The sequence below is a fragment of the Canis lupus genome, chromosome 27, assembly GCF_011100685.1.
Source record: "Canis lupus familiaris isolate Mischka breed German Shepherd chromosome 27, alternate assembly UU_Cfam_GSD_1.0, whole genome shotgun sequence".
Lineage (NCBI taxonomy): Eukaryota > Metazoa > Chordata > Mammalia > Carnivora > Canidae > Canis > Canis lupus.
The window spans coordinates 16903437-18056869 of NC_049248.1; the positions used below are offsets into that span (position 1 = coordinate 16903437).

General features: G+C 35.5%; 4 protein-coding genes, 3 long non-coding RNA genes and 4 pseudogenes across 31 annotated transcripts; 4 read left to right on the top strand and 7 right to left on the bottom strand.

The window, feature by feature from the left end:
• Positions 1–32128: 32128 nt before the first annotated feature.
• LOC119866319 lies at positions 32129–62462 on the top strand. The gene is made up of 4 exons (XR_005379644.1): positions 32129–32248; positions 48391–48479; positions 50496–50522; positions 62122–62462. It is a non-coding gene; the product is annotated as an uncharacterized LOC119866319 (long non-coding RNA).
• A 108944-nt stretch (positions 62463–171406) lies between these two features.
• LOC100683253 lies at positions 171407–172994 on the bottom strand (annotated as a pseudogene).
• A 125386-nt stretch (positions 172995–298380) lies between these two features.
• Positions 298381–299102, top strand: LOC119877660 (annotated as a pseudogene).
• A 2816-nt stretch (positions 299103–301918) lies between these two features.
• Positions 301919–317446, bottom strand: RERGL (RERG like). The gene is made up of 5 exons (XM_038576946.1): positions 317214–317446; positions 315793–315849; positions 311816–311889; positions 310564–310712; positions 301919–308211 (listed from the first exon to the last, which is right to left on the bottom strand). The coding sequence occupies exons 1-5, from the start codon at positions 317314–317316 to the stop codon at positions 307929–307931; spliced, it is 666 nt and encodes a 221-aa protein (XP_038432874.1). The 5' UTR covers positions 317317–317446; the 3' UTR covers positions 301919–307928.
• Positions 317447–399159: 81713 nt separating this feature from the next.
• Positions 399160–535744, bottom strand: LOC111092747. 10 transcript variants are annotated; one of them, XR_005379916.1, is made up of 9 exons: positions 535371–535744; positions 507992–508135; positions 487699–487750; positions 458280–458415; positions 446221–446443; positions 444301–445945; positions 442360–442415; positions 438601–438702; positions 433672–437322 (listed from the first exon to the last, which is right to left on the bottom strand). It is a non-coding gene; the product is annotated as an uncharacterized LOC111092747 (long non-coding RNA). The 10 variants fall into 10 exon arrangements; XR_005379915.1 differs by lacking the exons at positions 433672–437322; positions 438601–438702 and adding an exon at positions 399160–399792 and having other exon boundaries at positions 535371–535743; XR_005379914.1 differs by lacking the exons at positions 433672–437322; positions 438601–438702 and adding an exon at positions 439751–441558 and having other exon boundaries at positions 535371–535742.
• On the top strand, positions 443402–809289 carry PIK3C2G (phosphatidylinositol-4-phosphate 3-kinase catalytic subunit type 2 gamma). 8 transcript variants are annotated; one of them, XM_038576931.1, is made up of 35 exons: positions 444654–444691; positions 465060–465160; positions 466625–466741; positions 472148–472904; positions 477547–477629; positions 481024–481181; positions 487084–487198; positions 504910–505012; positions 510525–510595; positions 520256–520319; positions 528835–528957; positions 532963–532996; positions 538269–538464; positions 546745–546867; positions 553675–553806; positions 567490–567604; positions 575603–575733; positions 581096–581284; positions 598768–598861; positions 602072–602166; positions 663210–663390; positions 666899–667006; positions 672261–672353; positions 673787–673916; positions 684703–684839; positions 686911–687080; positions 706825–706981; positions 714267–714376; positions 732017–732206; positions 732703–732824; positions 735741–735849; positions 756467–756542; positions 767453–767550; positions 799781–799906; positions 808902–809289. In XM_038576931.1, exons 4-35 carry the CDS (start codon positions 472227–472229, stop codon positions 809052–809054), a joined length of 4464 nt encoding a protein of 1487 aa, XP_038432859.1. In that variant the 5' UTR covers positions 444654–444691; positions 465060–465160; positions 466625–466741; positions 472148–472226; the 3' UTR covers positions 809055–809289. The 8 variants fall into 8 exon arrangements, 6 of the variants coding, with proteins under 6 accessions (XP_038432861.1, XP_038432860.1, XP_038432864.1 ...); XM_038576934.1 differs by having other exon boundaries at positions 767456–767550; XM_038576932.1 differs by lacking the exons at positions 465060–465160; positions 466625–466741 and adding an exon at positions 443463–443523 and having other exon boundaries at positions 444656–444691.
• Positions 583728–588361, bottom strand: LOC102151718 (annotated as a pseudogene).
• On the bottom strand, positions 696935–720790 carry LOC111092748. Its single transcript, XR_005379917.1, has 3 exons — positions 720607–720790; positions 709866–709967; positions 696935–697278 (listed from the first exon to the last, which is right to left on the bottom strand). It is a non-coding gene; the product is annotated as an uncharacterized LOC111092748 (long non-coding RNA).
• LOC102151867 lies at positions 779962–790024 on the bottom strand (annotated as a pseudogene).
• Positions 809290–809672: 383 nt separating the features above from the next.
• Positions 809673–892486, bottom strand: PLCZ1 (phospholipase C zeta 1). Of its 9 annotated transcripts, XR_005379906.1 has the most exons (15): positions 892348–892486; positions 891761–891913; positions 890625–890748; positions 878563–878794; positions 874208–874409; positions 869640–869784; positions 865808–865957; positions 862651–862881; positions 860815–860962; positions 856990–857106; positions 855731–855903; positions 847831–847963; positions 837699–837848; positions 837268–837419; positions 836776–836917 (listed from the first exon to the last, which is right to left on the bottom strand). XR_005379906.1 is itself a non-coding variant. In XM_038576940.1 (14 exons), the coding sequence occupies exons 2-14, from the start codon at positions 891769–891771 to the stop codon at positions 809817–809819; spliced, it is 1821 nt and encodes a 606-aa protein (XP_038432868.1). In that variant the 5' UTR covers positions 891772–891913; positions 892348–892486; the 3' UTR covers positions 809674–809816. The 9 variants fall into 9 exon arrangements, 8 of the variants coding, with proteins under 8 accessions (XP_038432869.1, XP_038432868.1, XP_038432865.1 ...); XM_038576940.1 differs by lacking the exons at positions 836776–836917; positions 837268–837419; positions 837699–837848 and adding exons at positions 809674–809828; positions 827126–827268; XM_038576937.1 differs by lacking the exon at positions 837268–837419 and having other exon boundaries at positions 836773–836917.
• Positions 892487–892513: 27 nt separating this feature from the next.
• CAPZA3 (capping actin protein of muscle Z-line subunit alpha 3) lies at positions 892514–906463 on the top strand. Its single transcript, XM_038576945.1, has 2 exons — positions 892514–893598; positions 906221–906463. Exon 1 carries the CDS (start codon positions 892686–892688, stop codon positions 893583–893585), a length of 900 nt encoding a protein of 299 aa, XP_038432873.1. The 5' UTR covers positions 892514–892685; the 3' UTR covers positions 893586–893598; positions 906221–906463.
• The last annotated feature ends 246970 nt before the right edge of the window (positions 906464–1153433 follow it).

Consider the following 1153433-nt stretch of genomic DNA (forward strand, 5'->3'; position numbering starts at 1 on the left):
ATCTGATTTCTTCTTTTTTTTTTTTCACAAGTCATATAGTAAATAGATGGCACTAACAAAGTCAAATATTAATAACCAAGAACTACAGATCCTCAAATCCCCTTTCCCCTAACCAGCAAAACCCATAGAAATTTACACTGACCAAAGTAAATAGAACATAAAAGTCAAACCACTTAAACGGTTGACATTTAGGGATGAAGCCAGGCACTCGCTTACTTTCATCCTTCTGAATCACCAGTGTTATAACATTAACAGAAAATAAGTGATATTATAGACATGGTGTAAAGTTAGTGTTAAGGTCCAATGACCACTAATTCAATTAATACCTGTTGGTGATTGACATAATTTTAAATTTCACCTTGGCAAAAGAGAACCTTTTTACTTTGCACATCATAGCTGCTTTTTCTTCTGTTTTTTTTTTTTTTGTCTTTTTTTTTTTTTCTAAATAGGAAAGAACTATTTTTAAGAAAATAGCCATGGCCACATTGATTATGACCAAAAATTACTTTCAAGCTGCACTTATTAGTTGCAATGGGCATGATTGACTTGGAACACAGAATATATAACTTATCAAATTTGCTTTTCTCTGTTTCTCTGATATTCTATCCTTTTGGAATACAAATTTAAAGTGTATCCTTTTGAGAAATTACTTCACTGATCTAGGACAAGTATAATCTAGGACAAGTATAAGTTTTACATTGTTAAATAGTTATAGTATATAACAAAGCCAGTAATTTTTTTTTTTTTTTTTTTTTTTTTTTTTTGTGAGTGCTGGTGATAGAGTATGATGGCCAAGTATACAATCACTGTTGCCTTTCAGTGTCTGGCTTTCACCTTGTAGTATCGTCAGTGGGAGTGCTTAATCAGAGAAAGAAAGGAAAATTGTGATTTCTTCACTAGCAGACAACAGTAGGCACAATGATGGTTGTGGTAGTGTGGGGACTAAGAAATACTAGAAAAAAGGAAAATGAATAGAGCTAACTATTCAGAATTGTGTCTATAAAAAAGAAAAGACCCCTCATCAACTAAAACTCTTCCAGTAGCAGGTAATCCCAATTCCAAATATGACTGGCAAGTCCTTTGTTTGGGGCACAACTTGCTCTTCTCCCCTATTCTTTTACTATGCATGTTCGATCTATTCTTAGGTGCCCTGAGAAAAGTGGACAGGAGCTCTGAGAAAGCATATTACCCAACTGTCTGACTCCTGGAATTCCACATGACCATTACTCTTTCAATGAGAAATGGAAAATGTGTAGGAACCCATTTATTGTGGACTCACTGGTTGCAAGTTATAAAAACCCTTACAGGTAAAATAAATCTTAAATGTGGAAAGAATTCATTTTTATATGTGGTTCATAGGAATTGCTAAAAAATATTTGACTCTTATCATCTTATACTAAAGATTTAGGCTGTGAACATGGTTTTAAAGTTTTCTGTGTAGTATCTCCATCAAAATACGTAAAGAATTTATAAGTGAGATAGTCTATTGATCTAAGATTGTCATCCTTATGTCATCATCCTCATTAGAAGAAGAGGAAAAGTATAGGCTAAGGAAAGAGAAGGGAAGCAGGAAGGGGAAGGAAGGAGGAGGAGGAGGAGAAAAAGAAGACAAAACAAGAACAATAAAAGTAATTAAAAGTGCTATTACATGCTTAGTAGTAGTCTAGGCACTTTCATACATTTCCCACCTTGGTTTTGTTTTGGTTATTACAGCAATGCTATGGATATTTTGCAGGTAAGGAAAGTGAGATTTAGAACAATAAGGAAACTTGCCAAATTCCATTAATAACAATGTGTATCTGCCTATCAAGATTAGTCAAATGTCTCACATCCTTCCCAGAGTTTACAGAGCAACTCTCATGGAGAGCAGCAACTGATTCAAGTTCAGAGACAAGATTCCTACGTGGAACTGGAGAATTTTTCTGAGAAAGGAAATAAGATTCAAGCACAGAAATTTCTTAAATCACATTCAGACACAGTTTAAAGTAAGCCACCCCCGCCTTTTTATGTCACTAAATACTAAAGCAAATTAAAATCTATAGAGAATAAAATAAAACCAAAAATTCCCATAAAATATTTGGAGCAACTTTGCTAAGAAGTTGTTTCTTAGGGAAACAATGCTGAATCAGAATGCCCTCCTTACTTCCCTCCCACACATATTCCTCCATCACTCAAAACCCATCCTGAGACAATCCTAGAAATATGAAGAACTTAAAAAGTAGAAACTCTCATGGAAAGGATTATGTCTCTCTTTTGTGTTTCCCCTTTTTAATACAATCATAAAAAAAACTTGAAGATTACAAAGGATGTTTGTCTTTCATGAATGTGGGAAATAGAAAATGACCAGTTTTACAATCTATCTCAATCAGAAAGAAAAGGTTTAAAAATCAGTAAATATGATCAAATAAAGGTACCATGCTTATTTAGAAGCATTTCTCTTAGGATCCTTCAATAAATGTTTGACTAAAGTCTGCCCTTGAAAACACACAGACAACTTCCACTAAAGTCACAAATTATGCATACACATTTCTAGGACCAAATTTGGCCCAATGCTTAATTAGTGTCTGGCTGTGATTACATCTGTGGTTTTGAATTTCAAATCTAAATTTTCAGTGTTGCAACAAAACTTGTAAAGATTCCTTTAATTTCTGTAGGGGAAAACAATATCAAGACTAGTTTCATATTTCAGTTAGACTGAGAAAATATTTTTCCTTAATCTGAAAGCAGTTCCTCTCAAATGCAAAAAGGAAGAAAAAGTAATTTAAATAAATACTTAAATACTGTGAATAAATAAACATTGGCCTCTGGAGTTTGACTTCTTTTTTTTTTTTTCAAGATTTTATTTATTTATTCATGAGAGAGAGAGAGGCAGAGACATAGGCAGAGGGAGAAGCAGGCACCTTCCCACCCCCCACCCCCCGCAAGGAGCCCCAAGCAGGACTCCATCCCAGGACCCCGGGATCACACCCTGAGCTAAAGACAGAAGCTCAATGCTGAGCACCCAGGCATCCCAAGTTTGACTTCTTAATGCCAAGAGATTTTTAAGTAACATTATTCTGGGCAATGAGTATTGCTGTTTTTCTCTTTTATCTGAGAAATAGCACTTACCCTTTTCTTTTTTTCTTTTTCTATTTCTTCCCCCTCCTTCATTAATCATTTACAAGTAGCTTGCTGGTAAGTGCAATTCAAACTATTTCAAGCCAAATAAACACATCTTTCCCTGTGCTCTTACTACCCATTTTCTATTGCAAGTGTTGCACATCAGTTAGAAAGCTGGGTTGAAACTGTCTCTCTCTGGAAGGAGTACATTCCTGTTAAAGAGTATTTATATATATATTATTATTAATTCACCGTGGTTTGTCATTTGTTTTTGGATCTTCAGTTGCAAAGTCTTATACAGAGCTTGAACTTGCTGAAAAGCAAGAAATCCATGCTATAGAAACTTCCTTAAGTACTCCTTTTAAGTTTGAGTTTTATGCTGATATTCTCCACGGTTGAACTAAAGTCACTATCTATATCAAGTGAATTGATTATAATGTATACTTAAAATTGGAAAATTTTATGTAAAATGACTAAACTTGTAAAGTCTAGGGCTTTCATATGAATAGCCTCTGAAAATAGAAATTTAGAACTAACATCTCTTTTAATTGTCTAATGTCTAATTCATTTCTGAGTGAGGAATAGCTAGGCACGATTTAATTTAATCACGATTCGCTATTCCATATTTCTTATTATTAAATATTGGCTCTTATGACTTGGCACCTGAAGTGTTTTTACTGATATTTAATGTTTAAAAAGTGTTCTTAAGGATTCTCATCAAGGTTACCTTCATAACCAAGACAGTGTTCCTACAATGCCACAGAAGTTGACAGGAGAGAGAAAAATTCTTCCAACTGGCTGTAACTAATTTCAAAGTAAGAATATACTCTTTGGCTTAATTGTATCCAATTCTTGCATAATGACTTTTTTTCTTAGCATGTCATGTATTTCTTAGGAACTAGAATTAACCTCCTATACATACAAGTATCTCTGGAGTCTGAGTAAGTTATTGATAATTGGGAAACTGGTTGTTAAAGTCTAAAATCTTAGACTTTACTAAGACCCAAAGAAACAAGTAAAGTGTCCCTAGTGACTTAAAGAAACAAACGAAACAAAAAAGATTTAAAAAAAAAAAAAAAAAGAAAGAAACAAAAAAGATTTTGTATTCAATTACCTGCTTTGAATAATCCAAGGTCATAAAATGTTTCAAATGTCCTGTGGTCCCAATGGGCTTATAGAAATTAAAATGTTTGTTTCAAAAATAAATACATAAAATAAAATAAAATAAAATAAAATGTTTGTTTCAAACATTGTAACATTTTCAGTGAAAACAAAATGTATTTTTTCCTGTAATTTGGTATTGAATTTTATAAACAGGAGGCAAATCTTTCCAATATTCTGTAATTTATGATGTAGAATTCATGTGGCATGATCAAGAGCTAGAACTTAACTGAACATATATTATTTCTAAGTTAATATGACTGAAAATCAGTATGTCTGGATTCTGTTACACAGAAGAACCAGGAAAAAATAATTGCTTCCATTAGAACAGTCCAAAATCTTTTTATAGACTATAATCAGGGATATGATTTACTTTTGAAGTGCCACTGTGGGACAAGGAACATTGATAAAAATTCTACTCATCACAATGGATGATGTTACTGACCCATCATCAATATATGCTACTGTCATTTTATTCATTGAATTATCCACACTCTTTCTACAGCTTTTCTTCATAACAAAAGCACTAGCTTTTGCAGATAAGGAAAGTGGGAGCACATACCTATGCCTGTCCCTGACACAGCTGCGTGCACACTTCAAATATCTTGTGTAATTAGTAAGTTCAAGTTTTCCAATATCAAGACAAGCAAGAGAATATACAGACCCTCAATGAAATAAGAATAGAAATGTAAAAATATTATAGTAGATAGGTAGAAATTCTATTTGTAGCTAAATCAATTTCCGAAGTTTGATTAGAGCCATTAAGAAATAATAGTATTGGGACACCTGAGTGGCTCAGCAGTTGAGCATCTGCCTTTGGCTCAGGGTGTGATCTCGGAGTCTTGAGGATAGAGTCCCACATCAGGTTTCTTGCATGGAGCCTGCTTCTCCCTCTATGTCTCTGCCTCTCTCTCTCTCTTTCTCTCCCTCTGTCGCTCATGAACAAATAAATAAATAAAATATTTTTAAAAAAGAAATTTTAGTACTGTTACTAACTGATAAAAAGCAGGGGAATTTTTTTTTTTTTTTTGGAAAGCAGGCATAGATAGTGAGTAACTAATAAGAAATAAGATTATTTGTTTAAGATGTAAGTGACTTCATGTGTGCAACTTTCAAAGGTTTGGGGATTTTTTTGTAATTTGAAAAAAATCTTAATATCATTTAGGGGCTTTTTGTGCATTTAGGTAGGGCAAATTAAAATCATTTTCACTTGAAATACCAACTTTGCAAAGGTGCTAATTTCTATGGCAAGGTCTTGAAAACTCATGCAATGTCAACAAGAATTTACCAAGTACGTATCATTTGTCATGCACAATGTTAAGTATTGGACTCCAAAATTAAAACATATTTTTCCTTGTCTGTTAGGAACTTATAATATGATTAGGAAGTGGATGAGTTGTCACATCATTACAATATAATGTGAAAAGAATTATAAAATCATAGGTTTCAGTGGAAGCATATGGGTAGGGTTTAGAGTTATGGGAAGTTTGGGGTAGGATATGACAGAGTTCATAGTGTTCAAAGATGCCAGCATCAGCAATGACACCACTTGTGTGTATCTGATGAGACCAAAAAGAATATGTGCTTGACTCTCTTTGCATTACAGCCTACCTCAAGCTTGTACTTCAAGAAAGCCAACCTATACCTGATTGTAAAATTTCCTACTGGCTTGTAATTCCCTGGAAATCCATATAAAACAACATTGTCTGAAGGTAGACCTAACTGTATCTTTATAACATTTATTCTTCCCACCTTATCCCGTTGTTCTTATTCATCTTACATATTGATGTCACAGATTATCGTACTCTTATTTCTTGTCCAAACATGTCCAATCTAATAGATTTATACAGGAATTAATGCAGTGTGGTTTATCCAAGTCATTGTAGTCTCTGAGTAAGCAAATACAGTTATAGGATACAGTTGCATTCGTGATAGGAAAAGTAGCTTTTTACAATGGAAAAATCATGCAAATAGTGATTCCATATTAGTGTTATCCTTTGGAGAAATAACATCTCCAATTTTTACTTTACAGTTATTTCCTTATTTTTTTAGATTTTTATTTATTTATGATAGTCACAGAGAGAGAGAGAGAGAGAGAGAGAGAGAGAGAGAGGCAGAGACATAGGCAGAGGGAGAAGCAGGCTCCATGCACCGGGAGCCCGATGTGGGATTCGATCCCTGGTCTCCAGGATCGCGCCCTGGGCCAAAGGCAGGCGCTAAACCGCTGCGCCACCCAGGGACCCCACTTATTTCCTTATTTTTAAATGCATTGACTACAGGAAAAAGTTATTAGAATACTGTTAATATTATTTAAATAAAGTGAAGTAAACCATGAAGAAACTGTAATTCACCTCTCCTTATTAGTATGTAAGCATAAAGCATAGCATTGTTTTCTTAAGCAACTTTATTAAAATATACTTCACTTGGCAGAAAAAACTCACTTGTTTTAATGGCACAATTCAATGACTTTTAGTAAAATTATGAAATTATGGAAGTAACACCATAATCTAATTTTACATCATTTAAATCACCCCCAAAAGATCTCATACCCATTTTAAGTCACATCCTGTTCCTACTTGTTACTTTTTACCCTTAAAAAATTATAACAAAATGTTATAGGTGATTTTCCACTTACAGACTTTGTTCTAAAATTCTATTTGTATTCACATATTTGAAACTGGAAATAAAAATACTCATGTTTATTGGGAACTGTAGTCTTTAGAGTATAGTCTAAGCAACAGTAATAATAGATTTCAAAGTAAAACATCTTAATGAGTGACAAAGTTTTTATTTCTCTTAGGGTAAAGGGTAAGGGGTCTAACCTGCTAGAGGAGATCTGTTATCTTCCATCTCTGAGTTCACTGGGAGGGAGGTGTGGGAGGGGCCCCGTGAGGAGCTGGGCTAAGGCTGTGGGGCGAGAGCCTCCAGGACAGGAAAGCCCAGCCCCGGAGAAGCAGGAACTTTTAAAAACCCAACCGGATTCCTCCCGGACGGAAAGGCGCTCAGCAGGGAATCGGGCAGAACCGCAGGAGGGCAGTGGAGCCTCCAGTCTCCCGGGGTCACTAATAGGGAAGGGCGCCCCGGGGAGAGCGCGGTAAAGGGCTGGAGCGCACCCGCGGGGCCTGGGGAGAAGCCGGTGGGTCGGCGGGGGCTCTGGGGGGCAGGGGGGCTGCGCCCTGCCTCCTTCGGGAGCTGCGGCCCCGGGAACGCGATTCCAGCAGCGCAGGCCCCGGAGCCCAGGGCGCCGGGGGACACAGCTCAGGATCCTACACTCACCCGGGGACAGGCGGAGGCAGGGAGGCACAAGACAGCGAGGACGCTCCTGCTGCCGCCGGCCCCTGCCCTGGGAGCATCCAGGCCAGTGTGGACTGGGAGCTGCGGTAGTTACTGGGGAGCTGACTCCAGGGCTGGAGAGCTGGCCGCCGCCAGTGGTCGTGTTTCTCCTTGTGTCACCCTGTGCCTTGGACGGACTGGGGCTGCCAGGGAACAGGATAAACAGCTCCCACTGAGCCCTGCACCTGGCGGGGGGGGGGGGGGGGGCGGGGCAGTGCCCCCAGGTGCACACACCTGAGAATCAGCACAGCAGCCCCTCCTCCAAAAGACCAGCTGGAAGGACAGGGGGAGAGCAAGTTCTTGACGGAGCAGTGCTGGAAAGCTCCAAGGGAGGTCGAGGATTTACAGTATATAGAAACAGAGGATACCCCGCCTTTTTTTTTTTCTTCCTGTTTCCAGTACAACTCGTTTTTATATCAGACCGTAAATTTCCTTTTTTTTTTCTCTTTTCCCACCTTAACTACAATATTTTACCACCTCTTCATTTTTAAGTTTTTTTCTTTTCGACTTTCATACTTCTACAATTATAGGTCCTAGATATATTCTCCACTTGTAGATTCCCTTCAACATACTGAACTTAATTTTGGGAGATATACCACAAATGTTTTTTGATTTTGTGTTTTTTTGTTTTCTCTGCCTCATTTTGTTCTACAATGGCAGAAGTTAACACCTTCTAAAACATGACCAGCATGCACCCAGAACCAAGTGGCATACCATGCTGGTTCATTCTGTGAGATTCCTCATTCCCATTCTGTCCCCCTCTTATATTGCATTTATGTTTTGGTGGTCAATGCTGGGGCTCTCTACAAGTATTTCTAGTTTATATTAATTTGGCACTGAGCTATCTTCTAACATACAGAACTTAATATACTCAGAAACAAGAGGATCACCCTCTAGAACCCCTCAGGTAGACTACATTTTCACTCCACTACAACTTCGTCACCACCACCATCTCCCAGTCCCCCCCCCCTTTTTTATTATCCTTTTTTTTTCTTTTTTTCTGTTTCTTTTCTTCCTTTTCTCTTCTTTTTTAGGATTCCAGGCCTTTTATTTTTTACTATTTTGTTTTAAATTTATTTTTCACTTTAGTGGTCCTTTTATTTCGTTCTGATCTTTGTTTTCAATTTCTGGTCTCTGACCTCAGCAGAATCATCTAGGGTGAAATTTATATAGATCCTGTTTGATAATCTTGATGCAGGCTGCTCATACAGCCACTCTGCACTGAGGAAAATGACTAAAAAGAAGAACTCACCACAAAAGAAAGAATTAGTAACAGTACTCTCTGCCTCAGAGTTACAAAATTTGGATTACAATTCAATGTCAGAAATCCAATTCAGAAGCACAATTATAAAGCTACTGGTGGCTCTGGAAAAGAAGCATAAAGGATTTAAGAGACTTCATGACTGTAGAAATTAGGTCTAATCAGGCCGAAATTATAAATCAATTAAATGAATTGCAATCCTAACTGGAGGTCCTAACGATGAGGATCAATGAGGTAGAAGAAAGAATGAGTGACATAGAAGATAAGTTGATGGCAAGGAAGGAAGTTGAGGAAAAAAGAGAAAAACAAAAGACCATGAGGAAAGGTTAAGGAAAATTAATGACAGCCTCAGAATGAAAAATCTACATATCATTGGGGTTCCAGAGGGCGCCAAGAGAGACAGAGGACCAGAAAGCATATTTGAACAAATCATAGCTGAGAACTTCCTTAATTTGGGGAGGAAAACAGACATTCAGATCCAGGAGATAGAGAGGCCTTCCCCTAAAATCAATAAAAACCATTCAACACCTTGACATTTAATAGTGAGACTGGCAAACTCTACAGATAAAGAGAAAATCCTTAAAGCAGCAAGAGACAAGAGATCCCTAACTTATATAGGGAGAAATATTAGATTAACAGCAGACCTCTCAAAAGAGACCTGGCAGGTCAGAAAGGGCTGGCAAGATGTATTCAGGGTCCTAAATGAGAAGAACATGCAGCCAAGAATACTTTATCCAGCAAGGCTCTTATTCAGAATAGGAGATATAAAGAGCTTCCAAGATAGGCAGAAACTGAAAGAATATGTAACCATCAAACCAGCTCTGCAAGAAATATTAAGGGAGACTCTGTAAAAGAAAGAGGAAGCCCAAAGTAATAATCCACAAAAATAGGGACTGAATAGGTAACTGAACGTGAATGGGCTTAATGATCCCATCAAAAGACACAGTTTCAGAGTAGATATAAAAGAAGACCCATCTATTTGCTGTCTATGAGAGACTCATTTTAGACCTAAGGACACCTACAGCCTGAAAATGAAGGGGTGTAGAACCATTTACCATTCAAGTGGTCCTCAAAAGAAAGGAGGGTTAGCAATTCTCGTATCAGATAAATTATCCCAAAGACTGAAGTAAGAGATAAAGAGGAACACTATACCATACTTTAAGTGTCTATCCAACAAGAGGACCTAACAATCATTAATATTTATGCCCCTAATATTGGAGCTGCTAAGTATATCAATCAATTAATAACCAAAGTAAAGACATACTTAGATAATAATACGCTAATACTGGGAGACTTCAACACGGCACTTTCTGCAAATGACAGATTTTCTAAACACAACATCTTCAAAGGAACAAGAGCTTTAAATGATACACTGGACCAGATGGATTTCACAGATATTTACAGAACTTTACATCCAAATGCAACTGAATACACATTCTTCTCAAGTGCACATGGAACTTTCTCCAGAATAGACCACATACTGGGTCACAAATCAGGTCTCATCCGATACCAAAAGATTATGATTGTCCCCTGCATATTTTAAGACCATAATGGTTTGAAACTTGAACTCAATCAAAAGAAGAAATTTGGAAGAAACTCAAATATGTGGAGGTTAAAGAGCATCCTGCTAAAAGATGAAAGGGTCAACTGGGAAATTAGAGAATAATTAAGAAGATTCAAGAAAACTAATGAGAATGAATATACAACCATTCAAAATCTTTGGGATACAGCAGAAGCAGTCCTAAGAGGAAAATACATCACAATACAAGCATCCCTCAAATATTGTAAAAAACTCAAATACACAAGCTAACCTTGCACCTAAAGGAACTAAAGAAAGATCAGCAAATAAAACCTACACCCAGCAGAAGGAGAGAGTTAGTAAAGATTTGAGCAGAACTCAATGAAATAGAGGCCAGAAGAACTGTAGAAGAAATCAACAAAACCACGAGTTGGTTCTTTGAAAGAATTAATAAGATAGATAAACAATTAACCAGCCTTATTAAAAACAAAAGAGAAAATACTCTAATTAATAAAATCACGAATGAAAAAGGAGAGATCACACCAATACCAAGGAAATAAAAATGATTTTAAAAACTTATTATGAGCAGCTATATGCCAATAAATTAGACAATCTAGAAGAAATGGATGCATTTCTGGAAAACCACAAACTACCAAAACTGGAACAGGAAGAAATAGAAAACTTGAACAGGCCAATAACCAAGGGGGAAATTGAAGCAGTCATCAAAAACCTCCCAAGACACAAAAGTCCAGGGCCAGATGGCTTTCCGGGGGAATTCTATCAAACGTTTAAAGAAGAAACAATACCTATTCTACTAAAGCTGTTCAGAAAGGTAGAAAGGGATGGACTATGTCCAAACTCGTTTTATGAGGCCAGCATCACCTTAATTCCAAAACCAGACAAAGACCCCACCAAAAGGAGAATTATAGACCAATATCCCTGATGAACACAGATGCAAAAATCCTCAACGTAAGACTAGCCAATAGGATCCAACAGTACATTAAGAAGATTGTTCACAATGACCAAGTGGGATTTATCCCCAGGATGCTAGGCTGGTTCAACACTCATAAAACAATCAACATGATAGATCATATCAACAAGAGAAAAAACAAGAACCATATGATCCTCTCAATAGATGCAGAGAAAACATTTGACATAATACAGCATTCATTCCTGATCAAAACTCTTGAGAGTGTAGGGATAGAGGGAACATTCCTCAGCATCTTAAAAGCCATCTACGGAAAGCCCACAGCAAATATCATTCTCAATGGGGAAACACTGGGAGCCTTTCCCCTAATATCAGGGGGACGACAGGGATGTCCACTCTCACCACTGCTATTTAACATAGTACTAGAAGTCCTAGACTCAGCAATCAGGCAAGAAAAAGAAATAAAAGGCATTAAAATTGGCAAAGAAGAAGTCAAACTACCCTCTTTGCAGATGACATGATACAGTACATAGAAAACCCAAAAGACTCCACCCCAAGATTGCTAGAACTCATACAGCAATTCAGCAGTGTGGCAGGATACAAAATCAATGCCCAGAAATCAGTGGCATTTCTATACACTAACAATGAGACTGAAGAAAGAGAAATTAAGGAGTCAATCCCATTTACAATTGCACCCAAAAGCATAAGATATCTAGGAATAAACCTAACCAAAGAGGTAAAGGATCTATACCCTAAAAACTACAGAACACTTCTGAAAGAAATTGAGGAAGACACAAAGAGATGGAAAAATATTCCATGCTCATGGATTGGAAGAATTAATATTGTGAAAATGTCAATGCTACCCAGGGCAATTTGCACATTTAATGCAATCCCTATCAAAATACCATGGACTTCCTTCAGAGAGTTGGAACAAATAATCTTTAGATTTGTGTGGAATCAGAAAACACCCTGAATAGCCAGGGGAATATTGAAAAATAAAACCAGAGCAAGGGGCATCACAATGCCTGATTTCAATTTGTACTACAAAGCTGTGATCACCAAGACAGTGTGGTACTGGCACAAAAACAGACACATGAATCAATGGAACAGAACAGAGAACCCAGAAATGGGCCCTCAACTCTATGATCAAACTAATATTTGACAAAGGATGAAGGAATATCCACTGGAAAAAAAGACAGTCTCTTCAATAAATGGTGCTGGGAAAATTGGACAGCCACGTGCAGAAGAATGAAACTAGACCATTCATTCCCTTACTCCATACACAAAGATAAACTCAAAATGGATGAAAGATCTAAATGTGAGACAAGAATCCATCAAAATCCTAGAGGAGAACACAGGCAACACCCTTTTTGACCCTGGCCACAGCAACATCTTGCAAAATACATCTATGAAAGCAAGGGAAACAAAAGCAAAAATGAATTATTGGGACTTAATCAAGGTAAAAAGCTTCTGCACAGCAAAAGTAACAGTCAACAAAACTAAAAGACAACCTACAGAATGAGAGAAGATATAGGCAAATGACATATCAGATAAAGGGCTAGTATCCAAGATCTATAAAGAACTTATTAAACTCAACAGCAAAGAAACAAACAATCCAATCATGACATGGGCAAAAGACATGAACAGATATTTCACAGAAGAAGACATAGACATGGCCAACGAGCACATGAGAAAATGCTCCACATCACTTGCATCAGGGAAATACAAGTCAAAACCACAATGAGAGAACACCTCACACCAGTAAGAATGGGGAAAATTAACAAGACAGGAAACAACAAATGTTGGAGAGGATGTGGAGAAAGGGGAGCCCTCTTGCTGCACTCTTGGTGGGAATGTGAACTGGTGCAGCCACTCTGGAAAACTGTGTGGAGGTTCCTCAAAGAGTTAAAAAAGACCTACGACCCAGCAATTGCACTGTTGGGAATTTACCCCAAGGATACAGATGCAATGAAACGGCGGGACACCTGCACCCCGATGTTTCTGGCAGCAATGGCCACAAAGCCAAACTGTGGAAGGAGCCTCGGTGTCCAACGAAAGATGAATGGATAAAGAAGATGTGGTCTATGTATACAATGGAATATTTCTCAGCCATTAGAAACAACAAATCCCCACCATTTGCTTCAACGTGGATGGAACTGGAGGGTATTATGCTGAGTGATTAAGTCAATTGGAGAAGGACAAACATTATATGGTGTCATTCATTTGGGGAATATAAATAATAGTGAAAGGGAATATAAGGGAAGGGAGAGAAAATGAGTGGGAAATATCAGAGAAGGAGACAGAACATGAGAGACTCCTAACTCTGGGAAACGAACAAGAGGTAATGTAAAGGGAGGTGGGCAGGGGGTTGGGGTGACTAGGTGTTGGGCACTGAGGGGGGCACTTGGCGGGATGAGCACTGGGTGATATGCTATATGTTGGCAAATCGAACTCCAATAAAAAATATTCAAAAAAAAAAAAAAAGGAATGCAGAAGTGGTCAAGGTGTCCACCTAAAAGCAGAAGTCTCTGTTCTTAGAGATGGGAAGGTATAATATAATGCATAACTAGTCATTTCTTCCACAGCATCTTGCATCTTTAATCACAGATTTTAAAATACAAAGACTAGCTTTTAAAAGTGTATCTTTGTCTCCTCCATAGTATCCCTCTCAAGTGCTTAATAAAAATTATTTTAGTTAAATTTAAAAACTAATGGAAGATGTTTATGCACATGTTCTTCATTCAAGATATGAATGGAAGCATGCCTAAATTCTGTTTAATTTACCTGTGAATAGCAAAAACTTAGAAGCTTGACAAAGTAAATCCATGAGAATAAAAAAAAAAAAAAAAGTAAAGTAGAAGAGAAATTGGCTCCAAAATAAATAAATAAATAAATAAATAAATAAAATCTCCATACCAATTATCAGATAGGAATATCTGCTCAGGAAGTTGGACATTTTAGAGATGATGAGAATTAAAAGTAAATCCTCACAATTTGCATCAGCAGCAATTGTTCTAAATCAGTTATATAATTTGTTATAATCATTGCCTATGCTAGTAAAGATTGTTAGTTCCAAGCACTTTGGAAAAGAAAATAATTTTATTCTAATTTTCAGAAGTAAGATGAAAATGGAAATAATGTTATAAATCCTATAACTCAAACTCTTCACTTTAAAAATCAATCTTTACTAAAAGATACAGTATGACATGCCTAAAGATATATTTACAGTTCTTTCACTCAACTAGTATTCACTAAACATTTATTAAGGGACAGATAGTATTCTCAATTCTAGGACTGCCGGTGTGAATACAATAGACCAAGTCTCTATTCTTGAGGTATATGTATTTAAAACGGAGGCAGGGGATCCCTGGGTGGTCCCAGCGGTTTGGCGCCTGCCTTTGGCCCAGGGCGTGATCCTGGAGACGCGGGATCGAATCCCACGTCGGGCTCCCGGTGCATGGAGCCTGCTTCCCTCTCTGCCTCTCTCTCTCTCTCCCTCTGTGACTATCATATATAAATAAAAACTAAAAAAAAAAAATTTTTTTAAATAAATAAAACAGAGGCAGAAAATAACCAAATAATAATTCAAAGGAGAGTAATAAAAATAAATCAACTTGATTATATATTATTTAGAGGTCATAATTAAGGTACAGTGGTATGATGGTTGCCTTCTTCAGGTGATCCAAAAATTTTGAGGAGATGGTATTTATTTTATTTTATTTTATTTTATTTTATTTTATTTTATTTTATTTTATTTTTATTTTTAAAGATTCTATTTATTTATTCATGAGAGACCCACAAGGAGAGGCAGAGACACAGGCAGAAGGAGAAGCAGGCTCCCTGCTGAGCTCCCTGATGCAGGACTGGATCCCAGGACCCCAGGATCACCACCTGAGCCAAAGGCAGGTGCTCAACCACTGAGCCACCCAGGTAACCCCAAGGAAATGGTATTTTAATCTAAGACTTAGTTATGGGAAATTCAGGCAGAAGAGCTAATGCAGAGGTTCTGAGGCCAAAAAAGTCTAATATACTCAAGGAAGAGATAGGTCAGTGTGGACGAAGTAGAAATTCAGGAGAAAGAACAAAATTAGAGGATATAAAAAGTCTAGGGCTTTGTAAGGCAAGGAATTGTTTCTTTCATTCTACATGCAGAAGGTAGTCTTTATGGTTTTAGCAAGACAGTGAAATGATCTAATTTTTATAAGATCATTTTGCTTTCTATGGTGAATAACTCAAGGTGGGGGTAGTGAAAGAAATCAGAGATAATGGTGCAGTGTTCAGGATGAGAAATAATATTGACTTGGGAATATGTAGTAGTTTTCCCAACAACTACATTGGAGGAAAAAATATGGTCAGGTATGAAATATATTTTGGAGAGTAAAGTGAACAAAGTTTGAAAATTGGTTTGAGCTACTGGGACAAGACTTAAGGAGAAAAATCATCAAGAATAAGTTTTTAGTATGATCATTAAAAAACTGAAGATTTGTTTTTGTTTGTTTTTATAGAGTCCTTAGCATGGGAAGAGTAAATTTTCAAATTGAGGATTAAAAGTTATTATGAGCCAAGTAAAATTTGAAATGTATTTTAGATATCTACATAATGGTATCAGAACAGGGCTTGGTGTTCAAGTTTGGGGATAGAAGGAGCAATCAAGTCTGAAAGTAGAGATTTAGAAAAAATTGATATGTAGATGTCATCAAAGCCCCAGAGACTGATGAAGTCCTTGGGAGCAAACATACAGTGAAGATTCTTTTTCCTTTTTTAAAAAGATTTTATTTATTTATTCATGAGAGACATAGAGAGAGAGAGGGAGAGACAGGCAGAAGGAGAAGCAGGCTCCATGCAAGGAGCCCGATGTGCGACTGGATCCCGGGACTCCAAGATCATGCCCTGGGCCAAAGGCAGGAGCCAAACCGCTGAGCCACCAGGGGTCACGAAGATTCTTTTTCAAATACCACTAGTCCATATCATGTTTTATAGCCACAATTATTATAGCTATAAATGGTGCCTTAATAATATTATTAATAAATACGCATAATTATAATGTGTGTACTATTTCAATAAATGTGTACATCAAGTAATTTAAATTGCACATTATTTACAAGATTATGTAATCTTAAAAAGAAAATTGCCTGTCTTCTATCTTCACTTTGTATTAGTCTTGGGCCCATTCACAAATATTTTGATTTTTCTTTATCTTGCTGGGACACATGATAAAAACATCCTCCACCTTTGAAGTTAGGAGTGACAAATTATTTGCTTTGACCAATGAAATCTGAGTGTAACTTGAATCACTTCAAGCAGAATCTATAAACAGCAGAGTGTGATTTGTCAAATACCCTTCTCTGCAACACTGAAAAAGGATGAATATAACACTCAAAAGTGAAAAACTAAAAGCTTTTCCTCTATGATCAATATCCTACTTGACTGTCCACCCTACTTCTTTTAAACAGAGTACTACAAGTTTTAGCCAGAGCAATTCAGCAAGAAAAAGAAATGCAAAGCAGGTAAATGAGAGAGAAAAAAATAAGATTGTCCCTCCCTATTTACAGATGTCATCATTTTATATATAGAAAGTGCTAGTGTTCTATAAGAACAAACACAAACTATTAAACCAAATAAGTGAATTCAGTAAAATTGCAGGATAGAATATCAACATGTAAATATCAGTTGTGTTTCTCTGTTTTTCTATTAGCAATAAAAATAAGAAAAATTAGGAAAACAATCCCATTTATAAGAATGACAAAAAAATTACTTAGAAATAAATTTCATGAAACAGGTGAAAGACATAAAGCCTACAAAACATTAATGGAAGACATTTAAAAATAAATAATTGGAAAGTTATCCCGTATTCATAGACTGCAAAACTTAATATTTCTAAAATGCTCATAATACCCAAAGCAATCAATAGATTCAATGCAATCTCTATCTAAAAGATGTGATATATATATGTATATATGAGTATATATATGAATTCATATATATACATATATATATGAATATTCAGTCACGAAAAAGAATGAAATCTTGCCATTTTCAACAACATGTATAGAGCCAGAGAGTATAATGCTAAGCGAAATAAGTCAGAGAAAGACAAATACCATGTGATTTCACTCTTATGAGGAATTTAAGAAACAAAATGGATGAACAAATAAGAAAAAAAGAGATACAAACCAAGAAACAGACTCTTAACCATAAAGAACAAACTGGTGGTTACCAGAAAGTAGGTGAGTGGAGGGATGGGTGAAATAGATGATGGGAGTAAAGAGTATACTTAACATGATGAGCACTGAAAATTGTTGAATCACTATATTGTACAGCTAAAACCAATATAACACTATATGTTAGCTATACTGGAATTAAAATTAAAGACTTAAATGCAACGAATGATTAAACATAATGCGAATGTTAGAGTATGAAGTCTTAAAAATATTTTTCGACTTGCAAAGAAAAAACATAAGAAATGTGAACTTTTTTTTCATTTTTGATGAGAAAAAAATATGAAACATGCTATTCCCATACATTGGGAAAAGAATAATAGATACATTTTTAAAAAGAAAAAAATCTCAATGGCATTTTTCTACTTCTGATACAGATGTAGAGAGAACAATTTTACAATTCATTGGAACCACAGAAGACTGCAAAGTGCCAAGTTAATTCCAAAGAAAGAAGAATAAAGCTGAAGACACCACAATTCTTGATTTAAAAAATTTATTGCAAGCTATAGTAATCAAAACAGTATGTTAGTAACATAATGACAGTCATATAGACCAAAGGAATACCAAAGATAGCCCAGAAATAAACCTACACAAATATGATCAATTCACCTTTATCAAAGGTGTGAAAATACACAACAGAGAAAGACTAGTCTCTTCAACAACTAGTGTTGAGTAAAATGGAATCTACATGCAAAAGAATGAAATTGGAGCTTTATTTTAGACCTTACACAAACATGATGCCAAAATGAATTAAAGATTTGAACACCTAAAACTTAACACCTAAATGCATGAAAATTAAAGGACTGAAATTATAAAACTCCTAAAAGAAAATGTAGAAGAAAAGTTTCATGACATTGGTTTTGGCAATGATTTGCAGGTTTGACATCAAAAACACAGGCAATAAAAATAAAAATAATTAAGTGGGACTACATCAAACTAAAAAGCTTCTGCAAAGCAAACAGAACTTCCAATGGCATGAAAAAAGCAACCTACAGAATGGGACAAAATATTTACAAATCATATATCTCATAAAGGGTTAATCAACAAAATATATAACGAACTCCTACAACTCGATAGCAAAACAAAATAATAATTTGATTTAAAAATGAACTGTGAATTTAGATTTTTTTTCTCAAAAGAAAACAAAAAGCCAACAGATATATGAAAAAAATGCTTAATGTAACTAATCACCAGGGAAATTTAAATCAAAACAGTAAGATATTACTTCATACCTATCAGGATAATTATTATCAAGAACACAAAATACAAATGTTGATGAGAATGAGAAGCTGGAACCCTTGTTCACTGTTGGTGAAAATGCAAAATGGTACAGCCTCTCTGGAAAATGGTATGGAGGTGCCTTAAAAAAAAGTAAAAATAGAATTTACCATATAATCCAACAATCCCACTTCTGGATATTTATCTAAGAGAATTGAAAATCAGGATCTCAAAGAGATATTAGCACTGAGATACCTGCCATTCACTGCAAGTTCCCTTTATGAGGTTAAATATTCTAGTTTATGGTTTAAAAACCTCTTTCTTAAACCCTAAGAAGTATAGTATTTTACTCCACACACTTGTACCCCCTCTTGCCTCTGAGGACATCTAGTTCCTATGGATAATCCCCTTAGACAGAGTCAAAGACAAGTATTTCAGACCAAATATTTTTCTCTTGCCTGACCACATCTGGTCCTAGTGAAACATTCAGACAGCTTCTGCCTTAATGTTTTGGGAAAGCACAGGTTAATCCTTCTGCTGTCAGAGTAGCTAAACAACCAGTTTCTCATGCTTCAGATTTTCTTGAGTATGAGTCAGACGCTATCCACTGTGTCTACCAAACTGCAGGGGTTGCATTAAGATAAGTAGTCTCCTTAAAGTTTCAATTCAACTGTAGAGTGAGAAGCACCACTGTCCCTCTTGTACAGAAAGCATCCTCCAAAGAAAGCTCTATCTAATCAAAATGCTGCCAGTTTTATTCCCTCGTTGTGAGTGAGGAAGCTGAGTTAGACATCCACTTCTCTAAACCTCCTTTTGCACAATTGTCTTTCACCTCTCTTTGGAATGTTGACATCAATCATTCTGTGGCCCCAGTAGAATATCAGGCTAAAATAAACTGGTTTTAACATATGATAACATGTACTTCATTCTTCACTTTTTGTTATCCATTTTTTTCTTTGTTCAGATGACTACTTTGATCAGATTCTGTTTGAATCCCTAAAAAAAAAAAAAAAAAAAAATTCATGAACTTTACATTAAGAAAAATTATTGGTGTTTTTAAATTGATTTGTGCATCATTACAAGATAAATTAAAAACAATTTTAAATTTCACTTTATTCTTTTGGCTTGTAGGCCTCAAAACAACGTGGAATTAACCAGGGTTTTATTATGCCTAATTTTGCGGATAAATGGCATAATCAGCTTTCCTTTTAAATGCAAATCAAATAATCACAGATAAGAATTTTATAGTCAGAAAAGATCTTAGAGAGACTCTACACTAACCAATTCATTTTATCTTTGATTTAAGGAAAAAGACCTACAGTTTTTAAATTACTTGCCTAACATTATAAAACTGATTAATATTAGAATCTAAATTTACTTAACAAAACTTTTCCCATTATATCATAGTGTTTGGTATTCGTACAGACTTACAAGTGATTCTCGGTAATGAAAAAGTGTTAAATATTTTAATATCAGCTTTCTTAAGAGGACCATTTAAAAGTAAATAATATTCAATTACATTGAAAATATCAGCAATTAGACTCACTGCAAAACAACTCTTATCTCAATTTAGGGATGTTCTGTAGGGTGGATTTCCCTTTCCTTAATTAATGCCCTTCACATTTATTTGGCAGGATAAAATTCCTCTCACTTCCCCAAGTTATGTTTCTTTTCCCCCAGTTTAGTAAATATATTAGTGTTATTAGAGTTGGTGAATTTTGAAAGGTGTCTAGATGGGAATTTCCATCATGATTCTCCTGGCCTCTCTGATGCTTAGACCTATACATTCACTCTGGGGCAAGAGAGGAGAAATGAGAAAACGCAGGATCAGGTCTGCCACTGTGTTTCCATTAACCTGAGTGGTCCCTTCACAACCTCGGAAGTGCAGAGAGTGAATGATGGCCCAAGTGGGGCAGGACAGATCGATTCCGTAATTTTTACTCACTGTTTCTCCGCAGCCCTAACTGGCTATTGATTGGATGAGCTGGAGATGGGTAGTGCCTCTGGGACCTGAGAACGACTGAGAGAGAATTCCCTCCCTCCACGCAGCAAAACCTCCAGGCTCTCAGAGTCATTCACTTTCCAGAGGAGAGTAAAACAAAACTTAACAATGAAGTCATCTGAAGAGAAATAAATTTCATTCTCCAAAAGGAAAAGTGAACTTACCTTAGCGCTTATTCAGCTTTCAGATTCCAATTACATATTTATGCCAAAGAGAATAAACACTTGATAGAGGTTCATAAAGTTGCAAAGTGGGTAAGTGTTTTTAAGATAATTTCATCTAAAAGCTGAAGGTGACAGTTAATAATACATCTGCCCCAATGTTTGGAGTAATTTGGAATAAACTTGGTTTTCTAATTCCCCAGTCCAGCAATCTCTATTGTTAGAAAAGTTTTCTCTCTCCTAGCTGAGCCACAGAGAGACAATCTCAGTTCTTGCTTTGGATCTTGTTTAACTACCTTATGTTACCTATAACTAATGTAGCCACCTATTCCCAGTGTGAAGATGTATCCAACTTCATGGATGCCAGACAAGAGAAATGAAGAGAAGCCTAGGATTATTAACAGTGCTAGACCAATGTACCAAGTCTTAAGCTTACCCTACCTGTGGAATTTCTGCTTTCCAAGATTAGAAATGTGCATGAGGTTTAAGACATTTTAAGTCAAGATTACTTCTCTTTTCAGTTTACATAGTACTAATTTTAAAAATTCTTCTTCTCAACTTTATTCTTTCCTCTTTTCCTCCAGTAGAATAGCCATTGTAGACCACTGTAAGCTACACCTGTTTGAGAAATTTAAACTAGTTATGAACCTAGCATATCAGTTAATGTCTACTGGTGGAATAAAGGGTATCTCTGATGATGCAGACACATACGAAACTCTTCAGGGATGAGACTCTTTAGAGATGGAAAGCCTAGAGAGATTTGTTTAATGGCATTACAAGTTTGCAACAGAGAAAGATATGAAGGTCACTAGGTTTTAATAAGTTTTTCTAGGTCAGTGGCTCTCAACCACAGGTGATTTTGCCCCCTGGGAACTTGTCCAATCAGGGAGCATCTGTCCATATTTGGATACATTTTTGATATGCAGAACTTGAGAGAGGTGCTGTTGGTATCTAGTGAGTAGAGAACAAGGGTCCTGCTAAATATCCTACAATGCACAAGACTGCCCCATGCAGCACATTATACTGTCAAATGTTAATAATTCTTAGATTAAGAATCTGCTGCTCATATGGATTTCAAAATCCTATCATTTTCAAAGAGTATCTTGTATTCTACCCAACAAATTATTAATTCAGACAGAAAGAATGGCTTTGCCAAAGGAACTTTTTGTTTTGGTTTGGTTTGGTTTGGTGGGATCTTTTAATGTTTGATTTTACTATAGTATAATGTAACTCATAACACTATTAGAAGCCTATAACAGAGGTCACTGAAATATTGAAGGTCATGATCAAAACTCAGGGATGGTGGTTTGCCTATTGGAAATTTAATTTATTAACAATGCATCTGTTCTTTGTTTTTTATATGGTAAATGGGAATATTACCTTCCTTGCTTCTCTTGCAAATTTATGCATCATGCTACTCTTTCTGCCCAAATGTCTGTGAGCACATAGGGTGTAGCAATTAATTTTTGGCTGATGACTTCCCACTTCTATTTTTACCCAGATGCCCTGACAAGTGACATTCTAACTAGTGGAGTTTCTAGTCCACTAGACTAGACGGCGATGGGCATCTTTATTTCAATGTACTGAGACTATGAAGTGTGTGTTATTTCAGCCTAGTCTAGGTTTATCATGAGAAATGCAGTTAGTTAAATTTTAAAATGGGCATTTTGAGTTGAAAATGCAACCCAGTGAAATTAACTATGAAGTTGGAAAGTTAATTTAAATTGATACCTCAACAATTTCATTAATAGGAATAAGAAAACTGTCTATTTTATCCCATTATACACCAAGTAATTTGTCTGCTTTCATTTCCCAGATAGTTATTGATCACCAACCATACAATTGATAAAATGCTAGATACTAGCAATTGAGATTTTGTCTGCTTGATCAGACTAAGCATCTACTCCATTGGTTAGTATATAGTATGCTTCAATGAATATTTGCTGAATAAATAAGTGAATACAAGATTTAACAATCTAAATTCAGGGAATTATGAACTTTGGGGGCTGAAGGATCCTTTCATCCCAATCAGAATTATCTCCATCATCTTGATGGCAGAAGAGAGTGTGTACTTTGGAGTAGAGCAGTGTTAATAAATAGAGACTATTTCTTCAACATCTCTATTTGAGAGAAGCCCCAAGACAGTCACTCCTCAAAATGGGTGTGCCTCTCCATTAATTTGGGGATATTTGCCCTCTCACATCTGAAAGTTTCTGAACTAATGGATGAATGAGTACCTAATCCTGCTGGGGCTGGATTGAAATGTAGGAGGTATAGGAGTGAAATGATAGATTTGAGAGAGGGTAATCAATGCTGCAGCTCTCCTTTGGAGCTACAATGGTAAGCAAGTGCTTCAATAGGTAGCTGTCCTTTGCATGCTAACCACCCCTAAAACATCATTTGCTAAATTTGGAAAAAATTCATCTCAATAGCAGTGCGTGTTTGTGTGTGTGTGTTTGTGTATGCGCATGCACATAGGGGTGTTGATTAAAACCCATCTGCTATCTCTTGACAGGAAATTAGATGGATGCATCCTATTTCCCTTAAGCCTCTGTTAAGTATATCAGATGTGCACCATGAGGATACTCACCCACAAAGTGTAGTTATATTTAGTCAATGCTACAAAGAGTAACAATGACATGGTAGGGAGAGAAGAGGAAGTTTTTTTTAATCATTTAATTAAATATTAAAGTACATTTAAAACAGATATATCTGGGTCTTAAGAACTGGAAGTTTGTTCTTCTAACAGTTGAAACTATTGGCAAGTTACAGAAGTGAACAGAGTTTTCATCAGAAGGTGCTCATGACCAAAGGAGAAGGGGGGAGGTGTTGAGTTGGTGTCAGTTACTGGAAAACGAAAACCGTATTATGTCTCACTCCAGTAAGATGAGAATCCTAAATAAATCCCTCTCAAAGGAAAAGATAGTCCTTGCAGATGAGATGCTTACATCTAGCAGAGTGAAAAAGACAAGAGTGTCAGCATGATATGAAAGCAAGGCTACGGGGATGCATAGCCACAGGGGAGCTCAGAGTACTTACATGTAGACTGTGGGACGGGTACAGTAAGATTTTCTGAGAAGACAGCATGGTGAGAACTAAAGTTTTAAGGATGAGTAAGAGTTAGCCAGGCAAAAAATGTGGGGAGGTTCATTCAGGGCAGTTAAACAGCATGACTTAAAGCGCAGAGCTGTGAAACAGCATGTTGTATGAGGAAAACAGCAAGTCATTTGATTCCAAGTGTATAAAGTGAGAGGCAGGACATGGCAGAAGAGAAGGTAAGAGAGTTAGATAGGTCATGAGAGATATACAGTGCAGAATAGTAAAATGTGAGGATTTTATAGGCAATAAGATTCTACCGAAAGGTTCTAAAGCGGGCAGGTCACATGATCAGATCATTTTTGAGATAGAATATTAATGGTAATTTCTTGGAGAATGGCTTGGAAGTAAGAGATAGTGCAGGCAAAGGCAGAAGCAGGCACTCATTGTTTGTTGTGGAGTTTTTAAAAAGATTTTATTTATTTATTCATGAGAGACACAGAAGAGAGGCAGAGACACAGGAGGAGGGAGAGACAGGCTCCTCATGGAGAGCTCGATGCTGGACTTGAACACTGGACTCCAGGATCACACCCTGAGCTAAAGGCAGATATTCAACCACTGAGCCACCCAGGCGTTCCCCAGGCACTCACTTAATAGATAAATTTATTAGGAAATTTCCTGGAAATTGAGGTAAGGAAAAGAAAGAATTTGAAATTGTATCCCACATACTGTATTGTTGTTTGTTTGTTTTTTTATTGTATTTGGACAACTGTTCTATCAGAGATAGAGTATACAGAGACAAGGACTTATAATAGGGAAAGAGATATTCCAGGTTTGAGATATCCAGCAGACAGTCGGATCTATAACTCTGAACTATAAATATTGGCACTAGAAATACACAAATGGGAGCCATAAATATTGGTTGGTAATTAAAACTATGAAAGTGGAAAAAAAGTCTTCAGGGATGTATATGGAGCGAGAATGACCATAGGTCAATGTTGAGAGATGCTTAAGAGAAGACCCATAGAAGATTGAGAAAGGCAAGTCAAAAAGAGAGAAAAAGGTTTTCTTTATACAAATAAAAGAATGGTGATACTACCACCCTTCTTGTAGATCAAGAAAGATTTTTTTTTTTTTAAAGAAGCCTTATGATTAGAAAGTCATTGGTTACTTTGACAAATAGCTTCAGTGGTCTGATAGAGACAGTGTATTTGAAGAAACATGCTGGTAAAGGGAGAAAAAGAATGATTCTCTAGCAAAGTTGAGCACCTGCATTATAGTAAAGAAGATGAGAAGAAGATTAATTCAGGATTGCAATTTTGTCAGCTAGGTGTCTGTAAAGGTTAAAGTGCAAAAGACTGAAGTTCAAGTAGTGCTTGCCTCTCAGAAGTGAACAAATTTTAGTTTCACTTCAATGTATGGCATCAGCTGTGATAAGTTACATATTTTCATGCCCATTTTATAACAACAATAAAAAACACATTTGGAGAGGTTGAACTATTTGTCTAAGTTGAAACAACTAGTAGGCATTAGAGCTGTGATTTGATTCTCAGTCTGACTCCAGAGCCTCTGTATTTTTACCACATCATTCTCCACAATCTGGCTTTGCAAATACTGAAATCAAGGAATGCACCTTTCTTATACAGGTTTGTACTGTTTTAATTTGCAAAAGAATCAATACAGTTCTCACAACTGGTTGTTCAAATTACTTTATTTTATTTTGTATATAATTGTTTATATTCATGCTTGGTTCCTTTGAATCTGTGTCTTTGATTTGGGAACAGCCTTAGAGATGTTAGTGTCAATTTTATTCTGGGGAGACGCAGCTTAAAAACATTTTGTTCATGACACTGCGCTAAACACACCAATGAGGTTTATATTGCTTTCAGAATTACATGTGATTATAAGATAGTAAGATGTTAAAAGCAAGTCATTTTAATTCAAATTATGCAATATAGAGATATTTTATTTATATTTTGCCAAAAATCCTGTTTAACTGAGTTCCCAAATGGTTTTCTTGTAGAATACATACTGGATCTTTAAAAATTACAGACATCCATTAATGAGTCAATCCAACTTTCTAGATAATTAGAATGCCCCTCAGCTTAATAATGTAGGGATGGATCAGAATTCCTTTACTCATGAAGGTGTGGAAACTAGCTTTCCTCAATGTCAATATTAATATCAATACTCAAGTTCACATTCAGTTTAACTAATTTTTTAAAAAGACAATCCTTTTGCCTGACATATAATTACTTGGATCATAGTTTCCCAAATTTGTTAGCGCATTTACATTTTTGTAATTGAATTTCAAAATTTCTTTAAAACCTAGGAGCTAAATATATTTTTCTTTTATTACAAGGTTAAATTTGGTTTTCTTCCTGACATTCTACTATGTCCTGGGTGATTTTTATAACATTTACTTCATATTGAAATGTCTGTTTTTAGTTAATTTTGGTGTTGAGATCCCAGTAAAATTAGCCTATCAGAAAAAATGTTCTGAAACCAAACTGTTAATATTATTTGTTTGCAGAGGATTTTCAGCCAAAACACACTCTCTAATTTAAATAAACTCCTTTATTTTATAAATTAAATTGTTTATAAAAAGAAAATGCAAAAACATGGTTAAACCTTTAAGTATTAGGTCATTAAAAATCCATTCTTGCCTTCCTGCCCATAACTACATCTTTTTTCAGACCTGTCACCCATTTCATTTAAGCACTTAGCTCTCTTCTAATGAATGAATTGGCATTTCATATTACCTTATTATCCTATAAAACAAAATGCATACTCAATAACATTAACGGTAATTTCTCATAAAGACACATTATCGATCCGGGTGCTACCTGTAAGCATTGAAAATTGCAGCCTGCTCACAGAGCCTTTCACATCTGGGCCTGAAGAATTAAAGAAAAATTAAATTTGACAGCAGTAAATTCACAGGCACAATCTAGGCCCCAATTTATATGCAAAATGAAATGCTTTATGAAAATTTCTTCTATTTTCTCACGGAGATTTGGGGAAAAGATTTCACTAGATGCTTCTTTCTTTAATATCCCTCTACTTAAATATTATACTGCAGTCACTGCAGACTCTCTTTGATGTATAAATAATCAAGTTAAATTATGTGCAGCAAGGAGACTAGTGCTCTGCCATTCTTATTTTACAAAGTAATTTCTACCCTAGAGGGTCAAATTTCCCTGACAAATTCTTAATTACTATGTTGCAACAGAAGCAGAATCTATTTGTGCATAAATCCTGGGCATTCCCATGTGGCAAGTAACTAATATTACCAACCATTTCACTTGGCCTGTTCACTGAACTCCATAATTAGATAATACTTTTGATGATGGTACATTTGAAGTCTTAATCCATTTAATTTTTTATGAGATTTTTTTTATTTTAATAGGGATATGTTAGTGACCACTACCTATTTAAAAATCATTAAAATTCTGTCCACAGCAGTAATAAAGATTAAAGATTACTAATATGGCATTCATAACCTTGCTGGTTTTCCAGAAATCCAGGGCTTAAGGTAAATGTTAAAGGTCATTTAATATGTTAGTCACTAATTATAATCCTGGGTAATAGGTTCCTTTTCTAATTATCATGGTATAAAAGTTCTATTGTTTGGGTCTATGCTTCTGATTTTTATATTTAGCTTTTTTGGGGATGAGTAATCCAGGAATTAAGCTCCTGAACATTGATGAAAGTAGGTAATGCTTGATGATTAACTGGATAAAAGCTTATATTTGAATGCTGTATGATATCTTGCCTTGAAGTTACTTACAAAAGATGCAGCATCCTTTTTCTAGCACGAGGTTCAGAGAAAAGGTCACTGTAAGATTAATGCACCCATATTTTAATATCAAACTATGACAAAATTGATAACAGCCTTTTGGTACTTCTGCCAAAACATTAGGAAGAGAGCTTGAACAACCTGAAACAAGAAGAAGACATTCTTTAAAAAGTGAACTAGATTTTGTCTGCCTTTAACCTAATAATAAAAGTGCAGAATTATCCAATTCACGTGACAATAAATTATTTACTTCTCATTTAAGCACACACACATGCACCTGCATACATATGGACCCCAAAAGCTAGAGTAGCTGCCTGAAACACTGTCACTAGCCACTCTCTCAAGTAATATTCTAGGATCAAGATGAGCCAAAACCACAGTGGACTAGCTAAAACCCATCAGATTTTTGGCCATTACTTTTTATGAAACCCAGATTGTCTTGACTTTTTCCATTTATTAGTACATTTACTTGAGCATATCTGGTTTGAAATTATTACATAGGCTCTATTTACATAATGTGTGCATTTTGAGTTCTTGCATTACTATGTATTCTTCTCTCTTTTTGGATCTCTTCAGTCTTATTCATATGTTCTCAGTCTTTGCATTTGTTATTGCAGGAAATATTTAGACAATTCACTAATATATTAGATGTTTCTTAGGTGATTAGAACTTGTAAAAAAACTTAGGAATATTTTACATGACCTCTATCAGTAGATATATTTGATTAATTAATTTGTAGTTATTTATTTAGCACTTGCTGTGTACTGGATGCATAAAGATTTCTACGATCATGAAACTTATTTTATTTATGTGAGACACACAATAAACAGACTATACATATATAAATATTATATAAATATAATAATTTATAATTTATTAATAAATAAATTATAATGATTTATAATTTGTTTATAAAAGCAATATTTATATATTTATATAAAATATATTTTATATTAAATATTTCACATATTTTATAACATATATTTATAAATATTATGATATGTCAAAAGGTTAAAAGTACTAGAAGAAAAAGTAAAACATAAGTCAAAGATAGGGACTGATTATTAGTGATGATTAGGAAAAAAGATACTATTTTACTTTGAATATTAGAAGGTCATTGAGAAAGTAACAGTTGACCAGAGACTGATGGAAGTGACTCAGGTATATCAGATATCCTGGGAAGAATAAAAAAACAAGCCCAAGGGCTCTGAGGCAGGAGCACACCTGGTTTGTTTGAAAAACAGCCTGGAAATGACTGTGTTTCGAAGGAAATGAATAAAGTAAGATTAAAAGATTTCTTTTAAAAAGTGTTAGAGTCAGGTAATAGGATCTTTAGGCTCTAGTAGAAACTTAGACTTTTTCTTCTGTTTGAGATGAAAGCCATTTGAGTATTTTAAATAAGAAGCGACATAAGTCTACTTTCAGTTTAAAACTGAGAACCCTGGCTTCTGGATTGAAAATCTGCTAATAGAAATACAGAACAGAAGCAGGAAGACTAGTTAAGGAACTTCAGAAATACATTCAATCAAAAGGTGATAGCGGATTGGATCAGAGGATTCTTCTGGATATGGAGAGTCAAATTATGTATGCTTTGAAATTAGAGCAAAGGAACATGGTTAACTGATGATGAGATATGGGCTGTGAGAAAGGAAATAGTCAATAATGACTCTAATATTGGTCTTTAGTAAAGTGGCTTTCATTTGTAACCCCGACAAAAGTCATTCCAGTATATCGTGGAAGTCGGATGCCTAAATGAAATGCATTTAAGGGAAGATTGGAAAAAAAGAATCAGAGATATGAAATACAAACCACTCTTTATAAGAATTGTGCTGTTAAACATGAGCAGAAGAATGGGGGTGGCAGCTAGAGGAACATAGACGTATAGGAGGCTTCCTTTTTAACCTGGAAGATATTATAGCAGATGTATATGGCTTGTGCTTACTGGAGTGATCCAGGAGAGTTAAAACTCATGGTCACTTGAAGTAAATGGTTATGAATTTAAACTTAGACCGTGAACCACGTCCAGGCTCAGAGGGTCTGTTACAAGTCAGGTGCAAGTACACTTTAACTATGATTAGAGTTTGGCGAGAGGAAGGTGACAAAGTGAAGAAGGGTACAAGAAAGTTGTCAGTGTTCACACACAGAAGATATAATATGGGGATGTAGAATTTAGACTGGGTTAGGAGGGTGGGAAGAGTAGGAAGATGCATATACATAGAATCATAATTATCTGTGATGATATTCCCTTATAGTTGAGGGAATAGAAGATAAGAATGCATAGTTTCGTGATTCTTGTAGCAGGAGGGTTTTCTTAGAAGCAGGCCAGTAATAAGACTGGGGTAATTATGGAAATGCATCCAACTGAAGGTGGAAGCACAGTGGTTAACATCAAAAGGAGAGGAAAATGGAGAACAACTGTTAAGTATCAGAACAGGCTACCCAAAGAGGCAAAGACTATGTGTATTGTGTTTTTTTCCAATTAAGATTACAACATTAATGCAAAGACAAACTAGAGTTGATGTCACAGGTCGGGTTTTACATAGGGCTGACTCTGCATGTGTGATGTGTGTAGTGGGTACAGGGCCCCATTTTTTAGAATGACCTTGTACTTAGTGTAATTCTCCACTATTACAGTCTTGAGACTTAAAACAATTTTTGTACAAGGATTTTTTGTGGTATCCTGCAGAGGGCAAGGTCAACTCCCAAACCCAAAATTGATTCAGATATTGAAACTGATGATGCCACACATGCACCAAGAGGCTATGAAAAGTTTTATTACTCACATAATTATGTTTTTTTCAGGAGAGCAGGATAGGTTTCCAAGCTGGTGCAAAATGGCTTAGATGAATGAGGGGCAAATGGCACTGGTTTTTATTGTGATTAAGAGACAGATTTTTTGGGGGCGCCTGGGTGGCTCAGTTGGTTAAGTGTCTGCCTTTGGCTCAGGCCATGACTCCAGAGTCCTGGAATTGAGCCCCACATTGTGCTCCCTGCTCAGTGGGGGTCTGCCTCTCCCTTTCTCTGAGCCCCTCCCCCTGCTTTTGCTCTCTCTTTCATTCTTTCTCAAACAAATAAAGAAAATTTTAAATTAAAAAAAAAAGGAGATATACTGGCATGAGAATCTTCACAGCATAGCGGAGTTTGATTGACTTGCACTTTCCCATCTGGTGCCTTAGGAGGGAGTACAAGCTTTCTTATAGGCTTGAAAGACATCAGCGATCAATTATAAATAATGCAGCCAGACTCTATTAAAAGAGGTCTTCAGGATTTTATTTTGCACTGATCCCACAAATTATGTAACCAGTCTTGGTTTCATATAAGCAGATTCTGAGACAAAAGATGGTTTTTTAGGGATTCACTATTGTGAAGGGAAGGGGGAAAAAGCAAGATGGAACAGGAGGGATCAGATTGCCACCTATGCCCAACAAAGGTGTTCCCCATCAACATTCCCTTGTATGAGGCAAATAGCCATGCTTTTATTTCATCATGTGCTCATTTATAGATGTGGAATGGGACAGTCTTCAGAGTTAGGGGGTCTAATCCTTCTCTAAAGAGGGATCCGGTCAGGTTCATCCCCACCTACCAGAGTTGGGAATCTTTTCAGTATCTCTGTAGTTGTCATAGGTTTTGAATACAAAAATATTTGATTATTTTTCATAAATTGAATATAAATCAGTCTGAAATAAAGACCTTAGAGGTATTCATATTAATAGGTCACTAGATAGGGTATAGGATTGCTGTCAACAAAGTAGCATTCAGACCTCACCTCCATCATTTGTTAAACATATAACTTATCAGATATGGAAAGGTCAGCTTCTTTCAGTGTTAGCTTGTTTTAATGCAAATAATAATAATACAAATCCATGTTGTTTTGAGGAACAAAAAATGTGAAATAACTGTTGAAGAATAAAGGTTTTATGTAAATGTTAGTTGTTATTTTCATTTAGACCTTCATAGTATAAACCTTGTGACATCTCTAGGCTGCTCAAAATTGTATTCTTTGGCAATGGAAGAAGCTTATAATTTGAGTTAATTCAGCAAATTGCATTCTATTTTGCCCTTTCTGTTAATAATTTTTTTAAGAGCAAGTTATATAGTTATGCTAAAACTTCTATGCTTATTGTTGAAAAAGAAACAGGCCCCTAAATGGAGTCCCCTGTGCTAATTCCACCAATTTGAGACTTAATATCTAACTTAATTGCAGCTTCAACCTCTCCCCAGAGAAGAATTTTAACCAGTCAATCTGGAGTTACCTGGTCAGCACTAGTGAGGTAATCTGCATGATAGACTCCTGCACTTCCCTAATGGAAGGTGACTTTGCCACAAACAATCTACCCTTTGTATTAACTTCCTCGCCCCACCCCCTCCTGCCAATAAATCTTCCATTTTGTACAGCTCCTTAGTGCTCCTTTGTATCTACTAGGTGAGATGCTGCCTCATTCATGAATCACTGAATAAAGCCAATAACATCTTTAAAATTTACTCAGATGGGTTTTGTTTTTTAACACCACCAGTAAGTATATCTTAGTATATCTACTTTATTTAATAAACTAAACTGAGATCATCCACAGATGATAATCAATAGTAAAAATAATAGAAATTTAAATTGATCACAGTGTATTTCTTACTCATTTTAGTGTCTTAACAAAGGTTACTGGTGTCTTATATAAGATATGAAGATTTTGTTTTTCTCAAATTGAATTGAAAGAATACTTCTGTTTAACTTCTGTTTCTTCTTCTTATACTGTCATTTATGGGCTTTTGAAGAGCTTTTTGAAGTTAAATCCATGTGTATTTGACATTCTCCACAGCTCTGAATTTCTTTAACTATAAATACAAATATAAAGAAAGTTTGAATCATCACCCAGGTCACCAATGATAAAATATGATTCCAATTTAGTCAGGGCTCTACCTCATGTATATATAGACAAGTCTTCAGTTCATACTTAAAACACTTATTTTAAGTGAATAGAAAATGAAATAAACAAATCTTGAGTTTGAAAGATAAAACTCTGTAGTTTGCCCCTAATTCTCCTGTAAACTGAGTTGTGTAATCCCATAATGTTTCTGGAATTTTATAAAGAAAGACCCATTGCATCATAATATTGTCTTTGTTTCTTTCAGGTTCTCATTTTTAAAAATCAAAGTCTAAAGATAGGGTTGAGTGTTTAAAATTAAAATGTTTCATCACTTCAAATTCTGTGACTGTTCCTTTTCTTATACTGTTTAGTGTCTTGCAGGCAAACCTGTCCCAATTACACACAAACAGATTTGTCATTCCTGGTCTCTGAAATAGCTAGATATATAGTTGGAGATAGAAAGTGTATATATTTGTATTTATGTGGGATTGGAGATGCTAAGTAGAACTGTGCTCACACTCTGGATAGGGATCTTTAATAGGAAAATAGTCATTTTAGAACCTGATCCATGAACCTGTTTCTCCATTACATATTTGTTTATTTTAGAACTTATTTAAGAAAACAAAGGAGATATTTAGCTCCCTGACATTTTGAAATAAGCTCTTATGTGGGTATCCAACACCACAATGCAGGAATTTTTGTAAATGTCTAGGGAAAAAAAAAGAAAGAAATTACTGTTCTCAATTACTCCTTCTTTTCTCCTCTCTGTTACACTGTGCTAGGTATAGATATCCTATATTATCCCTGACTAAGAATTGTAAAATGTTATACTATTAAAGTGGTAGAATTTGTGCCCTTCCTGAGAGTACATCCTATTGACAAAGCCCTGCACCAAACATGGATCTTTAAATGGAGGAAATATTTGATATTTTTATATGACCTTCCTAAAAGTCTATACCTTGATAAAGGGAGACAGAAAGAGATAATGGGAACCATCAAGAATATAGGCACAAAGGTAGCTTAAAAAGTATATTTGTATTTGATTCATTTGATACTCAAAGAAAAGTTGGCCTTATTATCAATGTTCTTAACTTGATACTTACTCTGCCCCTTCATAGCTGTTAAAAAGATTAAAAGTCATGATCACAGCACTTGAAAAGAACAATGCAAATTCATTTTGGCTAATTTGATATCTTAAAATAGACTATCATAAAAATCACTCCAGAAAGATGAGAATCTATTTTTAAATGCTTCCAGAAAAAAAAGCAGTCTATCTTCTTTAGTTTATCTGTCCTGACCAAGAAGAAAAAGACTGCCTAATTCTAAATCTAATTTTTAATTCTGCTATTTAATCTCATACTTTTATGCTGGATCTTAGTGAAAATGTGAACTTACTACTCTCAAACTCTTATTTTCTTTCAGTTTCTGCATCCCCTTTTCTGGTTTTGATTACTCAAATCATGGTCCCTGCACAGTTGACATAGAATCACCTCACATGTTGTTTAGAATGCAGATTCCTACAGACCAGAATATTTGGAAGTATAACAGAGAACCTACCTTTTAATATTTTTTTTCAAATAGTTAATGATCTAATATTTTTAATGCTCAGAACCATTTTGTACTGATTACTCGTGAATTTGCCCTAATGTTTTAATTATCATAATTATAATTTTACCATGAATTCTCATCAAATTACCTCCTTAAATTATTCATCATATTCTGATGATACCAACCAATAAAAACTTAGAATTTTGTCATAATTGGTCAAAATAGTCATTCCACCCCATTGGATCTATAAAGTCATTCAACAAATCCAACCTATATCTATTGAGCACTTTTTCTAGTGTTCTATATATTAAACATACAGCAATAAAACACATAAACAATAACTCATTCCCTTGTGCCACTTACTTTCTAGTAAGGAAGGGCACAGGCAATGAATGAATGAGTAAAACTAAGACGATAGTGCTAAGCAGAGTGACATTTGTGTGATATGCCCACTGGAGAGTTTTAAGCAAATAATGACCTGGTTTCATCAATTTTGAAAGTCTTTCTTCTCTCTGTAGAACATATTGCAGGAGCAAGGACACAAGTAGGGAAACCAGACAGAAATTACTGCAATAATATCAGGAAGAAATGATGATCGCTTGGACCAGGGTTACAGTGTGATTCTGGATATATTTTATAGATTCAGTAATATATTCTGATATTTGAATATGGGATATGAGAAATAAGTCATGTTTCCTCCAAGGTACTTTTGACCTCAATAACTGCAACTGGAGGGTTTGCATTGAGTCAAAGAACACTACAGGTAGAACCAGTTTGGAGAGATCAACAGATCGATTACCAACATGTCCAGTCTACGAATTCTATGAGACAATCAAGTGGAAAAATCAAGTATCCAGATAGAAAGAGGGGTCTCCTGGTCAAATGAAAAATTCAGACTGGATCATATAAAGGCATTTAAAAGCATCAGACCGGATTAAGTCAAGAACAGAAAGAAGAGAAGTAGCCCAAAGAAAGTCTCTGGAGAAATCCATTTCAAAGTTCTGGTACCAAAGCAATGAGTAGGGGCTCTCATGCCCTGTTTCAAATATTATTTACAGGTCAACTTAAGATATAGAATAAGAATTCCCCCATTAGATTTATCAACATGGAAGAATTGGTGATTTTGCTGTGAGCATTTTTAGTGAAGTAGAGGATGAGAAGTTATAGCCTGGTTAGAATGAATTTAATAGAAAATAAGAAGAAAATTTGTCTTTTGAGAATACATACTTGCCACAGTGCCTGGGTGGCTGAGTCTGTTAAACTAATGACTCTTGATTTTGCCTCAGGTCATGATCTCAGGGTCCTGGGATTGAGTCCCTTGCCTGACTCTGTGCTCAGCGTGGAGTCTGCTTGTCCCTCTCCCTCTGCTCTTCCCCTTGCTCATTTGCTCTCTCTCTCTCAAATAAATAAAAAACATTAAAAATATATATAAATATGTATACACACACACACACACACACTTGCCACGCTCAGTTTTGCACTTTCCATGTCATTCAATGAACAACCTATAATTTCTGCTTTTTCTCAACCCAGATCACTTCAATTGATAGATTAAATATAAATATACACTTACAAATATTTATTTTTTTATTGATGATTCACAGTCTACATTATCTGCCTCGTTGTTACTGGGAACTTTGATAAAATTAAATCTATCCTATATTTCCTAACATGATTTCTGAAAATTTTTTATACAGTTGGATGTACTCCTATTTGCAAGATATATAGTTTTATGTATATTTATATTTAATATTTATATAAAATATACTTATATATAATTGAATAAGTAATGTTTTTATATATAAGTAAGATGACATGTCAACAGATTTACGGCAACTTTATCTTATTTATTTTCTATTAACTCAGTTGAATTTTTCAACTTTTCTAACAACCAAATGCAACATGTACAAAACTAAGTACAACATTTTCTACCACAAACCACCTCTTGGCTTGTCTGACACTATTAATAGCAGCATTGTAACATTTCAAAAAACTTAATTTTCTGAGGACCGTTTAAGTTGAATAAAATAAACTAAACTCCATTTGTGGATGCTTAAAATATATAGGGAGAGCAATATATGTCAATAACATGAGCAAAATAATGACTTATGTCAACAGTTCAATAAGTTAATTCTATTTAAAAATGCAGTAATTTACCATCTTTAAAACTATTCCCATCCCAAGTGGTTAAAATACATTTTAAGAAACAAAGGTACCAACTCTTAGCTATCCAAAATCCTCAGTTCTACAGAATGAAACACTTTCAAGTATTATCTTTCCCAGACTGCAGATTAAAATTTGCTAGTAACTTAAATAATAAAATTTAATTCAAATATTCACAGACACGTTCACATTTATTATTTCAACTGTTTAATTTTCCTCTGTGTGCATGTATTAATTAATTAATGTGCTGGCCTTCCTGTGTGATGACTTGCTTAGAAAGGTAGAATTATTAATAAAGAATATTTCTCTTGCTTTAGCATATTTAGGGCAAAGACCAAATGCTTGAAATATTTAAACTTATTTTAGCTTATGACAAGCCTAAAAAGAGCAGGAAATGTGTCCCAGATACACTATATAAGATAAAAATTGAGAAAGCAGTGACACAAAACCTGGCCAAGAAATAAATAATGCACACACACAAAAATAATTTTTTAAAGTCCATTTCCTTTTAACACTGGGATAACTAAAGAGAAAAACATCCTCCTCCTCTCCTTCTCCCACCTCCTTTTCCTCTCTTCTTCTCCCTCCTCATAGTGGTAAGTTGAGTAGACTCAAAACTTCAGAATATATATAAAGGTCATATAACCATTTGAAGAAAGAAAGATTCTGTCTTAATTTAAGAGCTGCTACTGGGGGATCCCTGGGTGGCTCAGTGGTTTAGCACCTGCCTTCGGCCCAGGGTGTGGTCCTGGAGTCCCAGGATGGAGTCCCGCATTGGGCTTCCTGCATGGAGCCTGCTTCTCCCTCTGCCTGTGTCTCTGCCTCTCTCTCTCTCTCTGTCTCTCATGAATAAATAAATAATATATATATATTTAAAGACCTGCTACTGGAATCCAAAAGAATCACATTCCTTTAAAAAAATACATTAGCAAAATACTTTGGGGAAAAAGCATACTTTAGTAGTCTATAATGAACTACTGATTTCTACTTATCATCCTCATGAATTGCAGTAATCCTTATTTGAAAAAGTGGTTGGGGAAACTATATCTTCTATTGTCAACATCTTAATTCTGTAAGAACATTCTTCTCCATACAGATATGAACTAGGTCGGTTATGCCTTAGACATGATAGACAGAGTAAGTCAGATATAATGTTATAGTATAATACGAATATGTTATTATACCAACCCCATTGTAAAATAAAATTCTGAATATGTGTTTAATGGAAGAAGGAATCCAAAAGGCAAAAGTGCTTAGGGCTTAGGTATTCATAATGTGACCATGGACTCTGAATTGAATCATTCAAACCATGTCCCATGCTTATTCTATTACCAGATGGAGAGAAATTTCCTCCTTCTTTTTGCTAAAAGTAAAGCTAAGCCCCTTCACCTTTGAGTTTCTAAGAGAAACTTAGAAACAAAAGGAAACAAAAGGTAGGAAGAGGTTTTGAAATCATACTATTTATATTTCTTCTTATTTAAAAAAATTTCATTCTACTTCTGAAAGGTTCTTTGGTCAATAGACACAGATCTACTACCTTGAAAACTGCAGAAACAGACAAATGTATCCCCTCTGCAGAGGACAGTATACTGCTCAGAAGCAAGGTGGAATATGCAAAGATCACATGCTTTGGATTCATATGTTATATCTCAGCTCTGGTGATTTTTTTTAAAGATTTTATTTATTTATTCATGAGAGACAGAGAGAGAGAGAGAGAGAGAGAGAGAGAGAGAGAGAGGCAGAGACACAGGCAGAGGGAGAAGCAGGCTCCATGCAGGGAGCCGGATGCGGTACTTGATCCTGGGATTCCAGAACCACGCCCTGGGCCTAAGGCTGACGCTAAACTGAGTCACCCAGGGATCCCTAGCCCTGGTGATTTTAAGTGTATAAGTTTTGGTAATTTTCATAACATCTCTATTCCATCTTTTCCCAGTATGTTAAAAGAAAAGTGTCATGTGCTGTAACAGGATTTTTATGTATGTAACTGGCAATGCCTAGCTCAAAGAGGCATTCTCTTCAATATCTGTATAGCAGCAAATGTCTCCACTCTTCACCAAACTGCTCAGAACAAGAGCTCTTGGGGTTCCTGGGTAACCCATTCGGCCATGATCCCAGGGTCCTGAGATAGAGTCCCACATCAGGCTCCCTGCTTATCAGGGAGTCTGCTTCTCCCTATGCCCCTCCCCCTGCTCATGCTCTCACACTCTCTCTCTCCCAAATAAATATTTATTTATTTATCTCCCAAATAAACAATATATTTCTTCTGGACCATATTATTAGACTTCAAATAGCTCTTTGTTAACTCTTTATTCTATAATATGTATGCTACTTAGATGCTGAGTTATTTTTTTAAATATAAATCAAATCAAAATATCACCAATGCTTCCAAAAGAGTACACATCATTTGTAAGATATGGCCTTCAAAATATTCCATGATATGGCCTTTATCTCTCTGACTTCAGGTCTTAACTTTCTAGCTGAAATGGGTCTTTTAGACTTCCATTTAAATTTATGTGAACTGTCTAGATATTTTCACACTTTTTCTGTAAACCTAAAACTTTTCTAAAATAAAAAGTTAAATAATTATATATTTTTAAAGATTTTATTTATTTATTCACGAGAGACACAGAGAGAGAGAGAGGTAGAGACAGGCTGAGGAAGAAGCAGGCTCTCCACAAGGAGCCTGGTGTGGGACTCGATCACAGATCCTGGGATCACGCCCTGGGCCAAAGGCAGATGCTCAACCACTGAGCCACCCAGGCCTCCCCGGTTCACATATATTTTAATTTTTTTTAATTTTTATTTATTTATGATAGTCACAGAGACAGAGAGAGAGAGGCAGAGACACAGGCAGAGGGAGAAGCAGGCTCCATGCACCGGGAGCCCGACGTGGGATTCGATCCCGAGTCTCCAGGATCGCGCCCTGGGCCAAAGGCAGGCGCCAAACCGCTGCGCCACCCAGGGAACCCGGTTCACATATATTTTATACCCATTTCCTCTATCACTCGCATTTAACATCAGTGTGGAATATTTGTCATAATTAATGAGCCAATATTGATAACATTATTATTAAGTTCTATAATAAGATGTTCTCAGTTTTCACTTAATGTACTTTTTTACTCTAGGGTATCATCCGGATATGATACAACTAAATGCTACATTACATTTAGTTGTTACATCCCTTTATGTATCTCCTGATGTGATAATTTCTCAGACTTACATGACCATGATGGGTTTAAGGATTATTGGTAAGGTATATTGAAGGATGTCCCTCAGTTGGAATTTTTCTGATACTTTTGTCATGACTAAACTGAAGTCATGAAATTTAACAGAAAGACCACAGAGGGATCTTTTTACAAAAAAAGATAAACATGTAAAACCAAACTGATTTTCTGATAATACTTATGACCAATGCTTTGTATCTTGAAACAGCAATATTATTATTTTCATCAACATGTTCAGCGACTGTGTGTGCATATGGGAAAAAAAAGCAAAGCAAAACACAGATAGCATGTGATTCTTATCTCACAATTCATCAACGGTACATGATACCAACACAATTAACCACTATTGATGCTACTATTCATGACTTTACTAAGATCATTTTTGTCAGTTCTCCCCACTGCAATCTTACGCTCCCCCTACTTCCATAATGCGTTCTTGGAAAGGAAGTCATAATATGCATCCCACACTGAAGAGATACAGAATTATGCTCTGCTTCCTTGAGTATGGAATATCTACATAAATTACTTGGGATTCTTTCTAATGGGATATTTGCCTATTCTCATTAATACATTCATAATAGTATAGATTTATGGATATTTAAATTTGAGGTTTTAATTCAAAACCATTTTATCATGTTGCTCATATAGTTCCATCTTTAATGACTCTCCCTTTGACACACCTCATCATTTTATGTTCTTTTGTTTTTTGGGGGAAGTTGTTAGCATTTGTTTGCCTTCTGGCCCCATAAGATGCTCCAGTACTCATTTTTTGTATTCCCTGCACCACTCATAGAATCAACAATTTCTCCATGAAGCCCTTAATACTCTTATTGGAGGATGGAGTATGGTTTTGGGAACCAAGATCTGGGTACTAGGTATGCTCATTGTTACCAAGGTGTCATTATTTCTATGCCTTCTCTACTGGCAGAACAATGCAATCCATGGACATGTTAACTCATGTTTGCACATGTATCAGTACCTATTTCTCTTTGTATCTGAATATAAATATTAAAATAAATGAGTTGATACTATGTATTCAACTCTAGTGCTCTTGGATGTTTCCAATCTTCTTCCCTTGCTTTTCTGTAACCTGCCATCATAGCAGTGAAACTGAGATCAACCATACACCTGTCATTAACTTAATTGTACAGTGTACATGTAAAATGTGTCCAGAATTGTTAATCCATATCCCCATGAAAAACAACTTTGCCAGCTAAGGTGCTATATCCAGTTCATTTTGCCTTTAGTTCTACAGACTCTACTCATTTCCAAAGTGACTTAGGTCAGCACCCTTTTATCTCAACACTTTCACAGAGGTTATTTCATATGTTCTTTAGATATTTTATCACAGTCCACATTGCATCCTGACATCCAACTCCTAAATGATTTCTTAAATTTGCATACATTAAGATCCACTGCTTGTGCTGTAAAGTCATGTGGGTTTTGATTAATGCATTGTGCTATATCTATACTATTATATTCACATACAGAATACTTTCACCATCCTAAATTTCCAGTGTTTACCTATTCAATCCATCTTCTCCCCAAATTCCTGTTTCCCATCTCTGCATTCTTGTCTCTGCTAGAATTTCATTTTTGTTTATTTTGTCTTGATAGTTCATTTCTTTTTATTGCTAAATAGTGTGTCATTGTACGACTGTACCTCAGTTTATTCATTTACAGATTTATGCATTTATTTATTGAAGGATAGCTTGATTGTTTCTACTTAGGGGCCATTATGAACAAAGGCTCTATAAACATTCACATACAGGTTTCGGCTGGAAATACGTTTTCTTTTTTTTTTTTTTTTTTTTTATTTATTTATGATAGTCACAGAGAGAGAAAGAGAGGCAGAGACACAGGCAGAGAGAAGCAGGCTCCATGCACCGGGAGCCCGACGTGGGAATCGATCCTGGGTCTCCAGGATCGCGCCCTAGGCCAAAGGCAGGCGCCAAACCGCTGCGCCACCCAGGGATCCCTGGAAATACGTTTTCAATTCGATTGAGTAACCTATACTCAGTGAGCACTGGATCATACGATAAGACTTGGTTTAGTTTTGCAAGAAATGGCCAAGTAGCCTGCTAAAGTAGCTATATCATTTTTCATTCCCACCAGCTATGAAATTCATACCATAAATAAATGTTCCTATTAATCCACATCTCCAAAGTATTTGGTATGTCAGTGTTTGAGATTTTAGCTGTTGTCATAGATGTGTTATAATATTTCATCTTGTATTAATTTACATTTTCCTGATAACAAATGTTACACATCTTGTCACATGCTTATTTAATATCTTTATATCTTCCTTGGTGAGATGTCTATTTGTATTTTTTGCCCATTTTTAATTGCTGTTTTTTATTGTTGAGTTTTGAAACTTTTTTGCATATTTAGATTCTAGTTCTTTGTTGGATATGTGTTTAGCAAAGATATTCTCTTAGCCTGTAGCTTGGATTCGTGTGGGGGGAGGGGGTTGATATTTCAACAGCATTCTTCACATTTTAAGAGTCATTTTAGGGCAGCCCCGGTGGCTCAGCAGATTGGCGCTGACTTCAACCCAGGGCAGGATCCTGGAGCCCAGGATGGAGTACCACGTGGGGCTCCCTGTGTGAAGCCTGTTTCTCCCTCTGCCTGTGTCTCTACCTCTCTGTCTCTAATGAATAAATGAATAAAATCTGCAAAAAAAAAAAAAGTCATTTTATTTTTTAAGTCCAACTGCACTATTTTTTTTTTTTTTTTTTTTTTTTATTCAAGAATTGTGCTTGGAGTGCCTGGGTGGCTCAGTCAGTTAAGTATGTGCCTTCAGCTCAGGTCATGATCCCAGAATCCTGGGATCAAGACCTGCATCAGGCTCCCTACCCATGAGAGAGCCTGCTTCTCCCTCTCTGTCTGTCTTTCTTTCCCCCACTCTTCCCATCTCTGCTCATGTTCATGCACTCTTTCTCAAGTAAATAAATAAAATCTTAAAAAAAATAATTGTCACTTTTTGTATTGTATCAAAAACAACATGAAAGCCAAAGTCATCTTAATATTTTCCTATGCCTTCTAAAAGTTTTATAATTTTGCATTTTATATTTCTATGATATATTTTGTGAAATTTGTAGAAGATGGGGGTGCCTGGATGGTTCAGTTGGTTGAGCTCTGCCATCAACTCAGGTCATGACCTGCAATCCCAGACTGAGCCCCACATAAGGCTTCTTGCTCAGCGAGGAGTTTGCTCCTCTCTCTCTCTGTCTCTCTCAATCTCTCTCTCTCTGTTCCTCTGCTGCTCCCCACTTCTCATTCTCTTTCTCTCTCTCTTCTCAAATAAATAAATAAATCTATAAAAAATAGTATAAGATGTAAGGTCTGTGCCTAGGTTCACAGTTGTTGTATATTGATATCTAATTTTTCCAGCACCATTTTTGAAAAGACTAGACTTCCTCCACTGAATTGCCTTAGCAGCCTTATAAAAAAATAGTTTAAAAAATTAGTTTATAATATTTGTTTTCATTTATCTAGGCTCTCTATTCTGTTCCATTGATCTTTGTGTTCACTCTTATGCCAACGCGGAGTCTCTTGTTTATGGTAGCTTTATAGTAAATTTTAAAAACAGATTATGTGAGCCCTCTTACTGGGTTCTTCATCTATAATATTTTGTTGGCTATTCTAAATTCTTTGCCTTTCCATATAAATTTTAAAATTAGTGTTTTGATATTAAAAAATAATTTATTGGGAGCTTAATTGGGATTGCATTGAAATTATAGATAAAGTCAGGAGGAATTGACATCTTAATATTGATAGTGCCAATCTATAAAAATGTAACACCTTTTCATTTATTTAGATCTTCTTGGATTTCTTTTATCAGAGTTTTGTTTTGTTATGTTTGAGTTTCAGCATAAAATTCCTATTTATATTTTTTTTAGATTTACATCTAAGTAGTTATTCTGTGGGGCTCGGGAACTAGGGCTATTATTACTATAAATGCTATTTTTTTTTTTTTTGTATTTCAAATCCCACATATCCACTGTTTTTTTTTTCTTTTTTCCAATATAAAAACAAAGCAACCTTGAATTCCTCCTGTGAAACAACCTTGTTAACAACACCATTGTCCAAATGTTTTTGATTGTGCACTTCTATCAGGAAGAACTTTTGACCTGTACTTTTGATATCTATGTATCTGTTTACTTGTAAAGTTTTTACAATTTTGTTCTACTAATACATTCTTTATTATATAAAACATGCAAAAAATAGATAATTGAAAAGTGTGAAAAAAATCAATTGACCTTAGATGTGAGGGTTTATTTCTAAGTTCTCAAGTTTTATTCTATTGGTCTATATGTCCATTCTTATGCTAATACCACAGCAACTTAACCTGGCTATGCAATTTCTTATCTTTCCCAAGAGTTTATTAATTTTAGTAGGTTCTTTTGTTTTTCTAATATATACATCTGGGATTGTAAATTCCCTTTAAGCACTGCTGCAAGGAGCTTTTTCTGCAGATATTTTAATAAATATATTTTCATTTTAAATTAATTGAAAATTTTTGAAAAAAATTTCTCTTGAGGGTTCTTTTTCACATGGGTATTTCAGAAGTGCGTTGCTAATTTCCCAATATTTGGGAATTATCATGATTGTTTTTCAGCTAACTGATTTGTAGTTTAATTCTATTGTGATCTAAGAAATTTTATATATTTATAAAAATACATTATATATATATATATATATATTGTCCTAGAATATAATGTCCTAGAATAAGATTTATCTTGGTTAATATTTTTTATCTTAGTTAATATTTTACATTAGCCTGAAAGGATTGCATATTCTACTATTGTTAAATGTAGTATTCTATAAATGTTAATTAGATAAAGTTGATTGATAGAGCTGTTAAGGACATCTATATTCTTACTGATTTCTGTCTGATTTATCAATTACTAACAAAGAGTTGAAGTTCCCAATAATGATAGTGGATTTGATGATTTCTCTTTTATTTTTTATCAGTTTTGCCTCATAATTTTGACACTCTTTTGTTAAGATGCATTCACATTTAAGATTATTATGTCTTCTTGGAAAATTAACCCTTTCATCATTAGGTAGTGAGTCCCTTTATTTCCAAGAATGTTCCTTGTTCTGAAGTCTGAAATTAGTATAGCTACTCTGGCTTTCTTTGATTAGTATTATTGTGGTATAACTTTCTTTATCCCTTTACTTTTAACCTGGGTCTTTATATTTCAAGTGGGTTTTTTGAGCCTAACATATTTTTTTTAGCTAATCTGACAATATCTTCATTTTCATTGGTGTATTTAGATCATTCATGTTAATAATGATTAACTTGTCTGAATACATATTTAACATGTTTTTTATTGGTTTCTAATCATTTATTTGTTCTTTGATTCTTTTTTCCATTCATTTTCAGCCTTCTTTGGCTTTGGTTCAACATTTTATATCATTCAATCTTCTACTATAAGAGATACAGAGTATTTCTTCGTACATTATACTTCTTTGTAAAATGTTTTTACTTTTTCGCAAAATGTTTTTAGTGTATGCTTGAATAGTATACAGATTAAAATATAGAACATCACTGCATTAATTTAAATAATTGTGTATTCTTTATGTTAAAATTGAACTTAAGGTCATGGATTCCAAAAACACAATTCTGCAAGACTAGCAAGATAAACCAGGAATTTGAAGACATGGAAATAGACTATGAACTCAAAATTTGATGCCAAGTTATGTGGTAAATTTAGTTTAGACAGCATGAGAAGTATTTTTTTCCCTTATTGATTCACCTACCCTTTCCTTTCTTTAGCCCCCAATATTAACTTTCTTGACCTAAACTGAATGTCTGTAATTCTTAAATCTTTACAAAATAATTGTAATGAGGAGACTTGATGTATATTTGGTACATGAGTGGGCTGGTAAAATGCAGCATCCTCATTTTTTAAAACTTCAGTGTTTTTACTGATAAAACATAATGAGTTATAAAAAGGACACAGGACATATGCTCTTATGTCTCAGAATTGTATTGGTAACATTTTTTAAAATTTGAGCTCTGAGGAGAATTTAAATATGTCTGTTTAGATTTATGCCTATATTCTGAGTGAGCACAGACACACACAAAAGTATAACAAAACAAAAAACAAATCTCCTTGAATAATGCTCACTCTACATATGTATGTATGTTTGTGCAAATGTGTGTGTTTTGTGGAGTAGAAGTATGTGTAAAGAAATAGGGTTGGCCTTGATGAGAAAGAAATTGGATATATAATTGACTCTTTTGGCTTTTTTTTTTTTTTGTATATTTTTTAATTGGAGTTCAATTTGCCAACATATACTATAACACCCAGTGCTCATCCCGTCAAGTGTCCCTCTCAGTGCCCATCACTCAGTCACTCTTAAACAACACAAAGGTTTGGGCACCAACTCCCTGTACAGTTGAAAATCTGGGAATAGCTTTTGACTCTTCCCAGAACTTAACTGCTCTCTACTGGGAGACTTACCCACAATGTAAACAACTGATTAACACATATTCTGTATGTCATATGTATTATATATTGTATTCTTACAGTAAAGTAGTTAAAGAGAAACTGTTAGTAAGAAAATCATAAGGAATAGAAAATACATTTATAGTATTGTGCTGTATTTACTGAAAAACAAATCCACATATAAGTGGATCCATGCAACTCAAACCCATGTTGTTCGCAGGCCAACTTTATAGAATTCAAAAATATCAAGGTTATGTTAATCACAATTTCCTCCTTCATAATCATCCCTCAACCCCAAATATCACAAACCCATAGGACTTTTACTCTGGATTCTAAATGTACTTAAGAGTATTACCCCAATGAAATAGGAAGCCCCAGCTTCCAAATAGATAAGATGGACTAGGGGCAGTTTACATTTCAGTTATGAAGGTTACTTTTCTATGATTCCTGGGGTGCTTTATATAAGTCTATAATATGGAAAATATTTCATCTAAATACATATTGATCCTCAAGCTAAACTTTGGGTTTAAATATACTTCTACATACCTTTTATGTGAAAATATTATCAAGTAAAAGGTATGGAAAAATGAGGTGGAAAGTATATTGATTGAAATATATTAAAAAAAGAGAAATATATTTTACAAACTTCAAAAAATACATCCTAGATTTTAATTGCATATCTTCTGATTTAATTGACTACATCATTTTTAAGAATTAAATATCATTTTTGGTTAAATCATTAAGAGAGACAGATCATTAGAAGAAAATCAGAAAATATTTGAAGGTATAAAAACTGAAAGTACTTTTATAAATATAGAGTATTTTTATATGTATAATTTGTATGTATTGGTGAATCTATATATACATATGTACCATATATTCACATATATATTCATGTATGTGTATATGCATGAATATATTAATATACTTATACATTATATACATATATTATGAAATATTTATATATACATATGCTATGAAATAGATATTACAAAAACTGAATCATATTGTTTTCCACTGGTTTCTTCACTGATATTATGAATACTTTTCTATGACTATAACTATAGGCTCTACATCATGATTTCTAAGGGCTACATGGTATTTTGCTAAGTGAACATGCTGTTTCTTTATACATAATCTCCTGTTGTTGGGCATTTAGCTTTTAGACAATTGTATCTTATTAAAAAAAAACCCTCTGTGGTAAATATTTTAGTAATTGTATATTCTGTAGCCGTATAATTATTTCTGTAGCATAGACTATAAGATAATTTTTGGATCTCATGGTATGTTCATTTTTAATATTTAAAGACTATACTCAATATTTTTCAATTTTAATTGCATTCAATTTATTGTGCAAATATACATTTGTTAAAAATTGTTGTATGTGTTTAAATTTTTATTTAAATTCTAGAAAAATTGTTGGATTTAAAATTTTTTCAATTTGAATAGAATCTCAACCTAATTTGAACATAAATGTCTATTTTATGGAAAATAATAAAATATAGAGTTCTGGTTTTTAAAAATATGCAAATATTCAAAATCCCAAAATGCATATATAAAATATATTTGACCTTATATCAAGTTATAAATAGTGACATTCCATAGGGCCTTTCAACACTGCATATGCAACAATAGTGTCACTTTGGGTTGTGGTTGTCGAATCGTTCTCTACACTCACTAGCTCAGTGGTTTTCCATCTCACAGCCTGGCAGCAAAGCCTATCAATCTTGGATTCTCAATAAAGTTATAGATTGCTAACTCCCATAGGTCTTCTGGATTATTCTTAAACCCAAAAATATTAAGTCTGGATATGCCAATCTATAATATTTACACATGTTTTGTTTCTCTTTAACTTACTATACTTCAATATGGCCAGATATATTCTTGTTCTCATTAAATCATCATTTAAGTATTAAAAAAAATACTATTTCAAATTCAGAATAATATTTTTTAGTAGATATAAATGCAAAGGTGCTCAAATTGCTAAGAAAAAAGTTACATTTGAGATAAAGACTTGAAGAATCTTGCAGTACCTGGAAATATGGAATATTAAAAATTTATTATAAAAAAACTTTTCTGACATCAAGGACTTTTAATAAGTAATAACATCTTTCCTAATTGAATTCCTTTCTAAAACTTCACCATCTTGAAACATAAAAAACAGGACTACATTTTATAAAGGTTACATTTGTTTTCACATCTGGAAAAGAATTAAATCAATAGGCATATTTGGAAGAACAAAAATTGGATAGAATATTCCACTGGGTGAAGAAAAAGGAGATACCGCAAGGTAAAAGTAGATGTTAACAGACTAATGATCATTTTTTAATAACAGAGGGACCTTTCTGTGAAAAAAAAAAAAAACCAATATATTTTTTTCATTGCTGTCTTCTCTTTCAGCTAACCTTTGAATGAGAGAAACTTCTGCTGATGTCAAATGACCACAAGGATATTAACAACTGGACTTGGAGCCTGTCGGCCGCTGTTGGGTATGTCTCCTTTACCAAGCTGGCTTTCTTCACTACTGCCACTGACCTTGCAAACAGCTCCGACAAAGGTCGGAATGGATTCATTGATCAGCTAGACCAAGCATATGACAGTCTGTGCCTTAATTGAATCCCAAAAGGGGGCAGACTGGGTTTTTATTACAGAGGCCAGCCGATAGCACTCATTAAAAGCTCCACAGACTGTGTGGTTTACTAATTAGTTTATTATACAGACACCTTGACGATGGGCAAAGTTGTCATTTTGCCCTTTATCGCACAGGGGATGTTGTTAAAAGTTTAATCAGCTAACACTGACCAAGTTAGCTTGGCAGGCTGTGGATGGTCATTACTGAGGTCACCCCTGCTGTAGCAATTCTGACAGGGTCACAGCATGAACTTACAATAAAGAGAGTGTTACATAAGGTAAGAGCACACCTGAAAGGGACCCCAGAAAAGAGATGTGCTCTGCGGGGAGTAGGAAACAGATGGGCTGTTAGGACAAGTGAATCCTTTTAAAGTTTATCTTTGCCTGCCCTGTTTAACATATGCTTTCTGAAAAGATGGGGGCATACAACAATCACTTTGATATGTTCATCAGAATAAGATTGGTAACAGGTTTTTTTGACCAAATATAGGGGTACCTGACTAAAAATTATTTCCCTGTGTTTTATTTAAGATTTACATAGTTCCAGGCAAGCAAGGGAAATATTTTATACTGTTTAAACTTGCCCTACTTGTACCAGAAAACATTTAAAAAGCCCTATTATAGACTATTATTATTATTATTATTAATCTGAAAATCATTTTGAGTACTGCCCAATTGTATAAGAAGATTCTCAAATTTAACACGTTTGTCTCATTTCTTCAGAGGTTCTAATTTTTCAAATGGGTTAATTTCTAAAATGTTTAACATTTAAGGAAATTTTTCTTTTCATGTCTAAGCAGTTTTATACAGTGAGTGAAGTATGCATGAATCCACTTTATGCATTTGCTAAAGACTCCATAGACGAATATATTATATGTCTGGTTAAAAACTTATTGATAAATTCAAAATATAGGCAATGTATGAATAAATGTATAAAATGTCCAGTTTTGACTGCCATAATGATCCTATTCTGTGTTCTCAGTAGACTTGGTCATGAAGTCAGTCAAATTCAATTGTTAAGTTAACCCCTGTAATATTTTCAAACCACAATTTTGGCTTTCTGTATATAACCTTAGTGGGATAGTACTTTATAAAGTCGCTATTTATGCATTTTAATATTGAATTTCGGTCCTATAGATGATCTACACTGATGCAGATAACCAGTTTAGAAAGTAGTATTTGCATGTTCTTTGCCTTGTCCGAGGATAGTCAAATCTAGAGAACTATGTGAATCTGAATCTTATACCCAATTTATACAATACACAAATTGTGCTGATCCAGACCTGAGCCTTTAAAATTGAAGCTTTTGCCAGCATATAATCATATTTTTTCAGCATCAGTAATCATATCTGCAACATTATCTGAAGGCTTTGTGATAGTAAATCCATATTGGCAAAACAAGATAAGAATGTGTTCAAACTACACATTTATTTTTGATACAACAAACTTTTATTTTGACTATGTCATGAGAAATAATGGGCAACACTGAAAGACATCTACCCTGGAGATTAAAATATAATTTAATAGATGTGGGATCACATTGAAGGAGGCTTTATGAAGAGAAATGAAGAAATATTCAGTATTGCATTCAAACTGCAGAAGGAATTTTAGTAAGCATTGCATATTATCCAAATTGGAATTGATCCAGGAATCTAGGTCTAGCATTCAGGCTAACTATAGGGTTTGTAAAAAGGAGGCATCTTCAGGGGTTCACGTTTCTTGATAGTCCTGAGGAAGCTTCCCACAGAGACAGATTGCTTTGTCAAGCCCACACAGGCAAATGCTTCATCATTAACTCACTTTGGAACAAAAAATAAACTGTTTTAACAGTGGAATTAAATGAATACTGCTATGGTGTATGTTTTCCCCCACAGGTCATGAAAGAAACTGAAAAACTTTTGGTAAGAAATCTGAAACCTCATCTTTTCAAGAATCTCAATAGTAGCATGTTAGATTCAAATACTTCTAAGACTTTGTGCTATATGAAAGTTTGATAAATTTAACTATTAAAGATAAAAGCTTTTGTACATCATAAGAAAACTTAAAGATTGTGAAAAGTCACTTTAGGGACCATAAAAAGATATTTGCAGTACACAAAAACTTATGAAGACTCAGTATCAATAATATATAAAAAATGCCTATAAGTCATCCGGGTAAGGAAAGATACAAGTGGAAGAATAAACAGAAGACAGTGAAAATACATTTGATAGAAACAGGAAGACATGAGACCAAATAAATACATACACACATATGTATACATATATATGTTATTGTATCTGTATGTTCATTTACAGCTACCCACACACTATATGTAAAATTGTATGTTTGTGTGTGTGTGTGTGTGTATATATATATGTACATATATACATATATATATACACACACAACATGTATAAAATATGTTCAGACTTATTTGTAATCAGGAAAATACAAATGAAGATAATAATGACATGCAGCATTTTATGTACATTTTGATTGGCAAAAATTTAAATTCTGATAATACCAAAGGTAAAAGACCATATAGGTAAATATAGGAATGCCTGAGTGGCTCAGTGGTTGAGTGTCTACCTTTGGCTCACGTCGTGATACCAGGATCCAGGATCGAGTCCCACATCAGGCTCCCGTGGAGAGCCTACTTCTCCCTCTGCCTATGTCTCTGCCTCTCTCTCTCTCTCTGTTTCTCATAAATAAATAAATAAATCTTTAAAAAATATATAGGTAAGGACAATCTTATATATTAATAATACTTTTGAAAATGGCTTGACATTACATAGAATTGAACATTCACATTCAATTCAACCCAGTAATCATGCTCTTAGATACAAATCCCATGGAACTTATGGCATGAGTGCTTTAGGAGATGTGCAGAAGTTGTTCACATCCTAAATTGGTACATCCATGGGCATTTACTTATTAAATTATCAATCAATTAATCAATACACAGATACACAAATAAGACTACATATAGCTAATGTTGGAGATGTGAGAGGAAATAATTTTGTTTGACATGTATATCTGTAGAACAATAAAAAATGAAGAAAGAAGACCAAGAATGAAAAAATATGCACAAGCCCACAATGAAGAAGAAATTTTGAATGAGATCATGAAGAGACAGTTGTTGGAGTTTCCTGGATGGAGATAAAGAGGGTTGAACTTGGTAACCTAGGCAGTTGGTTTTTACTTCCATTCAGAGACAGATGATAAGTCCTTGGGCCCAGTTGAGACAAGGATTTAGAATGAATACTGCTGTATAAATCTATTACTGTCAAAGTGCTATGCCATCTGTGAAAGGATGAACCGATAGCTCAAAGAGATGTTAAAGAGAAGTCTAAGCCAGAATTCTGGGTGAGAAAAGAAAATGTTTTTCCTGAAAAGCTTAACCACAATCTTGATTCTCAAGACAGTTTAGAGTCTTCATTATCTGCATATTCTGGAAATCCTTATGTCAAAAATAAACCTTATTTAAAAAGGAATAAATATTTCATCACGATTGAAAGACTTTTGACACTGCACAGCATATAAAGTGATTAAAGTCACAACTTGAGCCTAGGTAATAGGATAACTTTTTAAAATATGTAACTATGGGGGCAACTGGGCAGCTTTGTCAGGTAAGCATCTGCCTTTGGCTCAGGTCATGATCCCAGAGTCCTCCAGCATTGGGCTCCTTGCTAAGTGGGGAGCCTGCTTCTCCCTCTCCCTCTGTCACTAATCCCTGATTGTGCTCTTGCTCTCTCTTGCTCTGTCAAATAAATAAATAAAATCTTTAAAAAATAATAAATAAATTTGTAGCTATGATTGAAACAAAAAGAAACATTTAAAAATTTATACAAACTTTAACTGAAAGACAAGATAAAACAAAATCAACATGGAGAGACAAAAAATAGCTAAAACTATTGAAATTAATAATATCAAAACTATGATTACTTAAAAATTTAAATATCAATATATATTAAAATGCAGTATAAAAATGAACTGATATAGCTAAAGAAAAAATTAGTAAATTGGAATATAAGAGTGAATAGTTTAAATAGACCATAAAATAAGGGATATAGAAATGACATCAAGAAATATTAGTAGAAAAAAGAGGTCCATCAGACACTAAATTGTAGTTCCAAAAAATTAAAATGAGATCATGCATTATTTTAAATAATAATAGATGCCGAAGGATCAATTATTAAACTCAAAATATAAACAGAATTCTAGAAAGAAAAGAGATCAAATATTTTGTTTATTCAGATGTTCTTAATTTTTTGATGTTTATAGTAATGAAACACATTTTAAAAACAAAAACTTTTGAGTTTTCTAACCCTCACAAGCAGACCTAACATGTCATATTTTCTTTGTCTAATGTTTATCTGCCACATGGAATGCTCATAAGAGCTGACATTTTTGTGTCTTGTTCACTTTTGTCCATTTTTTACTTAAAATAACATAATACAAAGTAGACAATAGATATTTCAATAATGAATGAAAGAAGGCAAACTAATATTGAATAAAGGGAAATATAGAAGTAAGCTGAGAACTGTATGCCTAACTAAATTATCATCTTAGGGAAAGCAAAATAATGCTATTTTCAGCTAAATAGAGATTGAATCTTACTCATTTTTTTCAGAAAATTTTTGTTGAATACATTTTCGGAAGAAATAAATTATGTAATAGAAACAATGTGAGCAACTAGTTGGTTAACTTAAAAAACATTTAGGTAAATCTACATCATAGATTATATAAAGTAATATTTATAATTGGTTTTCAAAAACAAAGTAGAACTGAATTAGTAGCACTGATATACATCAGGAAGTAATGATGAGGGATGAAAAAAGTTCTAAACTTCTTGCCTTTTTCAGGATAATTTTAAAGATTGTGCCTCATGTTAGACATTATTAAGTAAATGAACATATCACACAGTTAAGTATAATTGATAAAATAACAGAATTAAAATGTATAGTTTCTACACAAAAAGGAGGGACACCTACATGGCTCAGGTGGTTAAGAATCTGTCTTCGGCTCAGGCTCAGGTCATGATCTTGGGGTCCTGGGATGGAGCCCTGCATCAGGCTCTCTGCTTAGCAGAAAGTCTGCTTCTCACTCTCCTTCTGTCCTTACCTCCTGTTTGTGCTCTCTCTCTCTCAAATAAATAAATAAAATACTTTTTAAAAGACAAAAAGGAGGGGAAGATGGTAAGTAAAATGTAATCATTCCAACAGAAAACAACAAAAGAAGAAATAAAACAATGCAAAGTAGAAAGCACCTAATAAGCCACTTAAAACAAGTCCACTCACACTAGTCATCAATCTAAATAAAAATAAACTAAATTTATAATTCAAAAATAAAACAAATAAACTAGTGAACTAAGAAAATCCAAATCGTAGTTCCCCAAAAGAAACATCAAAAACAATCAGAAACTAATTGAACTTGTAGGAATTTCACAACAATCAAAGGTTTATAGAGAACTAATAAATGCTCAGTCAAGAAAATGCCACATTCCAATGGCAGGCAATCTCACCGAGTGTGTAACTCATTTTCTGCAATGGATGGAGCTTTAAAGGAGTAGAGTTTTTGCATGTAATCTGGCCAATCTAACTTAAAATAATTATTAAAGGAAGCTCTTCAAGTAGGAGAAAGATGATACCAGATGAATATTTGGATCTACAAAATGAATGAAAAAAACACTAAAAATGTTGATATTGAGTAAATATAGTATACAATAATTGTCTTGTAGAGTCAGATGTTGATGTCTAAGAAGAGTGATAATGACATCTGATTAGAAGGACTAATGGTTAGTGGAGATGTTGGGACCTCAGTGGAATTATCAGAGCATTCATATAGTTGGGTGATCTAGCATGGGCAGCCAGAACTTGGGTGAATGTTAGAATGTTCACAGTTGATGGACATTAATGTAGTTGCATCAGTGTATCCCTGCACAGGTGTCTAAGTCTGAACAGGATAAAGATATCATCCATTCTATACAAAATAGTCTGCCAAAAAATATTGGAGCCCAAGTGTGATTGGGATGAGAATCACACAGGATGGGAATCAGTGTGGGAAATCCAAGCCAAGAAGTGAGGGCTCCTACATAGAAATGCTATCTGATGTGTGTTGAAGGGCTGATTAGAATGAAAAGGATGTATTGAAACATTCTTTTCTACATAATTTACAAAATGCTTTTAATAATATCTCATTTAATCCTCCTAACAACCTAAGGTAGGCAGAAATTCCTAGTCTGAGATATGAAAATTAAAGGTTAGCAAGTCAATTTGATTTATCCTTCTATTAATTTAACCTGCTGAGAGTTTTCCTCTTTTTTTAATATGACCTCATAGCATTTGTCACAAGTGTATTTATACAAAAATTGAATAAAATCAGTTTAGTCCAATACATCTTAAAACACTTGGGTTCATTTATTTTGAATGAATTGTCTAACAAAAGGATTTAAAGTTTAGAAAGATGAGACTAATAATTTGGAATCCCAATTAAATGTGAGTGGAAAGATCACATCCTAATACCTTAGAAGAAATCTAAAAGAAAGTTATAAAATGATGATAAAGAGAGAATTGGGTATCAAGAAAGAGGAAATGCTCAGTGCTATAAAATATTCCCTCTAAAAATTCAATAGAAGAGAAAAGTGAACTACAAATGTATATATGATTTAAGATGATGCAAGGAAGACAGGTGATGTTCATATAGCAGTATCCATATGGAGTATATACACAAGTTTGGTTTATATTCACTTTATAAAGAAATAATTTGTGTTCAGTTACCTGCACTCACTTAAAGTATATATTTCAAGGTGTTTTGACAAATGTATATAACATCTGCGCATCAAGGATATTGAAATTAATAAATAAAATGAGAGCCCATTACTCTTGACAATCAAAACTTGGTGAAAGCCTCTGAGAAATAAATCAGTGAAGTTTGAGAATAAGTTAGGCTATAACCCCAAGAGTGTCTTGTAGAACTCTTCTTAGTAGTGCATACTTGTGATATATAGCTTAATAGAAAGAGTCCTCAAAATGATATCTGTTGTATTTTTGCAAAGCTTCTTAATTTCAATCTTGCATGAATTAAAAATTTTTGATACATGTCAGTGATCAAATAAATTCAATTTATTTAGAAATATCATGAATACTGATCTTTTGGTCTACTAAATTTTGGGAGCACAATTTTTCTTTACATCCTAAAACCTGCCTTAAAGATAAGTCCATGTAACTATCAGCTATGGACATAGAAGGAACACTTAATTAAATCAGGGAATCTATGTATTAATTTACAAAAGTAAAACACTACTATTTCTTCTATCTCCAGTAGGAGAGAAAAAAATTGTCCTTATCCTTCTTAGGATCCCTGACTGGGTCTGAAAATTAAACTGAAAGAGACAGATTAATAAAAGAAAAGCACACAAATTTTATTAAATGTGTACATGTACATGGGAACCTTCATAAGAGAATGAAGACTAGAGGAAGGACCAGAGTAGGAAGCTTTTACACTTTTTAAACAAAGAAAAATACATTTGTGAGGGATTGGCAAGACAAAGGGATTTAGACTACAGGACATAAATGGTGGAAAACTAGGAAAATAAGGTTTAATTTAATGAGATTTGTTTGTACAGAGGGAAAGGGGAGGGTACCTTTTACATAGTAATGTTAGGACTACTTTCAGGGAAAAAAGCAAGGGGATAGAGGTCAGATAGTGTGACCTTTCTGATTCTGCCAATTTAAGAAATTCCTTCATCTTAAAATATTTAAGACACTAAGTTGCTATGTTTGGGAGTAGCATGTCCTGAAGTGGCTCAGAGAACACAAGAAAACAGTTTACTTACTAGATTAGCAGTTTATTATAAAAAGATAAATTTAAGAACAGCCAGGGGGAAGAAATGCAGAAGGCAAGGTGTAAGGGAAGGAAGGGAAATGTGCAGAGCTCCCAAGCCATCTTCAGGCATGCCAGCACCTTCATACCTTCACCAGACTGGAAGCTCTCAGAACCCTATACTTTAGGATTTTTTTATGGAACTCTAATTATATGATCACAGTTTATTAAATGATCGGCCATTGATTAATTCAACCTCTAGCCCCCATCTCCTCCCCACTGGTTAGGGGGTAAGACTTAAAATTCCAACTCTCTAATCACATGATTGATTTTTCTGATAACCAGCCTCTATATTCCATTGGTTATCTAGGGACTCCCCAAAAACCATCCCATTAACATAAACTCAGGTGTGGTTGAAAGGGGCTTGCTAAGAAAAACAAAGGCACTCCTTTCACTTTTACAGTTCTGGAGCTATTTCAGGAATGGAGGACAAAAGACCAAACATTGTAATAAAAGATGCTCCTATCACTCTTGTTATTGAGGAAATGATAAGAGTTTTCAGAGCTCTGTGCTAGGAGCAGTGACAAAGACCAAATATATACATTTTTATCATAAATATCAATATCATATAACCCCTGTTTTTCTCAATATTTTTAAAAGATTTATTTATTCATGAGAGGCACAGAGAGGGAAAGAGGCTGAGACATAGGCAGAGGAAGAAGCAGGATCCATGCAGAGAGCCCGATGCAGGACTCAATCCCTGATCCCAGGATCACAACATGAGCCGAAGGCAGACGCTCAACTCTTGAGCCACCCAGGCGCCCCCTGCTTTTCTAACTTCTCAATTTCTACTTCTCAATATGTTAAGTAGGTACCAAGTTAATTCCACTTTTTCTATATTTTTATTATAACAGTGAGATAAACATAGATTTGAGTATTTTGATTAATATTTATCTCTAACTATACTATACATGTTAAATATTATAAAATATTTATTGTAATAGTGTATTATTATAATAGTGTGATTAATAAGAAAAATATATTTGGTATTTCACTCTACTCCTAGCACAGCGCTCTTAAAACCCTTGAGATCTCCTAATTGATGGAAAGGACTAAGGTATCGTTCATTATGTTATTGAAGTGACCCAAAAATCACCTAAAGAAGGGAGACTGGTGGCCAGTGGAGTCACCATGTAATTAGAGGGTTAGAACTTTCACTCCCACCTTCCCCCAACACAAACACCTCTGAGAAGGGAAAAGGTGCTAGAAATTAAGTTCAACTCCTTAAGGCCAATAATTTAATTAATCATGCCAATGTAATGAAGCCTCCAGAATAACCGAAAAGGACAGGGTTCAAAAAGCATCTGGGTTGGTGAATATATGGAGATTTGGGGAGAGTGTGCACTCAGACAACATGGAAGCTCCTTGATATTTCCCCATGGCTTGTCTGAAGCTTCTCTTCCATCCTGCTGTTCCTGAGTTATATATCTTTGTAATAAACTGATAATCTGGCAAGTAGAATGTTTCTCTGAGTTTTGTTAAACCCAAGGAAGGGGTTGTTGAAAACTCCATCCATAGTTGTTCAATTAGAGGCCCAGATGTCAACTGAAATGTTGGGGGGCAGGGGTATAGATGTGTGGAGGGGTAGAATTGAGACCTTAACCCGGGGATTTGGTGCTATCTCCAGGTAGATAGTATCAGAATAGGTGAACAATAGGATACTTAGCTGATGTCAGAGTACTTGTTGGTGAGGGGAAACAACCCGGGTGCACACATTAGAATTGGGGATGCAGAATCTTTTAGTTATATATGTCTATGCTTATAAGTATTTATTATATTATAAATAGATATACAATACATTCTATTATATATTTTATTTTCATAAATTATATTTAAGTCAGTTTACATATAAAATTAATATTTATTTTATAATATTTTCATGCTTATGAATTTGTATAGTATGTCATTTATATTTTATAATGTATCTGCACAGTAGGTCTTTTATAATGTTCTAATCAAATAATATGTATATATCAGCAAATATATATATTTGAGGTTCCACCATTTCTTATAATAGATTTTGTGTATTACAGCTTTATTCTTCCCTTTGTGCCACCCATTTTAAGCATAAAAAAGTAGTTATCATTTAACTCATTACTTTATAGCATTGAATTAACTATAATTAGTTCATTAATAGCTTTATATAACAGACAATTCAAGTAAAACTGTTCTTTAAGGGAAAAAGCTCTGAAATTGAGTATTACAAGAAATATTAGCAAAGATAAATATTTTATTTTAACTGAGAAGTTAATCAGTTTTTACTGAAGTGCTACTAAATAAGTGAATCTTAAAAAAATAGAGAATGATAAAATTGAAAAAATAGGCAAAAATTAATTGGAGAAACATTGCACATAAGTACAAAAATACAGAAAATTTTCTGACTTGAAAATATTAGACAAAATATTTGCTTCAAATATCTTCTCTTCAAATTCTAAGAGTGTCTCCTAATACATTATTGATAGTAACATGGGAGGTGGGTAGAGAAAATAAAGCAAGATTCTGTAGTTTATCAACATCCATAAAAGAAATCTAGTTAGAAATTGTGATTGAAGCAATGTAATGCCTAATAATAATCTCAACAAAAAGCAAAAAGTACACAAATTGAACACATGTCTATGACCTTTAGGATCCTGGATAGTATGTATTAGCACAATGGCAAAGGTGGAAACAACCTGCCACACCCAAGAAAGACAGTTAATATTGATGATAACTGTTATAAAAATAGGAGCAAAAAATTTCTTCAAGGGAATCAAAATACATCCCAGTCATTGCACAAAGAAATACAAATAACAATAAATGAAGTTGAGGTACCACTTTATAAGTTATCAAAAAAATGAAAATGAAATAAAATTTTGCTCAAATATTTTAAAAATTTACAAAATCTAATATTCATAAAAATGGTGAAATTCTTACTCTAATTGATTACTAGTTTGAGTATAGAACTAAAAGATCTCTTTTGAAGGCATTTTGTCAATATTTATTAAAGGTATTAAATTTGAGTGGATTTTTAACTGATTAAGTTTTCATTTAATTAAATTTTTAAAGAGATCAATTTGACAAATGAACAACTATGTATGTAAAAGATATTTATGGTGTTGTTTATCATACCAAAAATTGAAATTATCTTAATATTTAGGTAGTATTAACTAAAATGTCAAAGATATTCATTAATTAAGTACTTTCTGGTATACCCGTAATATGGATTATGATGTAGCCACTGGGTGAAAAAAAATAATTAAGAAAAATGTATAGCTTAGATGTTGTTTGCATAATATCTTAAATGGAAAAACGATGCAAGCATGAATTATATAATTTTCTAAAACCTTGAATTGCTTTTTAAGTCTTCCTCAGAAGCATTTTGTTTAACACATAAGTAAACACTTTAAACCTCACATATATGAATGTGAGGAAATGGTACCATCGAATGTTTCATATAGAACATTTTGATACTCAACTAACCACATTTACAACAAATTTTTTATTCTAGGGTCTATATTTCATTAAAGTTACAGGTCAATGAACACTTTGAAAGCCTCTTTCATTTATATAAAATAAATATGATTATGGATCACCTGAGTTAATGCTAAAATGAGTGGTTTTTTTGATAAGGCATACAAGGGAGATCACTTCTGCTGAATTTATAAATCCTTTTATTTTAGGCACCTGCCACTTTGTCTATGCCCTCTGTGTCTACAGAGACAATGAGGGAGGTGTCCTGCAAATATCTTACTGAACTGTGATGTTTTGACATCTAACAATCTAATTTGAGTTGGCCCTGTAGGTATTTACATGAGAATATTTACAGTCAAAACCAACTACTGCAGGAAATGGTCTGGATGACTCAGTAGGTGGGCATTCGTCCATCTGGCTTAGAAATAAAACCATCCCCTGAGCTGGCCTTTATGAACACAAAGTCTAGCTAACTATAGTACTTCTACAGTTATAAAAGAAATATTAATGGTATAACTTTCTATTGTGCCTATTTACAAATAATTTAAAGCTTCAAAAACTATATAGAGCTGAAATACAGTACTATAGAAAATAAAAGTAGGGCAGCCTAGGTGGCTCAGTGGTTTAGCACCTGCCGTCAGCCCAGGGCATGATCCTGGAGATCCGGGATCGAGTCCCACCTTGGGCTCCCTGCATGGAGCCTGCTTCTCCCTCTACCCTCTCTCTCTCTCTCTCTGTGTGTCTCTCATGAGTAAATGATTAAAATCTTTTTAAAAAATAAAAGTAAAGTAAACTAATTTTCATCTTTATTGATATATGTTTAATGATTAAATCGGCATGTTTTTTAAATTCATTACTTTCAACCAAGTTAGTCCTAACTTTATTTTGTTATATTAATATTTATTTTTCGTGTTTTAAAAGAAATAATTTCTTCTTCTGTGCTTTAGCTGTGCCTTTTATTGTCACACTTATTATCACACATTGTTGACATTAGAGTTTAACCTTCTTAAAGATAGGGATTGTCTTTTTCACAGGTCTGAGGTAGTGTCAGTCACCATATGTTTCCAGACTCATGGCTTTCATTATGTGTGTATGGAATCAAATACATCTGGTAATGAATATAAATACTGAAAGTCATATGAAGCATCAGTCAATGATTCAATATAAAAACAAGAGATTAACCATAAAAAGATACCCTTACTCTTACAAAGATATGCTACTTCAATGAAATTTGGAATATTACTCTTTGGAAGTTAAGAGTTTCAATTACTTTGGAATTATACACAAGTAATAGAAGCCAAAGAGGTAAAAGTTCTTTATATGTGGTTTCATTTGCAGTGATCTTTGAAAGTGACAGAGATAACTTAGTTCTACCTTATCAAAATAAAAATGTTAAATGGGACTGAAACCAACAAAGAACAAGTTTTTCCAAGACTTTTATTTTGTTAACTATTTGTTATTTTTAAAACAGAGTAATTCAGAATTACAAATGTCCAGATACATTATAAGAATCACATTTATAAACTAGTTTTATTGTTAATTAACTTTATAAGAAACTGTAAAATATTCATTTGCCATATAATCCAATAATCACACTTTGGGATGTTAACCTTGGAGAATGAAACCTTATGTTTACTCAAAAACCTGTACATAAATATTCATAGCAATTTGTTTGTAGTAGCCAAAACTGGAAATGATCAAACACCTTCTGATGGGCAAATGGATAAACAAACTACGGTATATCCATACAATGAAATAGTACTCAGTAAAAAGTAAATAGTACTCAGTACTATTTCATTGTATGGATATACTGTAGTAAAAAGGGGAGCAGACTATTTGATACAAACATCAACTTGTATGAATCTGACAACTGTGTTAAAAATGCCAATCTGAAAGTATTATGTACCGTATAACTTTATTTATTTGATATTTTCAAAATGAATTTTTTTTTTCCAAAATGAGAATATTATAGTGATAGCAGATCAGTGCCAGGGGACTAGGATCAGAAGAGTGTGACTTCACGGGGATAATATCAGAGAATATGTTTCTGGTGATGGGAAAATTCTACACTCTGATTTCTGTGGTAGTTATATAAACCTATTATAGTGTGATAAAGTTTCGTGGGACCATACATTAACAGAGAGAGTATATAAAAATTGTGAAATATGGCTCCACTTCTCATGGCAGGGTCTGAGGAAGAAGGCAGCAGGCACCATGTCTGGCCACAAAGGCTGCAAAAAGCCCTGAAGCAGCCCAAGAAGTAGGCCAAGGAGATGGATGAGGAAGGGGCATTCAAGCTGAAACATAAAGAAGAGCAGAAAAATACTTGAGCAGCTAAAAGTGAAGACTGTGGGGAAGGGCCCCCTGGGCCTAGGTGGAATTAAGAAACTGGCCAAAAGATGCTGTTTCTCCTGCCTGATGCAATGGTGAATCTTAATTCCATTTCTGTTTAAACATCTGGATTCCCTGCCATAACATCTGTTATCACTTATTGCTAGAATAAAGTGTTGTCTTGGATCCTATTGAACGTTTAAGGATAAACTTTAGTAAAAATAAATAAATAAATAAATAAATAAATAAATAAATAAATAAATACAAATTTTGAAATATGAATAAGACCTCTTGTTTCATTAGTAACAGACTCAATATCTGGCTTTGATAATGTTCTTTGATTTTATAAGATGCTGACCATTGGGAGAAGCTGGGTGAAGTAGACTCAGGAACTCACTGTACTATGGCAAATTCTTGACACTAGAGAAACCATTTCAAAACAAATGGTATTTAAATGTACAAAAAAATTAAAGATCTAAAAAAATATATAACCATGATTTTATTATGATATCTAAAATATGTAGAAATGATTCCTTAATATCATCAATTATTGAGTCAATGTTCGAATTTCCCCAAATGTCTCCTATTATTTTTACAGTTGGTTTACCATAATTGGGAATGAAATACCATCCACACATTTGGTTGACATTTCTCTTAATTTCCTTTTGATTTTACATTCTCTTTTCTTTTTTCTTATACTTACAATTTATCAGTTGAATAAACCAGGGGGTTAGTCTTATAGCATATCCTACTGACACTCTTGTTGAACGTATTCTTTTTTTCCTTATTGTTTTTTTATTTTAATCCCAGTATAGAATGATAAGGGCATTCTTGTGGTGCTATTAAATATATCTTCTGTCTATATTTCCTGTAATCTGGTTAGAGTTGGAGTTTTGATCAGCGTCAGTTTTTGACAAGATTTCCTAAGTGTTTATGTATTAGGATTCACATATTTATAGTTTCTTTTGGGGGGAATGTTAGTAACTATTCATAATCATTGCCCAGATGCATTTCTTTAATGATTATGCAATAGTGATATTTAAGTGCTCTCATTTCTCCTGCATGCATTAGCTGGAGTACCTTAATACAGAGAAATTTCCTATAATCTACTATTTGCTTCCACTGAGGTGTATTTCAATAGGAAAATAATAGTGTTTGTTATTTCCTTCTTTCTGCTAACCTTAAAAAAAGTTTGTTCTTTTTCTAGTTCCTTGAAATGTAAAGTTAGGTCATTTATTTGAGATATTTTTTGTCTCTTAATGTGGGCATTTATCACTATAAACTTCCCTCTTAGGCCGCTTACACTGCATCCTATAAGTTTTGGCATATCATGCTTCCATTTTCATATATTTCATGATATTTTATTTCCCTTTTGATTTCTTCTCTGACTCATTGGTTGTTGAGTAGTGTATTGTCTCATTTCCACATATTTGTGGATTTTTCAGTTTTCCTCCTGTTATTGATTTCTACTTTCACATACCATTGTGCTCAGAAAAGACACTTGGTATGATTTCAATCTTTTTAAATTTTCTAAGACTTGTTTCATGACCTAACATATGATCTATTCTGGATAATGTCCCATGTGCACTTGAAAAGAAGGTATATTCTGATGCTGTTAGATGAACTATTCTGTATATGTCTGTTAGGTCCATTTGGTCTAAAGTATAGTTCAAATCCAATGTTTCTGATTAATTTTCTGTCTGGATGATCTATATCCATTGTTGAAAGTGGTGTTGAAGTCACCTCCTATTATTGTTTTGTTATCTATTTCTCCCTTTAGTTCTGTTAGTATTTGCTTAATATATTTGAGTGCTCTGATTTTGGGGTGCAGAATAAGAAAGACTTCAATTTTTTTCTATACATCCTTTAAAGCTGACCAAAAAGAGTTTTACTACTTGAGTATCATTAAAAATATATTAGTTTTAACATACCTGAAACATGTGAACTCATTTTAGTTATCATTGTTATTGATGGCTAAATTTTCCAAACTTTGACTAATTATAATCTCACCGGGTTAACTTTAATTCTCTTTACCACATCCCAAATTGTCTTGGAAATAGTTTTTGTCCCTATAACAAATTGTGAACTCATTTTATATTTTTCCTCTGCCAGATATGGTATCAACTATTTTTCCATTCTCCTATTTTTGATAGTGAGTAATGACATTTAGAGACCACAATCTGGGCACCTGAGTTACTCATTGCTATTGTGTTTTTTAGTATCTGGATAGAAAATATGTAAGATGTTAAAAAATATTATATATCCTGAATTTATAGATCTGATATTTACAATTCAAATGTAAGACTCAAGATTTTTTTTTTAACAGAACTTTTTTGACTCTTTCAATCGCCTTTTTTTAATGCTGGAATTATTGCTTCTTAATTGCATTAACAATTTTTTCATATATGTATGTGTTTATATATAAGTAAGAATAACATTCCAATGTTATTACTAATAGTTTGAAGATTAAAGGTAGTTTAAATAGTTTGGTAGTTTATTTTGTTCATAAGCCATATCTTGCAAGGAATAAATGGTCACTTAACTGTTTTAGAGTCACTTGAAATAATTTTTCTTTGTATGATATACCACCAGCTGGAAACATAGCGGGCTCATTTGTTTTGTCATGCTTTAGATTTTAAGGCTTTTATAAATTTAGATTTGTTTTATAGGTATCTTAACATCTCTATAGCAACAAAGTCAAATCTATAAATTAAGGCATATTTGGAGAAGTCTAGATTGTGCCCCTGTCCCCTCCATTTTGCTCCTTTTGTCTCACACAGGAAACATCCTTTTTTTCTTTTAGTTTAGCCATCTATTTTTCTAGAGTAACCAAACACACATATATTTATAGTTCTGCCTCTTAGATTGCACATTTACAACACAGTATATGCTTTCTCGCATCTTTCTTTTTTCTTCATTATTTTCCCTGAAGATACCTCCATGTCATTATGCAGAAAAATATTCTTTATTCTGTCTTGTAGCTTCAATTTACTTCATTGTTGGATATACCATCATTACTGAATCTCCTATAAATGGATATTTGAGTTGTTCCCAGGTTTTTGTTTTTGTTGTGAATACTATAAAAGTTGTAGTTATCAAAATTTGTGTGCAAACATTTCTTTCCCAAATTTTTGGTAATATATTTTTGGGATAGAATTCTAGACATGGAGTTTTGAATAGAAGAAAAAGTCACTGGATTCATCAGTGGTTTAGTTGGTTATGCATCCAACTGTTGATTTCAGCTCAGGTCTTGATCTCCGGATCAGGATCATAACATTATGCCCTGCATCAGACTCTGTACTCAGACTGGTGTCTACTTGAGACTCTTTCTTTCCTTCTCCCTTTGCCTCTTCACCCACCTCTAAAATAAACAAATAAACACATAAAATCTTTAAAAGAAAAAGAAAAATTCACATATAATTTTGCTAAATACTGCTAATTTTTCTCAACAGGGTTATATAATTGTATATTCCTACTTTTCATCTTAAATTTCCCCATTTTTATAAAAGCTTTGTGTTGTTTAAAAAATGAGAATTTTGCCAATCTGAGAGTTGAGAAATTTTTTTTCATTTAATTTAATTTTATTATGTGTGAGGAGATGCCTCTTCATATACCTGAAGCCAGATAATGAGGAAGAGGAAGGAGATGAAGAGAAGGAGCAGAAGAAGGAGGAGGGGGAGGATGTTGCCTGTGGTAGTCTGTTTATGTCTCTTGCCCATTTTGCTATAGGATTGTCACCAATAATTGTCAATGTTTGGGGATGCCTGGGTGGCTCAGTGGTTGAACGTTTGCCTTTGGCTCAGGATGTGATCCCAGGGTCCTGGGATCAAGTCCTGCATCAGGTTCCCCCTGCCTAGGTCTCTGCCTCTCTTTCTGTGTCTTTGTACACTCTATAATTTGGAATATTAAACTTTTGTTTTTAACATAAACTGTAAATATTTCCCTAATGGGATATTGGTTTGTTTTTTGTTTTTGTTTTTTTTGTTTTTTTTTTTTTGCTTATAGTGCTTTTCCTAAGCAAATTTTTTACACAGTCACATTTATCAATCATCCCCATTATTGCTTCTAGATTTTTAGTCTTGGGTTGTTTATTTGCCCTGATTCTTTATAAAGTTCCATGTTTTTAAAACCTAAATCTCTGATCATTTGAAAGTTTCTTTCATCAACAGCATGTGCAACAAATTTAATTTGATCTTTTTTACATTTGTCTAGCATAGTTCTCCAACATCAGTTCTTTAGAAGCCCACTTCTCCCCATAGATTTAAGATATTTAAAAATCTTATACTAAACCTCCACATGAACTTGAATACTTCTGCATTTTCTATTTTGTTCCAGTAGTCTTTCTATCCAGGAACTGATACCATACTGTCATCATGAGTTGGCATAGACCCCTCTTTACTCTTCTAATTGAGATTTTTTTTTTTTTGGCTATTTTTAGACCAAAGGAGATTCTTTTTCTTCCAAATGAATTTCATAATCACATATCTCGCTCTAAAAAGAAGTTGTAATATTTTACTGAATGCCTTTAAGTATCACTTATGGGGAATTGCAATTTTAGTTGTTTTCTTCAGTTACTAATTGTTTCTATCCTTTGACCGAGCAATTTATCTATGTATTCTAGAGTACTACTCACACATGTTCACAAACAGGTATGTACAAGAATATTCATTACAAGAGTAACTGTAACAGATTAAATAGAAACAACTTAAAAGGAAGAATCATTAAATAAGTATTGGTACATCAATAGATTATTATGCAGGCATTAATGTAATTATGAGGATTTTATGAACTTATAAAGAGAACTATATAACATATGTACCATATATGTTAAAATTCATAAATGTATAGGTTCCATTTATATAAAAAATTTTTAAAAATATACATCTATAACAGAGATTATGAAAAATGATTACATTATTGGTGATATTTAAATATTTTAAATTAAGGTAATTTACTTTTCTTGAGTCACATTTTCCTTCTCTATTTCATTATTTCCATTACTACTCCATCATATTATATATCCTTCTTATAAAAAAATAATGTTTTACTTCATACCCCTCTTTAGTCTCATTGTCTTCTTATAGTCTCTCATTGTCCCTTCCCATTTTCTGCAAAAATTTTTTTGAAGAGTTATGTCTAATAACTGTCTTTATTTTTAGTCTCCATTTCTCTTGAATCAGCAAATTGAGATTATTTCTCCAAAACTTTAGGACATCAATGATCTCTATGTTAGTACACAAAATGATCCATTATTATGCTCGATCTCTCAGCAGCCTTTAAAGTAACCAATCACTTCTCCCTTTAAATAGTTCCTGTATTTGGCTTCCAAACACTATACATTCCCATTTTTCTTTCCATCTCACTTTTTGTTCTTTCTTATTCTCTTTGGCTGAATTATCCTTCAATTTCCAATTTCCAGATGCTGTAATATCCTAAATTCTCTTCTGAGACCCATTCTTTTCTTTAACTACACTAGTTTCTAAGTGAACTAACATGGTGGCTTTTTTCTTTTGAATTACCATCCATATAATAATGACTTCTAAGATCTCTCTACGCCATGACTGAGCTAAATCTAGTAAACCACCACACTACTTAAGTTCTCTATTTGGCAGTATAAAGCCAACTGAAACTGAGTATATCCAAAACTGAACTTATGATTTTGCCCTACATTTGCTCTACTTAACCCTCATCTTATCAAACAGCTTATTATTCACCCAGTTACTCAGGCCATAAACTGAGATATAACTTACTACTAATTTTTTTCCTCACACCCCATACTTTGTCCAATAAAGAACTTCTTAGAAGTACTTTAGAAAAAATTTAGGGTTGATGTCAGCAAAATTGGCAGAGGAGGCATCTCCAGATGCTTATCTTGCCACACAAACATCAAAAACTCATACACAGATTCATCTGTAAATACTGGAAAGGTTCTATATATTTGTTTCTTTTTTTCTTCCTTTCCACTTTTTTTTTCTGTCCTCTCTTCCCTTCTTCTTCTTCTCCCTTTCTCCCTCCTCCACCTCCTTAGCACTCAAGAAAACAAACAATTCCAGTCTACAGTAAGCAGCAAAAGCAAACCTTAACGAGGGTAAGGAATCAATTTTTGAGGGTTGCCATGTTATAATATTCAAAATGTCCAGCATTCAACAAAATACTACAAAGCAAACAAAGAAATAAGAAAGTATTGACTATTCACAGAAGAAATTAACTTAAATTTCCCCCTGTATAAGCACGAACTTTTGACTTTCTAGACAATAGCTTTATTTTTTTTAAGATTTATTCATTTATTTTAGAGAGAGCGAGCCAGAGAGAGAGTAGGGAGAGGGACAAAGGGAAAAGAGAAAGAGAGAATCCTCAAGCAGACCCTTCACTGTGTACAGAGCCTAATGCGGAGCTTAATCCCAGGACCCTGAGATCATGACCTGAAATGAAAGCTAGAGTCAGCCACCTGACTGAGCCACCCAGGCACCTCTGCTATACAATAAGTTTAAACCAACTGTTTTAATTATGCTCAGACCTAAAGAAACCACGGCCAAAGTGCTAAAGAAAACCAGGAGATCAATATATGAACAAATGGAGAATATTAATAAAGGGAGAAATATTATATAAAGAAATCAAATAAAAATTCTGAAGCTGAAAAGTACAATGATGGGCATGAAAAACTCACTATAGTGTGCTAATAGCAGGTTTCAGAAGACAGAAGAATAATTGAGAATCTTCCAGTAAAGGAATTCTTGCAATCTAATACTTTCACTGGTGATCTACCATATATCTAAAGAAAGAATAACTACTCATCTTTCTCAGATTTTTAGAAAACAATAGAAGGTTAAACACTTCCTAACATATTTTATAAGGCCAGCATTGCTCTGACATCAAAGCCAAAGGTACAAAAAAGGGAAACTAAAGACCATTATCCCTAATGAATACAGATGTCAAAATCCTCAGAAACTACTAGCAAACTGAATTTGACAGTATATTAAAAGAATTATACACCATAAACCAGTGGTATTTATCAAATTTTCATGATACAAATCAACATGCATGATCAATTTGGTTTCTTCATATCTGCAATGAGCAATTCAAAAAGGAAATAGAGAAAGTAATTATATTTACAATATTTTAAAGAATTAAATACTTAGGAATAAATGCAACCAAAGGAATAAAAGACTTGTAGACTGAAAATGATAACACATTGCTGAAAGAAATTAAAGAAAAACTAAAAAAAAAAAATAGAAAGACATTTTGTGTTCATGCTTTGGAAGGCATATTTGTTAAGATGTACATACTACCCAAATTTACTTACAGATTCATTACAATATCTATCAAAATCCTAATGATATTATTTTGCAAAAATAGAAAAAATTGATTTTAAAATTCATATGGAATTTTGAAGGTTCCTAAATTACCAAAACAATATTGACAAAGAACAAAGTTGGGGGACTCATCTTCCTTATTGAAAAATTTACTACAAATCTACAGTAATCAAAACAGTGTAGTACTTGCATTAAGACAAACATACGAGCCAACCAAATAGAACAGAGCCCAATGACAAATCCTCACATATATAAACAAATGATTTCAACAGGGTTCTAAGACCACTTAATAATGGAAGTAGTAGTCAGTAGTCTCTTCACAAAATCATACTAGAATAGGTAGGAATCTGCATGCAAAAAAGCAAAGTTGTCCCCCTACCTTATACCATATGCAAAAACTAACTCAAAATGGATCAACAATCTAAATTAGATAACTAAAATCATGAGACCCTTAGAAAACATAGGGGGTAAATCATGACCTTTTATTTGACAGTGAACTCTTAGATATGACACCAAAATAATAAGTAACAAAAGAAAACAAAATAGATCAATTGAACTTCTCAAAATTAAGAATGGACATTATTAAAAAAGTGAAAAGACAGCTTATATAATGAGAGAAAATATTTGCAAATCATATATCTAATAATGGTCTAGTATCCATAGTATATAAAGAACTCTTATATCTGAACAACCAACAAGCAAACAACCCAATTAAAAATGGACCAAGGTTTGAATATACATTTATTCATGAATATATACAAATGGCCAAAAGTACATGAAGTGTTGCTCAACATCATAAGTAAGAAAATGTGAATCAAAGCCCTACATAAAGTGAGTAGCACTACACACCCACCAAGGTGGCTACAACCAAAACAAAACTACTCCAAAAAGTAGCAAATTTTGGCAAGGATGTGGAAAACTTGATGATGGCAGCCATGTGAAATGGCTCCACCATGAGGAAATATTTTGGGATTCCTCAGAGAATCAAATATACAATTATCATATGATCCGGATATTCCATTCCTAAGTATACATCAAAGAATTGAAGACAGGTAAACAAGTATATTTATGTATGTGTATGTTCATAGCAGCACTATTCATAATAACCAAAAGGTAGAAACAGTTAAGTGTCTATTAACAAATGGCCAGATAAACACATTGTGGTATATCTATACAATGAAAATATTACTTAACCATTAAAAGGAATGAAGTACTGATACACGCTACAACATGGATGAATTTCTAAATCATTATGCTAGATAAAAGTAGCCAAACAAAAAAGGTCACCTGTGGTATTATTTCACTTTTTGAAATATACGTATGAGGTATATAGATGCATCCATAGAGACAGAATGCAGACTAGACACTGCCAGGTCTGGGAGCGGGAGAGAATTGCGAGCTTCTGCTCAACCGGTACAGGGTTTCCTTTTGAGATGATGAAAATGTCTTGGGACTAAATAAAGGAGAAGTTTTATAATATTGTGAATGTACTAAATACCATCCAACTGTTCACTTTAAGGGAATATAAGTGAAGGGAGAAGAAATGTGTGGGAAATATCAGAAAGGGAGACAGAACATAAAGACTCCTAACTCTGGGAAATGATCTAGGGGTGGTGGAAGGGGAGGAGGGCGGGGGTGGGAGTGAATGGGTGACGGGCACTGAGGGGGGCACTTGACTGGATGAGCACTGGGTGTTATTCTGTATGTTGGTAAATTGAACACCAATAAAAAATAAATTTATTAAAATAAAATAAAAAAAGAAAATAGCAATGATAAAATGGTTAATTTTATGTTCTGTTAATTTTACCTCAATAAAATTAAAAAATAAGAATGGTAAAATGTACTTTTAATTATCTAGTTCTTATCAACTCCAAAATTATCAATCCAGGTGCTGTTTTACCTAGACTACTGCTGTCTCACCTAGACTTCCAATACCCCAGATGCTCTTTCTACTTTCACCCTTGCCTGACTGCAGTGCATTTACAGAGCTACAAGTCATCCTTTTAAAATACAAATCTGCTTATGACATTCACCACCATTCCACCACAAACTTTTTCAATATGCATAAAATAAAATCTGAAGTCCAGGTATCATCTGTTATTTGTCCACCTCAATTTCTCTCTTGACAACCCAGTTTGCTCAGGTACATGATGCATGATCATGATTCTTTGAACATAATGAGTCAGCTCCTGCTCAGGACATCTGCATTAATGTTCTCTCTTACTGGTAGTCTTTTCCCCCAGATAGACACCTGCATGTGCTTTCACTGTATCTAGAACTCTATTCAGTTGTCATCTCTCTAAAAAGGCTATTAATTAGTATCCCCCATTGCTGTCTATTTTTTATTCTACTGTTTTCGTCATAGCGTTTACCTTATCCATCATTATGTGATGTATTTATTTTCCATTTATATCAATCCCCTCTAAGTTTTAAGGTCTTACATGTAAGGATTTTGTCTGGTGGTGGCTGCTGATTGTATATGTGTATCCTCAGTGCATAAAAGAGTGCCTAGCCCAGAGAATCTACTCAACAAATATTTGCAGTTGTTAAATTAATACATATATATAATATCAGTGAAAATGTTTTTAAGTTATAAAAAGTCTAGAAGGAAGAGCATTGTAATTTATGAAAGAAACCACAAACTAGACCCAGACTTCTTTTGGTTTTCAACTACTCTTTCTGAGTTTCAAATTTTTTAAATGGAAGTGAAAGTCTTACATTTTTCTTTTCAGTATTAAAGGTAAATGTTTTCTAGAAGATTTAATAGCTTTCATTATATATTAATAGTCAATCCTTTTTAGAGTAAGAAAACTGATTACATGACCCCTTCAGGTTATTTGAATCTATGTAATATTGTGTTTATTTCCTTTCATTGCTTAGCTTTTTTTTAAGAGGCTTATGTTTATGAGGTCAAAAAGAATATAACTATAAAATAATAATAATCTGCATTTTTATCTTTAAGAATTTTAGGAAAAATTCAATATATATATCTTAAAAAGAAAAAGACAAAAATAAATACAATTCATAAGAGTTAGCCTTTCTTGATCGTTCTTAAGAAGTCTCATCCAATGACACAGGGTGAGGCCCAACTGTTTTGGTCACGGAGATGTTGACTCAACTCCATGTTAGTTCTGTGGTAGAGTGAAATAAGGAGGTTGCCTAGGCTATAGAAATCTGTATGATCTATCAATTCTTGTGCATCCACGGGGTCATTTGGTTCAGCTGCTCCTCAACACTAAGGAAAAAAGAACTCAGTTGAAGAATCCTATAGAGGAAGAAAAATCGTGTGAAATTTTCCGCAATTGCCCATTTCACACCCAGCCATGGTGAGAGGAGCTGGATGGACTCTATAATCAGGTGTACTGCTCTCTGATAGAAACTTCCATAAAGAAGAAAAGTTACTGATGAAAGCCCGGGGATGTGTGTATGTGCACTGGTGAGCAGCAGAGGTTTCATCTCATTTTCAGTGACTGGAGAACGAAGGACAACAGGGGAGCAGGCCACAAACCTGAACTCCCTCTGCTCCTTTCCAGAAATTGAAGAAAGCATCAAAGGGAAAGAAAGTGACTGAATATCCTACAGAAAAGTATTGTATATTCTTGCTTTGGGTCACAGCCATGGTTTGCATTGTAAAGTAAAAGTTTTCTAATATAACATTTATGAATGCCTTGGTCCTCCGTTATACATTGAGAAGTTGTGAAAAAAATCTGTATGTATGTCAGGAGTAATTATAAGCTATAGATAAATTTATATTATCTTTTGAGATCTGAGGTGCCATGACCAAATCTTTAATTGCTACTTCTCAGCTTTATGCTTCCCCTTCACTACGTTTGAAAGTTGATCCCCTGGTAATTGTATGCAGTAAATGCATAAAAGCTATTCAAAGAAGTTACTTGCACTAGCTGAAACATACAGTGCTAAGAAATTTTTTCCTTAAAAAAGTATTATGTTAAGGGGCACCTGGGTAGCTCAGTCAGTTAAGTGTCTGCCTTCAGCTCAGCTCATGATCTCAAGGTCCTGAGATGGAGCCCTGTATGAGGCTCCCTGCTTAGTGGGGAGTTTGCTTCTCCCTTTCCCTCTGTCCTTCCCTCCCTCCCACTGTGCTCTCTCTTTCAAATGAATAAATAAAATCTTAAAAATATATGTTATTATTAGTAAATTAGCGGTTCTAACCCTTTCATGGTGTATGTTAAGTAAATATATTCCAGATAATAACTAGCATTAATTAAATTTTGGAGTTTACATAAACTAGCAAAAATTTTTAAGTTCCTTATTTGATAAAATATAATGAAACTTTTCTTTTCCTATTGCTCTAGATATATACAGCCTCTAGGATTCACTGAGGTTATTCTATGACAGCACAAGTTTGAATTTTCCTTTTTTTAAAGATTTTATTTACTTATTCATGAGAGACACACGGAGAGAGAGAGAGGCAGAGACACAGGCAGAGAGAGAAGTAGGCTCCATGCAAGGAGCCTGATGCAGAACTCGATCCCAGGACCCAGGGATCACGCCATGGGTCAAAGGCAGACACTCAACAACTGAGCCACCCAGGCATCTCACAAGTTTGAGTTTTCATTCAAAATTACTTTTCTAGCTTAAATATACACAGTATAAATAAAAAGATTCCAAATTATTTTGGCTGTTTTAATACAGTACCTGAGATTTTTTTTTTCCAGGAACATGCAACTACTAGAAACAATCTTCAGTGTTTTGGACATCTAACCTGCCCAATCTCCCATTCCATCCTATCCCCATCTCTGCTTTCACTGATTTCACTTCTAACATATTTTGCATCTATCACCTAAACATAGCTATGAACTTCATAGGTCAACTGTTTCTAGCTCAGTGCTCCAAATTTAGGTTTTGATCTTTACATTTTTCTGGGGTAAATATCAGTACGTATTTCTAGAGTATCCTGCGCCTTTGTTATAAGTAGAAGAGATTTATTTCTTTTCTTACTGTTATCCAGTGAGATGACAAGATGTGACCATTCCATTATGTTAGCATAAATGTTGCAGTCAAAAATATTTATATGGCAACAAAATCCTGTTTTGGCAAACAGTTAAAAAAATCCAGAGAAAAATAATATCTCAGATTAGGGATACGATTAAGTTGGATTATTCTGACAGGATTGGCACTTCAGATTTTATTCAGATGACCCAGTACAAGCACAACAGAAGCACTCAACATTTCAGTTTCTGCATCCATGCTGCTCCTGACTAGCTAGTTTGGGCCAGAATCATTTAACCTAGAAGTATCATTTTCCCATACCTTTAAAATTGCAGTACATACACAGGTGTTTAGTCTAGTTTTCCAGCTAAACCAGAGGATAGGAAGAGAGTGCAGATGAGCTTGCTTCTAAAATTGCATTCTCTCCTGTGATCATTAAATGTTTTATTTTTAACATGCTAAAACGCTACAATACCACAAGGGAGTACTAACTCTAGAACTAACCTGTTACATCTAAGAAATCCTACAGATATGTACTTTGAGGCCTCTTGCAAGATTTTGTTTTCAGGGTTGTTCTCCAGGAGATACTCCGAAGTTTTATTGGTGGAAATCCAGAGACATTCCTTAACTTTTCAGGAAGGCTGTGAACTTCCTGTATTTAGAAATTTCAATTGTCAGGGCGCCTGAGTGGCTCAGTGGTTGAGCATCTGCCTTTGGCTCAGGTCGTGAACCCAGGGTCCTGTTATGGAGTCCTTCATTGGGCTCTCTGCAGGGATCCTGCTTCTCCTTCTGCCTATGTGTCTGCTTCTCTTTCTCTGTGCCTCTCATGAATACATAAATAAAATCTTTTAAAAATGAAATTTTGATTGTCATTATCGAATGTGTAAGGAAGATTTTCCTATGTCTAACTTTCAGTATCATAACCCAAGTCAGACTCGGAAAACATTGAGATGGTCCAGATTTAAAAAAAAAAAAAAAGAATAAAAATCAAGAATAGAAAATATGCTAATAATGACTGCTACTGGGAGAAATTGAAATACTCCTATTTTTAATGAAAAAGATCTGGTAGTAATGATCAACTGTCTCATTTTCACAGAGTGTAAGAATTAATTAAACTAAACTAGGAGGAATAATTTAGAATTTAAGACCGCAAAAGACATAAACAATTTATAGGATGGTTAAGACTAATTCGGACATGAAGTTAATCAACAATACATTTCATGAGCACAGCAGTTATTCTTATATTTTCAGTGAGTAGCATAATGACTGTAGCATCATAGTTATTTAAATATATCTGTTGCCTACAGAAATGAAAGAAAAAAATTGAGATAGATCATTAGTAGTACTCTGATTGCTTCCCAGATGAAGAAATCCCTCTTTCTGTAATAAATGCCTGCATTTACCTTATGCTGCGTAGCGACTTGTATTGTGAATTCACTTTATCCAGAACAAGACTACTTTAAAGCAGTACAAGAAAGCAATCATTCTAACTGGGCTGATTACAGGAACAGCTTGACTTCTTGGGATCCTGAAATGCCGTGTCTGGTTTTCTGCTGTTTCCTGTTTCCTATTAATACCTTGCTTGTTTTCTGTTGTTGATTTGTTTTGTTTGTTTTTCATTTGTGTGTATGTGTGTGTGTGCTTCTTGTTGGTTGTGGGTTTATGCTTTTTCTTTGTTTTTGTTTCTGTGGTTGGCTCTTCCTGAATAAGGAAATCTGGTCATGTGTAACTCTGTTCCAGTTCTCCTATCTTCTGTGGCTTTGACTTCTTCGGCCTGACATTGGATAATATACTCCGAGTACATAACTCCTAACTTACATGTTAAATATCTACATTGGCTTGAGCCATTTTTCCACACAAATGAAATCTTTGAATTGAATGATGACAGTGTCTTGTCAACCTAGGACTAAATCCTCTCTATCCTGTCTGGGTTCACTTGATGGCCCAGGTTCTCAGCTAACCCACCTACCTAGGTAGAAGGTAACCATATATTCCTTAAGATATAGGAACAGAAGCAGACCTCTAATTTGGTGTTATCCCACAATTTTCCAACAGGCTCAGCTGGACTTTCTGAGCCAATATTTGATTCTGATAACAATTTTGAGAGTTGACCTTAAGTTCTTGATGACAAGTCATTCTAAAATGGGCTGTTATGCATATATATAAATCATCCAACATAAATTGTAAAAAATTAAGTATTGATTTTTAATACATTCAAATTTATTAATGTAATTTCATTTGCAAGATAATATAATTAACTGAAGGGTAAAAAAGAAGTTGAACCCACTAGTGTTTATATATATTCTAAAGTTTACTCATTAAAGAATCTGGCACTTTCTCAGATGTTGTAAACTGCTATGTTAGGAATTAAGGGTATTAGATGTGGTCAATTTCCTCACATCTCTACGTCTTACCTTGCTCTGTGTATTAATTTCTTATTGACACTATTACAAATTACTACAACTTTAGTGTCTTAAAAGTATAAAAAAATTTTTGTCTTGCAATTTTAGAGATCATTATCCCAAAATGGGTGCTGTTGAGCTAAAATCGGGATGTCTGTGGGGCTCTGTTTCTTTTGAAGTGTCTAGAAAAAAAAAAACATGTCCTTCTGTTTTCCAGATTACAGAGGCTGCCTACGTTCCTTGGCTGAAGCCCCTCTTCAAGTTCAAAGCCAGCAATGGTCAATTGAGTCTTTATAGCACATCATTTTTTAAATTAAATTTATGTTTTATTAGTGTTCAATTTGCCAACATATAGAATAACACCCAGTGTTCATCCCATCAAGTGCCCCCCTCAGTGCCCATCATCCAGCCACCCCCACCCCCCGCCCACTTCCCTTTCTACTACCCCTTGTTTTTTTTCCCAGACTTAGGAGTCTCTCATGTTCTGTCTCCCTTTATGATATTTCCCACTCATTTTTTCTCCTTTCCCCTTTATCCCCTTTCACTATTTTTTATATTCCCCAATGAATGAGACCATATGATGTTTGTCCTTCTCCGATTGACGTATTTCACTCAGCATAATACCCTCCAGTTCCATCCACATCAAAGCAAATGGTGGGTATTTGTCTTTTCTAATGCCTGAGTAATATTCCATTGTATACATAGACCACATCTTCTTTATCCATTCATCTTTCGATGGACACCGAGGCTCCTTCCACAGTTTAGCTCTTGTGGACATTGCTGCTATAAACATCGGGGTGCAGGTGTCCTGGTGTTTCACTGCATCTGTATCTTTGTGGTAAATCCAGCAGTGCAATTGCTGGGTCGTAGGGCAGATCTATTTTTACCTCTTTGAGGAACCTCCACACAGTTTTCCAGAGTGGCTGCACCAGTTCACATTCCCACCAACAGTGCAAGAGGGTTCCCCTTTCTCCACATCCTCTCCAACATTTGTGGTTTCCTGCCTTGTTAATTTTCCCCATTCTCACTGGTGTGAGGTGGTATCTCATTGTGGTTTTGATTTGTATTTCCCTGATGGCAAGTGATGCGGAGCATTTTCTCATGTGTGTGTTGGCCATGTCTATGTCTTCCTCTGTGAGATTTCTGTTCATGTCTTTTGCCCATTTCATGACTGGATTGTTTGTTTCTTTGCTGTTGAGTTTAATAAGTTCTTTATAAATCTTGGATACTAGCCCTTTATCCGATACGTCATTTGCAAATATCTTCTCCCATTCTTTAGGTTGTCTTTTAGTTTTGTTGACTGTATCCTTTGCTGTGCAAAAGCTTCTTATCTTGATGAAGTCCCAATAGTTCATTTTTGCTTTTGTTTCTCTTGCCTTCATGGATATATCTTGCAAGAAGTTACTGTGGCTGAGTTCAAAGAGCATGTTGCCTGTGTTCGCCTCTAGGATTTTGATGGAATCTTGTCTCACATTTAGATCTTTCATCCATTTTGAGTTTATCTTTGTGTATGGTGCAAGAGAGTGGTCTAGTTTCATTCTTCTGCATGTGGATGTCCAATTTTCCCAGCACCATTTATTGAAGAGACCGTCTTTTTTTTCCAGTGGATAGTCTTTCCTCCTTTGTCGAATATTAGTTGACCATAAAGTTGAGGGTCCACTTCTGGATTCTCTATTTTGTTCCATTGATCTATGTGTCTGTTTTTGTGCCAGTACCACACTGTCTTGATGACCACAGCTTTGTAGTACAACCGGAAATCTGGCCTTGTGATGCCCCCAGCTCTGGTTTTCTATTTTAATATTCCCCTGGCTATTCGGGGTCTTTTCTGATTCCACACAAATCTTAAAATAATTTGTTCCAACTCTCTGAAGAAAGTCCATGGTATTTTGATAGGGATTGCATTAAACGCATAGCACATCATTCTAATGTTGCTTCTTTTCTGCATCTTCTCTAACTCTTGTGCCTAACTCTTCTTCCTCATTTATAGGAAATTTGTGAGTATACTGGGTCCATTCAGATAATCCAGGATAGTCTCTTTATTTGAAAGTCAACTGATTGGCAGCCTTAATTCCATCTGCAATCTTAATTCCCTGTAAAATTAACATAACATTTTCATAGGTTCTAAGGATTTGGATATAAACATCTTTCGGGTGGGAGGAAGACTTATCCGTCATACTCTGCTTTGCCTTTTAGTCACCATATTTCTTCTTTTTTTTTTTAAGTCACCATATTTCTAAATTTCCCTTACAATTCTTTCAGGTTAGTTTCCGCTAGTAGTTCACATTGAGAGAATGTTGAGGATCAGAAAGAAAGGGGAATCAGATATTCCTTTGCTTGGGCAATATATCCAGCATCCACTATTTTTCCTCCTATCCCATATTAGTGTTCTCAGCAATTCTATTATCTTTGTTTAAAAATTCCCTGCATTAAATTTCATCTATTTAAAATTCTGAATTATTTCTATATTCCTGGCTGAACTTGGACTTATGGAGTTCTGGTACATGGGTGGTCCTAGGAAATAGACCTCAAAGAACGGAGAGTGGAAATGAGTTGCTTACGTGTTAGAGATGGAATATAGCAATAACATTCTTGCAAACAGAAAATAAGATAACAAGTATGTATGGCCTCCAGGGGCATAATTATTACATGTAATTATCATGTGTGTTAGCTATGGAATAAGTGATATTTGAAAGAAAAGCTTTGAAAACCAAGCAGCTATTATATCCTCAAGTGTGTTGATAATGATGACAAGATAACAAGATTCTTTCCTCTCTTACTGGGATAAAGTTTAGTAAATGTATATGATAAATTCAAAGGCTTAAACTTGACATTCAAAGCAAGGATAGAAAACCAGAGTGCTTAGACACTGGTAGAGTGAGCAATTTATTTTTAAGTTGAATTCATAACCTGACCAAATTACTCAAATTAAGAATAGGGCATGAATTGGAAAAAGGGGGACCTTAAGATTTGGGTTGTCAAACTTTGATTACACTTAGATAAATATGAGAACATTGAATGAATTCCCAAACCTGCACCTGTAGGGTTATTTAGCAAGGGGATGTATATTCTCCTCAGGATTCATCCCCAAATTTCATTGCTTCTGATCCAGAAATTGAGATTATACCATGTCTAAGGAGATCTTATAAAATAACCTAGGTGCCAAAACAATTGAAAATTTTCGCATATTTTGATCAGCAGGAGTGCAAGAAGTATGTGCAGAAATGAATCCTAAAGAATGATTTAAGAAGCATCAGGCCAATAAAGTAAATTTCATAGAAATGATATGTACAATATAAGTAATATAGTCAATAATAAACATTGTATGGTGATGTGTGATGACTACATTTATTGTGATGAGCACTGAGTAATGTATAGAATTGTTGAATAATTATATTATACAGCTGAAATTAACATAACATTGCATGTCAACTATACTTGAACTAAAAAATTTTTAAAGAAATTTCAGGCTGACTGTATCCCTAAGAATGCACTTATCAGACATTTTGTACTTAATAAACTTATTAAAGTTGTATAAAGTGAGCCTAGCAGTCTGAATAAAATTTGAGTTCAATGATAACCTATACTTAGTTAAATCAAAATCCCAGAACCTCCTTATCATTATGCGGAGAAAAGAATCAAAGGACTAAGAAGATAGGAATGTTGTTTTGATTTCTATCCTTTCATCCTTTCCCACTACCACCTCCTGCTGACTCTGCCAACAAGAGGGCCTAGAAGACTCTCCCTCAAAAATGCATTGAGAAGTAATTATTTTGGGAGTATCAACAATTTACAAATGTATTAATTCATATTGTGGGAAAAAATTCAAAGTTTGGTTGACAGAGACCTGACTTGGATAACTTCAATTGGAAGTAATTACCTATTACTCACTTCCAAGCTTAAGGCAATTGGTACTTGTGTTGAGAGACAATTCTCTACTGGTCTTTCATTTTTTTGGCAAGTCTTTAAATAGAGATAAACAACTTTTTGTCTTGGACTATCTTTACAAAGATATTTATATAACCAACCACTACGAAAGATAGAGATAGTACCTCCTCCTGGAGCAGAGGACAGATTTGTTTTTTATTATGTCTTGTTCTCGGGCAAAGGTCAGGCGGGTTTGTTTGTAACCTGCTCTAGAAGATTGAAGTTTCTTAAACTTGGTGTTCTTTATCCGAGATGCTAATCCAGTGTATACATAGCATCTTCCTGGGTCAATCCACGTGACCTTGTGGAAATTGTGAGCAAGGGAACCAATGCAAACATGAAGCTTGTTATCTACTGGGCTTTGAGCAATAACATCTTTTGCCTTTGACTCAGGAGTCTCTCATCTTTTGCCAGCATCTATGAAACTGTGACAGTTTAGCTTGTTAGCTTACAAACAGAATACAATTGCAGAGTTCCCACAGTTCTTGCCAACCTGAAGCTCTTTGATTAAAATGGAGACCCATTTCCCTCAATGAAAGGGTATATATGCTAAATACTGTAAAAGTCTTCTTACAATAATTTACAGACCACCACCAAGGGCTTATAGTGGTGAAGTGATAAATTGAGTTTTGTTCCAGATAGTGTCACTGCTCCTGCTCTGTGACATAACGTTATTTGAATGTATCTGAAAGTATACCTATTAATGGGTTGAATTGTGTCTTCCAAAAGGATGTGTTGAAGTTCTAACCCTCAATACCTCAGAATGTGACCTTCTTTGGAAAGGTTCATTATAGATGTCATTAGTTAAGGTGAGGTCTTACTGGAGTCTAGTGGGTCCTTGATTTGATATGATTGGTGCCCTTGTAAGGGATGGCCATGTGAAGATACAACACCCAGGGAGAGCCTCAGGTGAAGACAGAGCTGAGATTCAATACATCTACAAGCCCAGGAATGTCAAGGATTGCTGCCCATCACCAGAAGGTAGGAGAGTGGCACGGAACATTCTTCCTCAGAAACTTCTAAAAGAAACAACCCCACTGACACCTTTTTAGCCTCTGGTACTGTAGAAAAAGTAGATTCTAGTTGCTTTAAGCCACTTCCTTTGTGGCACTTTGTTATGGCAGCCTAAGAATCTAAAACATTCACAGCACTTCACACTGATTTACTGTATGATAACTCCTGCTGATCAGATCTGGTGAGTAGGAATAACAAGTTCTGTAGGTGCTTTAACAAGACACTTGTGTGACAGAATTTGTCAATAAAATCTGAAAAAATTCAGAAATGGTCACGTTGATGACATTTCTAGTACAGCATCTTGGATAAGATGGGTCCTGAAAGTTTAACTGATACTGAAAATGTTGCAAAAGAAAACAGAATTTACCCAACAATTGGACAAAACATGAATAACACCAGGAGAGAGAGAGAGAGAGAGAGAGAGAGGGAGAGAGAATAATTTATTTTTACAAGGGTGTATTAAAAAATAGAGTTGTTAGCATAAATTTATATTTCTCCAACCACATAATGAGATTGTATACTTCTAAGACTTGAGTTCTACCTTTCTCTTTAATGATAAACAATATTTAACATATACTCAGTGTTCATAGATTTAACAAGTATTTGAATGTCTCTAGGTTTTATCATATGCACTTAGGAAACTAATACTTGTTGAAGAGTTGTTTTATACTATCTGGGCTCAAAGAAGTTGAAATCTTATAAAAACATTGAAAACTCATATAATAAAGCATGATATTTCTATAAAAGAACTGACTGAATGGTTAGGAAAATATTGAAAGTCACCATCAAATCTAAACAGTTTACCCTAGAGTTTATAGGTCTGAATGTTGAGCTTAGCTAAACAGGGTACTTAACCTAGTAGTGTCTTTGCCTCTTATTCCAGCCTGAAAGCAGTGCTATAAAATCCTCTATAGATATATAAGGGGGTCACTCTTTCTCTGACTCTCCAGTGGGAAAAGAGAGAGCAGATTCCAAAGAACAGGTTGATCTCTGACCCTGAAAGCACCATTGTACTGGTTAGGAACAGAAGTTGTTTCTTTCGAGAGAAGAAAGGAGTTGATGTTTCTTTCAGTATCCTCATTGTATCTTTCCTGAAGCAAAGCTAGATCAAATTTTAGGAAATCAATAACCCTGTGATTCTATTATTTAAATTCCAATTATAAAGGTAGAATAGATTAGGTAGAGAAATGTCATTCCCTGCCCAAGGCTGCATTAGAAACCTCTGTCACAGGTAGAATTGGAACACAAGCCTCCTTCACAGTATTGAGTCACACTCTTCTCTGTCATGTTCTTTTACTTACCTAAAACAGCTCTTTTTCATATTTAAATAATACATATACTTGAAAGGGTAAAAGCTACTGGTATATAATCTCATTTTCTGTGTCTTATAAGCCAGACTGCTCCCCAGAGTCTCATAAATGATGAGAGAAATTCTTCAAATCATGATACTGTGAATTTAATGTCATCTAAAAGAAGGATTCTTTATGCTATAAGCAGGTGTGCCGGTGTGAATGTGTAGCTGTCCCATATTGAGGAGCCGTATATTTCACAGTTAGGCTCTACACACAGAAATAAACAGCCATATGGCAAACAAACTTACTTTTTACTGCTTCATTTTATTTGTTTCAAAATAGTGCAATGCCACAAATCCAGAATATTAACAACGCTCCATCTGGAAAAATGTAAGTTTTGGAGTTCCGAACCAGCCCGTTAGCATTCCCACAAAACTTTGGAACATCAAATGATTCCAAATTTGGAACAGGCTTTATGTCAACCCAGCGTGTCTTCCTAATGTTATGCTAGTGGCTCCGAGAAAAATGTGCATAAAAATGGGAAAATTTATCACTCTGAAAATATTTTTTTAAAATTATGACTATGTTATAGTCTATAAAAGGGGGGTCATAGTCTAATGCCTAATAGACTATGATATAATTTTTATTAACAAAGAGCTCTATCAGTTTAGTTTGCTTTATTTGTCCCTATTTTGCAGGGAATAAAAAAGAACATACAGAGTGTTCTCTGGATATGTCTGTTATGCATTTGGAATTCTAGCTTTTTTTTTCTTAAAGATTTTATTTATTTATTAGACAGAGAACAAGCAGGGGGAGTGGCAGAGGGAGAGAAAAGCAGATTCTCTGCTGAGCAGGGAGCCTGCTCAAGGCTCAATCCCAGGACCCTAGGATTATGACCTGAGATGAAAGGAAGACATTTAACCAACTGAGGCATCCAGGTGCTCCAAATCCTAGCTATTTAGATGAGAAATGAGTGAATGATGTTTTCTTTCACAGTTAGGCTCTACATACAGAAATAAACAGCCATGTTTATTTATAATAACAAACATGTTATTTAGATTTATTGGGATTTTCTAGGCAGAATATGAGAGATGAAAATGAACAGAAGATGAGTTCTGATTTCAAGGGACTTTACTAAATATAAACATCTATAATAGATTGCAGAGGATTTGAAGTTCTGTTAGGTATATACTTTATTTGATGAGAAGTTAAAGGCATTAGTTGGAAGTGACATCTTTTTTGAACATTAGGAAGGTGCAGAATTTGTATAGTGGAAACAGAAAAATCAAAAACAACCAAAAGAAATTCAGTGTTATGTGTTTATGGAAAGCCCTAGCATATTGTTGCTTTATTTTCTGTTTTCCATTTTTGTTTTCTTTTAAACCATATTAAAGACATTTAATTATAAAGTATTATAATTTGCATTAATGCATATACAGTTTACTGAACATTTGATTGAATACACATAAAAACAACATAGGCTAAAAAGATAGAATACTAGTAGCAGTGCAGAAGCTCCTTGTATGTCACTTTGTTTGTTCATTTTTAATTTTTTATAGATTTTATTTATTTTAGAAAGAGAGAAAGAGCAAGAATGAGCAGGGGGAGGGGCAGAGGAAGAGGGGGCCACAGTAACTTCTTGCATGATACATCTATGAAGGCAAAGGAAACAAAAGCAAAAATGAACTATTGGGATTTCATCAAAATAAAAAGCTTCTGCACAGCAAAAGAAACAGTCAACAAACTTAAAAGACAACCCACAGAATGGTAGAAGATATTTGCAAATGACATATCAGATAAAGGGCTAGTATCCAAGACCTATAAAGAACTTATTAAACTCAACAGCAAAGAAACAAACAATCCAATCATGCAATGGGCAAAAGACATAAACAGAAATTTCACCAAAGAAGACCTACATATGGCCAACAAGCACATGAGAAAATGCTCCGCACCACTTGCCATCCAGGAAACACAAATCAAAACCACAATGAAATATCACCTCACACCAGTATGAATGGTGAAAATTAACAAGACAGAAAATAGCAAATGTTGGAGAGGATGTGGAAAAAGGGGAACCCTCCTGCAGTGTTGGTGGGAATGTGAACTGGTACAGCCACTCCGGAAAACTGTGTGGAGGTTCCTCAAAGAGTTAAAAATAGACCTGCCCTACGACTCAGCAATTGCACTGCTGGGGATTTACCCCAAAGATACAGATGTAGTGAAATGCCGGAACACCTGCACCCCAATGTTTCTAGAAGCCATGTCTACAATAGCCAAATTGTGGAAGGAGCCATGATGTCCTTCAACAGATGAATGGATAAAGAAGATGTGGTATGTATATATATATATATACACAATGGAATATTACTCAGAAAGGATGAATGCTCACCATTTATTTTGACATAGATGGAACTGGAGGGTATTATGCTGAGTGAAGTAAGTCAATCAGAGAAGGAAAATCATCATATGGTTTCACTCATACGTGGAATATAAGTGAAAGGGATTATAAGGAAAAGGAGGGGAAATGAGTGGGAAAAATTAGAGAGGGAGACAAACCATGAGAGATTCCTAACTCTGGGAAGCAGCGAACAAAGGGTTCGGAAAGGGAGGTGGGCAGGGGGTTGGGGTAACTGGGTGACCAGCACTGAGGAGGGCACTTTGATGGGATGAGCACTGGGTGTTATATTATATGTTGGCAATTCGAACTTCAATAAAAACAAATTAAAAAAAAAAAGAGGGAGAGGGAGAGGCAGAAAAACCCAAGCCGACTCTGAGCTGAGCCTGGAGCCAGACTCAGGTCATCTCACACCAGAGATGATGACCTGAGCCAAAACCAAGAGTCAGATGCTTAACTGCCTGAGCCACCGAGGCTCCCGTTTATTTGTTTTTAATTTTAATTCCAGTATAATTAATATACAAGGTTATGTTAGTTTCAGGTTGTACAATATAGTCATAAACAATCCTATATATCACCCAGTCCTCATCACAAGTGCCCTCCTTAATCCTCATCATCTATTTCACCGATCCCCCTACTCCCTTCCACTCTGGTAAACATCAGTTTGTTTTTTTATAGTTAAAAATCTGTTTCTTGATTTGCCTGTCTTTGATCATTTTTTTCTTTCTTAAATTCCACATATGAGTGAAATCATATGGTATTTGTTTTTCTCACACTGGTTAATTTAGCTTAGCATTATACTCTCTAGCTCCATCCACGTCATTGCAAATGGCAAGATTTCATTCTTTATGGCTGAATAATATTCCATTATATATATAATATCCCATTATATATATGGCTGAATATTAATATTAATATATAGGACAATAATATTCATATATACCACCTGTTCTTTATTCATCTACCAATGGGCATGGGGGCTGCCTCCATAATTTAACTATTGTAAATAATGCTGCTATAAACATAGGAATGCATATATCCCTTTCAATTAGTGTGTTTGTATTTTAGGGGTAAATACCCAGTAGTGCAATTACTAGGTCATAGAGTAGCTCTATTTTTAACTTTTTGAGGAACCTCCATACTGTTTTCCACAGCAGCTTCACCAGTTTGCATTCCCACTAATAGTGCAAGAGGATTCTTTTCTCTCCACATCCTCACTAACACTTGTTGTTTCTTGTGTTTTTTATTTTAACCATTCTGGTAGGTATGAGGTGATAGATCATTATGGTTTTGATTTGCATTTCTCTGATAATGAGCATCTTTTTATGTGTCTGTTGGCCACCTGTATGTCTTCTTTGGAGAAATGTCTTCTGCTCATGTCTTCTGCTCATTTTTAAATTGTATTGTTTGGATTTGAGGTGTTGAGTTGTATCTGTTCTTTATATACTTGATTTATTAACCCTTTATTTGATATGTTACTTGCAAATATCTTCTCCCTTTCAGTAGGTTGCCTTTTCGTTTTGGTGATTGTTTCCTTCACTGTGCAGAAGCTTTCTGTTTTGATGCAGTCCCAGTAGTTTAGTTTTGTTTTTATTTCCCTTACTTTTGGAGACATATGGAAGAAAAATATTCCTATGGCTAATGTCAGATATTACTGCCTGTGCTCTCTTTTAAGATTCTTATGGCTTCAGTTCTCACGTTTAGGACTTTAATCTATTTTGAATTTATTTTTTGTGTGTAGTGTAAAAAACGGATCCAGTTTCATTTTTTTTGCATGTAGCTGACCAATTTACCCAATACCATTTTTGAAGAAACTCTCTTTTTCCCATTGAATATTCTTTTCTGTGTTGTTTAAGATTAATTGGCCATACATTTGTGAGGTTATTTCTAGGTTTTCTATTCTGTTCCATTTTTCTATGTCTCTATTTTTATGCAAGTACCATACTGTTTTGTTTATTACAGCTTTGTAATATAACTTGAAGTCTGGAATTGTGATACCTCCATCTTTGCCTTGCTTTTTCAAAATTGCTTGGGCTATTTATGGTTTTCTGTGATTACATATAAATTTTAGGATTGTTCTGTGAAAAACGCTATTGGTATTTTGATAGGAATTGCATTAAATCTATTGATTACTTTGGGGGATATAGATATTTCAATAAAATTTATTCTTCCTATCCATGAGCATGGAGTGTCTTTCCATTTCTTTATGTCATTTTTCATTTCTTTCACCATTGTTTTATAGTTTTCAAAGTACAGGTCTTTAGGTTTATTCCTAGGTATCTTATTATATTTGGTGCAATTGTAAATATGTATGTCAGTTTGTGATTACAATCCCTTTCTCCCAACCTCAGAAGGAAAAATTAAGCTTACTATCATTTTCATGTTCTTTGTTTGTTTCTTATGGTTTTAGCACTAATGTATTCATCCCTAAAGAATAAGTTTAGTTAAGTGATCAGCAAACATTTTCTGTAGAGACTGGATAGTAGGGGCACCTGGTTGGCTCAGCGCTTGAGCATCGCCTTTTGCTCAGATCGTGTTCCTGGGATCTGGGATAGAGTCCCACATCGGGCTCCCTACACAGAGCCTACTTCTCCCTCTGTCTATGTCTCTCCTCTCTCTGTGTGTCTCTCATGAATAAATAAAAATAAAATATTTTTTAAAAAGACTGGATAGCAAATATTTTAGTCATTGCAGGCCACAGGGATCTTTGTCGCAACTGCTCTGCCATTGAAGCACAAAATAACCATAGATAATGTAAAGGAATAAGCAGGTTTATGTTCCAATAACATCTGAAACTAATATAATACTGTATGTTAATTAACTGGAAGTAGAATAAAAACTTAAACTAACAAACAGATGATAAGTCAGACTTGACCTACAGGCCATAGTTGTTCAAGCCTGTTCTGATTCTTCCTCCTTTTGACTTTATGTAAACAAAATCATAGTTCAATATATTTAGTTTTTACCTTTTGTTCTTCTCACTCAACATTATGTTTGTAAAATAAATACACTGAAGCTATAGTTTGTTAATTTTCATTGTTATATACTATTCTATTTCATGAATTTTTCATCATAATTTATTTTTCCATTCTATTGCTGATGAACATTTGACTTTATTTAAAGTTTTTGGCTATTACAGTGCTGCTATGAATATTCCAGTATATGGATTCCAGGTGTATACGTGAATGAATTTTACCACTGTACATACTTATGAATATAATTAATGAGCCATAGGGTGTGCATAACTTCAAATATAGTGTTTGATGTCAACCTACTCTCCAAAGTGGTAGAATCAAGGACACATCAAGGCCAGAGTGATAATGTGAATTTCAGTAGTTCTTTATCCTTATAAATATTCAAGTTTTGGTAGATTTTCTATCTTGTACTTCAAAATAAAGTTTACATAGTATTTCTTTTTTTATTTCATTACTTTCACCTATTTTATATTTTGTATTTTAGGTTTGTCTCCAGTTAGTAGCATATAGTTGATTTCTGCCAGTGTGACAGGAAAATATTTAGCCCATTTACACTGAATGTAATCATAACTGACATTTTGGATTTAAACTGTCCCATGTTGCACTGTTTTCCAACTTTCTTTCATTCATTATTTTCCTCCTCTTTCTTTCTTTTGGTTCAAATAAGTATTTTTAATCACTTTCTATTACCATTCCCTATTTGGAATACTTACACTGTATTCTCTTTTGTGTTAGGTGATCTCCTACTGTTGTTTTCCAGATAAATATTATTGGTGGAAATTTCCTGAGATCTAGGATGAATGGTTTTCCGACAAAAGATTTTCATTTAGTTCTGTTAGGAACAGAGATCACTATCAGTTGCAGACTATCTCAGACCCATTCCAGTTTTGAATTTATCTGGCTTATAACACAAGCTATGCATATCTGGACACAAATCCATGCAAAGACCATAGAATCTCAATTTGTATGGTTTGTTTGTTTGTTTGTTTTGTTTTGTTTTGTTTTTTGGTTGGTTTTGTTTTTATTTCACTTTCTATACTCAACTTCTAAGTAAAATTAGCTGGTGGCTCTGACATTTAGAGAAGGTGAGAGTGTTTAATTTTTGTTAATCTTTAGCTGAGAGTGGTCATTTTATTTCAAACTTCTTATGAAGCGGTTTTCTTTAAATTCCACATTCTTGTCTCATTTTGGACCTTTACGTCACATACTCATATTTGAACTGGAGCAAATACCAAAACAAGAGATAATAGTATTTTGGACATTATTCACATCTTTCTAGGATAAAGATACCTTCAGATTTTGGCCTAGCAGCTTTTCATTTTCAGCTCAATCATTCAATGTTATTGAAATTTTAAAAAATTTTACCAATAGTATTTCTTTAGGTTTTTTTTTCCATTAGCAGTTTGATCCACCCATTATTACTGGGAGAAAAAAGTTCACAGAAAATTTTTTATCTAGGTTATTTTAGTAGGTTTAGGGCAATCATGGGAAAAAAAGGTTTTGGAAAGAAAATCACATATTTTGCTATAAAGTATAAAAATAATTCAGTGGAATCTCCATTTATCGAAAGGAAAATGGTGAGAAAAAGCTCAATGAATTATTAATGAACCCAAGGAAGTTAAAAAAATAAATTAAAACTCAGCAAAAATGGAAAATGATACTTGCAAGTTCTAGAGTAATAATCACTTCTTATAAGGAAAAAAACTCCAAAAAGAAGGAGGAGGAGAAGAAGAAGAAGAAGAAGAAGGAAGAAGAAGAATTCTACTAGGGAATGCCTAACCATATTAGAAGGAAATAGCCAGATCCAGTCTCAACTCTACTCAGAATTTTCCTTTATTGGAAATATAACTTAAAAAAAAGAAACATATCCCAAGTGAGAAGAGCTTTATGTTGATCTTTAATAAGCAGACCAGGTGAAACACATATAGAACATAATTAGTAGGTAGTAAGTCAAAATGTGAAATGTTGTTGGATATTAACATGGATATTAAGAAACAAAATGCGTTTATCACAGAAACATCAACAGCATTTTCAACAAACATGAAAGGATTGTGTGCTCTTAAAAAAATGAATAAATAAATTCTCTAAAAGTTTAAAATGCAAAACACATTCACACACACTGTTACAAAAGATCTCAAAACAGAGCAATGAAGCCAGCCTTACAATATTTTGGAAGTGATAAAAATGTCATGAAGTACAAGCAAATACATGGGAAAGTCATGATTAAAACCAGTTTTTCTAAGTTTGAATCATGTCCTCTTTTTACTATGTTACACATGCACTTTTCCTTGAAGTTAAAAAAAAAACACAGATATCTCTATTTATCTATAACCAGAAAATGTATAGATTCTTGCACAATAATGAGATATTTTTAAATGAGAAAAATAGTTTATGTTACATTATTGTAATTTCCTACTAAGACTCAGTGGTAAATCTGATAGGCCAAAAAAAGGGGCAGATATTATATTTTATATGCTTATAAATTAAATATGTCCTGAATTTAACGGGACCAAAGTCATTATATATTTTTGACAGCAAGCTAAGTTAGGCACCTGATGATGCACAAATGTGTATCAGTGAACACAGCATGCTTTCAAATGTCAAATACTTAAGCTATATTCTTCGGTCTAGAAATAGAATGATATTTGGGCTAAACATGATTTATATAAAGAGACGGAATATAAGGAAGAGTGGTTAACCATACTGAAGATAGTAGGAATCTTTTCACCTATGAGATAGTGCCTAAACAAGTTCTAAAGGAAAACCAGATCTATAGTGTTTAAGGGAGAAAGAAAGGGCATTCCAAACTGAATGCATAACACTGACAGAAAAAGATAGCACGTAGTAGCCTGGATCCCCTAGGAAATTTACTTTGATAGGTTATATGAGATGTGAGGAAGGGAGAGGTGCTAAATGGTCTTCCTGGCCAATCAAATAAAGGTAGATACTAAGAAGGAGAGCCTAATAACCCCAAGGTAATTAGCACTTATCCTATATTTAATGGGGAACTATTGTTACATGTTGAATAGGAAGTAATATGACTAGAACTTCATTTTAGAAAGTTTATTCTGGTAGTTGGAGGTCTCTGAGACTGGAGAAATAAAAGCCAGTTACATGTCACTATTTCATAGAAATAACAAAAGCTGAACTGAGGTAAAGCTGAAGAAATAAATGTATTTCTTCAAGAAGCACAGAAAATTAAGTTCAGCTTACTAATACAAAAGAGACTACACAGGAGAAAAGAGAATATAGACAATCAACTATTAAGGCCAAAATAATCTAAAACAATTCTGTCCTTTGTAAAAATTTTTATTTATTTATTCATGAGAGACACAGATTGAGAGAGGCAGAGACATAGGCAGAGGGAGAAGCAGGCTCTATGCAGGGAGCCTGACCTGGGACTGGATCTGGGACTCCGGGATCACACCCTGAGCCAAAGGCAGATGCTCAACCGCTGAGCCACCCAGGTGTCCCATGAATAATTGTGTCCTTAAAGCTTCAGTTAATTGGTCTCTTGTTTGAATGGAACCATTTGTATAAGAGGTTAGATAATTTGGCTATGGAGATAGGTGAAGGCAAATCCAATGACAGCATGGAGCTATAAAAGAATGTCATAATTAACAAAATACAGAAGTTAGCTTTATCAGTGAACATAAATCTGAACTGAAGAATAATAGACTATCCCATAGAATAACCAAGCTAGGAAAAAGACAGGGATGTGCTAAATCTCAGGAACACACAGAACATGGGTCCAACCTCTATTATGGCATGCTGTCCAGACTTTGCTATTCCTTGAACAGTAGTTTCCTCTTTGCTCTACACATGGGGAAAAATGTCACTAATATCTCCCAATCTTTATGTCTCCCAACATTGATACCTGAGAGAAGGACTGTTTCAACTATTTGGGTCACTTTAAAACCTAGGGGAAAGAACTGGCCCAGGCACAGAAAAGAGAGAGAGAGGAAGAGAGAGAGAGAAACCATAAGAGACTTTTATTTAATTAATTAATTTATTTATTGAAGAAAGCACGATCAGAGGTGAAGGGCAGCAGGAGAGGGACAAACAGACTCCTTGCTGAGCAGGAAGCCTGATGTGGAGCTCAGTGTGGGGCTCCATCCCACGACCCTGGGATAATGATCTGAGCCAAAGGCAGACACTTAACCCATTGAGCAACCCAGACACTCCACCATAAGAGACTCTTAAGAATAGAGAACAAACTAAGGGTTGATGGAGGTAGGTAGGTGGGGGATGAGCTAGATGGCTGATGGGGGTTAAGGAGGGCACTTGTGATGAGCCCTGGGTGTTATATGTAAGTGATGAACCACTGAATTCTACTCCTGAAATCAATACTATGCTGTATGTTAACTAACTAGAATTTAAATAAAATATTTTTTAAAATGAAATGTTTTTTGGTGATTTACTCTGGTATTTGAAACCCTTTAAAATCCAAAACTAAAATTTTAGTGAAGATAACATGCTTTAAGCATAATAGACAATACAAAGAAATTTAATGTATCTAATTTACTCTGTGGAAAAATAAAAATTTCCTTATCACAAAAATGAACAAAAATCTCTTGAAATAAAAAGCTTCAGCTTCGGATATCAATTCTACCTCCATTACTTTACCAGTTTGTCTCCTCCCTTCAAAATCACATGCATGACACAATGATGAAAGAAATAAAGGTATTTATAAGTACAGGAAGTATCCATCTACCCTATATGTTAAGGAAAAAGAAACTATTAAAACCTCTTATAGAAAGGAACTTCAGACAATTGCACCACAGATGGTGCAAGATTAAGGAGGAATATCCATCATAAGTGCACAAATGATCTTCCTCTTTTCAGAAAGGAAAAAATATATACCTAAACCCCACTAATTCCCTGGGCTTAAAGAGCTGGTGAACTGTGGAGAGGTGTGTCAGGACTGGATTGTACATGTCAAAGTTACTTTGTCAGAATGAATGCAGATAGAAGTAAACAGTAAGAAATAATAAGTGAATAATGAAGATACTATTAAAATATCCAAAATTCATAATTGTAAAATTAGTCTTGTAATTTGATTAAAAAACATGATTGAATAAATTTAATTATTGGGAGGATGATTTAGCATTAGACATATACTTTATCATTTGAATACATCAAAAAAGTAATCCTTATGGTTACCTTTATAGATACCAAAGTTGTTTAAATAAACATATTTATCCTAAGAAAAAGTTTGTAGAGATAAAGATAGTTAAGTAAATGCACACATACATGCAAACACATGAACACAGACACTCAATAAATACAGTGGGCAGTGCACAGAGGCAAGATATGGCTACTTATATCATCTGTGAACAATTGGTAATTCTGAGTAGATATTTATACACTGCAAAACAACAGAAAAATAGACAAAAGCATAATGTCTATAGGACTACCTATAAATTGAATTAAAATTTCATCAATTTTGAAGATTTGGTAGTTAAACTATTATTGAAAAATCACTTACCAAATGATTTAGACCAAAAAATTGGAAAAATTTACACATCTTTAGAAGAAAGCAAAACAACATAGCCTCTATACAAGATTGGTAACCCAGGAAAACAGAATGTGCTGAAAAAAGGGAAAAGTTTAAAATTAGTAAATTTAGTTAAGAAATATGGAAGACATATTTGGCTATTGCTGCTGTCACATTTGTTCCAACCTCCTATATACATCAATTAGATCATATAGTTATTATTTTCTCGTTTCTCTATAGTTAGTAACTTTATACTCGTTATACTTTTTCCTGGCCATTTTCATCCATGACCTTAGATGGGATCTCAAGTTATCCTTTATATTACCTATCCTACTAATATTATAAAGCTTTAAATTTTTCTTTTTTACAAGTCCTGACATAGATTTCAATTCTGCTATTGCATCTTTTACTGTCTTTGCAATCTTGTTTTACCTTATCCAAATCTCTTTTCATCTCATGCATTTGTCTCATTTATCATTATAAATCATGTAGCTGGAAGAGAGTCTGTGTCTTCCTACACACTTTAAAGGTGTCAAACATTCTTGCGAAATTTCTCCTCAATCTTGCAATAGATAATTTTTCAAAGGAATATTCTTCCCCTGATTCTTCTAGATGCTGACAATTTTGACAAAGCTTTACCAGGCCATTTTTGTTGGTTGACAGGTAGGTTCTTTTCTTGCACAGTATTAGCCAATATGTGTGCTAAATGGTTTGCCTTGTTGTCTTTTGACCTTTAGTGTTATTGAACCTACAATCTCCAGAATATATTAAAATGCAATACCATTTCTTTTGAAGACCTTTTTGTTTGTTTGTTTGTTTAATTTGCAGTCTCTATGAGAATACAGAAAATGGTGGAATGGGCCAGCATTCTGACTACCCTTCATTTCTATGTCATTTAAATGACATAGAAGTTGAAACTAGATATACGTAGAAGAATTTCAATGGAAATCAGTTTTTCTTTTTCCTCCAAATCATACGTATAAACCAGCTCCAGATACACTAAATCAGAACCATCAGGAGAGGCAGATGGGGAGAGCAGGAAAGCATATATATTTTTTCCACTCTCAGCAACTTTAATCCTGGCTTTTGGTAAAAGACTGTCTAATAGAGAGCTATCTGGTTTTCCAGTTGCTACAGCCCCTGATTTTCCAACAAACAAACAAAAATAAACAATGACAACAACAACAAAAACAATGGAATGAACAATAAGAGATGTACATTTCTTTCCATACAATTTTGTGTTTCATGAGAAGCCAAGAAATTATGGCCTGTCAAAGGTAGAGGTAATTTCTTTGGTTCCATTTTTCTTAGTAAGGATTTCTAACTACATCTTGATGTCACATTGTAAATCTTAGTATGAAGTATGATTGTGAATTTCTAATATTTTCTTTTTTAACTCATAAGTTGTTTCATGAAAGTTTGGAAGACTGTATCAGGGGCTTTCAGATACATTTTGAACCAGAATTTCTCAAAATTATTTCTAATGGTACTTACAACTATGTTGTAGTTGTTCAGAAAATTCACTTAAAATAACATATATCTTGATCTATGTAATAAAAAGGAATTTATGTCTATTTGAGTGCTGTTTCGCACTCTCCCAAATTGCACATTTATATGAGCTTAAACATTTTGAATTACTTTTTTCATATAAGGGTATGCCACTAGCTTTAATGTCAATGACATTACAAGGTAATAATCACAGATTCATTCTTTCCTTATTTCTAATTAAAGCATTAAAACATATCAGCTGTGTTGCAAGCTATTCGATTCTCCAACATATACCTGGGATTGTCTCACTTTATATTTTAAGGTAAGAAGCACAAATAATAACCAAAATGCAAAATTTCTTTCATTGTCTGCCAAAATTTAAGTCCTATTTTTGCCAAACTAGAAGAAAAGCACAGGATACAGGATATGCCTCTCTGGTTGTTAGCTTTCCTGCCAGTTTCATGTGAGTACCAAAGAGCTATGACAGCAGATGGACTCCCAAGTTAACACTTGGAATCAAAAGGTGTTTTAAGGACTGTGACACTAAGTGTAATCCTTTAATGAGAGATTATAAAGACAGGAAGAAGGAGAGAAACCTATTAAATTGTGCAACTAAATAGTGGATTTTAATCAATCTGCAAGTTTTTTGTTTGTTTATTTTATGTGTGTTTTGATCCTGGATTTGGGATCAAAAGATGACTTTGAGTCTGCTTCTCAAAACCAATAGCTAATCCTTAGACATCATATTGTCAGCATCTGGCACAGTTGATTACTTTCTAAAAATTTTTCTTCACATTTATATGAACTATATTTGAAGGGTTTGTTTGTTTGTTTTCTAACCTCACTATTACTTCCATTTTTTCTGGAACTTCTTTCATCTTCAGAAGTTCTAAACTATAGAAGGCTATGGGTCTGAGTCTTCAAGATTTCTCTCTCTCTTTTTTTCCCTAGGTGATATCATTTAACCTCATGACTTTAAAAGTCATTTATATGCTGATGACCTCAAAATTTATATATTTCATTCAAACATCTTATATGAACTATAGATTTGAAATGTTTAAAATATTTAAAAAATAATTCACTTGAAAGCCTGTTCAGCATTTCAAAAGTATGAGTCCAAAATTTCTACTTTCTATTATCTAATTTACCACTTGTTCTTTCTATCAAAAAAATGGTACATTGTTCTACTTCTACCAGAGAAGGTGTAAATTTTGTGGGATTTACCTTCCCATTGTATACAACTATAAAACATTACAAATTATATGAAGTGACTGTTTTGAGACATTGAACAAGAGATAGCTAATTACCTGGATGCAAGGAATCCTTTCACAATGGACATATATAAAATTATCACATTGTACACTTTACATAGCTTACAATTTTGTCAATTATACCTCAATAAAGCTTCAGGGTGGAGGAGGGGAGAGAAAGAAAGAAAGAGGGGGAGGACAAATAATAGTAGCATGGAAGCTAGCATCAAAAATGGCCCTCAAGGATTCTTTCTTTCCTGTACCCCCATCTTAATGTATTTTCCTTTCCAATCTAAAAGGAACGACTTAGGGAACCAATGTGATTTTGTAGAAATTCTGGCATTTTACTTCAAAGCAGGAGTCAAAAAGAAATTGTGATTTCTATCTTGCTGTCTTATAGAAAACCTTTTAAAATTTATTTATTTATTTATTTATTTATTTATTTATTTATGTATGTATTTATTTGTTCATGAAAGAGGCAGAGACTTAGGCAGAGGGAGAAGCAGGATCCCTGCAGGGAGAATAATGCAGGACTTGATTCTAGGACCCTGGTATCACCACCTGAGCCAAAGCAGATGCTCAACTGCTAAGCCACCTAGGTGCCCTTAGAAAACTTTTGATGGGGGAAGCCAGATGAAACAGACATTGAATATAATCAAGGACCTTATGGAGGGTTCCACATGGTGAGATCTGAAATCTCCTGTTCATAGCCATGTGGATCAGACACTCCAGCCCTCTGTGTGCTTCCAAATGATTGTAGCCTAAAACAACATGTTGACTATAACCTCGTGAAAGACTTTGACCTGAAACCACCCCAAAAGACTGTTACTTGATTCCTGACCTCCTAAAACACTGTATAAAATAATACATTTTTATGGTTTAAACTGCTGTGTTTGGGAGTATTAACCTTCTCAGCAATAAATAACTAATATGGATCTAGGAATGCTAGATGAGAAAAGCTGCTGTAACAAATAACTGTGATGGGGAGGATTTTAGACTCAGACAATGAGCAGAAACTGAAAGGAGTCTGATGAGAGAGTTAGTGAAAGGACTGAAATGGTTGACTAGAAGGCTGAGGACTCTGAAGAGGCTGCCAGCAGGGGCTTATAGGAGAGTGATGAAATGATTTTAGAAACCAGATGAGTGGAAACACCAATGATTTAGTTGCAGAAAGTTTAGCAACAGAGTCATCTGAAGTAATGTGTAAACTAGAAAATGTGCCTAATTAACTGGATGATCAAATCAAGGAAACTCTCAGGGAGTGTTGGTGCCATGTGGTTTTTTATTGTTGCCTCTGATAAAATGTGAAGTTTGATGGATATACATAGTTCCCAAACTACACTCCAGTACAGACACAAGCTTGGTCTGGGGCAGTTCTGCAGATCTCTGTGCTCACAACCACTGCTTCGTACTTTGCCACTTTAAAAATACTTAACATGCAAAACACCACACTCTCCATACCACATATATTGGTACCATTTCTTGACCCTTTGTTCTGAACTTCCAGAATGCTTTGCAGCTCAATCTTCACTTACTATGTCAGAATTTGTCTGCATGTTTTTCTCATAGCATATGATTTATGAGAAAAAGAGGGATTTAAAATAAAATAAATTTAAATCTTATTGCCTCAAAAATCTGCAAAAGTTGCCCCCTTTCTTAGTTTGAAAACTTATATTTCCGAACAAGTGGGCAAAATGGGAATGATTATAGGGTCTTATAGGCTTTCAAAGGGGCAGAGCATGAATGACTTGGACCCACATGTTCCCTTCTGTTGAGCTTGCCTTGTATTTAGCATGTCTGAAAATAAGTTCCTAAAAGTTTGGCTCATTGTAGTATATGAGAATCTTTTAAAGAAACTGGAAGGAGGCAGCTCTGGTGGCGCAGCGGTTTAGTGCCTGCCTGCAGCCTGGGTTTGTGATCCTGAAGACCCAGGATTGAGTCCCACATCAGGCTTCCTGCATGGAGCCTGCTTCTCCCTCTGCCTGTGTCTTTGCCTCTCTCTTTGCTCTCTCTGTATGAATAAATAAATAAATCTTAAAAAAAAAAAAAGAAGAAACTGGAAGAATTTAGATGACAGACAAGAAAACCTAAGGAAGAGCGAAAAGCTATGACAATTATCTCCAAACATTTTAAGGGAGATCATTTGCCAATGGTACCATTTGGCCTATTTGTAAACACAAAACTAAAGTTAATCTTTAAAAATACAAGAGAGAGAGTGAGATGCCTGGGTGGCTCAGTGGTTGAGCATCTGACTTTGGCTCAAATGGTGATCCAGGGGTCCTGGGATAGAGTCCACATTCGGCTCCCCACAGGAAGCCTGCTTCTCCTTCCGACTATGTCTCTGCGTCTCTCTGTGTCTCTCATGAATAAAAATATAAAATCTTTTTAAGAAAGAAAGAAAAAGAAAGAAAGAAAGAGAAAGAAAGAAGAAGAAAGAAAGAAAGAAAGAAGAGAAGAAAGAAAGAAAGAAGAAAGAACGAAAGAAAGAAAGAAGAAAGAAGAAAGACAAAGAACGAAGGAAAGTGAAGAAAAAAGACCCCCGCCAACACCCGCCCGCACAAAACACGAAGCCACGTACCGCCGGCACAGACAACGACCCTCGAAAAAGCCCCGCACATCAGCACCCGACGCCTGCCCTCCCTCGCCCCCCGCCCCACCGCCCCTCTCGCCTCCCTCCCGCCAGCCCTCCTCCCTCCCTCGCCTCCGCCAACGAAAGAAGAAAGAAAGAAACTGACTTGTAAAAAAATTTAAAAATTAAAAATACAAGAGAGGTGTCTTTCTATTCGATGTGGAACCATATAATGAACTAATTTGCTTGTGGAATGACTGACCTATTCAGTTCTTGAGATTTTCAGCACTGTTAGAGAAGAGATTCATGGGCTCAGGAAAAATTTGTTCCAAATGATTTGTAATTCATTTCTAATCTTGAGATTCTGGGATGCCTGAGTGGCTCAGAAGCCAGGCTACTGTCTTCGGCTCATGGCCTAATCCTGGAGTTCTAGAATTGAGTCCCACATCAGGCTCCCTGCATGGAGCCTACTTCCCCTTCTGCCTAAGTCTCTGCCTCTCTCCTTCTGTGTCTCTCATGAATAAATAAATAAAATCTTTAAAATAAAAAATAAATAAATAATCTTAAGATTCTGTGCTTTTCTCTTCTTCACCTTTTGTTATTTCAGAAAGGAAAACGACTTTCAGTGCGGTAGGAATTAAAAATTAATTCCATAGTTTAAATTAATTTTAATTAATTAAAAAACTAAAATACTGGGATCCCTGGGTGGCGCAGCGGTTTGGCGCCTGCCTTTGGCCCAGGGCGCGATCCTGGAGACCCGGGATCGAATCCCACGTCAGGCTCCCGGTGCATGGAGCCTGCTTCTCCCTCTCCCTGTGTCTCTGCCTCATTCTCTCTCTCTCTCTCTCTCTGTGACTATCACAAATAAATAAAAATTAAAAAAAAAAAAAAACTAAAATACTAAATTTTCAAAACATACACCATCTTTTTTAAAACAGCTTGCATTAAAAGAATTGGAATATTTAGAGTCTTTTTTCCTGTGTAAATTAAGCCAAAGCAACTGAAATAATATTGGATATTAGCTTGCTTAATTTTATTTTTCTTTTATATTCTGGAAAAAGTAAAAATATTAGATACATGACTAGGCTGGTTCCTAAGAGTTGACATTCACCATTAACATAAAATATATTTAATAATGATTATGATACAGACACCAAATATAAGAAAAAAATAAACAGTTGGTAAATGATTGATTCAGCTGTACCAGTACCATCCTAGGAATCAAATGTGTTTATATTTATCTATTTATTCACTGGGGGGAAAAAGAACTCTGTTAGATGCTGAGGTTTCAAAAAATAACATTAGTTCTGTTCTCAGGATCTCACAACCTAGAGGACAGATAAATCTTTAAAATAGTAAATTCAAGAGTTAGATAAGGAAATAAAAACGAGGTAAAGAATAATGTGGTGTTTTAGGGGTGAAAACTTATTCCCCACCTCTCGGCAGGGGGAGACCTATTAACTGTTTTCTTTATAGCCTCCTTAAGGGGCAAATATCTTACTTGATTGGTGACATTAGTTGCATAAGAGACTGGGAGTATATAGCTCTGGCCTTTCTCCTGGGATCCAATCTGTCTATAGAGAGCATGTGTTCTGTTCTACACTGGAGAAATCTGTGGTGATCACACATAGGCTGTGAAAATTTCAGTATCAGGAAGTCCACTTGCTGGCAGCAAAACACATGTGTCCAGTATTACCTTTATCATTAACAAAATTGATATTCTGCTCTTCTGTTATTTTCTTTTTCAAATATCCTCTTCATATACAAGGGTTGTTTTTTGTTTTTGTTCTTGTTTTTGTTTTGGTTTTTTTTTTTTTTTTTTAGCTTTACTGAGGCATAATTGCTATCTAACTATTAGAGATTGCTTAGAGAATGTTCTCAGATTCTTGCCACCTTGTCACCTCCATCAGCATTTCACAATGTCACTGCTTTTTCAAGGCTGACAAGAGAATGTCTCATACTCTACTCATACAACATAAAAACATCACTACCTCATCACCTTTGCCATATTACTTAACCTCATCACATTAATTACTCTTCCATCATTTTCACAGAGATTGAACAGAGCATGTACTCCAGGGGCAGGGAAGCTTGGAACCATCTTATAATTCTCCCTTCCATCCTCCCTCATTTTCCTACATGAATTTCATATTAGATATTTCAGAAAATATATTTTTCTCTTAAATATCTGACTTCTTTATTTTGACCATTAGTGATCTTACCGTAAGGTAAGACACTTTTTCATCTCTAGAAACAAAAAGATAAAATTTTAAAGATATCACTTCAGTGATTTTTGTGTTTCTGAGTAAATCTTTCCAGCTACTATTAAAATCGTGCATTATCTAAGAACTAAACATCAGAAACAACATGTATTGCTAAGATACTTGCTTATCACTTACTAATACATAGGTGCTCATATATACTATTTGTTAAAAAAAGGAGAAAAGTTCTAAAGAAATGTTCCAGAAAATATCTTTCCACAAGAATTCTAAAAATGTATATATATGTAACCCATTGAGAGGAGCCATAACCTTCAGTTACCATTATAATCGTGAGTTCTTATGATCAAACAATATCTGATACCATATATTATACACAAATTGGAATAAAGACAGTGGATATTTATATGCAATGCTTGCTTTTACCAGCAGTTCTGTCAACTACGTTGCATTTTCTAAACCAAAATTTGAGTTGACTCAAATGTTCTAATTTGAATTTCCCCCTTCTGTTCAATGTCATCTTAGCTTTGTTCAGGTTAAATTTTCAAATTTAGTAGTAAAAGAAAGTGTATTTTTGTAAAGAGTTTAATTTGTTTATATTCTTGAGTCAAGTGATAACAGGACTGTTTTACAGAAAATATGTATATGCTCTGAATTTTTCTCTGGGAAGATACTCAAATGTAATTTCAGACTAATACTCTTTGGACTTCTGAAAAAAATATCGAAATCATAAAAAGTTAAAATTAGACACAAGTATTGAGGTGTCTAACTCACCACCTAAAGCATGCTGTGTACCAAATAGAAATATAAGTACAAAAATTAATAGAGTAAAAGTGACTGACAAATCATCATGGTATTCTTAGCAAAGAAGATAAATAACAATTTCAGGTAGATTTATATGAAGAATATAATAGGATGCATCTCTAATTGTTGGAAAACCATAGAGTCCAGAATTCAGATGACTTGATATCAACACATGAAGCTAGATTTAGGTTTTCTATTTCCCGTTGGTATACCCACCCTATCAATAAAATATATTTATTGAGCATTAAAAATGATGGTTGCTGTATAAAAACATTATATTTATTACTTCATTAATCCTCTCAAGTATCCACTGCACTCACACAGAAACAAAGGCATAGTATTTAAGATCATGTATTAACAGTAGATCTGGGATTTAAACTCACATAGCAACACTTTTCAAAGTGTGTTATAAGGGTTAGCTTTTCAGAGTCAAAGCCATCTCCAAAATAAAAAGCATTTCCAAAATAATTTTACTAAGAGAAAATAAAGAAAAAGAAAAATTTCCACATTTGGGTCACCTGGGTGTCTCAGTCACTTGAACATCTGACTCTGTCTTAAGTCAGGTCATGATTTCAGGATGGTGAGATCCAGCCTTGCAACAGAGCACCTCTGCTCGAGTGCGCACACATGCTCACACACATATTCTCTGTCTCTCTAAAATAAATAAATCTTAAAAAAAAAATTCCACAACTGAATCCTTAATAGTGAATCCATGCCTAGGTTTAAGGTTTTGAAATTTTAGATATCTTATGGAATTTTTTTTTTTCGATGTCTTCTGGAGTTTTAAAGAAACTTTCCAGGTCCGTTTTCAAAAATTTTACTTAGCACATAAGTAAATTATATTATTATTATTAACCATATAAATAATCTATGCACTAATATGATACTCATATTGCTTTAGTTAATATGTAGAAATGTACTTGTGATAAATTAAATATGGATTTCAATTAATTATGACCTATAAGTTGTTTTTGATCCTTCATTTATCTTGCCATTTAGTGCTATATTCTTCTATATAAATCCCCTCTACTGTATAAGTTATCAAATATGAAACATTTTGGCATCTTATCTTTCCATTTCATTGTCTTTCTTCTCTCTCTCTGTCTCTCTCTCTCTCTTTATTTATTTATTTTTTTTTAGTTAGAGGACTTTATGGTGGATCAGAGTAGTCGACTACCTTTGCTTCTGATTGAATCTGACATCTTGCACATGAAAAAGTTCAGGGAATTTACTTTGGACAATCACTAATACAGCTTTCTCGACAATATCTGCAATTGAGGTATTTTCCAAACCTGCTTGAACTCTGAAATTGTTCAGCTTACACTTCCTTTGTTCTTTGTTCAGACTTGTAGCTTGTTACCCAATGCATATGCAACTTAACATTCAAAGACTCAACATAGCCCTTATTCAAATACTGAATTTTTTTCTGGGAAGTTCCTATATTTCCAGTATTCTTTCTCAAATTCCAGTGTCCTAATCCTTCCAAACCTCCACTTCATTCTCCTCAATTTAGTAAGACTTTTGGGACTCCTTTTGGGATTCCCTTCCTATTGTTATCCACTCTAAAAATAGTTATTTTATTAGTTTTGTCCATTTTGAAATTTATTTATGGTGGAAGGGGAAGTATATGGTCCCAGTTATTCCATTAAAAACATAAAAGTAAGTCTCTCACTTTTATTTTTTTAATTAAGATGACATTTGCTGCAGTACAATTTGTCTCTTTTTCTTTTAAGATGACATTTGCTGCAGTACAATTTGTCTCTTTTTCTTTTGATGTCCAGTTCTGAAAATATTGACAAATGCACTCTGTCTTGCAATGACCATTATCATCAGGATATAGATCATCAGGTTCTATCACCTCTCCAGATTCCTCCAATGCCCCTTTGGAATTGATGTGTGCGTGTGTGTGTGTGTGTGTGTGTGTGTGTGTGTGTGTGTTTTACTAGCTCTTGAAAAAAATTGTTCATTATGCCTTAAATATTTTCTCTTCTATTTTCTCTCTTGTTTAAGTTTTTGATTCTTGAATAATATGAATGTTAGAAATTTGATCTTGTCACACAGGTCTCAAAAACAGTTTTCCTCTTTTTCTATCAGTTTACTATTTGTGTTCATATGTATTGATCAGGCTTCAAATTCACTAAATCTTTCTTTTGCTGTGTTTAGTCTAATGCTAAGGCAATCAAATTAGTCTTTCAATGCAATTTATGATTTTTCCCCCAGAATTCATACATAGTTGTTTTATAGGTGTCCTTTTTTAATTGAAATTTTCTATCTTTCCTCAATTTTGTCCATCTTGTCACCTAAATTATCTAATATAGTTCTTCATATAAGATAGTTATTTTAAGGTCTTGTTGATTCCACTGTTAGGATCATGTGAATATGCATTTATTATTTTTTTATTTTTATCTATAATAATTTTTTCTTGTATTTTTTTCTTCTTTGATAAGCATTGTGGATAATATATTTTGGAATCTGGATTATATTATCTTCTCTTAAGTAGCTTTGAGTTTTTACCAGGCAGTTCATTTACTGGAAGTTTTTGTTAATCTTACTGAGATATTTTAAAATTTGTATCTATGTATCTGTTTCAAATTTTCCCTTAGTCTATGGCATAGACCTTATTCCTAGCGCATAGCCCTTGGTCTTTCTGGCATGTCAACTGAATACTCTTCTCCAACATCAACTTTTCCTGATTGGAAAGAGCTCTGATGTCTCCCTTGGAATTCTCTGTTCAATTTTCAGATTCCCAGGAGATGTTCATGATATGCCTCAGAATCTCATCCTGAAGATGTGTGGTTTGGAAGTTAGCCAAAGACTAGACTAACTCCAATGCAATTTTTGCCTGGGGCTTCTTCTCTGTCTCTTTCTTTTCTAGCACTGTTCTTCACAAATTTAGCCATCCTAACAGCCTCAAGCTCCATTTTCTCTCTTTCCTATTCAGAGACACTGCTATTCTTAGTATGGCTCCATTTATGGCTCCGTTTACTTGCTTTCCAATTTTGAAAATGGTCCAATAAATATACTCATGACAAACTCGATTTCATCATAGGCAAGATACTTAACCTATCAGCCCCATTTTCATCATCTGTTTAACTACATATTTGGACGCAAGGTTTTCTAAATTTCCTATTAATTTTGAAATAGTTTTTGTTGTGGGACACCTAGGGTGATCAGTTGGTTAAACATCCAACCCTTAATCTTAGCTGAGGTTTTGATCTCAAGATCATGAGTTCAGACCCCACTTTGAGTGTGAAGCCTACTTTAAAAAAAAAAAAGAAAAAAGTTTTACTATATCTATGAGCCCAGTTATTTTCCCTTATTCAACTTCCTTCATAAAAATTTTTGACAAAAAAAAAAAGTTTTACACATATAAAATTAGGCCAGTGTGTTCATAACTAGATGCTAAATAAAAAATAATTCAGTTATAAATTACTTCATTCCCTCAATTGAGGGAATAATCCTTAAGGAATGAATTTTTCTCCCCAAATTAATCTATTTTCAGTAAATTATATGTTTTCATAATTTAAGATAGATATTATGTTCAGGGCTTATATCTTATCATTATTGATAACATACAATCATTTTTAACTTAAAATTCAAACACAAAAAAATCACTATTCAATAAATAGGCTTTAATTGTTACATTGCTTATTCACTTAGACCTTAAAGGATTAAATAAAATATAAATTTAAATATTATAAGCTATTGACACTGGAAGTAATTCTGGTATCATCTTATCTAGCCCCTTGATTACAACAGGTATTATGTTATTGAAGGGAAGTAAAAAACCCATGAAGTTAAATTATTTGCATCAGACCTCAAAGATAAGCAATGGCAAAACTGGGATCTCATTAGGCTTCCTTAGATCATGTCATAATACTTTCCTTTATGCTATAAATCATATCTAATTTCTTTCTTTTTTCTTTTTCTTTTTTTCTTTTTTTTTTTTTTTAAGAAAAAAAACATACATATAGGATGATAATGGCTTTCTCCATAATGGGTGAGTGAAAGTTTCTTATTTATTTTTACAATGTCACTATGTAAAGGAAAGCTTAAATTTGAACAGAATTTTTTTTTCATATTATCTGATCAATATAGAGTAGAATAGTATTTTACTTTCCAAGAAGCTGAGTATACCTGGTTGGTAATGTGCTTATGGATAATTGAAACAACTGTGAATATTTTGATACCTCTCTATCATATATTTGAAGAATTGATAAACATTAAGTTCAAGCCTGTATGCTATTTACCACTCAAGTTTATCTTAGATTTTGAACATGATTCTAGCATGTTATAAGCTTCTTGAAACTTGAATATGCCTCTTAAAATACCATCCTCCGTCCTAATATTTTGATTTTGAAGAATTGATATAGCATGTTCTATGTATTTCATAGAAAGTATTGGTTAAGATATTGTAAAGGTATTTATTTTCAAAACTGCCTTGTAGGGAAATACAGACAAGGTAGGAAAACAAATAAGGATGCTGGAGGTGTTTGAAGCTGCTGACATGCAGAAAAAAAAAAAATTAAACACAGATTAACTCCCAGTCCAATAAACATAAAGTCCCACACTAAGGCCTATATATCTCAGATTCTATTACCTGACATTATATCTTTATATATATGTGTATATATATATATATATACACATATATATAATGTGTGCCAAAAGTCAAGGAAAAGAGAATTTGAAGAGGCAAAGCAAGCATCAGAACCAAGCATCAGATATGGCAGAGATTTGGGGATTATCAAACAGGGAATTTAAATTAATATATTAAGAGCTTTAATGGAAAAAGTAGACAACATGCAAGAACAGATGGTAATAAGAACAAGAGAGATGATCACAAAAAGAGAATCAATAAACACTAGAGATCAAAAGCACTGTAACAAAAATTAAAAGTATCTTTGATTGGTTCATAGTAGACAAAACAAAACTAAGGAAAAAAATTAGTGAACTTGAAGACATATCAGTGAGGATTATTAGCAAAACTGAAATTCAAGGGGGAAAAATTGGGTCAAAAATTGAACAGAATGATGAACCATGTGCCAATTGCAAGAGATGTGACATACACATAGTAGAAACAATAGAAGAAAGAGTAGAGACAAACTGAAGAAATAATGATTGAGAATTTTTTAAATTTAGTAATAAAAAAAAACTTAGTAACAGACACTATATGTGTGTGTGTGTGTGTGTGTGATATCATACTCAAACTTCAGAAAATAAAAGATAATAAAGAAAACTTGGAGGAAAACAGAGGAAAAGAAAAAACTATCTGGAGAGGAACAAGGGTAAGAATTGTATAGGACTTCCCTTTAGAAACCATGTAAATGAGACAACGAAGTAAAAGATTTAAAGTGTGTAATGATAAAATCATCAACCTAGAATTCTGTATCCAATTTTCCTTTATAAACAGAGAAAAAGAATGATAAACAAATATAAACAAATAAAACTTTCTCAGTCAAACCAAAACTAGGCAAATTTCTTTCCAAAAGAACTGTCTTAAAGAAATGCTAAAATAAGTTCTTCAAAGAAAAGTAAATTATGCAATTCAGAAACTTGAATCTGCATTTAGAAAGAATAGAAAAAAAATAAATGAAGATAATATAAAATCTTTTATGTTTCTTATTCTTAATTGTTGTAATGGGCAACTACAAAATAATAGCAGCAATGTGTTTGATGATGACAGCTTACAGATTAAGTGAACTGAATTACAGCAGTGTTATAAGGGATGAGGGAAGAATGAAGTAGTATAGGGTTATTTGAATAATATTACTCAGGACGCCTGGTGGCTCAGTGGTTGAGCGTCTACCTTTGGCTCAGGGCGGGATAGAGTCACACATAGGGCTCCCCGCGAAGAGCCTGCTTCTCCCTCTAAGTCTCTGCCTCTCTCTGTGTGTCTCTCATGAGTAAATAAAATCATTTTTTTAAAAAAGAATTATATTAGTTGTAAAAGTATATTTCAAGCCTTATGTCAACCAATAAATTTTCAAATATATGGAAATTGTTATGCTAAAAGAGAGAACATAAGATTATATAAAATGCTCAATCAAACCAAAAACAGAAGATAAAAATGAAACAAGCAACCAGAACAACAAATAGAAAGCAGTGGTACCAAAAAATTAAATACTTAGATTTGAATTTAACAAAATATATACAAATCTATGTAAGGAAAACTATAAAATCCAGCTGAAAGAAATCATGGAATATCTAAAGAAATAAACCCCATGTTGAGTATAGGAAGACTCAACATTATAAATATGCTACTTCTTCTACATTAATCTGTATATTCAGCACCAACATAAAAAAAATCCCAACATATCATTTTGTGTATATAACTTTTCAAAGAAAGAGAAAAGACTGAAAATAGCCAACACAATCCCAAAGAGGAAAAGCAATTTCAGAGGAATGATACTTGCTGACATCAAAAACTACTATAAAGTTTAGGGAGTAAAGACAATATGATATGGTGAAAGAGTGGAAAAATAGATTATTGGAATAAAATAAAAAGCCTAGATATAGATCCACACAAATATAGGCAGTTACTCTTTGAAAAAGAGCAAAGGTAATTAAATGAACAGAGAAAGGTCAGTTTTTTAGCTAATGTTACTGGAACAGCTGGACACTGAAATATAAATAAGTGAATTTAGTAAGTCAAAGAAAATCTAAAAAGTCAAAACTCTAAAAATATTAAAATTACAAGTGGTCACTAGGGATTTAAGGAACTGGAAGATGCAGTGGAGTATAAATAGGATAAGCACAGGAAACCTTACAGTGCTGAATCTATTCTGCATGATACTATAATGGTGGACACCTGACTTTACCCATTTGCCAAAATCCGTAGAATTTTATATAACACAGAATAAACTCTGATGTAAACTATGGACTTCAGCTAATAACAAGGTACCGGTGTTAGTTCACCACTTGTAACAAATGTACCACACCAATGGGAGATGTTAATAATAGTGGAATCTGTTAATAGGAAGAAGGGATATATGGGGAACTCACTGTACCATCTGCTTAATTTTTCTGTAAATCTAGAAGTACTAATATGCTTATTGATGTTTTTCATATTTTAAAGATTTATTTATTTGTTTGAGAGAGAGAGAGAGAGAGAGTGTGTGTGTGTGTGTGTGTGTGTGTGTTTATACACGCCTGCACAAGAAGGGACAGGGAGAGGAAGAGAATAGAATCTACAGGCAGACTCCCTGCTGAGCAAGGAGACTAATGTGGGGCTCAATCTCACCACCCTGAGATCCTGACCTGAGCGAAGAGCAAGAGTTGGATGCTTAACTGATTGACTCACTCACACCCTACTCAGCTATTAGAAATGACAAACACCCACCATTTGCTTCAACGTGGATGGAACTGGAGGGTATTATGCTGAGTGAAGTAAGTCAGTCGGAGAAGGACAAACATTATATGTTCTCATTCATTTGGGGAATATAAATAATAGTGAAAGGGAAAATAAGGGAAGGGAGAAGAAATGTGTGGGAAATATCAGAAAGGGAGACAGAACGTAAAGACTGCTAACTCTGGGAAACGAACTAGGGGTGGTAGAAGGGGAGGAGGGCGGGGGGTGGGAGTGAATGGGTGACGGGCACTGGGTGTTATTCTGTATGTTAGTAAATTGAACACCAATAAAAAAAAAATAATAATATTTTTCAGAAAAGATATTATAGTGCATTTCCCATCATCAACAGGTTTATAATTTGATTGGTAAAACATCTCAGATATCAAGCTAATATAGACCTATGACAGGCAGAAGAATTTTAGGCAGGGAAATATTCAACTTTAGCATTGAGGTGTCTTTAATCTGCTTTATTTAAACATTTTCTCTTAAACATTTAAAGCACAAATTTTATATGTGCGAATCTTCCCAATTAGAATATGGCAAAAAGAAGTTCTGTTGAGTAGTCAATATTATAAGAAGCCTACCTATTCTATTTTCATCATAAGTTTCTTCAAAGTGCTTGGTGGAGTGAGAGTCTTTTAATGTTACACTTAGCATTAAAATTTTTATTTAAAAGGGGCTCAGTCAGTTAATCATCTCATTCTTGATTTTGGCTCAGGTCATTATCTCGGTCATCTGATTGAGCCCACATAGGGCTCCAAGCTCAGCAGGGAGTTGCTTGAGATTCTTTCTCTGCTCCTACACCTGCTCAGAGGTATGTGTGGGTTCTCTATCTCCAAAATAAATAAGTAGGGGCCCCTAGGTGGTGCAGTTCGTTAAGCAGCTAGCCCAGGTAGTAATCTCAGGGTCATAAGATCAAGTCCCATGTGGGTCTCTGCAATCAGAGTCTGCTTGGGTTTCTCTCTCCTTCTCCCTCTGCCTCTATGCCCATGCTCAAATGTGCACACACTCTCTCTCTAAAAAATTAACCTTTAAAAAATTAAATATCTTTTTAAAAAAGAAAAAAATACATTTAAAAGTAAAGGGAGATCTGTTAAAAACATTTAGTCAACTAAATTAAAGTTCTAATTTTAAATTCACTGTAAAAACCATAAAAACCAAAAATTCTTACCTTCCTCTTCACTTACTTAAAATGTTTTTACTGGGATCCCTGGGTAAGGCAGCGGTTTGGCGCCTGCCTTTGGCCCAGGGCGTGATCCTGGAGACCCGGGAGACCCGGGATCGAATCCCACGTCGGGCTCCCAGTGCATGGAGCTTGCTTCTCCCTCTGCCTATGTCTCTGCCTCTCTCTCTCTCTCTCTCTCTGTGATTATCATAAATAAATAAAAATTAAAAAAAATATTTTTACTTTGTGGGGCACCTGGGTGGCTCAGTAGATTATCTGTCATCAGTTCAGGTCATGATCCCTGGATCCTGGGATCAAACCTTACATTGGGCTCCCTGCTCAGAAGCCCTGCTTCTCCTTCTGCCCACCCCTCTGTTTGTTCTCTTTCTCTGTCTCTCAAATAAATAAAATCTTAAAATAAAATAAAATATTTTTACTTTGGTAGGAGCAATGGGATTTGAACATGTCCATCTTTAAGATGTCTTTAATATTTCTCATTGTCATTGATAGCCACAGTATATTATTATTATGGCATCTTATTTTGATTAGATGGAACCATAAATTAACCATAATTTAAGATTTTTTTAATTCCTTAAATAACCTGCATTATCTTTTGCAGACTGTATTGTAAATATCCTCTACCACAATATATTTATAATAGGTGGTTATTAGACATAATATCATGACATGTATTTGTGAAATATGAGATTGAATTTAAAGCAAGAGAACAGCTATATATTCTGAATTTGATTGTGTATTTAGTTGTTTTCTAGTGGGAATTTCCACAGAAGATATAATTCAACCTAGAAAAGATTGAGCTAATGAATGTGAGAGAAACAAATTAAACTTCTGCCAGACATTGATGGGACTGCAAATTTGTTTAATTTCTAAGGAAAGAGATCCAGGTGCCATTGTGAACAGCTCAATAAAGATGTCAACTTAATATTCAACAATAGCTAAACATGATGTTTATTTGAATTATGAAAAGTGGGAAGTGAGTGGAACATAAGAAAATAAAATTCTATAAAGAGATCAACCAAATGTAATGTTTTAGCAATTGTGTTTATTGTTAGGTATTTCCTCCTCAAGATATTTCATCAATTCTACATTCATTAAATATATATGGAATTCCTACTTATATAATCGGGGGAAATGGTCAAGAATATTCCATAGAAAAAGCAATTCTTGAGCCTCATTTGAATAGTTAGCAGCAGATGCTAAACTGACAATGGTATTAAAAGTGCTGAGGAAAAAAGAACAGCACCAGCCAAACCTTGGGGATTTAAAACAAACTTATATTTGGAAGACAGCATGTAGCTCAGTAAAATTTCTCTTTGTGTTCCCCAAAAAGTAGACACAATCAGATAACAGAATTCCCAAATATCATGAAAGAGAGGATTTGGAATTACATAATGATACAAATAAAAAGAACGTATTTTAAGAGCTTATTGTATCTCTGGTACGATACTAAGTAGTATAGCCTTCTGAGGATTCTATAAAGTAGATGCTATTACTCTTTCTATGCAAATGAGGAAACCAAAATATAAAAGTAGTAATTTACCCCATGTCCAAAATAGTTGATAATAACTAGTGCCAAATGTATGTATGGCAGGAATCAAATCCAGCATATTTAACTTTCGAAAATTACACTTAAAAAATTGATATCAACAAGGCTACTAGTCTTATGTACTGAGCAAGAATTCCCTGTGCATCACCCATGTACAGAGAGCCTTGTTTTAATAGCTTGAAGGAAAGTCTCTGTGACTCACTAGTAGATTCTTTGCCCAGGAAGCATACTTGTTCTTCACTGCTATATATTTATTTTTATATGTCTTATGTCCTTTGAGTGATGAGACTTTTTTTATCTTATCTCTTGAGATTTATCTAATCATTTTTAGCCTTTCTTTTCTAATTTCTGCACTTAAGGCTCTGTATTGCCCTTTAAGCCTTGCTTTAGCCATTTCCCACAAGCTTTCTTACAATTTAGCTCAAAATACTTTTTTATTATTAATTGTAGTTTTAAATCAATAGCATCTATGGAAAAGTGTTTTATAACTGCCTATGATATGTAGACTTTAAAGTTTTTAAAACTGATTTTCAGTTGTATTTCACTGTAATCAAAAAGATACTGTGTATGATATCAATCATTTAAAGTTTGTTGAGATTTGTTTTATGGTTAAGAAATTATCTTTGAGGGGTCACCTGGGTGGCCCAGTTAGTTAAGCATCCAACTCTTGATTTTGGCTTGGGTCATGATCTCAGGGTGGTGAGATCGAACCCCACATCACATGCTTGAGCCTCTCTCTCGCCCTTCTTTTGCCTCTTCCACCCCTAGCTCTTGTAGGCATGCTTTCTCTCTCTCTCTTTCTCTCTCTCTCTCTCTCTAAAAAAAAAATTAAAAATGCTGTATATACTCTATAATTGTATACTGTATAGTTCTGGTCTTGTAGTATTTTGAACATGATAATTATTTCAGGTTTGCTAGTCATATTGTTAAAATATCCCACATACTATTTTTTTACATGCTGGATTGATCAAGCACTGATGAAGTTGTGTTGAGCTTTCTCACTATAATTTGGAATGATTTATTGGTCAATAAAAACTATTACTGGGATGCCTGGGTGGCTCAGTGGTTGGGCGTCTGCCTTTGGCTCAGGGCGTGATCCCAGAATGCCTGCATGGAGTCCCACATCTAGCTCTCTGCATGGAGCCTGCTTCTTCCTTTGCTTGTGTCTCTGCCTCTCTCTCTCTCTATGCCTTTCATGAATGAATAAATAAAATATTTAAAAACTAAAGAGAACTATATTACTATTAAATAACCTCGTTCATCTCTAGGAAAACCTTTTCACTTAATTTTTATTTTCTTTTACTTTCTTTCTTTCTTTTTTTTTTTTTTTTTTTTTTTTTACTGAGAGTATATTTTTAGGGCAGTTACAGTGTCACAGCAAAATTTAGGAGAAGGTATAGAGATTTTTCAGATACTACCTGTCCCCACACATGCATAGCCTTCCCCATTACCAACATCTCTCATCAGACAGCTACATTAATTACAATGGATGAACCTATATTAACACATCATTATCAAAGTCCAAAATTTACTTAACGGTTCATTCTTGGTGTTGCAAATTCTAAGGATTTGAACTTTTTTTTTTTTCATTTTAACAGAATTAATGTGTTGATATTTGCACGATACCTCGATACCTCTTCTTCCTTCTTTTACTTCAACTTTGAGTCCTTATGCTTACACCATAAAAAGCATATAGTGAAACTTTGTTACCATTTTGAAATTATTATCTTTTAAGTAGGTAATTTAACCAATTTTCAAATTAATGTCATTACTGATACATTTAGGTTTAAATATCTTACTGTTTACTATTAGCGCTGCCTATTCTATCTTCCTAATTTCCTCCTTTTTCCTTTTCACTATACTCCTTAGAGTCATTATTTTTAGTATTCCAGAAGGACATTAGTCTTTAGGACATTAATCTACAGAAGAAACAAATTTGTGCCCAGAGATTATAAATATACATGATATACTGGGAAAAAATTAAATATATAATAAAGTTAGCCTAAAACAATATAAAGAGAAGGCAATAAGAAAAAAATAAGGTGGGGGCACCTGGATGGCTCAGCCGGTTAAATGTCTGCCTTTGGCTCAGGTAATGATCCTGAGGTCCTGAGATCAAGCCCTGTGACAGGCTCCCTGTTCAGTGAGGAGTCCGCTTCTCTCTCTCTCTCTTTGCGCCTCCTCCTGCTCATGCTTTCCCTCAAATAAATAAATAAAGTCTTAAAAATAGACAAGGGTCTGTTAGATAAAAGAGCATTTATTAAGCATGTGGTAACATAATAAGGTAAACAAAATAACAAGAGCTCTGAAAAAGGTATAAATAAAATGTGGGAAGACAGAATACTAATATATAGCCAAAACATAATCATTGAAGTAAAAATGTAAAGTCTTAGGAATAACTCTCCATGCTTCTCTAGGAACTGGAAAAATGCTGTAGAAAATATATAGAGAGTTAAACTATCATTGAACTTAGTTAAATTCTTGGAGCTCCAGATGTTGGGAAAGAAGCACACAGCCAGCTGCCCTCAGTCCAGCATAAGAGTTGGCTCAAGGAAATACTGAAAAGAAAGGAAGTTCTCAAGTCCTGATCTTTGGGACTCCATCTCTCAAGCAAACACCAGTGTTTCAAAAGGTAAATAATCACAGTCCTCATCATGTTATAAACTCATTAACAATGACATAGAAAAAAATATATCTAAAGCTTCCCTCGAGGAAAGATCTATCTTCTAAAGAGGATGGAAAACAATCGTTGCATAATAAGGGAAAAATATTTAGTAACTCATAGAAATAGAAGTGTTTATAGACAGTAGGGTACAAGTTGTAGTATTTTCTAATAAATTTAAGTTATTTCCGCCTTTATCCTTGCATAGTACAGGTTTGAATTATTGCTAACTCATTATCTTGTAAAGGAAATACCATCTATCTAATTCAACAATTTTCCATGAAGAATGAACGCTATTTTATTTCTTTATTTTTTTATTTTTCATCATAATCTTCTTTGTTGTACTAATCATTGTAAACATTGTCTTCAATAAATTCAATTTGACTGCACTGGGCTCATCTGATAATTATTGCTTACTTTTAAAAAAAAGTAGTAAATGTCTGGTACAAAGGATAATATGAAATATGGGGCTACAAAAAATTAATCTTTTCTCCCTAATTGTCAAAATAGTTCTCTATTTAAATCAAATTTCATTTTTCATCAGATAAATGAATCTAGGTTAGGATTAATAGTTCTTAAAAATGCTGTTACTAAATATGAGTGATAGTATGTTCGAGTTTAAACTAAAAGTTATGATACCTTGGGACTTAGTTAAGCTTTAGCTGAGCTTAGTTGAGCTTAGTTGAGCTTTAGGTTTCAGGCTAGAGTTTTAACCAGAAATGGAGGATTGACTTTTAATTATTATTGATTTGGGAGCATAAAATTAAGATGTACACATATCTGCAAAAGAATACAAAACATCGCTATTCTCACACACTTGATTTTAAAGGTGCTTATCTCTTGCTATATTCGTTTTCATGTGTTATAGATGTATGTACATACCTTAAATGTATGTGTACAAGTTTTACATGTCTTTATAATTGTTATTGATAATATTGAAAATAGTGTACCTAACTCTGTGCTCACAATAACTCTATGATTAACTTTCATTGGAAATCTTACACCCACTTGTAGGGAACAGGTTTCTCACCTGACCAAAGTTCTACAATGCCCAGAAACCACAGTTCCCATATGTACCAGTGCAGCCTGGCTGATGCAAAGTATTGTGGGATGACAAGTCTTAAAGTCTATCAATAATGTAGGCAGAGGCAAAGGGTAAAAATATCAGTGACCTATTAAAGTTGGAGAGAAGTCACTCACTTAGAAATGCACTTCTGTCTCTCATCTTTATGGTGGTATTGATTTCAGTTGTGGTAGAATTTTGGGGGGTATTTTAATTGACGGTTAAAGCAAGATAAATAATGCACTGCGTGACAGCTAACTAACATATTTGTTGCATTTGCAGAATGCAGAATCTTCTGAGTTGCATTTGTTTAAAAGTATTTTTTAAATAATGTACTATGTAGAGAGAGACAATTTAGAAATTATAATAGAAAACACATAACACTTATCATATGCCAGATAATGTAGTAAAAGCTTTAAATATATTGTCTCCTCTAATCCTCAAAATGTACTGGGTAGGTGTAGTATTATTATCCCTACGGTGATATACTAAGTATACTTGGTATACTAAGAATTCTACATTCCATTAATTAACTTCTCTGCGCTCAGTAAGTTAGAGCTTTCATTCATTGGGAAAATGAAGTATTCCAAAATTCATAAGTCCAAAAGGTGTCATTTTATCAAACAGAAAACATAGGCTTCAATGCTAGAAAAAAATGGATGAGAAATCACCCTGAATGTGTTAGCACTATGTCTGGAAAAGGAAATAAAGAAGCAATACAAGGTAGATGCTAGGGACAAGTTAGAAGTTTTCTAACCAGGGATCCCTGGGTGGCGCAGCGGTTTGGCGCCTGTCTTTGGCCCAGGGCGCGATCCTGGAGACCCTGGATCGAATCCCACATCGGGCTCCCGGTGCATGGAGCCTGCTTCTCCCTCTGCCTATGTCTCTGCCTCTCTCTCTTTCTCTCTCTGTGACTATCATAAAAAAAAAAAAAAAAAAAAAGAAGTTTTCTAACCAAATGGATAAAGACAATTGAATATTTCCCTATTGTCTAATATAGTGACTTTGTTCATCCGATTATTTTAAAAATCTTTTAGTAGTTCTAAATCTAGGAGCTTCCAGATATTTTAACAAAGATACCAGAGAAGTATAATGAACTAAGACATAAATATACTTGTTTTGTTTTAATCAAGATAGAGACAGAGAACATAATTTCATTCTTATTTAATTATGGCCTAAGATGAGTAGTTTATTTACTTAGTCCTTCTTTTGAAAAAGTTTTCTAAAAAAAAAAAAAAGAAGAAAAAGTTTTCTAAAGGTTTCAATTCACCTTGAAAATAATTGATTGTAACTCAATGATAAATATGGATGCAAGATGTTGGAAATATCTATGCCAACTTAGAAACAACTATTTGTTAAAATCAATGCTTTTTCCCCTAATTTTTAAGATTATCAGGCAAAAATTTAGAAATTGTTTTCTCTATAAAATTTATGATAATCTACTTCTTTCCTTGGATTCTCATTCTAAATATAGTTGGAATGGCTCTTGGTCTAAATACTCCATTCTTCCATGCAGCGGATATACATCTTGTGTATAATAGCCAAGTGGCAATATTGTTCTTTCCTTCTTTTAAAAGATTCATTTATTTAGTTTTACAGAGAGAGAGCATAGGGCAGAGGAGGGGAGAAGAGAGAGTCTTAAGCATATTCCATGCTGAGCATGGAGCCGGATTCTGGGGGGCTTAATCTCAGAACCCTGAGATCACAACCTGAGCTGAAAACAAGGGTGGGTAGCTTAGCTGACTGCAACCACCACCCAGTATTGCTCTTTCTAATGAAACAATTTACTTAAGGAAATCACCATCTGGGTAAGATGCAGCCATTCAAACTCCCAGGCTGTTTCAATTAGTATTTAGTATTCCACTTGAAGAAGTATTTCCCATCTTTTGCAAGTCTGAATTAGTACAGAGCAAGAAGAGTTGGTGCCCAGAGTATGTACAATGAGATAAAGATGCCTACAGAAAATTGGGTAGGTAGGTCAGAGGTTTTAAGAACCCTCAGGTAGAATTCTGTATGTATTCACGTATTAGAAATGAACCTAATTAAACATCACAAGATGGAAAAAATTATGCATTTTGAGAAAGAATTCTTGAAATGGGCTTCGTAGTCTTTATATCAAAAGTACAGAAGTTTGATTTTAAATTAAGTTAATAAAATTTAAGACTATCCAAAAATCTCTTCCCCCTCTCCCATGTCTTCTATTTTCTTGCTTTGTTCTCATTTATTCCTCTCCCCCTCTATTTTTTCTCTCCTGCTTATTTTCACTATTCTATCACACTTTTCTTCCTCCCTTTCTCTGCCTCTTTTCTCAAAATTGGGCTTCCAGGAATGGCAGTAATGTTTGTGCCTTCAGAGCAAACAGGAACGCGTAAATATGACTTTCAGACCCAAAGAATATAAAACAATTTACAAACACACACACACACACACACACACAGTCTATTCACTTACTAGCATCACCAAGCTATTAAAACACGTAGACTATTTCCCAGAGGGGGAAAAAATACTAAGCTATTTCTTTTCCTGGCAAAACAAACTATCACAAATGGTGTAGCATAACTGCTAACCCGAGAATATACCTTACCCTGACTTTTGGGTATAAGATAGAACTGTCTTCTTTAAAGTAAGTTTTGCCCAAATGACTTGCTTTGGTCTACAAAATGTGAGTGGAAGTGACATGTGTCACTTTTGAACAAAAGCTTGAAAATAGAAATGATTCGCCCCATCCTCTCCTCCCTGCTGTGGCCATCCTAGAAGTGTGTTTCCAGATGAAGCAGCTGTCAGTTTGGGAGCTGCTGGGCCTGCAATGAGCCCAAACCTCCTTGTGAGCCTGAAATGGACACGGAGTGAAGAGTGAGAAATAAGATTTGGTTTGTTAAGGCTCATATTTTCCAGTACTTTTCAGTTACACAAACCAAAACTATTTTTGAAATATTTCTGAAGCTAAAAATGTACCTCCAGTGAGAAATCCTAGAGGTACTTTGGAATGATCATTCCAAACAATATACACCAATATTAAATATATGACCAACAATCAAAGCAGAAGGACCAACATTTATTTGAAAACAATCAAATGCCAAACATCCATCTGAAAATTATTTTTTTCTGCTTGAATTATCTTCTATATAATTTAGTTGACAGTTCTATTTCCTGTGAAATTAAGACTTTTTCAATTTGAAGAATTTTGATTTTCATTCTAAACTAAATATCGAAGTAAAAGATAATCATTCAATTGCAATAGACAGGCATACAACTTTATAACAAATAATTCATACTAAAGTCTTAATTTTAAAATTTGATGGATATAAATCTCAATATCAATCAAAAACTTGGAGAAGATAATATTTGCAAAAGTTTGAAAAGGGCCATTTGTCCAAAGGAAAAGTTGAAAAGGACTTAGTATTTAGTGAAATAATTTTAAGTTTATATTCTAGTTATTGAATAGTTTTAAAGTATTTGGGTTTTTTGTGAATACACTGTAAAGTTTAATCTGTTTAATAATTTAACTCAAAATAAATGGCTTTATTTTTCAGAAAATGTTACTGGACATGGGGTAAATTAAATTGTTTATAAAAAGTCTTGTAATAACTTCCATTTGAATCTTAAGAACAACATGATTTCTCCAAAGAAAATTTAACATTACAATGCATTTTTTAAAATAATAGATTGTTAAAAAGATTTTATTTATTTATTCATGAGAGACACAGAGAGAGAGAGAGAGAGAGAGAGAGGCAGAGACACAGGCAGAGGGAGACGCAGGCTCCATGCAGGGAGCCTGATGCGGGACTTGATTCCCAGACTCCAGGATCACTCCCTGGGCTGAAAGCAGGAGCTAAACTGCTGAGCCACCCAGGGATGTCTAGATTTTATTTTTTAAAGCAGTTTTAGGTTTATAGAAAAATTAAGCATTTAAATGCAGTGAATTTCCACACACCCCCTCCCTTCCCACATACATACAGTTTCCCCTATTACTAACATCACATATCTAATTGATGAACCAATATTTATATATTATTACTAGCTAAAGAGCATAGTTTGCATTAGGGTTCACTCTTTGTGTTGTACCTTCTATGGATTTTAACAAATGTATAAAAGCACGCTTCCACTATTACAGTACCATACAGACTAATTTCACTGCCCTAAAATATCCTATGCTTCATTTACCTATTCACCCTTCCCTTCCCACAATCCCTGGCAACTGCTGAACTTTCTACTGTCTCCATAGTTCTGCTTTTTCCAGATATACCGTTGGAATCATACAGTATGTAGCCTTTGCAGTTTGACTTCTTTCACTTAGTAAGATGCAGTTAAGTTTCCTCTGTGTCTTTTCATGACTCAATAGTTATTTCTTTTCAGCTCTAGATAATACTTCACTATCTGGATGTACAACTTTATTTATCCATTCATTTACTGAAAGGCATCTTGGTTGCTTCCAGGTTTTGGCAATTATGAATAAAACTGCTATGAACATTTGTATAGGTTTTTGTGTGAACATCAGTTTTCAACTGTCTTGGCTAAACACCAAGAAACTCCAGTGCTAGATGGTATGATATGAGTAATGTTTAGTTTTCTAAGTAACTGCCAAATTGTCTTTCAAATTAGCTACACCATTTTGCATTCCCATCAGCAATGAATGAGCATTCCTGTTCCTCCACATTCTCAAAAACATTTGGTACTGTCAGTGTTTTGGATTTTAGCCATTCCAATAGGTGTGTAGCAGTATCCAATGGGTTTTAATTTGCCTAATGATATATAATGTAGAACATCTTTTCATATGCTTATTACCATCTTTATGTCTTCTGGAGTAAATGTCCAGATGTTTTTCACACTTTTTGGTTTTTTTTTTTTCTTATTGTTGAAGTTTAAAAACCTTTGTATATTTTAGATACTTGTCCTTTAATGAATATGCGGTTTGAAAGATTTTTTTCTATGGCGTGTTTTAGTCTCTTATCGTTACCTTTCATAGAACCAAAGTTTTTCATTTTAATGGAGTCTAATCATTTTTTTCTTTTAGGTATCATATTTTGGTGTTTTTACTAAAAATTCATTAACAAATCCAATAACACCAGACTGTCTCCTATGTTATAGGAATTCTAAAGTTTTGGGTTTTTAAAATTAATTTTTTTGGAAAGATTGCAAGACCTCTGTCTAATTTTTTTTTTTTGCAGTTATTCCAACATAGTTTGTTGAAAAGACTAGCTATTTGCCACTGAATTGCCTTTGTTCCTCTGTTAATCATAAGTCGACTATATTTGTGTGGACCTAATTTGAATCCTCTATTCTGCTCTATTAATCTATTTGTCTAATCTGCCATTACTTCACTCTTTTGGTTTTGTAGCGTTTTAGTGATTTTAGGAATCAGGTACTGTTAATGCTCTAACTGTTCTTCTCCTTCAAAATTGTATTGGTTATTCTGGATCAATATTGAATATTCTGAATCAGTGGCCTTTCCATATAAACTTCAGATTCAGTTTACTTATATTCATAAAATCATGTGCTAGGATTTATATTGGGATTATGTTGAATCTATAAATAAAGTTGGAAAGAATTGACATTTTAACAATATTGAGTCTTCCCATTAATGTATGTGGAATATATTCCCATTTCTTTAAATATTATTTTCTTTTATCAAATATTTTTCCTTATATAGTTCTTATACATGTTTTGTTAGACTGAAACCTAAGTATAGTATGAGTTTTTGTTTGACTAGGAGTTCAGCTATGTTACCTGTTTACTGTAGCTATAGGTGTCATAGTCTACATTTTCCCCTGGTAACTTGTTTTTTTGTCTCCTCTTTTATCTTTGGTTGTCCATGGAGACTTCTTTGATCTGTCATCAGCAGTTCTTTCAGTTGTTATCCCTTATTATATAGAGCCTCATTGGTGTGGTATTACTTTGTGGGGAGGGTGAAGAGGAGGGTTGTGTAATCTTATGATCGGTTCTCAGTCTTTTAGAGAGCCTTTGAGCCTTGGCTGTGAATTTTACAAGTAAAGGACAGAGGCTGGGTATTTTCTTCCCCATGTGGGATTCTAGAACACACTGACATTGTATTCCTTTTCCCCAGGCTGGGTAGGCTCTGGTAAAACTCCAACTGGTTTATTCTGGTAAAATAGTTTCAAGGGCAAGCCTATTAAGGAGAACAGAATGCTCTGGGTGTGTTTCAAAATGGCTACTTTGTTGTAAGAACCTGGTAAAGCTCCTGGAAGTAAAATTCCCAAAAGTTTGTTCACCCCCATAATAATGGATGTCTCTGGAGTTTGTAACTCTCAAACTTGTCCAAATTGAGCCCCCAGCAATTCATCAGTTGCAATTTAAGTTTGCCTATCCCTGTCCTGGCTCCAGTGGTGGTTTCTATTCCTCCACTTTTGCTCCCATAAGCTGTGATTCTTCATATTGACCTGTCAGTCTTCAATTTGGGTTGGGGGAGGGGCGGCAACAGTAATTGGCTCCATGACCTCAATTCTCTGATACACGTAAGGTTTGCTGATTTTATTCCGGCAAGAGTTTTCTCTGTTTTTGACATTCCAGAGAGAATGGAAATAGCAGAGACTAGAGAAAAGACAATGTTTGGATTTTTTTTATTTTTTTAGAACTGATACAAGACATATATCTGCAGACATTTATCTGTAAATAAAAAGAAACTCACTCCTATGTCCTGTCGTGAAATTGCTAATATGAAAGGCAACACGATGATCTTAAGGGTATCCAGGAAGGAGAGAAAAACTATCCCGAGAGACATCTAATTAGACTCTGACTAGACCTCTCCATGGTAAATAGTGCCAGAAGCCAGTGTGATAACACTTTCTTTCACAGTGCAGACAAAAACTACAATCAGATATTAGTATGTAACCAACATACATGGATAATTTGAGGAGCAGAAGGAAAGAGGCAGAGAGGGAGAGGGAAAAAGAGAGAGAAGAGGGTAAAGAAGAAGGGAGAGAAGCAGAGAGAGCTTCATTCTCTCACTCAAGGAGAATGAAAGGGGAACATGAACATCAATGGGGATGTATGTCAAAGGGTCCCTTAGTTTCTTCTGTAATCTTTGTTTACTTTAAATACTATGTTCATATGATATAGAATTAAGGTAGTTTAAATTTTTAGAGAAAATCAACCTCTTTCTTGATTTCTCTGTTTCTCACTTATTTAAAATACCAGAAACCATAAGACCCTGACTTACTAAAGCATTGATAGAAAAAAAATAATGAATGGTATCTTTATACTTATCTTCATTTGGCTCGTTAGCACAATAAAGATTACCAAAATAATTAGGATATTACCTTGAATTTTTCTAATTGCCCTGTTGATCTAAGTAAACCACTTTTTGTTCATAGGTAAAAATGTTCTTACTTTATACTTTTATTTTCCTGAAAGTGGAAAATTTTTACAATAACTGTATTTACTTGTGAATTTGGCTTGTATTTTAAAATAGCAATTATAATTTGTCCAAAACTTTTAATATTTTATCTTATACCTTTTAAATAAATTTTACATAATATTTATATGCTATGTATATATACACACATATTAAATATACATATATTACCATATAATTTATTTATAACATATAGTAATTTATATAAAACATTATATGTATATACTGTATACATTATATGTATACCATAACTTCTATGATCTTTTAACCTTTTTCATTAAGAATGTGGATAGAGGGCAGCCCGGGTGGCTCAGTGGCTTTGAGCCGCCTTCAGCCCAGGGTGTGATCGTGGAGACCCGGGACTGAGTCCCACGTCAGGATCCCTGCATGTAGCCTGCTTCTCCCTCTGTCTGTGTCTCTGCCTCTCTCTCTCTCTCTCTCTCTGTGTCTCTCATGAATAAATAAATAAAATCTTAAAATAAAAGAATGTGGATAGATGATGTTATATAACTATTATAATTCATTCCAGATTTTAGGCCTACTTCTATGTTATATTTCAAAACCAATAATACTTAGATGTCATGTACAAATAAATGAAAGCAATTTCAAATTATAGTGCCAGAGTGAATAATTTTACTTTTTAGGTAAACCAAAGAGATTATCATCACCTATCTTATTATTTTCATCCTGATATCACTTTTCTTTATATTTGAGCAATGGATCAGTTAGAGGTCTCCAGAGGGAAAAAAAAAAAAAAGAGGATGTATATATAGACAGAAATATGTACAGAATTATTGTACATATTTAGGTGATGTGGGATGTGGGATGCCTAGGTGGCTCAGCAATTGAGCATTTGCCTTCATCCCAGGGCATGACCCTGGAGTCCCGGGATTGAGTCCCACATTAGGCTGCCTGCATAGAGCCTGTTTCTCTCTCTGCCTGTGTCTCTGCCTCTCTCTCTCTCTCTCTGTGTGTCTCTCATGGATAAATAAATAAAATCTTAAAAAAAAAAAAGATTTAGGTGATGTGATTATGGAGAGTGGAAGTCTAAATCTGTGAAAAGAATTGGTAAACCCAAGACTCAGGAGAGATAATGCTACAATGAGAAAATTTCCTTTTGTCAGGGAAGCTAGTCTTTCTGTTTATTCAGGGCCTTCAACTGTTTGGATGGGGCCCATCCATACTATGAAGGATAATCTGCTTACTTAGAACTCACAGAATTCAATGCTAATCTCATCCAAAAACACTCTCAAGCAATGTACTTCAGCTAAGACTTTGCCTTATCATTTAAGTAACTCTTTGTAATTCACTCACACATACAAAATTTGAAAAATCATCTATTGAATACTTGTATTTATTTCAGATATTATTTTTAAAAACATACCATCACACTAAGGCAGTATATTTTTTATTTATGTTTTTGAAGACTTATATGTTCCAATTTTCTAGTCAATACTATATTCTCCAGTTGTATCCATTCTCTCCTTTAGCCTACATTATTATTATTACTATTATTTTAATTGTTATTTTTAAGAGCTCTAATTAATTACCTCTACATTTTAAGGATACTTACCTTATCTGCAGTAAATATTTTTATTACCCTGGTCATATGATTAGTTTTCTTCAATAAAATATTAATCTTTCTGGGTTCTCACAAAGAAACAATAAAAACAATGAATAGCCACATTCTGAAATGAAGAGTGCTATAGTACATTAGAGGAGCAAGTTATGGAAGGAAAGAAAATATTTGCAAGCCATATATCTAATAAGAGATTAATATTCACAACAAAAAAAGAGATTAATATTCAAGATATATAAGGAACTAATACAACTCAAGAGAAAAAAATTTGGATTAAAAAATAAAGGATATGGATAGACATTTTTCCAAGGAAGACATTCATTGAGAGTGAGGATGAACTAGATTTTCCACATAGGTGATATTTGTCACCATTTTCAATCTTAAATTTTACGATTAATATGAAGCTTCTGGTAAAATTAGTACACTATATTATTTCATATTGTTTCCTCTTATTGTCCCTTCTACTCAAATTACTTCTTTTAAAAATAAATATTTATCAAGTATCTAATATATTTTCTAAAATACATTAGGTATCTAAGCAAGAAATAAGCAGAATCTTCTCCCCTGTAGTTTATTCCATTCAACAGTATTAACTTTCCTCACTCTTCAAATTTTGAGTCAATGTCATCTAAAAATCCTTATTGGAACCAAGAGAATTTGCTCTAGGGTCTACTCTCAGTGCCCATATACTCATATTTGTACTTAACATTTTTCCTTTATATTAAAAAACAGACAACAACAAACAGTTCTTTCATTTCTCCCACACTAACACTCCTACCTCCAGCAACATTTAACATGTAACACAATATGTTGACTTGATTTGCTTGTAAGTCTGTTGCTTTCATTTTACTATAGCCCTACATCAAGTCAAGGACTATAACTTTATCATATTTGTATTTTCACAAAAAGTCTATACCCCTGATGAAGTAAATACTCATAAACATTTGAACACTTGAACATGAAAGCAGCTTCTGTAATACATAAATTGTGCTAAAATATTTCAACTGTATTTTTTTCACTCAAATTCAGGAAATCATACTCTAGCAAATTTTCTCAGGAAATTTAATTAAATCTTTGTACGCTACCTAATAGAATTATGACTAGACTTGTGATGGGTATGCTGAATGGAATAATGTGCAATGACCTTTATGGGATTAATATAAATTCAAGTCTCAGAAGAAAACACGGGGCTTAATCTATGAAAATAAGTTCAAGAAATACAGTTTCACAGTTTCATGTTGGAAACAAGAACTGCTATTTTTTCCCTGTTTATATAGACATTTTCTGTATAGTAAATTTCTTACACATCTATTTCATAGACAATATTTTTATTTAATTGTATTTGCTATGACAAAAATTCTCAAACTACAGAATTATTTTTAATATGGTAATAGCAAATTACAGAGCATAGAAACATTCCTGAAAATTAAATGGATATCATAATTTCATATTATATATATAGAAATTAGGATCACTTTTTCTACTGGATACAATTAACTTTAGTTTTCTGGCACTTCTATAGAGGAAACAAGATAGCCAAATTGTTATCAATTAAAGAATAAAAATTTGGGCAGCTAGGTGGCTCAGTCTCTTAAGCATATGCCTTGAACTCAGATCATGATCCTAGGTTCGTGGGATCGAGCCCCACATCAAGCTCCCTGTTCAGCAAAGTGCATTCTTTTTTTTTTTTTTTAAGATTTTATTTATTTATTCATGAGAAACACACAGAGAAAGAGAGAGAAAGAGAGAGAGAGGCAGAGACACAGGCAGAAGAAGCAGGCTCCATGCAGGGAGCCTCATGTGGGACTCGATTCTGGGACTCCAGGATCAGGCCCCGGGCGGAAGGCAGGTGCTAAACCACTGAGCCAACTAGGGATTTCCCAGCAGGGAGCATTCTTCTCCCTCTCACTCTGCTGCTCCCTCTGCTTGTGCACGCTTGCTCTTTTCTCTCTCTGTCAAATAAATAAAATCTATAAAATAAAATAAAATAAAATATAAAAATTTAATGCAGGTGTTCTCAATGCCAACATGTTCATAAACAAACTCAAAACAGATATACACACAAACAAAAAATACACACCTATACAAAAATATTAGACTCCTAGAATTAATAAGCAATTATAACAAGACATTTCAGGATACAAGGTTAATATTTAAAAGTCAATTTATTTTCTATATACCAATAATCAACAGGTATAATTTGAAATTAACAATGCAATATCATTTACATTAGCAGCCACCAAAATAAAATACTTATGTATGAATCTAACAAAATATGTACAAGACCTACATGAGGAAACTATAAAACTCTAATGAACAAAATCAAAGAATAACAGGAAATATTCCATGTTCATAGATAGAAAGACTCAATATTGTCAAGATGTCAGTTCTCCCCAATCTGATTTATAGATTCAATGCAATCTCAGAATATCAACAAGTTATTTCTCAAAAATCAACAAACCATCTAAAAAATGTATATGAAGAAGAAACAAAAGATCCAAAACAGACAACATAATAATGGAGATCAAAGTTGTAGGATTGATATTGTCCAACTTCACAATTTACTGTAAAACTATGATAATCAACACAGTATTGGCCAAAAGAAGAGACAAATAAATCAAGTTCGCCTGGGTGGCTCAGTGTTGGACTTCCGCCTTTGGCTCAGGGAGTGATATCGGGGTCCTACATTGGATCCCACCTTGAGCTCTCTGCAGGGAGCCTGCTTCTCGCTCTGCCTATGTTTCTCCTCTCTCTCTGTGTCTCTTATGAATAAATAAATAAAATATTTTTAAAAAAGAAAACAAATCAGTAGAACAAAATATAGTTTAGAAATAGACCCACATAAATACAGTCATCTGATCTGTGACAAAAGAGTAAAGATAATATAGTGCAACAAAGATATTCTTTCCAACAAATGATGCTAGAACAAATTGACACACAATTGTAAAAAATTAATTTAGACATGGGCATTACTTGCTTCACAAATATTGTCTCAAAATGGATCAGAAACCTAAATGTAAGATGCAAAACTATAAAATTTCTAGAATATAACATAGAAGAAACCTACATGAGCATTGGTAGAGCAATGACTTTTTAGTTGCAACACTAAAGATATGTTCCATAAAAGACACAATGAATAAGTTGAATTTTATTAATATTAAAAACTTCTGTGGCACCTAGGCGGCTCAGTTGGTTAAGCATCTGCCTTTGGCTCAGATCATGATCCCAGGGTCCTAGGATCTAACCCCTCATCAGGCTCCCTGCTCAGCAAGGAGTCTGTGTCTCCCTCTGCCATTACAACCTCCCCCAACTCCTGTGCTCTCTCTTTCATGCACACTCTAGTCTCTCTCTCAAATAAATAAATAAAATATTTTTAAAAAATTAAAATTTCTGCTCTGCAAGAGACAATACCAATAGAATGAGAAAACAAGCCACAGACTGGGAAAAAAACATTTGCAAAAATCACATCTGACAAAAGGACTAATTATACAAAATAAGCAAAGAATTCCCTAAAACTTAACAATAGGAACACCATTAACCTGATTAAAAAATGAGCCAAATTTCTTAACAGACATCTAACCAAATAAGACATACAGATGGCAAATAATCATTTGAAAAAATGTTCCACATTCTATGTCATCAGGGAAATACAAATTAAAACAACAATGAGATATCACTCTACAATTATCAAAATGGTCAAAACCCAGAACATAGACAACACCAAATGCTGATGATGATGTGTAGCAAAAGGAACTCTCACTCAATGCTGATGGGAATGCAAAATAGTACAAATACTGTGGAAGATAAACTAAATATATTCTTATCATAAGAACCAGCAGTTGTCCTCCTCTGTATTTACCCAAACTGGAAACTGTTATCCACAGAAAAACCTGTACACAAATATTTATAGTAACTTTATTCATAATGGCCAAAATTTGAAGGCAACTAGAATGTCCTTCAGTAGGTGAATGGATAAATAAACTGTGGTACAGGCAGACAATGAAATATCATTCAGTTCCAAAAAGAAAAGAACTATTAAGCCATGAAAAGATATGGAGGAAACTCAAATGCCTGGAAGAAGTCAATTTAAAAAGGTTACATACTGTATGATTCCAGTCATTTGAAATTCAGAAAAAGCCAAAAATATGGAGGCAATAAAAATATCAGCAGTTTCCCAAGGATGACTGGAGTTTTAGGGAAGCAAAAATTCTCTGTATGATATCATAATGACGGATATATGATATTTCAAATCCATAGAATATAGATCTCCAAATTGAACCCCAAAGTAAACCTTGAGCTTTATGTGATTGTGATGTATCAGTATAGGTTCATACATGGTCAGAAAATGTACCCTTCTAGTGAGATCATGAGAATGGGGAGGATATGCATATATTGGGCCAGAAAAATATGAGAAATCTCCACACCTTCCTCTCAATTTTGTTGTTAACCTAAAACTGCTCTTGAAAGACAAATCTTAAAAAAAAAACACATACATTATAATTTGAACCTATCTACCAAGCCTTAGGTAATTTTAAATTTTGACCCTTATGAAATCCACATATTAATTATTGAAATTAAAATTTCTAATTTTTAATTTTCATCTGTATCAAAGTTCATGAAAGAAAGTTACTTCTTGAAAGTAACTTCACAATATTAAAGACAATTAAGCAATATTTGTAATACTAAGTCAAATTACTTTTTATTCTCCTCCTACTAATAAATATAATTACTTGAATTATATATTAGCTTATATAAAAAATGAATTTTGATCTCAAGTATCATATTAATTGAATATTCCTCCACTATATTTTTGGGATTATAAATTAAGTTTAAAATTAAAAGTTGCTAAAGAAATATTCTATGCCTGGGTAGCTCAGTGGTTGAGCATCTGCCTTTGACTCAGATCATGAACCCAAGGTCCTAGGATGGAGTCCCTCATCATGCTTCCAGCAGGGAGCCTGCTTCTCCCTCTTTCTATGTCTCTGCCTCTCTCTGTGTGTCTCTCATGAATAAATAAAATCTTAAAAAAATTTTTCTAAGAAAATTACTGGCTTAACTTTCATTTATCTTGTTTAATATATCACAAAAGAAACATAGTGTATCAAATAAATTCCTAAATTTCCAGCCTGATATGTAGGTCTGGTATTGTTTCTGTAATTTGATTTATTCCTGTAACTGATTAGAATTATACCTTTGGATGTCTTATAGTTACTATACAATTAGATTAATCAATTAAGCTTTTTACTTACATTGCTTTGTTTCTACTTTTGTACTCCAACTATCCTTACTTTTTCCAATTTACTGTAAGGTGACAAAATACATTCAGATACCGAAATAATTTACACTATACAGATCAGTCAACTTGATTTAAAATCACTCACACAAAACATACTAAGACCATCTATGTCCAGACCAAGTTTTATTTTTATTTTTTTAAAGATTTTATTTATTTATTTATTCATGAGACACTAAAAGAGAGAGAGAGAGAGAGAGAGAGAGGCAGAGACATAGGCAGAGGGAGAAGCAGGCTCCATGCAGGGAACCCAATATGGGACTTGAACCGGGAACTCCGGGATCATGCTCTGAGCCAGAGGCAGATGCTCAATCGCTGAGCCACCCAGGCATCCCCCAGACCAAGTTTTAAATAAAGGGTTTCCTATCACAAAAAAATAATGGAATATAGAATGCAGACTCCTACAAATATGTTTAGAAGTGGTCACCCAAAACGGAACAGAATATGCAAGAAGTTGATTCCCTGACAAATAAATACTCCAGTTTTCATTAATAAAATATTTTAGGTAATACAAAATTCATTTTTAGGAACCTGTTTTTCTATAAATGTGATGCATAATAGAGCCCATAAATTACCAAAAAAAAAAAAAGTCCTTAGATTTTGGCCAAAAGAATAATCTTTAATATTAAAATAGGTTTATAGTGTCATTTAAATCTTTGATGTCTTGCTTGGAAATGAGCATGTTTCATGAATATTTCAAATAAGTGAGGATGTCAATTGCTGATGTTGCATCACTTCCAGCCACTCAATATTAAACAGAGAGAGAGAGAATAATCCACTCAATTATACATTTACCTTTTAATAGATGATTCAGATTCTTCACATGAGTAGAGGAAAGATTGTAGTATGGTTTATAGGGTGTTGTCATCTATTGCTAAAATTATTGTGATATTTTCATAAATTCTGAATTTACTTTTTAAGTAGTGGTAAGTAAGGAATAGTGAGTTGCAATGATCTTTGAAATGATACAGTATGGATATGTAATTCTTGATTTTATTCTTTTAGCACAAGGAGATTTTCTTATTTATTTATATTTGTTGGTCTACTGTCTATCTTATTGTATGTATATTTTGCTAGTCTAACATTTTCTTTAAAAAATTATGCAGTAGTTAAATTTGTTTAAGAATATTTTTCAAATTTTTTTCTAATATTTCCATCATTTAACATTTTTATTGCTTATTTAATATTCTCCAATTATGAGTTTTGTTCAAATATAGGGTTTAAATCTCACCTGGTATACAAAAAGCTGAATTAGCTCAGTCATTGAAGAACTACACAGGGAATCAATATCCCACTGGGACTGCGGTGAAAACATCTAAGTGGAATTCCAGGCAGATTTTGGCAAAAAAAGAATCTTAGAACAAATACTCACAGGATGTTTCAATGTCTACTTTTCAACTTTCCAAAGTTCCTTAAGAGCTACACTTCTGCTGGAAACTCAGTCCAAGTAAATAAGGCACAGTAATGTTTGTTTGGAGTTTTGTTGTTGTTACTGTTATTAATCCATTGAGAAAATATTGGCAATGTCCTGAAGGAGAAACATGCAAAAACTAGATGTGATATTATTTGGGGTTTAAGCTGTGATTTGAGAAATGAATTTTGAGGAAACAAAAGAGCGTGTCTATGTCAACAATACAGTCAAATTTTGAGGAGTTAATGTTCAAGATAAATAATCTTTAAAAGAATCTAGAAAAACAGACATAAATCAAATTTTAATAACTCTTAATCTCCACCTACAGAATATCTAAATAGCAATAAACAGTACTTGTAAACTGTAAACATTGAGTGTCTTATAGAAAAAAAATAATTGACCTATATACATATGTTACAATTCAAGTGAAAATTCCAGTGAATTTTATACTATAAATTGAAAAGAAGACCCATTTTTTATTTTTTTTAAATATTTATTTATGAGAGAGAGAGAGAGGCAGAGACACAGGAGGAGGGAGAAGCAGGCTCCATGCTGGGAGCCTGATGTGGGACTTGATCCTGGGACTCCAGGATCACGCCCTGGGCCAAAGGCAGGTGCTAAACCGCTGAGCCACCCAGGGATCTCCGAAGACCCATTTTTTTAAAAAGATTTTATTTATTCATGAGAGACATGGAGAGAGAGACGGAGACATAGGCAGAGGGAGATGCAGTCTCCTAGCAGGGAGCCTAACGCGTACTCAATTCCCAGACCTCAGGATCACTGAGCTGAAGGCATACACTCAATCACTGAGCCACCAAGGCACACCAAGACCCATATTTTTATGTTGAAGAGCAAACAATCGGAAAAAAAAAAAAAAAAAAAAAACTAAGGCATTCCTGAAAAGAAGTAAAAGAGATGAGCACTGACCTTTCAAATTCAAAGCTTAATTAAGACAGCATATTATAGGTATTACATCAGACAAATCAGAGAACAGCAAAGAGAAACAAAACCCTGCCCCATAAATATATAGATAGCTTATTAACGGCAGAGCTTTCATAGCTTTGCAGGATTAAGGATTAGCAATATCTGGTACTGGGACAATTATTGCCAACATGGAAAAAAAACTGAAATTTTGTTTCCACTGCACACCAGGCACTAACAGGAAGCTACATAGATTAAAAACAAATCAATCCATGTGGCCTAAATGTAAAAACATAAACCTTTTAGAAAACAATAAAAAAATAATATTCTTTGTGACCTTTCTTAAACTTTAAAGTAAATCTTTAATAAATTTAATTGTTTTAAAATTCAGCTTCTGGGATACCTTGGTGGTCAGGTAGGCTGAGCATCTGCCTTCGGCTCAGGGCGTGATCCTGGGATCCAGGATCAAGTCCCACATCAGGGTCTCTGCAAAGAGTCTGTTTCTCCCTCTCTCACTGTGTCTCTCATGAATAAATAAATAAATATTTTTTAAAAATTCAGCTTCCTATCAAGTGAAATATACTTGAAAGAAAGTAAAATAAAAAGTGAGAGACTGAAAAGGTATTAATGACTGTAACTTAAAAAAATAATAATATCTAGAATATCTAAAGAACTCCCTCAAATAAATACTAGAAGGCCAAAACCCAACAGAAAAAAAAAAAAGAGTAAAACAAAAGTAGGTTCTTTTTCTTTTCTTTTTCAAGTTATTTAAATTCTATTTAGTTAACATATAGTGTAGTATTAGTTTCAGGTGTAGAATTTAGTAATTCATTATTTACATACCATAAGCAGTGCTCATCACAAGTGCAGTCCTTAATACCCATCACCCATTTATCCTGCTCACCTCCCCTTCAGTAGCCCTGTTTGTTCTTTATAGTTAAAAGTCTGTTTTCTAATCAAAACCACAATCAGATACCACCTCACACCAGTGAGAATGGGGAAAATTAACAAGGCAGGAAACAACAAATGTTGGAGAGGATGCGGAGAGTAAGGGGAACCCTCTTACACTGTTGGTGGGAATGTGAACTGGTGCAGCCACTCTGGAAAACTGTGTGGAGGTTCCTCAAAGAGTTAAAACTAGACCTGCCCTACGACCCAGCAATTGCACTGCTGGGGATTTACCCCAAAGATACAGATGCAATGAAACGCCGGGACACCTGCACCCCGATGTTTCTAGCAGCAATGTCCACAATAGCCAAACTGTGGAAGGAGCCTCGGTGTCCATCGAAAGATGAGTGGATAAAGAAGATGTGGTTTATGTATACAATGGAATATTCCTCAGCCATTAGAAACGACAAATACCCATTTGCCTCGACGTGGATGGAACTGGAGGGTATTATGCTGAGTGAAGTAAGTCAGTCGGAGAAGGACAAACATTATATGTTCTCATTCATTTGGGGAATATAAATAATAGTGAAAGGGAACAGAAGGGAAGGGAGAAGAAATGGGTAGGAAATATCAGAAAGGGAGACAGAACATGAAGACTCCTAACTCTGGGAAACGAACTAGGGGTGGTGGAAGGGAAGGAGGGCGGGGGGTGGGGGTGAATGGGTGACAGGCACTGAGGGGGGCACTTGACGGGATGAGCACTGGGTGTTATTCTGTATGTTGGCAAATTGAACACCAATAAAAAATAAATTTATTATTAAAAAAATAAAAATAAAATGAGTCTCTTGTAGACAGCAAAAAAAAAGTCTGTTTTCTGGTTTGCTTCTCTCTTTTTTTATATAATAAATAAAATGCGATAATGAATAAGCAGGTTTTTTTAATGAAAACATTTAAATATCAATGAAATATCGTTTTGCATCTATTGGATTGACAAACTTTTTCTTAAAGATTTTATTTATTCATGAGAGATACAGAGAGAGAGGCAGAGACATAGGCAGAGAGAGAAGCAGCTCCCTATAGGGAGCCCAATGCAGGACACAATCCCGGGAATCTGGGATCACGACCTGAGCCAAAAGCAGATGCTCAACCACTGAGCCACCCAGGTGCCCTGACAAATATTTTTATATAATATTTGAAAATATCATCTATCAGTGAAATACGAAGCATCTGTACCTTCATATGCTGCTGGCTGGAGTGTAAATTATAAATCATGTTGGAAAATAACTATTTTTCCTAGTACAAGCTATATGTGTATATATTTACAACCTAGAAATTATTCTATGCTCTAGAAAAATGCTTTTATTTGTGTACCAGTAATATCCACGAGAACATTACTTGTGGTAGAAATAAAAAGCAGACTAAATATCCATCAACAGAAGAATGGATAAAGATATAATGAAGTAGTCAAGTATGAAACACTATATAGAAGTAAAATTGAATGAATTACAATTATGCATGTTGTATCAGTTTTAGTCCAAATGGGGAAGAGAAATTACACAGTGTTTGAAAAATAAAAGTTAATATAAATAATTATTAGCTTCAGTGGGAAATTGGAGAGGGGACCCACAAAGGATTGGCTAGGAAAATGTAGGAGAATTCTAAAGAACATAGAAATAGCAGATATAAAGAGCAGCCAGTATTCCTCAGGCTAAGATGGTGCTCCCAGAAGAGCTCTCTCTCTGTCTCTCTCTCACACACACATACACACACCACCTTGAAGAGAGATCCAGTGAAACAGTGTTAAAATACTTAGCAATTGGAAACATGCTAAATGCCTAAGAACTATAAAATTGGTACAAAAATTATGGAATACTAAATCTTTAAAACATAAACTACATTTCATTGATATTCAAAATATGTTCAGAATATGTTTATAATTTGAAAATAATAATAATAATATACAGTATAATCTAATTTATTTTTATGTTTATCAAAACTCAAATAAGCGATTACATTATCAAAAACCCAGAAAGAGATGCATCCATAAGTTTCAGCTCTTTCCTTCTTGGGGTAGCTAAAATTGGAAAGTAAGACAATACTAACTAAAACTAGAAATAAACTATATATTGTCTAAATATTAAAAAATTAATAATAATTTAATAATAATAATTAAAAAATTTATTTGAAATTGTGAACAGAATGAAGTTTTCCAATTTGATGAAAAATAAAGACAATTTGGAACATGTATATAATCCTAAAAGGCCTATGATCAAAGAGAAATTGCTCAAGCTCTATTAGAACTGGTTTAGTATATAAATAATATTTTTGCTGATCTGAATTGCTTATATTTAAGTATATAAAATAAAGTCATATTTAAATTGTTTAAGTAGTCTGAGAATATTACATACCCTAAATGAAATTTTTTTCAATTATACATTTTTATCCATATATAGTATAAAAGCATTTTTCCTTTACATTGCATAGATTCAAATTGGATGTGAAAAATCAGTTTCATAGGTCAGTAGAGGAAATTAATCAAACACGTTATCTACTCTTTTCTTATCAATTATTTTCAAACAAAAAGTTAATGGAGAAAGTTGTTTATAAAGAAATTTCAGCTATCAGATTGAAATGGAATGGCACAATTAAAATATCACCACTTTGCAGCCCCACAAATAGTAAATCTAGCTAATAGTAACCAATGGCTGACTTATATCATTAGATGAAAAGCTAAAATGGATGAAAACTTATAATGGATGGATCAAATTGACAAAACTTTAAGTCAGTGCTTGATTTTATCATTATAAAAAGAAAAATAATGAGATATCTTGTGCTTCCTAGTGTGTCCCAATTTGGAAGCGTAGAATACTGTCTTTCAAAAATTGTTTATGTAAATACAGAACACGAATTTAATCATACCTCTAGATCCAACTTTCAGTTTATGGGAACTATATAGATCAAAGAAACACATGGAGACACCATGAAGATGCAATTAACAAAATTCAGAATTGGAAACTCCATAGGACAAATGATTTGTTTTTTCAAAAATAGTGAAAAAATATACATGGTGGAATAAAGATCCTCAAAAGCTTTAAGAGATATAAAAACAAAATGCATATTGGATCTGAACCAAATTAATTCTAGCAAACTAAATGTAAGGGAAAAAATAGATGAGAGAGTTGAGAACTACACACACACACTGGACTACTGGTAAACATTGTATATTTGATAATATAATTTAAAATTATAAAAGTTTGTTGGGATAATGTGTAGATTATACTAAAGAAAAGTCTTCCTTATTTAAAGATATATTTGAAAAAAAATATTAAACTTATCTGAGCTTGGGGTTCTAATTAATGTCAGAGGGAGAAAGAGGGCTGCAGTTAGAGGAAACTTGATTAGCCATATGTTAAAATTGTAAAAGCTGGATAGTGAGTACAGGAGGATATATGAAATTATTCTGTTTGGTTTATGTGTAGAATTCTCCATAGTTAGTTAACTAACTCCAAAGTTAGTTATTAAGATCTTGAAACATTTCAGCTCACAGGTGATAACAAGGGGAAATGAATGCTACTACATCAAGTATTACTAATTGACAATGTGTAAAACAGCTGTCAATACTCTGTTAAATACAAATACAAATAATAATAATAATAATAATAATAATAATAATAATAAAAGTATCTGATCAATTGTTTTGGTGAGATACATGTTTAGGTCACCCTTTCTCAATGTAGTTTGTATATTATTTTAGTATATGTGCTGCCGAAGTGAGCACTAGTTTGTATATTGTTAAGAGTAAGCTATCTTACAAACACTGACAAATACAGATTTAGCATATCTTCCAAAGAAAACAGAGTTACAATTATTTATCTCCTAATTTTCAGTTGCACTCTCTACATAGTACAAGAGGCTTTCAGTTTGTGCAAATAGAAGATAAAGGGGCCATGGAGTAGAGAATAATTTGTATCATGACCTTTCTTTATGAATGTATTCTCTGATGATAACAGTGATACTAAAGAAGTAAGGTATAGATTTAAAGTCTCCTGCAAAAAAAACCAAAATAATCAGCAATGACTTTTTGCCTTTTATTTATACATCATGATATTTACAGGTATATGAATATATGACATTTGTATATAAAGTAAAGATACTATACAGAACACTGTTTCATTTAAAATGAGAATGGGGCACCTGGGTAGCACAATCAATTAAGTGTCAAACCTTGGTTTTGGCTCAGGTATGATCTCGAGGTCCTGGGATCAATCCTCACATTGGGCTCCATACTCTATGGGGAGTCTGCTTGGATTCTCTCTCCTCCTCCCTCTGCTCCACCCCCTCTTTAAAATAAATAAATAAATCTTTAAAAATGAGATGATATACTCTCCATATTCATACATATGAACACATTTTTATGTGCACATGTATGTGTTGAGTGCATGTGTGTGAGTCTTCACTTGTGAACACTACTTGCAATGCAAATAGATTGAGGTCACTTTTTTAATCTAAAAAAAGGATCTATATAAGCTAGACATTATTTTCATAATAAAATTCCAACATTCTTTTAAATAATTTCCCCATACCTGATTGGTTATGATTTATTAAGATAAGTAATAGTAAATGGTCTACAAAAGCATACCAGTAACTTCTCTGATAACATATCCTAATATAATCTTCATGCTCGGTTAAATATATTGCCTATATACAATTTTGTTAAATAAGAAAGGTAGTCAATTTCTTTTGATCTTTAAAGACCAGGGCTTGAGGGTATCCTGGCAATTTGACAAAACAAAATATGTCTGTTGGAAATTAGAAATCATTCAAACCAATAACAAAATACTACAAATGGAAAAAAGTAGGGCCCAATGAGATTAAGTAATCTGATTAAGGTTAAACAACTATATGTAGGATTCTTTGAAGTTGGATTGGGTTGAGTACAGTCTCTTGGTTCTGTGCTGTTCTGTAACTACACACTACATAAAGCAGGAACATTGAAAGAACAATGACTTTTTTTGGCACTTAAATTTTAATGCACTGCTTCTTTCTTCTTATAACAAGATCTCAACAAAATGAATTTGGTCTCATAAATGATTATGCTAATTCTCCTGGAAGTATATTGTTTGCCTCTTCAAAAATGATCAATTTGAAAACACATGAAATAACCATATAGAGTCCCTGCTAAGATTGAGATACCAATAGAGATTTAGATGAACCAGATAGGGTATTCAAACAGAAGTCTGACTTTTACATGACACCTGTTAAACACAAGTTTTCACAGGATAGAGGCTGAAAACCTTATCCAAGAGCTTCTGGAATAATAGAAAAGTTGTTTCACAGTTTTCTGATCAAATTTAAGTTTAGAACCCACAAGATTATAAACTAGAGACCCACTAACCAAGGAAGCCTTGATTCAGTATGGAAGCTAATGGGATGTAAGTCATCAACCACAAATCTATTGTAATTGTTTGGAGAAGAACAAATCATATATATATATATATATATATATATATATATATATATATATTGCACTTAAGGACCAGAATTTATAAAAAAAATGACAGACTAGATAACAGAACCAAATGACTAAAACACAAGTAAAAAAAAAAATCAGATAATAGAAACTAAAACACAGTTTATTCAGATATTGGAATATTGGAGTAGATTGAAAAGAACTTTAATCATGTTTGGAATATTTAAGGGTATAATGAAAAAATGGCAAACATTGAAAACAGATGAATAATTATGCCAGAAAATTATAATTCATAAAAATAAATAAGTATATTTAGAAATGAAAGACACATTCTGAAATTAATAAATTAAATTATATTAATGATAAATTAGAGGAAATAGAAATTGGAATTTGTGAGTGGAAAAGCTAGAAAGTAGAATATAAATCATCCAAAGTTAAGAGAAAAGAAAATTTAAAAATAAAATAAATGTAAATGTTAGAGGGTTCATATAAAACTATGACACATATGAAACTGAAGTTCAATAAAGAAATCAGAGATTCAAGAAAAAAATTTCTAAATATATAAGGAATGAGAATTTTCCAAAATGTATGACAATCTTATGTTTTATTGAAAACACATACAGAATAAATACCAACAAAAAAAGTAGAGTTAGATTAAGACTGCTGAAACATAAAACAATAAGAAAAGCTTGAAAGTAGAAAGAGGAAAAGGGTGCCTGGATGGCTTTGTTGGTTAAGATCTGCCTTCTGCTCAGGTCATGATCTCAGGATCCTATGATCAAGCCCCACACTGGACTTCATGCTCTGTGTGGAGTCTGATTCTCCCTCTGCTTCTTCCCCTCCCCCCATGCTCTCTCTCTCTCCCTTGCTCTCTCAAACAAATAAATAGTATCTTAAAAACAACAACAGAAAGAGTCAAGTCAGGGGAGGGGTAGAGAGACAGGGATAAACAGCTTGTGCTCTCTCCTTTCTCACCCATTCTCTCAAATAAGTAAATAAATTTTTTTAAAAGAGGAAAAAAAGATAGTATCTTCAAAGGAACAATACAAAACAGGTACTTATTTCTCAGATTAATGGAAACAAGATGAAATTAGAGTGACATCTTTAAAGTGCTAAAAGAATTTTTACATACTGAAAAAATACACTTCAGAATAATGATAAAGGGGAGATTCTAAGAGGAGTACTAAGAACCAAGAATCTGTTTTCTCACCTAGACAACAATGGCACTGGTAGAATTTGGCCAATGTAATTATATTGAAATTCTGGAGTCTAGTAATGGTTTGAAAATTCTAGAGGAGGCTTGGATGGCAAATATTAATCCATTTCAACTCATAATTCATCAGTACTCATCTTCCACCCTCAGCCCTGTAGCAACAGCTAGACTTCTATTCCTGGAGTCCCTTGTATGCAGCTTTCAGGAGTCAGGTTGGACAATGCAGACACCGTTCTCCCCAAATCAGGGATCTGTGTTATGGTTAGCAATTGCTGCTTCTGATCATGGAGGTGGAGACACAGAAGTAGTATTGTTGTATTGTCCTCTTGCTAAAAGCCCTTATTCCAACTAAATTGACCTCTAGGGAATTTAAAGGGCAGGTACCTTTTCCTTTCTATATTAATCTCTTTTCTCCCTGTTTGGAGCCAGACAAAAAGATGGAATTCAAAAGTAACTCCATACATGGGATAAATTAGAAAGTCACTTCTCATGCCTAGGGAAGGGTGCAAGCTCACACAAGACCCAGGAAGACCTCATGTTTATAGTATAGGATGACTTTTAGCAGAAAGGCTGCCTATAATAATATTTTTAAAAAAACAGCAAAACAAAGCAAAAACACATTTTTAAAAACCTAGCAAATTCAAGGAAAGGGAAGAATCTGAATTTTAGAATTACCACATGATTAGATTCATATATACAATTTGCAATTTAGAAAAAAATCAGGGAAAATGAAGAAACAGGAAAGTATATATTTTTTTCAAACGAAGCAAAAACCAAGAAAAAATTATCTTAGAATGCTTGGCAGATGTACTGGGCAAAGATTTTTAAAACAACTTTCTTAAAGGTGCTCAAAGTATAAGAGGAATACATGGAAAGAGAGAGGGGAAAAAATCCAAAACAAACAAATGAATAATAATGACATATGAACAAAATGGAAATATCATTAAAGCAGCAGAAAACAGAATCCACAAATTCTAGAGCTTAAAAGTAATTAAAATGAAAAATTCACTAGAGGGATTCAAAAACAGATTAAAGCAGGTAGAAGAAAGAATCTGTGAACTTGAAGGTAAAAGAAAAAAATATCAAATTTGGAAAATGGAAAGAAAGCAAGATTGAGAAAAAGTGAACAGAGCCTAAGGGACCTGAGGGACATCATCAAGAGGACCAATAGATATACTGTGGAAGTCTCAAAAGGAGGAATGAAAATGAAACAGAATATTCAAAAATAATAATAATTGAAAACTTCCCAAGTTTGATGAAAGACATGAATAAAAACATCCAAGGTGCCTGATAAACTCCAAGTAGTGTGAACTCAAAGAGAATCACACCGGGACAAATTATAACCAAGTTGTTGAAAGACAAAGACAGATTCTTGAAAGCAGTAAGAGAGAAATGATTCATCATATACAAGGGATCTTCTAAATATTAGCAACAGGTTTCTCATGAGAAACTTTAAAGACCAGGAGCTATGGGCTTATTTATTCAAAATACTAAAAACAAAAACAAAACCCAAAAACCATTTAACCAAGAATCCTATATACAACAAAATCTTTCTTCCAAAATGAAGGAGAAATTAAGACAGTACCAGGTTAAAAAAAATGTGAAAGAGTTTATTAATATCAGACCCATCCAGCAAGAAAAGCTAAAGGGAGTCTTCAAAGTTGAAATGAAAGAATACTAGCCTAATAACTTCAGGAAAAGTAAATACATGGGCAGTTATAAAAGCGAGTATTGTAAGAATGATCAATCTTTTTTGTTCTCTACTAATTTTGAGACAAATCTGTTTTAAAAATATGTTTATGTTTTTGAACACATTGTATAAAGATATGATTTTGTGACATCAGTAACTAAAAGTGATGAGAGATGGAGCTGTTACGAGGGCAGAAAATTTTGTATGTTATTTATATTAAGTTGTTATAAATTCAAATTAGAGCACTCTATCTTTAGAATGTTAAGTATAATTCCCCAAGTTTATCAAGAAAAATATTATAGCGTATACACAAATGAGAAGGGAATTAAATTGTTTCACTATAAATAAAAAACTATCTAAAAGTTTGTTTTAAAGACAGTAATGCAGAAAATGAGAAAATGAATGAGAAAAACTAAAAAGATATATAGAAAACAAATAGTAAAATGACAAAAGTAAGCCTGTTTTTTATCAGCAATTACTTTAAATGTAAACTCTCTTGTTAAAACTCAAAGATTGGCAGAATGGATTTAAAAAAAAGCAAATGAAGGAAAACATGATCCAACTCTATTCTGTCTACAAGAGACTTTCTTTAGATGAATTACTAAATTGGATACAAAAGTGGGAACATTACTCTCTGTTATGCAGAAACAAAAAAGATTATAAAAGGATACTATGAACAATTGTATGCCAACAAATTGGATAGCCTTGATTGTATGGACAACTTTCCTAGAAACATGAAGTGTGTCAAGACTGAATTATAAAAAATATATAATCTGAACAAACCCATAGTAATCACCATATTGATTTCCACAACAGCTATATCATTTTACATGACCACCAGTAGTGCAACAAAGATTCCAATATCTTCACACCCTCATTGATACTGGTTTGTTTGTTTGTTCTTTTGTTTGGTATTTTTTGTGTATGTTGACTTTGTATCTTACTATCTTGTTGAATTCATTTATTTTAATACTTTTTGGTCATTCTTAGAGTTTTTGACATATAAAGTCATATCATCTGTGATCAGAGTTCATTTTGCTTCTTCCTTTTCAATTTGAATGACTTATTTTTTTTTCTTGCCTAATTGTTCTAAATAGAACTTTCAGAACCATGATGAATGTATACAGTGAAAGCAAGTGTTCTTGGCTTGCTCTTGATCTCAGTGGAAAATTTTTTATCTTTTACCATTCTGATGTTCATTGTGGATTTTCATTTATAGCTTTTATCATGTTGAGGTAGTTCCCTTTGTGAAAAGGTATTGAATTTTGTTTAATTCTTTTTTTCTGCAATGAGATTACTTTTTCAACTGGTATTGTTTTTCAGTCGATCATTCTGTTAATATGATATATTACATTGATTTTTCTATGTTGAATCATCATTTTATTCCAGGATAAATTTTTCTTTGTCATGACATATGGACATTTTAATATTCTGGTGAATTCAGTTTGCTGTAATTTTGTTAAGGATGTTTGCTTCCATGTTCATAAGGGACATGATTTCTTGTCGTGTCTGTCAGGCTTTATTATGAGGGCAGTGCTGGCTTATAGAATCAATAAGACTGTTCCCTTCCCTTCAATTTTTTGGAATAGTTTGAAAAGAATTGGTGTTAGCTTTTAAATTGTTTGGTAGAACTAACCAGCAAGGCAATCAGGTCCCTGACTTTTCTTTTTTGGGAGATTCCTTGAGAAAATGACCTTTTTTTCTAAAGCAGTTGCACCATTTGCATTGCAACCAATACTCTGAGGTTCCAATTTCCCCATATCCTCATCGACATGCCTCCTCTAACTTTGAGTGGCTCTTGGCACTCCTTAGCATTCCTAAGTTTATAGCTACACCACTCCAATCTCTACTTCTCTCTATATCACCACCTCCTCTTTTGTCTGTGTCTCCTCATCTCTCTAATATTATTTATTATATTATATTATATTATATTATATTATATTATATTATATTATATTATAATATTTTGAGGCCTTGTATGTAATCCAGGATGATTCCATACCAAGATCCTTAACATACTTATACTGGCAAAGACTCTTTTTCCAAATAAGGAAATAATCATAGATTCCAGGAATTTGGACATTGACACATCTTTTTTTAGGGCCACCATTCAACCTGCCAGACAATCATTATGTTAAATAAATTCCTAATTATTGTATTCATTTAGATAATAATACATAGAATTATTTATTTAACATGGCTTTTGTATTGTTCCTTGCTAGTTTGTAGAAATACAGTTGGTTTTTATATACTGATATCCTATCCTGCAACCTGACTAAACTAACTTATCAGTTACAATAAGTTTTTACATAAATTTATTATAATGTTATGTTTTCAGTGGATTTTTAAAAAGATTTTTTTTATTTATTTAAGAGAGAGCATGCATGAGAGAGAGCACAAGCAGAGGAGAGGGACAAAGGGAGAGGGAGAAGCAGACTTCCCCACTGAGTGGGTATTTTTATTAATGTCTGGTTAGAGCTTCTGGCATAATAATGACCAAAAACTGTAAGAGTAAGAGCACACAATCTTGTCTTATTCCTGATTTTAAGCAGAGAGCACTATTTCTTTTACTGTTCAGTGTGATGTTAGATGTGAGATTCTTTATAGATGTTGTCAGGTTGATAAATACAAATAACAATTTATCAGAATGATAATGGAATATCAGGTTCCCTTATATTCCTAGTTTGTTGAGTTCTTATCCTGGAAGTTTGTCGTATTTTGTCAAACCGTTTTGTGCATCTATTTAGATAACCATGTGTTTTTCTCCTTTATTCTACTGAAAGAGTATACTATCTGGATGTTCATATTTTAAACCAACCTTGCATTCCTGAAATAAATTCTACTTGGTTCTGGGTGTATAATTCTTTTTACATACTCTATATATACAAATATCTGTATTTGGTCTACTTTTACTTTATTGAATATTTTTGAGTCCATATTCATAAGAAAAATTAGTCTTCAGAAAAATGTGGCTGGTTTTGGTATCAGGAAAAATCTTGCTTGAGGGAATGAGTTGAAAAGTGTTACATTCTGCTTATTTTTAAGAGTTTGTGAATATTGGTGTTAATTTATTTTTAGATTTTTGCAAAATTCATCAGTGAAGCAATTTGGGTTTGGAATTTTTGTGGGGTATGTTTAAAATAATAATTCAATCTCTTGTTATAGGTCTATGTAGATTTTCTATTTCTTCTTTAGTCAGGTTGAGTAGTTTTTCTTTTCTTTCAAGGAATCTGCTCATATTATCCACATCTAATGTTTGGGACTGTAGTTGCCCATAATATTCCATTATAATCACCTTTTTATTTCTGTAAGGTCAGTAACATTATCCTTTTTCTAATTCTTGATTTTAGTCACCTAAGTTTTCTCCACTCCACTTCTTTTTTGATCAATGTACCTGAAGATTTGTCAGTCTAGTTATACTTTTCAAAAAACAAACTTTTGGTTACATTGATTTTCCTCTATTGCTTTTCTTTTTTTTTAAGTCATTAATTTCTAGTCTATTCTTTATTATATCCTTCCTTCTGCTTTGAGTTTAGTTTGTTACTCTTTTTCCAATGTGTTAAGGTGCAAGTTTAGGTTCTTGATTTAAGATCTTTCTTCCTCTTTAGTAGAGACATTTACAACTATACTTTTTTCTCTAAGCATTGTTATCTGTAACCTGTAAGTTTTGATATATTATATTTTCATTTTCATTCATTTTAAAATTGTTTATAGTTTCATTCATTGACTAAGAATCTGTAGTTTATTTTCTATTTGTAAACTCAATTTCTTTTAGTTATTTGTTTCTAACTTCCTTTCATTGAGGGTACAGAACAAACTTTGTATAATTTCCATCCTTTTAAATTTGTTGAGGTCCATCTTATGACCTAACATATAGTCTATCCTAGAGAACCTCTTATATGTACTTGAAAATAATGAGTATTCTGCTATTTTCATGTTAAGTGTTCTATTGGTGCCTATTAGGACTGATTTATAAAATTTTCTTCTTTATTTATAGCAATGTCTTTTTGCATAGTCTGTTTCATTTGCTATTAACATATAATATCCAACTTTAATTTGTACTATGTTTTTTTTTAGCCCATGTAAACTTTTAAAATTTGTTTTTCTTTTTCTACTCATTTCAACACCTAGATCAACTTGGTTTTAGTTCCAGTTGATTCTTCTTTTATTTTAAGGTTATATTTATTTATTTGAGAGAGAGAGAGCATGAGAAGGAATGGCCCAAGGGAGAGGGAGAAGCAAGTTCCCCACTGAGTGCAGAGTCCAACATGGAGCTTGATCCCTGGACTCCAGAATCATGACCTGAGCTGAAGGCAGATGCTTAACTGATTGAATCACCCAGGTGCCCCTAATTGATTCTTCTTTTCCCTTGTGCAAATCACATTTCTGGTCCTCTGCACCTATAGTAGTTTTTTTTTTTTAATTTTATGCTAAATATTATGTATCTCACATTTTCAGTAGCCTATAGTATTTGTTTGCTTGTTTAGAATAGCGCTTTTTGTTTTTGTTGAGTAGTTAACTTACTGGCAGATTATTGCTTTTTTTTCCAGTATATTTGTAATTTCTGTTAGACATATTTCCTAAAGCATGAGTTTTCAGGGATGTCAACTCAGTGCCTAAGGCCTTCAGCAGTCTCTTTTCTGGCTGGTCCAAGGAATGTCTCTCAGCACTGTGTGATCTTCAATATCTCTGCTTAGCTCATTACTCCTAGCAGTACTTCTCTAACAAATCTTATGAAGTCTTGCCCTCTGCATGATCAGCTTAATATTTTTCCAGACAGGCTCTATGAAGATCTCTGTAATCTTTCTGTTGCATTCCCTTCTCTCCCATGCCCTGCCCCTCAAACTCTAACTGCCTCTTCCATCACAAAAGTATGATCACTGCCTCCTCTACTCAGAAAGGCCATGATCCTGAGCTGTCACTATGCTGTGATCCAGAAAGTGCCATTAAGCAGACTCTAGTCAATTGAAGGGTAATCTAATCTGTTTCCCTTGTCTCAGGAGCATAGTCCTATGCTGCTTGTTATCCAAACATGTATATGGTCCAGTTTTATAGCTTACAACGTGAGGAAGATTAAATTACCAGTTAATTACTCTCTTATGATCAAGAAAAAAAGTCAACTCATATTTTATTATTTTGGAGAAAATATATTTTTGAAAAAAAAGTGTCTTTGAAAAAAATTTCCCTAAACTTTATTTAGGCTTTTTAATTAATTAATTAATTACATTTTCACTTTTCTCAAAATATCCCTCCCCTATTTTTTCTCCCCTAATTTTTAAGATCTAAATCAAATTTTATTTAACTGTTTAAAAGACATTTTCTGAAATGCATTATATACAATAATGCATTATATACAATAATGAGACTGATTTAAGTATCTTTGATCACTTGTTTCTGTTTTGGTTTGTTTGGGTTTTGCTATTGTATGCTATGATCGATGGATATCTAGGATAATGATTTTAAGGTAATAGGCCATTTCTTGAGATTAATTCATAATTCTTGCAATTACAAATAAAACTTGATAGTTTACCAATGGAAATTGATATTATAGGTAACAAACAGAAATACTCTTAAAGTCATTTTAATACCAATAATTAAAAACCTTTGGAATATTTCACTGACCTGGGGGTTGATATGGGAAAAGCATAAACAAAAAATTATTGGTTTATCTTGAATTAATTAAGACAAATGCTGTTTTGTTTTATATAAAGATAAAGGCAATTCCATGAATTCATTTTAATCCAAAGTATTTGATTAAAAATCCTAAACAATTCTATTAATACAGCAAAACATGAAGGATCTTTAGGTTAAAATCTGCATTTAAAGTCAGTTTGATTAATTTTTCCATTTGTCTTTTAAGAAGCCACAAACTGGAGGAAGGAATTAATATCACAATTATTTGGATCTATTATGGCAAAACATATTATTTTACTCTTCACAGTATAACCTCAAGAAAGTGTGCCCCTCAGAACTGTTTGCTTCATAAAAGATGATAAGTGAATGATGGGGAATGTTTGTTATATTAGCTGAAGTATTCACTGCTGTCATCTAGGCCATTTTCTCCTTTGGATAGTAGGTAGATTGTAGTCCCTTATAATTACTTGTATTGTACGCCAAAGAATCTGAGTACAGTTTCTTGTATAGTCCAAATAAAATGAAGTTATTTCCTGAAACCACATTGCTCTGTTTACTTGGCCCTGATTCTTCTTAACAATTGCTTCCAACATTGGATAATGTATTTTTAGTTTTTTTTTTCTGCCAGCATTTCAGTAACTATGCATTTGTACATTTTCATAACACCTTCTTTTTTTTCAAATGACATTATGTGTTTGCACATAAATTCTTCTCTTTTCCCTTGTCATGTCTGCTAATCTTTTTGCTGTTGTTGCTGCATTTGGCACTGCAAGTTCAATTTAACTTATGAAAATCAAGCTGTCTATTCTGCTTCATTCATCATCATCAACCAAAATCATTCTGGAATCAAAACTTGTTTTCTATTATCTTGTTATTTTTTGGTGATGATATATGGAAGGGAAAGTAGACAGTGGCAGGGCATAGGATTGAACTGTAGTTTATAGCAAACATCTGCCTCTGCATAGTAACCTTGTGGGATTTGTGCAGACTCTTATCCACAAAAATCAAAATTCAGAGAGAAACCTTTTTTGCCAAATGTTCTTATATGCAGAACTCAGTATATGGGTCATCAAAAGAAAATCCAAATGTCAAATACACATAAGTTACTCATATTATATATAATTAGAAGAAAAACTAAAATACCAAGCATATCCTAATTGTAATGAATCATTTAAATTGAATTTGGAAACTTCTACCTTACATTTCGAAGTAACAAACAATTTAATAGATCACGACATATTTTTTGGTAAATGTTTTCAGGGACAACTGAAAGAAGAGTGGTTCAATTTTGTTAGTAACTTGGGAGAGGTGTGAACAGCCCACTCTTCTAGTACAAACAAGCAGGAAAGTGTTCTTAATCATATTCAGATACAATAATGAATGCAAAGTAGGTAGTATCTTTGTGAGTGTAAAAGAAAACAAACAAGTTGATGCTTGTCTGCCATAGATTTACAAGATTATAAATGGAAATCACTTGAATCATTATCCTTTTATCATGCAGTTTTGCCTCCATATTAAGATGTAATGATTTTGGGCAGCCTGGGTGGCTCAGAGGTTTAGCGACGCCTTCAGCCCAGGGCGTGATCCTGGAGACCCAGGATGGAGTCCCAGTCAGGCTCCTTGCATGGAGCCTGCTTCTCCCTCTGCCTGTGTCTCTGTCTCTCTCTCTCTTTCTCTCTCTCTCTCTCTCTGTGCGTCTATGAATAAATAAATAAAATCTTTTAGAAAGAAAAATGTAATGATTTTAACCATTATACATTATGTCAGTCATACTAATGTTACATCTTAAAGCAAGCATATGAAGTCTAAGTAGTATAATTAATTAATTACCTGGGCAGGTTTATGAAAGTTATTTAATTTGGTCATTAATTTATTTAAGCTTTTCAGCTTTTAAAGCTTTTAAAAATCTTCTAACAAAATTGAGAATACCTATATTTGGAAGTGATATATCAGTGAAATTATAACAATTGTGAACAAAGAATACATTATGGGTTATGGAAAATGAAGTAATACGTCAAAAGTTTCCTTAAACTTTAATTTTGATGATAGTTCATTTTGGTATTGTTTTACCACCAAGTTTTTCTGAATACTATAATTTTAGTTTTACCATATATACTTTGTATATAAATGGCTTCCAATTCATGATTCACTAATTCTGCTGTTTGGATGACATCTCTGTTCAGCTAAGTCCTTTTATTCCACTGTAAAAGTCCAAACACTTGATATTGGAGGGCTCCTTAGAGGTCCTATAATCCAACTTCTGATCTTATGCAGAAAAACTCCCTAAAACATTCCAGAGATGTGGTCAATCAATTTGGAACCCCTCATGAAGAAGAAAGCTGTTTCCTCATAAGCAATTATGGTTGGGGAGTTCCTATTCATATTGAACCAAAATTCTACTACTTGTTCATCTAGATTTTTCTTTGGAGTCTCACTCAAAAAGAAAAAATAATTCTACAATCATACCACAATTCTTCACATGTTTAAGAATATCCATCATGTCCTAGAGCCTTTAAAATATCAGATGAAAAAATTTATATTTCCTTCAACTGCTGTTTCATCAACATGGTTTCAGACCCCTATATATCATGCTTTCCCACTTCCTATTATATCAAAATTATATTTATTAATATATCTATTAAAATGTAATTTTCAGAAGTATGTACGATTTTCAAAAGGGTAATGGGCCTATACCAAAATTTGCCTTTTTTTTTTTTTTACAAAAATTTGATTTTCTTTAAGTCAACTTCAGACTGCAATAACATTTCTGCCAACTATATTATTACTGCTGGCTCAGTTTGAACACATACTTACAAAGGCAGTTATTTTGTTCATTTATCAATTGATAAATATTTAAAAGTACCTATTACTACCATTTTTACTTCTGATTGAAAGCTGTGTTAGGTGCTGGGAAGATACAAATAAAATGTGGATTTCAAAATAGTTGGTGAAACTCATTAATTCATCTAAAGCTTAATAAAATAAAAACCGCATGTGATTGGATCACAGGGGAAGATTATTTAATACATTCTGAAGAATCAGAAGGTTTTCTAGGAGGTGCTATATAACCTACATCTTGAAGAACAGAAAGCACAAAAACGTGAAATAACATGATGATTCTTTAGAAAAGTAAAAGGGTTTATGAGTACCAGGACATTACGCTAATTCAAATAAAAAACATCACTTAGACAATAAAGTCTTCAAGGTTCTAGATTAAGTTGTCCTTTCCCACGGTGACGTTTGTTAAAGCTTAACCGAGAGTCACTTAACTCTTTGATTATAAAGGTAACTTAAAAGAAAAAAAAAAGTACAAGGACTTCTAATACTAAGGCAGTAGATTGACTACAAATGTACCCCTCTTATCCCTCCAGAAAAATGACTATAATAAATGTAAAGAAATAAAAAGCCCATAAGTCCAAAGCAATGAAAAAAGAAGAGTGGGAGTGTATATGATAGATTTCAGTATGCTTCTGGAGGATAAAAACTAAAGAGAAAAGTAGTTGAAATAGCTGGATAAAAGTAACTACACAGCTTAGAGTGAATTACTAACATGAGGGAACAAATTTGACTCCTTCCCTCAACCCTACCCCCCCAAAAAAATGCAAAAAATAAACAAACTCTGAAGTCTGTTTGTTACTTCATACATAATATGAAAGTAAGTGTGTTACTTACAATCATACTTACTATAATAGAGTCCAGAAAAAAACACAGGATTGAAAAAGAGGATTAAGATTAAATTTGTACATGGAAGATACTACAACTTTTTCCCCCACTGTCAGATTATATATCTCCTTAGGCAGAAGTTCTACAGTTTTTTTTCTAGATAAAAGAGCAAGAGAAAAACACCTTTGTTTGAAAAACCTCTAAAGAATATCCAAGCACTTAATTATATTAAAGCAAATCTATCATGCCACACCCAAACACATAAACATCCAATCTTTAAACATACCAAAGAATATGTGACATTTAAGAAAAGCCTCCAATATGAAGTAGAAAGACCACTAAACAAACAGAAAAATGCAATTTTATAGGAGGATAAAACTATGTAGACTACTAAAAGAAAAAAAAAGTATTTGTGTATAAGGATGGGAGAAGATATCGCATCCAGAATCAAAAAACAAAAACTAGCTCATGTAAATGTAATCTATGACTGATGAAATAAAAAAAGAAAAAGATTTGGAATTATTTTAATGAGAGAGGAAACCAATAAATTCTCTTGGAAATTAGAATAAACTGTACAAAATTATGAAAGAACAGATACCAGAGCAGAACATCAATCCAAAAGTTCTAATGCCCCAGTATTAGGAACTCCTACTAAATGAAAACAGCAAGATGTAGGAGAGAATATTATCAGAGAAGTAATACAGCTTGAGGTCTCAGGTCAGGACTACATCTTTATTTTTTATTTATTTTATTTTAAAAATATTTTTAAGTAATCTCTTCACCCATTATGTACTCAAACTCACAACCCCAAGACTAAGAGTCGAATGTTCTACTGACTGACCAGCCAGGGACCTGGAAAGACACACATCTTCAGAGACAAGGGTTACTACAAGCACCCAGGAAAATTCAAAACAAAACAAAACAAACTTGAACACTATTGTGAAATTTAGAACACAAATAAATGGAAAAATCTTAAATGTTTCTACATATGTCACCTAACGAGCAATAACAATCATACTTACTTTGAACTTCTCAATATAGATGGTCAACATCCAATTCCATGTGCACTCAAATTACCAATCAATTATATGAGGTAGATTATAGATACTGTCAGTCATGTAAAAAACTCAGGAAATTTAGTTCCTATCCATGTTTTATTATCAAGTCATTTAAGAATGCACTTACATTGCACCTTACAAAATCAGGGTAACCCAATAATTAGCTATAGTTATAGTTAGTTGATCAAACCTAACATAGCAATAAAAATAAGCCTGAGATGACAGCATTGAGCAGAATCTAGGGAAAAATCAGTCCAGTTTGGAACAAGAGAACCTTAAATTTTTAGAGGAAAGAACTTGGAGTACAAAAATAGATAAGTATAACGAGACATTTAAAAAGGGTTGATGATGTAGAATTAAGCAATTAATTTGGGAAAGACAAAGTTAATTATATTTTCAAGGAGAAACATAAACCTATACCATAAAGAAATGTAATTGTATTATATCCTCTGGCTTTTCAGAGGACAACATTCACATGATCACAATTAAGTCATCACTGATTAGTGACAACTAGAAACAGGTGTATCTATGTTTATGAAAAATGAGGGAAAAGCAATGGTAGAAGAAAATACAATTTTCTCATTACTGAAAGTCAAAAGATAATGTTCAAAAACCAACAGATCAGGATTTAGCAGTAAAAGCGTATTTATTTATTTATTTATTTATTTATTTATTTATTTATTTATTTATACACAAGTGATGGTGACTCATAGATGTATCTGCTAAAGGAACTGGGACAGAGGGACAGAGTGGTCAGGAACAATTCAGTGAAACTTCTATCTCATCTTGATTGATAATCAGCATTACCTCTTACACTGTCTTCAACACAATAGGAATACTGTGCTGTTCATATTTTTGTCCATAAAACGAAGGTACAAGGAGGATAACTCAAGTTAAGATAGATAGGAAAATTCCAAAGTAAACTATTTATCAGCAGAATGGAAGCTTCCAACCTGTAATAAATTTTAATGTAGTCAATCTGGACTTGCATTCAGCTGCATATTTGCTTCCATGCTTTGGGCATTCTAGTATATCATCATGCATACTATGTCAATTATACTGAACTGGAGACTGTCATTTTCCATCAAGTCAGAAGAGAGAGCATATGTCTTCTCTATTATTCTTGAAATGAAATTATTTTACAACCAGATCATTTCAGAAATTAAAAATATGATTTTGCACACTTGTGGATTTTTTGTTATTTTCATTCTGTTATATATCTGAGATTTTTCTTTGACCCACAATGTAGGAAGTAATTATGACAGCCTTAGACACATATTTTATTTTCCTTTTAGCTATATCTCAGGTCAGTTTAAATCCACACATACACTCTACTTACACAATGGTCTCTATTGACTTCAACGAATCACTTTCTACTGATGCCCCCTGTGAGATAGAAAAGAAAGAAGCTTGTTCATAGATTCCCTGTAGCACATCACCACCATTGATCCATGGTTTTAAGGGCTTTAGCCACTAATTTCCTCCCACCAATGGAGAGACCCATTGCTCAGTGTGTTTAGACTCTTATGGCTGCCTACTGTGACTTCAGTTCTTAATCTGCCTGAAAGTGTCAAAAGTCACGCTGCTGTTTGGAGAGTGATTTTTTTTTTTAAACCTGCTACTGGGAGCAATGCTTTTCTTAGTACTAAGATGCTCATGATAATGGAGAGAGCTCCGACATATGTGTGTTTTTTTCACTGTTGAATAAATAACCACTATGGCTAATCTACATGTGTCATAGAATTTTATAATAATGCATTTTCACTAAAAAAAAAAACAAAACTCCAGCATAGATAGGTATTATGCTTACAAAATTTGCATGATGATTCTCTGTCACCAATATTTAAATACAGGTCCAAAATTTTAGTGCCGTTAACAAAAGAAATAACTTTGGTATTTTAACATCTAAGCTTTAAAGCTCAAGGTAACTACTGATTTGTATCATCTACATAAAGTGAATATATGAATAGTTTTTCTCATTAATAATGTATTTGATTTCACACAAATGGGTCAGGTGTATTAAATAGCATAACATATATAAAGAGATTTAACCTCACCGTTAATCAAATGCAAATTGAAACATCAATGACTTATTATTTTTACTTTCTAAATTAGAAATATTGAAAAGGTAATACTACTTAATAGTTAAAATAAATCTAGTTGAAGAATAAATTAGTTCATTTGTTTTGAAAAACAATTCATCATTAGAAATTTAAACTATTAAAATGTGTATTCCTTTTGATGCATTAATCCCACCTTTGGGAATCTATCAAATGATATTAACCTAACATATGTAAATAAAAATATAAATAAATGTCTGTATCAGCATTATTTCTAACTGGTAAAACTTGTCTCACAATATGGAGATTTTTAGTTAGGCTATGATATAACCATATTGTTAATATCACACAGACATTAATTTGATAAGAAGGGAAACACTTATGCATAATGCTTACGCCAACAGTCCAATCTTGAACATTCCTCAAACCAATTGAATGTAGAGGCTATAAGTGATCAGGAATAATTGGTACTTAGATTAAAAAACAGAATGTTAGGGATCCCTGGGTGGCTCAGCGGTTTAGCATCTGCCTTTGGCCCAGGGCATGATCCTGGAGTCCTGAGATCAAGTGCCACATTGGGCTCCCTACATGGAGCCTACTTCTCCCTCTGCCTGTGTCTCTGCCTCTCTCTCTCTCTCTCTCTTTCTCTCTCTCTCATGAATAAATAGAATCTTAAAAAAGAAAAAAACAATGTTATTTGTGTACATGCTATTTTTATTGGTCAGAACTCATTTAGATAAAAGTGAGTGATTCAAATCAACTAGCTTATGATACGATTGGTAAAGTTTAGAATTGTTCATAGAAAGAAAATCAGACTTCTTAAGAGCAGAATTCAGGATAGCATGGGGAAACCCAAAGATTATAATCAGGACCCTGGAGCTTCCAATTTTCCATATCTTACCTGTTTTCTTTTTGAATGTTGTCTTCACTCACTCCTTCTACAGACCCAATTCTATACACAGTAGGGCTTATGGCCCCAATATTTTTGAATCAGCATATGACTATGTCTGCATTCACAAAGGAAAGGACTTCTCCTAGGGAAAGTCTCCAATTGGCTTAATTTGTATCTTGGATCTATGAGTGGTGCAATTCTAACCCCTTCCTCAAAATTAAAGGGAGTAGAAACATGTCCATTGAGGGAATCATAGCATCTGTAGTGCTACCTCAATATGCGCCTCCTGGAATATAATTCAAATAATGTGAAGTATGTAAATAGGAAAAAAATACTAGGAAAGAAATATACCAAAATGTTTATGGTGTGGGATTGTGCCTCTGAAAAAATAAACATAAATCAAACAACAACAAAAATAAACAGACTCTCTCTATTTGTTACTTATCATATTTTCTATAATTAACATAGATTTATTTTATTTTTAATTGCACCATAGATGTTTCACTATTGGGGAGGAGCATTTAAATGCGTAATAATGTAAATATGTCAATGTATCATAGAAAAGGCAAAATAAGAATTAGTACTAAAATATGAGTTGCATGGTGGCATATGAACATTTCTAGGCATTTCTATACCTCAAAAAAGGTTTTTTGACCAATTGAATTAATGATCCAGCTGCAAGTGAAGGAAGGAAGTTACATATGACATAAGTTTAAGAGAAATACAAAAATCATGTTTCACATTTTTACAAAAACAAATAAGAATGTATTGATTACGAAGTAATACTGGCCTAAAGTTTCTTTTTTTTTTTTAAATAAAATAAAGCTGAGTGAAACACAAAGCATATTGACTTTTCCAATTTGTGTGACCTAACCTAGTTACCCTGAAAATAAGCCTCTCCTATGTGTTTACTTGAGAATGGGGACAGTTCTGGTGACATATTCATTTTTTTATACCCCAGAGTAGGTGACAGGTCTAATGGTGTCTTTCCCACTGAAAATGAGAAAATCACATTCATTGGAAAATTTGGAGGTCCATGAGATGGAAAAAAATGTATGTCTTACAAGAACAATTACCCCCCAAAATTATATATTATAACAAATATATCTAACCCAAGGTAAAATGTTTGATAGAAAAACCTCCCCGTGTCTCTACCTTGTTGTTAGTAGTAGACTTCAAGAGAACATACCTACCATGGGGTCATCATGATGGACAAATAGAAAAGAAATGGAGCTAGAAGCCAACTTTGGGAATATGCCGATAAGCTTATGAGCCTTACAAATCAACATGACTAACCACAGTAACCTGTTCCTTATTCCACAATTTTCTCCATGAATAATTAATAAGCAGAGAAAGAACAAAACAATATTTGAATAATTATGTCCCTCGTCATGTCCTTCCCCTTACAGAATCTATCTCCTACCTTCAGAGACTAAGAGCCAGAAAAGAGCCAGTATCTTAGAATTACACAGCAGGTAAACTCAGAGTCTATTTAAACAACTCTTCTGAATGAAGTCTGATACTACTTTATTAACTTCTCATTGTGTTGCTCCTGTAGTGTTGATATAAATTGAACATGAGATTATTCTTAAGTTAGAAGTTTCCTACAGTTCAGACCCTGGACTTTACAGGTGCAAATGGGTCAGGAGTAGCTGCAGTCATCTGAGTCATGCAACAGAGTCCTGTGCTGCAGTGGGCAGCAGCCAACAGGCTATGCCATTGGAAAAGATGCTTCTCACATATTGGAAGAACATACATCTTGAACCACTTTTAACATGTTTAGATTACCTTTCTTAATATTGGATAAAATATGTCTAATGAATAGGTTGGATAGAATTACATAATCAAGTTAATTAGATACACAATAAATTCTTATAAACTATCCACTCCCTCATGGATGTACTGACTCTTTCTGTATATTTATGCCACCATGACAGCATCTTTTCATAAGCACTTGAAATCACAGGACTAAGGACTTGTCCAAATACAATGAGACACTGCCCATTTGACAGGATAACATGATGAATTGCCTTTGGAATTCTGTGGTTATTTAGAAGGTGTTGCTGGCGTTTTGACTTTTCCTCTGGCAATCTTCTTGATTCAGGTAACATTTACTTTGGAATAAACATCATGTTATTTTCAGTTGTTTCTTACTTCTCGGATTATTCCTTCTTAGCTCATCAAAAATATTAACCTTTCAATAAACTTTAAAATTTTCAATGAACTTATCTCTTATTACTCTGAACATATATCTGGTTTGTATCCACTAAAAAGTAATTAACTTTATGTCCTAATTAAATCATTAAAGTCCTAATCAATATTCAGCATTGAATTAAAGGAGAGTATAAAACAAATCAAAGAACATTTAAATTCTAATCATAACCTTTATAAACACTGTATTATTTAATAATTGGTACTTAGAAAATAAATATAATGTGTTCTGATGACTACTTACTAATAACTTTAATATCTCCAGCCCAAACATTTTTCTGGAACTTGATATTCCTATACAACTATATACTTACATCTTCTCTCGGATGTCTAATGAGCATCTCAAATTTAACAGATCCAAAGGGAAATCCAAACCTCCTCTTTGCAAAATATATTCTTCTTCTTACACCTTCTATTTCTGTCTCCACTTAGTTATTCAGGTCCACAGCACTGAAGTTATCCTTGGTTCCTCTCTCTCTGACATTATTTGTAACCCTCAAGCAAATTCAGTTGACTCTGCCCACCCAAAATATGGACAGACCCTAAAACTTATCACTGTTAACCACCTTGGTGCATCTGCCATGATTTTTCTCCTGAATTAGTAATAACTTTCTTTCTGTTTTACCTTTGGCATGATAATAAAATCCATTCTTCACACAAAAGCCAAAAGAATCATTTTAAAGTCTAAGGCAGATCAAGTCATCAAAAACTCTCCTATAGTATACCTTCATTTTCAGAGTAAAAAGCAAAGATTTTACAATGACCTATGAGACTCTAGTTTCCCCCAGTCCTATCACTGTCTCACCTCCTTTAAATTTCATGTCCACTACTATCCTATGTTTCTCTTACTGTCCTTCAGAGTCTATGGCCACCTCATTACTTTGATAAATGTTGGAAACATTTCAGTCTCATGATTTTTGCTGTAACCTCTACTAGCATATTCATTCTTCCTTTGGGTATTGACATCTTCCCTCAGATCTTTGCTTAAATATCAGTTTCTCAATTAGGCTCCCCCAAGAAAATTATTTAAAATGGCAATTCCCACAGTACCTCAAATGCTTCTCACCCAATCCTGTTTTTGCTTATCTGACATACAATAGGTCTCAGGTTAGATTTTTCCAATTGTGGACCCTGAGAAAAGCATTTGATTGTACAGAATAGTTTCTTAGGAAAATGTTCCTAGAAAGCAGCAGTAGACGAATGGAGGTGAAACAAGGAAGGGAAGGTCATCAATGCAGGATGTGTTAGGGAGCAGATTACTGTTGTGGTTGAGTAGGGCTCAACTGCCATGAGAACATCTGGGCAGCTATGAAGAAAATACATAGGTTGCCTTACACAAGCTGTGAGACAACTGGAGTATTTAACTGTCAGTTCATTTATGGCAGTTCTTTCCCTCTGCATACGTATGCAGAATATGTCCAAGCAGGCAGAGAAAGCCCTAAGGTAATTTGTTGAAGGTGTTTGCAGTAAGAAACCAATAGACCTGAGCACATAGAAAAAGCACTTGCTATTGATATTGTCTGCTACCCTCAACCTTTCACATAATTCAGATCTACTTATTGCCAACTTTAAGTTCATTCATTTTTATCTATCACTGATTCTTTAAAGTGATGGTTACAGCAATATTGTGATTTATAAGAAATATGTACTTGGTCATTTAGATGACCAAAATATATTTCTCATACATATTTGGCCTTTGTCCAATGTTCCTGATTCAGAGCCCCTAAAATCCTGGGGATTTCATATGATAAGGGCAATTAAAGGATCCTTTGTTATGTTAATAAATGTGACTTTTGCACCCCACTCAAGGGGGGAGGCTAGTTGCCTAGAGGATCAAGTATGTGACTAGGGGATTGGAAGTTTGGGTTCCAACTATCCCCTAGGCCTTTTCCTCCCCAAGAGGTGCTGGAGGTTGAATCAGTCTGTGACCAATGATTTAGTCAATCATGACTATGTAATAAAGCCTCCATAAAAGTCCAAAAGGACTGGAATCGATTGCTTCTGGATTAGCAAACATGTGGTTATGTGGCCAAAGTGGTGTAACTAGAGAGGGATAGAAATTCCATGCCCTTTCTCTATACTTTGTTCTATGATGTATCCTTTCATCTGGCTGTTGACTTGTATCCTTTAATATATCCTTAATAAACTGGTAAACATAAGTAAGTGTTTCCCTGAGTTCTGTAAGCTGTTCTAGCAAATTAATTGAACTTGAGAAGAAGGTTGCTGGACCCTCCAATCTCTAGCTTGTTGGTCAGGAGCACAGGTACCAATCTAGGACTTGCAACTGGCATCTGAAGCAGAGGTGAGAGGCAGTGTTATAGGACTGAACCTATAAACTGTGGAATCTGATGCTGTCTCTGGGTAGATAACAACAGAATTATGTTAAAATCTGATACAAAAAAAAAAAAAAAGAAAGAAAGAAAGAAAGAAAGAAAAGAAAAAGAAAGAAAGAAAAAAGAATTCTGATACCCAGCTGGTGTTCCAGAATTGCTTGATGTTAATTGAGATGGAGTGATATCCTCCCACACTTTGGCCTTGGCCCCAGAAACTCTCAGAGTTTGTCATAATTTCTAAATAAATAGTAAAATTTTAAAACAGGAATGTTCCAGGGAAAGTTGTAGATCCCTTTTATTGCAGTTGTGTTTCAGATTTCTTTTCCTTTAGTGCCTGTGGTTCTTGATCATGCTGCTTCAAAGAATGAAGAGGTAGATCAGACAAAGTGTGGTGGGCAGCAAGCAAAGTTTATTGAGCATTAATTTAAAGCTCCCAAAGAGGGAGGGCATCTGAGAGTTGCCATTGTAATTTCTAAATCTAGGGTTTTTATGAGATTGTTGGTGGGTTGCTTTAATACAATTAGCTCTCCACGTGCTACATTTTTGGCTACATGCTCATCTACCTATCAGGTAGTTGTTTAAGTGGGATAGAGTAAAGGGTTCCTTTCAAGGTGGGGCAAAATAACAAGATGGGGTCATTTTCCTTCTAAGGATAGTTTTCTCTTAGGACAGGGCCCCTTGCCTCTGCCTTTCTTCTGACTCTTGTGCATTAGTTGGTTCTCCAGCAGTAATTTGGTTGCTTGATCAATGGGTTAAACCAGGCCTTCATTCCTGAAGGAATTGAATTCCTATTATCATGTCTTTGTCTGAATTTGACTGTTTCAATTTCCCTCACAAGGCCATTGCCAAGGCAAGAACACCAAGGGGAATCCTGGTGAATTCAATAATTTCAAGACAAACTGCTCCCTGTAATGATTAGGTAGAAACAATCTTATATTCTCATGATAATAAAAATACCTACCTCCCTTCTTTTCCTACTAAGTTTTCTGGCAGGAGAACCCCAAATACAAGCCAATCTTTATAACCACATACTATTATAGAAGTGTTTCTTATTCCCCAAGAACCAAAACATTCAATTATATAGATCCTGAATATGCACAGGCTGAGAAGCACATATTCTGTAAATGGAACAGAGGGAAAGATTGTGGGAATGATCATTCCTTCCTCCAACACTTGGCTTCTGGGTTATGTAATCTAGCTATCAGGGACACAGAGCTTTATAATAGGCTTATACACACATAAATACAGAAGTATGTAATCTTCAAGCTGATGGCTTAATTGTGCTTGTAAAAGACCATTTCAGAGTTCTATTAGATTGTTAACTTGTGACTTTGTATATTCAACCACACAAATATGTTATGAATTATTTTATGTGTAGTAATTAATTTTGCTTTAGTAATATTAACATGATGCAGTCTTGCTCTCAATAAATTAAATCTCTTTCTAATTAGACTTCATTTTCCTCCCATATGACAGAAAAAGACTGATACTGGGTGATTTATAAGAACTTTTCTAGTTCTCATTTTTTCTTTTCCAAATCCAGATAGACAAAGATATTTCTGCATCATGTGTTGTTTATACCTGTGGAGAAAATACATATTCATTGAACTTGACCTCTTGCTGTCCACTGTGTGCTAATGGTATGTACCTAGATGTTATTTTCTCATCATTAAGCATCTCCCTTAATTTATATCTACTTGAAATGTCTTGTATGCAATTTTAAAACAAATCCTTAAAATTATAGGAACATTATATCCCAGAAAGAAATTTTGAAGCTAATGAAATCCAACAAACTAAGGCTGGTGAGTAAGCTAATCCTGTAAATAAGTGAACATACCAACAACTGATAATAGTTATATTTGGTTATCATTTTCTATAGTTTCTATAAGATGTTGACTGGTGAGAAAAATTTAAGTTACATAATTTATACCACTGTATGAACATTGAATAAGATAATTTTCTGAAACTTTATGAACACTAAAAACAACTTAGCATGATTTTGTAATTTCATTCTTAATTGGAGAGCTAGAAACCCTATTTTCTAGATGAATTTTACCCTGCTATTCCAACTTATCTGATTGCATTTTTGAAGTGCTAAAAACCATCAAGAATGGGCATATCCTCATACTGGAAGACAAATGAAATACCCTTACTGATGAACACAGGAACCCACTATGAATAATTTATTATCAGAATTAGTGGCAGATCTAACTTTCCTCAATAGGTGGGCCCAGCACTTTACTGTTAATTAGTGGCAAGAATTACAAAGCCAATGACCTCCTAGCTATGATCATCTTATCAGTTTTAAAAAAAGAAAAAAAAAAAAAAGAATGTTGCCAAAACCTTCAAGAGACAGTATTACTTCATTTGGTGGGGTTAAAAGTTAGGTTATAGAGTGAAGACTAGGAAGCAGAAAACAAATTGCATAGAATTAAGAATGAAAAGCTGAGGTTATTATTTATTATTAGGATTTTTATAGCTGATGTTCTATATTTATTTATGCATTCAACACATATTTATTGAGTTTTGGAAAGTGCCAAGCATCCTTCTAAAGATTGGGAATATGATAGGAGTCAAATCATCCCTGCTAGAATGCATCTTAAAGTCTGAGAGTGTCTTACAAGAGGGGCTTTTTTTTTCCTTTTAAGTATAGTATAGCAAAGTATACAGCATGAAAGAGGGAGTGCTAAGGACTATAAAAATAAACAAAATAGGAAGAAGTACAGTAAATAGGATAAAGAGAGTTTGCAATTTTTTAAAGGGGGAGTCAAATAGGGCACATTGAAGTGATGTGAAAAAAAAAGTCTAAAGATGTGAAACAAGCAGCCATGAAGTCATGTGGATATACAGAGGAAGAGTCATCATTGCCACAAGAAGAGGATGTGCAACAGTTCTATCATGGAAGCATGCCTGGAAAGCTCAGGAACATTAAGGAAGACAAGTGTGATGAAGGTGAGTAAGCAAGGGATTGAATCATAGGAGCCAAGGTCAGAAAGCTAACAGGAGAGCAGATCTTTTGAAGGTTTCAAGTATCATCTACTCAGAGTGAGGTGGGAAGTTGTTGGTGGGCTTTGAGCAAACAAGGGTCATGATCGAATGTTAACACAAGAACTGTCATTGCTGTGTTCACAGTAAAAAAGAAGGCTTGCTTCACATTAGGAGGTTTAGTTAGGAATCTAGTAAAAATCTATGAAAGAGAGATTGTCCAAGGGTATGTTGTCAGCAAGGTAGAGAAAAGAAGTTCTATTCTTTAGGTATTTTGAAAATCGGAGGAGATGGATTTTGTGTGTGTGTGTGTGTGTGTGTGTGTGTGTGTGTAAAATGATGAAGTTCTTACTTAATGATATTAGAAAGAACAAGCTTTGGAGGTTATATAAAAGATTTGATGTGATATTCAAAATCTGAGATGCTTACCTGTCAATCAGGTAGAATTATTGAGTAGACAGTTGGCTATAAACATTAGACATTGATCTGAAGTCCATAAGAGTGATAAGCTTAGAGATATAATTTAAAGCATTAGAATACTGAAATAGCCAAATGGGTGGAGGAAAAAAGCTGCAGTAAAATAAGAATTTTAAAGTTATCACAAAATAAGCCTTTTCTTTTATAGTCTTTACATTAAAAACATCACTTGATCTCACAGTCGATAGCTAAGCCAATAAAGTAGCCATTCATCTCCTAGCTATTAGTTAATAATTTAGTCATGTTCAGCTATCACAATAATTCAACTATCATTTAATAATTCAGTGAAATTTCAAGATGAGTTTTTTTAATGCTTTCAGTTCACCCTTAGGGTAAATAATCTCTACAACATGCATAGCATAATCAGGAAGGAGTAAACACACTTTTGAATCTCTGATGAAAGCCACCAAGGATCTATGTTGTTAAGAACATCACATTGTTGGGCTCAGGAATCATTACATGCAATGTTAATGTGCAATAATATGTAAATGCATGGCTTCTACAATATGTTTTCCCTAAATCTAACGCATAGGTATAATGAACAGAAAACCAATATTTAGTATTTTTCTAGGAATAAGGGTGACAAGTATTAAATTTTGCAGGTCTTTGAAATTTATTGTAGTCACATAGGGAAAAAGTCAGGTTCCCAGAGGGAAATAGATGGCATACTCAAAGTGGGTAATTTGAGGAGGAGTTTAACAAAGGGGCAAAAGTGACAGCAAGATACACAGGGGTAACTTGGTAAATGTCATAAACCCAGTAAGTTGTATAACTGCCATTAAAACTTAAGTCTTTCTGACTACAAAGTTTGCAGATTTAACATGATTTCACACTCTTAACAACTACCTTCACTGTTAAAATAGACAAGTCAAGGGAAAACAAATTCAAATTTCAAAATATTCTCACAGACTGATTCAAGTATATAAAGTTTCGAAGATTAATGTTTTAGAGCAGAAAATGTAATATTGTTTCTATTAGAACAATAAATGTCAGCGGCTGCATAGCATTTAATATAATTAAAATTACTCATAAGAAAGTTGTCTAAAATACTTCAAAATTATCCTTTTTATGAGAAAAACAAACTTTATTGTAAAATATATAAGCACTTAATTAGAGGGATCAATCATTAAGAACTGGGATATTTTGAGAGCATAATGGGGTGTTTTAAATACTGGTGCCAGAAAATTTGTACATATGAGTGCTTGTGGTCACTGTGCTTAGCTTACTTTCCTCAGCCTTTGTCCTGGCCTTCTGTTTCTGTTATTATAATTCGTCCTTATTTCTTGCCCATATCCATGCCACCTCTCAGAGTTGCATCACAAAACAGATTAGGTTTCTAATCACATTATCCCTATAGCATTGAGAAATTAAGGAACTCCTACCCACAAGAGATTTCTGGAGTTGATCATTCTTCTAATCTCATGGCCAGTTAAACCCATCATGCTTCACATCACCATTATGCTTCTTCAACATCCAATAAAAAAAAAACAACTATGCATTTAGCTTTTGCTACGTTGTTATTTATATCATGTTATTTATATCATTTCCTTTCCCTTATCAAACTTTTCTCTACCACCTAAACCATAATTAAGAAAACTTGAGAAGAATCAAAATAGGCATCTCCCCTCCAGTATTTAGTAATAAAATTATTTTTAAAAGGTCTACAGTACTATGCCTAAACTACTACATGCTCATAAGACTAAAATTGTAAAGTTTAAGTTTGAATTTTAAGTGTATTGGATTGATCGGGGTAAACACAGTGATGAATAGTTAAAATAACAGTGATGTCCAGTGAGCATCATAAAATAGAAACATTGCATGTCTCCTTGGGATAATCTGATGAAGCAGAAACACGCTTTCCACTCATGCAGTCACTGCTGAGATCATCTAGCAGATGCACTGTCTCTCCAACCCCCAGCCATCTTAGGGAACCCCAAGTATGCTGAAATGAAGTTTTACTCCCTGTTGCTCTTTTACTGCATGCTAAACACTAATGGGCAGATAATTGTGAAGATGCTCTCTAGCTAAACATCAAGCTTTCCTCACCTTATTGGCAAAGGCATGATGTGAGTTGTAAATCAAAGGGTTATATTTCGTGAATACATGCATTTTTATGTGTTTCTTGTACTTTGACAAAATGGAAAAACTTGAGATGGAATTGTAAACTTAAATGTAAAATAAGTGATGGCCTTTGCACAATTCCAAATCACAACTTTTGCACTCTACCTTTGAAATACTCATTAAATACCATTAAATTAACTACCGTTTCAGCTTTTTCCTTAAATATCCAATATACATTCTTATCACAATTGGAAACTAGGTCGTCCCTTAAAACAGCACTCCTGCTGAGGCCCCCATCAAGTGAAAGCTGTTAAATTTCTCATTCACCCTATCATATGACACATGTTCTGTGCTGGATGTTGATAAAAGACCTATCTTTTCAAAGCCATCATTCCAAACTATTTATTTTACTTATATTTCAGGTTTAAATAACAGTTCCTCTTTAACAATTGTTACACCATAGAAAGAAATGAAAAGTTCCCCATTTAATTTTGAAACTAGCAATCATGAGATCGGTCAACAAATTCACTACTTGAGATATAAAATAATGGATTTTAAAAGGAAATTAGATAAAATTCAGCAGCCATTCCTAATAAAAATTCTAAAAGGCAGAGAAGAGGTCCATACAGATGAAAACAAAGAATATTTTGTTTCATAGTACACATTTTATTTTTTTTCATAGTACACATTTTAAAGCCATATTTATTAATATCTAGTACAAGACAGGGTTACCTACCATTATTACATAGCTTTGTTTTGGAAACTCCAGCAAACAAACTAAAAACAAAAATATTCAAATAGGTACAAATATTAGAATAGAAAAATATTCTTCAGTTAAGTAATGGCTTAACAAAAAAACAAGGTTTTAGTTTTACGTAAGATTAGAATTTGACTAATGGTAGAATTCATTAATCTTGATACAAGAAAATATTCAAATCCAGTAACTTCAAAATTGACCAAAATAAATGGAAATTAAAATTTTCTGGTTAGCCTGGGCGGCTCAGCAGTTTAGCGACACCTTCAGCCCAGGGCGTGATCCTGGAGACCTGAGATTGTGTCCCACTTTGGGTTCCCTGCATGGAACTTGCTTCTCCCACCGTCTGTGTCTCTGCCTCTCTCTCGCGCGCGCTCTCTCTCTCTCTCTCTCTGTCTGTCTCTCATGAATAAATAACTAAAATATTTTTAAAAAATTCTATTCACAAAGGCTTTAAAACAAAGCTGAACTGCTCATAAATAAATAGAAGAATAAACACTTAAGAACCTATTTAAAATAACACATTTTATTGAAAGACATAAGCAAAAGCTAAAAAAATGGAAAAGCATACCATATTCTTGGACAAAAATAATTGTCAAAATGCCAACATTACTAAAACCCATATATAAATATGGATTTATTCCAACTAGATTCAAAAAAAAAAAAGTTTGATAATCCCAATTTTAAAAGTTCTCCAGTTTACCTAGAAGGAGAGATGACAGAGAAGATTTAAAACAAGGAAAATAACAACAGAAAATGAAAAAATGGTAGAAATAAAGATAGATCTGATTTTTCTAATCATTCACAGAAGTGATGAATCCACTACAACCTTAAGTTGGCTATTAATATAAATTAGACAAATAGATAATTAGTATCAGATAATCAGTCCAGGCCCTATTTTCCTTAAGTAAATTTTTTAAAGTTGCAACATATATCAAAATGTATATACATCTTACTTATACACATGAATAGGGATGTGTATAAGTAATATTCCTAAACATTATATATTAGTGTAATGTTTCTGAATAGATATGAGCACCTATACACATATTAAGTGTTTTTTGTGTATGTGCGTATACATGGAAACAAACAAAACCCAAATACACAAAGAATATGAACCAGCAACTGTGTTAAGCTATATTTATTCACTGCTTATTTTAGAATTGCACACATATACATAAACACATATGTATATACATAAGCATATACATATATTTTTATCTTTACATATTTACAAAATATTCTTTTTTATTATTTTTGTTTTTTAAAGATTTTTTTTTTTAGAGAGAGAGAGAGCATGAATGTGAGTGGGGGGAGGGACAGAAGAAAGGGGAGCAAAGCAGACTCTCTACTGAGTAAGGAGTCCTATATGGGCTCAATCCTGGGAGCCTGAGATCAAGACCTGAACCGAAATCAAGAGTTGGATGCTTAACTGACTCAGACACCCAGGCACTCCACAAAATATTCTTATGTGTTTGATGTTTTATAACTTTTCATAATTTAATAGACTTCATTTTTAGAGTATTTTTAGATTCACAGAAAATTGAATAGAAAATACAAAAATTCCCCATATACTCTTCTTATCACTCCTCAGACTATTTCCTCTATAATTAACATTTTGTATTAACGTGGTATATTTGCTAGAATGAATGAACCAATATTGATAAATTATTAACTAAAGTCCTTAGGGTTCACTCTCCATGTTGTACAGATTGAGGAGTTTGAAAAATGCATGTCAAGTATGTACCATTACAGTATCTTACAGAACAGTTTCATTACCATAAACACCTATGCTCTTTCTCTCCCCTTCCACAAGCCACTGGTAACCACTGATCTTTTTACTACACGTTTAGTTTTGCTTATTCCAGAATATCAGATAGTTGAAATCTACAGTATGTAACCTTTTCAGACTGCCTTCTTTGAGCAATGTGTTTAAGCTTCTTCATGTCTTTTAGTAGTCCCCTGTTCATTTACAACTTTTTTTTTAAACAATATTCTGTTGAATGGAGGTACCATAGTTTATCCATTCACCCATTGAATGACATATCCTTGTTTCCAGTTTTAGGCAATTATGAATAAAACTGTTGCAGATACTCCTCTGCAGGTTTTTGTGTCACTAAACATTTTCACTCAGTTGTGTAAATACCAAGGAGCAGGACTGCTGAATCATATGATATACGAATGTTTAGCTTTGTAAGAAACCACCAAACTATTTTTCAAAAAGGCTTTTACAATTTTACATTCCCACCAGCAAAGGATAAGAGTTTGTGTTGCTCCAGATCTCTGCTAGCATTTGGTATCCTCCGTATTTTTAATTCGGGCTAATAGGTGTGTAGAGGTATCTCCGTGTTTTAATTTGCAATTCTCTAGTGACATATGGTAAGCATCTTTTCATACACTTATTTGCCATCTGTTCATTTTTGATAAGGTGTCTGTTCAGATCTTTTGCCCATTTTTATAATTGGGTTGTTTGCTTTCTTATTGAGTTTTAAGAGGGTTTTTTGGATATTTTGGACAAAGACCTTTATCACATATGTATTTTGCTAATGTCCTCTAGTCTACGGCTTGCCTTTCTATTTTCTTAACAATGCCTTCTCCAGAACAGAGGTTTTTACATTGTAATGAGTACAATTTGCCAACTTTTTCTTTTGTGTGTTGTGCTTTAATGTGTATAGAAACTCATCACTAAACCCAAGCTCAGCTAAATTTTCTCTTATTTTTAAAATATTTATTTATTTATTATTTATGATAGACATAGAGAGAGAGAGAGAGGCAGAGACACAGGAGGAGGGAGAAGCAGGCTCCATGCCAGGAGCCTGACACGGGACTCGATCCCAGGACTCCAGGATCGCGCCCTGGGCCAAAGGCAGGCGCCAAACCACTGAGCCACCCAGAGATCCCCTAAATTTTCTCTTATATTATTTTCTAGATGTATTACAGTTTACATTATATATTAATATCTATAGCTATTTCCCATTAAAAGTCTATGACTTTTTTTAAGTCTATGACTTAAAGTCTATGATAATTTTTTTGTTGTATGTTGGTGTTCACGTGTTCCAACACCGTTGTTGAAAAGATGATCCTTTTCCCGTTGAATTGCTTTGGCCCTTTGTCAAAAGTTAGTTGATTATATCTGTGTGAGTCTATTTCTAGGCTTTCTTTCTGTTTCAACATAGCTCTTCATTTTCCATTACCACACTGTTAATTACTGTAGATTTATAGTAAGAACTTAGTTCAGATAGCATCAGTCATCTGACTTTGTTCTTTTTCTTCAGTATTGTGTTCATTATTCTGGGTCTTTTTTGAGTCTCCGTATAAACTTTAGAATCTGTTTTCAATATCCAAAAAATCATTTGCTGGAGTTTTGATTTGTGTTGCTTTGAATCTATATATCAAATTGAGAAGAATCGACATTTTAGCAACATTTTCTTCATATCCATTGACGTAGAATACCTCTCCATTTACTTACATTTTCTTTGGGTTTTTAAATTAGAGTTTTACATTTTTCTTTTCTACCTTTTACTTAATTTTCTTGTCTTCATGCTAGGATTTCTAGTATGGAGATAAAGAGAAATGGTGAAAATAGACTCCATGCGTTTTGCCTAATTTCTTACCAGTAAGAATGATATTAGCTTAAGTTTTTATAAATATTCTTTGTCAATTTGTGGAAGTTCCACTTTATTCCCAGTTTTCAAGAGATTTTACTGTGAAATGTTAATAGATTTGGGCAAATACTCTTTCTGTATCTATCAATGATTTTTTTTTCTCTTTAGCCTATTGATGTCATGGATTATATCACTTGATTTTCAAATATTAAAAAGCTTAGCATGCTCAGATTGTATTCAACTTGGTTATTGTATATCATTGCTTTTACACATCGTTGGGTTGAACTTACTAATATTTTCTTTTTTAAGATTTTATTTATTTATTCATGAGAGACAGAGAGAGAGAGAGAGAGAAAGAATGGCAGAGACATAGGCAGGGGGAGAAACAGGCTCCCTGCAGGAGCCCAATGCAGGACTCCATCCTAGGATCCCAGGATCACGACCTGAGCCAAAAGTAGACACTCAACCACTGAGCCACTCAGGCATCCCAGTAATATTTTCTTGATTATTCTTGCATCCATATTCATAAAAGATTTTCTCATTCCAGTATAATTATATTAGTTTTGGGTGTACAAAATGATTTAACAATTCTATACATTGTTCAGTGCTCAGTGCTCATCAAGAGATATTTTTTTAAGATTTATTTATTTATTTATTTATTTATTTATTTATTTATTTATGATAGACCTAGAGAGAGAGAGAGACAGGCAGAGACACAGGAGGAGGGAGAAGCAGGCTCCATGCCGGGAGCCCGACGTGGGACTTGATCCCGGGACTCCAGGATTGCACCCCGAGCCAAACCGCTGAGCCACCCAGGGATTCCTGCATCAAGAGATATTAATCTTTAATTTTTTTATCCTAGAATATTTTTGTTTGGTTTTGGTAATACTGGCCACATAAAATGAATTAGGAAGTGTTCCCTCTGCTTCTACTTTCTGGAAAAGATTTTAGAGAATTCACTTATTTATTTGACAAATGTTTGGTAGAATTCTCCAGGGAAATTATTTGTGCCTAGTGCATTCCTTTTGTGGAACATTATTAGTTATTGATTCAATTTATTTGCTAGATATAGGTCTATTTCTACTTGTCTGATTTTTAGTAGGCTGTATCTTTCAAGGAATTGATCCACTTCATCAAAATTATTAAATTTGTGAGCATAAGGTTATTTATAATATATATTATTGTGTTTTTGTCCCTGGGATCAATAGTGTTAGCTCTTCTCACATTTATGATTTTAAATAATTTGTGTATTCTCTCTCTTTTTTTTTCATGGAGCATAGTCAGAAGTTCACCAACTTAATTGATTTTTGTCATTGTTTTTGGTTTTGTTGATATTCTTTAATAATTTATTGTTATCAATATCATTAGTTCTTGCCCTAATTATTGTAATTTATTTTCTTTTCCTTTATTTTTTAAGAAAAGGATGGAATTTAATCTTTATTTACAGGACACTGCAAGATAGGAGATTCCACATAGAAATAAGAAATCCATTGAGAGGAGGAGCTTTATACAGTTTGTACAGTTTGGAAATGGTCAAGTATAGTTTTGTTGTAAAAAGTACTTCAATAGCAAAACACATTTAAAAAGAATTCTTAGTAGAGAAACAGTACGGCAAACTTGTACCAAACAGAGTACACAGCAAATAACTTTCTGCCTCTGCTGTACAATCTAAAAGTTAAAGGTCCCAGGAGTGCCATCCTGAACTTGGAATGTATAGCCTTCAAATGTAGTTTCGGGCACAACATTCTGATCTTCCTCTTCCTCTACAGAGAGAGACTTCTCAATTAAGTTTAAAGAAGCTTTGTACACAGACAAATTTTCATGGTTTTGTAGAGCTTCAATTTTGTCCAAATCTCCACGTTCTTCAACCATTATACTAAGTGTCTCAGTTTCACCTAGTTTCTCAGCAGCCTGGAAGATGTTTGAAATGGTATCCAGAATAACCAGAATAATTTTGGTATCTTTTGCAGTTAAGAGGTTCATCAGTGGTTCTATTATAACACAATGAATGAGGTATACAATCTGTTCAACCATTCCTCCACTTGTATAGCTGGTCACAGCCCAAACAACTTCCTTTTGTGTTTTAAAGTCTGCCTTAGAGAGAACACCAAACAGGAATGGGACTAATCCATGATTCACAACTTGCTGTATCTGGTCCTGGCGACCAACTGTGATTTTAACATCGTCCTTGTAGCTTCCTTCTGAATATTAGTTTTGGGGTTCATTAACAAGCTGGGAAAGACAACAAGTGCTCCTGCATCTGTTACAACCTGAGTCTGTTCATTTGTCTCAATGATAATATTTCCTATGACTCTTAGTGCAGGAGTCACAATGGGCAATTCAGTAGCTCCTAGAAGCTTCACAAGTTGGGGTATGACTCCTGTTTTCACAATTCAATCCATTCATTTGGACCACCAGTAAGATAGGAAATGGCCCAGCAGATATCTGCTAATACTTCCGGATCATCATGATGCAGGAGATGAACTAAGGTAGGAAGAATCTTCTCAACAGCATCTTACCAGGGTGTAGGATTCTTGTTGCGACAAAGGTTTGAAAGGGTCCAAGTAAGGGTACATAAGTAACCACATGCTAAATATGACATATCAGGAACTGCAAGGAGAGCCAACAGTGGGTCAACTGCACCATACTTGATAACTAATCAAGTCTCAAAAAACTGAACCATCACCTGTAATGTTTCCTAGAGCCCATACAGCTTGTTCACTAATGTGGGCATGGAAAGATGACAATAGAGAAATGAATGCTGGGATAGCACCTCCATCTACCACAGCCTTGGTCTGTTCTGATGTCCCAGAAGCAATGTTAGTGAGGGCCCAAGCACATTAAAAGTGAATAGGACTACAATCAGTTCTGCCCAAGAAGGACACAAATTTTGAAATCAAACCAGCCTGGATTATGTTGTCTATGGGGGGCTGTTTTTCCCTAGAAAATAGTTTCCTAGCAACTTGAGTAGCCTGGAGGTGACTTTCCAGATTGTTGTTATTTATGTCTTTGACAATGTCATCAAAAGACCTATTTACAGTGCCCTTGTTGTTGCGGTTGTCCTGCAGTGGAGAGGTAGCATCATCAGTAAATGAGCTTACATTTCTCCTTTTCAGCATCTGGTCATCCTTCTTAGCTTTCCTCAGCTCCACATTACCTTCTATTCAGCTCTGCCTCATTTTGTACTGTCTTTCTCCTTGTTCTTGAATCTGTTAAAGCGGACAGCTGGTGAATTAACATTCTCATTGGTGGACATGGTTATGAGACAAAGGGAGAAAGCTGCACGGCCGGCTCAGGCTTCCGCAAGGAGACGGTGCCAGGCAGGTAGGCTGCGGGTCAGCTGCCCTCAAAACGCCCACCACGGATCAGCCCAAAGATGGTGTGGCTATAATTTATTCTCTTTTGCATACTTGGGATTTAATTTCCTTGTCTTCTTCAATTTCCTAAAGTAGAAACTTAGATTACAGATTTTAGATTTTATTTTTCTAAAATATATTAAATGCTATAAATTTCCCTCCATGCATAACTTCTGTTAGATCAAACAAATTTGGTAAATAATATTTTTATTTTCATTTAGTCTAAAATATTTTATATTTACCTTGAGATTTCTTTTTTGATCCATATGTTACTTAGAAGTGTGTTGTTTAATCTCCAGGAATTTCAGGACTTATCAGCTGCTCGCTCTCTGTAATTAATTCCCAGTGTAATTCTATTGTATTCTGAGAGCACATGTTGCATCATTTCTATCTTTTAAGTCTGCTAAGGTGGCCCTTAGCAAATGTGGTCTATCTTGGTGAATGTTCCATGTGCACCTGAGAGGAACAGGCATTTTGTACTTGTTGGAAGAAGTATCTTATAAAGATCAATTAGATCCAATTGATGATGTTCCATTCAACTATATCCTTAGTCATTTTTACCTGCTGGATCTATCCATTTCTATTAGAAATATGTTGAAGTTTCCAACTGTGATAATAGATTTACCTATTTTTCCTTGCAGTCTACCAGTTTTTGCCTTAGATGTTTGGACACTGCTTTGCTAAATGCATATAAACTAAGGATTGCTATGTGTTTTTAAGGAATTGACTCATTCATCAATATATAATGCTCCCTCCATCCCTCTTCATTTTTCTTGTTCTGAAGTCTGATTTGTCTGAAATTAATATAGCTACTCATTATTATTATACTATTATTGTTGTTATTGTTGTTGTTAGGATAGTATCTCTTCACCATCTCTTTAGTTTTAATCTCTCCATCTTTATATCTGGGATTTCTGTTAATATGTAGTTGAACCTATTTTTATTGTCCACTCACAATCTTCATCTTTTAGTTCGTGCATTTAAACCAGGCACATTTAGTGTGATTATTAATATATTTGGATTGATATCTACCATATTCGTCCCTGTTTTCTATGTTGCACTTGGTTTTTTTTCTTTCTTTTTTTATTTAGGTAAAACTTATTTTTTGTTGTTGTTAAGAGATTTTATTTATTCATGAGAGACACAGGGAGAGAGTCAGGGACAGAGGCAGAGGGAGAAGCAGGCTTCATTCAGGAAGCCCATCGGGGTCTCCATCCTGGGACCCTGGGATCACTCCCTAAGCCAAAGGCAGATGCTTAACTGCTGAGCCACCCAGGTATCCCTGAGGTAAAAATTATATAACAAAATTAACCTTCAACTAATTCAAACTAGCAGAAAGTAATTTCACAGGATAAATATATTTATTTGTGTTTAATTTTTAACATATATATCACAAAGCCCTAAAAAGTAATTGGAATGCATTAAATGTTTAATAATATTTTCTTATGTAAATGCACATGCGTGTAATTGAATTTGGCAAATAATGAGAACAGGAAGACAGATGGAGCTACTTGATATTGAACATTGAAGACCATGGTAAAGAGAAAAAAAAAGTTTCTTCTATGTACAAGAAGCCATTGGCAATTTAAAGCAAATGAGTGACATGGTCCAATTTCTGTTCTTAAAAAAAAAGGATTAGTCTTTTATATAGAGAATATATAGTAATGGTCCAAGAAAAGGAAGCACAAAAAGTGCTAAAAGTTAGGAGGCTACATGATAGCCTAGATAAGAGATGACGGTGACTTATATTAATGTGGAGAGATAAGCATAAATTCACAGACAGCTAGGATGGCAGAGTAGTAGGAGGACCCTAGATTTGTCTCGTCACTAAACACAGCTAGATAAATATCAAATCATTCTGACTACCTGAGAAATCAACTTGAGGACTGACAAAACAAACTGCACAACTAGATGGAGAGGAGAGGCCACATCGAGGAAGGGTGCAGAGATGTGGTTTGGGGGAGAAATGGATCACACATGATGTAGAAGGGAAGGAGCCCTGGTCATGAAAAAAGGCAAGAGAGAGTAGAGTGCACAAAAATGCACACAAGAACACTTCCCCCAAAGCCATTGGCTGGGAAAATGAACAGGGCTGATTTTGGTGAATTTTTGCAACCAGTGGGGATCAAAGACTAGGTTTCTAGAAGTCTGCAGACTTGGCTAGTATAGGCCACTGAGGGCTCTGGCCTACTCCTAGAGAGAAGGCAGGCACATAAGCAATCCCAGGGCAGATGGTGCAATTGGGGATCACCTGAAGTGCACAGGAAGAGACTTAATTCTTCTTGGAGTACATCTGTGAGAGGTGACATTGCCTCTCTAGGAACAAAAGAGCCGGTGAATGTCATTTCACCCCTCAGCCCCTCAGCATAGGTGCAAAGACACCTGCTGAAAGTGGCTACCCAAATGCTTACTGTTTAGTCTACTTTGCTCCAAGTCCCATGCCCCTGTGCTCTGTGCCACCTCCCTTCTCAGTCACACCTTCATCCATCCCAGCACAGTCAGGCCCTCACCCAGAAGACCAACACTGGTCCCTGCCACACCAGCTCCCTAAAATTTGGAGTTTTAAAAATCAGCAGGCTTGGCAAGGATAGAGCCAAAGTGCACTGCACTGCTCCAGGCAGACAAGCAATGCAGAGACAGACAGCAAGAAAACAGTGATCTGAAAAAATGCCTAGGATGCAAGAGAGGAAATTATTCACTCTTCTGGAGTACTTCTCTAAGAGCAGCAAGTAGAGGGTCCCCTCTCTGAGAACAAAGGAGCTGGCTATGGCATTTCCTTCCCCCACCCCCCAGCATAAACCAGTTTTGGTAAACAGCACAGCATCAACACTGGCTGCCTAACCCATTTCTACTAATTCCCACCTCCTTGCCTTCTGCTAGTACTGCATTTCTCAGGCAAGTGTGCCTAAGAATCAGTGCAGGGGACCCCTCCCCAAGAAGACCAGCACAAACCCCTGCATGCACTATGTCTATCGACCAGAGTTCTACAAGGCTTCAATTTTACTGGAAGTAGCATCAGGTCTCATTTAACAAGCAAATGAGAGCACACTTAATTAAAACTTGCCACACTCTGACCAACATCCGAACACTGCCCACTACAGACAAGGGGAACCTCAGCTGACTGACCTGAGGGATTGAGCAGCCAAATCACAACAGCAGAGCATATGCAGCACACATCAGAGAAACTCCCTGAAGTGTCAGGTCCTAGACATTTTAAGACCTTTTCTTCATAAAGCCATTACTCACAGGAGCAGGAAACATAACAGACTTTTTTAATACATGGAAGAAGACATTAGATTTTTCTATTACATAGAAAAGAAAGAACAACAAAAGATCATATCCGGAGATCTAATCAAAACAGATAAGAGTAGTAATATGGCTGATGGAAAATTTAAAATAACAATCATAAGGATACTCATCAGGCTTGAGAAAAGTATGGAAGACATCAGGGAGACCCTTACCATACAAATAAAAGAGTTAAAAAAACAATCAGGCAGAAATGAAAAATATAATAACCGAGATTCAAAACCAACTGAACATAATGATCATAGGCATGGAAGACGTATAGGAATGGATAAGTGACATATAAGATAGAATTATGAAAAATAATGGAGCTGAACAAAAAAGAGGAAGAAGAATCATGAAAGTAGCCTTATGGAACTCAATGACTCTTTCAAATGTGATAACATTTGTATCATAGGATTCACACAAGATAAAAGAGAAAAAGAGAAAGGAGGTTATTTGAGGAAATTATAGCTGAAAACTTCCCTAATTTGGGGAAAGACAGACATCCACATTCAGGAGGCACAAAGAACTTCCATAAAAATCAACAAAAGCAGGCCAACACCAAGATATATTGCAGTTAAATTTGCAAAATATAGTGATAAAAAAATATCCTAAAAGCAAGAAGACAAAAGAAGTCCCTGACTTATAGGGAAAGATCCATAAAACCAGCTAGGAGATCTCTCCACAGAAATTTGGCAGGCCAAAAGAGAATAGCATGAGATATTCAATGTGCTGAACAAGAAAAATCTGCAGCCAAGAACATTCTATCCAGCAAGGCTATCATTCAGAATAGAAGGAGAGATAAAGAGCTTTCCATACAAACAAAAACTAAAGGAAACTAAAAGAGTTTGTGTCCACCGCACCAGCCCTGTAAGAAATATTTAAAGGGGACTCTTTGAGTGGGAAGGAAAGACAGAAGTGACAAAAACAAGAAGGGAGCAGGGAAAATCTCCAGAAACATCCCCAGAACATGTAATAAAATGGCACCAAATACATATCTATCAATAATTACTCTGAATTCAAATGAACTAAACACTCCAATCAAAAGACATAGCGTGTCAGAATGGATAAAAACAAGATCCATGTATGTGGGTCTGCCTACAAGAGACTCATTTTAGACTTAAAGACACCTGAAGATAGGAAGTAAGGGGATGGAAGAACATTTATCATGCAAATGGACATCAAAAGTAAGCTGGAATAGCAACATTTATATCAGACAAACTAGATTTTAAACCTAAGACTGTAACAAGAGATGAAGAAGGTCACTATATCATAATAAAGGGGATTATTCAATAAGAAAATCTAACAATTATAAATATTTGTAGTCTCAAATTGGGGACACCCAAATATATAAATCAATTAATAACAAATATAAAGAAATTCACTGATAATAATACAATAATAGCAGAGGATTTTAACACTCCAGTTATGTCAGTGGACAGATCATCTAAGAAGAAAATCAATAAGGGAACATTGGCTCTGAATGTTACCCTGGACCAGATGGACTTAATACATATGTTTAGCATATTTCATCTCAAAGCAGCAGAATATACATTCTTTTCAAGTGCACATAGGACATTCTCCAGAACAGATAGCATGCTAGGTCACAAATCAGGCTTAACACGTAAAGAAAGATCGAGATTAAACTATATTTATTTTCTGACCACAATGCTATGAAACTTGAAGTCAATCACAAGAAAAAAATTGGAAAGACCACAAATACCTGGAGGTTAAACAACATGCTACTAAACAATTAATGGGTCAACTAGGAAATTAAAGAAAAAATTGTTTAAAAATACATGGAAACACATGAAAATGAAATGAAAACACAACAGTCCAAGACCTCTGTGATGTAGTAAAAAAGGCCCAAAGAGGGAAGTATATAGTAATACAGGCCTACTTACAGAAGCAAGAAAAGTCTCAAAAAGAACCAATGTGACCTTATACCTAAAGGAGCTAGAAAAAAAAAACAACAAATGGAGCTTAAAGCCAGCAGAAGGGAAATAATAAAGATTAGAGTAGAAATAAATAATACACTATTAAAACAGTAGAACAGATCAATGAAACCAAGAGCTGGTTCTTTGAAAAAATAATAAAATTGATAAACGCCTCACTAGATATATCAAAAAGAAAAGAGAAATAAATATAATCACAAGTGAAAGAGGAGAAATAACAACCCAAACCAGAGAAATACAATTTTAAGAGATTATTATGAAAAATTATATACCAACAAATTGAGCAATTTGAAAGAGATGGACAAATTCCTAGAAACATATAGGACTACCAGAACTGAAACAAGAAGGTAGAAAACTTTAACAGACTAATCACAAGCAAATAAATTGAATCCGTAATCAAAAATCTCCCAACAAAGAATCCACGGTTGGATGGCTTCCCAGGGCAATTCTACCAAACATTTAAAGAAGAGTTAACACTTACTCTTCTCAAACTATTCCAAAAAATAGAAATGGAAAGAAAACATCCAAATTCATTCTATGAGGCCAGCATTACCCTGATTCCAAAACCAGACAAAGACTCCACTACAAAAGAGAACTATAGGCCGATATCCCTATGACATAGATGAAAAAATTCTCAACAAATAGGAAAGCTAATCCAACTGTACATTTAAAGAATCATTCGCCACGATCAAGTGAGATTTACTCCTGAGTTGAAATGATGGTTCAATAATTGCAGATCAATTTGAAGCACCACATTAATAAAAGAAAGGATAAGAACCATATGGTCTTTTCAATAGATGCAGAAAAAGCATTTGACTAAGTACAACATCCATTCATGGTAAAAACCATCAATGACAACAAAAACCATCAACAAAGTGGGGATAGAGGGAACATACTTCAACTTCATATAGGCTATATATGAAAAAGTCACAGCTAATATTACTCTTAGTGGGGAAAAACTAAAAGCTTTTCCTGTATGATCAGGAACAAGACAAGGATGTCCACTCTCATCAGTTATTTAACATAGTACTGGAAGTTCTAGCTTAGGCAATCAGACAACAAAAAGAAAGAAAAAGCATCCAAATTGGCAATGAAGAAGTCAAACTTTTACTCTTTGCAAACAACATGATACTCTATGTAGAAAACCCAAAAGACTCCACCAAAGAATTGCTAGAACTGACAGACAAGTTCACAGGATATGAAGGAAAAGAAATCAAGGATTCGATTCCATTTACAATTGCAACAAAAACCCATAAGATACATACAAATAAACCTAACCAGAGAGGTAAAAAATCTGCACTCTGAAAACTATAAAACACTTATGAAATAAATTGAAGATGACAAAAATAAATGAAAAAGACATTTCATGCTCATGGATTGGAAGAACAAATACTGTTAAAATGTCTATACTGCTGAAAGCAAACTACATATTTAATGCAATCTCTATCAAAATACCACCAGCATTATTCACAGAGCTAGAAAAAACAATCCAAAAATTTGTATGAAACCACAGAAGACCCTGAATAGCCAAAGCAATTCTGAAAAAGAAAAGCAAAGCTGGAGGTATCATAATTCTGGACTTCAAGTTATATTACAAAGCTGTAGTCATCAAGACGGCATAGTACTGGCACAAAAACAAACACATAGATCAATAAAATGTAATAGAAAACCCAGAAATGAACCCAAAACTCTATGATGAACCTAATCTTCAACAAAGTAGAAAAGATCATTCCATAGGAAAAAGACAGTCTCTTCAACAAACAGTGTTGGAAAAACTGGACAGCTGCATGCAACAGAATGAAAAGACCACTTTTTTACACCACACTCAAAAATAAATTCAAAATGGATGAAAGACCTAAAAGTGAGACAGGAAACCATCAAAATCCTAGAAGAGAACACAGACAATAACCTCTTGGACATGAGCCATAGAAATGTCTTACTAGATATGTCTTCTGAGACAAAGGGCAAAAAGAGCAAAAATAAAATATTGTAAGTTCATCAAAATAAAATGCTTCTGCATTGTGAAGGAAACAATCATGAAAACTAAAGGACAACCTATGGAATGGGAGAAGATGTTTGCAAACAACATAGCTGATAAAGGGTTAGTATCCAAAATATATAAAAAAATTATCAAACTTAACACTCAAAAAATAAATAATCCAGTTTAAAAATGGGCAGAAAATATGAATAGATATTTCTCCAAATAAGACATACAGATTGCTAACAGACACATGAAAAGATTCTTAATATCACTTACCATCATGGAAATACAAATCAAAACTACAGTGAGATATCTCCTCACACCAGTCAAATGGTTAAAATTAACCACACAGGAGAGGACAGATACATGGAGGATATGGAGAAAGGGAAACCCTCTTGCACTGTTGAATGCAAACTGTGCAGCGAGTCTGGAAACAGTATGGATGTTCCTTAAAAAGTTAAGAATAGTGCCACCCTATGACACAGCAATAGCAGTACTAGATATTTACCCAAGGGATACAAAAACACAGATTCCAGGGGCACCTGGGGGGCTTGTTGGTTGAGCGTCCGCCTTTGGTTCAGGTCATGATCCTGGGGTTCTGGGATGGAGTCCCGCACTGGGCTCTCTACATGGAGCCTGCTTCTCCCTCTGCCTATGTCTCCCTCTGTGTGTCTGTCATGAATAAATAAATAAAATCTTTAAAAAAAAAACATATTGGAAGGGATATATGCGCTGTGATGTTTATAGCAACATTATCCACAATAGCCAAGATATGGAAGAAGCCCAAGTGTCCATCGATTCATGAATGGATAAAGAATAATTAATATACATATTCTATTTTTATAAATAAATAGAAAATATATTTTATAAAAAATATAAAAATATATATTTATATATAAAATAAACCATTAGAATTCAATCATTAAAAAAGAAATAAATCTTGCCATTTGCAGCAATATGGATGGAGCTAGAGAGTACAATGCTAAGCAAAATAAGTCAGTCAGAGAAAGCCAAATACCATATGATTTCACTCATATGTGGAATTTAAGAAAGAAAACAGATGAACATATGAGGGAAAAAGAGAAGCAAACCAGGAAACAGACTCCTAACTATAGAGAACAACTGGATAGTAATTAGAGCACAAGGGTGGGGAGGTGGGTGGCGGGATGGGTTAAAGGACTGATGGGTATTAAGGAAGAGCAATGGGTATTTTATGTATGTGATGAGTCACTAAATTCTATCCCTGAAACTAAACTGAAAAACCAAAACCAACCAGACAAAAAACACTAAGATTCACACATAGGCCACAGCTGAAAGAATTGTAGAGAGTGCAACTTGGTAAGAAGAAAGAGGGCAGAATGAAGAAATGCAAAGGCACTAGGAAAGCATTTTGACAAATATAAATAATAGTTATTAATCATCAACAGAAAATATGAGTGTCTTGCTGATGTTAGCTTTATCATAAATAATTTATTGTGTGATAAATATGAGACCAACCTGGCAGAATAATGATATTTTTTTTTAAGATTTTATTTATTTGAGACAGAGAGAGAGAGAGAGAGAGAAGCACAAGCAGGGGATGGGGAAGGGACAGAGGGAGTAGCAGACTCCCCACTGAGCAGAGAGTCTGCCTCAGGGCTCCAAGCCAGGACCCTGAGATCATGACCTGAACTGAAAGCAGACACTAAACCAACTGAGCCATCCAGCCACCCCAGAATAATGACATTTTAATAATAAAAAACAACACAGAAAGAAAGTCATAAATTCAGAAAATATTTCAGAGATGACTCAGTAAACTTCAAAGTTGATAGTGCAGGAAAAAGACAAAACTAAGGACAGTAAATATTAAATATAATTGGTATACAGTTATTTATTAAAACTCAAGAAATCATATTAATAAATAAAATAACAATAAATCAATAAATTAACTAAAAACCAAAAAAAAATCAACAAAGGTAAAAAAAATCAGTGAATTAGCCAAGATAAATATATAAGTAAATCCAAGAAATGATCCTCAAGTTAATAAAAAGAAACTTCCAAATATCAAACAATTTAATAAAAAAACAAGTTAAATCACAAGATACACTTGTAAATGAATAATGAGAGGGGAAATTAAGGCAATTATGAGAGAACAATTTATAAAATATAAATATAAATCAATTTGAACACTATAGGCAAAATAAATTATTATTTAACTCAGAAATGAGAAAAATAACTAGATAGTTTATTATCACAGAGTAGTATCACCTCACATTTATTGAAAACCTCTAGCTTTGTGTTAAAATTTACATTAAAGATCTGATCATTTTCAACTTAAAAAATATTGACTAGCAAAAGTTGTAGCTATTGTCAACAACAAAGGAAAAATAATTAAATTCACGCAGAGCACATTTAAGGCTGACAGTGCAGAGGTTGAGTGTTTCTTTGTCCGCATGAGGATCTGTATTGCCTAATAGAGATGTCTATAAATAACTCTCTGGAATGAAAAACTTAGACAATGTTATTATAATAGTGGAAACCAAAGATGTCAAAAACACTTGAATGTGGTATTGACATTTGGTCAGAAACCATTTTTCTTATAAAATCTTTTAAAATTGAAGATTATAATAGCTTTCATGCCTGCGTGTTCTAAATAGTTTTATTCATCTAGAAATTTTATGACAGTGTATCTACAGAAGAAGAGAATCACAGGTGCACAGTTGGCAGCAAGTAATGGAATATTTCTTATCAATAAAGTACTTTGGTTAGTGTTTGTAGATGTGTTTTAATAGTTTAACAGTTTCTTACCAGATATCAGATCACTTCCACAGCAGTAAAAAGAGATTTGGGAGGCATTTTGTTTGTTTGTTTGTTTAGTTTTGTTCTGCTTGAGGAATCTGAGTAGGTATACAGATTTGCCCCATATTTTAATTTTGCATTTGTCTTTGAATTTTAAATTTTCTCTTGCAATTGCCAGCGATTTCCTCATCTTAAGGGAGATTTTCCACTTTCACTTGCTTGAAGACTAATATACGTGTGTATCTGTGTGTGTTTATCTCACACACAAAGGGACTTTCTCATCTTTGTCAATGCATGAACTATCTTCTAAGTGTTTAGTACAATTAGTGAGTGAGCTGCTTTTTATTTTTTATTTTACTTTCCCATGGAATTCTTATACTACTTTTTTGCTCTAAGAGTATGTAAACAAGACATTATGCCAAAAATTTTCAAGAACTGTATTTCTTTGGGAGTGTTTTGTTGCCAGGCAAGCTCTTTCATTTCCCTGTGCCTCAGTGTTCCCCATATACCATGTAGAGTAGCTGTATATACCTTTTAAGTTTTCTGTGAGGATCAGTACATTCCTATTTATCAAGTATTAGTGACCTATGATAAGTAAGCATAGTGGTAGCTAATACTTTAGGTAACCAATAGTTTAGCATCTATCAGAAACTGTCAGAAACATGAAAAAAATACACTCTTCAAAAATTTTGTTTTTAAATTGAAGCTAATTGATTCCTGAAGTTTGTTATCATTCTAAAATGTTTCCTTTGATGTTCTTTTGAACATGTAAGTGAAATTTAGATGTGTATTTTTATACTCTACCAATGTATCATAAAGTTGCTTTGTGTTTCATTACATTCTGCAATCCTATAGATTGCTACTGCCTTTTGTTTTTGTCACAAATATCATATTTAAATATTTAGCTGATACTTTTAACAACCTCAAAGGCTCACCAATATTAGTCTCAATCAGACTCTGACATTCCAGGTATTTCATAGTTCTGACTCATTTATTTTTCCATTCAGCTGCCTAACAGGCAACCTAAACAAGTAAGAATGTTTCTGTCCATTTGATATCAATTTATGTGACTCTTGAAACCTCAGATAGACTGCCCTCTCTTTCAAGTTGGTAGGCTAGAAATTCTCATGAAAATACTAACTACACCTCATATACAAGTAAGTCCTGATCTGAAGTATGATCGACATGTCATCACTAGTAAACACATACACATGGGTTACCTTCAATCCTGTTCCAGGCTTGTTGGTGTCTGTAGATAAGCTTAAGGCTCCATCTGATACATGAAGTGGATGAAAGTTTATGATTGTAAAATTTTCACACTAGCCCTGCTCCAGTGTCACCTTGGAAACATCTTATCTTGGGTGAAATAATGAGATGGTAATGAAGAAATCTCCTGTATAATAAGCCAAAAACAAAACAAATATAGGGTTACTTACAGACAGAATATGAATGACAAAAAAAATGAGTAAATAGTCACATCATTATTAGATGTCATGGGAAGGGATTTTACAGTTATATAAACATTTAATATCAAGTCTGCAATTGGAGTCAGAAGTAAAAACCTTCTTTTGGTGAAAAATCAAATTTTCACACTCTCACTGAGTGGTCCCAGTTCCAAGTAAGATGAATTAAGCACATGCTTTGTAAAATCTTAAAAAAAAAAGAAAAGAAAAGAAAAAAAAAAAAAGGGCAGCCCGGGTGGCTCAGCGGTGGCTCAGCGGTTTAGCGCCGCCTTCAGCCCAGGGCGTGACCCCGGGGTCTCAGGATGGAGTCCCACGTCTGGCTCCCTGTATGGAGCTTGCTTCTCCCTCTGCCTGGGTCTCCGCCTCTCTCTCTGTTTCTCAAATAAATAAATAAAATCTTAAAAAAAAAAAAAGCACATGCTTTCCTTTATTTTTCAACAAAAAAAAATTATAAAATATGTACAATATGCTTAGCTACTTAAGGTTTCTGCGAACAAAATAGCAACAAGAAGTTTGGGGAAGAACACTGGAATCCAATGTACCACTACATCTGTGCTGAGTTTACCATTATTTTTCTTCTCTGGGCATCTCTCAGCCTAAAGTCAACCCAACTAAGAACCCAAAAGTATATAATATGGCACAAGGAGAAAGATATAGGAATATCTTATGTTGAAGAGTAGGAAAAGGAACTGCTTGTTTTGTTTTATCCACTCTTTCATACCCCAACTTCCAAGGAATCCCACAATGGCAATAAGAGCCTCTAGGAACCAATTCTGAGGGATGGAAACCTTTCTCTCCATTCAGTAAAACTGGTGCTCAAGGATTACAGAGGAAAACCCTACTGCTTTTCTTTTCTCTCTCTCTTTCTATCTCATGTCTCTTTCTCTTGCTCTCTGTCTCAGTCAGTTGGCTGTGGCTGCAGTGTCATCACAGAAGTAGGCAGTATCTGCTACTACACCAAAAAAAGGAACTCTTGGAAAAAAAAAAAAAAAAAAAACTTGATAAACAGCAGAGAGAGAATAGCTTGGGAAAACAACTCAAGCTTGAAAACAAGCTCACTACCAACCCTGTGAGTCTAACACAAATGAGCATATCAAAGACTTTAAACAACTGACTTAATGAGCAGATCTCCACCCAGGTTCCAGACTGACCACTGGATGACACAATTGGACATATCTGAATAGCACTGCAAAGCTCTAAAAATGGACTATTAGCTCAATGAATGTAGAGTGAAATTTTTACCCTAAACCTAGCAAGATTAACGGCCTGCTACAACAAAAATATCCAGCATACAATTCCAAAGTTACTCAGTATACAAAAAATTGTGAAACTATCAAGTAACATGGGAAATAGTTAATAGAGTCCAAGACAAGATGACAGGATATTGGAATTATCTGACAAAGACATAAAAGCAACTATTATAAAATTCCTTGATAAATGATTGCAAATATTATTTTTTAAATTTATTTATTAATGAGAGACACAGAGAGAGAGGGAGGCAGAGACCCAGGCAGAGGGAGAAGCAGGTTCCATGCAGGGAGCCCGACGTGGGACTCGATTCCGAGACCCCGGGGTCACGCCCTGGGCTGAAGGCGGCGCTAAACCGCTGAGCCACCGGGGCTGCCCTATTGCAAATATTCTTAAAGCAAATACTAAAAATAGTTTCATCAGAGGCATAAAGAAAAACCAAGTGGAAATTTTAGAGCTGAAATGTACAATAACTGAAATAAAGTCCCGATTGTGGGAAATAGCGAACTGAAGTAACAGAGTTAACGAATCGCAAAATCAGGGGATCCCTGCGTGGCTCTGCTCAGCGGTTTGGCGCCTGCCTTGGCCCAGGGCTGATCCTGGAGTCCCCGGATCGGGTCCCACATCGGGCTCCCTGCGTGGAGCCTGCTCCTCCTCTGCCTGTGTCTCTGCCTGTGTCTCTGCCTCTCTCTCTCTCTCTCTCTCTCTCTGTGTGTGTGTGTGTATGTCTCTCACAAATAAATAAAATCTTTAAAAAAAAAAAAGGATCAGCAAACTCATAAATAGATTAATAGAAATTATCCAGTATGAAAAATAGAAAAAAAAAAAAAAGAAAAGACGTGAACAGAGTCTCAAAGACCTTTGGAACAACACCAAAAAGTCTAACGTTAGTGTGATTGTAGTCCAGGAAGCAGGAATAATGACTACAGTTCAGAAAAAAATATTCAAAGAAATAATGACATAAAATGTCTTTAACTAGACAAAATACATAAACCTACAGATTTAAAATGGTGAGTAAACCCCCCCATTCCCAGATACATCACAATCAGACTGCTGAAAACTAAAGACAATTGAAAAAGGAAAAAAGAAAGAAAAAACCCTAAAAGTAGCAAAATAAAAAAGACAAACTACCTGTAGAACAATTAAAATTACTGTAGATTTTCCATTAGAACTCTGGAGCCCAACATCTAGTGCAATATATTTTTTTAAGTTTTTATTTTAATTCCAATTAGTTAATATATGGTATTATATTAATTTCAGGTGTATAACATATAACATTGTATAAACACAACACTTTTATGCTTTCGGAGCTGCAGAAAGCTAATAAAATGGCAGACCTAATTTCAAACATATCAATAAGATTAGGCACACACATGTTCTAAACACTACTATTAAAATATAGATCAGAATGAATTAAAAAGAAAATGACTCAAATATATGGTGTCCATAGAATGTCACTTCAAAAAAGATGGTATGATTAGGTTAAAAGTAAAATGATGGAAAAAGATATGCTATGCAAACAACAATCACAGGAAAACTGAAATGGCTCTATTATTATCAAAGTAGTCTTCAGAGCAAATACATTTTCCAGGGATAAAGAAATAGGGAGATCGTATATCGAATGAAGTGTGAATTTGCGAAAAAGATATAACAATCTTAAATATGTAGTTAATAGAGTTTCAAAATACATGATGCAAAAACTGACAAAACTGAAAGGAGAAATAGATAAATCTACAATTATAGTTGGATATTTCTTCTTTCAGTAATAGAACTGGTAAAAAAGAAATATCAACAAGCTTACAAAGAGCTGAACAACACTATCAACTAACTGAATCAAATTAACATTGATAGAACATTCAACAACACTCAGATTATACATTCTTTTCAAGTGCACATGGAAAATTCAACCTGATAGACTATATCCTTAGCCATAAAACAAAGTTTAACACAATTAAAAGACTTGAAATCATACAAAATATATTCTTAGAACGTACTAGAATTACATTGAAGGTAAGTAAGAGAAAGATAAGAAAATGTCCAATCATTTGGAAATTCAATAATAGTTATAAAACATCCATGGGTATAACAGGAAGTCTCAGGGAAAATGAGAAAATATTTTTAACTGAATGATAATGAAAATTAAATATACCAACCTGCACATGATACAACTAGGGTGGTACTCAGAAAATTTATAGAATTAAAAGGTTATACTATAAGATTACACCTTGAGAAACTAGAAAATAAAGAATAACTTAAAAGCAATCTGGAAGAAAAGGAGTAATAAAGAAAAGAGTAGAGATCAATAAAATTGAAAACAGGAAAACAAAAGAAAATCATCAAAACCTAAAGTCAGTTCTTTGAAAAGAGCAATGAAACTAATCAACCTCTAGTAATATCAGTAAAGAAAAAAGAGTAGTAAATGATTAATATCAATAATGAGAGAGGGAATATCACTACAGATCCTGACATAATGTTGTTTTAAAGAAAACAAAGATATTACTACAGACCCCTCAAAAAATATTGGAAAGACAAAAAGGGAATAATGCAAACAACCCTGTGTACATAAATTCAGCAAATTAGATAAAATGACCAAATTGTCAAAAATCACAAACTACTAACACTCACCAAAGATGCAGGTTTTCTGAATATCATTATAACTATTGAATAAATTGAATGTGCAGTTAAAATCTTCTGAAAAGAAATCTCCATGCACACGATTTTACTGTTGAATTCTACCATTTGAAAAATAAATAGCACCAACTCTACAGCATCTCTTCAGAAACAGGTGAAGAGGAAACACTTCCCAACTCATTTTACAAGGCTAGAATTACCCTGATTCCTAAACCATACAAAGGAAGTATAAAAACAAAGAAAAAAGAAACAAAAAACTACAGACCAATTTCTCTCATAAACAGAGGAGCACAAATCCTCAACAAAACATCCTCAAATTAAATCCAGCAATACAGAAAAAGAATATTGCAGCATGACCAAGTGGAGTTTATCCCAGTAATATAAGGCTGATTGAATATTCAAAAATAAATCAATATAATCCATCTAAAGAAGAAAGGAACACATGATTATTTCAACAGATGCAGAAAAGCTTTCACAAAATACAACTTCAGTTCTTGTTATAACTTTGTTAAATTAACATTTGTTAAGTGGAGCATAGGGTGCCAGATGGAGAGTCGAGGTTCAAAAAAAGACCGCAAAAGAAATTGAAACAGAAGTTTATGACTCACAAGTCCTGAAGGAAGTACATGGTACTCCTCAAGGAGCCACACAGAGAGGACAGGACTCAGTGCAAACAGAGAGAGAGGCAAGACCTGGGCACATGCCTTTATTCAGTTCCATGGGTGGAGTACTTTGGGGTTCCACAGTTTAGGTTGAATTAGACAATCCAAACCAAAAAGAGTGGGGATTTGGTAAACTATCAGGGGTTTTGACTAGGGCACACAAGGGTAACGTCCTGTGAAGCAAAGACTGTTGATCACAAGGGTATTAGGAACTTACTTTTACTGGTGACTCTGCAAGATGTTATGTGGAACATGTGCTTGCAGGAGGGAGTCAGTATAAGTTCAAGATCTCCACAGGCCACTTCCTAAATGGAAGCCAAGACAGTAATTCAATGGAGTAGCTAAATTTCTTTATAGTTTATTCTCTCCAATAACAAATACAGCTGACCCTTGAAAAACAAAGGGGTTGGGGCACATATTGCCAATGTAGTCAGAAATTCATATATAACTTTTGACTTTCCCCAAACTTAACTAGTAATAGCTTCCTGTTGACTGGAAGCCTTACCAAGAACACATACAGTCAACACATATTTTGCATGTGATATGTATTATATGTTGTATTCTTACAATAAGACAAGCTAGAGAAAAGAAAATGTTATTAAGAAAATCATAAGGAAGAAAAAATACATTTACAGTACTGTACTGTGTTTATTTTAAAAAATCCATCTGCAAGTGGACCCATGCTTTTCAAATCTGTGTTGTTCAAGGGTCAACTGTAAGTTCCTCTTTTCTCACACTTGTATTGAAGGCTGAGGAAATAACACAGATTATTGGAACTCTGTCAGGAAGGTAGTGATAAACTATAAGACTAATGTGTCACCACCACCTGATCTCTTCATATTTAAATTCTATCTATCTTTCAAGGTTGTCCCAATGCCATGTCCATCATGATATCCTAAGTCAAAGATTTCTTCACCACCTCAAGAACCACACTACAACTGGTTTTGTGTTTTTATTCTTTCTTTTTTTTTTCTTCTTTCTTAAAATGAATTTTTCTTATAAGCATGATTGTGGACATTTACATTCTCTCAAAGTCTTGCTATTTTAAGTATTTCAAAAGCTAAAGCTGTGCCAATCATCTCTACTGCTTAAAATAAGCATAAGGACTTCAATTAACAAGCCTTCAAAGTTTATTTAATGATCAATAAATGAATACATCTAAGACCCTTCTCTAACTTGTCCCCAAAAAGTATGTTCCACTTATAGAACTGAACCTCTTATATTTCTCACCCATATACTTCTCATGATAACTTTCTCCTGGAATTCTTTCCAAAGATGCATTTCAACCAATTAAAATAACTGGCCTATTCTTGAAAGCCATGTCCTCTATGATGATGCTATACTTTATGCAGTATTATTTGGACCTCACTTGCCAGTAAAATAGTTTTTTTTTTTCCTTTCACATATCTTTCTAAATAACCTGAGCATAAGCTCCTTGAAAACAGGGACCATAATATATGGGGAGGGTGTGTGTATGTGTATCATTACAGGGAAGCTGACAATAAATTCAATAAACTGGGTTGTTCAGCATAAAAATGAGTATTTTCACTCTTCTATTTCCTGTTGTTCTCTTGAGGTTTAGCCATTGAACTGAAAGGACCACCTATTTGTTAGATTGAATATTGTAGTAGCAAAAATTATTTACTTTCAAAGGTACTGCCTTCAATCCTTTGTTTCTCAAATATGATTTTTACTTTAAGCATCTTTTATACTGGCATAAAAAAACAAACCTTTCTCTCAAACTTTCTAAATTTCCTCTTACTAATATTAAGAGCATCTGTGCCATGAATGTGACTAAGGGAAAGCATACTTTTATCCATCTAAAAAAAAGTATCTTGATAAAATAAAGTTTTCTAAGCTTTTTCTTTTGCTGCCTCAGGGTGGAGACAAATTCCTATCAATAAGAAATAATAATTGTTAGCATCTTGGTTCCTTTCTTTTGATTGAAATCATATTGAACACTCATATACAAAATAAATGCATTGAAAGTGCATTGTGTGGTTATATGCTATGCAAGAAAATTACTTTTTCAGGATAAATGGGAATTTCAGGGAGATTATTTTTAATACTTTCCTAAAGTTTCTATTGATACTACAAAAATCCTGATGATCCTTCCTATACTATAAATCTGAATTTTGAAAAACCATGCTGACTTTATTAAAACATATTCTCTCCTTTCTTTTTTCACATATAAGAACTAAAATTAAATCCCCTAGGCTTCAACTCGAACTGGAGTCTATAAGACTATTCAAAATTCAAAGTTGCATTCTGAACAGATTGCACCAGCTAGTTGATGAAACTTGAGCTAATTACACTAATGTTGACAAATGTACTGGCACAAAAACAAATGTCACATTTTTCAAAAAATTACACCTCTTCAAAAGATGCTAAATAGATTCAGTGATTTGTGGGTGTAACTGAGCTATTTGTGCAAAAACAGTTTTGAAAAATTCTGATTTAAAATATAAAAAGTATAAGTACAGTATGAGTGCTTATATGCTATTTTCAAATGTATTTTAATAAAATATATGAATTTTTGGAACAATAAAGAAATTGCTATATTTGTTACTGGAATATTATCTCTAAGTTTATTTTAAATTTTGTAGCATATACAATTAAATTTTTCTATCTTAAGGAATGCCTTTATGTATTTTAAATTAAGTTGGTATGGATATCTGATTTGAGAATGCAATTTTTGGAGATTTGAGTCTATCTACTATTTCAGGAATATATATATATTTTTTTTTTAATTCAACCACAGACATGCTTACATTTTCTATTACTTGGAACAGCAGCTACTATGTGCTAAAAGTTTTAGGCTAACCATTGTGCTTAAAGTTTTAAGTAAATGATCTAACTCTATCTTTTCAATATTCCTCCAAGGGAGAAATTATCAAAATGGCATGTTTGAGAATCAGAGAAATTAGATAATTCAGCCTACTTAAAGGAGCTGAATTTGATCCAAGTTCTTCCCAATTCTCAAGCTTCTACTCTTCTACTATCCCAAAGTGGATCTCAAATGGAAAGTTTTTGAGTATTATGTATTCAAAATTATCAGCTTTCTTCTATTTCACATTTGAGAAAAATTCCAATGAAGTTTCCATAATATGTCAGTGATTCTCTTAGAGTTGGGATTCGTCTCTCATTTGTTGTTTTGAACTGTCCCAAATCACTGTTGTGCCATCCCAGAAGAGGCCCATCTGTGGTAGATATGCTCACTATGGTAATCAGTCTTGTCTGATTCTTTAAAAATTTTTAATTAAAAAATTAAAATGAACTAGAAATGTTGACAACAGAAATCGAGCTTGTTATTAAAAATTTAAAAATGAGTTTAAATTACAGAAACGTTGTTAGTCATCTACTAAAATTCTGGGGAGAAGAGGAATCTTATTGACAAAAATTGTTCTTAATCAGCAACAGAAGGGTAAGATTCAACCCACCAAGATATCACCATATCACCAGCCCTTGGTGATCAGGGTTCAAAATGATCATTCTGGGAGCTACAGTTAAAAAAATAATAAAATAAAAATAAAAAGTCACCAACTTGTCCTACTGGATCATTGATGTAATGATTGTTTGATGGTTAAATACCATTTACCAACAAATAATAAAGTTATAAATGAAAATCCACTTATTAAAAGTAGCAGTCCTTTTTATTTCTCTATCATCTGTTATGAGCCACTTAAATTTCATTTCGTATTTATTACAATTGATCTTTATTAGATCTTGCTCTTCTTTCTGGTTTGCTTGGATAGTTTATGTTGTTGATGCCTTATCTTTTATAACTTAACATTTTAATTTTAATCTAAAATTTGTTCTTTCCATCCTACATTAAGTGCTTGTCCTCCAGACTTTTTTCCCTCTGGGACTTCTGGCCTTTGCTAGTTTGAAGATGTAAGGCTTCTCAGATATTCCTCAGCATGCTTACCCATCCAGAGCTTCTTCAGGTTTTACTACTTCAGAAACTAGTTGTATTAAGCTGAAACATTCTTCTGGTGGCCAGGCATGCAGTCCATCATTCATATCTGAAGCAATATTATTGAGACCTGAGTAGTCTGAATCCATAAAATAGTTGAAAAATATTTTGATTTATTTAAGATTAGTATTCATAGTCTCAAAACTGTATAGATTTTGTTCTACTCTGAAGTCTTCACTTGGGGGCTTTAAGACTGATTAAATAAAAAAATGCAAAGAAGTTTTAAATGCAGCAAATTAAGATGATTTCTACTTATTCTTCATGATATAAACTTTGCTTAAAGATCACTAGTTTACAGTTATTCATCATACTTATGTGTGTCTAATTTAGTAACTAATTTTACAAGGGGACAAATGCCTACACTCAATGAGGCAGTTGGATTGTATCTATTTTTTTCTGTTAGTCTTTTCTATTCATACCCAATTATAATAAAAAGTATTATCTTTGTTCATTGAATGCATGTTTTAAATCCTAAATTATATTATCATTTTAATTAAATTTTGATCTATTTTTGTAAATTAATATACTTTTAAAATGATAATATTCAGCTATTTTGCATTACAATTTAACATAGTGCAGAGTAAAGGCCTAGACAAAAAAATTAAAATAAATAAAAAAAAACTGGTTTCAAAATTAGAAAAGTGACTCTTGAGGTACTAGATTTCAAGTTAGTTATTTGACCTTCTTCAAGTTTTGACTTGTATAAAAATAGAATAGTATTCCCTGCCTAAAATTCAAATATACAAAATCTTCACAAACTAGAACATGCAGTATAGCAAGAGCTAAAGTTCTTAATTAACAATATACAAGTTTAATACAATGCTAATGCCTAAAATTCAAATATACAAAATCTTCACAAACTAGAACATGCACTATAGCAAGAGCTAAAGTTCTTAATTAACAATATACAAGTTTAATACAATGCTAATGGAAAAACTACTGAAGTGAGGAATTTTTGTTTCCACATAAACAAATATAGAAGGAAAAACTCATGATCAATGGAATTCAGATGTATCTCAATGGGATAACCTGCATTTCACAGCTGTTTCATCAGTTTAGCATCAATAACATCCTTTCTCTTTGTTCTTTTTTATTTCTCTGAGTTTGGTGTAGGTTTTTTTAATAAAGCAAAATCCTCACATTTAGCTTGTGTGGAGATAAATGTGGAAATAGAGAGAGATCATTGTCTAATTGAGTATTTTTAAAGCAGAGAAATTGTCAAAAGCTTACCAAACAAATCACTTTGGACCTTAGAAAATGACTTTCTGTAAAAAGAAATAATGACTTTCGAGATCTTTTAGGATGTTTCACTATCTGGTGGATATATTACAGAATTAATTCAATTAAAGACAGATTAACATGTCTAACTATAGCTTTGATTTTACATCTATATGAAAAGTGAAAGATCTAGTCATCCAGAGGTTTTCAAATATGTGTTATCATGTAGGGAAAACACCTGAATGAGTAAGATTTTGTTCTGCTTATTGCTGTTGTTGCTCTTCCTCAAATATTCCAGCATACTACAGAGATAATCTAGATATCAATCAAAGTAGCCAAATATACAAAATATATTTGTACGTTAAAATCACTGTTGTCTTTAGTACATATTAAAAATCTTTAGCCTATTGATTTATACAAAGGAAGATACAGAATGAATATTTAGTTCAGATAAATAGATTGATAAAGGCATCATAAATATTGCTGTAACCTTATAAAATTTCATTATATAAAACATGGTAAGCTAAAAAAGAAAAAAACAAACAAAAAAAACAAAAAGCAAAAAAGCTCTATGAGTTTATTACCAGATGTTCAGAAGAGTGGGATTGGCTCTGCTTTCAAGCTATGTATTTTATAATCAAATGTAGGTCATTCCTATAATTTATTATAAGATTGGTTCTATCCTTAAACTTGGATTTGATGACCTACATAGCTAACCATATATATTATTTTTTAAATATTATTAATATAGCATCTTCATGTATTTCTTCAATAGTCCAGATAGAATTGATATAAGCTGTCTCTACCTCTGCAGGTCTTTCTTCCAATTTTTAACCTTGCTAAATTTGACTTTATTATACAGAATATTAAAGAGGTGGGTTTGCTTTTGGCTTTCTGTAAGTTTTCTTTTTTAATTTTAAAAACAGAACTCTCGCTTCTGTTTCTACATCTATTGCTATTCTGGTCATTTAAAATCAGAATGAAAGAGACTGTAATAAAATACCTTAAAATTTCTTCTGACATTTATTAATCCAACTAGTGTTTAGTGAGTCCATATACTAGCTGATAGAAAAAAAAAATACTTTTTATCCCAATAGACATTGTTAAGATGATATTGGAAAGGTGAGATCAGATCTTGCTCAGGAAGTGTCCCTATAGTTTTAAGGATATGCAAATATTTTTTTCTTTAAAAATTTAATTTATGAAAAATTAATTTTGGTAAAGTACCCAAGTCATAAGTCACATATTTCAAATTACTCAACTTTAATGCATATTCAGTAAGTAAACCACCTCCAAAGTTTATCCATTGCTTGGAGTGAGATTGCAGTGATAGTCAAAACAATAAAGCCAACCTTGAAACAGTTAAATTTTTGGTAGCATCTGGTCATAGCATGCAGGAGATTCATTAACCATTCCTATAACTGTTTATATATATATATATATATATATATATATATATATATATTTGAAAAATAATAAATACTACCTTAATTAAGCTAACCAAAATATTGAGAAAATAAAAATGAGGAACTCAGAATTTAAGGCCTGTTTTTTTCAAATAAGTTAGTCGTAGTAATAAGCCCCCCTCAAAATTACTGGACACAGCTTTTTTATGTTCCTGAAATCTATAGTAAAATATAGATTCAGAGAAAGTTCAGGTAAGACCCTGAGCCTTTTAAAAGTAGTCATATTGGCCTACATTTCTGATTTTTCCATCTTTAATTAGCAGAGCTGTCCAAACTGTTTTGATATAAATCTCTTGAGAAAAATAGAATATAAACTCTTTCTCCTATTGTTAATGCTCGTTTTATAGATGACGAAGTATGAAATGATTGATCATGTACTATAATGATGGATAAGGACAATTTCTGGAAAGGTCAAACCTATTAAATAAATCTTAGAATATATTTAAAAACATCATATCTGCCTCACTGGAGCATGGTAACTCTTTTCAATGACAGGTGGCCTTCACATCACAGGAGTCACAGCAGTGGCAAACAATAGACATTCATACTTCGCTAAAAGAGTGGTGGAGAAAGGAATGAGGATTGTGAAATCACTATTGCTAAAGTAAGAGGTTATCCTGAATAGAACAAAATAAATAAAGACCTTGACTACAGCTGCACAATCCTTGAACATTCTAATGAAAAGCAATGCAAAACAAACAAAACAAAACAAACAATAACAATAAATAATCTTTTCAAACACCCAGATAGTTGTATACATGGTAACATACAAATATTTGAAAAACTTATTTTTTGTGTCTGCTCTATACACACACACTAATAGTAGGTCCTTTAAAAATAAAAGAAAACTCAACCTTCCTATCAAGCACATATTTTTTTCTGCACTGTATTCAAAGGCTTTATTTCTGTCTGTTTAGGAAGTTAGAATACATTTCATTTAGATTTAACAGAATTATAGAAGCATAAAGCTAGAAAAAACATTGGCGGTCATCTTGTAAACACAATGCACATTTCCTAAATCTTGTTTTCTTTCACCATAAAACAAATTAGCCGAGCCACCCACCTTCATTTAACTTAATATGTATGATTTCTTTATCTTTAAGTTATTTGTGAAAGATAATAAGTGTGTATTGTTGAAGGCAAGGTTAATAGTCCCCAAATGGAGTCACTTATGCTAAGACCTACATCAGCAAACCATAACTTAATGTCAGTTTCAGCCTCTCGCAGAAATAGTCTTAAACTGGCCAATCAGGAATTACCTGGTCAAGACTAGTGAGGCAATCTGCCTGCTAGAATCTGCAATCACAAGAAGGAAAGTGACCTTGAAAACCAATCCACTTTTTGCTAGCATAACTTTCTCGTTTCCATACCCTTCTACCAATAAAAGTACTTCGTTGTGTATACTGTCTTGGAGCTTCTTTTTTATCTGCTAAATGGGATGCTGCCCATTTCATGAGTCATTGAATAAAGCCAGTAAGATCTTTAAAGTTCACTCAACTGGATTTTGTTTTTTAACAGTTGTTTTCCATCGCATACATCCCTCAGGTCAATATCAATGTATATAGCAATCCTCTTTGGGCTTACTCTCAAATCTCCAAATCTTTTTTTTTTTTTTTGGTAGTTGTTTGGATAGGCTAAAATTCTTCATGTTGCTATATTTTGTAGTTACTCTTTTTTTGCTAAAAATTTCCTATTCAAACATAATATTCCTGGGAAGTTTCCACTGATTCTGTACAACTTAACCCAAGCATCATCTCTTTCATGAAGCCTTTCTAACCTTTCCCAGATAGGGTTGGGTTATCCCTTAGACTCTTACAATATTCCTTTATGCATACCTCCTTTATTGGATTGTGTTAGAACATCCCAAGCCTTTCTCCTATCTAATTGTCTTTTATTCTCATGCTATTACCACATTCACAATAGTTCTAAAACCAGCTGTATGTTGTTTGTTTTTTCCATAACACCAAGCGATTTTCTGTGATACCAACTGGCTGTAACTCTATTCTGACACTGTCTACCTGGAGATAGCACCAGATCCCACAGGTTAAGGGCTCAGTCTCACAAGACTCTTCCACTCCATTTCAGATGTCACAGGTTGCAACCTGTTCTTCTGACTGATTGGCTATAAATCTGAGGTTCCCACAACCTCCTGCTTGTTTGATTAATTTTCTAGAACAGCTCACAGAACTCAGAGAAACACTTATATTTACCAGTTCATTAAAAGATTAATTTTCTAGAACAGCTCACAGAACTCAGAGAAACACTTATATTTACCAGTTCATTAAAAGATACAATAAATGATACAGAAAAAGAGCCAGATGAAGAGATAGATAATGTGAGGTCGGAGAGGGTGCTGAGCTCTGAGTTTCTGTCCATGAGGAGTTGAAGTGCATCACCCTCCTGGTACATGAACATGTTCATCAACTTGGAAGCTCTTCCAACTCTATACTATTGAAATTTTATGGAGACTTCATCATATAGGCATGATTGATTAATACTTCCATTTTTTTAGCCTATTTCTTCTTCTCAAAAGAAGGGGGGACCCTGAAAATACCAAGTTTCTAATTCATGGCTCGGTCTTACCACAGACAAGCCATCATCCAGCAGCCATCCTGGAGTGTGTACCCACAGTCACTTCATTTGAATAAAAAATGCTCCTAGTTCTATTATCACTTAGAGATTTACAAGGATAGGGTACCTGGGTGGCTCAGTGGTTGAGCATCTGCCTTTGGCTCAGGTGGTGATCCTGGGGTCCTGGGATTAAGTCCTGCATTGGGATCCATACAGGGAGCTTGCTTCTCCCTTTACCTATGTCTCTGCCTCTCTCTGTGGGTCTCTCATGAATAAATAAATAAAATATTTTTTAAAAAGAAATTTACAAGAGTATTAGAAGTTGAGTGTCAGGGACTGAGAAGAAAGACCAAACATTTATTTCTTATTATAAATCACAATACCATGAAGATCCAACACGTTCCCATAATTAGTTCTTTAATACCTATCCCTTCAACCAGATTCTTAGACTCTCAAGTTCTGTGATTATGGAACAATAATTTATTTATCTGTAAAGCTTAAAACAGCAACTAATATATGATATGCATTAAGTTTATAGGTGAATGTGTGAATGACTTAGAGAAACTTCATAGAAACTTGCATAGAAAATGTTGTCACCTAAAGCTATAATAATCACATACATATTGCTATTAAAATCACAGATATATAAATGTGTTACTTATTAGTTCTTTATATTAGCTTCCTATAACTGCTGCAACAAATTACTAAATAGTGAGTTAACACAGAATTGTTCTCTTATAGGTCTGAAAATCATCAACCTAAAATTAGTTTCACTAGACTTGAGTCAAGGTGCCAGTAAGGTTGGTTCCTTCTAGAGTCCATTTCTTGGCTCTTTCTAGCTTCTAGTAGCCAGAAAGATGCCACTTGGCTTGTGGCATCTTTCTGCATGGTCAGATTGGGCCTACCATGTAGAAAGGTGCTCAAATAATATTTCTTCTCAAGATCTTAACGTAATCACATATGCAAAATCCTTTTAACCATAGAAGGTAACATGAATAGGTTTTGGGAACTGAAAAATGGACATATGAGGGCTACTATTCAGCCTATCACTAAAACTCCGTTGCATTCTCACAGAGAATTGTGTACGTAGGTTACTTTTCTTAATGTTATAACATCACCATTATATGAAACAACTGCTTCACTGTGATGTAACAGAGTGATATCCGTTGCAGAAATGAAATGCCTTCCTCTATAACAGAATTTTTCAAACATTTTTCTTGGGGGAGTCACTATGGGAAGTGTCAAAGAAGGCAACCCATGACAATAGAAACTATTCTCAAAAGGTTTTGGGAAAAGCCCCTGTATCTCAAATGAATAGAAACAAATTCCTTGTTAGAAGTGCAGTGGAGGTTCCAGAGTTTGCTGTGTGGCTTCCCTCTACCTCTGCAGTGGCCTTTCAGGTGTGTTCGTGTAGCCCTGGTGTATGAGGAATTCAGTTTGAAGAATGCTACCTGCTTTATCCCATGTTTTGAGATGGTTTCTACTATGTCCTTTGAATTTTTTCCCTATAATTCAAATGAAGACTACTGTAAGCTGACTTTTTTAAAAGATTGTATTTATTTATTTTGTCTGGGGGCAAGAGATGGCAGAGGCAGAGGGAGAGAGAGAATCTCAAACAGACCCCATGATGAGTGTGGAGCCTGATATGGGGCTCAATCTCATGACCCTGAAATCATGACCTGAGCCAAAGTCAAGAGTCCTACCTGAGCCACCTAAGAACCCCTAAGCTGATCTCTATTTGTTTAATATTTTAACCTAATATGTTGGAAAACTTTTTAGAAACTGAACCTAGAATGTTTCTGTGACGTTTTTCAAAATAACAGAAAAATATATTTAATGAGTATGAATTATGAGTCTACTGAATCAACTTTACTACACTTGGAATTTATTTTGTGTGTTCTAGTCTATTTTGTCTATCTCCTAACAAGGAGATTTGAATAAACTAAGACTTAATGAGAATTGTACTCACCAAACACAGTGCAGTGACTCTACAAATGAGTATTAGGTATTAATCTAATTTTTCAAGTATAGAAACTGACTTCGTGAGTTTAAGTATTACTTAAATATGCCCAATATCCCAGTGAGTAATTTCAGAAAGAATTCATATTTAATGGTAGTCCTTCTACTAAAACAGTTCATTAAAAGGTACTGTATATTCTCATCCTTATATGTGTTTGAAATTTTGAAGTACAGATAAAGGATCTCTATCTTTTCTCCCTCTCTCTAATATATTTGTATATTAAAATCATCTACATTCTTAAATCTCTTTCATCTTGAAAACAATTCTGTCAAGTATGTAGGGCAAGTGCTATTGTCCCATTTACAGATATAAAAATCTCATTTCCAGGAAGTCAAATGTTTTCTCACTAAGCAATTATGATTAATTCCTTCTTGTTTATAATAATGCTGTCTTAAAGAAGCTATTACTGTTAAGAAGCACTGAGAAAAATTCTGTCTGAAGAAGCAGTATAGAATCAATCTTTTAAAGTAGTTTTTACCAATTTAACTATATGGTCCAGATGGCTTAATATTCATAGCTGTTATGACAGATAAATGTTGATGTCAAAAAACATTATTTAGAAAATCTGTATTTCTGACTATAGGTAATTGTTTTTATACTCACAACCAATTAGACAGTTTTAATATAAAGGACTGGAGATTGTTAGCAATTGAATTAAGACCAAAAGATTTACTGCAGTTAAAAGACAAATTTTATGATTTTTAAAGAAATGTTTAACCAATGTGAGTGAAAAGCAAGAACACAAGATGTAAGGAATTGAATGGTAACAAATATTGATTTAAACTAGTTTGTAAAGAGTGACTTTGATAATTTTGCATCTGGGAAATGGCATAACCAATATATTGTTAGAAATAGTAATTTTACCTAATGTAAAGAAAATGTTATCAAATCAGTTACGAGGATATCATTGTTGTCTATTCGAAAGAAATAGTGGCCTAAAATTATAGCAGAGATGAAGTCAGTGTGTGCAGAGAAAAGAAGGGACGGGTGCAAGAGTTACAAAGTTCAATCTGATAAGACTTGTCTGATTGCATATGATGATAAATCAGGAAAGAGGAGTAAATGAAAGATGATTCCCAGATTTCAGATAAGACTGAATGGAGAATGATGGCACCATTAAAAAAAAAATACAGGACATCAGAAAAATGGGTATAAGTAAAATGAAAGAAAGACAAATTAGCTCAGTTAGAACATGCTGAGTTTCAGAAACTAGTGTGATATTATATCAGGTGGAAATATCTTACAACTGCTAATCTGAAGTTGGATTTCAAAAAAATAAAAAAAGATTTTAGTTGGATATATAGGCTAGGAAACAGATATATAATAGAGGTGTCTGTAATTACAAAAAGTTTGGCATGGAATATATTACAGGAAATAAGAGTGTTCAAAGGATAGAGCCTTGTAAAATGCACACATTCAAATTATATAGGCATCTTTACTTATCACTAATTCTCTCTCTCTCTCTCTCTCTCTCTCTCAAACACACATACACACACACACACACACACACACACACAAACACACACACCTATTTCCAAGTCCTGGTGCTTATAGTTTCTAAATTTCTCTCCATGTCTCATCTCTGTTTCAACAGTTACTCTTACTCTGAATCCCATTATTTATCAACTAAAACACTACAATTCATTTCTTTTCTTTTTTTAAAAGATTTTATTTATTCATGAGAGACACAGAGAGAGAGAGAGAGAAGCAGAAACACAGGCAGAGGGAGAAGCAGGTTCCATGCAAGGAGCCTGACGTGGGACTAGATCCCGGGTCTCCAGGATCAGGCCCTGGGCTGAAGGCAATGCTAAACCGCTGAGCCACCCAGGCTGCCCTACAATTATTTTATAATATTTCTTGAATTTATTCTTCCAATCTATGCTTTTTCTTAAAAGAAAATAACTGCCTCGTATTCCTACTTAAAGCCATTGAGTGCCTTTCTATTGCACCTGGACAAAAAGTCTAAATTTCTCAATTTGGCTTAGAAAATGTTGCGTTACCTAAGATTATGCTGTGTCTGCCCTGTATCTCACCACCTCCCTTCTTCACATTTCAGCCATAACAATGCCAATTGAAATTCTTTCAATTTCACAAATGTAGAATGTTTCAATGCCCAGCTTTTGGACATGATTTTTTTGTGTTAATAAAACATTCTCTTCGACATTTTTCTAGATAACATTCTTAATGTTCATAACACAAGAATGAGCTAAAATGCTTTGGTATCACTGTAACTTCCTAAATGGGTTATTCCATTTGTTTCCACATCTCCAATTCACTCTCTAATAATTTCTCATCTTCACCATGCCAAGAGGCTGACTTCATGACTCGATCACTAGAACCTTTTCTAATTTGGCTTTGAGTGGTACTCATCCAATGGGAGACACATACAAATCAGTGGACAGAAGCAAAAAGACATCAAAGTACTTCTTTCCACCTTTCCTTGACACCACTTTCTGACAGTTAGTTGCATCTCTCTGTAACAACAATTTCCATCAAGTGGCCCCAATTCTGTGGCTCCAATAAAACTACACCCTTTGACCTTTCAGTTCTGGGAAGGTAACCATTCCTTGATGGTACAAGTGTCTGAGAATCTTAATTTTCAGTGTTTAATTAAACATACACCCTGTATATATAGAACACATTCACTGAGGTCTCTTATCTGAGTGAATTCTCATCACTGGTAATGCATAATTGATATTGAAATTGGTATCCAAGAGTAGAAACCTGACCATTAACATGGGGTTATGCATCTGGATTGCTCATATATTTGATGGAAACATGACCTCTAAGTGAGGGTAAAATTACACACTCTTGTGTAGCATGCTTTGCATCCACATTTATCCAGGTTACCACTGGTAGTAGTTTAGGACAGATTACCAATACAACACAAATCCTTGGGTGATTATATGGCTCTTGTAATTCATTGTGATAGCAACAGTGATGCATATAAAGAATATAGAATGGGCCAGTAGCTCAGAAAGTGCTGAAAAGTGTAAGAAATAATCCCACAAATTCAGATACCTAATTTAAGCCTAGAGATGAGAACTTAAATGTTTCTATGTATTCCTTTTAAAAATTATCTTTTCTCCTGTAATCATAAGATGCAGGCCTAAGCATTAGACCCAAAACCTGATTGTTTGGATTGCATAGTTATGCCAATTAAAGACATCAATGTATCAAGTTTCTTCTTCTTCTTTTTTAAAGATTTATTTATTTATTCATGAGAGACAGACAGAGAGAGAGAGAGAGAGGCAGAGACACAGGCAGAGGGAGAAACAGATTCCTCGCAAGGAGCCCGATGTGAGACTCAATCCCGGATCCTGGAATCACGACCAGAGCTGAAGGCAGGTGCTCAACCACTGAGCCACCCAGGGGTCCCTGTGTCAAGTTTCTTCTTATGCTATACTTAAACAAATAATTATAAAGAAGCAGATCCCTAAGAACTGAGAATTTAGGCAAACACTGGCCCAGTTCATACACTCAATGTGAACCCATTAAAAAAGAGTTCATTGTTCAAACAACTATATGATCTCTTGAGATAATGTCTCTTTTCCAAAAGACACAACCTCAACATCTCTCTTTGCTTCCAGAGTTAAATACCAGCATGTCACAGAAGGAGCATTGCAAGGTCTTTTATAAGGGGAAATAGAGTGCATACCAACATACCTGTGAGATCTTACTAGAAGTATGGATTCAAATGGACTCTACAGTATTAAACCAAAGAAAGCACAACCTGAAAATCACATAGTAACAAATTTTCCATTGTTGGTATACCCACCTGGGTTGTGGAATTTCATAAACTTAACTAACATAGTTTAAGCACCTGGAATGCTCTAATAAGACCTTGCAGGGAGCCTGATATGGGACTCGATCCCAGGACCCCAGGACCACGACCTGAGCCAAAGGCAGACATTCAGTCACTGAGCCACCCAGGTGCTTCCCAGTTTGCTTTTAGTTAAATTTGGCAAATGGCAGGCATTAGTGGTAGATTAAAGGGTAGGGGGATTTGAAGGATAGAGAAATGGAGAGTTCTGGGTATTTTCTCTCTCAGCACTGCAGCTTTGACTCTTGTGACTCTAGCTCCCAAACGGTTGGCCTTTCTTCAGGCTTCAGCTCCCCCTGGACTCCAGTAAGCACTATTTCTCCCTGGCTTTTTCAGCCCTATGGGTTGTAATGACCTTTTTTCTGTTGTTGGTCTCTGGATGTCTCTTAAAATCTTTCTTTATCTTTGTAAGCAGTCACCTCCCTAAATCCTTTTAATTTTAGTCATCTGACTGCTGTTTATGTCAGGGTAGTGCCTTGAATGAAACACTTTCCTCTCATTACTTCTATTCCTCCAGTATGGGTATGTGTTTACTCCATACAATCCCATGGCTGGCCCTCTGAAAATCCCTATTATCAACCAGAGTGCACTGTTTTGTCATGGTCTGTTTTGTTGTTTGTATCTCACATAAGACATAGCTGAAAGAAATATGAGACTTTTTTTTCTTTCAAAATTACTTATCTCCGGGCTGGGATAGCGTGTGGCATACAGCAAGTATGCAAGAGATTATTGTTAAGTGAATAAATTAATAAATGAACATTCACAGAATTCCAAGTCTTTGAGGTATTAAAAGGTAGATTAAAATTTTGACCTCCTGAGAAATCCAAGGAAGAAAAACATTTCAAAGGAAAAGTGGCAAATGAAAAAAAAAGTCAAAGGGAGGACAAAATAATGACATGATTATGTAGATATTTCAGTTAAGGAGAGATCAAAACAATCAATGCAAAAGAAAGTGAGGTAAATTGGCTGACCATAACTATTTCAGTAATGAGATGCTGGTGAAAGGCAGCATGCAGCCCTCAAGAAAATAAGTTGGACTGGATAAAAAGAAATCGCAGAACACAAAACTTTTATAATAATTTTGGAAGATAAATATAGGAAAATGATGAGATCATAAATTCAGGGTTATCAGAGTTGAAAGGTTTATTTAGGGGAAGAAAAGAGAAGTAGGATAGCAGGAAGGCAATTTGGGCGATTTGAAAGAACTGACCAAAAGTAGCAGGAGGTAAAAAGTCGAATGATGTTAAAATAACTGCCTAGTGTGGCAACTAATGCTGAGAGAGAGGGAGAAAGAGAAGGAGTTGGCTGAACAAATGGGAATTATTGAACATCTGTAAATTGTAATGAGAATAAAGAAAATGCTCATCACAAACAAGAGAGAAGAAAAGAACAAGATATTAAGACAAATTATATCTTTCCTACTTTTAGATATCATGAAGATACAAGATAAATCAGCAATTATTCACCTTAAGGTTTTATTCACTAAAATCATACTGAAATGAACAATTATGGGAGAAACAGAACATAGAACTAAGCAAGATTTCCTAAGCTTAAGTCAGAAATTGACACATAGCCTTCTTCAGAAGTAATTTCTCTTGACCTAAAGTTGGTTTGTAAACTCAGAAAAGATCAGGGCTACTAAATTTCCAGAGCTGTGGAGTTGCTTTGAAGAGTTCTCCAGGGAGTTTCTATTTTATTGTACAAAACTCATGAGTGTTTCTTAAACCGACCTATGTTCAAGGGTCATTTTAGTACTCCACTTTTTTATTTTCTTGGTGATCTTCACAGTTATTTGGTCTGTATATATTTGGTTTGGTAGTTAATATTAGCACTTGGAGTCTTGTTGTTTTATGCTTACCTAATTATAATAAATTTAGCATCAGAATCTTTGTGGAGAAATTTCCATTAAAATTCAATCCGATGAAAAAGTTATTTGGTCATTCAAAGCAGACCTAACAAAGATGACAATTTTCCTCCAGTCTCCTGGGTTTGTTTGTTTGTTTGTTTGTTTTGTAAATTTTTTGTCCATATTATTTAGGTAAGCTCAATTTTAAACTGAGGATTATCAAAGTCTATCATAGCTATTGACTTCATGGCATTCAACTATGTAATGAAAGAAGATTGTAATCAGAAGATTGATTTTCTATCTTGAGTCTTGTAGGTAGAATTTTTTAACTGGTGATTAAATGTAATATAGGGTTGCTTTGAAAACTGGTTGAAGAAGAAAAAATATTGAAATTATTGGAGTTACAAAGCACTGAAGGCAACTGGGCCAAGGTATCAAAAGAAGTATCAACTTTGGTATCACAGTGTTTATAAATAACAATATCTAGAATGAGCAGTACATTTATTAAATACCCACCAAATGCCAGCAATTAAACTATGCATTTTGGGTAGCTCATGTAATACTTCAAGAGCACTACAAATAGAATTAATTGCCCCATAATCAATGCACAATAATGTTGAAGGTCTTATAGGCAGTCCTGCTGATCTGATCCAAGCTTGATAGATCCTGGCTGCTCTCACCTGTGGATTTGTGACCAACTGGCTAGTAGACTACGGTCTGGTTGGTCATAGATGACCTCACCTGAGATGATTCATTTCCGGTCTTTGTAGTTTATCTCCCTTACTGGGTTTGTTATCATGGCAGAGGTCAAGTTCTGAGGAAAAGATCCCTTGAGCCTTACTTAGAAATTGGCAAACTGTTATATCCTCCATATTTATTGACCAAACACAAGTCAAAAGTCAAGTATAGATATAAGAGGTAGAAAAGTAGAATTCATCATTGATAGAAGGAGCTGAAAAGCCACATTGCAAAGAATATTTGAATAAGAACTATTAAATGAGTTAATGCAAATAATCTATCACAATGTCTTTTAGGTAAATATCAGCTAGAAATCAACCCTAATGATTCTGACCTGAATATCAATGTGTTCTCTCTCATTACCAATAATGAATTGATAAAGAAGAAAACTGTGTGCCAGGATCTGAATTACTTATAATATGGGAGTAATATAGATGTCGATGAACTACAGTACTGAGCATTGGGAAAAGGTGGTATAACCAAATGACATGGACTTCAATAGAGAAGACAACAATCTGACTTCTATCTCTACCTGTAACAGAAATATATGAAAAAAGAGCCACATTCACCTGAAATGCTTGCTTGGGAAATGAACAAGTTCCAAAGAAAAACAAGTTTCTGTGAAAGAAAGAAAATATAAGGTAAATACTAAGGATTTGGTAATGAAATTCAGTTCTCAGTCTAAAAACATAGTAAAGCTTGTAGAGAGGCTGATAATGGATGTACACAGAGTGAGGAAAAATAGAGGAAGTATAGGAATTATATTCAGGCAACATATAGGTTATAAAATTATCTTCCTACAAGGCAGTATATCTGAATATAAGCTTATCATTAAGATGAAACGGTGGTTTCTGTTGATTAAATAGATACATGTACCATTTCCTCTCCCAAAGTCCCATTAAAATACTGGTAGGAAATATTCAAAAGAACATAATAACTGAAAAACAAAATGAATGGACAGGAGATATGAGTGACAAAATCTAGACAAATAAAGCTCAAAATAGTCCAAAATAATTGACTTAGCAGTCAAAGAAAGCTAAGAATGAATTTCATCCCTGAGTTGAACACCAGAAATGTGATGACATAGAATCAGGAATAGTTTAGTTGAAAAAAAGCAGGCAAAGGAGAACTCGAAAAATACTTATGGTTCTTAAGCTCTACTTGAGGCTATATAGTATTATTGAAAATATATTGTAATTGTTAAAGATGTATACTATAATCCCCATAGGCAATCAACAATAAAACAAAAATTATAGCAAATAAGCCAACAACAACAAAAAAACATAAAATGGAATCCTAAAAAAATTTCTATTAATACAAAAGATAGAAAAAGAAAAAAAGAAGAAACAAAGAACAGATGGGATATATTAAGAACTAATACTAGATACAAATCCAATCACATTTATAATAACATTAAATGTAAACAAAATAAACACAGGAATCAAAAAGTAAAAATTATCAGATTGGATTTTTCAAAAAGCAAGGCTGGATTTTATGTTCTTATAAGAAATTTATTTTAAAATAAAAATATGAGTAAATTAGAAATAAAGGAGGGTGAATATATTATACTAATGCTAATCAAAAGAAGGGTGGGGAGGGCATATTAATATCAGATGAGTATATTTTAGAGCACAAAATATTACCAGGGTTAAATGGTGTCACTTCATAATGATTGAGGTCAATTTAAGAAAGCATAAAAATCCTAGCCATTTATGCACCTAATAACAGAGCTCAAAGTGAAGCAAAAACTCAGGGGAACCGGAGGAGAAAATAGACAACTCCACAGTTACGACCAGAGAGTTTAACACCTTTCTACCAATAATTAATAGGATAAGTAGACAGAAAGTCAGTAAGGATATAGAAGATTTGGACATCACTACCAACCAATTTGATCTTCTATCTTTTATAAGGTACCCTAACCAACAGAAGTAGGAAACATTTTCAATTACACATAGACTATTTGCCAAAAGAGACCATATTCTGAGCCATAAAATATACAATAAAGTCCAATAGTTTAAACTCATGCACTGTATATTCTCTAAACTGTACATTCTCTAATCATGGAATTAAGTTAGAAGTCAACATTTGAAAGATATCTGGAAACACCCTCAAAATAATTGTACTCTAAATACTACATTTCTAAAGAGCACAAAGATCAAATAAATAATTAAAAGTGATATATGTAACTCTTGAATAAAAATTAAAGCACAATGTAAGAAAATTTATGAGAGAAAGCTACAACAATATTTAGAGGGAATTTATAGCAACACACATTAGAAGAAGAAAGTTGTCAAATCAGTGTAAGCTTCCCTCATAGGTTGGGAACTCCAATGGATGGTCCCAGGCTCCTTTGGCAGTTGCCTTGGGCATTGTTTAGAATACAGAGGACAAGGCTATTACTGCGCTGTAACAACATTGTACTTCAAGGGCAATCCAGCTGCTTTGACAATATAGTGTCCCACCCAGCCATGACTGTGGTCATTCTTTTTATGCACCAAATCTGCTGTATCTATGAAAGGTTCAGTTGCTAGGGCTTGTACACGAACTAGGACATCAGCTTCCCAATTGCTGGGGGGGAGGGGAGGATGTTCGAGCCTTACCAGCTGGGATGTGGAAGATGATGAGAACCACCTCAGAAGTTTCTATGTGAACCCAAATGTCTTTCCACACATTCTCATCCCTAAACCCCTGGGCAAGGGCTTATTTGTGATTATTAATCCTTGGTTTCCCATTGTCCAAGTCATAGGGTTAATCCCTTTAGAATACTCCACTATCGGGGCCAATGGTTAATAGCCAGGGCTCACTGACTGATGATGTATCACCCCCAGACTGATGCAGTTTACTCCTGTTTACATCCACAAGGGGTCAGTGCTGAGTTGAATAGCAACTACAGTACGTGTGGATAGATTGACCAGACCAGATCGGTCCGTATATCAGGCATCAGTGGAAGTGGCCCCTTTTCCCTCTCTATGGACCACAGGGGCTGCCACAGAAATAGGACTGGAGGTATTTGCAGGATCCACATACTCTACACGACCTAGTGGCACCCACATTTCTAGGTGAAAGGTGATCCCCTGCAGCAAATTCATATGCCACTTAGTCAAAGTGGGAGTTTGATCCATGGCAGAACATGGAACATGTTCTCTACTTCACCCTTTCAGAAGCAGGGAAGTTACCACCATGTGCTGCTCCTTCATGAATGGCTTCTACCTAGAGGAGTGCTGGGTACACCATTAGGAGTTGCAGTTCTGTGAGAGTCTAAGGGGTTTCTGCCCTCCTTGCAGAGCTGAAACCAAAATCTAAAGGACACTCTCTCCTTCTGTTGTCTCTGTCACAGTGCCCGACCCATTCCCCCCGGAGTCACAGACACCTCTAATTCAAATGTTAGCCCTGCTGGGGAGATGCCTAGAGCTTCCATCAGCCTCACTCATATTTTCATCTTCTCAAAGGTGCTTGCTCTTCTAATTCCAAGTTCCACATGTGCCCATTTTTTTTTTGAGAGTATAAGGGATGGAGACACTGCTCCCAGAAGGGGATAAAAGTCCTCCAAAGCCCTCAAGTCCCTATAACAGCTTGTACCTCTTGCATATTCTTAGGGGTTAAATAGGTTTATACCTGATCGATGACAGCTTCTGGGACCAAACATGTCTTAACATGACTAAAAGACTCCTAAAAATTTTATGGTGGTGCCTGGGCTTTGGATTTTTCTGTAGGTTCACTGCCCGTCCATTCCCTCACAAATGTCCTGCAACAGAGGCAAATCTTCACATGTTAGTAGTCGGCCATCAATGTAATGGGCCCATTGTATTGATGTGAGGAAGGATAACAGGGATCTTGGGCTGTCATCGCATGACACATGGTAGGCTGTGCAAGTGACCTTGGGGAAGCCCTCAAAAGCCCCATTTTTGCCCCTTCCACGTGAAGGGAAATTGCTCTTGTGACTTGGGTGCTGAGGATTTTCTGAAAAAGGTGTTTGCTAAGTCCAGCTCCGCATAGTGCCCTCCTAGGACCCTGGGCCAGGTATGTAAGATGGTGGCCATGTTGGGCACAGCTACACAGATGGGGGGGCATTACCATGTTCAGTTCTCAGGCGTCCATAGTCATCTGCCATGAAGCTTATTTACAGGTCACACGGGCTATGGAAAGCACTCGGAGCAGGAAGTACAGTGCCCACAGGGCAGTTCCTGCATAGTTTCTCCTATCTCCTTATGCTCCAGGGAATTTATATTGATTGACAGTGACCACTCCTCATGGAGGCAGCAGGCTTACTGGTTACCAGTTGGCATTTTTTTTCCTGGACTGGCTTAATTACTAACACAAAGGTAGAATTTACCAATAGAGTTTTGCAATTTGACCTGCAATGCACAATATGCACATATGTGCCTACATTGCAATATGGACATAATATTAATGTATAATACATTCTGTTATCATAGAGACAAAACCTCATATTCACATGAGAAAGAATGCCTAATTTGTAGTATCAAATATACACTACAAAGAATGTCCTGACCATAACTGTTTGCCCTCCATTACTCTCAATGGTGCTGTGGGGGCACCTTCTGTGGGTTACCACTTATTAGAGTACATTCAGATTCAGTGTCAACTGGAGCAGTCACCCTTTGTTTACTTCTGGAGGACCAGTGAATGGTGAATTTGTTTTGAGAGCTCTGATCACCTTCAATAGCTCTTACCTGGAGGCAATCTAGATCTGCATCCTGTACTCAGGACCTGGGAGCCACCCATCCCTAATAGTATTATGTCCCTGAGGCCTCTGCTGGAGCAGACAGGGCATCAGGAATGGTAGGAGAAGATGGGGCAGGTCTGAACCATTGTTCTGGTTTTAAGACTTTCCATAGACCAACCAACACAGCGTTGCCAGTTTATCTATTCAAATGGAATCCCTGAAGCAATGAGGTCAAACTAAATTTCTTCCAGACCCTTTAGAACCAATTGGTATAGCCTTTTAGCTTTTGCAGCTCCCTCTGTCTCAGGTCTTTTCCATGCCCATACTCATTCCTGGGATTTGTCAGTCTCCCCTAGATCAGCAATGGATTGCCCAACAACATAAATATTTTGTCCCATGACTGAGCTCAGCAGGGATAATCAGCATCCCACACTAGATGCTGGGGTGGACTGGGGAATCTTAGTTTTCTATTTTTTTTTTTTCCTTTTTAAGAGGTTTTATTTATTTATGTGAGAGAGAGAGAGAGAGATCACGAGCGGGGAGGGGGAAGAGTAGAGGTGGAAGCAGACTCCCCACTGAGCCGGGAGCCCACTGCAGGACTTAATCCCAAGAACCCAAGATCATGACTGGAGCCGAAGGCAGACACTTAACCAACTGAGCCACCAGGTGCCCAAGAATCTCAATTTTCATTCCTGCAGTGAATGTAGCTTGATTAGCATCTTCAGAGACACAGATGTATATGGCCTAGCTCATTCTCAACTCCCTAAAAATTTGTTGTACATCCTCTATAGATTTCCAGGGCCCCACATGCCGAGAGAAGTCCTCTTGTTCGAGCAAACCTCCCTGCAAGCTAGAATAATCCAAAGACATGAGTACCTTGAATCTCCAAGCACTATGTATGCACTAATGGAGAGCTGAGTGTGTGTGAGGCTGCCTCTGCCTCTTGCTTGGTCAGAAAAATGCCAACAACTCTTCCTCCCCCTCCCCATATTCCCTTAGCTGCACTAACCACGCCTGGATACTTTCCCTGGCCTTTTGCTGGAACTTGGCAGCTGTATCAATAAGCTCCATGGGAGTATATTCTCTCATAGTGAACGTTTCCTGAATTGGAGCTGCCCTGCCGGCTGGAGTTGCTTTGCTTTTGCTTTCCTTTGTTTGGGGTCGGATGGCAGGAGGCTTTCATCCACTTCACTGTCAATCAGCACAACACCTCCTCTTCACTCTCCTCACCCTCCCAGGGAGTCCACCTCTTAGCGTCCTATCAGGCTTTGTCACAAGCACTCAGATCTTCATCTGTGTCAGCCTGAGCCCTCCTAGCTCAGCAAAAGAGCATACTGAGGTCTCCAACTGATTATCCTGCTCTCCCACCTTGTCTGTTGCCCTGAAGCCAGCAGAGTAGTAGCTTTCACCTCAGCTTTCCTTCCAACTTTCTAACCTGAGCTTCAGCCTCTAGTTGAACATTGATGGCCAGCCAGACGGCCTACAGTAGAGGCCAGCCCCCTGGGGCAGCAATTTGCTTTCCTTCTCTGCCACATTGTCCTCTGGGCAGTTCCACAAACAAGTACTTTGAAGCAGCTGGCAGCCCACAAGCTTCTGATCTACAGGAACTTTTCCCCACAGAGAGGCTGATGGCCAATGCTGGATTTCCCCCACAGATGCCTCTTTTCCAAGGCCCATATTTTGGTCTCCTGGCTGGCTTATTAATTGTTGATTCACAAACTGGCCCTGTACATGGAGAGATTGAAAAAAAAAAAAAAAAGCAGGCCACTCCAGATAGGTAGGTGCCAGGTTTAACCAACAAGGAAACTTCCTCAGGAGGCTTGTCTTGGGCAGCTGCAAGATGAGGATCTCCACATCTGCTGACCAGTATCTTAAAAGTTCATATAGATGCATTAGCTGGGTGCAGTCACCAATATAATCCAGACATATATCTCAACAATATGATAGTGTTCCAAAGTTACATCCTTGGGGAAGCTTCTAGTGCATGGAAGGCAAGAGGAACACACAGTCCAGGTCAAGTGAGTAGATAAGGAGTCTTTAATTGCCTGGATTGTACTTGAGAGTAAGCAGGTGGTCATATCCTCTCAATGACCTCCTCCAAAAAAAAAAAAAGGTACAAAGTTTCAGTTATGGAGATGAATAAGTTCTAGATATTTAATGTAAAGCATGGTGACAATAATTAATACTATATTAACTATACAGATAGTGTGTTGAAGTGTGTGGAGAGGAAAAGAATACTTCAATAGGGTTTGGGAATAAATTATAAACTGCCCAGAATTCTAGGTACTCCATATTAAGAAAACCATAATAAACCATAATCCTCTAGAATACACAAAGTTTTACAGAAATTAAATGGAACCATAGTACATTGCATAGCTCAACTGTGAATAATGTTTACATTTTCATAGCACAAACAATATTATCTATTTAACAAAAAATACTATGGATATAACCATACTGGGAAAATAGAGAAAGACGTATGCATGATGGAGGTAAGTAGAAAACCTGCAGTAGGAAGTCAACAGATATATCTAATACAGGAAAATCAAGAAAAAATAAAATAATTACATTATTTAAAATAAGATACTAAGAAAATACAGGAATAAAATGTGTGTAAAAGTTCCTCTGAGGGGCAGAGATTTGGTGTTGTTGAGGTATAAAGTTTTTTTTTTTAATTTCGATTATAAACCATACATAACTATTTGACTTTTAAGAGTATGTGCATATTTTGAAGTGATGAAGTATAAAATTAAAATTAAAGAGTTAAAATAGGAAAAGGCTAGCTCTGCATAATGTAGTGACTACAATGAATAGTATTATAGTTTAATGTTAATTGTAACAAAACTTTAATAGTTTGGAGGAAAAATAATTTCAAGGTTTACTCTAAGATTATAAAGTTATGATATTATTAAAATGGAAATATGAACACTTGACTCATTAGGTTGTCCTCATAATATGACAATTTCTTTAAAGTCTCTCTCTCTCTCTCTCTCTCTTTCTTCCTGCCTCTCCTTTAACTTAAGCCTTCCTTACAAGGAGTATTTAACTTAAATTCTCAGCAATGTCCACATGTAACACAAAAAGAGACTATCAGTCTCTTTGCCACTAGGCAACTGTCAGTTTTCACTAAGTCCAATTATCATTGGGTATCACTGTAAGTTAATTTGTTACCTGATTCGTTTCACTGCATCTTCAGACCTGTTTTACTTGCTCTTATGACAGATGTATTTCTGCCATTTTAGCCATTGAAGCGAACTGCAGAAGGCAATTGATTATTGAGGAACAATAACTCAGCTACACAGCAGCACCATCTTTTGGCCTTTGAAGGAAAATGATACAAACTTGTCAATTATGAAGTCTATATTTCTGGCATGCTTAGTAGAAGAGTCACTTTTGCAGTATAACTTAAGAAAATGGCTTCAAAAGGAATGAAAGCAATATTTTGCATGACACAAGTTTCCACAAAAAACAGATGATTTGAAAAAACAACTATATTTTATTCATTTAATAAAAATTATAGTTTTAGTTAGAAACTGCTTACCTTTGAAATTGTTAGTGTCTTCATTATTATAAACTCAATATGCATTTTGTGTGATTTTTTAATATTGAAAATTTTAAATTACTTGATATTTCTGACTTCTGAGAGAACTTTCTGCAATATACTTATTTGTCGGAATACAGTTTCTTTCACTTATCTTTAGAGAGTAGTAATATATTTCTTCCCAAATATTCATGATTTTAATATGTATTTATCAAATGTTCCTATCTTTTCAAAACCTATTATCAAGTATTTCATGAAGAAAATTTTCAGAAAGTACAAACCCTATGAAAACTGGATTTTAAGTCAATATGAATGATAACATATGCTGTGTCTTAGAATATAATTTTATTCTGTCATTACTAATTTAGTTACAGAAATTAAATATATGAAATAAACAGAATGCATCATCAAAAAAATGTAAGTTTTCTTCTGATCCTAAAAATGACTAGCTGGTTATATGAGACGGGTAATTCAATCTCTATTTTATACAGACAAAAATATATTCTAATATGGATCTAAATAATTGCCTTTGTAATTCACTTAGATGTATCTGATATATTTTTTTACAATGTTAATTTTGCACTGTGATTTCTTTAATTTTATCAAATAAAACCTTGTGGCATTTACATTTTTTCTAATTACATTTTCCCACTATAATCTTTGCTTTATACCTGTATGTGTAAGCTTTAAGAAAATGCTTATTTCTACATTCCTTAAAAAAGTACTTTTTCTACAGTCTTTTTCATTAAAATCAATCTTATAGTATAGGCTTAAAATATTCATAATTCCTTTTCTCCTCTCCAATACTGGTGTGTCATTTAGACCACTGGTTTGGATCATATTCAGAAATAAAAAAATATGAAATAATCCACTGTATTTTCCAAGTTATCGAGATTTCAGATCTAGATCTGTGCTGGTTAATATAATAGCTACCTACTGTATGTAACTGTTTACATTTTTTTAGTTAAAATTTAGTTTGTCAGTCATAGTAGACACATTTCAAATGTTAAGTAGCTACAAGTGGCTAGTGGCTTGTTAAAATGAAAGACTATTAAAAATGAAGACTATTTCTAACATCATAGAAGTACTATTGAACAGCAGTAATGATTATTTATACATGAAATAATATTATCTGAAAAGTTAGTAGAAATCTAATGGTATACCAGATTTTCAACAGCAAGTTGAAGTAAATAAGATCCATAAACTTTTAAGTGGCTATTTTTAAAATAATAGTAAGAACTCAATAACTATTGGGCATTAGTTTTTAGCAATTGAAATCATTAAAACTTAAATCTTATGCTACTCTAAAGTTTTTTTTTTTAATTCAAGAATACAGATATTTGGGGATCCCTGGGTGGCGCAGCGGTTTGGCGCCTGCCTTTGGCCCAGGGCGCGATCCTGGAGACCCGGGATCGAATCCCACATCGGGCTCCCGGTGCATGGAGCCTGCTTCTCCCTCTGCCTGTGTCTCTGCGCCTCTCTCTCTCTCTGTGACTATCATAAATAAATAAAAATTAAAAAAAAAAAGAATACAGATATTTCTGATAAAAAAATGCATTTCCCTTTATTAAGTTGTGAAAGTCATAAAAACATTTCAAGTCAAATAGGTAGTATCTAAAAGAAATTTGCTAGGGCCTTAAAAAAAAAAACAAAACTGTAAATACCTCTCTACATATTTATCTTCACAAAACATCTCAGTCAAACCATAGTCAGAAGGGGAAAAAAATCAAACAAACACTGTTGATTGTCTTACTTGGTAGGAAGGAAGTCTAGGCATCTTGATTCAATGTATTTCTGTTTGCTATATACAGTTAATAAGAGGTTATGAGTTGTTTTTCCTAAACCACATATACATTTTAAATTATTGATGTGTGAATGTAATATATTTAAGGTCTCTGGCTTCCTTTGTTTAGTTGAAGTTATGTAATCAATTTCTACATGTATGTTTAGATTCTTGTGTTTTCCTATATATCCTGTCAATTCTTTGTATAAATGGTATACATGGGGTACAGGGGGCAATAGTTGGTTGCCTACCCAGTCCACAAATATTACCACTTCCCATGAACAGAGACATGTACCTGGCAGACATATTCATGTTAAATGGAGCATCACACTCAGTCAATTGTCCTGGGGTTATACCAGCTTTATATACTGAGCACAATTTAGATCTACCTAATGGTCCCTCTCAGAATTGGAAAACAAATTCAGAGAGCTAGCCATCCCTTATGTGTGGCTAGAACCCTAGAACATGAATTTTGGTATATTGAACCTGAAAAAAAAATTCTAGTTGCTTTCTTTTTCTAAAAAGATTTTATTTGCTTATACATGAGAGACACAGAGAGAAGGAGAGAGAGAGGCAGAGACACAGGCAGAGGGAAAAGCATGTTCCATGTAGGGAGCCTGACTTAGGACTCGATCCCAGGACTCAAGGATCACGCCGTGGGTCAAAAGCAGGCGCTAAGCCGCTGAGCCACCTAGGCATCCCTAGTTTCTGACACAAACGTTAAAATAGTCAAATGAAGACTAATAAAGCAATATACTAGGTTCTTAGATCTAATTCATTAAGCTGCATTTGTCAGTGTAATCTCAGCAGTGCTCTAGTAGCAAATGGCCCTGCAATCTCACTGCCTTTCAGCAACATTTCATGCTCAAGATTATATCCATTTCAGGTCAACTCTATAGTTCTTCACATTTTCTGCAGAGTGGGACCAACACTCTAGTTGCTAACCGGAACATGACAGTCACATTGTAGCAGGAAAAGTGTCATCAGAACTACATGATTCCCCTTATTTCTTCTGTACAAAAGAAACACTTGCAACCTCCACTCATATTTCAGGGAATAAACTAGGTCATATTGCCAAGACAGATAACAATGGAGTGGGGGAAAAAAAGTGATTCACTTTCCAGATCAAGACCAATAGGCAGAAGTGAAAATATATTTCGAATTTACCTCAAGGCTCTTTCTAAAACCTGATACATATTTAATCTTGGAACATTGAAGACTTGCCTCTGATTGATATCAGCAAAAATTTCTATTTTGTTATAATATGCATTTTTTCACTTTTGCTTTATTGCAGTTAAATATGCACAACATACCATTTACCATTTCAACCTTTTTTAAGTTCAGTGGTATGAGGCATACTCACAATGTTGTGCAACCATCACCACCATCTATCTCCAGAACATTTTTTATTATCTCCAACTAAAATTCTGTACCCATCAAACATTAACTCTCCATAGCCCCTCCCCCTTATCCTGGTAGACCCCAATTCTACTTTCTGTCTCTATGAATTTGACTACTCTAGATACCAAATTTAAGTGGACTCATACTTTGTCATTTGGTATTTGTCATTTTGTAACTGGCTTCTTTCACTCAGCATGTCTTCAAGGTTTATCCATGTTGTAGTATGTGTCAGATTATGTTTCTTTTTGTGGTTCAATAATATTCCATGGTATGTATAGCTACATCTTCAAAGATTTTTAACATTTATTTGAGTGAGAGGGAGAGCAGGGCAGGGGGCAAAGGGAGAAAATACCAAGCAGACTTTGCACTGAGCATGGAGCTGGAGATGGGGCTTGACCTCATGACCCTGAGATCATGGCCTGAGTCAAAATCAAGAATTGAATGCTCAACCGAGTTCTCCCGGCAATGCTGTATATTTACATTTTATTTATCGATTCATCTGTCAGTGAACATGGGGCTGCTTCTAACTTTTAGCTATTGTGAGTAATGTTGCTATGAATAGAGGTGCAAAATAATTATGAGTTCCTTCTCTCAATTCCTTTGAACATATAAAGATAAGTGAAATTGCTGGACCATATGGCAATCTATTTTAACTTTAATTTCTTGAATTCTGTTTTAACATTATTTTCCACAGAAGCTACACTAATTTACAGACCCACTAGTAATGCACAAGGGCTCCAGTTTCTCCACATTCTTGCCAACACTTGTTACTTTCTGTGTTGTTGTTGTTAATAGTCATAGTAATGAACGTGAAGTGGTATTTCATTATAATATTGACTAGAATTTCCCTAAACATTAATGATGTTGAACATCTTTTCTTCTATTTACTGGTTATTTGTATGTTTTTCTTAGAGAAATACCTATTCAAACTTTTTCCATTTTTAAGTCATATTTTTTGTCGTTAGTGAGTAATAGGAGTTCGCTAGTTATGCTGAATTTGACCCTTTACGCTATATTTGATTTGCAAATTTGCTCCCCCATTCTATGAAGTACCTTTTCACTTTGTTGGTAGCATGCTTTGATGCATAAAAGTTTTAAATTTTGACATAGTCTGATTTGTGTCTTTTTTCCCTCTACTGTTTTTGGTGTCATATCCAAGAAATCATTGCTAAGTCCAATGTTGAGGTTTTCCCCTATGTTTTCTTCTAAGAATTGTATCATTTTAGCTCTGGTATTTTAATTTTTGTATATGGTGTAAGGGAAGATCCTAACTTTAATTTTTTGCATGTGGATATTCAGTCTTCCCAGTACTATTTCCCAAAAACATCCTTTTTATTTGAATGGTCTTGGCAACCTCATTGAAAGTCATTTAATCATATATGCAAGGCTTAATTCTGGCATTATATTACATTCCATTTATCTGTATGTCTGGCTTTCTGCCAATATTACATAGTTTCTACTAGTCTGGCTTTGTAGTAATTTTTCTAAATCAGGAAACATGAGACCTCCAACTTTTCTTTTCAAGATAGTTTTGGCTATTTGGAGATCCTATATAAATTACAGCGTGCATTTTTCTCTTCCTGCATACATGCTGGAATTTTGAGCTGGATTGCATTAAATCTGTAGATTGGTTTGGATAGTAATGATACCTTAATATTAAGGTGAACATGGATGTCATTTCACTTATCTGTATCTTCTTTAATTTCTTTCAACAGAGCTTTCTACTTTTGGATGTATGATCTTTTTATCTCCTTGGCTAACAATGTTTTATTATTTTGTATCCTACAACTTTGTTGAATTCATTTATTAGTTGTAACTGTTTTTGTTTGTTTCTGGTGTGTGTGTGTATGTGTGTGTGTGTGTAACTTTAGGATTTTCTACATATAAAATCATTTCATCTGCAAACATATAATTGTGCTTCCTTTCCAATTGGAGTGCATTTTATTTATTTTTCTTGCCTAATTGCTCTGGCTAGGACTTTCAGTACTATGTTGAATAAAAGAAAAAAAGTCAGCATTTCTGTCTTATTTCTAATCTTAGAAGAAAGGATTTCAGGTTTTTAGCATTGAGTATGATATTAACTGTGTATTTATCATACATAGATCTTATTATATGGAAATATTTTCTTTCCATTCCTAGTCTGTTGAACATTTTCTTTATCATGAAAGGATATTAAATTTTATAAAATCCTTTTCTGCATCATTGAGATTATCATGTGGTTTTGTCCTTTATTCTGTTAATGCAGTGTATCATAGTGATTGATTTTCATATGTTGAACCATCCTCTCATTCCAAGAGTAAATCCAATTTGGTTATAGTATAAATATTTTTAATAATGTTGTTGAATTTGATTTGCTTATATTTCTTGAGGATATATTTTTAATATTTATTTATTTATTTTAGAGAGAGACAGAGAGAGAGAATGAGAAAGGGCAGAGGGAAAGAATTTTCAAGTAGAGCCCCTCCACCCCCCGAGCACTGACCACTATGTGAGGCTCCATATCAGGACTCATGAGATCATGACCTGAGCTGAAACCAAAAAGTGATGCTCAACTGACTGAGCCACCCAGGTACACCAAGGAAATACTTATTTTTAATTCAACAACAACCACACACACACACACACACAAAACATTAAAAATATAGGTCTTTCCATATAGTGAATATCTTTAAATATTAAGTCATGAAATATACCTGTGGTTGAGATAATAGATAATATCTTGCTTTCTTCCAATCTGCTATCCTTACTGAAGCTAGAACATTTTATCTAAAATATGAGTCTTAACATATTACTCTCTGTGGTATATTGCTTATAAAAATATCTCCACTTTTCCTCAATGTTCCTGTATTTGCACCCTTTGGAATATGAAATTACAGCTCTTCCTATCAAAGAAGCAGTCTATTTCTTCACCTTTTGAATTTTAGCTGAACTTTGACTTGCTCTGGCCAACAGGCTAGAGAATAAATGATAACAAGCCAGTTCTGAATCCATGTGTCAATAGTGGATTGTGTATTTCTACTACTTCTCTTGAGACCTCTGCCTCTGATATGGGCCAGCCTACTAGAGGATAACAAATGTGGGGCGTAGCTGAATCAAAGCCCCAGACAAGTCAGATCAGCAAAGCTAACTCTCAGCTCATAGCAGATGCATGACCAAGAACAATAACAACAAAAACAAACAAACAAAAAAAACCCCACTCACTTAGTGTAGACTAAATTGCTGACCTGTAGAATTTTGAGATAGAGTCATTGTTTTAAGCTACTAAGTTTGGGGTGATTTCTTAGTATTAGCTAATTAATTGATTCTTCTACTTAAATCCTTCAGTGGCTTTCTATTATCTCTAGGAGAAAGTGTAAATTGCTTAAAATAGACTAACACATAGCAAAGAATGGATAAAATACATTTAGATTAATAATTAAACAATGACCTTAACATAAGCTGCTTTTGTTATCTTTAAAATACAATATAGCACATTGAGGAAGATGAAAATGAGAATGGAAAGAAGAGCTATTTCTCAATTGTGCATGAATAATTCTAAAACAAAATATTATATAGGATTATCAAATAATCAAAGAATGTTTCTCCTTTGTATTCAATAACTGGAGAAAAATAGCTTACCTTAAGTAATGCTATGTTGCCCAGGATGCTATCTTATTAATACAGAAGATTTATCACTGGAAAAAAAGAATAAATTCATTGTTATATACAGCAGCTGGGCCTTTAGTTACACTTACTCCCACACACATACAAGTTGTGCTTGTGACTTTTTGAATTTTCAAACATTCCTGCATCAAATGTTTGGCTGATAACATTTTCAACTCCTATGAACTGGAAGTTAAAAAAAAATTTTCTGAGTCAAATCAATTTCTGACAAAAAGTGTTGATGGACCTGCCTTTACATTCATGGGCAGTGTTTAAAAATAAAAACAAAGTAATTAGTGTTACTATTTTTACATAACTAATGAAGTAGTAGATATAAATTCTCTTATCTTGCTAATCAAGTACTGTTAAGTCTTACTTGGTAATTTGGCCAATGAATGAATTTTGTTCAAGCAATTGATTTAAATATTTAAGGCAACTGATGTGGTATAACGTCATCAAAGTTAAAAATGAAAACAGATTAAAAATTAAACATTTTTGTTTTTCTTCCCTCTGTTTGCTTTTCTCAGTAAATAGATTCATCATGTTAAAACTCCAGTTATCTTTCTTGATTCTTAATTTTCACTCATTAACTTTTTTCAATTACCAGATAAATTTAACTATGAAATATATATATACAGATATATAGATATATATATCTTCAAAATCTAACCTTTAACCTCTATCATCATGGTAGTTTCCTTAATTTGAGTCACATTTTCTTATTTGACTACTAAATTCTTACTATAAATTCAAACCACTAATATCAACTTGGCTGTCAATTACATTTCCTATGTCTATTCCTACTCAGTTTCACAGATGTTTATTTCATACCCATTATTTGCTTTAAAAACATCTTCATCTTCACTCCTAGCCATAACTTTGCTACCTTCTTCCTTAAGAAAATAATTAGAAGACAGCTTCAATATACTTATTCCTTCTGATCATTCCACCTGCAAACTCTGGCTCATATATTTTCTTTCCTGTTACTGTTTATATCAGTTTTGTAAGCTGCTATAACAAAATGTCACAATATGTGTATCTTAATAGAATTTTATTCTCTCCCATTTCTGAAGACTAAAGGTCTGAGATCAAGATGTCCTGTTCCTTAGTCAAGTTCCTTCAGAGGATTGTGAGGGATAATTGCTACCATGCCTCTCTCCTGACTTCTAATGGTTTGCTAGCAATTTTTGTTATTCCTTGCCTTATAGATGTGTCAACCCAATCTCTGCTTTCATTTTTACATGACATTCTCCCTGTGTATTTGTCCCTAAATTTGCCATTTTTGTAAAAATACAGTTGAGATTGGGTTAGGGCCCACCTTAATAACTGCATTTTAACTTGATCATCCTGCAAAGGACTCAATTTTTAAATAAGGTCACAGTTGCAGGTACTTAGGGTTAGGACTACATCTTTTTGGGAGACAAAATTCAACCAGGACATGCTCTCTAAGACCAAATTTTCTCCCTTTGAACTTGATCCTAACCCGACTCACCTATTTAAAGACCTCACTTTTTTGGCAAATCTATCCATTCTTTATATTCAGTTTTTCCTTTTCCAACATATTGCCATATTTACATAAACATTTTATAACATTTGCTACATTTAAAAATCACTCTCTAGACTTCTTCTTTTAGCCCTACATGTAGAGGGCTTGGGAGTTGTCACTCCTACCTTAACAAGAAAAATGGTGGGCAAACTGAAAGTGAATGACTTGACACTTAATGAAACATTTAAATGGTAATTTTGATGAATTGCTTGAGACTAAGGGTGGACAAGCATAAGAGTGAGAAATTCCTAGGGATTTCAATACTATGGACCCCAGACTTTCATGAGCTTATATGAAAGAAACTCATCAGTTCTTATGGTAAGGTAGTGAGAATGTTCTTTCATGGATTTTGTAGGACAGCAGAAGAATGTTCATTGTGAAATGTGCCTAGAAGTCTCTAACAAAGACATACTCTCCAGGGAAAAACAGTTGGTTAGAGCTTTGTCCTATATCAGGCAAAGTTCTTTCCTCCCACTCCAGGACGATTCTAGGCATTCTGTCTCCCTTGAGAGAGGAAAAAACAAAACACAGTCAAAATGAATCAACACTTCATGGAAATAGATTCAGAACACTGTGGCCTGATAAGGAGTAATGGACAAGGGGAGAAAAAAGCCTGTACCACTGCAGGAACAGTTGTGAAAGTCACAACCCTGAGACACAGACCACTAAAACAGATTTAATAGGAAAATTGTAGAATAATAACTCTTCTCCACACATTGCCAGCACTCTAACAGGGCTCCAGTATATTAACAATCGATTATACAGCTGAAGGTGTTGCAAGACACAATATTTCTAGTTGAAGAGGAAGACAAAGGCAAGTCTAAGTAAAAAAAGGAATTGAAAAATAAGAACACTAGAAATTCAGAGTTTCCTGTCATGTATACCTATAGCAAACATAACACAGTCTAAATCTTAACCAGATTGGTATATATCCTCACACTAATGGCTTATTCATCTCAGTACCCATAACCCACTACAACATGTCTAGTTTGACATATACATATACCAAGAGAAAAGAAATAAAATAAAATAGTCTGAAAGACAGTCATATCAGAACAGACTCAGATGTGACACAGTTATGGAAATTATCAGACAGGTAATTTAACATAGCTCTGATTAATAAATGAGCTAATGGAAAAAGCAGACAACATACAAGATGAATGAGTAAAGTAAGCAGGGACAAGGAAGCTCAAAAAAAAAACAAATGTTGAAAATCAAAAACACACTGAGGAAAGTATCAGTAAAACCATGCAAAATTGAAATACATAGATAAAAATAATAAAAATAAAAAACAGAAGCATAATAGAATATCCAATAGCTGTGGGTCAATTTCAAAGGATGATACATGTACAGCGGGAATATCAAAAGAAGAAAGAATGGAGTAGAATAAATATTTGATGTCATAATATTTGAGAACTTTTCAAAATTCATGACTGACATCAAGCCACAGACCCAACTCAGAGAACATCGAGTAAAATAAATGAAAAACAAACAAATCCTTCCAAAATCCACCCATATTATATTCAAATAACAGAAATCCAAAGACAAAGCAAAGATTTCTTTTAAAAAGCCATAAGATTAAAAAAAAAAAAAAAAAAAGACAGGGATGCCTAGGTGGGTCAGTAGTTGAGCACCTGCCTTTCAGCTCAGGGCTTGATCTGGGGTCTTGGATCAACTCCTTCATCAGGCTCCTTACAGAGAGCCTGCTTCTCCCTTTACCTATGTCTCTGCCTCTCTGTGTCTCTCATGAATAAATAAATAAAGCTTTTAAATAAATGAATGAATAAATAAATAAATAAAATTTAAAAATCCACATATTTACAGAGTAACAAGGATATAAGTGCAGTGGAATTCTTGTCAGAAACCACAAAAAAAGAGTAGAATAATACATTTAAAGTGTCGAAAGAAAATAAAAATCAACCTAGAATTCTATATCCAGTGAAAATATCATTTAAAAATGAAAGAGAACTACTTTCTCAGATAAACATTAATTGAGGAAATTCATCATCAGCAAACTTGCTCTGCATAAAATGTTAAAAGTTCTTCAGACAGAAAAAAAGAAAATAAAATAGGAAGAAACTTGGATCTACATAAACAAAGGAAGAACTGCACAAAATTAATAAATTTAAAAATTCTCTGGTTTTTACTCTTAACTGAACTAAAAAGATATCTGTTTAAAATAAAACTAGTAATACTGCAATGAACTGAACTAAACTAAAAGATGATTATTGAAAATACTGATAAAACTAATAAATCTCTAGTCAGGCTAATCAAGGAAAATGACAAAAGACACAAATTACCACTACCAGAGACAAATGATGGACTATCACAATTGATACCATGAAATGGCTATTGAAAAAAATCAATAACTCTATGCCCACACATTTGACAAGCAAGTCCTTAAAGGACACAAGGTTTTAAAACTCACACAGAAGAAATAGACAACCAGACTAGCTCTATAAGTATTAAATAAATTTAACCAATATTAATAATCTTCAAAAAAAGTATACCATTTAGCCCAGTTGATTTCACTGGTGAATTCTAACAAAGAAATAAGGCAAATTCACCATGTTTTCCAGAAAATAGAAGTAAAAGGAATACGTTATAAGTCATTCTGTAGGGCCAACATTGCTCTAATATTAAAACCAGATAAAGACATTTCAAGATAGGAAAACTATAGACCAAAGTTATCAAAAACAGAAAAGTCTGAGAAACTGTCACTGCCAAAAGGAGCCTAAGGAGGCATGTTAACTAAACCTAATATTGTATTTTCAATGTGATCCTGGAACTGAAAAAAAGTAATTAAGGAATCTAACTAGTATATAGATATTAATTGATAATGATGTATTAATACTGTCTCATTGTGACAAATGTACAATACTTATGTAAGGTATTAATATAAGAAACCGGATTTGGTGCATACAGAGACTCTCTGTACTATAAATCTAACACTATTTGAAATTAAAAGCATAGTTTAGGAAACACTCTATATCTGCTTCATCTTCTTACATCATTTTGTTGACAAATGGACACTGATGAGTCTTAGTGCAAAGTCCAATGCTCAAGTACCATAATTCATGATTGGGCAATCATCACCATTTGACATCAGTTATAATTCTGTGCTTCTTGAAATATTATTTCTGAGAGAGAACACTCATCTAATTGTCATACTGCCTTAACGATTATTGCTTCCTTGTCTCCTTTGCTGATTCCTCTCAACACTCTCATTTGTTAAATTTGGAATGATTCAGGCCTCTGTCTTTGGACCTCACCTCTGTTTATACACACCCCTTTGATAATCTTAGATTTCATGACACATTTCAAATTTAACATGTCACAAAAAAGTCCCTATTTCCTCTTCTCTTAATATGTCTTGCTTAGTTCATAGCAATTCCTTTCTAGTTGCTCAAACTAAAAAGCCTGTAGCATCTTTAGTTATTCTCAGTCTCTCATACTCCACATTCGTCCATAGAGAATTCTGCCAAGTTTACTTCTAAAGTATACCAGTTTATCAATCACAATGGAAACAACTAAGTAATCTTCAATAAATGAATGGATAAAGAAGGGCAATGTAGTATTCAGCTGTAAGAAAAATCTGGGAAATCCTGTCACTTGCAACAAAAGGATGGACCTTGAGGAAATACTGTTAAGTGAGAGAAGTTAGAGGAATACAAATACTGTATGATATGGTATCATTTATATGTGAAATCTAAAAAAAAGCTGAACTCATAAAAACAGAGACTAGAATGGTAATTACCATGGACTAGGAGATGGTGGGAAAAATGGAAATATGTTGACCAAAGGGTTCAAACTTACAGTTAGAAGATAAATAAATTCTGGAGATCCAAGGTGCAGAATTGTGATTATAGTAATAATGTATTACATACTTGAAAGCTATTAAAAGTAAATCTTAAATGTTATACAACAAAAAAGTAATATTAGTTATGTGACATGATAGAGCTATTAGCAAATCTCAGTTGGTAATAATTCACAGTATATAAGGGTATCAAACTCACACATACATCTTACTTTTCTTAAGATTTTATTTATTTATTCATGAGAGACACACAGAGAGAGAGAGGCGGAGACACAGGCAGAGGGAGAAGCAGGCTCCCCATGGGGAGCCCGACATGGCACTCGATCCCGGGACTCCAGGATGACACCCTGAGCTGTAGGCAGGCGCTAAACCACTGAGCCACCCAGGGATCCCCACACATACATCCTAAATATATACAGTATTATATGTCAATTATATATCAATAAATCTGGGGGGTGAAAAAAGAAATACAGAAATATTAGTTTACCTAGAAAGCAAATGTCAGAATTGGGCAATGAATAAAGTTATCAAATTAACAACAGCACTAAAAATGTTCAACTAGTATTTTTTTAGTAGAATTTAACTAGTTCCGAAGTGAGGAAGAATGTTGGCTACAACTAAAATATCATATCCATAAACATACTAAATTAGCTAGCAAATCCAAGAGAATTGACTACATACGTATAACACAAAAACTTCTATGTGAATGTCCACAGCAGGTTATTCATAGTAGCCAAAAGGTGGAAACTATGCACAAATTGCCACCAACTAATGAATGAAAAAACCAAATATGGTATATCCATGCAATGGAATACTATTTAGATATAAAAAAGGAATAAAGGATAAGACTTGAAAACATTAGGCTAAGTTAAAGAAACTCACAAAAGGCTGATGACTCCAATTATATGACATGTTCAGAACAGGTAAATCCACAGGGACAGAAAATAAATTAATGGTTGCTTATGAGTAGGAGGATCAGAGAAAAATTAGAAGCAATTGATTATGACTAAGAGATTTCTTTTTAGGTGATGAAAATGTTCTGAAATTAAATAATGGTGATAGTTGTACAACTTTGTCATATGCTAAAAAAAAACATTGCATTGCATGCTTGAACATGGTCAATTTTATGTGAGTTATATCTCTAAAGTTACAAAGAAAAGAATGAAGGGAATGAATGAACTAGGGATATAAAGGTCATTGAGTTCTATTTTGTTACTTTTATGGTATGTTTGAACTATATTTTATTTTATACATGTATATATCATCAACAGTCCTAACAGATGCTTAATAAATATTGTTGAACAAATGAACTTGCTTCAATATTGATTTTTAAAAAGGATTTTTGCCTTTTCTTATTGTAATTTAAATGACATTGAATTCCACCTTGACACAAAATTATTTAATCAATGGATTCATGTAGATACAATCAGAGAATACATTACTTTTCAGTTCTATAGCTAACTTACTTCCTTGTTGGTTTGGAGAAGTATCCCTTTTATAGATTAGTTTCCTTGCCAAAGTTTTATTTCAATGATGCTGCTCTTGACACTGCTTTAAGTGAAAATGTTACTATACTACTTCATAGATATTCAGAACCTTTCAGGTTTTGGATGAAGAGGTCTGATTGAAAATCAGATACAGACACATATGGAGAATTCTAAGTTCCCAGTTGCCTTGAAGTTAACTGGAGTGGGCACTTGATTATTATGAAGGCTAGAATTGGATTGAAGAATCATACTTAGAGGTGTAATAGAGCTCAGAAAGTGCCAGACCTTAGAAGTACCTGGCCCTTGATTGTAGCAGCTGGAAGTGATTTAACAAGCACTTGAGGTGACAGAATCAAATGCTTTATATGATGAATGGGCTGTTTCAATATAGTAAATTATTTTGCTCTTTAAAAATCAGAATTAAATAGTTTATGTTTTGTGAAAAAAAAATAAAAAGAAGCTCCAACAGAAGGACACACGGTCATCTACATAATAAATAGGACCTCAGATCACAGACACATTAACATTTTTCTTTGGCGCACTAAGCACAATTTATGCTCTGTATTAACTATATGCTCCTTATTAACTAAAGGAAACTATAGCTCAGTGATTATTTCTTGTAGCATTTGTGAAAGCACAGTCCCTTCGAGAAGTAATATTGAGCTGCTCACATTTTAAAGCAGGTTGATTTAGAACTTCTAGATGCATTAAACAAGTTATTTTATTTAGTGTATTAATGTATCAATGTATTCCATTCTTTAATTCAGACACTAACCTGGGTTATGCCTGTTGGTCTGTCTTTCTTTTTTTCTTTCCTTTCATTTCTCTCCATTTTCTTTCTTTCTTTTCTTTCCCACTTTCTCTTGTTTCTTTTCTCATTCCTCTTCTCTTTCCCTTCTCCCTCTTGCTTCTTGTTTGCTTTCTTCCTTTCATATGTTTATTGAGCACTAATATTTTGGGGGGCACTAATGACTAGGTTTTGGAAATATAATAGTGAATAAGAGAGTCCTTGCTCTTAAAATAAATTGCTATGTATAAGTGTCTGTGCGAATTTAAATGGGAATCTTCCTACTATCAAAATATCTGTCTTTCTGAAGTATGTACTGCTGCCAAAATTTTTTTTTACTTGAAAATTTTATTAAACTCTGAGCATTAATATTTCTTCATTTGACCAGTTTTATGCCATTGAGTTGCTGCTCTGATATGCTTATTTGCATGTTCTAAAATAATAAATACTATTAAAGACTTCAAATTAATTTCCTTATGTGTTTTTTAAGAAGATATGGTCATATACATGGTAAATTTAATCGTATGTAATTCAAATCAATATAGTTGTCTTTTATTTTACTGATTTATGGGATCCCTGGGTGGCGCAGCGGTTTGGCGCCTGCCTTTGGCCCAGGGCACGATCTTGGAGACCCGGGATCGAATCCCACATCGGGCTCCCGGTGCATGGAGCCTGCTTCTCCCTCTGCCTGTGTGTGTGTCTGCCTCTCTCTCTCTCACTGTGTGCCTATCATAAATAAATTAAAAAAAATTATTTTACTGATTTATGAAATGTCCTATCTTAATAGCATTTCTTTGCCTTTACTGTCAAAACTACTAAAACCAATACAACCCAAAACACACATATTTTGGAAAATCAATTTTTACTAGACACTTTAATAGAATGATAATATTAATAAAAACCCATAGGGGGCAGCCCCAGTGGCTCAGCAGTTTAGTGCCGCCTTCAGCCCAGGGCATGATCCTGGAGACCCGGAATCGAGTCCCATGTCAGGCTCTCTGAATGGAGCCTGCTTGTCCTTCTGCCTGTGTCTCTGTGTAGAACTAAATGTGAATTTTCTTTTACTTGGATGTATTGATTTGTAACGTATAACATAGAAACTCAAACCTATTATATGTATAGTGGGTCTTTATTAAGTTAGCATATGCTCTAAAAATAATGATGGCTCTTCATGGGAAACAGAAAAATCTTAAAACAATTATAATGATTGATTACTCATTTACCACAAATATTTTAATCATATCATTTACATAACTCTGCATAATCTCTATACTTATTTGCATATATACCTTCCTTACTTAATTTTAAATTATATTAGTGAAGTATCAAATTCCATATCTCTTTAACCCCTATCATTTCAACCAAGTTAATTGAACAATATAAATAATCAAAAATATATGTGTAACAAATAGATAAAATATTAAAGTTGAAAACATAATTTATAGATATATTTATTAAATACTATGGTACTTAGAAATCAACAAATTATTTTTCAGAAATAACTTTATAATAGGAGTACATTTAATAAAGTTTTGTCAGTGATATAATTCATAGCATCAAAAAACTTAAATAAGCATCCTGGAAATTTTTACCTGTGTCTTTTTCTTTACAATATAATTTTACATTGCTAAATTTAAACTTTAGCTTTAAGATTTGTATAAGAAGTTTAACATTTTAAAGTCAAATTTAACATTTTCATTATAATGACTTCCTAAGTTTTCAATATAATTCTTCATGAGTAAAGAGTATTTGTCCTCCAATTCATGATACTTTACTTATCACATATTAAATTGCCTTAGGTATTAGGTCCACTTTACTGGCAATTCATCAGAGTTATAGATTTTTCCAATATGTTTTTATTTAGTGCATTATAAGACTATTTTACCCGGGGGGCTACACTCATTTCTGACTTGTTTTCAAAATTATCTTAGTCCCTCTTAATATCATACTTAGATAAATTCTGATACATTTGATATATGTTGATATTATATTAAATATATGGTAAAATTCTGGAAGCATCAACATTTTTATAAACATCCAGTTCTCTAACATAGGAGCAACAGAGTATCTTGTTCCATTTTCCAAGACTTCTCACATATCTCTACATAAATAGGAACATATGCTTTTTCATTGTTTCCATTAATTTTTGTTAATATTATTTCATATGTTGTTACTTGGTTTAAAGTTTTATTGCAAAAGGCTTTCACCATCATACTTTTTCTGTTTATTTTCATATTTTATGGAGAAACAACTGAATTTTTATATTTTCATCTAGCCAAATTCCCCCATGAGTATATTTCAGTTGATGCTCTTAAATGTCTTAAATAAACAATTTATGTTAATGGAAATCTTGCCACTTTCTTCTCCGAATCCATAGCTATTATTTTTCTTTCGTGTATTTAATTGTCTAAAAGAATGATAAACTATAGCAGCACTACCATCCATTTTCAAGGTTAATTTGCTTCAACTTTAGTACTTGCTTGCTGACCTGAGTCCCTTGGTCTGTCGCAGAACTAGCCAACTCTCCTTTGAGATTTCACTGGCCTTGAGAAGTTTAGGGCCAAATTTTCCTAGAAGATAAGGCCTGACTATGTCTGGAAAAAACTGCTGATGTCAGCAAGTCTGTTCAGGGTCACACCTGCCTGGGCACCTGCTTCTCCCGCGGGTGGCTGCCGCCCACAACCACCCCCCTTCCCAGGCCTTCTTCTTAAATCTCTCTGGCTTTGGCTTCACCTGGACAGGGAAGATGGCCTTGGGGACGTTAATCCATCTTCCCAAGTCACCTACTTCCTGAATAACGCACACCTTCCTTTCCCATTATGACTTGTCTCTCTAATATTGATTTTCCGGGGGTGAGTGCCAAACTTGAGTTTGGAAGCAGTTCTCTGTCCAGTAACATAATCATTTTAATCATTAGAAGAGATCTCATTTAAACTATCTTTTAATTGTCTTAAAAATAAAACTTAAGATTGATTTACAGACACCAGATCATTATGATACATAGTGAATAGTACCATAGGCCAAACTATGAGTCTTTTTCCTCAGAGACTGAATTATGCTATTTATTCAGGTCCTACTGATTATTTTGGCTAAATATATTATCATTATGATAACTGGATGAGCAACATTAGACAATAAAAAAAATCAAAGACAAAATAAGAGATGTCGCTAATTGTTTGTCTAATACCTATCCTTCTCTTTCTTGCTTTGTTAGCAGAATTCCAATTTGGGGGAATGACACTACACATAATTTTGGACACTTGCCTCGCCAGACACACTTAAAACTATGAAAATCCACTGCTTTATATCCTGATAAAAAGTTGGAGATCAACTGACATGTATTTTTCCCTTTCCTCATGACCCATTTTTCAAAATGGAAAACATGGTTGTAGTACCCTGGGCTTCAATAGACACCTTGTTATAAGCATAGAAAGGCTTATCATATATTAGTTAGCAGATCCGGTGGGGAAATGGGGAATTGGAGGAAGTTGGTTAAAAGGTACAAACTTAGTTACAAGATAAATAAGTACAAGGGATGTAATAAACAATACGGTGACTGTAGTTAACTCTCCCATATGATATAAAGGAAATTTAAAAGAGCAAATTCTGAGTTCTAATCACAACGAGAATTTTTTATTTCTTTTCTTCTTTTTTTCTTTTTATTGTCTCAATATGAGATGATGGATGTTAGCTGAGCTGATTATGGTAATAATTTCACAATATATGTAAATCAAACCATCATGCTGTACGCCTTAAACTTACATAGTGATGAATGCCAACTATTTCTCAATAAAACTGGATAAATAGCTTTAAGGAGTTCAAAAAAAGTTAGCAGACCAAAAAGGTGGGAAATGTCTAGATCTTTCAGCACTAGAAGCACAATATCAGCTGATTTCAAGAACTTCTTATTACATGAAATTGGTTACTTGTTTATGTCATCCAAGTCAGGTTTCTGTCACATAGACTCAAATGCAATTCTGAATATGTCTACATAACTTAAAAGAATAGATTCATTATAATAAAATTAGGCAGCATACAAAATAACCTTTGTAGGTTTGTACTTTGTAAGTTTGTAGGTTTGTTCATCTTTTTCTTTAAGTAGTTAGGTAGTTGGTTCTCAAATGTCTGGCTTTTGGCATCATGGACTCAATTATTTATCATTTAGGCCAAACATATTCCTCAATCTCAGCTATAGGCATTATTGATGCTACAATAAGAAAAAAAGAAACCAAAAGACTATACCTTAGAATCATCCTGCATTCAGGACTCAAAAGGACCCAAAAGAGGGCTCTGTATTTTTTTTGGGAGCTCAAAACATCTTATTCTTCCTTCCTTTCTTTTTTCTCCTATAACTCTTTCAGAACAAAGTACCCCTGAATAGCAAAAAGGAAAAGACTTCTTTTTTCTCATGAAGTTTATTATTCTATGCACCAAAATATATTGCCATATTAACTCAATGTATCCAAAACACTTCAATAACTCCAGCTACATCTTGCACTAGTAACTTCAGTAAAAACCATTTTAGATGAAAAGGTCCATATCCTTTTACACAGGATCTAGTGTTTGAAAGTAGAGATTGCTGATCTTCTCAAATCATATACCTTTGCCTTTTTTGCTCTCCAACTGAAATGAAAATAATGGAAAAATTGTCCTTTGGATGTTTCTTCTGTTTCCAATGAGTGTTCGGATGTGAGTAAAATCTGAAATGTTTTATGAGCTATTAGAAATAAAGTCTTTTTAACTTGAAATAATGCTTGGATTTTTTTCTTTTATTTAAATGAAATAATGAGCTTTAAATCTTTTAAATATATAATATAAAAGGATAAGATGTAGACAAATACCCATTTTTATAATAAACTAAAATTAAAGATTACAAAAAATCAATTATCTATTAAAAGGTTTTAAAATACTCTAATCAGTGTAATAAAAAGCAGAGTTCATTAATTTATATTACTGAACATCTGTTCCTAGTTATAATAAATTTGGAGTGGTTGCAGAGTGTATTTTCACTTTCAGATCATCTAAAATCAGGTGCTTCAAAAAATTTCAAGCAAATTAAACTTGATGATAGATACCAGTCTTGGAAAAAATTGCATTTTGTATTATTTGTACTGTCAAAAATGATGTTATTTAAAGATGGTGTCAGTATTTAGAAAAATTTAAATAAAGTTGGCATATACTAAGACATGTGACAGTAGGGACCGTGAAGTATTTTGCAATATCACATCTACTTGTATATAAGCTTTCCAATTTGCAAGTTTTATTTCCCATGTACCATATATTAGCCGAATTTGGCACATTGGATTCTGTATAATCCTCCAAAGTACTATGAAATGCAAATCTAAGTGTATATTTTAAATCTGTTAAGCTATATGTAAAATATTCCTATGTTTAAATAAATGTCTTTAAAGCACTAAAGAAGAAAGGCACCCACTCAAACAACATAGAGTTATTATGTGCTAGCACTGTTCTAGGTGCTGGGGATTCAGTAGTGAACAAAACTTTTCTCATATTAGTATGCATTCTAATAAGCAAATTGCATTTTTTAAAATACTTTTTTAAAGGTTTTTCATTTATTTATTCATGAGAGACACACAGAGAGAGGCAGAGACATAGGCAGAGGGAGAAGCAGTCTCCATGTGGGGACCTCATGGTGGGGCTCAATCCCGGGACTCCGGGATTATGCCCTGAGCCCAAGGCAGATGCTCAACTGCTGAGCCACCCAGGCATCCCAATTTTGCTTTATTATCAATCCCATGCTTGAATGTAAGAGTTTTAGCAGGGGCTTTACCTTATTTGTTTTAATAGCTCCTATACTTAACACAATGCTGGCTGTATACAGTTATTTTGAAAAGGATTATATGATCAATGGAACAATTTTGGTATGTTTTCATAGACAGCATATTAAAAGGACAAAATGGTTCAATAAGGAACTAATATTTGATTAGTTTCTTATTGTTGCCATAACAAATTGCCAGAAACTGTGTAGCTCCAAACAGTGCAAATTTATGGCTCTTTTGGTTAGAAATCTGACAGGAGCATCACTGGGCTAAAGCCAAAACAAGGCTACATTTCTTTCTGTAAACTTGTGGAGAGAATATGTTACCAACATCTAAAGATTACCTGCATTCCTTGATGTGTGGTTCCCTTCTTCCATCTTCAAAAATAGCAAGGTCTCACCTCTCTGACCTTTCTTCTCTGACCTATAACCAAGATTTTTCTGCTTTTAAGAATTTAAGTGATTAGATTGGGCACACTGCGGTAATCCAGAATAATCTCTCCATCTGAAGGTCTTCAGCCTTAACCATATCTGCAAAATCCCTTTCAACATGGAAGATAAAATATTCACAGGTTCCTGGGGTTAGAATCTGGACATCTTTGTTTGGTGAGGGAGGGAAGGGCATTATTCTGCCTATCATGAATAAAAGTATACCATTCATATGTTATAATGACTACTAATAATACATAAAAATAAAGATGGTCAGTAATAGAACAAGTTGTAACAATCAAGTAAAGACATTACTGGAATGCATCTAGTGAAGATATTGTCTTCATAGTTGATGAAGAATTAAATAAGTAAATAAATAATTGAATAAGTGGAATCAAGGAAAGTTAAATTAAAAAGTAAACAAGCGGAGTGCCTGGTGGCTCAGTTGGTTGGGAGTCGGACTCTTAATTTCAGCTCAGGTCCTGAACTCAGGGTCACGAAATTGAACCCCGTGCTCCCTGTTGAGCCTGGAGCCTGCTTAAGATTCTCTATCTCCTTCTCCCTTTATACCTCCCCCTTCCAGTGCACAGACACTTTCACTGTCCTTTTGCTAAAAAAAAAAAAAAAAAAAAAAAAAAAAGAAAGAAAGAAAGAAAGAAAGAGAAGAAAGAAAGAGAAAGAAGAAAGAAAGAAAGAAAGAAAGAAAGAAAGAAAGAAAGAAAGAAAGAAAGAAAGAAAGAAAGAAAGAAAGAAAAGAAAGAAAAAAGGAAAAAGGAAAATTTCAGCAGACTAAATATAAGCCTATAAGCCTAAAAGCCATCAAAGCCAAAACCAAGTTCCTATCATGGAAGATGAGCTTCAGAATTATAACTCCCTTTCAATTGAAAAGCAGCAATTATGAGACCAAGTTCACAAGTCTGTTTTCACAATCTTAACTTCAGTTGCCAGGTATCTTACAAGTTTTGAATGTACTGGAAAAAAAAAAAAAAAAAAAAACATCTTTTGCAATTTCCCCAAAGAGGTCAAAGCACTGTTAGGGCATTTGTCCTGATATGCAGGCTGTGATTTCACTGGCTCAGTTCGTCTCATCACTTCTGCTTACATTCCCATGAGCCTCCCACAATAATTCCTCACCATCTTGATAAACACATCCGTCAAATACTACTACTTGTCAATGACATCAATTTAATTTTATTGGAGATAGGGTCAGAAGCAAATATCTAATAGACCACTATCCTCTAAATCAGATCTAAAAATACCCACATTTGTTGTTGTCACCACCATTTCTTTGAAGGAAGGAAAGGGGGGAAAAGAATTTACCCTTGTAAATGTCAGCAAGGAACAAAAGAATGGATAAAAGGAGAGTGGTGAACACTCAGTGAGTTTTAATTTAAGAGAAATATTAAGCAACTTTGAATTTCTAATCTTTTTTTTTAAAGATTTTATTTATTTATTCATGAGAGACACAGAGAGAGACAGGCAGAGACACAGGCAGAGGGAGAAGCAGGCTCCATGAAGGGAGCCCGATGTGGGGCTCGATCCCCAGTCTCCAGAATCAGGCCCTGGGCTGAAGGTGGTGCTAAACCACTGAACTACCGGGGCTGCCTGAATTTCTAATCTTATTTAAGTTGAAAGATGTTCTTACGATTCTGGTTTTAGAATATTCATTCGACTTTTCAACATCATATGAAACTGCCATTCAGACAATGTTTATCTGTGTGTGTGTGTATATATATATATATATAATATATATGCTTAACTTCAAAAATAAAATAATCAGTTCATTTGTTTAAAATATAGTTACAAACCTATGTATTGTTATAGGACCAAAGTTATGTTACTCTCTTTAAGTCATTTTGAAATATAATCAGACAATTTCAGGGCAATATTATGTTTTAGAAATTATCTCATTTAAGCGCACAGTTTAAAGATGAACAACTTCCATGGGATTTTGTGATTTTCCCAGGGTCACATAGCTAATTGGTAGCAAAATAGAAGGTCAAAATCAGTTTAAATGTCAATACTCTTCCTCACAATCAAGCTCAGCTTCAGAATTTCTCCTTTTTTCTACCAGCATCAACATTTGCACTCATGGTGTTCTATAATATACATATATTCTCCCACCTAATTAATGGGAATGGGCCAAAATACTATAGTCTGACAACATCTACCATGATGATACTTGTATTTTTAAAAGATCCAGCTGATTTGGGGGTAGGTGCATGGATTAAAGGAGGGAAAACAGAGCACATGGGATGAACTGTTAAGAATAGATTGCAGTGATAGAGGTAAGAGATGAAAGTAAACTTGTCTAGAGGAATGTCAATGGAGAAGAAGAAAAGATGATTCTAAAGTAGTTAAAATTGGTAGAAGATGGTGATGGAATGGATGGTGATGGATTCATACGAAGGAAGAGGAAGAAGGAGGTAACAAAGACAATTTCCAAATTTCTGGATTACTCAATGAGAAATATAGTTATGGGCACCTGAGTGGCTCAGTGGTTGAGCTTCTGCCTTTGGCTCAGGGCGTAATCCAGATCAGGGGATTGAATCCCCAATCCGGCTCTCTATGGGGAGCCTGCTTCTCCCTCTGTCTGTGTCTCTGCCTCTCTCTCTCTCTCTCTCTTTCTGTCAAGTCATGAATGTATAAATAGAAAAATCTTTAAGAAAAAATATATAGTGATATTATTCACTAAGATAGGAAATATTAAAAAGGATCAAAGTATTAATCAGCTTTTGATAGGTTATGAGGCAATAGCAATTTCCTAGCTTTAGTAAGAACAAAAGTTTAGTTTTTTCTTCATGATTAAAGATGCACAAATATATATTGAAATTTTATGTATATAATTTCAAACAGGACCTGATGCAAAGCAAAATTGTAACAAATGTTACCTAATATTACTGTTACTATCCTCATCCTAATGAAAAGTAATTTAAAGTTTAAGAAGGTTAAATAGCTTGTCATACAGTTTGTTAGAGACAGAATTTAAGGCCAATTTTAATGAGAGTAGACCTGATTCATAATCATTATATTAAAATTTCTCTGCTTTTTTTTCAATATTTTATTTATTTATTTGAGAGGGAGAGAGCACACACAAGCCAGGGAAAAGGCAGGGGAAGAGAGAGAAGCAGACTCCCCACTGAGCAGGGGGCTCATTGTGATGCTCAGTTGGAGGACCCTGGGATCATGACCTGACCCCAAGGCAGACATTAACCAACTGAGCCACCCAGGACCCCTAAAATTTCTCTGCTTTTCTTCCACCTAATCAATGCATGTAGACCATGGGGCTCTTGAGTACTGACATTCTAAAACCAGGCTATTGCTGGTGACAAGCATGGATGCCTGCTTAGAGCATTACTTCTGAAGCAAGCCAGGAATATACAAACATTTGATAGATAACAGAACAAAACTGTTTATCAGTAGAGAAGGGAAAGATATTTAATGAGTAGCCTGAACAATTAAATTTGCACTAGAAAAATAAAATATTTAGACCACTACCACCAATCAACAAAAATCTGTTTCAAATAATTCAGCAACTTCATGACTCAGATTAAGAAAAAACTATTTTTTCCTTTATTTACTTACTTATTTAATTGTTCCAGATTTATTGAGATATAATTAACACATAACAAGTTTAAGGTACCATTGTATAATGTGATGGTTTGATACATGTATAGGCTGCAAAATATTTACCTCAATAAGATTAGTTAAAACATTCTTCTCTCACATAATTATTATTGTGTTGTTATTATGGTGATAGCATTTAATATCTCATGGTAGCTTTCAAGTATACAATTCAGTATGATTAAGTGTGTGTTATTTATTTGATCCCTGTAACTTCTTTTTCTTACAACTGAGTTTGTACCCTTTGATAAATACCTTTCTATTTCCTCCACTCTCTGGCCCCTGGAAACCATCAATATACTCTGTTTCTATGAGTTTGACATTTTAGACTTTATATATAAGTGACATCATACAGTATTTTTCTTTGCCTCATGTATTTCACTTAGCATAATGCCCTCAGATTTTATCCATATTATTCCAAATGGCAGGATTTCCTTCTAATTGTATACATATACACATCACACACACACACCTATCCCACATTTTCTTTATCCATACATCTGTCAATGGACATTTACGTCATTTCCACATATTGGCTATTGTGAGTAATGCTGAAGTAAACATGGGTGCGCATATATCTCTTCAAGATCCTGATTTTCTTTGCATTTGTACCTAGAAATGAGATTGCTAAATTATATGGTAGTTTTATTTTTAATTATTCTAAGAACCTCTATACTGTTGTCCATAGTAGGTGTACCAATTTACAGTACCACCAGCAATGTATCCTTTACTACAAATCCTTGACAGCATTTATTTCTTCTTTCTTGGATACTAATACATCCTAACAGATGTGAGTTAGCATCTCATTGTGGTTTTGATTTGCATTTCTTTGATGTTTAGAAATGTTGAGCACCTTTTTGTGTACTTGTTGGCCATCTGTATGTCTTCTTTGGGAAAATGTCTATTCAGGTCCTTTACCTATTTTTAAATTGAGCTATTCGCTTTTTGGCTATTGAGTTATATGTATTCCTTATATATTTGGGGTGTTAACCCTTTATCAAAGGTATAATTTTCTATATTTTATCCTATTCCATAGGTTATCTTTTAGTTGTGTTGGTTGTTTCTTTTGCTGTGCAGAAGCCTTTTAATTTGATGTAGTGGCATTTGATTTTTGCATTTGTTGCTTGTGCTTTTGGCACAGTTTCCAAGAAATCACTGCTTAGACATTATCAGGGAGCATTTTACTTATGTTTTATTCCAGGAATTTTATGATTTCAGGTCTTATAATTGGTTTAATCCATTTTGAGTTCATTTTTGTGATTGGTGTAAGATAGGGGTCCAATTTCATTCTTTTGCATGTGAATATCCAGTTTTCCCAGTACTATTTATTGAAGAGACTGTCCTTTCCCCATTGAGTATTCTTGGTTCCTTTATCAAATATTGGTTCACCATACATGCAAGGATTTGTTTCTGGGCTCTCAATTCTGCTCCATTGGTATATCTGTCTGTTTTCATGCCAGCATCATACTTTTTCCACTATTAGAGCTTTGTAATATAGCTTGAAGTTAGGAAGCAAAATGCCTCCAGTTTTCTTCCTTCTCAAAACTGCTTTGGCTATTCAAGGTCTTTTGTTTCCATATGAATTTTAAGACTATTTTTTTCTATTTTTGTGAAAAATCCTATTGTAATTTCAACAAGGATTATATCTATAGATGTTTTGGTGTAGTACAAACATTTTAACAATATTAACTTCTACTCATGAACACTGAATATCTTACCATTTATTTGTGCCTTCTTCAATTTCTTTCATCAATGGCCTCCTCTTTTCAGTGTACAGATTTTCTACTTCTTTGGTTTAATTTATACCTAAGCATTTTATTGGTTTTGATGCTATTATGAATGGAGTTGTTATATTTATTTTTCAGAGAAATTGTTGGTGTATAGAAAAGCAACTGATTTTTGTATGTTGATTTTGAATTCTGAAACTTTACTGAATTTTTAAATTAATTCTAATAGTTTTTAAATAGAGTGGATATACAATATGATGTCTTCAGAAAACAGAGAAATTTTACTTCTTGCTTTCCAATATTTATGCCTTTTCTATCTTCTTTCCTGATTGTTCTGGCTATAACTTCCAATATCACATGGAATAATAGCTGTAAGAGTAGGTATCCTTGTCTTGTTCCTGATTTTAGGTGACAAGCTTTCAACATTTCATCAAGTGTAATGATTGCTGTAGGTCTATCACATATAACTTATATTATGTTGACATATATTCTTTCTATATCCACTTTGTTGAGAGTTTTTAGCACAAAAGGATGTCAATATTTGACAAATGCTTTTCTGCATCTACTGAGATGATCACATAGTTTTTGTCTTTCCTTCTATTAACATGATGTATCATATTTATAGATTCATTTATGTTGAACTATCCTATATTCCAGAGATAAATCCCCTTTAATCATGGTGGATGATCCCTTTAATGTACTGCTGAATTCAGTTTGCTAGTGTTCTATTGAGAATTTTTTTCATTTATATTCATCGCGGGTATTGGTCTATAGCTTATCTTGTGTCTTTATCTGGGTTTTGTATCAGGGTAATGCTGGCTTCGTAAAATAAGTTTTGGAGTATTCCCTCTTCAACTTTTTCAAAGATTCGGAGAATTAATATTGACTCTCCCTTAATTATTTGGTGGAATCCACGTGTGAAGCTGTCTAGTCCTGGGCTTGTCTTTGTTAGTTTTTTGTTTTGTTTTGTTTTTTAAAGATTTAAATAATTATTTTGAGAGAGGAAAAGAACAGTGGGGAGGGGTAGAGGGAGAAGGAGAGAGAATCTTAAGCAGGCTCCATGCTGAACACAGAGCCTGATGCAGGCCCTAACCAAGGACCCTGAGGTCATGACCTGAACAAAAATCAAGTCAGTTTTTCAACTGACTGTGATATCTAGGCACCCCTGTTAGGTTTTTTAAAATTATATACTCAATTTTCTTTCCATTAATTATCTGTTCAGATATTTTTTTTTAGTATGTTATGCACTTCTAGGAATCTATCCACTTATGCTGTGTCGTCTAATTTTTTGGTGTATAATTTCTTTGTATTTTTGTGAAATTATGTAATATCTCCTTTTTCATTTATAATTTATTTAAGTCTTCTTTATTTTTTTTCCCTTGTTACATCTAGGTAAAGGTTTGTCAATTTTGCTTGTCTTTTCAAAAATCCTATTCTTAATTTCACTGATCTTTTATACCTTTCCAGTTTATATTTCATTTATTTCTGCTTTGATATTTGTTATCTCTTTTCTTCTGCTAACTTTAGACTTAGTTGGTTCTTATTTTTCTAGTACCTTAGGGTATAAAGTTAGGTTGTTTAGTTGAGATCTTTCCTTTTTAAATGTATGCATTTATCACAATAAACTTCTCTACTCTCTTCTTTTGCTTCACTCCATACTTCTGATAAATTCTTTTCCCATTTTCCTTTTTCCAAGGTATTTAAAATTTTTTTTCCTTTAGATTTCATCTTTGATCCATTGACTGTTCAGTGGCATACTGTTTAATTTCCATACGTTTGTGAATTTCCCAGTTTTCCTCTTGTTATTGATTTCTAGTTTCATACCATTTTGATGAGAAAAACATTTGGTATGATTTCAATCTTTCTAAGTTTTTAAGAATTATTTTATCACCTAAAATATGCCCTGTCTTGGAGGATGTTTCATGTGTGCTTTAGAAGGTTGTCTATTCTGCTGCTGTTAGATGGAATATTTTCTTGTATATTAGATTCATTTAGTCTAAAGTATAGTTCAAGTTTAGTGTTATCTTACTGATTTTCTGTCTGAAAGATCTATACATAGTTGAAAGTGACATAGTGAAGTCCCCTTATTGTTTTATTGTCTAATACTCCCTTCAGAATGGTCAATATTTACTTAATAAATGTAGGTGCTCTGATGTTGTATGAAGATATATTTACAATTGTTATATTTTTTTCTTTTTAATTAACTAGGCTTCATGCCCAATATGGGGCTTGAACTCATGACCCAGATCAAGAGTTGTGTGCTCTACTGACTGAGCCAGCAGACATCCTAATTATTATATTCTTTTGATAAATTGATTCATTTTATCATTATACAATGGCCTTCTTTGCCACTTTTTATCATCTTTTACTTAATGTTTTGTATGATGTACATATATCTACACTTGCTTCCATCCCTTCATTTTTCTTTTGTTTGTTTATTTTTAGTTTCAGGTGTACATATAATGATTCAACAATTCTCGAATTCCTTCTTTATATGAGTGAAATCATATCCCATCCACTTACTTTTAACCTTTGTATGTTCTTGAAGCTGAAGCGAGTCTCCTGCTGGCAGTATATAGCTGGGTCTCTCCTTGGAAAAAAAAAGAAAATATATATACACACACATATATTCAGCCACACTCTGTTGATTGTAGAATTTCATCCATTTATATTTACAGTAATCATTGATAAGTAAGAACTTACTATTGATATCTTGCTAATTGTTTTCTGGCTATGTTGTAATTCTTTGCTTCTTTCTTCCTCTCTTGTCTTCTTCCTTGTTGAATTGATGATTTTCTTTAATGGTATACTTTTATTCTTTTTATCTTGTATGTATCTACAATAGGTGTTCGTTTTGTGGTTATCCTGGGGTTTATGTGAAATATCTTATAGACATAATAGTCTATTTCAAGCTACCAACAATTTAACTTGGATTGCACATGAAAATTCTACTCTTTACATTTCCCTTACACATTTTATTTCAATGTCACCATTTTCCACATATTATATCTTTTTGTATTGTATATCCATTAACGAATTGTTGTAGCCATAGTTACATATACAGACATATATAGTTTTTATTATGTTTACCTTAAACTTTTATAGTAAAGTGGTTAACACATCATATTACAATATTAGAGTATTATGAATATGACTATTACTTGATTTGGGGTATGATGTCTTGACAGCTCAGACCACTGGGTCTACAGCACTGATAATTCTGTGGTCCTTGCCAAGGACTGCGATGGTCCACAGCAGCTACAAGGGCTATTGAAGTCCTCAGTAGCACCTCCAGATCTCCAGATCTGTCACCTAGGGACTAGGACAGTCACCAGTGATGGCTGGAGGTGATAGTGGATATACACTTGACTGTGGGGACTGTAGCTATGTCTCTGTAGTGGCAAGGGTCAGTTGAAAACACACATATATGAGTGAGAACCAAAACCAGCAGCAAGGACCAGGACACATGGCACAACATGGGCACACTAGCAACTACAAGGCCTTGGTTGTTGGTATGCAGCCCTGTGACTTCAAGATCTGACCATAGGTGTGTTCACAGCAGTGGAAGCCATTGATGAGAGTTATGCTGGCAGGATGAAGCTGCAAATGAGCCCAGAAGTGCATGCCAGAGACAGGAATCAGGGCCAGATTTAGTCAACAGGTAACTGTGGGGCTGCTAGCTGTTAGCATGTACTCCATTCCCATGACTGCAAGGTCTCATCACAGATGATGGCACAGCAGTGGGAAGATTTCTTAAATATGGTCCAAACTAAATAATGGATAAATATATCTATAAATTTAACTGAAATAAAACTGTTCATTGAAAAACTGAATTGGGGGAGGAAAAATGGGTAAGGAGGATTAATTGATGGTGATAGTGGTATTTAGACTTTTGATGGTGATCACTGTGCAGTGTATACAGATATCAAATTATAATGATGTACACCTGAAACCTACATAATATTATATACCAAACTTACTTCAATCAAAAGAAAAAGAAAAAAAAGAGTGAAAAGGAATGCATAGAATAAAAGAATATATTTCCAACACAAATAAACTGCCATAATAATGTTAGCATGCTCTAGAAAATGTTAAGAACACTTATATCAATTTATTAAAAGCTCAATAGAAATATGGGTAACGCAATGCCTGGGTGGCTCAGTGGTTGAGCATCTGCCTTTGGTTCAGGTCATGATCCTCTGTTCCTAGAATCAAGTCCTGCATCAGACTCCTCGTAGGAAACCTGCTTCTCTCTCTGCCTATGTCTCTGCCTCTCTCTCTCTCTCTCTGTTTCTCATGAATAAATAAATATAACCTTTAAATATATATATGTATATATATATGGGTACATATATATATATGGGTACATATATATACATATATATATATGGGTCGGGGCGCCTGGGTGGCTCAGTGGTTGAGCGCCTGCCTTCGGCTCAGGGTGTGATCCCAGGATCCAGGATCCAGTCTGGTGTTGGGCTCCCTGCGGGGAGCCTGCTTCTCCCTCTGCCTGTGTTTCTGCCTCTCTCTCTCTCTCTCTCTCTGCATCTCTCATGAATAAATAAATAAAACTTTTAAAAAATATATATGGTGAAATAATTTTATAAAAGCTTCACAAATGAGGATAACAAAATGGCCAAATAATATATGAAAGGTTGCTTAACACTAAGTCTCATTACTAATCAGGAAAATACAAACTATTCTGATACACACACACTATTATAAACTGACAAAATTGGCAAAGTTTATAAAGTTTAACAATATCAAGCAATAATGTGGAGGAATTGGAAATTTTTTATATTCTGATAGTGTTAAATTTAATACTATTGTGACTTTGTATAACACTATTATCAGTTGATAGTAAAAGGTACACACCTCATGACTCAGTATTTCTACCATACTCAGTGGTATACACTAGATAAAATCTCTCTAGCTTGCATCTTGAAATGAATGTATATGAATATCCATAACAACATTGTTTGTAAAGACCAAATTGGTTTGACATTATCAACTGAATGAATGAATTAACATATTTCAATGTATTCTTACAATGGAATACATATGGCATGCACAATGCTTTAAACAAACTACAATATTTAACTCAAAGATTTTTATTTTATTAAAGATTTATTTATTTATTTTAGATAGAGAGCATGAGCTGAGGGAGCAGCAGAAGGAGAGGGAGAGAGAATCTCCAGCAGTTTCCCCACTGAACATGGAGCCTGACGTCGGACTAAATTCTGGGAATATGGGATCATGACTTGAGCTGAAATCAAGGATCAGAGGCTTAACAGACTCAGCCACCCAGGTGGCCCTTAACTCAAAAACTTTTAGATAAACCTACAACTGAGATATGTAGAATAAACATGATGAAAAGCTGACACATCCTATATATGAATATAAAAATTTAGTGTTTCTGATCGTACTTTAAGACCTTTATACTTAAAATAAACTCTATCGCATTACCAAAAATATATTTTAGCCTGGTTCTTGAATTCTCATGTTTCTTACTAAAGAAATATTTATTGAAATATTCAAAGATATTATTTCTAAGTGTCCCTTTAACTATTCCCACAATTCTTTTACTGACATGTAAAACAGCCTATCAAAAAAGACAAATAATGATTCTTTCTGAAGCAAATGGGACTTTATGACATCATACTTTGAAGAGCCAACAAATCTGTAATCTTATCTAGTTTGACAGTTATAAAAGGCATTTCAAAAATTGATTGTATCTACTATGACTTTAAGAGGGTTAGCATATGACTAGGGAAACAAATCTTAAAACCTCTTCTCTAGGGAATGTACTCTAAAAGATTGTATTCTTAATTCACAAATACTGTCACCCTTTCCTTCAGATTTGATACAGATTCATAATAAAACATTCCATTTTATTTCATTCTAAAATGAAATATCTCATGTTATATGTATAGAGTTAGTTGTTCTTCATTATATTATATGAAATAAATATTGCTTCTAATTTCTGAGGTTTCAATATCTTTGTGTTTCTATGGTGCTATACAAATTTAAACACTGCTGATTTTCATGTTTTTTAGTTATAAGTAATAATGTTCAGGTATAAAATTTGAATGAGAATTCAATATTACTGGTATTTCTTGGTTAAGTGAATTGTCTACCATTTATGCAAAAAATATATTTACTTCAGCCATATATCCCTTTGTTTTGCTTACTTTGAGCCTATTTATAATAGTCCAATCCTCAAAAATGCAATTATGTAATAAAAATACTTTTGAACCTGAAAATGATTTTTTTATTTACTATTCTCATTTCTGTTTTTAATAGTAGAAACACTGATCTTTTGCAAATGAGATCAGGCATTGGTGATGTCAGCATCCAATAAAAAGGAAAGATCACTTTCAAATTAGCTCAATAGATTTGTAACAGGACTAAAATCTTTTGATTATATTGTGGAAAAAAGTAGTTTTCTGGTACTGATTTATGGAATATTAACTTTTGGTAATTCCCTTTGGTAATTAACTTTTAATAATTTTTAAATAATTGTTTTGCTCTCCCAGTTTGTGACTTATATGTTTAGTATCTTAACAAAGCAGAAGCATTGGCTTTAATAAAGTCAAATGTATTTATTATGTCTTTCATGGATCATGTTTTTGGTATTACATCTAAAATTCTATCATTAAATCTAAGGTCACATAGATTTTCTCCTAAGTGTTTGCTTATAGAAATTTTGTTGCTTTTCATTTATATTAGGTCAATTTTGAGTTACCTATTGTTGGAAGTATATGAATTGTGTCTAAGTTCAATTTTTTAGCATATAGATGTCCAATTTCTCTAGCATCATTTGTTGAAAATAATATCCTTTTTCCATTGAACTGCGTTTGAATTTTTGTCAAGAAATACATTTGGAATATTTGTGTAGGTCTATTTTGAGCTGTGTCTTCTATTTCATTGATCTATGAACCTGTGCTTTCATGAATACCATACTGTCTTGATTACTGTAGCTTTGAAATAAGTCTGAAAAATAAGCTAATGTGAGTGTCCCAACTTTGTTCCTCTTCATCAGTATTTTATTGGCTCTTCTAGGCCCTTTTGCCTGTCCATATAAATTTTAGAGCAGTGTTTCATTACCTACCTAATATCTCCTGGGATTTTGACTGAAATTCTGTTGAATATAGTTCAAGTTGGGAAGAATTCACATGCTAACTATATTGTATTGTATAATTTATGAAAGTAAAATACCTCTTCATTTATTTAAGTCTTTGATTTATTTCATCAGCAGTATCTACCTACAAATCTTGTATATTTTGCTCTATTTAATCCTACATATTTGGAGTGAGTTATTATGGATGATATTTTTAAAAATTCCAAATTCCAATTGTTCATTTCTGATACAGAAGAGCCATTGACTTGTATAGATTGACCTTATATCTTGCCACTTTGCTATTCTTATTTATTCCAGAAGTTTTTTGAAGATTCTTTGAGCTTTTCTACATAGACAATAATGTCATCTCTGAATAAAGACAGTTTAAGTTTATCCTTTCTGAGTGTTTTGGAAGGATTAGAAATTTTTTGCAAAACTTTTTCAAAATTGTCTCATTGTTCTAGCTAAAGCTCCTAGTATGGTGTTGATAAAGAATTGTCTCTATCTTTCTCTATTTTAGTGAATTTTGATCATTTTCTTTATTTATTTTAAAATTTTATTTATTCGAGCAAGAGCCAGTGAACACATGTGCAGTCATGCAATGAGGGGATGGAGGGGTGGCGGGGGTGTGTGTACCAGGCAAGGACCAAGCAGACCCTAAGCATGGAGCCCAACACAGAGCTCCATACCAGGACACTTTGATCAGGACCTGAGCTGAAATAAGAGTCAGATATTTAACTGACTGAGCCTGCTATGTGCCCAAATTTTGGTCATTTTTAAATTATTTATTTTCCCTTCCCACTTGGTATTTAATTCATTTTGCTTCTTTTGGGTTCTTAGGTTAAAAGCATAGATCATGGATTTCAGGTTTTGTTTTATGTTTTTAAAATAGATGCATTTAACGCAATGTATTTTTCTTCCTTTTTTTTTTTTTTTTTTTAAGAAAGAGATAGAGCTGAGGGGAGAAACAGAGAGAAAGGGAGTGAGAGAATCTTAAGCAGGTTCTATGTCCAGCCCAGAGCACCTTCCAGGGCTCTACCTCACTACTCTGAGATTGTGACCTGAGTCAAAAGTCAAGAGTTGGATACTTAACCTACTGAGCAACCCAAGAACCCCTAATGCAATATATTTCTATCTAGGGACTATTTTAGCTGTATTTTAGCTTTGATATGTTGTATTTTTCTCTCTTCATTTAGTTCATTTCTCTCTTCATTTTCTAATTTTCTCTGTGAACTTTTTGCTTTAGTCCATTAATTATTTTAGAGTGATTTAAAAACTTTTTCAAATGTTTGATGATTCTTCAGGATATCTTTTTCTAAAAAATGATTTATAATTAATTATGTTATGGCCAAATAATACACTTTGAAGATTTCAATCTTTTTAAATTTATTAATAATTTTCAAAAATAAGTAAGTAAATTTATTAAGAATTTTCTTATGACCTAGAATATTATCTATCTTAGTAAATGAGTGACGTACACTTTTAAAAAGTATATATTCTATGGCACTTGGGAGGCACAGTCAATTAAGCATCTGACTCTTCGTTGTGATCTCAGGGTTGCAAGTTTGAGTCCCACCTCAGGCTCTACGCTCAGTGGGGTGTCTGCTTGAAATTCTCTTTATCCCTCTCCCTTGGCCCCTTCCACTCGTGCTCTCTCTCTCTAAAAAAATAAATAAATATAACTTAAAAAAACTAAAAAAAAAAGTATATATTTTGCTAGAACAGCAGAATAGTTAATGGTAAAGTTTCTTGAGGGTGGGTGCTTGGGTTTGCATCTGTACTTTACTGCTTTCTAAGAAATGAAATATTAAAAAAAATACTTAACCTCACTGTAACTTAGTTTTCCTATTTGTGAGATGGAAATAAAATGAAGATACCTACCTCATAGTGTGGTTCTAAAGATTAAATTTTTTTTCTCTCATATAAATATTTTAATCATTTTTTACATGTCATATATGTTAGCTGCCATTATTTGTATTATGATTATCATGACATTTTCCTTTGTCATTATCATTTGCAGCAGCAATAATTGTATCAAATAAACTTGGAAAACATTTTGAGAAGCGATAGCTAATATGTACACAGAAAGTGAGAAGTGTATAAAGTCATGAAAAAGGGAAGGGGTGACTGGAAAAGACATCAGGACATCATTTCAAGGTAAACTTTTTTTACCCTATACTTCACTTATAGCCTGTCTTCTCCACATAAATTCACATAGGACTTCACAAACTATAAATACATTTGCTTATGATTTCCAAATTCAGAACTTTGAGCCAAACGTCTATGAACTCCAGCTGTCTTAAGCTACTGTTTGTTTGCTAAAAAGTATTACTTAGATCTCTCAAAGGCTCTTCAAGCTCCACATATCTATGCCTAAATTCATAATGTTTGCCTTGAAATTGTCCTCAACTGCTAAGTGTGTTTATCTTAATTACAAATCCATGACTAGAAAAATGACTGGTGGTTGGTTCTCATACCCTTTGGATCTACTCTGAAGCAAACTTAAGGCAAGAATGCATTTATCATCTGACCTGTGTGTTCCCTGCCTCTAATGGAGGGCCATAATGGTGTTTTATGTTCCTCAGTATTGCTTAAGTTCCTAATACATCTATTAGCCCTTGGAAGATATATTGCAAGTCAGGAAACTGGATTGTGATTTTCTACTGTGGTAACTGACATTAGCATTCTGCTTACCAACTGTTTATTGTTTCTGATACTTAGTCAAATAATGATATCATTGGCTGCACCATCTCCTTACACCTAATAACATAATGGTATATGCACCCTCCTCACATATCCCTGTGTGTTGATTGCCTCCTGCTGGCCATTCTAATCTTGCTGCTCATTATAGTAATTACACACACCTTGCTGTTGACAATTATGTGCTGCAATCTGGCATGCTACTCTTGAATCCAATCATCTCCATTGATGGTATAATTCAAATTGCTATATCTGCCTGCAATAACCTCTTTTGAACCCCCATTCTTTTCTTCCCACAAAGCCATCCTAAGCACCTAACCTTCTATGCCCACATTAAATTCACTTCTTTGTCATACAGTTCTCTCAGATCCCCAGACAAATCGGTTGCTCTTATGTTTTTCTTATTTTTAGTTTGTACTAGATCATCATATCTTCTCAGGATCTATATTAGATGCAGTGTGTTTTTCACTATAGTATAAGATCCTTTAGCACAGAAACTTTGTCCAATTTTCATTGTATTCCTTGAAGGGTTCTCCCTACAACCCTTCTCTTTTTTTTGGAATAGTTGAAGTCATCCGAATAAAATTATGCATGATTTGAGAAAATATTAAGTGTATAGTACAAAGATTCTGGGTGTTTATATATTTCAATAATTAATATTTGATTGATTTGTAAATACTAGAAATTGAGCAATCAGAACAATTCAGAGTTGTGATTCTTTATATCTATGTAAGGCAGGTACTAAGGTATGTTCTATAAAAATGTATTTACTGTGCATAAGAATTTCATCCCTAAAGAATGGCAGATAAAATGGAAATTTATACATTTTAATGAAACAAATGATATGTATTACACAAAAACCCTTCTACATCTAGTAGATTATATTTTCCAGTGACTAATTTAAATAAAGTAACATGGATGAAGTACTTGTAATGATCTATTTATATATACATAGATATATAAATCTATCTATATCTTGAAATGATTAGAGAAAGAAACATAATAATAGTGATTTCTTTATGTTAGCAATGTGTGCTAGTTTATTTTATCTAAAGATCTCCAAGGCTTTACAAACATTAACATCTCCCTCTTATCCAGTGAGATAAGTATCATTATCCAAGTTTTATAGTGAAGTGATGGAGGCACAAAGAGATTAAGTGATTTCCTCAAGGTTACCGCCAGTTATGACAAAGAAAAGGATAGAAGTTAGATTTATGAATCTCAGTCTTATGCTTTAACTATCCTTGGGTGCTGTGTATTTGTCACCAAAGACATCCTGATAAAAAATACTGAGAACACAGTAAACAAAGACCATATAGGTAAAAACCAAATATTTGGATATTCGACATCAAATTGATTAAATAGGTAAAAGCATTAATTCCAAATGGAAAGCTAACTTTATTATAAAGAAGCTTATCCATAGTTTGTAATTAAATAAAGCTAGAAGAGATTGTGTTACATTATATGCCAGTCAATTTGTATATAAGAGTATAGGACTATGCTTCAAGAAAAGTCTAAAAATATGTATGTTTCTATGTTTACATCATTTGAAGCTGAAATCTGCTGGAATGGTGTGAGTCTGGATCTTTGAAACATGATGTGCTTATACAATACCTACACTAATAACTTTGCAATCATGAGAACAACCAGTTGTTTGGTAAAAGTATAAATAAATGGATAACTCTCCACATATTTATTGAAGCCATTAGCTGGTTAACTTGGTTTTATAGAAAAAATATACTGCAATTTCTACAACATTGTTTGCTTCTTCAATGCAATAACCATCAGCTTTGTGTATTTGTCCTTCCAGCAATGAACATAAGAGCTGGCATTATTTTTAAAGTAAGAAAATAGCTTATTTTCATGTAAGTAAAAAGGTAATTGACTAAATTCTAAAAAATCTTTTGTTATTGTCTATTATTCCTAAAATATTGTTATGATAAAAAATAGAAATAAATGCATATTACCTAGATGCAGACCCAAACCACAAAAGCCAGGTTACCAAAATATATGTGCATCAAAAGTATTTCTTCTAACTTTATAAAATGCTGCATATGTGCCACTTCATGTCCAAAGTTTAGTGCATTATTTTTGGATAGACATTTTTGTGTGTATTTTCTTTTTTGAGTTGTGCATGTCACAAATGTCAAGGGTTTTATAAATGGTGATGAATTTCTTTCTTTTAACCATTTTAAATCCAGTTCATCTTTCCTAGTGTGTGAATCTGTAAGATTCTACTAAATTAGTAAAATGTCTTGTTCTCTACTATAATATATAAATCCTACAGTTTTAAAAGAAATAGCAATTATGCTCTGCATTTTAAAGTGCCAGTGTTGTATGATTTGTACTAATCCAAAAATCTTACAACACAGAAAAATAAAAACATGTTCCATAGTAAGATTACCAAACACAAAATATGCTTAATAGGCTATATGCACAATAAAATTTTAAGTTGTCTAAGATATGTGAATAATACATGCAGACTAAACTTCCATCTGGTATATTGACAAGCCAAGTTTGGTTTTAATATGCAAGAATCTGAGTGTGTGTGTGTTTCTCTGTGCACACATTCTTGCCATAGATATTTTCTAAAAGATAGAAAAAAGTTTGTATCTAGTCCCTGCATCTCGTCCCTTTGATTGCAAAGATAGGCAATGTAATATATTTGAAATTCACAAGTTCCAAGTTTTTGTGGGTCAATAACTCCTTCTATTGAAAAATTTTTGACAAGTTGTTTTTAAATAAATTGTTAAACATTATTATTCAACTTGACAGAGAATACCTACATAGTGCAACCTCATTGGTGACCAGGGGTGAGTCTGATGATTTGATCAAGTAAGTGGAGATTCTCTTCATCCCTTGCCTAGAGGACACATATACTGATGCCTTCCTCTACTTATTCTATCAAACTCCTGCTCCACCTCAAGATAAGGTACAGATTCTACCTATTTTCTTAAACCTTCTTTGATTGCTTTAGAATATGCTCTCCACTAATACATACTGTATTGTTATCTATCTGTCTCTCCCATTGACTGTAAATTTCCTTACTTCAAGTATGGTATCCTTTTCACATTTATACAGGCATAACTCAATGACATCATGAGGTTGGTTCCAGATTACTGCAAAAAATGAATATCACCATAAAGCAAGGCAAATAACTTTTTGCTTCCCTGTGCATATAAGTTATGTTTACACTATACTGTAGTCTATTAAGGGTTCAGTATCATGATGTCTAAAAAAGAAGTATACATTTTAAGGAAAAATACTTTATTGCTAAAAATACTAGCTATCATCTGGACTTTAAGCAAGTCATAATCTTTTCGCTGGTGTTGGGTCTCACCTCTGTGTTGATGACTACTGATCCGGGTGGATAGTTGCTGAAGGTGGGGTGTCTGTGGCAATTTCTTAAAATAAGACAACAATGAAGCTTGCCACATCAATAGACTCTTCCTTTCATGAGTGATTTCTCTATACATATGATGTCATTTGATAACATTTCATGCACAACAGAGCTCTCTCAAAGTTGGAGGCAGTTCTCTCAAACTCTGCTGCTGTTCTTTTTTTTTTTTTTTTCAACTAAGTTTAAGGAATATTCTAAACCCTTTCAACAATCTTCACAGCATCTTCGCCAGGAGTAGATTCCAACTCAAGAAACCACTTTGCTCATCCGTAAGAACTCCTCATCTAATTAAGTTTTATCATGAGATTGCAGCCACTCAAATACAATAATGAAAATTTTGAAATATTCCCAAAATTACCAAAATGTGACACAGAGACTCAAGTGAACAAAAGCTGTTGGAAAAATGGTGCCAAAAGATTTGCTTGACACAGGGTTGTAACAAATCTTCAATATGAAAAAAAAAATGCAATATCTGAGATGCACAATAGAACAGAGCACAATAAAACAAAATATGCCTGTATAATCATTGCATACATATACATAAATGCTGCTACTACTAAGTGTTATTCTAAGTTTGCAGAATTGAAAAATAAAGTCTGTTCCCCTAGGGAGATAAAGATCTCAAAGAAAAGCAGAAAAGATGGACAAGAAAAAATAATTAAGCAGCAATATAATAAGCACAAGTAGATGTTATTATTTGAGACCATACCCTGAGGGAGTCAAAGGAAGTTTCTAGTGTATGTGACACTTAAATGCAGTGTTAAAGAATAATTAGGCAGTAACCAAGTAAAGGATGAATGAAGGGGAATGGTCCAAGCAGATGGGACAGCATGAAAGACTACTTTGAGAGATGAGCTAGTAAAGGGAGATACAGAACTTAAATTTTGAGACTGGAATCAGAAAAGTTGAGACTAGAACAGAAGTCAGATACCAGAACATGGAAAACATCTTAATCTGGGCAACCATGTATTTTCATTTACCAGAGTTTACCAGTTGTGCAGGTACAACTAGAAATAGCATTCCCCTTTGCTCAGATGTGTCCCATTTTGGACAATAAATTCAAAGGACACTGTAATTTAAGACTAACTCCTGATATTGATTGATTAATTGATTGCAAATAATAAGAAGCCTTTAGATGTTATTTATAAATATTGATTGAGTATATAAACCATTTACAAAGACAAATCTGGCACCTCTGGCAGATGACATTCAAAGGAGTAAGTCTGAGGCCATAAAAACAAGTAAGGAACCCCTGAAACAATCTAAGTGAGAAACGATAAGGACCGGAATGGCAGTGACATAGATAGGGTTGTGGAGAAGAAATCATTTCAAGAGGTGTTTAGGAAGCAAAAGAACCATCAGTTTTGAATGGTGAAGAAAAACAAGGAGGAAACAACTAGATACTAAATATGATTCAGAAGAATAAAGGCAAATAAGTGAAGGCACAGAAATGAAGAAGACACTGGGATGTATTCTCTGATGATGGAATAGCATAAAATAGATCATAACGTGTGTGGAAGTAATTGCAAGGTAACTTTAGTAGAGTTTCTTAGACACAAATATCAGGCAACGTTAATGTCAGTGCAATGATGTGTATGCCTAAAGAGAAGCATGGAATAATCAGGAGCCTGTTTGGACCAGACACATGTGGGGCAATAGGGACAGGCTGCCAAGTTCTGCAATAATGTCCTGGTATAAGTGGCCCAGTGAGTCAGGTGTCAGAGCCAGCAAACCAGAGCTGGAATCTGGTGAACAATTCATTAGAGGCTAAAGGTTGAAAACACTATGAATGAGCTGATGACACAATAAGTAATTGGACTAAAGCACAGGAGAAACAAAATCAAGGACTCCCAGCTGGGGCAAGGAACATTGAAGAGAGCATTTGTGAATAAAATGGACAAATATATGATTGAAAAGCTCCTCCTGACCACAGAAGAGTGACAAGAAAAGAAGCAGACAGAGGTAAGACAAAATAACTGAGTGCTCACTCACTAAGGTTAAATTTTACCCAAAATTGGAGTGCCTCAGTTGCTTAGTTGGTTAAGTCTCTGATTCTTGACTTCAGCTCAGGTCAAGATCTCAGGGTCATGATTCCAGGGTCATGATCTAAGGGTCGTGAGATTGAACCCTGTGTCAGGCTTCCCACTCAGCAGGGAGTCTGCTGGAGATTCTCTCTCACCCTCTGCCCTTTCCCCTGCTCTCTCTCTCTCTCTCTCTCTTTCACTCTCTCTCTAAAAGAAATAAATAATTTTTTAAAAATTACCCAAAAAAGTAAAAGTAAAGTAAAAGTCAAATGCCAAACTTAACAGATTGGTTTGTAGATTCACAAGCAGTGGGACGCTTGGCTGGCTCAGTGGTTGGGTGCCTGCCTTCCGCTCAGGTCATGATCCCGGGATAGAGTCCCACATTGGGCTCCCTGCGAGGAGCCTGCTTCTCCCTTTACATATGTTTCTGCCTCTCTCTCTCTCTCTCTGTGTCTCTCATGAATTAAAACACACACACACACACACACACACACACACAGACACGAACAGCTACATCCAAGAGCAGTCTATGCAGAGGCAGAGGGTTTTGGTAGACCCACGGTCATTTCATTTTTTTTTTTTTTTACATACAATGAGAGCTACAGAAAAATAAAATTTAAAAAATAAGATGACAAAATGACAAAATAAGTGTTGGTAGCTATGTGATAAGGTCTGTCTGCTACATAAGATATCCAGAATATTATTTTATTTTATGTAGTCATATGTAAAAAGTTAAGCAGTTCTACTTATTTTCACATGTGACTAAGTATTTTTATTGAAATAAATGATGCCAACAACAAAAATTTATCTTCTATAGGAATATTTTATCTTACAGATATCCTTCTGATTTTTTCCATCAACTACCCTCATCTATTTCAGACACTTGGTATTTTGCTCCTCCTCCAAAAATCCACACTTTTAAGTGATATGTTCTATTGAGTTATAGTCACAGGTAATAGCCAACAGGAAGGAAATCAAGAGCTAAAAGCTATCATGACAGTAAAGTACAGAAAATTACTGAATAATAGTAGCTGGAAATTTAAAATAAAAACAACTTTCAGAGTAGTATCTGGATGTTAGATTCAAGCTAATATGTTTAATATTAAATATCTGCTTAAATAAGATGTTCCATCACTATTTCTTTATTTATGCATTTTTTTAAAATGTTGTATATTTTATATTATATCCAAATGATTGCTGGCCCAATGAAACCTACCCTTTTATTTACCAGATACTACATTAAAGTGACCAAGACAAAATGCAAAATGACCCTTTATGCCATATTTGGAGTAGGTCATTTATATAAGAAATAACTGTCTGTGGATCTAGGGTCAGGAAAGTTTATCCACAATGAATTGATGTATTAAGGAGCAATAAAGACAATAAATATTAACATAATCTATAAACGTTCAATGTAATTAGTGTTTGCAAAAGTACTTACTTTAAAATTTGATTAATAAGATTTAAGCAAATTAAGTTACTATACAAGTCTGAGTTTTTATAAGTAACAATATGTCGTTAAGGCCCATTGTTAGTTTCACTGGGAAATTATCTTTTCATTGCATCTGTCCAGAATGAACACAATTCATTTTATTGTCTCCCATAACTCACTTCTTATGGCTTTATGGAAGTGTATGTAGTAGTTTCACCTCTGGCTCTACCCTGTGTTATACTACATCACAAACTCATTTAATGGTGATATTAATGATTTTAGAAATCACTACAAATGGTTGGCAGCATCGTCGTCGTTAATGTCTCAAGGGAACCATACAACTGAGTTTTATCAGCTTGAGGCTGAGGTATTTGATGAAGTAATAACAAACTAGCTCTGAATTGTCTTTCATTACCCTTTATCTCTCCTAGAGAGAATATAACTTATTCAAATTATAATGGCCTCTGTTATCAATGAGCTTTACTATTTATTTACCTGCATCCAGACATGCAAATGCACATGCATACTGGTTTTTCAACCTACCTGTAATGAAATTTCTTCACTATCAGAATCATGCACAATCACAAATTACAAACTAGTTTCTGGTATAATTTGCTTAGCATAAAAACATCCTGCTCATTCTTTTAATATATACTATCTTGATTAAAGGAGTAAAATCCAATCATTAGAGTTGAAACACAGTATATGCTAAATAATTTTTAAAATAAGATCACTATTTCAATTAAGTAGTTTGTCTTTCTTTTAAGAAACATATGAAGTTAAATTGTGCTGAGGCTAGCTTAGGTTAAGCAGAGAATTGTTAAGGAGAGGACTTCAGCTCAGCACAGACATCTCAGTATCTACTTTTTGTTTTAGCTTAGTTATCTTTATTTATGGCAACAGTTCTCATATTTGTATAAGCTGGGTAATTTCAAAGAGTTTTCATACTCCATATCAGTTGCATCCCCTTAGCTGATCACAAAGTAGAGTAAAAAGGTATAATTCTATGTAATTGACAGATAGAGGAGATCCAAAAAATTGCTTTGATGTCCTGAAAAGAGAATCAAAAGAAGTGTTCCCTGGGCCAGTCCTCTCTCCTCTCTGCTTTGTGTGCTTTCGACCTTGAGAATAATTCTGTCTTGCTTGCCTCTTTTAACATATGTTAATGAATGATGCAAAAACAAAAAATCCTACAATGAAGTTAATGGTGATCTGTAAACTAAACCCTTTTTCCATCAATTCTTTCTTACAGCAAATATTAATTGACTAGCTTCATGTCACATACTGTTCTAGATATGGAGGATAATATAGACAAGAATTTCTATCTTCACTATATTCTGTTGAAGGTAATAAGTGTGTAAACGCTATGGAAAAAAATAGAAAATCATGTAAGGTGGAAGGAGACTGCTAGGGATTTCTTTTAATGTTAAAAAGTATAGTGGAATAGGCTTCAATGACATAGTAATATACTAGAAAGAGATAAGGTAGTAAACCACATGATAAGAAAAAAATGAGGCATTTGTAACAATAACTTCCAATGGCTTACCACTTTTTATTTTGTGAAATGTTCTTGAAATATTAGATTCAGTCCTCCCAATAACCCTAAGAAGTAGGCAGGACAATTGTGACTATCATGTTATAAATGAGAAAATACATTTGAAGAAATTAAATGTCATAAACAACACCTGTATTAATTTTCCCCTACCAGACTATATTTTAACCCTTTAATTTAATAGCTCCACAGGCCAATGAGTTAGCATCATTTGGCTTTCTTTCAACCCAATGAAACTTCCTAAAATTAAAGTGTTAATATTATACTAGACCATGACATCCACAAAGATAGAATCATGTCTGTTCTATTCACTAATGACTTCATTTCATTAAGCGCAGTAATGCCCAGCTACACTGGACTTCCTGATTCTTAAATACACCTGTTAGTAATTTTCTGCTTTCTCTGGCTAGAAGTAGTTAAATACTTCCCCACATACTCCCTTTTTCTATCTTTCCATTGTAAAATCAGATATTTCTCTAGATTTGCTGTTTTCCCGGATGGGAGACACTTTCTTATCATTTGGGTCTTAATTCTGTTATCACATTCAGATTATTTATTGTCTACCTACTTCCAACTAGTGTGTGAACTGTCTGAGAGCAGAGCATTGGTATATTGATCACAGCAGTGTTTTAAATTCTCAGAACTTTACAAAACACATTGTAAGCACCTTGCATTTGTTATTCTAATGAATAGATAATGGCTATCAAGTCATCTTACAACCCCAAATATGTTCTAAGCATCAGTAACTATAGAAAGCATTTGGAAATAATAAAAATAGTATTCATTATATCAAGTTATTTACTTAGCATTAACTTATTTAAATACCATTACTATTATCTTTTCACAGATCAGAAAAGTGAAGCAGAGTGCCTCTACTAACCAGTAATTCTCAGAACCAAGAATTGGGTACATAGTCTTAATCACTCCATTCTATGAAATTCCTCTTTGACACTATCCCAAAATATTATGAATATTTCCTTTGAATTATTATATTTTTGGTAATCTTTCCTTTCAAATATTATGAATATTTCCAGTACACTGACAAGTCTAATGCCCTTTGCATTATGGTTACATGAACACAGAAAATAATGTGAATAAACTCCCTTGGATTAGACAGCATGAAGTTTCATTTAAAATGTTTCATTTAAAATACCTTGAACAGCTTATATTTCCTCCCTAATTCTATTGCTTTCTGCTCTGACTGGTAAGTAGTTAAATACTTGCCCACATACTCTACCATTTTTCTATTCACTGCTAGAAGAAATATAAGTAAAAGTGTAAATGTTTTGAAAAAGAATACCTTAATTCTACAATGTTTATATTAAATATACATTGGAAAGCTTAGATGTGTATCCGGAGGAAGGAGGAATTCCCATCAAAATATCAGTGGAAGCAAAAACTAAGAAGACTAGAAAAATTTCTAAGGTATACATTTGCCTATGTTTTAAAATTATTAAGTAGAAACTCTCATTTCATCATCATAATTATTTGTTATCAGAGAAATTGGATATTATGGTGAAGGAAAAGATTTATGCAAGACTTAGACACATACTATAAAAGGTGAGACTTTCTTCTTTGCCTTAAGGTGAAAGAAAAAACATAAGATCAAGAAAGCCACATGAGGATATATGCAATGACATGAAGCTCTGAACCCTGCACCCCACTATACAGTGTTTGGGAAATAGCAAAGTGAGTAATGATCCTTCAGTGATCTATATTAGTTACTCAAAGTGTTTTTTGCCAGAGCCCATAAGTAGGATCTTAAATGTTACACGAAACAAGATTTCGATGGGAGATACATTTTTTTAAATGTGTGATGAAAGTTAATCAAGTGTTATTTCTGAAAAACTTCCTGGAACTTTTAGTATACCAATGTGACTTGCAAGTATTCAAAAGTCAGTTTTGGGTTGCAGGGTTTCCGAAATTAACTTGAATTCAAAATCACATTTTCATAAAAAGGAATGATGTGCCTTAGAGTTTACTTGGGATTGCTAATTATTCTGATTAGTAATGATAGGAAAAGCAAATTAGCTTATGTCATTCACCAGATGATAATGTTAAAAGAGTAACTAGTGTGGTTGCAATGGGTAGAAGATAAATGGAGAGCACTTACTTGACAGGATTTTGATATAATTATATTGGCAGTTCTTAGAGATAAGACTATCTATATTCAAATACAGTTTCAATTAAATTGTGATCATCTTAGAAGAAAAACACCTTAGGGTAGATTAAGCTGTATGAAGATTTTATGATTGTTTCTAATTATGTGGTTAAAAGGGATCTAATGGGTGCCTGGGTGGCTCAGTGGTTAAGCTTCTGCTTTGGCTCAGGTCATGATCCAGCGGTCCTGGGATCAAGCCCTGTGTCCAGGCTGCCTTTCCCATTCCCTCTGTCCCTTTTCCCTACTTGTGCACACTCTCTCTCTCTCAAATATATGCCATCAAATAAATAAATATAATTTTAAGATAAACAAATGAGGGGTCTTATTGTACATAGATAGGTGTATTTCTTTCAATCCTGTTTTGAACTAATAGTTGTTTGTATGTATCATTAAATTTAAAAGATTTGTAAAAAAAAAAAAAGGGTCATTATTGACTGCAAAAAGGACAAAAGGCTAGGTAGTCCTTTTTGCAGTCAATAGCTGAGATTTCACCTATAGGAATTTAGTCTTTTAGACCTGTTATTATTCTAAGAATATATACCATTTTATCAAGTATTAGATTTTTCTCAAATGTAGGTATGGATCTCTGGAAAGAAAAAGCATCTCATCAGTCCACCTGAAGGAACTTGCAAATCTATGATGCTGAGATGAAGAACATTAACTTTAAAGTCATATATTTGCAAACATTTTTTTTTAGAGAGGAAGAAAGGGAGAGAGACAGGCAGAGAGGAGGCGGGGGGGGGGGGGGGGCAGAAGGCAGAAGTAGAGTAGAGGGAGAAAGAGAATCCCAAGCAGGGTCCCTGCCCAACATGGAGCCCCACTCAAGGCTCGATCCTACAACCCTGAGATCATGACCTAAACCAAAATCAAGAGTTGGAGACTTAAACAACTGAACCACTCTAGTGCTCCTGCAAGCAAAAATAAATAAATAACCCACAAAGAAAGACTGTTTAGAACAATATTCTCCTTTTGTAGAGAAGAAAAACACAAGGTTTTTTGTTATAATAGGTTTTAAGACATAGTGAGTAGGCAGAAGGTTTGCCTTTCCTGGTAGTTGAAATTAGGCCACGAAGGCTTACTTAGTCTTGTCTTTGAGTAGTCTCAGATTTATCTCTTGCTCTACTCTACTCTAGTCCAGATATAGTATACTGGCATTCTCTCTTTCTGTCCTATTCTTCGAACATATAATTTTTAAAGCCTTCAGAAATTCTCATGTTTTGTTCATTTTACCACTGAATCATTTATGAAAACATCAGTCAGGGTCCAGTTGTAGCTAACAGAAGCTGCTCTGGCTATTTCATGCAAAAAGTTACCTAAAAGGAATTCAACGCTAACAAATCAGTATTTGGGCATCCTTGAGTAATTCCAGAATCACATCATAAAAATGACCACTAACCTGCCCAAGACAAAATCAGAAAACTGAAGAACACAGTTCCCCTATGTTGTGACTTCAGAATGTGACATCACAGAATGTGAGCTGGAGTCTGAAGATCAGAGATCAACCACTGCACCTGTTGGTTTGCGGAACATTACCACCTGCCGTTATCCAGGCCTGAAGAGACTCTGCCAGAATGGCTGGCTCCAGGCTCTGCTACACCAACCTATTAATGGTAGGGCTCCTCTCTCCACTTAGATTAGCTCTAAAGTCAAGACTTACCTGAGTGCACATGATCAGTAGAACCTAAATGACATCCAGAACTCTTGCTACAAGGTAGTCCTGGAAATGCAGTCTTTAGCTTTTTGCCTCTGATATACTTAAGGAAGACCATAAGGCAGTGGAACATGTGCTGAGCTAGATTATTTACCTTTCATGAGGCACATATCTTGCAGTATTCAAACAGGGCTTCCTGACTATGAGGATGTGATTATCACAACAACAGCAATAAATCTCCAAAATAAAGTTGATGTAGAGGCTATTCTTTTTTTTTTTTTTTTTAATATTACACTGTGTTTAAGTGTCAGGGCTATTATCTAACAGCAAATAAAGAGAGGATAGAGAACCGATACCATGGTGACTGAATCCTATGCAAGAGGTAATAGACATTGCTTACAATATCTTACTATCCTGAAGTTATTTTTGCATGAAATATTGTTTGAAAGAAGAGATTGGCTCAGACTTACCTTTCTTTTGGTTCTCTTTAAAATGTGTGTATGTGTGTTCTGCTAGCAGAGGAATTTTTCACTAAATTAACACTTTTTGTAACAGAATTGGATATGCACATTCCAGATGTTTAGAGAGACAAGAAAATAGCAAACATTCTTTATTTTTTCTCTATTTAATTAAACTTTTTCCTTATGCAAGTTAAAAGTATTATATTGCAAACACTACATATTTTTTAAACTTTGCCTCTATAATGCTTTATAATAGTGATGTCACATATGAATTCCCTGAAAGATGTTCCATTTTTAATATATAAAAACAAGAGATCAGAATTTTTAAAAAAATATATCTTTCTTTGAACTTCCAGGTAGCTGAGCAAAGTGTCAATCTGCTTTTGAACTCTAAGGAATGGCAGTCATGTTACGGATTTTGTTTTGGGTTTTTTTGTAATTTATGCATGATAAAAATAACTCCAGTTAAAAGCAATAGCTCAAAAAGCCTTTGTAGTCCAGCATGATACAATATAGGGAAAAGTAAGTTAGCCATTGAGGCAGTCATCATGTGTCAGCAATAAGGTGTCAGATACATCCTTATATTCTCCATTCATTAAAACTAAAAGAAAACTGCTTCGTGTGCTAATACAAAACGTTTTAGGACATTTCCTTGTCAAGCTGACCTTAATCCATGTAAGCCTTTTTAGTAGGTGATAATACTATTTGATAGATGACCTCACTTAAAATTGAATTCCACCTAGAAAAACTAGGAAAAGATGCCATCTTAGCCCAAAACTACAGGTGTATAACCTTTGTTAAAGCAAAATTGGAGACAATAATGTAACAAACATTAAAAAAAAAAGTGGAGGTGTAATAGAATCTAAATGTGTAAAGATTCTCAATTATTAAATAAATAAATAAATAAATAAATAAATAAGCCTCTGCATGTCTCACAATTGTGTCTTTCCATCTACCCCTCGTCCTCTCCAGCTCTGACTTCAGTGATCACACAGCCCTCCAGCAGGAGATACCACAGCTGAGGTACCACAGCTCTAGCCAGTCAGGCTCATGGTTTACAGTGCCCTTGCTCCCACCTCTGCTCATTTCTGCACCGTCCAACCTGAGAAACTTTGGGGTCTGTGTGTGTGTGTGTGTGTGTGTGTGTGTGTGTGTGTTATGGGAGAGTCAGAAAGCTGTAGACATAACAGAACACTCTTTCTTCCCAATATCATGGTAATTTTTCTCAATTGCTCCCTACAACTATTAGAAAATAGCAGCAACCCCACAGGAAGAAATGATACAAGCCTGGTTGAAATGCAGGCTTCCTAGCTCTGTGGCCTGGGGCCAATCACAGCAGTTGGAAGTATCAGAAGGGCTATTTATCCTTAAATAAAGAAACTCGACCTTCAAAGCTTTCGTTAAGAATTTCATAATTGCGTAGAACAGATGTAAAAATGGCCAGCCTCAAGGTGTGCAGAACGAAGATTCTCTACACCTTAGCCCTCTCAACTCTCACAGAACTGTGTTTGCTCTCCCCCTAGTGGCAGACACCCGCATTTATCTTTGCATAAATTACTCCTATCAAGTACTTGCAACAATCCGCTCAGAAGGTCAAAAGGTAAGACAATATTATGTCCAAACTAAGTACTTTGGAAAACAAAACGCAGGCCTTATAGAAACAAAAGGAATGCAATTACTAAATGGAATACTTCCCTCCTAAAAGAGTATTAAAATGAGAAAATAAGCAGCATAATTACAGAGAAGGAAGAAAGGAAGAACACGTGCCACTTGGCCAGCCTGTATTATAATTTTTGGTTCCGCTTGTCACAATTACAAGTTAAGCAGCACTATGTTGTTCATGCTTAATTTACTTCTGAGCTGTTTAAAAGGACCAACTCTTAGTATGTTTGTTTTGTGGAGGCACATCTGTTGACACTGCCTCCGTCTTACAGTAAACTACAGAAGTTGATGATTGCACAGTCAATCCCCTGCGTAAAAATAAGACTGCCAAAAAAGAGAAAAAAAAAAGAAAGGAAGGAAGGAAAGAAAGAAAGAAAGAAAGAAAGAAAGAAAGAAAGAAAGAAAGAAAGAAAGAAAGAAAAGAAAAGAAAGAAAAAAGAAATAAGACTGCGTGCAAAGAAACATTTGTTTCCATATTGCAAAAATCTGTGATTTCAAATGTTGCAAACCATGTTGTTTTCTTTTATAGCCAGATTTACTTCTTTTAGTGGACTTTTCTGGTCAAATGTTAAGGGTTAGACACAAGGTGATTTCTTTGTTCTTACTGCACATCAAGTTAACAGTGTACTATCTAGATCTCCATTCACGTATGCTCTTATTTTTATTTTTACGAATGCCCTAAAAACGAAATTCAAAGTTTTTCTAGTGAGTGCAAATGATTAAACTTTCTATTTACTTGTGACTTCAGAGTTGCATTCTATTCTGAAGACTACATTTTTATCTGATATATTTTTGAGAGATGAGCAGACTTTTCTAACACCTTTCATTTCTATATCCGAATATCTCTTAAACTCTGTGAAAAACTCAGATTGACTAATTGATGTAATGTTTATTATAAAAGTTTCCCGAAGAAAAAAATTTCTAACAGAGAGCTCATGTTGAAATTACAGAATTAGCTATTTAGTGGTGACTTTATTCCCATTTTCCTCTTTTTTAACTCGGCTTATCTTCATTTGTTGTCTTTTACAGATAAGAAACATTCAGGTCAGCAACATCAATAGGTTTTATAACCAAAAACACCCCAGATGTTATCATCATCTATTCTGTCAGTTTAATTAGAAATATTGAAATGTGCTCTATCTTTGTTGAACTTCAGACTGTGGAAAATAGCTTGTTTTCCAAATTCTTATGCAGCTACCACTTTGAAAAATGAGTCATTTTTCAAATTTTAATGGGACCAGAGAAGAAGTAAAATTTGGGTATTTTTATTTTCAAATAACCTAGGAATTTTTTTTTAGAAAGAACTGATGATATTTAACACTGATTTTAATCTTATGGATCGTGGTACTCTATGAGAGGCAGAAGCTCCATTTTTTTTTTTTTTTTTTTTTGCCAGCTGAATAGGATAATAAGCTCTTAGTATGTTACAAAATTAATTAAATTACTGAAAAATTATAGGTGTTTCATTTAAGGACCAAAATTATTTTTTTAAAGATTTTGTTTATTTATTCATGGGAGACACAGAGAGAGAGAGGCAGAGACACAGGCAGAGGGAGAAGCAGGCTCCATGCAGAGAGCCTGACATGGGACTCAATCCTGGGTCTCCAGGATCACGCCCTGGGCTGAAGGTGGCACTAAACAAACCACTGAGCCACCCAGGCTGCCCCAGGACCAAAATTATTATTTCAAGACCAAACGGTTTATTTTCTTTCATAACTAATACTTCAGGGCAGTGATCTGTTTATAGTTCTTCAGGAACCCAAGCTAATGCCTTCTTTTCCTCTTCAGTAAGGGACATCCAAGATCTTTGTGGCATCATTTCAGTCAATCAGAAAGGGAAAAGCATGTCAGACCTACGAGTGGTCCAGCATTTAAGCAATGGCTCATTTCTATGGCCACAACTACCTGTAGAAAAGAAACTGGGAGATACAAACTAGTTATATGCTGTGTCTCTCTAGATTTCTAGATAGAAATATATATCTATATATATCTATGTACAATACTTCCCATACCTGGAATACACTGACTCTCCCTTTTTTTTTTTTAAGATTCTATCTAATTATTCATGAGAGATACAGAAAGAGAGGCAGAGACATAGGCAGGAGAAGCAGACTCCCTGCAGGGAGTCTGATGCAGGACTCGATCCCATGACTCCATGATCATGACCTGAGCCAAAGGCAGATGCTTAACCACTGAGCTACCTAGGCATCCCTGACTCTCCTCTTTAAGGAGAAAACCTGAAGTCCTATGTAGCTCAAGTTCAAAATCACTTGATGATGTGTGGGTTTCTCCATCATATTCAGAAGCAAATCCTATGGCCAGTACCTTGAAAAGACAAGTTATGTCTTTTATTTCAGCATGGAGTTATTGGGGCTCTGAACTTTGAGATCACTGGAGAAAGTCACTTGATTAGAACTGAGTTCACTCTCTGGTAGAAATTTGCGGAGTCCCCAGCTCTTCTCATGGGTTCTTTGCCATCTTTTCTCTTCTTAGACACACCTGAACAAGATGTCACTCAGATTTTGCAGCCTCATTCTAACTTATAGAAATTGGGTAACCTGAATAGGTTTTAAGACTTGAAAAATCTAAAAATCTTTTTTTTTTTTTTAAACTCAGTGGTGATTTCCTTGACATGGCTAGTGGGTTTTTTTTTTCTTAAAATTAATTATACTTTCATTCCATTTGTGTCCATAACTTTCATGTGCACAAATCACACACACACACACACACACACACACAAAATATATATATATATATTTCCAGATAGTCTCCAATCCTTACTGTTTGGATTTCTCTTCAGTGTACCTGTTTAAATTAATGGCAGCTACTCAGCAACACAGAGTGTGTCTAAAGAATAGGCTTAGATGGGAAGGCACACTTTTCTATTAATGAACTGATGATACATAAATGATTTCTTCATTTAACTTTTAATTCTCAGCTATATTTTGAATTAGTGAAGTTGCAAAATGGACAATAAGTTAAGAACTATACAAAAATTTCAGTTCATGGGAGTCTGGGTGGCTCAGTCAGTAAAGCATCTGCCTTGCTCAGGTCATGATCTCTGGGTCATGGAATGGAGCCCCACATTGGGCTTCCTACTCAGCAGGGAGTTTGCTGCTCTCTTCCTCTCCCTTTACACCTTCCCTCTGCTTGTTCTCTCTCTCTCTCTCTCTCTCTCTCTCAAATATATAAATAAAATCTTTTTTTAAATGTTCAGTTCAAATAAGCTAAGAATCATGCACACACATACATATGCAGAATAATTGTTTCATAGGTATTTAATTATGTGCATTTACACAATGACTGTAGAACATTTAATTAATATTCTCTCTAATTGAAGTTATATCTTGTCAGTGGCCATATATATTTCACTGTATGTACCACTGTGCACATGTGTAAGTCTAGCTGAAGCTGGAGACCAGTACATCTCATTTCAGATATTCTCTAACTTTCGGTTGTTGTCTTAAATTGGAAAACAAGTTATTTAGTGGAATGAAGTCACTGAAGCTACAAAAGTGATAAAGAACCAATTAGTAAATAAGGAAAAGGCTATCAAATAAGGGAAGAATAGGTTGGAAAAGTTTGATAGGCTTGGATCCCAGATGGATAAATGGTAAGTTGCAACTGGAGATAATCAGCAATACGATATTCACGATACAATAAAATCCTGGCAAAGGCAAAAAGATAGAGGATCAAAGACACAGGTATATGCATACCACATGTATGCAACAAATCAGAAACAAAATCATCATATACAAAATTGTCTGAAACAAAACCATGTAAAATCTATTTCTATCCCATAGAAAATATTTTCAAAATGTCTTCTAACTTACCAACAAGAAAATTAGTCTTTCTTATGGAGTGTAATGATGAAATGATGCCCAAGGAGAGCAATTTAAGTTCAGAGATTGCCATATTTGTATTGTGTTCCCTCATGAAAGTCGGCATTACATTAAAATGTCAGAATTAAGGACTGTGACTTGAAACCAAGAATTCATTTTTCCAGCTTCAAATGCTGGTTAGGAAAATTCACTTAGAGTTATTAATTTAAAATCCTGAGATTAATTGTTTTCTAGTGATTGATGCTTATTATATAATTTAACTCGTTGAAGGATATCAATAGCTAGTTAAGGCATCTTCTCCACAATAATATTTTAAAAACTAGTTTCTGATATGCTCTGTTAGCATACTAAAGACAGATATGGAAAATAGCTGGTGATGAGAATGTGTCCACGCCCAGTGCACTGTGGGAGTTTCTAGCATCCAAAAGAAAAAATATCTCCCCAAATGGTAATCTACAGGTTCAAGTAAGACAACAGATTACTATAAATACAATTTCACTGTGAAACATGATACAAAGAGACAGCCCAGAGTGAAATTCCTCTGAAACATGCAAGAAAAGAACTTGGACATCAGAAAGACTTAAGTTCTAATTACTGCTTCGTTTATTGCAACCTAAGTTTTTTTTTTTTTCTTGTATCAGGAGTTCTAACTCTGAGCCTCAGTATCTTGATGAATAAGTTGAAAATAATAACCTAAAACATGCTTAGAATTTATCATTTAGCTCAAAGTAGTATGAGTGAACACAGATGTGAGTGTAACCCAAGAGCTATGTTAGAATTTAATCTTCACACCTGAGTATATTCACTTTTCTTAAGTCTATATGCAAACCTCATGTGTTCCCTTCCCAGATACATGAGGATCAATTATGTACTGAATTTGGATCCTAAGAGAGAAAACAATCTGCACTTTCCTATGAAGATGTTCTTGGGAGGTATCAGAAATGCTCAAGGTGGAAGGAGACAATGTTACTTCGTCTATGAATTGCCTCAATCCTTTTCTTCTTCTTCTTCTTCTTCTTCTTCTTCTTCTTCTTCTTCTTCTTCTTCTTCTTCTTCTTCTTCTTCTTCTTCTTCTTCTTCTTCTTCTTCTTCTTCTTCTTCTTCTTCTTCTTCTTCTTCTTCTTCTTCTTCTTCTTCTTCTTCTTCTCCTTCTCCTTCTCCTTCTCCTTCTCCTTCTTCTTCTTAAGATTTTATTAATTTATTTGAGAGAGAGACAGTGATAGAGACAAGTAGGGGGAGCGGCAGACAAAGGAAGAGGGAGATATAGGCTCTCTGTGGAGAGTGAGCCTGATGTGGGCTGGGTCCCATCAACCCCTGGGGCTAATGATCTGAGCTGAAGGCAAATGCTTAACCACCTGAGCCACCCAGGCTCCCCTAAATTGCCTCAATCCTGATATCAAGATTGGAGTATACTATTTTATACTTACACACAAGATGTTTCTTTCCTGTAAAATATTAGAGCATTCTGAATACATAGTTCCTGAAGAACTATGACCTGAAATAAAAGTATGATGTCCTGGGACTACTGTGGGACTTAGGATAGTCGATGGAACAAGATGACAGCGATAAGGACATTAGTAGCTATCTTCAGAGGAGAAAAATCCCAAGCAGAGAGACTATTTTCGGCTGCTTCTCCAACATCCATTTCTCTCTTCTCTCTTCTTAATAAGGCCCTGGATTTCCCAAGGGTGCCCCCTGACTAGTCTATGTCCTTTGGAGTGTGTCAAAACCCCTTTGCTGCAGTGACTAGTGCAAGGGTGGTCAACATATTTGTCCTTCTCCAAACCAGTCAAAAGAATATTCAACATTTGTTGTTGATAAAGAAGTCATCTCTTTCTCTTAAAGAAGATAAAGGAGAAAGCCTTTATCTTTGGATTGCCAGGAGTCCTCCTTTTTTTTTTAAGATTTTATTTATTTATTCATGAGAGACAGAGAGAGAGAGAAGAGAGAGGGAGAGAGAGGCAGAGTCATAGGGAGAGGGAGAAGCAGGCCCCATGCAGGGAGTCTGACATGGGACTCCAGGATCAGGCCCTGGGCTGAAGGTGGCGCTAAACCAGAAAACCTCACACTCAGGCCTGAGTGAAAGAAAGGAAAGCACTAAGGACTGTAGACAGAATGGCGCCATGAAGCATGATTGAGTCACGATAGCATTGTGAGAGTTGTTCACCGTTTCAGTAAAATCTTGTAGCATGCAAAAATCGTCAAAAACAGATGTCTAAGGCTGCTGCTGGCCCAAAAAATTGGATACCCCTCCCCTTTTTTTGCTTCAAAAAGATAAGGGATATGAGTTTGTAAAAAGAAAAGAAAAATCTCTATATATATGTATATGTAGAGAGAGAAATATCCCCTGTTGACCATTTTTAAAAGGTTCCAGATTGGATATCGTGTTTCAACCAAATTTTAACATGAATGAGAGCATAGTAGGCAGGAAGAACACTTGATACAACTATGCAGATTTTATAAATGTGCAATAAAAGTATTTGTTGTAAAAAAAAAAAAATGAGCCAGCCAGGCTGCCCCAGGAGTCCTCTTCTTACCATGTTTATAAAACCAGTTCAAATTGGAGGGCAAAGCTGAGATTCACAGAAAAGTCTCATTCATGAGCGTCTGCTCTATGATCTTTGGTCATGTGAACAAATCCCAGGTTGAATCACATTTTTCTTTATTTTGGTACTGAAACAATCACAAAAATTTGATACTTCATCAGGTCATCTAATGAAATCAGACTTATACTGATTAATTTAAAATAGTCATTACTATAAGCAAAATCTATGAAGTAATGAAAGATAGTAAGAATTGGAAAAACAATATGCAAGTGTGTTATAGGAAGAGAACAATGAAAGCTTGCAGATAAAATAAAAAGTCAAAAGTGACTATAAGCACACCCATGTTCATAGTAGCATTAGTCACAATCACCAAGAGGTGGTAGCAACCTGAATGTCCACTGGCTCATAAATGGATAAGGAAAATGTGGTATTATGTGCCATAAAATATTATTCAGATTTTTAAAAAAAAAATAAAACCCTGCCAGATACTCCAACAAGGATGCACATGGAGGATATATGTAAGTGAAATAAGCTAGTCACCAAAAAATTAGATACTGTATTATTCCACTTACATAAGGTATCAAAAATAGTCAAATTTATAGAACCAGAAAGTACAATGGTGGTTGCCAAGGGCTGGTGAAGGGGGAAATGGGGAGCTTTTCTTCAATGGGTATTGAGTTTCAGTTTTCAAGATGAAAACGTCTAAAGATGTGTTGAACAACAATGTGAACACAGTTAATGCTACTGAATGGTACACTTAAAATGGTTAAGATGTAAATTGTATGTTAGTTGTGTGTTGTGTTTGTACCACATTTTTTTTAAATGGCCCTAGGTGGGAGGCATGAGAAAGGAGATAGATTACTTAAATGGGTATGGGGTTTTCTTTGGGAGACATGAATATGTTTTGGAACTAGATAGAGGTAATAGGTACACAACATGGAGAATGTACATTTTTATTTTTTTTTAAGATTTTATTTATTTATTCGTGAGAGACACAGAGAGAGAGAGAGGCAGAGACACAGGCAGAGGGAGAAGCAGGTTCCATGCCAGGAGCCCGATGCGGAACTCGATCCCGGGTCTCCAGGATCATACCCTGGGCCAAAGGCAGGCAGCAACTGCTGAGCCACCCAGGCATCCCAAGAATGCACAATTTTGATGGTTAAATATATACTATGTGAATTTCACCTCAAAAAAATTTTTAAGTGACTATGCAGTTTATTCAAAGTAATAGTGAAGTTCACACATACTTAAGGGGTATTGTGGTCCAGGTCCAGCCAAAATATAATAGCTCACATGTGCTATAATCATTTAACCATCACACACCTATGGTGTAGGTGCTGTTATGATCTATATTTTACAGAAGAGGAAAACAAGAGAATTTTCCAAGAACACATAGCTCATAGGTCATTCCCCTGAGGAGTGAAGTGAAACTGATATAGGAACGAGTTAGGGGCAGAGGGGGCTAGGCAGGGAAAGATAGGAAAGGCCCCAGAGTCAGGCTCCAACCCATCCCAAGGAAACAGAGATAAGACAGTAAAAACAAAAATAAACCTGGCTCTCTAGCTCCAAAATATTAGGGAGCATCCTCCTTTAATGGATACTAAGTAATAACAGAAATCTCAGATGAAGAGAAATATTATGGAGGAGATATTAACCAGAGAGAAGGGAACCCCTTGTTTAGGCTCATGTTATTTACAAGAAAAAAAAAATCTTGTTTGTGGGCAGCCCCCATGGCTCAGCGTTTTGGCACCGCCTTCAGCCCAGGGCATGATCCTGGAGACCCTGGATTGAGTCCCACGTCGGGCTCCCTGCATGGAAGCCTGCTTCTCCCTCTGCCTGGGTCTCTCTCTCTCTCTCTCCCTCTCTCCTTTCTCTCTCTTTCTCTCTATGTGTTTCTCATGAATGGATGAATAAAATCTTTTTTAAAAAATCTTGTTCGTTATTATGATAGTTATTAGTCCACTGTATTTGTTCTAAATATCCACCCTGATATTGATAAGAAATAGACCAAGTTCCCTAGCTAGTTTCCTTTAAAAGACAGACCATAACCCCCCTCAGTGGTAACCCTGTCGGGACCCCTCTCGCTTTTGAGAGCTTTCTCTGTATCTCTGCTTAATAAACCTCTATTGCTTTGCTCACTCTCTGTTGTCCGTGAGATTCATTCTTCAACTCCATGAGATAAGAATCAAGCTCTCCCGTATCAAAACTGTCTTCACTAATAGCCTGTACCCTCTCTTCTTGAGTGAAGTTGGTCTCCAGAGATGCTTCATTTACTGAAGGGATTCTTTGAAAATTTTATTTATTTATTTATTTATTATTTATTTATTTATTTATTTATTTATTTATTATTTATTTGACAGAGATAGAGAGAACATGATCAAGATGGAGGGACAGAGGAAGAGGAAGAAACAGACTCCCCACTGAGCAGGGAACCTAACACAGGACTCCACGCCAGGACCCCAGGATTATGACCTGAGCTGAAGGCAGATGCTTAACTGACTGAGCCACTCAGGCACCCCTGTTTACTAAAGGAATTCTAATTCCCAATTCAGCCCATGTGACTCCTAATTATAAATCACATGTTTATTTAAGCAGCTTGAATGAGTCTCTTTTTTTTGTAACCAAATGACCCTACCTAGATCTCAAATGGTGGATAAGAGAGATGTCTATGGCACCAGATAGGCAGCCTTTGTGCTCAGAATAGGAGCCAGAATCAGAGTGAGACTATCAGCAAAGGAAAGGTGATACTTGGGGATCCCTGGGTGGCTCAGCGGTTTAGCTCCTGCCTTTGGCTGAGGGCGTGGTCCCAGAGACCCGGGATCGAGTCCTGCGTTGGGATCCCGGCACGGAGCCTGCTTCTCCTTCTGCTTGTCTCTCTCTGTTTGTCTCTCTCTCTCTCTATCATGAATAAATAAATAAAATATTTTTTAAAAAAAGGAAGAAAGAAAAGGTGATACTAAATAAAAACATGAGAAAAATGGAACCTAGAAAGAACCAGCTAGTCAAAATCAGTTTGTCTCAGCTCAACGAGGAGAAAGTAGTAGGTTGAAATTAAGGTTAGCCTAATGGTGGAATTCAAGTCTCAGAAATTCTACCTAGAACTCTCACTACCTATATAGTCCCTGGAAACTAGATTAGATGAATTTTGCCTTCAGCTGCACATGCAAAAGAGATCCTACTGTTCATACAGGAAACTATTGTTTTGGCTATGCTATTTTCTTTCAGTTTTATTAGTTACAGGCTCATGATCTGTCATCCTGTTAAAAAGGTGAGGGCTTGGAGTTAGAATAGTTTGAGTCTAATTTGCCACTTTCTAGTCAAACCATTTAGATATGTCATTGAGTAGCAGTTTCTTCATATGTGGAATGGAGATAAAAATACTTCCCTTGACACATGTGGTGAAGGATAAAATGGAAAACATGTAAATTAACTACCCCAGTACCTCATTGGCGATTCCAAGTGTTCACTATTATGTTACTATAATAACTATGATTACTATTGCGCATGTAAAAATATCTAACCACATAGAAAACTTCCTAAAATAACACTCCCTCAGTGAAAGCAAGTCATTTTTTCCCCACATAGCCTTATTTTAAATAAGCTTCCTGATGGAAAACATTCAGAGTGATTGATTTTTCAGGAATTCTGAATTTTAGCATGAAAGTGCTTCTGGACAACTGTAAACTTAATTTAAATATTTAAAGTTTACTGAGATGTATGACCACCTCCTCACTATATCCCAGACATAATCTTACTGGTTATACTTTTACCTCAGACTGAGTTTCCTTTTACTTAATTATTACGCACTTCCTCTTTCTTTTGTCACTTCAAACTTTAGTTGTAGCACTCAGGAGGTGCCATCTCTGTGTTCTTACAAATTTGCAATTAGCTTCTAGCTCTCCTCTAATTGCTGTGCGAGCACCCTTTGTTCTCTCCTCCAACAAACACCACCCTAGCTCTTTCCCCTGTGATATGTTTCTTCACCACAAGCTGAAAGTACCAGTGTCTCCTTTTCTAGTGGTAGGAAAACTGCTCTTACATCACCTTCTTACTCTTTTCTCTGCCTAATGGCTGATATTAGAAATTCTGGGCTTCTGGTTCTCCAAACCTTGGTCCTTCATTACCAAAGCCAAGATTTTGGAATCCCAAAAGAATTTCTCTGGCTCAAGAGAAGCAGAAGCATACAAAATACTGTTTTAAAAACTCTTGCCTCTGTTAGAAAGGTATAAAATCTGTGTGGGTGGGGGTATGTATGTATCAGTGTATATGAATGTATTCTAAATGGTATTTGTCTGCCATTAATACAATAACCTAAGTCTTCTTTATTTACTGCAAGTGTCCTATTCCTTTTTCCACTCTTTTAACTTGTAGCTGAGTGTGTCTTTTTTTTTTTTTTTTTTTTTTTTATTTGAGGGCGGGTGAATTTTTGGGGGGAGGGATCTTATTTTTGGAGGGGGGATTTTTTTTTTTTACAAGATACAGCTGGGTCTTCTTTTCTATGTAATCTGACAATCTTTGCCTTTTAACTAAAGTAGATCATTGAAATTTAATGTAATTATCTAGTGTAAATTTATATTACCTCATTATTTATTTTCTATTTGCCTCATCCATTCTTTCTCTTTTCTTCTTTTTCTGTCTTTGGATGAACTCCTATTTTTAATTCTTTTTTTTTAAGATTTTATTTATTTATTCATGAGAGATGCAGAGAGAGAGAAAGGCAGAGACACAGGCAGAGGGAGAGGCAGGTTCCATGCAGGGAGTCCGATGTGGGACTCGATTCTGGGACTCCAGAATCAGGCCCTGGGCCGAAGGCGGTGCTAGACCACTGAGCCACCTGGGCTGCCCTGAACTCATATTTTTTATGATTCCATGTGTCTGTTTCTTTTGTTATTTTCTTGATTGGTCTAGGGTTTATAGTGTACACCTCTAACTTAATATAGCCCACCTTCATGTGCTTTTATGTTACCAAAAGTGCAACATAAGGATTTCATATCAGTATACTTCCATTTCTCTTCTCCTGACCTTATATAATAACTATTGTTATATATTTTAATGTTGCATATATTATAAACTCAAGAACACTTTGCTATTATTTTCATTTATACAATTACCTTTTACAGAGATTTAAATAATAAAAAAGTCAAATATTTAGCCATGTAATTATTTCCAATGCTTTTTACTCCTTTGTGTAAATCCACAATTTCCACCTGGTATCATTCTCCATTTTATTGACATGTGTGCTAGCTGTTTTATGTCTGACAGATTTTATTTTGTCTTCCTTTGTAAAATGTATTTTTGCTGGATATAGAATTCTATGTTGGCAATTTTTTTTTTCTTTCAGTGTTTTAAAGATGCTTTAATTTCTTCTTGCTTGCTGTTTCCAGTGAGAAATCTGTCATCTTTATCTCTGTTTCCTGTAAGTAATATGATATTTTTTCCTTGGCTGCTTTTAAGATTCTCTATCACTCAGGGCACAGTCAGTTGAGCTTCTGACTCTTGGTTTTGGCTCAGGTCATGATGTCAGGGTTATGGGATCAAGCCCTATGTGAGGCTCCATGCTAAGCACAAGGTCTGCTTGAGATTCTCTCTCCCTCTCCAACTGACCCTCCTTCTTACCTCTAAAATAAATAAATAAAATCTTAAAAAATAAAAAAAAAAAGATTCTCTATCACTCATTTTGAGAAATTTGACCCTGATGTAATTTTCTTTATGTTTCTGTGCTTAAGATTTATTAAGCTTCTTGGAAAACACAAATTTATATATTTTGTCAGATTTGGAAAATCTGCACTCATTAATTCTCAAGTGTTTTTTCTGCCTTCCTGTTGTCTCCTTTCTATTGGGGATCACCATTATGCATATCTTGAAGTTGTCCAAAGTTCATTTTTATACTTTTACTTGTTAATTGTTTTCCTCTGGGTGTTCCATTTTAGAAAGTTTCTATAGCTATGTCTTCAAGCTCTCTAATTCTTTTCTCCGTAAGTGTCAGATCTGCTGTCAATTACACTCAGTGTATTTTTCATCTCAGAGGTTTCTATTAGGGTCTTTTATTATTTCTTCTATGTCTCTACTTAAGTATTTTAACATAACTGTTTTGTATCCTTTTCTACTAAATCCATCATGTATGTCAGTTCTCAATCAATTGTGTTTGCTTGTTTGTTTTACCTTTTAAGGCTTATATTTTCCTGAATCTTTGCATGCTTGATCATCTTTAATTAGGTGCCAGACTTTTTGGATTTTACCTTGTTGGGTGCAGAATGGATGTGTTTTTTATTCTTAAAATATTCTTGAGTTCCATGCTGGTATGCAGTGTTACTGAGAAATAGTTGATCTTTTTGTGGCTTGCCTTTTAAGTCTGTTTGACAAGACTAGAGCAGTATTTACTTTAGGGTGAATTATTCACCACTACTAAGGCAAGGCCCATCTTCACACTCTATCAAAGTCCTGTGAATTATGAGATCTCCTAGTCTGGCTGGTGGGAATAAGCTCTGTTCCTGACCCCATGTGAGCACCATGTGCTCTTTAATGCTTTCATATGTTTCTGTCCTTTCTAGGAACAGTTTCTCCACATATGTGCATCAATCAGTGCTCTGCTGACTGCCTCTAGAGACCTTTTAGGAGTTTCTTGATGCAGTTCTCTCTTTTGTTCTCTGTCTTGTGGAATGTTAAGTGATTTTGTTTTGCCTTTTTCTAATGGCCGATGATGAACGCACTTCCAAATGCTTATTTTCCATTGGTATATCCTCTCTGTGAAATGTCTGCACATACCTTTTGCCTTTATAATTAGATATTTGTTTTTTTAGTGTTGACAGTTGAGAATTCTTTATATGTTATAGTTAAAAGGATTTTTTGTCAGATATGTGACTTACAAATATATTATCTTGCCCTTTCATTCTTCTGACATAATGTTTTACAGAGCAAAACTTTTTAATTTTACTGAGATCCAATTTATCAGATTTCCCATTTATGGATTGTGCACTTGGTAACAAATCTAAAATCTCTTTGCCTAGTCATAGGTCCCAAAGATTTTCTCCTAATTATTTTTAGAAAATTTATTCTTTTTTTTTATTGTACATTTAAGTTCATGATCCACTATATTTTTTTTAAGTATGCTTCATCCTGGGTGTGGGTGTGGAGCCCAACATGGCACTTGAACTCAGGACTCTGAGATCAAGACATTAGCCAAGATCAAGAGTCAGACCCTCAACCGATTGAGCCACCTGGTCACTCAAGATCCATTATGAGTTAATTTTTGTATAAGGTGTGAGGTTTATGTTGAGGTTCTGTTCTTTTTTATATGGATGCCCAGTTTCTCTAGCATAATTTGTTGAAAAGACTCTTTCCTCCATTGACTTGCTTTTGCATATTTGTCAAAAATCAATTGAACACATCATATGGGTCTACTCTGTGTTCTCTGTTATGTTGCACTGACCTATATGTCTCTCTCTGCCAATACCACATTGTCTTCATTATTCTAGTATCTAGTAAGCCTCAACCTCAGGGAAAGTCACTCTTCCCACTTTATTCCTCTTTTTCAAAATCGCTTTGGCTATTGTAGAGCCTCTTTTTCAATATAAATGTTCAAAAAGCCTTGCCTATGTCTACAAAAAAAAAACTTGCTTAAGTTTTCATAGACGTTAGGCTCCCAGCATGGAGCCTGCTTCTCCCTCTGCCTGTGCCGCTGCCTCTGTGTGTGTGTGTGTGTGTGTGTGTGTGTGTGTGTGTGTTTCTCATGAATAAATAAATAAAATCTTTAAAAAAAAAGTTTTCATAGAAACTTTTAGTATTTTTACCAACAAAAGAGAAGGGACAACTTAACTATATTCAGTCTCCCAATGTATAAACATATCATTTACTACTTTTAATACTTTATTCCACAGACATAAATTTAATTTAATCTATCAAATATTACCATTAAAGTGTATTTTAGTTCAATCATCTAGATCTTCAATCAACTTGTCACCTTGTCTGAGAAAAATCTTCAGAAATACAAACTTACTGTTTTAGCATCTTGTTTAAAACCCATAAATGTATCTCTACTTGTCTTCATGACAGAGTTCAAACATCCTTAAAAATCTGTGAATCCCTACCTGTATAAATAAATACATTAATTTTTTTAGCTCGATGGCATATCATTTTTATAAGTACGTTCTTGTCATATACAAGTAGCATTGATGCTAGAATTTTCTCTGAAGGTGATTTCTACCTTATTTTATGAATAAGTATTTCTTGTGAGAAAGATGGTATGGGAAAAATATACAGGATTACCCTTTATAAGATGTCATCATATTATTCTTCTTCTATCTCGAATGCTCTATTGATATTCAGAAATCATATATCTTTGGTATAATTTAAAAACATATAACAGAAGTGCTAATCATAGTTTATTATAGAAGACATAACAAAATTTTGCATTATTCCAATTCACTTTTAAAAGTCATTATAAAAACATAAAAGTACTTTAGAAAAAAATCTGACATATCCTAGAATGTAATTTTTAATTTGCTTATGTGAAATTGTATTAATAGCTATTGTATGTATTCATGATATACATAGAGAAATTTAATGAGATGTGAGAAAAAGGCAAAAAACAGAATAGGATTAGTAGAACAGATTTATTACATGGTTAGTCTTATTGTTAAGGAGAAGCTTTAGATGAAAAGCATTTCATTATCATTAAAGTTTTTTACACATGCTTAGAATATTTTATTAGGTGAAAATTTAGTATGGTTGGTTAACAACTGTCTAAATACATGTTTTGATTAAAGCAGAGACCATTATTCATCATACTTTTGAAAGTCTAGTATTTTTCACATTATTCCAAAAACATAAAGAACTACATTAATGGCTAATTTTACACATATTTTTTTTTCAATTGGAATACAGACGAAAATGCTTTCTATTGCTGAACATAAAAGTATACATTTATAGGTCAGCCCAGGTGGCTCAGCGGTTTAGCACCGCCTTCAGCCCAGGGTGTGATCCTGGAGATCCGGGATCGAGTCCCACGTCAGGCTCCCTGCATGGAGCCTGCTCCTCCCTCTGCCTGTGTCTCTGCCTCTCTCTTTCTCTGTGTCTCTCATGAATAAATAAATAAAATCTTTAAAAAAAAAAGAAAAAAGAAAAAAGTATATATATATTACTTTCTAGTATATGCTATGCTAGGACATTCCATTGAAAAGGAATAAGGAACAGGATGGTTTGGGATGAAAATTCCTTAAAATTTTCTAATTAAATTTTGTAAAAAGTTTATTGTGAGCACTGGCAGAAGAAAACATTGCCTCATGTTTCAAGCCCAACTATTGAGAAATGTAATGATGCTAATATTAAATAGTTTGAAATTCACAATGGCATCATCCATCTTGCCAGAGTAAATAGGTTTCAGATCTAAACTTGAATTATGATTTGATTAAAGTAATTGGGTTTCCCTCATCTTAAAATGGTGTTTTTTCACAGAAAGGAGGAATGATCTGTGCACCAAAAAGAGATATACATACACACATACAAAGAGATATAGAATGAAAAGAAGCTATTTCTTTTAATGAAGAATAATTACACAAAATAAGTGTGCTGATTGTATTTCCTCTTAAGCCTTTACAATATGAAATTAGCCTATAAATCTGATGCATTTGAATTTTAACAGTCTATTCCCTCAGAATATTTATTTTATGTTATTTTAAATAAACTTAATTTAACAGTCACATGGAAAGAGTATATAATATAATAGCATACAGGTTGATGAATTTTCAGAAATTAAACCATAATGTAACCAGCACCCAGAAAAAAATGAATTGATTATCTAAATTCCCAAAACTCCTTCTATTGTCTTCCAGCTCCATCACACAAGTGTACACACTCTCCTCACTTACAACAGCATACAATGTGTACAATATATGTACACACTTTTGTGTTATATCTCATTCACTCAAATTCTGTTTGTGAGATCCATCATGTCACCACTGTGTGTCATTGTGGGTAATCATCCCTTCATGTCATTGTGGGTAGATGTGGTTTATTCATTATTATTATTTATATATTAATATTCATGTAATATTATGGAATATTACAGTATTCCATTGAATGAATAGACCAGAATTTATACATTCTAGTATGTTTGAACATTGAAAATGATTCCAGGTTTGTGGCTATTGAGAACTCTGCTGCTGTGAACATTCTTGTTCATGACTTTTTCTATATAGACATGGTTCCAATCAATATTCAGTAATGGCAAGAGCAGGAGCCATTCCTTTCATGAAGTCTTCACCAAATGTATATTTCTGTTTTGTACAAGTTATTTGTAGAAATTTTCTTTCTACATGAAAGAAAGTTAAAGAAGTACCCTACTATTCCTGATTTGTTAAAGTTTTTTGTGGATGTTTTTCTTTTGGGGATAGTACACTGTGGAAAGCGTACTGAATTTTGTCAACTCTCTTTTCTATAACTATGAAGTTGATTGAACAAGTTTTGTCCTCTTTTAAAGTGCAATGAATAATCCAATAATGGATTACTTTTTTGAATGTTAAACCAACTTTTAAGCCTAAAATAAACCTTAGTTTGTCAGTTTTTCATGTGTGTATGTATACACATACATAGTAAATTTTAAGTAAGTATTCATACAGTGCGTATAAATGCATGTACTTACAGACTTCAAATATATGCATATATATTTCTAAATTTTATTGCTACTCTTTCTGAGATTTATTTTGCATTTGCTTTGTTCAGCAACATTTGTCAGTAACTTTCTTCTTCAAATTCCTTTGTCAGGCTTAATTGGCCCCAGAAACTTAGAAAGTGTTCCTTAGTATGTTTGTGCGACAGAGTTATTTAAAGAAGCATATAGTCATTCCATTTGCTTTAACTTTCTTCGAATATCCTCCACTGACCTCTGTTATTTACTAATATTTTGTTTCATTTATGAGCAATTAATAGTTTTCTGATTTTCTCTTAGATAAATTTCACTATCATAAGAGACCATGCCCTAAGTAATATAAATCATTTTAATTTTAGTGACAGTACACGGCTAACTTAGAGAAATACTATATATGCTCTTGAAAAGAATCCACATATTTTCCATATGTCTAAGAGGTTGAATGCCTTAATTATAATAGTCTTCTGTAGATTTTCTCATTTTTATCTGCTTACTACAATCTTCCATTATGATTATGCATTTGTCTGTTTCTTTTTGTTCATTTTCTGTCAATTTTTATTCTTCATATTTTGAAACTGTGTTATAAATATATAACAATTGAAGTCCTTCTTGTCCATTTTGTCAGGTGTTTGGCTTTCTTCTGATTAGTGTTCGCATGATTTGTTGCTTTCCATCCTACTACACTCACTCTGTGTTCTGACATTCAATAGATATCTCTTACAAGTAGGATATAGGTGTCTTTTGTTTATGAAGTCTGGCAATCTAAGTCTTTTACCTTTGGTTCAATTACATAAGACATACGTATTGATTTATTTAGGTTTTTAAATACATACAAACTTTTGTAGTATTTAATTCATCTGTCTTATGATCTTATCTTTCTTTTCTTGCCCTCTATATGTAAATCCCACATGTTTTTTATCACTTAGATTTATCATGCTAGTTTTCCAATTTATTTTTTATTTTGTTTAGTGGCCACTGCAGATTTTAAAAATATTTTATACTTTACACTTCATAGTCTAATACAATTATTTTATTTCCTTTTTTCACTTCCTTAGTAATACTAGACCCTAGAAAACTTCAACTTCATTTACCATTTTTTGTCATATTTCAAGGAGATTTAAAATTCATAAGGCATTATGATGTTTTATAAATCGGTATTCAATCAATGTTCATTTGTATTTGCCCTGATATATGCCCTTTCTGGGGGCTCTTATCCCTTCTTGCAAAGCTCTGTTTTCTGTTGGAAAGTTTTTTTGCTGGAATTACTTCATTTAGTATTTCTTTTGTTACAGATTAGCTAGTGACAATTGGTCTCAATTTTTGTTTTTCTAAACTTGTGAACTATCCTTCAGTTTTTAATTGTCCAAAAACACTATTTCACCTTTGCTTTTGAAAAATATTTTCAATGCATATAGATGATTCCTAGGTTGGGAGCTGATTCCTATCAGCACTTTGGAGACTTGGTTCAATTTCCTGTGGTTCTCATCTCACCCAAGGAAAGGTCAGCCAGCAGCTTCCTTATTGCTGCTATGAAGGAAATGTGATTCTGTTTCTCTGCCTGCTTTTATTTTTTGTTATCTTTGATTTTCAGTGCTCCTACTGGAATGTACATAGGTATAGTTATCATTAAATTCATAAACTGAGTATTTCAGTACTTCTTGAATGTGATTCAACTCATCTTTCCAATCTGAAGTATTCTAATTTTGTTTGAATCCTGACAGTTCCAATATTGATTTTGCCTTCTAATCAAATTTTGCCTATGCCTTCTAATTCTGGACTTCATCCACAGTAATGTTCTAAGTCTGTTTGGGTGACACTTTTTTTTCAATGTTCATAATTTTTCCCCTATGCAAATGTTCAAATATTTTCCATCATCCTATCACTTAATTTATAATCTTATTTTATGCTGTATCTAATCTAATGCTGTGTCTAGCATTAGATTAGATACAGCACTTATTTAATTCTATCTGTCATCCATCGATATATGTATATTTGCATTTACATAGATGTCCATTTATATTTTCTGTTTCCTTATGATCCTGGTTTTTTTTTTTTTTTTTGCTTTGTTTTTTAACCTCTGATGGGATTCCAGACACTATGCTTCTAAAATATTATAGACATTTGCGTACTATTTTCATGTTATTTTCTGTATCTGGAAAAATACTCTCCTTCATTTCACAGCTCAGATAGAGAAACGGGTATCATCTTAATCTTACCAGAGATGATGATAAATCAAACTGGGCTAAAGATCTAGTAAGACTTGAACCGCCTCTGATTTATACTGCTTCCCAGGTTCCTGTTTTGTTTTTGTTTTTAACTAAAAAATAGTATGTATTCTGTGGGTTTTCCTCTATCAGTAAAAACCTCTAATTTCTATCCTTATGTGAGAATGGTAACACTCTCTTCTGTTCTTCAGACCTTTTCTGCAACATTTTAGGCCTGCACTCCATGTAGCCTCAGAGTTTGGCAAATGTACTGAAGGAAAATTAGCTATGTACACGAGTCTCTAATTTTTCATCCATAATTCTTCTGTTTTCCCTGTCTTTTCTCAGTAACCCTCCTCTGGACTTTGTGGGAGACTTCCAGCTGCCTCTAATGCCTGGGTCTAGCAGATGTCCTGAGGTTTTAAGTGTGCAAAAAGCTATTCTTTATGTCTTTTTGTCCCTTCAAAATTCTCTCTAGTTCTTTTTATTCCAGCAACTGTCTACTCCTTTCAAAAACACTTTTTCTGCATTTTATTTGTTATATGTATTTTATTCATTTTTATTTTATTTATTTAATTATATGAAGTTGATTTATATTTCTCTATACCAGGTAGGGATGCTGACCCACCAATAACTACTCTATCCCCATCAGAGCTGAAAGTTCCTACCATAGAAATTGAAAATGCATGGGCAACAATGTATAAAGTTAGTCATTTTCTTCTGGAAAAGCATGCTGTTTTCTAGATTTTTAGTTGTGTCTTGAACTTTCATGTGTTCAATTAACATAATATCATTATTGCTTTACACTGTCATTATTTGTCTAGATTCAACTGCATTTACAATGTATCTGATGCATGACTGTTACATCTTGGGCTTTCCTCCTGGGACCATTTTTTCCTCTGGATGATAAACATTAATTATAAAGTCAGTAAGTTTTCTGCTGTGTAACTGCATGAATTTCTAGGTATTTCTTTGTTCAAATTTGAAATTTAAATGAGACATCGACAATTGTTAAAAATATATTAATTAATTGCAAGCTCCCAAAGTCCGTTTCAGACCAAAAATAAGTCAAGTTCAAAAGGAAACACAGCATCATTTGTGTCTTTGGTCCAAGAACTTTGGTGTTAGTTTGCAACTCTGAGAGTCCATGGATTTGAAAATCTACTTTCTCCTCTTCTTTTTTGTGAAAGCAAAGCTAATGATGCTGCTCTTTAAAGTGCAGCCAAATCCATGTTAATAGAGTGCAGATTATTATGGAAGCTATAATAATCACAGAGAAATTGATAATGACTTGAATCAGTGTCTGGCTTGTTAATTGTAAAAGCTTTTACTATAAAAAGAAATTACTTAACAACTGCACTTAACTAGTTATGAAGTTTTATTAGAAATAGAGATTAATGGTTCCAACGGTATCGAGTACAGGATATAAAGCATCATTATGTTTAAAGTAAAACTGTAAAAAAAATAAAATAAAATAAAGTAAAACTGTGATATTCAGATGTTGATAATCTATAACCAGGTAAATATTTGGAAACCATAATGCTTCACTTTTCTGTCATGTTTCATATGTTTAAATGATTTTATTGACAAGCATATAATGAAAGAAGATTTGTGACTAATAGAACCGGTTATGCAAATACTATCCTCTCCAACAGATAAGATTTACTGAAAGAAATTATATCTTAATCCTACCAGCTCAAACATTCTAGAATGCCCTTTAATATAGAATAAATTTGGTACTTTTCTATTACATATGTAGCTTAAAATTTGAAGTCTCTCAGGATAAGCAACTTACTAACAGAACTTCTCCCTTTAGCGTAGCTTTCTGATATTAGACCCTTTCAGGAAAGTATATTCCAATGAAGAAAAGAAAGTGAATATGTAAGAAACATGTATCAACTAGTTTTTGTTTGCTCTATAGTACATTAAGTACTTTATATATTCTCTCTGATATAATGCCTCCAATTTTATGAAATCGACATTATTCTTATTTTCAAGATAGGACAACTGCAACAAAGAAAGGTAACATAGCTAGTAAGTGTACAGCTCTAATTTGAAAAGAGGTGTGTCTAAATTTTTCCACCCCCTAAGCATTAAATGTGAAAGTAACAGACACAAATAGAAGGTGGAAAGGGTCAAAGAACACGAAGAGAAAGAAAGAGAGGCTCAAAACAGCTTCATTATCTTCACAACCCTCTGGTGAGGCAGGTCACTAGATCCCAGAAAGCTAATGATCATTTGTTTATTTTTTCACCTTTTTTTCTTTCAGTTTTTATATATATGGTCCATTTTACTTAAAAGCATCCATCAGGAATGAACAAAGAGAAGTGGAGTAGAGGAAGAAAAAGACACATATACACACGCAGAGAAAAGAGGGTGTCTGTGTGTGTGAATGCTTTGGATATATTTGGTGGAGTTCATATGACTACAATATTTACAATCACTTAACACCAAGAATTAACTTCAGTCCTTCTCAGGGACTTTGCATCCTGTGGCTAGATGAGGTCCAATAGGTTGACACAGGTGGCCAGTATAGAGAGCATTTCAAGCTACGGTAAGGATTACTGACTTTATCTTAAGTGATGGCTAATTTGCATTTCACTTCTGTCAAAGCTTTTGTGAACCACACAAGGAAAAAAACAAAAAAGAAAAGAAGAGAGGCCATAAAGAAAGTAGACAAAGGAAAGGGAAAAAAAAAAAAAAGAATAGGAGATTAAAGGAAGAAAGAGGGATCCCTGGGTGGTGCAGCGGTTTGGCGCCTGCCTTTGGCCCAGGGCGCGATCCTGGAGACCCGGGATCGAATCCCACGTCGGGCTCCCGGTGCATGGAGCCTGCTTCTCCCTCTGCCTGTGTCTCTGCCTCTCTCTCTCTGTGACTATCATAAATAAATAAATCTTTAAAAAAAAAAAAAATAAAGGAAGAAAGAAAGGAAACCAAAAAAAGAGAAAGTTACAGTCCCAACGCATTTTTATACCACTAGAATGTCATGAACAAAGAGTGAAAATTTCCCCTTCACTGTTTTATATGGAGGTTTCTAGCTGAAACTATTGAGTTATTTGTGATAATGGATGATGAATTTTCCTCATCAGAGAGTAATTAAATCAGTCTACAAAATAATATACAAAAACAGGAGATAAGATAATATTATAAAGTTGGAATTTGTGTTTTTGAAAGAGAAAGAGACGTCTTGGATGAAATTAGGTTAGTCAGGACTGGGGACTTCTGTAACATTTAGAACTTCAGGGAGTGTCAGAGGTAGGTGGATTTTTAACATTTGACTCTGTGACATGTTACATACTTTCTTTTATTTCAGAACTTACTTGGCAACTTACCTGAGAAATTTAATAAAGGTATTCATTGATCATCAGTGCTCTGGAGACTCCAAAATGATGACTCTGTTTGTCACTTGGTGGTGAAATGAATCTCGAGATGGCTCTTCACCTACACCAGCAATAGAGACATTACATTAGGATCAGGTGTATGTGTTTCCGTGGACAGTGAATCCATTGATAATCTAAGGTGTCAGATGTAATGAAGCCTATTTTCTTTTCTTTTTTTTTTTTAAGATTTTATTTATCTATTCATGAGAGACACAGAGAGAGAGAGGCACAGGCACAGGGAGAGGGACAAGCAGGCTCCATGCAGGGAGCCCCCAACAGGACTCGATCCCAGGTCTCCATGACCACACCCTGGGTCCAAGGCACTGCTAAACCACTGAGCCACCCAGGCTGCCCTGAAGCCTATTTTCTTAATCCTTCCTCTCTTATACTATAAGTGATGCAATTCCTTCTTGCAGGCTCAGATATATCCATGGGTAGCCCCAACTATGACCTCCATCTATAGGAATTTAAGACTGCCAAGGGTTTCTTACTACTATGTAAGATAACCGCACATGCATGTAATCTGTTCTTTATCTAAAATTTGCAGGTGCTTATATAACTCACTATGTCTTCCACCTTGCTCAGCTAATGACCTCTATGTCAAGGTATTCTTCTAAGGAACTAGTGAATCTGTTGGGTTCTAGTATGTGTGAAACCATAAACTACCAAACATACATACAATGGCCACCACAAAAATACTTTTTGCGAGTAGTATGTATATAAGATTTTAATTAAAACCTAGTGAATGTATGGATTAAATGAGTTCCAGGGCATCTGTTCTATTTTTAATTCCAAGCTCTCAATTCTTAAAGAAATATACATTCCACCGATAATAAAACCACTCTTATTTCAAGACTACAGTTAAATTATTGGCCAATACCATTTGTTTTGTGGCAACCACACTAGGTGTTCATCTCTTTTATGATTGTGTTCGGTGAGTATATTTATAAAGGTATTTCATTTGATCTAATAGTCTTATAACTTTAATTTTACTATCTAAGTATGTGGTCCCTGTTCAGTTGGAAAGGGTGAAAGGACACTGTTTGGTGCCTAGGAAGGGAAAAGTGTTACTCTAAATACCAGAGGATCATTCTTCCCAAGCTGAGACAGCCACCCACAGACCCATAGCTTGTCATCCTCACTTGTCATAGCTGAGAGTACTTTCCCTTACGTGCTTCCCAATCTCCATGTATGATGCATATATCATGGATGATTCTAGTAGCAGCAACGTGCTTCTGGTAACTCAACGGTAGTAAAGAAGAACTCTAGAATCATGTACTCTGCCTTATGTATGGATATATCCAAAATAAAACTCTTTTTAAGGAGTTTCCCTGCAAACACCATTATCTTTAACTATTACTAATTCAATTATCCATTCACCACTACAGCATTTATACTACTACAAAATGAGGAAGAAAGTATTTTATCAATATTTAAAACTGCTGCACCAACAGAAAGCCAAGAATAAAAAATATGACAACCAAAATACTAAAATTCCTTACTCACATATAGCCTGTTACGACATTCAAAACATACTGCCATTACTGTTCTCCTGAATGCCCAGAACTCTTATGGGATATAAAAGATGGTGACTTCTCCAAGGTGAAAAAGTTCTAAAGACCAACTGTCCAATATTGTGCTTTTAGTTACTAATACTGCACCATTAAAAGGTTATTAAAAGACTGGAGCACCTGGGTGGCTCATTTCATTAAGTGTCCCACTCTTGATTTCAGCTCAGGTCTTGACCTGAGTTGTGAGATCCAGCCCTGGGTGGGGATCCATGTTGGACAATAAGCCAGTTTAGGATTATGTCTCCTTTTCCTCCGCTCCTCCCCACCCTCCACTCACTCCATGCGTACTCTCTTTCAAAACAAAAACAAAAAACCTAAAAATGCTTAAAAATCTATTAAAAGTGTTTAAATATACAGTTGCAAAGGTAAGAAAGTGTCATGTGAAAAATTACCTTCACACAAAGGTAGCCTTCATGTACAAGTGTGCTACCAGACAAACTACCCCGGAGATTTGGGAACCGAAAGGCTCACAAAACAAATTGAATGACTTGAGCTAATTTAGAGCACACAGCACAAAGCCAATTGAAAGAGATGGGTGCTTAACTGGCCGAGGATAGAATGCAATTAAATTGAAAGCATGCTACCTGATTTTTGGAGTTTGCAGGGTTCGTGGTGTGATGATGGTATGGACATGAGGACAAAGACTGAGATCTGAAAGTTCCTTGCAAGGGCAAAGGACTCATGGGGCCATGATGGCAGTCATCAAATGTTGGCTGAATTAAGACTGCAAGAATATTGAATGCCTCATGTATATTTAGTAAGTCATGAATATTTAGTGCCCCTGGTGCCTCATGTATATTTAGTGCCGTGTGAATATTAGGTATTTCTACTTTCTCCCATCCCTTTCTATATTCACAGATATATGATCCACTTTATCTTTCTAACATGCACCATAGTTTAACACGTAGGTTATTCCTTTCATTTTCCTTTCTTCCATAGCAGAATGGAAATATTCTATATTCTCAAATATAGTTGATGTATTTTGCCACAAGAAAAAATCTCCTAAGGACTATATGCAGAAGATGTTGAAAAACAAAAGAAATATTGGATAAGCAAAGGTACTATCATACTTTCAATTGTGCCAGATGGTATAAGTTGGAAGACTCTCCTAAAAAGTAATTTGGCAATAGGTATCAAAAATCTTAAAACATTAAAATTATTTGACATTTTTCCTCTTCTGGATATTATCTTATTTATATAATAATTCTATGAAAAAATATGTGTATTATAACACATATAACAACAGTATACATTATAACAAAATTGAAAAAAAAATAAACGTACCTGTAGAACATTCAATAAATAAGTGTAATACCTATAAAACAAAATAACCAAATTAAGATGATCATGTGAAGACAATTTGTCAAATCGATGATTAAAATCATTAAATAAAATTTTATAATTCACTTTGTGGAATTTTTTTAATATACAAAACTGAAATAAGGAATTATATTTATGCTAAATATGCACATCTATAAAATTAGCAATATGTATTAATTGAATAACTAGTTGAATACCTTAAAATTTCCTACTAGTCCCATTAAATAAAAACAACTTGTAAAATGAAGCGTGAAATACTAAGTATGTCATGGCAAAAAGATACAAATATTATTTCAAAAGACTGAGTTGTGTGAACCTCTTTGTGTCTTGAAGGAGTTATATTAAAGAAGCATAACTCCTCTATGAATTATTTCTCTTTCTTTCCAATTTCATTAGAAATTTAAAACCTTCAAGTAGTGCATTTAGCCCTTAAAATATGCCAATGAAATAATAAAGGAGTACCCGAGGGGGAGTAAGAGCTCTTACCAAAATGTCAGCTTAGACTAGGCATTGAAGTAAACATGATCATTAGATTTTTTATCTTTATACTTTTAAAAATTAGAGACACAATGAACAAAATGCTGCCCACGATTCAGCCCCAGGTCAGAGCAATGGGTCTGTCAAAACAATGGGTCTTATGGGAAAAAAAGAAAACATTTTCTTTAGTTTTAGGTATATACCCACTCAATAATATATCATTTAAACTTCAAAAACAATTTTTCACGTAAATTTGTCTTTTGTAATCAAGTGGAATATAACGACATATAATGGTACAAGAAAATTAGAATTTATTTCTCATAACTTTTCACATAAAGACATAACTGAAATAATCTAAATATTAAAAGAAAACATTGTATAAATGTAAACAAACCTATGTTTTGATATACCATTGACTATTCTAAATTTGAAAATCTTAGAGAAAAATCATGTATAACTTTCACAGAACTGAATACACATGTGGAAAAGGGGAACACACATATATATTCTTGTGCTCTCCCTCTCTAAATTTAGTGATAATAAATAAACCTGGGTAGGTCAGCAGTTGAGCATCTGCCTTTGACTCAGGTTGTGTCCCAGGATCCTGGGATGGAGTCCTGCATCGGACTCTCCTGAAGGAGCCTACTTCTCCCTATGCCCATGTCTGTGCCTCTCTCTGTGTGTCTCTCATGAATAAATAAATAAAATCTTAAAAAAACAAATTTAATGATAATTAAATGTGTCAGGAGAAATGAATAATGCAGAATTATCCAAAGCATTATTCTATGAATTTAATTTGATTTTACTTGTTAATTTAAAAAGTCTACATAGTGCCATGCATATGGATAGGAGAAACCAGATTTTTCTTGATACATATTGACAAATTTAGTTTCCTGTAAAGTTTACTAAATGTGTATGCTACCAGCAAGGTGTGCAGAAAATGCCAGCCTCGCTATCCTGGTTTGGGGACTGAATATTATTCTCATCTTAATATTTACCAATATGATAAATCAGGCCAAATATTTTAGCATTTTTATTTTAATATTTTTGGTTACTAGAAACTTGAATAATTTTTTATCTATTCATTGGTTATTTATATCTTCTTCTTTGTGGCATTTACTCATTTATATGGAGTAACTACTGTTTTAAATTTCCTTTGATTTATGAGATAACATTAAGTATTGAATATATCACACTTATTACATCCAAAGAAATATGATCTGGAGAGTCACAAATTTCATTTTTTTCATAACACAAATCAAATATTTACATTTTTGTTACATTCTTACACATCTTTAACTGTTTTTTTTTTTTGTAGCTCTAGACTTTTATATTTTGTTTTTAATACATAGGTGAGAAAGAATACTTGTTTTCTTTTTTTTAAAGAGGGAGAAGGTGGGGAGAGGCAGAGAGAGGAGGGGAGAGAGAGAGAATCTAAGCAGCTCCATGCCCAGCAGGGAGCACAACACAGGGCTTGATTTCACAACTCCAAGATCATGATCTGAGCCAAAACCAAGAGTCAGTTGCTCAACTGACTGAGCCACCCAGGTGCCCTGAAAGAATACTTTCTGATCAGCCTCTGTGCAAAGGTAGACCTATTATAATGTGTCTTGTTATATTTTTTAATATTTCTAAGGATATAATAAACTTTAAGTTAGAGCACTTAATCATATGTTTTGTTAAAGTATATTTATTTACATGGTACTTTTAATGCTTCCATAAATAATACCAATTTATCTATCTCTTTACTAAGATTTACTCAATTACCTAAGACGGTACAGTCCATTTTGAAAATCCCCTAAAATAACAATAACAAATGCAGAAGAAAGAATGGGGTACTTTAATATCAAGCATGGTTCTACAACCTACCCACAGTAGGTTATCAGGACCAATTGAACATTTCTGTATCAGCTTTATACAAGGTACTATTCTGCACTTGAATAATCCTGAAATTTAATCCCTTCAATAAATGTTTTTTCAGTGTTTATTATGCTCTTAAACTGTGCATATTAATGTACTCCACTATTATGGACTTCACAATATTGTTACGGACAAAAACACATATATCAAAGATTTTTTTTCTGCATTTATATTTATGAAAACCTGAGTATATACACAATGGAGTACAAACTAGCATGATGAACAGGAATATTTCATGTGTTAAGAGACGATTATAAAATACCCCAAGTGCTGTGTAGGAAAAAACTAACCACTAATACTACAGGGAAGGAGAAGGGAAAAACAGGAACTTATTTGGCTAGAATATACTGGAGATGTTTATAGAAGAAGAGGAAATTGAATGGAGTTATTAACTGGTGATGTTTCTCTTCCAATAAAGGACATAATTGAACCTGAGAATATTATCTCCACTAATTGTAAGAAAATCATATCACCAAGTTCATATCAGTATACCAAGATGAAATATGGCTTGACCCAAAATTTGAGGTCAGGATTGTAAAAACACCACTCTCTGAAATAACTGCAAAAATTAATAATAGATTAGATCTGTAAAAATCTTCCTGGAGGTGTAAATGTGAGATCATTTCTGGATAGCAGATGACAAAGGGGGCAGCCTAGTCTTTATCATGCTTCCTTAGTATGTCCCCAGAATGAAGATATTGTAAAATCTTTCAAAAAAATAATATGTGGGCGGTGCCTGAGTGGCTCATTTAGTTAAGTGTCAACTTTTGGTTTCCTCTCAGGTCATCTCAGGGTTGTGAGATGGAGCCCTGCGTGGGGCTCCATGCTGGGCATGGAGCCTTCTTAAACATTTCTCTCTTCCTCTGCCCCTCCCTACTCCTACTTCTAAAAAAAAAAAAAAAAAAAAAATGTGTTATGTAAGTTTTCACCACAAATGAAGAATACTGCAGAAAAAAAAAGAGGTGACATTTTCACCAAAACAGCCATTTAAATCCAGTTAGAAGTTTTACCCCTGTGTGTAATATGACACTTAGGAGAGCCAGACAAAGCAACATTCTAAGTGATTATTCTCACTCATTGTGCACTCACCGTGAAGACTGAATTGTGACTGAAATTATGGGCTTCCTGAGAGCAAATACGTTTATGCACACAGAAACCTTACAATGATACTGTAGATGCTCCTAGATTCCATGTTAACACTTGGCTGGTTTTCCTCCCGCCTTGGAAAATGTTCATTTCTCAGTCTCCTTAGAGGAGAGTGGCTTTATGTTCTGGCCAGCCTGGGTCAGAACCCATTGATGCTCATCACTAGTAATAATCACTAGTGTCATTCTCAGAAAGACCCAGGTTGGAGACGATATTCTGTGGTAACACTCTTAATCCTTTCCTCCTCTACCTGTTTCTTGTAAGTAAGTTTTCTTATAGTAGACCTTCTCTTCTCCTCACTCTCTTCAAGCCTCTGGGCATTAGCATCCCTTCTTAAGACTTTGAGTTTCTTAGATGTACATCTGACTCTTCAAACTACAGTCCTACAGAGATTTGTATCCTGAACTCCAAACTATTCTATTCATCTGCCTATTGGACATGCCTGCATGGATGTTCCAGAAGCATCATAAACTCAAAATCCAAAACTGAATATATTCTCTCTCTTCCTACTGAACTCATGTTAGTGGAAAGCATCACAATCCACCTCATCTCATGCCTCCCTATCTTTTTTGTCATATAAACAACCATTGATCCTGTCATTTCTAAAATTTTTTTTTTATTTATGATAGTCACAGAGAGAGAGAGAGTGGCAGAGACATAGGCAGAGGGAGAAACAGGCTCCAAGCACCAGTAACCTGATGTTGGATTCGATCCCAGGTCTCCAAGATGGCACCCTGGGCCAAAGGCAGGCGCCAAACCGCTGCGCCACCCAGGGATCCCGATCCTGTCATTTCTATCTACTTTGTAGGCTCCCTGATCTGTTGCTTCACTTTTTTCTTCAAAGGTTTTCTGTTTATTTGAGAGAGAGAGACAGAGAAAGCACAACTTGGGGTGGTGGGGGGCAGGCAGAAGGAGAAGCAGACTTCCCACTAAGCAGGGACCCTGATGTGGGTCTCAATCCAAGGACCCCGGGATCATGACCTGAGCCAAAGTCGGATGCTTAACTGACTGAACCACTCATGTGCCCCTGCTTCTCTTTTAAACAGTAACACAGCAGTTAAAAATATGGGCAGCTGAGTCAGAGAGATGTGGATTAGAATCCTTGTCTTCCTACTTAGTAATTATAAATAGTACTTAATTACTGAGTTGAGGTTTTCTCTTTTATCTATGTAAGTTCCCACCTACCTTGTCGGGTAGTTTTAAAATTGAAGTGAGAAAATGCTTATAAAGCATTTTTATGGCACATAATGGTACAGTTAATGTCAGCTATGGCTTTTAATATTATTTTAATTATTATGAGTGCAACCCACTACCATTGTGGGACCAGATCACCACGACCACTTCCTGACTGGTTTCCCCGATTGCAATCTTTTCTTCTCATTGCCCTTCTTTACACTGCAGGTATGAAGGTATCTCAAAAACACAAATATGTGCACATCATTCTCCTGGTCAGTGGCTCCCACAATGTTCAGCATAAATATCAAACCCCTTATCATGATGCCAAGGCCATTCTTTTGTTTTAAGGTTTTATTTATTCATTTCACAGAGAGAGAAAGAGAGCATAAGCAGGAGGAGAGGGAGAAGTAGGCTCCCCACGGAGCAGAGAGCCTGATGTGGGACTCGATCCCACTACCCTGGGATCCTGACCCGAGCTAAAGGCAGATGCTTAACCAACTGAGCGACCCAGGCCCCCATGCCTAGGCTATTCTTGACCTGTTTCCTTACTGTGCCAGCTTTCCTGACTCTCCCTTTAACAAAAAGTTTTTTCAAGCTGGAAGTACTTGAAGCCTAAGAAATACTGAAAAAGATATTAAGGCTAATTCCTAGGATATGCCTACAGATTTTAATTTAGTAAATCCAGAGTGCGGCCCAAGACTGCATTTCTTAAGCTTTTACTTCATTTCCAGTTAGTTAACACACAGAGTAAGCTCAGCTTCAGGTGCACAACACAGAGATTCAAGAGTTCCACACACAAGATTCTGCATTTTAAATGAACTCCATCCCCTCACAACCACCCTCCCACCCCCAGGAGATTCTGCGATAGGGAACATAACTTCAGAAATCTTGGTTTATGTTGTATTAAACTCCAAATGCCTTTATCAGCAATTTTTGCTTAACTGCCTCTTATTTTTTTTTACTCACCTTGGCAGTTACTGTCTTTTGAGGAAGCAGTAAGTTGTTGTTGTTTTTTTTATTATAATTCTATGCAGAAAAAGCAAACCTTCTGATATCAATTTGGTATCTTACACAGGTTTCTATATTGAGAAGATAATTCATTAAGCAAAGTTACTAGATTTCTCAATCCATATTAACACATGGTTACCTTAATGTTTCCATTTCTCATGGGTTTGTTTGTTTAGCATGAACAAAACTTCCCTAAAATCTCCATCCTACCAGGCAAAGCAATACAAGTGAGGTAATTAATATTTACAGATGAAGTGTAGCTCCTTAAATTGAATATGTCTTGTGAAGTATCACCTCCAAAAACAACAGAGAGGAAACACATCGCTCTTTAAGTTTGGCTTATTTTCTTTTTTTTTTTTTTTTAAGATTTATTTATTTATTTATTTATTTATTTATTTATTTATGATAGACATAGAGAGAGAGAGAGAGGCAGAGACACAGGCAGAGGGAGAAGCAGGCTCCACTCAGGAAGCCCGACGTGGGACTCGATCCCAGGACCCCAGGATCATGTCCTGGGCCAAAGGCAGGCGCCAAACCGCTGAGCCACCCAGGGATCCCGTTTGGCTTCTTTTCAACAATATCTGGGGACGAAACAGGACCGTTCCCTCTCCGTATCCAGTGGCTTTGTAGCTTTTATAACAAAGTCATTTCTGTTTACTGAAAGACCCAGCCATTTAGACATAAAACTTAGGAGAACAAATTCTACCTATTGCTATTTTTCCCCTTTACTACAAGAGTGCCCTTGATTTTATTTAAATTTTACTTTTTGATGTGTGTTCATTTGCCATAAATCATAAGTCATAAGTAATTTGATAGCCAGTTTTGTGTACACATGCATGTGTACGTGCATGTGTGTTAGAGGGAGAGAAAATTTGTATGTGGGTGATTTATTTTTTTTAAAATGCTTCCCAGTAAAATCTCTATGGTGTTGCTCTTATTCTCCCCACATTTGACAGATATAAACATGAAGATAAGAATCATGATAGGCTGTTGAATAGTTTATCTGTTTGTAGTTTAGCTTCAAATATATGACTCTAAAATTCAGAATAGATACATCACTTGGTGTAGTTCAGATAATTGATTCATAAGTCAGCTACATCAGGCAGGTTTTGATGGTATCTTTATAAATAGGCTGGAGCTTTCAAATGCCTGATGGTATCTCTCATGCTGACATGAAAGGCATTTAGAGGTTGGAATATGCTACCAGTACAACTTGTATTCTAGATGCAGTTCATGAGGCCTATTAACTTCCTAACGTACAAGGAACAAAATATCACTGAAATGTAATAAATTTAATGGTGATACAAGAAATGCTTTTATAACTGTGCTTTAAAGGAGCAATGTGAGATAATGACTTTTATATTAGATATTTAGAAGTAAAAACACAAGCAGTTTTAATGTTTAAAACGAAAACAAAAGTAATAACAAAATAAGAGGCTTAAAAAGTCTAGAGACAGAGCCACTGACGCATACTGCCAACATGGTTTCTCATCCATTTGTGCATTAGATTGAGCCTGCCTTTGCAAAGTGCATACACTCTGTCTTCGTAATTCCAGATGCACGCGCACATCTTTTATCCTAAAATTGGGTAATGGATTAGGAGTTTTCGTGGTGAGATATTTATCAAACAGCTGTAAACATAAACGATTCTGGGCTAGAAGTAGTATATTAAACATTCATTTGGTAATTCTAGGCAGATCCCCTGCACACTGCAAATTTCTTTATATTTTTCACAATTACTGAGGCCAAGCATTCTATTCCACACATTGTACCATCACCTTCCCTCTGACTGCCATCCTATCCTGACTTCTCAGTCAGCTCTCAGATGCACAGAGGATTGTTTCACCAGGCTTGAAATACGTTCTCCAGGTACTATTCCTCCACCATATTCTGTACCTTAGAAATAGGCACCCAGCCCCTATAATCCTCAAAGATATCAATATTCTTTTGAAGGAAATTAATGTGTCACTTCAAAATATGCCACTTTGGCATATTGATTATTCTGAATTCAAAGCACTTAAGAAACAGGTGAGAAAAGGACAGTCAGGCCTTCCTTTTTCTGTCAAAAAGCACCTTAGCAAATGCAATCTAAAAGTCCTCAAAAGGAAACACACTGGGGAGAAACCCTTCCAGGGTCTCAAAGGTGCAAGGTGTTATTTTCAGAAGCAATTCTTGGAGCATAAAGCCTGAAATTATATGAACGTCTGGGAACAGGCCTTCAGGTGCTGGGGGTTCCAGGAGACCTTCTGCTGGAGGATGGAGCTATAGCTGCACCAGGCCCTGCACCCGGAAGAAAGATACCCAGCAGGTGTCCTTCCCCCGCACCCTGCAGTTCACGAAGGGGGACTTGCAGAGCCACATGATCAAGCTGCACCAAGCTGTCTGTCCCATCAGCGCCAAGTGCTTCATGTCCCTAGGGAAGTGCAGCAGCATGCCGCTTTTAAGCACCGTGTGGAGAAGCTGCTTGTGTGCAAGGACTGGGCGCACGGGCCTCGAACAGAAACGGCCTGCAGATGAGAGAGGCCTCTGTCTGTGAATTCTGCAGCCACGCCGCTACCCAGGAGGCCGATCTCAATCTGCACCTGCGCGTTCACATGAGCAGGAGGCCCTTCCAGTGCCAACTCTGCGGCAAGACCTTCCATCCCCAAGCCAACCCGGGCAAGCACAGGTGTGAGTTCAGCGAGCAGCCCTTCCCCTAGAACGGGTCCTCGGCCACCGAGGGAGGGTCCCCCACCTCAGCCAGACCTATGGGAGGACCTTTGAAGCGGTGGAGAAGCTGTAAGCACAGGTCAGAAGGCCAGGGGGATGGGGGGCGGAAGCTCAAGTGCACCGAGTGTCTGTAAGCTTACCTAGCAGGTGGATGCACCTGTGGAAGCACATGGACTTTCAAGAGCAGATGGAGAACTACAGCCCACCACAGCAGAAGCCCTGGGACCTAATCACAGAAGATCAGATGAAGATGATGGTGAGGACACTCCAGCCACATGTAGAGCTGGAGCTGGACTCAGCCAAGGTCACCTTTAAGTGCCTGCCCAGGGCTGCCGGGCCTCGCAGTTCCCGTGGGCCAGAGACAGTGCGGCAGAAGCTTTGCAACCCAGGTGGCCTGCATCCCTCGCTAATCACCACTCCCAACCCTGAGGACTGTGACCCACCACAGCCTGCATGGCCTCAGTCCCCCACTATCCACATGGCTTTGGACCGGGGGAAAAGTGTTGTTGTTCCGTGAATACTTCTCTTGGGATCTTTGCATCTTTGCTCAAAAGATCTCAAATATTGCATACCTAACCCTCATTTAAAATAGCCACAGGTCTTCCTCCCACTGCCACTCCTGCAGCATGCCTGTCCTTTTCAGCTGACTGATTTTCCTCTGTAGTCTTTATGCATTCACGATTGTCCAGAATCCTAATTTCCATATTTTCCATATTTTGTTTATCAATAAACAAAATATGGAAACATCACCCACTAAAATATGAACTTTATTTATGTGTGGAGTTTTATATATTTTGTTTGTTGCTCTATCTCCAAAGCTTAGAACAAGGCCTAGCCCATAACAGACTCTCGGTCAACATTATTTGTGTTTAAAGTGAGTGTATGTGTAGGTTTCACAGGTACTAGGACCTAACAGATTCACTACTTCCTTAGAAAACTACCTCTACATAAAGGTCATTAGCTGCACTAGGTGGAAGACAGTGAGTTACACAAGCAACTGCAAATTTTAGATGAGGAACAGATTACATGTATGGTTCTCTCACATAGTAATCATATTCGAGATGTAGAATTGTGTCTCCTTGCACTACCAGGATAGGGATTATTGTTTCTGTGGATTTCTGAGTTTATAGTCCAGGAATATGTATTATTTACTATTATTACTATTATTTTAATTATATTCTTATATATATCTATAATATGAATATTATGTGTTTTAATACATTCACTTATTTTTCCTTCTTCATGTTCTTAAAAATCTTCTCTTGTTTTATATGAACGCCATTTACCCAATTTTCTGCAATGTCAATTTGACTCTTCATTGCCAAAAATGTAGATTTTAAAGTCTGCTCTAAACTTTGTATTCTGATTTTCATTTAAAAAATTATTTTCAGATATACACTTCCCCCTTTCCAATTAATATTGCTATGCTTTTGTCTTAAGAAACATTTTTAAAAATCCATATTTTTAATGTGCATGTATGGCAGGGGGATTGACCTATTTGTTTTATGTCTCTTGATCTCTATAAAAAGAAAATGCGATATGGTCTGGATTGCCAATATATGGTGGACCTGTCTAATCCTTATCTTTATCACTCTCTCAGTGGTTATTCTGGAAAGGGAATGGTGTAGCTCTCTCATATCTCAACTCCAGAAGTCTAGCTACTCAGCCCATCTCAGCATAATTTCTATGCATAATCAAGATAGATTTAATTGGCTGTGGAAGTGGTTCCCAAACTTGCCATTCTCATATTACAGGGAAGAAATGATATGTAGTGAGTAACACGATACAAATTGTTTTGTTTTATTTTTCCTTTTAAACAAATACTACACATGAATCATAGTAAGTAAAATCTCTGAGCCCCTGCCCTAACATTTCCAACAACCAAATCTCTACCTCCTCTGTGTTTGCTATTACCTATAAGCACTGTACCGGCTATGAAACAGTTTGCCACTGCCACTTTTCTTATTCTTCTATGAATGTTTAAAGAAAGCGAAGGTGTTGGCAGTGGGTCCTGAGTGATAGAAGTTAAGGGATGTGGCTATTTCAGAAAACCTTGCTCATGAGAGGGAAAGAAAGATGGCCAGTTTTCTGGCTGTGCAAAGCTGTGTACAGGCTTTCTTAAGAAAAGGGCAATATGTTGTAGCTATTGGTACCAGGCAAACTATGCATTTTCAGTCCAGAAGGTAGCACAAACATAAACTATGATTTAACCACTCATTTCAATTCTCAATTCCCTTAGTGAAGTAGAGTTTCTGCTAACTGATTTCCGTTATATGAAATTTCAATGCTATTATAAAGTATCATTATTCAAATTAAAATTAGAATTTTAATAGAAAATTGAGAAGTGGCAGATTCAGTCAACCCAACTAGTCAATGTCTCAGTGAAACCCTCATGATTAAAAAATATATGCTAATGTGTTCAAATTAAATTTTTTCTAGATATCACTCGTGGTTCTCTAAAGGTAAAATAAAATTACTAAAGCTACGTGGTTTTATATTTTCCTTATAGAAGAAATTTGTTTTTTAAAAGATATTTAGTAAAAGAACATCATTAATCAAAGTTCTGTGGTTATCTTCCATCATTTTCCATCAACAGTATTTGGTGAGTGTCCTCTACTAGGTAACTGACACAGCAGCAGGTGTTAAAGAAAAAGAAGTAATACAAGCATTTGCTGCTCTATTCCTGATTTTTAGAATACTGAGTGTCACAAACTAACATATTTATTTTAACAAGAGAAAATATACTAGGAGAAAAAATATTTTTCCAAAATATTTATTTCACTTTACATATAGTGTCAAAGTTACATGTTATTCACTATTATAAAATAAGATACTCAAAGAGCATATATTTTGTTTTTGTACAAAATTCTCTTTTTGTGAACTTTTCTTTTTGATTTAATTTTCAAATACTTTATAGAGGTCCACCAATTCTTCTTTGAATTGTGATGTTTGCTGAGAAGAATAGGAATATTACCTCACAGTATTTCAGTTATATTTCTGTTTCTTCTGAACTGTTTAATGTCATTTTTATCTCATGCCCACTTATTTTAACTATAATGCTAAATTGACAAGCAGCTACTCATTTTTTGTAGCTACAAACCAATTGTTCTAATACTTACATGTATCCTATCATTCCCCATTTTATAATTGCACTATTTTTTTCTCTTCTAAAGGGATCCATCCTGGAATCTGTCCCCAATTTTACAATTTTGAATGTAACTTTTATCACATATATTAGTCCTCCATTTTTCTATTATTTTGCTATTTCTATTATTTCCCTGCTTTTAGTTCACTTGATATTTTGTATTCCTTCTGACTGAATGGGTTATTATCAGATTAAATAGTAACACACACACACATATACATAGTTATATATTGATATGTATAGCAATATATCTATAGGCACAGATTCACAAACACACATTGTGTTAGTCTTACTCTACAAATATGTTAAACTTTAAAAAGATGTTATTAAAAATAATAAATAATTTAGAATGATCAAATCCCATAATTTTTAAACTCCTTCTTAGCAGGTTTTGCTCAAAACCTCTCTTATTGTGAGGAATGTTGTATAAGTAAAATATGGACTTCTTTTAGTCTAGGCCTTAAAACTTTCTGATGAAAGTCAACCAACTGGTTATTTTTAAAATAATTGTCATTTGAATAACTTACACATTCTACTTCCACCTCAACCCAAGAATTTTAACCCACAGATGTGTTTGTCTATAGAACTATTCCCAAATTATGCAAAACTGGTTAATTTATTACCTTGAAAGTAAATTTATATCTGGAAAAATACCAGTCTAATATGTGTTTGAATGTTTCCAAGTGTCTAGTTATTAAGTAGTCATCTTCAGTCCTATAAAATGGTCTGGATACTACAGTGGTAACTCATGGTCATGCTTCCATAAATGGCAAGTAATTTCATCTTTTACTCGTTTTTGGTGTTCTGGTTTTTATTTTTTGTTTTTGTTTCTTTCTTAATTCTTTTTGTCTTAGTGGTTCCAGGATTACTAAATGTTGGTGAAATTCCACATTGCAACTAGTACTTCATCGTCTGCTAATTCCCTCCTTAGAGGAACTTACATTTATTTCCATTATTAAAAGTAAACTTAAATTGTATTTCTATCCAAAAGAAAGAAAAACAATTTGTTTGGTAGTTTATACATTTGAAAATTATGACGACTTTCTTTGCTTTGAAATAATATATTGTCATTATAAAGTATATTTCCAATTTATAGTGTGTCTTTTTTTTTTTCCTTGGGAATTTAAAATACTTTAAATAATTTGGGCTTTGCCTGATTCCCCCAGAATTGTAGAGTATGACTGATAACTGCCTTTAGAATCCCTAATAGCTAAATTACAATTATTATGCAAAGTCCTACAATAGACAGTTATATGGATTATTAAATGACTTTGCCTTTTTTGCAAACTATAATCATTTTCCTTTATTAGCTGAAGGATTTCATAATTTAAGGAAGATGAGAAACCTATAAGTCACGCTTTCAAATAAGGAACATGGATATTGCAAACATTAAATTCCCCCATAAAAATGTTAAGGCATCATTAAACTAGGTTCAGATTAATACAATTCAGTCAACTCTAGATAGATATCTCCCATAATAAGCTGAAACAATACCTAGTGATCTAAGATGTAAAATATTTTACTACAGCCAATTTATAAACCTATAAAACATACAGGTATCATTCAACCTCTTTATTAATAGTGCATACCTTGTATTAAATCAAAGCCATTTTAAAGGCCCCTCCCTTTTGGCATTCCCTTCCTGGGCTGTTGCCCCTCATTCTGTGTTATCTCATTGAAGCTCATCCAAAGTGAATGACAGCATCTTTTTTTACTAGAAGCAGCATAGGCAATTCCCAGCCTAGTGATACAGCTTAACTCTCTCAGAGATTTATAGACACACTTGCTATCTTCCACCTACAACATTCTATGGTCTAATGTTGATGTATTTGTTTCTCTGTAAGCAGATGTAGTTTTCTCACTTTGGAAAACTGTAATTTATTATTTTTTAGGTTTTTGCAAGTTTTTTTTACATGTGAATTATAGTCACAAGAATTATAGTCACAAGAAAACAAGTGAATTATAGTCACAAGAAAATTATAGTTGGGACAACTTCAGGTCTGGACTATTTTGAAGCTAGTTGGAAGAATCCTTTTTTTCACCATTTTTCCCCAGTAAGAAAGCCAAATATTTTGTATTGTCTGAATTGCCAAAAGTTTTAATAAATTATCTACTCTAATTATCTATTATCACATAACAACCCCAAGACAATGGTTTAACAACACCCAAACAGCAACAATGGTAATTATCCTCACAAATCTGCAACTGGGGCAAGATTCTCTGGGCTAACTCATCTCTGCTCTATTCAGCATCAGCTAGTCCAAGGTTAGAAACTAGAATCACCTGAAGATTTGCTGACATATTGGGTCTCTAGTCAGGTGCTTTCAGGGAAGCCAGATTCATACATGTTGACTCATGGCTCCCAAAACTGATTCCCAGGGACATTTGAGAACAGATAACATAGGAACAGATGGGAGCTCTAGCACCTTTCCCAACCTGGTCTCCTAAGTCCTATCTATTACTTCCACCTTATTCCGTTTTTTAAAAGAGAGTCAATAAGGGCGATTCACAATCATGGAGAGGGGAATTAGATTTCACCTTTTGATAGAAGAAGTGTCAAAAATGTGTGAACATGTTTTAAAACTGTCACATCATAAAAGAGGAAATTAATCCAGTAGTTTTAAATATCACTCTGGAAATAATCAGGTGTGCATTTCTAAAGTTGCTTCACAGACACTGCACTTAAAATGTAAATTTTTTTAATGTAAAACTGCTTTTTTCCAGGTTGAGGTAAATTGAAAAACAAAATTGCAATATGATGGGTTAATATACATATATATTGTAAAATTATTACCACAATCAAACTGCAATCAATTAACACATTTATCACCTCACATAGTTATCTTTTGTGTTTGTCTGTACAAGAATGTTTGTTTGCATTGCCATGTTCCACTGATTCCTTATAATGAGATGCATTATCCCAAATCATCCTGACAAAAAAAAAATCAAGGTACAATAAATAAAATTTAAAAATATATATGAACATTAGTATCCTTAACAGGAATTTTGAACTCTGAAACATCACAGACACATATGCTTGGATTAAGCTATTAAAAAATTTTCCTACCATTTTGACATTAAGAGTTCTTGCGTATAACATGAATCAATATGTTGTTTTTCATACAAAATCATCCCAAAAGAATCTTTCTTAAAGTAGGAAAATAATTCTAAAGAATGAAGACTAAATCTCTAAAACTGAGATTATCCAAGAGGATGAGGAAAAAAAATTAAGGTATAATGATTAAACTGGTATGTATTTACATATAAACATATACATATAATGTCATTGAATATTGAGACTATAAAAGATTAATAAAATCCTTGTAAATAGTTTTTTATTATTTTATAATCATTGTAAATAGTTGACTAAAAATATTATATCACTGAATTTTCTAACATAACATCACACAATAAGAGTTTATTTCCCATTTACATAGCAATCTAACCTGAATGTCCCTAGTTGACAGAAAGCTTTCCTAAGCTTGTGATATTAGTCCCAGTCATAAGAGGACTGGGCCTTATTACATGGAGGCTACCATGAACTTCATTAGCAAATTATCCCATTTGCCAGAGCTTCAAGATGTATACTTGGTGATCTACCCTTTGTATGTTAGGAAAGGTGGCACATGGTACAGATTTCTAGGAAGCAATCAGTGGTTTTGCCAGTTGGTCAGAGACCAGTATAAAGTAAAACTGGAAGACAGTGACAAGGAAGACTAGAGAAAAAAAATGTATGAATGGATCTCTTAGAGAGGGCATAAAATATACATATCTTTGTGTATCATGTCACTGCCCATCAGAGTGCATCCACCAAGGAAAAGTCACTATACAACCAGATGGACAGGATGATCTGTCCTGCAGATATCAACTTGCCCCTTTTCTTGGCCATCTTTGTGCTTACAAAATGGATCCAGGATAACAGTGGTCACAGTGGCATGGATGGAAGCAATGCATGAGCTTATATGGACTCTGTCTCCATCTAGCTGATTAAGTATGTCACTTCCAATCAGCCAGCCAGGATTAGGAAAGGAGCCTCTGCCCCAGATATAGCAGCACTTCTTTGGGGGCTGCGTGGGTGGATAACAGGAAACAAGTTAAATGCTGGCATCCAGATTCTGCTCTTCCAGGATTCTATCACTGGGCTGATAGTGAGAAGCACAGTTTCATGGCAACATCCCTTCTGCCAATCCTGACCTATACAGCACAGTCACAGTTAAGCTTCTCAAAGTTGTCTATGCCTCCTCACCTCCTCAGCAGAGGAAATTCCTCTGAATAGTTCCAAGCAACACAGTCAGACAGTGGGTTTTTGGGCCAACCTGCCACATCAGTTCTAACTCCCCTATCTTTATGACTGTTCTGAGCTCCTTTATATTCTATCATACAGTGTGTTATTATTTCCACTACTTTTACTGTAGTGTATCAAGGCCAGGCTTCCAGGGAACAGCAAAGCTACATGGATGAGCTCTAGGTGTGGCTCCTATAATGTGGAATCATGACTCATGGTGAGGAACACCATGTCAACGAATTCTCCCTTTTTCAGGCTCATGATCTGTGTCACCTGTCCCCCCATTTGCCTACCACCCTCCACTCAAGCTCTTCTTCCACCTTGGCCCCCAGGTTCTTGCCAATACATGTTAACCAGCACCTGTAGCATTGCTTGTACTCTCAGTTTAACTTCCTGGAGACTTAAACTTAGTTATCAGTGATTTGGCTGAGGTTAGGTCTAGACCGTGACTTGAAATGCAATGAGGTCAGCAGCAGTGGTACTTAGGTCCAGAGGGTAAACAGCTGATTTTTGAAGGAAATTGTCCTCAAAGAAATCTGGGAAGGCCCCAAATGTTTGTCTAATACAATATTTCTTTAAGGACAATAAGGTCTTCGAGGTTATATATACTTAGCAACCAGCTTTTACTTTTTCTTTTTCTTTCCCTGGGATGTATGGATCTCTCTATGCACTAAAAACAACTGATCTTTTTTGTATAAAGAGCCATGTAAGTGAAATTGTGAGGATTACCCTTCTTAGCAAAGACTACAAGCAGAGGCAGAATTTTTCATCATCAGACCAAATAAAAAACGGCACTTATAGGCAAGGAACTTAACTTCTTATGACCTAAATTATAAGTAAAATAAGTAGTATGAGTAATAAATAATACCAAGATGTAAGCAAGAACTCACTGAATTACTGGAAAGGCACTTTCAAAATTAAATTCATGCATTTCTACTAAATTGTGAACTTTCACAAATTTATAAATTCAGCACTATATTAACTATGTGAAATATAACTACATATTTCATTCAAAAGAAATAAATAAAATAAAGGTCACTTGAGGTCTATGGGATGGTAGCTTAATAAAATTATTAAGCAGAGTTTATTCAGCAAGGGTAACTTCATAGCAATGCATCAATAAATTATAGTGAGTGCTATTCCATGTAATAAAGAAAAAGGTTTAATATATAGTTTTGGTTGTTTGTATCTTGTCACAATACAAGATACAAAGATACAAACAACCAAAAAGGAAAACTATATATTTGAAAACACAGCTGTGGCTTATATTCAGTCATTTCATATCTCTAAAAGAATTATTTTTAATTGCATACAAAGGGTAAATTTAATATCATGTAAATATCCGAAACTGTCTAATATAATAAATCCCCTAGGATTACATGTCTGCTAAACAGATTTCCGTCTCTTTCCAAAAACATTATTGATCAATTTAGCCATTGATTTAGATCCACTGGGTCTTCTCTTTTCTTTGAGTTTGAAGTTTGTCAGGATGTCCTTGATAATTCTGATAAACATCATTTCCACTTCCAGAGATTGCTCTGCTGCAGACAATTCACAGAACTGGCATCGGTTATCCAATGCCAGTTTTTGCCCTTCTTCCCAGCCAACCTCTCGTATGTGACAGAGATCTTGCTTGTTACCAACCAAAATCACTGCTGATTCCACAGCTCTGAAATACAGAACATAACTCTGGAATGATTATTTTACATCTCTTTTTTTTTTCTAATTAAGTAGGTTTATATCAAAATGAATTATGACCTCCCCCCAAAAAAATACTGTGCATGTATGTGTTCCTTATAGTCATATGTATGTGCATGACACATCACCATTTACTTACAAAAACTATTTTATATAGAATGTAATGTGTGACACTGTAGCAGCAAGAATCTTAAAGCAGAGGATCTGCATTAATATAAACCTATTTTTGAATTCTGGCTCTGTTTACTAATAAGGCATGATTGTTACTTTTCCCACTTTCAATTTTCCTCTATGTAAAACAATAATAAAATAGCAGTCATTACATAGAATTCTTATAGAGATTAAACTAAACGATATATATATAAAAATATCTAGTACAGTGACAGGCAACAAAAGATGCTTACCAAGTATTATTTTTCATTTCCTTACCAGTTGAAAGAGAAGGACTAACTAATGTCTCTTTACTGAACAGTAACTGTACTTGAACAATTTAGATATAATTTTCCCAAGGAAAATATTACTCAATACTTAACTACTGTTTGTTCTTTGTTAATATCCATTATACTATACTCTAGAGAAAAATGTTATGATCTCATGACCTTGTACAATTTTTCTATGTATTTAAGAAATATGCTTCTTTGTTAAGATAATTTCTTCAGCAAATATCAATATATTCTCCTTGGTTATAGTGGCACATTTCTAAAACAGAGTTTCATTTGAAGGCTGTCGTAAGACAACTAGTCCTCAAATGCCACGGAACTCTGCCAAGTTATCTACTTTAGAGGAAAAATGGATAAATGCAGTCTTCAACTCAATCTGAAGAGATGTTGTCTTTAGATTCTGCCCAAAGTTGTTTTCATTTCCAAGATGGTGTGAGTGGTGAGGGAAAAAAAGCACTGTATGTGTTAGACTTTGAGGGTATTAATATCTTTTTCTATATAGTTTATAAAATTATTATTAATGGGGAAGATGAAGTGAACTATTTTGAAGTATGAGTCACAGATATCAGATGCAACTTTATAAAACAGGCATATATTTTTGCTACCCGAGTCTATCTACAGATTGAGAACTGGAAATGCTCTAAAAATTATGTAGTATTTCAAGAAAATTGCCTGAAAAATGTCAAGTATGGGTGTTTTTATTTTTATGTTTTTCAATATTCGTAAGGGATTCTTTTGATTTGGAGGAATAGCAAAGGAATTTTATTACTATCTCTTACCTAAGTCATGCTGCTTAAATATGAAGCCATTTAATGCTTAAAACAATTTATTTCAGAAAAAACAAAACAAAAAACAAAACCTGTAATATTAGAGGAAATCAGAGCTGTGAGGTACCTTAGCAAAATCACATCCTTTTCTTCTACCATGTTTCCAGTAGTTTTATAATCAGAAAAATTAGGTCTAGAGATTAAAGTGGTTTACCTAAAGTCAATCAGATATAAACAAGAATTTACATCAATTGACTCCAGGGAAATACCCTTTATTAATTATCATCTCATAGTTTCTTGATAATTAATATTTAAAATAGATATAAAAACACATACAAATTTTCAGTACTAGCATTGTGTTTGTGCTTCCCATATTAGAATGTTATTTCAGACTCTAAGGGCAACTCTGATCAAGAGCACAAAGAATCCTTTATATCAGTATGTTGAATAAAAATACATATTTTAAATCCGAAAGGCTAAAGTAAAAAATAAGAAAATTAAGTGGGAAATTGATAGGGTTAAACTTATATCTGCTAATGCAAGAATGGTTTGAGGCACAGTCATGTCTTCCTTCATAGTTACTTGTGTCAAAACCATTAACAACGGGAAATCATTGATCAGCTCCTTATTTTTGGAGGTGAAACAGAGAAAAATGTATTCTCATACTCAGAATTTGTAATGACTTGATTATTCAGTCTATTTTGCTTTGATAGATTGAACAACCCAATGACTAGGAATTGGATGCCAACTGTAATAAATTTGGATTTATTTAGTATCCTTAACATTTTTGTGGGAATGAAAAGGAAAGGTTGGAAAGTGAACTGTCTTGTGTACAGAGGACCATTATTTTGCAAGTGAGTGTCATGTTAACAATAGAAGCTGTCTTGTAAAATAGCCATTTACTCAGAGCAAGTAACTGTTTATGTCAGCCAGGATATAAAGTATTCTCATCTTATTCCTTTTACTACATGTGTAACTCCTGTGGAATGGAAGGTGAATTGTTCAGGGCTGTTAAATTTTGTAATTGGAAGGCTGTATTAAACTCTTCCTAATGATGCTTATAGCTATATGATGATTTACTAAAAAGAACGGAGAGAGGAATGAAGAATATCTTACCTTTTACAATGACTAGTTTGAGGCTCTCGAATTCTGTAGATCAGTGCTTTTGCAAAAGCAAATGAGGACCTGTCACTGATGTCATACACAATAACAAACCCATCTGCCCAATGCAGCTCACTTGTGAGGGAAAATTTTGCTTTCTGTGGCTGAAAATGAATCAAGCAAATTGAAATTGGTGGACTATTCCACGTGTATTTTATACTTTAGACAATTAATTAATGGAAACCCATTTCACCTAAAAGGAACTTCTTAAAAAGATGTATTTGTTTGTTTGTTTGTTTGTTTGTTTGTTTGTTTATGAGAGACACAGAGAGAGAGGCAGAGACATAGGCAGTGGGAGAAGCAGGCTCCATGCAGGGAGCCCGATGCGGGACTTGATCCCAGGTACTGGGGATCATGACTTGAGCCAAAGGCAGATGCTCAACCGCTGAGTCACCCAGGGGTCACTAAAAGACATTTTATTTATTTATTTTTTTTTTTTTTAATTTTTATTTATTTATGATAGTCACATAGAGAGAGAGAGAGGCAGAGACATAGGCAGAGGGAGAAGCAGGCTCCATGCACCGGGAGCCCGACGTGGGATTCGATCCCGGGTCTCCAGGATCGCGCCCTGGGCCAAAGGCAGGCGCTAAACCGCTGCGCCACCCAGGGATCCCTAAAAGACATTTTAATAAGCTGAAGACTGATATTTTCTCAAAGGTAGTTTCCTTGGTTCTCTCTTCCTTGTCACTCTTTCTTTAATTAAAAGTGATTAAATTTTTAAAATACAGAGGAAGTATAATAAATTTTTATCTATCTCACTTTTCACTAAAAAAATTAAAAAATAATAATTTATTTTAACTTATTTGTCTTTGAATAGACAAAGGAATTTGTACTAAAAATCTACCTTACTCATGGTTTATTGACAGTGGATGGTTACAAATGCAACTTGATAAAAATATAAACTGAACTGAGAAGCCATTAAACTATTAACTTCTAATAGCTATATACCGCGACCTCCTAGAAATATAAATGCGCCTAATATTGCTATTTCAAAGATATTTGTACTATAACATTTTTCAAAACTCTATGGAGAAGCTAGATAATGGAATTTATAATATTAAAAATAATCTTAAAATTTAATTTTAAATTTTAATTAGAATTGGAGATAAATTTCGGTTTTAAGACTGGCAACTTTATTTACATTTACTCTTACCCAATCTTCTTCAAATCATGACTGAAAAAATAAAATTATATCTGTTTTACTTACTTGAGAACAGGGGTCATATATTTCTAGATTCAGTTGCTTCCCTTCCAAATACAAATGCTTACTATAGATAGATTCTGCAAAATAAATAAATAAATAAATAATAAAAATTTAAAAATGGATATATTCATTGTCAATATGGAAATACTCCAGAATTTCTTAAAAAATTAGCATATATTTGGATGACAGTCTCGCAAATTCAACTAGTCATCTTCTAGTAGAATAATACAGTGGCTTTTAAAAATTATTAGTGGTTAAATACATGTATTTGTTATATTTGCTCATATGTTTCTTACAAATAAACTTTATCACCATATCTATTCAACTACATGCTTTTGTGCTTATATACATATCTTCTGTCCTATAACTATGGATAAGGTATCTATGTTTCTTTCTAAGGCCAATCTATTCATTATGAACTGGTTGCCCTTTACTACTGATGTACTTAAAGACATTACCCCATCAATTCTACCTCTCTCTTCTGAATCATACGTTGCTCCTCTTCACTATATCATTACTAACAGCTGAATTTCTCCAAACTTAACAATCCTTTAGATCCCCCCCAACCTCTACAGAAATTGCCCTATTTCTCTGCTGGTCTTTTTGTGAGTATCTATAACCCCTGTGTCCAATTTTTCTCCCCCAAGTTCTTTGAGTTATTCCAATCAAGCTTTAGCTCAAATAACTGTTCTTATCAAGGTTACAATTTTAGATTCACTGACTAATTCTATATCTTGATCTTACTCGCCTCAGTAGCATTACTATAATCAATCACTCCTGCCTCCTTAAAATGTTTCCTTCCCACGGCTTTCAAGGCAACATACTCCCATGCTTTTTTCTTTATTCCTTGTTGCTCTGTATTAATCTTTTTTTATTTTTCCCATCATGTATTCTCACACTTCAAACATAGGTCCAGTTTATGGATCTCTTCTCTATCTATACTCCCTTGTTAATCTCACCCAGAGTTTTATAAAACAATTAGCGTTGATGGACCCAATTTATTTTTTAAATATTTTTTTTAATTTTTATTTATTTATGATAGTCACAGAGAGAGAAAGAGAGGCAGAGACACAGGCAGAGAGAAGCAGGCTCCATGCACCGGGAGCCCGACGTGGGAATCGATCCCGGGTCTCTAGGATCGCGCCCTAGGCCAAAGGCAGGCGCTAAACCGCTGCGCCACCCAGGGATCCCAATGGACCCAATTTATATCTGTAGTCTAGACCCCTTCCTTGAACTTCAGATGCAAACAACTACTGCTATTGTACATCTCCCTTTGGACACCCAATAGATATCTCAACCTGAACATACTTAAAACTGAAATCCCAATTTCCCTGAAAAGACTCTATCTTCCACAATTTCCCATTTCATTAAGTGACATATTGATAACTCAAGTTGATCAGGTTAACAGCTTTTAGTCATCCTTGATCCTGTCTTTCTCTTACCTCCCATATTTATCCTATTAAAAATTCCTTTTTCATTCTCTTTAAAGTATATTTTGAGTTTGTTTCTTATCTTCTCCATTATTAACACATCATTATTTTTGTTTAGATTATTACCAAACTTCCTAATTCAGCTCTCTGCTTTACCCTCTCCTAACTCCCTTTTCGTGCATACTCTATTCTCAACACAGGAGCAAAAGTGAACCTTGTAGCCAAATCCATATCACTTGTCTGATCAAATCTCTCCAGTGGCTCCCCATCTCACTTGAATAAATCAAAGCCTTCAAAATGCCTGAGAATGGCCCTCATTGTCTAGTCCTCCATGACTTCTCTGGCTATTCTTCCTCAAATTATTTGTACTCAAACTACACCATCCTCCATACCATTCCTCACCTCTTCCAGAAATTTCCTGCCTCAGAATTTTGGTAATTATTCCTGCTGTGAGGAATGTAATCCTCCAGATATTTTCGTGGCTCAGTTTTTACCACCAGCATGTGTCTGTTCAACCCTAATTATCCAATTTTAAGTGGTCAAATAGTATAATAGTGCCATTCCCCCATGATGTTTTCTTTTTCTTCATAGCATTTATCATCATGTGATATAACTTATACTTAATTTTTTTAATGGACAGTTCCTTCTGGAATATAAATCTTATGGAGGCCTGGATAATTATTGTTTTCATTCATTTCTATAGCTTTTTTACCTAGAAGAGTACCTGAGACATTGTAGGTACTCAATAAATATTTGTTAAATGAATAAAGGCCTATCTTTCTGTAACTTTTCCTCGGGGTTTAATAAAAGGCCTACTTCTCTCCAAAATGGCACACTGACAAAAAATCATGCCCCATTCAAGCAATGTAGCACATAGTTAAAAACATGTAGCAAGCTTTTTGGGAGCCAACTGCAGAGGGTTGGGGATGAATTTTAAAATCCTTTGAGTTTACATTTAATGAAACTATAACAAGTTTCATTAAGCCTTAAAGTCTATTTTCAGACAGTTCCTTCTAACTTCATAGATTTACCACTGACTGTGAATCATAAAATTTCCTTTTAGACATTTAAAAATATCTACTCAAAACTCAAAAACTGCCCGCAGGGGTCACTAACTCTTAACTTTTTAGAATTTTATTATTTTCCCTTTCTGGTCTTCATTTACAAAATGGAGTCATTTTTTTGCTAGTTTGTTCTCATTCAAGGATGACCTTTTGTTCATTCGGTTGTCTTTTCAAAATTTCTCTCTCTCTCTTCTTTTTTTAATGGATATGTGCCAGCCAGAATTGTGTGCACTTCATTTGTTTATAAAACTACTTCTTATAAAAGACTAAGGGGATTTGTTGTTCTTATTTTTGGGTGTGGTTTTATGTTATGTTTTGTTATTCTGAAACATTTTCTCCTGCCTGGCTCCTACTTTGTTTTATATTGACTTTTCTGGCTGAAGTGTTTGACCTGAGAAATGAAGCAATAAGAATTTCTCTTTCTATGTATTTCTTCTTTCTTTAATCAGTTTCCAAGAACTTACCCTAAAATGTTCACAATGTCATATGGACCGAAATAGTATATTAGAAACATGTAGAAAGCAACACAATGCAATACTTTAAAGTTACTTCCTAAAATTCTCCAATAATGCTACCTCATGAATGGAGGCTAAATATTTTTTTTTTTTTTTTTGTGAAGGGAGTTATTTCTCATCGAAAAACACACTGGCAATGATAACTTCCTATTACTCTAAGTAGAAATTATTGAAAAAAAAAATCATTCCCCTTTCTCCTAATTCTCATATGTTTTTTTAGACATCTATTGTTCTTGTTTAAAAAACAAAGAGCAAAACACTTTTCCCACATGCCTTAAATCAGGCGAGATATTAGTACCATTATATTGATTAATTGCTGAGCCAAAAATATACTCAAAACTCTGCCAAAATTCTTCACTTTTTATTAATGCCCCACTGTGGTATTTCCCATATGTTATGCTAATTCTGATCAAAATAAATTTAGAGCAGAGTTAGTAAAATGATTTTAAGATCATATTAAGGTGCTCTGGCACCTGTTTTAGAATTTCTGTGAAACTTAGTTAAGCAACCTAGATAATTATAATCTTTAATCAGGTAAAATTGTCCCGTTATTTTCACACAGTTTTACAATTAACATAAGCTTTATTTTGTCGTTCTAGTGCTTTTATAATTAATTTGTCCTTATCTTTTAACAGATGTTTATTTAATTTCAGAAATGTTTTATAGTTTACAAAAATATTCATACATGCTTTATAATATTGGCAGGAGGAGAATCTCAGTTTTAATGTTCTAATTTTAGCCTGAAACAAACTGACTTTCTAATCCATCTTACCTAACATCAAGTTGGGTGAATTTTATCATAAAAGAACATTCAAGTACCTATTTTGGCATTTCCAACCAGAATCTGAATAAATAAGTTGCTTAAAAGTGCAACAATAGAAAATTCTATCAAAATGCTTCAGTGATCTTAACTGTAGTTTAATTAAAATGCTGACATTTTAAAGGTGATAAAGTCTCAAGTGGTGACTTACCGAAATTAGAGGCATATTCTCCAATGAATCGTTTGGTAAGAAACCTTACTGTAAGGGCTGCAAAACAAACATGCTGGACTTAGGGTCTCTTCTGTTTTGGGACATAGATAACTTAGCTATGTACATGAAGTTTTATCTTTCAGTTCAAAAATTACCAAGCATTAATGCAGACCTTAAAGCTTTATTAAATTCTAGTCAAAATAATAGTCAGCAAGATTTTCACCGTACAACCATAAAGATTAAAAGACTAGAAAGAAAGTGATCTGTCTATTCAAATCACTATGTAATTAATTCATGAATGCAAACAGGTAAAGCAGCTTGCCTTACTTAACAGAAACAGAGCTCTCATTAGGTTTGAAACTCAAGAACTATATCATCTCTTTATATTCTTTATTGTATTAAATCTGGTTCCAAGGTGCTGTGTGCTAATAATGACAAAGATAAGATCAAGCTTTTACAGTTGTTTGTGAGGATATTGGGACTTCAAAATCCAGGAAACCAGAAAAAGGATCTCTATGGTCAGTTGCAGCTCCTGGGTCTGGCCAGCTGTATGGTTCATGAAGTTCGGGTAGCTCTTTGGTGGCATCCTGGCCACCATCATAATGGAACCAAAAACAAATTCCAGTAAAAGAAAACAAAACCATGGCTTTCAAAATCAGGGCACCAAAAAAAAATAATAATAATTAAAAAAAATCAGGGCACCTGTTGCTCAGTCTCCAGCACCTATAAAGCCATGCCTGTCCTAAGTTTTCTCACTTCAATAATACTGCATTTAAAAAGTAATCCACAAAAAAATTTAAAATTAATAAAATAAAAATAAAAAATAATCCACAGTTGTACATGGATGGCTCAGGCAATTAAGCGTCTGACTTCAGGTCATGATCTTGGGGTCCTGGGATTGAGCCCCGTGTCAGGCTCTACACTCAGTGGAAAGTCTACTTGTCCCCCTCCCTCTCTCCCTTTGCTCCTACCCCTGCTCATGCTCTCTCTCAAATAAAATAAAATAAAATAAATAAAATAAAATAAAATAATAAAATAAAATAAAAATCTTAAAAAAAAAAATACACAGGTCTTCATGAATTCTTCTCTGCCCTTAGTCTCAGAGCAGAAGAATCAGTTCAAGACTATTGTTTTGCCACTAGTGGATGTGAGGGCAGGTGTGGTGGAGTGAGAAGTAGTTGGGACAATGAAGGAGGAATTTACTATTATTCCAAAGAATTTTAAAAAAGCATAAATTAATACTTCAGTTATCTTCCTCAAACTGTTTATAAATTCTATAAATATACAGTTAATTGCATTATTACTCATAAAAATGAAAACTCTTAATGAAAAATAACATTATATACCTATATCTATGAGATCAATATACTTCTCACTCTTTTTGCATTCTGAACCATGCCATAGGAAACAACATAACTCACCAGATTTGCCTGTTCCTTCACCACCCAAGACAGCAAGCTTCACATCATTCATCTTGTCTTTCTGCTCCTGTCTTCTTGAGCTATACTGACTTGAGCCCAGCATGTGCTTTTAAAATACTTTTTAATAATGCTGCTATCATTTCTCTAAGGCCAACTCCGCCCCACACTCTTACCATCCAATAATAACTTTATAAATGTTTTCCTGGAGTCTTTTTAATATATTCCATTAAAAAAAAACACTGCAGTTACTATTTAGACATAAAGTCAATAGTTCTTAAGTCAATAGTTAAGAATTTCACAGAAATTTTGCAGAATTTCTTAACTAAGCTAAGAAAGCTTAGCCCCCAAGCCTCTATTTTTATGTACACAGACTCTACTTTTTCCTAGGACCTAGAAAAGTGATTTCTCTTAGAAAGTTTTTAGTGAATGAATATACATTCCTATAAACCTTCTTAGATTGGATCAGTTTTGATTTTTCTCCTAATACCTGAGCCTACATCTTCTTGGGCTTCTCCTGTGAAAGACAAAGGGAATAAGTAAACTTGGTCATGTATAGAAATGAGAGAAGGAGGAGGATGGCTTTTCATATGTATTACTTTAGGGTTGACAGCAGGGCACATAAATACCCAGCCCATGTTTCCAAGTCTTGTGAGGCTCTCAATGAGATATATGGATGGACACTACAGGGTTTTACCCTTCCAATGTCTTTCTTAAAAAGCAATCTCTCTGTCTCTCTCTCTAAAATTTTATGCCAATAGAAAACAGTAAGGTTTCTGAGAAAAAAAATAAAGCAAGCAGCTTTATGTTGCTTAAAGAACAATAAACAAAAATCTATCATGTTCCCTTCTATAGTACTTTATAATTAGGAAAAAAATCAAAAAAGGAATGATATCTGGAAGGGGTATTGTGATATAATTCATTCCTGCTATGACATAAAGATGTAAATTTAATATGCAAAATGATGAGTCTTTCATATTTCTTTTAACCATTTTCCCCTACTACAAATCGCCACATTAATTTTTTCCCTTTCTCTCTCCCCATTTGTCAAAGCCTATATTGGAAGGTTGAGAAAAGAGTACAACAACAAATACAAGAATTCAACTTTGTGTACTAAATTTTGACGCCCAGGTTAAGGGAATTTCATTTCTAAGCTGGGTTGATCACAGGTATAATATGCTTTTTAAAAATGCATGTATTTAAAAAAAATAAAAAATAAAAAATAAAAAAATAAAAATGCATGTATTTAACCAACATTGAGTAACTGCCACTTTTTATTGAAGCTGTGTTGAGTTTATACAAGATCAACAATTAAATAAAGAATTCTTCTGCATTAATAAGTCTATAGTCTACTAAAATGAAAATTGAAACAATTAGAATGACAATAAACATGACATATCTAAAATAGGGCTCTAACCAAAGGCTGGGGAAAGCAAAGCAGTGAATGGAAAGGTCTTCAAAAAGTAGGTAAAGCTTATAACATGAGCAGAACCCTACAGAGGAAAGAAAGAGTGATTGGGGGTTAGGGAAATGTGTCTATTCCAAAAAAAAAAGGGGGGGGGATCCCTGGGTGGCGCAGCGGTTTGGCGCCTGCCTTTGGCCCAGGGCGCGATCCTGGAGACCCGGGATCGAATCCCACGTCAGGCTCCCGGTGCATGGAGCCTGCTTCTCCCTCTGCCTGTGTCTCTGCCTCTCTCTCTCTCTCTCTGAGTGTGACTATCGTAAATAAATAAATTAAAAAAAAAAAAAAAAAGGACTTAGACACTGTAAAGAGAAAAAAAAAAGGCAAGAGAAAGTATGGCAAATTTATGAGATCAACAAAGTAACAGCTGAAACAAATTTTTCCTTTCATTACAAATTATTTTAAAAATTAAAAATAAGCTATGTTCTCTCTTTAATCCATGCACTTATATTAAAAGTAACAAGCAATTATTTTTCTATTAAGGAAGTGTACCAGTTGATTTACTATACTATGGAATTGAATCTTTTCCCCTGTATTTAGAGAAATTCTATTTTTATCTTCTTAAAAAAGTTCTGATCACTGTCTTTAGGAAGTTTAGTATACCTACGGATAGAAAGGAAAAGCTTAACTTCATAGCATACATGATATTGAAAATAATATATAGATGGTTATCGAAATACCTGTGTTCTTACACCATATCCTCCTCCTCCTAACTTCCACTGAATTCCAAAAATAAATATAGTAAAAAAAGCAGTCTAGTGTTGGAATAGAGTGAAGCTATAAACCTGAATGGAGAGAACATAATTATGTACATACTTTTCTAAAAAACAGAATTTTTATATATTTTTTGGCCTCAGGTAAAGGATGCTAAAATATTATATTCTGATAGACATATTACTTCTACTATCTAGAATCCTCTCACAACCAAAACAAGATTATTTTATTACTTTATTCATTTATTGAATGAACAAATGTAAACAAAAATGTATTGTTTACTATGGGTCTGGCACTATTTTCAGTGTTAGAGAGATATTAATGAACAAAGTAGGTTCTGCTCGTAGGAGATGGACATTAAATATTAAAAAATAAGAAACTACATATCAAGTGTTCATTAATGCTATAATTTTATCTGTTTAATATTTATTTCTCTGAGGTCAGGTTAACCACCCCTTCTTAGCTAATATTTCCCTGTAATTTCTGTGAGAATAGATGCGGAATTTCTCCACCAAAAGTTTCAGATTCACAAGAGTGGAGTGATTTAAAAAGAGAAATCACTTGATTTATTCAAGAGAAAGAATATCTATTTTGTTCCATTATACTATTCTAGAACCTTGAAAAGATGGGCTACTTCCATGTCATTTTCTGTGTCTATCATAATCTAAACCAGACATGAATGGCGTACATAAACAAACAGAAAACAAAGAAATACAAGGTTAAGGGGCACTAGGGAGGCTTAGTGGTTGTTTCTTTTGGCTCAGGTCGTGATCCTGGGGTCCTGGAATGGAGTCCTGAGGGAGAAGCAGGCTCCCCCTGGAGCTTCTCCCTCTGCCTAGGTCTCTACCTCTCTCTCTCTCTGGATCGCTCATGAATAAATAAATAAATAAATCTTTTCTTAAAAAAAAATACAATGCTAACTAATATAGACCCTAGTTCCTAAGTATACTAGCAAATCAAATCCAGAAATGTTATTTTAAGAGCCAAGTGTCATGAGCTAGTAGAATTTATTCTAAGAATGACAATGAAACAACAGGAAATTTGGTAGAATATTCCAGTACATTACCAAGATAAAGGAGAAAAAAATGCATGAATTACATGCATCCAAAAGCATTACATGAAATTTCATAGCCACTTAAAATAAACAGAGGTGCCTGGGTGACTCAGTCAGTTAAGGATCTTACTTTTTTTTTCAAGATTTTTTTTAAAATAATCGAGCATGGGGAAGGGAGGAGCAAAGGGAGAGGAAGAGGATTGAGGCTGGATATGAGGCTCAATCCCATAACCCTGAGATCATGATGTGAGCTGAAAACAAGGGCCAGCCCCTTAACAGACTGTGCAACCCAGCATCCCCAAGCATCCGACTCTTGATTTGAGCTCAGGTCATGATCTCAAGGTTGACGGATAGAGCTCCGTGGCAGGCTCCCACTCAGTGTGGAGTCAACTTGTCCTTCCCCCTCTCTTCTTTGCTCCTCTTTCCCTCACAACTCTCTCACTCACAAGCTTGTGCTCTCTCTCAAATAAATAAAATCTTTAAAAAATAAAATACTTTGTAATCCAGATTTCTTAACTTGATTAAGGTTATTTTTTAATCCAAATATCAGAAAATAACAAATACCTATAGAATTATTACTCTTATATTCCTTATAAAGTATTTTGTCTGTTAATTTTAGCCCAGAATTTGGTAGTCCTAATCAATACAATGAGGAGAAAAAATAACACATATGAAAATGGGGAGACAAATGGTAATGATCTACAAATGTTATTTTTCATTAACTATATTATCTACATTATTGGCATACATAAAAACATTCAGTAAGATAGTCAACAAAAGATAAACATAAAATTACATAAAAATAGTAATTCCAAGTAATAAAAATAACAACTAACATGCTTAACATGTTTAACACAGTGTATAACATATAATTTATAAAATGTTTTCCAGATATACTATGTTTAATCCTCTGAGAAACTTCAGCTAGGTATATTATTAACATACTGTAATAGAAACCCAGTCCTTTTCACAAAGGAAAAAAAGAAATAAAAAGAATAAAACTAAAAAGGAATGTATAATATTTACCTGGTGAATTCTCAGGTTACTGACGTTTATAAAATTACATGGACAAACATAAATACAAAGACCCAATGTTGTAATTACTACCAAATCAATCTAAAAGTAAAATGCAAGGATAATTAAAATACTAACATAGATGGTTTAATTGAATGTAGAAAGCTTATTTGGAAAAGAAAATATACAAGAATAACTGAGAAATTTTTAGACAAAATAGTGACAAAATATCTTTCATGAACCAAATAATACTAAAAAATAATTAAATACTATTTTATTAGAATGGGATTGATATGGTCACTAATTTGATTATAGAAACTGAGTACACAGAAATTTATTATGAATATAATGTTTTTAATATGTGTTATCTTTAAGTTGTGTTGATTCTATTAGAAAAAAATCATAGAATAATGTTATGTGTGTACCTTATACCATGCAGAAAAATAAGTTGTGACTATTAAAAATCTTAGTGTGAAAATTAAACTGAAAAAAGTTTACATAATCTGAAATATATATTTAGCAATCTTCCAAATAAGTGTGGGGAGGGAAAATTCTTCAGAAAAAAACCCAAAGATATAAAGAAAAATATACACAGAAAAAAACAATCTAATGATGTCATAATTGGTCTTCAAATGTTGGTTATTTAGTCCCATGGGATTATTGACCAACATGTGTGAATTTGTAGAATTATTAATAGCAAAATAAATATTTAGATACAAATTGATTCTTTTCATCAGAATTGAGGTATTTGTTTCACCTCAATATACATCATGTAACTGAAGGAAATAAAGTTCTAGCAGAAAACAAATGTTTTTAAAATTGAATTACTTCTGGATCCTTTTGTGTGATAATATGGAAATTTTTCATGAAAGAGTAGCTTTTTTTAAAAGAAGAAAATGGTATTCTTCTAATCTCACAAAGCACATGTTTTCAAACAGCTAACAGATTTAAACTACATTGAGTGTTCAGGTGTTTTCACATTATGTTGGGGTTAGGTAAGCAATCTAGGGGAAAATTTACAGAAAAAAAAAAAGATCATTTCATTGCTAAGCTCTATCTCTCTTCTGTTCCAAAAGCACTTTATGCCATGTATCACAGATAGCGTTCTCAGCCAGAGATTAGAAGCAATTTCTGTGTAATCGCAGATCCGCCAAAATCTGTTGCAAAGAAATTATTCAAACCTGGACATTTACCTAACCAAATGATGAAGCTGTTGCACTTGTGGCTACTTATACAAAATCTCTATTACTATTAATAGTGACTAGCACACAAAAAACTTCTATTAGTTCACAATCCAATACTTTTTTGGCTATAATGTATGTATCCTAGAACTGATAATTGCTTAGTTCATCAATGTATATTGTAGCAGTTTATTCATTACATTTTCCTACATAAATTCCTTTTTGGTATATGTGATTCCTTTAATGGATTGGCTATTTATCTGAACCAGTATATGAAACAGGTTGCTATGTAACAAAATGACTCCCACATTATTTGATCTGGGAAGCCTATTTTTAGAGTCTACACCTATTTATGGTTACAGTTCTTGGCATATAGCCTCTTGAGTGTTTGCTTAAAATTTAACAAATCATATCTGAATACCAAACACTAACCTAGTCTACAAACTGCAACTAATCTTGGTTTATCTTTGTTTATCTTTTCTTTTCCCTCTCCTCCCCTTTCTGCCCCCGCCCCCCCCCCCCTTTGGTGTGAATGTGTCTCTTGTTTGCTTGCTTTCTTCCTTTATTTTTGGCTGCTTTTAGGAGTTTTTAGGTGCTTTTCTTTATCAGCAGTGTTCTAAAACTTCACAACGTTATTTCCTAGTGCATATCATTGTTTTCCAATCAGTGCATGTCATTGTTTTCCAATCATTGTACAGACACTCATTTGGCCCTCTCAATCTAGAGATCCCTGCTTCTCAGTTCTAGGAATCATTCTCATATTAATCCTTTAACAATTTATTAAACTCTGTCTTATGCGTACTTCTTCTTACACGTACTTTCCTGGTTGAAACTCACATTAATCAGATTTTGAAATTACAAGGTTGATTGTTAAAAACTGACATTTTTTCTCCTATTGACCTGTTCTATATCTTTAACTTTTCCTTTATAGCTTAGTTCATAATTCTACCTTGAATATATACACACGCAATTTTTAAGAGTGTTTTTTTAAAGATTTTATTTATTTATTCATGAGATACAGAGAGAGAGAGAGAAAGAGAGAGAGAGAGAGAGAGAGAGAGAGGCAGAGACTCAGGCAGAGGGAAAAGCAGGCTCCATGCAGGGAGCCCGATGTGGGACTCGAACCCCGGTCTCCAGGATCACACCCTGGGCTGAAGGCAGAGCTAAACTGCTGAGCCACCAGGGCTGCCCTTAAGAGTGCTTTCTTATTTGCTAGCAATTGTATTGAAATACTGTACACATTAATTTCAATTCAAAGAAAAAGATAAAGTTTGATACATTCTGAGGTAGAACTTGAATATATAATCCCTATCATAATTAACTCCACCTTTATGAACCAGGATTGTTCTAGGTTACAGTGTAATAATACATAATAAATACATGATTGTTAATATATGATATATATGTGTGTGTGAATTTCAATTAAACAAGGTAAACAGGTTATATCATTCCCAAACAATTTAAAAACTCAGTTGACATCATGAATAGAATTGACCTATGACTGTTACGCCTTTATAATTCTTAATCACTTTTAGAACAAGTTTTGAAAGATAATCTTTCATTTTGGTATCATATTCTAGAGAAAAATTTTATTCAATATGTAATGCTAGTAATTGACTAAATTACATGGGCCTGTTTTTATTTTTAAGAAAAATAATGAATACCTCATCAATTTGCAAAGGTTTTCAAAGCATGTGCGAGACTAAATAATTGAATGCCTTCACTAATTTTTCTCAGCGTGTATACTTATAATTGCAATTATCTTTTCAAGGTAAATGATTCAGTATTTATTTTACTCTTTTAAATTATTCTTGAGGTGTTTATTGTTTTATAAGGTTTTAATTTCCTGCTATGTTTATAATAGTTGAAACATAATAGCTAATTGTAATTACAACTCAGCTATTCTCCCTCTTTCTCTTCTCTAAAAATGTATACAGTCTTCCTGTAGACACTGGTAATTTTCTTCGAAACTACTTCAGTTTTTGTCAAAAGTTTGCAAGTAGACTAAAATTTTAGTTAGCTCTTAGCTCTTTCCTAATCACTTGAAGTTGGTCAGTAGGACAAAAGTTAGACTATGGTCTCAGGAAGCAGTCTTGCTCTGTAATGCAGGTGCTCTAACAGGAGCTTGAGTGAGCAATGCATGGTTTACTGCAGTAGAGTGCACATTCTGCAGAAATAGGAGCTTCAAAGGCTGACCAATGTAGATGTGAGAAGAATACGTTACTCATATTTTCTCAACTCCTTTTGTTACCCTTTAGAAATATTCCAAAATAAAATTTTTGGAATTTGAGCTGATCTGACAATTAAATGGAATTGAATGAATAAAAAGTATGATTCCTCTGAAAGACTGTTATAGACTTAAAAATATGTAATGGTTCAAAAAGATGAAAAGTATATTTCCTGCTCACATAAAATACTAAATATGTGTTCCTGATCAGCGAAACAGCTCTCCTCCAACATCTTCAATGCCTAGCTTCCAAACATCCTGCCTCAGGGCAGTTGGAAAGGAAAAAGCATGACAAATCATGTGGGGGAGGTTTGGGTGGGCTAGCCCGGAATAGGTGTGCTTCACTTCTGTTCACAGAAACCTGAATTGTAAATGAAACATCAGCCCTTTGGCTCCTCTTGTGCCTCAAATGTGCTAGCCTTTGGACTAGAAATCAGGCCATTAGTTCTGGTTCTTGGGCCTTCGGACTTGGACTGGAACTACACCACTGATTGTCCTGGATCTCCAGCTCGCTGACTATAGATCTTAGGATTTCTCTGCCTCCATAGTCATTATAAGACAATTTCTTATAATGTATATAGTATTTGTGCATTATTTGTTTATACACATTATACATTTCTTTATTATATATTATATATAATTATATATTATATAATATAAATCAGTATAACAATATTTTATATTCTATATTATTTATACAATGTATAATTATGTATTATATATATTTGTATACATATACACAATGTTTATATCGTGTGTGTGTGTGTATATATATATGTATATATATATATATATATATATATATACACATATTTCTTGATGGATGGATATCAGGTCTTATCAGTTCTGTTTCTGTGGAGAACCCTAATGCAATTTCCAAGATTATATTTTATTTTCTCTAATAGCATATTTCAAAATGTAATTTGCTCAGGGTTATGCAAAGAGTAAACAGTGAAGCAGACTGGCCTAAAGCCTAGAGTCTTTCCACTAGAACACATCAGCATCCACCACAAATCCCTCCTTTCCCTGCTCATTTGTTCTTATGTGAAACAGACTTTTCCCTTTTCAACATTTTTTGCAAGATTTGGTGCAAATCTTGCCTCAATGGTGTTATTCCAACAGGTTTATGATACATGTTTATACGTGACTTTTTTTTCTTACTTCATCTCCTTGGTTATTTTTTCAAAAGTTGAGCCCATTAGAGGACTATCCCTTTATATTCATAAGCATAAAGCCATGGTTAATTTTTAAGATACCTATTTTCTTTCTCATTTGAAGTAAATGTAATTTTTTTCAGTTTTGCTTTATACCAAGTATTTTTTTCTACAGTTTTTACTACTCAGAGATTCTGCAATGTCTTTGTCACATTTCTGCCAATTCTGCATTACAAAGAAAGTTACGTCTTACATCAGTTTGCTATTGATGCGCAACAAATTACCACAAACTTATGACTTAACACACATTCATTATCTCAGAACTTCAGTAGACCAGATCCAGGGAGTACTGTTCAACTGGATTTTCTGATTTAGGATCTCACTAGACAACAATCCAGATGTCAGCTGGAGCTGTGACCTTCTCTGAAGCCTCCCAGTAAAAGCTATTTCCAATCTCTTTGTGGCTATAGAACTCAAATTCTTCTGTTTGTTGTTGTTGATGGTGGTAGTGGCAGTGGTTGTCAGCCAAGGCCTCTCTCGATTCTTGGATGCCTCCCATAGTTCCTTGTCACTTGGCTTTGTCCATATGCCTTTGTAGATAGATGGATAGAGAGAGAGAGAAAGAGAAATTGATCTTGTTTGTGTATATCTTGTAATATAATTAATTATAGGACTGATATTCTATCATTTTTTCCATATTCTAGTAGAAGCAAATCATAGGCCCTGCCTGTATGTACTCAAAGGAGGGAATTACATAAGATGTGACTCACGGGGATCACCGTGGGGTGTGTCTGTCATGGGCCACAACTCTTTATTTGATACTTGTTCTAAACAAAGTATATCTTTAATTTGTTTTATTTATAGATGCAAGAATTATTGGTGCTGATTAGATAACATATCACATTAATAAATAAGCATGTGTGGACATAACTATTGTTTAATGTGTCACATATAATTCTGAGTCCGTGCTCTCCGTATAATCCCATTGGCCACTTTTGTCTTGGAATTTTTATCCTAAGAAAATGAATCAGTAAGCCATCATTTGGGAAGTGTTTTTATTTGCATTATCTCATTAGATAGGGTCAGGAAGCAAGCCACACTGGCTAAGAGTGCTTCAGACAGTGAAATAAGCATATACTTTCTTGTTCTCTCCCACTGGGTAAGTCTTCTACTTTGAAAATAAAAGAGCAGGGCTGCCTTCATTTCAAAAGATAAAGAGATACACACTGAGTGCCTACTATGTGCCAGACATCATACTAAGGCATTGACAGTAAGAAAGGAAAATGAATAAAATCATTCATTTTCTGCCCTTGAAGAATTTTCATTTTAGTGAGGAAGATTTAATATTTGTATATTGAACATAAATTGAGTTAACCACAGGGTGCCATGGGTGCCCAGATAAGAGAAGCCTAGTTAAATTCTAAAGGGTAGGTGTCATAGGTGGAATAACGGCCCCTTAAGATATCAGGTTTTAATTAATCTGGAACCTATAAGTGTTAAATTATGTAGAAAAAAAACTCATTTGTAAATGTAATTAAGAATCTTTAGATGAGGAGATTATCCTAGATTATCGGAGTGCTCCCTAAATGCAACCACAAACACCCTTGTAAAGACAAACATCCTTATAAGAAGGAAGCAGAGAAGTATTTGACACGAAAGAGAAGACAATGTAATACAAAGACAGAAATTGGAGGCACACAGCCACAAGCCAAGGAATGCTGACAGCCACCAGAAGCAGAAAGAAACAAAAAATGGATTATCCCCTAGGGATTCTGAAGAAGCAGGACCCTGCTGACACATTGATTTCAACCCAGTGAAACTTATTTTTAACTTTTGACCTTGGAGACTATAGAAGATACTTGTATGTGGTTTTATGTCACAAATTTTGTGGTGATTTTTTTTACAGAAGCCATAGGAAACTAACAGAGAAGATTACACACAGAACAGCTTGAACAGTCATGCAGGTAGAAAGTGGATGATAGATACTGGACACTGAAATACTTCTTATTACTTGAGAGCAAGAAATGAGTAGAAATGGTGGGAATTGGCACTCATTCACAAGACAAAGAGAAACTATGGCAGCCTTCTGTGGCATGCTAAGCACATTGTCCAATAGAATGTAAATAGTTACTAAGCACTTTTAAGCAGCAGGGATGCCTGGCTGGCCTAGCAGAGCATGTGACTCTTGATCTTGGGGTTAGAGATTACTTGAAAATTAAAAATATATATATATCTTTTTTAAAAAAAGAATTTTTAAATAGAGTAATGCATTATTATTAAATGCTCCATTCTAGAGTGTAATATTAAATATAGTTTAGAAGTAGAGAAATAGAGGAGGTAAGAGAAACTAAATAAGTGGAAGCAGCAACACCTATTATAAGGCTATTTTATATTTTCAAGGAGACTGAGTTAGAGTGGCAATGAGATCAGGGGAATATTGTTTTGAGAAATAGCCAAAAAAAAAAAAAAGTTTAAATCAGCAGGATTTCATGATTATTTGTCTAGGGAGGTGGTATGAAAGCATGAGTACCTAAGTTCTGACTTAACCTAAGATGAGTACCAAGTCTGACTTAAAATGATTAAGTCAATCGTGCTGTCAATTGACTATTTACTGTTGTTCCATTTCACTACAAGAAGCAGTTGGGAGGAGCTAATGCTTCCAGTTTTGGACGTGTTTGGTTTGAGATATCTTTGGGGGTGTCCAGTAGTGAGCTGGCTCTACATGTCTAACATGAGAAAAGAAGTAGAACTGACGGGAAAAGTAGTTCATCTTCTCAATACACTTTCAGAGCAGAGTTAAGCTTGTTTTTATGACAAGGATTGCAAATTGATATGTGATTTTCTGAAAAAAAAAAAAAAAGAACCACTTTGATCTCTAGAAAAGAGAGAAAGCTATTTACATAGATTTTTCCACATTTGTTTTAGATGGTTTCTTAAGCCAAAATGCCTTAGATATTTTGGAATTTCGAAAGAAACACTAAATAAAATATTTCTGCTTATTTTAATGACTCCATAAATAAGCATTATAGATCACATTTGTCCCAGTTTGTAGGCATGCCTTCTGAGGCTCAGCAGGGATTTTAAGTATGCAACCCAGAGAAATACTCTTAGGAAGCAGAACCCAGAATTTAAGCTACAGTTTCTTTGATACATACAATATTTTTCCTCTATATCCTGTTATCTTTTCTCAAAGCTAAATGATTTTTATTCCTAGCATTTGTTCAAACTGATTTTTTGGGACACCTGGGTGGCTCAGCAATGGAGCATCTGCCATTGCAGTCAAATGCTCTACCCCTGAGCTATACCCCCGAGCATCTGCCATTGGCTCAGAGCGTGATCCCGGAGTCCGGGGGTCGAGTCCCACATCGGGCTTCCGCATGGAGCCTGCTCTCTCTCTCTCATGAATAAATAAATAAAATCTTTTTTAAAAAGTATTAAAAAAAAAGCAGCTGATTTTTTTTTAAGCAGCTGATTTTTTAATCAGTTTGTAGTACCATATAACAAAACTGAAAATACTATGAAAATTAATTTTCAAAACAAATTACAGTCTTATAATGTATAGTACAGCACAAAACATATAGTAGGTGTCCCAAATGTCATGTATTAATTGTTGGCTGACAATTTTGATTGCATACAATCACACCAAGATAAATTACTAAATTTTCTTTTTTTTTTTTTAAAGAGCCAGCTGACACTTTTATTTTTTTTATTTTATTTTTTTTTATTTATTTATGATAGTCACAGAGAGAGAGAGAGGCAGAGACATAGGCAGAGGGAGAAGCACGCTCCATGCACCGGGAGCCCGACGTGGGATTCGATCCCGGGTCTCCAGGATCGTGTCCTGGGCCAAAGGCAGGCGCCAAACCACTGCACCACCCAGGGATCCCCTAAATTTTCTTTTTAAAAGATGGTAAGATGTGTAAAGTCAAACTATTATTATACCTTGTATTACAAAGAAATCTTCTGTATCTGATAGACTTGTTTTATTATTATTATTATTATTATTATTATTATTATCATTTACCTAAGCAAAGACTTGGTCTCGGTCACTCTAATAATTAAATTCTTCCCCTAGGAACTCCAGCTGAGAATAGAAACCTCCCCAGTAGAATGTGAAGTAGAATTTCCTTTTGCAAATCTGTTAAATTTTGTGGTTTTTATTCTTACACTTGTTTTTCTTCTTCAATGGTGACAATATTTAGCTATGTTCTTTTCTAGTTGCAAAGGGAACAGTATTTTGTTAGGAACCTTTGAAAATATACTATAAAAAAGTATATTTGAATAAGAAATAATGTTGACAACTTTTTTCCTCAAAAATGCTTTTTTTGTTTGGTTTGGTTTGTTTTCCTATCACCAATGCCTTGGTTGGTTTTCTGCCCTATATGGACACACATTTAAAAACCATTTCCACCACTAGCTTGGTTCCTAAGAACTTGGATTTCTTCCCACTATTCCCTGTCCACCAGATTTGAAGTTGTAATAGTGACCATTTGGGGAATTCAAGTTGAGCATCAGGCTCCTCTGGGCTTTAGGCCTGGGCAGGCCAGCTGCTCCTCAGGGACTCGTCTTCAGAGTTGGGCTCCACATGCCTGCCTCTATCCTAACCCAGTATATCTCTCAGTCTGAGGTGTTCTATTCTTTAGTGATTATTTATAACACATATACTTTAATACATCAATCAAGAGAAGCCGAACCTTAAACAGAATTAATATATACAAGCATACCCCAGAGATACTATAGGTTGTGTTCCAGAACACAACAATAAAGCAAATATCACAATGAAGTGAGTCAAGTCATTGTTGTTGTTGTTGTTAAAGATTTTATTTATTTGAGAGAGAGAGGACATAAGTGGGGGGAGAGGCAGAGGCAGAGGGAGAATCAGATTCCCTGCTGAGCAGATTCCCTGCTGAACTTGGGGCTATTTCCCAGGTTCCCAGGATCATGATCTGAGGCAAAGGCAGACACTTAACCAATCAAGCTACCCAAGTACCCCAAATCAAAGTAATTTTTGGTTTCTCGGTACATTTAAAAATTATGTTTACACTACACTATAGTCTATCAAGTGCACAATAGCATAATATCTAAAAACCTTGTGCATACTTTATTTAAAAAATACTTATTGCTGAAAATGCTAACCATCATCTGAGCTTTCAAGAGTTATAATCACCATAATAAATATAATAATATTAATAATTATAAAGTTTGAAATATTGTGAGAATTACCAAAATTTGAAACAAAGTATTTGTAACAGCATCTGCTGTTGGGAAAAATGGCACCAGTGGACTTGCTTGGGGCAGAGTTGCCACAAAGTTTAAATTTGTAAAAACACAGTATCTGTGAAGTACAGTAAAATTAAGTATGTCTTAGAAACAAAAAAATATTCAAAAATGTCCAACCCAGCCATACATGCTAATAACTTTGGGGATGATCAGTGGTAAGGAAAATGAATGAGAAATTCTGAAAAATATCTGTGAAAACTTGTTTGCAAAAACAGAATGGGTTAAGGATGATGAAAAGTTTTCAGACCTATAATACTGGGGTACTAACTGCCTTATTAACAGCAGTGGAGAAACAGACTAGAAAATATATTTTTTAGTTTCAGGATATATTACATTTGAGAGTAAGCTTATTATTAAGATAGCTATTAAACTTGTTAAGTAAGAAATACATTACCCAGAATCTGTGATATTAGTTTTAGAAAGGGGAAAACAAGAGTGTCTGAATGTGATTTTGACAGCTATCTCTTAGTCCATGTGGAGAAATAACTGTTTCATTTTTTTTAAGATATGTTTACTTTAAAACTTTCAAACACAACCCCCCTTATAGTGCCCATATAACCTTAGTTACTACCCTGTGATGTTCTGTCCCAGCAGGTTAGGTTCTGTAACATCATTTTCTCCTGAGGTCAGGGATCCCTGGGTGGCACAGCAGTTTAGCGCCTGCCTTTGGCCCAGGGCGGGATCCTGGAGACCCGGCATCGAATCCCATGTCGGGCTCCCGGTGCATGGAGCCTGCTTCTCCCTCTGCCTATGTCTCTGCCTCTCTCTCTCTCTCTCTCTCTCTCTCTCTGTGACTATAATAAATAAATAAATAAATAAATAAATAAATAAATAAATAAATAAATAAATCCTTAAAAAAAAAAAAAAAAAAAGAACAGAATGAGGGCACCTAGGTGGCTCAGTGGTTGAACATCTGCCTTTGGCTCAGGTCGTGATCCCGGGGTCCTGGAAGCCTGTTTCTCTCTATGCCTATGTTTCTGCTTCTTTCTCTGTGACTCTCATGAATAAATAAACGAAATTTTTAAAACAAAAGAAGAAGAAGAAGAAGAATGATCTGGGGTATTTAAAAATGGTTCCTTTTCCTCTCCCCTTGTCAGAAGTAAGAGGATATTTTTCCTCTGATGGACACTCTATCTGGTAAAGTACCTGAAGGTAAAATTCACAAAAATGTAGGACCTCCCTATAACTGGGCCCCCCTGGAGATTTTTATTTTTATTTTTTATTTTTTATTTTTTCCCCCTGGAGATTTTTAACTCTCACACTTGTCTCCAGCAATTTATCAATTCCAGTTCAGGTTTTCCTATCCTGGTACTGGTTCCCACAGAGCTTTCTACCCTGGTAAATTGTGATTGTCCATATTTGCTTGTCTGTCTCTCCAATTGTGGTCTAATGGTGACCTGTGACCTCGCTTTTCTGATGAATTTAAGAAAAGTCATTAATTTTTCAGTTTGTTCAACTTGTTACTTGTTGTTAGGAGTAAGGGACAACTTCTAAACTCCTTATATAACAGGAAGTTATGTTTTATTTGGGAGGGTGGGGAATGTGGTAACAAATACACATAGCACTCTGGTTGCAATGGACAGGGTAATTATTATGATTCTTATTTTACAGATGGTAAGCAGATTCAGAGCTATTAAATAGGTCATGATTTTACATCAACAACTGGTAAATGAATGCTTTAAATAAGTCTTGGCATTAATATTACATGCCTTTCTTAGAGAAGTGAAAGCAAGTTTATGGAATTTCCAGCATTTTTTAAACTGGAATACATATATTTTAGATACTTGTCATCTTGTAAGTCACTAATCAAGAACTCAAATACATTTAGCAGTATTAGGCAGGTAACATGAATGTATGAAATGCCATGAAATGTATAGACATAAAACAAAAGGAAATTCTGAACATGGCAGTTAACTGAAGAGTGAATTCCCACTCCATTTAGAGGTGTTCAAATACAAAATTAGAACAAATAACAAACTAAAATTCTCTAGATGGCCTTGGGCCCCATATTACGAGTTTTTAAAACCCTCCTATAAGGAGGATATCTTGTAAGTTTTTCAATTTTTAACATGATATAAAACATAATTTGACTATGATCTCCAATAATTTTGAATGCACCTAAACATAAAAAAACAAAATTTATGTCCTTAAACTATTGGTTCAAATCCAGGACTAAAATATCTCACAGCGAAAACCAAAAATGAAAAAGGAATACATTACCAAAAATAAAACTGAAAATAAATTATAAGACAAGCTAAAAATAAAACATATGGGAACAAAATAAATATACTTATCCTGAAAAGAATCTGATTGTAGAACTTCAACCCTTACTAAATATCGTGTTAGGTAAAAACACAACTTTTGCAAACCCTAGATCATTCAAACCTCACAATAATGGTATTAATAACAGTTCTTTTTACTAATCCTCAAAATTATATGTCATTGTTTATCAGTGTTTGCTGTCCAAGTGACTTTTTAAAAAATATTTATTTATTTACTCATGGAAGAGAGGCAGAAACACAAGCAGAGGGAGAAGCAGGCTCCATGCAGGGAGCCCAATGCGGGACTCAATCCCGGATCCTGGGATCATGCCCTGAGCCGAAGGCAGACGCTCAACCACTGAGCTACCCAGGCATCCCCCAGGTGATTTTTTAAAAGATTTATCCTCATAATACAAATATTCAGGGGCACCTGGGTGGCTGAAGCCATTAAGTGTTTGACTCTTGATTTTGGATCAGCTCATGATCTCAGGATTGTGAGATCGAGGTCCACATCAGGCTCCACACTCATCAATGAGTCTATCCCTCTCCCTCTGCCCCTCCCCTGCTCTCTCTCTCAAATAAATAAATAAAATCTTAAAAAAAAATACAAATGTTAACCATTGTCTCTTGTATTTCACGTTTTCCCTATAGAATAATTTCCTTCTATTGAAATTACATCCTTATAAATTCCTTTACTGACAATCTATTGGAAGTATGATTACTTTGTCTGAAATTGTCTTTATTTCTCTTTTGTTCTTGAGAGATAATTTCTTTGAATACATATTGGTTGGTATGTATTTAATCTTTGCCCTCTGAAATAATTATACCATTTTATTCTGCCTTTCTTGTTGCTACTGCTACTCAAAGGTCGATCTTTGTGGGTAATCTCTATTTTCTCTCCAGCTTTTGTTTTTCATCTAGGATCTTTATCTTGTATTTGCTGTTCTTCAGTTGCATAATGTGCTTATGTGCACATTTTTTTAACTTCTTATGTTTGAGATTTCTGTGTTTTTATTCAATTTATAAAGTCTTCTCATAATTTCCACTTAGTCACAGCCTCTCAACTTTCTATTTTATTCTTCTGGAACTCAACTGAATATATGTGAACATTCTCTTAGATACACTATAGCATTTAATCTCTGTTTCATATAATTTCTCTCTCAATCTCTGCCCAACATGCAGGATTCTGTGTAGTTCCTTCAATCTTTATTCCAGTTTATTAATTTTCTCTTCAGCTATTTATCCAGTTCTATTAAAATGAATGCAATATTAAAATTGGATGATTCATGAGATATTAATAAATATATTACTTTTACAGTTAGGGAAAACAACAAGGAATTGTGTAGTACTTTAGAGAAAGCAGTAGCTGGGAGCAATTGCTATACCTGAACCTGAAGGCATAAGAAGAGGCAAGAGTCATAAGAAGCTGGAGAGAAAATTGTTTGGACAGCAGCACTTAACAAGATTTCTGATCTTTGTAGAAAGATATAGCCAATCCAAAGTTGACCCAGCAGAAAGGGATACTGAAGAACAATTTTACAGCTTCATTTTCTTACCACGCTCCAGTTTCCTGCAATGGGTCCCATTGGAGAGGCCCAACCATAAGTGAGGAGGCAATTGGGGGTGGGCAAGCCAATACAGTTCATCCTAGTTAATATCTCTGTGGAGGGACAAGGAGAAAATATCCAGAACAATAGAATATGTTATGATCATTTTAGTCTATATAATATTTTAAATTAAAGGTCTATATGTGATTATACTTTTTAAAAAATATTTTATTTTTAAGTAATCTCTATACCCGATGTGAGGCTTGAACTCACAACCCTGAGGTCAAGTGTCCCATGCTCTTCCAACTGAGCAGTCAGGCATCCCAAATATGATTACTTTTTAAACTGTCCTTTACAAAGGCACAACAACAACAACAAAAACAAGAAACACTGCTGCCATTGTACTATGTCCTGGGGTAAAGTTCTTTAGAAATATGCTAGTCATTCAGCACAGAAATCTGATACAGTCCTAAATATTTTCCCTCACCATTGAAGTCAAAAGGGTCATTAAAGTACTGAGACTGTGGGTGCATAGGTGGTTTACTTGGTTAATCATCTGACTTTAGCTCAGGTCATGATCTTGGGGTCCTGGGGATTGAGCATCCAATTGGACTCCTGCACAGCGAGGAATCTGCTTGTCCCTCTCTCTTCGCCTCCCGCTCACTTGTTCTCTCTCATAAATAAATAAATAAATAAATAAATAAATAAATAAATAAATAAATAAATAATCTTCTTTAAAAAAGTACTGAGAATAAAGTAGATATTAGATTTATTCATTGAGGCATTCAATCTTGGAGTGAATGTAGCAAAATTTCCTTTTGCAAAAATATAGAAATCTAATATTCACCTGTTTCATTTTCATTTTTATTCATTCCTTCAGTTGCCCTTCTCATCATTGTTATCATCATTAAAAATATGACTCTTCAGCATCTTGGTGGCTCAGCTGGTTACACATCTGACTTTGGCTCAGATCATGATTTCAGGATCCTGGGATGCCCCAAGTAGGGCTCCCCACTCAGTGTGGAGTCTGCTTCTGCCTCTCCCTATATCCCTCCCTCTCTACTTGTGCATGCACTCTCTCTCAAACAAATAAACAAAATCTTAAAAAATATATATGATTCTCAAAACCTCTGTGGCTGAATTTAAATTTAAGAAAAGCATTTCAATGTTTTTCATGTAATATAATTTAGACAATGTCAGATAAAAAATTAGGATAATTAATTTTAGCCTCTGACTTAAATTCTAGTTTGTGGCAATTTATTAGTTTAGAAGTATAATCCTTAAAGAGTCTCTATTCAGTTGCAAAAAAAGCTAAAAAATCTGGACTCATGAAACTAATTGTTCTTCCCTTCTTTCCCTGATCATTTTTAACTCTGATCCAAATAAACAATTTAAATCTATCTGTAAAGAGAAAATTATGCCAATTAAATTCAGTTTGATAGTGTTCTCAAAAACTTAGAGCTCAGAAAATTAGTCTGTCAATGTTGTTGTTCCAATATTTGAAATTCCCAATTATAGTAGATTTTTTCCATGGAAAGTGAACCTAAGAATAATTTAATTATTTTGAAAGACTTGTGGAGAGTAAAAGGACATTATGGGCTTAACATTAGATGTATATCCAAACATCCTATTAGATGTAATCCTATATTAGATGTATATCCTATATCCTATGTATATCCTATACATTAGATGTATATCATATATATACATCCAGTAGATGTATATCCTGTATAGGATAAAAAAATATTTTTTTTATTTTTACCACTTAATTTATATTAAATAATTTTGAGTAATTTAACTTCATTTTTGTAGAAATTGTGGATTAAAATTCCATGGTTTTTAATAGGAGGCTATCTCTTTAATTCCCCACCCAACCTTGGTGGAAGAGCCAAAGAACATCAGCAAATTTCAGGATCCATTGTTCCAAATACTCATTTTTTTAATATATCCTGTACTTCTTCAGACCTTACCCTTTCTGCTACCTATATCACATCAGGCCTCCCATTTCCTCTTTCCAGAATCCTGCTTACCTTTTTTTAAAACATTTCTGCTTCTGGCCCTGGCTCTGGTATATGTTATTTCTGACCTAATTTTCACCTTCTTGCCCATATTTCATCTCTCTTCAAAATTTGTTCATATTTGAACTAAATTCCTAATTAACCCACCTATCAACTTTCACCTTTGGCAACTCTCTTAGTTCTCTTTAATGAGGCTTTTGTGAATACAGGTCACCATGTTAAAACCAAAACCTCCCTCAGCTTTAGTCTAATAGACTCAGATTTTTGACATTTTTAAGCCCTCTATTTCACAGATCAGTAAGGCTTGGAAAACAAATTTAAAACATTAATGTCATTTCAAATTGACAATTTGCCTCCTCTAGAGAAAGCATCTTATCTGTGGGTGGAAAATGTCCTGTTAAGGAGTTTACAGAGAATATGCTTATAAAGTTGACTTTTACAGCAGGGCAGTCTTGACAGTGTCCTACATGTGATAAAATGACCCCTAAGATAATAGAAGATCCAACAAAAAATTGTAGTGGCTTAAAGTTTGAACTCCTAATTCTCAGTGTCCCCCAATATAACCATATAAATTTGGAAATTTTTTTAACTTTTTTGTGTGGCAGTTTTCTCATCTATAAAATAAGTATAATTAGAGTGACTCTGTCAAGTAGGTGATGGGGGAATAAATGAGTTAATACATAAACACACAATAAGTGCCCCCTCATTGTGATTTCACTGTTCCTTTTCTAATTAGGAATTTTTTGATTCTCCAAACCTCAAGTTTCTATGGAAGACTGATAGAGTATTCCTGTCTTCATTCTTTTAGCGAAGGGCAAAAAACTTGTTGTATCAAAATCCACAATTATAAACAAACACATATTCACTCTGGGTTCTGGTTTCTGAGCATTTCTGTAGAATCTACTCATATATTAAAACTAGCAGATGACACATCTGTATTATCTGTCCCAGGTGACATGAAGTATATACTAAGTGTAATTTTTGCTGACTTTTTTGTGATGAAGGCTCTGTCAACTTCTGTGCAATTGAGTTATAATCTCCAGCCAAGATTATACATGGAAAGATGATTTCCTCTTAATTAGTGGTCTTAATACCCTAGTGTCCCTAAAATCGTTGAAGACTTGTCAAAATGCAGCTTCCAGGGGCACAACCAAACGTACTAAGAATTTCTTTGGAGATCTCCCTCAAGAGAATGTGTTTTAACATGTACCTTAAGTAATCTTGAGGTGGATGATAGTTGATTACAACACGGTTGGAAAATACTTTCCAAGGTGCTATATCTAACACCCCAAGTAAATGAGATGCATAACAGAAACCTAATGAACTTCTTCATCAGTTAATCCACTGTAGTCAGAGATTGGCCACCCCTCACACATTCCAAAGTAATGCCTGTCCAAGAATATTCTATGGCCACTGTAATAGAAGATGATGCATCTGGGTGGAGGAGCCTATGCTCCTCAGATGTATTCTGTAGAATGAGCATGAAGTTTAAGCCATGCACTATGGAATGATGAGCCATTTTGCATATTTGGCATGTTTGAGGGACTGAAAATTTATACTTAATGTAGTAAGCCAAGGAGAAGAATTTATATTAGATAATGTAAAAATAGACATGGGGAAGATCACAGAACTTTAACCTACAAGTAATAATTTTGATTGTATATTGAGAGCTAGAGGAAGCCTTTATAGATGACCAATTTTGCCACTGTGTGGTGAATGTGTTATAAGAGGAAAGAGTAGAAGCAGAGAAATGACGTAAGTTAATTCAGCAATCTACTCAGATGGTGTGATTAAAATGAAGCAACAGAAATGGAAAGAAGAGTTTGGATTCAAGATGTATGAAGAGAGAATAAGCAAGAATTTGGAAATAAGTTGAAATAATGAAAAAAGGTAAAGGAAGAAATCAAGATCCTTTAAGGATTTTGAATTGAAAGAAATAGGATTTGTGGTATTATTGCTGAGATTAAAAAAAAGTTGGTGAGATCTTAGAACAACTTAGAAGATACGAAAATCAAGAACTTCATTTTGAATCTTTCAATGTTTAGAATGTTAGATATGAGTCAGCCTCTCAGAAAGATATCTGGATAAAGATGTATATTTTGAATCAGCATAAAAATGGAGGATCTATAAAAAAGGAAACATTTCTGCCAATCCACAGAGATTTGAACTGCCTGAGAAACAACTATTGCCATTTAATCTAGTTTATGCATTGTTTCTTATAAAATTTCATTTGAAAGGAGAGTTTTCTTTCTGAGAAACTTTTTGCCATTACACCAGCAGTGTCAGCATAACCTGGGAGCATGTTAGAAATATAGAATTGCAGACCCATGCCTGACTTACTTAGTATCTATATTTTAATGAAATTCCTAAGTCATGTATATGCACATGGAAGTATAAGATAGTACCACTCTAGTTTATGGAGTAGTGGAGAAGAGGAAAAAGAATTAAGGAAAGACACTACTATCACTATACATGGGGAGCTGGGACCTCTGACCTGGCCTCCACAGGTTTAAAACAACTCTAATCAAACTTTAATATGCATTTGTGTGCTGCTGCTGCTGCTGCTACACACAATTATGCAATAGGATTTGCAAACTGGTACAGTAAGAAAGACGTGCATGGTCTATATCAAGGTCAAGAATAATATTTTCTTCAAGACGTGCATGGTCTATATCAAGGTCAAGAATAATATTTTCTTCATCTACACATTCTCAGTACCTATCTAGGATTTATACATAAATGTCTGTATACAGTATCTTAAGGGGAAAGTGAAGAACCTCAACAGGCAAGTGAAGGCAAGTGACCAAAGTAAGAGCAATTTTTCATCTAGAATCACAAATTGTGTAACTGAGGATATTTTAGAGATTAAGTCACCCTTTTAGCTATCACATATTTTAAAGGTGACTCTTGGGTGGCAAACCAAAAATCACAGAGAACAAACAGGGTTAGTGGAGGTGAGATGGGCAGAGGAATGGGTTAAATGAGTGACAGGGATTAAGTCGGGCACTTGTAATGAGCACTGAGTGATCAGGAAAGTCTATACCTGAAATTAATATCACACTGTATTTAACTAATTTGAATTTAAATTAAAAAACTTGAAAAATAATAAATAAAATACAGGAAGGGCTCTTGAAAGAATTTTCTGTTTATTGTTTGATGTTATGAATTTATATCACTTTAATTCCAGACCACTTGTTGTTTCTCAACTACTCTTTTCAACTTCTTTGTTTCATGATGTAAATATAAATCCATATGCTTGGGGCTATGTATAGTTCTCTCTAAATTACTTTTATTATTATTCTTTAATATTATAATGTAATTTGACTTCTACAATTGTCATTTTCATTAAAAACTCTTTTTAAATTAAAAGCTACTTTTTACTATAAAACTAAATGACCATTTTTTGTATATGAATAGTTAATATAAGTATCAAAATGAGTTATAGATTAATTAAATTAAGAATAGCTATAGATTTGGGAATCCCTGGGTGGCTCAGCGGTTTAGTGCCTGCCTTCAGCCCAGGGTGTGATCCTGGAGTCCTGGGATCGAGTCCCACATCGGGTTCCCTGCAGGGAGCCTGCTTCTCCCTCTGCCTGTGTCTCTGCCTCTCTCTCTGTCTCTCATGAATAAATAAAATCTTAAAAAAAAAAAAAGAATAGCTATAGATTTTTTTTAGTTTTTATTCATAAATGTTTTAGTCATCTCCATAGGCATAGAATGTACCACCAACCAAAAATTTGGTTTAGATGTTGAAACCAATCACACACACCAAGGGGTTCTAAGAAGGATTGCGGCTCACATAATGATGCTTTCTGGGAAGAGCAGTGAGGCTTCCAAACAGATCCAAAATGGTTTTTGGTGATCAGAAAAAGGAGACTATCTGGAATTTTATTATGATTACAGGATGGATCTAGGGTGAAGGCTCCAATGCACATGGAGAGGGCTTATAGTGTTTAGACTTTCTGCTGGCACCAAATGTGCAAGCACCAGGCTTTCCTCTCAACTTTCCCAGATGTGCAGTAGAAGGACAGGGAATGGTATAATGTGAAAACTATCATCAGTGAAACATTAGAAATAGAGTCAGAGTCTTATTACAATAAGAAATATGCATTTTTATCTTAAATATTTAGAGGCATTGGTAAAACATAAGGAAAGAATCATTTTGAGAAATCTGAAATGTATACATTGTGTATTTTCCAACAATTGAACTAACTGCAATCAATAAACATTAAGGGACTTAAAGAAATTTTCGGCATAGAAACAGGTATAATAGTTTCTTTGTTAATCCAAATTGTTCATCATTATCTTTTACATGTTGCAATCTATTTCTCACAGCTCAAGATGTTTCTCAATTTAGAAGGTTTACAATTTAAACCATTCTACAGAACATGCAAATATTTTAACAGTTTAATCTGTATTTGATTATTTTAAATTACTTAAATTTTTTCTTTTAAAAAAGTGTATTCTTTAAACTAATCTTATTTACAAACTTGACATTCTCACTAAAGTAAAATGATTAAAAATCCACGAAAAAGTGTTCTAGAATTCTTGAGGTTTTATTGCAATTAAAAAATGTTATGTGACTGGGATCCCTGGGTGGTGCAGCGGTTTGGCGCCTGCCTTTGGCGCAGGGCGTGATCCTGGAGACCCGGGATCAAATCCCATGTTGGGCTTCCGGTGCATGGAGCCTGCTTCTCCCTCTGCCTGTGTCTCTGGCTCTCTCTCTCTTTCTCTCTGTATGACTATCATAAATAAATAAAAAATTAAAAAAAATTAAAAAATAAAAAATAAAATGTTATGTGACTTGACTTCCTAATATTGACTCTTATCTTCTGACCTAAAGAAGCCCTTACTGTATGACCAGAATTTTTCCTAAAACCTCAGCATTTCCCCAATAATGAGAAAATAGAGGTTGAAAAGTTCTGAACCTACTCATGACTCTACTGTTTCTACTTTTAGAACAGAGCTGACCTTTCTCAGGCATAGGTTTTGAAGAAAACATTCACATGACTTTTGGAGACTTAAAAAATTAGGAACTTTACCCTGAGTTTGATATGATTGATGTCCATACATTTTTCACTTTATAGCCATGGTGAATGGCTATGATAAAAATTGATGTTATTTTGACTATTTGATGCTAAAAACTCTAAAGAATGTTCTTTTCTAAAAATAATACAAAATGTCTATTATGGAAATACGAGACTGGCTAACCAAATCCTAGTTAACCTAGAAATTATCATTTCCACTACATGTTTGTTTTGTCTATGTGTGTCTTCTCTGTCTAAGATTTTGAGACTTAAAAATAAATGTATGTGAAAGAATAGTGCTTTGTCTATGTAAACTGGCATGTGTTGAAAGAACATTAGGAAGTTGGAATATGCATTTCTTCTTTTAAAAAAGAGCAAGAATATTTCTGCTGTTGAAATTTTAGTACTCATCCAGCCCTGTTCGAATTTACTTTGTCCTTCATATTATCCTGGTATATCCAGATATATTTAATCTTTCTGCTGCTTAATGATTTCAACAAAAAACAAAACAAAACAAAAAAAATAAAAAAACTAAAACCAACCAAGCCTACAGATACAGAGAATAACCTGGTGGTTGTCAGAAGCCGAGAGTAGGGAATGGGCAAAATGGGTTAAGGGAATCAAAAGGTACAAACTTCTAGTTACAAAATAACTAAGTCATGGAGATGTAATGTACATCATGATGACTATAGCTAATAATAGTGTAGTGTATATTTATTTTTAATTTTTATTTATTTATGATAGTCACAGAGAGAGAGAGAGGCGCAGAGACACAGGCAGAGGGAGAAGCAGGCTCCATGCACCGGGAGCCCGATGTGGGACTCGATCCCAGGTCTCCAGGATCATGCCCTGGGCCAAAGGCAGGCGCCAAACTGCTGCGCCACCCAGGGATCCCCCTGTAGTGTATTTTTTTAAAAGATTTATTTATTCATGAGAGAGAGAGAGAGAGGCAAAGACACAGGCAGAAGGAGAAGCAGGCTCCATGCAGGGAGCCCGATTCGGGACTCGATCCTGGAGCTCCAGGATCATGCCCTGGGCCCAAGGCAGGTGCTAAACTGCTGAGCCACCCAGGGATCCCCTGTAGTGCATTTTTGAAAACCACTAAGAAAATAAATCTTTAAAGCCCTCATCACAAGAAGAAAAATGTGTAACTATGTATGGGGACATATGTTAACTAGACTTATTGAGGTGATCATTTCACAGTATACACAAATATCAAAAATTTTATTGTATACCTGAAATTAACATCATTTTATATGTCAGTTATATATTAAAAAAAAAAAAAGACTTCAGGAGCACCTAGGTGGGTCAGTGGTCGAGCATCTGCTGTTGGCTCAGGTCATGATCCCAGGTTCCTGGAATCAAGTACTGCATCAGGATTCCCACAAGGAGTCTGCTTCTCCCCCTGCCTATGTCTCTGCCCCTGTCTCTGTGTCTCTCATGAATAAATAAATAAAGAAAATCTTTTAAAAAAAAGACTTTGTTTATTCTTATTTATAGCATTTAACTACACTCTGCCTTGATTACTACTTTGAATTTATTTAACTCTACTGAAGCTTTTACTTCAAACATTTAGTCTTGGATTAAAGATCCATATATATACATGAAATTATAATCTTTACAAGATTAAGAAGATAGATGAGAAAGTGATCTTGGAAAAAAGTATATGAATAGATCTCTGGGACCGAGCACAGTATTTGAAGATATTTGTGTCCTGTAATATGCTGACCAAAAAGCACCAATATAGAGGAGACTCCAAATAATGAAGATGATCTATCTTGTGAAATTCAGTCAGGCACTATCTACATGCTTACAAAGAGTTCATGGCAGCTAGGAGAAAGGCTATGCATGGTTTCAAAATACAGAACATCCCTCACCAAGGCTGATCTGTCACCTATGACTATTAAGGAGCCAACTGACAACAGCAAAAACAAACTAGGAATCTTTGATCTGTCACAATTTCCTGGCAGTATCAGCCATGGCAACAGGTTGTTTCCACTATACACTTGCATCATGTAAGAAGTAATGATTTTTCTACAGAGTAATAGATTCATATACCAGATTAAAATCAAATTTGCTTTCCCTAACTGGAACATTTTTGTCAGCACCACCATTCATTCTTCATCTATTATTTTAACATTCTACACATTATCAAGAAAGTCCTTTCATAAAAAAAACAAAAAAAACAAAAAAGAAAGAAAGTCATTTCAAAGCAAAAGTATGGTAGGACAACCTACTTTTTTCAATTATATCATCTGGGACACACAAACTGTACATCGGGGATGCTTTCCTATAAGATGTAGTATATTTCTCAAAGCAGAGGCCACGTATGAGACCACCTACTCTAGAACATCTACCCCAGTAACAAAGGAACAGCAAAGAAAATGTCCACTGTCACAGCAAATAAACCACTTTCCCATATCTATAAATTTCATCTGTTGGTTAGAAGGTTCTAGTTCTTAAGAGAGAAATGTTTCCATGAGGGCACAGTTGTGGTCCTATTAAATTGGAAGCTGAAATAGCAGCTGGCCATTTTGGGCTCTCCGTGCAGGTTTAGGAAGGCAAAGTAACAGATCATTGTGGTGACGGACTCTAAGTCCTCAGATGAAATTGAGCCACTCAGTAAGGATAAGGAGACATACTTGAAAACTAGAAGATTCCACTGATGCACTGCTTAGTATTTCTTGTATGAGAATACTGGTACATTGGAAATTTTTAAAGTATTCAATCTATATAAATATGCAGGCTTCAGGCACCTCGTCAGCAGAGGAAATTTGTCTAACATACTGATAGAAAGTAATCCTGAATCATAAGCACTAAATATAATTATTTTGTTTTTACTCATTAAAACCTTGATTAGCAAAAAAAAAAGATAATTTATTGTCAAACATTTTAATTCACAGGTTTTTTTTCATGTATTTTAGTGGTGATAAAATATTTTGCCACCAGTAGCTTAGATATTTAATAACCTCTATATAGCCATCTAATTGTTTATGAGATTTTTATCTTCGACTCTTCAACCCATTTGAAATTTGATACAGTTTGAGGTATTTACATGTTCCTCCTTAATAATTAATAATTCTGTTATTGATTCTTAATTTACTTATTTTAATTACATATGAATGATTTCTCAAATGGTTTGAAATATAATCTTCATTATTTACCAACTTAGTTTATAAGAGGCAAAATAAATGCTTAATATTTCAACTGTTAGCAACAGAATTCCTTTTAGTACAGAACTCTCTCCTTTTTAAATATTTTTTATTTAAAGTAAACTATATGCCACACGTGAGGCTTCAACCATGGCCCTGAGATCAAGAGTCACATGCTTTACTGACTGAGCCAGCCAGGAATACCCATAATTTTCTTTAAGGAGGACTATTTTGACAATTGCTTAGGGATGGAAGATGATTCTTTGAAATCATGAGGCAAGATGTATATGCTTTGAAGACCTAAGCTAAAAAAGAGGGAGCAGAATTCCTAAAGAAGATGGTAGTAGAAAAAAGGGGAGAAAAGAATGGCAAGTAACAGAGCAAGTCCCAGGAAACATTAGAATAGTTGGCCTAGTGGCAGAAGAACTTTGAAAAATGGAGATTTCTCCCTCTTTTATTCAACAAATATTAATTGAATGCTTATGGCAAAGATGTTGATCTGAGTTCTGTAGATATTAGGTAACAGCTCTTAGAAATTTTACATTTTGGTGGGAAAGAAAGACAAAAAAATTTCTAAGACCAATATTTAGAAAGTAAAACACTAAATAAGATAAATGACATAATGTGTTTGATATGGACAGTGAGATGGAGCAGATGGTTAAGAAAGACATTCTAGGGATGCCTGGGTGGCTCAGCCTGCCTTCAGCCCGGGGTGTGATCGGCTCCCTGCATGGAGCCTGCTTCTCCCTCTTCCTGTGTCTCTGTCTCTCTCTCTCTTCCTCTCTCTCTCTGTCTCTCATGAATAAATAAATAAAAAATCTTTAAAAAAAAAAAAGAAAGAAACTTTCTAAAATATTTCTATTGCTGTCACATAAAAACTCTGTTATATTCAAACATATATTCTACTACAAAGTCTAATACTTCAAGCAACAAGGATTATGTCCCTCAATAGACTAATACAGCATATAAAAAGAGAAGCAGGGATAGGAACTCCAAGGCTGAAGTGATTATGAAGCATAAGCCACTGGAATTAAGAGGCCAGCAATGGACTCACAGCTACTGAGTAGCAGAGGGATGACCTCAGCTGGCATGTAACTTACATTTACATACATACTTTGTATTCTATCTCATTTATCTTTCACCTATTCTTATAGCAATACTGAACTCTATTCATTTAAGCCCTATTATAATTTATTGATAATAGGTTTCCAATAACTTGACTTCTTTTGTAGCAGTTGGTTTTTTATATTAAAATAATTTGCCAGGGGATGCCTGGGTGGCTCAGTGGTTGAGCATCTGCCTGTGGCTCAGGTCATGATCCTGGAGTCCTGGGATCAAGTTCCACACCAGGTCTTCCTCTACTTATGTCTCTACCTTTCTCTCTGTGTCTCTCATGAATAAATAAATAAGATCTTAATAAAATAAAATAAAATAAAATAAAATAATAAAATAATTTGCCATATTTTTAAAGATTTGCTTATTTTTTTATTTGAGAGAGAGAGAACATGCAAGTTGGGGTGGGGGGCAAGGGAGAGAGAAAGAGAACCTCAAGCAGGCTCCACACTCAGTACAGAGCCCAATGCAGGCCTCAATCTCACAACCCTGAGATCATGACCTGAGCTGAAACCAAGAGTTGGATGCTTAACCAACCATGTCATCCAGCAGCTCCTATTAAGATTTAAAATGAATCTTAATTGCAACATATAAAATAATTACATTTCAATGTCATGTGATCTTATGAATAATAGTATATATATTGTTTTCAAAGTTCCTTCAAAATCTATGTAAATGTGAGAAGGTATTGATAAAAATAATAATTTTCCCAATGTCTAGAAAGCTAAGGATAATTAAATAGGCCAGATGGCAGAAATTAATAAGTTCTCCTTATAACCAAATCCATATTAATTTAGGCTTGTCCAAAGTTAAAATATAATTCTTACTAGAACAAGTAGCTACCATTATGGAGCTTCTTATAAGGAAACACACTTGTATATCATTAACCCAGAATAACTGGTAAATGAAGAAAGAAAATAAGTATACAGAAAACAAATACACTTGTGCTTATTCTTCTTAAAATGTAATTGCTCTTAGCGAACACACAGCCACACAAGCATTCATTCTTTTAGATTTTTGCTCAATAGTTTCATTCTACTATGCATGTGAAATAGATGAAGAAGAGTGACATAAAACATAAAATATCAAAAATAATATTCTTTGTGTTTCCTATAATCATTCTGGAAATATTTTAGTTTCTGGAGTGAAATGTAATGTAAAACTTACTGACAAAACAGTGTAGGTATGTTCATGATTGTGACTTTGGGGCCCTGAAAGAAAGGTAAATGACAAAAATTTTCTAGATTTGAGTTTTCCTTATTTCTAGCCATTTTCCTTTGTGCAGTACATTACAGTAATTATATTGATCATTTCTTATTTTAATTTTTGTAATATTATTTTTCTTCCATCTCTGATGATGTGACCAGGTTATGAAAAAAATACAGACATTCAGGTTTTGGTTGAAAAATTGACTTAAAAAAAAATTGACTTGAGTGAAGATACAGATTTTTTTTTACTTCTATTTCTCTATTCTGATGACCAAGAGACTAGGTAAAAAAAAAATCCTGAATCAATTTATAAATTAGGGAAACATATCAGGTACATTTGAAACATTTGTGACTAGATATGGGCTATGACCTATCAAATAGAAAAAAATGTTTTGGATAAAGTTACTCTTTCGGGATCCCTGGGTGGTACAGCGGTTTAGCGCCTGCCTTTGGCCCAGGGCGTGATCCTGGAGACCCGGGATCGAATCCCACGTTGGGCTCCTGGTGCATGGAGCCTGCTTCTCCCTCTGCCTATGTCTCTGCCTCTCTCTCTCTCTGTGTGACTATCATAAATAAATAAAAATTAAAAAAATAATAAAAATAAAGTTACTCTTTCTTCAGTAGGGAGTCAGAATCCTCAGAAAGTAATATTCGGAAATCTATAAAAATAATTATATCAGTGAGTCAAAAGGTAAATATATCTATATTTGATGGTTTATTATCTAATTTTATAGTATTATTTAAAAATTAATAATGTAATAAAATTTCCTTACCAGGATGAGAAACTAATGATCAATAACTTTGTCAAGTATACAATACTAGATTTTACATTTAATTTAGAACCACAGAAAGACAATTCTGGATATAGTAGCCAATGCAAGAAAATAGGAAAAATTATACATTTATAATTTTGAATAATTTTATAATTATGAGTTATAATAGCTGTGAAAGTAAAAGCAACATAAAATTATTTCCAGATGTTATAATCACATTTTGAGAAACCTAAGAAACAAAAAGAAAAAAAATTATCTTAAAAGTGGTCAGTATATTACGAAAAATATCCTTCATGTGTATCAGAAATTACCAGTTAGAAAAGCTGAAAGTAAAATATGTCATTCAGAAAATAGCAACGTATTATGGACTATCTAGGAAAAAACACAGAAGATCTATTCAATTTTATTGTAAAATGCTCGCCTTTTAAAAATCTCCAGTGCAGTAATTTATGTTTACTGCAAGAAATGACTCAATATTGAAAGAAATCTCTCTAGACACATATGCAGGCACACACATGCACATTCACACACACAGAGCAGTTCTTGCTTTGTATGGTTCTGATAGGCAAAAATTTCAGTGACTTCAATTTAGTTAATACCAGTCTCCAAATAACACAATTCAAATACCATTTATCATTTTATATTAGCTCTTCAGTCCACACATCACTAGGTAAAAATAGATACACATCACAATCAAATCAAAGAAGTTTTTTAAATATATGGCAGGGGCAGCTGGGTGGTTCAGTCAGTTAAGCATCCGATTCTTGATTTTCAGTTCAGGTGGTGATCTCAGGGTCATGAGATCGAGCCCCACATGGGGCTCCATGCTCAGCACAGACTGCTTAAGACTCTCTCCCTCTTCCTCTGTCCTTCCCCCTTCAAATAAATAAATAAATAAATATTTAAAAGTAAATAAATAAAAATTTAAAAATTAAAAAGTCACTTGAATTAATAAAAAGTAACCTCACAAACATAATATGGTTAGTAGATAGCTTGGCATATAGTAAATGCTCAATAAATGGTAACAATTATAAATAATTTAGAATGGGAAATAATACTCTATTGTCCCCAGATATGTGATTGTTCATAATCAGGTGTAGTTTGCAGCTGTGTTCTTAAATTGCAACAAAGTTGGAACTATTTAAAATATAAAATCTCATTAGTAAGACACTGACTCATACATGTTAAAAGTTACATTAGAAAGTTAATAAGTAAGACAAGTACTGTCCTCCTTCATAATACTTCGAAAACTTTGTGGTACTCTTGACTAGTCTTTTCATTGGCTTGAAATTTATATCTCCAACTCAGGAAAAACTATCCATTCATTAATTCATTCATCTAACATTTATTCAGTGACTCTAATATGACTGCCCAGTGTGCATGATATGCGTTGATCTCTCTGAACCACCCTCTTCTTAATCATGTATGTCCATCAAAATAACCCCATTCTGTCTTACTCTGTCTATACTGCCTTCTCCCTTCCTTCCTTATTGCTTTCTCTCTTCTTTTCCTCTAAACCTTCCCTGGTAAAGAACAGATTTTGATAACATCATGTCTGCTTTCTTCCAGAATATATTCTATAAACTCTGAATTTTCCTAGAGTAACTGAACTACAAATTGGGATCACATATTTGATAAATTACTTAAATGATGTTGAAGTTTTTCTGATTAAAAGAATAGGTGAACAATTTATCACAATCCAATACATATCTTTATCACTTTCTCTTTCCTTTCCTCCAGGTGCACATACCCTGTGCAAATTTGCCACTTCTCTTGTTCATTCTATTCCTCTTTTATGTTGCTCATTAAAATGTTACAATTTTATACCCAATATTGTTCACACTCTACAAGGTTTTTATCACTTAGATAAAAGCAATCTACTTGATGCACAGCTGGTTTCCAGTATGATCTAATTGCTTTTGTGATATGTCTCAGGCACCTAATGTCACACAGAGCATTGCTGAGCTTTTTCACATAAGTAAATTAAATTACTTGCAGATGAACTTGTTTTATAACATGTATCTGGAAAAAGTTTCAGCTCATTTAGTGAAAGGTCTAATATCAAATCTGACTGAAAATGTACCTGCATTCACTAGATAGTCCATTGTGTATCTTATATCTCTGATTTATTTTGGTTTCTCACCACATATTTCTAAACCTTAATTTTGTTTATAAATATTGATATTATTTGTTCATACCAAATTTTGTGCTTTTATGTTAATGGTTTCTTTTTATTTTCAATTCCAGTATGCTAAGCAAAATTTATAATTAAATAAGTTTAACTGAGCCGCATTTTTCTTTGGTTTGCATGATTATTTTACAGTTACTAAAATAAGCCATATCACTTACAGTCTGTGAACCTACAATTCTGAAAACTAGCTAATTGGTTTTAATTTTACATCCCAAATTTTGTCATTGTGCCTTAAATTATATTTATTTTAATTTTTAAATTTAAAGATTTCAAGTTTGATACCATATGTTTATTGACTATTTGCATAGCTTTATATGTAAGTAAACACTTTGGTTTTATTTTATGAGGTTTTCAGGGTAAAAAAATATAAGCAAAGAGTAGCAAAGAAAAACAAATAATGACGTAAATAAAAGTTTAACAGTATTACCTTCATCTTTCATTTTAGAAATTGAGATTTTGGTAAAAATAATCATGTTTACTACACCTGTTACTTTATATTATCTTAATTTAATGAAATATCAAGCAGAAGCATGGGTTGGATGCAGTAGAGAAACATTTGCAGGCAAAATAAAGTAAAACCACTAAAAAACACTTATTTCAATTCTTAAATAATTGAGAACCTGACAGTTACAGAAATTTTTAAATCGTGATTTGTAAATACTATTATCTTGTATAAGTAGGCATGTATTTTATATGATTGTTCAATCCTATCAATGTACGTATATAAAATGTTTGCCTTCAATTTACAAAAATTGGTAACTACTTAAGGTAACTGCATATTTTTTGTATTTTCAGCATAAAATCACTAAGTAAGCTTTTAAAGCTCTAAGATGTGTAAAAATGCTTGTACTATGTGTAACAATAGAATAAATTAGATACTAATGAGTATTGGAAGCAATCAAATAGTCTAGGGGACAAAATGGAAATATAATGACAAAGATGGATTAAGAATATTGATGAAAGAGAAGCACAATTAGAAATTAGATAATAAAAGCTAACTGCCATAGGACTAATCAACTAGATGTATCACTTGAAAAAAAAGTTCACTAGGATGTAATCACCAAGAAATGGCATAAAATATATGTGTTACATTTCTGCACTCTTAATTTAAAGATATTTTCACAAAGTTTAGAAACATTGAATATATATGCAAGTGTAGTCATGACTGAAAGAACTCAAATCACAGTACAAGGTAGGCATTTACCTAATCTTGTCTATAAAGCCACTTTTCCAGTTTGCTGCATGGACCATGGCATAGAGCTGAAACAGAAAGGACTGGGTCTTAATGGTGTGAAAAGATAATAGGTTGGAAATCACAGTTGCCAGGAGATTTAGAAATTGGAAGGCAGGGTGCCTGAGTGGTTCAGTTGGTTAAGCATCTGCCTTCTGCTCAGGTCATGATCCCAGGGGCCTGGGGTAAAGTCCTGCATTGGGCTCCCTGCTCAGCAGGGAGTCTGCTTCTCCCTCTCCCTCTGCCTGCCACTCCCTATGCTTGTGTATGCTTGTTCTCGCTCTCTCTTAAATAAATAAATAAAATCTGAAAGAAAGAAAGAAAGAAAGAAAGAAAGAAAGAAAGAAAGAAAGAAAGAAACTAACGAACTAACTAGAAGGCAAAGTCCTGAGGCAAAAGGACCAAAACCTTGGTATTTGGGGCAACAGTGTTTTTGACTCATCCCTGAAATGTCAAGGCTCTGTTGGACCCCACAAAGTGATCAGGATTGAAACAGAGGCCATCTCTGCTGTCCACCTGCAGCATGTCACAGGTTTTTGTTTCCTGTAGACCTTGCTCATTATTTGGACCTTGTGGGAGATTGTCAAGAGGTCATTTTTGAAGGGTTTTCTAATAGGGGACATATTCTCAGCATAAAGAACAATATCCTCGGTAGACATTGAGTGATGGAAGTGGGGTATTATAAGTGCCTTCCAGAGGACAATCATAAACCTTTAAAAGAAATCTTCTAAAAAAAAAAAAAAAAAAAAAAAAAAAAAAAAAAAAAAGAAATCTTCTAACACTGAAGTATTCCTAACAATCTGAAAATGTCTCAGAAAAGGGCACCTTGAACTAATTCTTTAACCACTTACTAAAACAAAAGGGTACCAATATCTAATCGCAAGGAAGGTCATTGAGAGGATGTGAGTGGCTGGATGACCTGTGAGCTGAATACAGCAATTAGAGGCTCCTCACCCACTACCTGTCCTTGGAATATGGATTCTGCTTGCCTTCCCCACTCCCAGAAGCTTCATGGACAAAGCCTTGACACAGTGATGTGGTGTTGAAAGCCTCTGGCCAGTATATGTGACTGAACCCAGGTAGGGCCTCTATATAAAACGTTTAAGATTCAGTGGGTGGGTGCAGAGACCTATTTGTATTGCTGCTGCCCAAGATAAGCCTCATATGTAAGTTCCATTGCTTGTCAAACCCACCACTTACTAATCTAGAGTGGCCTGCCTTTTCCTTCTGTCTCTCCCTGTCCTCCATGAGCAGGGATCTTTTCACATTTCACCCAGGAAAATTCCAAGGGACATATGAACCAATAAGGCAAATGGGTAAGGCTTCTTCTATTCCTTACTTTTCCATTCTCCGGTCTCTTCTGACCCTGCTTGGACTCTGTCATGTAAAATCTCACTACCCTGTGATCTCCATGCTGGAGGGGCCACATACATTAAATCTCCACACAACAGCCCCAGCTGAGCTGTTAGCCAACAGCCAGAGTCAGTGGCCAACCATGTAAATAAGCTGTTGGTTCTCCAGCCCATCCATCCATCTTCAAATGACTGAAGCCCCAGCTACCATCTCACTATGACCCCTGAGCGACTTCAAATAAAAACAGTACAAACAAGGCATGCCCCAAATTGTGACATACAAAAGCATGAGCAAAAGAAAATTGTTTTCTAATCACTTATTCTGGGGTAATTTTTTATGTGTCATTAGTAATTAAAACAAGAAAGCCGTGATCATTTGGATTATTCAGCAAATATTCACTTTCATTGATATTGGACTTAGACTTATGATTTGCTTTGGCCAGAGAAAAATTCTTGAAATGGGCCTGTGTAATGGACCTTGCCCTATTGCAATTTTGATATTGTGAGGAGAAGAAATTTGTGACCCTTTATAGGTGGGTAGCGAATGAACACATAAAGAGCAGAACAGAACTTGGTTAGCAACAAGGAGCCAAAACTAGGCAGACAGACAGCCTAACACCCAGCTATCCATCTGAGCCAAGACCAGCTGAGCTACCTCAACTGTGCTGCAGATATTAAGCATTGATTGTGCTGTAATTATAGCATTGAGATTTTGTAACTGCCATGCAGCAATTCCACTGATGAAGAGGATGGAATTTGGGGAGGTACTTGAGATAGTTGTAGTTACATCTAGAAAAACTGTAACTTATTTTTTGAAACAGAGGAGAAAAAAAGTGTAGTTGTAGTTACATCTAGAAAAACTGTAACTTCTTTTTTGAAATAGAGGAGAAAAAAGTGGCTATAGAGTGTGAGACAGCTATCTAAGAAGGCTAGTTTTCTAGGGTAAAGATGGTAGAGTACAAAGGATCACAAGAAAGTATTACCATGCATTTTAGCCCTATCAAGTATAGACTTTAAAATTTTTGGAAAGCAAGGGACAGACACCAGGGTGGCTCAGTGGGTTAAGCATCCAACTCTTGGTTTCAGCTCAGGTCCTGATCTCAGGATCATGAGATGAGCCTTGTGTCAGGTGGGTGTGGAGCTTGCTTATAGATTCTCTCCATCTCCTTCTGCTCCTCCTCACCTCCCATTCCCCAGTCTGCTCACCCTTGCATGCGCATGAGCACTTTCCCTCTCTCTCAAATAAATAAATCTTTAAAAATAATTTATGCAAAGCAAAATAAGCTGAAGACTATTCCTAGTGACCTCTTCTACATGTCACAGGAGTTTCTATCTCATCTAACCACTGGAAAAGTGTGCTGTGGTTGTAACATATGAACATGGAGCAAGGCCCCATTCACATTCTAACTTCCCTTCCCTTCCCATCCTTTCCCTTATCTTATCTTGGCCAAGCCATCAAGAAGACCAGAAACATCCTCTCCTTTTTCTCCTATTTTGTAAAGTGAGGATGTAGCCTGCCTAGCTATCCTCTGCAACAAATAGTTGAACATATAATTATCTAGCACTGCAGTTTTAAAATTTACCATTAAACAATCATAACTGTCTTGTCTTCACTTTCATTAACAGATTGTAATTTTGTTCTTTGAAAGGGTGATTTGGCCTTAAGAATAGTTCTGAGAGAACAATTTGAATTTTTTTCGTCTTAAACACGTCTCAAGATTTTCCTTGTCTTAAATAGGAATGATGATCCGGATGACCCACTTATAAATGTTCATGTTCAGCTTTCATCTGCAAGAGCTCAGAGAGGGCTGCCCTCCGACTAATCAAAACTCACTTATACCACTGAATATGCTGATTGTTTACCTTGATTGTACATTTCAATTTTCATAGTAACACTGCATAAAGGGCCTCTTATTTAATAGAGAATAAAGGTAATGGATTCAGTTTTGTTGAAATAAGTCGATTCTGCCTAACATGACTTACTCCACTGCAAAATTTCTTACTACCCAACATCCTTTGAGACACACTTTGGGGTTTGTCAGAAAAATACACATGGAAGAAATTTAGTACAAATTTGGTCTCATCATCAGCCTGTCCTAAAATATATTTTGATCAATATGAAAAAAAATCACAGAAAAAAAAAAAAGAGAAAGAGAAAGAGAGAGAGATGGTCCTATGATGACAGTTAAGATGGTCTCAGAATGTGTTAATATTTATTATTGTGAAAGTTTGTGATCATTTAATTAAGTTGCCTTATCTTTTGCCCTAAATTCTTAAAAAGACAACCATATAAATCCAGCCTAATAATCACTTCAGAATTTTAAATGTCTATTGATTTTTTTTCTTCTAAAATCTCTTTAATAAGATCTGTCTCTAGAGAATTCTATAAAAAGGGCAAAAGATGTCTTTGCAGCCTTGGCTCTTTCAGTCACTGGGCAGTTTAATGACTCATTGTACTTATAAATGTTCCTGATTAGGCTCCTTTATTTTTATTCTGTAATTTAATTTATATCATTACATTTCACACAGAATTTTCTCACTTCTGCTACCCGATTCACACATCATTAAATGTCTACTTATGCAGTTGATAGTCTCTTATAAACATCAAGTATGTTTTCTTGACTTAGCCTTTGATAATCTTTTGCAATCGATCTCTTCTTTCAAATGGACAGAAGTGATTTTTCACATGTCTGACATGTATAACATGGTGTGTGAAATCACTTATCTTAAAATCAAACCTCAGTTGCACATAAAGGATGCTGATGCTGAGAAATAACTATTACTAAAGGATAATGCTAAAAATTAATTATGTCCCTTGGATTTCATTTTGCCCAGATCTTGGAGATGTTAATACTAAAGCAGCTTTTTGCTTACGAGGGTATTAGTTTCCCACAGCACAGTTTGAAACTTTAAATCAGAAGATGTACAACCAAAAAAAAAAAAAAGATGTACAACCAAGTATAAAAATATATGTATAATTTTATACTGAAGCATAAACTGTCATGGATATGAAATTCTAATGTAAGTCATCAAACCAAAATATAATCTTCCATAAGATAATTATGAAACTGTGTCTAGGATGTTTGATTCCTCTCACCTACTTTAAGAATATAAAATAATCAAGTGGAAGTATCAGAAGGAAATTTTCTTTGAAGAAAGCTTTGGCTTCCCTCTCAGCCTTCTCCCTTGTTAGATGGGAGATGTGAGAACTTGCTCCCTTCAAGCAATGGGAGGCCTTTCTGGGAGGTCCCAGGTATAAGTTCCCCAAGATGTGCAGACATGAGACACTGAGGCCTGCCTAATGTCCAATAAAGTCAAAGCTACCTTTGACCTGGGATATGACTCCTACGTGGAAAATCTAGAGACCAAGAAAAAAAAAAATGATAGACTGGTGGCAGATCTAAGGCGAGGACCACTGCCATGAGACAGGTTTGTATTTGGAGTTTTCAGATATGAGTTGCACAAATGTTTTCTAGAGATGAGAGTCTCATATACCTGGGGACCACAAAGAAGCTAGAGGGATAATTCCTGATATCTTGGAAGTTATAAATGGTTATCCATCAGCGAACCTCAAGGGGGAAAGACAGCAAAAATCCACCAAAGAGGCCTGGAGATAGTTAGCTTTACCCAGCTTCCAGGGATGGAAAGCTGGAAAGAATCCACAAATAGAGATTATTCAATTACCTTACATCTCCTCCATCCCTCTACCTTAAATAAAATTGAAGGCAAAATTTAAGCTAGCCATGGAAAATCTAGAGTAACTCTGAGGCAAGAAGAGTAAACCTCAGGTCAAGTTTGAGGTTTTTATTTTTGTAAAGAACTTGAAATTCCAACTACTTGATTAAGACAGCATTTGAAAATTAAAATGCCTTGAAAGACTTACGTATAGGCAAACAGAAGAAACAGGAGACCAATCACAGCTCTCCTACAGAGCCAAGCAATTTTTTACCTCAATTTAGTGCATTTTAAAGGGATGATGGCTGACAAAAAGAACAGGTCATGAATTTTGCTTATTCAGCATGAAGATGACATAATTGTTGAAGGATTTATTTTAATAAATATCAGGGGTTGGACTTAACTGGAATTTCAACCCAGAATAAATAATATTTATTTGCTATTTCATAAAAAATTTTTCAACAAGTATTAAAAGAACATATTCTCTTTATCCTTCCCTTATTTAAGCTTTGCATGATACCTGACAAAATATATCACTTGTAAATGTTTGGTGACTGTCTCACTTTGGGGAGGCAGTCTGTTGGTTTTGAAAAGTCAAATATTCGAATTAACAGAAACTCACATTTCTAGTTTGCCTATGTACTACGAACGAGGTAATTATTATCTCCAATATCAGAAGAATATTGAAGCTCAGAAAGTTTAGTTTCCCCAAATCATCCTGCCAGTAAAGCCAGAAGTAGAAACTGATCTTCTTGACTCCAAAGGTTGTACTCTTTGAAGTACATTTTATCACACAGAGTGAGCCAAAATAATTCAGTAACATACCTGTATATTTTACTAATGGAATTAATTAAAATGAAATCAACTTATCAATATATTTCTGAACTAAGTCACTTTACAAAAGCCTTGATAAAAAAACAAAACCACTCAAATCTCTCAGAGCATATGAGTTTGGTTGTTAGAAATAAAAACAAAAACAAGTTTTGATTTGCATGATAGAAAACTAGGAAAACTCTGGAGTTAATTTGTCTTAAAATATTTATAAAGAGGGACACTTGCGTGGCTCAGTGGTTGAGTGTCTGCCTTTGGCTCAGGTCAAGGTCCTGATGAGGGAACAGAGGACTAGCTGAGGACAAAGCACAAGGCCAGGGGCGGCACATTGACAAGTCCCTACAACAGGCAGAGGGACATTGTTCTACAGACTCAACTACCTCAGTGTTAGTACTTTGCCCTTAGGCAATCTTAGCCCCCAAGATCCTATGTCTACTTTAACATATAAAAATTCCTTTAGAAATTTCCTTTATCACTAAACCCCCAAGGTACATGTTGGCGATCATTCCCCAAGCACATGGCCCATGGATATACATCTGAAGGATCTCATAAGTCGGGTTTTATTAGACAGTAATAAGTGACCTTTTCCCAACAATAGCTAGCACCCTCAAGGTCCTGGAAACCTTGCTTCCAAAATTCCTTAGAGAGTACACTATCCTCAAACCCCTCCCAATTCCCAGATATATAATCAGTCACCCCTCACAGGCCTGGGGCAGCAGCTCTTCCTCCCCACGGGTACTATCCCTGGGCTTTAATGAAACCACCATTTTGCACCAAAGACATCTCAAGAATTCTTTCTTGGTCATTGGCTCCAGACATCACTCCACCAAACCTCACCTATATTCCAAAAATTCATCAATCCCAGGGTCCTGGAATCCAGTCCCACATCAAGCTCCCCACAGGGAGTATGCTTCTCCCTCTGCCTATGTCTCCACCTCTCTCTGTGTCTCTCATGAATAAATAAATAAAATCTTAAAAATATATACTTATAAAACATGGAAAACATCCATTCATTCATATTTGCATTCATCAGGCATTTGTTGGGCCTACTCTTGCCAGGCACTGCTTTGTAAGCCTGGGGGATAAATTTGTGAACAAGACAATGTCTCTAGTCTTATGTAACTTGCATAACACTTACATAAGAACTGGAAAAAGCAAACCAACAAATTTTAGGTGGTATTAAATTTACTAAAAAGCTTCCATGTAATCCGCATTTTTATACAGGAAATAATTTTTAAATCTGTTTTGAAGCAGATACTTATATTAAGATTGAAATACAAATGCTTATTCATTGGCTAAATACATTTCATACTGAGAGACGAGCACTAAAAAAGTAGTAACTTCATAATATTAGATATAAAAATACTAATACCTTCAGCAGCAATATCTTAAAACACCACAAGATGGTGACATTACTCTGTAAGAACAAGTCTGGTTCAACTAGAACATTATTCAGTTTTCTAAAGCAAAAATTGAAGTTTTTCAGTTTTTCTTTTTTTACTGTTTTGAAAGAAAAGATGGGATTTCAAGAATACATAACTGTTCAAATCACATCAAAGACTGATTTTCCAAATTAATATTTTAAAAATCCATGAGACATTTTAAATAGCAGTATGAATAATGCATCAACCAGAACTTTGGCAAACATTGAAGTTTTGCTTTTAAAATTCTTGACCTAAAGTTATTGTGGCTCATCTGTTATGCTTACACACAACATCTTTTTCTTGTGGAGTTTCACTACTTGGACTTTCCTTGGCTGTCCTTGATAACAAAGTGTGGAATGGTAGGTAGTATGTCAAAATCACTTAAAATATCTTGATATCAAAAGAGATGCATTGATGGTTTCTAATTACATTAAACAGATGACTTATTTCATTTTTTAATTTTTTAATTTTTATTTTTTGTAAAGATTTTATTTATTTATTCATGAGAGAGGCAGAGACATAGGCAGAGAGAGAAGCAGCTCCATCCATGCAGGGAGCCTGATGTAGGACTCAATCCCGGGACTCCAGAATCATGCCCTGGGCCAAAGGCAGATATTCAACCATTGAGCCACCTAGGCTTCCCAGATGACTTATTTTAGGCTGATATTTATTAAGTGTCAAAGCTAAGAATCTGCACCAAACCTCTAAAGTAACCATATACCTCTTCCCTCTACATAAGTTTTTATTTTTTGCCTATTTATCAGATTGCCTGTTGTCAACTCTACATCCATTCTCCTCTGAATCAGGGCAATCCCTTTCCAGTGTGCTCCTAGGTTAAGGTCTACCAATGAGATGCTCTCATTTGAGATCTGAAAGATGAAAAAGAGAAGTATTTTCCAACAGCACCAGCAAACAGATACAGGCAAGCAGCATGTTGTGCCCAAGATTGCGAATCCGAGAAACCACTAAGGAGCCGACATCGATGCAAGCGCACGAGGGTTTATTAGCAAGCAAGAGCTTGGGTCCAGGTGTGCCCGACACAGCGGAGCAGGGACTTGGACCCGAAGTGGGTTACAGCTGGGTTTTTTATAGGCTGGTCTAGGGGATTTTCAGAAGGGATGGAAGAATTTCTCAAGTTCTGTTTACATTTTGATATGGGGCTTTCAAGGGCATTGAGCTCTGTTCTCATTCTAAGATGGGATTTTCTACCACGGGCGGGCGTGGGCTCTGTTGTCTTTCTGATATGGGATTACCTGCTGAGCACATTGAGGACATTCTGCAGTTCCCCCCACCCCCCCGCCCCCCGTAAAGTTCAGCTCTTATTCACAGGGGCCTAAGATGGCTGTACTTGTGCTAATGCTAAACTTTAGATGGGGTGGCCTTAATTTTTCTCGGCCTCCACACAGCACATATGAGGTATGCAGCCACTTCCAAAATGAATTCCTATAAATCATCCATCTGAGTGCTATAGGCACCTGGGATAAGCAGGTTTTCCTGATATCATTCAAGTTGATAACTTCTAAGTGAACTTCTGCAAATTACCCATTTGAGGGTTGTAGCTGAGATTACTGACCGCAATGTAATTTTTGTAACCTCTAGCAGCATTCTTCTGATCTTTACTCCCCAGTCCATTTCAACAGATGTGTAAACCTCCCGTAACCTCTATTAAAACCAATATTTCTGGGATGTCTGGGTAGTTCAGCAGTTGAGCGTCTGCCTTCAGCCCAGGGCATGATCTTGGAGTCCTGGGATCGAGTCCCACATTAGGCTCCCTGCATGGAGACTGCTTCTCCTTCTGCCTCTGTCTCTGCCTTCTCTCTTTGTGTCTCTCATGAATAAATAAATAAACTCTTTAAAAATAAAGAATAAAACCCATATTCCTTGTAAAACATAGAGCGGCATCTGTTTTCCTGACTTAGCCCACACTGATACACTCCTATAAATTCCAAAGAAATAAAATGAGAACCGATCATGTGAAAGTGTGTATCTATGTTTGAATTACCAGCCTAAAGTACATAAGGTGACATAACAACCTCAGAAGTACAGTTATAATAATCACAACAAGCCCTCCCATTGAGAAAGAAGAAAAGGAGGCAACATAGCAGCCACTGATCCATAGCAACTGTGAATTCCTGCTGGCAAGTTTTGCCAAGAGAGCTTATCTGGAAGATAAAGAATGTTCTTAGAATCTTGTTATGCTTGCTTGCTAGAAGTAGCTCCTCAATCCTTATTCTTTTGACTTCACCCTCTGGGTATCCCTTGCTTTTTCTTTTTGCTCCTCAGCCACTTCTTGCCAATAGAAATTTAGGAAACCTCAAGTCATTCATTGCACATCTTGAAGAGCCTCGCTCTTAATTCAGGCTAGTTGCACTTCGGCAGTATAATGCTCTCGGACACCTATTGGCCTTTTGTCAATTTTATTCTAATTAATCAAATGTCACTAATGTGCCAATGGCCAAAACCTACAATGATTTTCAAGACAAGGCTCTGTCTAAAGTCACCTAGCTTTCTTGGGGGAGTTAAACTCTTAGTCATTCTGTTCTGAGCCACTTTCTGCAATGAACACATTTGCTAGGACCACATTTGCTAGGACCAAATCCATTTAGTTTTTACTATAAAGAACTTTTTGAACAAACCTTGAGTTAAATTTTGCTTGTAGTTTGTTTTAGTCATTCTTTGTTACTCAGAGCATTTCTAAATGCATCTTTTACTGTTTGAATAACAGAAGGAATTATATCTTTCAGCACTGCAAGGATATCTCTAATAAATTGCTTTTTCTGAACTGATTCTGAAATATATGAAAATATATGAACTATGTATGAAAATATAGTTGAAGTTTTATATTGCTTGGTATCAGAAACTTTGCTATACTCTCTTATGAATTATAATAGTTATCTTTAGAGTCTATACTCAAAGTATGTTGTTTCTAAATACTGACAATATTATTTTTGTTATAATTATTCTTTAATTTTTATTAATTTATTTGTTTTTGTTTTCTTCATATCACTCCCTGGGATACTCAGTGATGTGGAAGAGCTTGGTTCTGAAATCAGAGTTGAAGAATGAATCTCGCAGACAAAGGAGAGTGACTAAAGTGATAGAAGTTTATTAAGCAAAGATACAGACAAAGCTCTCAGAAGTAAGAGGGGTCCTGACAGGGTTGCCACTGAGGGCTTTTTTGGCTGGCCTTTCATAGAAAACCTGACTAAGGAGTTGATGGACATAAGATTTCTTGTGCTGTCTTGAGTGAGTGACATATGGCTTAAGTTTTGAGTCTTGGTGATTATTTGATAGTCATCAAAGGGAGATACTCCCTAGTATGTATGTTGGACCCAGGGGGCCAGATTTACTTCCTTATCTCTGTTTCTGTTGTCTTATCTCTGTTGCATCTCAGTGTCCTTGGGATTTATGGAAGCCCAGAGATTTGTGGGACCCTGCCTCTGGGCCTTTCACTTCTCTTTCCCTGCCTAGCCCCTTGTCCCTAACTCATCAGTACAATATTGAATGGAAACTATGTATCCTTTATTCATTCTCAATGTTTAAAGAGAAAACTATCAATACAATGAGGTAGCAGAAGGCAAGCTGAGGACAAAGCACAAGCTGACACCCTCACCCCCCATCCCAGGTTGGATATGTATGACATTCCTCAGGCACTCCTGGCTGCCCTAAAGCTATGGGAAAGAAAAACAAATAATTAACTAATAGAGATCACAGTCCAGCAAGACATGAGTCTCCCTCAGTTTACAAAATGTCTTAGTGATTTACAAGAAAAAAGCCTTCTTATCAATAACCTAACTCCAGAAGGAAACTCCCAACTGTCTTCACTAGAGGGAAAAACAACCTTAACTTGACAATGGCAAGGCCTCCAATATCTTGTAGCCCTCTTTAACATACAAAATTTGTTTTGAAAACATCCCTTTTCCTTACCCAACTACCAAGTACATAATCAGTCACCCTCACAACCCCAGGGCAGCAGCTCTTTCTGCCCAAGGACCGTCCCCATGCTTTAATAAAACCATCATTTGGCACCAAAGATGTGTCAAGAATTCTTTCTTGGCCATTGGATCTGGATTTCACCCCACCAAACCTCACTTATATTCAAAACTACCAAATGTTTCATCACTGATTGTGAGGTTGGACATAAGTTATCACACATATACTTTATATTAAGGAAATTTCTCTTTGCTCCTACTTTTCTAATAAGCTTTTATCAGTAATAGATATTGAATTTCTTCAAATGCTTTTTCTCAATCTATTGATATAATTAAATCAGTTTTTTTTTTTCTTTATTCTACTAATGTAGTGAAGTACATTATTTGGTCAAAGAATGTAAAAAAAAAAAAAATCCTTAAATTCTCAGCATAAGCCCAACCTTCTCATGATATTTGATGCTTTTTTATACGTGGCTTGATTAGCCAATTTGATTCGACAGGAGATCTATAGTATAAATTACAAGCTATTTGATAGCAAACTGACAGAATTGACCAAACGCATTGGGAAGACACAGTGCAGGAATAAACATGAAGCAATAGCTGATGAACTCTTCGCAAAAATATCAAAACTTCAAAGACGTATTAAAGCAGTATTGCAATGTCAAAAGAATTTCTTGGAAACAAATGTATTAACCAGTAATACAGCCTGTAAGGTTATAAATTCATAGACCATGAATTTGAATCAGAATCCAGAGTCAGTCAGTCCAGATGAAAGACAGACTTCTGTGAGTTCTGAAACTTCTGACCCTTCAGAAAAATCAAATGAGAAAGTTAACTTATCACGGGATCGTGATGAGGCTGTTTCAGAAAGATTTTATTTATTTATTCATGAGAGACAGAGAGAGGCAGAGACACAGGCAGAGCGAGAAGCAGGGAGCCCGACCTGGGACTAGATGCCTGGTCTCCAGGATCATGCCCTGGGCTGAAGGCGGCGCTAAACTGCAGAGCCACCTGGTCTGCCCATGTTGTTACCACTTCTTAATGTGTGTGCTGAAACTCAAAAAAGTGACAGAAAAGAAAACTAAAATGTTAGTGATAGAAGCAAAAAAGTGAAGACCCCATTAAAATAGCATTTTGTGGAAAAAAAAATTTCTAACTTTTTTTCTAATATTTCTTTCTAATATTTTTTCTAGGAGATTTGCATTTTATTCTTTTTTTTAAAAGATTTTATTTATTTATTCATGAGAGACACAGAGAGAGAGAGAGAGACAGAGACACAGACACAGACAGAAGGAGAAGCAGGATCCCTGTGGGGAGCCTGATGTGGGACTTGATCCCAAGACCCCAGGATCACGACCTAAGCCAAAGGCAGATGCTAAACCACTGAGCCACCCAGGTGCTCACATTTCTACTCTTAAGTAAAAATTTGTTTGTAATGATCTTTTCTTGAAAAGTCTTTGTCAAGTTTTTGTATCTAATTTTGCTTGATATACAATGCTGCTTTCACTAATGAGTTAAAAGTTTCAATCTTTCTCTCTTTTGCTACTCTTTAAGAAGTTTACACCACTTAAATTTTCAGTAAAATTCACTGGGAAAGACTGGGTTATTATATTTGAAGACCTTAAATTATGGTTTCATATTTTCTTAATAGTTTCTAAATGATTGAGATTTTCTCCTCTTATTTGTGTTTTTCAAGTTCTTTAACAAAATGTGTCCATTTCATCTAAATTTTTAAATATTTTAGACTAAACTCATTCATAAAATTCTCAATATATTTTGATATATGAACTATCTATGGTGATATGTCCTTTTTACTCTTTTTTTTTTATTACTCTCTTTATATTAAAGTTTTTTCTCTTTCTTTTGATCACTTTAACCAGAGATTTTGTCTTTCCAAGTTTTTCCTTAAACCAACCTTTGTCTTATTTGATACTTACTAGTAAGTATCTCTGCATACTCACCGACACCTGTTTTTTCTTGTGTTGTTAACCAGCCATTCTGAAAAATATGAGATGGTATCTCTTCGTGGTTTTAATGAGATAACAACTCCACAACTGCATCTTTCTTTATTCTTTTTTTTCTTAATTATTTATTTGAGAAATAAATAATTTGTGAGTGGGTAGAGGGGCAGAGGGAGAGGGAGATAATCTCAAGCAGACTCCCTGCTGAATGTGGAGCCTGACTCAGGGCTTGATTCCATGACCCATGAGATCATGACCTGAGCTGAAATCATGAGTTGGATGTTTAACTGACTGAGCCACCCAGGCACCCCTAGGTCTTTTATTCATTTTTAAATTGACCTCTTTGATAGCAATTTGGCTTCAGCTTTTAAATGGAAAATTCTCTAAAGTTATCAATGATTTTCTAGTAAAATCTTTTGTCTTGTTGATGCTTATTATCATCATGTTCTACTTTACTTGCACTACATTGTAATAAAATTTGTAATACAGAAGAGAAAATCAATACAATTCTCTAGGCAAGTTGAAACTATTCCCAATAAAATATTTCTAAGTATGTTCAGATTCTTTAAATCAAACCTTTCAACTCTATGAATAAGCAAAATAATCAAGTTATCTGTAACATTTATGTGTAAAAATGTGCATTGTGACCTATATTAATAAAATTCCTAAACATGTTAGAGCTGAGAGTGCAATATTTATATTAACAAAGTAAATCTAGTAGAATATTTAATGACATGTAAAGTTTCATCTATTAAATGAAATAGGAGATTAAAGAATCAAGGTATTTGAAGCCACCAGTGAGAATGAAGCCCAAAATATCAGCAATTAGAAGCTGGATTCACAGATTCACTCGAGATGAAATATAAATAATTGAAGTTTTTGAAAAGATTTTTTTAAATGCCTGGAGTCTTTAGAAAGCTAAATAAAGGAATTGCATCACTACAGAATCTTCTCCAAAGTGGAAAAGGCAGAAATCATATGAAAAACAAGTATGAGGGGATTCCTTGGTGGCTCAGCGGTTTAGCACCTGCCTTTGGCCCAGGGCACAATCCTGGGGTCCCAGGATCGAGTCCCACGTCGGGCTCCCGGCATGGAGCCTGCTTCTCCCTCTGCCTGTGTCTCTGCCTCTCTCTCTCTCTCTCTCTCTCTATTTTAAATAAAAAAGATTTTATTTAAAAATCTTAAAAAAAAAAACAGGCATGAAAAAGTAAATAAATTGAAAATCTGACTAGTTAAAATGCTATCTCTCTCTCTCTTTTTTTTTTTTTTTTTATTTATTTATGATAGTCACAGAGAGAGAGTGAGAGAGAGGCAGAGACACAGGCAGAGGGAGAATCAGGCTACATGTACCGGGAGCCCGACGTGGGATTCGATCCTGGGTCTCCAGGATCGCGCCCTGGGCCAAAGGCAGGCGCTAAACCACTGCGCCACCCAGGGATCCCTAAAATGCTATCTCTAGAAGAAAAATGTACAGTAGAAGAGAGCTAGCTGAACAGAGACTTGGTGAAGTGCAGATAATGAGGAATTTCCTTAGAATTCAGTATTGAGGGACAATGAAATGTACAAACTACAAAAGAGAATTAGGAGACTTGAAGGATAAATCAAGATGCTCCACCTCTAGTAGAAATCCAAAAAGCATGGGTGAATTGTAGAAAATCATTTAAGAAAACAAGAGTGAGTGAAAGACCAGAGTCCCAAGAGAAAATTTTCATTATGAGCTCCAAGCAGGATAAATAAAATAAATTCTTACCTAGTTATATTATGTTGAAATGGCAAGTTATCAAGAAATTAAAGATAAACAATTATAAATGCAAATGGAGAGGAAAATCAGATAACAAAAAAAAATGAGGGACAGACTCACAAATACTTAATATTGACAATAATAAATGCCAATGACATTGGTATGATGTGCTAAAGGAAAATAACATTTAGCTAAAATTGTTATTTCTAGCTGCATTATTATTTAAGAATACCAGTGGGGCTGCTCGCTGGCCCAGTTGGTAGAGCATACCACTCTTGATCTCAGGGTTGTGAGCTCAAGCCCCACACTGGGTGTAGAGTGTACTTAAAAAAAATAAATACATTTTTTTAAAACCAAAAAAATCAGTAAAGTAAAGATAATTTCAGACATAAAAAGAATGAGAGTTCATAGTCCACAGAAACACACTAAAAGACTTAGTAAAATGTATACTTAAACTGAAAGAAAATTGAGCCCGGATGTGAGGAATTATTGTATGCAAAATAAGATGAAAAATGATTGAATTAGATTGATTTGTGAGACACTTAGTAGCCAATTGGTGAGGAAAAAAATGACAAAGATTCTAAATCAATAACAGCAAGAGAGGGTTTATTCAGAGAGTGGTTAAGACAATTTTTTTTTCTTTTGAAGAGATAATGTTACCTAGTTTTACACTGTGTTAGAAAAAAATTAGTTAAGGATACATATTACATATTTAAAGCTAACTGTTAAAGGAACTCTATTACTCTATATACTCTACTACTTCTAAAACAACAGAAGCCTGATGAAGAGAGTACATTATCTATCTATCCAGGTGCATAATACAAAAGAGAGTAAGGAATTAAAAATAAAAGGTAAAAATTAAAACTGGTAAATACAAAAGACAAAATAAATCCAACAGTATATATAATAATGATAAATATAAACTAATTATATCCATCTATTTAATTAAGGAAATCAAAACATAACTATGCTTAATCTGCTCATAAATATGCTTAATCTGCTCATATGATAAAGTGATATCTCATACAACTGTCCTGTGTTTCTTATGTGTGATGATTTCTCTATTAATTATTCATCTATATATTTGAGTGATGTTTTAATTTTGTAACATAAAACAAATTCAAATGGTTTTAAACAGAATTTTTATTCAAAATATTTTTATACCACCTCCTACAATATTTAAAGCTGACTAAAGTTAAAGTTAGTATGTTAAATATGTGAAAGTTTATTTCTTTCAGTTCTAATAAGAATCATAATTATATTGAAGATTGAGAAGAGTTGTGAAAAATCCCTCTTGTGAAAAAATTTTGATTATCTTAATATTGATTTGTTTGTAAGGGAGTGGGAGGAAAAGTCTTTCACATTCTAAAATGTGAAACCTGGGGATGCTTGGGTGGCTCAGCGGCTGAGAGTCTGCCTTCCGCCCAGGGTGTGATCCTGGAGTCCAGGGATTGAGTCCCACATCAGGCTCCCTGCATGGAGCCTGCTTCTCTCTCTGCCTATGTTTGCCTCTCTCTCTATGTCTCTCATGAATAAATAAAATTTATATACATTAAAAAGATTAAAATGTGAAATCAGCACTTTTCAGAAACTAAATTGGGCCTGAACTCAAAATAGTTAAATATGTCACAGATATTTTCCTACTGGTGGAAAAATAGGCCAGTCTGTGAAAATACTGGCACTATATAAAGTTCTTGTTCTATCATGTTCTACACAAAATCTAGTATACAATAAACATAAGGAATTAGCATTTCTATGGTAAATGAGTATCATACAATCCCCATGGTATGCCATAAAGTAAATTCACAACACAGAGTTTAAGTTATTTTGATGGATGGACTAGATATTGAAGGCACAACATGATAAAATTACAAGTTTCTTGCTTTAGTTATCAGCTCTTAACAAGACTGATAACAGGTTGATTTATTAATTCCAACCAGGCAGAAAGATAGAGTGGGAGGATATTGGAAAGAAGAAATGTCAGGATTTCAAGTTATCAGATACAGATACTTATGAATAAACCAAGATATCCTCAAGTATGTAATGTAGAAAAAAAGGAGAGCTATCTAAATGTGGAAAGGGACTTGCTGTTTACCACACAGATAAAGATGCATAATGTCTTTTAATCAATATGTAAAGTGTTACAGATATAAATGTCATGGTTATTTTGAATTCAATTCAACAAACATTTATTAAGAAACTATTACCTGCCAGGCATTGTGAAAGGTCTTGGAGAAACATACAGATACAGAGTTAAACTGAGGGTTGCAAAAAACTCCTGGCCAAGTAAGGAAGAGAGGCAAGTAAACAAAACCTGAAGATTTAAAGGGATAGTATAACTGAAATATGTATGTGGAATCACTACAGAATAAAAAGAAATTTATCTTATGTAGAAGTCAGGAAGCATTCCTGGATGAGATAACGTCAGATCTGAGCTCTGAAGGCAGAGAAAAGACCCCGTGTCTTTGCAAAGATAGAGTATTACTAGGTTAGTGACTATAGGCAGAGTGGTGTCCCACCTGATGGATCATGACTGTTTAGGACTTGTGAAGGCAGAGAAAATTAAGGCCATTCCACTTTAAGTTCAGTGTTAAGCACAAGTACAGCCATCCCAGGCCCCTGTGAATAATAGCTGCAATTTACATTACTTCAGTTACAGGAAGAAAACAGCTTACAGCTTAACATCCTAGAAAGCCCCATATTAGAATGAGAACAGAGCCCAAGCCAGTGGCAGGAAGCCCCATATTAGAATAACAGAACTTGAGGAATTCCTCCACCCCTTCTGGAGGTCCCCTAGACCAGCCCTTAAACTGACCTTGGAGGTCAGTTAAGCATCTGTCTTCAGCTCAGATCTTGGTCCCAGAGTCCCGGGACTGAGCCCCAGGAGGGCTCCCTGCTTAGCAGGGAGTCTGCTTCTCCTTTTCCCTCTGCCCCTCCCTCCTGCTCATGCTCTCACTTTCTCTCTCTCTCTTTCATTCTCTCACTTGCTTTCTCAAATAAATAAAATCTTTTTAGAAAAATCTTAAAAAAAAGAAAAATTAGGAAATCTCTAAAATATATATAATATTAACTTTCAGCATCACCAGCTGAAATTCCATTTGGGAAGGAACACTTATAGGCCACTATATCTGCAGAATTTAGCACAGTTTGTTCATAGTAAAGATTCAACAAATATTTGTTAAATAAATTAATAAATGTTTTGGGAAGACCCAGGTATGTCTAATTCCAAAAGCCACACTCTTAAATTACAAAGTAAGGAAGTATTTTGGAAAATTAGTTATTCATATCCACTGCCCATTTTTAAAGTAGGTTGTTTGGGTTTTTTGTCATTGAGTTGTAGGAGTTTTTTATATATTTTGGATATCAACCCCTTATCAGATATACCATTTACAAGTATCTTCTCTTATTCAGTAGGTTACTTTTTTGTTTTGTTGATGCCTTCCTTTGCTGTACAAAAAATTCTTCATTTGGTGTAGTTCCATTTGTTTATTCTAGCTTTGTTGTCCTTGTCTGAGGAGCCATAGCCAAAAAATATTGCTAAGACCAATGTCAAAGAGCTTACTGTCTATGTTTTCTTCTTTTATGTTTTATAGTTTCAGGACTTACATTCAAGTCTTTAATTCATTTTCAGTTTATTTTTGTATATGGTATAAGATAATGATCCAGTTTCATTCCTTTGCATGTAGCTGTCCAATTTTCTGAACACCATTTGCTAAAGACATAGTCTTTTTCCATTCTTACCTCCTTTGTTGTAGATCAATTGAACTGATAAGCATGGGTTTATTTATTTATTTTTAAGCTCTACTCCATTCTATTGACTTAAGAAGACATATGGATGGACAGCAGGCACATGAAAAGATGTTCAACATAATTCATCATCGGGGAAATGCAAATCAAAACCACAACGAGAAACAACCTCATACTTGTCAGAATGACCATTATCAAAAAAGACAAGAAGTAAGTGTTGATGAAGATGAAGAAAAGGGGATCCTCACACACTGTTGATGGGAATGTAAATGATATACTCACTGTGGAAAACAGTATGAGTCTTCCTCAAAAAATATTCAAAATAAAACTAACAAATGATCCAACAAGTCCACTACTGAGTATTTTTCTGAAGAACTCTAATTTGAGAAAATACATATACCTCTATGTCCATTGCACTATTATTTATATTAGCCAAGGCATGGAAGCAATCTAAGTGCCTATTGATGAAAAAAATGATAAAGAAGATGTATGATTGTGTCTCTGTGTGTGTGTATTGTGTGATATTATTCAGTCATAAAAAAGAATGAAACCCTATCATTTGCAGCAATAGACATGGACCTGTAAAGTATTATGCTAAGTGAAATAAGTCAGATAGAGAAAGACAAGTACTGTACACTTTCATTTAAAAGAAAAGAAAAAAAAAGAAATCTAGGGATAGGCTTTTGAACTTTCAGTGCTTGCCAACACAATGGAAGCATTGGAGGCATAGTTGAGTCCAGCCCAGTGAATAAACTTGGGCATAGAATAATGGAATAATGCAGGTTACACTTGACTGACATCTGAAGCCCTCTCTTGGTTCAATCTCCAATTCCTTTTCCCCTTATAATCTACATCTGTTAATTAGTATGGAGATTTCATTAGAGATTATATAAAAGGACTGTTTAGGCCTTCCCCTCATTGATTATATGGAGACCTCACCCACTGATCTTTTAGATGTCAAAAATTTATGAATAAATGATTTGTAGATTAAGTAGCCGCAAATGTCTCAGAGTTATGAATGCACTCTCCTGCAAGACAAGGGGAATAGTGGCCAACCCAGCTAATCATAGACATTTACCCTCATTTGAGTAAGAAAACTAACCCCAAATTCAAATCCAAATCCAAATCTAAAGATATTATACTTTTTGAATAATTTTGGATTTGACATACTAATATTTCATTGAAGTTTTTTACCTCTATGTTTGTGAGTAATAATAGTCTGTAGTAGTTTTCTTTTCTTGTAATGTTTTTATCCAGTTTTGATAGCAAGATAGCTTCATTACATGACATGAAAACAGTTCTATCCTCTTATTCAAAGTGTTTTAAAGAACCCTTCAGGGAAGCCATCAATGTGATAAGTTTTCTTTGTTCATAGTTTAAACTATAAATTCAATTTCTTTCATCAGAGACTCCCCATTTGGTTCATTTCTCCATTTTTCCATCTTTAACCTTTCTTCCACAATCAAAGTCTTCACTTCAACAGTTACTTTTTTTGCTGCCACCGTAATAGTTTTTGCTGTTACCACAATGCACTTTTTAAATGGGAAAAAAATTAAAGTACCTATTTATTGAACAATTATTTTCTGAATTCCTACGATGAGTCAAGCCCTATGCAGATTATCTCATCTATTCTACATGAAAAATGTTTATTTATTTTAGATATTATCTTTGTTTTGAAAATGATTACTTCAAAAGAAGTAAATAACTTGACCAAACTCCTTCAGTCAAAAATAAAAAGAATTTAAGCACAAGATGCTGACCAAAAAGACTTATCTATAGTCTTACCAACATTTACAGCCTTTGGAAAAATATAAGAAATGTTTCATATAATTACTCCTCAACTTTTGTCAGAATATCTGATTAAACTAATATTGAATTGATGTTTTTCAAAACATCTAAAGAGAGTTTTCATAATAATACTGGAGGATAGTTTTAAGCTTCTTAATAATTTAGTAACTAATATTCTCTCTTGAAAATAATTACTAGCAGATTCTAAACAAAATCTAACCCACCCATAACAATTTTAAGCTCATATTTCTTCAAAGACCCCTGGTTAACTTTGTTAATAATCAAAATGAGGAGAACAGTGTAGCAAAAGTGAAAATTATATAATTTTAATAAGACAGTGGTATGTTATTCATCTGGAAAGCTTTTAAAAGTACCAAATTCATACAAATAAAAATCAACAATAGTCTTCATATAAATATTCTGAAATATAATTTTATAAAGCAATTTCCAATTTCATGCAAGAGATGTTTAATACCTCCAGCCATGCCCACTGTTCTTCCTACAGCTTTTTTAGTACTATATCTAAAATAATAGTTAACATTTAAATTGCATTCCCAACATGTTATATTTTCCTGCTGAATTATATATCTTTAAAAGCTTTAATTTTCTTCTAGTGTATTTTCAGTTGGTAATATTTTCTAAAATATTGTTTCTCTGTGATAAGCAAACATATCAGTGCCTAAATCAAAGAAATCACTATCAATATACTTCAAATTTCAAAATATGACTTTCACTATTAAAAAAATCTTTTATAAACAATAACTTCTTTTATATGTTTGCTATTGAAGTATGCATCTTGCTACAGTGTTTTTCTCAATTAAAAAAAATTACCTTCTTTTGTATACAGGTTGCCAAGAAATGTAACATATATCAGACTCCATTCATATGGGCAGCACACTAGGTAGTTACTTTTAGCATCTGTTTGTTATAAAGCTCAGTATACCCCCAAGACATACCCTTCATAAACACTGAACACGAGAAACACTGTTCATATTAAATTGGGCTGCATGAATACAGAAGTCATGAATTTAAATTATTACTGGTATTCAGAGAAAATGGTAGTATTTCAGTGTTTAAATAAGAACTCCACTTTAATCCTAAAAACTGAAGTTATTAAGTTGTAAATCAGAACCATGCTAGAGTTCCAAGCTATTCCTGATTTTCAAACCACTCGAAGATATTTCGGAGATACTGTTCTACATTTTCTCTCCCTCAAGTTTACTTTCACAAGACATTGAAAGCCTTTCAGATGATTTGTTTTTTTGTTTTCTTATTTTTACAAACAAGCAGAATAAAATATGTAGCAGGTGCTGAAATATGCACCTGACCTAAAATATGTGAATCGTTGGATTCACAAGCCACTACAGCACTGTAGTGCAACACAGCTCTAGGGAAGAGTAAGTTTTTTTAATGAAGATACTGAATTTAAACATTGCTTTCTCTACCTCATATGTTCTCACTATGCTTCTTCATATGTTGGAATTGGAATAGTATGGGATTCTAGGAGCCATATTTATAAAAAAAATCATAGGTGTCTGGAAAATACAAATGTTAGCATCATTGCTTACACTGTTAACTCCACCTGTTATGCTCTCTTCTTTCCTTTTTCCTATCGGAATTGAGCTAAGTGCTTAACAGCTCAATTCAGTGTGGGAATATTGAATACATTGGGGTTTTTTAAGATCATAGAAACCTGAGTTTGGATTGCTTCTACTCTATATGCTTGCAATAAATCAAATACAACCTTTCCTTCCCTTCCATTTCTGAAATGTAGACGTGATTGTGAAACATCCTGCATCAGACAGGCAAGGGCAAGATTGTGAAACTATGCAACAAGACACGTGTCAATACCCTTAAAACTTCTCAGCGCACAGTCAATCAAGACATAAACTTGTATTTTCCTTAATCCATGAATATATGCAGTCTGTATGGCATAGCAACTGAAATTAGATTCTACCAATGTAATGTATACATGACATTATGCAGATACATACAACCTAAGGAACTAGTTTTACACATAATAGAAGATTGCAGCATTCTCATTAAAGTCACAAATAAGGGGATCCCTGGGTGGCTCAGTGGTTTAGCACCTGCCTTTGGCCAGGGCACAATCCTGGAGTCCCGAAATTGAGTCCCGCGTCGGGCTCCTTGCAAGGAGCCTGCTTCTCCCTCTGCCTGTGTCTCTGCCTCTCTTTCTCTGTCTCTCTCTGTGTCTATCATAAATAAATAAATAAATAAATAAATAAATAAATAAATAAATAAATAAATAAATAAATCTTTAAAGCCACAAATAAAACAAGAATGAACCCTATCATCACTTTCGATTATCATTGCTGTAATAATCACCATTGTAATTATGTTAAAGCAATATACACAAGGCATAAATAATTGAAGAGAAAAAATAAAATCGTATTTATTTACCAGTTACATGGTTGTAATGTATAATATTCAAGATAGTAATTTAGAAATATATTACAAGATAAAATACTTTAGTTTAAAAAGATAAACATCAATACAAAAGGCATTTACTATAGGTTAAGAAGTACTTAATATGCTGTACTTCTAATGTTGATTTGACATTTTTACTCATGAAATTTAATTTAAAATTATAATTGTTTATGTTATGTTTATGTTTTCTTAATAAACTGAATACTTAAACAGAGTTTTTGCAAATTTATGTTATTGAAAGTCCATTTTAACTCTTGAGTGATCTAGGTTTCATAAAGGAGGCATCAATTGTCTTCTATATGGTTGATATAGTGAAGCATTATACTCCTATTCTTCACAGGTGGGAATTAGAAGAATTTCAAGAAATGTTAGGTTGAATTTTCTGGAAATCTAATAGATTTGCTGTCAGGTTCCACATAAATATTCTAGCTGGAGTATTTTAAGGGAAGAAAAAATTTGGTTCATAGAATCATTGGCTTAAGTTATAATTTATTACAAAGAAATGGAACACTAAAATTATTTTTATATAAAATTAAACAGGACTTAAAATATAGTAATATATTTCTTATATTGAAATAATACATATCAAATTTTTGCTTACTCATCTCTTACAAAAAAATTTATTGAGCTGGTTTTGATGATAATGAGGTACTTATGAAAATCCAAGATCACTATAAGAATATATGATTTAGTTTTTACAATCTCTTACTTTGGCTTCTATCCATGTGTAGTATTTTATTGCAAATAAAATGGTAATTGCAACTGATATCATTGAAATAGCAATAATTAATAGTAGTACATCTTATTTGGTTTTCAATAGAAAGTTATTTGTTTTTTATTTTATATAGCTAAAATTAATTCAGCCTCACAAAAGATTTCAGAAGATCAGTTGTTTACATTTTCAATAATGGAATAACTTACATAGGAAACAAGTATGTTTTGATCATTTAAATTCTAAAATTCTATGGCTGGTGATTTAATATTCATGCTCTCCTCCTCAATCCAACCCTTCTGCAGCTCCATATTATTACTATCTGTCAGTTCCTTTCTTGTTCATTCTCATATTTACTACACATGGATACAATGGAGTATTAAAATAGCCCACTAATTTATCTACTGCACTAACTACAAATGCAAACTAATCTCCATAAAACACTTGCTTCATTATATTCCTTGCTCTAAAATTTTCAATATCTTCTTATCATCCATAGGATCAAGTCTATATTTTTTTTTCAAGTCTGTATTTTTATCTTGGTATTTAAAGCTCATTTCATTCTCTCTCTAAACTATCTTCTAGCATTATCTTTTATTACCCTCCAACACAAACCCTCAGTTCTACTCAAAATAGCAAAAGGATTTAAAGCTCTAAGATAACTTTTACTAAGAAAGTTTGACAGTATACAAGGAAAAAAAATCAGTAACAATGTTATGTAGAAACTCAAGTAGGGTTACATAATAAAGAATGAATCATTTTAGTGCCAGTGGGAAATATTAGTTAGAATGTTGCTGGTATTTCACTCTCAGACTCTGATATTTGAGGTAAGAGCTGAATAATAAGTAATTAATCATGTGAAACTCTGAGAAAAATAGTTTTCAGGTCAAACCTGAAATAAAGACAAAGACCCCAAGGTAAGAAACCAGGAACATGTCCATAGCCTCATGTTTAAGAAACCAAAAGGTGGCCAGTGTGCCTGCATCAGAATGAGCAAGAAGGAAAGATCCAGCAGAGCCTAGAATATGATGATATTACAGGCCATGGTGAGGAGTATAGGTTATATTTGAAATCTGTTCATGATCTGCTGAAGATTATATGCGTAACATGGGTAACATGATACCCATTTACGCATATAATCTATCTGATACATTTTTCCAAATGTGATATATTCCAAACAAGAGTTTGTAATGGTCTGGGTTTAGAAGTGATTAGTGGAGATATATAGCAGTGGAGTATTTGGAGTTAATAATTGAAATGGGGACAAAATACTTGCTAATGTATTAGGTTGGGGAGTTTTATCTGAAGCAACTGGGTACAATTTACTTAGATGAAGAATCTGAGGAAAAAGAAAATCTTAATTTATTCATCTAATAGCTATTTTGGATATTACTATGATCTACTGCTTTAAATACTGGAAGTCTAATGATTAAGCAAAATACATCCCAGTAGGAAGGAGAAAGAAAACAAACAAAATACAATATTAGACATCGCTAAGTCTGGTACATAGACTCAAAATAGGATACAACATGACTCTTTCCAGTTGGGCAGCCAAAAGAGGTTTTGTCTGAGGAAGACGTAACATGGAATCTAAGTTGAATAACAAGGAAATCACTCGAAACATTATTCTAGGCACACAAAACAGTGAGTACAAAATTCTAAGGTGAAAATGTTTGAGAATGGAAAAGCGTGTATACACAGAGCATAGCCTATAAAATGATAGTGTTGTAACACGCAAGGTGAAGGCCAGATTCTGTATGGTTTTTTGCCACCAGGGTAATATTGAAAATAATTTATAGGATGACTTTATTCAAGGCGAGGGAAAGTTTACGTTTAAAAGATCATTCTAGTTGTGATATGGAAAACAACTTGTGGGAAAATAAAAGCAGAAGAAAGGAATTTGTTGAGAAACTTAATTTGGGGGCAGAGCAAGATGGCAGAGGAGTCCCCAAGTCACCTGGTCCCACCAACTTACCCGGAAAACTTTCAAATCATCCTGAATACCTATGAATTTGACCTGAGAATTGAAGAGAGAACAGCCAGAATGCTACAGAGAGAAGAGTTTTCGCTTCTAACAGGGTAGGAAGGTCAGAAAAAAATAAAATAAAAAAAGATTCCGGGATCCCTAGGTGGCGCAGCGGTTTGGCGCCTGCCTTTGGCCCAGGGCGCGATCCTGGAGACCCGGGATCGAATCCCACGTCGGGCTCCCGGTGCATGGAGCCTGCTTCTCCCTCTGCCTATGTCTCTGCCTCTCTCTGATGACTATCATAAATAAATAAAAATTAAAAAAAAAAAAAAGATTCCAGTGGGGAAGGGGCCCCGCGAGGAGCCAGGCTAAGGCGGGGGTGGGGGTGGGGGTGGAGCCTCCAGGACAGGAAAGCCCAGTCCCGGAGAAGCAGGAGCTTTAATAGTCCACACCGGATTCTTCCCAGACAGATAGGAGCTCAGCAGGGAATCAGGCAGAACCGCAGGAGGGCAGTGGAGCCTCCAGTCTCCCAGGGTCACTAATAGGGAAGGGCGCCCCGGGGAGAGCGGGACACACACTGTGGGCCAAGCTTGGTAAAGAGCTGGAGTGCACAGGCGGGAACTCGGGGAGAAGCTGCGAGTCAGGCAGAGGCTCCGGGCAGAGGGGGCTGTGCCCCAGGAGCGTGATTCCAGCAGCGCAGGCCGTGGATCCCAGGGCGCCGGGGACACAGCTCAGGATCCTGCGCTCCCCCTCTCCCCCGGGACAGGCCAAGGCGGGGAGGGCACAGGACAGCGAGGATGCTCCTGCCACCAGGCACCCCCAAGCTGTGCAGGTCAGCGCCCCCTGCCATCCAGGGAACTCCTAGGTCAGTGCAGACTGGGAGACTGCGGTACTTACTGCGGGGAGCTGACTCCAGAGCTGGAGACCTAGCCGCCGCCAGTGTGGTTGCTCCTCCTGTGTCACCCTGTGCCTGGAATGGAGCGAGGCCACGAGGCCTCGTGGGGTAAACAGCTCCCACTGAGCCCGGCACCCAGCAGGAGCAGGGAAGCTCCCCCAGGTGCACATACCTGAGAATCAGCACAGCAGCCCCTCCCCCAGAAGGCCAGCTGGAAGGACAGGGGAAGAGCAAGTTCTTGACCAAGCAGCTCTAGAAAGCTCCAGGGGAAGTCAAGGGATTTACAGTATATAGAATTAGAGGGTACCCCTCCTTTTCCCCCCTTTTCTGTTAAAATTTTTTTATCAGACTAAAAATTTCCAATTTTTTTCTCTTTTCCCACATTAACTACAATATTTTACCACCTCTTCTTTTTTAAGTTCCTTCCTTTTTGACCTTCATATTTCTACAATTACAGGTCCTAGATATATTTTCCACTTCTAGATGCCCTTCAACATATTCAACTTAATTTTGGGAGATATAAGAGATATATTTTTGTTTTGTTTTGTGTTTTTTGTTTTCTCTGCCTCATTTTGTTTTATAATGGCGGAAGTTAACACCAGCATGCACCCAGAACCAAGTAGTGTACCATGATGGTTCATTCTGTGAGATTATATTCTCTCTTCATTTCCATTCTGGCCCTCTCTTTTATCTCATTTATGTTTTGGTGGTCAATGTTGGGGCTCTCTACAAGTATTGCTGATTTATATAAATTTGGGACTGAGCATCTTCTAGCGTACAGAACTTAATATACCCAGAACCAAGGGGATCACCCTCTAGGATCCCTCAGGTAGACTACATTCTCCCTCCACTACAACTTCAGTCACCACCACCATCTCCTAGTCTCCCTCCTTTATTTCTTCTCTTTTTATTTCCCTCTTCACTTTTGCTTTTGTTCTCTTCTTTTTTCGCTCTTTTCTTTTTTTTTCTTCTTCTTCTTTGGGATTCTTGGCCTTTTATTTTTTACTACTTTGTTTTAATTTTTTTTCACTTTAGTGGTCCTTTTGTTTTATTTCATTCTGATCTTTGTTTTCCATTTCTAGTCTCTACCTTGTCGGAATCATCTAGAGTGAAACTTACTTAGGTTGTGGTTGATATTCTTGACTCAGCCTGCTCAAACAGCCACTCTGCACAAAGAAAAATGACTAGAAGGAAGAACGCACCACAAAGAAAGAATCAGAAACAGCACTCTCTGCCTCAGAGTTACAGAATCTGGAATACAATTCGATGTCAGAAAGCCAATTCAGGAGCACAATTATAAAGCTACTGGTGGCTCTGGAAAAAAAAAAGCATAAAAGATTCAAGAGACTTCATGACTGCAGAATTTCGATCTAATCAGGCCGAAATTAAAAATCAATTAAATGAGATGCAATCCAAACTGGACATCCTAATGATGAGGGCTAATGAGGTGGAAGAAAGAGTGAGTGACATAGAAGACAAGTTGATGGCAAGGAAGGAAGCTAAGGAAAAAAGAGAAAAACAATTAAAAGACCATGAGGAAAGGTTAAGGGAAATAAATGAAAGCCTCAGAAGGAAAAATCTACGTTTAATTGGGGTTCGAGAAGATGCTGAGAGGGACAGAGGACCAGAAAGCATATACATATATATTTTTAAAAGATGTATTTATTTATTCATTCAGAGAGAGAGAGAGAGATAGGCAGAGACACAGGCAGAGGGAGAAGCGTGCTCCATGCAGGGATCCCGATGCGGGACTTGATCCCGGGTGTCCAGGATCACACCCTGGGCTGCAGGTGGCGCTAAACCGCTGCGCCACCGGGGCTGCCCTAGAAAGCATATTTGAACAACAGGGGAACAACAGGAGAACAACAGGAGAACACAGGAGAACAACAGGAGAACACAGGCAACACCCTTTTTGAACTTGGCCACAGCAACTTCTTGCAAGATACATCTAAAGGCAAGGGAAACAAAAGCAAAAATGAACTATTGGGACTTCATCAAGATAAGAAGCTTTTGCACAGCAAAGGATACAGTCAACAAAACTAAAAGACAACCTACAGAATGGGAGAAGATATTTGCAAATGACCTATCAGATAAAGGGCTAGTATCCAAGATCTATAAAGAAGTTATCAAATTCAACACCCAAGAAACAAACAATCCAATCATGAAATGGGCAAAAGACATGAACAAAAATTTCACCAAAGAAGACATACACATGGCCAACAAGCACATGAGAAAATAATCCTCATCACTTGCCATCAGAGAAATACAAATCAAAACCACAATGAGATACCACCTCACACCAGTGAGAGTGGCGACAATTGACAGGAAACAACAAATGTTGAAGAGGATGTGGAGAAAGGGGAACCCTCTTGCACTGTTGGTGGGAATGTGAACTGGTGCAGCCACTCTGGAAAACTGTATGGAGGTTCCTCAAAGAGTTAAAAATTGAGCCATCCTACGACCCAGCAGTTGCACTGCTGGGGATTAACCCCAAAGATACAGATGCAGTGAAACAGCAGGACACCTGCACCCCAATGTTTATAGCAGCAATGTCCACAATAGCCAAACTGTGGAAGGAGCCTCTGTGTCCATCAAAAGATGAATATAAAGAAAATGTGGTCTATGTATACAATGAACTATTACTCAGCCTTTAGAAATGACAATTCCCCACCATTTGCTTCGACATGGAGGGAATTGAAGGGTATTATGCTGAATGAAGTAAGTTAATTGGAGAAGGACAAACATTATATGGTTTCATTCATTTGGGGAATATGAAAAATAGTGAAAGGGAATAAAAGGGAAAGGAGAGAAAATGATTGCAAATATCAGTGAGGATGACAGAACATGAGAGACTCCTAACTCTGAGAAAGGAACAAGGGGTAGTGGAAGGGGAGGTGGGCGGGTGGATGGGCTGACTGGGTGACGGGCACTTGATGGGATGAGCACTGAGTGTTATACTCTATGTTGGCAAATCGAACTTCAATTACAAAATATACAAATAAATAATTAATTAAAAAGAGAAACTTAGTTTCAAAGGAGGTAGGAGCTTGAGTATAAGTGGTCACAGCAGAGGGAAATGGGGAGAAGAAAATATATTCTTTACAGGTTTTCAGACTGGGTTTAAAAGTTCTGTTTTTTAAAAAGTGAAGTTTGAGATGCCAAGCAGACACAAATGAAGAGGTCAAGGAAAGAACTGCATTGAATTGTGAGAAGCTTAGATGTGCATTCAGTGTGCTAAATTTAATGTTGGCAGTCATCGGCCTACTGATAGAATCTTAAAACACCCTTTTTACAAAGAATCAAGGAATAAATTCTTGAGTACTCTACTTTCAGAAGTGGGTTAGAGGAGTAGAGATTAGTAGACACATTTTTTTACACATGGTTAGTACTCAATAGTTGTCTCTTGAATTAAATTGGTGAGGTTTTTTTTTAAGATTTTATTTATTGATTCATGAGAGACACAGAGAGAGGCAGAGACATAGGCAGAGGGAGAAGCAGGCTCCCTGCGAGGAGCCTAATGCGGGACTCAATCCCAGGACTCTGGGATCACGACCTGAGCCAAAGGCAGATGCTCAACCACTGAGCCACCCAGGTGCCCCAAATTGATGGTTGTTTTATTTATTGATTAATTTATTGATTTATTGATGTATTGATGGTTGTTTTAACATCCATTTAACCCCATCCCCCTGTACACAGAGAAAGCTGTATTAGCGTGGTTGCAATGGAAAGGTCAGGCAATAGGATTTTACTTGTTTTGGAATTCAAAAAGAGAAGAAGTTTCGTAACTTTATGACATTATAAAACTTGATTTATAATTTTCAGTTATAAGATATAATTTCAGTTATAAATATTTGATATTTAATATCAAGTATTAAATACATATCTATAGTTATAAGGTACAAAATCCTATTTCATACTAGCTTTGGCCAAAATATAGAGGGTAAACATATCCATGCAAACACAAACCATGGGAAAGGCAAAGATGCGATTCACCAAATCAGATGCTTATATATATTCTCCTCTATTTCTCGATCTCTTGTCTTCACCTCTCTGCATGTTCTCCTTCTTTTTTTTTTTTAAGATTTTATTTATTTATTCATGAGAATACAGAGAGGAGAGAGAGAGAGAGAGGCAGAGACACAGGCAGAGGGAGAAGCAGGCTCTATGCAGGGAGCCTGACGTGGGACTTGATTCCAGATCTCCAGGATCATGCCCTGGGCTGAAGGCTGCGCTAAACCACTGAGCCACCGGGCTGCCCTCCTGTTCTCCTTCTACAGAAGGGATGAGCCTAACTCATCCCCACATGGCAGGAAATAACCATGAGACACCAGAGTCTCACGCTTGGAAAATTCTCTAAACCTAAATTCTCTAAACCTCAGTTGATTTTACTAAAAACTGGAGTTAATAGGAATGATACTATTTAATGATAAGAGATAGAGTCATTTAGAGTGCTTGGAACAGTTCTTGGTTCGAAGCCCCTTTATTTGTTTGTTTTAGAGATTTTATTTATTTATTTGAGAGAGTGAGTGGGGGCAGGAGTAGAGGGAGAGGAACAAGCAGACTCCCTACTGGGCATAGAGCCTAACTTGGGGCTCAATCCCACAACCCTGAGATCATGACCCAAGCGGAAATCAAGACTCAGTTGCTTAACTAACTGAGCTACCTAGGCATCCCACAAAATCCATTTAAAAATAAAAATCTCCCTTTCTTTGCCTTGGAGGAACTTTTGGTCTAGTTTATTAAGATAAACTGGAAACTTTACTTTTGACAAAAGAATATTAAAATTAATTATAATTTTTCGTTATTTTCTAAAATAAAAACCATTTATCATTGAGATTTTTATAACATTGAGTTAAAGTAAAAAGTTAATATGTTAAGATTAGTTATCTCCATAATTGTCATGACAATATTTTGTATTAATATTCAATTCAACTCGGTGTGCTGGCATCTACATAAGTAAAGTACTTACTATTGGGAAATAGAAAAGATATGGTTTGTTGCTACAGAAATCACAGTGAGACACAAGAGGGTTTCAATATAGGCACAAACAACAATTTAAGAGAATGTTATCCTCAAATTATTTGATGCAATATTAAATCATTTTCTTTGGTACTGTTGTTTTGTTCAGAACCAGAATGTATTCTTGAGGTTCACCTTCTTTATAGAAAGACTGAGTTATTCATTGGAATGAAAATTTTACATCCCTTGCCACCTGGGGCACCTGGGTGGTGCACTCAGGTAAGCATCTGACCCTTGGTTTCGGCTCAGGTCATCATCTCAGGGTAGTGAGATAGAGCCCTGGGTTGGTCTCTATGCTCAGCCCAGAGTCTGCTTAAGACTTTCTCTACCTCTTCCTCTGCTTTTCTCCTCTGCGCTTGTGGTCTCTCTCTCAAATAAATAAATAAACCTTAATAAAATAATAAAATAAAATAAAATAAAATAAAATAAAACAAAATAAAATATAAAATAATAAAATTAAAAAAAAAATCTCCCCCATCCAGTGCTTAAATCCACTTCTGCTACTGACAAACATCAGTAACAGAGGTTGAGCTCCAGAGTAGAGCACTTGAAGAAATTATTTATTCTGAGTGTTTGTGAACATTCAAGTGATCTTCCTACATTTAGGTGGAGTAATATAGGAAAATTAGGAGCTATTTTTAAAAACATAAATGTTTCCTGAGGCAACTTTGAATACATTAATTTTTGTGGGTGGAAAATTAGGTTTGCAACATATATAATATCTCTGAGCTGAGGAAGCACAGACTAGAAGCTGTTAATTTTATGCCAGATGACAGAAATTACGGCAAAGAAAGAGATATGAGAAGCACTGCACTGTGTTATAGCAGAAAACATCTTGAATTTGAGTAAGAAGACTTAAAGATTTAGGTCTTGTACTACCATCCTATAGCTAGCTATGTGACTATGATGTAAGGCCCTGAATTAATATCTCCTTATAGGAGTATCTAAATTCAGTAATTCATCTGTAAAATGTGTGCATATATGTATGCATATGTGTGTGTGTGTGTGTGTGTGTGTGTGTATGATTGAATTTGGATTCCTGGTTCCACTCCTGCATATAAAGAGGATGAAAGTTGTCACTATCATCCTTGCAAGTAAAAGCTTGATAAATTAAAAATCAATAACTCCTCTGTAATCATCAGAAAACTGAGGTTGGAGGGCAAACTGCCAACTGAAATCTGGAGGGACAGGTGAATCTAGAGAGTCACAGTCACCATCTACATGTGTTGAGCAGAAACAGCTGGAATCATTAACTGGTAGGAATAACTTCCTGGTAAATTCTACAAATTATTGGAGACTAAGTGAAGTCTAATTTGGAAGTGAGAGACTCCTAAGAGCTAGAATCTTGGAGGGAGGGAGCAGCTACAAACTTCAATTTATCACTATGAAGATCTAAGAAAGATTTCCTGATGGTTGGTTCTGGCAGGCAGAGGGGAATTAACAACCACTGCAGACATAGGTTCAAAACTTCTCCATAATAAAAGCTACTTTCCAGGGAAAAGACCTGTACCAGAGCCTTTTTCTAGAGTGGGAAAGTGCATTCCTCAAACCATATTGCCTTCTGGGTTTGGTGTCTCACCTATAATGGAAAAAAATCTAACGAAAGTCAGGTCTTTGAGGTGTAGATTAAAAAGACTATAGTCTGGGAATGAGGTAGAGACAGGAAAAAAAAAAGTTATATTCCTCCACTGGAGGAATACTGAGGTCAGAGCCCACATAAATGGACCCACTAAAACACTGGGATTTAATCTGAAGACTATAGAAAACAAAAAGAGAAAATAATGAACAAAACAGAACAAAACATATAAGAAGTGTTATATGTTATAGTATTATCGAATATTATAGCATATATGTGATTAGAATTACAGAAGAGAAGAGAAGAAAGAGAAAAGGGAGCTGAAGAAAGTTTTGAAGTAATAATGGTTGAGAATTTTCCAAAATGAATGTGAGACATCAAATCACAAATTGAGGGAACTCAGAAAACACAAACGAGAGTAAGAAAAAAAAAAGTTAGTCTGTATATTATACTCAACCTACAGGAACCAGAGAAAAAAATATTGGAAGAAATCAGTGAGAAGGGCAGAAACATCTTACCTACATAGGAACAAGGATAAGAATTTCAGGATAAATGCTAGTAATCAGGCCACTCACTAGCTCTGCTCTCTATGTGATTTTATATTACCTAAAATTCAGTATTGCATTAATTTAATAGGAATAATAGTGGTACCTAAATACCCATAGGGTTGTTTCAGTATTCAATTGATACTGCAGATAAACTACTTATCAGAATGCTTGACATACAGTAAATTCACAATGAAATATAACATCATTGTTTACATAAAAGCACTTTTTTTTTTAATTTTTATTTATTTATGATAGTCACAGAGAGAAAGAGAGAGGCAGAGACACAGGCAGAGGAAGAAGCAGGCTCCATGCACTGGGAGCCCGACGTGGGATTCGATCCTGGGTCTCCAGGATCGCGCCCTGGGCCAAAGGCAGGCGCCAAACCGCTGCGCCACCCAGGGATCCCACATAAAAGCACTTTATTAACATAAATGTATAATATAAATGCACACCTTTAATCATTGCTAGTCTTAAAGCAAATATAACATTTTCCCATTCTCTTTTCAAGACTATGACTTTAGGCAATTTGAATTTGTCCTGTTATATTCTTTTTTATTCCCCAGAAGAGCTCTTATATTTGAGAAAAGAAGAAACAATAGAGACAAAACTAGATTTAAACAATATCTGAAATACTTTTGGTGCCAATTAGGTGTCTCTAAAAACACAAAGGGAAAATTAATTTTAAAACGAGGTGTTTGGCTTAACAAAGTTGCCAAAGAACTAAAAAAATGTACATTTTTGTATATAATCCCCCAAAATGTATGTTTTGCATGTTATCTGGATAAGAGATAAATATTACTTATAATTTAAAGGAAATATTTTCACAATGGTTTCAAGAGGAATTTCTATGGCATTTATTACTCAAGTCTCAAAATAAAATGACTTATTTCTGAAAAACTTCTTTTTTTTAAATTTTTTTCTTTTTTTTATGATAGTCACAGAGAGAGAGAGAGAGAGAGAGAGAGAGAGGCAGAGACATAGGCAGAGGGAGAAGCAGGCTCCATGCACCGGGAGCCCGACGTGGGATTCGATCCCGGGTCTCCAGGATCGCGCCCTGGGCCAGGCGCTAAACCGCTGCGCCACCCAGGGATCCCTGAAAAACTTCTTAACCTTATCATAAATCTGAAACTAATTTATCACTCAGGTGAAATTATATAAGTCTTTTTAGCTGAAATAATACTCTCACAAATTTGCATAAGATATGAAAATGTAAAATAATGATATATGTCAGACAAATTTACACCTAAACACAATAACAATTTAAACACAATATGTATTATTCAAGCAATTGTAAGCTTGATTTTGGAAAATTTTAATCAAGTTTTATTTTAAGATACCAGAAATACTTAATCTAAAATTTTTTGATTCTCTGCTTGAAAGTTGGACATGTGACAGGAACATTAATATGTTAATATTAATGTTATATGGTGTATGGTAATATAGTTTATGGTGATACATTAATTTATATTAATATACTCACAATGGATATTCATTTTGGATTAGAGTTTTTCATAAATGTTTCCCTAAAACTCATAAAATTCATGAAACTGTCAAAATGAATTTAATTCTTATTGTACTACCTGAATGATGTACTCTCACAACATAGTTTATATTGACAAAATAAGTATATTTTGAAAAAAAGATGATAACAGTCAAATAATCTACTTTAGTAATTTCCAGAGTATTTGAAGGTAAAATAAAAAAAAATATTGGTTATAAAATACAAAGATCAATAAGTTTTATTTATGGTCCAGCTGTTAAAGAAATGTATTAACTCAGATCTTCTTTTTTATCCTAAATGCCTTAGTAAATTTTCTTAAGAAGAGCAAATTTTGTTCTGTCTCTCTAAAATCTCCCATTTCAAATTACTCATTTGCCTCTCATTTTCTGGCATCATGGTGCGTAATTTCTTTATACTTTCCCTTACAATTCTGGCAGGCACACCAGGATTCTTGTTCAAGATCAAGAATAAAAGGCTAACAAACACCATTACATTGTCAGAGTCCATACAAAAAAAATCCAGAAGGGAGTGAGCTTGTTTATGAATGATGGAAATGCCAGTGGGATTTTTGTCTATTACCTAGTATTCTTTTTTTTTTTTTTTTTTTTTTTTTTTATTTTTATTTTTAAAGATTTTTATTTATTCATGAGAGACATAGAGACAGAGAGAGAGAGAGAAAGTCAGAGACACAGGCAGAGGGAGAAGCAGGCTCCATGCAGGGAGCCTGATGTGGGACTCGATCCCAGGTCTCCAGGATCATGTCTTGGGCTGAAGGCGGTGCTAAACCGCTGAGCCACCCAAGCTGCCCTATTACCTAGTATTCTTAAGAAGAAGTATAAAATATTATTTGCCCTTCAAAACTGGTTTCTCTTTTGGTAGAAAATAAACTATGTAAATAAGGAGCTAGAAGAGTTTAGTCTTCATTAGTAAATTACAGCGGACAATTTATATTTTCAACTATATTGAAGAACTGTAACAATAGTATAGAATAGATTCCTGAATAGACACTAGGTAATTTTAGAAATGTGTATTTTATTTATTTATTTTGTGATGAACAAGGCTTTCTCTGCCTGGTAGACCTGTCTTGACACAAAGTCAAAATATATGTTTTTCCATTATTAAAAAACTAAGTGACCTTGAGTTTGGTGATGATTTCTTCAATACAACACTAGAACCACTAGCTACAGGAAAGATATTGGTAAATTAAAAAAAAAATAAAAATAAAAACTTTTGCTTATTGAAAGACACTGATAAGAGAATGAGAAACAAACTATAGACAGGGAGAAAATATTTGCAAAACAGCTGTGAAAGTATTGGTATCCAAAATATACAGAGAACTTTTCAAACTCTACAATCAAAAAAGAATTAAAATGGTCAATAATTTGTAAAAATTTGTCTATGCTAATAAATGTGTTTATAAAGGATACAATAAAAATTAATTAAAAAAACAGACTGGGAGAAAATAATCATAACAAATACTTGACAAAGAACTAGTAACTAATATTTCTAAATTATGAAGAAAGAATCAACAGAATAAAAAAATAGCAAAATATCTAACAGATAAAGATATGTCTTCAAAGATATACACATGGTTTATAAACATATAAGAAGATGCTTAAAACTATATAGCATTAAAGAATTGTATGTTAAAACCAACAAGATATCATAATATTTACATACTTTAATAGAATTTATGCTTGATTATTTTTCTTAATTCTGTTATCTTAATGTGTTCATTCTTCTTTTCTTTCAGCTACATTCTTGTCCTTGTAAGTTTCCTGTATTAACTTCTTAGCTCATAGAATTTCAGTTTTTCATGATTGAAAACACAATGTTCCAAAATCTTGTCATATCTTTTAAAATTAGTGCATTCAGTTCCATTTTGTAATGTCCATTGATTTTTTCCCTCTCAAAGACCTGGATTTTTTTTTTCATGACGTTTAAAACTTTTGCAACCTACAGTATTTTTTTTACTATATTATTTATTATTGCATGTCTCACTAAACCTAATTGTGTCAAACAATGAGGTCTCTTTAATATTTATTGTTTCAAATTTCTAGAGACATAATTGTGAAAGGCACATGTTCTTTTTTGTAAGTATATTTGTACATAAAACAAATGTATTTTTTCCATATTAGACTTCAGAAATTACTCTATTTCTATTAGATAAATCCATTTTAAATCTTTATTTTTATTTCTTAATCTCCTTTATATTTTATTTTCTTTAGTAATGTATTAAAATCTCTCTATTGACTCTATATTTCAGAATTTCCCTATTAATTTTTCAGATTTGCTTTATAAATGTTAAGCCATGTTATTGAATGTATGCAAGTTCAATTATTCTATATCTTCTTTGTAGATTCTTCAATTGATTACTAAGCTGCATTCCTATCTCTCATCTCTTTTGTCTGACATTAATACTATAACATCAAATTTTGGGGGAGGACTAGCATTTTTCTGTTCACCCTCCACTCCACAACTTTGATTCATTTTCTTCATGCTCATTAATGTTCTGGAAGAGTTCTTTCTGTGAAACACTATGAGTAGAAACTTTGCTTAATATTTTATGACTCACAAATGTCTTCATTGTTTCCACTTGTGAATGATAGCTTGGCTATCATAAAATACTAGGCTGTTTAAGTTTCTCAGAACTTAGACAATATCCTGGGAGAGTACTCTGGTATTTATTATTGTTAATGAGAAGGAAGTTTTTAATCTAGTTATCATACTTTTGTAGATATATCATTTTCCTCTCACATATTTTAATATTTTCGTTTCACCTTTAGTATATTACAATTCACTTTGATTTTCTGAGTATGGTTTCATATCAGGTTAATTACCTTAGTACAGAGTGAACACTTGATTTGGGGATTCATAAGTTCTTTCAATTCTGGACGATTCTAAATCATTGTCTATTTCTGTATTTCTTTTTCTCTTTATCCTCCATTTTTTTTCTTCTATAATTCTTTAGTGCACTAGTGCTCAAAATATTCACAATATTCTTTTGGAAGGATTATCTCTACTATGCTATAATTGGGCTTGTCCATGTGACTTGCTTTGACCAATGAAATTCAAGTAGGAGTGGTATGTGCCACATTCTAAGCAGATGCATTAAGATAGTAATGACATGATTGCATCATGTCCCCTATCCCCATGACATGCTTTGTAAGTAAGAACTCAACATTTGTTATTTTTGTTAGTAATACATTTCAGTCATTTTTTATTTAGCTTTGTATTAGCAGAATCTGACTTAAAAAAACCTATGGAACAAACATTAAAAATTTTCAGTCTATCCTCTTTTAAATCTTCTATTTATATTTTTATCTTTTTTTCTCTGGGAGGATATCTCAATAATTACTAATCTAATGAATCAATTAAAATTTCTATAAGAAAGTGATGGTTTGTTCCAAAGGATTTAACTGAAGAGTATTTAATGGATCGGCTATTTTCAGAAATGAGGGTATGCCTAAGAAATTAATAAATGGTGAAGTACTCAGTGAGAAGTAATCATGGACACTGTTACTATTACTACCCTAAACCTAAAGAAAAAATGGAAGAGAAAGGTTTTAGGAACTAGTACCTACTGAGTCTATCTAAGAAGGTAAGGTCTGTAGGGACTGTAAGTAAAGTCACAGAGGAATGCTGGAATTGTCAGACTGTCATGGGACTTAGCAAGAGTACAGAAATTTTTTCCACTCTGTCTATCCTAATCACTTCCAATCTACTGTAGGAGCCTCCCTGTTTCAAGGCCCAACTAGATATCAAAGTGGAGGAATTACAGATGATGCCATCTATAGAATTCAGTCTCTAAGAGCACAGAATATGGCTTAAAATGGCAGAGAATAGATTTAGGTTTGGGAGAAGAGGAAAACAAAGACTAGACACTCTTAAGATTTATTTATCTATTTGAGAGAGAGAGAAAGTATTAAGCAGATTCTGTGCTGAGTATGGGGCTAGATCCCACCACCCTGAAATCATGACCCTGAGATCACAACCTGAGCTGAAACCCAGAGTTGGATGTGACTGTGCCACCTAGACACCCCAATCAGGACACTTTTAAAACTACTGATTTCTCTATTTGACCAAATCTAGTAAAGAAGTTGTCACAATTCAAGTTGTCACAGTCAGAGTTGACACTTCCATTTTTTAAAATTAGGTAACAGTTTAGGTTACAGGAAAAGAAACTGGATATGCATAATTCAACTGTTATGAAAATAATAGTAAGTAGGGAGTACTTGGGTGAGTCAGTTTGGTTAAGTGACTGGCTCTTGATTTTGGCTCAGGTCATGATTTCAAGGTAGTGGGAACGAGTCCCCATCAGGTTTTGCAGAGTGGAGACTCTGCTTGAGATTCTCTCTCTCCCTCTCTCAGCCCCTCCCACTCCTCTCTCTTCCTCCCTCTCTCTTTCTCAAATAAATAAATAAATAAATAAATAAATAAATAAATAAATATTTCTTCTTTTTTTCAATCTTTTAGATTTTCAATCTGTTAGAGAATGGATTGTATAAAAGTAACCTGTCTGCCAAAACAACTATAAAAACAATGTAAAATATGTGAAACACTTATTTGAATGTTTTGTAGATCAGCAGCACAGTTAGAACTTGAGGCCTGTGATCCTTGAGAGAAGGTAAATGCATGGACATGAGTTCCATAGTCACCTTTGCTTCTAACTCTGCTAATTGTCAGTGAAGGACAATACGGTATGAATAGGAGGCTCCACTCACACTGAGCTGGGAAACAGAGATGTGAAATCTACGATTTCCAAGTGGCTGGAAATGGAAGAGAAGAAAGCACTGAAAAGTGAATCCAAAAATTGGCATGAAATTTTCTTTTGACGGTTTGGATCTCAAAGATGCTCAGAGGAAGGGCATGTCTCAAAACAAAGAAAACCAGAAAACAGCAGCTGGGATGCTAAAGACCTGAACAGAAGTTTTTAACACATTCATAGTTCTGAGAAGACAGCAGTTGGAATTTAAGAGACCTGATAAAGACCTCAGGTTTCAGCTGAGATTCTTGAAGGTTTATGCCATGGTAATAAAGGACAGCTGAAGTGCACCAGTATTAACATAGTCAAAAACCTACCCTTGACAATAATGAAATCATCTTCATCTAATAACTGTATGGTCTTAAACCTTTTTCCCACAGACTGCTTATTGTTTGCCAGAAATAAAAGCAGTAATTATACAGTGGAAAAATCAGGCCTTAATGAAATGATCAAAATAAATAACAGCAATGAGGAACAAATGAAAAATATGTACCCCTCAGGTATAATATTCTGAGAAAAACACAGCATTATATATCTAATTTTTCATTCAAGAATACATTACCTGTTTCAAATCAGAAAAAAAAATTAAAAACCTTTCTCTTAATAAATGGTGAGGGAACTGTATTCTTCAATGTCACAAAAGGCGAAATAAGACTATAAAAATGTTCCATATTCTAAAAGGCTGAAGTGGCGTAATGACTAGACTAGTACTGTACTGCAGGGGAACAAAAGCACTAATGACATTATGGGTGAATTGAAAAAATTGGAGTAGGAACGATAGCTTAAATGAAAGTATTTCAAATGATGTTACATTTACTGCATTTGGTAACTGTACTTTGATTAGGTAATCTCTATTCTTAAGAAATAGACACTGGAGCATTCAGGGACAAAGGACTATGATGTACTCAAACTACTTTAAATGGTTCAATAAGAAACTATGTATATATTATGAAGAGAATACATATGCATCAAATAATTAAAAATGAAATAAAATATTAACAATAAGCTATTCTGAATAAAGGGCATATAGGTGTTCTTTTAATTCTTATAACTTTTCTATAAATTTGAAATAACTTCTAAAAAATCAAATACAGTAATCTCACCAAAACATTGAGCAGAAAAAGTATATGTTCTTCTGTTATGTACAGAAAAGGCATTGGATAAAACAGCACCTATTCAGGATAAAATTGTCAATACAACAGCAATAGAAAGGAACCTGCCTGATCTGATTAATAGCATTTACAAAATTCCTACATTTTAAATCATACTCAAAGGTAAAAATGTACTTTTCCCTTAGGTCAGAACCAGACAAAGATATTCATTATTATAACTTTTATCTAGATTTGTATCAGAGGTCCTACTTTAGAAAATAAGGAGAGGAAAAGTAATTATGCATAAGGATTGAAAAACTTTTACAGATCTAGTACCCACATCTTGCTTTGAAGAAACTACTTGCCATTTAAAAAACCAAGATTCTTTGAAGAAATGATTAATTCTAGATCTGCAGAATATAAAAGTGAGCCTAGAATATCTTTTTGGTCAAGAAAAAAATACTCAAAGACTAATGGTGTCAGGATACATGGAAGTTGAAACTGGTTGGAAGAAACCTCCCCCTAACAAAATGTGGGTCCTAATGAGTATTTATCAAAATGAATAACTTAATGACTGATAGATAACACACTGAATAAAACAAACACACATAGATCCACAGTAATATTAAAAAGAAAGAGGAAGGGAGAAATGTTGGGTTAGGAGGAATGTACTAAAAAATAATAGAATCCAAAAATTATGATTTTCTATCTGCTAATGTAGTTTTTAATGATTCTAACAAGAATAATCAATAGGGCCTAAAACAATTTGTGATGATGGATAAAAGTATATTTACAAGATCACTCCACAGACTATCTATTAACTACAAAGGAGAGAATGTGCTTTTACAATGGAAAGGTCTGTGTGTTACTCCTGGCATTTCCACTAGTGGAAAGACCCAACATTATATGCTTCCAGCTATGATATAGTAAGAGGTACCCAACATCACCCATGCTATGGTCTTGTCAAAAATATTTGATCTAAGTCAAGTTATAAAAACACTTATTAATACAAAATGCAGGTTGTTTTGCAAGACAAAAGGCAGGACCCTTCAAAGAATCAATTCTAGGACTTCTACAGATTGTGAGAAATTGAAGAGACATAACCAACGATAGTTCATCAATATTGACTGACTCCTCAGTGGAATAAAAACAAATTATACAGAGATTTTCTCTACAACTGAGGAAATTTTGCTTGTTGTATCATGATTTTGAATTCATACTAATTTTCTAAAATGTAATATATTGTTGCTAGGAAGGAAAATGTCCTTGTCTTAGATGGTTAGTGCTGAAGTACTTAGGAACAAAATGTCTTGATGTTTGCAGCAGTCTTTTAGAAAGAGAAGGAAAATGGAGCAGGTAGATAGGATATTAGCAACTAGTCAGTGTTAGTGATGGATACACAGGTGTTCATTTTATTGTTCACTCAACTTTCCCGAGCATTTGAAATTTTTCAAAATAAAAGACAAATTTTCAAAAAGTTAAAAGCAGACCTCTAAATTGAAGCATCTTTTGTCTTTGAAAGCTGATTTCTCATTTAAATGAATTTGACACGGGTCCAAACTAATTATCAAAGCATGAGCCTTTTGAAGGATACCATTAATTGAAATTCAGAGCTGTGATACTAACTGTTCAGACTGAAGTGGCTATATTATGAACAACTTGCTTTTTTCATAGGGTCTGATCCATATTATATTGAGTGTTTTTCTTTTTTGATTGAAAACATCAAGGTTTTATTTAATTGTATAAATTATGCCCTTAGCTTTAAAAACTCAACAAAATAGATGCAAAAAATTAATTACAATATTGTCAGAATCAACCATTAAACAGCAGGATACAAGCATCATAAAATTAGCATTTTCATCTAATCATGCTAGTGTCATCTGCTAATTTCACACAGACCTCATACACAGACATTATTTTTCAAAGCATCCTTACACAAACCCTTAATTCATTTTGAGCCTTGTAACAACATTCGGAATCAGTCAAAGTTCTGAAAGAGATGATCCTTACTTCTCAAAAAGAAATTAGGAGAATTATGGTTTATTAACTTTGAATTCAAAGAAGGTGAATGCTATGCAAAATGATGTTGGGTTTTTTTTTTGTTTTTCGTTTTTTTTTTTTTTTTTTTGCCTTAGTTCTTATGACTGGGAACGCTTCCAAAGACTTCCATAGTTATAACTTCCAAAGTTATCTCAAATTGCTCAATGTAACATTGATTTAATGAAATCTTGTCAGAAAATACTTTTCTTTTTTCTTATTCCATTCTCACAGGCATTAAATGTTTTTGAAATACTAAGAAATGTGTGCAGTTATCTAAATGTATTGTGAGTGCAAAGGCTGAATTTCCCTGATAATCTTTCAAATATTCCTTTCCCTAATATGCAGCTACAAAAAAGGTTCATCACTTTTGTGTATGTACAATATCAATCACTTTATTAGAGACTTTTTAAAAAATATTTTATTTATTTATTCATGATAGACATAGAGAGAGAGAGGCAGAGACACAGACAGAGGGAGAAGCAGGCTCCATGCTGGGAGCCTGATGTGGGACTCGATCCTGGGACTCCAGGATCGCGCCCTGGGCCAAAGACAGGCGCTAAACCGCTGAGCTACCCAGGGATCCCCCTATTAGAGGCTTAATAAACATCTGCCATTAAAAATAAATTCTATACATGGAATACTTTTCTCAATAGACTGCATCTCCTTTTAATGTCCTTATGGGCAAAATTTTTCTTGATTAGTTTATGATTTCTTCAGTGTCTCCTACAAAAATATGTATTGAAAGCCTACTACAGTTCAGATTCTATGTTAGCTTCTGGATATACAAAAATTATTAAGGCATGTTCTCTCCCCTTCAGGGTATCTTAAATCTAGGGAGGACAAAGACATTTGAAAACAGATCATAAAAACATAATCTTATAATAGCAATAAAGTAATTATCTGCAAAGAGCCATAAGACCAAATAATTGCTGATGATATGTTGGTCCTTATCTCAAATGGTTCATTGCTCCACTTTTATGCAAGAAGAGAAATGATCATTATTAAGGCAAGAGCAGATAGACCTCTTAAAATTTATAGATCTTAATTATTAGAGATAAATCAATGTTTACAATTAAAGATAGTAAGGATTGTGGATAATAGATGACAAAAATGAGAATCTAGGAAAAAATTACTGTAATCCATTACTTAATCATTTATACTTATCTCAATTAATCTCAGTTCCTGTTTTTGTCAAACAGACTATTAAAAGGAACTTACATTGAAAATTGTGTTTGTGGGGCACCTGGGTGGCTCAGCATTTAAGTGTCTGCCTTTGGCTCAGGGCATGATCCTGAAGTCCCAGGATCGAGTCCCGAATCGGGCTTCCTGCATGGAGCCTGCTTCTCCCTCTGCCTATGTCTCTGCCTCTCTCTGTCTCTGTGTCTCTCATGAATAAATAAATAAAATCTTTAAAAGAGAGGAAAAGAAAAGAAAATTGTGTTTGAAAACTTCTGAGTTCCTTCAATTCTTGCATTTGTTAAAAATTCAATACTTTTTCTATTTTACTTAATTATGCCAGTATTACTATACCAGTAAATTTGGTATGAAAAAGAGATCTCTAATCATAAAAGCTGCTTAAGACCTGTGAAAACATCAAGTATTCTCATCATACAGACCTACTTCAGATAGAATGAAGAAGTATGACTGTAACTCTGATATGAACTAGATACTTGAAGTATATTTAAAAGCTTAGGTTAAAAGAAAATTCTTTGACTCAAATCCTAGGTTGTAGGAGATAGTTATGTTGTCATTACAAAACTTTATGCATTTGAGAAAAGAATATCAATCATGATTAATAATGATTCTGTGGGCATGCAAGAGCTCGATTTCTGTCATTGCTTCTAGTATTTTTTTTCTTGTCTTAGAGAATTAAGGTGTCTGTCCATTAACTCATCTGAGGACAATCTTCAACTGTATTTGGAATTCCATCATCACCTGCCACCTCAGAGACCTTAGTTCTAGCAGGTTAAAATGGCCAACGGAACACTGATCACAGTCAAATCCCTAGCTCAGAATTTTTTTCAAGAACCAAGACCCATGAGTCCATACTTCCTATTTGACTTTTCTAATTGTGTATCTTACAGTCACTCAAATTCAAATTATCAGTTTGGGCAAAAATTACTAGTTGCAAGCAACAGAAACTGACTCTAGATCATTTAAGTGTCCAATACAGGGCAGCTCGAGTGGCTCAGCGGTTTAGCGCTGCCTTCAGCCCAGGGCGTGATCCTGGAGACCGGGAATTGAGTCCCATGTCAGGCTCCCCGCATGGAGCCTGCTTCTCCCTCTGCCTGTGTCTCTGCCTCTTTCTCTGTGTCTCTCATGAATAAATAAATAAAATCTTAAAAAAAAAGTGTCCAATACAATTTTTGAAAGGGCCAGAAAACTAAAGAGCTAGGAACAGTTATCAAAACCGTAGTGCAGAAAGCTTCCTCTACCAATCAACTGAGCACTAAACACTGAGCAATACTTTTACACTGGGCAATTGATCTTGCAGTTTCTACCCTCTTACGGTGACTACTACTGCTGCAGCCTTTGCTGCTATTACCAGCAACAGTTGTACTACTACTTGAGAGAGGGAAGAGAAACAGGGAGAAAGAAAAATCCCAGCACTGACTGCTTGTGTAACCAGCCTCAAAATTAAAGCCCATTGCAAGAAATCACTGAAGCAAAGATCATATGCTTGTGCCTACTCCCTTTGAAAGTGGGAAAGTTTCTAGTCCAATGTCCACAATGTTCATTATCTTCCCTCTCTTTCACCCTATCCTTGCAGGGAGCCTGATTCTCCCTTGGCCTGTCTCTCTGTCTCTCATAGATAAATAAATAAAATCTTTAAAAATAAATAAATAAATAAATAAATAAATAAATAAATAAATAAATAAATAAATAAATAAATTTTATGCATATAATCTAATTTAATCCCCACAACAACCTTTTGAGGGCTGAATCAAGGAAAGAACTAATTATAAGGGATATTTAAAAGTATATTACAAGATTATATTATTTTCTTGTATGTAACTATGAAATTAAACTAATTTTAGAAAACTAGTTCTGTTCAGTAAAATCAGTCTCCAGTACATATATAAATACACTTCCAACTGTAATATGGAAACACCTATGTACTTTTAAAGTGCTGTTCTTGTAAAGTGATGTGATGTTGATGGCAAATGGTTTTCTCCCACCCAGAATCTAGGCCAAAGGGACAAATTTCTTTGTTTTGCAGACAGGTAGGTTTTTTCTCATAGTCCCCTTTACTGAGTGAAAAATATAGACAATAGAGAAAACAAATAGAGAAAACTCTATTGCCATATATTTCTCTTTTTCATTTCTTTCTGTTGCGGGAGTGCGAGGAGTCTGGGAGGGTAAGGAGCTGGCACGGGCAGGGGAAGGGAAGGGAAGGAATGGGAAGGGGGAACGGGAAGGAAGGGAAGGGAAGGTGAAGCGGACGGGAATGGGAAGGGAAGGGAAGGGGAAGGGAAGGAAGGAAGAGAAGAGAAGGAAGCGACGTAGAGAAGAGTAAGATAGAGCAGAGCAAGCCAGAGGACTAGCCTCTCCACACCGACCTCTAGCCCTTCTCTTCCTTTTTTTTCTTGTAGTTCTGGTCTCTTTCTTTTCCTTTTCATTTTTCTTTCTTTCTTTCTTCTTCTTTCTCTTCTTTCTTTCTCTTTCTTTCTTTCTTTCTTTCTTTCTTTCGTTCGTTCTTTCTTTCTTTCTCTTTCTTTCTCCCTCACTTCCTTCTACTTTCTTTCTTTGTTTCTTTCTTATTTAGAGTTTACTTAGCTGTGAGAATAGCAATACAATAAAAAGATATGTATTTGATCTATAATTTAGAGTCAGGATATCTGGTCTGGACTGCTGCTGAAAACAGAAAACAGTATTAGTTTTTTAAAATAGATTTTAATGAGACCAGAACAGAGTAATAGGGAATTAGCAAGAAATAAAATGAAAATTAACATCATTTATTTGCAATGTCCTTGTTTTTTCTAATTTCTTTACTCATTTATAGATTTATTGTCAATATTTTTACAACTATTCCATTGAAACCCAGTAGACATACAGACATACAGAAGAGTACATAAATCAAAAGCTTATGGTTATTAATTATAAAATAAACTCATCCATGAAAATGCCATCCAAGAAGTAAAAATTACCAACATCCTGAACATACATAAAGCATTTAGAAACCCAATTTAGGGCAGCCCGGGTGGCTCAGCGGTTTAGCGCCGCCTTTGGCCCAGGGCCTGATCCTGGAGACCCGGGATCCAGTCTCACATCAGGCTCCCTGCATGGAGCCTCCTTTTCCCTCTGCCTGTGTCTCTGCCCCTCTCTCTCTCTCTCTCTCATTCTGTTTCTCATGAATGGATAAATAAAATCTTTTAAAAAAAAAAGAACTATTTAATTCCCATTTCTTGTATATGTATATATGTACATATATAGAGAGAATTAAATTATAACTATTGTTTTATACTATCACAATGCACTTACTCACTAGACATTTATATCCTCTGCTGCTCTTCATTAAGTCCTATGTCTGACTTCCCATCTCTAATAGTTTTTCTCTTAAAAAGCACCCTTAGTATTACCTCTAGCAAGAATATGGACTGTCAAATTCTCAGATTTAGCTTGTCTGAAAGTATGTCTCATATTTCTTTTTAAAGGATCTTTTTCTGAGTTTGAAATGCTAAGCTTACATTATAATCTTTCAATACTTGGAAGATGTCATTGTGTTGTCTTCTGGCTTCTTTGAGAAGTCAGTTGTTCATCTTGTGATTGCTCTTGTGACTGTCATTGATCCTCTTCTCCCAGCTGTTGTAAAAACTGTCATACTTGATTTTTAGTAGGTATACTATAATGTAGATAGGTGGAATTTTCTTTATGTATGTCCTTCTTGGGTTTCATAAGTTTTAGGACACTTCCAGCTTCATCAGATATTGCTTCTGCTCCCAGTATATCCTTCTTTTTGTTCCTGGATTTCAATGACAGATATGTTAAATTTTTCATTTATCTTCATTACTTTCATCTTTTCTTCAATATTTTCCATTATTCTGTCTGTCTGTGTCATTTTGAATGTTTCCTGTCCTATATTCCAGTCCACTAAATCATTTTATTCAGCTCTGTCTAATCTGTCCAACTGTTCTATTTTTTTGAGGAATTAAACTTTGCATTGATTTTCTTTTTTTACTGCTTCTAATTCACTGTCCAAATTCTCACTCTTGTCTCTTACTTCCTGAATTTATTCATTATAATTGTTCTGTAGTCCATGTGGAATAACTCCATGATCTGTATCCCCTATGGTACTGCTTATATTTTGTATTCCTTATCCCTTTTTAAGAATATTGTCTTACTTACCTCCTCATATTACTCTTAGTTTTTGAGTGTAGAACTCTGTATATAAATTCTGTAAAAATATTTTCTGCATATTATCTTCCTTTTTCATTAGCCCTGAATTTTTTAGTTTTCAGTTTTGAGAAACTAAAATATTTTTAGTTTCTCAGTGATCTGTTTGGGAATAGTGGCCTCAAATATCCATACTATTTTTTTCCTGTTTCCCCCTTTTCTTTAAATTTTTACCTACATTTCTTTATCTTCAAACATTTTACATTTTATTTTATTTTTCAGTTTTTCTATCCAGCTTCTCTAGAGTTGGTTTAATAATTACTTCTTTTGCTATAATCAGAAATTAATTACTCCCAAGATAAAAGATATAAATGTATTTACTAAGAAGTCAGCATAGAAATGTTGAGGTTGTAGGTCAGATCATCTGCTCTAGTAAAGACTGTGCTATGATCTAAATGTTTGTCTGCCTGCAAAGTGCATATGATTATCTATGTACCAGAAATTGGGCTTTCATTAGACAGTAAATCTACTAGCAACTTGATCTTGGATTTCTCAGCCTTCAGAACTGTGAGAATTTCTATTGTTTATAGGCTGCCCAGTCTATGGTGTTTTATTATAGTGTCCTGAATGGACTAAGACAGACAGATAGCAAGGAAGCTTTGAAAAGAAAAAATGATTTTGGACATTTGTGTGACATCCTCTATAGATAAAAAAAAGAAAAGAAAAAAAAGCTAGTTAGAAATTGTCTGGGCTCATAAACTGTGTTACAATTTTAGAGGAATCAGAATTTCATAGACCAGATATCTCCCTAATAATTGTCTTTGCCTTGAAGTATATGTGATATACTTTTATATGTGATATACTGACAGATAATGGAAAGGTTGATTTAATTAACATTTATTCATTGCTTTCCAGTAAAAATTACCATAAAAAATAAAATAAATGAGGGGCACCTGGATGGCTCAATCAGTTAAGTGTCTGCCTTCAGCTCAAGGTCATGATCCCAGAGTCCCTGGATCAATCCCTGCATTAGGCTCCCTGCTCAGCAGAGAGCCTGTTTCTCTCTCTGTTCCTCATCCCGCTTATGCTTAAATAAATAAAATCTTCGAAAAAAAAAAATGAATAGGGTTTAGTCATACCTTGCAGAAGTTCACAATACAGTGTGTATTTTTGTGTATGTGCATATCTGCTACACACTTAAATACGGTGTAGGAAAAACATGCAAAGACTGTGTTTAATTTTAATACAAGGTATATGGGGATAAATGTTAAAGTGGAGCTACAAAGCATAACAAGTTCATGAAAAAAAAAGAATGCAGTTGGTACTGGAGGGCTATTACAAAGATTCTTGGGAGTACTGTTTTAATGGTCTCAGTAGGATAGACAACTATGACAAATATTGGGGATAGGAAGCACATTCCAGATCAATGTGAAGAGCTTGAACAAAGGTCTGCAAAAAATAATGCATGGTGGATATGTGACACTGGAATAAAGTATATCACTAATGATAATAAGGTCAGATTAAGAAGATTTACCAGAGAGCTCTAGCTGTTTGAAGATTAAACCCTAATGACATGAAGAATTTTATTCATCAGAAATTTCTATAGACAATTTTCACAATATAATCATAAAAAAGAAAGACTACACTACACAGAGAGGGTTCTAGATATTTCTTTTCATGAGGAAAAAAAAGGAAGATCAGAAGGTATTTCCAGGTCCTTGGCTGGTTTTAGACTAACCAAGTGCATCTGACAATTGGGAGGACATATTTTAAGAACAGATAGGATCCTGATGCCAAAAGCTTACAATGAAAGTATAGACCCATGCCCTACCTTTCCCCTATGAATTACTTTAAATACTTATAGCAGTTTTTCCTTCTATTTATCCCCTCCGTATTTCTATAACTGAACATATAATTAACAATTCTAGATATTATCTTTTGACTCCTTCTTCTGTAGATGAAATTAACCACATATAGACCTACCTTCCTCTCTCATTAATGAATATAGTTTTATTGGAATTTTAATAAGTGCTATACTACTAAGAGAATTATAAATTTTTCATTACAGAATCAACTAGAGTTCTATGATTTCCTTTCTTTTACAACTTAATTTTCTGAGGTTAATAGTGCCCTCATTTTTCACTTGCCTAATTTTCTATAGACCTATCCCTAAATTCTCCAATTACTTGGTAAGATTGAGCACACACCGAGCAAAGTTATTTCCTCTGAATATTCATACTCATCAAATAACTATTATTTTTTTCTTTCTTCCTGTTTCAAACTGGATAGATTATTCTCAGGACATGCTACATATCTATAATTCTGAGCTTTTTGTGGTTGATTTATGTTGAACTGTGCTATTATTATTTTTCTCTTTTTCTGTTTACTTCTTCCCTTATATTAGTACCTTCATAACTAATTGCCTAAGTAGAGGAAAGGTACATATCGGAGTCCTTGAATGTCTGCATCTTTATTCTAACCTTACAGTTTAGTAATCATTTGGCTGGGTCTATTATTCTAGGTTGATATTTAGAATTTTGAAGACTTTATTCCATTCTTATGTCATGTAAGTTTTATTTTTTTTAATGTCACTCTTTTTCTCACTTTTATATAAATTGTTTTTCCTTTCTTTAAGCTTTTACCATGTACACATTAACCCTAGCGCTATATTCATGTTTTCTCCATTAGTGAAATATTTACCTAATCCAGTTCACGAGTCACTTAGAGAACTTTTTAAAATGAGAAGTCTCAAGTCTAAGTGGTACCTGGATGGTGCGTTCGGGTAAGCAGCAAATTCTTGGTTTTGGCTTAGATGATAATCATTAATCAGTTTTACCATATTCTTCTCTTTAGAGTTCTAATTCCCTATAAACCCTCTACTATCCCTTAAATAATATTCTTTTAAAAATTATCTCCCTACTTATACCATATGCTTCATCTCAAAACAATTCCAGGAAAAAAAATTTTAAAAAAAGATTCTATTTATTCATTTGGGAGGGAGAGAGCACAAGCAAGGGAAGAAAGGGTAGAGGGAGACTCAGACTCCCCATTGAGCATGGAGCCCAACAATTCCAGGACCCTGAGATCACGACCTGAGCTAAAGGCAGAAGCTTAATCTACTGAGCCACCCAGGCATTGAAAAAAAAAAAAAATCTGAACTCTTCTCTCAAGCATTTTGTACCTCATTGGTGTCTTTTAGCTTTTCAATTGTCATCTCATCTTCTTTCCTAAATCTGGTGACAAATAAGTTCCATGACAAATGCCACTTGCAATAGATATATTGGTTGTTTGAAAGACTGCAGAAAGGGGATTTAAGGCCAATTCCAGCTTAATAGAAATGAGTTCTGGAGCTGGTTAGTGATGTTTGCTATAGTTGAGGGAATCAAGAGTCTAGTGCGAATGCTGTGTGTTTGCTGATACTGATTTAAATCTTTCACACAGGCTACAAACTCTTTTCAGTTTAACCTTTTCCTGTTTTATTATCTATTTGTGACTCATTTATATAACTAACAACAACTTTATCACAAAATGTGAAGACATGATATTACTTTATATACAAGGCAATATGCATCATGCATGAAACTTGGGACAAGATCTCACTTACCAAGTCCATAGAACATTTGTGAAAAATCAAATGAGAGAATATGCACAAAAATGCCATGAAAATTCCATCTTAGTAAATTATTAAGTGCTTTTTTAAGGCAAAAAGATATGTTATTAATCTTACTTTTCATTAGGCAGTACCTAAAACAAAATTTTGCACACAATGGATATACAATGTTTTTTTTTTTTTTTTTTTTTTTTTAATTTTTTTTTTTTAATTTTTATTTATTTATGATAGTCACAGAGAGAGAGAGAGAGAGAGAGAGGCAGAGGGAGAAGCAGGCTCCATGCACCGGGAGCCTGACGTGGGATTCGATCCCGGGTCTCCAGGATCGCGCCCTGGGCCAAAGGCAGGCGCTAAACCGCTGCGCCACCCAGGGATCCCCTACAATGTTTTTTTGAATTGAACTGTTTCACTCACTTACTCTGTGAAACACTTTCCTAATTCTTTTGACCTGAAGAAAGACAGAGAGTTTATGTGTGTGAAGCAGCAATGGAGTGCTATAACTATAGCAGGCAAAAATCAATAAATTATTATTTTGAAAAGTCATACATAATTGATAATTGTGCTCAGCATATCACTTTTGCAAAATAACGTCCTTAGGGGAAAGAAATTGTGTCTCTTCCTATCTGGCAAATTATGTAGTAAAATGTTCTGCACTATAGATATGAGATAAATAAAAATTAATGTGGATGAATTAGCCTGATGAAATGTTCCCTAAATAGCACCCCCATAAGACTATAAAATATGATTTTTTTTCTAAAGTTAAAAGTAAAGGCTGCTAGTTCATTAATTCCCCCACATTTCTTTTTCATTTTGGGGTAAGTGGTTTTCAGGATCATTAACCTATTCATCAGAATTCCACTTTGTTATTTGCTAGCTTCTATACCTGGATTTTTGTGAAGCCACACTCATCCTATCAAGTTTATAGCATATCTACCAGAATGCTTACCTTAGGACTTCTAATATTAAGAATGATAAAAACAACTTTCCAACTCACTGTTTCATTGAAGAGCATAAAACACATGGATATTTAAACTAAATATGACTATATTCCCTAATTCTTCCTAGCTCAAATCTGCTCCACTTTCTGACTCTTCAAATCGCTCAAAATGAATCACAATTTATTTATTCAGTCAAACAAGGCAGATTCTAATCATCCTCCCTGACTACCATACTCAGTCATGTACTGAGAGTACTCAATTTTATCTTCTAAATGCCTTTGACCCTACTCTCCTCAATTCCACTGTCATTGACTTTGTTCAGGTCATTAAGGAGACAGTAGCCATACCATCTTGACTCTCTTTTCTCCCTTTCCTCTTTTCAAATTATTGACAATGCTGCATCAAACTTGGTTTTCAAAAATTAGTGTCACACTCCTACTTCAGAACCTCTGATAATGGGTCACTGTTCAGTACATAAATGACACATACCTGCGTCAAGCTAGTTCTAATCTTTTTTACTAACTTTTTACTAACTTTTAATTAAAGGTATATGGTATATACCTCTCTTTTCTCCTTTCACAAAAGTCAGTGCCCCTGCCATACTGGACATTTCAGCATCTATTTCTTTGACACTGTTATTACTTGGCCCAGAGCACTCTCTTTTTCTGCAAGTGTTCACTCTGGTATATCTTCTTCATTAATCCCTCAGAAGTTCAAAACTGGCAGCTGTTAAGCAGATACAGTCTACAGATGTTACTCATTTGAGTGGAAAAAGTTCAAAAACAAAACTAAATTAAAATGCCTTTTGATATGCTTTTACCCTCATTCCCCACCATTCCTGAGTTTCTTACTCTATCCTGATCCAACATTTATATTACTTGACAAGCTTTTATATGCCTCTCTGTCTATGTAATAAATAATAGCCCTTATAACCTAGGATGACTATATTAAATTACCATAGAAAAATGTTCTGCACACAATAAGGGTAAGCATTCTTAGAAACAATAATGTGAAATAATAATTAGAAATAATTAGAAATTCAATAATTAGAAATAATATGGTAATAATCATTATTATTATTTATTAAACATTTTTCCATAAATATATCTTACTAAAAATTTTTTCAGTTTAGACTGACCAATGGTCCTGGCTTTCCCAGACTCTTCTGATTTTAGCAGTGAAAGCCCCTGCATCTAGGGAAATCTCTCACTCTCAGGAAAACCAGAATAATCATTCACCCTACCAATATCCCCAAATAAAATCAATAATTTCCATCTCTGGGCCCCTTTTGTACAGTATTCACACTTACTTTTATAGAACTTTATACATTTTTTGTGTTGCATAACATTTGTCTGTTTCCCCAATTTCCAATTGCTTATGGACTTTCTTGTGCCCTCAATTCCCAAAGTGTGCCCTAATTTTAAGAAAAATATAACTAAATGAACTCCATAGAAGAATCCAAATGCCAAATTATGAGCGATTGGCCTGGAAAAATACATATTTGTTGAATCAATATTTTTATTTTATGAGAGGACTTCATCAACTAATTTGTAGATAGAATGAAGTGGAAAATTACTTGGGTATGTGGTTCTATTGGTTCATCGCTATTGATAGGGATGAGTAAACCTGAACAGACCTAAGCCCAGTAAAACTGTTGCCCAAATTTTAGACTCTGGGCCCTAATGTATTAAAATGATCCTTATATATGAGCCATATATAAATTCTTCTTATTCCTATATAATCCTATATATATATTATATTTTTAATTAAAGTTTTGTATTTACTGCAAAAACATTGCCTATCTTAACTCTTTACATGATCTATACAGATTGTCAGATGCTTTTCCATTACTGATGACATAAGCTCATTAGGTCTGCAGTCAGAGAGATTACTTGAAGAAAAAAAATATATATTCCAATATATGTCAGGAATTTTTTTGAAAATATTGTAAAAGACTATCTATAAAACTCAGAATGCCAAAAACTGTAATATTAATGAAATACAGTTAGACTGAAGCTGTGAGTGAGACACAATCATCTTTTTCTACCAGTCTTTGGATGAAGCAATTTTCCATCCTTTGTTCTTTTTTTTTTTTTTAAGATTTTATTTATTTATTCATGAGACACAGAGAGGGAGGCAGAGACACAGAAAAAGAAGCAGACTTCTTGAAGGGAGCCTGATGTGGGACTTGATCCCAGGACCCCAGGATCACACCCTGAGCCATAGGCAGATGCTCAACAGCTGGCCACCCAGGCATCTCCCATACTTTGTTCTAAGATCAGGAAAGTACAGTAGTCAGCATAGTGGATTGTGGACATAATCCTTCCATGAATATGAATCTGAAAGCTATGTAACCCTTGGAAATGTCTCTATCATCTCTATAGTTCAGTTTACTCAGCTATGAAATAGGAAAAAACATCTAACTATCTGGGTTTCTGTGAACTACATATGATACCACTGATTAAGCATTTAGTACAATAAATAACAGGTAGTCTAACCTTGATAAATTCCAATAGTTACTGTTACCACTTTATTTGAATTGGTATTTCTAATGGTGGGATAGGTGTATATAACTAAAAAGTCACAAAATGTGTACTATGTTTGTTTTCCCATATCTGTTTCAAATATCTAAATCATTAATGGCATTATTTTCATATATTGTCAGGTCTAAAATAAATAGCCAGTTTAGATTCCAACCAAGCTGTTAGTTGTTTCAAATTTTATTCATTAGAATGGATAAAATCTACAATGGTGATTGTCATAACATGTATCCTGTTACAGACTAAAAGCTATATTTATATATGTAGTGGATTTAAGGCTCCAGCAAATACCATCTTTACTTTCTCTAACACATTTGCAACTGAATGAGAGATACATACATGATTGAGATAGATGAAGATCAAGATATAAATTCCTTAATAAAAATTGAATTGGTGTACAAGGCTTCTGTGTATAGCTCCAACATGCTTTCTTATACTTCATCCTGGGATTCATTTACTCTACCAAACTGTGGGCCTCATTCTCATAAGGACAAAGCCCAAAGCAATTAGGTTATCATATGACAGGGAAAAGAGATCACATGGTCTTCTCGGTACCCAAAGAGGATGGAATTAATAACTCCCTGTTATTCCCTTGGCAGGAGGAAGTGAGAAAGTGTAGAAAAGATGAAGGTGTCCCATCTGAGCTATTCCCTCTTGGAAGTGGAATGGAAATTTTCTCCCTTTATGCAGATATAATTAATTAGTGGGGAAATAAGTGTCCCTAATAATGTCTAAGATATTATTTTTATAATAGTTGACTAAAAAATGATGTTATATAATTAAAAGCAGTTACTAAACCAACATAATAGCAATATGATCAATTACTTACACTAAGTGTTATATAATGCTAGTTATGCCACAATTAGGAAAAGTGGAAATTGACATACATGCTTTAAAGCTCCTATCATAAAAAAAAAAAAAAAAATCTGTGCTTACTACAACCTTAAGAATGTCCGTGTATCTTTAAGATTGTCCAAAAAATAATAGCAGCTTAGATAGCCTATAATCCTGTTTTGCTCCCAGGCCAAAATATATCAATCCAAAGCATGCTGTTTGGGGCTTTTTTCTTTTTAAGATTTTATTTATTTACTCATGAGCCACACAGAGAGAGGGCAGAGAATTAAGCAGAGGCTCCCCGCATGGAGCCTGATGCAGAACTCGAATCCAGGACCCCCAGGATCACAACCTGAGCCAAAGGCAGATGCTTAACCACTAAACCACCCAGGAGCCCCCATTCAGGGAATTTGAAGAAACAGTCTGAAAAATTATATCATCTTGTCAAAGAAGAGATAGGAAATCGGGGGGATGGACGAGAGAGAGATGGGTTGCTCTTAAAGAGGGATAAAAAACACTTGCCTTGTATGCAGTATAGGTTTCTTATAAGTGCTGACATAGCAAACACTCCAGGGATCAGGGGAAATTGGTGATCTAGTAAAATATGGTCTTTAGCTAAAGGTCAAATGAAATTGTACTGGAAACCTTGGGGATACTTTAAAGTGGGAGCTAAAGACAGGGGGCTGCTCATTAGAGCTTGTGCTTAAGTATCAGTTTCACTTTATCAGGGAAATTGTTCATTTGTGTGAAAATTTGACCTCTGTCAGTTTGCCAAGCAGGCTGGGCCCGGGAGTGATCTCAGGCTCACGTGTGCTTGGAGAAGTTAAAGCTACCTGGGGACTACTTTCAAAGGACACCGCCAAGGTTAGCAGACCCAAAATTTGACCTTCCTCTTCTCTCTTTCCATTTATATCTGTTTGTAAAGTTCAAATGGTTCTTTTTTTTTTTTTCCCCAAAAAAGAAAGCGCTTCAAATGCAATAAAGTGATTAAAGATTCCAAAGGGATGCAGCTATAAAAAGAGAAGGTGAAATAAAAATGTTTCACTTAGGAAGGCTGGTTATTTAGGGAAATACAATGCGATAGCTAATAACAATCACCCTATTTCTTAACCTAGATTGGATTTAGCTTTAAAATTTTATAGTGCTACCACCTTTTAACCAGAGCCAAGTATTATTGCTAATGCATTAATGAAGGAAAAGAGGACAGAAACTTTTTCACAGGATGTTTGTTATCCAGAGAAGCTAATAATTCAAAATTCTTTAAATGCTCCAATTACGTAGACCTTCCTATAACATATCCATATAAATTAAGCTACAAAAGAAAGGGAATGATGGGCCATGATTTAATGGTATGGATGTATAATGATGAGAGTATCACTGAATTTTAAAAATCAGTATTAAGTACCTATTATATGCTAAGATTTTAATTTTTTCTTTTATATCTCTATATGCAATTATTTTGCTTTAAAATGTATTTCCTTGTTTAGTATCAGTCTCCTTGCACTATTGTCTATGCTCCCAAAAGGAATGTTTTTTTTTTCTTATTAACTGCTGTATTCCCAACATCTAGAACAGCACCAGGCATATTTGTACCGTTTCTACATAGTAGCTATTTGTACTATTTTTCTCTTTCCTTAATGAATAAATACACATGACAGACATACCCATATATATTTTCTCATATAATCATTTTAACAACCCTGTGAAGTAATATTTAAAAAATAATAATGTTGATGCTTATTTTCATGGCTAATGAATGGTAACATGGTAACCATGACTTATAATTGCATGGACCTCTCCCTTATCACAATAGATTTTATTTTTGTTTGTAATATAGACAGTATTTTTATTTATATTTTTAGGTAGAGTTCTGTACAATTTTCCCAGCATAATTAAAATTACTATAGTGAAGCACTTTACTAGGAGCTTTGCACACATTACTTCATGTATGTATGGGAAGATAAGGCTATTATTAGCTTGAATCATAAGAAATTTTTGATACTCCATTATTTTTAACTTGCATACATAGCAATTTCATGTGGTTCAGTCTGATATTAATTCCATTTACAGGAGGTACCTGAGGTTTAGAGAAATTAAATTGTACAAAGCTCAATATCGGTAAACAATAAACTTAAGAACTGAATCTGTTTTTAATTACAAATGCCATCTTCTTTATCTTGCTTCTAAAAATGGGCTTTAGAATGGATAAACACGACACAGTATTCTGGATAATCTCTTTCCTTTAAAACACGGAATTATATGGAGTGAAATGTAAAATTATGCAAACTCTTAAGAAAACAAGAGGCTCTGGAGACATTTCACACTATGTGGGATCCATTTGCTACTAGGAGTACTCTACTTGAAAATTGTAGGAAGAAGAGCACACTCAATCCCAGAGCCCCCTTCCTTATCACTATTTGAGAGTAAAGGCCGATGCTAAGATTAGCCATTGATCAAAACAATTGTATAATCTGTTGAGGATGAGAAAAAGGTTATTTTCTTTGAAGGGAAAAAATTCAATCTCTTATAAATGTTATTAATATGCAATGATTTGCTTCAGAGAGCCAGTGTTAAAATAAATCTTAATATATTTGCTAATAGTTCAAAATTAATATGGATGGATATGGAATATATAGGTTAAATGTACTCTTTTTGGAAAATTAAAATATTTTCTCCCTTTTTAATTATGTTCTACATGCCATTACTTTTTTTAAAAAGTTTTTATTTAGATCCCAGTTAGTTAATATACAGTGTAATATTAGCTTCAGGTGTACAACATAGTGATTCCACACTTCCACTGAAATTCATCACAAGTGTTCTCCTTAATCCCCATCACCTATATGATCCATCCCTCCACCAACCTCCCCTCTGGTAACCATCAGTTTGTTCTCTATAGTTAAGAGTCCGTTTCTTGATTTGCTTCACTCTCTCTCCCCGCCCCCCTTTGCTCCTGTGTTTTGTTTTTTAAACAAACATATTAAACATATGAGTGAAATCATATGATGTTTGTCTTTCGCTGACTTATTTCACTTAGCATAATATGCTGTAGCTCCATCTATGTCATTGCAAATGGCAAGATTTCTTTCTTTTCTTTTTTTTTTTTTTTTTTTTTTAGATTTATTTGTTTGAGTGAGAGAAAGAGAGGGGAGGGACAGAGAGAGTAGAGAGGGCCCATGTAGGACTCCATCTCAAAACCCTAAGATCACTGGAGCCAGAACCAAGTCAGATGCTCAACGGATTGCACTACCCAGGTGCCCCAAGATTTCATTCTTTTATATGCTATTACTTTCTTCTCTTTCCTTCTCAATATCAAAAATTATAGTTGCTACATTTCTATTATGTTATAAATCATTAACACGAAAGAGATATTTCTGAAAACTTTTATTATCTACAAGGCAATATTTAATTTCATTGTAATTTAGAAACATGAACTCTTCAAATAACTTTTGATTTTCTATGTAAGCAGAAAGTGAAAAAAGATTCAAAGTATTCAAAGATTCAAAAAAGGGATTACTACAGGTAAATAGTGCAGTGACCCAGGTGTTATTTAGATAAGTAATTATCTCAATTGACTTTCAATGAAATGCTTTCCTTTTCAATTAGAATTCTAAGTGGGATCACATAAATTATTTAAGGAACTGATTATTATAGTCAGCACATACAGTTTCTGAGCAGCCTTACTTTCCTAAAATAATATGTATAATCTATAAACATAAAAGCAACTTTGACGTTTTCTTTTTTTGCCTTGAATTTTCATTCACTGAGCAAAAGATTATGTTGAAGGAAATTAAATGGGGATATAATTTTATGTTTAGCTGATTACTACTACTCAAACTCCCACTTACGTATTAATAAAGCAATTAGGAAAAATAATATCATGTAGAACTCCTGTTTCACACTAGCACCTGTTAGCTTTCCAGGGTATTTTATCAAGAAGTAATAAGGAGGGTGGAAATGGTGTTTGTTTTTAAATACCGTATAATATGATTAGGGATAACTTCTGTAATTCTCAAAAGGGATAGACAGAAAAGTTAATTTTTCCCCTTAAGAGACGGAAAAGCTAAAGTCGGGCTGAACATTGAGACTTGAAATAGGTAAGCAGCCCTAACAAAGATGCAGTGCCACTCAACGATCACAGCCAGCTGCAGCTAATTGCATTAGTTATGGTAATAGTGCCCTCCAGAGGAATTTTGCAGGAATTTGAAGGCATAGGGAAAATTAAAGGCCCTGAAAATGATGAATTTAAATATACACATATAAATTACCATATATTAATCTTACCTAGATAATTAATACATGCTTTAGTTTAAATTTAATGCTGAGTCAGTACTATATCCATCACTACAAATATCAACAAGCATATGTTTCTTATTATTTTAAGCCATTTGTGAATCCCTACTCACTTATTATATTATTAGCATATTCTAAAATATTCACGTTATTTTAAAGTAAATTTAGTTCAAGGAAACAGTAAAGGACTGAGATTAAGGCATTCAAATTTGTGACTTCATTTTTACTTTTCCTTCATTGTATTTCTTTCTACAAGTTTCTAGAAATTAGTGCAAATAGAGTTATATTCTTGTATCACTGAAATGAGGCAAAATCATAAACAATCACCAACAATTATTTGTAGTAAATTAATATAAGGGAGCTCAAAGTACCAGATTATAGATGGCAAGTTTCAATTAACACCACAAAATGTTCAATTAAAATAGGTTAAAATAGGTAAAATAGGTAATAAATACATGAAATGAAAAATAAGAAGACTCCTTATATTTGTCATTTAAATATTTATACTTTCTTAATTTTAGAGAACGCATAATGATTATTTCACATGATGATTTATTGTCATTATCATCAACATTGCTTTTGCTATTTCATTATGCTAAGCACTGAGGCAAAGCTAGGAAAAGGGAATTCATACTTAACGAATTTACCACTTTTTACTTCATTCACCATTGCCAGGAACACCAGAATGATTTTCTGCATTTGAAATCTTGGAGGAAAAAGCAGGAGCACAGAAAGCAAGTTCTTCTTAGTGATTTACTAAAATAATTGTGAAGAGAGTGAAATGTTTCTTTTAAAATTTAATACCAGAAACCAAGACAGGAAGAGAATGACTGGAAGACAAAAATAAGACCAAAAAACAAGAATGACAAACATAAAAACAGCAACAAATATGATGGACATCAATCCAACTATATCAACAATCACATTGAATGGCACCAATTAAAATTCACCAATTCAAGAAACAGAGATTGTCAGAGCTGATCAAAAAACAAGGTCCAACTATATGTTGTCTAAAAGAAATCCACTTTACAGATTGATTTTAGAGGGAAAGAGAGAGTGCACTGAACCAGGGGCAGGGGCAGAAGGTGAGGGAGAAGGAGAGAAGCAGACTCTCTCTGATCAGGGAGCCCCATGTGCAGCTTAGGGCTAGATCTCATAATTCTGATATATATTGTGACCTGAGCCAAAATCAAAAGTCAGAAACTCTGGGCAGCCATGGTGGCCCAGCGGTTTAGTGCCACCTTCAAGCCTGGGGCATGATCTTGGAGACCTGGGATCGAGTCCCACATCAGGCTTCCTGCATGGCGCCTGCTTCTCCCTCTGCCTATGTCTCTGCCTCTCTCTCTGTGTCTGTCATGAACAAATAAATAAAATCTTAAAAAAAAAAAAAAGTCAGACACTCAAATGTCTGAGCCACTCAGGCATCTCAAGAAATCCACTTTAAATATAAAGAAGATGTGATATATATACATATTGGAATACTACTCAGCCACCAAAAAAAAAAAAAAATGAAATCTGCCATTTGCAATGATGTGGATGGAACTAAAAGTTATTATGCTTAACAAAATAAGTCAATCAGAGAAAGATAATTATCATATGATTTCACTCCTATGTGGAATTTAAGAAACAAAACAGAGGATCATAGGGAAAGAGAGGAAAAAATAAAACAAGACTAGGAGTGGGAGACAAACCATAAGAGACTCTTAATCATAGGGAACAAACTGGTTGCTGGAGGGGAGGGGGTGGGGGGATAGGGTTCCTAGGTGGATGGGCATTAAGGAGGGCACATTATGTGATGAGCACCGGGTATTATATAAGACTGATGAATCACTGACTTCTATCTCTGAAGCCAATAATACACTATATGTTAATTAATTGAATTTCAATAATGCCACATTATATATGCATATGTGTGTGTCATTGGCTTCTTTGTCAAACTCTGTGCAAATACCATATCATTTAAGTTACTATAGTTTCTAGTAATTTTGGAGACATGGAGGGTTAAGTTTTTCTTAAATTGTTCTTACTTTCAAATTATCCTAGCCAGACTTGTTCTTTGCCTTTCCAAATGAATTGTAGAAAAGTTCATCAAGTTTCATGAAAGAACATGTTGAGATTTTAAATCAGAATTGCATTCACTTAATAGTTTAATTGAATAACATTTCTATTTTTAAGATATTGAGCGTTTATATCCATGACAGTGATAACTCTCTCCAGTTACTTATGCTTTATTTTATTCTTGAATAGTAATTGCTTACTCTGTAAAGATTCCATCTTTTGCTATATTTTTCTCAGGAATATTATTGTTTTCATGTTATCATACATTGTATCTGTAGTTAAGTCACATTCTTTTTTTTAATTTTTTTAAAATTTTTATTTATTTATGATAGTCACAGAGAGAGAAAGAGAGAGAGGCAGAGACATAGGCAGAGGGAGAGGCAGGCTCCATGCACCAGGAGCCCGATGTGGGATTCCATCCCGGGTCTCCAGGATCGCGCCCTGGGCCAAAGGCAGGCACCAAACCACTGCGCCACCCAGGGATCCCTTAAGTCACATTCTTAATTATTAATTACAAATACTGGAACTCTATGCATTTTTAAAATTATTTATCCTATAGCCAGAAAATTTTCTAAATTATCTTTTTTTTAATATTTTACTTTTTAAAAAGATTTTATTTATTTATTCATGAGAGACAGAGAGAGAGAGAGAGAGGCAGAGACAAAAGCAGAGGGAGAAGCAGGCTCCATGCAGGGAGCCTGATGTGGGACCCGGTCCCAGGACTCCAGGATCACGCCCTGGGCCAAAGGCACACACTAAACCGCTGAGCCACCCAGGGATCCTCTATCTTATTTGTTCTAACAGTTTGTGAAATCTCTAGGCCTTTCTATAAACTATTACATCATTAAAATATAGTAACAATTTTTCTTTCTAATCATTATCTTTTCTTTTTTAAATCCCATTGCACTAGCTAGGACCTCTAATGCAATGTTGAATACAAGTGATGTTGGTAGTTCTTATTTTATTTATTATGAAAACAGAATTGTTTTTAATATTTCATATTTCATTGCAAATGATTTTTTAAAAGATTTTATTTATTTATTCATGAGAGACACCAGAAAGAGAGAGGCAGAGACATAGGCAGAGGGAGAAGCAGGCTCCATGCAGGGAGCCATGTGCAGAACTCGATCCCGGGACTCCAGGATCACACCCTGAGCTGAAGGCAGACATGCTTAACCACTGAGCACCCAGGCATCCCTGCAAATGATGTTTTATGTTTCTGTTAGACACAATTAAGATGAGGCTATTCCCATCCATTTCATGCTTGCTAAAAATTTTTATCTTGAATTAGTATAAAACTTTAATTTAAAAACATTCTACTTGGGATCCCTGGGTGGCGCAGTGGTTTGGTGCCTGCCTTTGGCCCAGGGCGTGATCCTGGAGACCTGGGATCAAATCCCACGTCAGGCTCCCGGTGCATGGAGCCTGCTTCTCCCTCCGCCTGTGTCTCTGCTTCTCTCTCTCTCTCTCTCTGTGTGACTATCATAAATAAATAAAAATTTAAAAAAATAAAATAAAAATAAAAACATTCTACTTATAATGAGATAATCATACACTTTTCCTCTACTTGACTGTAAAGAAATCTTAATAGATTTCGAATGGTAAGACAGTACTAGGTTAAAATCAACTTAGGTTTGAGGCTTCAATTTATTTTCATAAGTAGCTGTTTGCTTTTTTATAAGATATTATTTATTTATTTATTTGGGAGAAACAGAGACAGAGAGAGAGCAAGCAGGCACACAAGCAGTAGGGGAGGGGAAAAGGAAGAGGAAAAGAGAATCTCAAGCAGACTTCACACTGAGCATAGAACCTGATGCAGGACTGGATCTCACAACCCTGAGATCATGACCTGAGCCAAAATAACAGTCAGTAGCTCAACCAGCTGAGCCACCCAGGTGCCCCTCATAAGTTCCTGTTTGTTTCTTAATATACTATTTTAGAATTAATGTTCCTATGTTCAAAAATAAACTTGGATTATAATTTTTCCTTTCCTTATCTGTTTTCCTGCTGTAATGGGATTTGGGTTTTTTGGGTATCCAGGTTATATTAACCTCAGAAAAGAGTTACTAAGTTTTCCATTCTTTCAAAAAGCTTATGCACAATGAATTATGTTTCTTCAAGATTTGTATATCATTTTTTAATGCATTAAGAAAAACAAAGGAAAAATAACATAATCTACGCTAGAGGCATGTCTATTTGATCAAACTTGTTTTCATGACTATTGTTCAAATATTCGATATCCTTTTTTTGCTTGTTTGCTTTAGCAATTTTTTCAAGAGTTGGATTAATATCTCAAAATACTATTGTGGCTTTTAAAATATTTTAATTATTTTAAACTTGCTCTGTAAATCTTGAAGTTATGTTGTTAGGTGTATTCAGGTTCAAGATTTTTGTTTCTATTGAAGAATTTCTGTTTCTATTGAATATCTTTACTCACTAATGATTGTTTTGCCTTTAGTATATTTTTTCTCATGCTAATACAGATATCACAGTTTTCTTTTAATAAGCGTTTGATGTTTTTTAAAAATATTTTATTTATTTATTTGACAGAGAGCACAAGTAGGCAGAGTGGCAGGCAGAGATAGAGGGAGAAGCAGGCTCCCCTCAGAGCACGGAGCCCAACGTGGCACTCAATCCCAGGACTTTGGGATCATGACCTGAGCTGAAAGTAGATGCTTAACCGACTGAGCCACCCAGATGCCCTTGCCTGATGTATCTTTTTATATAATTTACATTACACCCTCTTCTTTGTTTTCTTAATGTCTCTGTATTTCATATTTTTCACATTTTGTATAATATACTTATTTATTGTTTATTTTCCCTTTCCTATTAGAAATTTAATTTCATGAGGGCAAGAATGTTTGTATATTTCAATCAATGATGTCCTGAAACATCTAGAACAATGCCTGGCACATAATAGGATCTCAAAAGATATTAGTTCAATGAATATCATGATGTCTTTCATAAATTACATTTAAATGGATGTCTTTATAGTCCAGTTGAAACCAGAATCTGTCTTTTAACTTAAAGGTTCGTCCATTTTATTGTAAATATCAGCATATTTGGATTTATTCCTACACTGTATTTTTTGCTTTCCATGCTTCAAAGCTATTTACCATGCTTTTTAAAAGTCTTGTTTCTTAATCTTTTTTCCTTTCTTCTTGTATTTTATCTGATTTTTCTTTTTCCCTTTTTCAAAACATACATATTATTTCTGTATGATTAAGGAATACAATAAAAGGTTTTTTCCATGTGTATGTGACTTAACAAGGTCTACAATGAATCAGTTACTCCACCTCAATGTCAAACTTTAATCACTCTTCCATTTTTTATTTAATTTTTATCCATTACTTTACATTGTCTTTAAATCTCCCAAAGTTGGTCACATTATTATTATTTTATAGCAAAGTTTATTTATATACATGTGCATATTATTAATTTATTCTTCCACTTTTTTTTTTCATGCCACTCCTTCCTGTATTTGGTCTTCTTCCTGCAGTATTTCTTTTGGTGACAATATTTGAATAGTATATTCTCTCACACTTTCTTGAAAATGCCTTTATATTTCCCTTATTTTTCAAAGGCAACTTAATTTGGCATACAACTAAGTTTTCTACTAATTCCTCTCAAAAATCTAATGAACTATCTCAAATTTTTCATTTTTTTTTATACATCTATGCTGCCATTCTGGGCAGTTCCCACCTAGATTATTAATGATTGTTTTAGCTGAGTTTAATCTGCTATTTACTCCATTCAATAAGTATTTATATTTTTATATTAGTTTTTAAATATTTTATTTATTTATTTTAGAGAAGGGGAGAAGTGAAGAGGCAGAGAATGAATTCAAGCAGATTCCATGTTGAGCATAGAGCCGATGAGGGGCTTTATCTCATGACCCTGAGAACATGACCTGAGCTGAAGTCAAGAGTTAGATGCTCAATTGACTGAGCCACACAGGTGCCCCATTATTTTTTTATTTTAATTTTAAAAATATATTTTTCTAAAATGTTTTACTATTTTCTAATTTAATTATATTTTGTCTATCATTATTTTGTTCTAGCCTTATAGTTTTTATGCTTTCTGTTATTGCTTTCATCATTTTAAATATATTTAGTTTGTTTTATTATTTTGATTTAGTTCAATTATCTCAAAATTCAGGCTTTTTTTTGTTGAAACTAATGATATATTCATGACACTTTGCTCATTTGTGTTGTAATTTATTTTTAATTGTGAGCTCCTCTTTAGTGAGGATTGTATTTTTTCTGTATTGAATTCTACCCAGCCTGGATTATAAGAGAATGGCTCTAGAGTGGTGTTACATGTTTCTCAGGGTCTCTCTGCTCCAGGACAACTTTGTTGCTAATCTCTTGGACTGGGGGACTTCCACAGACACTGTGTGTCTTATCCAAAACCCATTTTATCTGAGGTACAGATCTCAGGTCTTGATTTCTCACAAGGAGACATTTTTCCTTATCTAACAGGGAAAAAGCTTTGGTTTTCTTTTTCTCCAAAACTGGTGGTCAGAGTATGTCTAATACCTCTTTCACTTCTTGGGAAGCCCTTTGTAGGTTCAAAATTTATTGCAAGAATCTTTTTAAACTCATATATCCAAAGTAATCATAGAGTTAGCTTATGCTCTTAAATCTCGTTTCTGTTCCCTCTACATGTGAGTCACTGGAGGTTTCTTTTGTAAGAACTCAGATGAGCAATTCACAGAATTCAGCACTTCAAATTGTAGATTTTGCATTAGTTTAAATATCAGGTTTATGGAAATAGTTTTGTTGCTGTAAATTACTACAGTACTAATACTTGGTGTGAGTTGTTTGTGTTGAGAGAGAAAGCACTCATGCACATAAGCGGGTGATGAGGAGGTAGAGGGGCAGAAGGAAAGAGAGACTACTAAGCAGACTGTGCTCAGTACAGAGCCTGATATGAGGTTCAATCCTAGGACTCACATCATGACCTGACTAAAATCAAGAATTGGATGCTCAACCCACAGAGTCACCCTAGCAGCCCAGTCTAAGTGAGTTTTAATGGAATGTTAGGAAGCTATTCAAAGATATCTGTCATAGCACAGAACAGAGAGAAGACCATAACAGCAGAATTTATAAAGTACAAGTGCACAGAATATCACCAATATTTACAGAAATATTGTAGAGTTTTGTATATTCACAAGGCATATATTGGGAATTCAAGCTAATTTCATTTATCGAGACTAATTATAGATCTATAAAGTGATATAAAGGCCTCTAAAGGATGCTGCTGAATCAGTGAGTGTTTTATAATAATCTACAAAGGGAAACATGATGATTATTAACTAGATCTATAAGAGAGAAGGGCCCAGGTGCATTGTTAACAAAGACAGAAGTTTTAGGAATTCTTTTTAATAATTATTCTTACTAAGCAACAGAATTCAATTAACTTAAAAATGCTATTACTACTTTTTTAAAGCAAGATTTCATTGTATTTTCAAAATAGATTTCTCTAATTGAATTTTTAATTAAATAAAAAAGGGAAAGATAGAACTCTACCCTAATGTAATCCCATTCCTAATTACTAATATTGAAATAATGTAAAGTTACCATGTAGATATAACAAACACAGTACCAACTTTCAAGTGATGTTTAGGAATTACTAGTCATACTTACTATTATGTTTTAACAAAAATGGATAATTTCATAATTAAGCATATGAAATTTTATCACATTTTATCCCTGTGTGGAATCTGGGATAAATAATTTACTTAGTTCTAATGAGGCTCAGATTTTATACACACACACACACACACACACACACACATTTCAGACATTTTCTAATAACATTGTAATATATTAGTATTGTGAAGAATGTAAATATTAACTCTTTAATTCTTATAGACTTTATAGATGAAAAAACTAAGATTAGAAGTTTAAGAAATTTACCACAAATTACAAAATTATTACAACAGACCTGAGCTATCCATTAGCTATCCTAATTCTAGATGGAAGCTTTTTTAACCAAGACCAATGAGTCTCAAAATGTCATCTATAAGCATGCATGTCCTAGACACTATGAGGGCCATGAGGTCAAATAATTTCATAAAAATACAAAATGCAAAAAATACAATACCCAGTTTCCTTTTTCACTTTGTTGACATTTGCACTGATGGCACATAAGGAATTGTGAGTAAACCTGCTATCAATAAGTAAGTAAGTAAGTAAGTAAATAAATAAATAAATAAATAAATAAATAAATAAATAAAACTGCAATCACAAACCAAAAAATGGAACTAAGTTATTCTAGTTGTTATTGTGTTCTTCACTGGCACACAGGGACAGTAAAAAAAAAAAAAAAAAAAAGGAATCGTTAGGAATGAATGAGGTTAAAAAATATTTTTTAATAAAATCTGATGAAGTCATATAATCATTATCTGTTTAAAATCTCAAACTTTAAATACAAGTTATTTTAACACTTTGTGTAGTTAAATAAGAATTGCACACAGAGTGTGGTTCTTACATGTTAAAATATGATTATTATGAGGTACCGCAAAGGTCCAATTGCTTAAATTGAAAAATGAACATTTCTAAAGGACACCACTTTTACTTATAGGAATGTGTGACAGAGAAATTATGACTACTCACCTTGGGTATTGAATATTTGGTAACTTTTACTTATAGGAATGAGTGACAGAGAAATTATGACTACTCACCTTGGGTATTGAATATTTGGTATTCTTTTTTTTAAGATTTGTTTATTTATTTGAGAGAGAGAAAGAGAGAATGCAAGTGTATGAGTGGGGGTGGGGTGGGTGGGAGTGGGTAGAGGGAAAGTATCCTCAAGCCAATTCTCTGCTGAGTGTGGAGCCCTATGTGGGGCTTGCTCCCAGGACCCTGAGATCATGACTTGAGCAGAAATCTAGAGTCTGACACTTAACCAATTGAGCCATCCAGGCAGACCCTTGAATATATGGAGTTCTTAAAAACGAAATGTGCTTGTCATTTCAAAGAAAACAATTATTTGTTGCCAATAAAAAAAAAATCTTAATCTTTGAAGCAAAAGCCTGAATTTTGAAAAAAATTTACCCACCACTCTGAACTCTATATGTTGTCAGTACTTAAACCTAGATTAGTGGTGATATAAACAAATATGATTTGTTTTTTAATATGCTATAATGAAACAGCCAACATCTGAAACAGATGCATACATAACTCAGTAAGTCAGTATTTTCCAAATGAACAATGCTTGGTGTTATAAGATCATGCATAAATAAAAGATCCATTGCAAGATAAAACCATGAATTTTGATGTACCAGTGTGTGAAAGATTTGTTCACAGGATTTCAGATTCTATATTGTACTAACACTTAATGAGTGTTACTAACATTTAATGAGTTATGGTGTAGTATCAATGAACAATACCCACACTGATTTGAAAAGAACAGTAAAATATTTCTCCCTTTGCAACTACATATCTGAATGAGGGAAGATTCAAAACAATACCCTAACACACTGAATGCAGATAAGTTTATCAGAATCTATCTGCTTTTATTAAACCAGACATTAACAGGTTTTGCAAAAATGAAAAAAAAATGCCACTTTTCTCTCTTTTTTGTTTTTGGATACTATAGTTATTTTTTCATTAAAATGTTCTATTTATTTGTCATATAATAGTTTATTATTTACAAATGATACCATGCCAATAAAAGGCTCATAAAAGACCACTATGAATATTATATGCCAACAAAGTGGACCATCTAAAAGACATGAATAAATTCCTAGACATACAAGTTATCAAGACTGAATCAGGAAAAAATAGAAATCTGAATCTGAATAAACCAATTACCACTAAAGAGATTGGATCAGTAATCAAATCCACCACCACCCCCCAATAGCCCACTGCCAGATGGCTTCACTGATGAATTCTACCAAACATTTAAAGAAAATTAATCCTAACACTTCTCAAACTCTTCCAAAAACAGAAGAAAAAGGAGCATTCCAAAATTCACTTAATGAGACCAGTATTATCTTGATACCAAAGCCAGACAAGGCACCACAAGAAAAGTAAATTATAGGCCAATATCCTTGGTAAACTTAGATGCAAATATTCAACACAATATTAGCAAGCCAAATTCAACAGTACATTGAAAAGATCATAAACTATGATCAAGTGAGACTTGGTCCAAGGAAGCAAAGTAATTCAACATCCACAAATCAATTTATGTGATATATCACATTAACATAATGAAGAATATGGGGCACCTGGATAGCTCAGTGGTTGAGCATCTGCCTTTGGCTCAGGTCATATTCCCAGAGTTCTGGGATCTAGGCCCACATCAGTATCCACATAGGAAGCCTGCTTCTCCCTCTGCCTAAGTCTCTGCCTCTCTCTCTCTCTCTCTCTCTGTCTCTTATGAATAAATAAATAAAATCTTTAAAACAAAAACAAACAAAATGAAGGATAAAATCATATGATCATCTCAATAGATGCAGAAAAAGCATTTGACAAAATTCAACATTCATTCATGGTAAAAACTCTCAATGAACTGGGTACAGAGGGAACACACTTAAACATAATAAAGGCCATAAACGACAAGCCCACTGCTAACATCATACTCTATCATAATTCTAATGGCATTTTTCATAGAAATAGAATAAACAATCCTAAAATCTGTATGGAATTACAAAAGATCCTGAATAGTTAAAGCAATCTTAAGAAAGAAGAACAAAGCTTGAGGCATTATATTTCCTGTATCTAAATGATATTCCAAAGCTATAGTAATGAAAACAGTTTGGTATTAGCATAAAAACAGACACAGAGATCAGTGAAACAGAATGGAGAGCCAGAAACAAATCCACACAAATATGATCAATTCATTTACAATAAATAAGCCAAGAATATACAATGGAGAAAGGATAGTCCCTTCAATGAATGATGTTGAGAAAACTCGAAAGCCACATGCAAAAAAAATGAAACTGGACCACTATCTTAAACCATACACTGAATCAACTCAAAATGGATAAAATACTTGAATGTAAGGCCTGAAATCATAAAACTCCTAGAAGAAAACACAGGAGTAAATCTCCTTGACATTAGTCTTGCCAATGATTGTTTGGATTTAACACCAAAAGCAAAGGAAACTGTGGGAAACCGGTCTGCTATATCATAAATAGATATAAGAAAAGAGGGTGTTAATATATGATCCTGAGAAATGCATCCCATGGTGCGACAAAGAGAAGTTTCTACGTACAGTAGAACAGTAAGTCCTGAACACAGGATGCAACCAACTGGAACACCAGAGTAGACTGTTCATCATACTTGAAACTTCCTTGTACACCCTATATGGGAAGGATGTTTGATGGAAGTTATTTCCAGCCCGACTTATCTAATGTAGAGATCTCTCTTTCTAACATGTAGGGTTAAGTAATCCACCTAATAAAAGCAGCAGCCTTTGTGAGCTTGGGATCTTCACAGGCTTTGCATTGGTCCCCTGATCCCCACACTACTTTGTGTCTGTCTCTTCTTTTATTCTGCGCGCACATTGCACTTTCAGTTCCTGAGCCTTCCAAGCTGGACTTGGAAACAACAGCCAACAAAGTTGAAAATAATCAAGTGGGACTGCATTAAATTAAAAAATTTCTTCCTAGCAAGGACAACTATAAATAATAACAGATGGGAAAAAACATTTGCAAATCATATATCTGATAATGGGGTATTAACACACAAAGAAAAATACACAAAGAAGTCATACAACAACACAATAGTAAAAAAAAGCAATCTGATTAAAAAGTTGGTAAAGAAATCGAATAAACATCTTCCTAAAGATGTATAAAAAGCCAACAGGTACATGAAAAGGTACTCAACAGTGCTAATCATCAGGGAAATGAAAATCAAAACTACAATGAAATGTCACCTCATACCGGTTAAAATGGCTAGCATCAAAAGGACAAGCAATAACAAATGTTAATACGGATCTTGAGAAAAGTGAATGTACTGTTGGTAGGAATGCATATTGGCACAGCCACTAAGGAGATGGAATGGAGTTTCCTCAAAAACCCCAAAACAGCTACCATATGATTCAACAATTCCATTCTAAGTACATATCCAGAGAAAATGAAAATGGAATCTCAAAGAGAAATCTGCCCTCACATTCTGTAGCCAAGAAATGGAAAGAACCTAAGTATCCATCAGTGGATGAATGGATAAAGAAAATATGGTGTTTACATACAACAAAATACTACCTAGCCATGAGAAAGGACACCCTGCCATTTGCAACAAGATGGATTGAACTTGAGGGCATAATGCAAAGTGAAATAAGTCAGACAGAGAAAGACAAACACTGTATGATCTCACTTATATGTGGAATTTTATTTTTTTTTAAATTATTTATTTATTTATGATAGTCACACAGAGAGAGAGAGAGAGGCAGAGACACAGGCAGAGGGAGAAGCAGGCTCCATGCACCGGGAGCCTGACACGGGATTCAATCCCAGGTCTCCAGGATCGCGCCCTGGGCCAAAGGCAGGCGCCAAACCGCTGCGCCACTCAGGGATCCCTATATGTGGAATTTTAAAGACCAAATGTACAGCACAGGGGATCCCTGGGTGGCGCAGCGGTTTGGCGCCTGCCTTTGGCCCAGGGCGCGATCCAGAAGACCCAGGATCGAGTCCCACATCGGGCTCCTGGTGCATGGAGCCTGCTTCTCCCTCTGCCTGTGTCTCTGCCTCTCTCTCTCTCTCTCTGTGACTATCATAAGTAAATAAAAATTAAAAAAAAAAAAAAACAAAAACAAATGTACAGCACAGTGATTATAGTTAAGAATTCTCTGTTAAAGGGGCACTTGGGTGGTTCAATCAGTTAAGTGTCTACCTTTAGCTCAGGTCATGATCACAAGGTCCTGGGATCAAGCCCTGTGTTGGGTTCTTTGCTGAGAGGGGAATCTGCTTTGCCCTCTCCCTCCCTCCCCTCGTCTAGTACTCTCTCTTTCTCAAGTAAATAAAATCTTAAAACAAAAAAAAAAAAATAATTCTGTATTATATACTTGAAAGTTGCTAACAGAGTAGATCTTAAATGTTTTCACCATAAAAAATAAACAGTAATTAGGTGGGATGTTATAGGTGTTAACTAATGCGATAGTGGCTATCATTTCATAATATATGTTAAACAAATATGTTGTATACCTTAAATATGCACAATGTTAGATGTCAATTATATCTCAATAAAGCTGAAAAAATAAATACACAGAAAAAATTAATTTATATATATTTTAAATGTTTTTCAATTTTAATTTCCAATATGGTAAATCCTAAAAGATATAACTTATATGAACAGAAGCTATTAGGTGGTTTTTATCTTTAAAAAGATAAAATATTCTTGAGACCAAAATGTTTTTAAAATTGCTCCATTAGACTTACCTCCATTTCTAATGAGACAAATCAACCTAGTAATCTTCTTGTAGAGAAGAAGTATATTATAGCCACAACATACACCTTTAATCTCAACTCCACTAAACCACCAATGAAAACTTTCAGATTTCATATGGACGACAGAAAAAAAGACTGACAATTTCAAACAATAAGCAAGTTTCTAAGATGTTTATAAAGACCTTGTAGAATCCTGACTTCCCTGTCCAGGCCCTGGAAGCTAGTGAAAGAGGGAGGATTAAACAACCAGATTATTATGGTAACTGTTTTGTTGTATAAATTAAATGTGTCAATAGAAAGTGCTAATGGAAGAGATTAGAGAAAATGATTTTGATAATTGTCACGCCAGTCACTCAAGGTGCTCAAACAAAGCACGAGGACATGCAATTTTAGTGTAGCAATTGATAAGATAAAATAAAGGGTGAACAAAAATCCTTTCACACTGTTGTAGCGAATCATTAAACATGTAATAAGCTTCTAAGGTCACCCTGTTTGCATTTCTAATGGAGACAGAAACAAAACTTAGAGAAGAAAATATAAGGTGAGTCATACTAACATGCAGTGTGTTACGAAATATTTAATCACAAAAATGCCTAAATAATTATAAAAATTATTAGTTTATAAGTGGAGTTTGAATTCCCATAAGAAAAATTTTCTTCAAAATTGTCTTCAATGTGCATTTTTAAAAAATAATTCTGGGGGGGACCTGGGTGGCTCAGTGGTTAAGCATCTGCCTTTGGCTCAGGTCATGATCCCAGGGTCCTGGAATCGAGTCCTGCATCGGGCTTCCCGCAGGGAGTCTACTTCTTCCTCTGCCTATGTCTCTGTCTTTTTGTGTTTCTCATGAATAAATAAATAAAATCCTTTAAAAAAAAACTCTGGGACAGTTGTTCTGGATAACAATTATTGAGAGAATAGAGTAAAGCAAAAACACTTCGTATAATCATTTAACTGTTGAAGGTCTTGGTTTGAAATTCTTCTTTTAGAGATGAGACTGCAAAACCCAGAAAGGTTAAATGATATGGTCAAGGTCAGTATTTGCCTTCCACTTGTGCCAAAAAACAAATTCAAAATAAAAATAAAAAAGAGGTAAAATAGAAATGTTAGAAACACAGAGATAACTGCACATTTTAGCCACATGTAGAGTGTGCAGTCACAGAACAATTAGTTAGAAAGAGCTCTAAACTTTCAAGAAACCAGTGTCAAGATAATAAAGTCTTCATTACAGACACTTTGGATTTTTTCAGTTTCTACTTTATGAAACTAGCTTTCATTTTTAATGCATATACCCATTTCCCATGGTTCTGCATTTTAAAATAGAATTTCAAATTCAGAAATTCTAAACATAATAGTGGACTTTACACTGAATGTGATATTTTAATACTACCTGAAGGACACTCATAAGCTCATTAATGTATTAAATATCCTGAATATATTTATGTACTAGATATTTCATAAATAACAGAAATATTTAAGAGATTATGTATGACTGAATCCCTGTGTTGAGTTAATGTTTAAAAAAGAAGGATTAATGTTCAGTAGGAGAGAACAAAGTGACAATTATAGCTCAAGGTACAGTGTGATAATAACTATGAGACACAAAGGCTCTATTAAAGATTCAGCATAAAAATAATGATAAAAGAGTATTAGCTGTCAAAGTGGTCTTGGTAAATTAAAGATACAGAATCAAGCAAAATCAATTTATCTGCCAAAGAAAATGTGTGGAATAAAAGAACTTTTCCCCAAAATTGTATACTATATAATAAAGTAGAAAACTAACTGCCAGTCAATAGAGATAACAAGATACTCAAAAGTTAATAACAAAGCCTAAAAAAATAAAATACAATAAACTGAAAATAATTCCAATACAATTGACTCTGGTCAAACATTTAGTAGATAGACATTTTAGATTGTAATATGTTAGGCAGTATAACAAATTGGAATTTTCAAAGTTTTTAGTGGATCAATAAAAGGGCCTTTTAAAAAAAGAGAATTTGATGGCCACAACTTTGTGTTACTTTAGTGGAGTTCTGGGCTTATCTGAAACATGATTTCTGGGTCTCTGAGAAGCACCTTTCTCCAGGTGGTATTTCTAAGCTCAGGTCCTTATTTTCTCTGATATATTACATTATCTTTCTATAAGTGATTTTAAAGCAAATTAAAGTGTTATCCAAATCAGTAAATTATTAAGACTCCTAGTCATTATTTGATGAGGTACATCTTTAGCACTGCTATAATGCTATCAGTTGCTTGGAACTGTAGAGAATAACTAAGGAGAAGACACAGTCCTGTCCTCAGGATAATTACAGTACATATATAGCAATAAACATTAATTTTAAAAGACAATTCAGGAATAATGCACGACAATAAGGAGTTAAATACAAAGTATGTATCATAGATAATACATAATATTGATGGCATCTGGGAAGGAAAACAGCACAAGCTCCTTTATTAATTTGACAAACTTGATTATTACAGGATTCCTGTTGAGGTCAAAGATTTGGATGAGATTCTCTGATTTTTCTATGTGTACTCAGGCAAGTCCTATAGTCCTGTAGTTCTTCTGGTTCTCAATTTTTCAACTATAAATGGGATGTATTTTTATTTGCCCAGTCTGTTTATTTTAAGATTTATTTATCTGAGAGAGAAAAAGTAAGCACAAGCGCAGGGCAGAGGGATAGATGGAAAGGGAGAGAGTCTTAGGCAAACTCTGTGCTGAGGCTGTACCCCAATGAAGGGTCCAATCTCATGACTCTGAAATCAGGGTTTGAGCTGAAATGAAGAGTTGGATGGTCAACTGATTGTGCCACTCAGTTGCCCTTGCCCAGTCTTTTTAACAGAATTGTTGTGAGGGTCGAATGATAAAGATGAGAAATGAATAGTGTAATAAGAAATTAAATGGGCATCTGCATTTTAAGATATTTAAAGTGGAGGCTTGTGATCCAAAAACTTGAGTAAACACTTATGGAAAAAGAAAAAAAAGACATATTCTACAATGTAACAGTTCAATGGGAGTTTTTTTTTAAGATTTCATTATTTATTCATGAGAGACAGAGAGACACGCAGAGACACAGGCAGAGGGAGAAACAGGCTCCCTGTGAGGAACCCAATGTGGGACTCGATCCCAGAACCCCGGGATCATGACCTGAGCTGAAGGCAGAAGCTCAACCGCTGAGCCACCTAGGTGCCCCAATGGGAGTATTTCTTACTCAAAAACCATGCTGCTTTATTCTTTATGTTTTGTTTATTTCCAATGAATTCCCATTTTAACTCAAAGGTAAATTTTACACTTTTGATGTTAAGTAATATAATTAAATATTGAAAAGAAGCTTATTTCATAGGGAAAGATTTCCTTACATTTCAATATTATATCAGAAAATTGTTAAGGTAGGTCTTAATACTTGTGCAGCATTCTCTTACATCATTGCTATATAAAGCAGGGTCTAATTTGATCATTTACCATCAGCCATATGACTGTCATGAAGATTGGAGTTCTCTGATGTTCAGAACTAGAACATCCTCTCCCCATAGGCTGACTTGTATAGAAATTCAAATTACAATTGTTTGCTTTGCAGACTCTGGAGCAGAAAAACAGGAATTTTTTAATTTGAACATTTAATGGCAATGGACTAAGAGGATGAGATTCATTTATTTTTATGTTGGAGATCATCTATCCCCAAATTTCCCAAATCGTATTATAATAGGCTGATAAAGAAAAATGATCTGTTGTGTAAAACAATGTGTATTCAACAAATTCTAAAAGTGTGCTTTCTCATTACAAGACTTCTCATAGCTTTTAACACCCCAGTGTTCATTCTTGATGTCTCAGAGGGAAATCCAATAAGCCTTATTTCCCAAATAGATCTTTTTAATTTGGCATTGGATGGGAGCTGAACATCTGATTTCTCCCAGAACTAGAATCCAAGAAAACCAGGCTTAGACCACATAATTATAATACTCAAAAGGCTCCAGTTTCCCCTCCCAAGATGTGTGGACATCTCTTTTGTGGTATGCCCAACATCTAAGGGGAAGGGAGCCAACACTGTCAAAATCAGTGAGATTCAAATTAGTGAGAAGTGGTGGGAAGCAGAAAATAATACTGCTTAATATATGTCCCTCAGAATTTAATGAATCAAGGAGATAAAGTATTTAAATAATACACCAACATAAATATATATTTATATTTTATAGTTATTTGGAGAGATAAGAACACAGTGTAGATGCAAACCTTTTACAGCATGATGAAATACACTTTGCTTAAAAAGAAAAGAGAAAGAGAGGAGAGGGGAGGGAAAGGCAGGGCAGGAGAGGAGAGTAGAGGGCAGGGGAGAGGAGGGGAAGAGAGGAGAGATTAAATTCCTGTACTATAAACTATGGAAGTGGTACCTGAGAGACGCCAAGGGCACCTGAGAATGGTGTAGACACAGAAGCAGATGTGAGATAGAAAGAAAGACCAAATCTTGATGATAGTACTGAATTCTTAGATCTGGCAGTAGTCTGAAGTCAACTATAGTTCTTAATTTTTAAATGATGTAAACTTGTTTAAATTATATAAATTATATAAACTCTCCCCCTCCCCAAAACCAACTGGCAACCAAAATGAGCTTTACTGATTCACTTGGATGATATCTGGATAGGTTCCTTCAACTTTCATTTCATAGCTGCTTTTTATATGTTTCTATTACTGACCAATCACCCTTAAAATTGTCATGTTCTTTATATATATATATATGTCAAGGTCACATATTATACATAAAGATAATACTTTGGGGCATGTTTTGCTCCTATCCTACATCTCTTTGAGGTGATTTATTTTATCTCTGCTCTGACCAACTTTGTACTGGTTTTAAATTTATTTCTCAAGGGAGTTTGTTTTATTCATAAGTTCTCATTTTTTTTTCCACCCATACTATGTGCAGGGCATAATTGTGAACTCAGTGAAATAGTTCCAAACCACCTTCTTTTATGTAAATCTCTCTGATCTAATAGGGTGCTTTTTGTTATTAGGACATTATCAAATATTCTCTGTATCCTAAGCACACAAAACAGTATCCAGCACATCAGAGGCTTGAAGGTTGTTGGATTTCTTCCTAGATAAAGTAATTAATCTGCAATTTTCTCTCGCTATGACTTTCACCCTGCTTGAGCTGCACATGTACTGAAAAATTTGGTCTGCCTCTCTCTTTCTCACTCCTTGCCAAAAAAAAAAAAAATATATATATATATGTATATATATACATATATGTATATATATATATATACATATATATATTCTTAAGGTGACTGAGATTTTTAGAAAATAAATATGATAAAATTGTTAATGATTATATAGTATTACTTTTTTTACCTGCTGATGGTAATTTCCTATTGAATAAGAACAATTACTCTAAAAAAATGAGTATCTAATAGTGAAATTTAAAGAGAGTTTGAGACTATCAAGCCTGTTCACCAATTTAAATGATATCAATAAAGTAATTATCTTTCCATCTTTCCCTTAAAATTGGTATTATTCTTGTTCATCATTTTTTTCCTACTTCCAGTATAGGTGTTTTTATCTTTATTGTGATTATTGTAGGCCTTAAATAATGAGTAAGCTTCATCTCATAAATAAACTCTATTCTGTTGGAAGTGTTTGAAGCAAAATATTATATATACTGTTTCCTGGATTAGAAAGAAATAGTGTCAAGATCAATTAGTGGTGTCTGTCATGGGGAGGAATAGTTGTTCACGTACAATAAATTTGCTCCTCCAAATAAGCCAAATGTTTGCATGATACCATTAAGGTTATTTGACTAGACTGTATATCTACAATTTTAATGTGACCAGATTTAGAAATTAAAACAGGGATTAATTTTTTTAATCCTCAGGGGCACCTGAGTGGCTCAGTCGGTTAAGCCTCTGACTCTTGGTTTCAGCTTAGCTCATGATTTCAGGGTTCTGGGATGAGCCCCACAGGACCAGCACCAGGCTCCCTGCTCAGCATGGAGTCTTCTTGTCTCCCTCTGTCTCTGTCCCTCCCCCTGCTCATTCTCTCTCTCTAAAATAAACAGATAAATCTTTTTAAAAAATGTTTTTGACACTTCACCTAATTTTTTTATTAAAAAAGTAAAACCTTAGAAATATCAATAGTTCCTTTAAAAATCTTTTGATTGAAGTTAAAATATTGGTTTTTGGAGGTCACAAATGTGGGATGTCCTGGACTTAAATCTGAATTCTAGCTAATGATAAGTTTAACTAACTTAACGTAGTCAGAATTAGTCAGGGAAAAAAGGCTATCTCATGTCTGATGGCAAACGAAATGTATATTCACTAATTAGGCTTAGAATATATTATTAACTAGCACTTCTAAGGCTTAGTATGTCCTTAATTGTGTTAACCATAGTATTCCATATTGCTATGTACTATTACTAGGTATAGGGAAGCAAAAGAACTTTGTATTTTGGTTTTATCAAAGGGAAAAAGTAAAATTGACAAATTTATTCCGAATACAGCAGTCAATAAATCCTGCAATTATTCTGCATTTTCCACATATTGGTGTCTTCCTTATCTTCAATCTACCAACGGGGGAGGTGGGGAATATCATATTTGCTTGAAAGCAGCATATATTTCTCACGAGGCATAATTTTTCTAAGTACCAAGTCCTACATCTGGCACAATCACAATGAGCGGTTTCTTGATATTTAGAGAAGCACTTCATTTCCAGAAGGTGGCACTCTAGAATAGTTGGGAATCCAGGTTTACTTCCATCTAAAACAGCAGAAGTGCTTTCATTAACATTCAGTTAACCAAAATTCTGGAGACACAGAGTGTGTACTCAAACCAAATAAATGACCAGCTGTCTTTTATCTGATAGCATTTAAAACTAAATATTTTTCTATGTCTCTGACCTGGCTTATTGTCTGGAAAAACTAGAAACACAACAGTGTAGATATTGCAGCATTAAAATAAAACAGACAAAAATATAATAAGACATGTTAGAAAAGTAGGCCAGTTTTACAGAAGACTATACCAGCTTCTGTTTTGACTTTCAATAAAGCTCATTTATAAATGTATTTGAACAACATTTGATGCCACAGAATTGTATTATACATAGCCACTACATTTGCAAAATCAGATAATTATGGAAATTTGTAACTTATCAGCAATTATTCAAAAATATAGCTGAAATTATAAAACCTTGGTTTGTAATAAGCATATGGAAAAGCTGAAAAAGAAGTAGAAAGTAAGGTGAGATATAAAAATAATTTCTTCTAAAAAAAAAAAAAGACTTTCTTCTTTAGAGAAGAGAGGAGAATTCTGTTAATTACTGAATTTTCTAAGCAGAATTTTTAGAGATCTTTGCCTAGTGAAAAAGTATGTGGCATTATGGAGGTAATAGAGTTTGGCTACAGTAAACTGATCCATTACTATGAGGGACAAATTGGGAACATTTGTTATACTGCTGAGGTAGTGAATAGTTTCAGCACACTTATTTATTTCTACTGGCAGTAAGAATTTATTCGGTGGACAAAATCACATTATATTTAGAATGTTAAAGTCCATTTACACCTTCAACTAATAATTTTCTGAAATAATTGGAAGTTTTAGTCATAATCATTTAGGTCCTGACAGCTATTTGTCTTGACTATTATTGTTTACCAGTAGTTATGTTATATAAACCATAAATGGGTCTCTAATATACTGTAAGTATGTGACAATAGTACAGGCTGCCTAAAGCATATTTGAAATATATCGGGTAAAGTGTATTTAGTGTACCACTTCTATCACAAATGCATCAATAAGTATCATTCTTACTTTTGTGGAACTTTAAGGTGCTCCATAGTCTAAAATACCTGTTGGGGTGAAGAATAATAACCAATTTACATATTGAATACTTATGCAGTTATATTAAATCTGTTTTTCTTGAAAAATACAGCAAAAATGTTTTATCCAAAACATTTACTCCAAAATTAATTTAATCCCAGAATGGATTATTCAAAAGTAATCGTCCTTTGGCCTTGGTTAAATTATAACCTCTCTGCAGCCTCAATTCACAATGCATTATAGAGATATATATACCATATCCACTTATAGGGATTTGGGGGGATGATTGCAAATCAAATCAGTAATTTATCATTAAGGGAAGAAGAATGAGCATATCAAAACTACATGTGACATGGGCAATTTTAATATTTCTACTAACAGTCCATCCCTGAATATAATAAACTCTCATCAATTATTTTAAAATATGCAAAATAAGTTTATTTTTCCTCAAATTTTTGTTAAAATAGAGTTTAGAGTTGTTCCCAGTTAAAAAGCTATCAAACAACTCTTTCAAATATTAACATTTAGAATTAAGTAGACCAAATATTTGGATTTAATCACTGTTTCCAGTTCTCAAGCAAATATTAACCAAGATAGGATGTCCAAAAAAATGTAAGTAAAAATTAACCTGATTATGGGGCTTTCAGTTCTGACAGAAATGAGTAATGTTTACCAGATTTATAATTCTGCTGCAAATAACTACAAAACTGGACAAAATTGGAAAACAGAGAACTCAGGGTTGTGATCAATGAAAGAAAGCAAATACGGAAAATGAGCTCTATTTTCATCCTGGCTTTCTGCTAGGGATCACTTTCCAATTTAAGAAGTAGAGCTTAAACACAGAACAGCAATATCCCTGAGGAGAAGAAACAAAGATTGGAGTTCTGCGCCACCAAAGTACACCTGTTATTTGCAGGGAAGAGTACCAGAAAATGGCAGCGGGGCAGAGAACTCTACAAATCTTGGGAAGAATCATCTTGAGTCTTTGTGCAAATTCTAAGCTGGGCACGTAGAGAGACAATCTGCACAGGTATGACACACTGTTCCCTAGAGCAATAAACCCAAAAGAGAATCTGGGCATGGCAGTACTAGAAAAATGTTATAGACCTCACCAGCCAGAAGGAAGAGACTGTGTTGAACACCCTAGCAATTAAGTCAAAACTCCAGAATTGTCAGGGCTTAGTGCAACACTGGACTATCCCTGTTCTGTAATCGAATTCAAAATGATAAGGTTGAAACACCAGTAAAGTCACTTGCCTGCCAGAGCAAAATTAAAGACCCTCCACCATCTTCTGAATCCAGAGGATCCTATAAAGGTGGGAGAAATCAGTGGTGATAGAATTTAAGACAGTAAATGTTCCTGGGATGAGAGAGGGGGTTGTTTTGGAAGGGGTTTGATGCAACTTTCCCTGGGATGGTAGAAATGTCCCATACTTTGACAGAGCTCTGAGTCAGGCCCATGGATTTTTTCCAAACATCAAACTGTGTACTTAAGATCTATACATTTCGCTGTATGTAAATTATGTCTCAAAAAAGAAAGATTACATTCAAACAAGATAACAGAAAAAAAGAGGGGGTTATAGTTTAAAAAGTTGTGCTAAAATTTTTATGGAATGGAAGAGGAATTTCCTTCCTTACTGCATTAATTTTGGCTCTAAAGAACAACAAGATGAATAAAGGAATAAATGTCAATTATATTTTTCAAACGTTTTAAAACAAATGTATGTGGTTAGTAGAAATAATACAATAAGGGTGTGGAAATACAAAAAGGTGCAGAATAAGGATCAAGATTTATTGACAATAAATTCTTAAAATAAGTATATTGGTGCTTGTTATGTTCAAAAAGCAAGAGAATACGAATAAAACACAGGATAGTAAAAATGCACATGCACACATTATAATACAAAGCAGAAAGTAATAAATGTCTCAAAAGTAAATTGAGATAAAGAACAATGCAATTTTAGAAGAACAAAAGATGTTAAGAATGGTTTTATCTGGGTAACTTAAACCCAGAAAGGTGAAAACAGACTCCAAGGACCTGTTGCCAGGGACTCTGGACCTCACAGCTTTGGTGCAATGATATCCTTGAAGGCCTAAAAGTATTCACATATTTCCCAAATGTCCAAAATACAATTCCAGTATGATTATCACTATCCCTTATGTTCAAATTCTAACTATCTATGGTAAGGTAAAATATAATCATTAGTAAATAACATGAGCCAAAACCAATCTGGTGACTACAACTAACTTCCTTTCACTTTCAAGAGAACAGTCAGCCAAATATTTTCTTCTGATCTCCACTCCATGGGCTTCATATTTCAAGTTTGCTCTCACCCTGGACACTCGATTAGTCATAAGGCAGTGAGGATTTTCTCAGGTTCCTCCAAAGAGACAAAAATGAGCAAGAGAAAAAAAGATGCATATAGTCCTTAGATTTGAGAAACAAGAAATTTGCTTTAATAAGCAAATTTGGGATAAAGGAGGAATACACATTTAGTTTTGCTTTTATTTTGTTGATAATGTGGAAGAATTTACTCATGTTTTATAGTGAGAAGAAAAGTCTGTATTCCTATTTTAAAATCAATCCTGTGTTTCTTTTTGTGCACTTTGTATTCTGAACATTAATTTTACATACACCTAACGATCTAAGAGTTTTTCAATTGTTATTGCTTTAATTTGTTTTATTTTTCCAGGATGGAAATTAGAATTAATTAGAAATTAGAATTACTTTAATGATCACTGGCATCATTACTCAATGAATTAATTTTTATAGAAAATAATTATTTGAGAACAATTATATTTTTATTATAAATTTGTGGAATATCAATATTTTGCACTATTCTTACTTGAAACATGCACCCAGCCTGGAATAGTCAGTTTTAATATTTGATTTAATTTTTGTGAGTAATGCCAGCAAAATTTTAAGAAAAATATACATTTGAATTAATGTATAGTAGTTAATGTAGTTTTAATTTAAACTCTGCAGCAAAGATATCCAAAATATAGCAGTGTTTGGCAGGATAGAATTTTCTCTTTCATGCTTTCTCTCTCTTCTTTATAACTAAGGTAAGAATAAGAACCAGCAATTCAGGGGGTCCTGGCTGGCTCAGTCAGTTAAAGTCAGTTTTGACTCTTGGTTTTGGCTCAGGTCATGATCTCAGGGTTGTTTGACAGAACCCAGAGTTGGGCTTCTTGCTCAGCATGGCATCTGTTTGAGATTCTCTTTCTCTCTCCCTCTTCCTCTGCCATTCCCCCACTTTCTCTCTCTAAACAAATAAAATCTTAAACACACACACACACACACACACACAAAACCAGCAATTCAGTTTTACCATACTCAGAACAATGTGGCTACTGTACTCATCACCATCTCCCAGTGGCACAGGTATGTATGTGCATGTGTGTGTGTGAGAGAGAGAGGGAGAGGGGGGGGGGGAGAGAGAGAGAGGGGGGGGAGAGAGAGAGAGGAGAAAGAGAGAGGCAGGGTGAGGGATTACAGAAAGGAGAATGCATATACAATCCTTTTCTGAAGGGCACAACTGAGGGGTGCCTGGGTGGCTCAGCGGTTGAGCATCTGCCTTTGGCTCAGGTTGTGATCCTGGGGTCCTGGGAAGCTGCAGGAAGCTTGCTTCTCCCTCTGTCTATGTCTCTGCCTCTCTGTGTATCTCATGAATAAATAAATTAAATCCTAAAAAAAAAAAAAAAAAAAAGGAAGGGCACAACTGGAAGAATCACACATCACTTCTTTTCACATTTCACTGAGGAGAACTAGTAACTTGCCCACATCTCATTAAAAGGGGGGCTGGGAAATGTGGCCTTTCAGTGGGTGGCCAATACTAGAAGGAGGGAAAAGGATACAACTTTCAGCCTGCCACCAAATTTCCAGGTCTACACGTCATTTCACATATCTATTCCCTCTACACACATGTACATGTGTACCCAATATTATAAAGTCTCATTCAAAAAAACAGAAGAGTACAGTGTTAGAGGTACAGCTGCCTTCTAAAACAATGAAGGTTAGGAAAAGCATAACCGTCACTTTTCAAAGCAATAATCAAATCCTATTGGATAAGAATTTCAAACAATCCCTTGTCTGGCAGTAAACTGATTAGAATAATTCCTGATTATATTATCTGGGAGAAATTCTTTCACCCCTTGTCATTTATATCATTCCTGTTATTTTACTACAGGGTATTTGTCCATTATTTTCTATTGTCATAGGGACTGGTGTTCTTGTAACCATCCTGATTTATATGGATTATCCTGGTGTAATATTGAATGAATTCTTTGTTCTAAATGTGTCCCTTTCATTCTCAAAAGTCTTTGAGTACCCTATAATTATCTCTTTACAAGAGAACTGGATGCTATTCCATCGGAGACTGCATACATTTTGTGGGCTATATTTTGCAAAGCCACTTTGGGAGGCTTCTGGAGTTGCTTTAAAGGTCAAACACACACTGGCTTTTACAAATCAATACAGTCCCCAAAAAATCTTAGTATGCTTTTGGTCTAGTGACTGACCGTCAGATCCACAGGCAAATAACCACAACCAAGGATCTAATCTAGACAAGGTTTCTATGCTTGCAGGCTACTTTCTTATATTTACTGGTTTCTTTGCTCAGCACATTTCTGCTTTCCTTCAATTTAACGGTGTCTACTTTGAAACTATCTGAAAATATTAGTTTAGGTAGGAAAGCATCACCCTTAATCCAACCTTTGAAACTAGAAGGACTCAATTAACCAAGAATTTTAATGTGGGTATTTGAGGACACCAGAGGCCTATTTACTGTTAAAGCAGCTTCTTTAAAAATCACTTCTTATAACCAGCCCAAGTACATCTTGTCACAAACTTTGCACAACAAGAAACAGCCAACATATCTAAACATTCTATGTTTTTTTTTCCCCAGTGGTCTGAGTTCTTCCAAACAGTTCACAAGTTACATTTTCCTTTCAGCAAGTAGTTTACCTCTTTTAAGGATGACAAGTGACAGTTTTACCAAATGTTGTATCATGGTGTCATTGGGATCACTTGTTTTCCAGCCTGCAACATCTGTGCTCTTGCTTCTCACTGTTAGAGCAAAGCATCATTATTTTTTGTGTGGTAGAGCTTCATGGATAGTAACCAGGTTATATTTTACTTAAGATTAAGATGCCATTAAAAAGAGACTAAAATCCAGAATTTTAAACAAGATAGATGTACATCTCGTAAAATAATTCAGAGCAAACTACCATTCTCGACATGTAACTTCTATCTCTCCTCATAGAACGAGTTTGGAAGTATTCCATCCCTTTCTATCTTTTGTAACAGCTTTAGTAGAATAGGTATTGTTTCTTCTTTAAACGTTTGATAGAATTCCTCTGGGAAGCCTTCTGGCCCTGGACTTTTGTGTCTTCAGGGGAGTTGTTCAACCTTTGCTTTTACACAGTCTTCAGTAAATGGGAAAGGTGTCATAATATTGCATGCTGTATCCTTTGAAGGGTAAGAACCAGAAATATCAAATCTAGCGTTTGTTGAAATTCCACTTTCTAGAACGTAGATACATGGTCATACCTTTCGGTAGGGGAGGCTGAGAAAGGCAGTTTTTAATTGAATAGATATGTTGGGATCCCTGGGTGGCGCAGCGGTTTGGCGCCTGCCTTTGGCCCGGGGCACGATCCTGGAGACCTGGGATCGAATCCCACGTCGGGCTCCCGGTGCATGGAGCCTGCTTCTCCCTCTGCCTGTGTCTCTGCATCTCTGTCTCTCTCTCTGTGTGACTATCATGAATAAATAAATAAAATCTTAAAAAAAAAAATTGAATAGATATGTGACCAGTCGAAACTATATTATGGAAAGAGAGTAAGGACAGATATGGGGCAACATCTCATAGTCTGACATGCTACTATGTTATTCAGGAACAAATATAGATATCTAAAGCAGGAAAGAAAAACATAATTCAGAGAATACAATGCTTTCAAAAATGGTGAGAGGAAGAACCAATGTTGTGGGCTCTAAACTGGAAAAAGACGACTCCAGAACAGACATATCCAGAAATTGAGGCCACCACTGGAACTGCTGAGTACAAACATTCCACTTTATTATTTTTTTTCTGTTTTTTTTTTTTTTTTTTTTTTTCTGTTTAAACATTCCACTTTAAAAGCAATCCCATAAACAGAAAGCCAGGAATTAGCTGTCACCAATACTTTTGCCACCGCTGCCTCCAAACACCCAGGGAAGTGAGGAATGGACAGTGGAGTATTGCTTTAGAAACCATGATTTTGCTTGGCAGCAGAAAGGAAAATTCAATGGTACACGAATATTCTTTGCTTTCACCTTTTAAAATGTGTTTGAATACATTTTATTGGTAGAACCTATTTCTCATCCTGACTCCTGGCTGCAGGGTACATGGGAAGTGTCACTTTAAGTTTTTCAGAATCTGCAGTCAGACATATACAGAAGGGAAAAGGTTGGAATGGAGTTTAATGAACCGATCCACAGCATTCGCTAATGCTACTGATGAACAATGGGCACCCCAGCAGAGCAAGTATTATTAAAATACTGTTTTATTTCAACTGAATACTCTCTAATGAACCTTTCATTTGTGTTTATTCTTTAGTAGTTGAATAATCCTTTAGAATAAAATTATTGGATTAATTTCAAAAAGAAGGTAAAAAAAAAACATAGTTTGAATGAGGTTTGGAAATGTCAATATCAATTTCTTGCTCCTTTATACTAGACTTTAAACAAATACTATTTCTGAAGGTCTGAAAGTTTTATCTTTACAGAGACTTCATACTCTATTGATACACTTTTTCCTTACCCCCAGACTACAGTGAATGAAAGAACAAACACTTTACTTTTCATATAGCAGCAATGCAACTAGCACTTCATTTCAAAATGACTTGATCAAGACATAGCCTTTCTTTGTCAGTTTCCTAATATTTGAAGTAGGAATATATAAGTAATTTTATCACATCTGCAACTGCCATCATTTGTTTTTTCTTTTTCTTTTGTTTTTATTGAAGCTCAATTTGCCAACATAAAGTATAACACCCAGTGCTTATCCATCAAGTGCCCTCCTCAGTGCCCTTCACCCAGTTCATTTGTTTTTCAGTGAGGTACTAACTGAGTTAAAATCACCATAGTAGGCAACAGAACTGGGGGGAGGAAATGTAAGCTCCAAGATAGCAGGGGTCTTTGTCAGTCTTATTTATCAGACTATACCCGGAACTAAGCAGGTGCTAGGCACCCAGGAGATACTCTATCAGAATTCTTGACTTAATAAGTGAGGTCCTATTTTCAAAAGGAGTTATGCAAATAATATTAAGAGGAATGAGGAAGAGGGAAATTGCTAAGCATATATGAAACATGCACGTTGTCAGTCTCAAGGTTGTGAACTATAATGCTCTGTATTAAAATTTCAAGACTACTGTCAAACTCTCTTATTGTTAAAATTAGGGTTGAAGAATCTTTGCCAGGTTTGAGGCAAGACTACAGGCTGACTAGCAAGGACCCTATCTTGGAATGTGTTTCCTAAAAATGAAGGCATTTAAAACATTAAAAAATTAAAATGAAAGCATTTGAATAAATAAATTTATTTTAAAGTGGGAGAAATAAATATATGTGAAAAAATTTTATATGTACTTGGACATCAATTTCTTAATGCCTTGAGCAGGAAAGTTTTAGGAGTCTATCCGCCAAGACACTTAAAACTCTTGTTTCCAACACTTTTTAACTTTGCATTTTATAATAAAAAGCACAGACAAGATAACCTCAAGTAATATTAACAAACATGGGGATCCCTGGGTGGCGCAGCAGTTCGGCGCCTGCCTTTGGCCCAGGGCGCGATCCTGGAGACCCGGGATCGAGTCCCACGTCGGGCTCCCGGTGCATGGAGCCTGCTTCTCCCTCTGCCTATGTCTCTGCCTCTCTCTCTCTGTGTGACTATCATAAATAAATAAAAATTAAAAAAAATATTAACAAACACATAGGAAATGGAAGAAACTGATACTGTAAAGATTGCCTTTTTCCCAAAAGGAAAAATTTCAGCAATGAAGGTTGATCATTTTGTCTTAAATGCTTTGCCTGAAATATGAGTATACTACTCAGTAAGAAACATAGTTTAACCTGTTTAAGTAGTAGGCCCAGAACAAAACCATGAAAAAGCGAATCACAGAAATAGCACAATTGTCCATCTGATTTTATTTTTAATTAAAAGTTCTACTGAAATAAGTAAGCATACATGTTAAGTAAGGAAACAGATGGTCGTATTGAAGGGTGTTCAAAGAAAACAAAGTACAAGGTACAGTTCGGTACCTATTCTTGTTAACAAACAATGACTATCAAACCGCACAAAGAAAACAAAGTACAAGGTACAGTTCGGTACCTATTCTTGTTAACAAACAATGACTATCAAACCGCACTAACCTTATTCTTTCAGTTCCACCAAGATTAGATTGTTACTTTTCGAAATAGTTCAGCTCTCTCAGCTTCTCCCCAAATGTACATGAGTCTACCATACATAGGTTAAGAGATTTGTAGGTGCAAAAATGCCCAATTTTTCAAGGGAGTATTTTTTTTTTTAATGAGTGGCTCATTTTAGGAATTAATGTAAAGTAGTATAATGTTTTAAAATAGATCATTACATGTAAAGCTGTTTTTAAACCCCTCTCCCTCTCCAGAGTCTCAAAGTTAAGAATTGCAACCTAGGTTATGATTAAAATATAAAGGTACAACAATTTTCACCTTCCATTTCCAAGCGAAGCTTCCACTTTGTCTTAATCTCTCACACCTGTGTTGCTCTGTGAGGAAAGGAGTATGAAGAAAGGAGATACATTTTGAAGTTTTCATAATATAAATATCTTTCCATAAGCAGCATTGAAAGTAAATTAAATTCTCAATTTTCTGCTCTCCATTCTCCCATCCAAGAAATCTAGTCTTAAATATATATATATGTATACTATATATCATATATAATATAATATTGTGTGTATGTGTATATATAAATATATAATTAAAAGAAAGGAAAAAAAAGTGCAGATCCTATGATATATTTTGGTAACAAAAAAGTGACCCAACATATTTTTGGTTGCTGAAACTTTCTCTAATAAAGCAAGCATGCTTCTGGCTGAACCTAGTTCCTGGATCCAATTAGATAATTTTATGGGCTGCTGCAAAATTTCCACTCATTGCTTATTTTCAACAGTAGTATACCAAAATGAGAACAACAAACTACTCACATCCATTTTCTTATTAGCCTTCTAAATATTCCTTTTATTTGTTTCTTTGAAATATGATTAGATAATAAGAAATATTTTAAAAATTGAAATTTACTATGGTCCTGAGGTTGAGAAAACAAAATTGACATTTTCCTAACCTTAAAAAAAAAGAACATATTAAATCCTAATTAAATAAAGAAAATAACTTGATAGTCAAACTCACAGAATGGCTAGAGGAGCATGTTCAAGGGTTCACTTCTGCTTCTGCAAATAGAAACCACTTGTTCCCCATCCCCATCCACTCCCTCGTTCAAATGCAGAATAATATGAGCAAAAACGGGGAGGAGAAATATGCTCACCTTACCCAATTTTTCCAAAAATATATTTTGTTTGCATATTGCTGTTCAGTATCATTTGGCACAAATTCTGTTTAGCACAGAGAAGCTAATTCATTGCTAAATTTTGTGCTTAAATCCTGTATTCATTATGTAAACTCCTTTTTTCCATATAGCCCTCCAGGGTTTGATGAAAAATAGATTCCTAAACAAGTCAAACCTGCCAAACAGGAATAAAAGCTTTCCGTGGAAGCATAATGTTCCCTTGAAATAGAAGTGTTTTAGCTTGTACGAACATACTTCACTCTTAAAAAGAAATGAGATCATGTTTCATTTCAGGAAGATGCATGCTTCAGGTAAGACATTGAAACAAGTAAACTTCCTGGGCTTAACCAAATACATTGAAGAGTATTTGAATTCAAAAGTATTGTTGAGGCAAAGTAGCTTCTTAATTATATTATAAAACTTAAATGGCAGAAGAGTTTAAAACCTAAGTCTATAAATATTCTCCAGAAGAACTGATGATGCCTTATCTCCGCTCTCCCTCTTTCCCACCCTCTCTTCATCAGACCTCATAGATAGCAAATCCTTTATGGCATTTCCTAACTGCTCACTTTTATGTCTGTCAGAGTCTTGCGCCAATTTCATTCATGCCTGCTGGTTGATTTTTTTCTTTGTGCGCATTTCGTTTGGTATCTTGAAGATAGTGCTAGTAGTCTATAGACTGCGTGCTGGTGATGACTCCAAAAGGAAATTCTTATTAAAGGAAGGGTGGATACTCTTAACACATGGGCTTCAAACTGACCGGAGTCCCTGCTGGAGAAAAGCAGCTGTTTTCTTTCTATCACCTCATGCTGGGCTCCTGCCCTGTCTTGTCTGCCTGCCTCTGTACTGGCAGCTCACTGCAGGCTAATGGGAACCCATCTGTGTCCCAATCACCCCCTTACTTTCTTACCTGGCAAACAAATAGATTTCTGGTATTTAGGATTAAAGATAGAAATGATATGCCCTACTTTAAAAAAGTAGTTATGGTACATAACTTGTGTCTAGTGTCAAACTTTTAAAATACATTATCTAATGTCCTACTGTGTATCAGGTAACAGCAGAAAGATTAAAGAACTCAAGTCACTTACGTTACGAATAACGTCACCTGGGTCATTAGTAATGTCATGAAGAGCTGAGATTTGAATCCAGGTTTTCTTATTCCAACTTCAGGGCTCTTTCCATGACATGCTACTTGTATTCCATATATGTTTACTTGCTATCTGGGCCACAGAGAAAGGAAGGCTGTGAATTGAGCATAAGGAAATAGTACCAGGACTGAGCTGGCGAACAAGTTGGCTGCATCAGCTTCTGTGTAAAAGAATCACATTAAGCAGATGAGTTAACTGATTCATTGAATGAACAAGCTCATATGTTGCCAGTGTCAGCCTCCAGGCCATGATTTCACTTTTTTTTTCTTTTCTTTTTTTTTTTTTTCTCTCTGAGCTGGGATCATTTTCGCCGCGAGGAAGCCCTCTTCAAGTAAGCAAACAGCAGACTATAATTCTCTTGGAGCTTAGACAGAAAAGTTGATACAATAGTCATTTCCTATCTAGAAATAAATTGCATTGGATGTCTAACTAAATTATTACTTTCTTTTCCAAATTTATGATCTGATAAAATAATATACAGATAATCATTGCAAAAAATGAATCTTTATAATTATTTAGGCGTAAATCTGTTTTAATTGTTATTAGCTCTTACCAATAGTCTTTTAATGATACAATTGCTCCATTTTAAAATTATTAGTTATTTCTCTGTTAGATGGAATATTTTCAAAATTATTTTCTCTACAAGAATAAGGGTGATGTGTATCCTTGAACTTCTAACGTATACATACATTTCTTTTCTCGACTTTATTTTGTATTTCTAAATATTTTCCATTTAGAAATGCTTTGAAGTTGAAAATTGATGAGTTATTTTGTAAATTATCTTCTTTTTATTGATATTTAACTAAATACTGGGGTCGGAAAGAAGAGTCTGTGAAATACTGACTTTGAATTATGTTAAAAGTCACAGAATATATGATCAATTTCCATAAGCAATGCTTGTCCTTGAAAAGAATGTATAATTCCATTAATTAAATGCAATATTCTACATATGTCCATTACATCAAGCTTGTTATTTTTTCAAATCTTCTATATGTCTAATGATATTTTATCTAATTGATCTATAAATCATGTGAAATTTCTATGCAATCTTTTCATTATGAAGGTACATTTTTTTCAGTTTCTCTTGTAGCACTATAATGTGTAACGGAATGAATTCTGAAGGAATCACTTTCAGTACATACATATCTCAGATACCTACAAGGTGAATTTAATCTTTTAGATCTATAAAGTGCTCCTTTTTTTCTCCAGACGTGTTTTTTGCAGGTAGCTTGTTTGGTTTGTTTTTAACATAATGACACCAGTTTTCTGGTTGTTATTACTGTTTGCCTGGGATATCTTTTCCTGTCCTTTTCATTTTAAGCAAATCTTTATCCTTGCATATCTAGTACGTCTCAAGTACACCTGATGGGCTTTTTTTCTTTTCAACACAACATCACAATCTAGAGATTTTACATAATATATTCAGACCATTTAAGTTTATGTGCTTCTGATAAACTTTTTCATTTCTACCATTTCAGAGAATGCTTATATTTTTACAACTTTCGGTATTTTCCTGACACCATTGGACCTTCTTCCAAATTGATCAAGGGTTGTTGTTGTTACTGCTTTCACTTCCTTCTTCCTGCTGTAGAAAGATACATTTTCCGTTATCTTAGTGGTTACATCTAAAAATTTAACATGCATTCCTGAAATGTCTAAAGTTATCTTATATCTGTGCTTCTTCCTAAAAAACACAAATAACTTTTAAAATTTGGATCACCCAACCCCAATTTACATAGTCATGTGGTCTAATATTTAATTATATCTAATTTATTTTGATCTCCAAATTAGCAATTATTATTGTTTATACAGCCAATGCTAGTTTAGAATTATCTACATATTTACTATAATTTTACTCACCATTTCTTTAGTGAGAACATGTTTTCATCTTGTTCTACTTCTTGAAAGACAGTTTTGCTGAATATTGATTGTCTTATGTTCCTCAATTGACTTTTTTCACAATCATTGTTTGCTCCCTCTTTTGTTATGATATTTTTGCTTAGGTCTTATTCTGATTACCTTCTTATAACTGTGCATCTTTGAATAGGAGTGATTCTTTCTAAGACAGCTCCTTTTTGAAAGACTGTATAGGAAGGAAATCAGGAAAATTATCTACATGAGCATACAGCCTGGATTCAGATCTGTTTTTCCAGACATTTTCTCATCTACACTCTACCTTTTGAGTAAATATTCTCCGAGACAGAAAGACATCTACCTACCTCACGGGGAAGGCCAGAATGCATAGTCAGATGGGCCAAGACAAGGTATTTGTTTTCAGCTAATTGAAACCAATGTCATACTTTTATTCTCCTCTACCTTTCGAGACTAATAGCCTGTTCTCTAAAAGCATACATGGGATGTTTGCACACTTTGATTACTCAGCAATGTTTTTCTTCAATTCTTTGAAGAATTCTCTTCCTTAGAATCTTCATGATGATGTTCTTCTCCCACAGTATTGAAGTCATTCTATAAGCAGCAGATTGGTTATTTATTCATTGTGTGTTTGTGTGCATGTGTGCATGTCCATATGTTTGCTTATACACATGCATGGCTATGTATTCAGTCTTTAAGAAGAAAATGTTTATCCAGAGAAATTAGTGATATGTGTATTTTCTTTTCATCTGTACTCTGATCAATTAGGCTCTAACTGAATCCCTTTAGATGTGTCCTATTTTCTAGTTCCTAATGAGCTTTCAATTTATTCAAACACTAAGGAACTAAAAATAACTACACACACCCATACCTAGTTTTAGATTATCTGAACACATTATTACACACACACATGCATGCACACATGCATACACACACACACTCTTTTTTTTTAAGATTTAATTTTTTTATTCAGGAGAGACAGAGGGAGAGAGGCAGAGACATACGCAGAGAGAGGAGCAAGGTCAATGCAGGGAGCCCAATGCGGGACTCGATCCTGGGACTCCAGGATCATGCCCTGGGCCGAAGGCAGGCGCCCAACTGCTGAGCCACGCAGGCATCCCCACACACACTCTTGAACACGTACATCCTGAGAAAAAAAACTGCTGTCAGGATGTTTTTAATCTTTTTTTTCAAACTTACAGTGATTTTCTACAAGAACACTGTATGCTCTTTGATGTAATTCCTCAGTATTAGCCACCCCCTACTACTACTACTTTATAGCTCATTATTTTCACTTGGTTGGAGTTTGAAAATTGAAGAAGGGAAAAGAACTCTCTTTTTGTGACATGCATATAACATTGCAAATTACTTTCTTAGTTCATTCTCAAGAATTTCAGCACCATAAAATAAAGACCATGGTCTTATCTCTATTCCAGGCCTTATCTCCAGTGTCTATCACAGTGACTGGCATAGAATAGGTGTTCAATATACTTTCATTTTGTGAATAGAAGACATAAACACTGATTGCCTCCAAGAGCAGAATTCACACAGCACAGGCATAATTTTTTTTTTTTTTTTTCAGGCATAATTTTTTTTCTGATCTTAAAGACAGTACAGGATAGAGGCCTTCCCCATGTCTTTCAAACAACTTATCTTAATTTTCATTTTTACTACTGGCCTTTTTGGTGGTAAAGTTATTCACTTTAGTAAATTGCCATTTTATTATTTGTACTAATTTTCATGAATTTATGTCAATTTCCAATTACTTTGCCAACCATATTTTTTTGCTATTTCAAATCGTTTTAAACTTTTACTTGAAAAAAAAAATAAACTTTTACTTGAGAGTTACCAAATAGTTTTCTATTGCTAAATATAACAAATGAAGAATACATATACTAGTCCTTAAAATCATAAAACCATAAGTTGAGTCCAAAATTAAAAATGAAGACTAAAAACCTTTCTGATACGTATTTTAAAATTATAGTACTTGAAAAAAATAAAATAAATTATAGTACTTGGCTTTCTAATCTTTATACAATACTGTGTAATTATTTTTTAACCTCATACTTATAGTTTATTTTACTACCAATCAATAATTTCTTATAATACTAATTTTCTGAAAGATGATATCAAAATCACTGGCATCAATAGTGGGTTATTCAGTTGATCTCTTAAAATATAGTAATCTTTTTTTTAATTGTAAGAGTTGATTCCAACTCTTCCATTTCCTAGCTATATGAGCTCTAAAGATGCTTACATGCTTTGTGCCTTAATTTCCTTTAAAATGAAGAAATTGATGATGTCTATTTGATGGACCTTCATGAGGCTTAAATTTTGTATTAGTATTAAATAAGTTAAAAACAGAATGCATTTAGAATACTGCTTTACATATTCTAAATTAGCACTCAATAAATGTTTGCAATGATTGTAATTACTAAATTATATTTTTAAGCGGCATTTTCCAGAATATATTCTGACAGACAATCTTCCAAAAAATATTAATGAGCATAGTTAGAAGGGGTATGGCCATGTCTAGGTTTTCATTATCCTGTCTATCTATCCAGAACATAGAGTTAGGTTCATGGTCCAGTCTGAACTAATCCTAGTACTTCACTCTCTGCCTACCACTGACCCCAGTGATTTACCCAAAGATGTGCATATGAGCGAAGCCAGGTCAACCGGATTCCTGCTCTAAGTTTTCAAACTGATGTCATATACTATGCAGGAAAAGCATGTTTCCCAAAAGTCTCTACCCATATTTCCCTTCCTGAAAAAAAGTCCATTTCGCTGTGGAAAATACAGAAGCTAGTGAATTAGAGAGAAAGAACTTCAAGAAAGAGAAAGAGAGGCTTAGTTGTGGCAGTGTTCATGTTCCTAGTTCACATCATATTCTTTTGGATTTTCTGCCACTTGTGACCAAGAGTCCTGACCAAAACAAAAGTGCTCTCAAAAAAGTATCTTGTGGGCTACCTGGATGGCTCAGTTGGTTAAGCATCTGCTTTCAGCTCAGGTCATGATCTCAGGGTCCTGGGATTGAGCCCCAAGTGGAGTCCTGAAGTCTGGCTCTCTGCTCAGTGGGGTGTCTACTTCTCCCTTTGCCACTCCCCCTGCTTATGCTCTCTTGCAAATAAATAAATAAATAAATAAATAAATAAATAAATAAATAAATAATAAATCTTGAAAAAAAAAGTATCCTGAGTAAACCAGTTTTAAAATACTGCAAAACCTTTCTGGACATTTAACAAAGCACAGTAAAATCTCTATACTTTCACATTAAAACAAACTAACAAAAACATGCTTACCTTAGTGTAAGTCAGCATTCCTCAAACATATTGGCATTTTTCCTGACAATTTCTCATAACAAATGACAAACTTGTTTTCACAGCACAACCTGATGCTTCACAGTGGTTTGAGAACCACTGATAGAGAATTCTCATGATTCCACATTTTAGATCTTTATTCCTATAGAAGTTACTTTACGATTGTAATCTATATTTAATGGTGTTAAGTTTTTTTATCCAGGTGATTGTGTCTGCCCTGTTCCATCTATTAAGCAACTCAATATGTCTTTCATGTCTAACTTCAAAATTGATATGTGCTAGGGTTGATTCATGCATTTTCTTTTTAGTTTCTTTGATGCATATATCTGTAACTACTTAGTACATTGTTTTAATTATGTGACTCTAAAATGTGTATTATTTTTCATATGCAAGTCCCTATTAATATTTTTCCATCCTTTTCTTTACCAAAAGTACGTCAGAATAAGCTCAACCATTTCCCAAATAACAGTTTGAATTAAATGTATAAATTCTTCCTCTAAGTTCATTTATATTTTTTAATTTTACATGTTCTCATCCTTAAGCCTTGTGTCTCCACATTTTTAAGGATTTAACACATTCTTCTTACATAATCATATCATTACAAATAATAATAATATCCTCCTTTCTAATGGTTATACCTTCATTTATTTTGTTGCATTGGCTATACTTCTAAAATAATTTGACAGAAGAAATAATTTTCTTTTTTTTCTTTTTTTTTTTTAGAAGAAATAATTTTCTTATACTTAATTTGAAGGAGAAATTTCATAGTGTTTTTCCATTACATAAAATTTGGTTATTAGTGTGTGCAAGTTATTTTTAATCGCTTAATTATGTTTTTTTTTCATTTGTGGTTCACCATTTAAAAATAATCACAAATAGATGAAAATATCAAATCCAATAATTATTTTTCTGCTATAATTTATTAATGAACTATTTATTAAAGGATACCATCTTGTGCAGATTAAAAAAGAAAAATTATAAAATATAAAATTTTACAATAAATTGAGTTGTTACCAAATCCCAGAAGTGCCCATTAATTCACTTTTTTAAAGTACACACATACACATACACATAAACACACACACTCTTATTTCATACAAATGCCCGTATCTGTTATAACTTCTTTAGAAATTGCACTAAAATGTTCTTGATGCTTTTTGTCCCCTATTGTTTTCTGATACTTATCACCACTGTTTACTATCTTGTTTAATTTGGTGTGCTTTTGTATGTGTGCACATGATGTGTGTATGTTTGAGTTAACATACTTGACAAAACTTGTAACTTTGCTTTGATACTTTTTATGTTTCTGTTGCAAAAACTACACAATTGAGAATATATTTTTGAATAATGATTTTTAATCCAATTAGCTGCTTGTATTTACTGTCATTAGAGATGCAATTGATCCTACCTGAGTCATTTTGTTTTCTATTCTTAATATATATTTTTAAGTTCCAATTTCCTTGATGATTACAATACATGTCATCAAATTTTGATTCTTACAGTATTCTGGAAACTATACACGCCATTTGTCTTCAACTAATAAGACTCTCTGATACATAACAATTACATATACTAAAAAATATATATGAACTTATTTTTTCTTCTTTTAAATATTTTGTTATTTTATTTATTTAGAGTGTGAGACTGCATACTGAACACAGAACCTGATATGGCACTCGATCTCATGACTCTGAGATCATGATCTTAGCCAAAACCAAGAGTTGGTTGTTGAACTGACTGAGCCACCCCAGTGCCCATGAACTTATTTCTTCTTAATCATCAATGAAAAAAAAATAGCAGAATTTAATCCCCTTTCCTCTAGTAAAACAGAAAATTTAGCATGCCTTTCAGTTTTAGTTGAAAGTCTATGGTTTTTCATCTAGCTTATTAATACCAAATAATTCTTGAAATTGTATTTAAAATTATGTAAGACAAAGCAGTGTTAACCAATTCTTAAAACTCTTAGTTCCCTATTCTTGAATTATTTTAATTAAACTTTTATTAACTGATACACCTTTTCCATTAGAAGGGTACAAAAATTTTGGAGCATATACTTACACCCAAATATGTTTTAGCTGGTTTCACAAAATGGAAAACTAACACTCAAAATGTACTATGCATCTATTGTTCCCTTGTCTTAAAAGTCTATGTACAAGCTTGTCTATGTACAAGCTAACTTTTTTTACTTTTTCCTCCCTTTCCCCACCTCCTATCCTCCTCCTCCTTCTTTTCAAAGGGTAAATATTTTTGAAATTTAAGAAGTTTACGTATTTTCCTTAATTTTCCTATTTGTGTGAATGTATCATATATGTATGCAGGTTTAATATGCATATTCAGAGCTTACTCAGCCCAGTTTGATTTACTTTTACACTCTTCAGTGTTATATTTCTATTTGTTTCATTTTATTTTTAGAATCTCAATATGATGTTAGATGTGCTTCCTCTGTTACAATTGCAATAGCACCTCCCATTTATTTCTATCACTAACTCCTTTTCCTCGGTATTCATAGTGTTTCTCAGCATTTATCTCAAAATTTCATTTTCTGCTGTGCCAATTCTGCCTTTAATGAATATTTAAACGTGTGACAAAATTTTTAATTTCTTTACATTTCAACAGGTCATTAAGCTCTGTTTTTATTAATATCTCCCTTTCATCCAATTTCTTCTATATTTTTATTCTGCATTTTATTGCTATATTATTTTCTATTTTATTTTTACATCATATGTAATCAAACACATGATTCCTTAATTTTATAAAAAAATATATGACTTGGGGCACCTGAGTGCTCAGTTGGTTAAGCATCTGACTTTGGCTCAGGTCATGATCTCAGGGTCCTGGGATGAGCCCCACATCTGGCCCCCACTCATTGGGGATTCTGCTTCTCCCTCTCCATCCTCTTCTGCTCCTCCTCCTGCTTGTGCTCTCTGTCTCTCATATAAATAAATAAATTCTAAAAACAAAAACATATAGCTTAAGTTTTTATACAATTTACTTAGTATACTATAGCACATATTTTTCAAAAGTAATTTTTCCTTTCATGTCTTTATTGTTAAACATTTTGTTTCTTGCAAAATATTTCCATATTTCCTGTGTTGATTTTTACTCAATTCCTCATCCTTTAGGAATGAAGATTTTCTCCACTGATGACTCATTAGCTTCTCCTTGGTTCCTCTCATTTTTTTACCTGGTTGCTGCTAGAACATGTTTCTTAGGTTTTCAGTTAGAGGAACAGTAAATGCAAACAGACTTAGTCTAATTACTGGTCACTAACAGTCAATTTAGCTAAATTCTAAACTTCATCTGTCTTGCTTTTGTTGTTTAGTTGACCACTCTGAGAAGACAAACATTATTTCTAGGTAATTCTAATCAATATAGGGATCCCTGGGTGGCACAGCGGTTTGGCGCCTGCCTTTGGCCCAGGGCGCGATCCTGGAGACCCGGGATCGAATCCCACATCGGGCCCCCGGTGCATGGAGCCTGCTTCTCCCTCTGCCTGTGTCTCTGCCTCTCTCTCTCTCTCTCTCTGTGACTATCATGAATAAATAAATAAAAATCTTAAAAAAAAAAATTCTAATCAATATATAGCCCTTTTGCCAAAAATAGTCTACTTTTGCACTTTCTCATGGCACTTTCTCGTCTCTCATTCCCAGATGTGGTAAACCAAAAGCTTAGCCACTGTAGACTCCAGATATTTGCATTAATGCAAAATTTAATCTTAGAAAACATGTAAAGAGGACATTGGTAAAGCAGCCCCAGCTACCACTATCCTGTTTTGGGTTTTGAGGGAACTGATCAGACCCTAGATCCAAGTCAGGCAGTAGCAGGGAAATGAGTCATCTCCTTACCATTTTTCAGGTTGGCGAGTTATTCTCCCTCAGATAACAAAGCAAGTATCTGCCATTTTTTCCTTTCTATTTCGGTTTTATCTACTTTGACTCATATATGGTGAAAATTGGGATGATCAAATGAATGGTTGTCAGTCTTTGTTGCTGGCAATGTCATAGTCATACTATGAATAGATAGTTTGGTTTTAAACGTTTTTTAGATATAGGATTATTTTTTTAAATAACATACTACCAGCCAGATGCCATTCTAAAGATAACAACAGAACTTCTATTGAAAACCGCAATTTATTTTATTATTATCATTATTCTAAGATCAGGGAACTGAATTCACTAAACCCATAGTCTGCCAACCAACTTTTATTTTTGTAATTTATCAGCTTTCTAGGATGTTTTAAAATTTTTCTGATTCTTCCTTACTGTTTTATTTAACCTTTACCTACTGTTGAATAACAAAAATTCAACCAAGTAAATTTTAAAGATCTAATTGGCTTTATTAAACAATTCATAAATCAGTCAGCATCCCATCTAGCAAACAGAAGGGTATTCTAAGGAGTAGTTCACAATGGAAGGTTTTTATAAAAGGAGGATGGGGCAAGAGAGTTATTAGCAAAGGAAAAGGATTGTTTCAAGCAAGGCTGTTTCCCTTGGGGGAAAGGCTAGGGGTCTTATGCAGGTTACCTAATCTTCCTATTAGGGTTGAGGGGGAGTGGAGAGGGCTCTAAGCAGACTCATTGGTGCTGCTGGAAAAAATTCCTGACTGACCAGTTAAGACTGCATTTCTGGAGGAGACCAAAACTGCAATTATATTAGGTATTAAGCCCGGTTCAGAAACTAGATCTAAGTGACATCATTTGGGTCCTCTGGTCTTCTTTTTTAACAATATTATTTAACTCAACTCTTATACTATGTTGATTTTTAAATGCATTCTTATTGTTGCAGCTCCTAGGCAGGGAATAATATCACGTATGCTTTTCAGATGTATGTTTTAAATGGAACACACATATTTTAAAGGAACGCCTTGTGTTGTATGAGTTGGTAAAACAACCATGTCTATAGAAGCATTAAAATTACCACTGTACTTATATTATTATGGCTTTTCCTATACCTGGCTTTTTTTTTTTTTTTTAAAGAGAGAGAGAGAGAAAGCATGGGTGCATGAGGGAGGTAGTGGTGAAGGGGCGGGGGGGGGGGGAGAAAGAGAGAGAGAGAGAGAAGCTTAAGATCTTAAGCAGACTCCATGCCCACATGGGGCTTGACTTCAGGATCCTGAGATCATTACCTAAACTGAAATCTAGATGGACACTTAACTGACTGAGTCACCCAAGCGTCCCTCCTACACTTGGCTTTTTAAAACTTTCCAGGATATCTCTCTAAATGATATTCAAATCAAATTTATTATAGCAATAACTCTTTCAAAGATTCAGTTGAAATCTAGATTTCTTGAGAATTCATATCATGCTAAAGATTACATTAAAACTAAATATCGTTAAGTAGGTATCTCTACATACCTGTAATATTTTGAACATTTAATTCACCTATAAGTCTGAATGTATTTGGTGAAAAACATGGACATGTTTCTAATTACTAGAACATTAATGGATACCATGTGGCATGCATGCTTCCGCTCCCTCTTCTGCATCCAGGCAGATGGTGGTAATGGGGCATAATCACTCCCTGAGCTTTGCGTAGCCACACAATTCTTCTCAAACTGTGTCCTGAAAAGCTACTACCATGTAATGAGATTTCAGTTGTGAGATAAAGCTATTTAGTGCTTTAGTTTCAAATCCATATTATAGTTCCCCCAAAGAAAAAAATTGTTATTGACTTGCTTCTGCCTTCTATTTCAAACATTTACAGAAAGGATGACCTTTTGCATGTGTGGAAAATTTTTGCTAAAATATGTTAGTATTTAGCAAGGAAGCTTACACTAGATGGAAATTAATGACAATCAATCAATCAATATTTTTATATTTATTGAAAAATGCCCACGGCACCTGGGTGCTTCAGTTGGTTAAGTGTCTGCCTTCAGCTCAAGTCATGATTTCAGGGTCCTGGGATGGAGTCCCAATTTGGGCTCCCTGCTCAGGAGGGAGTATGTTTCTTTACCTTTCCCCCCTGCTCATGATGTCTCTCTCTCTCACTCTCTCAAATAAATAAAATCTTAAAATAAATAAATAAATAAATAAAATAAAAATGCCTAGATTCATTTCATAAGGGCAAAACAGATAAAAATTTATATATTGGAGAATATGGTAGAAAAGCAATTTGCTTTAGTTTCATAGAATTATATTTAGCCCGTGGAATTGTTCCAATTATTATTGTTTCTCAAGAAAATATTTAACAGTTAAGTTCCTGGGTCAGATAAAGTAGTCCAAATACTTTTGGACCAGGATACTATAACATTTAGCCTGGCCATATAACTATTTGTGGTTTTACTCTAATTCTAGGCAGTTTGAAATGACAGAGAACAATCTATTGCTAGTACTTTATAATGAAAATGTAAAATGTTTCATAAATATAAATCCTTTTAAAGGATAATTTCATATTATAAAAATATAACTTTAATATGCCTGAAATTGATTACAATAAACATACTAATATATTGTTTAACAATTTCTACATATTTAAATTAAACAGCTGATTTACAGAACTAGATCATAATTAACTAGTGTTTTGTATTCCAAGCCCTCTCAATGTAAGAAGAGTGACAGAAATTTCAAATCGCAAAATATAGGGAGAAGCACTTTCTTCCAGATGGGATTTAATCTATGCAAGACGTGTTGTTAAATTCCTTAGCCCTCCTTCACTTCCTTTTCCTAAAGGGAAACGTGTCTCAACCCAGGACCTGCTCCTTTCCAGCCCTCCTGTGAAAATTGTTCATTCTCCCATACCCACCTAGCAAGGAACAGGAGGCAAAGACCAATCTTCATCCATATTGCCACCACCTCCTGCATTCCTAACGCTTAATATTTTTTCAGATTTATTTATTTATTTATTTATTTATTTATTTGAGGGGAGGGATGGGGTTAGGGTAGACAGAGAGGAAGAGAGGAATTTAAGCTGACCCCACACTGAGTGCAGAGCCTGAAGCCCCTCAAGGGGCTCCATCTCCCACCCTGAGATCATCACCTGAGCCAAAACCAAGAATTGGAGGCTCAACACATTGAGCCACCCAGGCACCCCTCTAACACTTTATTCTTAAACAACAGTTCATACTTAAACTCTACTCTTCAGAACCCCATGACATTTTGCTCCATTGCCTACATCCCTCCTACTTACTAATATCCACTGACCTGGTTCCTCTACATCTGTTAGGGACTTTTGCTCCTAATGCACCTGATTCAGTGTGTGCATTTCACATTCTAACTCCAGGCCTCCCAGAGAACTTGAAAACCAACCTGTCATGAATGTTCTAAATAAGATGATTTCTTCATCTTAGTAACAGAATATCAAGTTTTTTTTCTGGTCTCATGGCAACACCATAGGGAACCACATTTCCCAGCCTTCCTTGTGGTTTTATATGCAGGCCAATGGATAGAAGAAGAAATACAGGCTACTACCCAATGAGGTCCTTAAAAGGGAGCCACTTGCCTTTTACTTCTTTCCCTCTTTCTAGTTCCAGAAGTGGACAAGTTAGGTGATAGTGGCTTACAGTTTTCTTCCTACCTCTCAGACTATTTTGTACTTCTCCTTTTAGGATCCATTCTTTAAATATGGATTGTCTCTCAAATCAGGATTCAACTTTCAGATAGATTACATCTCTTCCTAATTAATTAAACCCTCCTTAAACAAGGGTCATGGATTCAGCTGTAAAACCTATCTCTTGAATTAAAGAACCATATGTGCAAATATTTACTCAGCATCTTCACTTATATTTTGTACAAATCCTCAAGTTCCACATGTCTACAAAATCAAGCTACCTATTCCCTTTTTAAAATTTGTTATTAGCAATGACATAAAGCAAGTGTACAGCTTAATGTGCTATTATAAATTGAACAACCACCTTCCATGTCAAGAGATGCTACCATAGAGCCCCCATATGTCTTCCCACCACAATACCCTTTCTCCAAGAATAAACACTCTTCTGGTATCACATTATATTTTTCTATATACTTTCATCATCCAAATGTATATACATAAAGTGTATGGCTTTGTTTTGCCTTTTTTTTTTCTTGGCAGGAGACTGGGGGAATGGGTATGTTTTTACAGGTTTTTTTCAATTAACGTATTTCATCATCATTGCTTTTTTTTTTCCTTGCAATTTATTTGTTGAAGAAACTAGCTTATTTTTCCTGTATCTATTTCTATCCTGTTTTTAGTTTAACTTCTCTGTTCCTTGGGCAGTAGTGATTGGACACAGAAGTTTAATCAGATAGATTAAGGTTAAATTATCTACAAGACTCCTTCATGATAGTTTTGAATTCTGTATCAGAAAGTACAAAACACCTGGGTGCCTTTCTTTTTTGTGATGTTAGCAGCCACCAATGCTTGATGTCTAGATTTTATAATTTATCACTTATTGTAAACTATTGCTAACCCAATTTATCATTCTTTCTTTATTTATTCATTGCAATACTTCTACAAAGAGAAATTTTGCCTTAGTAATGCAGTATTCATTTCATTAAAAAAAAAGACAAATGCTTTATGGTGCATTCTGTTAACCTTGTGTTGTACAAAGGCAATTAATTAGTTGTATGTGTGTATATGTGTCATTATGAAAGAATGCATTTGAACACATACGGTATGCTTTCATCCATTTTAGTTATTACACTTTTTAGTCAATCAGAGCCTCTTCATATTGGCTCTCACTTCCTATTGGTGCACCCTTGTATCCTCTGATATCTTCCTTACTAACTACAGTTATAGCATCTCTTAAACTCACCTTAAACATTATTTTCTCTAGATCAGAACTCAGTTGGTCCTCCAAGTAGCCCTGCTTTGAACGAGTAGTATTTCAAAGTCACAATCTGGATGTTAGTGATGCTCATGGCTATTCAGATAGGCATTTTTTTCTAGGCCTTTCCAAGGAAGAACGCCATAGATAAATAGAGACAGAGAAAAAGAAGGAGATATATTTTTTTTTTTAACTTCATGAGTTCACTCTGATGCTTTCAGTTCTGATCCTGTACTAGAGAAAGAAGACTCATTCTCAAGGGCACCGGGGATGCTAGAATTATTCATTTGTTTTATCCACTATTATATACTTTTCATTCTTTTATTTACTCTTAAGATAGACTTAGAGGCACTGAATGAATTACTACTTCAACAGCTTTATCACGTTTGAATAAAAATTTAACAATACTTAGGAATCAAAGCATGCTTGAAACCAGGTCTCAATGACTTGCAAGAAATTATTTCTGATGTATATAGCATATACTGAGCAAAAACATACTCAATATGTAAATCTTAAATGTTATTCACTTTTACTTCTGCTTCTTCTGAGGCAAAATAAGCTTAACAGTATTCTACATAAAATTCCCCCAAACAAAACGGAGCCTATGTCTATTAAAGTACTTCTCATATTGTATGGTAATATAAATTTGTGTCTATGAACTACCTGAGAGAAAGAGCTGTATTTTGTCATTTTTGTATTCTAAGTGTTTTGCACAGTGCCTGAGACACAACAATATACTTAAGAATACAGGTACTGAATAAATAAATGTACAAAGAGTAAATACAGTTGATCTTTGAACAACATGGTTTTGAACTGTAGGATTATACACAGACTTTTTTCAATAAAGATATTGGAAATTTTTCTTGATATTTGTGACAATTTGGAAAAATTCTGAACCATATAACCTAGAAACAATGAAAAGAATAAGAAAAAGGTATGTTATGAATGCAAAAAATATATGTATTTTATATAAAATACATATATACAGATATTTTTATTGTTTAATATCATAAAATATACACAAATCTATTACAATAAGTTAAAATTATCAAAATTTACACACACACTTACAGACTGTACATGGCTCTATTCAATTGAGAGAAATGTAAAAAAGTGTATATATGCAGTATTAAATCATAATTGCTTAAAATGAACTATAGTACATACTGCATTGCTGTAATAATTTCATAGCCACTTCCTGTTGCTATTATGGGGAGCTCAAGTGTTGCAAACTATGCCATGTGATTCTAGTTATTTCCATGTGAGCAATTAAGTTTCTCTGGTAAACTGCATATTGCAGTAAAAAGTGATTTCTGAGGTTCTCAGATACTTTTCATAGTGGTTAGTATAATATTATAAGCCTTGAATAACACCATGGAACCCATACAAAGTGTCACTAGCAATGCTGGAAGTTTGCCCCAAAAGCACAGAAAAGCCAAGACATTACAAGAAAAAGTTGAATTGCTTGATAAGTACTGTAGATGGAGGTCTATGGATGTAGTTCCCCACAATTTCAATACAAATGAATCCAGCATACAGACTATTGTAAAAGAAGAAAAGGAAATTTATGAATCCATGACTGTAGCTATGCCAGCAGGCACAAAAACTTTGCACTTTTCTGTGAAATATCTTTTTTTTATCTCAGTGGAAATGTAGCTTTTATGTGGGAGCAGGATTGTTAAGAGAAAGGCATACCTATATGCCTAACATGGGCAATCTATGTGACTATGTTCTAATACGACTCAAGATGAAGCAAAATCATTATATGAGAATTTAAGGCAAAGGAAAGTGGAGGATCTAAAGCTAGAGAATTTAACGCCAGCAAAGGATGGTTTGATAATTTTAGAAAGAAGTCTGTCTTTAAAAAATGTCAAGATAATGAGAAGCAGCTTCTGCTGATCAAGAGGAAGCAGTTCCCAGATGGCATTAAGAAAATCACTAAGGAGAAAAGATATCTGCCTGAACAGGCTTTTAATGCAGATGAAAGTGTCTTTTTTTTTCTGGGAAAATAATGCTACAAAGGACATTTATTAGTAAGGAAGAGAAGAGAGCCCCAGGATTCAAGGCAGGAGGGAACAGGCTAACTCTACTATTTTGTGCAAATACAGTCAGGTTTATGATCAGAACCGCTCTTATCTATAAAGCTGTTAACCCCCATGCTTTGAAAAGATAAACACCAGCTTCCAGTCTTTTACTTGTATGACAAGAAGGCCTCGAAAAGAACTCTGTTTTCTGGATTAGTTCCACCAGTGCTTTGTCTCTGAAATCAAGAAATACTTGGCCACTCAGGGACTGCCTTTTAAAGTTCTTCTGATATTGAACAATGCCTCTGGCCACCCAGAACCCCATGAGCTCAACACCCAAAACCCCATGAGCTCAACACTGAGGGCATCAAGGTGGGCTACTTGCAACCAAACACAAGGTCTCTATAATCACCCTCTAGATTGGAGGGTCATAAGGACCTTTAAGGCTCATAACACACTAGATATGGAAAGGACTGTCAATGCTACGGAAGAGAACCCTAACAGAGAGAACATCATGAAAGTCTGGAAGGATTACACCACTGAATATGACATTGCTGTTATAGAAAAAGCCATAAAAACCATGAAACCCAAAACAATAAATTCCTGCTGGATAAAACTGGGTCCAGATGTTGTGCATGACTTCAAATGATTTATGACGATCAAATATCATAAGATTGTGGATATGATGACAAAGGTGGAGATGAAGGGTTTCAAGATATGGATTTTGGAGAAATTCAAGAGCTAATAGATAACCACAGCAGAGGCATTAACAGAAGACAACTTGATGGAGATGAGTACTTTCAAACCAGTGCAAGATGATGAGTAAGAAGATGTAGAAGCAGTGCCAGAAAACAAATTAATATTAGATAATTTAGCTAATGAAGGGTTCCAATCATTCAAGACAGCTTTTAACTTCTTTTGTGTCATGGATCCTTCCATAACACATGTGCTAAAAGCAAAACAAATGGCGAAAGGATTGGTACTATATAGAAACATTTTTAGAGAAATGAAAAAACAAAAAGTCAGAAATTACTATGTACTTCTGTAAAATTACACCAAGTGTGCTTGCATCTCCAGCCTCTCCTTCCACCTCCTTCACCTGTTCCATCTGTCACCCCTGAGATGGGAAGACCAACCCTTCTCCTTTCTCCTCCTCCTCTTAAGCCTACTCAACATCAAGACAATGAGGATGAAGATCTCTATGATGATTCATTCCAGTCAATAGAATAAACTTATCTGTTGCATGTGTGTGTCTTTGTGTGGAAATCTAATAACTATATGGCAAAAACTATATGAGATATTTTTGTGTCATTAAGTATTCATTGTGTAGAACACTGTATATAAGACTTGTATGGAAGTGGTAGCCTGTTCTTACATAGGTAGAGTGTGAATGATATTTAATATAAAATAATCATGTATTAGTTTTCTTAGTATTGTATAACTTTGCTTTCAAAAAATTACATTACCATGCAGTAAGGCTCTGTTGTGATTGAAGAAACTGGGCATTAGCCTATTATCACAGGTGAATGGTTTTTTTTTTTTTTTAAACTTAACAATGAGGGTACCTGGGTGGCTCAGTTGTTTAAGTAAGTGTCTGACTCTTGATCTCAGCTGAGGTCTTGATCTCAGGGTTGTGAGTTCAAGCCCTGCATTGGGCTCCATGATAGGTGTGGAGCCTACTTAATTAAAAAAAAAAAGAAAGTCAGGACCTGGGTGGCTTAGTCAGTTAAGCATTTGACTCATGATTTCAGCTAAGGCATGATCTGATGGGTCACTGAACACTGGGCTCCATGCTCAGCATAGAGTCAGCTAGGGATTCTCTCCCTCTACCCCTCCCCCAATTCACGTGTGTGTGTGTGTGTGTGTGTGTGTGCACTCTCTCTCCCTCTCTCCCAAATAAATAAATCTTTAAAAAGTAATGATTTAAAAAGTAACAATGTTTCCTATACTGTATTATATGAATTTAATGCTGTATGCTATAAACATTTTATAATGACTCATTCATCAGTATATATGCTAGGCTACCATGAAGCAACTATATTGATTATACTAGGCTATCATAAAGCAATCATATTGCTGCATTTTTGTTACCAATGTATGAATCATTTTATCTGTAAATAAATATGAATTTGTTTTTCACATTATGTTTTATCTATTGTTAGGAATATGTATAACATCTACAGTGTTTTGTATTACATGAGACAATATTTGATGTAGGTTCTGACAGGCTTCATTTTTTTTTTTAAGATTTTATTTATTTATTCATGAGAGACAGAGAGAGAGAGGGAGAGGCAGAGACACAGGTAGAGGGAGAAGCAGGCTCCATGCAGGGAGCCCGACGTGGGACTCGATCCCAGGACTCCAGGATCACACCCTGGGCTGAAGGCAGCACTAAACCGCTGAGCCACCCAGGCTGCCTGAGGCTTCATTTTTTTTAAACCAAACTACCTAAACTTTTTACATCAATAAGTACAGTACAGTACTGTTAATGTACTTTCTTTTTCTTATGATTTTCTTGATAAGCAATATGTATTAATTGACCATTTACATTATTGGCAAGGCTTCCAGCTAACAGTAGGCTATTAGTAGATATTTTGGGGGAATCAAAACTTAAATGTGGATTTCTGACTGCCAGAGAGGTCAGTGTCCCTAGCGATTGCATTATTCAAGGGCCAACTGTAGATGTATGAATAAATGAGTTCATTTAAGTCAATACCTCCCACAAATAAAAATAAAAATAGTTTCAGATATTCATATATAAGAAGCTTAGGCAGTCTAATGAGAAGTGAGGCTTCTATTGGATTATATGTGTATAAGGAAATGTCAATTGTTTATGTAAAAAGGCACCTAGAGACTTCTGGAGATTGATGTTTTCATCAAGCACCTCATATCTTCCCTTAGGCGAAAATAATACCTGGGCTAATAATAATAATAATAATTGTAATACGTTTACCTCAACACCCAATTCCTAATTAGACATAATATAAATTTTATATATATACATAATTTTATACATATATATTTATATACAAAATTGGTTGTGGGGATGCCTACACTGTGTGACGCTAGCCACAACTGCTGGGTGGCTCAGCAGTTGAGTGTCTGCCCTTGGCTGAGGACATGATCCCAGAATCCTGGGATCAAGTCCCACATCGGGCTTCCTGCATGGAGTCTGCTTCTCCCTCTGCCTGTTTCTGCCTCTCTCTGTGTTTCTCTTGAAAAAATAAATACAATCTTAAAAAATAAAATAAAATTGGTTGTGATCTTCTCTATATATTCATATAGAAAATTGAGCTGAGAAAGTTCAAGTTTATGTCTAGCTAAAATATGAGTGTCTCTGTCTGTGTGATATATATAATTGGCTCAGCAGATGAAGAAAGATGGGAAGTTTTCTCAGGAACCAGGTTAGCTCCATAGTCTATAGACATTCCTTCCATCTTAGAGAATACAGATGGTTTGGCTTGATTAGACTTTGACACGTCTTATGTTGGAACAATCTTTATCTTCTATGACGTTTATATATTTTTTAAAAACTGGTAAATTTTCAATGCCTACGATTTGCTATCTGATATAAAATCATTTTTCTTCAACTTTGTAATAAATTTCTCTCATCCATTTTCTCATGTCTCCCCTGCAGATACACTAATTCAGCAATATAGCCAGGACCTTTGGAATCAAGAACAGACATATTCAGACATTTTCTTTGTTCTTTTGTAAAATAAACATTTTTGTTCCCATTCTGAATACAGGGGCTATTTGGATGATACCTGCACTTTTGTAAATTTAGAAAATGGAAGTACTTGGCAAGGACTGCCCTTTCTCTGATAGGTGCCTAAATTCTGTCTGTACTTTCTCCTGAGGGCAGATGAGTAATTAACCCTCAATAAAAAAAATTGATCTCTGAAAAGTTGAATTGAATGGAAGGTTATAAGCACTTGCTTAAACTAAGTTCATTATTAACATCTTTTATTTTATTTTATTTTTTTTTTAATTTATTTTTTATTGGTGTTCAATTTACTAACATACAGAATAACACCCAGTGCCCGTCACCCATTCACTCCCACGCTATTAACATCTTTTAAATATCCCATTTGAATTTAACTGAACATACCAACAAAGAATAGAGGACTGTTTTTGTGCCATCAGCTATACTTCCAGCCTCTAATTTTCCAATCAATTTAGGAAGCAGCTTCCAGTTTGCATATTGTATTGATTTTATATTGCTACTGTAACAAATGATTACACACTTAGTGCTTAAAACAAAACAATTTATCATACAACTTTGTAGGTCAGAAATACAACATTGATCTCACTGTACTAAAATCAAAGTGTTAGAAGGGCTGTGTCTCTTTCTGGAGGCTTTTAGGGGAAAATCTGTTTCCTTGTCCTTTTTAGCTTCTAAAGGTTGTTCAAATTCTTTGGCTTATGGGTCCTTTTTTCTGTCTTCAAAGCCAGCAAAAGCAGGTTGAGTCTTTCTCAAATCACATCACTCTGACCTCTTCTGCTCCCTCTTCCACTTTTAGAGATTCTTGTGATTATGTTGAGCCCACCCAGGTAACCCTCTTTTAAGGTCAGCTAATTAGGAAACCTAATCCATCTGCAACCTTTAATTCTTCTTTTCCAAATAACCTAACATATTCACGGGTTTCATGTATTAAGACATGGAACTGTAGGGGCGGGGAGAGCATTGCTGTGCCTCTTACACATTGTTTTTTGTTTTGTTTTGTTTTGTTTTGTGTTTTAGTTCTGAAGAGTCTTATTTAAATCAGGAACAGAGAGCCATGTCCTCTCAATTATGCTGTAATTGCTTCTAATCTGTATGTACAGTTCTGCTTCAAAGTCAAGGTATATGACTTTCAATTATTTTATTCATTACTTCATAATGCAGAGCGTACACATTTGCCAGCTGGTACTAAATAATGTTTCTATTTGTTTATAAACTAAGAAATAATTTACCTTCTAGACTGTGATGGTAAGGATAGGATTTAAAATTACTAGACATTCCTTAAAATCACTAAATTTAATATTGAAAAAAGTGAATCTGGAAGTTTTGTTTTTATTACATTTTCAATATAGATAAGTATTTCTCATTCTTCTTTATATCATGATAATAAGTTTTTCCGAAAAGCCTCTAACCCATTTCAAGTTTTAGTACTGTGAGAAATGCTTGAAAAAATATTGTTATTAATAAAAATTTAAAAGTTTTCAGCTCTTTTCCGTAGAGATAGTTTGAATTGAGTTAATGCTGTGTTGCAGTGCCTAAATTCAGGCATGCTCCAGATATGATATTAGTATGATATAATCATCTATATGTCTCTCTTTAATCTTTGCTCAAAACAAATCTGTAAGCACAAACTTGGAGACTATGGGTAAGTTGATTCACTTTTCTGTGTTTCAGCTTTCTCATTTGTTAAGTGGCAATAATAATATCACAAGTTAAGGTAATACATGTTTATAGAGCAGTAGCACAGAGTTGCTCTTAAAAATATTAGTATCATTATTATTATGAACAAAAGCAAATGGTACAGCCTAAAGGAATCTTTAACTTCAGGATCAGACTACTGATCTTTAAAGACCTCCTTTAATGGATCTACAAAATTAAAAAATAATTTAAAAAAAACCAATCAGTTCTTTCAAGCCACAAAAAATTATAAAATCATTTTTTATGTTAAAGAAAAAAATATTTTTTTCACTTTTTAAAATTTTTAATTGTTTTTAAATCATTTTTTCCATTATGATAAGTATACTCCTTAATTTCCAACCTCTATTTCCCCCAACTTCCCACCAACCTCTCCTCTGGCAACCATTAATTAGTTCTCTATAGTTAAGAATCTGTTTCTTGGTTTGTCTTTTTTCTTTTGCTTGTTTTGTTTAACTTCCACATATGAGTGAAATCATGTGGTATTTGTCTTTCTCTGCCTCATTTTGCTTAGCATTATATTCCCTCGTTCTATCCATGTTGTTACAAATAGCAAGATTTCATTTTTTATGGCTGAATAGTACTCCACTGTACATATATGAAAAGGTGATATATATATATATATATATATATATAATATAAAACTCATACAAAATATATGAGTTGAGTGTCCCCAACTGATGGACACTTGGGCTGCACTCATAGTTTAGGTATTGTATATAATGCTACAATAAATGGGGGATAGATGCATCGCTATGAATGGGGGATGCATCTATCCCTTTGAATTTATGTTTTCATATTTTGGGGGTAAATACCCGGTAGTTCAATTGCTGGATCGTAGAATAGTTCTATTTTTACCTTCTGAGGAATTTCCATACTGTTTTCCACAGAGCTGCGCCAGTTCGGACTCCCACCAACACTGCAAGAGGATTTTTTTTTTTTCTCCACATCTTCGTCAATACTTGTTTCTTGCGGTTTTGAGTTTGGCCATTACTGACAGGAATGAGGTGATATCTCATTGTAGTTTTGATTTGCATTTCTGTGGTAATGAGTGATGTTATTAATAATAGATGAGTGTCTGGATCTAGATGTCTGTCTGGATCTAGATATCTGGATGTCTTCTTTAGAGAAATGTTTTTTCATGCCTTCTACCCATTTTTTTAATTGAATTATTTGTTTTTAGGCTGTTAACTTGTATCAGTTCTTTATATATTTTTGATACTAACCCTTTATCAGATATGTCATTTGCAAATATCTTCTCCCATTCTGTAGGTTGCCTTTTAGTTTTGTTTGTCCCCTTCTGTACAAAAATTTTCTGACACTGTCCCAATAATTTATTTTTTGCTTTTGTTTCCTTTGCCTCAGGAGACTTATCTAGAAAAATGTTGCTATATCTGATGTCACAGGGTTTACTGCCTATGTTCTTTTCAAGAATTTTTATTGTTTCACATTTAGGTGTCTAATCCATTTTGAATTTATTTCTGTATATGGTAAAAGAATGGGCTCCAGTTTCCCCAACACCATGTGTTGAAGAGACTGTCTTTTTCCTACTGAATATTCATTCCTCCTTTGTCATAGATTACCTGACCATGTAACTGTGGGTTTATTTCTGGATTTGTTCTTCTATTCCTTTGATCTATGTGTCTATTTTTATGTCAGTACCATACTCTTTTAATTATTACCACTTTGTAACATAACAACAACTGGGATTTTGATACCTTCAGCTTTTTCTTTTTCAAGATTGTTTTGACTATTCAAGGTCTTTTGTAGTTCCATATAAATTTTAAGATTTTTTTGTAGTTCTGTGAAAAATTCTGTTGATATTTTGATAGGAATTACATTAAATGTGTAGATTGCTTTGGATAGTATAAACATTTTAACAATATTTGTTCTTTCAACCCATGAGCATGGAACATCTTTCCATTTCTTTGGAAATGGACATCTTTCCATCATCTAGAATTTCTTTCATTGGTGTTTTATAGTTTTTAGAGTACTGGTCTTTAATCTAATTAAGTCAATTCATAGGTATTTTGTTGGTTTTCGTGCAATTGTGAGATTGTTTTCTTGATTTCACTTTTTGCTGCTTCATCTTTAGTGTATAGAAATACAATGGATTTCTGCACATTGACTTTGTATCCTGTGACTTCACTGAATTCATTTATCAGTTCTAGTAGTTTTTTGGTGGAGTCTTTAGGGTTTTCTATATACAGTATCATGTAATCTACAAATAGTGAGGGTTTTACCTTTTTCTTACCATTTGGGATGCCTTTTTTTTTTTTTTTATGTTGTCTAATTGCTGTACCTAGGACTTCTACTACTATGTTGAATAAAAATGTTGAGAGTGGACATCCTTATCTTGTTCCTGACCTTTGAGGAAAGCTCTCAGTTTCTCCTCATTGAGTATGCTGTTGGCTGTGGGTTTTTCATATAAGGTCTTTATCATGTTGAGGTATGTTACCTTCAGATCTACTCTGGAGAGGTTTTTTTATCATGAATGACTGTTGTACTTTATCAAATGCTTTTTCTGCATCTACTGAAATGACCATATGGTTTTTATTCTTTATGTTATTGATGTGACATATCATGTTGATTGTTTTATGAATAATGAACCAGCCTTGTATTCTGGGAATAAATCCCACTTGATAATGGTGTATGGTTTTTTAATGTATTGTCAAAATCAGTTTGCTAATATTTTGTTAAGGATATTTGCATCTATATTCTTAAGAGGTATTGGCCTGTAGTTCTCTTTTAAAAAAAAAAAAAAGATTATTTGAGAGAGAGAGAGAGAATAGGAGCAGGGGAGGGATGGAGGAAGGGGAAAAGAGAATCCTCAGGCAGACTCCTTGCTGAGCATACAGCCTATTGCAGGGCACAATCCCAGGACCCTAAGATCATGACCTGAGCTGAAATTGAGACAGACACTTAACAGACTGAGCGACCCAGGCACCCTATAGTTCTCTTTGTTGTTGTTGCTGTTGTCTTTATCTGGTTTTGGTATCAGGTTGTCTTTATCTGGTTTTGGTATCAGGGTGATACTAGCTTCATAGAGTGAATATAGAAGTTTTCCTTCCTCTTGTTATTTTTTGGAATAGCTTGAGAATAGATATTAACTCTTTGAATGTTTAGTAGAATTTGCTGTGAAGCCATCTGGTCCTGGATTTTTGTTTTGTTTTTTTTTTTTTTTTGATTACTGATTCAATTTCATTTCTGGTAATTGGTCTGCTAAATTTTCTATTTCTTCCTGCTTTAGTTTTGGTAGGCTATATGTTTCTAGGGCTTTATCCATTTCTTCTAATTTGCCCAATTTTTTGGCACATAGGTTTTCATAACTTTCTGTTACAACTGTTTGTGTTTCTATAGGGTTATTATTTCTCCTCTTTCATTAGTGATTTTGTTTATCTGCATTCTCTCTCTCTCTTTCTTTTTATAAGTCATGCTGGAGGTTTATCAATTTTATTGATCTTTACAAAGAACTAGCTCTTGGTTTCATTGATTTATATTATTGTTTTGTTTTCTTAGTTTATATATCACTTCTTTCTGGTCTAATCTGTCTTGTTTCCTTCCTTTCCTAGGTTTGGGTTTTATTTATCACTTTATTAAAATCACCTGAATATAGCCACCTTTACCATATTTAAGCTAAGACAGAGCAAGCTGGGCTAAGAGCAGGTTGGGCTAAGAAAAACTGCAACAGGATATTAACTCTAGTTGTCAGAATTAAAGTCACACCTGCTAACAAATCCTGAGTTTCATGACAGAGTCAGATGAAAGAGTCTCGGTTTGTTTTGTTTAATATTTATTTATTTATTTGAGAGACAGCATGAGCAGAAGGGATGAGAGGGAGAGAGAATCTCGAGCAGGCTGTAAGCCCAGCAGGGAGTCCAATGTGGGCCTCAATCTCATGATTCTGAGATCACGACCTGAGCCAAAACCAAGAGTTCTACATTAACTGACTGTGCCATCAAGGTGCCCTGAGTTTCATTTGTTTTAATGAACTACAGTATTTACTATTAACATGAAGATTTTTAAAATAGCAATTCCTGAAAAAAAGATTGTTGTCTAGATGTGACCTATGAATTAGAACAATTTGGAATAACATTTTATAGATTAATGTTTTTGGTTAACACTTCATTCTATACACTTCTTATTTACATCTCTTGAAATTATTTTCCAAATCTATCAGTTCAATCTTTGACTGCATTGAACTGAAATTTTTTGACAAATTTATTAGTTCAATTTCTTGAGTAAAGCAGAATAATAAATCTAATTCATTTATTTCTTGGGCTATTATGAGTTTTAAGTAAACCTTAGTGCCAATAGAATAAAAAATCAATTGCCATCGCAAAACATGGATATTCATATTCTAGGGCAGCCTGGTGGCTCAGCGGTTAAGTGCTGCCTTCAGCCCAGGGCATGATCCTGGAGACCATGTTGAGTGCCACATCGGGCTCCCTGCATGGAGCCTGCTTCTCTCTCTGCCTGTGTCTCTGCCTCTCTTATTCTCTCTCTGTGTCTCTCATGAATGGATAAATAAAATCTTAAAAAAAAGATATTCAGGGATCCCTGGGTGGCGCAGCGGTTTGGCGCCTGCCTTTGGCCCAGGGCGCGATCCTGGAGACCCGGGATCGAATCCCACATCAGGCTCCCGGTGCATGGAGCCTGCTTCTCCCTCTGCCTGTGTCTCTGCCTCTCTCTCTCTCACTGTGTGCCTATCATAAATAAAAAATTAAAAAAATATATTAAAAAAAAAAAAAAAAAGATATTCATATTCTATAGTGCACCACTATCATAATTATCCTTTTTGTATTCTTTAATACACAAACATATAATTGTTAAGGGAATTAATAAATTCACAAAAGTGACATAAATACTTTTCAATTTCATTTTCTTATAACTCAATTAGAAATTTTTGATTTATTAAATTATCTGTTCAACAAATACAAATGTGTAACTACTCCGAGTAAAGCAAAATACTAGGTACTGAGCTATAAGTGAGAAAGGTTAACATGGTGTAATGATCTAATGGGAAAGAGAAATCTTACATATGTAACACATATACATGTATATATACAGATGTTATTCTGAGGCAATAGGAAAACCACAGAAAAGGTATATCCAGAGGAGATACTTGTTTAGTCTTTTTATATTATATATATCATTATAATATAAAAAAATGGGTTATAGGACCCAAAAATGGGTGCAGAAAATGTAGAAACAGTTTCAGAGACACCACCACATTCTAGGTGTGTGTTGAAGATAAAAGCTTAAGACTTAAGATTGTGGCAGTGGTAGACAAGAAAAGAAAGATTTTTCTACAGGAACTGGTAATTTATTTGATATAGAATAAAGATGAGGGAAGATTCAAAGATGAAACTCTGGCTTCTGGTCTGAGCAACTGAGTGGATGGTCAAGTAATTTTCTGTACCAGACAACACTAGAACAGGAGCAGGTTCTTGGGTGAACTATGATACAAGTTTTGGACCTTCTCTTGGAGGTTTAAAAAATCTACAAGTGGAGACATCAAGAAGGTAATAGCAAGAATACTCTAGTTGGAGTCATTAACATATAAATGGTATTTTAAACCACAAGAAGTATGAAATAAATTACAAGGAGAGAATAATTGAGAAGTAAAGAAGCTCTGACAAGGGTGAGGTGGAAAATGAGTAATAGGCAAAGGAGTCTCTGAGACTCTAAACAAAGAAGGACTCAGAGGGTATAGTATCATAGGGAGCCAAAGTAAAAAAGCAAAAAATTTTAAATGATAAGTATGGTGAATGGAGTCAAGTACTGCAGAGAGAGAAAGTAAAATAGAAACTGATGAACGTCAACTGAATTTACTGACATGCTCATTGGTGAACCTAATGAAAGTCATTTTGGAGAAGTAATGAAAGAAGTTTGCAATTGTTGAAAGAGTTTTGGGAAGGGAAAGAGAGGGTCTAGCCAACCTGCAAGACAATTGGTCATAAAAGGAAAAAAAAGTTGAGACTATGTTTAGGAATGGAGTAATTACTGATCAAGAAGAGACTGTTTAGCTAACAAGAGACTTTAATACTAGCATACTTATAAATGATTGAATATAGAGGGAGATAATAATGCTATAGGCAAATGGATCTTCAGTAGGAAAAGGAGTTCAAAGGGTAATATTAACTTTGGACTGATTCATGAAATTCTTGTCATAATTCAAGGGGACTTATTTTTCTCTTTTAGGAGTTTCACAAATCTTAAGTCAATACTCCCCCAACAGACTTTAATGTTGTGAGCCCTGATGGAGTTTTATATTATTCAAGAGTCATTTCTTTTGTTAAGGATAGCTGCAAAAACAACTGTTTATATTTATTCATATATTTGTTTCTTGCAAGTTCTTTTATTTCTAATTAATCAAAAAAATTTTTGTTTCTTTTTATGTTTTTTTCTAGGAAAATTCCTATCCTCTTTTATAATATCATCAAGTAGATATCTGGAGAAGAATCAATCCTCTCTTGCATAAAATAAAAAATGGCCTATTGTTGGAAAACAGATCTAAATACCAGTGAATCACATCAAGAGCAGCATGAGCACCAAGAATTTCACTCTGTAAATCAGTTCCTTTCTCCTAACCAAGTCAGTCTGGGTTTTGATCAACTAGTAGATGAGGTTAGTAATAAAGTTCCACTCTATCAGACTGACATTGAAGAAAACACTATTTTTGTACCCAGTGCACCAACCTGGGATTCAAGAAGGCATTCGTTAGATGAAACACACCAAATATCGTTGAATGAATTAACTGCTAAAAGCTCAGAACTCTCCTGTCACCGAATTAGGAAAACACCAGTAATTGGTTTTAGGAGCTCTGTGCTACAAAATCCTGAAAACACGAACAAAGGAAGCTCTTGGGGAAACCCTATAGGAAAATATCAAGGTGCTGATGATTACAGATTCAATATTTTAGCTTCATCATCCACTAGTTTGCATGAAATTAATTCACAGAGAGAATTAGAAAATGAAAATCCTAACTACCACATAGGATTTGAAAGTAGCATCCCTTCTATGTATCCATCTTTCTCAACTGATTTCATGCCAAAAGAAGAGAATGAAAGAAGTAGAAATATGAACACTGTGCAACATTCCCTGATGCTTTTTGAAGGTTCTTTTTTACCCAGAGCCAGGGAAAGTACATGGCCAAAGATTATAGAGGTATGTATCATGTATGTTGACCTAAAAAAAAAGAATCTGAAAGAATCACTCAATAATGTATTGGATTAATTTGGTAATCAGGGTAACTCATCTTAAATAAGAAAATGTATTAATATTATTTTTGAAAAAATAATTTATTATTTATAAATTCTATGTTCTTAAATTAATGACTTTTTTCCTGAAGAAGAAAAATTAAAATTTTATATCATTTTTAAAGTTCCAGTTTGGTCAAAACTAAGTAAAATGTTATAGTCTTTACATTTTATTGGATAAAAACGTCATAATTGGAAGCTCTGATAAAAGTACTTTTGGTTCTTATTGTGTTATTATGCAAGTACAGAAACACACATACATCTCATTAGATCTATATTTTGAGTCATACTGTCATAAATTAAAACTATGTCATTATGGTAGGAAAAATGTCCTTTTGCCCAGAGCTCCTAAATTATACTTTTGGCAGGCATCTTCTATTGGGATCATTCCAAGAGTAGGAAATTAAGCAATCATTGTGCAATTTACCCTAATGGTTTCATCAGTAGTTTTCCAACCAATTTAGTCACCATAGAGTTTCTTGTATAATATTTGAATATTTCTTTGCTTACACTGAGTCTAGACGCAAGTGAAACTGGAAGTACGCAGTTTAAAAAAAACATTATTGCAGCTATAATTTACAGGGTGAAGCAAAAGGATTCTTCATTTATTCAAGAACTATCATATTCTTAAAATATACATGATATACTAGGTATAATGAATGCAAAGAAAAGACATGATACTGGATTTCAGAAATAGCATATTGCTCAAATTAACTTGTCAACAAATAATGGCAACAGAGTAAAATAACAGATAGAATGAGTCCACAAGAGAAGAAATACCTAATTCTGTCTGAGGCATATGCAGAGGAGGTAGCAAGTCAACTGATATGAATTAAAAGAATGAATTTTAGGACGTCTATTTCTGATCAGAGCAGAATAACTAGTATTAACATCTCCTGATTTCAGGCACTGAACACAAGGCAGTAAAGGACAGATTCCTGAGAGAGGGGAAACACCAGAGTGTTGCATGATCATCCTTGGTTCTGGTTGGGGACACTTTCTTGCTGGTAGAGCAGAATAGTAGAGCCCAAATGAGCAGCATTATCACTAAGCTTGAGAAGGCAGAGCCTGCAGTTCCATGACAGAGTGCAGTTCCAGCTGCTCAATGGGTGGGAGTCAAAAATCTGCATGAGATTTACTGTAGATTTTTGGCCAAGTGATGGTATTCACCACACACAAATGTAAGTTATGTAGCGCTGAAGTTCTAACCTAGAAAGACACTGAGTGGGTATTTCAGGCATTCAACTGAGATTACCCAAAGCTATCTCTTAAGAATATAAAACAAATACTTTATAATGAATGGGCAGCTACTACCAAAATAGATGTATCCTAACAAAAATAAAACAAAGGCTGAGGAGACCAAGGTATCTTACCTGCCTGCCAGAGAAAAATTGTATACTTTTTAAAAAAGACAACACAATTTGCAACATGTCATCTACAATCCTTAACATATAAGAAGAAGCAAGGAATTTTGACCCATAATCAAAAAAATAACCCAGTCAATACAAACAGATTCTGACATAGTCCAGATGTTGAAATTAACAGATAGAGACTTTAAGGTGGTTACTAAAAGAATGTTGAAGTAGAGAGAAAGTAAAAGATGGAGATAATGAGTAGACCAATGAAGAATCTCAGGAGGAAGTTAGAAACTACAAAGAAAACAAAGACTATGGAAATTCTAGCACTGAAAATATAATATCTGAAATGAAAAATCATTGGGTGTACTTAAAAACAGAAGATGACAGGGAGGAAGATAATAAACTTGAAAGAAAAATAAGAAAAATTATCCAAACTAAAGAGGAGAAAATACAAAGATTATATAAAAATGAGCAAGGACTTAGAAACTTATGGGGCAAGGAGCCTTATATGGACAATTCTGGAATGCTAGCAGAAAAGGAGAAGAAAACTAGGGAGGATAACTAACTTGAAGAAATAATGGTCTATTTCTCAAATTTGCTATAAAATGTCAAATTACAGATCCAAAGAAGTTCAACAAGTCCCAAACAATAAATACAAAGACAACCACATTTAGACAAATTATACTCAAACATCTGTGAACAAAAGGTAAACAGAAAATCATAAAAGACAGCAGTGAGGGAAAACTGATTTCACACAGTGGAATAACAATCTGAATTAAAGCAAATTTCTATCAGAAGAAAGGAACCAGACAACAATGGGATGACATTTTAAAAGACACATACCTATATCTATGTAACATATAGATATATCTATATATAGATCCATTACACACCTATATATCTCTCTATATACTTTTGTATCCATTAAGTATACACTTCAAAACTCAAAATGAAATAAAGATATCATATAAACAAATATATATATATATATATATATATATATATATATATATATATATATTTAAAGATTTTATTTATTTAGTCATGAGAAACAGAGGAGAGAGAGACAGAGACACAGGCAGAGGGAGAAGTAGGCTCCATGCAGGGAGGATCCGGGTCTCCAGGATCACGCCCTGGGCTGAAGGCGGCGCTAAACCGCTGAGCCACCCGGGCTGCCCCATATAAACAAATATTGACAGAAATTAGTTAGCTAACATGTACACAGAAATACTAAAGTAAATGCTTTGGATGCAAGGAGAATGATACCAGATGGTATCTAGAAATGAATGAAGAGCAGTTCAAGTGGTGAATATATTAGTAAACAGCTTTTTTTCTTCAATGTTTATTATCTTCCTCCCTGTCATCTTCTATTTGTTTTTAAGTACACCCAGTGATTTTTCATTTCAGGTATTATATTTTCAGTATTAGAAAGCTGTTTAAAGCAAAGCAACAGCATTTTATTGAGAGTTATTTTAACTCTCAATCGATAGATAAAAAATATATAACAACAATACCATAAAGGAGGGAAGGGGTAAATGTTATGTGCTACTATGAATTCTTACATTGTAAATGCAGTGGTAGAGTATTAACTCTAAGTACACTGTGATATGTTTAAGGATGCATATTGTCATTTCTAAGCTAGTACAGACACTAGAAAAATAATACTGAGAAGAAAAACTAAAAATCCAACAGAGAAATTAAATGAAATAGAAAAATATCAAATAAAACAAAACAAAACAAAAGGCAGGGAAGGAAAAATAGAAGAATAAAATAGAAACAAATAGAAACAAAAATGAGTATGGCAGTCTTACATCCAACAATATCAATAAATACACTCAATATAAATAGACTAACCATTCCAAATAAAAGGGAGAAATTGACAAACTAGATAAAAAAGAAAGATTAAACTACTATCTACAAGAGACAAACTTTAGAAAGGCACAAATAAGTTGAAAGTAGAATAAAAAGATTTAGCATTCAGTCAGGAAGCAAAAAGTCAATTCTTAGTACCAGAAAAAGTACAGAAGACAGAGTATTATTATTATTATCATCATTATTTCATAATGACAATAGGATCAATCAGGAAGACACAATAAACTCAAATTTGCTATGTACCCTAATAACAGATTCAATATATACAAAGCAAAAATTACTTCTTTTAATCATAAACCTACTTTCTGATTGAGCCATTTATGGATTTATTCACAAGAAATAAAATATAGGTCCATATAAATACTTATATATGAAAATTAATAGTTTTCTTTAAAAAATATGAACCCAAATACTCATCAACAGGAAGATGGATAAACAAATCATGAAATATTCATCAATAGTAAAAATTGGCAATAAAAAATGAACCATTGATGTGTGACCTCACAGATAAGTTTTAAAATATATATATCATTTAAGTGAACGAAACCAGAAAGAAAAAGGCACATATAGTTAATCTATGATGTTAGAAATCTGAATAACATGGTTACCAAATGCATGTACAGTTTGAGAGAAGGAAGTATGGGGGCATTTTCTAAAATAATGGAAATATTCTATATTTTTATTGTGATATTAGTAGCATGGTTGTCAACATTCCTCAAACTTAAATTATGTATTTAAGGTTCATAAATTTTTCTATAGACATTACTTCACTTAAAAAATCCAAATAAAAACAATGAATTGAAGGGATGCAGGATGAGATGCTCCAAATTGTGACACTTTAGCATAAAAAGATTGTTTCAGGTTTGCAGCAGATGCAGGAAAAATTCTGCTTCCCCAATAACTGCTTTAATTTACATTGGAAAGGAGAGCCTGCAACAGAAGAGAGCTAACGACAGGGACTCCCCTTTCTTAAGGAACAAGCTTTGTTTTTCGAACATCTTCTTTTACCTTCTTGCTAAGGACTTTCCTCCCTTTTGTATCCTAGGGCCCCTATCAGCTCCTTTTAGCTTAAATAGGCTTCATGTTGCCTCATTGTCTTTGGAATCTCCTGTCTGTGTAGTTTCCCCTTACATATGCCTGTGAAATTTGATTTTCTCCTGTCATTCTGTCTTGTGTCAATCTAAGTTCAGCTAGCAGGACCATAGTGCAGAGGAAGGGTTTCCTTCCCAACAGAATCTTTAAAATAAAATAAAAATGGTAGACTTGTATTAATGTTTTCTCCACATCAAACTATCTTAATTTAACACTTTTTATTTTAAGCTGACAGGTTGTTCTTCTCAGCTAGTTGAAGTACCTCAAGGTACTAATAAGGATCTGGCCTCCTTCTGCAACAAAGTGAAAAAGTGAGTTCTATTTCATTAAACTTTGAAATTTCTGTACCATCATAAATTTGTCTATTTTAATTTAACATCACTGAACTGATTAATTTTGAATATAAAATGTTAAAGTTTTTATAATTGTTTAACATAGTGAAAAATATAAATTTATGACAAATTAGTTCATTAACTTCTGGTATTGTTTTTGTTGTTTTTAATCAAATAATTGTATTCTCTTGAGAATTCAGTTAAAGCTAAATGTTTCATAGTTTCAGACTTGCCCTTGCTATTTATTGATTGTTTAGTTTGCAATGGATTAGTTTCTCATTTAACACATAATTAATTGACTGACTTATCTGGTTCTGTCCTAAATTAGCATAGATTTATCCTTCTTACCTAGAATATACTACTTAAATGATGAGAGTGCCTTCTTAAAAGTTCAATCTTACCTTGAATGAACTACCAAAAAATGAGCAAATGCATGGGTGTTTGTCCACTGAAAAATTTGCTCACTAGGGGATACTACAAAAACACTGATGCCCTTTCTGCTCGTTTTAAATGAACTTATAATTATAGATGCCTTTTTTAAAGACCAATTTCTCATTCACAGTTAAAATTTATATAACACAATTTCTTCTATTGCTAAGGTTCTTGAAAGTTTTGAAAAATTAGTTCATTTATATTTCATTCTCTTGATTTTTATCTACTTATAACTGTTTTTAAAATAATATACATATAAATGAACTATAACTTATTTATCAGCTATAGCAGTTTACTACTAAATGATCATTTGTTATTAAAAACAGGAATCATTTATTTAGTCATTAATTTAAAGGCTATTTGAATGCCTAATAACTAGCTCATGTGTGAGAGATACTCAAAAGGAACAAACAAAAAAAGCAAGGTCTCTGCCCTAAAAAACTTGTAACCGCATTGGAAGAATTAAAAGGCACACAGAGGAACAAAACAAAATGAGTAGCTCAAATCCATGAATATATTTAATATTTAATTAATGTCTCACTCTTGTTCACAGAAAAAAATTTAAATGACTCTTTGGATTCCTAAATTAGGATTTTTAAAGATATCAATATTGATTCTTTTAAGAATAAACTACTCACTGTCACAAACTGACAAGGAACTGACACTTTAAATCTAAGATGTGATCATTTCTACCCTCTGAGCATGAAAAATAGCTCTCTTAATATCATAAGATATTACACAGTATAAATCCATTGACAAAACCCTTATTACTAGTCCTTCCCATCACTTCTTTTTTTAAACATAATATTCTTAGCTGAAATCTTGTGGATGCAATAGTGACATAAAATATTTTATGTGATGGTTTTTCAGTAACTCATAGTGCATTTTCTGAATTCTTAAATGTAATTTCTCTCAATGGTTCCTTTCAAAAAACCATGAGAACTAAAACAGACAACCAAACAATAACAAACTTTATAGTAGTGAAAGGAAGATATAGGTTATATTCACACACACTTATCTTGGTTTTCAATAATATTTTCTGATATATATATATATATATATATATATATAATGATTAAATTTATAGATGCATAATTATTTTGTACACAAACACACTATTCATTCAACAACTATTTCTGAGGATCTACTCTGTTCTAGGCACCCAAGGCTCTTAATAACTCAAGAGAAGACCAAATTGAGTTTGAAAGCCAAGTTTCATAAGAGAGTCACAATAGGATGGATTTATGTATCCAATTTCATCTGTTTTTTTTTGTCTAATATTTAAATAACCATACCTTAAAAAGTTATTGATATTCCTGTCATACACCTTTTAGAGGCTAATTTGTTGGATTTGGTTTCTTGTTGTGACATATTTTTAAGTCACATCTTTCAAAGAATGTTTCATATTTTTGTAAAAAAATACGATTGCAGAGCATATGAAAATTTTTGGCCATAATAGATACTTAGCAAAATTTAGGAGAAAATAAGTCATTAATTTGCATTTTAAATTTACCCCAAACAGCAGAAGTTTAATTCATGTATGCATGAAGTAGCATCCTATCATATGGTGACTGCTAAATCATAAAGCTCCTCAATCAGCAATGGAGTCTAGGCCTTTATCATAGGTATAACAAAGGAAAGTGGCCTATCTCTTTAACCTGAACAATGGGTTCTCAAACTAGTGCTGGAGCAACAGCTGTAATGACTTACTTGGGAAACTAATGTTAGTAAGGAAAATGTGAAGATTCCTTACATTTATGTGACGATTTAAGTGAGATTTATGGAATCATCAAGTATGAGGATGGAACTCAGAAAAGGTGATTCTGATGCATTCTAGCCCTGAATTTTTTCATTTGTCAGACCTCTCAAGGAGGGGATGTTTCTGTGCAGTTTAAGAGCAGACATGGAGATTAAGCTACTTCACTGAGCCTGGCACTACTTTAATGCTGCACAAATAAAATAAATGCCCAGGATGTAATTCATATTGGTAGAATACATAGAATGCATAGCATACATTCTAAACACAGAATGTATAACTTTCTCTGAGAATAGCACTACAAAATTTAGATGTCTACATAACAGCAACAAAAAAAAAAACCCCCAGATTTCATATTCATCATCAAAGGCATTTTAATCAACTAAGTTGAAAATAATCTTATGTTATATTCTAACGAGGGCAATAATATGGATCAGCAAGGATTTAGCTATAATAATATATAATAATAATTATATCACATGAGTATATGCTTACTTTCTACAAAAGTCTTTCACATGCCTTTTTACTTTTAATCCTTGCAATAAACTGTTGAAGCAGATATAAATATCCTCATTTGTACAAACCAAAGAAACTGGTCAAACAACTTGCCTCTGACCATAAAACTACTACATAGAAGAGTCAGGATTCAAGCTCAAAGCTTCTGGGTCGAAGGAAAAACTATTTGCAATTCTCTGACTCATTTGCACAATAAGGAATTGTTCAGTGTACAAATGACTTCTGGGCTAAATTATTTATATAAAATCCAGATATTTGTGTAAAATCCAAAAGTTGACAGCTAAGAATGGTATTTGCCAATTGGACACAAGGTAATTTATTTACCAAAATCCTTACATCAAAATGACTGACTTCCAGCTTGAGAAAGTTAAGGTAAACCAAAGGGAGGTTTTCAGGCTTCAAAAGCAATGAAGGAAGTAATCATTGTTCAAAGTGAATTTTCACGTGTAATGAATGACAATGTATTCTTAATTGCTTCAAATGAAATGCTCCTATGGAAATCTAAAGAATGGTCCTTTACAGTTGTTATTGTAATCTTTACCAATCTGGCCTAACAGCACTGTACCACAAATCAGCAGATGATTGTTTTCATATTTTAAATCTATAGCAAAACTGTGCCTTACTTTCTTATAATTTTCTCCTAAGTATTTTTTTCCATGTATTTTTCAGAATAAGAGAAATGTATCATGCAGCTGACATTAATTCTAATTCAGGGAAGATCTGGAGCACTACTACAGCATTTCCCTATCAGCTTTTTTCTAATACTAAGTTTAATATAAATATTTGTATTGATAACTCAACGCAACTACTTCATTTTATGCCAAATGGTAAGCAATCTTGCAAATAAGTATAAAAATCTACATAAAGCTGGTATAGGCTGCACAGCCTTGAGTCCACAGACTGAAAACATTAAAAGAAGCATTATTAAACACTAGTATTTTGCCCTGAAGTGGAGTTAAGAGGAAAACAGCTGGAAACCTTTTGTTAACTTTTGTTTAGCTATTGTTTTTAAGAACTCCCTTCACAAAGCTCACCCCAGGACACTTTACTTTCCTTTCATAAAATAGTTGATGGCAAGTATAACAAGTTTTTAGCATATTAAAAACAAAAGGTATATTTCAAAAAGATTATAGATAAAGCATATGAATGAATGAATAAATATGAATGAACATATATATGAAAATGTCAATGCTACCCATCAGAAACTATGTCATTCAAATGTGAATAAATTATGACATAAAATAGGCACCGATACATAGTCTTCATTCCTATTATACAAACTATACAAGAATTAAGCATGATGAGCAGATAGATCTATTGAATCAGTCTCTGGAGATGGATAGAACCAGAATCAGATTTTTATCAACTCATCAGATGATTTCTTATTTTTCTAAAGTTTTAGAATCTATTTAAAGTTGTTTAATATTATATTTCACTGATATTGTCAACTATTTTGCAAAACAAAAATAGTTCTTCAAACATTAATTGCTACTAAATGAGTTTCTACGTATAAACTGTTTGACAAATAATGACCCAAAAACATCTTTTCGTCGATTGTTATTAATATAATTATTATTTTGCTTTTTTTTCTGTCTTACTCAAGATTCTGAGTTACTGCAGATGGCTACAAACATAACAATGTTATGTTGGAATATTTAGTTAGGACCATCTGGTTTGAAACTAACAAAAACCAACTCCTGCTGCCTTAAGAAGAAAGGAAACATTCTTAAAGAATATAGAGATTTCTTACAGAATTTAAGAGTAAGAATTCAGCAGATTCAGGAATGTACTAAAGGCACAGATGAATAAGCAGTCCAAAATTCCTGTATGCATCTCACCTCATATCTTTTAGATTAACTGCTTCTCAGGTTTCCCTTGATTTCTACTGACTCATTTCCCTTGGTTTTCCAGAACACATGGACAGTCAAGCTCTCAAGCTTAAATAATATTTGGCCAGCTACCTAAAGAAAATTCAATTTTTCTATTAGATCTAATTCCAAATTTCTAAAAACAGGATTCTGATTGCCCACCCAAAATCACTGGTGTTGAACCCTCAGCCAATCAGCCAATCACAATCTGTGTAATGTTGGCCTCACTTGCTGGAGACCAGGGAATGACTGTGAACTAGGGAAATCACTTCTCTTTTCCAGTTTACAGTATTTAATTTCCAACATCTTTCTCTCTCTCTCTCTCTCTCTCTCTCTCTCTCTCTCCCTCTCCCTCTCAGGATGTTCTTTTGTTGAATGTGGCAAGTTGGAGGCCATTTTTGACGTTTATGAGAAGTTTCAGTGATTAGGTCATCGTGTCTAGTGTTAGAAATGTATAGTATTAAAGAGGATGTCTGCTCTCAAAGATATTAAAAATGTTTATAAGAAGGGGAAGAGGAGGAGGAGGGAGTGAAGTATTGGGAAAGAAGGAGGAAGAAGTGAAGGAGAAAGGACACATCCATGAAAACACAGAGCAGCAAATGCCACTATTGGGAGGAAAACTTTTCCTATCCCCCCCCCCCCAAAAAAAATATATTTGAAGGGGGTGGGAGTGGTGGCTGTGACTAAGCTGGCAATAGACATTAACAGGAGAAAAGTTATTTACACATGCATGCAGGGGTTACTTGCTGAATACCCAGAGGCAAAGTTTTATATACCAGTTTAAGCTGTATATGCGTGTGTGCAGGGTGTCTGCTGAAGCTTCAATAAGAAAGCAGGAAAAAAAATAAGAAAGTAGGAACTGTGTGTGTGTGTGTGTGTGTGTGTGTGTGTGTGTGTGTGTATTTATGGTAGTGGATGGGCAATCTGTCTTCTTCCTGGAATTTGCAGGAAATTCCCTCAGAAAAGGTTAATGGAAGCTATATTTTAGGGACAAAGTTCAGATAAGATTTCAAATGTTTTTACTTTGAAATACTGTTTATGCCAAAACTCTGATCCTTTCACCACTTCATATAAGTGTTCTACTGGTAAATACAGATGTGCTATAAAGAATAAAATAGTGGGCGGATCCCTTGGTGGCTCAACGGTTTGGCGCCTGCCTTTGGCCCAGGACGTGGTCCCGGAGTCTCAGGATCAAGTCCCATGTCAGGCTCCTTGCATGGAGCCTGCTTCTCCTTCTGCCTGTGTCTCTGCCTCTCTCTGTGTGTGTGTCTCTCATGAATAAATAAATAAATCTTTTTTTAAAAAAAGAATAAAATAGTGTATATGAAGAGAATATCAAAAATGACTTCAATAAAAGATAGATGCTATTGCTAGAAACTAGGGGAATAATGAAACCTAGATAAATAAAGAGGAAATGGATGAGAATAAGGCATTTTCATCCAAAGAGAACAGTTTCCCTAAGAGTGAGGAAATGGAATCCTTCTACAGAAATAGGTATTCTGAGCAAAGAATTGTTTCATAATCTTTAGCCATCACTTAATGAAGATGATTTCTGTTGTCCTTATTTCCAAGTACAAAGTTGCTCCAGGGTGTCTTTACTTTCAGGTTTAGATGATGTATAGTTAAAACTGTAGTAGAGGCCATTAGTGACTTGAAAAGTGTCTGAAGTAGAAGTCAGTTTGCAAAGATTAAAGAGTGATTGAGAACGGTTTGCAGAAGTTACCTACTTCTCACAGAAGTTTGGCAGTAATAGGAAGGTTAAAAAAACTATCTTAATAGAATGAAATGGATGAAGGGAGATTTTACTGGAAGATGAAACAGAAACAAAAATTTTAAGAAAAAAAACATTTTTATAGCAGAGTATTGAATATATAAAAGAGAGGAGAGGGGATTCAACTGATGGAGATGGAACCTAGTGTAGGAAAAATCAGAGATTAAGAAGATATAGGAAAAAGCAATGATACTTATATCTTAAAAGATGAGTAAAGAAGTAAAGGATGATGTGCAAAAAAAACTAGATTTAATGAACAGGGTAGTTAATTAAAGAATCTCAAATGGATATTTTCCTCTTCAATATAGTAGGCAATATGGTCAACAGATTGAGAAGGACTGCATAAAGTGGAAGAGTATAAGAAATGGAGAAAAATATTGTTATTAGCTGACAAATTGAAGGTACAAGTATAAAATTTACTTAAAAGAAGGCATGGGAAATAAGTCAATAGGAGAAGGACAAACATTATATGGTCTCATTCATTTGGGGAATATAAAAAATAGTGAAAGGGAATCAAGGGGAAAGGAGAAAAAAATGAGTGGGAATATCAGAAAGGGAGACAGAACATGAAAGACTCCTAATTCTGGGAAATGAACTAGGGGTGGAGGAAGGGGAGGTTCGGTGGGCGGGGGGGACTGGGTAACGGGCACTGAGGTGGGCACTTGATGCACTGGGTGTTATTCTATACGTTGGCAAATTGAACACCAATAAAAAATAAATTTATAAAAAAAAATAAAAATAAATGGACTTAGACCCTAGGAAAAAAAAAGAAGAAGAAGAAGAAGCCATGAGGAGCGTGGGCTCAGTCAGTTAAACATCTGAACTTTGGCTCAGGTCATTATCCCAGGGTTCTGGGATCGAGGCCTGCATCAGGCTCCCTGCTCCATGGGGACCCTGCTTCTTCCTCTCTCTCCCTGCCACTCCCCCTTCTTGAGCGTGTGCACTCTCTCTGTCAAATAAATAGACAAAATCTTAAAAAAAAAAAAAAGAAGAATCCATAGTACTTGTTGGCATACAATATGGATGAGAAGTTTAACTTACACAGACACTTAATGGCTGACTTCAAGGAGTAAGATGATAATTTCAGGTTTAGATATGCCTAATTTAATTTGAATTAATAATGAAATATTCAAAGAGTAATATAAAACAAATAGTAGGAGATAATTAAACTGAAGCACAGGGATCCCTGGGTGGCGCAGCGGTTTAGCGCCTGCCTTTGGCCCAGGGCGCGATCCTGGAGATCCGGGATCGAATCCCACGTCAGGCTCCCGGTGCATGGAGCCTGCTTCTCCCTCTGCCTGTGTCTCTGCCTCTCTCTCTCTCTCTCACTGTGTGCCTATCATAAATAAATAAAAATTAAAAAAAAAATAAATAAATAAATTAAACTGAAGCACAGAAGAGAAGTAATAGTAGAAATTGGATTATGGAGTCTATCATGTAGAATGGAAAGATGATTGTAGTAAAATAATGAATTCATGCATGCCCCATATAGCACAGGGGATGTAGCCTGGAAATGGGAGAGCCAAATTAATTAAAATGAACTTGTGTCTCTGGAGATACTTTCGGCCATCATATGCTAGTAATGTCAAAGCTCTTAGACTCATGATTTTTTCTCTGGTAATATTTTCTTCTAGCTTCACTCATACCATTTCAATCATTATTCCCAAGCAACAGTGTGTTTAATATATTCTCTCCCATGTCACAGCATTTCCACAATCCCTAATTTCATGATGATCTTTACCATTTGTTTCTCTGACCATTTCTTAGAAAATATCTTGATCTACCATAAATCCAGATTTTTAAATCCAGCATTATTCTCTCCCCACCCTCTTTTTTGTGGCAGGCCTAGAGTATTAATTGCACACATTTTGTTAGGCAGTTTGTGTCAAAAACCCTTTTCTCCAAACAAAAAGGTGTGGGAAAAAAAGAAGCTACAGCAAAGTAAACACATAATTGCAAACTAAACACAACTCAAATGAGTACAATTGAGTGTTTGCAGTATGCTGTTCAAATTCTCACTGGTTAGGGGTCATTGGTACTGTCTGTTTACAGTTGCTTCATTGATTGAGATTGTGAGATCAGATCCAAAGCATGGAGTGTGTGTGTGTGTGTATATTTATATATATAATATAATATATAATATATTATAATATTATAATAATATATTATTATATATTTTAAAATATATATTTATATATATATAAAATTTTCTACTGTTATCATTTATGGTAATAAATGAGCCCTGTACTACTTGTCATTTATAATTGAGAAAATATTTTGTAGACAAATGTTACTGAAACAAGTCAATGTGGTTCTGGCCTCTTAAATGGCATATGTATGTTAAGATCTTAGTGAGGTGATTATGGAATGTGAAGTCAGAGGACTTTACCTTATAGTATGATTACATTTTTAACTCCAGAGAAGGTAGAGAAAAATGGAAACTGAGTGATTCCTATGTGGGAAAGGAAGACCAATAAGCTGTGGAGATTTAGAATCATTGAGAGCACAGGCTTTGGAATCTGACAGTTTAGGTTAGACTCTCGGCTTGCCACTTACCATTCACAGCATTTCCTAAGTCTCTAGGAGTAACCACAAGAATACTTCTTTAAAAAAGATTTTATTTACTTATTTGAGAGAAAGAGAGAAAGAACAAGCAGGGGAAGGGCAGAGAGAGAAGCAGACTCCCGCTGAGCACAGAGCCCAATGTAGGGTGCCTGATCTTAGGACCCAAGATCACAAGCTGAGCTGAAGTCAGACCCTTAACCAACAGAGCTTTGCAGGTGCCCCCACATTAGAATACTTTTTATGCAGAGCCACAATGTATTAAGGTTTTAACATGAGGAATACAATACCTAGCTCTGTCAATAATATGAAGACAGACTGATTAAAGAAAATGTAATTGTTTTTCAAAAGTATCTTCAAATTTAACCAGACTAATATATGAGATGCATCTCATTTTAATTCCTCTTGATGGAGCTAGACAGTTACAATAGCTATAATGTATATATCTTATTTTGTGCTCAAAACCTTTTCTTCAGCCAATATATGATAAGCTCTTATTAACTTTTTATTATTCATCTTTGTTTTTAGCTAATTACCTTGTCAAAGACCTAATTGCAGAAATCCTACATTTTTGTACAAATGACCAGTTATTCCCTAAAGACCATCTTCTAAGTGTATGTGGCTATGAAGAATTTTTACAGAAGTAAGTATCTTATTAAGTATCATTGTTATAATCGGTTAAGGCACACTTCATTTTTTTCTTTTAAACAGACTTTGTACAAACACTATACTCTTATAACCAATATAATTAAATCAATTTTCCCTTTTTAAGGTGAACTCAAAATTTTATGACTCATTGACAGTCCCATTCTTGGTTTTCTTCTGTATTTTGTGTATTTATGGCAATATGTATTTAAGTGACCTTGATTTTCTTGGTTTCTTTGAAAACAAGTTTACTAGGACTGATCACAATTTTTTAAATGTAACAAATTATTTTGCAAAAAGTAATTTTTGATTTGGAATAATATTAGTATGCTGATTAAATGCTGATTTTTAAAAATTACAGAGGATTTGAGTGTGAGCATTATAACATTTTCATAAAAGAATAGCCTTTATTTCTGCAGTCAGGTAGCTCTTATAACAACTACAAAGGTCTGTTTTCATGTAGGTCAACTGCAAATACTTATTTTATAGAAAACTCACCTTCTCTTATTGTATCACAATTATGGCTATTCTGAATTCCTTGAAGACCAACCTTGAAAATATAACACAATTTTAAGAAAGGAGATATTTCTCTGCTGGTACATAGTTATTCTAGATAGTAAAGTAATAAAGTACTCAATAAACTGGATTGTCATTTACATATTTCCTTTGTATTTCCAAAAGTGTCTAAAGATTGACAACAGCCCTATGGAAGTAAAATATTTCTTTTCAAATATTCATTGTCACCGTCATTATTATACCATCATAAATGTATGTGAGAATACCCTGTGGGTAATTTGATGAATTTAACAGTATTATCAGCAAATCCAGTCCTTTATTCTGCAATGTTAACTGTAAATGACTTTTAAGACTAACTCTTTTTGTATTCCCAGTTATAACAAAATAATAATAAATATATATTTTTTAATATTTTATTTATTCATGAGACACACACAGAGAGAGAGGCAGAGACATAGGCAGAGGGAGAAGCAGGCTCCATGCAGGAAGCTCTATGTGGGACCCGATCCCGGGACTGCAGGATCACGACCTGAGCTGAAGGCAGATGCTCAACCGCTGAACCACCCAGGCATCCCAATAATAAATATTTATATGAAATCACAGATGTTTTGTTGTACTAACCTCACTAATACTCCCCTTCTCCATTATCTATTTGAACCTATTAACATACTCAGTGATTAAGCTGCTACCTTCTTCCAACATATGGTTTTGACAGTATATCCAAAGAGCAAGGAGAAATACTTTAGAAATATTATTTTATATTGAATACTCATTAAAATTCATCTTCTGTATAAGTCTTCAAATGTACATCTGAACTTCAGCTAATGTCAAACATTAGATGCAAAGAATAAGAAACATTATCAAATTTATGTATTTAGTATTATCAGTAGGAAATATCATCACACAAGCAAAAGTGTGGAAGAGACAGAAATTTGGAAAAGAGTAACGTGAACACTTTTATAATGGGCCTTGTCTTATTTGCTATTTCAAATGTGTAAGTCAACCATAATTAGTTCAATTACTGACTAATAAAAATGTATATACCATTTTGCTCTTTTTTCTTGTTAACGTGAACATAACAGATTTCTAAAATATTTTTATAGTCATTTGTTTCTAACAAAATTTCATTTACCTGGGTTTTTATTAAGGTGGTAAAGTACTAGTATAGATTAATAATTAATAGATTAATTATAGTCATCTTTCCTTATTATAATTTGAAAGATATGTATATATTGGGGATTTACTTACTATTTAATATCCTACCTGTTTGATCTGATTTTTAAAATGAGCATAACATTATCATTCTTTCTAATATCTAAATCATTCAGGTTTTTTTTAAGTTTATTTATTCCCTTGCAACTTATCTAAAAAAATATATGTCCTTGTGGCACCTGGGTGGCTCAGCTGGTTAAGCATCTCTTAATTTCGGCTCAGGTCATGATCTCAGGGTTGTAAGATCAAGTCCTGCATCGAGCTTTGTGCTGGCCCTGAAGCCTACTTAAGATTCTCTCTCTCTCTCTCTCCTTCTATCCCTCCTCTCTCACTCTCTCTCACAAAGGAAAAAAAAAATCAATTTAAAAATGTCTGTAAATACCTGGAAATCTTCACAATGTTCTTCTATAGAGGGAACACAGGTTAACACATAATAAAGTCAATAATGCAGCAGGTGTTAATTTAGACACTAATAGTTATAGTACTACACTTCATCTGGAGCATTTGACTAGCTTTGGTTGCAATAATAATAATAATAGTCATTTATCAAATTCTCATTATTTGGTTACCTCATATTGGGTAGACTTCTAAGTCTTATGACATTATCAATACAATATATACGGTAATAACTACTGTTTTACAGATGGGAATTCTGATGCTTTGTTTAAGATCACACAATTAGGTAGCTGGTAGAGTGCAGCCTGAATTCAAACCTGGGTTTGGCTGTTTGCCCTAGGTCTAAACTACAAAACAATAATGCAAAAGCTCTTGAACAATATACAAGAAATAGCAAACAGGTTATTCATGCTGGAGCACAGGGTGGAAAATATATGGAGATTTGTAGGTGTCTGTAATGGGGTGCAGAGATTAAGAGTCTACTTCGACTCCTATTGAGAACTACACACATACAAGACATTTGGTTAGTCACTGAGAATCCAGAGATAAGTTATATATAATCTTTGCTCTCTGCCTTGTGTAAAAATTCAGAAAGCCCTGTAATTACTTCTCACAATGCCCTACCACGTGGGCAGCACTAGCATTATTATATACCAACTGCTTGCAGATCACAGAAAGATCGATTAATGGCAAGAATATGGAAACAGTTCAAAGAAAAGTTAATGATAAACCTGTGCTTAAAGAAAAAATACATTCTTTATTTAGAGGAAAGAAAACAGTACCATATAATAAAATGTGAATAACCATAGGATATATAAATTACACTTAAATTTTGTTTCTAAAGAATAAGTATTAAGAAAAAACAGGCTAAAGAAGTAACAATCATAAATAATACAAAAGACTTAGTTATGAAGCATATTTACCATAACATATAATTTCTAATATTAACAACAATGACAACAAGAACAAAAACTGGAAAAAAAAACCTAAATCTGCAATAGAACTCCAAAATGGGGGTAAAACAGGACCTGAACATAATTTCATTATAATATGACACAGAATTTATAAATTATTAAAATTATAGCATCATATGTCTTGAAATAAAAACATGCATCAAAGTTTTTAAGGATGAAAGAGTATCTTTTCAAATCACATTTAAACATTATTTTTTGTTAAAACAAGCATATTTCTAATCATAAAATAAGAAAAAATCATATACACTAAAATGTTAAAGTACTTATTTCTAGCTTGAAAAAGAACTACAAGTGATATTTTTTCATTTCATTTTTAATTTACAAAACTCCTATGATAAACCTTCCTTTTTGCTATCAAGAGATTAATAAAAAATCTCTCATGGAGACAAAAATAATAATAGTAAGACAGCAGCAAAATCTACTTATTTAAAGTCTTTAATGGACTCGAATCTTCACATGTAGTACGATTCATTGTCATTTGAGATAAGCATGGTTATTTCCAATTTACAGATAGGAAAATTGAAGCTAAGAGAAACTAAATGATTTCCTAAACATTATGAAATTTGGAAGCAGCAAAGTCAGGATAGCACAGGTATATCTGGCTCTGAAGCACAAAGCTTTCTAATATATAACAAAACCTCCTTCATAACAAAGGGCCACTTGAATATAAAATTAAAGGACAATGTGTCATTAGGGATAATGACTGTTTATTTGGACTGTCAACATGGGTTTATAGTTCAGCATTTAGGTCAAATGTAAGGAAAACAACCTCTAGAACACTCATTTTCTGACAGATTTAAAATTTTAAAAATCTAAGCAGAAAAACATTTAGAAGTGATTTGACTAAAACAAAGGTAAATCACTATATATATATATATATATATATATATATATATATATAATCACTAAAGGTGGGCTTAAATTTCTGATGAGATAAAATTTTTTTTTGGAAGTTTGAGTCTCTTTAAGCAAATACATATTATCAAAACAAATTCTGCCCACTATTGATAATGCTACTTTATCACTGTTGCTTTAGCAAAATGAGTTTAACTTCCTTTAACTTCAATTTCTTTATCTTTTAAAAAATTTATTTTTAATGTATTGTTCCACTTTACAAATGAGCCACAGAATTATATTTTAATAATCTCTAATTCCAAAAGTAAAAAATTTTATTAAGCCTCTACTAATCTTTTCAGGGTGTATAGATTGCTTTGAGCTCCTGTGAAGTGTAGGTCTAAGTAAATTAATTAATTAATTAAGTGGTTGTTAAGATACAGTGAACTAAAAAGTAGAGAAGTATTCTCTTCCCCATTGCCCCAGCAAAAAAACCCCATAATTTTTGTGGGATGATGTAGAAATTTTTTTTCACTTTACATTCTTATGTTATCAGAACTATGCTTTTTAATCTGTCCTGCATTAAAAAGATAGAGATAAATTATATTTAATTGCTACTTTTGCAATTTCTCATCTACTTTAAGAGCAAATCCTTAAAATGTAAACTCCTTGGTTTCTTCTGGTCAGTACATTTGTCTGTCAAAATAGTCACAATAAGTAATCATCTCATGAATGAACCAAGTTTTGAGAAAGTAGCAAAGACTTTTTGTTATCACAATTAAGATGTCAATGGTCCATATGCATTCTCGTAACTTTGCTAATAGTATATTCATGATGCTCTATTCCATATTTCCTCCTAAAGTTGTACTTGGCTCTTTCATTGAACTTACCTGTCTTTAGAGGCCCAGGGATATTACTGACCTAATAATTTAGACTATGAAAAAAAATTTAGACTCTATAAAAAAAATTCTCCTCAAAAACTGCTTCCTTTATACATGGTTTTAAATAATATGATATAATATGAAAAAAGAAAAAAATAGGAGAAAAATAATCAGTTTTCTGATAGGCTCAAGATAGCTTAATACAAAATGATCAGCACTATAAAGTATGGAATACTGAAACTGCAAATTAGAGCTCGAATAAATTAAAGAAATAACAGAAGCATAAAAGTAGTCTTGTACATTCAAAAAATATTAATTAACATCTCCCATCATGTTCCTTGTCTGTAGACCCCAAACTAATTACCACAGTAGGAAATGTCCTTGGAATTTCATTTCCCCTTTTCCCATGATCTTACCCAGTAGACAGACCCCATTGGACTAATACAATGGCAGGCCTGAGGACAGGACTCGCTACCTCTTTTCTTCCCTATTAGATGCAGTACAGATATAAAACTCAGAGTGTCCCTGGTTCTGCTTTCCTTTCAGGGAATAGCATGACTCCTACCTTCACCTATTCTTGTAACCATCTCATTTGAGCTTTTTCTTCATAAATACATTTATAATATATGAAGTATAAGGTCACTTCACAATTGTACCCCTTAGGATCTAGCCTAACATTTATTGGGAGTTCAGGCTTTTGGTTTCTTACTCCTAACCTATGTGACTTAAGTAATATATTATCTCAAAAGTGTTGCTATGTGTTTTACTTTCTAATTCAGCTGAAAAACAGTATTTCTGAGGTGCTGTGTGAAAATAAAATTTACTGCACTTAAAAGCTTTTATTGAATAAATCACGACAGCATAGTCAGTAGTAAGCTACAAGTGCTGCATAAGAAGAAACTGAATAATCTTTCTTGAAAATTCTGCTTGGGCCAGTTGTTTACAGTTATGACCAGGTCTTATATCCTTGATTCAAACAAAATGAAATGAAACAAAACTGTTATTTAATAGACTTTTGTCAAGGAATGCTAGAACACAGAGTGCTAAAATATGTAGAAAGAAAAAAGAAAAACAAAACCTATTGTAATTTAAAAATATTACTTTGAGGAGCATCTGGGTGGCTCAGTCAGTTAAGTATCTGCCTTCCACACAGGTCATGATTTGGGGATCCTGAGATTGAGCCCCACTTCAGGCTCAGAGTCTGCTTTGCCCTTTCCCTCTCCCCACTCATTCTCTTTGTCTCTCTCCCCATTCATTCTCTTTGTCCCTCTCTCAAATAAATAAAATCTTTTTAAAAAATATTTTTTGGTAATTGTCATTAACATTCTTAAATTTATTTATTTTTTAAAGGTTTATTTATTCATGAGAGACACAAAGACATAGGCCAGGGAGCCAGATATGGGAATCGATCCCAAGACCCCAGGATCATGACCTGAGCCAAAGGCAGACGCTCAACCACTGAGCCACCCAGGTCCTCAACATTCTTAAATTTAAAAGGTGGTATCTATCTCTTTATTCATCAGCAACACTGATTAGATTATCTGTCTTTCTACTTTGAAGTCCCCTTTCTCCTTTCTGACCTTTCCTAGTAGAGAAAATATTGAATAACCTTTGATTAAAGTGAGAAAGTCTTCTTTAAAAATTAAATCTAATTAGAATTTTAAAATACTCTTCTTAAAAAATTTTGATTTAAAAAAATTTTAGCTGATCTCATGACAATTTGTATTAATTTATTCTTTAAAAATTTGATTATAAATTGGAATTGGTTTATTCAAAGTAATCAGACTATTAAATACCAATAAGGAAAAGGCTAAGTTATATAAAGTTTAAACTTTATGTAGCATAAACTTTATATATAATGATTATACTCATTAGCAGTAAAAACTGGGTTGTATATATTCCTGGGGAGGGGAGGGGTGAGTCTCTTCTTAATCAAATTAAGGATTCCATTTAGAAAACTTGAACAAATTGATTACTTTCAGCACATTCAAGACAGCCTAAGATTACCAATGCTAGATTGACTCTTTAGCTTTTTAGACTTAATTTGGTCAAATAAATAGCTTAAGGTGTTTTCCTCTTTAACATACCTTCACTCTTCCACTTATAAATCATAAAACCATGTCAGAGCATTGGGAAAAACATGTCAAAACTCTGAGAGCTCTCACATACAATAATAAAAGTTGTGTTCTGGTAATAAATCATTTATTAAGAATATGTTGAGTTACTTCAATTCAGTTTTTAGATCTCCTTCAAAATACTTGTGCTAACATTTAAAAATTAATTTTGGCTTCTATCTTTAATAGTGAACTAAAATACTGATAATAATATACCATATAAACTAGCATTTGGTTTTAACTAATAATTCTGTACTAGAACAAATGTCTTAGTATGTAAATACTCTGCATCTAATTTCATTCGAAAGCAATTCCCCAAAGAGCTTGTGCTAAATAAAGGTTGTTTGTTATTAAAATATACAGTTAAGAATTATAGCATATTTCAGACCCAAGTTTTCTAAAAAACTTTGTGATGATTATATATGCATCACTAACCAACAGACTTGATAAAAAAGATCACTTGATAAAAATAAAAGTCTGTTGCATGACTTTTCCAAGAAGACAGGAAAATGAGAAGTAAACATAAGTATATAATTTAATTTTATTATACCTAAAACCATAATAATCAATAGGCAGCTATCAAGTTATTTTCTTACTCAAAAACATATACTTCTGAATTAAAAATCCCAATCCCACCACCTACCAATTCTGAATCAACTAAAGTTCTATTTTTCTTAAATAAAGGAATTAGGTAGTGATTATGTGAATTGCATAGTGTTTTAAATTAGTATCACCTTAATGAGGCTTAAATGTGCTATTTTAATCTTAGTTCTTAAATGTTTTGTATTTGAGTCTACAGAATATGTCTCTTCTGGAGGTTTGTGGAAAATAATGAAACCTTGAAATGGGATAAGATCTGTATTTTTGATTTCTTGAGTTGGGGACTATATTACAAATTTTGCACACCATACCTCAAAAAAACCTCTCTGGAGTTTAGTATATATTTTTCCAAAGGACACAAAGTTCCACATTCACTGATACATTTCTTCCTTCCTTACTATCTTCTTCAACTTTATTACTTATTTATTTATTTTAAAGATATTATTTATTTATTCATGAGAGACAGAGAGAGAGAGAGAGAGATTGAGAGGCAAAGGCACAGGCAGAGGGAGAAGCAGGCTCCACGTAGGGAGCCCGACATGGGACTTGATCCCCAGTCTCCAAGATCATGCCCTGGGCTGAAGGCAGCGCTAAACCGCTAAGCCACCTGGGCTGCCCTCAACTTTATTTATTTAAATTGTTGTGCTATTATTTGTTTTGTGAATGCATAGCTTAAGAGAGGGCATTGTAAACTTGAAAGTTGTTATAAAACACTTCCTCTAGATTAAAAAAATTGAATTTAAAAAAGCATGTGTACTATGCCTGTATAGAAATACAATCATATTCAAGTGAAGAGGCATGAGGGCTAGTTGCCTTTTTACAAGCTGGAGGGCATTCTTAAGAAAAAAGGAAGCATCTGAAAAGAAAGGTTTAGGTCTCTTAGGTGCAGTTCTCTCTTGAATAGTAGCTGCTGGTATCAATTTCTGTCCCATAGAGGGTCCCTATTCAAAACCATGACCCTACTCTACTAACCACCCTGTGGCTGTGAGTCCTAGTTTAGAATTTAACCTGTGCTTGTCTCTCCAAATCATGAAGTTTAACTTTTCCTATTCATAGTTCCCCTGAAAGCAAAATAACAATAAAATTGAGGAGCACTGGTTGAGGAAAACAATGTACCACTGATCTTTTGTTGAGAAGCAACTAGCAACATCTTTAAGCATAAAATCCAGGGTGTTTTCATTGGTTACAAAACTTACTTGAGGGATCCCTGAGTGGCGCAGCGGTTTAGCGCCTGCCTTTGGCCTGGGGCGCAATCTTGGAGACCCGGGATCGAATCCCACGTCAGGCTCCCGGTGCATGGAGCCTGCTTCTCCCTCTGCCTATGTCTCTGCCTCTCTCTCTCTCTCTCTCTCTCTCTGTGTGACTATCATAAATAAATAAAAATTAAAAAAAAACCTTTAAAATAAAAAAAAAACTTACTTGAATTAAAGATTATAATAGACATCATCAACATTTTTAAGTGGCAAATATGAAAGGAATATGTGTGTGCACAGAACACACACACATAGTATTTGAAAAAAATATTCTCTGGGATCCTACAGTATTATTAATATTTTAATATTTTCTTATATTCACCTTACATCTCTTAGCTTAATTGCTGAATTTCCTTAAAGAACTATCTTTAGTAGGTCTCAGCAATCCTGGCTCTCAATATTTATAAAATCAAATGGACATAGTTCTTTTCTATATATGACTATAATATTTCACAATGTATTTCTGTGGCTACTTCTTACACATACAAAGGGAGAATAGTTAAACCTAACTAGGTTATCCTATAAAATAAGGATACGTATTTATTCCAATAAAAATATTGTTTGTAAATGTGAGTTTATAAGGAATGCCTAGCCTGATGGTAATCAATTTTGCAGACTGAACATTACTTAGGAAGTCTTTTTTTGCCCATAAGACAAATTTGAAGTATTTGCATATCATTTTGTGGTGTGAAGGTAATTAATCTCTCCTTATATATATATACTGCTATAGAAATACTTTAAAATAACATGAGCTACTTATGAATAGGAAATAGGAGTAATTATGTGCAAGGATTCAGCTTTTTGTGTTCATCTTAAATGACAGGTATACTCATAACAGTTCCTTAAGATAGTAGCTAACAACACATAGCTGGAATCAAATATTTGTTGAAGGAATAAATAAATGGATGTGCAGAATTTTGATTTACTAGTATATATGAAGAAAAAAACCCTAAACTTTTCATTATATAATGAATATTCAGTTCAATTAACATTCTAAGTTTTTTACATGATTGCTAAAAAAGTACTAAGCACACATACTTGAGATGTTACCAGTTGAGAAAAACATCTGTTGTATATAATGTGAAATAGATAAATTCGAAAATTCACAACAGCATAGTAATATCTAACATGGACTTTTCTCTTAGTCATCAAAGCCAGGTCTTCAATATTACCCATTTTAATGTGATGGTTTTTTTTTGTTTCTCTTTCTCCTGGTATGGTAGGCTTTCTTCTTCTTCTTCTTCTTCTTCTTCTTCTTCTTCTTCTACTTCTACTTCTACTTCTACTTCTACTTCTACTTCTTCTTTTTTTTTTTTTTTGATACCTGGAGTCATCAAACACTAATTGATTTTTACTTCATTTACTCATTAAATTCTATATACCAATCTTCTTTCTATTCTTTAATGCTTTGTTTTCTTTTTCTCTCTTTAGTTCAGCTCCATCCAATGGAAATGTAATTGGGCCACATAATTATTTTAAGTTTTCTACTAGCCACTTTAAAAACAATTAAAAGAAGCTGGTGGAAATACACTTTAATAGGATGCATTATTTATTTATATTTAACTCAAATATTTTATTTAACTAAAATAGTTTCTTTCATTTCAACCTGTAATCAAAATTTTAAAAATATTGAGATGTTTTATATTACTTCTCATGCTGAGTCTTCAAAATTCAGTATGTATTTTATGCTGAGAGTCTGTTTTAATCCAGACTAGTGCCATTTTTAAAAGATTTATTTATTTATTTATTTATTTATTTATTTATTTATTCATTCATTCATTCATTCATTCATTCATTCATGATAGACAGAGAGAGAGAGAGAGAGAGAGAGAGGGGCAGAGACACAGGCAGAGGGAGAAGTAGGCTCCATGCCAGGAGCCCAACGTGGGACTCGATCCCGGGACTCCAGGATCGCGCCCTGGGCCAAAGGCAGGCGCCAAACCGCTGAGCCACCCAGGGATCCCCTAGACTAGTGACATTTTAAGTGTTCAACAGCCACATGTGGCCAGTGGTTATTATACTGCATAGTATAGCCCTAGGTCATCAAAAAAAAAAAAACTGATTCAAATGGTGGTCTTGCCAATTAGAGCGATAGCAAAGTGGTGAACAGTAGTTTACAGCTCTTAGAAATTGTTATGGTTATCAGAGACTCCATAACATCAGAGACTTAATCTTAAGTGACAATTCTAGCACAATAATAATTTTTGTTATTGCTAATATATATAAAAAGGACTTTTAGTATTTTAAACGTATCTGAAAAAAATGAGTTACTGAGTAAAATCTCAATATAACATGTCCTGTAACATAAATTAGCTTATCTATAGAAGTAGTTACCTTAATACATGTAAAACATTCTGGCATATTAATGTTCTGTTCCACTAAATAACAGCGGCTAAAAGCAAAGTACACAGGAAATTGCTAAGTAACAGTATTGTAAACAGTGACCAGTGACCATTCACCAAATATACATTTTTTTTTTTTCTCAACTCAGCCTAAGACTCTGGCTTAAAAATACTTACTGCAGAATTCTCCACAAATTTTGTGCATTTTGCTCTTGCCTCTGTATTTAGAAGCATCAAGGTTTCTTACATCCTCTTCCAGCCAAACTGAGACTTTTTTTATAAAGATTTTATTTATTTATTCATTAGAGACACAGAGAGAGAGAGAGAGAGGCAGAGACACAGGCAGAGGGAGAAGCAGGCTCCATGCAGGGAACCTGATGTGAGACTCGATCCGGGGTCTCCAGGATCAGGCCCTGGGCTGAAGGCGGTGCTAAACTGCTGAGCCACCCGGGCTGCCCAAAACTGAGACATTTTTTAAAGCTAATTCTTTTATTTACTATAATAATAATTTTCTTTTATATTTTTTGAAATGAGGTGAATCTTTTTTTAATTCAATTAATTAACATATAGTGCATTTTTAGTTTCAGAGGTAGAGTTCAGCGATTCAAGTTGCATATAACACCCAGTGCTCATTACATCAGGTGTCCCTCTTAATGCCCTCACCCTGTTACCCCATCCCCCACTCACATCTCCTCCAGAAACCCTCAGTTTTTTTGCCTGTAGTGAAAAGTCTCTTATGGTTTATCTCCCTCTATGCTTTCATCTTATTTTATTTTTACCTCCCTTCCCCTATGATCCTGTTCTGTTTTATAAACTCCACATATGAGTGAAATCATATAACTGTCCTTCTCTGACTGACTTATTTCTCTTAGCATAACACCCTCTAATCCCATCCATGTCATTACAAATGGTAAGATTTGGGGTTTTTTGATGGTTGAGTAATATTCCATTGTATATATGTATGACACCTCTTCTTTGTCCATTCATCTGTTGATGGACATCTGTGCTCTTTCCATAGTTTGCCTATTCTGGACATTGCTACTACAAACACAGGGGAGCAGGTACCCCTTTGGATCACTATGTTTATATTCTTTGAGTAAATACCTATTAGTAGGCAATTACCAGGTCCTAGGGTAGCTATATTTTTAACTTTTTGAGGAATCTTCATACTATTTTCCAGAGTGGCTGTACCAGTTCACATTCCCACCAGTAGTGTGAGAGGGTTCCCCTTTCTCCGCATCCTTGCTAACATCTGTCATTTCCTGAGTTGTTGATTTTATCCATTCTGACTGGTGTGAGGTGGCATCTTATTGTGATTTTGATTTGTATTTTCCTGATTGTATTTCACTATATTTCATTTCTTGATGCCAAGCGATGTTGAACATTTTTTCACGTGTCTGTTGGCCATTTGTATGTCTTCTTAGAAGAATTGTTTGTCCATGCCTTCTGCTCACTTCTTGACTGGATTACTTATATTCTGGGTGTTGAATTTCAGAAGTTCTTTGTAGAACTTATCTTACATAAAAAAAAAAAAAGCTTAGCCCTATTATCTGATGTGTCATTTGCAAATATCTTCTCCCATTCTGTAGGTTGTCTTTTGTTTTTTTCAACTGTTTCCTTTGCTGTGCAAAAGATTTTTATCTTGATGAAGTCCCAATAGTTCATTTTTGCTTTTGTTTTTCTTGCCTTTGGAGACATGTTTAGCAAGAAGTTGCTTTAAAATTGTGTTGATGTTTTTATTAAGATTTGTATATGTGTGTGTGTGTGTGCTCTGGTTAGAGACCTGTATTGATGTTAGTAGTGTCTTCCAAACCTCATTTCCCAAGAAAAAGGGTTTTTATAGCCCACGATTTGCAAAACACCTTATATAAAAAGAAACACGTGGAAAAAAAGAAAGAAAGAAACATGTGTATCACATTATACCAGGAATGCCTGAATCTATACACAAATTTTAAGTGTGCTATTTTTACTCCAAATATTTATGTTCTAGTCTCTGGTCTTATTTCGTCAAATCCAGTGTCTTTATTCGCAAGATGAGAGATTTGGAGCAGAACTGTACTTATTCCCAGTTTTTGAGATTTTTCTTCATGCAAGATCATAATGATACCCCTATAATTAGAATAATTTTATATCTTCAGGACTAGATTAATACAAAAAATGCAAATCTACCCACCAGCCCACCAAAATTCTAATGACTGGAAAAATTACTAAAAAACCTCCTGGTGAAATAAGAAGAGTGATAGCATGGGAAGAATGAAACAATTGCAAGACTACTGTAGAGCTCCTAGATAAAATGTCAAAAGATACTTAAAATAGGGGGGACTTGGGACATTCATTTGACAGCTTTATAAAAAACCAGACAATTTCCTCAGGAATGATGAGCTTTCAATTTAGCTCAAGGAGAGAAGTATGAAAGTAGGAAAACAATGAGCAGTGAGGAGTAAAAAGTTAGTTTTCAGCAAATTGCACCAAACCCTCAAGGACTAGAGATTTCTCAATTGTATAAACTGTTACAGAATAGAGAAAAGGTATACGCAGTTTACAAAGCTGGCCTAAGTGTGATGCCTAAAACAAATAAAGGTAAGAAAATGTTAAATTTTTAGGCCTATCTAAATTTTGACATACATACAAAAAAATCCTTAAAAACTGCAAATTAAACCTTCTAGTGGGGACAAATCTATACAAAGACGTAAAGATAATTATACATTAGGAAACTCTATCAATGTAATTAGTATATTAACACATTCAAGAAAAAAATGAACTTCTCAATATGATGCACCCAATAGATAAAGCAAACCTGTGTGATAAAATTTGAAACATTTATTATTTTTTAAATCATTAACAAAATAGAACAAGAAAAGTATACAGCAGGATTACACAGCAAATATATACAACTGTTAATCATTTGAGGCATTTCCTATAAAAACGAGAAAATGAGAAGTGTGTCTACAATCATTACTACTATTCAACAGTGTTCCAGACAACAGGAAACAAAAGGATTGGAAAGCAGTAAATAAAACTGTAATTATTTTGAAGAATATAATTATCTATTTAGAAAATTCAAAATAATCAACTAAAAAACCACTAGGTATTTCAGCAGGATTCTACCTCCTAAGTCAACACATAAAATCAATTAATAAATATCATGAAAAAATAACTTTGACTTATAATAGAACAGAATCTATAAAATATCTTGCAAAAAAAAGCATAATATACGTATTATGACCTGAAAGATGATCTGAAAGAAAACTAATACTTTACTCAACGGCACAAAAGAGAATTAGAGTGTATGTAATAATAGTTATCCTTGAAAAGAAGATTCCATATTATAAAAATACTAATTCTTACATAATTCCATAAATTAAATATAAGTCAATACTATATTAGCATTTTCTCCATAGCAGTAACACACTAATTCTAAAATTGTTCTGGAAGAGAAACTGTGCAAAAATGATATAATTTTTTTGAAATAGTGACTTTCATTTCCACACTTCAAAAAATGCTAGAAAATTAAATCCTTGAAGCAATTTGGTACTGGCACAGGAATAGATGTATAAATTAATGATAATATTTAGAGTCTAGAAACAGATCAGATAGTTATGAAAACTAGTCATATGACAAATATAATAAGTCAGAGATGAAAAGATGTCCCCATTTAAGATGTCCAGGAAAATTGCCATTATGTTGTAAAAATGTCTAAACTTGGAGCTATACATCACTTTTTTACTCAACAAATGCATTCCAGATAGATGTTATATAAGGACATAAGTATAAAGAACAAAAAAGAAAGTGTTGCTATGAAAAAATTAAGTTTAATTCTTTATAGATAATTGATACATAACAATTATTAAAATTATTACTGTTTAAATGTGGAAGAAACAAGATTAGAGCAATAATTATAAAAATCTAAATCAATTCTTTAATCAGGTTGTGTTTCAAGTGTAAGTATATGCTCTCTAAAAAGAAGGTGTAACTAGAAGTTAGAGATAATTACCACAGGTTTGGTTTATGCCAGAAAGAAGGCATAAAATTGTGATCAACAGACCTTGCATCCTATATCAAAGGCTTCTTTTACTCTATCAAAACAGGCGATTGAGGGTCTAAATATTTTTTAGTTAAAAATAGAATATTCTAAGATGTCTGTCTTTTTTATAATTCCCATCTCTTTGTTTTATTTACACTTTTCTTGATTTCATCAGTTAAGTGATAAAAATATCTAGAACTAAAATTAAAAATGGTCTCTACACTAATGGCAATTGGAGGGCAATGGGAAAGAGAAATAAACTTAAGTCATATTTAGGCTCTAAGGCTTATTTGAGAGTGTGATATACACAGTAATTAAATTGAGATAACAATAGAAAAGACTCAACATACATGTTATTTAAAAATTAGGTAACCATTATAAGATAAAAATATATTTATGTCTCCCAAGCCTCTAAAGATAAAGAAGAAACTCAAAGAAGACTCAAACAATCTTAACAAATGAAGGAAGACAATAAAAAATTATAGTTTTAGAAGTCAACAATAACATAGCAAAAGATATTGCTGTGAGTGAAATAGTTTAAATTTTCTGATTATAAAGCAATCTCAAAAAAATGAGTTAAAAGATATTTAGCTATAGGCTAGAATATAGAAATACAACTAAAATAAAATGATTTCACTTTTAACAGAAATATATATTTACTTGGTCGCTTACTTTGGCTTACAAAAGAAGTGCCATGAACTCTGAGAAATTATTATTCTGGAAAAAAGGAAAGAGGAGAATTTTATCTTTTTGTCTTTTATAGTTTAATACAATTAAGATGTTTTCCATGACAATACACTCCCATAATGTGACTTAAAAAAGAGAGATGAATTATAGAGGAAAAAAGAGACTTAAAAAATCTTATAATGACCAAAAATCTGATAATTACTCAGATATTGCCATACACACACACACACACACACACAGAGTGAAGCGAAGATAAGGGAAGAATTAGAACTACTTTTAGAAAGGGGTAGAATTGGCAAATTTAGTAAATGATTTAGCAGATTTAAACAGGCTTCCAAGTTAAATTTGAATTTCATAAAACCCCAGATTTTTAAATTATATATCAAATATTATGGGACACATACTTATACTAAAAAATCATTCACTAGTATCTGAATTCAAATGTACTGGACATCTATTTTATCTGGAAACTTTAGTAAGGGGTATACATACAGGTGGGTAAAGTAAAAAAAAAAGCCAGTTCAAGAAAGCAGTAACCATATCTGTGGCTGAAACTAGACTGGGGTCCAGGGTCCAGACTTCAACACACTGAGGAAAGGAAATTTTAAAAGCAAGGTAGGCCATATCTCTTAAGCTGATCCTAGGATAAGAATAGGAAAAAGGAAGGACTCTAAGCACGGAAAGAGGAGATGGGGGTGAGAGGGTGAAAGGAGAGGAACTTAAGGCCATGTAATAGAATATGGAGAATGCCCCCGGAGCAGAACTTGGGTGATGAGGAAGGCAGGAGCTCAAGGAATACATATGCCATGCCTTATGTTTAGGCTAGCAGTAGAAATAACTCAAGGAGCAATATACAGCTTGTGGAAAGCACTGGGACAGGAATCTAATAGGAGGAATGTGCATAGCATGTACAACACATGTGAGAATACTAACATTCATCATTTTGACAAGTGGATAGGTATTGAATTTTCTTTAAAAAATTAGCAATTGTCAAAATAAGAACATTTACAAAAAGTTTAGTACCTATGAACAGAGCAATACTTTAGTTTTCTGCCATTGTTAAGAATAAGTGGTCCCAAATATTTAATGAATTTTCCAGATAAATAAATATATCATATCACCTTAAGAACTTCAAATGTTTTAACATACAAGGTTTTTTTCTTCTGAAATCCTTCATATATTTCACTAAGATCCTTAAACAAAGTACATTGACAAATTCATCCTTTTTAATGACTCTTACAAAGGAGGAAAGAGAGAAAAGGAAGGAAGGGAAGGGAGAAAAAAATTATGCCATTAGAAATTTCTGAAATATGTAGGGATATGTTTTCTGTTTAATCTTCTCATCAACCTTTTGATGTAGATATTAATAATATAAATTCTAAAAATATATATTGAGTTTCAGATAGTTTAATTGGCCTGCCTGTCATGGAGCTAATAAATCTGTCTCTAAAGCCCATGACTCTTCCACCTCACTGCTCCACTGCCTTGATACTGTGGTCCCCCATATACTTTGTGGCATCAGACCTTCCAGAAGCATGTTGTCCTTAGCTTTGAGATGGCTGGATAAAACAAACTTTGAATATTTAAATATTCTTTACTATAATTTATGTCCATTCTAAAGGTATCTAACCATTTTCTAACTTGATGCACTTAAAAATAATTATAATATCTTAATAATCATAATATTTTAGATTGTCACCTAAAATGAATATAATGATATATTTTTAAATAAATATATAAAACTAAGGCTACATATAAAACTTTCATCAGACTAAGTTCCAGGAAAAAAAAAAAAGAAACAAAGTCAGAGAGGAAAACATACATGTGGGGGTATTATGAGAGGAAATGACTGTATTCATTTTTTTTTCTCCTTCAGTGATTACTCTTTGGGGTGCCACAAAATATTTCAGAAAGATAAATCTGTTATCCAACTTAATCTTCAGAAAAATGGGGAAGTGCCAGGAAAATTATCCCGAAAGGTAAGATTTTCTTAGTATTGGTTTCAATTTGCAAGGGCAACATTGCATTTTAAGGGCAATATTCCTATCTTTAGGGATTGTTGCCAATTTGGAATTACACAGCTTAATGAATACATGTTCATTTGAGTATATTTACTGAAACATAATGAAATATTTATCTAAATGCCTGTTAACAATTTGGACTGAAGCAATTACATGAACACATTACTGAAACCTTAGTATAATCCAAATCAATTGGTCTCTTGGAAAAATCATTTATGAGAAACTTATTAAGGTTATTATATTCATACTATCCATGAAGCCACTCGGAAGTGAACAGAATAAAAATAGTAAAGGGGAAACCACTGAAGAAAGAAATATAACTTGTTCTATTTGAAGACTATTTATGTCGGTGTCAACACAATTTAAGTCAGGACAGATTAATATTCATAATATATATAATAAAACTACCTCAAAAGGGATTACTGTGCTTTAATGACACAATTTCATGCTGTTAGATATGAATTTTATTCCCTATGTGATGTCTTGAGTTATTTCAAACCCAAATTGCACAGTATGCAATGAACTTTGATATTTTGGCAGCTTTATCTGTAGAATCTTCCAATTACCTGCTTTAAGCAAAAATCCCATCACCCTGTCATTTACATCAGATAACAGATTTTCAGTGCTTGACTTTTTTTTTTCCTAGTCTGAGGTGTTTCATCATAAAAAGTGTCAGGTGGTGCATTAGGTTGCAATATATCTATGTGGAATATAACATAATGAGGCCAAAAGAGAGTTGTTTAGAAAAATCTTTTGGAACTGGTACTCAACTCAGCCAGTGTTGACAGCTTTAGGGCTATGCATCTGAAATCTCCACAGAGAAACATTATAAAGTACAACTAATACTCTCAATATTAATAAACCTAGGAGTCTTCAAATTGTCCTCAATGTTTTGAAAAAGCTGAAGTCATCACGTTTCATTTCAACATGGGGGGACGAAGAGAAAATGTATGATTAATTTTTCCTCTCCTTGAGAACTTTCATGTTGCTAAAAAATAACTCATCTCATTGGTAGTAATTCACAAATCACTAACATTTCACATTCATGTAAATGAAGGCTTCTACTTACATCCATTTAATACCACTACTCAGATACAATGTACACCGACACTTTAACATTTCTATTATATTTAATTTTCACAATAATTCTATGTGGCAAATACTATTAAAAATAAGGAAACTGAATCACAGGCAGCTCCATGACTTTCCTCAGATCATATTCATGGGACTGGTAAGCAGAAGAGCTTGGGTTTGAGCCCAGTCAGTCTCCACAGCCCAAAACTTATGCTATCAGTTTATATGGCAAGTGCACACAGGATTCATGGGCTATACTCAAAAGGTTTAAATGTGACTTTCAGCACAATTGGTAAAAAATCTAGATATATATGCATTATATATAATACATATATTCTTTGTGGGTTTTTGTTTTTGTCTTTTTAGAGAGAGTGGGGGAGGGCCGAGAGGGAGACAGAGAATCTTAAACAGGCTCCACCCTCAGCATGAAGACTGACCAGGACTTGATCTCAATACCCTGAGACCATGACCTGAGCCAAAAATCAAGAGTCGAAAACAAAAAAAACAAAAAAAACAAAAAAAAAAAACAAAAATCAAGAGTCGGACACTTAACCAACTGAAGCACACAGACCCCCCTTGTTTTGTTTTCCACAGCTATTCCACTTACTCCAAAGTCTGGGACATGATAGGTGTTCCATGATAATTAACTATATTAAATATATATTAGATGCCAGAAGAATCTGTTATCAGTGCTTTATATGTATTAACTCACAACAGCGTGAGCAAAAAAGTGAATATTACTATTATTTTCCTATTTAAAATAAAAGTATTAAAAATCCAAAAGAGTAACTGAATAGCCCAAAGTCTCACAGCTAGTAAATAGGGAGATAAAATTTGAGCAAAGCTTGTCTGGTGACAGAGCTCACTATATGATAATGCCAGCCAATTTAGTTTCTTTGGGATGTTGTCACATGTTGTTGGGACAGGCATATAGTCACTTCTGGGTGTAAAGTATATAATTTTCTCTAGAAATGCCTGCTTTTCAATGTGTCATTTGGATAATAGCAGGAATTAAGTTATATGGCTGCTTTTTTATACTTTGACTCACAATATTTACTTCCTACAGTGAATATCACCATCTCTTGGCTAATTCAACAATTTACAGGTAAAGAGTATAAATGCTTTTTCTTGTCCACTTGTCGTAGCACTAACACTGTTATTTGAAAATAGATAATATGCTAGATGACACAGATGTTTATATATTCTCCATTCACTCAACTATATAACTGCTGTGGACTAGGTCCAATACTAATGAGTAAAGTACTGAACAAAACCAACAAGATCCCAGCCTTCAAGGGGCTTAGTGTCCAGGAGATTCAACCACTCTGACTCTCAATTAAAGGGCAGTGATGGCTTCCACATAGACATTAGAAAGGCATCCCAAGTCGCCATCTCCCCAAATCCTGGCTCTGAAGAATTTTTCTTAGCATCATATTTCAAAAGAGAGGATATCAATTTTACTAAGATCTATAAGGATTTACTTTCAGATACCATGCTAAAAGTACATTACACATATAATCTAAAAATAATTAATTCAACAAATATTTGTTGAATACTTTTTACTTACCTTTGAAGATCTCTATGTGAAGGAGCAGGTTAGTGAACCTACTTAAAATTCAGAATTATGTCTTAGAAAACATAGCAGATACTGATATTTATTCACTGAACTAATGATAATTGAGCACCTACTATATACCAGGAACTCTTCTAAATACTGGAGATACAGAAACAAATAAGACATCTCAGTATTTATTCTAGAATGCAGAGTTCTCATTCTAGTAAAGAAGACATACAATAAAAATATACATTTAAAAGTCTGATAGAAATAGAAAAAAAAAAGAAAAAAAAAAGAAATAGAGGCACCTGGGTGGCTCAGTTGGCTGAGTACCCAACTTTTAGTTTCGGCTCAGGTCATGATCTCATGGGTCACTGGATCAAGCCCCACAAAGGGCTTTGCTCTCACTGGGGAGTCCGCTTGAAGATTTTTTCCCTGTGCATACATTCTGTCTGTAAAGTAAAATAAAACAATTTTTTTCAAAAAAATCTGATAGAGATATGTGCTTTGAAAGAAAAGATAACTATGCTTTTAAAGCTTAAAATAGGAACACCTGTTACAGGTGAATATGAGGGACTAGTGGTGGTGATTATTTTTACATATAAATCCCAAAGCATATAGACCTAGCTTTCACCATAAAAAATAGAGCATCAAATTTAAAGATGTGGCAACTTGTTTAAAACAGATTCTGGATTCATATTGCCAAATTCAAATATATGCTCTTGGATAAATGCTTATATTCACCTTGGTTTCCTGGTTAAGAAAAATGTGAATAATAATACTTACCTAATATGATTATTATTAGAACTTAATTGAGAAATATAAATGAATAGTGTAAATTAGTGCCTGTGCCTAATTAGACTACATAAGTATCAATTATTGATGTCATAAAATTGGAGTGTTAGACTAGATTGTATTTTAGCCTTTTACCATTAAGAATTCTATATGGTAAGGAGATACTGAATGATCTCCTTTCTTGATTATACTGTTTAAAGTAGTATCAAAATTTTCTATGGTTTTCATAATTTTAGCTGTATAAAAATATTTATAAACAATTCTATTTTCTTTCTAGTAAAACAACATAAAATGGCTTATAATATTCTTTCTATATAATACCAAGAACATTCCTTGACAAATTTATTGACATCATTGCCTTACAGTAGATACTTTAGAGGTCTCTAATTGTATAAGGCATATTGCAAAGCTCAATTTGTCTCAGATGCCTTTCCTATTTTAAACTTGTTTGTGTTATACTGAAATATGGTAATTTTTGTTCCATGAGATGTTCAAAAAATATGTTGACAGTCCATAGAAATCTTTCTAGATTTCAAAATTTTACAATCCCCATCTTGATTAGATTGTGCATAAGTCTTTTTTTTAATTGTTCTTTCTTTATCTCTCTCAAATTTGATAAGTATTGCCAACATTGTTGATATTAATCATAAAATCAAGATTTCATTCTAGCTCAAAGAAACATTCACAGAACACATATAGCAGATTTTTGTATGGAAAAGGCAAAAAAAGACACCTTTACTTTTTCCTAAAGATGAAGGGGTGGCCTTCAGCTTTGGAGGAAAGTGTACAATAAATTCCATGGACAAGTACTCAAACCTGTTCCCCAGACTTTTGAGCTCTTGTAAATAAAAATACTTTTCTTGTAAGTGACAATATGACAAAGGCCAATTTCTCCCCCAAAACCATCTCTGGCAGCCAAGTAAAGCAGTTTTAAAATGAATACGATTATGCTACACACAGAATGATGCAAATAAGTAATTATTTATATGCTCGCTTTGGTTTTAACTGAAGAATGAAGTTTCTTTTCTTCTTCTGAAAGTCTTTCTTTTTTGTAGCATGCAAAGTACTGTATTATAGTGATGACCTTATTCTCTACCCCCTACTCTTTCTCACAAAACCACCGAATAAAAACATGAATATACCTTTGATCTGAGGCCATATAAAGGTTTTCCTTCTGATGTTTTGTCAGGAGCTCTCACAGACAATTTTAAAAATAGATTGTATATTAACATACAAGATTGCAAGCACTCTAGGCATTTAGGGACTCAGCTCTCCAACTTAACAGCTATATGTAGTGAAATAGTGCAATTATGAAGGAGTACATTGCATTCTCCCTTGCAGACTTGCATAGGATTTTCATAAATGCCTGTTGGAGAAGAGCTAATCAAGGAGATATGGTGTGTGTGTGTGTGTGTGTGTGTGTGTGTGTGTGTGTGTGCATATGGACCACAGGACTGTTATTTTATGAGTAGTGTCTGCTCATCTTGGGAGAAAACACATACCTCCTGCTAACTCCTGGAATTTATGCCTATCAGTAGTTGTCCCTCATTAGCACAGTCTAATGTTCATGAAATGGAAAGTTCTCTTACACTAGTATTTGGGAGGCAAGACGTGGTAAAGTTGAAAAATGGAGTTCATCCGGAGTCTGCTGGCTGATCTGGAAAACTGTCAAGTCTCTCACTCCCTTTGCATCCATAATCTAAATGCAAAGAAAATGTGCATGTATGTGAGAGAACTAGTGTCTGCAAAACTGCCTTCCTGTGAGGAGAACTTAATGTTTGACCTTGATGATGCCAGAATGTTTTCCAGTTGTCCTTGAGGTTTATCGTTGACCAAAGCTCAGTTTTCTGATTCATTTTTGAAAAGAATGCTTACAGAGTTAAGACGAGTCTTGTAAAGTCTTTAAAACAAAGTATTAAAATGATGAATGAGGGTTATCAAAAGAGGTGAATAAAATGACAGCAGGAAGTTACAGACCTATTTTTATCTGGTACTCATTCCTATTCACTCTATACTATAAATATTAATATATTCTGCTGTCTACAGCATGAAGATGACCACAGTCAGTTTTATCTGAAACAACTTCTAGAATTTATGCATATTTGGAAAGTATCCAGGTAAGATATTTTATTTTGTTCCAAGACTACTTTTTGACTGAGTTTTCAAGTGCCAAATGACAATATTTTTTAGTTGATTGTAAAAACTATCCTTTCATTACTACAGTGGAAGCTATTGTACTTTTAATAGATATCTCCCTTTGGCAAATTTTATTAATAATTATCTATTCTTCACAGCTATTGAGATACATTTGAACAGCTGCTAACACCTTCCAGAACAATCTAACATTCATTTGAAAATATCTCTGCTACCAGTTATTACACTTTCAAGGATTTTTTCATTCATTTTGTGAATTTGAGTGTGCATGTGTCACTAAGCTTTTTGTATAAACTGAATTTCCATACTTTGAAAGTCAACACCTCCTGGTTTAAATTTCTTTCTTGAACTCCCTGAAAATAATTGGTATATCATAAACAGAGAAGCGTGAATTCAAATTGTAAAACTCAAGTGACAGTAAACGAACATATCCTAATTTATTCTGATATCTAAATGTATGTGTGTATTATTTGAAAGAATAGACCTATCAGGAAGCTAACCTGGATGATATCAGGGCTACATTATGGGTTTATCTAGAATTAAGGTTCTTAGCTGAATGAGCAAAAAGTTGGGGTAGGGAAGGCATATAACATTAATCTCTGAACCAAAGCCTGATATAAAATCATGAGTTAAAACTGTTATGAATAATGGCTATTCATAATAGCTATCAATTGGTTACTGGAGTTATTGTACATTTTGCATTCATTATCTTATCTAATTCTCCTACAACCCTGTGGTAAGACACAAAATTTACTTCAGAATCAAAGAAACTAAAGTTTTGGAAGGTTAAATAACTTGCCTGAGGCCATTCAGTTCATTAGTGGTATGACCAAAATTAGGTCTGCCTGAAATTTGCAAAGACCATCTGTCTGAAATTTGAAAAGACCAGATTCTTTTATTAAACTACTGTGTCTTTCCATGTGTGTCACTCTTTATTTCCTCAAAAATATTCATCCTCAAACAATAAATAATCGAATGGGTAGGACTATGGAGCATTTTTAATATAATCTAACCCAGATTTATATTTTACAACTAATTCCATGGATCACATAGTTTCCAATCAAAATGACATATTAACAAAGGCTATAGTTTCCTTATTCCAAAATAAATTTATTTAAAAAATAAGCTACAGAGAAGCATCAAATCTGACAAATTCTTTTTTTTTTTAAGATTTTATTTATTTATTCATTAGAGGCGGGGGGGGCGGGGGGTGCAGGAACACAGGCAGAGGGAGAAGCAGGCTCCATGCAGGAAGACCGATTTGGGACTCGATCCCAGGACTCCAGGATCACACCCCGGGCTGAAGGCAGGCGCTAAACTGCTGAGCCACCCAGGGATCCCCTGACAAATTCTTTAAAAAGTGAGAAATTCTTGGTAGCAAAGGGTTGTCTTGAACTGGTTTGGTAGGGGGTTGTGACTTATATGTAGACAGCTGCTGCCCGAGGCACAGAGACACAAGGGGAGGCTAGGAGAAGAAAGTGAGAGCAACATAGTTTTCCTTGTGTTCCTGCCTCACTCTGTCATTGCCGTCATTGCCGTGTCCCTTGCAGAATTACAGTGACCTCAATTATTGTTTAGTATAGGTGTTAACAGGGTTAAATTAGGGCAAAGCAAAAGTTCTGCCACGGTGAAGACTAGAGGAAACCTGGCAGGGACAGACTAGCCTCAAAATCTAACTCCTCCACCCCTTTCCTTAAACCCCAGGATAATGCTGCTTACCAAACAGAAAAGTTGAAAAATTTGTCAACTATCATACAGATAATTAATGTTAGCCAGGACTAAAACCAAATATCTAACTCTCAGTAAGAACTTATTCCATTTTGACTGTACATATTGTACATAAATATAAAAATATTTTTATATAAATGTATATATTTTATAAACATATAAATATAAATCTTATATATAAAATTTATACTGAATATATTTTATATATAGTATTTTATATTATTGATATATATTGTTTTATATGCAATGGCATTATATGTGTATACAAAGTGTGTGTGTGTATTTATCCATTCATTCATTGATGGACATTTAGGTTGTTTCTATGTCTTGCTATTGTAAATAATGGTGCAATGAACTTGGAAGTGTAGCTAGCTATCTCTTCAAAATAGTGATTTCATTTCCTTTGAATACTAGAAGTGATGGGTAGCCTGGGTGGCTCAGCGGTTTAGCACCACCTTTGGCCCGGCCCGAGATCGAGTTCCACGTCAGGCTCCCTGCATGAAGCCTGCTTCTCCCTCTGCCTGTGTCTCTGCCTCTCTCTCTCTCTCTGTCTCTCATGAATAAATAAATAAAATTAAAAAAAAAATACTAGAAGTGAGAATGATGGATGATACATTAGTTTTTTTTTTTTTTTTTTATGTTTTGAGGAATTTTCATACTGTTTTCCATAGCAGTTGTACCAATTTACGTTCCCAACACAAGGTTCCCTTTTCTCCATAGCCTTGGCAGGAAATAGCCATTCTAAGAGGTGTGAGGTGATATGTCATTGTAGTTTTGATTTGCATTTCCCAATATTAGTGATACTGTTCATGTACTTGTTATTCAGATGTTTCTATGTATATTTTTAGGAGAAATGTCTACTCAAGACCTCTGTCCATTTTTAAATTGATTTTTTACTACTGAATTATACATTTTAGATACCAATCTATTATCAGATATATGGTTTGCAAATATTCTCTCCCATAACCTAGGCTGCCTTTCATTTTGTTCATGCTTTCCTTTGCTGTGCAGAGCAAGGTTTAAAGTTTAAGATAGGGATGTAATTTCATTATTTTGCATGAGAACATCCAGTTATCTCAACACTATTTATTAAAGAGAATATCCTTCCCCCATTGATTATTCTTGGCTCCTTTTCAAATATTACTTGACCATATATGTGTAAGTTTATTTCTGGGCCTTCAAGTCTGTTCAATTGGTTTATGTGACTTTTTATTTCAGTGTTGTAATTCTTTTGATTCTTGAAGCTTTGTAATATCATTTGAAATCAGGAAGTGTGATGATTCCAGATTTGTTCTTTCTCAAGATTGCTTTGGCTATTCAGGGTATCTTGAGGTTCTATATTCATTTTAGGATTTTTTTTTAATTCTGTGAAAAATGACATCGGAATTTTGATAAAATTATATTGAATTGGACGCCTGTCTGGCTCAGTCAGTAGAGCATGTGACTCTTGATCTAAAGGTCTTGAAAAAAAAAAAATAAATAAAGGTCTTGAGTTCAAGCCCCATGTTGGGTGCAGTGCTTACTAAAAAATAAAATAAAATAAATATATACGTACACACACATATATTGAATCTATTGATGACAGCAATATGGACATTTTAACAATATTAACTCTTTTGATGTAAAAACTTGGAAGCCTTTTGATTTTCTTCAATTTCTTTCATCAATGTCTTATGGTTTCTAGTGTATAGATCTTTCACTTCCTTGGTTAAATTTATTCCTAAGTTTTTTTTTTTTTTTGAACTATTGTAAGTGGGATTTTTTTCTTAATTTTTCAAAACTTTCATCATTAGTGTATAGAAACCCAACTGATTTGTATATATTAATCCTGCATCCTGAAACTTTACAGAATTCATTCCTTTGTTCCAACAGTATTTTGGTGGAGTCTCCAGGATTTTCTACATACAAGATTGTACCACCATCAGATACAATTTCACTTCTCTTTCAAGTTTGAAGGCCTTTTATTCCATTATTTTGCCTGATTACTCTAAGACTTCTAGTACTATGTTGAATAGGAGTGATGAGAGTGAAAACCCTTTTGTTCCTGATTTTAGAGGAAGTATCTACGACATCTCACATTAAGTATGATGATAGTTGTGAGTTGTCATACATGAACTTTATTCTGTTGAGATATATTCTTTCTATACTCAATCTATCGAAAGTTTTTATGAGAGGATGTTACATTTTTTCAAATGCTTCTCTCTGCTTCTATTGAGATTATCAATGATTTCTTTCATTTTATAAATGTGCCTTATCATATTTATTGATTTGTGTAGTTGAATCATCCTTGCATCCCAGGGGTAAATTTTACTTGATTATGGTGTATATGATCCTTATAATGTGCTGCTGATTTTGGTTTGGAAGTATTTTGTTGGGAATTTTTGCATCTATAAACATCAAGGATGTTGACCTGTAACTTTCTTTTCTTATAGTGTCCTTATCTGGCTCTCAGAGCAATTCTGGCCTCATACAATGAGTTTGGCAATGTCCTCACCTCTTCAAGTTTTTAAATGAGTTTGAGAATTGGCATTAATTTTTCTTTGAAAATTTGGTAAGATTTATCCATGAAGGCATCTGCTTTTGAATTCTTCTTTGTTGGGAGGTTTTTGACTACCAATTTAATTTTCTTATTATTGATCTCTTCAGACTTTCTAGTTCTTCCTGATTGAGTCTTGGTAGGTAGTATTTTCTAGGAATTTATCCAGTTCTTTTAGGTTGTCCAATTTTTTGGCATACAACTGTTCATAGTAGGCTCTTTTGATCCTTATTTCTTGTAACAGTTTTTTTTTTAAAAGATTTATTTATTTGAGAGAGAGAAAGCATGAGCAGAAGGAGAGGGACAAGGAGATTCCCCACTGATTAGGCAGTCAGATTCAGGGCTCGATCCCGGGACCCTGGGATCATGACCTGAGCTGAAGGCGGATGCTTAACCAACTGAGCCACCCAGGCATCCCTTGGAACAGCTTTTAAATTAAAGTCTATTTTGTATAATGTAAGTAGAACTACCTCTGCTCTTTTTTGGTCTCTGTATGCATGAAATACCTTTTTCCTTCCCTTCACTGTGAATGTGTGTGTCCTTTAAACTGAAGGGAGTCTCTTGCAGGCAGTACATAGTTGTGTCTTCATCCATTCAGGCATTCTTTGCCTTCTGACTGGAAAACTTTACATTCAAAGTAATTACTGATAGGTAATGACTTATCATTGACATCTTGATAATTGTTTTCTGTTTTATCCTTCCTTCCTCCCTTCTACCCACCTTGCCTTTCTTCCTTCCTTCCTGAATTGATGCTTTGCTGTAGGATACTTTGATTTCCTTCTCTTTACCTTTTGAGTATCTGTATTAGGCTTTTGTTTTGTAGTTATTCTGAGGTTTACTTGAAATATCAGAGATACAATGGTCTTTTAAACTGATAACAATTTAACCATACTTGAATAAAAACTCTACCTTTTTATCTGTCCCAAAATTTTATGCTTTTGATGTCAGAATTTATCTCTCTTTATATGATATACCCATTGACAATTATCGCAGCTATAACTATTTTTAATACTTTTCTTCCTTTAACCTCTATACTAGAGTTAAGTGATTGACACATCACTATTACTGTATTAGAGTATTGTAATTAACTATATACTTACCTTTCCAGTAAGGTGTGTTGCATATTTTCATGTTTTCCTGTTACTAATTAGCATTTTTTCACTCAGCTTGAAGAACTAGCATTTCTTCTAAGGCATGTCTTATGGTGAATTCCTTTTCCTTTTGTCTGTTTGTAAAAGTTTTTATGACACCTTCAGTTCTGCAGGACAGTTTTGCTGGGTAAAGTATTCTTGAGTGGTAGGATTTTTTTGTTTTTTCTTTCAGAAACTTAAATTTATCATCCTGCTGTCTCCTAGCTTGTAGGATTTCTGCTGAGAAACTTACTGATAGCTTTATGGCAGTTCTCTTTTAAAAAGGGAAAAAATTTTCTTTGTTGCTGCTTTTGAAATTCTGTTTTTCATTTTAGACAGTTTTATTATTGTTATATGTCTTAGAGAAGATCGTTTTGGACTGAAATAATGAGGTGGCCTATTACTAAATGAATCTGGATGTCCAAATCTCTCCCCAGGTTTAAAAGTTCAAAATCCATTATTCCTTTAAAGAAACTTTCTGCTTCTTTCTCACTCTCTTCTCTCTCCAGGACTCTAATAACATATACATCATTTCTTTTTATGGTGTCCCATGAATCCCATAGGTCTTCTTAATTCCTTTTTATTGTTTTCTTCTTTTTGTTCCTCTGTTTAGGTAATTTTAAATAATCTGTCTTTGAGCTTACTGATATTTTCTTCTGCTTGGTCTCTTCTTCTGCCAAAGATCTTTATTGAATTCTTCAGTTCAACCATTATATTCTTTAGCTCCAAAACTTCTGGTTCTTTTTTATGTTTTCTATACCTTTGTTGAACTCATTTTGTTCTGATATTGTGTTGCTGGTTCATTAAATTGTCTTTCTGTGTTCTCATATTTCTGAGTATCTTTAGAACAATTATTTTAAAATTTTTGTCAGGCGATCCATGTATCACCATTTTTTTTTAGGTCAGTTGCTGTAAGTTTACTGTGTTCTTTTGGTAGCATCATATTTCCCCGAGTGTCTGTGATCCCTGGAGCCTTGCATAGGTGCCTGTGCATGGGAGGAAGCAGTCAGATCTTCCAGACTTTATGGGCTTACTTCAGTATAGGATCTTCACCTGCAGGTGAGGCACACTAGCGTATGCTATATGACCCTTGATCTAGTGGTACAGGGCACCAAGTGCAGAATCATGTGGAATACCCAGGTTGGTGAATGTGATGTCTTCTCAGGTCAGGCCACTGGGCCCCACAACATCGACAGTTGTGTGGTCATCGACAAATCAAGTGCTATGGGGCATCTTCAGTGGTGCTTCCAGGTCCAGCAGCTAGACACCAGGGCAGGCAGTGGTTGTTGCTAGCGCTGGTGGCATGCACACACATAGTTGTGGGGGCCAGCTTCAGGTGTCTGTGTAGTGGCAGGGGATGGTTGCAGACATACATATAGTGGGGAGGGCAGGGCCAGCAAGAAGAACTAGAACTGTAGGTGCACTGGCACTGTGGAGATCCTGGCTGTTGGTATGAACTCCTGTGGCTAAAGCCCTTGATCATGTGTGCAGCAGTAAAGGCTACTATGGGAATCAGACTGGTTAGATGCAGGTACACAGCTATAGAGACTGATTGCAGGCAAACCCACAGTAGCAGGAAATAGGGACAAAACCAGGCTCACAAGCAGCTATGGGGGCCTTGGCTGTTGGTATGCATTCCTGTGCCTACAATGTCTCCCTAACACATGTGCATGGCAGTGAAGGCCAGTATAGAAGTCAGACCAAAGGCTTGCAGGTGCACAACTTGAGAACCAGCTATAGGTGAGCCCTGGGGTGGCAGTGGGGTAGGAAAGGGAGAGGGGAGGGACTCAAGCAGCTGCTGTTTGTGAATGTGAATACATGTGTGTGGGGAAAGCAGTGAAATCTGCAGGGGGTCTGCAGCTGCTTTGTTGGTTGTTGGTTCTTCAGTAATAAAAGCTACTAAGGCCCAGCAAAGCAGGTAACTGGGCACCACGGTAACTCCCACTGCATGACTGATAATGACAGCCCTTTCTTGTTGCTAGCTGTCTTTATGTATCTCAGCTTTGCTGGTTCCTGGGTGGAGTAAAATCAATGCAGATCCTTCTTGTAGTGGCCCAAAAGGCTGAGGAAGCTGCTCGCTCACCCACTCTCCCTTTCCCAGCAAGGGGATTTCCCTTTTGGCAGTGAGCTGTGCTGGCCTGCAGGATGGGATGAGGCAGGCAAAATGAGACTGCCTTCCTTTTTCTTTCTGTGTGGTTATTCTCAGGTTTTGGTTTTGGTTTGGTTTGGTTTTGTCCTACGGCGTTGTGAGAGTTTTTTAGAAGGCTTCCTAAGCTCTCCCAGAAATTTTTTTTTTCGTGGATAGTTGTCTAACCTTGACATAGGCTGGGATTGCCTACTTTGCCATCTTGGTGACTTCAAGACTGCTTTCTGAAATAAAAGACTATTTTGCATGCCCTCCTCAGATCACTCTATGGTGTCATTAAAAGACCAAACACTAGATGGCAGGAGCTTTGTTTTCAGTTTTCTTCTTCCCTGACTTGACTTCCTCTTAGAAGCTGGGCAAATCACATACCTTCATTAGTATTTTTTTAATAAAATAAATATGATATTTAATAGCAAGGTATTGAACTGGGTATATATTCTTGAGGGTCTTTTAAGTTTTAGGGTCAGATTTTATGTAAAAACCTTCCCTCCAACAGCCAAATTTTTCACTATTCTTTTCCTATACCTCCACCAACTTTTACATAGTCTATACATTTTGTCTTTGAACTGTTATATGTGATCCAACTAAAGCGATTATTCAATAAAGGTTGAAAAGGCAACTATTGTAAAATATGTTGTGGGTTTTTCTTGACACCTTTTGTGTTGTATGATTTGTTCAATTCAATTCAGGAGTTTTTAGGACAAATAGGATAGGGAAAATCATAATGTTTAGGAAAATAATTTTGATTAGTGAAGTCAGAAGAACCTCTATACATCTCACATCTATTTCACCTCAGCATAGATAAATATGGAGCAATAAGAGAAGCTTAGGAAAGAAAAAACACAGGTTTGATGTCAAAGCAACCTTTTTTTTTTTAAGAAATGTTTTTTTTTATTTTTTTAATTAATTAATTAATTAATTAATGATAGTCACAGAGAGAGAGAGAGAGAGAGAGAGAGAGGGGCAGAGACACAGGCAGAGGGAGAAGCAGGCTCCATGCACCGGGAGCCCGACATGGGATTCGATCCCGGGTCTCCAGGATCGCGCCCTGGTCCAAAGGCAGGCGCCAAACCGCTGCGCCACCCAGGGATCCCTCAAAGCAACCTTATCTATTATAAATATATGTCATTAATTCTCAAAGCAGTTCTCTTCAAGGTTTTGAATATTTAACAATTCTTGATGTTAGTATTTGTCATTTTCTGCTCATTATTCCTTTTGTAACTTAAATTTTGAATCAAGAGTAGTTTACCCAGCAATTGCACTGCTGGGGATTTACCCCAAAGATACAGATGCAGTGAAACTCCGGGACACCTGCACCCCAATGTTTCTAGCAGCAATGTCCACAAGAGCCAAACTGTGGAAGGAGCCTCGGTGTCCATCGAAAGATGAATGGATAAAGAAGATGTGGTCTATGTATACAATGGAATATTACTCAGCCATTAGAAATGACAAATACCCACCATTTGCTTCGACATGGATGGAACTGGAGGGTATTATGCTGAGTGAAATAAGTCAATCAGAGAAGGACAAACATTATATGGTCTCATTCATTTGGGGAATGTAAAAAATAGTGAAAGGGAATAAAGGGGAAAGGAGAAAAAATGAGTGGGAAATATCAGAAAAGGAGACAGAACATGAGAGACTCCTAACTCTGGGAAACATGCAAGGGGTGGTAGAAAGGGAGGAGGGCAGGGGGTGGGGTGATAGGCACTGAGGGGGGCACTTGATGGGATGAGCACTGGGTGTTATGCTATATGTTGACAAATTGAACTCCAATAAAAAATAAAAAAATAACAAAAAGAGTAATTTGATACAATGAACAGTCTTTGAGTGGTTTGGTTAGTTTGTCACGGATTTTTTTTTTTTTTTTGAGTTCTAAAGTTTTCAAGTATGTTTGTAGCCTATCAAGTTACACAAAGTCTATAAATATTCATCAAGTGGTTTTTAGATCGTATCAATAGCAATCCTTTTTAAACCATGTCTGCTATAGAATCACAGACAAAACGACTTATGATAAATATGCTATAAAGTTAATATGTTTCCTTACCCACGTTTAAACAAAGTTTTTTTGTTTTCTTTCCAGACAGTGCCTCTCAACAGTAATAAAAAAATATGACTTCCATCTGAAATGCCTATTGAAAACCCAGGTATTAACTTTTGTTACTTCATCTATCATCCAATAAGCATTTATTAGCCATATACTCTTTTTCTAAAACCGCAATTTTCTGAAGATACAAGGATGAATAAAGTAGGTCTGTACTTGAGCAGCTTTCATTCTATCATGACAAAACAGACAAGTAAATGGATATGTGTTAATAAAGTGTCATAGATACTATGAGAGACCTATGTGTATATAGGACACAAAAGAAAGTTATCTATTTTACCTATTTGATCTGAATGCTGAAAAATGAATATGCCAGCTAGGGAAGGGGCATGGTAAAGAAGGTGGGGAGTGGGGACAACTTTCAGCGAAGAACACCATGAAAAGAAGCAGTTAGGAAACAGCCTGGTGTGATTAGAAAACTGTATGAAATTTGGAATGGCTACAGTTAGGGTTCAAGTCCTGTAAAGAGACCATATGAAAGGGGCACACAGGGACCAAGTTATATAGGATCTGAAGAACACTTTATGGAGAATTTAATGATTTTCTAATTTATCAGTTGATAACATAGAACCAGTATACAAGGCAGTAGAATGACAGATGGGTGATTAGAGGAGCATTTCATTAGCCCAAAGAGATTATGAGAGTATTGACAAAAAAATCTACAATAGGGGTGGACAGGAGAAGAAAAATTCATAACAGCTGAAAATGCGCAATTTACATGATTTGGTAAAAGATTATGAATAAAACAAAAAGAAGAGGGTTTCTAGAAATACCTTCACATTCCGACTGCTACCTGACGACATGGAGACATCAGTTTGCTAAACTAGCAAAGAGAGAAGCTAGCTTGGCAGGGAAAAATGATGGATTTAGTCCAAGACTACTAAGATTTGATCAGCAAGTGGGCATCCAAATAAATTGTGGTCACCATTAGACAGATCATGTCTTACAGCTTATTCTTCCAGTTAGGGTTAATCTTCCACAGATGAAACATCCTATGATTATAGAAAATTGTGTAAGACAGTGTTTTTATTAATTTTTTAAGATTTATTTCTTTGAGAGAGAGTGTGCATGTGCACACACGGGAGTGGGATGGGGGTGGAGAGGTAGAAGGAGAAGGGAGAGAGAATCCCAAAGACTCCAAACCCAATATAGGCCTCAATCCTACAACCCTGAGATCATGGCCTAAACCAAAACCAAGATCGGACAGCCAACCAACTACACCACCCAGGCACCCCAAGATATTGTTTTTAAAACACGTGAGAATTTCTTTTTCCATTAAATAATTGACTCCTGATATAAATGAAAAGATAAAGAACCTTAATAACTATTCCTAATATTGATAGTAAAAGATTCTAAAGATAATAAAAATATTTCTTGAAGATACCAAACTCATGTGAATTCTATATACATATTTAAAGACACAGTGATGACTAACACACAACTCATACTCTGTCCCAAAGTGTAATCCTCTCACGTTCATTATTCATTCATTATTGAATATTCAATATTTCTTTCTTGAGTCTGGCTTAAATCTGGAAGTTTAAAAATGTAAAAACTCACGGATTGGTTTAAGTCTCATAAAAGTGTCATAATTAGTACTTCTTTCAGCTTGATTCTTCATCTTTATGATAGTCCTTCTTTCTAATGTAGAATTGAAATTTATCAGGTACCCAAGACAAATGATGACTTTATTCATAGATCATTTATGTCTCTTGGCTGTATGTAAACATATTTATGAGATTATAGTAAGCTACTTATGAATGAACTGTAATTACCTAAATATCTTGGTCCTGCTCATGTACCACAAATGCCTTTTTATACACATACACAAGCATGCAAAAAATTGTTGAGAACCTGCAAAGTTCTAATTTCCAAGAGGTTTGGTCATCTTATTCATATATAAAGCCTCCAATATTTCCACTTTGAAAGAATCCATTGATTATTGTAAACTTTTTCAGTATGACTTAAAAGTTGGCAAAACATCAAATAAATACTGCCTTTACATTAACACAGGGAAAGAGTTATCATCACCCACATATGAATTATTATATAAATAGGCCACAGTGTCTGCGATTTTCCAGATGAACTCCTTCCAAAACAATGAGCTTTTTATTTTTATTTTTTTTAACAAACAAGCTTCTGAAAGCAGAGGGCCACTGTCCCCTAATTTTTGCTGTTTTTTTTTTGTTGGTTTTTAAAGATTATTTATTTATTTATTTATCTATCTATCAATTTATTTATTTACTTATTCATAAGAGACACAGAGAGAGAGGCAGAGACATGGGCAGGAGAAGCAGGCTCCCTGTGGGGAGCCCAATGTGGAACTCCATGACAGGACACCAGGATCATGCCCTGAGCCAAAGACAGATGCTCAAACACTGAGTCACCTAGGCACCTCAAAAATGATCTTTTTTTTTTTTCTTAAAGATTTTATTTATTTATTTATTTATTTATTTATTTATTTATTTATTTATTTAAGAGATACAGAGAGAGAGAGAGGCAGAGACACAGGCTCCATGCAGGGAGCTGGATGTGGGACTCAATCCCAGGTCTCCAGGATCAGGCCCTGGGCTGAAGACAGCGCTAAACCACTGAGCCACCAGGGCTGCCTGACAATGAGTTTTTTAAATGTGATTTTTCCTATGAAGTATCACTGGTAAATATCTGAGAAGTGAGGACAGACTGTGATATGACCAATTCACAATTTTGTGCTTCCTATTTATTTGACAATTGCATTAAGTGGCATTTCATCAATGTTGGAAGCAGAACCAATTTGAAAAACAATGTTTTGTTTTATATTTCCTAATCTTGGATTATTAAACATTATTTTTAAAAATAGCAAACATGTAGGCTGAATAAACATGACATGAATATTATTGAGTAATATGGAAAATATAAATATTCAAATATTTATTTCTCCAGCCATGGTCATTTAACACATTTTAGATTTGACTTACTTCAGATTGGGCATCCTGACACTATGTTTGCTAAATAAATAGTTTCGTGAGTAATTTACGTAGAACTGTTTACATCCTGACACTATGTTTGCTAAATAAATAGTTTTGTGAGTAACTTACATAGAACTATTCCTATGAACATTTTCTTCCTCTTTCCTATTCCACTAATACCCAGAAAGGTAAGGAATATTTTCTATAGTGATTCTTTATTCTGCATTCATCTCTAATATTTCAGAGAAATTAAGAATAAAGAGAATTTTCCCCTTAAGGAATTACTTAATGCTTACTTAGTGCAAATTAGTGAACTATTTACTCACTGGAATCAAGAGAAACATAAATCAGAACCATATTCTAAAGTTGCTGATGATCTAGTTGGAAAGTAGATTACTTGGTAAGTAATGTACATAAAGTGGTATACATACAGAACAAAGTAGTGTAAAAGAAGATTTCAATTTAGGTGCAAAAATCAACTTCTGGCTCAAAGTTGCTTCTTCCTAGTAGCCTCTGATGCACTGTCTCTAAAATTTTTTATTACAATGCCAAGTAGGCCCTTTAGAGAAAGTTAGCAATCCCTACCACTGATGGTAAACTTACACTAGAATCTAGTAGTTGATGAACTAACTATAAATTGAATGGATGTCAATTGAGAAAAATCTACTCATGCTTCAAAATATGGTTTGGCTTCATGAAATATCTCCTTGGTCTAAAAACCTCCAAGTACTTTACCTTCTAGCTCATGACTCCGAGAGTTTACCAACTAGATAACTAGAATAGCATCTCTATTATTCAGGTGTGAGTAACTCAGTGAGTAAGGCTGAAACAATAATCTCAGTTTTCCCTCCATGAGACCAAAATCCAACTGCATTCAACCTCTAGACAGAGGCCAAAAATTTCATATACAAGTAGAAATAAAGGGGGTACAAAGGGATCTTATGAAGCGCTTTGGGTAACAAGCAGGTCTATTATTGGATTTTTATTTTTTATTTTATTTATTTATTTTTTTATTATTGGATTTTTAGAAGTTCAATTTCAAATATAATTTAAACAGAGTGTCAATAAAGACAGAATCTAGGAGCAGAGATTCCAAAGTCAGATATCGTATATGCCAACCCTCCACCACTATGGAAGTTTTTATTCAACCTTCCTAGAACTCATATTATTCATTACCACAGTGAATATCATAAAATATAATACAATGATATTTTTAAAAATTAGTAAAAAGTGGATGTAATGTGCTTAATAGAATATAGCAGCTAGAAGATGAAAAAGTATTCAAGTAAAGGTAAATACAAATGTATTTTATTGCTATGAGAGTTACTATCTTTAACACTATTACTAAAATAGAGGACCGTACAGGATCCAGAAGAAAAATGTCACAAAACTGATTTGCATTCACAATGGAATACAAGAGGTGGAAAAGGAACAAAAAAATCATAAGAGAAAACAGGATAAAATGAATAGGTAACAAGGACCCAGTTAAAGGTTACAAAAGAAGAAGTCAAGGAAATGAAGGAGATAAAGTCAGGTCACAAGGAAAATAAAACACAGCTGCAGGATTGGAACCTGCCTTAGCAGAAATAAAGGGCATACTGAAACTACTAAAAGTCAAGCCTATTATGTATAGAACACTCTCAGACTTAAAGAAGAAAAAAAAAATAAGAAGTGAAACTAGATCTTCAATAAGAAAGATAATCACTAGCCAACATAATTTATATTCCAAGTAAGTTGGAAAGCACTGAAGAGTTTTGTCAAAGAAATAATATGATCTGACATTTTATTTGAGATTTGTGCAGTGAATTATGTGACACATGAAGAACATATAATAATATATATATATACAAATTAAAGAATAACATTAGAGTAGGCAGTTTTATCAAACAATAAGTTCAGCAACAAATATTGCCAGTATCATAGGATCTGCCCCTGTGCCACTTTAGATCTCTTTTCCTCTACATTAGAGGTATCCTTTGGAGAAAAGTATTTTGTAGTTTTCACCACTTCACCTTTTCTCATTTCACCATCAGAGGATCCAGTATACTTGGTCACCTTGTAACCTCAAATCTATAATGGGGTCAGGAAAAACTATGGTTTTGTACATTACCTATCTTTTTTTATTTCAATGTTGTGACCAAAGATACATATTTTAAGCTGAAATTGAACTCCACTATTTTTTTAAATGTTTATTTTTAAGTAATCTTTGCACCCAACATGGGGCTCAAGCCCACAACCCTGACTGAGATCAAGAGTCATACGCTTTACCGACTAAGCCACAAGGCACCCCTCCAAATACTATTTTTAATCTTTAAAGAACAATTTATAATAGCAATAACTACTTCATTGGAACAAAAATCATTCTAAATTCTCAATTTGTCTCCAAACTCATTAATTAAATTTGGCAATTTTCAGCGAGTATATATAAATTGAAATTCAGTAAGGTTTATATAAAACCTGGGAAAAAATGGGGCAGCCTGGGTGGCTCAGCAGTTCAGTGCCACCTTCTGCCCAGGGCCTATTTTTGGAGACCCGGGATCAAGTCCCACATAGGGTTCCCTGCATGGGGCCTGCTTCTCCCTCTACCTGTGTCTCTGCCTCTCTCTGTGTCTCTCATGAATAAATAAATAAAATCTTAAAAAAAAAAAAAAAAAACCCTGGAAAATGGAAAGCTCTTACATGGCTGTTCCTTTGGTCTCCAGCACAACTAAATGAAAGTGGGGAGGAAAGGATATGTTGTTTTGTTTTGTTTTGTCTTCCAGAAAGATACAGAAAAGTTTGTCACCAATCTTCGCCAATGTTCAAAATACTTTTAGTATATGCTTAATATCTAAAGTATTAGAATGCTGCTCCTTCAGAGTCTATGACACATCAAATATATCCTATGATAGGTTTGGAATATAGCATATAAAATATCAAAACTGCATTATTGTCAATATTCACTACCCCAAAGAGTCACAGAGATAGGAAGAATTAAGAGGTAGTCCAGTTCAAACTCCTATGTAATGCAAAAATCTCTCAATGTTCCTGATTCTTCGCCTGCCTATAATGTGGAGAACTCTACATGTGTGAGAGGGACAGTCTCTCAATTTTTGAACAAGCCAGTTTTTACAAAGATTTTTCCCATACTAAGTGAAAATGAATGTCTCTAAATTTGCAATCATTTGTTTTAATTTATCATTCCAGAGCTACTTACAGTAAATCTAATCACTTTTTCACTTAAACAGCCTTCAAATACTTGGAAAGAGTTACCATGTTTCCTTTTCCTTCTTCTCTTCCAAGGTAAAATTTCCTTGTACCATCACCTACCTTTACTTTATGTCCATTACACTACAGTTTTCTAGTTTAGGTCTCCATCTGTGCTCCATCTGTGACCCAAATTCCCTTCTCCAATACCTAAATATGAGATGTTCTAATGTTACATATCCCGCTTTCAATTTTTATTTCTTCTATATTCTCTCTTTGGACAATAATATCTAAATTCTTGGCCAGGTATCATCTCTATGAAAATTACGCTCAAATCTAGCTTTGATATCCCTTAAAATCAGGTGCTAATGCATGTTTCATATCTGTAGAATCTTTCATATGGTGGATCAGTCATCATAGGATTTGTAATTTTTAGGCTGATTATTTATTCCCCTTCTACCAGGGAGAGTGTGTATGTGTGTGTGTGTAAAAGAGAGAACATATGCCCATGTGTGTATATATAAGGAGAAACTCCATGGTTTTGGAGTGTAGAAATGTGTTTCCATACAGAAGTTTTGCATTTGTTTCTGCCTGTGTCCAAAATAGTCACTATATTCTGGCACATTTTTTGGGGCATAAATTCCTGCCATAGTATAAATCCATGCTTCACAGCTACACACACAATTTTTCAGGTAATCATTTTACTCAGTCAAAGCTCCTGAGTAGAGAGAGGCTTCCTCAAAAACTCTCTTGGTCAGTAGGCATTGTTTTTCTTCTCCCACCTTTTGCAGGTGACAGCCTATCCAGTGTCAGAGGTTTATTCAGAGATTTTAGCTCCAGATCTGCTCCTTTCCCTACTTCCCCCTACTAAATTAGGTCTGAAATCTCAGCACTTGCCCCACTGAGAACAGTAAACACCAGTTTTGAAGCCTGAGGGTCTAAATTTAATCTGATATTTCCCACAGTCCATTGCAGCATCAATGCTGAAGACACTGCTCTGGCTTTAAGATTCCTCTTTAAATTTCTATCACCCAGAAACTTATCCTATCCTTGTTTTGGACTAAGCTATATATATATACATTTACACTTTTTTCTTATAGTTCATCTAGCATTTATATGAGCACGTGTTCTGTGTGTGTGTTTTTTCTCAATCCAATAGTTGGCAGAGCTAGAACCTCACTGCATTTCCCAATATATGAAGGTTGTGTCTGCTTGACTGTTGCCAGGGAAGGTCAAGCTCTGCATATCAAAAACCATATGCATCACAATACCATCAAAAATCTTCCCATTTTGCCTGTTTGTTGCCATAATTAGTGGGATCCTAACTTCTAGGTTTCCCAAGCATAAAACTTTGGAATCATTTAAATCCAAACTTCTTGGTCTATACATCATCCAATAAATCATCAAGTTAATTCTACTATTGCAACATTTCACTTAACATTCTAGCAATCTCAGCGATTTACGAATGTAATGAATATGTTTATCTTTCAGAATTTAAGGAAGATTAAAGGAGATAAATAGATCACATACAAAGCACTTCAAGACTAGAGTAAAAGAAGGCATAAATTAGCTACCAACTGACCAAGTCAACTCAGCATTTGCATCTTAATTAGCAATATTTTAGAGATTTCCACAAATTCATGTCATACATCAACTTCAAATGTCTGAATGGAAACTAATCATAGCACCAAATACATCCTTTTCATAGTTTTTATTACCTTCTAATTTTTATTTTATTAGATATGTGTACATATACAGTGTCTGATTTCTCATATAAACTGAAAAATTTATGTAAATGAGTAAAAATTAATAAAAAATGAATTAATTAGCTAAAATTTAACCCTTATTCTCTGCCAGGAACTTTTTCATATTTTATTTTATTTAATCATTATAGCAACCCTCTAATTAATTATTATGGTTCCAATTCTACAGAAGAGAAAACTTAGATCCACAGAAGTTAAATAATTTGATAATCACAGCTACAAATAGAGCAGAACCAGGATTTTAACACACAAAACCCTACTGGAGAGCTGAAAACGAAGTCTACTACATTGTTTTGAATGAATATATCAATGGCTGCGTTGCTCTTCTTTGGAAAAGTCTACTTTGTCAAGTCTAGTTTCAAATGTGGTACCCAAAACTAAACTCCAGTTCAGATAATACATATGGAAAATGTGGTGGGTTTAACTTTCTAGTTACGGAGAGTATATGACTTTCAGTTTAATAATGAAGTAGATCCATCAAGCATGTCACGATGTTGACTCAAATTGAGTTCACACACAAATAAAACAACTGCTTTTTCCATATGAACTACTTATAAATTTTTCTTCTCCATATTATAACTGAGTAGTTGTGTTTTCTTAATCTGGAAAAGACTTAAAATGTATCCCAATTAAATCGCATCTTCTTATTTTTCATCAATAGCAACATGTAGATAATATTATTGAAGATGTAAAAAATATATGCAGTGTCCTGGGGTGTGTGGAGACCAAACAAATTACAGATGCTGTAAATGAACTAAATCAAATTCTTCAGAGAAAAACAGAGGTAAATATACCAATTTATTAGACAGTAATTATTTTAGACCTGACTTCAATAATTAATTAAGAAGAGTGAAAGAATTTTAAATAAATACTGTGCGTCTGTGTGTGTGTGCGTGTGTCTGTGCATATATATTTCAATCATTTGGGGTTAATGGAAACTTGATTCTATTATACCAAAAGGATTTAATTAAATTAAAAGGAAATTTCTTACATCTTTGAAGTTTGTAATTGCAATATATCTTCCAAGTGAGACTGAAATCAATCCTACCATCTTACCTAGAGGAATATGCTTATATAATAACATTCAAAGGCTAGTGTGTATATAGACTATTAATGGTTCTCATACACCCAGTATATGCAGGGGTAAGTATTCATGCTTATATGGACAAACATACATGTAGAAAAGAAAAGACCAGTTTTTGTGCTATCTTTGGTTGAATTTGCAATGCACACTGCTTATATTATCCCAGAGATGCAATAATAGCCTGTTTTTTTTTTCAGTTTAAAAAATAAGTATTATGTGATTTTTTAAAAATCTCAGAAATCTGATGTAGAATTACAGGTGTGATTATTGCCCAATAAAAAGATTAGGATATCTGGTCACAATAAATCAATTCAATCTTGTTATTAGTTTAGCAAATGATGAAGCAGAAAGATATGATGATTAGAATAATAACTAATACTTGATAGTGCATTGCAATAATAAAAGAGTTTCACTTATTATACCACTTTTATTTTATTTAAACTCATCCTCATATCAATGCCATGAAATTGGTTTTTTTTTTTTTTTTTAATTTACTTATGATAGTCACACAGAGAGAGAGAGAGAGAGAGGCAGAGACACAGGCAGAGGGAGAAGCAGGCTCCATGCACCGGGAGCCCGACATGGGATTTGATCCCAGGTCTCCAGGATCGCGCCCTGGGCCAAAGGCAGGCGCCAAACCGCTGCGCCACCCAGGGATCCCTGAAATTGGTATTTTAATGTTAATTTTATTATTAAAATCTGATGCCTATGCACGCCTAGGTGGCTCAGCAGTTGAGCGTCTGCCTTAGACTCAGGGCATGATCCTGGGATCTGGGATCGAGTTCCACATTGGGCTCCTTGCAGGAAGCCTACTTCTCCTGCTGCCTGTGTCTCTGCCTCTCTCTCTCTCTCTCTCTAATGAATAGATAAATAAAATCTTTAAAAATAAATAAATAAAATCTGATGTCTAGAATGCTTGTGTAAAAAGGATTAATAAGTGGCAAAAAAGAGATTTGAACCCAAGCCTCTTCCTCAATATATGTGAACTTTCATAACAGAGAGTGATTACATGTATTCTTTATCTGCCCAAAGAGGAACAGCACAGATTATACTACCCTGAATATGCCAGCCTTGAAATTTCAAAGAGATTGATTTAGAAAGTGGACAATTATATTAGTATATATAAATCATCATCATTGTTTCAAATAGGTGAAAAAAATCAGTAATTTCTTAATGTTGGATTTTCTATTATCTTAATTAGAACTTGTTTTTGTAATTACAGAGTAATAATGAATATAGAAATTAAAATACCTTGTTGGTATTACATACTGACAGTGATGACTCATTTGCAGTGGAATCATCCCACCAAAATATTTCCTAGATAACATTCATTCAAAGCTAAAATCCCAGAGCAAAGAAGAAATCAAAATTTAAATAATATAATCAATAAATACCAAAATTTGATGTCTGAAGTTAATAACTTTATTTCCTTACATTTTTCTTACTGGGAAAATATCTACTCTTATACCTTCCAACCTATAGTGGAAAATGAAATAACTATGTAGTCTCCAAGGCTGTTTTTTTATGTACATATTAATATCCATAGTCTTCTCAAATGATAACAAGGAAAAAAAATTGAAAATAAATTTTCACTTAATCTGGTCATATTTTTTATTCTATGTCAGAGTGGGAAATGGCTGTTATGTTATAAAAATAAGTATTTTGATGAACTCAAGAACTTAAGAATTATATGATGCTAAGAGCATTCCAATAGGTGAAGTTATGTCAGGATAACAGGGTAGTGAGAGTTAATTTTCCACAAGCAACTAGTTTCTCTTAAATAATCACATTTGGGAAACATTATAAGCACTTAGAGCTGATAATCAAATACAAAGAGCTTAGGGACATAAATATACGATTTGAACTCAATATCTACCAGTCTTTAGCTGAATATCTTTGGGAAAATTAATTCACATCTCTGAGTTTCAGCTTTCTTCATTGCATGTATGCATGCACGCATAAAAAATTAAATAAATAAATAAATAACAGAAATTGCAGGGTTCCTATGAGCATTATAAATAACATTAGTAAAGGTCCAGATGATAGTTTCTTGCATGAGTCATTATCATTACTGGAGGTAGTGAGGATGGTGCTGGTGGTAGTTTTTGAGACTCCTCCCCATGTAACCTACATGAATCATATCACAAATGTAGTTATACTCTTGTTCATGCTCTCATTCAGTATTGGAAACAATTTTCCATCCTTCAATATTATGTTCCAGAATCTCACATAATATATTTCCATTACATGTTCCCACAATAAATGAAACATAAAGTGAAAAATATGGTCTTAAACATTGTGCTGTAGGTGGATGTCATGGTGATTTTAAAATACAAATTTATATTTCTGAATAAACTGAATTGTAGTTAAGTCAGGCTAACATCTTTAATAGTCTCAGCCACATGGAAGGGGTAAAGATCTTACATGTAGTTGTTAAGCCTAGTAATTGAAACTATGCTCAGATGAAATATTATACCTAAGAGAAACGCTTCTGAAAAGGTTTATGTGAACAATGCTTTTAAGTGAAAAGCTGTATATAAATTTAATTACATTTTAAACATGGTAGAAGTGTTTTCTCTCTAAAGGAATATTGTAGAAAGTTCTTTGTTATAAGAAAACAATTATTCCTTAGCTTGTTTGAGAATCTGGGGTTTCATTAATTAAAAGCAAACTTGTCCAAGCAAAAATTTTAAAAAATTTAATGTCAATTAAAGTGGATCATATTGGGGCACCAAGTTTAAGTATCTGCCTTCAGCTCAGGTGATGGTCTCAGGGTCCTGGGATTGAGCCCCACCATGGGGCTCCCAGCTTAGCTCAGCAGACAGTTGGGTTCTCCCTCTCTTTCTTACCCTCCCTGCCCCGTTCTTGTTCTTTCTCTCACTAGCTCGCTCTCTCTAATAAATAAATAAAATCTTTTTTAAAAAATGGATTATATTAGAAAATGTGTTTGCTTTTGGACTGAAATTTTATTTTTAGTGAATCTGTGAATCACTTATATTATTTTCATGATAATGAATTTATCACTAGCACTTTCTAAACCACTTAAGTAATTCTATACCTCCTACAAAAATAAATGCAAATAAACAAATGAGCAAATAAATAAATAAAACCATACTAATGGATGTGAACTGAAATGACAACAGAAAATAAAATTTCAGACAGTACATTTTTTTAAATTTAGGATATGGTTGCAAGTGTTCTACTATCAGTTCTTAAAAATCTCCTAAAAATAATTAAACTATATTATGAGTTTGCATAATTCTGCCTACTTCCATCCAGCCCTCTTTTCACTGTAGTCCAAAGGTTACAACTGAATGATTGCTAATAATAAGAATTAGCATATTAAACAAATAATTAAAATGCACTTATTTCAAAAAATCATTCACTGCTATGGAAAGGGAATTGAGTTTAGCCAATAAATATAAAGCTATTCCAATATACTAAACAGGCTGAACTTACTCTAAATTTTTTTCAGTCAAAAAAACTAGATTGTTTTTTAAAACATTCAAAAGGTTTTTCTTTCATCTTACAATTTAGCTTCCCCCTGTTTATTAAGCAATTGATGTATGACCTCAATAAACATTTTGTCTTTTTACCGTGTCAGAGAAATTTCAATGTTTAGATCTGGATATTATCAGTTTGATTGTTTTTTGAGTTTGTTTTCTAAATAACAACTGTATCTTTGTACTTGTTTTTCTTTTTTAGAATTTTCATCAAAATTCAGAGACTTCAGCAAAAGGTAAAACATACACGTACCCAAATTAAAAAAAAAAAACAAGTTACAGAATCCAAATAATTTAATTTCTTTTCAATTTTTCATCCAAATACTAAGGTAACACATATACAGAAATATTTTTTGAAGTGAAAATGCACTGCTAAAACTTTTTACTGATGGAAACGATTATTCTGCAAGTGAATAAAACTTCACACTCTGAACTTTTAGCCTGACATTTTTAAGAAATGGGAAAAGTCAAGAGATCTGTAAAAATGAAAGGAATACAGAAAATATTCTTATAACCATTCCAAGAAACTATAAAATTTTATTTAGCTAATTATATTTTGATGTAAAAGAAGAGTCAGAAAAGTAGCAGCTGTCTTTCTTTAAAGTCACTAATTTCAGATTTAAATTCAAACTCTATTTGAAAGTCCAATCTAACATAATATGTAGGAGGATTAGGTTCTGGAATAATTACGGTTCACAGAGACTCAGACTATAAAATTGCAAGCCACAGGAGGACTTTGCCTCTACAGAAAAATAGTGGAGGAGTAATAGTGTGATGCAGAACAAAAGACCTGGCTTTTGAAATCTGGTTAATTTCAACTTTGCCACTTTTTGACTCTGTGATCTTAGAAATTTAATTCTTTGATCCCTAAATTTCCCTAATATGCATAGAAGACATGATAGTATTTAATGTGCAAGGTGTGGTCAGAGCTGTTCTGTTTGCAAAAGCAAATGGTATTTGGCATATGAACAGTGAGCATCTTCAAGGAAACGGATTCACCTATGTTCAACTAACACTCTAGGTTTACAGGTCACAGTGAACCGCAAATGATAACCCCAATCTGCCCTCCAAGCCTTAATCTTTTTAGGACAGAGCTATATGCAGAGGGTTATCCTCTCAACCCTAATTCCCACCACTCAAACGAAGACAGTTACATTTGAAGAAATTCTCTACCTCACATCACAAAGGAAAAGGGATGGCAGAAGGCATGGAGAAAAAACAAACTGCTAGTGCAAAAAACCCCTGTTCCAGGCATTCCTAAACTCCAGAACACCATTAAGGAAGGGACAAGATAGATATCCCCTAACAATATCACTAACACCGAGTCTAAGTGACAGAATGAGGAGTTAACAAGCTGGAGGTATGCCTATATGGAATTGGACCTCTCTTCCTTTCTTTTAGGAATGTTGGAATAAAAATCTCTTCATCCCATATTCCTCAGGGGATGAGATATAAGATCCCACAAAACTGCGTAAGAATGTTCCCAAAGGTTTATATTCAATGCTAAATCATCACAGGTTCTAATTAATGTATTTTAACCAAATATATATTTGTCACTGTTTCTCAATTTTATGATACTGTAACTGGTTCCCCAGAGTAAAATCAGGTGTGATAAACATCATTACTCCGTATTTCACCACCAAGCCCATCTTGAGTCCCTAATACATTTCTAACATTTGAAATGGACTCTTCATCCAGTTTTGGAAGTAATGCTATAATGCATAAGCACGCATCTCTATACTACCTCAGAGAAGCAAATCATGACCAAGAACTGTATCTCTGCACAAAAAGTCAAGAGTAGAGTTTGAGTCATTATCCAAATGATTATGATTTCCCAAAATACGTGCTGGGGCTTAAATTAACCAGATCTCTTACCCAACTTTAGGATTTATTTTAGATGTGTATTCATTTGCACCAGATTGGGAATTATTAACAAGAAGTTTGTACTTCCTGCTTCGGAGGGCCAACATCACAATGTGGTGACTGGGAAACATGTTTCTATAAACTTGTAATTCCCTGCCTCCTGTTGCTCAGTACAATCCCTGTTGGTTGGCCTCCAGAGTGTCATGAGTCCTCTTTAAAAACTATTTCTATGCTGCTTTAGTCTTCTGTTTTATTAATTGCCACTTGCTGATTTCTCAGAGAATTTTAATTAGAGCTCTTTCATGCTGCTTGTCCCCTCAGACTGTTTCAACAAAGGACGCCATTTTAAGTAAAATTTGGCCATTTTATAAATTTTGTACAAATTTATAAATGAGTGATTAATAGCATGTGTTGAACAACAACAACAAATGCCTCATTATGGAAAGACCTACTTGAGAGGCAGGCTGTGGGAAGAGGCTCCATGCTGAAATTGGTCTGTTTTTTGAGTTAGCCAAGTTGTCTGGTATTGGAACGCTGCAGACTGTTGGCGAGAAAAGCTAGGTCTTTTGTATTATCTTCCTTGCAAAACAACTAGAAACTACAAGGAATTTAAGTTTCAGAAATAACCTGAGGAGGGAGTGCGTGTGTTTGCGCAAACAACGGCAGTGCGTGATTTGACTGGGCACACATCAAATTAAACCAAATCACGACCGGTTTTAAGCACGTAATTTCTAACCATGTGCTTACTTGAGCTTCCTGAGCCTCCTCAGCTGCCTGGGGATTCGGCCATAGGGCTCTTCTCTGAGGCGTTGGGTAGCTCTGCGCAGGCGCAGAAGCGTGCTGAGGGCGGGGCTGCGTGCCGCAGGGGTGACTGGGACGCCATCTCCGACGGAAGAGAACACTGTCCTTCCGGGTCCTCGGGTGCAAGCGGAGTCTGGAGTCTGTAGAACCTGGGGCCCAGGCTGGACCAGTACAGAGGCAGGGCCCTGCAGCACGTCTTCCTCATCCAGCGCGCCCAGTACCGCGTGGACGCCTTCTCCAAAAAGGATTGCACACCGGCTCCTGTAGGCGGCAAACGGGCTAAGCTTGGGGTTGAAGCTTACTAAACTCGAACGTTCCTCCCCCGTGACCCGCGCGGTAGGAACCGCTGACGTCATCGGCAGACACGTGCGCAGTCAGCACAGGTTTGCTGAGGGAAGGCTCCGCCATCTAGCCTAAGGAGCCAGGCTTGCCAAATCTCACTGGAAGCCGGTGAGGATATTACAGAAGCAGAGCCCGAGAGAGGTGTTCTCCCAATCCGCGTCCACCCAGCAGGTGCCTGGTAGCACAACAGTTCTGAGATCTTCTGCTGTGCCATCTTTCGCCACCTTGTGTGTCTGGCACCACAGTTCCTCCACGGCCCGGCTCCACCCCTCCCCCGCAGTGCCCACTTGGTGGTCGCGCACACTGGCCAAGTAGCGCTCAAGACCTCTGAGACACAGGGTTCGGGCCTCCTGACTAGATCTCCCGCTTCTTGGGGAGGGGGGTATGGGGGCCTCAAGGCCCCCTCACCTCAGCACAGTGGGCACCACCAAGGAACACAGATTCCATCTTTGTCTTCCCTCCACAGGCTAAGCTGTGGTTCCACTTATTTTTTTCTGGGACGAAGTGACAGAAAAGTAGAAATACTGAAGATGTGGCATTTCAGTATATTCTTCTGGCCCAGGATGGGAAAGGATAGCAGTCAGGGCAGATATTTCTCTTTTCGGGTTTTTCTACCTTATCCTCGTCTACCAGAATGAAACTGTAAGAGTTAAGGAGGCATATATCGACGATTGAATGAAGCCTGACAGATGCTGTATTAGGACGAAGGGACCAAGGGGTCTTTGACCGTGAGTATAGCTGACCGTGCCACCCCACGGGGGGCTCCTTGAGCCAAGCCCATGAGGCATGACTGAGGAGGGCAACTGAGCTTCCATTCACAACTTATTTCGCTTTATACATTCATTTCCTAAACCCTTTTATCACTTAAATATTTTACAAAGGTTTTCCTGATCTGGGTTAAAAAAATAATAGTTTTTGAGCTTTTATATTTGCTTACTCATTTAACTTCTGAAACACTGCTATTGTGGAATATTAAAACAAAAACAATCGCAAGTCGTGAGTATATTAATGCATTAAAAATATCAGAGTGAAAGAAAAAACAACAACAAAAAATATCAGTAGTGAGAATTATTCACTGGCCGGTTAAAAGGTCTGACCCTGAACTCCACTCCTAGGATAACATTCATCCTCCTCCTAAGCTTCTCCATTGTTATAGCACCATCTTTCCTGATTTTTTTTTTTTTTCCTTTCCTGATTTTGATTCAAAGTCCACTATCTTGTGCTACCTGGCCCATTTCATCAGTCTCTTCTACTTCCTTCATCTTTGGATAGGAGTTTTTCCAGGAAAAAGAGTTTATTGGAAGAAAGCCAGAAAAGTTTACCTTAAATTTAGTGATTAAGTTTCTTCATATGGTCTACGAGAAATTGGCATGCCTTCATTTAGTACACACTTGAGAGCTATTAGCCCCGGTACTTAGTCTTATTTTTTTTTTCATTTTTTCTTCCTCCGTGACAAGTCACTTTTAGGAATAATCAATAAACGCCATTTAAATAGCTAATAGTAAAACTTCAGCAAGGCTTTGATTTTGAAGAGTTTTAGTAAGCATCATAAATCTTTCATTTCAAGCTTATTTCAGATCCCAGCCAGGTACTATTAACTATTCTCTTTTTACAGCAGCATAATGTATATGATTAGTGTTAAGTTAATGGTAAACACCGTAGCATAGTCAAATTTATTATGATTAATTTTAAGTGGGGTTTGTTTGATGTACTTACAAGCCGTGTAGAAAACTTGTTCCTTCTTGGGAAATTAATCCTAAACAATCATAAACTAGACAAAAAATATTGCAAATGACAGAATACCAAATTAATAATCCAAAAGTCTGATTTTTGATTAAAGGCCATGCGCCAAGATTTCTGCAACAGAAGATATGAAAGCTTATTGATTAGCTACACCACTATCAGCTGCTTCGGGCTACATACAGAGGCACAGATGGCTAATTGGCTCTAGTTAGTGGATGGTCATTTTAATTAAATTTTATTAAAAATTTAGGGCAGGGATCCCTGGGTGGTGCAGCGGTTTGGCGCCTGCCTTTGGCCCAGGGCGCGATCCTGGAGACCCGGGATCGAATCCCATGTCGGGCTCCCGGTGCATGGAGCCTGCTTCTCCCTCTGCCTGTGTCTCTGCCTCTCTCTCTCTCTCTGTGTGACTATCATAAATAAATAAAAATTTAAAAAAAACAATTAAAAAAAATTTAGGGCAGCCTGGGTGGCTCAGCGGTTTGGTGCCGCCTTCAGCCCAGGGCGTGATCCTGGAGTCCTGGGATCGAGGCCTCCATTGGGCTCCCTGCATGGAGACTGCTTCTCCCTCTCCTTGTGTTTCTGCCTCTCTGTCTCTCTCTCTCTCTCTGTGTGTGTCTCTCATGAATAAATAAATCTTTTTTTTATTTTTTTAAATTTTATTTAAAATTTATAGTAAGAAATTTCAAAGCTGTAATCGATGGCTTATAATAAGTATGGCCCTTCAAAGATGACCTGATTTCTATCTTTTTTCCCCCTTAGGCTTGATAGAGAGAGTGACAACTGCACTATCCAGGTCCATCTACCAGCTTATCAGTGTCTATTGCTGCAGCTTTTATGCAGATTTCCAGCCTCTAAATGTGCCCAATGACATTTCCTATCTAAATCCTGGGCTCCATTCCCACCTTAGCTTCACAGTGTATGCAGTTCACAACATTCCAGAGACTTGGGTGCACAGGTGAGTGGTGGTTAAGTTTTCATAAAAATGCTAATTTTCACATGGTTTCTAATTAGAATATAATTTGTCTTGTTCTTATTTGCAGGAGCAAATATTTCATGAAATTTTGACATTTAACCACTGTAGATTTATCTTAAAACCATTTTTAAAAACTGGTTCATTCCCAAATGCACATTCCTTTTCTCTCAAGTCTTCAAGTCTTCCCATTCTCCATATTAAAAATAGCTGCTTATTGCCAGTATATCATTATGGAAACAATAAATGCTCATCCTATTTAGTGATTGCCCTATATTTTTTTTTACATTTGAATTTAAACGACCAATGCTAATTAATAGAACAGAGAGAGAGAAAGCACACACACAGGGAGAAGTACTTAATAGAAAAAAAAAATCACTCTTGATACCCATCAAGTTGTGAGTGGTAGATATTTTGTGAAATTAGTACCTTGATAAAGTGGGAATTAGCCAAGAGTTATTTCAGTTACAATGGAAATTAACCACAATTATGTGTAGAGCATCGCTAGATTTTAGGTTGGCTCTATTATGCAGTATTTTTTTAATAACATAATTAGATTAATATTATAATCATTATTTTAAACTCCTTATGGATTTAATCTATAAGAGAATGTGGATTAAATCAATTAAAGTTAATAGAGAATAGCAACTTATAAATGGGTTTATTGTACCCACTGCATTTAGCATCTCAAAGAAAAGCTGAAACCATTTCAGTAAAATGAAAAAAATTACTGTATGTGTTTTTGCAAGTAACTGACCTGTACAAACAGTTATAAAGTTAATTAGAAAGAAAAATTTACCTTTGGGGTGCCTACGTGGCTCAGTTGGTTAAGCATTTGCCTTCAGCTCAGGTCATGATCCTGGAGTCCTGGATCAGGCCCCATATCGGGCTCCTGGCTCCGCAGGGAGTCTGCTTCTCCCTTTACCCTTCACCCCTCTCTTACTCTCTCTCGCTTGCTCACTCTGTCTTTCAAATAAAAAAAACAAAAACAAAAATTTACCTTTGTATGTAAAAAACACTATCTACCTATATACATATAAACATATTTCTTTAAATCCATGAGATGAGGGGTGTCTGGTGTCTCAGTCGGTTTAGAGTGTGACTTTGCATCAAGCCGTGATCTCAGGATCATGTAAATGGGATTGACTCCTTCATTTCACTTTCTTCAGTCTCATTGTTAGTGTACAGAAATGCCACTGACTTCTGGGCATTGATTTTGTATCCTGCCACGCTGCCAAATTGCTATATGAGTTCTAGCAATCTTGGGGTGGAGGCTTTTGGGTTTTCTATGTAGAGTATCATGTCATCGGTGAAGAGGGAGAGTTTGACTTCTTCTTTGCCAATTTGAATGGCTTTAATGTCTTTTTGTTGCCTGATTGCTGAGGCTAGGACTTCCAGTACTATGTTGAATAGCAGTGGTGAGAGTGGACATTCCTGTCTTGTTCCTGATCTTAGGGGAAAGGCTCCCAGTGCTTCCCCATTGAAAATGATATTTGCTGCGGGCTTTTCGTAGATGGCTTTTAAGATGTTGAGGAATGTTCCCTCTATCCCTACACTCTGAAGAGTTTTGATCAGGAATGGATGCTGTATTTTGTCAAATGCTTTCTCTGCATCTAATGAGAGGATCATATGGTTCCTGTTTTTTCTCTTGCTGATATGATGAATCACATTGATTCTTTTATGAGTGTTGAACCAGCCTTGCATCCCATGGATAAATCCTACTTGGTCATGGTGAATAATTTTCTCAATGTACTGTTGGATCCTATTGACTAGTATCTTGTTGAGAATTTTTGCATGCATGTTCATCAGGGATATTGGTCTGTAATTCTCCTTTTTGGTGGGGTCTTTGTCTGGTTTTGGAATTAAGGTGATGCTGGCCTCATAGAACGAGTTTGGAAGTACTCCATCTCTTTCTATCTTTTGGAACAGCTTTAGTAGAATAGGTATGGTTTCTTCTAAACGTTTGATAGAATTCCCCAGGGAAGCCATCTGGCCCTGGACTTTTGTGTCTTGCGAGGTTTTTGATGATTGCTTCAATTTCCTCCCTGGTTATTGGCCTGTTCAGGTTTTCTATTTCTTCCTGTTCCAGTTTTGGTCGTTTGTGGCTTTCCAGAAATACATCCATTTCTTCTAGATTGCCTAATTTATTGGCGTATAGCTGTTCATAATATGTTTTTAAAATCATTTGTATTTCCTTGGTGTTGGTAGTGATCTCTCCTTTCTCATTCATGATTTTATTAATTTGAGTCTTCTCTCTCTTCTTTTTAATAAGGCTGGCTAATGGTTTATCTATCTTATTAATTCTTTCAAAGAACCAACTCCTGGTTTTGTTGGTCTGTTCCACAGTTCTTCTGGTCTCGATTTCATTGAGTTCTGCTCGAATCTTTATTAACTCTCTTCTTCTGCTGGGTGTAGGATCTATTTGCTGTTTTTTCTCTAGCTCCTTTAGGTGTAAGGTTAGCTTTTGTATTTGAGTTCTTTCCAGTTTTTGAATGGATGCTTGTATTGCGATGTATTTCCCCCTTAGGACTGCTTTTGCTGCATCCCAAAGATTTTGAACGGTTGTATCTTCATTCTCATTAGTTTCCATGAATCTTTTTAATTCTTACTTAATTTCTTGGTTGACCCTTTCATCTTTTAGCAGGATGGTCCTTAACCTCCACGTGTTTGAAGTCCTTCCAAACTTCTTGTTGTGATTTAGTTCTAATTTCAAGGCATTATGGTCTGAAAATATGCAGGGGACGATCCCAATCTTTTGGTATCGGTTCAGACCTGATTTGTGACCTAGTATGTGGTCTATTCTGGAGAAAGTTCCATGTGCACTTGAGAAGAATGTGTATTCAGTTGAGTTTGGATGTAAAGTTCTGTAGATATCTGTGAAATCCATCTGGTCCACTGTATCATTTAAAGCTCTCGTTTCTTTGGAGATGTAGTGTTTAGAAGACCTATTGAGTGTAGAAAGCGCTAGATTGAAATCACCAAGTATAAGTGTATTATTATCTAAGTATGTCTTGACTTTAGTTATTAATTGATTGATATATTTGGCAGCTCCCACATTCGGGGCATATATATTGAGGATTGTTAAGTCCTCTTGTTGAATAGATCCTTTAAGTATGATATAGTGTCCCTCTTCATCTTTTACTACAGTCTTCGAGGTAAATTTTAGTTTATCTGATATAAGGATGGCTACCCCTGCTTTCTTTTGAGGACCATTTGAATGGTAAATGGTTCTCCAACCTTTTATTTTCAGGCTGTAGGTGTCCTTCTGTCTAAAATGAGTCTCTTGTAGACAGCAAATAGATGGGTCCTGCTTTTTTTATCCAGTCTGAAACCCTGCACCTTTTGATGAGGTCATTAAGCCCATTCACGTTCAGAGTTACTAATGAAAGATATGAGTTTAGTGTCATCATGATATCTATTCAGTCCTTGTTTTTGTGGATTGTTCCACTGGACTTCTTCTTAAAGGGGAATTTTGAGAGTCCCCCTTAAAATTTCTTGCAGAGCTGGTTTGGAGGTCACATATTCTTTCAGTTCCTGCCTGTCTTGGAAGCTCTATCTCTCCTTCCATTCTGAATGAGAGCCTTGCTGGATAAAGTATTCTTGGTTGCATGTTTTTCTCATTTAGGACATTGACTATATCCTGCCAGCCCTTCCTGGCCTGCCAGGTCTCTGTGGAGAGGTCTGCTGTTACCCTAATACTCCTCCCCATAAAAGTCAGGGATTTCTTGTCTCTTGCTGTTTTAAGGATCTTCTCTTTATCTTTGGAATTTGCAAGCTTAACTATTAAATGTCGAGGTGTTGAACAATTTTTATTGATTTTAGGGGGGGATCTCTCTATTTCCTGGATCTGAATGCCTGTTTCCCTTCCCAGATTAGGAAAGTTTTCAGCTATGATTTGTTCAAATACATATTCTGGACCTCTGTCCCTTTCGGCGCCCTCGGGAACCCCAATTAAATGTAGGGTTTTCCTCCTCAGGCTGTCATTTATTTCCCTTAATCTATCCTCATGGTCTTTTAAGTGTTTGTCTCTTTTTTCCTCAGTTTCCCTCTTTGCCCTCAACTTGTCTTCTATGTCACTCACTCGTTCTTCTACCTTGTTAACCCTCGTCGTTAGTACTTCTAGCTTGAATTGCATCTCATTCAAGTGATTTTTAATTTCTGCCTGATTGGATCTAAATTCTGCAGTCATGAAGTCTCTTGAGTCATTTATGCTTTTTTCTAGAGCCACCAGTAGCTTTATAATAGTGCTTCTGAATTGGCTTTCTGACATTGAATTGTAATCCAAATTTTGTAACTCTGTGGGAGAGAGGACTGTTTCTGATTCTTTCTTTTGAGGTGAGGTTTTCCTTCTAGTCATTTTGCTCAGTGCAGAGTGGCCAAAAACAAGTTGTAGTGGGAAAAGGAGAAAAAGAGAGGGGAGAAAGAAGGAAAGAAAAGAGAAAAAGAAAAAAAGGAAGAAAAAAAGGAAAAAAGAGAAGAAAAGAGAAAGAAAAAAGGGTGGGGGAAGCAAACAGAAATCAAAAAGTAAAAAAAAAAAAAAAACGGGGAATATTTCTGTTGTCCCTCTAGCTGGTCTTCTGGGGGAGGGGCCTGTTGTGCTGATTTTCAGGTGTTAGCACTTGGGGGATCTACTCTGCCCCCTGCCTGGTGCAGGGCTCAGTGGGGGTTGTTTACCCACTGAGGCCCCAGGAGGAACAACCACAGTGGTGGCGGCCAGCTCTAGAGCCCTGGATTCAGCTCCCCCAGTAACTACAGAGCTCTCCCTCTGCAGGGGCCTGGATGCTCCTGGTCGGGCCGCTGATCTGCTCAGCTCGGGGCGCTGATCTGCTCAGCTCGGGGCAGGAGCGTCCTTGCTGTCCTGGGCCCTCCCGGCCTCTGCCTGTCCCGGGGGGAGGCCGGATCCTGGGCTGTGTCCCCGGTGCCCTGTGCTCCCGGGCCTGCGCTGTTGGATTCGGGCTCTGGGCCCGCAGCCCCCTCCACGGAGCCGCCGCCAGAGCCTCTCCGAGCTGCTCCCGCGTCCAGCCGGGCGCGCGCTCCAGCCTTTTAGGGAGCTCCGCGGCGCACTTTCCCCGGGGTGCAGGTGTCTGTTAGTGTCCCAGGGAGCCTGAGGGCATCCCCGCCCTCCTGGGGTCCTGCTCTAACTCCCTGCGAGCCCCTTTCCGCCCAGGAAAATTGGTGCAGCTCCTGCTTCTCCCGGACGGGGCTCTCCTGTGCTGGGGACACTCGCCCCGTCCTTAGCCTGGCTCCTCACAGGGCCCCTCCCCCTTAGATGCCTTTTGTTTATTTATTTCTTTTTCCCTGTCTTCCTACCTTCATAGAAGCGCGAACTCTTCTCACTATAGCATTCCAGCTGCTCTCTCTTTAAATCTCAGGCTGAATTCGTAGATTTTCAGGATGATTTGAAGGTTAGGTAATTTGGTGGGGCCAGGTGATTTGGGGACCCTACTCTTCCGCCATCTTGCCCCTCCCCCCCTGTTTTTACATATTTTTATGATTATAGTTTTTTTAACATTTTGTCCTTTACATTCTATACCAGAGTTTAGTTGTTCATGCACCACTACTAAAGTGTTTTACTGTATTCTGTATTCATCTACATATTTATTTATCCTTACCAGTGACCTTTGTCCTTTTTGTATGCTTTTATGTTGCTATCTAGCTAATATCTTTTCATTTCAACTTTAAAGGACTGCTTTTAGCCTTTCTTGTAAATCAGGAGTCAATGTGATGAAATTCCTCAGGTTTTATTTATCTGGGAAAGTATTTCTTTCTCCTTTATTTTTGAAGGACACTTTTGCCAGATATAATATTCTTTTTATTTATTTATTTATTTTCATTTTTTATTTAAGACTTTATTTATTTATTCATGAGAGACACACACAGAGAGAGAGAGAGAGAGAGAGAGAGAGAGAGAGAAGCAGAAACTCAGGCAGAGGGAGAAGCAGGCTCCATGCAGGGAGCCTGATGTGGGACTTGATCCCAGGTCTCCAGGATCAGGCCCTGGGGGCTGAAGGCGGCACTAAACCGCTGTGCCACCCAGGCTTCCCAGATATAATATTCTCTATTAGCAATATTTTCTTTCAGAATTTTAAATATATATCACCCTACCTCCTTCTGGCCTTCAAGGGTTCTTCTGAACCATATGCTGATGATCTTACAAGATCTCTCTTTTATGTGGTGGGTCATTTTTTTTTTTTTTTAGCTGCTTTCAAAATTCTTTGTCTTTGTCTTTTGATAATTTGATTTTAATGTGTTCTAGTGTGATCTTCTTTGGGCTCATCCTAATTTGGTTTGTGGGGCTTCTTGAATCTAGATGTCCATTTCCTTCCACACAATTAAAAACTTTTCATCCATCATTTCTTCTTATAAGCTTTCTGCCTCTTTTTCTCTATCTTCTCTTCCTGGGACTCACATAATATGTATATTTGTTCAGTTGATGGTGTCCCATAAGTCCTCTAAGATTTCTTTACTATTCTTCATTCTTCTTTTTGTTCCTCTGATTGAATAACTTCAACTGACCTATCTTTGAGTTCACTGATTCTTTCTTCTGCTTGATCAGGTCTACCCTTAAACCTTTCTAGTGATTATTTTTTCAATTCAGTTATTATATTCTTCAGTTCCAAAATTTCTATGTGGTTCTTTTTAATATTTTCTGCCGCTTTGTTTATAATCTTATTTTGTTCATCATTTTCCTGAGCTTGTTGAGCATCTTTATGACGATTATTTTGAATTCTCTGTCAAATAATTCATATACTTTGATTTACTTAAGGCTAGTTTCCAGAGATTTATATTATTCCTTTTGTTGGGCCTATTTCCCGCTATCTTTGCATGCCTTATTACTTTGTACTGGAGTCTGTGCATTTGAAAAAATACAGTCTTTATAGATTGGTTTCATACAGGGAAAGAATGTCACCAATCAGCACAACTAGAGATTTGGGTGCCTTTCAAACCTTTTCTCTTCTGTGGATTTCTGTGTTGTAAATTCCTAATTATGGAGATTTTGCTTCTTTTTTCAGGAATTTATAATTTCTTATTCTCCCTTGTGTCTGTCTATGGTACTACAAGTTCCCAAGTGCTGCTGTAAGCTTCCCAGCTCTTTTTGTTTGTTTGTTTGTTTGTTTGTTTTAAGATTTTATGTATTTGAGAGAGTGAGCATGAGAACAAGAGGGACAGAAGGAGAAGGAGACTCCCTACTGAGCAGGGAGCCCAGCAGGGGATCATGACCTGAGCTGAAGGCAGATAATTTGATAATTTGATTTCAAAAGAACACACTGAACCACCCAGGTGCCCCATCCCCAGCTGTTTTTGTTTCTCAGTAGCTCCATGGCATTTAGAGTATGCCAGGTTTCACTATGCTATGAGTTGGGTAAGACAGAAACCAGTCCCTCAGGCCACCACCCAAAGAGCTGGAATACTAGACACATACTCCAACTCTTTTTCTCCCCCCAAAGAAGCCAGAAGTTGGGGATTTTTTCCTGTTCATTTTGCACAGTGAAGGGACAGTGGCAACTGAATTTGTGTTGTGCCAGTTCAAACCATTGGCTTTGCTCTCAGAGGCTCCCAAACTGGCACCTATTCCTATGTAGCATTTAGATTTAGACAGGACAGAAACTAGTCCCTTGGATAGCCTCTTAAAAAGTCTGAATGCTAGACATATTTTCCAGTTTTCTCCTTCCTACCCCAGGGAAAAGCTGGGAGTTGGGAGTTTCCTCCTGATTACACTGCATCCTGCTAGGGAAGGAATTCTGGAAAAGGAGTGCCACAAAATTTCTCACTGATTTCTATGTTACTTATCTGGAGTGCAAGAGCTTTTAATTTCTGAATTTCTCACAAAGAGAATTAATCTGTGTATTGTTGACTTGGGTTGTTTCCATGGGGAAAAGAGAGTCTGGGGCTTTCTATTATACCATCTTGCTGATGTCACCCAACATAAATTTTTTAAGTAATTTTTAAAGCACGCTTTACAGCATCTGGGTATCTCAGTCAGTTAAGCCTTTGCCTTTGGCTCACGTCACAATCCTCAAATCCCAGGATCAAGTCCTGCATTGGGCTTCCCACTCAGTGAGGAGTCTGCTTCTCCCTCTCCCCACTCTCATGTTCTCTCTCTCTCTCTAATAAATAAAGTCTTTTAAAAAGATGAAGTTTGCTTTATACAAGTAGGTATAAATTTATCTTTTGACTTTTAACTTATAAAAATGATTGACCCATATACAAAACTGGTTTCTTTATGGTTTTTAGCTTATGGAATCTTTTTTTTTTTTTTTCTAGCTATAAAGCATTTTCTTTTTCCTGTTGCCTTACATATGCTGGAAAGAAGTTGTGTCAAGTGAGAAGCTACAGAAATATTCCATTCAAAAAATTGTTTTTTCTCTTGGTCAACTGGAATGAAACGTAAGTTTAATCTTTATTTTGGCAGTATCATTTATCTAAAAAAGATCAAGGATTATTTTTTCCCTTTTTTTCTTAGGTAGAAGGTATGTGTTTTTTTTTGTTTTTTGTTTTTTGTTTTTTGTTTTTTTGTAAATATTGAAAGTTGATGTGATTCAGTGATGGACAAATACACTCATGCTAATAGATAACGGGACCATAGAGGTCAACAGATAAAAGTCCATTGAGAAACCTAGACAAATGTCCAATCCACATTACCTAACTGATCAAAAAAGGAAATTGGAGAAAACAGAATTATTAATCCTTCACAGACTGTGGATATAAGAGATACCCTCTATTGGGGATTGGGACAAGTAGAATCTGGGTATACCAAAGACGAAAGAAATTACCTAATAACATGTACTCATGTACTGTCTTTTCCCATGAAAGCCAATTATAAATTTATTAATACAGGCAAGTTTTTTGATAATAATTATCTATGCATGTGTAAACTACCATCTAGTTTTGGGTGACTGGCTCCTACTTTCTCATTGTATAGAGGCATTAAATAAAGATGAAAAAAGGACCTTCTTAACACAATTCATTTGTTCTTGCTCTCCTCTGTCCCCCCTCCCACCTCCTCAAATCCTTACTTTACTCATAATCTCAGGGGGCTCACAGGCCCTATATATGGCTACTTCGTGATTACTTCCACTTTTCCTTGCTGTTCCTGTGACACTGTTCCACTAGCTATCAGTCATTTCTCTAGGGTTTCTAATACTACACAGACAGCCAATTTTCTTTCCACCTCATATAGAAGAAAACTAACCCACTGTCCATCAGCCCTTTCACCAGATCTGGCTTTCTTGGGAGATGATTTGACTCCCCGGTATTGTGCTTTTTCACTGAGAAATATGTGCTGAAATTTCTGGGACTCTCAGGATGGCATTATATAGCACCGTTTATCCTAATCTTAGTGTTACCACAATCAATGAGCACATGACATGTGGCCTTCAATTTTTTCCTTCTATGCAAAAGCAGTTCCTCTTTCCTCTAGGACTATGACATTTATCTTCCCTTCTTTGGTTAGATTCTTAATTCCTTTGACCAAAGACCTGATCTTCAATTACAAAATCCTCTTCTATTGCACAGAATGAATTCTGCTTGTAAAATTCTTCAGTGGTTCCCCAATTTTCATAAGGTAAAATACAAATCCTTTATCAAAGCACACAAGGCTCTCAGTGGTTTGGTCCCTGCCTACCTCTGCACCTTTGTCTCTTGAGTTAGCTCCACTCTAGTCATTCTGTATCTGATCTAGTTACCCTAATTTAAACTGAGAAATATGCCTCTGCTAGGGGTCTTCTTCTGTGAAGAGCACAGTGCCTTTACTGCCCACCTTGAGAACACCTAATTATCTTGCAAGACACTTTTTCACCTTCTCTGTAAACTCCTTTTTGTATCATCGAAATAATTGGCCATTTTTGTTGGTTGATGTGAACCTCAGTCTCCTCTCTTATGGTCCCTTACTGAATGTGTTTGCTTATATTTCTGTTTGCTTTTGCCATATGATACAAAGATCTTTTGGCTTTGTTTTCGTCATTTTATTTTCTTTTTAAAATTGTTCATTCTGTCAATAGCAGCATAAGCAGATTGAGATAAAGTAAGAATTCAGTAAGTGTTCTTCAGCAAATGAGTGAATTTCATGTAACAAGTGATTCTTTTAAAAATGTTATTAATCAGCTCAATGACAAAATTATTCTTCTGACTTAATTAAAACTTACTCCTAGCTATTTCAAAAAATCAGATTAATTTTCAGCTGATGGATATGTGCTATGATTTAAACAATTCAAGAAAAAACGTACTAATTCTAAGGTCAATTTTTTAAAAATCTGCCTCCCCCAAATTCCCCAAAAAAGTTGAAAATCACTACACTGATATATTATTCTTCTCTTCCTTCAGGACTGTACATGTATTATCTTTCCTGTGGGTTTTTTGCTTCCTCCAATAGTATAGTTAGTGACTTCAACCTAGAATCATTTTATTTCCTTTCATTTAAAAAATAGTTATTTACCATTTTTAGGTGCCTGTTGTATTTTTTATATATTTTATTAACATATATCTATTACACTATAATTGATTATACATTTCATTACTAGACTGTACACTTAAGGACAGAAACTTTATTGTTTAGTAATATATGACATAGATTTTGACTACATATTTCAATCATCATAGTGTATCCCAAATACATTATCTCACCTTAACAATAAAGATATGAATCAGGTATTATCATCCTTTTTTAAGGATCAGAATATTGAGGTTTATAAAGCTTAATTAACTTGCCCTGGGTTCCACAATTAGTAAATGGCAGAACTACTGCTCAGACCTACTCTGACTCCAAAGCTAATATTTTTACTGTGATTTCTACACTGTTTCTTAAAACATATAAAATCCTTGACAGAATATTTATGTTTTGTAAATACTTCTTGCATCTTCAATTTTAAAGAACAAAGTTCTATTCCATTCTCTTCCCAGCAGCCACCTCATTTACCCCCTCTGCTTTAGGGCAAAACCCTTCCAGAGAATTGTGTATATTCACTTTGTTTAGTCTTTTTTTTTTTTTTCCCTCTGCTCTAAAATATACTCTAATTAGGCTTTCATCACCTCTGCTTCACTGAAATTGCCCATTGGAATCACTAGTGACCTGCACAGTTGAATCTAGTGTTGATTTCTCAGTCTTCATCTTACACGATCTATTTAGGAGCATATAGCACTGTTGATCTCACCCTCAGTCTTGGCTCCCATATTCTTTTCACTTTCCTTCTGCTATACTGGACATTCCTTCTCTATCTTATTTTCTTTCCGCAGGCTGATCATGGTCTCAGCACTATGCCTCTTTTCTGTTGTATTTACCTTGCTTCTTTATTTCTCTCTTATCATTACATAGCATAAAATGCCATCTATATGCCAACATCTCCAAAAATTATATCACAAACCCAGTCTGTGACTCCATACATATACATTTAACATGTCTAAAACAATACTCTTAACCTTACATTCCAAACTTGTTCCATCCATGGATAGCCACCCTGGATGATCCTTTTCAGTTCCGGTTGTTCAGGTCATATCCTTACTCTGAATCTCCTTCTCTCAGACCCCATGTACAGGAAATCCTACAGGCTCTACCTTCAAAATATTTCCAAACTATTACTTCTCATCACTTTCAGTGGCCTAGGCCCCCATTCCCTCTCCCCTGAATTACCACAGTAGCTATATAATGGTCTCCCTACTTCTCTTGCAGCTCCTATAGTTCTTCTCACACAGTGGCTAAAGTGATTTCTTTTAAAATATAAGTCAGGCTATGTCATTATTCTGTTTAAAAATCCTGAAATGGCTCTCTGTTTCATTCACAAAAATCAAAGTCCTTACAGTGGTTCATTGTTATATATCAGTATTAAACATTGTGAGTTCTAAACATTGTGACTTTATTAAGTTTCCCATTATCACTATGAAAAACTTACTCCAATCTTAGGAAAACTATCTCAGATAGAAGAAAAACACATTTCAGAAAACTTTTAATATTTATTCCTTTTCAACAGTAGAGTAAGGCAAATATATGGTTAAAACTTAAGGTCTATGACAGCTGCTTACGTAAAAAGAAGGAATTCAACTCCACTTATTGAATTGTCCCTTAAAGTATTTTTCTTCTTTTTTTTTTTCTAAAAGTTCATTCATTTGACTTTTTTACTAGCTATGTAGAAGTTAAAAAAAAAGATTTCCCAGTGAGTGAGAGATTATTCTAGCTTTAAAAGTCCATATGTATTCAAGGAAGGAATAAATAACTATTTAGAGAGCATGTATTCCTACCATAGAATAATTTATTTTTATTAATAAAAATGACAAACTGGAGATTGACAGTAACTATTCACTGTAACTTACTGAATTTTTGTCATTCTTGATATGAAAGCTCACTAATAAGTGAAGTTATACATGAAGAAGCCAGACTCAATGAGAAAAAGAACACTGTAGATTATGTGAGGAATAAAGTGAAATTATAGCTTCCATCCTAGCATAGAAATATGAAAACTGAATAGAAAATCAATTACAAGTAAAAGAGAGGACATTCAAGAAATAACTGCATTCCACAAGATCATTAACATTTTGTGTTGAGTTTCAGAGCTTCCTTTAAGCTGAGAAGTATGTCCACATTATCTTTTTTTTTAAGATTATTTATTTATTTATTCATGAGAGACACAGAGAGAGAGAGAGAGAGAGAGAGAGAGAGAGAGGCAGAGACACAGGCAGAGGGAGAAGCAGGCTCCATGCAGGGAGCCCAATGTAGGACTCGATCCCAGGACTCCAGGATTGCACCCTGGGCCGAAGGTAGGCGCTAAGCCGAAGGTAGGCGCTAAATCGCTGAGCCACTCAGGGATCTCCATGTCCACATTATCTTAAGTGAATATTATGAGTATGAAAGAATGAGAGAGGAAAGAAAGACTTCTGTATATCTTAATGTAAAACAAATTAATTTTTTAGTAATATAAATTTTGCTAATCTTGAAAAAATAGATTAGCACCATAGTGTTTCCTTTATTTTCCTTTCCTACTTTTGATTAGAATTAAATTTCATCTGTCTACAATGGCTAATATAAATTATTACATCATTGATTGAAAAATGAATGTATTGCTGATATACAACCTACCATTTGCCACCTATTGTCTTATACAATGTTTGATCAATTATATGGATAAGGAAAAATGATGCTTATTAGTCATAGGGTCAATATTTGAATGAGGATATATCCAGATCCAAACTTCTGACTTGTCCTCTCCACACAGGTTACATATTGACATCTCAGCATTATTATTAATTCAATTATATCATGCTCTGCATATATTACCCCATCCCAATTTCCTCTTTATTTTATATTTCTGTATTAAAGTTATCCACTATAACGTAATATAGAAGCCTAGAATTTATCTTGAATTCTTCATTATCCTAATCTACTAATATGCTGTCAGTCAAATATTAGTTATTCATTTTACCTCTAAAATAGGCCTTCTGTCTTCCCTCTTGTTAGCTGCTTTACTGCCACCCTGGAACTGGGGCTCTTTATCATAGGGAAGAGCATATTGGAGAGATGGATGTGTACTTCCTCAAAGTCAGTATAATCACTAGGCTGAATTGACTCCTCATTATTTCTTAGGCTGGATACTGGCCCATCACTCATAAAAGGGGGTCACCAATGTGTTATCAACACCTCAAATAAGGACTTCTCCCTACTTGAATTAGACAGCCAGCTCCTAATGTGAGAAGATGCTCAATATTAACCTGAGTCCTTAACTGGGCCAGGCTCAGTCAGCACCTTCCAATTGGACATTGCCTTTGGTCATCATCAGTCCTCTACTAATTACCTACTGCTTAGACAATTAGATGTCAAAATTCAACTGGGAATCACAAAACCAGTGGACTCTGCTTATATTCCTCATACCTAATACATCAGATATCATACAATACAAGCTATCCCATTTCCTCTTCCAGTCACTTTTTTTCTTTTTCCTATCCCTTGGTGAAACAGTTCCCCCGATTCTTTACTTATCTGCTAACCTCTGTTCAATTTTTCCATTTCTTCCTAGCATTCTCATTTTCTAGTGAACATACTGCTCCATCTAAGCTTCTGGATGTCTTTCATTTTTCTTGTCTCATATATAGATCTCTCCTAAATGCCATATTTATCTTGATATTTTTGTAATAGAATATGATCATTTCTATATAACAGATGACTCCAGAAAGGAAAGAAAGGTATCCTTCTCCCTGCTCACCATTAGAGACCTCAAATCACATTATTAACTTTCTGTCAAAGGTTTTTCTTCTTGGGTACTTACACCACCCAAGTATACCCCTCCCAGTCTTTATAGTGTCATTTGGAAACTTATAGACATTCTCTTTCATAGATTGATGGATTCAGTACCTGAATTCAAGTTTTTCTCACCATTAACAATCCTGTGTTTATTCTTGGCCAACTGTTTTGCCCAATATCTACAATCTGTCCAGGGTCTGTATTTGAATTTCCTTCACCTATCCAGAAATTGGTATGTCCATTACATGTTAGCAATAATTCCCCAAATGCCTGGATATCTCATCATTACCCAAAATGGTTCACATTTAAAATTGTAAACAGCTCTATACTTGTATCTGTCTTGTTCAAATATTCGCTTTTGCCATTAGGAAAAAGCTTAAATTCCCTTGCTGGGTATGCAGAGTTCTTAAATATTCTGGCAACTACCTACCTTTTCAACAACATCCTCTATAACTTCCCCAACCAACCTGACTATATCCCTCATTCGCCACAATGAGCTACTCACCATTTCTCAGCTACACTTAATCTTTCTGTACATAAATGATTTGTCTGTATACTTTCCTCTTCCTGGAATATTCATTTCCAAATCTGTATCTAATTGTAGCCAACTTATTGTTTAAGACCTATTTCAAATTATTTCCTTCCTTCCCGCATTTCCTAAGACAATGTTAGTCATTTTTCCTCCCTGTTTACAAAGAGTAAATGCTTAAATCATTGTAATTTTTTAAAATAAGCTTACATGTCAAAATTATAATTAAAGCAATTCCGATTGATTGGATAACCAATCTCATTACGCCGTGTATTTCTGTCAAATTTCCATTTTTAAAAGATCAAACACAAAAGTTCAAAAGGAACCCTCAATTCAAATAGTTTATTTTATCACATACCATTATATTACCAAAAAAAATTAATATCTATGGAAATATCATTGTAACTGGGTAGATAATCTTACTTTTACCTTTTATTTTAAGGATCAACTTTCCTCTTGAAATAAAGTCACTCCCAAGGGAATCCATGCTCACTATAAGATTGTTTGGGATTGTCTGTGCAACCAATAATGCCAATTTACTGGCTTGGACTTGTCTTCCATTGTTTCCAAAGGAGTAAGTATATCAGTTTTTTTTATTAAGAAAGCTCCTCTGTCAATAAAAACCTCCTTGGAAATGACTATTTTGCAGTATATGGCATAATGAAAAATCAAGAACACATTTTGTTCCAAAATTGAGGTAGCTCAATATAAATCATGACTATTGAAAGTAGAACTGAAAAGCAAAAATGTAGAAATGGCTTTATAAACAGGTCTCATGCTCAACTTGTCAACTGGGTCATTTATAATAAAAAGATATTGCCATGACCAATTTCAATTGCTTTTCCTTTTCTGACCAGCCAGTTTCTCTGGCATTAGTAATTCAAAATGACTTAGATCAATACTGTCATTTAGAAACCATGTGAGTCATGGAATTCTGGCTGAAGTTAAATTATACAATGTGACTGGTATTCTGATCTTTCATTGCCAAGAAGAAAATATTTGGTAACTTTAAGATGAATTTTTTCAGAAAAGTCAACCAACTATAAGTTCAGATACTCTATCAGAACTAATGGCTGTTGCAAAATTAACTCATGACTTAACCATAACGATTTGGAGCAATTAATACTAGATTATTTGATAAAGTCAATTACGTGGTTTCCTGTGCTATTAAGGAAACAATATTTAAAATTAATCAGCTTAGTTATTTTTCACATGGCAGGACTTGCTTTACAACCAAATCACAAAATACAGGACCTTCAAAAAATTAGAATGTATATTGCTATTTTAATATTGTTAGAAAGAATGTTTACAACATATAAAATGATAGTATGATATAAGTAATATAAAAATCCTAAGAAAATTATCAGTTTTTGTTCCCACATTTAGTGGGAACTTATAATTTAGTCATTATAAGTAAATTATCATCAAAACAATCAAGGTAAATCTTTAAGATCATCTTTTTGGATTAATCAGGCAATAGCCCATTTCTGCATATATTTTTCTTGAGGACAAGTAATGTATTTATCTTTGTGATAGCTATCATCTAACATTGTAGCTCTTATAAATAAGCAATTGGTAGAGGTTTTTTTACTAAAATGAACTAGAAAAAAAATCAGGTGTTATACTATATGTTGGCAGATTGAATTTATATAAAAAATGTAAAAAAAAAAGTCAAATCATATAGGAGATTTAGAATAAAGTCTCAAAAGTCTGTAAGAAACTTAGCCTGAGGTGCCAGGCTGGCTCAGTCGGTAGAGCATGTGACTTTTTTTTTTTTTTTTTGAAGATTTATCTATTTATTGGAGAAATAGAGAACATGTCGGAGGGGCGGGCTGAGGGAGAGAGAATCTCAGGCCGACTCCCCACTGAGCATGGAGCCCAAGGTGGGGCTTGACCTCACGACCCTGAGATCATGACCTGGGCTGAAATCAAGAGTTGAATGCTTAACCAACTGAACCATCCAAGTGCCCCAAGCAGGTGACTCTTGATCTCAGGGTTGTAGGTTCAAGCCCTATGTTGGGTGTAGAGATTACTTAAAAATGAAAAAAAAAGAGAGAGAGAGAGAGAGAGAGAGAGAGAAGAAAGAAAGGAAAGGAAAGGAAAGGAAAGGAAAGGAAAGGAAAGGAAAGGAAAGGAAAGGAAAGGAAAGGAAAGGAAAAAGGAAAGGAAAGGAAAAAGGAAAGGAAAGGAGAAAGGAAAGGAAAGGGAAAGGGAAGGAAAAGGAAAGGAAAAGGAAAAGGGAAAGGGAAAGGGAAAGGAGAGTGAGTTTAGCCTAAAAGGAATACCTTCTGCTGTTAAAAGATATTTCAAAAATCTGATGTGTGGGCTAAGAACTTTCATTATTTTCTCACTAGGAGCATCTTTACAAGTGCCCTTCCTTTTTTTTTTTTTTAAGATTTTTAAAATTTATTTATTCATGAGAGACACAGAGAGAGAGAGAGAGAGAGAGAGAGGCAGAGACACAGGCAGAGGGAAAAGCAGGCTCCATGCAGGGAGCCTGATATGGGACCCCATCCCGGGTCTCCAGGATCACGCCCTGGGCCGAAGGCAGACGCCAAACCATTGAGCCACTCAGGGATCCCATACAAGTGCCCTTCCTTCTCTTGAGTGAGTTTTTTAAAAGTTTTAGTTGCTGTATTTGTAACATCTAGCCTGTTTGTAGAATAAAAATTCTAGCTATTCACTAAAAAAATTCAGTCCATTTTATTCCCTTCCATAATTTAATACAATACTTTGCACATAACAGGCAGTCAATAAACATTAAATATATGAGAAGTTTGGAATGTATCTGTCTTTCAGACTAAAATTCAAGATTTTTTTTCCAGGTGGTTATGATAGTAAAAATACTACCTCCATGTTGTTTTGTCATGTATCACTTACCATTAGTAAACATTTTTAGGTGAATGCTCATCGTTAAGAAATGCCATCTAGGACTGATACGAGGTAGTGTTTTCCTAAGGGAAAGTGATTGAAATTGTGAATGATGAGACATCACATCAGAAAACAAAACTTCTTTCAATGAACATTTCGATAAGCATTTGTAAATATATTTCCAGAAGATCGTTTCTCATGAAAATCTGCTTCTCTCCTGGGCTAAACAATTTTAAGAAATCCAGATCTTTTCAAGACATCAAAAATCCATCATGTAGGGCAACTAGGGAATGTGATGACTCCCACTGTGTTCATTGCTCTGAGTGACAGAGATTTTAACCCTATTTATTTGATGCAGGTATTTCCAGATCATAGCAAATAGGCCACTTAATTTCATTTCCTTTCATAGAATGACCCCTGTCCATAAACATTTCATATTAAATCTGTCACTTACTACAGTTTGAATTGCCCATACCTAGCCATGTGGAGTTGTCATAACACTTATATCTTTATTTTTTCCTACCTACACACAACCTGAAATTATATAGAATTAAAGGCTTTCTATCTCTTTGTGGTTTCCAAAAGTGGTTTGCAGAAGGACCAACAAGTGATTAAACTCAGATATATCAGTTATGGCTACATCGGGAATGTCTACAAATACAAATAAACTTCAACATTTTGAAGCACACAAATTCATCCTCAGGTCTATAAAAAAAATCCCAAGTACAAAGGTAAAATTTTGGCCACAGAAGTTTTTATAATCCTTTCTTTTGCTGATAGGACTTCCATTGCATTTATATTCACAGTGCCTCCACACTGCAATAAGAAAGTGTTTTTTCTCATCTCAACAATTTCTGTGAGCTACCTTCCCTACTAAAATTCAGCATAAATAGTGTGGTAGTTACTTAGCATTTCTAAATTGTGGTAAACTCCTTCAACACAAAAATCCTCAACATTGAACAATAGATTCTCCTGGGGAGATTTTTAAATAAATCCAAAATCCAAATGCTCCCAAGTATTCTGATTTAATTGGTCTGCAGTGCAGGTATCGGTATTCCCAAAGCTCTCCCGATATGTTAAAGCCTACAAAAATTAGAATATTTTCAGATGTTCAAAAGAGACCAAAATTAAATCCTAATTTCAAAACAACACGATACCTTAGATTATTGCCTGAGTAGCCAACCCTGACCCCACTGTATCTTATCATTTCAGATATATCCTCAAAATTAAATATAAAAAAGTTGTGGATGAGAATTATTTTTTTTAGAATTCTTTATTGTGCATCCTTCCTGTCCAAGAGAGACCCACAGAGTTTAAGTAGTACACATATCTCATTTACAGATGAAGATCTCCATTATAAAGTAAGATTAAGGAGCTTTTTCTAAGTCACCAGGCTGCTTGCAAATAGAACAAGAACCAGAATGCAGGTTTGACTTCTCTCTCCATGTATTACTATCTTAAGCTGCCTCACTTCCTGCCCTTAGGATGTCACACCTTGCTCCATGAATGCACTGTGACAATCTCACCAACATATAATGAAGTTCCTGCCCCAGCTTTGCCTACATTCTGCTCTTGGGCATGAAACTTTTAGACCTATGATCAGCAGAATCCCAAGTAGTTTTATAATGTCAGGTCCTATGGACATGCTGGCTGCCTAGATAGTCTTTTCTATTCTTGGTTGCAGAATGCCAAACCATGAATGCACATAAAATCCTAAACCTAAAAGTGACAATAATTATTTTATTCGAACCTACAGGAAACAGGAGTCCAGAGAAGGTAAACCAACCCATCTGTTCCCCTGTTGTCACAGATTTGGAGTAGATTTTTCTAGGCATAGGAATTTACACAATATTGAAATCAAATAAATCCTTAAAGATATTCCAGAACAAATATTTTGAAATGTTATATTTAGCAGTATGGCCCTCTTTCTAATGGCATCTAATTCAAAAATCTCAGAGTATAAGAATGATGACCAGTCCATATGTTTTGTTGAGTGAGTAGTGGAAGAGGGAAGAATTTAAAATCCTGGCATCCAACCTATTTGCCATCTCTTTACCACCTTTCTAAAGTCTACCTCCTATCATCAAGCCATATGAAATATAAAACTCCTTTGAAAACCACTGATTTTATCCATGAAGTTCAAAGAAGTTAAACTCAGGCTACTTAAAGGGTACAGATGTCCTCTGGTGTTTTGTTTTGTTTTGTTTTTCACAAAAGAAGCTGTTTCTCATTTCCTATCTTCATCATGTTTTAATTTGTTTGCTTAATTTTAAATTGACTTAATAAATCTTTTAACTGTAGTAATATAAAAATTACTGTGGTCCCCACTGGCCAGGGTATTAACAGGTTCTATTTTCATCTTCTTCCTGAGACCACCATCTTAGATGCATTCCTTCACATCTTAATTCCACTAATTATTTTCATAACCCCATACTTTCTATTTATAGAAGTCTTTGGGAATTTATTAGATATTACATATACTAATATAATGTATAAGATATTAAAAATATCTATTTACAGAGATATTTGCAATATCTCAAAAGATGTTTAGTACAATCCATTATCAGAAAGTAAATTAGCTAATATTAAGCATACAGAGAGCCCAAAGAATGGTGCCAAACATCCTTTCCCCCTTGAATTGCCTTGAAGTCTATCCTCACTATTCTCTATTGCTTGATAAGTCTTATACACATACTTGATTTAAATGTTCTGACTTCATTCTGCACAGTATGCCTCAGGGTTAGAGCCATGGCAACGGTTAATCCAGACTTCCTCTAAGGAGAGTAATGACAGATACTGACAGGTATTCTTGAGTCCCCTCATCCATTGTAGGAATTAGCTTAGATCACTGAGATTTTCAAAGTGAAGTATGGCCAAAACATATAAGTATAGTAAGGTCATAAATATAATTCATCATACAACTTAGAATGTGAAGTAAACTTCAATAAATAAATCACGCTTTTCCTTATGAGCCCCCGCACTGTAACTAATGAGAAAAAAGCTTTACACAAATGACAAAATATTAGTTGATTCAGTAATTTAAATAGTACTTTTGGAAATACACATTCTCTTTTGGGTAAAGCATTCAGTCACTCAAATAGCTACCTGACATCCTCATTCCCTTTCTAAGATAGTATCTGCATTCACAGGATAAGAAAGGAACAGATGCTTTGACCTGGTGACTTCTGATATCCAAATCAAATGTGTATTTTAAGCTGGCGATGCTTGTTACAGCTAGTGCAGCTCATGATTGGGGCTCTTGTAGCTTGGCTAGGGCTTACTGGCATTCCCTGAATGGGCTCTCTCAGGTACTATAAAGCCATCTGAGGTTTAACTGTGACTCCCAGTAGACATCAGCTTGGGTAGTTCAATTAGATGCCCTTATCACAGAGACCCCTTTTCCCCACCACAGAACCCTTTTCGGGGGTAGCCCTCACCCAGTATTTTTAGCGGTTTCTACATCTCGTCCCTTCTATAGAGAAACCAAAGAAGGCCTAATAAAGCTAAACTCAGGAACTCCTTCTGTCTCTTTGCCATGTGGCCCAAGTTTAAGGTCATGACACAAGTAGTTACAGGAGTAGCTCAAGATATAATTTTCCTCCAGGTTTTGAAACGTGGAGTGCTAAAGGAGCACCCTCTGCCTTGAGCTATGCTCATTTATCTAACACTACTCTGCATTTGCCTTCCAAAGGCAGAAGAGGGGTAGACTGGGACATTTACATCTGCCATACTTATTCTTTTTCCACTTTCTTTATCTTCTGCTTCCCATCATCTCCAATTGCCAGAAAATGGTGTCAGTCTCCACTCAATATGCCACATCTTCCTTCCTCCTTCCTGTTAACCCTTCACCATGGACAGAATATTTTCTATGAATACCATGGAGAACATTAATGTCTAAGCCCTCCAAGGTTGGTATTATATGTGCTCCTTCATTCTCTTGCATTCTGCCTGAAGCTAACTCAAAACTTTTTCCAAGCAGATGGATGCTTCAGGCCATTTGGGGGAAGGTTGTATACTCTATCGTGAAAAATTAATAATTTTCTAATCCTAAGAGCATTAATCTGACTTGTAGGTTGCTAATACCATCCCCTCTGGATTGTTATACCAAAAAACAAGTTTTACTAGCTGAAGGGGGGGGGATGGAAAAAAGGGATAAAGAAAATTCAAAATTCATCCTGCTTAGAATAATAATCCCAGGTCATATAAAATATCTGTCTAATAATGTTTACAAATTACACTCCCTTGGATAGATGTTTTTCTAACAATATCTTAGACATGGAAAATAAAAAAGCAAACCTCAGAAAGCTAAAGATTTAAAGGCAGCTCTATTTGTTGGATTTTTCCTTCACATTTTGCATAGTGTCTACTAAAGGGAATAATGGAATTTGATAGCATTATTTTTAGTTTCAAGTTTTTACTTAAATAATAGTTAACATACAGTGTGATATTAGTTTCAAGAGCAGAATTTACTGATTCTGCACTGATACAATACCCAGTGCTCATCAAAGCAACTGCCCTCCTTAATCCCCAATGCCCATTTAACCCATCCCCTGACTACCTCCCCTCAGCAACCCTCAGTTTGTGCTCTATAGTTACGAGTCTATTTTATGGTTTGCCTCTCTTTTACCCCTCATGTTCATTTTTAGTTTCTTAAATTCCATATATGAGTGAAATCATGTGGTATTTGTCTTTCTCTGACTGACATTTCACTTAGCATACTACTCTAGATCCATCCACATTATTGCAAATGGCAAGATTTCATTCTTTTTTATGGTGGGGTAATATCCATTGTATGTATTTACCACCGCTTCTCTATCTACTCATCAGTCAATGGACTTTTGGGGCTCTTTCCATAATTTGTCTATTATTGATAATACTGCTATAAACATTGGGGTGCATGTATCCCTTTGAATCAGTATTTTTGTACCCTTTGGGTAAATGCCTAGTAGTACAATTGCTGGATTGTAGGGTAGATCTATTTTTAACTTTTCAAAGAACATCCATACTATTTTCCAGAGTAGCTGCACCAGTTCACATTCCCACCAGTAGTGTAACAGGGTTCCCTTTTCTCTGCATCTTGGCTAACCTCTCTTGCTTCCTGCATTGTGAATTTTAGCCATTCTGACCAGTGTGAGATGGTATCTCATTGTGATTTTGATTTGTATTTCCTTGAGGATGTGTGATGTTGAGCTTATTTTTGTCTGTCTGTTGCCCATCTGAATGTCTTCTTTATAAAATGTCTATTCATGTCTTCTGCCCATTTCTTAACTGGATCATTTGTTTTGGGGATGTTGAGTTTGGTAAGTTCTTTGCAGATTTTGGATACAAACCCTTTAATAGATATGTCATTTGAAAATATCTTCTCTCATTCCATAGGCTGACTTTAAGTTTTGTTGATTGTTTCCTTCGCTGTGCAGAAGCTTTTTTATCTTGATGAAGTCTCAATAGTTCAATTTTCCCTTTGTTTCCCTTGCCTCCCGGCAATGTGTCCAGTAAGAAGTTGCTACCGAGGTCAAAGAAGTTGCTGCCTGGATTCTCCTATAGGATTTTGATGGTTTCTTGTCTTACATTTAGGTCTTTGATCCATTTTGAATTTATTTTTGTATGGTGTAAGAAAGTAGTCTAGTTTCATTCTTTTGCATATGCCTGCCCCATTTTCCCAACACCTTTGTTGAAGAAACTGTCTTTTGCCATTGGAAATTCTCTCCTGCTTTGTCAAGATTAGCTGACCATATAATTGTGGATCTATTTCTGGATTTTTTATTCTGTTCCATTGATTTAAGTGTCTGTTTTTGTGCCAGTATCATACTGTCTTGATGATTACAGCTATGTAACGAAGCTTATGTTGAAGTTCGGAATTGTGATGCCTCCAGCTTGCTTTGCTTTTCCAGAATTGCTTTGACTATTTGGGGTCTTTTGTGGTTCCATACAAATTTTAAGATTATTTGCAATAGCTCTGTGAAAAATGCTGATGGTTATTTTGATAGGGATGGCATTAAATGTGTAGATTGCTTTGGGTAGTATAGACATTTTAGCAATATTTGTTCTTCCATTCCTTGAGCATAGAATGCTTTTCCATTTCTTGGTGTTAGCTTCAGTTTCTTTCTTAAGTGTTTTATAGTTTTCAGAGTACAGATTTTTTACCTCTTTGGTTAGGTTTATTCCTAAATATCTTATGGGTTTTAGTATAATTGTAAATGGGATTGATTCCGTGATTTCCCTTTCTGGTGCTTCATTATTGTTGTCTAAAAATGTTACAGATTTCTGTACATTGATTTTGTATCATGTAACTTTAATGAATTCATGTGTCAGTTCTAGCAATTTTTAGTGGTCTTTCGGATTTTCTACTCACAGTATTGTATCTTTTGCAAATAGTGGAAGCTCAACTTCTTCCTTGCCTGTTTGGATGCCTTTTAGTTCTTTTTGTTGTCTGATTGCTCACACTAGGACTTCCATTACTGTGCTAAATAACAGTGGTGAGAGTGGACATCCCTGTCTTGTTCCTGACTACAGAGGAAAAGCTCTCAGTTTTTTCCCCATTGAGGATGATATTAGCTGTGGATCTTTTGTATATGGCCTTTATAATGTTGAGGTATGTTCCCTCTATCTCTACTTTGTGAGAGGTTTTTGTCAAGAATGGCTGCTGTACTTTGTCACATGCTTTTTCTGCATCTATTGAGAGGATCATATTGTTCTTATCCTTTCTTTTATTAAAGTAGGGTATCACATTAATTGATTTGCAAATATGAAATCACCCATGCAACCTAGAAATAAATCCCACTTGATCGTGGTGAATAATATTTTTATTTCGTCCAGATTGTCCAATTTGTTGACATATAATTTTCATAATATTCTGATTATTTGTATTTCTATGGTGTTGGTTGTGATCTCCCTTCTCTCATTTGTGATTTTATTTATTTGGGTCCTTTCCCTTTTATTTTTGATTATTATGTCTAGGGGTTTATCAGTTTTATTAAATTTTTCAAAGAACCAGCTCCTGGCCTCCGTTGGTCTATTCTACTGGTTTTGTTTATTTGTTTCTATATCATTTATTTCTGTTCTAATGTTTATGGTTTTCCTTCTGCTGCTGGGTTTAGGCTTCATTTGCTGTTCCTTTCCCAGCTCCTTTAGGTATAAGATTAGATTGTATTTGAGATTTTTTCCTGCTTCTTGAGGTAGGCCTGAATTGCTATATAGTCCCTCTTAGGAACACTTTTGCTGCATTCCAAATGTTTCAGACTATTGTGCTCTCATTTTCATTTGTTTCCATATTTTTTTAATTTATTCTTTAATTTCCTGGTTGACTCATTCATTCTTTATTGGGATGTTCTTTAACCTCCATGTATGTATGGCCTTTCCAAATTCTTTCTTGTGGTTGACTTCAAGTTTCATAGCCTTGTGGTCAGAAAATATGCATGGTATGATCTATTTGTACTTCTTGAGAACTGATTTGTGACCCAGTATTTGATCTATTCTGGTGAATGGCCCATGTGTCCTTGAAAAAAATGTATATTCTTCTGCTTTAGAATGAAATGTTCTGAATATATCTGTTAAGCCCATCTGGCCCATTGTATCATTCAAAGTCATCGTTTCCTTGTTGATTTTCTGCTTAGATGATCTGTCCATTGATGTAAGTGAGGTGTTAAAGTCCCCTACTATTTATTGCATTATTATCAATGAGTCCTATGTTTGTTATTAACTGTTTTATGTATTTGGGTGCTCCCAAGTTGGGGAGAAAATATAATCGTTAGATTTCTGTTGGATAGACTCCTTTATTTTGATATAGTGCCTTTTGTTACAGTCTTTGGTTTAAAGTCCAAATGTCTCATATAAGTATTTGCTATTCTGGCTTTCTTTTGATGTCTATCTGCATGAAAAATATTTCTCCATCCCCTTACTTTCATCTTAGGTGTGTTTAGGTATAAAATGAGTCTCTTGTAGACAACATATAGAAGGATCTTGCTTTTTTATCCATTCTGACAGCCTATGTCTTTTGATTGGAGCATTTAGTCCATTTACATTCAGAGGAATTATTGACAGATATCAATTTAGTGCCATTTAATTGCTTGTTTTGTTGTTATTTCTGGAGATTTTCTCTATTCCTTTTTAGTCTTTTTTCCCCACTCAAAGAGTTCCCTTTAATATTTTTTGCAGGGCTGAGTTAGTAGACACAAACTCCTTTAGCTTTTGTTTGTCTTCTTCTATTCTGAGTGATGATAGCCTTGCAAGATAGAGTATTCTTGGTTGTAGATTCTTCCCATTCAACATGTTGAATATATTATGCCACTTTTTTCTGGCCTGCCAAGTTTCTATGGATAGATCTGCTACTAACCTTTTTTCTCTTCACTTGTAAGTTAGGGAATCTTTTGTCTTGCTCTTTTTAGGATATTTTCTTTATCTCTATATTTTGCAAATTTAACTACAATATATCTTGATGTTGGCCTGCTTTTCTTGATTTTGATGGGAGTTCTCTATACTTCCTGCATTTCGAAGTCTGTTTCTTTCCCCAGATTAGGAAGGTTTTAAGCTATAATTTCCTCAAATAAACCTTCTGCCCCCTTTTCTTTCTTCTTCTTTTTCTGGGACTCCTATGATATGAATGTTAATACATTTCATGGAATCACTGATTCCATGATCCAAGATTTATCTTTCCTTCTTTTGATCACCTTTATTATTTTCCATAATTCTATCATCTTTATCATTTATTCATCCCTCTGCTTCTTCCATCCTTATGAGTGTTGCATCCAGTTGTTTATTGCATTTTTCATTTTGGCCTGATTGATTTTAAGCTCTTTTATCTCTGCAGTAAGGGACCCCTTGGTATCTTCTATGCTTTTGTCAAGTCTAGATAGTATCCTTATGATTATTGCTTTAAATTCTAGATCTGGCATATTACTTATATCTGTTTTGATAAGATTCCTAGCCATGACCTTTTCTTTTTCTTTATTTTGGGATGAATTCCTTTGTCTTGGTATCTTGTCTCAGTTTATGTCTTCTTTTGTGTGTTAGGAAAGCCTATTATGTTCCCTGCTCCTGATAGTAGGAGCAGGTCTCTGGTGTATGCTACATCCACTCTGCTGTTGTGTTATGGCTGTTCTATCCCTCAGGTCAGTCTTCTGCAGGGTTTTTCCTTGCCTGTAGTGGCCAGAATGTGGCAATTTTAACTAGGTGTGCTCTGATCTGCCTGTTAAGAGAGACCTAAAACTATTTCCACTAGAACTGAAATGTTGCTGAACTCTATGGTCAGTAAACATGGTGCATGCAGGGATTTGTGCTAGCTTTTAGATAGAGAGGCCTGCCATGCTGGTCCTTAGGCATACTTGCTGGAGAAAGGATGCATCCTCAGAGCACAGTGGAGCAAGGCTTAAGTTTAGGCCACCATTGTTGGGGCTGAAATTGGATTATGCTGAAGGGTGGGGAAAGAAAATGGCACCAGCCAGCTTCTTTGTCCCCACAGAGGAGAGTTTGTGCTTGCTGTTGTCAGTGAAGCCCTCCTAGAAGAGTGAATAATTTGCTCGCCTGCATCATGGGTATTTTTCAGATTACTATTCCCATACTGTGTCCAGGTTACTTGCCTGTCTGGAGCAGCACAGTACACTTTGGGCTCTAGCCCAGTCAGGCAAGTTGAGTTTTAAAACTCCAACCTTTAAGAGGACCTAGGTGGCTTAGATGGTTAAGTGTCTGACTCTTGACCTCAGCTCAGGTCTTGATCTCAGGGTTGTGAGTTCAAGCCCCAGGTGGAGCCTACTTAAAAATCAATCAATCAATCTCCAAACTTTTGGGACCTGGTGTGGCAGGGACCTGCACTGGTCTTCTGGGGGAGGATCTCACTGCACTGGGACGGGTGCAGGTTTGACCCAGAAGGGAAGTCACACCAGAGTGCAGGAGTGTGAGGTTTGGAGCAAAGCACACTAAAGAACTAGTGTCCAGGTTAGCTGCCCTCAGCACGTGTCTTTGCATCTATGCTGAGGGGTGGAGGGAGGGAAATCCTGCCCACCAGCTCCTTTGTCCCCAGAGAGGCAATGCTTCCACTCTCAGATGCACCCCAAGAAGGGGGAATCATCTTCCAGTGTGTCTCAGGGGATCCACAGTTCACACCCTCTGTCCCCCAGATTACCTACCTGCCATCTCTACAGGAACACTGCAGCACCCTCAGGGCTTTATTCCAGCCATGCTATGGACCTCTAAAGCTCCAGTTTTTGAGCCCTACTCGTTGCAGATGTGAAAATCAGCCACTCTTATTTTCCCAGTCAATAGTTTTGGGGAATTATTTCCTTGTGCAATCCCTGTGTGCTCCTCTTTCTCTCTTCTCTTTCTGTGACCAGAGTTCCCACCTTCCACACATCTCCACACCTCCTACCTTCCATGATGTGGCCTCTTCTCTCCCTCTTTTTGTACAGTTTGCTCTGTAAATCCTCATATTGATTTCGTGGGTATTCAGAATAATTTGTTATTTATATAGCTGTGTTTGAGAAACAAAGCAAACCTAGAGGCCTCCTACTTCTCTGCCATCTTAGTTCCTTCCCCCTCTATAGCATTTTCAAAAAGACTTACTTTTTGTCTTAAAGCTCTTTATAAACTTATATTTAATTTTTGTTGACTTGCTTACATTTTTATTTTGGTATTTTAAAGTCAGACTGTCCTCAGTAATCATTGGAACATTTTACCAATAATCTAATTCATACATACAGTCAAGTGTAGATTCTCTTTTAATTCCTATGAGGATCTGTGGATTTGGATGTTACTGAAACTGTTAAAACCATCCATGAATTCTTCCTGTCTAAATTCTTCCTGTATTCACCCTCATTTACAATGGTAATTTAAAGCCTGTTTTTAAACATTCAGACTATGAATAATCTTTCTATTTAGAAGCATTTCCTCTGTGAAGTCCCACAACTATTTTGATTCTACAGATCATATGCTAATTTAAATCTTTTCTTTCTATAAATTTAGAGCTCATACCTTTAACAATGCCCAGGGAATTTAGTCACTTCATGGAGCAAAAATGTTCTGAAGAGTTAATGATATCTTTATTGACTTGAGGCACTCATAAGTCCAAGAATATAAATCGAAGATTCATAGTCCCATCTTTTAATCAATATTGTTGTATATTAAGAATAAATTATACCTGTCAGAAGCCATTGTGGAAATCATTTTTTCATGTGGAAAATAAATGTAGCTGTGAACATAGTCATGTGTGCTATATATTAGAATTAACTACTAATCAATATCTAGGCTCATGGAATATTATATTTCTATTCTAACTATTGAATGCAGCCACTGAAATAGCTGGTTATGTTTACATTCCAAAAGAAAGTGTCTATATATAATAATAGCTTCCCTCTTGAAGTGACTCCTGTCTGTCTGTCTGTGTTTTCTTTTGTAGCAAATCCATTCTTGGGTCTGTGCTATTCAGCATGACATTACAGAATGAGCCTCCCATAGAAATGATAGTTCCAGGAGTGTGGGATATAAGCCAGCCATCCTCAGTGATCCTGCAGGTAAGTGTCAGGCTATGAAATTAAAGTATACATGGCAAAAAAAAGTATACACAGCAAATACTAGTAGATAAGTAGCTTCTCAATTATAGAAACAATTCTCTTCTAGGATCATACATTTTAATAGTCTTCTCTTCCTCTAACCTGCTGGGATTTGTAAAATCTCTATTTCTTTTATTTTTGTATTCAGTACTCTTAAAGCACTTTTCTCCCAGCTTATATAATAGCAATTTCTAGCCATTCTCCATCGAACATGATCATGAAGGAAAGAATGGAGTGTTGCCATTTTTCTTTCCATTGTCTGAAAATAGTCATTGGTATAGATTATTAACTTGGTATCTTATATCTGCCTCTGCACTGTATCATGTTTCCTTAAAATCTTTCAAATCTAGTACATTTCCTATATGACTAGCAATTAGGTCTAGGAGGAAGAGAAACTGCAAACAAAACCCATCCAACATTTTTTCTTTTCTCTGTGATTTGTAATCATTAATAAAGGTGGCTAATGATTCCAGGCTTTGGTCCTTATTGAGTCCTCCTTGTGTGTTGATTATAAATGATCATATTGGTCAGATATATGAGGCATGACCCCTCCCACATATGCAAAGGCAGGAAATACGAACTTTCCATCTCTGTACGGAAAAACTCTATAGGGAATTGCTATCTGGGCAGCACTCTCTAGAACTGGATTTCTCAACCTCAACACTAATGACATTTTGGACCAGGTAAACTATTGGAGGGGCTGTCTTATGCATTCTGGAATATTTAGCATCATCTTTGGCTTTTACCTACAAGGAGCCAGTAGCCTGCTTAGTTCTGACAATCAAAAAATGCTTCTAGATATTGTCAGATGTTCTCTAGGGATAAAACTGCTCTCAGTTTAATACAGCTGCTCTAGAGAAAGCCAGTGGAGTCTCTAAGTTCTTAAGTTTCCAAATTTGGAGCAAGGGACAAAATTTAGCAAGATGTTCAAAGTGGAAGAGAAAAATAATACCAATAAAACATGGCTTGTATTGCAAAGGAGGAAGCCCTCACTGAACAATCAAAGATCTAGTTCTAATTCATGGACATGATGATGAAAAAGAGTGTTTGTTCAGCTTCCATCTTGGCACAGCATCATAGTCACTTATTATTTAGCAGCTGTTCCATTGTAACAGAACAACTGCCTTTCTTTAAGAGGACAAATGCAGGAGCACCTGGGTGGCTCACTCGGTTAAACATCTGACTCTTAACATTGGCTTAGGTCATGATTTCAGGGTCATGAGATCAAGCTCTGAGTTGGACTCTGTATGCTCAGCATGGAGTCCACTTGAGAGTCTCTTTCTCCTTCTACCCCTCCACCCCCCACTTGTGATCAGTCAATAAATAAAATTAAAAAAAAAAGACAAAGGGATTTTTTAGCAGACTATTGCTTGCCAGATACAAACTACCTCAGCTTAATGAGAATCTTCTGAGTGTGACCATTGACAGAGCTTTGAGGATATGAAGTTATGATTTGAAAGGTCTTTATCTGCAGTGATGGGGGTGGAAGAAGTAGGGGAGACTATCAGATGATCCTTCTCTGATGAGAGGAATAGTTCCTTTAGAACACAGATCCTGGCAAGTGGAATCTGAGGATTAATTTCAAGTATTCAATAGCAGCATAGATTTCCAACTAGATATCTGGAGGTATAACCAAATTTATCTTATAAAAAAGGAGGGGCATGTAAATCATTCAACAATATGAAAAAAGTTAAATCTCTAATTTTTACAAAATAATTTCAAATGGTATAGACATAAAAGGAAATTTCTCAGGATATTTTTAATTGGTGATAAAATATACAGAATAAAATAGGAATTATTAGGGTATTAAAGTTAAAACCCTTAATAACCAATATCACTCTAATTATATACAGCTAATTTTTTTAAAGATTTTATTTATTCATGAGAGACAAGAGAGGCAGAGACACAGGCAGAAGGAGAAGCAGTCTCCATGCAGGATGCCCAACGCTGGACTCGATCCTGGGTCTCCAGGATCAGGCCCTGGGCTGAAGGCGGCACTAAACTGCTGAGCCACCTGGACTGCCCTATACAGCTAAATTTAGAGCAGAATCTTTCAGCCTAAAGATTATAGTGAGGAAATTAACAAGTTCTGCAAACAGTATTTGTGTTAAGGAGTTAAGATGTGTCTCAGAGAAAGACATCAGCGTCAGAGTTAGAAAATCTGGATTATATTCTTAGCTTTTTAACAGAAAACTTTATGACCTTGAACAAGTCACCAAAAGTATTGTCACCTCTATAGAATGAAAGGGTTCCACTATTTCTATCCAGCTTCTTTCAGAACTATACTTTTCCAGTTGTCTTTATTAGATAGGCAGTTACTGCCCCATGGTAGCTACCCTAGTATGAGAAGGGATATAATATATCACAGAACCTGAATCCTTTAAGTACCCCCCTTCTTTTCAGTTTCTGTGGCTGAAATGCTGACCAGAAGCAATGGATGGAGTGAAGTAGATCTGAGTTCAGAAATGGGGACAGATTATTACATGATTCCATTAACTTGGATCTCCCTCAACTTCTTCCCTGTCTCTGTATACAATCTAGTGGAGTGGCTCTATCACAATTTAAGAACTAAGAGCAGAGTTTTAGTAATAATCTATACTCCTCTACCTCCCCACCTCCCCATTCATGTCTAAATTCACTGTATTTTGGCTTATTTGTTATTCCTAGTTGCTCTATCCAGTGGTGGTTTTAGTTCTCTTCATACTAGCTGTCTCTGCAACTTTTGGCACTCTCTCTTCCCCATTACAGAACACTCTTCTCTCATTATTCTTTCTCTGTTTCCTTCCTAGTCTTCCCTTCTGCTAGTTCTCCCTGTTGACAGTTCTCAAAGTTTCCATCTGCTGCCCATTGCTATTCTCAGTATATATACTCTCCCTGGGAGAATTTCTTAAAAAGCTTTGTTAAGATAGAATTTACATACCATTCAGCCTTCCCATTTAAAGTGTGCAATTCATTGTTTTGGGGCTTTTTAAAAGTTTATTTAAAGATGTTTACAATTACTACCAACATCAATGTTGTAGCATTTTCATCACTTCAAATAGAAATACCATATCCTCTAGCTATCACCTCCTGTTCCCCATTTTCCCCAGTTCTAAAAAACTGTTAATCTACTTTCTGTCTCTATAGACTCACCAATTCTACATATAGATCAAATCATAAAATGTTTGGGTTTTTTTGCGACTGGCTTCTTTCATTTAGCATCATGTTTCAAAAAGATCATCTACATTGTAGCATGTATCAGTATTCATTTCTTTCTTATTGTTGAATTATATTGCATGGATATATACTACACTTTTTTTCTTATCATTAGCTGATATGCATTTAGATTGTTTCTACCTTTTGGCTATTAAGAATGGCCCTGCTGTGAGCATTTGTATACAAGTTTGTGTGCGGACATATGTTTTCATTTATCTTGGAGATGTGTATATACACACACACACACACACACACACACACATATCTAGCACTAGATTGCTAGATCTCATTCATTTTTAAGGTTTTATTCACAGTATCTATCCAGGTCCACTTCTTAATATATTTCTAGTTCAGATTCTTCACACTACAAGCTTCAGACAAATATAGCCACATACCTGCTGAAACTCCCACCTGAATATTCTATAGACAGCTTCAAAGAAAACATATCCCAAACTGAGCTCACCTTTCTCTCCAAACTGCTTTCACCCTCTGAATTATTTATGTCTGTTCATTTGCCCCATATACACCTACTTGTTTCATTTGCCTCTTCCCACTTTATCCCTACCCATATTCAGTATGTAGTATATCCTCCCAATTTATCTCCCATAGGTTTCCCAAGTGTATCCTTTCAATTTGCCATATATGCCCTAGTTCAGAAATTCCCTCCTAGGAACAACAGTTTAGCTGGCTTTCTTGCCTTTAGTTTTGTCATTCTCCAATCCAAAATCCATAAGTGTGATCCTTCTAAAACTTAAATTTGAACCTGCCTCTCTTCTATTTACACTCTTCAATAACTCAGCACTGCCTAGAGAATTAAGGTCACGCTCTACAGCTTGACTCCCCTCCCATTGTTTCTCTTACCACTCCTTATCTGACACTTCAAGCTCCAGCAACTTTGAAAATGTAGTTTCTGACATATACTGTCCTGCTTTTACCTTATGTGCATTTACAAACACTTTCCTGCTTGCAGTGTGCCCTCCCTCTTCCTTTCACCATCCACTACCTACCTCTTCTCTGACTTGGTGTAATTAATATTCATCTTTTAGGATCCACAGACCCTCCTCTAGAAATCTCTCCCATCAGCTGTCCTCTCTTTCCATCCAAAGCAGGGTTAATTGCCATTCCTCTGTGTTCACATAATAACCAATAAGATTTTTGTCAACACATGGACATTATATTTCCTTCTCACTGGCTTTTTGCCCATTGACTTTTTGATTTCTGAAAGCATTGTGTATTTTATCCTCAATATCTAGCATAGTACCTGAAATATATTTGTAAAATCAGTGCTATGTGTCCATACCTCTGATCACTATAATAGCCCAACTTACAGATATTTCTCAACCTAGCACTTTATTGCAATTATTGGAATCCAGATTCTAGAGTGCTTGATTCTTCATTTTATGTAAGTGGCCTTCTTCTTAAACCAGTTCATAGTTACTCACCCAAAGTATTTTACTTTACCTAATATTTTATTAGATATTTACTCTCTATTATCAACAATCTTAAGGCAAGCAACAGTCTTATTGATACCAAGTCCTTAGAACATAGTACATTTTGTATCCTAATTAATGTTGCAGATGTTGTTGTTTTTTGTTTTTCTTTTCCATCACACCTGGACTGTCTTATGTCTTACTCTTTTACAGTTCCTTCCTTAGAACTCACTATAATTGCCATCTAGTTGGTAGGCATTCTTCCTTCCCCTGAACTACTATAGTACTTATGGTCTAACATTCACATGCCCTATAATATCCAAAAGACATCTACAGTCCAGGGGGTAGTTCTCTGAACAAGTTGACAGAATCATGAGGGCCCAAACCTGGGCCCATGGGTACCTATGGGCATGTTTGTAGGTCATGGACACTGTGGATATTCAGAGAAGCTTTCTCATGGAATTCCAAGTCATGAAGTCATAGTAAGAACCATGGTGGTCAAGTGTAAATGGAGAAGGATGAGGAGATGAAATGAAGTAAGAGGCATAAGTGGAACACAAGAAGTCAATATCCAGACATATAAGGAGGTATGAATTAGAGGATAGGGTAATCAGGTTTGAATATTATCCTGTATGCCAGAGGAAAGAGCCTCATAATTTTGTTGTTCTTAAAAATCAGGAATCCTCAATGCTTGAGACAGGAATGTAATATAATAAATAGATGTCATGGCATATACAATGGAAACATCTGAGGAGATCTCATGGAACACTCTATTAAAAATATTTTTGAGACCAAAGCCAGGCTTGGTTAGTCACGATCATAGAAGATCATAGAAGGAGAAAACCAGAATCACGTTTGCCATTACTGACTTGAAGTCAACTTTGGGGTGCTATATATATATATATATAGTACCATAACCATACTTTAACTGTTAATGTATATCTTTTCTCCTTAATTAGGCTTTAAGTTCTCTGAAAGTGATGGATACTTTTTATATCTACCATAATGCATGATACTCAAAAAAATTCTAGAGCAAATATAATAACATATACTTTGGGGGAACTTCACTTCTTTGAAAAACTTAGAATAAGAGGCTTTTGGGAGAAATTCTAATATTTTCTATCAATGGGTCAGGAATCAGTAATAACATATGAGATAATGCAATCTGTATAGGGCCACATTCATATATCAGAAATTAAAAATTCATAAGTGAAATATATGAAATAATTTATTATATATTTGTACATAAGGATACTTCTATATTCTCATCCAGTAGCTTTAGTTTACTCATCCACCCTGCTCTTTGCTTAAAACCAACATAATATTGAACTAGCTCATCAAATACTATTTCTACTATTTTTGTTTCATGTGTTTAAAAACATTTGAGCATACAAAGAGTAACTTGTAGTTACTCTTGCTAATACTGGAGTTACTTCTCCCTAAGGGACTAAAATTAATCTTTGTGTGAAGAGGCAAAATTTATTATAATGTTGCTTTTTCTATGATTTAGTTCTTTTTTCATATTTGACTAATAAATGATACAGTATAACAAAAATTATACCAAAAACGAATGTGACAAATTTTAGAGGTTATGAAACTGCCAAAACATTTTTCCACTAAAGAACCCAAATAGGGGATCCCTGGTGGCTCAGTGGTTTAGCGCCTGCCTTCGGCCCAGGGTGTGATCCTGGAGTCCCAGGATCAAGTCCCACATCGGGTTCCCTGCGTGGAGCCTGCTTCTCTCTCTGCCTGTGTGTGTCTCTCTCTCTGTGTCTCTCATGAATAAATAAATAAAATCTTAAAAAAAAAATAACCCAAATAAATTCAACTGTATTTCAAGCTGTAACTCACACAGTCCACCTTATAGTGTTCCTCAATTTTCTCTGAGACCCCAAACCAACATAGGTCAGCAGAGAAAAATTATTTAGATTTTTTAATATGAAAAAATGTATTATAACTTTAAACACACATATGGGGCACTAAAATATCTAGCTCATTTACATAGTTTGAAACTATATATTTTGTTAACTGATTTTCAAATTTACTAGAATCAGATTATTACTGAAACATGATTTAATGGAAAGCACATTGTGCAAAAAAAAAAAAAAAAAAAAAAAAAAAAGGAGGCCTGAATACTAGCTCTGTCTATAAATCTGAACTACAGAGCAAGAGCAACAATTCTGTATTTGATTATACACTTAAACAGATTTTTACCAGAAATTTCATGTATACAGAGTGGTTCACAGCCCTGTAAACTTCCTGAAATAGAAATAAACAGAGTAACTCTTTATTTTCTCAGGTATTTACTTGAGAAAAGTGTAATTACCATCTACAATTTTTATCATTTAATAATACAAATAAGGGATCCCTGGGTGGCTCAGTGGTTTAGTGCATGCCTTCAGCCCAGGGCATGATCCTGGAGACCCAGGATTGAGTCCCACATTGGGCTCCCTGCATGGAGCCTGCTTCTCCCTCTGCCTGTGTCTCTGCCTCTCTCTCTCTCTCTCTCTCTCTCTCTCTGTGTGTCTCTCATGAATAAATAAATAAAATCTTTAAAAAATAATAATAATACAAAGAAATTTTAATACTGAACTGTAGAAAGGATATAATTTCAGCATTGAACAAATATAACATTTAAATTTATAAAATGTCGGGACACCTGGGTGGCTCAGCGGCTGAGCATCTGCCTTCGGCCCAGGGCGGGATCCCGGAGTCCTGGGATCGAGTCCCACATCGGGCTCCCTGCATGGAGCCTGCTTCTCCCTCTGCCTGTGTCTCTGCCTCTCTCTGTGTGTCTCTCATGAATAAATAAATAAAATCTTAAAAAAAAAAAATAAATAAATAAATTTATAAAATGTCATGTTTTTTCTCTTTTCCTCAGACATTACAGATTAATTTATACCATGAATCTAAATGAGGAATTGCTAAATGCCATGTATATTTAAATACCAAGTCCAAACCCTAATGATTCTTTTTTTCTTAAAGATTTTATTTATTTCTTTATTTGAGAGAGAATGTGCATGCACATGTGCACAAGTGGGGGGAGGAGCAGAAAGCGAAAGAGAGAGAGAATCTGAAGCAGACTCTGTGCTGAGCATAGAGCCTGATTGATGCAGGACTCAATCCCACAACCCTGACCCAAATGAAGAGTTGCACGCCTAACCAACTGAGCCACCCAGGTGCTCCAATCCAAATGATTCTTTTATAAATTATTTTTTGTAAAAAGCACAGAAAACAGGAATTTTCCTTTAGTTTCTACAAACCTTAGAGAATATTAAATTAATGGTGTATTTTGAGGCATTCAATACATGGAAAAATCACTTCTTTATTTCAGATTGATTTTCCAGCTACTGAGTTGGAGTATATGAAATTCGATTCTGAAGAAAATAGAAGTAATCTTGAAGAACCACCAAAAGAGTGTTTAAAACATATTGCCAGACTTTCACAGAAACAGTCTCCCTTACTGTAAGTGACCCAGGTCGTGTTGTTTTTGAGGTGATCAGTCATACTGGAAGCACCAATATCTTTGAAGAGTGAACCTTTCAACAAAACTCCTTTTGTTACCTGAAGTCACACCTGCTGGATGATCAATTAATGTTTAGGAGCTAAATTAGTAATTTTGTATGGTTTTAAAGACTTTTCCCATTGCTTTTAGCAACTTTACTTCAGTCAAAGGACAAATAAAAATATTGGAAATCATTCAGTTCAGTACAACAGAGACTGATTAGATGTATATCAGCATTTAACAGTGATAAACCATTGCTCAACCATCCTTCAACTGAGTAAAAGTTGTTTTAGTAAATAGAAAAAAGCAAAATTTAATTTTCATGGCAGATTTAAAAAGAAAATTTATAAATAATGTTTTATTAACATTAAGTTAGCGACTAAGGAGTATTTAAATTTTGTCAAATAGTAATTCTCTGAAAAATAAAATAAAATCCCAGGAAGAGCTATAAAAGAATTAGTGATATTGGTACTTTCTCCTTGGTAATATCTAAGCCATAGCTCATTGTGCTGATTAATGCATGCAAAAGCATAAAGCTATGGAAATAAGTTTTTATGTGTATACTGTGAGAGGATATAAAATGTGATAAAGCCTTTTATTCCAAAAATAAGAAATTTTTTAAATACTTTGAACAGGAGAGTCATGTGATCTAAGTAATCTTTTTGAGTGATACCTTGTACCACAAGTTGAGAAAGTAAGAATGAAAGCTGTATGCAAGATGGTTGATGTGACTTTTTAAGCAAGAGGGCATGGTGGCTAAAACTAGGGGGATGGCAATAGATATTGGGGGAAGGTCTGGATTTGGGAGATCTATTTTGGAAATTGAGAAGACGTGACTTGATTAATAGTAACAAGAGGATAAGCCAACTGAGAGACAAGAAACCAAGTGAAGTCAATGGAGAATCCAAAGTTTTGAAATGATTAAATAGGCAGATGTTAGAGTCATTTTCTGGAGAAGGAATAAATTTGGGCCATTTCAGACTGAGGTGTTGAGTATGATCAAGAGTTTTGTTTTGGGTAATCTCTAATTTCACCTTGTAATACTCTTTTCCTCATTCACTTCAAGCCAATGAATCAGTCTCCTTTTTATACTTCAATTGTTCTGATCCCTCTCCTATCTCAAGACTTTTTCATTTGGTGTTCCCTCTAACTGAAATACTTCTTCAGTTCATCACATAACTGAATCATCTTATCCTGTAGATTGGGTCTTCACTAAATTGTGGTCTTCTCGAAGAAGCTTTCTTTGACTACTCTATCTAATTAAGTTTTTCTCTTTACTCTCTATCTTATTACCTTTTAATATCACACATAACACAATCTATTATCCTCTTGTTCGTTAATGTGTTTCTTTTTCTTTTCTTCCTCATAAATTTGTAAGAATTGGGAGAGCAGGGAACCCATCTATCTTATTTGTCACTATATTTTCAGTATTGTACACTGTGCTGATAAATAATACATGAAAATAAATGTTATAATGAATAAAGTTCCTTCATGTAATATCTGATATAAAAAGTTGCCTTAAGGATTGTAAATGATGGAACAAGAATACTCATAGTCCTCATGACACATTTTGATAATCCATTGTTATATTAGACTACTATTAACTAGGTGAAGCATTTCTTACTCTATTTCTATTATTTACTCAAAAATATAAAACATTAGATTTAACAAGTATGTCACATATCAGACTAACATATTGTAATGTTTTTTTAAATATGAAGAAGATGCCATGCTTTGAAAATTTAAGTATATTCAAACAAGAAAGATCAAAAGCAACAAATTAGGATAGTAACTTCCTTTAAATATTAGAAGTTTGTGGGCAGCCCTGGTGGTGCAGCAGTTTAGCGCCGCCTGCAGCCCAGGGCATGATCTGGAGACCCTGGATCGAGTCCCATGTCAGGCTCTCTGCATGGAGCCTGCTTCTCCCTCTGCCTGTGTCTCTGCCTCTCTCTCTCTCTCTCTGCAGCTCTATGAATAAATAAATAAAATCTTTAAAAAAAAATATTAGAAGTTTGTATTTTTAAGTTTACCCCAATGAATCCCAACTTGTTTTAGACCTCAGTTTAGACCTTCAGTTTCTATTTAAATGAATAATTTATACATAAAACAAGCAGAATTTTCCTCTGTTTCATTTACTCCAATACAATTATTAAGCTCAGTACAGTAGTATTTCATTCTGGATTGTGAAAAAGATGAAGAATGGCCTTCAATGTGATAAAATTTGTGTTAGAATCAGATTAACTTCAAAAAAAATCAGATTAACTTGTTTCAAAATACTACACTCTGTCATTTAGACGGTGACAATTATTCTTTTTAAATTTCTCAGATGTAATCAGAGTCAGGAAATTCAGACTCAATGAGATTCAATAAAAATGTACGTATAGTATTTGTAAAAATTTTAAAAATATATGTTCTTGATAACAGCTAAAAGAATGTTTCTAATTTGAAGAATATTCCAGGCTAAAAGGTAGAAAAACATGTTTTGAAAGAATTTAATGCTTCCATTTCTAGCTATGGAAATAGCTAGGCACTTATTACTCGACTAATCCTCCTGACTTAAAGGAATATGATACAAGAAAAATATATATGAAACAACTGCTTTCAGAAATTGGATGGGGTTTGAGGTGAACTCATGAATAAAGTGGCTTTTAGCCTGGAGGCACTTTCTACATCATGGCTCTGGGAGGTATAATCAAAGAAGATTATCAAAGTAGTCTTGCTGAGATTTAAAAAAAAAAAAATGGGCAGAGATCAGAGTTTAATGATGCTGAGGCAGCTGGAATTTCTAGACCATAACAGTACAGAAGGATAGGAGCTACAGAAATACATAACTAAGTACTAAGTTACTCATGAGCAGGTAAAAATTTTGTAAGGCCTACAAAAGAGCCACCACAGGGAGGTGTGAAATCAATGTAGATTCCACAGATTACACAATGCTGGAAGGCATAGAAATATTAACCAGTGGGCAACCCAGGTGGCTCCCTGGTTTAGCACTGCCTTCAGCCCAGGGCCTGATCCTGGAGACCCCGGATAGAGTCCCACGTCGGGCTCTCTGCATGGAGCCTGCTTCTCCCTCTGCCTATGTCTCTGTCTCTGTCTCTTTCTCTCTCTCTCTCATGAATAAATAAATAAAAATTAAAAAAAAAAAGAAATATTAACCAGTAAGAATTATAGAAGATCCCAGAACACCCCAACCATTCAACAAAGAAACCAGAAAGATGCATACTAAGAATAAGTGTTCTGTAGCCCAAGATTAACGACTATGCTAGGCCCAAACCTAACATATCATAAAAACAAACCTCAAAAGGCTAAAGCTGATCTGCTAGTATTTAAAGTGCCTACTAAAAAATGAAACCTTCAACACCCAAAAGATGGCAACGTGCAGACAGTGTAGCATCTTAAATATTTAACATACAATCAATAACTGTTAGACATAGGAAGACTCAGGAATATATAACCATAGCCCAGAATAGAAGAAGCAGTTAACAGAAACAAATCCAAATATATTTAAACTAGCAGATTATGATTTTAATACAACTATCATAAAGACATGTGTGGTTTTACAAAAAAAAAAAAATGTATATGAGTGAACTAATGAAGTCTCAGTAAATAAAATTGGAAATTTTTAAAAGCTGAAAAACACAATATCTAAATTTTCTAAAAATCCCAGGAATGGCTTAGATTGCATAATAAAGAAACAACAATGAGCTTGAAGAGAGGGCAATGAAAAATACACCATGTTTAAGTACAGAAAAACATAATCATAAAAATTGTGATAGATCTCTATAACTTGTCAGACAATACTGACAATATGTGTATTGGACACACAGGAGTAGAGAGAAAGATCAAGGCCAAAAAAAAAAAAAAAGTGCTAATAGTCAAAATTTCACAAATTTGTTTTAAACTTCAACCCAAATAACTTTACTTATAAAGATATAAGAAACTTAGCAACTCCCAAACAAGCACACAGACACACCCACACACCTATATTATAGTCAAATTTCTGAGTGAAAGGAACTATAAATAAAAGTATTTATTCTGATTCCATTTACATCAAGTTCTAAAATAGATAATAGTAATATAGAGTGAAAGAAATCCTGCCAGTGTTTTATCTCTGTTTGCATGAGAAAACTTTTATCTTGAAAGGAGTGTAGTTTTTATTCAGTATATGCATTTGTTAAAATGTATTGAAATGAATGTGTGCATTCCTTTTGATGTTAATTATGCTTCACTAAAAGAAAGTAAAAGAAAAATATCTTGTCAATATTGGGGAAAAAGGAATTTAATCAGAACAAAATAACTTGGCTTAGTAATAATAATAATTTTATTATGGAACTTTTTCTTCTGAGGACTTTCTGGGGGGGGAAGGTCGTGAGAAAATAGGACAGGGGCCCAAACATACTTTTAAAAGTCTCTATAATCCAACCCTTCCATTTTGTAGATAAAGATGGCTTTGGAAAATGTAAAGAAATATTAACCTTTAAAATATTTTAATATTTCTCATTATCTTTCTCAAGTTTTAGCTAATTTCAGCTAAGCAACACTGTCAGTTTGGAGGAGACCGTGTTCAAAAGCTGTCATTGTCATGTGAGAAATGCTGTCCTCCAGTTGAACTGTGGTTCTGAATGCTTCTGCTGGAGTGTGAGCAAAACATGATAAACTGTCAGCAAGTCAATGGCCCTAGTCCTAGATTTCAATCTTCTGTTTGGAACCATTCTCCAGGGGGAAACACTTGGGCATTTACAGAAATCCTGTTCACTGGCATTTTAACTCTAAACTTTCAGCTAAATATGAGAATTTAAAGCCCAAATCCAAGGATAAATGAGATCTTTTGAAGTTTAGTGTAGAGTTTTCTGAACTCTGATGAAACTCCCTATGAGATAAAGGAATATTACCTTTAAAATATGTCATTTCTTCACAAGCCCACTTGAGTCTAAATTAATTTATAAAGAAAGTAAGAGTAAATTTTCGATTATCTCTGTCCTAACTAGTACATGTTGTGGGATTCAAATAAAACTTGCCCTGCCCTAAAGGAGACAGAGATTCTGTTAACCAAAATAGCCTTTAAAAAAAAGTGGCAAGAATGAGAGGAAGATAAAATAAATGTGAATTATCTGAACTGAACTTTATTTTTCTATAAAAGAATGAAGTTAATAGGAAAAAGACAATAAAATAACCTATCAAATTGTTTCAAGAAAATAAAAGACTTGTTTTCCAAAGTGAACTAAAATGAAATTCAAAGAACTGAGTCAGATTTTGTACTATAACATTTGTTAGTGTACCAAACTCCAATAAATTACAGTTTCCACTCTGGTTTTGCAGACTCTCTGAGGAAAAGAAAAGATACTTATGGTTTTATCGCTTCTACTGCAATAATGAAAACTGCTCCCTTCCTTTGGTCCTGGGTAGTGCTCCTGGATGGGATGTAAGAACTGTTTCAGAAATACATACCATTTTGAGAAGATGGCAATTTTCTTGCCCTTTGGAGGCACTTGGACTTCTGACTTCTAGGTAAGAATTGCATAACAAGCATGATATTACTAATGAGAGAAATTTGAAGAGGAAAAAAATAGGACTATATAATTAATTCAATAATTATTCTGGTTGTTCCCAATTTCAATAGCTATAGATAATAAATTTATATAAATGTAAACTATGAATATAAATTTTAAACAGATCTAAGCTATAATTGCATCTTCTGTATTAAACTGGAAGTATAATTAATGGTCATAGTTTCTTAAATGAAGAATTTAGTTACTCTTACAAAAATAACAAAATAAACAGAGAAGAAGAAAATACTCCTTACCCCTCTCTAAAAAAGTCTTTAATAATTGAGACTGTATCTTTTATACAAAACGCCCCACTTATAGTAGGTGTATAACATGTCAATGATAATGATAAGAATAAGAGGGAAAATCCTATCCCTTGTATATTCTCTAGGTCTTCTCTCAGAATAAAACATACAGGGATGCAGTTGGGGATGGAGTAATGATGTCTTCTTTTAGTTACAGAGAAACATGTGGGAATAAATATGGAAGCTGGCTCTGGTTTGGGAAAACAGCTCTTCCTTGGCTTCTATTTTATATTAATAGAGCCAAGAAGAGTTATTTTAAAACTGTCTTGATAGCATCAGTTCACTGATGCCATGAATAAAGTCTGCAATCTCTAGAATCAGAGAAGAATTGTGGAGCCCAGTTCTATTCTGGATTCTTTTTCAAGGTCCGGACAGAAGAAGAAATGTGGGAGAGAGAGTGACACAAAGCACTTTTCAAACTGATTTACTTACGTTTATGTTGAAATTAGGTACTTTCCAAAACTTCTGGGATGAAAAAGGAGGTGAAGGGGTTCCCTTTTTCTACCACAATGAGATACCATTTCACACTCATTAAGATAGTTATAATCAAAAAGTCAAATAATAATAAGTGTTGGCAAGGATATGGAGAAATTGCAAGACTCATGCATTGCTGGTGGGAATGTAAAATGGTGCAACCACTTTGGAAAATAATTTTCAGTTCAGTTCAGTTAAATATTAAACATTGAGTTACTGTATGACCCAACAATTCTACTCTTAAAGATATACCCAGATAAAATATATGTTCAATCAAAAACTCATACATGAATATTCAGAGCAGCAGTATTCACAACAGCAAAAAAGGAGAAAAAACCCAAGTATCCATCAACTAAAGAATAGATAAATGTGATCTATCCATACAGTGTGCTATCATTCAATAATAAACAGGAATAAATAATAATACATGTTACAACATGAGTAAACCGGGAAAACATGCTAAATGAAAGAAGCCAGTCACAAAAGAACACATATTTTATGATTCCACTTATAAGAAATGTCCAGAATAGGCAAATCTATAGATATAGAAAGTAGATTAGTGATTTCCTAGGTCTAGAATAGGTTGGGAGAAAAGGGCGTTGACTGCTAGTGAATATTAACTTTCTTTTTATGGTTATAGTTACACAATTCTGGGAACATGAAAAAACCATTGAATTATACACTTGAATTGTATGGTATTTGAATTACATCTCAATAAAGCTATTAAAATTTTAAAAGATTAGTTGTAGTGGATCCCTGGGTGGCTCAGCAGTTTAGTGCCTGCCTCCAGCCCAGGGCATGATCCTGGAGTCCCAGGATCGAGTTCCGCGTCAGGCTCCCTGCATGGAACCTGCTTCTCCCTCTGCCTGTGTTTCTGCTTCTCTCTTTCTCTGTGTGTGTCTCTCATGAATAAATAAATAAAATCTCTAAAAAAAAAAAAAAAAGAATATTAGTTGTAAAGGTAAAAATAGAAGTCTGAATCTCTAGATTTCTAAAGCCTAATTTTCTCACCAGAAATTTAATTTCTGAGCCTAATTTAGGTGAGCCTAATTTCTCACCTAATCTCACCTAATCTCACCTAATTTCTCACCAGTATAACAGCTTCCTAGTTCCTAAAGCATAAACTGGCTTAATTGGGGGAGGTGGAGGACTATTATTGTTTTACTGAGATATACCTTGATCTTTTTTAAAGACATTTAAATGTGTCAACTAATACCTTTTTATAGAATTTATGGAACATATCTTAGAAAAATCTTTGTTTTGAATACTCAAGTTTTTAAACTTTATAAATGCTTTTTGATCTTTTTTTTCCCCTTAGATGTAAATAGGTGGTTGTTCTGACATAACAAGAAATCGAATTCCCAGCAAACAGATTTTACTATGTAAAATACATATACCGGAAACATGCAGATCACACATGAATATACTTTCAGTTAACATAGGTACTAGGCATTCATTCAGGGAGTAAATCAGTAATGAACCAAACCTGCATCCATGTGCAATGTACAATTAGCAACAAATTATTTAAGATCCTAAGTATCCATCAATACTAGAAATGAGCTAGGAGACCTCTCTTGCGACAGCTGTGTAAAAGCTGTAACTTGTAATTTTCATGTAGAGGTGGCTTCACATCACATCTCATGAGTTTAGCATTGCACAGCCAAGTACCATGTTGAACATCATGCCAAAGATCGTGAGACCCATAATTCCAATACCAGCACATTCTGATGACCTGAAGCTGAATGCTAATTATGGTCTCAATTTCATCAATACAATATCTGTGTCCTAGAAGCATCTTTGGGCATGTGGGTTGGACCTGTTCAGAGCTTTTGTTTCACAGCACTAAAATGTTGAGTGGAAAGTACTGAGAGTCCTATTTCATTTTTTCCCTATCTGGAAGGTAATAGTTATAAGACTCTTCATACTTTACATACTCTTCTGAGTATGTCATATGGCAACACCCTTGCCTATAAAAACAAATACTCCAGTGGTTACTTCAGCAGCAAATATCACCAGTAGGCAGGTGAAAGAGCCAAACACACACTGCAGCTGCCTCATGGCTTCTTAACACCCAAAGAAGCCCACATGTATTATCAGGGTTCCTGCTCCAAACAGAACATAGAGCTCCAGTAGAAATACTCTGGTGACTCATCCTCTGACAATAAATCCGTCATGGTGCCTCCAAACCAAAACCATTGTCCAAAAGCAATGACAGCTGACCCGGTCAGCCAAAAGAGCTGGTTGAAGCCAAACAATAGGTACTTGATCGACCATGGCCTGTGGAAGTGTCCCACGCTGCTCACTGCTCTAGTGGGATTCTGAGTCCCAACCCCCTGTGCTTGTGCTCAGAGTCGTGGCAACCTCTTACAAAGATCTTTATAAGAATGAAGCCTATAATATTGCTGAATTTTCTTACTTGGAAAATGAAAGGATTTGCTAGATGGACTTCAGTATTCTCTGATACCTGATAAATAAGCTTAATTCTGTTTATAGTGAGCCTCCTCTACCTAAATAGATGCTGAAAATCTATTTGACTCAATATTTTAAATATAAAGATCAAATTGTTCCTTAGTGCCCCATAGTACTATCTAATTTTAATAATCACAATAATCCTATGAGGCAAATACTATTATTATCCCAATTGTACCTGTGAGGAATTTGAGGCTTACAGACATTAAGTTACCCAATGGAACACTAGTAAATTGAGGAGCTCAAGTTAAATCCAGAGATTTAGAGCTTGAAATCTTAACTAAGATGCTTACAACCTTTCTACAGAAATATTCTAAGCTATATACATATTAAATATGTAAATAAAACTATCTTAAATGGTTTTATTATAGTATATAGTAGTACTTAATTATCTTATGCTTGGATGTTTCTACTTCATTCACTGTGTAATTTTTTTTTCCTGAAAAGATTTTTAGAAATTATAGGGACTGGTTTTAAAGTAGAAGTATTGTTTATTAAGTATCATTCAGGAAACTTAGTAGAAATTTGATTTATTTGAGCATTGGACAGTTCCTTATCATGCATCAAAGAAGGTCACAGGAAAGGTTAAAATATTTCCATTGCACTCCTTCTATGACTCCCACTCTCTTTAACTGAACTACTAAAAAACTTGAGGACAAGCTGTTTCCAAAAATGAACCTTTCAACTTCTCTAAATTCAAAAGCTGACTTTTCTGAGAACAAACAGTTTGTGCTTGTTAACTGAGTTGTCAGAGTGAGGTCTTCAGAGATCTGTATTTTTTTCTCCTTTGAATAGTCTATTTTTCCAATGTTTTAACCTCTTGAGAACCGGTGTGCTCCATTTCTAGCTCAGAGAATTTCTAATATTACTATTTATTTAACCCTGTCCAAAGATTCACCCCCTCCTTTTGGTTTATTTTTAGCAAGAGACATGTTGAGATTTAATTTACCTAGTGTGGGGCATGGGGTGTTAATATTTCCACTACTGAGTGCCAGCCGTGTGCTCACCAGGTACTGATATTTCCATTAGAGAAGGCAGTGCTGTCAGAATACCAGAGACCAAGGGCTAAGGTCTGTGGTTCTTGACAGATGGTGTTGCTATTTTCTTGAAGTCTGATGCATGGGCATAACTATTCAACTGCTAATAGCAAGCAGAAATTACCCAAGGAATTAAAAGACAGTTCAAGGAAAGTATTCATTTAAAAATAGCAACTCTGAGTTGGCATCAGAGCATTACATCAGGAGCTTAAATAAAAATTCGACAAGGTACTAGAACTTGCCATCCCACATGATGTAAAATTATTATTTTGCAGGAAGAAGAGCAAGACTTAACAGACAGTGCCTTAGCTTCCAAGATCAGTTTCAAACATGTTTCAAAACATATTTGAAACATGTTTCAAAAACATGTTTGCACAAAACCACTATATCTTTTATTGTTGTGATTAATTTATACTAAAGATATTCTTGACTAGCATTGTAAATAGGTAGTATGGAACATGGAAAAGGGAGACATTTATAATTTCCACATTAGACTAAATAATTAAGTGATGGTTAATGGTGTATCTTTCCCATTTATATATTGGGCACAAGTATGTGTATGTGGAAATTGACATGCAATGAATCAAAGAGACTGAATAATAAGTCACAGTGAATATCTCTAAAGAAACAATTTAGAGAAAAAGACTAATACTAAAGATCACCCCATAGGATATTCCATACTGTAACCAAAGTATTAAGTGCTATATGTGCCCACAGGAGAGAGGGACAGATTCTTTCTGAGAAAGTAAGGAAATCTTCACAAGGGAATTGAATTCTGAATTGAAATATTCATAGTCATTTCCTATGTGGAAAACAGAGGAAATGGCATTTCAGGAAGACTAGCATGTGCATAGTTATAGAGGTTCAGAGAATAGTGAGTAATTTAATATATTAGAAGGGAATTGTACTATGAGACAAGACAGAAAAGGATAGGATGTTTTAGGCCTCATGAGCCAGGTAGTTACTATGGACTCATTTCTGCAGCCCATGGAATTTTGTTAAGAATGAGAGTCATACAATCAGATTTATGTTATATAAGAATAATTCTGGCATCAATGTGAAGGATGGACTAAAAAAAGAAAATGAAAGCAAGGATATTAAATAGATGTCAGGTATTGAAATAGTCCATTTGAAAAATGGTCTGGGCCTGAAAATAGTAGAGATCCACAGAGCAGATCTGAGACATATTTCAAAGGAAAGTGGAAAAAGAGGAGATAAGGATCACTTGGAGCTTTCTGTTTTGGGTAAATGATGGAAAACTGTATCATTAATCAAGACAAGCGTTATAGAAGAAAGAAAACTTGGATGGTGTAAGATACAGGTTCTGTTTTGGACATGTTGTATAATTAAAAACCTGTGGGAGTACCTAGAAGGAGATGACCAGTATGCATTTATATGTTCAGACTTGAAGCCTAGTAGAGAAAACAAATCTTGAAAAATAATATGTGAATTATTGGCTTGAAAGCAGTAATTGAAGCCATAGAAATAGAGGGACTATGTGGATATATGTAGAGGAAGTATAGAAAGAGACAAAAGATGGAATCCTGGAGGACAACATTTTAAGATGAGTATAGAGCAAGCAAAGCCAGGAATGGCAATAGGAAGAGTGACCAAGAGGTCAGAGAAGATCTAGAAAGGAGTGGTAATTTAGAATTCATAAAAAAGGTTTTCAAAAGAGGTGCCTGGATAGCTCAGTCCGTTAGGCATCAGACTCTTGGTTTCAGCTCAGCTCATGATCTTAGTGTCCTGAGATGGTGCTCTACATTGGGCTCCATGCTCAGTGGAGTGTGTGCTTGAAACTCTCTCTCTCTCTCTCTCTCTCTCTCTCTCTCTGCTTCTGCACACTCTCATGCATGCTCTCTTTCTCTCTCTAAAATAAATATATAAATATATAAATATATATATATTTTTAAAAGGTTGTCAAAGGTTTTGGAGAGATATTAAATAGAATTAAGTCTAAAGACAAATAAATGGTTTGAGAATAGAGCAGTCACTGATGATATTTGTGAGAAAATTATGATACTGCAGTAAATTTGGATGCCATACTTCAAGATCCTAAAGAGGAAATAAAAATAAATTAAATAAATTAGGACTCTTGAAATAGGATTTATGGAAAAGGCTTTGAGGTTTGGGGTTTGTATGCTTGTTCAAATAAAAATGCTTCAGGGCAGCCCGGATGGCTCAGCGGTTTAGCACCGCCTTCAGCCCAGGGTGTGATCCTGGAGACCCGGGATCCAGTTCTATGTCGGGCTCCCTGCATGGAGCCTGCTTCTCCCTCTGCCTGTGTCTCTGCTTCCCTCTCTCTGTGTCCGTCATGAATAAATAAAAATATTTTTAAAAATGCTTTAAGCATGTTTACAAATTGACATAAAGGATGCATGAGGAGAAGATCAGAAAGTAGAGAGATGGTGAAGTGGTATAGTCAGACAGTATCAATGGCCAATAGCCTAGAACAAAAGCACATATGGGAACTTTATCCAAGGAAAGGAAGAGAGTAACTTCTTCATCCCAGGTGCAAGACAAGGAAGAGTAGGAATACAATTATAGATAAGTATGACTATGCAAGAGAAAACTGTGGAAGTTTTAATATTGTCTATAAAGAAAGAGTCAATATTCTTCTGTTATACTGAGAATGAGAAATGTGGAATAGCATAAACCCAAAAGTATATATCTTATCTTTTGTGTACCTTTAGAGAGTTTTTGGAGTTGCTTCCAAATTTCACAGTAGACAGCATAAGTTTTGAAATCAGACATATCTGGCTCTGCCACTTATTACTTGAATGACCTTAGGCAAATTTCCTTATCTATAAAGCAGGGGTAATAACATTGTATACCTTATAGGATAAGGTACTTATGAGAGTGCTCAGTAAAATTCTACCAATCGTCCTTATCACTATTATCTGCTCCATAATTATATGAAGAATTTAGAGTTTTCAGATTCTTTCTATGTCAAACTATAAAAATTGGTAAATTTCTGGGAATAATTTCATTTCAACTAAGCTTAAATAAGTTAAATTCACTTGTTAAAATTTATATGATAGAATTAGTATCTTAATAATATTTAGATGCAAAAAAAAATAAAAAAAAATAATAATAATATTTAGATGCTAATAAATATTTCACAATTGAATAATGGCATAGCTTTTAAAGCACTTTCATAATACATGATTTATTCTACAAAACAACCTCTTTAATATTATTACCAACATTTATTTTTTATTTTTATTTTTTTAGAGATGTTATTTATTTATTCATGAAAGACACAGAGAGAGAGGCAAAGAGAGAAGCAGTTTCCTTCCCGTGGGGAGCCCGATGCAGGACTTGATCCCAGGACTCTGGGATCATGCCCTGAGCCAAAGGCAGACCTCAACCACTGAGCCACTCAGGCGTCCCTTATTACCAACATTTACAATTTCCTCCATTTTACAGATGAAGATATTGAAGCCCAATTTGTCTATTCATTTACTCAATGGATTTTTACTCATTTCTTACTCATATAAAGCACCTCATTTGGCCCTAAAGCTAGCATCATGCACAAAAAAGAAATATAATCCTGTCTTTGTGGACTGCTGTCTACTGGAGGTGGGGAGAAATAGGTCATATCATATTATAAATATAAAATGGCAGGTGTTCTAACAGCTCTGAATGAAAGGTACATGGTTCTATGAAAATGTATAACAAAGGAACCAAACCTGTTCTTCAAGTTGGAAAAAGTTTTCCTTGAGGAAGTTATGTTTGAGCTCAATCCAAAGGAAGAGTGGGAATGAATTGGTGAAAATGGTAGAGTAAGAGAAGAGTGTTCTGGGAAGAGGGAATCTGTGCAAGGGCCCTGGAACAGTAACATCATTTAGGAAACTAGAAGAGAGCCAGTGTGCCTGGAGTCTAGGGAAGGAATGTATGATGTAAGATTAACAGATATGTTTAGAAGATGGAACTTGGGACGCCTGGGTGGCTCAGTGGTTGAGCATCTGCCTTTGGTTCAGGGCATGATCCCAGAGTTCCAGGATCGAGTTCCACATCTGGCTCCCTGAGAGGAGCCTGTTTTTCCCTCTGCCTATGTCTCTGCTTTCTCTCTGTGTCTGTCATGAATAAATAAATAAATAATAACATCTTAAAAAAAAAAAAAAAGAGAAAAGATGGAGCTAGAACTGGTTTTCTAAGGGCTCCTAAACAGAACCATATTAAGCGACTTGATCTTTATTCTAGTAGCAATAGAAAAGCACAAATGTTTCTAAGTAAAGGAATATTTTGAACAACTTTGAATCTTTTAAAGATCACTCTGGCTTCTGAGTGAAGCACAAATTTGAAGAGAGAAGCAAAAGTAAATGAGGGGACAGTTAGGAAGCTATAGAAATAGTGCAAGTGTTAGAGGATAGGAAATGAGCCTTAGAAGTATGGTAGTGGTGATGTAATAAAATGAACAGAATCAGAACCCTTAAGAGCAAAAGTGACAGGATTGAATGAGGAAGGGCAGTGAAAAAAGAGGATGTCAAGGATTACTTCTAGGTTTTTGTATAATGCAAGAAGGAAGAAAATGGAAATATTCATTAAGACAGGCCACTCTGAGTGACAAATAGATTTTAGAAGAAGAACCCTGCCATTCAGTTTGGGGTAGATTGGCTTTGATGTGTGCTTGAGATAGCTGTGGTGGTTCAATCAAGAAATCAAAGCTAGAAATCCCAATTTGGAAATCATCCATAGAAAGATAAGAATTAAGTCAAGGGTATAGATAAATTTGTTTAGAAAGTGTGAGAAAAAAAAGATCTTTCATATTTAAACTCAAAATCCCTTAGAAAGAAAGTGTAAGATAGGAAAAAAAGATCTTTCATATTTAAACTCAAAATCCCTTATTCTTTTTTGTAACATCATGCTGCTTTTGCATGTAATGTTGAATCCATCCAAACACAAAATTTCTGGGATGCCTGGGTAGCTCAGTTGGTTAAGGGTCTGCCTTCAGCTTAGGCCATGATCCTGCAGTCCTGAGATCAAGCGTCATGTCATATCATGATTCTGCTCAACAGGGAGTCAGCTTTTTCCTCTCCCTCTGCCCCTCCCCCCCGCTCATGCGCCCACGCTCTCTCTGTTTCTCTCAAATAAATGAAATCTTTTTTAAAAAAACACAAAATTCCCATGTGGTGCCTCTAGTACACCACTAGCTTTATGGAACGCCTTTCTAAACTTGTCTATACGTTAAATCAAAAATATAATCATATAGAACAAAATCAATAGCTACTCTTTATAAATACGTCTAATTAATACCATGAATATACAGTTAATTCTCAATTCCTATATGCAAATCCATGAGCTATCCATCAGAAAGTATCTCTGCACAGTTCCTAATGTCTCTTTGGATCATTTTTATTTCTACTGGGCCAATATCCCAGTCCAGTTAGACAAATTACATTACTATTATGTCTCTATGGATAAATAATAAGTAATAATACAGTAAAGTAAATAAGTTCAAGCTCATCTTGTGGATTTCATATAAGTCTATATTGATGATATCTAGTCAAAATATAAAAAGGCCCTCCTAGAAGCACTATAGAAAGCCTGCTGGCTAGGTGCTTGGGTGGTTCAGTAGGTTAAGTGTCTGTCTTCGGCTCAGGTCATGATTCTAGGATTGTGTCCTGAATTGGACTCCCTGCCTAGCTGGGAGTCTGCTTCTCCCTTTACCCCTCTTCTCTGTTCATGTGCTCTCTCTTTCACGCTCTCTCTCTCAAATAAATAAATAAAATCTTTAAAAAAAAAAAAAAAGAGGAGAAAGAAAGCCTGTTGGTCTGTATTCTAGATATTTGGATTCTAGTTTCAGTGCCACCAACAAATGGCCTTGGACAAACAGCTCAAACTCTCTTTTAGTTTTTTCATCTGTATAATCAGGAGATTGATCCAGGTCTCCAAGTTGAGTTCTAATATTCTGTAATCATGTGAAAATCCTTGAAGTAACATGAATTATTCAGTGGGTAGAGGTTTACAATCATCTTAAAGAATCTTTATTCCTCACTTTCCCTAGAAAAAAATTTCTTATGTCATATCTGATCATTTTTAGTACTAGAAAAATAGCAAATATATTCATATTGACATTTTTATTCCAAGCTGATGCTGATGTGTCATCAGACTCAAAACCTGCTGGAGAAACTGTTCTGCATTTCTGATAGTTTTCTAGTTCTAACCTGACATTGGGGCTTTTAACTATGAATAGCCTCATGGCATTCTGCATGAATTCTCACTGTGTATTCCGAAGTCTGACATTTCTGTTACACTTAAATTTGATCTCGGATTTCTTTGCTTTCCATTTTACCCAAAGTTGCTTTTTTTAAAGGTCGACATTTGTTACATTGCCATTTGGCTTTTACCCATCCCTTCAAAAGTTTTTTTTTTTTTAGTAAGATATTGACCCTGTATCATATTTCAAACTAGAAAAAGAAGAACAAAAGAGAAAAACAATGATGTGGGGAGAAAATAGAAAGGAATAGAAATGACAAAATAACAAGTCAAGTGGAAGAAGTTGAAAAGTGTATTATTATGTTGAAATTTCACTTCATGATGCCGTTGGCCCTGTTGAAGCTTCTCTGGATCTTTGGTGATGTCCCTTTTGCCCTCTGAGAAGAGTTGTAAATGATTAAGGGAAGAGGAATAGTGATCCCCAAATCTGAGTGTTGGTCACATGACTTCAAAGCCAATTGTCATTCAGGGAAAAGATAAGTTGATGTGCTGCTATCTTCAAAACCAACCTGATTCCTTAACTTATGGCCCCACAACAATAACACATGCCAAAACAATACACATGCCAAAACCCAAAACTAATTTTGCAGTCCCCAAGATGCTTACAGGGGTGTTGCAAGGTCAAGATTATTTCCATAATAACTCTAATATGTCACTTGCATCTGTCACGTGTATTCACTCATGGGTGTGGAGTGTTTTCAGACATGCAACAGATTTAATACAGAAACAGATAGGGAAATCTAGCTGTCTTCTATTAAGCCAGACATTCCAGACACTTGCAAAAATCTAAAACAGTATCATTCTTCTCTATTAATATTTTCTTTGTTTTTAAAAGCATAGCTATTTCTCACAGGAATATATTATTTATGTTAACATATAAAGGGGCAGTTGATGTTATCTTAAATGAATGAATGAATTGATAAATATTTCTTAAATGTCCTGAATTGTTTCTAACATGGCAATTCTTGATATGTATAACCCACATAAACAAAAACTCTTTGGAATCTTCCATAGTTTTTAAGAGTGTTAAAATTGTCTTGAGACCAAAAATAGGAGAACTTCTGTTGCACAGCAACCTAAACACTGGGTAGTTTCTACTTCACCTTAAGCCTTAAGAGTTACCTAAGTACTTGATACTCTTACTTTCCTCCCGGGTAAGGATTACCACTCCAACTTAATCCTCTGCTTGGCCATAAACTTTGTGTTTACACTGTTGGCAAAATACAGAGTTTATATTTCACTAAAGTTCCTTTGAAAATGTTTATCTTGAAATTGCTTTCATTTTACTTAATTTTTTCACCTTTGATTTTCTTTTTTGCCATATATCTTAGATTCCTTTTATTAATTTTACAATTCTAGTCTTCAAGTAGTTTTTTCTTTGCATCTGAGTGAACTCACTGGACAATGAACTATGTGCAATTTTTAAATATTTTCTTAACAATTATTGTACAGGGTTATATTTATCTTAGCTGTGGCATTATGTCCTTCTACAGATGCCAAAGACTCCATTGTTAGCTCAATTTAGAGGGAACTGAGACCTGAATAGATAGAATCACTGCTCATGAAACTCATATAAAACTGAATAGTAAGCCAGTCTGATACTTTGCTTTTGACCAAAATTGGTTTTGCTCTGTATTCAGACATGCTTGGAAAGTAAATTAGATAACCTAAAGTTATTTAAATGGACAATTAAAAAAATGATGAATAATCTTAAAGAAGTGATTATTCCACATGAACTTTAGTTATACCTAATTTTAAAACTTCATAATAAATGAATATTCCTCACCTTAAATGATCTCCTCTCCAACAAGTCACAGAATTTTTTTGACCTTGTATCTTTTTAATATCTCAAATCCTATAGATTACCATTTATTACGTTGTAAATGATCTATTTTCTGAATGATTATAAGAAAGACCCAGCAATTGCACTGTTGGGGATTTACCCCAAAGATACAGATGCAGTGAAACGCCGGGACACCTGCACCCCGATGTTTATAGCAGCAATGGCCACGATAGCCAAACTGTGGAAGGAGCCTCGGTGTCCAACGAAAGATGAATGGATAAAGAAGATGTGGTTTATGTATACAATGGAATATTACTCAGCTATTAGAAATGACAAATACCCACCATTTGCTTCAACGTGGATGGAACTGGAGGGTATTATGCTGAGTGAAGTAAGTCAGTCGGAGAAGGACAAACATTGTATGTTCTCATTCATTTGGGGAATATAAATAATAGTGAAAGGGAATATAAGGGAAGGGAGAAGAAATGTGTGGGAAATATCAGAAAGGGAGACAGAACGTAAAGACTGCTAACTCTGGGAAACGAACTAGGGGTGGTAGAAGGGGAGGAGGGCGGGGGGTGGGAGTGAATGGGTGACGGGCACTGGGGGTTATTCTGTATGTTAGTAAATTGAACACCAATAAAAAATAAATTAAAAAAAAAGAATTTAAGTAAATAAGGACCTGTTAATATTAGCCTAATGAATCTTTTCATGATACTTTTGTTTCTTCCCCAGACTCAAGGTATAAAGTCCCTGCCTCTACTAATTAATAGTCCCAAGGTTAACAGAATCACTAGAGTGGCTCCTGGTTTATTATTGGCAGGAATTGTATGTACTTTTCAAGCAAATCAGGTCATTAAAGTACAATAACATGAATGTGGAAAATTCAAAATAGGTTACAGTTCTTCTGTCACATATGACATTTTAGTCTGTAAATATCACACGACAGTCAGAAAATATGGGTAGCCCTCACATTGAGGAATGCGTTACCAAGCACGAAATGCCAATAACTATATCCCAAGAGAATGTTTAAACAGTTTCAGACAAAATCACAGGGAAGAAATGCCAAGATTTATGGACATATTTGTCCATTGATCTTTACCTGAGTTCTGGGCCCTGAAAAGATATTTAGCATAAATTCTCTAGAGGCAGAAATCCCTGTTTGGATCTATTGGGCTAAAAGAATATTTTAAGTCAACCAAAAAAACATAATACTTGTTCTTTTACACATGATGTTTATTCTTAAAGAGACTTATGATTTGGAGCTTTTTGCTAGGGCTGGTAACGAACTTGCACTTGTTCATATATATTCATAATTAGTTAAATGAGCCTTTTTAAAAATCATTACATTTTAGTAACTAATGAAACTTTCAAATAGAAAGTTTGAAAAACTTTAAAAATTAAGCTTAAAAGAGAAAACTAAAATCATCCATGAAATTTCCACTTGATTATTTGGTATTAAGATTTTTATTTTTCTCATCTTTTTATCAAGCTTATGGAGAATTATGCAGAATTTTAAATGGTATTATACTTCATATATTTTTCATAACATTTTCCCATAATTAAATATTCTTTTAATATTTGAGACTGCATGTATTCTATTATATGGTTATAGCTTGTTTAACTTTTATTTTGGACATTTATGTTATTTCTAATTACATATATCCTCACGCATATCTCTGATTATCTTCTTAGATCTTCCCAAAAGATCAAAGAATAATCAAGTTTTAAAGATTTTTTTAAAAAATACATGGTGCTATATATTGCCATAATGTATGAAGGGACACATTTCCCAGTAGCTTCTCTAGCACTGCCAACATCTCTCTTAATGTGGCCAACTCTTCCTAAAATAATCAAATGAAAGTTATATTTGGATATGCATTACTGTTGTTAGCTCTTAGTCACATCCCAGGATGTCATGTGGTTAGTCTCTTAGCAATTTCTCTTCCAATTTCTTCCTAACTTCATGCTAGAGTAGTGAATAAAAAGATACATTCCTTCCCATTAACATGTCAAAGTATTCTTCCCAGCATTTTCACATATTAATACAAATATATGATTTTTATTTGGGTCTGTACAGATGTAACTAGTGTTTATTCTCCTATTTCTGGAAGAGTCTGAAAAAAATACATCTTTCTTTTTCATTACCTTCGGATTTGTTTTTCTCTCACCCTTTTGACTGAGAGGAAACAAATTTTAAAAACATAGGACTTATGTAAGTGGTATTTTTGAGTTAAATCTATTGCTACCAATGTAAATTATCTCAGAGGACAGCAAAAAATAAAATGGGCTCAATAATATGATTTTTCTCATTATTATCATCACGATCAATGCATTTTTATTAATGACCCACTATTTACAGAGCATGGTGCTAAATCCTAAGAACTACAAAAAAAAGGGAATAGAAGAATTCTTATCTTCCATTGATTTATTCACTAGCTGAGGAATGATGGCACATATATAAAAAAAGATAAATTCTAATAAACACTAGCATATCCTAACTGTCCAATGGAATCAGCCAGTCAATGCTCTTGGAGTTCAGAGAAGAGATTAGTAAAGATTAGGATAGTCATCTTTAAGAGGATTTGAGCCACATTTTGAAGGAGAACTAGAACTTTAAGAAGAAAAGAGAAACTGTTCCAAGTAGGGGGGTTACAGTGTTGCCAAAGGTGACAATGCACAAGACATTTTCAGGGTAAAAATAACCAGTGAGCCAAAGCAGTTTATGCAGTATTACAATACTTCAGGGAAATTTATAAAGTATTATTACTATGAAAAATGTTAGTACCAGCATGAGATCATTGTGGCCCAGACTAGCTAGTTGCAGAAGAAACTAAAAACAGCCATTATGCTAGAGTACCATTAGGATAAAAAAGCCAACCAAACTTGGCAACTGATTAGGTATAAACATAAGAGACTACTAGGAACATATTATTCAGCTGTGCTTGTATCAGGGATTCAGAATGAATGAGCCTACTCTCAACTGAGTATGTACTGCAGAAGGCCACTGAGAAGGCTGTGATTAAACTCTATGGGGGGGGGGGGCTACCAAGTAACTGGAATAGCTTCCCAGGGAAATCAGTCCTTGACTTTTGACTTTAAAGATGAATTGAATTTTGCCAGATGGGAAAGGGGGGTGGGAGGAGTTCAATGAAGAGGGCAAAAGAGGGGGGGAAATATGACTCAAAATTTTAGACCTACATGATTGGAGAAAGATAACACAGACCATAAGAGAAAAGTCTAGCAATATAGATGTTTTAAGTGGGAAAATATTTCATTTGAGACATTCTGCAAACATATATGTAGAGCCTATTCACCAATCTGCTGGCATCTGGGACGCATCCATGAACAAAACAGGCAAAAATAATTCTGCTTTAATGGAGTTTATGTTCCAATATTTGGAAATAAATACATAATTAGAGATATAGTGTTCACCAAAGAGTTTCGTTTCATTGGGATGTTTCTATTTTTCTTCTTCTGTTTTCATTCATATCAGTAAGATAAAATAAGCACAAAAGAAAGCATGGATGACTAGTATCTGACTTAAGTCATCACTTCAGCAGCAAAATGCTCCAAGTAAGTATTCCTTCTAAGACTTCAGACTGTCCTCAAATTGACCTTGATGTCTACAGGCCCCAGACAAATGGTTTAGTAATTGAGAGCAGTAAATTAGAATCAATCACATTTAGTTAGGAGAAAGTAGTCTCAGTGTGCTAAGACAAGCTGACCTTCTAGCTTTGCATTTTTATTGCACCCTGTCTGCTCTCCACCTGCACTTGACGCTATGCTGGTATCTTCTGACCTTAGCAGTACTTTAGGACATGTGTCTGGACTACAGTTCTCACTAGGTCTTACTGCTAGATCATTCAAAGGGAGAAAATTATTGGAAAAGTATTTGCAGGTCAGAAATATGGTTTCGAGTGACTAACCGTGGAAGTGAAATTTTTGTTGCAATTAGAATGCTCACTTTAATTTAAGAAAAAATATGTAAAATATTATATTTAAGCATTGCATTTCAAACTGCTATCAAGGACAGTTGAGAGATACTAAGTAATACCAGTTTTCCTTGACACTGTAACTGCATTACGGTAACTGCATTAGTATTCATTTCACCCTTCAGTAACATGATATGCTGAAGAGACTGGACATTAAAGATTTTAAAGTTTCCTGACCTCCATAATATTGGGGGCCAATCTTTAGAGCTGTCACCTGATTGGTTGAAAATACTCATTTTGTTTCCATGCAAAAGGATTTTTGACTTTTGTTTATTTACTTCCTTGTTTTTCAATCAGTTACTATAAGTAGTTCCTTATATCAATTTTTTTTTCTGAAAACTTGCTTATTTAAAATTAATTGTTCTTACCAAAGCCCCAGGTATATCTAATCATGTCAAAGCAGTATGTCAAAAGCATGTCAAAACAGTATGGTGCCAAAAGTTATCTCTAGGCACTTCCCAGAAGCTCGGGGATAATTGAATCTAATTCTTCTGATGAAACAAGATGATGGCAGCCTGAGGAACCCATCTGAGGATTAATTGTTTTGGGGATAGATATTCAAATGCTAAATACTTTCATAAATTTAGTTCAGTAACAAACATTTATTAATTGTCTAATGGGTGCTAAATCTTACAACAGACATGCAGTCCAGAAATGAATAAGGCACAGTTACCCTCAAGCCCTTCATATCCTAGTAAGGTTTAGTCTTATTAAATAATTTTTATTAGATTTCTGGTTTTTCATTAGAGCTGCCAAAACTCATTTAAATATATTATCTCCCATTTTTAATCATATAAATCATCAGGTCTCCAGCTGGTAATAACTTACTTAACAAATGCATGGCTAAATAATAAGCAAAGATTTTCATGCACTTTAGAAAATATTTTAGATATCATACAATCCTTTATAGACAAGGAAGCTGGCAGTTTCTGACTTAAACTCAAGTTTCCAAAATCTAGTTGAAAAGGCTTTTTATTGCAGTTTACATGAGAGTACGGAATGTGGGAAAATAATTAATTTGATGCTAATAATCATCTTAATTGATTGTGAGATTATGATATTAACTTATGTGCTGTGGGTACAATTCATCCTCTCCTGAAATTTTTCATGGATTATTCCATTCCATTAATAGCTTGATAGATATATTTACTTTGTATTAGTTTTCCAGATCAAGAAATACGTAAAGTGGCAGTTCGACAATTAGACAACCTCTTGAATGATGAACTACTGGAATATCTCCCACAGCTAGTTCAGGTAAGAACAGCAGAGTTGCCAAAGGATTCTCGGATTTTAACTAATAATCCTCTAAAAAGAGTTTCCAATAAGTCAACAGTAAACTATAGCTCATGTGTCAACATGGGTAACATAGACATTCTTTAGCCCAAACTGGTAGTTACAAAAAAGGTCTATAAAAGCTGAAATAGACAGTTAAAAAAAAAAAAAAAAAAGCCAACAAAATAAAACCTTCACTTATTAGGGAGAAAAATAGAGATACTGGTGATAAAATATTTTCATCTAACTATGTAGAACAATTAAAAGTTAATCGAATGTTATAGAGAAAATAGTATTTTGCTAGGACAGCTCCTCGTATGTATTTTTTGCCTTTCCCTTAGAACATTCTGACATTGATCATAAATCTATAAAGTGGTTTTTTTATAAGATAATACCTGAATTCTGCCAATAAATACTGCTTTTTAGTCACAACATTAATTATCACAATTTTGAAGTAATTTTAGAAAATCATATAAATTTATATAGAAATATGAGCAAAAACTGATTTAGTCTGAATATTTTGTAATATAAATATTTGAAAAATAAACAATTATGCATCTTGCATATGACCATATAAATGACTGAATATTCAAACTACAAATAATATTTTTTCCTAAATTGATTATGTAATGAAGGCTGAATAGGTAGTTCTAGTATAGTGGTCTTTATGTTTTTCGTTTTATTTCTTAACTGCAGTGTTTTCTTATCTGAAAGATCAGGTTGTAATTACAAGCTATTTTAAATGTCAAGTGCCTCAGTTTTTGAACATTGAGAACTTTTTTTTTTTAAGATTCTATTTATTTGAGAGAGAGAGCACAAGTAGGGTGGAGGGAGAAGAGTTAGAGGGACAAGCAGACTCCCTGCTGAGCAGGGAACCCAACACGGGGCTTGATCCTAGGACCCTGAGATCATGATCTGAGCTAAAGTCAGCTACTTAACCACTTAGCCAACTGAGCTATCCAGGTGCCCTGAGGACTAGTTGGGGGGAACCCCTATCAATGACTGGAATACCATATTGCTTTGCATATGGAATATGCACTTCTCTGAAGGACTCCAAAAGCGAAAGCTGGTTCAGAAATAGCTATACCGTATAGGTACTTTTACCAATTTTTATCATTGTGATTTTTCTATACTTGCCAGAATAGTGTAGTAGAAGTAAAAATAAATCAAACTTGTAGGAACACTGTTCATCTCATGGTTCATGAGTATTGGCAGCATGCTCTAACTAACCCAAATTAAAAAATTAAGTTATTACAAAACTTTATACATATTAAACCCAATTGGAAATAGCAGTCTGGAATAAATAAGCAATACAGTTGGCACCAGGAATATCACTGAGAGCCACATACCTGCAAATCCAAATTCATATGACAAGGTGCATACAGAATTCAACATAGCAAATCCACAGAAGTAAAATTAAGAAGTGCTACAACTACTCTCTAATTAAAAATGAAGATTATAAATGTTTTGAGATGGAAAGAAATGACTCAAAAATAAATAAAACTGGGAAGAATTTTCAAAACATTTATTATAGAATTTGCCCTTAAATTTCCATGGTCTCCCCTGACTTTAAAGCTTTAAACACATAAAAACTTTTGAAACACATAAAAAATCTACCTTACTGCTATTTTCTTGAAATATGTTATTTTGGTATGTATTATATTGTTAGAATTATGCAAGCTATATTAAATAAATAAGACAGGACTCTAAGACCATAACAAAAACAGAACATATTGTTCATAGCCAGAAAGTAATTAAGATCCAGATCCAGAGGTTACAGCAACCACAGGTCAACACCCTGTGGGTAGGTTCCAAAAACAGTTCCTAATAATGCAATGTGAGCCAGAAATATTGCCTGCCTCCCAGATGGTGAAGTAGGATTTAGGGGGAAATTGTACCAGAGCACAGAGTGATGCAGGGAATTTGGAAACAAGTGAAGCAATTTAAGAGCAACAAGTAGTTATTCAAGAAGAAATAATAGGTAAATCTAAAAAGAAAGCTAAAAAGACCAGCACGGAAGTAAATTCTAAGACATCTCTCTTGCTCATGTGCTCATATGATATGCTATTAGGGCATAAACACAACTTATGACCTAGTTAGCCCAGTATTAGCAAGTAAGTGAAAACAAGCCATGGTTGCAGTTTAAGACAACATACATTATGGTTTTTATACATTCATACAACATCAAGAGTTTATGCAAATTTGCTGAAATTATCTTTGGCACTCTTGTACCTTAGGAATTCATAAACTTTCCCATCCTTGAGTATGGTCCTCATATTGAGGTATTTCTTCAGTGTGTATGTGAATGCGTGTTGTGCCCACTTTTGTCTACTATCTGCTGTGGTATAAAACCTGGCTTAAACTCTGGGGGGGGAGGGGGCCTGTGTGTGTGACTTAAATGGTTATTGAGCAACTAAAGATAGAAGCTTTGCTTCTTAAACAGGGATGGAAATTTTTTTGAAGAGAGCCTGGTTTTCATTTTTAAACATATTCAGATTTCTGGGATGATGATGGAGCCCAGGTATGCTTGCTGACAGTGAAGCCCCTGCAGAGTACAGGGGGAGGTTTGATTTATGTCCATAAGGATATTAGTGGCTGCCATTGCTGTCTGTATTTTCCATGAGGTTGGGTACCTAGAAAATCTTAAAGAGCTGTTCATAGTGGAGATGAGGGAAAGGATTTGGAGAGGGGTGGTGAGTTAGGGTGGCAATAATCAGCTTTGAAACCTCTAAGTAAAGTTTCAAGTTCTGCCAGTTAATACTGATATATAAATTGATGATTTCAGTTAAGGCTTTGAACGTGCATTAATCTTATTTCCAAAAGAGGAGAAATATCTACTGTTTAATAATGTCCTTTTTTATATCTAGGACACTAATCCTGATATTATGTATTTTTGTGTGTGCCAAGATTCTCCTCCTAGGCATGGTTGAACTCACCAACCATCTGCTCTTATTTATTATTCCTATGATATTAAAGTATAAATAATAAAGAGACTACACAAATCCAAATTAATGATGTGTGTGTGCTTTGTTATTATATACCAGCTAATAAGGTTATCAGATATAATATTAACATTTTGTTAAAATGTTTATGCTGTTTTCCTTTGTCTTTTCATAAGCTACTTAAGCCCCTTTGTATTTTGCTAGAATTTTGTTACTGAGAAGAGTAAAGTAATTATATCTCTTACTTCAGGCTGTCAAGTTTGAATGGAACCTTGAAAGTCCTCTGGTCCAACTCCTATTGCACCGTTCATTGCAAAGCATCCAGATTGCCCATCGTCTTTACTGGTAAGATTAACTAAAATAGGATGGGATGCCTTTTTTTTATTGTCATCTTCTCGCTATGGGGCAGCTTTAGAAGAAGCAGGAGATTTCCTACCTTGTATTTGATATAAACCTCCACTTAAAATTCAGCCAAATCCAAGTCTTTGTTAAGGTTATTTTAATTTATGAGTATAATTTAACTGTCTTCATCTTCAAAGTCTTCCTTTTGTACAGTTGCTGCTGCTTAAATCCAATCAGAGTTTTATGTCCAGATGATACCTTTCCTATAGTTATATTATTTTTTTAAAAGAGAGCGAGAGAGTGCATATGCTCACATATGAATGGCAATATCTACTAGCTTCAATTGCTAGTGAAGAACTTTAATTAACAGGAAAAAAAAAGTCAGTCTCTTTTTTGAGTATGTTTTTCTGCTTCAAGAAATATGAGTAATGTTTCTTCCCATGAAAATAACTCAAGCATTTCATAGCAAGGTAGATATACAAGGAATTGTTAGGCACCAGTGTTTGTTTTGATGTTCATTTTCATTTCAAATGCCTAATATAAAGAGCAGAATATTTTCCTCTACCATGTTGGTGTAAGAAGACATCAGACACATGACTAGCACTGGGCCCTTCACTGAATGGGCTCTTTCATCAAGCTCTGAATGAGGACTTCTTCTCCTTAGTTTTTCAATCTGCTACCTTGCTGAGGGAACTTAAGTGGATACACCTGGTGGTCTGCTCTCACAGTAAAACTAGAAGTTACCAGGGCCCAGTTGTACACATGCAGACTTGTGACAGAAGGGGGCAGAAGAGGGCTTCTCAAACAGTCTATCAGGCTTGATGCCAAAGGAGAGCTGTGGAGGCTAAAGCAATTTCAGGAGATTGACCTAATCAGGTATTAGGCAATTGATATCACTGGTAAAGTCAAAACTGGACTGGAGAGAGAATGTAAGCAGAAGTCAGGGATTAACGTAAATCAAGAATTGAGGCCCAAAGAACAAGTTGTTGCAGCAGTATACGCCGGTCCTGAATGATGTAAGGCAATGGTATTTATGGCACAGCCTTTCCAAGATGGCATTGGTATTAAAGGATCTAATCCTATGAGCTTTAGTAAGCCACTCATAAAATTGAGATGATGCAAAATCTGCCCATGCATTTTCTACACATTCTATCCTAAAATTTTCTTATGTAGAATTTTGGGGCAATTTCTCAAATCAGGGACTACTCTAAATAAAGCAAGATAATGTGAAAATTTTGCATTATGTGATTTGAGGTCACACATGTCCCTCTCATCCTTTTTGTTTTGTTTTGTTTTGTTTTTTTGCTTTTTTGAAAGAGAACTTTTTGTTATTTTTATGTATAGAAAATTCAACAGTGTCCCCTCAGCCCAGTTTGGTGGCCAGTTCTTTAGCCTTTGCCTTCTTCAGCTTGGTGATGTGAGCCACTGACTTCAGATCCAGGTGTTGCTTCCCCAATGGAAGTGGATCTCATCATATCTGTCATTATAATTGGTCCCAATGGGTCTCACCAGCTTAGCCAGAGTTCCTTTGTCTTCCAAGTTAACCTGTGTAAAGGCAACAATGGCACAGGTCTTCCTGTGGACCAGATGCCCAGCCTGGCATACTTTCTCCTAAATATGCCTCACCTGATGCCTGAAATTCTGTCATCAGTGAATCAGAACTTTAGGTTAAGTGTTGCTTTCTCCCAGAATATTTTTTCTAATGTGGAAATATATATATTCAGAACATAATGCTTATGATGAATTAGATGATCATTTGCATATCTATGTGACAAACATTGAGATACTAGACACTGTTGAACTATTGAGGAGAAATAGAATAGTCCTCACCTAAACAACAGCTAGCATCCAGGCAGCAGGAAAGAGCCCACTGGCTATGCAAAGGAGAAAACTGACAACAAATCCTGTCCACTTTACAATGATCCACCCCAAATATAACTACAAGGTAGAGGGGCGAGGCTGGTCATCAAATAGATAAATACGCCTAACATGCACTCCCAATATGCCATAGTTATGCACAGATGAAGGTGTACAAATGAATACACAAAGGAGGTAAATGCTCTCTCCACTTTGAGATCTGAAACACTCTCTAAAGAAAGAGTAAAGAGCTGTACTTCAGGGAGTTATCACAGTGTAACAGAGCATGCATAATACAGAATCAATAGAAGGTTTAAAGCCTCAATCCTTTACCTTCTAGAATCATTACATTATTACTCACCTTTTACCTTTACAATATAACGAGTAATAAATTATTGCTTCACTCTTTTATAAAGGAAAGATATGTTTCGCTGTCATTTGATATTGATCTCTTATAATCATCTTTCTTGTTATTGTTCTCAGAAAAGCATACATAAGATAAAATCCCTACAATAAGCGATTTGCTATCAGTAGCTATTCTCTAATTCAACCAACCTGAAAAAAGTGATGGATATTTTTAAGGAATTTTACATTTTATGCAATAACCTGTAAAATCTATTAGTTTTCTAGTTTAAGGCACATAGGGGAACAGCTAGGTTTTTTTCTGTTTTATTTCTATTTTATGTAATAAGGATTTTATATAGTTCTTTTCATAAAAGTATTTTTAAACAATGCATTTTATATTATTTTATATTGTTTGTATTATTACTTTTATTAAAAATACATGAAATACACTTTTATTAAATAGAATCTTACAATCTCATACAAAGTTTTACCTCAAACTGATTCAAAAGCCAGGAACAAAACTCCACCTTAATTTATCCCTAATTTAAATTATTTCCTCTTCAAATTCCTCTATTTTGTTAAAAAAATTAAACAGTTATAAATATGAACATTTTGTGCATACATACTGACCTCAAATGTTGGAACTTGTACCAGATCTGGCCTTTGGAAACTAAACTTTCTAATCCACTCTCCAGCAATTTTTCATTACAACAGCCACATGCAATTATATCACCGCTTCCTTAGATAGGAATCTGATGTTCCTATAATAAGATCAGTCTTCTGTCATAGTTTATGCTAGATATTTGGGCAAAGGCCTTGAAAAACAGCATTATACTGCTTAATTTTCATTGTTTCTCAGTCAGACTACTTTATTTTAGCCCAGACTACTTTACTTTAGCCCTTCAACAAAAAGGAAATCTATTCTTCCTTAATATGACCTTAATCTTAGTAATTATCTTTGTCTTTTAATAATATTTGAATTTGGCTTCCAAAATAAACAAACTAATAAATACCCATATACTAATAAATACCCATATAGTTACCCATATAGTCTTAGGAATCAACTGCTATAGCATTTTCTTTTTCACCCAGAAAGGGATTTCAACAAGTTAAGTGATTCATCCAATGACAGTCATTTAGCTAGCTAAAGAATTGAGATTAAAATATTTTTTTCATGACAGCTCATGCCCAATTCAGGTCTCTTTCCAATTCAACACCTACTTTTAAGTAAGTACAACTTGAAGAATTCATAAAATTTTTGTTTTTCTATCAATAATAAGAAACTAATTCAAGTACACTAATGTGGTGGCTTTTCCTTAACGCGAATGCAAAACTAACGAGGAAACAGTATCCCAAATTGAGATCTTTATATCTAATACTCAAAGTTTTTGCCATTAGGTGTTGGCATAACCCACAAGTTCTGTCAATTATAATATTAATTAATAGGCATGTGTAAGAAGTTCCAAAAAAATTGCGTACTTGAAGGAGTTTTGAAGAGAAGAGTGGGTTTTTCTTAGAATTTTTCTTTTGTAGCTTCTGATTCGTACCTAAAACACTAAATTTGTTCTCTTAGTTTTACTATCAAACCATGAGTGATAAGAAAACAATTCCTAAGTAATTTGTTTAGTAGACTAGGTTTGTATTATCTTTTAATACTTATTATATAAAACCAAGACTTTATATTATATAAAACCAAGACTCAGTTTTCTCCAAAACACTATTTAATTAAGCCAGCAATATGCTAATGAAATTCAAGTCAACCCATTTCATGAAGTTAAATGAGTTAGAAAATAAATTCCTGTAGTCCCGGCCAGAACTTGGCAACAATAAAAATGTAAGCAAAATCCATCTTTGGTTCCCTTCTAAGTGAAAATACCCAGGAAGCAATTGGATACAGAAACCTAAAGAACAGAAGAAACATCTGGACTGGTAACAGAATGGGAATGTATCAGCATATTGATGGTACTTGCCAGGCTTCCATCTTATTTTTAAAAAGAGAGAAAACCAGAGCATCATGTCAAAAGTATTTTTGGATGCCAGGTCTAGAAGGAGCACATACCACTTTTGCCTACATTCTGTAGGTCAAAAGTCAGTAACAAGACCCCATCTACATGCAAGGGAAAATAGGAAAGAGGAGCAGGTATATATCTATATACAGAAGCAAAATGCTGTTTGATCTGGTAAATCCACAGCAGTGTCTGCCACAGAGGTAAAGCAGTGTAAATGACTCAAGAAATTTGACCATCAAGTTGCAGAGAAAGAGGACATGGAAGGAAAACCAGTACCCACTCTCACATATATTAGTTGACTTTCTTTTTAAAGGCTAATATTGATCTCAATAGACAAAAAAAGACTATTGCCTAACTACTTGAATAGAGTCATTTTGGCAGATACCCTTTAAAAATGTCTTTTGTCTAACAATTCTGTAAGTATGTCCAAGAGATTTAACTTATATGTATATTTTTAAACTGTTTTACCTAGATGGCTCATTATTAAGTTATTTATGTAGCTATGGTGGACAACTGGTATCTCGTCCCAAGAGGTCCAAAACTGAATTAAATATCTCTACCCTCTCCTTAATTCTCTCTCCTTTTTTTTTTTTTTTTTAAGGATTTTATTTACTTGAGAGAGATTGAGCCAGAGAGAGAGAGAGAAAATAAGTAGGGAGGGGCAGAGTGAGAAGGAGAAGCAGACTCCCCACTGAGCAGGGAGCCCAAACTGGAGCTTGATTCTGGGACTTCAGGATCATGACCTGAGCTGAAGGTAGACACAACTGAGCCACCCAGGGGCGCCTCTCCTTCTCTTTCAATCCTTGCCCTCACCATGTCTAAACCTCCTTTTTTATATGCAATATCCTGGTTAACTGCCACTACCAAGATATCCAACACAGAAAATCTGGAAAGCATTATTCTTACCCAACAACCTTCCTCATTCAATCAGTCCTTCAGACCTGACCAATGTTTCTCATAAATATGTCTTAAATTTGTCCCTTTTCTATTTCCAGGGCTAGCACCTTACTTCAAGCCTTCAGTATTTCCTACTTGGATGATTACAACAGCTTTCTATTTTTTTTTTTTATTTTTGTTGTGTTTTGTTGTTGTTGTTTTCACTTCATTTCTTACCTACCTTCAGCCCATACATCCTCCACACTGCTCTTGATATAATCTTTATGTAATACAATTTGATCCCTAACTCGTAAAGTAGGTTTTAGTTCCAAGGTAACCCCCAGCTGGCTAGCAAATTCCACAACTCCAATCAGCTCTTTTTTGTGGATAGAGTATAAAATTTTTAGATGTTGAAAAAAAATCAATTCTCCCTTAATATGACCTTGCAATAGATTTTTATGATTTCAACTATACCTGCTTCCCATCTCCATTGTGTGTAACTTTCCACATCCAAACATACTGTTTTCTATTCTCAAGTAGTTATTCAAATTTCTAGAGATCTTTGATGCCCTGATGGCTTTGTACATCATATTTCTGTCTTCTTGAAATGCAGTTGCCGTGTTGTTTGCACAGAGTCCTTTAGGACCCAGTTCAAAATTTTTCCTCTTTGAAGATGTCTCAGCCCTTGTACACACTGCTGATACAGTTCTTAGCATATTACATAATTTGTTTACTTCACTATTTACCTTTTCCTTAACATTCTTCGGGCTGTAAGTAATGAAAATTCTGATTTAACTGTCTTAGATTATATGAAAAATAATCTCACGTAACAAGAAGTCCATTAGTAAAGTGGTTCCAGAGGTTTGTTTTTTTTTTTTTTTAATAGCAGCTCACCAATTTTCTCATAAACCCAGTTTCTGTGCATCTTTTTGCTCTGCTATCCTCAGTGTGTTTACTTACTCTTAGTCCAGTTTACATCATGGTTACAAGGAGACTGCCACATGTTCTATCACATTCATACATATGACACCATGTAGCAAAAGAAAAGGGACTGATCCTTCTTCAACAAGAAAAATTTTCTTATAAACTTCATTAGAATGATAAGATAACTTCCTTTATCATTTGTCAGAATTGGGTCTTGTATTATCCTGAGCCAATCACCTGATCAGATGGCAATTACGTGAACTGACTTACTTAATTGGCTTAGAATGGTTAGAATATACCCCTAAACTGGTCATCTTCCCTGAAGCTTTTGATATCTTAACAAAATCTGATTCTTTCTTCAGTTGTGAAGGGGAGACTAGATTTAGTTATAGATAAAACCCTATGTCCCCTTTCTAGATTGTGAGGCCCTCTCTTAATCATCCATCCTTAACACAGAACATTGCAGCTAGCACATATAATTAGTATTCAATAAATAAATACCTGTTGAATTAATTAAAATAATTATACCACATACATTTATACTGCCTATAGGTTAACTTATCTTGACTATTGTACTTAAAACAGCAGACAATCAAGTCATATTATACTGAACAAGCCATATTATACTGAAGTCATTACATTAAATATATAAGTTCCCATTGGTACTCTAATAATCACTTTTACTTTTAAAAAAAATAGAACTCCCTAGCTCTCTGCAATCAGGGAAAGTTGAGTTAAATGACTTGCAGATAAATATGATTCTCTGGAATAAAAGTTTTTGAAGAGCTATCAGTTGTTATCAGTGATTGGGTCTACAGAATGAGGTGCTTAAACTTAACTCTGCTGTTTCTTAAAACCCTGATTAAAAATAAAAGGCTATAGAGGTGCCCTGGTGGCTCAGTTTGTTAAGCGTCTGACTTCAGGTTAGGTCATGATCTCAAGGACCTGGGATTGCGCTCCACATTGAGTTCCATGCTCAGTGGTGAGTTAGCTTGTCCCTCTGCATCTCCCCCTGCTTATCCTCTCTCTTTCAAAAAATAAATAAACAAAATCTTTTTTAAAAAATGAATAAAAGACTGTACCTAGTAATTTGACAAGAATTGTTTTATGGGGAAATCTTAAGTAATAGTAAGCAGCTACTTACTATCTTTTAAAATATAATTTTCTAAGGAATGCCTGCATGGCTCAGTAGTTGAGTGTCTGCCTTCGGCTCCGGGTGTGATCCTGGGGTCCCGGGATCAAGTCCCACATCGAGCTCCTTGCATGGAGCCTGCTTCTCCCTCTACCTGTGTCTCTGCTTCTCTCTCTCTCTCTCTCTCTCTCTGTCTCATGAATAAATAAATAAAATCCTTAAAAAAATCTCTATTTTAAAATATAATTTTCTATGTTAAAACTAGGAGTTTTGGGGAATTACTGAGCAGTTTCTGATTTTTGCTGGCTCCTATCCTATTTTTTTGGTTGTTTAGATTTGTTTGTTTTGGACTGTGAAGATTGACACTTTTTTAAAAGATATTTATTTATTTATTTATTTATTCATTCATTCATTCATTCATTCATTCATTCATTCATGAGAGACACAGAGAAAGAGGCAGAGAAAGAGGCAGAGGGGGAAGCAGGCTCCTCCCAGTGAGCCTGATGTGGGACTCGATCCCTGAACCCCCCAGGATCATGACCTGAGCTAAAGGCAGACAACTCAACAACTGTGCCACCCAGGCTCTCAGAAGATTGATAAGTAAGTCCTTTATTTTCAGGCTCAAATTTACTTTCTCTGTTTGCCCATCAAAACATCACTCTTTGAAAAGGTTGAATGGAGGTTTTTCTTGCTTTTGTTCTAACTCAGTTTTCTATTTCATTTGTATTACTGTAGTTACAATAGAAAGTTACTTTGCTATTCTTTAAAGAACTTCATATGTGTTGCTTTTATTGCAGCAAAATCCAGCCTTGGATTTCAAATCAAATACTTGTCATGTTTAATAACTCAGAATTCTTGTTTTTGTTTTGGCATGTGTGATTCAGTTTTGACCAATGACAAGTGAACAGCTTGCACAAATAATTCTAGTCTTTTCTAGAGTTGACAGTCTGCCTGAAACACTAACCACTCTTGACAGATATGCCACATAATTGTCTCTTGCTTGGGTTTAGTCATCTGAAATTGTTAAAGGGAAGAGCCCTATTGTACATGTCACTTTCCTTTTTAAATTAGGCCATTGTACACTTAATGTTTTCTAGGTTGTTATAAATGTCCTTAATTTACCAAAAGGGTGGAACTTTTATTATTTTCTTCCAAGTAAAATTTATTCACTCTTAGAGAGACTGCTGCAAACTGTTGACATGAATTGATTGATGATTCTGAAAATCTCACAAGACTTAATCTAGAGCTTCAGTAATTAAATGTTGTGGGAATAATTGCACAAGTAGACCAGTGGACTTCAGTGAGCAGATAACAGGGAAGTGCATAAGTATATTAAGGAAAAGAATATTATGTTAATCATCCATTCTTTTATTCATCTGTTCTCTAAGTTTTTATTTAGTGCCTATTATATACATAATTTATAGCTCTTTAAGAAAGGGATAGAAAATATAAACAAATGATTGCACATTTCTCTTTTCTCTTTCTTCTACCCAGGATTCTCTTTTCTCTTTCCTCTACCCAGGATTCTTAGCAGTGATTATCTCGAAGAAGTCATTTGTTGTTTCTGAACATACACTACAGTTAGGACCAGTTGGTATTCCAGCCTCTGGATAACACTATATCCACCAGTTTTGGTGTTTTATATGGAGGTAACTAGTGATACCAGCTATGACACATCAAGCTTTTTGGTTCTAGGTGGTTAACTTAAAATTTCTCAGCCTCCATTTTCTTATTTGTAAAAGTAGAATAAAATACTTACCAAAAGTACTTAGCATGAGACCTGACACCTATAGCTACTCAGTACATTCACATTGAATAAACCAATAATTGGAAGAATTGAAATTTTTTTGAAGGATAAGTGACATAAAATTATGCAATATGCCTTGTACTGCTCCTAGCCTTAACAAATATTTCTTCTTATCTTCTTTTTTTAATCAAATGATAACACTTCATTTGTTGGAGTATAGTTTAGGAACATTTTAATTAGCACTCCCAACTGAAGTATGTTATCAGATAAGTGGGCATAAATCTACAATTCTGTGATCTAATTCGTGCACATTTTGTCTAAGTGTAAATGGGAAAACCATGTAATTGGGAAAAGTTCTGGAACACTTCTAGTATTTCTCACCATCCCACATCTTGCCACTATTCTGGACAGTTTCATTTCTACTTGGATGATTCAGCTAAAAAAATGCCTCAAGATCTCTTCACATCCTATTTTACCAATAAATTTTAGCTTGTTCACACTTCAGCAACCACTTTCCTTGGCTACATATTAAATCTTTTCATCACTAGGAATAGCTCTTTATCCAAAGTTTTAAACTCAGAAATATAATATATTAGCCCTATCACATTTTGACTTTATTGTGTATACTAAACCTGGAGTTCACTGCCAGTAGACACTTGACTCCTAATGTCTGTCTTTCTTGAGAATCATGCAGCCACACAGACTATGACTTACTTTCCTAGCAATTTTCTTAACTATTGATTTACATATCTGTTAATTTCTTCTGTCTCCCTCTGTATCTACCAAGTCACTTATAAAATGTCTCATGAGTTAGTACTACCCTCTCCATCTCCACTAAACTCTTAACTCAGGACATTCTGATTTCCTGATTAATACTACTATTGTTTATTATTTCATCTACCCAATTCAATGGTTTTGCAATGCTCATAAGATAAAGACCAGGGGTGCCTGGGTGGCTCAGTTGGTTAAGCATCTGTTTTCAGCTCAGGTCATGATATTAGGGTTTTGGGATGAAGGCCTGCTCCAGGCTCCCTGCTCAGCAGGGAATCTGCTTCTCCCTCTCCTCCCCAGCACTTGTTCTCTCTCTCTCTCTCTCTCTAGTAACGAAAATCTTTTAAAACCTAAAAAATAAAAATACATTTAAAAATTTAAAAACATAAAGATCAAATTCGTTACTCTTGTTCTATATAGAATATCCAACAAAATAAATTTTATTACCAGTGTCAGAAAAACTTATATTTCTCCGAAGCAACCAGTTTGTTTTCAACATATGAAAATGTTGGTTTTCTTAACTTGCAGGGTAATAAGTACCAGTTTAGGGTCTAGGGTTTACCTGAATGCAAACCCTGATTCTGCTATTTACTTTCCACAAGGTACTTAGCTTTTTAAAATTTTTTAAAAGTTTTTATTTTATTAATTTGAGAGAGAGAGAGACAGAGACAGAGAGAGAGAGCAGAAGCAGGGAGAGTGGCAGGCAGAGGGAGAGGAAGAAGCAGGCTCCCTGCTGAGCAGGAAGCCCAATGTGGGGTTCAATCCCAGGACCCTGAGATCATGACCAGAGCCGAAGGCAGACGCTTAACTAACTGAGCCACCCAAACACTCCAGTACTTAACTTTTATAAGACCAATTTTTGTCAGTCATTTAAAAGAAGATAATAGGGATGCCTGGGTGGCTGAGCGGTTGAGCATCTGTCTTCGGCTCAGGGCGTGATCTCCCCTGGGTCAGGGATAGAGTCCCACATCAGGCTCCCTGACAGGAGCCTGCTTCTCCCTCTGCCTATGTCTGCCTCTCTCTCTGTATCTCTCATGAATAAACAAATAAAATATTTTTTTAAAAAGAAGATAATAATAATATTCACTTTCACAGCATCGTTTTGAGAATTTGGGACCATAGAGTTGGACAGCCTTATGACACAGAATCCAACCAGGTGTCAGGCTTGCAGTTGCAAGTTGTGGTCCTATCTCATAGGAAGAATTTATTCATTTAACAAATGTTATTAAGCACCTTCCATGAGTAAAATCATGTTGTGGTCTTCAAGGATACAGCAATGGATAAAACATACAAAAATCCCTACCCTTCTTTATATAGCTTTTTTTTTTAAGATTTTATTTATTTATGCATAAGAGACACAGAAAGAGAGGCAGAGACACAGGCAGAGGGAGAAGCAGGCTCCACGCAGGGAGCCTGACGTGGGACTTGATCTTGGGACTCCAGGATCATGGCCCGGGAAGAAGGCAGGAGCTAAACTGCTGAGCCACCCAGGGATCCCCCCCTTATATAGCTTTTAAGAGAAATAAGATATATATTCATAAGATATTGATAAAAGCTAGGGAGAAAAATGAAACAATTAAGATATATAAGGAATATGAGGGTTAAGGAAGTGTAATTTTAAGATGGAGTAGCAAGGAATGGCCTTATTAAAATGGTGGCATTAAGAAAAAGGCCTCAATGAAGTAAGAGAATGAATGGCTAGGTGTCTAAGGAAGAGAATATGAGGAAGAGGAAATAGCATATGCAAGGCACTGAGGTATGTTAGAGAGAAAGCAGTGTAGCTTTCTGAGCCTACAATGAGACCAGTATAACCTGAACAAGGGGAAAAATAATAGGAAATGAAGTCAGAGGGAAAGGGGGAAAGGTGAGGACAGGTTATATAAAAATTTCTATGCCATTATTAGAATATTGGCTTTAATTTGACTAAAACAGGAAGTCATTAGAAGGTTCTAGAAGATAAAAGACACGATTTGGTTTATATTTTAAAAGAATCACTCTGGCTGTTGTGTTAAGGATCAGTTGTGGCAGAAACAAGAAAATCAGTTAGGAGGCTAATGCAATAATCCAGATGAAAGAGTATAGTGGCTCAGATCAGGGTATAGTAGTAGAAGGAGTGAAAAATCATTATATTCTCGGTTTATTTATAAAGTGAACAGAATTGTATGATGGATTGGCTGAAGGGCATAAGAGAAACAATTAAATAATGATACCAAAATTGTTGCCTGAAAGGTTAGATTTTTAAGAGAGCATGTTCTAAGGGTAGGAAAAAAATATAGAGAGATCAAGTTGGACTATTAAAATCTGAAAGAACTACTGAACAGCTTTATCTGAACTAAACATAAAAATGAAGCAATCATCATATCAGTGAAAGATACAGTTTAAAGGTATAAGAGTAGGTGATACTGTGGAAGAGTCAAAACAGATACAAAGGCAAAGAAGTCCAAATATATGGTGGTAAAGCCAACATTTAAAAGCCAAAGAGATAAGGCAGAAACAAAAGAAGACTAAAAAGAAGGAGTTGGAGATGTAAAAGATGAACCAAATAAGTATTGAATCCTACAAGACTAAAGAAAGTATAAAAGCAAAAGTGATATGATTAATTGTGTCAAATGTTACTAATAGGTCAAGTAATTAGGGCAAGAATGTATGTGAATCAGAAATTCTCTTAAGTTTAGTGGTCACAGAGCCAGAAGGAAAGCCCTTTAAATACTTTAAGATTCAGAGAAATACAAGACTTATTTGAGTGACATAGCAGCATGCAGGAGGGTGGGGAGATAGGAGGGCAGGAATGAGGTCTGGAGACAGATATGAGGGGATATAGCAGAATGTTAATGTCAGTCTGAAAAATTATGCAATTTCTAATATGACTCTAAGGAACATGGGTTAAAAGATTCCCTCAGTTGGAAGGCATTGACCTAGAAAAACCAAAATAGGTCTCAACGGTCAGCATCCCACCCAGAAACCACTCTGGTGGCTAGGAAACCTAATCAAGCAGAGAAAACAACACAAAAATTGCTTAGAAAGGTATTTCGAAGATCATTTGGGATAGCATGTTTGCTTTTTTTAATGACAAAGCATTTTTATTTTTTTATTATAAATATGTTCAAACATCTATAAAAATAGAGAAGATAGTACCATGACCACATACCCCCTTATAGACACATACTGTCAACAAGTTTCAAACAATTATCAAAGTTTTGGTACATTTGAGAAAGTGTCATTTATTTCTTAGATTTATAATTAGGTACAGAAATATTTGAGAGAATTAAACTATAGTATTTATTATTATATTTGTATGTATGCTATCTTAGTTTTTTTTAATATTTAAGAGAATTTGGCCTTTAAAATAATAGATTAACCAAATAATTAAATAGGCTTGTGATTTTAAGTTGAAATGGCACTGCATTTATAAGTCATGTGAAATAGTTAAGTAAATAGTATATTGCATTTATATTTACAGTACTATGTACCACGTATAATAAAGAATTTTTTTCTGTCAGGACAGACCACTAAATAACTTAAAAAGATAGTTGAATATACTAAATTTATAAATGAAGTTCAAAATATTTAAGAGCATTAGAATTCTAACTGAGAAAACAGTAATTAAAGACCGTCCCTCCTTGAAAGCCATTTTTGAAATTTAGTACAATTATAGAGTATAAGATATATAAATTAAACTTAAAAGTTTAAGGAAATTTGTGTTTTTTAAATTTAAAAGTTAATAAAGTGAATGTTACTTTTTAAAGCCAAAATAATTTTTGAAATATCTTTTCTAGGCTCAAAGTGTTTAAAAACACCAGAAGACTAGTAGTGTTAAGAACAGTGGTTGGCACATAGTAAACATTCATTACATATCATTGCTTCCCTTTGGCTGCTTACATGCTTGGCGTCAAAAATTTAGCTGACCTCTAACACAACCTTGTAGAATGAATTCTGAATACTCACCTGTCTCCTGGGTTCGCCTTTCCAGTCTATACCTTCCCTTTACATCATTTCCATATTTAATTTAAATTTTATTTTTCTACATTGCATACATAAATAACAAATACATAAATAGAAAACCATATAAATCCTTCACATTTGGTTCCTCATTTGCATTTCAGCTTCATTTTTTACTGTCCCCTCAATACACTCATGGTCATACCATACCAACATCATACTTATCACTGCTAAGGCATGTGATATCCTGACTTTCACATCTTCCTGCTAGCTAAAGATACTAAAATACTCTTCTTCCCTTTTTTCCTGGGAAACTTCTTGGCATCTCTCAATACCCAGTTTAAATAGCTTCTCTAAAGCTTGTCCATTCTTTGCTAGAGTCAGTTAAGCCTTTCTCTGGATTGCCAACTTCTTGTTTATATTGCTTATCAAATTATTTGGGAATTAATTGTTTAAAATCTGTTCTCTTGGGGCAACTGGGTGGCTCAGTGGTTGAGCATTTGCTTTTGACTCAGGTGGTGATCCCAGGGTCCTAGGATGAGTCCCACATCAGGCTTCCTGCAGGGAGCCTGCTTCTCCCTCTGCCTATGTCTCTGCCTTTCTCTGTGTGTCTCTAATGAATAAATAAATATGAGCTTTAATAAATAATAAATAAACTCTTTCTCTTTCCTAAGCTCCTAACTTCCTTAAATTCTCCTACAATAATTTCTTTGAATAACTTTAGTCAAGAGTTAATAAATACAGAATATAATCAGCACCTTAATGCTTGATTTCTGTTATTACTTAGCATGAACTGCTATGTATTCTCATGTATGTGAATTGTTTCTCTCACTAACATAAATTACATGACTTAATTTGTCCTGGACTATCTGGGTTTTAGCATTCAGAGTCTCATATCCAAGGAAACCCGTTAGTTCTGGGCAGACTGGGACTGTTTTTCACCTTACACCACAATCATAAGGAGCATATATCCAGGACTTATATTCATGGTTTCTGGCACTGTGTTTCATATTTTATTGAAATTAATTCTTTTGGTCTGTAAAACAACTCTACCACTGGGTACTATTGTTATCCCTATCTTAAAGATAAGAAAATCAAGACATTAAGTAAGGTACACAAGGTCACAAAGCTGTTCGTGGAAGAATGAGAATTGAATTAGGCCATCTGACTCCAGAGTTCCCACTCTTAACAATTACACCATATTGCCTCTCACAGTTATGGATGTATTGTTATTAGCATTATGAACAACATTAGAGCACCAATACTTTCATCACGACTTGTCATGTGTCTGGTATGCACCAAATACTTAACAAATCATCTCCAAGTTGGGTTGCCAGATAAAATACAATACGTAGTTAAATTTGAATTTCAAATGAACAATGAATCATTTTAATGAATCATTTTTAGTATAAGTATATCCCATGTAATATTTAAGACATACTTAAGCTAAAAAATTGTTGTTTATCTTAAATTAAAATTTAACTGGGTGTCCTCTAGTTATTTGGTGAATCTGGCAATTGTATGGCTACCCGATAGGATAAAGTAAGGGTTATTATTATTATGCATGAGAAAAGCCTCTAAAAAGCTACATTGCTTGTTCAAGGATAAAAAACTTTGGGGTGGAGTCATAAGTATCTACCTGATACATTTATTTCAGTCAATATATGAATGCTCACTTGTCCAGTTGCACTACTGTTTTTTTTAATTGAACCTCTGACCTTTATGTTAAATAATTGCCTATATCTAAGGCTAGAATTCAAAATTTTTATTTCCCCAAAGTGTTTAGTTGGCTTATTCATCCATTTAATCACTCATTTGCAAAAATACTGTGATTGGGCCTATTTATTTTTCTATAAGCAACAAACTCAAAATTATTTACAGTAATAGAAGTCCAAGATTTTCCAATGATACAGCAAAGAACAAACCAGTGGAGCAGATGATAAAAGCACAACAAAAGTAGGATAACAGTGTGCTAAAGACAGAAGTACAAGTGCCGAATGCAGCAATGCAGATTGTTCTACTTAAACCCCTGATTAAACTGTTCTTTAAGCTTTGTTTTCTTTTAATCTCTTAGTTCTAGCGATGCATTTTATTATTCAAATGAAGCTATAAAATGCAAAACTTTAAACTTTAAATAAACAACATTTTAATTCAGTAGTGGGACTGAATATTAGTTTCCATTAAGGAGAAAAGAAATTGACCAAAAACCAGCAGCATTTAAGATCTGCACTCTGTTAGTTTAAAGACATTAGATTGGAATTTATATTTTTGCATAACATATTTAAATGAAAGCTATATTGAAATGAATGGTCACTGTTACTTTGTTTCAACTGATAATATTAACACCCAAACTATGAGAAATAACGGTATTCATCTCATTCAGAGATATTTATCTATCTATCTATTTATTTATTTATTTATTTTTTAAAAATTTATTTATTTATTGGAGAGAGAGAGAGAAAGTACAAGCAGGAGGTGCAGAGGGAGAGAGAATCTCAAGGAGATTCCACTTGCATGTGGAGCCCTGTGCGGGGCTTGATCTCTCAATCCTCAGATCAGGACGTGAGCTGAAGCCAAAAGTCCATGCTTCACCAACCACCCAGGCACCCCCCCTCCCTCAGAGATACTTTATGATACTAAGTGTGGAGTACTGTAAAATATGCAGTGGACCAATTTAAAAATTTAAGATTATTGCCTGTCCTCAAAAAGTTGAAATTTTGGTTAAAAATAAAGAATAAGGCAAAACTGAGGCAGAATGGAATAAACAGAAAAATATTTTATGCCAAAAGTGACATTATTATTCTAATAAGAAAATGGATTACTAAATCAAAATATATAACTAAAAATCCTATTCCTTATCTCTTCCCATTCTTTAATATTTATAAATGCCATCTCTAATCATTTAGACATAATAAGAAAGAGTACAAGGATTTCTTTAGTATTGGCTGGTAAAGTTTTTATGGAAAACATTTTAGAGTGTAATGACCTTCTCCTCACCACCTAAGAGCTGTTTATTTACACAGTTGCCACTTCAGCATTCTCAATTCATGAAGCATTACATAACTATGCAAATATGCACTTCAAGCCTGACTCCTATTCATAACTCTCATAGGTATTAAATGTATTTCATTTGATAAGAAACAAATATTGGCTTTCTTCTTGTCTATCAGAGAGTACCAAAGCACTATTCTCTTACAAAATGAATATGTAAATGAACTGATGAATATAAAATCTCCCATCCCAATAAAATCTATACTATTCTCCGAACAATAGAAGCCATCCTCTCTCTATAAGATTATATTTGACCTTCATTCCCTCTTCCTGGAATGACCTCCTGAGTCATAATCTTTATCTCCTGAGTCATAATCTTCACCATTTCATCACTAATATGAAGTCTTTCTTACTTGAACAACTTCAATCTTAAGAATTTCTAACTCTGCCCAAGACTTACATCACATTGTCTTCATCAAGTCATTTGGCACAGTAGTCTACCTGTCCCACCCCTCCCCGCCAGGGGATGCCTGAAACCAGAGATAGTACCAAAACTTATATATGCTATGTTTTTTCCTAGGCAAACATACCTATGATAAAGTTTAATTTATAAATGAGGCATAGTAAGAGATTAACAATAATAACTAATAATAAAATAGAACAATTCTAACAATATACTATGATAAAAGTTAATTGAATATGGTCTTTTCCTCTCAAAATATCTTACTGTACTGTATTCAATTCTTTTTGTGGTAATGTGAGACATAAAATGCCTGTGTGATGAGATGAAGTAAGCTGAATGATGTTGGCATTGTGACAGTCTATTAGGCTACCACTGACCTGCTCACCATACCTCAGAAGGAGGGTCACTTGCTGGATTGTGGTTGACCATAAATAACAGAAGCCATGGAAAATGAGACTGCAGATAAGGAGGGATTACTACATGTGTATTTCAGTCTTGTATGTAGGTCTATATCTTAACGAATTCTCACACTTAATATGTGTAACAAATGCTCATCAATATTTTTACTGAGCTTGGGTTTTGGTTCCAATATTTTCTAGCTGTATGTATAATCTTAATCTCTCTGAACCTCAGTTTCCACTGTGGAGAACGGGGGTAGTGATGACCAGGTTCTGCATACAATAGTCAATAAGAGGTGGTGGTGCCATTGCTGCTACTGAGGACAGTGACAAATCTGACAGTATCAACAATGACAAGTATGACAATATCAACAGTGACTATTTTCTCCTTCATTATTTTCTTTCTATGTGCTTGAGCTGATTTGATCCTTTATTGAACACAATATGAATGTTTTTATTTGTTGCTTTTGTTAAACAATATTTCTCTGAGCCTATTTGTTTCAGACAAAACCCAATTAATTCATTCAAATTATGTTCTGAGCTTAATATGTTCGTGAATATATCATCCAGCACAATGGATTTTTTTTTAAATTTTAGTACATTTGTGACAAAAACTAATCATTATCCATAATTAAAACTGAGACTACCAAAAAAATGTTTAATGAAACACAATACAAAGTCCAGAATTATACCCAATGATGTTCAAGAATTTAGCTGTTAAAAAATTTCAAATCAGTAAAGGAAAGATAGATTATTTAATAAATAGTGCTTGGATAATCAACTAGGGTGGGGGAAGCTGGATACATACTCACACAGTACATTAAATTCCAAATGTATCAAAGACTTACAGAGAGAGAGAGGAACATTATAAAAATGTTAGAGAAACAAAAGAAAGAATTTTTTATAAATAAGAAAAAACTTTAATAAATCAAGTATATTATATATAAAGTTTTTTTAGTGGCAAAGAATTAATTTCCTTAATGAATATAGAACCTTTACAAATCCATAAAAATGACTAAAAGATATTGATGAGTAATTTAATAAAAAACAAATATATTGGTCCTGAAACACATGAACTGGTGTTCAACCCGAGTCATAGTAATAGAAATTAAATACAAACATATACCATTTGAACCTGTCAGATTGGCAGGCAGCAATAATAAAAACAATTAAAAATTTGGTGGCTTTCTACTGGTGAAAATGTGGAGAAACAGACTCCCAGGTGCAGGGGAAGTTTAAATCTCATGACCTATTTGGTTCATAATTTACATTTTTAAATTCACGTACCTTTTAAGAAAGTCATTTAGCTTTTGACTATTACAAATACAGTAGGGCACGTGAAAATGATGTATGTATGATAATATTCACTGTAGCATTGGTTGTAGAAAACAATTGGAAACAAATACTCATCAACAGAGAACTGGTGAAGGTTTTATTACACCTATAAAGATAAAACTCTATATACTTCAGAAGGATCTCTCTATACTGATTTAAAACTGTCTCAAGATGTATTACTCCATTTTGTAAGCAACGTGTACTCTGTGTGTCATATGCTACTATTCTTATTAAAAAATAAGAAATATATATTTATCTACTTTCCCTTGATAGCAAATGCATAGAAAATCTTTGCCAAGGATAAAAAAATTAAAAAAGAGGGATGCGCGGGTGGCTCAGTTGGTTAAGTGTCTACCTTTGCACCGGTCATGATCCCAGGGTCCTGGAATTGAGCCCTGCATCCAGCTCCCTGCTCAGCAGAAAGTCTGCTTCTCCAGCTCTTTGTCTCCCTCTGTATTCTCTCTTGCTCTCTCAAATAAATAAAATAAAATCTTAAAACAAAAAACAAAGAAAACTAGTAACAATGATTTGTGTAGGAAGGGAAAATTGGCACAGGGAAAGGAAAGGAGAGACTTAACTTTCACTATAGTCCTGTTTACATCTTTTGGACTTTGTAACATAGATTCATTACCTATTCAAAAAGTAAAAGAAATAGATAATTAAAAAAAACTATAATTAGCAATGTGTTAGGGCAATAAACTGTATAATCTCCTCATATCTTTTTTATAAAAAAACATAATTTAGGCACTGCCAGTCCATTTTATTACTTTATCATATAGAAGGGAGTAAACTCAAGGATGATCTCACCAGATATCTTCTGTTTGCCTCTCTAGAACCACTCTCTTCCTTCACTCTGCTCCCTGCCCAGGGCAGCTGACCTACATGGATAGCATACAGAGTTTCTTTTGCTATGATTGGATACAGCCAGTGGGTAGCCCCAGCAGGAGATTACAAGGAAAGTAGGAAGTGCAATTGGAGTGTTACCTGGGATAGGGGGTGGATGGGTATCCCCTGCCTCAAGTTCTTTAAGGCTCTCTCAACGAACTATGTCTTCACTGCTCCTTTCAGTTAAGGACACTCTCCGGTTGTCCCAGAACATTCCCATAGTTCAGGTTTGAGAGTGTTAACAAAGCCACTGTTACTGTCCTCAGTTTAGTGCCTGTTCATTGTGTTTTCCCTCCACCACATCCATACCTTTTTTTAACCGTCTCATTAAATCTTCCCTGAATCATTTAAATGGGCATTATTTCCTATTTGAACTCTGACTTACAGTGAAAGAAGTAAGTTGTGTTGTTGCTGATTGTCATGGCTATAACTGAAATACCAAGGAGCCAAAGAATGTATTTCATCATTGGCAAGAACCATGTACGAGAATATCATGGTTAGAGAGTTATCTATTACATCAAAATAATATCTATGTTAAAATAGAGTATTCAAAACAAAGTACACTCTATCTAGTCTCCTGGTTTTCAAAGGCCAAGCTTTCTATTTTGCTTCTTTTGAAAATTTTTATTGTTCAATGTTTTTACTATTTAATAGTATACCTACTATAGAATAAAGAGTAGAAAGAGTTCAGTGAAATTCCTTCATTTAGAAGGAATGAAAAACATACTGATATCTCCTTGTAGGTAAGAAATCTTAAATCTTTTCAGTTTCTTTTCAAGGTGCTTGGTGATTAAATATAGACATCGAATTACATGTTGTAGTAACTATTTCATTATTAATATGAAGAGAGTCATTGGTACCCTCAGTTGATTCATGTGCCACTCATCATTTTTCATTATGACTACATGACATCATGAAAGAAGAGTGAATTCCACAAAATATAGTAATTAACAGTGGCACTTTTCACTTAGGCTTGGTCAAATAGATTTATGTTATTTTGAATGGCAAAATCATTACAATACTTTGTAATATTATAGGAAGTAACCATGAGGAGTTTTGGTCCAGACAGATGTTCAGTGGTTATCTCATGACAGAACACTTAAGAAAGTTGTCAAATCTAAAAATGAGTTATGCATTATCATTTACAAAACGAGTTCCAAATGTGCAGCCTGTCTTGTAATGTCTAGTAGTATGCTATTTGGCAGATATTCTCTTAAAACACACACCCCTCATTTCATGTGCCCCTTCAAGATAAAGGTAATTTTTAACAGTAGGAAAGGTAAGTATTTTTTTAAATGGACTATGGAGGGAGTATTTTGAAAATGCTATGTTTGGATGTCTTCATAGCTAAGTGGATTCAATACCAAAAATTTATGTAAAAACATTACTCGCAAAATCTCTCATATATGTATACTTTTAAAACTTGGGGATAAAAAAATTAAAAAATAAATAAATAAAACTTGGGGATAAACTTTCTAAGCTGTTACAAATTCTTCTATATAAAAAATTAAAATGTATAAAAGTGCAACAATTGCCACTAGTTTGTGAGAACAACTGGTAACTATCAGGTAATACTTAAATTTCTCACAAAATGTTTAAAATGTTTGCTTAGCTATTAAATAATAACATTAAAAATTACTATTATTATTATTATTAAAAATATATCAATGACAGTACAGATTCTGTTGCATTTTCCCAACAACAGTTTTGTGAAATCTTTCACAGCAATGATGCCAAAGAAACCAAATATGTAAACCAGACTTCTGTGCCATAAAATTGGAAACTAAGATCTTAAATAAATTCCAGAATATTCAATAATATAATTCTCACTAAGAAGTATTAATAATAATGCTGAGAGAGAACAAAAAAAATACGTTTTGGTTAAAACATACAAATGAAATTTTAATTATTTTTAAATACTAGTTACTGTTTTTGTCTTTTTAAAATTTTTCCTTTCTTTATGTTTTATAGTGCAATACGTTAGTTTGAAAGAATATGCATATAACTCTTGAAAAAGCATGTATGTCTGAGAGTTGCTCCACAGTTTTTTCCTCTGAGAAGTATGTGATGAAAAGTTGGGTGACCTGTGCTTTTAATAACTGACTTGCAGGTCCTGAATGTCAAGGATAAGCCTCAGGTTCAACATTAAAGTTGAAGGAAACACTCTTATCTTGGGGTTAATGGCAATACCAAACACACTGGAAAGTGCCTGTAGGAATTTTCTTACAGGTGTTGATTCTGAATAGTAATTTTGAAGCAACAAAGAGAGACCCTCCATCAACTTTGTTTTGTTCTTTTTAATTAAAATAAGAGAAAGAGGAAGTAATTTGCTATTGAATAATTTGTGTAAGTGAACACAGCTCCATTAGCTTTTAAATGTAAGTTTTAATTAGTGTTCTGACTCAGCGCCTAATTTGAATGTTGTCAGTTATCTGTGGTTTAGAGCATTCAATGTTAAAGTTTACTCCTGTTTGTTAGGAAGAGCCAAGAGTTGGATTAATTCTACCCCACTGCTTAGCATATTATTCATGTAAAGTTCCTTGTGGCTTTAAGTGATCTAAGAATGCCATTGCATACTTATGTGATACACATCCTCTTTTCAAACTAGGGTTTTTCTACTAATTTCTTCTGGAAGAGACAAATAATAAGATGAATGAAGTGTATAAAATATTCTGTTGTAATAAATACTAAAAAAATAAAACAGGGAACAGTGTTGGGGGGAGAAGGTGCAATTTTAGGTGGGGTGTCCAGGAAAAGGACCTCTGAGAAGAAGGCATCTGAGTGAAGATATTGGAGGGAGCCAGCCATGAAAATATTGGGTAAAAAAATTCTATGCTAAGAAAACAGTGCAGAGATATCAAAGTATGATAGCATATTAGTGTGAGAAACTAGTGTGGTCGTACTAGTGGTAGTCGTGTGGTTATATACACAAGGAGAGGAAGTGATCATACAGGACCTTATAGGTTTTTGTAAGGTGGATGAGTATGTGAAAGAGAATAGAATCCATTAACAGGATCACTTTACCTGCTGTTTTGTGAATAGCATTAAGGGAGCAAGGGCAAAAGCAGAAATGTCATGTATTCTAGGAAGCTAATGCAGTAATCAAGTGAGAAATTATATTGCATTATGTGAAGGTGGAAACAGTGAGATATTAAGATTACATTCTAATATTGAATTTTAGAATTCAGAAAATTTTATAATTTTCTATTCTAAGTATGAAGTAGAGCTGACAAATTACTGTTGAATTGAATGTGAAGTGGATTCATTACCTAATGCTGCATAACAAACTACCCCTAAAATCTTAGTGGCTTAAAAACCACATATTTATTATCTCACTGTTTCTGTGGATCAGGAATTCAAGCATAGCTTAGCTGGTTCCTCTGCTTCAGGGTTTCTCACTCAAGAGGCTATAATCAAGGTAACCTGGAATCCATAGTCACCTCAAGATTCAACTGCGACAGGATTTACTTCCAGATTTGTTCAAAGTGATTGTTGACAGGATTCAGTTTCTTGTCAGAAAGCCCCCTTTATCAGAACAAGCTTGCAAGAAAAGCCAGAGAAAATACCAGCAAGATAAAAGTCTTTTATAACATAATCATAGAAGTGACAGCCCATCACCTTTGTCATATTCTACTGGTAGAAACAAGTCACCAGATTCAGCCCCTACTCAGTGGAGGGGTTCCACAAAAGCATGAACACCAGGAGAGATGGATCACTGGGAACCATGTCAAAAGATGCTCCCTATTTGAGGTATGAAGGAAAAAAAAAAAAGCTAGAAAAGCTCTCTGTAAATAAGAGTGAATAGAATCATCTTATTTGATAAAGTCACTTTGGTGTTTACATTTCAATTTTTCTTCCTTGAAAAATTTGATAGATTTTAAGTTCCAAATCTTCATGATACTTTCTTTTAAAAGACCTGCCTCCATTCATAATCTGTCACTGACATTTGCCTTATTCCATCTCTTGTTTTCTTCACCATTCTGGAGTGCCCAGAAGTGACCCACATTTATTTATTAAGGTATAAAATGTGCCCATTATTGGGTTAGAGGGCAGTAACACAGAGTCCTTGCCCTCAAGAAGAACTCAGCAAGAACAGCTGTTTACTAGTCAGTTTAATAAGAGATTTAAATTAATCTAGACGCAAGTTTAGGGATAAGTTAAGCTTTCCAAAAGTTAAAAGTTTTGTCCAAGGGCATGCTGCTAGTAATTTGCAGAGCTGGATTTGAGATGTGCCTGTCTTATTTTACAGTCCATCCTCTTTACACAACAGTTTTCAGTTTATAAGGTATTATGTATTCCTGAGAGACAAAACCAATACCCTTGAAACCATCAAAAAGTGGTTACTTACAAAGCATTTTAATATAAAATGAGAATAAAATTGAAACCTAGAAAAATGAAAAATCTCTAGGGTGAACTGGAGTAGAGAAATTGGCTGGAAGGAGATAAAACCAAAATGGAGCTACAAAGAGTGGGTAGGATAATGATATGCATATTATATTGTACTTTGGGGTTCGTGCATAGGAAATTATTAGATAAATGTGAATATAAGGTTGATATCATCAGAGAATAGTCAGATGCTTTTGTTTTAGCCTGAAAAATTATATTATCTCTTTCTCTCTAAATTTTCTTTTATTTATGACAGTAACTGAAAAAGTAGAAAAATGGATATACATACAGTATATTCCTGCATAATCTCTTCAATAGAGAAAAGTAATTTAATAATCCTTTTTTAGTGGCCATCAGGAAGTTATACTGTTAAGTAGGCTACCAAAAACATAACCCATTTTTCAGGAACACTAGCACTGGCCTTAGTGACCCTGTTTCTACCTGTCTAAACCACATCACTGATTTTGGAAGATGTATCTATGTTCAGACTGTTCCAAAAAATTTCCCTAGGGCTTTATGTTGCAACTCTCCAGCAAGTACATGTTCCCAAAATCTCCTTATTTGTATTGTAATCATCTGTGCTTATTTAAAAACTTTTCAGGAAGTCCAGGTGGCTCAGCGGTTTAGCACTGCCTTCAGCCCAGGCCCTGATCCTGGAGACCCAGGATCGAGTCCCACATCAGGCTCCCTGCATCGAGCCTGTTTCTCCCTCTGCCTGTGTCTCTGCCTCTCTATCTCTCTCTCTCTCATGAATAAATAAATAAATAAAATCTTTAAAAAAAAAAAAAACACTATCCTCCCTTAAAAAATAAAAACTTTTCAATCTCTACAAAATAAGAATCAGGTGCACTGATTTTTTTCACATGAAAGATTACAACTTTTATTCCAGACTGTCTTTCAATCAGTATGAATCCAGTGATACTCATGGGAGAGTTAGCTGTCAATTTTTGGGCTTTCTATACGTAGTAAATATGATAAATGATGAAGTAGATTGTTACATGGATTTAGAGTTGTGTTAATCATGTTTATAGTGAGTTAAACCTAATCAGAAAATAAGCATTATTTAATTAGAATCTAAATATTAAATAATATGATCTTTTTGTCAAAAAAATTATACCATCTACTTTTAATAATTTTCTTTCTAGTGTTAACTATTTGTTTTACATCAATCTTTAAAAGATTTAAACATCTGAAATTTTATGGGCTAACCCTTTCTATTCTTATTAACTACTGTCGTCATATCCACCATTACTTAGGTTAGTTTTATAGACATGAAAGGGTGAGAAAAAAATTAGGAATAGATCTTCCAGTTGCTTTTGATTTCCAAGAGTAGATTGAACATTTTTTTAAAAAAATGTTATTTATTCATTTATTCATGAGAGACACAGAGAGAGAGGCAGAGAGACAGAGGGAGAAGCATGCTCCCCACAGGGAGCCTAATGCAGGACTCGATACCTGGACTGGGATCACACCCCGAGCCAAAGGCAGATGCTCAACCACTGAGCCACCTCGGCATCCCTGAACATTTTAATATATTACACAATTTAAGGAATGAAAAAATATCAATATGAATCAACAGCTGACCAGGCACACTATATTATTTAGAGATAATATATTTCCATATCCCAATTTGCCTTTGTGATGATCCATGGAACCATCAAGAATAAATAGCTTGTGTGATCTTATTATATCAAATTCTTACCACTGTACCTGGCACTTTGTTGATGCTCATTATATATATAATATAAATGTTAAGTTAATCTTTGAAATAGATCAATGACATAAGTGCTGGGTAGCTATAGTAGACAGAATTCTAAGATGACCCCCCAATGATCCTCATCCTTGTGAGATCTCCTGTCTTTCAGTGGGAAGAACTTGTGAATATGATGAGCTATTATTACTGTAATGCTACAATGTGTTATATTTTATGGCAAACAGGAGATTATCGTGAGTGGCCTAAAGAGTCAGTTCAGCCCTTATAAGCAGAGAGTTGCCTACAACTAGCAGAAGAGGAAGAATTTGCTAAAACAGTTCAAAGTGTGAAAGGAAATCAGTAAAAGAAGATGCTCTGTGCTGACTTTAAAGATGGAGAGAGTCATGTGATGAAAATATTAATGACCTCTAGATGTTAGGAGGGGCTCTTGGCTAATACCCAGCAAGGAAACATAGATCTCATTCCTACAACTATAAGGAACTGAATTCTGCCAACAATCTGAATGGGCTAAGAAGTGATTTTTCCCCCCAGGACCCCCAGATGAGTACCCAGTCTGGCCAGTACCTTGATTTTATCCTTCTGATACCCTGAGCATACTACCCAACCGTGCTATACCTGGACCACTGACCGATGTAACTGTGACCTTGTAAGTGGCTTTTGTTTCAAGCCACTCATTTTGTAGTCTATAAGCTCTCATTTCCATTAAAATCTAAGAAAAAACTTCTTGGAGAAAGAGTTTTAAGAAGTTTATGAGTTGGAAAACCTCAGCCATTTTTTAAAAAATGTAGAACTATTCCTCAGATCATCCCCCAATATTAGAATATGGATTCCCATAAATAATTTCATATAAAAGAGTAGATGTTTGGCAGAAGTCAATCCAATATGAATTGTTGCAGCTACTCACCTAATTCTAAGGCATTTAGAAAAAGGAAAAGAGACTGGCCTATATGAAGAACCAATTAATAGTGTTGCCTACATTAGGAAGCAGTTATTTTGGTTGAACACTTCCTTTCATTACAACAAAATCCTCAAGGATATGTTCACAGGAGAAGATGAAAGATTCATTTCTACTGTTTACATATCGATTCCTATGAATGTGTAGATTGCTTTACATCTTTATGTTATATAGTTAGTGCTTTCCTATTATGAACAATTAAATTCTAATTTTCCTACTTGGATTTTATATTGGAAACACATTAGTTATATTGAGATTCATATCTAGTCTATTGAGTACTTAACCTGTGCCTAAATTGAAATCTTTAATAAAATATAAAAATATACTCACTATAACCAAGTCTGTGCTGTATAAAGAATCACTGCTATTATGCTACTCTACATTAAATGCTATACTGAAGCTCTCTGAACCTAAGGCTGGAATGGTAGGGTTTTATTTCTTTTAATGAATTCTTGTACGCTGGCCTATTTATTTGGTCAGCATGATATAGTAGTTAAGAACGATGATCCTAGATTCAGGTAAATGTGAGTTTGAATCTGACACTGAGTGGTTGTGTGATTGTAAAAATGTTTCTTAACCCCTCTGAGATATGGTGACTTAATATGTAAAACAGTATGTTTGAAAATATTGCCTCAGGCAACCCCAGGGGCTCAGTGGTTTAGCACCACCTTCAGCCCAGAGCAGGATCCTGGACACCCAGGATCAAGTCCCACATCAGGCTCCCTGCATGGAGCCTGTTTCTCCCTCTGCCTGTGTCTCTTTCTCTCTCTCTCTCTCTCTCTCTCTCTCTCTCTGTGTCTCTCATGAATAAATAAATAAAATCTTTAAAAAAATATATTGCTTCATAAGATGTTAATTAGGATTGAGATCATGCTTCTAAAGCACTTAGCACAATGCCCAGAGTAATTAAACCACTCAATATATCTTAGTCTTAGCTATTATTTTTATTGTTTTTATATCAAAATTAGAAAATATAGATCAGCAAAATAAATAAATAAATAAATAAATAAAACTTTTCTTTAATTTCACTAATCCAAGCATTCAAGTTTAGCCCCTGTCAAGGAAGGCAGTATGACTAGTGATTAGGCACACAGATTATGCACATTACTTAAAAGGGTAGACTCTTAGATCTCCCACTCACTTTTTAGGTCACTTTGAAAAAATTTCAACTTTTGAGGCCTGAATTTCCTCAGCTATAAAATAGAGAGTAGTAATAGTACTTACTCTGTAGGTTTGATGTAAAGATCAAATGAGTTCATATATGTAAATACTTAGAACAAATCCTGTAATTCTGTTGTGATAAATACATTAGACTTTAGTAAACCCTAATGATGAACATTCTTCTAAACTATGTGTTTATGTGTATGTATATAATCTGTATGTATTATATATATAATACAAAAATGTATTATATTGTAGATACTGCCTTGCACATGGCTTTGTAAAAAGAATTTACCTTCAATATCTTTCCAAAAAGTAATTGCACTTTCAAGTATCATTTTTACAACTGACCTATATTCTATTGTTAATCAATATCATTACTTATTATATCATGATTTGTTATGATATAATTAGCTAACTCCTGTTATTGGATATTCACATTGTTTTAAATAGCTTTCTATTACATTCATATTGAGTTATTATTATTGATTATATATTGATTATATTATTGATATTATGGTTAAATACTTGCATGGGTCTTTTGTTATTTCTTTGGACTATTTTCTTTTTGTTTCTTTCAAGTTTTTATTTAAATTCTAGTTAATATATAATGTAATATTAGTCTCAAAAGTAGAACTTAATGATTCATCACTTATATATAACAGTCAGTCCTTATCACAAGTCCCCTTCTTTGTACCACCACCCATTTAGCCATCCCCTGCCTACCTCCCCTCTAGAAAATGCTCAGTTTTTTTTCTATAGTTAATACTCTGTTAGAGTTTTCCTCCCTCTCTTTTTTTAAAATTCCTTCCCCTATATTCCTGTTTTATTTCTTAAATTCCACATCTGAGTGAAATCATGTAGTATTTGTCTTTCTCTGACACATTTCACTTAGCATAATATACTCTAGCTCCATCCATGTTGACGCAAATGGCAAGATTTCATTCTTTTTAATGGCTGAGTAGTATTCCATTGTATTTATATACCATATCTTCTTTGTCTATTCATCAGTCAATGGACATGTGGGCTCTTTCCATAATTTCACTATTGTTGATAATGCTACCGTAAACATCAGGGTACATGTGCCCCTTATAATCAGTATTTTTGTATCTTTGGACTACTTTCTAAGAGTGGAATTGCTGGAACAGAGAATATAAATGTTTATGCTTCATTGATCTACACTGCATTCTCTTAATGTGTAGGGACTTAATTCCCAACGGCATACACAAGAGTGGCTACTTCCTATACCATCACCCACACTTGCACTCTAACTGGCTTTGATAATAATATTTAATTGTTGGATTAATTGAATTACAAATGAGTTTGGACATGGTTTTCTGTTAATTTTTCTTTAGTATTTTTTAACCAAATAGTATAGTTATTTTAAAAGGGTTATTGTACAATATGTATTACAAAGAATTCTATTTCTCAGTAAGGCCCACCAATAAATGTATTAGTTTACCAGTGCTGCTGTAACAAATTACCACCAACTTAGTTCTGGACATCAAAAATCAGAAAATGGGTTTTATCAGGCTAAAATCAACATAGTAGCAGAGCTGCATTCTTTCTGGAGGCTCTAGGGTAGAATCTACTTCCTTGCTTTTTTCAGCTTCTAGAGACTGCCCACATTCCTCGGCTTATAGCCCTCTTACACCAGGGGCATCACTCTGCTCTCTGCTTCCATCACAACCCCTTCTCTTTACTCTGACCCTCCAGCTCCTTCTTATAAAGAAACTGTTACATTGGGTCCACCCAAATAATCCAGGACACTCTGTACCTTAAAATCCTTACTTAATGATATCTATAAGTCCCTTTTATCATATAAGGAAATACATTCACAGGTTTTGGGGATTAGGACATGGACATATTGAGGAGAAGGGATGCATTACTTGGCTTACCACAATTTACCTTCATTTCTTTCCAGTATAGCCACACTTTAATCTGCAATATATTAGCTAATTATTTTTAAAAGGCTGAAGAGCTTCAACTCTAATACAGAATATTGGATACTGTTTAAATTCAAACACAATCCTTTTGCAAAAGATAGATAATGCGCTTTGAAGCAACACATACACACACACAATGTGCTTTTTTCCCTTTATACAGATAATACATGCATATTATAGCTGATATTAGGATAAACTATAGTGAAATCATGTAAGCAGTCTTTGTTCCTCTCATTTCCTTATATTTTCATTATCATGACTACCTTGGTTCAGGCCTATTTTTTACATCACTGACAGAGGATAGGCCAAAAGGCATTGACTCTGAAATCTGGTCCAATGCCCATGGGAAAGCTGAATGAGACAACTGCATGTTTTTAACCTGTGAGAAAGTCCAAAAACTTAGAGCCAAGTTTATAAGAGAACTTATAAATGTGGACGTTCTGGTTTTATTCCAAATAATGTCAGTTTATTTGTAAGTTGGATTTCTGACTGAGGAATTCTTCTCACTGATTACATTGGCCTCATTTCAACACATAATATTGGCTGCTTCCTAAAAACCAACTTGCTTACCAACAGTATAGTATTATACTCTGTATTACTAATAAAACTAAATTATCCAGCATTTTCAATGGTTTGGAAAAACTTTTGAATGCTGTCATTTATGAAATGTAGCATTCATTTGGCATAGATAGTATCACTGCTTACACAAGGATACCACAGCCTTTATCACTGTGTTAAAACTACAGTTTTTCTATAAAGCGTAGGAAAATTCAGCAGTTGATAAGGATATATTTGATTTTGATTCAATGTAATTATTAATAATCACTATCATCAGCATTGATTGCTGTGATCTGATTTCTATCATTCTTGTAGAGTTTTGAGATTTGCTTGAGCTATTCATTGTCGTGGTATACCTCACATACCAAAAAATTTCATAACGTGCAGAATAGTCTCTCTCACCATATGATTTTTAAGCATACTTATGGTAGAACATACCAATTTTCATAACATATCTAAGGGAAATAAAATATAAAGGCAGCAACAAACCAAAACATTATCTCCCCTTGGCAATGATAGTTCAGCAGTTAAATAAAATTCTGCAAATAGAAATTGTTATCCACCTCTCCTCTCCCCCTTTCCTCCTCAATGCCTCAACCCAAGTTCCTCCTGTCACAGACAAACTGGGCATAAGCAACATGGAGGATTCCTGTTAAATGTTTACACGAGGGGTAGAATGCTCCCTAATTAATCACCAGTGGACTGCATGGGTGAATATGTGTTAATTGTGTTTCTGAGCAGGTGTTCATAATTTCAATGGGATTTAATGAGCACAGGCTGTTTGGTAGTTTTTATTCTAGATTGCAAACTAAGGCAATTAAGATGGTGTTTGTATTTGTGGGATCACCGAAGCATAAAATGTGAAAATGGAAGAGACTTTATATGTCTTCATGACCTTTCTCTCATTTTACAAGTGAGGAAGCTGACACTCACGAGACTCAGTGTCTCCCTACCCAAACCCCTTTGTGTTAGCTCTAAATGTGTTTATGGATGGCCTCAGAGCTGCCAATAGGCAAACCTAAAAAGATCATATAGGCTCTTTGCTTCTCCATCCTGCCCATTACTCTTTTTTAAAAATATTATTATTTATTTATTTATTCATTAGAGACACAGAGACAGAGAGGAGAGACATAGGCAGAGGGAGAAGCAGGGTCCCCATGGGGAACCCGATGTGGGACTCCATCTCAGGACTCTGGGATCACACTTTGACCCAAAGGCAGATGCTCAACCATTGAGCCACCCAGGTATCCCTTGCCCATTACTTTTTATCTCACTTCTTCCCTGACCTCTTAAAAGGTTTTCAGTACTTCCCTTGTTCTTCATATCAAAGTCAGTCTTAGCTCTTATCTCAGACTTTAACACATCACTGTATACTTGATTCCATTACTACCTTCTCCAAAATTATTTACATCACCAAATCGTAAACTGTTAAAAAATGAAATGAATTGTCTGGCATTAGTGAATGAATGAGGTGGTGAAACTTGAAAATTGACTGCCTTTTAAGTGTAAAGCTGGCTCCTTATGCCATTAAGTAGTGTTATATATTTAAAAAGAGAGAGAATTGGTCTCAGACACTTAGAGTACATCAGTGCTGTTTGATGTCCCACAAATATTTTGTATAGATTTGGTTTATAATTGTTTTCATTAGCTAGGTATCAAAAGAGAATATAAAACAGGTCTAAATTATAAATGACAATATAACAAACACCCATTACACGTATCATCAAGTTCAAGATATATTAAAATATGAATTTTGACACCTGTGTGACCTATCCAAAGTATATCCATTTAATCTTTCCTATTAGAAGAAAGAATGACTTTTAAGTTATTCAGATTCATTTCTGTGATTTTGCTATTCACCTTTATCCCCTTACAAAAATATACTATTTAATTGTATATGTTTTTAATACTCTGTACATGGAATCATTGTGTATATATTCTGCAAATTACTTTTTTGGTAAAATATTATCTTGAAATTTATGTGTGTTTGTAATTCTAATTTATTAAATTTCATTATTTTGTAGTACTCTTTTGTATAAATGTATCACAACTTATTTATTTTGTTTTGGATGTTAGGAATATTTATTTAAATACTGACATGTTTAGGGTCACCTGGGTGGCTCAGTCTGTGAAGCAGCCTCTTGGTTTCAGCTCAGGTCATGATCTCAGTATTGTGGGATCAAGCCCCACAATGGACTCTTCACTGATCATGGAATCTGTTTGCAAATTCTCTCCCTCTACTTTCACCTCAACTCTCAAGTGCACACTCTCTCTTTCTCTCTAAAGTAAATAAATCTTAATAAATAAATAAATAAATAAATAAATAAATAAATAAATAAATACTGATACATTTATATTTATTTTTATCACTTATTTTGTGTTTTTTAGGTTCCTTTATCTTATGGGTTTTTTTTCTCTTCTTTTTTGCTTTCTTTTGAATGATTATTTTATTATCTCTCCTTTACTAGTGTGACATCTTTCAGCTCTTTCTAATCTGGTAATAACTGCATTAGAAATTATAATATTTATACTTATCAGAATATAAGATGGAAAAATAAGAAACATTATTCATTTATTCATCCATTCAGAGCACTGATATAGCTCTTAGAATATCTCAGTAAAACACACAGACAAAAGCCCTGCCCTATTAAAATTTCTTTTTGATTCTGTGGAAATTTACATCTTCGTGATCTCAGCACACTTTATCATCTGTGAATAACTTGCCTCCTAGTTTATATAGCATTGCTGTTATGTATTATAGCTTTATTTTGTTTTATATTTAGTTCTCTAATATATCATTACTATTTGTATATTTAGTGAATATCTGTGTATATTTTCCACTTTCTTTGTTCATTGTTCCTTCTTGCATCTTAGACTTTTCACCTGGAATCAGTTTCCTTCTATCTAAGGTACATTCTCTGTAGAGATGTGCTGATGCAAATTCTGGCTACTGTAATTTTCTAAAATAACTTTAGTTCACCTTCATTTTTGAAAGATATATTGCTGTATATTCATACAATTCTAGGTTGACAATTGCTTTCTTTCAGTGGTTTGACTATATTATACTTTCTTCTGACTTCTGTGGTTATTGAAAAATCATTCATCATTTTAATTGTTTCTTTGTCGATATTTATTTTCCTTTCTGTCATTTTTAAGTACTTCTCTTTGTTCTTTGATTTATGATGATGTTTGTAGATGTTGACTTGTTTTTATTTATACTGCTTAGTTAGAACTTTGGCCTTCTGATTTTAACAATTAATGTTTTTCATCAGTTCTGAAAGTTTTTCAAGTTTTATTCTTTCAAATACTTTTTCTCTATTCTTGCTTTTACTCTCTTCTTGAAATCCAATTAGATATATATTGTATTCTATTTTGCTTTTCCATGGTTTTTTTTGTCTTCCTGTACTAGATTCTAGATATTTCTTTTCAAATCTTTCCTCCTGTTCATTAATTCTCTCTTTAGCTATTTTTAATGTTTTGCAGTTTGTGTGTATATATAGAAAGTTTTAAATTTATATTAATCACATTTTTGTTTCCAAAAGATATTTTTATTATTTATCTTACATTATTATCTATCTACTGTTCATTTTATTCTTTCTTTAATTCTTTAAATGTGAAATATAAATATTTTTGCTACATATTTGATAATTCTTATAGATGAAGTCTTTATGGATCTGATCCCTCCATCTTTTATTGCTGCTAATTATAATTCATGGTTCTCTGTTTCTTTATCTAAATGTAGGTATTTGATTAAGAGCTCGTATTTTCTGGAAACATATTTGTGGACATTCTTATCTATCGGTATGAGGCAGCTCAGTAGAAGATATCTATTGGTATGAGGCAGCTCAGTAGAAGGTAGATTGCTTCAAAGAGTATTTGCCTTTGTTTCTGTCAGGTGGCTGAGAGCTCTTTTGATCCAGAATATTAACTAAGTTATTTACTCAAGGATTTTTTTGACCACTGGTGTACTCTGTGTGAGATATAAACCCAGATAGGAGCTAGAAGAATTCCCCACTCAGCACTAAAGTTTCAAGAAGTTAATTTTCCTTTTGCTTTGGAAGTTGTCAACCTATTTTAGTTGATTCCTACACCAAAGACCTATCCCCTTGGGCTCCAAGATTTTTGTGTAGATCTCTTATTAAATTTCCTGTTCTGAGGGCAAAATCTTTGTTTCTAATCGCCTGTGTGAAAAACAAAATTCCAGGTTGCTATGGTTCAGCAAATGTAAACCAGAACCTGGCTTCAGAGTCTTGTTTACCTCTCCACATTTCTGTCTTATCTTAAAATTTTTTGATATCTGAAAAATCTTTACTTTCTTCCTGGCTCATTGATGCATTTAATGCATTTAAAAATAAATATTTAAATTATAATCTAGCATTTGAGTTTTTATTTTTCCTTCAGGAAACTCAGAACATTTAAACTTGTACTGATGGAAACAGAAGTCAATAATCAATTTAAAATATATTTTCAAAACTGTTGTAAGAAGCAATATGCACATTATGACTTATTGCTTACTATGTATTTCTAGTGACTAACACAGTGTTTGATTTTAGTAGTCTTCCAAAAAATTATATATGTATACATACACACACTAAGAGTATGGGACAGGTGTTGTTTTTTGGATATTTATTGGGTGGCAGGCACTCTAATAAGTTATACAAGGATTAGCTCATGTAATCCTCACCACAACTTTTCTTTTTCCTAAAGAAAACTCACATTCTGTAGAATCAATCATTTGCTGAAGGAATGAGGATTATGTGGGAAAACTGTTTAACCTGACTATTCAGAATTTCTATCAACATTGTTATTAGAGCACTAGCCAAAATAATAGTAAATCTTAATAGTAAATACCAGAATGATTAAAGATCTAAACATTCTAATAAAGAAATAATAAAATAAATACAAGATTTTAATTTAAAAATGTAAGATAAAGGTACCTTATAGATGGACCCTTGTATTAGAATATTTCATGAGAGAGTTTGTGGCTATTTCAAACCAAAAGGACTTAGATACCACTGGAAACTATTAGAATACTGCTGATTTTCTCCATGGTTTATTGTGTTCAACTCTTTTGCTATACTTTACATTCAGCTTCTGCTACTTAGTGGCACCTAACATTAACATACTGGGAAAAATTGCTTATGAACCAGTGTGACTTCTGCATTATGCTAACATCATTCTCCGTATGTTAATCTGACATTAGGTAATTCACATTAAAGAAACATATGCTATTGTAGAACAGACTATGTTAATATCCTCATTCTCTAGATAAGGAAAATGAGACTTACATCATTAGGTAACTTGCCCAAAGTTATTCAGCTAATAAGTACTGAACCTGGGATTTGAGCATTGTGATTCCAGACACTCCTAACTACTAGTGTCTCTTTGGTATAATAGACCCAAGGAAATGAAGGCTCACTTGAGACCAGATAAAGTATGATAAAGACTGTGGCTGCATGAGAACTTGCAGTGGACTATCTTTTTAGAATTACACAATTTAAATTATTACAGAATCAGACTGAAAATTATCTTAGATGGGTCAATTTTTCTAAAATTCTGATTTTTAATTGCTTTAACCTTGGGTTTACATCTCAAAAACAGTCACCATGTCAGAGTTGTGAAGGTATTCCAGGATTAAATAATGTAAAATAGTAAGCACTATTTCCATGGCTTACTTTGGCGTTAGCCTCAGCAGGATAAGTAAGAGAAAAGGCATGTACATTCTCTTAGTTATCTATTCATTTATCTAATCTTTATTGAGTACTTTCTAGTTGTTGGGTTGTATCAACAAAAAACAAAAACAAAAACAAAATCTGTGCTTTTAGGGGCTTATATTCTAGAAGGAAAAAAGAAAATATACAAATAAATGTATAATGTCAAGTAGTAACAGGCACTATTTAGACAAATAGAGCAGTGTTCAGGATGCTGGTGGTAGGAATAGTAAGATATTACACAAATAGCTGAATGAAGTGAAGGGCTGGGGAGATACATTTGAATTCCTGGAAAAAACCCTTTAGGATTGAGGGCTGGGTTATGTGGTACACCAGAAAACGCCAGGTGGTGAACTAGAATGAGCCATGGGGTTAGAAGTGAGGCCATGGTGGTAAGTAGGGATGAGATTATCATAAGCCATAGTAAGACTTTTGGATTTTAATTATGAATGAGATAGAAAATCTTTTTTAATATATTTTGAGCAGGGAAGGATATGAACTGATTCACAATATAAAAGCCTCATGGCTCCTGCGTGGTAAGTAGATTTTATATATGTCTGTGTGCAAGTGGGGAATTTAAGGATGAAAATAGGCAGAATGGTTCAAGTGGTCCAAATTTGGAGTAAAGTAATAGTGATGAAACTGTTATAAAGCAATCAGTTTCAGGATATGCATTAAAGGTAGAAAAAACACAATTTATTGATATAGATTGGTGTGAACTTGAAACCATGCAAAATTCCCATCAACAATAGAAGAAGAAATAGCAAGCTTAATGAACTTAGAAAAAAAAGCAAAATGTCAATAAAAATTGGAATAATGTCTTTAATAATTGTCACATTCCATCCTGAAATATTCAGATTTCTGCTTTCTACCCCAAACATCTTCGGGGTTGGTACTAGTATATTGGTTTTACAGGTTTTTTTATTTGTAGAACCCTTTTAAAAAATAAAATCTTATACCATACCACAATATATAAAATACATCATTATATTTTATTCATGTAGATGTTTTACAAAAATCCAAGCCTGTAACATTTATAATAAATTTATTCAGTTAAGTAATAAGACTATTTTAAAGAATATAAAATAAGTTAGTGCCTTCATGAAACTTAAACCTTTGTTGAATGGCATGATAACTGAATGGATGGATGAATTTATTTAGGGAAGCTTGAAAGTTTCACGAACTAGCACATGGGAAAAAGTCAATAGCAAACCACTTTACTGCAGCATAGGAAGAGGAAGCTCTGTTTAGATGACTCCAGGGTCAGATAATCACCATTACCCTTCTCTAACCTTCATCTGCTGCAAACTTAATTCAATCACACATGAATAAAGTATTAACATTTGACACAGATAGAATTAATAACGTATGTTTTTACTTTGTATGTTCCTAATATAATAGGATAATGCAAAATTACACTTCTTAAAACACACACACACACACACACAATCAGTAGAATTCTTCATTTTCACCCTTCATTGTTATTTTCACTGAGCTCACTTTTGGAGCTTACCATGTTTTAGAAGAACAAGTACTCAATGACCTTACTTTTGTTATTCATAGTGTACTATTTTTGAAATGCTGTAAGATAGGAATCCATGTACTTGCTATTTTTACCTAACTGGTTAATCATGATTACAAATTCACCAATTCAGTCAAACAAGGTACAAGCTGGCAAACAGCTTTTAAATATACAGACACTGCTTCAGAGAATTGATTCTACATCTCCTACTCTTAGAATCGTTCTGGGTATAATTGTATTTATTCTGATAGAAACCCAATGCACAGAATGCTGACTTCCAAAATCAAAAAGCAAAGGAATGGGACAATAATATTTTTCATTTCCAAATGTTATCCTTGATTGGCTTCCTTGTTGGTTCTTGGATGCTTTCCCTAGACATAGCCTTTAAAATACTTTAACTAAAATTTCATTTACAGTTAATCTTTCGGAAACTTTTCAACTATGTCAAGCAAAATAGACATGAATCAGGAACCAATATAAGACAAGATTTACCTGACGAGAATCCTGATAAATATTTCACTTTTGATAAATAAGGCCCTTCCCTGGGAATCTACCTCACTTTCCATGATCAAATGTTTGGGCTGTCACCTTCTTACAAAGATCACTGCCCCTTTTCTTATAAATCTTTCTGCCAGGCTCTACTCACTAACTCACAACTGCCAACTATTCTTCCTTCTTGCTTTAGAAATGCCTCATCTTTGAATTCATGAGCCTATTCTTTAAATGTGTCAAAGGAAATTCTTGGACTTCTTTATGTTTTATTGTTCAATTGATCTGACTGACACAGTTGCCTTAAGTTCAGTTTAAGGTCATGATACTCCAGAGAACAAATAGTTATTGTGACATCTTCTCCCTTTATTGCCTATAAATAATACATCATCGTTAATTGTTGTATCTTATAGTCTTTGAGGAGTTACATTCTTTGATTAAAAACCAATTTCTGACCATTTATGATTCAGAATTGTTTTTTTTCCAGGATTGAGTTTAATAAAACACATAATGAATATAAATGCTGACATGGATTACTTTTTAAAAAATATTTTAATCTCACCCTTGTTGCAGTGAACAAAAAAGCATGTGCTTAACGACCAGAAAATGAGTCAGTGTATTGATGTGAAACTGAGCGGCTTAATTTCATGTCAAAGGTGAATAATGCACAAGATAAACCAATAATTGAAATGTATCTTAGGGAGAAGAAAAAAAACTCAACATGGTTTTATTTCTCTGAAATTATAACATCATAAGCCTGTAATCCACTTTTGTAGCAGAGGGTCTGTAGATATTGTTGAATATGTTCTTTGTTCATGCATATAGGTTATTTCAATCAACTATTCAGATAAAGCCTTGGTATTGTATTTCCAAACATTTTTTTACAAGTCAGAGTTCAATGTGCTTCATATGGAAATGTGACTAGCACCTCCTCTGGCCCCTTCAATCCCTAAACTATTGCTCCTAATTTGGAGCTGTCTGAAAGGCACATTTCTGATAAGAAGGCTCTTACCTGCAAAGTAGTTTATAACTTCTTTGATGTTAGTGCAATGAAGCTTTTGACTCTGCATAAAATTGAAATGATCATTTTTTATTAGAAATAAGAGTAGCCCCCGTGAAGTGGGAGAGGGGAATGTCTCCTCAGAAATATTTTCATAAACTAGGCAATTAATGGCAGTAAATTGCTTACTTCAACTATGACCTCTTCAAAGACGTGATATGCTCAAATTATACTGGACATTTAATCATATTTCAAATTATAGATGAAGTTTATTTAAACTAGCTGTAAAATATTACTCTGACTTTTATCCTATACTCATCTCATATTTATCACTTTAGCTCCTTTAAACATTTTCTAAAAACCCATCTTTCCCAAGTTTTCTCCATTTTATTCTCTTCCTCTCCATCAACTCCTTCCTCTCCGCATTTTGTTTCTTATGTTATCTTCTGATCTTTCCATTTATTTTTCTCTTTACAAGATGCATGCATCTTTCTTTCACCTTTGGAGTTTCTTTTTTAAAAAGCTTATTCGACAAACTAGTTATCACAGTATTGGGTAGCAGCACTTCTTCCTAGCTATCTTCCCCTATGTGCTTAAAATTTTTTAAGTGAGGAAAAACAGGTGCACTTGGATGGCTCAGTTAAGTGTCTGACTCTTGATTTTGGCTCAGGTCATGATCTCAGGGTCCTGGGATCAAGCCCCACCTTGGGCTCTATGCTCAGCGTAGAGTCTACTTGGGATTCTCTCTCCCCTTCTCTCTCTGTTCCTACCCCTACTCACATTCTCTGTCTTTCTCTAAAATACATAAATAAATCTTTAAAAAATTTCAAGTCAGGAAAAACAAAGAGCAGCCACCTGCTACTTTTTTTTTTTTTCCATTTAGGTTTTATGATATTTATTACTACCAACCTTGTTAGACGATTTGGAACCCTGCATAAAGTTGACCTGAGGGTTAAAGCCCAGCATGCTTGCTTTCTTGCATTTCATGTTTTAACCCACTCATCTTTCTGTTTCTGACCATGGTGGGAAGGGGACTTCCAATTTATGCAAAATGGGGTAATAATATTTGGAAAATTATTGTTAATGATAGCATTATAAATTGGGAGATTATTAATTATAACATAAGCATGAGTAAAGATAGGTGGCTGGCATGGGGCAGTTAAGGTCATAATAGACATAGATCCAGATCAACATTTGGATTGAGAATTAGTCAAGGTTAGGGTATTTGGCAAAGTTACTCGTTGGTAGAAGTGTTAAAATTAGGGCATAAGGTCAAGGTAGGAAGACACAGAGTCTAGGGTCTCTGTCACTTGGTCAGAGAGCTGTCAGGTAAAGAGACCTCCTGATAACTTAGAAGTGCATGTCTCAAAAATGTCTTTCAGGAGACAGAGTCCCATGCAGTTAGGGCTCAGTGGTCAAAAGTAAACTTTCAAGGGGCTGGATGTATTGTTCCAGTAATGGAGAGTCACAGTGTACTTCGTAGGCTCTGAAAAATCCTATCCTGTAGAACAATTTTGTTTATGTGACTTTTCCCAAAGCTATCTGACCTGTTGACATTCCATGAATGATCACTCTGGAAACTTAAGCCTTGGTTGCATCCTTACTGCCTCCTATCAGCTTCATTTTTCAGGCACCAAGTTCTGTAAGTCCCAGGAATTCTTTCTTCAAAGAATCTCTTGCAAATCTTCCTTTCTTCCTGCTACCACTTGTTTTCAGATTAGTGGTTCTCATTGTCAGTAGGAGTGAGGAGAGATAGATGTAGCTCACATCAATAGGAGTATGTGTAGCTTGAAAAATCAAGTTCAGCATTATAATATTTGGTTGTTCATCATCAGAATAATTTACTTGATCTCAAAGTTTCCAAAGAGTACTAAAGAAGTGAGATTGATTTTATGTATCAAAAAAGAGAATAGGTTTTAAGAAGTCAAGAAACACTGATTTGGACCTTTATGAGGCCTCAGGCATTTTATTAGACTCGGTCTAAATTGTTTCTCTGCCCCTCCATGTACCATGGAGCAATGCAATTATCTGAAAAGGAATAAATGGAAACTTGTTCTCATCTCAAGAAGCTATAAATATGCACTGGAAACCAAGAGTCTGTTATAGAACCAGTTTAACTCAGGCAAGATAATTACTTTCTATGGACCTTACTCTACTTGTTTGCAAAATGAGTGCACGGGTTTGATCTATCTCAACTTATATAAATTTAACATCTCTTTCCTACTCAAAAATCTGGAATGCATATTACTATCCCTAATTCTAGCTATAGAACAAATCCCATCTTCTTAGCTAGGTTATTTAAGATCTTTCATAATCTATCACAAATCCGTCTTCACAACTCTTTTTCCACTAGTTCCCTCTGTAAGCTCTCTGCTCTTGTCAGATTTTTCAGGTCATTATTGCCTAAATAACCGTTGCTTATTCCCATCACAGAGCCTTTATTTATGACAGTCTCATTTTTGGAAACTTCCTACCACTTACTTCTTTTCCAACCATACCACATCCATGTCTTACTTATTTCTTAAGAGTTAATGTACATCTGACCTTTCTGTCATCGTTCTAAACAATAGCAATTTCTTCCTAATTAATTTTCTGTAACAAAAAATTTTAAGCCATTGATGATTCTCATAATGTTAAGATCTTGTGTATTTAAGTATATTCTACTTCTTCCACTGAAGTTGTATGTGCCTGTAAGGCTAGAAATTCTGTCACTTCAATGGCTTTCTCACAATGCCTAACAATATATACCCATGGTCAGTAATAAATATTTATGAATATTTGGGTATTAATTATTCATGGAAGATCTAGAAATCCACAATAGGGTGTATTTATATCAAATTCAAAGCTTCATCCAAAAACTCAAAATGGCTGACCCTTAGAAAATTGTGAGAAATGTGATTCCATTATTTTAGACTGAGACAGTGAACTTCCTCACTAACTTACTCAAAATAGAAGCTAATTCAACTTCTCTTTATTTTCAAATTTGAAAGGACACTCAGCACTTCTTGATTCAAAAAGTAAGTTTATGGGCACTTAGGTGGCTCAATCAGTTAAGCACCTGCCTTTTGCTCAGATCATGATCCCAGTGTCCTGGAATATAGCCCTGCTTCGGGCTCCCTGCTCAGTGGGGAGTCTGCTTCTCCCTCTGGCATCCCCCCTGCTCATGTTCTCTCTCTCTCGCTCACTCTATCTCTTTCTCTCTCTCTCTCTCTCAAATAAATAAATCATAAAAAAACAAAGATAATTTCAAATATATGAAAACATGAAAAGAAGAAACTGATTATTAAGCAGTCATAATTTATTTTTTTTAAGATTTTATTTATTTATTCATGAGAGACAGAGAGAGAGAGAGAGAGGCAGAAACACAGGCAGACGGAGAAGCAGGCTCCATGCAAGGAGCCTGATATGGGACTCGATCCTGAGACTCCAGTATCACACCCTGAGCCGAAGGCAGACGCTTAACTGCTGAGCCACTCAGGTGTCCCTAAGCAGTCATAATTTAGTACAAGTGATTTTATTATACATTTTTAATTCTTTTGCTTAAAGTAACTTTGTTTTAAAATGCATCTACATCTTAGGAATGAAATATCAGTAGATATTTTAATTATATTTTTTGGACTCTGGCTTTGTGTCTAAAGATGATCTTTTATTGCCTCTACTTAGCTATCTAAAGGTCCACATTCCAATTGCTTTATATGATGTCTTAAAATTATCTTGCTTATTGTTCATCTTCGTATTTGTTTAGCATCCATTCTCTCCCTACTATAATGTAAACTACCAGGCCACAAGAATTTTGGCCATCAGATCACCATGGTATCTTGGTCACTACTGTACTGCCATATTAATAGGTCTATGTAGGTAGTCAGAATCTATCTTTTGGGTTTTTTATGATTTTCTAAACATTTTTATTTAAATTTTAGTTAATGTATGTGCAATATTGGTTTCAGGAGCAGAACTCAGTGATTTATCACTTACATACAACATCCAGCACTCATCACGAATGCCTTCCTTAATACCCATCACCCATATATCCCATGCCCCACTCACCTCCCTCCATCCACCCTCAGTTTGTTCTCTATAATTAAGAGCCTCTTATGGGGCATAACTGGGTGTCTCAGTGGTTGAGATCTGCCTTTGGCTCAGGTGATTCTCGGGTCCTGGGATCGAGTCCTACATCAGGTTCCCATGGGGACCCTGCTTCTCCCTCTGCCTATATCTCTGCCTTTCTCTGTGTCTCTCATGAATAAATAAATAAAATCTTTCTTAAAAGCCTCTTTTGGTTTGTTTCCCTCTTTCTTTCCCCCTTTTTCCCCTTTCCCATATGTTCATCTGTTTTGTTTCTTAAATTCTACATATGGGTGAAATCATATGGTCTTTGTCTTTCTCTCACTGACTTATTTAACTTAGCATAATACCCTCTAGCCACATCCACATCATTGCAAATGGCAAGATTTCATTCTTTTTTGATGGCTGAGTGATATTCCATTTCACACACACACACACGCATACACCCCACATTTTCTTCATCCATTCATCAATCGATGGACATTTGGGCTCTCTCCGAGGTTAGTATTGTTGATAATACTGCCATAAACATCGGGATGCCTATACCCCTTTGAATCTGTATTTTTGTATCCTTTGCGTAAATATCTAGTGGTGCAATTGCTGGATCATAGGGTAGGTCTATTTTTAACGTTTTTTAAGTAGGCTCCACACCCAGTGTGGAGCCCAATGTGAGGCTTGAACTCATGACTCTGATAGTAAGACCTGAGCTAAAATCAATGGTCAGACATTTAACTGACTGAACTGCCCAGGCGCCCCTATATTTAACTTTTTGAGGAAACTTCATACTGTTTTCCAGAGTGGATGCACCAGTTTGCATTCTCTCCAATAGTGCAAGATGATTCCCTTTTCTCTGCATCCTCACCAACACCTGAGGTTGTTGTGTATTTTTACACACCTTGTGTTGTGTATTTTAGTCATTCTGACATGTATAAGGTAGTATCTCATTGTGGTTTTGATTTGTATTTCCCTGATGATGAGCATCTTTTCATGTGTCTGTTCATGTGTCTGTTCATGTGTCTGTTAGCCAGCTGTATGTCTTCTTTGAAAAAGTGTCTGTTCATGTCTTCTGCCCATTTCTTAACTGGATTAGTTTTTTGGGTGTTGAGTTTGAGAAGTTCTTTGTAGACTTTAGATACTAACCCTTTATCAGATATGTCATTTGCAAATATCTTCTCCCATTCTGTAGGCTCTTTTAGTTTTGTTGAGAATCTATCTTTTGAATAAATAAATAAATACTTGCATAAACTAGAACAAGTTACTCTTACTCTTTTTGCCTGAACCATTGCATCTCTAAATATAGAAAAGTTTATCTATTCTGCTTTGTTTTAAATATGTGCTTCTTCAAACCACAGAGTTCCCTTCAAGCTATCTTAATATTTGAAAGAGTAGAATAAAACCAACAATGGTCTAGTGCCTATCTCACTCTTACCTGAGAAAATCTTGTTTTATCTTTCGTCCTAATGGGGGTGGGTGTAGGAGAAAGAAGATGATTCTAGGGACGCCTGGGTGGCTTAGTGATTGAGCATCTGCCTTTGGTTTAGGGTGTGATCCCAGGGTCCTGGGATCGAGTCCCATATCAGGCTCCCTCAGCCTATGTCTTTGCTCTCTCTCTCCATGTCTTTCATGAATAAATAAAATCTTTTTTTAAAAAATAGATGATGATTCTAGATAAGATTTTGTTTAAAAATGTATACTGTTGGGACGCCTAGGTGGCTCAGTGGTTGAGCGTCTGCCTTTGACTCAGGGCGTGACCCTAGAGTCCGCCTGTGTCTCTGCCTCTCTCTCTCTCTCTCTCTCTCTCTATCTCTCATGAATAAATAAAGTCTTTAAAAAATAAAAAAATACTATTTTTACAATAAAAAAAAGAATTTCTAAATAATATTATTTCCATAAATCTATGGTCTCCACTTCTATTTTACAGCTTATCTTTCTGAGGCATTTTTTTATTGGGCAAACACTGAAAGAAATAATTATTCTTTCTACTACTATGCAAACTCTAAAACAGAAGTGATTAACATGAGTTTTATGAAAAAATCAAGATGCTGTTGTATTTCTGGGCTGCTCTAGCCATTTATATGGTATTGAAGTTTATAATGTCGATTTCCATCTTATTCTGATGACTGTTATTCCTTTGCCTGCTCAACCAATTCAGATTAGTACTGAAAATAATAAGCTCAGCTCTATGGGTCAAGTATAAATGATATATTTAGAGCAACTATTCAGAGTTTGTTAAGAAACTAAGAAAACTACTCAGATATATTCAGTCTTATCAGTAATAGTCATGATCATTTTAGAGTGCCTGCTGAATTAGTTACATTATTGTTCTTTCATTTGTGCCTTGACTTCAACTATTGCTATTATTATTATTATACATTTGTGTGGTTCATTATTATAGTGGTTGTTTTGCCAGTGCTTTTGACAATGACATGAAACAAACTGAAGGTACTGAGCTTGAATATCCTTGAAGCCAGAATTGTCTTGAACAGTGGAGAAAGCTCAACCATTCTTCTTGTTTTTAATAAACTGAGCATGTTAGCTAAATACCATTCAAATAAGGAATACCTATAACTTAGCATTTATTCTGATAGAGAAAACTTAGGTTTTCCATTAAGTCATATTTTGGAAATTATTTTTTTAAATGAGCCACACTGTAATGAAAAATATTTATGAAATCTAAAGAAATATGAGCTAAAATTCAAACTCCATATATCTAGGAATAGCTGGAACAACAACTCCTATTATTTTTGAGCTGATATATATATATATATTAGATTTTATTTATTTATCCATGACAGACAGAGAGAGAGAGAGAGAGAGGCAGAGACCAGGCAGAGAGAGAAGCAGGCTCCACACAAAAAGCCCAATGTGGCACTCGATCCGGGGACTCTGGGATCATGCCCTGAGCCAAAGGCAGACGTTCAACTGCTGAGCCACCCAGGCATCCCTTTTTTGAGCTGATATTAATGTCAGACTTTCACTAGGTACTTTCCTAAATTATATAATTTAATCCTCACTGTAATTATTAGATACTGTTCAGGCTCAGAGAAGTTGTCAGACGCCAAAAGTCACACAGCAATTAAATGGCTCAATCATGTTACAAACTCAAATATATCTGACTCCTTAGTCCATTTATTGCCTATATTTTAAGGCTTTCAAACTGAAAGTCCAACTTTATTGATTACCAATGGTATGACCAATCCAAGGGAGAAAAATGAGACCATAAATGAGGTGCTTTGAAGGAGAATTTGCCATGCAAAAATGATAGACTTTATCTTGCTGGATTCTTTGTCTATGTACGCTTTTCCATAATTCTTGGAAAGGAAACAAGCAATATTTATCAGAAACATACCCTCCTACCACTCTGCTTTTTTTCCCTGTTTGTCAAAATAAAAATCATTACACTATAATCAGAAAAAGCATTAAAATAAATTATTTTCTTCTGTTGCTAATTGAAATAAAGGGAAACTGAAAAAAGTTAAAAATAAGAAAATAAGGATGTAAGCATTATTATATTTGACTAATGTAAAATACTAATAAAAAGAAAAATACTATTTTAGGGAAGAACATCCTTGAAAGACAGAGCATGTAAATATTATTTAGTTCATAATTCAAATTAATAATTTTCAAATTCTGACTAAAAATAAATGCCATTTTCTAGAAATGTGAACCGTAAAATACTTGTTTTTTTAATGTGTTTCAGAAAAAAAAAAGAAAGAGAATTGCTAACCAATGAATTTCAAAGCATTTTCAGTTATCTGCTCTTTGAGCACTATCGTCCAACCTCCACTGATGATTTCAGAGACAAAGAAAGAGTCTCATTAAAGTAAGCCTCCTGAAACTTTTCTTAAAGGATAATTATGAAGGGATAATTCCATTAACGACTAAATAACTTGGTAGTTCAAAATGGAAAAGACTTGTTTTTAAAGAGAACCTAAAACAAAATAACCATTGAAATAAGACTCACCCATAGATTATTAGAGGCTATTTTTATTTTGATAAATACACCTTTAACTGCTCACATCTTAAAGGGTCCGACTTTTTTTTGAACCAATATTATTGGTAGCAGAGAGTTTAAACATCTTACAATCTATCTTTTGGAAATCCTTTTTTTTTTTTTTTTTTCAAGATTTTTATTTATCCATGAGAGAGACACACACACACACACACACAGAGGCAGAGACACAGGCAGAGGGAGAAGCAGGCTCCATTCAGGGAGTCTGACGTGGGACTCGATCCTGGGTCTCCTGGGTCTCTTCTGAAAGCGGCACTAAATTGCTAAGCCACCAGGACTGCCCTGGAAATCCTTTGGAAATAAATGCTCTGATTACCACCTAAATAGATATAGTCTCCCACACAGACATACTCCCTCACAAACACATATCACTTTGTTCTTATATTTGTAATTTTTTCCCTCTGAGATTCAAGAAATTCAATTCTAAAATGAGATGGTTTATGTGATAGAAAAGAGCTTTTCTTCAAACTTCCTAACATTTTAATGTAACTTTGCCAATGATGGACTTTCCATCTGATCATCGTCAACTAAATTCATTTAATTAGGCAATTATTTTTACTTAGTAAAAATTGCTCCTATATTTTGTCCCCATGATCTGAGTCCTGAAATCACAATATGATGGAGCATCTCTAGTAGTCTCTTGGAAGGTTTCAAAATTTTTAAATAGGTAATTAATAAAAATATTTTAAATATCTGCATATACATGTATAGTATTACATTTTTGGACAGTAAAGGAAATAGCATGTGAAAATATAATTTAATAGGATCATATTAAATTTAGGGTTCATACCCTAAAATTTTAATCAAGAAATAGAAGCAACCAATTTTAGGAAAACCAGATTTAACTGTAGTCAATTCATTTATCCAGCAAAATTGACTGACTACTCTTAGGCCACAAAAAGCATAGAGTCATAGAACTGCCCTTAAGGAATTTAAAGTCAAATAGGGAAGAGATTAAAACAAAACAAAGCAATTAAAGCACAATTCTAAAAAAAAACAAAACAAAACAAAACACAATAAAACAAGTGTTAAAAGAATAATGGATACAGGGAAGTACTTCACCTTTACACGGGGAATGCTGCACCCCTGCCCAGGAAAGTCTTTTTGGGAAAGGTGTAAATTAAGTTGAACATTAAGGGATAAACAGGTGTTAGCATATTGAACTATAATTTCAGACCCAGAGGACGGGATGATGTAAAAGTATTGTAGCCTGGGAAAGCAGAGAAGATTCCAGTTATTATAAGTAGGACTTTATGTTTGAAATGTGAGTACATAAACAGTGCTTCAGGATGCAAAGACACTAAATCTTGAGTGCCCTTTAAGTTACACTAGTACTTTATATTTTATCCTGAAAGCTATCTGGATCGTAATCACAAGAACAGGACTTCACTTGACTAAGTAAAGAGGACTAATTTGAGGGAGGGAAAAAAATTTAAATGGAGATGGTAGAAAAATCAAGTACCAGAAGATTCCTTCAAGAAATCAAAGCCTCAATTAAATTCTGTCAGTGGGAACAGAGAGAAGAAATTAGATCTGAGAGCTATTTAGATGGTGAATGTATTAAGACATGGTAACAAATTTGATGCAGCTAATGGTAAGAGAATCACAGACAACTGCTTCATTTTTAGTTAGAGTGATGGAAGACAGTGATTCTATTCATGGAGGTAATTCAGGTGAAAAAGAAGGTATTGGGGGGAAATTATAATGAAATTAGTCATGTTAAGGTTGAAATACCTCAGGAGAATTTAAGTGATATCTTATAGACAGTTAAACATGCAGGTCTGGATCACAAAAAAAGGGAGTCCTAGGCTGGAAACTACATCAGTCAGCTAAGGCTGCCACAACAGAATACCTTGAACTGGGTGGCCAAAACAATAAATATCTATTTTCTCACAATTCTTTAGAAGAAGAAAATTTCTCTAGAAGTTTTAAATCAAGGTGTCAGGAGGAGTGGTTCCTGTTTAGACCTTTCTTCTTGTCTTGTGGACAGCTGTCTTCTTGCTGGGTCCTCCCATGACCTTTTTTCTCTGTGTACATGCTCTTTTGGTCTCTCATCCTCTCTTCTATGGACACTGGATTGGTTGGATTAGGTTCCCACCCTTATAACCTCATTTAATCTTAATTACCTCCTTGAAGGCCTCTATTCAAATAGTTACACTGGAAGTTAGGGTTTTAACATTTGAATTTTTGGAGACAAAATTCCGACCATTACAGAAACATAGATTTGATGACAGGACAGACAATACCATCATCCTTTTACAAATGGAGAGACTGAGGTAGGCAGTGAGCTGCTAAGTTTTTTGGGCAGTGATCTAAAGAGCGCTTTTTTCATGCATGTGATTTAGTGGACAGGACAATTATCCCTGACTGGCAAGTTCAATCTGCACAAGAACAATGACAATACCATCACATTAATCAAGAGAGAATTAGCCAGGTCAATTGTAGAGGCCTTATAGAACACTGATAAGTCTTTATTGAATTTCCAAAAGGAATGGGATTAAATGGTGCTAGCCAACCTCAGGGGACATGCGATTTCATGACAGTGAGCAAGAATGTCCCAGAAATTTTCTCAGGACCTCAAACACAGCTCTGAGTCTTATGGATACCATCCCAGGGAACCTTTAATATCCTCACAGAATAAACCATGCTATTTGTAACTCAGGGAAGAAGGGTGAAGCAGCCACCCCAGCTGTGATTTGAAACTGAGGTTCCAGGGAAACTAGGTATTTCAAAGCTAGCTTTGCCTTACACCTATAAACCTGCCCCTCTGGCTGTGTTCAAACACATGAATTGTTCAGTGCACAATATGATGATTATCCAGCCTTCACCAGAGTGCTATGCAAGAACAAAAGGCTGAGGGGTAAAGAGGATCTTTATTATTAGGTTGCTATTCTTATGAAACATTCATATAGCAGAGGAATTGCCTTGCTGTTAAAAGAAATTTGTTAAGGAAACTTTATGAAAAAGATGCTTATACTGCCTTTAAAGCAACTATACATGTATTCAGGAAAAAAAGAGAGAAAAAAAAGCTGAGTTAGGAGCTCGGTTCAGAACCATATTTTCAAAGAGTAAGGAATGGAAAATGAAAATGTAGACATTTATCAGACTAATTTAAAATTCCAGGAGCATGGATTTCAGCATTAATTATATGTCAAGCAGAAATTACTTTATTACAGCACATGTGCTGATGTTAGTGACTCCCCACTTCTCTTTTGCCACGACTTGAAATCATTTTGAACCACAAGCCCAATTAAGGTGGGTAGCTCAAGGCACATCTGTTGTGTGTGCATGGTTCATCTGGTTTCTTAGATCCTCAAATGCAGTCAGGGTGTTACTTTCAATTTAGCATCTTTTCCCTCTACTCTCTCAGCCCCACCCAGAACTATCATTAGCCTAAGTAAACCACAGGAGGCCAGATCCTTAGAAACGGTGGTGTTGGTCTTACTTTCGAAAATGAGGAAGGATGGAGAAGAAGGGGTCAGGTTAATGATTTGGCAAGGCTGGTTCAACACCCGTAAAACAATCAATGTGATTCATCATATCAGCAAGAGAAAAACCAAGAACCATATGATCCTCTCATTAGATGCAGAGAAAGCATTTGACAAAATACAGCATCCATTTCTGATCAAAACTCTTCAGAGTGTAGGGATAGAGGGAACATTCCTCAACATCTTAAAAACCATCTACGAAAAGCCCACAGCAAATATCATTCTCAATGGGGAAGCACTGGGAGCCTTTCCCCTAAGATCAGGAACAAGACAGGGATGTCCACTCTCACCACTGCTATTCAACATAGTACTGGAAGTCCTAGCCTCAGCAATCAGACAACAAAAAGACATTAAAGGCATTCAAATTGGCAAAGAAGAAGTCAAACTCTCCCTCTTCGCCGAATGACATGATACTCTACATAGAAAACCCAAAAGTCTCCACCCCAAGATTGCTAGAACTCATACAGCAATTCGGTAGCGTGGCAGGATACAAAATCAATGCCCAGAAGTCAGTGGCATTTCTATACACTAACAATGAGACTGAAGAAAGAGAAACTAAGGAGTCAATCCCATTTACAATTGCACCCAAAAGCATAAGATACCTAGGAATAAACCTAACCAAAGATGTAAAGGATCTATACCCTCAAAACTATAGAACACTTCTGAAAGAAATTGAGGAAGACACAAAGAGATGGAAAAATATTCCATGCTCATGGATTGGCAGAATTAATATTGTGAAAATGTCAATGTTACCCAGGGCAATATACACGTTTAATGCAATCCCTATCAAAATACCATGGACTTCCTTCAGAGAGTTAGAACAAATTATTTTAAGGCATTGTCCACACATAAAGCTGAGTCCCCATCTTCTGTTCTTTTGGTAGGCTAGGCCAGGGAAAGAAAAGTGTTCCTGCTTATAAATTTTTCACACAAAAGTATACTTCGGTTAACACGCTTTTCTTCAAAAGTTCAAGGAAAAAGTTAAAAATAGCAAAGAAAATATTATTAGATATTTTGGTGATTGGGCAGCAAGTTTATAGATAGCAGGAAGGAATGAAGTGAGGTACTTTGAAAAGAAGGAAGGCAGTCTGGAGAGCATGAGACTTCTGAGGGTAAGAAAACAGGAAGCCAGAGAAAGAGATTAAAGACAACCACAGTAGGAAAGTTGCAAGAAAGGATTCCTGGATTGTGTATTTGTTTCAGGCTAAGTCATTAGCTGGTACCAGTGTCAGGGATTCAGGTATAGCATGATGGTGATGACCAAGTCTTTGGAGTCAGGTAATCTTGAATTTGAATCCCTGATCCCTGATTGGGTGACTGTGCAAGTTACTTGACCTCTATAAACCATAATATCCTTGTCTGTAAGATGGAAGGAGTCATTACCTGGAGCAAATAGAAGATTACCTAACACAGCTATGTAGAATGCTTGGGAAATGCCTGGCACAGAGTAAATGCTTGGTAAATTCATCAAGAATTAAAATTATAGAACCCTATAGCTGGAAGGTAGCTTGCTAAACCTCATCAATGCCAACTTGTACACACTAGGAAAGTGAAGGGCCAGAGTATTTAAGTTTCTTGCAAGAGGTAATACAGGCAGAAAAATGTCTCCCAAATCATATTTTGATAGTTGTTAGGACACTATGTTAGCTCAAGTTGCAATAAAGAAAAGTAACATAATTATTGTGCCTTAAACAACAGGAATTTATTTATCACCGTTCTCGAGGCTGGGAAATCCAAGAGCAAGGTGCTACAGCCAATTCCATTTTCCCAGGAGGGCCTGCTTCCCGGCTTATAGATGGATGCTGGATCCTTCTCACTGTGTCCTCACATGGCAGAAAAAGCAGAGAGCTCCAGTCTCTTTTTTTTTTTTTTTTTTCTTTTAACAGCATTAATGCCATAAGTGGGCCCTGCTCTCGGGACTTCATCTAAACCTAATTACCCTCCAAAGGCCCCACTTCCAAATATCATCACATTGGGTGTTAGGGCTTCAACATATAAATGTGGGGGTGGAGGAGACACAAACACTCGGTCCATAACAAACACAGAATGTGATTCTTTGGAAAGAGCCTGGAGCAGTGGTTTAGGAACTCTGGTTCTTAGTCATAAGACCTTAGGCAAGTCCTTTAATCTTTCAGTTTTCTCACCTAATAAATTTGAGCGGTGGAAGATGTTATCTGGAAACGTTGTTCAGCCCCATGCTCAAGTAGTAGTATTCTCTGAGTATATGAGTAATGTACAGTGAGAGGTAATGTGTTTGATTAGGCTAAGAAGGACTATTGGGAGTCCAGACTAGACTATTTGGGAGTCCAGGACAACAGAACGAGAGGAAACAGCAGAGCTAGGTGGCGTTTTCAGCAAAGAGCAGCAGGAGCACAAAAATTCCTAGGGATCTGGGAAAGCAGAAAACAATGTGAAAAAAAAAAGAAATGCAATTCAGGAGAGTCACACAGATAGCTCTTTCTTCCAAAGGGTGTTCACCTGTTTTGTTTTGTTTTAGAATTTAAAAAAAGCACATATGGAGTATAATGGTGGGGGCTGAGAAGGATCACTAAGAGTTATTCACAGCTTGGTGCTTGATTTAGAAGAGTGATTTGAATAAAATATCTTAAAAGCAGCAAGTGTATTTTGAAATCGGGAGGACAGAGTTGCTGCTTTTAAATCACATTATTCAGTATATTTAACATGTAAACATGAATGAATACATGTGAGTAGATCAACAAGATGAGTGGAAAGGGCTCTAATTCCTTATTATAGATTCGGGAATATCTTCAGGGGAATGCTCAGCATAGTTTTGGGTTGTGGGAAGTTTTTTTGTTGTTGTTGTTTCTTTTTTTTCCCTTCATAGTTTCCAGCTGAGGCTGAGAGGGCATCATGGCTATACAACAGTAATCCTGATGACAAATGTTTACATAAACTGGATACCATCAATGGCTAATTTTCCTTCAGAAAAAAATACCATTTAAGTTTACGATTAAACATGTGACTGGTCATATCTGTTAAAGATTTTATTTAGCTATGATGATAAACTATCAATTATAATAGTAAATGCGTACCTATGTATCCATATATATGCAGAATTAATAACCTATTGCTGAAAAAACAAGTTCGACTTCTTGAAAAGAATTCTGTGTGTAGCAATAATTGCCCACAAAGTCAAAATGGGCACTGTTTTTATAGAAGTGGCAAGGGAATAAAGAAAAAAATCTCAGCCAACCCTCTTAAGAGTTTTGAGATAAAATCCCTTCAATTCTTATTCTACATTTGGAGGCTTTTTCTCTCATGCAGTGCGATCAGTGCATTTCCTGAAGCTGTCTTTTTATGCTGACAGATTTTTAATGATCTCACCTAGTTTTTTCTAGACTGGCTGATCTTGGTAGTCTCCAATGAAAGTTTTTATTATTCTTAAAATACTACCTTTGCTCTTTCATATTCCCTAATTAAAACAAGAGTAGAGTCTACAGTTTCCTGCTCACTTGTAGATCAAAAACTCCTACTAGTTTTGTCCATTTTAAAACTTCATTTTCTTCTCCAATTTGACAAACACCTCCTCCCTATTTTCTAGTACAGCCAAGTTTTAGTTTGGGAGCTTGCAGTGGGTAGAGAATATGATCTGATATTTCACTCCTCTCTCTTTTCTGGTTTTTACTTCTCCTGACTTGGGAGGATAGAGGGAAAAGAAAGAAATGTGACCTTCACACTTGGACAAATAATTGCAGTCCTCTGTCTGAGGTCTCTGATCTTCCATCAAGGCCCTATGTTGTTTCACTGTGAAAACTGGCTACCTCATATGGGTGAATTCTTTGGGCAGTCTTACAGGAGCTTCCCATTAGATCTGGCCTTGGATCAACCCCTTTCTACACAAGGATTGGATCATATATAATTATCTTCAGCTATTTATTTGAACCTTGAAAAACTTGTACATCCTTGCTTTGCCAAACAGTTGAGGTGCAAGAGTATGGGCTGTTCCTTTCCTATCTTTTCTCTCCATCCTGCCCTAGTATTTTCTTCCTGTTCACATAAGAACAGGGGAAATCAACAAACCTTCTTTCAGAACAGAAATCTAACCTGGGAATGAGGCAACAGTTTCCAATTCTGGCACACAGCTAAATAAATGTCTCTTTGGGCTTTCCTCTTTGGACTTTGCAGAGAGAACTGGGCATAGCGGAACTAGTCTGTTCCTCACTAGACCAATGACCCATGACTCTTAAACATACTGATATGGGTACTTCCCTGTCCAAAGCCATTGGTCCCTTGCCTATTCAGCCATTCCAGCCTGCCAGATGTTAGGATTAAAGCAGAGCTCTTAGTTTACCAGAGCAGCTACATGTACTGCCTTCCTCACTGCCTGAAGCCATCAGGTCCTTTGTCTAGTTCTGTGTTATGTACATCCTAAAAACAAAATCTTGCTGTTGCCCTATCGCACTCATTAGTACAACACTTTTCCTCAGAAAGAATCTCCTACAAGATACTCAAACACTTGGCTAGACAAAGCAACAGATGGTACATGGGCCTATTCACACTTTTAAATGGGTCAAAAAGTATGTTAGTAGCAATAAAACAACAAAATGCCAGCAGTGTAACAGAATATACATGCCCAAATGAGCCTGTTCAAATCATTTTTAAAATCCTTTTGGGGCTTTTTATGATCCATAAAAAAACTATTTTTATTATTTTATAGTTTTTTTTTAAAATCTGAAATAGTATGCTCAAATTGATCACTCATCTAATTCACCAGACTTGGCTACAGATGAATTTTGTTTATTTTCAGCAATTAGATATGCCCCCAAATATCCTCAGGGTTAACACGGTGGATGTTTAAAAATTATGCTGCATATTCTAAAGGCAATACAAATAAATAAATAAAAACAAAATGGGAAAAGAAAGAATATGAAAACTGGCATATTCATTAGTTTTTACTATAGCAACAAATAGCCCCAAAGTTTCAGTGGCTTACAACACAAATTTCTCACTCGTTCAATACATAAGCTGCAGACTTGCTCTAGTTCTGCTGGGCTCCACTGGACTCCTCACAGCAATACTTAGCTCTGCTTTACAATGTCCTGTTACTCTGCAACTGGAGGAACAGCCCCCAGAGGGGAAATACTGTTTTCATGGCAGAAAGCAGAAGTACAAGCTGCCAAACCAATCCATAATAGCACATTTAAAATATCTGCATGCACAAGGGCATACATTACATCAGTCACATCCTATTGGCCAAAGCGAGTCACATGACCAACCCTGACACTGGGTAGAGAAATAGACTCTGACTATGGGAAGGCACTGGAAGTCATAGAACAAAGACTCTAGATTATGTATAACCTCCTTCAGAGGTTCAGAGAAACCTATGCTTCAGAGAAAGCATAGAGTTGGAAACAATAATCGGATCTACCACAGAGAGTCAGCACAGTGGGGATATCATTAGGCTGAACGTACATTTCAAAGAGAACACTTTCGAGGTGGTAATAAATATTAGATATATAAATTATATTATGGTGATGCAATTATTCAGCTACATACTTTATGGGCCTCCTCTCATATATTTAAGTGTTCTAAAAATGTATATAATCTCTAGAGTATGAATGTCATTACTTTCTGAATTTATTTCCTTTTAACAGTTTTATATTTAAGAATTGTTACAAAATAGTGTATTGACAGATTTTGCAAAATAGCTAGTGATTGGAAATTACATTTCTGCAGACGTGGCCAATATAAAGCTCCTTGCATGCAAAATCCAATGTAAGTTTAGTGTTACATTTTGAAAAAAGCAAATTAGTATTCTAAGAATAAACTAGTCCTAGGAAATGATTATCTTTGCAAGGACTATAAAATGTATCAAGTTCCTGGGGCTCCTGGGTGGCTCAGTTGGTTAAGCATCTGACTCTTGATTTCAGCTCAGGTCATGATCTCAAGGTCATGAGATAAAATATACAAAGGCTCTGTGCTGAGCATGGAGCCTGCTTAAGATTCTCTATCTCCCTCTCCCTCTCTGCCCCTTCTCCCCACCCCACCCCACCCCTGTTGATGTGCTCTTTCTCTGTCTCTCTTAAAAAAAAATGTAACAAGTTCCTCAGTCTGGGAAAATATTAAATAAATATCTAAAGAAACACTAAGAAGTGAAATAAAGTTGTAAAGTCTAAAAAGATACATGCTTTTTCTTTTTCTTCTTCTTCTTTTTTTTTTTAAGTTTTTTTTATTTATTTATGATAGTCACACAGAGAGAGAGAGAGAGGCAGAGACACAGGCAGAGAGAGAAGCAGGCTCCATGCACCGGGAGCCCGACGTGGGATTCGATCCCGGGTCTCCAGGATCGCGCCCTGAGCCAAAGGCAAGCGCCACACCGCTGCGCCACCCAGGGATCCCTTTTTTTTTTATTTTTAAGCAGGCCCCAGGCTCAGCATGGAGCCCACAACCATGAGATCGAGACCTGGGCTGAGATCAAGAGTCAGACACTTAACCAACTGAGCCACCCAGGCATCCCAAATTCTTTTTACTTTTTAATCACACTATTAAAATCTTAAAATTAATAATTTTATATCAAGTATTGAATATCAGTCTATATATCCTAGAGTTATAAATACACTTGAAGAAGTGACATTCTAGAATCTTCCTGTGCTCACTAGAAACTGGTCTCCTGAGCCGCACACCTTGTCTTGCTTGCTCAGCCAACATGGGAGGAAATGGGAAGAGGAGGTTCTGGACTGACCTGAAGTCACTCATCTTCATTGTGTAACTCAGTTCTCTTCTGCTCTAAGATGTTGTTTCCCCTTTTCACTCACAGGATATAACTCAAGTGGGTCAAAATTTAAGAGAGCTCCTAAGATGGGGAGTACCCTGCTATTAGAACTACAATTAGACCTTCACTGAAGAGAGTTAGGAGGCGAGGAGGGCAGAGATCGTGTGATGATTCTATTCTGTCCTAATGGTAGCCTGAGAAGTGAGAACTATGTCTCCTGTGGCTCAAGCAAGTTACTCCCTGTAGAATTAGAAGCAGCCACGTGCATGGAGAAACAGAGACAAGCTCAATAATCAAGGAAAATCTCCCTATCATGCTAGCTGGGGTTTCTATCTTAAAAAACAGCTAGTTTCTCTGAGTCTTCCACGATCCCCTTAATTTAGTCAAATACCTTCATAACATCTTACAAGCATGCTATTACCTGGGTTTCCTCCTCATTCTTGCTTCTGCCTCTCATCCTTAACACTGTCAAAACCTTTAATCAGCTAGACTTTATGCATTTATCCTCATTTTTACGTTGTCATTACTTACAGTCCATAAGATGTGTACAAAATCATATCAAATTGAATTATATCCCTGGATCTCAGATATTAGGATAAACAAGTCTCTGGCATTTTAAGATTTACCTCATAGTTTATATGCAGTCACATTGTATGCACCTTAAAAGTCTGATCTTTCACAACTAAATCTTCATATTTCTCAGTCCCTTGACTTTAAAAATTAAAAAAAAATTGGCATAAACAATAGTGCTGCTCTTAGGTGACAGTGTTTTTTGAAAAAGTTTCTGCTGGGACGCCTGGGTGGCTCAGTGGTTGAGCGTATGCCGTCGGCTCAGGGCGTGATCCTGGAGTTCCGGGAAGGAGTTCTGCATCAGGCTTCCTGCAAGGAGCCTGCTTCTCTCTCTGCCTATCTCTGCCTCTTTCTCTGTGTCGCTCATGAATAAATAAATAAAGTCTTTAAAAAAAAAAAAAGAAAGAAAGAAAGAAAAGAATAGAAAAAGGTTTCTGTAATGTTCCAGAGAGTGGCCAGCTCTTTGCTAATCTTAAAATAGAGGCAATGGATACAAAATACTCAATGAGGGGCTTACTGCTTCCTTATGTAGAAGTCATCGATGCAGAACTGTCCAACCCTCTACCTCAAGCTGTATAGTCCAACTTTCTCTGCAGTTGTTTAAAATGAAGGACACGTTAATTTTTCTTAACTATATCTAAGGACACAGGAATGGTTATTTGACCTCTCATGGTCATCTCCCACACTCTACCACTCCATGATTTCAGTTTTGCAATGTGTAAAGACAAACTCTTCATTAGGCAAAAAACTGTTGAGCTTGAACCAGATCTCACCAGGAGAACATATGATCTTAGCGGAGATGCAGGGTTGGAATGAGGCATATTCTACAAGGAAAATAATGACAGTGGAATACACTGAATTTTCATTCTTTGCTTTTATAATTTTTTTTAAAACACAATCATATTCTTTCTGCAAATCTTCCCTGCTCTGTTTTATTTTGAGCAAGGAATAAAATTTGAGTTTTTTCTCCTTAAAAAAATCAAATACATTTCTAACAAAAAAATTAAGAGTAGTATGAATACAAATTATATAATTCAGACAGTTCCCATGAGCCCTACAATATCTAAACGTATCTTTAAAAAAGATTATTTTAGTAAAAAGTTGACTTCATCTATACAAAATAACTTTTCCTTTTATCATGTATATAGCCGTCAGGAGGTTATAGAATTATATTTATGTACAAGAACTGGTTAAAAATATTTTTAAAACAAGTGACTCAATATTTAAAGTGTATGAAAATGCTGGCAAACATCAATAGAGATATAGAAATACACTACCCATCAAGTACCTATCTCACTGAAACCCCAGTACACTCTCAAATGGTATATTACCAAAGTCCTCAAAATACTGAGAGAATCTGAGAGATATACAATTTTATATTAAATGTCTTAAAGTTTTACATGTGAATGCCTGCATTTGCGACCTTCCAGTTCATACTCACACAACATTCATTTTCTCAGAGCTTCCAAATAATGACAGATTTCACTTACTACATCTGATATTTCAAAATATCACCATAGGGGTACATATAAAAAATTTCATTATTATCTACTATTATTCTTACATTGAAAATAAGCAGGTGTCAATGGATTATATTTTTTCATCAATACATCTTTAACCCTTTGAGGGTTTTTTTTTTAGTGCTTTCAAGAGGTAGGTAAGAACTGTTATTCAACTTAAAAGCAAAAGAGGTGCTAGAATTTAAGTTGGCTTCATAACAATGACAAGAGAGCAAGCCCTCACCTAAAAAAGTCTCAATTTTTTTAACTTTTTTAACTTAATTTTTTTAAATATGTAGAAACAAAAAGCATAGAACAAATGAAATAATGTGTTATAGTCTCTGTACCATAATACATATTAGGCAGAGGTGCAAAATTAAGAATTCAGAATGAAATTCATCTATATATTTTTCAACTGCTTTGCATTTAATCTTTTTTTTTTTTAGTATTTCATTTTCACAATAACTTTCTCCTAGTTTCTTGAATGGCAATTTTACAGAGAAGGACAAGACTGGAGACCAGTTAAGAGTAAAAGAACCAATCAAAGAGAGGTTAACATTCAAAAGAATTAGTTTTTTTAATTCTTTTTCAGTGGTTTGGGACATAATAGAAAACGTTTGAGCATATTGGAATTCGTTTCAAGGCAGTAGAAGTTGTCACATGACAAGCAGTAAAAAAATATTTGTTACTGCTCCATTATCTAGCAGAGTATTCTTATGTCTTTGTGTGCTATGCTTCCCCTGTTCATTACATGAGCAGACTACCAGGCAGTGACAGAAGTTGGCTGGGGGAGGCCGCAAAATACAGAGGGTCTAATTAATGTTGGTTGACTAGTAGGTACATGGTGCTAAGGCCTTTCAAATGCATCAGCTCAATCTGTGTTCTATACAGCTCTACAGAATCAGTTTATTACTTTATTTTATAGATAAATAAAATCTAAAAAAATAAAATAAAATAAAATAAAATAAAATAAAATAAAATAAAATCTCAGCCTAGTTAAAGAACTTGCCTAAATTACTTATAAGTTGTAGGGCTGAGATTTGAATCCAGAAATGTCTGAAAACAAAACCATTCTCTTGCCTTTACAACGTCTACCTCCAAGTAATCAAAGGAAGTTACTGTAAGAAAGAGAAATATGTAGTATGTGACAGTGTGGGAGCCTTTTGAAGAAAAGTAGAAAAAGGTAGGGTTGATGGTTGATGATAATGTGGTCATTTATAAATACTATTTCTAAAATTCTTTGTCCTTATTTTAATAAGAAGTCAAAATATGTTAAGTATTTGTTATAGATAGAATTAAGAAGCCTGAAAAAAGAAAAAGTGTATTGTGAATTGAAATGAGAAAAGGCAGGTCTCTTATTGATTCTTCACTCTAGGAATCTCATTAGCTATCAGATGGAATTTGATGACTGCCAATGAACAAACAACATTTTCCCTGATTCAAGGCTGTTAAACTGCCCAAAGCCACCAAATACAGATTAGTCTGAAATGCACTGATTGTTCCTGCTGGAGATGGTTAAAAAATCAGCTATAGATACAAGAATTCTTGTTCTCTCTTCCCTTCAGGCTGCTAAAGGATGCACAGAATGAAACTTACTTTAAAAGCTGGTATCAGAAGCTGTTGGCAGCTCTTCAATTCTGTTCAGGAAAAGCCTTGAGTGATGAGTTTTCCAAGGAGAAGAAACTTATTAAAATTCTGGGAGACATAGGGGAAAAAGTCAAGTCTGCCAGTGACCCTCAAAGACAGGTTTGTTGAAAAATTAATCTTCCTGTAGTGTTTTCTTTAATCTTTTGTTCAATTAAGTTTTAATTTCATAGCTTAGAAAGCAAATTCCTTGCCTATACTTAGTATAAGACACCCAAATTATTACTTTAATCAAGATTTTTTTCAATTTACAGTCTCAAAGTTAATGATAATGTCTACTAAGAGAACATGTTTTTTTAAAGGTTTTATTTATTTGAGAGAGAGAGAGAAAGAAAGCATGAGTGAATGATGAGAGGAATGAGAGGGGGAGAGAGAGAATCTCCAGCAGAGTCTGCACTGAGTGCAGAGCCCAGTGCAGGGCTCACTCACAACCCTGAAATCATAACCTGAGCCAATACCAAGACTTGGATGCTTAACTGATTGAGCCACCCCCAGGCACTCCAATATGGTTTTTTGATTTAAGTAGCCTTGCAGCATAAGGAGGGTACCTGACAAAAAGAAATCAACTTAAAGGCAGTTTAGCTAAAAAGACCAGATGAAGTAATTTCCTCAAAATGGCAGCACAATTCAGGATAGTAGAAGTCCAAAGGGGACTTTTTAGGGCACCTTTGTCCAGGGTATAAAATCTAGGTCTAGATTTTTCTAACACTGCACTAATCGAAATCACATTTTATTTATTTTTTTAAAATTGCATTTATTTCTTCATGAGAGACACAGAGAGAGAGGCAGAGACATAGGCAGAGGGGGAAGCAGGCTCCCCATGAGGAACCTGATGCAGAATTCAATCCCAGGACCACGGGCCCACACCCGGAGCCAAAGGCAGATGCTCAACCACTGAGCCCCCCAGGTGCCCCTCAAAATCATATTTTAAACACTTTTTTGGCATAACAAATAAAATTAATTAAATCAATGGTGGTATGGATAGTAAAACTTTTATACTAAGTTCCATGAATGATAGTCAAAATATTGTGCCTTTTTCATCACTGATTATAATAATGGACTTAGCTCTTCTTGTTCTTGATCTGATTAAAGTATTTTTGCTCTTTTTAATTATATGCATCACTAATTGCCCTCACTGACATAGAGCATTGAGTAGGTTCTCTTATGTTCAACATTCTGGATGCAGGGTGACAGTGGTTATCCACCCATTGTATTAATGACATTGTTCAGTCATTAAGTACTTACAGAGCAGGAGTTATGGATAGAAAAATGACTGAAACTTGAATTTTGTCCTCAAAGGGCACACACAGCTTCTCTCAGTGCACTCTCTAAAATCAAAAAGAATTTTCAACAATAATATAAAAACATTGACAGGCAAAATGTTCCAGAATTCTTTCCCACCCCAATACTTTTCTTGCTGGAAGTCACTCATTTGATTTAGAAATGCCAGAAGCTCTGGCACTTCACCTCTATAGGAATAAATAAAAAATAAAAGGCATAACCATGGGATTTATTCTTAAATGGGAAACATATATAAACTCTAAATTGACAGAAAAACTTAAGATAAAGAACATGATGAGCAATGCAAAAAAAAATTCTATAATTTCTTCATATTACTGCAGACTTACTAATTATTATCTGGTGATAGACAAAAAGTTGAAAGTAAGTAAAATAAACTGGTTTAAAATTTATAAAATTTGGGACGCCTGGGTGGCTGGTTGGCTCAGCAGTTGAACATCTGCCTTTGGCTCAGGGAGTGGTTCCTGGAGTTCCAGGATCGAGTCCCACATCAGGCTCCCTGCATGGAGCCTGCTTCTCCCTCTGCCTGTGTCTCTGCCTCTCTCTCTCTTTGTGTCTCTCATGAATAAATAAAATTTTTTAAAAAATGAAATAAAATTTACAAAATTAGTGTATGAGAGTAGTCTTTGTTTCTTACATTTTAAGATTCCACACATATTTGAGATGCATACTACAGTTAAATAAATCTGATGCCTTTTTTGACCATTTGCATTAAATTCCAAAGTGATATGACATTATTCTCTCAAATTACTTTGCTCACCTAGACTGATTTTGTGATAACATTTCTTAACATAAAAATAAGAAAATAAAAATAAAGAGATGGAAGAAGCATTTATAATTTTGCACAATTCAAGTTATTGTTAGCTATTTTTTTAGCTCTTTTTTTAAAAAGTACTAATTAGTATTGTATGGAAGTGTCGAATCACTATATTGTGCACCTGAAACTGATATTACACTGTATGTTAATTAACTGGAATTTAAATAAAAGCTGTGAAAAACCTCTTTAATAGATAATTCATAATTCTGCAAACCTACTTATAAATTTATGTCTGCTTATTCTGATAAAGGCTAGACTTTTAATATATTAAAATTGTCTCCTCTATTAGTTTTCCTCAGATTCCTAGAGGTTATTTCTTTACAGGTTGTTTTTCTCTGCTGTTTACTATTAAAGCATGTCATCTCATTGAAAATAAAATAAAATTAAAATTAAATTAAAATTTTTAAAAGTACTAATTAACTCTGTAAAGAAGATATTTTAGTTAAAGAAAGTAGAGATTCCCCTCCATGATATTCCTTAGGGAAATCCAGGTGTAGATAGGACAAAGGAGGACATACAGAAAGAGTGCCATGGTGGAATCTGCCTCATTTTTCCACCTTGCTCTTCTGGATTCTGAAAGCAGTATTTTCTATTATTTGCCAATGACCCAGGAGTAAAAGCCAAGAAACTCTTGGGAGTTAATTAAACATTAGTAATCTGATACCTTCATTTTTAGAATTGGACTTAAAGAGTTTTTGAAAATGGGCTAAAAGGAGTTTTTTTATATTTTGGATTATCGTTCCTCCCCCTTTTGTATCAGAAATATACTCATTGGCATTTAGTGAACCATTTGTTCAAACATGTTACTATTACTATTATCAATTGTCTGCAATTATCATTTTTTTGCCATTATTGCCCTTAATCCATGTGAATTTTTTTTCTAAAATGTAAATCACTATTAAGTATGAATCTTGAGAGTTACAAATTAAAATTCCAGGAAATTTTCAGAAATGGATCATGTTAATAATTACTTAAAGCAGGTATTGCAAGATGGCGGGCCACAGGTCAAATCTAACCCATTGTGTTTGTTTGAACAGAATAGTTCCTTGTTAGGATGCTTGGGTGGCTCAGCAGTTGAGCATCTGCCTTTGGCTCAGGGCGTGATCGTGGGATCCAAGATTGAGTCCCTCATCGGGCTCCCTGTGGGGAGCCTGCTTCTCGGAACTCTGCCTATTTCTCTGTGTCTCTCATGAATAAACAAAGAAATCTTTAAAAAATAAAATAGTTCTTTGTTTTGGTTTTGTTTTTAATTGAAATTAAAATCCTGTAGAAAAGGCATGAACTCTTTAGTTCCCCATTTCCCTCAACACTCCATATTGTCTTTAGCCTGCTGCCTCCTAATATGTGTCTACAACACCTACCTGACCCCAAAGCTTACAAGTGTGCAACCCCTGAATTAAAGAGTTTATTTAATCAATAGAAGAAAATTATAACTTGAAAGAAAAGCAAGTTCTTTACAGTTTCTAAAATGCTTTTCAAATGATTTTTACACAGGAGGTACTGAAGAAAGAGATTGGCAGACTAGAAGAATTCTTTCAGTGTATAAAGACTTGTCACCTTCCTCTGAACCCTGCCCTGTGTATAAAGGGTATTGATCGTGATGTAAGTCAGTTTATTCAGTATATAAATTGAGTATTTTTGTTTCGTATTGTTTAGTTCACTGTATGTTTTTGAAATGGCAAAAACGATTTATGAATTGTCATTGCAAGTATTTAAAAAAAAGTAATTGAATTCAATCCAAACTATGTGCCACATTTGATGCACTGTGTAAGGCTGAGATTGTATTGGCCTCATCACATGATTTGTTGATTTAGAAATAAACTATCAGTTCAGTAAAAATAAATTAAAAAAAGATATTTCTCACTAAATTGATTTCTCAATTTATTCAAAATGGTTGATTTGGTGACCTTATGCAGGCTTGGCTTTAATTTCATGCTATTTAGATTATGTGCATACCCATGCCTAGTACACTATTATTAGCTACAACACCTCAGTTTTATTTAATTTAAAATTCACTGAAACTCATGTGTCAGTGTACCATATATTTTGTGATTTTACTTATGCCTGGAGTGACCTTCCTGCCATCAGAAACAATTTATTTCTCTTTTATGCCTCTACAAGTCACACTTCTCTAACTTAGAATTATTCTTTCTCCTTTTATCTCCATTAACTTGATTAGCCTCCTTCTCAAAAGCCTAAGAGTAGAAAACACTAATAGAGGTAGGATCAATAAGTGAGACTTAGAAGAAAAGAGGTTAAATTATCATGCATGAACAATAAATGTTACTTGACTGAAGTCATAATACAATAAAGAAAACAAATCCAATGATTAGGAGAAAAATCAGACCATTATTAGTATGAAATTTAAAACTTCTGTTAAAAAGTTGGCACTGTTACCTTTACAACTTTGCTGTTTCACAGGAGCCTTAGAAACCTTCCTAATATGCTACATAGCATATTTTTTAAAATAACAAAATAAGGCATCAAATTCCATAAACTGAGATATGTCTATTTGGGTGAAAATCTGAATCGTTGCTACTTTTTAAAAATTTGTAACTTCTTAAAAAAAAAAAAAAATTTGTAACTTCTTAATCATCGGCGATATCCACTGATTAATGCTGAAAATACAGGGAAATGCAGCATTTCAAGACACGGTATCTGAAAGTAGAAAGAACAGTATGAATCATTGAATCCAGATGTTGATTTTTTGTTTCTGCTTTCTTGGTTTATTGTTGTTTAAGGAGTAGAACAATTTTCTTAGTTAAATTTCCATATGAGTCTTGGTTTTCTGTTTGTTTTTAAATTTTTAATTATTTATTTATTCATGATAGACACAGAGAGAAAGCCAGAGACACAGGCAGAGGGAGAAGCAGGCTCCATGTAGAGAGCCCAATACAGACACAGACATAGGGAGAAGGAGGCTCCATGCAGAGAGCCCAATACTCGATCCCGGACCCCGGGATCATGCTCTGAGCCAAAGGCAGACACTCAACTGCTGAAACACCCAGGCATCCCCAGTCTTATTTTTTTGTGGGCCTTGGTGATATGGGATATCAGTTCTAAATGGTGACTGCTGTGGGTGCCGATGTGAGATGGTCAGGCTAAGGGTCATCAGCCCAGGAGTTACCACCCCTAGCACTCTAGCTGGGACCACACTGCTTTCCTATACCTACCTGCAGACAGTAGTACTTTCCCTGAGTCTGGAAAGTATGCCAAGTAAGCTGCCCCTTGCTCCATTTGCTCTGGTCAGCTGTGCCTGGCACAATGCTGGGCACCTGTGCATAGAGCAATAAACAGGGCAGATGCAGCCAGGTGACACTCTCCCTTGGGGAACATATTAGTCCATCCTACAGTCCTGCCAAACAAGGAGGTCTGAAGGAAAACACATCACATCTGAAGATGTGGTAAATGTGGCAAATTTTCAATCAGAGCCTGCATCAGAGGATCCATACTGGAAAAGAACCTCTAAGAGTGTAATGAGTATGATAAGACATTTAGAGAGACCTCTCAGCTAATGGTTCATTTGAGAATCTACTAAGGAGGGAAGCCCTATGAATGCAGCAAGCATGGGAAGAGCTGTCATCACTACTCCCACTTATTCAATATCAGAGATTCCATAATTAGGAAAAACCTTACAAATGTGCTTTATGCGTAAAAACCTTCACTCAGAGTTCCCTACTCATTGACCTTCAAATAACTCATCCTGGGGAGACCTAAATTTCATAAGTGTAGGAGGCCTGCATTCAGAGTAAAATCCTTTTCTAACACCAAGTATGTCATGCTAGTGAGAAACATTACAGTTGAATGAGTGTGAGCAAGCTCTCTGTTCCAATAAAAAGCATTTTGGTCATCAGAGAATCCATACTGCAGAGAAGCCCTGCAAGTATAATGAGCATAGTAAGGCCTGTCAGAATAAATGTCTTATTTGATGTTAGAGCCTCCACACTGGGGAATGAGTACAATAAATGTAGGCAGTATGGAAAAGACTTCAATCAGAACTCTCAATTTGGGGCACCTGGGTGGTTCAGTCAGTTAAGCGTCTGCCTTCTGCTGGGGTCATGATCTCAAGGTCCTGGGATCCAGCCCCATGTTAGACTTCCTGCTGTGGGAACCTGCTCCTCTCCTCCCTACTTGTGATCTCTCTTGCTATCTCTGTTTCTCTCAAATGAACAAAATCTTCTTTAAAAAAACAAAAACAAAAAGAACTCTCAACTTGTTAGCTATGAGCAAATTCCTACCACAGAAAAGCGTTTGGAATGCAGTGTGGCAAGATATTCAGTGAGAGTAAATGTCTTATTTTACATCATCTGACTTCACACAAATGAAAAGCTCCAGAAGAATGCAGAATGGAGACTCACATCTTGTTATATAACAGAGAACTCACATTGGTGAAAAATCCTATGAATGTAATAAGTATGGGAAGTTTCTTTGGTGATAGCATGAATTTTATGATGTCAGAGAACCCATCTGGGGAGAAAGTTTATAAATGAAATGATTGTGGGAAAGCCATTAGTGATAGTTCACAGTTTATTATGCATCAGAGAGTTCACATGGGAAAGAAGCCCTATGAATGTAGTGAGTACAGGAAAGCGTACAGTCAACATTTCTATTTTAATGTTGACTGTAGTCATCAGTAAACTACACTGGGGAGAAGCACTCAAGCCTGGCTCAGTCTATTTTTTAAAGTGTGGCTCTCCAAGATGGAGGACAAAGGTCTTAGCTTTGAATTAAGCCTTCTTTCAAAGAATTTTCACCCTTGTCTCTCCTTGGAACCACTAATTACAATGGATCATTTCCTATTTTCCTTTGGGTCACTAGGGAATGGATCCAGCATTTGGGAGAGTGGTTTTAACTTAATGTAATCCTTTTCCACTCCTGGGAAAGTAAGGACCACACACTTCATTTACTAATAGATTTCTTTCCTTTTTTTAGAAACTATTTTAAGTCTATATCATTAGTGTGTGCTTCTCAAGAACAGGGGTCATATCTTCCTTTCTCTATTCCAGCTCTTCTTATTTTCTTATTTCTATTCCAGCTCTTTTATCTCATTATTTACATAAAATTATCTTCCAAGATTCCTACTCATCCTTTCCCTTCTCTTGGTTGTGGCCCTTGCAATGTACTTTTCACATCTAATATAAGTTCTCATTGTTTGCCTTTCCCTACCTAGAACCCCCCTTTTATTTTAAAAGCTGTTAGCTAATCTCTGGCACAATCTTCAAATCCAGCCCATCTCTGAAAGATTTCTCTTCTTTAAGTGCTTCTTCATTCAACCGTGATAAATGGCCTTGTCAATTATTTTCAACCTAATGCGTATGTGTATGTGTTCATACCAACTTTCTGTAGGCTCTTGGAGAATAGATACTGTGTCTCTGATATCATATGGATAGTGGTTTGTGCATACTAACTGTCAAATACAAAATATTTTTGACATGACTCTCAAAAAGTATACTGCATGTGAAAACCAAAATATAAAACAATGAAAACAAAATAGCTCTGAGTGACATAATTAAGAAGGGCTAAGTCTTATCTTCAGCCACCCTTCGCCCTTTTTCCTCTTCCCTGAACTTGAGATGCTTCGAAGAGACCTCCAAGAATAGGTTGAGCATAGTTTGAAAACCACTGATCTAGACTCATTTCTAACCTAATACAGGACTTCCTAATTTGATACCATGACAGAAGGTCATATGTTCCCTGATTGATTCTTGAAGCAAGAATTCATTACTTAACAAGCAGTCTCACCCATTTACTATAAACCTCCAATTGATTCAGTAAGCAAGGGTTTCTGTTTGCTTAGGGATTAGGTTAGTTTTCTGTTGATAGGTTAAGTTAAACAACATATCCTTTCCCTTCTAAGTCTACTGATTTCAGACTTCTCAGGAACAATGATATTTAAACTGATCCTTCAACATGTATTGATGTCATATTTTACTAAGTTGATAAATTGAAACCATCAAGTTCTTTTCCTTTATTTAGTATTGATTTAACTCTTCACTGTCAACATGAAGTCTCTAATAGCCTAAAGACATACAACCTTTTAGCATTCAGACAACTGTTAGAACATAAAAGGAAAATAACCAACAATGAAAGTGTAATGGAAAGTTGTCAATATTATAAAGCTGAAATGGAAATGCAAAGTGTAACTGAAAGAAAAGAAAGGAGGAAACATATGTTGTACTATTATTTGTAAAGATAAAAAAATGTTAACAAAAAGAGAAAAATAATGCATTATTTTATTTGAAGTACCTAATTAATGCCAGGCACTGCACTGTAGAAGGTCTTTTATATCTATTAGCCCATATATCTATTACAAATATGTTTGAGATAGGGACTGTTATCCCCATTTAAGTAACTTGCCCGAGACCTTGCAGCTAAGTTACAGAGTTCTAATTTAAATTTAGTTACAGAGTTCTAATTTAAATTTAGGTATTTCTTAACTCTATATTTCCTTAAAGTGTGCTGCAGGGGAAAAATAATTAAAAGAAAATAGATTTTTGAATAGCAATTTTATCTTTCAGATATTAACCATCTAGCATAAACACAATATTTACATACTACTTTGTTTATCTAAACTCCCAACATATCACCACTGTTCAGTGAGAAAAAAATGTAGTTGAAGGTTTACAACCTGCCAAGAAGCTGGATTTTCAGTTTCTAAGTAAAAGTCTTTGGCTAATAAACTAGAGTTGGCTTATTTTTGTTTTTAATAAACATAATTTCTTTGTTCCAAAGTGTAAAAATTATTTATATGTGTTACACTTACTCATATAACAAATTATGCAAGAGGCCCATGATTTCAGGGTAAGTGTTCTTTTGGCTTTATTTTGCTCACCATTTTTCTCTTCTCTTTCGGTAGGCGTGTTCATATTTCACATCTCATGCTTTGCCACTGAAGATTACTTTCATCAATGCTAACCCAATGGGCAAAAACATCAGCATCATTTTTAAGGTACAGTAGCCCTCCTAAAACATCAAATTGATTTCACAGGTAGAATTATTGATTTCTCACAAAAAGAAATTATTTTACTTGTTTTCCTCTGGCAACAAAGAGGATTCCAGTTATTTTTGATTCTGCATTTTTACAGAATTATAGTACATGTCAAGCAATGATTGACAATAAATTGATCATTACTGGCTCAAGCTAGTGAACCTTCAATGGAAAACTTAAGAAGATTTGTTTCAATAAATGAAATTAAACACTTTTGAGTAGCACAGAAAATGGAATGTATGATGAACCCCCAATAGGAGAGTTTTCTTTTGGTTTAGGTACTAAATTAGAATCAATATTATCTGAAATTCAAATGATATGTTAATGCAACATAAAATTCTTATCTTCAGGCACTAGCTTATTTTAGTAATTTGGGTTATTTTCTTTTCAATTAAATATAGGCCAGTCTTTATCATGAATTTCATAGGAAAGTAGAGTAAATGGTAGTGATAGAGGTATAGACAAGTAGGAAAGAGGGGCCAAAGAAGAAGCTATGAGTAGAAAGGAAAAATTTGGAGTCATTCAGTTAATCTAATCAATCATTCAGCCAAACCAGACAACCAGGTCTCAGAGTGAATTATTTGGTGAATTTTGACTATTTTTGAGTATAATTTTTAACACACCCATACTTTGGCTTTGACCTGTGTAACCTGAAGCATGAATGGTCATGAAACACTGGATTTTGGGTGAAGAAAAAAAATACCACAAAAGTTCATCTTGCAGTATTTCTTTGCATATAATTTAGAAAGCATTTTCAAAACCAAACCTCTTAGTTTAAAAGCAGAAAACTATCCTTCCCCTTTGGACATATGCCACTTCCTTCACCTATGCTAGAAAATTATCTCTTAATCATTTCTTATTATCAAAGGCTGTGTACTCTGAAAACTTTTTAACCACCTTCATAATATGAGAAGTCAATGATTTAAAGTCTGATGAATCTTATGTGTGCTATTTATACTCCTAGTCAAGAAGTTCTTGGTATTCTAACTGTATATCAGTATATACATTTATGGCATACCAAATAATGTTTCAGTTAGAAAGGGATCTCTCTTGGCTGAGTTTGAAATTTGAATAAACATTCATGGAGCCTCTCTTCACTAGACTTTGAACCTGAGACATTGCACAATGATAAATTAAAAGATTATTATCAGCGAACAACATTCCAAGCAACTTCTAATTTAATGGCTGAAGCTTCTGTAATCATTTAAAGAAAAATTCTTACTTCTTTGATCTTCTCTTAGAAACACAAGGTGTTCTTAGTACTAATAGAATAATTGAAATCACCTTAAGTCAAGCTGGAAATTTATTCGAGGAAAGAAATGACATATCCATATTTGAAGGCTTTTAATGGAATTCAAGGAGAAATCCAGAGTCTATGATTTTGTGTTTAACAGGCCGGAGATGATCTTCGTCAGGATATGCTTGTTCTGCAGATTATTCAAGTGATGGACAATATTTGGCTGCAGGAGGGCCTGGATATGCAAATGATCATTTATAGATGTCTATCCACAGGAAAAGGTCAAGGTCAGTATAGATTAGAAAGTGATTTGACTTACATTATTTATCTCAAACATTCGCTGGTAACATGACACCAGACTTTACACAGCCTTCATTTTAGAATATAAATTTTAAAGTCAACAGAACTATACAAAGCCATTCCTTTTTCTTAAAAAGAATTATTTTCGAAAGTGGTAAGCCAAGTAATTTACATAGAATATAATGTCTTTTTTGATATTAATTAGGATTTTGACAATCTAGATGTTAACTGTGGTGTCCCTTTGTGTGTCTTTTGTGTGTTCTTTTCTCTGTAAGATAACAGAAAAGCTAACTTATTCAAAAAAATTCAATTGTTGCCTATTAACACAAAATTTACAAAGTTGCAAATGCTTAAAGGGGTTCTGAAGAGTATAAATACATTACAAATATGCATTTAATTTCTAAAAGACTTTTGAATAAACCATAATATCAGTAGTCAAAGATGACCAAACATGCAAATTTTGAATGTAATTCTTTTCCTTTATAAAAGCCAAATGTTAATATGGAAATATAATTACATTTATATACATTTTCAAAGAAAATAATATTGATAGTCCACCCAAATTATTACCATTACAGGTAAAAGCTGTACTTAATTACAATCACCCTGAATTGAAATAATTCCTAAGATACCTTATAATCTTTTTAAAATGTGCTCACTACCACCCAGGATTTCATTAAACTAATTGGTAGGAATTATAGCAGATAAATCTGTATTTTAAAAAGGATAAAAACCCAGAGAACTATAAAAGGGACTAGAACCATGTTGTTGTAGTTGTTATTCAGGCAGGACTGCAATTTAAACCTAACAGAAAAACTAGCACTGTCTGCCCCCCAGTTCCTGAGGTCCCATCAATAGGCTCAGTACCCCAGCCAACTGTGATTTGAGATTGTAGAAACTCAGTATGGAAGCACCTCTGCATTAGCTTAACTTGCAACCTGATACTTCAGGATTAGTCTGTTACAAGTCATGCTACCCAATTCTTTTGATTCTGGTAATAGGGCTTTTCTTCCATGGCAAGTGGCCACCTCGGAACCCTTTCTAAATCTCTATTTCCTAGAAGAGTCTTTATCATTGTTACTCTGAGATTGTAATTCCTTGTATTTTCTCTCCTTTTTCTTATGTAAAGTAACTTAATTCTTTCAAATCCTAATGTATTGCAAGAGTAAAAATAAAGCTGGATGAACCAAGCTGAACTTCTTGATGTCACATGGATAACCTTTTCTTCAGAAATTGAATACATCACTGACCTCAAGTGGAATTCTTCAATTGCATCTACTTATTTCTCAGTTTAAAACTATAGAATGTAACACAGGCTAGATCTTTTAAAGTTAATAAAATGATTCAGCAAAAATGAATGTAGATCTGCCCAAAGTTGTAGATGTCATAAGACAAACAAGCTATTATTCCCAGCTATCTACCAACAATCTTCTATAGTTGTTAAGATTTGAAAGGGCATTACACTGACAAAATACTTCTTTGAGAAAAATAGAGATCATTAAAGCAAACATCATTTTTGGGAGGTCAGGTTCCATTTTTAACATGCTTCCAAGGCTTATTAAATATCTATTGTTTTGGGGATCCCTGGGTGGCTCAGTGGTTTAGCGCCTGCCGCCTGCCTTCGAGTCCCACGTCGGGCTCCCGGCATGGAGCCTGCTTCTTCCTCTGCCTGTGTCTCTGCCTCTCTCTCTCTCTCTCTCTCTCTCTCTCATGAATAAATAAATAAATAATTCTTTGAAAAAATATATCTATTATTTCAAGAAATATCACAAATGTAAGGTAAGGAATACTAAAATAAGCTAAACAGAGTTCGCTGCCCATAAAGGAGAGTATATTCCAGGCTGGAAGTTTGTATGACTTTATCAGCATTATTGTTTATTATAATTCTGACTACTTTGCAGATGATATCCTAGGATATCATGAGGGAGACCATCAGGGAAAATAAAAATTCTTTAAGATTTATTTTATCATTGGCTCTCCAAATTCGATGGACATAAAAATTACTTAGGGAAATTGGAGGAGTAGATATAAGTAGGCTCCATCCAGGTACTAAATCAGGTTTTCTACTTAGGCATTGAAGTCAAAATCAAGTCTCTGTGACTGTAAAAAGCTGATCCAGTGTTTGTTATGCACCCCACTTTGAGAGTTACTGCCTTATATGATACCACCTTAAAAAGTTTTGTCCCTGGGGGAGGGGCAAGATGGCGCCACCAAATTACCTAGAAAACCCTCAAATTATCCTGAAAATCTATCAATTCGGCCTGAGATTTAAAGAGAGACCAGCTGGAATGCTACAGTGAGAAGAGTTCGCGCATCTATCAAGGTAGGAAGACGGGGGACAAAGAAATAAAGAGACAAAGGCCTCCAAGGGGGAGGGGCCCGCGAGGAGCCGGGCTGAGGCCGGGGCGAGTGTCCCCAGGACAGGAGAGCCCCGTCCCGGAGAAGCAGGAGCTGCACCGACCTTCCCGGGCGGAAAGGGGCTCCAGGGAGGTGGAGCAGGACCCAGGAGGGCGGGGATGCCCTCGGGCTCCGGGGACACTAACAGGCACCTGCGCCCCAGGAGAGTGCGCCGAGCTCCCTAAGGGCTGCAGCGCGCACGGCGGGACCCGGAGCAGCTCGGGGGGGCTCGGGGGCGGCTCCGCGGAGGGGGCTGCGGGGCGGGAGCAGCTCGGAGGGGCTCGGGCAGAGGAAGAGGCTCCGTGCGGAGGGGGCTGCGCGGTTCCAGGAGCAGCTCGGAGGGGCTCGGGCGGCAGCTCCGCGGAGGGGGTTGCGCGGCCCGGGAGCGCGAATCCAACAGCGCAGGCTCCGGAGCACAGGGCGCCGGGACACAGCCCAGGATCCGGCCTCCCCCGGGACAGGCAGAGGCCGGGAGGGCCCAGGACCTCAAGGACGCTCCTGCCCCAGCTGAGCAGATCAGCGGCCCCGCCCCGGAGCCTCCAGGCCCTGCAGACGGAGAGCTCAGAAGTTCCTGCCGGAGCTGAATCCAGGTTTCCAGAGCTGGCCCCGCCACTGGGGCTGTTCCTCCTGCGGCCTCACGGGGTAAACAACCCCCACTGAGCCCTGCACCAGGCAGGGGCACAGCAGCTCCCCCAACTGCTAACACCTGAAAATCAGCACAACAGGCCCCTCCCCCAGAACACCAGCTAGACTGACAACTTCCAGGAGAAGCCAAAGGACTAAAAGTACACAGAATCAGAAGATACTCCCCGGTGGTTCTTTTTTTTTTTTTTTTTGCTTTTTGATTTGTTTCCTTCCCCCACCCCCTTTTTTTCTCCTTTCTTTTTCTTTCTCTTTTTCTTCTTTTTTTCTTTTTTTCTTTTTGTTTCTTCCCTTTTTTTTCTCTTTCTCTTTTCTTTCCTTCTTTCTCTCCTCTCTTTTTCTCTTTTTCCCAATAGAACTTGCTTTTGGCCACTCTGCACTGAGCAAAATGACTAGAAGGAAAACCTCACCTCAAAAGAAAGAATCAGAAACAGTCCTCTCCCCCACAGAGTTACAAAATCTGGATTACAATTCAATGTCAGAAAGCCAATTCAGAAGCACTATTATACAGCTACTGGTGGCTCTAGAAAAAAGTATAAAGGACTCAAGAGACTTCATGACTGCAGAATTTAGAGCTAATCAGGCAGAAATTAAAAATCAATTGAATGAGATGCAATCCAAACTAGAAGTCCTAACGACGAGGGTTAACGAGGTGGAAGAACGAGTGAGTGACATAGAAGACAAGTTGATTAGCAAAGAGGGAAACTGAGGAAAAAAGAGACAAACAATTAAAAGACCATGAAGGATAGATTAAGGGAAATAAACGACAGCCTGAGGAAAGAAAAACCTACGTTTAATTGGGGTTCCCGAGGGCGCCGAAAGGGACAGAGGGCCAGAATATGTATTAGAACAAATTCTAGCTGAAAACTTTCCTAATCTGGGAAGGGAAACAGGCATTCAGATCCAGGAAATAGAGAGATCCCCCCCTAAAATCAATAAAAACCGTTCAACACCTCGACATTTAATAGTGAAGCTTGCAAATTCCAAAGATAAGGAGAAGATCCTTAAAGCAGCAAGAGACAAGAAATCCCTGACTTCTATGGGGAGGAGTATTAGGGTAACAGCAGACCTCTCCACAGAGACCTGGCAGGCCAGAAAGGGCTGGCAGGATATATTCAGGGTCCTAAATGAGACGAACATGCAACCAAGAATACTTTATCCAGCAAGGCTCTCATTCAAAATGGAAGGAGAGATAAAGAGCTTCCAAGACAGGCAGCAACTAAAAGAATATGTGACCTCCAAACCAGCTCTGCAAGAAATTTTAAGGGGGACTCTTAAAATTCCCCTTTAAGAAGAAGTTCAGTGGAACAGTCCACAAAAACAAGGACTGAATAGATATCATGATGACACTAAACTCATATCTCTCAATAGTAACTCTGAATGTGAACGGGCTTAATGACCCCATCAAAAGGCGCAGGGTTTCAGACTGGATAAAAAAGCAGGACCCATCTATTTGCTATCTACAAGAGACTCATTTTAGACAGAAGGACACCTACAGCCTGAAAATAAAAGGTTGGAGAACCATTTACCATTCGAATGGTCCTCAAAAGAAAGCAGGGGTAGCCATCCTTATATCAGATAAACTAAAATTTACCCCGAGGACTGTAGTGAGAGATGAAGAGGGACACTATATCATACTTAAAGGATCTATTCAACAAGAGGACTTAACAATCCTCAATATATATGCCCCGAATGTGGGAGCTGCCAAATATATAAATCAATTATTAACCAAAGTGAAGAAATACTTAGATAATAATACACTTATACTTGGTGACTTCAATCTAGCTCTTTCTATACTCGATAGGTCTTCTAAGCACAACATCTCCAAAGAAACGAGAGCTTTAAATGATACAGTGGACCAGATGGATTTCACAGATATCTACAGAACTTTACATCCAAACTCAACTGAATACACATTCTTCTCAAGCGCACATGGAACTTTCTCCAGAATAGACCACATATTGGGTCACAAATCGGGTCTGAACCGATACCAAAAGATTGGGATTGTCCCCTGCATATTCTCAGACCATAATGCCTTGAAACTAGAACTAAATCACAACAAGAAGTTTGGAAGGACCTCAAACACGTGGAGGTTAAGGACCATCCTGCTAAAAGATAAAAGGGTCAACCAGGAAATTAAGGAAGAATTAAAAAGATTCATGGAAACTAATGAGAATGAAGATACAACCGTTCAAAATCTTTGGGATGCAGCAAAAGCAGTCCTAAGGGGGAAATACATCGCAATACAAGCATCCATTCAAAAACTGGAAAGAACTCAAATAAAAAAGCTAACCTTACACATAAAGGAGCTAGAGAAAAAACAGCAAATAGATCCTACACCCAAGAGAAGAAGGGAGTTAATAAAGATTCGAGCAGAACTCAACTGAAATCGAGACCAGAAGAACTGTGGAACAGATCAACAGAACCAGGAGTTGGTTCTTTGAAAGAATTAATAAGATAGATAAACCATTAGCCAGCCTTATTAAAAAGAAGAGAGAGAAGACTCAAATTAATAAAATCATTAATGAGAAAGGAGAGATCACTACCAACACCAAGGAAATACAAACGATTTTAAAAACATATTATGAACAGCTATACGCCAATAAATTAGGCAATCTAGAAGACATGGACTCATTCCTGGAAAGCCACAAACTACCAAAACTGGAACAGGAAGAAATAGAAAACCTGAACAGGCCAATAACCAGGGAGGAAATTGAAGCAGTCATCAAAAACCTCCCAAGACACAAGAGTCCAGGGCCAGATGGCTTCCCAGGGGAATTCTATCAAACGTTTAAAGAAGAAACCATACCTATTCTCCTAAAGCTGTTTGGAAAGATAGAAAGAGATGGAGTACTTCCAAATTCGTTCTATGAGGCCAGCATCACCTTAATTCCAAAGCCAGACAAAGACCCCACCAAAAAGGAGAATTACAGACCAATATCCCTGATGAACATGGATGCAAAAATTCTCAACAAGATACTGGCCAATAGGATCCAACAGTACATTAAGAAAATTATTCACCATGACCAAGTAGGATTTATCCCCAGGACACAAGGCTGGTTCAACACCCGTAAAACAATCAATGTGATTCATCATATCAGCAAGAGAAAAACCAAGAACCATATGATCCTCTCATTGGATGCAGAGAAAGCATTTGACAAAATACAGCATCCATTTCTGATCAAAACTCTTCAGAGTGTAGGGATAGAGGGAACATTCCTCAACATCTTAAAAGCCATCTATGAAAAGCCCACAGCAAATATCATTCTCAATGGGGAAGCACTGGGAGCCTTTCCCCTAAGATCAGGAACAAGACAGGGATGTCCTCTCTCACCACTGCTGTTCAACATAGTACTGGAAGTCCTAGCCTCAGCAATCAGACAACAAAAAGACATTAAAGGCATTCAAATTGGCAAAGAAGAAGTCAAACTCTCCCTCTTCGCCGATGACATGATACTCTACATAGAAAACCCAAAAGTCTCCACCCCAAGATTGCTAGAACTCATACAGCAATTCGGTAGCGTGGCAGGATACAAAATCAATGCCCAGAAGTCAGTGGCATTTCTATACACTAACAATGAGACTGAGGAAAGAGAAATTAAGGAGTCAATCCCATTTACAATTGCACCCAAAAGCATAAGATACCTAGGAATAAACCTAACCAAAGATGTAAAGGATCTATACCCTCAAAACTATAGAACACTTCTGAAAGAAATTGAGGAAGACACAAAGAGATGGAAAAATATTCCATGCTCATGGATTGGCAGAATTAATATTGTGAAAATGTCAATGTTACCCAGGGCAATATACACGTTTAATGCAATCCCTATCAAAATACCATGGACTTTCTTCAGAGAGCTAGAACAAATTATTTTAAGATTTGTGTGGAATCAGAAAAGACCCCGAATAGCCAGGGGAATTTTTTAAAAAAAAAACCATATCTGGGGGCATCACAATGCCAGATTTCAGGTTGTACTACAAAGCTGTGGTCATCAAGACAGTGTGGTACTGGCACAAAAACAGACACGTAGATCAGTGGAACAGAATAGAGAACCCAGAAGTGGACCCTGAACTTTATGGGCAACTAATATTCGATAAAGGAGGAAAGACTATCCATTGGAAGAAAGACAGTCTCTTCAATAAATGGTGCTGGGAAAATTGGACATCCACATGCAGAAGAATGAAACTAGACCATTCTCTTTCACCATACACAAAGATAAACTCAAAATGGATGAAAGATCTAAATGTGAGACAAGATTCCATCAAAATCCTAGAGAAGAACACAGGCAACACCCTTTTTGAACTCGGCCACAGTAACTTCTTGCAAGATACATCCACGAAGGCAAAAGAAACAAAAGCAAAAATGAACTATTGGGACTTCATCAAGATAAGAAGCTTTTGCACAGCAAAGGATACAGTCAACAAAACTCAAAGACAACCTACAGAATGGGAGAAGATATTTGCAAATGACATATCAGATAAAGGGCTAGTTTCCAAGATCTATAAAGAACTTATTAAACTCAACACCAAAGAAACAAACAATCCAATCATGAAATGGGCAAAAGACATGAACAGAAATCTCACAGAGGAAGACATAGACATGGCCAACATGCATATGAGAAAATGCTCTGCATCACTTGCCATCAGGGAAATACAAATCAAAACCACAATCAGATACCACCTCACACCAGTGAGAATGGGGCAAATTAACAAGGCAGGAAACAACAGATGTTGGAGAGGATGCGGAGAAAAGGGAACCCTCATACACTGTTGGTGGGAATGTGAACTGGTACAGCCACTCTGGAAAACTGTGTGGAGGTTCCTCAAACAGTTAAAAATATACCTGCCCTACGACCCAGCAATTGCACTGTTGGGGATTTACCCCAAAGATACAAATGCAATGAAACGCCGGGACACCTGCACCCCGATGTTTATAGCAGCAATGGCCACGATAGCCAAACTGTGGAAGGAGCCTCGGTGTCCAACGAAAGATGAATGGATAAAGAAGATGTGGTTTATGTATACAATGGAATATTACTCAGCTATTAGAAATGACAAATACCCACCATTTGCTTCAACGTGGTTGGAACTGGAGGGTATTATGCTGAGTGAAGTAAGTCAGTCGGAGAAGGACAAACATTATATGTTCTCATTCATTTGGGGAATATAAATAATAGTGAAAGGGAATATAAGGGAAGGGAGAAGAAATTTGTGGGAAATATCAGAAAGGGAGACAGAACGTAAAGACTGCTAACTCTGGGAAACGAACTAGGGGTGGTAGAAGGGGAGGAGGGCGGGGGGTGGGAGTGAATGGGTGACGGGCACTGGGGGTTATTCTGTATGTTAGTAAATTGAACACCAATAAAAAATAAATTAAAAAAAAAAAAGTTTTGTCCCTAAGAATGCTGCTATTTAAAATATGATCCATGAACCAGCAGCATTGACATCACCTGAGAGTATGTTAGCAGTGCAGAATCTCAGGCCTCACCCCCACCCTAAAGAGTCAGAACCTACATTTTAACCCCAAGTGATACATATATGCCCTAAAATTGGAGAAATTATGCATTAAAGGACAGTAAAAATAGAACTACTCATATTACTCAATGCACACAGAATTGTTATAAGTATTTAAAAGATGTATGATACATACTAGCTTAAACGTATAAAATGTAATTTATGGCTTTAATTGATAGACAAAACTTAGCCACCATGATTATTATAAATTAGGGGCAAGGTTTTCAGAGTAGTCAGCAATGTAAGTATTATGATAAATGGCTTGGGATTTAGCAAAGATTAATTCCCTGAAGACAAATGTGATCTGAAAAGTAACTGACATTGCCACAGCATAGTATCTAAACTGTGCTAATAATCAAAGTCTTAATTTTGGTCATGGTCAAATGTGAGGCACTGAAGCATTAAGGACCCGGATAGTAGGTGATTTCCCTTTAGGAAGTATCAAGTGAAGGAATTGGAAAAATGAAGAGGGAAATGTTACTACTAAATGTAATGTTGAGATGCCTGGGTCGCTCTGTGTTTGAGCATCTACCTTCTGGTCAGGTCATGATCTCAGGATTCTGGGATGGAGTCCACATCAGGCTTCCAACATGAAACCTGCTTCTCCCTCTGCCTATGTCTCTGCCTCTCTCTGCGTATCTCTCATGAATAAATAAATTAAATATTTTAAAATAAATAAATAAATGGAATGTTTACATTTGCTATCTCAGTTAATACACATGAGAAAATCTGCACAAGAGCCAAATACATTGGCTGTAATTCTGAGGATATGCCCAAGATTTACCTCTGCAGTGTTGTTGGTTTCTCTTTCTTTAAATATATTTTATAGGTATTTCTGTAGCCATTCAATATTCTATTCCCACTCCCCATGTTTAAGTTTCTTCTGATCCAGCAGTGCAGATGCCTAAAGGTCACAACTGGGCTATTAAATAACAAGAGAGGTTAATGCTGCAACCAGTTACTACTGGCCAAATCCAGCACAGAGAGTGTTTCATTTACCAATATGGTGATTTGCTTGCTTTTTGTTTAATTTAAATACTTTTAAAGATAGATCATGAAATAGTTTTTAAAATTCAAGCACCTCTCTTTTTATATAGTTATATTTGGTTCTTTGGTCTCTTAGGACATTTAAGTTTTCAACTCTTGAATTGCCAAGATTGTGGAAATCAGAAATTCTAGACTTTTATTTCTTTCAATGCTTTTATTTATAGAACTGCATATTACAGATTTCTTTGTGGACATTAGTCCTGGGACAGTTTTAAATACTTGGTCTAAATTGCTATTCTGTACAGAATAAAATCAGAAGATTTGATAATATTTACATTAAAATTTTTTTTTAAGATTTTATTTATTTGAGAGAGAGAGAACATGAGGGGCAGGGAGAGGCAGAAGCAAATTCCCCACTGAGTGGGGAGTCCAACGCAGAACTCAATTCCAGGATCCTGGGATCATGACTTGAGCTAAAGGCAGACTCAACTGACAGAGCCACTCAGGGGCCCATTTTTTAAAAAGATTTTAGAAAATATTTACATTTCAATAACCTTAGAAATACAATGAAAGAAGCCTTGTTGGATACATGGTCAGTAGGGCAAAGGTCCTATTCAAGTTCAAACAATATATGCCCTCCTTAAAAAAATTATTACCATAGTTTCTCTTTAATGTTGACTAAGAAGGAAGAAGCAGGCAGCTCTCTACATGTTTACTACAGTTAATCTGTTCACTCCTAGGAATGGGACACTTAACAGTGAAGCCTTTATTAACCTGAACATTGATTTTTATAATATATTTGAAAAGTTTGTTATAGCAATTGCATTTGGTTCTCTTTCATCATAAATATGCTTGTTATTACAAGTTTGCCCTCCCTTAAGCTGTAAATGAATGCATAAGTCATACATTAATTAACCCACTACTTTATTGACTCAGTGGGAACTCTGTGAGACTAGCTAGATTGGCTCTCTAAGTAGTTCAAGAAAAAATAGTAAAGCTTCTGATAGATCTAATCCAAACACTATAAGTAACCCATTGCTCCCCAGAATTTAGGAAAACTTAGAAGGAAGGCAGTCTAGATAAGGTTCCTTCAGAGAAGAAGGTTTACAAAGAAAAGGATCAATCAACTAGTGCTGGCAACTATTGTTGCTATGTATTTCAAGATGTGTTTCCTACGTATTCCTCATCTTGGGAAGAAAGAATTATTTCAAGAATCTCTTTTTTATCAACCAGGATTGGTGCAGATGGTACCCGATGCCATAACCCTAGCAAAGATCCATCGCCATTCTGGACTGATAGGACCGTTGAAAGAAAACACAATCAAAAAGTGGTTCAGTCAACACAACCATTTAAAGGCAGATTATGAAAAGGTTTGTCTTGCTGCAGCTAATTTTAAGTAATGTACTTAAATAAAAATAATGCTCTGGATCCTCAGCTATTGTGATTTCTGAAAAAGTAAATTAAGTACACCTTGAGTTCTAATTCACTCAATCATCAGCTTAGTAATAATGATCCAGTTTAAGTGGCATATTACCTAGATAAAATTTCTATATTTGGTTTTACTTCTAATAACTATCTCTTTTGAGATGATGCTTCTTGAAACTATCTCTTTCAAATTCTTCTGTCTGTACACAATGTCTGATTTCTATAAATCCACCTCCTTCCTTTGCAATGCATTTCTTCTGCTGAGCTCTACTTTTTCATGCCTTATTCTTTCAATATTTGCAGAATGCATAATTGGTTTTTTTTAATATCTCAGAACTTAACAAAATGTAGTGTTTTATTTGACTGCAAACACTTTTTCCCACTTTCATGCTGGCATCTAGCCTGCTGTGTACCATTGTGCTAATTCTGCCCATCCCAGGGCTCACAGCTAAGAAGATGAGTTGGTTACAGATAGTCTTTGTTCCACTTGCTGAGGCATCGAGGCATGAACTGGTACAACAAGGTCTGCCCAGAGGCAGAGGCACCTTTATACTAATTCACACAAAGATACAAGGTGGGCTAGCATTGAATTTGCTCAGAACTATTCAGAGCACTGAAATTCCCTCATCCTAGGAAATCCCTCAGTCTTGAGGAAACTGAGATGATTGGTCATCCTAGTTAGCACAGGCCATGATAGAGAAACATAAGAGGTCATCTACTACAGATTTCTATGATATTGGAATAGAACAAAATGCAGGCTTTTGGGAGGTCAAATAACAAAGATAAGATGATATTATCTTGAAATCTATTTTTAGCCATTTTGGAGATTATAACTTGAGTTTTGCACAAATCTCTGGGGCTATATTATTTGAGGTGTCTTCACACACATTTGTTCTTCACAACTATCATGTAAAGGCATCTTTTATTATCTTCACTTTATAAGTGAAAAATGTCTAGAGAGACTAATTAAATGACTTGTTCAGGCACTTGGGATATCTAGAATAAGACATGAAATTCAGTGACACAGATTTCTACTCCAGCATGTCAGCCACACCATTCCAGTAGTCCTATTACTATGACCCAACCAATCACTCATGCTTACACCATGGTTACAGTTAAAGTTGCATCATTGTTGAAAATAATGTATACCCAGGAGACCATTTTGAAAATAAAGAGTAATTTTGGCAAGAAATCTCTATTTCTTAAAGAAACAGAAGCCATGATTGACTCAGTGTGGCGCCAATCTGCTTTCACCCACATAGACATTCACTGATATATACTGTACCAAAATGTTTTTGGACATCAACTGGATGACCTATTTGTAAGGATAAACATAAAATATTACGTATATCTCAGTATGGCTTTTTTGTGTTAAAAATTCAAATATCCAAAATTGGTATTTTATTTTTAAAAAAATATTTTATTTACTCATTTGAAAGAAAGAGAGAGAGAGAGAACACAAGCAAGAGGAGCAGCAAGCAGAGAGAGAGGAAGGAGCAAGCTCCCCATTGAGCAGGGAGCCTGTTGGGAGACTTAATCCCAGAACCCCAGGATCATGACCTGAGCCAAAATCAGACACAACTGACTGTACCAACCCAGGTGCCACCGAAATTGATATTTTACATTTCTTTGGGGATAGGCAATATTGAGCCATATTGCTCCTTCTTTTACTTTGAAAAAGAATCATTCCATATTGTATATTTGAGACATAAAAAAAATAACCACCAGGAATCCTCCTCAATAAACTATGAAAATTAGATCCAACTGAGTAAAAGAGATATTTTGCACAATTTCAACAAAAACATTCATCTATTAGGGCCAAAGAATAGATGTTCTTCTGTAGCATATCAAGAACTAGTCATTTGATCATAATCTTCTCTTCACTGAGATGTAGAAGTGACTCTCGATTATGTAATTTTGCTTTTTATGATACTTTTTACCATTAGCTCTGATGCTCCTGCATTTGCTTATTTTGTCTGTGTGTTATCTTTGTGTTATTGTTTTTCAACTGATTAGGCCTTGAGGAACTTCTTCTATTCCTGTGCTGGCTGGTGTGTGGTAACGTTCATCCTGGGAGTCTGTGACCGACATAACGACAACATCATGCTGACAAAGTCAGGCCACATGTTTCATATTGACTTTGGAAAATTCCTAGGTCATGCACAAACATTTGGAGGGATAAAAAGGTCAGTGTGCAAATAATGTTTATTACAGTAATGAAGTAATATCCTAGAGTGATATATAACATGCAATGGCATAGAAACCCAGCAAATGACTTGCTCCCCATCTCTTACATCCCTCTAGATGACATAAACATGTTTATAGAAGATTGAAGGAAATATTTTTTAATAAATTGTTAATGGAAAAAATTAAGTTTCCTCAAATTCTTAATGGACTTCTCCCATGAGATAGTAATCCAGTTCCAGTTGGAATTGTCTGAAATACAGTATATTCATTTTCTTATAAACCTTGAATGAACAATGAGGCATGAATTCATGCTCTCAATACATCTGCTATATTGCCCAGAGCAATCACCACCCCTGGTCTACATATCATAAAACTAGCACATTTCCTACACTGAAATAGCCTTGAATCATTCAAAAAATACCTAGTGAGCAACTACCATTTAAGGCTCTTAGGTTATAACAGTAAACAAGGCAGACACAAATCCTGATTTCTTTGTAATAGAGATGACAGACATTAAACAAGTTAGCATGCAAGGAAATAATATGAAGAAATGAGGAGTTTAACTTGTTAATAAGAAACTGACACAAAGAAATGGGGTAGAGAGTGGAGCAGGGATGCTATTTTAAAGAAGCCTCTAAGGAGATGAGAGACAATTGTGTAATTAATGATCTTCCTGTGTAAATCCATGAGAATAATATTCTAAGAAAAGAGAATAGCAAAAATAACAGTCGTTTCGCATGGAAATAAGCCTGGTATGTTCCAATAACAAGGAGGTCTGGGCCTAGAGGTAGATGGAAAGGGCAACCAGTAGGGGTAAAGGGGAAGAGTTCAGTGGAAACCAGATCAGGTACGGCACTGAGGACATAGTACAGAAGTTGGCTTTTGTTTTGGGCTCAGGGGCAAACCATTGATGGATTTCAGTGGATTTCAAAACTCTTTCCTTCTGTCCTATGAAATAATGAAACTAGTTCATTATTGATGATTAGGGCAAGACCTTAATGGAAAGGAGGTGGTAAAAACTGACAGATTGAGAATGTATTTTGGAGCAAGAGCCATAGAACTTGCTGATTGATCGGACATCTGGCCATGACTAATGGGCAGGGGCAGGGGTTTAACAGGTAGAAGAAGAATGGAAAACATTCAAGGATGACTCCTGGATTTTTGGTCTTAACAAATAATTATATCATTTACTGAAACCTAAAAGACTGATGGATGAGTAAGTTTTTGTTTTCCTTTATTTGAACTGGGGCAAGGAGACCTAAAGTTTAAGACTAAATGTCCCTTGCTTTAAAAAGATAATTTACCTTAAAGTAGAAATGAGATCAAACCATTCTAAAGAGTAATCAATCACTTTTAGCTAAAAGTAACTTCCCCATAGAAGAAATAATAATGACTCCTACAATATAGCATGATGAACTTTCATTAGATGACCATTATCTGGCATTAAAATGCCAGCATAAACTACATAATATCTCCTATTTTGTAGAGACATACAAATGGAATCTTTTCACTTGCTATTCTTTTCAATATATTGCCTTCTATACTGACTGCCTTGAGAAAATTCACCACATCTGCATTAATTCCTTAAAAAAATCTACCGAGGATGGTCTGTGTGCCGAGGACTATTATGACCTTGGGGACACAGAGGTTAATAGTCCACATTTACTACCTCAATGGGGCTTGCACTTCCTTAGAATACTGGAAGACAACACATAAATAATCACATAAAATGTGGAAAGAGCAGAAATAAAGAGTTGTATGGACTATCAGAACATCCATAGAGGCAGGATACCTAGTTTATGAAAGACAAATGTTAATTAACATACATGAGCATATTACTTCCTCATATAACTTGTTTTCCCTAGAATCCACTCTATCCCAGAAATTTAAAGATTAGATTACAATTTTGACATCTTTACTTATTTATGGTCCACTGGAAATTTGGGTTAACTCTTATTTATTTAAACAGCAACAGTGTTGACCATGGGGTGGTTAAAAAAGGAATAAAGATATTTCAGTCCCACAGAAAATGTTGAGGGAGACATAAAAAGTAAAGAACAAGTTACTAAGCAAAATGGTAAGTGCTGTAATGGAGATATGTACCAGAGCTGATAGAAAAGGTGGATCCCAATTTGTTTGTTTATTATTAATATTAAACAGTTACAACTGCTTCTACATTTGGCAGGGTTTTATGACATATTATATTAGTTTCAGGTGTATGATATAGTGATACAACATAATATATTTAAAAATACCACAAGTGTAGTCACCATCTGTGACCACACAGTTATATTATTAACTATAACTATATTCCCTATGCTGTACATTTCATCCTGTGTCTTATTTATTTTATAACTGGAAGTTTGTACCTCTTACTCCTTTTCATCTATTTTGTTACCTCCTACTTTCCTCCCTTCTGGTAACTACCATTCTGGGTATTTATGAGTTTGTCTCTGACTTTTTATTTGTTTGTTTCATTTGGGTTTTTAGATTCCACATGTAAGTGAAATCATATGATATTTGTCTTTCCCTGTCTGATTTATTTCACCTGGTGTAATACTCTCCAGATTCATTCATGCTGTCATGAATGGAAAGAATTCATTCTTTTTTATAGCCAAGTAATATTACATTGTGCCAATATTCCGTTTCATATATGCCACATCTTTATCCATTCATCTATTGATGGACATAAAAATAGAGGTGCATATATATTTTCAAATTAATGTTTGCATTATCTTCATGTAAATACCCAGAAGTGGAATTAGTGAGTTGTGTGGTATTTCTGTTTTTAATTTTTTGAGGAACTTCCATATCACTTTTCGTAGTGGCTGCACCAATTTATATTCCCACAAACAGTGCATAAGAGTTTCGTTTTCTCTACATCCTAAACAACATTCATTATTTCTTGTCTTTTTGATACTAACCATTCTAACAGGTGTAAGGTGATATCTCATTGTGGTTTTGATTTGCACTTCCCTGATGATTAATGGTTTTCAGTATCTTTACATATATCTATTGGCCATCTATATGCCTTCTTTGAAAAAAATGTCTATTCAGGTTCTCTTTTTTTGGCAATTTTAAATCTTTTTTTATGTAATATCTGAGGTACATGAAAATGTACCCCACACAGAGCTTCACTCATAGTAGATTCTTAATATTGCTTATCAGGTAATAAATCACTCATAGGGAAGCCCTCAATCATTCAATAATTATTAATTCTATGAATGTAAATGAAGTTGGCACTGACTTCCCTTGAGATTATTGATTACTGTTCATCAGCTAAGGGGGCCAAATGCAGCATTATGATCCATTTGGATTATCATTTGCAAGATTGTATCTCTACCAGTGGTCATGTAAGGCTCGTTAGCAGTGTCTCCTTAGATTTCTCTATTGACACTGATACTTCTTCCCTGAGTTTAACAGTTAAACTGAACTATTTCTACTCATTATTTCTCACTCTATCTTTTGAATTGTATTCTAATAATTTTCTTCCAAGTCTCTTTTGGCTGTTTCAAGAGTTCATTTGAATGTGTTGTTTCATAAGATAGATGACTTCTTTTGTTCTAGTACCATTGGTTGTTCTTATTGGTTGCTAGGTTGGCAGTGGGCTTCTTATAAATTGAACCTCTGTATTCCCCTAGAATACATGAACATTCTTAGTTATACTACATTTTTTACCTTATACACCTGATCTTTGGGGAAAAGCCTAGCTTCACCTAGCTTCTTCTAAACACATAGTAGAAATATTAGTAACCTACCCGTAATGGACGAAGCCAGGTATTAAATCATACCCTAGGGCTATCCAAATCTCTCACAGTCTAGCAAGGCCATATCATGCTCTGGTAATAACCAGTAATAGCCCAAGATAATACTCTTAACATAAAATGCTACACCCACTGGGATAAGAAAGTACATGTGTTTCTACTATTGTCTACTCCTTAGAAACATGGAGGAGGAAAGTATTTGTATAACTTAAAAAGTTATACAAATACAAACTTATACAAACAAAGTTTATACAAACTTAAAAAGTTTACAAAAGATTACTAACACATATCAACTAATTTCATTTCATAATACACTTGTCTAAATCTTTGCTCAACTGCACATAAGTAGTAGTAGTTTCCAGTAGTTGGTTTATGGGTTGGCAAAAAAGAAATCACATACACACTGAAGATGCCCTCTAAGTTGTAGAGATACCCTGTAGCCAAGGATATAGCATTTGATAATGGATATTGGCAGGCCAACACAGCAGAACCAGATGTAGTATATCTGGGGATAGATTTTCTTTTGATCTTTGGTTTCCTTAAGAAGAAGAGAAAACTGATTTCTTGCTGGGCCATTGTCCCTTTATAGTAATGCTTACATCACCATTCATACTAACCATCTATGTGATTCTGTTTAGAAAAATATCCATAGACATTGGCCCTCCTGATTCTTGGATTATATTGAGTCAGCTCAGCAGCATCCTCATTTGGAATTCTTGTCCAGATATCCCTGAACCATTCCTCTGAATTCACTTTCCCAGAAATCTGGAAAGCCCATGCTTAGACTGAATTGGAGGTTCCTGTAGACTTTCTAACTTTGAAGAAAGAAAAAAAGTCTTCTCAGTTATGAATATGAAGAATTTCAGATACTGTGTATAAATAAACAATCCTTCCTTACTGGTTTTAATTATAAGATTAGATAAAGAGGATTTATACCATTGGATTAAATCACAGGGCAATTCAGCCCTAGCATTCCTTAATGATTCTGAGGAAAATTTCTAGCTAATCCTTACAATGGAAACAATGAAGAATTTCACCAATTTCTGAAACCAATTGGGTTTTCTTTTGAAATATTGCTTCAATTATTATCTTCTTTCTCTATTTTCTCTCACAAAGACTCAAATTAAAGTGGTTAGCAAATTATACATCCACAATTTTTCACTCAAAGTTCCCCTGTAATAATGATTTCTATATAGCATTTTTTCATTACATAAAAGACATTATTGTAATATACTGTAAATTTCAACTTAATAATTTCTTGATGGTAACTTTCTCTTACAGAGGAGAAGAAATTAAGGAACTCCTTTTATTAGTGATGTTTATTGATCTTCTAACTCATTGTTTCATACTTTTATTTTTTCAAACCATATTTTCAGTCTATATGGTCTTTCACTTCAGTAACACTAGACTTGCACGAAGTCTTTAATTTGAGAAGTTATATGAATGGTGGTCAAGTTCAGATACCCTGGAGATAGACTGTATGATTCTTTTTTTTATCCCATACTACAATGTACTATTGATATGACCTTGAAAAAAATGACTTCTCTGTGATTCAATTTAGATTTTTTATGAAACAGATTTTTTGAAGATTAACTGATAATGTAAAGTGCTTAGAAGAGTGCCTAGCATTGAGTAAAGGCTCTAGAAATGTTGTTATAATTAACTGTAGTTTAAGCATTCCAAAGGAAGTGACAAGAAATAAGACTGTATCTCTAGGTGATTATCATTTTTTTGTGTGTTTAAAATGATCTAAATGTCTTATTTTGGTTCTTTTTAAAAATATGCACTCTGAAATTCATGAGTTGAACAATTAGTCTTTAAAGTTCTCTGATTCTGAGGCTTGTTGACTGACAGATTGGATTGCATTGCAGGATTCTTCAGATTTATTTAGACTATAAGGAATTTTATCAAATCATTCCTGACTTCTGATATCATTTCAGACGTAAGGAAACGTGTGCTGGGCCTTGTTCATGCTAGCTTGCAAGAGTGTATTGTTTGTATTCTTTCTCAACTCCGTGTTCAATGACATTACTTTGGTAACCTGAAATCAGCCATAATGGAAATATATACACCATGAAAATTGGCAAATGTCACAAATAAGAGCTGCTTTTTTTTTCTACATAAAAAAGTGAGCTGGTTATTAACTATATACCACCACACCAGAGGACATAAATTCATTTAAAACAAATGAAAAATCATTCCAGAACACAAACAAAATTCAAACTCTTTTCCTATTTCAGTATATGTGCTGCCGAAGTGAGCACTCTTTTCTTTTCCTATTAAAATATTTACATGAACATAACCAAAATATTACATATCTATCTTTTTATAGCATGGTTTTATACCCTTTTCAAGTTTTATCTCAATAAATCACCAATCACCGAATATAATTAATCTCAAATTTTTCATTTCAATATTAGTCATAAAAATTCCTGTATCTACAGCCAATTATCTTCAATAGTTAATTACCACTGATTTAAAAATTTGTTTAATCCAATTTGAGTATTGTCATGTTTATATTCCAAATAAACTCAATTTAAAACTATCCTTAAAAAAGAAACTCCTTTAGCAGATTAAGATTTTTTGTCTTGCTCCAATCATTCTGGTTTAATGTTATATTCATAGTAATACAAGTGCTATATAGGCATTAGTGATCTCCCACATGCTTTAGTTACTACCTTAATGTATTTTGAAATTAGGTAAGTCTCCTTGGTCTATTATTCACACAATTGTTTATTAATAAACATTGTGGTTCTTTTTACTCAAAGTAGGCCTCAGTATCTGAAAGAAGCATACTTTTCAAAACCTCTCCAACTGTGAGTGCCTTAAGGGCATCTTTGTATCAGCTAGTTCCTGACACTTAGCAGAGGCTCAATTTTGGTTGATTGAAGGACCACTACAAAAATGTCATAAAATTTACCACTCTGGACCTGAAACAGTACAATTTTTCTGAAGATAAAATTATTAAGAACTTGACATATTCTGTTATTCTAATTAGAAATTTATCAAGGGATTTTTACTTAATGGTCAGTCTAATATGGGAATCTGGGGAATGAGACTCAAAATTTGATCATCGTTACCTCATACCCATTAAGATAGATAATATTAAAAAACAGAGAACAAGTATTGGTGAGAATGAGAAGAAATTGGACCCCCCCGTGCAGTGGTAGTGGAAATGTAAAATTGTCTGGCTGCTATGGGAAATAGTATGGCCTCAAAAAATATGTTTCTCAAAATTTTATTAAAAAATTACCATATGGGGATCCCTGGGTGGCGCAGCAGTTTGGCGCCTGCCTTTGGCCCAGGGCGCGATCCTGGAGTCCCGGGATCGAGTCCCACGTCGGGCTCCCGGTGCATGGAGCCTGCTTCTCCCTCTGCCTGTGTCTCTGCCTCTCTCTCTCTCTCTCTCTCTCTCTCTCTGTGACTATCATAAATAAATAAAAATTTTAAAAAATTACCATATGATCCAGCAATTCTACTTCTGAATATATATTCAGAAGTTTCTAAAGCAGGGTCTCAAAGAGATCTTTGTACAGCATTATTTACAATAACCAAAATGTGGAAGCAACCCAAGAGTACATCAACAGGTGAATGGATAAGCAGAATGTGACATATTTTATAATAGAATATTATTCAGTCTTGAAGGAAATGCTAACACATACTAACAACATGGATAAACCTTGAGGACACTATGTTAAGTGAAGTAAACCAGTCACAAAAAAACAATTCACTTATATGAGGTACTTAGGGTAATCACAATCATAGAAACAGAAAGCCAAATAGTGGTGGCCAGCATCTGGGTGGAGGGCAGATGGGAATTATTGTTTAATGAGTATAGTGTTCCAGTTTTGTAAGATGAAAAGAACTACGGAGACAGATGACAGTGATGGTTGCCCAATATTATGAATATATTTAAATATATCATATGGACTATATTAAATATATTGTATGAACTATACACTTAATACACAACTATACACGTAAAAATTGTTCAGATGATACATTTTATGTAATATGTGTTTTACCACAATGAAATAATTGAAAAAAGTTGGTACTCTGTTTCACTAAGGCTTTTACTAATCACAAAGCCAGTCCCAGGCACCTAACATCTGAATAGTGATTTGATGTTCAAAGTACTCTCACAGAAACTTATTTCCAGAAATAAAGTCTGTTCTGTCATTTTCATCTACACACTATCATTTATCCTTTTCCCACCCCCCTTATCATTCCACTATGTTTGATTATTTGGTTTCTTCTGAGTATCTTTTATATCTACCCCCCTTCCCAGTATATGTAGAAAACAGTTCCTCCAATTAAAAAAATAAACAAATCATGACTTTTCTTCAGAGAGAGACTTGTAAGTTTTAAGATGAAGAGTGAAGGATAATTAAGGATGAAGTGTATGGGAAAGAGGGAATAAAAGGAAGGAAATGAGAGAGAGTAGAACAGAGGAAGAGAGAACAATTTATTTTTATTTTCTTAAAGATTTTACTTATTTATTCATGAGAGACACACAGAGAGAGAGAGAGAGAGAGAGGCAGAGACAAAGGCAGAGGGAGAAGCAGGCTCCATGCAGGGAGCCCGATGTGGGACCCAATTCCGGGACTCCAGGATCACGCCCTGGGCTGAAGGTGGCGCTAAACCGCTGAGCCACCCAGGGATCCCCAAGAGAACAACTTAAATAGCGGGAGGATTCTGCCTTCTGGCCCTCAACGAATCTGCCCCATTGTGAAAAAGCATGCTTGACATGGAAGACCCACGTACTCTCCTTGTTTAGTCTAAGGTACAATGTACCTGCCAATATAAACATCTTATAGTGTTGACTCTGAATCTAGTTTGTAAAGAAAGGTTACATGTGTCTCCTAAACATGAGCCTAATATAAGGACTTCCACTTGGTGTCCAACTGAAGAAACAGTACCTGCTCCTATGCGGAGTTTGACTTATGATATAAGAGATAAAATGTCCATTTCATCTTTCTCAACCTAGTAAGAGATTAGATGTCCATTTCAAGCATGATTCATAAATTTTGGTCATGCAAATGATAGCTTAATGGATAATTTAAATGTTTTCAGAGGTAATATGGACTATTCTTGATTTTCACTTCCAACTTGATTTGAGAACCTAATCCTATTTAAAATGTGATACCGCAATCCAATTTCACACAAGCATTGATAATCTTTTCCTCATAGACTAACATCTGTTCTAAGCATACACTGGAATTCCATGCAAAGTATAACTGTACTCTTACCTTTTCTTGAACTCAAACTCAAGGGAAAAGACATGAGATTTTAGAGGAGCTGACCAGCCTCTTCTTGTCCTTGTAAAATCCTGACCTACTATAAACTCACACCCAAAATGTCAGACTTAAGAAAGTATGACTGATCATTTGAAGAGGTAGCTATTTTAACTACCCTCTTCAAATAAAGAGATAATGTATCTGAGTCTGACAGGAACTCCAGAGTTAGTATCTAAAGTTTCAAAGCAGTTTAAGATCAGAGACCTCTCAGAGTCTATCCATGGACCCACACTGCCTCTATAAGAGGCTAGACTGGGAGAAAAAAACAACATATTTTACACTTAACAGATTATTGGTGAGAGTCCCCTTGGTTAATAATTGCTGAGAGCTTGAGGATCTCACAGGGCATTAAATGTTCTTTTTGCAATAGTACGTGCACCCTAATGTTTTCTCTATATTGGACATAGGAGGTTTCCTGTGTTGCCTAATTACACAGTGTTCTATCCTATCCAATGGAGATTCTAAATTTGCCTTCTCAATTAACTCATGGATATTAGACAAGAGACTTGTGTTGTTTCTGTTGGACAGCAAAATGTGTTCTCTGAAATGTAGGTCGTTTGTGATATCAGGAAAAGTGTAGGCTTAACCATTCCCCAGTACTCTGTCTGCATTCATTTATTTGTATACTAATATCACCATTCAGTATGTCAAAGTCTGCAACTTTTTAACTCTCCAAAGCAATATATTTTATGTTACTATATTTCCTGGGGATAAAACCATCTGAAATTCATGAACTTAATAATAATAATTTCAATAGTAAAAATAAAATGTACCTTCTTACTGAGTCCCACATTTCAATTCAGGGTACAAATACATATTCAAACACTTGAGTCCAAAGTTTGGGACTAAAGTTTATGTCCATTTACTAACATTATCAGTTGCACAAATGAATACCAAATGAAAAATTACTATAAAAAGAAGAAATATATATGTTCACAGAGCCCAGCAGACAGATTCTGTTGTGAATACTTCATAGTGTTCTCTATCTTTCCATTTCACTCTCCAGATCCCCTCCCTCCAACAGCAACATTGAAATAGGTAGCTCTTCTCACCTTACACTGGATTATCATTGGGACTGGCAGAAAGTAAGCACTCCTTAGTGTGATGCTGCCTCATCTGGGTTAGGGGATCAGATTCTAAAAGAAATAGTCAAAATTACCCTTTTAAGCCTCATAAATACTTGATATGCATCAGCTAATTCATCCCCCAGGAACTTTTTGAGGTAGCTGTTGTTATTTTCTTTAATTTATAGATCAAGAAAGACAGAGAGAAGTCTTAGTTGTTATAACCTGTCCAAAATCATGCACAGTAGGTGGTGGGACCCTTGGGAAGATGCCATGTGGGAAACCAATACTCTCATTTCTCAATAATCCTGCATTTAAGGCCATGATATATATTAAATTAGTATCTTTAACAACTACAATCAAATATGTTGCAAAATGATTGCACTGTGAGAGGCATTCACAAACTAAGACCACGTGTTAAAGTAGCAGGGCCACTCTCCCATCTATGGGCAGTGTGCTCTCTTATGGGTGAAAACACAGGCACAATTGTCATTCTTTTAACATTTTTTTCTTACATTTAAAAAAAGCCATCTAGGGGATCCCTGGGTGGCGCAGCGGTTTAGCGCCTGCCTTTGGACCAGGGCGCGATCCTGGAGACCCGGGATCGAATCCCACGTCGGGCTCCCGGTGCATGGAGCCTGCTCCTCCCTCTGCCTGTGTCTCTGCCTGTGTCTCTGCCCCTCTCTCTCTCTCTCTGCGACTATCATAAATAAAAAAATAAAGAAAGCCTTTAAAAAAATAAAATAAAAAAATAAAAAAAGCCATCTAATAGGAATAACTAAGAGATGTTAAATGCTTATGGGATGTGACTAGTTTTCAGAGCCCACCAAGGACTGTTTTATTGAATGTCAGATGGCCAAGACCACCCCGAACTGTTGGGATGAAGCCCAGTGATATTATCTGGATTGTATAATTCACATTTGAGGAAGTTACTTCTGTGAATTATGATGTCCTTAAATAGCTTATGTGCTCAATACTTTAAAATTGAACATCATTCATTTTTAAAGTACATACATATTTGCTTAAGGAACAGAACAATAAATGGAGGACCTCTCATTTTAAGGATATAGCACCTCAGCTATTTCAGAGTGCATCCATTACAATTAGGACACTTGGTCTTTTTCCTTATAAGATATATTTCAGAATAGGGCAGTCTCCCCTGTGAGCACCAGTGATATTGAGAAGATTTCAAGATTTCAAGAGGAAGTACAACAATAGCAGGACTTTGAAGAAGGGGTGAGATTAGCAGGAAAAAGAAAGAAAAAGCCTGTATCTAACTGTAGAGTTCTGTGAATAAAAGTGCAAAGGCAGAAGATAAGCGTGTGCAATAACGCACTCATCTTTCTCTGTGCCACACCACAGCATCCAAGGGCTATAAGAAACCATCGACACTACAGGACAAGCGTTGTCCCCATTTTCAAATAGGCTGTCCTCACAGCCCAGCAATCCCACAACACTTCTGTGGCCATCTTACCATTTCATGTTCCACAACAATATGTACTTTATTCTTGTAGGATGAACCTCAGATCCCTCCTATCCATTATTCCTCTCTCCCTACTTTATTTAGATATACAATCACAGCTCCTACTTTACTGGGGAAATAGAAACAGTAATAGGGCCAGATTTTCTACTCAATACAAAACTTACAAACTAAAAAAATAAAATAAAATAAAATAAAATAAAATAAAATAAAATAAAATAAAATACTTACAAACTTAATTACATCTTAATTATGTAAACTTCTTCCTTCCTGTTAGATTTTTTTCCTTCTAAAGCCAATCCCTCCATCTGTGCTTTGCAGCCATTTCCTCTCACCTTCTATCATACATTATACTATCAATAATTCATTTTTCCTTGTATATTTATCCTCTCTCCTTAAATAATCCTTTTAAATACCCTTGTCTCTCCAAAGTTTAAATAACCTTGCTTCAAATGCCCAGTTTCCATGCCACTTTGCTGATCACAAACTTCCTGAAAGAGTTGTCTAAATTCTTGACATCTTTTCCTTACCATTCATTCCATAACCACTTCGATCTGACTTTATTCTTTATTAGATGATAAGATCAGAGGCATCTGGGTAGCTTTGTTAGTCAAACGACTGACCCTTGATTTTGACTCAGGTCTAGATTTCAGGGCTCTGGCATTGAGCATCAGGGAGTCTGCTCGAGATTCTCTCTCTCTTTTTGCCCCTTCTCCTAGCTCTCTCTCTCTAATATATAAATAAGTCTTTTAAAAACTGGTAAGGTGAACAGCGACCTATGTATCATTTAATTCAACGATATCCATTCCTCATTTCACCTGATTTATCAGCAGATTTCAATGGTGTTGACATCTCTCTCCTTCCTCAAAATACCTTTCCATTTGCCTTCTGGAATAGATCGTTACTCTCTGGTTTTTCTCCCCTTCTCAGTATCCAGTGCAGGAGGTTCCCTTTTGCCATGCCACTAAATTTTAAATTCCACAAGACTCATCTTATTCCTCTCCTCTTAACCTTCTGCAGTCTCCACCAAACTGGTATCAGTCACACTCAAGGTTTCTATCAATATCAATATTTAGACGACCCATACAAATTTTAATTAAACATTTTATTTTGAGATAATTGTAGATTCACATGCAGTTGTAAGAAATAATACAAAGAAATCCCATGTACCCTTTGCCAGTTCCCCCAACAGTAGCATCTTATGATAAGTATCACAGTATCATGACCAGGATATTGAGATTGATAGAGTCCAGATGCAGAGGAGTTTTAAAGCCCCTAGTATCCTTTGTTGCCTTTTTATGGTCATATCCACTTTCTTCTCGCCCTTGTCCCCCTCCATCCTTATCTCTTAACAACCACTAATTTGTTCTCCATTTCTATAATTTTGTCATTTCAAGAATATTATGTAAATGGAATCATACAGTATGTACCCTTTTGGGATTGCCTTTCTCACACAGCATAAACTTTTGGAGAATCACCCAAGCTGTTCTGTGTATCAATAGTTTGTTCCTATTATTGACAAATAATGGTCCATAGTATGGATAAACCACAGTTTAATTATTCACTGATTGAAGGACATCTGGATTATTTCCAGTTTCTAGGTATTACAAATAAAGCTGCTATGGGGGTGCGTGGGTGGCTCAATCAGTTAAGCATCTGCCTTCAGCTCAGGTCTTGATCTCAGGATCCTGCAATGGAGCCTCGCACTGGTTTTCCTGCTCAGTGTGGAGTCTTCTCCCTCTCTCTCTCCCTCTGCTCCTATCCCCCTACCATTCATGCTCTCTTTCAAATAAATAAACGAGATCTTAAAAAAAAAAAGCTTCTATAAACAGTCATGTATAGGCTTCTCTGTGAATAGAAATTTTCATTTCTCTGAGACAAATTCCAAAAGCATAATTGCTGGGTTGCATGGTAATTGTGCTGTGGGAAACAAAAGCAAAAGAAAAATTAAATTTTCTAACTACTTACAGCCCTTTGACAAGTCCTTGAAACAGGCAGGGTGACATTCCTCTAGCAGCTCAGCTGCCTCGATGTTAATACTTTGCTAAGGGCAAAAAGCAATTTAGCTTAACAGTATCCTGATACCCTAGGATCCTGTAAGTCTACTTTTAACATATAAAAATTCCTTTGGAAACTTCCTTTATCTTTACCCTCTAAGATATACATTGGTAATCAACTCTCCAGCATATGGCCCACTGATATACATCTAAAGGATCTCATGACTAGGGTCTTACTAGATAGTAATAAGTGACCTTTTCCTAACAAAACCAACCCCCTTAAGGTCCTGGAAGCCTGGCTTCCAAAATCCCTTAGAGACTTACTCTATCCCTGACCCCCTCCTAACTTGAAAGTATATAATCGGCCATTCTTCATGACCACAGGGCAGCTCTTTCTGCCCACAGGTCCCATCCCCATATTTTAATAAAACCACAGTTTTGCACCAAAGACATCTCGAAAATTCTCCGTACTCCAACCATTTTCTATATCAGTTGCATGTTGTTGTTTAAGAAACTGCCAAGTAGTCTTCCCAAGTAGCTATATAGTATTTTATATTTCCACCATCAATGTATGAGTGATCCAGTTTCTCCGTATCTTTGCCAGCATTTGGTATTGTCATTAACATTTTACTTTAGCCATTCTGATAGGTATGTAGTGATATCTCATTTTGGTTTTAATATGCATTTCCCTAATAGCTAATTATGTTGAACATTCTTTCATGTGCTAATTTACCATCTGCATATCCTCTTTTGATGTCTCTTCATGTCTTCTGCCCATTTTCTAATTGTATTGCTTGATTTTCTTTTATAGTTAAAATTTGAGAACTCTTTATAGGTACTAGTCTTCTGCTAGCTATGTGGTTTGCAACTATTGTCTCCCAGTCTATAACTTGTCTTTTTATCCTCTTAAAAATTCTCTGCATAGCCCTAGATTTTCTTCTACATTTTTTCTAGAAGTTTTATAGTTTTACATTTTATCTTTAAGTTTATAATCCACTTTAAGGTAACTTTTATATTAGGTATGAAATTTAGGTCTATTTTTGCCTATGAATGTCTAGTTGTTCCAGTATCATCTGATCCAAAGCCTGTATCCTATCTATACTTTTGCACCTTCACACAAAAATCAGTTGGGCATATTTGTGTGAGTTTATTTCTGTTATTTATCCTAGTCAAATGTTCTATGTATCTATCCCTCCATCAACATTAGTTCCTTACTCAACTATCTAACACCATACATGGGATTGAGGTCCCTCATTTTAGCTTGGTGAGAATGGAACTTTAGTCTCCCTTTGAAGCCTTCGCTGGTGGGTGGGAGAGTGAAGTCACATTTTATTTTCTGCAATATTTGGCTGGAGTAAAATGGTTATTGTCTAAACATTTTCTGTCTCATTAGGCCACCCCCTTCCTGGGCCTTTGGCTAGAAAGAGCAGGCTTTTCTTGGCACATTTTTTTGTCTGCACCCACTGGCATTTCCAGGTTGCCAGCTTCTTAAACTCTATGTTTGGAACACATGTAGCAAAAGAAAACCCAGAGAATTCACCACCATGTTGTTTCTTGAGTCCTGAGGTCCTTATGTAGTCAAAGTAGAAATGTGACTCACAAATTTTACCTCCTGGCTAGACCTTTTCTTTGCGGTTTGGAAATAAGTATCACAATACTTCATTGTCATCTGCTTCTGTATGTCTCAAAGATACCTCAAATGTAACTTGTTCAAAGCTGAACCCACTCTGAATGTTGCACTATAATCAAATCGCACAAGACAAAAATTTAAGGCTATTCTTCACACTCTTCTCCTTTTTCATTTTGAACCATATGAATTCCTCCTGATTTTTGATTCAGAATATTTTTTGTCTTCCCACTTCTCTGTTTGCATGCCACAATCTAATCTGAGCTATGCTGATATCTAATCAAAATCTTCTGCAGAAGTCTTGTCTAGAAGCAAGGTTTCCAAGACCTTTCTCACATACACCCTGCCTGTTTCAAGTCCTTCTCCATGTTAGAACTGGAGGGACCTTTTCAAAACACTATCATTATTATCAATATATTTTTATTGCTTTTAGGATATTTACTTTTAAAATGTTAACCTCACCTATAAGCCTTACATATAACTATTGTAGATGCTCAATAAATGTTGATAAATAACTATAGTACTCTAACATTTTGAGTACATGCCTCCCTAGCTAGATTGAAGTCACCTAATGGAGAGACATATCTTGAAATTTTATGCACCCTTAGTGCAATGGCAATGTGTAAATGTTTAATGACGATGAGTTTAGCATTCTAGTGACTTTATACAAGGATATTACCTCCTTATGTAAAGGGGAAGTTTATGCACAAGTAATAATGAACAGCAAATTATTAATTCTCCTGCTGTTTCCCATATCAAGTGAAGTTATTTGTCTCCTTAATAATTAGGATTCATTTATAACAGTAATATTCTTAAATTTCTCAAGTATTTATGCATTCTTAAAGTACTACTTACTTCTCACCTATATTGGAAATCTATAAAACATTATCTGTATTTTTACAGAATAATACTTTCAAAGAAGGACTGATTATAAGGCAATAAAAAGATTAACTTTCACAACAAAATGACAGAATTATAATAAATAAGATTGTTCACACTTCCTTCCCACATAAATGTTAAATTATCCCAAGTTTTTCACTGCATAAGCTATGTATATTTACCGCTGCATCCATTGCAGAGTACTATCAAAATATTGTTTGAGACATTAAGAATATATATAAAGGAAAGATAAAATAATGTCTCTTCCCTTGAAAATTACACAGATGATTGGGGGGGGGGAATGTAAGACAAATAAAAGACTCTAAAGAATGAAATATATTAGCTGTAAGGCTAAGTAAAAAGGCAAAGTAAGAGAGAAATCAGCAAAGGCTAGGTGAATTAGAGAAGACTTATTAGAAAAAAATAGGGTATTAGGTGAGAGACAAAGAGAGAAACATAGCCAGAAGCAGGAAACGATACAGGTAAAATGTACAGAAGCAAGAACAGGTAGAACTTAGGCAAATAATGGTAACACCACTAAACTATAAATAAAAGCAACAGGATAATCACAACAAGAAATTTCTGGTAAATGTGTTCAGCTATAAGTGAGGGATTTTCAGCATATAATTCAGAATGCAAAAACAGTATGGACTCCAAGAGATCAAATAGTTCCCAATCTTCTCTCTTGCCACAACTAATTTTTATCTCAAATTTATAAGTAATGCTTAAACTTCAGACACAGTCTATAATACATTACTTCTGTGACCTTGGATTAGGTTCTCATTTGAGTGAACTGATAAAGCACATCCCAGTTACGACTCCTACAGCTTGTAGGAATGGGATAGGATTCTGTTTCACATGTATAGCTTCTTTCCATTTACAAAAAATTTTAGTCTAAATCATTTTAAAAGTGGGTGAGAAGTGAGTCATGCAAATCATATAGAAAAAATGTAGCATTTTATTTTTTTGGACCCACTGAAAATTTAGATTATGATAATATTTAAACATAGCTAAGATTGAGTCCTTTGATATTATTATTAGTTTATGTTTTCTCTAACTTAGATATATTTTCTTTTGTGTATTTGATTTTCTGCTATGGTATTTCTTCATGGAAGGAGGAAATGTATTACCACATGAACTTGAGCAAAATTACAATAACTCTCTAAAAGAAATCCAGTTTGTCAAGCATATGGAAGAAAAACGCCGGTCTATCATATTTAGAAAGAAAATTTTTAGGAAGTTGTACAATTTAAGACCCTCAAAATTATTTCAAAAGTTCCATTCAATATAGTAAATTAGTATAAAGAGTAGGAAAAAATTAGGAAATTTTTGTACGTAAAAAATATTTTTTTATGATTATGGAAGTCTGGGATATTGCTAAAACTCTACTAAAATGTTAGCGATAGTGATGACTATCGTGTGTGAATGTTATATAAAAAGTGCTACCAAATTCAAAGGTCCACTTAAGGATTCTTGCAAAGAGTTTACATGGAGTTGCTGGGAGCAAATTAAACCTTGAAGGAAGGAAGGAAATTTACTGGCAGCACTTTTGAAGAGAGACGGAGATTCAACTATGACAAGATTCAGCTCTGAGAACCCATTTATTTGTTATTAGTTTGAGGACTAATACTAGTATTTAACATTTGTTGAAGGCTCACTATGTGCCTGACTGTATTCTAACACTTTCATAGGCTTTCACCCACATAATCTTCTTAAAAGTCTCAGATCAAGGGCCCTTGGCTCCTTTTTACCGAGGAGGAAATTAAGGCATGGAGAGGACAAGTAACTTGCCCAGGATCACAAACGTAGTAAGTGCTAGAACATGATTGAAACATGGCAGGCAAGGGCCTGCACTCTCTGCCTTCTGCATAGAGTTTGTAATCATAGCAATTCACAAACTTGTAGCCATCTCTATGTGTCAGGCATTTGTGCACATTTTTTAATCTTCACAGCAATTCTAAGAACTATGTATTACTTACCACCTCAGAAATGAGGAAATTAAAAAACAGCAGGTCCAGGATTAGAACCCATGGTGTATTTCCTGTTTTCCTGATTTCAGCTTGGCTAAAATAAAGGGCTGTAAAGTAAACTCATAGACTATAGATTGAATAAATCAATGAAGGCCAAAGATAAAAGAATTTGAGGCAAAAATTTTAAAATTTGGAACTGATTCTTAGGATCATTCCTAAGTACTGAGGTGCTCAATAAACTTTGCTGAATGAATGAATGACTGAATGAATGAATATAACGATATTGTTACACTAGCTTCCCCTCCAGGCAATAGTAGTATGGATCACTAAGATAAAAATTAAAATAAAATAAAAATAAAATGACATAATCACAATCAAACAGATGCAGATTATTTATTTTCTTCAAAATACTTGCCTATAATCAGATTCTACTGCTCCAGATCAGCTACAAAATGCCTGGGTTGTAGCTTTCTGATTTGAATATCCTTCTGCGAGGTCTTAGTCAGATTAGCAAGATTTTCCACTTTATTATATTTTTATTCAGATGCTAAGCATATAACAATAACGAACACAATCATTTTTTATTTAAAAAATAAATCATTAAGAAGCTTTCTCAATAGTCCATGACTTCTTTCAATTATTGCTTAGTCTAAACTTAATTATATCTAGGTTGCTAGGCTCAACTTTTAAAATGTTTTATTTCAATTCTTTCAAAAATCTTTACTTTTAAACCAATGTTTTACCCAAAACTGTATTCCTATTTCAAATGTTTCTAGAGGACCTTAATCCAAATCAGTATCAACACTTTGTCTCATCGTTATTCTTCACATCACAGCAAAGTGTTTTCAGTCTTTCTTCTGCTAATCTCTTAGAAATGCTCTTGCTTCACATTGAGTCTCTTCATGTCTCAAAGAACATAAAAGAAAATGACAAAAATAGAGAAAACAGGATCATTTCTCTGGTCCTTTGTTTTCCTAATTTTTTCAAACTTGGGACTATGGAAGGCAATATTATTTACGTACCAACGTGGTTTGCTCATATTTCCTTCTTTCTGATCAATATTTTTATTGCGCATGTATGAAATGAAATACAGCTGCCTCTTTTTTCCCTTATAAAGCTATGAAAGTGAATTTAATTTTTTTTTCATAGATTGCCTTCTGAATTTGTCATTACGTATCTTAGCTATTACTGGAAACTTTTTCCCTAGAGTCAATACCTTCTAAGAAAAAAAGGAAAAAAGAAAAAACTTAATAAAAAAAAAAAACAGCATAAGGTCAAATACATGATCTGTTCTATCATTTTAAAATTTAGGAGTAATTTAGTAAAATGGTTTCTGTAAAATCACCTTTGCTATTAATTGATCTTACATTAATTTTTAATGGATAATATTTTTATCAAATATAACTTGGAATTAAATGTTTGAGACCATATAAATCTATGTAAAGTAACTTGTTCTTCCTTCTCTGTTGCAGCCCAGCTAGGGTATTCAAAACCTACAATTAGCAAGTTTCTTCAGCTATTCCATAAAGGAGGTGGTTCCATTCCTTAGAGCAGAGAGTAAATAACATAAAATATCCAAATGAAAATAAGTTATTGTAACTGCCTAATTGAATCTGCACACCATTTCTCCTCCTGCTTATGGCTGCTATTGTTTGTGGTTTGTAGGGACCGAGCACCTTTTATTTTTACTTCAGAGATGGAATACTTTATTACAGAGGGTGGGAAAAATCCACAGCATTTCCAAGATTTTGTGGAGCTTTGTTGTCAAGCTTATAATATTGTCAGAAGGCACAGTCGACTGCTCTTGAACCTGTTAGAAATGGTAAGTCCCTTGGGGAAATAACAAAAGTAATAAACTTCATTTATGTCTCTCTTTCAGTAGTCTATTTTTGCTAATGGCTTGGCATTCCCCAAAGAGCTATTCAAACCAGAAAGGAATGAACAAACTAAAAGTACCATTGTACAGCTTATAAACACATTTCTTAATAATTCATCCCATTAGTTCACAGTTATCGTCTCAAACATTTCTATTCACAATAATATTGATGTATTCAGGGGTTATCTCAGTATATTTTGTTTAAAGATTAAGGACAGTAATTTAGAATATTGTATGAGTTGTATTGTGCAAAAGTACTTTAAAAAACACTGTCTCATTTACACATTATAGCAATCCAATGATGTAGACACCAGGTAAGGATTTTTCCTGGCTCCCCTTCAAGTCTCTGCCTTTTTCCAGATTTAGAAATGGGCTCAAAAATATAAGACAGCTTCCTAGCAACTCAACTCGAGAGTAGTACATTTAGTGATGTACATTGGGTCTACTGAGTCATGCTCCCACATGCTCTCTGTTGACTTACAGTAGAAAATTCAAGTTTCATTCCACTGTCTAATGTTAAAGAGATGGAGACCAGGTAGACAGGGTGAGAGGAGAGAGATCTGATAGAAATATCTTCTGGGAGAAGGATGAGGTGATGCCTTTAGGTAACATACATACACACTAGTAATTGAAGCAAAATGTAGGAGAGAAACACACCTTTGGTAAATCAGTATACCATGGAGTCAATGCCATCATAAAAATTAGCTGGTTTCGAACCTTCAGATGACAATAATTCTCCTAGATGCTATTAAGGGCACAGACTTCTTAACTCTAAGACAATGCTGCTTATCTATCAAATCTCATCTATCAAATGGAAATAATAGCATCTACCTTATAGGATTGGTGAATAAATGGCCTAATAGTGATTGTTTTGCATGAACATTATACTAAGTGCCTTATGTGTATTAATTGATTTATATTTCATAATAACCCAATTAGATAATTAGATCCTTATTAATCCAAAAGAGCACTCTCCAATAGAGTATCCTCTACTCATGTGTGATTATTTAAATTTATATTAATTAGTATTAACTAGACTTTAAAATATAGCTCCTCACTCTCACTAGCCACATTTCAAGTGTTCAGTAGCCACATGTGGCTTGTGATACCATATTGGACAACACAAATATAAAACATTTACAACGTTACAGAAAAGTTCTATTGGGTAGTGCTGAACAAATGTTGACCTTGTTACAATGAAGATTTGATTAGATCCTTATTTTAACTTTCAAACAACATATGCACCTTACCCTGTCTTAAAAAATAGATAGTTTCAAAATTATAAACATGTAGTCTTTCATATATAAGGATACTTTGGTTTATGTGTTTACTGGATATATAAAGTTTTGCCCATCTCCAGAATTTTCAAGTTGGCTATTCCAATAATAGCCAATGATGATTCACATTGGTAGATTTGCATTCTATCTCTCAATTTTTTAAGCCATACTGCAATTATGAGATGGCTTATGGTTCATAATCTGTGTTCATACCACAAAGGAAACTCTATAAGGACTAACTCTGTGACCTTTATTTACATATAAATATCTAGGTAGTATCATTCCAATAATCTCTTGGGCTTTAACAGGCTCTAAATCATGAATCCATGAGTTCATGAGTACTTAACTGTATGCCAGAAACTGTGAGGATACATTAACTTATATGACCCAGGCAGCCTTAAAATTTTCAATATGATAAGGAAGATAAAATTCGTGTACACAGTAAAATGAGGTATTCAGCATTTCTAAATGTCTGTAATGTTATAAATAACAGCATATAAGGAGTAAGTGCCATATTCTAACAACTACTTGAACCAGTCACAGACATTATAAAAATAAACCCATAGTAGAAAAGCACAACTACAGATTATGCTATTTCTCAGGAGACACTAAAATTATGCTGAATAACAAAAGTGAACATATCAAAATAATGTGAAAGGACAGCTTTTTGAAAAAACTTGATTGATGGGATCCCTGGGTGGCGCAGCGGTTTGGCACCTGCCTTTGGCCCAGGGCGCGATCCTGGAGACCCGGGATCGAATCCCACATCAGGCTCCTGGTGCATGGAGCCTGTTTCTCCCTCTGCCTATGTCTCTGCCTCTCTCTCTCTCTCTCTCTCTCTGTGACTATCATAAATAAATAAAAATTAAAAAAAAAAACTTGATTGAGAAAGCTATTGGTGGGCTTTTTTTTTTTCCTGTTTAATAAACTTTTCTACCTACCTAGACACAAAACTTTTAGCACATGCATCATATAAGATAATTATTAAAGTAAAGAGTTTAGGGGCATCGGGTGGCTCAGTCGGTTAAAAATCTGACTCTTGATTTCGGCTCAATGGTCATGATCTCAGGATCATGAGATTAAGCCCCATGCAGACTCCACATTGAGCAGGATGCCTGCTTAAGATCCTCTCTCCCTCTCCTTCTGCCCCTCCCCACTCATTTACATCCACGTGCTCTCTCCCTAAAACAAAACAAAACAAAACAAAACTATAAAGAATTTATATAATGTTATTTTATTTAAAGAAGTAGATGGTGTTTTAATCAAGTACTGAAGTAATTTTTCATAAAATAATATTAAAATCAAAGATTGAAGGTTTCTGTTACATCATATGCCCAGAAAATCTCCCTGTGTTCTAATTATTCAAGTCTTGACTTTTAGACTAAGGAGGAAATTTTGGCAGTAAAGAGCACTAATTCAGATTAAGCAAATAATCTTAGATTTAGAGTCTCACAGAAATCGAAATAGACCAGAAGCAATGTGGACCAATTAGGCCAATGAAGAAACACATATCAAACAGTAGTATGTTATTCCCTCTGTTTCTGGTCATTTACCTCTCCAGTCTCTGCTTCTAAAGTTTCTTTCTTATGGGATTCTGTAGATAATCAAAGCATCAGTAAAGGTTTCAGAACCATGCTTTTTTCTGGGATAGATTCCTATAAAATAAAAACCGAATATAAATTTGTGAAAGATTACTTTCTACCCATGTGGATAATCAATATTTCCCTCAAATTCTCTTTCAAATTGACTTTTGCTGTATTAACTTCATTTAAAAGAACTCAACTTACTACTCCATGACCCAATTACAACTTGAGAAATAATTGACATGGGTCATAAATTCTACCTTCTGTGAATGGTCAATATCCAGGATTATGAGTCACAAGTGGTTGTCATGTCTACTACGGGGTTAATGCCTCATCCCTTCTTGAGAGCAGCATATTTCCAGATATCCACAGTCCTTTTTATTTACTCCTGGGAGAAGCAGGGAAAAAATAATCCATGAAATTCTCATCTTGCTTAAAAGCAAAACATCTGTAGGAGACCCAAGAGTGTTGCTGGCTGAATTCACTAACATAAAAGCCTGTATTTCATCAGCTTTTCTCTCATTAAAAAATCAATATCAGCTATTATGGAAGGCTCCCAAAGAACACAAGGACCATTCACCCAGTTTAAAATGTTTATCACACCCATTATTATATCAGATATTTCCCAGAAGAAATCTTTCTAACTGCTCTATGTGGTGGCAGAGTATCTGCTTCCCTAAGCATAACTATCAAAATAGATTTGGACTTAGGAGGAGAACAGAAGTGAAAATTTAAAAGTGTCCCTGTCCTTTAAAAGGGACTTACCTTTTTATCATCTATGTCTGTTCATTACTTATACAAGCCTAGCCACCCTTTCCCTTTCCTATTGCCCCAATTCAAGCTATTACCCATGTAATCTAGGCTAAGCGGTACTTGAACCATATCTCTGTGAGTCAGAGAACAGAGAGGTCTAGATGGACCCTGGTGTGAAGTTATTCTTACTCCAATGGCAGAGTCATGATACTCAAAGCCTCCTCTCTGAGGAACAGAGCACATCAACAAAGAAAAGTAAAGTTGTACTTGTTTTCTTTAATCAACTACATAACAAGGAGAGTGCTTGGTTCACCTACTTTGAAGCCATCTGCATTTGGCAGTTGGTGTATAATGGGGGCGGGGGGGAGAAGGAGTAAGCATAGGGTGTACTTCCCAAGAAAATGTTTGACAGAGTTCTAAGCAAGCAGATGTGAATTCTGAGCATCTAGAGAAACCAGAAAGCAATTCAGATTTAGGGAAGAAGTCTGTTCTTAGCAAATGGACAACCACAGTCAGATAAAGGAGAAACTTTCTCAATAAGTACACAGATGTCTTTAAAACTCTAAGTACAGAACCAAAAAGATAAAGCCTAATCTAGACTTTAGTTGCTTTCAGGAATATTCCTCTCTATGGTTGATTTTAAGTTTAGTAGTCAGAGTTGAACTTGCTACTTACAGGCTTTCAGTGCCTAACAAGGCCAGGCATTTTTTTCATTCATTCATTCATGCATGCATGCACGCATGCATTATTTTACAGATATTCATTGAGTTCTATTTACAAGGCACAATGCTTGGTGACATAAACAATTTAACATCAAATAAAAACTCAGTTCCTGTCTTCAAAGAAGTTAAAATCAAATGTAACAAACATGTGAACAGAACATAGTAAAAGTGAGGCAGCAATAAGTGTGAAAGAGGGGTGACCAAGATAAGATTGCTGTACAGAGAAAGCAGTAATTAAATCTTATTAAGAGGCCCTATAGTGCTTCTAGAAGAAAAACATATTTAAGCTGAGATTTCAAAAATAATTTCAATAGATAAGGAGGGAGAGAAAAAGAAGCCTGGCTGAGAGAAAAATACACATATGGATAGAGGCTCAAAGAGCATGTACATGATATGTATTGGAAATAGAGGTAATTAAATGTACCTAGATTGTGGTAGAAAGGAAGATCTATATAGACAATAGATGAAGTAAAAGGTCATAGTTAGATTATAAAAGACATTTATGAACAGGATGAGGATTTTGGACTTTGATATATAGACACCTGAGAACTCAGAAGTTTCTTTGCTTCTGATGAAGAGAGTACCATCCTCTAGCTTGGATTTTAAAAAGATAACTCAGAAATTATGTAATTAGAAGAGAGATTAGAGAACTAGAAAAAGGCTACTCAAGTTACCTAAGCAATTGAAGGTGAGGAGCTGAACTAGGACAGTAATTGCAATGGCAAGGAGAGTGAATACAGGAGACCGTTGAGGTGGTTGTTAGAATAGAATATAACTGGCATTGAGAATCAGGAAGAGAGAATCAAAGAACATACACAGTTCTTATTAGCTGGATAATGGTGGCAGTGTAAATGGAGCTATAAAACAGGAAAAAAGAGGAAAAGGTTATGGGAGAAGAGAATTTGCTTAAATTTAGATAGCACGAATTTTGATCACCCATAGGGAGAAGTAGTTAACACCTTTCCAGGACTACCCGAGCCATTTCATGGTTTTAATTACTATCTATGTGTTAATGACTCCCAAATCTATATTTACAGCTATACATTTTAGATCCCACCCAGCCTTCCAAATATAGCCAGTTAATCACCCAGTTTTCTCAACTCTACTTCTTACTTACATATATTTAAAATTAAATAACTTAACTTTTTTCTTTATTCTTAAACATTCTCCTAGTTTAGCTTTTTATTTGGCCTCACTTTAATCCACTTTCCACAAATAATGACGATCTCAAAACACTAGTTATTTTAATGACTGTTTAAAATTACTAAAAGAGCTTTCTCTTGCCTTTAGGATAAAGTTCAAAACTTTTACATTGCTGAAAAATCCTGCCCTACTTACCTCTTTAGCCCCATTTCTTGTCGCCCACCCACAAAATATCTTATGTTCCGGAAGCTCTCCTGGAGTTCTTTCTGTGAACTTATGAAAGATGTCTTGCTTCCCTCAGTATATCTCTAAAGGCTGCTCGCTCTGCCTGGATAGGCACAGTAGAAAAGGAGAAAAGTTTCAAATCCATTTTTTTCTCACTTGAACTTCATCAAGTCAATCACAATCTCACCTATCCTTCCTAACCATATTCTCATTTTATCCTTTATGTTTGGCATTAGCAGCATTGTTCTTAACTTCCCACTAAGTTGCCTCTATTCCAGAGCAGGAAATAATTTATCATCTTAGTCATAGAGGTACTGTTGAAATTCTCCTTCTCCTCCTCCTCCTTCTTGTGCTCCTCCTCCTCCTCCTTTTTTTTTCAAAGTTTAAATTTATTTCAGAAAAGATCTACTTTCTCTCAAAAAATTCTTTGTTTTGCCTATAATGAAAAAGAATATTATCCCTTCAGTCTACTTTATAATATTAACATAGTATGTTTCCAAAGGTGGGCAGAAAGAATATCTGAGCCTTTGTACAATTTTATCTTTAATTACTTTATTGTTTTAATAATCTTTAATAAATGGGGAAGCTGGGTGGCTCAGGGGCTGAGCATCTATCTGCCTTCAGCCCAGGGCATATCCTGGGGTTCCAGGATCAAATCCCACATTGGGCTCCCTTCAGGGAACCTCTTCTCCTTCTGCCTATGTCTCTTCCTTTCTTTGTGTCTCTCATGAATAAATAAATAAAATCTTTTTTTAAAATCATCTTTAGTAAATAGAATCACCACTTAACTAAGGAAAATTGTGTTTTTAGAGTATGATTCATAGAGTCATGAAAGAATGTAAGATTAAGAACCAGAGGGATGAGTTTTATTCTTTGTGCTTACACACCATTTGATCTGGACACTTACTTACACTTTTAGGGAGATTAAGTTATTCTTCTTTAAAATGGGTATTATGATATAATTTTTGTGTAATAATTTATAGTATATAAAGCCTTTTCTTATTCATTAGCAATTTGGTTGCCCCAGAACATATTGGGTATTCTCATCTCTACTTTAAAAAAGAAAATGGAGATTCAAAGAGGTTATAGAGATTTTTTTCATGATTATTCAGATTCTAAATAGTGGGTCCAGAAATTCTGACACTAGAACTAGTGTCCATCGTTCTATTATTCTACTGTCCAGTGCTAAATATGCCTCTTCTACAAGAAGATGAGGTGGGGATAATCATACTTCACTGGACTATGCTTACTTCACTGGACTATGATGAAGATAAAATTAAATTATTAATCTGCAAGCACTTCAACAACTCTTTGGTTCTTCTTATTATTATTGTTTTGTTGCTTCGGTTAGTAAATATAGGAAGTTTAAAAATCCATTCACGTTTACAAACTGAAAGGCATTGCTATATAACTTTTATATGCATTTATAGAATTAACCAAGTAAACTTAACCAAACTTAACTAAGTAAGATTTGTTTTACGTTTATTCTGAGTTTTTTTTTTAATTTTGTTTTGTTTGTTTTGGTAAGATGCTACATGCAGGATTGCCTGAGCTGGGTGGAATCCAAGACCTGAAATATGTGTATAATAATCTTCGTCCACAAGACACAGACCTGGAAGCAACAAGTCATTTTACCAAGTAAGATTAGCTATGAATATATGAGTGTGCATTTACTCATGTGTACAGACGTGTTTCACATTTGAGATGATTTCAGGGTGAATGATCATTGGTATAAAACTGTCATTTCTAGAACCAGACTATGTCTTCTTTCCCAAGGGACAGAAAAGGAGCAATGTGTATGTCTAGCAGAAGGCCTTAGTCCATGTTTCTGTAGCATGTTATTGTTTGCTACCCAGCCTCTTCATCTAATACATTGCTCAATAAGAGGTCACTAAAAAGAGCAAGGCTGACATAAATAGATTGGTTGTTCTACTTGAACTATGTCCAGGAAAACAATTTGGAAAAAGAGATTTATGATGAGATATGGATTTGCTACTTTCATCTCTAAGACAATACAAATATTGGAATATTTGGTAACTATCCTATTTTTAATCTATTTTTTATTAAGCAAGTCTGGGAAAACACTAATACACATCAAAGTAAGAGTCTGAGCAGAATACAGTGAATATTAATTGGACTCAAAATCATTGTCAAAAGGATAATACATTTTATAATAGAAGGTTCCTTTGAACTTCGATACTTGAATGGATCACACAATTGCTAGCAAATTTTGGGTGCTCAATAAGTGTTAGCCATAATTATTATCATAGTAAACAGTTTAAGTAGAGAAATACAGTGCTCTTTCCTGTAACTTCTTAATATCGAATCTTATTAGTCTACTTTTTAATTGTTCTGATACTTTTAACCAGAAATTTGTAAACACAGATTATACTTTTTTTAAATTGTATTTATTTATTCATGAGAGACACAGAGAGAGAGGCAGAGACACAGGCAGAGGGAGAAGCAGGATCCATGCAGGGAGCCCGACATGGGACTTGATCCCTGGACCCCAGGATTACATTCTGGGCCGAAGGCAGGTGCTCAACCGCTGAGCCACCCAGGCATCCCCAGATAATACTCTTTTTAATGAATGTATGTTTTGTCCTTCTGATGAAAATAGTATTTACCCCCCAATTATTGCTTTTTCTCCCCCCACCTTCCACAATGTACAGTGAGGACTCTCTATTACACAGGAATAATGAGAGTTAATTGGGACATCCTCATACTTGATAAATTTCACTTTCGCACAGAATCTCTGTTTTGTGAACTTTCAAGGATAGGCTGCCCTAGGAGTTGAGTAGCAATATGGCAGAATTATAGAAAACTAGAGCTGGAAAAGCCCTTACACTTTATTTATTCTGACAATAAATACGCAAATGGAGAAACTAAGATTCAAAGAACAAAGGCCTTGCCCACAATTAAAGAAGTAGTAAGAAACAGGGATCCCTGGGTGGCTCAGTGTTTGAGCTCCTCCCTTCAGCCCAAGGCCTGATCCTGGGGCCCCGGGATCGAGTCCCACATTGGGCTCCCTGCATGGAGCCTGCTTCTCCCTCTGCCTGTGTCTGTGCCTCTCCCTCTCTCTCTCTCTGTGTGTCTCTCATGTTAAATAAATAAAATCTTTAAAAAAAAAAAAAGGTAATAAGAAACAGAGCTAAGATTAGGGCCCATAGCTAGGACTGTAATCCCCTAGTCTAGGGTTTTTCAACATTCACATTGGAAACTATATGATGCCGTTAAGGAACACCAGGCAGAGCCCTTGCCAAAACTATACCTTCCTGCTACCTAATTTGTTTCTGAAATTCTACCATTAGGGATTCTTTAGTAGAGTCTGGTAGGTTTTTTGAGTCCTGAAAAAAAAAATGCCCTTTAATAGTAGAAGTTATCTCTGAAAGAAGGATTTATGTCCATTTAGAAAGCTTCAAATATTAGTTGACTATCATTTGTGACCAAAGACACTAGCTTGAAGATTTTTTTTAAGATTTTATTTATTTATTCATGAGAGACAGAAAGAGAGAGAGAGAGAGAGAGGCAGAGACACAGGCAGAGGGAGAAGCAGGCTCTATGCAGGGAGCCTGATGCGGGACTCGATCCCCGGTCTCCAGGATCATGCGCTAGGCTGAAGGCAAGTGATAAACCACTGAGCCACCCAGGTGTCCTGAGGATTTTCATAAATATTTCAGATCCCTGGTTTTATGGATAAGGGACTTTGAAGTTGCCTCAACTAACAGGGACAGAGGATTTGTGTGAGAAATCCCAAGGAAAAGCTAACAACCTGCATCAGGAAAAGCAGGAGGTCTTCTGTCCCAGAGGCTGGAAGGTCCTTCAGAGTCCAAGACAGCTCTGGGATCCCATCAACAGGAAAGAGCCTTTCACTCTATTTGCTCACCCCCCCGTCCAGTTAACTCCATCCTAAGTTCACATGGTACCAAAAATAGCCCTCTGGGTGGCCTATTCCATTAGGATCTGAGTGGGATACCTTTCTTTAAAGTGGGCAGCTGCACAACAGGTACAATGATTGATGTGTCAGTGGAAGCAGGTGGGGAGCTAAAGGAGGAGGATGAAAAGGTCCAGAAAAGGTAGAGATTGGAAACATGTGATTGGGCTAAAGCATGTGTTTGATGTGTCATTGTTTAGGCAGTTTATAAAATAATCCCTACTACCATTTAAAGCAAAGAAAAAAAAAAAACCCTATATATTGGATGAAGAAAAGCTCCTTCAGGCCCTGGTCACAGGAAAAAATGTAGATAGACTTTATTTGTCCACCAGAATTCCATCCCTTCACATTTCCTGACATCCAGATCTATAAAGAGAATAATTTTAGGTATGGGTGAGCTTGCCTATGTTGACTTATCTCCTCTTCCTATTCAAGTGATTGTGAACTAATATGGGAAGTAGATCTGAAGCCACTAATCTCCTGGCAGTGAGCTAGACCTCATTGTCTCACCCGCATATCTCTGCCAGTCTAATTTTCTCACTTTCAGATGTTATATACTATGTCCTGTTAATTAAACTTCTTTCTACAACTTTATGGTAAAAAAACTTGTTCTCCATTGCAGACCTAAAAGCATCTAGTCAACTAAATGAGGGCACATAATTTCTCTGTTCAATAATTGTCTTTGACTTGCCATTTCCGACCTCTTACTTTTCAGGACCTTATGATCTGGTTATCTTTATCAAGGTTTCCTTACCCCACCTCTATAATTCCCAAATGAATCTTCTTCTGGGTACATAACTTTCTTAATATATCCATCCCTCTTTTGTCTATTTAAAGCATCAGAAATGCTTCCAAAGAATCATAAAATTACTGGAATAGAGGAGGGAGTCTGATCTAACTTTCAGTTCTACCTGTCTCTTGAGATGCGGGACAACTAGTACCTCATCCATGAAGCCTTCTCAGATTATTTTAGTAGTGACTAGTCTTTTTTTCTATAATTCTATAGAACATGTACTATTTCATGCTATACTTAATTTATTACTAAATTACATGCTGTCTAGTATATCACCTTAATATACTAGTTGGTTATACCAGTTTCTCCCAATGAAAACAGGGGACATATTCCCATTTTTCCACTTTCAAAAATATCTGAATGTGAAACAACTTTTTATTCCCCTTGAAATATATTTAAAAGTTTAACAGAAAATGCTATGTAAACATCAGACATTAAGTTTATGAAAGTTATGAAACAATGGCTAACATTTAATATAGTACTTTTTACGGGTTAGGCACTGTTCTAAGTGCTTTTTTTTTTTAAAAGATTTTATTTATTCATAGAGACACAGGGAGAGAGAGAAAGAGAGAGAGAGAGAGAGAGACAGAGACAGAGACAGAGGCAGAGGGAGAAGCAGGCTCCATGCAGGGAGCCCAACATGGGACTCGATCCCAGATCCCTGGGATCATGCCCTGGACTGAAGGCGGCGCTAAACTGCTGAGCCACCGGGGCCACCCGAGATAATATCATTTTAATGTAAATTTTTAGATTAAGACATTGAGACCCCAGAGGGGTTAATTTACCAAAGGACATAGCCAGCTGTAGACAGAACCACAATGTATATCCAGGGGGTTATACTGTAGAATATGAGGTCTTAACCTCTACCCTGTGTGCTCAAAACCATCTCTCTCACATGCAGGCTTTTGGGATATGCTGCTTCATAAATCAGACCATAGTCTTTCCCAAGGTTCCTTATAGCCCACTTTGGCTACAGTTTGAACAAAGTAGATCTTTTCTCAGGCAATAATCCTCATATCCTGAATATCCCAAGCCTTGATGGAGGACAGGTGTCCCTTCCCAGGAGCATGATCTCTGTGCCATCACTAGGTGTTCCCTGGATGTTCCGTTTAAGAGCTGCTATAATTGCTGCCTTGGGGGACCACCATGGGATAATTTGACTGGTGACTCCAAGATAGTCACCTCTTTCCTTTCTGTGTTTTGACTCTTTACCAGATGCCTTAAACCTCTCTAATTTTACCCTTTTCTGCTGAAAAAGGAGATTTCTCTCATGGGAGCATGAGACTCACTCTCCTTTTAAATTCCAAGAGCCTGTCTCAATAGTATATTTTTTCCTATAATCTCAATTACATATCTTTATTTTTAGATATGGTTTAATGTATTTTGAGTTTGCCTTTCCTGTTCTCTAAGTTCCTTGGTAAACAAATGTAGGTCAAGCATTGAGGATCTTTTCTATCACACAGCACTGTCAAGACCCTGTTAGGGAGATTTGAGAAGCCTCAATTAATTGTGGCTGTGATTCTTAACCATTTTAAAAAGTTACTTAAGATCTCTCTATTATTTACATATTTACAGTTCTTACAACTGATTATAGAATATTTCTTTTGTCAACACTTAATGTATAGAGTGACTATATAAAAGTAGCCTGAATAATTAAAAACAAGAGTGGAGCTTTAAATGACATGATCCATATGGTTAAAATAAATGTTAAAAATTATGTGCACTTATTTACTTTTCTGTGTAAATAATATTATCTTAAGCTGTGTTCTCTGACATCACATGGATTTCAAAACTTAAGGAGGTACTTGAAGTGTAGACGTCAGTGCACATAACTTACCAAAAAAGAAATGAAGTTATATGATAGATCCAGCATTGGTCTTGGTACTTCAATGAGTGACATTAACTCCAATATACTTATGAGAGCTCTTGTATATTTAAAGTCCTTTTTCTCCTTGTTCTGACAGGCTAAAAGTGCTTTATGCTACTGGTTATTCTAATATTACCACTAAGATAGAAATAAAAATAAGAAAATCCACCCTTTACCACTGCCAGGCTCACAGATCTGGGTCGTGAATGAGGACTAAACCATCTGAGACATAGCATGTGTGGCTACTTTAAGCACCTTACTGCTGACTACAGTATTAGCATTAAGAGGCTGTCCTCTTGACATTGTTTGAGACTCCAAAGAAAGAAATGGCTTTCCTTCCTCTCCAAGAGAGTACGCTATTTATGAACAAGATCCTACCTCATTCTTGGATATTCACATTCAGGGTTAAGAGCTGATCATAAAAGTTTCAGAAAATGCTGTGCTCCACATAGCATTAAAAATTGTATTACAATTAATGGCATTTAGATGAAAATGAGAATAAAATTGGTTTACTGGCCACAAAGATTTTTCACAGCACTGCCAACTCCTCTCTGCTTCCCTTACTTTTTTTCCCACTCACCTTACAGCTGAGTGCTGTTGAATAGAATCAAGAAAGTCTCATGACTCAGTTCCTGCAAATTGATGCTCTCATGTAATATCTCTGCCGAGCCCACTGCTAGGCAACAAAGGCAACGATCCATTAAAATGCCGTCCAAATGGGTTATTTTAGAAATTTCAATCACTTTCAAACCTCAGGTTAGCTGTCCTTAGAAACAGATAACCTATTTCACAGACCAGACTGAGATCATTAAACATAAACTTCCCTGCCTACCTCCCCTCCCACATACAGATCATGCTTTTTCACTTCATCCATTTTCTGCTCCAAAATTGTGAGAGGAAATTTTCCATGTATTCCCAGATATTCCATTTGACCTGCCACAGATTCTTTGGTTTAGTAAGTGTAAGATCGCCTGCCCTTTGGCTAAAACTGAAGGCAGCTTGAAACTCCAAACTTAAAAAAAAAAATTATTTGTATTAGTGAAGTATTTTGGTAGCAAGAACCAAAAATACTATCTGATATCCTTAGAGAAAAGGGTACATATATGTACTCAAACTGTAACCTAACAAATCCCAGAAACCAATAGGACCTGGCTAGTTTCCAGTAGACACGTACCTTCTACTCTGTTTACTCTACCTATCATATTTTACCTCTTTGCCCATTGGCCAGTTTTCTCTAGTCTAAATTCCAGAGAAAGATGGTCTAGTTGACTTACCTAGTTGCCTTTGTTCCAAATGGATAGAACCCTTCACGCAGTCATCATGGATTCTGTTGCCTATTCTTTCACCTATCATGGGCCACTCCTTACAAAGGACAGCCTAGAGTTTCTTCTCTGAACTTTGAGCTTTAGAGAGAAGAGTTTTAGTAGTTATGAGAGGCCTCTGGACAGGCACAATGACTGTTTCAACAAGTACAACTATGAAACTACTAGAAATGTCGATGACCTCTGGAAAGAGTACTCCTGGACTCCTCATAACAGCCAGAATCTGTGAGCCACCGAGCGTGTGTAGACATAATACTAGCAACTCCCAGTGTTTCTGTCATTCCTCCTGAGATTATTCATGCCTACAGGGTGAGATGAGACCCTTTGTGCTCAAATGTCTCAAAACATAATTCAATGACCTTTTGTCTAGTTTATCCTCAGAATTGAGAAATAAAATATGGGAGAGGGATGCAGAATCCTGGATTCTTTTATCATTAAATTTTCTTTTTAATTTAACTTTATTTATTTATTTGATAAAGAGAGAGAAAGAGAGCATGCGCACAAGCCAGGGGAGGGGCAGACTCCCGGCAGAGCAGGGAGCCTGATGTGTGCCCCTCAGTCCCTGGACCCTGGGATCATGACCTGAGTTGAATGCAGACCCTTAACTGACTGAGCCACCCACATGCTCTCATTAAATTTTCTTGATGCTTTTTTAGTACTTGGCAAGTTGTTATCTCATGGATTGTTGTAATTCCACAAATATGAGTCAAAGTCTTCCTTTGCCTTAGATTAACCATTGATACCCACAGAAATAAAATGTATAACCATAAGAAAGCAAAACAAAACAAAACAAAAAACAGAACCTAGAGGAATTAACAATGATGATATCCAACTTTCCCTAAATTAGGAAAACAAAGAGAAATGCAAATTAAACCAGGTGGAAGTTTCCCTTTAATTGTGAAAGTCTCTCATTTAAAAGAAATAAATTATTAAAATAAATCTGAACTAAATTCATTTGATAAACTACTTTTTTAATCGCAGGTACACTTTTTACAATGCTGTATTTCCTAAGTTGCACGACCCAGTCACACTCATTACAATGTTTGATGGCTTGGCTACTGTTCTAAAATTCTGCAATAGGAAAGCCTCAGTTTTTGAATTATATATGCTAAACTGAGAATTTGCCCAGTTTCCCTAAATATCAAGTCATGATACACCTTAGCTATTTTTATTTTATTTATTTATGATAGGCACACAGTGAGAGAGAGGGGGGGGGGGCAGAGACAGAGGCAGAGGGAGAAGCAGGCTCTATGCACCGGGAGCCTGACGTGGGATTCAATCCCAGGTCTCTAGGATCGCACCCTGGGCCAAAGGCAGGCGCTAAACCGCTGCGCCACCCAGGGATCCCAGCTATTAGCTTTTTAAAAAAGATATTTTAACTCTTTAGGTGACTATCAGGCTGAAGGTTAAGAGCCTTTGGAAAGTTCAACATACCCACCAAGAATGCCAAAAGTCATTAGTTTAAAAAGATGAATAGCCCAGGTGGCGCTGTTTCACAACAGCTGCTAACCCCCAGAACAGCTAGCTACATGCATCAGCCTATCCTCACTGCTATTCCTGACTCCGTGAGTTGCACACAACTAGACTAATTTACTATTTTAAAATGTATTTTTTCACATTTTAAAGATTTTTATTACCTTAATTACAGCACCATTTATGGCTATTGATTTTTCTATATTATTGCATGTTAAGATTTATTTTCCTGCTTATTATCAATAAAATAAGCTGGCTTTGGTGGGGGGTTGGTGGGAATAGAAGCCTGGGATATCATTTCACTGGCATAAAACTTCTACATAATAAAACCAGTCCATCAACCTTTTTTCTAATCCCCTTCTTCCATTTGCTCTGATTTGGCTGGTTTTTCTAAATAGCATCCCTAAGTGTAAGAATTACTTATTGATAGTCAGACCATGGAACCTAGAATTCCTGTTTATATGCAGAGCTAAGTGCTTGTGATGACATTTACATAAGGCTCCCTAACCTTGTAGGTAAATTTTGAAGACTTCAAACTTTAACTTGGAAAACAGCAATTTTTTCTCTCCTTTTCTTTCTTTCTTTTTTTTTTTTTGTAAGCCAAGTTCCAAAGAATGAAGAAGAAAAAAAAAAAAAAAAAAAGGAGAAGAAAGAAAGATAAACCTAAAGCTGCCCCTTGTTTTAACCATTATCTAATTTCTCTTTTGTAGGATTTCAGTTTACCTCAAGTCATTTTCCATAAAACCATAAATCTCCACTTTTGTTTTCTTTTGTATCCCTCTGTATGTAGTTTACTACCTTTTGGGCTCATATATATTCATTTCTTTACTTATTTGGTAGTAAGCTTTCTGAAATAATATTTGTGTAATATTTTTCTATTTCCAATTACTTTTCATATGTTACCTAATTCAATTTTATCAATGGTCTTGGGGGAACGGCATGGTTTAGTCATCATCTGTGTTTTATAAATGAAACAATTGAGTCTCCTGGAAGCAATTGACTTTCTTGAGATCACGGGCAGAACTAATAAGTGAGTTCAGAATAGAGCAAAATTGATTTCTTACATAATGGATCCTCTTCCAGGACTTTAAGCAAAATCACACAGTGATTTTTTTCAAATGGTGAAAAATCCTACATGTGAAACTTCTAATGCTCTGATAGTCTCAGATAAATATAGATATTTTTTAACTTTAGTGTCTTCAGATTGGGTGAATATGGTAAGAAAATATCCAAACATCTAAATGTTTAATAAGAAAATGTCTACATGCTTATAATCTATGTATCTTAAATTAGGGTACCAGGGCATTGAAGCCACAAGGATTAGCATGAGATACTCTTTCATAGTATCTATTTTATTTAAAAGGTTAGAACATGAAGGTTAAAGGTTTGTATTCATACATGTGTGCATACCTGTGCAGCCAAAATCATCTCTTTGTCATGCCAGACAATCTTGAATTTTTATTTTTTTTATTATTATTTAATCTTGAATGTTTAAAACTAAAAATGCATAGAGAAGAACTTTATTGTGTATCAAGAATTCATCAGCAATAATTACTCACTGAATTCATTTCAGAATGGTAATTTTTTTGGTTAAAATATGTGGGTTTGAATACTTATTGTTCCAGTTATAAACTTGTAACAAAGTAAGAATTATCTTGATAGCACACTTTACAAGCTTAAGAATGAGAAAGTGTTGGTCAGATATTTTAGAGATTACAAATTCAACGTTGAACTATTATTTTTCTTCACAGAATAAAAGAAATTGTGACAAAGTTGTATTAAGCCATTGTTCCCTCTGAATTGTTAAGAAAGACTCACAAAGCTGGACACTCCATCAGTAACTTGAATACAGAAAGGGAAAAAAAACTGTGTTTATCACACATGCCAAAGCCAATGCAATGAAAATGAAGTTTGGAGGTTAGATGAAGAAATTCATTCATGGGAAGTATGAGTCACTTGAAACTCTTGTATTTATATATGATAAAATTACAGAGTCAGTGGCAAATAAGAATGTTCTTATGCAAATTCCTCCACAGATAAATTTTTTGAGAAATATTTCTCTGAGACTATTAAAGAGACTGACTGGTACAACAGGTATTCTATCAAACCACAAAGCAATATAAACAACTTCAGCAATAGAAATATGCTCTTGAAATTTCTATCCTATTGCCTCAAAAGCTTCACTCAACTGCCATTCATTCCACAGCATTATAGACACCTCTCCTCAGTGGTTATTCTGTTATGGCTCATAAAACAGTGAAAAACTTTTGCCCCTTAACAGTCACATATTAATATAAATATGAGTTCAAAAATATTACAAAATTTAATCTGAGAAAAAAAAAAAAGACAACTACTGCTCTCTGTCTGTATGTTGAACCTGGCATGGAAGATCAGACCTCCTAGATTCAACCCAGTCTTCTGAGACTAATAAACTCAGTTGCTCTTTCACACGCTCATAGCTAGGAAACCTGTTAGCAGCAGTTGTTTCTACTGATAAGCAATTTAAAATGTTTATGTCATAAAAAAGGTGAATATGTTATGAAATACAATAGATTTTGTATACATTTTAAGATAGGATCTAAGGCTTAATTTTATGGTTATTATATAACCACTTGGACTATGTTCCCTGGCTATAAGAAATATTTTTAAGTGTTTTTCCAAGGGTTATTTTTATGTAAAAACTGAAATATCGTTATTTTAGTGCCTTTATTCCACCTAAGAGTTCCATGTTAAACATATTTATTGGCTAGTCTTTTTTTTAATTTTTATTTATGTATGATAGTCACACAGAGAGAGAGAGAGAGAGAGAGAGGCAGAGACATAGGCAGAGGGAGAGGGAGAAGCAGGCTCCATGCACCGGGAGCTCGACATGGGATTCGATCCCGGGTCTCCAGGATCGCGCCCTGGGCCAAAGGCAGGCACCAAACCGCTGCGCCACCCAGGGATCCCCATTGGCTAGTCTAAAGACAAAGTTGAAAGGCTGCTTATTATAAATAATGAGAGCAAAGACTTGGGAATCAGGTAAACATCAGCTGAAATTTTTGAATACCACTTTCTAAATGATGTCACCTTTGGTCTTCATTTAACCATCCTTGGTCCTTTTTTTTTTTTTTTTTAATCTATTGCTAAAATAATTTTACTGCTTTCCTATAAGGATGAAAAAATTAACATAAGGCATTTAGTGCAGCGCCTGCCAAAGGATATATACTCCCTGAGGACAGATATCTGATTTCTTTCTATCTCTATGTCCCAGCACATAAAACAGTGCCTGGCAGGGAGTTAGAAGTGTTTATCAGGATGATCTGGAGGTTTCCTCTAAGAAATTTAAGAACTAGTTCCTTCCAGCTGCTACTTTGAACCTGTAATATGAGGACACTCCAAAGTATAATCCTGCTGATGCTGCCATTAAACAAAATAAGTTGTAGGGCTGCCACTTGCATAAATCAGATCTTTGCAGAAGCCTGAAACCTACTACTATCAGGGCCCCAATCCCAAACAGTGCTATTTTATCTGAGCTGTTAAATCTGCCACCTGTGAGATAGGAGATGGATTTAGGTCAAAGTTTACCCTAAAACTATAGGCTTATCATAAAAGTTCATCTGTCACCTTGAGTCTTCGTACATATTGACTTCTGGGCAATGTAAAAGTAAGACATGGATGTGTTTGAGATTTTGTGAAGGTGAATAGATCATAACTTATGATTTATGATTCATAGCCTATCTTTATGAGAAGTGAGTACATGCTGTCACCCTCAAGCTTTCCACCCCAACACATAAAATATGTTCAGTAAATATTTGTTGAAGAAATGAATGAATGGTTGGCTCTCCATAAATCATAATTAGCATTGTACTAATACTACTATTATTATCTTAATTCTTTAAACTATGAATGAGAAAAGAAATGAATGTTTTATACTGTACAATATACCCATAAATTCATAAAGTCAAAGAATATCTTTAGAAATATGAACACTGTGGAAATGAATAATGATCAGAGCCATATTTTAACTTTTTAAGTGAATTTTGACCTAGATTGATGTATAATAATGGAAAATTTTGGAATTTATTTTAAAGAGTCTAATACTAGAACAAGATAAATGGGTTTGAAGTTTTGTAAAATTGAGGGGAAAATTATTAAACATTATTGAACTACATTGTTAACACTGAGGACATGGCAGATTAGTCTAAAGAAGGCATTGCATGATAACTTTGATAGATGCCAACCCAGAAAAGTAGTATTTAATTATATTCAATATCCATTCCTCTTAGAAAATTTTAGGAAGTTCAGAATAGAAGGAAACTTAGATAAACATCATACTTTTAAAAGTGAAAAATTGCAAGCATTCCCATTAATGTCAGGAAAAGATAATAATGTCTTTATATTGATAAGTAAAGCTCTATGTTTAAGTTTATATATTATTATTTTCTTTTTGAATAAGACAACAAATAAAATAATCTAGAGAATTTTAAAAATTGGAATAACAAGAGTTCAGTAAAGTAAGCAGTTACAAGATAAACAACCAAGACTCCGTAGTAAAAGAGGTTAAAGGGGAAACGTTATATGATCACTTCAATTGATACAGAAAATGCAGTTAATAAAGTTTAGAATCACTCTTTTTTAAAAAATAAAATCCAGAATAGAAAGGAATGCCTTAGCTAAAACTGAATAGAAAACATTATTCTTAATGGTGAAATATTGTAATCAGGAACAAACCAAAAATGCTATCATCACTTCCATTTAATATTGAACTGGGTCTTAGCAGTGCAAAGATAACAAAAACTCTATCATTTTTACAGATTACATGACTATGTCTATACAAATTTCAAAAGATTATACAGAAATATTGTTAAAATCAATAAAAGTTTAAAACCATTTACATATTATCAAATATTATTTAAAATTTAGGAAAAGATAGCATGCACAATTTGCCATTAACAAAAACATGTTCAACTGGAGAATAAATCCAACAAAAGATAATGCAAATCTTTCATAGGAAAAAAATATCTAAGCTCATACAGAGAAATGTAAAACAAGACTTAAGTAAATGGAGAAATCTACCATGTTTGCCAGTTGCGTATCTTAATATATATTTTTTAAGATTTTATTTATTTTTTTTAAATAGACCGAGATAGCAACAGAGATAAGGAGAGCATGAGCGAGGAGGAGAGAGAAGCAGGCTTCCTGCTTGGCCAGGAGCCTGACTTGGGACTCCATTCCAGAACCCCAGGATCATCACCTGAGCCAAAGGCAGCCACTTAACCGACTGAGCCACTCAGCACTCCGCATGTCTTAATACAGTAAAGATATTAATTCTCCCCAAATTGATTTATAGTTTCAATGCAATACCACTCAAATACTTACACATTTATTTTTTGTATGGGTGAGCCTGATAGGTTGATTCTAATGGGAGAAGATATTTGCAAATGACATAACAGATAAAGGGTTAGTATCCAAAATCTATAAAGAACTTATCAAACTCAACACCCAAAAAACAAATAATCCAGGTAAAAAATAGGCAGAAGACACGAATAGACACATTTCCAGAGAAGGCATCCAGAGGGCTAACAGACACCTGAAAAGATGCTCAACATCACTCATCATCAGGGAAATAAAAATCAAAACCATAACGAGATACCATCTCAAACCTGTCAGAACGGCTAAAGTGAACAACTCAGGAAACAACAGATGTTGGTGAGGATGCAGAGAAAGGGGAATCCTCTTGCACTCTTGATGGGAATGCAAACTTGTGCAGCCACTCTAAAAAACAGTATGGAGGTTCCCCAAAAAGTTAAAAATAGAACTACCCTACAACCCAGCAATTACACTACTAGATACTTACCCAAAGGGTATAAAAATGCTGATTCAGAGTGGCACGTGGACTCTAGTGTTTACAGCAGCTTTATCAATAATAGCTCAATTATGGGAAGAGTCCAAATCCAAATGTCCATCACCTGATGAATGGATAAAGATGTGGTAGATATATATAGGATTGAATATTACTCTGCAATCAAAAAGAATGAAATCTTGCCATTTGCCACAATATGGGTGGAACTAGAGTGTATTAGGCTAAGCAAAATAAGTCAGTCAGAGAAAGACAAATATATAATCTCACTCATGTGGAATTTAAAAACAGAAAACAAACAAAAAAACAGAAAACATAGAGGAAGGGAAGGAAAAATAAAATATAATAAAAACAGAGAGGGAGGCAAATCCTAAGAGACACTTAAATATAAAGAACAAACAGGGTTGCTGGAGATGCAAGGTGGATAGGGGAATGGGCTAAATGGGTAATGGGCATTAAGGAGGGCATTTGTTCAGGGCATTTGATGAGCACTAAGGGTTATATATGTAAGTGATGAATCACTAAATTCTACTCCTGAATCCAATACTAAACTATATGTTAACTAACTTGAATTTAAATTAAAAAATAAAATACAAACAGAATATATTTGGGAGACTAGAGGACCTAAAACAGTGAAAAAATATCTAAAGAAGAAGAGAGTAAAAGAGCTTGTGGATTTCAAAACTTGTAAGTTCCAGATTTTGAGGAAGGGTAATATTGACACAGAAATGGACAAATGACAAGTGCAACACAGTGAAGAGGCTAGAAGCAGCCCCAGGCATATATAGAGGCTTAGTATTGGACAAAATTGAATCACCAAGGAAAGAATAGTCTTTGTAATAAAAAATATTGGTTAAATTTATGACTGTATGTATACTTTCAGGTACTGTGATATATTACTAAGTTAAAATAGCAGATTACAACATTGCATAGAGTTGTGTTTTTTTTTACTCCTGTCTATTTTACTTTTATATCACACAACATCACAATCCGTACAAAACAGTGCTCTATTTGTCTAATTCCTTTCTCTCCCTCCTCACTCTGTCAGCCACACTGCTGTTTTTGCCATCTGCCAAACACCAGTCACCCAACTACCTCTGAGTTTCTGGATTACCTGTTGTTTCCACTTTGAATGTCCTCTATCAGAAATCCCCATGGCCTACACTCTTGACAAATTAAGATCTGTGTCAAATCACTCAACTCTCTTTTCAGTGACATTACTTCTGACCATCCTATTTAAAATTGCAACACTGTTACCTACCTCATAGTCTATCTCTACAATTTCTATTTCAGTGTTTTTTAGCACTAGTGTATGTTTCTTTCTCAAATCCTTAATCTTTAAATGTTTATTTCATTATTGTCTGAATTTCACATTATATAAACTCTGTAAAAGGAGAAATTTTGGTTGTTGTTGGAGGAAGAATGAAGGGAATTCCTGTTTTTCTTCATGTTTTGCTGTGTTGCTTGAGTTTTATCTATTATATAAAGTCAAGTTTTTTAATATCCCTGAATCTCTTCCAAATAAGCAGACCTATCAAATAGAGTAACAAAACCCAATAACTATGAACAATATCTACAACAAAACTAGGCAACAAAGTCTTCCCAAGAACACTAAAATATGAGCAAGTAGGACAAACCATTCAGCTTTAAGACCTATGTATCAGCATATCATGGGAAGAAACTAAAGAAGCAATAGGTCATCTGATCTGAGAACAAGACTCCAAAGACGACACAGGTACTCATTGGAAAGCTGAGCAGACCACTTTGATAACAGCAGCTAAAACTGGAAAGAATTTTTACACACTTCAATTCACTGGGAAGGACCAGGGTTCTGTGGCAGATCTGAAAAGGTCAGAGAACTTTATGAGCCTTCAAAAGTAACTGGAGCTCCCTTCCAGGAAAAAGTTCTACACCGAAGAGAAACTGCTAGGTGTATATTCCAACATGAGAGAGGAGAAAGATCATAGGAGAAAAATAAAACCAAAGTCTAGAAAAAAAATTTGGGGTGAGGGAATAAGCAAAAGAAGCATATCTCAGAAAATATTAAACAGTTTTTATCACTGTGTAATAGCAACAGAAAAAGGAGCTTCAGGCCCTCAAAAATCTTCTACTCCTTCCTAAAAGTTCAGGAATGCTAATTTCATATTCAAATGAGCAAACAAAATGGATCTTGTTTGAACATCATACAAAATTATATTAATCAATAAAGAAGTAAAATGTAAAACAAAATTCCTACAGTGAAGTATGCCAGAAAGACATTCCCACAAAAGAAATTGTATCCTTATATTTCAAATTGAGCTAAAAGAAATTAACACAATGATAAAGACATGAAAGAACAATATGTATCACAATTAGAAAAACTCAGAAATAAGGTGATTGAATTCAAGAAAGAAAATAAAACACTTTTATTGCATTTTTTGTTTTTATTTAAATATCAGTTAACATGCAATATTAGTTGCAAGTCATACAGTGTATTAGTAGTTAATTTATAGTGAATCAACACTTCCATTACAACACCTGGTGCTCATCAGAAGTGCACACCTTACTGTCATCACTTATTTAACCCATCCCCCACCCAGCTCCTTCTTGGTCACCATCAGATTGTTTATAATTAAGACTCTGTTTCTTGGAATGCCTCTCTCTCTTTCTCTCTCTCTTTTTTTCCCCTTTGCTCATTTGTTTTGTTTCTTAAATTCCACATATGAGTCAAATTATGTGGTACCTGTCTTTCTCTGATTGACTTATTTTGCTTAGCTTAATAGTTTCTAGCTCCATCCATGTCAGTGCAATTGACAAGATTTCATTCTTTTTGTGGCTAAATAATATTCCATTATATATATATATATATATGTGTGTGTGTCTGTGTGTGTGTGTGTATACACATACCACATCTTTATCCATTCATCAGTCAATGGACATATGGGCTCTTTCCATAATTTGGTTATTGTAGATAATGTTGCTATAAATATTGGGGTGCCCTATCACTTTTAATTAGTATTATTTTTGTACTCTTTGAGTAAGTACCCATAGTGTAATTCCTGGACTGTAGGGTAGTTCTATTTTTAACTTTTTAAGGAGGCTCCATACTGATTTCCACAGTGGTTGCATCATTTTGCATTTCCAACAACAGTGCAGGAGGGTTCCCCTTTTTTCCACATCCTTGCCAAAAACTTGGTTTTTTGTTGTTGTTGTTAATTTTAGCCATCCTGACAGATGTAAGATAGTATCTCATTGTGGTTTTGATTTGTATTTCCCTAATGATGTTAATCATAATGATGATGGAATAGGAAGTACATATGAACAGAATAAGCACACCATTTGCTTTATAGTATTAACCAGGATAAAAAGGACAACACTCCAAATCAGATACTAGAGAAGATGGTACAGATAAGATGAAGAACATTATATGAAGATATTTATATCATTAGAACACAACTGCAAACTTCAAATATAAAAAAACCCAAAACTTTAAAAAGTAGAAACACACCAAAAACTAAGACCACAGAGTGAAAAATATTTCATAGAGAATACTGTATATTAAACATAGTATATAATATGCAACACTTTTGCAACATAGTTGAGAGAACACAAATATATACAAAAATAAAATAAAGCAATAAGACTTGAACCATAACTTTTTAAATATTTAAATATGGAGAGAGAAGGAATAATATAGAGTACAAGGATAGATGCTCAGCTTCATGGAATATGCATTGTTCTATAGTTTTTAACTTCTGGAATTATTTAAATATTTTAAATAATTTTAAACTAAAATTGAATTTTAAATGAATTATTTCTAAAACAAACCTAAAATAAGTCAAAATACAAAATTATAGTTAGTTTTATATTTCACCAAGAAGGTTTCTTTTATATTCTAACAACTCAAGATGTGAACTTGGGGTTTATAAAAATAACATTTTATAAATAAACAGACATGGTTCTTGACTTTTTCCTCAACATCTAACAAACACAAGAAAACAAATTTTAAATGAAATGAGTCAACTCAGAGAAATGTTACTCACTATCTTTTCTTTTTTGTTTCTCTAGGAAAATAAAGGAAAGTCTGGAATGCTTCCCTGTTAAGTTAAATAACCTGATCCATACACTTGCACAAATGACATCCATAAATCCTGCTAAATCTGCTTCACAGAATTTTTCCCAGGAATCCTGTATGCTGAATGCAACCAGGTCAATTCAAAGAGCGACAATTTTAGGGTTCAGCAAGAAAACTAGTCATGTAAGTCTCAAGTCTGTCAATTTGACTTAAATTTCATTTGACTTCGTCTCAGACTTCCCTTCACTATGCTACACATCCTCCTTTATATCATGATTTTTTTTTACTATGCAAATGATAAATCAGTTACAATTTGAGCAGAAGTACCATTAAAAGAGAATGTTCTAAGGAGAAATCATAACAACCAGAGCTATTAGTAGAGAACCATCAAAGAGAACAGTTCCTACCCTTTGGTAGACTATAAATCAAAAGCTAATTAAAGTGTCCACATGAAAAAAGAGCAGAAATTAGGCAGTCTGTTCCCAGCACATAAGATTATGATATTTTCATATAGTGTGTTTATAGGTAATTTTGCCTTTACAAATTGCATCTTTTAGCTCTTGTGATGACTTTTTGCAGAAAGTTCTTGCTTTATTTAGCTTACATGAAAACAGATTTTTAAAATGTATCACAGGTTGATAATGCCATCTTTTGATTTTTGTCTATTTATTTTCTGCAGCTGTATCTAATCCAGGTGACACACAGTAACAATGAAACAAGCTTTTCAGAAAAATCATTTGACCAGTTTTCCAAACTTCACAGCGAACTTCAGAAGCAGTTTGCATCACTGACTCTCCCAGAGTAAGGCACTGTCCTCCCCAGTGTTTTGCCTGAAGTACTTGTCCTTGAACATAAGGAAAAATTACGGTTATGGGATTTTCTATTTGTAAGCAACACAGCATTCTGACTCAAATGCCATTGAAACTATCCCAGCAGAGTCTGTATTGCTCCCAGAGTAAAGAACCTTTGTCTCATAAAAACAGGACAAGGTTTGCAATTTCTCTGTTTGCTTCTAGCCATTGATTTTGTAGATTGAAAATTCAGAAGCCATTTCATTTTTCATCAGTTCTAAGAAAAATTGTTTTATTTGCCCATTTTTATATTTAATATATTTTTTAGTTTTTTCTATAAAAATAAGATTGAAATTGAAAATGCAGAACTAAATTGGATATATCTACTCTTTCAACAAATAATTGCAATAAAAAGCTCTGATATAATTATTTCCTATACCAGAAAACAATTCATTAGTATTATTTAGTATATAAGTAAAATTTACTAATTCCAACTCACTTTTGTTGTGAATTGTCAACTTTTACTTGGATAATCTAAATTTAATTTATTGTTATGTTCATTGTCAAACAATCTCGACAACCATTGCTTTTGTTCATGTTATAATTTTAAAAATACTAAACATAAACACATTAAGAATAACTGAAAATTACTTCCATTCAAAAGACTTTTTAAAACTCATCACTTAGAACTAGCCAAATTTAGGTCATAGATTTCAGTGTATACCAAAGGAGTATCTTGACTTTAAAAAAAATGACCTTGCCAGAGATTATATTGGCATGTAGGGAAATCAAATGTTATTTTATTTATACTGAGATTTTTAAGTAAATGGTCCTTTAACAATGTGAATGCCCATATCTAACCTGACATACTTTATACATGTGGATTTTCACTAGGCTTTCAGGATTTAGTCACTTTCCAAATTTGAATCTAAGTAAAGTTATCAATGGATGGAGAGATACTGTGCAATATTGAAGAGCAAAGTAGTTCATGTTTATGAAAAAGTGTGCTTGCAGATGTCACAGAAATTTTGAAATGCAGATGCTTTAAGAATCAGGAAGTCAACAACTTAGAGTATGTTCAAGAGATTGAGAGGGAAGGAATGTCATTATGGAAACTTAAAGGCAGCACCAGCTTTAAGAATTACCAAAAAAACATCTGATAGAGTAACGGAAAAAGATGTGCTAGCAAAAAAAAAAAAAGAAAAAAAAAATCCAAGTTTGACTGCAAATATCAAATTCAACATCAGTGGTTGCCATTGTACTCTACTAATTAATGATTTAAAATATGTTTGTCATTGTTAAGTGGCTGCCGTTATTGGTTTCAAAAACTTCTCTGTTCTACACTTTAATCTCTGTACTACCTATTAATACAACTTGTAAAACCTTAAAAGTGTTAGTAATCTCTCTCCATATGCCTCTTCTCAATTTTCAGCTTTAGTTAGGATTATGCCTTGCTCAACAACTACCACCTGGTATTTAAATTGATTTATTTTATTTTATTTATTTATTTATTTATTTTTTTTAAATTGATTTAAAAACCATTCCAGCAATGTGTATTTGTGTACGGGCAGGGGTGGGGGAGGGCGCAGGGTGGGGAAAAGCAAGGCATATAGTTCCTGTGTGCCCTTGACAATATTTGGGTGCTGACAGTCCCAATCTTTGGCCTGAACAAAATGGAGGGAGGACATGATGGCATTGTCAGATAAAAGATCATAAAAAATCATTTTCACAAAATGTTGCTATATTTGGCATATAACTCAAAAACATTTCAAACAATTGAACAACTTTATTTTGGCTAAATTCTTCAATTCTCTGATACTTAATTATATACAAGATTTTTTAAGTACATACCTCTGTAAAAACATCAGCAAAGGAATAAAATTGATACCGAACTCCATTTTATTTTAACATAAGGAGAATTCATCTACAGATATACAAATGAATATGTAAAACCTGCCCAATCTGTTTATCAAATGCATTTCTATGTTTTGGTTAATTGTATATGGTACTAATTGTTGTGATAATTAAATCTGGATGAAAAATTTTAATACCGTAGGCCTTAGAACTTCAGGAAAACCTTTACAAAATAAAATGTCAATTATTTAAGTACACAAACATGATTTGGACTTCCTTAACATTTCCGACAGGAAGCCATGAATAGTTTAGATGGCTCACAGTTATACACTTCTGTATTTGCTGACAGCATTTCACTATCCCTTCATGCCCCTTACACCAGGGAAATATCTACACCAAAGAAGCAAAGGTATGAAGGAGGCAGCAGCAAGATTGCAGTCAGAGGAATATGCTAGAGTTCCTAAAAAGATATATTTATCCAGCAAAATATGTTACCAAATGCTAACCATTAAGAGATCATTCCACTTAGTAATTGGTCTTAATCACATCTACCCCAACAAGAGGAATCATTAGATAGAGCAGAGGAAATTCCGCAAGTTTAACTCTTGAGGAAAGTGATACTTTGTTCCAAAAGACTAATACCAGATGGAAACATATGCCACTTGGTAAAATGTTTAATTTAGTTGGTGAAGAAATATCTCTAGTGAACCTAAAAGAAACAATACAATCTAACCGTTTTTGAAAATTATGAATCATTAAATTTCAGAAAGCATTTATCAAGCCTCCATATATATTTAAAGGATAAAATGTGTGGTCTTCTATAAACACAGTAAGAAACAACATATATATTAATGTGGTAAATTAAATTAAATTAGTATTAATATTAATGAAAGTTAAAACAGTGCAAGTACCACAACTATGTTAATGAAACCCTCAGGATTATTCATGTGTTTCATTTTTTAAAAAATATTTTCATTGGCCTTTCAATCTGATGGTATAAATTCATGAACAGCCCTAAGATGCAGAAGCCAATTTTCAAACTAATAAATATACACTTTTTTCTTTAAAACAGGTTTCCTCATTGGTGGCACTTACCTTTTACAAATTCAAACCACAAAAGATTCAGAGATCTAAATCATTACATGGAACAGATATTAAATGGATCATATGAAGTTGCAAACGTATGTTACAATTTACTTTTATATTTTTTTACATAAAATATTGATGATTTTATGTATTATTACTAGAAATATTTTTAAATAATTGATAACATTGCTTTATTCCTATATTCATTCAAATGTGCATGCCTAATATGTGTGAAATTCCTGTAGAGGAAACTGAAACAGCAAAAAAGGTATAGCACCTTGATATCAAATAACTTGAAATAATATGTGATTAGTGGGCCATCAGGATAGTAAGTGCCCTGGCGTTTAGAAAATTAAGAATCATTTCTGACTTTGATGGTAGAAAGGATTTGAGGAGAAGAGAACATCTGAGCTGAATCTTTAACACTGGGTAGAATTTTTTTTTAAGATTTTATTCATTAAGAGAGATAAGAAAGAGAGGCAGAGGCCTAAGTTGAGGGAGAAGCAGGCTCCCTACATGGAGCTCGATATGGGACTCCATCTAGGAACTCCAGGATCACACCCTGAGCAAAAAACAGATGCTCAACCGCTGAGCCACCCAGGCATCACCACCAGGTAGGATTTTAAAAAGCATTGGCCTAGGGAAGTATTTCAAGTAGAACCAAACAATTTCCTATAAATGTCAAAAGTGAAAAGAAGGTGGAGGAGGAGAGATATCATTAGATTCTATTGCTTTTGTGATAAATTACCACAAATTTGGCAGTTTAAAACAACACAAGTCTATTTTCTTTCAGTTCTAAAGGTCAGATAATGGGTCTTAAGGGACCAAACTCAAGGTGTTGGTAGATTGGATCTTTCTGGAGATAGTAGAGGAAAAAAATTCATTTCTTTGCCTTTTCAATTTCTAAATATTTCCTGCATCCCTTGGATTGTGCCCTTTCCAGCAATTGCACACTCTGACCTCCGCTTCTGTCACCACATCTCCTTCTCAGATTCTTACTCTGACTCTCCTTGTGTTTACACTAGGCCTATCTGAATAATCCAGGGTAATCTCACCATTTCAGGATGCTTCAGTATTTTATCTGCAAAACCCCTTTTGCCAGGGAAGGTAACATGTTCACAAGCTCTGGGGATTAGAAGGTGAACATCTTTGGAGGGCCATTATTCTGTCACAGAGATAACATGAAAAAGTGCAAGAACACAATTCAGTTGAATCTCAGCATTCTTGTGAGATATCTATGAAAGGAAGACTAAAACCACCAAGGAGGTCAGGGCCAGGTTGTCAAGAGCTAGAGCTAAACCTTAGAGGGTAGTGAGAAAATAAAAACAATACTATTATCCCAGATACATTGATATTTTTCTCAATAACCTATTATTCCAGATCCTGGCCTCCTTACTAGACTGGAGCTATGTTCTTTTCAATTTTTAGCTTTTTAAATTGTACATCATGTATCTAGGAGAGTCTACAAAACATTTGGTAGAAGTGCACTGCATGGCTTTCAAGTTAGAAAAAAGCCAAGGGGCTTCTTTCTGCCAGTTTCTCTCAGGATATTCACTATGGGCACCTCCAGCTGCCCTATAATAAGTTGAGCTCCCTTGGGTCCACCACATGGAGAAACAATTATAGAGAGATCAAATAGAGAGATGCCCAAGGGATACCACTCTGCCAGAGCCCAGCTGAGGTTCCAGCCAACAGCTAACATCAACATCATGTATTTTGAGTGGATGATGACTCCAGCTCCAATCACCAAATAACTATTTATTAGAGACCTCAAGCAAGAATACCATAGGTGAGCTCAGCCAAACCCCAGGACTGAGAGACAGTGACAAAATGATTGTTTAAACCAGCAACACAGGGATAGACCACATCCAAGTTACATGGATTTTCATTGTTCTATAGCATTCTGTTACATGAATGTATTGCAATTTGTAGAATCCTCTCTACATAGACATTTGGAACGCTTCCAAGTTGGGATTATTACAAATAATACTGCTATGAATATTCTTTTACTTGTATGTCTCTTCATGCCCATGGATTTCATTCACTTATGAACAGAATTTCTGGATTTTAAGATACGCTTATTTTCTTTTTTTTAAGATTTCATTTATTTATTCATGAGAGATACAGAGACAGAGAGAGGTAGAGACACAGGCAGAGGGAGAAGCAGCCTCCATGCGGGGAGCCCGACGTGGAACTTGATCCCGGGTCTCCAGGATCAGGCCCTGGGCTGAAGGTGGCACTAAACTGCTGAGCCCCCGCCCCAGGCTGCCCTAGATATGCTTATTTTCAACATTATAGACAATGACCAAGTTACTCTCCTACTTGTAATGAATAGTGTTACCATTTCCCAGAACCTTGTCTATACTTGGTGTTGCCAACTCTTTCTAATTTTAGCTATTCTGGTGAGGGTACATCTCACTGCATTTTAGTCTGTATTTTCCTAACTACTAATGAGCTGGAATATCTTTTCGTATGTTGTTTGGCCATTTGGATATTCTGTTTGGTGAAGTGCCAGTTTATGTCTCTTGCCCTTTTTCTATTAAATTATATGACATCCTCTTACTGATTTATAGTACTTTTCATATATTGTGGATAGAAGTTCTTTGTTAATTAAATATGTTGTAATGATTTTCTTTCACTCTATGTTTTGTCCCCTTGTTCTTTTTATTATGTGTTCTGATAAACAAAAACTCTTCATTTTAATATAGTAAAATGTATTGATATTTTCTTACATTAGAACATGCCCTACCTCAATGTCATAAAGACAGTTTCCTGTATTATCTTCTAGAAGTTTTGTTGTTTTGCTTTTCACATTTAAGCCTACAATCTATCTAGAATAGACCTTTTAGAGCATGGCATGAAATAAAAGTCATCTTATTTTTTTTTTCATGTAGATTTTGAATTGTTCCAATTCTATTTAAAAGACTTTCCTTTTCTTGTTATTCTGCTGTGCCACCTTTGTGATAATTTAAATATCCATCTAGGTATGTGTCTACTTCAGGCCTCTTTTTTCTATGCCACTAATCTCTTTGTCTACCCTTGTGCCAACAGTCTTAATTATTGTAGCTTTATAATAAGTCTGAAATCTAACAGAGTAAGTTCTCCTATTTTATCTTTATTCTTTTTCTTTTTTTTTTTAAGATTTTATTTATGTATTCATGAGAGACACAGAGAAGCAGAGACACAGGCAGAGGAAGAGGCAGGCTCCTTGCTGGGAGCCCGATGCGGGACTTGATCCCAGGATTCCAGGATCATGACCTGAGCCAAAGGCACCCATTTTACCCTTATACTTAAAGAATATTTTGTCTCTTCGTGGACTTCTGCATTTCCATGTAAATTTAAATTTTTCTTTAAAAAAAAGATTTTATTTATTTGAGAGAGAGAGAACTAATGGGGGGAAGAAGGGCGGGGGGGGGCAGAGAGAGAGAGAGAGAGAGAGAGAAGCTGAGCAGGGAGCCCAATGCAATGCGGGACTTGATACTGGGACCCAGAGATCATGACCTGAGCCAAAATGCAACTTCTTAACCAACTGAGCCATACAGGCACCCAAAAAATTTCAAATTTTTCTTGTTAATTCCATGCAAAAGCCAACTGGGATTTTAGTTGAAAATGAAGCTTAATATCTTCCAATCCATTTTCATGTACTTATTTAAACCTTAAAAAGTTTTTTTTCTCAATAAGTATATTGTTATATGCATAGAGATCTTAAAAGCACTTTATTTTACTTGATATATTATGGTACCTTTTTAAAATTTTTGTGTTTCTTTTTCTTTTACTAGTATATATATACAACTGATTTTGTATATTGAGATTTTCTCAACGAACTTACTAACTTCACTTTTAATTTTAATGATTTAATTGTGTTTTTAAAATATTCTGCTTATCATATCGTCTGTAAGTAGCAGAAGTTTTACTTTTCTTTACAATATTTATATTTTATATTTCTTTTTCTGGCTATTTTGTACTCCATAGACTCCAAATGATGATGGCAGACATGCTTGTGTTATTCTTAGATTCAGGGAAGAATTGTCTCAAGTTTCTCATTTAGTACACAGGTTTTTGTGGGTACCCTTTGTTATTTTAAGAAAGTTTCTTTCTGTTGTAAAAGTTTTGACAATACAGAAAATTTAATTTATCAAATTTTTTTCTGACTCTATTGCACTGATCAATGATTACCTAATAATAAATGTTTTTTCTCCTTTATTCCATTAGTGTGGTGAGTTGCACTGATAGATTTTCTGATTTTAAACAAATTTGCATTACCAGGATAAAACCTACATGGTCTAATGTATTATCCTTTTTATGTATTGCTGAATTTAACAATTTCTTTAGCATTCATTTTCACCTTTATTTATGACAAAGATATTCTATCTTATAATGCCCTTACCAGTTTAGAATGGAGGGTATGCTGGCCTCATAATATTAGTTGCAAAGACTTCTTGTTTTTCTTATTTTCTCTAGAAGAGTTTGTATAAAATTGGTTTTATTTCTTTAATTTGGAAAGCCATTTAGGTCCGGAGATTGAATTTATTTAAGAATTATAGGACAATCCACATTTTCTATTTCTTCCTGGGTCTAAGTTATAGCTCTCTAGAAATTTGTGCTTATTTATTGGCATAAAATTATTCAAAGCATCTTCTCACAATCTTTTTAACATTTATAGAATCTGAAAAGGTGTTTTCTATTCCTTACATATGTCATTTCCTAGTCAGTCTTTCCAGAGGATTATGAATTTTACCAGTCTTTGCAAAGAATGAAATGTGGGAGTTATTGTCTCTATTGTATTATTTTTCTATTTCATTTGATTTTTATTATTTCCTTTCTTCTGCTTCCTTTGGTTATAATTTGTTGTTCTATTTATTACATTCTCAAATAATTATTTGTTTATTTTCAACCTGTCCTCACATTTAAAATTCTAAATCTCCCCTCCCAATCAAGATTTAATTGCACCCCATAGATTTTTACATATGATATTCTTTATCATTCTTCTAAAATATTTATGAATGTTTACTATGATTTTCCCATGATCATGGATTAAGTCTATTTAACCCACTTGAGTTTTATATGTTATACTAATAATGTATCCCATAAATGTAATAAGTACTTATCATTGTTTTATACAATCAGTATGTTTAATATTACCCTTATATCTCATTTCTATTGCTATAACTCTGATTTTATATGTGACATTGCTTTCCCCTATACCTGACGAACACCAGTTATTATTTCCTTTAATATGAATTTGCTAATAGAAAAATCTGAATTTGTATTTGAAAAGTTTTTGTCTACATTCAGAAGACAGTTTAACTAACTATAGTATTTGGATAGCAATGATTATTTTGAAATCTTTAAAGCTATCAGTTCACTGTCTTTTAGCTTCCCCTGATTCTGTTTAAAATCCACCTATTATAATTGTTCTTTCTTTTAAACTATTTTTTTCTTTATTTTTTATCAACTTTTAAAGCTTCTCTTTTTACTGTTGGCTTTCACAATTTTAATTGCTCAGATAGAAGTTTGTTTCTATTTATCATGCTTGTTAGCTCTTCTGAAATTTCTTCCCTGATGTTATTCATCAGTTTTGGAAAGTTCTGTCATTATTGCTTCAAATATTGTTAATATTTTTCTTCTCTCTTTGTTTTTTCTGAAGCTATAATCACATATAAGTTGATCCTTCGTGCTGTATCTTCCATGTCTCATACCTCCACTCCAATATTTCTTATCCCTTTGTTCTCCAAACTTATTCTCAATATTTTCTTCTGACTTATCTTCTGCGTTACTTCTTCTCTACTAATCTGTGTTTAATGTACCATTAGATCCATCCTTTGAATTATTAATTTCAATTATTTTTCAGTTTTAGAATTTCCTTTTTTCAGTTTCTGGTTCTTTGCTGAAAATCTCTCCTTTTTTTATTTCTTTGAAAATAATAAACTTTTTTTTAAGATTTATTTATTTGAAAGAGAAGAGTGGAAGGGCAGACAAAGAGGGAGAGAGAAAGAGATGAGAATCTCAAGCAGACTTTCTGCTGAGTTGGGAATCAGACATGGCACTTGATCCTAGGACCCTGAGATCATGACCTGAGCTGAAATCAAGAGTGGGATGTTCAACTGACTGAACCACCCAGGTGCTCCTAAGCATAGTTATTTTTATATCTTTCTACACACTTCAATATGGGGGCCCACTGCATATATATTTCTATTGTCTAGGGTTTCTACCCATCTTTAATCATTCAGTCTTATTCCTTTGTAAGCCTGGTTATTTTCCTTTTTATTGTGGCCAGATATTGTACTGCAATGTCCTTTGCAGAAATAATTGGAGGCCTATGTTGTCGTTATATTAGCCTAAAGAACTGTAATATCTGAGGACATTAACAATCTAGGATTGATTGCTGACATTCAATTGCAGGGATTCACATTTTTCAAACCCAAGCTGTAGCGTTTATGAGAGTCTATTTCTAGCTGATCTTTGTTCCTTAGATGTAGCCATTTTGAATCTAAACCCAAAATAAGGCAGATTCACCAAAAGCCTAGTTGGCAGCTTTGAATTTCATTTCCTTTCCTCTTATCTCTGCAAAGTGGTCAAAAGTACAGCTCAATCTCTCAGCCCTTCCACTGCCTCAACCTATATCAATAAACACCCACAACAAAAAACAAGTAGTGCCAAAACCCCAGTTCACATCTCCAAATTCTTGCCCCAGATCCTTGCCTGGTAATTCTTCACTATCTTGTTATCTCTCTGATGCTTCCAAGCAAAGTTTAAGAAACAAATTGAGTAGTAATCCAATTATCCTCAGCAGGAGGTTTGCACTAAATGACTTAATCTACTATCATCAAAAATAAGAGTCTAGACCTGCAATTTCAACCATACCACCCTTCAGCTTTCAGAGTTATCTACCATTCTGTCTCCTAACCCCCATCCTATGCTCAAATATACCTTTTCTCTCATAGGTAGCCATTTTGGAGGGCCTAGGTCTATTGACACTTCCCATCTGAAAAAAATATTTAAGAATTTCTTGGTGAAGTATTTAGTACTCACCAGTGATTATGAAAATAGCGTAGAAAATTGAAAAGAAATAACAGACCCCAATTCTGCTCCTCTCTCTCATACGAGTAAAAAAAAGCTTTCTTAGATCCCCCCGCCCCATATACCCACATCTATGTATATAAGCTATACGTGCATACAGATGTTACAACTCATCTTGAATGTTCAAGGGAGCACTAGCTCTCTTTACTATTAGGTGTTCATATCACCATTTGTACAAAAGGTTTCAGAGGCAAGTACCAAACTAATAGAATCCTCCAGAGTTCTAGGACAGATATAAGACCCTTTAGGGATTTATCTAGAACACTATCACTAAGGGTATAGAGGGCAAGCCTCTAAGGGTTTTTTGCCTTTTAAAAAATAGAAACTATTTATGGAATATTTTTAAGTAATCCACATATCTGGAATAACTTTAATGTTGCCAATGGGAGCCCATTTTTAATATTTATTATGCTGGCCAACAAGCTACCATTTTTATTTTAAAAATCTATCTCTGACATTCGAGATGCTAATTAATAAAATGCCCATTGTTTATGGAGTTGTGAATGATTGACAGAAGCACTTATAATAATAGCCCCTAGTATGCATATGGTTCTCCTCCCCCATCCAGGTGTCTCTCTTAGCACAGCCTTGGTTTGGACATTAACAGACCCTTCTGCAGTCTTAATTAAATGCCAGAAGCATGTGGGTTATACTATGTATACAGTACATAATATCATGCTGTAATGCAGATAAAAGCTTCAGTAAGTCACAGGCATTATAATAGGAGAACTGCACTAGATCCCACAACTGGGACTCAATAAAGGGTCAAAGAATCCTGTTTTTCTCAGCTGTTACTTCAACAATCTTTCTTCTCTGCTTGTAGCTTGGGAAAGACATTAGATGAGACTACTTGTACAGCCATGGTTTGAATTTTTTAAAATAACATGCTGTGTCATAGAGTAAATCAGTGTATATTAAGAAAACCTTACTGGAATTGGAAAATACAGTGGATTAATGAATGTATTAAAAATTCTGTCTCAACTGTAGGCTCAGTGATTTAGGATATTAGCTTACTGCTATACTTCCCAATTGAGTAATATTGTGGTTTGATGATTAATAGACTCACTTAACAGAAGAAAATCCCACAATTCAGCAATAAGGGTCTTATGGCTATTAGGGAAAAAAAAACAAAAACCAAATTGTCAATAATGACTACATTAGATTCCATATAGTCAGGAGCAAGAGGTAAAACTTTTGAATTCCTATTTTCTAAGACTAGTTGTTCAGTTGTTCTCAAACACAGTTTCTGGATTGTGCTAGGAATCTCACTTGCAAATTTAGAGGAACAAAAATTTTTTACCGCTTCCTAGACAGACTAAATCAGAAATTTTGGTCATTGATTATTTTTTTAGTTTATTTTTTATTTTTAGGAATCTCTCTACCCAGAATGGAGCTCAGATTCATGACCCTGGGATCAAGAGTCTCATGCTCTATTGACTAAGCCAGCCAGGGACCCAATATCAGAAATTTTGGAGATGAGGCCCAGCAGTCTATATTTTAACAAGCCTTGCAAGACATTCCAATGCACACTATTGTTTAAGAAAAATTACTTCACACTTTTTTTTTTTTTTTTTTTTTACTTCTTTCCCTTTTATTTCAGTTTGGAGATGGTCAGACATTCGGCCTTCAATAGAGTAGATACTCATGTATTTTATTGTATTATTGACTTTCAGTAAATGTGGACTCAAGGAGGTTCTGCTACACTATTATTTCCAGGCTGGTAGACTCAGCTGGAGATGCTGTTTGGTATCAAAGGACAAGTGGCTGAGCACTTATATAGGTATATTTAACTCAATTCCAAGTGAGTTAGAGAAGACATCTCAGAGAGTAGGACATTCAAGTTATTTTTAAAGGGCAAATAGGAGTTAGTAAATAGAAATTGGGAGAAAGTTGTGCCAGATAAAGGGAACTCTAAAGACACAGCATCAACTATAGTTATATGCTTTTCTCTTGTTTTGAGGCTTAAAGAACTCAATGACTATATTCATTCAATTTTTACCCATGTATATAGCACAATTAGAAACTTATCAATATTTAATAGATATTTTAAATGAATAACAGAATCATTAGCATATACTAACCATAGGGTTTATATTGCTTTTCAAAACCTAAAAGATTGGAAATTTGCATCTGAAAAGTACCTAGTAGTGGTCTCTTATTTTATTCTTCTATCCTACAAATTTCAGATTTTTTAAGAAATTAGCTCATGGTTCCAGAATATGTTATTCATTTATGTTTTACACAGAAAATACTACCTAATAAGTAATAAATGTTTTAAAATTTGTAAAAAAAAAAAAAAAAGATGGGACTTCCAGGCAAAGTGGTCCCTCCCCTCCCCTCCCCCACCCACACTTAGTTTCTCCTCTGGATCAAACACATAATAAGAGAATGTTTGGAATCTGAAAAAATAATAAATAAATAACAGTTGTAGAAAAATTGAAAATTTGGATGATGTTACAAAATAAAAATTAATGTAATTTTGATATTTTTCCTCACCCCAGCATATAATCCCACATGAACCACATGATAGAGACTTCTGGTTTGCTAGAGAATAATGTTGGGAGTCCTACTAGCTGCTAACTTAGAGACAGATTCCACTGGTTACCTAGTACCAAGCCCTGGAATACTACCTGGTCATGCTTATAAAGAATGAGCATTAAGAGTGCACTGAGTCATGATTGTACCTTTCAGAAAGACTGCTCAAAGCACATTTTTAATAGGTCTGTTATCAAAGAGAAAGAAGTAAACAGTGTGTGTTCATCATGGAAATAGAACTATATGATAAGGAAACTAAAACAAAGATGTAAAATAATTATTGAAAACAGTATTAGATGATAGTAAGGCTATACTATAATAAATGGTTAAGTGTAGATATATTACATATGCATGAATTTAGACTATTGTCCTTGCATATTCAATATAAATTGTATCCAATCTTTTGAATATATTTGGTTTTATGTCTTAAATCAGTAAGTAATGGGAAATAAGGTATAGCAGAGACTTCTGCCCTATAGGATCAAAGCAACTTAATTTATTTCATTGGATTTCAAGTGCTTTTTGTATATTTAAGAATATAGAATGTTGACATCTTTTTAAATAAACTTTATGCCCAACATGGGACTTGAACTCAAGGGTCACATGATCTACCAATTGAGCTAGCCAGGTGCTTCCTTTTAGAATGTTGACATCTTAATGTCCTTTCCTTACTCTGACATTCTCTGAAGGCCATGTCCATTAACTTACACTATAGTCAAAGGACCTCATGGATATGGCAGGTGTCTATAACGGAAAATGCTGAGGGGATAGTGGATGGGATTGTCATCTTTGTATGACCTCCAGAGGCTGCCTCATTGGTTATACTAAAGCTGTTTTAAAGGCAATGCCTTTTCCGGATAAACTGACAAAATATCTAGTAACCATGGAAGGTGCCAGGCTTTAGCTTGTTTAGGCAGAGACAAGTAAGTGCAAAGTGGAGAGGCTTATGATTTCTGGCCCTAGTGTGAATAAGACAAATACTGAGATCTGTTTTCATATGGCAGCAGGCTTTCATTAGGGAATTCTTAAATGTAGCTGCTCACAGGATAAGTTCATATAGAAGTGCTAACAGAGGACTGTTATGAGAGGGGAAAGCAAAGGAGTCACCCATAACAAGTAGGGAAGACTTGCAAAAGTGCAGCTTAACATAGCAAGGCTCAGTGAATATTGTTGCCCATCACAATCAGTGCATATGCATAGATGAACAAAACCACCAAATATGTAGCTCACAGGTTTCATCATGTTCACCTTTGCTAATGTGCTTACTAAAGTGCTACTATAGATACCCCCAGGAAGAGATGTTTCTATTTTGCTTTGTGTTGTTTTTAATCTCTGTTGGTCAGTATTTAGGAAAAGGAAGGCTAAGCAAATTTCAGGCACCATACTTTTTTTCTTGGTGGAATTAAGGTCTGAGAGTTGAATGAGAAAAATAAAAGGAAGAGAAAGAAAAGAAGGTATTTATATCATCAAACATGAGGCACTATTGTAAAATCACAGATCCTGGAAATGCTCCAAGTGAGAATAAGTCAGCCATCTTCTAACACTGGACTTCCAAAAAGGAGAATCCGATTTATCTCATACAAAAGGAAGCCAATATTATAGGCGTGCCTTCTCCCAAAGTAACACCTCCCCTAATAATTTAATTGAATTTTGTACAATGAGTACATTAAAATACCTTCCTGAGATGTAAATCCTATATCTATTCATTAGTTGTCATGTCTGTCCTACAAAATAAGTAAGGTTATGCTATATTAATAAAAATCAAATCAACAAAAATTACATGTGGACACTAGCCACTTTGAAACACTACTGTATCTAGGTATCACTTGTGATTTAGATGCTCAGGCAGATTTAAGAAATTCTATCCTAGAATGTCGAAAGCTAAGTTAGTACTCTAAGGAGCTTATAGTCTTTGTCAGTTGTCTATGGTGATAAGTGCCAGTGGCCACATAAAGACTTTCATAACTTTTTTCATTTGGATTTTTCCCCCTTATTCCTAAGGAACTTTATGGGTCTTGATATAATACTCATTATGTGGATTACATGGTAATAGAACAATAATAATTTGACAGGGCTATCATCAGATGCTGATTAGCATTAATAAGCAGTGTGACCTGCCTAATCATTCAGGTTCTTTGTGCATAATGCATAATGTGGTCAGTTTTCAATTATCTTCAAATGGATTCATCACGGTGAAAGCTTTATGGGTCTCCATATGTTGGTGGACACTTCTCTGATTCAGTTATTTTTTTATGTTCTGGAAATGAAAATTTATTTTTAAGATCAACTAAATAAAACATTTTTGGCCTAGAAATCACATAAATCATTTCAAAGTTAAGTCATGTTGAGATTTTTTTTTAATTTTGTATTATTGATACAGTTTTTCTCTGTAAACATAGTTATCTACATAAACACCAAAAGTTATCTGTGTAAGTTATCTACATAACAACAAAGTTATCCACACAGACATCAAAATCTATAAAGTCATAAATGTAACTTGAATATTTTAATTATTTTAATGATGTGAATGACTTAGAGGAAATTTTTATGCGCACACGTTTCCTTTCCTTTTCTAATAAAATAAGAAATTTTATTTCATCTGTGTGAGATTGAACCCCATATGAGGCTCCTCTCTCAGTGCGGAGTCTGCTTAAGACTCTCTCTCCCTCTACCCCTCCCTACCACTTGTTCTATCTCTCTCTATATATATATATATACATATATATATATATAGAGAGAGAGAGATCATATATATAGAGATATGTATCATTCTCTCTCAAATAAATAAATCTAAAAACCCACAAAAAAACAGTTTTATTCCTTCATAGCTGCTTGTCATTTGCAGTGTAGCAAAGGCAAATAATCCTGCTATGCTTATACACTAAAACTCATACTTTTTTAGTTACATTAGTATATTTATTATTAAAGTACATTTAGTACATTTATTTATAACCAAAATATTTTATATCACATATATAACTTAGTAAAGATTTTTAAATTTTTATTGGGCATGTAAACTATAACATTACTATGTATTAACACTCTAGATTAAGAGCTTGAATTGGTTGTAGAGAACAAATTGGAGAGATTCGACTAATGCCATATAAACTTTATTCTCAATGAGTTTATAATATGGTGATAAATACAGACATGAGCATTAGGAAATATATGATAGTAAATGGAAAAAGGGGAGAAAGGAAGTAGAAGATGCAGCTGGAATATAAAACGGGACAACTTTATCTTGATAAAATCAACTGTTACATTCCCTTCTAGGGTCATTTGCGATTCTAAGCAGTCTTGCTTTTTGTCAAGGAAATGAGATAAAAAGTCCAGTATCAGGTATCTAAGTTTAGATGGGAAAGACATCTCTGGGGCTTTAGTCTAAAGACACAAGAGCAACCCAGATAGAGGGATTTCTGTAAATCTCTGAGACCATGTCTATCTGTCTGCCTCTTTCTCTCTCACACATACATGTAATCTGTTGATAAAAGAAAATAGACATAAATGAAAACTATAATTACATAGTACCCCATTATCTCTTCTAATGAAGTTGGAAGCATCAGTTTAGACATCCTAGTCCTATATCTATCTGGCTTTTGTTTGTTTAGCTTTACTTTCTTCTCTCAAGCTAATAGAAACTTCTTTTCTTTCAATGTAATTTCATTCCACAAGCAAACAATAGTTGTGGTAACAGGAATTTCTTGCCTTAAATTTTGCTCTGTTTTGGTGGAATTTTGTTGCAAACTAAATAAGATCTTTATAAAAAACAATATAAACATAAAATAAAAGTTATAGCAAATGATTACAGTACCTAAACACACATGTACCCACATTTGATTCAGCTGAGATATATAAACAGCTGTTGTTTTTTTAAAATTTTAAAGCCATATTAATTGTCATGTCTAGCTCTTTGTAATGTTGCTGTTAATTTCTAAAAGCCTCTTAAAATAAGAAATAATATCACTTATGGTTTAAGCAATGTTATTTTTTTAAGCAGAAATCAAATGTCAAAATAAATCCAAATGGGTAAATCCTAGCTTAATAATGAACATATGTTTCTTGTTCCCTCCTTGCTAAACCCAGATGTTAATTGCTACATTTGTCACTACATTGCTCTTTTCCTATTTAGAGCTGGCTGAGATAACACTGCAGGCAGGATAAATGTCATATGTGTACCATCAGTAAAACCAAGATTATTTTTCAGAGTCTAGTGAAATACTGATGACATTTTATTTTATTTTATTTTTTTTTAAATTTTTATTTATTTGTGACAGTCACAGAGAGAGAGAGAGAATGAGGCAGAGACACAGGCAGAGGGAGAAGCAGGCTCCATGCACCGGGAGCCTGACGTGGGATTCGATCCCGGGTCTCCAGGATCGCGCCCTGGGCCAAAGGCAGGCGCCAAACCGCTGCGCCACCCAGGGATCCCACTGATGACATTTTAGAATCAGAATTATGAAAGATTCTTTAGAAGTTCACCGTTCTTCATAGTATCATTCTATGTAGCTCTAATACAAATATAGTGGGTTGAACTACATTAAAGACTGGACATTCTGACAAGCTGCTTTATGAAAAAGGCAATAAAATACAATTACTGTTCAACTTTGATTTAAAACTCTTATGGGAATTCATTTTTAAATTCACATTTTTAGAGACTTTCAGTGTTTGAGAGAGATAGATTTAGCTTATTGTTTTAACTCACTGAAACTAAATCTTGCAGCCAATTTTAGATGTTGGCTGGCCAGTTAATAAATGGAAATTCTTAATGTGTTATTTTAAAGAAAGAAAAATTGTTCTCAGCGTTATATTACATTACTTCTGATGCTTGCAAATACTTTGTCTCTGTAGTCTTTGAGAGCAAGAATATGTTCATATGACATAAGAAAAACACTAAAGTTTTGAGCAACTTTGAATTGATCGACCTCAAAAATCAATCATTTTAAATTGCAAATGGCTTAATAATATAATTGGTAAACACTATATTAATTAGAGCTCTGAACTTAACCAAAAAATAAGCTGATACAGATTTTAATTTTAAAATTGTTCAATTGGCTTTCAAATTTGTTCTTTATTGACTGCATTTCTAACTTTAAAGTACATTATTAGACTTTTAAAACCCCTTATTAGATGAACGTCATATATATACATATATATATATAACCCCATAAAGCATTTAATATAGCCTAATGCATTTACCTGAACCATTGATATATCAAAAACCAGTAACTTTAGAGTCCCTGAACAAATACCAACCTTTTAATAATTTATTCACTAAGTATATATCATTCCACATAGGAAGGATGTTCCAAATATTTAACAAGTGTTAGGGCACTAACCAGTCAGGATAAGTGACATTAAACCCACCGTTATGTCCATACAAGCTTGTATTGATTAAATATTTGCTGTGATGAAGAAAACTAGGAGCAGTGGAGAGTGGGGGCAAACAGGAGTTTAAATCAAAACACACTAAGTTTGAGTTCCATAGGAGATTTCTTTTTGTTAAAAGATTTTATTTATTTGAGAGAGAGAGTGATAGTGAGAGCGAGAGAGTGATAGTGAGAGCAAACATGAACAGGGGAAGGGACAAAGGGAGAAGGAGAAGTAGTCTCCCCACTGAGCAGGGAGCCTGATGCAGGACTTGATCCCAGGGCTCTGGGATCATTACCTGAGCCAAAAGCAGATACTTAACTGCCAGCTACCCAAGCACCCCTCCACATGAAATTTCTAATCAGAGATGTTAAATGGTAAATTGGATGTCTTGAGTTGAGGGAAAAAGAGAGGCTGGAATAGAAATATTGGGGTTGTCAGCAAGTAATTGGTTTTTAAAGCCATGAGATTGGATGAAATTAGAGTGAAAAAAAAATATATATATATACCTGAAGAAGACTGACTATGCAACACACCAGTTTTAAAATTTGAGAAGATGAGAGAGAACCATCAAGAGAGGCTGAGAAAAAGCAACCTGTTGGAGACCAGAAGGATTTTATGCCCAGAACCCAAGAGAAAAATCTATTTCAAAGAAGGAAAAAAACAGCCGTTTCAAGTCCTACTGATAGGTCAAAATTTGGCAATTGGCCACTGGATTTGGCAAAATGGGTGTCATTTGTGAACCTAACAAGAGCAGTTTGATGGGAGTGTTAGGAACAAAACCCTGATTAAGATAGGTTCAAAAGAGATTATGAAGGAATTTGGGATAGAAAGTAAAATATTGTTGAAGGTGCTTTTCTCTAAGGATGAACAGGAATAAGACAGTGTACAGGGAAATGTAGGTAAGGAATTTTGTTTATTGAAATAAGTTACAGCATATATGTATGCTGCTAGGAAGATCAATTAAAGAAGCAAAAATTGATGATGAGAGAAATGAGAACTTAGCCAGAGACCAAAATGTTGACCTTGAGTAGAAAACAGGGCATGGGATCTAGTGCCCAAATCAGTCTTACATTAAAGCACAGACAGTCCTCCCATGTAATAGAAGAAAGGGCAGAAGTAAGGTAAGATGATAGATGAGTTGGTGGGAGCTCGCAGAAATTCTTTGCTGTTTCTATTTTTTCTGTTAACAAGAAGACAGCCTTGAGAAGACTAAAAGAGGAGGAAAGTGTGTTAGCATGTTGAGGAATAAGGATAAGGTATTAAATAAACCTATAGATTAGTAGAAGGATAAATGGACTCGTGACATGTACAGACTCGCCAGAAAATCTTAAACACCAACTTGAGGGTAGTGGGCATTAGGTGATAGTAAGACCAGTAAGTGTGGTTTAGCACTTTTCTCCAGGAACATTCAGCAGGCCTGCTACAGTTGCAGAGTTGGCAGAGAATAACCCAAGTTGGGTTTTTCTTTTTTTGACAAGTATATAGTATAATAAAAGGAGAAAGGGCCAAAACAGTTGAAAGAAATATGCAACAGAGTTATTAGTATCAACCATGGGATCCAAATTGGCCAAAAAAGGACAGAAGAATATGAAAGGAGTTAAGGCCAATAAAAAGGTCTTAGAGTCAACAGATTGTTTGAGTTGTATAACTAGAGGGAATGAGCTGGAAAGGAAGAAGATGGTGATGGTAGACTAGGCAGCTAAAAATCAAGATAATGGAAGAGGTTTCTTCACTGATCAAGACAAGATTAAGGGAACAGGAGTGGCTGATGGGATGCAGAATGAGATCAATGGATGAAAAGAGTTCAAAAACAAAGAATGTACAATAGGGAAGGATAATTTCTGTGAATATTATAATAAGCATGAATTATGACAAGTACTATTGAAAACAATGACAATATTCAAGGTGGAAAATGTTCAACAGAGGAAGGTGAAGGACCAAGAGATCAGTAGATAAGTGCAACAGAAAGCTGGGATGGCAGTATAGTCAGCAGATATAATCTTCAAGGCAGTGTATTTTTAGAAAATAAGAATGAATGGAAGTTAGAAGACCAAGGAGATGCAAGGAGGATAGCTACCTCACAACCAGGACCAAGGTTATAAAGGGAATGGGAAAGAACACAAATGCAATTTTAGAGATTTAGTAGGAAACAGAATGGAATGCTCAGAAAATACAATATATTGAGCAGTTTTGCTGATAATATTCTCCAAAACTGGCCACTGTTTTTTCTTTCCTCCACAATGCTGCCCAGTCCTCTTTCTAAAAAATATCTGCTTGTCTGCTTAAAATTCATCAACAGGCTACAGTAGTTTCAAGCTTGTGTAGAGCTAGCATGCTCTAGGACTCCTACAAAGCTCTGGCCACATTTCCTATCTGTCCCCCATATGCATTCTTCACATCTATAGGCCTTTAGCAGTGGTAATACAGGTGGGCCTGGGCTTACTGACTACACTCTACCAGTCTTTGTTTTGGGGACCTTTTTTTTTTCTTTTGGTACTAATTTCAATCAGTGAATCACTTATACTATATAGTATTCAGTTTTCTCACTTATGGAATAAAGTAATCAAAATCAGAGGTTTGTGCTTTTTTAAATTTATTTTTTATTTATTTTTTTAACCTGGGAAACTAATACCTGTTGAAGAATTAAGCAGAAAAGCAACAGTCCTCATGTGAGAATATCCTAGGTGTATTGCAGGACATTTAGGACAAATGACCTTGCCCATTAACTGCCAATTGTATCCTCTGAGGCAACCAAAAGTGTGCTCACACATTTTCTAGACATTTCATATTGTAAAGTAGTGAGATAAAATGCAGGCCACCTGGTTAAATTTGAGTTTGAGACAAACAAATACATATTTTTTAGAATAAGTACATTGCAAATATTGCATGGATATCCTGTTTTTATTTCCTATATCTGCCAGCCCTGGGCAATGGGCAACACTGCTAAGTAGGATTATACTTGTAGTCCATGTAAAAATGGCACCCGTAGAGTTGTTCAGTGTACAACTTATACAGCTAAATGTAGCCACATTGCTTGGGAGTCGATACAAACACTGCTAAGTAGGATTATACTTGTAGTCCATGTAAAAATGGCACCCGTAGAGTTGTTCAGTGTACAACTTATACAGCTAAATGTAGCCACATTGCTTGGGAGTCGATACAAACCCAACTGAGAACATTGATTTATGTTATCAGTAAGAACAGTTGTAGTTGCTGAAATTTCTGTAACTAAAACTACTCAGTGGTGTTGTGTGAAAAAGCAGTGGGAGGCATGCATATGAGTAAAGTCAAGTCTGAGAAAATTTTAAAATCAATTATTTTGAGATCCAGCAACGTTACTTTTCTTATCTTCTTTATCTCTTTTATTGATTTCTGCCTGCATTGACACGGAGTCGTGTTTCTTCTCGAGGATGAAAACAATCTTATTACAATAAGGAATCAGTATTTAGTATGTCACCCACACCAGAATTACAAATGAGGATTTCAAGGATATGACAGTGTAAACACAAGGGAATAATTAGCTAGTGGTGACATTTCAGACAGTAATTGGGAAGATATTCTGCCTACTATTGAAGTTTAATAGCCATTGGGTGGTGAGGCCAAAATGTCACCAGAGAAGAATAATTGACTAGTTGTCAAAAGGCCAAAAGAAGGTCAAATTTTCCTCAACAAATTCTGCACAGTCTGAAGTTTGACTTCAAGCTTTCAAAGAAAAAAAAAAAACTTGGTTTGGTCAGCATCCTGAATATGGATACATTTCTTGAGGATAAATTCTTATTAAGCAAGTTCACAAGAGATCAATACATAGAGATCAAAATTGGTAATTAATTTACTATGATGCATAAAACTGCTACAAAGATAAGAATATTTGCAGTGTATTCTATATCTAAAGACAGATCTCAGTTAAGAAATATCTGTTGAGCAAAAATATTGTATTACATCTGAGTGAGTAAATGGCAATACCTACTCTTATTATCTTACTGTCTAGGCTAAAAGAGTAGAAAAGAAAGCATGTGATAAGCCGTGGGCAAATGGGTGGATAGGAGTAGAAAAGAGAGATAACGGAATGTGTAGGAAGACAAGTTAGTGAGAGAGCATAACACACTTGAGGAAATAAATATAATTCAACATAGTTAAGCATAAAGCACTGGAAGAGAAATAGTGAGAGATGAAGAGGGGAAATGAACAAGATCCCAGCCAAGAAAGGTTGTCCAAGCCTTGTGAAGCAGTTGAACTATTTCTTAAGAGCAGTGGGGAGCCGCTGACATGTTTTAAGCAGTTAAGTGTTAGATTTTTATTTTGAAAGATCAGTTAGACAATTAAGTGGAGAATAGATTGGATTAAAGGGTAACATGATAAGGATTGGGAACGCTGATGTAATTTAGGTGAGAAGTAGTGATGCTAGAAGTCAGAAGCATACCTGGAAGGAAGAAATGGATAGTTGAGGTATTTAGGAATTAAAATCAATAGGACTTAGCAATAAATATTATGTGTGCGATAAGGGAGAACAGACAGGCTAAAAAGATACACCTTTTTTGAGCCTGTACATAGGGAGAAGTAGCAATTTGAGGGCAAAGAAAATCCATTTATTGGTGCACTTTTGGTTTTAATTGTCTTTTAAACAGTTAAGGAAGCCAACAAATAGGTATTTTGGTATAGAGGGGTGAGGCTCAGGAGATAGATCTGGGATAAAGGTTCAGATTTGTGCATCATTATAAGAGCCACCAAAAGGGATAACATCACCCAGAAAGAATGGGTCAGTAATGAGAGAGATAGCCTGAAAGTGAGGAACAGTAGAACTTAAATTATAACCCAAAAAAAAAAGGCCTGAAAAACAGTTCAAAGAGAAGAGGTGAACAAATGAAAGCAAAACTGGGAGAACTTAGTATCATAAAAGCAAATGAAAGAGAGTTTTTCACTAAAAATGGAACAGCTATATAAAGGCCAAGAAAATCCCCAATAGATTTGAAAAAAAAATACATTCAAACAGAAAAAGTTGTTTAAAATAATGGTAACATTTTTGGAGGCCAATCAGTGGCAAAAACCTGTGTGTTGTACATCATAAAATCAGTAGAAATTGAAGAACTGGAACCAGCATGAATGTTGGCAACTCTTCCCATAAGTTTTGTCGACATGGGGGGGAATAACACAGGATTTGAAAGGGGCATTTGAAAGGGTATTATTTATGTGTGAGTATACCTTATGTGGTTTGTCTCTTCTGTTTGCTAATTATTAAAATGGAGAGACTACTTTATGCTGATGACGAAGAAAGGAAGAAGATGATGGTACTAAAGTATAGATTGAGATATTCCACAAGGTTCTTGAGGAGGAAGGAATAGAGTCTAGGGCATAGATGAAGGGATCACCACTGGGTGCTATCTTAGTTAGCTCGGGTTACCATAACCAAGTACCACACTGGGTGATTTAAACAACAGAAATACATTGTCTCACATTTTTGGAATCTGAAATCAAGGTGTGGAAAAGGTTGGTTCCTTACGATGGCTGTGATGGAGGAATTTATTCCAGGCCTCTCTCCCTGACTTATAAAAGATCATCATCTGCCTGTGTCTCTTCACATTGTCTTTCCTACATGAATATCTGTGTCTAAATTTCCCCTTTTTATAAGGACACCAGTCATATTAATTAGGGGTACATCACCCACCAGTGAATAGGAGCAATAAATAAATCTAAGACATGAAGAAATATTATCCTTTGTCTATTTTTCAGAGTGATTGTGTGCTTAGTTTTTTCCTCTCTGAGCCTGTGCAACAAACAATTGAAGAGTCATCCCTTCTGGACCTAGGCAAGTAATTTTATCAGTATTATTATGTACAATTTTTGAGTTTCAATATAATGGTGCAAAAAATATCACAACTATATTTTTTTCAACTTTCAAATTAAAATCTTTTTAAAGAATAAGCTTTAAGGGTCTTTTCTTTTTCTTTTTTTTAAAGGATCTTTTCTATTTTCAAAGCTTTTTAACCCCTTAGAATATATTCAAATTAAATTAAACTGCCATACATTTGTCTAATTATAATAACTACATGATGTCGCACTATTAACTCATTTTAATTAATTGTGCATTGAGGTGGAATTGCATGTCAGAGACAAAGTTCCTGTTTTCCCCTGCAGGTAAGTCTTCTAGTTTACTCAACATCTTAGGAAGCAACAAAAATAAATATTAGGCGATAGTAGTGATTATGAATTATCTAGCAGTTTCACTCTTATCTTTTAAAGCTCAGTAATTACTCTACCTTCCTCATGAAGTCTTCTTTTTATTACCTGAATCCCAAACTAGCCCAGCACAATTATCCACCCTATTCTCTGCCAGATGTGTGTTAATTCTTATTAACTTTTCTAACATCTCTCCTAGACTGGTAGGGACTCTCTTCGAATCCCATCAATTTTAAGCATTTGTAATAAAATTTCATTGCCAAATTAGGATTATTATTGTAAAAAATAAAATGGTTATCTGAATTTTTTTCTCATTCACTTATTTCTTACTACATCCTACAATATGCAAGACATTTTGGTAGAATGATGGACACAAGATTTGAGTCTCAATATTTGGCTGCATATGAAATATAGCCTATTGTTTTAAAACAACAGAACAGGGCAGCCCAGGTGGCTCAGCGGTTTAGCGTTGCCTTCAGCCCAGGGTGTGATCCTGGAGGCCCCAGGATCGAGTCCCACATCAGACTCCCTGCTTCTCCCTCTGCCTGCGTCTGTACCTCTCTCTCTCTCTCTTTCTCTCTGTGTGTGTGTCTCTTATGAATAAATAAATAAGATCTTTAAAAATAAATAAATAAGTAAATAAAACAGAACACACCTAAGCAGAATATGCAAATCATTACATCAAACAAGGATTAGCAGAAAGTTAGTCCTTCTTGTATTCTTTAAATTATTTTCTGTTCCGTAATTACAAATTCTTCATACTTTTCGTCATGTTCATAACAGGAAAGAATTGTATTTTAAGCACTATTCTTGTCAGGTGAAACTTTCTGCTTATGTTATTAAATGATTAGAGGACAAAATAATTTAAGTGTATCAAAATATTGGTTGACATAGGATGACCTTAAGCAAAAATCTCAGAATTTACCATATTTACTACTTCTAGTAACAAATTGAGGGTATTCTAGATAACTGTATCTAGACACATGACTTGTAAAGATCATATTGGTAATACTTTGTAATCTTGGCTCTGGGAAATAGTAATATTCCTTTGCCTTTACTCACCAACTAACCATGCCTTGGTAGAACAATATAAAAATTTATCTTTTTAAAGTGCCAGTCCAATCATCACTCTTCTCTAATTCACACTTTTTCCTTGGCTTCTCATTACCGTTAGGTTGGGCCAATGTAATGGGCTTGTAACCTGTGCAGTCACACTAGGCACTGTGCTTAGAAAGGTCCTGCACTTGGATTAATATTCAGCTGTCACTATCTTGAAATTCTTAATAATTTTTGTAAAAGGAACCCTGCATTTTCATTTTGCATTTTCATATCACTGAGCCTCAGAAATCATAAAGCTACCCCTACCCATGGAATAAAGACCAAATTCCTCATGATGGTATCCCAGCAGAATCTGGCATCCCCCAATTTCCCTTTCCAGCCTTAATATCAGGCCCTTCTTTATCTTGATTCTTGTGTTTTTTCCAGTTCCTCAACTAAGACAAACACCTCAGCACTTAACAGATGCACCTTCTCTGCCTGGACCACTTTACTCCTATTCTACCTTTCTACCTTCTTCATCATGTTTTTTTGTTTTTTTTTTTTTTTTTGATCCTTCAGCTCTCATCTTATTTGTCTTTGCTATATACTCCTAAAATGTTTTTTCTTCAAAATTATTGCAGTCATGTTTATGGCTTGTGTGTTTCTTTGTAGGCTAGAAATCCGTGAAGACATAATCCATGTCTATATTGTTCACCATTGTACCCCCAGGGCTTAACACAGTGTCTAGCCTACTCTAGATTCTCTATAAATAATTACTGAACAAATGATTGATAATGGAAAAAAACAATGGAAGACACATTTATATTCTCTACCATGGTAGCTTGTCATGGTAGCTTTGTTCATGAAAAGGACAAAAGAGAGAGAAGAAACTAAAATCCCTAACCATGCTACTCCCCCTACACTGATTATTTCCTATGGCAGTGCCCTGACACAAGGAATTCACTGCCTCCCCATCACTACAATTCTCTTGAAGTATCACCTAGAAAAAAAATCTATGCATTATCACATTTAAGATTATAGACTCAACCACATTCAACCAAAGCACTACCCAGAAAGTTGCTGGATTTTATCTTGTATATTCTTTAACTCTCTGCTAACATGATCCTCTCCAGTCCCTTCAAATTAATATAGGTCCCAAGGCTATATTAATATAGCCTATATTAATATAATAAAAATATAAAATTATCCATCCTCAACCTGTACACAACACTGACATGTAAGATAGATTTTTGTCAAAGTATAGAGACAATAACATAGGTAATGGAGTGATCAAAGATAACAGTTGTCAGGGTTAAGAGGATGAATCAACAAGCGTTTGAATGCCATTGATAATTACAAATGGTTACAAACCAGAGCTTTCAATCATTACCTCACATCACTATTTCTAATTGGAGATGCTAATTTAAAAGGGAACTTGAAGCCAGAGTCTCCAAGGCAGAGTCTCTCTAGTTAATGTTATACTACTTGCTCTAGCAGAGCCCAGATTAATTATCTATAGGTTGGTTGAAGTATATTACCCAGGTTTTCAATGTAAATTGTAATTATATGGAAGGACAGAAAGGGAAGTAAATACTTAGAAATAAAAACTTACATTAAGTTGTTTCTGAAAATTGAAAGCTTTAAAATATTGTACATTTTACTGTGTTATATCATATAATATCATGTTTGCAATTAGAAAATTATTTTAGGCTTTTACTTGTGGCTGATGTGGACAAAAAAAGATGAAAAGAAGATGAGAGTTAGAAGACTTTCTCTAATGACTTCATTTCTAATAGCTGGGTATCAAAGGATATTGCTAAAATCTAACAAGTTAGGCAATAAAAAACAACATGTAATATTAGTGTTAGAGAAACACTAAGATCACAACATTGAATATAATTGAATGGTAGATGAAAGCAGAGTGCAAAAGATTATGCATTTATTAATTTTATCTCTGTTTCTATCAGGAAACAAATATTGTCAAAAAAATAAAAGTCTAAGAATATTAAATAAAAGTAACCACTAGAACAAAAGTAAAAGCTTTTTCTAAGTATCACAAGTACATAAAAATGAAAACAAATTCCTTAGCAAAAGACTTTCTTTAAAAATCATAAAAACAAAAATGTGTTTCTTTAATAACATAAAACAATAAGAACAAAGAGAAATGAATCTATTGATAATTGATAATCTATTGATAAGTATAACTGGACTTAACTCATACATAAAGAAAAAAATTCTGATTGGAGAAAAGTAAAAATCATAACTCTATGCTTTATGTAAAAACACACCTAAGACAAAATGATTTTTAAAAATTGAAAATTAGGGGCGCCTGAGTGGCTCAATTTGTTAAAGCATCTGCCTTCTGCTTAAGTCATGATTCCAGGGGTCCTAAGATCAAGCCCCACATAGGGCTCCCTGCTCAGTCTGCTTCTCCCTCTCCCTCTGCTGTTTCCCTGATTGTTCTCTCTCTCTCTCTCTCTCTCTCTCTCTCTCAAATAAATAAATAAAATCTTTAAAAAAAGGAATTGAAAATTAAGCTCCAAGCACAGGTATATTAGGCAAATGCAAAGACATGGAAACCAGAAGTCACAGTCTTAATAAAGAAAAGGTGGCATTTAGGCCAAGAAACATTGAATTAAAAAAGGATGCAACTTTATAATAAGTACAATTCTCAATAAAGATATAAGCATATATATACGTGTGTGTGCATATATATATATAGGTTGTATATATAAAGGTTGTATATATATAGGTTGTATATATACTCAATTATATGACAGCAACATATATAAAGCAGAAATTATGGAACATTTAAGGAAAAATACACAACAGACTGGTAATAGGATATTCTAATTTACTTCTTTTGATTTATGAAAGACAGTGAAAAAAGTAGATATATAGAAAACTAAATAGTAAAATTAATAAGACAAAATTTATCAATTTGATATATCAAACTCTTTATCATGAAAATGGGTTATATATTAGGTCACAAAGATAATTTCAATTAATCCTAAAAAGTAGAAATAGTACAGACACATTTTCTAATCATGAGAAAATAAAGTGAGAAATTAATTTTAAAAATTAAGAAAGCTGTAAGATTCTTATTTAGAGATTTAATTTAAAAACGGCAGCTCTCTTGAACAACTCTTGGGCCAAAAGGGCTTAAAAAACAAAACTGCAAAATTTCTAAAGAATAGCTATACCATCAGAGAAGATAAAGCAATTCTCAAAAATTGGAATAATTGGAATAAGACCATAAAACAAACCAAAGACATACAAAAAAGAGAAAGAAGAAAGAAAGAAAGAAGAAAGAAGAAAGAAGAAAGAAAGAAAGAAGAAAGAAAGAAAGAAAGAAGAAAGAAAGAAAGAAAGAAAAAGAAAAAGAAAAAGAAAGAAAAAGAAAAAAAGATTCGAGGAGAGATTAATGACTTAGAACACAGAAAATAGAATAAATAAATCTGGAAGCTAAAAGTAAACAACAAAGAATGCAGTAGTTAAACTAATCAAAAGAGTAAGGGCAGATGCAAATACAAGAAATATATAGTATTTACAGTATATACATATGAATGAAATAAATACAAAAAGAGAATCAAGAAGTAACCATAGAAAAAGATGAAACTAAAAATAGTAGAGACTACTTTAAGTCTACAAAACTAAATTTGTAAATCTGTCTGAAATAGTGTTCTAGGAAAACCCAATTTACTTACCCTAGAAAAGATTAAGTTTGATAGAAAAGAAAAGCTTCCAAAGCAACGTTCAGAACAACACCAAGTTCAGATGATTTCCAGAGGGATTCTACAAACTCTTAAAAAGTAGGTAATTCCACTGTTATTTAAACAATTCCAGAGCAAAGTAAGGAAATTTTTCTTTATTATTTTTATGAACCAAATAAGTATTTATGCCAGTAGCTGTAAGGATTACAAGAATAGCAAAAAAGGAATCGCAACCTAATCTCACCTCTGAGTATCAATGGAAAATTATAAATAAAATATTTGCCAAAACAATCCATGAGCACACTACAGATATGTAATTCACCGGGACCAGAAATGCAAAATGGTTCAATATTGGTAATATACAATATACATGTTATCATCTTTAAATGATATGGTTGTCTCTGCAGACGCTGAAAAGACACTTGATAAATTTCAGTAAACTTTCTTGACAAAGCGCTGAAATAAAAATAAGTGCTTCAACATGAGAAAATGTATCTGTCTTGGCTATCCAAAGCCCACATCAGGTATGACAGGATAACAGTGGAAAAACATTTCCACTGAAGTATAAAATAAGACACTATGCCCATGATCATCACAATTACCAACAGATGACTCACTCTTTTAACCTCCTTCAGGTCTTCGCTCAGAATTTACCTTCTCCATGAGAAATCCCCTGATGGTCTCATCTAAAATTGCAAACTGACCCTTATTCTGCTAGTTTCCAGTGTCTTGTCATGTTCTGGGTTTTTATTCTGATCATGTATCATATTCAGTTATCATAAATTTTACATATTTATTATGTGTTTTGCTTTTTTGTATCTCCCCCAAAACTATAGAAATGCCAAGAAAGGAATTTTGTCTAATCTGTTCTAAGGGCTTAGAGCAGTGCCTTGTCCATAAAAGGTCAATAAATATTTATGAAATGACTGTATGAAACTTTAAAAAAATTAGAAACAAACTTTAGAAGACAAGATGAACAATGTCTACCAGTAATACCATTACATGCCTGGAGAAATAAGAATCAATTAAGAATCTATCACAAATTATGAAGATCTAATAAAGGTAGAAGGTACCAAATTGATATAAAGCTATCTATTGCATATAAATATATGCAATAGAATGTAGATAAAAGAATAAAAGTAAAAGAAAGATAGAAGAAAGATCCTATTTGGAATAGCAGGGAAAAAAACACCTAGGAATAAATTTAACAGAAGTGTGCAAGATCAAATGAAGAAAACTTCAAAACATTATTGAGGAATTTCAAAAATGCCTTGAACAAATGGAAAGACAAAAGACATAGTATGCTCTCATAAAGGAAGATTCTACATCATAAAAATGTCAGATATTTCTGATTTAACTTTGAATATAGTTTTTAAAAATATTAATGGATTTATTTTTAAATAGATAAGTTAATTCTACAGTTCATAAACAAAAATAGACAAAGGCCAGGAAATTTTAACAAAAGCATGAAGTAAGATTAGCCCTACCATATATATAAAACATATTACAAAGCCCCAAATAATTGAAATACTGTGGCGTTGGCCCAAAAAAAAATGAATAAATAGAACATAATAGAATATCCATAAATAGAGTCAAATATAGTCAGGGATTTAATATGTGGCCAGACCATTAAGGGAAAATTCAGTCAATAGTGCAGAGAGAGCATATTTCACACCATGTGCCAGTGTAATACCAAATGGACGAAAGACTTTAAATGTAAATAACAAAGTCATATATTTGACAAAGAAAACAGAAAAAAATCCTTTATAGTCTGAGGATGAGCTAGTATAGTTATGACTAAAAATCCAGAAGCCATAATAATTTTGCTGTATATAAAAAACTATAACAGAGTTTTAAAAAATCCAAAGATAAATTACAAAATGGGTGGGATATTTGCAATTTATCACAAACAGTGGTCATCAAATATACAACCAACTCCTAGAGATTGATAAGAAAAAGACCAACAACCAAATAGAGTATTGTGTAAAGAATTTAAAAGACGATATGCACACACAAATACAAAGGCTCTTCAGCAGAAAAAAGGATCCGCAAACTCACTCATAATAAAAATGCAAATTAAAATTACACTGATACCATTTTTAACTCATCAGATTGGCAAAAATTCCAAAATTTAATTAATAAGCTTGGTTACAAATCAGCCAGCACTCTACACTGATGATGGTAATGCAAATTAGTACAACCTCCATGAAAGGTGATTTGGCAACATTAATCAAAATTACAAATGCTAATACCCTTCCACCAGCAATTCTGCTGCTGGAAATTTATCCTATAATATTTGTGCACAGGTACAAAAATGATATGCATACAAAACTGTTTATTACAGCATGATTTATAACAGCTGAAAAATATTAGAAACAACCCATATACCCATCAGTGGAGAAGTGGTTAAATAAATTATGGCATTTCACATAATGGAATAATATACAAGTGTATTTTTTAAAAAATAAAGAAACTTTGTACATTATAGAAATTTCTCCAAGATCTTTGTGCAGAATAGTAAATATGCTGTTTCTTTTGTGGAATAGTGGGAGGGGACAGTAAAAGTACTTATTCATATTTGCTTATATGGAGAAACTATGGAAGGATGTGTTCCTCTGGAGGGATAAATGGTGGAGGAACTGGGTGCATAGGTATTAGGAATGGATAGGTATTAGGAATGAATAGGCACTACTGTATATTTTTAAAATACATTTTTATTTTTTAGTTATATGAATATATTATCATCTGAAAAAATATTTGGAAATGCTACTTTTTTTAACATTCATGGACACATTGTGCATAAGTGCTATTAGCTGCTATAGTGTCATGCATTCAAACATTTCAACACAATCATCCTTGGATCAATAATATTTCAACAGCTCTTAAGGTTATTATAAATGGTTGTATTAAACATAATCAGATTCTCCAGACTAACTTGAAGCAGAAAATCAAAATATTCTAGCATCTTCTTGTCCATATGAAATGATTCTCAAAATTCTCCCTTTTTGGATTCTTCATTTAAACTCTTTCCCTTAGATTATTGCCCCTTCTTTGCCCCTTTACAGCATGGTGTTTAAGAACACAGACTTTAGAGATCATTTAACCCTGCATGGTTTATTATCTGCATGACCTTTAACCAAATGCCTTTGGCTCCTCATGTGTAAAACAGAAGTAACAAAAACTTTATAGATTTGCTGAGGATTGAGTTATTTCACATACATAAAGCTCTTAGCCCAATGTTACGCATACAGTAAAAGTTTTAGAAATGCTAAGTACCTCTACGATTACCACATTGACTACTAAAACTTCCTGGAGGCCTGAATTTTCACTGAGTTCTGAGCTCTGCCTATATTGACAGATACTGGTTTACTAATCTGTCACTAGAGTTTCAGAGTAGAATATCACTTCGGTTAGTTTAACAGTTATAGTTACTATTTAGACACTGAATCATAAACTTATGCTAATTTCTTACTTTTGAATTAAAACTCCTCTGATTAAATACATTGAGTTTCTATGTAGTAATCTTTTCACTCTTTAATTAAAAAATAATGTTCGTTGTGCATCAAAAAGTCATCAACATTTTTGCCATTCTCATACCAAAATCCAATTACATTTTTTTTACTATGAATTCAATTTACCTCAGTACTATTTGAAGTAAATTATCTCATAGTATCTCTAACTCAACAATATCTCTCAGTCATTGTAATCAAATAAAAATATTTTAAGGAAGAATATTATTATTTTTATGTAATTACCATTTCAATTATAAGAAACAATGCCAATTTTAATTATCACAATGTCAATAATCCACATTAACAAGAACATTAGTAAATATTACCTACAGGTAATGTATAAACTACTCTTACAAACATGTAAAAATCTTTGGAAAAGGAAACATACCAGTCAGGTTTTCTTATCAAAAGTTGGAGAGAATTGGAGAGCTGAAACTTACTCTCAGAAAACAATGTGGACCACAATGAGCCCATAGTAGAACATTACCAAATTCCTATTATTAATAAATTTCTAATTTCCCTCAGAGAATATACAACCAGAGATAGCCAATGGAAATATCAGAAAAACTACAAATTATGCTTAATCTGTATAAAACAAAAAATTTTAATTAAAAACTAAAGCCTTCATTCCAATGATGGAATGATATAACTTGAGAAAAAATAAGACTACTCTTATTATTAAATAAATGTTTACTGTGACATTATGGAGCAAGCACTGATTTATATATCCCTTGGGAATATAGCGCAAAAAGTAAACCTTGAGGGAGATTATAATCCACTAAACAAATTGAGGCACATCAGATAATAATTTTGATACAACTATTAAGTGATAAGGGCTGTGCTAGGGGAGTTCAAAGGGAGGTGACCACAGAAACTATTTTGCATCTTAATTAGGCCTCTAGAAAGATAAAGGTTCAATAGGAAAAATGGTAAAAGAGGTCATTTCAAATAAAGAGAATAATATGAATGACTGGAAGGAAATAGCAGAGCATGTTTGTAGAACTGAACATACAGACTACAGCATGGAATAAATAACAGTGGGAAATTAAAAAAAAAAAAAGATTCAATAAGAAGCAACAATATACTGGGACACCTGGGTGGCTCAGCGTTTGAGCATCTGCCTTTGGCTCAGGGTGTGATCCGGAGGGCCCAGGATCAAGTCCTACATTGGGCTCCCTGCATGGAGCCTGCTTCTCTCTCTGCACCACCCCCCCACCGTGTGTGTGTGTGTGTCTCTCATGAATAAGTTTAAAAATCTTTTAAAAAAAGAGCAACAATATAAATCTGAGAAATTCTGATTTTTTTCATAGGTACTGGAAAGCCATGATCAAAAGAATAATTTTATAGAAGTTGCTGTAGGAGCAATATATTGGTAATTGTGTATAAATCGGTTGGGGTTCTAGGAGAGGGGAAGAGAATGTTCTAGTAGTTCAGACAAGAGATTCATCTGAGTCTGAACTAGGAGCTGTGGAAATAGAAGGGAAGAGATGAATGCAAATATATGGAGAAGACATTACTAATGGCAAAATGAACTGAGAGGTTACATTGTGAAAACTGTTGAATTTCTCAGTTGATCATCTCAACTATACCCTGCAGTAGGTAACTATCATCTCCATTTTAAAGAAGCCAATTATCTTAGTCATAAGTTAATTATACACACATAACACAATCTTAAGTATAGTTCTGGGACCTGAACCCCAGGCTCACTGACTTTTAAAGCCAGCACTTCATGCTAATACTTAAGCTTAATGGTACTGAAGGTTGAGAAAATTAGAGCCAGAAATGGCACTAAGTTTTCAAGCTTAAATAATTGGGAAAATAATCAATCAAAACAAACACAAAATCAATCAGAAACACAAGATATGAGGAGAAAGAGTTGGTTGAGGATGATTAGACACAAATCTCATCTTTAACCAATTCAGTTTCCTAAAGAATATTATGTTTTCTGCGTGATTTGAAGAATGTTTCTTTTTTTTTTAACATTTAATTTATTTATTCATGAGAGACACAGAGAGAGAGAGGCAGAGACACAAGCAAAAGGAAAAGCAAAGGGAGAATCAGTCTCCCTGCAAGGAGCCCGATGCAGGACTCGATCCCAGGTTCCGGGGATCACACCCTGAACCAAAGGTAGACATTCAACTGCTGAGCCACCCAGGCGTCCCTGAAGAATGTTTCTTTTGCATATTATTCACTGACTCCATTTTAGTCTTTAAATGTTTAATTTATACTGTGATGAACCACTTCCAATTTAACCCACCAAAATTCTATTGCTTTAGCAGGTGAGAAGTTTCCTGACAAGATGCCTATGGTGCAGTTAGTGATATCACATGAGGATGCGAAGCTGACCATACTAGTGAAACACATGAAAAACATTGTAAGTTTATTATTTCTAATAAGAAACATGTAAGCCTACATTTAGAAATCACTTCCCTCCTTCCAGCAATTAATGTCAACATTAGTGAGAGAAATGGGGCCAGCCACCAATTTAAGTGAGGAACAGTAGGCCAATTACAATGTTCTGCCTCAGTATGACTGTGATCTCTGGGGTAAAGACTATAAAATGTTTTATAGGCAAAGTCCTAGAATGAAAATTAGACTTTATTCACAATGAAGCATCAGGCCAAATCTAGTGAAAAAGGTTTGAAAATGCAGGACTAACTGGAGTATTAAGATCCAAAGGGAAAAAGTTAGGTCCCAGGAATTTACATCTATCTCATCCTACTGAGCTTAGTGGAACATTAACTCATCTCTGAATAGTGCCAGCACTTTCTCTGTGAAGCCAGGAACTCTTAGGCTTTCCTCCTAGATACCCATGGAGTACCTTGAGCTTATACCACCAAAACAGTTATGTTTTGATGTAATTACTCAAAGATATACCTTTCCCCTCACAAAATAATAATTTTTTTGAGGACAGGAACCCTATCTTTGTATCCCAGAACCTAGGACAACAATGGTAGTTAGCCTCTAAAGAAAACTGAAAGCTCTTCCATTATACCCCATTCGTCTCTGAAGATGGGTCAAGTCAGAGGCACAGAGAGCAATTGGAGCATTGTCATTAAGTAAGAGAAGGAGCTTTCTGCATCACAGTGTAATTGATTAATGGTCCAGGTCTGGGTACACAAACCAAGAGGGGTAACTCTAAGCTTTGCCACTTGTCCAGTCTTCCTCTAGTCTACTCAAAACAGATCCTCCATTTGGTAAAACTCCCAGGATACTGCTCTATAGAAAGTCAGTAGCCCTATTTTGGCTCTATCCCTTACACACATATGTCTCTCATGATGTGCTTGGAAAGACTTAAAAAAGCAAACTCTTTTCATTGTGACGTGCATCTGGAACATACTAGAATTTAATCAATATCTGTTCAGTAGACAAATAGTTGGCATAATTTGCAGGGGATACATCCTTTACAAACTTAGTATTAGCCAGATAGCCAAGAATGCTTGTTTATAGATCTAGGATGCTCATAATCAACAATTTTTGTAATATCTGGACAAATATTATTAGATGTGTTTTGTAAAACTTTTACTAACTAAAGTAATTATTTTTAGTTGCTTTTGATAAGATTATCATGTTAAATGAGAATAGGAGTTGTTAAGAAATTCTTAGTCTGGGAAATGAAGACTCAGTGAGATATTATTTATGGCTGTCTACATATTCATAGACTTTAATAATCTGTATAAATATATGTAATAAAGTAAAAGAATGTTAAGAAATGATGTCAAGTTAACAGAACTTACATTTGTATATGATTATTAGTTGAAAATAGTCCTCTTGAAAATTATGTATTTATTCCAGTAGTGTCATAGCTCAGAATGTTTTAGAACACTCTTGTTGGCATTGCTTTTCAATCTGGCATATAAACCACACAGTAAACTTGGAGATATTACTCAATAGTCATGCCTAATATTTGATCAAAAGCAGTATTAACCAATTTGGTCACCCATTTTATTCACCAGATAAATCCCCAAATTACTTTTGACAGTTTTCAAAAATGCATTTTATAGCGAGATGAAGTTGTGCTGACAATAAGAATATTCAAAAAAAAAGTGATGCAGCATAAAGGGAGGGGGGAAAGTGAGTAAGAGCAAAAATACAAGATTTACATCAAGTGAGGGGTAAATGGCAAATGACCAGGTACATCCTACCAAAGGTAAAAAACCAAAAAAAAAAAAAAAAAAAAACAAGGGTAAAAAACCATCTAGGGCCACGAGAGCCTATACATTGCCAATGTCCTCTGAAAGAACGTTATTAATAATGAAGTAATACTCCTTGCAGTCTAACTTCTCAGTCTAAATGCCAGTTCTTCTTTTCTCCCTAATCTCTTAGCATTGCCCTGGAATTCATTCCTACACCTCTTCTCTCTTCTATTTCCAGCCCTGTGGCTTGAAATATCACTACGTGTCTTTCTCTTCCATATTTATAACTCCAGCTTGGAATTCTCCCTAAAATCCAGAGGCATGTATGTAACCGATTACTCAACAACTCTAGTAGAAATTGAATAGGCACCACAACCTTAAGCTACACCAAATCAAACTTCTGATTATTGCCCCCTAAACCTGCTTCCTCTGCAATCTTTCTCATGTCAGGAAACAGCACCTTTATCCTACAATTTACTCAAGTTAAGTCCTTAGAACCATTCTGACATCTCTTACAAACTACAACCAATTTATCAGCAAATTCTGTCAGCCCTGCTTTCACAATAAATCCAGAATTCCACAACTTTGCACCTTCACTGCTACCACAACTACCATAAATGGTTCAAGCCACCATCATCCCCCACCTGAATCACTGCCATAATTTCTTAACGCATCTGCCTGCTTCTGCTTATATTTCTTTCTAATCTCTTCCTAACCTAGGAGTCAGAATATTCCTTTGAGAGTAAAAGTCAGATCTTGTCATTCTTCTCTCATATCCTTCAGAGAGCGAGGCCTTACATCACTTACAATGAAAGCCGTAGTACTTATTAATGATCTATGAAGCCCTGCCAATCTGGCCTCCGTGACCTCTCCAACCCCATCTTCACAGACTCCCTCAATCACTCCACTCCAGCTTCAGTAACTTCATTTACTGAAGTTAAATATCACAAACATTTGTACCTGTTACTCACTTTAACTGGAATGCCCTTCCCCAGGCTCATGGCTCAATCCCACATGTCCTAAAGGACTATGGCTTACTGCCACCTTTTCAGTGAGGTCCTCTCTGATTCCCACATGTAAAACCACAAAGCCACTACTTGTTGCCACTTCCAAACTTCCCTTCCTCCTTTACTTTCTCCACTGCCCTGTGTCACTGCTATAAGCCAAGGGGCTTAAACAGTGTCAAGTACATAGCAGGTGCTCAATGAATACTTTATTGAATAAAAGAATGTCCAATTTCTGATGTGAATAAATAAGAATTAGGATCTTGTTCACCTTGCAGAACCCATCACAACAAAGTTCTCATGCCTTGTATTTTTCACAACTTCCTTTATATGACTATTTCTTTTGCTTATCTGAAGACAGAGATAACACTGTAATATAAATGACAGGAAAATCTATCTATAAATTCTCCACAGATTTTTTTTTGCTCATTTCAAGTTTTAACTAATTATTATTTATTTTTGAGCCTTTAGTGTTTTAATATGCTGAAGTAATCAGACTAAAGAAGTTGTGCTTCATTTTATTTTAATGTTAAAATGTATTATTCTGCCTGCAGTTCTGTTATATTTAATATTAAGTGTGATGAAAAGAATTGTTTATCTTATATTGAATCTTTGAAGATTTGCTCTAAGAATTACTTCTCTCCTGTGAATTCATAAGCTAAAACAAAATTGCTAAAAAGATTTTCCCTTTTAAAGCAGCCCAAAATGATTTATCCTAGTGAACAGAGACTGACAAAGTAATTCAGTTATTTAGAAGCTTGGCCAAGGTTTTTTAAAATAATATTTCAGTTTATATAACAAAGAAATATATAAAAATAATTTAGATTTGAAACATTTTTAAAAATCTTTCTAGCATTTTCCCATGTAGCCCACTATAAAATGCCTCTTCCATTGACATCTGCATGTCTCTCTATGCATTGCAATGTCTGTAATGTCTCTCCTCGAGGGGGAGGAGCAAGATGGCGGAAGAGTAGGGTCTCCAAATCACCTGTCTCCACCAAACTACCTAGAAAACCTTCAAATTATCCTGAAAATCTATGAATTCGGCCTGAGATTTAAAGAGAGACCAGCTGGAATGCTACAGTGAGAAGAGTTCGCGCTACTATCAAGGTAAGAAGACGGGGAAAAAGAAGTAAAGACACAAAGGCCTCCGAGGGGGAGGGGCCCCGCGAGGAGCCGGGCTGAGGCCGGGGCGAGTGTCCCCAGGACAGGAGAGCCCCGTCCCGGAGGAGCAGGAGCTGCACCGACCTTCCCGGGGGAAAGGGGCTCCAGGGAGGTGGAGCAGGACCCAGGAGGGCGGGGATGCCCTCGGGCTCCCGGGGACAGTAACAGTCACCTGCGCCCCGGGAGAGTGCGCCGAGCTCCCTAAGGGCTGCAGCGCGCACGGCGGGACCCGGAGCAGCTGAAGGGGCTCAGGCGGCGGCTCCGCGGAGGGGGCTGCGCGGCCCCGGGAGCAGCTCGGAGGGGCTCGGGCGGCGGCTCCGCGGAGGGGGCTGCGCGGCCCGGGAGCGCGAATCCACCAGCGCAGGCTCCGGGGCACAGGGCGCCGGGACACAGCCCAGGATCCCGCCTCCCCCGGGACAGGCAGAGGCCGGGAGGGCCCAGGACAGCGAGGACGCTCCTGCCCCAGCTGAGCAGATCAGCGGCCCCGCCCCGGAGCCTCCAGGCCCTGCAGACGGAGTTCCTGCCGGAGCTGAATCCAGGTTTCCAGAGCTGCCCCGCCACTGGGGCTGTTCCTCCTGCGGCCTCACGGGGTAAACAACCCCCACTGAGCCCTGCACCAGGCAGGGGCACAGCAGCTCCCCCAACTGCTAACACCTGAAAATCAGCACAACAGGCCCCTCCCCCAGAAGACCAGCTAGACTGACAACTTCCAGGAGAAGCCAAGGGACTTAAAGAACACAGAATCAGAAGATACTCCCCGGTGGTTCTTTTTTTGTTTGTTTGTTTTTGTTTTTGTTTTTGTTTTTGTTTTGTTTTGCTTTTTGATTGGTTTCCTTCCCCCACCCCCTTTTTTTTCTCCTTTCTTTTTCTTTCTCTTTTTCTTCTTTTTTTTTTTTTTTTCGTTTTTTTTTTTCTTTTTCTTCCCTTTTTTTTTCTCTTTCTCTTTTCTTTCCTTCTTCCTCTCCTCTCTTTTTCTCTTTTTCCCAATACAACTTGCTTTTGGCCACTCTGCACTGAGCAAAATGACTAGAAGGAAAACCTCACCTCAAAAGAAAGAATCAGAAACAGTCCTCTATCCCACAGAGTTACAAAATCTGGATTACAATTCAATGTCAGAAAGCCAATTCAGAAGCACTATTATACAGCTACTGGTGGCTCTAGAAAAAAGTATAAAGGACTCAAGAGACTTCATGACTGCAGAATTTAGAGCTAATCAGGCAGAAATTAAAAATCAATTGAATGAGATGCAATCCAAACTAGAAGTCCTAACGACGAGGGTTAACGAGGTGGAAGAACGAGTGAGTGACATAGAAGACAAGTTGATAGCAAAGAGGGAAACTGAGGAAAAAAGAGACAAACAATTAAAAGACCATGAAGATAGATTAAGGGAAATAAACGACAGCCTGAGGAAGAAAAACCTACGTTTAATTGGGGTTCCCGAGGGCGCCGAAAGGGACAGAGGGCCAGAATATGTATTTGAACAAATTCTAGCTGAAAACTTTCCTAATCTGGGAAGGGAAACAGGCATTCAGATCCAGGAAATAGAGAGATCCCCCCCTAAAATCAATAAAAACCGTTCAACACCTCGACATTTAATTGTGAAGCTTGCAAATTCCAAAGATAAGGAGAAGATCCTTAAAGCAGCAAGAGACAAGAAATCCCTGACTTTTATGGGGAGGAGTATTAGGGTAACAGCAGACCTCTCCACAGAGACCTGGCAGGCCAGAAAGGGCTGGCAGGATATATTCAGGGTCCTAAATGAGAAGAACATGCAACCAAGAATCCTTTATCCAGCAAGGCTCTCATTCAAAATGGAAGGAGAGATAAAGAGCTTCCAAGACAGGCAGCAACTAAAAGAATATGTGACCTCCAAACCAGCTCTGCAAGAAATTTTAAGGGGGCCTCTTAAAATTCCCCTTTAAGAAGAAGTTCAGTGGAACAGTCCACAAAAACAAAGACTGAATAGATATCATGATGACACTAAACTCATATCTCTCAATAGTAACTCTGAATGTGAACGGGCTTAATGACCCCATCAAAAGGCGCAGGGTTTCAGACTGGATAAAAAAGCAGGACCCATCTATTTGCTGTCTACAAGAGACTCATTTTAGACAGAAGGACACCTACAGCCTGAAAATAAAAGGTTGGAGAACCATTTACCATTCGAATGGTCCTCAAAAGAAAGCAGGGGTAGCCATCCTTATATCAGATAAACTAAAATTTACCCCAAAGACTGTAGTGAGAGATGAAGAGGGACACTATATCATACTTAAAGGATCTATTCAACAAGAGGACTTAACAATCCTCAATATATATGCTCCGAATGTGGGAGCTGCCAAATATATAAATCAATTATTAACCAAAGTGAAGAAATACTTAGATAATAATACACTTATACTTGGTGACTTCAATCTAGCTCTTTCTATACTCGATAGGTCTTCTAAGCAAAACATCTCCAAAGAAACGAGAGCTTTAAATGATACACTGGACCAGATGGATTTCACAGATATCTACAGAACTTTACATCCAAACTCAACTGAATACACATTCTTCTCAAGCGCACATGGAACTTTCTCCAGAATAGACCACATATTGGGTCACAAATCGGGTCTGAACCGATACCAAAAGATTGGGATTGTCCCCTGCATATTCTCGGACCATAATGCCTTGAAATTAGAACTAAATCACAACAAGAAGTTTGGAAGGACCTCAAACACGTGGAGGTTAAGGACCATCCTGCTAAAAGATAAAAGGGTCAACCAGGAAATTAAGGAAGAATTAAAAAGATTCATGGAAACTAATGAGAATGAAGATACAACCGTTCAAAATCTTTGGGATGCAGCAAAAGCAGTCCTAAGGGGGAAATACATCGCAATACAAGCATCCATTCAAAAACTGGAAAGAACTCAAATACAAAAGCTAACCTTACACATAAAGGAGCTAGAGAAAAAACAGCAAATAGATCCTACACCCAAGAGAAGAAGGGAGTTAATAAAGATTCGAGCAGAACTCAACGAAATCGAGACCAGAAGAACTGTGGAACAGATCAACAGAACCAGGAGTTGGTTCTTTGAAAGAATTAATAAGATAGATAAACCATTAGCCAGCCTTATTAAAAAGAAGAGAGAGAAGACTCAAATTAATAAAATCATGAATGAGAAAGGAGAGATCACTACCAACACCAAGGAAATACAAACGATTTTAAAAACATATTATGAACAGCTATATGCCAATAAATTAGGCAATCTAGAAGAAATGGACGCATTCCTGGAAAGCCACAAACTACCAAAACTGGAACAGGAAGAAATAGAAAACCTGAACAGGCCAATAACCAGGGAGGAAATTGAAGCAGTCATCAAAAACCTCCCAAGACACAAGAGTCCAGGGCCAGATGGCTTCCCAGGAGAATTTTATCAAACGTTTAAAGAAGAAATCATACCTATTCTCCTAAAGCTGTTTGGAAAGATAGAAAGAGATGGAGTACTTCCAAATTCGTTCTATGAAGCCAGCATCACCTTAATTCCAAAGCCAGACAAAGACCCCGCCATAAAGGAGAATTACAGACCAATATCCCTGATGAACATGGATGCAAAAATTCTCAACAAGATACTGGCCAATAGGATCCAATAGTACATTAAGAAAATTATTCACCATGACCAAGTAGGATTTATCCCTGGGACACAAGGCTGCTTCAACACCCGTAAAACAATCAATGTGATTCATCATATCAGCAAGAGAAAAACCAAGAACCATATGATCCTCTCATTGGATGCAGAGAAAGCATTTGACAAAATACAGCATCCATTTCTGATCAAAACTCTTCAGAGTGTAGGGATAGAGGGAACATTCCTCGACATCTTAAAAGCCATCTATGAAAAGCCCACAGCAAATATCATTCTCAATGGGGAAGCACTGGGAGGCTTTCCCCTAAGATCAGGAACAAGACAGGGATGTCCACTCTCACCACTGCTATTCAACATAGTACTGGAAGTCCTAGCCTCAGCAATCAGACAACAAAAAGACATTAAAGGCATTCAAATTGGCAAAGAAGAAGTCAAACTCTCTCTCTTCGCCGATGACATGATACTCTACATAGAAAACCCAAAAGTCTCCACCCCAAGATTGCTAGAACTCATACAGCAATTCGGTAGCGTAGCAGGATACAAAATCAATGCCCAGAAGTCAGTGGCATTTCTATACACTAACAATGAGACTGAAGAAAGAGAAATTAAGGAGTCAATCCCATTTACAATTGCACCCAAAAGCATAAGATACCTAGGAATAAACCTCACCAAAGATGTAAAGGATCTATACCCTCAAAACTATAGAACACTTCTGAAAGAAATTGAGGAAGACACAAAGAGATGGAAAAATATTCCATGCTCATGGATTGGCAGAATTAATATTGTGAAAATGTCAATGTTACCCAGGGTAATATACACGTTTAATGCAATCCCTATCAAAATACCATGGACTTTCTTCAGAGAGTTAGAACAAATTATTTTAAGATTTGTGTGGAATCAGAAAAGACCCCGAATAGCCAGGGGAATTTTAAAAAAGAAAACCATATCTGGGGGCATCACAATGCCAGATTTCAGGTTGTCCTACAAAGCTGTGGTCATCAAGACAGTGTGGTACTGGCACAAAAACAGACACATAGATCAGTGGAACAGAATAGAGAATCCAGAAGTGGACCCTGAACTTTATGGGCAACTAATATTCGATAAAGGAGGAAAGACTATCCATTGGAAGAAAGACAGTCTCTTCAATAAATGGTGCTGGGAAAATTGGACATCCACATGCAGAAGAATGAAACTAGACCACTCTCTTTCACCATACACAAAGATAAACTCAAAATGGATGAAAGATCTAAATGTGAGACAAGATTCCATCAAAATCCTAGAGAAGAACACAGGCAACACCCTTTTTGAACTCGGCCATAGTAACTTCTTGCAAGATACATCCACAAAGGCAAAAGAAACAAAAGCAAAAATGAACTATTGGGACTTCATCAAGATAAGAAGCTTTTGCACAGCAAAGGATACAGTCAACAAAACTCAAAGACAACCTACAGAATGGGAGAAGATATTTGCAAATGACATATCAGATAAAGGGCTAGTTTCCAAGATCTATAAAGAACTTATTAAACTCAACACCAAAGAAAGAAACAATCCAATCATGAAATGGGCAAAAGACATGAACAGAAATCTCACAGAGGAAGACATAGACATGGCCAACATGCATATGAGAAAATGCTCTGCATCACTTGCCATCAGGGAAATACAAATCAAAACTACAATGAGATACCACCTCACACCAGTGAGAATGGGGCAAATTAACAAGGCAGGAAACAACAAATGTTGGAGAGGATGCGGAGAAAAGGGAACCCTCTTACACTGTTGGTGGGAATGTGAACTGGTGCAGCCACTCTGGAAAACTTTGTGGAGGTTCCTCAAACAGTTAAAAATATACCTGCCCTACGACCCAGCAATTGCACTGTTGGGGATTTACCCCAAAGATACAAATGCAATGAAACGCCGGGACACCTGCACCCCGATGTTTCTAGCAGCAATGGCCACTATAGCCAAACTGTGGAAGGAGCCTCGGTGTCCAACGAAAGATGAATGGATAAAGAAGATGTGGTTTATGTATACAATGGAATATTACTCAGCTATTAGAAATGACAAATACCCACCATTTGCTTCAACGTGGATGGAACTGGAGGGTATTATGCTGAGTGAAGTAAGTCAGTCGGAGAAGGACAAACATTATATGTTCTCATTCATTTGGGGAATATAAATAATAGTGAAAGGGAAAATAAGGGAAGGGAGAAGAAATGTGTGGGAAATATCAGAAAGGGAGACAGAACGTAAAGACTGCTAACTCTGGGAAACGAACTAGGGGTGGTAGAAGGGGAGGAGGGCAGGGGGTGGGAGTGAATGGGTGACGGGCACTGGGTATTATTCTGTATGTTAGTAAATTGAACACCAATAAAAAAAAAAATAAAAAAAAAATAAATAAATAAAACAAATACAGCATCATAGAAACATAACTTATTACATTACCTAATAAATGACAAATGTAAACATAATACTTATAAATATATATTAATAAAAAAAAATGTCTCTCCTCATCTCTGTATTCCCCTAGGCTGTGATACTTCCAGAGTTTTCTTTTACCTGCTCTAGAATATGTGCATTCTTAAAGGCTCTAAAAGTAATCAATAAGGATTCCAGACTCTCTTCTGATATTAAATATGCTCACACTGTCAGAAACTCATACACTGTAACAAAATAATATGATTTCAAATGAGGAACAAGGGAAGCAGGACACACCTCAAATGGAGTGCTGTTTAAGCCTTTTGTAAGACACAAAATAGGAGAGAATAGTTGCTATATGAAAATTAACAGGTGAAAAGATAAATAACAAGTGTTGATGAGAATGTGGAAAAAAGGGAACCCTTGTGCAATATTGTTCATGGGAATGTAAATTGGTGTAGCTACTGTGGAAAACATTGTGGAAGTTCCTCAAAAAATTAAAAATAGAAATACCATATGATCCAGTAATTTCACTACTGGATATTTGCCCAAAAAGATGAAAACACTAATTTGAAAGGATATATGTACCCCTATACTTATGGCAGCATTACTTACGGTACCTAAAATATGGAAGCAACTCATGTGTCCATCAACTGATGAATAGATCAGGAAAATAGTGTGTGTGTGTGTGTGTGTATGTATAATCATATTACTCAGCCATTAAAAAGAATGAATTCTTGCCATTTGTGACAACATGGATGGACCTAGAGAGTATAATGCTAAGTGAAATAAGTAACATATGATTTTACTTATAGGTGGAATCTAAAAACAAATGAATAAATAAATAAAAGAAGAAACAAAAAAAAAGAAGAAGAAGAAACAGACCTATAGAGAACAAACTATTGTTTTCCAGAGGGGAGGGGAGTAGGGGAATGGGCAAATGAGTAAAGGGAAGTGGGAGATGCAGGCTTCCAATTATGACATGAAAAAATCCTGGGGATAAAAGATACACCATAAGGAATATAGTCAACGATAATGTAATAGCATGGTATGGTGACAAATGTTAGTTACACTTGTGGTGAGCTTAGTATAACATATAGACTTGTTGAATCTGACTTAGTATAACATATAGACTATGTTGTACACCTGAAACCAATGTAACATTGTGAGCCAATTACAATTTAAAAAAAAAAGATTTAGGTAGCCTTATTATCCAATAAGCAACTCGTATATAATTAATTAAAAGGCCTGTTTCATCTTGCTATGAATATTCATGGCATTAGATCTTCCAGCTATAGGCTCAAAATGGATGAAGGAGCAGAAATGATGGGACTTGTCTCATTCTATTAGAAGACATATGTATCTAGAGGGATAGTACTGGTTAAAAACTTGATCTCATCATTTATAGCCCTAAACCTATCTTCTGACCATATCAAGTTCTCCAACAGTAAAAGAATTGGCTTCAGAAGCAGTAAGGATAAAACTTTATTCTCATTTCTTTTCTCCCTCCTCTACCCATTTTCTTCCTCTATTTTTTGTCCTTTATTTTTCTTTTCACTTTTATTTCCAACTAATATTACTAATATTACTAATTATAGGACAGAATATACAAATATAAAAATACAGATTTAGTATGTCCTTTTTATTGTTGGATTTGCTTAAACATTTGGGGTGATAGACATCAGGTACTAGATTTTTTTTAACAAATATTTTGTTTATTTTAATGAAGCTGGTATAGACAATGTCCATTTAAAATCCATATCCCAGGCCAAAAAGTACAAATAAAATCAAAAAGAGCAGTGTTCTGTTGAATACACTTCTGCATGAATAACTTTATTAACTGCTAATGAAAATTAGAACTTTTCTGGGATCTTCTGACAAGACTTTTATCTTAAAATGCTTTCTCTTCAGTGAAGCCATCTTTGGAGTTAGTCATTTATCCTCATCATCTCTGTCTTCTCGACTCCAGCCTGATATTTCTCTTCTTTTGGTCCAGACCCTCAAATTTTAAAAGAAGCTTCAAGTTAAGGAAAGGTCATTTTTCCACAGTTCAGTTCTCTGAAAAACTCCCATCTCCCACTGAAAGTCATAGTCCAGGAGTGAAGCAATCGCATGCTAGAACTTCAGGGCCAATTGGAAAGTCATCATGAACACCTGTATTGGTCGATCTTATTTATCACAAGCCTGAAAATGCACAGTCCTGGAAAAGGTGGCCTCTCTGTGCACACATGTAATTTTTAAAAAGGAAAGGGCAATGTGAAGGGGGCTGAGGTTTGATCACCAAAAATCAGCACAATGAAAACAAGTGATAATGAGTAATGGGCACTAGAATTCAAATTACCAGATGTTTTAAAGAGATGGGGTGCCAGTTTTCAATTCCGTTTTGAACACCACATTACAATAGAACTATTTTTAAAAATAAAAAAGAATTGAGGGTAAAGAAGAAAAATAAAAGGAATATCTAAATCATTGAATGACCCCCTGTTTTTTCCTGATAAACTTCAATCACATCATCTTCCTCCATTCCCAGTTCTTTTGGAGTGTGATTATCAGCAATTCTCTGACCTTCAAAGAGAAACCTGAGTGAATTCATTGGAACTCCCTGTCTTTGACAGTATGATTCTTTGAGTTTCTTGAGATGTGTTGCCATTTTCACTTTGAAGTGAATCTCACTGCTAACCTGTCCAATGACTTTGAGTTTAATGTATTCTCCTTACTTCTTATCCCCCAAGTCCTCAGTTGAAGGTTTTGCCTCCTGGTCAGACATGGTGATGGTGGCTTCACCCAGGGTCTCCGCACCGCAGTGGCCTCGGGTAGGCAGAACCTTGCTCCGGGGTTTACAAATCTGTCTCTCTTCCCCACAGCACAGCAGCGCAGCTCGGGTACTAGATTTTAAAACACACACACATTTGGACCTTTAATGCACTGAAATAAATATTAAAAAAAAGAAAAGAAACAGGAGAGAAAGAAGCAGACTCAAATACATTGATAAGAACCCCTGGCTAAACACACACACACACACACACACACACACACACACATACACACACACATTTCATTACATTTTATTTTCTATTTAAAAATTTTCTCACAATTTTAATGTATATGTGTAGCTTGGAGGTTCTTATTTTAAAATATACATTCCTGGGACACCTGCATGGCTCAGCAGTTGAGCATATGTCTTTGGCTCAGGGCATGGTCCCCTGTCTGGAATGGAGTCCCACATCAGGCTCCCTGCGAGAAGCCTGCTGCTCTCTCTCTAATGAATAAATAAATCTTAAAATAAAATATACTTTCCTATGTGCAATTCCCAGTGATTGATTCTGTAACTATTGGTTGGTATTCCTTCTTTTTGAGAGAGAGAGAGAAAGAGAGTGTACATGAGTAAGGAGGAGCAGAAGGGTGGAAGGAGAGGGAGAGAGAGAATCCCAAGCAGGTTCCATGCCCAGTGTGGAACCTGATATAGGGCTTCATCTCACAACCCTGTAATCATGACCTGAGCCAAAATCAATAGCTGGATAATTAACCAACTAAGCCACTCAGGCACCTGTAGGTTGGTATTTCTATGTGTTTTACAGGCATCTCTTGATCTCATATATCCCTCTGTACTTTCATATCTAGACTTGTTTTCTTTTTATTTATTTATTTATTTATTTATTTATTTATTTATTTATTTATTTATTTATAATGGACACACAGAGAGAGAAAGAGAGAGGCAGAGACACAGGCAAGGGAGAAGCAGGCCTTATGCCAGGAGCTGGACGCGGGACTCGATCCCGGGACTCCAGGATCACGCCCTGGGCCAAAGGCAGGTACCAAATCACTGAGCCACCCAGGGATCCCTCACTTGCTCATTTTTTATTTTATTTTATTTATTTTTATTTTTTTATTGGTGTTCAATTTACCAACATACAGAATAACCCCCTCTGCCCGTCACCCAATCACTCCCAGCCCCCACCCTCCTCCCCTTCTACCACCCCTAGTTCGTTTCCCAGAGTTAGCAGTCTTTACGTTCTGTCTCCCTTTCTGATATTTCCCACACATTTCTTCTCCCTTCCCTTATATTCCCTTTCACTATTATTTATATTCCCCACATGAATGAGAACATATAATGTTTGTCCTTCTCCCACTGACTTACTTCACTCAGCATAATACCCTCCAGTTCCATCCACGTTGAAGCAAATGGTGGGTACTTGTCATTTCTAATAGCTGAGTAATATTCCATTGTATACATAAACCACATCTTCTTTATCCCTTCATCTTTCGATGGACACCGAGGCTCCTTCCACAGTTTGGCTATTGTGGCCATTGCTGCTATAAACATCGGGGTGCAGGTGTCCCGGCATTTCATTGCATCTGTATCTTTGGGGTAAATCCCCAACAGTGCAATTGCTGGGTCGTAGGGCAGGTCTATTTGTAACTCTTTGAGGAACCTCCACACAGTTTTCCAGAGTGGCTGTACCAGTTCACATTCCCACCAACAGTGTAAGAGGGTTCCCTTTTCTCCGCATCCTCTCCAACATCTGTTGTTTCCTGCCTTGTTAATTTGCCCCATTCTCACTGGTGTGAGGTGGTATCTCATTGTGGTTTTGATTTGTATTTCCCTGATGGCAAGTGATGCAGAGCATTTTCTCATGTGCATGTTGGCCATGTCTATGTCTTCCTCTGTGAGATTTCTCTTCATGTCTTTTGCCCATTTCATGATTGGATTGTTTGTTTCTTTGCTGTTGAGTTTAATAAGTTCTTTATAGATCTTGGAAACTAGCCCTTTATCTGATATGTCATTTGCAAATATCTTCTCCCATTCTGTAGGTTGACTTTGAGTTTTGTTGACTGTATCCTTTGCTGTGCAAAAGCTTCTTATCTTGATGAAGTCCCAATAGTTCATTTTTGCTTTTGTTTCTTTTGCCTTCGTGGATGTATCTTGCAAGAAGTTACTGTGGCCGAGTTCAAAAAGGGTGTTGCCTGTGTTCTTCTCTAGGATTTTGATGGAATCTTGTCTCACATTTAGATCTTTCATCCATTTTGAGTTTATCTTTTTGTATGGTGAAAGAGAGTGGTCTAGTTTCATTCTTCTGCATGTGGATGTCCAATTTTCCCAGCACCATTTATTGAAGAGACTGTCTTTCTTCCAGTGGATAGTCTTTCCTCATTTATCGAATATTAGTTGACCATAAAGTTGAGGGTCCACTTCTGGGTTCTCTATTCTGTTCCATTGATCTATGTGTCTGTTTTTGTGCCAGTACCACACTGTCTTGATGACCACAGCTTTGTAGTACAACCTGAAATCTGGCATTGTGATGCCCCCAGATATGGTTTTCTTTTTTAAAATTCCCCTGGCTATTCGGGGTCTTTTCTGATTCCACACAAATCTTAAAATAATTTGTTCTAACTCTCTGAAGAAAGTCCATGGTATTTTGATAGGGATTGCATTAAACGTGTATATTGCCCTGGGTAACATTGACATTTTCACAATATTAATTCTGCCAATCCATGAGCATGGAATATTTTTCCATCTCTTTGTGTCTTCCTCAATTTCTTTCAGAAGTGTTCTATAGTTTTGAGGGTATAGATCCTTTACATCTTTGGTGAGGTTTATTCCTAAGTATCTTATGCTTTTGGGTGCAATTGTAAATGGGATTGATTCCTTAATTTCTCTTTCTTCAGTCTCATTGTTAGTGTATAGAAATGCCACTGATTTCTGGGCATTGATTTTGTATCCTGCCACGCTACCAAATTGTTGTATGAGTTCTAGCAATCTTGGGGTGGAGACTTTTGGGTTTTCTATGTAGAGTATCATGTCATCGGCGAAGAGGGAGAGTTTGACTTCTTCTTTGCCAATTTAAATGCCTTTATTGTCTTTTTGTTGTCTGATTGCTGAGGCTAGGACTTCCAGTACTATGTTGAATAGCAGTGGTGAGAGTGGACATCCCTGTCTTGTTCCTGATCTTAGGGGAAAGGCTCCCAGTGCTTCCCCATTGAGAATGATATTTGCTGTGGGCTTTTCGTAGATGGCTTTTAAGATGTTGAGGAATGTTCCCTCTATCCCTACACTCTGAAGAGTTTTGATCAGAAATGGATGCTGTATTTTGTCAAATGCTTTCTCTGCATCTAATGAGAGGATTATATGGTTCTTGGTTTTTCTCTTGCTGATATGATGAATCACATTAATTGTTTTACGGGTGTTGAACCAGCCTTGTGTCCCGGGGATAAATCCTACTTGGTCATGGTGAATAATTTTCTTAATGTACTGTTGGATCCTATTGGCCAGTATCTTGTTGAGAATTTTTGCATCCATGTTCATCAGGGATATTGGTCTGTAATTCTCCTTTTTGGTGGGGTCTTTGTCTGGTTTTGGAATTAAGGTGATGCTGGCCTCATAGAACGAATTTGGAAGTACTCCATCTCTTTCTATCTTTCCAAACAGCTTTAGGAGAATAGGTATGGTTTCTTCTTTAAACGTTTGATAGAAATCCCCTGGGAAGCCATCTGGCCCTGGACTCTTGTGTCTTGGGAGGTTTTTGATGACTGCTTCAATTTCCTCCCTGGTTATTGGCCTGTTCAGGTTTTCTATTTCTTCCTGTTCCAGTTTTGGTAGTTTGTGGCTTTCCAGGAATGCGTCCATTTCTTCAAGATTGCCTAATTTATTGGCATATAGCTGTTCATAATATGTTTTTAAATCGTTTGTATTTCCTTGGTGTTGGTAGTGATCTCTCCTTTCTCATTCATGATTTTATTAATTTGAGTCTTCTCTCTCTTCTTTTTAATAAGGCTGGCTAATGGTTTATCTATCTTATTAATTCTTTCAAAGAACCAACTCCTGGTTCTGTTGATCTGTTCCACAGTTCTTCTGGTCTCGATTTCATTGAGTTCTGCTCGAATCTTTATTAACTCCCTTCTTCTCTTAGGTGTAGGATCTATTTGCTGTTTTTTCTCTAGCTCCTTTATGTGTAAGGTTAGCTTTTGTATTTGAGTTCTTTCCAGTTTTTGAATGGATGCTTGTATTGCGATGTATTTCCCCCTTAGGACTGCTTTTGCTGCATCCCAAAGATTTTGAACGGTTGTATCTTCATTCTCATTAGTTTCCATGAATCTTTTTAATTCTTCCTTAATTTCCTGGTTGACCCTTTCATCTTTTAGCAGGATGGTCCTTAACCTCCACGTGTTTGAGGTCCTTCCAAACTTCTTGTTGTGACTTAGTTCTAATTTCAAGGCATTATGGTCTGAGAATATGCAGGGGATGATCCCAATCTTTTGGTATCAGTTCAGACCCGATTTGTGACCCAGTATGTGGTCTATTCTGGAGAAAGTTCCATGTGCGCTTGAGAAGAATGTGTATTCAGTTGAGTTTGGATGTAAAGTTCTGTAGATATCTGTGAAATCCATCTGGTCCAGTGTATCATTTAAAGCTCTCGTTTCTTTGGAGATGTTGTGCTTAGAAGACCTATCGAGTATAGAAAGAGCTAGATTGAAGTCACCAAGTATAAGTGTAAGTATTTCTTCACTTTGGTTAATAATTGATTTATATATTTGGCAGCTCCCACATTCGGGGCATATATATTGAGGATTGTTAAGTCCTCCTTGTTGGATAGATCCTTTAAGTATGATATAGTGTCCTCTTCATCTCTCACTACAGTCCTCGGGGTAAATTTTCGTTTATCTGATATAAGGATGGCTACCCCTGCTTTCTTTTGAGGAACATTCGAATGGTAAATGGTTCTCCAACCTTTTATTTTCAGGCTGTAGGTGTCCTTCTGTCTAAAATGAGTCTCTTGTAGACAGCAAATAGATGGGTCCTGCTTTTTTATCCAGTCTGAAACCCTGCGCCTTTTGATGGGGTCATTAAGCCCGTTCACGTTCAGAGTTACTATTGAGAGATATGAGTTTAGTGTCATCAGGATATCTATTCAGTCCTTGTTTTGTGGAATGTTCCACTGAACTTCTTCTTAAAGGGGAATTTTAAGGAGTCCCCCTTAAAATTTCTTGCAGAGCTGGTTTGGAGGTCACATATTCTTTCAGTTGCTGCCTGTCTTGGAAGCTCTTTATCTCTCCTTCCATTTTGAATGAGAGCCTTGCTGGATAAAGTATTCTTGGTCGCATGTTCTTCTCCTTTAGGACCCTGAATATATCCTGCCAGCCCTTTCTGGCCTGCCAGGTCTCTGTGGAGAGGTCTGCTGTTACCCTAATACTCCTCCCCATAGAAGTCAGGGATTTCTTGTCTCTTGCTGCTTTAAGGATCTTCTCTTTATCTTTGGAATTTGCAAGCTTCACTATTAAATGTCGAGGTGTTGAACGGTTTTTATTGATTTTAGGGGGTGATCTCTCTATTTCCTGGATCTGAATGCCTGTTTCCCTTCCCAGATTAGGAAAGTTTTCAGCTAGAATTTGTTCAAATACATATTCTGGCCCTCTGTCCCTTTCGGCGCCCTCGGGAACACCAATTAAACGTAAGTTTTTCTTCCTCAGGCTGTCGTTTATTTCCCTTAATCTATCTTCATGGTCTTTTGTCTCTTTTTTCCTCAGTTTCCCTCTTTGCTGTCAACTTGTCTTCTATGTCACTCACTCATTCTTCCACCCTGTTAACCCTCGTCATTAGGACTTCTAGTTTGGATTGCATCTCATTCAATTGATTTTTAATTTCTGCCTGATTAGCTCTAAATTCTGCAGTCATGAAGTCTCTTGAGTCCTTTATGCTTTTTTCTAGAGCCACCAGTAGCTGTATAATAGTGCTTCTGAATTGGCTTTCTGACATTGAATTGTAATCCAGATTTTGTAACTCTGTGGGAGAGAGGACTGTTTCTGATTCTTTCTTTTGAGGTGAGGTTTTCCTTCTAGTCTTTTTGCTCAGTGCAGAGTGGCCAAAAACAAGTTGTATTGGGAAAAGGAGAAAAAGAGAGGAGAGAAAGAAGGAAAGAATAAAGAAAGAGGGAAAATAAAAGGAAGAAAAAAACGAAAAAAAAAGAAAAGAAAGAAAAAGAAAGAAAGGAAAAAAAGGGGGTGGGGGAAGGAAACAAATCAAAAAGCAAAACAAAACAAAAAGAAAAAAAGAAAAAAAGAACCACGGGGGAGTATCTTCTGATTCTGTGTACTTTAATTCTCTTGACTTCCCCCTGGAACTTGTCCGTCTAGCTGGTCTTCTGGGGGAGGGGCCTGTTGTGCTGATTTTCAGGTGTTAGCACTTGGGGGAGCTGCTGTGCCCCTGCCTGATGCAGGGCTCATTGGGGGTTGTTTACCCCGTGAAGCCCCAGGAGCAACAGCCCCAGTGGCGGGGCCAGCTCTGGAGCCCTGGATTCAGCCCCCGCAGTAACCCCGGAGCTCTCCGTCTGCAGGGCCTGGAGGCTCCGGGGCGGGGCCGCTGATCTTCTCAGCTCGGGGCAGGAGCGTCCTTGCGGTCCTGGGACCTCCCGGCCTCTGCCTGTCCCGGGGGGAGCCCAGATCCTGGGCTGTGTCCCGGCGCCCTTGCTCCGGGGCCTGCGCTGTTGGATTCGGGCTCCCGCCCCGCAGCCCCCTCCGCGGAGCCGCCCCCGAGCCCCCCGAGCTGCTCCCGCCCCACAGCCCCCTCCGCGGAGCCGCCCCCGAGCCCCCCCCTCCCGAGCTGCTCCCGCCCCGCAGCCCCCTCCACGGAGCCGCCCCCGAGCCCCCCCAGCTGCTCCGGGACCCGCCGTGCGCGCTGCAGCCCTTAGGGAGCTCGGCGCACTCTCCCGGGCGCGCAGTTGCTCTGTTACTGTCCCCGGGAACCCGAGGGCATCCTCGCCCTCCTGGGTCCTCCTCCAACTCCCTGGGAGCCCTTTCCGCCCCGGAAGGTTGGTGCAGCTCCTGTTTGCTCTCCTGTCCTGGGGACACTCGCCCTGGCCTCAGCCCGGCTCCTCGCGGGGCCCCTCCTCCTTGGAGGCCTTTTGTTTCTTTATTTCTTTTTCCCGTCTTCCTACCTTGATAGAAGCGTGAACTCTTCTCACTGTAGCATTCCAGGTGTTCTCTCTTTAATTCTCAGGCCGAATTCATAGATTTTCAGGATAATTTGAAGGTTTTCTAGGTAATTTGGAGGAGACAGGTGATTTGGAGACCCTACTCTTCCGCCATCTTAGACTTGTTTTCTTCTCTCTTGATCCCAAGTATGAGCGTTCCAGAAGGCTCTTTGACACAAGTGGTCCATGGACCACATTTTGAGAAACATTTCTCAAGTGGTTAAATACCCTACAAGTGGCACTTTACATATAATGAGTTTGGTACATGACAATAAGCATATTATGGTGCCTATTAGAGAAAACGCTTAGATTTAGTAAAGTTAACAAAAATGAGTTTTGAGGGGTACATGAATGGCTCAGTCAGTTAAGCAGCTGACTCCAGATTTTAACTCAGGTCATGATCCCATGGTCCTTAATTGAAGCCCCATCAGCAGAGTCTGCTTGAGATTTCCTCTCCCTCTGTCTTCCCTCATCACCCCTATTCACACATTTGCTCTCCCTCTAAAAAAGAAAAAATAAGGTTGCCTGGATGCACAATCAGTTGAGGAGCTGACTCTTGGTTTTCTCTTGAGTCCTGATCTCACAGCTGTGAAATAAAGCCTGCCTTGGGCTCCATGCTCAGCGTGAAATATGGTCAAGATTCTCTCTCCCTCTCTCTCTGCCCCTCGTGCCCATGCTCTCTCTCTCTCAAATAAAATAAATAAATCTTTTTTAAAAGAAAGAGGCTGTGAAAATAAAGCACACATGATGGCAATGCTCAACATATAAAAACAACAATGTTCTGTGTATCCTTTTAAAACTAACTTAGCTAAGTCCTCTGCCTATCCCAATTCAATTTTTTAATCTAGATTTTTTAACAGAAATTTGTCATTGTTCCATCCTAGGTGCACTTCAATATAAACCAACATCAATTTCTTGATAAAAGGCAACTTTCCAATAATAATTATCCCGATTGTATTTGGCTTATGTTTCATTAATGAAAAATTATTTTTCTAGAGTTGGCCCATTATGACATCAGTCTCCTATTTTAAAGGATATGATGCAAAGCAGTGGATAGTGAAAACTAGCCAACCTAGATATAGATATTGATTTTTTTACCAAGGAAACACTGACCCTCAAAGATTACCAATTATCTCTTAATGAAGCAAACCATAAATTGTTCTTAAACCTATAATAAATCATATGCTAATGATAATAGATCTCTTTCCAACATCAGTATCTTTAACTAGTCTTTCCTTTGTGAACTTTACTATTCTCGGAATTTTCATGAAACCTCACTGTCCATCTATTCTCTAAACTTCTTTGGTAGCACTCTTTCTTAGGCTTCCTTAGCTCTTATAAATTTAAACTAGTTAATGTATGTAGTGGCTTAATAAATGCTGGCATATTCACCTTTAGTCCTTAAATGAGAAGAGTTTCCAGTATTCAGAGCTTTAACTCTTCAAACTGATTTCCTCAAAAATTCCATTTAGTCTTGTTGCTTCGAAGATTATGTGAATTACTCCTAAATTTATATCTCTACTTTAAATATTTCTCTAAACTCAATTTACATATTTTCAACTGCCCTGATGAGCATGTGCATTCTGATATCTTGCCATCTCTTTAAACTCAATATTTCTAAATTATAGTTCTCTACTTTTCACTAAAATCAACTCTCACTCTTATCTACTTATTTCAAAAAATTGTTACACCAATCTCAAGTAACCTTGATCAAAATTCTCTATTATTTATTTTCTATATTTTAACTTGTTCCAGTACCTCTATGTATAATCATCAGCAAATCCTTTTATTTTTTCTTAAAGATTTTATTTATTTACTCATGAGAGACACAGAGAGACAGAGAGAGAGGCAGAGACATAGGCAGAGAGAGAAGCAGGCTCCATGCAGGGAGCCTGATGTGGGACTTGATCCAGGGATTCTAGGATCATGCCTTGAGCCAAAGACAGATGCTTAACCACTGAGCCACCAAGGTATCCCATCAGGAAATCGTGATCATGGTATCTCCCCTGCCAGGTAAGTATCCCATCAGCAAATCATTTTAGTCCCCTGTTACTTTTATTATTGCCAAAATCCTATCCTATATTATCTATTAATTCACTTGTGGATTATTTTGATTGATTGTTATATTCCTATCCTTGTTTTCTACTTCTTTTAATCCATTTTGCACAAAACATCCTAAAATTCCATTTTTAACATATCAATAAAATAAATTTCCATTTTTAACATATCAACAAATATGCTAATAGAACCTTTGTAAAACTCAAACTCTTTAGCCTAATATTTAAGATACTACACAGTTTAGCCATACCTACCTTGATATCCACCACACACACACAAAACTTATATTATGTTCGAAATGGTTCATTCATTTTTTTACCAAACACACTGTAGTCCTTCTAGCAACCTATATCATACTTCTACTTACCTTCTGTTTACTTTCTATATCCATTTCAACTTCCAGGCTCAGCTCAAACCTCTCATCCTTTCTGAATGATGCCTTATCTCAGTTCTTGAAACTTATCTTTTTGGTTCATCTTGTAGCTTCAATTTGAAAATATACTGATTATAAAAATTGTCAGAAATATATTTTGTATACTCTTCAGTGCCTAGCATAATACTATGTCCTTAATACATGTTTGTTAAATAAGTGAATATTCATTGAAGTGTACATCACTGAGAAAAATAGCCACAATGCAGGGCAGTTTAATTTTAGCTATATTTATAAATGAATAGCTTTTCTCTGTGAATTCCGCTGCCTATAATACTTGATACTAATCTGAGAATGATATTTGACCTTCACATCAGTCTTACTTGAAAATAGAGTGATTTCCTGCTGAGGATTATTTCTCTAAATATTCAACAACTCTGGATACTAACCATATCTCTAGCTGACATAGCCATCAATGTACAGGTCACCACATGATGCAGATTTTATCTAATCACTCTCCTTTACTGACGAGCTTGTATCCTAGTTGCTATTCTTTATCCAAATCTTCCTCAATTTGACATTCTAACTCAATCAAACAAACAAAAAAGCAAGCAAACAAACAAACAAAACATAAGCTAGCATCCTGACATTGGTTCTCTTAATTTGATTTCTTCATGGCTTTTCTGAAATCAACTTGGGAGTCACATTAGCATCATAGTTGCAAAAGACATACCTTACCAACAACAAAAAATTTGGCATCCATTCACAGACAAAAGTATGCTTGTGGGAGCATATACCAAGGGATCCAGGAGGACTCTCCCTTACCTATGTTCCAGATAATAGACATACAGACCTCAGTCCCAGCTGAGGACCCTGAAGTGGCTCATGAATTGGTTCCAGTTCCTCTTAGGCATGGTTAGAGAGTTCCTGGAAAGCATTGTCTTTAATAGTCATCCACAGATGAAAGAGCCTTTGTGGAAGTCCAGGTTTGCAGACAAGTTTCATCACACTATTGTAGAAAAAACCACGAGTCTGAACACTTTAAAGTGGGTGGTTAGTAAAGACTGGAGGAGCTGATAGCTACTTCAAATTTGAAGACAGCAATGCAAAACTTCAAGGAACATGAAAAATCAAGGTAACATGATACCACCAAAGGATCACAATCATCTTCCACTAACCAAACTCAAAGACCTGATATATGTGATTTGCATAATACAAAGAATTCAAATAGCTTTACAAGGAAACTCAGTAAATTACAGAAAGCACAAAATGACAATTCAACAAAATCAGGCAAATAATGAAAAAAATGAGTTTATCACAGAGAAAATTTTTAAAAAGAAGCAAACAAATTTTGGAACTAATGAATATTATAGATGAAAGGTGAAAAAAAATGCAGCAGAGAGCATCACCAGTAGAATGGATCGAGCAGAAGAAGAATCTGTGAGATAGAGGATGGGAACTTTGAAATTACCCATTAAGTGGAGAACAAAAAAAAAAAAAAGAAAAAAGAAATGAAAAAGATTGAAGATATCCTATGCAATCCTAGGATACCATAACAAGAACTTTGAATTATTGGAGTTCCAGAAGACTAAAGGGAGAAGTGACAGAAAGCACATTAAAGACATAATGATCGAGTATTTTCCAAATCTGAAGAGAGATTTGGATATCTAAGCTCAGGAAGCTCATAGTTTCCCAAACTCTACTTCAAGAGGTCCTCTTCACAATACACTATAATGAAACTGTCAAAAATCAAAGACAAAGAGAGAATCTTCAAAGCAGTCAGAGGGAAAAAAATCTTGTAACTTACAATTTGCCCTTCCTAAGGTTATCAGCATATTTCTCAGCAAAAACCTTACCAGCCAGGAGGGAATGGAATGATATATTCAAAGAACTGAACTAAAATAAATACCAACCAAGAATACTTTACCTGACAAAGCTGTCCTTCAGAAATGAAGGAAAGATAAAGACTTTTCTTTTTTTTCTTTTTTTTTTAAAGACTTTTCTAGACAAATAAAGCTGAAGGAGCTCATCACCACTAAGCTTGCCTTATAAGAAATGCTGAAAGAAACTTTTCAAGTTGAAATGAAAGGATACTAATAGCATAAATACATATGAAAATATGCAACCCATGGCAAAAATAAGTATACAAAGTCAGAGACTCAAATAGTGTAATGCAATGGAGTACTAACCACTTAGCTCTAGTATAAAGGTTAAAGGACAAGAGTATTATAATTAACTATAGCTACAATAATTTGTTAATGAACAAACAGTATCAAAAGGGGTAAATTGTGACTTCAATAACATAAAAGATGAGGAAATAAAGGGTAGAGTTTTCACATGTGATTGAAATAAATTTATCAGCATAAACAGACTATTATACCTAAATTTTTTTAAGATTATTTATTTGAGGGGGCAGGAGGGGCAAAGGGAGAGGGAAAGAAAATCTTAAGCAGAATCCTCTCTGAGCCTGATACGGGGCTCAATTCCACCACCCTGAGATCATGACCTGAGCTGAAACCAAGAGTCAGATGCCCAAAGAACTGCACCACCCATGTGCCCCTATACTTAAGATATTTTATGTAAGCCCCATGGTAACCACAAAGCAAAAACCTGTGTAGTAAAATCACAAAGGATAAAGGGAAGGGAAATTAAAGCATAGCACTACAAAAAATCATCAGTTCACAAAAGAAGACAGCAAAAGAGGAATAAAATGGCCAGGGAACTAAAAAATAGCCAGAAAACAATAAGATGACATTAGTAAAGTCCTTAGCTATCAATAATTACATGTAAGTGGATTGAATAGATTATTGACAGCTGTACATCATATATCTGTATCTTTATTTAAATCATGATAAACTGTTTAGTAGGACAGAATCCAAGCAAATATTTGAGGTGTATAGGTAGAAAACTCTGAATACTTTACCTCTGAATTACTAGTTTCTGGGTTTTTTGCAAAAAGTTTCCTATACTATGAAGTATAACAATATCATAAATCTAATCTTCCCGTATTTCATCTGTTTTTCACAATTCCTCAATAATCATTAGCAAAATGTAGTCTATTTTTTATTTGTACAACTTTCTTAGCATTGGCGGATAGAAGCTGAGGGTTAGAGGATTTAAAATCATTTAGAATGGTTCGGTGCAATTATAAAAAAAAAAGTTTAATTACCACTTAACTCATAAACAATTCTTCAGCATTTTCTATGGAGCAGATTGTAAAAAATAAATGAGGTTTAAAGCCTTATTTCTTACATTTTATTAAGATTGAGAAATGGAAAAACTTGCCAAACTTCACAAGACACTTTAGTAGCAAAGTCTGGAGCTCTAATTAAAACTCTGGATTTTTAGAAGCAATTCAATTCCTATGCATTGAGTCAGAAAATATAGGAATTCTATCTACTGGACTGGCTTCTGACTAATTGTTAACTGCATCAAGTTGAGGATTAAAATTTTTTTAATATGTATATAATAAGATGATCATGGCCATGAGTTTTTTATTTCTGAAAGTAGAAATGGTTTAGCAACTTTTCTGCGACCTCTCATAGTGTTAGACACATGGTGGTTTGATTTTGGAGTTGATTGTTTAAAAAAATTACTGAAAATCACCTATTAGTGACAATAATTCTTTTAAAGCCTTTATTGGTGTGAAATGAAGCAGAAGACCACCCTAATTTAATTCAGGAGGATCTGAAATTCATCCCATTCTATATTAACAAACACAGAAAGTTTGGAAAGATTATCCCATTTCTTTAACTGAAGGACTAAGCAAACTACATACCACAAGCACTTTTATTGCACATTGTCATTTTATAAAAAGACCCTCTTTGTGTTAGCTAGCCTGAATTTCAGACCTGCAATTTGGCAGGCACATAGATGAGGAAAATGCTTTTTATTGTTATTTTGTTTCTGGCATAGACCTCAGGTTTTGATAGCACTATCATATTTTAATCATCAGTTGATTTCTACCAAAGCCTATCTTATCATATGATTGGAAACATTTAAGTTAAAAAAAAAAAAGAACTAGATGGGAAATTCTCATAAATTATTCATCAAAAAGATAAGAGCCTATTAAATACAATTAAGCTTTGAATTAATCTACAGAAGTTATTTTTAAAGCATCTATCCTCATCACATTTCTGATAAAACTTGATCTAGAAGTGCTTTTACTTTGAATCTGGTGGTTTCCTTTGCATTCTTTGTAGAGGCCCAATATAGGGGTAGTGGTTAAGAGCACAAGTCATAATAAAACCTTTTCAATAAAATAAAGACCATAATACTGGCTCAAAGTTTACTTTATGAGAGTGTTTTAAATAAATACTCATTATGTGATAGTTATTATTATTATTGTATATGAAAAGTGAGTATCATCTTCATAAACTCATGAAAATATTAAAGGGTTGCTAGCATACCCTACAATGTGAAATAGTTTTATTTACTTTATACACAGTTTATATCGTGCTTTGTTTTTATAGCAATATGCTACTGTTTGATAAATTAACCTCTTTTTCAATATAGTTTTATGGTTAATGAATAGTTTTATTCATGAATTCATGAATAAAACTTCATTAACCATAAAAACAACAGCAGTAGCATTGAAAACCATTTAAAATGCTGTGTGCAAAGTAGTGCAAGAAAGGGAGGCAGAAATTAGCATATTTAATTATTTATACACCTAAGACAATACCATTAAGAAGTCAACATTGTGAGTAATGATTTACTAATATATATATGCACCTTAATTTTTATAACCTAAAAACAATAACCAAGCTAAGAATCTCCTATACTTCATTCTTAATTGAAAAAGAAGTGTCTGCATCAGTGATGCTAAGAATATGCTGAGGCCTTCATTTCCAGTCTTTTCAACTAGAAAAATTTACAATTTTTTTTCCTAAAAAATCTGATAAATTTAAGAAATGTAAAACAAAATTTAAACTACTATAAATTCAGTAGTGCTTTTAAAATATTAAAATTGTGTTAACAAAAGACCTACATATATTTGAAAAAATAGTAGCACATATATAAGAGACATATATCTTTCCTCTGTATGGAATACTTGGTGCAAATGTGGATCTAGCACCTAGCCTCCACCCAAAGGTCTCCAGTAGGCAGGTCTCTAATTAAATTGAATGTGCCTATTTTTGTTTCTTTCATGTACTCCACAAATGGGGTATACAGAGGGGAAAACTGCACAAGGTTGAGTAAGGGCATGAGAACAAAATTATTTTAGTTCACACTCTACCATCTAGTTGGCCTCCGAGAAATTGTCAGGTCATTGTTAGCTCCTAGAAGGAGATTTAAATAGCCTGTTGTACTTATTGTTAAAGAGATTCTTTTTAAGGAGTGAAGTGGAAAAAGTCCAGAGAGATAGAGAAGACTGTCATAGAAGACTGGACAAGGTGTCAGGAAAGGAAGACAGCAATCAGAGACCAAGTCTTCAGGGGAATGTGAGGATGGCGACTAAGGATTGGTTTTGTGATAAGTAATTATGTTACAAATCCAGTCTAGCTCCAGTTGCAGACAAAAAGGGGTAAAGAAAGGTAGTAAGAATCTAATTGTTTAATATGATCTGAGTGATGAGATAAAATCAAAGTTTTAGAAGTGAACTATTGAGATATCAGACATAAAAAGCAGATCTTAACACGAATACCCCATCAGCCATGAAATCCAACAAAGCACATATGAGGATCTGCTCCATCTGCAGAGGGATGCCATCAAACAGCTAAGCATTCAGAGTAAACCTTGGGAACAGATCTAAGACACATCCACTTTAGCCTTAGGAAGTTAAGAAGACTGCTAGATTTTATATTGCATTATAAATAATGATTCAATAAATAGCTATGGAGTACTTTCAAAGAGCTATATGCTATAAATATATAGCTCATCCATTCAGTCATTACATAACTATTTATTTAGTATTCACCGCGTGCCACACACTGTTAGGAACAGGATTTCTAGGAAAGAAAGGCATGCTATGAAAGAAAGGCAGAACTATGAAAGGAAAGGAAAGAATATGATAAAGGTAAGCCCAATATCAAAGGAAGATTTTAAATTTTTCATTGGAGATTCGAGACCCTTTGAAAGATTAGGACAAAGGAACTGAAGGTGGGGTTAGGGTAGTAGAATAGTGAGTAACCAATGGAGCAAAGCCCAAAGGAATTGTTAAGGGAGGAAAGTGTAAAACATTAAGACGGATTTGTCTTTTAAAGAATTTCTAAGCTCATAAAGGAAATAACATATATAAAACTTTTAGAAACATAAAAAAATGAGAAACATTTTAACACAATAACTAGAATATATAGAACTCAAAGTTAGGATGAGTAACAAAAATGAGATTTAGAAGACTTCACTTCATCTTTGAGTACAGTAAAAATATTAGCCAGAATTCTAGAAGAAAGTGTAGCGCTGTTTGACTTCAATCTACTGTGAATAAGAAAACCCTCTGGATGATACAAGGAAACTTTCCATTGTTTGGACTGAGCATCAGACTAAGAGCTCTGCATCTCCAAGCCTTATAACTCCTCAGGTCAAAGGGTTAAATCTTTGTCAAGGTCTAAAATGCAACCAGAGTAAAAATCCTAGGTTAAAACATTTAGACAAGCATGGGTTATTAAACATTTTGAATTTGAATTTAATTCAAAGGATGAAATGAGAAGTATTGATAAGAGAGCTAGAGTTGTTTTGTTTTTTGTTTTTTTTTTTTTAATAAATTAGCTGTGATCTTTAAGTAACAGGATATGGTGAGAGTAAGAAAGAAAGAAAATAACATCCATAAGTCAGCTGCTTTGGGGGAAAAAAACAAAAACAAAAAACAAAGAAGGACTCTCTGAAAGACCCAAGAAGTCAATGTCTGCATTGAAATCTGTTAAGGACAGAATAAGCCCAGTGCTGCTCAGATATAATGTACCCCTGATTTTAAATTGAAACCCGTGCTGTTCTATTATTCTAAAACCTTCAGGATATTCAAGGACCTTGTCAAGGACATTAACTTGGAAACAGAAACCCAGACCTTTCATTGCTAAATGCTTGGTGAAGGCTGGTATGCAAAATATCTTTCTCTGTGTTTGGGTTTTATTCTTCAGGCAGTGGGTGTGACATGATCAAAACAGCTTAATAGAAAAGTTAAGTACAACAGTGATCTATGGAATGAATGAAGGAAAGAGATGGGAAAACTAGGGCATATAAAGTCATTAAAATCCAGTTACAGTAAGTTAGGAAATAAAGATCTGTGGTGGAAGATGAACTGGGGCAAACAGGGAGGATGTTGATCTCAGTACACACTTGGATTTGAAAATCAGTGACAAAGGAGACACTAGAGAAGACAAACAGTATAACTTAATATAGGTTGAACAACTTAGAAAATTTTGTTTTGGAAAGGTTAAAGAAGGATAGAAGATAGATGTTGGTTAGATTTGATATTAGGGCACCAAGAAGATATTCAGGTAGAAATACAGATCACTAGGCTGGGATTCAAAGGATGAATGAACCATCTAAATGGTTCTCAATTAGGGTTAATTTTGCCCCCCCAAATGACATTTAGCAATGTCTGGAGACATTTTTGATTGTCACAACTAGGAAGATGTTGCTATTGGAATCTATAGATCAGTGATGCTGTTAAAATATTCACAATGTGTAGAACAGCCCCCTACAACAAAGATTATGTGGCACCAAATGTTGATGGTGTCAATATTAGGAAACTCTGTTCATAAATGCCATAGTATATTAGGGTTATCTTGTCCAATCAGTGTATATAGTATATTTATGTTTAATGTAAATTTAATTCATAGAAAATAAAAATAGTATCAAACATCTATTAAGTCTTACTCTATTTCACCCCTTGTCCTCACATTACATGGTGTATTTTATCTTTTGAATGCTGTAAGGCATATATCACCTTTATCCTCATTTACAGCTTAAGAAACAATGCACTGAAAAGTTAAGATACCTGCCAAAAGCCACATAGCTAGCAAGTTTGCGGGCCCAGATTGCAATCAAAAAGTCCATTTTCAGTACCATGATTCTAACCACTAAGTTGCAACATATAGTGATTATAGGTATAGTATCCTCATGGTGGACAAGAGAGAATTATATAGAGCAAAACATTATACTCCCTTCATCTTTCTCCCCAAGCCAAACCAAACCAAACCAAATCAGACAAAACAAAAGCAAATATTAATAGCAATGTCTTTTTGAGTCACTGAGTATTCCATTATGCCATTGATATATTTGATATACTGAGCATTTTGTCCTGGAAGAGGGCCTCAGAAGGGGAGGAAACCTTGAGCTCTTATCCAAAGCAGTAGTTTTGACAATCTTAGCATTTTGACATATGATATATCCAGATGTATTGTATCTAATTTGTGAGTACTAAAAAAAAGCCAAACTTTCCTAATGTAATTTTTACTATGTAAATTAGAACTGAGTAAAAATTAGTACTGTAATAATATCATACTTTCTTACTTTCCACTATGCTTTCTTGAGTGCTAAAAGAAAGATACAAAATTAAAGCTAATGACATTGAAGATGGTACTGGATGTTCACATGTAAATGTCACTGTGATTCAGAACACTAAAATGTATTTGTTGAAAATTACCAATTTAATAGTTAGAATGAAGTCAACAAAAAAAGCATTTAATTCCTCAAGTTTGACTTTTAAATCATCCTCTTTAAATATAAATTATATAAACATTTCTCTTTTTATCAAACTAGATATACAGAGTTTTAGTATGACTTACTCTCCACTTGGTCAAGATGACAAAGGTGAAACATTTCTTTGAAGTGCAGTGGTTTCCAAATTTTTGAAACAGTGGATTTATTCCTCAAATGAATATTAAGACATAAAAATATCCAGCAGCACCTGGGTGGGGCTCAGTTAAGCATCTGCCTTAGGCCCAGGTCATGACCCCAGCATCCTAGGATTGAGCCCCAAGTCCAAGCCAGGCTCCCAGCTCATTGGGAAGCCTGCTTCTCCCTCTCTTTTTGCTGCTCCCCTGCTTGTGGGATCACTCTCTCATGCTCGCTCTGTCAAATAAATAAATAAAATCTTTTTAAAAAAAGAGAAGAAAGAAAGAAAAAGGAAGAATGAAAATCCACAATCCTTATCCACAATAAAGAAAGGTAGAAAAAGAAAGAGAGAAGTTCTGAAGCCAGAATGGGGAAGCTGGGATGAAAGGTATTTGGGGGGACCATTTAAGACAAACTGAGAAGAGGGGATCCAAAGATCTAGCCATCGACAATATTGATCTACCCATCGGGCAGCACTTTAGGCAACTTTGGAGGTTCCATAGTACATAGTTTGAAAAGGATTATCCGATATATTTTAGGGTAATTTAGATAATAAAATTATCATAATTATCTTAAAATCTTGTAAGTATATTAAAGTTGCAAGTCTAACTGATATTCTAATTAAATTCTACCTTAAATGTGATATTATTTAATATGCATATACGCATCATTAAATGCTACATTTTATTTTATGTGTTAAACTTGCCATTTTTTTATTTGCAAGTGGTGGACAATATCCCGAGGCACTTAATTCCTGTCTCTGTTGTGGCTTATATTCATCTCTTGACCATTTCTGTCAAAAATGCAAATGTGTTTTTTACTGTAAAAAACTAAATTATATTTAATAGGCTTTTAAATATAGTTCTCTGACACAACACTTAATTTAAAATGGACAATTTTACTCTTTTACTCTGTGCTTTGGGAATATTTTTGAGCAATGATGTATTTCTTTTGATTGTTCTCTTATTTTCTGATAAACAGTACTGTAATAAATTTTGATCCTGCCTTTGGTCTCGGTTTTTAGTAGCTATGTATTTTTTTCTTTGATAGCAACATGCATTAATATTTATAACCATTTTCCTTTGCAGCATCTCCCAGATGGCTCTGCGCCCAGTGCACATGTTGAATTTTATCTTTTACCATATCCCAGTGAAGTTCGTAGGAGGAAAACAAAATCTGTTCCAAAATGTACCGACCCCACTTATAATGAAATTGTAAGTATGATTCATCTCTTGTCCAGTCGCTTTGTATTTTTCTTACCATTTTTTCAGCTTAACAACCAAATATGGAAAATTTGCAGTAATTGGCAGCATTATTCCATAAAGGGAAGACATTTCACAAAATAGCCACTATGTGCTGATCACTGTTCTAGATTCTATGGGAACTGGAAAATACAGATTCTGCTTTTAAAGCACTTATGAACCAATTTTCAAATTGTGGCTAGCTTCCAAGCAAGAGCCCAGGATGGCTTTTTGTTTTTTTTGGTTTTTTTTTTTTTTTTTTTTTTTTTTTTTGGTTTTTGGTTTTTGGTTTTTGGTTTTTTTTGCCTAACATCATCCCTGACTTCATCTTATTTTCTCCAACCTTATTTTCCTTTACTTGGTCTTCCTTATCTAATAACTTTATCATAGTGTATCCTGTGTATAACATAAACTTTATAAAATCTCCTTTGAAAACAAAAGAAAATAAGCAAGTACAAAGCACAAATTAAATTAATTTATATTATATGTAGCTCTCTAATTCATTTGTATTCCACGATTTGAATATCCAATTCCCTACTTTTTTCTGAGGCAAACCCTACATTTATTCCCTAGATTCCATCTCCTTTCATCTCCTTTGCACCTTGCTCAGATGATTATTTGTTTGCCTTTCTTAAGGCTGTCTCACCCACTGGATCCTCGGGTCAGAAATCTTAAAAAAAAAATTCCTCAACTCAACCTTTCTAAAGCATCCATATTTTCTTTCCCTGTGACCCCCAGAGTTTTGCAAAAGTGACTCACAGTTCCTGCTCTCACGTCATTGCTTCCTTTTCATCCTTCAGTCCTTTGTGGTGTGGATTCTGAACTTAATTGATGCTGCTGTATTAGAGTGACATCCGTGGACTCCTAATGGCTCTCTTAACTCCCTTCCATCTCCTCTGACCACTCACTCAATTTCCTTCATTGCCATTCTTCCTTTCAAAAATATTGTTGTTTGCTGGAGCTCCATGATCTACCCTCATTTTTCCTCTTGATATATACGCTCTTGAAATTACCTTATATACCTACAGATTTTCCTTTACCATCTCTATGTAGGTTGCATCTGAATTTATTCCTCAAGACCTGGCTTCTATCCTAACCTTTTGACCTGCGCTTCTGCCTCATTACAGGAGAACTCCGTTTGAATGTCTCCTAGGTACTTTTCAACCAGGCTTTCCTCCTTTGCCATCTCAAAAGATACATTCTAATGACACTGCTTTCTCTCTCACTCATTTTTCCAACCAATCCCCAAGTTTTGTCAGTTTAACAGTTTGATACACGTGCAACCATCTGCTTCTTGAATCCATCACCTTCTGTCTGCCCCACCACTGCTTATCTGTTTGAAGTCCCTGTGACTTTGGCCACTATATAATAGCCTCCTCTATGCCTCTTGCATTTTTCAATTAAATCATGCACATTTCTACCTAAGATGTCTTTCAAAAGCCAGTCATATTTATTTCTCTACTATTCAAAATTTTTTTCAAAGACTCCTCACTGTCTACTGGATAATGTACAGAATCCTAAACATGACATTAATATAGCCCTTGAAACATGATGCAGTAACTTTCCTGAGTTGTCTTTCTGAGTAATATCGTCTTCATATACTTAAAAAAATGTTTGAGATAATTGTAGATTCACATGCAGTTGGAAGCAATAATACACAGAGAATTCAAATAACCTTTAGCTACTTTCCCTCAGTGGTAACATCCTGCATGACAACAGTACAATATCACACCAGGAAATTGACACTGGTACAATTCACTGACCTTAATGAGATTTCACTAGTTTTACATGTGTTCATATGTATTCTGTCCTATGCATTTTAATTATAATTCCAGTTCGTTCTATGAATTTTTATCACATGAGTAGGTTTGTATGACCATCACCACAGTCAAGGTATAGAATTCCATCACAAGGACTCCTGGTGCTACCCTATAACCACTGACATTTCCCTCCCTCTAATGCCTACCTTCCCCTTCTCCCCATCACTGGCTACTAATAATCTGTTCCCCATCTTTATAATTTTGTCATTGCAAATGTTATATAAATGGGAATCATACAGTTTGTAACATTTCAAGATTGGCTTTTTTCACTCACCATAATTCCATAGCCATCTATCCAAGTAGCTGCATGCATCAGTAGGTTTGTTTCTTTTCACTTCTGAATAGTCGTAGTGCTATGGAAGTATAATGCTGTTCACCCATTAGAGGACATCTGGGTTATTTCTGGCTTGGGCTATTGCAAACAAAACTGTCGTGAACAGTAATGTATAATTGGTTTTTGTGTAAACATAGTTGTAATTTCTGTAAGATAAATGCTTAAGATGTAATTACTGGAATATATGGTAGTGGCATATTTAGTTTTGAAAAAAAATGCCATACTCCTTTTTATACCATTTTACGCTCCCACCAGCAATGTATCTAGTTTTCTCTGAATCTTTGCCAGCATTTGTTATTATCACTATTTTTAATTTTAGTTCTTTTGATAGGTATAGAATGATACCTCATTGTGGTTTTAATTTGCATTTATTTAATAACTAGTGATGCCGAACTTTTTGTCATGTACTTATATATCATCCTCTTTGGTAAAATGTCTCTTCATGTCTTTGCTCATTTACTAATTGGATAGTTTGCATTTTTGCTGCTGAGTTTTGAAAGTTCTTTGTATGTTATAGATGGTAGCCTTTGTCAGATAATTGGTTTACAAATACTTTCTACCTGCCTATAGCTTGTCTTTTCATTCTCTTCTCAGGGTCTTTCAAATTAAAAGTTTTTAATTTTCATTTTGTACAATTTATCAATTTTTCCTTTTATAGACTACAAGTCTAAGAACTCTTCACCTAGCACTAAGTCCTAAAGATTTTCTCCTGTATTTTTCTAAATGTTTTATAGTCTTGCATTTTATATTTAAGCCCATTATCCATTTTGAGTTAATTTTTGAATAATGTATGAGGTTTAAGTTGGAGTTCATTTTTTCTTACCTGTGAATGCCAATTACTTCAGCACCATTTATTGGAAAAACAATGCAACAAATGTCTTCTGTACCTTCGTCAAAAATAAGTCAGGAATATTTGTGTGCTCACGACCTTTTATTTCCTCATATCTAATCATGTTTTCAAGTCACATAAGACACCTTGTCATTCCCTGAATAGTCCTTCTGACCTCTGTGATGGAGCTCATTCCCTTTGCCCTTTCCACTCTTCTCTGCCAACTTTGAAGCTCACCTCAAATGTGGACTCTGAACCACTCTCTCCTCCTAGACTCTTATACCACATTTAACATCTTTTACTTAGTCTTACAGGCTTTTTCTTCCAGTATATTGTAAATTTCTTGAGGATGAGGAAAATACCTTATCTTCTTAGTATCTTTAATGCTTAGTTGTTTCCAAATAAATTTGTGGAAAAAAATATTTGCTGTAGTTTTGTGACACTTTATATGCATGTAAAAAATGTAAAACTATATATATATTTGTAAGTTAGTAAGGAAAGATCTTTTGATATTTTATTTGTCATGGTGTCAATAGCTAGAGATATATCCTCCCAACAGTATATCATTAGTTTTTATATCTTCTGAGTACAAGATCCCCTACATCAACATCAAGAAATTTTTCCAGACCTAATGCTATGCTTCAACATTTCTAATCTCAGGAGGGATGTAATGACAAAAAGCAACTTAACAATTCAGGAGTTTAAATGAACTTGTGTTTTATTTCAAGCTATCTGTATTATTTTAAAAAATAGTAAATATACATGCATGGAGATTATAATGCTTGTTGTTTCCATACATTTTCTGATGGCTTGTAATAATTCTGACTCCTCCCACATTCATGGCCCATTGATCAGAAATCACTGTAATAGTTTCTTCATCAGCCAATACTAATAGCTTGGACACACACTGTTTATACTTTTAAAACTGTTTTAAAAACAAGAGTCCATCATCCATGTCTACTACACCCCAATTTATACATAACCTAAATAAGCTGAAATGTGAATTAATATGTAGATAAGTGACTATTTTTAATAGTAATAATCATCATATAAACAAGTTTGTTGGGGAAGCTGGTTGAATTTAGAAAGCCATGAGATTAAAAAAGATGATATTTTAATTTTTCTCCCACTATGTTCTGTATCAATAGAAGAATCTTTATAAGAAATGCAAATAAAGAAGTAGACTGGTTTTACTTTCTCTCACCCTCTGTGATACAGGCCTCTCTCTGTGCCAAACCCTTTAATTATTTCAGTGCACCCTTAGCAACCATGTATATGTGTTTTTTAGGAAACCCACTAAGTTATCACATGGCATCCACCTTTTTTTTTAAGACTCCATTTATCTATTCATGAGAGACACACAGAGAGAGAGAGAGAGAGAGAGGCAGAGATGTAGGCAGATGTAGGCAGAGGGAGAAGCAGGCTCCATGCAGGGAGCCCCACGTCGGACTCTATCCCAGGTCTCCAGGGATCACACCCTGGGCTGAAGGCGGCGCTAAACTGTTGAGCCACCCGGGCTGCCCAGCATCCACCTTTTTAACTTCTCCCCTGCTTTGCTTCCTGAGCCCTGCTACATCAACCTCTCAGTATGACTGGGATTTCTCAAACTGCCAAAGCTGTGCAATGTTCTGGGAAGTAGGAGAGAATGACCTCACTCTCCTTTTTATATAAATCTCTTAAAGGAATACAAAGGGCATATTACAGTGCATCACCAATGTCCTACAAAGCTTTTCATAAAATAATTCTTTCCATTTTTATTCAGAGCTCTCTCTCTCTCTCTTCTCTCTCTCTCTCTCTCTCTCTCTCTCTCTCTCACTCACTCTCTCCCCCTAATACCCAGATTGAGAAAGGCTGAGTCAGGGATACTGCCAAGGGTCCCTCTCATATCCACCCTTCAGATACTAAGCTTTTTTGATACAAGATTTAGCTTGTCTACTTGACACTTCCCAGAGTGATTCCCAACAGACTTTGTTAGCAGTCTCCCTGAAAACCTCTATCATATACAAATCCATGTTGTGGACATTGGGCTGAAGGTAGGGTGGAGCTGACCCTTGGAATGCTCACAAAACTCTCCTACTGCTTTTAAGAAGCGGAGCTGGGATTCTAGCCCCAATGCCATTGCTTTTTCCACTCTGTTGCCTTTGGCATCTGGTTAAAAACTATCTTTTTTTTCAGTTACTCTTTAGAAATACAGATTATATTGTTATAGTCAATGTATTTTATACATTGTGTTCCTTTCTTACTGTTCTATTATAAAATATAAAGGAAAAAATTAAAAAGGACATTAGAATAGGAATATTCTATGTGTTTTACATTCCTTAAAATATCTTGCAGAATGTGCCTGATTATTTAGGATAGCAGTATGTATATGGTATACACAGTAAGTCATAGCCATTGTTATCTTATCATCCTCTCATTTTGATATTCATAACATGATGAAAATTCTATTTGTAAAAAAAAAAAAAGACATTGAGCCGTGATGTCAAACATTTCAACCAGGGTTAAGCAACTAGTTTTCTCTCTTTTTTCTTTTTTTTTTTTCTTTAAAAGATTTACTTATTTATTCATGATAGACAGAGAGAGAGAGAGAGAGGCAGAGACACAGGCAGAGGGAGAAGCAGGCTCCATGCCAGGAGCTGGACGCGGAACTTGATCACGGGGCCCAAGGATCACACCCTGGGCTGAAGGCAGGCCCCAAACCGCTGAGCCACCCAGGGATCCCCTTTTCTTTTTTTTTTTTAATTGGAGTTCAGTTTGCCAACATATAGCATAACACCCAGTGCTCATCCCGCCAAGTGCCCCCCTCAGCAACTAGTTTTCAAATCCAGAACTGCCAGATTCAAAACTCATATTGACCCCACTGTTATGCTGCTGCCCCTCCTCTTCACCCACAGAGTTCTCCCGTTCTCACTTGTTTTGAACTCTCCTTCCCATTATCCTGCCTCCTCACTCCCCTTCCCACCAGCAGTAGGCACATTCCAATTTCCATATTATTAGCCTTCCACTGAAGTCACTCTAAATACACTAAATATACTCTAGAATTATTTACTATACCCTCATGTCAAATAACATGCAATGAGTGCTTATATCCAAGTTAACAGATGTTAAGTACCCTGAAGTTTTTTCTGTTTGATGTAATAATTTCAAACCTACGAGTTCAGTATTTATCAGAAGGCAATGAAGACTTGGTGCATGTCTATGGGTAAAAAGTATTATAAAGTGAAATTGAAAGAGCTGTGCATTTTGGTTCTATTTATGTGACAACAGAATACATATTAAAGCCTTTGGTGAAAAAGTCTCAAAGAATATAATCATTTGTGTACTTCTTTAGCATTACCCACTAATTATTCATTGAACAATAAGAAAAGAGTGCTTTTTTTCTTTTTTACTTATTTTTAGAAAATTTTTGTTTAAATTCTAGTTAACATACAATGTGGGATTAGTTTCAGGTGTACAATATAGTGAGTCAACACTTCTATACATCACTCAGTGCTCATCACAAGTAAGAGTGCTAATTTTTTTTAACAATGTTATGGATGCAGTAAAGCAATTAAAATATGTATCATCTATGATGTGCGATGATTACCTGTCTATAACACTTCAGTTACTTTTCATAAAATAATTTTTGCATAACAAAGCACAGGGAAAGAAATCTATAAGGTAATATAACTTCTGGTGTTAAAAGTTTGTATTTTAACCAAAAGGCAATTAATTCTTAAAGTCATTTCTTGAGAATTTCAGCTTGCTAAAAACCAAAGAGATTCAATTCTGTCTGGAACTGTTTTCTCCAGACAACTAATCCAAAATACCAAGAAACAGCTGTTCTTTGTGTATTTGATGGATCTTTTTCAGCTATAATTTATTAGTGTTCAATATGTACCAGGCTTTGCAGTAAAACTTGCATTCATTATCTCTCCTATTCTTCCCCACAGTGCTAAAAGGCAAATATTATTATCGCCATTATGCAAATGAGAAAACATATAGTTAACAATAGAATCATATAAATATAAATTATTATGTGTCAGAGAAATTTATATCTTTAGATCTTACTTATATGATTCACAGAGTTCTTAAGCCAGACTTTCACAAAATCCTAATGCTTAGAGTTATTCCATTTTTCTCCTTCACATACAGTAACACTTTGAGGACCCCTTCATCTATTTACTCTGTAAAATAAATGAGTTTGTCTGCTTAAAGTGTTGTGTGAAGGAAAATGGAGGGTATTTTAGATAGTTCAAAATAGCCACTGTACAGAAAAGGAAAAGGAACTTACTCTGAAGTCTTGGAAAGATAAGAGTCCAGGAGGAGGGGATCCCTGGGTGGCTCAGCGGTTTAGCGCCTGCCTTCTGCCCGGGGAGTGATCCTGGAGTCCCAGGATCGAGTCCCATATCGGGCTACCTGCATGGAGCCTGCTTCTCTCTCTGCCTGTGTCTCTGCCTCTGTGTGTGTGTGTGTGTGTGTGTGTGTGTGTCTCATGAGTGAATAAATAAAATCTTAAAAAAAAAAAAAAAAAAGAGTCCAGGAAGAGATGTGGCTCAGAGTCCATACTGAGAATCCTGTTGCTGTTAAAGAAGAGGAATTAAAGTGGTAGGGCTTTGAGATTTTTAAGGCAGCCCTTGAAATCTTCTACTATCCCAGAGGAACTCAATAAATAAAATGGAATAATTTGAATCAGTATTCCTAAGAAACTGAAAAGATCATCTTCTGTCTGGAATGAGAGTAGGATGCTAGAAGAGGAGGTAGCCAGGAGCTGTCACATGAAGCAGGGTAGATTGCATTCACATGGCATATAGCATCTCATGTCTCTTGATTGAATTGTTATTTACTTGATAAGTAAATCATTGTTCAGAGGAGCTATCAGACTGATTTTGAATGGAATTTCACCGATAACTTTGTGTGTTCATAAATACCAGACAGATGCAATGCAATGGACCAGAAACCATATCCATATACACTGAGGAGCCTTCCAACTGACTCAAAGGGCTTCCCTCTCAAGTTTTTCCTCTGCTTCTTTTTTACATATATAGAGAACTCTTCTTTCTGTCTTGTAGCTTGTCTATAAAAAGCAAGTTTGTAGCCGCATATGAAACTCCTTTCTAAATGTGTTCTAAGTAGTTTCCCTGGCAACCATGTTGGATTTATACACAGCTCTCCCCTCCCTTCATAATGGGTAACTAATTTCTTGATAGTACTACACTTTTGAAGTTTCTTTACTACTGTAGGCACCCGGTGGTAATGCCCATTGCTTACTTCCTGGATATTATAAAACACAGTTGAACAGATCCCTTTTTAGAAACTAGTTACTTACATGCCTAGCAAGTGAAAAAGAGCAAGACACAAAACTCTACATATAGCAAAATTACAGCTCAGATTCTTAAAAAGTAATTATATATGTAAAACAAAAAAAAACACTGAAATGTTAACTATAATTATCTCCCAGGGGTGGAAATACAGATTTTCCTTTCTTTTTTTCATATTTAATAAGCATGTGTTTTTATAATTAAAAATTAAACCATTTTAAATAAAGTAAGCACAGAATGAATTCTTCAGATGTAGATGGAAATATTGTTATACTGCACTAAATTAACACAAGGAAATCTACTCTCCTCATTAGTCTTCAACAAAAAGAGATAGTGTTCAAGGTCCCATGTTGCACAGTAAATTCAAGGACAGTTAAAGGCGATGGGTATTTAAATTTCTTCCTAGAGAATAATTCACAGTCATATTAAATGTGGAATGGACGATTATTAATGGAATCAGAATAAATTCTAAGCTTCTTAGAGAAATATTCTGTGATCAAACTCCATTATGTTAGCAGAAACTTTAGCTTTCCAGAATTAGAGTTAGAAATGAAAGATTCTACATTAACCAATCTATTCCAAGCTAAATGATATTAACAGCTAAATATTTTTATTAAAAATAGTATCTTTAAATGTGCATTTAAGTATATCTGATTTATATTTTCATTATTCTATCCTTTTTTAGGTGGTGTATAATGAAGTCACAGAGCTCCGAGGACATGTCTTAATGCTTATCGTGAAGAGCAAAACTGTATTTGTGGGAGCAATTAACATCCAACTTTATAGTGTCCCTCTCAATGAAGAAAAATGGTACCCACTAGGAAACTGTATAATTTGACCATTTCTATCAACCAATGCATTATTCAATAGCTACTTATATCTTTTTCCATTCCTGGGCCTCTCTATCACAAGAGCAGGACATTTTTGTTGTCAAAGATAGCTTAGTGTACCAAGGACACAACATAAAGATATAAAAACTAGTCTTTATAGTTATATATTCTCTACTTGTGTTTCATTCTTTTCTTAGAATCTTATCTTCTTAATAAAATGTCAATTTATTGTGTAAAATTCAATATATAAAATAATAGCAGAACATTTCAATTTATCTTTTAAATCAAATATGTGTTCACATTTTTAAATTGTGTACCTACAGTTAAAGGCAACACTATTACTGTAGTTTCCAATACAGTAATAAATAAGACTCATCAATTAATTCAAGACCTAGCTATATCTCTAACAAATTTTTAAGCTTGAATTAAATATATATACCTACATTCTGACTTATAATCCTATTTATTGAGGAAATTAATAAGCCCAGGTTTTTTATCAGAAAAACAAAGGATAAATGCCTGAAATTCTTAAATCCAATTTTTGGAAGAAACTTCTTTGTAGTTTCTTTTCAATGTCAATCAATTAATCATCAGTAGATTTCACCCTACTACAGGCATGATCACATTTTAAATTTCATTACCCCTTAACTCCAAAATGTCAAACTCTGAAACTCTCCCCTCTGATCAAATCCTCTTCTCTTTGCACATCAAGAATTTCCCTTAATTCTGAAGCTACTTCCATATCCATCATGACCTGAGTAGACAATACTTCAGATTTCCACCTGAAAAATAAGTACAACTCAGTATTATGCCACATTCTTTAAGAGAATCAAATAGGAGTTCTCTTTTAGTGCCTGCCATTTAAGTGACTAAAAAAAAAAAAAAAAAAAAAAGTTTAACTTTTGCTTTTTTTAATGCTTCACTGTGAATAAATTACAAAGTAACTTAAGCTCTTATATATGATCATCTACATAACCATATAACATGTAAAGGACTCTAAATCTATTCATTGAAAATATTTGAGTACCAGCCTACAAGAGGCAGAAAGGCAGAGCAGACAACTGTACTGAAAGGAAAAGTGATTCAGACACAACAGCAGGGCATAAGCAACACACACAGGATACTCTACTGAAGTGCCAGGTTCTGGTGAACAGGGGACACTGCACTGCAAGGCACTTCAGGACCTCTTCACCATGAAGTCACTACTTTCAAAAGCAGAAGATATTGCTGACTTTCTTAAAGTAGAGAAACAGAGATGTGGGCAAAATGAGGAGACCGAGAAATTTATCCAAAATGAAAGGATAATACAAGCCATAGCTAGACCTAAGCAAAAACAGATATAAGTAATGGCTGATAGAGAATTTAAAGCAATGATTAAAAGGATATTCACTGCACCTGAGAAAAGAATGGAAGAAATGAGTGAGACTCTTACAACAGAGATAAGGAAATAACATAGTGGAGATAAAGGGCTCAATAAAACGAAATGAGAAATGCACTTGATGGAATGAACAGCAGGAGGGAAGAAGCAAAGTAACAAATTAGTGACCTGGAAGACAGAAATGAAAAGCAATGAAGTTGAACAAAAAAAAAGAAAACAGAATTATGCAAAATGAGAATAAGCTTAGGGATCACAGTGACTCCATCAAATGTAATAATATTCATATTATAGTAATCTCAGAAGAAGAGAGAGAAAAGGAAGCAGAAATTTTATTTGAAAAAATAATAGCTTAAAATTTCCCAAACCTGGAGAAAGAAAGAGATATCCAGATCATGGAGGCACAGAGAACGCCCATCAAAATCAACAAAAGCAGACCAAGACATAGTTGTAATTAAATTGGCAAAATAAAAAAAATAATAAAATAAATAAAAAGAAAAAAATAAATAGGCAAATTATAGTAACCAAGAAAAGATTTTGAAAGCAGCAGGACAAAAGAAAACAGTAACTTACAAGGGAAAATCCCTAAAGCTAGTAGGAGATTTTTCCACAGAAACTGCAAGCCAAAAGAGAGGGGCATGATATATTCAAAGTGCTGAATGGGAAAAATCTGCAGCCAAGAATATTCTACCAGCAAGGCCAATATTCAGAACAGAAGAAGAGATAAAGAATTTCCCTCAACAAACAAAACCAAAAGGGTTCATGAACACTAAACGACCTGGCAAGAAATATTAAAGGGGACTCTGAGTGAAAGGGAGAGGCCAAAAGGGGCAGTATAAAGGTAGGAAACACAAAAGCAGTAAAAATGAATATTTCTTTAAAAAAATCAGTCAACTCACAAAATAAAAGGATATAAAATACATACCTAAAACAGGAAGGAAAAGAGTAAAGAATGGGTTCAAACTTAAACACCATCAATTTAATATAGACTATATTGCACAAAAGAGATTATATACAAACATAATGGTAACCATAAATCAAAACTAATAAGTATGCAAAGGATAAAGAGAAAGAAATCCAAATATATCACTAAAGAAAATCAGCAAACCACAAAAGAGGAAAGACAGGAAAGGATCAGAGAAAATCTCCAGAAACAACCAGAAAACAAATAATAAAATGACAATAAATATATATCTATCAATAATTACTTTGAATGTAAATGAACTAAATACTCCAATCAAAAGACATAGGTGAAAAAAAAAAAAGACATAGGTGACAGAATGGATTAAAAAAAAAGAAAGATCCCCCCCTACATGTGGCTTATAAGAGATTCATTTTAGACCTAAAGATACTTGCATTTGAAATTAAGGGGATGGTGAAACATTTATCATGCAAATGGAGATCAAAAGAAAGGCAGAGTACCAATGCTTATATCAGACAAAATAGACTTTAAAACAAAGATTGGGGGATCCCTGGGTGGCGCAGCGGTTTAGCGCCTGCCTTTGGCCCAGGGCGCGATCCTGGAGACCCAGGATCGAATCCCACATCGGGCTCCCGGTGCATGGAGCCTGCTTCTCCCTCTGCCTGTATCTCTGCCTCTCTCTCTCTCTGTGTGTGTGACTATCATAAATAAATAAAAAATTAAAAAAAAAAAGATTGTAACAAAAGACAAAGAAGTACTTTATAGAATAGAGCAGACAATCCAACAAGAATATGTAATCATTGTAAATACTTATGCAACCAGTATAGAAGCACCCAAATATATAAAACAATTAATAACAAAGGAACTAATCAATAATAATATAATAATAGGAGTGGATTTTAACATCTCCCATCAATGGATAGATCATCTAAACAGAAAATCAGCAAGGAAACAATGGCTTTGAATGACACATGGGAACAGATAGATTTAACAGATATATACAGAACGTTCCATTCTCAAACAGCAGACAACACATTCTTTGCAAGTTCACATGGAACTTTCTCCAGAAGAGATCACATATTAGCCCATAAAACAAGCTTCAACAAATTCAAGAATATTGAAGTCATACTATGCATCTTTTCTGACCACAAAACTATGAAACTACAAGTCAACCACAAGAAAAAAATCTTGAAAAACCACAAACACTTGGAGATTAAGTAAAACCCTATTAACAATCAATAGGTCAACCAGGAAATAAAAGAAGAAATAAAAAAATACATGGAAGCAAATGAAAATGAAAACACAATGGTCCAAAACCTTTGGAATGCAGCACGAGCGGTTCTAAGAGAGAAGTTTATAGCAATACAGCAATACCTCAAAAGGCAAGAAAATCTCAAACAACCTATCCTTACAGGAGATACAAAAAGATTAACAAACAAAATCTAAAATCAGGAAAAGAAAATAATAAAAACTAGAACAGAAGTGATATAGAAACTGGAAAAACAATAGAACAGATCAATGAAACCAGGAGCTGTTCTTTGAAAAAAAAAATCAAGAAAATTTATAAGTCTCTCACCAAATTTATGAAGAAAGAAAGAAAAAGGCTCAAATAAATCACAAATGAGAAAGAAGAAATAGCAACCAACACCACAGAAATACAAATAATTATAAGATAATTTTATGAAAAATGATATGCCAACAAACTGGACAACCTAGAAGAAATGGATAAATTCCTAGGAACATATAAACTACCAAAACTGAAACAGGAAGAAATAGAAATTTTGAACAGATTGATAACCAGCAAAGTAATTGAATCAGGAATCAAAAAACTCCCCAAGGACAAAAGTCCAGGACCAAATGGCTTCACAGGTGAATTCTACCAAATGTTTAAAGAAGAGTTAATACCTATTCTTCTGAAACTATTCCAAAAAATAGAAATGGAAGGAAAAATTTCATATTCATTCTCTGAGGCCAGCATTACTCTGATTCCAAAACCAGATAAAGACAGCACTAAAAAAGAGAGCTGATTCCAAAGCCAGATAAAGACAGCACTAAAAAAAGAGAGCTAGAGGACATTATCCTTCATGTACATAGATGCAAATATTCTCAACAAAATACTAGCAAACCAAATCCAACAATATATATATAAAAAATCATTCACCATGATCAAATGGGATTAGTCCTGGGTTGCAAGGGTGGTTCAGTATTTGCAAATCAATTAACATGATATATCACATCAATAAGAGAAAGTATAAGGAATCATATGATCATTTCAAAAGACACAGATAAAGCTTTTCACAATCCATTCATGATAAAACCCTTAACAAAGTAAGTTTATAGGGAACATACATCAACATAATAAAGGACCTAAATGAAAAACACATAACTACATCATCCTCAATGGAGAAAAAACTGAGAGCTTTTCCCCTAAGACCAGGAACAAGACTAGGACGTCCACCTTCACTTTTACTCAACCAACATAGTACTGGAAGTCCTAGTACTCACAACAAAAAGAAATAAAATGCATCCAAATCAGTAAGGAAGAAGTAAAACTTTCACTATTTATAGGTGACATGATTCTCTATAGGAAACCTGAAAGACCACCCAAAAACTGCTAAAACTGATCAATGAATTCAGTAAAATAGGATACAAAATCAACATACAGAAATCTGTTGCATTTTTATACAGCAATAATGAAGCAGCAGAAGGAGAAATTTTTAAAAATCCCTTTTACGATTGCACCAAAGATAATAAGATATCTAGGAATAAACCTAACTAAGAAGTGAAAGACTCGTACTCTAAAAATTATAAAACATGGATGAAAGAAATTGAAGACAACACAAAGAAATGGGAAACATTCCATGTTTATGGATTGGAAGAGCAAATACTATTCTATAGTGTCTAGGCAATCAAAGGCAAGCTAAATATTCAATGCAATCCCTATAAAAATACTACCAGCATTTCTCACAGAGCTAGAATAAACAATCCAAACGTTTGTATGGAACCACAAAAGACCCTGAATAGCCAAAGCAATCTTGAAAAAGAAAAGAAAAGCTGAAGGTATAATAATTCCAGACTTCAAGTTATATTTCAAAGCTGTAGTAATCTAAACAATATGGTAATGGCACAAAGGTAGACACACAAATCAATAGAACAGAATAGAAAACCCAGAAATCAACCCACAACAATATGGTCAACAAATCTTCGACAAAGCAGGAAAGAATACCATATCCAATGAGAAAAGGAGACTCTCTTCAACAAACGATGCTGGGAAAACTGGACAGCTACATACCAAAGAATGAAACTGGACCACTTTCTTATACCATACACAAAGATAAATTCAAAAATGGATTAAAGACCTAATGTGAGACCTGAAAGCCATAAAAATCCTAGAAAAGAACTCAAACCATAAATAATCTCTTTGACATTGGCCATAGCAACTTCTTACTTGATGTCTCCTGAAACAAGGGAAACAAAAGCAAAACTAAACTATTAGGACTACATCAAAATAAAAACTTTTGCATGATGAAGAAAATAATCAACAAAACTAAAAGGCAACCTACAGAATGGGAAAAGATATTTGCAATTGAAATATCTGATAAAGGGTTGGTATCCAAAATACATAAAGAACTTATAAAACTCAATACCCTCAAAACAAATAATCCAATTATAAGTTGGGCAAAAGATATGAACAGACATTTCTCTGAAGGAGACAAACAGATGGCCAACAGACACATGAAAAGATTTTCACCTTCATTCATCATCAGGGAAATACAAATCACAACTCTAATGAGATATCACCTCCCACTTATGAGAATGGCTAAAACCAACACAACACACACACACACATACACACAAGCAGGTGTTAGTGAGGAATTGCAATCCCACTATTTGTGGGAATGTGAACTCATAAGCCACTGTAGAAACCAGTAGGGCATTTCCTCAAAAAGTTAAAAATAGAACTACCATGTGATCCAGCAATTGCCCTATTAGGTATTTACCCAAGATTTAAAACACTAATCCAAAGGGATACATACACCTCTATGTTTATTGCAGCATTATTTATATTAATAGCCAAGACTTGGAAATAGCCCAAGTGTCCATAGATTGATGAATGGATAAAGAAGATGTGGTATACATACATACATATATATGAATTCACATATATTTAAATATTTTACAATATTATATATAATTACAATATTATAATATATATTTTACAGCATGTATATAATAAATATAATATATATTTTATTGAGTTCAGAACTCTTGCTATTTATGATGACATGGATGGAGCTAGAGTAAAATGCTAAGCAAAATGAGTCAGGCAGAGAGAAAGACAAATATGTCTTCACTTATATGTAGAACTTAGGAAAAAAAACAAGCAAAGGGAAAAAAGAGACAGATAAATAAAGAAACAGACAATTAATTGTAAAGAACAAATTATTAATATAGAGGATAAATTGATGGTTACCAGAGAGGAGCAGGGTGAGAGAGTGGCTTAAATAGGTGATGGAGATTAAGGAGTGCCTCTGTGATGAGCACCAAATGATGTATGGAATTGTTGAATTACTATATTGTACACCTGAAAGTAATATAATACTGTATATTAACTAACTGGAATTAAAATAAAAACTTAAAAATATTTGAGTGCCTGGTATGAATTAATGTGATCCCAATTTTTTTTTTTTTTATTCATGAAAGACAGAGAGAGGCAAAGACATAGGCAGAGGCAGGCTCCATGCAGGCAGCCCAATGCAGGACTCAATCTCAGGACTCCAGGATCACACCCTGAGCCAAAGGTAGATGCTCAGCCGCTGAGCCACCCAGGTGTCCCAATGTGATCCTATTTAAAATACATGATCATGCAAGTGAAGTAAGTCATCAATGCTGCTGGGCAATCACTCTGTATGTTCCGGGTCCCTTCACTCTCCCTTTCTGCTAGACAATGATTATAAGCTCTTCTCTCTGCTGAAACCCTAGCACTTTTTACTCTAATCCTCTCTTCCAGCTGATGTCTCCTACTTGACCTAGAAACTGGAATCAGTCAAAAGTCCTCTGCAGATTCCACTATGGCATCTGCCCACCTAGCAGATCATGTGTTCCACCTTCTTACATATTACCATAGGAAAACTATCTGTGCTCCTGAGCAAAAACAACCTCTCAACTTGTACATGTGATTCCCAACCCCTCCCACCTATTCACAAAAGTTGCTGGAATTCTCTTTCTGCTTAAAAGCATAATTTCATCATTTGTTACCGAGGATAATTCTCTTCAGCAAATCATTATGTGCTATAAAAAAAAAAAAAAAAAAACAAAAAAAAAAAAAAAAAACTACCAGCACCCTTCTTCCTCTTTTAAATACTTATCCACTGCCTATTCCTCTTGTAGCAAAACTCTTCAAAAACAGTTCTCTCTACTCTATCTACAGTTTCTTTGCTTGCATTTTTTTCTCAGACCCATTCAAGGAGGTATTTATCCCCAATACTTCACCAGAACTACTTTTATCAAGGTCTCTACTGACTTGCCCACAGCTAAATTGAAATCCAAAATCAATGTTCAGCCCTAATCTGATCGTATCTATCAGCAGTATTTGACACAATCAGTAACTCTGTCTTCCTCAGTATTCCTTCTTCACTTGGTTCCAGGACACCCACACCCTCTTGTGCTTTTCTTCTATAACATTGGTCACTCCTCAGTTTTCTGTACAGGAGCATCATCTTCTCCACAAATTCCAATGCCGTGGAGTAGAGCTCATTCCTGGGTCCTCTTCTTCATCATCCTTCACTAATGATCTCATCTATTCTCATTGCTGTAAATAACATTGTTTGCTGAAGATTCCCAGTTTTATAACTCCAGCCCAGATCCCCCTACCCACATTCTAGAGTTACTTATCCAAATGCCTATTGAATATTCCCCTTCAATATCTAATATCTCAAACTCAGTATGTCCAAAACTAGACTTTTGATCTTTTCCCCTCAAACCTGTTTTAAAGAGCAAAAATCGTGAAGTAATTGTTGATACCCTCCCCCTATCTTTCTCTGAATGAAATTCAGTCCATCAGAAATTCCTGTTGGCTCTACCTTAAAACATATCCCAAAGCCAACCACTTATCATTCTCCATCTATTACTATTCTGATTCAAGTTACCACTGTCATCTTTACCTCAAATTACTACAATCACCTTCTTCTAAATAGTCTCCCTGTTTCTATGTTTACCCTGTCCTCTTTCCTCAACACAGAAGCTAGAGAGATCATGTCATTCATCTGCTCAAAACTCTCCAGGAGCCACAAATCTCAGAGTAAAAGCCCAAACCTTTAAAATAACCTAAAAAGCCCTGTGTTTTCTAGCTTCCCATAAGCTACTCTGATTTTAACTCCCATTACATCCTCCTATTCTCACAGCACTCGAGCAACACTGGCCTTCTTTCTGTTCCCTGAGCACTCCAGGCACACTTCCACCCTGGATTCTTTTTTTTTTCTTTTAATTTTATTTATTTATTCATGAGACACACACACACACACACACACAGAGAGAGAGAGAGAGAGAGAGAGAGAGAGAGAGAGGCAGAGACACAGGCAGAGGGAGACGCAGGCTTCATGCAGACAGCCTGATGTGGACTCTATCCCGGGACTCCAGGATCACGCCCTGGGCTGAAGGCAGCACTAAACCGCTGAGCAACCCGGGCTGCCCTGTTTTTTTGTCTGTTTGGTTGGTTGTTTTTTTGTTTGTTTGTTTGTTTGTTTTTATTCATGAGAGACACAAAGAGAGAAAGAGAGAGAGAGGCAGAGACACAGGCAGAGGGAGAAGCAGGTTTCATGCAGGGAGCCTGAACCCTGGATTCTTTATCAGATATCTCCTTCTTTCCAAAAGGTGCTTTTGTCTCGTAAATCCACTTGCCAAACTCTGACCTTTTTCAAGTCTTGATCCAATGTTTCCAGCTCTGTCTGGCCTACACTGACCACTCTTTGTAATGTTGTAAACTGCCCTTTGCCCAGATAAACACCAGATCCTTTCCCCTCTGCTCTACTTTTTTCTTATGCACCTACCACCTTTGAACATACTATACAATTTACTTCTTTTATTTATTATTTATGTTTTGTCTCCTTTCACTAAAAAATAAACCCTAAGACTATAAAGAAGTTTTGTTCACTGACAGTACAGGCTTAGATTCAAGCAAGAGGATCCTTGCTCTGGTGCCCTCACCATAGAGAACCTTCCTTCCTCTGGTTGTGTGTCACACCCAGAACCCTCATTCTAGACCACATCTCTGGTACCAGGACCCTAGAACTCCCTGCTTGAACAGATGTTGCAGGCTTCTTCTAAGGGCCCATTCATCTACTGCATCACTAGCATGAGCAATTCATAGACCCTAATGGTGGCCAAAGGGAGGCTGCCTGCAGGGTATATAGATGCAGCTTGAATGTGTCAGCTGGAGTGTCCACAGATGTGCATAAGGTATCCAGAGCAAAAGACAGATCAGGGCAGGAAGAAAAAGCAGGACACAGAAAAGTTTCCAGGAGAGGAGCCAGCCCTTTTCAGGCCACCATAATCTGACAACAATCTCTAAGAAGTTCAAGAATTCTAAATTAAAACCTGTCTTTCCAGGTGTTTATGAAGATGCATTTGTCACGATAGGAGAACAAAGCATATTGTATTTAACAGCTTGTTAGTTTTATTTATAACTTTTAAACTTAGGCAGATGGATGTAGTTTTTATGGCTTGAATCATGTCTCCCCAAAATTCATATGCTGAATTCCTAACTCCCACCATAGAATGTGACCTTATTTAGAATAGGGTCCCTGCAGATGTAATTAGTTGAGATGAGGTCATACTAGAATAAGGTAGGCCCCTAATCCAATATGACTGATGTCCTTATAAAAGAGGGAAATATGGACACAAACTCATACACAGAAAGAACATCACATGAACATGAAGGTGGAGATTGGGGTGATGCACCCACAAACTAAGGAACACTAAATACTGCCAAAAAAAACTCCCCAAAGCTGGGACAGAGGCATAGAACAAATTGTCAAGAGGAAGCAACCCTGCCAACCCCTATCTTCAGCCTCCTAGTCTCCAGGACAATGAGACAAAAAATATATAAATATCTATTGTTTAAGTCACTCACTTTGTGATACTTTGTTATGGCAGCGCTAGCTACCAAACACATTGGGTCTTCTTTTATTTTCCTGTTTCAGGCCCACAAATACCTGGCACATAATTGATGCCCAATAAGTATTTGTGATTGTTGCCAAAAGAAATGACTGAATGTCACACCAGCAAACAAGAAAAACACAAGGTAAAAAAAAAGAAAGAAAGAAAAACACAAGATCCCTAATGTTAATTTTCATCGATATAATGTTTTAAGGCTACTTCAGTCTTTTTTATAAATGTACTTTATTTGTTCCCTACAAGAAGTCTAATGAGATGGGAAAGGGAGGGATTATTATATCATTAGAGAGTAATAACATTCAAATGTCTCATCATAGCATCAACTTTCTAGGCAAATGAAATTTTAAATGGAATGTGTGTGTATGTGCATGTGTGTGAGAAACAGAGAGATATTTTTTTAGGAGGGGAAGGGCAGAGAGAAAGAATCATAAGCAAGCTCCACACCCAGCATAGAGCTCAACACAGGGCTGAAATCATGACCTAGCCAAAATTACGAATCAGACACTTAACGGACTGAGCTACCCAAGCACCCCAAGAAAGGTATTGTTATTGGATATGAGGAACCTGACAATTGGCCACCTCCTCAACCCCCTCCCAAACCATCATTCTGATCTTAAAAATTCCTAAGAAACCTCCACAGAAAAGTAAGACATCTCAAAAAGCACAAGCTACAAGAATCTGAAGATCAGAGGTGCCTGGGTGGCTTAGTTGACTAAGCATCTGCCATCGGCTCAGGTCATAATCCCAGGGTTCTGGGATTGAGCCCTGTATCAGGATCCCTGCTCATCAGGGGAGTCTGCTTTACCCTCCCTCTGCCCTTCCCGCTGCCCCCACCCCCACTCATGCTCCTTTCTTTCTCTCAAACAAATAAAAATAAATCTAAAAGAAAGAAAGAAAAAGAAAGAAAGAAAGAAAGAAAGAGAAAGAAAGAAAGAAAGAAAGAAAGAGAAAGAAAAAGAAAGAAAGAGAAAGAAAGAAGAAAGAAAAGAAAGAAAGAAAGAAAGAAAGAAAGAAAGAAAGAAAGAAAGAAAGAAAAAGAAAGAAAAGAAAGAAGAAAGAAAGAAAAAGAATCTGAAGATCACAGATACAATGTAGTTACCAATAACAGTTAAGTAGCTGTGGTAGCAGAGACCCACTTCCAGCAAGCATAGTTCAAGGTCTGGATTTGATTCCCAGAGGGAATGGGTTATTGGGAGGTTTCCACCATTTATATATTACCCAGGCCTAAAGTGAAGAATTGAAAGTACATGGGAGCAAGGCTAGTGACTAAAGCAATTGTTCAGCAATTTCGGCCCTCATATTGCAACACACATGGCACAAATTAAGATATATTTTATTTCCTAGCATGGGATCTTGTATGCTCTGAAAATATTTTAGTTGAAATAATTAAATCTAAGGTTTTTTCTTCATAAATAATGTTGGGGCCATCCGTGCATTGACAGAGAAGTTTCAGGGGACCAAAACACACTGCTTAGACTTTAGGCTTTGTTAGGTGTAGGCCATGTGAATTTATTAATCTTGGTAGTTTGTAATGGCTTATATTGCATCAAATGACTGGTTTTTAACATTAAAAGGATGTAGCATTAAACCTTAGGCATTCATGAATACAGACCACAGATTTAGTCCCTGGAATGACACAGACTATAAGGAAAGGCAACCTTTTTTAATTTTCTTAAATAAGATTTGTAAGCATTAGGTGATAAAAGAACATTGGCAGAGAGCCTGAGTTAGTTAAGCATCTAACTCTTGATTTCAGCTCAGATTGTGATCTCATGGTTTGTTAAGACTGAGCCCAGAAGGCAGTCCTCTTCTCTCACTCTCTTCCCCCACATGTGCACACATGCACATGCTCTTTCTCTAACTCTCTCTGTCTCTCTCTCTCAGTAAATAAATAAACCTAAAAAAGAAGAAGAAGAAGAAGATTGGCTATTTTCTTTAATGGATTTCTTAGCCAGATCTCTAATACTAGAACAGAAATTTGAATAGTGGCTGAATTCAAAATGTGCTACAAATTTTAGTGGAATTACAGCTTAAAATTCCTAGCTCCAGACACTAATATGCCTACTATATCACCTACCCCAAATTGCCTTCTTCTGTATGTGTATGTGCACTATTTTGAAATGAACTTATAGTGACAGAGCAATGGAGGAGACAAAACCAAACTTAAATTCATGTGGTGTGCCCATTAGACCTCCATTACTTCAACAAAACAGTCTCAGGTAGACTCTGCATTTGATCATTAAAGAAACTCTGGTTATTAGAGCTCAGAGGTTCAAACTATGGCTGCAGTCATACAAAAGAATGTTGATTGTATTAATATTTAAATCAAAAGGACTGAGGACTCTTTTTATAAAGAGAATATGCCCTCTTCCTAGGCTACGGTCGAAAAATAACTGACTGATGTTATTAAATGCCCCAAAATTGAGAAAGCAATTTAAAGGCCCTGTCAGCCTATAGCTCTGAAATTCTGATTTTCCCCAGGAATCAAGAAGAAATTGGAGTAGCTTAAATAGGTGCCTTATTTCTTACCATCAGAACAAGGGTAATAGAAGAAGGAAAGTAAAATAGAAGATGTCAAACTGAGTAGTAATGAGAAAGATATTTCCTTAAAAGAAATATTGAGATCTTAAAACATAGGCTGGGCAGATATGATGGAGAAATGAAACGCTAAGAGCCGGGAAAAAGAACTACAAAGTTAAAAAGGTGACAACGCTCAAGTCTAACTTCTCTGAAGGAAGGTGATAGAAAAGGGCAACATATTTCAGTTGTTACCAGTTCAGAAAGGAAGACTGGTACCTAAAAAAAAATCAATCAGATAAAAAGAGGAAATGCCTTAGAGAGCAGTATAATGACATCCTGGAGAGAACTAAGATCAGAAAAAATTTTAAAAGATTCCTCTTAAAGCAACAGCGTTTTGCAAGAAAAACTGGCAAATCATCCCTTAAAAGCTAGGATGGAGCAGTAAAAGTGGTTAAGAAAATCTGGTCAGGGGCACCTGGGTGGTTCAGTGGTTGAGCATCTGCCTTTGGCTCAGAGTATCATAGCGGGGTCCTGGGATCAAGTCCTGCTTGGACCCCACAGGGAGCCTGCTTCTTCTCCCTCTGCCTATGTCTCTGCTTCTCTGGGTCTCTCATGAATAAATCAATCTTTAAAAAAGAAAATATGATCAGATTTGAAAGGGGAAATCCCAGGAAGATAGGGGCAAATGACTGCAAGAACTATTGTGTGACATTCAGAATAGAAGTATTGCCAAGTGGGTGGCATATTTGGAAAACATATTTGGAAAATTTATGGAACTGCTACTCTAATAAAGGAAAATTAGGCAAAGGAAGAACTTACTAAAAGGAAGTCAGACAAGATGATTACCGGTGAAGACTTGACCTAGAACACATGTTGGTCTAAGAGGAATATTATCTTATAGGTGGGACTGCCCTACTCAAAAGGGTCAAGATAGTCAAGATATATTTGAAGCGGTTGTGTGACAAACATGGAAACTCACTGACTTCATCTTTCTCAAGGCAAAACTTTGAGAGTAGAAAGTTAGAAATACAAATATCTGGGCCAGAGGGCAAAGGGAAAAAGGCACTGGGGTTCAGGGAACAATGTTGTCCCTCCGGGAGCTAGAGAAGTAAAGAAGCCAAAAGAAGAAGCTGAATACAAAGTTACAAACCCAGCTGAAACTATCTGAAAAGAATAAGAATATGGAAACAAGAAAAGGAAAAACAATACCAGAGACTTTAACCTAAGAAAATACTATTCAAGGTGGCTCAGTCAGTTAAGCGTCTGCCTTCATCTCAGGTCATGATCCCAGGGTCCTGGGATGAGATCTCTGCTGCCCAGGGAGTCTGCTTCTCCCTCTGCCCCTCCCCCCACTCACTCCCACGCTTGCACGCTCTCTCTCTCCCCCCAAAAAAGGTTTTTTTTTTTTAAAGAACGAAGAAGGGATCCCTGGGTGGCGCAGCGGTTTGGCGCCTGCCTTTGGCCCAGGGCATGATCCTGGAGACTCGGGATCGAATCCCACATCGGGCTCCCGGTGCTTGGAGCCTGCTTCTCCCTCTGCCTGTATCTCTGTCTCTCTCTCTCTCTCTCCGTGTGACTATCATGAATAAATAAATTTAAAGAAAAAAAATGTAGAAATGTTTTAAAAAAAATAAAGAACGAAGAAAAACACATAAAATTTAAACCTGAGGAAAGACAGTGTTTTCAAGATTAGATGGCAAAAACATTAATCATCACTAGACTCCTATTGTTTATAGACATCAAGCACAGCCTCAGGTAAGGGATCTGTGGCCAGGGATCCTCCTGCTGAAATAAATGTGGTGATGGGGATAAAGATATTCCCTAGGACATGGAGTCAACTGGAAGAGTTCCCAGTGACTAAGGTTGGGATAGGTTGAGCAAGAAGTATTAGATTGTATAATGTAGGGGATCCCCAGGTGGCTCAGCAGTTTAGTGCCACCGTCAGCCCAGGGCCTGATCCTGGAGACCCGGGATCGAGTCCTGCGTCAGGCTCCCTGTGTGGAGCCTGCTTCTCCCTCTGCCTGTGTCTCTGCCTCTCTCTGTATCTCTCATGAGCAAACAAATCTTTAAAAAAAAATATATTGTACAATCTAATTGCCCAAAGTTTAAAATAGTTACCCATGAGTCTGTATTGATATGAATGACTACATGAATAAACAGGGGGAAAGACACAAATCTCCAATGCAGAAGAATTCTAAATAATTTATCCAGTTATTCTGCCTTCTAGAAGGTGAAATTTAACTACCATTTCTTTAGATGAGGGTTGGGCATAGTGAGTTCCTTCCAAAGAAGATGGTATGGAAAATGGGAAGAAAAATAGCTTTACAGTGGAGAAATTTGACAAACACTAACTCAAAGGTAATGAAGGTCAATATCAACAGTGAAAAATTATGTTGACAGTGTGTAAGATTTGATGAAAATGACCTCTGAGTTCTTCCTTCCAAAAACTCATAGCCTCAGTCTAATCACGAGAAACATGAGTCAAACCCAATTGACATATATTGTACCAAATACTTGACTGGTAATTCTCAAAACTGTCAAGTTCATCAAAAAAAAAGAATGCCTGACAAACTGTCACAGCCAAGAGGAGCCTCAGGAGACATGACTTGTAAATGTAATGTGTAACCTAGATGGGACTCTAGAACAGAAGAATGATATTAGGAAAAAAACTGAAGAAATTTGAATATAGAATGGACTTTAGTTAATAATAGTGAATCAATACTGGCTCATTATTGCAACTAATACAAGATATTAACAACATTGGTGGAGAGGGACAGCAGCAAAAATGATGAAGAAGGGAACTCCAAAGATCCATCTCTTCACAAATCCCCCCCAAAACAGCAAATAAGGTGGAAAAACTGTCAAAACCAACTTTATTGGAATTATGGAAACAAATCAAACTTTACAGAAAAAAAAAGGATGCTTAATCAAAAGAAAAGTAAATTTTGATAACAGAGTTTTGTGGCTTTTAAATTACCCTAGTCCTATACCCCACTCCCCAGTTTAGTGGCCCCATTAAAGACAGTAGCTCACATTCCTGGTATAGGTTCCTAATGTGGGAGGAAGCCGAATAGATCTTGTTTTAAATGAACTGTGGTTATTTTGACCTGTCTGGTGTTCCCTGAAGGACTAGCTCTAAGGGCTTGTCTTTATTTCACCTAAATTAGAACTCTCCCAGGGCTGAGGTGGCTGTCCAGGGAACATTTGTTGAAAACATTCAAGAGCAAATGTCTTAGCCCTGCTGCTGGGGATAAGATATAATAATTGGGCAAACAGTAGACAAACTGAAATGCCTAGAAAGAAAGGCTAGGGAATGAGATAATTTGGGGAACAAGGGCTTTTAAAAGCTTTCATAGATCCCTAGAAACCTCTAAGACCACACACATGCCCAGAGCAGAAGCGCGTTCAGATAAGACCACTGAAAGGCACAAAGGTCTCACCCCTGGCTGACCTCCAGGCTCCATGCAACAAGAAGTGAAGGCAAAGGCAAAGTTTAGCTTTCTTGCTAAGCGTTGAAGGCATCTCCTAACATATACACAGAGCCCATATACCAAGACCAGAAGGATTTTTTAAACTTAAAAAAAATGGATCCCAGTAGTTTGAGGAAATTTCTGGCAAATCATTAATTGACCACCAAGTATACAGAACAGGGACTTCAGTAAAGATACACAATAAAGAATACAAACTACTAAACACTAGTTCAGAAAATTCACTAAACAAACAGCTACTGCAAGAAGCAGCAGCAACAAACTTCAAAGAAAAGGGGAAATCTGGTTTCCAGAGTTGTCACATTATAATATTCAAGATGTCCAAACTTCAGCAAAAAATTATAAGGAATGCAAATAAACAAGAAAGTATGTGCTATACACAGGGGAAGAAAAAGAAAGTAATAGAAATTGTCCCTGAGAAATCCTAGTCACTGGAGTTAGTAGACAGACTTAAAAAAAAAAAAAAGGTTTTAAATATGCTCAAGTTGCTGAAGGATATCACATACAAAGAACTAAAGGAAACTATAAGGAGGATACCTCACTAAATAAAGAATATCAATAAAGAGATAATACGAAACAGACAACCAGGATTTGGCAGAGTTTGCTTTTTTTTTTTTTTTTTTTAATCTTCAGACATTGTTGCCTTTGCCTTGCTTTGCCTTTGCTTTCGCCAACCTCCTTATTCATGAACTCCTGTAGTGAGAAGGGGGGGGGGGGACGAATTAACATTTGCTGAAGATCTGTATGCATAAGACACTCTACTCTACCATAGTACATGATTTAGTCTTCAAAAAACTCATGATAAGCAATGGTATCTCCATTAAAAAAGAGAGAGAGAAAGAAATCTCAAGAAAGCTAAGACATATTTTTGAACCCAGTAGTCAGATCCAGTTCTGGCTTGAATTCAAGTCCATGCAATTTCTACCATCCCACTTTGCTTGAAGATGAGGGACTCACCCTCAAGTCTACCAGATTCCTTTCCTAGGAAGGAACAGTACAGTCCTAGCCAACAGTACATGGTGGGGAGTTGGGTGGGGATCTGGGATGCACTTGGATCCTGAGGAGGAATAGAAGGGATGGAAAAAGTATTTAGCTAAGGTCTACCTTTAGGAGATAACACCCAAGAGAGAATCAGATTTCTGATGTCATCAAAATTAATATCTAGCATCTTTTACTGGTAATTATGCTTTTAAAAAATCAACAAAAAATCCTGTCTCTCAGTCTCAAGCTGTTTTATCAGAAACTTTCCCCTCCACCTCCTCATTATTGTAACCTCCTATGTCTCTCACAGACTAGTGCATAGTGGTATTTGAGAGAACAACAACCATACCCTTCAATAATGTCCTCTACAGAACATCACCTTAAAGATGTTATTTCTTAAGAAGAAAGACACATAAAATGTTTCTATAATAGATTTCTATTCACGAAAAAGTTCCCCACTGATAATAATTCCTTGGAGAGTTGGAGAATCTAAGAAAACATCTTCGCCACTTTACCAGTTTACTAAGCACCAACTGAGGTGATTTAAATGAAGAACATTTGAGAGGAAAACCTTGCTCATCTCTTGGGAACTAGTTGGAGCCTGACCTACATACTTACAGCGTCAAAATTACTCCAGGGGGACAGGACAGGAGCAGCACTAGCACTTGCCACTCGTGGAACATCAGGGCTGCAGCCTTCCTCAAGGAAGCCAGGAGTACTGGACCACCATCTTCCAAAACACTGAAGACAAGACCTACATGCTGGGGAAGCCCACAGATGTTAGTTAGTGTAAGTCATCTCCCTTCTGCGAGGCTCTTCTCGCTGCAGATCAACTCGTTACCAGCCCACAGAGGGAGATTTGTCACTCTCTGGGTAGAAGCGCTCAAACCCCAAGGCTATGCTTGCTGTCCAGGGATGCTGCCGGCAGACAAGTGTTGAAGGCCTGTCCCTGCTCTGATCCACGTCTACTCACTCATCAGAACACACAAGTGCAGAGGGAGGCCGAGCAAGAAATTCTGACTAATCTTTTTCATAGATTTTCAATTACAAATGTGAACAGAGACCAAAAAAAAAAAAAAAAAATCATTTGACACAGGAGAAAAATAATAATAGAGAAACTCCAGGGGAGTAATCAGAGCAACTTCTCCTTTTGAAAAAAAAAAAAGCTAATGCAAACATGATGATCACAGTGACAATAGCCAATAAATATATGGCACTTATGTTTCAGGCACTGTCTCAAATTCTTCACATACATCTGTTAATTTAATCCTTCTAACAATGATCATCATCTTGATTCCCCTGATGTGAAAACTAGAAAGCAAAAAAAAAAAGTTGAGTTATTTGCCCAAGGTCCCACAGCAAGTAGGTAGCAGAGGCTATAAACCTAAGAAACCAAGTGCCAGAATTTATCCTCTTAATCACTGGGCTATATTCCCTTTCAATTATGCTTACTGCTATTTTTTTCATCCTTATTATGTGTCAGGGACAGTAGTAAACATGTTACATATTTTATTTAATCTTTATAATAAATCTGTTTGGTAGAAATTATCCTCACTTTCTAAAAATCTAATTCATGGGGAGAGGTAGCAGAATGGGCAAAATAGGGAAAGGGAATTAAAAGGTACAAACTTCTAGTTATAAAATAAACAATATATAGCATAGGAAATGTAGTAACAATATTGTAACAACTTGGTATGGTGACAGATCACAGTGATCACCGCTTAATGTATATAAATGTTGAATCACTATGTCATCGCACACCTGAACTTACTTTAATATTGTATTTCTACTACTCTTCAATAGAAATAATGTTTAAAAATTAAAATAAAGGGGGTCAGACTGGGTTGGCGCACACACACAAACACACACACACAGATATAACTGCTATTCTCAGCAAGATCTAGAGGATATTGTCTTAGCTCAGGCTGCTAGAATAAAATAGCACAGACTGAAAGACTTAAAAAACAGACATTTGTTTCTCACAATTCTAGAGGCTGGGAAGTCCATGGTCAGGGTGCCAATAGATTCAATTCCTGGTGAGAGCTCTCTTCCTGGCTTGAGGAATACTACCTTCTCTTTACATTCTTATGTGGTGGAGAGAACAGCTTTTGTGACCCTTCCTCCTCTTATAAAAGCACAAATCCCATCATGGTGGCTCTGACCTCATGACCTCATCTAATCTTCATTACCTACCATAGGCCTACCTCCTAATACGATCACAGTGGGGGCTAGAGCCTCAACATGGGAATTTTGGGGTGATGCAAACATTCAGTACATAACAGAACAATAAATAGAGATATGCTACTTTAAAACAAGATCAACATAAAAGGAAAGTGTTTTGGGGAATAACGTTTTTCAAAAGTTATCCTATGCCTGATTGCTACATTTCCACAATTACAAAACTTACACACAAAACACACACACTCAACACAAAGAATGGACACTGCCAAAAAATCAAATTATTGATTTGGACAGGTCAGTTGTCTTTGTTACTGAGAACTGGAAGTGAACTTAAAGATTATTTGGTCCAGAAACCTCCTTTTAAAAAGGAGTAAATTAGCAATGAGAGGGAAAGGGCCTACCAAAGACTTCAAAATATTATTTTGAACACATTTCTTAACCTCTTTAACTTTTAGTGTCTTTATCTACAAAATCTCCAGGGATTGCTACCAAGGTTAAACTAGTTAATGCGTATGAAACATTTAGCACAACACTTGGAGTATTGTTAGTACACAATATATGTCTTTATTGCTACTATTATCATCACCATTATTATCATCATCATCATTGGTGGTAGACATGATCTCCTGACGTCCAATCCACTATTCTTTTACATTATCACTGACCAATTTTAAGTATATTTTTCTGTAATACTCCAAAATACCAAGGTTTATATCGTCAGTCAAACATTCTTTTAAATGTACTCTTTTACTCAGTCAAATCAGAAAGCTCTCACATGGGAAAATCACTTAAAAAAACACATTTTATAGTTATATAGATACATATATGTAAGGATAAAATTAAACAACGTGTATGAAAACGTTTTATAAACTGCTAAGTGCCATCCAAATAAGATATGCATTGTCTTATTGGATTGGACCACGATAGAATGAGGAGGGCTGGGAAGAGACACATAAGAGAAGATGACATAATAATTAACATCATGTCCTTTCTGTGGAATAACGGATGGTGTATGAGTCAGCATAATGGAGGAAGGTTGAAACCAAGAAAGGCAGAAGTGAGGCCAGCATTCTAGAGCTATACCCATGGGTTGGGGTAGGACCCAACCCATAAGGTTACATCAATTTAAATTAATTAAAATAGAACAAAACTACAAATTCAGTTCCCCTGTGACACTAGCCTCATCACCAGTGATGAATAAGCCCATTCATCTGGTGGCTTCCCTACTGAGCAAGAGGTACAGAATAATTCTCTCACAGCAATCCTATGGGACAGCACAGCTCTAGAGAAATGAGCGAAAGGAGATTTGGATTATTTTTCAAAATACAAAAAAGAATAAAAGTGATTATTTGATACCATGGTGTATCATGATTTATAACTTTATAGTTTTTACATAATTAACATATATCACTTCAAAAAACTGTTTTTGCGTCACAATCTTTTAATAAGAAAATACAACTGTCACTTCATTCACTGTCTTTTAATGAGAAAATAATGCTGGCATCTTGTTTTTAGTTCTCAGCACATTTGTTACTTACTGTCTCTCCTGTAACAATCCATTTCTAGTTCAGAGGCTCAATCTTCATTGCCCATCTAGCCAAAAACTTTGTTGAATTAAGTTAGGCTTTCAATTGATTGTCTCTTGCTTTTTTACTCATTATTGCTGTGTGCTAGCCCCCTCATTTCTCAATGGATCATTTAATATGTTATCTCTGATCATGTAAGTTTTAATACAGAATTTGGAATCAGGTCAAATACCTTGACAAAGAGGGAAACATATAAATCCCGAGTAAACAGACTATATAAAAAATATGTTGTAGCATTTAATTTACTTTTAACATTCCCTATGCTGGAAGCTGATTTCTATTCCTACAATGCTCCACACTTGAATGAATATAAAAGAAAATCAGAATATTTCTTTTAATTCTTTGACATTTTATTTTCTGACTCTGACTCCCTTACAGACCAGAAACCCAGAGAAGCAAGTCTCACTGAGGACCGCCACCACTCCAAGGTGACCTCATTGGGAAGAACCAGAGAAGGACATACACTGAGCTCATTTCTCTCTCTTCGATCCCCTGGCACACTTCTCCTCACAGCCTTTGCATTTCTAAGTAGTCCTCAGATTATGCTATTGAACTAGTTTGAGGACCATACTTAGAAAGCCCTGCATTCAGGTAAACTGAAGAGCTTTTTAAAATCCCAGTGCTCAAGCAATGCCACACCAATTTTATCAGAATCTCTGAAAATATTTTTTTAATGTTCTGAAGGACTCCAGTGTGCAGATAGGTTGAAAACCACTAGTCTAGACTAAGAACAAAAGTAATTATTCGGGTATTTCAAATAGATCTAAAAAATTCAAGCACAAGTCTATCCTTTGTTTTGTTTTAAATATCCATAATTCATTAACCTCAGAATAAAAAACATAATACATACATATGAGTGTGTGTGCACATGTATGTGTGCTTATATATGTGGTGCATGTGTATATTTGTGTGTGCATAAATTAATTTTAATAGACCTCCTGAAGAGATTAGTTAACATTTAAAAAACTCTAATGAGGAATATACATCCCAAAGGTGACTATTTTATGGGCTTCAAATATCCCTGCCTGTAGCTAGAGTATGTCAATTAGCATAAGGGATATTAGAAATAGTGTTCATTGGTTAAAAGAGTAGTGTTCAGTATATGTGAGCTGGCCACAAACATTGTACAAGCAACTCCATGCAAGCTTCTCTCACATCCAGCACCCCAGAATCTAGAATAGCACTCTCTGCTTAGCACTCCACTCCATCTAGTGTCCCCCAATCTCAGGAAGCTTATATCACCCGATCTGATTACAGGATTGGCTAACTTTACTGTTAGAACATAGTGTCACAGATGAGTCAGGTAAACCTTCTATGTACCACTGGTGCAGATTAGTGGTGACACTATGATTTTCCTAGAGTCTATATTTTTTTCGACTTTTTTGTTCAATAAACCTCACGTTTTGAATGTACAATTTCAGCAGTTTTGACATATATGTATATATGTATATGTATACGTGTGTGTGTGTGTGTGTATATATATATACTTTTATTAAAGCCTCACCACAATCAAGAAAAACATATCCATCCCTACCAAAAGTTTCCTTGGGACTTTTAATCCAGCCTTACTTCCATCCCAAACCCCCTTCACTGATTTGTTTGCTGTCATTCTAGTTTGCCCTTTCTGTCATTGTAAATAAATAGAACCACACAATATGTACTTATTTTGTCTATATTCTTTTATTCATCATAATGACTTTGAGATTCATTGATACTTATGCATATTTCAATAGTTTAGTCCTTTTTGTGGTGTTAAATTGTATCCCATCATATGGATCTAACACAATCTGTCTCTCCATTCACCTGTTAATGGACATTTGGGTAGTTTCCAATATGTAGCTGTTATAAATAAAACTCCTATCTACAGTCATATAAAGTATTGTGTGGACATATGTTTTCATTTCTCTTGGGTAAATATCTAGGAGTCATGTGTGGGTCTATGTTTATATACTCAGGGAGTAACTGAGTCATGTGTAAGTATATGTTCCATTTTACAAGACACTACCAAACTGTTTCCAAAATGACTGTACCATTTTACATTCCCATCAGCAATATATAAAAAATCCAGTTTCTACATCCTTCCCAACATCTGTATGGCCCTTTTTATTCTATTTTAGCCATTCTATTGGTGACTCATGGTATTTTTAATTTCCATTTCCCTAATGACTAGGATGAATGTTAAGCATCTTTTTATACATTTATTGGGTACTTACATATTTTTCTTTGGGAAGTGAATGTTCAAATATTTTGCTTATTTTTATTGAGTTGTCTTATTGACTTGTGAGTATTCTTTACATGGTGTATATACAAATCTTTTGATAGATATGTTAAAAATACTTTCCCCCATTCTGAAGATTGCTTTTTCATTTTCATATTTCAAAAAACAAAAGTTTTTTTAAATTACCACCTTCCATCTCTTTTATGTATGTCATGCTTTAATGTTCCAACAAACCTTTGCCTACCCCAAAGTTACAAAGATATTCTATATGCTTTCTTCTAAAAATTTTATAGTTTTTGTTTTAATTTCATATTTTGACTCTTGGGTCTATAATCCATTTTGAGCTAATTTTTGTATATTGTGTGATGTAATCAAAGCATTTTTTTCCCAGACTGCCCTGGATCAGTAACCTAGATTCTGGCATTTATTGTAGATCTTAGGCAACTCAATGTTTCTGGGGCTATCTCATTAACAATAAAATAGACGATTGCTGAAAGGAGTTAGGTTAATATTCAGCACGTTAGGTACTGCTAACGCTGCAGATATGTATCACATTAGAAAAGTAACTGCCCTGGGAGAAAAACAGGAAAGATGACTGAAAGTGTGAAAGTTAAACTGTATATACATGGAAAGTACAAAGAGGACACTGGTTGCTGAAAATGTGTAGGTTTGTAAAGCATTTAACATCAACTCTCCCCTCACTACCACCAGGTGTTGGGCTGGTGTGTAACTATACAAGACACATAGATTCCAACCTCTAATCAAGTTCAAATTCCACTTTAATCCACCTCTTTGATGTGTGAAATGGAAATTTCTAGGGGCTGGTAAAAATGCTTGCTCTGATTATACAAAGAGCTCAAATGTATGGCCTAAGAATCCAAAATGCATCATAAGAATCCATTGTTGGTACAAATATTGCCAGAAGGTTATTACTTTGAAATAAATGCAATTTAATAAATGTTTATGTAGCACCTAAACTCTGGAGTCTTACCAACTCCTGAAAAATGAAACTCACATATTCCCCCAATAAAATGTTCATTGTCCAAGATCATAGGGGCTTCACTGAGAGTGATTCCATTCTCTCTATACCAGTCCACAGCATGAGCTTCTTACCATGTGGTTCCCAAATATCCCTTGAAATTTGCATAAAGGTTTTAACTGCAACCCTCAGAGGCACTATCTTGGGTGCATTGTCTACACCCCTCAAAATCACTATACATTCCCCACACCCAAAATTAAAATAACAACTTCTTTTTTTGTGACTACAGGGAGTTTCTCCACACTTCTTTCAGAGATGGGGCAACTTTATTCCTCAGCAACCAGCATCAGTGGCCTCCAGTGGTCACCATCCCCCAAATGAAAGTCATAATAAATCTAAATGGGGAGATAGTGCTCTTTGTTTCCTGAGGTCCTAAACAACCACAAGCAGAAAAAAAAAAGATCAATGTAACAACATAACAAAAGTTTCCTATTACACAGATCACTATTAGGTAACACATGTTACAGAAGCAAAGCCAAGTTTAGGTCAATGCTCTCCAGCCAAAGACCCCCAGGAACACACAGAGTTGGGTTTATGACTCATTGCAATACGGAGATACATAAACACGGAACTATATACATAATACAGAATGGAACGTCCGTAAAAGGATGTTGAAAAGCACTTATATTGGATTTAGGCTTGTGTTGGATGATTGCGGAGGGTGGGGGGAAGTTCAAGGAAGTAGGGTTCTTCTCTGCACTGGATGATGTCAAGAGTAGGGGCAATTCTATGATTGAAATAAATCTCACCCATAAGATAAAAAGAATGAATCAGGATAAAAGGTATAATTGGTAAAGAATCAACGGTCATTCATGTCAGCCAAGATGGGAGAATGTTTTGCATTTCTGAGTTTGGACAATACCCATGTGTTCAGTCACGGTCAGAGTGGTCTTGTCTAGTGTTGTTCTATGAAGCCGGTCATGTACAACAGGACACCATGGTCTAACTGCAACTGTCAGACCAGCTCCTAACAATGACAGGGCCCACCTGGTAGTGCAATGTCAATTCCTAGCTGTCATTTTGTTAGTTGTATGGAAACATACACCAAGGAACATGGCCTGGTCTAAGGAATGATGGATGGCCTCCCCCAGGAACTGACATTTCAACTAGGAATCAAAAAGGTAAAAAAGTCTTTTGCTGTCACAGCCCAGGGGTTCATCGAGCCCTTTTTTCAGTTTTTTTCCACTCACCAATGCTATTTTTTCCTGCAAGTGAATTATGCCTAGGGGCGCCTTGGTGGCTCAGTCTGTTAAGCAGCCAATTCTTGATTTCAGCTCAGGTCATGATCTAAGATCTCAGGATCATTAGATGGAGTCCCGCCTTGGGCTCTGCTCAGTATGGAGCCTGTTTGAGATTCTCTCCTTCTCCCTCCCTCTCTGCCCCTCCCTTCACTGTGTTCATGCTTGCTCTCACTCTCTCTCAAATAAATAAATAAAATCTTTAAAAAAAAAAAAATTATACCTAGACAGCATGAATCAAAGCTGCCTTCTTACATCATTCCCAACCTTCTCTAAATGAGAACATTCCCTGACTGTGGAATTTCTAAAGTAGTTTCTATTGTGTGAAAATTAATAACAATAATAGTAAAGTAGTAGTAATATGTCAGTTCAATCCTAAAGGAAAGTAAATGACAAATAATGCATACAAATAAATAGAACCAGAGATGTTTAAAGACATTATAAAATTGGACAAGAAATAAAATAATCCAATGTTTCCTTTCAAAAGTGCATTTCTGATGTAGAGTGGGATTTTGAAAACTGAAAGATTTGATCTTCAAAGTTAGTGAGCTGAATTTGATTAGTACCTGAAGAAAAAGTGAGAAAAAAATTATATATATCCCTTTTTCCCTCATTTTAAATCTTGGTGGTATAAACAAGAAATACTTTATCCTGCTATAGAATTAGTGAACTCTTGCAAAACTCACCTGATCAGAGTCTTTAAATCTCATGAAATGCCAGATCTTCAGAACACTTTAGGAATTTAGAAAGGTTAAAGCCTCAAGTCAATGGGCTGAAAACCCCACCTGTGATTAGACTGAACGACCGAGGATTTAAATAAGATCTTTCTATTATCTGGCAAAATAAAAATATCCTTCTGTGAACTGGCTGTGGCTCTGCACTAGGAAGAGTGGACCTCACTCTTAAATCTAGAATGGCCAGGAGGTAATACCTGGATGATGATGCATTGGGACATTTCTTACTATAGCTTAGGTATTTGAATTCCCAGTGGCATCTTTGTTTTAAACATTTGGTTCTGAGGGTAAATCATAGAAGTAAAATATGGTAAATGGGTTATTTTGTATTTTCCTGGCCATCAAGAGAGAATGCATTAGTGAACATCTCAGTCATTTTTGTCGTGTTAGTTACAAGTTCAGATTTAATTTCAACAAATACCTATGAGGGTCCCCTAATTAGTCAAAAACAACGGTGCTGTAAAATTTGTCTCACTACCATGCAACAATGTGCTAGAATAAGTATTAATAGGTGTGGATTTTTAAAGAAGAGTTAATAAGGAACCATATTATTCTACATAATAACATTTAGTATATCAAAGAGCTGCTCATGGTGAGGAGCCCAGCATCTGAAATAGCACGGGAATCTCATCTCTGACCGAAGACAATCATCAAAGCACAGTTAGCACAGACTCAGAAATAGTGTGAATTCAGAGATCCAAGCATAGAAGTCTGCATAGTAGATCTCTTTTACAGACATGGAGGTTGAATACCGTTTGACTACAAATCAATTTCACAGGAACTCATAAAAATGTCTGTGTAATTATAGGGTATCAAATCCAATGCCCAGCATCTAAGAACTGGCTCGAGAAGGCAGGGGCTAATTACTGTCTAGGATATAACAGGGCACAAAACACCTGGGAATCTAATTCCATTTCTCTACAACATGCAGCAGTGGGTGTCTAGAAGTTAAAACCCTCTTAGATTTCACAGTTCTCCTTACTGATAAATATTTTCCGACATATCTTACATAATCAGACATATTTTAAGAGCTTGTAAGTCCTAGTAATTTAAAATGATACAAGCAACTTGCAAGAGCAGCTTCAGCAGCAGAGGGGCAAGAGAACTTGGCCATAAGAATGAAACATTGTGTGGATCCTCTGAACTGTTTTTGCTTTCTTTTTTCCCCACTGTTCTATATTGCATATTAAAGGGGAACTTGCTCTATATTGTTTTTGTAAATAATTGTTTTTGTTTTATGTTTAAAAGAAAAAAGAAAAGGTACAGACATTCATTTTGGCTGTTTTATTACGATGTATAGCTAACGATGTGTCAGGGACTGTTAGTTGCTATCTGATGTACCACACATAAATAAACAGTGCAGCAGGCTCAAGACTCTCGCCCATTTTAGAAAACAGAGGAACACGACGGTAACCTGCAAAAGGAATCATATCTAATTAGGACAATAAAAATAAATCAGCAGTGTTCTCCATAGTGCTACTAAGACTCTTATCTTTACCAAGCATAAGTAAAAACCACGGCTGCATAGTTAAATTCTTCTTGTATATTAATTTCCTACAAAAAAATAAAATATCTGGTTTCTATTCTGACTTCTTACTGCCTAACACTGAGCCTACAGCTCACACTTCTCCTCCCTCAAAGTGCAGTGTGCTAAATTAGCCGCCACCCTCCTGCTTCAGAAAGACTGTGTTTCCGAGGTACAGCTCAGATGGTGTTAGAGAAGTAAACACATTGAGACAAGGTAATTGGCATATTATAAATCACCTCAGCCAGGTGACTGCAACAAAAAGGCAGCCCTGAAAAGAGTCAAGAAAGGATTGTCTTGGGCTCCCAGGCTCTTCTTGGGCCGGAAGAATGAGTCACTGCTTCTCCCTTCTCTTTGATTCCCATGCTTTATTCTTCTGTGGTAGTCATGACTACTCTTAATTGAAACAAAAGAGCGATGATCCATGTAAAGAAATGCTCATACATGCCAAGTTTGTCTAATTTATCTTCCTAGCAATCCCAAACCACAACCCCACCTTCTATATGAGAACACATTTCTATAATACCAGTGAGAGAAAATATGTGTCAATGCTTAAAATTTCCTGTACATCTGATTGTCGTGGATAGAGCTATTTAGCATATTAATGTGTGTCTTTGGTAAATATAAGTTATAATTGTTAGCACAATCATCTTACTTTTAGGAATATTACCTTTGTTCATGCACAGAACTGGTAATGTATATTGACCAAGAAATTCATTTCCGGCTATTAAACCTTGATTTTCAACAACAAAACGCATCAGCGCCAATTCTGGCACATGAATAATAAATGTGAATGTTTCATTCCATTTTGGACTAAAAGCTGAAATATAAAGGAAGATATCATCAATGAATCATAAACACTATCTCTAGGGAATAAAGCATAGTACCTGTTCTCTGAAATTTTTCTTTTCAACACTTAGTAATATTAATAGTTTATGCTTTAGAGCTCTTGAATTTTTCACGTATCCAATGAGAAAGGATAATAATGACAGTAACAATAATTATTGGGTGTTTAGTATTGCTGGGCAATATGACAAGAACTTCAAGCAGCTAATCTCATTTCGTCCTTAGAACAAACCCATCAGGGTTATTGCTGTCCACATTTACATATGAGAAAACTGAGCCAGAAAGATGTTATGTAACTTCCTCAGGGTTTCACGTACACAGCCATTAAGGGGCAGGACAGGAATTCCAGCAAATGGAATCCAATTTCAGAGCAGAAACATTTAATCATTAGGCAATATGACTCTATGTTTAGGCAGAGTCCTAACAAAGAAATTAAATGATAGCATTTTTCTCTACCAGCGCTCCTATTATGGGAAGAGTTCCATAGACAGTTGTTGGCCTGAGAGCTCAGTGCTCCAAAGCTAGCCTTTGATCCTTCTTCTTTTGAATAAGTGCTCATTTTAAAGTCCCAAGTTGATGAGTCATTTAGTTCTTAGCAAAAATAATCATCCCAAACAGCAATTTTGTCAAATAAGAAATCCAGATTGTGTCACAATATGACTGAAATCATCCAATACTTAATCCAATACTTAAGCGTAATGTAATGGAATCAAGAAATTCACATCCAGGGGGGAGGGGCAGGATGGCGGAAGAGTAGGGTCCTCAAATCACCTGTCTCCACCAAATTACCTAGAAAACCTTCAAATTATCCTGAAAATCTATGAATTCGGCCTGAGAATTAAAGAGAGAGCACCTGGAAAGCTACAGTGAGAAGAGTTCGCGCTTCTATCAAGGTAGGAAGACGGGGAAAAAGAAATAAAGAAACAAAGGCCTCCAAGGGGGAGGGGCCCCGCGAGGAGCCGGGCTGAGGCCGGGGCGAGTGTCCCCAGGACAGGAGAGCCCCGTCCCGGAGGAGCAGGAGCTGCACCGACCTTCCCGGGCGGAAAGGGGCTCGCGGGGAGTTGGAGCAGGACCCAGGAGGGCGGGGATGCCCTCGGGCTCCGGGGACACTAACAGGCACCTGCGCCCCGGGAGAGTGCGCCGAGCTCCCTAAGGGCTGCAGCGCGCACGGCGGGACCCGGAGCAGCTCGGGGGGGCTCGGGGGCGGCTCCGCGGAGGGGGCTGCGGGGCGGGAGCAGCTCGGGGGGGCTCGGGGCGGCTCCGCGGAGGGGGCTGCGGGGCGGGAGCAGCTCGGAGGGGCTCGGGCAGAGGAAGAGGCTCCGTGCGGAGGGGGCTGCGCGGTTCCAGGAGCAGCTCGGGGGGGCTCGGGCGGCGGCTCCACGGAGGGGGCTGTGGGGCAGGAGCGCGATCCACCAGCGCAGGCTCCGGAGCACAGGGCGCCGGGACACAGCCCAGGACCCGGCCTCCCCCCGGGACAGGCAGAGGCCGGGAGGGCCCAGGACAGCGAGGACGCTCCTGCCCCAGCTGAGCAGATCAGCGGCCCCGCCCGGAGCCTCCAGGCCCTGCAGACGGAGTTCCTGCCGGAGCTGAATCCAGGTTTCCAGAGCTGCCCCGCCACTGGGGCTGTTCCTCCTGCGGCCTCACGGGGTAAACAACCCCCACTGAGCCCTGCACCAGGCAGGGGCACAGCAGCTCCCCCAAGTGCTAACACCTGAAAATCAGCACAGCAGGCCCCTCCCCCAGAAGACCAGCTAGACGGACTGACAACTTCCAGGGGAAGCCAAGGGACTTAAAGTACACAATATCAGAAGATACTCCCCCGTGGTTCTCTCTCTCTCTCTTTTTTTTTTTTTCCTTTCTTTTTGATTTGTTTCCTTCCCCCAACCCCCTTTTTTCTCCTTTCTTTCTTTTTCTTTCTCTTTTTCTTCTTTTTTTTCCTTCCTTTTTGTTCTCTTTCTCTTTTCTTTCCTTCTTTCTCTCCTCTCTTTTTCTCCTTTTCCCAAAACAACTTGCTTTTGGCCACTCTGCACTGAGCAAAATGACTAGAAGGAAAACCTCACCTCAAAAGAAAGAATCAGAAACAGTCCTCTCTCCCACAGAGCTACAAAATCTGGATTACAATTCAATGTCAGAAAGCCAATTCAGAAGCACTATTATACAGCTACTGGTGGCTCTAGAAAAAAGCATAAAGGACTCAAGAGACTTCATGACTGCAGAATTTAGAGCTAATCAGGCAGAAATTAAAAATCAATTGAATGAGATGCAATCCAAACTAGAAGTCCTAACGACGAGGGTTAACGAGGTGGAAGAACGAGTGAGTGACCTAGAAGACAAGTTGATAGCAAAGAGGGAAACTGAGGAAAAAAGAGACAAACAATTAAAAGACCATGAAGATAGATTAAGGGAAATAAACGACAGCCTGAGGAAGAAAAACCTACGTTTAATTGGTGTTCCCGAGGGTGCCGAAAGGGACAGAGGGCCAGAATATGTATTTGAACAAATTCTAGCTGAAAACTTTCCTAATCTGGGAAGGGAAACAGGCATTCAGATCCAGGAAATAGAGAGATCCCCCCCTAAAATCAATAAAAACCGTTCAACACCTCGACATTTAATAGTGAAGCTTGCAAATGCCAAAGATAAAGAGAAGATCCTTAAAGCAGCAAGAGACAAGAAATCACTGACTTTTATGGGGAGGAGTATTAGGGTAACAGCAGACCTCTCCACAGAGACCTGGCAGGCCAGAAAGGGCTGGCAGGATATATTCAGGGTCCTAAATGAGAAGAACATGCGACCAAGAATACTTTATCCAGCAAGGCTCTCATTCAAAATGGAAGGAGAGATAAAGAGCTTCCAAGACAGGCAGCAACTAAAAGAATATGTGACCTCCAAACCAGCTCTGCAAGAAATTTTAAGGGGGACTCTTAAAATTCCCCTTTAAGAAGAAGTTCAGTGGAACATTCCACAGAAACAAGGACTGAATAGTTATCATGATGACATTAAACTCATATCTCTCAATAGTAACTCTGAATGTGAACGGGCTTAATGACCCCATCAAAAGGCGCAGGGTTTCAGACTGGATAAAAAAGCAGGACCCATCTATTTGCTGTCTACAAGAGACTCATTTTAGACAGAAGGACACCTACAGCCTGAAAATAAAAGGTTGGAGAACCATTTACCATTCGAATGGTCCTCAAAAGAAAGCAGGGGTAGCCATCCTTATATCAGATAAACTAAAATTTACCCCAAAGACTGTAGTGAGAGATGAAGAGGGACACTATATCATACTTAAAGGATCTATTCAACAAGAGGACTTAACAATCCTCAATATATATGCCCCGAATGTGGGAGCTGCCAAATATATAAACCAATTAATAACCAAAGTGAAGAAATACTTAGATAATAATACACTTATACTTGGTGACTTCAATCTAGCTCTTTCTATACTCGATAGGTCTTCTAAGCACAACATCTCCAAAGAAACGAGAGCTTTAAATGATACACTGGACCAGATGGATTTCACAGGTATCTACAGAACTTTACATCCAAACGCAACTGAATACACATTCTTCTCAAGTGCACATGGAACTTTCTCCAGAATAGACCACATATTGGGTCACAAATCGGGTCTGAACCGATACCAAAAGATTGGGATCGTCCCCTGCATATTCTCAGACCATAATGCCTTGAAATTAGAACTAAATCACAACAAGAAGTTTGGAAGGACCTCAAACACGTGGAGGTTAAGGACCATCCTGCTAAAAGATGAAAGGGTCAACCAGGAAATTAAGGAAGAATTAAAAAGATTCATGGAAACGAATGAGAATGAAGATACAGCCGTTCAAAATCTTTGGGATGCAGCAAAAGCAGTCCTAAGGGGGAAATACATCGCAATACAAGCATCCATTCAAAAACTGGAACGAACTCAAATACAAAAGCTAACCTTACATATAAAGGAGCTAGAGAAAAAAGAGCAAATAGATCCTACACCCAGGAGAAGGAGAGAGTTAATAAAGATTCGAGCAGAACTCAACGAAATCGAGACCAGAAGAACTGTGGAACAGATCAACAGAACCAGGAGTTGGTTCTTTGAAAGAATTAATAAGATAGATAAACCATTAGCCAGCCTTATTAAAAAGAAGAGAGAGAAGACTCAAATTAATAAAATCGTGAATGAGAAAGGAGAGATCACTACCAACACCAAGGAAATACAAACGATTTTAAAAACATATTATGAACAGCTATACGCCAATAAATTTAGGCAATCTAGGAGAAATGGACGCATTCCTGGAAAGCCACAAACTACCAAAACTGGAACAGGAAGAAATAGAAAACCTGAACAGGACAATAACCAGGGAGGAAATTGAAGCAGTCATCAAAAACCTCCCAAGACACAAGAGTCCAGGGCCAGATGGCTTCCCAGGGGAATTTTATCAAACGTTTAAAGAAGAAACCATACCTATTCTCCTAAAGCTGTTTGGAAAGACAGAAAGAGATGGAGTCCTTCCAAATTCGTTCTATGAGGCCAGCATCGCCTTAATTCCAAAACCAGACAAAGACCCCACCAAAAAGGAGAATTACAGACCAATATCCCTGATGAACATGGATGCAAAAATTCTCAACAAGATACTGGCCAATAGGATCCAACAGTACATTAAGAAAATTATTCACCATGACCAAGTAGGATTTATCCCTGGGACACAAGGCTGGTTCAACACCCGTAAAACAATCAATGTGATTCATCATATCAGCAAGAGAAAAACCAAGAACCATATGATCCTCTCATTAGATGCAGAGAAAGCATTTGACAAAATACAGCATCCATTTCTGATCAAAACTCTTCAGAGTGTAGGGATAGAGGGAACATTCCTCGACATCTTAAAAGCCATCTATGAAAAGCCCATAGCAAATACCATTCTCAATGGGGAAGCACTGGGAGCCTTTCCCCTAAGATCAGGAACAAGACAGGGATGTCCACTCTCACCATTGCTGTTCAACATAGTACTGGAAGTCCTAGCCTCAGCAATCAGACAACAAAAAGACATTAAAGGCATTCAAATTGGCAAAGAAGAAGTCAAACTCTCCCTCTTCGCCGATGACATGATACTCTACATAGAAAACCCAAAAGTCTCCACCCCAAGATTGCTAGAACTCATACAGCAATTCGGTAGCGTGGCGGGATACAAAATCAATGCCCAGAAGTCAGTGGCATTTCTATACACTAACAATGAGACTGAAGAAAGAGAAATTAAGGAATCAATCCCATTTACAATTGCACCCAAAAGCATAAGATACCTAGGAATAAACCTCACCAAAGAGGTAAAGGATCTATACCCTGAAAACTATAGAACACTTCTGAAAGAAATTGAGGAAGACACAAAGAGATGGAAAAATATTCCATGCTCATGGATTGGCAGAATTAATATTGTGAAAATGTCAATGTTACCCAGGGCAATATACACTGTTTAATGCAATCCCTATCAAAATACCATGGACTTTCTTCAGAGAGTTAGAACAAATTATTTTAAGATTTGTGTGGAATCAGAAAAGACCCCGAATAGCCAGGGGAATTTTAAAAAAGAAAACCATATCTGGGGGCATCACAATGCCAGATTTCAGGTTCTACTACAAAGCTGTGGTCATCAAGACAGTGTGGTACTGGCACAAAAACAGACACATAGATCAGTGGAACAGAATAGAGAATCCAGAAGTGGACCCTGAACTTTATGGGCAACTAATATTCGATAAAGGAGGAAAGACTATCCATTGGAAGAAAGACAGTCTCTTCAATAAATGGTGCTGGGAAAATTGGACATCCACATGCAGAAGAATGAAACTAGACCACTCTCTTGCACCATACACAAAGATAAACTCAAAATGGATGAAATATCTAAATGTGAGACAAGATTCCATCCAAATCCTAGAGGAGAACACAGGCCACACCCTTTTTGAACTCGGCCATAGTAACTTCTTGCAAGATACATCCACGAAGGCAAAAGAAACAAAAGCAAAAATGAACTATTGGGACTTCATCAAGATAAGAAGCTTTTGCACAGCAAAGGATACAGTCAACAAAACTCAAAGACAACCTACAGAATGGGAGAAGATATTTGCAAATGACATATCAGATAAAGGGCTAGTTTCCAAGATCTATAAAGAACTTATTAAACTCAACAGCAAAGAAACAAACAATCCAATCATGAAATGGGCAAAAGACATGAACAGAAATCTGATAGAGGAAGACATAGACATGGCCAACATGCACATGAGAAAATGCTCTGCATCACTTGCCATCAGGGAAATACAAATCAAAACCACAATGAGATACCACCTCACACCAGTGAGAATGGGGCAAATTAACAAAGCAGGAAACAACAGATGTTGGAGAGGATGCGGAGAAAAGGGAACCCTCTTACACTGTTGGTGGGAATGTGAACTGGTGCAGCCACTCTGGAATACTGTGTGGGGGTTCCTCAAACAGTTAAAAATATACCTGCCCTACGACCCAGCAATTGCACTGTTGGGGATTTACCCCAAAGATACAGATGCAATGAAATGCCGGGACACCTGCACCCCGATGTTTATAGCAGCAATGGCCACGATAGCCAAACTGTGGAAGGAGCCTCGGTGTCCATCGAAAGATGAATGGATAAAGAAGATGTGGTTTATGTATACAATGGAATATTACTCAGCTATTAGAAATGACAAATACCCACCATTGGCTTCAACGTGGATGGAACTGGAGGGTATTATGCTGAGTGAAGTAAGTCAGTGGGAGAAGGACAAACATTATATGTTCTCATTCATGTGGGGAATATAAATAATAGTGAATAATAGTGAAAGGGAATATAAGGGAAGGGAGAAGAAATGTGTGGGAAATATCAGAAAGGGAGACAGAACGTAAAGACTGCTAACTCTGGGAAACGAACTAGGGGTGGTAGAAGGGGAGGAGGCCGGGGGGTGGGAGTGAATGGGTGACGGGCACTGGGTGTTATTCTGTATGTTAGTAAATTGAACACTAATAAAAAAATAAATTAAAAAAATAAATACAAATAAATAAATAAATAAAATAAAATGCAAAGAAAAAAAAAAAGAAATTCACCTCCAGATCAAATCTACTTAGGTTCAGAGAGAAATAATATGTATAATATGTATTGTTTTCATGTACAGATAGTAATGCTTGCTATGTCGATAGGTTTTGTTCTCTGGGTTACCTTTCCAGAGCATTACAGAATTTGTGACTCATTAGAGTTTATGTTTTCTGTGGTGTGTCAGTGGTCACAAGCACACATTTACCAGATAGTAATCCAGGATGCAGTCTATGCCCATGAAAATATTAAACCAATTGACTTGATGCTGGTATAATGAATGTATTACCTTGCCTTAAGAAAAGAAATAATTCCATGGAGTACAGGGGCAGGTCTAAGAGTCAATTCTTTATGGACGCTTTAAAATGTCTGCACAAAATTTTTATACTGATTTATCTTCCTCTTCTAATCCTAATTCACTATAAACTCTCTTTCTCACATGCACACACACACACACACACACACACAGATAATATGTATTATATGAGAAAGCCCTTTTAGTTATGAAAGAAAGAAATGAAGGTAAGGAAAAAAGGAAAGAGGGAAGGAAACCAGGATACCAAATTGGTTAGTTACAGTTTTTCTCTGGCATGATCAAAACCGAAGAATTACTTTAACACCTTATCCAAATGTGATCTTTTTCCTTCCAGACTCTCATTTCTCTTATTAGGCCACAATTACGATAGTAGCTAAGCCATCTTAGAATCCCTCTTGATGGGGCACCCAGGTGGCTCAATGGTTGAGCATCTGCCTTCAGCTCAGTCATCATTTCAGGGTCCTGGGATCGAGTTCTACATCTGGCTTCCTGCAGGGAGCCTGCATCTCCTTCTGCCTGTGTCTCTGCCTCTCTCTTTCATGAATAAACAAATAAAATCTTTTTTTTAAAAAAAAAAAGAATCCCTGTTATCCAGCTATCTAGACTTTTATTCTTGCTAGTCTTCCTCACAAATGTCCCCCACTCCTTTTCTGTTGCCACGGGACTTCTTTGACGGGAATTCCCCATACCTCTAGCCATGAAATCATATCCTGACTCTACTTTGTATTTCCCATTTCCCTCACATACACGTCTTCCTACCAAATCTACAGAAACAACCTCTCTAAAGCCCGAATATGCTAATGATATATTCCTGTTTAAGAGTTTTAATTTTATTCATTTTCTACAGAAAAGAAAGTACCTAACATCTTACCATGGCTCTCACAATTTTCCATGACCATCCCCAATGTAATGTTCTCCTTTTATCTCACACTGATCTTTCTTAAGTACCCTGTATGTCACCCATCTCAAACCTCTGTACTTTTTCCTAGCATGCTTGAATGTAGTCTTCTCCAGGTTTTAGAACTCATGTTATTCCTTTTGCCTTCAATGCCTTCATCCTCAATCTCTGTAAAAAATTCTATTCATTCTCCAGGAACCATCTCCAAATTTGCACCTTCCACTATAATTCTCTGTACTTTCCTTAAAACACTGACTCTATCATAATAGTTTTATTGTATCTCATCACCCATAGCAAATTGAAAACTATCTACAATAGAGTTCATTGAGGCATACATAATAATATATTTAATAAACAGAGATTTTAAGTTTTTTGATACTTATCACCAGGCTTCTAATAACAGGCTCAGTATTATTAGATAAACCAAATTTAATTTCAGCAGGGATACTTCCATAAAACCCAAGGATATAATCTAAATTCTAATGGGAGCTAGAATCATATAATAAGAGGTACACTGAATAAATAAATGTTCTGTGCATTTTGTCATGAAGATTCAAGTAAGGGGATGAAGAGAACAAGAGATAGGTTACTATAAGCTTCCCGACATAAGCAGTTACCATTTCATGACTTTGCCCTTGTAGTATGCCTTCTACTCTAAGGCAGGCAAATAAGGCAGTAAATCATCACCAATATCCCTTCCCATAGATAACCTAGGGTGAAATAGCCAAAATTCCCCACATTTTTTTCCATACCCTTTGCACTAGGGGGAAATGGAGGAGTATCGGGGTATCAATGCAAGGGGCAGATGGTGGATATTATTGAAGATTATCACCCAAGAGAAAAAAAGACTACTAAAACTGCACTGTTTTTCTGTTGGTGCCATTTAACCTGGCACATACTTCCAGACTCTGAAATGAATCCCACTATACTTTGGAATATCCACTTAGAGAAGACTCTAGACTCAAAAATCAGTTCCAAGGTTTTCTCCAAAGTGATCCTGACTACAGGTCAATCCTAGGAATCTATACTTTAATGTCCTTAATTATTTCAACCTCAGTGAAGATGTGATGATGTCAGTAGTGTATTTCATAAAATATCATGATATGCTGGAACTGAAAATCTTACCCAAGTCATTTCTTCCATTTCTACATTTCCCTTCTGGAAAAAAAATGACTGAATTATGAGTAGGTTTCTGTGGCATCCTTAGTCAAAGTAAAAAGCCACAGACCTTTGATCTAAAATAATTCAAAGAATGAAATAAAAATGGATAGCATATTGTATCAGAACAATTGTATGTTCTTTATTTTACACAAAGGCTAGAAGCTAAATAGATTTGCAGCCATCAAAATGCCCCCTTTAATTCAGCAATATGGGAAGAGACACAAAAAAGGAGGTCAAAGTGAAAAAAAAAGTAGTAATTTTTTAGGTCAGATACATTTTTTTTCTGTAATCTGAAAAACAACACATATTTAAACAACACATTGAATCATTATCAAATTGTTTTTGCTGCATATAACACTTTGGTCATCTTAAACCTCATGCAAAGCCCTTGCCTTACGAATAATAAAGATGTATCAAAATTCTATCAGTAGATAAATTTTAGGATTTCCAGAAAGAAGTCTAGTAGAAGTTCAATAAAAATATATTAGGAACTCACCATTTTTTTTAATTACACGAGTCTGCTGCTTCATTTGATCATTTGGAACACCAAAAGTTTCTAGAATCACTAATGTGTCAGCTTTGTTAGATGATGAATGGTTACTGGGAGGTAACTGAATACCACTGATGAGCTGCACAAAAATTTTTGAACGCAGAAATTTAGCAGGATATCAAACTCCATGATCACATAATTTCAAAATAAAATAAATATTCCCCAAAAATATAGACTCTCTATTCCCACAAAGATGTTAAAAGTGTAATATACACAAATTTTAAAATTTAACCCTTTTACCTTCAAGTATCAGTAGCAGAATACTAGGAATATATCTACATTATTCTATTTCACCAATATATAATTATAGAAAAATTCATATTGTCTGAATTTATAGTTCAGCATAAATATTTTCTTATTTTTAAAGTCTTTGTTAGAGTTGTTGTAAAACATTGCTTACAAGTATTGTTACAATCACAGTCTACTGTAACTCAGGCTGAATTACTCTGATAACATGAACTATTTTGAAATTCATATTGTATATAAACAGCCAAAAATTAAACAATATTAATATTACATTTGAAATGTGAGTAAAAACACTGCATAATTTCCTAAGATAGCATTTTTGATAGTATAATGTATATATTTGGATAATTTATGACAAAATTTTGTATTATTTATTGTTGTCAATATTATCATGAGCAATGTGAGTCTGACAAAATTAATGATTTCATATGTATCAGTCCCTAATATATATATGGACACTTGAATTAATTTACAAACACTTAAAGTAATTAACAATAGTTTTATTTCCACTTTTATTTGTTAAACTAACTGCTGAAGCAAAGTTTAGTCTTACTATGGGGAACAAAGTCCAAACAAAAAACAATATTCCAAGTGTACTAGTTTGTAAAATGTACTAATGTAAAAAGTGAAGCATAAGTTCAATTTCTGAAGAATAAAATAAAGAGGAACAAATAAATAATTAATTTTTTTAAGAAGAAAGCAAGAGGGAAAAAAGATAAAAGTGCCAATGTATAATTTTTCCTTTTCTACATTATAACATTAGCTGGAAACCAGAGTGACTATGCAAATATTTAACAGCTACTATGGAATGGGCATTGATCAATCAACTAATTAGACTTAAGGGTCTGAAATTATAAGGGTAGTTATACAGAATATTGGCCATAGACAAGTATACTGCTACCAGAGCCTACCAGTTGAAAATCTCCTCCTCAGGTAATAGACCCTTACTGATATGAAGAAGGTTCAGCTTTGGCACACCTCATGTCAAAAAAAAAAAAAAATTCTGACTAAAAATAATCATAGTTGAATATGAGAACTGAAAGAGAATTTAGAAGCTATTATTCAAACAATCTTTACACTCTGATTCACAGAGCCCTTCCAAGGGCCACTACAGAAAATAGATGTCAGAAAGAAAACCCTAGTGGTCAACTAGAGTACCTATGCTTTTCTCTATTGGCCGTATGCATAAGATTTTGAACTTAGAAAATGGTTGTATAGATTTTATATGTTTGAAAATGACTGACATATTCCAAAACTCTCAATTTGCAGATGACAAACATTAAACCAGAAATGTTGAAATGTCTTCATCAAGGACATAAAGCTAAGGACAAAACTAGGTCTTTTGATTCTCAAGGCATGCCTTCCAAAATTTGTACAAGTTGTAATCAAAACTCTCTGGGATGATCAAAGCAAGAGAGAAGGACCCACATGGCTATGGCAGCAGTTTCCTGGGAAAATCATTAATCCTGCCTGTTTTATATCATACCCCTTACATCTCTATATGAGACCCTTCAGAAACAAACAGGTGGCATTTGTAACCTATGTGTGCATACTATCTTCCATCTTTGCTTCCTCAATAAAAGAGCACAGATGTTCTCTTTACTATTTTTAACTTGAAAAAGAAATCATTCGTTCAACATTTTTCTTTTTAATTTGAATTCAATTAGCTAACATATAGCACATCATTAGTTTCAGATGTAGTTTTCAATAAACCATCAGTTGTGTAAAACACTCACTGATCATCACATCACATGCCCCCCTTAATTTCTATCACCCAGTTACCCCATCCCTCCCCTTCAGCAACCCTCATTTTATTTCCCAGAGTTAAAAGTCCCTCATGGTTTATCTCCCTCTCTGATTTTTTCCCATTCAGTTTTCCCTACCTTCCTTATGGTCCTCTACACTATTTCTTACATTCAGCATATGAATGAAACCATATGATAATTGTGTTTCTCTGATTGACTTATTTCACTTAGCATAATACCCTCCAGTCCCATTCACATCGATGTAAATGGTATTCATCCTTTCTGATGGCTGAGTAATATTCCATTATACATACATACCATATCTTCTTTATCCATTCATCTTTCAAAGACATCTTGGCTTTTTCCACAGTTTGGCTATTGTGGACATTGTTGCTATGAACATTGGAGTACACGTGCCCCTTTGTTTGACACACAAATGGCCAACAGACATGTGAAAAATGCTCAATATCACTTGTCATCAGGGAAATACAAATCAAAACTACAATGGGATACCACCTCACAACAGTCTGAATGGCTAAACTTAACAATTCAGGAAGCAACAGATGTTGATGAGGATTGGGAACCCTCTTACACTGTTGGGAATGCAAACTGGTGCAGCCACTCTGGAAAAGAGTATGGAGGTTCCTCAAGAAGTTAAAAATATAACTACCCTATGACTCAGCAATTGCATTATTTGGTATTTACCCCAAAGATACAGATGTAGCATTCAATTAACTGACATATATTGATCATATACTTTGTGTCAGGCACTGTGGATAAGACCTGAACAAAAAACAGTCCTATCCTCACAGGGCCTTCAGACAATGGGGGGAAGGAAGACAAGCACAAGTAGATAAACCATTACAGGCATGTTCATGTGATGGAGCTTTGCTTTATTCCACTTTGCAGATATTGCATTTTTTACAAAGTGAAGGTTTGTGGCAATTCTGCATTAAGCAAGTCTGTGGGCACCATTTTTCCAATAGCAGTTGCTTACTTTGTGTTTCTGTTTCACATTTTGATAATTCTCACAATATTTAGAACTTTTTCATTATTATTATATTTATTAAGGTGATCTGTGATCAGTGATTTTTAATGTTATTGTTGTAATTTCTGGAGGTGCAATGAACCTTGCCCATATAAAGACAGCAAACTAAGACATGTATGTGTTTTGACTGCAGATGTGGTGGAGACAGCAAGAGAACTACAATCAGAAGTAGAGCCTGAAGATGTGACTGAATTACTCCAGTCTCATGATAAAACTTGAACAGATGAGGAACTGCTTCTGGTGGATAAGCAAAGAAAACAGTTTCTTGAGATGGAATCTACTCCTGGTGAAGAGGCTGTGACGATTATTGAAATGACAACAAAGGATTTAGAATATTACATCAACTTAGTTGACAAAACAATACCACAGCCACCCCAACCTTCAGCAACCCACCCTGATCAGTCAGAAGCCATCAATATCTAGGCAAGACCCTCCTACCAACAAAGAGAGATTATGACTTGCTGAAAGCTCAGATGATGGTTAGCATTTTTTAGCAACAAAGTATTTTTAATTAAGGTATGTACATTGGTTTTTTTAGACATAATACTATTGCACACTTAATAGACCACAGTATAGTATAAACATAACTTTCATATATTCTGGCAAACCAAAAAATTCACTTGATTTGTTTTATTGTGAGATGCACTTTATTGTGGTGGTCTGAAACCAAACTTGCAATTTGTCTGACGTACGCCTGTATAATATAGTGGCTCAGTGTATGTATGTTACGGAAAAACAAAACTACGAAAAGAAGCATAACTAATTTAGTTTAGGAAAAAACGTTCCAAAAAGAAGTGACCCTTAAATCTTGAAAAATGAGTCTGAGTGCAACAGGCAGGTGGAGGATGGAAGAATAATCCAGTCAAAGGAAAAAGTTTATGTAATGCATGGAGATGTCATATGGTAGCAGTACAAGATGTCAGACTGGAAGGGGTGAGAGATAGGCCTAGAGAATTAGGCTAACCCTCAACTAAGAAAGCAAGCAGGAAGCCTGAAGAAACATTAAGTAGACTTAGCACTAGGGCACAATGTCTCTGGGTCACTTGTGGAAAATGGATCAGGACGACCAAGACAGACTATATAAAAAACTGTTAGGAGGCCAAAGGAAGAAATGTGATGACAACTAACAAATTCCTCTAACTTTTTTTTTTTTTAAGGCAAATGGCATTAGACCAAGGGATTGGATAAAGAAGACATTTTGAATCAATAAAATTTAGAGATGGGACATGGGAAGTGACAGACGTGGAAGAGAGGAATGTTCCCAATTTTCTACCCTGAGTTAATTGGCATAATGAATTCGATGGAGTTCATTGACCTTTAAAGAAAATAAGATAGGACTAGGAAGGGATGTTCAGCCTTTAAAATGTTAAGCTTGACAGTATAGGTATTAAACAGGTAAGGATGCTAAGTAGGATATTTAAAATATGCCATTACATTTCAGAAATGAAGTCAGATTAAAGTTTTGAGCATTCTTAGTAGTTGAAATGATGAATGTATATAAAAGGACACAAGGAGAATATTTAGTTTGAGATGAGAATCAAACAAAACCTTAGCCTAACAGACAAATGAAAAAATACTCCATATCACTCAGCATCAAGGAAATACAAATCAAAACCATGATGAGATATCACCTCACACTGGTCAGAATGGCTACAATTAACAAGTCAGGAAACAACAGATGTTGGTGAGGATGCAGAGAAAAGGGAACCCTCTTACACTGTTGGTGGGAATGCAAGCTGGTGCAGCCACTCTGGAAAACAGTAGGGAAGTTCCTCAAAAAGTTAAAAGTAACTTCCCTACAATCCAGTAATCACACTACTAGATATTTATCCAAAGGATACAAAAACACTGATTTGATTTAAACCCCCAATGTTTATAGCAGCAATGTCCACAATAGCCAAAATATGGAAGAGTCCAGATGTCCATCGAGAGATGAATGGAAAAAGAAGAGGTGATAGGTGATAGATGATAGATAGATAGATAGATGATAGATATAATGGAATATTACTCAGCCATCAAAAAGAATGAAATCTTGTCATTTGCCACAATGTGGATGGAACTAGAGGCTATTCTGCTAACTGAAATAAGTCAGTTAAAAAAAAGAGAAATGCCATATGATTTCCCTCATGTGGAATTTAAGAAGCAAAACAGATGAACATAGGAGAAGAGAATGAAAAATAAAATAAGATAAAAACAAAGAGGGAGGCAAACCATAAAAGACTCTTAACTATAGGCAACAAACAGAGAGCTGCTGGAGGGAGATTGGGTAGGGGGATGAGGTGACTGGGTGATGGGCACTAAGGAGGGCACATGATGTAATGAACACTGGGTGTTACATGCAACTGAATTCTACACCTGAAACTAATAATACACTATATATTAACTAAATTGAATTTAAATTTAAAACTTTTTTATAAAGGAAAACCCTTAACAATATAAATACTTCAGAAGCAGGTAGAGAAAAAGGAGCCCATAAATTTGTGAGAGAAAGAATCACCTAGGAGGAAAGGAAAAAAAAAAGAGAGGAAAGCCCCAGACACAAGGAGATTTGTGAGGAATAGGAGAGGACCATACAAAGTGGCTGATTCATCCCTTTATCTCACTAGAACAGCAACTACAATGACAAGATGAGGAGTTTAGAACAATGCAGCCTTTTGCATTTTTTCATTCATGCAAAAAGGCAACAGGGAGACACTGGTTCTGATGTAGAAAGATGTTGAAATACTACCCACCTTATAATGGCTGAAGAGATCAACAGAAATTTAAAAGGTACCAAAGAACATCACTGGAACTTAAAATATTAATGTACTTTCTAGCTTATATTATAACCAAAAAGTAAAAGAACAAGTTACTAATCTTTTAAATTTTTGTATTAAAAATACAAAAAGAATACCAAAGTTATAATAATATTTGCAAGGTAAGCTTAATGGTCAATATTTTGCTGGATCCTAGAAAGAGTGCCAACTAATTGATTTGGGGCTGCATCCAGAGCAGGAGGCAATGTCTACCTAGCTACCATATGCCTCTACTTTTAGAGTCACAAAATCCGGGGTGCCTGAGTGGCTCAGTTGGTTAAGCACCTGACTCTTGATTTTGACTCAGATCACTATCTCCTCTGGTTTTGTGGCATGAAGCTCCAACTGGGGCTTTATGCTTAGCATAGAGTCTGCTTTTCCCTCTTCCTCCCCACTCCCTGGCTTGCGCTCTCTATCTCTCTCAAATAAATAAGTAAAATCTTAAAACAACAACAACAACAACAACAACTTCAGAGTCACAAAACCCCTAATAACCAAGAAAAAAGTCAGCTACATATTTCACTGATAATATGGTATTTCTGCAGTGGCCTGGAACATTTCTGTCTCATTCAACTTTGCTCTACCCTCTCCATATTTATCTCTGGAAAACAGCAACATCTCTGAAATCTCCATCCTCAGCTGGGACAAAAAGGCTAGGACCTGTACAGGATGAAAGTGGTCCCCAAGTCCTATGACCTCAGCACAGCAGAGGAAGGAGCTGAGAGAGGAAGACTTATGGGGTGTGCACTCTGGGTTGTAGCATTTCCTGCACCCTGATAGCCAGGGCACCAGGGCACCAGAGCAGGGAAGCTCTCATCAGCCAGCAAGGCAGCAGCACTCCCCTTAGTCAGAACTGGAGACACAAAAGTCTTCACCAGGGCTCAGCCATACAAGTACCAAAATTCCAGAGCAGAATCTGAGTTGGTTCATATGGTTCTAGGGGCAATGAGCTAAATAAAAAGAGGGACCAAAGAGTCCTACCTACCCAATTTATTCCAAACCACAGGTACAGACACAATCTAAAATAGAATTACTTATAGCTAATTGGAGAGAAAAAGCCAGAGGCTCTTCAGAAGATTCAGGGGCATTCTAAAAAAGAAATAAATATAGCATGTGGGTTATAGAAGAATAAGAAAGTTTTCCAAAAAATCTATATTATTGGAAACAATCTCTTTTATTTTCATAACATCCATACTATGGGAAACAATAAATTTTAGACAACTACTTTTGATCCTAATAAAAATGCACAGGATGTAATAAGATGGGAGGGAGGGGGGTGGTGGCAGGGGCAAGGTGCAAGGTAGGATAGAGACAGAAGTACAAGGAAACAGTATGAGGTAAATAAAAACTGGAGAAGAGAAACTGATAATGCAGGAGAAAAATTCACATCTACATTAGAATCAGTGAAGAATAAAATTAAATTCAGAGGAAAACCAATGGCAGGGAAAAAAAGAAAGTGATAAGGCTGATAGGAACTAGTAAACATGCAGGCAGATACTCAAGAAAAGCACATGGATAACTTTTTGTTTCTCAGTACTAATCAAAGAATATTCAGAGACAAGGAGCAAAAGTCCTGAACTGTGAAAGTCTAATTCTGTAGATTAATGAAAATCCAAGAGCTCCTAAAATTTCCTAGTAAAATTCTGTAAAGTTAAGGAGGAAGAGAGTAGCATATCCACAGGGTAACAAGTGGACTGAACTCCGGCTTCTCTATCACATACTAAAGGCCTAAAGACAATGGAAAAATATAGACTTCAGAAAGAGAAGCTTTCATCCTCAATATTTCTATTCATAAGCAGGTAATCATTCATGCAAAAGTAAACAGAAAGATTTTTCAGATATGGAGAGGTACTGAAATACCACCCACCTATAATATCTAAACAGAATAGCAGAAATTTAAAGGACATTACAGGAAATCAGTGGAACTCAAAATATTAATGCTGACTCTCTAGCTTACATAATAACCAAAAAAAAAAAAAAAAGAAAGAAAAAGAAAAAGTTACTCATCTTACCCTTATTGTAAGTGTCACTGGATTACTGTATCTTGGTGTTTTATTTGGACTAAACGGTGTTTTACTATCTCTTAGGAACTGTGGTTTCAAAATATATCCAGAACTACCATTATCCAAAAATTTCCCATTTTGAAGATCCATGGGTAGACCGGGGGTCTGGAAATTTAAGGCCACTGTGAGAAAAAAAGTATTTTGGTATTGTCAGGAAAGAGAGGGTACAGCTAAAGAAACACAGTTCAAAGGTTTACTGAAATATAACCATGGATTTTATATGTCCAAGCATTTTAAGAGCAAGTATCATTAGCCAATAATTCCTGATTTTTAGACATTCCTTCCTGCCATGTGTAAATTACTGTATGAAGGTGAGTCTCAAAGTCTAACTTTTAAATTATTTTGTAATTTAAAGTTTGAGTTAAAAATCAAAATGGCACACAGTATACATTACAAAATAGCAATGTACAGGTCAGATGATTTTCCAGAAACATGAGAATAGAGAAAATCAGTACACAAAATGCCAGAAGAAAAGACACCAAGTATATTTCAAAACTTTCAGGTCCAAAGAGATATTGTTATCACTTGAAAGTGACAAACAGAGCAATAATTGCTTTTAAAATATAGAAGTCCCTCCATATAGGTTGGTAAATAGCCACTATATCCTCCACTCCCCCCTCATCTCCTCACCCACTTATCCTAACCCCACTCTCTCCCTCCCTCCAAGGGGCCTGGTCACAATCCAGGGACAGAGGGGTTCACACCTGGTACCTGCTGACTGGTCAGTGTCTGTACTGTGAACAACTAATCAATTTGGAATAGGGAGAGTCTAGTAAAGGCAAATAACAGTGCTATGCATTCTCATTCACTTTTCAATACTGTGAATGCAGAAACTGGTGTAAAGTATAAAAGGTAGAGGTCACTTGATTTAAAGAAGCTCTTACCAAATCTTTTAAGCAAAGGAATTGATATTCACTGTCATTGTAAATCCATTTTGATTTCTTTTTTCCCTTCCTACATTTCTCATGTTAACTCTTCATGAACCTAAGCTCCATGCTCCTTACCCTCCCTTAGATTTACCCTCTGTGACCCATTTAGGAATAACTTCAGATCTTGAAACCAATAACTCATCATTGCCTGACCCCAAAACACCTAGGACCCCCCAAATAATCTACTTGGGAAGCTCTTTTCATAAATCTTTCATTAATTCAAAAAATGAACCTGTTTTATCTTATTTTTGCAGAAACTCAACATTCTATAAAACATACCCATTTGACAACCTATATTCCAAAATTCTTGAGGATTGAAATTAGAGGAGTCTGCTCTTGTTGCTTTGGGATAAATTCTGGTAATGAACTTCATGGTGTGAAGAATAAACTCGTGGGCTAAAAAAATATATATATATATTAGAACACTGCAAAAGATTTCAAATAAATTAAATGAACTGCTATGCTTCTATATATTATTCTATAATCATCTCAATACTTTTGATATGTATGTTTTAGCAAAAATATTTGTAATTAATGGTAATCAAAATAAATCCATGCCTTTGACAGTATAATACACTGTTATTGAGAAGCAAATAATTTTTTATTACACAATTTAATGTATACCAAACATTCACTTGATGTAAAAAAGGTTAAATAATATATTTCTGTTTTTCACACCCCAATTAATCTCACTTTGACATCAATATATATGGGAATATGTAAAAATATATATTTGGGAATATATAAAATTCCAAAATAAAATGCATCCATTTTTTAAAACAAAAATTGTATCTTTCTCCACTTTGTCTTTTTTTTTTTACTTTGGTTTTCGTATTAGGGCAGAATCATATGTAAGTCATATAAAGATATATAATGCCATCCAAATTAACCCAGTGAATAGCCAACAGATTCTCAGGGTTGAAAGGCAACCTTAAAAACATTCAGTTCAGCTGCCTAACTTCGTAACTACCACAGCATCTTCCCTCAAAGTTCCTTCAATCTCTGCATCTCTCCATTGAAAGAGAACTTGCAAACTCCCAGAACAACAGTTCCTCCTTATCTGTGATTTTGCTTCTAGTGATCTAAGTGACCTACAGTCAACCAGGATCTAAAGCAGATGATCCTACTGTCTGACAAATCACCAGAAGGTATCTAGTACCTTAACAATGCATTGCAATGTGTGTATCGTTCACCTCATCTCATCTCATCACGTAGGCATTTTATCATCTCCCCTCATCATAAGAAGGGTACGTACAGTACAATAAGATGTTTGAGAGAGACTATATTCACATAACTTTCATTACAACATCTTGTTATTATTGTTCTGTTTCATTATTAGTTAGTGTTGTGAATCTTTGTGCCTAATTTATAAATTCAACTTTATCACAGATATGTATGTATAGTGAAAAACAGAGCATATATGGGTTCAGCACTCCACAGTGTCAGGCATCCACTGGGGGTCTTGGAATGTATCTCCTCTGGATAAGGAGGACTACTGTAGTTCTGAGTATTTCAAATGTTTTCTTTACTGAGATAAGGTCTGTACTTACAGTATACTACACATACACTTACACAGAGTCTGTTTCTATTTTTTTATGTTTCTACTTACATATTTTTTATAAGTTCCTATTTATATATGTTCTATTTAAGTTGCTTGAGATTCAAAACTAATTTATATCCTTTACCACTGGACACCCTTCAAATTTTTGAACATAGATTTCATGTTTTTCCAAGGCTTTTATTCCTTCACTAAGCAGATCCTGTTCCCATAACTACTCCTGCTACTATGGTGACCAGTATTGGGAGAAATGGTTAATGCCTGTCGCCTACTATATTTGCTGGTCAAACTGGAATGGAATCGCTGCCACCCTTATCCCACATACTATTCTTTAGGAAGCATCGTCAAGTAAAACTTTAAAATTACTGATGTTAATAATTATAATTAACTTTATCAGCTCTCAAGTATAGAAGTTATGCACTCCTTGAGAGAAAGTTTATTTTGAAGCTACTCATGTATAAATGCACCATGTGTGTCCAACTACCATGATTCCTTATCCAGCCCTCAATAAGACGCTAATCTTTTGGTAAAATGTATACTCTCTGGATCTTAATTTTTCCTATCTACAAAGTGATAAACATGAATGATTACTAAAGACCCTTAACATAATATGATCTTGTTACTTCTGAAATTGGCCTTTAGAAATTAAACATGCTACATTATTATAAATGCAATTTATGTTCATTTTAGATAAATGAGAAATTTAAATAAGAAAAAATAAGAAATAAAACTATATAATCTCATCACTCAATTAATAACCAGGTAACCTCTTGCTATATTCTTTCCACTCCATTGTCATAGGTGTATTTTTTTAACTGAATAAGTTGTTTCTTTTTTTAAACTTCCATTTCTTTACTTAAAAATAACATGAAAAAATCATTCCATTTCAATAACATTCACCTACTACATTATTTTTAAGTGATTGAAAAGTATCCACACATATGAAAAGTCGTTTCTGATCCTTATGCATTGTAAATTTAGTGACATTTAAGTTTTTAATAATGATGGACATTCTTGGAGTACAACTTCATCCACATCATTAATTATTTATAATTGGCTTTTGGTGCAAGGAAAATTTCTATACTCTTTCCAAAGAGATGGTGATGTTACATTTTATGCCTCTGCTCAGAACTGCCCAGTCCCTTTACAAATTTTGAGCAAGTGTCTAATACAATAAGAGTAAGAGAATTATAACTACTTTTGCTGTGCCTAGAGGTCTTGTTACCTTGAACAACAACATAACCATTCAATAGTTTGAAAGAATAGAGGCTAGCAAAGTAGGTCATCCAAATTCAAACTCAGTTGACAATACTCACTATAAGAAATATATTTTATATCCCACCCAACACACAATATACACAGATGCTTGTTTCACAATATAATACTCTAGTTGAATCTCTATGATTCTAGTCCAGTCTAGTCTATTCCATTCTATTCTACTCTATTATTTTAACTGTAGTTGAGACCTACTGAATTGGTTTTTGTCATAATCTAGAGTTTAAAAAACAAACAAAAGGACCCTAAAATATTTAGAGTCGGTTTGATTGAAGAGATGATCTGAAGTATACCTTAAAACCCTTGGGCACCAGTGGCCAGCCCTAAGAGGTTAACCATCAAATACATCAGAATCCACATTTCCAAGCAGCCAACAGCTTTTTTGAGTCAGTTGCAGGTACTGATTTCCTTGCCATGTTGTTTCGACACAGGATGGTATGTTGCTTTTTTTGGGGGGGGTAGGTTGCATTTTTAAAGAAGGATTTGGGGAGTCCCTTAACTACCGAGTTAATTACTCATTCTTTTTTTTAAAGTTGAGGTTATTCCCCATCATTCAAGTTTGAAAAAAGGGTTGGGTCTGCTTCCCATTCTCTTTCCAAGGCCTAGCTGCATCCTGGGCTCTAGCAAACAGGATAATCCACCTCAGGTTCAGAATCAGAAGACAGTTAAAAGATGTGGAGACAAATGGTACAACTGCAGACGTGCAGGGACAGTGCTCATTCTGCACAGCCATGTAGCAGCCTGACCTGGCTGTCATGTCCTCCTTCTCCCCCACCTTGGATCTAGTCTCTAGGTCTATTTAATTGTCTACCTCAGGTGCATGCTGAGTCCACAAAGTTCACCATGGCTCCGTTCTCTCTACCATGAGCCTTCATCATCTCTTCCCTACAGGGCCTTGCCTTTACACTACTATCAAAGGCATCCTTCAGAAACACATAGGAGGTGATATGACCCCTGAGATTTCAATCCTGCTCACCTTTGTCACTTACCACTCTCCTCTATAAACTGCTCATCAGAGCCCCTGCCCACCCAAGTTTCCACACTGGACATTCTCAAACAAAATTTCATGACCTAAAGAAATTAGTTAAACAAGTTCTGTGAAATCACTTGTTGTGACCTGAGGCATATTGTCTTTTTTAAAATTACATTAAATATGTTGGCATTTCATGAGAATATAGTTTTTATAAATGTCATTGACCAATCTTGACACCTTAGCAGTGCATAAAAGTTTTTTAAACACTTCATCTGTTGGAATCATAAGAATTATTTACCTTTCAACTTTGAAAGTTTTCGAGCCTCTGTCTCCCCAATGGAATTAGTTTCATTAAATTGCTGATATAGCCTTGAATGCTGAAAGCTTCTGAACTTCTCAGCTTTGGTATAAATGACAAGATCAGATAGGGCCATAGCCACTTTTACCTTTGTGGTATAAAAATAAAATGCAGGAATTTCATATTTTTGCACTAATCATCTGAAAAATTCCTTTTCCAGTAAAGAAAACATGCTTTCAGATCAATTACATTAGTCTTTTCATAATAGTGTCTTCTCAAAAGCCATTTGGAAGGTGTTAATGTAATTATTTTTCATGATGATAGTATTTAATGTTAACATGAGACAGGATACATCTAAAATCCCAACTAAGGGATCCCTGGGTGGCGCAGCGGTTTGGCGCCTGCCTTTGGCCCAGGGCGCGATCCTGGAGACCCGGGATCGAATCCCACGTCGGGCTCCCGTTGCATGGAGCCTGCTTCTCCCTCTGCCTGTGTCTCTGCCTCTCTCTCTCTCACTGTGTGACTATCATAAATAAATAAAAATTAAAAAAAATAAAATAAAATAAAATAAAATCCCAACTAATATAATAAGTATTGAAGATGACAATTATTACTAATTCCTTTTTTCCCAAAGATATCAATTTATTTTCATGAATTTGATAACTTTAGGATATTTAGTCATGAGTAAGTAAATGCCCAGGGTAATCAAACATCTGGGAATAATTTCTGCTATATAGTATACATTTGATCTTTCACATGCCAGCATCTACATCCTCTACACTTCTGTTAGCACCTTCCCAAGTTTTGTTTTTGGGAAAATATTCCTTGATCAAGCTCAATCCATGGGCTTAAGTATTGATAATATGGCTCGGACCTCGATAATCAGAGATTTGCAGTCCCATAGCAATAGCAATTGACTCTGGGATGTGCACACACCTGGATTGTAGCCAATGCACATAAAAGTTCGCTTGGTCATCTGAGAGATAAGTAGGTTTCCACTGGATGTGAGCCTGAAAGCATATAAAGCTAATGCTTTGTGAAGTCTTGCACCAACGTAGAGAAAGTGGATCCAAAGTTGGAGAAAGAAAGTTCTGTGGACTTTGCTTGAGACATTATACCATGTCATTCTTGAAATTTGAATCCCTTTCCCTGAACTTTTCATTGATGTGGGCCAATTAACTTAATTCACGATTTACTTAAACCAGTTAAATTAGTTTTATGTCACTTGTAATTCAAGATAACCTTCTTTTGTCATGCCAACTTGTATACTTACAATACTATATATTGTAACAATCATTTTCTTGTCTCTGCTAGTATGGTCTCCTTGAAGGCAGAAATATTTTGTTTGTATTTTGAACATTGCATAATGCCTATTACATAAAAATACATAATATTGGACCATTGAGAAAACATTATAAACAGCCAAGGGCACCTGGGTGCTTCAATCAATTAGGTGTCTGACTCGATTTCATCTCCTGGGTCATGATCTCCTGGGTCATGAGATCAAGTGCCTGTGTGCTCTGTGCTCAGCCAGAGGCTGCTGGAGATTCTCTCCTCTCTCACTCTGTCCTTCCCCCAACTTGTGCATTCACGCATGCATTCTCTCTCTCAAATTAATGAATTTTAAAACAGATAATGCAAGAGAAGATATAACTTTAAATTTTTCTCTTCCCATGTTAATTTTTTCCAAACAAGTTTTAAATGATAGACTAGAATTTTTATAAGGAGGAAAAAGAATTTTCCTTCCAAAAAAAAGAAAATGTTTAATTCTCCACCAGTAAAAAAACAAAACAACTTTTCAATCACTTGTAAGATTTTCACAAAGTATCATCTCACCCTCCTTCTCTTGAAGAGTGGTAATCCAGCTGCACTTATTGTCTCTGATTCCTTTTCTGAATCGTCTTCTAAAACAGCCAATGCTTTTGATTCTTTGATTTCTTCGTCCACCTCTTGATCTATCTCTTCATATTCCTCTACCTGACCATGCTTATCAGAACCTTTTCTTTCACGGGTTTCCCTTAAGGATCCTATTTTCTTGTTTCTAACTAATACTTTGAATTTTAATGCCTACAGAAATGATTTGAAAGAGAGATACAATTACACATTTACAGGGAAGTTTGCATTTTAACAGTCATTGAAAAGTCTTTCACCATGTTTTCAGTTAGCCCACAGTAGTAAAATATGTAAGAACGCCCTCTTTTTCCATACCCCATAATACCTTAATAGAAACCAGTTATATTATAGTATTGACCAAAATTCACCCCAAAATAAGCGTGTTATGATTGGGACTTACTCTGGCTCCATTTCTTTTACATTCCACAAATTGCTACCATTTTAAGAAATTGGCTTACATGAAAATTATATGTACACACACACTGTACATATTTTATATAATTTATATATTTTTATACATTTATATATATGTAAAAATGTTTGCAATGCTATAAAAGTTAGAATGTTACAACTTCTGGCAGCAAATGCTTCAGATCATCACTCTGTTATCCAACATTAAAAAATATTAAATGAGATCAGGTATTTAAAAATGTCTAATGTTTGACACCTAAAATGGACTAAATTTAAATTAAATATTTGTAAGTCTTCTTCATATTTTAACTGCATTGGCCACAAGCATCATCAAATTAATATTTCCTGTCCATCAAAACTTAAAGCATAACAAAATTCACCAGCAGTGTCAGTCATTCTAAATCCAAAGATTTCCAGTTCCCTTCTTCCCCTTATTTATCCCTGTCCTTTTCAACTATTAAATTAATTTATCAGTATATTGTTTTTAAGAAGGCTCCATCCCCAATGTGGAGAGATACATGCTCTCTACTGATTGAGGCAGCCAAGAGCCCCTATTAATGTACTTATTAAATATCTGCTATGTTTTATGTATAATGCTGCAGAAATCTGGATTATGAAAAAAAAGTTCTTTTCTTCAAGGAGCTTTGAGTTGTCCCTTCACTTTGCTATCCCAGGTACCCATTCAAGTTACTCCATCACCTTAGACCTTCTATTACTATGGTCCTTATATTACTTTCTAATGCAGAGTTTTTCCAAAATGCACTATGCAAACACATGTATCAAAAGCATCACCTGGGCTCAATCAGTTAAGCATCTGACTCTTGATTTCAGGATCATGACCTCTGGGTAGTAGACCATGACCTGTGTTGGGCTCCACACTGAGCAGAGAGTCTGCTTGAGATTCTCTCTCTTTCTCTCTCCCTCTGTCCCTCCCAACTTGCTTTATCTCTCCTTCTTTCCAAAATAAATAAATAAATAAATATCTCTTTTTTTAAAGCATCACCTGGAGTTCTTATTAAGAAATAGGTTCTTGGGATCTACTTCCAAATTAAAAAATCAGAATATTGAGTTGTAGAGCTGGAATTATGCCTCTTTAACAAGACTCTAAGCAATCCTTTTTACTCCAGTGACTGAGTGAGATATGAGAAAATGACCTTATCTCTAATTCCTCTACTCATTGGAAAGCATCTCCTTACTTTGGTATAGAAACAAAAACATTAATGAAAACTACATATCTGGATTCTAGAAAGTTGTTTATAAATAATAGGAGGACGGGTCCTATTCTTAGAAAGCTAAAAATTATCATAATTTCTTGAATTAGGCCATTAGATTAAACCTTAGATTACATCTTTGATTAAATCTTTGATGATATGTTTCCAGCACTTTACACAAGGTCTTTATTTAATATTTATTTTCTATCATAATTGAGCATTTAGTCATGAGAATTCTTACGGGGTGAAAGAGTCACAATTTTTCCATCTGTTCAATTTTTTTTGTACATTTCAATGCTATCATGAGTCCTATACTTCTTATCGCCAGTGTTACAACTGTCACCTTTAAATTTTCCACTCTTCTAAATAAGATAAAGAAAATACTCAAATATTACAGAAATACTGCTCTACATACCAAAATGATGACATGTCAAAACTAAACTATTTGTTGTTAGACAATGCCATCATGCCATGCAAAAAAAAAAAAGTTTGCCTATCCTCTGATGAAATTTGGGGTGAGGAGAACAGACTGGCAGGGAAACTAAGGACTCGCCCAAGAAGAATGAGGAAAACCTAAAAAAATGTGGTATTTCCATGTTTCAAGGAAAGGAAGGAGCCTTCCCAGCATTGAACATTCTGAAGGAAAGAAGTCAGATGGTGACAGAAATAAGTCTGTTAGAATTTACTAGTAGGAAAGCCTCTGATGAGAATGAGACACTTACTGAGGAGCAGCTGGAAGACAAAGCTCATTAGGTTGTGAGATGAGAAAGTGGAAATTTAGGTTGAAACAGAGAATAATAAAGAAATAGCTGAAGAGAGATCAAAATCATGAGGCTAGGGTGCAGGCACTTTTTTAAACCAAGTACTTGAAGTTAAGTTGAAGATGGAGGAAGGCCCATAAGAGATAGAGGAATTAAAAAGAGCAGATTTAAAGGAGGAGGATGCACCTGGGTGACACAGTTAGTTAAGCATCCGACTCTTGGTCTCCACTCAGGCTTGTGAGATTACTCAGCACAGTCTGCTTAAGATTCTCTCTTCCTCTCCTTCTGCCTCTCCTTCAGCTCTCTCCCACTCAAATAAATAAATAGATAAATAAATAAGTCTTTTTTTAAAAAAGGGAAACCTACCACCCAGATGCTAAGGAATTGGACACAATCTTTCTTAGGCTTTGCCTATAAAACATATCAAATTCCTGTGCCTTAATATTAACTGACTTAAAATTTTGGACTCATAGGGCATGACACACAATAAAAAATGTAAGTTTTTACATATATCTCTATATATTATTTTTTATCAAAATATATTTACCCGAATGCTCATGGGAACATTTCCCAGGCAACACATTGCAAAGACACACCTCTATAAACAATCAAAACTAAGCACTTTCATTGATCTGTAACCCAGTTTTCTATGGATCAATATAATAGTGACATGCTTTTCTTTTTTTATTAACCTGAGCCTCTCAGACAAAATGTTACCTCTGGTGAAGGTAGTTTGTCTGGAAAATCATCAAGCATATCAGAAAGCAAGGTATCTCCAAAAACAGACTGCAAAATGTCTGCCATCACTTCTTGTTGGGAAGGAGAGCAGTGATTTTCTAAAGAGAGCACCACTGGATAGTCAGATGCCTAAAAAATTAACCATTACTATGGTTATTGATCAGAACTCCTCAATAATTTTAATGCAATTAATAGAAGCAGTTAATCTATTTTAAAACTTACATTCAATGTTTCTGTACTTTTGCAAAATAAGTATTCTTTAAACTGAAAGTACTTTTGAGTTTGACATAACAGGGAGCATTAAATCTGTATAAAAAGGAAGATTATTACTATTTATACTAGAAATATAGGAAACAACTGAAGCATCCAACAGTAGATATTTGTTTAAGTAAATTCTGTCCACTTAAAGGAATGATAAAAACCTGATAAGGAGGAGGTAGAGCTACATATCTTACTATATTATAGAAAGTTATCTATAATATAGTCTTATAAGGAAAAAAACAAGTTGCCAAGGAATATAATTCTACATTTTAATGTTTTAAGCATGTATATTTGCTTATCAGATATTCTTATTTAAATATTTTTCAATGTGAAAGAAAAACTTTAACATGGATAAGATAGAGGAGATGTTAATTTTCTGATTTTTTAGTTCCAAATCCTATAATCAAAACTCATGGCATTATAATTAGAAAAAAAGATAAAGATACAATAATAAAAAGAATCTATTAAGTAAAGATGGCTTTACAAAGATATTCTCTGTCCTTTGTCACCACTGTAAATTTGAAATATGCCACAAAACAGAAAAACAACACTCATTTTAGGGCCTCATTCAAAATTATTTTCTTTATTTTGTTTCCTATATACTTATCAGGGCACAAATGTACCAACTTATAAACAAACCAAGGTCTGGTGCATTATTACAGCCTTCGAATAGGAGATACAATATTATGCCTTTTTAATGTATAAGTATATTAGTGTCTTGTGACTGCTGAAGCAATTGACCACAAACTTGGTTGCTTGAAACAACAGAAATTTATTTTTTCATAATTCTAGGGGCCAAATTTTGAAAATCAGTTTCACTGGCTAAAATCAAGGGAGCAGCAGGCTCTAAGGGAAATCTATTCCTTGCCTCTTACAGCTTCTGGTCTTTGCCAACATTCATTAGCTTGTGGCCATATCACTCCAATCTCTACCCCTCATCTTCATTTTTTCTCCTCTTCTGTATGGCATTTGGGCTCACCCAGCTAATCCAGGATAATCTCCTCATCTCAAGGTCCTTGATTTCATCCATCTGCAAAGACTCTTTTTCCAAATAAAGTAATATTTACAGGTTCCAGGAATTAGAATCTTCCTGGGCCCTTATTCAGCCTACTATAATAACCTAATATATATATATATATATATATATATAGACTCAGTCTAATATCAAGAAATCAGCGTTAAAATCTTTCTCAAATATAAAAAGTGATTTTGAGACTAGACAAAGTGGTGGCCAGCAAACAGATTTCTCAATCAGCCCCTGACACTCATTAGGGAAAGCTCTTTTTTTTTTGGTCTTCTGTGATCCTTGGCCCCACTTTCAGGGAAGGAGTCCACTTGTCTTTTATCCTCTGCCACACTAAAGTAGGTGTTGAGTGGCTTGCTTTCCTTAATGCTAGGCAACTTTTGCAGCTCACTTCTTGACCAAGGGTTGTCTTAAGGCTCACTTAAGAGTCATGCTTGTGTTTTATTTTGCTATGTTGGTATTGTGTTGTGTTTTTGGCAATGTAATTCCCTTAAAATGTTAGATTCCCTATATGCATCCTTTTAGTTAGGTTACATGTACCAGTCACTATATCTAAAGTTCTTTCCTAGTCATAATTATCATGTCTATTTTATTTTACTGCTCTGTTCCCCGAATTAATGGTGATTATCTTGAGTAGAAATTTCAACTTTTAGTCCAACCTTTGCTACAAAACTGAGTCCCCTAGTTCAGCTGAGAAGTCTCATTGAGTCTTTGTTGCTTCAAAGACCTTTTTTCATTTCATCTCTTTCTCTTTAAGTCTTAGAAGCTATAAGGGATTCCATCCTTGCAAGGCTTTTGAATTTTAAGATTGCTTCTATTTTCTCAGTTATCCATCCTGAATGATGTGAAAGGATTTGCTATGCAAATACTTGGTAAGAGTATTTCAGATAAAGAGAATAGGGAGGGCAAGGGCTTTGAGATGTGTCTGAAGACAGTAAAGAGGCCAGAATGGCCATGTGAAAAATGGAGAGATGAGTAGAAGTTGGAGGTAACAGAAAACAGGTTAGACATGGATTTTAGTTTGTATTTTTAGTGGGACTGAAGGTTTTGAGAAGGGGAATGACATGATTTGACTTACCAAAAGGTAACCCTGGCTGAAACATTGAGATGAAATTGCAGGGGAACCAGGAGAGAAACAGGAACATTGAATAAGAAGCCATTGCAAAAACCCAAGTGAGAAGTGAAGGTAGTTCCCCAGGACAGTGACAGTGAGCATGGAGAGAAGGGGTTAAATTCAGCATATATTTTGTAAGTAGACCCAAGAGGATTTGCTAAAGAACTTATTGAAGGATTGGAGATAAACAAAGGGAGGAGAGTTAAAGTTGACTACAACGATTTAAGCTTGAACACAGGAGTTACCCATAACTGAGATGGGGAAGACCATGGGAAGAGCAGGCCTGCAAGGAAGAGGAGTATCTTGAGCTCAGTTCTAAACATGTTAAGTTAAATACACTAGTTAAATATGCAAGAGGAGATGTCCAATATGTCCTTATCTATGTTGGTATAGAGTTCAAGGGCAAGATATAAATTTAGAAATCATCAGAAATTAGATATTTAAGAGAATCAATGCCATATATCAATGTTTTATACTAAAAGAAATTTTTCATATTTTATATGTATATTTTATACATTTTAGTATTTTACACTCTCAAATAATAGAGCAGCTTATTTAAATTTGTTATTTTTTTAAATTTGTTATTTTTTAAGTTATGTTTATATTCATAGATAATGTATTGACCTACTTAGGAGAACTTTAGGTTTATCAAATTTGTATGTTTAATTTATTAGATATACATTGTTTAAATACTCAGTGAGATTTTGTTAAATCTCTTCAATGCCACTGTGATTGAAATACTTAAAAAATCAAACATACTAACTTTACAAAAACAATTTAAAATGTCCACAAGTGCTTTACAAGTCACATTTGTAACTAGAATCAAGTATTTTTCTAAACTTAATGGTAAAACCCATTCAATTTATAGACTAGGATTTGTAGGCTGAATTTAGAAGCTCTCAAAAGAACTAGATCTTTGAATCTGTGACTTTAGTAAATCCAACGATAACTTTAAAATCCAAGTAAACTTCTAAACATTCTTTGTTGTATGACTAGCTGCCATCATAGTCATAAAAACTGTCAACAATCTATATAATACACTTTTGACATATTTTATTGTATGTCTTGAAAGTAAAGTAGTTGAATATTGCTAAAATATTTACTACTATATATACCAGTAATTCTTAAACGTTTTTGGCTATAACTCACAGTAAGAAATATATTTTGCATTGTAACAAAATACACACACACATTCTATATATGTTATATAACTAAACAGAAAGTTCCCTGAAACATTCATCTTACTACTTGAGATTAACTTTGATAAATCTACCTTTAATTATATCCTACATATCATAACACACAATTTGAAATATCACTGATCTAAACTAAAGCCAAGCATTATAGGATTTTGAAGCAAGTAAATTATATTGTGTTTAAATAACTATAATTTAACAAAGATACGCACGTACTATGAATGCATATTTGTGTATTGCTTGGATAACAGTTTTAAACAGAAGCTTGCTGGTGAGTGTATAACCATGGTATACGACAGGTTCATTTTGTGATCCATCCCAGCAGTCAATTTCCAGACAACGGCATCCTTTCACAAGGGCACTAGTAAAATTTAAGCAAAATAAATTGTCATTTCTGGATCATTAAAAATATATGCTATAGTGTCAAAATATCCCAAAGACTATTCGTGATTTTGCAATAAATGTATTATCAAATCCATAACGAAGACAAGTTGTTGTGTTGAACTGAACACACTTTTCTTTTTTCTTTGAGCACAGCTTGACATGGAAGTAATCTATGCCATCCACATTTCCAGCATCCCCAAGATAGTGCAATGTGCAGTGCTGTGGACTCTGAATCCTGCAATTTCTCCCTATCCCTTATGCTATAATTTCTACAAGGGAAGGAACTAAAATTTCAGTCTCATAAAAAATGTTTGTTATCTATAATTCACTATCAATATACATTTATTATGTTTTATTAGAAAAAAATGGGAGTTATAGGGACGTAAGAAAACAAGTAGAAGGCAGACAGATGTGATCTCCTAAAATACAATCTTGGAAGAGAGACTGAATGAAAAAAGGGCTGACTTGAGACATCAGGATCTTAGAATTGACAGCTATGTTTCAGGGAATAGATCAAAGAAGCCTCCTACCATACTTGAAGGTATTTTGCCCATAGAAAACCAAATTAACATTTGTTTTCCAAGAAGTATATCAACTTATCCTGTCTCTAGGCCAGTAGTTTTTAGTCACAATTTTGCCTCCTGGGGCACGTTTGGCAATGTCTGGAGACACTTTTGGTTGCCACAACTGGGAATGGAAAGGAGATTTGCAACTGGCATCTAGAGGGTAGAGGCCAGGGTTACTGCTAAACATTCTACCATGCACAGCAAAGAATGATCTGACATCAAATGTGAAGATTTGAAAAATCCTGCCTTAAGCCATAATAGGAAAAGAGAGCATGGTACCAGCACCAGGTACTTGAGAGAAAATCAGCAGTTCTTCCAAAGAGAAACACAGAATATCAAAGAAACCATATCAGAAAATAAACCGTTTAGATCTAATACTTCTTGGGGGATCAAATTTAGTCAACTTTCTAAGATGACTCAAGCAATATTTAGATAGGGGTATTAACTGAGAAAAGATAAAACAATTATAATCCCAAAATCCAGGTGCTGAATTCAGAAAACAAGGAGACCTAATGCTCCTTTGGGAATAATATGAATGAAAGGGGAGGGAACCCCAGGAGGTAGAGTATTAGGGAGGAAGAAAATTTCATCTATTTTGGATGCTTCACCAAAACAATGCAAAATATAAAAATAAATATATATATATATTTTTTTAGTTTCTCTGAGATTTGTTTGTTTTTTTAAGACCATTTTTGTTTTCCTTTTTTAAATGTACATGACTTTATTTGGGTATATAGTGATGCACTAAAATGTAAAATTTAAGAGTTTTTTTTTTAGTCTGTTTGTCCTTGTATTGGAGAAATAAATGACCTAGCATGCTCTTCTAAGAAAATTTTGTTTTCCCATCAATTTTTCCAAGGGTGAATAAGCTGACTATCTAATTTACGTACAAGTCCTAAACTGGGTTATATTTGTAGAATTCAAAATAAATGTATTTCTCGTCTGTGGATTTATTTATGTATTTAGATTTTAAATTGGAGAAGCAATATTTATGTGTAAACTTTATTAATTGCCATTAAAAAATGTTTGCGTTACTCTCTCTTAGTTGATTGTCTAAGTAAATTGTCTTGCCGTTTCTTATACAGAATATCAGTCCTCTGTGCTGTTAGCAGAGACTAATCTTGAACGCTTTTCTGGGAAAACAAAAAAACTATTGACTTGTGAAAGAAAACTTTCCATGAAGGCCAACCTAACTAATACTGGTTCTTGCTACTTCTCTAGATAGTTTTGATTTTATCCTTAGATCAAGCCAACCTTTACCAAATTGCCTATTTCAACTACATGGTTTGGTCCCCAGCAAAAATGATTTGAGTGGATTTCACTGTGTCAGGCCAACTCATTTAATTCAGAGGCACATAAAAGAAAGTTGTGTCTCCCCCAGTGGTGTTAGGGAAGCCACGTTCTACTATTTCACACTAATTCATCTTTTGAAAATGAATAGTAGAAATTTCTGTCACATTAAAAAAAAAATCTGTCCCACTTACATAAGTTTAAGGGCCTTTCTTGGATTAAAATATTTAATACTCTAAGGTAGTTAATATTAGTCTTCCTCTTTTAGAGATGAGGAAGCTGAGATTCAAAGAGGTTGTAACTGTCACATAATTTATAAAGGAGGGAAAGACAGGAAAGATCAGCACCAGAAACTTAGCATTAATCAATCAACACTACATTATACCACCTCTCACGCATAGAGAAATTTTGAAAAATTTGCATTAATAAAAGGGTATCTTCCACAAGTGGGTGGAAGAAATACAATTAAATTTAAGTACAATTCAATTAAATTAAAATTTAAATGTTTACTTGGGTGGAACATTTTCTTCATTCAAAAGTAAATTTTCTGCATTGTTAAATCAACTTTATGAAAATGCATATTTTCTCTTTTTTAAAAAAATATATAAGTAAGTATGAGTAGAATTTCTATAATGAAAGTATAGCTATAAATTGGGTTATCTTTATGGATTCTAATTAGATATATTTCTGAGCTCATGGATTCATGTGTTTATGTAAGATTTTATATTGGAGAAGCCATGTTTATTTGTAAATCTGATATTATCATGGAGATATCTTTTACACCCATGATTTCCTTAATTAACACCAACCAACCACATAGCTTTGAGTATGATGACTTCCAATTCTGTTTGTCCAGTCTAGATATTTCTCCTAAGTCCCAGACAGTTATACTTAACTGACTGTCTGACCTAGCCCTTTGACAATGATTTGGTAACTCAACGGAATGTGGGAATTATTACACTCTTGCTTTTGCCTCACACCCTACACTGGTCTTCTCAGACTTCACTATCTCTGTCAATAGGATCATCACATGCTAAGTTATCAAGCCAAAAATCTTGATAGTTCTCTCTTTGCCTTGTACCTCCCTTCAGACCACCTGGTAAGTCTTCTTGGCTCTGCCTCCTTAATATATTTCAAATTCAACCACTGATCTCAACAGCTACCTCATAAATTCATCATCTACATAACGATCATCAGCGTATTGCTACAATATCTTCTCCAATCATCTTCTACCTAAGCATCAATCCTTCCTGCACAGTAAAAAGTAGATTGAATTATGACATTATTTTATGGAAAATCTCTCCAATGGCTTCCCACTGCAACTGAAATAAAATCCAGTCTTATTCCCATGGCCTGTAAAACCCTCATAAACTGACCCTATCTACTTCCTTAAACTCACCTGCCTTCATCCTCCATTCTCTTGTTTCTAGCCACACTTGCTTTCTCTCATTTGAACATGCCTAAGCATTTATTATTTCTTCTGCTTAGCATGCCCAAATATTTCTGAGGCTTCCTCTTTATCATCACTCAGACCAAACTATGTCACCTCTTGAGAAGTCTTTCCTGACCCTTTAACTAAAGGAACACCCTCCATTCCATAGTTACTCTCTCTCATGTTACCCTAGCTTACCTTCTCTATGTGGACTCATAGTACTCATAAGTAATTAAGTATGAGTAGAAATTATTTCAAGGACTCATCTGTCCTTGAAAATATCAATATAGGGATGCCTGGGTGGCTCAGTGGTTGGGCATCTGCCTTTGGCTCGGGGTGTGATCCCAGTCTGGGGATCGAGTCCCACATCAGGCTCCCTGCGACAAGCCTGCTTCTCCCTCTGCCTATGTCTTTGCCTCTTTCTCTGTGTCTCTCATGAATAAATAAATAAAATATTAAAAAAATATATCAATCTGTTTACCTGCTTATTATGTCTACTCTCATGAACATATGCGCTCTGAAAATCTTGTTCACCAATGTATTTTCAGCTGACTATCTAAGATGAAGCCTAATATTGACAGTGTGATACATTGTAGAATGCAAAATTAGAGATGTAGCATGTACTTAATGAGATGTAGATGTACTTAATTTATGTAAATTATTTGACATATAAATCTCTATCTATCTAATCTATAAATGCCAAAGTATATAATTTATCTACTTATGTGTTGCATTTACTTATAGCATGGTGTCTTGATGACTGGGAATTAATTTTAACCATATTTTTTAAAATCTAAGATGTTTTGGGGATAAGAAAATTCTTCATATGGTTTCCTATAAAAGGTATCCAAATTATTTAGGAAACCTCACAAGGGATAACCAATAACCAGGGAAAGGAGGTCAATAGGAAGAATTAGAAGGAAAATGTATGATATTAAAATACAGAATAATTATATAGCCGTTCAAAGGTTACCTCTCCAAGATATTCACAAATCAAAATTTCTTTTTCTATGTTTTTACACAATGTGCAGTTTGCTTTTACTCGAAATTACCACTCATTGGAACTTTCAAATGTTGTAAAATGTAATGAATATAAATATAAAAATAAATACCTTACATATCCCCAAATGTCACTTGGTCCCAGTAACTGGTCAGATATCAAGTATGTATTATGTGAACTTGAAATAAAATAATCATTTAATGGATGATTCATATCTTGATAAACTTCTGTGCAATCAGTTTTAAATACTAGACATTCAGGTGAACCCATATATCTTGTAAAACCTTCAAATGACATCTGGTGTGCTTTCTTAACTATAAAATGTAAGTTAAAAGGATGCAGAAATATCATTAACTATATAAAAATTACATTTCACTTTAATACTTATTCAGTAGTAGAGCATGTTTCTAAAATACTCATTTAGAATTAATATTGATACTATTTCTAATTTTTCTGTGGAAATGAAATTTTTCTGATGAGTACCTCTAAGTCCTTCTATATCAACATTCTAAAAGAGTATATTATTTAATTAATCTCTGATTTTTAAATGTTTTAAAAATACATATAAAGAAATATATGTATCATAGGTCAATGAATTTCCATAAACTAAACCTCCAGATAAGCAGCACCCAGCTCAAAGAACAGAACATTGCAGCACCCCAGAAGCCTACCTTCTGCTAACTTTTCGTTCTCCACTAACTCAAGTGTATTCAGTGGTCTGGCTTCTAATCGCCTAGATTAGTTTTCTCTGTTTTTTTGTGCTTTCTAGGAATGAATTCATACAGTAGGCACTTTTTGTGGCTGATTTATTTTGTTCAACGTTGTTTCTATGATTTATTCTTATAGTTGCATATAGTTAGATGTTTATTCTCATTTTTGTATATTCCATTGTGTGAGTACACCATAATTATTTATCAGTTCTGTTCTTGAGCAGTTAGATAATTTCCAATTTGAGGCACTTACAAAGAATTGCTGCTATAATTAACCAGTACATGATTTTTGGTGCAAATATGTACACATTTATGCTGGGTACACGCCTATGACTGGAATTTCTGGATCTTTTGCATATTAGCATCTTTAGTAAAGTATCTCTGAACTTCTATGCTTTTGGCGTAAGATTATCAAAATTACCTATTAAGGCAGAACACTGGCTCCAGAATCAGACAGTTTTTGTTAAATCTATTTACTTGTTATACATCAGGCATGTTAGTTAACTTCTCCATATCTTTAGAACGATGGTAATCATAGCACTTATCCCAACATATTAGTTAAATGAATTAGCTCTATAAATGCTATTTGTTATTATTTTGTTGTTCATAATTCAATTTGTCTCAAAATAACAGCTGATGTGACTAGAAAGTGAGGGTAGCCCTGGTAGCTTAGCAGTTTAGCGCCGCCTTCGGCCCAGGGTGTGATCCTGGAGACCTAGGATCGAATCCCACTCAGGCTTGCTGCATGGAGCCTGCTTCTCCCTCTGCTTGTGTCTCTGCTTCTCTCTCTCTCTCTCTCTCTCCCTCTGTGTGTGTGTGTGTGTCTCATGAAAAAATAAATAAAATCTTTTAAAAATAAAATAAAATAAAATAAAATAAAATAAAATAATAAAATAAAATAAAATAAAATAAAATAAAATAAAATAAAATAAAATAAAAAACTAGAAAGTGATCCTTGGCAAAGGATTTTGTTTCTGGGAATTGACATTGCAGAAATAGAGACTCAGACAAAGATTGATGTGTAAGAATGCTTACATTAGCATTATTTATAAAAGCAAAATAAATGAGGGAAGAAAACAAATTAAAGCTCAAAATATGATACAGTACCAAGTAATTTAAAATAATGTATCAGAAAAAAATATATAGTGACAAAGGAAAATGTTTATGACTTCATAAAAGTGAAAAAATCAGCATTCAAAATGCTATTACAATTCTGGCTTAAAAAATGAAAGCTAGAAGAGAATACATAAAATGTTTATAGGCATGCAAACTCTGTTTCAAAGACATGCAAACTTAGGAGTATGAGAGCATATGGGGTAAATGCATCATATATTGTAATAGTAAAGATTTGCATGATTTTATTCTTTTTTTAGGGAAGTGACTGGTTTATAGCCCTTTTGAATTGTTGAATAATTAAGTTAAAATCTTTGATAATGGAATAGAAAACAAACTAATTTTGTGCCCTTAAAAGCTACCAGATTGACATGAGAGTTAATTTCATGAATATTTAAAAACCTCATTTTTTTAAAAACATCGTGTACCAAAGTGGGATGAGATTGAGGAGCCCCTGGCATTTGGGACTATCCAATTGTAATTCTAATTGGACTTAATAAGTGATCAATAAGCATGTAAATGAAACACAAGGTCTTGGCTGTGTGTGAAAGTATCTGAGGCTGAGGGAGGCTCAAATGATGAAATGGATGAACAGTTGTAGTATCATAGTTAAAATGCAAACACAATTCCAAAATGTCAATGCCACCATGCCATTATCCTTTTGTGTTTTTTGATTTACCACCTGCAGTTAATGGTCCCAAAGTAATTTTTTTTTAATATTCACTGCATCTGTGCTACTCAAAGAGCTCATCTGTAGACTAGTTGTTTCAAGTTTGCAATGACATAAAAAACTTGATCCAGAACATAAATCAATTCACCACTTCTTTAGAGAAAGTTTTTGCTATTAAAAAAAAAGAAGAAGAAGTAGTCAGCTGAACTCATCAGGCATGTTTAGCGATGTAGTTGTTTTACATGCTGATGCAAGCTCTTTCTCTGGTTGCAAACCTGCAAAAATTGTAATAGTGGTCACACCAAACTCCTACTAGTACTGCATTCAGTCTTACCACAACTCTCCAAAATCTTTTCATGACACCGAACGTGTCATGGAACCCAAATCCTAATTATGACCTGCAAGACAGACGTGACTTGATCCTTGCCTGTCTCCCAAATTCCTCTTGCCCTCATTTTCTGAGTTCTAACCATATCCTCCTCTTATTCCTTGAATTCTCTAACTCAAGTTCAATACTTCTCTTGACCTCAGAAACTTCTCACACTTTGTCACATGACTAGTTCTTTTTCGTCATTTCGGTCTCAGCTCAAAGGTCACATCCTCAGAGTGGACCACTCTAAACTCCCAACCAGAGCTAATACAAGTCTTCCTGGGTTGTTTATTCTCTAACACTCACAGTACACAGCATTCTGTGGAATCATCCTTTTATACATGTATTTATTGTCAATTTCCCTCAAACCTCCATCATTAATATAAAATCTAGTTTGCCTTATTCTTCACTGTATCCCCAGCCCCCAGAAGCAAACCTGGTTGCCTCAAATAAATATTTGAATCAATTATGAATATATGACTCAATGAAGAAATGTTTGATTTTGTTAAAACCCATATTATCATATATTAAACATTGGTACATAAACCAACTTTCAAAGGCATAACTTGAACTTTTATACTGCCCTTGTTAAATAAATATTTTGAGCTATTGTATTAATTAGTACAGGGCTAAACATTTCTTTTGTGGTACTTTTCCATAATTATGTGAATATTTTATTATATAATGTCTTTATGATTTCATTTAAAGATAAGAATAAGTGAAAAAATGCAAAATGTTTTGACCATTAAAAAGTGAGACAAAGATCAAAAATTATATGACATATCATTTGCTTAAATTGTCATTTAATGTAAACCAGATGACTAGGGGCACTTGGATGGCTCAGTTGGTTAAGCTTCTGCCCTCAGCTCAGGTTGTGACCTTGGGGTCCTTGGAATTGAGCCCCATGTCAGGCTCCCTGCTCAGCAGGGAATCTACTTCTCCCTCTCCCTCTGCCCCTGCCCAATGTCCTGCTCTCTCCCTCTCTCTTTCTCTCTCAAAAAAGTAAAAAAAAAATCTTAAAAAAGTAAAACAAATGAACAAGATGACTATATTCAAAAATAAGGAAAAGCAAATAACGTTCAATGTTTATGGAATGTTATAGACAATTATGTGTACAATGAAGAAGGTAGTGATTTTGTAATATTTTATTTTTTCCTAGAATAGTTTTCACTTAGCTAATGTAATACTTCTATATATTTTCAATAGTATAATGTATAAAACTAGAAGAGTATTACTTGGTTTTTAACTTATTAATGAAAATGAAGACACTTTCTTTCATTACAGTGTATGTAACAGAAGCTCATCTTGCTTTGCATGCCTAAGCTCCTCTCTGAACACTTAAGAGTTACACCAAAGCAGTAAAAAAAAAAAAAAAGAAAAGGAAAGGAAACTGGACAATGAAGTAGGAAAGAATGTAATTGTTTATTTAGTGCAGTTTTCTGAAAGATATATGTAAAGTCAATAAAATATATAAATAAAACTGCCAATATTTTACATTATCCAAAAGAAATTTGACCTATCCAAAAATTTGAATTTAATAACTGTAATTCATAAAAAATACTTTGTATTTAGATATTTGAGAATACTTTGAAATGTAAGCATACCTTCTTCAATAGGCTCATATTTTTGAATGATCTCAAAAGCAATATTTTTTCTCATGTCAAGTGCATACTGTTCTTGTTTCAAAAATTCGAGGAGGTTTTTTTCAAAAAGAAATTTCTGGTTTCCAGAATATGTGTTGAAAATCTCAACAATTTCTTCTCTGTGTGCAATAATTCGATAAATTGATCTAAATTCTTCTATGGTGATTCGTCCTTGTTTCAGCCTGTCATTATCCTACTAAAAAAAAATGACTGGTGGGCTCACATTGTGAATATAAAAAATACACAAAATTATTAGGTTAGAGCATTTCTATAATATACATAACAACTAACACTTGAAATAAAATTAATCTCATTAGATTCTTATCCAAATAAAATATTTAAAATTGCATTAAAGATGCCAAAGTTGGAAAAAGATAAGTGGAAAATCACCACTTAAAACCCAGTGGCCTCTGTAGGAACAGAAAAAAGTGTGGAAGAGGATAAGGATTCTAGGTTGTCTTTCAATCATGTTTCATTTTTTTCTCTTCCACTCTCCTTCAGTATCTTAAAACCCTCCTAGATGATATGCAATCCCATGCTCCTTGATATGCATAAACATCAGAGTAAATCAGAGACATTCAAGATCACTGTAAGCTACAGAAGCTGCAGGAGTGGTAGTAGTACTACAGTAACTGCAGTAGTTATGTAGCATCTTAAGGAAGTGGGATGTACATAATCATTGAAGAATTGGGGGCACGGACAAACAAGATAGGTTCTGATAGGAAAGAGTGGATTCATCTAGCTCTTCTGGAAAGTTCATGCTTGACCTTCATGCAATAGAAACAAGACAATGGGCTGTGTCCAGTTATTAAAAGTATCAGAAACACTGTGAGGTTCTAAGTAGGAAAATGACTAGCAGAAGTAAAAGTTTAGAATGACGAGTTGTGCATGACCAACTGGAAGAGATAAGAGAACTGCAGGATGGAACAGAGAAGTGCAATCCAGATTGGAGGGTAATAAGTAGAAACTAAAGAACAGTTATTAGTGAAATTATGAACAGAGACGTCAGAGGACTCAATGTGTTAAAATGTGATATGTGTGAAGCAGAGAAGTCAGGAATGTCTAGCGTTGGAGAGAGTTAAAAAAATAGTAGAATCATTTACAAATAAAAATCTTTGGAGTGTAAAAAGTACACCTTATAAGGACCTTTAATTTCAAATGAGGGTATTTATTTATATTTTAACTCTCTCATGACATTATAAACAGCTTGTAGTGCTGGAACATGTGCTGAAGGACCATTCTACTGTGGTAAAATCTGACAATTTGTAAGCAAATAGAGCAAACATTATATTCTGAGCTCCAAAGTATGTGGGACTTTGAACATATAAATTAAACTGTGAGGTTCATATTCTTCATCTGAAAAATAGAGATAGTTAACACCACCTATGTCATCAAGTCACTGTGAGGACTGCAGATATACAATAAATGGTAGTTCTAGATATCAATATTGTCATGTCTTATCAAGTTCTGCTTCCCTCACATCATCCAGCCTAGTGTCTCATCCTTTGCACTTTTGCCCATAAAACGAATCCCTAGAGTACAACAGCAAAAGTTTAGTGGTAGGCCAGACAGTTTGATAGGAGGGATCCAAGAAGCAATTTGAGCTCGGAATCGAATATGAAGAGCACCAAGTTAGTTCACAAAAGATTAACCCATGTGTATGGAGCAACTTAAAGAAGCAGGGACTGGGATGAAGCCTCAAGTGGGAATGGGATGAAGATAAGTTGGGATCTGTTCTTGTCAAATTGGGTCCAGAGCTCATTCAGCAATAACAGCACCTTAAAATTGCATAATCTTAAAGTAATTCATATTATCCATTATCTTGGTAGACTAACAAGATTCAACTTACTATTTTTAAATTCTGGATTTTGAGGGCCACATAAGTCAATGTCATAGAATTAAATTTATTTTATTTTAGCCCCATTCCACTAATTTTGTTATAAGGTCTTTAACAAGCCCATAAAAATCAAAGCATGCCTGTAATTCCTGCAAATTTGGTTATATAAAATTGTGTAAATTAAAAATTACAGTCCTACTAAGTAGCAGTATAAAATAAAATCGATTATCCACTAACTGATGAAAGTTTTATTACTATTGAGCAGGCTTAAGCTTAGCCATCTGACATGATCTGTTTTGTTTTTCACAAAAGATCAAAATGGTCATCTGATACTAGAAAGAACTGGAGATGTAAAATTCATATAAAATGCCACAAATCCGAAAAATTGCTATAATTAATCCAACCCCAAAGGAGTTAACAGTCAAAAATGAATTAAATCACTGAAAAATAAGCACCACACAGAATAGGTGAAAATTGTATTACTGAAGATGGGCAGTTTTAATTTTAGTAGAAAGAGAGAGGAAAAGGAAAAGCAACAGAAATCAGTAAGGATGGAGCCTGGGTAACAAAATCAGCAGCAGGGGAAGCTGGAAGAAGGAAAGTGATCGTCAAGAAGGATTCAAATCTGAAGACTGAGACACATAATAGTAGAAAAACTGATAAAGGGCTGATATATTAATTCAATATATCCCCAGTAAGAGGAAACTGGGTCTCAGAAGTCTTATGTCAATTGTCCCCAGTACTACAGGCATGGTAGACCAGGATTTGAACTAACTCCAAAATCACTCAGAGGAGCAGCAGGAAATCCATATACCATCATGCATACTGACAGTATATAAGTAGAAATAAATTGTGTAAAATACAAATCTGATGCCTTCAACTACCTCTTAAATTGCTCAGGATTCTTTTTGGTCTTCAAGACAAAACTCAAACTCTATCATGTGGCATCCATGGTCCCTTAAGATGTCATTAATGGTGTCTGCTTTTCTTCCTTTTACCTCACACTTTTGGTGCTCTAAATTAGCTACAGTATAAACACCAAACTATCTTGCTATTTGTAGAGGTTGTTTCTTCTGTTTCAAACCCTTCTGTCACTTCCTAACCTACTAATTTTTTACTAAGTCTTGAAAAAAGAATCCTCCTCTAGAAATCTTCCCAAACATACTTCTGGGTCTACCCACAAGCCACATTATATAGCCCACCTCTGGGTTTTTATAAGACTATGCATCTTCTTCTCTCATAGAATTTATTACACTGAAATGAAAGCCTTTTTTCCTAAATCCCTTCTAGAATTGCCTTGGACAGGAAGTTTGCCATTTGTTTCTTTACTCTTAGTACCAAAAAGAATAAAAGAATGCCCGACTAAATGTATTCAGAACATGATCTATCACCTAAACAATTTTTTGATTCTGGTGAAATGTGTGCATTTAATTGGATAAAGAGTCAATATATCCCTAAACCTAGGAAGAATAGGAAAAGATATTTTTAAATACATATTACAGAAAATATGCAAAATCTCAGACCTCACTACAGGGAATACTACAGCTTTTAGAAATATTACATATTAATCACTTATAAAAACAGCATATAATAAGAGTAACGAAGCCATTTTTCTCTTGTTTAAAAAAATATTCATTGGGATGCCTGGGTAGCTCAGTGGTTGAGTGTCTGCCTTCAACTCAGGGCGTGATTCCCAGGGTCCTGGGATGGAGTCCCACATCAGGTCCCCTGCAGGGACCTGTTCTCCCTTGCCTATATGTTGGTGTCTCTCATGAATAAATAAAAAATTCCTTAAGTGGTTAATCTCTACAAAACATTGAAAAACAAACTTTACCAAACAACCCATTCGATGTTTATGTATGATTTAAAAACATATGACATATCTTAAGACCATGAATGGCAGGAAGGGAGATATTGTATTCTTTTTATTTCCAATGCCTAGTACTGGACCTTTCCTAGCATAGGACATAACCAACTGTAGGTTTAAACTAATGATAAAAAAAAATGAAGATAAAAGAACATATTGAAATGATTCTATTGATATTCTGATAGTATATTTTCAGAAAACAGAAATAAAGCTTTTTCATGTTACCATTTACAATTGCTCAGTTTGCTAGTAAAAAGATGAGGTGTCACTTAAAATAACTGACCTCATGAGAAAGTTCGTCTATCAAAGCACAGAATTCACTTTTAAATTAAGTTGAGTTGTTTTAAATTTGTCTCTGAAATTACACTAAAAACAAAGTATTCAAAATATATCACAGGAAACGACATGACTTGCCACCTTTTCCCCCCAACTCTGACATACTAATTTAAACTGCTTAGCAATTCTGTCTTCTGTTTTCCCTTTCTTCCTAACTAAATATATGAATCAGAAATGAAACTGGGTAGTAATTAGATAGAAGAAACACATTATCAGTGCCCTCTGGGAACTCATATTCTAGAAAAGGAAAGGGGAGGTGAAAGTATTATTATACACAATACACAAAGAAAGTTGGGCAATTCTTCTTGGAGATAAAAGAAGGTCTTTATAGATGAGGAGATCCTGGAGCTGAGCTTTCAATGAGAAGTAAAATGGTTGAAAGTGGGAGGAGAAGGGTTATTTTAATTGTTGGGATCAGAGTAAATAAACACATGATGGTACAAAACAGGAGTGTGATTAGGGAGGATGTTAGTGAAGCTGCAGTGAGAGATAAGGATGAAGTCAAAATTGCAGCCTAGAGGCCCTTGGATGCCACACTGAGGCTCACAGACTTCATTCCCAACCAGTGACTTACTGATGAGCTTTAATGAGGAAAATTATATAGATGTTGTTTTAGAAAGATCACTCTGGAAGCTGTACACAAGGTAGAATTAAAAGCAAGGAACCAGTTTATAGGGCTATTCAAATTTTAATGGACATATAAGTCACCGAGGGGCTTGTTAAAATGCAGAGTCAGCTTCAATAATGTCTGATTCTGCATTTCTATCAAGCTCCCAGGGGAATGCCAGAGATGCTAGAGCATGCTGTAAGTAGCAAGCAGTTGGAGACCAATCGGCTTTGTGTAGGAATAAAATAGACCTTAAAAGATTTGAAAATTTGATGTAGTGGTAAGGTAAGAGGAAGTGTCTGAGAATCTCCTGAGTTTCTGGCTTGGATAACTCAGAGAGTGGTGCTGCCATAATCAAGAAAAAAGAGAAAGACAGTTTTGAAGGCAAAGATGGTTTATTTTAAACATATCTAATGTGAAGTATCTTCATCCAAGCCAAGACAGTCAGGAGACAATTGTTTGGAATAGGAATGAGGACTGGTGTATTACAAGAGAAAACACAAGGATTTTGCAGGCAGATAGACTCAGATATGAGTTTCCACAGTAATATGATATAAACAAATCATGTCAACATTCTTTTCCTCAATATCTCTATGTGTAAAAAGAGGCTAATAAGAACTTCCTTGGATGTTAAAATAATGCATGCAAAAACCGAACACATAGCTTAGAATATGGTAAGTGATGAACAAATAGTAGTGTGTACATGGCTTTGTTATTTAAATTAGAAAAATTGAGCTTCGGGGTGCCCAGGTGGCTCAGTAGTTGAGCATCTATCTTCGGCTCAGGTCATGATCCTGGAGTCCTGGGATCATGTCCCACATCAGGCTCCCCACAGGGAGCCTGCTTTTCCCTCTGTCTATGTCTCTGCCTTTCTCTGTGTGTCTCTCATGAATAAATAAAATATTTTTTTAAAAACTGTGCTTTTTTCCCATTAAAGTGGTAATTTGAAGCCATTGAAAGGTAATGAAGTAGTGACATGAGAAGTTCTAGAACTCACCTTTCTTATAGACATACAAAACTACAGCTACATATGGGACAATTCCCTCTGAAAGAAATCCAGAAACCAGTTGAGTGAAATTATATATATGTATATATATGTGTGTGTGTGTATGTGTGTGTGTGTGTGTGTATCCAGTAAATGAAAAAAAAATTCTATATCAAAATGGGCAGGAGAGGCAGAGACATAATCTTTCCCCAAAATTCACCCACAACATAGCAACATATAATTGGGAGAGAACTCACAACTTGCAGCTTCTTCCTGAAGAGTGAAGAGTTTGGAACCAACTTCTAGGGCCCCAACTTTTAAGACTTCCACCTGAGAGGTAGGCCCTCAAAATATCTAGCTCTGAAAGCCAACTGGGGCTTATGTCCATAAGATCCACAAAGCTATAGTAAACAGATGTTTTTTTTAAGTTTCTTATTATTTATTTATTTATTTATTTATTTATTTATTTATTTATTTATTTTTGTATATTATAGTAAACAGATTTTAACAGCTTACAAGGACTCATGGTGGATATCCCCCAGGGGCTCAGCACAGAGGTAGCAGACTAACCAGTAGTTTTTCTCTAACAGAGGTCTATTTGGTTATCTTAAAAGCTATAGCCTGAAAGTCATGCTTCTAATCTAACACAGGTGTAGGGACAGACTGCAATCTTCCTCAGAGACCAGGGAGGCCAGCAGGTGCCATATTTGGGCTTTCCCTCTGTCTCCCTCCAGATCACCAGTATCTCCCTGAAAAAAGTTTGTGTACACATCTGATACCCTGGCTTTTTGCCACTCAAGGGATGAAAATCCTTGACAGCCTGATTCTGATGGGGTTTGTGCCTACAGATTCAGCAGAACTGTGGCAAACAGAGAAAATCCTTGGCTACTTGTCCCCCAGGAGCTTGGTGCAGAGGGAGTTGACAGAGAAACCATTTCCAGTCTTTCCCTGGAAGATGTTTACCTGTGAATTTTACATGCTGCCACCTGGAGGATCAGGTTTCTAATCAGCCCATCTCGGGGTGCTGACTGGGATCCTACCCTTTGGAATATTGATAGGTCTTAGCAATGCCTCAATGACTGGGGGCCACTAAGAATAAAGTATGCTGCTTAGACAATCACAAAGGTTGAAAGACAATCAAAAGTAAAGGCTGAGATGCACAATAAAGCTAATTCTAAATGAGACCACTCCCTCAAAACTGGCAGAGGTGGCTGTTCTATCTAATGCACAGAAGCTAGCACAGAGAGTAAAAGAAAATGAAGAAACAGAGGACTATGTTCCAAATAAAAGGATAAAACATACAGAAACAGACTTTACTGAAACAGGGATAAGTGATTTACCTGAAAAAGAATTCAAATAATGGTTTTGAACAATATGAAGACTTCTCAAAAAAATTAAAAATAGAACTAACTACTATATCATACAAGAATTCCACTTATTGATATTGATTCAAAGAAACAAAACCACTATTTTGAAAAGATACTTGTACTTCCATGTTTCTTGCAGTATTATTTACAATAGCCAAGGCGTAGAAGCAAGTTAAGTGTATATCAACAGGTCAACAAAGAAAATATGAATATGATTCTGTCATAGAAAAGAAGGAATTGTGGGATCCCTGGGTGGCGCAGCGGTTTGGCGCCTGCCTTTGGCCCAGGGCGCGATCCTGGAGACCCGGGATCGAATCCCACATCGGGCTCCCGGTGCATAGAGCCTGCTTCTCCCTCTGCCTATGTCTCTGCCTCTCTCTCTCTCTGTGTGACTATCATGAATAAATAAATAAAATCTTTTAAAAAAAAAAAAAGTAAAGAAGGAATTGCAATAATTTGTGACATCATGGATAAACCTAAAACTATGTCAAGTGAAATAAGTCAGAGAAAAATCAATACTATATGATCTCACTTACATGTGGAATCTTAAAAAAACTGAACTCATAGAAACAAAGAACAGATGAACAGATTGATGGTTGCCAGAGGCAGGGCTGGTTAGGGGTGAAAGAAATGGGTGAAGATACAAGCTTCCAATTACAAGATAAACAAATGCTAAGGATGAAATGTACATGATGACTATAGCCAACACTGATGTAGGATGTATAATAATACATTCTAGGGATGTAACACAGTCTGGTAACTAAATTAGCAATACCATATTGTATATTTAAAAGTTGCAAAAAAATTTTTTAAATAAAAAAATAAAAGTTGCTACAAAGATTATCTTAAAAGTTCTAATGACAAGAAAAAGAAATTTGTACCTATGTGAACTGAAGGATGTTTACTAAATTTATTGTGGTAATCATTTTTCAATATATACATATGTCAAATCATCATGCTGTACACCTAAAATAAAACTGGACAAAAATAAAGGATAATTAGATTTTCAGGAATAGCATATAAAATAAAAAGAAAGAAAATTAAGAACTCAATTTTAAGAAGAGAGCAAAAGAAAAAATAATAGGACAGATGGAAAAGGAATGATCAGAAATTTTAAAAGAAAACTAAGAGAAAATGATGTCACAGGAGTCAGAATGGGGAGTAGTTTAAGAAAAGAGGAATAAATAAAATGCACAGAGAGGCTAGCCACTTTATTTACCATTTTAAAAACAGAGGTTTTCAAGGTAGATATCTACTAATGGCAGAATTAATTGCAAGAATCACTGAAGAAGAGAAGAAAGAAATATAACGGATTATTTCAGTTTATTTGCTAAAAGATAGAGTGTAACATTTAGAAAAGGATATGGAGCTATTTATTTTTGAGATAAAAAATAAGCTTAGGCTGTGGCAGATGAACTAAGGTAAGAAGATGTGTAGGGCAGAGCAGCAGAGATATACTCTCCCTCCTCTCTCTACCTTCTCTCAAACCACTCTACGCTGCTTGTTGCCAAATTTACCCTATAATTTACATTATTTCCCTACTCAAAAAATTTCAATGGCTACCCATTGCCTATAAAAGTAAATCCAAATTCCATAGCCTACTACTCAGGATTTTTGGCATCTAGCCATGCCTGGCACTTGCAACCATTTCTCACCACTCCCTTCATGCATCCTACATGCAAGTCATGCTTCATTACCTTTTACTCCCCAAGTACTTCTCACACTGTACTCTACACATATTGCTTACTATTCTTCAAGGCCAACAAAAATGCTATCTCTATAAAGGCATCTTCTATAAAAGCCCAAGTTTGTCTCTGTCTCTTTGGATTCCCTGCATATATTACCTATGAAATTTATTATAATCTACTTATTAAATAAATTTTCTGTATTTATTTTCCTTCTGATGAGAGAAAAAGAGTGCTTTACTAATTTTTTACAATTCACAGTTTCTAGCAGAGTGCCATGCATATACAGTAGATTTAATCATGGTTGTTAACTACTTCAAGAATTTGAAAACTTAAGTCTAATAATAATATGAATTCTTAAAATTAAGTAGGATGCTATTTCATATTCAACCAACAATCAAGAAGGTAATCTCAGACTAGTAATGTGTATTGAAATGACACATGATATTTCCTATAAAATAACTTGCATGCTACAAATTAAAGACAATGATAAAAATCAATAAAGATTTTTTTAATAAAGGGATAAAAAACCTTAGGGCACCGTTCCTCAAGTAATGACTCAATAATTTAATTTGTAAAGTGAAATTTAGAATATTTTGCCAGGGTCATAAAGATACATCTTCTTTACCTAAATTTCATGGTAAATATTCTCCCAATAAGGAAATAAATACACATCAGAATTTATGTCAGTTTCTTAGAAATCGATAAATATAATGTAATTTTCTATATTTTTTAACAATTATGATTGTTACAGCTTCAACTAATATTTATTTAGTTGCCTTCTCTTTTCCAAGCCTGATACTAGACACATTCACAAATAATATTTAGTATTCAGCACAATTCTGCAAGATAACTATATCAGCATCCTCATTCTGCAGATTACATTTGCTCAGAGAAATTTCTGATTTTTTTTTTTTTTTTTTATGATTGTCACACAGAGATAGAGAGAGAGAGAGGCAGAGACACAGGCAGAAGCAGGCTCCATGCACCAGGAGCCCGACATGGGATTCGATCCCGGGTCTCCAGGATCGCACCCTGGGCCAAAGGCAGGCGCTAAACCACAGTGCCACCCAGGGATCCCTAGAAATTTCTGATTTGCCAAGTACTACAGGGCTAAGATCTAATGGAGTAAAGAATCTCTATGCCCATTGAACTTGCCAATAACAACAGCCTTGAAACATTGGAAGATTTTGATCACCAAAATAAGATTCGTTATGATTCATTTTATTTACTCTGACTATAAGGTATACCCATGAAGTGTGGAAGATGAACAACAGAAGTTGAAGCAAAACAGTCCAATGTTTAAGAAGCTTAATTTTTAGCTATCCAGAAAATTCAGTTAGCCAATACACCTTCCCCAACATTCTATTTAATTAACATTTTAAGGCATATATGGCAATTTAGCCTAAAACAGCAGAGTATTATCTATTAAAGGGCTTAGGAGAATTATTTTAATAGATAAGAATTACTTATCCAGATCATCAGCCTTGTTTATATGCAAATTATGCTTTAAATTATTTGAGGTCATTTAAAAGAGGCTTTTGAAGAATTCTAAGCAACCTCTGTCTCTCTAATTTTTACAATTCGCTTTGTTTTCATAGCCCTTCCAGAAAGGTTTTGCTAAACAAAATAGACCTTCTTTCCTGCCCTGTCCAAATAATTGTCAGTTTCCATTAATGAGCTAGCTCTTTACTTGTTATAACTGTTGCACATTCTACATTATGCTTTTAAATATGGCATGCATTTTACTCAAGGGCATTTCAGACACATATCTTTATTTTTGCAAATAATTCAAAGCAACCTGATAATCACTGAATAAGAACTGTCATATTTCACATTTGATACAGATTTAATACATTACCTCTATATTGTGTTAAATGTGAGTTTTATTAAACTAGAAAGTACATAATTGTTTCTCCCTTTGAGTGACACCACTAGGGGGAATTCTAAACGTAAAGATCTTTCACAAAAACTTGCGTTCTTCAGGTAAGTATTAGACATGAGTTGATTAAAATTCTGATAGCTTATGACAGCATATACTTCTTGCATTCATAAAAACAACCTGAAACTAGTCTTTTACCATAATCTTTTGAGAAGTACAGCTTTTTTTTTGGACTTCCTCTTTGTGATTTGTGAACATGGCAGGGGTGGAGGGACTACATCTTACTAGAGAAGTACTTGATGGGGGCGGCTCTCCATGGTCTTCTGTGTCTGCAAGTTTCAGAGAAGAGGCACCAACCCTTTCTTCAGAACTAGCTTTTCATATGTGTTTACCACAATGAAGAGATAGTATCTCCTTCCATAGGAAAAAGCAGGTTTACTGTGAGTGATAATAATGATAATGACACTCTCCAAGGCAAAGATCAGACAGGCTTACTGCCCATAACAAAAGATTTGGGTTCTTTGAGTTTGAGGTCTCTCTCTGGTAACACAACCCACTGCATACGCATATGTTAACTGGCCTCTTCACATCATGTTTTTGGGAACTGAGGCTGGAGGAAATGGCATCATAATGCTGATACTCTCAATCTGCTATTTTTGTGAATAACCAGCTATTTTCCCTGAATCCCAAATCTGCCTCTGCCATCATCCATGAAATTATATCAGGCTAACTAATTAGCGTGTTAGTAGGTAACACAAGCTTTGAAGTTTGTGATAATAGTAACAATACCAACATAGATTGTTATCTGGGTAGTCACTTTTAAAAACACTATCATATTCAGGAATTCTATCTTCCTAACTATCTAGATTGACCAATCCAGAATTCTTGCCTGATTTGCCAAGAAATTTGCCATCTTCCTAGTGTAAAAATCAGCTGAACTCTTGACTTTTTCTCATGTATTTATGATCTTTCCCTCTGCCCTCAGGTGAGAGAATTGAGCCAGGTTCCTTACCTACTAGTTCTTCTTCAAACAAAGAGAACTTAGGGCATGATTTTCTACTTTGATGTGAGAAAAATGCCATTTCTCTCAAGATTACTTATTCCTTCTTTAAATTTCTAAGATCCAATCCATTTACCAGTTCATCATTTATGACTTCGATCTAATCATATGAGCAATCCTAATCTTATGTGAATATTCCTATATATTCACCTAATTGTGTTAAATTGATAATCTGGTATTATTTCAAATTTTATCAATAACTCATTTTATCACCTACCTAAATTCTCTCCTTCTTGATTATAAATATATTTAGCATAATTAATTGCTTTAATTCTTAGAAGATTACTTTTTCATATGTATTTTCTGCAGAAAGCATCCAGAAGTAGCTATTGACATCTCCCTATATTGAATTAAGTCCTTCTAGGGTGGGATAGACAGGGAGCAGATATCATCTCACCTTGAAAATAGATTTGACATGAGTATAATTGCACGGAATATCTAATTTTTCAAGTAATCTGTGAGTTTTTTCTAGGTTAATTTTTCCACCTTTAAATTCATCCCGAATCATTGACAAAAACCATGTATAAAGCACAAAAAAAGAAGTTAAGGAAATTCTCACAGAAAATCATGAAGTACTTAAAATGCCTAAAGAAGTATTTTATTTCTCTTCAGTTTAACGTTTTTATTTTATTCTTAAAGGATAGCCTATCTTGTGCTTAAGTAACAACATAATTCTATGATAAATAATATTTAAAGCAAAACTAAATAGGTACTATTCCGTATTAAAAGTATGAAAGAATTCCAGGAAAAGAATAAAAATAAACATTTGAGAAATCAAGTTATTTGGGAAATGTAGTCTGTTTCCTGAAGAAATGGGCCTGGGGTCAGCTGGGCTTCCAGATCTCCCTGTCTCTTGACCTCTCTCAGCTTCACTTCCTTTGTCTGAAAAGTGGGCAAATTAATACTTAGGAAGTTGGGGGCATTAAATGAGCTCTTAACATACTAGTATACCCAGTTTCTGCTATTCTGCTACTAAGTGTTCAATAAATAATAACCATGTCTGGTATAATTATTATCATCATGACATCAGTTAAATGTCAAGCTATGCACATGCCAAAAAAAAAGTGCAACATTTTAAGTACCATCAAAAATGGTTAAAAATGCCATGCTGAGTGTATGTTTGGTATGAAGTGAAAACTGAAATAAGCGAGCTTACTTCTTGTATACAGATAAACTATAAAAATTAGGACACTTCAATTTGAAAAACTACAGTTGAGAATTGATATGACAGTTTATAAAATCATGAAAGGTATAGGTAAAGAATGTTCAAAATCCCACTCAAATTCAGATCGTTAAAACAAAAAGCCCTTAAATATAATGGCTATGATTTAATATGGCAAAGCTCATGTTCTTATAAGAAAAACACAGGAAGCTTAGAAAAGCTTAGGATGGATGGAAGGAAGCAGTTTATACTTAAATGAGAGAGGCTTAACTTCAGAACTCTTCAAAAAGAATGAGAGGGGAATCAAGCAAAGGGGATAAATCAATAAAAAGAAGAGGAAAGAGGAAGAGAAAGGACTTCTGAGTGGATATTTGTTCTCCATGTTTTCATGACCTGCTCCGTTTCTCCTTGCTTAGAAGTCTCTCCCCATTACGTGTTGTCATGGGTTCCAAATATAGTTAAATCTGCCCTTTTGTTGTAAAGGAATTTCTTTATATTCATCAGCTGTTGCCTCTGCCCTTTTTCTAGAGAGAAAGCAGAAAATACAGAGTGGTTTGTGACTGTGTTCTTTGGAGATCGCTCACACTTCAATCCCACAGAAACCATACGCAAGGCTGGTCCCTGCACTTCACTGCCCTTGAACATCTCTAGCTTCTTGTTACATTTTGCCCATCTTCAAACCCTCCATGTTTATAAATGCACCATCCTCTGCTCTTTGGAATTTGTCTATCAACTGCCATCATATCTTGTTTTATTTTTACTATTTTGTTGACTCACCTCCCGCCGAAATTTTTCAACATAATGTGCTTCCAGTGGGTTTGGGGCAACTACCCTGAGGGCCTGAGAATAAATCAATGCCACTGTGTTCCCCACGGTGAAAGGGCTGCCAAACAGTTTCTAGAAACTCTGGGCTGCTTCTATAGATCCCTGGCAACATATAATGCACACAGAGACACACCACTTTTGAAGAAAGCTGTTCAGGAGGTTAAGTTCTTAAAATCTTCAAAATATGTATAGCTGTTGGCTGGGTACCACGCTGTCAGGTGACTGTCATGTTTTTCTTTGGATCTGAGCACCCATTGTGATATCATCGAAAGTTCCATGCTTCATAGAGCAAGCTTCTTTATGACTTCATCAGGAGACTCAGAGCTTGCCAGACAGCCTGTTTTCATGGTTAGACATAGTAATCTTAAGCTTGAATGTTTAACACCTTGATGGGAAAGGTGTCTCATGGAATGTTTTCTCATCCTTTGAACACTCTTAATTTCAGAAGCCTTGCTTCTGCTGCAACCAAACATGTCACTTAGTGTTCTGAGTAGGAAAGAGAAAGAAAGAGTAATTCGCAGACTGTTAATACAAGCTCCTCCAGGGGAATTTGTAAATGCTTTTGATGATCTCTGTCTGCTTATCCGTGATGAAAAACTCATGCACCATCAAGGTGAGTGTGCAGGCCACCAACACTGCCAAAAATACTCTGTACCACTCTGCATCGATGGAAATCCAGTACTCTTATCTCACCACAACGTAGTGGGTGACTACCGATTTTTTGACTATCAAAGCAAACTTTCTTTCAAATTCGACCTGCTTCAAAACCAGCTAAGAGACATCCAAAGTCACGGTATCATTCGGAATGAGACAGAATACCTGAGAAATGTTGTTCTGTGCGCCTTAAAACTGTATGTGAATGACCACTATCCAACAGGAAATTGCAACGTGCTGAGAAAATCGGTGAAAAATAAGGAGTTCTTGATAGCCTGCATTGAGGATCACAGCTATGAAACAAGAGATTGCTGGAATGGCCTTTGGAAATCTAAGTGGATTTTCCAAATAAATCCATTTCTAACCCAAGTAACAGGAAGAATTTTTGTGCAAGCTCATTTCTTCAGGGCTGTCAACCTTCATATTGAAATCTCCAAGGACCTGAAAGAAAGCTTGGAAGTAGTTAACCAAGCTCAACTGGCTTTAAATTTTGCAAGGCTTGTGGAAGAGCAAGAGAATATATTTCAAGCTGCAGTCTTAGAAGAATTACAGGAGTTATCGAACGAAGCCCTGAGAAAAATTCTACGAAGAGATCTTCCAGTGACCCGCACTCTTATTGACTGGCAAAGGATACTCTCTGACTTGAATCTGGTGATGTATCCTAAATTAGGATATGTCATTTATTCAAGAAGTGTGTTATGCAACTGGATAATATAAAGGATTGCTCCTGGTAATTGTCTTGACCTGATGTAGTTGTGTTTCTGGGAGGGGTGTTGGGATTTTCCTAAAGTTGAAAAGCCACTGGAGATGCCTATCATATGACAAATGCAAATTTAAATTAGGGAAAGGTGTAACAAATAATTTTACTCAGGGAATATTAACCAATAAGGGAAGAAAAGGATGATTTAAATGTGTTTCATGGTAGTAACCATCATAAAGCCAGAGATGTTTATTAGAACCTAAAACAACTTGATAGAATGTGGCACTCAGAAGTATTATAAAGGTGGCTAGGGTATGTATGTGGGGTGTGTGTGTGTGTGTGTGTGTGTTTGTAGGAAGGACCTTTGACTTTCATTGTACCTGGAGAAGGTATGCAGATGAAAGTCACTCTGCAAGTGATACTTCATATAATTCAATTGAGTCCTACCCCAACCCAGAGATAGTGGATTTCACCAAGTGATGTTAGTGTTGGATTTTCCATGAAACCAAAAGATATCAAAAATCTACCTCAGATGAAGAACTATTAGTAAACTTGAATCCACTGCCATCATACCTTTCCCTGTCCTCCAAGAATTGCAATTATTCAAATCTCTGGGCTTTTCTGATAACTAACATGGTCTTTGAAAAATCAACTCAAAAAGCCTGACCTCTCAAGCTTATATAGTCAGGATCTTGTGAAATCATCACTATAAACATTTATGAGTGTTTATTTCATGCCAGGCCCTGTGCTAAGTGATTTGCACATAATTTTTCATGATTAGGCTGGCACTAGTAGTAACTTCATTTTGTGTGAGAAAAAAAATCTAAGATTTCAAGTTGTTTAATTCATCTAGGCACATAGTAAGTGACAAGTGTGTCTGACTCTGCTTTTAACCTCTAGAGTAGGACTGCTCTCCATGGAGGCTTGTTTCATTAAGAATTGTGAACTCTACAGTGATTTAGGCAAGTATTTCACCCAAAAGACACTTCCATAGGAACTGAAATGGGTGGACTGCTGTTTTCTAGCCAAGACTACTATTCACTTACCTTATCACTATTCCTAGCAAGGTTACTGACCACTTGCCTCTGGTCTCAAATTCCAAATCTAAACCTCTCCAATAAGATTGCGATAGAGCAGTAGATAGGCCCCATCCCCTTATTCTGATTACTGGTAGGCAAAATACTCTGTATTTTGGATCCATGCTGTTGAGAAAATATCTTATTCTGCCTTAGAAACATTGGAGCAGACAATATTGGAATTCCTAAATCTCAAACCTTTCTACCTCAACTGGTGGTTCTTGGAGAATCTCAGGAGAATTACCTAGAACATATCTTTAAAAATACAACTTCCCAGTACCCATCTTCAGATTCGGATTTTGTAGGTTCAGAAATCTCTATTTTAGGCAATTATCAGAGATTACTCTGTTGCAAGGGATCCCAGGACCAAATTCTAAGAAATATTGGTCCAGTTATAAAGTGACATATCTTATGCTTTCTATTTACTTAATTAAAATCATTCCTTATAAAACTACTGTCAAATGAAGGTCATGTCTGCTACTTTACTGGATTCACCATGCACAGACTAACGACATACCTTCATCTGTTATAAAAGTTAAGGAAAACCTTTCTAAAGAAAAGTAGCAAAGACAATTGCTCTCATTGTACTAAAATATACCTATCTGACAGATTATTTAGCAAAAATTTAAATTGATATTATGGTTATATATGTAAGTGTTGATTTGCCAGAACATTCCAGAATAGGACTTAATGGTTTATGGAACAATCACAGAAGCATTTAGCTCCCCCTGAAACATGGGGTTTTTAAAATAATATTTATTTGTATGTCTTGATATAAAAAGTCACATGTATAAATCATAAAAAATGCTTGCGGTATAAAGCATTTTGGCCTTTCCTCCGCCCCCCCCCCATTTAATTTTACAGAATTGTTTTAAATATTAAGAATTTATGACATATAAAAAATTTTATCCAGTTCTTTTTCTATAATGTCCTATATCATAAATATAGTCCCATGTCATTAAAATTCCTTGAGCACATAATTTTAATTATTTACATGATATTCATACTGTTCATGCACCATAACAAGACAACTATTTCTCTATTCATACATAATTTAAATTTTTAGCATTTTATATATGTTATTAATTGGGCCATTGTGAACATTTCTATGCATAAAGCTATGCCACGTTGTGGATTATGTCCCTTAAGATAAATTCTCTAAAATTGCATATTGAAAAGATATGAACATATTAATGATTTCAATACATATTGCCAAGTTGCTTTCCAGAAAAATTTAACAATTTATAATCCCATCATAAGAGAATATCTAGCTCACATCAAATGTTTTCTTTGATAGGCAACAGACCTTAAAAGAATATAAATGAATTAAAAAGGTGTTCACTAACTTATGGTATATTATACCAAAAACTGCCCTACACTGATTTTATTTGGTAGTGATTTTCTTTGTGTGGAGCTGGCATAGCCAGAAAAATTTACTACTACTCCTCTCTGTACCTTTATCACACATGTATACACACACACAAACACACAAATATACTAAAACCTATACTTAAACCCTATACTTAAACCTACTCTCTAGCAGTATACATATATACACACACATGACCAGGCATATACACACATAGACAAAAAATGCTTCAGATCCTGAGGACTCAATGCATCATTTTTTAATATTCCAGTGTTTTCTCCTCCCCATCCCTCCCAACTGGAATATAAGCTCCTTAAGAATGGGGACCTTGTCTATCTCAAGGGTCTGGCCCATTACTGACTGTTATTTGGTAGTCACTCAATGAATGAATGAATGAATAAACAAATGAATAAGGGTAACAAAAACATGAAACATGCTAAGTTTAGTTGGCCTTAAGATTTTGTAAGACATCAATTCTTGCTGTCCCTTTAGGAACTGAATATTCCTTTGCAGACTTCCCCCAAGCTGATGTTTGACCCTTCCTTCTAAGGCAAGTGATTGCATTCTGAAGCTGCCATTGGCTGCCTACGACTCTGATGAAAACTTTTGCTCGTCTCCAACAAGTTTAAGAAAATCAAATTATAAAAAAAAAGAAAATCAAATTCTTTAAAAGTCATGTATCTTTCAATTTTACATGATCCTCTGTCAAAGATCTTTGTGCCCTTCCTCTTAGGGGTCTGGTCCAGAGAGCTACCCAATGGATATATTGGCTACATCATGTTCTATTCAAACAGAGATTCAGGAGGGGCACTGATCCTTCAAATCCACCCCAACCACCCCCCCAACCTCCCCACCCCATCAGACTGAGTCCCTGCTATTCTGGGACGTGCCCTAGACTTAGGCATGCATTGAGACTAAAGCAGACTTCAGTTTTATTTTTTTGTTGGGACTTTGATCACAGTATACAAAACCCAGCAACTCCTTTCTACTTATCATTCAGATCTTCAGTAATCAAATAGAGTTCCTTCTGGGTGCTGCATATTTATGAAGGTCCCATAGTTGATTAGAGTTTAGTGGATCAATATGAAAAGTACTTTCAGGTGCTTGGGTGACTCAGTCAAGTGTCTGCCTTTGGCTCAGGTCATGACCTTGGGGTCCTGGGATGGAGCCCTGAGTCGGACTCCCTGCTCAGCCTGCTTCTCCCTCTCCTCCTGCCCAACCCCTTGTGCTCTTTCCCTCTCTCTTCTCTCAAATAAATAAAATCTTTAATTAAAAGAAAAAAAGGAAAGGAAAGTACTCTCAGGTCACTGCCACCCAACCAATTTTTTATTTATCTCACCTTCTCTTCAAACTCCTCATCATGACACATCTCAGATCCTGACCCTTTTACTTGGATAATTTCAGCAGTTTCTTATGCTATCGTACCATTGTTAAGGAATGGGTTCTTAGTCTACTACTTCCTATATTCTAGTGAAAACTATCTCAACTCCACATCAGTCTCTAGCCTCCCTTCTGATAAGCAGTCAACTTAGTCTTTTCTATTAATCCCTATAGCCTTCTTGACATGCTTTTGAATTTCTCTATTCTGCTTAAGCTCTGCTTCTCCATCATTCCTCTGCTTACTAGATGGCTCTGTCCCTTTACTAAGAAGACATGTGGTTTCAAAAAGAGCTTATACAGCTTCCTTTCTCTACTCTTAAAAATATACTTATTTTCTTCTCCTTCCAAGTAGTTTCCAGAGTGTACATTCCTTTCTTTTTTTTAAAGATTTCATTTATTTATTCATGAGAGACACAGAGAGAGAGAGAGGCAGGGACACAGACAGAGGGAGAAGCAGGCTCCATGCAGGGAGCCCAATGTGGGACCCGATGTGGGACCCAATCCCAGGACTCCAGGATCACACCCTGAGCTGAAGGCAGAGGCTTAACCGCTGAGCCACCCAGGCATCCCTATACATTCCTTCCTAAGACTAACTCTTCTCCTGTAGATGTGATCCTAAATCCTTGATCTTTGGTTATCCAGGCTCTTAATTCTTGAGCTACCTTTTTGGTTCTTAGTTCCTCAATCTCCCCATCCCATCATGGCTCCTCTCTTCCACCAGCAAGCAGACTCAGTTCCAACTAGCCTAAAAAATTTTCCCTAAAAGTTTCTCAGATCCCTTCACAATGAAACTTGTCAAAAGATTATCCTACTCTTTTTTTCTGCATCCTTACCACTTAAGGAATGGATTTAATTAAGAGATTGCTATGCTCTAGGCATTCTACCGGCAATTTCATCTGCCTCATTGATTCCTTATAAGAATCATACAAGTGGGAATTATTTTTTACAGCTTAGAAAACTAAGAATGTTCTTAAGTAGCTTTGCCAAATTGACACAGCTGGTAAGGGACAGAACTGGGATTCCAAATCAGGTCTGTCACACTTCAAAACTCCTGCTCTTTATACCATATCATGCTGCCCTAACTCTGCACTTTCTGGCTGCCAGGCTAATAGTCTAAGAAAAAGCCATTCTCAAAAGTTTTCAATATCATAATTGTTTATTCCAATTGCCTCTTGTCAGTTATCACCATGGGAGCATGACTATTTCTTCATCCAGAAAAACATTTAATTCCTCAGTTGTACTTGCATTTTAGTCTCCCCCTCCTCTAATTCCTTTCATTTCTCCTCTTCTACTGTACCCCACAAACACAAGCAATTCTCCAGACTTTAGTTTTCCATTCTCTTCTTTTCACATTATCACCTTCAATCAATAAGATCTTGAGCAACCAGCCCATTCTTCACAATATGTATCACAATATTCATCAAGTACAACAGGACTGGAGAAAACTCCAGTACTCACAATCCATGGCCTATTACTAAGTAGTTCTTCCAAACAGTGTTTTTAATAGCATATGGATCTTTTTTTCCCTTCCCTCTTGGCTTCAAAACTCGTTGCTCATTTTTGTCACTAAGCACTGCATTTATTGTGAAAGCCAACCTTGACCACACTCTGCCAGAATGGCTTTGCATAAACATATCTCCCAGTTTTACTTTGACCTCCAAGAATATCCCATGTTGGCACTGTTTCTCCTCTATGTTTCTCCTCGGTCCATTCCCTCTGCCCTTCCCATCCCACATCCATCCAATCCCAGTTTGCCTATGCTCTATAAATGAAAACAAGGCATCTACTAAATAATAATACAGATAACTCTAATCAACCTGACTTTGGGCTTCATTTCCAATTTTATCTACAAGTCCTACCTTATAGTGTCAAAATCATTGTTTCTTTCCTCTCCTCTCTCTTTCCTGCTCCTCTCTCCTTCAAGAAACAAATCATTGTTTCTTTCCTGCTCCTCTCTTTTTCCTGCTCTCAGCAGCACTATCTTGCCAATAACTCAAGGTCAAAATTTCAGGCATTCTTAACTTCTTTACTATTTCCTAAAATTTAATTAGTCATTGAATCTTTTTATGTCCATCCCTGAAAGTACTTTTCTTATTTATTCCCTCTCTCAATCCATAATCTCTCTTATTTCACACTTATCAAGTTTTCTAATAGGTTTGCCTTCTTTTCTTTTCTTTTTTTTTATCTCCAATCTATTCTATGAAGTTCTGCCAAATTAATTTTCATAAACCTCAACTGATTACTCACAGTTGTTACTTACAATATTCATCAAACACCATTAAAAGATACCTATTAACTAGGGGATATATTTCATTTTCTGGCTTAGGGTTCCAAGGTTCTCATGATCTAAGTGCCCCTTTCTCTTCCATGGACCTTGTATGGCTAAGCTGGACTTAACCACTTCTTCCAAGAACCCTCTCTTAGAAGCTTCACCAGAAGTAGTCGCTACATTTCCTAAATGTGAACACATTTTATCTAATTCTGCCTTGGTACTTGTCTACTCTAAATTTAATATCAGATGTGTTTGTTCTGCTTTTCTTAATAGACTAAAAGGAGAGATTTTTGTTTCTTTTATATACAGTGCAGTAGAAATCTATGAAACTTTGAATCAGAATATCTAAGTCTTGATTTTACCAATTATTACTTTTGTGACATCAAATAATGTCACAAAATAAATAAAATAATAAATAAAATACATGACTTCTTTGATAGTTGTTCCATTTGCTAAGTGAAAGTTGAATGCATCCTTAGCATTATGTTTTACACCTACTGTGTGGGCAATAAATGATTGGCGAAAAAATAAATGTTCAAGAAAAGAAAGAGCATCAATCCCACCAAACTCTCCACCTTTTAGAAACTGTAATTTATAAAAGCCTTTGAGTTGGAAGTATAGTTTTGCATTTGAAAGATCTTTCATAGTGTCTGGCACATGATAAGAATACAATTCCCATACTATGTTTCCCTGATAATTCATTATTGATGTTATATTATATGCCATATGCCATGTGGACACAGATACCTTAAGGAGGCCCCAGGGACTAGATTTGCTTTACAAATTTAACCAGTGCGTGCCCCAACAAAAAACAGATGACAAATACAAACTGGATTGTTCAAAGAAAATATGGTGAAGGGATTGTCCACACAGATAAGGGAATATAGAGGAAAGCAAAATAACATTAAAGCCATTCACAGGGACCCCTGGGTGGCTCAGCGGTTGAGCATCTGCCTTCAGGTCAGGTCATGATCCTGGAGTCCTAGGATTGAGTTCTGCCACAGAGTCCCCATGGGGAGCCTGCTTCTCCCTCTGCCTATATCTCTGATTCTCACTCTGTGTCTCTCATGAATAAATAAAGAAAATCTTTTTAAAAATAAAATAAATAAAGCCATTCACATATTTAGGGGAAAGTTAGGAAATGCCCACTAACCTGGAGGGAAGGGTCAATATAATGAGCCACAAGAAGGAGGGCTGTAACCATCTGTGAAGGGACATTGCCAGAGTGAGGAGGCCTCTAAGAAAGAGACATCTCAGGAAGAGACCCCTCAAGAAGGGAAGAAGGGTATAAGTGCCCTCCTTTTTTTTTTTTTTTTACCTCCAGCTTCTGTCAGAGCTCCCCATTGTCAAAACTGATCAAAAGCCAGAGGACAAGGGACTCTGTTAATATGGACCATGTATATCAGCCTCCTAAAACCAATAGTAGAACAGGGAAGGAAAGAAGATAGATTTAGATGAAGGATACCGGACACACATTCATTTATCTGAATGTGATTTCTGACACTTTATAGGGCTTTTATTTTAATAAGATGAACATCTGGCATTTACTAAGTATATTTTGTCCTTTTGTTCATTTAGAAATGCCATTAGTTTAAATAAATAAATATATTTTATAGAGCTACATAAAAGATGTGTTTGGAAGGATTTCAAGTAATTTTTCTGAATATTTTAGTCCATTTTAACTGCCTTGAAAAGAACAACCAGGTTATAAATGCAACAGCTTTCCTGAATTAACTTTATTGCATAAATATAATGCTTATCATACTCTTCTTATCTCCCTAGTCACTTTTTATTCTCATTTTAGAATATGTAAAGTGCCCTCACTCTGCAAGCACCATGTTCATGTTCCAAACTCATACAAATAAAAAAGAATTTATTGTCTGAATAGGATTTACTAATTGGACAGATTTATTTTTTCATTCCTTAGGAATGTGATCTGTGACCCTAATAGCATGCAAATGCAGCCCTCAGTTCAGAGACAGTCAAAGCCTGAGATGGAAGAAAGAGAAAATTCCATAAGCATTATATGTGTTTTTACCAGAGATACCCGAACAGTATCGTAATGTTTTTTAATGAGTATCTCTCATGTTCACTTCAGGACTTCTTTCGCCACCTCATCTTTGGATCAACAATCTTCAATCAACAGCTCAAAATCTTGTGGATTTTTAAAAAATATAGGATTTATAAAACATAAAGGAAAATCAGGGTTCTTTTGCAAAGTTATTATCAGAGCATAACAAATACCTAAAGTTTAAGAAGGGCTTATAGTGTTTTTCTGGAATTAAATCAGCTATGTCTCCACTGGTGATCATATGTCAGACTGATCTGTTCAGATTTCTAGAAATACTTGAGGAGTAGGAGTAACCTGATCTCTAACGGCTAGACCTCAAGAAATAGAAAAGGAAAATTTGGTGACAGTGGCTTTTTATGATTATGTGGTACCATTCAGTACTTTTTTTGGAACTGAATTGACTCCCAGCACACATCTATTTATGAAGAATTTATGGAAATTTTGAGTTAACCTGCATTAACTTACTTAGGTTGGGCCAAGATACACTTGTAACCCACTTGCCAACATTCACTGTGTTTGTTTTACCTGAGAACACCTCACATCAAACACTTCAAGACCTAGTAGAACAATCTGACATTGCTACCAACCCACTCATACATGAGTTGCAGCTTCCTCCTAAGGGATAGGAATCCCAGGAGCCTCCCTTATGCTACCACAAATTTATTTAGCTCACTCCCAAAATTCTTTTCAAAATATTTTCAATATAACTAACTCTGCTTCCCTTTTAACTTCTTATTAATCAATTTCTCCTTTTAAATTAATTTTCAAAAATAATTTTTTATAAATATGCTCTGAGGAAAAGGATTCTATCTTATTTACTTTGGTGATCCCATTACTGAGTCTGGAGCATAATGAGTGTTTGGTAGATATTTGTTGAATATGAAATGAAGAGTTAGATGGATAACTGCATTAAAGGAAAAAATTAAATCTACTACAGTTTCTTTTACCTTTTTCTTTTGTTTTCATTTTTTTCTTGTTATTTATCTTATTACATTTTATTCTTTTATTTTTTTCAATTCTAGTATAATTAACATAGAGTATTATATTAGTTTCAGGCAATGATTCAACAATCCTACTACCATTCCCTTTAAATGGATACTTTTTCCACTAAACATTTTAATTTCTAAAGCATTAAGAGGTGAATGCTAATTTGAGAATGTAAGCACAAAAGATGTCCTAATGTTTAATGTCCATTCCATGGACAAACAAGTTCAAAATGCTATATGTGCTCCTACTTGGATTCTCAAAGTACATTAGCACATTAAAGGCTTTGAGACAGTATATTACTTAAAAAAAATAATTTAGTTGAGCGTTACCTGGAAGTCATCTGTGATTCTTCCCTTTTCTCCTCACCACTCACATCTAATCTATCTGTAAGGTCTGTGAGTTTGACCTCCAAAAGAATATCTGCCCACCTCCCTCCATCACTGTTGCCATCGCTCCAGTCCAGGGCACATCCTTTCACCAAAGAGCACTGCAATGTCCTCCTAATTGATGTCACTGCTTCCACTTTTAGTTTCTCAAAACCATTTCAACAAAGTAGCCAAAATAAGCTTAAAAAATTTTTTAACCATCTGCTTACTGAAGCATGCCAACATGTTTAATGTTCTTAAAATCTAATCTTAAGTATATTGGCTTATAGGGTCTTAGGGCCTCTGGCCTAAGCCTCACACTCAAACTGATCAACCACCAACCCTGACTACTCTTAAATCCACTTAGACTTTCTTTTATGCCTTTTCCTTACTGGCATGAGGGCCTTTATACTTTTAAAGTTTCCTCTCCCTGAAAACTTACACTCTTCAGCTCTTCTCATTACCAGTTACTCTTCAGCCTTCAAGTCTCAGCTCAAACACTCTTTGTTTCTTTCTTTTCTTAATTGAAGTACAGTTAACACACAATGTTACTTTAGGTTCAGGTGTACAACAAAGTGATTCAACAAGTCTTTGCATCATGCTATGCTCACCACAAGCACAGCTACCATCTGTCACCATACAACCTGTTACAATACCCACCACATCGCCAACTGTTATTTCCTTCATAGCACTCACCATCATTTGAACTTTTAAAAATTCTGACCTTCTATCCTGGAATACAAACCCCATAAAGGCAACAACCTTGTTTTTCTTGCTCACTGAATATCCTTGGAACCTAAATAATGCCCAGCACATGAGAGGGAATAAGTATTTGCTGAACAAATATGTTTGTGCATGGGACCCTCTTTCAAGTAAAACTTACTAATGTTCCACACAACGCATTTTGGGAAAGTCAAATGTAGGCTGTCAAGTTACCATTTTACATAAGAAGTCTGTGTATAGCTACAGAGAATTAAGATTTCTATCCACATACAAAAGCTTTTTAATTCTGATGTAGAAATACAACACATGTGCTCAAAAATCCGTTATACAGTATATGTCAAGACAATTAGGTGACAGTATACATCTACTGTGTTAATATATTTTCATTAGCCATTATATGTTTTACTTTCTATAAAGAATTCTCCTTTTCTTTGAATATTTCTTTACAGTTGATTCCATCCTTGTCTTGAAAAACTCATGTTCAAGTCTTCTTCAAGCCCTTAAAAAGCTTGGAAATAGTTTGAAGAACTTCATAGTTTCTTTATTGTTTTGGTTTTGGTGTTGACTAAGACAACCATCATACAGCTTTATTTTTTCATTCCTTGATTGGGAAATTGAAATGAGGCCCTAAGAATTTGTGTACTTTTTTTTCAAATTAACGCATTAGTCCTGGTCCAGTTTATAGTCACATTTTGTTCTAGTTTCTCTATGATTCCTAAATCCACAAAGCAAAATTAAAAAGAGTATATATTAGAGGCTGGACCCAAACGATGAGCTTAAGCAGCACCTAACCTCAGGAAGGATGTTTGGTAAGACCCACTCCCACCTCCATTGGAATGGAGCAGTCTTATTATTTGTTCATTCTGACAGAAGTGGGACTAGAGGACAATTTTATTTCCCCTTTACCTTCTAATAATTGGAAGGGATTTGTCCTAACAAAGAAAGTCTTAACAACTCCATTGCCGTTTACATGGCCAATCTCCTTACAAGTGGATGGTATCAAAAAAGGAAATAATCTACAATCTCCTACTAAGTCAAATTAACACTAATGCTCATAACTTTTAACAGGTCTTTTAACATTATCTTCATGTGGTTGATGAATGGCACAATTATACAGACCTTAAGTGGGAACCTAAAATGGAGAGAAGTAAATCTTATCTTTCTTCTGATAACATGCACACAGTTTGACACAAGAAGTGAACTGGAAGAAGACAGCAATCCTAACAGAAAAATGGGCAAAGTAAATAGGTAATTTACAGAGTAGGCAATCCAAAACGCCTCTGACAAGAGCACATGCAAATTAAGCAACCATTAGTTTCATGTTACACTTATTTAAAAAGGCAAAAAATAGACACTAGTTTAAGTAAGTTATGATAAAGATGTGCATTTGTGTACACATACATGTGTGCATATATGTGTGTAAGTACATGTGTATGTGTGCATGTGCATGTGTAGGAATTTTCATGTGACACTGATGGGAGGTTAAGCAAAAGCTGCTGTTCTTTAAGAGCAATCTGCCACTATTTAGTCAAATGAAACATATGCATAACCTATGACTTAGCAATTCCTTAGTACTTCCTTCCAAAATTCTTACACTCGTCTGAAAGGAAACATGTACAAGGATGTTCATTGCAGCATTGTTTGTGGTGGCAGGAAGTTCATAGCAATTTAGAAGTCCACCACCAATGAATTAAAGGGTAAAGGTGTAACAGCATACCAAGGAGTACCATGGACAGCTGGAAATAACAGAACAAATGTACATAGAAGAGTAGGAGTGGATCTTAAAAACATGCTGTTGGATAACAAAGAGTAAGACACAATGTCTATCACAATAACAATTGCATAAATTAAAAATAGATGTTCAGAAGTAAAACACATTTTTCAAGAACACACTTAAAAAAAAACCCACATCGAGTGTATTAGAATGATTTCCAACACAGGACAGATAAAAAGCAATGGGGAATAAAATCAATAGATAACATGGGTTAATTAAAACAAAACAAAACAAAAACAAAAGAAAAGAACCAAGGAAATAAATGAAAAAACAATAAACCATAAGGAAACAACTAAAGCACAAAAAGAGGAAAGTGAAGAGAAAATAAACAGAAGTAAAAACACTTTCACTCATCTAGAAGCAGCATGAAAACGTTAAGCCCCCAAAGATGAACTGAAATATCCTCCAGTAGTGCCCCCATCTCCCCTTACTCCTCCGGGGTTAAAAGGCACTGCGCTTCATTGCCAGCTCATGTCATCATGAAAGATGAGCAGTAGTAAGACTGGAGCTGAGAAATGGGTGAGGCTGTGCTCTGCATCAAGGCAGCAGTGCCCCTCATGTGTCTGAGGTTGAGCTCCTCGTGATAAGAACAAAGTGAAACTGGCAATGAACTCTATCTCTGGTTTTGCGTCTAGATGATTGGAAGGTGAGTTTGGCTTCGTAGCTGCCAAACTGGCACTAAGGCATTGTTCAGAAGAGAGCAAGAGTACAGGATTCGTGCCCGGCATAGAGTTCCCACCAGGAAATTGGAAAGTCAGTGTATTTCTTACCAGCTCAGAAGGTTATGAAAGTCTGACCACAAAAATATAGCATGACTTTCCTGTGACTTGCACAAAATTGTAACAAATTTCTGTTTAATAAAACTGCTTTACAAAGTACATAAATTACCTGCTTCTCTGGTTTCTCACGTTCTGATCCTCAATAGTATTCATTTCTATCTTGTTGCCTCACCTATTTCCTGATGGTGAAGAAAATTTGCAGAAAGAAGTTGCTGAACTATTCACTTTTAAATTTTTACTTATTATAGTTCAATGAGTATGTCAGAAAAAGCAAAACCACAAAGTTAAAATCCATTTATCTTTAAGCAGAGTGTTGCATTCAGAGGAATTTAGCTGTAAAATTATTAGTGATATTTTTCCGGGAAATGACAGTATAACAGAAAATGAGTTGACACTTTTCAAATAGGTATTGCAGACGCTTGGTGCCCTTCCACACAATCCCATGTATTCTCGGGATGCCCTGGAGTTTCTGGCACAAAGAACAGACAGTGCAAGACTTGATATTAGACAGTCAATTTACAACTACCCCAAGATATGTGATTCTGGGGAATACAGTGCATTTCCAAAGTAATTACCGTACAGTAGAAAATATTATGGGAATCCCTATAGCTAAGCTTAAAATATATATGTTAACATTTTAAACATATTACTAAAATGTGTCTCTTGCACACTAAAGCCAAAAGGTGTTTGGAATGACTACAGTTGAGAAAGTATCTTATGGAGTCAATAGAATGCAAGAGATTCTCTTCCAACCCGTCTGCCATGGCCATCTATCAAATCCAGAGTTAGAAATATATGTATGTTATCCACCAAGTAAAACTATTCCCCTCTTCTGCATTCCCCCCTTATTAGCCTCTCTTGGGAAAGCAACCATGGAGAAGACTCACACGATGCCAACATTAAACTCTTTCCAAAGATCTACAGAACATGGGAATATCTAAATCAAGATGAATTCATCTACTGTTGGTGAAACAAAATATAAACCATTGTTTATAAAGCATTGGATTTATGACATATATTTAATTTAGTTTTCATCAATTTATTCTACAAGTCATTGTTCTGAAAATACTACTGTACCAGGACCTGTGGAATTAGATAGGTAACATGAGTGATGATCGTTGTTCTCCAAAATCTTGAAGGTGCAATGCTGAGGAAACAGGAATAATTGTATGTTATATAATTAGTGTCCTTATAGAGAATGATAGCTATTAGTATTTAATGGCGAAACTTCAAGTTTTCCACCATTTGGAGATGATAATTTTAACAGAGATTGTTATTGAGAAATTGATACCTTTGCTCTTTGCTCTTATAGACCCAAACAATAAAAAGAATGAAAAAGTAATATTTTTTTATGAGACAGAGTTTTGAATTCTGGAATCCCTTGTCCTAAAAGTAACAGGGTTTTTTGGGTTGTTTTTGTTTTTTTTTTTTTTTTTTTTTCTGATTCAGATCTAGAGAAAGTGAATTAAGTTGGTTTATCCCCAAGTGGCAAGAGATGGTAGGTTTTGTATTTTGAAGGTAGAGACAAGTGAGGCTAAATGAAAGTCTGGCAGAAATATACTATTTCCCACACATGGCAAGAAGTGTCAGGAACACTGGCAGGGTTGCTTATGCAAACAAAGGAGGAATTACTCCCAGCACCAACTATGTGATTGAAATTGGACATCCTACTTTTCTTGTATTTGGGTGTCAAGAATCCATTTCTATCCATTTCATGAAAATAAGGTCTAACGTATAAGAAATATGAATTCGAAAAGACCTTTCCAATGAATTATTCTCTGATCTGCTGAACAGCTTATTTTCTATTTTTCAGTCTTAGGAAAAGCAAGAATATTCCCTCATTCAGTTATATTTATTAAGCCTATTCTTCATACAAACCCTGTGTTAGGCACAGGAAACACAAGAAAAAATAGGATACTTTTCTTGTTTCTGAGTAGGTCCCAACTGAGTCAGAGGTACTGGCATTTAAAGAACTAAGTAAATAATAAACAGAATCATAAACTATGCACTGGGAGAGAACAGATGAGAGTAGCAAATTTTCCCTGGGGAAGTGAAGGAAGGCTTGGATTGTGGATGCTGCCACCACCCCAACCAGGGCACACAACACCCCCACACCAGAATTGGAGCATGGACAGACGCCAGGAGACCCCACCTCCGAGCCTATCCTCCTCGCACTAATTCAGGACAACTCTGCATCCTTATACACAGTCTGTGAGCCAGATTTGCTTTGCTGAACCCTGTTCCAACCAAAACTGCTTCCTTGCCTGCTTCCCACAGTTGATTCCAAAGAGACTTCCCAGTGAACATCCTGCAAGCAAACCTTTGTCTCAGTTTGCTTTCTGGAAAGCCTATGATGATTTGACAAAGGAAGTGATTGAGACTCAAATGTTTACCAAGAGTTTGCTAGACAAAGGTGGTGACAATATAGATTTTACCTAAGCTATTTTTCTGTGGTCCTAGAACATAAAGATGGTTCATCCTCCCAACTTTTTGTTTTCCAAACCCCTCACCCTGTTGTATTCCAGGAAAGGGCTTACTACAAAGAACCACATTTTCAAGCTTGACTTAGAAAACACTCTTCCTTCTCCTGACTCCCATAAGTGTATCAGATGATTCCCTTATTTATACAGAACAAGGCCAAACACCTACCCTCAAAATTCTCATTTTTGTCTCCTAAATTATTGGCTAAACTCTTTGTAACCTCAAAGCTAGACTGACAAAAAATAAACTTTGCTTCTTCATCTGACTGACTTCTTTTTATTACAAAGACCAATCCCACCTATAAAATTACTCCACCTGTAACTTTTCTATTCTCCGCAAAATCTAAGGCAAAACCACTCTGCCGAGACCTGATCCTCATATCTGGGGTGTTTTCCTTTTGCAATATTCTAAAGTCAATCTTCCTACATGTCTGGGTTTCTCGCCTTTGACACTGAGATGACAGCAGGCACAAGAAACATAATGAACAAAGGCACCAAAGTATGAAAGGACCTGGTATTGTCCAAGAGACACTGGGAATTTGAGGTGGCAGGAATGTAGATTTGTGGTCAGGGCCAGGGTGAATAGCAATCAGCTAGGATAGACTGAAGCCCTTGCATGTTAAACCAAGCATTTCATCCTTAATGTGGGAATTCCAAAGGCCTTTTTACAGTCCTTCCTGAAGGTAAACGGTTTTGGTCACTAGCCAGGGGAGAATAGTTCCTGAAAAGACCAAAAGGCTTTAGAAGTCGTCATCAAGGGAGCATGTCATTAAGAAAACAAGGTCTTCAGCTCACAAATCTTTAAAATCCTCAAGAGTTTTGTAAAACTATTATCCACCTGTATATTTAGAAGTTACACTCATGACTTTTTATAAAAAGTTTAAACAGTTGCATGTAATTTCAAATATATTGTAAATATTGAGATTTTGAAAGAAAATCTTTATATCAAGTTTTTTAAAGTATTTAGTAGAATCTAAATACTCTGGATTTATCTAAAAGGTAAGTGAACAAACACTCGGCTAATTTTATATAGTTTCTTTATCTTTTTGAACTTTCACATTTCATTTCACCAACATATTTTATACTAATGTAATATATTTTTATGCTAGAAAGGCTTTTACTTGAAGTCTTTTACATCAGGAAGTATAATATATCTTTCCTACAAAAATATGTATATAATTTTTCCTGTGCCCATGGACTCTATAAGTTTCTTTAATTTCTTCTATAAATAATTATTCAAAAGCATAAATATATTACAAATGAATGATTAATTTTTAAAGAAAAAAATAAAATTTATTGGAAATTCACCTCATAATGATATGGATCAAGCTAATTTATCTCCAATTAGTTTATATATCTATGAATGAATATTACTTATTGCTAGAAAGAGAGAGAGTTCAGCACAAAATCTATTTTTATTTCATAAATATAAGCAATGAGCAAACAATCAGATAAATAATAGGTGTGAAAGAGTTTTTTTCTAACAATGAACAATATCACTCTGTTCTTTAAGCTGTTCTGAATTTTATAGCAAAATCACACAATAATCTATTATCAAAAAATATTTTAATACTGTATCAATTCATAACTTGTCAAGTAGCCCTTCTGTTATTTTAAAAGCAAAGAATTCAAAACCAACTTATTTACAAGGACTTTATTGTAGGCACTGAAGCTCTCAGTTTTCTTGGAGGAACACAGAGGCTTTACTAAGACTCATCCAATGACTAACCTTACGTTGTAACTCTTTCACTTAAAGGTATTTTATTAATTCAATATACTCACATAGGGAGAGGAAAAATGAAATATTAAATTCAATACATCTTTGTTAGTGCAACAATCTTTTTCAACAGTATTATTCTATCAAAGTCTGGGAGCTACAGAGTTAACTCACTTCATTAATGGAAAATGTCTAGCATACAACCTAATTAGCAAAACAAGCCCTCCTTGTCAAACCAATCAGCCAAATCAGGAAAAAAAATATCTGAGTTCAAGTTTTCACTTCCAATAAAAGTGTTATTACATATTTTTTAGAAATACAAAATTTCTGTGAAATTAATTAGGAATCAGATCTTGTAACAGAGATTAAGACTAGATTTTTTCCATATTCTAGTAAGTTGAAAGCACGATAATATGCCATTTCTATTTCTTAATTTATAAGCCTGTTATGTGAAAATTCATGAGTTATTTAGAAATGAGAAGTATGATATCAGGTATAGGATTCCTTTGGTAAATGTGTACTTCTGGTATATAATTGAATAAAGCCTGTATACAAAATATCATTAATCCAGAATCAAAATTCCCTATGTATTTCATGAAAGAAATGATATGTACTGCTAAAAATTATTTATTCCAAAAATTAGCATAGTTGTATTTTTTGCTAATAGGAGGTAGGAAATATTTAATATTTTATAGGCAAAAAAGATTAGTCTGACTGAAATCAGAATAAATATTTTATGAAATGATTTGAGAAAATAAGTTTAACTACATTAGAAAATGATTAACTCCAATCTAAAAGAAATCATATAAAATGTACATTCACAGTGTTAATCCAGTATCTTAAAAATTTGATAATGTCAAAATAATTTCCAGCTATATGGAAAAGAATCAACAATCCAATTTTTTTTAACATCCAATTTTTAATCCTTTGGCTCTTCATTTTGAGCTGATGCCTGGCTTGAGGATGACTATTGAAAATAGTTGGAAAGAATCAGTTCTTTAAATGGCAAACCTTGTTCTCAAGACACTCTCTTTCAAGAACACCGTGTTCTTCCACACTTCACAAGGCAATAGAAGAAGCAAAATCACTCCCATTATTCCACTCTACAATGTATCTGAATTCAGAACATGACAACACTCAACCAATACTCAAATGTCCTTTTGCTTGGAGCCCTAGAACATTTTACATCCTGGGAAAATGTACCATAGTATGGTTTGGATGAAGGCTATGCCTGTTTCATGCAGTGGAGGTATAGCTGTTACGAAAAGAAGATGGAGAAATAGAATCTGCCTGAATATGCAGGAAGGTTCTCTTCAGATATGTTTTCAGAAAAATATGTATGGAAATTGAGGATCTAGAAAATAATACCCTTAACTGTCTTGCAAACTCCCATAGGTACTCCTAGCTCAGTTGAAAGACTGTCACCATAAGACTATGCATTGAGTTCTAGCCACCTATAAATAGAAAGCTAATAATGAAAGAATGAAAAAACCATGAGATATCTGGCAAAGTTTTTGTGTCTTACTCACAAAGATTTTGTATACTTGCTTCTGTATAATATTTCTACGAAAAAACAGAAGGAATTCACTTCTTTATGTCACAAACAAAAAAATTGTAACTCAGGGTCATTGCTCTCAATCATTTCAGGTGTTAAAAAAAAAAGAGGGTCACCTTGCTCCCAGGTAAGTAGTCACCAATCTATTCCACTGAGTTAACCTCTCTTTTTTTTAAAGATTTATTTATTTATTTATGATAGAGAGAGAGGGGCAGAGACACAGGAGGAGGGAGAAGCAGGCTCCATGCCAGGAGCCCGATGCAGGACTTGATCCCAGGACTCCAGGATCGCGCCCTGGGCCAAAGGCAGGGCTAAACCACCGAGCCACCCAGGGATCCCCAACCTCTTTTTTTTTTTTTTAAGTAGGCTCCACTTATTGTGAGGATCCCAAAATGGGGCTTGAACTCAGGACCCAGAGATCAAGATCAGAGCCAAGATCAAAAGTCAGATCCTCTACCAGCTATACCACCTAGCCACCCCTGAGTTTGCCTCTTGAGACAAGGATGGGATGGGGTGGGTGGTGCAAGTGAGGTGATGGGGAACCTACTCGGGCAGAACAAGGGGAACTTCTTCACTGTTCAGTCATTTGAAATAACTCCAGCAAAGCAACTTTCCGATTGTAGAGCTACAAACCACTACAAGCAATATCTGCTTATTACTTAATATTCTGATAGGAAAATAAAAGGAATTTTATTTAAAAACTTAGGCTGATGTCTGCTCCTTAGGTTTCTGACTACTTCTTGGACTGCCAAATGAAGGAACCAATTTATTCATTTAGGACCTAGTAAGTAGAAGAAAGTCTCTCTTTGGTTAAGATTTATCTAAATGATGTGATACCTAATGTTATTTTTTAATTGTTATATATATGAAAAATATAAATAAAAATTGATTTGATTTTTAAAACCTAAAAACTTACAAATTCTTCATATTTATTATGATAAAAAATCAAAGAAAAAGAAAGAAGGAAAGTCTTTCTCAAGAAAGCCTAGTAGAAAAACTGCTTGAGTGCTTTAATTTCCATTTTAAAAATTAATCTTGCAACATTTTATACAAAATCTTATAATTGGTTCCACAGTTAATTAAAATTTCATTAGTGAGCAGATATGAAAAGCACAGCTTATTTGAAGTATTTATTATTCCTTCTTGGATTGTTAATGAATTAAACCCTCAAGTGCATCTGTATTAAAGTCACCTTCCTGCTCCTCTATCTACATTCTCAGAAAGTAATATGTTAAAACCAAGTAATATGGCTTCATATATTTGGCGCTATTATTTTTTCCTGCCTAACTTGAGGATGTAAATTTATTCCATGGTACTTTCTGAAAAATTAACTACTGTTTCAGCTATCATAGTCTTTTCCAGTCCAGTTACTTTAATAATTAAGATTCTATTTGAAGTTCATTTTCATTTAAGCATATTATAACTTTTGTCAACATTTTTCTCTTTATCAAAAGGTTGGTTTGAAGTCACGTCAACAACATTAACTGTTCTAATCTGTGTACTCTCCATGAGAGAAGATGCTATTTCATCCTCTGGAGTTGGGTTTGTATTTCATAACCTATTTAAAGCAGATTTAAAAGAAATCAATCACTGCTACAAATATCAGTGGTTTTGAAGACCCTTGGGATAGTTCTTAACTGTAAATGTCCTACTATGAAATAGATTAAATTATCTGCAAAGTAAAACATATATACATATAGATAGTAGTAGTAGTAGTAGTAGTAGTAGTGATTATTAAGATCTGCTTCTGTAGTCAGAAAGCCATGAAAACCTTCCTCTAGAGCTTAAAAACATTTCCTACTATGAAAATTTCTCAATTTATTAGAAGCCAATTAAAGAAAACTATTATAATTACCAACATTAGAGCAGACTAACTACTATAAATATACATTTTTCTCATTGCTATAGCAAGGTGAATTGTTCTCACCTGATGTTAGAGGAAGATGTTTCATTGAGGATTATGAAGTTTTGGGAATTCTATTTTTCTACAACGAACAGCTATGTAGGTGTCAAATCCTACATTCATTTAAGGAACAAATACAAAGGTCAGAAAAGGGAAAATTCTAACTCCAGTCAGTCTCTATATTGGGACGAACCACCTGAAGTTACTGACATTTGACCATTGTGGAGGCACAGAATTGGCAATTCCATATCCTTCAGCCTATAAACTCAACGTTCATTTTCAATCCAATTTTTCTGTGGTTTTAGACTGTGTTCTCCATAAAGAGGTTCTGTCCGTGTCTACATTGCTACTCAAGAGGAGTGGCAGGAGCTAGCGTCATGTGGAGAGGAAACTCTGTGGCTCTTTCTCATTGATTCAACCAGAAAAGCTCTGCTTTCTTATCTTTTTTATATAATTGAAATCCCAGTAAATATCATTTAGAAAGAAAGAGATCCACATTTCTAAAAAATAAGGTCAAAAAATCATAGATTAATCCTAGTATTGCAAAATATAGAGTGAAATGATTGTATCATAAAAATATAGAGGTGATCTCATCCAACACCCTCAATTTATAATAGACATTGAGGCCCTGAGAGATTAAGGGTTTTTGCCAAGACCATAGTGCTGATCAATGGCAAACACACTCTACCGAAACCCTGATTTCAATTCAAGCCCAGCGTTCTCTTCAATATAGCATTTGACAATATGATTGCCTTAGAATTAGAAGTGAAGCCTTTCATTTTCTAGGCTGTATCTCTTCAGTTCCTTCATCTATGCTTTGTGTCCTATGTTCTCCAGACATGTCATCATCCTCATTTCTTCTTCTGACATGCCAACTTTTCAAGTTTCCTACTATGAAAAGGTACCCAGGAGCCATCACATGACCTGACTTTGACCAATGCCAATACAGTGGGTCCATGCCCCATTGGCTCTAGACACTGTAGTTAAATTTTTAGTCCAGCTTTTTATTAATCACTTTATGGTGGAAATGAAAATGTCAGATCTGACTTTCCACGCTGTTCCAAGTTTCTGCCACTTTAAGAATTAAAGAGGCAAAGTCTATGAAATGTCACCTCAGAGCCAGGAAAAGAAAACTGTAATGAGAGTGAAACGGAGCATTCTGGGTGAGAAATGGACCATATATCATCATAACAAAGCTCTCTCAGAGGTCTTAGTGATCCTGCAGTAGAACACAGTCAACCTCTGCAGCTTGAAAGACAGAAATAGCAGACCGTTTTCTTAGAGGAGAAAAAAAAAAAAACCCTTTTGTTTAGTACTGGTGAGACAGACACTTTATGAGGGGGAAAAGTACCATCTTTAACTAAGTGGACTACTCTCAGGATGGGGCCGAAACTGTTATAAAGTCCAATTTTTAAAGTCTGTGGGATATAGAGATGGGAGAAACTCTGTAACTACCCAAATTCACTGTTTGTAATACAAACTTTGTTACGTCATAAGGTCAAGATTTTAAATGTAAATCGAGGCTGGATCTGATAATCTGCCTGGAAGAATGGAGGCAACTATTCTAAAGCACCAAATACTAATGACTTTGCATGTGGCCATGCAACTACTGTAGAAAATTTGGATTAGAATGAGTCCAAATTTAAAATGAAAAATGGAGCAATTGCAAGAACTCTCCAAGCCTGTAAATTTGCTCTTGCAGAGATAAGTTATTTTAACACCTGGAAAACCTAAACAATCTATCAATTAAGTTAAAGTACACTTATCAATGTACAGGAAGGTAGACTTTAATAAGGAATTTAAATCAAATTACATACATTTTCCCCCTGTGATTTGATAGTGTGATGATACATCTTTAAAATTTTAACTATGGGGATCTCTGGGTGGCGCAGCAGTTTGGCGCCTGCCTTTGGCCCAGGGCACGATCCCGGAGTCCTGGGATCGAATCCCACATCGGGCTCCCGGTGCATAGAGCCTGCTTCTCCCTCTGCCTGTGTCTCTGCCTCTCTCTCTCTCTCTCTCTGTGACTATCATAAATTAAATAAATAAATAAATAAATAAATAAATAAATAAATAAATAAAATAAAATTTTAACTATGTGGATTTTATTTTGCCAATTTGTGTAAAAATTGTTATTAAACTGCTTTTTTTTTTTTTTTACCACCAAAAGTGCCAATGCAACTTGGGTGAATATGCTTGCCTATTTCATTAATTGATATATTAAATCCTCCCATAGACTTGTGTCTGCTTCCATTTTCTGTTTTCCTTTTCTTAAATCTTTGTCACATATTTTTAAGTATGTCACTTAGGACATTGGCATAACTCTTCTTTGTCAAAAAGTTTTTGACCATTCTTACCTACTTATTTTCTTATAGGTTAACATCAGAATCTTTGTCAAGTTCCCTCTTGAAAAATTATTTTTTGATTGGGAGTCTGTTAAACCTATCACTGAGTTTGAGGAAAATTAAGTCATTCTGACATTTAGAGCCCTTAGAATTTTCTAGACATGTGCTGAGAGCTTTATAAAAATTTGTGACCTGATAAACTCACAAGAACCCTAGGAAGTATCATTATTGTCCCTAACTTATAAATAGTGAAACTGAGTTCAAGAACTTTAAGCAGGTCATAAGTGAAGAAGCCAGAATCCAAGCCTAGGCCAGTTTGAATCCAAGCCCATGATGTTAATTACCATGATATACTGCTGTCTCATTGAATATTTATTTCTCATTGAATATATATATCCTTCTATCTATTGTAGAATCCTTACATGTGTAGCAGTTAAATGTTACTGGGGCATTTTTATATTTGTTTACATTTCTCAAGTTAATTCCTGATTGTATTATCTGTTCTGTTACAATTGTGAAAGAAATTCCCCTGTTGTTTTGTCTAAGTGGTTGTTACATTATTAATAATTATTAATGTCGTATAATTTTCTTAAATCCAGTAACTTTAGTGAGATTACTTAAGTCTAGGATATCTATACAAAAAATTATGTCATCTACAAATAATCATAATTTGTTTCATTCTTTCAACACACTCTAGCTTTTATTGTGACATGTTTTACTGCATTGGCTTTCTGCAATACTATTAAATAATATACTACAAAAAAATAATTCAATAGTAAGAAAAGGTCTTTTGTTTCACCATTAAGAATGATGGAGCGGGATCCCTGGGTGGCGCAGCGGTTTGGCGCCTGCCTTTGGCCCAGGGCGTGATCCCGGAGACCCAGTGCATGGAGCCTGCTTCTCCCTCTGCCTGTGTCTCTGCCTCCCTCTCTCTCTCTCTGTAACTATCATAAATAAATAAAAATTAAAAAAAAAAAAAGAATGATGGAGCTTTTAGGAGCACCTGAGCAGCTCAGTCAGTTAAGCATCTATCTGGTTTTGGCTCAGGTCATGATCCCTGAATCTCAGGATTGAGCCCCAAATTCAGCTCCCTGCTCCACAGTGAACCTGCTTCTCCCTCTTCTGCTTGCTGCTCCTCCTGTTTGTGCTTGTGCTCTCTTCTGTCAAATAAATAAATAAATAATCTTAAAAAATAAAAGATGGAGCTTTTAGTTTGAGACAATTTTTTGTTAATTTTTTAAAGTATTGGTTGATTTTTAATAATAGATATGTTAGATTTTATTAAATATTTTTCCAGTGTCCAGATTATTTTTCCTTATTTTGTCTATTGATATGAAATAAATGCATTAATATCAAACCATCCTTGTGTGTTTTTAATACAAACACTTATTCATGATGTTTTTCACCATGGTGAAGTGTATGAATTTGTTAACATTTAATTTAGAATTTTCTTTCTAATGAAAAATGAGATTAGCTGGTAATTCTTTTGTGCACCATCTTTTTCAGGTTTTGGTATCGTATGTCATACTTTGTTAAGTGATTTATTTATTGTATTAGAGTACCAGCGAGAAACAAATACCATTTAATCAAATTTAGATAATTCCAGGGGCACCTGGGAGGCTCGGTAAGTTAAGCTACCCACTCTTGATTTCCACTGAGGTCGTGATCTCTGGGTCCTGGGATCCAGCCCCAAATGGGGCTCTGCACTGGTCATGGACCCTACTTAAGATTCTCTCTCTCTCTCTCTCTCTCTCTCTCTCTCTCTGCCCCAACTCCCCATTTGTGCACACACACTCTCTCAAAAAAAAAAAATAGATAATTCCAAAACAGATTAATAAAGTTACAAAGTACAGACAGGTGAGCAGGAATTAGGGAGAGACACAAGTGTACTGCAGTACACTGCTAACACACTTAGATCTTACAAAGGAATAGTCATCAGAAACCAAAATGAGAGATTAACTTGAAAATGATCATTTTGAGGAAACCTGTGATCTTCCTTTTGGGTCTCAAGCAGTAAGCTCCTCAGGAGGGGACCCAAGAGAATAAATACTGTACCCTTCTTTTCTTCCCTCCCTCCTATCTCCTGCTGGGTTTCTCATTTGGCTGAACCCAGATCAAAAGTAGAGGGCGGGCAGTCATTTGATGTAGCAGTCTGTTGCAAAGGGCAGGGTGGAGAAGGAAAGTGAATTTGAGAGGCACAGGAACACAAAGCACACACAGGTTGTCAGGGCCCTGGAGTGTTTACTGAAATGAGGCATTCCTTGAAAATTTAAACAGATGATTTTCAATGACTTTGCGACTCTGGAGCCAATATTTTCAAATAATTGGCTGTTTTGAAATTTTTTTCCTAATGACTACATTAGAAAGGTGTTCTACATCTTGAGTAAATATTAATACTTTTTCTTCAGAAAGTTATTCATGTCATTGAAATGTTCAAGTTGTATGCTTTAATAGGCATAAAATCCCTTATGATTTTGATCTACTTTTCATTTATTGTTAAATCCTCTCTCATTACAAACTAGGTTTGTATATTCCTTTTTCGATTTTCCATTGGCTTGGCTTATTTTTAAAAACTAGTTCTGGGACACCTGGGTGGCTCAGTGGTTGTGCATCTGCCTTCGGCTCAGGTCATGATCTCAGGGTCCTTGGATTGAGACCTGTGTCAGGCTCCCTGCTCAGCAGGGAATCTGCTTCTCCCTCTGCCCCTTACCCACTTGTGCTCTTCCTCAATCACTCTGTCTCTCAAAGAAATAAATAAAATCTTCAAAAAAAAAAAAAAAAAACACCCACCCTAGTTCTTGTATATATCTGTCAATTTAACTGCAACTCCTTTTTATTTTTATTTATTTTTTAAAGGTTTTATTTATTTATTCATGAAAGACACAGAGAGAGGCAGAAACATAGGCAGAGGGAGGAAGCCGGCTCTCTGCAGGGACCTGATGCAGGACTCGATCCTGGGACTCTGTGGGATCATGCCCTGAGCGGAAGGCAGACACTCAAAGGAAAGTGAATTCCTTTCACTTTCGCTGAGCTACCCAGGCATCCCTGTAACTCCTTTTTAAATTTTTTTTTTTTTAAGATATACTTATGGGGGGGGGGGCAAAGGTAGAAGGAGAGGATCTCAGAGAGACTCTACATGGAGCCTCATCTTGGGGCTTGCTCCCAAGACCCTGAGATTGGGACCTGAACCAAAATCAAGAGTGCAATTGCTCTACCAACTGAGCCACCCAGGAGCCCATAAGTCTTTTATTTTTAAAGTTCTACATTAATATATATAGCCTCCTTCCACTTGGATTCCCTAAATTTCATTGTTTTTTATTTCTATCTTTTTTTAATTGAATGCTTGACTCATTTCTTTTTTTTTTTTTCTTTTTTGATTTTCAAAACATGTGAAAGTGTTTACTTCTGAGTCTATCTGGCTAAATCACATAAGCTTTGATATGACTTATATATTATTTTTCTTTGTTAACCTGTTGAATTTTTATTTGCTCTTTATCCTATGGTAATTTGTGGGGATGTTTTAAGTATTTAAGTGATTGAGGAATTTTTATTAAAATTGTTAATGAGTTTTATTTTAGGTAACCAAGGAATATGGCCTGTATGGCCTTATCTTTTATGAGGTGAGCATTATAGTGCATTTAATACTTATCATTTTCATTTTTTTAAGATTTATTTATTTATTTATGATAGACATAGAGAGAGAGAGGCAGAGACACAGGCAGAGAGAGTAGCAGGCTCCATGCCAAGAACCCAACGCGGGACTCAATCCCGGGATCCCAGGATCACGCCCTGGGCCAAAGGCAGGTGCGAAACCGCTGAGCCACCCAGGGAGCCCTCATTTTCATTTTTTAAAATGTTATGGTGTATATTCTATGTCTGTTAACAAAATATATTATTTTTTAAAATTTATATAAATGGTATCATACTGCATCCGTTTTATCCTCTGTTTTAGCTGAATTGTCTATTTTTTAGATCCACTCATGATTTTAAACAGCCATAGAGTATCCATTTGAACGGATATAAAACTTTATATTGCATGTATGATCCAGCATCTATTCTTGTTATCTTCAATTTTTCCAAGTATAAACAATGTTCTGTAGCTTTCCCTATGAGCATGAAGAAGAATTTTTATACAGTATATGGGTTGTGCACATCTTTAACTTGGAAAGATACTACAAATTATATTCCAAATTGATTGTAACAATCTCTGTACACTTTCTACTTTTAAAATTTATTGATTTGGGGGGGGCTAGTTAAGATTTCATGTTAACAAATGCTCCTTTAATGCTTGAAAAATATGTAATTTGTACAATAAACCAGAATAATATGTTATTAACTTTCAGAGAAGTGTTTAATGTGGCAGTTACATGTATAGGCTTTAAGTCCAAAATTTAAGGTTTCAAAGTCCAGCTTCATCACATACAAGTTTTCAGCAGCTCAATTTTTCTGTCGGTAACTAGGACAAGAGTAATAGTGACTCATATGGTTATAGTGAGGGTGAAATGAATTAATGAAGAAAGTAAAACAGTGTCTACCACATGATAAGTACTCAATAAACATTAGCTCTAGCATTATTATTATCATATTAAGTTTACAAGGATTGGAAAGAACATTGTAGATCAAGAGTAGGAACTCCTACTTTTCAAAACAGGGAGTGAAAATGCATTGTTTTATTATTGAATGAGGTAGTTAATTTAATATAAGTCATTGTATCCTTATGGGATTCACTAGTAAGAACAAACTCAATTCTTTCTCTTTAGGATTTCTTGAGAGAATAATGGCAGAATAATGAAGGAAATCATGAATAGAATGTATGAAATAGAAGTACTGAAACCAAAGCAAACTAAATAATTATGATATTTTATGTAAATGGAAATTCTGGACATAGGGATATATATTCTAATATTGATATGTTGAAATCTCTCAGATCAGTGTGAAACAAAATAGTGTTTGAAAAGTTTAATGTCTATTGAGATATCATATAAATGAAAAGAGAAAGCAAAGAATGGCATCGTTACATTTTAATTTATGAATAGGTAATGAATAATGCAAATGAATGAAGTAAAAAGTTAACTATGAGGAAGGAAACTAAATTTTCCTGTAAAACAAAATTAGCCTTAATTAAATTTAAAAATAACTGTAACAAGCTGTGGCTTATAACAGGTATGCCTAAATCCAAAAATACTAGTAACTTAAAAGGGCATAGCTCTTGTATTACTCCCTCAAGACTACAGAGCAATTTATTATCATTTTATCTGCATAGCCATTATAATGAAACAGTAATTGACAGAAAGGCAACAAAAGACACAGTTAATCTTCCATCAGGTGCCTACCTGGCAAAGATATTGAAACTTGGTCTCACAGGGATTGCTTCTGTAATAAATCACCATAAATTTAGTGCCTTAAAGAGACATACATTATTATCCTGCAGTTCTGGAGATCAGAAGTTTAAAATGGGTTGGCAGAGATGTGTTCTTTGTAGAAGATCTATGGAAGAATCTATTTTCTTGCCTTTCCCAGTTTCTAGAGTCTGCCTGCATTCCTTGGGTCATGGCTCCCCATCATTGGCTCTATCATCAATTCTCCTTCCCTGGCTCTGATTCTTCTGTTTTCTTCTTATAAGGACCCTCGTGATTACATTGGACCAACCAGGATAATTTGGGATAATTTCCTCATTTTAACGTTTACTCACATCTGCAAAGTCCTTTTTGCCATGTGAGATAATAGATTCATAGGTTTGGGGTATTAGGACACACACTGAGCCCCCAAAGTCCTTCGGTCCCACTCAAGATGGGAGATACTCAAGTATATTAAAGAAAATAATCCAGTAAAAAGGAAAAAACGATGATGCCAGAGAAAGAGGACACAATAGTAAAATCCTTAAGAAATGAAAGGAATTAGCATCCAAGTATGCTTATTCCATTTTAGTAGTACTTGGCACATTTTTGGGACTCAGTAAGTGTTTGCAAATACATGCTAATCTGAAGTCCAAGTATTTACTTGGAAGATGCCAAAAGGCAGAAATTTGTGCTACATTTGCTATATTCATAGCAAAACTAAACAAAAACATAGTTATCTAGTAATAAGGTAAAACTACTACTTCAAAATTTATTTGAGAGAGAGAAGATACCAAAACATTTGAACAATAAAAATATAAGGAAAACACATCAAAATGCATGTTACCAAAGTAATATTCAAAAGAATATATACTTTTCTGAATATATATGGTAACTGAGACTATTCTAGGACTTGAAAAAGAAACAAATTAAACCAAATAAGTTGGATAGAGATGATGCATTTAAGAGCAGAAATAAGCATGTTTGGGGAAGGGGAGAGAAAAATCAATAAAAATTGAGCACCAAAAACAGTAATGAACTGGGAAGAAAAGGTTAAAGTAACTGGCCTTGAAGTCATTCACTTCCTTCAGGAGGAGGAGAAACCCCCAGAGAAAAAGGCAGGTGACCATCCTGTCAACTGGACCTCCAGGTAAATAGACTATAAATATTTGTTAGGAAGGAGAGTACTTCTTTCTAAAATGCCTTAAACAGGAAATCTCAGGCTAAAGATTGCCTAAAGCAAATAGAATCCAAGATGTAAGGGGGGTGGCTCCTTGGACAATGCCACCCAGGATATAAAATACAGCAGTTTTAGAACTGAAACGCTCTCACAGTGTGCAGTGCTCCTGGCTGCCTCACACAGAGACCTCTCTATTCCAGATCAGAGGAACATATTCAGGGCTGGAAGAACCTCTGTCTGTTGCCTCTGAACTTTTTGACTGCTTGTATCCTTGCTCTTATTTGGTGAAGCTTGTTACTAGGTAAGATTTCTGATTCATGTGAGTCTGGTTTTTCAGTCCAACCCTGGGCATTGGGAACTCATTAATCAACAGAAAAGCCTAACATCAATGATCAACCACTGGCTCATTTCAAAAAAATATTTAATAAGTCTATTTTAAAAAATCACTTACATCATGACAAATATTCTCAACTATAACATTAACTCCTCGAGAAATCAAAGTAACATGGATAACTATTTAATAAAAAGGAGGTATTCAAATGAACATTTCATAAAAGATTCACATTAATAAAGTCAATGACACAAAAATAGGAAGAGTCATTACATAATGTGCATTTCATTGTTACAGATTCATTGTAAAACTTTGTAAAAATGTCAAAGGATCATACATAGATAACAGTAACAGTCCAGAAATATTTAGAATTAAAACATAGCCCAAACAATTCTATGAAGCAAAAACTGTTTGGATTCCAAAACCTAAAAAAAGAAATACCACAGAAGGTTTATTAGGCCAATTTCAATTACAGAATGATATACAAGCATCCAAATATTATAAAAACTGCCAGTGATTTATCCTAGGACTTTAAACTGATGCAGCACAAAGAAAACAACCAACGTGACTCATCATATTAACAAGGGGGAAAAAAAAACCTAAAATCTTCTAAGCTTCTCAGTAAGCGCCAAGAACACATTTGGCAAAATCTAATATCTTTGTTCTAAATTTTAAGTCGAATAACTAAGCCCAATAACGAAGTCAGTAACTAATGTCATTGAGAATTTAACTGACCATCATATGTGTATTTCAAGTCCTGTGTTTATATATTTAATACCAATCTGCTGGAGTCATTCCCTTTAAGAAAATGACAATGAATGCCACCCCCCTTTTACCACTTCTGCTTAATATATGAGTAATACTTGCAATTCATGTATTAGTATTATTGGTAATTACCATTCAAGCAGGAAAGAAAATAGGGATTACAAACATAACAATGAAGATATAAATGAACTATGTTTGCAGATGACATGAATATGCATCTGGAAAGAAAAAAAGAAAAAAAAGAAATTATTACTAGAGACAATCATCCAGCAAGGCTCCAGACTGTAAGATAAATCCACCAAACTTAATTGCATCTCTTTATAAAAATGATACCTGATTAGAATAATGTAGAAACAGAATTAATTTCACTATAATAGAGGTCAAGATATTTAAGTGCCAGAATATTCATTTAATTTAGGTCATAAGGGTTTGGGGTTTTTTAATACATAATAGAATAAGCAATCTATTAGAATTCTGGTTGGAAAAATTAAATATAGACAAGATTTCAATATGTCTATAGTTGTCATAGATAGTAAAATAATGGTGATAATAAATAGCATTTATTGCTTACTATGTGGCAGGTATTATGGAAAGGGCTTTATTGCATTTTCTGCTTAATCACTAATCCTATGAGCAAATTCTAATCTCTTCACAGTCAAGGAAGTTGAAGTTAAGAGAAGTCAAGTATTTGTCTATAGTCACTATGTGGTAAGTGACAAAGACTGGATTCAAATGACTATACAGGATACTTGGTACAAATTGAACAATTGATAGTGAAGCTTATTGAAAAGAGTAGGCAAGAAATAATAGCACATTTTTTCTCTTAAAGATTCAAAACAATAAACTCCTTGTACCAGATTTTTAAAAAGCTTCAAAGTGATAATTACATGTTTGTATTTTTTGAGGCTAGCTACAAGTGGTGTGTTTGATTAAAAATTAAAATATAGAAGTAATTTGTTAATATATAATTAGAAAATGGGTTTCTGCCAAGTATCTAAATTGATCTGGGCACTGAGCCCAGTTCAGACCCATGTTGCCCATGACCTCTAACTGGGTCTCACAGGTGTGCCCACAATGTAGGGCACAGGTAACCAAAGAGGGCATGACCAGGCCCAGCTGGGTGCTGCTCTCTGCTGGGCTCTGGACCTCACCATATTATGGAGATGGCCAGAGAAGGAAGCCTCGAGAATACATATCCAACTCCAAATCTCTACTAAAACCCCATACTTGCTTGAACCAGTGTGTCTCATCAAAAACGATTAATAATTTCCTGTGCTTTTTCTTTCTATTCTTTAGATTCTCTGTCATTTGTTTTGTGCTCTAATTTCTTATGCTTAAGGTACTTATTTCTACTTCCTCTAAATCTCTTGATTTTTTTCAAAATTTTATTTGCTCTGTCATTTTTTCATTAAATACTTTTTATATGTTGATTTTGCCTGTCCTTAATCTTTCTTTGACGTTCATCCCATATAATGTTCTTAACATTCTAACTCTCCGATATTAGCCTGCTTCTTATTTCTAACTTTGTGAGGTTTCAAAATGATTTATAATTCATGTATTTCAGTTTTTCAAATGGTTAACTTTTGGTCGTAATTATGTTCATAATTGTTACTCTCTGTTTCTAACAATTCTTGATTTTTCTTCCTTTTTATGATTTTAACTATAAATCTTCTTCCACTTACACATGAATTATTTTTTCCCTCATGATGTGTCTTCACGATGGCTGAAAAAAGTTATAGTCAAGAAAGTGATGAGAGGGGGTAGTCCATCATAACAGGAAAAACTACAGGCTTTTTCCCTATTTTTCCTCTCTTACCTTACCTCAACATCTATCTCTCTGTTGCCATCCCCACCTTTACCCCAAGCCTTAATCTTTGGCAGCTCACAGGTTAGTGATCCTAACCAGGTGATAAAAATTCTCCCCATCTATATGTCACACTTACTCTCCTGTGATCAGTGCGATTTTCTTAATTTATCATTTTCATGAGAAACTATGTACTCTACATCCATGGTCGCTAACATATACAGATGTAGAGCAAGCCATGCCACATTTATGGCACAGGATAGACAGGGCATTAATCGGACATCAAAACATTACAACTATAATCTTGACTCTGGTAGAGGAACCAGCTGATGTTGAACTTCTAGCTAGCATTCACGGAGGAATATTAGCATTCCTGAGTCTGAGGCCCTGCTTCTAACACTCTTTACCTGTCATATCTTTTGTCTTATTATTGAGATATAAATGACATATAACATTATGTTATTTTAGGTGTCCAATGTAACAATTCTATATTTGCATATATTGCAAAATGATCACCTCAACAAGTCTAGATAGCAGCCATCACCACCACAGTTGCAATTCTTTTTCCCCTGAGATGAGACCTTTTATGATCTGCTCTCTTACCATATTTCTACCTTTGGTTTTTCTACCCTTTTTCTCCACTTAGTTCTAGGATTCTCCCAGTACATTGACCTGCTCTCATCCTTCCCTCATAATGGGGGACACATTGATGCTGGCTAGACCTGAGAATTTAAGTTGAGAGACAATCTCTGCTAGTCTGTCTTATTATCACTAAAATCCCTCCCCCAAACCCTTCTAAATTACCAAAATCCTAAGAGAAAAGGAAGCCTATTTAAACTCTTTGCTATGGATCCTTAATACAGGTAGCATCAACATGACTTCTCTGATTCTTTGTCTTCTCAAGTTGAACAGGATGATATTCTGGACTTATTAGAATTCCAAAGGGTAACAAAAATCAATCTTCAGAACTCAAGTCTCAAAGTTGCTTCCCCCTAACATCATGCTATTTTACCCTCTGCTTATTCCTTTAAGAAGGCCCAACTAAATGGAAGCTTTCATCTGTGATTGAATTATCTGATATAGTGTAACCTATATGAGACACTTACTGTTCTGGTTATTTATTGCCATGTAACAAATTACCCCCCAAAACTTAGAAGCTTAAGGCAATAACCAATTTATTATCTTTTATGATTCTGTGAGTCAGGGCTTTGGGCAGGATTCCACTGGTGATTCTTCTGTTCCATATGGCATTTACTAAGGTCATCTGCTGGTATTCAGCTGTTCCAGAGAGTCCAATACACCTGCTCTTATGGTGTAAGAACATCAGCAGACATGGCTGGAAAGCTGAATTCAGTGGGGAATGTCAACCAGAGCACCTACATGTGGCCTTTCCTGGCGTAGTCATAAGTCTTCCACGGTTGCTGAAGACTCTTAAAGAGTGTTGTTAGAGAAAGGAAGTGAAAGCTGACATTTTTTGGCCTTGGCTAGAACACTGGTGAGGTTCACATCTACCATATTCTATTGTTCCAAGCAGCCAAAGGCCCCACTCAGATTCAAGTGGAGGGGAAATAGATGTGTAGCTCTCCTACTCTAAGGAGTGTAGTTGACCAAGGGCCCAGGTACTGCACTTTGAAGTCTGTATCTCCCACCAGGGATTGAATATGTCAGACATAATATGTCAGACTTGTTCCTGAAAGACATAAGACTGTCTGTCAGCCAGCTTTGGCCTAAGGACTCCCCAACAGCTCTGCTGAAAATTGCTTGGATACACAGCAATCTAGGATGCTTTCACTCTTATCTCCCTCCCTTCTTCACTCAATCAGACTTGCACTGCTATCTAATGTCTCTCCCAGCCTCTCTTGTCTTCATCTCTGTTTGCTTTCACGAAGACATCGCTTTCCACTAACCTTCTTGCACATCTAATGTTATCTTGGTTTCTAGCTCTCAAGAACTCCTGCTAACATAAAATTCTACCTCTCAGAAGGAAGAGGGTTAAAGAATTTGTGGCTATCTTCAATCACATCACTTCTTATTCCATGCTCCATTCCCTGAAACTTTCTCAAAGTAACGAATTTCACCCGGAGTGTGTAGTTACTGGCCTGCAGATCCAGCCCCACTCCTACCTCCAGCCACAGCTGCTTGAACCCCAGATTGACTCCCAATTCAGGCAACCCAAGGCTGAGCTGAAGCAATCACAGTGTCTCTCAAGAATTAACAGTCAATCAACCACTTAGCAGTAAGGAGCTGGCTGCTAGAATGGTAGCCCCAGAAGCCAGAGTCAGCACCATAGCAAGCCAAAGCTAAGAGGAGCCACAATCAGAAGCCTTGTAGACGATTTAGAGAGAAGAAAATATAACCCCACCTGCAGAAAGAAGCAGAAACACAACCCTTGAGGCAAAGTGATAGACATTCCAGAGATGCCTGATGGGATTTCCAGTTTCTGTGAGGTACAGGTATACACTGTACAAAGGAGTTTTATATAACCCATTGAGTTGTTTGCCCAAGAAATTCATATTTTGAAGTTCTAAGCCAGAATGTGGCCTTATTTGAAAGTAGGGTCATTGCAGATGGAATTGGGTAAAATGAGGTGATATTGAAGTAGAGTAAGCTCTTATTCCAATATGATTGTATCCTTATAAAAAGGGGGAATTGGGACACAGACACACACATACACACACACAGGAAGAACACCACTTAAAGGTAAAGGCAGAGATGGGAGTGAAGTTTCCACAAGCCAAGGAATACCAAAGACTTCCAGCCAAACACCAGAAGCTAGGGGAGACTCTAGAACATATTTGCCCTCAGAGCCTTTAGTAGGAACCAACTGTATCTCAGACTTCTGGCCTCCAGACTGCAACCATAAATTCCTGTTGTTTAAACCATTCAGTTTGTAGCAGCCTAGCAAACTAATATAACCCCTATTACTTTCCAATAAAACCCATTTCCATTTGAGCTAATTTGAGTGGTTCTCTGTTCCTTATGAAGGAAAAAAAAAAAAAAGATATGCATCAAAAGGCCTGACTTATATCACCTACGCTCTGAACAGAGAGAACACCCTCTAGCAGAGCCAGAATTCTTCTCAGAAAATTATTCTGAATGTCCTCCAGGACAAAGATAAATGAATGAGCAAAGTTTAAAAGTTCTCGTCTAAAGTGGATGTCAAAAGAGTTTTAGCCCAAAAAACTTTAAAGGCAAATACAACCAGAATTTTGCCTTGACAAAACAAACTCTCAATTAAGCAACGTCAGTGTGCAGAGCTTTGGGTGATGCTATTTCCTCCTATTAGTCACAGAATAAACGATTATCCAAAAATATAACTGAGTAACTACTCGTTTTATATGGGATCTCTATTCATTGCCCAGTTTAGAAGCAGGGAATGGAAACCAGAAGAATTTTAGTTTTGGGAAAAGAGGATTAGAAGTCCTTTTTTGGCAATAATTAACTAGCAAGGTCATGCTGTCAGCACATTAAACAAAAATTATCTTTCTGTCTTTCATAGTAAACATGTGCAACCAGCTCCCCGAAAAGTGGCTCTAGAAGATGAAAATATAAATTTAAAACAGGGAGGGGGCAGAGAAGAATGAGAAGCAGGTAAAACATAACCACGCATTAGCAATTCTAACTCCTCTGCCTGGGAGTAGTCATTAACCACCCTAAATCCCACAGGAGTCTAATGACTCCGAATGAGTATCTATAAAAGCCACAAATTATCTAATATTGTCCCTGATTTACTAGGTGTGGAGTAGCCATATATAAAACCTGACTGTTCTATAAAATACTGGCCTGAGAATCCCAGACATCCAAGCAAATTGCAAACCAGGGAGGAATATACCACAAATTAATAAAACTATAATTTGGAGAAACTAGCAAATTGCTTTTTTCTTTTTCTGGGAAGATTGTCCATTTAAATATGGAATCCTCCAAAGTGTGGCTTCCATAGGAGAAAATTTTTTGTTTTGACTTCAAACATGCTGACTGGTTTTCAAAAGCTAAGTCTTCCTAGGCACTAACCTTTGTGAACCTTTATATTGTGTTAGTTAAAGATCAGAGCTTTATAAAACTCATCACTTCCTATAAACAATTGTAAGTCTTTTGTTTTTCTTCCAGGAAGAAAGAAATTTTTGACTAATGACTAGTCATTCAGGTATCTATAAATCTCAGGGAAATTTCCCAAGTGCTGTGGCTTTCTCCATACAGACTTGTTTCTCCAAGTCCGAGTCCTCATTTCACCAAACTGGCTCTTATTTCATGGACACCTGCCATCTTACCATTGTGTCTTCTCATTCTTAAATGTGGGCTATATCTCCAATCTAGTCAAGTCTTCTTTACCATCACTCAAACCACATATCCTAGTTTCCTGTGTATGGATTTTGCAAATCTCTTGTCACATTTATCCCTAAGTATTTTAAGGTTTTAGTATGTTATTCTGAATTCTATTTTTAACTTCATTTTTCAATTGTCAGTTGAGAGTACATAGAAATATAATGTACTATTACATAATTGACAATATTACATCTATTGACCTACTAAACTACAGCTTGCTCAATTCACTTAATTCATTCTAGCAGTTCTTTGTTAAATTCCTTAGGATTTTCTCCATTTAAAAAAAAATGCCATTTGAGAATAAGTAATTTTGACTATTTGTCTCCAGTCTTGAACCTTTTATTTCTTTTTCTTGCCTTATTGTCCTAGATAGGCCTGCCAGTACAATGTTGAATAGAAATAATTAGAACAGAAATCTTTGCCTCATTCCTGATCTTAAGGGGACAACGTTCAATCTCACAATTAAATATAATGCTAGCTATAGGCTTTTCACAAATCCAATTGATCTTTTTGAAATAAAAATTAGATCAGGTTATTCATTTGACCAATATCCTCTAGTGGCTTCCTAAATCATTTAAAATAATATCCTAAATTCTTAAAATGATCTGCATCGTGTGGTTTTCTGTTATCTCTCTGAACTCATACCCTAGCATGCTTCCTTATTCACAGTCTGCCACACTGGCTTGTTGCTTCAAATGTTACAAGCTGCCCCACCCAGTACTTTTGCACTTGCTCCTGCTGCCTGATTGTTTCTCCCTAGATAACCATTCTGTTCTCTGCTCAAATTTCACTGCATTAGTGACACCCTTCTTGACTTCTTTATATATAATAGACACCCCACCTCCACCTTGCCTAAATATATCCTGCCACCCATCCTGACATATTTTCCTTCACAGAACTTATCACCAACCAATATATTATATACTTCTGTATTTATTCATATATCCTTTCCTTCCATCATGAAAGATCCTTGAGGGCAGGAACTTTTTCTGTGACATAATTGAGCAAATGGTTTTTGTTTAGAAAATATGTATTGAATGAAAAAATAAATATCTACTCCGTGTTTGAGTGTCAATAAGGCTTACCCTACCATTTGCTATTTGCTAGGGGTGATGGAAAGCAAAACTGTCACTATCAAAGAACTTCAGAAAGTAAGGTAAACAAAGGGCAAAAAATGAACTATTGGGACTTCATCAAGATAGAAAGCTTTTGCGCAGCAAAGGAAACAGTTGACAAGACCAAAAAACAACAAACAGAATGGGAGAAGATATTAGCAAATGACATATCAGATAAAGGTCTAATATCCAAGATCTATAAAGAACTTCTCAAATTCAACACCCAAAGAATAAATAATCCAATCAATAAATGGGCAGAAGACATGAACAGACATTTTGCCAAAGAAGACATACAAATGACCAACAGACACATGAAAAAATGCTCAACATCACTTGGCATCAGGCTAATACAAACAAGTCAGGAAATGACAGATGTTGGTGAGGATGTGGAGAAAGGGAACCTCTCTTAATGTTGATGGGAATGCAGCTGGAAAATAGTATGGAGGTTCCTCAAAAAGTTAAAAATAGAGTTACCTTATGACCCAGCAATTCCATTATTGGATACTTACCCCAAAGATACAAATGTAGTAATCAGAAGGGGTACCTGCACTTTGATGTTATAGCAGCAATGTCCACAATAGCCAAACTATGGGAAGAGCTCAGATGTCCATCAACAGATGAATGGATAAAGATGATATGGTATATATATATATATATATATATATATATATACACACACACACACACACACACACACACAAATGGTATATACCGTATGTATATATGCCATATATATATATATTATATATATATATAATGGAATACTACTCAGCTATCAAAAAATGAAATCTTGTCATTTGCAATGACATGGATGGAACTAGACGGTATTATACTAAGTGAAATAAGTCAATCAGAGAAAGACAATTATCATATGATCTCACTCATATGTGGAATTTAAAAAACAAAACAGATGAACATAGGGGAAGTGGGGCGGGGGGAGAGAGGAAAACAAGCCATAAGAGATTCTTAATGATGGAGAACAAACAGGGTTGATGGAGAGAGGTGGGTGGGGATGGGCTAAATGGGTGATGGGTATTATGGAGGACACCTATTATGATGAGCACTGGGTGTTGTATGTAAGTGATGAATGACTGAATTCTGCTCCAGAAACCAATACTGCATTGTATGTTAACTACCAAAAATTTAAATAATAAAAACAAAATAAAATGAAATAAAAGTGGTCTTGTCACTCCCTTTTTCCTTTATTTTTTGTTTCTTAAATAAACTTAGCAGGATTTTGCTGTCATGGTCATATCATGGGAGTCAAGGTCTAGACAAGTATTACCTACATTCCCATATGGACATTCTGAATAAGGCTTAGAAAATCTCTTATTTCACTGCAATGTGCCAGCTTTATATTAGATCTCAGAGGCTCATAAAAATGTGACATAGTGTCATGTATAGTGTCATTTAAATAATTTATACAGCCATTTCCCTGGAAAATATGATCTGGTCATGAATCCATGGCCACAATCCTGGTACTGATTACTGAGTGACTAAAGTCTCCAAGAAAAAGGCTCTTTCTTCAAGAAAGACTTCACAATCAATGCATATGTTGAAAGTATTTAATTTGACATATTCTCTACTTAAAACCTTTATTTAAAATAACTTTATTAATTTCTTTTGATTGCCAGACTCTGTGGCTGGATTAATTTTCCCATTCTTCATGATATATCATGTAATTATAATTGTGTTTTATCTGCTGATGATATCAATAAATTGCACAGTAAATCACCACAACTATTCCCTTCCAGGAGAATATAGTATGCTCACCAGAAGCCATATCATGCCCTACATTCTTTATTATTTTTTTAAATAACTGGATTAGGAAATATCAACATTTAATTGACTGTGTTGAATTTAGTATGTCATAATAATCATGAGTGTGCAGCCCCAAAATGAAAACAATACTTGAAGCACATGCTACCCTCATTTCACAATGATTAAGAAAAAATAGTTTCTATTTAGACATATATGAACAGCAGCTACCAGTGTGATACTAAAACCATCCTAAGAGAATATCCTCCCACATTCCTTCAGGAGAAAATGTATCTGAGAAAACTGACACATCACCTAATTACAAAGCAATTCTTAGCTAGCTCTAGGCTCTAATTTTAATGCAAAATACAAACTTGAGTCACTTATATGATTGAAGATTTATTTCATGCTGATTTTATTTTAACGGAAATAATCCCCATAAAGAATGAAGATGCAACCAAAAGAGCCTTTAAGGATAATTTGAAAATAGATATCTTGGTAGCAGGAAGAAAAATATAATTTATGTGTAAACATCATTTGAACATTTCTGCATAATCAAACTTTTCTTTAGTAGGAAAAGTAATGCCCCAAAAATAACTGAACTGGATGTTGAACATTATCTCTCTAAATGTAAAAGAAATATGGATGTCTTGTATCTTAAGCATAGACACTGACTTAGCTCTTGTATTTTCATTTATTTATTGATATTTATCCCTCTATTCATTTTACAATGTTGAGGTAGACTCTAAACTGTTATATATGGAATGTTAAGATATTTTAGGTTCTATATTTGGGAATGTTTATTAAACAAAATTACTTTAGTATCTTGAGTATATCCAAGTTAAATTAAGTTCAAATTATGTCCTAAGGCTTAGAACATAGAACATAATGGGTAAAGACCAGTGTCTTTGGTTCAGGTTCTCAGGTTAGAGACCTTTCTCCAGCCCAAGGATAGTACTAGCTCTTAGCATATATACTTTTCAGTCAACTTATGGAAATAACTTAATTTGACTTTAGAACTTTGTATTCAGATTAGCTCCATTATCAGATAGATCTTTGATGATTCTTATTTGTATAAATTCATTCTCACCTACTATCATAAAGACATACTGTTTTATCCTTGGTGCTTTGTTAGAATCTAGCATACTGAGTTTCTATCATCCACACTGATCAATGTGAATTTGATTATAGAGATAAAGGAAAACAATACACCTATAGACACTGTCCATCCTTCTTGTGGCAGCTATTAAGTTAATGCTAGTTAATGCTAACCTCTACACCTAATAAATTAAGGATATCTGACAATTGGAACACTTGAAAGAAAACCAGAATCCTAATGTAACTTCATTTTGTGTTAATACAAAGACTAAAATGCTAAAAATTAATCTAAAATTTTTGCATCCATTATTCATATCCAGTTAGTGCTCTGCTCTTGTGCCCAGAAGAAAGTGATTAATGCATATGAAGCACCAAGGTCAAATTTATTTTGGGTACAACATAATGTACCTATGTATTTCAGACTACTGCCATGGCATGAATTCTTAATGGCTTCATAACATTAACTTTATACTCAATCACAATTTAGAAATTATTAATGCTTATACCATATTCATATTTAGAACTAGCAGGGGCTATGGAATGACAGTAGCAACAAAGGCCATCAACTAGTTATATTTCAAATACTGTGTGAAAAATAATGATTACATATTAGTTTTTAAAATATTTCAGGTACATATTCGGTTTTCCCAGTCTTAGTAGCCTGGCCTATGGAAAAAAAAAAAAATCACTATCACTTTCTCTTCCAATCTCCCTCTAGTTTCAAATAACCTCTCTATGACACAACATTAGCACATTAATGATAGATATCCATCTCTTTCGAATTAGTTATGCTTTACTGCATTTGGCTGCAATGGGTATCTATCCAGAATAAGTCCTATATTTTTCAATGACCTCCCAAATAGAATAGAATAAGTGGTATCATTGAAGAGATTTACTCTGTAAACTTTCAGCATGGAGATTCAAAGGGAAGGAAACTCCCCTTGGTGTGGAGTACTGCGTGGCAGTGACTGTGGGCTTTTGCTGCTCAGGCCAGAGTCAAGATATACCCTGCATCCCCACAGGGAGACTCAAGCCCCTGTTGCTTAGCACCAATTCTGACAAGACTGCCCTAGGGCCTGGGATAATGACACACTTTTCACAGTCAGAAAACCCAGGGCCTATGCAAAATTCGCCCAACAGACTCAAGCAGGTTGATAAGCACGTAATATTTATATCAAAAATCCTAAAATTCACACAGTTCTAAAGCCCAAAAGTTTTTTTTTTTTTTTAATTTTTATTTATTTATGATAGTCACAGAGAGAGAGAGAGGCGCAGAGACACAGGCAGAGGGAGAAGCAGGCTCCATGCACCGGGAGCCTGATGTGGGATTCGATCCCGGGTCTCCAGGATCGCGCCCCGGGCCAAAGGCAGGCGCCAAACCGCTGCGCCACCCAGGGATCCCCCCAAAAGTTTTTTGATAGCAAAACTAAACTGTCCTGAATCATTTGGCTGGAAAACCTGACCTGAACTAGTGTGAGGCTATTTAAGACCTCATTTATCCCACTTCAGGTGAACAATTCATGTTTCTCTGCCAAAATAGAAGTATGTTTGATTACAAGGAGCCCCAGACCCTTGCTGGGACTGTTCATAAAATATATATATATATATATATATACAGTATCGCCTTCTAAATTCTGATATTTAAAATATATCCAGCACTAGGGATTTGGATAGGGGAACCATGTCTTGTAAAATTACACAGCCACGAATTTAAAAGGTAATCTGGAGACCCCTGGGTGGCTCAGTGGTTGAGTAACTGCCGTCGGCTCAGGGAGTGGTCCCAGGTCCGAGGATAGAGTCCCACATGGGGCTCCCTGAGAGAAGCCTGCTTCTCCCTCTGCCTATGTCTCTGACTCTCTCCATGTCTTTCATAAATAAATAAATAAATAAATAAATAAATAAATAAATAATCCTAATCTGCTGCTAATTACTAATTATGTGACCTTGAATAAATTATTTAACTTCCCTGAACCTAGGTCTTCAGTTGTAAGAAATGGGAACATCACAGGCATGTGGCTGGTTCAGTTGGAAGAGCATGTAACTCTTGGTGTTGGGTTGTGATTTTGACCCCCCACATTGGGTGTAGAGATTACTTAAATGAATAAAACTTGAAAACTAAATAAGAATGGAGAAATCAACTTGTGCTATAAACACTTTGATGGTACTTACCTGGCTCAGGAATCACTTTTTACCATTACCTTTCCCTAAAATTTCACTCCCCTCTGTCCGCCCTGGCCCTCACCAAATATCAGAACTCAATGGCCCACTTAGAGACCTCCACCTTTACAGAATCCAAATGTTGCTTATGCCTTCTCCTTTTGTCTAACTCTTTACAGCATCTATAGAGCTAATATGCAGCATTATTCTGAAAGCATCTGCACATGTTGTGGGGCGGGGGAAGTCCACAGACTAGGAATTTCAAATAAGATTCTATCACAGATAAAAAAAATACATGTCAGGCAATGACAAGGGAAGTGTATACACACTAGAGGCTGGAGACCACCTCAACCTGATTCCTTAATGTGTTAGGATTACAAACTTGCCCCCTTCCCATTGTCTTGATGTCATCAGGTTAAGATGGGCTTTGTGACACTCAGGGAAGGGAAGAAATGCCATTGGACAGGAGAGAAAAGACAAGTCACAGTTAGCAATGTCAAGAATATGTTTCCATAATAGTCCACAAAGATATTGAACATCCATAAAAATCCAGAGTTTTTGTCCAAGGGAATCACACATGATAAATCTTTTTGGTATTAGATTTTAACCAGCTCTGTGAGCTATGAAGACTGATTTCCTCATCACACACTAATAGGAAGACATCAGATAAATTCTTCTCAGATGTTAAACACAGTGAAAAGCAAAATCTGGGTGTTTGAAGAGACCTTAAAGATTAATCTAATTTCCTGATCATTTGACAGATGAAAAACTAAGCCCAGAGAAGCTTTATAACTTGATTAAACTTCTTATCTGGTTAAAAGCAGAGCCAGAAGGACTCAAAACTTTGCATCCATTAAGAAAATAATAAGTAAATAACAGCCTCGTGTCTCTATTGGAGGATAATTGTATTAAAATTTGAAATTCTGAAATATGCAATAGTGCTGCTGGAGAAAGACCTTGGGGAATGGCAGTTGGGAAGGTTCTGGCAGTGGCCCTGCAACTAACTTAGGCAAAGCAAAATGGGGCCTAAAGACCTTCCAGTTGTGAGATGTTATGATGCTATGGTTCTTTTCAAGTTACATGAAAGAAATGTAGTCCCCAAAGATAAAAACTAGAAAAGATATTAGATCCTGTGAGAATCTGATCCAGTGTTTTAAATATTATGTTTAATATTAATTAAAGGAGACTGGTGTGATTACTTGGGATCAGAATATATATTGCATTTGAACGCATGACCAAACATAGTTCTAAATTATAGAAGACGATATTTTCTCTGTTGGAAACTATTAGGGATTATAATTTGATGCATACAACTTGTCTTCAACTACTTATGCCTGTTCAAAAGAAACCATGCTGAGCTTCTCTGTCAATGATTTCCAATCAGAGAAGCTTTCTCTGTGCTCAGCATAAATAGGTGTTGAGAGCAAGGAAAGGGCATCACCATTTGTTGCAACACTTGACATTTAAAATGACTGTATAAAATGAAGACCCCTTGGGAGAGAAGAGGCAGAGTTATTAAGAGAGACTCGAGAATACTCTATAAAATCCTACCTTCTTGCTTTTCTTTTATTTTTTAAAAAAATATTCAACTGCTCCTTGCTCTTTTTTCTTGTGTATGTCAGTTGGATTCTCCTCCCCTGCCCCATAGACTTGTTCTTCCTCTTGTTAAATTGACATGCTATGAATCCTTGAGATATTAATTCTCATTAGAAATCTTTCAGTAATTATTGAAGTCCCTGTATTTGCATTTTTAAACTTAATAATCTTTCCCCTCTACCTTCCTATTACTTCAAACCATGTAATGTCCTTTAAAACTTGTGTTCACATTATCTTTTGGAGAAAGTACTCTGACCCCAGGGGACACTGTACAGTGCAACAGCAAGCTTCCCTGGGAAAAGCCCTTATAAAACACGAGGGGGGGTAATTATTTGAATTACAAAAGGACTTCTTTAAAAAGCTATTCCCTTGGTGCAGCTAAGTGTTTATTTACTGATCCCTCAGACCACTTGTAAGGGAAGTAGCTTACGTAGCCACAGCCAAGTAAAGGTCAATCATAAGAGATAAGGAGGGAGGACAATACAAGATGATGGATAGAAAGCAGGTATTACATTGTCCTTAGTACTCATCTCATCATTTAGGCAAAACAAGAATATCCTTTTTTAAGATATCATAGTACAGTTAAATAATGAAAGTTATACCAGCAATTACTATAAAATAATCCTGCTATTTCTGGGCCAGTAAACGTTATCCATGAAGTGTACTTTTATTGGCAAGAATTGGAAAAAGACCCTTTAAAAAATCTACAGGATACTATGGTCTACTTAATACATTAAATTTACAGTGCCTTTCAATACTGTTAATAATCAGAGCTTAAAACTTTTTGAGAGAGTAGAATATGGTTCTGTAAAGTGAATAATAATTATGACTACTTTTAATGATGTGTTTTTTGTATCTTAAAGAATTAAGATACAAATTCTTATAAACAGCAAATTTGTTGTATCCCAGGGGTAAAAATATTTATCAGAAAACAGGTATGTTAAATAATATGTGCAGAATATGAATATGTTATATTCTGAATTTTGAGAAAAGTATTCCTGCAATTAGTGATTTCCCCATTCATATTAATAATCATTTATATTAGGTGAGTGGCTTTGTAGTAATTCTTAGAGATCTTTCACATAGAGATTTCAGCATAAGTTCCCTCCTTCTGCCTCTCTCATTATTATTTCACTCAATTTTTAGAAGAATACTGTGACCATCTCCACCTAGGTTATTAAAAATCTCATTCATAACAGACACCTTCTCAAAACAGTGAAGTATTTATATAAATTTTTTTAGAGAATTTTTCAAAACAATATGAAAGCATATTATATCACAAATAAAAAAGGTCTAAGTGCTATACCTTCAGTATCTAAATTACAATTTGAACAAAACCCAAAAATGAGTAAGGCATGAGTTTTTTTTTTTGTTTTTTGTTTTTTTTGGTAGATAAGAAATAATTGAGTCCATTAAAAATAAGAAATTATTCAAATATAAAAATATTTTAAAATGTTGTTTCAAAGTCTATTATAACTTCTATCGCAATTGTCGTATTTATTTCCTTATAGTTATGACTGCTCAACTGCATGGACGGAAAGTTCCTCAGTTCCCTTCTCCCGTAGGAATTGGTTGTCTACGTGTCCTTGGAACTTTAACAAAGGGATTCTTAACATGTCATCATCCCATTAAATCTATCAAAGGATAAATGGGTAAACAAATATGACATACTCATACAATGGAATATTAACCATAGAAAGAAATGAAGTACGGATCTTTATCAACTTAAAATGGGGTTATGTCCTGATAAACCCATCATAAGTTGAAAATATCATAGGTCAAAAATGTATTTAACACATCCCAGCCTACAGAGCACCATGGCTTAGCCTAGACTACCAAACATGCTCAGAATACTTGTAGTCGCCTACAGTTGGGCAAAATCATTGGATACAAAGCCTATTTTATAATAGAGCACTGAATATGTCATGTAATTTATTGAATACTGTACTGAAAGTGAAAGCAGGATGATCGTATGGGTGCAACATAATTGAAAGTGTACCAGCTGTTTACCTTTGTGATCACATGGCTAACTGGGGTTGGGGGGGGGGGGCTGTGGTTCACTGCTGCTGCTCATCATCCCAGGAGAATACCATACAGCATATCACTAGCCTGAGAAAATATCTAAATTCAAAATTCGAAGTATAGCCTCTACTGAACACACATCGCTCTGTGCCATCATCAACTTGAAAAATCATTATATACTACAACATGGAGGAACTTCCAAAGATTGTGCTAAAGGAAAAAGACACACAAAAGATTACACATGACACAATTCCAGTTCTATGAAATATCCAGAATAAGCAAATCCATAGAGATGAAAAGCAAATTAGTGGTTGTCAGGGACTAGGGCCAGGGCAGAATGAAAAGAATGTACTTAAGGGGCCTGGGGTCTCCTCTGAGAGTGATGAAATGTTTTGAAACTAGACAGAAGTAATAGTTGCATGATATTGTAGATGTACTAAATGACACTGAATTGTACATGTTAAAATGGTATTTTATGTTGTGAATTTCAACTCAAAAACAAAACAAAACCCCTTCAATGACTTCTCATTGCTCTCAGAATAAAGTTCAAGATCTTCAATGTGACCAGAAAGGCCCTCACGGTTTGGACCCTTGTTATCTCAGTAATATTGTTAGTGCTATTCTCATCCTCATTCTCCAGACTCAGGATAGACCAGTCTGTTACTAGATTCTAAAGCAATAGGTACTCTTTTCTCAACACAGAGTACTCTCTCCGCTACTCTGCTTTCTCCCTTTACCTGATTAACTCCTGCTCAACTTCAAGTCTTGGGTAAAAAATGTCACTTCATTTATATTGTTCTTGGACCCCTGTGCCCTCAAGTAAGGATCCTTGCCATCCATCCTCATGGTCACAAGATATCTTACAAGACTTACTATAACTGTAATATTTTAATTAATTAGCTAGGTAGTTATGTGTTTATTATCTATCAGTCTAAATTCTAAATATGTGCTCTACTAGGGCAGGATTCCTGAAGTGTTCCTGGTATATAGTAGGTACACAGAAAATACTTATTAAAGAAATGAATTAATTGATAATCTGTTATGGCAACTGGATTAAATATTTCCTTTGGTCTTGTTCATCATCTACTAAGCTATGAACTATGGCTGAAGCAATAGATATTTTTCATACCTCCTTTTAATAATTACAACAGACATTTATAGAATATTTATCATATGCTACTTATGGTGCTAAGTGCTTTACAAATATGATCTGATTTAATTCTCATAAAAACATTGTTATTGTACATTACTATTATAATAGTATTCCTACTCTTTTATTAATCTCATTTTAGAGACAAGGAAATGAGAACTTCCCTAGGTTTCTGAAGCCACACAGATATGTGTGATTAATTCAAAATCCTACTTTTCTGAATTCATTTTCACCGTGCTAACAGTCTACTGAAAAGCACATAAAGGGCTGGCATTGAACCAGACCTGAGTCATAGTAGTACTTGGAATAACTGGTAAATCAGAGGGATATTGACGAGATCATGCTGAGTTTAGAACAGTGGTTTAAGAAGAAAATGTAGTTAAGGAATAGATGTTCTGGGTGGAAACCAGAATCATAGAGCATTATATGAATTTATTGAAGTGAGAAATCATAGAAAATTTACTCTTAAAGTTACATGATAGATACTTTTTTAACTCAGTTTCAATGCATGCCCATTATACTTTAGCAACTAGATTTTTTTTTTTTTTTTTTGCAAGAGAAACCTTGATCAGACATGCTTGGACTATTTCAAATTCATATTTCTGTTTTCCTCACTAGATCCCCGGGAGACTTGGTGGCTGCTGTGGGTCTTTCAATTGGCCTAAGTAGCCTGTAAAGTGATAACAGGCTACACCAACATTATAAGAGCAATATCCAAACTACACTATCTCAGCAGGAGTCATTTGAAGAATGATTAGCACACAGCACTGAAAATAAAGAGCAGTAGGTATTGGCAACAGATAAGGCTGGAGGATTAAGTGAGAGTGTACAAGACCCAGCATTTGAGTTTAGATAAGGAATGCAAAACACGAGATTCTCCATGTCCCTAGTAGATTGTTTCCTTGCCATAGAAAGCTTGTATAGTAGACTGAAGAGTAGCAAGGATTTGCATATGGAAATCATAACCAAATATCAAAATGGAGAGAAATGTTCCATTTTTATGTTTCTAGTAGAGGGACTGCTGTGGCGAGCAGTTCTCCAGGAACAGTAAGCTAAGTTCTGAGCACCAGAATGGATTGGGTCAGTCCCAACAAATGTGATTTTTACCCATCAATTATTCAAAAATCTAGAGTAAAAGTGAGAACTGCATAATTCTCAGAGTTATGAGGGTCATCAGGTCTGAGGCCTGAGGTCATCAGGCTAGAGGCCCTTTGGGAGCTGGACCAAAAAATACAGGTCAGACCTGAGTCACCAAGATAGGCTTGAGAAATGAAGCTGAAATACACACTGAGAAATGAGAGCAGTGAGAAGACCGTACAGAAAGATTAGGATAGATGAGACAATGTTTTAGCAGCTGGTGTGAATGCATAACATTTAGGCAAGGGAGATGCATTAGTTATCTATTCTCAATAATGCTGCATAACAAATTATCCAAAACTCATAGCTGAAAACAATAGACATTTATTTAGTCACAAGTCTGTGAGACTTCTATTTAGGCTGGCAATTTTGGCTTGGCAATTCTGGCTGAGCTTGTTCACATGTCTGGCAAATCGGCTGCAAGACACCTGATATTGAATAGCCTCAGTTTTAACTGAGCAATTCTGAACTGGGTCTCTTCTCCAGCAAGCTAGGCTTGCTCATGACAAAGGGAAGAGCAGTAAAAGAGAAAACAAAGCCACATACAGGCTTTTCAAGCACCTTGCATCATAACTGCTAATATGTATTCCATTGTCCAAAGCAAGTCCTCTGAAGAACTCAGAAGTCAAGAGATGGTGAAATGGATTCCATCCCTTTAGTAGGAGAAAATGCAAAATCATAAGGCAAAGTGTCATATCAGTTATCTAACATTCTATTAAAAACATGAAACCATTACCATTTACTTTGCTATTTGGGGTCATTCTTCTGCAGATCTTTCCTGGGCTTAGTCAACAATTTAGCTGAGACTACATCATCTAAGATGTCCTTTCATCCATGTCTGACAGTTGGTGTTGGCATTGGGCTATGTATCTTCATGAGGCTACACCAGTATTTCTTATGGTAACTAGTTTATAAAAGCAAGAGGGAGCAAGCCCCAATGAACAAGTGCTTTGTGTCATGATTGCTAATGTCCCATTAACCAAAGTGAGTACAACAGTCAAAGAAAATCACAGAGCTAAGTTCAGAGTCAATACAGGAGTTATACAAGGGCATGGATACAGGGAGCAAAAGTTATTTTTGTTTTATTTTATTTTATTTTATCTTATTTATTCATGAGAGACACACAGAGAGAGGTAGAGACATAGGCAGAGGGAAAAGCAGACCCCTCACAGGCAACCCGATGCAGGACTCGATCCCCAGGCCCCAGGGTCATACCCTGAGCTGAAGACAAATGCTCAACCACTGAGTCACTCAGGTGCCCTAGGAGCTATGGTTATTGGGGACCATTAGTGTTTTAAATTTCTAGGGGGATAGATAAGGGGAAGGAATCAGAATAATGGTACCATCAGTGTAATCAGTCTACTGCAGGAGAGATGTTGAAAGAAAAATTTCAGGAAATTTTTGAAGCATTATGACTACATTTCCCTTGGCATTTTCAAGAATAATTTTAAAAGCTTTCTTAAAGGAGTTTTGGTGACTTTTGCTGTATAATATACTTTAGTATACCCTCAGTGTATGTATTTTTCAACATTACTGACAGTAAAGATAGAGATATTTCTAATTATCCAGTTAGGAATAAATCTTGACTACAGGAAATATTTCCTTAATTGCAACTCATGTGGGACTACCTATGACTACCTTTGGCTTATGTAAATTATGTAATGTTGATTTAGGATATATATACGTATATGTATGTATACATATATATGTGTAAAATCAGAATATATAATAAATATAATTTAATAAATATGTATAATATATTAAGATCTGGAAAATTATGGTTGCAAAAAGTTGAAAAACTAGTCTTTTTGTGAAAAAAGGAGGGAAAATGACTGAATATTTACTAAACTGGCTGCTAGACTCAGAGTGACTCATCTCATCTCAATATAGCCTGTTTAGTATGAGTTCTTAGAAGCTATATCGCTGAAGCATGATTCCACCTCATTGTTCATATTGATGATTGAAAAAGGACACCTGGTCTAAACTGGACTAATCCTAATCATCTTTACTATTCTAGGGATATGAAATTTCAGAGCAGGAAATTCAAACAAATATTATAAGTTACTGGACCTAAATCAAATTGACAGCAATACTCTTTTTATCTGAAGTCCATAGAGCCAGTCTGATTTCTGCCTTTTCAGTGTTTAACATATGTTTGGATTCCATGAATTACCCCCAGATCCAGCAGTATTCTGATATATTCCCCCCCCCCATTTTTTTAACTTAAGCCAACCAGATTTATTTTCCATATGTAGTAGATGCAGTAGTATGTTACCCCAGAATACCCTTTAGGACTAAGATACTCATTCCTCCAGTTGGCATGATGAAAGCATCATATAATTCAAAAATTACCTTTGGATAAAGGGAGCTACCTTGTTCCTTTCCTAGGAGCAGCCCCAGAAATGTCACCAGTTCTAGAGAAGACCAAATCAAGTACTTGGTAGCAATTTGACTTTATTGGATCTCTTTAATTCTCAAAGAGGCAGAAGGCCTTCTTGATCAAAATCAATATATATTCCAAATATGTGTTGTCTTTCTTGCCTTCCAGCCATTGGCCAGAATCACTCTAAAAGGATTAAATATTTGGTCCACTGACATGGGAATTCCTCTTAACATTTCATTGGACTGAGGGACATGTTTTATAATAAAGTAAGTGTAGCAATGGGTATATATTTGTTCACGGAATCCATTGATTCTATTTCACACCGCCAGATGCTACCAGGTTGAAAAGCAACAGTCATTTGATGGCACAGCTGAGGAGATGCTTATGAGGATGGGGCACCATCATTGAGGACACAGTATATGTCAGAAAGCAATGACTATTGCATGGTTTTGAGCCCCTTCTGAATAAAATACATGAACCCAAAAACCAAGAGCAAAAATTAGAATGGCTCTGCTTACCACATTCCCACACCACTGGGAGAATTTGTATTTTTTACTCCTACATATGTGGACTCTGCCAATGTAGAAATTCTGGTTCCAAGAGGCTGAATACTTCCATTAGAGAACATAGTAAGATTTGGCTATTACCCAACCATTCCAGGATTCATACACAAAGCTATGAGAGCCAAAGAAAGGGCTCACCACACTGACAGGGGTAAATGGCCCTGCCCATCACTGGGAAGTAGCTGTTCTTACACATGGAAATAAGAATACAGTTGGCACTTGACTGTCTCTTGGTACTTACTGGAAAAATTTTGATGGTAAATGGACAAAAGCAGCAGTAGCTACATCTCTAGAAAAGCATGATGACCCAGAGCTTAGACTTCTCAGGGATAGTAGAAGAGGGAGATGATGAGTATCAGTTGCATCCCTGAGATCAGCAATAGTGGTAGGGGGTACAGTTTCTTCTCACTAACTTTTGTCTTGTAAGTTTCCCAGGAAATGATTTTAAAAATCACAATCCTGGAGGATCTATTCATAAAAGGGGTAAATTTACTTTAAGAAGCAAAAGGTTCTAAGCAACATATGTGTGAAGAATAGAAAATTCAAATTTTCCCTTCATGACTGAGGCAATGGTTTTTCATCAGCTCCAGGAGTCTTGGATGCTGACACCTCAAAACTAAGTCCTCTGGGAACTACCTTCAGTCAAGGGGAGCCTCTTAATCCAAGTTCATGTTCCCTCCCTAGGGCAGCCCTTATCCAATGCCTGCTCAGGGCAGGGGTGCAAGGTCCTGGCCCTGCTTCAATTTGGAACAATTCAGAATGTTCCACAGAATGGCCACCCCTGTTCCAGATCTGCCTATGAGGTCACTTGAGACCTTTAATGCAATTGCATCACAGGTCAGCTTTTCCCTCTGCCTATTCCTGTCTTCAGGTGTTGTTCTGAGTGAGAAAGCATGCGTCAGTCAAGTTCCTGCTCAGAAATACATCTCAGAGTCTTTCTCTGGGAACTCAACCTAAAACATTCTGATGTGAATATGGCAACTTATTTGGAGGAAAATATTATAAGAACCAAGCAAATAAGAGAAAGTGATGTTCACAGAATCCTGTAAGTTGTACACTAACATTGTCTATATTTTATAGATGAAGACCTGAGAAGCTCAGATAATTTTAGAGATTTCTCTAAAGTCATTCATCATGGCTAAGTCTGTCTGACTCAAGAACCTGTATTTTGCTTCTGAACAGCCCAGGTGGCTCAGTGGTTTAGCGCCTGCCTTCAGGCCAGGGCCTGATCCTGGAGACCTGGGATCAAGTCCCACGTCGGGCTCCCTGCATGGAGCCTGCTTCTCCCTCTGCCTGTGTCTCTGTCTCTCTGTGTGTGTGTGTCTCATGAATAAATAAATAAAATCTTAAAAAAGATTTTATCTTTTTACTTCTGTATTACTCATAAATAGCCCATTCCCCTTGTATGGCTCTTTACTAGGCCGGGAATGAAGAAATTAAAATAATTCCCACCATTCTCTCCCAGATGCTCTTCATGAACTGGGTTGATACTTAAGCCGAGATAAGATGCTTTCTCTCATAACAGCAATTCAATTCTCTAAGGCCTATGTTATGAGCTATAGATAAGATGCTATGAACAGACTCTATATGAGAAGTAGCTAAATAGCTCATAAGCAGCACTCTATATATTGAGAAAATGTCTTTGCATGTGTAGATCCATTGCATACCTGAGGAATCGAAGGACCAAAAAGGTCTAGCAGGGATTCTGCTTCCAAATGATGAATTTCTTCATGTATTATATGGAGTATTCTCTTTTTTACTTGCAATTTGATTTAATCTAACAGGAAAGGTAGGAAGGAAGAAAAGAGGATAGAAAGCAGAGAAAGAGAGAAGGAAGAAAGAAAAGAAACCAAGATGCTATTATTAATTATGTCTGGAGAGGTAGAATTATGGGATTTTTATTTATCTTTCCTAAATTTTCTACAATTAACATAGTACTACAGTAAGAATTATAAAGTGCCAGATCCTCTGATTTATGATGCCCTTCAAAAAGATGGAGGACATACCACTGGGAATGCGTAGCTAGAGAATCAAGGCTGGATGATATTTTGAAATCCCAGGATACCCCTAAAATGGACTGTTCAAATGTCACTCTTATACATACTGTTCCCAACCAGGAAAAGAATAGATTATGGAAGAGCAATTCAGTCTGTTTTGCTTTGTGAACTGTAGGTCAAATTGTGTACGTATGAATTTGTAGAACTTTATACATTCACGAGCATAGGTTGAAAGTCAGCAGGATCATGAACTCTTTTCCTCTTATCAGAAATAGCAAATGTGTCTAAAATTTTCAACAAAGATTAAAAACTATTAATAACCACGTTAATGCTGTTTTTCTCTTAGAGGACAAGACTGGAAAGTCAATTTGTGTGAAGGTCTTTACAAAGACTTTAAAAAGAAAAAATAATGATGGGTTGTAATGCCTTGCTATTTTCATGATAACGCCTCTATCAGGTTTATTTTACTGAACTACATGCTCACACAGTATGTCTATTTGTGTTATTTTCTTTTTCTAGCCTGTCATTGGAGTAACTCTATTCAATGAACTACTATTTAATCGCCTTATCATGGGATCTAGTAGTCACAGCCATAGCAAGATAATATAGGTAAAGAAACAGAACAAGTTTGTTTTTTATTTTTCTATCATCTCCAATTTATCTTTCCACGATGTACCCTAGAATATAGTTTTTCCTGTAATTCAGAAAAAGAATATTAGAAACAAGCTTCAGCCTGTCAAATAAAATTCTATATAACTAGCTTGTCTGGCACTATTCTATTAAAATGTTCTACACTTTGAGATGTCCTCATTTCTGAAGGGCAAATGAACCCAGCAGGTGACGGAGTGATTATGACTTCTGATTCAGAGCTCATTTTTAAAAACATGAACTGTTTAATGCCTGCTGATTACCATCACTAACATTCCCTTGTTTTCAATACCCTCTTCCTCTTACTCACTAAGTGGAATCCTGCTCTGCATCCAGAGAGGCCATTTAAAGGGAATCTGTGGCCAAGTTTCAATCCCCTAGATGGTAAGAAAACTTACTATAATATTAATTTTCCAAGACATACTTAGAATCGTCTATTTTCTTATTCCAGATGTAAATTTTAAGAAATGGTTTGAAGTAAAAGATTCTTAATAATAGAGTGAAATGAAAGGGAGTTGCTGTCAGCAAGAGACTCCACTTCATCTAAAATATGTCCTATATGGGTGTCCTGAGGAAATGCTATGGCAGTAAAAGCAATTATTGTCCTATTCTGAAAAGCTATAAAAATGAAGCCAAACAAAACAACAGCAAAACAGTTCACAAACAAATCAACTCAGCTGCCATAGCCCTCTTTATTAATACTTCTGGGATATTCCTGGAATTCTGAGTGTACCATCTTTTGATTATAAAAGGAAATCCTGTATTTTATTAGCTTATAACATGACTGCAAAAGATAAAAACAATAATGTGTTATACTAGAAACTCTTCTATAGTTTTCAAATGCTATGCACACACTCTTCCTTTATCTGATTAAGGTGTAATAATATTTGGCAACAGCTCTTTGACAAGAGATGGAGGTGTTTATCCCAAATTGTAATCTCTTGGAGGATATGGGTGTTAGACCATCTTTATAAAGATATTTTTACACTAACTAGAAATTCTAGAACCTCCAATAATGCTACAAGGTTGTCTCTTCATCCGCTGAATCTTCAAGTGCTTTATCACTTGTCATTTTGAAGATGATCATTAATCAGAACACATTGCACTCAAACCAACTTGTAACCTATGGGTTTTTTACAAACATAACAAGCTACATCAATAAAATGCAGCTGTCGCAAAGTGAAATGAGGCTGTTCATCATAATATGAGTAGCAGTCTAAAACAGGAAGATAAAGATGACTACTCTACCCAGTTGCAAATGCTGGCATCATTTCTCTCTTCCTAAACTCAATTTGTTATCTAAAGTATGAGTATTAGGTGCAGAAGGAATAAACATAGGATAGCCATTATTGAAAAACATAGAGATAGGTGTCAAAAATAGAATAGGTAGGTATATAGAAGTTAACATGAGGATTATACTGAAAGGCTTATTTTGTATCTATTCAGTACAAAGAGTCCTAAATGGTGCTTTTTGATTGCTAATTCAGAAAACAATTTTTGTAAAGTGATATTGGTTAGAACCCATGGGCCACTGTTCATCTCCCTTCACACCAACCTGGAAGCTGCTCTTAGCACCCTGAAACATCCCAAGCATCCAGACATATATCTAGCTCTTCAACATACTAGCTACACACATAAAGATGTCTTATTGAAGGTTTTGTGGGGACATGTCAAAAAGGGCTTATATTCCATACAGTATGGTCAAACTTCTATCATTTCCCCCAAAAGATCTCTCAGTGTGTGTCTCTCCTCTCCAAGTCCAGAATTTATTTCCAGCTAAGCCCTAGAACTGAGACCTGAATCCTTCCCTTCTTTTTATGCAGAATAATTGAAGTCTCTAATTCCTCAGCCTCATGTGCTTCTCCCATGTTGGCAAGGTACCCACACCTTTGGAAGGCAAGGAAAATTGTAAATAATAAATACTTTTTCTTTTCACAATTTTAAGGATATGTAAGTGTCTCAAGGGCAGGACTGCTAAGTCCACCTTAAAAAGTGACTGGATTCAAAAATAGAAACACCACCAGAAAAATCAAGAAGCTTGTCTTGTATCAGCTTCTCTCTGTTCGTTTGCTTTACTTTTCTCTCTAGTTTTTCCTTCCTTTCCTTGTAATCCTTCCTGTTATACAAAAAGTAAAGGCTCCCAGAGTCAGGGATCTTTGTTACATAGATTGGTAGTTTCCAGGTCTAGCTGTACATCAGTTCAGTTTATTAACATGGATTCCTGAGCCTCAAATGTATGGTTTCAAAGTCTGATGAGCCTGAACATTTATATTTTTAAAATAACTCTAAATGGCTTGAAGATTAAGCTCTTGAAGCAAAGAGCACCTCCTCCCCTTTCACACTCTCACCCAAAATATAGCAATGTAAATGAGACAAATGTATTTCTTTCTCACTTAGCAGTCAACCATGAGCAACTCAGATAGGCAGAGTAGCTGGACTCCACCTAATCATTAAAGATCCCAATTTCCTTCCTTCTTGTTCATCCATACTACCAGCTTACAACCAAGAAGTGTTTTTACAAACTTGATGCCTAGGTTGTTGCCCTTGATTGGTCAAAGTGAGCTCACTGACATATTCACTTTCTGGCTCTTGGGAAGGTAAACAGTAGAGGTTCAAGCCAGTCTCCTTATCAGCAAGTGGGGCAGACAGAAGTGGTCCACACTTCTTCTCCCAGGCCCCTGGTGAGGGACTTAGTCACTTGACTAAGAACTATGTCTATAGATGGACAGCCATATGTGGACATTTGTGGGGAACCTAGGCAGTCTACCATACTCCTGAAGGGTTTCTAATGCCCAGGCAGGCATAGAGAAAAGTAATGGTGATTGTCTACCTGTCTCCTTCAATTCACATAATATCAGCTGTCTCTTGAAGGAAGGGGAACTCAACTTACAGTCAGATGACCCATGGGTAAGTCCAAGTCCTCCACCAATTGTGTGACCTCAAACAGATCATTTCATAAAAATACTATATACTATTGTTAAGTGATTTGTCTGCATCATTTCATCTTTACATTATAAGGTAGATATTTTTTATCCTATTTTATTAAGAAATTAGGTAATTTTTCCCACTTCACACTGGTATACATTATCAAAGCTAGATTTCAAATTCAAGGTTATCAATCCAAAGCATTTAATCCTTCACCTCTGCCATATTTAGTCTCACTGAGCCTCATTTTTTCAAGTATAAGAGAGATAAAATCTCTACCTCAATGAGATGTTGTGAGGGTTAAATGGTCTAATTTAAAGGTGTTATATAGACCTTAAATACCAACATAAATCAAAGTCATTATTTTCTTTTGTGTATACAGAAAATGAAACTCGTTTGCCATGTTTGGTCTGTGTTTTGAATTCCATTCTGACAGTGGTGATGGATTTGCACTTATTCATTCACAGTCTCTGGTTCTGCCTTCCATGATCAATAGCATGCATTTATGAGATGACAGTTCAAAGTTAACCTGTAGCCATGGAACTGAATAAAGCCAACTGGCCCACATGGGAATTGAATTAATGACCTGGAACTGATAAGAACTGTACTCAGATGAACTGAAATAAGTAGACATCAACTATCATCATGAAGACATAGACTAAAGATAATAAGGCTCAAGGATAATAAGACTGGAGGAAGATCAATATTCATGTATTAAAGGGTTACAAATAAAACCAGCTATCTTGTGAGCAAGTGTCCCGTTATCATAAACCAAATTAAAGTGAATGCCAGCACATTTCTTCATTTCATATTCCAGTCATATTATCGCAAAGCCTACGTTTTCTTTTATGGAGGCTGAAAACTTCAGCCTGAAAAGCATAAGCTGCAAAAAAGCAAAGAATAAAACAGGACACCAAATAAGGTTAAACACATTTTCCCTCCCATCATTCCTGTCTGACCTCCCCCCTCAAGCAAGCAGAAATATTGGGGAAAGTTAAAATAAATACAAATTGAAGTACACACTATTATTGCCCAGTTGATTTTTTGTAGCACTTTAAGTATATAACTATATATAAGGATGGGTATTAACTTTTTTATAGAGTAAAATTATTGCCTTTTGAAATTAAGACAAGAAGTCTGATCAAAAGAATCCCAAAATTTCTGACAATTTCCAAAATAAATAATGCCACTCAAATCTTAGATTTTTCCCTAAGAAAAATTTTTCTGGATACTCCACCAGGAGCATCCAGACTTTGGTCTCAAGATTTCCTTGTTTTCAGCTCTGTATTAAGTCATTTTCCTCGAAAAATTTTTTTCTGATCCTTTATTAGGAGAAGCATCCTAAATTGTTCAGGAGGACAAGGCTGCCTAACATAAAATTTCACTCTCCATTTCCTATCCCTACCCTAAACACTATGTTTTGCCAACAAGCCATTCATGCATATATACCACAGGGAGGGAAATGGAGAGAAAACTAATTTTCCCTCCATTCAAGGAATCTCTACTGTCTAAAATAAAAACAAAACAAAAGAAAAAAACCTCAAAATGAATCCATTACACCTACTTAAATATCAAGCATTCTTATTTCACCAGAAAGATCTATTTCAGATGACCTGATAACCAAATTAGGAAAAAATATTTTTTTAATGATAAAAGGCATATTTTGGAATTGGAGGAATCTAAATTTTCAAACAATAAAAGGTAAGTTGCTTCTTTGCTGTGGCTAGATGGCAATTCTCCACAGCAGACTGATTATGAAAAATGAAAAGATTTCCCTTTCTTAATGGAATATAAACAGAGGAGATCCAGAACTTGTAATATACCTTTGTTTTCATAGATCTTGTCAGAGTGAGTGAAACAGAATTTTTTGCTGAACCACACATATTTAGGGATATAGTCTATGTAGTATCTATAGTACTAGCTACTGGTCTGCTTATTTCTGAATTCGGTTCTAAATGTTTAAACTGTGAAGCTAGGGGAGTCAAAAAAATCGCCAGCTTATGAAATAAAATGTTAAACAACAATTACATTCTCTGAGGAAGCAACTCAAGCACTTCAGTTAGTTTTGGTCCTTCTAAGGCTATTCAATGGCTAAGCTGAGAAGTTTGTGATTAAGTCTCCTTGAAAACATAATGGGCACCAAGGTTTTGGTGTCTAAGGAACAATCAGTGACTCTCAGTGCTGCTATATGTATACAGTAGATCTTAGGAACATAGAAATGCAGATTTTTCATAGCAGGTACTAAAGCATTAGAAAAATGTGTGCAAATTTACAGATGTCTTCAGCTAAAGAACATTTTTCCTAGAATAGGAAAAAACTGAAATGACCCATGTTCAATTAAATTGGGTTCTTTAACAAAGCTCTTTTATAAAGAATCATAAAACAGAAAGCTTGAGAACCAGGGCTCTCGGTCATTCCTGAAAGGTGTAGCAACATATGTACAGAGACAGAAAAATGCACAAATTCTAAGTGTCAAATTTAATGAATATTTTCACAATAAGCACACTTGTGTAACCTTATCCACATCAAAAAGTAAAATATTGCCAGCACCTAGAAGCCTCTTTTTCCCTCCTGCCAATCACCGTCTACCCCCTCCCCCCAAATAACAACTACTCAGGAGAGTTTTGCCTGTTCTTGAATTTTATATTAATGATTCATACCCTTTGTACTCTTTTCTAGAGGCATCCCTTGTTTTATTGTGCTTCACTTTATCGTGCTTCCCAGATACTGTTTCTGTGGCAACCCTGCACTGAACAAGTCTACCAGTACCATTTTTCCAACAGCATGCATTCACTTCATGTGCCTGTGTCACGTTTTGACCACTGCCAAAATATTTTGAGCTTTTCCACTATTATTTTATTTGTTATGGTGATCTGTGCTCAATGATTATGACTCACTCAAAGCTCAGATGATGGGTGGCATTTTTAGCAGTCAAGTATTTTTTAAGTGAAGTATGGTGCATTGTTTAGATAAAATGCGATTGTTCACTTAATAAACTACAATATAGTGTAAACATTGCTTTTTTTTTTTTTAACATTGCTTTTATATGCACTGGGAAATGAAAAAATTAGACTCCTTTTACTGCAATGTTTTCTTTGTTGTGGTAGCCTGGAACCGAACCCACAACATCTCCAAGGTATGCCTCTATCTGGCTTGGTCAAAATTGCTCGCTATTATGGTTATGAATTTCACCCATGTTATTTCATGTAGCAGTAGCTCAGTCATTTCCACTGCTGTAAAGCATTCTGTTGTATAGATATATCATAAATTTGTATCTATTCTACTACCTTGTTTAGTTTTAAGTGTTTGGCTATTACAAATAGTGACACAATGAACATTGTTGTACATTTTGTATGGTAGTCAAATGTACACATTTGTCACGGCCTCAACATTAATGTTTCTCCAAATTTATATGTTGAAATCGAAATATCCACTGTGATAGTATTAGGAGTGGGGCCTTTTGCAGGTACTTAAGTCATAAAGGTAGAGCCCTCATGGATGGGATTAGTGGCCTTATAAAAGAGATGCCACTGAACTGGCTTGGCCCTTCCCTATGTGAAAATACAAGCAGTCTGAGACTCAGAAAGGGCCCTCATTCAAGCCAGCACCGTGATCTCAGACTTTCAGACTCCAGAACTATGAGAAATGGATTTCTGTTCTTTGTAAGCTGTCTTTATAAGCTGTGGTATGTTGTTATATAGCCTAAATGGACTAAGGCAATATTTCAGTTGGGTATATAGCTACAGCTGGAATCATGGGGTCATGGGATATGATTATGTTCAATGTCATTAGATACTCCCAGTTTCACAAAGTGGTTTTACCAAGTTACACTCCCACTAGCAATGTATGAGAATTCCAGCTGCTCCATATCTTTATCATTCCTTGGTATTGTGAGTATTTTTTAGTCATCTTCTCGGTGTGATATGGCATCATAATGTGGTTTTATACTGCATATCCCTAACAACTAATGAGGTTGAGCATCTTTTTTATGTTCATAGCCCTTTGAATATTTACTTTTTGAAGATTTGTTCAAATATTTTGCCAATTTTTCTATCTTTTTCTTTTTCTTATTACTGTGTTATCTTTATATATTGTGGACATTAGTCTTTTAATTGGAAACACTTATTACAAACATGTTCTCCACACTACATCTTGCCTTTTCATTCACCAAGTGACATCTTTTGAGAAACAAAACTTAATATTAGCATAGTTTAATTCATCAGTCTTTCTCTTAATAGCTAGCACTGCACTCCAGTCCAGTTACACTGGATCCTTGCTATTCTTCAATTGTGCCAATCATCTTTCCACTTCTTCACTTGGTACTTACTTATATATATTCACATGGTTCATTCTCTTCAGATCTCTCTGTTCAAATGACTCCTTGTCTGAGCACAAGTCTGGGCCAGGTCTTCCCTGGCTTATCTGTATAAAATAAAACACAAGAATACTTACCTACCCTGCCCTGATCCCAGTATTTTCTACTCCTTATCCTCTGCTTTATTTTCTTCTTATCATCCATAACTACCTAATATATTATTTGTTTGTTTATTTTCTCTTCCTGACTCATACACTACAACGTAAGCTCCATGTGAGGACAGGAAATTTATCTGTTTTTATCAATTTTCTCTGCCCAGAATAATACCTGGTACATAATATATATTCCATTTATATATATATATAAATGAATGAATAAATTGTGGCAAAGTATGAATATATATTTTTTTATCTTTCTCAAGACTCTAGTGCTTTTGCTGAGTGTTCAAATCTTTTTTCATTTTTGAAAATTGTCAACTATTGTGTCTCTTAATTAACTTCTTCTTTATTTTCTCTTCTGCGTTGTTTACTAGACATATGTTCGAAATTTTAGAGATCTATCTTTCACATTTTTAAACTTGTCTTAAATATTTCCTGTCTATATCACCAGGTTACATACAAGATTTCCTCAGGGTTGTTGTCCAATTCAATGATTCTCTCTTTAACCTTGTTTAGTCTACCGTTAATTCGTCTGTTAAGATTTTTATTTCAGTAACTATATTTTCTATTTCTATAATATTTATTTGGGTGATTTTCAATATGCACATGTGTTCTTCACTGCTGTGTTTCTGTTTTGTGGATAACCTTATGTCTCAAGAGATAACTAAACATTTAGGCATACTTATTTCAGAGCTTTTCTTAGATAGGTCTTATTCTCCTCAGATATGAATAGTCCCATTTATTTTTATCTGCTTACTTTATCTCGCTGCATAATTTATAATGTTTTTTTAAGCAGTGGAAATTATTTACAAAAGTTCAATGTGTCCTGGGTTACAGAGGTTTATCCCCATGAGTCAAACTTATAATTTCTTCTGCTAAGGTCCCTTAAAGTTCACTGATTTTAGAACATTTTTTATGACACTCTTTTAGCTCCATATTTCTGTACTATTTCGGAAATGAATTTTGGCTATCAACCAATGCACACCTTGAGCCAGAATGGAAAGATTTGGCCATCTCTGTGATTTAAAAAGTAAAAGGCATTCTCCACCCCCAACAGGGGACTACATTGAAGTTTCAAATAAATCCTAATAGAAGTATGACCTTTCTCTGGCATTTTCTTTTTTTTTAAGATTTTTTATTTATTCATTCATGAGACACACAGAGAGAGAGAAAGAGAGAGAGAGAGAGAGAGGCAGAGGGAGAAGCAGGCTCCATGCAGGGAGCCCGACGTGGGACTCAATCCCGGGTCTCCAGGATCACACCCTGGGCCGAAGGTGGCGCTAAACTGCTGAGCCACCCAGGCTGCCCACTGGCATTTTCTTTTATGCATATATTTCTCTTGGAGATCCTGTTGCAACCAGGTAGAATTTATATATATTGTGGTCCCATGTTTAGGCCTAATATCATCTTGTTCAAACACTATTTTCACTGATAACTAGGACATTTAGATAGAAATGTTCAACAGATAGTTGAAAATAAGGTAAGAGGACTCAGGGAACAAGTCAAAGACACAGAAAAGTGTTTATGTGACTGTCCACAAGTAATAAAAGTATTTGGAATTACATAGTCTACTGACTATTATAGTCTGTCTATTGACTATTAAAATAATTACTGTTTACTTTGAAAATCAGAAGACAATGCAAGTTAACAAAGAAAAATTTCTTGAGTAGTTTCTTGCACTCGAATTTCAAAAGTTGTTTAATAAACATTTATTAGCAGCCTATTGTCCGTGAAATACCCTTCCACATTCATTAGTGTGACAATCATTCCTGAATAAAGTCAGAGCATGTATGTTAAAAGAGAGGATCAAAGAGTGGGAGAGGTCAATAGTCAAATAATTCATGCAAAGAATCATAAGTTCTTGGAAAAATTATTTACCATAGTAATGGTATGTTACACTTCACATACAAATTTGATAATACTTAACTTTTCTATTTATTTCAGCTATCTACAGGTAGTGATAGATTTGTCTTGATCTGTTTCCTTTCCTGCCCAGTTCCTGTTGTGAATGACAGCATCCATTTATAAAACAATTGACAAGAGGTTAGGAAGAATGGGTAACTATAGAATGGTACAAAGATGATTTGCTCTATAAAGTTCTATACCTTGAACTTGGCTTCATTAGCAGCCTAACCAACTGAGATAACTAAGTATAACCAGAAACTTTTTTTAAGGACAAAGTTTATCATGTTGCAGCAGACAAGACAAGCTGTCAGCAGCACCTGAGCAGATTCTGATGGCTGTCTAGGGAGAGGTAATTCTGTCTGCTTTATCCAAAGTTGTAAAAATACCAGGGATTTGATATCTGAGCCTGTTTCATGAAAAAAAAAAAAAAAGTATTTAGAGGGTGGAAACACTGTAGGCAGTAAAACAAACAGCACAGGCCACCAGTGGTATTTGGGAACACTTCTATATTTCATAGCATAGATTTTTACATCAGAATTACTGGAGTCATTCATCATTATAAATGTTTTCTTAATAACTTCCAGGAGGCAGAAAGGATTGGAATTTCCTATACCTGAAACATACACATGAGAGTAAAAAGCAAGGTTGAATCAGGAACGTCTTCCTGTAAAATGGGTCAACCTTTATGTTAAGCTTTACCATTTCAAAGATGTCTAATAAAATACCTAAAATAAAGATGAAAAAATAAAATAATGGGATCCCGGGGTGGCGCAGCGGTTTGGTGCCTGCCTTTGGCCCAGGGTGCGATCCTGGAGACCCCGGGATCAAATCCCACATCGGGCTCCCGGGCTCCCGGTACATGGAGCCTGCTTCTCCCTCTGCCTGTGTCTCTGCCTCTCTCTCTCTCTCTCTCTCTCTCTCTCTCTGTGACTATCATGAATAAATAATTTTAAAAAATTTAAAAAAATAAATAAAAGAAAGATGGAGTATATGAAGAACAATTGAGGTACTAAATTCAAATTTCTTATTTTCTAGTTTCTTGCCAATATTAGGAGTATTTAAATAATTCTTTGGTAAATCATTGGAATGATAGCCCATTGCTTCCTAAATTATCTGAGAATTTATTGTGGAACTGCATAATAACTAACTTCCTATACAAGTTCTTTCCTTCTGTCTTACATGTTCTTTGGCTGCAGAAATAATAGGTTAAAAGAATTAAAGAGTGGGCAAAACTCAGCACTGGTTGTCATTCTGATAGCCTTTTTTAATGGCTCTAGAAAACCATAACAATGAACATTATATGCTATAATTAGGCCTCCAATGATTATAAAAACCTTGCCTAGAATGTAGTTGTTACATCCAGTACATTTTTTATTCAGGTAGCTTCAAATTAAGCAATGCAGTGAACTGTGTTTGGACATGATTTATTTGCACCAATTCTCAATTTAAGGATAGTATTTTGTGATTCATCCCACCATTCCCAAATACATTTTTATTTCCTTTTTTTATTTTCTTCCCTTAGATTATCTCTTATAAATTTACCAAGTATAATTTATCATATTCATGCATTCATTCACCTATAATGCATTTACTGCCCACAATCAACTGGCTAATACACTCAGTGACAGAAACGAATGATCAGCCAAAACAAAACCAGCCCTTTGTCTCAAAGATTACAGAGGAGTTAGAAGCAGGAAAGAAATCAAATAATTACAAAAGTGTAAAATTGATACTTGTAGTCATAAAATTGAAAAATGAGACAGACATGACCACATAAGAGCATATAGTAAGGAGATTTGATGTATTTAGGTAGGGTTTTCCCAAGAAAGCAACATTTGTGCTGGAAGGATAACTAAGAGTTAACCAGGTACAAAGACAAAGAAAGACTGTGTGAAAATGTCCTTTGTAGAGTTTCTAACAACTGATTATAGAGTTGCAGGAGTGTAGATAAGTTGGCCTTATTCCTGGGCACCTGGATGGCTCAGTCTGTTAAGCATCTGCTTTGGTTCAGATCATGATTCCAGGGTCCTGGGATGGAGCCCCAAGTCAGTCTTCCTGCTCAGCAAGGAGCCTAATTCACCCTCTCCTTTCTGCTCTTTTTCACTCTCATGTTAGCTCACTCTCACACACAAATAAATAATTTTTTAAATATTTTTTTAATTGGCCTTATTCACAGTGCTATATATGCTCCTAACTCTAAACAGTCAGGGAGGGTAAAACATTTTCAGGATCGAATTCAAGAGAAAGAATTTGTTTTGTCATCCAATTCTTTTATTTCTTAATCATCCTTGGCAGAAGAAAGAAAGAATAAAGTTCAAAGTTTATTGTAGTTAAATTAAAGGTCTCTTTCATCACCCAGGGCACAGATCCAGGACTTTTGCACATGCTAGCTACAGAGCTTGGTGCACATGAGTTTTCTCTTTATTTTTATTCTCTTCAATAATGCTTTAGTACCTAGTTATAAATAAAGTGTGATGGGCTATTTTGGTTTGATGTGTGATTATGCTGTAGCTTGCATCTTATTTCTATAATTCATGAGAATTTATTGTAGAACAGCACTTTAAAATGAAATGTAAGGGAAAGTGATTGTTAAAGCATAGTATAAAAATAAATTACTTTCTTCCAAAAATACATATGAGAGTATTATTGTAAAAATTATCAATCTGAACCATTTCAAACTCTTTAGAAAATATTGGCTTTCATTTCACATCAATGTGACATCTAAATGATAATTTTTACTCTATCATTGTCAGTCACTACCTTAAATATGTATATTATAACTGAAGATCACCAAACATAGTCTATCTTCAGACATATTACCAGCTAAATTCTTGAAAAATATGTTGACACAATATCCTTTGAAGACTAAATGCTAGATTAGTGCAAATGAAAAAAGTTTGGTTTAGTTAGGTAATAAGCCCTGAATACTATTAACTATAAAAATGTCTAGCATTCCTATGTACATGTGTGTATATGTGTATGTGTGTATATGTGTGTGTATATATATATGTATACACGCACATACAGAAAGAGACAGAGAGAGAGGCTTACCATGCCACAAATATTAATTATAAAATAATAATTTGGAATAAGTTAAGTCAATCAATATCTTCCTCCAATTAGTCATAGTTAACTTCTCATGTGTCTATGTGTATTGACCACTAATTCAAATTGCTCATATCAGGAAATAAAACTTAGTATATGTTAAGAGTCTAAATAAATAGGACACGTGTTCTAAAGAAATACTCTAAATAATCCTCAAAAATCTTTATCTATTACATAATTACATTTCATTCATTCATTAAATTTCATTAAGCTCCTTCTGCACTAAGTACTGGAAGATCCTGATAAAGAACACAAAGCTCTTAACAGAATGGAGCTTAACAATTTTTAGAATTATATAATAACTGATAAGCTTTTTCCTTGGATCTCAACTGAACCAAAAACACATAAAAGTTTTTACTGGTTCTGATTCTTCCCTTTTCTAAATACCACATCAACACTTTTCTAACATGTGACAGCACCAGAGTGGTCTTGTGTAGTAATATAACAATAAATTTTATAAACATAGCCTAGCCACAACCCTACGAAATTTTATAATTCAATAGATATAGGATAATAGTAATTATTATATTTACATGGTATTTTACAATTCAAAAAGTACTTCACACAAAACATCTCATTTGTCTATGTGTGCTGCTATAGTAATAATATAGAGATATTCTAAATTGATGAGTGCTTATTAAGATCAACAGAAGAAGAACTTCTAAGCAAGACACACATGAAAAGCAAGGCATACATCCAACACAATTTAAAACCTGAAGAAAGATAAAGCAAAGCCTCATGAGCATATGGCTCTGCAGTATGATTCGTACTGAAAGACTTTGAAAAAGAGATGAGATTTCAGGATCCATTTAACTGACAGAAAGGATCCACTTAATAGGTTAAGATAAAGGAAGTACAGAAAGACATTCCAAGGACAAAGTGCTACTTTGGAAAAGGCACAGAATTTTATAATATAAATTTATGCAAAGGTTTACAACCATTGCCTACAAAAGTGCTCCTGGGATCAATACCAGATTCTATAAATGAACAAGACATAATTCACCCAATATTTCCATCTTGCTTCTTTTATTTCAGGTTTTTAAATCTTTTAAGTGCAGTTAAAACAAGTTGACAAGAAAAGCCTTCTAAACCTTCCTATGACTAATCTTATTTCCCAACATGTAATGTGAGACCTTTGAATCATAGTAACTAACTTGAATAAGTGACCCAGCATCATTCTGATTATGAGAACAGGCCATCTGTTCATTGTCCCAGAAAGCTAAGCACTGCTCTGACTTAACTTTTTTTTATAACTGTGATTATTCACTTTGGCAAGCACTGCATTTATTGTTTGTTTCATCACTATAAAGATTCTATTTTGGCATCCAAATGCTGTATATTTTCTTCTTTGGCATTATATGAACATCATTCTTCTTCATTCTATGGGAAATTTATTCAGTGCCAATTAGAAGAATAAACTGCAAGATGATGATGGCTCTGTTACATCAGAAATCATACACAAACTAGTTTCTTCCTGCTATGAACCAGTTACAGAGAAATTTACTCAATAAATTTTCTCTTTCAAATTTCAAATATTACTAGGTTAAACCATATGAAATTGCCAATATTCAATTGTTTGACTCTAAAAAATGGCAAGTTCATATGATTCTGCCTAATAAATGAGCCAGAGATTCCATGTACTTTTGCTCCTTAATTAAATTTAGTCAGATATCTGTACCTCATGTTTACTGCAGTATTATTTACAATAGCCAAAAGATAAAAAAGAAACTTAATGTTTATCAGTGAGTGAATGGATAAAGAAAATGTGGTATATATAAAAAATGGAATATTATTTGGCCATAAAAAAAGAAGGAAATCCTGCCATTTGTGACAATATGACCTTGAGGATATGATGTAATGTAAGGTAAGTCAGACACAGAAAGACAAATGCTGTGTGATTTCACTTGTATACAGAATCTAAAAAAGCCAGACTCATAGAAATGGAGAGTAGAATGGAGGTAATCAGGGACCAAAGGGTAGGAAATGGGGAGATATTGGTCAAATAATATAAATGTCTAGCTAGGAAATGAATAGTTCAATAAATAAATAAATAGAATAGTTGTGAGGATCTACTATGCAACATGGTGACTATAATTAATATTGTATATTCAAAAGTTGCTAAGATAGAACATTGCTTAAATATTCTTTTTTTAAAGATTTTAATTTATTTTTGAGAGAGAGAGAGATCATGAGTGGGAAGAGGGGCAAAGGGCAAAGCAGACTCCCTGCTGAGCAGGGAGCCAAATTCAAGACAAGGTCCTAGGATCTAGTCCCCAGGATCATGACTTGAGCTGAAGGCAGACGCTTAACCAGGCAGACGCTTAACCAACTGAGCCACCCAGGTGCCCCTACCTTAAATGTTCTTACCATGACAACTACAAAGAATGGTAATTATCTGAGGTAAGGTGTTAACTAACCTTATTGTGGTACTCATTTGGCAATATATGTATTAAAGCTTCATGCTGTGTAACCATAAATTTACACAATGTTATATGTCAATTTTATCTCATAAAAGCCAGCCCTGAACCCTGAGGGCAGAGGGCATCAGTCTCAGGGGTCTAGGTTGGCATCTTGCTTTTGCAGAGTCAGAGGCCAGGGCTGGCTGCCAGTGCAAACCCCAGGTACTGGGTGAGTAGGGAATGAGAGGGACTCAGGCAGCCGGCATGTGAGAACACAAAAAAGAGTGAGGCAAAAAACAGTGAAATCTGCAAAGAGTCTGCAGTTGTGCGAGTTGTTGGTTTCTTCAGTGTGAAAGCCACTGAGACCCTCTGCAGAGCAAGTCACTGGAACAACTATAACGCGCACGACATGTTTGATACTAGCAGCCCCTGTCCTTCTTCCTTGCCCCTGGTCATCACTGCATGTCTCAGCTTTGCCAGTCTCTGCCTGGGGTGAAAATGAAGTAAGTCTTTCATATAGTTCCCTGAAAGGCTGGGGAAGCTAACTGCTCACCCCATTGTCCCTTTCCTGGCCAAGAGAACTCTTTCTAGGGGAACTGTTGCACCAGGCAGTGCAACCTGGGGAATGGGATGATGAAGGCAAAATGAAGTTTTTCCTTCTTCCCTTCTCATGCTATTATTCTAGAGTTTTTTGTTCCACTGTGCTGCTAAGTTTTTATAAGCAGACTCCTGAGTGATCCTAGAGCTGTTTTTGCTCATAGATAGCTATCTAATTGCCGATCTTTGTAGGGGAATGTTGATCTTTGTGGAAAGATCTATTCTGCCATCGTGGTGACATCACTCCCTGATACTCCTATTCTAACCTAAATTCAATCACATAGAATTTAGATTTTAAGCATTCTTGAACTAAATAAATTCTTTCAAGTCAGTTACTTTAGTATAGAATTGTATGGTTTTTGTCAGAATTGACGTTCAAATTCTTCATCTAGGGAAAATTAGAGACTTTAAACATACTGTCTCTAGAATGTGTGAATTATAAAAAATAACAGAATATATATTTATATTTAATTTCATTTTAAGAAAATGAGCTGTAAAAAAATTTAAAAAATAATAATAAAATAAAAAAAAGAAAATGAGCTGTAAGCCTATGATACTTAGAAGAGGCATAAGGGAGAACCTTTGTACAAAAACAGCTTCCATCAGGAGTTCTGTTATCTATGAATTTAAGTTGCATTTTAACTAGGAAACTGTAAATGAGAATATTGAATGGTACTTAATCCTTTTTCAAAAGAAAATATCCTAGCAAACAACATGTAATGCATAGAGTTAGATTAAAACCTGAAGAGTCCTTTTTTCAGCAGAATTACTTAACTTATACATCAAGGAAATGCAGTAGACATCAGGAATCTAGACTTCGTCAAGGCTGAAAGCCTTAACAAAGTCTTTTTTTAATACCCTTGTGAAAGAGATAGAGAAGAGATATTGAATGTTAATACAATTGGATGGATTTCAAATGAATTGAAAAGCCATTTCTTGAGGATACTGATTAATGAAATGATGTCACAGTCCATGGGCTTTGCTTTCAGTCCTGTCTTGTTCAACGATTTTATCAATGGCTTGAATGAAGACAGCAAATATATGTGTGTTACATTTGCAGGGAAAGATAGGGAATATATTGGATGACACTATGCCAGTATCATAAGCCAAAAAGATCTTGACAACCTAGAGTGACAGGCCAAACCTAACAAGATGGAATTTAATAAGGATAAATGTAAGGTCAATACAACAACAGCAAGAAAAAGAAAAGAACTCTGCTATTGAAGTACAGGCTGAGGGAACTGTGGCTTAAAGCTAACAGACTAAATGAGGACTGAAATATTTAGTTGAATTCACAGTAAGCTCACTATTATATTAACCAATAGTATGAATTGTGATCAGGAACTTGCTCTTTAGACTCAAAAAGATGGAAAGTTAAAAAAAAAAATGGGAAGATGGAAATTCACGGATCTGACACTTATTAGGGATTAAGTTTGGCAAACTACTTAATTTCTCCAAACCTTAACTTCTTCCTATGTAAAATGAGGGTGATACTAGGAAAATTTTCGAATGTGAATTCTACTATGTTAGTTTCTTTATGGAAGTACTGACCCTGAATTCTTAAATCTTCAATGATCACTGACTGCCCTTAAATACATCATAGTCTCTTTTTATGATCTTTCAATGGGAGGCGAGGTAGAGAAGAAGACATGAGTACGGAAATGAAAACAAGAGAAGAGAGAAAGCTATGAATATTCACTGAGCAACTACTTTGGTCCAGGTGCTAGGTAAGGGACTCAAAGTACCTGAGCTCATTTAGCTCACATAACTAAATGTAACAAAGATGTCATCATTTCCATTTAAGATATGAGAAAACTGGGGATCCCTGGATGGCTCAGCTGTTTAGCACCTGCCTTCGGCCCAGGGCATGATCTTGGAGTCCCAGGATTGAGTCCCACAGCGGGCTCCCCACATGGAGCCTGCTTCTCCCTCTGCCTGTGTCTCTGCCTCTCTCTCTCCTTGTCTCTCCTGAATAAATAAATAAAATCTTTTTTAAAAATAAGATATGAGAAAACTGAGGCTTAGAGCGAACAGTTTTCCTAAAGTCAAAATGCAGAAATTGACACAATTGGGCTTTGAGCCCAGGTCTGGACTCCAAGATCAGAGTCACTCTGCCACCCCCATTCACCTCAAAACTGGGTCCTCAGTGATCACCTAATGACAAAGATTCTCAACATTCTTTCATGCTATCTACACAGTCTGATATTCAACTTAAAATATTATTCTATTACCACATTTGTAATAATGTTATCTGGTTGGTTCAATCTGTGAGAACTTACTTTAACACATTAAATTATATCTATGACTCAACTTGCCTTTAGAAAGCAATTCAGTGGTCCCGGTGGCATCCCGATCATCACTTGTTTCTTTAATAGTAACTCTTTCCATAACTAGTTCCTGAAAAGCTTTTTTCCCTGGGCCTCTTGTTAACCTAATTATGCTTTCTTTGTGCTTTAAGTCATTTCTTCTGTCTTTCTTTGCCACCAGCTGCATATGAGCAAAGCTTGAAGCCGACCACCAGCAGCAGCAGCAGCAGCAGCAGAATTACCTCTTATATAAACTGAAAGGAAAAAATAGAAAAAACACTATTTCAACTAATAAAAAAACACAATACCATGCATTTGTAGTTTACCACCTCTACTAAAGGAATTTAGAAAGAGGCCAGTAGGGGAAAGAGAGGGAAACAGGAAGAGCATTACGTACCATCCACCTGTCAAAGCTCTGTGCCACCCACATGCTGTCATCCTTCAAAACCCAAGTCAAACATCACATTTCCTATGAAGTCTTGCCGGACCACATCCCCACCCCAGGGGAGATTTGATCGCTCTTTCCTTTGCTCCATACCTTTCCATACCTCTTATGTAATGCACATTATACTGTATTGCAAATATTTGCTGATGTAACAAGATACAAAGAAAAAAAAAAAAAGATACAAAATAAGTTTCAAGGGAGGCACTAACACAATAGATGTTATATTCCAAAGGAAGTGCTAGGCCACTTAAAGAATTTTTTAAATAGTTTCTTAGGAATAATCCCTGAATCCCTCAGCCACATCAAAAATATTTTTTTCTAAGGAAAATGGAGATTGGAGAGGATTTTCTGAGCTGTTTCTTCCTAAGGTTGTACTTAGAGTTATATCCTCCATGGGGAAGCCCTCAAGCCTCTGGAGGGAGCATCAGTGAGTCTGCTTTTAGAAGCTCAGTATATGAGCCCTTAGTTTGCAGAGCCCTATCCAAGATCCAGCAATGGGAATGGGCTGATAAACTGGTTACCTCCAAACATTGGAGTATTGCTGCTTTGTGCAGAGACCAGTGTGCAATCCCAGCATTTGCTGAGGCAAGGCATTTCCCAACCTATTAAATTGACTCCTAAGTATATTCTATGGAAAATGCTCTTTTATTCATGAGAAACAGAGGGAGAGAGAGAGAGGTAGAGACACAGGCAGAGGGAGAAGCAGGCTCCATGCAGGGAGCCCGAGGTGGGAGTCAATCCCGAGTCTCCAGGATCACAACCCGGTCAGAAGGCGGCGCTAAACCACTGGGCCACCCAGATGCCTGGAAAATGCTCTTTTAAAAGTTGCCAATAAAAAAAAAAAATTAAAAAAAAGTTTTTTCAGTTGCCTATAACTACCCTCCACACTGAAAAATTCAGTGCACTACTCTAAATACTTGGATGACTCAGCATCTCTAACTTAGTGTACATTTTTATACTGAAACTTTCACCTTCCTCAGTTTCTGTGACCATTCAGTGAGGTACTGTGCAAAGACCATGAGCTTTAAAGTCAAACAGTCCTATGTTTGATTTAATACAATCAATAAGTGTTTGCAGAATGCACAAAATGTCCCAGGGACTAAACTAGGTTCTGGGGATCAATAGTAAACAAGGCAGACGTGAAACAAGATGCCCTCATTCTGCTTAATATTTAACCCAGCCACACTACTTCCCAGCCATATTATCATGAGAAAATTTATTAACTTGTGAGCATAAGCTTTCTCACCTATAAAAAGAGAAAGATATTATCTATTTCATGAAAAATATTATGGAGATTAAATGAGGCAAATTATGTAAATTGCCAATCAATCTCTTTCAGACACGTAATAGTCATTCAATAAATGTTCAGGCCTTTCACCATACCCTCCCTCTCCACCACCTTGCCCATTACCCTGCATATTTTCAGATCTGCTACTGCTTTTGCTCCACTCATTCTTTAATTATGTCCGTCCTACTCTAGCAAGCAGGTATGAAATGCTTGCATTCCCCAAAGCTTTCCCAGCTCTATCTTTCCTCATTCTTTACTTTCTCCCTAAGGGACCTTACTCAGTCCTTTGGTACCACCACGTCTATGTAATTGCTGCTTCAAGCCATGTCTTTAAATGTGATCTCTCTTTAGTTCTCATCCCACATTTTCATGATGCCTCTATTTCAGTGCCTCTAAAAATAAACCTACCATATTCACCTGAAATCTACTCCAATGCTCAGACCATTAATATAAGTTAAATTCGTATAAACATGCACTTATTAAGCACCCATTATATACAAGAGATTTGCCTGGAGCTAGAAATTGCTGTCACTATCTGAGTTCAAAAAGACTCAAATAAATTTTTAAGATAGGGAAGTATCCTTTACTAGCCGAACTCTCACTATTTGCTCTTAGAAACTCAGGAACCAGTAAGATTTGATCATCAAGTCTTACAAAGCGTTGTAATTTATACATAGTATGTAATTAGTGAATGTTTGCTTAGCTAAATTCTATTTAAATTAATGGTGTAAGCAGAAGAAAAAAGTATTAAAATACAAGGCATGCTAGGAATTGTAAATAATTCAGGAGTATAATTGAGCATAAAATACGTAATATACATGAAAATGTATATTAAGATCAATCTTGGAAGCAAAGATAAGTGCTTTGATGTTTATCTAATAATATCTAATAAATTATCGAATTATTGATGTTTGTCCAAAAAATCCAATATAATAGAAATCTATTAATAATTTTGAGTAAAAAACACTATCACAGTTATTAATTTTTTTCTGTTGGCACCATGAACTTGAGAAATTGTATGCAGGGGGATAACTAAAGAGGTCCGGTAATAAGAATGTATATACAAAGATTTGCGTGCAAATGTTTGCAGCAGACTTTTTCATCACAACCAAAAAATCAAAACCCCAAATATCCATGACTGATCAGTGGATAAACCAATTGTAGTACAACCACATGATGGAATACTATTCAGCAGGAAAAGGGACTGAACTCCAGTGATATATGCAATATGAATGAATCTGAAAAGCTTTCTGTGAAATGCAAGTAACCTCAAACCAAAGTTTACATACTGAATGATTCCACTATGTGCCATTATAGATAAGGCAAAATCATAAGGACAAGAAACAGATCGGCAGTTGGCAGATGCTAGAGGTCTGGGTAGGGAAACTGACTCACGCATTGATTGCTATATTTTGGGGTGATGCAAATGTTTTGTACCATGATTGTAGTGATGATAACACAACTATATACATTTTTCAAAATTCATTAAAATGTACCACACAATAATTACAATATTATTAACTATATTCCAGATGCTGTATATTTCACTCCTGTGGCTTATTTATTTTGTAACTGGCAGTTTGTACCTATTAATCTCCTTCCTCTATTTTACTTACCTCCAACCTCCCTTCCCCTGGGGCAACCACCAGTTCTGGGTATTTATCACTTTGTTTTTAGTTTTATTTGTTTGTTTTGTTTTTCAGATTTCAGATTTATAAGTGGTATCATGTGGTATTTGTCTTTGTCTGCTTTATTTTAACTAGCATAATATCTTCTGGGTCCATTCATGTTGTCACAAATGGCAAGATTTCATCCTCTTTTACAGCCAAAATATTCCATTGTGTATATATGCCACATCTATTCATCAATGGATGGACATAAACATGGGGAAGCATATATATTTTCAAATTAATGTTTTCATTTTCTACTTGTAAATACTCAGAAGTGGAATTGCTGGATTGTATGGTATTTCTGTTTTTAATTTTTTGAGGGATCTCCATACCACTTCCCATAGTGGCTGCACCAACTTACATTCCCACCAACAATGCACAAGAGCTTTGTTTTCTCCACATCCTCACCATTTGTCATTTCTTGTCTGTTTGATACTAGCTATTCTAACGGCTGTAAGGTGGTATCTCCTTGTAGGTTTGATTTGCAATTCCCTGATGGTTAATGATGCTGAGCATATTTTCATGTACCTATTAATCATTTGTATGTCTTCTTTGGAAAATATCTATTTAGTTACGCTGCCTATATATTAAAGAAATTGTGTGGGTTTTTGCTATTGAGTTGTATGATTCTTTTGTTTTTTGGGTATTAACTCCCCAGAGAGATGGTTTGCAATTATTTTCTCCCATTCCATAGATTGTCCTTTTATTTTCTGTGCAAAAGTTTTTTTTAATTACTTTTTATTTGTTTTAAAGATTTATTTATTCATGAGAGACACAGAGAGAGAAAGAGGCACAGACACAGGCAGAGGGAGAAGCAGGCTCCATTCCATGCAGGGAGCCTGACGTGGGACTTGATCCCAGGTCTCCAGGACCACTCCCTGAGCTGAAGGCAGCGCTAAACCACTGAGCCACCTGGGCTGCCCTGTGCAAAAGTTTTTATTTTGATGTAGTCCAGTTACTAATTTTTGCTTTTATAATTTGTGCCTTTGGTGTCATATCTGAAAACAAAATAAAACAAAACAGAAATAATGTTTCCAAGACCAACATCAAGGAGCTTTTTTGCCTATCTTCTTCCAGAAGTTTTATAGTGTCGGATCTTACATTTATATCTTAATCCATTTGGGTTAATTTTTGTGAATGATTTAAGAAAGAGGTCTAATATTCTTTCATATGTGATTATCCAGTTTTCCTAACACTGTTTATTAAAGAGACTGTCCTTTTTCCATGGAGTATATTTGGCTCCCTAGTCAAATATTATTTGACCACATATGAAAGAGTTTATCTCTGGGCTCTTAATTCTGTTCCATCAGTCTACGTGTCTGTTTTTATGCCAGTACCATACTGTTTTCATTACTTTAGCTTCATAATATAGCTTGAAATCAGGAATTGTGATGCCTCCAGCTTTGCTCTTCTTTCTCAGTATCACTTTGGTTATTGGGGGCCTTTTGTGGTTCCATACAAATTTTAGAATTGCTCCTTTTATTTTCGGTGAAAAATGCCATTGGAATTTTGATAGGGATCACATTGAATCTATAGATGGATCTGGGTAGTATAAACATTTCAACAATATTAATTCTTTTCATCCATGAATACAGAATATCTTTCCATTTATTTGTGTCTTCTTCAATTTCTTTCACCAAAATCTTAAAGATTCTAGGGTACAGATCTTTTACCTCCTTGGTTAAATTCATTGCTAAGTATTTTATTGTTTTTAGTACTATTATAAATGGGAATATTTTTCTTTTTTTTCCTTTATCAGGAACTAGAGAAAGAAGAATACACTAAGCCTAAAGTTAGCAGAAGGAAGGAATTAACAAAGATCAGAGCAGAAATAAATGAAATAGATATCAGAAAACAATAAAAAAGATCAGTGACACTAACAGCTGGTTTTTGAAAAGATAAAGTTGATAAGCCATTAGCTAGACTAAGAGACAAGACTCAAATAAATAAAGTCAGAAATGAAAGAAGAGACATTACGAGTGATACTACAGAAATATAAATGATCATGTGATACTACTATGAACAATTATACACCAAGAAATTGGACAACCTGGAAGAAAAGCATAAATTCCTACAGATATACAACCTACCAAACTGAATTATGAAGAAATAGAACATCTGAACAGGTCAGTAACAAGTAATGAAATTGAATCAGTAATCATAGGCCTCCCAACAAAGAAAAACACAGGATTAGATGGCTTCACTGCTGAATTCTATCAAACATTTAAGGAAATTATATTAGTCCATCTCAAGCTCTTCCAAAATATTGAAGAGGCAGGAACACTCCCAAACTCATTTTACAAAGCCAGCATTACCTTGATATATCAAAGACAGTTAAGGATACTACAAGAAAAGAAAACTATAGGCCAAAATACCTAATGAGTATAGATGCAAAAATTCTCAACAAAACATATAAACCAAATTCAACAGCATATTGAAAAAATCATACTCCATAAGCAAGTAGAATTTATGTCTGCAATACATGAATGGTTCAACATACATAAATCAATAAATGTAATATACCACATCAATAAAATGAAAGATAAAAATCATATGATTAAAAAAATCATATGATTATTGCAATAGATGCAAAAAAAATAGCATTTGACAAAATACAGCATCCTTTCGTGAAAAAAAACTCTCAACAAAGTGAATATAGAAGGAATGTACCTCAATATCATGAAGGCCATATTAACAATTCCACAGCTAACATCATTCCCAACAGTGAAAAGCTTGAAAGCTTTTCTTCTAAGATCAGGGACAAGTAAAGGGCGCACACTCTCACCACTCCTATTCAAGATAGTATCAAAAATCTTGGCCAGAGCAAATAGGCAAGAAAAGAAAATAAAAGGCATCCAACTCTGAAAAAAAGAAGTAAAATTGTCTTTGTTTGCAGGCAATGTGATCTTATAGAGAGAGGCTTTGCCAAAACACTGTTAGAACTGATCAACAAATTTAGTAAAGTTGCAAGATACAAAATCAACACACTGGAATCAGCTGCATTTCTACACATTAAGAACAAAATACTTGGAAAATAAAGACAGATGAATGTTATTTTAACTTTTGGCATTGCATTTGCAATTCTGTCATGGTAAGGCAACCAAGTTAAAACGTTTAATAGGCAGTGGAAAATATAAGATAGTAACTAAAAGGGAAGACTGGAAATCAGAAATTTCTAACTAATATGCATACAATTTACATTTGTATATGTAAGAGTAAATTAGAATACTACGTAAATGTTGAAAAAACATGCTTTGTGGCCATCCACAAAGGCAGTATGATGGAGAATAGAAAACATCCGAAGGACAGATAATTTTAGGAAAGTGGCCTCAACAATCTTTAATGCCTCAGAGTAATCAAAAACTAAAAGCCAAAAAACACAATTAAGTGTGGATTTCTGGCATCGTTGGGTGACCTTGAATAGTCTAAGTTAAGTAAAATAGGAGGGATAGAATTCAGATGTCAAAGGTTTTTAAAGAAAGAGCCCATGAGGACTTGAAAATAGTAAAAGGCGTTTTGCAAAGATTGCCTAAAGGTCATCACTAGTGATCTTTGTTCTTGGCAAACAAGAAAGGAGGCTGGTAAAATGATGGTAGGGCAAGAATTCGGAATTTTCTTCAGTGCTCAAGTGCCTGGTTTCCAGACTTTGTAGAGGGGAAATCAAACAATAAATATTTATTAAAGGCAAAAGCATCAACATTCAGTTTATCCAAGGGTCAGCAGGCCCTAGGATATATTAGGTCACGATGCTCAAACTGATTTATACCAAAAGGCAATTAAGTAATTTACAATGAAAAGCACAACTGTTAAGCAGACTGATCTTTGTATTGGCTGGGTGACACATTATTGCCCCAGGGAAGAAGCACTCACCTGGAAACTAGTTTAAAATTACAAGGTTTTTGTCACCCCACCAGCAAATAAATTTCTTCTCCATATCCTCCCTCTTTTTCATAGCCAATTGTTTTTAATATACCCAGACTTTATTAGAACTGGGATGCTTTTAAAAATGCACATTTCTGGTTTTTGCTAAAACTAAATTAGAACTTCTAAGACTGGAACCCAGAAATCTCTATTTGTAACAGCTTCACCACTCCATCCAAATAATTTTAATGCACATTAGAGAATCTTTTTGGTACGTATTTCCTCACTTCATGCTTGTTATTCTTTTCAGTCTGGTTTCTACCCCACTTTGTCCTTTTGCTGAAGTATCCAATGACATTTTAATTTTCAGCTCCAATGGCACTATTCTCATTAACTATCCTAAAACAATGAACATTTTTGCCACTCTCTTTCTTACAACTTTCCACTTTTCGGCTTCGAAGTTGCATTGCCTCCAGGTTCTCCTCCTCCTAGTCACTTGACCTTGCTTTCTTTGCTCTTTCCCCTTCCAGTTTTCTTAGCTGAATCCTCATCCACCGCTTTGGGCCATCCATTTTTGAGGTCTATCCTTATTTTCTCCTTTTTCACTTCTAAAATTTCTTTTGGGATAATTTCATTCATTCCCCTGTCTTTTTTCATTGACTATATTTTTATAATTCTCCAGTCTTTATTTCCAACCCTGGCCTCATTTCATTAACCTCTGGTGCTTTACCAAATAGCTGCTTTCAAAAATTGAGTGCGATCGGAACAGCAGAAAAGGCTGTGAGCAGAACGACTCACATAAAGTCTAGAAAAGATTGGGAAAATGACCTAACAGAACCATCTAAGATTGGGTATACAAGAGATATACTGAGGACCAGAAGGCATCAGCCAGGAAAACATAACCTACTGATTAGGTAGATTGATCCAGCCCAGAGATCCTAAAGACTGAAGACAGTGTCAGTGTTACAAGGAGGGAGGGCGTGGGGGCGGGGGCATGAGCCAGGAGTTGAAGAGCTGACTTCAGGACTGGACAGAGGCAAGAAGTGCAGCAACAGCTTGGTCTAGAGCAGGATAGAGAACTACAAATGTATTGATCCAGGTGACTACAGAATGCCGGTGTATGGTGCTAAGGCGGTCAGAAAGCAGTTAACTTGTCCACTGATGGGGAAGCTTAATTGGATCACTCCATCAGTTTATCTATAAAAAGTAATCAGATAAATCACTTAGAGGGATTAGAAGTATTTTATAACTTTTATAAAATAGAGAAGTCATGAGGATATAATGTATAGCATAGGAAATATAGGCAATAATATTGTAATAATTATGTATTTTGACAGAGTGTAACTAGACTTAGAGTGGTGATCATTTTGTGATGCATATAAATGTCAAATCACTATGTTGCACACCTGAAACTGCTATGATATTGTACATCGACTATACCTCAATTCAAAGAAGAAAAGACCTGGGGGCAAATAATCACCTAGAGATTTTGGACTTAATATGTGTTTAATCTGAGGTGGTCAGAACATTCCAAGATTATCCTGAGAGCAATTTCTCTTCCTCCATTCCTTCCTTTTAAAATGTCTAATTATAAAACATTTTGAACAGAAAATACAATACATATGTAGCCTCCACAGGGATTAAGCAGATGTTAATAATTTGCTATAATTGTCTTCAATTGTTGCTTTTTTTTTAATAGATAGATCGGTGTATATATAGAACTAAAGGCCCCACCACCACCCCAAAACATTTGTTCTCTCTATTCCCCAGAGGGTGTCACTCTGCTGAAGTCAGAGTGTACCAGTCTCAAGCTGATTTTCATTCTTGTATTATAGCACAAATACAATAAATCCAAGAATTTTAATTCAGCAGTTGAGTAAAGTTAAGAGAAAGATCTATGTCATAGTGTTATTTGAGAGATATCTTGGGTTGAATGAATATTGTTGAAATAAGTATTTTAAGGAGTCAAAGGATTATACTGGCCATCACTTGCCTCAAGAAAAGAAGGAAACAATTACAAAATATTGAGATTCCTCCAGGCACTGGAGCAAAATGAGCAACAAGTATGAAATTGTCTATTCATTTGATGACTGGCAATGATATGACAAAGCAATGATATGACTAAAATCTAAAATTGTGTATATGGTTTGCTCATTGTTTTCATTAAAGCAAATGCCTTCTTTTCAGTATTTACTGAGAAGAACAAAAGTCCTCAAGTTATTCAATGTTTAATTACAGTTTGGTTACTTATCAAAGAATATGATCTTTCACTGCAGTCATGGGACAACTCCAAATCTTGTTTTAGAAATTTTATTTCTCATGCAAACGATATATTTGCAGTAAGAATTAAAATTTGGCCTTCTAAGTTATAAATGTCTTCACATACCTTGTAATTATTAAGCTAGCACTATATGTATAATGGTAGTTTCTCTTAATCTTCAGAAAGCTTCAGACTCCTTGGGTTTTGATTTACTTGGTATACAGAAAAATGTTTCATTTGTTTTCGTTTTTTTATAAAGCCAGTACAAAGTATAGTTAGGCTGAGGAGATTAGATAAATGGAAAAATAGATGCTACGTACTGTGCAAGTGTATACTTAAATTTTTAGATAAATAGTAACATATATTTAACATTATATTTTAAGTTTTATTCTTAGAGATATGGGTAAGTCTCATTCACTCCTTTTAATGGCTGTCTAGTATTACACCGGAAAAATTAACTCTAGTTTATTTTCCATTCCCCTAATAAGGGAAGTTTAGTTTGTTTCTACTGTTTCACTATTATTTATTTGTAATGAGTATTCTCAGACATAACTCATTGTAGATGTATATAAGTTTTTTTGAGACAATTGAAATGAAAATGCTAAAATACAAAGCAAAAGCATCTGTCAAAAATAATTTTTAAAAGTTCTTATTCTATTTTTCAAATTTGGAAAATTTGGAAAACAGAATAAGCTTTTGTTATTATTTTTGAAATAATAAGTAGTTCTGTTAATTAAATGTCCTAGTGGAATTACACATTAAACTATTGAAGGAAACAATCCATATATTAAACTCAACATGCAGGCAAATTTAAGCTAGTGAATTGCAAAGATCAGGAGGTTGCCCATTCCCAGAGATTCTGATTCAAAAGGCTGAAGGATGAGCCTGGAAATCTGCATTTCAACAATTATCCCAGTTTAATCTGTTTTAGTTTCTCTTGAGAAAACTTGGTGTGAACCCTAGTGTGTACATAGTAAAGAAACAGTAAATATTTTGGAGTAGAGAAATAAATTAATCAGAACTCTGCCTTAGAAAGCATATTCTAGAATTTAGAGGAGGCATATTAGATCAGGAAAAGGTTCAGTTAGAGAATTATTGCATAAATGCAGTTAAAAATTAGTAAGTGTAAAAACAAGGTAATGGCTGGAAGATCAGAAAAAAAAGGATGGGAAGAGAAATACTGAAAAATAAACTCTACCGGATGTGCAAAAGATTAGAGGTTGAATATGAAATACCAAAAGAATTAAAGAAGGATTAGCATTTCAGGAGCGTGATGTTGCATTTGCAACATTGCACACAAATGCAAGAAAATAACTTATTTGATTATGAATATGTAAGGATGAAGTACTGGAAATAGCTTGCAAGCAAGCTGGAAATAAATTCAGCTAGAATCTAAAGAGGTAGTTTTATGAGTCCTATGCAATGAGATTGTAGTTGACACCATAGGAGCCCTCAAACTAGCCAAGAGAAAAAGAGGAAAGCAGATAAGAAGAGAGGGAAGGAAAGGGGAAGAAGGGGAGGGAGAGGAGAAAGCTAAAAGGTAAGCCTTGGGGAAAATCTAAATGTGGAGATTAGAAGAGAAAAAGAAATCAGGAAGCGAGGTGAGGCAAAAAAAATATTGCTGGGAGCTATATCTTGTGAATCTAGGACAGAGATTTTGATAAAAGAGGAAGTAAAGTCCTCAGTTGTGTTCAATATTCTTAAGAGGTTACCTGTTATAAGCCCGGGGTGGATCGTTGGTGGTCTTTCAGAGAGCAGTTTCAGTTGGCAAGATTAAGACAGCTCCAGGTGGGAAAAAAAATAGGTAAGAAATGAGAAAGTAGACCCAACAAACTTATGAAGAGTTTCAATAGTATTTGAGGGCACAAAAGCATTGAGAAAAAGGTGGAATTCTATTCTCATAAGAAGCATAAATTAATCTGTATGCTGAAGGGAAAGAAAGTAGAGCAAAAAGGAGTGAAGCTAGAAAACAAAAAGCATACTTGATGGAGCAAAGTCAGGAGAGGGTAAAGAGGTTGCGTCATGAGTACCGTGTGACAGGGTTAGCCATGAAAAGGAGATATGTTTCTTCTTTGAGATTGAAAGAAGGGGAAAAATAAATAATAGATGAAAGTCAAATTAGAGTGTTGTTGGGAAGAAAATTAAGAGTGTTCACATTCTCTTAATTTAACCTATTCAGAAAAGTGGAAGGTGAAGCCACCTGCTTAGAATAGGGACAGGGGTTTTAACCATAGGCTTGCAGACAATTGGGTGGAAAACTGAAAATGTGTCAGTGATAGAAAAATATAAAAGTTTCAAAGCTATGTTGCCTGTAAGTCATTTACCTATTCCTAATGGCTTGACTCTATTGAGAAATACATTTGACTTTACAGCCAGAAAAAGATACAGTATCAGTTATCTATTCCCACAAAACTTCAGTGGCTATCATGAGTAAGTTTTTATTGCTCACATGTTTGGAAGTCAGCTGGCAGTTAGCTGATCTAAACTATCTTGACTGGTACAACTGGAGTGACATGGTTCTGTGCCCCATGTCTCTCATGCTCTAGAGGAGAGCTTAAGTATGTTCCCATGGTGATGGCAGAAGCACAAGAGAGCAAACCCCAACACACAACCCATCTCAATCTCTGTGTTATGTCCCATTGGCCAAAGGAAGCCACATGATTGGACCGGTCAAGGAGTAGGACAGGTCACCCTAATCATGCTAGAAGGGCACAGCAAAAATGTGGATACAGGGAGGAATAAAGATTTGATCATTGTCACTGAACTTTTGTCTAGTACAGTGACACCCCACTCCTGCCCCCATTGCTAAATCCCATCACCAGCTTTTGATATATTTGATTACTTGCTCACTTGGCTTTTGGGGATACTATATTTTCTTGGTTTTCCTCCTACCTCATGAAGGTTTTCCTGTCTCAATCTCTTCTCTTAGGTTCTATTCTTCTCCCAACCTCTTAATATTGGAGGACTCCAAGGCTTCATCCTTGGACCTCTTTCCTATCCATTTACATCTATTTTCGGGGTAGTCTTATCTGGTCCCATCACTAAACAAAGAAATGAATACACACCATTTTATCAAAGTAACCCCACACCTCAGGATGAAATAGTTTAACCTTTGCATCTTTAAAAATAACATGTTGGAAAGGACTGAAGTGGAAACTCACCACCAATCTTTGGCTGCTGGTTATGTGAGTCCAGCACCTTGTTTTCTGAATGTGACACATGACCTAGTTAAAAAAATACAACCGAATGGGAATGGCTCAAGGAAAGCCAAAGTTTTATGTTTCAAAGGGGAATGAAGTAAATCTGGAAATGAGAAAAAAAACAAAATAAAAAATAAATAAAATAAAATAAAATAAAATAAAATAAAATAAAATAAAATAACATGTTTGGAGTCAGCTTCCACCCAGGGTGCTCGGTGTAGTTAAACCAAAGATTTTTCAATTAATGTGTTATCATATTTTGGAAAATTATGAATATAACACAATTGTCCCCAAAATTACCATAGTTATTGTTGTGAAGAAAAATAAATGCAAATCAGAAAGTAATTAACTCAATAATAGAGTGCAATTACAAAAACATCATTTTGTCATGGTCTGGGTATTGTGTATTCTTGGTTGCATTGTGAAAAATAATAAAAACAAAACAAAATAATTTGGACAGATTAATGTAAATTCATGTCCACTCAAAGTGGCAGACTTGTAAGTAATTTTCTTAACAGAGATTTGAAAAATGTTCTGTTAAGTATAAGAGGTGTTAAAAATCTACTCCAACAAGTCTTTTGCCCTTACCACTCTACACCTGACCTTTTTGATGTCATGTCACCAGTGACCCTGTACTCCTGCCCCCATTGCTAAATCCCATCACCAGCTTTTGACATATTTGATTACTTACTGAATTGGTTTTGAGCGATACTATATTTTCTTCATTTTCCTCCTACCTCACGAAGGTTTTCCTGTCTCAATCTCTTCTCTTAGGTTCTATTCTTCTCCCAACCTCTTAATATTGGAGGACTCCAAGGTTTCATCCTTGGACCTCTTTTCTATCCATTTACATCTATTTTCCAGGTAGTCTTATCTGGTCCCATCACTTTGCTTCTTAAGCAGATTTTTATATCTCCAACCCAGACTCCTTTTCTGAACTTGACTCCTTTATATGGCTCACCTCACAACATTTGTATATCTAAGAACCATTTTGAATTTAACGTGTCCAAAATCAAACTCTAATTTTTCTATCCAAACCTGCAGAATTCCTACCTCAGTTGATAGCAATTCCATCCTTGCAGATGCTCTCATCAAAACTTCAGAGTCATCCTGGATTTCTGTCTTTCTTTTTTACTCCATATTTTTTCTATCCATTCTATCAGAATGACTTGCTAGCCTTACCTGTATCCAGAATCCAGTGACTTCTCACCACTTCCATTGCTATCAACTGCTCTAACAGTCAACTTTGATCTGGGTTACTATAGTAGCATCCTTAGAGGTCTATGTGCTTCCAAACTTACCATTTCACAGCCTATTCCCAATGATGTGATCCTTTTCATATCTAAGTTAGATTATGTCATTCCTTTTCTCAAAATACCCCAGTGGCTCCCTGAAGGCAAAAGCCTTACTATATAGTCTACAGGTTCTATAGGCTGCTATCATCCCCTACCCTCCATCTTGCCCACTCTGCTCCAGGCATATTGGCATCTATGCCATTCCTTGAACATGCCTGGCATGCTTCAAACTGAGGGTTTTACACCAGTTGTTCTTTCTGCTTGAAATGGTCTTTCCTCCTCCTTCAAGTCTTTGCTCAAATATTATCTCCTCATGTGGCCTTGCCTAATATAACATCATACCCTACCTCCTCCCATGTATACACACTCCCCGGCCCCTCTCTGCTGGATTTTTATAGCACTTATCACTCTGTAATGAATTATGTAATTTGCTTATTTATCATGTTTATTTCTTCCCCCAGTAGAATGTAAGACATAAAACAGCAGGGACTTTTGTGTCTTTGATTGACTTATACATCCCAAACACAACAATGTGTGGCACATAATAGGCCCTCAATAAATATGAATTTAATATATGGATTTATAAATAAATAGGTAAAAAAATTAGTTCAGTTACTAAATGTCTCTCTCTCATACAGCAAGATAGGTATTTTGCTAAATAAATACAATTGGAGAGTTTTCCATGCACATTTATTTTTATTCTTCTCCCTACTTTTCTTTTCTTGGGATCTGCATCTCTTAATACTATGATGTTTTAAAACCTATCTGTATTTAAAACTTTCATTCATACATTTATGTTTATGAAAAATACCTCCACTAAGCTTTTTTCCTCCTTTTCATATACAAATGTCAGCTAGAACCTAGATAAAATGCCTTCACTTCTGATATTTTTAAATCCAATTTATGTAGAAAGTTTTCATACCATACATTTTCATTATATTTTTCCTATGTCTGCTTTGATCTTTTTTTTTTTTTTTTTAATTGGAGGAATAGTGTCAAGAAAGAGTTGTCTTTTCTAATAGTGACAACTGAGCTGTCATGGCCATCTTTCCGTTTGCGAGCTGAAAGCAATAGACTCTTGCCACTTAATGAACTCTGCTTGGCAGGCAGAAGACCTTCACGTCACACACTTCAATGACTCTCCTCCTGCAGCTCCCACATGCCCAAGTCTTTCCTTCTTCCTTGCCCTTCTAATATCTTGTCTGGTTCCACTTTCAATAATGCCAATTGCCAGCTCTATACACCATCAGTGCACGGACTGCAACAGATTGGGTTACATGCCTCATTCCTAAATGTCAGGCTCCCACCTTGAAAACTCTGCATGACCAGAAAGAATGGATTATGACGAATGCAGAGGAGCCTTAGAGTCGCTGAGTAGCCCATGAGGCAATTGTCAGCAGCACTTTATCATCCCAGATCCCTTTACCTCTTCTCTCTTTTCTCCTCTTCTAACACCTTGCTTTCCTCCTCCTCACCAAGGAAGGAGGAAGTGAGTTCCACTCTTGACTTTTTTTTTACCCAAATATGCAGTCATGGACCAAAAGTCCTTCTACTATCCTGTTCCCTTGTTCATTTCACCCTTACCTTTCTTACTTCTACCTCCATAGATAATTACCTTAAAGACATCTAATTCCCATCAGAATTTACGATGCTTGTTACAAGTATTTTTTTAATTTTTATGGACAACTTTTTTACATTAAGTCTATTTATATTAATCATTAGCATTCCCATCCATTGGAGGCAGTTTTGTATACTACATAAGGAGATCATTGAGGCCATGGCCAAAGTTCCTCATTTCCACATCACCTTTGCCCCCATGTGGAACCTATCACACATCAAAAGAAAACAAATGAAACAAAAAATAAAGATGGTTGAAAGCAGAAAAGAATAAAGCAAGCATTTGGTTTCAAGGATGAAGTCCTACGCACAAGAAACAGCTTTGCTACTTTTTAATGGATGACTGAAGGCAATTGCCCCAGTCTCATCTCCTCCATTTAAGATTGTGACATTTACTTCCTAGAGAATGTAACTTATCAGAAATAAGTCTGTAGACTTTAAAATGTTTTAAGAATACACATAATGATTACTGAAGATCCTAGAAATAATTAGCCCACCTGCTTAAAAGCATGGATTAAAGGAAAAGCCTAGAAAAAGAGAAAATGTCTTATTTAGGATAGACAAGTAATTATAAAGCTTAGCTGTAAGATCTAAGAATAATTGTACTTCAGCATATATGTGAAGCTATACCATCCAAGGATATTTTAAGGTTGCATTTTAATCGTGAAATAATTCAAAAATAAAAAGTAGAGAAAATACTGTAACAGCTACCTATTAGCACACCACTAACACTAAACAGATGTTAACATTTTTCATTATATATTTTGGCTCTTTCCCCTTTTTTGAGATATAAAAATATAAAACTAAAAGAAAAAATATATATGTATAACTAAAATTAAAGCCTTACCTCCCATTTTTGCTTCTTTTCCTTCTCTCAAACAACCACTTTCCCAAAATTGTTGTATATCATTCTCATATAAGTTTTGGGAACATTTACTTTTATAAAGAAAATGTTCCACTGTTTGTGTATTTTAAAACTTTACCTGCATAATAAACACCCCTTCGGAATTTTTCCTCTTAGAAACATGTTTCTGCAGTTAAATTTTGGTACCTGCATATCTAGTTTGTATGGTTCTATAATGTGGTGTCAAAAATCAACAATACGTGTTTCCTACAAAAAGTTCTCCCTAAAAGCATAACTGCTGGATTTTAGCAGGCATCCATCTTCGCATTTATAGCTCCATTAGTAATACATAACCTCACCAGTAGGTGTCACCAGAATGATCAATTTTTAATCATTAGGTTTGACAGGGTATATGCCATGACTTAATTTGTATTTCCCTGAATAGTAGCAATGTTGAGAATTTTTTAAAATTTTTATTGGTAGCCAGTTTCTTCTATGAATTATCTATGATGACCTTTGCCTATTTTTCTATTGGGTTGCTCTTTTCATCATTAATTTGTGGAAGCTCTTTATATATTCTGGATACTAATACTATAATGGTTGTATGCTTTACAAATTTCTTATAATTTTTATTTCCTTTTTTCACATTGCTCATAGTATCTTTCAGAAGTTATTATGTAGCCAAATTTGTTAATATTTTCCCTATTAGTTTGTGTTTTTGCATCATATGTAAGATACCAAATCATATATATAAGACCTGGGATCCCTGGGTGGCACAGCAGTTTAGCGCCTGCCTTTGGCCCAGGGCGCGATCCTGGAGACCCGAGATCGAGTCCCACGTCGGGCTCCCGGTGCATGGAGCCTGCTTCTCCCTCTGCCTGTGTCTCTGCCTCTCTCTCTCTCTGACTATCATAAATAAATAAAAATTTAAAAAATATATATATATATAAGACCTGATGTAATTAAAATATTATTTTCCCATGTTTTCTCCCATTTAATTATTTTACTTTTTAAACTTAGACTTTTATTCCATCTTGAATTCAATTTATATACATGTACAGGCACAAAAATTTTTTCCTTATCAATGATTGTCAAGTATTATTTAATAATCCATCCTATTTCTCCCCAGTGTTATTCCCATGCTTATCAAATAAATAGATTTGGTTCTAAATTTCCATTTTTTCCACTGGTTTGTATTTCTGTGCCAAGCCTCACAGATTTTATTCATATGGATTTATGGAAATTTTAATATCTGGTCAAGCAAATCTACCATTATTCTTCAGGACTGTGTTGACTATTCTTGGTCCTTTATCTTTCCACAAAAAATGTCTGGAATAGCTTGTCGAATCTTGTTATAAAGAAACTGATGATTTTTCATTAAAAGTGCATTGAATTTTACAGGCTTCCAGTTATGAAATGAGTAAGTCATGGGAATAAATGTACAGCGTAGGGAATATAATCAGTGGTGTTGTACGAGTGTTATATGGTGACACATGGTAGCTACTCTTGTAGTGAACATAATATATAGACAAGTTCAATCTCTATATTGTACACCTGAAACTAAGGTAACATTGTTATGTCAACTGTACTCAAATTAAAACAAAAACAAAACATTTAAATCAAGAAACAGTAAGGGAATTGTTTCTAGTGTTTTCACCTGTTGAGAGACACTAGTAAAAAATCAACTACTTTGGTCATGTGAGGATATATTTCACAATAATTTAAAATAAACGTGCTTTAAAAAAAATAAACAAATAAAATAAACGTGTTTTTTTAAAACTTAAAGGCACATTGAATTTATAGATTAATTTGGGATAAGTTTCCATCTTTATGATTTTGATTCTTCCCATTCAGAAATCATGGTATCACAATCATACTACATCTTTCCAATCATTTAAATCTCCTTTTAATGAAGTTTCATAATTTTCTCATAAAGGTCTTAATAATCTTTTAAAGGTTGTTTTTTCTGGAAATCTTATAGTTTTGTTTTCCATTTCAAATGATATATAAAGCAGGGCGCCTGTGTGGCTTAGTCAGTTAGGTGTCTGCCTTCTGCCTTCTGCTCAGATCAGGATCTCAAGTGTCCTGGGAACAAGCCCCAAGTCAGTGGGGAGCCTGCTTCTCCCTCTCCTTCCACCCCTCCCCACAGCTCCTGTGCTCACGCATGCACACTTTCTCTCCTTCTCTCTCTCTCTGTCAAATAAGGAAACAAAATCCTCAAAAATGATATATAAAGCTTTTACAGTACATTGTCTAAGGAATACAGCCTACCAAGCACCTCAAGTGTTGGAACCAAAATGCTGACTTTGTCACTTATAAGGTGTATTACCTACAGCAAGTTACTAAACTTCAGGGAAATAGTTCACTCATCCATAAAATCAAGGATTCTAATAATATCTGTCTCATAAGATTGTTGTAATAATTACATAAAAAAGGAGAGAGAGAGAGATTTAGAACAGTGCCTGACACATAGTAAATGCTTAGCAAATGCTAATTTGTTGACTCAGAATGGAGTAGGGCAAAGTTGCATTAACAAACAGCCCTAAAATCTCACTGAAAGCTAACAAAATTTATTTCTTGTTTATGCTACACATGTGACACATATGGGGTGGGGTGGGAGTAGGGAGGAATTGTTTACTCCAGGGCTCAAACTGATAGAGCAGCTATTACCTGGAAGATTGCCACATACTGGGGAACAACAAAAACGGTTGAAAAGTGTTATATGGGCTCTTAAAACTGTCATGGAAGTGACAGGCATTGCTGTGCTTGCATTTCATTGGTTATAACAAGTCATCTAATCAAGTCTAACTTCAGGAGACAAAAAAGTTAAAGTCTACCATGCACTAAGAACCAAAAATAGCAGCATTAATGGCTATCATGGTTATCATTACTTGTTTGATCACACTGTACAAAAGCTGAATTTCAAAAAATCATAATCTTACATCCTATCAGCTTGCTAAACAATTGTAAAACCGATTTTAATAGTTTGTGTGGAGTTTGTATCTGATTTTCTTGGTAAATATTCCACTATTCAAAATAATGACAGTTCTGTTTTCTTTCCCAATTGTTATACTATTTATCTCATGTGTCTGTGTTTGTTTATAAGTTGAAGTATGTTCCTGCACTAGCTAGAACTTCTAGTATAATGTTGAAGAAATAATAAAATAAAGGGTGTGAATTGTCATTCCTTTTAATTTTTGTGAATTTAGTTAATATGAATTATTTCATTTTCATATTAGTTGGATTTCCTCAATTATGAGTAAAGATGAGCTTTTTGGTTTGCTTGGATATTCTTGGCCATGTAGCTTCCCCTTTTGTGCATTATCAATTTATGCTTTTGACTTATTTTTCTATTGAACTGTTTATCTTTTCATTATTAATATGTAAGAGTCCTTATATATTCTGTTACTAATCCTTTGTTAGTTAAAGGAACTAAAATATCTTCTTACAGTTTATGGCTTGTATATGATTTTTTTAAATTGTGCCTTATATGGGCAGCCCAGGTGGCTCAGCGGTTTAGTGGTTTAGCGCCCAGGGCCTGATCCTGGAGACCAGGGATGGAGTCCCACGTCGGGCTCCCTGCATGGAGCCTGCTTCTCCCTCTGTCTGTGTCTCTGCCTCTGTGTGTGTGTGTGTGTGTGTGTGTGTGTGTGTGTGTGTCTTTCATGAATAAATAAATAAAATCTTAATAGAATAATTTTTTTAAATAGTGTCTTATGTCACAGAGAAGATGTAGTCAAAATTCTTTCCTTCATGTTTTGAGTTCTTATGTGTTTTTAAAGAAATTCTCACTATCATTTTATTTTCTCTTACATGCTTATAATTCTTACTTTCCACATTTAGTTCTTTAATCTACCTGAAATTGATCTATGAGCCCTATGTAGTGGGATACCTGGGGAGGGAGGTAGAATCAAGAGAAAACAGCAATTCACTTCAAGCCAACATATCTGACCATTAAAAACATCTTTATGAAGAACACTAATTGCATCTCTCAGAGCCTCTAATATTTTGCAGAGCACAGTTTGGTAAATTCTGAAATCAGAGAGTCCCACCTAAAATGTCAAAAGAAAGGAAGGAAACTAATAATTTAGTGCCCCCTAAGTGGAAAGCACTATGCTAAGTATGTTACCACAACCCATTTCGTCCTCAAAAAAACAAAAACAAAAACACAAAACAAAATAATCCCCCAATCTTATTAATCCTATTTTACAGATTTCTTAGATCATCTAGCTAATGAACTGTGAAAATAGAATCGCAGGGATCCCTGGGTGGCGCAGCGGTTTGGCGCCTGCCTTTGGCCCAGGGCGCGATCCTGGAGACCCAGGATCGAATCCCACATCGGGCTCCTGGTGCATGGAGCCTGCTTCTCCCTCTGCCTGTGTCTCTGCCTCTCTCTCTCTCTCTGTGTGACTATCATAAATAAATAAAAATTAAAAAAAAAAAAAAAAAGAATCGCAGGCCAGATTTCTCTGACTGGAAGTCCACTTTCTTCCATTTTCATCACACCACAAAATCATCAAGTATTTTGAAAAGGTGGAAGGATAGATTGATACATTGGATTTTAGGACAAAATTAGACACTGAAAAAGAGAGATAATGACTCTGGTAGGAGGTCTCCTTGTTTTTAAATATATAAACAAGCTCTGTCTCTTTAAATATAACCTAGAATTTATAGTTATTTTGAAGTTAAAAACATTTACCAGTATTCAAATTCTGTAGACATGAGTTTAAACCTGTCATATCAAGCAAGCTATTTTCCCAGCGTCAGTGCAAGGAGGATAATAACAGCCACTGCCCAGGACTGTTGAGCAGATTACATGGGTTAGATAGAAAAAGCATCCAGCACTCTGTCTGGTACATAATAGGCACTGAAGTATTAGCTCCATGGAACTGCAACTGTGTTAGTTATATGGACCCACAAACCTACCACAAGATCTCTACAACCTAAAAACTATGGGAAACCATTGTCCTCTGTTTTGTGTGTGTGTGTGTGTGTGTGTGTGTGTGTTTTCCTTTTTCTTTTGCTGTTGGTCTTCTCCTCTGTCTCTGCCTCAGGCAACACTTTGTTGGGAATACTGGACCTACCATATAAACAGGTATCCTGTTATTAATTATGACTAGGTTCAGCCCAGTAGAGCTAAATAACTTTCAGAAGGCCAAGTCAGTGCCAGAATGAGTCACCAAAAAAAACTGAGACTCTCTTCCTTCTCCCCTACTGCTTTGTTCCCCGCAGTGGCCACAGCTGCCTTTAGGTTGTTAGGGGTTAGAAAGTTACTGAACAGTGACTGAGACAGTGACCTCTAATATCTCGTTGCTTGTCCTTCTCCAGCATCCTAGAAATGAACAAGTTGGCATCCACAGGGAATTGGTTGGGTCATATCAGGACACATAAAGATGCCACATTGATTCTGTCTTGGATTCTACTAATCAAACCTGTTCCTTTCCTACCAATTTTTTCTTCTTCTTTGTCTTTCTTTTCTCCTCTCAGTTCTCTTTTGTTAAATGTTTTTCCCTTTATCTGGTATTTTCCTTCTTTTTGCTCTCCCTCATCATATCTACTATCTCCATCCAATCCCCAATATCCCCCTCATCTCCTCCTCCTTCTCCATCCCATTCAAAAATAATGATGGTGATAGATAACAACAACAGTAATAAGAGTGGCTTGCTGATTGCACTGCAAAAACATGGAGTACTTTCAGTCAGTGATCACAAGTGGCTTCCCAAGTCCCGCCAGCCTTGTGGCTGAATTGTTAGGCCACAGTGAGACAGGTGGGAGAGTGTGGGTGGTACCCAGCTAGCATCCAACTCATTCTATTGCCAATCCTTCCGACAATGAAATGTCTACTGTAGGCAAATGCATTGTAACTCATTAAGTCTGTGTTGCTAACATACTCCAAGTCAATCACAATACAGTTTCCAACAAAAAATTCCCATATTCACTGGATGAAAGTAAAAAAACAAAACAAAAACAAAAAAAAGAAAGAAAGAAAGAAAGAAAGAAACTGACTTGATGTTTTAACTAAAACCATGACATCATCTCTTGATTTTATGTCTGGCCAGCTTTTGTTCTACAAATGAGTAGGCTTGTGCTTTTCAGAGCAGTGTTATAATATATACATGTGCTAAAAATTATACTGGAATGCCCAGTGAAGCTTGCATCTATCCAGACAAATTATCTGGTGGGGATACCCAATGTAGTTAATTCAAGATTATAAGTTCTTATCTTTTCATATATAGCAATTTAAGAACTGACTCAAATGCATAATTACCTCAGACTCTTTGCTTAATTCTACCTATAATTTGGCCTTGGTCTTCTAATTTATATTTACTTGATATTTTTATTTAAAAATTCTTACTGTTCTTAACACATTTGTGTATGTGTTTTGTGTAAGTCACCTCAAATCCTTTGTAGAACACTATGAGTTTAAAAACAAATAAATGAAGTAAAAAAAATCTCTCTTTTCCCAATCATTTAAACCATATGTCTTGATATCTATTCTGATTTCTAGCTCATATTTTTTTTTCATTTTTACTTTCTCATTTACAATTTGATCTCATGCTATAGACTAAATGTTGGTGTCTTCTCCATCAAAATTCATATGTTGAAGCCAAATACTCCATGTAGTGGTATTTGGAGGTGAGACCTTTGGGATTCATTTTGTCATGAGGATGGAGCCTTTATGATGGGATTATTGTCCATATAAAAGAAACTCCAGAGAGCTTCCTTCTTGCTTCCACCATACAAGGACTCATGAACTGGAAAGCAGGTTATCACTAGACATCAAATCTGCCAGTGCCATCATCTTGGACTTCCTAACCTCCAGAACTGTGAGAAATAAATTTTTGTTGTTTATTAGCCACCTAGTCAATGGTACTTTGTTACACAGCCCAAACAGACTAAGACACTTGAAGTACTTGATTGAAAGATGTCATTAGAAAACATACAAGCTTTGGGACGCCTGGGTGGCTCAGCCAGTGAAGCGTTGCACTCTTGATTTTGGCTCAGATCATAATCTCAAAGTCATGAGATAGAGTGTCACAACTAACTTGACTAACTTGCACCCAGCGAGGAGGTTGCTTAAGATTCTCTCTCTCCCTCTTCCTTTCCTCCCATTCACGCATGCACATGCACAAACACACACATGTGCTCGCTCACTCTCTCAAAATAAATAAAACAAATCTAAACAAAAAGAAGGAAAACATACAAACTTTATTTTATCAAGGTTGTAAGAACCTTAACTAATTGAATAATAGATTTGAAAAATATCAACACAAAGTAGATATTTATTGGCTTCCATTTTAAGCTAAATATCTAGGAAATTCTGACTTAAAAGTATTCTGTTAAGCAACACTTTTTAATAACCATAACTTTCACTCAGGTCATGGTGTCAGGATCCTGGAACAGAGCCCCAAAGGTTCCCTACTCTGCAGGGAGTCTGCTTCTCCCTCTCCCTCTGCCTTTCTCACTCCCTCTCAAATAAATAAATAAAATATACTTTTTTTTAAGTACTTGTCTTTTTTTTTTAAGATTTTACTTATTTATTCATGAGATACACAGAGAGAGAGAGAGGCAGAGACACAGGCAGAGGGAGCAGACTCCCTGTGGGGAGCCCGATGTGAGAATTCATCTCAGATCCTAGGATCTGCCTTGAGCGGAAGACAGACGCTCAACCACTGAGCCACCCAGGCATCCCCAAAAGTACTTGTCTTAATATGAATTATTTAGATACAGTATTTTAAGCCAAGTTAAGTTTAAAGGCATGAATGAAACAGGCACTTATTGTCAGCCTTACCTTTATTAGTTCAAGGCTCCGTTAATAAGCAAATTCATCATGAGAAGAAACATTTCCTCATAACCCATTGGGAATTTCTACTGCACATGCAAGTTCTAATTTGGAAAATTCATCTGTTTTCATGATTATGTGTATCTTTCTCTTTTATATTCTTGAGGGTTAGAGAGTCTCTTTCACCATGGAATTTCCAGCCCTGGCTCCCTGCAACAGCATCTTTAACATGGAGTAAGGAATGGACTCTGTGGTCAGGGGATCTAATTACAATCCTAGCTCTGCCAGTTATAATCTGTACATGTTAGGGGAGTCTGCTTAAACTCTGTGCATCAGATTTTCATCAGTAAAACTGATAAAATAATAGCTCTTAGAAATTAAAACAATTCTTGCATATGAAAAACATTCAATAAACTCTAAATAAATGGATGGAACAGTTAAATTTCTATGTAACTACATAACATGATTGCTGAATTGTATATATGTGTTTCTGAAATACTCAAATATGAATGCCAAGGTAAAAGTCTTAATTAGTGACCACTAGTCATCCCAACTGGCATTATCAACTGCTTGATGCCACCTTCCCAGGCATAGACATAGTGCCTGCTTATAAGAAACTAATCAGTGTCTAGAGCTGTGTCTCTTAAATTCAAGCCTGCTCCAGTCATGGCAAGTATCCCAACAGTATCAGCTTTTTATTGTATTCTATAAGCAATTGAGTTATATATATGGACAATCTCTTCCCCCCATACCCCGGGCTTGGCCTCTACACACTGCAGAATAACAACATGGCCAAAAAATAAGTTTTGCCATCAGACCCAGACTCAGGTTTCTGCTCTTCTGCTTATTAGCTATATGTCCTTGGCAAGGTAAACTCATTAAGCTTCAATTTTCACTTGTAAAATGGGAATAATATCTACTCTGAGAGCTGGTATGTAGACAAATAAATGAGACAATATATGTAAATCACTTAATCTAGTGCCTGACACATATGAAGTGTCCATTAAGGAGGGGCTGTTATTATTATTATTATTATTATTATTATTATTACTATTACTATTATTACTTCACCCCAGATTTTGAGAAATTTTTCATTAAGAGAGAGATATAACATTGGTATAACATTGGTTATGAAGTAATTTTATTTTAGTAATGAAAAAAAAATGTTCAGCAGTTTTAATCCTTGACAGAATTTCTGGTGTTGTGGTTGTCATCTGGGATGCACTGAAACTTAAAAGGTGATAAATTCAGATTGATTTGTATTGTGGATAAATCCTCAAGGTACTAATTAGATAAAAGGCTACCGTGATTTTTCTAGATGACTCTTAGAGTGACTTTTTTTTAGGTGGCATTATTATTGATAAGGGTAATAATTATCAAGCTCTTTAATATCCCTTAATTACAAATGAAGCCTTCACTGAGATGCCACTTCAAAAAGATTTCTTTTTGGGGGGATCCCTGGGTGGCTCAGCAATTTAGCACCTGCCTTTGGCCCAGAGCATGATCCCAGAGTCCCAGGATCAAGTCCCACATCAGGCTCCTTGCATGGAGCCTATTTCTCCCTCTGCCTGTCTCTCTCTCTCTCTCTCTCTCTCTCTTTCTCTCTCTCTCTCTTTCATGAATAAATAAATGAAATCTTTAAAAAAAAATTTCATCTTGCTTATGAACTCAGTTTCTTTGTTCACCATCAAGCACAGTCCATAGATGTCAGTACTCATAATGATCCTTCTTTTCATGCACCTTTTGCTTTGAACAATTTCTTCCAGTACATTTGACTGAAAGGTGATATGTCTGCACAATATTTCCATGTGCCTCAGAGGGAAAGGAAGGGACTTACAAGGAGAGGGCCTTACTACATTCAATCTAAAAAAAAGGAGGGGTAGCCGAGTATTAGTAGTCTAATATGTTATAAAAGATTTATGCCTGAATGTGTTGAAGAAGGAGACATTAGTCCTTTAAGGGAATCTAACAGGCAATCTAAGGACAGGTCAAAAAAAGCACAACCATCTCCTCCAGAGGGAAATATCTGAATATAAAAGAGGTCCAGCTGGGCTTTGGAGAAGTATATAAAGGAAATGTAATGTAATCAAGTCTACCTGGATATTTTCCAGGCTCAGTTCTATGTTATTGTGGTAGTGGTTTCATTAGTCATTTGTACAGTTACAAACTTGATACTCACTTGGTGCATTATTTTTTAAGCCAATCTACACTAGCTCCTTGTTTCACTTTGCAAAGTTTTTTAGTACGTTTTCAACTTCTGATTTGAAGATTCAATCTCTGAGTAAAATTCTGGGAGACAGTTCAGATGCTTTACACAGGAAAAAAAGAAAAAAGCTTTACTCATATCTAGCATTGAAGTAGCCAAAAAAAAAAAAAAAACTGTTTTCAATGTGTAATAACTTCATTCAATAAGTCTTTTATTCAACAAGCATTTCCTGAATGTCTACTAGTGTCTTATGCATATCATTATTTATGAAACCAAGCATAACATGATCCCTACCCTACTATGCCAAGACTAAAGTCTTTCCTGAGAGTCTCAATATTTTCAGAAATGCATAACACTTCTTGCCAGCTACTCCAAACATTGTTCACCTGGTGCAAGTTGAAGAAACATTCAGTCACTCTCCATCACCCATATCCTGACTGTGGGAATGAAGAAAGCACAAGGGAATGAATGACAAGAAGGGTTATGGAATTACAGACTCGGAAATGAGGATGCAAGAGAATGGAAGCACTGATGTAGCTAATTCAGTCAGACTCCCCTCCCTGTTAAGTACCCACAGCATCTGGAAGCTCTCCAAAGGCTTGAAAACTCTTGTCTTAAAGTGGTCCAATAAAATCATTCTCACTCAATGAACAGCAGGGAACATAGAGTAGATGGTGAAGAAATAGGATTTCTGATGGCTTTGTATTTCCCAGGGAAGAAAAGAGTAGAAATACCAAATCTTTTGTGACTCTCATTGGGTCCTCAAATTTTTTTATAGAACGACCTCAGTTACGAGTAAACTTTGTTTTTGATAGCAGATTAGAAGTCCATGAATGATACTTTGGTGGAAAACAATAACACTCATTAATAATGTACATAGCACTCAGTTTCTAAAACCATTTCCCTAGTGGCATAAAGGTTTTTCTTAAGTGATTCCATAGTTCTCATTATCGTTATCTTTTGTGACCTTAATGAACATCAATGCCTACATATGGTGTGGTGGTTTTGTAAAATGCCCTATGTATACTAGCACCTAAATTGAGAGAAATGTTTAATTTGTGAGGCTCTAGTTACTTCTCTAACAAAGGTATTTAATAAATGCCTAAAGAAGATCTACCTTAGTCTTTGGGAATTAGAAATTGTTTACAATTATTTATTCCAAGCATGAGCCTGATAAGACTATTGTAAAACACTAGATTTTTTATCTTCAGGGTAAAACACAAAAATTCCTGAATAAATATCAGTTTTATAAATATGTAATTAATTTGGTTATATTTTCTCTGTGTTCCCAAGGTAGTCTACTTCATCATAAATCATGTTTTATTTTTTCAAGACTGTAAAATTCTTTTCTCGTATTTTAAATAATACCAAGTTCAATAAAGGCAATGTTTATGCATTTACCGCATTTGTACTGAGAACTTTAACAATTTACAGTGACTTAGAAAAGTTTCTCCAGGGGATCCCTGGGTGGCTCAGCGGTTTGGCACCTGCCTTTGGCCCAGGGCGCGATCCTGGAGTCCCGGGATCGAGTCCCGCGTCGGGCTCCCGGCCTGGAGCCTGCTTCTCCCTCTGCCTGTGTCTCTGCTTCTCTCTCTCTCTGTCTATCATGAATAAATAAATCTTTTAAAAAAATATAAGTCTCTCCAGAAGACACATGAAATTATTCTCAGGATCAGGTAGGGAATCCTCAACTATATTTATCCTTTTAACCAAAAGTGTTTGGCTTGCAGTTTGAGCTCTTATTGGTCCAAAATCAATAGAGACTCATGTTTCAAAGTATGTATCTTATAAGCATAAATTAGAAAAATGTAAGAGAATATAACCTGAAAATACTTGGTACATATTCTTCCCTTCTTGGAAGCTGAGTGCCTTATATGTATATGACCAAAAAAATGAATTTAAAGTAGCAGTTATTAAATTAGGACAATGGAAATTCTGAAATTATATGAAAAAATATAAGCATGTGCTTGTGTGTTGGTTAGGGGTAGAGAAAAGACAAGAAAAGACATATACTGAGTAATTTCTACATGTCTGGCCCTATTCAAGACATTGCAAGAAGAGTGGGAAAAGATAGTTTCTGACCTCAAGTATCTTATATTTTCATTAATAGTTATAGCCAGTAAAACATGTAAACAAATAAATAAATTTCAGAAACACAGCCCAAATTTAGGATCTGGGATCTCTAAAATTTACATTCAAAATAAGAAGAACACAAAGTCAGAGATGGACAAAAGCCAAAGATGCAGATCACTTTGAGTGTGGGCATAAAAGATAGACAACAGTTTTAGGATACCAAAGAATCAGCTTTTAGTATTATTAGATACACCCTGAGAAAAAATACATGTATAAGATGTCACAGTTTTTTAAAAATATATGATCATGGGCAGCCCCAGTGGCTCAGCAGTTAGCACCGCCTTCAGCCCAGGGTGGGATCCTGGAGACCCCGGATCAAGTCCCACGTCGGGCTCCCTGCGTGGAGCCTGTGCCTATGTCTCTGCTTCTGTGTGTGTGTGTGTGTGTGTGTGTGTGTGTGTGTGTGATGAATAAATAAATAAAATCTCTAAAAAACAAAAATATATGATCATGATCCAAAAAATGATCAAGGAAGAAGTAACAAAAATATCCATGAGAAACTTAAGGGAAAATTAACTTTACCAGAATTAAAATTTTAAACTTATTTTTAAAGTTTTCAAAATAAAATGAACTAAAAAAAGAATTAAGGATAATCAACACTTCGAAAGAAAACATGAATTGAGTGAAGATGGAGTCTCAATGAATGAGCGGGATCTCAGAACAGACAGAGTTAGCAAACTGGAGAATAAATCTGAAGACATTACCCAGAGTGCAGCACAGGGGAAAACAAAGATTATGCAAAAGAACAGAGAAAATGAGAGATTCTAGCACACATCCAATTGAGTCCTAGAAGGAGAGAACATTTAAAAATGCAAAAGGGAGGGATGCCTGGGTGGCTCAGTGGTTGAGTGTCTGCCTTTGGCTCAGGTCATGATCCTGGGGTCCTGGGATTGAGTCCCAACATCAGGTTCCCCGTGGGGAGCCTGCTTCTCCCTCTGCCTATGTCTCTGGCTCTCTCTCTGGGTCTCTCATGAATAAACAAACTAAATCTTGAAGAAAGAAGAAAAGAAGAAGAAGAAGAAGAAGAAGAAGAAGAAGAAGAAGAAGAAGAAGAAGGAGGAGGAGGAGGAGGAGGAGGAGGAGGAGGAGGAGGAGGAAAGAAGAAGGAGGAGGAGGAGGGAAGGAGAAGAAATTGCCAGCTACTTCCACCAACACTTGCAGCAGCGAGGAAGGAAAATGGTGTCAGAGGTAGACGTTTCCAAGCTGTGATGGTCTGAGCAAGTCAGTTAATATCTCTGTGTTTCAGCTTCCCTGTTAAACAAGGATGATATCATTCACCATTTAAGACTATTCTAAGGATGATATTAAGTGATGTAATGATTCAGAACCCACAGACTGAGCAGTGTGCTGGCACATGGCAGGCACCTGAAGGCTGAGGCCAGAATTCCAGCACAGGGCCACAGAAACAATCAACTCCATTTCAACAGTGATCAGCAGGTCAAGGTGTGAGCCAAGCTCCTGTTGTACACAGAATTAAAATCTCACTTTCTATATTTTTCTGAAAGCAGATGATATCCCAGAGCATCATTCTATAAAATTCATTTAAGAGTGATGTAGAGGGTATGGCTCATTCATAGAGCTGCTCAGACAAAGCTAAATGCAATTGGAAGGCAAACACTTTTTAGCTGACTTGAATCTTTTCAGGGTTACTGTTGAAAAAACAGATCCACAACCTATCCTTCCTGTTCTGCCATTAAACAGTGCTTCCTCCGAAAGGAAAGTCTCCCATTGTTTGGCTCACAGAAAATGTCACAGTTCTTTACTTAATCTTACTATACAAAATTTTTGGCTTTTTAAACAGCCAACTCACAGTGTGTATCATAGCTGGCAAGGCAGCCATGGAATATTTCTATGGAATCGCCTGGGAAATGTATCAGTGGGTTTTGCTGCACAACAGTAAAATTTGCTGCCACACATCAGGAGGGAACATCGGCCAATTATGGTCCTAAAACGAACTGCCCATTGCTTCTTCTCCATCTCTTAAGCAAACTTCCTTTCCAGATTATTTTCCATCTAGGCCACCACAAGCTGTGCTCATTCAGACCATATTTGTTGAAAAAGGTGCAATTGAACTTCACAAATGGAAAAAAAGAGAGAGATCAACTATTAATCTGGGTCTACAGAGGAGAGAAACAAGCTATTTTTTGCTTCTAAAAGCTTTAAAAATAAACAAAACTTCAACTCCTAGAAAGAAGCTGCTCTGTTGCTTTGTAAGTAAGTTGGCTGGCAGAGGTAAAGACAACTGACTACAAGGCTCCTGCCAGAGGTAGTCTGAAGGATGGAAAGGAGCTTACAAATTTGCTCAGGACTATCTTTAAACTGTCCCTCATCCTCTCCGGCTCTATAGCCAAAGCTGAGGAAAGGTTTTGCAATCACCATAGTGATTCAGGCAAAAACAAGCATTGCTGTCTATTTATGCATGATTTCTGTTAGGCAGGCCTGAAATAATATAGTCTAAAGTAGGCCAAAACTTCATGAAAATATAGAAAATATAAAACCGGCTATCTGGCGGCTCTGGTCTCCACAAATGCCAATTTGTGTGTTCTTCCAGAAAACATAACAGATTTGCAATTTTTCACCTAGAGTCAGAAAAAGACAAGTCAAGGATGATCTCCTAGGACAAGTTCTGCTGTGATTTATGACTATTCCCCCAGTTACAAGAGTAACCTAGTGGGAGGCCATGAGAACCAGGAACAGAGTCATTATCCCACGAGATAAAACCTCCAGCTCCAGGAAGCACTTCTTTTGGTGGGAAACCAACAAGACTCAGCCTGAGACCACAGATTTTACTCAGGTACCCATATTTCCTTCCTTATGCTTCTGCCACTACATGCCACAAAAGACTAAGGCAGTTTAGGAAAACACATTTCTTAAGATGATTTTTTAATGTTAATAAATACATTGTGATAGTTTTACCCAAACTGGTACATGAGAAGATTTTAAGCACACACAAATTAACTCTTTTTGAAATGTTGCTCTTGGGATCCCTGGGTGGTGCAGCGGTTTAGCGCCTGCCTTTGGCCCAGGGCACGATCTTGGAGACCCGGGATCGAATCCCACGTCGGGCTCCGGGTGCATGAAGCCTGCTTCTCCCTCTGCCTGTGTCTCTGCCTCTCTCTCTCTCTCTCTCTCTCTCTGTGAGTGACTATCATAAATAAATTAAAAAAATTTTTTTGAAATGTTGCTCTTATTTTTTAAGATACAACACAAATAACCTATGATTTCACAAATACTAATTATTTAGAACAAGGTTAAATTTATTTAGAATTTCCAAATGAGTTTATTCACAGAAATAATAAGCAAAGAGTAGTATAAGTGTCAAATGTAAATGGCAAAATGTGAAGTTGGTACACAGGCGACAGATTTGGGAAATACATAATTAAGATGCTAATACTATGAGGAGATTTGTGTGTTTCTAGTCAAGCCATTGAGTGCTGGCCTGTAGAAGAGGCTCCTATGGTTTTCCTGTCCCATGAAGCTCCCATGAACTATTTTTCTGGGTAAACAGGGCTTGTTTCTTCAATTCCTCCTTTTTCAATGAATCCAAGCATGGATTCAAGAAAGATGCTCCTCACCTGGCAATCCACAAGAGGAGTCTGCTGCTCATCACTGAATGAGGGAGGATATCCTTTCTCTACAGGTGATGAACGCCACCACACATGTTTCTCCCTGAAGGAAATACATGCTGGCCTCCAGGATTTAAATGACTCTATACTGAAGGAGTTGCTGCAAAAGTTCCAGAGCTTCACAGAATGTTTTTGGGTAGGGGGTGGGGTAGAAGAGGAGCCCCTGAGTTAGAAGTTATGCCCTTGGCCCAATTTTGTTCTCTCATCCTACATAAGAAACCAGGAATTCCAAGGTCCCAGTCTCTTATCTCTCCTTCCCATCAATCCTTCCCCACCCAGTGTCCCCCACTTATGCTCTCCTACTCTATTCTCACACTGTGCATTCTCACACAATTCTGATAATAAGAAAACCTAACCCAAGTGACTTCCTATTCCCTTGTGTATGCATACATGCACATGCTTGTGTGTGTATGTGCATGCATGTGTGTGTGTGTGTGTGTGTGTGTGTGTGTTTGGGGGGGTAGTATAAGAGGGAGGGCAGATGGAAAGCAAACCACTCTCCATTTGCTAAAATTGTGTCACAAATTTGTTGTGGGGTTCCTTTTTTCAATCAAAGCAAAATGAGGGGGTTAAAGTCACCATTTTTCCTCAAGAAACGGTTCTTCTAGTTCTTCATATAGACTCACCTTCACATAGAAAACATCAGCAACATTCCCTGTAAAGAATGCCACGTGACTTTCCTTTAGCTGTTGATTATGGAATTTATCTGAGTAAGCTGAGGACTGTTTACACCCCTTACTGCAATTATGTGTTTACATGTCAGTCCCCTCCTTCTAGACTGTAATTTCCTGAGGATTGGTCATATATCTAATACATTTCTCTGTTTTCAATGCCAAGAACAATAGCAGACATTAACAGTGTTTGCTATGTGAATGACTACATAATCACAAGACTGAAGATATAGGAATTTAAATGCTTCATTGAAATAGAAAACATAGGTAGTTTTCTTTTTTAAATCAACGCTTACATTATCTTCACTAGAATTCTGCTGCAGAGAAGCAAACAGCAGACAAGGTGAGGTGTTTTACCCAAGAAGCTGAAGTGACTGTCTATGTCGATCAAAGTTATTAGCTGTTTTGTTCAGCTTTCTCCTGCATTTCCCTTGTACGAGCTCAGCTACCACAGTGTCCATGTGCCTATATTTATCCCTCTGCTTCATTTTGGACACAGAAGCCTATAGGGAAAAAAGAAATAAAACCATAAGGCAGAGTGACCTAGATTATTTTTTACCTGGATCATCTTTTCCAGTCTTTCAGGCCTGCATCAGATCTAGGCCATCTGCTTTGAGTGACGAGCAGACCAATGAATGGGACTAGATTATATTTAATTAGTGGTTGTATATCATAATAAATCAGTCTTTAAAAAAAAGGGGGGGCTCTGAAGAAGTGGAACTTGAAATGTGGTCTGCTCGGTGACATGAGCTAAGAAAGGAAGACAGGCAGTTTGGCATAAATGCAGATACTGCTACTTAAGACTTTTGTGAACAAAAATATAATGAGGGATGGAATTTCCTTCTTTCCCTTCCCCCAGGATACATACACAGTGGCAGGTTCCTATGTAAATGGTTTGTATGAGTTTCCTGGGGCTGCTATAACAAAATGCCTCCACCTGGGTGGCTTAAATAACAGAAAATTATTTTTTCAGTTTGAGATGCTGGAAGTTGAAGATCAAGGTGTTGATAGGGTTGGTTTCTTCCAAGGCCTCTCTCCTTGACTTGTAGAGTGCCACCTTCTTGTCATGATCTCACATGGTCTTTTTTTCTGGATGTTTACACCCTTTGTATCTGTCTGTGTGTCCACATTTTCTCTTCTTACAATGACCAATGGGACTGGATTTGGGCCTATTCTAACCTCATTTTAATGTAATCACCTCTTGAAAGGCCCTGTCTCCAAATACAATCACATTCTGAGTTACTAGGGTTTAGGACTTCAACATATAAATTGGGGTGGGGGGAGATTCAGTTCAGCCTATAACATGAAAGCATACTCTCATTCTTTTAATTTAAAAGCCATAGTTATCATCCTCATCAGGAATTGATTTAACTTCCTATTGCTCACATATTTTAGGATTATATGGAGGGAAAAGAAGGAACGAAGCAGAACAATGACAAAATTAAGGATCATTCCCCCAAGAAAACCAGAGAAAGTTTCTGACTGAAGATCAAGAGTTTGGATTGTTTAAAAAAAAAAAAAAAAAAGTATCTCAAGTTCAAACTAGGCCTAGGGCAACAAACTCAAATGCTTTCTGGTCCAAACAAATAACATCAACAGGCTACAGCCTGATATAAAAAGAAAGGGCAAATGGAGGAGGATGGTAGCAAACTAGAGACTGTATGTTATAAAGGCAATCGAAGTCCTTTTTTTTTTTCAAAAGCATCAGCCAGTTTGTGAACTTTGAACTTGGCAAAGAAGAACCTCTTTGCCACAGGCCTCAAATGTTTGCTAGACAGATGTCCTTGCCATGTGTCCCATGACATTTCCTCCTTTCCCTCCTTGCTTTTTACCAACCCTGCCCAGATAAGTTCTTTGGATTGGTGGCAGCCCAGGGCTTCAAGCCGCTGACCTCAAGTTGTAGAAATTGGAGTGTTAGAGCTGCCAACTATTCTGTTCCCAATCAGTGCCGGCTGCGAAGGCAGTTCCTCTCCTGTGAGCATGTTCTTGCCTCATTTCCATTCTCTTCGGGCTCAGTTGTCATATGGACAGCAGCATGCTTAGGGCCTGGATGAAACCCCAGGACCAGAAAAGTAGAACATATGCAAACCTGCAGGGGCTATGAAGCATTGAGTCAGAACCAGATGAGCAACAGAAATCACAGATTCATGAATGCCATGAAGGAGTGTAAGTTGGCACATTTCGAATCTGAGCCAGTGGTTCCTCGCTATGGGTAGTACAGAGATAAGACATTTTAGATTTAGGAACCCTCTTCAAAATACACATACTTACCACCTCCAACCTCTACCTAATTTTTATCACAAGTTAGCAGCCAGTAGCATGTCGCAGACTAAAGGAATCAGATTGAAGAACAGACTGAAGCAATTTGCTTATTTAACCATAGCTACCTTTATAATCCTCTCAGCTTGATAGTATTACGAGATAAAATTGATTCTCCTTTCCTTAGTTCCTCTCTCAGAGGACTGCTTGGTTAGTATAACTCCTGGCCTATCTTTACTTTTTTCATCACTCTACCTCAAGAGAGTTGGAAAGATTAACCTTATTGGGGAATTTGGGAATAATAAACTGGGTGTGCTTAGCCCAGCTTTGCCTCTTTTTCCTTTTTTAGATATCAGCTTGCCCAGAGATACCATAGACTCCCCTTAGGATCAGATCTGCCCAGGAGTGGGGGTGGACACAGTATGTCTGCCTTGGTCCAACATTGCATGTGTCTATTAGCATAAGTCTGCCTAATTCTGGGGTTTAGTACCAGTAAGGTCACTTTGCTAACAGAACTAAAGCCACATCCTCTCGGCCACTGCCAATATTGAAGGTAATGTTTTGTCCTCCATCTGTCATTCTTTTCTTTTATTTATCATTTTGTTCAGAGCCTGAGGATACAAAACTCCCCAACAGTGAAATCAAATCTGGAGTCTCTTTTATGGTAATAATGACAAAATACAAGATTGCTCTGTGGTGAGCCAGAATGTGAAGAGGGGATTTAGTGTAGTTCTGTAACACGTAATTTCCCTTATACTAATAAGAGTAAATATGAAGATAAATATACAAACACACCCAAATGCTTACATACATAGCATCTCCCATATCAAAATAGAGCCTCTAATATTTCAAGACACAAATGAGTGGTTCTGTATACAATAGTTTTCATAACACAATTACTAAATTTTATAATTTCTATTGACATATCAAGTATCTTTCAAATTCATTTCAAAATACAAAACACAAACTCGTATAAGACTTCATCTTCAAACTCTATGGGGTTTTTCTATAGCCTGTAGTAGTGTTCCAAATGTTATTAAAGCCCATCAAAATTTTCTTAAGTTAGTATGGTAAACAAATGTGAAATTTCTAAGAAATCTAGTTGAAACTGTACCTTTCTCAGTTTGGTCAACTGATGAGGTATTTATGATTATTTACTAATGGATACAGTAATTGAAAAATTCACTTACATCTTATTTCAAAAAACAAATAAATAAGAAAAATAACCTCCCAATTTGGGGTATTCAAAGGAGCTGTTGTCAGGAGGAATGGAGCAATTCTAAAGACAGCTCCACATCAACCTTTGTTTTAGACAGTCAAATCCCTTAAAAGAAAGAGGTTGAATTCCCCCAAAAGAAGACAGTTTCAAGTTTACAGATTTCCAGGCTTAAAGAGAGCTTCTTGACATGAATGAGTTTGTGGGCGGGGGGCAGGGGGGTCATAGGTTCTCTGAAACAGAGGTAGCAGAACTCCTGCAAAATACTGACCCAAAGTTAAATAGTAAATCGCTTGGAAAGAGTATATGGATGCCTAAAGATGGCCACTATGATGTGTGAAAGTCCCCATGGTCAAGTTTTACACTGGGAGTTGCCTATCTCTGAAAAAAACTGAATCTGGCCTGAAAGCATCCACAGGATTGGCCACATAGATATCTCTTTTTCTAGATCTGAGTAAATCTCTAGGTTCTGGTACCAAATAAGGGAGTGAGGAGTCTAAATTATTATTGGTATTGCCCTTCATGACAACCTTGATGAATAGCAACAAAATAAACATTGTATCTATCATATTAAATTGCTTCTTTATTTGTAAAACTATGCAAAGTACCAACATTCCATTGTCTGTATGCTGGATTGTTTTGTCAACATGGCATTATCACTCCTGTCTAAAGCTGTGAATAACATCTTCCAGAACACCCTCCCTGTAATGTCCTAGGTAAAGCCAGCCAAGAGAGGTAATTGTGTAAAGTTTGGATAGCAGAGTGAAATAGAAGCCATTCCTCTGAAAAGATCATGACAATCGGACACAGTGACAAATAGGGTAAATGTGCCTAAAGAGATCCAGCTTTCAACTCATTCTCCCAACTTCTGTCTGCACCATCCCAAGAGTAACTCAAGCCAACCTCAAAATACTACACTGCATTCCCAATAGAGGTGGCAGCTTCACAAACCTCTCCACAAGCTCCCCTTCATATTCACTTCAGTATAGTTCTTTTTTGTAACTCTGCTTAAAACTGACACTTGAGGAATTTTACCACAAGTTTTGACCTTCACTTCAACACTAATGTTTCATGCTACTGTATTAGTGACTTTCTCTGATCCTCGGATTCCTCTCTTCCAGATCTTCACTTGTCTGGCTCCTCCTGCATGTATATAAGTTCTAATTTCTATGCTAAATCCCATAGAATTTGACTGGCTGTTTCCTTGAAAGAATCCTGATGGTTCAAGTCTTGGTACTAAATGTGGTTTCAGAAAGAAACCGAAAGAACAGAAGAACAGAAAGGAAATTCAGAAGGAACTTCTTCTCTGTTCTGATTAGATATAAAGGCTGTAATGACTCTTGCTAATAGTAAATGAGATAGTCCATGATATCCATGGGCAAAAGTCACTTACATAATCCCCAGAGGACACCTGCGATTGCATGCCTATAGAAGTTAAGGCGTTAGGTGACCCAGTTGCTCCATCTATCAAACAGCATGGGCAAATAAAGAAAATTAAGACAATGGGGTTCTTTGTCTGCTAGTAGAGCTTGAAGAAAGAAAATTATCATATCCACGCTTAAAATTTCCCAGTTGGGAAACAGGTAAGGAACCCAAAAGCACTTGTGATTTCCCTGAAAGAAATCCTCATCTTTCTGTACTCATAGGGTCAATATTTCTGAAAACCAAACCCAGAATCTGAATCAATATGTGATTAAATTACAAATTGAATTAATAAATTCATAGATTTATGAGGTTATGTTAAAGTTAAGATATTGATTGGACATATAATGGTATCCTGAAAGATTGGGCAGATTGAAAGAAGCTGAGAACCTTGAATACCCAAATTCTGATGAACTTTCCATTCTAATAGAAGCAGTTCTTCATCTCCTGAAACTAGTCTTCTCTTATCTGAAAAGCCTGTAATGACCCAGTAAGAGGTCCCATACATGGCAAAATAATTACCAGATTTTGTCAATTTACTATGATGAAAATAGGACAAATAAAAATATATGTGGGAATGGGTTTTATTGTAATGGCAGCAAAGCTAAACAACCAGAAAGTTTTTTGCTTGCAGAAGTCTTTGATGTTGGCAAATTGATCATGCTGTCACTTGGGACCGAAATAGATGGGCAGACTGCAAAAGTTTAATTTGACTTGTTGTGTCCTGGCAAGCAAAAACCTGGCTTACCTCACCTCCACAGAGTTGTGACTTCTCAACCAATTTCCAGACTTTCGATTGTACGCAAACCTAAATCCTCATAAATGAAGAAAATGCCAGGCCATCTTTACAAAGATAACTGCTACCCATTAAAAATGTATAATGTTAATCTTCCTCTTACATTCTTTAAACTAAGTGATTCCTCATGGCTATTTCCTTAGCTCCAGAATGTAGCTGACAGAATAATTGTTATATACAAATTTTTTTCCCCCACTTCCCTTGCCAAATACTTATATTGAATCCCTAACAACTAGTACCCTGGTATGTGACTGTATTTGGAGATATGGCTTATAAGGAGGTGATTAAGTTAAAATGAGGCTGTCAAGGTAATCTTATACAACTTGTGTCCTTATAAGAAAAGGAAATTAGGACACACAGAGGATACCAGGGGTGATGAGCACAAGGATGAAAAGCCATGTGGGAACTCAGCAAGAAGGTGGCCATCTGCAAGCCAAGAAGAGAGCCCTTGAGAACTATCCATCTAAACCAACACTGACCAGATATCCAGCCTCCAGAACTATGGGGAAAATAAGTTCCTATTGTTGAAGCCACTCAGTTTGTGATTATATTATAGCAATCCTAACAAACATACAGTGACCATATTGGTTCTATGTGGGATATTAAAGGAAAGAGCAAGTGAAAACTATAACTATCTCTACCTACAAAAAGAATAAACCACATTCCTGGAAGGATTGCAGAGATTAGTGCCACTGTCAAGGACCTGAAAGATGACGGGATGATTATTCTTACCAAATCCCTATTTAACTCACCTATGTGGATTGTGCGGAAAACAAATGGCTCTTGGGGAATAACAACGGATTATTAACAACTTAATCAGTTATAGTTCCAGTTGCAACTGCTGTTCAAGATGTGGTTTGTTTGTTTGTTTGTTTGTTTGTTTGTTTTTGGACTGAAACAAATAAACATAGTTCCAGATTCTAGGTATTAGAGCCTTTGACCTGGAAAGCATTTTTTCTTTACACCCAAAGGTTACCAGAAACAGTTTCCCTTCAGCTTGAAAGATCAGTAATACACCTTTTTGTCCTACCTCAAGGTTAAAGTAACTCTCCAACTTTCAATCATAATCCAGTCCAGGGATCCCTGGGTGGCGCAGCGGTTTGGCGCCTGCCTTTGGCCCAGGGCGCGATCCTGGAGACCCGGGATCGAATCCCACGTCGGGCTCCCGGTGCATGGAGCCTGCTTCTCCCTCTGCCTGTGTCTCTGCCTCTTCTCTCTCTCTCTGTGTGACTATCATAAATAAAAAAAAAAAAAATAATTAAAAAAAAATAATCCAGTCCATAGGAAGCTTGATCATCTTGCTTTACATAGAATATTATACTGATGTACTATGTTGATAATATCATGATGACTGCATCTGAAAGTAGCAAAAACCCTAGAACCTTTGGTAAGATTCATGCTAGAGGGTAGGACTGCTGCAAAAATTCAGATGTCTGAAATTTCTAGAAGTTCAATGTCTTGGACATGTTGAGATATGCCCTCCAAGACAGATATGTCACTGATTTGCACCTCTTGCCACTAAAAATGAGGAATAAGAACAAATGGGCCTCTTTAGGTTTTAGAGTCAAAATTAATACATCACTTGGGCAGGCTGCTCTAACCCATTCACAAATAATCTATAGAGCTGTCAGTTTTGAGTGAGAGCCAGAGGAAGAGGAGGCCCTGTACCAAATCTAGCAAGCTGCTGGATCATACAAGCTGCCTTACTGTTTGGGCCATATGATCCAGTAGACCCAATAGTGCTTAAAGAATGTTATACGAAGCCTGAGGCTGGCCATTATAGGTGAAACACAGTATAGGGCTTTAGTATTCTGGAGCAAAGTTATGCTAACTCCCACACAAAACTATTCTCCTTTTGAGAAATAGCCTCTGGCTTATTTATGAACCATAATAGAAACTGAATACTTGAATGTACCATCAATGGACTGTTAAAACTGAGTTACCCAGTCTGAACTGGGTATTGTCTAAACCACCAAGCTTGTGGAAATAGGTGACCAATTAACTGATAATTGAAAACCTTGGGCCTGCTTTACAGATGGTTTTACACAATATACTGATACAGCCTACACATGGCTGGTTTGAGCTTTACAACCCCGTTTAGGGGTAGTTATGAAGGGTAACTGTGAGGGAAAATCTTCATAGCAGGTAATTCTTTGGAGCAGAAAACTGGATATTCATTTTGCCCAGAAGGAATGATTGCCAGAAGTATAGATCTACACTCATTCATAAGCAGTGGCTAATCATTGCTCTAGTTGATCAAGGATTTGAAAGGAACACAATTGTGACACTGATGACAACAAAATCAAAGGAAGAGCTTTTTGGATAGACCTCTCCGAATTGGCAGGTAGTGTGGGGATATTTGTGCCTCATGTCAATGTTCACTGAAAAGTAGTTTCAGCAGAGGAGGCTCTTAATAATCAAGTGAAAAACATGATCCAGTTGTAAAGGGTCACTCTTTCTCCAGTTACCTCTGTCATTAACCTATGGGCTTTTGAAAAAATGGCAATAGCAACAGGGATGAAGATTAACAAGAGTTCAGCAATCTGGTCTTCCCTTCAGCAAGATCAATTTATTTATAGTTACAGCTGAGACCATAATTTACCAATAGCAAGGACTAATAGTGAGCCTTCAAGATGGCAACTAAGGAGAATTTAAAGTACGTTGGTTAATTGGATAATAACCATCATGGAAAAGACAGCAATTTGTTTCATTTCTTCTATGTGGATTTGCCTTCAATACTCCTGGCAAACTCACTGTTTATGGACTTATAGAATGTTTCATTCACTTTCATGGCATTCCAAACAACATTACCTCTAACCAAAGGACTTATTTTACAATGGGTAAAATGTGGCTTTAGGCTCATAATCAAGGAATTCACTGGTCTCACCATGTTCTCTATCACTCTGAAACTGCTGGCTTAATAGTATAGTGGAATAGCCTGAAGACTCAGTTTTTATGCTATTTATGAGACAATACATTTTGGAGCTAGGATATTGCTTTCAAGAGCCAATATGTGCTCTGATTCAGTGACCAAAATATGATACTCTTTCTACTATAGCCAAGATTCGTGGCCTGGGAATCAGGAAGTACAAATGTGAGCAATTCTTCTCACCATTATATCTAATGATCCATTAGCCAGATTTTTACTCTGTCATCTCCACAATTTTGGGCTCTGTTGGTTTAGAAGTCTTAGTTCCCATGGGAGCTGCTTCTACCAAGGGACATAATAATAGTTTCTTTGAACTGAAAACAAAGATTGCTACCTGGACACTTTGGGCTCTAATTCCAGTGAAATAACAAGCAAAGGAGGAAGTACTGCACTGACTGTGGTTGATTCTGATTATGAAGGGGAAATTGGATTTCTGCTTATACTATATGCACAGGGAGGAGTATGCTTGGAATCTACAAAGTTCTCTGCAGTGCCATTTAGCATCTCACATTCTGGGGGAAAAGTTCATGTTTATTGTAATAATCCAATACAGGCAAATTATTAATGTTAGAGACCTTTGGGGATTAATGCATTGCCTTGACCAACTCAGGTACTTGCTAAGGATAAAGAGAATATGAAATGAGAAATGGAAGAGGAAACTTTTAAATACTAATTTCATTCATGTTATCGGTTGCAGGCAGTAGAATTGTAATATTTATCAATATTTCTTCCTTGCTTTGATATAAATATATTGAGATAGATACAAATCAATTTCCCCTCTACCATTTATCTATTGCCTAATTTAAACTATTGATATTTATTTGCCCCATATAGCAGGGTTTAATTATAATGTATCAAATGGAAAATGTGTTGCAGCTAGAAGAAAAATAAATATCCCCTCCCCAAAAGATGGATAAAATGGTAAAATGTCCCTTTTGTTGTCTTTTCTTTTTCTTTTCTTTCTTTCTTTTTTTTTTTTTTTTTGACAAGATTGGCATGTTTTTCTTTGTATAAGGGGTAGTTTCATCATGCTACACAGAAGCATGATTTTTCTATCATCTTTACTGGAAGTTAAATTTGAATTTGAAAATGTGTATGGGATGATAAATCGAAAAAGGAATAGATAGTGCTAAACCGCATTTTTTTCTTAATAGCATATTCCTCTCCTGTCTATGACTTAAGACTAAGTATGCTCTGGATTGAAGTTGACTAAGACAAAAATTTGTAAGAATTTTGGTAGCTAGAAGTGAAATAGAGTCCATTACTTTCAACAAGCCATGGCAGTCAGACACAGGAACAGATAGATTTAGAAATGTCTAGGGCTCCCAAGTGATGTAGTCAGTTGAGTGTCCAATTTCTGGTTTCAGATCAGATCATGATCTCAAGGTCTTGAGATAAGCCCTGTGTGAGGCTCTAAGTGTGGCAAGGTGTCTGCTAGAGTGCCTCTCTCCCTCTTCCACTGCCCCTCCCCATGCTAGGTCATATTCTCTCTGTGTGTCTCTCTCAAATAAATAAATAAATAAATAATTTTTTTTTTTTAAGAAATTTCTAGTGAGGAGAGGGTTAAGATGGCAGAGGAATAGGGCAACCCTAAGCTTCCCTCCTCTGTGGAACACAGTTAGATAAATATCAAATCATTCTGAACACCCAAGAAATCGACCAAAAGTCTTCAAGAACGAAGCTACACTTCTACAGAGAAAATGACCTGTGGAAGATAGAAACTGCAAAGAGTTGATTTATGGGAGAAAAGGGTCTCAGGTACAGCAGAGCAGGGAGGAACCCTGATCAGCAAAACAGTAGTGAGTGAGAACTAAAGAAAGTGGGAAAAAAAAAAAAAAAGAGTGAAAACACACTCAGGGGACTGCACAAGAAAACTGTTCCCCAAACCTACTGACTGGAAAAAAGGAGAGGGTTTCAAAACTGACAGTCTTAAGAGGGAAGTATATTGCAAACAAGCCTACCTCAAGAACCAAAAAAAAAAATTCTCAAATACACAGCCTACCTTATACATAAGGGAGCTAGAAAGAGAATAGCAAAAAAAGCCTAAAGCCAGTAGAATAAGGGAAATAATAGAGATTAGAGCAGAAATAAACAATATAGAAACAATAATAACAACAGCAAAATAAAGAAAAAAAAAAAAAAAACCACAGTAGGGCAGCCCTGATGGCCCAGCGGTTTGGCACCGCCTTCAGCCCAGGGTATGATCCTGGAGACCTGGGATCGAGTCCCGTCAGGTTCCCTGCATGGAGCCTGCTTCTCCCTCTGCCTGTGTCTCTGCCTCTCTCTCTCTTTCTGTGTCTGTCATGAACAAATAAATAAAATCTTAAAAACAAACAAACAAAAAAAGAAACAGTAAAACAGATCAACAAAACTAAGAGCTGGTGCTTTGAAAGAATTAATAAAATTGATAAACCCCTAGCCAGACTCATCAGTAAGAAAAGAGAAAGGATCAAAATAAATGAAATCACCAATGAAAGAAGAGAGATCACAAGCAACACCACAGAAATACAAATAATTATAAGAGAATATTACAAAAAAATTATATACCAACAAACTGAGCAATATAGAAGAAATGGATAAATTCCTAGAAACACACAACCTACCAAAACTAAAAGAGAAAGAAATAGAAAATCTGAACAGACTCATAATCAGCAAGGAAATTGAAACATTAATCAAAAATCTCTCAGCAAAAAAAAAAATCTCCCAGCAAAAAAAAGTCCAAGGCCAGATGGCTTCCCAGGGGACTTCTCCCAGACATATAAAGAAGAGTTAACACCTATTCTTCTGAATTGTTCCAAAAAATAGAAATGAAAGGAAAACTTTCAAACTTACTCTATGAGGCCAGCATTACCTTGATTCCAAAACCAGACAAAGACCCCACTAAAGAGGAGAATTATAGGCCAATTTCCCGATGAACATGGATGCAAACATTCTCAATATGATACTAGCAAATCAAATTCAATAGTACATTAAAGGAACTATTCACCATGATCAAGTGGGATTTATTCCTGGGCAGCAGGACTTGTTCAGTATTTATAAATCAATCAATGTGATACACCACATTAATAAAAGAAAGAATAAGAACTATATGATCCTCTCCATAGATGTCAAAAAAGCATTTGACAAAATACACCATCCATTCTAGATAAAAACCCTCAACAAAGTAGGGATAGAAGGGACGTACCTCAACATCATAAAGACCGTATATGAAAGACGCACAGCTAATATCATCCTTAATGGGGAAAAAACTGAGAGTCTTTCTTCTATGGTCAGGAACAAGAAAAGGATGTCCACTCTCACCATTATTATTTAACATAGTACTGGAAGTCTTAGCCTCAGTAACCAGACAACAAAAAGAAATAAAAGGCATTCAAGTCAGCAAGGAAGAAGTAAAACTTTCATTATTTGCAGATAATATGATTATGTAGAAAACCCAAAAGACTCCACCAAAAAATTGCTAGAATAGGAATTCAGCAAAGTCGTAGGATGAAAAATCAACATACAGAAATCTGTTGCATTTCTATACACCAATAATGAAGCAGCAGAAAAAGAAATCAGGGGATTGATCCCATTTGCAATTGCACCAAAAGCAATATGAAACCTGGAATAAATCTAGCTAAAGAGGTAAAAGATCTGTACTCTGAAAACTATAGAACATTTATGAAAGAAATTGAGGACACAAAGAAAGAGAAAAGCATTCCATGCTCATGGATCAGAAAAACAAACATTGTTAAAATGTCTATAGTACCCAAAGTACTCTACACATTCCATGCAATCCTTATCAAAATACCACCAGTATTTTTCACCAAGCTAGAACAAACAATCCTAAAATTTGTATGGAGCCACAAAAGACCCCAAATAGCCAAAACAATCCTGAAAAAGAAAAAACTGGAGGCATTACAATTCCAGACTTCAAGCTTTACTACAAAGCTGTAGTCATCAAGATAGTAAGGTACTGATACAAAAACAGACACATAGATCAATGAAACAGAATAGAAAACCCAGAAATGAATCCACAACTATATGGTCAGCAAATCTTTGACAAAGCAGGAAAGAATATCTAATGGAAAAAGGGCAGCGTCAACAAATGGTATCAGGAAACTGGACTAGCAGCATACAAAAGAATGAACTGGACCACTTTCTTACATCATACACAAAAATAAATTCAAAATGGATGAAAGACCCAAATGTGAGACAGGAAACCATTGAAATCCTATGGGCTAACATAGGCAGCAATATCTTTGATCTCAGCCATAGCAACTTCTTATGAGACACGTTGCCAGAGGCAAAGACAAAAGCAAAGATGAATTATTGGGACTTCATCAAGATAAAAAGCTTCTTCACAGCAAAGGAAGCAATCAACAAAACTAAAAAGCAACCTACAGAATGGGAGAAGATATTTGCAAATGACATATCTGATAAAGAGTTAGTATCCAAATTCTATAAAGAACTTACCAAACTCAATACCTAAAAAACAAGTAATTCAGTTAAGAAATGGGCAGAGGACATGAATAGACACTTTTCCAAAGAAGACATCCAGATAGCTAACAGACATGTGAAAAAATGTTCAACATCACTCATCATCATGGAAATAAAAATCAAAACCATGATGAGATATCACCCTACAACAGTCAGAATGACTAAAATTAACAACACAAGAAACAATCGGTATTGGCAAGGATGCAGAGAAAGGGGAATCCTCCCACACTGTTGGTAGGAATGCAAACTTGTACAGCCACTCTGGAGAGCAGTATGGAGGTTCTTCAAAAAGTTAAAAATAGAACCACCCTATGATCCAGCAATTGCACTACTAAGTATTTACCCAAAGTTTACAAAAATACAAATTTGAAAGGGTACATGCACCCTCAATGTTTCTAGCAGCATTAACAACAGTCAAACTGTGGAAAGAACCCAAATGTCCACTGATGAATGGATAAAAAAGTGGAATGAATATATACGTATACACACACACACACACACACACACACATATATATACATATGTATGTGTATATATATATAATTTTATACACACATACACAATGGAATATTACTCAGTCATCAAAAAGAATGAAATCTTGCCATTCACAATGACATGGATGGAGCTAGATTGTATTATACTAAGCAAAATGAGTCAGAGAAAGAAAGACGAATGCCATATGATTTCATTCATAACTTGAATTTAAGAAGCAAAACAGATAAACATATGGGACGGAGGGAAAAAAGGAAAACGAATATTAAGAGACTCTTAAAGATAGAGAATAAACTGAGGGGTGATGGAGGAAGGTGAGTGGAGTATGGGCTAGATGGGGGATGGGAATTAAGAAGAGCACTTGTGATGATGAACACTGGGTGTTGTATAGAAGTGATAAATCACTGAATTCTACACCTGACACCAATATTGCACTGCATGTTCATTAACTAGAATTTAAATAAAAATTTCAAACAATAAATAAATAAAAATCAATAATATAAATAAGAAAAGGTAAGATAGGATAAGATAAAGAAGTGTTTAGACAGCTCCAAGTTCTTGCTGGTCTTCCTGATGCCTGGCCTACCCATTGCTGGGGGCTCCTAAAGCCACCCACCAAAAGTCTAACTGCAGTCCTCATGGAGGCATCAGCTTCTACAGACTTCTTCATGTGCTCCCATTTTGCAATTCTAATCCACTGACCAGACACACAGCTTTTGGGATTTGTCTACAAACTTCAACTTGCATATTTTCACCAAAGCTTCTTTCAGGTCTAAGGTTCCAAACTGTGTTTGACTTTCAAACCCGTATATACACTTAAAAACTACTGAAGACCCCAAAGGGCTTTTGTGGGTAGTATCAATCAATATTATGAATTAAAACTGAGAAATGTTAGGACACCTGGGTGACTCAATTGGCTAAGTGTCTGCCTTCGGCTCAGGTCATGATCTCGGGGTCTCAGGATCGAGCCCCATGTCAGTCTCGTCACTTTGTGAGGAGTCTGCTCCTCCCTCTCCCTTTGCCCCTCCCCACCACTCATGCTCTCTCTCTCACTCTCTCGCACTCTCAAATAAATAAAATCTTTTTAAAAACCCCTGAGAAATGTTAAAACACAAAGCGCGCACACACACACACACACATTCCATCTCAATGTGTGATATCAAGTCCTGTAACCTCTGAAATTCCCCATCTACTCATGAAAGAGAAAAAGGAAAATACATCTTAATATTGTTTTTAAAATATTTTTGGCCTTGTAGACTTCCTGCAGGAGTCTTTGGTTTCAAGGATGTTGATGTGTCCCCAGATATCACCCCAGAAAGCCCCTAATCTCTATTCCAATCAATTGATTTTTTTGATCCTTTGATTCTTCCCCTCCAGTCCTTCACTTCTCTACCTCTCACATTTACATTAGTACTATTTTCTGTGGGAAATCTCTAGTTCCCCTAATACTTGTGTTAGTTTGCCAGGGCTGCCATAACAAAGAGTGGATGGCTGAAACAACAGAAGTTATTTTCTCACAGTTCTGGAGGCTGAAGGTCCAAGATCAAGGTGTCAGCAGGACTGGTTTCCTCTGAAGCCTTCCCTCTTGGCTTGCAGATGGCTGCCCTCTTGCTGCCTCTTTACATGGTCTTTTCTCTGTGTATGTGCACATAAAGCATAAGAGCCTCACTGTAACCTAATTACCTCTATAAAAGCCCCATCTCCAAATACAGTCACATTCTGAGGTACAGGGGGTTAAGGGCTTCAACATGCAAATTTGGAGGAACACAACTCAGCCCACACTACTTTGGTCAATCTGATTTTCTGACTACACCTTGACTGATACATGGTTAAAATCTTTGATCATTTTCATAACCTATTTCATACAAATGGCTTCAAAGTTTAGCCAGGCAGAATAAATCCAGCAAGTCAGACCTGATGGCCTACAATAAACATGTTATGGTCAAAAAAGGAGTTCATACACACACACACACACACACACACACACACACACACGGATATTATTAGAGACTAGTTACCGTATTTGCTTATATATATACATATATGTATATGGATGGATGTACAGGTGTGTGTATGAATGAATGTGTTAACTAGTCTCTAATAATGACTCCAGTGAATCACACACCCCTTGTATTTCTACCTTGTGTTGTCCCCTCCCACATTAACAATGAGCTGGCTCTAGGACTCATTTATAGCAATAAATGCAGCAGAATATTGTGCTACTTCTAAGCTTAAGCCTTAAAACCACTACGCAGTTGTTACATTTGTACTTTTATGACCCCTGAGCCACTAAGTCCAGCTATCTTTTTGTGGTGACCATGTAGAGAGCCCACAACAGAGAAGTCCACACATATGCAGGAGGAGAGGTTCTGAGACTACTTGAAGAGAGAAGTGGCCAGTCATCTTAGCATCCCAGCATATATCAGTCCTCCAGCCATCACCATCCTGGTGTCTATCATATCAGTGAGCCATATTGGATGTTCTGGCTCAGTCCAGTCTCCAGATAACCACAGCCCTAGCCAAGATCATACAGAGCAGAAGAACCTTCCTGTTGAGCTCACTTAATGTACAGAGACAGTGAAATCGTTGTTGTCTCATTATACAGCAATAAGTAAACACACAATATCAGACTCCTCTAAAAATCATTTCCAAAGTTTAAGAGAAACTCTGACACTCATTGAAAAGACCATGATAGCATTTACAATGCTAACAAAGCCAAGTGGAATTTTTGTGGACAGCTTTACACAAAATCTGTCAATCCACAAGACTATATTTGTGTACTCATTCCATATTGATGTGTGAAAATATTCAATAAAGGAAGGTATATAAGAGTTTATATCTGTACCACCTCTTTTGATGCCACTGCTGTTTCATGATATGCAAAAGGAATAATTTTTCTTTTAATTCTACAGAGCACCTGGGAGTTGCACTTGGTTAAGCCTCAGACTCTTGGTTTTGGCTCAGGTCCTGATCTCAGGGTAGTGAGCTCAAGCTCCACACCAGACTCTACACTCAGCACTGAGTCCCCTTGAGTTTCCCTCTCGATCTTCCTCTACCCTCATCCCCTCTATGCTCTATCTCTCTCTAAAAAAAATAATAATAATAAATCTTTAATCCTATTTGATCAAACATGCATACCCATTATTTAATGAGTTATTTTGCTTGTTACCTTCAGCTTATTCGGTTCAATCTAAGCACAGCATAATATTTTAGTCATGAAGGGAATATCTTTAGTAAAATGTAGAAGCCAAATTTTACAGTACATTGAATTTCTATACCCAAGTCTCAACACTCTCATTTGGTGAATCTCAGTTTTCTATAAATTGCTCCTAAAAGAGAGAAGTTTTACTTAACTATCTTATTGAGTGTGACAAAGACTGATGTGAATTTACCTTGGAGTTTTACAAACTCAGGTCAGTTTTTCAAGTTATATGGAGTGGGAGAGCTTGATGGAGGCTCCAAATTAAACTACTTCTACTTCCAGGACGCTCTACATGATGAGGCCATCTAATAAAATAAGAACACTGTGAAAGAAACTTTTTAAAATTCAGCTTTTGTACCATTAATCCTCCTGTGAAATAATAATCTCCAGACATAATAAATGAGCAAGAGTAACCAGATTCTAACTTAGAACTCATTCTTTTCTCTCCACATACTAATTTCTTCTCAAACTTTTTAAAATGCGAAAGGTGAAATGCTATGGGAACATGGCACCTATGATCAAACATCAGCCCTAAAGCTTACAAGAAATATTTTGTTCATGTTATTAATTTGTGGATTATTGTTTCTCTGCATATTTATTTACCAATGAACCAAAGGTTAATTCTTTCTATCTGTAAATTAAATGGATTTGTAATTAGAGCCTTTGTTTAATTTGCTTTAAAGATCATTCCTGTTTATGTGTGGACCACAATTCCATTTTTTAATATAATTGCTTCTAAATCCCAAAGGGTGCTAATGTAGATTCAAATGAATACATTTTAATAGCAGACTTATGATTAAGGATTAACAATGTAAAATTTTATAAAGAAAGCTAAGTGCGACTTTGTCCGTGGCCCTTCTGCTCCTGGCTTCTGTTTACATGTTGCTGAAAATGTAGCTTCCAGAAGCCCTGGGACACTGTACACCTGCCACAGATTCGCCAGCCACATTCATTGTAGTGAGTGGTCTAGAATATAAACTCTTCAATAAGTCAGTTTTTCCCCCAAGCAGAGCTCAGGAAGATGGAAAAAAAAAATTACAATCCAAGCAGTTCCTATTTTTCATCTCTTATAGTTAATCTCCAAAAAGTCATCTCCAAAGGTGAGGTGAGACTTTAGACGGAGCCCAGGATATTTCAGTCATGTTGTAGCACACGAGTCAGCCATGTCCTGAAGCAAAATGGTTTACCCAAACTTTTCATATCACAAATTCCACCCTAAGCCAAATCACAAGAGTGGCTAGTCAACTGTGCATAGTGACCATTTCTCAAGAGTCACTATGTGGCACTGGACAGGAATGAGATGAAGAAATTTGTTTTTACTTGAACTTTTCTCAGAGAAACCTGGTTATAGATGGAAGTAATAAGCTCAGAAGGTGGGAGATTAGAAGAGGTCAGATGTTTTAATGACCTGCTTCTTCTACAGAAGCTACATCTAATTGACCACAGTTTGTTTTTCCTCTTGCTAAGAGGGAAATGCAAGTTGCAGTCCAAAACTGACTTACTGGTGATTATTCTAGAAAAGCTAAGAACTGCTACAACTGGTTGTCTTTCTTTACCCTTCTCTCACATCTTATACAGTAACTTCTCAAATGTTGAGGGAATATTCATTCAAAGAATAGCAATGTAGAGAATCACTAAAATGATTTCAGCCATCCAGGGAGCCCCATGTTTTGGCCTGGCTTTGCCTCTGCTGTCCTTGACACAGAATGAAGAGATTAAGATGGGCTAAGTAGTTCCCTATAAAACATGTGCTGTACACTGAATACTTGTGCCTCCCCCACAAAAAATATTCATATGTTGAAATGCTAATCACCAAGATGATGATATTAGGAGTGGGGCCTTTGAGAGGTGCTTAGATCATGAGGATGGATCTTTCATGAGTGAGGTTAGTACCCTTATAAATTCCACCTATTTTCGGACACAGCCAGAAGTCGGCAGTCTGCAACACAGAAGAGGGCTCTCCATCTTGGCAGAACCTGACCATCTTGGCACCTTTATCTTGGAGTTGGAGCCTCCAGAACCATGAGAAATACATTTCTGCTGTCTGTAAGCCATTCAGTCTGTGATACGTTGTTATAAAAGCCCAAATGGACTAAGACAACATGCTACCATCCCTACATCAGCTTCACAATGTTAGGCACTCTACGATATTCTGCTAAAGACTTATGCCATATTCAATAAACACTAAATGGACATTTCAATTTCAAAAGTACTTTATCAAAAAACAACTGTGTGACTAGCACCATGTTAAGTGTTATGGAGATTTCAATGAGAACTATATGGCATGGTCCTTCTCATCAAAGAGCATAGAATCTACTTAGAGAAAGAAGATTAAATTAAGCCTCCACTAGACCTTGATCCATCTGATAGAAGCCTCTGTTTTTCACTTGGTATTTATAAAATATGGAGTATATCAAAGCAGAATTGGGGCGGAAATGGAACTCCACTTTGTGAGTGTGGGTGTGCGTGTGTTTGAATACAGAATTTCTCAGATCCATTATCTTGGGATCTCCTGACCGAATTGTAAGGTACAGAGCACAAAGTATTTAGCAGAAGGGAAATTTCAGCTGCAGAGATGGGGGAAAGAGTCTGCTGTGTATGCAGATGCAAAATGAAGAGGAGGGAAGATTTCCTCAGAAACTTAATCATGCTAGACCCCCTACCTGGATAATTCAGGGGGAAATGAGAAAACTGCATCTGTAATTTTGTCTTTTTTAGATAAATTAGCAGGATAATTGTCTTGACTCCCCTCTTCCCTCAGTGGGTGGAGACACAGCTGGGCTATGTGTAGAAGCCAAGCCAATCTTGATCCAAATGAAAGGGGAATCTCAGTAGGGTTGCAAAAATAAGCCTCTTGCTCTCAGCCTCTGCTCTTCTTGTAAACTGCCTTTATAGAAGACCTTCTTCTCTGGGCTGAGATATAATTAAAGCTTATCAAATTATCCCACCCATTTCCCTATCACAATTGCTCTCTGTTTTGTGTTTCTCATTAATTTGCCTTTAAATTTTTCTCAAGAACTACTTTTGGATAATTCCTGAAGAGATCCATATTCTTCTCAACCAAAGCATTATTGCTGGTTGTATACAGTATTTCCCTCCATACGCACAACTACTGTAATCTAAAGAGTCTGCTTTCCTCATTTACTCACTCATTCGATTATATTTGTCAAATAAGTTATTTCATAAATTTGTGGTGAGTGAGAGTGAATCTTTTCCCTCAGTGCTGGAACCAACAGGAATATTAGGTCTACCAGAGGAAAACAACATCAAGGAAACAAGAAAATTGTGGAAACATACTTCTGCAAAATGCCTTACCATAATACGTCAGTTCCTACTTAGTTAACGGAGGTGTTTAACGTATGTGATTTTGGAGATTCACTTTACATCTACGTGGTTTGGAATTTGAGTTGCCTTAAACTTACTCTCTGAGGTTGAACTCCATGAAATTCACTTAAATTGCAAAATGCTGAGATGCCTGGGTGGCTCAGCCAGTTAGGCATCTGCCTTCAGCTAGGGTCATGATCCCAGAGTCCTGGGATTGAGCCCCACATTGAGCTCCCTGCTCAGCCAGGAGTCTGCTTCTCCCTCTGCCCTTCCTCCCTGCTTGGGCTCTTTCTCTCTCTCTCTCTCTCTCTCTCTCTCTCTGTCGCAAATAAATAAATAAAATATTTTTTAAAAAATTAAAAAATAAATTGCAAAATGCTAAAGACATTTATACATCAACCTAAATATATTTGAAATTGGATCCTGATGTCTGATTTTCCAGTGATGTTAATATTTTTCATTTGTTTCTAAACCACAAACATATGTATATATTTCCAAAAATACGAGTTAATTACTCAAAGCTGCACATGTAATCATTCCAAAATAACAAAAGTGAGAAGAATCTCTGTTGTCTATTACCAATGTATATACAGTTGCTGATAGTCCACTAGAGCACAATTTTTGTATAACAATCCTTAATCTCTTTTGTTTGCTGAATTCCTTTTCCTGATAAACTGCCATCATACGCTTTGAGCTTTATAGTTCTTGCCTATTATTTCTGAGTGTGCTCAAAGCAGATCAGTTTTTCTTTGTCCCTATCAGTGTGTATTGATGTCTTCTAAATTAGCATCTGTCAATCTGGCATGTTTCTCAAACACTTAAAATTCACTGGAAATTTGAAGAGAAAAAATCACTGTCTCTAATCCTAACTAGAGCATATGTTCTAGCCTGGGTGAAACAATTTATCCAAAAGACTGCAAAATGTTTTTCAAAAACATGATCTTCAAGGTCAGAACCAATAAATTTGCATCTAGATATAATGCTAAAAGTTAACATTTTACTAACTTATCAGAGCAAAAATTTATCTTTAAAGTCCATGAAATGCACTCATATTTTCATAACCTTAAACATTTTTATAAATATTTGCATTTATCTTTATTTCCATGTAGCTAAGAACTAAAATATATTTTAGGTGTATGGTCAGATGCTGAGTTTAAAAAAACTGGAAACACTAAAATGTTAATAGTAGTTATCTCAGAGATTAGGGTCATTGATGACTTTCATTTTCCATTCATAGTTTTTGTGTTTTTTAAATTTTCTGTATGAACACATATTACGTTGGAAATATGTTTTAGATCATTCCAAGTAAGCAAACATCTATCTTTCTATTTAAAGAGACTAAATTAATTTCATATTTTTCACATCCCCAAATCCATACCATCAGGAATTTTAGGAAAATCTAATTTTCTGGCAATGGTCAGTGGACCAATATTTTACTTGAGTCAATAAATTCATGGAAATTATTGATATAAGCTGGAAAGAATTACAGCACATGTTGAAACAGATCATAAGAATTATTTAATAATACAGTAATCATTGTGTATATACCATAATACATTCAAACCTAAATACCTTACAGAAATAAGGATTTATCTTCTTCAGAATTCCTTATTTAAGGCATTTTTTGGTAAATCTAAGATATTTCTCTACTTATAATAAATTACATAAATTCTCTTCACCTGCACTGTTAAAATAGACATTAAAATCACCTATATCCTGAAAAATATATATAATTATTATTATTATTTTAGTAAATGGCGTGAATTTTATAGAACTACAATGAATACTTAGGAACTGGTGATCTATAAAATTTAGACTTCATTTGCTATGTAACTAGGCAATTTATATTTGCATAGTATTTTATTTTAAGGTATTTGGCAAGACCTTTGCTGTTACAGTGAAATTATTCCAATAGCAGCTGAACTAAAAACCTCAAATAGTACAGCACAATCTTGACAGGAAGAACAGAAAGAGCAATATAATTAGTCAACGAGTTTTTAGTACCTGCTTTATGCCCAGCTGAAGCCTATTCAAGCGAAAAAAGTATGGGACATGGCCTCTGCCTTAAGAAAACTTATAGCTCACTGAGGAGATGCAACAAAACTCATTAAAAAAATATGAGAACAGTAAGGCATGGAATTTTGTGATGTGACTATAAGAACAGTAGGTATGCAGAGAAAGGGGGTAGTTTGGGGGAGAGACGGTCTGAATAACTGTCATAACAGGATTTCTGAAGAAGAGAAAATTCAAAAAAGTCCAAGAAGGATAGATATGGTCTGCCTCAAGGGCAAAGAAACATTATTTCAGAAGATGAAAATTGATTGAATAAAGAAAATAAGGGCATTAACCTAAATTTAATGGAGGAAATGATGACCATAAGGAGGAGAAGAATGAGAACACTTCATGGGCAAAAGCAATGTAGTGAAGTGCAATAAAGTGAAAGGAAGAGAGTGGGAACTATAAACCATGTCTTTGCTTTGCCAGGCACATGCAACTAGATGCCCCGAGTCCTTCCAATCTCCAGGCAAGGCTCTCTGGAGTCTCTTAGAGGAGTTTGCCACCAATTCAGAATATCAAATATCAGCTTAGTATGGAATGAACATGGGCTAATGGCTCGGATCTTGCACTTAACACCAGTCCTCATATCAAGATACTCCTCCAAAGTAATTTGGCTCCCCTGGGATTCTAGTTTATTCCTCACCTCTCCTGATCCTTTCTGGACTCTGATTCATGGATCCTAGGCTCATTAAGTAGCCCAACACCTCTGGCTCTTGTTTTGCTGTGAGGATTGAATCTAATCTGTCTCATAGTTATACCCTACAAAAAGCTAGATAATTTATAATCTGAAAACCTATGAATAGATAATGTGATACATAAATGCTATATTTTTTTCAACTAGTTGGAGAAAGTTTGGTGTTGAGGGCTTATGCAAATTTACTGAGTTAAAACTGTGTAATTTATGAGAAGAAACGTGAATCTAATCTTTGCTGCTTGGGAGTTTGAAAATAATGAAGGGGAAATCATTGGAATGAATATGGATTTGTTTTGTACAATGGAAAGTCATATGTAGAAATGATCTACAGGGCATTCAATTCAGCTTCCTGCCAATGCAGAATTGCTTGCTACCATAAAAGCTCAAAGGTTGAGTTTAGACTATTTTAAAATATGACTCAGCTGCTACCAAACATCAAGGAGAGCTTGTATGAGTCTTGGGCAATATATTTCAATATAAACTGGTGACCTGGTTATACTTAACAATACTGTATAGTATATCTGAAAGTTCCTTCAAAAGTAGATCTTAAAAGTTCTCATCACATTTCCTAACTATGTGAGGTAATGGATGTTAACTAAACCTCTTGTGGTGATCATTTCACAAAATACACATTTATCAAATTCCTCTGTTGTATATCTTAAAGTTGTACAATATTATACGTCAATTACACCTCTGCAAAACTAGAAAAATAAATAAATTAACTGCCTTCTTCTGCAAATTATGCTACCTATCCTCATCTAAACATATTTTTTGCTTACAATTGATCTTAGACTAGTAAAAACTTGAACCATAGTTAGATATAGATGCAGGATCAGATATAGATTATAGACAGATATAAATAGATGATACAGATATAGATAGATCCCTGCCTTACTTTGGCTCATTGAATCTGTAATTTAGGATATATATCATCTCTAGAAGAATATACTAAAAGGATAAGGTCTACTGTTGCCCATCTTAGCCTTGATCCAATAAATTCAGATAAACCCATTTTACCCCAAGTCCTACACTTTGACTGCCATGTCAAAGCAAGCTACAGATGATGAAGTTTGTTTTAGGCATTTTCTTTGTATTGTCTTCGGTTTCTATAAAGGTCACCCTACCTAATGCAACAACCTATTATTTAATCCCTATATGAAATCTAAATGAATGAATGAATGAGTGAATGAGCAACCTTAAATCTAGTCACAAACTCAAATATTATGGTGTCAATAGGCAGCCCAAAATATTCATCTTTCAGTGGATTTCCACAACTTTTAAAATAACCAAATCTTCAACATGGCCTACAAGGCTGCAAAAAGTCTGGCCCTGGCTACCTGTTCAGTCTCATCATACACTGTTTGCTAACTTCTGTGCTCCAGCTTATACAAGCCTTCCTTCTCCTTTTTCAGTGTGTCATGCTTTCTCCAGCATCCTTGTAAATGCCACTTACTCTGCAGAAACTCTTATCACCCAAAACCTTCCCATCATCCTCTTGACCAAATGTAACTCATCTTTCACCTCTCAACTCAAATGTCACTTCCTCAAGAATGTCTTTCTGATGCCCCCAAATAGATCAGTTGTCCCTCATATATGCCTTTATATATCCATTTAATTTTTATTCAGAGCATCCATCACTGATTATAATCAGGAATATCCCTAGTACACAGTAAGCCATCAATAATCATTTTATGAGGCTAAATGAAAAGCCTGCTGACTGTGTGCCTGAGCAAGACCTGAAGGTTTTGTGTTTAACCCAGACAGAAAAATGCTATCTTGCCTTTTGCTTTTGAACCATTGGAATTCCTCAAGTTTCAATCTTGGAACAATCAAGTAGCTTAGCCAAAAGAAGAGAAAGGTGAAGTATAAGTGTTTGTTATGCATGGATCATTTGAGAAATATGAAGCTGTGAAAAACTGGCGACTGCCAGTGCCCAAACCACTTATGGCACAGAGAAATTGCCTACCCTCATTCAATCTCTTCTTTTAATTCTATTTTTACTTGCTCAGATAGAAAAGAATCTTTAGAAGACCAAGGAAAAAAGCAGAGACATCATAAGTTGTTTTTTTTTAATCATAATTTTTTTTTAAGTCAGAGTTGGTGGATGTTAGTAAGATAAAGATATTTGTTTTGTATCTTTTAGATGCTACATTCCAAAAAATCTAAAATCACTAATCTACTCCTAAAGAAGACTATGTGAGTCAGCATGGGCTAGGTCATGCTTTGTAAAAATCAACACCAAAATCCCAGTGGCTAAACATGGAACACATGTATTTCTCATCCCCCCTATATGTACAATGTGAATCAACACGGGAATTCTCACTGTAATTACTCAAGGATTGAAGTTAAAGGGAGGTCTATCTTAACTTGGGCTTCCTTGATGAATCGCAGTGTGGAGTGGTGCAGCAAGAATTGTGCACTAGCTAGTAAAGTGACATATATCACTTCAGCTCACTTTTTTTTTTTTTTTAAGATTTTATTCATTTATTCCTGACAGAGAGAGAGAGAGACAGAGAGAGGCAGAGGGAGAAGCAGGCTCCACGCAGGGAGCCCGACAGGGGACTTGATTCCCGGTCTCCAGGATCAGGCCCTGGGCTGAAGGCGAGATTAAACGGCTGAGCCACCGGGGCTGCCCTTCAGCTCACATTTTATTGGCCAATGCAAGTCACATGGCCGTGCCTAACTACTAAGTTATTAAGGAAATGTGACCTTACCTTGTGCTAGTATTGAGATGAAACAACCCTAGTAACCACCACAGGAGTAAGAATTGATGGCAGCCATTCCAGTCCAGAACAAAAATTATTGTGACCTTGACTTCCCTGTGCACAAACAGAACTGGAACTCGTGCAAGATAGATGAGACCAGGGATAGAAAAATTTTGCAGAAACTCAAGTAAGATTAACTCTGAAGTGGCAACTTAACAGGAAAAGGACGGGCAGAAATGCTTGTTCGTGGCCATCCTCCTCCCATGGACTCCATGTGTTTATGATCAACAATGTAAAATTGTTTTCTTTCTAGTAATACACACACACACACAGCAGAAGAGTTGTCTATTATAGTGCACTTATGATTATTCAAAAACATTAAAGATATTCAGAAAGAGAAATGACAGTAATGGTGTTTTTAGTTGAATTCCGCAGTGGCTTTAACATGTTAGAAACACTTGAAATGTGTGAAAAATATTGAGGGTAACAGAACCCAGTAGAGAAAATATTTTAGGAGGGAACATAGATCTCACTAAGAATCCTACTTCCTTCAAAGAGAATGAGGCAGGATAATTTTCTGATATTTGATTATTTTAGGCCTTTCTTCCATGTCTTTTCCATGTTACCAAGCAGGTAGCCAGACATTTTGAATTTCCTGATTCAAATGTTTTGCTGTGCTGATTCAAATGTTTTGAAGTCAGCAAAGGATCTGATTTCACTGAAGATACCATGCCAGTGTCTTGGAGGGTAGGGAGAAAAACACCCATGACTTGAGAACGGCGTTAAGAGAAGTATAGGGATAACAGAGACCCACCTGTCTGGAGAATAGCCCTGCTCTGTAGCAGTAACTTGAGAGGGTAGCTCAAATCATTGCTATGTAATCTCAGGGACACTGAGACCTAGTTAAAAGTAATGATTTCCATGTCCCCAGACTTGAAACAAAAGCATCCCAGTTGCTAGACTTGGAAGGATCATGAACAATAGGCATCACAGAGGTTATCAGTAAGCTAAAAGCTACCTTGATATTTTGGTGCTGCTGAAAATACCTCAGAATTTTGTACAATCTGGTGAAGTAGAGAGTAGAGAATATTAAAGATTAAATTTGCTGTCAGCCCCAAGATGGGAGCTCAAAGGCAAATTTCAGCTGACTTATGGGGGGAAAAACTGTGTAATTTTTTAAAAGATTTTATTTATTTATTCATGAGAGACACAGAGAGAGAAGCAAAGACAGGCAGAGAGAGAAGCAGAGACAGGCAGAGAGAGAAGCAGGCTTCATGCATGGAGCCTGATGTGGGACGCGATCCCAGGACTCCAGGATCACGTCCTGGGCCGAAGGCAGACACTGAACCGCTGAGCCACCCAGGTGTCCCTGTGTAATTCCCATATACTAGACTTTATAGTTAAAAATCTATGCTCATCAGCAAAAAGAAAGTTTATGGACTTGGACCAGACTTATGAAGACCCCCTAAGGAAAAGAGAGTTCATTCTATTTCTCACCATATATTTTTGTCTGACTTGAGATAAAAGGGGAGGGAGAAAAACAGAAATCAACAGAGAGATCCTGCAGGTATAATGGTGTGAGCTCTGATCTTAGGATAAGCGTCTAATGTAATATTTGATACATGAAGGCAATCTACCCCCAAAAGATGCCAGGGCTATATCCAAACAGCCAAAGAAGCCAGAGACCCAGGGAGTGCCATTTCTAGGAGAAGAAAGAAAAGTAAACAAACTCTCAAACAATACAAGATGCTCCAGGCTGGACGTTGGAATCAATCATTTACTGTGTTCTCTATAAAAGTTTAACATTTAGTTTGTTTGTTTGTTTGTTTGTTTGTTTGTTTGTTTGTTTGTTTTAGGAAGATTTCATTTTGCCTATGGGCTTGCCATCTCTGAAATTCTTAGTAACTATCAAATGCTAAATACTGTGGGACCCAGGAAATCTAACAAAAATCCCCTACCCCTGGACAAGCAGAGCAGGACTAACTCCATTTTGTGCTACACCTGCCATCTCATGGAAAGCCCCCCACATGACCTGCCTGTTGTTTAAGGCACTCCCTCACCCTAGTTTAGCTATTAAGCACACCCTTATCAGAAACTAGCACACATAGGAATGCGGGACCTCTGACCTTTAACCGCCAAGGAATGAAAACCCCTCTTTTGCCCACCAAACCTGCGCACCAATTCTAACCAGAATAATAGGCTAGTTCAAATGGTCACTATAAGGTGAATCGTAATTCAATTGGCCACCTGCGTGTGGACCGACATGACTGTGCATCTCATTGGCCACGGACCCCTATAACACTACTATGTTTCTTAGTCTCAGGGTCCAAATCCCTGCTGCGCTGTATGGAGTATACTTGGACCCAAGCTCGAGCTTGTAAATGAACCCTCATGTACTTGCATCGACATCGGCTCCTTGGTGGTTTCTTGGATTTGCAATCTTGGGCACAACAATATTAGTCCTCAAAGTCAGGGCTCAATGTTCTTATTTAATCTCCGTGGTCACAATCCCATCCAATTGAAATAATGTGACATAGTCCAACTACTTTGAGTTTGTTGAAGATTGGAAGATGCAAAACAGATGAGAGACGGGGGAAAGCCCTTGAAATTCAGAGACAAAGAAGTACCTGACTTTGGCATTGTCAATCTGTGGAGCTTTTCATTAGAAGTTTTCGAGGGCTTTCATCGCTAATTAATACACAGTGATATGTCAGACAAGCAAATTTAACACTGAAGAAAACTAACAGATACACATACCAAAAGCTATTTAACACTGACTTCATCTCATTTGAGCACCACTGTTTCAGTGTTTCGTTCAATGAAAACTGACACTTGGTATATTAGATCAATTATCAGGCAGAAAACAGCGTGCAAAATAATTACAATCAAGCCCTCACAGTCAGGCTCTGGTCTTCCTTTTCCAGTTTCCTCTTCCCCCAAAACAAATCATTTCCTCTAGCACTCTTCTCTGAGCATCTTGCAAATTCCTGCTGCCTCCCTCATGCCTTTGCTGCTGTCTGCTGGAATCGTCCCTCTTCACTTTGAATTGTTTTGAGGATGGAAACCAACACAGTCCCTCTTCACTTTGAATTGTTTTGAGGATGGAAACCAACACCGGTTCGTCCTTGAGGCCCCTAGAGGCCCTCACATGGCATCTGCATATAAAAAGGAGTGCAAAAAAAAGCCTACCCAATTAAACTGAAGTTTGATTATTGATTTGAGTCATTATTAGAATGACTCGCACATCACAGGACAAATCAGTATTTACTAACCTATACTGCTACTCTTCCTTAATCCAACAAAAACAAAACAAACCAAAAGAAAAACCAGCTTTTCAAGAGAAGAAAATAAAAGGACTAAAAGCCAGTGGGCAGGGTGAAACAATAAAAAACTGGACCATAAAAGTCAATTCCACGGAAGAGCAATTTTTCTACTTATCCTGTGCTGGTCAAATGTACAGATGTTAAGGAAACATTCCTATTTAGTTAATAGTGCATGATAGACCTCATCAGAATTAGTCTTTATTCTTTTGAGGATTTTGTAAGGGTTGTTTTTATGCTTCAGTTTTAGGAAGTTTGGGCTGCTTTCTATTGAGATGGCCTCCTTTTGGGGAGTTCACAGATATCCAAGGCATGCTAGAAAAGTGAACCAATCCTGCTAAGCATGAAAGGAGTTGGGTAATTAGGTGAAGCATTCCATTTATTTGGAGGCACTCCTTAGATGTGTGAAATAATCTCAATTAAAGCCCATGTTCATGCATTAAGCTCTTCCGTTAGCAGTGGTAAGTACATTGAGGTATTTCACACATAATCCCCTTGGTCTTAGTGTTTTTAAAGGATGTAAATGCTTTAGGCTTAAATGATAATGTCTATTAATGCCTACTCGTGCCAGTCTCTGTAATAGGCACTTACCATAAATTAATTCAACTTAATACTCATGAATAATGACAGGTTTTAACATCCTCTTTTCACAGATGAAAACATTGAAACCCAGAGAGGTTAAACACCTTAGCTAGGGCCATACAGTTGACTAACAGAGCTGAAATTAGACCCAAGACAAGTTCCATAGGTCCCACTTTTTTCTGGACTACATCCCAAGTTCACTAAATGACCTACCAGTTAGTTGGCACCTGAGATGATAGCAGAGTTTGGAAAAAGTTGGTGTTGGCTGTTAATATTTAAAATCTTCAGAGCACCTGAGTGGCTCAGTCGATTGTCTGCCTTCAGCTCAGATTGTGATCTCAGGGACCTGGGATGGAGCCCCATGTTGTCCAGCTCCCTGCTCAATGGGGAGTCTTCCTCTCCTTCTCCATCTGCCTCCCCACCCAACTCCCCCCACCCAATGCTCATACTCTCTCTCTCAAATAAAAAATAAAATCTTTAAAATCTTCATCAATAGGATTTTAAATGAAGGTAAAAACACAAATAGGCAGGTTATTCCAATTCCCCTACAAGTAGAAAAGTTGAGAATGGAGAGCCATCACTCTGCCAGGTCCCATTTGAACAGCTGGGGAAAGAGGCAGCTGTTGCCAGAATGAACCAGACACACCCACCTGAGACTGGATGATCATCTGTGTGAAGAAGAAATCTCATGCATATCTCACTCTCAGGTACCCAAGTGTGGACAAATAGCTGCTTGCCTGGCATCATATTGAAAGGCTTTGTTCTGCTTTCTAGCTCTGTGCTGATTGGGGCCAAGGTTACATAGAAAAATATAAAACAGAAAGTTGAGGATTACTCAGCCATTGTGTGCTGGGTACACATCCAACTGTTCAACATTTTTAGCAGTGATTGAAAAACATAAACAAAACTCTTACCATATTTTCAGATGCTCCTAAACCGAATAGGAGAGTTAATTAAGACAATACATTGAGTATTAAATTATCTTAACAAACCAGAATATTAAGGAAAACGAAGTAAAATTTAATAGGGATAGTTTATAAAGTAGTATATGTGATTAGTATATGTATATGTATAATAGTACATGTGAGTGCAAAACACAGAATCAAACAGAGGGAGGGAGATTTGATTGAACTCTCTGCATGAAAAAGCACTGCACAGGAGATAGGTTGCAGTCCCTAACAAGCCAGAATGCACCAACAGACTTAAGTGACATAACTACCAGCCTTGTGTCTGTATCAAGGAAGGTGATGGTGATGGAAGAGTATGCTATTTAGATGTCACTATTCAAGATAGAGTCTATCCAGAGGAGAGTGAGTCATATAATGAGAGTTTTGAAAACCTGTGCACGTAAAGAACAGCTAGAGGAACAGAGGAAATTGAGCCTGAAGAGGAAACTCTACAAGTGAATTTGCTAGACCTCTTCACTGTGTAATGGAAAGCATATGTCCTGGAAACTAGAGTAGAGGTAGCACCATGACAATCAGGGAAGCCACTTGACCCATCAAACTCAGAATGCTCAGGCCCTGTGGTTGGCTTGTTCCTAAGTTATCTGGACTCAATACAGTAGGTACAAAAAACATAGAATAAAAAGCAAGACCTAAGAGAGCTAATAGTCCTGCGCCCAAGTTAGATACATTTCAGTTCATTAACATTCAGAGTAATGATGCTCTGGGGGTTCAGAGGACAGTCAACTCCCCTTGAAAGAGAACATTTTGACCAGGCCTTCTTGATACGTTTGTTTTACAGGATATATTAGTTTACCAGGGCTGCTATAATGAAACTGAGTTGTTTAAACAACAACACAGCACCCCCCAGTTCAGAGGATAGAAGTCCAAGATCAAGACGTCTGAAGGTAGGTTTCCTCTGAGGTTTAAGAGGAAAAATCCTTCCGTGACTCAATCCTACTTCTGGTGGTTTTCAGATAACCTGTGGTGCTCCTTGGCTCGTAGATCTCTGCCTTCATCTTCACGTGATGTTCTTCCTTTCCTCGGTATCTGTATATCTCTGTAGTCAAATTCTCCTTTTTGGATTAGGGTGCACCCTAATGGCCTCATCTTAACTTGATCATCTGCCAGGATTCCATTTCCAAATAAGGTTGTACTCACAGGTACTGGGGTTAGGACTGCAATACCTTTCTGGGGGATGTGGACAGTCTGACCCAAAACACAGGGCTAGCTTGAAATATGCATGTCAAAATATCATCTTTTCTCTTTATAAATATCTAAGCATCAGTTGTGACAAAAGTTACATTCTTGTATTAGTGGGAGCCTCTGAACCTCCACCCTAACCCTAATCCTCACTCCATCATGGATGCATCCTCCATCTCTGACTCTGCTCCTCCTCACCCTCATCTTCACCCCATCCCTGAACCACATTCCCTCCTCACTCCCAGAAGGTAAGTTCAGCAATACCGTAAAGCTCAGTAACAGAGTAAGAATAAATGCTTTAGAAATTCTTTGGGATTTTTTTTTAAGTCAACAATTAAATTTTTAATTTGTTTTGGCTCTGTCAAAGGGAACACAAATCAAAAAAAAAAAAAAAAAGGATGGTGTATAAAAATTTTCCTGAAATCAAAATGATCCAATGGTAAAAACTGCCAAAACAGTCAAGTCAAAGCATCATATAACAAATTGTGTGGTATTGAAGAGTCTTGGATAGCTTATTTGGAGAACCATGCAGAAGCTGAGTGTAGAAGTGAGTTAGTCCTACACCCAAGAGAAGAAGGGGGTTAATAAAGATTCGAGCAGAACTCAAAGAAATCGAGACCAGAAGAACTGTGGAACAGATCAACAGAACCAGGAGTTGGTTCTTTGAAAGAATTAATAAGATAGATAAACCATTAGCCAGCCTTATTAAAAAGAAGAGACAGAAGACTCAAATTAATAAAATCATGAATGAGAAAGGAGAGATCACTACCAACACCAAGGAAATACAAACGATTTTAAAAACATATTATGAACAGCCATACGCCAATAAATTAGGCAATCTAGAAGAAATGGACGCATTCCTGGAAAGCCACAAACTACCAAAACTGGAACAGGAAGAAATAGAAAACCTTAACAGGCCAATAACCAGGGAGGAAATTGAAGCAGTCATCAAAAACCTCCCAAGACACAAGAGTCCAGGGCCAGATGGCTTCCCAGGGGAATTTTATCAAACGTTTAAAGAAGAAACCATACCTATTCTCCTAAAGCTATTTGGAAAGATAGAAAGAGATGGAGTACTTCCAAACTTGTTCTATGAGGCCAGCATCACCTTAATTCCAAAACCAGACAAAGACCCCACCAAAAAGGAGAATTACAGACCAATATCCCTGATGAACATGGATGCAAAAATTCTTAACAAGATACTAGCCAATAGGATCCAACAGTACATTAAGAAAATTATTCACCATGACCAAGTAGGATTTATCCATGGGACACAAGGCTGGTTCAACACCCATAAAACAATCAATGTGATTCATCATATCAGCAAGAGAAAAACCAAGAACCATAGGATCCTCTCATTAGATGCAGAGAAAGCATTTGACAAAATACAGCATCCATTTCTGATCAAAACTCTTCAGAGTGTAGGGATAGAGGGAACATTCCTCGACATCTTAAAAGCCATCTACGAAAAGCCCACAGCAAATATCATTCTCAATGGGGAAGCACTGGGAGCCTTTCCCCTAAGATCAGGAACAAGACAGGGATGTCCACTCTCACCACTGCTGTTCAACATAGTACTGGAAGTCCTAGCCTCAGCAATCAGGCAACAAAAAGACATTAAAGGCATTCAAATTGGCAAAGAAGAAGTCAAACTCTCCCTCTTCGCTGATGACATGATACTCTACATAGAAAACCCAAAAGTCTCCACCCCAAGATTGCTAGAACTCATACAGCAATTCGGTAGCGTGGCAGGATACAAAATCAGTGCCCAGAAGTCAGTGGCATTTCTATACACTAACAATGAGACTGAAGAAAGAGAAATTAAGGAGTCAATCCCATTTACAATTGCACCCAAAAGCATAAGATACCTAGGAATAAACCTAACCAAAGATGTAAAGGATCTATACCCTCAAAACTATAGAACACTTCTGAAAGAAATGGAGGAAGACACAAAGAGATGGAAAAATATTCCATGCTCATGGATTGGCAGAATTAATATTGTGAAAATGTCAATGTTACCCAGGGCAATATACACGTTTAATGCAATCCCTATCAAAATACCATGGACTTTCTTCAGAGAGTTAGAACAAATCATTTTAAGATTTGTGTGGAATCAGAAAAGACCCCGAATAGCCAGGGGAATTTTAAAAAAGAAAACCATATCTGGGGGCATCACAATGCCAGATTTCAGGTTGTACTACAAAGCTGTGGTCATCAAGACAGTGTGGTACTGGCACAAAGACAGACACATAGATCAGTGGAACAGAATAGAGAATCCAGAAGTGGACCCTCAACTTTATGGTCAACTAATATTTGATAAAGGAGGAAAGACTACCCATTGGAAGAAAGACAGTCTCTTCAATAAATGGTGCTGGGAAAATTGGACATCCACATGCAGAAGAATGAAACTAGACCACTCCCTTTCACCATACACAAAGATAAACTCAAAATGGATGAAAGATCTAAATGTGAGACAAGATTCCATCAAAATCCTAGAGAAGAACACAGGCAACACCCTTTTTGAACTCGGCCATAGTAACTTCTTGCAAGATACATCCACGAAGGCAAAAGAAACAAAAGCAAAAATGAACTATTGGGACTTCATCAAGATAAGAAGCTTTTGCACAGCAAAGGATACAGTCAACAAAACTCAAAGACAACCTACAGAATGGGAGAAGAGATTTGCAAATGACATATCAGATAAAGGGCTGGTATCCAAGATCTATAAAGAACTTATTAAACTCAACAGCAAAGAAACAAACAATCCAATCATGAAATGGGCAAAAGACATGAAGAGAAATCTCACAGAGGAAGACATAGACATGGCCAATATGCATATGAGAAAATGCTCTGCATCACTTGCCATCAGGGAAATACAAATCAAAACCACAATGAGATACCACCTCACACCAGTGAGAATGGGGCAAATTAACAAGGCAGGAAACAACAAATGTTGGAGAGGATGCGGAGAAAAGGGGAACCCTCTTACACTGTTGGTGGGAATGTGAACTGGTGCAGCCACTCTGGAAAACTGTGTGGAGGTTCCTCAAAGAGTTACAAATAGACCTGCCCTACGACCCAGCAATTGCACTGTTGGGGATTTACCCCAAAGATACAAATGCAATGAAACGCCGGGACACCTGCACCCCGATGTTTATAGCAGCAATGGCCACGATAGCCAAACTGTGGAAGGAGCCTCGGTGTCCATCGAAAGATGAATGGATAAAGAAGATGTGGTTTATGTATACAATGGAATATTACTCAGCCATTAGAAATGACAAATACCCACCATTTGCTTCAACGTGGATGGAACTGGAGGGTATTATGCTGAGTGAAGTAAGTCAGTCGGAGAAGGACAAACATATATGTTCTCATTCATTTGGGGAATATAAATAATAGTGAAAGGGAATATAAGGGAAGGGAGAAGAAATGTGTGGGAAATATCAGAAAGGGAGACAGAACGTAAAGACTGCTAACTCTGGGAAACGAACTAGGGGTGGTGGAGGGGGAGGAGGGCGGGGGGTGGGAGTGAATGGGTGACGGGCACTGGGGGTTATTCTGTATGTTAGTAAATTGAACACCAATAAAAAATATATATATATACTTAAATTCTAAAAAAAAAAAATAATAAAGGCTTGATTAGATTCTTCGGCAAGAAAAAAAAAAAAAAAAGAAGTGAGTTAGGGATAGATGGGGCTAGGCAGAGAAAGAGAGAAGAAAGGCCCAAAGGCAGGCTCCCACAAATCTCTGGGTTCCCATAAATCCCGAGGATACTGAGAGGCCCCAGGGTCAGACTTCTATAAATCTCAAGGACACTGAGATGCAACAAAAGTAGATAATGCAACAAGAAAGAAATAAGGCAACAAAAACAGAGATAAAGAAGCAAATCTGGCCCCCTGGCTCCAAAATACTAGGGAGTATCTCCTTTTGACAGCTATCAAATAAGTAATCACCAAGACTCAAAACAGTCATGTATCACTCACTCAAGATGGCACAAGAGGGATCCCTGGGTGGTGCAGTGGTTTGGCGCCTGCCTTTGACCCAGGGCGCGATCCTGGAGACCCGGGATCGAATCCCACGTCGGGCTCCCGGTGCATGGAGCCTGCTTCTCCCTCTGCCTGTGTCTCTGCCTCTCTCTCTCTCTCTCTCTCTCTCTGTGACTATCATAAATAAATAAAAATTAAAAAAAAAAAAAGATGGCACAAGAAATCTCAGGTCAGATTTTCTATAAAAGGCCAGCCAAAAAAGCCCTGAGTGGCTCTCATTTCTGAGAGCTTTCTCTGTATCTTTGCTTAATAAACTTCTATGGCTTTACTCACTCTCCTTTGTCTACAAGATTCATTCCTTGGCTCTGTGAAACAAGAGCCAAGCTCTCCTGCATCAGAAGGACAAATAATAAATTAAGCAGGCAAGGAAAGGAGCATTCTTGGCTGAAGGAAAAGCAAATGCAAAGGCACAATGCTGAAAAAGTAGGAAGCATCAGAGAATCTCAAGTGATGTGGCATGGCCAGGGCATGGGAGTGAAGGAAGGCAGGCAGAGGCATAACTGCCAAAGGCAATGATACACCATTGGTTGTCTCTTTTATCATATCTTGTTTATTACTGCGATGGAAAGTGAGCAGAGGATTTGACACAAGGTATGCCCATATCTATGGTTTTAAGAGATCACTTTGGCAACCTTAAGGAGGATGGATTAAAAGGCTGAAAGACTGGAGGTGGGAAGAACAGTGTGAAGTCTTTGGGCTAATACAGGTAAACAATGCTGAAAGCTTATAACAAGTTGGCAAGCAAGGTGATGAGGGACAGCTCCTCCCAGGTGTTCACAGAAATATTGAGGGCTGAATCAATAGGAAGAAGGGAGGAAGGGATGGAAGGAGGATGAAAAACAGGAAAGGAAGGAAGGAAGGAAGGAAGGAAGGAAGGAAGGAAGGAAGGAAGGAAGGAAGGAAGGAAGGAAAGGAAGAAAGGGAGGGAGGGAGGGACCAACAGGAACTAATGAAAGAACCTAATGAGTGGTTTCCAACTCTAGCTGCACGTTGGAGACACCTTGGGCATTTTTCTAAATGCAGATTCTCAGGCTCTGGCTCAGAGAGTGAATCAGAATTTTCTGCTGTTTGAGAATTTGAAGATTCTTCCAGCCAGTCTCTGTGACTAAACATTTAGGGGCTGACACCCAGGAGAAAGAGAAAACATTCTGTTGACTCAGGACCAGGTTTTAGTACTATATAAGAAAACACTGTGTCATAGTTAAACTGTTTATAGATAGAATCATTGCCTTGGAAATTTGTCACTGAATGTACCTAAACAGGGGCCAATAAGGCAGCTCCAGAGAGGTGATAGGAGAGCTTTTACTTGTCAGAAGAATGAGTGTGCTTTTAAGGCCCTCCAGGCCAGAGAGCTCTGGCCCTGCAGTGAGCAGGAATGCAAGCCAGTCATCACAGCAGGCAGGCATCCGCAGGAAATCTGTGTGTGCACCCCTGGTGGTCCAGCAGCAACTTCAGTCACTGCCTCATTCTGACCTGGTTTGGATTCTAGGTTCTGGCCTTTGGATCTGTCTCTGTTTCCATGACAACCCAGTCCTGTTTAAGCCCTGCTTGCTAGCTGGCTGCTACATCTGGATTCACCCATGCAACCCCACCTACGGTTTTAACTTGTCATGATGGCTGAGGCCCCTGTTTCAGTCTGGTGCACCCCACATCTGGTTTCCAACTCCATTCAACCCTTCCTACTTTCCATGTTGCTCGTGCCCACATTCAGACCCCTGCCTCTGGCTCTGGGTATACACCACCCCCTCCTTGCCAGTTCCAACACTGGTCTACTGGACCCATTTTCCATGTGAGATAATGGAGATCCAGTAGCTTCCCAGTGGATCTAAGAAAAGGGATCTATAGCCATTAAAAGTACAGGCTTTCAATTCAGACTTGAATTTAGATCTAGACTGCGTGATAGTAAGAAAATTACCTAATTTCTCCAATGTTCAGTTTCTAAACCTATTTAAAGATAACAAATACTGCTAACCTACCCCATTAGTTATAAAGGTATAAGCAGCATATCCAGCTTTGCCTACTCATGATAAACATATGACTAGGTGCTTTTTCATTAAGAGTTAATAACTCAAGCATCCAGGGGTGCTTATAACAGGATGTTCAATATCTCCTTCTTGACCATTAAGCCACCCCCAACACCAAATAGTTCAAGACTGCTAAGGCCTTACTCAGTTCTAAAGGTTCAATCTAGATTAGTCAGAGAGAGAAAATTGGAGCTGCCAGTCAATCCCTGTACCCAGTTTTGGCTGCACAGTGTGTCAACAAAGACAATTCCTGTGCTCTCTGATGGATGCTTGGCCACAGTCCCAGTAATGGCTTTGCTGGCTCCATTTTCTACACAGAACAAAAGATGTCTCAATCTTGGGCTCTCAGGTTACTCTGTTATAGCTAATCATTCCCTCAGACCCTTGCACTGGGTCCTGGGCACTAACCCATCTACTACATACTCATCCATCCCCAAGCTCCTTTTCAAGGTCTTCAGATTTATATTAGTTTCCTAGGGTTGCCATAACAAATTACTAAAAACTAGGTAGCTTAAAACAACATAAAACAACATAAATTTATTCTCTCAGCATTCAGGAGGCCATATCTTAGCAGGGTTGTTTCTCCCTGGAATCTGTGAGGGACAAATAATCTGTCACCTCCTAGCTTTTGGTGGTCCAGAAAACTTGGGTGTTCCTTGGCTTGTAGCTACATAACTCCATTTCTACCTGTATCCTCACATGTTTCCCTCATTCTATGTATGCTTGGAGTTCTCTTCTTATAAGGACATCAGTTATTGTGGGTGCCTGGGTGGCTCAGTTGGTTAAGCATCCTACTCATGACTTTGGCTTAGGTCATGATCTCAGGGTCATGAGATGGAGCCATGCATCAAGCTCTGCGCTCAGCAGGAAGTCTGCTTGAGATTCTCTCTCTCCCTCTGCCCCTCCCTCCTGCTAAATAAATAAATAAATAAATAAATAAATAAATAAATAAAATCTTAAAAAGGACACCAGTCATTGGTCTTACAGCCCACCTAAGAGACGAGCATTACCTCATCACAACTAACTACGCCTGCAAAGACTCTATTTCTAAATAAGATCATACATTTTGAGGTTCCAGAGGATAGGGATTTGGGGGAACACTACTCAGCCCACCTTCCCTTGATAACAAAACTTGAAGACCTGTTTTCCTATTTTCAAATATCCAAAAGAATAGTTCTCATACCTTTTAGAAAGTCCACTGGGCTCTCTATGTAAATTTTTCTTTTACTCTCTTTCTCAATCCTAGGGACAGTGAACACATCTTCTTATATTTCCGAATGTTTCACTTCATAAGAAAAAATTTACCCAAGGAATCTGGTCCCACAACTACGATTTAGAAAGAACTGGCATCATTTTTAATCTTACCTCACCGGTGAAGTATGAACAATGTTTGGTACATAAAACAAACATTGGTAATTATTTATTTTCCCCAAAGACAACCAAAAGGGCCTTGAGGATACAGAGCATCAAAATAAAACTTACTTTGCTGGAGCCAAAATATCTTCCCTCTTTAGTTTCCAGCAGTTTGAGTGGGACTCTCAGTGCAATGGTAGCCTCATATCGCTCATGTCACAGCTAGATATATTTTATATATTGTTGGCTCCTGGATCAGTCTAATGATTATATATTTCAGACCTCTCTGATACTCTGAACATTTCAGGGCTCTTGCTAATGCTAAACCAGGATAGAATGTGTTCAGAGCAGAGAGAAGTGAGAGACTGACACATGTAAGGCCTTTGCTGTACGATGACTGTCTTCACATTTACAAGTTCTACAGAATCATAGGCTCATTATAGCAGCAGTGTCTTGAGGCTCTTCTGTTGTTAAAAAACAAAGGCTCACTTAATCCAAATCTGGATCTATGCCAGGTGTCTTCCATTTCCCCTCTATATCTGCTCTCCACCCTATGACTCTGCTCCCTGCCCCAAGATCTAACTGGTAAGGGCTACATTGGTAAATTCTTCTGTCCTAAGGCTTCCAGTTGGAATTAGAGTAGGAGTTGGAAGTCTCAGCTGCTGTGTCCTTGACCCAAGGTCATATTCTTCTTAAAGAGGTCTCTTTAAGACTCTTCTATATCCCCCACTAGCCCCCTTCAGGTCTAGGGGTGGTAACTGCCTCACCATTTTTATAATATTAACACTGCACCATTGCAAATAGTCTCTTTGTAATTAAAATTTCCTCAAACTTATTCTTGAACTTTAAAAGATTAGATTCAGATGAAATACATTAAACTGGCTTTACCTTAAGCATTTCATCAAGAATCTTAAGCCCAGAAGAGATCACTAAAGAAAATAAAGAAAATCTTCAGGAGTACCTGGGTGGCTCAGTCAGATAAGCATCTGCCTTTAGCTAAGGTCATGATTTCAGGGTCCTGGGATTGAGCCCTGAATTAAGCTCTCTCTACCCAGCAGGGAGTCTACTTCTCCCTCTCCTTTTGCCCCTCCCCCCTTCATGCTTTTTCTCTCTAATAAATAAATAAAATCTTTAAAATAAATAGATAGAGATGCCTGGATGGCTCAGCATTTGGCTCAGCTCACCTCCCTTTGGCCCAGGGCTTGATCCTGGAGTCCCAGGATGGAGTCCCACATCAGGTTCCCTGCTAGGAGCCTGCTTCTCTCTCTGCCTATGTCTCTGCCTCTCTGTGTGTGTGTTTCTCATGAATAAATAAATAAAATATTTTTTAAAAAATAGATGATAGATGATAGATAGAAAGATAGATAGATAGATAGATAGATAGATAGATAGATAGATAGATAGAATCTTCATTTAATAGTAGAATGGAGTCCCAGTGAAGTTCAGGGATTTGCCTAAAGGGAGCTGATCCTAGAACACAAGCCTCCTAAACTCCAATCCAGTGGTCTTTCCATTCACTTACATATAAGCCTGGGAAAAGAAAAATTATCCCCCTACACAATATTGTATTTCTATCATTAATAAATATTCAAAATCAGTGCCTTCCCATCACACAATGGATTTCATCTTTCAATCTTCCCAACTTTCTTTTTTCCCTGAGCGTTTTCTTCACCCTCTTTCTTTCCAGCACTCTCCCTCTGGCCTAGGAGAGGAGTTGGCATTTATTGAATACTCATTAGACACCAGAAACCACGAAATACATAAGTAACCCATGCTAAATCATGTGTTGTGTCATTTAACCATAACAACTGTAAGTATTAAACCAATTTTACATGGATTAAGAAACTGAAGCCTAAAGAATTTAAGTGTTCAAGGTGCAAAGCCAACTCTGCAAGCTTCAGGTTCGGTCTATCTGCCCCCAGAATCTGTCTTCCCCCCAGCCAAGCTGCCATGCTTCCTGTAAGTGCTGCCCACTGACTGCTGGCTCTCCTCCCTCCCCTGCTTTTACTGCAACAACATTCCTGCCATCTTCAGATCAACTCAGCCATCCTAGGTCTGATTCCATTAACAGATACCAGAAAACTAGTTGAACTATTTCTAATCAATTAATTTAGGGGAACCACTTACCCATCTCTTCTCTGGGTTTTATATTTTTTCAAAGGACCCCTAGATTCAAAACCCAATGTGGTCTCTACAATTGTAGAAAATAGTCAAATTGTAACTGATGCAAGATTATGGCTTCAATTCTTAGCATAGAAGATAGTACTGATGGCTTTTGTTGAAAAGAATCGCTTAAGTTGGAAGATATGAAAAAGATCCTTTTTCACACATTCATTTAATTAGAAGCCCACCCATTTGTTCTCAAAGCACTGCTGGAAACTGAGAGAAATAAGCAAGTATTACTTGGAATTCAGATTCTACAAATGGAAAGCTCTGAAACAAAGAACATTACACTCACAGTATGAGAGGGGAAAGTGAGATTAGGTTTGTGACCAGCTTTCAAGTCTGAAAAGAGGAAGGAGCTGAATTCATAAGGAAGTATTTACACCCACTGCTTTCATTTGTGTGACTTATTTTCAGCACATCAAGTAATTATTTTTACAGTTTTCTCTTTTGTAAACTTTACAAGGGCAGGAACTGTGCCTTATTCATTTTTGCATCATGCACAGTCCAAAGCCAATGTCTGATACATAGAAGATGCTCACTAAATGTTTCCATCAAATTAGTGCTCTGCCTTTTCAAGTCACAGCACACTTTAAAGAGCCCACTCAGGATTTTATCACCAATGTTATGCACATTCCAGAACCCTATTTTTGAGGACAGGAGTTAAAATATGATTTCACAATAGCATCAGATGCATCACAGGATTTTGTCAAAAATAATGAAAAGATGCCAAAGTTCATTAGCCCCTAGGATCTCTTCTAAATGATTTTTTCCTCTTTTTTTAATTGGAAATACTTAGACCCTAAGCTATCATTTTTTCCTTTTTTTCCCCAAACACCTTTCATATAAAATATATTTTTGAGGCACAATTCTATATGCATTCAGATGACTTGTACGTTAGACACAAAAGGGCTCCTTGAGCTGCTTTGAGCTATTGTCTATACCTGTGCATTTTCAGTGGGTTTTCAGCACAATAGATATTAGCAGCTGTTCCTAGAAGCACTCAGTGTTTGAGGTGTATTTATTATTGCTTCTTTACAAAATTTTGTTTTCTTCTTTTGACTTTGTGTCTACAATAATACTTCCAGTGGTTGACAAATTAGGGAGGAATCTTAGCATTAAAATCGCTTATAGTTTGTTCTTCAGGAAGAGAAAATTAATAAAGACAGAGGCAAATTTCAAAGCACAAATAACTTATGATGCCACCTTTTATTTTTTATTTTTTTTAATAAAATAATTTTTATTGGTGTTCAATTTACCAACATACAGAATAACACCCAGTGCTCATCCCGTCAAGTGCCCCCTCAGTGCCCGTCACCCATTCATCCCCACCCCCCGCCCTCCTCCCCTTCCACCACCCCCAGTTCGTTTCCCAGAGTTAGGAGTCTTTATGTTCTGTCTCCCTTTCTGATATTTCCCACACATTTCTTCTCCCTTCCCCTAATTCCCTTTCACTATTATTTATATTCCCCAAATGAATGAGAACATATAATGTTTGTCCTTCTGCAATTGACTTACTTCACTCAGCATAATACCCTCCAGTTCCATCCACGTTGAAGCAAATGGTGGGTATTTGTCGTTTCTAATGGCTGAGTAATATTCCATTGTATACATAGACCACATCTTCTTTATCCATTCATCTTTCGTTGGACACCGAGGCTCCTTCCACAGTTTGGCTATCGTGGCCATTGCTGCTAGAAACATCGGGGTGCAGGTGTCCCGGCGTTTCATTGCATCTGAATCTTTGGGGTAAATCCCCAACAGTGCAATTGCTGGGTCGTAGGGCAGGTCTATTTGTAACTCTTTGAGGAACCTCCACACAGTTTTCCAGAGTGGCTGCACCAGTTCACATTCCCACCAACAGTGTAAGAGGGTTCCCTTTTCTCCGCATCCTCTCCAACATTTGTGGTTTCCTGCCTTGTTAATTTGCCCCATTCTCACTGGTGTGAGGTGGTATCTCATTGTGGTTTTGATGATGCCACCTTTTAAAACAACATAAGTATATCCTAAATCATTACCTAGAGCTTTAGAAATAAGAGTTGGTTATTGATTCTGTTGTTTTTGCATTTTTATTCTTTTTTTATATTTTCACTGCCTGTTTGAATAAAATTGGGTTGACCTTTTCAGAGCTCTGTATTCACATTAATCAAGTGTTAAAGACCATCAGCACTGTTTTTGCTTTGTCAAGCCCACTGTTGAGCCCAAAAACAAGATTTTTTTATGGGTTCCATGAAATATAATAAAACAGAGTACAGCAAGTTTAGTGAGTTATGATAAACAAAGCATGATTACTTTAAAGATAGGAATCAGAACAAGGTTTCCACAAAGAGTAGGCTTCATTTAATGAGATGATGTTCAAACATTTGCTACATGGAAGAGCTTCAGTTTGTAATGACAGTTGAAAATTTGGCACTGGCAAATTAGAGGAACAGACCATCCACTTCCTCAAGACTTGTAGGTCACTACAACTGATTATGACAATTTGTGGGTTCCAGATGTCATTTCTGTTCTTACTGGCTAGGACAATGGCACTCATTTTTTTTTCTTTAAAATAGATGTCAAGGAGGTTTGTCACTCTTATATCCTGAAGTTAAACTAAAGTAGGAGCTAGCATTCCTCAAAAATTGTTGAATTAAAAGTGGACATTCCTATAGTTATCATGATATAAAAGCAATCTTTTAATACTTAGGCATAGCATGTGAAATACCACTGATTGGCCTCTCCTCCTGCAGTATCTCAGTGCCAAAAAGGAAGAAAAGGAAGTGGGAAAAGCCAATATACTAGTGATCATTTAGAATTATTCTCAGCATGAGAGACAATGCCACAGACTGCTGTAGTCATCCTGCCTGCTTGATGGAAGGGCAGTGGAAGGTAGAGAGGAGGAGGGCAGGAAGAATCTTCCCACTCTCCACTCTCCAGCTGAAAAGCCTCCCAACCCCAACTAACCTTTGGAGGCACTTCTGTAGATTCTAGACAAGGCTTATTGATCTATTAGTTGATTGATTAGAGAAAGAGAGAGAGCATGCATGCACAGGTGCACATGGGGAGAGCAGAGGGAGAAGGAGAGAGAGTCTCAAACAGATTCCTCGTTCAGAATGCTGAGCTCATTACTTGAGCCAAAACCAAAAATCCAGATGCTCAACCCACTGAGCCATCCAGGCACCCCCAGAGCTAATTTTTAGATCTTGAGCCAGACAGTACTATGTGTAATATATGTTGTGAATAACATGTTTTATGTGTAATTATGATCATATTTTCTGAATCAAAATTAAAATATACTAATCAGACACCTTGATCTAGCTGCATATGGTCTAATAAGAACACAGAGTAGAGAGTAGAGTATATTTTCGTGAATTCTAATATACACAGTTTTATTATTTTAACATCACTGAAATAAGGGTGTGTTGTGCAATCAACCAACAGCATGTCAGTTTAACTGGTGGGGCTTTTTTCCTTTACTGGTGGCACAAAAAATAATAGTCTATCTTACAATCAATAGCATCTTAGATTTGATAAAATATATCTCACCCCAGGGTTATCCCAGAAAATCCAAGATAAGTAATATGGTTTTTGTCATGTTGAATTCTTATATTCAAACCTTTGGGGCAGCTCGGGTAGCTCAGCGGTTTAGCGCCGCCTTCAGCCCAGGGTGTGGTCCTGGAGACCCGGGATCGAATCCCACACTAGGCTCTCTGCATGGAATGGAACCTGCTTCTCCTTCTGCCTGTGTCTCTGCCAATCTCTCTCTCTCTCTCTCTCTCTCTCTCTCTCGAATAAATAAATAAAATCTTTTAAAATATATTAATTAATTAATTAATTAATTAATTAATTAATTAAAAAAGCCTTTGACCCCAAACTGGATTTCAGAGGCAGAGGGTGATGGTTAGTTTTATGTGTCAACTTGGCTAAGTTCTAGTCCCCTGTTATTCAATCAACCTATTAATCTAGGTATTGCTGTAAAGGTATTTTGTTGACATGATTAACATCTACAATCAGTTGACTTTAAATAAAGAAGATGATCCTCCATCTCTGGGTTGTCTTGATGTAATCAGTTGAGAAGTTAGGAGAGCAGAATTGAGGTTTCCCTAAGGAAAAAGAGATCCTGCAGCATCAGCCTCTGGCCAAGAGCTTCTAGCCAGCCCTTCCTGACAACCTGATACACAGATTTCAGACTTGCCTAACCAGCTCCCAGAGCCACATAAGCCAATTTCTTGCAACAAAACTGTGTATTCCACAGTTCTGTTTGTCTGTTGGAACCCGGACCCTGACTGATGCAGAAGGTCAGTAGTATTTTTTTCCCTTCTAATATTTTTTTTTCTCTGGGATCCCTGGGTGGCTCAGCAGTTAAGCGCCTGCCTTCAGCCCACAGTGTGATCCTGGAGTCCCAAGATAGAGTCCCACATCGGGCTCCCTGCATGGAGCCTGCTTCTCCCTCTGCCTATGTCTCTGCCTCTCTCTCTCTCTCTCTGTGTGTCTCTCATGAAGAAATAAAGTGTTTAAAAGTAATAATAATAATTTTTTTTCTTTTTGACCTTTAATTATTTGAAAAGTTAACACATTTCCCTGTTTCTTATATTTACATAAAGAATACAGTGAAAACATTTCATCCTACTCCCTTCCCCATCCTTCCAGTTGTTCATCTTCTGCCACCTGTCACATGAAACCACTATAATTATTTTCTTATCAGTGATTCTGAAGTTTTTTATGTGTAAACAAATAAATACAGATATAGTCTCCCCCACCTTATGCCAATTTACCAAAAAAGAAAAAGGGATAACCCATTCTATACGGTATTTTGAACTCTACTTTCTACACTTCACGGTATTTCTTTTTTCTCTCTCTCTTTTTTTTTCCACTGTATTTCTTAAAGGTTCTTCTACTTTAGTATACAAAGAGCTACTTCATAGTTTTTTCACAGCTGTATTATTTTCTATTTCATGTCTGTACCATGATCTCTTTAATCCATCACCTATTGGGTGGAGATTCAGTTTATCTCAATACTTTCACTATTATTCACAAGGGAATATCTCTAGAAATACTGAAATAGATAGATAGGTCGATAGATAGATGATAGGTAGACACAGTTATATATAATGACGCGTTATATGTAGAATGCACAAGTGGAATTACATAAAGGGACAGAGGTACAAGCATTGCTATTTTTGAGGTCTTTCTAAATTGTCCTAGGTTTCCCGCTGTAACCTGAAGAAAGTATTTGTTTAGAAAATGCTTCTTGGGATCCCTGGGTGGCGCAGTGGTTTGGCGCCTGCCTTTGGCCCAGGGCGCGATCCTGGAGATCCGGGATCGAATCCCACGTCAGGCTCCCGGTGCATGGAGCCTGCTTCTCCCTCTGCCTGTGTCTCTGCCTCTCTCTCTCTCTCTCTCTCTCTGACTATCAAAATAAATAAATTAAAAAAAAAAAGAAAGAAAGAAAGAAAGAAAATGCTTCTTTTCCCACAACTTCACCAACACAAGTGTTTCATTGAACTTTGGAATTTTTGCCAACTCAACAAATTACAAAAGTATGTTTCAGTGGATGTATAATTTACATTTCACTTAACATGAGTGACATAGAATATCTTTTTAATATGTTTTATTTCTTTCACTGTATAATCTCTGTTCATATCTCTTGACTTTTTCCAGTGAATTGGTGTTTTATATCATCCAGGAGTTCTCATATATTAGAGATATTACTCTTGTATATGTGATATGAGATGCTAATATTTTCAACCAATTTTTCTTTTGTCTCCCCCGCCCCCATGATGGTCCTTTCATAAGGAATTTCTTTATTTTTATGTATTTTGATTTATCAACCTTTTCTTTCAATGGCCTTTAGATTTTATGTCATACTTAGAAAGGCCTTATCCACACCAAGGTTCTGAAGGCATTCACTATTTTTTTTTATCTTGTAGAATGTTTAGGGTTTCTTTTTTCACATTCAATTTTTTATTAATTTTCAGGTGACGAGACAGTCATGCCAATATCACTTACTAAATAGGCTACTTTTTCCCTACTAATTTGACATGCCTTTGTCAAATGCCAAATTTCTGTATATATATATTTGGATCTAGGATGTTCCACTGGTTTATATGTCTATGAATCAGTACTGCATGTTTTAATTAGTAAAGCTTTGAAATGTAGCCTAACAGCTAGTAAGGTCAATTCTTCCCCATCTTCCTCCACCCTCCCCATTGTTCTAATATAAGAAGGTTTCCTTGGCTGTTTTGCTTAGTGCTGCACAAGTACTTTAGAAAGAGTGTGCCTCTCTTCATCTTGCTTTGCCCTCCAGAATATTTCTATACTGGCTTCTCACAGTCCTAAAATTCTACCACTGGATAAAATGAATCAGAAAGCCGTAGCATGAGATGATGGCCTTTAGTCTCGCACTGTGAACTAGGCCAACAACAGCATCTCCTTAGGGTCTCCATTTTCTCTTTGACAGAATGGGGACAAAAATAAGAAGAAATTCCACCTAGATGTTCTTGGAGATCGCTTCCAATCCAAATGTTTTTAGTTCAATGTCTAGCCTGATGCCAAGATTCTTAATTAGCAGTCTTAAGAGTTTAGGATTGTCTGTTATAAAAAACTGTAATTTTTTAATACTATGCCATACTTTGCAGCAGGGGGCAAGTTTTTTAAAAATGAATTGTTGGGATGGGACCTCTGGGTGGCTCAGTGGTTGAGCATCTGTCTTCGACTTAGGAAGTGGTCCTAGAGTCCCGGAATCGAGTCCCACATCAGGCTTCCTGCATGAAGCCTGCTTCTCCCTCTGCCTGTGTCTCTGCTTCTGTGTGTGTGTGTGTGTGTGTGTCTCATGAATAAATAAATAAAATCTCTTGAAAAAAATGAATAGTTGGGGGACCTGGGTGGCTCAGCCACTTGAGGCCCCACTCTTGATTTCAGCTCAGGTCATGATCTCAGGGTGTCGAAATCTAGCCCCAAATTGGGCTCTGTGCTCAGCACAGAGTGTGCTTGAGATTCTCTTTCCCCTTCTGCCTCTGTCCTTTCCTCTGCTTGCTTCCCCTCTCTCTTTCAATTAATTAATTAATTAATTAATTAATTTTAAAAAATGAATGAATAAAAATTACTTGTTTCCCCTACAGATCAAAAATTTGAACAACATAACTCTTGCTAAGCTATGTGTTCTAAACCATCTACCTTTTTTAAATACAACACAGTATAAGAGAAGAATCTGGCATATGTAAAGTACCAACAGAAAACAAAAGCTCCAGAAGGGTCTGCTTCTATTTTTGTTTTTGCTTTTTTTTTCTTTTTACCATTTCTGTAAATTGCTAGCTGACCAAATGTTGTAAGACCAAAGACTCTAAATGCAGTTTTCTCACACATGACTGAGTAGCTGCTGAGCGCATTGATTACACATCACCGCTGAGTAACTGGGACAATACTCCAATCTAAATTGCATGTCATGGAAGAGAGTGAAAAAATGAACCAATAAAAACTGTAGTTGGTTGCATTGCTCTGAAAAGTACATTATTTTAAAAAATCTTCCCAACAGGTTGGCATACTACCAGTTTTTGTTACCAAAATACTACTGCAATTAGATGTTTGGTAGCTTCTCATCAACCACCTCATCTATAAACCACCTAGATCTATCAAGAAAAGCCCTCTCTGGCAACCTCAATTTTACCCATGACTGCTTCATTAACAGATTTTGTCCTCTCCTTTTTCCTCAATGGCTGTATGTCAGATGGACTCGGTTAGAATGTAGAATGTAATGCACAAAACCAAAAAGAATAGTTTATTTTCAGTAGAGTATTTTTATGCTTTCTGCAGACGAGTGCCTTACATATGTAATATGCCTCTTGCACAAAAATGAAGCTTTCTTAGAGTGATTGACCTACATGAAAATCTCATCTCAGCTTTCAAAAATTTCTGTGCAAAAACATAAAGCTAAGATAGAAGGATCTGCATTCATTTCAACAAGTCAGAAGTTACTTGGGCACAAATCCTAATGGGAACTGCATACAAATCCCTGGACATCAAAATATCCTTGACTGGGTTGACTTTTAATTTGGGAGTTTACTAGAGCCTGCAGCTATATTGCTGGAGTCTGTGATAGTGTCAGATCCCATAAATGAAGCATGGAGGACTTGGTTAGCAGCCTGGGTAGAATGCCAAAGATTGCCCTGGGGACATGGTAATTCAGTACTCAAGGTAGCCTTCATTTCTGTGAGCCAATACTAAATCAGTGCCCTATAATGGTGTTAGAAGCACTGCAGTGCACTCTGAAATTTTTGCTATCAGCTCCTCGCACTTATTTACAAAGCTCTTTTCTCTGGCATATGCAGGGTAACTGCAAGGACAATAAGTTACAGCTGCCACATCAAATTTCCCTGCAAGCAGAGACTTCCTGGCACCCCGCCACCAGCCAGGGTTTCCTTGAACACCCTTCCTGATGGGTAAGGGAGGCTGGAGAGAGAATGGATGACCAGGGAGAGGAGACAGTGAAGCCAACTCCTCCAACACTTCAGTTCCAATAGACATATGACAAGATTAACTGAGAAAAGAATAAGAGACAATGACCATCTCCTACTTGTTTTCGTCTCTTCCCAAGATTCCCCTGAGGCATGAAGATGCTCAGGAGTACCATCCTGCCATTATCCTGGCCTTTCCACCACTCCAAAGGTGGAGAGCTGGGGGGATAATTGTAGGTAGGAAGTCTAAGCAACGACTGCAGCTTTGTGTTGTTAGCAGGGGGAGATGGGAAGGTACTTAGGAATCTGAGAGAATCAAGCCATCATCATCATCACTTTCACCAACTATGAGCCCTCCCCCCATAGTGAGTTCATGCACTGTGCATTCCTCATGACAAGCCCATAACTGAGAAGTATTGTTTTCCCCTTTGTACAGAAGTCAGAACTGAAGCCAACAGAGATTAAGTTACATGCTCAAGGTTGCTCAGTTGCACGCAGGAGAGGGCAAACCTGTGCCCTTCTTACTCCAAAGCACAGGAAGTGGGGTGGTAGACTTACCTCAGATGAGTGGTACTGCAAATTAGACTTACCTCAGCTGCAGCTGAGTTCCCAACGACCAAGAACAATATGCGTGCCGAGTAGGGCCCAAATCCTCATGTGAGGATCTAGAGCAGCAGTAAATGTAGGACATGTTAAGAACTTGAAAACCAGTTCTGTCAGTGCTGGCCTGTCACCCTCAAAGGGTGTATAGAGTCAAGACACCAGAGAAAATGTTTCCTTTGGAGCAAAGCGTTGGGCTACCATGGCATCTCTTCTCTCCTTTCCTTGACAGTGAGGAGGGGTATGAGTCTTCATATTGTCAAGGCAAATGTAAAGAACTTCTAGAAAAGTTTGACATGTGTGCCCTAGACATTGAAAAACAAAAACTCATTCCACCAGGTATAACTGAAGGAAAAGATAACAGTTTGCCTTTTTAAAATTTATTATCTGTTTCTTTAAAATTTTATTTATTTATTTAAGAGAGAAGGAGAGAGAGGGCACAAGCAGGGGGAACAGCAGAGGGAGAGGGAGAAGCTGGCTCCCCACTGAGCAGGGATGCCCAACATGGGGCTCGATCCCAGGACCTTGGGATCATGACCTGAGCTGAAGGCAGACACTTAACCAAGTCACAAAAGCATTCCCCCCCGCCTTTTTTTTTAAGATTGTTATTTATTTATTTGAGAGAGAGAATGAAAAGGTGACAGTGTGAAGAGAGGGGGCTGTACTGGCAGTGTGCTGCTCTGCTACCAATGAAGGAAAGATGTGGGTCTCTGGAGATTAGATGTAGATTCTGCTATAGGAAGCAGATTCATGGTAATTTTTAAAGAAAGTTGACCTCAGACTACTTGGAAGGGCAGAGGCCTCAAGTAGCGAGGGTCTGCCTAATGCAACACACCCAAAGCCCCAGGGTAGGCTAGAAGAGAGGCCTGCCCACATCCTGGAAGCCATAGGGAAGAGAGCTACAGCTGGAGAAGAGAAAGATCCAGCAACCACACATGCACAAAATCCTGAGAGACTCATGCCCAGACTGCACTTGTGCAAGATGCTTAATACAGCCCCTCTCCTGAGCTGCTTTCTGACTGGGCCAGCTCCAGAGGGGTCAGAGGAAGTACCTTCATAGGGGGAAGGATGTAGGTCAACAAGAGTGAAAAGTGGACCACAGCCACCTCTGCCGCAGCAGGCTTATAAGCTGGAAGTGGGCTTCATCTAGGGAAATGAATTTGAAGTACATTGGGTTGATGCTTTGTTTTTGTACAATAGACTAGACGGAAATTGTGTGCTTACTAGATGAAACTTGGATTTTAGTGCTAAAACAAGAGGATTATTGAAAAAATAACTTAAAAACTGTGAAACCTGCTTGAAATGTCATGCAAGAACCAGTGCGAGGGAAGAGTCACTGAGCCTGTATTAAACAAAGTTTCTTTATGTTTTTGAGCCCCCCTGAGCTCATTCGGTGTGTAACTTCTGTGCCTGAAAGGCTGCTCTATGTACATTATGAAATGCCCTTTTCTTGGCCTATTCTTTTGGGGAATTAAGTTTCTAAAGGTCTGCCGTGTCACAGAGGCCAGGTGCTATTTACCTTCCAATGCTCCCTCACCTTGTCCACAGCTATGTGGGAAGCCTACCCCACCCCACCTCCACACACAAGAAACTAGGAACATCCAATTAAGCGCACTGAATGAGTCTATAAATAAGCTGATTGGGTTGGGTGCCATAGAACTCCTTTTGCCTCTTGTTCTGCCCTTGTCGTACATTTTTACTGCCTACAAAGTTTTAAATCAATCTTTTGGTATCTCAGTCACAAGTCCTGTGACTACTTCAGAAGATGCCAGAAGAATTCATTAGGTCTGAGTACTTTGAGATCCCCAAAGCAATTATTTCTTAAGCACTACTCCATACAAGTGATCAAGGCCCAGGATGGGAAGTAATTTGTCTACCCAGAGCACTCATACAGATGGTGCTTCCGCAGCAGGAAGGCAGCAAGCCGGGAGGGAACAGGAGCAGGGTGGTAAAGTGAACACTCTTCAATAATGAAGTACATACATGCATATTAGATCCGGAATTCAGTTTGCATTTTGCATTCCTTTTAAATATGGGGTAAACAATAAGTCTACAGATTCAAAACTACCCACATACAGCCACAAAAAGATGTTCATCACCATTTTGTAATGCTTTTTAATTTCCAAAAATTGTCAATAAAGGAATATAACTTGCCTCCTAATTTGAAGACGAAACTCTGATGATACCTAAAAAAACATGTTTTTATGTAATATGTAATATGAACATATAAACATGTAATATGAACATATTCCCTATATAATATTAAGTGGGGGGAAGAGTGCAAAACTGTACATGCAGCATGTATAGGTAAAACATCTAGCCATGTTTCAGTTTGGGGATCTCAAACATGTTGAGTTCAGATACCTGTAGAGTACCTATGTGACCCATAAGCTCACCAAGTGTCCCGCATCTTCTGCTGAGTTACTGGGCCCTGAGGGAAGAATTGTCAATACCCCCACCACATCTCCTCAGATCTTAGAAAGTGCAGAGTAAAAAAAAAAAAAAAAAAAAAAAAAAAAAAGGAAAGTGCAGAGTACATTGCTTGACTTCCACATGCTTGGGGGCTTTCTCTGGCTAGAACAAACTGGACGTGCTCAATAGCACCTTCCATCCCTACCAGAATTCAACCAATGACCATTCAGAGTACTTGTACAAATAACCCAGTTCTCTCACTCCTCCAGTGAGGTAACTCTGAGACACATGTTCTCTCTTAACTCCTTGTGTTCTCCCAGCAGGATTAAATTCTAGTTACCCACAAAGCTAACTGGGTTAATAACTCAACCATTGCTGAGATTTCCTAAGATCACCCCAAATCTTCATCTCAGGATATCCTTCTATGGAAACCCATAGTGGGACAGTTGATAACAGAAATGATTCTAGGAAGCAGATCCTTATGATGGGTTCTGGAGTTGGATGGTGGTCGGTTGCAGGAAGTGATAACTTACAGTTAGCTTTAGCTGTGGCATCATAATTATTAATACTCTCAACTGTGGTGAATTGGGATGAGATTAAGGTAAAAGAGAATGCATTTGTTTACATAACATGCATAGAATTTGAGAGATATTAGAAAGACTGTGAGGTTTGTTGGTTATTTAATTGGTGTTAAATGTCTATACACTAAGGGAAAGATATTGCTAGGCTCAGGTCAGACAATCAGAGCACTCTTTGAAAACGTGATAGGCTTTAGAGACACTTAACTCTTGCCGCAGGAAAGGCAACTGATGAGTATCAGGCACAGAACCTGAACATGAGATTAACCACTACAATGAAATGAATTCAGAAGCCCAGGGTCTACAGAAGACCCTGGATATAGAAGGAATGGGGTTCAAAAGCCAGAACAGGAGCATCTGGTTAGATGCACTTGAGAAACTTGAATATCAGGTTCCACCAAAACTTTTGGGCTGGCAGAGATTGCCCAATCCCCCTGCTAAGAAGCAGCCTTCTCTTGCCTTCAGATCATGCAAAATCCTCACCTATGGCAGATGTCTCAAAAGGTAATATTTACCTCCTCAAGATTTGTCCACACCTCCCCTGATTGCTTCCAGGCCAATAACTAGGAGCATTACCAGACTTGGATCTCTGCTACTGGGGGAGAGGGGCTATCTATCAAAAGATCTGTAGGATCTGCTACTGTGTATTGGCAAGAACTAAAAAGACACCTAGGAATGGATCTTTATGGTACTGAAACAAAGGCAATGGAATACAATACTGGGTAAAGAAAAAATTTTTTTTGTATGGGGCTACTTTCCTGGCTGACGCCATGGGGCTATGGTAGCATCTCTGGCAAGCCTTATAAAGATTCACAGTGCTAACCTCTTGAATCCTGAAGCAAAACAAAAGAATTTCACAGCAGAGAACTATTCACTCTCCACAAAGTACCTTCTAGCATGCGTTTGGACTTTCATAGATACTGGCTTCCTAGCCATGGTGTATAAAGTGAATATGCAACCCAGACTGCCTATCTTGAGCTGGGCATTATCTAAGTCTCCAAATCATAAGTTCAAGTGGGCATAGTGACAGTCTATTACATGAAGAAAACAATATATTCAGGATTGGGGTCTAGCAGATCCAGAAATCACAGTAAGTTATATGAAAAGACCCCCTGTTATCAATCTTTATTGTACCTCTGGCTTCCTAGAGGGTTTCCTATGATCAGTTGATGAAGGAAGAAAAATTCTGGGCTTTGTTCATGAACAGATTAGCTTCATTTGTTGGTTTAGGCAGAAAATGGGCAGCTATTACACTATGGCCCAAATCAGGGTAATCCTAAAAGATAATACTGTGGGAGAATCTTCACAGGAGCAAAAGTTCAATCAATATACCTAGTTATTATCTAGGTGTGGATAAAGAGAGGAGTCTGAGGTAGGATATAGTTGGATTCTTGGGGCACTGGCAGATACTTTAGCTCATTACTCAAAGGCCAGGGAGGATCAAAATTGAAAGATTGGAAGAAGGATTAAGAGGTACAAACTTCCAGTCATAAAATAATATAAGAGATGAAAAGTATAGCATAGAGAATATAGTCAATATGATTGTAATAGCATTCATTGTTTGGTGACAGTGGTGGCTACGCTTGTCATGATAAGCACTGAGTAATGTATAAAATTGTTGAATCATTGTATTTTTTTTAATTAGAAGATTGGAGACTTAGAGATTTGAGGAATGAGGATCAGGACAGACCTACAGGAATGGGACATAAATGTGCAGATCTGATATGCAGGAAAAAAAATGCCCATGAGAAAGTATTCAACACTTAAAGTGGCTCAAAACATCCAGGTACATAGAATAACTTATGACAATCAAAGTGAAACAATCAAAAACAACCACCTCAGTGCTTATACAATGGCCTGGTGAATGGAGTGCCTGTGTGGTAAGGATAGAGACTACATGGAACCATTATGGTTCCATATACAAAAGCTGATCTAGTTACTATCATTCCTGAATGTTCCACCTTGCTCACAGCAGAAATGGATGTGTAGACTTCTATATAGTATCATCTTTTGAGGAAAACAATCAATTGCTTGGTGACCGTTGAAACTCTATTTTGCAGGGGCCAGAAATTGGTCTCTACTAATTTTTTTTATATTTCTTTTTTAAATTTAATTTATTTAAATTCAATTTGCCAACATATAGTATAACACGCAGGGCTCATCTCATCATGTACTCTCCTTAATGCTCACCACTCATTTACCCCATCCCCCAACCCACCTCCCATTCTTCAACTCTTTGTTTGTTTCTGAGAGTTAGGAGTCTCCCATGGTTTATCTTCCTCTCTAAATTTTCCCCACTCAGTTTCCCTCCTTTCCCTTTGGTCTCTTTCACTATTTCTTATATTCCACATATGAGTGAAACTGCATAATTGTCTTTTTCCAATTGAGGAACTTTACTAAAACTGATACATACTCTAGGGATAGATTTGCTTTTCCTTCTTGCAGTGCCTCAACCAATGCCACAATCTAGGAGCTCACAAAGTGTTTAGCTTGTTGTGAGGAGATCCTAGATAGCACTGCCTAAGAACTTTATGGTGAAAGAGATGGTGTCCCTGAGTACATGGCCATGAGATGCACTGGTCCTACCATATACTGCATGCTAAAAGTTGTAGACCTTTTAGGGTGTTTCAACAGCACGGAAAAGGCACAGCTAAGGTGCCAGCTAAGGCATGGTATGCTTGAGGTTGGGATATGCTTTCAATCAATGACACTACCTGTTGCTCCATTTCAATAGCTAGGGTACCAAAGAATTGAGAGTAAGAATGACTCTCCTTACTACTAATCTCAGTAAATTATTTAAAGAGTTTGTACTATCTTCTCCTAAAACTTTAAGGTTAGCTGGACTAGAAATCTTGGTTTGTATATGAGGGAAAACACAGTAAAGGATAGAGAGACCACTAATCCTATAACGATGACTGCCTTCCATCCATTTTTATTGTTCATGCTGAGAAACTAACAGGCAAAATGAGTCGGGATCCTGGCAAGAATAATAACTCTCATGGGGACCCAGAATTTCTTCTGCATAATAGGGACAAGGTTATGTTTGGAGATCAAGGGATTTGTAAGGCATCTGTTGAAATTTCTTTTAGAATTCATGACTAGCCACCACCTTGAAGACTCATTGACAGGATGGAATGAACTAATCAGGGCACATGAGTGGTCTAAGTGGTGCAAGGGGCAGAATGGAGTGGATGCTGCTGGTGCTTTACCGATAGACCCTCAAACTTCACCACTGTAGTACCTAAAAGTGACAGTCAAATGGCTCTCCTCTATGGCCAGAACCTCTCTGTCCACACACAAGACAAATCAGAAGTGTCGGAGAATTAACACTAACCCCCAGAATCAACAACCAGTGACTAAAGGGAATTGGGATACAAATACCACAGTTCCTTTCACATTGGAGGTGAGAACTCTGAAGTGTGTGTTCTGCACAGGTTCTTAGAGTTCCTCAGTGACTTCCATTTATCCAGGGTAACTTGCTTCATTTTTTAAATTTTTTTCCCTTTATTTGCTGTATTTCCCCCCCATATCACCTCCCACCTTCTGTTTTTTTAAGCTTTGTTTATTTATTTGAGAGAGAGAGAGTGGGAGGAGGTGCAGAGGGAGAGAAAGAATCCTCAAGCAGACTCTCCACTGAGCACAGAGCCAGATGCAGGGCTCAATCCCAGAATCCTGGGATCATGATCTGAGCAGAAATCAAGAGTCAGACACTTAACCAATTGAGCCACCCAGGTGCAGACCACCATCCACCATTCTTACCAGATTTCCTAAAATCATCCTCAAATAAATGTCTTTTACTCTGATATTCATATCAGAATTTACATCTAGAGGAATTTGCACTAAGAAAGATTCCCAGACCATTGTTGGAGAGATGTCCACACATGAGACACCCAAACAGGGACAGAGCAAAATCTTGTGGCATGGACAAGGTCACTGCGTAGTCAATGAGTGATATGCTACATACAAACAGAACGAACCCTTCTCTGGCCCTGCTGGAAGGAGAGAAAGGCTCCAGCTCTTGCTGTGGGCTCTGAGAGGCTAGGAGAGGCTATTATCCAGGGCCATTCAGGTCCAATGTATGTCCTGATAAGTTCAGTAATGCCTATCACAGCATCATTTTGTCAGGTCTACCCATCTGACACTTCCCAGAAATTGGGTCCTTTCATTTCTTGGAGAAAATTTCCCATCTTAATACATACATCTTTCTAGTCTTCCTCACTTCTCCACCACCCCATGCCATGTGTTCCTCCAGCTTATTTGTTCCCTTCAGCCTTTCTTCAATGGCACGCCATTCCTCCTCAAAACTTATGCTCCTCTTAGCTTTTATAATGATCCAGAAACTCCACTAAACCCACAATCCATATCTATAACAATTACAAACACACTTCCCTTTTCTCGGATGTGGGGAAAGCTTCATCTTCAACCCCTTCCAGAAGATAAGAAGAAATAGTTGTATACTATTTTTCATCTGTAGCAAAGCAAAGACAAAGCTAAATAAGGAAAGGCAGTCTAAGTCATCACATTCTGTCGCATATGTGGAGAAAAAACACACCGCAACATTAATAGGGTTTATTTCTTGGTGGCATAAGTACAAGGAGTTTTGATTTTCTTTATTCTTTTCTCTTTCTTTCCAATCTTCTGAAGGAGACTACATGCACAATCTCAAGAAAATGCAACTGTGTATATCATTTCAGAGTCCCTGGATTGTGAACACTAAAGCTATGTTTTTCCAAATGTGTTATCTGTATTAGAAGCAATGAACCAATAGGTCCTTGCTAACTTCAATTTCAATTTATTGCTCAATAAGAGTTTTCAAATTTAAAACATGTGCATACAAGTAAAAATGACTCAAACTTTGTGACTTAGAATATCGCTTATTTATAGAATAACAAAACCTTATTCTTTTTTTCACACATATACATACCTATATAAAATATCTAATCTTAATGAGCATTGAATCTATTCGCAATTTTCAAAAATTACCAATCTGGAAGCCAAAAATCGATTCCATCCTCAGTTAAGTTTAAAGATAAATTAAACTACATAATAACTGATTGTTCTTAAGAATGAAGACCTTGTAAGCAGACCACCATTAAACACTAGAAATTTGCTCCCGTATGAAATTTCTCATAAAGTAGCTAAAGATCATCTGGCCTGAGAAGAGTAATAAAAGGATGGCTAATATACTTCAAGACAGTCATGGAAATCTTTCTGAGCTGCTTCTTTCATTCTCTAAGAAAATACTGGAAAATAACTCTGAAAAACAGAATGAGCTTCTATGAAATCCACTACATTTATATAGTAGGTACAAGAAAAGCCCTAGAAGAGGGTATGCAAAACTTGAAAACTGTTCACTATATTCTGGACTAAGTTCCTTCCTTAGAGGTGTCTGAAACCATTTAATTAAAAAAGTACAAAAGGAGATAAAAATTCAAAATCTCATGTTCAGTATCATGAAGTAAAATTAAATTTAGTACAAGTTAACATTTCATAGTTCACAGTAACTGGGACTGCTTGAACAACAAGCAGCTGCTCTCAAGTAAACAGCAAGTTACATACCAAGTATTAGGTTGAACAGTGTGAAACTGCCAACATTTGACCTTTTTTTACCAAACAAATGACAATGTCATATGATTCAACCTAACATTTTCTCTCACACTTATGGAACTACAAAACACTTGGAAATGCAATCTTTGGTCACAAACGCTGAACTAGAAAATCATATGCAAAAAACCGTCAGAATACTTTAGAATCTCATCTTCATAAGTATATTAAGCGGGCAGAAGGAAGAAAGACTCAACAGAAGTTGATATTCCATTTTCAAGTAATGTTCAATTCCTCATTCTTATCTGAGTGATTCACACAACATTGATAATCAGTCTGAAAACTTGAGGTAAAAATGAACTTTCTTTTCCCCAAAACCATGTATATTAATGACTTTATTTGTTGACCTGGTCCAGACCATCATGGTTGAACAGGAATACAAGGGGAGATTACTCTTTTTGAGAAATTATCCAATGGGACAGCCTTTGCCACAATTTTCTGAATATGCATTAGCATAATTGTTGTTGAGATTATAATGCAAAGATGTTTGAGGGTAAAGGGTGGAAAAGGTACTAGATAAGCCAGATCCTTGAGACACATTTCTTTAGTTGCTCTCCCAACAGTCAGTGACATGCACCACCCAAGCCCATCTGCCCACTAGCCCAGCTGCAACCCCAGAATCTCTCTTGCCTGGTGTTAGAATGTGGTTTCACCTTCTCTTAAAAACTATTACAAGGAAAAGGTCATATGTATCCTTGAACTTAGAAGGTCTCTTAGGAATATTTTAAGGGGGTTACCATTTATTTCTCCATTCTTAAAATACTTTCTTCTCTTGGAAACCTTGACATCCACTCACCCGTTTTTGGAGGGTTTTTTTTCCTACTTCTCTGCCTCTTTTCATTTTTTTTTTAAAGATTTTATTTATTTATTCATGAGAGACACACAGAGAGAGAGGCAGAGACACTGGCAGAGGGAGAAGCAGGCTCTATGCAGGGAGCCCAACGTGGGACTCGATCCCAGGTTTCCAGGATTACGCCCTGGGCTGAAGGTGGTGCTAAACCGCTGAGCCACCTGGGCTGCCCCTCTGCCTTTTTCAAATTCTCAGAGCAGCTTCTCCCTCTTTTCAACCTCTGAATGTTGAGGTTCTTAGCACTTAGTCTTGGGCCTTCAGCCTTTCTCTTTTTTTTTTTTTCTTTCTCCCTGATATCCTCTGCTTCTGTTGCATAACATCTAATGTGATGGCAATTCCTAAATTTATGTCTCTAGCCATGATCTCCTTTCTGAGATCCAGATCCACATATCCCAAGTGCCTTCTTGATATTTCTACTTGGAGCTCTGTCTCTTCCAAGTAAAACTTAGAAGCTGAACTCTTAATTTTTCTCCCCCAAATTCGTCCTTATTCTCTATTCTTCATCTCAGTAAGTGGTACTTGGATCTCACCATTTGCCCAGGTCAGAAACTTAGAATCATCCATGACAACTCTCCTGAAACCCACCACAACCATCACTAAATTCTATCAATCCAACACAATGTATATAGAGCTCGATTCAATCTCCCAGTATCACATCTGTCTCTTCTAGTGTACATTGCCATTTTCTAGCCATGCCACCGTTAACCCTCATCTGCACTACTACAAGAGTACCACCTTTGCAATTTGTTCTGTTCTGGGAAGAGCTAAAAAGAGCAAACTTCTATAAATACAAACCCAATCAAGTTAATGCCAAGGGTAAAATTTTTTGACAGCTCTCAGATATAATCTAAGACTCTGCAGGATTTTGACTTGGTCTCTATCTCTCTCTCCAGCCTCATCTTGAGTCACTTTCCTCCATTCTTAGCCCACTCCCCTCACAATGGGCACCTGACAGGCTGTTCTATCACCGCCATTACTCACCCTGCTACTAGGTAATATCTCAGGCTTCTGCTTAAATGTTACTTCCCTAAAGAGAAATTTTCCTGCTCCTCCAAACTAAATTAGGCTTCTCATATTATTCTTCCTCATAGTAACCTATACTTTTCCTTTGAAAGACATATCACAGTTTTCTTTATACTTGTGTGAATTTAATGAATTTTCTCACTCTCTGGTTTATAAATGCATTGAGGGCAGGCATCTATCAGCATCTATTTTGTTCACCAATACATCCAGAATCTAGGAGAGTGCCTAGACATAACTACTGTTTGATAAATATTTGAAGTATCTATATCAGCTCTCGACATCAATAATGTATTTTCTTACACAATAGCTGTGTTAGAAAATTAAAATATCAAATTTCTTATCCTTTCATGGAATTGCATCAATTCAGTTTTTTTTTTTTTTTTTGCATCAATTCAGTTTAATGCCATAGTTTACTTCTGCTGATCAAAAGCTTTAGCCCTTAGAAACAATACATTTTTAGGGGAAATAGTTTTTATCATCATAATTAATTTATCATAAATGCAGTTTGGGAAATAAAGACATTCCAAATGTTCACAAGGAAAACAATAGCAAGGTGGAGGTCTTAGCAATTTATTTTTAAGTTGAGAATTGACTTCCGGCTCAAGATGGGAGACTGAACACATACATTTACAACCCACTCCTGCAAAGATCCATTTGAAATGACAATAATTACTGCAAAAAAAAAAGAAGAGAATACATTTATAGCAGCCTCAAAAGGAAGGAGTGACATTACCAGAACAAGGATTTGAATGATTTCTAGAAAATAGAAAGCAGGTGGCATTTTGCAGATGGAATAAGGGAAGGGGAGGAGGCAGGCTGCAGTCAAGAATGTACGGAGGAGAAGACTGCAGTGGAAGTGGAAGCTATTCTTTCCGGTCCAGCTCCGAAGAAGCTCAAAATCAGAGTGGGAAGGGGGCAGGAAAACAGCTGATCAATCAATGTACGATCTACAGAGCAGCTGCACCGGTCCACTCCCACCCCAACCCCCACTCCACTTGCATCCACTCTTGCCTGTACAAAGCAACTGGCAGCCAGAGCATTTTCCGCCCAGACTAAAAATCAAAGAAATGTTCTCTAAACAAATTGAGCAATACCTCTGGAAAGGACAGGGTTCCTAGTGTGAATGTGGATACCACAGAATTAGTTGCTTCTTATTTAATCAGCCCAGGAAAGGGGCCAGTTTGGCTACATACTTCCTGCTCACACTCTCTGGCTACACACCCACCCACAAACTGTACACTCACAGTCAGCCTTCCAAGTTAGGGGAGATCCTTGTGGGGAGGGTCACCCTAGGTAACATACCACCAACCTACATTCATCCACCAAATTTTTCATTTGGTGCTCATCATGCACAAAGAACAAGTTATATAGTATTATTCCAGACACTGTATAAATATTTCAGGACTGGGCAAACCAATTAACAACACAAGATAAAATAAATATTTCAAAAAAAACTGTTGCCTAGTAATGGGCTTAGAATCATCACTCTCCTAAAACTTTCCTTTCCAGTTGGCAAAACATGCAGTGTTTACCTATTTACGACCTGTTCCTTCCCATAGTTTTGGCAACCTTACTTTCTCCTTCTTCTTTGTCTGATTCTTTCTCATTTTATTTTCCAGTCCTGCTTCCTCTTTCCTCTTTATCAACTATGGAGATTCCTCCAAAGAATAAATATAAATGTGCATGCCCACTCTGTGTGTGTGTGTGTGTCTGTGAGTGTGTGTGTCCACCCTACTGGTCCATCCTTTAGTAATTTGTTCTTGTTTCCCCATTTGCCTGAGCACCTCCTGAGCTTTTCTCCCTCTTCTGGTCATTCCATTCAGATATACCTTGTTCATTTGAAAACTATCACTTGCCATCTATGAGACGGTGATGTCTCAGCAATGATATCTTCTTACAGCCAGTTACATGAAATTTTTTAAACATTTCTAATTAACTTCTCCCCTTTCTTTTCTCTACCCAGCCAATCTCTCAGGCCTGTCAATACATCATGGAAATATCATGTGATTTCAGTGTGGCCTAAACCCACAGAAATATTTGAGGTGGTTCATATAGAGCACATGTAACAAAATGGCTTATTGTTTTTTTTTAAAAATCAGAGCTACAGAAAATATAAATTAGGGGTGCCTGGATGGCTCAGTGATTGAGCATCTTCCTTTGGCTCAGGGGTCCTGAGATCGAGTCCAACATCAGGATCCCCGCAGGCAGCCTGCTTCTCTCTCTGCCTATGTCCCTGCCTCTCTCTCTCCATGTCTCTCATGAATAAATAAATGAAATCTTTTTTAAGAAAAAGAAAATAAAAAACTAAAATACAAATGCAAAATCAGGGAAGAATAAAACACAAGTGGGTAGACTATAAATGCATATACAATTGTTCCACATTAGTAAAAATTTGGTTTTGAACAATCTGATGAAGAAATGAAATGGGAGACAACATTCCAGAGCTGTTAATATCAAAAATATGAACATTGCTTTTGTAAGGAATGGGATGTTGAAGATGCTCAATAAATAACAACCTTCTTTCTACCCTAGGTTTTGTAGCAATTGAGAAATAAGAAGAAAAGAGCAAAGGTTAAGCCAAGGAAGCTATAACAACCTTATCACTGATTGGAGCCGATGCTTGGCAGTGCGACTTACATCCGCAGACAAGCGAGCTTAAACAATGAACCCGGGACTGGGTAGACTCTCAGCAGGTCCTTGCCCAGTGGCCTCTAGTGGAGGCAGGGCCTGCTCCTCTACTACTCAGCCTCTAAAATAGCAGAGGGCAGTTGAGGGCACATTTTGTGGAAAGACTCATGTCCAAAATGGAGAGGAAGAGAATGAGCTACCCTAGCCCAGTCCTTCCCTCCCAAATCACCAAACTGATTTATTCATTCCTCCCCAAGGGAGCAGCAAGTGAGGTGCAAAGAGATGTGAGGAGCTTCCTCCACATGGAATCAGGAACAGAGGAGAAAAGTTCTGGTCCCCCACAAAAGGTTCCCTTAGAGGTGTGGCAGACGAGGCATTTGTCGACATCCTAGCAGTGATTGCAGTATTGAGTTTACTAAGAGTTTCTTATTGAACGCCGTGATTGTAACACAAAAATCCAACTCAGTTGGATTTTTGAATGCAGTTCTGACAGAGGTCTCAACAATAAAAGCAGAGAATGCAGATTTTCAAAAAGAAAGCTTTATTATGCACACCTCTGATAAATATAAGCTTCAATAATTCATTTTTTCCTGGGATAACAAGAAAGGAGCTACTCATCTTAGAATTAATATCTTCCAATTCAACTCACCCCACTATTATATATCCTCTCTGTATATATTCTTTCTATCAGGCTGCATCATTGTCCCATGAACACAAAATACTCCTATGTCATTGCTTCTTTTGTTCCCATTTGAAGGGATGGGAATGTTTTTTCTAAACTTTCAAATCTTAGTTATCTTTCAAAGAAATTCTGAGGCTGCCTTCTTCATGAAACATCTTCTGATTATTCCCAACAGCATTGATTTCTGTCATATATTTCTTATGCCACTTAGAGTCTGTATCAAAATTCTACACATATATTTGAGTCAGTGTTGGTCTTTCTCATTTTACATGTATTAGCATGTGTATTTATTTACCTAGACTCTACACTCTTTAAAAGGTAGGGAGATGCTTTGAACTTGAACTTTTCTGTATTAGCTGTACCTACCACAGGCAGGTGGTATTACATTTATTAATTACCGAATATACATTTGGTAATTAATAAATACCTGTTGAATGACAAATCAATTAGTCAAATTGAGCGCATATCAGACGGGAGATACAAAATAGGTTTACAAGTCAGCTGCTTCAAAGGTCCAAATGGAGTATAATCTTTAAAAATAGTCTGTTGATGCTAGAAGAGAATAAGAACTTTTCAGTAGGTTTACATAATATTCTTCCATATATGCTGTTCCGTTTCCCCATATAAAATGATCCCTCTGCCTGGACAATGTGGAGACCATCTAGAACAAGATGGCTATAGCCAAGTGGTTAGGTATTTGAGTTTTGGTATTAGGTTTAGATTTGAATTCCAACTCTTACCTGTCGTGCACCCTTTCTTTCAATTGTGGAAATGTTTAGTCCTTATTAAATTTGAAAGAAAAATACAATAAGCACAGTTAATAGTTTGCCATACTGATAATATAGAAAGATAGAGGTACAGATATGCACAAACACACACTGACGCTGCCCTTTGGCCAAACCATCTGAAAATAGGCTGCTTACCTCATGACACTTGGGAACATGAACTATGTAATCCTGAACAAGTTACTTCAACCTCTCCACATTTTGGTTTCCTCATCCATATAAAATGGGAGGGAAGTCATAGTTACATATTCTTAATAGAGTCATTGTGAGGATTCCTTTTTTTAAAACAGCTGTTGTTGGGATCCCTGGGTGGCGCAGCGGTTTGGCGCCTGCCTTTGGCTCAGGGCGCGATCCTGGAGACCCAGGATCGAATCCCACGTCGGGCTCCCGGTGCATGGAGCCTGCTTCTCCCTCTGCCTATGTCTCTGCGCCTCTCTCTCTCTCTCTCTCTCTCTGTGTGTGTAACTATCATAAATAAATAAAAATTTAAAAAAAAATAAAAAATAAAAAAATAAAACAGCTGTTGTTATGGTTATTAACTCCAGTAAAATCTGTGCATTTTCTATTACAGTTCAGTAATCCCCCCACTTGTAATTGTTCATTTAATCCAAAATAATAATAATAATAATAATAATAATAATAATCACCTTGTCCATTGGGCAAATAGGTTCCATGAAGGTAGAACTATAATAACTTATTCACCATTGTACCCATAGCAAGAAGCATGAGTTCTCCATCAGGGCCACATTTAAAAGTGCTTTAATACCTACATAAAAGTGTCATCATCGTTTCTTGTTGAATAAACAATACAATTTTAATCATTATTAACGTAATTTGTGTTTATTATAGAACGAATGCTCTAAAGAGACGAAAGAGAAAGTAAAATTTACATGTAATCCCACCAGTCTGAAATAATCCTTCAGTGAATAGTTTTGATATATTCTTTCAAATCTCATTAAAATATATGCTTCATAAATATATATCTACATATATGTTTATTGACTGGGGCTTGTCTTGGCCAAATAGATAAGTGCAAATTACATAGCCCCTTCTTTGCTCCTCATGTGTTGTAAAATTTGCAGCTGAATTGCTTCTTTATGATTTGCCAGACTGTAAGCAAATGAAAAGCTGAGAACCTGTGTCTTATTTGCTTTGGATTCTTTGGGACCTAGCACACAGTGGTTATATGACTGTTATTATCAAATAAAAATTTGATACATTACAATTTAAAAACCAGTTACAGATTCATAATTAGCACTTTGGAAAGACTACTTCCTGCAAGTTGTGCCATAATTCTCATAACTAAAACCTCCATATATTTGAGAACTTGTTTTGGGTGAAAGAAAAACTGTAAAATTTAGACTCCTAGATTATGAGCCTTCTCTTTTTATTGGAATTTCATTTTGGATTTCATTGGGATTTTTACATACTTAAAAATAAAAAGCAGACTTCTGAGAATATGAGTCTGTGTCACCCTGCAGCATGGCACAGTAGTTATTGAGTATAATAGGAAAGTTAATTTCAATAGAAAGAAGATTCTTATTTTAAAGGCTTATGGAGATGATTGTTTTATAGGAACTGATGATACTATAAATTTTTAAATTAAAATAGTTTAGCAGTTTTACTGAAGTTTTCAATCTGCCATTTGAGATGAGCTGGCTTGATTCCTAGAAAGAGGTCTACTGTGTATTTATTCAACCACATAAGAGCTGGACCACATATGAGGAGACTACCCCTCCCTGAATTTGGTTTTAGATTGCTCAGTTTCTTGGGTGGCTTGATGCTGGCTTAGAAATATACCTGTTTTTATTTCCTTATTTATAGTTGTAGTTCAAGCCTCCTGTATGATCCTCAGTTTCATCCAATAATCTTCCTTATCCTTCTATTTTCAGATGTTCTTTTTCCTCTGTTTTGTTATCTATGACATCATTTTATCCAATAAGTACTCACCCTAGCCACTACTAAATATTCATAAACACGTAGAGCATGATAGGCCTATCTGTAAGGCAACTGACAACAGGTTTTTTTTAGATCTACTTTTTTTAAATCTTGCTTTGTTTAAATTTAATTAACATATAGTGTATCATTACTTTCAGATATAGAGTTCAGTTATTCATCAATTGCTTATAATGCCCAGTGTTCACTACATCACGTGGCTTCCTTAATGCCCATCACCTAGTTACCACATTCCCCCACCCCTTCCTCTCCAGCAACCCTCAGTTTGTTTCCTATAGTTAAGAGTTTCTTATGGTTGTCTCTCTCTCTGATTTCATCTTATTTTCTTTTTCCCTCCCTCCCCCTATGATCCTGTTTTCTTCTTAAATTCCACATGAGTGAAACCATATGATGATTGTCTTTCCCTGATTGACTTATTTTGCTTAGCATAAAACCCTCCAGTTCCATCTACTTTTGATCCTTTGTATCCATTTTTTAGATAAATGAAATATCTGGAAAAACAAAAGAATATGTTTTCATATATAAGTATGAAGCAAAGTAATAAAACAAATATTGAATATTTGTTTACTTTTAAAATCTGACTTTGTCCCAGATTAACACATAATATTATCATTCAAAATGTTCATGGAACAGTGATAGATGATAGATAGATAGATGATAGATAGATGATAGATAGAGAGATAGATAGATAGATAGGATAGATATTTTTCTAACAGGTACTCACCCAAACACCTAAACACTCATGAATGATAAGACAAAGTATTCTCAGGTTGCTTGTGAGATACATATATTAGATTTAACAGATTTCTGCTTCCAACAACATGCCTGATTAGAAGATTCAAGGAAACATTCCTCTACAGAACAAACGAACTGTGAAAACAACATACTATTTTAAATATTGCTAGCCTCATAGGAATAGGAACATTTCCCAAGGACATACTCTTTCTAAAAGTCACATGGTAAAAAAGAAAAAAAGTCACATGGTTAGGTACCTAGTTGGCTCAGTCAATTAAGCATCTGCCTTTGGCTCAGGTCATAATCCCAGGGTCCTGGAATTAAGCTCCACATTGGGCTCCCTGCTCAGCAGGGAGTCTGCTTCTCCCTCCCCTTCTGCCCCCTGTGCATGCTCTCTCTCCATCTCAAATAAATAAATAAAAACTTTTCTTTTAATGCTTTATTTATTCATGAGAGAGAGAGGGAGAGAGAGAGGCAGAGACACAGGCAGAGGGAGAAGCAGGCTCCATGCAGGGATCCCAATGTGGGACTTGATCCCAGGACTCCAGGATCACATTCTGGGCCGAAGGCAGGTGCTAAACCACTGAGCCACCCAGGGATCTCCAATAAAATCTTTTTTTAAAAAGAAGTCATGTGGGCTAGGATTGGTAGCAGACATCCAGGAGGAGCATAGTTCCTGGAGGGCAGCTCTATATAGTTTCAGCACTGTCTGGAAACTCAGCCTGAAGCTAGCCTTGGGCCAATAAGAGTCTTGAAACAAGGACCTGGATCTCACATATGGACACTAGGTAGTCCCAGTTTGGGGGGCGGGGGGTACCACCCACAGGAAAAAAAATGGAAATTTTCTACCAGTTTCTCAAATTTTCACCTTAGGCACAAAGCATTAAGCAAGAAACTCACAACATTTAATGCCAAACAGGCTTGAAAGCAAGCCACCAATGACTAAAGAGAGGAAACAACAGATCCAGGGGTCATAGAGATTTCAAATGTGGCTATAAAATACAGAACTACATACAAAGTGATTAAGGAAATAGAGAAAGTCAGAGGTCATCTTTCAAAAAGAGATTGCTAAGAATGGCAGATATGGTTGCAATAAAAGTTATAGAAAGGAAACAGATAACATTGAGATCGAAAGCTCAATGGGCTAGACTGAAAACAAAACACAGCTGAAGAGAGAATTAATGACTAGTACACACATAGATACAAACACACATAAATCACCTAGAATGAAGCAGAGAGGACAGAGAGAGGCAAAAAAATATGGAGATATTCAGACATATGGAAAGCAGAATATTAAAAACTAACATAATTCTCATTAAAATTACAGGAGAACAGAGAACAAATAAAAAATTGTGTCTGATCAAGAAAATAATCTGGTGAAACTGATTCTAAAACTAAAAGTCTTTGGAAAAATGTGTTTTTATAGATACAGAGCCATGTGTATTAAAGTTTTAAACATGCAATACTTCAGCTAAGGACTGTTTTACATTTTTTTCAGACATCGTTTTCTATGACTTGCAACACTGATTACAAAAATCACTTAATAGAATTCAATTAAGCCCAAAATAAGTGGAAGCAAGAAAAAAAAAAAAAACAACAGAGTAGAAATCAGTGAAATAGAAATGGACAAACAACAGAGAAAAATGAATGAAACCAAAAGCTGGTTCTTTTAAAAGTTAAATGAAATTGACACTTAGGACGAGCCCTGGATAAGGTACGGTAGTGTTGGATCACTATATTGTACACCTCAAACTAATATAACACTGTATGTTAACTATACTGGAATTAAAATAAAAACTTAATTAAAAAAACTATTAAAGGGGTGCCTGGGTGGCTCAGTCAGTTGGGCATCTGACTCTTGATTTCCAGTCATGATCTCAGGATCACAGGATCAAGCCCTGCCTGGAGCTTCATGCTCCTCAGGGAGTCTGCTTCTTGTCTCCCTCTCCCTCTGCCCTGAACCAATCCCCCCCTACACACTCACACACTCTCTCTCTCAAATAAATAAATAAAAATTTTTTTAAAAAAACTATTTAATAGAATTCTAGTACTTTTCAATAAAATAAAATCGGCATCCCTGAAAGCAAAATTCAGTTGCAAGAATTTGTGACTGACTTGAAGTTTTCAGAGTCAAGACCTTCAAGGGACATCTATCAATAGGGAAATACGAGCGAGGATTGCTTATTGAAATGGGCAGAAAAGACCAAGGGAAGTGTAAATAAAATTAAAGCAGCTTAACTTTATGCTGCAGTTCTAGAAAGAAATCTGGTGAAACTTGTCTTCTACTAAGATACTAAATTGCTTTAGGCATGAAACTTGGAACATTTAAGAAATCTTTAAATTGGGGCAACTGGGTGGCTCAGCAGGTTAGGCATCTGCCTTCTGCTCAGGTTATGATCTCAGGGTCCCGGGATTGAGCCCTGATCAGGCTCCCTGCTCAGTAGGGAGTCTGCTTCTCCCTCTGTTTCTCCCCCCTCCTTGTGATCTCTCTCTGTGTGTCAAATAAATAAATAAAATCTTTTTAAAAAATCTTTAAATCAAAATCTAACAACAGATTCAACATCTTTTTGTTTTTTAAAAGGTCATGCATTTATGTTACTCTAATCTTGTAAATACTTAAATCACATATTATATAATTTTGTATTTATATTTCATTTGCACAGTTACCATTATGAAGATGTTTGATAACTTACCTCAATTCATCATCCCCACCACCCAAGGAAGTAGATACTATTTTCAAAAATGAGGAGAATAAAGCTGACTGAGTTAAGTGTCTTGCCCAAAATCACAAAGTTAGCAAAAAGAGCACTATCTATTAATATATTGAGTTTTTTATGATTTTCAATTTTTTTTTTATGGTCATTGTGAAAATGTTGTTCTTAAATCAACAGTCAAAGCTAATCATGCCAACGGTGGATGAAATGAAATGAAAATTTCTAGTTTCTAGATCATTTCTACGACTTCCTCCTCAAACTTATCCCAAGGCTCCCAATAGTAAAATTAGCTTGCCTTCATTCTGCTGCCTATGTATTCCTCCAATCCCACTCTGATGAGGCTCAAACAAAATGGAAGAACTGGAAAAGTCAGGCAGAAGCAAGAAGGAGGGGCAGCAGCTTTAAGATTCACTCGAATAACAAAGCCATCAATAACTGAGCTACCTCTTATTAGCAGATAGGATATCTATCCCTATTGACTTTGCATTTTTAGAAAACTCTGAGGGGAGATTAGGGCTCTATTATGTGGAAACAAATAAATTATGACTCTAAGACTCTCAGGCGAGTCTGATGGATACTTTGCATGTGGTCTGGCATGCATCAAGCAGTAGATTGCTATCTGAAATTGGGCAATAAATTGTTTAAAAAGAGATGAGTTTACATTGAATTGTCAGGCACATCACTGGCCAAAATAGCTGGTTTCAATAAATGGGATTTGATGCAGGATCATCTCCATTCATTTTCATCTATGTTTCAAAGGCTATGGTCCCACTAAATAATATTATATCTCACCACAAACACCAATGTTAATGTGATCCTTTCCTTCTGGGATGACCTGATCCAAGGGCCATACAAAAAACACATCACTGAGTACTAAAAATAAATCCAGCATGAGGCAGAGTTTTCCTCTTTCATCTTCCACATTGGGGTATTATTACAATTTTAATGACCTGCCTAGGATTTTTCATACACTCTGCTTCTTTTGAAGGAAGAACAGGAAACCTATTGAAACACACCAATCTCCTTGAAATGTCTACAGCAACAGAGCAGTGGGAATATATGCTTTGCTGTAAAAAAAGAAAAAAAAGAGTAAAGCAATCATAAATGTATCACTTTGGTCTGTTATGATATACTGCTTTTCCTTTAGAGAGAACAGGTACTTGTGTTCTAATATTATATTTCCAGTTACTACATTATTCTTTTAAGGTATTCAGAGCATTAAAAATCTCCACCAAAGAAAATTTTCTTTCTCTCTAAATATTATTTATGCTTTAGAACTTTGTAGACTCCTCAATGTAATCATTTGATTACATATCTGGCCAAGCTCTTTTTATTAGTTCCCCAAGGGAAATTTAACAATTATTTTAAATGATTGAAAACTCATTTATGTACCTGCAAAGTTTTATATGCTTATTTAAAACACAAACTTTGCCAAAAATTAGTTAGAAGTGTTAGGAATTGGGGGCAGGGATAGTGCAAGAGGGACTAATGTTAGTTACCTGTTCCTTCTGGTGTTACCATGTTTAAACTGCTCAACAAACCCCTAATGTCAGCCAATCCTGTGTGGAAGGAAAATGTTGCAAACATCAAGATCAAACAAATTCACTTTTCTTAAATCCATTTATTTCTCAGGAAATACATCACATTTTATTTATTTATTTTTGAAGATTTTATTTTTACTTATTTGAGAGAGAATGAGAGATATATTACAGAGGGAGAGGGAGAAGCAGACTCCAGCTGAGCAGGAAGCCCAACTCTATCCCAGGACCCTGAGATCATGACCTGAGTCAAAGGCACCCAAGTGCCCCTCAAAAATGCATCACATTATAGTTTGCTCAACATTTGGATTATAATTTTTTGTATTATAATTTTTGTAAATGATTTCTTTTTCCAGAGCTAACTATCCTTCTTTCCTGTAACTGGTAAGACAAATCATAATTTTATCAATAAGATAACATATCTTCTTGATAATGAAATGTTGTAGTATCATTCACTTTCTTCTTAAAGACATTCTTTCTGGAATCTTCATGCTGCAATTTGAGTTATCCTAGGATTTTTATCGTGCTACTAGATTGGTTTGAATGCTTCTTGGATTATCTATCCTCCTTTCTCTTGGATTTGTTTTCACTTTTCTTGACACATCCTTAAATAAATTTTTCAGCAAAGGTAAATGAGAAGAATTAGTTTTTGGACTTCTTACTTTTTCTGGAAATGTCTTTTTGACTAGATACAGAACTCTAGAATAAACTATTTCCTTTCAGAACTTAAAGTTATTGAACCATTATCTTTTTGCATCTGGGGCAATTGATGGAAAGCTTGAAACCAATGCAATTCCTCTTCTTTTGTAGGTAAGCATTTTTCCTATGCATAAATTTTACAGTCTTCTTTTTGTTTATCATCTTCTGAAATTTATCAGGGATATATTTGGTGTAAGATGTTAGAAATTACTGCTCTGAAACTATTATTATGGCATTTCACAGGCCCTTTCAATGTGATCATTCAGGTATTCTGACTATTCTGAGAAAAAAAAAACAATTATTTTGTTCATTTATTTGTTTTTCATCTCTTCTGCTTTCCCAATTCTCCATTTTGGAAACTCCTGTTGGGTGTTGGTTGGAGCTCGTGGATGGGTTCTGCATTTGTCTTTATTTTTCTCTACTTTGCAATCATACATGTGATTACCAGCAATTCCTCCTTTTTATCTAGCAGCTTCTTTCCTGAGATAGTCCATTCTTAGTTTCAGTGTCTTCTTGACTCTGGGAAAATAACCAGATTAAAGGGCATTTAGAAGGGCACTAAGGGTAAGAACTTAAGGCCATTGATATAGATCTTTCATCTGAGAAGTTTTGCTGTGAACTACGGTAAAAGAATGAATTGGTAGTTAAAGGTTGTAACAGTCAAGAGAGTATGCTTCGTTTTGACTTTTTTGCTCCACAATAAGAGAGATCTGTGCTTTTTTCAAAACAAGCAGGAAGAATTGAGAGTCCTTAGAGAACAGAAACTCTGTTCTTCAACATACATATGGCTAGTATTTGGCCACTGCAGACCAGCACAGTTGCAGCAATGTTAAAATACCCAGCTACTTCCTCAATCATCAGCAAAGGTCACTGCCACAACTCCTTTGAGGGCTACGCAAGACCCCAGCGTTCCTGAAGCTTCCCCAGTAACTGCCTTGGGAATACTGTAAGCTTTCTCAATGCAGAAGCTAAAGGGTGATTCCTGGAATACCAGAGAGACTCCAGAACTCTGCTCTAGTTAGTAATAAAGGAGAACTTCTTTTTTAGTTACTAAGTTTCTGTGCACATCAGCTCCCCAGATTTCCCCTTCCTGCACACAGATTCCTTTCAAAGACTACAGAAGGCTGGCTTTTGCCTCATCCTGCTCTCTGGCCAGCTGTAAGGAGTTCAGAATTGACTCCACAAGGAAGCCATTCTGGCACTGGCCAGCTTGCTAGCCAGCCACCATGGTTCTGACATACCACTCCCATCCCTACACATGCCCCAATCGGAGCAGGCCTGGACCCCCAACACAGAGTGGGAGGGAAGCATCCCTGTCCACAGTACTGGCACCCTTCGAATAGATGCCAAAGTGCCTACTTGGGCTCCCCAGGCTATGGCTAAATGCCACCAGCCTAGTGTTTCCCTTAGATGATTGCTGTGCAGTCTATACCTCTGTAGAGTTTTGATTCTAAGAGGACTGGAGAGAGGAAAAGAAAGCAAATATGTAGGTATTGAGGCCATTGCAGACATTAGCAAATGCTTTAGTTTTGGTGGCCTGGCTGCAGGAGAAAATGGAAAGAGCCTGAAGCCAGTTAGGGCCTGGAAACATCTAGAATGCATACAGGTCTCCCTTCCATCTCAGTTAAATTTCACTTCATTTAGTGGGATAAGTTGGTTAAAATTGACCAACTACTTATTACAAAAGTTCAATTAATGAATTTTTTAAGGAGACGCCTGGGTGGCTCAGTGGTTGAGCATCTGCCTTCAGCTCAGGTCATGATCCCGGGGTCCTGGGATCAAGCCCCACATCAGGCTCCCTGCATGGAGCCTGCTTCTCCCTTGGCCTATGTCTCTGCCTCTCTCTGTGTCTCTCATGAATAAATAAATAAAACCTTTAAAAAAAAAAAAAGGGAAAAAAGCCACACATATACATACTGCATGATTTCAATGATGTATAATTCTAAATCAAAAAGAAACTACAGCATGAAGTTACATGGGAAGAAGTGGCAAAACTATAAAGAAAGGCAAGTAGGGATCCCTGGGTGGCGCAGCGGTTTGGCGCCTGCCTTTGGCCCAGGGCGCGATCCTGAAGATTCAGGATCGAATCCCACGTCGGGCTCCCGGTGCATGGAGCCTGCTTCTCCCTCTGCCTGTGTCTCTGCCTCTCTCTCTCACTGTGTGCCTATCATAAGTAAATAAAAATTAAAAAAAAAAAACAGGCAAGTAAAAGATTAAGTCAGGGGAGGGGTTTCCTTTCTCTGGAGAGAAGCACCTAGGGGTTTCTGAGTGCTGATCATATTTTATTTCTTAACATGGGTAGTGGTTTCATGGGTCCTTACCAAAAATTAATTATTGAATGATATACTTATGTTTATGCACTTTTTGTATGTATATTATATTAAATAATATTTCTAAAAGGAAAATATTTTAGTAGAATTAGTTGGAAGACCATTTCTGATGTAAGGTAATATATAAAGCAGCATGAGGCTTCCTCTTCTCTCCACTAAACAGAGGCAACCATGGAAGGACCCACTGCTACATGCTGCCTGCAGCCATGAGCAACCTATGGTATAGATACAATGGTCATAAATAACCTCAACACAGAGATAATATTAAAATGTAGGAAAGTCACTAGGAAGTGATGAGTTTTGAGTATGTTACTCTGTTTTTAAAAAATAAGTTATTTAATTATAAGTTCAAATAATTTAATTTTTAATTATGATGATGTTTAACAACCAACTCACAAAACTCTTAAATTTTTAACAAGTAAATGTAATCCAATACAAGCCGGCTCCAGTGCACCACTGACTATGATCCATAACAGAGGCCTTAATAAAGGGGAAAACGAACATAAGCAAACCAAAACCCTGGTCTGAAACACCAAGTACATATAGGGCAGAATTTAATTATTTATGCATTTAGCAATTGCATAGCATTTACTGTGCACCAAGTGCTGCCCTCAGAACTACACGAACATTCACTCTGACATGTGGCTTTGCCTGACCTAGAGGCATGCATTGGAATTAACTGCTCAAGGTCTTCAAAGGTGAATGGAGTCTCAGGTTCATCAAGAAATGGGTAAAGACTCACATACTGGCCTAGGCCAGAGAGAATTTAGCATCTTGATGGGAAATTGATGTGACTAAGAAAGATTCGCTCCCAAGCATGGTCATTTATGAAGCATTTACAAAAGAATTCATGAATGGCTCCAGTTGGGCTTTGGATGGTAAAGGGTCAAGCAAGGCATCACCTGACTGGCCCAGTTAGTAGAGCATGTGACTCTTGATCTTAGAGTCATGAGTTGGAGTCCTATGTTGGGGTAGAATTTACTTTAAGGGAAAAATAGGTCAAGCAAAAGAAATAGAAAAAGTAACCCAGAAGAATCAGAAGTAAGAAGGGACTGGTTAACTGTCTTTTGGGAAAACTGGGTGATGGGGACAAGTATTGCCATCTAGCTTGCTTTGGAGCCCAACCAATCACCCTAAAGACGTGAGAAACTCTTCAGAGCTTCAGACACAACTTGAAAAGCAAGCAGAAGGGAATAAACTACCACTACTGTTTTGTGAAGTATCATGCCCTTGGAAAGAATTTATGTTATGATATAAATGTAGAGAGAAAACCAGTTTCATATAGAAATGAATAAATGGATGTAAATTCTAATATAATATATTAACACATGTTAATTATTGTGAAATTTTAAATGTTTATGAATTTCTGCATCTACCAGATACTAAAATTCAAGAGCTAGGTGACTGTGATTCATTATTTCTTAAATAGGAAGGAGTAGATACCAGCAATACTATGCAGGAAGCTACAGGTTTTTAAAACTAATTAGACTCAGGTGTCAAATGATAGGTATTGGTCAAATTCTAGAAACTATTACCATATATTATACTGAGCTAAGCAGTATTATGCTGGAATGTCACACAAGTTTAAAATAAAAGATGTTTTATTATTCTGTTCCAATCTCAAATTCGTTTACAGATATAACTAGGATCTTCCCCTTTTTTTATATAGTAGTTGAGATGGCATTTATATTGAATCATATTCATTTTGTTTGTATTTCTGATTTCTTAAGCGTTAGTTTTGGGTTTGATATTATATAAAACAGAAAAGACGACCTAGTCCATGCCCTGGAGGTTTGTAATCTCAGCATGACAGACAGAACTGTAATGGTCTAATATAATTCAGGGATGATTGAGTTACTAGCAGGGCTTTAGTTTGCTCTAGGAACTCTTCCAATTATACAAAGAATCATGGGACTAAGAGAAAATAGGCATTTTGAAAAAAATAGATGCTTACTGCTTTTACCACCACCTCACTCTCAGTGAGGGGAACTGGGGGGAAGAGAATGCAGAAAGGCAGTTATCCCAGGGCTTGGGAGATGGCATTTTCTGCTCTTCATGATGTGCCTGCCACAGGCATCTATGGGAGTGTGCTAATGCAAATTGGAATTGAAGCTTGGAAGGCTTCCTTCTATTCGGTTCTGAAATCAAACCTCTGCATAGTAGAGAGCTTATTGTTTGGATAAGATCTAGCCTCAGGATAGTACCCTGATTGGAGCCATGATAAAAGTCTATCAAGGCTTTTAAAAGACTCTTGGCCATGAGGAATGCTGACACACCCAACATCCTCCTCACTGGCCAGAGCTCATTCCTTTTGTAGCCCAGACTATAGATAGAAGTGCTGGCACCTGCTATCACAACATCTAAATCTATCCATGAGTATTCAATCTTATTTTTCTAAAACCTTGGAAAAATCATAGCCTCCATGCATCTCAGCTCTTTCATCTGCAAAAAAAGTTCAAAAAGATGCCTCCCTCATGTCTTTCCAATCTATCATTTTATAATCTCCTGAGCCAATCTCACCTGGCTCCCTCCATCCACCACAATCCCATATTGGTCTGTTTCTAAGCCCCGCTACCCTCTTCTCTTTAAAATAATTACTCCTACCATTTACTGAACGATGATTCCACAAGTGCTGCTCAGAAGCTGGCCCCAGATTCTTTGCATCCCAATATCACGGGATGACTTCAAGCGGTACTGCTGTCCCTCTCCTTTCTCCTAGAAGGCTGGTGGGGCAAAGAACTAAGATAAACACAGGGATTTGTGGGTCTTGGAAACCATGGGTCAGTCACACTTGAATTTTGAGAAGTCAGGTATTATTAGCACACTCATTTCTGCCCCCTTTTCTGCCCTAGCACACAGCCACAATGGGCAGAGAAGGGAACTGCAAAAGTGAGTTTTCAAGGAAGTTAACTCTCGGAACTGTCCCAGCCCACTGTGCCACAACCCTAGGAAGAAGCCAGAGCCTTCCAGCTCTGCTCTCTTTGCCTGGCCTCTATCAACTGTGTTAAATAGCAGCTCTCTATCTGCCCCCCTCAAGGAGAAGGGAGGAGATAATAGAAGCAAATTCTTTCATTTTTCTAGACAGAATCAAAAATTAGAGTTGAAGTCATTTTGCATGCACCTTTCCAAAGAAGCATTGTTTCCTGAAGAGACTTCCTGAATTTAGAACTCTCTTACCTTCTTGCCATCTTTTCTCAGATCAGTTCCTTAGCATTTCACTTCTTTCCCCCCAACCCGTTTGGGAGGGGTAAAAAAAAACCTAATGAATAAAAATACAGGTGATGATCCCAGGAGGCTGCAAACAACCATGGTAGAAAAAAGTCCATAATGGTTTGAAGCTGAAAATAATTGTATGAATTTCCCCAGCTCTTAGACATTTTTATCTTGCATCCCTCAGATCCAGAAAAGTGCAATAATATATCTAAACTTCTTTTCACTAGACTGACAGACTCTCACTCATGAGCATGGTAGGCCTAAGGGACCTCATAAGTAAAGGATTATTATTAGAAATATTCATTTCTGCACCAGGGCTAAAGGAAACATGCAGTGACATATGGATCAGCACTGAAATTTTAAGCCTTTAATTGACTTTTTATGGGTGTGTACACTGAATATTAAACACGTGGATTTCTTTCTGTTATATTTCCAAAGTGAATTTGCATTCTGTTTTGTTTGGTAACTTTAATCTTTGGGTTTCTAGATTTGTTTTTAGCTCTTTGATTTTTATCACACTGTTTTAGACAAAGCTAGCATCATCACCCAAATCTGTCATTTCACACCGTGTCATCATGCTATGTACTGACATGGTTATGCATAGGTGGCTCATTTCCAAATATCTGGAGTAGTGCATGATTGGAAGGGCATAGATAAGCAAAGCCAATGAAAAATCTTAAAAATATCTTTGTATCTAGTACTGCATTTTCAGGATTCTTCTTTGCCAAACAAAATTTGCTAATAAAATTGATTAGATTTCCGATTTCTTCTCCTAACCATGCTATCTCTTTGGTGAAAGCGATATTGATAATAAGCAGATAAATTATGAAATGACAACAACAGGAGAATCATAATCAATATACAAACAAGCCTGGTCTCCACTGCAGTAATGAGAGTTAGCTAAATCTCAATAGACTTTTTTTTCTTTTTTAATAATGTTCTATAGTGGTGAGGGGTTGTCTATCTTGAGTCTAAACTGTTTTGTTTTGTTTTGTTCTAGGGCACATACATTTGGACCTGAATGAGGCACAGGAAGGAGGTGACTGAATGATTAACTTTGGTAACTGAGAGCCACATGAGTTCTCTGAATGTCAGGCAATGGCAGCTAGTAGCAATGGTCAGTGCACCTCATTTGGCTTGGTGGAGGCCAGCACCTCAGCATTAGGCCTCACTGAAAGCAACCAATGTAGGAAATGAGGAAATGGAATTGGACATGCCATGAAAGCAGAAGGGACCTGAATCTGAGTTTGCATGAGATACACCAAGACTGGATATGAATGGCTAAGAACCAGGGAAATATTAACTACTTTTAAAATAGCCAATAGCCTTATGGCCACCTTTCTGATCAGACTGGAAGAACCTGGAGAAAGGGGAATTACAGATGTTTGGAATTACACACTTTTTTAAAAATATGACTGTAGTGTATATGCATATGTTTGACTTTTTGGCTAAATATGTTTCCTCTTCCCCCACCTCTCGGGTCATTTTTCTTTCCCATGCTCTTGGATCATCTGTCTTCACTCATGCAACAGTAGTCAAATGAGGTATTATGCTTTCTCTGATATAAGACTGGGATGGGGGTGATTTGTCTATGTTGAGTCAACCCAGAATAATAAAATACTCAAACAATGGCCATATACAGACCAAAATTTGCTGAGAAAATAGACTCTTAAGTCTTAGTTTTCTAAACCACAAAGAAATGTATTTATATGAGAGGATAAAACTAAAATGAAATGTATTCCTTCTCTCATCTCGCCACCCCATCTCCCTTCCCCTGTAGGTAACATAACTGTTTTGTATTTAGTGAAAGAGGGGAGAGGTAGAGCAGTGGTTGTGTGCTACGTCTGAAACACTGCCTGGCAGAGTAGGAATTTACTTGTTCTGCTCTGTAGACACGGTGCATTCCTGTCAGTAGTTCAAACCATGGTCAGTGACCTTTAAGAATCTAGGGGAAAAGGAAAAATGCTGTGAGATTGGAGACAAGAAACAAAAAAATTGGCCTTTTTTCCAAATGCAAAAGGAAGCTGGGAGCTGAAAAAAAAAAAAAAAAAAAAAAGCAGAATCGTCAATATATTTATTACACCAATTTTTGCCACCAGGAGCAGAGAGCAGTTTGAACTTTTTCAGCAAACAATGGGAAATTCACAGTAAGGTCAACCTGAAATCAGTCCCCAGTATGGACATGCTCGGTCCTGCCACTTCCTAACTCTGTGACTGTCAGCCATTACCTAATCTCTCCAAGCCTCAGGGTTTTACCTGTGATGTGAAGATCATAGTGTTATCTGACACTCAGGTGTATTGCAGGGGTTAAATGAGATGATGCCTGGGACACCTGGGTGGCTCAGTGGTTGAACATCTGCATTTGGCTCAAGTCATGATCCTGGGGTCCTGGGATCGAGTCTCACATCAGGATCCCTGCAGGGAGCCTGCTTCTCCCTCTGCCTATGTCTCTGCCTCTCTCTGTCTCTCATGAATTAGTAAATAAAATCTTTTTTAAAAAATGAAATGATGCCTGAAAAGTGCTTGCCACAGGCCTGGCTCACTGCAAATGGTAGCTATCATTATTACTATTAAATGAATCATAGGAGCTGATGAATGTTGTGGGCAAATATGTAAGGGGTGGCCATATGGAGAGGAGAAAGGTGTGTTCTGAATGGTCCTGCTAGGTAGAATTTAGAAGCAATTTTCAGCTCAGTCTGGAGGAAGTCTATTGAAAGATCTGAGCCATATAAGATAAGAATGATTTGCCTCAAGAGATGGGAAGCTGCTTCCAGTCCCTGCAACAGTTAAACGTCAGCCAGGTAGCTTGGCAAAATGAAAAAGTGTCCCCAGTGTTAAAGAGATGGTCAGGCTACTAGAAAACCATCAGGATTCTTTTCAACCTATGAGATCCTATGATTCTATTATTCCTTTCCTTCAATTTACAATAGAAATAAATGGGGGGAAAAGTCACATTTTAGGAATGGCAGAGAGGAAAGAAAGACAGAGGAAGGACTTTTGCTCTGTACTTACTGAATTGCCACTATTTCTCCAGGGAAGAGGTCATCATCATTACTATGAATGATGCTAATGTTCAGTGCTACAGAAAGTGGGTCAAGATGGGTTATAATGGGATCCTTCCAGCACTTCTTTAAGGACAGTCTTTACAAATAACCTTCTGGCATAACAAGAATACAAATTCATTCATTTCTTGATTTGTGCAAGATATATTTATTAAGCATCAGTTATGTATCAGGAATTAGGGATACAACGATTAGCAAGGTAGACACAGCCCCTGCCTCCATAAACTTAGAGTTGTTCATTTTGCAGTTGGTAAAAACATACTTGCTGTTACTAGTATTTTACTATATATGAAGGCTGCTTAAGATTACAAAGGGGTTTCGATGTTTCTTTTAGTATATCCTGACATTCCGTGAGCTATCACACCATGTCAACCTGGTACTTACCCCACACTAAGCAGAAACTGCCCCAGTTAGGTTGCCTCAAGCATATACTCCAAGAATAGAGGTGTACTTTTAGAGTCACTTGTGATTCCATATTGAAAAAGAATTATCTTGCCTCCTAATTTTTCAAGGCAATCAGAGATCATTACTAAAGCCTGCTACTTCTTAAAAATTTCTCACTATTGATTCAAGCCTCTTAATCGTGGTACAGTTACACAATTCCACTTAGAATTAACTAGAAAACCTAACGCTATCCCAATCTGTGGAACTATACCCAAAGCTAAGTGGAACATAGATGGATTGGAACTTGAAGAAAAGGGGTAGATCAAGGATACAGAATCTTAGAAGAGTTTTTCACTTCAGATGTTTAATAAAAATAGTCTTCACATGTCTGCTTATCAGAGGCCCTGTCTATTTTTATCCTGTTATGTATGAGCTTTGACTTAAGCTTGAATATATGAAACCCAGAGAAAGGCTAAGAGTTTGAATACAGGTTTCCCCTGCTTTCCAAAAGTAGTGTTCCTGTGAGTTTTTTTGTGAGCAGAAGTGGTATAAAGCAAAAAAGCAATTATCAATTGATTTTCATGGAAAATGTGTTTAGTGTTCCCAGACCCAAAAAATAACCTCTTTTAGGCTTTTCCAATATCTTTGGACACATCTTGCTAACAGATGCACAAAATAAATGGAGAAAAAGCACAGATGCAGGTCAAGGCTATGGTGGTTTTCTGCTGAGATGCTGACTATGGCTCCTGGGGAAGGTGTTTGGCGGGGCCCTCTCACTGCTCAATGTAATGATGCAAAACAAACACTGAATGCTATTTTCATTTTCTGGTTTTGTTTTGTTTTTGTTTTGTAAAAGTGAAAGTCCTCTTTGGATTTCTCTTGGTTGACAAAAACAGGTATTGACGTAGACGTGTTGTCAAAGCGAAGTGGAACAAAGCAAACTTTTGAAAAGCAGGGGTGCTTATACATAGATGATTACTTTTCCTGCTTCTATTAGTAAAAAAAAAAAAAAAAGAAAGAAAAGAAAAAAAAAGGAAAATATTCTGGTTACCAAGAATCTAGAGATTAAAGGATTATAAAAAATACAATAGTCATCACTGGTCACTGGGTTATCCATGATTTTTTGGTAGTCATCATTGCTAACTATGTCAATTCTGCATCAGAACTGGAATAGAAGAAAAGGCAGCTAGGGCAGCATCCAAGCTCATGAAATTATTTCATCCCAGGTGAAAGTAGCTGTCATTAGATACTGAGACTGGGACCAAAGAGAAAAGATTTATATGTCATCTTTCAACCCATGGTCAAAGAACATAGGTGTGCTCTTCAAAGTGCATACACTGGACAATTGCTCCAGCCATGTCATCTCCTCCAAGGCAAAGGAAGAACCTAACAAGCCACTGAGCAATGATTGGCAGCCCACCCTATTACTTGGAGCAGCTGATCCCAATGGAGGATGCTGTCTTTGCTCTTCAGCACAGAGGATAAAGTCCATCACTGTGCAGCCTTTTCCAAACTTCTCTGACGATAAGAATTACCTGGGGTACTCACTAGACACACAAATTCCCAAGCCCTACCTATATCCACTGAATCAGAATCTCTGGGGGAGGAGCCTGGAAAGTTAAAGCCCTGGGTGATTCTTATTTTCATAGAAGCAAAGGAAACAGCACAGGAGTCTAATTCTCCTTGAGCCTTCTGGGCTCTAACCAAATGGGTGGCACAACCTCTTCACTGGCCTGGATAGCACCTTGTCATGAAGTTTCCAGATGTATCAAGAACCCTTCATATTTGCCACCACAGTCAGCAGTGTAGCCTCCATGTCATTAAATAACCAAACATTTATGAAATGAACCAAATTAGACAATTAAACAGCATAGAAAGAAATAGTGGTTCATTAGAGAAATTGTTTCCATTAGGTCTTTCAAAGCATTTTTGGAACAGAAAGTCAAAACAAATGCGTTAGTTGGCATAATATTTGAAAATCACTTTCAGTATACCAGTCTTCTGAAAAAAAGAAGTTTTGCATTAAATTGCAAATCCAATAGAAACATAAGCGTGTTAAAACCCCCATCTAGGATGAAACGCAGATAGTAACTTATTTTCCATATACAGTGACAATTATACATAATTAGACACATTCTACATGGAGCTCATAATAATTAATGAAAATATCCTGATGAACAGACACTACTAATCATGTTACACAATAAAGAAATTAATTTTATTAACTTAAAGTTAATCAAAATAAAATTATTTTATTAAAAACTAAAAGACATTAAAAAATGGTTTCTGCTTAAGGAATCCATTGCTTATTTGGTCAACACCTGTTAATTAAATAAACCAGAAAATAGCACTGTGAGATGGTCCCAGATATTTCCCAGTGTTCTCTGTGGCTAGTTGCCACCATCCAGTTAAGTTCTTTAGTGACTGTCAGCAAAAATAATGTGTGTCACTTCTAGGTCTTACTCTCTACACATCTGAACTTGAGTCTCTTGATTCCTTTAGTCCTTCCCAGTAGCTGGGAGAAACAGCCATCCTAGCTAGATCCACACATTAGAGGCTAGAGGTTGAGAAAAGGAAGGCTACCTGCTATTCCAGGACATTTAGGGGTACATGTGAGTCTGTATATGTATGAGAAAGAGAGAGCTTCCATTTTGTTTAAGTCACTTTAATTTTGAGTCTTTTTGTTAGAGCTGCCTTGCCTGTACCCTATTACCACAAATCAAAAACCAACATGCTTGAAAAAGAAAAATACTACCAGAATAAGAATTTCAGAAAAGGTATAAACTAAAATAACCACTTTGCAATACATTTTAGCCTTGATAGAATTTCTCTTTTTTATTTCCAACTTTTTATAAAAACCAATAGACCTTTTTAAAAGTAATTGTCAACTCTTCTACCTTCTAATACTTACTCTCAATATCTACTGTCTTTAGATGTTATTGTAGGATACTAAGTGACCTTTTAGGTTATTTATGATGTAAAATGAAGTATCCTTAAAATTGTAATCTTTTAACTGTCAGCAAATCCTTGCAAAGTTCAACAGATTCATAAATAATGAAAGTTAATATTCTGCTACAATATTTATGAAAATTTTAAGTCAGAGACATATAGATTTAAAAATAAAAACATAATATTTTTGCATTAGCAATTCAGATCAATAGAGACTATATTTCTAAGGCTAAAGTTTTGAAGGCACTGATTCTATTTTTATATCTCTCTAAGAGAAAAGTATTTTCTGTCATTTTGTATAAATTGACAGTCTCAGCTCAGAATTTTTTAACACAGAGTACTAAAAACTTAGGAGAGAGAAGTATTAACATCAGAAGGGCTAGGACACTCTTCTCATGGGTTTCCTGTGATTTGCTCTCTTAAGGTCTAACTGGGTAGCTCTTTCTTATACGGGCTCCACCTGCTTTGAGCAATTACCAAGGGCATGAGTAATAATCCCAAGGTGCCTCTGATTCGCAAATCTCTTTTGGAAAATGTACAAGACCTCCGTGCTGCCCAGATGGCCTCCTTTCCCTGTAGGAAGTCAGATCCTCTCCTCTCAGCATGCTTGAATGTCTTCCTCCCTCTCTGCCTTTCTGATGGCTGTCCCTACTTTCCAAGGCAGAACTCTCAAGTTTGGGAAAGAATGTGACAGCCAACACTCCAACTTTTGACCTTAGATTTCTGAAAGCCTCTGTAGAAGAAATTTTGGTTGAAGGAAACCTTACAGTAAAAAAAAAAAAAAAAAAAAAAAAAGAGGATCTTAAGGACATACATCCAGAATGATCAAAAAAAAATTCTTAAATATTTTATAATCACAAAAACAAAGTTATAAAGGCTACGGTTGCCAGATTTAGCAAATAAAAATATGGAATACTTAGTTCAATTTGAATCTCAGACAAACAACAAATAATTTTTTCACGTAAGTATGTCCCATGCAACAGTCAAGACATGGTTATACTTTAAACATTATTCACTGTTTATCCAAAATTCAAATTTAACTGGACATCCTGTATTTTACCTGGCAACTCTAAAAAGTACATGAAAGAATATAGTAATGAAACATATTAAGTTAGCATAGCAGGGGTCTTGAACTCAAGGATTTTACTGATCAAAGTATATATATGAGAAAAGGGAGCAGGTGGCCAGCAAGCCTCCATTTGCAAGAATTAATTTACATGGGGGGAAAACACAGAGAAGGTGGAAGGGAAAGAAAAGAAGAGCATGCCATCTGTAGTCTGTCACCTATTGGATTCCCAGGTCCAGCACCAGGGACTCATGCTGAGCTATTTTATGGAGACAGACTGTAGGCCAAGCTGAATGAGAGATTCTGAAAATCACAGGGCAGAGGCCCTGCATGGCATTTGGCATCCAGCTAATGAGTAATACTGAGTAACAATGTGACCCAGAGCGGAGGACAGAAGCCTCCTTCAGACTTCTAGCCTCGCTGCTTGGAGACTTCAGAAATGGCCCTTTGGGAGAACTCAGAGAATTTCACTGACCATGCTTGGAGGACTGCTGATCCTAGCCACAGCAGCCAGGCTGTATTGCCCCCCCTCCCTAGCCCCACCCCATGGTCACAAAGACCAACAGGACCAAAGAAAAAAAGAACATGGCAGATTTGACATTATCTTTTGCCAAAAAAAATTGCTTTTAAGCAGAAATCAGACACAGGTCTGGATATAGCCAAGAACAACAGGAACAACTTCATGAGCAGTGGAGCAGCACCAAAGCACTGTATGTGACCAGGTGGAAGGAAAAGCCAGAGAGACATGGGTGTGACCACAGTATGATCCCGTGTGTACGCAGACAGAGAAGGCCCAGGGAGTATGGGTTGCAGTGTATGCGTGAGGGCAGGGCTATCCTTCTCAGCTCTATTATCAACCCCTTGCTTATTAGAAACTAATCAGGATCTTTCTATGCAAGAGTTCATTCTTTGAGACAATTTTATTTCTTCTGCAACTTTCCTGTCTCTAAATATTAAGCAATTTTATGAGCAGGAACTCTCTCCATGATGCCAACAAATACTCACGGTTACCAAGAATGTATTCGAAAATGTATTTACATATTCTAGAGTTTTGTGTCAAGTGAACTTTAGATTGGGAAAGAATTTATCCTACTTTACTTCATTTCTCTTTCATCTCCTGAGCAACCCTTCATCACTGTAAAAAAAAAAAAAAAAAAAATCTCCTCCTGGAGGCAGACACCGAGCCCCTTGGCCCTTCCGTGCCAGAGGCACTAGAGGCACCAGAGGCCCGGCTGTCAGACACTGGGCCCACAGTCCTTTCCTGCTTGTTAGAACATCTCCATCCTGCTGGTCCAAGGGCAAGCTCTTTGCAACTCTTCTCCCAGGAGACCTGCAGATTTCAATGCAAGCCAGCTTCTTGGGGTGATGTGTTTTGAAATCTTAGAAACTCATGAGGCCTGGGTGCTGGGTGGCTCAGTCAGTTAAGCATCTGTCTCTTGATTTTGACTCAGGTCATGATCTCAGGGTCATAAGATTGAGCCCTACATCAGGCTCTGTGCTTAGCAGAGAGCCTGCTCCCCTCCTTGCTCTCTCTCTCTCTCTCCCTCTATCTCTATCTCTATCTCATAAATAAATAAATAAATAAATAAATAAATAAATAAATAAATAAATAAATAAAATCTTAAAGAAGAAGCAGCAGCACATGGGGCTTTATTTTCACTCTTTCTAAAGTAAAAAATGGGGGGAAAAATACACTCTCACACTTTGGGGTCCTCAAAAGCCTAAATAAGAAATTTAGGATTTGGTAAAGGCAGATATGTCAAGAATTTATCTTGCCTTCAGAAAACACCTAAGGTAGTAATATCCTTAGATTACAGAATGGGTAACTGAGGTTCAGAGAACTTGAGTGAATCGCTTAAAGTTTTGTGTGTGGGTTGTTGTTGGTTTTTTTTTAAGATTTTATTTATTTATTTATTTTGACTGAGACAGAGCGCACAAGCAGGGGGAGCACAGGCAGAGAGTGAAGGGAGAAACAGGCTCTCCCCATTGAGCAAGGAGCCCAAAGCAGGGTGAGAAATCAGGACCCTCGGATCATGACCCGAGCAGAAAAAAAAAAAACATTTAACCAACTGAACCACCCAGGTGCTACTCAATTGCTTAACGTTGAGTGGCACTAAAGAGCACCAGGGCAACTGGAATACATTGCCTGCCTTGCAGCTACATCTTCTCTTCACTACGCCCCAATGCCATATTTAAGAGTGCCACATAAATGCCTCTGACCAGCATTTCAGAGATGAAGTCCAATCTATTAATATCAGTTTTTGCAGAGTATAAAGGAAAAGCTAGTACAGAGCAGTTCAGGGTTTTTAGAAGAGCTTACTATTGATAACCATCTCTAAAGTGCCCTTGGAAGGGAGGCAAATCTTGAAGACACAGTTAAGGCTTTGTATCCCACAAGACAGCCAGGCCAGAGCCTCCTGGGAGACCAGAGACACTTGCCATCTCTCTTGCTATCCATCTGTTTCTCTATGTCTCTGTCTTCTTAGAACTGGGGGGTATGTTCAACGTGCCTTTTAACATATAGCAATAAGATTCAAGGTTCTGATTTAGGTTGAAGGACGGGAAAGTTCCTTGATCCTTTAGCCTTAGCCACCAAGTCCAGCCTCACTCACTCCCCAGGTTCTCCTCTAGCACAGTGAGCAAAGCATTTCCTTGCTTTATTTTGCAGTTTGCATATTCCTTGCGAGCTTGAAGAAAACGGCTGCCTGAAAGCCTGGCAGGATTCAAATATTAGTGTGTTGCTAAACATAATTCCATCTTAACACCAACCCAAACTCATTGTAACTGGTAAAAATGTGTAATTCTGGAAGACAGACACTCTGAGGGGGCAGAGCTGGGCAGGGAGCCCATAGTGAGGTCCTTCGAAACACCAGGGGGACAGCCCTCAGGACATGGGGTATGCAGGGACTCCACCAGAGGGACAGGAATAGGAGGCAAGGCAGGAGTGCCAGTGATCAACTTTGTTTTTTTTGTTTTGTTTTTTTTTTTAATTTTTATTTATTTATGATAGTCACAGAGAGAGAGAGAGAGAGGCAGAGACACAGGCAGAGGGAGAAGCAGGCTCCATGCACCGGGAGCCCGACATGGGATTCGATCCCGGGTCTCCAGGATCGCGCCCTGGGCCAAAGGCTGTGCCACCCAGGGATCCCGATCAACTTTGTTTACTCATGTTTCTGGTAATGGCAGCAACCCCATGAATCTCCAAATTTTGCCGAGCAAAAAAGGTTCAATGCATCAGATTGCTGAGAGACTTAAAGGACTAAAATTCCAGAAACAATTTACTGTAGATAACAAATAATGCAAAGCCTCCCGAAGTACTTATTGTAATGGACCACGTAGTAGGTTTTTTAATTTAAGATTTATTGAATGAATGGTTTCTCTTTTATTGTCTCTTGTCCTTGATCCTGAAGGACATTCTATTTTAAAAAGCTGCCAATATAACCAGTATTTTTAGACTGCTAAAAATATTTTTAAACCTTTTCAACTTTTCAGTAAAATGTGTTTAAATATCATGATATTGTTCTATCATTGCAACTATTGAAAATGAAATCTTTTGAGGGAAGGAGGCTAAGACATGGGCAAAGAAGTAAAGTCTCAGAATTTTTTTTTTTTTTTTTTTTAAGTCTCAGAATTTTTATTGGAAACATCACAGAACTACAAAATTTATGCTTGTAATTTTGGAAAGAAATAAATTTCCAAAGATAACTTAATCACTTCCAACAGGTACTTCAGGGAAGAGTTGGGTGTAAAAGGAAATGAAATAAAATGTACTCATTATCTGAGAGTTGGGCAAGCCCTGAAGAAGCTTGTTGGTTGGCCTATAAGACATGTTCTTTCTCCATTCAATTGCAATGGAAAAGCGAGTGGCAGGGTTCATTTGAGCTTGGATCCACCTAGGGCTTTTATATACATTTTCAATTACAATACTTAATTTTATTTACAATACTTCAAACAGTTACTATCACAATTTACACAAATTCTTGACTATGGCATAAAACATTGGGAAAATGTTGATAGTGTGTGAGGGTACTCATATCACTGTTTGCTTTTTTTTTTTAATCTCCCAGCCCTAGATCTCCTTCCTTATGCCCTTCTGTTGTAACGCCCTGCTCTGCTTTGAAGAATCCTTGCCTCTCCCTGCCAGGCAAACGGCTGTCAATCACGGGCCAGAGCCCACCACAGCGGTGAGCAGATGACCCGAAATGGCCAATCTCAGCCTTCCCTGAGAATGAAGCCGCAATCTGAGAAGGGAATCTGCGCATTATTTAAGCCTTTGGGTCTTTGCAGTATTTGTGAGCTAGTAAGCCCCCTGATGCCCCTCATCCCCACCCCCCTCCCTTTTGCTTAAATTAGTGTGAGCTGGTCTTCAGTCACACACATCCAGAAAGGTTCTGAATGTCACGTGTGCTATCTTTTATTTTACTTGAACCCCATTTATGCTTATTTTTTTCACACAGCCTGTTGTCCACAGACACTGTCAAACAAAATGTCCTGAATGACTTTTTTGTTATATTCTTTCTAATATTTAAAATACATATCTGTGTTAGATTTTGGAAGTTCGGAATATTGATCCATCCATTTACTTGCCTGATCAAAAAACAACCTGGGGGGAAGAATCCTGGTTAAAATAGAGATTTAGGGGTGGGCCACATGCAACCTATTGAATTAGATTCTCTAAGGAAGACGGCTAACAATCTGTATTTTTTAACAAGCATCAGAAATGAGCCTTATAGTAACGTGAATTAAGGAAACACTGTCTGACAGCAACATGTGTCCTAAAATCCTTTCTTCTGAAGAAAACCTTCCTTCCTATGGGTCTTTGAACTTTTGAACCCTTTGAACTTTTCTCTGGAGTAAATCTGTTCTCTTTTGAACGCCTCCAATGAAGCAGGTCTCTTTGACTTCTTTTCTTTTTATAAGCACTCTGTGGTGAAAGTCATTCTGCTTAGCTGATTCCAATATAATCAATCTAAAGCTGTGTGAGTTCATTATTTAAGAAAGTCATGGAAAGATCTCCAGCCTTGAAACTAAGTAAATCTGGATTTAAATTTCCCTTTTACACAAATCTGGATATGAATCCCCACAATATGTTTAATAACCACATGACCTTAAATTAATTCCTTAAACTCACTTACTCTCAATTTTATTAAGCTGTAAAAGTGGAGGACAGCATAGGATAGAATGCCCACCCCACAGTGCTAACAGAATAGAATGAACACTTTTGTTTAAGGCTTTTTTTTTTTAATTCCTATATAGTTAACATATAGTGCTACATTAGTTTTAGGTGTACAATATAGGGATTCAATAGTTCCATTTATAACTCATCCAGATAACTATACTCTTAATTCCTTTCACCTATTTCACCCATTTTCCCATCCATCTCCCCTCTGTTCTCTATAGTTAAAAGTCTGTTTTTTGGGTTTCTCTCTTTTCCCCCCCTTTGTTTGTTTTGTTTCTTAAACTCCACATGTTAGTGAAATCATGTGGTATTTGTCTTTCTCAGATTGGTTTATTTCACTTAGCATTATACTCTCTAGACCTAACCCTGTTGTTGCAAATAGCAAAATTTCATTCTTTTTATGACTGAATAATATTCTAATATATACACCATCTCTTCTTTATCCATTCACCTATCAATAGACATTTGGGCTGCTTCTGTAGTTTGGTTATTATAAATAATGCTGCCATAAACATCAAGAGTACATAAATCCTTTCAAATTAGTGTTTTTGTATTCTTTGGGTAAATACCCAGTAATATGATTACTAGATCATAGGGTAGTTCTATTTTTATTTTTTTGAGGAAACTCCATAGTGCTTTCCACAGTAACTATGCCAGTTTGCATTCCCACCAACAGCACAAATGGTTCCTTTTTTTCCCACATCCTCACTAATCCTTGTTTCTTGAGTTTTTTATTTTAGCTATTCTCACAGGTGTGAGGTGATATCCATTGTGGTTTTGATTTGTACTTCCCTGATGATGCATTATGTTGAGCATCTTTTCATGTGTCTGTTGGCCATCTGTATGTCTTTGGAGAAATGTCTGTTCATGTTTTCTGTCCATTTATTAATTGGATTATTTGTTTTTGGGGTGTTTTCTACGTTCTTTATATATTTTGGATACTAAGCCTTTATTGAATATGTCATCTACTGCCTTATTTTTACAAGTAGATTTTACAATATTTTTCTTAGTTTTTGTGAACTGTGACAAGGCAACAATAGAAAACTTTGCCCAAATAGAATTTTAAGACAATTTGAGATGTTGCCACCATTAAAAAGACATACTAATGCACAATACATAATAGCTTTACTTATTTTAAAATATAATTTGATTTTGAAGAGCTCTTATTTACTTTTGTACAAAGCCAACAGGAAAAACTGTTAATATCATGCAGTCAAAAGAAGGCAAATCAATCTGAATCATCATTCATTACTCCTCCTGAGTCACCTATTTAAACAAATAGGGCTTTTCATTTGTTTTTGTTTCTTCTTTTTTTTTAATTCACTGTTTTCTTTCTTTCTTTTTAAAGATTTTATTTATTTATTTATTTATTCATTCATTCATTTATTTATTCATTTATTTATTTATTCATGACAGACACACAGAGAGGCAGAGACAAAGGCAGAGGGAGAAGCAGACTCCATGCAGGGAGCCTGATGCGGGATCCAATCCCGCCAGGATCACAACCCGAGCCAAAGTCAGGCACTCAACCACTGAGCTGCCTAGGCATCCCTCACCTTTTTCTTTTTTAACTCATGAACCACAAACTAATGACAGAATCAATAAATCTGAAAAACTAAACAGAAAAAAGCAGATTGATTTTCCTACTTGTTATATTGGCTTTTATCTATCATTTAATCATTCTCACCGACAAAACCATTTTGTTTATCATATTAATTACCTTGATTCTTTATTTTCTCTGCCCCATAGAGGCTGTTTCCCAGTTGTCCTGGCTTGCAAGAATTAGCAAAGACTCCTATGGGAGGATGTGTTTAGCTGCAGATGCCATGATTCGCACTAGTGTTAAATTTCCCATTTTACCCACCACGATAGTCCCAAAAGGTTCTTCAATCCCCAGTTAAGTATTCTGGAAAATATCTAAACTGCTCATTCAGAGGGAAGGAATTTATGACAAGAATGTTTAACCATTTGATTCAGATTATCATTATCATTTTTTTTAAGATTTTATTTATTTATTCATGAGAGACACAGAGAGAGAGAGAGAGAGAGAGGCAGAGACACACGCAGAGGGCAAAGCAAGCTCCATGCAGGGAGCCTGACATCGGACTCGATCCCAGGTCTCCAGGATCATGCCCTGGGCTGAAGGCAGCACTAAACCGCTGAGCCACCCGGGCTGCCCTCATTATTATTTTTTAATCAAAAATAAAATTTTCTTGAGAGGTGGCAAATATTTCTTTTCATTGCTATAACATCTTAATATTCAAGGCACCAAATGAGAAATCTGGAAAACAGACTATTTTAGCCTTGCTTTCAAATTTAAAATTTCTTCTCGTCTTCAGATTCCTATATGTCCCAGAGCACATCTGTATAAGAGTTTTACAATCTCTCTTTGAGAGGTGATCTGAAAACATAGCTTACTATGTTATGCTATTATGTAATTACAGATTTAAATAGAATATTTTTACATAGAGTGTTTGTATAATTATCTTGGTTGCTATGCTTCTTGCTGGTGAATGGTAAAAAGCATCTCAAGATAACACAGAAAAACTTGCTCAAATAGAAATGAGAGATATTTTATGCTGGCCTTCCAATTAAAAACACAAATGTTATTCTAGTTGAGAAAGGGCCTCTAAGCCCTAAGAAGGAAGTTGATCGGTGTGCATTGAAAGAACTACAGGCAAGTATAAGAAAAAATGCACTCAACAACAAAGATGTTTACCATGTACAGACGAGTTTATCTCTATCCACAGAAGTAAAAACCTGAAACTAGAAGAAATTTTTATCTTTCCGTAATATATCATAGGGCATTATGTAACCTGTTGTCTGTTTCTAACTTAAGCTAGATACTTACAAAGATAAATGCCTACTTTTTTTCACTTACAGCAAATTTCTATTCACTAGTCCTTCGCTTTTGACAATTGTTCTGTTTGGATTGATATTGGCAGCCATTATTTCTTTAGCACTGTGTTTAGAGGCATGTTAGATTTTTTGGCTGTTGTTGCAATTTCCATCTTTAGGTGGGATTTTCAAACCATGCTGACAGCTAGTATCTAAACACTATTTTTAGTCACAGTTGGCTAACATAATATCTTATAGTCAAGGTGGTAATTTTTATGCAGTACCTCAAAGGATTGTGTGATGAATGACATGTTCAAAACATACAGCACAAGCATAATGATAACAGGGCAAGAATACCCTCAAGTTTTAGGGCTTGAGTTTAAGAAGTAGGCAGCTTTTAATCAATGTGGTGAGCAGATAATAATCTAGAAAACAAAACCACAACCAGCAAGACCAATACATAGTATTTGCAGATCTTTATATAAGAAAGGCAACATGGGGGCACCTGGGTGGTGCAGTTGGTTAAGTATCCAAGTCTTGATTTCAGCTAAGGTCATGATCTCAGGGTAGTGAAAAGGAGCCCCGAGTCAGGCTCTGTGCTCAGCATAGAGTCTGCTTGGGATTCTCTCCTTCTCCCTCTGCCCTTTCCCTGATTCATGTGCCTGTGCTCTACTCTCTCTCTCTCTCTCTCTAAATAAAATCTTAAAAAAAAAAAAGAAGAAGAAGAAGAAAGTCAACACAGTGTGGGATGTGTGAACTAAATGAGTAGGTCAGAGCAGTAAGTAAATTCTGTGTCATGGTTAAATGGCCTCATTGAGAAATATTACATCAGCCACTTATCCCAGAAGATAAATGTGAATATTTTTTCTGTAAACATTTCTTTTCTGCAAAATTAAACATTTTTATACCTCACTTTATTAAATTACAAAAATAATATATACCTGGCTCACATCAGTTCAGCACCTCACAACATTCCTTTGACTGACTTATGCTTTAATGATGCCTTTTGCCTCCATGCAATGTTGCTATAAGAAAGTCAAAAGAAATTGGACTTTTCATTTCCTTTTAAAAAAAAACAGTTGGGTAGATTACAGAACCTATCACTCAATGTCTCCTATAAAGAAAATCCCCTTGGGCAAAATTTATTCCAGAAAATGCTACCAGGAAAAACTTTATCTTTTCTAAGTTTCTTTATCTTTTCTGTGTTTCTTGGTTTTAAACAAGAAGAAACAATGTAAGTTGTTGTATTTCCCCCTTTGCTTTGACTGCCAGGAATCTCACAAGTATGAAGGTCAATGTGGCAATAAGTAACCTATATGACACCATTTTACATTCACCATTTTTCCATAGTTCTGTTTCTATTTCTATTTATTATTTTTTTATTATGCTCTGATTAACATTGTAAAACCTACTTCAAATTCTTTTCAGGAAAAGATTACTAATATATAATATAATAACTAATACATATAACCAATATTTTATTGGTTATCAGTAAATATGACAAAAGCTACTTCAAATTCTTTTGGGATAAATAACTGGAATCAGTAAATTCAATTATCAGGGGATCCCTGGGTGGCTCAGCAGTTTAGCGCCTGCCTTTAGCCCAGGGCGTGATCCTGGAGTCCTGGAATCAAGTCCCACATCAGGCTCCCTGCATGGGGCCTGCTTCTCCCTCTTCCTATGTCTGCCTTTCTCTCTCTCTCTCTCTCTCTCTCTCTGTGCGTCTGTCATGAATAAATAAATAAAATCTTTAAAAAAAAATTCAATTATCAGAGAGCACTTAGGGCAACTTTGACTCCCTGAAACAGAGTTGATCATCAAAAAGGTAAATTAAAAAGACTCTAAACAGTTCCAATCTAGTTACAAAAGCTTTGCACTGAAGATCACACATGTTAACACCAGCAAAATGATTCTGTCCTTCACTTAAAGTTTCTTTTAACTCTGTTTAGACACGACTCTAGCAAGATTGGTTATTGTGTTCCTTAGGGCAAAGTGGAATAAGAAACTCCAAAGTGGAGTAAGAAACAGTTTGAAGTGGTCAAACTGTTAAAAAAAATAATTTGCAATGTACAGTGAAGGAAGAGTGTAAACAACTATTAAATGCAGTCATAAGAGGCTTAACCCTTGCTAACTCAGCACCATTTCATGTAGAGCAGAGTTTCTCTAAGTGGTCCTGAGTACTTATGTTATAATTACCTGGGAATTTGTTAGAAAGGTAAGGTCCTAAGTCCCATGTCAGAATCTTTGGGGTGTGTACGATATTCACAAACACATTAAGTGGTTGATTCATAAAGGACGGTTTGGGAATCCTAAGTGTAGACCCCGACGACAACTCTACGTTACTCAGTAGGCCATCAGGGCCTGATCATACCGCAAAGATTATATCAGAGCCTTCTCTTAGAAAATGAGCGAATAGGGAAACCTGGGTGGCTCAGTGGTTGAGCATCTGCCTTCAGCTCAGGTTGTAATGCTGGGGTCCCAGGATTGAGTCTTGCATCTGGCTTCCTGAAGGGGACTGGGCCTCCCTCTGCCTGTGTCTCTGCCTCTCTGTGTCTCTCATGAATAAATAAATAAAAATCTATTTTAAAAAGGAAAAAAGAAAATGAGAGCATATGTAATCAATTTTAGAAAGGTTATCCTTTAGAATTGTTAATATGCAAGGATATTGGTATTCTATTATTTTCATGTGCAGCAGGATAATTGTAGAACTGTGACCAGCAAGAACCCTGAAGGGCCCAAGGTTTAGCCTTGTGGCAAGCCGATAAGTGAGTCTGCCACGGTGTCATGCTGGCAGAAGCCTGGAGACTCCCAGGTCAGAGACAAAGGCCCATGTCACTCACAGCACAGCAAGGAGCAGGAGCTGCTTATTTGTGCCAGTTTCCCTTCCACCTCTCATCCCTCAAGGGCTGTCCAGAGAGGCCCAGGTGTGTTTATGCCACAGCTAAGGAGACCCAAAGATAGCAATTCCCCCATCTTTTATAATGAGAGTAAGCTAACTGTACTGAACTTTGTTCTGGAAGGAGACATTGTCTTTATAATACAGGACAGCAAACAAACCTGTTCTCTGCTCCAGACGGAGACACTATCTCTATCTTCCAAGGCTGTTTGTTGTACAAATACTCTTACAAAGATGGTCTGGAATAAAAATGGTCAGTGCCTCTGTTCACAAAATATGCAGAAACAAGAGACCCAGGAAGAACTGTCTCCTAGTAGTGACCTCTCTCAGGGCTGTGGAGTGGTGTGCATTGATTGTCCTTTTAAAATACAGGAATTTGTTGTCACTTAAACAAAAAACAAATACATTTCCTTTTTCTTCTTGTCTCACTGGTTGTTCTTCTCTGTCTTCTTTGCCTCTTCTTCTCCCAGACCTCTGAAGTATCCAGGCCTGAGTCTTCTCTGCCTGCAATCACCCATCAATGATTTTTACCCAATCTCATAGCTTAAATCACATTTATATTGTCAACAGTTCTCAAGTTTGTATCACATCCCAGACCATCTTTTGAACTCCAAATCCACATAGCTGACTGTCTACTCAACATTTCTGCTTGGATATCTAATACATACTCAAACTTTAGATCCACATTCTACCTATGGTCTTCCTCAGTGTAGTTGACTGGTGATTCTATCCTTCTGATTGTTCAAGACAAACATCTTGGAGCCATCCTAGACTCCTCTTTCTCTCCTTTCCCACATCCAACCTCTCAAGACATACCGTTGGCTTTATCTTTAAAGTAGACCTTACCGCCTCAACTGCTACCTTCTTCATCGGATCTCTCGCCTTGATTATTGAAGTAGGCTCCTCAACTGATGTCCCTTCTACCACCCTAGGCTCCCCCAACCTCCTCCCAACACACACACATACACACTGTTCATTATAAAAGTCAGATCACTCACTGCTCTGCATAAAAGCCTCAGATTCCTGAGAGCCTCTCAACCCTTTTATCCTTCTGACCTTTTCTACTACCATCTCTCCCTCTAGTCACACAGGACTTTCTGTTGCTTGAACAAACTTGAGCACACTCACACTGCATTAATCTCCTACTGCCACTGTAACAAATTACTGCAAACTTAGTGGCTTAAAACAACACAAATTTATTCTCTTACAGTCTAGAGATCAGAAGCCCTAAATCAATTTCATTGGGCTAAAGCCAAGGTGTCAGCTGGGCTTGTTCCTTCTGGAAGCTTTGAGCAGAATGATCTATTTCCTGCTTTTTTTTCAGCTTCTAATGGCCACGTGTGTTTCTTCACTCATGACCCCTTCCTCCATCTTCAAATTGTATTGTTCCGATCTCTGCTCCAACATCACATCTTCTCTGACTCTTTTTTAAAAAGATTTACTTATTTTAGAGATGAAATGCATGCAAGCAGGAGGAGGGGCAGATGGAGAAGGAGAGAGAGAATTTCAAGGAGACTATGTGCACTGAGCACAAAGCTGGAGGCAGACCCCATCCCATGACCCTGAGATCATGACCTGAGCCAACATCAAAAGTCAGATGCCCAACGAACTGAGCCACTTCGGCACCCCTCATCTTCTCTGACTCTTGATTGCTCTTGTGTTCCATGAAGGAGAGCTATGAATATATTGTGTCCATTTGAACAATACAGATAATCTCCCCATCTCAAGATCCTTAATTTAATCACACTGGCAAGGTCCTCTTTGCATATAAGGTAGCGTTCATAAGTTCTCGGCATTAGGATATGAATATACTTGGTGGGGCCATTATTCAGCATACCCCACCCACCTCAGGACACTACCTATTCTCTCTGTAGGAAACATTCTTCTTCTAGAAACCCACATGGCTGATTTACTCACCCCCTTCAACTTTTCTCTCAGGCATCACCTCAACAAGGTCAACCCTGGCTACCTATTTAGAATGGCAACAATCAACAATTCCTCACCCCTACATTCCTGATTCCCTTCTCCACTTCCCTACCTTACCTGCTGTAACTTTTCCTCATAGTACTTACCACCTTCCTTCCAACATACTACATCACTTACTCATTTCTTGTCTATCTTCCCACACTACAATGTATGTTCCATGAAGTTAGTCATCTTTATCTGTTTTGTTCATGAATATATTCTAAACACATAAAATAGTACCTGGCATATATTGAGAGTTCAATAAATGTTTGTTGAATAAGTAAATATGTCATAGACCCAACAAACCTAGAATACCAAAAGAAGGTCATGTTTCTTTAATGTCAAATAAAAATAGCTCAGACTCCCACCAGTCTCAGTTTCAAATATTAAATCCTCACCACATCTTGTTAACTGTAAGTCCCAATTTCTTCATGAGAAGTCTCCTCTGCTAGGTACACCTGTCCCCCACTGTGACTGCCATGATGCTTCCATTCCTCCATGATAACACAGAAGAGTCCCATCCCCAATGTTCCACAGCACAAAACCAGATCCAAGTTTCTAAAAGAGACTTAGGATAACTAAGAGATCAAACAAACAAAGAGTAGTTTAAAGTTCTGCTAGCAGTGACTGCTTTTCTTAGAACCTAAAAACACAAATTCAACTTCAACATCCCTTGTCTGCTCCCATAATTCCTCCAGGTAACAGAGACCTGCTCATTCCTCCACCACAGGGGAGGTTCAGGAACTCTTTCTGTACCCCGTAGTCTAAACAAAACTGTTGCTTGACTAAGAGAAGAGTAGAAATCTGAAATTTGCTTCTGGAGACTTTTATTTCTCTGCCCCACAATAATTTATAAGAGATATACCATCTCCAACCCATTGGAGTTGTAGCAGAACAATCTACTGTAATTCAATAATTGCACATTTTCTAAGATCTAGGTTATTTTATTTTTAATAACACCCTTTTTGGGGCCTCAACAGAACGATCTAGAATAATAAGCTCTAGCCAGCTCAGTTCAGTCATTTTTAGGATTCCCTTTCCCAGTTTGAGTTCTCCAATTGCATCCCTTCTACCCCAGCGGTGTCTCCCCTTTAAACTTTGGCAAATACTGGACAACAGCATAAGTGAGAGTATACACATAATTCCCACAATAACAAATAATAATTTTCAGAGACCATGGGGTCTACATTTAGTGGGGAAGAAAAATTATCTAAAGAAAACATAAAGGATGTTCTCAATTTCCCTGACTACAGAACTGCCATTTTGATCTGAAACATCTGCTTGCAGTTACTGCACCACCTTTAGGCCTTCCCCAACTATAATAGAAAAGGAAAAAGAACAACTTTTAAAAGAAGCCTTTTATTTGCATATCTAAAAGCCTTAGTCAAGAGATTTTCCCAAAACAAAGGAACGGTTTACCCTCAAAACTGAACTCAAATTGCCCCCAAAGGGCTCTGAGGCTTTTAGATTGGCAGGTTTTATAGTTTAAGGGAAAAAAAAAGTTGAGGTCCAGTCTACAGTCACCCAATTTTTTTTTAAAGATTTTATTTATTTATTCATGATAGACACAGACTGAGAAAGAGAGGCAGAGACACAGGCAGAGGGAGAAGCAGGCTCCATGCAGGGAGCCCGACGTGGGACTTGATCCTGGGACTCCAGGATCAGGCCCTGGGCTGAAGGCAGGTGCTAAACTGCTGAGCCACCCAGAGATCCCCAGTCACCCAATTTTATTAAAAGATGAGGAATACCTTTAACAAAGTGTCAAAACAATGTTTCAAAATGCAAAAAAGAATTCAGAAGTAGCAAAATCTTTCTTAAGAATTTTAAAGCCATTTTCTGCAGAAGTCTAAGCACCTTATTTGCTAAAATGGTACCCACAGAACAACTGTCTCCAAAGTGATGCATGCCACATGCAGAAATGACAGATAGAAGAAGGAGGTCTAGGCCTGAAGATAACTGAAGGTCACCCTCGAGGTGAGGCCTTCTATAGCCACTTATTAAAACACCTCAAACCCACTCTATCCACACACACCTATATATTCACCCCCCCAGACACCTCCAAATCTCATCCCTCATCCTCTGTGGGTTTTTTCTCCCTCACACACATCACTGTCTAACATTTTATATATTTCATACACATATCTTATTTTGTTTTGTTTTAAGCCCTTATCCACCAGATAAGGACTATGTTCATGGATATATTCTAAACACATAAAATAGTACCTGGCACATATTGAGAGTTCAATAAGTGTTTGTTGAATAAATATTCAACAATATGGATATATTCTAAACACATAAAGGAACTATGTGAGCTCCATAGGAACAGGGCTTTTTTTTTTTTTTTTTTTTTCTATTTTATTCATTCCTAGCATCATCAGTACTAAGAACAGTGCTTAGTATATGAAAAACACTGAATAGATATGTTAATTGGATAGATGGATGATGATGGATGAATGAATAGATGGATGGATGGAAAATTCTGAAGTTCTAGGGAGCAAATGTCAGATTCTACATAGACTTCTATGAATACAGCAAATTTTTTAACACAAATTTTTACCCATTTTAGAGTTTTTCACAATGTTTCCTTATAATACAAGACATATACCTATAGGGAAGTATTTCAAGATAAAACATCACAGATACCAGTCTCTTCATTCTAGTACCTAAGACCGCAAGGAAAAACTGGGTCTCAAGCCTTGGTGGCACAGGGCTTAAGAAGCACTAAGTTCCCAATGTATAGCTTAAGCATATAAACAACAGAACTAGAAACAATATTTCTAGTCCCTATTATGGGGATCATAGTTTTCTAGAAATTTCCCTACAAGGCATCTGCTTCAGCAGATGGGTGTAATATAGTCTTTGAATATAAGTTATTGTTCATCAGAATTTTAAGTTCTTTGAAGATACAAAAAAAAAAACTGTCTAGGGGATATTTCTTATTTCTAGAAATGTATACTCTCAGACAAGTGACATAAAACACGTTTTTAATAATTATAAACTATATGATAGTTTTTAAATTCTTAAAAAATAAACAGTTTGAGAGATTTACTTTTAGATTTGATACTCTTTCCCTAACAACATTCCCCTGTATTTTGATCATTTTGTTAAAGCAATTGACATATGAAAATAACAACAAGCTATTGTGTAAATAACTTTCTTTCATGATCCAGTTCCTTAATATAGAGTTCTAAAAAAAAATGCTTCTCACAGAAGGTAACAAAATAGATATTGAACTAAGATGATAAAGAAATCTTTAAGATAGCAAGTTATGAACTGTCTACTGGCATAAGGATAGACACATAGATCAATGGAATAAAATTTTAAGAGTCTAGAAATAAACCTTCACACTTATGGTCATTCAATTTCAACAAGGCTGCCAAGACAAAAGAGTTATCTTTTTAACAACCAGTACTGAGATAACTGGATAGTCACATGCAAAAGAATAAATTGGAGTCCTACTTCACACCATATCAAAAATTAATTCAAAATGGATCAAAGACCAAATATAAGAATTACAACTATAACACTCTTAGAAAAAAGCATAGGAGTAAATCTATGACCCTTGAATTCGGTAATTAGGTTTCTTAGATATGACACTAAAAGTACAAGTGACAAAAGAAGATATGGATAAATTGGACCTCATCAAAATTAAAAACTTTTGGGATTCAGAGGATACCATGAAGAAAGCGAAAAGACAACCTACAAAGTGGAAGAAATTATTTGTAAATTATATATCTGATAAGGGACTTGGATTGGGAATATATAAAAAACACTCACAACTCAATAACAAAAAGACTACTCAATTTAAAAATAGGCAAAGTCAGATGCTTGGAAGAAAATATGCAAATGGCCAATTAGCACAAGAAAAGATGCTCAACATCATTATCCATTAAGGAAATGAGCAATGAGAATGAACAAATCAAAGTCACAGTAAGATACTTCTACACTACACATCACATAAAATTGATAGGATAGATGATATCAAGTGTTGGTGAAAATGTGAAGAAATTGGAATCTCATACACTATTGGTGGGAATATAAAAAGTACAGATAATTTGGAATACAATCTGCTTATTCCTCAAAAAATTAAAAATAGATCTACCATACAAACCAGGAATTCCACTCCTAAGTGGAAAAGGAAATTAAAACAGGTGGCCAGGTATGCCTGAGTGGCTCAGTCAGTTGAGCAACTGACTCTTAAGTTTGGCTCAGGTCATGATCTAGGGGTCTTGAGATTGAGCCCCACGTTGGGCTCCACACAGAATTTGCTTGTCCCTCTCCCTACCCCACTGACACTCCCCCTGCTCATTCTCTCTCTTTCTGTCTCAAATAAATAAATAAATAAATAAAATCTTTTTTAAAAATTAAATAATCTCAAGGTCATGAGTTCAGGCCTCACATGGAGTATAGATTACTTTAAAAAAAAAAAAAAAAACTAGGGCAGCCCCAGTGGCACAGCGGTTTAGCGACGCCTGCAGCCTGGAGTGTGATCCTGGAGACCTGGGATCGAGTCCCACGTGGGGCTCCCTGCATGGAGCCTGCTTCTCCCTCTGCCTGTGTCTATGCATCTCTCTCTCTCTCTCTCTCTCTCTTTCTCTGTGTGTCTCTCATGAATAAATAAAATATTTTTAAAAAACTAAAAAGATTGGTTTTGGAGATAACTCAAAATAAACCTCACTTCAATAGTATTTTTATAGATTTACGTATCTTTGCACTAGAGAGAACCTTAGAATTTTATTTTCGTGTTTGAGAAAGACAATCATTAAATTCTTACTTTATGTAATGAAATACATCATATGAATTGTCCTAACCTTCCTGTGAAGATCATATGAAATAATATCAGGCAAATTGCTTTGAAAGAACTGGCCCTGTCAATATAGTAAATGATATTACTGTCATTTTTTCACAGAGTTAAAGGCCAAAAAGAAAAGAAGTCTGTGTTTTTTCTTTTTGGCCTTTCCACCAGCTTTTTCCATGCAATTTTAAGAGTTTCAAATCATCTCTTCTTCTCCCTCTAAGGGGGAGTATTAGAATATTATATGAGAAGGCATTAAAGCATGTAGGGAAGCCTTGCTCCCTGAAAGTCTTCACTGATTGAACTTGCTTCAAAGGTCCACTTACTTCCTCATTCATACATCTACCAACCCTTCCCAAAAACAAGGCAGAGAAAAATCAATGTTTTGTTTTTTAGTGCTGTTAAAGGCTATAGCTAAATAGCTAAAAGCAGATGAGACTGATACGGAGATGTATTTGCCTCCTGAACTATTGAATAAATATTAAAGCAGTAACCCAGACACCTCTCTTACATGAGTTTCATTGTTACAATAGGAACTGTAATGTAAGCCCAGGCCCTCCTGAAGATTTAAGAATTCTGTAATAGAGGTTCCTGAGTGTCTCCATCAGTTAAGCTCCAACTCTTGATTTAGGCTCAGGTCATGATCTTAGGGTTGGGAGATCGATTGTCAAGTTGAGCTCCATGCACAGCTGGGAGTATGCTTGAGATTCTTTCTCTCCATCTCTCTCTGCATTTCCCCCAGCTCACATGTATACATGCTCTGGATCCATCTCTCTCTCTCTCTCTCTCAAATAAATAAATGAATTTTTTAAAAAAAGAAGAAGAAAAAGAAAAGTTCTGTAATATTGGAAAAATGATTTAACACTGAAGTTGAGAAGAAAATCTATGGAAATAGGCCTCTGTGTTCCCAAAAGGAATCAAAGGGAAAAATGAGATCACAGGGCTAAATACTCAGTACTCAGGAAAAACCCATAATCTAGCAATCTTTCACCCCTCTAGTCAAGTGCTGGTGAGATTACTAAGGAAAAGAGCTGGATCAATGAGTTCCTATACTACTCTAAAAGAAATTTTAAAATGATGGTGACTTTGCCTTATCCTACCCCAAATCTCCTTCTTTGGGCCACCTATCTAACAAGCATGGTCCAGAACTGTTATATTCCCTTATTCTTTCTCTAATGTCTTCATCCTGAGAATGAAGTAGCAGAAAACTGTGTGCATGAAGTTGTAACCTTAAGTCTCTAGCTGACTGCACACTCTGGAAGGGATAATGAAGCATCTTATGAGTCCAACATAATGTAAGATTTAGCCAGACAAAGGCGCAAATTTGAGGGAAGCCCCTTGGGAGAGAAAAGGTCAGAATCCTAAGGCAGAAGAGAAACCATGCAGAGCCTTTTGGGCTATGCAAGGTAGTTTGGACTTGATTTTACACGAGTAGACCTTGCAAGACCACTGAAAAATTTGTCACCAGAGTAGACAACATGCTAATTGCAAATTGTATAGTATCACCTTTTCTGTAATTCCTGTACATTTCAGCCAGACTTTTAAGCTATTTTAAAGTGAGATATTTCTCACTCGAAACTTGGAAAATATGAATATCAGACAATTATGCTGTAAGCCATTGCTCTGTGGCTTACTACCCTCAGACCTGTTTGCTCTCTGTTTTATAGATGCTTAATTGTTTCTTCTCTGTTATTTCCTGTGACTGTTTATGTTTAGCATTCTAAAGTTACTCTTATTGCTACACTTACAAAAACCAATTTGGGAGCTAATCATCAGACACAAATTATCTTGTTTGTGCCATAACAGATTATTCATTATATATACCCATTGTTTCTCATCCAAATAAATTTTAGCGATACTAACTGCAGCTTTAAAAATTGGCCTTCCATAAACAGAAAGCCAGTCACTTATGTAAACAAAACACCACATTTACTTTCTTAATACAAAGGCCAGAAATTGATTACAACCTGGATATACGCTGGGAATCTGACCAATCTTGGTTCCCAGGTCAATGATGGTATTTGCTCACCGATTATTTAGAAGAGGGTAAATCATCAACTACATCTGGCTCAGCCCTATAAAGTGTATTCTAGGATCGGTTTAATGCCTTTAAACCGTAGCAGAGCCGAAGTGCTAATTAAAGAGTTTCTGACTTTTTATGTAAAAGTCTTGTTAATAGAATTACTCCCAAATCAACATTTTCATCATGTAAATCGTTCCTACTTCATCCAACAAGGCTTTATTCTAAACTTCCAAATACAAAAGCTACCTCAAGGAATAGGGAAAATATTCTGAAGCTCCTTTCATTTACAAGATAAAGCAGAGTCTAACTACATACTATATGGTACCTGCATATTTTGGTTTTATTTTGATCACAAAACAAAGAAGTCATAGTTTCACTTCTTGAAAGCACCTCAAAGATGAATTACCATTAAAGTCACAGAAACAATTCACTCTTGACATTCCCTTAAACAACATTCATTAGGCAATAAACTTGTTCATTTGCACTCATTACCCACAGAACTATTATTCTTATTTTATCTTACTCTTCTGACACTGAGCTATAACATCTCACTGCAGATACAGGTATGTTAGCAGTGTTACACTGCAATTTAGAAGTGAGATCTAAAACAAGGAAAAGACAAAGACCTCACTATTTTCCATGAAAAATACTGCTTGGGCAAAGCCTTTTCTTCTAAGCCCTTTTAGACTGAAAATCATTTAGTCTCAATTAACTCCTAATTAAATTAAGCGTCAGAGAGACTTCAACAAAATACCCATGAGTCCTAATATGTAGTATTCAAAAAATCCTCAGCTTGATTCCTAGTCTTTTATAAGACTTCCTCTTATTAGAGTTCAATGAAAATAAATTTGGTTCATTATATCGTGTTGTAGGTAGATTATTAGTTTCTAACATGTGTTTATTGGATAGAAAATGCTCTGCTGCTTCTTTACAGCATCTAGTCCACTGGGTAGATTTAAAAATAAAATTGGTCTATCAAATAGCGCAGCTCTGAAGAAAAGCTTACTGTTTTGTGGTTATAGAGTGACAGGCCCAACTGTGAAAGCAATGACTGCTTGATTCTTTTGAAAGAGAACACTGAAGTGCCCACATAGTGGGTGATTCTGCAGTGCCTTAACAGGGGACGCTGGTGTTTGAAGACAGACTTTCTGCTTGCCTTCTGCCTGGAAGGAGCAGTCCAGAGCAGTGGAAAAAAGAAAGAAGAGGTTCTTGTCAGAATCACATGAAGACAGAAAGTTGATGGCCATAAATTAGTTCTCCTACCCAACTACCTGTGGTTGTTATTCCCCACTTCCAAACTAAATCAATACTAGCCAGTAGGGATTTTAGGAAGGACAGTCCATTGCAGTCAAGTTTTCTTTCCTAATACTCTTTTGAAACACTTATTATAAAGGAGACAGTGTTAAAATCTATTAACTGTTGTTGGGTTTCATTTTCCTTGTAAGCTTATTTCAGCATGTTCGTTGAAATTATGTTAGGAACTTCTCATTTTTCTACAAAGTACATTGACTGCTTTTACAATAAGGAAGAATAAACTAATAAAAAAGAATTGCATTTGAGGCAGTGTGATTCTCAAACTGTTCTTAGTTATTTAAACTGCCTATCGTATGACATAAGGAAAGACCTCCATTTTTCTCTCTGTATTTCATATTTTTCACCAAAACTTCAAACTTCTCTTTAAAAATACTTTCTGCCAATTATTTTTATTTCATTAGGATTGCATGAGCCCTTTTAAATGTTTTTTTCTGAGTAACTTAGACTGACCTTTTCCCCCAAGGCCTGGGTTTAATGAACATTTCCCTATCACAAATCTCTCAAACCTGTTTGAGGGCCCTCACAAGGGCCCTCCAATACACAAGCTTATACTTCAGAGACAGTGATGCTGCCCTTGGAGCTCCATCTTCAGAAGCAAATTACTTCAAATGTGTCAATTCTCAATCTTTCAAGTACATGAGGGGGAAATTGGTAATTAATGTCTTAAAGCAAATTAATGCTGTATCAAATTTAGACATGTATTCCCAATTCCACCCTAAATCTGTAACGAGGTAACACATAAATAAACAAACTAGTGTATCCATGATAAATATTTAAAATTTCAACTTAGGACATTAGCTAATGAGCTATTTTAGGACTATGATGTAAATACAGTTTGAAATAGGCAACAGGCAAATAGTAGTAGAGTTTTTAATCCATTGAACTCAGACCCCAGGTGCCTGGTCTGTTACATGGACTCCTACCCTCTGATTTTAGAGGTAAGTTGTGATCTGACCTGTTGACTGACCTGCACCATCTGCCATGAGTGGACAAGGATATAGGTTATGACTAGTCAGCTATGTCCCCCTCATCAGATACCTTTCCTAGCCCAGAGCATTAACTTTAAAGTGCCACCACATTAGTATCACAAAGAATCCCATCAAAGCTACTGTCCACAGTTGTGGCTCAAGATTGGCCACAACCCAACATGACCAAGTTGCAGCTGCTTTCTTGCTCCAACAAAGAGCTAGCAAGTTAGGGCTTTGAAGAAGTTTCTTGCTGTGCTGGACCACTTCTTGACATTTAGGCATGTTTCTTCAAAATTTTGACAGCCCCACTGAGTAGTTATCTGGCACTTTTCAGGAGTGGACAAGACATGAGACATCACATAAAACTGTATTTCTTATGTATTCCATTGCTTTTAATTAGCCTACTCTGACTCAATCAAATGTATTCCTTCATTCAAAATTGCATTTATTAATTCCACTATTCCATTTAAACCAGCCGTCCAAGCCCAAAGGGCAATTAATTTTCACCTCTGCCATAGCAAACAGGGAAAAGCATGAGTTTGGTTTAAACATATCTATATTTCTGTCTTTTGTGGATATTTTATAGCACAGAGAAACAGAGCTCAACTGATTGGAGCAAGGTGCTAATGAGACCAAGGGTGTGGATTCAATCTTTGCATGAGCCAATTAACTTAGACAAATTACCATTCCACAGATACAGGTTAAATTCCTAAGCCCAGCCAGTCATGTAAAAATAATACCAGTGAGCTAATATATGTATATATACATATATTACATATATATGTGTGTGTGTATATATATATATATACATATATATATATATATATATATTTAAGAAAGAATGTGGGTAGCTCAAGGCAAGTCACTATTGACTTGCTCATCAAAAAAGAGGAAAATCGGTGGGTCATTCATTCAGCAAAAAATATACCCTATCTGCAGTGTACAATGTAATGTGTCAGGTAAGTGGTAGACAGGAAGAAAATTAAGGTGAGGAGATCAGCTTACAATCTGACATCCAATCTCAGGAAACATCCTGCCCAACAAAGAAATAAAGTCTATTAATAAGGCTGAGACATAGAGCAGACTATAATATAAACAGGAAGAGTTAGTAAACATAATAAGATATATGATAAGTATCATTAAATTTGAAAATCTTCAGGGTCTTACAAAGGACAGATAGTTCATGTTCAACTAGTGTGATCAAAAGTGACTACAGGAAAAATGAAGGAGATCCCTGGGTGGCTCAGTGGTTTAGCACCTGCTTTCAGCCCAGGCTGTGATCCTGGAGTCCTGGAATCGAGTCCTACATCGGGCTCCTGTAAGGAGCCTGTCCCTAATGAATAAATAAATAAAATCTAAAAAAAAAAAAAAAAGAAAAAAATGAAATCTGGTGTGGAGTTTATAGGAAATATGAGAGAAAATCCTAGAAATCATCAAAACCAGATGATAGAGGGCCTTGATTATTAAGCTAACTTTATTTTCTAAGAAACATGGAATTTTTAGAATTTTTTTAAAAGATTTTATTTATTTATTCATGAGAGACAGAGAGAGAGACTGAGAGAGAGAGAGAGAGATGCAGAGACACAGGCAGAGGGAGAAGCAGGCCCCCCATGAGGCAGTCCAATGCAGGAATTGATCCTGGGACTCTCGGATCATGATCTGAGCCTAAGGCAAACACTCAACCACTGAGCCACCATAGAATATTTTTTTAGAATACAGCAACAACTAGATTAGAATTCTAAGGAACTAAACTGGTAATGGCACATGACACACTGGAGATAGAGGATTGGGATAAAAGCAGCCAAATTGAGCCTTTCTTGATAGCTTATATCAAGAACTCAATGAGAATGGAAACAAATTGAAGAAATGCTGAGAAAATGGAAATAGTCAGGATTTGGCAGTGGATTAAATGGGATAAATTATTGAAAGAAGGGAAATTTAAAAATATGAGGATTCAAAGTCCAAAAGTAGGAAGAATGGCAGTTCGATAAGTGGAAATAAAGAATAGAAATGAAAGAATTGGAATTAGCCAGTAGGAGTCAGGAAAGCAGATGATGACAGTGAATTTGTGTTTGTGTACATAGTTGACCCTCAAACACAGGGGTTAGGGACCCCACACAGTAAAAATTTGAGATATAAAACTTGATTCCTGGGGCACCTGGGTGGCTCAGTGGTTGAGTGTCTGCCTCAGGTTGTGATCTTGAGGTCCTGGGATCAAGTCTTACATCAGGGTCCCCTCAAGGAGTCTTCTCCCTCTGCCTATGTCTCTGCCTCTCTCTGTATGTCTCTCGTGAATAAATAAATACTTTAAAAAAAAACTCGACTCCCCCGAAACTTAACTGCTAATACGCCACTGTTGAACAGAAGCCTTCAGTATCAGTATCAGCCTATCAGTATCAGCCTGATACTGACATCATAAACAGTAGATTAACATACATTTTGTATGTTATGTGTATTAATATATTCTTACAATAAACTAGAGAAAAGAAAATATTACTCAGAAAATTGTAAGAAAGAAAATACATTTACAGTGCTATCTTGTGTTTATCAAAAAAAAAAAAAATCCATATACAAGTGGACCCATACAGTTCAAACCTATGTTCAGGAATCAACTGTAAGGAATTTGAAAAACTGGCAGATAACTTATCTGAATTCATACAGCAGTCCATTTGTTTTAAGAAGGGATAAATCAATAATATCAAAATCTGTGGAAGAATAAAGGAGAATGGAGAGAAAAACCTGTTTGATTTGATAATAAGGAGAGCTAGTGGTTCAACAGACTATAGTTCCATTCTGGGCACATGTGAGTTTATACTTTCTCAATTGAACCCTCTAGTTAGATAGGGCCATATGACTAGATCTGTCCAATGAGTTTGAGCAAAAGTGACACGTCACATTTCCCGGCCAGAAAATATAATTTGCTAGAGCAAAACTTTGTAGAATTCTCTTTTCTTTTGCCAAGGCAACCTGCAATGTTCAAGGTATGAGCTGTTTCTTTAGTCTTGATCTCAAGAGTGAAGAAGACATGGAGCAGCTGCCCCAGTCCACCCACAATATTGCAATGATCATCTATCTGTAGAGCATGAGTGAGAAGCAAACTTTTGCAGTTTTTAGTGGCTGAGATTTTGGCTAAGATTGAGCCCATAGTAATAGAGCAGGAATTGGGGTAGCCATCAAGAAAGCAGCTTCACAGGGCAGCTGGGCTGGCTCAGCAGTTTAGCGCTGCCTTCAGCCCAGGGCCTGATCTTGGAGACCTGGGATCGAGTCCCATGTCGAGCTCCCTGCATAGAGCCTGCTTCTCCCTCTGCCTGTGTCTCTGCCTCTCTGTGTGTGTGTGTGTGTGTGTGTGTGTGTCTCGTGAATAAATAAATAAAATTTTAAAAAAAAGAAATACAGAAAGCAGCTTCACTACAGTGATGAGGGGGAAAAAAATCTGTCTTTCAGGATGCTGAGAAGTGATAGGATGGCAAAAAGTGAAGTATTCAGCAAGATCACTGTATTTAAATCTGGTCATGAAAAAGACAGAGTCCAGCAACTTTGAAGGTGATAAAAGAGAGAAATAGATTGTGAGAGCTTTTGTTGTTATTTTAGTGTGGGGAATCACTCCCAAGACAGAAAGAATATGAGAGGGGAAAAGATTAATAGAATAAAATTTCAAAAAAGCTGGAAGAGGGTCAAGGTAGAAAGAGTCACATTCCCTTCTCTGAGGCAAGAATAATGAGCAGCAAGATTAGCCATAAGAAAATGTTAAGATGGGAAGGGAAGAAACTCTAAGAGCTCATGTCATATGGTTTCAACCAGTCAATAGTGTTCTCTTCCCATACAAAGGCTATCATGTTTCAGTGCTATCCAGGACTTTATCACTACTCATGAAACACTAAATAAAAGCAAAGTCTTTCATGAAATTCATGCTCTTTTTAGCATATAATAAATAAGTACAATGTTCTGAACACAGTGCTAAGCAATGTGCAAGAGACAGGCATCTAGGGCATGCATTGTAATCGCTTTAGTAAACTTACACTCTGGCTCTGGGAAGAAAGTTAATATATATTTAAAATTAGAGAACAACAGCAAACTGTATATAACCTGGTGTTAAGGTGTAAAGTATAGAGAAGGGGATGATTACTAAGGTCTAGAAAAATCAGGAAAAATCTCTTTTAAGCAGTGGAACTTGAAGATATACAGAATAAAGACATGGAAAATGGAGGAGTTCCTAGTGATTAGAATGGGCCTGGTGAAGCTGGCAATCCAGGATGAGTTTGGCATGCTCTTGGAATGGGAAGATCAACCTGTCTACGGTAGAGTATGTGTATATGTGTTCAGTCAGAATTCTTAGCTGTGTGCTTTAGAAAACAACTCTGGCTGATAGAAGGATGCAGATAGCTCACAAAATCTTCAAAAGAAACATAGAGGGATCCCTGAGTGGCTCAGTGGTTGAGCGTCTGCCTTTGACTCAAGGCATGATCCTGGAGTTCTGGGATCGAGTCCCACATTGGGTTCCCTGCATGGAGCCTCCTTCTCCCTCTGCCTGTGTCTCTGCCTCTTCTCTGTGTTCCTCATGAATAAATGAATCAAATCTTAAAAAAAAAAAAAAAGAAAGAAAGAAAGAAAAAAGAAAAAAAGAAACATAGAGCCAGGTGTTGACCAAAGCAGCCAAGGTCAATGACCAAAATTGTAATGCAAGACTTATCTAGGCATAACCGTAATGCAAGACTGTTCTAGAAGATTTTTCTGCAGCCATCAATGGACAGAGATACCTTAGTTTGCATTGTTGACCCCAGACAATCACCGATGCCTCTGGGAACCAGAGAGGTGTTGACACTGCTGCCACACATCACTATGCATTCTGTGAGGGCGACATCCGCCTGTATCTCTACCCTATGACCCAAAGTCAGGCAAAGTAGGTCCGAAGGAGAGAGCCTAGATCATGTGCCATAACATATGATGGCACTGCAAAGAAGCCAGGAAAAGTGATTATCTACATCAAAGACGCAGCTCTGCTTCATAAGGCAGGGGATTCCCCATAAATAAGAAGAGAGTTCCATTCCTGGGTAGCCAAAAGGCTACTATGGTGTCTATGACAAATAGAAATATGACTGCAATACCTAATGCAAAACAGAGGAAATGAATATAGAGGACCTGAAATCCAAAAAGAAGAATTTAGCTACCTATTGATGGAAAATAAGAACTATTAAATAATTCAGGACAGAACAGAGATGTTATTGGAAAGAGAGTAGGTGGTTTATAAATGTTTGCTGAATGAAGGAATGATTACAGCAGTGAGTAAGATTAGATGGTTGGAAATCCATCTGTACCAGTAACCTAGGCACAGGAGAATGATACCTTGAACAAGGGAAGTAGAAGTAGAAATAGAAATGATGAAAAGCACCCATATGAAAAATATTTAGAGGAAAAGATCGATAGGTCCTGGTGACTGCTTCAGTATAATTAATAAATGAGTAAGCTCCCTCCAAAGTGATTCCAAAATTTTCAGCATAAGTTGTTGAGGACATTTAAATCAAAACTGATTTGGGTGAATTTCCATTTTGAAGACTAAACTTTCTTCTGTCATTTCCAATCCACTGTTAAGACTTTCCAGTGAATTTTCCATTGAAAAACTAGTTTTCAGCTCTAGAATTTCTATTTGGTTCTTTTTTATAGTTTAAAATTCCCTATTGAGGGGATCCCTGGGTGGCTCAGCGGTTTGGCGCCTGCCTTTGGCCCAGGGCGCGATCCTGGAGTCCCGGGATCGAGTCCCACGTCGGGCTCCCGGCATGGAGCCTGCTTCTCCCCCCTCCTGTGTCTCTGCCTCTCTCTCTTTCTCTAAGTCTATCATAAATAAATAGATCTTTAAAAAATAAATAAATAAATAAATAAATAAATAAAAATAAAATTCCCTATTGAGTGGCTTCTGAGTGGCTCAGTTGGTTAAGCATCTGCCTTCAGCTCAGATCATGATCTCAGGGTCCTGAGGCTCAGATCATGATCTCAGGGTCCTGGGATCAAGCCCCAGTGGGGCTCCCTGCTCAGTGGGAGCCTGCTTCTCCCTTCTCTTCCCAGCTCCTGGCTCTCTCACTATCTCTGTCACTATCTCTGTCCCATTCTCGAATAAATAAAATAAAAATATTTTTAAAAATAAAATAAAATTCTCTACTGAGAGATCTTAACATATTTTCCTTTCATTCTTTGAACATATTCATAATAGCCAATTTATAGTCTTTGTTGGTTAAATTTAGCACATGGGTCATCTTGGAGTTGGCTTTTATTAAACTTTTTTCTTGATTATAGGCCACATTTTCCTAGTTTTTTTCAAGTTTATAATAAATTCTTTTACACTGCATATTGTGGATAAATCATTGTAAAGATTCTGAATTCCATTATCTTCCTTTGAAGAGGTGACTTGTTTTTGTAGGCAGCTGAATTACTTGATGATTACTTTGAACCTTATATGAAAATCTTGTTTCTTTGGTTTTATGCTTTCTAAAGAAGGTCTGTGGGAAGAACAAGGGGTTTTCTAAGCACCCCTTACTTGGAAGAATTTGACTTCCTACCTCTGTCTCTGCTGTGGATCTTGTCAGAGTGTGATGTTTGATGTTATATCAGGTGTACCATAGGCTTTATTCTAGGACATGGTCCTTAGAGGCCTTTCTGGTGTCTTAGCTAGATCTTAACAAATATTACCAAAATGTTAACTAGATATCTTCTCTGTGGCTGAGCTGGAATTCCAATGTCCGCAATGAACAATACTTGTTCAAGCTATAGTATCTCTCTATTCCACTCTCAACTCCATAGCTACAAGCCTCAGCTGTGTGGTAAGCCTCAGGTAGTCTCACAGGGCAAATAAGCATCCAAGTCCTCAGGCAAGACTGGTGGGAAACCTCCCTACAGACTTCCAAGGTTCCCCCTCTTTTCTCTCCAGCTTTTGTCTCTCCAGTACCCACATATTCCAACTGCTTCTGCTGTCTTGAACTCTAATCACTCTCTCTTCAGCAAAGCATAAGCACTATGAATTCCAGCATCCTGTGCTATGATTCAGAAATGTTTCCCAGGCAGACATCTAGGTCAATCATGGATGAGAAAAAAAAAAAATCATGGATGAGAGCTCCTTTTTTCAGGGATCAGAGTCTTGCATTGCCTGTTATCTAAAACCTAAAGAGCACTGCCTCATATATCTTGTCTGGTTTCGTGGTTGTTTATGGCATGAGACTAGCCTTATACCAGTAACTCTGTCATAATCAGAAGCAGAAGACTGAATACATTAACGATAAGAGAATGCTGAAAAAATAAAGTGAAAATTCAATAGACTTCTGACATCTGCTTTGTCTCAGACCCTTATTATGAGGCCAACTATCCACATGCATTCTTCTGGAAGTCCATAAGTGCTGGTTTTAGCCAAGCCCCTCTCTCTGGCTTTTGTCCAGTCTGCTTACCAGTTTGACATTTAACCTCTCCTCAATCCTTCAAGTTCATTCTTGTTGGGGGGGTGGGGGAGGAGTGTTCTCTTCCTAGTTGTGAAGTTTTGCCAGCCTTAAAACCATAGTTTTTCTGTTATCTTGACTGAATTTTAGGAAGAAACATCTTTCCTTCTGTTCTCACTGGCCTCTCCACATAGGAAGAGAAGTGAGATGACTAGTAGCTCAGACTGGAAGAAGAGTTGTTCTAAGTAGGTGGTTTATCCCCCTCTGTGCTTCTTGTTCTCTTATAATAAACCTGTTCTTCTGCTGCAGGTCTCTCCTCCCCTGACGTATGGGGGGTGCCATGTAGGTGCCAAGCACCTCTGCCTGCCCTGGGCCAAATCAGTCTGACTCACTGAGAGAAAGAGCAGGAAGCTACTTTGGCTTTGGGCACAGGGTACATTTCAAATTAATATTTACTAATAAAACTGAACCCAGAGTAGAAAGATGTATGATATATTGACCCCCTCAAACTTCAATAGTGCCCTAGCTTTCACCCCGTTCCTCATTTTGATGACTCACTTGGATCCTTTCCTTTAACTTAGAAACTCAGCTCTTGATTTGTGCATACTTTCCCAGTTGTATCAAACCAAACTCTGTATAAGATTCTTTCTGCCAGCTCTGGCCTTCTGGGATATACAACTCTGATTCCTCCTCCCTATTTCTTGCTGAAAATATGAGATTTGAACCACAAAGAAAAATACCATTTTCATTCCTAAAATAAGCTTTATGTGGTACCTGTGTTTGTTTGTTGATTAAAGTACAATATAAATCATATCAAGAACAAGGAATCAATCCCCATACAGACAAATTAATTTAATTTTGCTCCACCTCACCTTGGCTAACATCCTAATTTCCCTAGTTCTCTAACCAAGTGGAACATAAAGAGAGAACCTATAATCATTAGTGGAACACTAGGACCATTAGTGGGACAACAGTCTAAGACTTATGCTGAATTACTCATCAGTGACAATCATTTTTGTGTACCAAGGATAACGTTATCATTACATATATTATCATTAGAAGATCCCACAAAACCCAAGGAGATTCCTTCCTTGATGTTAGACACATGGATGAAAAGGTTAAATGTTGGAAGAAAGCATAGTATAAATTTTTTATCCTCAGAGCAGTCAGGTCAATAATTATGAATTATTTATTATTATTAGCATCATGGAAAAATTTACTCAGCAAATATTACACGGATCGCAAAATGCCAAGTACCACAATGGAGAATAGACAATGAACACCCTCAAGGAATATACAAAATGGTTGAGAAGGCAAGACACATTCACATAAGAATATTGCCAACTGGGACGCCTGGCTGGCTCAGTGGTTGAGGGTCTGCCTTCAGTTCAGGGCGTGGTCCTGGAGTTCCAGGAAAGAGTCCCATATTGGGCTCCCCTTGAGGAGCTTGCTTCTCCCTCTGTGTATGTCTCTCCCTGTGTCTCTCTGTGTCTCTCATGAATAAATAAATAAATAAAATCTTTAAAAAAAAAAAAAGAATATTGCCAACCATTCAAAATAGTACAAAAGATGTGTCCAAATAGATGGTACAGATAGAACGTACAGGAAATGTGGCAGAAAAAGATGACGTGTCCTGGGGACTATCCACCTCAAATCTTACATTGGACATTGGGATCTGAGTTGGATTTTACAGTTTGAATGGGATTATTAGATTGGATCATATGAAATTGCCATTCCAATGCATCAAATATGTTGAATATCGGCAATTTCCTGTGGTTCAATCTACTAGGTTGGTAAGTCTCTTTTGCATGTGAGGGAAAAAGTATGGAGGTCATCTTTGAGTCACGAGTCACACATCCATTGTCTCATTTAATCTTCACCACAATCCTGTGAGATAAAAAAAATCTTGTCCTCATTTTTTTAAATGCCGAAACTAATGTTCAGAAAAGAATCTTGCCGGGTCATACAGTAGTAAAGGGAGAAGTTGGGACAAAATTCAACTATCTGATGCCCTTACTGGCTCTTTCCTGCCCCACTGTACCATAGTGGAAAAGAAAACCAATCCTTGCCTCTCTGTAAAAATAATTAAGTGATTGATATTTTAAGATAGCTGTCATCTATGCACAAATGTCTCCTAGTTTACACTCGAAATCCTATAGATTATATATTATGTATTCATGGGGAATGACACTTTTCATATCTATTCAGTACTATTCCTTAGAGAAAAAAGGAGATTAAGATGAGTACTAAAGCTTTCTTACATGCTATAAAGTTCAAGCATGAGACTATTTTTTGCTTTAAAATTTTTCTTAAAGAATTCTCAGATGTTTCCAGCTAGGTGATGCCTGCCTAGAAAAATAGTCTTGCTCTCTGCAATTCTTGACATGCTCATGATTGCAGTATTAGAGACTCAAGACAAGAATTTTAAAGACACCAAAACTAGTTCACTAAAATCAGGATTCCCTATGCACAGGTTGATATGTACTCCTGTTTTAAATTAGTTTATATTTTTCCTAGAGCTATGTTCAGTGTCTTCTAACTAATTATGACAAATTAGATTCTTCCCATCAAGTTATATTTGCAATTCAACTTGAAGACACAGAAGAGCAGCTAAACGTTTAGAACTTTTTCCTTCTTTTTTAATTAAGTTCCTTTTACATTAGTCTTGTAATTGTTTCCAGAAATGAAAGTTATTTGGAAAAAAACCTCATTTATACCAAGGTCTATTTCTTAATAAGTATTAAGACCTTGAAAACCTACTCTCTAAAATATATTAGTGGAAAACAGGTAGTAAGTTAACTGATTTTGAATTAAGGAACTAGAAATCAAAACCACCTTTTTATCCCTGTTATAAAATAATATAAAATTACTTTTCCCTAAAGGTGTAACACATACCTTTGAGATCTCAGAACAATTTAGGTAAAGCACATATAGGATAAAGGCACCATTTCCTCATTTTTAAAAAATGTTCTGCATATATTGATCATGACTTGACTTTATATAGATTATTTAACCTTTCTCTCCACAAAAATAAATTCTAACATCAACTGCTTTCTGATAGACAAATTATTGTTTCAGTGCATCTGAAAACCTTTGAATATTTATGGTTTCATAGCATCTGAAAACCTTTTAATTGCTCATCTTGCTCACCACTGGTGAGTCTTGAAATGTAAATAATAAAAATCTCATAAATATTTTCATTCAAGCAAGGTATTTGTTCTTGCCACAATCCTTTTGAAATCTGTACTCACTGCTCTTGTGTTCTATTTATCACTCCTTAATCCAACACCATTTTCCCATCCCACTCTTTATATATATATATATATATATATATATATATATATATATATATTTTTTTTTTTTTATTTAAGTTCAATTTGTCAACATATAGTATAACCCTTGGTGCTGATCCCACCAAGTGTCCTCCTTAGTACCCATCACCCACCCCCATCACCCCACCCCTCCTCCCCTCTTCAACCCTTTGTCCCATCCCACTCTCCTTTTTTTATTTCCATCCCACTCTTTTTTTTTTTTTTTTTTTTTTTTATTCATGATAGACAGAGAGAGAGAGAGAGGCAGAGACACAGGCAGAGGGAGAAGCAGGCTCCATGCAGGGAGCCCGATGCGGGTCTCGATCCTGGAACTCCAGGATCGCGCCCTGGGCCAAAGGCAGGCGCCAAACCGCGAGCCACCCAGGGATCCCTCCATCCCACTCTTCTAACACCAATAGCCTCCTAGTCTTCAAGCCTAATGGAACTTACTCAGTACTCATCCCTTTTAACTTCTCTGCCACATTTCACACAATTGATTCCCTCTCATCTCTCTTCTTATTTGGCTTTGGTAAAACTTTACTACCTCTGTTTTATGTTTCATTTGCATCTTATCTTCATCCTTTAACCTGCTAAACATATGTTCCAATATTCAGCCCCTTCTTTGCTGTCTCTCTTTGTAATACCATCCACCATCTTATATGACTTTTAGATTTCACCCTCAACCAATGACACTAAATCTATGTCTCTAACTCAGAGCACTCGTCTGATCTCCAGACACAAATACTTACATGCCACCCCTCTATCTCCACCAGTTTGTCCCTTCACCCCTTCAATTCAACATTTCCCTAATGGAGCTCCTCTTATTCTGCCCCTAGAAACCAACTCCACATGACCTATTTCTGTTAACAATACCACAAACTTTCAGACCAGTCGGAAACACTTCAGAGTTGTTCTAATTCCTCTTTTCCCCTGACCTGTACTTCAAACCAGTCAGGCTCTCAACATCTTTCAGATCTCTACATTCTTTTGCAACACTGTTCCCAAGCATATTATAGTAGTTAACAAGGGTTATCTTCTGATTTTATTTTAGTTATATGTGTAAAGTTGTTTTCTTTTTCTTTTTTAGCTTTTATTTATTTATTCATGAGAGACACACAGAGAGAAAGAGAGAGAGAGGCAGAGACGCAGGCAGAGGGAGAAGCAGGCTCCATGCAGGAAGCCTGATGTGGGACTCAATCCCAGGTCTCCAGGATCACACTCTGGGCTGAAGGTGGTGCTAAACCGCTGAGCCACCGGGGGCTGCCCTGTTTTCTTTTTTCTTTTTTTTTTTTTTCTTTTTTTTTTTTTTAAGTAGGCTCCCCACCCAATGTGGGGCTCAAACTCATGACCTTGAGATCAAGAGTCACATGCTTTCCCGACTGAGCCAGCCAGGCACCCCTAACGTTGTTTTCTTTTTCAAAATTGTGTGCTCCAAAAAACAAAGGACTGAGTTTTATTCACATGGTGTAATCTTTTAGCAGTGCCCTTAAATGCTGGAAGGGTAGGAAGCAATAGGTTCCAAAATTTCTACAAAGAAAACTTTAGCGGGACACCTTGGTGGCTCAGTTGGTTGAGCATTCAACTCTTGATTTCAGCTCAGGTCACCCCACATTAAGCCCAGTGCCAGGCTCTATGCTCAACACAGTATCTGCTTGTCCTGCTACCTCTGCTTCTCTCTCTCTCTCTCTCTCTCAAATGAATAAATAAATATTTTTTAAATAAAAATAAAGAAAAAAGGAAAGGTTTAGAAATCTGACTGTGGGGCTAAGGAAACATGAGAGACTGTTGGAAGTAGCATTTGCATGGTTAGCACACTGTTTTCACTTAGGCTATTTAAGTGGCTTTAGGATTCTGATGAAGGCCCCAAGATTCCTCAGCAGTACCTCAGCTGATAAAATAAATGTTATTGAGGGAAAGGCAGGGATAAAACTAGCTTCCAGAGATGGTGAAAAGGGCCCTTTCCATTTCCTTGGAGTCACAGCCACTCCCTGTTGAGTCCCAACTCAGAGGAATATCAAGAAGTCTCTTTCCGGTCTCCTTCTCCCTTTCCTTTCCATGATTCCTCACTCATTTACCTCTCCTCTCTAATTCCACTCCTCAGCCCGTGTTTTGTGTGCAGAAAAAAGCAACAAATGGGAAATGCCTCTCTCCGACCTGAACCAGAAGAAGCATCTTTATCTGATTGCAGAGCTCTGATGCATTGTTCTAAAGAATTTCTGTCTCTTTTCCCACTTTTCCCATTCTTTATTATTCTAGATTGGAATAAGCCAGAGCCCCCCAGGAGAAGAGGGTAAGCACTTAACCCTTGAAAGGGTGAGGATTTTAAAAACCCATCCTGAAACAAAACAAAACAAAACAAAACAAAACAACAACAACAACAACAAAAAACCATCCTGAGATTCACACAGTCCCACAAAATTCAACGTAGTGACTAGCACAAATAAATATTTGGTAAGCAAACTAATAAATGTGTTCTCTCTAAAGATTCATAGATGAAATGGCAGAAGCCTTAAAACCAAATATACTAAATTCTGATTAATATGTAATGCTTTATAAAACACAATAAAAGAATTTAATCTTTTTTTTATTTTCCTTGAATTAATAGTGCCTCCTAATGAATCTGGGCTGCTAATGAATTTGGCTCAGCTCTAGTAAAATCAATGAAGCATTTCTATCAAATCAGTATTCAGACTATGTCTCCATTGATTTCAGCATAATACTTAATATGTGAACTACCAAAACACAGTTATTTATAATCCAGTGCTCAAAGATTCTCCACTTGAAAAGATTAAGAAAGATGCTGATACCCCAAAATACGGAGTTCTAAATGTCATCAAATAGGATGTGAAGCCTTATATTATGCCAGACGCTTTGGTAAACCATGTTCTGTATTTCCACTAAATGACTAGAATAAATGTTACACAGCTGAGATTGGTGTGTTTGGCTGGCAATACCCATCCCTATAGCACCCAGCTTCAGGATCCATTTGTAGGAGCCAGATGGAAAATGAAGACAGAAGAGAACAGTTTTCTATGTGGATTCATGGATCCAGAGAGGAACAATGCAAAGGACAGTTTCTAGTCCATTCAACAGCTTGACCTAAGGACTAGTCTGAAGTATCAGGGGAAAGGGCTGCAGAGAAAGCCTGCAATGGCTATTTGCCAAAAGAAATCTCAAGAGATTGGTGCCAGGTTAACAATGTCCAAAGCAGAGATAGGAAAAAGGCATTTTATCATTTCTGCAAATAACACAGCATGGCTCCAATGTGGTAGTAAAAATGGAGAGAAATCCCCTAGTATTTGGCAGTTTGGAGATTATGCAGCTTTGGGAGCATTGTGAGACAGTTTGCTGAATAGAGAAGCAGCCTTCCCACAGAGGCTGCTAGAAAGCAGCTTGCAACCAGCAGCTCTCAACAAGGACAGTTAAATGGAATAGCATGACAGGGATGTTATGAACACATGTGAATCACAGGAATGACTGCGGAGTTTTAGGGGTTGCACAGGTAGGAAACCACCAAATTGGTAAGCTAACATAGCCTCTAAAATTTGGGGATATTTGGCAGATAGTCATAAATAGGTAAATCAGTGTCCTTTTTAATCAAAGTTAACTATGTAAGTGTGTGTGTATGTGTGTGATTTCACTTAAATTTTTCAGATATTTGGACACCAGAATATCACCCTTCACTTGATCCAGCTCTCTCCTCCCTTGATTATTCATCCTATCAAAATAGAAAACAGCAATATGTGTTTATTGAGAATTTTCTTATTGAGAAACTACATTGAGTTATGTGGAAAATTTTTAAAAAGAAGAAAGGAATGCCTTCCATTAATGAACCCAAAATTTATTTGGGAATATGAAATGATACATAAAGGATAATTAAGAATTATTTAGTATAAGATTTCCCAATTAAGAGGTCATGTTAGCTTATATATTTCTCTTGTTAGCTAGTCGATTCTGGAAGAGTACATAATGACAATTGTTTCCTCTGCAGAGAAAGACTGTAAGACAGGAGTGGGTGGGACATCTTCTTAATACTATTTGCCTTTTGCACAATTTGAACATTTTTGCCATGTGTTTGTATCACCTTTTCTTTCTTTCTTTCTTTCTTTCTTTCTTTCTTTCTTTCTTTCTTTCTTATTTATTTACTTAACAGAGAGAAAAAGAGCACAAGCAGGGGGAGCTGCAAGTAGAGTGAGAAGGAGAAGCAGACTCCCTGTTGAGCAGGGAGCCCAAAATGGGGCTCAATCCCAGGACCCTGAGATCTTGACAGAGATGAAGGCAGATGCTTAACCTGCTGAGCCACCCAGGCATCTCTTGTATCACCTTTTCAAAAACAAAATAAATGGGATGCCTGGGTGGTTCCGCGGTTGAGCGTTGAGCGTCTGCCTTGGGTTCATGGCAAGATCCCAGGATCCAGGATTGAGTCCCATATCACGCTCCTTGCAAGGAGCCTGCTTCTCCCTCTGCCTGTGTCTCTGCCTGTCTCTGTGTATCTCTCATGAATAAATAAATAAATCTCTAAAAATAAATAAATAAATGAGTTGTCTTTTTCTAAAGGAAGATCAGAATGAAGAACTATAACCTAGTTATAAGCAGAATAAAAGCAGAGGTCTTTGGAGTCAGACAAACCTGGCATCACTAACTGACCTAAGCCAATTAAGACTCTGGTTCTTTTTGGTAGATGTCTGTAATCTCTGGCCATTAATAGTTGACAAGAATTTTATCTGCAGTTCTATTATCATGTATGATGTTATGATGAAGCAAATCTCAGACCAAATATTGTGACACATACAAATTTTAATTAGTAGGCAGTCACAAAAAATGCCATACGATCTGAGCTTGTTACGGTCCCTTAGATACTCAAATATGTATCTTGCAGCCATGGTAGTTGTGAAAATATTTTAGCAGCAGAATCAGTTAATCTTCACCTTGGATCAGACAACAGAATCTTCCATTAAGTAATAGAATGCTGAACCAAATGGAATACTTGGCCTGAATGTTTTTCAGAGTTTTAGGCTGATGGACTCCCAAATTTTTTTTTAATATACATTACAATGCAATATTGTTACACAACATTTATAGATGTATCCGCATATTATTTCTAGTTAATAAACATACCTTAAATACCACTTATTTCACCAACAAAAATTATTTCTAGGGCAGCCCCGGTGGTGCAGTGGTTTAGCGCTGCCTGCAGCCCGGGGTGTGATCCTGGAGACCCAGGATCAAGTCCCACGTGAGGGCTTCCTGCATGGAGCCTGCTTTTCCCTCTGCCTGTGTCTCTGCCTCTCTCTTGCTCTCTCTGAATAAATAAATAAATAAACCTTTAAAAAAATATATTTCTAGCAGAAAAAGCATAGTATAATGATAAAGAATGCATGCTTTGGAATCAGATTATCTGGGTTCAAATCTGGCTGTCCCACTTACTAGCCACATAACCTTGAGCAAATTGTTAAAACTCTCTGCCTCTTTTTCCTCATCAGTAAAATAGGGATGCTAATTATGCCTAACTTGTAGGGTCGTTATGATAATTAAATGAGTTGACATTTACAAAGTGCTAAGATCAGTGTCTGATAAATAAATGCTATATATTAAATTAGCGTTCTTTATGCTAATTAATGAATTCTTTAATAAAGATTCTCATAGTGTTATCAGGCTTGCTTACAGCCTTAGAAGATACAGTGACTCCCTCAGGAACAGAGGGCAGGTATGATTACCACTCATGAAAAAATTTTGGCTTCCCTAAAATTAGCATTTGTTCCTGTAGTACAATCCACTGCATATGCAGGCGTCATTTGGCCTCCTTCATATCACCCTATGAGAAGTAGAGTTTGGAGAAGAAAAAGAAATGCTAATATTCTAATTACTGCTATTGCTGTGAGTAACAACCTATCCTTTATCTCTGATGCAAGAGTCTTGTGTCTTCTGCCAGCATCCATGAAACTGGAATAGGCAAACTCATTAACTTGCAAGTAGAGTAAAATCTTAGTTACTCTCAGTTCTTGACAATATAAAGAAGATGTTTTAAGCAAACTTATACCAATAAATTAGGAAATGAATGAAATCACATTTCTTGAATTGATCTATCAAGTTGATTGATACAACTTGATAGATCTCTTTATGACATTGAGAAAGGCAATTTTTTCTTAGGCAAGGCACAAAAAACACTACGTATAAGAGGACAATAAAATAATAAATTAGACTTCAACAAAATTAAAATATTTTACTGTTTTTTAATGAGCTGGATATTTAAACAGAAACTTCTCAAAAGATATAGAAATGGTCCAAAAGAACATGAAAATATCCTCTACATCATTAGCCATCAGGGAAATGAAAAATAAAACTATAATGAGATATCACTACATACTCACTACAGGAGGGCTGAAATTAAAAAGACTAACAATACCAAGTGTTGACAAGGATGGGAAACAACTGGAACTTTGATATATTATTGGTGGGAATGTGGTGAAATGGTATAGCCACCTTGAAAAGTAGTTGGGTAGTTTTTTATCAAGTTAAATGTATACTTATCATATGACCCAGCATCCCTACTCCTAAGTGTTTTCACATTAAAGAAATAAATGTAAACACAAAAACCTCTATAAAAAATTTCATAGCAGCTATGTTTGAAATAGTGAAAAAATGGAAACCAAAAATATCAACAGGTGAATGGTAAAGAAATTATGGCATATTCATTCAAATGGAATATTACTCAGCATTCAAAGGAAAGAACTACTAATATACATATACAACATGAATGAATCTCAAAGCCATAATGCTGAGCAAAACCCAAAGTGAATATACTGTTTGGTTCCATCTCTATGAAGTTCTAGAACAAGCAAAACTAATCTGTAGTGACATAAATCAGATTTTGCGCCTATGGATAGAGAACTGACTGCAAAGCCTTATAAGAAAGGCTCACAAGAATCATCTTGTGATGATTATAGGAAATATAAACACACATGCACATACCTCAAAGCTCATTAAATTGTACTGTTAAAATTGGTGCATTTGTTTATGTAAATTATACCTAAAGTTAATTTTTGAAATCATGATCAGGGCAGCCCGGGTGGCTCAGCGGTTTAGCGCCACCTTCAGCCCAGGGCTTGATCCTGGAGACCCAGGATCGAGTCCCATGTCAGGCTCCCTGCATGGAGCCTGCTTCTCCCTCTGCCTGTGTCTCTGCCTCTCTCTCTGTGTGTCTCTCATGAATAAATAAATAAATAAAATCTTTAAAAAAAATCATGATCATTCTCACTTGTTATAAAAAATTCAGTGGGCTTTAACCTCACTGAAACTTTATCTAAAAAATATTAATATCTACTATACAGGCAAGAGAATTATACTATGTTCATATAGACTATTTAGCACAATGCCTTGATCAAAGTAAGAATAATAATAATGTAAATGAAATAACTACTGAGAAGGTTAAGAGTAGTAGGAATGGTTGAGTTTTAACTATCCTGTTAAGTTTTCTGGGGGAGGTGATTTCTGAGATAATCAGGAAAGAAAGACATGAATTATTGGGGAAAATGTCAGACAAAAGCACTGAGGTAAAATTACCAAGACGAGTATAGTAATGGGCAACCATCAGGTGTATTCTGCTAGGTTAGACAGGTTACAGCTAATCATAATGAAAATTGGGAAAGAAATTATAGAGGAAGAGAGAGAGAGGTAATATGTCCAGAGATGCAAAAGCTAGAGTAGGAAATAATAGGATATGCTAAACCAAGCAGAGAAGTGAAATACAGAAATTGGTGTTCAGAGTAGGCTATCCTGAAAACAATATATGATGTAAATAGAAGCAGGGCAAGACTTGAGACAAAGAAATGAATCAGAAACTCATCATTCTGCTATGCAAGACACAGCAGGCTTAGACCAGAAAAGAAAGAAAAATAAGCAAGCAAGCAATATTGTGGAGGAATATTTTCAGAAATTTGCTCTAATTAGAAGCAAAAGAGAAACAAGAGTTGCCAAGGACTTCACTTCAAAGTCTTGAATTGGAAAAATAGGTTGTTCACACACAAGTGCACAGTATGCACAGGAGGAGAATAGAAAGGAAAACTCAGGAGAGTGAATTAGTATTATAAAAGGAAAATAGAAAAGATGTCAGAGGTTATGTTCATCATCAGTGCTTGTATTAGTTTCCTAGGGCTGCTGCAACAAAGTATCAAAAACTGAGAGGCTTAGAACAACAGAAATATGTTGTCTAACAATTCTGGAGGTTACAAGTAGATCAAGGAATCTACAGGATTGGTTTCTTCCTGTGGCTGTGAGGGACAATGTGTTCCATGCCTTTCAGCTTCTGGTAGTTTGTCACAATCTGGTGTTCCTTGGCTCCCATTGCATCACCTTGATCTCTGCCTTCATCTTCATATAGTTTTCCCCCTATGTGTTCATCCATGTGCAAATTTCCCCTTTTTATAGAAAACCAACCACAATGGGGCACCTGGGTGGCTCAGTCAGTTAAGCGTCCAACTCTTGATTTCGACTCAGGTCATGATCTCAGGGTCGTGAGATCAAGCCCTGCATCAGGCTCTGCACTGGGAGTGGAGCCTACTTACAATTCTCTCTCCCTCTACCTCCCTTGCCCCCAACTATTCAAGCACACTCATATGCTCTCGCTCTCTCTCAATCGAAAAAAAAAAACAAAGTAATCACAATGGGTTAGAGACCTTTCCCACTCCAAGTGTAACATCATCTTAAGTAATTATCTCTGCAATGACCCTATTTCCAAATAAGGTCACATTCTGAGATATTGGGGGTTAAGATTTCAACATGTGAAATTTGGGAGGAGGTACATAATTCAACCCATAACAGTGCTGTTCACCAAATATATCTAGCTGTCCCCCTTTTGAGTATATAGAGGATTGTACTTCTTCACTCTTTCTGAAATTGTGTGGCCATATGACTTGCCTTGGCCAATTCACCACATTCTCTCCCCTCTGCTCAGGTGATTGTAAAGGTACTTGTCAAGATCAATTTTTCATCAGCTCATGGCACTGAACTATAATGAGCAGAGCCTTCTTTCTAGCTTGCACTGAGAATGCAGCAAGAGCAAAAAATAAGCTTGTGTTGCATGGAGTTAATTATTGGAGGCTGTTACTCCTGCTAGATACCTAGCCCATCCTGACTAATACAGAGATGACTGTGCTTTTACTCAGAAGAGTAGTCATTAGGAAAATGACTATCTGTGAATAGCCATCACTTCACATTTTTACAAACAAAGACTAAAAACATATGAGACCAAAAGATCTTTGTTCCTACATTCTGCATTAAATAGCAGTGTAGTAGAGTGTTTCTTTAGTGGCCCACAGTGGACCATGTCTCCTTGCCCCATCCCCTCTGACCTTGACTTTGGGATTGGCTATTTGACTGGCTTTAGCCAATAGTACACTCATAGGCATGGTGTAAAAAATAAAATAAAATAAAATAAAATAAAGACCTATATGGAGCTTGACCTCTTGGAATTCTTGCTTTTAGGACACTCCCTCTCAGAATGTAGTGACCATTTTCTGAGAAACCCAACCTAGCCACATAGAGAGGCCAAAGGGAGGACCATATAGAGATTGGCTCACAGCTCTGAGTTCCTAGCAAGATATCAACTTGCCACCCTAGGAGTAAGCTTTCTTGGTATTGGATCTGTCAGCCACAATTAAGCTACAAGAACTGATGGGATATGGAACAGAAAAAAACTATCCCATCAAACCCTATCCCAACTGCAGAAATATAAGCTAATAGATGATTGTTACTGTTTTAAGACATCAAGGATTTTGGAGCTTTTTTAAATGAAGAAACAGATAACCAAAGCAACTGATAAATGCTTTTGTATAATAATCTGTTGGAAAACTTAAAATGAACCTACTTTATGCATTAATAATTCCTTGTTCTATTCGGAAGAGGAAGAGGAGGAGCCAAAGAGACCTGAAGAGAGACCAGTGAGCAAGAAGGAAACTAGGTAAGCCAAAGGAAGAGAGCAATACAGGAAGGAGGCAGTGGTCAGGTCTGGAATTCCACTGCCAGATAAAATGAGGACAGAGAAGTCTCCACTGGGTTTGGCAAAACAGAGGGCACGGTGGCCTTGGCAGTGGCAAAGATGGAAGGAACTTGCTATGAGCTAAAAAGAGGAATGGGAAAGGGACCATCACTTGTGTCTGCAGGGCTTTTTTTCCAAGTTTAAACCTGAAGTTAAAAAATATGTATATCATTTATGAATTATCAAAAAAAAAAAAATTCCTTGTTCTTTGGAGCACCGGGGTGGCTCAGTCAGTTAAGTGGCCAGCTCTTGGTTTGGTTTCAGCTCAGGTCATAATCTCAGGTGAGATCCAGCCCTGCATCAGGCTCTGAACTCAGCAGGGAATCTGCTTCAGGATTCTCTCTCCCTCTGCCCCTCCCTCCGACTTTCTCTTTCTCTTTCTCTCTCTCAAATAAATCTTTTTTAAAAATAATTCCTCCTTTCACGAAGATGGTGCCGAAAGCGAAGAAGGAAGCTCCTGCCCCTCCCAAAGCTGAAGCCAAAGCAAAGGCTTTGAAAGCGGTGCTGAAAGGAGTGCACAGTCACAAAAAAAAAGAAGATCCACATGTCACCTACATTCCAACGACCCAAGACCCTGCATCTCCGAAGGCAGCCCAAATATCCTCGAAAGAGCGCCCCCGGGAGAAACAAGCTTGATCACTATGCCATCATCAAGTTCCCCCTGACTACTGAGTTAGCCATGAAGAAAATAGAAGACAACACACTTGTGTTCATTGTGGATGTCAAGGCCATAAGCACCAGATCAAACAGGCTGTGAAGAAGCTCTATGACATTGATGTGGCCAAGGATCAACACCTTGATCAGATTGGGATCATCTAAACTGAGTCCAGCCGGCTATAAATCTTAATATAAATGTTTTCACCATAAAAAAAAATTCCTTGTTCTTCAATAAAAGGCTGCCTCAGCATTATAGATCCAACATCATAAGCTTCAAAACAAGACATATTTGGGTTGAAACTCTGGCTCTGTCATTTACATGCCGGGCAATCATGGACAAAAGACTGAGCTTGTGAGCCTCAGTTTCTTCATTCACATGCTAAGTACAAAAAGAACTACTTTCTGGGCTTATTATAAAGATGAGAGACAATGATTACATGTAAAGTACCAGAAACAAAGTCTGCACTCAGAGAATGGTAAAAGTAACTGTTGTTATCATTTTGCTATCACTATTCATTAACCATCAAATGTTTTTGGAGTATCAGCTATATGACAAGCCTATGCTGGGTGCTGAGAAAACAAAGATGAGCTTGTAGCTGCACTATAGTCTCAGGGGTTTTCCAGTCTGTTCATTGTACTAAGTGCATTAGAGAAAGCCACAGGTTTTGTGAGAATGCCTAAGATGGAAACCTAATTGAGATGTGTGGTCTGGCTTGGGGTTTTTTGTTGTTGCTGTTGTTGTTTTTTAAAGATTTTATTTATTTATTCATGAGAGACACAGAAAGAGAGAGGCAGAGACAGAGGCAGAGGGAGAGGCAGGCTCCATGCAGGGAGCCCGACGTGGGACTCGATCCTGGGTCTCCAGGATCAGGCCCTGGGCTAAAGGCAGCGCTAAACGTCTGAGCCACCCGGGCTGCCTTTGGTTTTTTTGATAAATATTTAAACTGAATCCTAAGGAATAAGATGGTATTAAGCAGGTGAGAATGTTGGAGAGATGGGTGTGAACGGGAGCAGTAGTACAAGATTCTGATGCAGGAGAGAACTTGAAAATTCTACAAGCTAAAAGAAGGTTGCTGTGGCTCAAGTCTGGTCAGCAAGGAGAGTTGTATTATAGAGACTAAGAGATAAACCTCATGTCTTTCTTAATAGCTAGCCTCGAACCCATATCCTTAGAGGCTAGTGCTATGGCCCTACGTTACCAATTGCCAACGGTGTGCAAATACTACGTAGGAAGTAAAGGTTCCTGACCCATGAAGCAGTCATTTCCAGAAGCTGCTTCACAGGTTGGTACCACGCTGTGAGTAATAAATGTTAGTGCTTGGAAGTGAGGTGAGAAAAACAAGGACAATGTGAGAGTTCTTAATAAAGAGAAATTCATTTGATTTTGAATTTTATCATTATATCCTTACTAATTTGTCTAAAAATGATAGGGATGATAGTTTTATTTTGACTACCTTTACCTAGAAAAATCAAAAGCTATTAACTCTATTGCACCCCACCAACGCTATTTTTCACCATATTTGAGGATGCCTTTTTGTAGTCTGTGACATCCACAATTGACTCAAAAAGTAACAATGTCTAGATTGATTCTTCTGTTAAATAATTGGCTATTTTGTAAGGGCCAGTAGTATAGAGAGAGCAAGTAGAGGCTCGTGTGTTCTCAAACTGAGACTATTGAGTCTTTGTTTGAAATTTTTGCTTATTAAAAAAAAAAAAGATAGTATATCAGAGGCTGTAAATTCATATTCACATTCACACACGTATTGTATTCCTTATGTAGAAAATGCATTGAGGAAACAGCACCGTAATTTTTCCATGAAATATAAATGCCAAACTCATGCATAATTTATACAACATAAAACCAACAGACCATGTAGTTTTGGTGTTTAATTATGATCCCTTGGTTCTTCCTGATGAGCGCCATTAATCAGGCCAATCAGTGTCCGAAATATCCTATTTCAGTCTGCAAATAAACACCTAACTGGAGGTGTTAAAATAAATTTAATTGAAATGTGCTTTTGTACAAAATATTCTCAGGCCTAATGTAACGAATGAAATTTAAAAGCAAATAATGGAATGACTGACCAAATTGATAATATTTTTTTCTGAGATTTTTAGAGATACATGGAAAAGTAGGATTTAAGCATCCTAACCTTTTGCTCCAACAAAACTTTTTGTTGTTTAATTAGTTTGTGATTCTTTTTAAAGAAAACCTCTGAAGTTGCTGCTTTAATACAGATAAAGTGAGAAGAGATCTTCAAGCTTTCATTTGATTGTGTATTAGAATGTTCGACCCGATGGCTCTCTGAAGGCCGGAGCAACCTCCCAATGGTTTCACATTTTCTAACACCCCAAGAACTCCTCCATGTTTTCAAAGAGCAATAAATTAGACTGATAAGACAGGCTGTAAGCATTAGAAGTTGGATTTTGTTTTCCTTTCACAAATCTATTCTACAGCTGCTCCATTGCATCTCCATAACAACATAGATCTATGGACGAGTTTCAAATGGCTTGAAAGGACATTTTCTCCACAGAGGCTACAAACATTTGGAAAGTAAACATTACCATTACTTTCCTCAAAAGTAGATTGAAAACTGATTTTAGCTCTGCCCCTGTCACACTGAAAGCAGCCTTGTCATTTGTAAGGATAGCCATTGTCTCCTCTCCAGTAGCAGAGCAAACCCTGTCAGAGGCTTCTCCAGGTCACATCTGTCACGTCCTCTGGCTGAGCCTGCTCTGCTCCCATCAACCCCTGTGCACATACTCTCAGTTGTCGCCTTACTCTTGGGCCCTCCGAATGGTACACTGCAGGACATGCTGGATTCCAGTGGGCTTTACAAATATTATCTGGTAATTTCATCCATAAGTATCTTAAATGCAAATAGTTTATAAATTTGAAACAAAGTACTATTACTACTATGGCTCCTTACTTCCCAGTAACTTCATTCACTTTGTATTCTTAGTAAACATTTTCAGGATAAATGGATAGGCATCAGGATAGCATAGTGGTTAACAGCATGGACTCTAAGTTTGAATGAAGTTTGAGTCTTTGCCTTGTCACCTATTAGCTGTGAAACTTTGGACGAGTTATTTAAACTCTCTAAACCTTAGGTTCTTCGACTATAAACCAGAGATTTTCATGCCTACCTTGTAGGTTTCTTGTAAGAATGAAATGTTAGGATCGGGGCAGCCCAGGTGGCTCAGTGGTTTAGCGCTGCCTTCAGCCCAGGACGTGATCCTGGAGACCGGGGATCGAGTCCCATGTCAGGCTCCCTGCATGGAGAATGCTTCTCCCTCTGCCTGTGTCTCTGCCTCTCTCTCTCTCATAAATAAATAAATAAAGTCCTTAAAAAAAAAAAAAAAAAAAGGTGAGGATAGTGCGAGACTGAGTGCCTAACACATAATAAGGGCCTAAGAGAAGTCTGTTGTTGTAAACACTATTCATTCCACTCATCCAACTGCTCTCTGAGCACTTACTATGTTCCTGGATTGCTGCAAAAGTTGAGCAACGAGTGGCAAATAAGACAAACCTGCTCTTTGTAATTATGGAGCTCACACTCTGGTGGGAGGATAAACAAATCAGTAGAGGGGCACCTGGCTGGCTCAGTCGGTAGAGTACGTGACTCTTGATCTCAGGGTTGTGAGTTCGTGCTCACGTTCAGTGTAGAGATTATTTAAAGATAAAACCTTTAAAATAAATAAATAAATAAATAAATAAATAAATAAATAAATAAATAAATCCGCATACAATTACAAATAATGACAAGGTGCTGTGATAAAGAACACCAGAGAAAGCAGGACCTACTTTAGATGGGGTCTAAGAATTCCCAGAAGAGGCTGTCTTTAAAGTGCAACCTAAAAGATGAGGAAAATGCCTGATGACAAGTGGAAGACAGGGAACAAAGACTGAGCAGAAAGCCTCGTAGCAAATTCATCGCAATGAAGAGGCCATGGGTCTGGAGGATGCTGGGTAAGTAGCAGTGATAAGGCAGAAAGATCTTCAGAAGCCAGAAAATGTAGAATCTTATAGGGTATGGGGAGAAATTTGGATTTTACTCTAAGTGCAAGAGGAAACTATTGAGGAGTTTTAAGAAGGACAGTGGCATGATACAGCTTCTATTTGTAGGAAATTATTTGGGCTACCATTTGCAATTTGGAAAAATGCAGAAGAAGTGGACAGAGAACTTCGGATGCTATTGCAATAAACCAGGAAAAAGGTGATGGTGATTTGGACTTAATGTCAGAGGTGCAAGAGAGAAAGAAGAATTTGAAATATATCATAGAAATAGTAAAATCAACTCTCACCATGGTATTGCCTGGTGGAGGGAGATGTTGTGGTTGACATGAATTTCTTCCTGGTGATATTTACACCGGTAACGATCACCAATCAGCCTGTAGACTCCCCAAAAGAGATTGTGGCGGAATAATAATTTTAGGTATTATCATTAAATACTGTCTTTATAATAGTTTAGTTATTCGCCAGCAACCTTCTCAGAAACTTACAACACACTTCCCCATTAACATCACTCTTCCTCAAGTCCTACAGGAAGACTCATGGAAAAGAAAAAATGCTTCAACAACAGGAAAACTTCACTCTCTAGCACCAAGCTGAAATGCTGGTAATAGGGCAGCCCTGGTGGCTCAGCGGTTTAGTGCCACCTTCAGCCCACGGCCTGATCCTAGGAGACCAGGGATCAAGTCCCATGTCAAGCTCCCCGCATGGAGCCTGCTTCTCTGCCTCTCTCTCTCTGTGTCTCCCATGAATAAATAAATAAAATCTTTTTTTTTTTTAAGAAATGCTGGTAATACGTGAAGTCTCATTTCAATGCAGCAAAAAATGACTGATCATCCCCTATATGAAATCTGTTTTTTTACTTACCTGGATGCTTCAAGGATTCCCTGCATAGCTTATAATAAGTTTTTTTCAAGGTGATTTTTTTTTGTTTCAAATTCTTATGTGCTTACTTCCATTCCCTTGTAAATAACACCTGACAGATGGTATGGACTACTTGGTTGCATAATAATTAAGGGCAAATTTGGTAAGAACTTAAAGATTAAAGATTATTCTCAGAAAAACAAGGAATCCACTGCCAGGGCTTTAAAGCTTCTAAAGATTTATACCAAAAAAAAAAAAAAAAAAATCCCAGGACGCACACAGTATGACTTGAAAATCTGAATTTAAAAACATATATACCTGAAATAAGAACTCGAGTGCATTCATCCACAAACACCCTCAACCATGAAAGAGCATGAGTGACTCTATGTTTCTCCCTGTCAAGGAATAGATTCTGTAACAAATCTCAATCACCACTTGATGCATATTCCATCAAAATGCAGGCTTCCAAGGTATGTAATTTATTCTGGCTTTTTAAACATCCTTGTGGGATTTTTCTCAACAAGTGGGAGCAATGCAATTTCACTGCTCCTCCTCTGTGCAGAAAATAGATAACAGGAGAATACTTCAGAACATATCACAGGGTAATTTTAATGCCCAATAGCTCAGCATGATACAGTTTAAAACAACCAAAGATCCAACTCATCCTATTGTAGTCCCAGAATTACTTTTTTTTTTTTTAAAGAAATTGTATGTCTAAAATCAGAAAATTAAGCCTTCAAGTAATTAAACACAGATCAGGCAATTCTGTTAGAAAATCAAGAGCAAAAATCCTAAAGACAGCACTCTATGTTGCCTGGCAAGAGGAGATGTGGGTGTGGAACCAGACCAGTGAGAGGAGCAGAATGAGGAAGCATCTGGAAAAGGAGATGTGGGGTACTTGGAAGGCTCAGTGCTTGAGAGTAGGCCTTCGGCTCAGGTCATGATCCTAGGATCCTGGGATCGAGTCCTACATCAGGCTCCTAACAGACTCTCTGTCTCTGTGTCTTTCATGAATAAATAAATAAAATCAAAAAGATTTTATTTATTTATTCATGAGAGGCAAAGACATAGGCAGAGAGAGAAGCAGGCTCCATGCAGGGAGCCAGATGTGGGATTCAATCCCAGAACCCTGGGATCACGCCCTGAGCCAAAGGCAGATGCTCCACCACTGAGCCACCCAAGCATCCCTAAATAAAATCTTAAAAAAAAGAAAGGAAGAAAAGAAGGAAGGAAGGAAGGAAGGAAGGAAGGAAGGAAGGAAGGAAGGAAGGAAGGAAGGAAGGAAGGAAGAAAGAAAAGAAAAGAAAAAAGGAAAGGAGATGTGATGAGAGCAAAGTTTTATCAAATAATTAAAATGGCATCCATCATTTACAAAGCATATGCCAAAGGCCAGGCACTATACTAGATACTTTACCAATTTTATCTCTAATTATTACGACAATTCTCTAAGGTAGATCTTAAATATTCTCATTTTATTGATAAGGAAACAAATCTTCTTGAGGTTATATACCACGCTTATTGGTCCTCAGCTAGTAACTGGCAGAGCCTGGATTTTGTATCATCCATCTCTAAAGACCGGACTGCCTTGCCTGAGAGGCTGTAGATGGTCCTGCTAAGGCTTACCCCTTTCCACAAAAATACATTTTCCGAAGTTGGATTAAGTTAAGTCCAAGGTGAACTGGAGAAGCATTTTTGCCCCAAGCATTTTGCCTGGAAGGATGACCAACTTGACACGTTTTCAAAAATACGGCCAAGGATTTTAGTGAAACTCTGAGGAAAAACCAAGGTGGCACATGACAGCTAGATTCTGGGTCACCTATTTTGAGCAAAAGTACCAGACAGTCTGAGAGAAAAGATTGTAGAATGACAAACTGTGGCTTACTTTTTCAAGAGAGTGGTAGATACTAATAATCGTCCTCTAATACCTATTACTCCCTTCTTCCTTTCAATAACAGAACCTCAGGGGCAGCCTGGGTGGCTCAGCAGTTTAGCGCCACCTTCGGCCCAGGGTGTGATCCTGGAGACCCGGGATTGAGTCCCACGTCGGGCTCCCTGCATGGAGCCTACTTCTCCCTCTACCTGTGTCTCTGCCTCTCCCTCTCTCTCTCTCTCTCATGAATAAATAAATAAAATCTTTAAAAAAAAATAACAGAACCTCTGAGTCTTAGCTATGTTTAGCTGTTCATCTAGACACTACACATCCCTACCCCCTTTGCATCTAGGTTCCAAGTAATGGAACCTTTGATTCATATATGTCAGATTAAAAACAAAACTGGCTTTATTCGAAAGGATTATTGCAAAGGGTTGGGGAGGGATTATCGCAGTAGGGAGAACACTCTGGCCAAAGACATCTGCAAGTGTTAAGTGAAATGGGCTCCTTCCAGAGAGGAGTAAAAGTTAGGAAGGACTGGGTGTGCGGAAATGGGATGAAAAGGTGTTAAGGTCAACAATAGGTCAAAGAATGTTTTGCCCTGCGTCCAGCAGATTTTCTGACAGACACCCTTAAGGAGGGGCTGCATGGGCAGGCCAAAGTTCAGGAGCCCCAGGGGCAGAGAAAAGCTTAACCAAAGCTTGGCTAATAAGCATTTTGTTCACATTGATCAGTGGAGACAAAACAGTTCAGCTAACCACTTAGGAAGCAAAGAATGGGAATTTGAAGGGTCTGTGTCTCATCTAAGTCCTGGGTCAGGGTGGTTCACTGCAGTAAACTGTTTCCCAGAATGCAGAGTGGGGGGAAGGAGGATTCCTTGAACCACTGCTGTTTTCCAGGATCACAGAGCCCAGATGAAGTTCAACACTGTCATAACTTTAAGAGGAACCAGGGTGTCCTGTACTTCTTTTTGCCTCCTAGTGGTTGGAACACAGAGTGGTAGTAGTGGTGGTGGTGGCGGTAGTGGTGATGGTGATGGTGATGGCAGTGGTGGTGGCAGTGGCGGTGGCAGTGGCAGTGGTGATGGGCCACCATACAAAAGGCTATAATCTGGAGCTGGGAAGAACCCAGATCCCTGCACAACTTTGTGAAACACAGCTGTCTACTTGCGCTGGTCAGCTCACCTGCCTCTGGACTATTATTAACAAAGAAAGAAATACATTATTTTCTAGGTTGTACCATTTTATTGTCAAGTCTCCAAGTTACAGTCACTTGGCTAATGCCCTAATGGATACAAAGAGTCCTGAAAACAAAGTTTTTTGTGTGTGTTTTTGGCATTGCAGTCAACCTGTGAGCATCATCGTCAAATAGGAGCGATAATATTAAATGCAGAGCTCCCTTATAGTGGCAAGTATTCACATTCTCATTTATCTATGAATGCCTGAAGCATCGAAAGCTCAATTTTGCTGTTTTTTTTTTTCTGTGTCACATCAGAATTCTGTTTCAGTTCCTGAAATGAATTTAAAAACTTGTATTCTCCTAGCATTGAAACATTAAAAAAGGAAAATGCGCTTATTTCTGATTATATAATGTACATTAGCACATGTATTCGTCTGTGGTATTACCGGGGCTCTTAAAAAGTTCCTAAAATGGCAAAATGTTCCACCATTTGATTCGAATGGACTTTAAGTCAGTAATAGCCTTCTTTATTGGAAATGTAGACATAGGAAGATATAGAAGTTTAGCCAGTAGTGTTTAGGAGAACTAATCACCACTAAATATGTATTGCTTTATGTTCAACACTGCAATTCACCCATGTGGTGTACTTTGCTAAACAAACAATTACACGCATGCCTCTTGTTAGTGGCTCAGGTCCTCAAATTCTGAAGGGTTTTCCTTAATTATTTAAATTTCTCAAGCCATTCTAATAACTTAAATAAGAGTTATCGATTAGTTTATGTTCCTCTAGTGAAAAAATAGTCCAATATCAAAACTGCCTGGAAAGGCCGTTTGTTCAATTTAATCTAAACAAAGAATTAGTTAAAAGTAATCACTGCAGCCTCTTTGATTCACTGGATCATTGAATTCACTGTCTCAGTTGAGTTCTTGATGATTTGCAAATACATTTTGGAGAAGCTATCCATCCTAGCAAAAAAAAAAATGAGCCTTTAGGGTTTTAATTTCCTGCATCTTCTTGGCATTTTATGTGTGGTTTTAATATGTCGTGAAATTATTCCAAACCTTCTATTGTATATTGTTCCCTTTTAAAAACAGGTTCAAAGAAGAGACATACAACCAAATATATGGCATCATTTTTCACCTAAGTACTCAGTTTCAAAAGCATTCTTTCTTCTCCCAACCCCCACTCCCTTCTCCCAGTGGCTTCTGAAATGTTACACCTAAATGGATAAGCTCCCTACTGGGTACATTATCAATTAAGAGCTTCTTTCTGCTCTAGTCCTTGCACTCTGCAGTAATTCAAAAATCTTTTGCATATTAAAAACAATCTCACTCCCAAAAGATTTTGTGTCTCTTGCTAATATAAACCATCACTTAGAAAAGGTCATTTTTTTTGTATAGTGGTACCAACAAAGGAAAAAGGCATAGCAAAACTAAAAAATTCATCAAAATTTTCCCTTTCCATTCAAGCTTAAACTCTTGCATATCACAACAAAACAACACAGAAATTTACCTATTGTTAGATTGAATTTGCTACTAAATATGTACTACCTGCTTTTGAAAATTCTTCTGGGGCACCTGGGTGGCTCAGTGGTTGAGCATCTGCCTTCAGTTCAGGTCGTGATCCTGGGGTCCTGAGATTCAGTCCATCTTTGGACTCCCTGTGGGGAGCCTGCTTTTTCGTTCTGCCTATGTCTCCACATCTCTGTGTGTCTCAAATAAAAAAATAAAATCTTAAAAAAAAAAGAAAGAAAGAAAATTCTTCTCTACAGAGATTAATAAAAGCAGTTCCTATCAAGGTCATTAATATGCATGATTTCCATTTTTAAAAGAAACCACTTTCCCATATTCTTACTTCATGAGCCAATACTAAACTCCACAAGAAGAAATCTTGGAAATGTCCATTGGAAATGTGGACTTAATTGAGTTAGACATAGTCCAAGGCTTACCTTAGATGTTATGATCATTATAAATTCTGGATGTGGCATGTAATATGAAATGCAATTGGGCAGAAGACAATTTGAAACTCCCTTGTATGTGTTGTTCCAAAAATGAGTTTACAAAGTCAAAGGCCAATGTAGTGTGAGTAGTGCAATAATTATGTAGCTCTATTTACAATTGATCAGCTTTCATCAACTGCTATATATCCAGCACCTGTTTTTACAGAGCAGCCATAGTAGACACTCAATATACAATTATTACATTGAAAGAATAGTTGGCCTGCAACAAGGATTTCATGTGCCCTTTAGTTTAAAAGGTCTGCTCTCAAACAACTGGTTCTCAGATAAATTGAGTACAAGACTTACTGCTAAATTACTGAGTTCATATAAAGGAGTGTTCCAATCCACAGAATATGTCAAAGCGATGCATACACTTTTAATTAGCTGCATCCCATTGGACAAGTTTCCTAATCTCACTGAGCTCATTCTCTCCCTTGTAAAAAGAAACTAATATTGACGGTCAAGATCAAATCAGATAATGCACACACATTGGGCCTCCCATTATACCAGGCACATGGTAAATACCTCTTAGATGGTAATAATTATCATATTTTACATGAGTGGAAGGCCTCGTTTATTCGATCTGGTGACACTGGTATGATTCTGCAGGAAAGCAGCACATTTTTATAATATGCATGAACTTTCTGTCGTTTGTATAAGCTTTTCCTTCTCTTCAGTTTTTGGAGAGTGGCCAATACCGAGCCAGAAAACAGCTGCATCCTGAAGGCTGATCTTCCGAAACACTCCCTCCCTCCTCACCGCCACCTCTGCAGCTCCGTTGTGCTACTTCTGCGAGCTGATCTCCGCATGGGGCCACCTGCAGGGCTTTTGTTTGCCCACCTATGGAGTCTCCCTTTGAGGAGAAGAAAGAAAAGATTTACAAAGTTCTGACCAACACAATTTGTATCTTCGCAGCTAGAGTCCAGTACAATAAAAGGGGCCCGAAACTATTTACCAGTTTCGCTCACCTCCAAAAAAATTACCATTTACAGGGTGTTGCATTAAGTTGGTTGCTTCTCTTTCTCTAAATAAGGACTTCAATTTCAGCTCACAGTTAAAACTGATACGAGGAGGAGCAGCTCGACAAACGAAACCGGGCAGACTGGGAATGTCAGAGGTGGGAAGGGGCAGCATACCAAACCTGAACCCAAACTTTTACCGCACGTCTCATTTTAGAGGAATAATTAATCAAAAACATGCTCCGGGTTGGGTTTCCTTGGATGGTTATTCTCCCAACCATGAGCCGCTTCTCATTGTTTTCTCGGGATGATACTGGGTAAAGAGAGACTGTACAACTCAGGTTAGGGAGAGAGGCCAGCTGCTGTCAACCCTGACCCCCACAGGTGTAACGAACAAGACTCCAGTATTCTTTCCAGAGCTCAGACTTTGTTTTCCTGGAAACCAGAAAAGGAAATCTTTACTGGTGCTGCTATGTTGCTGTGTTAGGTGGCTCATGTTGCTTCCACCAGCCTTGTCTTAAGAGAAAAGCTTTATTCTGCATACTTATTAGTAGAAAAAAAAAGTCTTAGAATCCCTACACAAAAGATTTCTTCTGTGGAGGTGTCCTGCTGTAGATTTACATTGGTCCCTGGTTCCTCAGGTGACTCTCACTCCAGAACAAAATTTTGAAAAGATTAAGGAGGAAGATGGTGGGATTAAACAGGAATTGAAGTTCACTGAATCCAATAACCCCACAAGAACTTTAAAAGAAAAAAAAAAAAAAAACTCAAGCATTAAAAGAGATGGAGTAGTTCCCTAAAATAAACAAAGGAGGATCTGCCTTAATAGAGAAGTTGACAGCTTCTCCCCTCCTTTTCCAGGCTCAGCTACTAGCAACAAAGAAAAGGCCACGTTTGCACAGCTGCTGCCCTAAGAGCCCAATAACAAAAGGCTGAAACTTTAACTTGAATTGAAAAAAAAAAAAGTCAACTGACATAAAACATCACAAATATCAGGGAAGTCAACAAAGAAGCAAGAAACTTTGTGAGGTCAGGAAGAAGATTCTCCTAAAAGGGAAATGCCATGAGCTGGAGGGAAACTAGAGTGGGATAAAACCCACATCTTGGACAGCCTCGGAGCCATGGTCCCACAGCCTGGAAGCATCCACCACCCGACACAGTGTGATGGGAAAGGCTTCCATTTCTTCAGAGCACTGAAGCTGGAGATCAACTCCGGAAAGTGGGGCCAAGTGCGGGATTATATCAAGAGCCTGCCTGATATTATTTCTTCTAACTTCCGGAGCCCTAAGGATGAGGCTCCCTCTTGAGAAGAAGTAGACTCTGGGAAAGAGAGAAGGAAGTAACAGTTCATTTATACCTCCTTCATGTTTAATATTTTTCTGGTGCTTCATTTTCTTAACAGTATTTAAAGTCTCACAAAAGAAAAAACAACTAATCAAGTCTCCTGGGAACATACACAATAGGCTGGCTTAGGCTATTAATTATTTATGAACTCTCAATTTTCAAAAAAGGTTGAGGCAGTCATAGAACAGAAACTATAAAACACTAAAACAATTAGAATATTTGAGTTAGGAGTAAAAACAAAAAGGTGGGAACCAATGAGGGCAGCCCTCCACCTGGGGGCAGGGAAGGAGAATAATTGTACCAGAAAACATAAAACAGTATTCATTTTTATTTATTATGTCAGCGGTGATATACAGAATTAAAGTTTCAGTACATTTGCAGTGAAATTACTTTTTTTTTCATTCACCTTCCAGTTGCAATAAAAAAATGCTGAAGGAATCTCAAATACAATTCTAGTAATATCAATTAAATAAATGCTCATGGCATACTTTTTTTTTTAAGATTTTATTTATTTATTCATGAGAGACACACAGAGAGAGAAAGAGACACAGGCAGAGGGAAAAGCAAGCTCCATGCAGGGAGCCAGATGCCGAACTCGATCCCAGGAATCTAGGATCATGCCCTGAGCCAAAGGCAGATGTTCAACCGCTGAGCCACCCAGGTGGCATGGCATACTTTCTATGTGCTAGTCTCCTCAAAGTCTTAGAATCTAATGAGAAAGAGAAACGTAAACAAATAACCCCAATGCAATATGACCAATTTTGGTTGTATTTCTTTCCATATATACCATGGTAGAAGTTTTGTGGCGCTAGAAAAAGAAACCCTCCGCTTGGTTGGGAGAGGAAAAGCCTTGGTAACACTTCATATGAGTGACACATGAGTGGGACTCAAAAGAAAACCAGTCTTCCAGATGTAAAAGAGGGAGGGCATTTTCAAAAGAAACCACCCATGCAAAAAGACAGGAGAAAAGACCATAGTGTGTTTCACCAGTGAGGGGCTGGGCATAAAGTTGGAAAGATAACTTGAAACTTTGAAAAAGGTTGTCTTGTAGAGAAGATACTGAAGATCTTTTAAACAGCTAAGTGAAAGTATCCTATTTGAGTTTTAAATATACTTGGGTATTGTGGTTTGGAAAATGGATAATAATAAGGGTGAAATTAAAGTCAAGAAGGAGGCTGTATTAGGGTTCTTCAGAGAAACAGAACCAATGGGAGGTGTATACATTATAGAAAGAGATTTATCTTAAGGAATTGGTATGGAGGATAACAAGTCTAAAATCTGCAGGTTGGGCTGATAAGCTAGAGACTCAGGAGAGCTGATGCCTTGTTTCTAGTTCAAAGGCTGTCTGCTATAGCACCGCAAAGTCATTCAATATTGCCATTGAAGTCCAAAGGCAGTTTGTGGAAAGTTCTCTCTTGACTAAGGGGTGGCCAGCTATTTGCTCTATTCAGACCTTCAACTAATTGGATTAGGTCCACCCACATCATGGGGGACAATCAGCTTTACTCAAAATCCACTCATTTAAATGTTAATCTTACCTAATACCTCCCAGAAACATCTAGATAATGTTTGACCAAATATTTGGGCATCCTGTGGCCCAGCCAAGAAAACACATAAAATTAACCATCACAGAAGCTATTACTATATAAGGGCTCTCTAGTATATGGTAGAGATGGCAAAAGGTCTGAACTAAGCTCAGAGCAATGAAGACAGAGAAAAATAAATCAAACTTAGGGAAAAATTGAATATGAGGAAGAAAAAGAGTTTTTTTTTTTTTTTTTTTTTTTTTTTAAAGAGGGTATTTTAAGGATAAAGTCAAAATTTTTAGTTTGAACAACCCGGTAGCATAGAAAATAAACAACCAATTAGATGATCAGTAACTCCCAAGGATATATTTTTCTTTTAATTAGCAATAATTGCATCTCGGATAAACTACATTGGCTACGATACTGCCACCGTGCAAAGCTTTTTTTTTTTTTTTATTTCTTTTTTTCTCCATAGTAAGCCCAAATTGGTTATTCAAAGGACCATTACAGTTACAAAAGGTATTTCACTAATCAGATTTCATGTGTAAGGGTTCATATATTTCTCGATCTATTTTGAAAAAATGCACTTAACTTCCGGTGAAATCTTTTTTTTTTTTTTTTTAAGATTTATTTATTTATTTATGATAGACAGAGAGAGAGAGGCAGAGACACAGGAGGAGGAAAGAAGCAGGCTCCATGCACCGGGAGCCCGACGCAGGGCCTCGATCCCGGGTCTCCAGGATCGCGCCCTGGGCCAAAGGCAGGCGCTAAACCGCTGTGCCACCCAGGGATCCCCTCGGTGAAATCTTTTAACTCGAATATACTTCTTTGCCTCCATTCCTATCTAACAAAATGTATAAAGACAGAAGAATAAGAATACATAAGAACTGACAACAGAGAGAAAGAGTGACAAAATTTTGAGAACTAAAAGCAGGTAGTTGAATGATGATAAATCAAAGGAAAACAGAAAATCAAGGAAATAAATTTCCCCACAAAACCCCAGAAGGGCTCCACAATTAGAGAAACAAAGCACTTCTGAAAGAAGAGGGGTTGGTGTTCAAGAGTAGTGCAAGTCCTACTAGTTTTTGAAAGTTGGGTATAAAAATCACTCAAATCTCTACATCAACTCCCCACCTTCCTGCAACTAGGAGTCTACCTGTCACCAATTCCAGCAGAAGACTAGAGGTTTTCTCTTTGGGGAAACTGAATCAAAGGGAATGTGAACTTGACAACAGGCAGGACTGGGGACAGGAGATGCGTGCCATGATGAAAATCAGGATTAAGTGAAAAATCTCGTCTGAATGGCAAAATCTTCAATAAGTTTTTCCCATCTGTTCCAAGAATCTGACAGCCTGAACTATAAACCTGAAACAAGAGATGAGAAAATCACTCTCCAGAGAAAATGACTAACCCAAGAAAGAAGAGTCCCACAGAGGCTGACAGCCACAGATTCCCTAAAGAGCGAGCCAGGTTTGGTCCTAATCATCCAACAATGAAGCCAGCACTTAATAAGCTCCATCGGTACACACAGGGCTTTCAATCATCTTTCTAATACTTTACTGTTAGATATAAAAAGACAGTCAAGGATCATTGGGCATGATGAAGGCTTTTAATATGAAAGAGGAGGCCAAAATAGGAAGAAGGAAAAGCGAATGACATAGAGCACAAGAAGTAAAAAGTAATATCATAAACAAAACTCTAGTATCCTCAGTTAGAGAGGAGAAACTATTACAGGCCCATGAAATAAAAACAAGACGCTTTCTTAAAAGTAATCCTCAGAAAAGAAGCACTCCCAGAATTAAAATATGGTGGAAATAAAAATGTGAGTAAAAGTGTTGAAAAGATAAAGTTGAAGTTGTCCAAAAGTAAATAAAACCACCAATAAGTAAAAAATATAAGACGACATTGAAAAAAAGAAAATCAGCAAGAAAGTTCAACATTCAAGTGCCAAAAGTTCGAGAATTAGAGAACAAAGAAAATGGGTAGGAGGAAACTATCAAAGAGAACACATCAAGAAAATTCCCAGAACTGAAGAAGGTAACTTCTCAGATTTTAGGAGCTCAGGGGCCCAGTGATCATCCAATTTTATTCCAGATATCCTGAAGTTTTTTTTATAACATGCTTTGGTGTGTGTATGTGTGTGTGTTAATTGGAAAATCCTGAAAGCTTCTGGAGAGAAAAAGCAGATCACACACAAAGTGATCAGGAATGAAAATGATATTGGTTGATGAACAGCTCTGAAAGCTACAATGTAGTCAAAATTCCAAAAGAAAATGATTTGCAGCTTAGAATTTTAACCTATTCAAATTATTGACCAAGTGTGACAACAGAACAAAGACTTTTTAAGATAAGCAAGATCTCAGAAGTTTTATCTCTTAAATGTTCATTCTCAGGAAGCTGCTAAACCTGCCAGAGCATCACTGGGACACTTGTTTAGAAATGCAAATTATAGGACCTCACCCTGAACCTACTGAAGCAGAAACTCTAAGTGTGGGGCTCTACCATCACAAGCCCTTTGCGTACAAGCAAAAGTTTGAGAAACACTTTACCAGTGGATATACTTCCCCAGAATGAGAAATGAAGCAAGAAAGAGGAGACATGTGCTCCAAGACACACAGCACAAAGAGTTCACAACAAGACAAGGCAAGGGGAGGGATATTTCAATGATCCTGCCGAATGCTTTCTATTTATTAATGCTTAAATCAGTGCCTTTTTTTTAAAGACTTTTATTTTTAAGTAATCTCCACACCCAGTGTGGGGCTTGAACTCACAACCCCAAGATCGGGAGCTGCATGCATGCTCCACTGACTGAACCAGCCAGGCACCCTGCTTAAATCATCATTTTAACAATTTTATGAGATAAGCCTCATTATTTCTCCATTTTTACAGATGAGGAAACCGAGGCAAGATCTCAGCTAGTGAGTAGTGCAGCCAAGATTCAAAACCAAGCAGTCTACACCCAGGACCTATATTCTCTTATTTACAACATATCCTGAATGCACCAAGAAAAAATGAAACAAAATAAATGCCTGATGTGTTTATATAGAGAGAGATTTGTACCTCTGTGGAAGATAGGGCATGAATACATAGAAAACCAAACAACCAAACAAGCAAAACTAAGACAAATATTCCATGGAAGAAAAAAAAGAAAAAATTGAATCAGAAAGCATGCTACAGGGCAGCCCCCGTGGCGCAACGGTTTAGCACCGCCTTCCGCCCAGGGCATGACCCTGGAGACCCAGATCCAGTCCCACATCGGGCTCCCTGCATGGAGCCTGCTTCTCCCTCTGCCTGTGTCTCTGCTTCTTTCTCTCTGTGTCTCTCATGAATAAATAAATAAAATCTTGAAAAGAAAGAAAGAAAGAAAGAAAGAAAGAAAGAAAGAAAGAAAGAAAGCAAGCTACATGATGGAGCTAGTATTTACATAGTCCTATGAGAATAAATACTAAATAATGATTTAACAAAAAATTATATCATTATATTAGGAAGATGGCTAGCAAGATGAATAGAAGCAGAATATGCTACTCCAAAATATGCCATTTTTATATATTAACTATTTTGAGCTGTGGGCCCTTGAAAAAAAGCTAATGCAGGGAGAGGTTGTATCTGGGCTCTCATTTGCTGGAAGAGTTTTTTGGGTTTTTGTTTTTGTTTTTTTGAGATTTATTTATTTATTTAAGGGACGGGGGTTAGGGGAGAGCAGAGGATGAAGCAGAGGGAGAGAGAGACAGACAGACTCTCTGCTGAGTGGGGAGTCCAACACGGGGCTCAGGGATCAATATGGAGCTGGATCCCAGGATCCTGAGATCCCAACCTGAGCAGAAATCAAGCATCAGACACTTAACCAATTGAGCTAACCAGAAAGACAGATTCTTTCAAAGAAACTCAATTGTCAGGGCACCTGAGTGGCTTAGTTGGTTAAGCACCTGCTTTTGGCTCAGGTCATGATCTCGGGTCCTGGGACCAAGCTCTGAATTTGGTTTCATGCTCAGTGGGGAGTCTGCTTCTACCCTCACCCCTCCTCCCCAGTTCTTGTGCATGCTCTCTCTCTTTCTCTCTCAAATAAATAGATAAAAATCTTTTTTTTTAATAGATAAAATCTTAAAAAAAAAAAAAAACAAGGGGGACTCAGTTGTCAGAAATCCTTTCCCCAGGGAGTGTCTTCAACCAGGGAAGATTGACTCTCATCACAGTGAAGGAGGATAGTTGGAAGAAAGGCAAGCAGAGACAAGAGACCCCTGCCCCCAAAAGAAAACTACTCTTAAAAGGAAAAAAAACCCATCTTGTCATTCTAGACTTTACTCGTTCTACCGGGAGGACTTATACAATGTGAACATTGCAGAAGGGAAGGGAATGGCTTTGGGAGTCTTAACCCTGGCCCTGGGGGCCAGTTGAACAGCCAGTTGGTTGTTTAAACAAAGAGCTTGATCTGATGGCCTGTGGCTGGCTGGCTTGCCTTAGGGAAGTGGCAGCTGCCTGCCCTCTTGATCCCCAAGAGTATGAAACACCACCCTGGAAGGAGCCCTCCACCTTTCCCACATGAACAACTACCTGATAGGTAGATGAGCATGTGGACAAAAACCTGATTGGGTGACAGGCACCTGGAGGGTTAATCTCAGAGTAAAAGAGCCCATAAAAACTCCTAGATTTAAACCCCAAATGGGCAACCCTTTCTGGTCCCCTCCCTCTTCGGGAGCTTTGTACTGTCGCTCAATAAACTTTGCTTTATTATCACTCAATAAACCTTGCTTTGCTGCTCACCACTCTTCATCTGGTCTCCCGCTTCATTCTTGGAAGCAGCATAACTAAGAACTGGGGAGCACTAACAGAAAAGAAATAGTGCAACAACAAGAGAGGAGATAAAAGGTGGCCACCATCCCCACCCAGACAAACTTTGTTAAACAATATCATACCTATTATCTATTCTTCTAAGGGCCCATTCATCTTTCCTAAAAGTCCCTTTATTCTCCCTATTTATGTTACCCAGGGATGTCACCCAAAAACTCACAAGGGTAGAGAGAAAATTATGTTTCCTTCCCTACAAAGACAAAATGAGAGAGAAATAGAGGGGTCAGAAAGCCAAATTTGTATCCTCCATAAATTCAAGCCCTATGCTACATGTAGAGATTACTTAAAAATAAAAATCTTAAAAAAAAAAAAATGGTTGCCCCTTTGGAAAAGGGATAGAGAGAGGTAAAGGAGGGACTTTTGTTATAAGCCTTATAAAAGCATTTGACCTTTTAAATTATTCTGGCATTAGTTTGATTTAAAAAAATAAAATAAAATAAAATAAATTACTCCCCTGAGTTGGTAAATGTTTCTTAATTTCTTCTGGCAGATAATTTCTGCCTTACTCTGTGTTCTGGCACTCAATGTAGGGCAAAAGCCTTCTTGGGGCTTCCCCTCTTGTCTCCATAGCAGTTCTCTGTCTCCAGCAGAATGTCTCAGACCCTGAGACTGGGCTTCAAGTTCAAAGGAACAGATGGGAGAGAGTCACTGGAGATGCTTTATCCTAATTGTTCCATCAGATTTTGGCAGAGTGTTGTTTTCTCTATAATAATTTCCACAGAAACAAATTCTCTCAATCATCTACAAGTTTCTAGTGTACAAAGGTTGTCATGCCTTTCTTTCGTATGCTTTAATGTCCACAGACATGAGGTCTTTTAGTATCAAACTTTCACTTATTCAATCATGCATTCAAAAACAAATATACAGAGAAGTCCTACTGTGTGCCAGATACTATTGAGTTTCTTAAAATTATTTTTGCTCTTTGCACGGTTTCCATACTTAGGAATTAAGATGTTTCAAAGTTCTTTATAATCACTGCCTTTTTATGTGTTAATTAGAAAAGGCAACCTTCTGTGGTGTAAAGATTAATTAAAATGAGGATAAACTACTTTATGTTAAGAAAAGAAAAGCTCCAAGATTTATTTTCTAAATTAGATCAGGTCAGTTTAAATTTTTCTCTTACCCAACTTGTCAGTAGGCTTTCCTTGTCACAAAGGAAAATGTTAACATTTATCTAAGAGAGTTATGTACCTCCTGCTGATAGTTTGTGGGAAAACTGATTTCGTTTCCTCACAAGAGAGGAAAGTACACTTACAAGGTAAAATAGTAATTTGAAGTACTAATACACAGATCCTCACTCCATCCCACTCCACCCTCCACTCAAACCCAGGCAATTTAACATAGGTCCACCATTGCCCAAAAGGATAGTGATTATGGCAGAGTACAAAGGGAACAAATTTAAAATCCTTTAACCTAACCAATGAATATTATAGACTGATTAGTTCAAGTTACAACTCAAGGTTCAGTTAGTTTCCAAGTATACACTGAATGTTTGTCTCTCAAAACTCGTATGTTGAAGCCCTAATGTAATATTTGGAGGTGGGGGCTCTGGGAGGTAATTAGACGATGAGGGTAGAACTTCCATGATATAGTTAGTGTCCATATAGGAAAACAAAGAGCTCTAGCCCTTTCGCTCTGCTCTCCATATGAGAGGAAGCAATAAGAAGACATCTATCTATAAACCAGGAAGCGATCTCTCACCAGACACCAAATCTGCCGGTGCCTTGATCTCTGACTTCATAGCCCCCAGAACTGTGTGAGATATGTATTTGTCATTTAAGACACTTAGTCTGGTTTGTTGTTGTTGTTGTTGTTGTCTTTTAAAGATTTATTTATTTATTTCCGAAAGAGAGAGAATGAGCATGAGGAGTGGAGGGGGAGGGACAGAGAATCCCAAGCCAACTCCATATCATTGGGGAGCTCAACCCAGGGCTCAGTCATACAACCCTGAAATCACAACCTGAGCTAAAACCAAGAATTGAGTGCTCAATGAACTGCATCCCATGGTATTTTTGTTATAGCAGCCCAAACGGACTAAGAGATTACCCAAATCAGGAATTAAAGTCCCAGGAGCAATCAGCAGGCAAATCAAGAAGCCCATACTCCAGAGACAACCATATGAATATATGCCTTCTACTATCCGTATATCTGCTTAAATACCAAAAGCTTTTTTCTTTTCTTTTCTTTTCTTTTCTTTTCTTTTCTTTTCTTTTCTTTTTTTCTTTTCTTTTCTTTTCTTTTTTTTTTTAAGATTTATTTATTTATTTGGGAGAGAGAGAGAGAGAGAAAGCATGTGAGCAGGGGGAGAGGCAGAGGGAGAGAATCTCAAGCAGACTTCCTGCTGAGGGTGGAGCCAGATCCCACGAGCCTGAGATCATAACCTGATCCAGAATCAAGAGTTGGATGCTCAACCGACAGAGCCACATAGGCGCTCCCAGAAGCTTTTGTAATTAGCACAAGGAATGTTAGAAATAGGGTCTCACTAGGGAAAAGAGTGGAACTCGAGATACATTGTATAACTAACACAATATGAAAATCTACTGGCCTATTACCTGGACCCTTATGGAGATTGTCTGAGGCTTGACCCACCAATGAACTTGTGTGCAGTCATTGAGCCAGAGGACTTCTGGTTGCCCAATGCTCACTCTAAGAGCACAGGATTCTGCCTCTGGATACTGTTCCATCTGATTCAAGTAAACATTTCATGTAAAGAGGTAGTTGGAAAAAAAAAAAAAAAAAAGAGGTAGTTGGAGCATTCCAAAAGAACAAAGAGAGCTGGAACTTCATCAATCTTACACTTCGTACACATGTTTTCGAGCCTGCTTGCTAATAAATGTTCTTTTAATAAGGTCTTTATTTGTGGCATAATTTATGAAGAGTGACTCAATTTTGCAGTGGTTACTATTATTTACTAAAGTAATCTAAAGCTGTCCAAGTCCAAACTGGCTTAGATTTACAACCCCTGAAAAAGGTACAGGATTAGTTGACAGAGAGCGAAGACATCTGAGAGAATTCATATTCGTGACAAAGGAACAGTGTGGCATGAGGATCATACAGCTGGGGAGTAATAGGAACATGAAGTCTCGACAGAAGCCACCGTCAAGCGGTGACTGCATCTGGAAACCATACATGATGATTACAGCAAATAACAGCATAGACAACTAGTAACTAAGACCCAGATACTCTTGTATCCCCCAGAGCCATGAGTCTACTTAAATGCAATCAGAGAATTATCTGAGTTAAAACGCCGTGAGTTAAAACTTGAGTTTGCCAGGAATTGACTAAAGTTGTGGTTACTGCCATTAAGAAGAAGAGATACTCTAAATGAAAAATTGGAATATAGGGGGGAAAAAATCTAAATATCTTTCTTTCTTGCACATCTGAGTTTTGGATTTTGAGAAATTCACTCTATGCCACACGAGGAAAAACAATTGAATCTCTCAATTTTTCTCTCCCAGATTTTTTATTTTAAGGTTTGACATCTCTGCTACATTTTTCTTCTCCAGTACACTATGGAGCGAGCCCATCGTGTCCCTAGACTCTTCTTTAGTGATCCAAAGTCTGGTTTAAAGTCCAAGAGAGGGATATTCATGTCTTGTTGAAATGTTTATGGAAGTCAGAGAGGAGAGAAAGCTTAGGCTTCTATAACAAATACCATATACTAGATGGGTAAACAACATTTATTTCCCAAAGGAGACTGGGAAGTCTAAGATCCAGGTGCCAGCAGATTTGGTATCTGGTAAGATCCTGCTTCCTGGCCTCAAGACAGCAACCTTCTCCTGTACATGATAGAGATCATCTCCCTCACTAATCCCACTTGGGAAGGGCTCAACCCTTATGACTAATTGCCTCCCACCTCTAAATACCATCACGTTGGGGATTAGGACTTCAACATATGAATTTGGAGGGACCTAAACATTCAATCTAGAGCAGTATCTACTGCGGAGGAAGAGAAGTGGTGGTGAGGAAAAAGTTACATTGAATTTACCCCCTAGGAATTTTACTTCCTAAGAGAAGCAGATAAAATTGTCTTACATTCAGCAAACACCTAACATTATGTTAGGGAAGCACTAGTCTCACCAAGATGAATTAAATATCTTCTGACATCAAATAAGGACACAGACACTATAATGTGCTAAGGGCTGTGATGGGGCTAAGTACAGAGCCAGTGCTGGGGATGGAGAGGTCCCAGTTCTGATTGGAGGAGTCTGAAAAGCTTTCAGAAGAGATGACATTCAAACTGGATCGTAAATTTCACCAGTAAAGTGGCCTTTGCAGTTAGCATTAACAGCATACACCAAGGCAAAAATGAATGAAAAAGCATGGAGTATTAGAGAATGATAACAAGTCCAGGAGCTAGAAAGTATATGAATGGACCAGCGAGGTGTTCTGCTAGAAGAATAAAAATGTGGTCAGGTGATGAAATCTCACAAATGCTTTTCTGAAGAGATTAGCCTTTTTGAGGCCAACCAGGGCATCCAACAGGCCTACAGTTTCCAAAGAGGTACCCTAATGGAAGCACAGAGTAGGCCAAAAGGCCAAAGCTCTGGCCCCTCCCACCCTACTCCACTCTATTTTGTACCTTTTATATATTTCTTCTATATTTTTTACTTGAAAGTAGGATTTGGTTGTTATTTTCAAGTTTTAAAATTGTTCATATAAGCAACTATATATAAGTCATAAAAGATCTTTGGTTAAGGAAGTTAAATGACCATATTTACATTTCAGAACACTGATTCTGGCTGCAGGACAGTATGGAAAGATTAGAGAGAGAAGACATGAAAAGCAGGAAAGCAATTGGTTAGACTGCTAAATAGCCTTAGCGGGGATGACAAAGAGTCCAAACCAAGCTAGTGATAGCAGGAATAGGAAGTAGGAAAAGGGAACAGATTCTAGAGACATGTTAGAAACTGGATGAGCAGCCATTTACTACTCCTACTACACACATAATGGTTTTTGACAGTGTTTGGGCATAAAAGGCAGGAAACTGTACACTCTACCCTCCCTCCATTGGTGAATTGATATAATATCAGTTGCTGTACTTCAGCTCCAAGGTATTACCACAAGAAGGAGAGATAAGAGCCTCTTGCCACATTACAAAGCTTCTAAGCTGTTGAGGGTATTATGGTTTGTTGATTGATGTGACTTTGTGGAAAACTGCATTTGATTTAGTGGCTTATGGGGATGCCTGGGTGGCTCAGTCGGTTAAGTGTTTGCCTTTGGCTCATGATCCCAGGGTCTTGGGATCGAGTCCTGCTTTGAGGGATTGTGCTTCTCCAGCTGCCCCATCCCCCATCCTCATGCTCTCAAATAAATAAAATCTTACCAAAAAAAAAAAAAAAAGATTTAGTGGCTTATGGATCATGAAAAAAGTCACCAATACAGAGTATTCATTTCATTTATCAATTCCAAAAAACTGATGTGGTAATTCGTTTTCTCTTTTTTTTTTTTTTCATTTTCTATAAGTAATATTTTTCCCAACTCTAAAAAATAAATTTGGAAAAATGGATTTAATAGTATGTAAAGCAACCCATAAATATGGTTCATTTTATTGCTGTTCTTATGCTACCCTAGTTGATGTCACATTCTGTGATAATGATGCTTTATGAAGACTAATCCTTGCAGTGGGCTGGCCTTGAAGACAGGCAGAACAGACAACTGACTTTATGGTGATTTGAGACACGATGACAAGATGCTCAATCCTTAGCATTCAAGCATTCAGTATCTATTCACTAAACACCTACCTTGCAGGTCTTATGTGGAGGGCAACATGGATGGGGTCTTAGTCCAGTAGAGCTTTCGGGCCAGCCAGGAAGACAAACATTAAACAGTTAATTACAGGCTTAATTATTTGATCACTATTTTTGGTAATTGCTTTGAATATAAAAGAAGAGCTACAAGCGAATCAAGGACAGGGGACCTCGTATAGTCCCTGCCTGCAGGAGGAAGTGACTTTTGGCTTGCAAGCCAAAGAACGAGAGGCTCCTTCTACAGATAAACAGGGAAGAGAAATTCAGGCAGAGTAGACAGGGTAAAGCAGGAGCATGTGTGTGGAACAGCTGGGAAAAGCCACTGGGGCTGGAGGGCAGGATGGTTAGACGTACAGATTTGTAGACCATGTTGAGATTTGGTTTGAGCCTAAAGGCCAAAAGAGCGCCTTCAATGGAATTTAAGCAGAAGGTGAAATTATCAGATCCATTTTTAAGGACTCCTCCAACTTCTCAGTTAAAAACAGATCGGAATGGGACAGAAGTGGATTGAGGGAACCTGTGTTAAGTAGCTCTTGTCAGAAACTTCGGGAAGTTTCTGAGTTATAGACCCTAACACCAACAATGTGCGCTCTGGTGATAACTGTGACCAGAGCAGATCACGTACAGACCCCCATCGAGGCTCAGACACACTAGCAAGGTCTGAAACCTATGGTGCTGCTGGGTGTGATGACCGGCGCCCAGCACTGTCTCCTGCCACGAGGCCATGGCCTCCCTGACCACAGCTGTGTTGGTCTGGACCATGTGCCAGCTACTGTTTCAGGGGTTTCCTTTCTCCTCATTTGCTGCCCAAGCCTGAAGCCTCTTCCTAAAACCTGCCTCTGACCTCTGCCGAGCATCACCATTCCCTGAAATCTGTAGTTGTGTCCCACACATGGGACTGGCCTCCTAGGGTAGCTCGGTCTTCCCAAATAGGGCCCTTTTCTCCCAGCTGCTTCCAGCTCAGCTGTAAATTCCCTCGCTGCTTTCAGCTGTGCCCTGGGTTGAGGTCCTCTCCCAGTCCCTCCCTTCTCCAAAAAGTGCCTCTCTGGTGGAGGCTGCCCGGACTCTAAAAATAAACTACCATAAGTAGCTTACAGTGGTGAGGTATCTATCAAGAAGATCTCCCCCTTGGCACACGTGAGCTTTCTTAGTTCTTATTCTTATGACATAGGAAGGTAAGATTTTTATTTTTATTTTTTTTAACAATTCCACTCAAAGTACCGTGCTGGTACTGCAGAGGCATGTGGTTATCAAAAGGATCAGGATCGTGTTTTATGGCAATGAATATCATAAGTTTTGCAAGCTCAAATGTTTTCTCAAAAATGTTTAAGTGTTAAGGTTTGTTTGCTTTTAACTGGCCTGCATGTCTGACTCCCATGTTTCTCTGGATTCCTGCAGTAAAAAATGATACACCTCAGTGAAAAAAGATATTGGGATGTGAAAAGTAATGTTATGAGTCAAGGAGCTACTGGCATTTAATCTGTAGCAGGTGTGTTGTTAGATTTAATAAGCATTTCTGGGTATTCAGGGTTTTTTTTTTTTTTTTTTTTTTTTTTTTGGTTATGACAAGGCCTCGAAGCACATGAACAAAATTTAAATGAAAATATGAAACATAATCCTAGCAGAAGACAACTAATAATTCTCCACCCTTATACTCTCTATACCCCTGAAAGGAAAGAGAAAAGTTTTTCTCTTGCGTTTGCTAGGATACATTTATTTTTCTTTGTTTTCTTTTCTCCTTTTCCAATCAGGGCAGGATAAGCTGTTGCATGGAAATTAACTAGCATCTCATTTCCTAAGACTGAAATCTAAAACACATTCATAAGTTTCAAGATAACATTTTTAAAAATCTGTGTTTGTGGTTCCTATTTAAACACCTTTTTCTAAAAAT

Excerpts from the sequence above, each read along its gene's own strand:
- RERGL (XM_038576946.1), bottom strand. The coding sequence starts at position 317,316 with ATGCTGGGCTCAAGTCAGTATAGCTCAAGAAGACAGGAGCAGAAAGAC. Across the intron at positions 315,850-317,213 it reads TGAAGGAACAGGCAAATCTG|CCCTTACAGTAAGGTTTCTT; the intron begins GTGAGTTATGTT and ends TTTGTTTTGCAG. Across the intron at positions 308,212-310,563 it reads CAAACTAGTCATTGTAAAAG|AGCTGTGGAATCAGCAGTGA; the intron begins GTAAGATATTCT and ends TCTGTATTTCAG.
- PIK3C2G (XM_038576933.1), top strand. The coding sequence starts at position 472,227 with ATGGCCTATTGTTGGAAAACAGATCTAAATACCAGTGAATCACATCAA. Across the intron at positions 553,807-567,489 it reads CTTCCATTGTTTCCAAAGGA|CAAATCCATTCTTGGGTCTG; the intron begins GTAAGTATATCA and ends TTTCTTTTGTAG. Across the intron at positions 767,551-799,780 it reads TGAAACACATGAAAAACATT|CATCTCCCAGATGGCTCTGC; the intron begins GTAAGTTTATTA and ends TTTCCTTTGCAG.
- PLCZ1 (XM_038576937.1), bottom strand. Across the intron at positions 878,795-890,624 it reads ATGTCAAATCTATTTTCAAG|GATAATGACAGGCTGAAACA; the intron begins GTGAGATGATAT and ends TTTTTTTAGTAG. Across the intron at positions 836,918-837,698 it reads AGTTCTGTGCATGAACAAAG|GTTACCGTCGTGTTCCTCTG; the intron begins GTAATATTCCTA and ends TTCCTTTTGCAG.
- CAPZA3 (XM_038576945.1), top strand. The coding sequence starts at position 892,686 with ATGTCACTTAGTGTTCTGAGTAGGAAAGAGAAAGAAAGAGTAATTCGC.